The 1,153,433-nt window shown below is 39.7% G+C and overlaps 2 protein-coding genes and 1 pseudogene across 7 annotated transcripts; 1 reads left to right on the top strand and 2 right to left on the bottom strand.

Moving 5' to 3' along the window:
• Positions 1-138,553: 138,553 nt before the first annotated feature.
• LOC128663579 (zinc finger protein Rlf-like) lies at positions 138,554-169,527 on the bottom strand (annotated as a pseudogene).
• A 184,030-nt stretch (positions 169,528-353,557) lies between these two features.
• EZH1 (enhancer of zeste 1 polycomb repressive complex 2 subunit) lies at positions 353,558-839,525 on the top strand. Of its 6 annotated transcripts, none has more exons than XM_053699426.1 (24): positions 353,558-354,125; positions 355,000-355,095; positions 357,119-357,225; positions 358,654-358,777; positions 382,218-382,346; positions 440,949-441,068; positions 474,899-475,019; positions 493,415-493,522; positions 547,247-547,411; positions 547,652-547,756; positions 582,830-582,932; positions 583,203-583,366; positions 583,973-584,064; positions 650,017-650,200; positions 693,822-694,018; positions 694,763-694,854; positions 747,628-747,668; positions 758,693-758,818; positions 759,158-759,336; positions 764,475-764,570; positions 794,089-794,170; positions 823,353-823,433; positions 835,734-835,818; positions 836,326-839,525. In XM_053699426.1, the coding sequence occupies exons 4-24, from the start codon at positions 358,661-358,663 to the stop codon at positions 836,384-836,386; spliced, it is 2,448 nt and encodes an 815-aa protein (XP_053555401.1). In that variant the 5' UTR covers positions 353,558-354,125; positions 355,000-355,095; positions 357,119-357,225; positions 358,654-358,660; the 3' UTR covers positions 836,387-839,525. The 6 variants fall into 6 exon arrangements, with proteins under 6 accessions (XP_053555401.1, XP_053555409.1, XP_053555390.1 ...); XM_053699434.1 differs by having other exon boundaries at positions 353,558-354,666; positions 358,657-358,777; XM_053699415.1 differs by having other exon boundaries at positions 353,558-354,666.
• Positions 839,526-887,310: 47,785 nt separating this feature from the next.
• CNTNAP1 (contactin associated protein 1) lies at positions 887,311-1,145,383 on the bottom strand. The gene is made up of 24 exons (XM_053699377.1): positions 1,145,109-1,145,383; positions 1,052,069-1,052,170; positions 1,051,051-1,051,247; positions 1,050,510-1,050,657; positions 1,049,877-1,050,080; positions 1,046,748-1,046,932; positions 1,040,720-1,040,860; positions 1,012,471-1,012,732; positions 1,009,300-1,009,449; positions 1,008,221-1,008,392; positions 990,692-990,798; positions 986,131-986,250; positions 932,248-932,451; positions 930,264-930,420; positions 916,551-916,678; positions 913,739-913,912; positions 912,926-913,144; positions 911,918-912,157; positions 911,299-911,535; positions 910,234-910,361; positions 899,657-899,750; positions 897,053-897,283; positions 896,292-896,336; positions 887,311-888,141 (listed from the first exon to the last, which is right to left on the bottom strand). Exons 1-24 carry the CDS (start codon positions 1,145,191-1,145,193, stop codon positions 887,948-887,950), a joined length of 3,924 nt encoding a protein of 1,307 aa, XP_053555352.1. The 5' UTR covers positions 1,145,194-1,145,383; the 3' UTR covers positions 887,311-887,947.
• Between the last annotated feature and the right edge of the window lie 8,050 nt (positions 1,145,384-1,153,433).

The raw sequence follows: 1,153,433 nt of genomic DNA, 5'->3' as shown, positions 1-1,153,433 counted from the left end.
TTAAAAAACCCACCCCAAAAAACCTTAAACAAACCTAACTCTAACCCCTCATTAGGTACTCACAGTTGCTGAAGTCCCACTTGAACGATCTTCATCCCGGCGGCTCCATCTTCATCCAGGTAGCTCCATCTTCATCCATCACGGGACCAGCATCTTCTTCATCTCTGCGGATGCGGAGCGGTCCATGCACGGAGGCGGAGGTCCATCTTCATCCAGGCAGCTCCATCCTCATCCATTGAGGGACCGGCATCTTCTTCATCCCTGTGGAGGCGGAGGTCCATCGATCCTATGTGGAGGTCCTCTTCATGCGATCGTCCACTGCACACTGAGGATTGAAATGCAAGGTACCCATTTTATACTGGGGGTACCATTGAATTCCTATTGGCTCAAAAATTGAATCAGCGAATAGGAATAAGAGCTGCTTAAATCCTATTGGCTTTTCAAATCAGCCAATAGGATTTAAGCAGCTCTCATTCCTATTAGCTGTTATAATAGTCATTTTTTATTTTTAATGGGCATCAAAAGAGCCGAATGCCCTGTTAAGGGCAATGCCCATACAAATGCCCTTTTCAGGGCAATGGGTAGATTAGGTTTTACTTTATTTTTATGTTGTGGGTTTGGAGGGTGGGGGTTTGTATACTGTTAGGGGGTGTTGTTTTTTCTTTTGTAGGAAAATAACTGATTTCTTTAGGGCAATGCCCTACAAAAGGCCCTTTTAAGGGCCCTTGGTAGTTTATTATAGATTAGTTTTTTTTTGTTTTGTTTTGTTTTTTTTTTTTTAAACGGGGTATTAGAATAGGAATAATTTATATTGTTTTGCATAATTTTGTTTGTTATTTTTTGTAATAATATTTTTTTTTATTTTTTGTAATTTTAGTGTTTTTATTTTTTATAATGGTAGGTTTTTTTATTTTGTAATGTTAGCTTTTAGCTTAGGTTCTACTTTTATTTCACAGGCACGTTTGTATTTATTTTAACTAGATAGTTAGTAAATAGTTAATAAATATTTATTAAATATTGTACCTCGTTAAAATAAATACAAACTTACCTGTGAAATAAAAATAGAACCTAAACTAGCTACAATTTAACTATTAGTTAAATTGTAGGTAGCTTATGTTTTATGTCAAAGGTAAGTTACTTTGTATTTAGTTTTAAATAGGTATACTATTTATATACGGTTAGATTACGAGTTTTGCGTTATACTGAAAAAGCAGCGTTATCAGGTTATAACGCTGCTTTTTCACTACCTCTGGTATTACGAGTCTTGCAGGTTTAGGGGCACCGCACACTTTTTTGGCCTTAACGCAAATCAACTTATGCAATTTGCGTATAGTCTTTTTTCAATGGGACTTCCATTGCGCCGGTATTTTTTTGGCCAAAAAGTGAGCGGTACACCCTATGCCGTCAAGATTGATAACGCATTCAGTAGTTATGAGTTTTACACTGCAAAGCTGTAGCATAAAACTAATAACTAAAGTGCTAAAAAGTACACTAACACCCATAAACTACCTATTAACCCCTAAACCGAGGCCCTCCCGCATCGCAAACACTAAAATAAAATTATTAACCTAATCTGCAGCTCTCGACATCGCCGCCACTAGAATAAACATATTAACCCCTAAACCGCCACACTCCCACCTCGCAAACATTAATTAAATATTATTAACCCCTAATCTGCCACCCCTAACATCGCCCCCACCTACCTACATTTATTAACCCCTAATCTGCCGTCCCCAACGTCATCGCCACTATACTAAATTTATTAATCCCTTAACCTAAGTCTAACCCTAACCCTAACACCCCCTAACTTAAAAATAATTTAAATACATCTAAATACAAATTACTAAACAATCATTAACTAAACAATTCCTATTTAAATCTAAATACTTACCTATAAAATAAACCCTAAGCTAGCTACAATATAACTAATAGTTACATTGTAGCTATTTTAGGGTTTATTTTTATTTTACAGGCAAGTTTGTATTTATTTTAACTAGGTAGAATAGTTACTAAATAGTTATTAACTATTTACTAACTACCTAGCTAAAATAAATACAAATTTACCTGTAAAATAAAACCTAACCTAAGTTACACTAACACCTAACACTACACTACAATTATATAAATTAAATACAATTAGCTAAATTACAAAAAAACAAACAGTAAATTACAGAAAATAAAAAACAAATTTAAACTAATTACACCTAATCTAATAGCCCTATCAAAATAAAAAGCCCCCCCAAAATAAAAAAAAACCCTAGCCTAAATTAAACTACCAATAGCCTTTAAAAGGGCCTTTTGCGGGGCTTTGCCCCAAAGAAATCACTTCTTTTACCTGAAAAAAATTACAAACAACCCCCCAACAGTAAAACCCACCACCCACACAACCAACCCCCCAAATAAAACCCTAGCAAAAAAAAACTAAGCTCGCCATTGCCCTGAAAAGGGCATTTGGATGGGCATTGCCCTTAAAAGGGCATTTAGCTCTATTACAGCCCAAAACCCTAACCTAAAAATAAAACCCACCCAATAAACCCTTTAAAAAACCTAACACTAAACCCCTGAAGATCCACTTACAGTTTTGAAGATCCGACATCCATCCTCAACGAAGCCGAGAGAAGTCCTCATTGAAGCGGCAAGAAGTGCTCAACGAAGTCGGGAGAAGTCTTCATCGAAGCCGGAAGAAGTGATCCTCCAGACAAGCAGAAGTCTTCATCCAGACAGCATCTTCTATCTTCATCCATCCGGCTCGGAGCGGCTCCATCTTCAAGACATCCGACGCCGAGCATCCTCTTCTTTCCGACAACTACCGAGGAAGGAAGGTTCCTTTAAATGACGTCATCCAAGATGGTGTCCCTTAGATTGGAACAGCCAGTAGAATGCATCAGCCAATAGGATTTTTTCAACCATAATTCCGATTGGCTGATAGAATTCTATCAGCCAATCGGAATCTAAGGGACGCCATCTTGGATGACGTCACTTAAAGGAACCTTCATTCGTCGGGTAGTCGTCGGCAGAAGAGGATGCTCCACGCCGGATGTCTTGAAGATGGACCTGCTCCGCGCCGGATGGATGAAGATAGAAGATGCCATCTGGATGAAGACTTCTGCCCGTCTGGAGGACCGATTTTCCCGGCTTGGATGAAGACTTCTCCCAGCTTCTTTGAGGACTTCTTGCCGCTTCGATGAGGACTTCTCCCGGCTTCGTTGAGAATGGATGTCAGATCTTCAAAACTGTAAGTGGATCTTCAGGGGGTTAGTGTTAGGTTTTTTTAAGGGTGTTTTGGGTGGGTTTTATTTTTAGGTTAGGGCTTTGGGCTGCAATCGAGCTAAATACCCTTTTAAGGGCAATGCCCACCAAATGCCCTTTTCAGGGCAATGGGGAGCTTAGGTTTTTTTAGTTAGGGTTTTATTTGGGGGAGTTGGTTGTGTGGGTGGTGGGTTTTACTGTTGGGGGGGAATGTTTGTAATTTTTTCAGGTAAAAGAGCTTATTTATTAGGGGGCAATGCCCCACAAAAGGTCCTTTTAAGGGCTATTGATAGTTTAGACTAGGGTTTTTTTATTTTGGGGGGGGCTTTTTTATTTTGATGGGGCTATTAGATTAGGTGTAATTAGTTTAAATATCTTGTAATTTGTGTTTTATTTTCTGTAATTTAGTGGGGGGTTTTTGTAATTTAGCTAATTGTATTTAATTTATTTAATTGTATTTAATTTAGGTAATTTATTTAATTGTAGTGTAGTGTTAGGTGTTAGGTTAGGTTTTATTTTACAGGTACATTTGTATTTATTTTAGCTAGGTAGTTAGTAAATACTTAATAACTATTTACTAACTAGTCTACCTAGTTAAAATAAATACAAACTTAGCTGTAAAATAAAAATAAAACCTAAGCTAGCTACAATGTAACTATTAGTTATATTGTAGCTAGCTTAGGGTTTATTTTATAGGTATTTAGTTTTAAATAGGAATTATTTAGTTATTAATTTCTTTACATTTATTTAAATTATATTTAAGTTAGGGGGTGTTAGAGTTAGACTTAGGTTTAGGGGTTAATAAATTTAGAATAGTGGCGGCAATGTTGGGGGCGGCAGATTAGGGGTTAATAAATGTAGGTAGGTTGCGGCAACATTGGGGGAGCATATGCTGTCGGCATTTATCATTGCACCAGCAGTTCTTGTGAACTGCTGGTGCAATGCCAGCCCCTGCAGATTCGTGGCCAATCGTCCGCTAGCAGGGGATGTCAATCAACCCTATCGTATTCGATCGGGTTGATTTCTGTCCGCGGCCTCAGAGCAGGTGGACAAGTTATGGAGCAGCGGTCTTTAGACCGCTGCTTAATAACTTCTGTTTCCGGCGAGCCTTCTCATAACCACACTTACAAAACGTGAAATGAATGCTTGAGCAGAACAGCAGCACCAACCATAGACAGCCTGTTTGGGGGGCGCATCCCTCCATTGTATTAATCTTTTCAAAAACAAATATACTTTTCTGTGCAAAATTGCAACACTTATAATTCAAAATCCATTTCAATATAATGGGCAGCCCTATAACTAAGGGTTATAGGGTTATCAGCATCAACCATAATGACTTGAGTGATGATGGTTGATGCCGTGTTATTTAAACCTCATGTATTTCACAGTTTGCTACACTACTGGTTTAAACTGGCATGAGCATAAGGGGTGCCATATTAAAAATGCATTTTGAATTAGTAATTCAATCTGTGTAATAATTTGTAAATTCTATCCATTGTATATGTATTCCTTGCTGAACTTATTAAATGGAGGGTTTATCTAACTCTATTAACAACAATACATTTATTTGGTACAATGGGAGTCCTTGCTCTAAAGGATTTCCATGGGTTTAAGTGCAGACCCTTTTCCAAGAAGCTTACAATCTAGTATTTCAGTGCTTTTCTCTAAGAGATTAGAATCTTGTATTTAAGGAGAACTTACCTCTGGGTACGTACAGTGTAGAGAAACAAAAAAAAATCCCTGATTTTATTACAAGACCAGAGACTCCTATTTTGCATATCTTTCTTTACTACTCATATGCAGCCTTTAAAAGTAAACAATAACATATACTGAAATACAATAAGAAGCTAACATGAGAGCTGCTTATAACAAACAAGAAAAAACAGCCAATCATAGAAGGGAGTTGACTATAAACAGACCACTATACTGTCAAACCTCCTCTTTCTTTTGCTGCTCAACAAGAGATAAGTATTCTACCAACAACTGTATTTTTATTGTTGAATAAAGAATTTTCATTTGCTTATTAGTTCATATTTATTTTTATTTCCACTCGTTTTTTATATTGCCTCTTTTATTATTATATATTCTTTTGTGCCTTTTCTGTCATTTACCTCTTTTTTTTTTTTTTTTTTTTATTTACCCCTCTTTGCTCGATATTTTCACTACTTTCCTTATCCTTTTTTTCTCATTTTTTATTACCCCCCTGGTTTTCGTTTTGTTTGCTAGTAGCGGTTTAAACTTCTACTTACTTTTGGTTTGTTTGCAAGTTGCGGTTTAAACCGCCGTTTTTTCTTGCTCCTAGCCTGAGTATCCATTTCAGGCTTTCTCCTCCTGCGCATGTTGGCGCCGCCATTTTGGGGGCTGTCCTGAGTCCCTCTTCCCGCCCTCTTTCCTGACGTGTGGGAGAGACGCCTCAGTTCAGCTCCAGTTGCCAAATAAGCAACATTGTCTCATTCCGGTTGTTGCTTTGGCCTATTTACTCAAAAATATTTGCCTTTTTCTTGCTTCCGTTGCCATCTTGTGGCAAGTATTGTAATTACACTGCAGTTTGCTTGTAAATTGAATTATACTGCACAAAAAGGTTTTTTTTGCAATTTATAATTTATAATTTTCTATATTAATTAATTTATCAGCTGGAGATTTAAATGTATTTAATTTATTCACATTTGTCAAAAAGTTTTTAAATATATTTTAAATATGTCTGAAGTCCCTGAAGGGAGTAACCCTTTAACTGCACATTCAGTGCAAGTTATGATAGACCCTTCTATGAGTAAGTTATTCAATAAAATGACCAATTTAATGGGTATCAAGGATTCTAAAAAGTCTCTAAAAAGAAAGAATCCTTCAATTGCTGTACAAGCAAGCAAGAAGTTAATTGTTAAATCATGTCAGTTACTTTCTGACACTTTTCCTCACAGCAAAGGAAGTAAAAGTGCTGTTAAATGAACCCTGCACCCAAGCGTACTCAAATGGGGGATTCTATTGTAATGTCAAAATCAAAATCTAAAGTAAAAAATATTGACAAAATCCCTTCCTCTAATTCAAAATCTTCAGATGAAGATGACTACACTGACATTAATTCTGATTCATTTGATAATTCAGACAACTGTAATTATTCTCCAGCTGCCAAAAAACACAAAAAGATGACAAAATTTGTAAAAAAAAATGTAATGAGGAAGAGGAAAATGAATTTTTGGATTGTCTGGGTAGCCCAAGATTTAACCCAGATGAGTTACACCATCCCCGTTCATCGGAATGGTGTCCTTCAATTGACGTTGCTAAGTTTATTGATTTTCAGCTTCGCAAACCCCTAAAGAAGCAAGCCAGAAATAAAATGAGGGCAGAATGCCCTCGCCCCCATCTCCCAAAAAATGCTGCCCTCACCCCCGAGGTTGACCCCAAAGTCCTAAAATTTATTGGTGCCCCAGGGTACAAATTAAAAAAGGGTATTGACCGATCCTGGAAAATCTGTCAGGATAAGCTTCTCGACACTGTAGGTCCCCTAACTAAACTGTTCGAGTTATCTGCAATGGGAGTTGCTGAAAATGCTCCATTGGATCCTTTTGTAGTTAGAGAATGGGTCCAAAGACTCCTTTGTTTTGTTGGTAATACCAACTCTGCCATGTCTCTCGAGAGACGCCGCAACATTCTCAGGAAGATCGACCCAAAGATATGTGACTTTTTCTAATCATATTTAAAGGAATTGAATCAATACGTCAACACCTTTTCCAACCTAAATAAAGTAAAATCTTCAGTTAAGAAAATCTTTTATCCATCTCAGAATTTCTCTGACAAGGCCGGGAGAGGCAGAGGCCGCTTTCCCGGCCGTCAACTGTTCATATCCAGGTCTCACTACTTCCAAGCACACCAATCCCACTATCCTCCACAATTCCAGTCTCATTACCAGAGGAACTACCAAGAACCCTCAACTTCCTCCTTTTTTCCTTCAAGAGGGCGCCCATGAAACCAAAGAAGTTTCAGGAGCAGGACAAGACCAAGACAAGCTCCAGGTATGTTCATTATTTCCTCCTCATGCTCTTTTTTCCCCCAGACAGAATTGGTGGCAGAATCGCATTGTTTGCCCAAAATTGGGTTTCAATTACCTCAGACCCTTGGATTCTTCAAGCGGTCTCAGGCATTCTCATAGAATTTGTTTCTCAATCTATTCAAATAAAACGTCCTAACCCTATCCAATTTTCAAAAATCAACGAACTTTTGGTTCAAGACGAAATCTCAACACTCTTTTCAAAAAGGGCAATTTTACCTGCTCTATACCCTCACAATGCTTATTTAAGCAACCTTTTTCTGGTCAAAAAGAAATACAATCAATTCAGACCAGTAATAAATCTAAAATCCTTGAACGCTTATGTTCATTACCATCATTTCAAGATGGAGGGCATTCATCTTTTAAGAGAATGTCTGAGAGAAAACAATTGGTTAGTTCTCCTAGATCTCACAGACGCGTATTTGACCGTTCCGGTTGCCCAAGAGCATTGGAAATATTTGACTTTCGGTTGGAAAGACCAATTTTGGAATTTTACCTGCCTTCCTTTTGGTCTTTCCTCAGCTCCTTGGATTTTCACCAAGCTATTGAAACCCGTGGTAGTTTGGCTGAGACTTCGGGGTGTTCGTCTAATAATTTATTTGAACGACATTCTTATTATGGATCAAGATTTCCTAGCTCTTCAGAATCACCTTTATTCAACAATTTCCTTGTTGGAATCTTTAGGTTTTATTGTGAACAAACAGAAGTTAATCCTTCTCCCTACCAGATCTTTGATTTTCCTAGGATTCCAAATAGACACTGTCTTATCTACCTCGAGTCTTCCTTCAGACAAAATGAAGAATATCAAGAAAGAAATTTTGAAAACTTTATCCAAGGATTCAGTCCCTATCAGGACTATAGCCAGGATAGTAGGGTTACTTTCATCCTCTATTCAGGCTATAGTCCCTGCTCCATTACACTATCGCGAACTCCAGAGATGAAAAATTCTTCATTTGAGAAAAGGTTTTTCCTATTCTCATTTGATTCCCCTTTCTTCAGAAGCCAAGGACGAACTTTTCTGGTTGCTTTCTCATTTGGAAGCTTGGAATGGAAGAGCCATTTTTGGCAAGACTCCAGATTTCATTATCGAATCCGACGCCAGTCTTTCAGGCTGGGGAGCTCGTAGCGGTCCCTCCATCACAGGTGGTAAATGGACTCTGGAAGAGAAACGATTTCATATCAATTGTTTAGAATTATTGGCTGGCTTGTTTGTAGTCAAAAGTTTTGCCAAATTTTCTTCTCCAGTTTCTATTCTCCTGCGTATGGACAATATCTCGGCGGTACGATATCTCAATCGTTTGGGAGGTACCAAATCCAGAGATTTATCCAATATAACCAAAGAGTTCATTCACCTTTGTTTGGACAGGAATATTTCAAAGCAGAATATATTCCAGGTCAATCAAATTCAGTTGCGGATTGGGGATCTCGTCATTTGACAGATTTCAGCGACTGGAAATTGGACAGGAACATTTTCCTCTCTCTCCAATCTCTCAGGGGTCCCTTTTGTTTGGATCTTTTCGCATCCAGGACCAATTTTCAGATTTGTCCGCATTTCAGTTGGCGTCCGAATCCGGAGGCAGCGGCCATAGATGCTTTTCTCCATCCCTGGCCCCTTCAGAGAGCTTACGCTTTCCCTCCTTTCTCAATGATTCCGAGGACAATATCAACTGTTTGCAGGGATCTTCTTCGTTTAATGATTGTGACCCCCTTTTGGCCGACACAACCGTGGTACCCATCTCTCCTCGAGATGTCCATCAATCAATCTCCCGATTCTGTTTCCTCCCCTGCCTCATCTTCTCATGAACCCGGAAGGCAGTTTTCACAGCCTAGTTCTCCAAGGTTCTCTTCTCCTAGTAGCGTGGACGATCTCAGGGGACCCTGGTCTCTCCGAGGCCTTTCGGAAGGAGCTAAATCTCTCATCCAGGATTCCAATTGTTTTTACTGCTCTTGAAAAAGATGATTCAGTCGTTGAAATGCGTAGAGCCAAAAGAAGAGCTTTTTTAATATGTTTTAATAAATATTTGTTTGATACAACAAGTATTTTCTGCTGCCTTTTTGGAAGTATTTCAAAGTTACCAACCACTTTTGAGGAGCCGGATTCCGAATTATTCGGAATACTAAAGCACAATATGGGAAAATCAGGATATAGATCCTTATGAAGAAGCTGAACTCTGAAATTTTCGGAGTAAGTATACTGCACATTATTTTGTTGTTAACTCCTGCGAATCACAAGCCAAGTTTCTTTCTTCAGTGTGCACTACAACACACAGAAGGATTCAAGACCAGCGCCTCTATATACATATTCCATTATCAATTACCTGTCTCACCTTTTTGACTCAGGTCTTGCTTACAGAACTATTAATGTTTATCATTCAGCTATTTCTGCACAACATAATTTAATTAATAACCTATCTGTGGGCAAGCATCCTATGATTTGTAGAGTTCTCAAAGCTATCAGACTAAAACATCCTCCGGTGCCTAAACATTAATTTTTCTGGGACGTTGATTTAATATTTTTCCTTTTTTAAATCCTGGCCCGATAATGTTTCCATCCTTATCCCTAAAACAACTTTCTGCCAAACTCGCTACTCTTCTCTGTCTAATTTCTTTTAGAGTTTCTGATGTTAAAGCTTTAGAATTCTAAACGTTTTTCCCCTGAAGGAGTTAACTTTTTCTGTCTCGTAGGACTAAAACTCTTTCTACTTCAATTTTTTATCCTTATCTCCCTTCTGAACCTTCTCTCTGTGTAGTTGAATGTCTGAAGTCTTATGAATCTAGAAGTCTGTCTTTCAGAAATCCTTCTGTCAATCAACTCTTGATTTCTTTTGCTCCTCCTTATACTCCTATAACTTCTACTTCCATTGCGAGATGGGTTAAATGGGTCATGAAAGAAGCCGATATTGATATCTTTTTTACAGCTCATTCTGTTAGAGGTTCGGCTGCTTCGAAGGCCTTTCTAAAATCTGCCCCTCTTCAACAAATTTTGAGTGCGGCGGATTGGTCTTCGGATTCTATTTTTAAACAATTTTATTTCAGACCCATTCAACACGCTTCTCTTAATCTTTTTTCCTAATTTTTCCTATTAAGCTTTAAACTTGCAAAATATGAGTCTCTGGTCTTGTAATAAAATTCTGACTATCCTAATTCTTTGAAGGTATAATCTAGATTCATTAAATACACAGAGACAAGTATTTTCCCACCTCAAATATGTTTTTATATCCCTCCCTTTTGTCAATTATATATTACTAATAAGTTTTTGTCTTTAACAGTTTCCATCTGAATGCAACCCATTCTTTTTATCTGGATTTAATCCTTCATTTCAAGATAACCATCCTTCTTCAAAGGGAATTTGGATGACTTTGATTTCTTCAATCAATCTCATCAGTTCTAAAGAATTCTTCAATCAATTTTTAATCTCATTGGCTTCTGTGATTCTAGGCTGTTTTGGACTTTTTGGAATGTTTATGTTTATTAATATCATGTTCTTTGTGAGCATCAATTAGAAAGAGGAGGTTTGCCAGTATAGTGGTCTGTTTATAGTCAACTCCCTTCTCTGATTGGCTGTTTTTTCTTGTTTGTTATAAGCAGCTCTCAAGTTAGCTTCTTATTGTATTTCATTATATGTTATTGTTTACTTTTAAAGGCTGCATATGAGTAGTAAAGAACGATATGAAAAATACTCGTCTCTGTGTCTTTAATAAAATCTAGATTATAACTTCAAAGAATTAGGATAATCGGAATTTAAGACTGCACTCAGCATGTGAAATAACACTAGTCCCTCTGAAATCTTTAATCTTCCTGCCACTGCCATAGATTATTCCAGTCTTCGTTATACTGCTTGCCAGATATGAATCAATCTATGCACATCTTGTAAGGATTTTTCATCCAATGCAAGAAAATAGGTGCATGACGCACTGTACCTTATAATGCAGTATTTTTTCAATTTCTAATCTGAGGTATAAAATACAGGACCATCCCATGATGTATCATATCTTGTGCTTCACTAGGACTCTCTGCTTAAAAAATCCAACAATAGTACTTGTCCCACGATGACTGTAGACATTCTAGTTTAGTTTCACAGACATATTAGTCCTTGTTCCAGGGTGCTGCAGTTCTCAGTTAAAATTGTAAACCAGCTGCAAGGTGCTTATAAACTAGTAGTATTATCGGTGTCCCTACATCAAGGCATTCTATTGAGGGTATAAGTGCAAACATATTAATCATATCATTGTATTATCTTCGCCAAGATCCTTAAAGGGACACTGAACCCAAATGTTTTCTTTTGTGATTCAGATAGAGCATGACATTTTAAGCAGCTTTCTAATTTACTCCTATTATCAAATTTTCATTATTCTCTTGGTAACTTTATTTGAAATGCAAGAATGTAAGTTTTTTTTTTTTTTTTTTTTTTTTTTTTTTTTAAAGCTTTATTAGTAATAAATCTAGCAATACAAATAAGTTCCCAAACACAGTGGGAAATGCCAAACAAGTTGCATATAGGTCATAAAACAACAGAAAGAAGAAGGAAAAAGAAAAAAAACTTTTTCCCCGTGTCAAATGGTACCGTAACCAATACGGATGAGCTACGAGTGAGGGATAATAGCTGGTACATTTTGAAAGGGAGAGGAAGAGAAAGAAGAAAAGCGAGAGAGAAAGAAAGAGAGAGAAAGAAAAAAAAAAAAAAAAGGAAGAAGAAAAGGAAGAGAATGGGGAAAAAGAGAAGGAATAAAAGGAAGAGAGGAAAATGGGAAAGAAGAAAAGAGAGGAGAGGGGCTCTTGTGAAGACATTCCACCAACGGGAGTGATCAGAGGGAGGCATCTACATATCAGCCCTGGGGAGCCAATGAGGCTTAAACATTGTAGCCCAGTTTTCCCAAGTCGACTCGAAGAGGTCTATTTTATTTATGGTATAGAACACATTTCTTTCCATAGAGTTAATATAGGCCATGATGTCTACAACAGAGGACCAACTCGGGGGGTTCTGGGATTTCCAAGCTCTAGTGATCGCCAATCTAGTGGCCGAGAAGAGGTACACACACATATAGCTCTGAAACTTGGGGAGGGAGTGAAGGCCTACATGTAATAGAGCAGTTTCTGGGGATTTTGGGACATGTATATTTAACCTGTCTAGAAGAGTGTAAACCCTATGCCACAGATGCTTAAGTTTGGGGCAGGCCCACCAGATGTGGAGGGAATCTCCTGGTTTCCCACAGAGCCTCCAACACTGGGAGGTAGGAATCAGTTGAAGTCTAAAGAGTCTCATTGGGGTAAAATACCAATGGGAAAGCAATTTATAATATGATTCATAAAGAGTCGTACAGTGTATGGCTTTCCTAGTGAGGTCAAAGGCCCTAGACCATAGGGACTGGGGGTAATGCACATGTAATATATCCTCCCATTTTTTGACATGTAGTGCCTTATCATCTGGAGTTGCCCCCTCCACAAGCCAGTAGAAGAGAGTCAAGGGCCTACAAATTTTTCCCCCCTTTTTCCATAGTGTCTCCCAAGCGGTCAAGGGACGGGATAGGGGCTGGGTGAATCCCCAGGATCTCAAGATACTTTTAATCCGAGTGTATTCAAAGCGTAGTTTGGGAGGGGTGACCGTCGTACCGGTTAATTGGGGCAAAGGCAGGTAGGTATCCGGAGGGTGGGGTGAGATTAGGTCGGAAACCAAAGAAAGGCCCAGGTTGGACCACGTGTTAGGATGCGAGTCAGGGAGGCCCAACAACAGACCAGTGAGCGAGTGGATAGGCGAGGGGTGAGGGGATATCTTAGGAAGATGTCTCAGTTTATCCCAGGAACTTAGGCATTCGTTAATGATAAAGTTCTCGATATTAAGCGTGCGTCGGCAATGTGGGGGAATCCAAATTAAGTCGTGCAAATGAACATTGCTGGGAAGGGATGCCTGCTCCAGAGCGCGCCATCTGCTTGCACACGATCTGTTTCCCCATTGTGAAATATGGGAAAGCATGGCTGCTTCGTAGTAGCGGGTAACAGATGGAGAAGCAACTCCTCCTAATGATTTCGAGCATTGAAGTAGCTTATGGGCAACTCTGGCTGGTTTACCCTGCCAGATGTACTTCGAGAAACCACTCTGGAACTGCAACAACAGACATCGCGTAAGCCTTATAGGCAGGCAACGAAAGAGGTAGGTCAATTTAGGGAGAAATGACATCTTTAAGGCCGTAATCCTGCCCAACCAAGAGATAGATTTATAATCCCATTTAGAGGGCAAGGATCTTAGTTTAGCTAGTAAAGGGAGGTAGTTGTCGCGTATCAACTGGGTTTTATCTGGTGAGATAAAGATTCCTAAGTGCTTGATATTAGTGGGCTTATGATTAAACCCATGTGTTTGTATTAATGCCTGAGTATAATCTGCGGGGAATCCCTTAGTGTATACCTCAGTCTTTGAGACATTAAGCTTATAAAACGACATGCCTCCAAAACGGTGGAGCAACGATAAAAGGGCTGGAATAGTTGTATGGGGGGAGGATGTAAATATAGTAATGTCGTCCGCGAAGAGAGCAATTTTATGGGTGGTACCGTGAAGGGTAATTCCGGAGATAGAGGGGTCTTGACGCGTAAGCTCAGCGAGGGGTTCAATAGCGAGGGCAAAAAGTAAGGGAGACAATGGACACCCCTGACGCGTTCCATTAGTCAAAGGGAAGGAGCTGGAGCAAAACCCCAAGCCTCTGACCTTAGCCGACGGGCACGAATACAGGGCTTTAATAAAGGATACAGACTCTTGGGGGAATTTGAGAGTGTATAATACCTCCCACAAGTATTCCCAGCGAACCCGATCGAACGCCTTCTCAGCGTCAAGGGAGATAACCGAGAAGGGTTTGCCCAATCTTGTGGCTTCCGACACAATATTAATTAGGCGTCTGGTGTTATCAGGACCTTCGCGATTGTGTATAAACCCTACCTGGTCCATATTAACTAAGCTGGGTAGCAGAGTAGCCATACGATTCGCAAGAATCTTAGAATAAATCTTGATATCGGTGTTGATGAGGGATATGGGTCGGTAACTGGGACACAGAGAGGGGTCCTTCCCTGCCTTAGGTATAGTGACAATTGTGGCTTCCAGGAACTCCTTTTTAAAAGAGCCCTGAGAGCCAGAGTATTGGAAGAAACGGTGCAAAATGGGAATGAGATCCCTTTTGTACGTTTTATAGAATAGTGCAGGGAACCCGTCCGGGCCCGGGGCTTTGAGTGGTTTGAGGGAGTCAATTACCCGCCTAACTTCGAGTATAGAAATAGGTGCTTTGAGGGTGTCCTGTTGTTCGTCTGTCAGGGTAGGGAGGTTAAGGTTTCGAAGGGTCTGCTGAATATCGAGTCGTGGGGTAACGGTGGGGGATTCTGAGTTCCGGATATTATAAAGTTCCTCATAGTAGGAAGCGAACATAGAACCTATTTGTTTAGGTAGTGTGGAGGACTGGCCCTTATGTTTCAGAATTTGTATTCGGGAGGCACTTTCTCTATGTCTGAGCTTATTTGCCAGCATGGTGTCTGCCTTGTTCCCTTTGTAATAAAACAGCTGCCTCAATTTCAGAAGCTGCTGCTGCGTCCGTTGTAGTTCTAGAGTACGTATGTGAGCTTTAAGTTCTGTAATGGCAGTGGACTGTGCTGGGGAGGGAGAGTGTCGATTGAGTTTCTCTAACTCGTTGAGCTTGCTAAAGGCTTGCGAAAGGGGCAACCCACGGGATCTACGAAGAATAGCCTGTTTTCTAATAAACAAGCCTCTAACTGAGGCCTTGATGGCCCCCCAAAGGGTATCGTCAGTAACAGTTTGAGTGTCATTTAAAGCAATCAACTCTCTAAGGTCTTTTTCTAATTCCAATCGAAAGGGAATGTCGGATAGGATAGTGTGTGGCATAGACCATGTAGGTCGACATGAAGAGGTAAGAGAGTTGTAGGCTGTAAGTGACACTTGATCGTGGTCAGACCATGCACAAGGGAGAATATGAGTATCCTTAACGTGGTCTAAGGTTTGGGATTGGCTAAAAATGTAGTCCAGTCTGGTGTAGGTTAGGTGAGGGGGAGAAAAATGAGTATAGTCCCTATCCAGGGTGTGAAAGGCGCGCCAGGTGTCATAGTAGCCAAATGTAAGCATTAGGGATCTAAATTTAAGTGACAGGGAATCTAATCTATAATCGTTAGGGTTCGGTTTATTAGATTTTTTATCAAGCAAGGGGTCCCATATAAGGTTGAAGTCTCCACCCAGGATAACTCTACCTTGCTTATATTTATCAACTGTCTTAAGAATTTTGTGTAAGCATTTACACTGGCCTGAATTAGGGAGGTAAATCGATACTAGGGTGTGCATGCATTGGTTTAGTCTGCAGCCAAGAATAATATATCTAGCCTGGGGGTCGATTTCTTGGAAGACAATTTCACAGGCCAGACGCTTGTGGATTAAGATGGCAACACCTCTAGCCTTTGCGGTAAAGGGGGCAAGGACTACAGTTGTATATTGTTTGGAGAAAAGTGTGGGAATGTTACCGACTTTCCAGTGTGTCTCCTGGAGGAAGACGACATCTGGGTTTGAGTGTTGGAGAGACCTAAGGAAGACACTGCGCTTACCAGGTGAATTCAACCCTCTAACATTATGTGTGAGAAATTTTAAGGTGTCCCTGTTAGCCATTTAAGTATTGTGGGAAGCAATATAAGAACAAGAGCTTGAAGAAGAAAGAAGGAAGAAAGGAGGAAAGGAAAAAGAAAGTACATAAGGAATATAGTCTTTATTAAACAACTGATAAATTGTTGTGGCGGAATTAGTCCACCAAGGTGAACCCAACATTGGGGTTAAATGGGGGGGAGATAACCAAGGTCCGGCAAAGGGACCGGGGCGGTTTGACCTGGAGGTGCAAATATAGCTATAAACATTTAAAAAGAACAATGAACAGAGCTTAACTGACATATAATTAAGCATAAAAGAAAAATAAGGTATATAATCATCTTGTAGTCTAAACCTGTGAATCACAAAGTCCGAAAGTATGGACCCTCAGGGGAACATAGCAATAAACATTTAAATAGAACAATAAACAGAACATAACTGACAAATAGATCAGCATAAGGAAAATGAGATATATACTCATCTTGTAGCTGAGAGTCCCAACCTGTGAAGCACAAAGTCCAAGCGCGTGGGCCTTCAGGGAATCCCCTCCTGAGGGGTGGATAGATGTTTCTGTCGTTTAGGCCTCTGCTCTTTGACCTGCCACTCAGGGGCCGAAGCCCTGAGCCTAGACTGGGTGATAGATGATTGGGGGGTATTCATAGGTGGGCTCAGGCCCCAAGATTCAAGTAGCGTGAAGCCCTGAGTGAGGTTAATCACAGTGTGTGAACGATTGTCTTTTGTGATGAGTATTTTGGTTGGGAAACCCCATCTGTACTTTATGTTTTCACGCCTCAGAACCCCTGTTATTGGGGAGAGCAATCTCCTTTGCTGGAGGGTATGTTGTGATAGATCTTGTAACAGCTGGACATTCTTAATCTTTTCAGGTAGGGTAGGCTTACGAAAGGCTGCCTGCAGAATCTGATCTTTCAGGCTATAGCTGTGGAAACATGCAACTACATCCCTGGGTTTGTCTGCCGAAAGCGCTCTCGGTCTCAACGCTCTGTGACATCGCTCCAAGGTATTAGGAGACATAGTAAATGTACCCAAGAGTTCTTTAAACAGCTCTGAGAGGTAACCATTTAACTCAGCAGGTAAAATATCTTCTGGGATGCCACGAAAGCGAATATTGCTGCGGCGTGACCTGTCCTCTAAATCAGCCAATTTATGCTCCAGTTGCGTGATTTGTTCTGCCAGAGATTCAGAGTATGCCAGCAGATTAGTGTGGTCAGTGACCAAGTCGTCTTGTTTGCGTTCCAAATCGTCAACCCGTTCCCCAATCTCAGAAATGTCCTTCCGTAGCTCCGCAGAGCTGCAATGGATCTCTTGGGTGATTGAATGGGTTTGGGCGGCCAACAGTTTCTGCATAGTTGTCTCTGTGATGTATTTGGAAGAAGATATGCAGGAATTGACACTGGATTGTGAGTCCCCATCTTGAGAGTCATGATCAGCATGGCTAGAGGCCGACTGAGATGGTACTCTGGGGGCTTGAAGGGAAAAATGATCCAAGACTGTCTTCTTGGCCTTGGACTGAGGCTTAGATTGCCTCCTGGCATTGTGCGGCATTATGGATGTAGGCAGACAGTAACGGTAGGGCAAGAGACTTTTAGTATAGACTTTCAAATTGAGCAGGTGGGGTTCCCCTGTAATCTGTGAAGTAATCAGTTAAGACATAAAAATGCAGGATAAAACATTTGTTAAAGTATTAGACAAAAGTTAAGCTAAATTCAATTAGGCTTATATTACTAAGCAAGGTCAACCGCCCCAGCCATGTAAGCTCTTCCACCTACCACATCAGAGAGGAAATATACTCCACGCAAAATGCCCAAAAGGGCAAAGTAGGAGGGACAACTGACGTGGTGGTGAAAGAGCCTCAGGGAGGGAAATTAGGGGTAGCAATCTGTCTAGAATAATGCACTCCCGAGGGTGAACAAGTGGTAGGTAGCGACTCTAGCTTATGGGGTAACCAGTTTAGTCAACTTTTAATGCGAGAAGACCCAATTAGAGAACCAACGGTTACCAAGTGAAAAGGTCACCAAGGGCCCCCACACACCTCAGGAAAGGGGGATACGACCAATTGGAAGGGGAAAAGGAGAGTGGCAGTGACCAGCCCAGACAAGCTGGGCCGGAAAGGAGGAGGTGCGAGGGGGACCGAAGCAACCAATCCCTTCCCGTGGGACTCACAAGCAACACCAATTGAGTGCAGTACAGAGGGGGGAAGGATTGGGGGAGACCAGCACACCCGGTAAGAAGCTTATAGCGTAACAGTTGGAGTAAGGGAGACCTGGGTACAGCAACAAGTATCTAAATGCGCCTGGACTCACGCAGGAGTCGATAAGACTTTGGGGGGATGAGAGGAGGCTACACTAATGGTTTGACCTCCCTCTTGAGATGCACAATAAAAGGGGCGAATAGAGGCAGAGGGTGCAGTAAAGTAGAGGGCCCCTGGCTAAATATAGGGGGGACAGTGTATATAACAAGGCACCTAAAAGCCTTAAAGGGACAGGTGGCACCTAGATAGGTAATGGTGGTTGCAAGCCTGAGGGGAGTGCGTTTCCCAAATGCAGGGAGGTTGTTACAGTAAGCGAGGAGGGCCCGGTGGGGCCAGAAATGCAAAGGGGGCTGGGAACCTGAAAAGAAAAAGTACACGTTAAAATAACCACACTACACCCTGATCCCAAGGTCAGGGACACCTGAGCTGACGCAGCAGCTATACTGAAATGTAAAGTGCTCCAGAGGCCCTAGTGGAGAGCTAGGAGAAAAACAACTGCAACAAAATAGTACACAGTACACAGAAATGCAGATATATATCCCACTATTGATGAGGAGCAGTTCCACTAGTAGCCCTCAAGGGCAAAGGAGAACATCAAAGTGTAGGGCCCTAGTCCAAGCCCCAATCAAAGGTGAGGAGAGTCCAGATGAAGTTAATGATTAGGTCTGTAGGGCTTCAGGGGTGGGCTAAATGGGCTTGACAGGTCTATAGAAGGGCCCTCCCAGGACTCAGTACAGTAGGCCTCACCAGGGGTCAGGGGCCAGCTGGATATTATTGCCCGGTTATATGAGGGCCTCAGGGGAGGCCAAAGAAGACCGGGCGATATGTTGTGGGAGACCTTAAGGGGCAAGCTCTGGCATATATAGGAGCCCCACGCAGCCCTCCACCTCTCCCAGTCCCACCTCACCTCAGACCGGGACCAGTCTCCCCTGCGTGAAGGCCAACCTTAATTTTCTGACGTCGGCAGCTGTGGTCTGAAGGCTGTTGGTTAGCAAGCCGGGGCAGAAAGAATGGAGGCCAGCCGGTCACTCCTCCCAGCTTGGTGGCAGCGCATCGAGTGACAAGGAGGGCCTCAGGAGATGGTGGATCTTCACGCCAATGCTGCAGTAGGTATGTTGGGCTCCGTCATGCAAGTGATCCACTCAGCTAGCGGCGCAATCTCAGCCGGCTCTACTCTGCAACCTGTTTCCTCTGTTGAAACACCAGGCCTCCCGCTCCAGCTCAGTCAGCTGCACAGGCGCGAGGACTGCAAGACACTGGGCCAAAAATGGCGGCCGTTCGCGCCAAGATGAGGGCAGGTTCCCACCGGGTCTCCTGGATCAGCTCTCCACCACCAGGTAGATATCCGGGGGTGGTTGCAGACTCAATAAGGATTCTTATTAGTACCCCTGTGGGTGGGTTCAGTTCGACCGCTGCTCCAAGCTAGCTTCTCAGGATCCCAGGAAGCCGCGGTTGTAATCGGGCAGCGTGGATGACGGGAGAGACTCCTTTGGCTCCCTAGATGTAAGAGAGAGGTATGCCTGTGTTAGCAATGACTCCGGAGCGGAGCTCCGGCCCTCCGGAGTCGAGTATACCTGGTGGGCTATACAGGAGTAAAGTCTCTGCCTTGTAGCAGTTAGCGGTCCAGTATATATTTAGTAATCCAGGTTAGCCGGTTTTCCCTGCCTGGGGATGTGAAGACATATGGTATCAACTTGATCCCTGTGTGAAGCTCTAATCCACTGTAAGCAAATTAGAGTAGTATTCATGGGTTTTTAACTCTTATTAGCAGGTTATTAATTTTTTCTTGATGGAGCTCTGAGGTTATGCTGCTGCTCAGCTCTGCGGTTAGCTCCGCCCCAAGAATGTAAGTTTAGATGCCGGCCCATTTTTGGTGAACAACCTAGGTTGTCCTTGCTGATTGGTGGAAAAAATTATCCACCAATCAAAAACTGCTGTCCAGAGTTCTGAGCCAAGAAAAAAGCTTAGATGCCTTCTTTATCAAATAAAGATAGCAAGAGAACGAAGAAACATTGATAATAAGAGTAAACTAGAAAGTTGCTTAAAATTGCTTGCTCTATCTGAATCACAAAAGAAAAAAATTGGGTTCAGTGTCCCTTTAACATTATTACATTATACAAATATGTACAGTGAGAGTGGATTTAAGCCATTCAATTTGATTTAATATCAGTTTATTAAAGTTATAGCAGTGTAAGTGTAATTATGCTTTATTGTTGGTTTTAGGATTCAAGTTCTAGTGTCACAGAGAAGATTTGTATATTTTATATCAATAAGCCTTGAAAAGTACAGAATGCTTTAAACATACAGAACCAAATTAAAGCTAAATATTTTTATGAAATGGAAAAGTAAAGGAAAAGTGCAACAGAAATATGAGAAATTATCTGACCTCACTGCACATGTCTGTAGGCTCTTGGAGCAGGATCTGTATTTACAATCTAGTGTGGTAATGAGATGTCTTACTCAAAAAACTTACAAACTTGCTAATCTCAGAAAATCTTACCTTAGATACTTACAGTTTAGTAATATAAAAATCCTTAAAGGACATCTGCCTTCAGCGCGTATACTGCTGGCCAGATGCACATCAGTCTGATCTGAATTTATTTCAGATCGCCAGTTGTCTTTTCTTTATCTAGGTCAAGCAGAACAAACAGCTGCATCAGCTGCTGCACCTTACAGTACAGTGTTTAATGAGGGTCCCAGCACCAGTGAGTTTGCAGCGTGAGGACATCTGCCATCAGCGTGTGTACTGCTGGCCAGATGCGCATCAGTCTGATCTGAATTTATTCCAGATTGCCAGTTACCTTTTGTTCATCCGGGTCAAGCAGAAGAAACAGCTGCATCAGCTACTGCACCTTACAGTCCAGTGTTTACTGAGGGTCCCAGCACCAGTAAGTTTGCAGCGTATAAATTGCAGACCCATGGGGGCGGAGCTAGCTGCCGAGGCGACTAAAAGCACATTACAGAAGCTCCCGGTTATAATATTGTTTATTGGGGTTTTTGGCTTAAATATTTGGCATATTTCTGATTTTTCATATAGACCCCTAACTAAGGGTACATATTGCAGTCTTGGAAGGACCAAGAATAAACTTTACATTTTTATTTTACCCGGGGAGCTGCTTGAATTGCTCAAGAGGCAGAAGCAACTGACATAGAGGACGCTAACCTCATTGAAAAGACCTTTCTACGACACCCTCTCCTAACGATGGTGGGAACACTTGAAGACAGACTGTGTGACTTGTTGAGAGACCACTTGTCTGGGCTATGCACCTTACTCACACAGTGGTCCGAGAACATGAACATGTGACATACACTCCAAGAAGGCGCCGGATCACGGTTAAATACTATTACCCCACTGGAGCAGGATGGCGCTGACAATTGGGTTTTAGTGGAATATAACGAGATTGCAAAGATCACTACCATACTAAAAACGCATCTAACACAGGAACACAGGCAGCCCAGACATAACTACTGGCTAAAGTTCACCCAGCTAGACATCGCGGAATTTCCCCATATCTTACCCCAAAACGGCAAAGTGAAGTCGACTCAATGGGACGGAGACAACGAGACTGCGGATGAGGGAATTATTTTCTCCACATCCCGAACCGCTACAGCTGCAGTATATAAAAAAGGGGATCTTGCCCCTGAGACAGTGGTGGCAGGGAAACTTAATGGGACACCAGTCCAGAGGGTTCATTCCCAAGGCATTAGACGGCTATATTTCCAGCATTTGGACCTGTCCCATGATCCAACTAACAGCGAGAATGACTTTCACAATTTTTCTATCCCTCAATACTCTGGTAAACTAGTTTTGACCACAGAATGGGAGCTTATTGCTAGTAACAGGAGGGGTGTCTTGCCACAGCGGTACAAGACCAGCATTGGGTAAATACATATGATCTTGATGCGAGCGATCTTCAACACATGAGGGGTGCTGCTCACTTCAGCCTGTAACCTAGAGAGCTGTATTTCTGCTATGTTAAAAATTACCAATAATATTCAATATAGCCTATGTATAAACAAATTGAAGATAGTATGTTAGAGTCACTTAGTTCCCTTGTCTGCTGTTCAATTAGCATATGTCATTGGACAAACTCACTAGACTGACCAACCCTTAACAATGGGGTGAAGTTATAGATCCGGTACCAGTTGAAGTGCAAAATACCCTGATATGTTCTTAAGCAATATTTTGATGAAGAGGGACATTTGGACTTCTTTTTAACTCTGTTCTCTATCATTGGATTACATATATAGGATGTAGGCACTGTATTTTTGCATTTGTCCAATGGTGTTAATGCTGATGTTCTTTGACTGCTGCATTCTAATCTAAGCTTCTTAGAATTGCCTGCTGACCTTTATACAAGCTGATTTGCTAAATTCTATAGTTAACATGGCTGAATTTTAACCCTAAACTAATACAAGTTCTCATGTACTCTATTATGCATAGACCCTCTATACTACTTATCTAATGCCCAGCTAGTATTTCCTGTCACATATGCCATCAAATTGGTAAAACATCACACCTAATTCACTATTGTAGTATAATGTGCTCTATGGGTACCACAGAGAGCATTGTTTGGTTACTTGACCATATATAGTTACTTTCAATGTTTTTATGCAGGATTATAGGATAGATGATGTCCACCTTGCTTGATATTAAGGATAATTTAAAGTTGAGCCCTGTTTCCTGATTTTTGTCTATAATCAGACTACTCACATAGATATTTACCTGATACCTGGGTATAGGGCCCGTACCTGGGTGCTAAAGTTTATTTTTACGGAAATGGGGACGATATGTTATGTTATGGTACATCACACTTTTACACCTACATATACCTTCCATACAGTTCGGCACCAATTAGATGTGAGAATCCTTGCTTTATATTGGAATATCTTATGGTCCTAGTATAGCCCCTCCCCTGAATACCCATTATTATATTGGTGCTTAGTCCAGGTTTATATTATTGGTAGCTTGCCTATGAAATACAAGGTGTGAGGCACTGGCAAGATGCAGGAGATCTCATATGCTGCAGATCACAATAAGGAAGTACAATTAGTAGTATGACATTATGAGGGCTATTGAGATTGTTAATTACTCTGGTTGAGTGTTTCACTAACTTTTTTACTCAAGCATCTCAGCACCCCCCCCCCCCCCTTTACTCCATTGGGCTAATACCATAAGCGTAGGAAAATTAATCCTATAGAAATTCCACTCCTATATGCCTTCATTTGTTGTATATTCCCTAATCTATCCTCAAGCCACTATGTAATAATACCAGAGGTCCAAAAGTGACCACTAACTTTAATAGGAGGTATACTTTTTTCTAGTTATCTTTACATTCTACTTTAGGGGAAATTGATAACATCTACATCACACTGAAAACTGTGACCACAAATAAATAAAAAGAGACTTGATTGAGAATGCATGGGTTACTTACCCAATACTGATTCTGTTATACTATGCCTGTAAGATATAAGATACACAGTGATGACATTTTATGTCAGTTTGATGCTAATACTTGGATATATGTTTCTGTCACTGATTATATTGTAACCATGCTGATGTTGCTATATTATATAACCTTAATCTCAAATAAAAACATAAAATTGTAAAAAAAAATAAAAAAAATTGCAGACCCATGCCGTGGGGTTTATATTCTAGGCCTTTACTAGAAGTCCTTGCTTTAGAGCATTTGCAGACTAATGATGCAGTAATTCTTAACATCTGTAAAGCTGATTTAAAGCATTTACTGCCAGCTTCAAGTCTTATACAGATATGTAGAGGAAGCACAGAAAGGCATTGGTATCTCCTACAGTTATGGCTATAATAACTATTATACTATAATATGTTTAAAATAATTATTTTAAAAATTAAAATATTTATTCAATTTTATGTATTTTTAGATAAAGTTGTGAAGATAATATTAATCATTATTATATATGGTTTGTATGCTATGTTTTGTTTGATTACTGGTGCCCATAGGAAGCTACAAAGTTTAAGCTCTTACTTCTGTCATTTATCTGTATTATTTTACAATGTATATAAATGTGATTTTGTATTATTCAGTTACTGAGTTGGGGTGATCATGGTAACACTACCTGTAGTAATTGGTGTTCATATCTGCAGCTCCTATTGGATGCCATTTGCATTGTGTTGGAGGTAGTCACTGTTCTTCATACCAGCACATATACAGAGCTGTAGTTGTAAAGCACTAGCTGTACTATAATGTGCTAGCTGTGAAATAAAGATAGATAACTAATATTTACATGTCAGTGATTAATGAATATCAGCAGAATCAGTCTGGCAACTCTAGTAACGTGAGCGGCAGTTACGAGGGTGCTGGCTTTGTGTTGTCAGTTAGTTTTGTGACATAACTGCTGCATCATATAAGCCACTCCCCTAAGGCTGTCACCATGACAACCAAGCATCACATTATAACATGACTGTCAGTTTAACCTTTAGTTATGTTATTAGTGTAGCTTCAACATAATATATTTAATTATGCACCATAAAACAACTTTGTAATTTATTTATTTATTTATTTATAAAATATTTTACCAGGAAGGATACATTGAGATTTCTCTCGTTTTCAAGTATGTCCTGGGTCCACAAGACATTGCATTGATAACATAGGGTACAATAAAATACAAAAAAAAATAATACACAATATATGAAAAAAAAAAAAAAAAATTAACATAGAACAGGTATTTAATCAACCATGACAGATGCATTCTGTTTTGAGATATGTAGAGAGGGATCTCTTAAAGTATATTAGGCTTGGAGAAGGTTTGAAAGGTTGTTCCATAATTGTGGTGCTCTGTAGGAAAAGGAGGATCGAGCTGCTTTCTTTTTGTATTGAGGTAAGCTAAATAATGTGCTGGTATTGGATCGGAGGTTATAGGAGGTGGGAATAGCCTGGGAGAGCATTCTGCTCAGGTAGGGTGGGAGCTTCCCAGAAATGCTCTTAAACACAAGGCAAGAAAGATGGAGGGAGCGTCTGGATTCCAGCGACAGCCAGTTTAGTTCTTTTAGCATGTCACAATGGTGGGTCCTGTACTTACATTGTAGCACAAAGCGTCAGAACGAGTTATACAATGTATTTAGTTTATTAAGGTGAGTTTGCGGTGCAGGTGCATATACTACGTCCCCGTAATCCATGATAGGCATCAGCATTTGCTGTACAATCTTTTCCTTTACTGTAGGGCTGAGGCAAGATTTGTTTCTGTACAGGGCACCTAGTTTTGGATAAAGTTTAGATGCAAGTTTTTCTATGTGGAGGCCAAAAGATAGATTGGGGTCTAACAACATACCCAAGTATTTGAAAGAGTGGACTGCAGTCAGTGTGCAATTGGATTTTGTTTTGATGCGTAGATGGGAATTTTGTAATTTGTGTAATTTAGGCCCTGTTCCAAAGATCATTGTGACAGTTTTGTCAGTGTTTAGGAAGAGTTTGTTTTTTGATATCCACTTTTCTACCTCTGTGAATTGGTCTTGGAGCACTGCTTCAAGCTGCGGCAGATCGGAATTGTTTACATAGATTACCGTGTCGTCTGCGTACATGTGTACAGTTGAGGATTTGCAGACATTAGGCAGATCATTTATAAATAATGTGAATAGCAGGGGGCCGAGAATGGATCCTTGGGGAACACCACACGTGACCGGGAGAGGGAGGGAGTCACTGTCAGAAATGGAGACATATTGTGATCGATCCGATACATATGATCGAAACCAGGTTAGCGGACGATCACCAATACCTGAGTTTTTTAGTTTGAGCAGTAATATATCGTGGTCTACTGTGTCAAAGGCCTTTGCAAAGTCAAGGAAAATAGCTCCAGTTAGGTCTCCTTGTTCCATGCCAGTTTGGATGTTGTTGCAAACTTTTAGGAGGGCAGTTGTAGTGGAGTGATTCGGGCGAAAACCTGATTGATCAGGGGTCAGATAGTTAGATTGTTGGTAATACTCACAAAGTTGCGTATGGACGCTTTTTATTAAAATTTTTGACAACACTGGGAGCAAAGATATGGGACGATAATTAGAAACCAAGGTTAACTCCCCACTTTTATGGATAGGCACTACTCTTGCAGTTTTCCAAAGTTTGGGTATGTATCCAGACACCAAGGATTCATTAATTAGGGTTGTGACGGGTTTAGCAATTGCCGGCGCACTGATCTTCAACAGCATTGCTGGGATTTGATCAGGTCCAGACTGGTTTTTCATTTTTAGATTATTACGGTGTTTCTTAATTACATTGGTGGGTACAGGTCTAAAATTGAACTTCTGTATATTGGGTCTTTGCTGATTTAGTTGGGCCTGATCCACATTTGTAGTTTCAGGATGCGCGTCATTTATTAGTTTGTCAATCAGGGTGGTGGAGCATCTGACAAAATAACTATTAAAGGCATTTGCTACTTCTAAGGGGAGTTGCAGGGTTTGGTTGTCCACATTGACAGTGCGGGGTTGGGAGTGGATTGGTGGATTTTGTAAGTTGTTTATGAGTTTCCAAAACTTTCTAGGGTTTGATATGTTATTGTTCAGATTTTCACAGAAATATTGGGTCTTGGCCAATTTTGTTTGTTTAGTGCATATATTTCGCCACTGTCTATATACACAGTGATCGTTCATAGAGCCTGTATGCTTGAACTTTGACCACAATGAATCCCGAAACTGGTACATTTGAATGAGGTCAGCTGTGATCCAATTTAAGTGTGCTCCTTTTACTCTCACCTTACGCAGCGGGGCATGCATATTCCAAACTTGTAGGAGTTCAGACTGGAAGAATTCTACTGCGGAATCTAGATCTGGTATTAGGTTTAATCTGTGCCAGGGGAGGTTCTTAATGTCATTTAGAAATGATTGAAGATTAAATTTTTTGAAGGACCTGGTGATTTTAACCTTGGGAGAGGATTTAGTTGCCTTTATTTTGCGCACGCAGTACACTAGGCAGTGGTCACTGAAATTGTTAGGGAGAACACCTGCCTCCTGGATTCGGTTGGGAGAAGTGGAGAGAATCCAGTCAAGCAGGGTGTGATTATGGCTTTTGATGTTTATGCGAGTTGGGGAGGAGATTAATTGCGTTAGCTGCAAAGATTTAAACAGTGAGCGACAACTATTATTTTTTAGATTCAGCCAATCAATATTAAAATCTCCAAAAACCAAAATTTCACTTTTTGGGTTTTGAGCTATGGCTTCACTAAGGAGATGTGCTATGTCAGAAAGGGAATGTACAGGGGAGCTAGGTGGGCGGTAGATCCCTGAAATTATTGATTTACTGCATGGGATTTCAATTTTGCCAGAAAGGAAATCAAAGGTGGCAGGAGAGCTAGATTTTTGTAAGGGGGTGAACTTTGTGGAATTGTCAACATAAATTACAATGCCGCCTCCTCTCTTTGCTCTATCATTTCTATGGCATGAATATCCATGTATTGCAATGGCAGAGTCAGGTATTTTTGCGGTTAGCCACGATTCAGAGATCACAATGATTTTGGGTTTGTATTGTAAACACCAAGCTTGCAGTGCATCAATTTTCGGTAGTAAGCTGCGGATATTACAGTGCACAAAGGAGAGGCCTTTCTTAGCTGGAAGGCTAGGAATGGAATTTGTTAGGGGACCAGGGTTAGACTGTACGTCATTTGCAAGGGCAAGTAACATAAGGAATAAGAATTTGGAAATTATTTTTGATTGGCCGTATAGTGAATGTGATACTTTTAAATTTTGTGAGGTGGGGGTAGGAGGGTTATTTTTTATACTATCTTGCAGGAGCTACCTGTTTGCAAAGCAGGGGCACAGCTGAGATAAGTTCTGTATTTTCTTGCAAGGCTTGGGTAGATATGTTTAAAAATCAGGCTAAAGGACAGAGATAAATTAGCGTCAGATTGGGCTGCCAACATTTAGAGGAATGGGGAGGGAATATCTATGAACATTTGAGCTAAGCGTCATAAAAGCAAAAACACAGGGAAAGTTAAAATTACAGAGATAACACAGAGGTATTCATGTAGGGGAATAAAACCATTAAAGTACAAAAAAATCTACTCATTATGACTTTTCAGAGCTAACTCTGCATCAAATCTTTTCCTAATTGGCTTTAATAAACAACAACTGCAAAACAATTCACTATATACTAACTTAATGGCAATGATTAGCCTTGTTGTCTGCCTACTCAAACTTATTTGGCTCCTCCAAATAAGGTGAGTGTTGGGTGCAGTTTTTCTATTGAAAACCAATTGAAGTAAACAGGATTTTATTTTGTTAAACAAATGTTTACACTTGGCTGATATGTTATTCTGTAGGACAGTAACAGAAATGTCTTATAATAACAAGGTATTTACTGTCCCTTTAAGTTCTAACAAAACTTCCATTATAAATCCCGAGTTTCCAGTGCTTATATGTTTAGAATAGATTATTAAAATTACATGAACTGCTTTGGTCTGGTAATATCTACCTATGGGGTTACCAGCCATACTTATTAGCATATGTAATTGTGCAGTGTGGCTAGCAAACTAAAGGTGCTAGTTATGTCATTATTTAAAGGGATAGTCTAGTCAAAATTAAACTTTCATTATTCAGATAGGACATGTAATTTTAAACAACTTTCCAATTTACTTTTATCATCAAATGTGATTTGTTCTCTTGGTATTCTTAGTTGAAAGCTAAACCTTGAAGGCTGCCTCTTATCTGAATGCTTTTTTATTTGCTTTTCACACTAGGGGAGTACTAGTTCATGTGAGCCATATAAATAACAGTTTGCTCACGCTCTGGGAGTTATTTTAGAGTTAGCAGAACACAGCACTAAAATGTAAGTAAATAGATAATAAATAAAAAGTCATGTGATCAGGGGGCTGTCAGAAGAAGCTTAGATACAAGGTAATCACAGAGGTAAAAAGTATATTAATATAACTGTGTTGGTTAAGCAAAACTGGGGAATGGGTAATAAAGGGATTATCTATCTTTTTACACAATAACAATTCTGGAGTAGACAGTCCTTTTAATAGTAGATTCACCACATTTAGAAGCCTTTATGTCTGTATCAATGTTTTATTAATTATAGTTGATCTGAACCATACAAATAGGGTGTCTAGTATTTTAGCAGGCTGTCCAGTACAATCGGGACACTTACAGACCCCAGTCAGCTAAATGTAAAGGGCCTTCTAGGCCTTTATGCATTAGAAATATAGTTAAAAAAGAAGTTACACTGTGCATTTTCTCTTATATTTGTTACAGGCAACCATGGGGGTGTTCAATCATTGCTGGGTGTTTACTTCTGGCAGCCAAGGGGGTCACATTACTACTACACATGTGTTACTAGCAACCAAGGAGATAAAATGACTGCTTAGTTGTGGAAAACATATGTGGTAGGATCAAGGGTGGGGCCTAAGGTTGAGCTTTTGGAGGGACATTGTGTGAACCCATCTACGTCCCACGTCCAGTCACCTATAGGGCGTCCGGTATTTTTATGGAGCACAGCTGGCAACCCTAGCTGCGCACAACACTTTTATTATTCCCAGCAGTGAGGGGGTTAATTAGGTACTTGTAAAGTACATTTTAGCTGTGTAGAGATTAGCCTCTTATATGACACTTCCCACCCCCTGATCCCTCTCAAACAGCTATCTTCCCTCCCCCACCCACCCCATTGGTCACCCCCATCTTAAGTACTGGCAGACAGTCTGCCAGTATGCTGTTTTAGACCTTTTTTATTATTATTATTACCCATTTACCTTCCCACCTCCCTGATCCCTCCCAAGAAGCTCTCTAACCCTCCCCCCCTCTAACTCATTTCCACCATCTTAGGTAATGGCAGCTGTCTGCCAGTACTCAGTTTTCTGTAAAAAAAAAATAAATAAATTTAATAAGTAAAACAAAACCATTTTCTGTAGTGTAGATGCCCCCAACTCATTTACCTCCCCCATCTCTCCCCTTCCCCCCAGATTGATTTCCTACCCCCTAATCCCCCTTCCAATATAGTATCCCCCTCTCCCTCCTCCAACCTCCCTCCTTCCCCCCTTCCTGACGCTCCCACTCGCTCCGGTCCCACCCGCCCCCTCCAGCAATGGGTCGCCCACCCGTCTCCCTCCTAACCCTTCCATACCACCAGCAATCGGCACCACCACTGCCCAATCGGTACCTCTGCAAGTCTATTTCTGCACTGCCCCACTCTTGGGTCATGCAGAAATAATACGATCTTGCAAGATCGCAGCAGAGAGAGGCCCAGGACAGCAGCGTCGTACAATGCTGGTCCTTAAGGGCTTAAAGACCAGCACCGTACAGGGTACGGCACTGGTTGTTAAGGGGTTAAATAATGTATTAGCATCTTTTATTTTTTGGAAAAAAAAAACTGCATGAAGCAGTTTTATGGGGTTAAAGCACTGGTTTTCAAACCTGTCCTCAGACCTCCCTAACAGGCCTCATTTTGAGGATATCTGAACTAGATCACAGGCGAAATAATCATCTGATTAGTAAACATGGTTATTTTACCTGCTCCTATCCAAGGTAATTTTAAAAGCATGGCCTGTTGGGGAGGCCTTAGGACAGGTTTTAAAACCATTTTTTTTACTTTAAATATCTATGTATATACTTATATACATATATATTTATGTGTTAATATGTGTTTATAAACATAGAAACATATAAATATATACAATATATACAATATATGGGGTCAATTTATCAATCTTAGCTTGATGTCCCGTGTTTCCGCCGAGCCTTAAGGCTCGCTGGAAACAGAAGTTATGAAGCAGCGGTCTAAAGTGCAAATATCGCTTGCGAAAGTGCAATTTTGCACCCTACTTGTAACCTAGGCCTAAATGGGGTAGATTCGATATAATACATGTTTACCATGAAATCCAAGGTTATTTGCAGAAATAATGAAAGGTTAAATTAAATTGCGAAAACTGAAGCTTGCTTACAGTAATTTACTACATTTCTAGCTGGCAAAGTTTATGTTTTCAATAACAATGGGGGTTAGCCCGCATGATACCGTGAGAAGTAGATATGTGCGATTCCTTTCGGATTGATTTGGAAATTCGGCCGAATTCGTAAAATTCGGGATTCGGATCTATTCGAATTTCCGAATTAAAATAGTGCCAAATCTACCGAATAAATCCGAATTAGGTCGGATTTATTCAGTAGATTCGGATGGCCATCGATTACACTAGTATTGTACAGTATATTAGGTTATATCACTCTGCTATGGGTTACACCTAATATACAGTACATCCCACCTAACACTTACCGAAATTCCGAATTTCCGAAACGAACCGAATCCAGCCAAATTTCTTCAAATCCGAATGAATCCAAAACGAATCCGAACCGAATTGATTCAAATTTTTCCGAATTCGAATCGATCCGAACCGAAATTCGAAAAAATCCTAATCGATCCGAACTGAACTGAACCAAATTTTTTCGGCATGCAGTGAGAAGAAGAGAAGAGTGAGTGTGACAGTCACAGCTGGGAGACTCACTGATCGGTGGAGCGGGCTGACTAAACCTAAGGACTGGAAAGTGGAGCGGGCTGACTAAACTCAGGTAGGGCATGCCACAGCCACTGAAATATCGCTGACATAGTCAGACTCAGTGTACTGTAGCTGTGTGTACAGTGTGTGGCTTAATCTAATGCCGCCCTCCTTGTCTGCTATTTTATTGGCTACACACACAGTGTGTGTGTGCTGTGTAGGCAATAAAATAGCAGAGGAGGAGGGCGGCATTAGATTAAGAAATCGAAGTGTTAGCTCAGCTGGCCTGGTACTGGTATAGTAAATTCATGTGAGTGTGGGCACTGGGAAGCAGGCACGGCACAGACATGCTCTTCTCTTTGTGCTTCAATGTGCTAGATACATATTAAAGGGACATGAAACCCACATTTTTTCTTTCATGATTTAGAAAGAGCATGCAACTTTCTAATTTACATCTATTATCTAATTTGCTTCATTCTCTTGATATTCTTTGCTGAAAAGCATATCTAGATATGCTCAGTAGCTGCTGATTGGTAGATGCCCATAGATGCCTTGTGTGATTGGCTCACACATGTTCATTGCTATTTCTTCAACAAAGGATATCTTCAGAATGAAGCAAATTAGATAATAGAAGTAAATTGGAATGTTATTTAAAATTGTATTTTCTACCTGAATCACAAAATAATTTTTTGTGGTTTAGTGTCCCTTTAAGGATGCATTTCTTTTCTCTTCAGCCTGGGTATTATAGGATTCACAGTCTCTTAGCTATAAGCTATTTAATGAGAATGGGGATTGATAATTAATCTATTTGTTACATCCCCATGCTCACAATATGTACACTGTGTCACTACTACTCACTAAGATTTCCATGATATAGGGCAAGCAACATGAAAGCCAACTTCTAATAAAAAATATGGCTTTTCATGATGGGAAAAAAATGCATACTTTCTATTCAAGGAATTTTCTTGAAAAGAAAGTATGTTTTTTCCCCCCCAGCTTCATGAGAAGTCAGATATTTTATTAGAAGTTGGCTTTCATGTTGCTTGCCCTATATCATGGAAAGCTTAGTGAGTATACATATTGTACATATTGTGGAGATGGCCTGGTATAGTAACACCATATGTGGGAAGCAGGCACAGATATGCTTCTGTTTGTGCTAGATAATTAATGATGCATTTCTGGATATTATAGGATTCACATCTATAAGCTATTTAATGAGATTGATCATTGATTTCTTACATCCCCCATACCCACAATATGTACACTACTACTCACTCAGAAAACAAAATCACATTACTCACTGACCAAAATATTATATGGCCAAAAATGGCCTAAATCTGGGCCTAGGGCAGCACAAAACCTAAATATGTCACTGACGTAAAGGGAACTTAAACTCAACATTTTTGCTATAATTATTCAGATAAAGCATTTAATTATAAACAACTTTCCAATGTATTTCTATTATATAATTTGATTTGGTCTCTTGGTATCCTTTGTTGAAAAGCATTCCTAGGTAGGCTCAGGAGCAACAATACACTACTGGCAGCTAGCTTCTGATCTGTGGCTGCATATATATATATATATATATATATATATATATATATATATATATATATATATATATATATATATATATATATGTCATTGGCTCACCCAGAGTGTTTAGCTAGCTCCCAGAAGTGCATATGTGCTCCTTTAGCAAAGGATTCCAAGAGGATTAAGCAAATTTGCTAATAGAAATACATTGTAAAGATGTTTAAATTTGTATGCCCCATCCAAATCATAAAAAAAAGAGTTTTATATCTTTTTAACCCCTTCGCTACTGGGACTTTCAGAGAAGAACTTGCCCAAAATACCGGATAATTTTTAGCAATATTGATATCACTCAATTTAAATAGAAATATAGCCTTGTTTTTTTTTATTATTACCTGTCAAAACTTAAAGTGAAGATTTTGATTTTGATGAATGAAAGCCCGTTTTTTAAAAAATACTATTAAAAACAGGGGCACTTTTTTTCACAGCCAGAGCAGCTCCCCCCACTCAGAGATCCTCTCTTCACACATCAGCAATGACTAATATGGCTTCCTCCAATCACGGCTTTCCCCCAGGGGAGTCATTGCCTGAGGCCATGCCGTGATTGGAGGAAGCTGGATTAGTCATTGATGACTTGTGAAGAGAGAATATCCAGGTGGGGGAAGCTGCTCTGGCTGTCAAAAAAACAAAGGTAATTTTTTTACTCAAAACAGCTGCTTTCTAAACTTTGATGAATGAAAGTGCCCCTGTTTTTAATAGTATTTTTAAAAAACGGGCTTTCATGCATCAAAGTTTACCTTCACTTTAAGCAGACAACCCAAGGTTTTGATCTAGGCCCATTTTGGTATATTTCATGCCACCATGTCCCCGCCAAATGCAATAAAATAAAAAAAATCAATAACTATTTCAAAAACTTTGGGTTTCTTACTGAAATTATTTACATACTGCTTGCGCAATCATAGCACAAATGATTGTAAAATCTTCTCTGGGATCCCCTTTGTTCAGAAATAGCAGACATACATGGCTTTTCCTTTGCTTTTTGGTAATTAGAATGCTGCTAATTGCAGCTGTGCACCACACCTCTATGATTACCTGCAGTGAAGGATTTATTTAAGTTACGGGTGTTGGGAAATACAACAGCATGTACTATACCACATGTATGAACAACATTAATGCTGTAGATGGTGCTGTTCAGTTTAGATTACTGATTGTTTATGTCTGTGATCTTGTTCATTCTTTTATACAGGAAGTAAGTGTTGCATCTATGATCCAAGCAAATACTGTGTGAGGAAACAAGAGCTGCATCCAAATTACTGAAAGATGGCAAGTGGTTCAGATGTGAAATATGCAATAGCGAAGCTAAACAATACCAACTACCAGCTGTGCAAGTTTAAGCTTGAAATGCTGTTATCCAAAGATGATTTATGGGAGGTGCTGGATACAAACAGACCCACTGATAATCCAGGGGAATGGGACAAGAAAAACAGGCAAGCAAAAGCAGTTATAAGCCTGTTAGTGGAGGATGATCAACTCATTCACATAAGAAAAGAAAACACAGCTAAAGGTATGTGGACTGCACTACAAAAACTGCATGAGCGTTCAAACTTAAATAGTAAACTATATTTGCTGCGCAAACTATATAAAATGAGGCTGGAAAAAGGCCAGGAAATGTGTGAACATGTGAATGCTATGCTAGAAATTGTGGAACAGCTATGAGCAATAGGAGAAGAAATTAAAGACAATCATATAGTAGCATTGTTACTATGCAGCCTTCCAGAGTCATATAGTGCCCTTATCAATGCTCTAGAAACCAGACCTGAACAAGAACTAACACTAGAATATGCTAAGGGAAAACTAATTGATGAATATAATAGAAGAAAGGAAAACATGCATAGTGAAGAAAATGAGAGATCAGAGGTAGCTCTGAAGGCGCAAGAAGGCACAAAACAAAACAGAGAAACCAGAGTGTGTTTTCGCTGCAAAAAGGTTGGTCACCTGAAAAAGAACTGCTCAATCTGGAAAGCTGAACAGCGAAGGTTAGAACCACCTACAAGAGAAAGAGCTAAGGCAGCCACAAAGCAAACTGCAGCTGCATCATGGAGCGGCAGCTTTAAAGTGACTCAGAATAGTACACCACACGGATGGTGCATTGACTTAGGGGCAACTAGTCACATGACAAGTGATGAGACATTCTTCACAGAAATTGATTTCAATACTAAAGATAGTCTTCCTAGCAAATGGGAAAAGTATTACAGCTGAAGGTAATGGTCAAGGGTTCCTGACTTGCATCACACCATCAGGAGGTAAGCAAAGCATTCTAGTAAAGAATGTTCTGTACGTCCCAAGTTTAGAAGGAAGCCTCCTATCAGTGAAAACTCTTGCTAACAATGGACTCACAGTTCAGTTCCAAGGCAATGAATGCACAATTCGAAACAGGAAATAAATCCTAGCAAAAGGAAGATTGAACGAACACCTGTACAAACTTATCACTGAAAGGAAGCAAGCCAAAACAGCCATTTATAATCCACACAACAAATGTATCCACCTGTGGCACAGGCGATTAGGGCATCGAAACCCAGAGGCCATAAAGGAACTTGCAAAGGAAGGTTTATCAGAAGACATGATAATTTTGCCTTGTGACATGCTCATGAAGTGCACATGTTGTATCAAAGCAAAGGCCACACGTACCCCACTTCCACAAGCCAGTCAAAGAAAAACCACTCACCCCATGGAACTCATACACAGTGACATGTGTGGACCAATGAAAACCCACACACCCGGCGGGAACAGATATTTACTGACTTTCATTGACGATTATTCCAGGTACACAACAACATATCTGATGAAGCACAAAAGTGAGACATCAGAGAAACTTCAAGAATTTATAGCTACATTCAGCAATAAATTTCAACGGAAACCAGGAACATTACGTACCGACAACGGAGGGGAATATATGAGTAAGGAAGTGGAGTCATAAATGAAGAGACAAGGCATTATACACCAAACAACTGTACCATACACTCCTGAGCAAAATGGTGTTGCAGAAAGGAAAAATCACACCCTCATAGAAATGGCAAGATGCATGCTTTCAGACGCCAATTTACCTAACCAGTACTGGGGTGAAGCAATAATGACTGCAACATACTTACAGAACAGGCTACCATCAAAAACTATTGAGAGTACCCCATATGAAATGTGGAATGGATCAAAACCTAGTATGGGACATATTAGAGTGTTTGGATGTAAAGCATATGCCCATGTTCCAAGTGAGAAACGCTCCAAATTAGAGAACACAGCCATAGAAGGCATTCTTATGGGCTACAGTGAACAAAGTAAAGGCTATAGAATTCTTCATCCAAAGACCAACAAGATCACAATAAGCCGCAGTGTTTATTTCGATAAAAGTCAAACATCAGAAAAAATGTCCCTCGAAAGCCATAAAGAGAACCTCTCCACTGAATCAGCAAGAGATGCTGACCAAAGTGAAGCTATACAGGAGACAGAGCAAGAAGTGGAGCTCACAATAGAAAAAACAGCTACTCACAAACCAATAGAACCCACTGAACAACCAGAAATCAGAAAATCGACTCGGGTGACGAAAGGTATACCACCCCGCAAGCTGTCATACATCGCTAAGACACATGAAACACTCGAACCAACATCCTGGGAAGATATAGAAAAATTGGCAAAAAGGGAAGCCAACCAATGGAGAAAAGCAGCCGAAGAAGAAATAAAATCACTTCAGGAAAATAAAACCTGGACACTCACTAAGCTCCCCCCCCCCCCCGGTCGCAAAGCTATAGGAAGCAAATGGACTTTTAAAGTAAAATACGATGCAGAAGGAAATATCCACAGATACAAGGCAAGATTAGTTGCAAAGGGATACTCACAGAAATTTGGAGAAGATTATGATGAAACTTTTGCTCCAGTTGTAAAACACTCCACCATCAGAGTGCTCCTTAGCACTGCAGCCGGAAAGGGAATGCAAGTGAGGCACCTGGATGTCAAAACTGCTTTCCTATATGGAGACATCAAGGAGGATCTTTACATGGAGCAGCTACCTGGATTTGAGAGGGAACAGAACCTTGTATGCAAACTTCAAAAGAGCATCTATGGACTAAAGCAAGCTGCGAGAATGTGGAATGAAAAAGTGAATGAAGTACTCATGAAACAAGGATTCTCAAGAAGCAAAGCAGATCCATGTCTATATTCAAGGCATCAAGAAAACAAATGGATATACATCCTAATTTATGTTGATGACATCATAATTTTTTTTTGAACAAGAAGGGGACTGTGACCAAATAGTTCATATATTAAAACAGAACTTTGAGATTAAAGAACTAGGGAACATCACTCATTATTTAGGAATCCAAATAGAAATGGAAGAGGATGGAAGCTATCTTCTTAACCAAAGTCAGAAAATTACAAAAATATTAGAGCAATTTCACATGCAAGATGCAAAAGAGGTGAAAACACCTATGGAACCAAATTACCTGAAAAACAACGGAATAGAAAACTTGTTACCCAATAATGACAATTACCGCAGGGCAATTGGAAAATTGCTATACATTGCCACCGTGACAAGACCAGACATTCCTGCAGCAATAGGTATACTCTGTAGAAAAGTTGCGACACCATGTCAACGCAACTGGAATGCAGTAAAGAGGGTGATACAGTACCTAAAAGGAACAATTCGGATGAAGCTGCTACTGCCAGCAACATCAAACCCAAAACTAATTCGATATGTTGATGCTGATTGGGCCGGAGATACCACTGACCGCAAATCTACAAGTGGTTACATCTTCCAGTATGGAGAAGGAACAATAAGTTGGTCCAGTCGAAAACAAGCGACTGTTGCACTCTCTTCAACGGAAGCAGAATATATAGCAGCACACATGCATGTCAAGAAGCAATTTGGATTTGTCAACTTTTTCAAGACATGGGACTGGATGTGTCTAAACCCATACCAATTCTTGAAGACAACCAAGGGTATATAAAGTTGACACAATCAGAAAGAGTGAATCCTCGAACCAAGCACATTGATGTAAAATATCATTTACTCAGGGACATGCAAGAAAAAGGTATTATTGACCTTCAATACTGCCCATCAGAAGAGATGACTGCAGACGCACTCACAAAACCGTTGCCAAAGGAACGGCATTGTTTTCTTCAAAAGAAACTGAACGTAGTGTAATTATGTACATGCCGTTGAGAAGGGGTGTTGGGAAACAACAGCATGTACTATACCACATGTATGAACAACATTAATGCTGTAGATGGCGCTGTTCAGTTTAGATTACTGATTGTTTATGTCTGTGATCTTGTTCATTCTTTTATACGGGAAGGAAGTTGTTCTTTAATCTCTATTGTGTTTTTCCTCCTCTGTGTGTGCAGACTATTGTTTTACAGGTCCTTTGGTATGTTCCTAATATTGCTGATGCATCTGTACAAGTAAAGCCTAATGCAGTTTTCTTTAAAAGCTTCCAGTGTCTTTTTGATACATACACCAACAACGGGTAGCTTATAAGGGTAATTTTAGCTTTAGTGTAGATATTACCCTCCCACCTGACACCTCCCACCCCCTGATATCTACCTGATCCCTCCCAAACAGCTTTCTTCCCTCCCTCATTCCCCACCGGCCAGTATGCAGTTTAGTTTAGTTTTTTTTAATTATTATTATTTAAATATAGCCACCAATCAGCAAGCACTACCCAGCGTTCTGAACCAAAAATGGGCCAGCTCCTAAGTGTACATTCCTGCTTTCTCAAATAACGATACCAAGAAAACAAAGAACTGGAGTAAATTAGAAAGTTGCTTAAAATTACATAAAATTACATGCTCTATCTGAATCATGAAAGAAAAAAATATGGGTTTAATATCCATTTAAGGTGCTAACTATTTTGAACTGATTTTTTAAATTGTTCCAGCTTGTAGACAGCTTCGAGTAGTCTTTAAGAGACCATTAAATACAGTAGAGTTGCAAAATCAATGAATGAATAGTAAAAAACAACAACAATTCAGTATCAATTAATCAAAGCTTTCTTCCATTTCACTGGCCTCTGTATCATGTGACAGCTCTCAGAGATTCACAGACTCATATATGTATATGAACTCTTGCACTTGCTCAGTAGGAGCTGGTGTCTCAGAAAGTGTTCATATAAAAAGACTATGCACAATCTGATAATGGAAGTATATTGAAAAGTTGTTGTTTTTTTAAATTGCTGCTCTAATCTCTATCATGAATGTTTCATTTTGACTTTAGAGTTTCTTTGATGGGTAAAACTCATACAGATAATTATTTTCTATGGGACTGAGGTCATAAAATGCTTCCAGTTTGAGGCTCAGATCTTTTTTTATGAATCTTGGAGTTTTAGCTTGTAGCCTCGTTAGTGAAGTCTGTCATATACATTCTAGTTAAATATATTCTATAGAAATATATACTAGATAGATGCAATCAAATCCACAGCTTCTACTAGATTACATCTGCCAGACATCACATAACAAGCTAAAAGGTCATATTACAGGATTCATAAAGAAAAAGGTCTAAACCTCGATGTGGCAGGAAAGTATTTTAAAACATATGAGCTATATGAATCCTGTTAGTGTCCCTTTAAATCAGGCATACTATATGCTTTCTCACAGCACCTGACAATGTTTTATCTACAAACCAAGTTTAGGTAATTCTGTTTCCTATCAGCTGAACATGTTAATAAAAACCACTCCAGACCAGATGTGAAAGACCCCTGAGCCAGATGTGTCTATGCTCCCGGATATGAATGATGACTGATGAGTGGCTCAAAAGGTTTCATTTAACTTGGCTACTTTTCAAACAGGTTTTGTTTTATATTATCTGCCTTCTTTCACATCCTCCTCTAGAGACTCCCACTTCCAGTTAAAAAATAATTGTGTGAGAGGAAGAGTTTATCTATCTATCAATCTATCTATCTAATATCTAATATATATATATCTATATCTCTCTATCTGTCTCTATCTCTCTATCTATCTCTTTATCTATCTAATATCTATCTATCTCTCGCTATATCTATCTATCTTTCTATCAATATATCTATATATCTTCTCTATCTCTCTCTCTATTTCTCTCTCTATTTATCTATATATATATCTATCAATATATCTATCAATATATCTATCAATATATCTATTTTTTCTATCTCTATCTACATATCTATCCATCTGTCTATCTACACACAGGTGGGTATGCATTTTAATTTGCTGAAGCCATATATTCTTGTGAACCTAACCTCTAAACCTCTAAACTGTTGAGTGACCTCTGATTTTTTATGGGGCTGAACTATTAATGTATCTTTGTTGTGACATCTTCTGCATCCTGACTTGGTTTATATATCTTTTTTTTTTCCTATTCATATTTGAAGACTCATCATTATTTATACTGCCGGAAACACTTTACATTTTCTGTATAAAATCCACAAGGGAAGATTAAGCTAGAATGCATTTATTTAACAGCCTTGTGCTACATTTATATTTGTCAGAACAGGCCATAAAGAAGGCATTGGAAGGTAATATTATGGGTGCAAGTTTGATGTACCTGACTTGCATATATAACACTTGTATATATTTGACACTAAAAGATGACATCACAGGAAAATGCTTGCTCAATGCTCTAACTATTTTACCAGTATGTTATCATTCAATCATATTCAGGCCAGCTGCACAGCTGCACATACATTTTACACTGTGACTACTTAGTACAGCAGCTCATTTGTATATATAACTATATAACTTTATATAACTTTAAAAATACTTATCTGATTTATTTCAGATTTTATCACCATCTCTGCTGAAATACCAAATTGTACTAACAGGAATATGGCAATCTATCTATCTATCTATCTATCTATCTATCTATCTATCTATCTATCTATCTATCTATCTATCTATCTATATGTAAAAGCTCACTAAACTCAACAAAAATCCTTAGTGATATCTGCTGAGTATATAGTAAAAATAATTTACACCTAGATAACAAGTGGAGCATAAAAACAGTAGCACTGTTTTACGCTAACATCACTAGAGTACAATCTATAGCGTTCCTATTTTTACTTACATAATGAAAGTAATATGTTAGCGCTCAAAGCATTAGATGCGCTAACATCTAGGGAATGGAGAGCGCAGCCACGCTAATTCCTCACCTAACAGACTTCTATGGGGCACGCTACACAACTCGGGTAGAGTTTTCACTACATTAAACCCTAAGGAGTGCAAAGCCGAAGGTGCATTAAAAAAACAAAAATAGTGGAATTATTAATACAGTATAAAATTATATTTTAATATAAATATATACAGTATAAATAATAATAAAAGTATGTTAACACTGATTGAAAGGATAATTGAATATGAGAAGATGTTGGATTGGGTAGGGCTGAAATCTTAAAAAATAAATAAACAAATAAATTAATATATATAAATATATATATATATATATATATATATATATATGTATGTGCGTGTGTGTGTAATAGTGTATGTGTTTATGTGTATGTGTGTGTTTACATATGTATGTGTATGTATGTGTGCACATACATATATACACACACACACACACACATATATATATATATATAATAGAGAAAATAACTCATTGTGTAGCTCATTACTAAATCTAGACAAGCCAGAAGGCTTGTTTTTCCCACAGAAAGCCTCTGGAATACATTATTTACAATGCAGCAAAGGATTCTGGGTAAGAGATGCAAATTAGGTTCACAATGACACACCTTTTTACTTCAGCCTGCTTTTCAGCAGATTCCCTTAACGCCAAGTATCGCTATTCACACAGCTTATAGACTTAGCTAGGGTTAAAGCAGTGATTCAAAACTATCCCAGGGCAGACTGTTTCGTAGTTGTTGCTACTCATCAGCTGGGAGAAAGTTTAAATCACTGCTGGGGGAAGTTATATATACATATACACACACACACATGCATATCTATACACTAACCGGCCACTTTATTAGGTATACCTGTTCAATTGCTTGGTAACACAAATTGCTAATCAGCCAATCACATGGCAGCAACTCAATACTTTTAGGCATCTAGACATGGTGAAGATGACTTGCTGAAGTTCAAACCGAGCATCAGAATGGGGAAGAAAGGGGATTTAAGTGACTTTGAACCTGGCATAGTTGTTGGTGCCAGACGAGCTGGTCTGAGTATTTCAAAAACTGCTGATCTACTGGGATTTTCACGCATAACCATCTCTAGGGTTTACAGAGAATGGTCCGAAAAAGAGAAAATATCCAGTGAGCGGCAGTTGTGTAGACGACAATGCCTTGTTTATGTCAGAGGTCAGAGGAGAATGGGCAGACTGGTTTAAGATAATAGAAAGGCAACAACAGTAATTGAAATAACCACTCGTTACAACCAAGGTATGCAGAATATCATCTCTGAACGCAGCAGAAGACAGGAAACTGAGGCTACAATTCGCACAGGCTCACCAAAATTGGGCAATAGAAGATTGGAATAAATGTTTTCTGATCTGATGAGTCTTGATTTCAGCTGTAACATTCAGATGGTAGGGTCAGAATTTGGCATAAACAACATGAAAGCATGAATCCATCCTGCCTTGTAACAACGGTTCAGGCTGGTGGTGGTGTAATGGTGTGGGGGATATTTTCTTGGCACACTTTGGGCCCCTTAGTACCAATTAAGCATTGTTTAATTGCCACAGCCTACCTGAGTATTATTGCTGATCATGTCCATCCCTTTATGCCTACATTGTACCCATCTTTTGATGGCTACTTCCAGCAGGATAATGCACCATGTCACAAAGCTCAAATTATCTCAAACTGGTTTCTTGAACATGACAATGAGTTCACTATACTCCAATGGCCTCTACAGTCACCAGATCTCAATCCAATAGAGCACCTTTGGGATGTGGTGGAACTGAAGATTCGCTTAATGGATGTGCAGCTGACAAATCTGCAGCAACTGCATGATGCTATTGTGTCAATATGGACCAAAATCTCCAACACCTAGTTGAATCTATGCCACAAAAAATTAAGTTATGAAGGCAAAATGGGTCCAACCCGGTACTAGCAAGTTGTACTTAATAAGTGGCCAGTGAGTGTATATATATATATATATACACCTACATACATATGTATATATATATATATATATATATATATATATATATATATATATATATATATATATAAACAGAGTGTGAGTGTGCTTCTCTCTGTCTGTGTATATATATATATATATATATATATATATACAACAATATTAGAGAGAGAAAAAATGGCACATAATAGTGACATTGAACAAAGACTGGGAATTCAGCACTCTTTTATAAAGAACAGACAAAAAGCACTTGGAATTTAGTAATCAAAACAGGTTTTTATTGTGCAGCCAGCAGGTCCGGACCAGTCCAGATCCACTTAGGCAGTGGCATAAATGGTATAAACCATAACAAAAATATAATAACAAATGATTAGACTTTTAATCTTAACAAAAAGTTTCACCAAAGGGCCGGCCCAAATGTTACCCATGCCAGATGTAACTATAGTAAGTATGTTTCACGTGTGGAGCAATTAGTAAATAGCTGGACGTAGTGCTGTAAATGGAAAAAGAGCTTAACCTCTTAAGGACATATGACGGGATTTTTCCGTCATAAAACAATTGAGCAAACTGAAAGCTGTGTCCTTAAAGGGTTAATGGTATGCGTCAGACCAAATAAAGGTTTTAGTGAAAACTGAGGTAGCCATAAAGTAAGCAACTCTTATTCCAAAGTGCAGTACTTGTCACACAAGAAATGGCAATAATATGCATAACAAACTTTAAGCATGACAAAACAGCATTAAACAGCACAACATAAAGCATATGACATATAGTACTGGTCAATTGGGCAAATAGATGTATGAAATAGTGTTTTCCTTGTAGAGACCATATAAGCTATACAGTCCTCCAGACTTGAACCAATGTAATAAGTACAAAAGTCCCCAGGATGATATTAGCACTATTCAGTCAAGCGCCCAGTAACAGAACATGAATTAAAAAGTTTCATCTCTGAACTGAATATTAACAATAGAAATATTGCTCTGACCCTCAATTTCAGCAAGACGGACCTGTCCTTTTTAGATGTACACATTAAAATTGAAAGAGATATTCTTGTAACTGAAAATTACAGAAAGGAAACAGCAACCAATAGTGTTCTGGAGGCATCCAGCCATCATCCAGAGCACTTAAAGAATGGTATTCCAAAAGGTCAATTCCTGCGTTTACGCAGGAATTGCTCCTCAGTTTCAAAATATAACGAACATGCCATACCTATGGAGAAACGTTTCAGAGCTAGGGGGTATTCAAAAAGGAATTTAGCATACGCTAGAAATTCTGCACAAAAAACAGAAAGAAGCGCATTACTAGTTCCAAAAATAAGAGCTAATGACAACAGAATCAGACTGATTACAGAGTATAATTGCCACTGGGATCATCTAAGAGGTATACTCAAGAAAAACTGGAGTATCCTCTTGAATGATGACAATATCGCAAAAGAGATAGGTGAAGCGCCTCTTTTAACAGCTAGGAGAGCTCCTAATCTAAAAGACAAATTAGTTAAAAGCAAATTTGTCACTCCTCAAAAGAACTGGCTGTCTAGGCAAAAATTGATAGGCAATTTTCCTTGTAAAAGGTGTGTGGCCTGTAGGTTTATGTTGCAGACTAAGGTCTTCTCAGTGCATGGGGACAAAACTTATAGGTTAAAACACTTTTTTACCTGCAATACAGAAGGTGTAATCTATCTTCTTTTCTGTAATTGCCCCTGTTTTTATGTTGGGAAAACAAAACGAATCCTAAAAGACAGAATCCTGGAACACAGGGACGACATTAAAAACAGAATACAAACTAGCAGTGTAGCTAGACATTTCGAAACTCATCATAACAGTCTACCTGACTGTATGAGAGTGACAGGCATTGACAAGGGAATTACCAATGGTAGAGGGGGGAACAATGACAAAATCCTCCTGCAAAAAGAATGCAGGTGGATTTTTAATCTCTCTACCATTGGTAATGGTGGTCTAAACGAGAAGCTTGATATGGGAAGCTTTTTGTAGCTTCCGTGAGACCCCTTTACTATTTTTACAATTTTCTATCCCTTTCATCAGATTGTTCTGAAAATGTTTTCTTAAAAACCTAACTTCCAACACATTTGATTTATAACAAAATGTAAAATAAATAATTGTATATATGTATAACTTGTATATCAATATTCTTTAAATTACGTGACTTTGTTGTATGTATTTAGCACTCTTTCACCTCCTATTATGGGCGTCACTTATTTATCTCTATAAAAAGCACGGATGACGTGCAAAAGACATGCCCTGATGAAGCCCCGTCTCTTCTGATGACGTAGGGGTGAAACACGTGTCGGTATCTTGTCAGCTGTCCCACGTGATACCCATGCTGTTTGGTGGAGCCTGCTTTTAAGTGTAGTCGCGGTACAGTGATTTGGAGCGGACGACTATGCGGAATTTCAGCGTATCTTTGGAGAGTTTGTGAGCACGCTGCTGAGGCCAAGCAGACATTATTTGGATGCCAATTGAAGCTTGATGATCGCTCACGGCGGAGGAAGACAGGTGTCTGGAGAGAGGTTCTGAAGGCGTTTTAACAAGGCTGTGGGTAAACCGAGGCGATTTTGAAAGGGTGCAGTTGACAGAGGGGTAATTCTCTAATTAGCTAGTATCCTCCTGTACCCTTCCACATTTCCAGCTTGCTTTATTTGCCTTTGCTTTGCCTGCTCATTAACGCTATACTAACCTAACCTCTTGCTACATGCTCCAATATTTGTTTGAGTGACTTGGCTTATGTGCATCGGCTTTATTTGAAATCAGCTTACAACCGCATACCGTTTGTATTTGCTGTTATTACTACGACCTGCTCCAATTTCTGTTACTGGGCGCTTGACTGAATAGTGCTAATATCATCCTGGGGACTTTTGTACTTATTACATTGGTTCAAGTCTGGAGGACTGTATAACTTATATGGTCTCTACAAGGAAAACACTATTTCATACATCTATTTGCCCAATTGACCAGTACTATATGTCATATGCTTTATGTTGTGCTGTTTAATGCTGTTTTGTCATGCTTAAAGTTTGTTATGCATATTATTGCCATTTCTTGTGTGACAAGTACTGCACTTTGGAATAAGAGTTGCTTGCTTTATGGCTGCCTCAGTTTTCACTAAAACCTTTATTTGGTCTGACGCATACCATTAAGCTCTTTTTCCATTTACAGCACTACGTCCAGCTATTTACTAATTGCTCCACACGTGAAACATACTTACTATAGTTACATCTGGCATGGGTAACATTTGGGCCGGCCCTTTGGTGAAACTTTTTGTTAAGATTAAAAGTCTAATCATTTGTTATTATATTTTTGTTATGGTTTATACCATTTATGCCACTGCCTAAGTGGATCTGGACTGGTCCGGACCTGCTGGCTGCACAATAAAAACCTGTTTTGATTACTAAATTCCAAGTGCTTTTTGTCTGTTCTTTATAAAAGAGTGCTGAATTCCCAGTCTTTGTTCAATGTCACTATTATGTGCCATTTTTTCTCTCTCTAATATTGTTGTTTATAATTAAGTAATGGGTCTGCACCAACAGTATTTATTGTAATACGAAATAGAAGTGTATGAGTACTCTCTTCACTTCAACACTTGGTTAACCTGCTATTTTTTCCATCCACCCAATCTTCATTTAATATATATATATATATATATATATATATATATATATATATATATATATATATATATATATATATATATACAGTATATTATATATATATATATATATATATATACACATACATATACATATATATAAAAGGGTGAAGAGGTAGAGTCCAGCACCATAGAATTCACCAGTTTTCAATCTGTGTGTTCGTTACCATGGAGTATCAGCCAAACTCCAATGTATACAGTCCATGTAGAAAATAAGGTAACAGCACCACAGTACAGGATTCTTTCTTAAAGGTGAAAAATGTTCTTTATTGAGGTATAACAACCATAAAAGCGACGTTTCAGACCTACATGGTCCTTAATCATGCATAGTTTAAAACCAAATGAACAGACATTAAAAAGGGTATCTGGACCAATCAGGTGTTGGTTCTCATTATTAATTGATTTAACCTATACCTGTCCAGGTATCCAACTTTCAACAGCACAGTGACCTCTAGTGGTACCAGAATATATTACATTTTAAAAACATTATAAAAACAAATACAGATCATAATCTCTATTCAGACCATAGGGATGTAATGTATTTAAACGTTTGATTTCGCAACTCTTATGAAAAAAACTAGATTAAATCCATCTGCAAAACAACATAATCTCACTAAAGGGGAATGGGAGGCAATATCTACTTTGAAAAATAATAAAAACATCACCATAAAAAATGCTGATAAGGGGGGGGGGCGGAGCCGGCTGCCGAACATGATGGCCGCACAGTGAGTGAGCTCCGTGAGCCGTTACCCGAGGCAAGAAAGAAAGCTACAGTTTAGGTGCCACAACCGGGCTGTTTCTCACCCTTAGTGTAGGGGAAGATGACCGCAACTACCCGCTGAACCTCTACAACATAGGAGAGGTTAATCTCCTCAATATAAGGAACCGAAGCCAGCGGACGCCATCTTGGACCTAACTGCTGCAAACAAGCATGGCTATACATCGCTAAGCTAACCATCCAGCCCAAGCATTATAAACTGTAAGTGCTTATTTTATCCTATACGATCTACATTTATAGCGACGCTATGCTTGCCTACCTTTGATGACAGTAATTGTATACACACGTGGCACAACGCAGATACCTGCTAATGATCTATCCTGGAAGTTGTGCTGTCATGGGCCCCTATAGATCCCTGTAATATTTTCATGTGTAAGACAAACAAACTAAGAGGTGGGAAGCTCAGCAAAAACAACATTTGAATTGGGATTACTCAAGGTTGGCATGTAAATACCCCTAACTACGCACTATCACAGCTCACCTAGTATATGGCGAGGGAGACGCTATACCTATATACATGCTGCATAGCAATGCTTCTCATTCATTGGATTTACAAAAAGATCCTGTGGGACTGTAAATAATATTTAATTCCATCAACATGTCACCAAAAAGAGCACCTAAGCAAGTTAAATCAGTTAAAAACATAGCGGCTACAAATCAATCTGTGAGCTCATTTTTTAAAGTGCCTGATCACAGCCAAGATACACCAAAGGAACACACCATGCTTAAAAACACTGATGCTACATCCTCAGACAGTGAAGATAGCGCTGCAGAAGAATCCATACAGTTAAGTAAGGCTTTTCTGGCTTCTATTCCCTCCAAGGCAGACCTGGATAATATAGTTGTAAAAGTACGTTCATGTATAAAGGAGGAGTTAGCAAGTTTAAGAAAAGACATGACAGAAATTGGCAACAGAGTAGAGGTACTGGAAGAGGATAACGAGTTTAACCAGACTGAAATCTCTAATCTACAAAATACAGCTCAGGCACATGACCTATTTCTTACTCAACTGCAAGACAAGCTGGAAGACTTAGAAAATAAAGAACGCCGCCAGAATCTCCGTATAAGAGGAATCCCTGAGACTATTTTACCTAACACTATTACTGAGTACCTGCAAGGCCTTTTCTCGCACCTCTTAGGCCCATCATCAACAATAGACACCTCAATGGACAGAGCTCACAGAGCGCTGAGACAGAAAACTCCGGACCAAGCACCACCACGTGATGTTTTATTAAAGCTAAAGGATTACCAAGCTAGAGAAGAAATACTTCGAGCAGCCAGACAACTCAAAGAAATAACCTTCCAGAACAGCCGTCTACAGATATTCATGGATCTTGCGCCACGCACACTACAAAGAAGAAGAGACTTTCTTCCTCTCACGTCTCTCCTCAGAGCAAGAGGAATAATGTATAGATGGGGGTACCCCTGCTCCATACAAGTATCCCATAAAGGAACTAAGCTTATTTGCAAATCTCTCTCGGATGCTGCTGCCTTCTGTTCCGATCTGGGGATAGATCCCCCTCTGTCAACCACGGACCCAGATGATCAACCACTACCTAATAAGTCACTGCCACAGAGACCCCCACGTAACCCATGGGTGCAAGCTAAACCAAGAAAGACAAAGAATTCTACTGTGGTAGCACCCACAGACATTCCATGATCTCGACTGCTCACCGGAGTGGTGAGATATACTTAAAGTGCCTTAATGCTTATTAAACCTGTATAGTTTGATCTTTCCTTTTCATCCTACAGGTTAATAATGTGCTATCGAATAGAACTTCTCAGACTTTATTATGTAGCTGATAAATGTTTGTTTAAATGCCTATATAATTCTTTCAATTTAATATAGGCCAAATACCTCGTACCTAATTCTGTTACATTTTTTAGAATGGGTAAGGCCTGACTTCCCCGTTTAAGTGACACAGGATGTCACACCATTTGTTTGTAATGTTGTTATTGTTGTTGTTGATGTTGTTGTCTTGTTTACTTGTTGTTTTCATTTTGTTCATATTCACCACATTGCGATGTTTGTTGTACTGCATTCATGTGACAGGTATAGACCTACCAAACTATTTTGCACTATGCCATCCAATGCTACTTGAAAATATAGGTCTGCAGCCTATTACCATGTATCCACAGCTATCCATTCTAAGTGTACAAGCATATAGCTAAATGAGTAATACACAATCCATTAGGCTTATGACACAGAATGTCAAGGGGTTTAATATTCCACGTAAACGTTCCAAAGCATTTATCGATATCTCTCACAAACAAATAGACATCTTGTTTTTACAAGAGACTCACTATCTAGATGGCCAGGAACCCTCTTTCGTTTCGACCACATATCCCACACACTATCACAGCAGCCACGCTTCCACAAAAGTCTCAGGTGTCAGCATCCTACTCCATAGATCTTTACCCTTTCACTTACAACAGATAGAGAGAGATGATGAAGGACGATACCTAGCCCTACTGGGCTTACTGGCAGGTAGACCTATCACTTTAGTCAATATATATATCCCTAACACCCACCAGGCCGCCTTTTTCCACAAAATTACAAACAAAATACTATCTTTCTCTAAGGGACCACTTATCATCGGAGGAGACCTTAACACCCCATTAAATCCATCACTGGATGGCTCTACCGCCCGCTCACACATGTATAAACGTTCTCTCAAGTCAATGAGAGACGACCTGCTGCTACTAGGAGTGCATGATATCTGGAGAGTTCAACACCACACTAAAAAAGAATTCACTTTCTACTCCACCCCTAATCACTCACACTCACGAATAGACTATATATTTATAGACCACACTACTACAGCCTATGCTTCAAACGCTGAAATATCCCCTACTGCATGGTCGGATCACTCAGCTGTCACATGCTCTTTGTATTGGTCCGCCTTGCCTCACAAACCTTTTCAATGGCGATTAGATGAAACACTATTAAAAAATGATCTTACACTAAAACATATAGAAACCTTCTTGACAGAATTTTTTAATACCAACAACACACCCGATGTAAGCCCTTATAATATATGGGAAGCTCATAAATGTACTCTGAGGGGTGAACTAATAAAACTTAAATCTATCCAACAGAAAAAATATAGAACCCTATATCAGGAGGCTACTACACATTATCAGCAGACGGTCCGCCTTCATAAAATGAACCCTAGAGACGTCACCTTACAGACGCAACTAGATCAGGCTAAACACAGGCTTACAGAGCTCCTGGACCAAACAGCACAAACACAGGCACTCAGGCTCCAACAAAAATACTATCTAGAGGGAAATAGACCAGGTAGGCTATTGGCTAGGGTGGTCAAGACCAAACAATCCATACACTTTATCACGGCTTTACAAGATCCCCAAGGAGGGAATACTGTGGAGACCCAAAGAATTGCAGAGATTTTTAAAAACTATTATTCTGACCTGTATAATCTGTTACCAGATAGAGATGTCAGTATCCACCAAAACAATTGCCTACAATATTTAAATTCCTTATCTTTCCCAACTATCTCAGAGGAACACTCAGACATGCTGACAGCACCAATTACTGCTGAGGAGGTTGCAGTGGCGATCAAATCCCTTAAATCAGGGAAAAGCCCTGTCCCTGATTGGATCACAGGCACTTACTATAAGAAATTCAATCATATAATCATGCCATACTTACTATCGGTATTCAACCATATTGAAACCACTAAAGGTCTACCACCCTCCATGTTAGAAGCAATAGTTACAGTGCTACCTAAACCCCATAAAGACCCAACAATACCATCAAACTACCACCCTATTTCGTTACTTAATGTAGACATTAAGATTTATGCCAAGATCCTTGCCACAAGAGTAAATAAGTTACTACCTTCCCTTATCCATGCTGATCAGGTGGGCTTTGTGCCGCAGAGGGAGGCTAAAGAAAATACAGTGAAAATTTTACACCTCATACAATATGTTATTGACCATGACACCCCCTTTCTTTTAGTTTCGACAGACGCTGAAAAAGCTTTCGACAGACTTGACTGGACCTTCTTAAGACTTACGCTACAAAAATTTGGCTTCCCCAATAGCTTTATTCAAAGGATCTTTGCATTATATAACTCACCTACAGCCAAAATCAGAGTCAATGGGTGGCTATCTTCCTCTTTCAATATCTCAAACGGTACTCGTCAAGGATGCCCACTCTCCCCATTACTATTTGTATTGTCCATGGAAGCCTTGGCCATCACACTACGTAACAATCCTGACATGCACGGACTCACAATAAACTCTACTAACCACAAATTAGCGTTATACGCAGATGACCTACTATTGACCCTCACAAGACCAATACCTTCTCTCTCTGCGGTGCAGAGCTCCCTGGTGCAGTTTGGCGCTTGCTCTAACTACCTGGTGAACCAGCGCAAATCTGAAATTCTCCCAATTAACATACCTGAGAAGGACTTAGACACATTAAAACAACATTCACCCTATATAGTACAAAAAGATTCACTAAAATATTTAGGAGTTTATCTGTCCGTAAGATCTCAACTACTGTTTGAGTTGAATTATGAATCCCTCTTAACTACCATTACAAAAGATATGTCATTGTGGATACACAAAAAGATATCCTGGTTGGGCCGAATTGGGATTACTAAAATGATCATTCTCCCCAAAATGTTATACTTATTTCAAACCCTCCCAATACCACTCCCTATATCATACCTACCCAAATTACAAGCAATTGTCAACTCCTACATCTGGAGAAAAAGACCACCAAGAGTTGCTAGATCCACACTTTATTTAACGAAGGAATCTGGGGGCCTGGGAGCACCAGATCTATCCAAATATCGCCAGGCGGTATTTTTGAGGAGGATCGTAGACTGGTGCACTATATCTACACCAAATTACAAAATCTGGCTAACTTTGGAACATGAAATTACTCACACATCCCAGTTAGGGGCCTTCTGCTGGCAACCTAAAAATAATATACCACCCATCATTTCTAGGAATCCCATCATCGGGGAGACCTTCAAAGTATGGTCCACTGTATCACCTCAGTCCCTTCCCTGTTAACAACTGTACTTTACAATATAGACTTTCCAATAGGACTATCCATATCCCCTAAATCAATAGATAATCTGAATAGCGCACTACCTGTATATACCCTCATGGAAGCAGGAGACTTAATACCTCATTCTTACCTAGAAAATCTTAATATAACACATTTTTCCAATTGGTATAGATACTTACAGCTTAAACATTTCATCAGCTCCTATCGGAATAAACCCTTGCTATCCAGGGAGCGAACTCTCTTTGAAAAAATGTGCACACAAGATACCCCCCCAACCATGCATTATCTGCACTATACCAGTTACTTATCACACCTACAAAAATTACCCAAACCTCAACGGTGGCATCCTGGCATAGGGAACTCCCATACACCCTTACGGAACAAGAATGGTATACTATTTTTCAAAATATCTCCAGATCTGCCCACTCAGCAACGGTCTTGGAGACTACAAATTTCTTCTCAGATGGTACCTTACTCCTCAAAGATTAAAATATATCTTCCCTGAAGCATCTGATAGATGCTGGAGGAAATGCTTAGGGGAAGGCACACCATTTCATATATGGTGGACATGCCCCCGAATAGGTCAATTTTGGCGGGATATTAATGAAACTATGTGCAATCTCTTAAATAGTGAAATCCCCTTAGACCCTATCATTTATTTATTCCATGTCACCCCCAAGCTCCCTTTCAAACACTATACTGCAATCCTCCGTCTAGCCATCAGCAGTGCGAAACAGATAATACCCAGGTTGTGGAAAACTGATAAAACCCCCACTTTACAACTGTGGATAGAACAAATGAACCGTAACCTAACTTTGGAGAGATACTTTTACTATGTTAACGGGAGGTTAGATTTTTATGCTGAACTGCTATTTCTATGGGAGTCACATTTTTTAGTAGGACAGAACTGAAGGTGTATGTATCGACATACTATATCATATATTTCCTCCCTTGCACAGAACTTGATATCTGCTCTCCTTGTAAACACTCTGGAACACCCCGCAGTAATAGTAGCTAAGATCTTATGTTAATGCTGGAAACAGATATTAAAGGTCAATTATAGAAACCCTATTTGTTATGAGAATATAAACCCTGTCTTGTTATGTATCTTGTAAATGTTATAAAATGTTGGATAACATGTTGTATTAATTGTGAAATACCACAAATAAAAGATTGAACAAAAAAAAAAAAAATGCTGATAAGGGCTGAGCAATAATAGTGCTAGACACTGACTATTATATACAGGAAATTCTAGAACAGCTATCAGATGGGGGGGTTTTATGAAATACTGGATCATAATCCCCTAAGTGATATACAAAAGGAACTAAAAGGTATATTGGATAGAGCTCTAGTACATAATATTATTTCTAAACAGGTTTATGATTTTCTTTACAATAAACATCCCATTACACCAATTTTTTATACATTACCCAAAGTCCATAAAAATTTATCCCACCCTCCAGGACGCCCCATTGTGGCTTGCATAGATTCTGTATTTTCAAATGTCTCCATTTTTCTAGATAAAATTCTCTTCCCATTTGTTAAAAACCAAAAATCTTTTATTAAGGATACAAATGAGTTTCTCACAAAACTTAAAGAGATTAAAATAGAGGAGACATGGTTAATTTTTTCATTAGATGTGGTAAATTTATACACTTCTATTCCCCATGAGGCAGGTCTATTGACCATAAAAAGTTTCCTGAATGACAGCGGATTATATAATGTTTCCCAGATTGATTTTTTGATGATATATTGAGACTTGTGCTATATTGCAATTCTTTTCTTTTCCAAGATACTTATTACATGCAAAAATGGGGAACTGCTATGGGCTCCAATGTAGCCCCCTCATATGCCAATTTGTTTATGAGTGGCTTTGACAACAAATTTGTCTATAATAATCAGCCATTCATCAGCAGCTGTAAGCTGTGGTTAAGGTATATAGATGATATTTTTGGCATATGGGGGGGGGGGCTCATTGGAGTCCTTGCTACAGTTTGTTGAAGACATCAATGCATCAATGACAGGTCTAAGATGTACACTTACTTACTCTACCCAACAGATTAATTTTCTGGATACAAATGTGTACAAAGATGGTAACACATTAAGTACAGATCTATATGTTAAACCAACAGATAGAAATACTTTGTTGCGGTATGAGAGTTTCCATCCTGAAACTGTCTTTAAGTCTATACCGAGAAGTCAGTTACTCCGTACTAAAAGAATAGTCAGGGATCAGGAGAAATTGCCAGAAAGATTAATGTTTATGGGCAATAAGTTTATCCAAATAGGTTACCCAAGGGAGGTTATTGATAAAAGCATCCAGGAATTGGATAGAAAGCATGATAAAAAACAAGATAAAACACATACCCCAACAAAGAAAAATATGGATAGTCTAGTACTCTCAATGGAGTACAGTGATAGGAGTAATGATGTCTTCAAAATAGTGAGAAAGTATTGGTATTTGTTGTCAAAATACAATCCAGAGGTTGAATCTTTTAAATTACCCCCATGCCATCATACAGAAGGGTAAAAAATTTAAGGGACCACATTGTTAAAGCTGATGTGGGTACAACTAAACTCTCTGATATTAACTATCTAACTACACCAAACAAAGGTTGTTACCCTTGTCTACATTGCGCCCAATGCAATTCTGTAATAAAAGGGAAATTCTTAGCACAGAATGATAAGAGGAAACAATATACAATTAATGGGCTCTATACATGTCAAACTAACTATGCAATTTATTTACTTAAATGCCCATGTGGCCTTTGTTATATTGGTGAGACCATCCAGGCTGCCAGGGATAGGTTTAGCCAACATAAAGCCTTCATTAAAGCAAAGGATCTATCACTCCCAGTATCTGCACATTTTACTAACATGGGCCATAAAGTTAGCCAATTACGCTTCCAAGTAATTGATCATATTCCTCATCCTAGAAGAGGGGGTAATAGGGAGCAGAAATTGAAAGAAAAAGAAGTATGATGGATCAAACGTTTAAATACATTAAATCCCTATGGTCTGAATAGAGATTATGATCTGTATTTGTTTTTATAATGTTTTTAAAATGTAATATATTCTGGTACCACTAGAGGTCACTGTGCTGTTGAAAGTTGTATACCTGGACAGGTATAGGTTAAATCAATTAATAATGAGAACCAACACCTGATTGGTCCAGATACCCTGTTTAATGTCTGTTCATTTGGTTTTAAACTATGCATGATTAAGGACCATGTAGGTTCGAAACGTCACTTTTATGGTTGTTATACCTCAATAAAGAACATTTTTCAACTTTAAGAAAGAATCCTGTACTGTGGTGCTGTTACCTTATTTTCTACATGGAATATATATATATATATATATATATATAAAACCTTTGAGCCCTTCCTAGTTCAGCGACTTGTCATATACCAAATCACTGTTAATATACTTATTAATATTATTTTATATATTAATATTAAACATAATTTTAAACTGTGTGAATAACTGCACTATTTCTTCTCTTTTTTTAACGCACCTTTAGTTTAGCTCTCCTTTGGGTTTTGTATAACAAAAAATCTATATATTATTTTTAATATATATAACACGCAACACATAACTCACCACTTGTTATATGAGTGATGTTAGCCTGGTTGCACTATCCATTGAATGTATAGGTCATACTAAAAAAATATCAGCCGCACTAACATTTTCTTGTACAACTTTTCCTTAGTATTTTTTTCAATAATAATACAAAAGCATGCATATTAGAGATGTGCATTTGTTTTTGTACGAATGCAAATTTGTGATGAAAATTTAGTTGCGTCTTAACAAAACCAATATCCGGATCAATGCACTAACAAAAAAAAAAAACAAAAAAAAAAGAATACTGGCTAAAATCATGAGTATTCATTCATTTACTTTATTTTTTAAGAGTTAATACTTACCTTAATGCGCTCTCCATGCTATCTAGAACACATTAAAGTAAGTATTTTAGCTACAGGTGAATGTTTGAACATTTTAACGAAAATGAATATAAATGTTTAACTAAAACTCAGTATTCATTTTGTTTAAATGAAATAAATACCGAATAGTACAGCCATTGAATAGTTGGGGAAACAAATTTCCCTGAATATTCTTCTGAAGAGAAAGTTTATTGGTTGCACATCTCTAATGAATATACACTCAAACGCTGAACATATTTGAGTTGGGCACAAAATTGAGCTTATAGAATTTTGTTAACTTTTGAGAAAAGCAAGTAAATCCTCATAAAATAATAAACACACACGCTTTTCTTTAGTTTTAAAAATAGCTGCACGTTCCAATGGTTTTGTTATTTCGATAACTAATACTGCTACCTAACAGTGCATATGTTTTGGACTTGTTCATCCAATAGAAGCATACATTTATTTCTCCAGGAGTGGAGGTTTATACAGTTTAATCTTTTTTTAGCACTGTTGATAATTTTCCTGCCAAAAGGACAATATGAGTGAGAGAAGCTTTGCCCTATGCAAATATAGTAATAAAAATTAATTGTGGTGATTCATTGACTTAAAATGTATCAGAAAACCTGCTCTCACCTCAAAAAGAAACAACAGGATTTCTGCCACTCTTAAAGAGACAGTAAATACTTTTAATAACAAGAGGTTTCTGTTGTGTTGGTATAAAATAATATACTAGCCAAGTACAACAAATTAACATCCTTTTAACTGCATCATTTGCCTTATTTGGAGGCGCAAAGACTACCAGGCTAGCCATTGTCATAAAGTTAGTATAAAATGCATTGTTTTATAGTTGTTATCTGATGAAGCCAGTTAGGGAAAGTCTAACAGAGTTAGACTTGAGAAGACAGCAGGGTGCATTTCAAGTTCTGGGAATTCGAAATTACTCAATTTTCAGAGGTAAATTGTATGAAAAGGGGGCAAAATAAATAAGTAAAGTAAATTGCAAAGCTGTTTCATTATAATAAAAAAACAGATATAGATGCATGTCTAAAAATAGGTCCATAATCGTGAGCAAAGTTAAAAGAAATACAGCATACTTAATGGCCTAGATTCAATACAGCTGGTATGTGAAACTAACCTCTTGCTGAAATAAATTGCCATAACAGTGCTCAAAAATTGCATAATTAAGAGATTTGTATTCACCTCTCAACACTCACACGAGTTACAAGATCAGTTCCATTATGATCAGTACAAACATTTTTCAAAAGGAATAACAAGTAGAAAACCCTTATCCTATTTCCTAATTACGGCTGTATTAGGAAACAGGATCAGGGTTTCCTACTTTTTATTCTTTTGTGAAAAATGTTTGTACTAAAGATATTAAGGGCCTGCACCACTTAACTTTAAATTATGAAAATTGCTTTATGATTTAAACTAGCCCTGAGTAAGTTTCTTTATCCAAAAAAAAATAATCTATCTTGCAACCACACACTTCTTGCTGGACAGAAGTTCCATTGTTATGGATACCGGCATCACAAAAACATCTTCAAAAGATTACAGAACATGATTATTATTATTATGATTATGAACAAATTCATTTTAAAAAAAGGGAAAAAAACTATCTTCTATAAATCAGTTCCTTCTAGCATATATATTAAATAATACTGTCAAAAAGAAAAATAAATAATTAGAGCTGCAACCAAGAATATTGTCATAATTATCCCACTAATGTATGTGACTGGATCAGTTGAGATCTATCCCGATGTTGTCAATGCTTTATATTTTCTATTTCATTGTCAAAGAAGTTACTTGAATATACTATAGAGCTCTTCAAGATCTCATTTCTCTGTGGCTAGAATTTACTTGAATTTTCCCTTTACAGGGTTAAATCACTGCAAATTTTTTTATGAGAATATACTATAGAGCTCTTCAAGATCTCATTTCTCTGTGGCTAGAATTTACTTGAATTTTCCCTTTACAGGGTTAAATCACTGCAAATTTTTTTATGAGATATAAGGAAATAGCTAAACACACGAATGCTTCAGCAATCATCAACCTGCTGTTCAGGGAGTTTAAATAATGCCTGAACTCTCCCAATGGCTTTGCATGAGCCAATTTTGTCAGGAAAATCGTATGTTAACATAAACAATGGCTTGATAAAGATGTCTGTTGGAGTAAGACAGCTTGATGTCTCAGCTGTGTTGTTGTTAGAACTGGTTTATTATTTTATGTTATCCTTTACAAGATTTATAATAATTATTTTAAGAAAAGATTTTTTTGGTCACATACATTAACAGTCTTCCTTCATTATCCCATTCCACTGCAGATAACCAAAATACATGAGCCCCATTACATGACCCCCCCACCACAGACACCAAATTACATGACACCCCACCACAGACACCCAATTACATCCACCCCCACAACACACACCCCACTACATAACCCCCACCACAGAATTCACATTACATGTTCCCCTCATTACAAGACCCTCCAACTATTGCAACCTCTATTACGTGATTCCCTAATTCTTGATATCCACACTGCAACACCCACACCACATGATTCCCCCACTACATGATCTATCCCTCACAGAAATCCCCATTAATGATACAACCTAAAGACGCTGTACCATAGAACCCCAACTAAATGACCCAGTACATTAGACACCATCACTACATGACCCTGTACCATAGACATCTTCACTACATGACCCAGTACCATTGACACCACTACATGACCCCATACCATAGACATCACCACTTACATGACCCTGTACCATAGACAACCCCACTACATGACTCATTATCATTGACACCCCTACTACATGACCCTGTACCATAGACAACCCCACCACATGACCCAGTAATAATGACACCCCACTACATTACCCTGTGCCATAGACACCCCTGTTACATAGGCTGACCATATTGTCGCTTTAAGAAGAAACACATATGAATACATATGTGAGGGTTCTTATACAAAACCATTTCTTTAAACAGCCCTGAAAACAGCCCTGACATATTTTTCATATGTGTCCCTTTTTAAAGCGGCAATATGGTCAGCCTACTGTTACATGATTTACACAATGACACCCCCATCACATTATCTCCCACTGCAACCCCCCCCCCCCCCCACATCCTTATTGAGTTTTGTTTGTCTAACAGCTGTTAAATGATAGGTAAAAGCTGTTTTTTGGTGTTGTTTCAAAAAGTAGAGAGCAGTGACAGTCACAGGAATATGATGTTATTATTTAATAGCAAGTATCATAGAAAATAGTAACTATAACTATTACTTGGGAGCTGCCACACTGCTTCAGCTGATCAGCATTTAAGAAGTCCAAGAATAATGGCTAAAGTGCAGCTATTGATAGCCACATGACTTTCACTATGGGTCTCTCAATAACAGTTTGCATAGGCTCTTGCCTTCATTTTACTTCAATGTTTATGTATTAAATACTGCTTTGTAAATATAGCTATTTCTTGGACATTAACAGATAAAAAATAAAAGATTAGCTTTAGAGAAATGTGCTTGTTCATGGACAGTAATGAAATGGTATAAATAAAGTTGAAAAAAACAGAATTTCCACGACATCGATAACTCTTATTTATCAACAACCCGATGCTTATTGCGCCGTACTTGATGCAAGTGTTTTTGACAGACTTTTTAATAAATAAGGCCGTTGTATGTAGATTTGCGGCAGCGATATCTGGCGAGCATATTGACTCCAGCGAATGTGCCGAGATTGACGCTTTGATAAATCGGGCCCTTTGTCTGCACATAAATGTATAGGTTATACTAAGATCATCAGGAAAAAAGAGTACTGGATGCTCCGGTAAAATATAACAAATTTATTGATACTTCATTAAAACAACAAAGTCATGGAGAAGCAGATAGACACGATTGCAGGCGCAGCACCAGGGCTTACGCGTTTCGGCTGTAAAGCCTTAATCATAGCATACAGGTGCTGGGCCTGACAGGTGCACTTAACACCTTAGGTTGATTCTCATTGGTTAAAAGAAAATTTAAAAGAAAAACAACCCGCCCGCTTGGAAGTGTCATAGACTGTATATAGTGTTAGAGAAGCAAATAACAATATCACAACTGGCATATGTATAATGAATAAATGCAAAAAAACCCTATACATGCGAAAAAAACAATTCAAATGATGTTTAAAGCTTAAACTAAGATAAGATGATTTAAGGACAAAACACTGAATGACATGAGATAGGGGAAAAAAATGAAAGGCAAAGGTACTAAGAATACAAGAGAGTGGTATACTATAAATATCCACAAATAATATAATGCTAAACACATGTCAGTACTACTAAATCTGTGAGTAAGACTAGCAATAAAATAATCATCAAAGGAATCAGGACTGCTAGTGCGAGCATACACGAAGTGTACATCATGATATATAATATAGAATGTATATTCACAAAACGAAACAATAAATAAATAAAGTTAAAAAACTAACTGAATAGTAAACTAGATATATCATCTGTATCTAACCTGATATAGTGTGATGAAAAAAGAAGAGAGGAGGTATGAAAAAATGGCGTGCAAAAAGGCTATCTAAGAGAGTGGCACTTAAACCCAGGGGAGATAACAAAGAACTGGAATTATTCCCAGTAATTTATTAAATCATACCTGGAGTTAAGTCCTTTAGGTATTCTGGTGTCAAGTTTAAACATCCAGAATGCCTCTCGTTTGGCCAGTAATGTGCTAAGGTTGCCACCTCTACTAGGCAGGACAACTTTTTCAATGATGCACCATTTCAATGATCTAAGATTATTGCCATGTTTGCCATAGAAATGGAGTATCAACGGAGTAGTGGCTTTTCCTATGTTAAAAGATGACAAATGTTCTCTAAATCTGGAGTTCATATCCCTAGAGGTGAGTCCTACATACTGCAGATGGCATTCGGTGCAAGAAATGAGATATATGACATTGCTAGCTGTACAATTGAGACAAGTTTTGATGTCAAATGTTTGGCCAGTAGTATAAGACGTAAAATTATTATTATTGTATTCTTAGTACCTTTGTCTTTCATTTTTTTCCCCTATCTCATGTCATTCAGTGTTTTGTCCTTAAATCATCTTATCTTAGTTTAAGCTTTAAACATCATTTGAATTGTTTTTTTCGCATGTATAGGGTTTTTTTGCATTTATTCATTATACATATGCCAGTTGTGATATTGTTATTTGCTTCTCTAACACTATATACAGTCTATGACACTTCCAAGCGGGCGGGTTGTTTTTCTTTCAAATTTTCTTTTAACCAATGAGAATCAACCTAAGGTGTTAAGTGCACCTGTCAGGCCCAGCACCTGCATGCTATGATTAAGGCTTTACAGCCGAAACGCGTAAGCCCTGGTGCTGCGCCTGCAATCGTGTCTATCTGCTTCTCCATGACTTTGTTGTTTTAATGAAGTATCAATAAATTTGTTATATTTTACCGGAGCATCCAGTACTCTTTTTTCCTGATGTTAATTTCTCCAGACCCACTGGTTTGCTGCCGCTCCTGAGTTCCTCCAGTCCCTCTTTGCAACTGCCCTACCCCCCTCCTCTAAGTTGCCGCTGCTGCAGATTTACCCGCTGCACATCATCGGATTTCCTATCCCTCCTATATACTCACACGGAGGTGGATACAGAGGTGAAGGCCGACCTAGATGCTGCCATTCCTCGGAAGTTTACACAGACTCGGAACCAGCTATCGACTACACAGCGACTTCATCGCACACCGTTTAGCACGAGTCAGCCGACAGCAGTTCGTTTTATGAGAGCTGAGGAACCACCAGTTGGAGGTGAGTCTGGCATATGATATGACATGCCAGTGTTCCCATTGTCTCCTACGATATCTGCATATTCACTTAACGCTGCTACCTGCCTACATACGAGTGTGTATCTAAAGTGACTTTATCCATTTGTTGTTTGGGGTCTTTGGGCAGTTGCATTGTACAAAGATTATTGCTGTATATACCACGTTAGTGTGACTCACCTGACTGTTATCTTCCTCTGCTCATATTGTGTTCTCTCAGGTACTACTGGAGGTACCTTTAGGATACAGCAGGTGAAGCTTTTTCACACTTGGGACTTCTTGAGAACTCTATCACTTTAAAAACATGGAGAACCAACTGTCTAATACTAGTCAAGCAAATATAAACAGAGATTTCTTCTCACTAATGCCTGCAACAGCCAGGAGTAATCATCAGTCTGATTACGAACAGATCTTTTCAGACAGCAAGGAAGTTCTCTCACTCAGTTCTCTTTTTGAACTAATGGAATCCTTACTCCTAAAAGAGTGTAAAGTACAATGGGATGTATGGGCCTTCGATAAATATATGCAAGAAGGCATGATACCCAAAGGACTGAGAGTCTATAAATTTCCTTCCTTTGATGTGGATACCAGCGATAAAGAATTCGTAAAAGATTGGAATGAGGTTCTTTCCGAATGCTCTTCCCGACTGATGTTGATGCTAAGGAGCTATAAATCTAAACAACTGGACACTATCAAAAAAGAGATCATGGACTTACAAGTGGAAATGGACAAACGTATTTCAGATCCTCAGTTTGCTAAATTTGACTCCATTCTCAGGGGCATGGTAGCAAGAGGCAAGAGCTTAATAATGGAAAATAAGCACTCCAAATTTTTAAGAAATCGCTCTGATTATCAGAGTGACTCTGTATACATTTGGAATCGTAAGCAAAGGGGAGAGTATAGACGAAATCAATTCCCCTCAGGTACACGGAGGGGCAACAGAGGACGTAGAAGACATAGATCTAATTCCAGAAATGTCTCTTTTTCAAGTAGCGATAATGATGGCTCCTCAGATGAGGGTAATAAACTCTCTACGTCTGCTGCTGCCCCTCCTACGACTAGCGATATTCCTATTGCTCAAAATATGCCCTCTATTCCTACAGGTATACTCAAGAACAAACAGACATATACCACAGCCCCTGAAAATGTATCCATAGTGAGACATAAAGAGCAACACTCACAAGAATACACCAATAATCGATATACCACAACAAATATGCCTAACGTTCCCCCTACTATAGTTACACCAAGTACTAGTCTAGCCTCCAATGATCTGGAACAGGTTTTTCCACAGGCCCTAGATCAAACACACAATGGAGGATCGACCAAAGTCGGTCAAGCCAGATACCCACGCAGGGGGAACAAACCACTGAGCAAATACAAATGATTACAAATGTCATTAATCTTTCATCTGTGAATTTGACATCACAACAACATTCTGTTTTAGCTTTAGGCTTAGGCTTTTCACCTACGAGCAATTTTAATCTTTTTCAAACACTTATAGATGTAAATCGTCTCATAAGAAACCTGACCCTGAAAAAACATTTTTTCAGTACACATACTGCGTCAGTTGAACGAGCTACATCTATACCATTCATGACTAATAACATCAGTGATTTTGCAGAAATGTGTGATGTAGTTGCCCTTCAAACCCTAGCAACTGAGTCTAGCACAGATACAGATTTCACCAACAGAGGTACCACACTCATGGAGAAATCCAATTTCTATCCTATTATGAGTAGAGGCCAAATTTTAGAAACTTACCAACAGAGAGTTGAGATGGACCTAATTAAGCTTCAAAAAGAAACCAAGAAAGTTAAACAAAATCTTACACTTAAACAGAAAAATGCCCTAGCTGAACTTAGGGGTAACAATCAGATAGTCATTCGCCCCGCCGATAAAGGCGGGGCAGTAGTCGTAATGAACAGGAGTGATTATATTGCTGAGGCTAAACGTCAGCTCCATAATACAGACGACTATGAAAAACTCCACAGGGATCCTACTAACATTTTTAAATCACAATTGAAACACATTTTGGATGATGGTAGGGAACAGGGTTTCCTGGATGACAAGACTGTCAAATATCTAGATGTACAATTTCCAAGGATCCCCTGTTTCCATCATTTCCCAAAAGTACACAAAAGCATTACACAAGTACAAGGCAGACCCATTGTGAGTGGGATCGACTCCCTTTTGGAGCACCTCTCACAGTGGGTCGATTCGATTTTACAACCTATTGTACTATCCCTAGTGTCATACGTTCGTGACACAAAGCATATAATCAATATTCTGGAGACATTTCAATGGAAGGATGAATACGCATGGTTAACCATAGATGCAGTAGCCCTTTATTCATCTATACCTCATACGCAAGGCCTGCAAGCAATTTCCTCCTTCCTCCAAAATCATAGCGACTTTTCCCCAGAGTTCCAAAATTTTGTCATCACTGTAATTGAGTTTCTTCTTACACATAATTTTTTCAGGTTTGAGGGAGAGTTCTATCTCCAGAGATGTGGCACGGCCATGGGAGCCAAGTTTGCTCCTTCGTACGCCAACCTCTACCTAGGTTGGTGGGAGCTGTGCCACATCTTTGGAGATGGGAATCCCTTCAAACAGGACATCAAATTTTACAGGAGGTACATCGATGACCTCCTATTGGTATGGTCAGGTAGTCAGTCAGATGTGCCACTCTTTTTGGAATTTCTGAATTCTAACGATTTGAATCTAAAATTCACCTATGAGGTACATAACATGCACATTAACTTTTTGGATCTCACTCTCATAGGTGCCCAGGACAGTGGTGTCACCATGAGTGTGTATCGTAAACCCATATCTGGGAATACCCTGTTGCATGGCAACAGCAATCATCCCATACAAATGAGATTCGCTGTTGCTAAGGGACAATTTACCAGATTAAAGAGAAATTGTTCTGACAGAGCTACTTATGACAAAGAAGCTGATTCTCTGTCAGCAAGACTTCGAGAAAGAGGGTATCCTTCACACGATGTTACAAGGGCCAAAAGGTCCCTTGAACATATAGATAGGAAGACACTTTTACAAGATAAACCAAAGTGTGACAGGTCAAAATCGTCCCAAGGAGTGTACTTCGTCACACAGTTCAGCACAGAGTACAACAAAGTATGCAGCATAGTTAAAAAACACTTCGCTTTACTGGCTGCAGATGATAAACTAGTGACTACAGTTGAGAAGGGGCTCAAATGTTCCTATAGAAAAAGTAACACACTAGGGGGCATCCTAGCACCTACAGAACTCAAAAAGATTGAGACTAACCAAAGCTCTTGGTTGAGACATTGTGGGATGTTTAAGTGTGGCAGCAGACGTTGTAAACCCTGTGATTTTGTTCAGGTCACCAATAATTTTACGTCTTATACTACTGGCCAAACATTTGACATCAAAACTTGTCTCAATTGTACAGCCAGCAATGTCATATATCTCATTTCTTGCACCGAATGCCATCTGCAGTATGTAGGACTCACCTCTAGGGATATGAACTCCAGATTTAGAGAACATTTGTCATCTTTTAACATAGGAAAAGCCACTACTCCGTTGGTACTCCATTTCTATGGCAAACATGGCAATAATCTTAGATCATTGAAATGGTGCATCATTGAAAAAGTTGTCCTGCCTAGTAGAGGTGGCAACCTTAGCACATTACTGGCCAAACGAGAGGCATTCTGGATGTTTAAACTTGACACCAGAATACCTAAAGGACTTAACTCCAGGTATGATTTAATAAATTACTGGGAATAATTCCAGTTCTTTGTTATCTCCCCTGGGTTTAAGTGCCACTCTCTTAGATAGCCTTTTTGCACGCCATTTTTTCATACCTCCTCTCTTCTTTTTTCATCACACTATATCAGGTTAGATACAGATGATATATCTAGTTTACTATTCAGTTAGTTTTTTAACTTTATTTATTTATTGTTTCGTTTTGTGAATATACATTCTATATTATATATCATGATGTACACTTCGTGTATGCTCGCACTAGCAGTCCTGATTCCTTTGATGATTATTTTATTGCTAGTCTTACTCACAGATTTAGTAGTACTGACATGTGTTTAGCATTATATTATTTGTGGATATTTATAGTATACCACTCTCTTGTATTCTTAGTACCTTTGTCTTTCATTTTTTTCCCCTATCTCATGTCATTCAGTGTTTTGTCCTTAAATCATCTTATCTTAGTTTAAGCTTTAAACATCATTTGAATTGTTTTTTTCGCATGTATAGGGGTTTTTTGCATTTATTCATTATACATATGCCAGTTGTGATATTGTTATTTGCTTCTCTAACACTATATACAGTCTATGACACTTCCAAGCGGGCGGGTTGTTTTTCTTTTAAATTTTCTTTTAACCAATGAGAATCAACCTAAGGTGTTAAGTGCACCTGTCAGGCCCAGCACCTGTATGCTATGATTAAGGCTTTACAGCCGAAACGCGTAAGCCCTGGTGCTGCGCCTGCAATCGTGTCTATCTGCTTCTCCATGACTTTGTTGTTTTAATGAAGTATCAATAAATTTGTTATATTTTACCGGAGCATCCAGTACTCTTTTTTCCTGATGTTAATTTCTCCAGACCCACTGGTTTGCTGCCGCTCCTGAGTTCCTCCAGTCCCTCTTTGCAACTGCCCTACCCCGCTCCTCTAAGTTGCCACTGCTGCAGATTTACCCGCTGCACATCATCGGATTTCCTATGCCTCCTATATACTCACACGGAGGTGGATACAGAGGTGAAGGCCGACCTAGATGCTGCCATTCCTCGGAAGTTTACACAGACTCGGAACCAGCTATCGACTACACAGCGACTTCATCGCACACCGTTTAGCACGAGTCAGCCGACAGCAGTTCGTTTTATGAGAGCTGAGGAACCACCAGTTGGAGGTGAGTCTGGCATATGATATGACATGCCAGTGTTCCCATTGTCTCCTACGATATCTGCATATTCACTTAACGCTGCTACCTGCCTACATACGAGTGTGTATCTAAAGTGACTTTATCCATTTGTTGTTTGGGGTCTTTGGGCAGTTGCATTGTACAACGATTATTGCTGTATATACCACGTTAGTGTGACTCACCTGACTGTTATCTTCCTCTGCTCATATTGTATACTAAGATCAGCCGTAGGAAAAGACTGCAGAGCTTCAAATAGGGAGAAATGCTCATTTACCATTACCATGAAATGTGCTAAATCTCAAAGTATCCATACCAGTGAATCCTCTATATAAATAAGCAATGATAGTAAACTTTGTGTAGCACCTATATTTTCACAATCACTCCTATACCACAATAAAATCTGTACTATTTAGTGACTGAGTACTATTTGTGTGTGACTGAATATAAGCTTATAGAGCACTGGCTATAACTACAGATACTGGCACTTATGCCATACACATCCAAGTTTAGTATTCTGATTTTTTTACTGAATTTTTGTGTGTATGTATGAGAGAGAGGTGTGTGTGCTACATGTATATATTTAATTTCTTTAATAAAGCAATCAAAGCTATTCCTGATTGAGTCATCCCTGGCCACCCTGTTAACCACCCCTAAAATCTTAGCTGCGTATATATATGTTTAACACAATAAATGCTTATATTGTTCCAAAAGAGCTAATATTTCTTGCTGTAATATAGAATATTCATTGTTTTTTAAACAACCCCCAAAGAGTAAAATAAAAAGTATAGTTAATTAAATGTTTAACCCTCACTGTTGACACACACAACACATGCACACACAGCACACAACACATGCACACACATACACAACACATGCACACACACACAACACATGCACACACACACAACATATGCACACACACACAGAACATATGCACACACACACAACACATACACACACACACAACACATGCACACACACACAACACATGCACACACACACACAACATATGCACACACACACAACATATGCACACACACACCGCATGCACACACACACAACATATGCACACACACACCACATGCACACACACCCACCACATACACACACACACAACACATGCACACACACACAACACATGCACACACACACAACATATGCACGCACACACAGAACATATGCACACACACACACACCACATACACACACACACAACACATACACACACACACACCACATACACACACACACAACACATGCACACACACACAACATATGCACACACACACACCACATACACACAACACATGCACACACACAACACATGCACACACACAACATATGCACACACACACCGCATGCACACACACACAACACATGCACACACACACACACACAGAACATATGTACAGACACCCACCACATACACACACACACAACACATGCACACACACATACCACATGTACACACACACAACATATGCACACTCCATTTGTACCTACACTCCATGGGGGAGATTTATCAAGCAGCCAATGCTGCTTGCTCGCCGGAAACAAAAGTTAAGAAGCAGCGGTTTTAAGACCGCTGCTCCTTGGCTGACTGCAATCATGCAGATCAGATACGATCGGGATGATTGACACCCCCTGCTAGTGGCCGATTAACCGTGAATATGCAGGGGGGGGGGCATTGCACAAGAAATGCTTGTGCAATGTAAAATGGTGACAGCGTATGCTGTCGGCATTTAGCGATGCAGGACGGACATGATTCTCTATAGGAAATCATGTCCACCCAGGGTATGATAAATCTACCCCCAAGTATTTTTTCCGTAATTTGCCTTTTTACATGGATTTAATAAAGGTATGTTTTTATTAACATGCTGAAGTAAAAGCCTTATATTTGGGTGTACTATCAGTACGTTTGGAGGTGATTGATAACTTTCTTTTTGATTGCGAGCTGGCAAGGCGGGAGCTGTCGGCGTCCTGGGCAGTCAGTGAGCACTGTTTCAGTGGAGACAGCGGAACATTCCCTCCGGAACTTAACTAACTTATCCTTTATAAAAGATATCTAGCCTTTCACATGCCTTTTTTTACATGCAATTGTTTTCAAACATGTTCAAATTATAACATAATAAACACTCTCCTAGATTACGTGTTTGTGTTTGTGTGTTATCTTTGTATGTAAATGAAAATATAAAGGTTACTGAAATTGTAGGAACAAATGATGAAAATATAAAGGTTACTGAAATTGTAGGAACAAATGATGAGGTGGAAAGTATTTGGGTGACTTTGGAAATTGGAGATAAAAATGTTTTTAGAATAGGGGTTGTATATAGGCCTCCATTGCAGGATGAAAAACTGGACAATCTGTTATTAGATGAAATAACCAAAATGACCATGAAGGGTAAGGTTATAGTACTGGGGGACTTTAATTTGCCAGATATAGACTGGAAGATTCCTTCTGCTAGATCGGCTAGAAGCAGGTATATTCTTGAATCTCTGCTAGGGGGATCACTTGAACAATTAGTCAAGGAACCAACTCGTAAGGAAGCTATATTAGATCTAATACTTACAGTGATACAGTTTCAGATGTGTCTGTAGGTGAGAACTTAGGATCCAGTGATCATCAATCTGTTTGGTTTAGTATTCATGTTCAGGAACTGTCCACCCAGACTAAAACAAAAGTTTTAGACTTTAGGACGGCAGATTTTTCATTAATGGGAGAATACCTAAAGAACTATTTAAAGGGGAAAACTCTTATTACAGGGGTTCAAGAACAGTGGGAATTTGTGAAAGGTGCCATTTTAGATGCAACCGCACACTGTATTAGACATGTCTGTAAAAGTAAAAGAAAGCGGAAACCAATTTGGTTTTCCAAAGAAGTAGCACATGCTGTAAAGACAAAAAAGATAGCTTATAAAAATTACAGACACACACAAGCAGATGATGATATGAAAATATGGAGACTCCAACAAAAAAAGACTAAGCAGTTAATTAGGAAGGTTAAAGCTCATGCAGAAGAGAAGATAGCACAGTCAGTAAAACATGGGGACAAAACATTCTTTAGATATATCAGTGAAAGAAGAAAAAATAAGGTAGGAATAGTAAAATTGAAATCAGTTGATGGTAGAATAATAGAAGGAGATAAGCAGATTGCAGACTGTCTCAATGATTACTTCTGTTCTGTTTTCACTAAAGATTGCGAAGATACAATGTCTACATTAAGGGATGCAACGCAAAATAGAAACAAGCTTAACAGTAATCTTTTTACAGAGGATGAGGTTTTGTTAGCATTATCAAAAATAAATGTTACAAAGGCAGTGGGTCCTGATAATATTCATCCAAGGGTTTTAAAAGAACTTCGATCAGTGCTAACTGTCCCATTAACTGATCTGTTTAATCAGTCACTATTAACAGGAGCTGTCCCAGATGATTGGAGAATAGCAAATGTAATACCCCTTCATAAAAAGGGCAGTAGAGAAGAATCTGGCAACTACAGGCCAGTTAGTTTAACTTCAGTAGTAGGGAAATTAATGGAAAGCCTCTTAAAAGAAAGAATTATGACTTACATAAAGACAAACAATTTAGAGGACCAAAATCAGCATGGTTTTACTTCAGGGAGATCATGTCAGACTAATCTAATTGACTTCTTTGATTATGTAACAAAAGTATTAGACAAGGGAGGAGCAGTTGATGTAGCATATCTAGATTTCAGCAAAGCATTTGACACCGTCCCACACAATAAACTTATTCACAAACTATATCTCCTTGGTCTAGATTCAAAAATTGTGAACTGGGTGGAATGCTGGCTTAAGGACAGAAAACAAAGTGTCTTAGTAAATGGAGTTCATTCAGCAGAGGGGGCTGTTACTAGTGGTGTTCCTCAGGGGTCAGTTCTGGGGCCTGTTTTGTTTAACATATTTATCTGCGATATCAGCAAAGGGCTACAGGGGAAAGTATGTCTCTTTGCAGATGATACAAAAATTTGCAACAGAGTGGATGTTCCAGGGGGGGTAGACAAAATGAGAAGTGATATACAACAATTGGAGGATTGGACAAATGACTGGGGTCTAAAGTTTAACACAGCAAAGTGTAAAATAATGCATTTAGGGAAGAAAAATCCAAATGTTAATTACAGACTCAATGACACTTTACTGACTGTTACAGACGAGGAACAGGACTTGGGAATTATTATTTCAGATGATTTAAAACTTAGTAAACAATGTAGTAATGCAGCGAGTAAGGCTAGCAGAATGCTTGGATGTATTGGTAGAGGTATTTGCAGCAGAAATAGTAAGGTTCTTATGCCACTTTATAGATCATTAGTTAGGCCTCATCTTGAGTATTGTGTGCAGTTCTGGAGACCATATCTTCAGAAGGATATTAACAAACTTGAATCTGTGCAAAGGAGGGCTACCAAAATGGTACATGGTCTAAAAAATAAAACTTACCAGGATAGGCTCAATGACCTAAATATGTATAGCTTAGAGGAGAGAAGGGAAAGAGGTGATATGATAGCAACTTTCAAGTACATTAAAGGGTTTAGTAAAACTGAGGCTGTGGGTATTTTACATAAAATGGAAAATTCAAGAACAAGGGGTCATGAGCTCAAGCTAAAGGGTAGTAGATTCAGAAGTAATTTGAGGAAGCACTTCTTTACAGAAAGAGTGATTGATTTATGGAATAAACTTCCTCAAGAGGTAGTAGCAACAAACACTGTGGGGGACTTTAAAAATGCATGGGACAAGCATAGGGCTATCCTACGAACTAGATAAGTTTATACTGTTAGGTAAGGTCGGGCAGACTTGCTGGGCCTATGGCTCTTATCTGCCGTCAATATCTATGTTTCTATGTTTCTATCTCCTGTTCCCCGATCGTTGTGTAAACGATACTGTCCCATAAGGCGCCTCTCTTTTTTCTGCTCCTACAGATATTTGCTACATCTATTCCTAAGAGTGCTGCCACATCTATCGAGTGCTTGGTCTGTTCCAGGAATCTTATTCCCCTTACGACTCTTCTCCAGCTGGATCACGGCTTCTTCTGTGCGCACCTCCAGGAGGGTTTTTTTCCCTTACAATCTCCACTCATTCTGTTATTCAGCCGCGGCTGGGAGGTTTGCTGCCTATTACCAAGAATAAGACTTTGCTTTGTTCTTCATTTTGCATAATATGAACACTCTATAATTAACACCTTTCTCTTCACATACATATATTACCTGTTTTGCATATTTTTGTATATTTTGTTTATGCACATAATTGCGTGTTATATCTTATACATTTACTGGTCTTGTTTATCGTACTGTCACTATTATATTGATTAGTTTTCCACTTATCTAGATTCATCTAGACTAGTTTTAATTGATTTATTCACTATATTTTTTATATTCACATTGCCTATTTATTTTAGGCCTTAATATTTTAATTTACATATCGCTAGCTCTATTACATTGATAAGTGGTGTTCTTTTGATTACACTTTTTGATATCCACATTGCCCATTGTATTAGGTTAAATATTATAATTTACACATTGCTATCTTTATTTCATTGATAAGTGGTGTTATTTGATCACATATATTGACTATATAGTGATTCTTATTTGTAGATTCCCAAAAGATACTCACTACCGTTATATCACAATAATGTTATCTGTGAGTGAAAGGACAAACAAGAGGCTTATGTTGGTCTCGCATGTTGAGTCCATATGTCCTGCAACAAATGTAGAAAATAACATAGAGAATTTATCTATACATGCACTCTTTTCTAAATTAGAAGATTCAATCAATGTCGAATGTAGGCATTGGTTAGATGCAGAGATGTTGCAAAAATATATAGATAAAAAACAAATACCACGTGGGCTTAGATTGCTTAAAAATTGTTCATTTAAAGATAATTTGGCTCTCAACACTAAATGGGAAGAAGCCTTGCATGTCTGTTCCACCACACTTATCAACATCCTCATATCTCATAGGAGGACACTGGTTGAACATGCATCCAAGGAAATAGATTCCATTCAAAATAGTTTGGAGAAATTCAAAAATTCTACATTGTATGATGAATTGAATGCTATGGTTTTGGAAAAAACAGAATGTTTCCAAAAAGAATTAATGGTTATAAAAAATAGGAAATTGTTGAGAGATGAGGAAGATTACCAGAAGGGCCAAATATACACCTATAACAAAAATAAAGACAAAAAATCTGACACGACAAGCCCACAGTTAGAACCCGAATTGGATATTCAACAAAGTGTTGCTTATCCTACAACTCCTCTAATAGGAGATTGCGGAAGTGCAAACCTTGATTGGACAGTTGTTAATTACTCGAAAAATAAAAATAAGAATAAAAATAAAAACATTGTTTCCAATCAGAAAAGAAACACTAACAGGACCCCTGCCCAAAACACATACCATCACAGGGACAATAGTCACTTTTATGATGATTCTAAACAGTTTTCTCCCAGATATTATGAGAGTCATGGCAGAAGAAACTATCACTATCAAGACTCCCCTAGATATTATGATCATCATGACAAGAGGGACTCTCCTAATTGGACTTATCCATCAAATAGACAAAATCATAATGACCATCAGGGAGCAAGAAATCACCCTTATGATTATTATCATTCTAAGCCCCATGCTTCAAACTATGACTCTAATAATATCAGATCAAATGGTAATAGAAACCACCACCGTGTTCAAACAAACGTTGAACACCATTTTTCCAACAAAGACCATGGCCATTCTAGAGGTCATTTCCCTAGGAGTTGGGATACAGGTTCTTTTAGAGAAGCACCATCTTCTAATGGTCAGCATACCTTTGACAGACCGACGTCCGACAATGAGAATGGCCGCCGGTTTGTCAATAGTAGACCACAAACAAACATTGCTAATAATCAACATAGTGTTGAAACAACTCGCCATTGCAATCCTAACTCTAGTTCCCACTATGATAATACTAACCAAGCAGGACCATCTTCTAATAACCCTTCTTCACATTTTTTAGAGTCGGGCCCCAGGCAACCATCGTGGAAGCAAAAAACAATTGCCAGTTACCTAGAGCCCGTAGTCTCACTCACTGCTCCACCAAAAGGCAAAAGACCTCACGGAAACGAGGGTGTAGAGGAAGAGGCACAGCCATCAAAGAGGCACGACTACAGACCTTGAAAAAAGGTATTTATAATTTGTCATCACATAAGTTGACAAGTGATGAGATACGGGTTCTAGGTAAAGGCCTTTCATATAGTCCCACTAACAAACATAACATTTTCTCACTCTTTGTTGACCTAAATCAATTCACTCAGAAGTTGTCTATGCAGAAATATTTTGCTGAAAAAACATTGAAAAATAACACTGTGAGACCCATTCTTACCAACTCTATGGATGATAGACTCAGAAACGAATCAATTCCCACTTATGATACTGATTTATTGATAGATCACTTATGTGATGGTTATATACATACATCCTTCAAAAATAAATCTAATTTCACGCCACAGCTTAATAATAATTCACATATCGAAATATTTAGACAACTGGTGAGTGACAATTTTGAGAAACTACCAAAAAAGATTTTAAATAAGGACAATCTGTTCCCTAACGAGAAACGAGCACTAAGCAACCTTAAGAATAATAAATCTTTGGTAATAAGACAGGCCGATAAGGGCGGAGGAGTGGTCCTCCAAGATCTAGATGATTATTTATTGGAAGCCAAGAAAATCTTACATGACACTGCCTATTATAAGAAACTTAGTTCAGATCTGACCATAGAATTTAAATCCTTGCTAAAAGATATTATAGAATCTGCTTTTGAGAAAGGTATACTTTTGAAGAAAGAGAAAGATTATTTGGTCCTTACTGAGCCCAATCAAGCCTTTTATTACCACCTTCCAAAGGTACATAAGAACCGTTTGTGTCCACCAGGACGACCAATAATAGCAGGGATTGGCAACTTGACCGATAATGTGTCATCATACGTTGATTACTTTCTACAGAAATATGTTTTAGGATTGGAATCCTATATTCGAGATTCAGCTGATCTTCTTAAAAAATTGGATTTTTATTGTATTACATCTGATATGATTTGGGTGACCTGTGATGTTCAGGCCCTTTATTCCAACATTCTGCATGATCTGGGCCTGAGGGCGGTCTCTGAATACCTAGAGCAGGACATTTATTTACCACAGACCCAGAGAGAGTTCCTTTTGGACCTCATTTCTTTCATCCTGAGACATAACTATTTTTTTTTTCAGGATGAATTCTATCTTCAAACAAAAGGTACTGCCAACTAGACATTGGGATATTTTGCTGAAGGACCCCATTCTAAAAAGAACTTTGGATACTAAACCTAGAATAGTGTATAGGAGGGCCCCTACCCTCAAAACTATGCTAGCTCCTAGCAAGATTGTGAAACACAGACATTTATTCCCTTGTACTAATACCAGTAACTTGAGACATGGGTCTCATAAATGTAGACGAGTTCGTTGCAAAATGTGTAAGTTTGTTGGTGAGCACCGTAAGACCTTTAGGTCTAGTGTCACCAACAAATCTTATACTATTATTGGCTATGCTTCTTGTGATACCACATATGTAGTATATCTACTTACTTGCATCTGTGGGGTCCAATATGTTGGGCGTACCTGTAGATGCCTCAGCACTAGATGGTCTGAACACTATCGGAATATGAAGAAAAACTTCAGACTCCATAGTGTTTCAAGACATTGTAATGATGTCCATAAGGGGGACCTTAACTGTTTTTCTGTGGTTCCTATTGAATTTGTTCCTAAATCACATTTATATAACCGGTTTTTCAGACTCAGGCAGAGGGAGACTTTTTGGATCCATCTACTAAAAAGTATGCATCCAGATGGCCTGAATTTATGCATTGATCTGGCCGCTTTTTCTTAATAACTTTGAGCCCAGTGTCCCTCTGCCTGAGCCTGATTTCTAGCTGTCTTTGGTCACCTGTTTATCTTTCATTTCCCATATATATATTTTTTTCTCATTATCTGATTGATAAGATTCCCATGATGTATTCAACATTATGTGTTCACACTGTGGATATTTTATTCTACCTTGATATCTTAATGTGAACACAATTTTGTATATGTGGTGATATTTACATCTTCTTATATACATATTTCATATATAACTGCTTATGCACCAAACATGGTTCTTTTTATTATTTTTATCTGCGAGGTCCTTATATTTCGAACTAAATGTACTCTGTCTAAACTACTAAATATATGAATTGCTCACAATCTAACTTTATAGGTCTTTAACATGCTGCTAATGAATACATTTTATTGAATTTTTAGTCATTATTTAGTATGATTTTATTTTTAAAAGCATTGGGGACTGTCCATGCATGCTATTATTGGCAATGGCATTTATGTTTTTTGCATACCTATGCTGTTCTGTTATTGTCTATATGTATGTATTTGATATTATAGCTGGTGCTGCCTTTACACGCTTTATACACATACTCTATCTGGGCGGGTGCAATTGCTATAGCCCAGGTCTGTCTTTGGGTAGCCTATGATTGGCTGTATGAGGGGCGTAGACGTAGACCAGCTTGTGATTGGACGATGTATTTGTTAAATAGAGCGGGGTTTAAATGTATTATTAGCCTGATGAAACGACCGGAAGGTCGAGAAACGCGTTGATGTTTTTATACTGGTTTTAAATAAAACTGCCTTCTTCGATACCCCCGCTCTTTTGACTGTTGTGTTCTGGTTGGTCCGCTTGTTTGTCTCTCCAATAGAGTCATCGGTGATTGGATACACCACGGACGGCTATCTCCTGACACTCCTACTACCAGCAGCTGCTGATTGGATCCTGGAGTTCCGGACACTCTCTCCTACTGGTCTGTCTGTCGGGCGACTAAGGTCCCGTCCTGCGCAGTAAGGCATACGTTTATGTCGCATTCCTTGTGAGTACCCCGCTCTTGGGTTTGTGTGTTATCTCCTGTTCCCCGATCGTTGTGTAAACGATACTGTCCCATAAGGCGCCTCTCTTTTTTCTGCTCCTACAGATATTTGTTATTTAACCCCTATAGCGCGGCCATTACAAGTTTTGAAAAACACTGCTTGCCCGCGATTTTAAGCTCAATACCGCACACAAAACAAGTGCTGTGTTTGAGGTGCTCATCAATGGGGAGAGCCAGCCAAAAAAGTATAACACCTGTGAACGCGGAAACAAAAGCTCCGTAACGCAGCCCCATTGATGTCTATGGGGAAAAAACATAATTTATGTAAGAACTTACCTGATAAATTCATTTCTTTCATATTAGCAAGAGTCCATGAGCTAGTGACGTATGGGATATACATTCCTACCAGGAGGGGCAAAGTTTCCCAAACCTCAAAATGCCTATAAATACACCCCTCACCACACCCACAAATCAGTTTAACGAATAGCCAAGAAGTGGGGTGATAAGAAAAAAGTGCGAAAGCATAAAAAAATAAGGAATTGGAATAATTTGTGCTTTATACAAAAAAATCATAACCACCATAAAAAGGGTGGGCCTCATGGACTCTTGCTAATATGAAAGAAATGAATTTATCAGGTAAGTTCTTACATAATTATGTTTTCTTTCATGTAATTAGCAAGTGTCCATGAGCTAGTGACGTATGGGATAATGAATACCCAAGATGTGGAACTTCCACGCAAGAGTCACTAGAGAGGGAGGGATAAAAATAAAGACAGCCAATTCCGCTGAAAAACCATCCACACCCCAAAATAAAGTTTCAATCTTATAATGAAAAAAACTGAAATATAAGCAGAAGAATCAAACTGAAACAGCTGCCTGAAGTACTTTTCTACCAAAAACTGCTTCAGAAGAAGAAAACACATCAAAATGGTAGAATTTAGTAAAAGTATGCAAAGAAGACCAAGTTGCTGCTTTGCAAATCTGATCAACTGAAGCTTCATTCCTAAACGCCCAGGAAGTAGAAACTGACCTAGTAGAATGAGCTGTAATCCTTTGAGGCAGAGTTTTACCTGACTCAACATAAGCATGATGAATCAAAGACTTTAACCAAGATGCCAAAGAAATGGCAGAAGCCTTCTGGCCTTTCCTGGAACCGGAAAAGATAACAAATAGACTAGAAGTCTTTCGGAAATCATTAGTAGCTTCAACATAATATTTCAAAGCTCTAACTACATCCAAAGAATGCAACGATCTTTCCTTAGAATTCTTAGGATTAGGACACAATGAAGGAACCACAATTTCTCTACTAATGTTGTTAGAATTCACAACCTTAGGTAAAAATTTAAATGAAGTTCGCAACACCGCCTTATCCTGATGAAAAATCAGAAAAGGAGACTCACAAGAAAGAGCAGATAATTCAGAAACTTTTCTAGCAGAAGAGATGGCCAAAAGAAACAAAACTTTCCAAGAAAGTAATTTAATATCCAGCGAATGCATAGGTTCAAACGGAGGAGCTTGAAGAGCCCCCAAAACCAAATTCAAACTCCAAGGAGGAGAAATTGACTTAATGACAGGTTTTATACGAACCAAAGCCTGTACAAAACAATGAATATAAGGAAGATTAGCAATCGTTCTGTGAAAAAGAACAGAAAGAGCAGAAATTTGTCCTTTCAAGGAACTTGCAGACAAACCTTTATCCAGACCATCCTGAAGAAACTGTAAAATTCTAGGAATTCTAAAAGAATGCCAAGAAAAATGATGAGAAGAACACCAAGAAATGTAAGTCTTCCAGACTCGATAATATATCTTCCTAGACACAGATTTACGAGCCTGTAACATAGTATTGATTACGGAGTCCGAGAAACCTCTATGACTGAGAATCAAGCGTTCAATCTCCATACCTTCAAATTTAATGATTTGAAATCCTGATGGAAAAAAGGACCTTGCGATAGAAGGTCTGGTCTTAACGGAAGAGTCCTCGGTTGGCAAGTAGCCATCCGAACAAGATCCGCATACCAAAACCTGTGAGGCCATGCTGGAGCCACCAGCAGAACAAACGAACGCTCCTTTAGAATCTTGGAAATCACTCTTGGAAGAAGAACTAGAGGCGGAAAGATATAGGCAGGATGATACTTCCAAGGAAGTGATAATGCATCCACTACTTCCGCCTGAGGATCCCTGGATCTGGACAGATACCTGGGAAGGTTCTTGTTTAGATGAGAAGCCATCAGATCTATTTCTGGAAGTCCCCAGATTTGAACAATCTGAAGAAACACCTCTGGGTGAAGAGACCATTCGCCCGGATGTAAAGTCTGGCGACTGAGATAATCCGCTTCCCAATTGTCTATACCTGGGATGTGAACCGCAGAAATTAGACAGGAGCTGGATTCCGCCCATGCAAGTATTCGAGATACTTCTTTCATAGCCAGAGGACTGTGAGTCCCTCCTTGATGATTGACATATGCCACGGTTGTGACATTGTCCGTTTGAAAACAAATGAACGACTCTCTCTTTAGAAGTGGCCACGACTGAAGAGCTCTGAAAATCACACGGAGTTCCAAAATGTTGATTAGTAATTTCGCCTCCTGAGATTCCCAAACCCCCTGCGCTGTCAGAGACCCCATACAGCTCCCCAACCTGTCAGACTTGCATCTGTTGAGATCACAGTCCAGGTCAGAAGAACAAAAGAAGCCCCCTGAACTAAACGATGGTGGTCTGTCCACCACGTCAGAGAGTGTCGTACAATCGATTTTAAAGATATTAATTGTGATATCTTTGTATAATCCCTGCACCACTGGTTCAGCATACAAAGCTGAAGAGGTCACATGTGAAAACGAGCAAAGGGGATCGCGTCCGATGCAGCAGTCATAAGACCTAGAATTTCCATGCATAAGGCTACCGAAAGGAATGATTGAGACTGAAGGTTTCGACAAGCTGAAACCAATTTCAGACGTCTCTTGTCCGTCAAAGACAGAGTCATGGACACTGAATCTATCTGGAAACCTAAAAAGGTTACCCTTGTCTGAGGAATCAATGAACTCTTTGGTAAATTGATCCTCCAACCATGTTCTTGAAGAAACGATACAAGTCGATTCGTATGAGATTCTGCTAAATGTGAAGACTGAGCAAGTACCAAGATATCGTCCAAATAAGGAAATACCACAATACCCTGTTCTCTGATTACAGATAGCAGGACACCGAGAACCTTTGTAAAAATCCTTGGAGCTGTTGCTAGGCCAAACGGCAGAGCCACAAACTGGTAATGCTTGTCTAGAAAAGAGAATCTCAGAAACTGAAAATGATCTGGATGAATCGGAATGTGCAGATATGCATCCTGTAAATCTATTGTGGACATATAATGCCCTTGCTGAACAAAAGGCAGAATAGTCCTTATAGTTACCATTTTGAATGTTGATATTCTTACATAACGATTCAATATTTTTAAATCCAGAACTGGTCTGAAGGAATTCTCCTTCTTTGGTACAATGAATAGATTTGAGTAAAACCCCAGACCCTGTTCCAGAACTGGAACCAGCACAATTACTCCAGCCAACTCTAGATCTGAAACACATTTCAGAAACGCTTGAGCCTTCACTGGATTTATTGGAACGTGAGAAAGAAAAAATCTTCTTGCAGGAGGCCTTATCTTGAAACCTATTCTGTACCCTTGTGAAACAATGTTCTGAATCCAAAGACTGTGAATCGAATTGATCCAAATTTATTTGAAAAATCATAATCTGCCCCCTACCAGCTGGGCTGGAATGAGGGCCGCACCTTCATGTGGACTTGGGAGCTGGCTTTGGCTTTCTAAAAGGCTTTGATTTATTTTAGACTGGAGATGGTTTCCAAACAGAAACCGTTCCTGTAGAGGAAGGATCAGGCTTTTGTTCCTTATTCTGACGAAAGGAACGAAAACAATTAGCAGCCCTATATTTACCTTTAGATTTTTTTATCCTGTGGTAAAAAAGTTCCTTTCCCCCCAGTAACAGTTGAAATAATAGAATCCAACTGTGAACCAAACAATTTATTACCTTGGAAAGAAAGGGAAAGCAAAGTAGACTTAGAAGACATATCAGCATTCCAAGTTTTAAGCCATAAAGCTCTTCTAGCTAAAATAGCTAAAGACATATACCTGATATCAACCCTAATGATATCAAAGATGGCATCACAAATAAAGTTATTAGCATGTTGAAGAAGATTAACAATGCTATGAGAATTATGATCTGTACCTTGTTGTGCTAAAGCCTCCAACCAGAAAGTTGAAGCTGCAGCAACATCCGCCAAAGATATAGCAGGCCTAAGAAGATTACCTGAACATAAATAAGCTTTCCTTAGAAAGGATTCAATTTTCCTATCTAAAGGATCCTTAAAAGAAGTTCTATCTGCCGTAGGAATAGTAGTACGTTTAGCAAGTAGAGATAGCCCCATCAACTTTAGGGATTTTGTCCCAAAACTCTAATCTATCAGATGGCACAGGATACAATTTCTTAAACCTTTTAGAAGGAGTAAAAGAATTACCCAGATTATTCCATTCTCTGGAAATTACTTCAGAAATAGCATCAGGGACGGGAAAAACTTCCGGAATAACTACAGGAGGTTTAAAAACCGTATTTAAACGTTTAGATTTAGTATCAAGAGGACCAGATTCCTCTATTTCTAATGCAATTAAGACTTCTTTAAGTAAAGAACGAATAAATTCCATTTTAAATAAATATGAAGATTTATCAGTGTCAATTTCTGAAACAGAATCCTCTGAACCAGAGAAATCATCATCAGAAACAGAATCAGAATGATGATGTTCATTTAAAGATTCATCTGATAAATGAGAAGTTTTAAAAATTTTTTTACGTTTACTGGAAGGAGGAAGGAGGAATAACAGACATAGCCTTCCTAATAGATTTAGAAACAAAATCTCTTATGTTAACAGGAACACCCTGAGTATTAGATGTTGATGGAACAGCAACAGGTAATGGAACATTACTAAAGGAAATATTAACTGCATTAGCAAGTTTATCATGACATTCATCACAAACAACAGCCGGAGGAACAGTTACCACAAGTTTACAACAAATGCACTTAACTTTGGTAGATCCAGCATCAGGCAGCGAATTTCCAGAAGTAGCTTCTGATCCAGGGTCAATCTGAGACATCTTGCAATATGTAATAGAAAAAACAACATATAAAGCAAAATTTATCAAATTCCTTAAATGACAGTTTCAGGAATGGGAAAAAATGCCAATGAACAAGCTTCTAGCAACCAGAAGCAAATAAACAATGAGACTTAAATAATGTGGAGACAATAATGACGCCCATATTTTTTAGCGCCAAAAAAGACGCCCACATTATTTGGCGCCTAAATGCTTTGGCGCCAAAAATGACGCCACATCCGGCGACGCCGACATCTTTGGTGCAAAAATGTTAAAAAAATGACGCACATACAAACAACTTCTGGTGACAAGCATGACGCAGGAAATGACTAAAAAAAAATTTTGCGCCAAAAAAGTCCGCGCCAAGAATGACGCAATAAAATGAAGCATTTTCAGCCCCCGTGAGCCTAACAGCCCACAGGAAAAAAGTCAAATTTTAAGGTAAGAAAAATTTATTATTCAAATGCATTATCCCAAATAATGAAACTGACTGTCTGAAATAAGGAATATTGAACATCCTGAATCAAGGCAAATAAATGTTTAAACACATATATTTAGAACTTTATATAAAAGTGCCCAACCATAGCTTAGAGTGTCACAGAAAATAAGACTTACTTACCCCAGGACACTCATCTACATGTAGTAGAAAGCCAAACCAGTACTGAAACGAGAATCAGTAGAGGTAATGGTATATATAAGAGTATATCGTCGATCTGAAAAGGGAGGTAAGTGATGAATCTCTACGACCGATAACAGAGAACCTATGAAATAGATCCCGTAGAAGGAGATCATTGAATTCAAATAGGCAATACTCTCTTCACATCCCTCTGACATTCACTGCACTCTGAGAGGAAAACCGGGCTCCCGCCTGCTGCGAAGCGCATATCAACGTAGAATCTAGCACAAACTTACTTCACCACCTCCATGGGAGGCAAAGTTTGTAAAACTGATTTGTGGGTGTGGTGAGGGGTGTATTTATAGGCATTTTGAGGTTTGGGAAACTTTGCCCCTCCTGGTAGGAATGTATATCCCATACGTCACTAGCTCATGGACTCTTGCTAATTACATGAAAGAAAGAAAAGTCAGTTTAAACTTAACACCCTAACATAAACCCCGAGTCTAAACACCCCTAATCTGCAGCCCCCGACGCCTGCCTACAGTTATCAACCCCTAATCTACCGTTCCCGATATCAACGCCACCTAAATAAAAATACTAGCCCCTAATCTGCGGCTCCCAATATCGCCGCCACTATACTAAAGTTATTAACCCCTTATCCGGTGCACCCCAACATCGCTGCAACTATATTAAATTTATTATCTCCCGATATCGCCGCCACCTAAATAAGGCTATTAACCCTTAAACCTCTGGCCTCCCACATCACTACCACTAAATAAAACTATTAACCCCTAACCCTAACGTAACCCTAACACTAACACCCCCTAACTTTAACATAATTTAAATAGATCTAAATTAAACTTACAATTATTAACTAAATAAACCTATTAACCCCTAAACCGCCAGTCCCCCACATCGCAACAACCTAAATTAAACTATATAACATAACCCTAAACCTAACCCTAACACCCCCTAACTTTAACAAAATGAAATTAGATCTAAATTAAAGTTACTATTATTAACTAAATAATACCTAGTTAAAACTAAATACTTACAAGTGAAATAAAACCTAAGCTAACTACAATATAACTAATAGTTACATTGTAGCTAGCTTAGGTTTTATTTTTATTTCACAGGTAAGTTTGTATTTATTTTAACTAGGTAGACAAGTTAGTAAATAGTTATTAACTATTTACTAATTACCTAGTTAAAAAAAAATAAACTTACCTGTGAAATAAAACCTAAGCTACCTTACACTTAAACCTAAAATTACAAAAAATAAAAAAAACACTAAAATCACAAAAAATAAAAAACCTACCATTACACAAAAAACAACAAAATTATCCAAAAAAATAAAGATTATTCCTATTCTAATACCCTTTTAAAAAAAACAACCCACCCCAAAATAAAAAAGCCTAATCCTATAATATAAAAGGCCAAGTGTGTTTGTCCGAAGCTGTCATGCGCAGTAGAGACAGCACGAGGACAAACACACCTGGCCTTTGAGTCCCTAGCTGATCTGCGGCAGAAGTGAGCGTGGCCGGGCATGAGCGGGGGCGTGGCCGGGCGTGAGCAGGGGCTTGGTCATCATGAAAGGGGCGTGGTCAAGCATGAATGGTCATGAAGGGGGCATGACTGGGCGTGAAGGGGCGTGACCAGGTGCGGGCGCGCGATAGAGGGTTGAGAGATAGAGAGGGGTGTGAGATAGAGAGGGGGAAGAGATAGAGAGGGGGGAGAGATAGAGAGGGGGGAGAGAAAGAGGGGGGGAGAGAGAGAGGAGAGAGAGGAGAGGAGGGGAGAGAGAGAGGGGAGAGAGAGAGAGAGAGAGAGGAGGGAAGAGAGAGAGGAGAGGAGGGAAGAGAGAGAGGAGGGAAGAGAGAGAGGAGAGGAGAGAGAGAGGGGGGGAGAGGGGGGGGAAAGAGAGGAGGGGAGAGAGAGAGGGAGGATAGAGAGAGCGCAAAAGAGATGGGGGAGAGAGAGCTCAAAAGAGAGGGGGAGAGAGAGCGCAAAAGAGATGGGGAAAGAGAGCGCAAAAGAGATGGGGGAGAGAGAGAGAGAGAGCAAAAGAGAGGGGGAGAGAGAGCGCAAAAGAAAGGGGGGAGAGAGCGCAAAAGAGAGGGGAAGAGAGAGAGCGCAAAAGAGGGGGGAGAGAGAGCGCAAAAGGGAGGATGGAGAGAGAGCGTGCAAAAGAGAGGGGGAGAGAGAGCTTGCAAAAGAGAGGGGGGAGAGAGAGAGCCAAAGAGAGGGGGGAGAGAGAGAGAGAGCAAAAGAGAGGGGCGAGAGAGAGAGAGAGAGAGCAAAAGAGGGGGAAGAGAGAGAGCACAAAAGAGAAGGGGGAGAGAGAGCACAAAAGAGAGGGGGGAGAGAGAGCACAAAAGAGAGGGGGGAGAGAGCGCAAAAGAGAGGTGAGGAGAAAGAGCGCAAAAGAGAGGGGGGAGAGAGCACAAAAGAGAGGGGAAGAGAGAGCACAAAAGAGGGGGGAGAGAGAGCGCAAAAGAGAGGGGAGGGAGAGAGCGCAAAAGAGGGGGGAGAGAGAGAGAGCGCAAAAGAGAGGGGGAGAGAGAGCGCAAAAGAGATGGGGGAGAGAGAGAGCGCAAAAGAGATGGGGGAGAGAGAGTGCAAAAGAGATGGGGGAGAGAGAGCGCAAAAGAGATGGGGGGAGAGAGAGCGCAAAAGAGAGGGGGAAAGAGAGAGCGCAAAAGAGAGGGGAGAGAGAGAGCGCAAAAGAGATGGGGGGGAGAGAGAGAGAGCAAAAAAGAGGGGTAGAGAGAGTGCAAAAGAGAGGGGGAGAGAGAGAGCGTAAAAGAGAGGGGGAGAGAGAGAGCAAAAGAGAGGGGGGAGAGAGAGCTCAAAAGAGAGGGGGAGGGAGAGAGCTCAAAAGAGAGGGGGAGAGAGAGAGCAAAAGAAAGGGGCAAGAGAGAGCAACAAAGAGGGGGAGGGAGAGAGCGCAAGAGGTGGGACCGCTGTGCTGCAAAAAATGGCCCGTGTGAACGGGCTTTAGGACTAGTATAGAATAAACTACCAAGGCCCCTAAAAAGGGCCTTTTGGGGGGCCCTTAAAAGGGACTTTGTAGGGAATTGCCCTGAGATAAACAGCTCTTTTGCCAAAAAAAAAATACAAACCCCCCAACACTATACAAACCCCCACCCCCCAAACTACCAAGGGCCCTTAAAAGGGCCTTTTGTAGGGCATTGCCCTAAGTTAAACAGCTATTTTGCTAAAAAAAAAAAAAAACACCCCCTAAAAAAATGCATTACCAAAATATCAAAGAAATGATCAAAAATAAAAAAAAATATTCCTATTCTAATACCCATAGAAAAAAACACCCCAAAATAAAAAACCTAATCTAGATAAAAATACCAATGGCCCTTAAAAGGGCCTTTTGTAGGGCATTGCCCTAAAGATATCGGCTCTTTTATTGAAAAAAAAAATACCCCAAAAAAAATACAAACCCCCCCTAACACTATACAAACCCACACCACCCAAACTACCAAGGGCCCTTAAAAGGGCCTTTTGTAGGGCTTTGCCCTGAGATAAACAGCTCTTTTTCTCAAAAAAAATACAAACCACCCCTAACACTATACAAACCCCCACCCCCCAAACTACCAAGTTTGGGGGGTGGGGGTTGCCCTAAAGATATCAGCTCTTTTATTGAAAAAAGAAAATACAAAAACCCACTAACATTATAAACCCCCACCCCCCCAAACACAAAAAAGAAAAAAACCTATGTAAAAAAACCTAAGCTACGCGTTGCCCTGAAATGTATGGGCATTGCCCTTAAAAAAGCATTTAGCTCTTTTACTGCCCAAAACCTAAACTAAAAAATAAAACCCACCCAATAAACCCTAAAAAAGCCTAACACTAACCCCCTGACGATCCACTTACAGTTTTTGAAGTCCAGTTTGAACGACCTTTATCCTGGCAAAGTCTTCAGCCAGACGGCCTCTTCAATCTTCATCCCGGCAGCGACGTCCTGATCCAAGCGGCGAGAAGTCTTCATCCAGGCGGCCTCTTCAATCTGCATCCAGGCGGCATCTTTTATCTTGATCCCGGAGATGCGGAGGGGGTCCATCCTGAAAACATCCGGGCGGAGCATCCTCTTCATATGGTCGCCGCCGTACACTGGATCTTCAATGCAAGGGACGCGATTCAAGATGGCGTCCCTTGCATTCCTATTGGCTGAAAAATTTGAATCAGCCAATAGGAATTAGGGCTGCTAAAATCCTATTGGCTATTCAAATCAGCCATTAGGATTTAAGCAGCTCTCATTCTATTGGCTAATTCGAATTGGATTTAGTGGTTAATTGGTTTATTATAGTGGCTTGCGGTTTAGGGCTTAATAACTTTAGTATAGCGGGGGCGATGTGGACGGACGGCAGATTAGGGGTTAATAATATTTAAATAGTGTTTGCGATGTGGGAGGGTGGCGGTTTAGGGGTTAATAACTTTAGTATAGTGGTGACGATGTCAGGGAGTGGCAAAATAGTGGTTAATACATTTTTTAGTAGCGGCGATGTCGGGAGCAACAGATTAGGGGTTAATAAATTTAAAATAGTGTTTGCGATGCGGGAGGGCCTCGGTTTAGGGGTTAATAGGTAGTTTATGGGTGTTGGTGTACTTTTTAACACTTTAGTTATTAGTTTTATGTTACAGCTTTGTAGTGTAAAACTCATAACTACTGACTTTAGATGGCGGTACGGATCTTGTCATTTTAGGTTGTAACACTCGCTTTTTAGCCTCACCCCAAAACTCGTAATACCGGTGCAATGGGAATCCCATTAAAAAAACGTCATTTTTAGGAGTGTGGGACTGACGTTGCATTACAGGTTAAAAGGCTTGCGGTACACCTATACCGACAAGACTTGTAATGGCTGCGCTAGGGAAAAAGATGCGTTATGGGCCACAACGCTGCTATTTGACTCATAAAGCAAAACTCGTAATGTAGGTGTATGTGTCTTAATTATATAAAAGTTAATATTGCTCAGATCAAACTTTTAAATGTACATAAATAAAATATGGTTGTTTGAATGCTGGCTCATATGCAGGAGGCTGCACTACCAGTGCTCTGAAGTTGCAGTTTCATAAATAGAGCACTAAATTATATAAAAGTGTTAACTGTACACATCATACATTGATATTATTACAGTGAAAGCCCTGCATTCAGCTGCATAATTTAGTTATTTGGAGCGCCTTTGGTGTAGACCGCTGCAGCCTAACCTATATACCAGCTCTGAGCTGGCAGAATAAATTCATCCCAACGTGAGTGTGTTAAATGCAGTCAGGAAATTACTGCTTGCTGACTGCGATGCCGGGCAGACAGGTTCATTGAAGCAAACCTTGTCTGTCTAGAGTTTCATAAAGGGACAGTAAACACTCAGATATTATTATAAAATGATAAATCGTACATATAAAAAACCCCTCTGAAATATACTTTTATTATTTATTTTGTCCCCTTTTCTTGTAATTCTATTCTGAAATTGTGATAGAAATGGAAGTGCAGGACACTGTTATGTTCCACACAGCTATTGGCTGCACACTCTAGTGACTTATTTATAACTGTCTCTAAGAGAAGGTAACCTAAGTTGCAACATGGCAGCTCCCATTGTTTTGTAGACAATAAAACGTTACACTTATTTTGTTGATATATAAACGAGTCTTGGATAAAGGTTTATCTTTTGCCCCCTCAAAAAGACTAAATAAATTTGAAGTCTTTATCGATGCCCATAAGTATATAAAGAATCTAACTGTAAAAAAATGGTTCCTAAGGAGTCCAATTGAAAGGGTACAAGGTAATGCTAAGGGAGGTGATGAATACATACACACAGATTTAAAAAGAAAATCAATTTTTTACCCAAAGCATATTAAAGGATGCCATTTAGAAACTTTAGAAAAATTGGTAACTAAGGAAATTCAAAACATGAGTGTAGAAAAATCAGAGAAAATTAAATGGAATATATATAAAAATATATATATATATCTGAAATGAAAGCTTTGGAAAACAATAAGGAGGTTGTGCTGAAGCCTGCGGATAAGGGAGGGGGGATAGTTGTAATGGATAGGGATAAGTATTCAGATATGTGTAACAATTTACTTAAAGATGGGAATACATATTAAATTTTATTAAAAGATCCCACTGAAAGATATCTTTTTGAACTAAAGAAATTGATTGGTAAAGCAAAGGAAGAAAAGATACTTAATGAAAAGGAAGCTAACTATCTAATACAGTAGATCCCATGTATCCCTCTATTATATTGTTTACCGAAAATAGACAAATCAATATCAGTTCCACCTGGTAGGCCTATCATATCAGGCATAAATTCAATTACATCGAATTTGTCTGAATATATAGATTTTTATCTACAAAGCTATGTTAAGAAACGTCCAAGTTTTCTGAAGGATTCTACTGATGTTTTGAGACTTTTTAGAAGTCTGATTTGGGAAGAAGGTTTGCTTTTAGCAACCTGTGACGTGTCCTCTTTGTATACAAGTATTAGACATGAGGATGGTTTAAAGGCCGTTGAATTTTATTTAAATCAGGACCCCTGTCTTAAACAAGAACAGAGAAAATTTATTCTGGATGGAATAAAATTTATATTAAATCACAATTATTTTTATTTTGAAGGAAAATTTTATCTGCAACGATGTGGCACAGCCATGGGGACCAGATTTGCCCCCAGTTATGCGAACCTTTTTATGGGTTTATGGGAAAGGATCTTTTTGGACTCAACTGATCTGGGGGCAAATCTGGTCCTTTTTAAATGGTATATTGACGATATAGTTATTGTTTGGAAGGGGTCTCAAGAGGATTTGGAATGTTTTTTTTCTAGGATGAACATAAATGAAAAGAATTAGAATTTTACATATGAGATAAGTGAAGATAAGATTGTGTTTTTAGATCTGGAGATTAGTATAGAAGATGGCTATTTTAGTAGTAAAACTAACTTTAAGGAGGTTGATGCTAATAGTTATATGAATCCATGCCACAAGCTGCCATCATGATACATGGAAAAATAATATCCCTAAGAACCAGTTTAAAAGAATTAGAAAAAATTGCCAAAATGAAAATGATTTTCTAATACAGTCTAAAATTTTAGAGAAAAAAATTCCTAGAAAGGGGCTATAGCACAAGTTTAATTGACCAATCTATAAAGGAAGCTTTGGAGATGGACAGAGATGATTTGTTAATTAGTAAACCCAAAAAAGAAGTGAGAAAACAATATAATACTACTATCTTTATCCCTTTTATCACTAAATTTAATAGTGAAACACATACGGTTGAGAAGATTATACTTAAACACTGGTCAATCTTACAATCAGAAGAAGTCTTAGATACGTTTTTACCTCCACGTCCACAATTTGTATATAAGAAGAAGAAGAATCTAAAAAATATGTTGGCCCCATCAGATATGAGAAGTAAATCTGCCTCTAAGAATGTAATAAATATAGACTTGAAAGGAAATGATATAAAAGGTTTTTATCCTTGCTTAAAATGTAAGGCCTGCCAGAATGTAAGAAAAAGAAAGACATTTGTTTCATATAAGACCGGGAAAAAATATAAGATAAATGGTACATTTAGATGTACAGATTCTAATATAGTATATTTAATTGAATGCTCATGTGGGGTCTAGTATATTGGGGAATCGGAACGCCCCGCTAGAGATAGAAAAGGAGAACATATAAATTCAGTCGAGAATATGGATAAAATTATAAATCAAGACCTTCCAGTACCTAAACATTTTAAGGATTGTAAAAGAGGGAATTTGACTCATTTTAAATATATTATTATAGATAAGATTAAACCTAATTGGAGGGGAGTGATGTTAGGAAGGAACTGCTGAAATTAGAAGCCAAGTGGATATTTGACCTAAAAACTCTACACCCAAATGGGTTAAATTTGGATTTTGATTTAGGGGTATTTATGGATTAATAATAATATATTTGTATAATTTAATTTTTTTTTTATGTATATATATATATATATATATATATATATATATATACACAATATATTAAATAAGAAGAGACATAACCATTATTTTCTATAGTTATGCAAAAGAAAGACAAGGCGGCACTCAAAGGTTAGGGAAAATAAGTGGTTTTATTTTGCTTAATCCCTGTATCCCAGGGACATTGAATCACCCCAAAACATATAAGTGCAATTAAAAAGAGGAATTAACACGCTTCCTTAGTATAAATAAAACTATGTGTTAAATGTAATTGCAACAATCCGATGAAGCCCTGAGGTCAGCCCACAAAGGGGAGGGGCGAAACGCGTCATACCTGACGTTTCATGAGAGCGGCAACTTTTGAAGTAGAGGAATAACTTACCTGGCAGCGGTTAATGGAGTGACCGTGTTCACAGTGAATTTGCTTTACCAGCGCATACAACAGAAGCCTTGGTGTCCAAAAGCTTCCTTCTTGCAATCGAAAAGGTGCAGTAATAAAGAGGAGGTCCATTGTGCCATGGATATACCGGAATCCAATGCTGCTTGAGTTCAGCTTGTCTTGGAACGGATATGGTGGAAATATATTCAGTAGGCTAAAGGAATGTACCGCAAATTGTGGTGAGGCTGCTTATTTGTTATCAGCTCGTTTAAAAAGGAACACTGGAACTGTCTTGTGGCAATAAATCCATTATTAAGGAGCGTGTTATATACACTAAGTGCTCCGATTCTGGGACATTTGTTTCTCATTATCTAATGGCAACATTGTTGCAATTACATTTAACACATAGTTTTATTTATACTAAGGAAGCGTGTTGTTACACTGTTGTGCTTTCTGGATATGTATAGTTACTATGTGTCAGAATTGTTATTTATACCAGGCCTGGTAATCTTTAATTCCTCTTTTTAATTGCACTTATATGTTTTGGGGTGATTCAATGTCCCTGGGATACAGGGATTAAGCAAAATAAAATCACTTATTTTCCCTGACCTTTGAGTGCCGCCTTGTCATTCTTTTGCATAAATATAGACAATAATGGTTATGTCTCTTCTTATTTAATATATTGTGTATATTGCTTTATGACTGCAGGCACCTGGTCTTTACATTTATATCAACTGTAGAGTGCACACATTCTTTAATTTAATATATATATATATATATATATATATATATATATATACTTGTATTTTTGTATATATATACATTGTGTTTATACTAAAGCTTATATTAAATTTTCTATTCTCTAACATTTTGCTCTCTAATAATATGTATTTGTCATTTTCACACATATGATGAATTTGAATGAATTTTGAATATTCTAGTATAAGGGTGTTGAATCAAAAGGATGTTTTTTAACAAAAAAAATTTTATGAAGTTTCTTGTAATGTGCTCATTTGTGAACATTTTAATTTTATTTTTGTATAATATTTATTTGCTTTTTTCAAACATATGATGAATTTGAATGACTTATGAATACTCTGGTATAGGGGTGTTGAATCAAAAGGATGTTTTTTAACAAGTTTCTTGTAATGTGCTCGTCTGTGCACATTTTAATTGTACTTTTATTTTTGTATTGTTTGAAATGTTTAATTATTTAATTGCTATTTCTGTATATATATTGAAGATCCGCATAATATTGCATGAACAGAACAGAATATAATGAAATATGAATTTAACAAAAGCTGTCCCTTTAAGAAATTGGGTATAAGAAGCCGGGACTGTGGACTTGCTAACTGAGTTTGACAAAGATTTGAAACGCGTTGCTTAGTGTTCATACGGATGTTTGTTTGTATCACCTGACTTTTTAATCTAAGGACTTTCCGTAGTCTTGTTATTTGTTCAGGTGCTGCATCATTTCGGCGCTCACTTTCTCCTCTGGTTTTTACTCCAACGGTGGCCAGGCTGTGTTCCTGGACGGCGTCTGTGGTGACAGGTGCAGGAGGGTTCCATAAGCTGGAGAGCCGGGGAGACTACGTCGATACCTACTTATGTGCAAATACTGGTATATTTTGTCTTAAAAGGTATTGATATACATCTAAGCAGCCGATTTTGTCTTTCCATTTAGACGACTTACGGCTTTCACATTCTGTTCATCCACTATCTATCCATCATTTGGAGGGAATTCTGGAGGTTTAACTACCCATTTACCATCTGGGAAGGCTTTGGAGGTCCCTTTAAAGCTACCATCTACTTCAATAAGGGATACGGAATATTCTTATGGCAGTCAACCTTTTGTATTACTAAAAGTGGTTTTGTTTCCGTTTGAAACATAGTTGCATTTTATTGCAGGGCACAGTGTGTACATATAATAGTATCTGTTATTATATATTTCTATTTGTATGAAATGTATTACAGTTTTATTTGTTATTTTATGAATTTTGGTTTATCAAGTAAAGGAATTTTTTTTTGAGTAATTTTATGTAGATTCTTTTTATTAAATTAAATTACATTCTTTGGACTTTGCACTACTTTTTTAGATCTATCAATTTATTCCAATATTCGAGTGAATTATGTGTGTGAAAAGAGAATATATTTTTTAAATTAATTAATATATTTTTTGAAATTGTGTCCATTTGAGATGATATATATACTTTTATCCCTCTTTTTTACCTATAAGCTTTAGCATTTTTATGTGCAAAACTTAAAGTTTTTTAATTGTATTCTGTGTTTTGGAGGTTTTTGGGAGTACCTCTTTTTCAATTTCTGTTTGTTTGTAGGTCATTTTGCGCTGGTCTTTAAATTTGTTTCTGGTATATAAACAGCCAATGAAACTTTAAAAAATAAGTCTACATGTTATTCTGAGACTAATCTTTTTTTTTTAATGCATCATTCTATCTAGCATTTATTTAGAGCTTAATATCCCTTTAAATGAGGCCCATTGAATCAGTTAGTTGTAGTTTTTGCTTTGTGTAGGTCTGCTTACAAAAAAGGTTTACAGTTTTTCATGTGTTTTCCCTATACAGAAAAAAAGAAAATTATCTAGCAATTTACACAAATGTCAAACTACAGCAGCAGGGGCCAAATAGTGCACAGTTTGTATTAGGGTCATAACGGCTGGGGGGCTGTCAGCTTATTGTATGCAGCAGTTAATGGCCTAAAATTTGTGTGTCAAAATTCCCTTTATGACTGGCATTTTAAAATGTAAAACCAATTTAAAGTGACGGTCAATTTCGATGAATTAGTGCCCAGTTTTTAATAATCGTATTAAAAACAAGGGCACTTGAATTAATCAAAATTTACATTTCACTTGTTCTCTTTTAAAACTTACCTTTTAATCCTGACAGCCGCTGCAGCACTTCCTCTGTCCGTCACAAGCCCTCTTCGCGGGTCCAAAATGACGAATCCAGCTTCCTCTATTCACGGGGTTGCCTCAGTTGAAAGCCGTGATTGGAGGAAGCCGGATTCGTCATTTCTGACGTAAGAAGAGGCTTCTGTCGGCCAGGGAAATCGCTGGAGTAGCTGTCAGGATTAAAAGGTAAGTTTTAGAAGAAAATGAGTGAAATGTAAATTTTGATGAATTAAAGTGCCTTTGTTTTTAATAGGATTATTAAAAACCGGGCACTAATTCATTGAAATTGACCTTCACTTTAAATTGTGTGAAACACACAAATATTTAACAAAATCATAAGGATAATTAAGAATTATGATGACTCTAATAGGTGCCTATAAATATTAATATCTAATATATTAAACACTGAACTATTATATATTAAATTAATGTCACAATTCTATAGATGTATTGTTTAAACAGGGGTTTTTCAAAGCTGTCCTCAGGCCTCCTTAAGAGGCCAGGGCCTCCATTATATATAGAGCGTCGCCCGCAAAAGCCGGCAAAGCCAGATTTTTCACGATTTTGGTATTACATATACGGCGTAGCATACAAGTTACCCGTCGCTCGCAATTTTTACTCCCATAGGCTAACATGGGACCGCGTTGTAAATCGGTATCCAATATCCAGCGCAAGGCCTTACGTGGCGAAAATGGAGAAATCTTACTCCATTTTTACGGAATTGAAGGGACGCCATCTTGGATGATGCCATTTAAAGGAGCCTTCATTCGTCGGCCAGGAAGGATGCTCCGTGTCGGATGTCTTCAAGATGGAGCCGCTCCTCGTCGGATGGAAGAAGATAGAAGATGCCGCTTGGATGAAGAATTCTGCTCGGCTGGAGGACCTCTTCTGCCCAGATCGGATGAAGACTTCTGCCTGGCTGGAGGACCTCTTCTGCCCGGATCGGATGAAGTCTTCTGCCCGGCTGGGTGAAGACGGCTCAAGCTAGGGTGATCTTCAAGGGGTCAGTGTTAGGTTTTATTAAGGGGGGATTGGGTGGGTTTTAGAGTAAGGTTGGGTGTGTGGGTGGTAGGTTTTAATGTTGTGGGGGGTTGTATTTCTTTTTTTACAGGTAAAAGAGCTGATTATTTTGGGGCAATGCACTGCAAACAGCCCTTTTAAGGGCTATCTGTAATTTAGTATAGGGTAGGGAATTTTATTATTTTGGGGGGCTTTTTTATTTTATTAGGGGGCTTAGATTAGGTGTAATTAGTTTAAACTTCTTGTAATTTTTTTTAATTTTCTGTAATTTAGTGTTTTGTTTTTTTTGTACTATAGTTTATTTAATTTAATTGTATTTAATTAATTTTAGGTAATTGTAGTTAATTGATTTAATTTAATTAATGATAGTGTAGTGTTAGGTGTAATTGTAACTTAGGTTAGGATTTATTTTACAGGTAAATTTGTATTTATTTTAACTAGGTAGCTATTAAATAGTTATTAACTATTTAATAGCTATTGTACCTAGTTAAAATAAACACAAACTTGCCTGTAAAATAAAAATAAACCCTAAAATAGCTACAATGTAATTATTATTATATTGTAGCTATCTTAGGGTTTATTTTATAGGTAAGTATTTACTTTTAAATAGGAATAATTTAGTTAATAATAGTAATATTAAATAATATTTAAGTTAGGGGGGTGTTAGGGATAGACTTAGGTTTAGGGGTTAATACTTGAATAGGTTAATTGCGTTGCGGGCTATGGCGGTTTAGGGGTTAATAATTTAGTTATTATTTGCGGTGTGGGTTTGATGGCGGATATAGGGGTAAATAGTTTAAATAGGCATATTGCGTTGTGGGGGGTTAATACATTTAATATTAGTAATGAGAGGGGGGATTGCGGATATAGGGGTTTTACGTGTCAGGCTTATTTTTGGGAGGCGTGTTAGACTTTTACGGGAGATTTGTTATTTTCTTTACTTTTCTTAAGTTTCTAAAGTGCCGTAAGTCACTAGCGACTCCCGAAATTTGTAGTTACGCTCGTTTTTGGACATTGTTAGGTTATCCGACTTACGGCACTTTATGAACTGCTGGCGCCATATATGTAATATGTGCGAGGTGAAATTATGGGCGGCACAGGTTCCCACGCTTGCGCCGAAACCTGCGCCGTATATGTGATCGCGCCCCAGATTTTTAGGATATCTGAACTGGAGCACAGGTGAAATAATCACAGGTAAATATGGTTACTAACCTGCTCTTACCTAAGGTAATCCTGAAAATCTGCCTTATTAGGGAGGGATGACAACGGGTTTGAGAACCCCTGGGTAAACCCATCAAGAAATGAGCAAAAACTAAACAATGGTTGCAAGCAGAAATCCGAATAAAAATTCTATTGGTGTACTCCTTGGTTCTGAATGTTTTGCGCTATTGTTAGCCCCTTTATTTTGAGGTTTACTGGAGGCCTGACCTGTTCCCTAGGAAGACCAGCACTGCCATTGCAATATAGATACAAATCCCCAAATCCGCAATTCCAAAATCCAGCATTATTCAGAAATCCAAACTTTTCATTAATATTTAAAAAACATAAATATATTTTAAAATTACCATGTTCCCCACCATAACATCAAAAAAGATTTTTGTTTTTATTCTAAAATGCAAAAGCTAGTCTATATTTATTTAAAACAACAACTGTTACCTATCTGATTACAGTACTATACTATCTTTCTGGTGGTACTATGTATACAAAAGTATTAAAAATTATAAGAAAATACCTTGTATAGGCTGTTTTATGTCATATTAATATTATCTAAATGACATAAGATGTTTTTATTTACATTTGGTCCCACCCCCTCTTCACGCTATTTCATTTTACAGATGCAAAAGTACAAATATTCTAAAATCAAAACCTTTTCCGGTCCCAAAGAGTTTTGTACGTGTACTGTAAAAAAAATGAAGAATTGTGTAAAAACTGTAAAATTAAGCCAATAAGGCTTTCTACCAGTTGAATTGTTTAACGGTTTGCCTCTCAAATTTAACACCACCAATGGAAATTCATCCTAAATATTTTGTAGATGTAACTCAGACTAATTCAAACAGCTGGGCATCAAATGGATTGAAATGCCAGAAAAAAAGAAGCTAAAAGACTCAACTGCCTTTCATTAGTGATGTCGCAAACTTAAAATTTTCCGTTCACGAACGTCTGCAAAAGTTCGCGAATGGGCGAACCGGGGCGAACCTCCATTGACTTCAATAGGCAGGCGAACTTTAAAACCCACAGGGACTCTTTCTGGCCACAATAGTGATGGAAAAGTTGTTTCAAGGGGACTAACACCTGGACTGTGGCATGCCGGAGGGGGATCCATGGCAAAACTCCCATGGAAAATTACATAGTTGATGCAGAGTCTGGTTTTAATCCATAAAGGGCATAAATCACCTAACATTCCTAAATTGTTTGGAATAACATGCTTTAAAACATCAGGTATGATGTTGTATCGATCAGGTAGTGTAAGGGTTACGCCCGCTTCACAGTGACAGACCAAACTCCCCGTTTAAAGGGACAGTCTACACCAGAATTTGTATTGTTTTAAAAGATAGATAATCCCTTTATTACCCATTTCCCAGTTTTGCATAACTAACACATTTATAATAATATACTTTTAACCTCTGTGATTATCTTGTATCTAAGCCTCTGCAAACTGCCCCTTTTTTCAGTTCTTTTGACAGACTTGCAGTCTAGCCAATCAGTGCCTGCTCCCAGATAACTTCTTGTGCACGAGCACAGTGATATCTATATGAAATACGTGAACTAACACCCTCTAGTGGTGAAAAACTGTTAAAATGCAATCTGAAAGAGGTGGGCTTCAAGGTCTAAGAAATTAGCATATGAACCTCCTAGGTTAAGCTTTCAACTAAGAATACCAAGAGAACAAAGCAAATTTTAGTTTATTTTGGTCTAGACTGTCCCTTTAACGCACCGCAAACAACCGCAAATAGTCAATTTGCACAACCGCAAACTCCCCATTTGCACAAGGTTGGATACCAAGCTAGCCATGTCCCGTTCCTTGTCCTCACTGATGTCATTGAAGGTCTTTTCCTCCACCCAGCCACGTACAACACGTCAAGGCTCCCCGAAAGGTGACAACAAGCCCCCTGGGACGCCTGCTGTGTTTGGTCTTCCACCTCCTCAAAGCCACCTTCCTCCTCTGAATCCTCTTCTTCAAACTCCTCTCTCTGCATTGCCTCTCTCTGCGTTATTATAAGGTGTGTTAAGTAGTACTATTCCTATCAGTTTAATCCCTGTTCCGTCCCCTATCAGGGGACGTGTATATGGCATGTATTTTAGGAACCGGGAGATGGAAAAAGATGCTTGGTCGGTCCTCCTACTTCAAATTTGGGGCACTGCACGTGCAATCTAATGTGCTACCAGATAGGAGTGGTGTGTTAAGTAGTACTATTCCTATCAGTTTAATCCCTGTTATGTGCCTTTTTTATTGGTTTGGTTTTTGAAGCCACAGTGCTGCACCAGAGGCCAGAAAAATTAGGCATGTACACATGCCTGAAAAATTAGGTATTTTTGCAGCCGCTGCTGTAGCAGCAGCCAGAAAAATTGATGTTTGTTTCCCAGGCAGAAAGTGCCCTAAAACATTGCGGCTTGAACCCTAGTTGGTGGCGGATAAGTCACGCAAGTCATCCGGCATTCGAAGATAAAATACAGCAGGGTGTGGACCATTTTTAGCCCAAGGCAGCTCATCTCATCAGGCCTTTTTTTACTCGAATGTATCGCCCAATGTCAGTCCCTTCGGGATCCATCCCTCATTCATCTTAATAAAGGTGAGGTAATCTAGACTTTTTTGACCTAGGCGACTTCTCTTCTCAGTGACAATACCTCCTGCTGCACTGAAGGTCCTTTCTGACAGGACACTTGAAGCGGGGCAGGCCAGAAGTTCTATCGCAAATTGGGATAGCTCAGGCCACAGTTCAAGCCTGCACACCCAGTAGTCAAGGGGTTCATCGCTCCTCAGAGTGTCGAGATCTGCAGTTAAGGCGAGGTAGTCTGCTACCTGTCGGTCGAGTCGTTCTCTGAGGGTGGACCCCGAAAGGCTGTGGCGATGCATAGGAGTTAAAAAGCTCTGCATGTCCTCCATCAACAACATGTCTGTAAAGCGTCCTGTCCTTGCCGGCGTGGTCGTGGGAGTCGTAGGATTACTTTCACCTCTTCCCTTGTTAGATTCCTGTTGTGCTGTGACATCACCCTTATACGCTGTGTAAAGCATACTTTTTAATTTATTTTGGAACTGCTGCATCCTTTCCGACTTGTGGTAAATAGGTAACATTTCAGGCACTTTATGCTTATACCAGGGGTCTAGTAGCGTGGACACCCAGTACAGGTTGTTCTCCTTCAGCTTTTTTATACGAGGGTCCCTCAACAGGCACGACAGCATGAAAGACCCCATTTGCACAAGGTTGGATGCCGAGCTACTCATGTCCCATTCCTCGTCCTCAGTGATCTCACTGAAGGTATCTTCTTCCCCCCAGCCACGTACAACACCATGGGTACCATATAGGTGACAACGAGCATCCTGGGATGCCTGTTGTGGTTGGTCTTCCTCCTCCTCCTCAAAGCCACATTCCTCCTCTGACTCCTTTTCCTCACAATCCTCTTCCAGCGTTGCCGCTGGTCCAGCAAGCGATGCTGATAAGGCTGTTTCTGGTGGTGATGGTGACCACAACTCTTCCTCTTCACGCTCATCTACGGCCTGATCCAGCACTCTTCGCAGGGCACGCTCCATGAAGAAAACAAATGGTATGATGTCGCTGATGGTGCCTTCGGGTGCGACTGACTAGGTTTGTCACCTTTTCAAAAGGACGCATGAGCCTACAGGCATTGCGCATGAGCGCCCAGTAACGTGGCAAAAAAATTCCCAGCTCCGCAGAGGCTGTCCTAGCACCCCGGTCATACAAATACTCGTTAACGGCTTTTTCTTGTTGGAGCAGGCGGTCGAACATTAGGAGTGTTGAATTCCAACGTGTCGGGCTGTCCCAAATCAAGCGCCTCACTGGCATGTTGTTTCGCCGCTGGATATCGGAAAAGTGCGCCATGGCCATGTAGGAATGCCTCAAATTGCCACACACCTTCCTGGCCTGCTTCAGGACGTCCTGTAAACCTGGGTACTTATGCACAAAGCATTGCACGATTAGATTACACACATGTGCCATGCACGGCACATGTGTCAACTTGCCCAATTTCAATGCCACCACTAAATTACTTCCGTTGTCAGAAACCACTTTGCCGATCTCCAGTTGGTGCGGAGTCAGCCACTGATCCACCTGTGCGTTCAGGGCGGACAGGAGTGCTGGTCCGGTGTGACTCTCTGCTTTCAGGCAAGTCAACCCCAAGACGGCGTGACACTGCCGTATCCGGGATGTGGAATAGTACCTGCGGAGCTGGGGGGGTGCCGTTGATGTGGAGCAAGACGCAGCAGCAGAAGAGGACTCAGCCGAGGAGGTTATGGAAGAGGATGGAGTAGGAGGAGTAGAGGAGGTGGCAGCAGGCCTGCCTGCAAGTCGTGGCTGTGTCACCAACTCCTCCTCTGCAGAGCCACACATTCCATGCTTGGCAGCCATCAGCAGGTTTACCCAATGCGCAGTGTAGGTGATATACCTGTCCTGACCATGCTTTGCAGACCAGCTATCAGCGGTCATATGGATCCTTGCCCCAACACTGTGTGCCAGACATGCCATTACTTCCTTTCGCACGATCGAGTACAGGTTGGGGATTGCCTTTTGTGCAAAGAAATTTCGGCCGGGTACCTTCCACTGCGGTGTCCCAATAGCTAAAAATTTTTTGAACGCCTCAGACTCCACCAGCTTGTATGGTAAAAGCTGGCGGGCTAACAGTTCAGACAAGCCAGCTGTCAGACGCCGGGCAAGGGGGTGACTTTGTGACATTGGCTTCTTACGCTCAAACATGTCCTTGACAGACACCTGACTGTGGGCAGATGAGCAGGAACTGCTCCAGAAGAGAGACGGAGTGGCGGATGGTTGAGAGGGGGCAAGGAGGACAGCAGTGGTTGACGTGGCTGAAGATGCTGGACCAGGATGAGGATGGCGGCTTTGAGTTTGTGAGCTGCTTCTACTCATGTGTTGATCCCATAGGCGTTTGTGATGTGCGATCATGTGCCTTCGCAAATACAGTTGTACCTAGGTGGGTGTTGGACTTCCCATGACTCAGTTTCTTTTAGCACAGGTTGCAAATGGCATCGCTGTTGTCAGACACACAAAAAAAATGCCACACTGCTGAGCTCTGCGATGACGACATTCTGGTGGTGGCAACAGCATGCGTTGATTGGCGTGCTGTCTGGCTGACCCAGGGTGCCGATGCATGCTGTCTGACTGTGCCACTAGCTCCTTGCGACGACCTCCCCCTGCTTCCAACTCGTCTCCTCCTCCTCCTCTCTGTCTCCCTGTTCTTCTTCTTTTCTAGCGGGCACCCACGTGACATCCACAGACGCATCGTCATCATCAACCGCTTCACTTGTATCTGACAAATCAACAAAGGAAGCAGCAGCGGGTACAACATCATCATCATCACACCGTACATCCATGTCTGTAATGCTGCCTGACTGAGACATATCACTGTTATCTACATCCTCTGTCAATGATGGTTGTGCAACACTCATTTCTTCCAACTGATGTGTAAAAAACTCCTCTGACAGATCAAGTGAAGCGGCTGTGGTGCTAGTGTTGGTGGTGGCGGCAGGCGGGCGAGTGGTAACTTGAGAGGTGCCCGAAGATAAGCTGGAGGAGGATGGTGCGTGAAGGTTCGTAGCGGAAGCTATAGAAGATTTGGTGTCCTGTGTTATAAAGTCAACTATGTCCTCCTCAGAACTTTTCGAGTTCATGGGACGTGGCCTCTGAATACTGGGCATTATTCTAGTGCCAAAGGGAATCACAGCACCACGACCACGACGGCACCTGCGGGGTGGCCTGCCTCTGCCTGTCATTTTTTTTTTAAATGTACACTTACACTACTATTAAACAAGATATAAGTGGTGGCACTGGGCAAGTGGGCACAGTATACGCTGTGAGCCTGACACAAAAAAGCAGACTGATGTTTCACAGTCCAAAATGTTTTTATTTTTTTAAATGTACACTTACACTACTATTAAACAAGATATGAGTGGTGGCACTGGACGAGTGGGCCCAGTATAAGCTATGAGCCTGAAACAAAAAAGCAGACTGATGTTTCACAGTCCAAAAAGTTTTTTTTTGTTTTTAAATGTACACTTACACTACTATTAAACAAGATATGAGTGGTGGCACTGGGCAAGTGGGCCCAGTATAAGCTATGAGCCTGAAACAAAAAAGCAGACTGATGTTTCACAGTCCAAAAAGTTTTTTTGTTTTTAAATGTACACTTACACTACTATTAAACAAGATTTGAGTGGTGGCACTGGGCAAGTTGGCCCAGTATAAGCCGTGAGCCTGAAACAAAAAAGCAGACTGATGTTTCACAGTCCAAAAAGTTTTTTTTTTTTAAATGTACACTAACACTACTATTAAACAAGTGGCACTGGGCAAGTGGGCACAGTATACGCTGTGAGCCTGACACAAAAAAACAGACTGATGTTTCACAGTCCAAAAAGTTTTTTGTTATTAAATTTACACTACTGTTACACCAGATATGAGTGGGGGCACTGGGCAAGTGGGCACAGTATACGCTGTGAGCCTGGCACACACGCTGGCAGGCAGGCAACTGCAATTAGATTACACTAGCAGACTGATGTTTCACAGTTGAAAAAGTTTTTTTTTTTTTTTTTTAATTTACACTACTGTTACACCAGATAGGAGTGGGGGCACTGGGCAAGTGGGCCTGGCACACATGCTGGCAGGCAGGCAACTGCAATTAGATTACACTAGCAGACTGATGTTTCAAAGTCAAAAAAGTTTTTTTTTTTAAATTTACACTGTTACACCAGATATGAGTGGTGGCACTGGGCAAGTGGGCCTGGCACACACGCTGGCAGGCAGGCAACTGCAATTAGATTACACAAGCAGACTGATGTTTCACAGTCAAAAAAATATATTTTTTTAATTTACACTACTGTTACACCAGATATGAGTGTTGTGGCACTGGGCAAGTGGGTCTGGCACACACGCTGGCAGGCAACTGCAATTAGATTACACTAGCAGACTGATGTTTCACAGTCAAAAAAGTTTTTTTAAAAAAATTTACACTACTGTTACACCAGATATGAGTGGTGGCACTGGGCAAGTGGGCCTGGTACACACGCTGGCAGGCAGGCAACTGCAATTAGATTACACAAGCAGACTGATGTTTCACAGTCAAAAAAATATATTTTTTTAATTTACACTACTGTTACACCAGATATGAGTGGTGTGGCACTGGGCAAGTGTGTCTGGCACACACGCTGGCAGGCAGGCAGGCAACTGCAATTAGATTACACTAGCAGACTGATGTTTCACAGTCAAAAAAGTTTTTTTATTTTAAAATTAACCCTACTGTTACACCAGATATGAGTGGTGTGGCACTGGGCAAGTGGGTCTGGCACACACGCTGGCAGGCAGGCAACTGCAATTAGATTACACTAGCAGACAGATGTTTCACAGTCAACAATTTATTTTTTTAAAACACCAGATATGAGTGGTGTGGCACTGGGCAAGTGGGTCTGGCACACATGCTGGCAGGCAGGCAACTGCAATTAGATTACACTAGCAGACTGATGTTTCACAGTCAAAAGAGTTTTTTTTTTTTAAATTTACACTACTGTTACACCAGATATGAGTGGTGGCACTGGGCAAGTGGGCCTGGCACACACCCTGGCAGGCAGGCAACTGCAATTAGATTACACAAGCAGACTGATGTTTCACAGTCAAAAAAGTTTTTTTTTTTTAAATTTACACTACTGTTACACCAGATATGAGTGGTGGCACTGGGCAAGTGGGCCTGGCACACACACTGGCAGTCAGGCAGGAAACTGCAATTAGATTACACTAGCAGACTGATGTTTCACAGTCAAAAAAGTTTTTTTTTTAAATTTTACACTACTGTTACACCAGATATGAGTGGTGTGGCACTGGGCAAGTGGGTCTGGCACACACGCTGGCAGGCCGGCAACTGCAATTAGATTACACTAGCAGACTGATGCTTCACAGTCAAAAAAGTTTTTTTTTTTAAATTTACACTACTGTTACACCAGATATGAGTGGTGGCACTGGGCAAGTGGCTTGGCAGGAAGGCAACTGCAATTAGATTACACAGGAAAAAATAAATAAATAAATGATGTTCTAGCCCTAAAAAAGGGCTTTTTGGGGTGCTGTGCTTACAGCAGAGATCAGATGAGTCCTTCAGGACTGTAGTGGACACTGAATACACTAGCCTAGCTATCAATTTCCCTATTAAATCACCAGAAGCTACACTGTCCCTCCTCTCACTAACAATGCAGCTTCCGAATGAATCTAAAATGGCTGCCGTTCAGGAGCTGGGATGGTCTGGGAGGGAGGGTCTGCTGCTGATTGGCTGGAATGTGTCTGCAGACTGTGAGATACAGGGTCAAAGTTTACTCAATGATGACGAATAGGGGGCGGATCGAACATCGCATATGTTCGCCCGCAGCGGGGAACGCGAAAATGCTATGTTCGCCGGGAACTATTCGCCGGCGAACTATTCGCGACATCACTACCTTTCATACCTCCCAACATTTCATGGCAAGTATACAGGAGCTAGAGGCTGGGGCAGAGTCAAGGTGAGTAGTTGTGGGCCGAGGGTGGGATTAGGTATGCTGTTGGCAGGTTTAGTGGATCAGGGCATTCTGGGACATTGCTGCGTTGCCCCCACTTGCACAATTGACATTTAAAGGGAAGAGAGAAAGCAAAGAAAGGGACAACATGAAAATGCCCACAAACTGGGACTATCTTGCAAAATGAGGACCAGTTGTGAGCTCTGGCCCTTTGACCCCATTCTGTAAGACATAAAAATGTGTTCTTTTGAACTTTACCAGTCAAAAGATCAATCAGGCACTTTCTCCAGACACCTTTTAGAAGCGTCAATCACTGTTATCCCCAAACCTGGTAAACCAACAGACCAAGTCAAAAACTACTGACCTATCTCCCTTATAAACATTGACATCAAACTATACGCTAAAATATTGGCTACATGTCTAAACAAATTCTTACCATACCTAATCCATACCTAATCCATACAGATCAGGTTAGCTTCATCCCTGGCAGAGAGGCTAAAGATTACTTAATTTGTGTCCTTCAAACCCTTTTCACAACCTCCACCAACAAACTTCCGATTGTTATGCTTTCCACGGATGCCGAGAAGGCTTTCGACAGGGTCGACTGGGAATTTATGTGGTCGGGCCTGGCGAAATTTGGCTTCTCCCATATATTTATCAACAGAATTAAAGCCCTTTATACCAATCCTTCAGCAACAGTCCACGCAAATGACACATCATCCCATAAATTCCAGATACCTAACGGAACCCGACAAGTTTGTTCTCTTTCTCCTCTCTTGTTTGCTCTAACTGTTGAAACACTTGCCACCCATATCAGAAACAACATAAACATTTAAGGCATAGAATTTGGTCCTATAAATAAAAAATGTCTCCTATACGCGGATGATATCATCTTTACCTTACGTTCAAACTTTACCTTACTTATCTTTACCTTTACCTTATCAAACTTCTCGATAAACATGGACAAATCTGTCCTTCCTGTCAAACTGCCCGAGGATGAAGTCACCTATCTGTCCCAACATACTACATTCACTATAGACAAATCCTTAAGATACCTAGGCATTAATATCTCCCCCTCCATAATGGATCTCTTTGAACATAACTATATCGTTCTCCAAAATTAAACACGTAAACTTCTAGATTCATTGCATAGACAGAACCACCTTTCTTGGCTGGGACGAGCAAACACGGTGAAAATGACCATACTTCTTAAATATTTATATTTATTTGAAGTCCTCCCACTAGATCTGTCAACCCAATATCTGGATTTACAACAAAAACTAATTGAATCATTCCTTTGGTCTCACCAAAGGCTGAGGTTTGCTAAAAAAAACCCTGTACCTTAAAAAAGAAGAAGGTGGACTGGGAATCCCCAATCTAACCAATTATCATAGAGCAGCCCATCTAGCGCGTGTGGTAGCATGGAACCACTCCTCACCCTCCAAACCATGGGTTCAGTTGGAAGCATCCCTTCTTGCAGAGCACAACATAGACGAGATATGTTGGATCCCAAAGAGACATAGGCCACCACTATACGAATCCAACTAATAGATAGCGTCCACTCTCAGAGTATGGGACAAGACTATAAAAACCTCTACAAATATCACTAGTCACATCTCTCCCTTAACTCCTCTACTAAACAACCCTTCATTTATACAGCCTGAACTGATACATACACCACGCTCAACAGACCGACAATTACCCTCCCCAGTATTCCACTTCTATCAAAATAGACCATTTAGAACCTAAGCCAATTTAAAATCAAATTTTGGTCCACCTTTTGACAAATTGTTTTCCTATTATCAAATTCGACACGCATTTCTAACTTCCCCACATAAATCCGACCTTACAAGACCCCTCATACCTTTTGAAATATTATGCATGACTCCATCACTCCACAAATCACACATCTCCATGATCCACAAAATATTGCAGAGCCCTATCTCAATACCCACACCTTCATATTCATCCAAAAGGGAAAATGAGCTAAATAAAGCATTCACTCAAAAACAACGGAACAATATTTTCTTAATGATTAAAAAATCATCCATCTCACCAATGATAGCAGAACTAAACTACAAAATCTTAATTAAATGGTACCTCTCCCCTAAGAGACTTCATAACATCTTCTCAAGTGCCTCTCCTCAGTGCTGGAGACATTGTGGAGAGATTGGCTTTCTGGCACTGCACCTTCCTTAACCACTATTGGCATACTATAAATACACATATTAACTCTATTCTTAATATCAACATAGAGCTACACCCAGCTCTGATCCTCCTAAACAACCTCCCAAAACTTAATTGCTTATATCGAAGAAAACTACTACGATGCATGATAAATTGTGCAAAACGTTTAATTCCTAGATTCTGGAAAAAACAACAAGTCTCCACACCGCAAATGTGGATTCATGAAGTCGACCATGTCCTTTCACTTGAGAAAATTCATTATAGTTTCCAGGGAAAAGCAGATATTATCCTAGATATAATTTTTATACGGTAACAGAGAGAAATGGATTAATCTAAAACTACTTGAACACCTCCATTATACATCATACACCACTACACCACTTACCACTCACACAGTAGTCTGTTCCCCCTCCCTCCTAGCCCTTTTCCTCCCTTCTCTAGGTCCTAGTTACTTCCCCTCTGTTAACACCCCTCTCCTAGACTTCTATAACTGTTTAATATCACAAGGAATCATAAATAGTTACTCCTATACATGTATAATTTCCTTGCATAACAGAGAGTTATCTGATGTTTCAACTTACAGTCTCTGACTTGGACATAATGGACTCCAGCCCAGAAACACAAGTTTCTCACTTGGAGATGGACTCCTTCTAAGAGACCTCTTGTTTTATTTGTTATTACCCATGTTTAATCGTACCCTCAAGAGGGTTTATTATTGTTCCTTTTTTTTTCTCTCATTAATGTTGTAAACATTGAAAAGTCAATAAAAATGTTTAATTGAAAAAAAAATGTGTTCTTTTGTCTAGTAGCATGAACAGAAGTTCAAAGTAGTAGTTAAGTGAGTAAAAAATAAAATGCAACTCAAATCTATTAGCTTTGAAATACAAAATATGCATTTTCAAATGTTTTTCCTTTTAAAGATAATAGAGTTCTGCTTATTGTCATTGAACCATGGGTCTAAACCTTTTGTTTAGTAGCATTTCCTCTGGGAGTCTTGTAGTGAAATTTTGTATCCGTACAATAAATCTTATATGTAATCAGCCCTTAATGACTGATGGGGCTCTCATTTTCTTGATCTTCAAACACAGAATTTTCTACTCCCACATAAGGAAGATAAGGCACTGCATATCAAAGCTGATCTAGAAAATAAGCAGATGAGTATTCTACAAGACATATTAGCAAATGTATTTGATAGCTAACATATTTTTGTTGTCAATGGAACACTTGCCTTGTTTTGTTTGGTGATGAATCCGTTATGCAGGAGAATACAGGAACAGACTAAAGGGTCAAAATCTGGAATAAATCCAAATTAGTTTCTTAGCAAGGGATATAGTTTTAAGGTAAACCAGTAGCAGGCACAGGTCATAAACCATAAAGACAGTCCATCCGCAAAGTACAAATAGGGGTAGGGCAATACCAGAGTCCAGTAAACTAGTCAGGGTCAAACACAGTGATCAGTCCTTAATCCAAAATCACAACAAATGGGATGAGGCAAAGGAAGGATTCAGGAAGGTTAGCTAGGTTCAGGAATCCAAAGTCAGAAAGTTAAACACAAATGCTAAGAAACAGGTACTAAGTAAACAAATGTCTGAGAACTAAAGGCAAACAACATAAAGAATTTAATAAGACAGGCTCCATCTTTAAAGTCTGACTAAAACAACATGCAGGATTAAAAGGCACAGATAGTAAAGGATCCTGACAATAGGCTAGATTAAATATTGGGCAATATTTAGTGCTCCCGCTCGAACATAAACACAGCTAGAAGTGATATTTAAGCACGGGTTAGAGCGCGTATTACAAGATGAAAGTAAAAGATTTGAGATTGAGATAAACCAAATGCGCGCTAACTTCAGGGCTTCAGATTTCGTGACCACGACTTTTCTCCCCATAGACTTAAATAGAGAGTGTAGAAGAAAAAAACCTAACGTATTTCTTGTGCGCTAACCCAAAGGAGTTATTAATATTTAACATTCCAATGTTCTTTACATACAGGAAAATGTTTATTTTAAATATATATATATATATATATATACCTGTATATCTATTCATATATATTTATAGATATATATTTTACATTAACATTATCATATATATATATATATATATATAAATATATTTAATAATAAAAATTACATGTTTTCTTTACTATGTGAAGAACATTAGAATGTAAAATATATGTGAATCACTTAGGATTTCGCACAATGCTGTGTCTGGTTAGCGCACATGCAGAATTAGTTATCTTAAGGCATGCTATTGAAATATTAAATATGAAATTTGGAAAAAAAGATTAATAATACTATTAATAATTATTATAGATACTGTTATAAATATTCTTTGTATTTTTTAGAATGTTTTAGTACATCTATTATAATTATTTACACTAATTATTAATATTTTTCAATATTTATATTTAATAAATACATAATGCGCCTTAAGTTAACTCACAAATTTTTCATACGCTAACCCAACAATAGTTATTTTAGGCACATTATGTATTTATTAAATATAAAATATTGAAAAATATTATTAATAAATGTAAATAATTATTATAGATATACTAAAATATTTTTAAAAAATACATTGAATATATATATATATACACATACACACACACACTGTATTACAGTAGCTATAATAAATATTAATAATTATTAATATTTTTTCAATATTTAATATTTCAATAACTTGCTTTAAGATAACTAATTCTGCATGTGTGGTAACCTGCGTTAGAACTAAAGCATGAAACCCGAAGCACGTTAAAGGGACAGTCTACTTCAAAATTTTTATTCTTTAAAAAGAAAGATGATCCGTTTATTACCCATTCCCCAGTTTCTATATTCTTTGGGATCTTAGTCACACAATATGGCCATAATCTGCTTAGCCAGTCACCACTTACAAGGTGTCCCAAGATTGACTGGTCCTAACACTATACAGTTTATTTATAATAATTTACAATTATTTGCAGCATATTTTAATATGAAATTAATATGTAAATATATATATATATATATATATAGTGGACTTACAGTGGGGAAAAAAAATATTTAGTCAGCCACCAATTGTGCAAGTTCTCCCACTTAAGAAGATGAGAGAGGCCTGTAATTTTCATCATAGGTATACCTCAACTATGAGAGACAAAATGTGGAAACAAATCCAGACAATCACATTGTCTGATTTGGAAAGAATTTATTTGCAAATTATGGTGGAAAATAAGTATTTGGTCAATATCAAAAGTTCATCTCAATACTTCATTATATATCCTTTGTTGGCAATGACAGAGGTCAAACATTTTCTGTACGTCTTCACAAGGTTGTCACACACTTTTGCTGGTATGTTGGCCCATTCCTGCATGCAGATCTCCTCTAGAGCAGTGATATTTTGGGGCTGTCGCTGGGCAACACGGACTTTCAACTCCCTCCAAAGGTTTTCTATGGGGTTGAGATCTGGAGACTAGATCTGGCTAGGCCACTCCAGGACCTTGAAATGCTTCTTACGAAGCCACTCCTTCGCTGCCCGGGCAGTGTGTTTGGGATCATTGTCATGCTGAAAGACCCAGCCATGTTTCATCTTCAATGCCCTTGCTGATGGAAGGAGGTTTGCACTCAAAGTCTCACGATACATGGCCCCATTCATTCTTTCATGTACACGGATCAGTTGTCCTGCTCCCTTTGCAGAGAAACAGCCCCAAAGCATGATGTTGCCACCCCCATGCTTCACAGTAGGTATGGTGTTCTCTCTCCTCCAAACATGACAAGTTGTGTTTCTACCAAACAGTTCTACTTTGGTTTCATCTGACCATATGACATTCTCCCAATCCGCTTCTGGATCATCCAAATGCTCTCTAGCATACTTCAGACGGGCCCGGACATGTACTGGCTTAAGCAGGGGGACATTTCTGGCACTGCAGGATCTGAGTCCCTGGCAGCGTAGTGTGTTACTGATGGTAGCCTTTGTTACGTTGGTCCCAGCTCTCTACAGGTCATTCACTAGGTCCCCCCGTGTGGTTCTGGGATGTTTGCTCACCGTTCTTGTAATCATTTTGACCCCACAGGGTGAGATCTTGCGTGGAGCCCCAGATCGAGGGAGATTATCAGTGGTCTTGTATGTCTTCCATTTTCTAATTATTGCTCCCACAGTTGATTTCTTCACACCAAGCTACTTTCCTATTGCAGATTCAGTCTTCCCAGCCTGGTGCAGGTACAATTTTGTTTCTGGTGTCCTTCAACAGCTCTTTGGTCTTCACCATAGGGGAGTTTGGAGTGTGACTGTTTGAGGTTGTGGACAGGTGTCTTTTATACTGATAACAAGTTCAAACAGGTGCCATTAATACAGGTAATGAGTGGAGGACAGAGGAGCCTCTTAAAGAAGAAGATACAAGTCTGTGAGAGCCAGAAATCTTGTTTGTTTGTAGGTGACCAAATACTTTTTTTCCACCATAATTTGCAAATAAATTCTTTCCAAATCAGACAATGTGATTGTCTGGATTTGTTTCCACATTTTGTCTCTCATAGTTGAGGTATACCTATGATGAAAATTACAGGCCTCTCTCATCTTCTTAAGTGGGAGAACTTGCACAATTGGTGGCTGACTAAGTACTTTTTTGCCCCACTGTAAGTGTTTGGATGTGCACCAATACCTGTTGTTGTCTTATATGTATTTTGGTCATTTTGGGAGCACTCCCACAATATGAGTGCTAATATATAAAATGTTTGTTTTTTCCAGGTGTGCTTAAAGGGACACTGAACCCAAATTTTTTCTTTCGTGATTCAGATAGAACATGAAATTTTAAGCAACTTTCTAATTTACTCCTATTATCACATGTTCTTTATTCTCTTGGTATCTTTATTTGAAATGCAAGAATGTATGTTTAGATGCCGGCCCATTTTTGGTGAACAACCTAGGTTGTCCTTGCTGATTGGTGGATAAATTCATCCACCAATAAAAAAGTGCTGTCCAGAGGTCTGAACCAAGAAACAAAGCTTAGATGCCTTCTTTTTCAAATAAAGATAGCAAGAGAACGAAGAAAAATTGATAATAGGAGTAAATTAGAAAGTTGCTTAAAATTGCATGCTCTATCTGAATCACAAAAGAAATAAATTGGGTTCAGTGTCCCTATAACCAAACCATCTTGTTGTATTTCTTTAATTTCAGGGAGCTGACCAAATCCTTTTGGTCAAAGCACACCACCCTGCTCAGGTGTGTTCCAGACAATGTGATTGTGTTTTTATATATATATATATATATATATATATATATATATATATATATATATATCTCAAGCTAGGGAGACTCATTCTGTGCAGACATGATTTGAGACATAGTACTGCAGTGTTGGAATTCTGTATTTGAATATTAGAATTGAATGATTCAGCCCAGCAAAGCTAAACTGTATAGTGTTAGGACCAGTCAATCTTGGGACACCTTGTAAGTGGTGACTGGCTGAGCAGAATATGGCCATATTGTGTGACTAAGATCCCAAAGAATATTTTTAAATATGAAATTAATATATATATATATATATATATATATATATATATATATATGTGTGTGTGTGTGTGTGTGTGTATATATATATATATATATATATATATGATAATAATAAAACATCAAAAAATCCCAGCCACTGAGTCTTAGAATCAAGAAGTTTTTATTCTTCAACAAAGGATATGATCAAATTGATCTTTCACAAAATGTAATCATAAGGTACCATCAGGTGTAAGTTCACTCAGATCCACACATACCCCATCCACCAAACACATCCGTATCCAACCAGACAAGAAAACAACAAACGTCAAAATAAACATCAGAAAAATAAAAAAAGTGTATTATCACTCCCAGGGCGTCCCCAGGGAGTGAATTTTGACACCACCCACTCAGGACCTAATAGGATTAAGAACCATGAAGAGTGTCCACTGAATCCGTAACTCTGTAATATTATATGGGCAAAAAGTGTCTCGTACTGTTGTGGAAACTCCTCAAACAAGAATGTCTCGTAAGTTATAAAACTTCCAACTGTAACAATGTGTATCTGTTTGAAACCATCAGCAATTATCTTCTTGCTACTATGTGAAGGTGGTTACAGGAAACATAACTTGTTACAGTATTTGTAATCCATCACAGTAAATGTTGGTGACGACTATCGTGACAAATCTTGTAATTATAAGAGTATTTTGGTTCAAATGTCCCTTAAACCTGGCGTGCTACTGGCCATAGACTGTGTTGCGGGGAGCTGCAAACGTACTGTCGGCCCAAACACACACCCTCTTCGCACTTCACTCACGGTAACGTGCACTATATCTTCCTTGTAATGCCTTTATTGCAGAGGATACAATACATTCCACATTTTCCTTTTTACCCAAACTGCGAGTAACTCATACCCTCATGGCAGTTCATGGCCTTCAATGTGTTGTAAATAAAGCAGATGCTTAAACAGCCGTGTTACCTCCTTCAGCATATGTGTGCATATATCAGTAGTGCCGTGAGACTCTCTGTCTTCAGTGTGGTTCTGTGGGCCCCCCCAGTGTAAAAATCTGGTCTCACCTCGCAATTGCTGTGGCTCAGATAGCACGATATCCAGGTGTCTGTGGTGGCGTCTCCTCGTTCCGACGCGCGTTTCGGGACTCCGCCCCTTTCTCAAGGAATTTACAGGTAATGGGGTGGAGGTGTGATTGAAATAGAATCAAATGTAATCTTATTGGTTAATGGCATACACACCCCCACTCTAACGTCACATTCTACATACGTATTTGTGGAAATATGGCTTGGTTGAAAAAACGAATGAATCTAAGACTCACGAATGGCTAGTGTACACTTCCGAGTAAGCGCTGAGCAATCTCCAAAATATCGAAATAAAAATAATACGCCAATGCACAGCATCTTCAAAATGAAAAAGCAAAATAGCAAAAAAGCATGAAAGCTGTACGCTACGCATTTAGGGAGTTATCAATATATAGGCATTCTCGACTGTTTCCAAATTCTATTTTGTACCTGTTCTCAACAATCGTAACTTAAACAGTACGCTCCCTCACATTACTCTTTTCATATAAGATGGGATTATTCCATGTCAGCGGTCCCTTTACGGGATACCCAATTTACATGTTAAATTCTAAAGACTATATACAGTCGACTCAGATAAAACATGTTCCAAGGCTCTCAAGAAGAACTATTTCTAACCCTATTCAATGTTGGTTCTCACAGTCATATTTTATATAGCAACAAAGTCATACAGAAGGAACTACCCTTATGCAAACAATTCTACTTTCACATATATCCAGGATAGATAGTGAGTTCTATACAAAGGGGACTGGATATCATATATCATATTTAATTATCGCAGGACTACCACGCCGTGGGACAAAACCATATACATTATTAGATCGTAATGTCCCGGAATCGCAATTATTTAAACCTTTGTCTACCTCTCTTCAATTATTTATCTCCTAGAGAGGGACACAGTCTTGAGAAAGCCATTCAACACTTAAGAAATGCGAAAGGCTCAGATGAAATTTCCCCAGGATATGTCTCTATTGAGACCTTTGGGGACCATGGTATCCAATTGTTTGATCCATAGTGCCTCCTTCCGGAATAGTATTTTCTGTCGGTCACCTCCTCTCCGTAAGGGGGAGACCCCATCAATAACTTGAAACCTTAGTTGGCTCTTGTTGTGTGCCAATCATGTAAAATGATGGGCCACGGGTGCATCCTCGTCATCCTTACCTATGGCTGATTTGTGCTGACGTATCCTATCACGGACCGTCTGTGTGGTCTCCCCTACATATGCCAGGCCACATGGGCATTTGATGACATATATCACATACTTGGAGTTACAGGAGAACCTACCATTGATTGGAATCCTTTTGCCTGATAGGGGATGGGTAATGTGATCCCCTTGTAACATCGAATGACACAGAGCACAATTCATACAGGGGAAGGAGCCTTTCTTATTGATTGTAATTGGTTTTCTCATGGTACCCCAATCAGCCCGTATCAGTTCATCTTTCAGGTTTTTATTTCTCCGAAAGGAGAAAAGTGGAGTCTCGTTAAAGATCTTACCCACATGTATATCCTCTCTTAGTAAGTGCCAATGTTGTAAGATTATCCTTTTAAAGACCTTACTATGTGACCCAAAGTCACTCACAAAGGGCACCGAAAATTTTTTAGCTTCACGAGTAGTCTTACTCAATAGGCTAGCCCTGTCAATGTTCAGTACTTTATTCATGTTATCTTCCAGAATTTGTGCTGGATATCCTCTGTCTAAAAAATTTTTAGACATTTCGTCCAATCTCTGTAGGCAAATTACTGGATCATCCACAATCCTTTTGGTCCGCAGAAGTTCGCCTAATGGAAGATTTTTGATCAGAGAGGGGGGATGGAAACTTTCATACCGTAAGGTATTATTCCGATCCGTTTCTTTAGAAAATAAATCACTTCTGAGTTTCTGATCTACAATTGAAATCATGGTGTCTAAAAAGCTTACCCTGGACTTACTTGCTTCCATAGTAAACTTAAGAGAAACATGTGCCGAATTAAGTTTTGATACAAATTGTGTCAGACCATCATCACTACCTGTCCAAACAAAGAAGACGTCATCTATGTAACGATACCAGCCTAAGATAAATTTCTTATAGCCTTCATCCTTATAGACCACATCCTCCTCAAACTTCCCTACAAATAAGTTCGCATAAGTAGGTGCTACATTTGAGCCCATAGCCGTTCCTTGTTTTTGGACGTAAAACGTATCTTCAAATAGAAAAAATTTTTCATACAAAATGATCTTAAAGAGATCCTTAATGAATCTTCTCTCACTCGGGGAATATAAGTTATCCTTGTCTAGAAAATAGAATATCCCCTCTATTCCTAACTCATGAGGAATCGAAGTATAAAGACTAGCTATGTCCATTGTTACAAGTTGGCTGTCCTTTGGAACCACCAATGAAGATATCTTGCAAAGAAAGTCAGTCGTGTCCTGTAAGTACGAACTCAAATAACCTAATAAAGGTCTGATGAGTTGATCCAAGAATACTGCTAACGGTTGGAACATTGAATCCGTGCCTGCGACAATGGGTCGACCGGGAGGGTCAAGGAGTCTTTTATGTATCTTGGGTAATACATAAAATACCGGTATAATCGGATGTTCTTTAATCAGGAATTTTGCCTGTTTCTTAGTAATGATATCGGAGGCTAAGGACTCCTCAATTATCTTGCTGATCTTACAAAAGATAATCCCTTTTGTAATACCCCCCTGACTTCCTCATTGATCTCAATCCCTGATATATTAACTACTAAACTCTCTGCTCCCTCCGATTCTGTCGGTTGAGATCTGGTATGTTGTGTCTCCGGTGTTTCCTCCCCCCCCCTCCTCTTCCTCTTCTTCGATTCCTTGTTCCACGTCCTCTTAAGGGAAAAGGGATTGAGGAGTCACTGAAGTCACCATCAGATGAGGACTCTCCTGGGAAATTATATACTTGTGTCCCTCTTCTAAATCTTCTAAAAGGTGTAAAGTCTGGGTTACGCCATCTGTAGACTTTATTATTTTGATAATCAGTGAGGTCTCTCTGAAATTTCTTATATTTCTTACTCTCTAGGCTTTTTTTAAAAATAGAGAGGTCACTATCCAACTTAGATTTGAAATTACTGAAGTCTGTTTCAGACTTTAACTCCTTGAGAGATAGTTCCACCTTATCTATCTCCTGCTGCATTTTGGGTAGTTCCTTCTGTATGTACTCTATTGTCAAAATCAGAATATCATAGGAGCATTTATTTAGAATGCCCTCAAATTTGTCACAGTATTCTGAGTTTTCCCTAAATAGTGTGGGATGAAGATGACTCCTGAGACCCCTTGGAATACGCTTCTGTCTGAAATACTCCGCTAGGGTAACTGAATGTAATTCGTATACAATTTTCTGCTTAATCATCTGTTCTAAACTCGGCGGTTCCTTAACATCAGGCTCATTATTCAAAAAATCTCTGTTGCCAACACATAAAGTAGCTATTCGTGAGGCATCCAAATCTGAGTAAGCAAACATCTTAGTCCCTTCCATCGTACTCATCAAACGTGAGTGTGCACGTCACAGACCAAATTAATATATGCGATAAAGTGTGACCGCACCACCCTTTCTAGTTAGTATGCTCAGGCACGGGATAAAGTCCGGTCACAGACTATATAATAATAATAAAACATCAAAAAATCCCAGCCACTGAGTCTTAGAATCAAGAAGTTTTTATTCTTCAACAAAGGATATGATCAAATTGATCTTTCACAAAATGTAATCATAAGGTACCATCAGGTGTAAGTTCACTCAGATCCACACATACCCCATCCACCAAACACATCCGTATCCAACCAGACAAGAAAACAACAAACGTCAAAATAAACATCAGAAAAATAAAAAAAGTGTATTATCACTCTCAGGGCGTCCCCAGGGAGTGAATTTTGACACCACCCACTCAGGACCTAATAGGATTAAGAACCATGAAGAGTGTCCACTGAATCCGTAACTCTGTAATATTATATGGACAAAAAGTGTCTCGTACTGTTGTGGAAACTCCTCAAACAAGAATGTCTCGTAAGTTATAAAACTTCCAACTGTAACAATGTGTATCTGTTTGAAACCATCAGCAATTATCTTCTTGCTACTATGTGAAGGTGGTTACAGGAAACATAACTTGTTACAGTATTTGTAATCCATCACAGTAAATGTTGGTGACGACTATCGTGACAAATCTTGTAATTATAAGAGTATTTTGGTTCAAATGTCCCTTAAACCTGGCGTGCTACTGGCCATAGACTGTGTTGCGGGGAGCTGCAAACGTACTGTCGGCCCAAACACACACTTCTGTAGATCAGAAACTCAGAAGTGATTTATTTTCTAAAGAAACGGATTGGAATAATACCTTACGGTATGAAAGTTTCCATCCCCCCTCTCTGATCAAAAATCTTCCATTAGGCGAACTTCTGCGGACCAAAAGGATTGTGGGTGATCCAGTAATTTGCCTACAGAGATTGGACGAAATGTCTAAAAAATTTTTAGACAGAGGATATCCAGCACAAATTCTGGAAGATAACATGAATAAAGTACTGAACATTGACAGGGCTAGCCTATTGAGTAAGACTACTCGTGAAGCTAAAAATTTTTCGGTGCCCTTTGTGAGTCACTTTGGGTCACATAGTAAGGTCTTTAAAAGGATAATCTTACAACATTGGCACTTACTAAGAGAGGATATACATGTGGGTAAGATCTTTAACGAGACTCCACTTTTCTCCTTTCGGAGAAATAAAAACCTGAAAGATGAACTGATACGGGCTGATTGGGGTACCATGAGAAAACCAATTACAATCAATAAGAAAGGCTCCTTCCCCTGTATGAATTGTGCTCTGTGTCATTCGATGTTACAAGGGGATCACATTACCCATCCCCTATCAGGCAAAAGGATTCCGATCAATGGTAGGTTCTCCTGTAACTCCAAGTATGTGATATATGTCATCAAATGCCCATGTGGCCTGGCATATGTAGGGGAGACCACACAGACGGTCCGTGATAGGATACGTCAGCACAAATCAGCCATAGGTAAGGATGACGAGGATGCACCCGTGGCCCATCATTTTACACGATTGGCACACAACAAGAGCCAACTAAGGTTTCAAGTTATTGATGGGGTCTCCCCCTTACGGAGAGGAGGTGACCGACAGAAAATACTATTCCGGAAGGAGGCACTATGGATCAAACAATTGGATACCATGGTCCCCAAAGGTCTCAATAGAGACATATCCTGGGGAAATTTCATCTGAGCCTTTCGCATTTAAGTGTTGAATGGCTTTCTCAAGACTGTGTCCCTCTCTAGGAGATAAATAATTGAAGAGAGGTAGACAAAGGTTTAAATAATTGCGATTCCGGGACATTACGATCTAATAATGTATATGGTTTTGTCCCACGGCGTGGTAGTCCTGCGATAATTAAATATGATATATGATATCCAGTCCCCTTTGTATAGAACTCACTATCTATCCTGGATATATGTGAAAGTAGAATTGTTTGCATAAGGGTAGTTCCTTCTGTATGACTTTGTTGCTATATAAAATATGACTGTGAGAACCAACATTGAATAGGGTTAGAAATAGTTCTTCTTGAGAGCCTTGGAACATGTTTTATCTGAGTCGACTGTATATAGTCTTTAGAATTTAACATGTAAATTGGGTATCCCGTAAAGGGACCGCTGACATGGAATAATCCCATCTTATATGAAAAGAGTAATGTGAGGGAGCGTACTGTTTAAGTTACGATTGTTGAGAACAGGTACAAAATAGAATTTGGAAACAGTCGAGAATGCCTATATATTGATAACTCCCTAAATGCGTAGCGTACAGCTTTCATGCTTTTTTGCTATTTTGCTTTTTCATTTTGAAGATGCTGTGCATTGGCGTATTATTTTTATTTCGATATTTTGGAGATTGCTCAGCGCTTACTCGGAAGTGTACACTAGCCATTCGTGAGTCTTAGATTCATTCGTTTTTTCAACCAAGCCATATTTCCACAAATACGTATGTAGAATGTGACGTTAGAGTGGGGGTGTGTATGCCATTAACCAATAAGATTACATTTGATTCTATTTCAATCACACCTCCACCCCATTACCTGTAAATTCCTTGAGAAAGGGGCGGAGTCCCGAAACGCGCGTCGGAACGAGGAGACGCCACCACAGACACCTGGATATCGTGCTATCTGAGCCACAGCAATTGCGAGGTGAGACCAGATTTTTACACTGGGGGGGCCCACAGAACCACACTGAAGACAGAGAGTCTCACGGCACTACTGATATATGCACACATATGCTGAAGGAGGTAACACGGCTGTTTAAGCATCTGCTTTATTTACAACACATTGAAGGCCATGAACTGCCATGAGGGTATGAGTTACTCGCAGTTTGGGTAAAAAGGAAAATGTGGAATGTATTGTATCCTCTGCAATAAAGGCATTACAAGGAAGATATAGTGCACGTTACCGTGAGTGAAGTGCGAAGAGGGTGTGTGTTTGGGCCGACAGTACGTTTGCAGCTCCCCGCAACACAGTCTATGGCCAGTAGCACGCCAGGTTTAAGGGACATTTGAACCAAAATACTCTTATAATTACAAGATTTGTCACGATAGTCGTCACCAACATTTACTGTGATGGATTACAAATACTGTAACAAGTTATGTTTCCTGTAACCACCTTCACATAGTAGCAAGAAGATAATTGCTGATGGTTTCAAACAGATACACATTGTTACAGTTGGAAGTTTTATAACTTACGAGACATTCTTGTTTGAGGAGTTTCCACAACAGTACGAGACACTTTTTGTCCATATAATATTACAGAGTTACGGATTCAGTGGACACTCTTCATGGTTCTTAATCCTATTAGGTCCTGAGTGGGTGGTGTCAAAATTCACTCCCTGGGGACGCCCTGGGAGTGATAATACACTTTTTTTATTTTTCTGATGTTTATTTTGACGTTTGTTGTTTTCTTGTCTGGTTGGATACGGATGTGTTTGGTGGATGGGGTATGTGTGGATCTGAGTGAACTTACACCTGATGGTACCTTATGATTACATTTTGTGAAAGATCAATTTGATCATATCCTTTGTTGAAGAATAAAAACTTCTTGATTCTAAGACTCAGTGGCTGGGATTTTTTGATGTTTTATTATTATTATATAGTCTGTGACCGGACTTTATCCCGTGCCTGAGCATACTAACTAGAAAGGGTGGTGCGGTCACACTTTATCGCATATATATATGATAATATTAATGTCAAATATGTATCTATACCTATATATATCTAGATATACAGGAGAGATTCATAGATAGATAGATACATATTTAATTATATAAATAACATTGGAATGTGAAATATTTACAGTAAATACACAGTAAAACATTAACAAAAATTCTAGCAGATAGGCTAACGATGGCTTTACCCTCAATTGTCCACCCAGATCAGACTGGATTTGTTAAGGGCCGCTCCTCAGTTACAAATATAAGGAAAACATTAGCAATCATATCCCATTACTGGTATAACACTCATTCTCCTAAACCTCCTACACTGCCAGATGCATGCCTCTTAGCGCTAGACGCTGAGAAGGCATTTGATAGGGTTGAATGGGACCATCTACACGCTTCTTTAACACAATTTGACATTACTGGTAACTTCCCAGGCCTCCTCCATAGAATATACAATGCTCCTAGGGCCTCCCTGATCATTAATGGTGAGCTTTCCCCCTCATTTGAACTACAAAGAGGCACGAGACAGGGGTGCCCCCTCTCCCCCTTATTATTCGACCTGGCCATAGAGCCCTTAGCATGTTACATCAGACAAAACTGTGAAGGACTAAAGTTACTGGACCATACACAACATTTGTCACTATATGCGGATGACCTATTACTATTTATAGGAAATCCCAATGCCAACCTACAATCAGTTCTACACGTAATCGAGAGATTCGGCACATTCACTGGATACAAAATTAACATCGACAAATCGGAGGTTGTATGGCTACAAAACAAACAGAATCTCCCACTACAACACACAGGACTCAAAATTACGGAGGGCTCACTTAAATACTTAGGCATACAACTACATGTTAATCCTAATAAATTATATCACCTCAACCTCAAAGAAACGATTCAAAACATCAAAACATTACTTTTGGGTTGGGCAAGGCTACCAATATCCCTCTCAGGCAGGATACACCTCTTTAAGATGGTTGCATTGCCCAAACTTTTATATCCCCTACAGATGTTGCCACTGCTTCTCACAAGACAGGATGCCAACACATTACAAACTGCTTTGGGACAGTTTATCTGGAGAGGGAAAAAACACAGGATAGGGAAGAATTACCTTATGATGCCAACAAATAGGGGTGGTCTTCGTCTCCCTAACATTGTATGGTACAATTGGGCTACCTTGACAAAACTAATCCTCGACTGGCTAATTGGTGATAATCATTTCACTGTGCCTGTCTTGGAGCAACGTCTTACTGCCCCGATACATCTTGCATTTCTCCCCCATGCGGACATGTCCTCACTGCCACCACACATACAAAACCATATTCTTTACAGGGACCCCTTGAGAGCCTGGGCCAAAATTTGTAGATTTTGGGGGGTGGACAAGTCGGTGAGTAAATATTTGCCAATCCAAGGGAATCTACGGTTCCTTCCTGGTTATACTACAGAAGCCTTTCGGCTGTGGCAGGAAAAACACCTCACTACACTTAGGCAGTTGTATAACCCTGTTACCTTAGAATTCCTATCCTTTCAGGAATTACAAAATACATACGCCCTCCCCAGTACTCACAAATTTGCATATTTTCAATGCAGACACTTTGTAAATAAATTGAAGTCAGATGGCTTACTTACCAGGGATTCAACCAATATAGATAAGCTTTGCATATTGGCAAGACAAGGGTCCTATAAACTCACGCATATATATAACCTCTTGCTCCTCCATCTAGAAGACACTGCTATGCAAAAGATATTATCTAAATGGTCAGGATATGATCTCCTAACGGTGGACAAGCCTCTGATCGAAAATAGTCTAGATAAAATACAGGCCATAACTATTTCCTCCACCCTAAGAGAATCTCATTTAAAAATATTACAGCAGGCTTACATAACACCCGGTCTTCGTTCTAAATGGGTACCAGGGGCAAGAAATATGTGCCCCAAATGCAGCTTTGAGGCACCAGATTGGATACATCTACTGTGGAACTGCCCTAAATTGAAAAGTTACTGGCAGAAAATATCTTACTGGTTGGCCAAGGTTACCAAAATGAGGGTTGAACTTTCTGCACAACATATAATATTCTTAGTATCCACTAATGAGAGACTTAATTCAGACACCTTTATCTCCACAGTTATCACACTGGCAAAACAGCACATCTTAGCAGGTTGGGCCAGCAACAAGTCCCCTCCATTCCAAAAACTAATCAGGAACATACATACTCAGATGTTAGTTGAGCAAGCAGATACAAAGGGAGATCCTGAGAAAAGAATTAAACGTTTTCTCCATAAATGGGAAACATATCTACGATATTTGCCAGATGCAGTTACAGAAAGGGTTATCTTCCCATTTAGGAATAGCTTATATATCCTAAATGAAAATCTAAAGGGTAATTGGTGCTTCCAAAGCAGAGAACCCTAGACTAGCCATACCTGTGTGTGAATGCTCTGCTGACTGAACTCCTACCTATCCTAAGATGTTTCTGATGCTGGCCTGTGGGGGGCGATCTGGACGCACTCTGGGTAAGTTAAGTTAAATTGAATAGTTTTACTGGTTTTTTTTTATTTTTGTTGTCCTTTTTCTCTGTGTTCTTTTCTGTCCACCTTTTTTCTTCTCCTTTCTTCTATAAAAGTTGTAAAAAAGAGATCCAGGCCACTTCATAAGGAACATTTCAACTAAAAGCTGGCAGAACTCAGGGTCATGGTATCTTACTATAATACAGCTTGGGAAGTACCACTGCTGATAAATTTGCATTTTGTGTTTAAATACTGTGACCTACTGTATTCCCGGATATTTATTGCCACCCTTATTGCTGCTGTAACTAATCACTAAGTAACTGCGTTACTTGAAATAACTGTATTGTAAGTGAAATGGATCTTTATATTATAAATAAAGTTATTAAAAAAAAAAATACACAGTAAAACACATTATTAAATATTATTATAGAATTATTATTTAGAAACATATATATTATAGCCCTTTGCAGTCAAATACATGGCCACATACCATATACCTTTGAACTTTTTAAATTATTATTTATATGACTAATTTTATCAGATATTGTTTATATGAGTGTAACAGTATATTATAGTATTTCAAAATGTATTTATGTTGTGTTTGGTACAACTTTTTTTTAGCCCTAGCCCTTTACGTGAGGTCTTCAGTCACGCTAACTCGGCGTGCAAATTAAAGCACTCACAATATTCTAATATTGCTTGCGTACCACTTGTAATCTATCCCTATATAGGCAATACTTTTTAGCCACACTAAATGCTGATTTGTTTGTTCTACAACAATATTTTTATATTTCCATCAACAATCACTGGTTGTAATAAGCTGTAAAATTATTATGCTTAGTAAGCTCGAAGGCTCACGGTGGGCAAAATGTATTTATAGCTTTGATGGTAATTAATAGAGAGATGAGAAATCATCAGGGAATCAGCTGTGTAGAATAACATAAGAACTTGCAAAGCCGAGAGAGTGGAGTGTTGTTGAAGGTAGAGAAGCTGAAAACAGCTTTTAGTAAATTGTGCTCACTGTGAACCTTCAAAACTGGTAAGCATAAGACTTGTATGTCCATTCTAACTAAAAATTATTAATGAGTAAATAAAAAAATAGTACTGTGGTATAAACAAATATTTCAAAGAAAAATCAATGGTGTATATATGTGCGCCCAAAAAAGGGGCAACTTACTTCTCCCTAACGGACAAATATTTATTTAAAAAATGAATACTTCTGTAAAAAAAACTTGTGATAAATGCTGAATTGATTGATAAATGTGGGTGTCTAACATTACTCAGTTTTGATCCAAAAATCTCTCTTCTAAAATGGCTGGCCCCTTCTTTGCCCTCTTCTGTGGGTAGCATAAATCAAACAAAGAAAGTCACTGCCATGGCTGCTTACCGCCCTAGGTATAGAGACCACGCTGGGAGACTTGCATGTCCTCCACCTCTACAAACACACATACAAGGAATAGTGGGGAATGCCCAACCCCATCAGATCTTTGAGAAAGCTCCAATCTGGGAGTGAAACGCGTCGGTTATGCTCCTCTGTGACCAGCAGGTATTTTTGTTGCTATTTGGCAAGTTTTTAATGTATCATAATAAAGGACATTTTTGCAAGTAGCCTTGAAGCATGTTTTGCTTACAGTGTTCAGAACAAGTTCCTCACAGAAGCCAGAGTCAAGTTTTGCCTTTTTTAACAGCAAAAATCAAAGCCAAACTATAAAAAAAGCAACTGATTTTAATCCATATCACTATTCAGCCAGAAGCAAGAAGGAAATGTTACTATTGTTCTGCAAACAAAAGAGGGCACATTATGATACATTTGCAGGGTACGAATGGCTGTCTGCAGGATTTCAATTGAAGTCAATAGAGACATTAGGCATTTCCACACAATGTATGTGCTGATTGCGATTTCTATAAAAGTGATCTCTTTGCTATATAATTGATGCCATTTTTCTGGCACAATCAATTTTTATTTATATGAGACATCATTTGTGGCTACTTTTTAGGGCAGAAAAGTTGCAAGTTGAGTGAATTTGATAATTCGTGGTTAAAAAGTATTCCTCTTTAATATGGACAGGAACTGGAACCTGGTCAGTGAAGGTGGAGCACCTGGAGAGATCTTTTATTGTATTTGTAATAATCTAAATACAGATATGAGGCAAGAATATCTTTAAACAAAAATCTAAGACTATAATTACATGTCCTTACCATAGCCTGATTAAAAGAGGGTTTTTTTTAACATTCTTTATTTTTGTTCTAAATGCTGTAACTCTGAAATCCCAATAACTAGTCAGAAATAGATCATGTGTATTAATTCAGTGGTCCCATTTAAAGAGGAAACATTTACTTTTCACAATACAGATAAGAAAAACTGAAACCTCTGAAGGAAGCAGATAAGTTTAAAGAAAATATCATCTGTATTCAAAATGACTGCTCTTTGTATGTCTTTCTGCTAATTGCATTCACTAAAAAAACAAGAAAATCAATTCATGTATGATTTTACTTACAGGAAGAGAATAATGTAAATTCCAAGTGATTTTTTACACTGTGAAGAAACTTTTTCATGAGAGTGTAACTATATCTAGGATTGAATTTAGCTAATATATATATCCAATAGTAGAGAAAGATCGACACCCACTGGGGGCTAGATTACGGGTGTAGCGGTAGTTTGTACTCCTGCTCGTGTGTTAACTCTGCTCGACTTAGGCTTTTTGCACGTGTCGGGTAGCGTATGTATTAAAAGTTGAACATAAAAAGTTTTTGCTTGCTAACCCGACACGCAAAAATCCTAAATTAGAATATCGCAACCTTTAATGAAGCGCAAAAAGTTGCTCAAACTCAATCACATTTTCTCGAGTGCGCTAACCCATTATGAAATATTAATATTTCACATTACAATGTTCTTCACATAGAAGAATATGTTCTATTTATTCATAAATACATATTTCTATATACATTTGATGTTTTTTTGGTAAAATATATATTTATACCTATATATATATATATATATATATATATATATATATATATATATATATATATATATATTAATATTAATATATGTATAGATATATACAGATATATTTAGGTGTATCTATTTAGAAATACTTAGAACATATTCCCTTATGTGAAGAACATTGGAATGTGGAATATTTATAGTAAATACACAGTTAAAAACTTTATTAAATATGAATATTGCATAAATATGGTTTTACATGTTTTAAGCTACTTGACTGCAAAGTGCTCCACTGCACTCACCAGCCACTTTATTGGGTACACCTTGTTAGTACCCTATTTTGCCTTCAGAACTGCCTTAATTCTTCATGGCATAGATTCAAGAAGGTGTTGGAAACATTCCTCAGAGATTTTGGACCATATTGACATGATAGCATCACGCAGTTGTTGCAGATTTGTCGGGTGCACAACAATGATGTGAATCTTCCGTTCCACCACATCCCAAAGGTGCTCTATTGGATTGAGATCTGGTGACTGTGAAGGCCATTGTAGTACAGTGAACTTATTTTTATGTTCAAGAAACCAGTTTGAGATGATTTGAGCTTTGTGACATGGTGCATTATCCTGCTGGAAGTAGCCATCAGAAGATGGGTACACTGTAGTCATAAAGGAATGGACATGGTCAGCAACAATACTCAGGTAGGCCGTAGAGTTAAAACAATGCTCAATTGGTACTAAGGCTCCCAAAATGTGCCAAAAAAATATCCCCCACACCATTAAACCACCACCGCCAGCCTGAACCGTTGATACAAGGCAGGAAAGTTCTATGCTTTTATGCTGTCAAATTCTGACCCTACCATCTGAATATCGCAGCTGAAATCGAGACTTATCAGACCAGGCAACGTTTTTCCAATCTTCTATTGTCAAATTTTTGTGAGCCTGTGCGACAACCATGCCACGTTCAAAGTGACTTAAATCTTGATAAAGGCCCTAATCTTACAAAATAGTTGAATTAGCACAAGATTGAAATGGTAGTAGTCAACAACACAACCCATGCTGCTACTGCTCCTCCTCTGTCGGTGCTACCTCCCTAGTGAACAGCTGAAGTGCTGTGGTCACGGGAACAGTGCACCACCCTTGGGGCAAGATTACATATGCGGTGTCGCCCGCAAAAACCGACAATGCCGGTTTTTAGTCCGGTTTTGCTATCACATATACGGCGCTACATATAAATGCGGTGCATATATTTCACCCATCGTTCGCTATTTTTTATAGATAAAAGAGCTGTTTAACTTAGGAAAATGCCCTACAAAAGGCCCTTTTAAGGGCTATTGGTAGTTTAGTTTAGATTAGGGGTGTTTTTATTTTGGGGGCCTTTTTTATTTTCATAGGGATTAGGTTTAATTTTTTTATTTTTGATAATTTAGTTTATTATTTTCTGTAATGTTAGACTTTTTTATTTTTTATAATTTTAGATAAATTTAAACTTTTATTTTTAAAGTAATGTTAGACTTGTTTAATTTTAATTGTAATTTAGTATTTTTTTATTTTAGGTATGTGGGTTAATTTAGGGGTGTTAGGTTAGGGGGCTTAGTAATTAAATTAGTTATTTGCGTTGTGGGGGGGTTGGCGGTTTAGGGGTTAATAGTTTAATTAGGTTTAATGCATTGTGGGGGGTTGGCGGTTAGGGGTTAATAGTGTTGCTAGGTAGTTTGCATTGTGGGGTTGGCGGATTAGGGGTTAATAGTTTTTTTAGGTAGATTGCGATATGGGTTAATGGCGGATTAGGGGTTAATAGTTTTATTAGGTAGATTGTGATGTGGGGGTTGGCGGATTATGGGTTAATAGTTTTATTAGGTAGTTTGCTATGCTGGGGTTGGCAGATTAGGGGTTAATAGTGTAATTAGGTAGTTGGCGTTGTGGGTGAATGGCAGATTAGGAGTTATTACATTTATTATTAGTTCCGATATGGGGGGTGATGGGAATATAGGGGTTTTACGTGTCGGGTTTATTTTTAGGAGGCAGGTTAGACTTTTATGGGAGATTTGATTTTTTTTTAATTTTCTTAAACACCGGCAGTTTCTAAAGTGCCGTAAGTCACTGGCAACTCCAGAAATGTGTATTTACGCACATTTCTGGACATCGCTAGGTTATCCGACTTATGGCAGTTTATGAACTGCCGACGGCGTTTATTGGATTTCCCGATGTGCGAGGTGAATTTATGGGCGAAGTGGGTTTCAGCAGTTACGCTGAAGCCTGTGCTGTATATGTAATCTCGCCCTTGATGTTTTACTGGGTGACAAAATCATCAAACTTAAAATGGTGCTGCTTTTTTAAACTCCTGCCTCCAGCAAGGCAGACAGTTTATGTTTTGTCTGCCACCTGACGCTGGGGTATCCTTTTATCGGCCAGGAGAATGCTGAGACATCTCCACAACCTACTCGTTGTGTGCCAGTGTGTGGATTTAAATTGTTTCTTCATCCCATTTTCACACAAGCTGCAAAATGCAACCTAGTAAAATGTTTTTTTGCAGCCTGCAACAAAACAAACATGCCTCATTGTAGCCCAGTTGCAAAACATGTAATCACCTTGCCTGCATGAGGTTATGCCCAAAACCAGTTACCAGCCAGGGTCACGCCAAATGTGAACTCACCCAGCAGTTCTCCCACCACACACACACACCCCTAGTCCTACACCTGTGTCTGTGCCTGTAAGCTCAGCTAGGCCTTAAAGATGGAAAAGTAATTTACTGTTGTTGATGATGAGTTTTGTCACTACCCTGAACAACACAACCCATGCTGCTGCTGCTGTTGGTGCTACCATAAGAGGGAACAGCTCAAATGCTGTGTCCACTGGAACAGAGCACCACCCTTGATCTTACTGAGTGTTTCTAAGCCCCTGCAGGTCGCCTCTTATCTCAGAGCATTTGATTAGCTTTTTACAGCCAGCCAGTGCTAGTTCATGTGTGCCATAAAGATAACATTGCGCTCACTCCTGTAGAGTTACGAATCAACCAGCACTATTTAGCTAAAATGCAAGTTGCAAATAGCACTGAGCTAAAGGGACAGTCAGCAGAGGCTTAGATACAAGGGCATGTACGCATGCGTGAAACGCGTCAGATAAGGAGTTTCCTTTTTGTTCATTGAAGCCTGTATCCAAATAAATCCATGGATATACTAAGAGACCCAACATTTTTTCTTTCCTCATTTCATTATAGTACTTTGTTGTGTGACTTACTGTACTAATCTCTGTCTAGTTTACTACAATTTGGCTGTGACCCGACCTGACAACTGTTGACTACTACAATTTCAATCTTGTGCTAATTCAACCATTTTGTAAGATTGCCATTGATTGATTCAGTTTATTTTTTTAACATGTGTATATATATATATATATATATATATATATATATACACAGTATATATATATATATATATATATATACAGTATATATATATATATATATATATATATGTGTGTGTGTGTCTTCAGTGTGGACTGTGTGCATTGGTACAAGTACAAGACATTATGTTGGTGGCGATGTGTGTGAGTGACTGTGTGTTTGTGTGTATGTGACAGACTACTTGGTGTGTGATTGTGAGTACATGTACAATACAGTGAGTCCACAGTTGGGATTGTTTCGAATAGAATAAAAGGTTAAATCGCACATTTAAAAAGCTACTGTTTCAGATAAAGGAAAAACAGAAAAAATCTGCAACAAAAGCTTAAAATAAACAAATTTCTTTCAATTTGTTAACAAATTTCAGATGAACCAAATCCGGAACAAATTTTTTGTCCATGCACATTTTTACAGACAGGAACATACTGTACCAATTCATAAGATTTAACTCTGCAATGCAGCACCAGTGCACACAATAGCCACCAGCAATATAGATGTTGTCAAGCTATTCATGGTGTGCATCCATGTTATCGGACTGGCACAGCATGTGTTGGTACTTTAAGACAGATTCTCAGAATCAAATTGGCTGCCAGGCTCCTAGGTCTTACCTTAGCGTGGTAGCCCCCACACTAAAAGATTGGAAGCAGATTAAAAATCCAGTGTCATGCTAAGAGGGGAACCTTGAGGGCTAATGGAGCCTTGGTCTGTGCTAAAAGGAAACAGGTTAGGGCAGCTGACAGCTTGTTGTAAACTGTGTGCATTCTGATGATGAATGGGTGCACTAAGTTTGATGCACAGGTCCTCAGGCTTCCTACGTTAATTCTTTAGATTGTGTGACTTGCGCTAAAGATAGCACTAATTGTGCATCCAAAGTGACCCTGCTGCAGAATTGCTGCAAGGCTCACAGAAGTATTAAAAGGTTCTTGTTAACAGAATTTGGTGCTTTGTTATTCTTATGAAAGTATTGGTGTTTTTGTCCCTGATCTACTTTTCTGGTTTTGATCCCTGCTTAGGTCCCTGAATACAGCCTTACCTTTACCTTGAAATACGGACTAATAATCTGGCAACAGAACTGAACTTTTGACTATTCTTCTGCTGTCTCCTTTTGCTGTGATGCCTGGTTTCTATCTGTCATTCTGGTACTGGACCCTGGCCTGATGACTGACGACTATTCTGGATATTCCTTGGGTGCTGAAATTTTCTCTGTCTAACTGGGGACGACTTCAGCCTGTTCCTGACATCTGCAAAACATCTCTTCAAGCTTGGTCCCAGATAACCACGTGGTAAATTTATTATTATCTTATATACTAGGTGAGCATATGCATGGACAAAGTAAGTAAGCTTGGTCTCTGGAGCAAGGTGAGCATACACAGGTACAAGTAAGTATGCTTGGTCTCTGGAGCAAGGTGAGCATACACAGGTATCAGGTGAATATGCTTGGTCTCTGGAGCCAGGAACAAGGGAGGTAAGGCAATAACTCAGCCCAGAGTGATGAGCTTAGTGAGCTTTTATAGCAAATCCTCCAGGTGGGAGTTCCTGTAATTAGGACATGGCCCCTTTAAATCCTGGCAGCATGCAGCAACGCACGCCTAGGGGAGCTACAGGCAGGAAGACTGGAGTCTCGGCGCCTCTCCATGTGGGACGCGAAGATGGAAGCCGGTACTCTCTGCGTTTGCCGAAACCAGAGGAGACGTACCGGGAGTTCCGGTAAGTCCACTTAAAAAAAGATAGATACTTATATCCAGTGAACTAAGTGCAAAGCCCATTTGGAAATTCACATAAAAATATCTAACACAAGACACAAAATCACTTAGATGCACACAGTTACAATAAAAGGAATTATGAAGAGTTAGATACAGCCAGGTAGCATGTGAAGGCCTCTGACATTCTAGATCCCTATCCTAAAGCCACACACATACTGTGCGTATGTGTATTACAGTGGATTTTAAATAGGTGCTTATCATATAATAGATATCCACACAAGTATACAGAGTATGGGATAAGGGCAGGATTCTCTTCCCTGCCAATCTAAAACTTCAACAGCTATCATTGGTGAACAGATTTGCTGCTAATAAAACATGCTAATTTCTGAAGTGTCACATAAAAAAAGATTAAGACAGCATCATAGTCGCCAAAGGTTCATAGGAACATTACTATGATGCAATTTAAAAAAAAATGTTTTCATTGACTCTCCTTAAAAAAGAATAGCTACTAACTCATGCCTGAGGCTGTGCTGATGCCATTATGTTCTGATGCACACAAACCTGATAGTGGCACAGTTGTTGCTACACAGTAAACCTTATTGCTAACAACAGCAGCTTGTATGTGATTTAGCCTTAGATTTTATAACATAGGGATATCACCAATATCTGTTCCTGTCTCCAACCCTCAGGGATAAACCATTGCATAACCTACTGTATGTATTAAATGTGATCCGCTGAAACAGAGCACAACCACATCAAAGAAAAAAAAAATCATCTCACTAATTATGCAATATTTTTCACTTACAGGCTCCCCAAGATTGAGATAAACTTGCATAACAGAACTATTATATGGTATAGACTTTTTAGACTTCTATACAGATTAAATACATTAGTAGATGCAGTCACTTGACAATGTTCCATTAAACAGTAAAACATAGTTGCATGGTCTTCTCACAAAAACTAATTGTTATGGAGGTATTTCTACAAATTTGTGTAGTCAGCTGTATGGATTGGGGGATTCTTGAAAACAAGCTATATCACCTTTCTTCCATCCCCTTCCCCTAGGCCCCTATCACAGATACAGACCCATGGCAGTCTATTAATAAAAACACATATGAATAGAAAGTTAAACAAAACATAAACTTTTTCAGTTCTGACTTTTTTTGTAGAAAATAAAATTGCAATGTTTAGAGTAATGTATAATGTATGTACATTAATATCCTAAATCCCACTGTTGAAAGATAGTAAACTAGCTAAACCTACTGATGCCACAAAATGGATTTAACTGTACAAGAAGCCAAACACTTTTTAAATAACAGTTACAATTAACTCACAAATAAATACTCATTAAAGAGCTAGAAGATAATGAGGCCTATCTATCAAGCTGTCAACTTTCTTGCATTCAACGGCCCCAATACGCTCGCCTAACATTGCGGCAGCGGATCTTAATACGATCTCCATATTTATATAAAAAGCCGGCAAAAAGCCGCTCACCAAGTACGGGGCGATGAGCAGCAGCAGTTAACTAGCAGTCATCAATCTCGCTGCTATTTGGCTTTTTACCAACTTTATTTATACCCTGTCACTAAACACCAGTGATGTGCGGTGACTTCAGAGGCTGGTGAGGCAGTGTCTAGGAATCGGATATGCCTTCATTCTTTAGATATCCTTTGTTGAAGAAATAGCAATTGCACATGGGCGAGCCAATATCTATATGCAGCGACCATTCAGTATCTACTGAGCATATTTAGATATGATTTTCAACAAAGGATATCTGATTTTCTTCATTCTTTTGATATCCTTTGTTGAAAAGCATATCTAAATATGCTTAGAGGCTATTGAGCATATTTAGATATGAATTTCAACAAAGGATATCTGATTTCCTTCATTCTTTTGATATCCTTTGTTGAAAAGCATATCTAAATATGCTCAGAAGCTAATGAGCATATTTAGATATGATTTTCAACAAAGGATATCAAAAGAATGAAGGAAATCAGATATCCTTTGTTGAAATTCATATCTAAATATGCTCAATAGCTACTGAGCATATTTAGATATGCTTTTCAACAAAGGATATTAAAAGAATGAAGAAAATCAGATATCCTTTGTTGAAATTCATATCTAAATATGCTCAGTAGCTAGAGAGCATATTTAGATATGCTTTTCAAAGGATATAAAAGAATGAAGAGAACCAGATATCCTTTGTTGAAAAGCATATCTAAATATGCTCAGTAGCTACTGAGCATATTTAGATATGATTTTCAACAAAGGATATCAAAAGAATGAAGAAAATCAGATATCCTTTGTTGAAATTCATATCTAAATATGCTCAGTAGCTACAGAGCATATTTAGATATGCTTTTCAAAGGATATAAAAGAATGAAGAAAACCAGATATCCTTTGTTGAAAATCATATCTAAATATGCTCAGTAGCTACTGAGCATATTTAGATATGCTTTTCAACAAATGATATCAAAAGAACGAAGAAAACCAGATATCCTTTGTTGAAATTCATATCTAAATATGCTCAGTAGCTTCTAAGCATATTTAGATATGCGTTTCATCAAAGGATATCAAAAGAATGAAAAAAAATCAGATATTAGATGTAAATTGGAAAGTTATGTAATCTTTTATTAAGTGTATTACAACTTTTTTAATGAAAAAAATAATTTTATTTTTTTTTATTATAAAGTTTTATTTGAGGTATAACAGGCATACATGGAACATATAATGAAATAGCACAGCATGAATTTTGGAATACAAATAATATAAGACATAGCATTGTGCATTGATGTTATGCATTCCACAGAAATGTAAACAAGAAAGAAGAGGGTGCAATAAGGAAATTGTATACCAACTATGCTATATACCTCCGAACTGATATATGAGGCCACTTTTGGACCTCAAAACTACAGAAACATATTAATGGAGGTAAAAACCAACTAAGGAGACCACTTTTGGATCTCATCTGAATAACCTCATTTTCTCTCAATATAATAACATCAATATAACCAGATATAACTATAATAACATATGGAGAGCAACACCAGGGAGCCTACTACTTTAGTCAAGTATAACATTTGATTAGCACTAATCTGTACTTTGTTGGAGGGAGCCCTTTTGTTAACCTTGCTAAACAACCTAATCATATTGGGTGCTATATAATGTAGAAGTAACTCCTAAAAGAGGAGTAATGTACTCTATAGGGCATATAAAATGTGTCTACAAACCATCAGGTACTTAAATATGCACAGTAGGGCTCCCCTCCAGGAACTGATTACATTTTCTGCTAAAATGGCAGACTTAATACAATGTGAAATTGACAATATATACATTTTGTACCTGCATAGTAGCCTAAGTTATATATATATATTTATATACACATATTAGCATTGTGATACACTGTAAGGCCCTGGCCTACCAATTCTAACAATCTAAGTAAAGCACCATCCATCTACAGTATCAGCACATATAATGAAAAAAATAATTTAAGCTGGGGTTTGATTTTATTGAGGACCAGGTCAGGCCCTGACCTGGTCCTCAATAAAATCAAACCCCAACTTAAATTTTTTTTTAGTGGCTCAGCCCCCCTTTTTGAACTTCCGTTGCAACTTGCAATATATTTTATCAATTCAAAGTTTGAATTGATAAAATATATTGCAAGTTGCAACGGAAGTTCAAAAAGGTGGGGCTGCCTGAGTCCCTGACCTGGTCCTCAATAAAATCAAACCCCAACTTAAATTATTAATTAAAAAAATGTATTTTTAATTAATTTAGAGAAGTTGCCAGTCAGAGAGGGCTCAGGGCTGAGAGCGACAAGTCAGTGAGTGATTTAATATATATTATTATTAATATTATTAACATCAAGATTGATAGATCATTTCATGATCATTCATTCATAAATTCACCACCGGCACCGTGACCTACCTAAGAGATGCTCAAATATGAGTGTGCTAAGTGCGCGGCCGTCGTCGACTCGTCCTGTAGTTTTTACTAGTACGTAGTAAAGAATACTGCTGCTCGATGTCCGACTCTCCGTCTCACTCTCTAGTAGTCTGAGGCTGAGATGACGCCGGGCACGTGACAGACGCTGACGCGCACCTCAATTCCGGCACCCAGAGACTCAGACACTTGCGGGCAATACTGAGGTCTGATTGTCTGAGACGGCCAACTTGCTCCAGAGGCATTCATAGTCAAGCCTCCGGTGTGGGAGCATGGGCCGCATTGAGAGCACTGCTGCATTAGCACTGATTATCCTCTTGATGGCAGCAGTCTCTCAGCGGCTAGTTCACAGTCAAATACATTTCATATTGCGCAATATAAGGATAGCTAGCCTCCAGTTTATTGCGCAATATGAATGTAAATGTAGTACCTGACTATTATAACGTTTTTTTTGCACAATCATGCACATAAAAAATTAAATAAATTTGGTGGAGGGGTGGGGGGGTAGGGGGGGTCACCTGTTTATTAAAAAAATATATATTGAAAAAAAAAATTTTTTTTTTTTTTTTTAATTTGTACAAAAAGGGTGTAATACATAGATTGGCCAGGGGAGGCACTGCCTCACCTGCCTCTTATGAGTGCACGTCCCTGCTAAACACCGCCACTATACTAAAATGTTAACCCCTATCCCGCTGCTCCCGGACCCTGCCACAACTAAATAAAAGTATTAACCCCTGGCCTCATACATCACTACCACTAACTAAACCTATTAACCCCTAAACCGATAGCCCCCCACATCGCCATAAACTAAATTAAGCTACTAACCCCTTAACCTAACAACCCACTAACTTTACATTAAAATTACAACATCCCTATCTTATAATAAATTTAAACTTACCTTTAGAATTAAATTAAACTATATTAAACTATTAATTAACCTACCCTAACTATTATCCTACAATTAAATTAAACTATATTAAACTATTAATTAACCTACCCTAACTATTATATTAAAAATACATTAAACTACCAATTAAATTAACTATATTACATATTTTAAAACCTAACCCTACTCAAATTAGTTAAATCTACAATTAAACATTTCTAAGTTACAAAAAATAAACACTAAGTTACAAAAAAAATAAACACTAACGGCTAGATTTAGAGTTCTGCGGCCAAAGGGGTGCGTTAGCTACGCGTGCTTTTTTTCTCCCGCACCTTTTAAATAACGCTGGTATTTAGAGTTCACAGAAGGGCTGCGTTAGGCTCCAAAAAGGGAGCGAAGAGCATATTTACTGCAACTCTAGATACCAGCGTTGCTTACGGACGCGGCCAGCTTCCAAAACGTGCTCGTGCACGATTCCCCCATAGGAAACAATGGGGCTGTTTGAGCTGAAAAAAAACCTAACACCTGCAAAAAAGCAGCGTTCAGCTCCTAACGCAGCTACATTGTTTCCTATGGGGAAACACTTCCTAAGTCTGCACCTAACACCCTAACATGAACCCCGAGTCTAAACACCCCTAACCTTACACTTATTAACCCCTAATCTGCCACCCCCGCTATCGCTGACCCCTGCATATTATTATTAACCCCTAATCTGCCGCTTCGTACACCGTCGCCAGCTACGTTATCCCTATGTACCCCTAATCTGCTGCCCCTAACATCGCCGACCACTATGTTATATTTATTAACCCCTAATCTGCCGCCTCCGCTATCGCTGACACCTGCATATTATTATTAACCCCTAATCTGCCGCTCCGTACACCGCCGCAACATACATTATAGTTATGTACCCCTAATCTGCTGCCCCTAACACCGCCGACCCCTATATTATATTTATTAACCCCTAATCTGCCCCCCACAACGTCGCCGCCAGCTACCTACAATAATTAACCCCTAATCTGCCGACCGGATCTCGCCGCTGCTCTAATAAATGGATTAACCCCTAAAGCTAAGTCTAACCCTAACACTAACACCCCCCTAAATTAAATATAATTTAAATCTAACAAAATAAATTAACTCTTATTAAATAAATTATTCCTATTTAAAGCTAAATACTTACCTGTAAAATAAATCTTAATATAGCTACAATATAAATTATAATTATATTGTAGCTATTTTAGGATTAATATTTATTTTACAGGCAACTTTTTATTTATTTTAACCAGGTACAATAGCTATTAAATAGTTAATAACTATTTAATAGCTAAAATAGTTAAAATAATTACAAAATTACCTGTAAAATAAATCCTAACCTAAGTTACAATTAAACCTAACACTACACTATCAATAAATTAATGAAATAAAATACCTACAATTATCTACAATTAAACCTAACACTACACTATCAATAAATTAATTAAATACACTATCTACAAATAACTACAATTGATCTTGCATTCTATTGGCTGATCGGAACAGCCAATAGAATGCGATCTCAATCTGATTGGCTGATTGGATCAGCCAATCGGATTGAACTTGAATCTGATTGGCTTATTCCATCAGCCAATCAGAATCCATCAGCCAATCGGAATTCGAGGGACGCCATCTTGGATGACGTCCCTTAAAGGAATCGTCATTCGTCGGGAAGTCGTCAGTGAAGATGGATGGATCCTCGCTGGAGGTTTTGAAGATCAGCCGGTCGTCATCGGATTGAAGAACATAGAAGATGCGGCTTGGATGAAGATGTTTGCCGGTCCGGATGTCCTCTTCTGCCCGCTTGGATCAAGACTTCAGCCGGAGGATGGATGTCACTCTTCAGCCCCCGCTTGGGCTTGGATCAAGATTTCGGAGGCTTGGATCAAGACTTCGGTGGACGGATCGGTGAACCTGGCATGGTGAAGATAAGGTAGGAAGATCTTCAGGGGCTTAGTGTTAGGTTTATTTAAGGGGGGTTTGGGTTAGATTAGGGGTATGTGGGTGGTGGGTTGTAATGTTGGGGGGGGTATTGTATGTTTTTTTTTACAGGCAAAAGAGCTGAATTATTTGGGGCATGCCCCGCAAATGGCCCTTTTCAGGGCTGGTAAGGTAAAAGAGCTTTGAACTTTTTTTTTTTTTTTTCAGGTGAAATTTTGTAATTTATTGAAACAGAACTCAAAAAAATATAAGAGGTTGTAGGGTACAATATATTACACAGAGCACTCTTAAGTGCATTTTCATTCAAGTAAGAAAAAAATGTATTTCCCATTGCCCAGGACAATCATGCACAGTTCTAAAGGAAGCCCCATTATATTGATGTCTAAGCACCAACTATTTACTTTTCAGCTGGAAAGATAAATCGAAGTGGACAATTGTGAACACCTAAAATACATTCATGAAATAATACACCTAATTGCACAAAATTTCTACATATTACAAGACTTTATTTACGATAATCCTTCTGTGTCAATCCAATGGGTTGCTAATACTGGCACACTCAATGATGAGTGTATAACTCATGAAATCCCAACACATAGTTCATCAGTTTTTTTGCCTGAAAACAAATCTATGAGTGGTGTGGTGAATTTAGATCGCTCTAAAACTACTACAGGTCTTTGATAATGCAGTTGTTTTAAAGCCAGGTCTCCACAGTTCGATAATGCTTTATCTAATATTGTCCTTAAATCCTCAAGAGTAGGAACAGATACAGAGGACTGAACTGTATTAGAAAGCAAGGGCTGGAATCCTCCCAGGCTCCCATGCTCTGAAGTTTTTTCTTGTGGCACACGTCTATTTTGGAAGGAGTTTTGTAGTTTGCATTGCTTTGGTGGCTTATATTCAACCTCAGAGTCATCATCTGTTTCCCTACTTTGCTCTAAAAAATTTAAAAAGGATGATTCAAACCCCGTAGGTTTAAAGTTCTTTAACCCAGCATCATTGGGCACATCCTGATCTTGGCTGTTTTTATCTGTGGAACAATGAAATTTTGAATCCTTTGTATGTTGAGACCACTCAACCAGATTGTTTTCTAGTCTTTGTGTTTTCACAAACATGCAGTCTCTTTTTCACTAACATTAGCAAAACATTGTTTACTTTTACAAATTTTGACAACAGATTCCCGAATGCAAATAGGAGCTATTTCATTGTTTACTGAAGCACTTAAATTGAAAGAAACTTTTTGAACTGCATCATTTATTTTTGTATCCCCCATCTGCTTCACATGTTCTTCCTTCTGCCCTAAAAGGGTCCTTATACCTTCTTGCAAATCAAGTGTAGGTAATTTGTTTGGACTAAGATTTTTAGACAAAACTGATTCATCATTTTCAAACTGTGGAAAGTTTTTAACACAGCAGACTAATTCAGAAAAATTATTGCTTATGTATGAAGGAGTTATGTTGTGTGATAACTTGTAATGTTGGACAATGCTACTTTCTAACTTTACAACAGATGCACAGCCATGAACCCTACATGGGTACTGTGTTATGTCGACATTTTGAGCACACATTTGCAGAGCTTCTTCTTTTGTTTTAAAATCAATCACATCTTTCTTTGAACCCTTATTTTTCACACTGACCTTTTTTCTCTTGTGAATTGAATGACTGCGAGGTCTTTGATCAACATAGTTTTCCCGCACATCTTTCGACACCTTTGACACATTCTTTCTCTTTCTTCTACCGTCAAAGAGCTTGTATTTCCGTTGATAGGATGATATGTGCTGAGAATAGATTGTGTGGTCAGTAAATGCAGCACCGTAGTCAACATCACAGCAGATTTCAGACATATTGCTTTTAGTTTCTTCAATTTGTTTTTGGTCATCCATTTGTGGTTTAAATTGGTTTTCAGCACAAAAAATATCAAGTTCTTGGATTTCATTTTCAACATGGTTATGGAATTCTTTGTAATGCCTGACAAGGGCCCTTGAACAAATAAAACTCTTACGACATTCTTTAAATTTACAGGTGAATATTTTCCTACTTCTGATATATTCTCTTTTAGACTTTTCTCTGTCCTTTTCTAGGCATAACTGTTCTCTGTTATATTGGTGTACAAGACGGTAATGACGAACTAAGCCCCTTTGGGTTGTAAATGAAGATTTTCATGCTGCATGGATGCAATTAAATGGTTTGTGATATTTATTTAATATATAGCACAGTTTCCCTTGTGCAACAGTTCGCTTACTTCCTCTACCCTTTCTGCTTTCAAAGTCCTCTCCAAAACAGCTTGATATACTGACCCCATTACCAGTATATGTTACATCAGAAAATGAACCTGATCCCCTTGCTGTTTCATTTCTCTTAAATTTTCTCAAGCGGCTGCTGTGTCTTTCTTTTTTTAAATGTTTTTCACTTTGTTTGTTCTCAAGTGTTTTATGCCGTGCTTTATTTACTCTCTCTTTCCCTATAAGATGCTTTTGTCTATAGTGGATTCTTAGGAAAGTTCTCCTTGTAAATGATCTATGGCAAATATGACACTCAAACGGAGAATATTTTTTATGAAACATCTCCAACTTAAAGTGTTTCTTCCCTTGTATAGTGATGCTTTTTTACATAGTGCACTAATAATGCATCTTTTGTCACAAATGCTTTTTTGCAACCTTTAAGCTCACAGAAATACGGCTTAGCAGATAATTGAGCAAGATAAGGACTTAAAAAATGTTCTTGCTTTTGTGGAGGTGTATAATTCTTGGAGGAGCTAGCTCTATCATCATGATCTGGAGGCGGTATGTTTGTTATACATGCATTAGAGTTTTTCAAATTTAAATGTTTTAGGCTTGTAAGCAGCTCAAATAAGGTATCATCAGAAGCAGACCTGTGATATTCCCCGGAAATCAAGATTTCATTACACTCCTGCTTCACATCACTTGCTGTATGTGGACTGGTAGCACATGTAGGTGTTTGAGAGTCCAAATTTGCATTTGTACTCTCTTCATTAATACCCTCACTTGATAAGCAATTTAAGTTTTTTCCTTCTGCAGTGCAAAAAACATCAGTTGCTTCAGTTGCCTTATTTTGTGTAAACTGCGCTGGACGAAGCATTTGTTGACCACTTTGCTCTTCAACTGCATTCTTGCTAAAATAATCAAAATGTGTTCCTTGACTCAAAGAAGTTTCTGAATCAGAAGAGCAATCATTTTTATTAGGAGATGAATCTGAGAAAGTTGATTGCTTGCAATTTTGCACTCCAGTAAAAGACGGTATTCTCATTTCAGTCACTAAATCTCTCTTTGGCAGTGTGGGACTGTTGCTGCAAATGCTCTCTCTATCATGATAAGAATACAACTGTGCTTGAAGCGAAGAGGGAAGAAAGCTTTCTTGTTCATTCTTGATTTCCTTAAATACACATGTTTCATTATCATTGCTTTTACCAAAAAGTGTTTGGTGAGAGGCAATATGTTCCCGGAGTTCAGAAGTACAATAAAATAATTTTTTACAACCTGGAAAATTGCATGTGAATGAAGCGTCTCTGAAATGTTGTGCTTCATGGTGATAAAGAAGCCCTAAATCAGTGAAAACCAAGCTGCACCCCTCTAACTCACACTTAAATTGCAACTCCAAATGGGATTGCCTGTGGATTAGTAGTTCATTAATGGACTTAAACATGGCATTGCAATCTAAAGATACACACATAAAAGGCAGTGGTCCTAAATGAATTCTCTTGTGCTACCTCAGATGAAAATTGGTTATGAAATGTAGTCTACAATATGCACATTTTTCTCTTAAGTTTTTCATAAGCAAATAGTGCTCTGCATTTTCATCATTGTTACTGTGCTCCCCTTTCAGGTGTATACTTAAATATTTAAATTGTTTGAATTCCCTCGAACAGTTAGTGCCAGGACATGGATACACATCTCTGTCTTGCAGATTTCAATCTTGGATTGCTTTGAATGATAGATAACCATTAGCTTTAAACTCATCCTCTACATAGTCCTCCTCTAAGCTGTATACACTATTTTCATTTTTCTTTTTCTTTTTAGGTCTGTGACGTGAAGGCATAGTCATATGCCCCATGACATGGGTAACAAAAATTTCCTTCTTCTTGATTTTTTTAAAACACACGGGGCAAGTATACACTCCGTCTTCAAGGTGCATTTTAGCATGATGGAGAATTCTAGCCTCAATTATCTCCTTTTTGCAGATCACACAGAAAAATTTATATTGAAGCCAACGTTTATACCTTTCTGACGATCCAACTGGTTTTCTCACTCTATGGCTCGGAAACACATCTGACATATCTTCTGGAGAAAATTGTGTTTCATTTAGATTGTTCTCAGAGCTACACAAAGGAGAAGTTAAAACATCTGGGACATTAGTAGAAGGCCCTTCATAGTTCTCTTCCTCAGCATCTGAAGATTCTTTGCCTAATATTAAGGCAATGACGTTTTAAAGTTTTCCAATCCCAGAATTCCGGATCAAACATCCAGTGGCTCTTCAAAGCTAGCAAGAGTTCACAACGAAGGGAATTTGAAATAACAGAGGTTTCCTCGTCATTCTTCTGATCTGGCTGCATGAAAAGATCTTCTAATGTGTTTAAAGCATCAGCAGTTGGTTCAAATAAAAATTCTGTTAGCTGACAGGCTCTTCTCACTTCTAAATCTTGTGGTAAGAGGCAAGCAATTGTTTTGCAAACAGAAGATTTTGTTGTATCTGTTTCATTTGACTGGATCTGAAGAGCACGAATGCATAAAACTATTGAAACCGAGACACCAGCATCTCCAGCTTTGCTTTCAACTAAAGAGACTAGAATCTGCTCCATGACAGGTGCTGTAGACGGTACTGAAGCTTGGATGTGACCCATAATCACGCCTATGGCCACCCGGGACAATTCGTAGCTTAGGTTGGTGTTTTTGGACCAATAGTTTTTGGAATCACAACCGTATCAGGATTTGTAGTTTCTTGTGTTGCAGCTTTCAAAGATGCCTTTGTTTTGATTTCATGGTTGACAGAGTTAAAAGCCTCCAAGCTGACGGGAGGAGCTGGAGCGTTTCGCTTTGCTTGTAGAGTTCTATTACTCTCACTCTTTATATTATCAGGATTCTCTGTGGCAGCCTTTTTACTCTGAGAAATAAGAGTGTTTGTAGTACATAAATCTATACTATGAGACACAGTGGTATGAGCACTTCTACTAGGCACAGGGGGTGGAGTGTCACTTGGGCTGGATGCCGTTGTGGTCTGACAGGAGTCTGTAGATGTAGTGCACAAGGTATCAAGAGAAGACAAACTGGCAGTGGAGTACTGGATACTGCCCTTGGGCCGATGTCAGCGCAATTTTTAGCAGCTGCGGTAACTACAGCGTTCTTGCGTTTCTCAGGAGGTGGTGGAGTAACAGGCGCAGCACGTCTCGGCTGTGGAGGAATCTGATAGAGGCTCTCATCCTCTAACTGAAATTCAGGGTTCGGCAAGCTCATGTGTCTGTCATAACCAGTTTGGCAAACGCCATTAGGCTGCCGCGCAGCATCTAAGTGGTGATCACTGGAGGATATGGTCATGGCGTTAAGTGTTGTTGACGAGTGTGCCTTGTGGAACTTAGTTTCTTTACGGTGATGAATGAGCTTTCACCAAAAACTTACTGCAGCACATCTCTCTGCTCCAAGTTGTATTTGCCATCATTAGTCATTGCTGCGTTGTGTATAGCTTCAATGGCTAGATCTATGGACTGCAGAACAATATCCTGCTCTTGTACCTGCATCCTCTCTAGGTAGGAGGCCGGCACGTAGCCCGTGTCCCCGCTGATGCAGCAGCTGGCTAGCCACCAGTGCTGATTGCATCGCTCCAGGATTAGGAAGCTCTCTCCGGCTCCGAATTGCAGCGAGTTGAGTTCCGGGGAGCGGAAAGCGTACCGCAAGCGTACGGAGCGGCAGATTAGGGGTTAAAAAAATATGCAGGTGTCAGCGATAGCCGGGGCGGCAGATTAGGGGTTAATAAATATTATGTAGGTGTCGGCGGTGTTAGGGGCAGCAGATTAGGGGTACATAGGGATAACGTAGCTGGCGGCGGTGTACGGAGCGGCAGATTAGGGGTTAAAAAATTTTAATAGAGTGGCGGCGATTTGGGGGGATCTCGGTTTAGGGGTGTATAGGTAGTTTATGGGTGTTAGTGTACTTTAGAGCACAGTAGTTAAGAGCTTTATAAACCGGCGTTAGCCCAGAAAGCTCTTAACTACTGACTTTTTTCTGCGGCTGGAGTTTTGTCGTTAGATTTCTAACGCTCACTTCAGCCACGACTCTAAATACCGGCGTTAGAAAGATCCCATTGAAAAGATAGGCTACGCAATTGGCGTAGGGGGATCTGCAGTATGGAAAAGTCGCGGCTGCAAAGTGAGCGTTAGACCCTTTCCTGACTGACTCCAAATACCAGCGGGCGGTAAAAACCAGCGTTAGGAGCCTCTAACGCTGGTTTTGACGGCTACCGCCCAACTCTAAATCTAGGCCTAAGTTACAAAAAATAAAAAAACACTGAGTTACAAAAAATAAAAAACCACAGTATCAAAAATAAAAAAGAATTACACCTAATCTAATAGCCCTATCAAAATAAAAAAAAAACTAGCCTACAATAAACTACCAATGGCCCTTAAAAGGGCCTTTTGCGGGGCATTGCCCCAAAGTTATCAGCTCTTTTACCTGTAAAAAAAAAAAAATACAAACAACCCCCAACAGTAAAACCTACCACCCACATAACCAAACCCCCAAATAAAAACCCTATCTAAAAAACCTAAGCTCCCCATTGCCCTGAAAAGGGCATTTGTATGGGCATTGCCCTTAAAAGGGCATTTAGCTCTTTTACTGCCCAGACCCTACTCTAAAAATAAAACCCACCCAAAAAACCCTAAAAAAACCTAACACTAACCCCCAACGATCCACTTACAGTTTTTGAAGTACCGCTATCAATGGGCTATCTATCGCTGCCTTCAGACTCTTATTGATTCCTATGGCATCCGTGGCCTCCAGGGTGGTGGACTGAAAACCAGGTACGCTGGACCGGAATAGCCGTGAGCGTACCGGTTAACTATTTGATAACTTTTAAAAAGTGTCAAATAGTGCCTAATGTGTATTCGGAACATCTGTAATGAAGTAAGCATCGATTTGTGTCAGATTGAGACCGGCGGATTATATGTTACGTCACAGATTTCAAATTTTGCCGGTCTGTAGTCTTTGATAACTAGGTCGAATCAAGCTCGCCACAATTACGCTGCGGAATGTAGCGTATTTCAGGTTGACGGCTTGTTAAATATCCCTGAAAAAGTGGAGCCCAACCGATGCATTATCCTTAGTTTGAACCTGAGCTAAGAAAAGCGCACAATTAGGTATTACAAGTAGATGTTAAAAACTTTTACCAGAGAATCTTCATGCAGCCAACATTTAGCGCGCCCTATACTTTTAATGGATACTGCAGCGGGAACACAATACACAATAGCAATGGAAAATTTAGCATTTTTGGAGACCTGAAGTTAAGAGTTAATGATTCAATAGATGCATAACAAAACACATGTACAATATATTAAAATAAAGTATTTCACTCATATTAATACAATGTAAAATGTAAAATCAAGGTTTAGCATTTAAATAATAACAAGGGTGTATATGTGTGTATATGTTTATGTGTATATGTGGGTATGTGTATATGTGGGTATAATTGCATATGTGTGTGTTTATGTATATGTGTATATGAGGCTTTGCGTATATATGCATATGTGTGTGTGTGTGTATGTATGTGTATGTTTATATGTATATGTGTGTGTATATGTATATGTGGGATGTGTATGTGTGTGTATTTGTGTATGTGTGTGTATATGTGTATGTGTGTTTGTGTATATTTGTGTGTGTGTGTGTGTGTGTGTGTGTGTGTGTGTGTGTGTGTGTGTGTGTGTGTGTGTGTATGTATGTATGTATATGTATATAGGAGTCAAGTCCTACAAAAAAAAGTGTGGGAACTCACCAAGATTTCCACACCCCTCACAATTAATATTGTTTTATACACATACAATTTATTTATATGTACATAATCTATACAGGTAATGAAATAAAATGAAATCAAATGAAGGGTTGAATGGTTGCCTTTAGGCCTGAGACTCCTCCTCGGTCACAGAGTCTCACCCACTTAAGGCCCCACATCGCAAATCACTAAATTAAACTATTAACCCCTAAACTTAACACTCCCCTAATTTTAAATTAAATTTACAATATAACTATCTGTAAATAAATGAACACTTACCTGTGAAATTAAAAAAAACTAACGCCTAGATTTAGAGTTCTGCGTTAGCCGTCAAAACCAGCGTTAAGGGGTCCTAACGCTGGTTTTTACCGCCTGCATTCAATTGGCTGTTCTATTGCGCTCGCATTCTATTGGCTGTTCCGATCAGCCAATAGAATGCGAGCTCAATCTGATTGGCTTATCCAATCAGCCAAACGGATTGAACTGCAGATTTTTCCTACCTTAATTCCGATTGGCTGATAGAATCCTATCAGCCAATCGGAATTCGAGGGACGCCATCTTGGATGACGTCATTTAAAGGAACCTTCATTCGTCGTTAGTCCGTCGGTGAGGAAGGATGGCTCCACGTCGGCTGCTTCAAGATGGACCCGCTCCGCTCCGGATGGAAGTAGATAGAAGATGCCGCCTGGATGAAGACTTTGGACCCTCTGGAGGACCTCTTCTTGCCGGATAGGATGAAGACTTCGGACCCTCTGGAGAACCTCTTCTTGCCGGATAGGATGAAGACTTCGGACCCTCTTCTGGACGGATTGGTGATACCCGGCTGGGACAAGGTAGGGAGATCTTCAGGGGCCTAGTGTTAGGTTTTTTAAGGGGGTTTTGGGTGGGTAAGATTAGGGGTATGTGGGTGGTGGGTTGTAATGTTGGGGGGGTATTGTATGTTTTTTTTTCAGGCAAAAGAGCTGATTTCTTTGGGGCATGCCCCGCAAAAGGCCCTTTTAAGGGCTGGTAAGGTAAAAGAGCTGTTAACTTTTTATTTTAGAATAGGGTAGGGCATTTTTTTATTTTGGGGGGCTTTGTTATTTTTTTAGGGGGCTTAGAGTAGGTGTAATTAGCTTAAAATTCTTGTAATCTTTTTTTATTTTTTGCAATTTAGTGTTTGTTTTTTTTTTGTAATTTAGTGTTTGTTTTTTTTTTGTAATTTAGTTTAGTTGATTTAATTGTAAGTAATTGTAGGTAGTTTATTTAATTCATTTATTGATAGTTCATTTATTGATTATTGATAGTGTAGTATTAGGTTTAATTTTAACTTAGGTTAGGATTTATTTTACAGGTAATTTTGTAATTATTTTAACTAGGTAGCTATTAAATAGTTAATAACTATTTAATAGCTATTGTGCCTAGTTAAAATAAATACAAAGTAGCCTGTAAAATAAATATAAATCCTAAAATAGCTACAATATAATTATTCGTTATATTGTAGCTATATTAGGGTTTATTTTACAGGTAAGTATTTAGCTTTAAATAGGATTAATTTATTTAATAAGAAATAATTTATTTCGTTAGATTAAAATTATATTTAATTTAGGGGGGTGTTAGGGTTAGGGTTAGATTTAGCTTTAGGGGTTAATACATTTATTATAGCAGCGGTGAGGTCCGGTCGGCAGATTAGGGGTTAATACTTGAAGTTAGGTGTCGGCGATGTTAGTGAGGGCAGATTAGGGATTAATAAAATTTATTATAGGGTTTGCGAGGCGGGAGTGAGGCGTTTTAGGGGTTAATACATTTATTATAGTGGCGGCGAGGTCCGGTCGGAAGATTAGGAGTTAATAAGTGTAGGCAAGGTAGCAGCAATGTTGGGGGGCAGATTAGGGGTTAATAAATATAATGTAGGTGTCTGCGACATTGGGGGCAGCAGATTAGGGGTTCATAGGGATAACGTAGGTTGCGGCAGTGTCCGGAGTGGCAGATTAGGTGTTAATAATAATATGCAGGGGTTAGCGATAGCGGGGGCGGCAGATTAGGGGTTAATAAGTGTAAGGTTAGAGGTGTTTAGACTCGGGGTTCATGTTAGAGTGTTAGGTGCAGACTTAGAAACTGTTTCCCCATAGGAAACAATGGGGCTGCGTTAGGAGCTGAACGCTGCTTTTTTGCAGGTGTTAGGTTTTTTTTTCAGCTCAAACTGCCCCATTGTTTCCTATGGGGGAATCGTGCATGAGCACGTTTTTCAAGCTGGCCGCTACCGTAAACAACGCTGGTATTGAGAGTTGAAGTGGCGGTAAATTATGCTCTACGCTCCCTTTTTGGAGCCTAACGCAGCCCTTCAGAGAACTCTAAATACCAGCGTTATTTAAAAGGTGCGGGGGGGAAAAAACACGCGGAGCTAATGCACCCCTTTGGCTGCAAAACTCTAAATCTAGGTGTAAGCTTAAACTATAAAGTAACCTAATATTACTATTTTTAAAAAATAAAATTAACGAAAAATAAAAATAATTAAATTACAAATTAAAAAAAATCGCAACACTACAAAAAATAAAAAAAATTACATTACAAAAAAAACTCTAAAATTACGAAAAATAAAAAACTCTAAGATTACAAAAAATAATAAACTAAATTATCCAAAATAATAACAATTAAACCTAATCTAATACCCCTATAAAAAGAGAAAATCCCTACCAAAATAAAAAACACCCCCTAACCTAACACTAAACTACCAATAGCCCTTAAAGGGACATAATACTCTTATGCTAAATCACTTGGAACTGAAGCAGTATAACTGTAAAAACCTGACAGGAAAATATCACCTGAGCATCTCTATGTAAAAAAGGAAGATATTTTACCTCGCAATCTCCTCAGCTCAGCAGAGTAAGTTCTGTGTAAAAAGTTATACTCAGTTATTGCCCAGCTGCAGGTAAAAAAAAAAAAAATGAAGAAATGAACAGCAGCCAATCAGCATCAGCAGTGCTGAGGTCATGAACTCTTTTACTGTGATCTCATGAGATTTGACTTAACTCTCATGAGATTTCATAGTAAGCTGAATAGGGAAATAATATGACAGTGCACGAGGCTCATCCCCTAAGCTGTCCCAGGAAAGACACGCTAAAATGCTGCTTAGAAATCCTTTACAATGGGATGGGGCTACTGAGGAACTTTTGAGGTAAAATATCTTTCTTTTTTACATAGAGATGTTCAGGTGATATTTTCTAGTCAGCTTTTTACAGCTATACTGCATCACTTTCAAGTGTTTAAAAATGTGGGTATTATTGCCCTTTAAAAGAGCCTTTTGTAGGGCATTGCCCTGAAGCAATCAGCTCATTTACCTTAAAAAATTACAAAGTCCCCCTTAAAAGTAAACCCCCCCAACCAACCCCCCAAAATAAAAAAAAATAAGATACCCATTGCCCCTAAAGGGGCATTTGTATGGGCATTCAGCTCTTTTGTACCCAAAGCCCTAATCTATAAAAAAAAAAAACACAGCAAAAAAAAATAATTTTACACTAACCCCAGGAAATCTACTCACAGTTCCTGAAGTCCGGACATCCATCTTCATCTAGGCGGCGAGAAGTCTTCATCCATCACGGGGGCAACCCGGTGTCGCTGAGCTGTGGAGGCACGGAGCATCATCACCGGCAGAGCGGACATCCAGCGTGGAGGATCCTCTTAATACGATCACCGCTGTACACTGAGGCTTGATTGTTCAAATCAGCCAATAGGATTTTCAGTAGCTCTCATCCTATTGACTGATTTGAAAATGTCAGCCAATAAGAATGCAAGGTACCCCATTTTAAAATGGGTACATTGCATTCAAGCTTTAACGTACAACGGTGATCATATGAAGAGGATCCTCCACGCCTCCACAGCTCCGCGCCACCGGGATGAAGACAGAAGATGCCCCTGCGATGGATGAAGACTTCTCGCCGCCCGGATGAAGATGGATGTCCGGACTTCAGGAACTGTGAGTAGATTTCCTGGGGTTAGTGTTAGGTGTTTATGTTTGTTTTTTTAGATTAGGCCTTTGGGCACAAAAGAGCTGAAGCCCTTTTAAGTGCAACGCCCATACAAATGCCCCTTTAGGGGCAATGGGTAACAGTTTTTTTTTAGACAGGTTTTTTTATTTTTGAGGGTTGGTTGGGTGGGGTTTACTGTTAAGGGGGGACTTTTTTAAGGTAAAATAGCTGATTGCTTCAGGGGATATTTTTATTTTGGGGGGGCTTTTTTGATTTTATAGGGGTAGTAGATTAGGTTTAATTGTTATTATTTTGGAAAATGTAATTTATTATTTTTTGTAATCTTAGAGTTTTTATTTTTGGAAATTTTAGAATTTTTATTTTTTGTAATGTAATTTTTTTATTCTTTCGTAGTGTTAGGATTTTTTTAATTTGTAATTTAGTTTTTTTTATTTTTCGTTAATTTTATTGTTTTAAAATAGTAATGTTAGGTTACATTATAGTTTAAACTTAGGTTTTTTTTAATTTCACAGGTATTTATTTAAGCTTAACGGCCATGTTTCTGGCGAGTCTTCAGACTCGCCAGAAACAGCAGTTATGAAGCAGCGGTCACAAAGACCGCTGCTCCATAACCTGTCCGCCTGCTCTGAGCAGTCGGACAGGAATCACCGGAATTCAACCCGATCGAGTACGATCGGGTTGATTGACATCCCCCTGCTGGTGGCCGATTGGCCGCGAGCCTGCAGGGGGCGGCGTTGCACCAGCAGCTCTTGTGAGCTGCTGGTGCAATGCTGAATATGGAGAGCGTATTGCTCTCCGTATTCAGCGAGGTCTTGCGGAACTGATCCACACTGTCGGATCAGGTCTGCAAGACCTATGATAAATAGGCCTCATGATGTTTATGTTAGAGTGTTAGGTTTTAACATAACTTTCTTTTCCCCATAGACATCAATGGGGTTGCGTTACGGCGATCGCCATTCCGCGATCACAAATGTGATTGATGTCTATGGGGAGAAAGCATGCACAAGGCATTGGGTTTTGTGTAGTATGGAGGTTTTTCAGTAACTTGTAATGGCAGCGCTATGGAAAGTGCAATACCGCTCATTTCTTTGCGTTATTTACGCATCCGGTATAGTGCAAAACTTGTAATATTGGTGTTGGTATTTTTTTATGAAAAGCAGGGATGTAAGCTCAGGAGCTTGCACGTGTCTGGAGCACTATATGGCAGCAGTTTTACAAGAATGGTATCCATTAGCAAGAGCACTAAATAGCAACAATATTGCCTGCCATGTAGTGCTCCAGACACCTACCTAGGTATCAGGGAATAATAGATAATAATAGAGAATTGGAAACCTTTTTAAAATTGAATGAATCACAGAAGAACATTTTGAGGTTTTAAATCCCTTTAAGTTTGTGGACCTTATAAAGAATTTCTAATTATACTAAGAAATAAAATTATAGGAAAGGGTTCTTTGCACATATCATGAACTGAACTTGTTAAGAGAATGTAATAACTTGCAATGAAACACATAAGTTCTCTTCTCTCATTGGCTGCGTAGTTTTTGCTTCAGTGCAGGTCTGAGAAAAATCTGCAAGAACACCTCATAAATAAAGGCTTTCAATTGGTTAAGCAATCCAAGCGAAGGAAATACAGATGTTAATTATTATTGATGTGTCGAGTGTCAAACAAATTCAGCAAAAGCACTTGACATAGATTAGAGAACAGCTGGAGCGCACAAAACAGGTGAGAATGTCAAAATTCCTTTTTCCAGCAAATAAAAGGGAAGGTCTCTGATTACAGGATACTGAGGTGTAGATAACAAAGGAATATTTATATAAAAAATGTATTTCTATGGACAACATTTTTATATTTATGGTGATATTTCAACTAAAAGTTCAGATACATGTGTCAACATTACAAATAAGATATCTTTTTTAACTTTTGGGGGAAAAAATGTATTTAAAACAATAAAGGGAATCTAAATTTTAGGTCTAAATGTAACATTTACGTATTGAATGAACATCAGTATTCTACCCTGAATAAGAGAGGCTGGTGTCAATAACAGCTGCCCATGCAGAGGGGGAAAATGTGTATATATATATATACACTGTGTGCAGAATTATTAGGCAAATTAGTATTTTGACCACATCATCCTCTTTATGCATGTTGTCTTACTCCAAGCTGTATAGGCTCGAAAGCCTACTACCAATTAAGCATATTAGGTGATGTGCATCTCTGTAATGAGAAGGGGTGTGGTCTAATGACATCAACACCCTATATCAGGTGTGCATAATTATTAGGCAACTTCCTTTCCTTTGGCAAAATGGGTCAAAAGAAGGACTTGACAGGCTCAGAAAAGTCAAAAATAGTGAGATATCTTGCAGAGGGATGCAGCACTCTTAAAATTGCAAAGCTTCTGAAGCGTGATCATCGAACAATCAAGTGTTTCATTCAAAATAGTCAACAGGGTCGCAAAAAGCGTGTGGAAAAACCAAGGCGCAAAATAACTGCCCATGAACTGAGAAAAGTCAAGCGTGCAGCTGCCAAGATGCCACTTGCCACCAGTTTGGCCATATTTCAGAGCTGCAACATCACTGGAGTGCCCAAAAGCACAAGGTGTGCAATACTCAGAGACATGGCCAAGGTAAGAAAGGCTGAAAGACGACCACCACTGAACAAGACACACAAGCTGAAACGTCAAGACTGGGCCAAGAAATATCTCAAGACTGATTTCTCTAAGGTTTTATGGACTGATGAAATGAGAGTGAGTCTTGATGGGCCAGATGGATGGGCCCGTGGCTGGATTGGTAAAGGGCAGAGAGCTCCAGTCCGACTCAGACGCCAGCAAGGTGGAGGTGGAGTACTGGTTTGGGCTGGTATCATCAAAGATGAGCTTGTGGGGCCTTTTCGGGTTGAGGATGGAGTCAAGCTCAACTCCCAGTCCTACTGCCAGTTTCTGGAAGACACCTTCTTCAAGCAGTGGTACAGGAAGAAGTCTGCATCCTTCAAGAAAAACATGATTTTCATGCAGGACAATGCTCCATCACACGCGTCCAAGTACTCCACAGCGTGGCTGGCAAGAAAGGGTATAAAAGAAGAAAATCTAATGACATGGCCTCCTTGTTCACCTGATCTGAACCCCATTGAGAACCTGTGGTCCATCATCAAATGTGAGATTTACAAGGAGGGAAAACAGTACACCTCTCTGAACAGTGTCTGGGAGGCTGTGGTTGCTGCTGCACGCAATGTTGATGGTGAACAGATCAAAACACTGACAGAATCCATGGATGGCAGGCTTTTGAGTGTCCTTGCAAAGAAAGGTGGCTATATTGGTCACTGATTTGTTTTTGTTTTGTTTTTGAATGTCAGAAATGTATATTTGTGAATGTTGAGATGTTATATTGGTTTCACTGGTAAAAATAAATAATTGAAATGGGTATATATTTGTTTTTTGTTAAGTTGCCTAATAATTATGCACAGTAATAGTCACCTGCACACACAGATATCCCCCTAAAATAGCTATAACTAAAAACTACTTCCAAAAATATTCAGCTTTGATATTAATGAGTTTTTTGGGTTCATTGAGAACATGGTTGTTGTTCAATAATAAAATAAATCCTCAAAAATACAACTTGCCTAATAATTCTGCACTCCCTGTATGTATTCACTCTTATCAGCATCAACTTTATATCCCAAGATGGCACTATATTTGTCAGTAAGAGATATGTGCACCATTAAGCATATGGTAAGATAAATAAGCAAATTATCCAGTGTAAATGGAAAACAGAAGACCAACCTGTATTCTTTGCCTGCCAGAGTAAATTGATCTTTTGAATATTGCCCAGAGGAAGATTGCTTGGGTTCAAATCCATATGGCCCAGATAATACTGATCTAACAACCAATATTTGAATCTAATGTTTTATGAAGTAGTTAATAGACAATATTTGCCAGCAGATACTATACTTGGTCAAATTACCTCTGGTTATAAAAGGAACATTTGAAAGATTTTAAACAGTTCTCAGATCAACTTCTGAACAAACAAAAAAAGAGTTAATATGATAAGACAGCTGTAGAACATGATCAAATTAAAAAGATTAATAATAATTAGCTAGCACCCAACAAAAGCAAGGTGCCTTGTTAGTAGGATGTCGCCTAAGGACCAACAAGTCTTTTTGAAAGAGGCGCATATTTAATCTTTCCTTTTATTGTAAGGTGGGGGGCAAAAGTCTTTTTTTCTCAGTTGCAAATTTTTATAATATTTGAAATGAGTATTCCAAACTTGGCAACAGATTCTAGTGTTTGAAAATGTTAGGCCGCCCAAATTATGAGTAAAACGTTTGGAAACTTCTTAATTTTCTAAACCCAATTAGTGAAATGCATGAAAACTTAGAAAGAAGAGACATTTCGGATATCTTCACAGAAGCAAGAAATAATCAGCATTATTTTTCTAAAAGTTCTCCTGTATTATATCTCGATATTCTTCAAATAGGCATAAATACACATTATACACATACATCTTGTGATGTATGTGTATAATGTGTTTCTAAAGGTTCCTTTTCTGTGTTTTTAGAATTTTATTTGCAGGGTAAATCATTTCAATGTTTGGAACTGGACTTCTTGGTTACACTTTATTAATCCTTTTTAGAGCTTGATGACTCACATGTTGTTCATATTCAGATTAATTTCTTAGCAATGATACCAAGAAGAGATAAGTTACATTTTTAATTATATATAGTTTTGTATTGATAAGAACAAAAGTTACAAAAGCCAATCATTTTTATATTTTTTCATATATCTATTAGGTTTTCAGTGATTAACAGCCATTATCGGTCATTAACATTGTTGTGGGTAAATGGATATTAAATATTATTAGAGTTAACAAGCTCAGCTGTGTTTTACTGGGTAAGACTGATCGTTTCGATACAAAAAATAGTGACTGATCCCAGTTTATCTATATCGAACGAGAATTTCAGAAAGATTGGAATTGAAGTCATTGAGAACATTTTTGTTTTCCTGAACTAATACAGAAATACGAAGCAGAAAACAACAAATTTCAGAACACTCTGTATGAATACATTATACTTATGGCAACAACATGAACAACTGTCTATCTGGACATAGATTTTAGAGCTGCATTTGTCCTATGCCATCATCACTATACGGTCAATCAAGGAATTAGACATAATGCATTAGCTGATTAAACTCCCTCATCTTTGCTCTTTGAGAGACCACTGTACAACTATTGATCATATCACTTCTGCCAGGTAGCCTTGTTTCTGCTTTACTTAAAGATTAAACATGTTTTCTGCATCTCCGTCCCTTCTTTGCTTAGCTTTCACGTATTCTGATCTCAGATTAATTGTGTGTTCTCTACATTGAAAGTATTTAATTATTTTTAGGTTTTCCTTCTTGTGAATGCAATGATGTAGTTAATTTTTACCAAATTCGTAAGATTCAAGTCAATGGTCCAGATTCAACAATACACATTTGTGAAACTTGTATCATATGGGGAAAGAATTGTCAAATCATTGCAACTTGAAAATTAGCAGAATACAAAAAGTTTCTACACACCCATCATCACAGCTGCAAGTTGCACATTGATCTTCATTATAATCAATCAATGGTGCCACGTCTTGAAGGATACCAAAGTCTCAAAAATGTCTTAAAAAAATCTTTATAGAACAAGAAAATAGAAACAAAATAAAAGCTCTCTCTATAAAACAGTCGACTATAAGATATGCAAAAGAAGGAAAACTTGAAACCAGTTTAAGAGAAATAAAAGAAAAATTAAAAAAACAAGACAACCTCATCAACTTTGAAATAGTGTGACATGACCACAAGACAAGATATTTCATAGAGTTGTAGGTGAAAAATCCCAACTGCACCTCAAGAAACTTCTAGAACTCTCACAGACAGCCCCTGGAGAAATCTTTTGTTCTATCCCACAAAACTACTTTACTATAACAAAACAGATATGATAATATTTTATCATAACAAACATTTACAGAAACAGTTTTGTTAGCATGTGTACTTAGTGTTGCAGATGAAATTATTGTTAGCAGTTTACATTTTATATGATAAATATCATGTATTGGGAACCTCATGCAACTATAGATACAGTAGCGGACCTACTCAACAGAGAGCCCGGTCTAAAAATATTTTGTGGGCCCCCCATTGATAACTCAGTAGTAAACAATAATAATATACATGCTGCCCTGAGGATGAATACATAGATAGATGGACCTGCAACCTGCACTAATAAAAGGTTCCCCTGCATTATTATTGTACACATTCTGCTGATATCTATGTATAGACTGTGGCTGCTATGCCCCCCAGCACTTGGACCCTGGTGAAACTGCATCTGCTGCACCAATAGTAGTTCCACCCCTGTATAGATATTAATTGTAGGAATGCTCATCAACAAAAATGCTGGAAAAGATAGAAGCTCAATTTATTTGAAACATAATCCAGCCTTTACAACAAGGCTCCTAAGCAACCAGTGTCTATGAATCTAGGCCAATATTTGCCTACAAAGGTATTAATCATCAATTTCCATTTGCTACTCAAAGCTCCTGAGATGAACCCTCAGTTCCAAAACTCACTTTAAATATAAATCTCACACAATATTAAGTAAAAATATAAACAAACCCGTCTAATACAAGACTCCTGTAAATTATGGGGATAGTGAAATCCCTACAGGGACCCCTGGCTGCTAGAATAAAATACTAGGTACCAGCACAAAGATCCATAATCATGATTTTTTTTATTTATTCTGGATTAGAGTCCATGCATTGAACACAATAAGCAATAAGTCCATAGGTCTTTGTTGACTGTTCAATACTAATTTGTTAACATCAGCATTCACTAGATTCTGCTGCTCATGTGAAGTGCGTTACAACATTTCATGAGCTGTTCAGCAAATAACCAGACATAGGGGTCAATTTATGTAAGTGCGAGCGGACATGATACGATATAGCGGATCATGTCCTCTGCACATCAATAAATGCCGACAGAAGACGATGTTGGCATTTATCATTGCACCAGCAGTTCACAAGAATGATTGCCGCCCCCTGCAGATTCGCGGCCAATCGGCCACTAGCAGGGGGTGTCAATCTACCCGATCGTATTTAATCGGGTTGATTTCTGTCCGTCGCCTCAGAGGCAGACAGGTTATGAAGCAGCGGTCTTCATAAATTGACCCCATAAACTCCACATTTTTCTTTCATGATTCAGATAAGAGTGTAAAATTAAAAAAAAAGTGACTTTGTTCTCTTATTACATTCATTACTCTCTCTCATTATTATATATTGTTCAAACAGTGAGGCCATTTAGTGCTCAATTTGTGTAATATTACTAAAAGTATTGTTGCAAAACTGCTACCTTATAGTGCTCCAGATACAAGCACGCTCCAGGGCCTACCTAGGTATGCTCTTCAACAATGGATACCAAAAGAAAAAAGTAAAGTTTACAATAGGAGTACATTGAAAACTGTATAATTTTTTTTAAATTGTATGCTCTATTTAAATCATGAAAGAGAAAAACAATTAATGTATTGTTCCTTTAAGTATGTCTGCAGAGAGAGTGGACATGTGTATCTACAAATAGTTTGTACTTGTTTCAACATGGGATACCAAGAAAATGAACACATTTGATAATCAAAGTAAACTGGAAAGTTGTTTAAAATTCTATATTTTGTCTGAATCATTAATGCCCCTTTATTTCTCAACAGTTTTTATGTTTATTTTAGATTTTTTTTTTGCTGTGAAGAAGGGGCGTGTTATTTCTGCAGCCACAAATTCACAATTGTGAGAAATACAAAACCATGAATTTGTGATATTATCTTCTAGAAATAATTTGTTTTACAAAATAATCTTACAGAAACCTCTGGGAGAGCATAACATTGTGAATGAATTAATGAAATGAATTATCCAATAAAAAAATGAATAAACATTACAGCAGTGAATGTGCAGCCTCATGCTACATAATTTGAAAACTAATCCTTATTTCAGAATGAATAACCTTTAGATTATACTGTATCTTTAATAGAAAGCAATCTTTAGATTATTTTATAAAATACTATTTAAACACAAAAAAATCAGCTTTAAATATAAAACATTTGATTTAAATAAAAAAAAATCTGATTTTTATTTATTTATTTACTAGAAGGTTTGTCCACCTAACTGCGTTCATATAATAAAATAGTGTTTTTCCACTCCAACTCTCAGGGTAATATCAGAGCATGAACCAGAACCAGACAAGTGAATTAACCTTTAAAAATAATAGCAAAAAAAATGCTATAATGTTAAAATGGCTATCAGTTTACATGTAGGAGACAAAGCATGGAAGAAATAAATAGTATTATGGTCAAAGAATAAATCGTTCAAAATAGTAACAAGAGATAAGCTGGATAGAACCTTTTCGTCCAATGTAAAGTCTACATTGCCGAGGACTAGAGCCAAAATAAATGTAGAATTGGATTTCTGGATTTAAAAAAAAACCCGTAATGTATTTAATAATGGAAGTTGCTGTATCACATATCCCACATTACAGATCGTGGAGCTAATGTGCGCTTATTTTTATTAACTGCTTGGGTACACTTGGATAAAAATGATTTAATGTTAAGATCAGCATTTTAAAGAATACAGTATGCAGTGTTTGGATTACTTTCAAACATGGTATAGAGTGGTAATATAACCCCTCAATTCTGCAACAACCATAGTTCTATGTAGTCTATGAAAACAGCAGTTGTTCAAACAAGCTATGATCTCTCCCAACTGAGAAATCTGAAACAGTGACACAATTGTTAAAAAAATAATGCTTTAGGTTCAGTGTTTCATCCCCTGCTGAATATTTAAATTTTTTTCATCCCCAGAAACAAAAATGACTTATAAAGAGGAGAAAAAATATTCTTGTAATCTATATTTTGCTAAGATCATCATCAGTTTTGTCCACAGACCAACTAACAATTACCAAAAAAAAAAAAAAAACCTGACATTACTAAAAATAATAAAACCTAACATTACCAACCAAAAAAAAATTACAAAAAAATAAACAAACACTAAAATAACAAAAATAAAAAAATAATGCTACCATTACAAAAATTAACAAACGGCTAGATTACGAGTTTTGCGGTATGAGTAAAAAAGCAGCGTTAAGGCTCATAACGCTGCTTTTTCACTACCGCTGGTATTACGAGCCTTGCAGGTTTAGGGGCACCGCACACTTTTTTGTCCATACCGCAAATTAACTTACGCAATTTGCGTAAAGTCTTTTTTCAATGGGACTTCCATAGCGCCGATATTACAAGCTTTTTCTGGGAGGCCAAAAAGTGAGCAGTACAGCCTATCCTGCAAGATTTGTAACGCAATCTAAAGTCAGTAGTTATGAGTTTTACACTACAAAGCTGTAGCATAAAACTCATAACTAAAGTGCTAAAAAGTACACTAACACCAATAAACTACATATTAACCCCTAAACCGGGGCCTTCCCGCATAGCAAACACTAAAATAAAATGATTAACCCCTAATCTGCCGCGCCGGACATCGACGCCACTAGAATAAACATGTTAACCCCTAAACCGCCTCACTTCCACCTCGTAAACACTAGTTAAATATTATTAACCCCTAATCTGCCGCCCATAACATCACCGCCACCTACCTACATTTATTAACCCCTAATCTGCCGCCACCAACGTCGCCGCCACTATACTAAATTTATTAACACCTAAGCCTAACCATAACCCTCATAAACCAAGGTCATTAATCCAGCATGCAGAGACCCTTGCACGCCACTCCAGAGGCCCACTCTCTGAGTAATCAAGAGTATCCACAATGAGTAGCAGCAAAGAATTGTATTTATTGTTTCAACACAACAACATCAGCAGCGACGTTTTGATATTTCTACCTTAATCATGCCATAACCATAACCCTAACACTCCCTAACTAAAATATAATTAAAATAAATCTAAATAAAAATTCCTATCATTACCTAAATAATTCCTATTTAAAACTAAATACTTACCTATAAAATAAACCCTAAGATAGCTACAATATAACTAATAGTTACATTGTAGCTAGCTTAGGGTTTATTTCTATTTTACAGGCAAGTTTGTATTTATTTTACCTAGGTAGAATAGTTACTAAATAGTTATTAACTATTTACTAACTACCTAGCTAAAATAAATACAAATTTACCTGTAAAATAAAACCTAACCTGAGTTACATTGACACCTAACCTCACACTACAATTAAATAAATTACTTAAATTAAATACAATTGCAAAAAAAAACACACTAAATTACACAAAATAAAAAAATAAATTATCAGATATTTAAACTAATTACACCTAATCAAATAGCCCTATCAAAATAAAAAAAACCCTAGCCTAAACTAAACTACCAATAGCCCTTAAAAGGGCCTTTTCTGGGGCATTGCCCCAAAGAAATCAGCTCTTTTACCTGTAAAAAAACACAATTTATGCTTACCTGATAAATTTATTTCTCTTGTGGTGTATCCAGTCCACGGATCATCCATTACTTGTGGGATATTCTCATTCCCAACAGGCAGTTGCAAGAGGACACCCACAGCAGAGCTGTTATATAGCTCCTCCCCTAACTGCCATATCCAGTCATTCGACCGAAAACAAGCCGAGAAAGGAGAAACCATAGGGTGCAGTGGTGACTGTAGTTTAAATTTATAAATTAACTGCCTTAAAATGACAGGGCGGGCCGTGGACTGGATACACCACAAGAGAAATAAATTTATCAGGTAAGCATAAATTGTGTTTTCTCTTGTAAGGTGTATCCAGTCCACGGATCATCCATTACTTGTGGGATACCAATACCAAAGCTAAAGTACATGGATGAAGGGAGGGACAAGGCAGGTACTTAAACGGAAGGTACCACTGCCTGTAAAACCTTTCTCCCAAAAATAGCCTCCAAAGAAGCAAAAGTATCAAATTTGTAGAATTTTGAAAAGGTATGAAGCGAAGACCGAGTCGCCGCCTTGCAAATCTGTTCAACAGAAGCCTGAAAAAGAAAAAAAGACAGAGGCGCACAGGGCCGACTCAAGTGAAATATTTTATTATCAGTGAAATACACACATACAAACTAACACAAGATTCGTAAGTGCTAAAAAGCACATTAGTTGAGCACTGTGTAGGTACAGCTGCTGCTCCTCCACACCAGGTTTAAGATGGAAATTTTCAGGCACGGTGTCCGGAACCCCTGCTCTGATGACCGTGGATAGGATTCTAGAACAGCTGGCCAAACGCTTGCTCTTTAGTAGCCTAACGCGTTTCCCCCGATCAGCGGCCGGGCTTCTTCATGAGGCAGTAGTGACGTATGTATTTTGGAATTGCGCCTTTATCATTTAAAGGAGAGACAGCCAATTATCATAAAGGGGTGTGTTGCTTGACCAATCATGTTCATGGGTGTGTCTCATATCGCTCCACATACAAACTTTAAATCCGCTGCAGTGTAAAACATACCTTATCAAGCGTTCTTACATCAGATTGATAAAAACCACATTGATAAAAACCACATAATTAATAATATATACAAGAGAAATACTAATAGAACTAGTTAAAATTAGTGTATTAAATTGTCACAAACAGATTTTATAACAGAATATACATAATTATACTTTCAGATCTGGCCGCTACTCTATACAACAACGCCCTAAGCCCAAAAGATAATCGTATAGAGCGCGGTCAGATTTAAAAACACATCTACATGCAGTAGTTGTCCCCATATTAATCATATTTCCCTGAAACGATGTATCATGGATGTTTGTCATGTTACTGTGTTTGGGTTACTACAAAAGTTTAATACTGTATTCTGAATATTTTGTGCTGTGTGCTAGCTGCATCGTTAAATAAAGTAAAGCAAAATATTGCAAAATATTGCAATAATGGTGATAATAAATAATAAAAATAATTTACTGTATCATATAAGGGTTTAATATTTAATATTTTGTCAGGACTGTAAATTGCTATGTTAACCTAAAATGTTTTTATTTTTATTTCTAAAAACAGAAAATACATACTAAAAGATTAATAAATTATCTAGAAAATGTATATTTTAAAATTGTTTTAAAAATTGTTTTAAAAAAGGAAATAAGAATATATATAAAAATTATCATGGTGTATTCTTATACGCTAAAACTAAAACTAAAACAAGGCTATAGATAAGTCAAATCACTGTTTATATTGTATAGTGATTCGCTTAGGATCTAATCTCCCTTAAAAAATTAATTGTCTGTAAATAGCTGGAAAAATTTATATAAAATTCATTATCTATAAATAGCTAGAAAAAGATTTTTTATGGAAAAATAAGAGAAATTCATGAAATAAAATTAATTGTCTATGAATGGCTCAAAAGAATTGACAAGGATTATTATTAACTAAGGAGGTATCCTAGATTTTCTGAATTTTTAATATTAGCTACATGAATGCCGCTATATCAATGTCTATATTGAGACCTAACGGTTGCAGGGTTTTTAATTTATAGATCCATTTAGTCTCTAATTTTCTTAGTGCTAATAGCCTATTTGGTTTGGATGAAGGAATATGATCTATAATTTGGATTTTTAGGGAACTAGGGTTGTTGCCATGATGTTCTAAAAAATGCTTAGGTACACTATGTTTTACCAATTTTTCTTTTATATTGTAAACATGTTCATTTAGCCTTCGTCTGGCTTTCCTTTCCGTGCGCCCCACATATAAAAGGCAACACCCACATTCCAATAGATATACAATGTGTTTTAAATCACAATTGCTTCTAAACGTGATATTATATGTTTCAGTTGATTCACTATTATGAAATGTGGGTGCCTTGTTTATGTGTTTGGACATGTTACACCTAGATTTGCCACATTTCATAGTCCCTTTCCAAAAAATAGGAACCGTATTTTAAAAAAAGAAGAAAAGGACAACAGCCAAGATAATATAGGGACCAATATACATAAAGAATTAATCAAATCAAAATCTGGAAAGCAAAACCCTATTAGATTTATAGCAACCTTCAATGAGGGTTCTAAGAAATTGGAAGGTATCCTTAAAAAACATTTTAACCTAGAGTTAAAACCTACTATTACATATAGAAAAGGAAAAAGCCTTAGAAACCTATTAGCACCTAGTAAAATCAAAACAGAAACAAAAACAGAATCAAATAAAATAAGCGAAGGAACTAACTGGCTTAAGGATTGGAAAGGGACTATGAAATGTGGCAAATCTAGGTGTAACATGTGCAAACACATAAACAAGGCACAAAAAGAAAAACAGGAGCACCTGGAGATAGCCGTTGCAGAGTGTTTAATAGAAACGAAAACATGAACAGGGTACAATATTTGTAAAGTAGTTACAGGGAAACGTCCCTATTAAAATAATACACCCAATACTGAGAGAAGGTGCAGAAAAAAGTGAGCTAAATAACAGAACAGCTCACTTTTTTCTGTACCTTCTCTCAGTATTGGGTGTATTATTTTAATAGGGACGTTTCCCTGTAACTACTTTACAAATATTGTACCCTGTTCATGTTTTCGTTTCTATTAAACACTCTGCAACAGCTATCTCCAGGTGCTCCTGTTTTTCTTTTTGTGTTCCACTTTGATATCTGGCCGGAGTGAGCACTGGTGTGTGGCCGTGGGGTGCTGATTCACTGGATCATCGAGGGACAGCTTGCAGGATCAGGGGTCGATGACAGCCCTCTGACTATTGCTGGGGCACCAAATCTGTGATCCGGCGTGATACAAGGACAGCCGCTGGAGCAGAATTTGATAAGGTATTTGCCTAAGTCTTCTAATGAGGTATCTGTCATGTTGCAATTTCAGTAATACATAGCCTGGGCCTCCAAGAGCGAGAGTGCTTTTTTGGCGAGCAACTTTAGACCCATTTCCTGGCATTTTGATATCTGTACACAGGGAGGGAGGAAACCTGCTGTACAGGACTACACCTGAACTGTCCGAAGTAAGGAATAACCAATAGTGGGTGCGAATTGTTATAATATTTTTACATACCACCATTATTGACTATAGTTTTTTCGTGCCTTATTTTTGTGTAAACACCCATTGCTCTTTTTGTCCTCCTGTTTTGCTACATAAACAAGGCACCCACATTTCATAATAGTGAATCAACTGAAACATATAATATCACGTTTAGAAGCAATTGTGATTTAACACACATTGTATATCTATTGGAATGTGGGTGTGGCCTTTTATATGTGGGGCGTACGAAAAGGAAAGCCAGACGAAGGCTAAATGAACATGTTTACAATATAAAAGAAAAATTGGTAAAACATAGTGTACCTAAGCATTTTTTAGAACATCATGGCAACAACCCTAGTTCCCTAAAAATCCAAATTATAGATCATATTCCTTCATCCAAACCAAATAGGCTATTAGCACTAAGAAAATTAGAGACTAAATGGATCTATAAATTAAAAACCCTGCAACTGTTAGGTCTCAATATAGACATTGATATAGCGGCATTCATGTAGCTAATATTAAAAATTCAGAAAATCTAGGATACCTCCTTAGTTAATAATAATCCTTGTCAATTCTTTTGAGCCATTCATAGACAATTAATTTTATTTCATGAATTTCTCTTATTTTTCCATAAAAAAATCTTTTTCTAGCTATTTATAGATAATGAATTTTATATAAATTTTTCCAGCTATTTACAGACAATTAATTTTTTAAGGGAGATTAGATCCTAAGCGAATCACTATGCAATATAAACAGTGATTTGACTTATCTATAGCCTTGTTTTAGTTTTAGTTTTAGCGTATAAGAATACACCATGATAATTTTTATATATATTCTTATTTCCTTTTTTAAAACAATTTTTAAAACAATTTTAAAATATACATTTTCTAGATAATTTATTAATCTTTTAGTATGTATTTTCTGTTTTTAGAAATAAAAATAAAAACATTTTAGGTTAACATAGCAATTTACAGTCCTGACAAAATATTAAATATTAAACCCTTATATGATACAGTAAATTATTTTTATTATTTATTATCACCATTATTGCAATATTTTGCAATATTTTGCTTTACTTTATTTAACGATGCAGCTAGCACACAGCACGAAATATTCAGAATACAGTATTAAACTTTTGTAGTAACCCAAACACAGTAACATGACAAACATCCATGATACATCGTTTCAGGGAAATATGATTAATATGGGGACAACTACTGCATGTAGATGTGTTTTTAACTCTGTTAAGAAAAAGCAACAAGAAAGAGGCACCAATGGTGCAGATCAATGGGGGTTTTTAATTTACCAAACGTATGTGAACACTAGGTACTCACAATAAGAGGAGGCACTCAGTTGTGCCGGTAGACACAGGCTGGGTTTTAACAGCAATCCAGCTGGCTGAACAAGGAAGCAGCTCTCTATCAGCATCCAATAGGAGGAAATCTAAAAAGTGTAAGCAGGGATAGAGGCGCCAATGGTGCAGATAAATGGTGGTACAGTTAGCACTAATAGCCCACTCTACACAAAGTACTCACATTTATTGAAGGCACTCACTTGTACCTATAGAGGCGGGCTGGATTTTAGCAGCAATCCAGCTGGCTGATCCAGGGTAGAATGGCTGGTTCGTGGGTGTCAGAGTGCAGATACTCTAAAGTAGCATAGCAAGGCAGTACCATACATAACACTGAGAGTGGATGTATATTAAAAAAATGGATTTATTTAAAACATATAAAAAAAGTTTACCACTCATCACAGTGTTAAAAAAGCAATTGGTACATCAGGAATACATGCAACGCGTTTCTCAGTTACAACTGTTTCCTCAGGCATGTTTCTAAACAAATCTTTACTCCTTATATAGGGCTATGCTACTCAAATACACCCACATCCCTCCCCCAACAATTGGCATGACACAAACCAATCAATATCCCTCATTCAAAATAGATCAGCCCCTGTGGTTATATGATCATATAAATACTTAGATAGGGATATAGTTACTTATAATATAAATAAATGACCTTACTGCTTCTTAAATTCTGTGTATATATGTATAAGTGTTTCGGCATGTCATGGTATTTTAATGGCCAACATTTAATAATTACGAATATTCGTCAGTTCTATGTTTTGATTGGATGTCCTAGCCGTCACTCATAGTGTGTTAATAGGACCTGTGCTTATTGCTTAGGATTCGTCCATATGGCTGTCAATCAAAACTACTTGTCAGTTGTTGCTAATAAGTTAAGCTTCCAATAGAAAAGCTAATATCGGGCGTGCCCCTAATTTTGCTGTCATCAGTATTGCACTACAATAGACGCCCATCAAGGAAATATATTGGTTGCTCCATGGTGATTGGTTGCTCCATAGTGATTGTAAACAGTGTATCCCATTGGTCCTACTACCGGATGTTATATTGGAGTGGGGATCACTATTGGTCAGTAAAAAATGTAAACACAGTGCCCTATTGGTCCGGACCCCGGGTAATATCAGTATCAAAAAGAGCGCTCCCTCTACAAAGTGCAGTTTATTTGAGACATAAGAATAAGTGTAAATAGAACATAATGTGAATAAAGATATCCGGTCTGATGATCTATATTATTTAAATAATGAGTTTCAAAAATGTTATTTGAAACGTAGTGTCATTTCATGTGAAGTGATGTTGATATCTGTGAATAGTGCAATATATTTGCTCATTTAAATACATCCACTACATATAAAGTGATATGTGTGTGGATAAATAGCGCCATAAATTTGCTCATTTTAATGCATCCAAAACATGGATAGATACAAAGTGTGTGAAATTAAAGTTGAAGTGATAGGTGAACCTCCTACTCGTGCAAGTGTAGCCACCACATAATCAATGAATGGCCTAGGATAGATATAAAGTCTAAGTGATAAAAACCAAAACGGGTTGTGCTAATGTAATTAAATAGTACCTATAAAGGTACTTATGTTCTATCTTAGAATGTGTATGTGTAAATGAAAATAATGGTGAATATATAAGTTGAATGTACCATCTGGGACCTATTAAATGGTCTATCAGACATGGACACTAGTAGGGCAACCCTCCCTAATGGGGTAGCAGAACTAACTGTGGGAACTACACTATTCCAGTCTCTATTATGATACGTATAAGCTATACGTCTACCAAAAAGCTAAACAAAAGCTATAGAATCTATAACTTCATTTAGCCCTGTGGGGAATAGTGTTTGGAATTTAAAAATCCAATATGTTTCCCTTTGTCTTAGACGCGTGAATCTATTATAATGATGACTACTGGGAATGCTCTCCAAAGGTGTAATACTGAATTGGCATTTGCCTGTCCTACTTTTAATGCAATAGTGCCTTGATACACTATGTTTGGATGAATGTTTGATTATATTCCGTTTGTGTTCTCCCCACCTGAGGCGTACCTTCCTAGAGGTGCGTCCAATATACTGGACCCCACATGCACAAGTGAGTGCATAAATTACATAACCAGCATTACATGTCAGATGTTCTCTAATCTGGTGTTCTTCCCCTGTTGCATGTGATATTATGGATTTTTTTCCATGTGTAATAAACTTACACATATGGCACCGTCTATGTCCACATCTATAGGTCCCAATGTTGTTACTGATCCTCTCATTCGTGCGATCCTGACTTCTAGGTCCATTGTTATTGTATTTATTGTGCTTTTTTGTCATGACTATCTTACTAGGTGCTAGTTTTTGTTTCAGGGTTGGTGCCCTCCTATACACTATCTTAGGTTGAGGGGCCAGCACTTTTTTTAGTACGGGATCTCTGAGCAAGATATGCCAGTGTTTTTTTATAATTCTATTAACTGCCTTAAAATTGGAGTTATATTGTGTGACAAATAGAGGTTGTCCCTGATGGCTTGTATTTTCCGTCCCTTTTTTAGTCTTGCAGGATAACAACGAACTTCTGTCTAGTGATCTTGCTCTATTGTAGCCATATTCTATTAGGCCCTTCGGATAGCCTTTTTCCCTAAATCTGTCCTTCAATATACAAGACTGTTCATCATACATATTAGTAGAACTACAATTACGCCTAATGCGGCAAAATTGGCTGTAAGGAATATTGATTTTCCAGTTATTATAATGGTTACTGGAGTAATGTAGAAAATTATTACAGTCTACTGACTTGAAGTAGGTGGAGGTACATACCGTACCATTAGGCCCCCACGTTAGCAATAAATCCAAAAATTCAATTGTTTGTATCTGTATATTGGATGTGAGATCTATACCCATATTGTTATTATTTAGGAAGTTTACAAATTCTTGTGCTTCACAGGTGGGGCCCTCAAAAATGAATAGTAGATCATCTATGTAACGGCCATAGAACACCAGATTGCCCCTCCACTTTGTATTGTAGATGTAAGTTTCTTCGAAGATCCCCATGAAGAGATTAGCAAAGCTAGGGGCAAATCTGGTGCCCATGGCCGTTCCCTTGGTCTGCAGGTAAAACTGGTCCAAAAATTGAAAGTAGTTATGTTTAAGTATGAAATCTATCAAAGTTATGAGATCTTCTTTTTGTTTGTCAGGCATGTATATGTCTCTATTCAGAAAAATCGAGGTAGTTTTTAACCCCCATTCATGTGAGATATTAGAATATAGGGCTCCTACATCGCAGGACAGCCATATATAATTGTTTTTATATTGTATATTTGTGAGTTTTTGTAACAAATCTGTAGTATCCTTAATGAATGAGGGGAGGTGTTGGACATATTTTTGCAAGAACGTGTCTACGTATTCACTTAACCTATCGGTTATGCTGTTAATGCCCGCTATAATGGGTCGTCCCGGTGGTTTAAGGGCATCTTTATGTAACTTTGGGAGATGGTAGTAATAAGGCACACTAGGATGGTCGGGAAGTAAGTATCTTTTTTCTTTCTTACTTAGAATGCCCATTTTACTACCATCTTCCAAAATTTGAACCAGTTTTTTCGAAAATATTGATGTGGGATCCTGGGCTAATTTCCTGTAATAATTGGTATCATGAATTATACGTTCCGCTTCTCCAGTAAAATCAGAATAATTCTGGATAACCAAAGCCCCACCCTTATCTGCCTGATGGATGACAATATTTTTGTCACCCGTCAGACGTCTGAGGGCTTTCTCCTCATTTGGCCAGATTCTCTTATTGCCACTGATGTGATTGGGAATGGTCTCCCAATCATCCAATACTAATTGCTGAAATAGATCTATGTATGACACATCCTCTTTAGGCGGATTAAATGTCGACATAGGTGCAAGTGAGGTGTGTATGACAGAGTCAAATAGTTCATCAGTGAGCTGTTCAGGTTCACAATATATAATGGGAGATACATTCCTATTGGGTAGGTTATCTAAAAGTATAGGTGTGCCCTCTATGTTGTTTTTCCTAAGTGACTTTAAGGCAAAATATCTTTGTAGTGCTAATTTCCTCGTGTATTTGTTGAGGTCTACAAAGAGATGGAATAAGTTATGTGTATTAGGCGGGCAATAGGATAAGCCCCTACCCAGGACCCTTATCTCGTCATTAGACAGAACGTGTGAGGACAGATTATATATTCCCTTTTTGAGTGTGTCTAATTTCTCTTTTTGTTTGGTTTTGCCTCTGCCTCTCCGTCCCCGTTTGGGAACGGTCTTTTTTTGCAGTTTTGGAGCTGCTTGGGAGGCAACTGCTGGTTCCTCCTCCATAGTGGAGTGAGGTTGGGTGCCCCTAAAAAAACGTCATTAGAGGTGGTGGCCTGATTCTCATAGTGTGGAATTTGGTTATTACCATTTCCACACTGTCCCGGGTTATTATCCGAATTAAAGGAAGAGAATCTGTTTTGTACTGGGATCATATTGGGGTTGTCATAGTGGTTCTGTGTGTTATCTTGATAGGATAGCTGTTTGTTCTGATAGCTCCTAGCTTGATGATTCTCATCATTCCGACTATTCTGTCGTCTATTCTGCTGCATATTATGGTAGTTCCTACCATGTCCTAGGTTTTGGTGGTGATAGGTGTTTTGGTGATGATAATTACCTCCCTGGTTCACATTCTGGCTGGTCAATTTTTTCTTATTGCCCTTGCCATGTGATACTGTAGTCCAATTGTCATTCTTATTAGTGCGAGTGTAAGTATGAACCTCTCCCTTACTATAGTCTTCCTCATCCCTCTTTAATTTTTTATTTTTAATAGCAATGATTTCCATTTGATATTCATCCACTGCTTTTATAGTTTGGGTATTTAATTTAGAGTATTCAGAATGCTCTTTCAATGGTTCTAAGTCTTTCTGTACAGTGTCTATTTGAATGGAAACCTCTGCTATTAGTTTTTCCCTAAGGGCAATGAGGAGGTCGATAAGGTGAAAAGAACAATCAACCAGGGCTTCATACCATTTGGTTAAGAGGTCTGTGTCATTTTTAAAAGAACAATTCTTAAATAGCCTCAAACCCCTAGGTATTTGCTTTTTCTCCTTATATTTCTTGAGACAATCAATGTCCCACCAATGTCTGTGTTCACTTTTCAGTAGGTCTTCTAATTTAGAAAATAGATTTTCTACATTAATAATGGGTATAGAGGTGGAGGGAGAGTCTATATAATTATTGCCTTGTTGGTAACTTAATCTACGTTGATTCCTTTCAACAGATGACAGCATAATGGCCAGGGTATGTGTACCCCAATATGTGGTTATCAGTCAGAAGTATATGATTGGTACAATATTTTTATAAAGTTATAACTAGATACCAGTTATGACATATAACACAAAAGAGATATATAAACAATGGAATAATGTCACCCCAAATCCTGAGAAAAAGTCCACAGACAAGAGTCCAACACCAATTGGTGAACACAATAAGTCCCCAGATCCTTTCTGCGAGTGATGTTGTTGTTCAGATCTCACAAAGACGAGGGCTGCTCTCCAACCAAATCCAAACGAAAACAATCTGTTAAGAAAAAGCAACAAGAAAGAGGCGCCAATGGTGCAGATCAATGGGGGTTTTTAATTTACCAAACGTATGTGAACACTAGGTACTCACAATAAGAGGAGGCACTCAGTTGTGCCGGTAGACACAGGCTGGGTTTTAACAGCAATCCAGCTGGCTGAACAAGGAAGCAGCTCTCTATCAGCATCCAATAGGAGGAAATCTAAAAAGTGTAAGCAGGGATAGAGGCGCCAATGGTGCAGATAAATGGTGGTACAGTTAGCACTAATAGCCCACTCTACACAAAGTACTCACATTTATTGAAGGCACTCACTTGTACCTATAGATGCGGGCTGGATTTTAGCAGCAATCCAGCTGGCTGATCCAGGGTAGAATGGCTGGTTCGTGGGTGTCAGAGTGCAGATACTCTAAAGTAGCATAGCAAGGCAGTACCATACATAACACTGAGATTGGATGTATATTAAAAAAATGGATTTATTTAAAACATATAAAAAAGTTTACCACTCATCACAGTGTTAAAAAAGCAATTGGTACATCAGGAATACATGCGACGCGTTTCTCAGTTACAACTGTTTCCTCAGGCATGTTTCTAAACAAATCTTTACTCCTTATATAGGGCTATGCTACTGAAATACACCCACATCCCTCCCCCAACAATTGGCATGACACAAACCAATCAATATCCCTCATTCAAAATAGATCAGCCCCTGTGGTTATATGATCATATAAATACTTAGATAGGGATATAGTTACTTATAATATAAATAAATGACCTTACTGCTTCTTAAATTCTGTGTATATATGTATAAGTGTTTCGGCGTGTCATGGTATTTTAATGGCCAACATTTAATAATTACGAGTATTCGTCAGTTCTATGTTTTGATTGGATGTCCTAGCCGTCACTCATAGTGTGTTAATAGGACCTGTGCTTATTGCTTAGGATTCGTCCATATGGCTGTCAATCAAAACTACTTGTCAGTTGTTGCTAATAAGTTAAGCTTCCAATAGAAAAGCTAATATCGGGCGTGCCCCTAATTTTGCTGTCATCGGTATTGCACTACAATAGACGCCCATCAAGGAAATATATTGGTTGCTCCATGGTGATTGGTTGCTCCATAGTGATTGTAAACAGTGTATCCCATTGGTCCTACTACCGGATGTTATATTGGAGCGGGGATCACTATTGGTCAGTAAAAAATGTAAACACAGTGCCCTATTGGTCCGGACCCTGGGTAATATCAGTATCAAAAAGAGCGCTCCCTCTACAAAGTGCAGTTTATTTGAGACATAAGAATAAGTGTAAATTGAACATAATGTGAATAAAGATATCCAGTCTGATGATCTATATTATTTAAATAATGAGTTTCAAAAATGTTATTTGAAACGTAGTGTCATTTCATGTGAAGTGATGTTGATATACGTGAATAGTGCAATATATTTGCTCATTTAAATACATCCACTACATATAAAGTGATATGTGTGTGGATAAATAGCGCCATAAATTTGCTCATTTTAATGCATCCAAAACATGGATAGATACAAAGTGTGTGAAATTAAAGTTGAAGTGATAGGTGAACCTCCTACTCGTGCAAGTGTAGCCACCACATAATCAATGAATGGCCTAGGATAGATCTAAAGTCTAAGTGATAAAAACCAAAACGGGTTGTGCTAATGTAATTAAATAGTACCTATAAAGGTACTTATGTTCTATCTTAGAATGTGTATGTGTATGTGTAAATGAAAATAATGGTGACAACCCCAATATGATCCCAGTACAAAACAGATTCTCTTCCTTTAATTCGGATAATAACCCGGGACAGTGTGGAAATGGTAATAACCAAATTCCACACTATGAGAATCAGGCCACCACCTCTAATGACGTTTTTTTAGGGGCACCCAACCTCGCTCCACTATGGAGGAGGAACCAGCAGTTGCCTCCCAAGCAGCTCCAAAACTGCAAAAAAAGACCGTTCCCAAACGGGGACGGAGAGGTAGAGGCAAAACCAAACAAAAAGAGAAATTAGACACACTCAAAAAGGGAATATATAATCTGTCCTCACACGTTCTGTCTAATGACGAGATAAGGGTCCTGGGTAGGGGCTTATCCTATTGCCCGCCTAATACACATAACTTATTCTATCTCTTTGTAGACCTCAACAAATACATGAGGAAATTAGCACTACAAAGATATTTTGCCTTAAAGTCACTTAGGAAAAACAACATAGAGGGCACACCTATACTTTTAGATAACCTACCCAATAGGAATGTATCTCTCATTATATATTGTGAACCTGAACAGCTCACTGATTAACTATTTGACTCTGTCATACACACCTCACTTGCACCTATGTCGACATTTAATCCGCCTAAAGAGGATGTGTCATACATAGATCTATTTCAGCAATTAGTATTGGATGATTGGGAGACCATTCCCAATCACATCAGTGGCAATAAGAGAATCTGGCCAAATGAGGAGAAAGCCCTCAGACATCTGACGGGTGACAAAAATATTGTCATCCGTCAGGCAGATAAGGGTGGGGCTTTGGTTATCCAGAATTATTCTGATTATACTGGAGAAGCGGAACGTATAATTCATGATACCAATTATTACAGGAAATTAGCCCAGGATCCCACATCAATATTTTCGAAAAAACTGGTTCAAATTTTGGAAGATGGTAGTAAAATGGGCATTCTAAGTAAGAAAGAAAAAAGATACTTACTTCCCGACCATCCTAGTGTGCCTTATTACTACCATCTCCCAAAGTTACATAAAGATGCCCTTAAACCACCGGGACGACCCATTATAGCAGTCATTAACAGCATAACCGATAGGTTAAGTGAATACGTAGACACGTTCTTGCAAAAATATGTCCAACACCTCCCCTCATTCATTAAGGATACTACATATTTGTTACAAAAACTCACAAATATACAATATAAAAACAATTATATATGGCTGTCCTGCGATGTAGGAGCCCTATATTCTAATATCTCACATGAATGGGGGTTAAAAACTACCTCAATTTTTCTGAATAGAGACATATACATGCCTGACAAACAAAAAGAATATCTCATAACTTTGATAGATTTCATACTTAAACATAACTACTTTCAATTTTTGGACCAGTTTTACCTGCAGACCAAGGGAACGGCCATGGGCACCAGATTTGCCCCTAGCTTTGCTAATCTCTTCATGGGGATCTTCGAAGAAACTTACATCTACAATACAAAGTGGAGGGGCAATCTGGTGTTCTATGGCCGTTACATAGATGATCTACTATTCATTTTTGAGGGCCCCACCTGTGAAGCACAAGAATTTGTAAACTTCCTAAATAATAACAATATGGGTATAGATCTCACATCCAATATACAGATACAAACAATTGAATTTTTGGATTTATTGCTAACATGGGGGCCTAATAGTACGGTATGTACCTCCACCTACTTCAAGTCAGTAGACTGTAATAATTTTCTACATTACTCCAGTAACCATTATAATAACTGGAAAATCAATATTCCTTACAGCTAATTTTGCCGCATTAGGCGTAATTGTAGTTCTACTAATATGTATGATGAACAGTCTTGTATATTGAAGGACAGATTTAGGGAAAAAGGCTATCCGAAGGGCCTAATAGAATATGGCTACAATAGAGCAAGATCACTAGACAGAAGTTCGTTGTTATCCTACAAGACTAAAAAAGGGACGGAAAATACAAGCCATCAGGGACAACCTCTATTTGTCACACAATATAACTCCAATTTTAAGGCAGTTAATAGAATTATAAAAAAACACTGGCATATCTTGCTCAGAGATCCCGTACTAAAAAAAGTGCTGGCCCCTCAACCTAAGATAGTGTATAGGAGGGCGCCAACCCTGAAACAAAAACTAGCACCTAGTAAGATAGTCATGACAATAAATACAATAACAATGGACCTAGAAGTCAGGATCACACGAATGAGAGGATCAGTAACAACATTGGGACCTATAGATGTGGACATAGACGGTGCCATATGTGTAAGTTTATTACACATGGAAAAAAATCCATAATATCACATGCAACAGGGGAAGAACACCAGATTAGAGAACATCTGACATGTAATGCTGGTTATGTAATTTATGCACTCACTTGTGCATGTGGGGTCCAGTATATTGGACGCACCTCTAGGAAGGTACGCTTCAGGTGGGGAGAACACAAACGGAATATAATCAAACATTCATCCAAACATAGTGTATCAAGGCACTATTGCATTAAAAGTAGGACAGGCAAATGCCAATTCAGTATTACACCTTTGGAGAGCATTCCCAGTAGTCATCATTATAATAGATTCACGCGTCTAAGACAAAGGGAAACATATTGGATTTTTAAATTCCAAACACTATTCCCCACAGGGCTAAATGAAGTTATAGATTCTATAGCTTTTGTTTAGCTTTTTGGTAGACGTATAGCTTATACGTATCATAATAGAGACTGGAATAGTGTAGTTCCCACAGTTAGTTCTGCTACCCCATTAGGGAGGGTTGCCCTACTAGTGTCCATGTCTGATAGACCATTTAATAGGTCCCAGATGGTACATTCAACTTATATATTCACCATTATTTTCATTTACACATACACATTCTAAGATAGAACATAAGTACCTTTATAGGTACTATTTAATTACATTAGCACAACCCGTTTTGGTTTTTATCACTTAGACTTTATATCTATCTTAGGCCATTCATTGATTATGTGGTGGCTACACTTGCACGAGTAGGAGGTTCACCTATCACTTCAACTTTAATTTCACACACTTTGTATCTATCCATGTTTTGGATGCATTAAAATGAGCAAATCTATGGCGCTATTCATCCACACACATATCACTTTATATGTAGTGGATGTATTTAAATGAGCAAATATATTGCACTATTCACGGATATCAACATCACTTCACATGAAATGACACTACGTTTCAAATAACATTTTTGAAACTCATTATTTAAATAATATAGATCATCAGACCGGATATCTTTATTCACATTATGTTCTATTTACACTTATTCTTATGTCTCAAATAAACTGCACTTTGTAGAGGGAGCGCTCTTTTTGATACTGATATTACCCGGGGTCCGGACCAATAGGGCACTGTGTTTACATTTTTTACTGACCAATAGTGATCCCCGCTCCAATATAACATCCGGTAGTAGGACCAATGGGATACACTGTTTACAATCACTATGGAGCAACCAATCACCATGGAGCAACCAATATATTTCCTTGATGGGCGTCTATTGTAGTGCAATACCGATGACAGCAAAATTAGGGGCACGCCCGATATTAGCTTTTCTATTGGAAGCTTAACTTATTAGCAACAACTGACAAGTAGTTTTGATTGACAGCCATATGGACGAATCCTAAGCAATAAGCACAGGTCCTATTAACACACTATGAGTGACGGCTAGGACATCCAATCAAAACATAGAACTGACGAATATTCGTAATTATTAAATGTTGGCCATTAAAATACCATGACACGCCGAAACACTTATACATATATACACAGAATTTAAGAAGCAGTAAGGTCATTTATTTATATTATAAGTATCTATATCCCTATCTAAGTATTTATATGATCATATAACCACAGGGGCTGATCTATTTTGAATGAGGGATATTGATTGGTTTGTGTCATGCCAATTGTTGGGGGAGGGATGTGGGTGTATTTCAGTAGCATAGCCCTATATAAGGAGTAAAGATTTGTTTAGAAACATGCCTGAGGAAACAGTTGTAACTGAGAAACGCGTTGCATGTATTCCTGATGTACCAATTGCTTTTTTAACACTGTGATGAGTGGTAAACTTTTTTATATGTTTTAAATAAATCCATTTTTTTAATATACATCCACTCTCAGTGTTATGTATGGTACTGCCTTGCTATGCTACTTTAGAGTATCTGCACTCTGACACCCACGAACCAGCCATTCTACCCTGGATCAGCCAGCTGGATTGCTGCTAAAATCCAGCCCGCCTCTATAGGTACAAGTGAGTGCCTTCAATAAATGTGAGTACTTTCTGTAGAGTGGGCTATTAGTGCTAACTGTACCACCATTTATCTGCACCATTGGCGCCTCTATCCCTGCTTACACGTGTTTTTAACTCTGACCGCGCTCTATACGATTATGTTTTGGGCTTAGGGCGTTGTTGTATAGAGTAGCGGCCAGATCTGAAAGTATAATTATGTATATTCTGTTATAAAATCTGTTTGTGACAATTTAATACGCTAATTTTAACTAGTTCTATTAGTATTTCTCTTGTATATATTATTAATTATGTGGTTTTTATCAATGTGGTTTTTATCAATCTGATGTAAGAACGCTTGATAAGGTATGTTTTACACTGCAGCGGATTTAAAGTTTGTATGTGGAGCGATATGAGACACACCCATGAACATGATTGGTCAAGCAACACACCCCTTTATGATAATTGGCTGTCTCTCCTTTAAATGATAAAGGCGCAATTCCAAAATACATACGTCACTACTGCCTCATGAAGAAGCCCGGCCGCTGATCGGGGGAAACGCGTTAGGCTACTAAAGAGCAAGCGTTTGGCCAGCTGTTCTAGAATCCTATCCACGGTCACCAGAGCAGGGGTTCCGGACACCGTGCCTGAAAATTTCCATCTTAAACCTGGTGTGGAGGAGCAGCAGCTGTACCTACACAGTGCTCAACTGATGTGCTTTTTAGCACTTACGAATCTTGTAAGTGTTAGTTTGTATGTGTGTATTTCACTGATAATAAAATATTTCACTTGAGTCGGCCCTGTGCGCCTCTGTCTTTTTTTCTTTTTCATGGTATTGCATTGGAGCTGAGGATTGGATTGCCCAGCTGATCACAGGCAGCACGGAAACAGCCACCCAAGAAATTATTTAGAATAAAGGAAAGCAACATACGCCTTCTCTTCTTCCTTTATATTGGGAACATCCAATAAAAGAATATAATTGAACTGGACTTAATCTGAACATTTTTTGAGTGTACGGACACAGTCAGTAACTGTAAGGTACTATATACCGCTTAAAGGAATAACGCAAATAAGTTGAGATTTGTTTCTCTTATTTGCAACTGTTTGCAACTATCTATATATTTTTATATATTTTTCTATCTTGTGTGTATTATCTTACTGAATTGATTTTTGTTGCATTTTTAGCTAGATTCATTACGTGTGTATATATTTTGACATAATAAGGATATTTACCAGTCACATACATACATATATATTCTTTAGCGCAATTTATTCTGTTTTCAATCTTTGTGTTCAACAGAAGCCTCATTTTTAAAGGCCCAAGTGGAAACCACAGCTCTAGTAGAATGAGCTGTAATCTTTTCAGGAGGCTGCTGTCCAGCAGTCTCATAGGCTAAGCGGATTATGCTTTTTAGCCAAAAAGAAAGAGAGGTTGCCGAAGCCTTTTGACCTCTCCTCTGTCCAGAGTAGACAACAAACAAAGTAGATGTTTGACGGAAATCTTTAGTAGCTTGTAAGTAAAACTTTAAAGCATGAACCACGTCCAGATTGTGTAATAGGCGTTCCTTCTTTGAAGAAGGATTAGGACACAAGGATGGAACAACAATCTCTTGATTGATATTCTTGTTAGATACCACCTTAGGTAAAAACCCAGGTTTGGTACGTAGGACTACCTTATCCGTATGGAAAATCAGATAAGGAGAATCACATTGTAAGGCAGATAACTCGGAGACTCTGCGAGCCGAGGAAATAGCTACCAAAAAAAGAACTTTCCATGATAAAAGTATGGAATGAAGAGGCTCAAACGGAACTCCTTGAAGAACCTTAAGAACCAAATTTAAGCTCCATGGCAGAGCAACAGGTTTAAACACAGGCTTGATTCTAACTAAAGCCTGACAAAATGCCTGAACGTCTGGAACATCTGCCAGACGCTTGTGCAAAAGAATAGACAGAGCAGAAATCTGTCCCTTTAAGGAACTAGCTGACAATCCTTTTTCCAAACCTTCTCGGAGAAAGGATAATATCCTGGGAATCCTGACCTTACTCCATGAGTAACCCTTGGATTCACACCAATAAAGATATTTACACCATATCTTATGATAAATTTTCCTGGTGACAGGCTTTCGTGCCTGTATTAAGGTATCAATAACTGACTCGGAGAAGCCACGCTTTGATAAAATCAAGCGTTCAATCTCCATGCAGTCAGTCTCAGAGAAATTAGATTTGGATGGTGGAAAGGACCCTGAAGTAGAAGGTCCTGTCTCAGAGGCAGAGTCCATGGTGGAAAGGATGACATGTCCACTAGATCTGCATACCAGGTCCTGCGTGGCCACGCAGGCGCTATCAAAATCACAGATGGTCTCTCCTGCTTGATCTTGACAATCAGTCGAGGGAGCAGAGGAAACGGTGGAAACACATACGCCAGGTTGAAAGACAAGGGCGCTGCTAGACCATCTATCAGCGTCGCCTTGGGATCCCTGGACCTGGATCCATAACAAGGAAGCTTGGCGTTCTGGCGAGACGCCATGAGATCCAGTTCTGGTTTGCCCCAACGATTAATCAATTGTGCAAACACCTCCGGATGGAGTTCCCACTCCCCCGGATGAAAAGTCTGACGACTTAGAAAATCCGCCTCCCAGTTCTCTACACCTGGGATATGGATAGCTGATAGGTGGCAAGAGTGAATCTCTGCCCAGCGAATTATTTTTGACACTTCTAACATCGCTAGGGAACTTCTTGTTCCCCCTTGATGGTTGATGTAAGCCACAGTCGTGATGTTGTCCGACTGAAATCTGATGTACCTCAGAGTTGCTAACTGAGGCCAAGCCTGAAGAGCATTGAATATCGCTCTCAGTTCCAGAATATTTATTGGAAGGAGTGTCTCCTCCTGAGTCCACGATCCCTGAGCCTTCAGGGAGTTTCAGACTGCACCCCAACCTAGAAGGCTGGCATCTGTTGTTACAATTGTCCAATCTGGCTTGCGAAAGGTCATACCTTTGGACAGATGGACCCGAGATATCCACCAGAGAAGAGAATCCCTGGTCTCTTGATCCAGATTTAGTAGAGGGGACAAATCTGTGTAATCCCCGTTTCAATTACAGAGCATGCATAGTTGTAGCGGTCTGAGATGTAAGCGTGCAAACGGCACTATGTCCATTGCCGCTACCATTAAGCCGATTACTTCCATGCACTGAGCCACCGAAGGGCGCAGAAAGGAATTAAGAAAACGGCATGAATTTAGAAGCTTTGATAACCTGGACTCCGTCAGGTAAATTTTCACTAGGAAGGAAACTCTTGTGAGTGGGGATAGAGAACTCTTTTCCTCGTTCACTTTCCACCCATGCGACCTCAGAAATGCCAGTACTATGTCCGTATGAGACTTGGCAATTTGGAAGTTTGACGCCTGTATCAGGATGTCATCTAAATAAGGGGCCACTGCTATGCCCCGCGGCCTTAGGACTGCTAGAAGCGACCCTAGAACCTTCGTAAAGATTCTTGGGGCTGTAGCTAATCCAAAGGGAAGAGCTACAAACTGGTAATGCCTGTCTAGAAAGGCAAACCTGAGAAACCGATGATGATCTTTGTGTATCGGAATGTGAAGATAAGCATCCTTTAGATCCACTGTAGTCATATATTGACCCTCCTGGATCATGGGTAGGATGGTACGAATAGTTTCCATCTTGAATGATGGGACTCTGAGGAATTTGTTCAAGATCTTTAGATCCAAAATTGGTCTGAAGGTTCCCTCTTTTTTGGGAACCACAAACAGATTTGAGTAAAAACCCTGTCCCTGTTCCTCCTTTGGAACTTGATGGATCACTCCCATAACTAGGAGGTCTCATACACAGTGTAAGAATGCCTCTCTCTTTATCTGGTTTGCAGATAATTGTGAAAGGTGAAATCACCCTTTTGGGGGGGAAGCTTTGAAGTCCAGAAGATATCCCTGGGATATAATTTCCAATGCCCAGGGATCCTGAACATCTCTTGCCCATGCCTGGGCGAAGAGTAAAAGTCTGCCCCCTACTAGATCCGTTACCGGATAGGGGGCCATTCCTCATGCTGTCTTAGAGGCAGCAGCAGGCTTTTTGGCCTGCTTACCTTTGTTCAAGGTCTGGTTTGGCATCCAGACCGTCTTGGACTGACCAAAAGTTCCCTTTTGTTTTGCATTAGAGGAAGTTGATGCCGCACCTGCCTTGAAGTTTCGAAAGGCACGAAAATTAGATTGTTTGGCCCTTGATTTGGACCTGTCCTGAGGAAGGGCATGACCTTTTCCTCCAGTGATATCAGCAATAATCTCCTTCAAACCAGGCCCGAATAGGCAGCCCTAAGCAGCTTAGATTTTGAAGTCACGTCAGCTGACCATGATTTAAGCCATAGCACCCTGCGCGCTTGTATAGCAAAACCAGAATTCTTAGCCGTTAGTTTAGTCAAATGAACAATGGCATCAGAAACAAAAGAATTGGCTAGCTTAAGTGCTCTAAGTTTGCCAAGTATGTCATCCAATGGAGTCGCTACCTGTAAAGCCTCTTCCAGAGACTCAAACCAGAACGCTGCAGCAGCAGTGACAGGAGCAATGCATGCAAGGGTCTGTAGGATAAAACCTTGTTGAATAAACATTTTCTTAAGGTAACCTTCTAATTTTTTATCCATTGGATCTGAAAAAGCACAACTGTCCTCGACAAGGATAGCAGTACGCTTTGCTAGAGTAGAAACTGCTCCCTCCACCTTAGGGACTGTCTGCCATAAGTCCCGTGTGGTGGCGTCTATAGGAAACATTTTTCTAAAAATAGGAGGGGGAGAGAACGGCACACCTGGTCTATCCCATTCCTTAGTAATAATTTCTGTAAACCTTTTAGGTATTGGAAAAACATCAGTACACATCGGCACTGCATAGTATTTATCCAGTCTACACAATTTCTCTGGCACTGCAATTGTATCACAGTCATTCAGAGCAGCTAAAACCTCCCTAAGCAATACGCGGAGGTGTTCAAGCTTAAATTTAAATGCAGAAATATCAGAATCAGGTATCTTTCCTGAGTCAGAAACATCACCCACAGACTGAAGCTCTCCTTCCTCAGCTTCTGCATATTGTGAGGCAGTATCAGACATGGTTCTTAAAGCGTCAGTATGCTCTGCATTTCGTCTAACTCCAGAGCTATCTCGCTTACCTCTAAATTCAGGTAGTCTGGCTAATACCGCTGACAGTGTATTATCCATGACTGCTGCCATGTCTCGTAAAGTAATCGCTATGGGCGGCCTAGATGTACTTGGCGCCATTTGAGCATGAGTCCCTTGAGCGGGAGTCAAAGGATCTGACACGTGGGGAGAGTTAGTCGGCATAACTTCCCCCTCATCAGATTCCTCTGGTGATAAATTTTTTAAAGACAGAATATTATCTTTATTGCTTAAAGTGAAATCAGTACATTTGGTACAGATTCTAAGAGGGGGTTCCACCATGGCTTTTAAACATAATGAACAAGGAGTTTCCTCTATGTCAGACATGTTTGTACAGACTAGCAATGAGACTAGCAAGCTTGGAAAACACTTTAAATCAAGTTAACAAGCAAATATAAAAAACGGTACTGTGCCTTTAAGAGAAACAAATTTTGTCAAAATTTAAAAATCAGTGAAAAAAGGCAGTAAATCAAACAAAATTTTTACAGTGTATGTAATAAGCTAACAGAGCATTGCACCCACTTGCAAATGGATGATTAACCCCTTAGTTCAAAAAACGGATCAAAAAAACGATATAGACGTTTTTTAACAGTCACAACAAACTGCCACAGCTCTGCTGTTGCCCTACCTTCCCCAATAAACGACTTTATGCCCTTTAGATATGTCCTGTAGCATTCAGGGGACTTCTGGGGAAAACTGGATGTCTCTGTCTGTAATTTTAACTGCGCAAAAAAAGCGCTAAAATAGGCCCCTCCCACTCATACTACAACAGTGGAAAGCCTCAGGAAACTGTTTCTAGGCAAAAATAAAGCCAGCCATGTGGAAAAAACTAGGCCCCAATAAAGTTTTATCACCAAAGCATATATAAAAACAATTAAACATGCCAGCAAACGTTTTATATTGCATTTTTATAAGGGTATTACCCCTGAGAGTAAGCATTATACCAGTCGCTATTAAATCACTGTATTCAGGCTTAACTTACATTAATCCGGTATCAGCAGCATTTTCTAGCATTTCCAATTCTAGAAAAAATTGTAACTGCACATACCTCATAGCAGAGTAAACTGCACGCCATTCTCCCGCTGAAGTTACCTCTCTCCTCAGACATATGTGAGAATGGATCTTAGTTACAACCTGCTAAGTTCATAGAAAACTCAGGCAGATTCTTCTTCTATTTCTGCCTGAGATAAAATAGTACAACTCCAGTACCATTTAAAAATAACAAACTTTTGATTGAAGAAAAGAAACTAACTATTTTTCACCACTCTCTCTTACTACCACCATGCTTGTTGAGAGTTGCAAGAGAATGACTGTATATGGCAGTTAGGGGAGGAGCTCTGCTGTGGGTGTCCTCTTGCAACTTCCTGTTGGGAATGAGAATATCCCACAAGTAATGGATGATCCGTGGACTGGATACACCTTACAAGAGAAATACAAACAACCCCCCAACAGTAAAACCCACCACCCACACAATCAAACCCCCCAAATAAAAACCTAACTAAAAAGCCTAAGCTCCCCATTGCCCTGAAAAGGGCATTTGCATGGGCATTTAGCTCTTTTTCCATTGCCCAAAAGCCCTAATCTAAAACTAAAACCCACCCAATAAACCCTTAAAAAAACCTAAGACTAACCCCCGAAGATCCATTTACAGTTTTAAAGACCGGACATCCATCCTCAACAAAGGGGAATTAAAGGTGAAAAAATCTTATTGGCTGATGCAATCAGCCAATAGAATTGAACTTCAATCCTATTGGCTGATCCAATCAGCCAATAGGATTGAGCTTGCATTCTATTAGCTGTTCCAATCAGCGACGACATTGGGGGCGGCAGATTAGGGGTTAATAAATGTAGGTAGGTGGCGGCGATGTTATGGGAGGAATATTAGGGGTTAATAATATTTAACTAGTGTTTGCGATGCGGGAGTGCAGCGGTTTAGGGGTTAATATGTTTATTATAGTGGCGGCGATGTCTAGAGTGGCAGATTAGGGGTTAATAAGTATAATTTAGGTGTTGGCGATGTCGGGGGTGGCAGATTAGGGGTTAATAAGTGTAAGATATGGGGTGTTTAGATTCGGGGTTCATGTTAGGGTGCTAGGTGTAAACATAAATTTTTTTCCCCATAGAAATCAATGGGGCTACGTTACGGAGCTTTACGCTGCTTTATTGCAGGTGTTAGGCTTTTTTTCAGCCGGCTCTCCCCATTGATGTCTATGGGGAAATCGTGCACAAGCACATGAAACCAGCTCACCGCTGACTTAAGCAGCGCTGGTATTGGAGTGGGGTATGGAGCACAATTTTGCTCTATGCTCACTTCTTGCCTGTTAAAGCCGGATTTATGAAAACCTGTAATACCAGCGCTGTAGGTAAGTGAGCAGTGACAATAACGTGCAAGTTAGTACCGCAACCCTCAAACCACAAATCTCGTAATCTAGCCAAATCAAAATTATCCAAAATAATAAAAATTATTCCTATTCTAATACCCCGCAAAAAAACACCCCCCAAAAAATAAAAATCTAAAAATAAACTACCAATAGCCCTTAAAAGGGCCTTTTGCAGAGTATCGCCCCAAAGCTAACAGCTCTTTTGCCTTAAAAAAACACCAATTACCCTCTAACATTACAACCCTCCACACCCAACCCCCAAAATAAAATATAAAAACTAACTAAAAAAAACCCTAATATAACCATTGCCCTGAAAAGGGCATTTGAATTGGCATTGCCCTAAAAAGGGCATTCAGCTCTTTTTCAGCCCAAAAAAATCCCTAATCTTTAAAAAAAAACAAAAAAGCTAACACTAATCCACAAAATGGTACTCACCAACGATGAACGGCGTTGCTCCATCCTCGTCCCGAAAGCGATACATCTTCATCCATCAGCGGAGCATCTTCTCCAATATTCATCTAGGCCACGGTCCATCTTCTATCTTCATCTCGGTGGTGACGGTGAAGTTTTAAGCGATGTCATCTGTGACGTATGTCCTCCTCTTCAGAGCATCAACATAGAGCTCCTCTTCATGTGGTCTCCAACCGCACACTGAAGATTGAATGCAAGGTACCCCTTTTATATGGGGGTACCCTTGAATTCCAATTGGCTGACAAATTCAAATCAGCCAATAGTATGATAGATGCTTTAATTCTATTGGCTGATTTGAATTTGTCAGCCAATAGGAATGCAAGTGTACCCCTACATAAAAGGGGTACCTTTCATTAAATCTTCAGTGTGCGGCTGGAGACCGCATGAAGAGGAGCTCCATGTCGAAGCTCTGAAGAGGAGGACAATCATCGCAGATGACATCGCCGAGGACTTTGCTGGTTGCCACTGGGAAGAAGATAGAAGATGGACCGTGGCCTGGATGAATATTGGAGAAGATGCTCCACCGATGGATGAAGATGTATCGCCGCCGGAATGAGGATGGAGCAACGTCCTTCATCATTGGTGAATACCAATTTGGGGACTAGTGTTAGCTTTTTTGGGGTGTTTTTTTTTAAGATTAGGGATTTTTTGGGGGCTGAAAAAGAGCTAAATGCCCTTTTAAGGGCAATGCCCATCCAAATGCCCTTTTTGGGGCAATGGTTAGATTAGGTTTTTTTTAAGGTAAAAGAGCTGTTAGCTTTGGGACAATGCCCTGCAAAAGGCCCTTTTAAGGGCTATTGGTAGTTTATGTTTAGATTGGCGGTTTTATTTTCTTTTGGGGTGGTTTTCCTTTTGGGGGGTATTAGAATAGAAATATTTTTTTTTTATTTGGAAAATTTTGTTTATTTTTTGTAATGGTAGTTTATTTTTTGGTAATGTTAGGTTTTATTATTTTTAGTAATGTTTTTTTTGGTAATGTAGCTTTTTTGTATTATTTATTTTTGAAAAATAAGTAATGTTAGGTTTGTTTTTAGTTTAACCTCTTAAGGACATATGACGGAATTTTTCCGTCATAAAACAATTGAGCAAACTGAAAGCTGTGGGGTCGATCCGATATAAAGCGTCGCCCGCAAAAGCCGGCGACGCCAATATTTGCGCGGATTTGGTATCACATATACGGCGTAACCTAGAAGTTACGCCCGTATATTTCTGCCGTCGCCCGCAGTTTTTTGGGCCATAGGCAGGTATACCAAACCCGCGCAGTTTGGTATCCAATATGCAGCGTAAGGACTTACGTGGCGAAAATGGAGAAAACTTACTCCATTTTCACCTCGCCACAAAAAGCAGCCGTAAGAAGCCTTACGCTGACTATTGGAGCCCCGTAACTCCCTAAACTAACTAGAAAATAAACCTAACACCTAACGCATGCGCAATGTCTATCTCCCTGTCAACCGCGATCTGCTAAAATAAACCTAACACCTAACGCATGCGCAATGTCTATCTCCCTGTCAACCGCGATCCCCCCCCCCCCCCCCGAAATCCCTAATAAAGTTATTACCCCCTAAACCGCCGCTCCCGGACCCCGCCGCCATCTACATAAACTAACCCCCTACTGTGAGCCTCTAAAACCGCCGCCATCTACCTTATCTATCCCCTAATCTGACCCCTTACACCGCCGCCACCTATATAAAAATTATTAACCCCTAATGTAAGCCCCTTACACCGCCGCCATCTCTATTAAAATGATTAACCCCTAATTTAATCTACCTACCCCGCCGCCAGCTATATTATCTATATTAACCCTAAGTATATTATAGTTAATATAGGTATTACATTATATATATTAACTATATTAACCCTAATTATATTAGGGTTAATATAGTTAATATAGTTACTATAGTATTTATATTAACTATATTAACTCTATCTAACCCTAACTAAATTTATATTAAATTAATCTAATTCATTTATAAACTAAAATATTCCTATTTAAATCTAAATACTTACCTATAAAATAAACCCTAAGATAGCTACAATATAATTAATAATTACATTGTAGCTATGTTAGGGTTAATATTTATTTTACAGGTAAATTGTTAATTATTTTAACTAGGTATAATAGATATTAAATAGTTATTAACTATTTAATATCTACCTAGTTAAAATATTTACCCAATTACCTGTAAAATAAATCCTAACCTAAGTTACAAATACACCTACACTATCAATAAATTTAATAAACTACTAACATCTATCTAAAAATACAATTAAATTAACTAAACTAAATTACAAAAAAAAACAAACACTAAATTACAAAAAATAAAAAAAAGATTACAAGATATTTAAGCTAATTACACCTATTCTAAGCCCCCTAATAAAATAATAAACCCCCAAAATAAAAAAAATTCCCTGCCCTATTCTAAATTCAACAAATTTCAAAGCTCTTTACCTTACCAGCCCTTAAAAGGGCCTTTTGTGGGGCATGCCCCAAAGAATTCAGCTCTTTTGCATACAAGAAATACAATACCCCCCCCCCATTACAACCCACCACCCACATACCCCTATTCTAAACCCACCCAAACCCCCCTTAAAAAAGCCTAACACTACCCCCCTGAAGATCTCCCTACCTTGTCTTCACCACACCGGGCCGAACTCCTGATCCGATCCGGGCGATGTCTTCCTCCAAGCGGCAAAGAAGAATTCTTCCTCCGGCGATGTCTTCCTCCAAGCGGCAAAGAAGAATTCTTCCTCCGGCGACGTCTTCCTCCAAGCGGCAGCAAAGTCTTCATTCTTCCGGCGGCATCTTCAATCTTCTTTCTTCGCTCCGCCGCCGCGGAGCATCCATCCCGGCCGACTGCTGAACTTGGAATGATGTACCTTTAAATGACGTCATCCAAGATGGCGTCCGCCGAATTCCGATTGGCTGATAGGATTCTATCAGCCAATCGGAATTAAGTTAAAAAAATCTGATTGGCTGATTGAATCAGCCAATCAGATTCAAGTTCAATCCGATTGGCTGATCCAATCAGCCAATCAGATTGAGCTCGCATTCTATTGGCTGATCGGAACGGCTCACTTTAGGGGGTTATAGATATAATATAGCTGGCGGCGGGGTACGGGAGCGGCGGTTTAGGGGTTAATAACTTTATTAGGTTGCGGCGGGGTACGGGAGCGGCGGTTTAGGGGTTAATAGCTTTTTTATTGTTAGGCTAGTGAGGGGGGATAGCGGATAGAGGGTTAGACAGTGCGGGCTATGTTAGGGAGGCGTGTTAGACAGTGCGGGCTATGTTAGGGAGGCGTGTTAGACAGTGCGGGCTATGTTAGGGAGGCGTGTTAGACAGTGCGGGTGTTTTAAACTTTAGTCAGGTTTTATAGGCGCCGGCAGTTTCTAACGTGGCGCAAGTCACTGGCGACGCCAGAAATTTGTACTTACGCAGATTTCTGGACATCGCTGGTTTGTGAGACTTACGGCACGTTAGCATCTGACGGCGACCTATATGGGATGGCTCGAGTTGCGAGCTGAAACTGCGGGCGACGCCGGTTCCCTCGCTTGCGCCGCAAACTGCGATCGATATCGGATCGCGCCCTGTGTCCTTAAAGGGTTAAGCTTAAGTTTTAATTTTGTTTCACAGGTAAGTTTTTATTTATTTTAAGGTAGTTAGTATATTTTACCTTTAATTTAGGTGTATTTTAATTTTGTTAAGGTTAGGGGGTGTTAGGTTTAGGGGTTAATAGTTTATTTAGGTAATTGCAATGTGGGGGGATGGTGGTTTAGGGGATAATAGCTCTATTTAGTGTTAGCGATGTGGGAGGATGGGGGTTTAGGGGTTAAAAGCTTAATTTAGTGTTGACGATGTGGGGGGGCGACGGTTTAGGGGTTAATAGCTTTATTTAGTGCTGGCAATGTGGGGTGTGGCGGTTTAGGGGTTAATAGCTTTATTTAGTGTTGGCGAAGTGGGGGCGGCGGTTTGGGGGTTAATAGCTTTATTTAGTGTTGGTGATATGGGTGGGCTGGCAGTTTAGGGGTTAATAGCTTAATTTAGTGGGGGATGGCGGTTTAGGGGTTATTAGACTAGGGGCTTTTTTTTGATAACTTTCTTTTTTCTATAGACTTTAATAGGGAATGTGAAAATGTGATAGGGAATACGTGCACGAACTTGGTTTGTGTGTGGTATGCGGGTTACCGCAGTATAACGCACGCGAAAATAAAGTTTTATTGAAACTTATAATGGCGGCGCAATGGAAATTGCATTAAAGCCACATTTTGCGCGGTGTGTTCACAACGGATTTACCGTGCAACTTTTAATCCGAGCCAGTGTTAGTTATCATTAAATCAATAATAGATTTTGGGCTAGATTACAAGGGGCAATTTCGCTCAATCGTAAACCTTGCTAGAAGTAAGCTTTTTGAGTATTTTGCATAGCGCTCGTTTTACAAGTTGAAAGTAAAATGTTTGTGCTAGAGCGAAACCCAACACGCACTAATTAAAGGACTTCAAATATCGCAACCACCTTAACTTATTCTCCCCACTAGACTTAAATGGAAAGCGCAGAAGAAGAAAAAAACTAACACTTATTTCTTGTGCCCTAACCTAACAGGAGTTATGAATATTTGACATTACAGTGTTCTTCACATACAGAAAAATTTTATTTTTATTGTAAAAATATATTTATATATATATCTGTATACAAAAATAGTGATGTTATAGGATTGCTCTTTGTATACATGTATGGGAGGAATTGCAGGACTCCAAGAGGTAATATGTACTTAGACTATTACTACCGTATACCTATATATATATATATATATATATATATATATATATAGGTATAGGTATAGATATCTATTTTACATTAACATTATCATATATATATAGAAATATATATTTAATAATAAAAATTAAATATTACTACGTGAACATAGGAATAGAAAATATGCGTAACATGCTTCGTTTCAAGATTTAGGTCTAACACAGTGTCGGGTTAGCACACATGAAGAATTAGTAATCTTAAAAAGTGTTTTTGAAATAAAAAATATTAATAATAATTAGAAATGTGCAGCCAAGAAAATTTAATTTCGGATGAAATGTTCATCCCGGATATTCAGGGAACTTTGTTTAAAATAAAAGCTGAGATTGAAGTAATTAAGGAACAAAGCTTACATGTACTAGTGGAGGATAGGGGCCAGGAATGGGTGTCTAAACTTTATAATTTAGTCAATAAATATCGTAATGATCTTATTGCTTTCAAAAATAAAAAACTCAGTACTGTTGAAAATGACTATAGAGATAAACATGTATACAAATGGTTATATGGAAAAGATTAATGACATATGACAGACGACGCAGAAATTTGCGTTCAAGAAACATACTAAGTATTGTCGATAGAAGTGGAGATGACTCCTCTGAAACTGATACAGCTAATAATAATCCATCACATGACAACACTCCTGATCAGGCGCAGTCTTTTTTGGGGGTGGCTACTCGGTCCACGGCCAAGCCCCTCTTTATGCCAGCACATACAAAAGGACAAAAAGACATACGATCATAAGGGGTGGGCATAAACTAAAGAAAACGGACAAAAAAGAAGTAGATATAGTGTTTAACTTAAAGGGTCATTATACACTCATTTTTTCTTTGCATAAATGTTTTGTAGATGATCTATTTATAAAGCCCATAAAGTTTTTTTTTTAAAAAAATGTATAATTTTGCTTATTTTATTTATTTATTTATTTTTTTTTTTTGAATTTTAAATGTTTTATTCATTAATCAGGTATAAATAACATCAACAATAATCAAAGTGACATCTGACAACAGGTCTTCTATACAGATCAAGCAAAGTGAACTTAGTTATTTATAAAGTCCATATCTGTTCCATTTTTGTTTTTTTTTCTTTTTCTTTCTTTCTCTTCGCTTCCTTTCTCAATAAAAGGTATAACACAACAATAAGAACAGTTTCTGGTACGTCAAAGTCCTTTGATGTTAAATATTGTATACAAGTATTCTCTAAGAAAAAGGTGAAATATAGCCTCAGGGAAGTACGGAAATAGACTAGAGGGAAAGGGGAAGAAAGAGAGAAAGGGAAGGAGAGAAAAATTTTTTTTGCTTATTTTTAAATAACATTGCTCTGATTTTCAGACTCCTAACCAAGCCCCAAAGTTTTATTTGAATACCGTCAGCTACTTTCTCCAGCTTGCTACTGTTTGTGTAAAGGGTCTTTTCATATGCAAAAGAAGGGGGAGGGGGGGAGTGTCTTATTTCCCACTTGCAGTGGGCTTTCCAGCTGCCTTTTCAACAGAGCTAAACTGAAAGCTTCTAAGTAAGTTTTTAAACCATTTTATACTGGATTTTTATATCAGTATCTGTGCATCTTATTCTTTATAGTAGTGTCTATTACATGCAGTTATATGAAAATGAGTGTATACTCTCCCTTTAAGTAACAGACACCTTAGTAATATGGAGAAATCTCTATTGAAGTTAAAACTTAGGGATCACTTTAAGGACCAGACCTCTGTAGTTACCACTTTTAAGAAAACCTCTACTTTTAAACCATCTAATACACACACATCAATCAGAAGTTTTACTCGCCTGCTTAGCCATGATATCAAGGAAATTAAGCAACAACATACCTATCCTAACCTTAGTATTGATGAATCCAAGGCCCTGTTGGACTTGAGCAATGATACATCTATCATTATCCATGCTGCGGATAAGGGCGGATACATTGTGATTCAAGACTATGCAGATTACAGACATGAGACATGAGGTAACCTGACTACATCTTTCAAACACACAATTGATAGTTACCTTAGTAGAGGATATGAAGCAGGTATACTTAGCGATCAGGAACTATCGTTTTTGACTACCCAGTATCCGAGGGTGCCAATATTGTACTTGTTACCTAAGGTACACAAAACTTTGGTAAACCCACCTGGCAGATCAATTGTAACTGCTAGGGGCTCTGTATTGTCAAGTTTATCCATCTACATCAGGGGTGTCCAAACTTTGCTCTCCAGAGGTTTTGGAACTACATTTCCGATGATGCTCAGCCAGCATTTTATCTAGCTGAGCATCATGGGAAATGTAGTTCCAAAACCTCTGGAGAGCAAAGTTTGGACACCCCTGATCTATATTGACTCCTTCCTCCAGCCAATTGTCAAGAACACCCAGGCTTATCTTCAGGATTCCCTGAGTATGATTAAAATACTTATGGATTACATGGATTTACAATGTGATGAAGTCCAAGTCACCATGGACGTTGACAGTTTGTACACTGTGATTCCCTATGCAGAAGGATTCACAGCTGTCAGGTCCATGGTCACTGGGAATTCTCTATATAGTGGTCCCCCATTTAAGTTCCTGTGTGAACTATTAACATTCTGTCTTGGGAAGAATTACTTTAAATTTGAAGGTGAAAATTTCGTCCAAATCGCAGTGACTGCCATGGATTAAAAAGTGGCACCTACTTATGCTAATTTGTACATGGCTTGGTATGAGCAGGAACTCATGAGGCCATTTGACCATCCAAATGTACAATATTACATATGCTACATCGACAATGTCTTCCTAGTGTGGAGAGGAAGCGAAGGTGAGCTACAAGAGTGGGTGTCGCGTTTGAACTCCATGGCAAGCCCTATCAGATTTAACCTTGAATATGCACTGTGCACTTTTTAGATCTTAATGTTTTTAAGACTGATGCCTGTGATCAATACCGGTTTGGTACATCTTTATATACCAAGCCGACAGTTCGTAACTCTTTATTAGATGCTAGAAGTTTTCATCCCAGGCATCAAAAGAAGGGAATTATTACTTCCCAGCTTACTCGGGTCATCAGGAACAACAGTGAGATACCCATCATGCAGACACAATTGATGGAAATGGAAGAGAAACTTGCCTCGAGGGGCTATACTTGTCAGGGTGCCAGGAATCAGACTGAGACGAGAAGTGCAAAAATAATCACACCTTTATTCATAGCAAAAAATAATACAAAGTCCACAAGTCAAATAACAAGCCAGGAGTCAAAACCAGAGCTGGTAGTCAGACGAGCCGAGTCAGGAGCCAAAGCGAATAGTCAGATGAGCCGGAATCAGGAACAAGGAAAACAGCAGAGTCAGGAACAAGCCAGGGATCAGGAACCAGGAAGGACGTCAGGCAGCCAGGTAATACATAGGAACTCTCACAAACAGGTCGGAGACAATGCAAAGGCAAAGCATAATGAACAGAGGCCCTTTAAATAATAAGTGATGACATCACAATTCTGAGACTGCATTCTGTCTCACATGGATGATGCACACCAGTCTGGCCATAAAAGGAAGTGTAGGAAATGAGCAGCATCCCCCACAATGCACCATAGTCAGGAAGAGAGGTGAGTAAAATGGCTGCCAGCAGCACATGGCAAACAAAACAGGGAAAAAACCCTGACAGTACCCTCCCCTCAACAACCCTTTTTCCGTGGGAGGACAAAAGGCTTATTGGAGAAACGGGCATGGAAGGCACGTAGGAGGGCGGGAGCATGAACATCAGAGGAGGGAACACATGAACGCTCCTCCGGACCATAGCCCCTCCAGTGAACTAAATACTGTACACGGCCCCTGGACATACGAGAGTCAATAATGCTGCTGACCTCATACTCCTCATGGTTGTCAACAAAGATAGGACAGGGACGAGGCAACACAGTGGTAAACCGATTACAAACCAATGGTTTCAAGAGGGAGATATGATAAACATTGGAGATGCGCATAGCAGGAGGAAGGTCAAGAGCATAGGCCACAGGATTAACCCATCGGAGTATTCGAAAAGGACCAACATAATGGGGAGACAATTTCTTAGAGAAGAAACCACACGGATGCAAGGAACCATCAGGCGTAGGACGTTGAGACAAGAGGGCACCTACTCCAGTCTCAGACGCATCAACCTCAAGAACGAAAGGCAGGACAGGATTAGGATGAGCCAGAACTGGAGTGGCATCAAAGGCAGTCTTAAGACTATCAAAGGCCTTAATGGCAGTAGGTGACCAATGGAGTGGATCATTCTCTTTACGGGTCATTTCTGTGATAGGTTTGACCAAGGAAGAAAAGTTTTTAATAAACTTTCTATAGTAATTGGCGAACCCCAAAAAACGTTGAATAGACCGAAGACCAACTGGGCGAGGCCACTGCAGAACTGCAGATAACTTGTCAGGATCCATGGAGAACCCTGCAACGGAGATAACATAACCTAGGAAGGTTATTTGAGTCTGATGGAACTCACATTTCTCGAGTTTACAAAACAGGCCATTCTCACGTAGTCTCTGAAGAGCCTGTGTAACATCAGAACGATGAGCCTCAAGTGTGGGTGAGTGTATGAGGATGTCGTCTAAGTACACCACAACACACTGTTGCAACATATCTCAAAGGACATCATTAATATATTCCTGAAAAACAGCAGGAGCATTACATAGGCCAAAGGGCATTACAAGATACTCATAATGCTCGCTCCTGGTGTTAAATGCTGTTTTCCATTTGTGACCCTCCTTAATCCTAACGAGATTGTGCGGTCCTCTCAAATCAAGTTTAGTAAAGACCGTAGCTCCCTTGAGGCGGTCAAAGAGTTCCGTAATGAGCGGAATAGGGTAAGCATTCTTAATGGTAAGACGATTAAGACCCCTATAATCGATACATGGTCTTAACTCGCCACCCTTTTTCTTCACAAAGAAGAAGCCAGCCCCTGCAGGAGAGCAAGATTTGCAGATGATTCCCCGCGACAAAGCATCGGCAACATACTCCTCCATAGCACAATTCTCTGCAACAGACAGAGGGTACACCCGGCCCCGAGGAGGAATGGCTCCGGGTTGCAGGTCTATGGCACAATCTTAAGACCGGTGAGGAGGCAACATACCGGCAGTCTGGCCATAAAAGGAAGTGTAGGAAATGAGCAGCAGCCCTCACAATGCACCATAGTCAGAAAGAGAGGTGAGTAAAATGGCTGCCAGCAGCACATGGCAAACAACAGGGAAAAAACCCTGACAATACTAGAGAAGAGATTGGATCTATCCAGGAGAGGTTGCTGAGCACTGAGGTTGATGTGAATACCAATAATATGGCCACAACCAAATCTGGACAACAACTTAATCTGATTACCACATATATACCTAGGTGTGACACTTTGGAGAAGGCTATATGACGACACTGTCCGGTTGTGGAGACGGACAACACATTTCCATTTCAGAGGCTGATTGCCCCCAGGATGGTGTACCGTAGGGCGAGCAACCTAAGAGACCTGTTGGTCAAAGCTGACCCAGTAAATCACTACATGAAGGAAACATCGTTGAAATCAGGAAAAAATGGGTTGCTTCCCGTGTGACAGTTGTATTACCTGCAACGGTATGCTTAGGGGCTCATCGTTCCATCACCCACACAACAATCATAGATACACAATACGCCATAGGTTGTCATGCACCAGTACATTGTGGTTTACATGCTGATATGCCCATGCTCAAGGGTGTACATTGGGAAGACGGTAACTACCTTCTGTAAACGGATGGCCAATCACCATTGTGCCATTCGTGAAGCACTAACTAAGGGTGAATCGGACCAGCCGGTGGCACGCCACTTCATTGAGTTCAAACACGGTGTTTAAAGCCTACAATCTATGTTGATTTATCATGTACCCCCCTGCCTAGGGGTGGTAACCATGCAAAAAAAAAAACTGCTGCAATTGGAAAGTAAGTGGATCTATCGGATGGACACTTTAGCCCCAAGGGGCCTCATTTCAGCCCCTTCTATTGAAATAGACCACATTGAAGATGGATGCTGATTGGGTCCTCACTGTTTGTGAAAGTTTCTATACATGCTCTATTGGGCTTTGAAGTAGATCTAATGATTTAATAATAATTTTTTGTATGTAGGTCAGGAACACACTCCATATGTGGGTCTTTGATTTATTTGGCTCTGTAAACATAGCCCAATTTGTCATCCGGTTTAATTGTCTATCATAGCCCATTACTTTTGGTACCATGTATTTTGTAACATGGGCCCTATATTGTTTGGGTTGTGCATTGTCAGTATTTTTATTGCACACTATTCGCTGCATTACCAGTGGGCCTTTATTTATGACATTAGCGATATGCAATAGTATAGCATCTTATGTATTAATGTGTTGAGTATTAAGCACATGTGATATGTTTTTGCTATATTTTAAAGCCTCTTTTGTTGCAGTAACAATGTGTGTTACAAACGATCATGTTTGTATGTGAATATCCTTCCTTTTATCCACATAGTAGCAAGCGTTGTTGCCCCTGGTGTTGTGTATACTGCGTTGCTATGGTTACGTGGTCACGTACGTCAAGACACCATGAGCGTTGACAGCTGTCGATGATGTCACTCACATGTGAGTGCTGGATGGCGGTATACTATTGCTATGTAATGGCTATAAAAGGTTTGGAATGTAGCATGTTTGTCATTGCTTTTAGGTTTTCTTGTGTGATTACAGTATTCTGACAGTTGACAAAGGCACAGCAATATGCCGAAAAGTTATGTCTTTAACTTTGACCTAATAAATTAGATTTTTTATTTAAGACCATCGAGTGCCTGTGCTTTTGGATTTAGGGATCACTTTAGGGACCAGACATCTGTAGTTACCACTTTTAAGAAAACCTCTACCTTTAAACCATCTAATACACACACATCAATCAGAAGTTTTACTCACCTGCTTAGTAGTGATGTCGCGAACCTAAAATTTTCGGTTCGCGAACGGCGGACTCGAACTTCCGGTATTGTTCGCGAACCCGCCATTGAATTCAATAGGCAGGCAAACTTTAAAACCTACAAGGACTCTTTCTGGCCACAATAGTGATGGAAAAGTTGTTTCAAGGGTACTAACACCTGGACTGTCGCATGCTGGAGGGGGATCCCTGGCAAAACTCCCATGGAAAATTACATAGTTTATAAAGAGTCTGCTTTTAAGCCATAATGGGCCTAAATCAACTAACATTCCCAAATTGTTTGCAATAACGTGCTTTAAAACATCAGTTATGATGTTGTATCTATCAGGTAGTGTAAGGGTTACGGCCGCATCACAGTGACAGAGCAAACTCCAAGTGTTACGCACCGCAATCAACTGCAAACAGTCCACTTGCACAACCACGAGATAGATAGATTTGATAGATAGATAGATAGATAACATAGCTCAATCGATGCAATATACATTCGATCGATACGAATTACATCAATCAATAGATGCAATATACATTTGATAGATAAGAATGTTATCGAATCAAAGATGCAATATACATTTTATAGATACGAATGACATCAACCAAAATATGTAATATACATTTTATAGATACAAATTACATCGATCAATAGATGCAATCTACATTTGATCGATACGTTTGATAGTTCGATCGATTTGATATATAAATAAATGGATTTGAAATATATATAATTTCCCTGACAGAGTATAACAATAAGACATGCGGTCTGTGACCTGTGGTGTGTTAAGTAGTACTATTCTTAACATTTTACTACAACCTGTTACTCCCCCTATCAGATGAGGTCTATATGGCCTTCATTTGTGGAACCGGGAGATGGAAGAAGATGATTGTTCTGTCCTCCTACTTCAAATTTGTCAGAAACACAAGTGGCTGTCTCAAAACATCCCGGACAGAAGATAGATTGATAGATAGGATAGATATACATAGATTGATAGTTAGATAGAATCGATAGAAGAGAAATAGATAGATTTGTTAGATATATAATTACCCTGATAAAGTCTAATAATTAAACATGCGTTCTTGGACCCAACTAGGTTGTGTTAAGTAGTACTATTCTTCGCACTTTCAGCCCTGTAACTCCCCCTATTGGTGGAGGTCTATATGGCGGTTATGATTACCCTGACAAAGTAAAACAACAAGACACGCGGTCTGGGACCCATGGTAATTTTGTTGTGTTAAGTAAAACGTTTCTTATCACTTGAATCCCTCTTAACCCCCCTTTTGTTGGAGCTCTATATGGCCTGCATGATTAGCCTGACAAAGTATAATAATAAAACATCTGGTCTTGGACCCATGGTAATTAGGTTGTGTTTAAGTAGTACTATTCTTATGACTGTAATCCCTGTTACTCCCCCTATCAAGGGAGGTCTATATGGCCTGCATGATTACCCTGACAAAGTATAACATCAAGACACACGGTGTTGGACCCATGATAACTAGCTTGTGTTAATTAGTACTTTTCTTAGCACTTTAATCCCTGTCCTCCCCCCCTATCGGGGGTGTTCTATATGGCCTGCCTGATTACCCTGAAAAAATATAATAATAAGACATGCGGTCTGGTACCCATTTTAACTAGGTTGTGTTTTAAGTACTACCATTCTTAGCACTTTAATCTCTGTAACTCCCCCTATTTGGTGAGGTCTATATGGCCTGGATGATTACCCATACAAAATATAATAATAAGACATCTGCTCTTGGTCTGCGACCCATGGTAACTATGCTGTGTTAATTAGTAATGTCCTTCGCATTTTAATAGCTGTTACTCATACTCACCCTATCGGTGGAGGTCTATATGGCCTGCATGATTACCCTTACAAAATATAATAATCAAACATATGCTCTGGGACCCATGGTAAGTAGGTTGTGTTAAGTAGTACTGTTCTTTGCAGTTTAATACCTTTTACAACACCAAATGGTGGCAGGTCTATCTGGCCTTTATGATTAGCTGCACCCAAACCCCAAAAAAAGCCGAGTGGTCTTAGACTAACATCCATGGCTAACTCGGTTGTTTCAATTAGTACTATTCTTAGCACTTTCATCCCTGTTACGGGTGGTCTACATGGCCATCATGATTAGCCGAACAAAATACTACAATCCAACCTTTGCTCAGTCTTCATAGGCCCTTCATTGGCTGTATTTTGATAGTACAGTTCTTATTAGTTTTATAGCTGATACAACACCGAATGGTGGCAGCTCTATATGGCCTGCATAATTAGCCGCACCCAATACAAAAATAAATCCAAGCGGTCTTGGATTAACACCCATGGCTAACTCTGTTGTTTCAAGTAGTACTATTCTTAACACTTTCATCTCATCATCCCTGTTACTTCCAGGACTCTCGGTGGTGGTCTACATGGCCATCATGATTAGCCTAACCAAATACTACAATCCAACCTTGACTCAGTCTTCATAAGGCCCTTCATTGGCTGTATTTTGGTAGTACTGTTCTTATTAGTTTAATACCTGATACAACACTGAATGGTGGCAGCTCTATATGGCCTGCATGAATAGCCGCACTCAAAGCCAAAAAAAAGCCAAGCGGTCTTGCACTAACACCCATGGCTAACTCTGTTGTTTCAAGTTCTACTATTCTTAGCTCTTTCATCTCATCCCTGTTACTTCCAGGACTCTCAGTGGTGGTGGTCTACAGGGCCATCATGATTACCCTCACCAAAATATAACAACAATACGTGCGTGCAGGGAACCATGGTAAGGTTACTTCCTTTCGCAAAATCGAGTATAACAGTTGCAGGCAGAGGTTCTGACCCTGCATTATGGCTGCACCTCTCCCTAAAAGAGGCATGCGTTACAGAGTCTGTGGGCATGTATGCAAAGAGCTGGCCTGTCTAAAAAGAGGAGCAAGGCTGTACAGGTTGTTCTCCTTCAGCCGTTTTATACGCTGTCCCACGTCCACGACCCTCAACAACCACAACAGAATGAAACACCACATATGCCATCCTTTTGAACAACAGAGTACAGGTATGACATTGATTTTAGTTACACGGCGATATTTATTATGAACCGTGAAATTGAAAACAAAAACATGATTGGACACCCAGTACAGTACAGGTCGTTCTCCTTCGGCCTTTTTAGAATAGTGTTCCGGACCCCCAACAAAAACAACAGCAGGAAAGAGGACATATGGCATCCTTTTGAACAATAGATGACAGGTAAGGCATAGATTTTACAAAGCCATAGATAATTTTTTTGCAACTGTGAAATAAAAAAAAACATTGATTGGATACCCAGCACACTTCTTTATCCTTAGGCCTTTTTATAAGAGGCTCCCGGAGCCTCAACAGAAACAACAGCATGAAAGAGGACATATGGCATACTTGTGAACAATTGATTACAGTTAAGGCATTGATTTTAGAATCCCAGAGATCATTTATATGACCCAGGAAATAGAAAAAAACATTGATTGGACACCCAGTACACTTCTTTATCCTTAGGCCTTTTTATAAGAGGCTCCCGGAGCCTCAACAGAAACAACGGCATGAAAGAGGACATATGGCATCCTTTTGAATAATAGATTACAGGAAAGGCATTGATTTTAGAAACCCAGAGATCATTTATATGACCCGGGAAATAGAAAAAAACATTGATTAGACACCCAGTATACTTATTTATCCTTAGGCCTTTTTAATAAGAGGGTCCCGGAGCCTCAACCGAAACAACAGCATGAAAGAGGACATATGTCATCCTTTTGAATAATAGTTTACAGGAAAGGCATTGATTTTAGAAACCCAGAGATCATTAGTTGCAACCGGGAAATAGAAAAAAACATTGATTAGACACCCAGTACACTGATTTATCCTTAGGCCTTTTTAATAAGAGGGTCCCGGAGCCTCAACCGAAACAACAGCATGAAAGAGGACATATGTCATCCTTTTGAATAATAGATTACAGGAAAGGCATTGATTTTAGAAACCCAGAGATCATTAGTTGCAACCGGGAAATAGAAAAAAACATTGATTAGACACCCAGTACACTTATTTATCCTTAGGCCTTTTTAATAAGAGGGTCCCGGAGCCTCAACCGAAACAACAGCATGAAAGAGGACATATGTCATCCTTTTGAATAATAGATTACAGGAAAGGCATTGATTTTAGAAACCCAGAGATCATTAGTTGCAACCGGGAAATAGAAAAAAACATTGATTAGACACCCAGTACACTGATTTATCCTTAGGCCTTTTTAATAAGAGGGTCCCAGAGCCTCAACCGAAACAACAGCATGAAATAGGACATATGTCATCCTTTTGAATAATAGATTACAGGAAAGGCATTGATTTTAGAAACCCAGAGATCATTAGTTGCAACCGGGAAATAGAAAAAAACATTGATTAGACACCCAGTACACTTATTTATCCTTAGGCCTTTTTAATAAGAGGGTCCCAGAGCCTCAACCGAAACAACAGCATGAAAGAGGACATATGTCATCCTTTTGAATAATAGATTACAGGAAAGGCATTGATTTTAGAAACCCAGAGATCATTAGTTGCAACCGGGAAATAGAAAAAAACATTGATTAGACACCCAGTACACTTATTTATCCTTAGGCCTTTTTAATAAGAGGGTCCCGGAGCCTCAACCGAAACAACAGCATGAAAGAGGACATATGTCATCCTTTTGAATAATAGATTACAGGAAAGGCATTGATTTTAGAAACCCAGAGATCATTAGTTGCAACCGGGAAATAGAAAAAAACATTGATTGGACACCCAGTACACTTCTTTATCCTTAGGCCTTTTTATAAGAGGGTCCCGGAGCCTCAACCGAAACAACAGCATGAAAGAGGACATATGTCATCCTTTTGAATAATAGATTACAGGAAAGGCATTGATTTTAGAATCCCAGAGATCATTAGTTGCAACCGGGAAATAGAAAACAACATTGATTAGACACCCATTACACTTCTTTATCCTTAGGGCTTTTTATAAGAGGGCCCCGGAGCCTCAACCGAAACAACAGCATGAAAGAGGACATATGGCATCCTTTTGAATAATAGATTACAGGAAAGGCATTGATTTTAGAAACCCGAGGATAATGTGTTGCAACCGTGAAATCTAAAAAAACATAGATTAGACACCCAGTACACTTCTTTATCCTTAGTCCTTTTTAGACATGTGCGGTTCGTTTCGGATTAATTCGGAAATTCGGTAAATTCGGAGATTCGGATCGATTCGGATTTCCGAATTAAAATACTTCCGAATCTACCGAATGAATCCGAAATAGCTGCCGTATCTCCGAATAAATCCGAATTAGTTCGGTAAAATTCGGCATTTCCCCATAGGAAACAATGGGAGTTTCGGCTGAAAAAAAACTAACACCGCAGCCCCATTGTTTCCTATGGGGAAACACTAAGTCTGCACCTAACACCCTAACATGTACCCCGAGTCTCTAAACACCCCTAATCTAACACTTATTAACCCCTAATCTGCTGCCTCCGCTATCGCTGACACCTGCATTATTTTATTAACCCCTAATCTGCCGACCGAATATCGCCGCCACCTACATTATAACTATTAACCCCTAATCTGCTGTCCCTAACACCGCCGACCCCTACATTATAGTTATTAACCCCTAATCTGCCTCCCCCAACGTCGCCGCAATCTAACTACAAGTATTAACCCCTAATCTGCCGACCCGATATCGCCGCCACCTACATTATAACTATTAACCCCTAATCTGCTGTCCCTAACACCGCCGACCCCTACATTATAGTTATTAACCCCTAATCTGCCTCCCCCAACGTCGCCGCAATCTAACTACAAGTATTAACCCCTAATCTGCCGACCCGATATCGCCGCCGCCTACATTATAACTATTAACCCCTAATCTGCTGTCCCTAACACCGCCGACCCCTACATTATAGTTATTAACCCCTAATCTGCCCCCCCCCAACGTCGCCGCAATCTAACTACAAGTATTAACCCCTAATCTGCCGACCCGATATCGCCGCCGCCTACATTATAACTATTAACCCCTAATCTGCTGTCCCTAACACCGCCGACCCCTACATTATAGTTATTAACCCCTAATCTGCCCCCCCCAACGTCGCCGCAATCTAACTACAAGTATTAACCCCTAATCTGCCGACCGCAAATCGCCGCCACTATAATAAATGTATTAACCCCTAAACCGCCGCACTCCCGCCTCGCAAACACTATAATACATTTTATTAACCCCTAATCTGCCCTCCCTAACATCGCCGCCACCTACCTACAATTATTAACCCCTAACCTCACGCCCGCACCGTCGCCGCTACTATAATAAGGTTATTAACCCCTAAGTCTAACCCTAACACTAACACCCCCTAACTTAAATATAATTTAAATAAAACGAAATAAATTTACTATAGTTAAATAAATGAATCCTATTTAAAACTAAAGACTTACCTGTAAAATAAACCCTAAGATAGCTGCAATATAACTAATAGTTACATTGTAGCTATTTTAGCATTTATATTTATTTTACAGGCAACTTTGTATTTATTTTAACTAGGTACAATAGTTATTAAATAGTTAATAACTATTTAATAACTACCTAGCTAAAATAAATACAAATTTACCTGTAAAATAAATCCTAACCTAAGTTAAAATTACACCTAACACTACACTATCATTAAATTAACTAAATAAATGAATCATATTTAAAACAAAATACTTACCTGTAAAATAAACCCTAATATAGCTGCAATATAACTAATAGTTACATTGTAGCTATTTTAGCATTTATATTTATTTTACAGGTAACTTTGTATTTATTTTAACTAGGTAATATAGCTATTAAATAGATATTTACTGTTTAATAGCTACCTAGTTAAAATAATTACAAAATTACCTGTAAAATAAATCCTAACCTAAGTTACAATAAAACCTAACACTACACTATCATTAAATAAATTAACTACAAGTACCTACAATTATCTACAATTAAATAAACTAAAGTACAAAACCCCCCCCACTAAATTACAAAAAATAAAAAACCACTAAATTACAAAAAATAAAAAAATATTACAAGAATTTTAAACTAATTACACCTAATCTAAGCCCCCTAATAAAATAACAAAGCCCCCCAAAATAAAAAAAAATGCCCTACCCTATACTAAATTACAAAAGTTAACAGCTCTATTACCTTACCAGCCCTGAACAGGGCCCTTTGCGGGGCGTGCCCCAAAGAAAACAGCTCTTTTGCCTGTAAAAAAAAAACACAATCCCCCCCCCACATTACAACCCACCACCCACATACCCCTACTCTAACCCAAACCCCCCTTAAATAAACCTAACACTACCCCCCTGAAGATCTCCCTACCTTGAGTCGTGTTCACCCAGCCGGGCCGAAGTCTTCATCCGATGGGGCAGAAGAGGACATCCAGACCGGCAGAAGTCTTCATCCAAGCGGGGCAAGAAGAGGTCTTCCATCCATCATACAAGTACCAAAATACAAACAAACACTAAATTACCAAAAATAATAAAATATTACAATAATTTTAAACTAATTACACCTAATCTAAGCCCCCTACTAGCTATTAATATAGCTTCAATATAACTAATAGTTACATTGTAGCTATTTTAGGATTTATATGTATTTTACAGGCAACTTTGTATTTATTTTAACTAGGTACAATAGTTATTAAATAGTTATTAACTATTTAATAACTACCTAGCTAAAATAAATACAAATTTACCTGTAAAATAAATCATAACCTAAGTTACAATTACACCTAACACTACACTATCATTAAATTAACTAAATAAATGAATCCTATATAAAACTAAAGACTTACCTGTAAAATAAACCCTAATATAGCTGCAATATAACTAATAGTTACATTGTAGCTATTTTAGCATTTATATTTATTTTACAGGCAACTATGTATTCATTTTAACTAGGTTCAATAGCTATTAAATAGATATTGACTATTTAATAGCTACCTAGTTAAAATAATTACAAAATTACCTGTAAAATAAATCCTAACCTAAGTTACAATTAAACCTAACACTACACTATCATTAAATAAATTAACTACAAGTACCTACAATTAAATACAATTAAAAAAACTAAACTAAAGTACAAACCCCCCCCCACTAAATTACAAAAAATAAAAAAATATTACAAGAATTTTAAACTAATTACACCTAATCTAAGCCCCCTAATAAAATAACAAAGCCCCCCAAAATAAAAAAATGCCCTACCCTATACTAAATTACAAAAGTAATCAGCTCTATTACCTTACCAGCCCTGAACAGGGCCCTTTGCGGGGCATGCCCCAAAGAAAACAGCTCTTTTGCCTGTAAAAAAAAAACACAATCCCCCCCCCACATTACAACCCACCACCCACATACCCCTACTCTAACCCAAACCCCCCTTAAATAAACCTAACACTACCCCCCTGAAGATCTCCCTACCTTGAGTCGTGTTCACCCAGCCGGGCCGAAGTCTTCATCCGATGGGGCAGAAGAGGACATCCAGACCGGCAGAAGTCTTCATCCAAGCGGGGCAAGAAGAGGTCTTCCATCCATCAGAAAAGTACAAAAAAACAAACAAACACTAAATTAGCAAAAATAATAAAATATTACAATAATTTTAAACTAATTACACCTAATCTAAGCCCCCTACTAGCTATTAATATAGCTACAATATAACTAATAGTTACATTGTAGCTATTTTAGGATTTATATTTATTTTACAGGCAACTTTGTATTTATTTTAACTAGGTACAATAGCTATTAAATAGTTAATAACTATTTAATAACTACCTAGCTAAAATAAATACAAATTTACCTGTAAAATAAACCCTAACCTAAGTTACAATTACACCTAACACTACACTGTCATTAAATTAACTAAATAAATTAATCCTATATAAAACTAAATACTTACCTGTAAAATAAACCCTAATATAGCTACAATATAACTAATAGTTACATTGTAGCTATTTTAGCATTTATATTTATTTTACAGGCAACTTTGTATTTATTTTAACTAGGTTCAATAGCTATTAAATAGATATTTACTGTTTAATAGCTACCTAGTTAAAATAATTACAAAATTACCTGTAAAATAAATCCTAACCTAAGTTACTATTAAACCTAACACTACACTATCATTAAATAAATTAACTACAAGTACCTACAATTAAATACAATGAAATAAACTAAACTAAAGTACAAAAAAAACAAACACTAAATTACAAAAAATAAAAAAAATTACAAGAATTTTAAACTAATTACACCTAATCTAAGCCCCCTAATAAAATAACAAAGCCCCCCAAAATAAAAAAATGCCCTACCCTATACTAAATTACAAAAGTAATCAGCTCTATTACCTTACCAGCCCTGAACAGGGCCTTTTGCGGGGCATGCCCCAAAGAAAACAGCTCTTTTGCCTGTAAAAAAAAAACACAATACCACCCCCCACATTACAACCCACCACCCACATACCCCTACTCTAACCCAAACCCCCCTTAAATAAACCTAACACTACCCCCCTGAAGATCTCTCTACCGTGTCTTCACCCAGCGGGCCGAAGTCTTCATCCGATCGGGCAGAAGAGGACATCCAGACCGGCAGAAGTCTTCATCCAAGCGGGGCAAGAAGAGGTCTTCCATCCATCAGAAGTCTTGATCCAGGCGGCATCTTCTCTGTTCATCCATCGGGAGCAGAGCGGCAGCATCCTGAAGACATCCCACGCAGAGCATCCTCTTCTTTCTTGATCCGACGACTAGGTGACTGTACCTTTAAGTGACGTCATCCAAGATGGCGTCCCTTGAATTCCGATTGGCTGATAGGATTCTATCAGCCAATCGGAATTAAGGTAGGAAAAATCTGATTGGCTGATTCAATCAGCCAATCAGATTCAAGTTCAATCCGATTGGCTGATGGAATCAGCCAATCAGATTGACCTCGCATTCTATTGGCTGTTCCGATCAGCCAATAGAATGCGAGCTCAATCTGATTGGCTGATTCCATCAGCCAATCGGATTGAACTTGAATCTGATTGGCTGATTGAATCAGCCAATCAGATTTTTCCTACCTTAATTCCGATTGGCTGATAGAATCCTATCAGCCAATCGGAATTCAAGGGACGCCATCTTGGATGACGTCACTTAAAGGTACAGTCACCTAGTAGTCGGATCAAGAAAGAAGAGGATGCTCTGCGTGGGATGTCTTCAGGATGCTGCCGCTCCGCTCCCGATGGATGAACAGAGAAGATGCCGCCTGGATCAAGACTTCTGATGGATGGAAGACCTCTTCTTGCCCCGCTTGGATGAAGACTTCTGCCGGTCTGGATGTCCTCTTCTGCCCCATCGGATGAAGACTTCGGCCCGCTGGGTGAAGACACGGTAGAGAGATCTTCAGGGGGGTAGTGTTAGGTTTATTTAAGGGGGGTTTGGGTTAGAGTAGGGGTATGTGGGTGGTGGGTTGTAATGTGGGGGGGGGGGGTATTGTGTTTTTTTTTACAGGCAAAAGAGCTGTTTTCTTTGGGGCATGCCCCGCAAAAGGCCCTGTTCAGGGCTGGTAAGGTAATAGAGCTGATTACTTTTGTAATTTAGTATAGGGTAGGGCATTTTTTTATTTTGGGGGGCTTTGTTATTTTATTAGGGGGCTTAGATTAGGTGTAATTAGTTTAAAATTCTTGTAATTTTTTTTATTTTTTGTAATTTAGTGTTTGTTTTTTTTGTACTTTAGTTTAGTTTATTTCATTGTATTTAATTGTAGGTACTTGTAGTTAATTTATTTAATGATAGTGTAGTGTTAGGTTTAATAGTAACTTAGGTTAGGATTTATTTTACAGGTAATTTTGTAATTATTTTAACTAGGTAGCTATTAAACAGTAAATATCTATTTAATAGCTATTGTACCTAGTTTAGTTAAAATAAATACAAAGTTGCCTGTAAAATAAATATAAATGCTAAAATAGCTACAATGTAACTATTAGTTATATTGTAGCTATATTAGAGTTTATTTTACAGGTAAGTATTTAGTTTTATATAGGATTAATTTATTTAGTTAATTTAATGACAGTATAGTGTTAGGTGTAATTGTAACTTAGGTTAGGGTTTATTTTACAGGTAAATTTGTATTTATTTTAGCTAGGTAGTTATTAAATAGTTATTAACTATTTAATAGCTATTGTACCTAGTTAAAATAAATACAAAGTTGCCTGTAAAATAAATATAAATCCTAAAATAGCTACAATGTAACTATTAGTTATATTGTAGCTATATCAATAGCTAGTAGGGGGCTTAGATTAGGTGTAATTAGTTTAAAATTATTGTAATATTTTATTATTCTTGCTAATTTAGTGTTTGTTTATTTTTTTGTACTTTTCTGATGGATGGAAGACCTCTTCTTGCCCCGCTTGGATGAAGACTTCTGCTGGTCTGGATGTCCTCTTCTGCCCCATCGGATGAAGACTTCGGCCCGGCTGGGTGAACACGACTCAAGGTAGGGAGATCTTCAGGGGGGTAGTGTTAGGTTTATTTAAGGGGGGTTTGGGTTAGAGTAGGGGTATGTGGGTGGTGGGTTGTAATGTGGGGGGGGGTATTGTGTTTTTTTTTAACAGGCAAAAGAGCTGTTTTCTTTGGGGCATGCCCCGCAAAAGGCCCTGTTCAGGGCTGGTAAGGTAATAGAGCTGATTACTTTTGTAATTTAGTATAGGTTAGGGCATTTTTTTTTATTTTGGGGGGCTTTGTTATTTTATTAGGGGGCTTAGATTAGGTGTAATTAGTTTAAAATTCTTGTAATATTTTTTTATTTTTTGTAATTTAGTGGGGGGGTTTTGTACTTTAGTTTAGTTTTTTTAATTGTATTTAATTGTAGGTACTTGTAGTTAATTTATTTAATGATAGTGTAGTGTTAGGTTTAATTGTAACTTAGGTTAGGATTTATTTTACAGGTAATTTTGTAATTATTTTAACTAGGTAGCTATTAAATATTCAATATCTATTTAATAGCTATTGAACCTAGTTAAAATAAATACAAAGTTGCCTGTACAATAAATATAAATGCTAAAATAGCTACAATGTAACTATTAGTTATATTGCAGCTATATTAGTGTTTATTTTACAGGTAAGTCTTTAGTTTTATATAGGATTCATTTATTTAGTTAATTTAATGATAGTGTAGTGTTAGGTGTAATTGTAACTTAGGTGATGATTTATTTTACAGGTAAATTTGTATTTATTTTAGCTAGGTAGTTATTAAATAGTTATTAACTATTTAATAACTATTGTACCTAGTTAAAATAAATACAAAGTTGCCTGTAAAATAAATATAAATCCTAAAATAGCTACAATGTAACTATTAGTTATATTGAAGCTATATTAATAGCTAGTAGGGGGCTTAGATTAGGTGTAATTAGTTTAAAATTATTGTAATATTTTATTATTTTTGGTAATTTAGTGTTTGTTTGTATTTTGGTACTTGTATGATGGATGGAAGACCTCTTCTTGCCCCGCTTGGATGAAGACTTCTGCCGGTCTGGATGTCCTCTTCTGCCCCATCGGATGAAGACTTCGGCCCGGCTGGGTGAACACGACTCAAGGTAGGGAGATCTTCAGGGGGGTAGTGTTAGGTTTATTTAAGGGGGGTTTGGGTTAGAGTAGGGGTATGTGGGTGGTGGGTTGTAATGTGGGGGGGGGGGGGAGATTGTGTTTTTTTTTTACAGGCAAAAGAGCTGTTTTCTTTGGGGCATGCCCCGCAAAGGGCCCTGTTCAGGGCTGGTAAGGTAATAGAGCTGTTAACTTTTGTAATTTAGTATAGGGTAGGGCATTTTTTTTATTTTGGGGGGCTTTGTTATTTTATTAGGGGGCTTAGATTAGGTGTAATTAGTTTAAAATTCTTGTAATATTTTTTTATTTTTTGTAATTTAGTGTTTGTTTTTTTTTTTGTAATTTAGTGGGGGGTTTTTGTACTTTAGTTTATTTAATTGTAGATAATTGTAGGTACTTGTAGTTAATTTATTTAATGACAGTGTAGTGTTAGGTTTAATTGTAACTTAGGTTAGGATTTATTTTACAGGTAATTTTGTAATTATTTTAACTAGGTAGCTATTAATTAGTCAATAACTATTTAATAGCTTTTGTACCTAGTTAAAATAAATACAAAGTTGCCTGTAGAATAAATATAAATGCTAAAATAGCTACAATGTAACTATTAGTTATATTGCAGCTATATTAGGGTTTATTTTACAGGTAAGTATTTTGTTTTAAATATGATTCATTTATTTAGTTAATTTAATGATAGTGTAGTGTTAGGTGTAATTGTAACTTAGGTTAGGATTTATTTTACAGGTAAATTTGTAATTATTTTAACTAGGTAGCTATTAAACAGTAAATATCTATTTAATAGCTATTGAACCTAGTTAAAATAAATACAAAGTTGCCTGTAAAATAAATATAAATGCTAAAATAGCTACAATGTAACTATTAGTTATATTGCAGCTATCTTAGGGTTTATTTTACAGGTAAGTATTTAGTTTTATATAGGATTCATTTATTTAACTATAGTAAACTTATTTCGTTTTATTTAAATTATATTTAAGTTAGGGGGTGTTAGTGTTAGGGTTAGACTTAGGTTTAGGGGTTAATAACCTTATTATAGTAGCGGCGACGTTGGGGGCGGGAGATTAGGGGTTAATAATTGTAGGTAGGTGGCGGCGATGTTAGGGAGGGCAGATTAGGGGTTAATAAAATGTATTATAGTGTTTGCGAGGCGGGAGTGCGGCGGTTTAGGGGTTAATACATTTATTATAGTGGCGGCGATTTGCGGTCGGCAGATTAGGGGTTAATACTTGTAGTTAGATTGCGGGGACGTTGGGGGGGGCAGATTAGGGGTTAATAACTATAATGTAGGGGTCGGCGGTGTTAGGGACAGCAGATTAGGGGTTAATAGTTATAATGTAGGCGGCGATATCGGGTCGGCAGATTAGGGGTTAATACTTGTAGTTAGATTGCGGCGACGTTGGGGGAGGCAGATTAGGGGTTAATAACTATAATGTAGGGGTCGGCGGTGTTAGGGACACCAGATTAGGGGTTAATAGCTATAATGTAGGCGGCGGCGATATCGGGTCGGCAGATTAGGGGTTAATACTTGTAGTTAGATTGCGGCGACGTTGGGGGGGGCAGATTAGGGGTTAATAACTATAATGTAGGGGTCGGCGGTGTTAGGGACACCAGATTAGGGGTTAATAGCTATAATGTAGGCGGCGGCGATATCGGGTCGGCAGATTAGGGGTTAATACTTGTAGTTAGATTGCGGCGACGTTGGGGGGGGCAGATTAGGGGTTAATAACTATAATGTAGGGGTCGGCGGTGTTAGGGACACCAGATTAGGGGTTAATAGCTATAATGTAGGTTGCGGCGATATCCGATCGGCAGATTAGGGGTTAAATAATGTTATTATAGGGTTTGCGATGTGGGGGGGCCTCGGTTTAGTGATTCATAGGTAGTTTATGGGTGTTAGTGACTTAGTGTACTAAATGGGTGTTAGTGTACTAAAAACATACCGAATTTCGGAACGGAATAGAACCGAATTCAGCCGAATCAGAATAAATCCGAAACGAATTTATTCGGATCCGAATAAATCCGAAACGAATTTATTCAAATTTTGCCGAATCCGATTCGATCCGAAACGAAATTTGAAAAGTCCGAATCGATCCGAACAGAAAACGAACCGAATTTTTTAGCCGTGCACATGTCTAGTCCTTTTTATAAGAGGCTCCCGGAGGCTCAACGGAAACAACAGCATGAAAGAGGACATATGGCATCCTTGTGAATAATAGATTACAGGAAAGGCATTGATTTTAGAAACCCGTGGATAATTTGTTGCAACCGTGAAATCTAAAAAAAAATAGATTAGACACCCAGTACACTTCTTTATCCTTAGTCCTTTTTATAAGAGGCTCCCGGAGGCTCAACAGAAACAACAGCATGAAAGAGGACATATGGCATCCTTGTGAATAATAGATTACAGGAAAGGCATTGATTTTAGAAACCCGGGGATAATTTGTTGCAACCGTGAAATCTAAAAAAACATTGATTAGACACCCAGTACACTTATTTATCCTTAGGCCTTTTTAGCAGAGGCTCCAGGACCCTCAACAAAACCAGCAGCAGGAAAGAGGACATATGGCATCCTTTTGAAAATTAGATTACAGGAAAGGCATTGATTTTAGAAACCTGGGGATAATTTGTTGCAACCGTGAAATCTAAAAAAACATAGATTAGACACCCAGTACACTTCTTTATCCTTAGGCCTTTTTATAAGAGGCTCTCGGAGCCTCAACAGAAACAACAGCATGAAAGAGGACATATGGCATCCTTGTGAATAATAGATTACAGGAAAGGCATTGATTTTAGAAACCCGGGGATAATTTGTTGCAACCGTGAAATAAAAAAAAACATTGATTAGATACCCAGTACACTTATTTATCCTTAGGCCTTTTTAGCAGAGGCTCCAGGACCCTCAACAAAACCAGCAGCAGGAAAGAGGACATATGGCATCCTTTTGAAAATTAGATTACAGGAAAGGCATTGATTTTAGAAACCCGGAGATAATTTGTTGCAACCGGGAATTTGAATCAAACAAATGATTCGAGGGACACCCAGTACACTTCTTTCTCCTTCGGCCTTTTTATAAGAGGGTCCAGGACCCTTAAAAAAAACACCAGCAGGAAAGAGGACGTATGGCATCCTTTTGAACAATAGAGTACAGGTACAGCATTGATTTTACAAACCCAGAGATAATTTTGGTCAAATGTGAAATAGAAAAAAAAATTAAGTGGACACCCAGTACACCTCTTTCTCCTTAGGCCTTTTTATAAGAGGGTCCAGGACCCTCAAACAAAATACCAGCAGGAAAGAGAACATATGGCATTCTTTTGAACAATAGAGTACTGGTACGGCATTGATTTTAGAAACCCACAGATAATTGTTTGGAAAAGTGAAATAGCCCCAAAAACCATGCTTGGACTCCCACTCCAGGTCGTTCTCCTTCAGCCTTTTTATAAGAGGGTCCAGCACCCTCAACAGAAACAACTGCAGGAAACACCACCACATATGCCATCCTTTTGCACAAGCGAGTACAGGTATGGCATCCATTTTAGAAACCCAGAGATAATTGAGAGGAACCAGGAACATTTTTCTAAAAATTTGATGGGGCACCCATTACAGGTCGTTCTCCTTCAGCTTTTTTATACCATGGGCCACGACCCGCAACAGGCACAACAGCATGAAACACCACATATGCCACCCTTTTGCACAATATAGTACAGGTATGGCATAGATGGAACACGGAGATAATTTAGAGCAACCAAGAGACGGATAAAGATGCTTGGTCGGTCCTCCTCCTTCAAATTTGTGGCATTTTGCGTTCAATTTAATGGTCCACCAGATATGAGTGGTGTGCTAAGTTGTACAATTCGTAACAGTTTAATCACTAGTGTTATGTGCCTTATTTTTTTTATTTGAGTTTTGTACCCACAGAGCTGCAGCAGAGGCCAGAAAAATTAGGAATGTACAAATGACTGAAAAATTTGGGTATTGTTGTAGCAACTGCTGTAGCAGCGGCCAGAAAAATTGATGTTTGTAAAACATTTATAAAGTGCCCTAAAAGCTTGTGGCTTGAACACTAGTTGTTGGCGGATAAGTCAAGCAAGTCCTCCGGCTTTATAAAAAAAAAAAAAGGCCAGCCTGTGTACCAGTTGTAGCCCAAGCCAGCTCATCTCATAATCAGGCCTTTTTTATATCGCCCAATGTCAGTCCCTTCGGGATCCAGCCCTCATCCATTTTTATAAAAGTGAGATAGTCAAGGCTTTTTTGACCTAGGCGACTTCTCTTCTCAGTGACAAAACCTCCTGCTGCACTGAAAGTCCTTTTGGACAGGACACTTGAAGCGGGGCAGGCCAGAAGTTCCATTGCAAATTGGGATAGCTCAGGCCACAAGTCCAGCCTGCACACCCAGTAGTCAAGGGGTCCATCGCTCCTGAGAGTGTCGAGATCCGCAGTTAAAGCTAGGTAGTCTGCTACCTGTCGGTTGAGTCTTTCTCTAAGGCTGGATCCCAAAAGGCTCTGATGCTGATGTCCTTGCCGCCGTGGTCGTGGGAGGAGGAGGATTAATTTCATCTCTTCCCCTGTTACATTCCCGTGGTGCTGTGACATCACCCTTATACGCTGTGTAAAGCATAGTTTTTAATTTATTGTTAAAATGCTCCATCCTTTCCGACTTGCGGGAATTTGGTAACATTTCAGGCACTTTATGCTTATACCGGGGGTCGAGGAGCGTGGAGACCCAGTACAGGTAGTTCTCCTTCAGCTTTTTTATACGAGGGTCCCTCAACAGGCACGACAGCATGAAAGAACCCATTTGAACAAGGTTGGATGCCGAGCTAATCATGTCCCATTCCTCCTCCTCACTGATCTCACTGATGGTATCTTCTTCCCCCCAGCCACGTACAACACCACGGGTACCAGAGAGGTGACAACAACGAGCACCCTGGGATGCCTGTTGTGCTCAGTCTTCCTCCTCCTCCTCCTCCTCAAAGCCACATTCCTCCTCTGACTCCTCTTCCTCACAATCCTCTTCCTGCATTGCCACAGGTCCAGCAAGCGATGCTGATAAGGCTGTTTGTGGGGGTGATGGACACCACAACTCTTCCTCTTCCTCTTCACGCTCATCTACTGCCTGATCCAGCACTCTTCGCAGGGCACGCTCCAGGAAGAAAACAAATGGTATGATGTCGCTGATGGTGCCTTCGGTGCGACTGACAAGGTTTGTCACCTCCTCAAAAGGACGCATGAGCCTACAGGCATTGCGCATGAGCATCCAGTAATTTGGCAAAAATATCCCCAGCTCCCCAGAGGCTGTCCTAGCACCCCGGTCATACAAATACTCATTAACAGCTTTTTCTTGTTGGAGCAGGCGGTCAAACATTAGGAGTGTTGAATTCCACCATGTCGGGCTGTCACAAATCAAGCGCCTCACTGGCAGGTTGTTTCGACGCTGGATATTGGACAAGTGCGCCATGGCCATGTAGGAACGCCTGAAATGGCCACACACCTTCCTGGCCTGCTTCAGGACGTCCTGTAAGCCTGGGTACTTATGGACAAATCGTTGTACAATTAGATTACACACATGTGCCATGCACGGCACATGTGTCAACTTGTCCAATTTCAATGCCGCCACCAAATTACTTCCATTGTCAGAAACAACCTTGCCAATCTCCAGTTGGTGCGGAGTCAGCCACTGATCCACCTGTGCGTTCAGGGCGGTCAGGAGTGCTAGTGCGGTGTGACTCTCCGCTTTCAGGCAAGTCAACCCCAAGACGGCGTGACACTGCCGTACCCGGGATGTAGCATAGTACCTGGGGAGCTGGGGGGGTGCCATAGATGTGGAGCAAGACGCAGAAGTTGAAGAGGACTCAGCCGAGGAAGAGGTTATGGAAGAGGATGGAGTAGGAGGAGTAGAGGAGGTAGCAGCAGGCCTGCCTGCAAGTCGTGGCATTGTTACCAACTCTTCTGCAGAGCCACGCATTCCATGTTTGTCAGAAGTCAGCAGGTTTACCCAATGCGCAGTGTAGGTGATATACCTGCCCTGACCATGCTTTGCAGACCAGCTATCCGTGGTCATATGGACCCTTGCCCCAACGCTGTGTGCCAGACATGCCATAACTTCCTTTCTCACAACAGAGTACAGGTTTGGGATTGCCTTTTGTGAAAAGAAATTTCTGCCAGGTACCTTCCACTGCGGTGTCCCAATAGATACAAATTTTTTGAGAGCATCAGACTCCACCAGCTTGTATGGTAAAAGCTGGCGAGCTAAGAGTTCAGACAAGCCAGCTGTCAGACGCCGGGCAAGGGGGTGACTTTGAGAAATTGGCTTCTTACGCTCAAACATGTCCTTGACAGACACCTGACTGTGGGCACATGACCAGGAACTGCTACGTAAGAGAGACTGAGTGGAGGATGGTTGAGAGGGGGCAAGGAGGACAGCACTGGTTGACGTGGCTGAAGATGCTGGAGCAGGAGGAGGAGGGCAGCTTGTCACTTTGTGTGCTGCTTCTACTCATGTGTTCTTCCCATCGGCCTTTGTGATGGGAGACCATGTGCCTTCGCAAAGCAGTTGTACCTAGGTGGGTGTTGGATTTCCCACGACTCAGTTTCTTTTGGCACAGGTTGCAAATGGCATCGCTGTTGTCAGAGGCAGACACACACAAAAAATGCCACACTGCTGAGCTCTGCGTGGTGGCAACAGCATGCGTTGATGGGCGTCGGCGTGCTGTCTGGCTGACCCCTGGTGACGATGCATGCTGTCTGACTGTGCCACTAGCTCCTTGAGACGACCTCCCCATGCTTCCAAATCGTCTCCTCCTCCTCCTCCTCTCTGTCTCCCCATCTGAACTTTCCCCCTCTTCTTCTTCTCTTCTAGCAGGCACCCATGTGACATCCACCGACACATCATCATCAACCGCTTCACTTGTATCTAAAACATCAAGAAAGGAAGCAGCAGCGGGTACAACATCATCATCATCATCACACCGTACCTCCATGTCGGTAATGCTGCCTGACTGAGACTGATCACTATTATCTACATCCTCTGTCAATGATGGTTGTGCATCACTCATTTCTTCCAAATGATGTGTCAATAACTCCTGTGACAGATCAAGTGAAGCGGCTGTGGTGCTAGTGTTAGTGGTGGCGACAGGCGGGGGAGTGGCACTGGTCACTTGAGACCTGCCCAAAGCACAGCTGGACGTAGATGGTGCGTCAAGGTTAGGAGGACTAGCAGCGGAAGCTGAAGAAGATTGGGTGTCCTGTGTTAGCCATTCAACTAGGTCCTCCTCAGAAGTTTTCATGTCCCCCCTGGCACCCGCGTCTGAACAATGTGCATATTTGTAGGGTCTAAAGGAATCACAGCACCACGACCACGACCACGGAACCTGCGGGGTGGCCTGCCTCTGCCTGTCATTTTTTTTTAAATGGACACTAACAATACTATTACACCAATTGAGTGGTGGCACTGTGAAAGTGGGCACAGTATACGCTGTGAGACTGACAACAACAAAAAAGACAGATGTTTTAAAAATCACAAATTGTTAATTTTTTTAAATATTACAAGTACTGTGACAACAAATATGATTGTTTGGCACTAGTTGGCAAATGGGCCTGTCTGGCACACACGCTGGGAGAAAGGAAACTGCAATTCAATGGCACTAGGAGACTGAAGAATCACAGTCAAAACAGTTATGATTAACAAAAAATCCAATCCTGTTACAATAAATATGATTGGTGGCACTAATTGGCTAGCTGGGACTGGCACACAGGCAGGCAGGCAGGAGGAAAATGCAATGCAAGGGCACTAGTAGACTGCAGATTGACAGTCAAAACAGTGATGATTGACAAATTTTGCAATACTGTTAAAAGAAATATGATTGCTGGCACTAATTGGATAGTTGGGCCTGGCACACAGGCTGGCAGGTAGTAGAAAAGTGCAATTCAATGGCACGAGCAAACTGAGGATTAAGATCAACAATCAAATTTTTTTTAATTTTAATTAGTAACTATACTGTGACAACAATTATGGTTGGTGTAAATAGTTGGCAAGACGGCCTGGCACAAAAGGCTGGCAGGCAGGAGGTAAATGCAATTCAAGGACACTAGGAGACTGATTACTGACAGTCAAAACAGTGATGATTGACAATTTTTGCAATACTGTTAAAAGAAATATGATTGCTGGCAATAATTGGCTAGGTGGGCCTGGCACACAGCAGGCTGCAAGGCAGGAGGAAAGTGCAATTCAATGGCACCAGCAAACTGAGGATTCACAACAACTATTACCAAAAATTTTAATTTTTAATTATTAAGAATACTGTGACAACAAATATGATTGGTGTAAATATTTTTCAAGTAGGCCTGGCACACAGGCTTGGAAGGCAGTAGAAAAGTGCAATTCTAGGGCACGAGCAAACTGAGGATTAAGATCATCAACAATCAAGAATTTTTTAATTTTAATTAGTAACTATACTGTGACAACAATTATGATTGGTGTAAATAGTTGGCTAGACGGCCTGGCACAAAAGGCTGGCAGGCAGGAGGTAGATGCAATTCAAGGACACTAGGAGACTGATTACTGACAGTCAAAACAGTGATGATTGACAATTTTTGCAATACTGTTAAAAGAAATATGATTGCTGGCAATAATTGGCTAGGTGAGCCTGGCACATAGCAGGCTGCAAGGCAGGAGGAAAGTGCAATTCAATGGCACCAGCAAACTGAGGATTCACAACAACTATTACCAAAATTTTAATTTTTAATTATTAAGAATACTGTGACAACAAATATGATTGGTGTAAATATTTTTCAAGTAGGCCTGGCACACAGGCTTGGAAGGCAGTAGAAAAGTGCAATTCTAGGGCACGAGCAAACTGAGGATTAAGATCAACAATCAAGAATTTTTTAATTTTAATTAGTAACTATACTGTGACAACAATTATGATTGGTGTAAATAGTTGGCAAGACGGCCTGGCACAAAAGGCTGGCAGGCAGGAGGTAAATGCAATTCAAGGACACTAGGAGACTGAATATTGACAGTCAAAACAGTGATGATTGACAATTTTTGCAATACTGTTAAAAGAAATATGATTGCTGGCAATAATTGGCTAGGTGGGCCTGGCACACAGCAGGCTGCAAGGCAGGAGGAAAGTGCAATTCAATGGCACCAGCAAACTGAGGATTCACAACAACTATTACCAAAAATTTTAATTTTTAATTATTAAGAATACTGTGACAACAAATATGATTGGTGTAAATATTTTTCAAATAGGCCTGGCACACAGGCTTGGAAGGCAGTAGAAAAGTGCAATTCTATGGCACGAGCAAACTGAGGATTAAGATCAACAATCAACATTTTTTTAATTTTAATTAGTAACTATACTGTCTGTGACAACAATTATGATTGGTGTAAATAGTTGGCTAGACGGCCTGGCACAAAAGGCTGGCAGTGTCAGGCAGGAGGTAAATGCAATTCAATGGCACTAGGAGACTGAATATTTGCAGTCCAAAAAATTATGATTTATATTTTTTTATATACTGTTACAAGAATTATGATTGGTGCCACTAATTGGCTAGTTGGGCCTGGCACACAGGCTGGCAGATATGAGTCGTCGATGGTAGGTAGGACAGCAATTTAACACAGTATACTGTGTAAGTGACAAAAACACAGGCCTGATAGAAAATTAAGTTAGATTACACTAGCAAAATATTTTAAAATTTTAGATTTTAATATTAAAATTATGTTAAGAAGTGCAATGCACATATGACTCTATGAGTGGTTGCACTGGCTGGCTGCTACGTAGGGCAGCAATTAACAACAGTATGCTGTGTAAGTCAGATAGACAGTTAGACCCAGGCCTGATAGAAAATAAAATTAGATTACACTAGCATAATGATTTAAAGACTTTTTTTGGGAATTTAAAGAAAAAGGTTAAGCACATACATATGAGTCATGGCTGATAGCCTTGGAAGGGCAGCTATTAAAAACAGTAGGCTCTGTAAGTCAGATACACACACGCCTGATAGAAAATACTATTAGATTACACTAGAAAAATGATTTAAATTATTTTTTTGGGGGGGGGGATTAAAAAAAGGTTAAACACATATGAGTTGTGGCTCATAGACTAGGGAGGGCAGCAAGTAAACACAGTAGGCTCTGTATGTCAGCAAAACACACAGGCCTGATAGAAAATTATATTAGATTACACTATCAAATTTAAAAAAAATTTTTTATATATTTAAATTAAGGTGAAGAATATATGTGTTCCTCTGTGGCTGCCTGGCACAGACCAATTAACCAAAAGACTGAAAAAAAATGAGGTATATTAATGCTGAGTGAGCCTGACAGACACAGGCCTGATAGTACATGTAATTAGATTACACTAGCAAAATATTTTATTTTATTTTAATTTAAAATAATGTTATAAACGGATATTAACATTGGTGGCTGGCACAGAGCAATGAACCAGATTATATGCTGTGTGACACAGGCCTGATAGAAAATGAAAAAAAATTACACTAGCAAAATAATTAAATTTTTTGGTTAGTTAAATTTAAACTAATGTTGTTAGGGAGATATCAGTGGTGGCAGTAATCACAGCATATGCTGTGAGCCTTAAACACACAGCCTGAAAGCCAGGAAAATGCTAATAAAAAAAAACTAAAAAAAAAAAAAACGTCACGAAATATAGCCCTAAAAAGGGCTTTTTGGGGTGCTGTGCTTGCAGCAGAGATGAGTGGAGTCCTTCTGGACTGTAGTGGACACTAAATACACTAGCCTAGCTATGTTTTTCCTATTAATGTCAGGAGCAAAAACACAACACGTCCTCTCATTAAGAAAGCAAGGTCGTTATGAGTCTAAAATGGCGGATTCCGAGTAGCTGGGAGGGTCTGTGAGGGAGTGTCTGATGTTGATTGGCTCTAATGTGTCAGGCGGCTGTGACATAAAGGGTCAAAGTTTCCTCAATGATGACACATCGCCATGTGTTCGCCCACAAACGCGAACGCAAACAAGCTATGTTCGCTGTGAACCGTTCGCGGGCGAACAGTTCGGGACATCACTACTGCTTAGCCATGATATCAAGGAAATTATGCAACAACATAACTATCCTAACCTTAGTATTGATGAATCCAAGGCCCTGTTGGACTTGAGCAATGATACATCTATCATTATCCGTCCTGCGGATAAGGGCGGATCCATTGTTATTCAAGACTATGCAGATTTCAGACATGAGGCTCTCAGGCAGCTATCTGATGCCAATGTGTATGTTAAATTGAGAGGTAACCTGACTATATATTTCAAACACACAATTGATACCTTAGTAGAGGATATGAAGCAGGTATACTTAGCGATCAGGAACTATCGTTTTTGACTGCCCAGTATCCGAGGGTGCCAATATTGTACTTGTTACCTAAGGTAATATTAGTTATATTGTAGCTAGCTTAGGGTTTATTTTACAGGTAAGTATTTAGTTTTAAATAGGAATAATTTAGTTAATTATAGTAATTTTATTTAGATTTCTTTTAATTATATTTAAGTTAGGGGGTGTTAGGTTTAGGGTTAGACTTAGGTTTAGGGGTTAATAACTTTAATATAGTGGCTGCGACATTCAGGACAGCAGATTAGGGGTTAATAAATGTAGGTAGGTGGCGTTGATGTTAGGGCCGGCAGATTAGGGGTTAATAATACTTAACTAATGTTTGCGAGACGAGAGTGCGGCGGTTTAGGGGTTAATATGTTTATTATAGTGACGGCGACATTGGGGGCAGCAGATTAGGGGTTAATAAGTGTAGGTAGGTGGTGGCGACGTTGGGGACGGCAGATTAGGGGTTAATAAATATAATGTAGATGTCGGCGATGTTGGGGGCAGCAGATTAGGGGTTCATAAGTATAATGTAGGTGGTGGCGGTGTCCGGAGCGGCAGATTAGGGGTTAATAGTATAATGTAGGTTGCGGCTATGTCGGGGGCGGCAGATTAGGGGTGTTTAGACTCGGGGTTTATGTTAGGGTGTTAGGTGTAGACATAAAATGTATTTCCCCATAGGAATCAATGGGGCTGTGTTAAGGAGCTTTACGCTGCTTCTTGGCAGGTGTTAAACTTTTTTTCAGCCGGCTCTCCCCGTTGATTCCTATGGGGAAATTGTACACAAGCACGTTACACCAGCTCACCGCTAACGTAAGCAGCGCTGGTATTGGAGTGCGGTAAGGAGTAAAATTTTGCTCAACGCTCACTTCTTGTCTGGGTTGTAAAAACCCGTAATACCACTACCAGCGCTGTCTGTAAGTGAGCGCTGTCTGTAAGTGAGCATTGAGCATAAACTGCTCGTTAGCACTGCACAGCCTCTAACGCAAAACTCGTAATCTAGGTGATAGTGTTCCAAAATACCATCAGATATATATATAAATATGTATTTATGAATAAACAGAACGTTTATTGCATGAGTGTGGGGTGTTTTTCTGCCAGAATCCAGCTATGCCAAACGTAAACTATGGCAAAGCACTGACATAGTAGAGATGAAACAATTTTGGCTGCTGTTGGTTACTATGGACATTGCAAGAAAACCTACCATCATAGAGCCAGAATATAAGTGGTGCGCAAAATATTGATTTCGATAAAGCGATATTTGCACTCCACTTTGTAATACCAGTGCATGCAAATGGCCAGGAGGACAGGCCAGACACAAGATTGCTCCAGTCTTCCTATGAAATAACCAAGCACTGAATGGAGTGCTATTAATAGATCATGATGTGCTATAAATATTGCTGGACTACACTAGAATTACCCTTCAAATTGGTATTACAAGTCCATGTTAAAGAAGAATTACCAAAGAATAATTTGTGCTGCCGACATCTCTTTTGCGCGCTCAATGTATTCAAATGGATATTGAGACCAAGATTAACATTGCTCATATTACAAGTTGAAAGCTATGTGTTATGCTCAAGCACATTATATAACAAAGCTAAAAAAATCTGGGGTTAATTCAGACCTTAAGTAAAATATTAAGGCTACAAAAAAAGTAACAAAACAGATGGAAAACACATTAAAATAAATTATCACACACAAACACACACACACATCTACATATACATATATATATATATATATATATATATATATATATTAATATTATATATATATATATATATATATATATATATATATACACATACAAACACACACACATTTTAAATAAAAATATTTATTATTGAAATAAAAGCAGGAACAGAGGTGCTATTGATATATTGCGCTCCACTTGTAATCTAGCCCAAAATGTGTTAAACGGTGTGTTTAAGAAGTGGCTATTTGGACTGCAATTTAAAAAAGAATCAGATCAGATTATTGAGCAATAAATCTCATACCCCCCAACTGTCCCGATTTTCGCGGGACAGTCCCGATTTTAGGGGTCTGTCCCCCTGTCCCGGGTTGCCAGCCATCTGTCCCGATTTGCCCCAGGCATTTAAAAAAAAAAAAAAATTTTAAATTCTGTTGGGCCCATACTCAGAAGCAGCTGGCTTTGCTCTGACCGGGTTAGATACCTGTTAGATTCCCTGTGGAAAAGGAATGGTGTGTGGGTTAAGCAGGAGTAAGAAGGCTGTATACACTCTGACCACGGGTAATGGTGACCTCTCTAACCTACCTCTGGTAGTGATGATGTCTAACCCCTGGTGATAATACTAGCATGCCTTCAGTTTTATACAATGGGCAGTGCTAATACCAGGGTAACAAACAGTGGCAGCCGCAGACAGCCAGCTAATGTGCTTGCCAACCCCAGGACCCCATACAATGAATTACAGATACCCATATATGATGTAGTGTGTGTGTCTATCTGTATCCATAACTGTGTGTATCTGTATGTATAAGTTTATGCTATGTAGTGTGTGTGTGTGTCTGCATGTATAAATGTAAGCTATGTAGTGTGTGTGTGTGTGTGTCTGCATGTATAAGTGTGTATCTGCATGTATAAGTGTATGCTATGTAGTGTGTGTGTGTGTGTCTGCATGTATAAGTGTATAAGTGTATACTATGTAGTGTCTGTGTATCTGCATGTATAAGTGTATGCTGCATGTATAAGTGTATGTTATGTAATGTGTGTGTGTATCTGCCTGTATAAGTGTATGCTCTGTAGTGTGTGTGTGTATCTTCGTGTGTAAGTGTATGCTATGTAGTGTGTGTGTATCTTCATGTGTAAATGTATGCTATGTAGTGTGTGTGCATCTGCATGTATAAGTGTATGCTATGTAGTGTGTGTGCATCTGCATGTATAAGTGTATGCTATGTAGTGTGTGTGTGTATCTGCATGTATAAGTGTATGCTATGCAGTGTGTGTATCTGCATGTGTAAGTGTATGCTATGTAGTGTGTGTGTATCTGCATGTATAAGTGTGTATCTGCATGTATAAGTGTATGCTATGTAGTGTGTGTGTGTGTGTCTGCATGTATAAGTGTATAAGTGTATACTATGTAGTGTCTGTGTATCTGCATGTATAAGTGTATGCTGCATGTATAAGTGTATGTTATGTAATGTGTGTGTGTATCTGCCTGTATAAGTGTATGCTATGTAGTGTGTGTGTGTGTATCTTCGTGTGTAAGTGTATGCTATGTAGTGTGTGTGTATCTTCATGTGTAAATGTATGCTATGTAGTGTGTGTGCATCTGCATGTATAAGTGTATGCTATGTAGTGTGTGTGCATCTGCATGTATAAGTGTATGCTATGTAGTGTGTGTGTGTATCTGCATGTATAAGTGTATGCTATGCAGTGTGTGTGTGTATCTGCATGTATAAGTGTATGCTATGCAGTGTGTGTGTATCTGCATGTGTAAGTGTATGCTATGTAGTGTGTGTGTATGTGCATGTATAAGTGTATGCTATGTAGTGTGTGTATCTGCATGTGTAAGTGTATGCTATGTAGTGTGTGTGTATCTACATGTATAAGTGTATGTTATGTAGTGTGTTTGTGTATCTGCATGTGTAAGTGTATGCTATGTAGTGTGTGTGTGTATCTACATGTATAAGTGTATGTTATGTAGTGTGTTTGTGTATCTGCATGTGTAAGTGTATGCTATGTAGTGTGTGTGTATCTACATGTATAAGTGTATGTTATGTAGTGTGTTTGTGTATCTGCATGTATAAGTGTATGCTATGTAGTGTGTTTGTGTATCTGCATGTATAAGTGTATGTTATGTAGTGTGTGTGTATCTGCATGTGTAAGTGTATGCTATGTAGTGTGCTACTGTGCATTTTTGCTGACTTTAAAGACCAGAATCTAGAATATTAATGGGGAATGCAGAGAGCAGTTTTAAAGAATTTATTATTAAATGTCCAATTAAGAAAAAAATATTTTGCAATGTCTTTGCAAAGGCTAATTAAATACATAGCTCACATAGCCATACTAGTGGTTTGAGCTTGTGTTTGTTTTGCTGCCTGTGTATTAAAATATATGACATTATCTAGAATTTTATTTATATTACTTTGGTCTTATGATTTTTAAGCCCCGCCAACCACATTTCAATTTTTTGCGGGGGGGTGTCCCTCTTTTGAATTTTGAAATGTTGGGAGGTATGGCTTTTGAGATGCTGTGCAATAAGATACACAACAATGTGATCCAAATACAAAGCAATTATATAAGGTCATAAAAGCCAAATTCCTCCTTCTTGAACAAAGCAGGGTGGTGAGAGGCAGGTTGGAAAAAACAAATGGGAATAACTCAAATATATCAGAAACAAAATAAAAATGTATGTATGGCATGTTGTAAACTATTCCAAACGGTGCCACCATATCATGTGTCACCTAGTATTTTACATTCTACCAAGAACAAAATCAAATTAACCAGACTGGGCCAAATCTAGTGAATTGTGTCTCCCGTCCGGCACCTTTCACCATCACTGACATCACATCACTAATAAGGAATTCTCCCATGAGGTCTTCCCTCCTGAGTTCAACACAATCAATCATTGCTAACTTAAACCGGATGTAAACAGGATTTTCCTTTCCTGATAATGTCCGTTCTATCACTGTTGTGATATTTTTAATCTAACTCAAATAATTAACCCCTGAATTAACCCTTCCTGGTTACTCTGCATTTGTATGTACGATAATACTGTTAATATGTTGTACCTTCATATTTTACCTTCATATTTTACCAACTGCTATTGTCACTAAGTCACTGAAGAATGGAGAAATGGTTAAAGGGACATTAAACCCAAATTGTTTATGTCATTATTCAGATAGAGAATTCTTTTTTAAACAATATTCCAATTTACTTCTATTATCTAATTTGCTTCATTCATTAGATATCCTTTGTTAAAGAAATAGCAGTGCACATGAGTGAGCCAATCACAGGAGGCATCTATGTACAGCCACCAATCAGCAGCTTCAGAGCCTATCTAGATATGCTTTTCAGCAAGGGATATCAAGAGAATGAAGCAAATTAGATACTAAAAGTAAATTAGAAAGTTATTAAAAATTGCATGCTCTTTCTAAATCATGAAAGAAAAAATGTGGGTTTCATGTTCCTTTAAGCTTTAGCAAATCAGCTACACTGAGAGTGAATAAGATTGTCTTGATAACAGTTGATTTAAAAAATATAGTAGTAAGAAGAGAAGAAATCCCAGGATAGGGCTCAGCAACCTTTTATAAGCGCCATACTATAAAGTGATTAGGCATGCCAGTTTCAAAGCTCTATATTAACTTAGCTTTGATCTTTAAAAATATATTATTATTATTTTTTTATTACTATTAATAATAATAATAATAATAATAATAATAATAATAATATTAATACAAATAAATAAAAAACAAACATCCTGGCCTTGTCACCACACATTTATGTATCAAAATTATCCTCATCAGAGAAGACCCCCCAGTCCTGAAGCCCCTACATCAGCCATATATTCAGAACTCAAATCTCGGATTCCTGATCACCAGAAACAGTCATCCCTTGGTGCAGCACTCATGTCACTAGTGCCACAGTTTATTCACTGTTGCTTTATAAAATGTCTAAATATGGAACCTTATCCATACATTTAGGTAAAGTGCATACAATGAATAGAATGTTGCACAAGGGTGTTTGCGATTGTTTGGCCGCAGGTTAAATTGCGCTCATATTACAAGTGAATGCAATCGTTACTGCAATCACAGAGCTGTAGTAAACTGTTTAGCAAAATTAAAACGTTGTACAAAACACATCAAAAATACATTACAAAGTACAATTACACTCATAATAACACTGTCTAATTAACACTATCTAATAAAAACCATTAAAAAAAAATTGCACAAAAAAGTTAAGGGATTAAAGAAAGGACTTAAACATTGAGATACATACATATACATCTTTAAAGAATTGGAATTCTTCCACATGCTGCCAGATCTCCCCTGTGTAGGAAGTAAACATAACAAACAGTTTATTCCACACAGGCCCATCCTAACTCTGCCCTGCTAAATCTAACTCCGCCCCCAGAATAATTGGATTACCTGACTCTGTCTCTATACAATCAAAATTCGATATCAGCCAATTTACCTGACTCTGCCAAAACTGACCTTAACTCCGCCTCCTGCAGAGACACTGCATGAAACAATGACTGTGCTGGGAGGTATGCCATCTAAATGCAGTTAGCAAGACCCTCAAACGTGTGTTTCATATACACATATGTGTTTGTGTATGGATACAGGGATCTGTCCTTAAGTCTGATGAATGGTGGTTTAGCAGTCTTCTTACTTTTGGTCTTGTCTTATCACCTTATAAATGGCTTTTCTCTGCATAAAAAGGACCCTCAAATCCTTCTGTATGGATGTGTTAATTTATATTTAGAAATGCAGAATTTGGGCTAGATTAGAAGCCGAGTGTTAAATATCGCTTACGCTAAAGTAATATTTGCATTAAACTGAGTAATGCCAGCGCACGATAATGTGCGCTGGTATTACAAGTGAGGTGCTATGCGAACGCAACCTCATGTTCGCATTGCGCGGCAGCATTGCACTCACAAGAGTGTGGTTCCATAGGTTCCAATAGGAGCCTTGTTTTCTTGCTGTGTCGCAGCGAAAAGGGTAAGTCCCGCAGCGATGGGCAGCAGATGTAAATATATATGTCTATGATTATATACATATATAAATATGTATATAAGCATATATATATTTACAGGGAACACAGGGTCCCATAGACCGCAATGTAAAAGCACTTTTCAGTGCCTTTTTTTTACACCCCACAGCCGCCAACTTTAGCCCCCAAAAACTGCCTTATGCAGTGTTTCTTACTGTATTTTGGGGGCAATTGGGGCACATTTAAAAAAAATTAACCATAGGTCTGACCTCTGGTTAATTTTTTGAGCACTAATTGCTACCACAAGCTTGCGGTAGCAAAAACCAGCCACTTGCAATGGCTGGTTATTTATTGCGCACTCACAAACGGGCAAATTTGCCAGTTTGCAGGCCCATGATAAATTATCGCTCCACTTGTAATCTGGCCCTATGTTGGTAATTACTGAATGGAAACCATGAACTTAACTAGAAAATTATATACATAGGGTCATATTAATTAAAATGAAAAAGGAAACAATAACGAATAATAAATGAGCAAAATATTTAGTGGTAAAAGGAGGAATTCTTTCATAACTCAATTAGCAGCCAAGAAGTTGCACATCAGCTCTGGCTGACCCCTTGTTGGGTGTCAGTAACAAACAGATATCAGAAATTGTGTCCATGTTTGGCTGCCAGTATTTATTATTTAAAGGGATATGAAAACCCTAAATTTTCAGATTCAAACAGAGCCTACACTTTTATAAACGTTTCCAATTTACTTATATTATCACATTTGCTTCGCTCCCTTGGTATTCTTTGTTGAAGATATACCTAGGTAGGGGTATAGAGCATTACATGGCAGGAAATATTGAATAGAAATAGAAAATTCATAACATTCTAGCAAAAATACTACCATATAGTGCTCCAGCCAAATGCACGTTCCTTAGCTTACGTCCCTGCTTTTCGACAAAAGATACCAAGAGAATGAAGAAAATGTTATAATAGAAGTTAATTAGAACGTTGTATGCTCTATCTGAATAATAAAAGGAAAAAAAATAGGTTTCATGTCCCTTTAAGCTTTCTGAGCAAGTTACACAAATTAGTAGTGATTTTACCCAAATTCATCATAAGTAAATCAAGCTATGCAGTAACTTTGGGTCTTGTAATAAAAAAACTCGACAGCATGGAGAGGAAACACAAACAAATCTTTGGATTTTTTTTGGCATTATATTGTAATGTCTGTGCTTCACATCCAGAACCTTGCATAGTTAGGAGTTGTAGCACCAACAATAATCACCAGATTGGAGAGATTTAGCTTTAGTACTGTGGTGCTTGCAGACATTGTCCTGTGCTGTCTTCTTCTGAAGCTAAGGCATTAAACATCTAGGGCCCGATCCAATATGCAGCGTCGCCCGCAAAAGCCGGCAACGCCGAATTTTGCGCTGGTTTGGTATCCTATATACGGCGTAACCTAGAAGTTACGCTCGTATATTTCTGCCTTCGGCCGTAGTTTTTTGGGCCATAGGCAGGTATACCAAACCCGCGCAGTTTGGTATCCAATATACAGCGTAAGGACTTACGTGGTGAAAATGGAGAAATCTTACCCCATTTTCACCTCGCCACAAAATGCAGCCGTAGTAAGCCTTACGCTGTCTATTGGAGCCCTGTAACTCCCTAAACTACCTGCTATATAAAACCGAACACCTAACGCATGTGCAATGTCTATCTACCTGTCAACCGCGATCTGCTAAATAAAACCTAACACCTAACGCATGCGCAATGTCTATCTACCTGTCAACCGCGATCCCCCGCCGCAATCCCTAATAAAGTATTTAACCCCTAAACCGCCGCACCCGGACCCCGCCGCCACCTACATTAAAAGTATAACCCCCTAATGTGATCCCCCTACACTGTCGCCAGCTACATTACATACCCCCTAATGTGAGCCCCTTACACCGCCGCCATCTACCTTACCTACCCCCTAAAGTGAGCCCCTACCCCGCCACCATCTATTTTAAAAATATTAACCCCTAATTTAATCCCCCTACACCGCCGCCACCTATACTAAACACATTAACCCCTAATCTAATCCCCCTACACCGCCGCCAGCTATATTAACTATATTAACCCTAATTATATTAGGGTTAATATAGTTAATATAGTTATTATATTATATATATTAACTATATTAACCCTAATTATATTAGGGTTAATATAGTTAATATCGTTATTATATTATATATATTAACTATATTAACCCTAATTATATTAGGATTAATATAGTTAATATCGTTATTATATTATATATATATTAAGTATAATAACCCTATCTAACTCTAACATCCCTAACTAAATTCTTATTAAAATAAATCTAATTAATATTAATATTATTAATTAAAATATTCCTATTTAAATCTAAATACTTACCTATAAAATAAACCCTAAGATAGCTACAATGTAATTAATAATTACATTGTAGCTATTTTAGGGTTTATATTTATTTTACAGGTAACTTGGTATTTATTTTAACTAGGTACAATATCTATTAAATAGTTAATAACTATTTAATAGCTACCTAGTTAAAATAATTACCAATTTACCTGTAAAATAAATCCTAACCTAAGTTACAAATACACCTACACTATCAATAAATTAAATAAACTACAAATATCTAAACTAAAATACAATTAAATAAACTAAACTAAATTACAAAAAAAAACCCACTAAATTACAAAAAATAAAAAAAGATTACAAGATTTTTAATCTAATTACACCGATTCTAAGCCCCCTAATAAAATAATAAAGCCCCCCAAAATAAAAAAAAAATTCTCTACCCTATTCTAAATTAAAAAAGTAAACAGCTCTTTTACCTTACCAGCCCTTAAAAGGGCCTTTTGCGGGGCATGCCCCAAAGAAAAAAGCTCTTTTGCCTGTAAACAAACCCCACAATACCACCCCCCAACATTACAACCCACCACCCACATACCCCTATTCTAAACCTACCCAAACCCCCCTTAAAAAAACCTAACACTACCCCCTGAAGATCTCCCTACCTTGTATTCACCCAGCTGGGCAGAACTCTTCATCCGATCCGGGCGATGTCTTCAATCAAGCGGCAGAGAAGTCTTCTTCCATCCGGCGATGTCTTCAATCAAGCGGCAGAGAAGTCTTCTTTCATCCGGGCGATGTCTTCAAGCAAGCGGCAGAGAAGTCTTCTTCCATCCGGGCGATGTCTTCAAGCAAGCGGCAGAGAAGTCTTCTTCCATCCGGGCGATGTCTTCAAGCAAGCGGCAGAGAAGTCTTCTTCCATCCGGGCGATGTCTTCAAGCAAGCGGCAGAGAAGTCTTCTTCCATCCGGGCGATGTCTTCAAGCAAGCGGCAGAGAAGTCTTCTTCCATCCGGCGATGTCTTCAAGCAAAGCGGCATCTTCAATCTTCTTTCTTCGCTCCTCCGCCGCGGAGCATCCATCCGGCACGGCGACTGAACGAGGAATGAGGTACCTTTAAATGAAGTCATCCAAGATGGCGTCCGTTAAATTCCGATTGGCTGATAGGATTCTATCAGCCAATCGGAATTAAGGTAGAAAAATCTGATTGGCTGATTGAATCAGCCAATCATATTCAAGTTCAATCCGATTGGCTGAACCAATCAGCCAATCAGATTGAACTTGAATCCGATTGGCTGATTGGTTCAGCCAATTGGATTGAACTTGAATCTGATTGGCTGATTCAATCAGCCAATCAGATTTTTCTACCTTAATTCCGATTGGCTGATAGAATCCTATCAGCCAATCGGAATTCGACGGACGCCATCTTGGATGACGTCATTTAAAGGTACCTCATTCCTCGTTCAGTTGTCGTGCCGGATGGATGCTCCGCGTTGGAGGAGCGAAGAAAGAAGATTGAAGATGCCTCTTTGCTTGAAGACATCGACGGATGGAAGAAGAATTCTCTGCGGCTTGCTTGAAGACATCGCCCGGATGGAAAAAGACTTCTCTGCCGCTTGATTGAAGACATCGCCCGTATCGGATGAAGAGTTCTGCCCGGCTGGGTGAAGACAAGGTAGGGAGATCTTCAGGGGGGTAGTGTTAGGTTTTTTTAAGGGGGGTTTGGGTGGGTTTAGAATAGGGTATGTGGGTGATGGGTTGTAATGTTGGGGGGTGGTATTGTGTTTTTTTTTACAGGCAAAAGAGCTGTTTTCTTTGGGGCATGCCCCGCAAAAGGCCCTTTTAAGGGCTGGTAAGGTAAAAGAGCTGTTAACATTTTTAATTTAGAATAGGGTAGGGAATTTTTTTTTATTTTGGGGGGCTTTATTATTTTATTAGGGGGCTTAGAATAGGTGTAATTAGCTTAAAAATCTTGTAATCTTTTTTTATTTTTTGTAATTTAGTGGGGTTTTTTTGTAATTTAGTTTAGTTTATTTAATTGTATTTTAGTTTAGATATTTGTAGTTTATTTAATTTATTGATAGTGTAGGTGTATTTGTAACTTAGGTTAGGATTTATTTTACAGGTAAATTGGTAATTATTTTAACTAGGTAGCTATTAAATAGTTATTAACTATTTAATAGCTATTGTACCTAGTTAAAATAAATACCAAGTTACCTGTAAAATAAATATAAATCCTAAAATAGCTACAATGTAATTATTAATTACATTGTAGCTACCTTAGGGTTTATTTTATAGGTAAGTATTTAGATTTAAATTGGAATATTTTAATTAATAATATTAATATTAATTAGATTTATTTTAATAAGAATTTAGTTAGGGATGTTAGAGTTAGATAGGATTATTATACTTAATATATATATAATATAATAACAATATTAACTATATTAACCCTAATATAATTAGGGTTAATATAGTTAATATATATAATATAATAACTATATTAACCCTAATATAATTAGGGTTAATATAGTTAATATAGCTGGCGGCGGTGTAGGGGGATTAGATTAGGGGTTAATGTGTTTAATATAGGTGGCGGCGGTGTAGGGGGATTAAATTAGGGGTTAATGTGTTTAATATAGGTGGCGGCGGTGTAGGGGGATTAAATTAGGGGTTAATATTTTTAAAATAGATGGCGGCGGGGTAGGAGCTCACTTTAGGGGGTAGGTAAGGTAGATGGTGGCGGGGTAGGGGCTCACTTTAGGGGGTAGGTAAGGTAGATGGCGGCGGTGTAAGGGGCTCACTTTAGGGGGTAGGTAAGGTAGATGGCGGCGGTGTAAGGGGCTCACTTTAGGGGGTAGGTAAGGTAGATGGCGGCGGTGTAAGGGGCTCACTTTAGGGGGTAGGTAAGGTAGATGGCGGCGGGGTAGGGGCTCACATTAGGGGGTTATAGATTTAATATAGCTGTCGGCGGGGTCCGGGAGCGGCGGTTTAGTGGTTAATAACTTTATTAGGTGGCGGCGGGGTCCGGGAGCGGCGGTTTAGGGGTTAATAATTTTTTTATTGTTAGGATAGTGAGGGGGGATAGCGCATAGAGGGTTAGACGTGTCGGGCTATGTTTGGGAGGCGTGTTAGACAGTACGGGTGATTTTATAACTTAGTCAGGTTTTGGAGGCTCCGGCAGTTTCTAAAGTGCCGTAAGTCACTGGCGACTCCAGAAATTTGTACTTACGCAGATTTCTGGACATCGCTGGTTTGTCAGACTTACGGCACTTTAGCCTCTGACGGCGCCGTATATGGGATAGCTCGAGTTGCGAGCTGAAACTACGGGCGGCGGGGGTTCCCTCGCTTGCGCCGCAAACTACGATCTATATTGGATCGCGCCCCTGGTGGCAGTCTGCACAAAAAGGTCACCGCCAGTGAACTAAAACAGTGCCTAGGTATGAAAATGCTCTGCAGTTTTGTTTTTATCAGATGCAGCTGCCAGATTTGAAAAAGCAAAAATTGTGGATGCTTAAAGGGACATGAAACCCAAAATTTTTCTTTCATGACTCAGATAGAACATACAATTATTAACAACTTTCCAATGTACTTCTATTATCAAATTTGCTTTGTTTTCTTGTTATCCTTTGTTGAAAAGCAGGAAAATAAGCTCAGGGGTGTGCATGTGTCTGTAGCACTATATGATTGCAGTTTTGCAATAATGTTATACAGAGCACTAGATGACAGCACTAACGACCTACCTAGATATCTCTTCAACAAAGAATTTAAGATATATGTGTACCCAGTCCGATCTGAGAGTGCAGTCCCCTTCCTTGTTTTGTATATGACTAGGGTGATTACATAAGCCTGTGCACCCTTCAGTTGTTCCCAGTTTTTTGGATTGTGAGCCTGCATTGTGTGGCTGTTTAGGGACTCAGGTTTTGGAAGAGACCTTGACGGGGTACCTGGGCTTATCCCATTTGGCCAGATGCGATAACTAACTCTTCCATTTTTGCTTTTAATCTTAGCTGAGAGCTTGGAAGTGAGTGCTGGACTTTCTCTGTGTGCGATATATATATACACACACTGTATTTATGTGTTAATAATACATATATAAAAACACACACGCACACACACCGTTAATTCAGCAAGTGTAAATGTCCTCCGCACCACTGCTAGGATGCATCCAATTATGGTTGTTATTAACAGGTGTCCTTAAAGGGGCATGGAACCCAAAAAACTTCTATCATGATTCCGATAGAGGAGTTTTCAAACCTGTCCTCTACCCTCTCTAACAGGCAATATGTTAAGGATTACCTTGGGTGAGAGCAGGTTAATAACCATGTATTGTGATCACTGAGAACATTTTTGTCCCATAGGAGAATTAGGGCTTTTATGCAAGTGCATAAGCAATTGTTCTTGTACCGCTTATAATCTATTAGTACACCTAAGTGGGAAACTTTATTCATTAATTTGAATTTCAGTACCATTTCATTACCAAGCTAGTAACAAATATGGCAGCAGGCAGTGGGAGGGGAGGGTAAGAGAGCTGTTGCAGGGTATAAGGGAGGTGGCAGAGTGAGTTCTACATTACAGAAATGCATAAATAAAATATATATATATATATATATATATATATATTATATATATATATATATATATATATATATATATATATTATTTTTTTTTTTAAACAACCCTAAACTGCATACCGGAAGACACACATATTTGCTAATTGAAAAGATCAAAACGCTTATGGCTAGATCAGAGGTGGAGCAGTATTTAGAGCTCCAGCTCGGGCGTAAACACCACTAGAAGTATTTGTTTTGTGCATGGGTTAGCATGTGAATTACAAGTTGAAAGTAAAACCGCGGATATCGCAACTGTGCTAAATTGTTCTTCCCAAAGATATCAACGGAGACTGCAGAAGAAAAAACCTAACACTTATCACTCGCATGCCAATCTGACAGGAGTTATTAATATTTAACATTCCAATGTTTTTCACTTACAGAAAAATCTAGTGCTCCCGTTCAGGGGTAACCACCACTAGAAGTAATCGTTTTGTGCATTGGTTAGCGTGTAAATTACAAGTTGAAAGTAAAAATTTTGCACACGAGCGAAACTACGCACGCTAACAACAGGACCGTGGATATTGCGAATGTGTTAATTTTTTCTTCCCATAGACATTAATGGAGAGTGCAGAAGAAAAAAACACTTATCACTCGCACGCCAATTTCTTCACATACAGAGAAAATTTATTTTTATTTTAAATAATTATATTTCTATATACATCTGCATATAACTATACCTACATGTCTATTCCTATAGATATACAGGTATATATATTTTGCATTAACATTATTTTATATATACATATATATATATATATATATATATATCCTATATAATAAAAGGCCAGGTATGTTTGTCAGATGCAGTCATGCGCAGTAGAGACTGCACGAGGACAAACATACCTGGCGTTTAGGATCAACTTCAGATCAGATCAAGATCAGCCGTTGCGGGGGGCGTGGCCGTGGACATGGTCGGGTTGAGCAGGCATGGCGAGGGGGCGTGACTGGCCGGAGTGCTGTGATGGGGGCATGGCCAGTGGGAGTGCCACGATGGGGGCATGGTCGGGTGTGGTCAGCCCGGGAGTGGGCATGGCCGACCGGGAGTGGGCATGGCCTGAGAGCGACAAAGAGTGGGGAGAGATAGAGAGAGCAAAAGAGAGGGGGAAGAGGGGGCAAAAGAGAGGGAGAAGAGGAGGCAAAATAGAGGGGGGAGAGAGCTAAAGAGAGGGGAAGAGAGCAAAAGAGAGGGGGGAGAGAGAGTTAAAGAGAGGGGGGAGAGAGAGTTAAAGAGAGGGGAGAGAGAGTTAAAGAGAGGGGAGAGAGAGCAAAAGAGAGGGGAGAGAGAGCAAAAGAGAGGGGAGAGAGAGCAAAAGAGAGGGGAGAGAGAGCTAAAGAGAGGGGAGAGAGAGCTAAAGAGAGGGGAGAGAGAGCAAAAGAGAGGGGAGAGAGAGCAAAAGAGAGGGGAGAGAGAGAGCTAAAGAGAGGGGGAGAGAGAGTTATATAGAGAGAAGAGAAAGCAAAAGAGAGGGGAGAGAGACCAAAGAGAGGGGAGTGAGAGCAAAAGAGAGGGGAGAGAGAGCAAAAGAGAGGGGGGAGAGAGAGCTAAAGAGAGGGGGGAGAGAGAAAGAGGGGGAGAGAGAGTTAAAGAGAGGGGAGAGAAAGCAAAAGAAAGGGGGGAGAGAGCAAATGAGAGGGGGAGAGAGAGCAAAAGAGAGGGAGAGAGAGAGCAAAAGAGATGGGAGAGAGCAAATGAGAGGGGGAGAGAGAGCAAATGAGAGGGGGAGAGAGAGAAAAAGAGAGGGGGAGAGAGAGCAAAAGAGAGAGGGGAGAGAGAGCAAAAAAAGGGGGAGAGAGAAAGAGAGCAAAAGAGAGGGGGAGGGAGCACAAAGGAGAGGGGGAGAGAGCAAAAGAGAGGGGGGAGAGAAAGCAAATGAGAGGGGGGAGGGAGAGCAAAAGAGGGGGGAGAGAGAGCAAAGGAGAGGGGGAGAGAAAGCAAAGGAGAGGGGGGAGAGAGAGCAAAGGATAGATGGAGAGAGAGCAAAGGAGAGGGGGGAGAGAGAGCAAAGGAGAGAGGAGAGAACAAAAGAGGGGGAGAGAGAGCAAAATAGAGGGGGAGAGAGAGCAAAAAAAGAGAGGTGAGAGAGAGCAAAAGAGGGGGAGAGAGAGCAAAATAGGTGGGAGAGAGAAAGCAAAAGAGGTGGGAGAGAGAAAGCAAAAGATGGGGGAGAGAGAGCAAAAGAGAGGGGGAGAGAGCAAAAGAGAGGGGGGAGAGCAAAAGAGAGAAGGGAGAGAGAGAGAGAGAGAGAGCAAAAGAAAGGTGGAGAAAGAGCAAAAGAGAAGGGGGAGATTGAGCAAAAGAGAGCACAAAAGAGAGGGGAGAGAGAGAGAATGCAAAAGAGAGGAGGAGAGAGAGCAAAAGAGAGGGGGAAGAGAGAGAGCAAGGGGTGGGACCGCTGTACTACAAAAAACGGCCCGTGTGCACGGGCTTTAGGACTAGTATATATATAGTGACTCTATTATGGCAGGAGGGCGCTCACAGGACTTTTTAAAGCAAGACAGTGCAATTTTATTTCCAAATGAATCTAACAACGAAATAAATGTCGACGTTTCAGGCCAAATTTGGGCCTTCTTCAAGACAAAAATTATCTAAAAGGGATACAAATTATACAATTGGAATCTACGTGAATGACACAACACAATACAAACAACATATAACAGAACAATTAGTTACAACAGTATGGGGGCATGGTCGGGTGTGGTCAGCCCGGGAGTGGGCATGGCCGACCGGGAGTGGGCATGGCCTGAGAGCGACAAAGAGTGGGGAGAGATAGAGAGAGCAAAAGAGAGGGGGAAGAGGGGGCAAAAGAGAGGGAGAAGAGGAGGCAAAATAGAGGGGGGAGAGAGCTAAAGAGAGGGGAAGAGAGCAAAAGAGAGGGGGGAGAGAGAGTTAAAGAGAGGGGGGAGAGAGAGTTAAAGAGAGGGGAGAGAGAGTTAAAGAGAGGGGAGAGAGAGCAAAAGAGAGGGGAGAGAGAGCAAAATAGAGGGGAGAGAGAGCAAAAGAGAGGGGAGAGAGAGCAAAAGAGAGGGGAGAGAGAGCTAAAGAGAGGGGAGAGAGAGCTAAAGAGAGGGGAGAGAGAGCAAAAGAGAGGGGAGAGAGAGCAAAAGAGAGGGGAGAGAGAGAGCTAAAGAGAGGGGGAGAGAGAGTTATATAGAGAGAAGAGAAAGCAAAAGAGAGGGGAGAGAGACCAAAGAGAGGGGAGTGAGAGCAAAAGAGAGGGGAGAGAGAGCAAAAGAGAGGGGGGAGAGAGAGCTAAAGAGAGGGGGGAGAGAAAAAGAGGGGGAGAGAGAGTTAAAGAGAGGGGAGAGAAAGCAAAAGAAAGGGGAGAGAGAGCAAATGAGAGGGGGAGAGAGAGCAAAAGAGAGGGAGAGAGAGAGCAAAAGAGATGGGAGAGAGCAAATGAGAGGGGGGCATGGTCGGGTGTGGTCAGCCCGGGAGTGGGCATGGCCGACCGGGAGTGGGCATGGCCTGAGAGCGACAAAGAGTGGGGAGAGATAGAGAGAGCAAAAGAGAGGGGGAAGAGGGGGCAAAAGAGAGGGAGAAGAGGAGGCAAAATAGAGGGGGGAGAGAGCTAAAGAGAGGGGAAGAGAGCAAAAGAGAGGGGAGAGAGAGAGTTAAAGAGAGGGGGGAGAGAGAGTTAAAGAGAGGGGAGAGAGAGTTAAAGAGAGGGGAGAGAGAGCAAAAGAGAGGGGAGAGAGAGCAAAAGAGAGGGGAGAGAGAGCAAAAGAGAGGGGAGAGAGAGCTAAAGAGAGGGGAGAGAGAGCTAAAGAGAGGGGAGAGAGAGCAAAAGAGAGGGGAGAGAGAGCAAAAGAGAGGGGAGAGAGAGAGCTAAAGAGAGGGGGAGAGAGAGTTATATAGAGAGAAGAGAAAGCAAAAGAGAGGGGAGAGAGACCAAAGAGAGGGGAGTGAGAGCAAAAGAGAGGGGAGAGAGAGCAAAAGAGAGGGGGGAGAGAGAGCTAAAGAGAGGGGGGAGAGAGAAAGAGGGGGAGAGAGAGTTAAAGAGAGGGGAGAGAAAGCAAAAGAAAGGGGGGAGAGAGCAAATGAGAGGGGGAGAGAGAGCAAAAGAGAGGGAGAGAGAGAGCAAAAGAGATGGGAGAGAGCAAATGAGAGGGGGAGAGAGAGCAAATGAGAGGGGGAGAGAGAGCAAAAGAGAGGGGGAGAGAGAGCAAAAGAGAGAGGGGAGAGAGAGCAAAAAAAGGGGGAGAGAGAAAGAGAGGGGGAGGGAGCACAAAGGAGAGGGGGAGAGAGCAAAAGAGAGGGGGGAGAGAAAGCAAATGAGAGGGGGGAGGGAGAGCAAAAGAGGGGGAGAGAGAGCAAAGGAGAGGGGGAGAGAGAGCAAAGGAGAGGGGGGAGAGAGAGCAAAGGACAGATGGAGAGAGAGCAAAGGAGAGGGGGAGAGAGAGCAAAGGAGAGAGGAGAGAACAAAAGAGGGGGAGAGAGAGCAAAATAGAGGGGGAGAGAGAGCAAAAAAAGAGAGGTGAGAGAGAGCAAAAGAGGGGGAGAGAGAGCAAAATAGGTGGGAGAGAGAAAGCAAAAGAGGTGGGAGAGAGAAATCAAAAGATGGGGGAGAGAGAGCAAAAGAGAGGGGGAGAGAGCAAAAGAGAGGGGGGAGAGCAAAAGAGAGAAGGGAGAGAGAGAGAGAGAGAGAGAGCAAAAGAAAGGTGGAGAAAGAGCAAAAGAGAAGGGGGAGATTGAGCAAAAGAGAGCACAAAAGAGAGGGGAGAGAGAGAGAATGCAAAAGAGAGGAGGAGAGAGAGCAAAAGAGAGGGGGAAGAGAGAGAGCAAGGGGTGGGACCACTGTACTACAAAAAACGGCCCGTGTGCACGGGCTTTAGGACTAGTATATATATAGTGACTCTATTATGGCAGGAGGGCGCTCACAGGACTTTTTAAAGCAAGACAGTGCAATTTTATTTCCAAATGAATCTAACAACGAAATAAATGTCGACGTTTCGGGCCAAATTTGGGCCTTCTTCAAGACAAAAATTATCTAAAAGGGATACAAATTATACAATTGGAATCTACGTGAATGACACAACACAATACAAACAACATATAACAGAACAATTAGTTACAACAGTGATATCCCCCACCCTCAAAATCGGCAATATAGCCCAATATTGAAACATATAATAAAAGCCAAGGAGACCAATGCAAAAATAAACTGGCCACAACCTCACAAGGAGATAAACAGCATCAAAACCAAACCAAACATAAAAACATGAGGTTAGATAAGCGATTCAACTGGATAGCTAACTTTCACTGCACCAGGAGCACATAGAACACTAAGCCCCTCAACCCTAATACCACACATATCACCTCAAACCATATAATGCTCATACGAAAAGAATTATGCAAAAGAGACAACGATAGTAAAAAGAATTGTCATACCATATCAAAGCATAACCCCTGGTATCCAAACTATCACTATATCACAGCATGCATATAATACTGTACAATAGGCAAGGAATACTAAAATAAACACAAAGATTTACTGTGCTGAGTCTAGGCAACAACAAGCTCAGTTACACTTATAAACTATATTTCAGTCTATGAAACTAACCCTGGAGGAAAAACAACTACCAGCTCCGTGAAATAGTGGCCTTAGAAGATACATCATAACCGAAAAACCATGCTAAAAAGCAGAGAAAATACGTAACTTACAAGCGTACTTACATCAACAATGCAATCAACATCGCTCACGGCGGCATGCAAGCCGGTCTCCCAAGCGGCAGGTTGTGTTCAACCATATTAGAAGCGCCACCCGCCAGAGGCCCCAAATCAGCTCGTCAGACCAATCAGAGTGGAGCACTACGTCACATGGACCATCCCCAGATCTTATAGGTGGATACACAGAGTGAAGGAATCCAATCATAACCGCATCCTAAACACACCCACTCCAGGGGAAACTATACACGATATCCCCCACACCATCACACCACCATCACCAGCCTGAACCACTGATACAAGGCAGGATGGATCCATGCTTTCATGTTGTTTACGCCAAATTCTGACCCTATTATCTGAATGTCACTGCTGAAATCGAGTCTCATCAGACCAGGCAACATTTCTATTGTCCAATTTTGGTTGAGCCTGTACAAATTGTAGCCTCAGTTTCCTGTTCTTAGCTGACAGGAGTGGCAGCCGGTTTGGTCTTCTGCTGCTGTAGCCCATCTGCTTGAAGGTTCAACGTGTTGTGAGTTCACAGATGGTATTCTGCATACCTTGGTTGTAATGAGTGGTTATTTGAGTTAATATTGCCTTTCTATCATCTCGAACCAGCCTGCCCATTCTTCTCTGATCTCTGACATCAACAACTGGCATTTTCTTCCACACAACTGCCGCTCACTGGATATTTTCTCTTTTTCGGACCATTCTCTGTAAACCCTAGAGATGGTTGTGCGTGAAAATCCCAGTAGATCAGCAGTCTTTTAAATACTCAGAGCAGCCCGTCTGGCACCAATAACCATGCCACGTGACTTAAATCTCCTTTTTTCCCCATTCTGATGCTCGGTTTGAACTTCAGCAAGTCGTCTTCACCATGTCTAGATGCCTAAATGCATTGAGTTGCTGCCATGTAATTGGCTGATTAGCAATTTGTGTTACCAAGCAATTGAACAGGTGTATCTAATAAAGTGGCCAGTGAGTGTATATTCCACAGGTGCCATTCTGGGAAGCAGCGGGAGTCCGGAGCAGATAGCAGAGGAGGTGCTGTCCCCAAGGTCCAGGCCAGCGAGAAGATCGAGGTGGGAGGTGGGAGTCTGGCGGGGGAGGTCGGCAGCCGGCGCATCAAGAAGAGGGGCCAGAGGACGGTCAGCCGGTAGGAGGTGCGGCCTACAGAGTAGGGAGCAGCATGATCCAGAGCTGCAGAATCGGCAGCGGGCAGGACACTCTAAGCTATCGCAGACAAGGGGCTCATTAACTGAGGTTTGTTATAATGTGGCCGCACAGGGTGGCCTAACTGAAGGGGTTAAGAATAGAGGAGGGGCCGGGGTGAGGCTATGTGTTTTTTGAAGGCGGGAATAAATGGAATGGGGGGGGTTTGAGCCGAACGGCTGGATTATGTGTTTAAGGGCCAGGAATTTGTGTAGTGGATGGGTCTACTATATGACAAATCAGGAAAGCAGGGGTTGTGAGATTAGTTTGGGGGGTTTGCACGCTGCTACGGTTCGCGGGAGGTGCTTGGTGGGGGTATAGCTAACATTTTAGAAGTGTGGTAGGTAGTCCCATAGGGAGGTTCTGGGCCCGAGTGGATAGGACAAAGCACTGTGATTTTGGGCAGTTAGGGGTGAGGTAGTTCGGGCAAGCAAAAAAATATATATATAAAAAAAAATTAATAAAAAAAAAAAGAGAGATAAATTTTTCTTTTATTATTTCAACATTGGGGAGATTCTTGCTGAGGCAGTTAGGGATTGAGTTTTGGTTAATATAGGGTAGCAAGGTAGCTAATGGGGGTGTAAAGGGAGGGGATTGAGTTTTGAGGTTAGGTTTTTAGGGGGTGAGGTTGTGATTTATGAAAGGGGGGGGAGCAGATGGGGTGAAATATGGTAATGTGGCTGATATGACCCCTTTTTCTGTGTTATTGCTGCGTACTTCAACTCAGGATGGCTGTGGGAGGCAAAGCAGCGGCGGGATTTAGGAGAGAGACGGGATTCCCTTGTGATTGAGGATATCCCTAGTGACTTTGATGATAACGTGCTTCAGGATGGCGGCATTCTGTAGCTGTCTACAGCTGACCAGGTGGGGGAGCTGGATGCTTTGGCGCAGCTTTTGGGGTCCATTTCTCCTCCTCAAGGTTTTGGTGGGGATGGGAGGGGCAGGCACAATGCCAGTGCTAAAGTACGGTGGTCGGGTGAGAGGACGTGGACAGAAAGAGATGTCATTGTAACATATGCCTGCCTGATATCACTGTCCCTTTAAAACTGCCTTCCCTGCTACTGACAATCATGCTATTTGGGCAGTATTTGCATTCAACTTACCTGCCTAATTTATCATTCATGCACCTGATTCCCTCAGCCTCTTTTGAAACCATCTCAGGCCTAGGGGCCTATCTATCAAGCTCCGAATGGAGCTTGATGGCCAGTGTTTCTGGCGAGTCTTCAGACTCGCCAGAAACACAAGTTATGGAGCAGCGGTCACAAAGACAGAATTCAACCCGATCGAGTACGATCGGGTTGATTGACACCCCCTGCTGGCGGCGTTGCACCAGCAGCTCTTGTGTTCTGCTGGTGCAGTGCTGAGTACGAAGAGCGTATTGCTCTCCGCATTCAGCGACGTCTTGCGGACCTGATCCGCACTGTCGGATCAGGTCCGCAAGACATTTGTTAAATTGGCCTCCTAATGCACATTGCATTAGCTTTAAAGTTTTGTTCCAGAACAACAGAGGTCTGTGACTGTTCCTGCATGGATTTTACCAGCATATTCAAACTACAGCCTTTCCTTTTAGCTATGCTTAAAATCATCTAATCGCAAGTATCCATATAAATCAATTTTGTTTCCTGGACACTGCTACTTAAGCTCTGAACTTATTCTAAATTACAAGTATGCATTTGGTTATAATCATTCTCTAATTACTACAACAGGCATCTTACTCAGAACTTTATAACTATTCTCTGCTACAAGTTGTCATAGCTGAAATATCCTCCTCCAAATATCTTAATATCACTGTGAGTCACCATTGACGGCGAGGAGGCATTCGGAGAAAGCTCGGGCTACACGGGAATCGGGAGCTACTACGGCGCAAAGGGCATCAGGTAAGGCACCAAAAAACGCATCGGTACAGATGTCAATAAAAGCAGGGGTTTGGATGATGTGCAGAATTTTTTGTTAAAAAGGTTTGAAGGAGTTGGTGATGCGGGTAGAGCAGTCTTTGGGTAGAGACTCGGGAGAGTCCAGCGGGGGCATGGGAAGCCAGCAACTCTGGTATGGGGATATCGGGTACAGGGGCGTCAGCTGCAGTGGGGGATGGGGCAGGGGCCCTAGGGAACAGCGCTGAGATAGGGGTAGGACAGGTGTCTTGTGTGATGCCGGCAGTGGGTTCTAAGGCGATGGTTTGACTCTAAAAGTTTCTGATGAGGTGTTGCGTAGACCATGACTATGCTCTATAGGCCCGTTAGGTTTGCTTTTGGTGAATGAGGTGAAAGAGAGAATTTGGAAACGAGAGTTCCTAGAGTTATTTTCGCTCCTGCCTTTGGATCAATTCTTGGAAGTTAAGAAGGATGATAAAGGTGAGCAGGGGAAGAAGGAGGAGGAGGAAAGAAAGAAGCGGTATCGCAAGATACCGAAGACGTTTGCTAACTGGTCCAGAGCTTTGTGCATTCTGACCTGTGTGATTATGTAGAAATTTCCGGAACAGGGCTCGGCCCTGTTTTGCTATATGGATGAAATCTCCTCGGCCTACCGTACTTATGGGGGTATGGCATGGTGGACATATGACAAACAGTTTCGTCAGAGGATAGCAGGGACGATAGGGACATGGGGATTTGGCTGGAAATTATGTCTCCATTGCGAGGGGGGCAGTTCTTTTGGTCAGGGGGGAGTGGCCTCTCGAGTGCGGCTAGGAACAGTTCAGCAGTGGCCCTTCCGAAAAGGATTGTGTTTTCAATTTAATGAGCAATGTCGGTTTAGGTCCTCCTGCAAGTATAAGCACGAATGTTCGGGATGTGGTGGGATCCATCCTTATGATAAGTGTTTCAGGAAAGGAAAAACTGGAACTAGGCCAAAGGAGGTGGGTATTCAGGGCTCGGACACTGGTGGACATCAAAAGCATGGTCCCATGGCTAAGACAGTACGCTAAGGTAAGGTAAAGAAGTGGGGACGCAGAACTGCTTTTAACGAGTTTTAGCTCTGGGTTTTGCATTCCATCCAGGAGGTGAACGGGTCGAGGGTTTCGGGGAATTTGAGGTCCGCTAAGGAATTTCCGGGGGTGGTTCAGAAAAAATTAGGGAAGGAGGTTTCCTTGGGGCATATGGCTGATTCCTTTTCATCTATGCCATTACCCAACCTGCAGTTGTCCCCATTGGGGGTAGTCCCAAAGAAGGTGCCAGGCCAGTTCAGAATGAAACACCACCTGTTGCACCCGAAAGGTCTTTCAGGAGAATGATGGGATAGATCTGGAGCTGGCGGCAGTTCGGTATGCGTCGTTTGATGATGCTGTGGCATTGGTGAGACACGCGAGCCGGCGAGGGGCCCTACTGGCAAAAGTGGACATTGAGGCTGCCTTTCGGTTGTTTCCGGTTCACCCATCCTGTCACCATTTGTTGGGATGCTTTTTTGAAGGGAAGTTTTTTGTGGATTTATGCCTCCCTATGGGTGTTCTATTTCATGTTCTTATTTCGAAAAGTTTAACTGTTTATTTGAATGGGTTTTTAAGCAAGTTTCAGGTTTGTGTTCTTTGGTCCATTATTTCGACAATTTTTTGTGGGTTTCCCAGATTCTTTGGACTGTCAGCGTTTGATGGACACCTTTGAGCAAGTGGCAGTTGAGTTTGGCATTACAGTGACAGAGGATAAATCTGAAGGTCCAGTTGTGGCATTGAGCTTTTTAGTGATTCACATTGATTCGGTGAAGATGGAATGCAGCTTACCACATGATAAAGTGGTTGACCTGTGTAGTGTATTGCGGCAGGCTTTGGTTTGGAAGAAACTTACTCTGAAGGAGATTCAATCGTTGTTGGGTAAATTAAATTTTGCCTGCAGGATTATCCCGGTGGGCAGGGTGTTCTGTTGTAGCCTGTCACTGGCTACGGTGGGGGTCAAGGAGTCGTTCTGTCATGTTCGATTGATGAAAACTTTAAATGAGGACTTGTCAGTTTGGTTGTGATTTCTGGAGGAGTTTAATGGGAGGTCTTTAATTCAGCAGGTAGGTTGGCAGGACCCTGATGTTGCTAGGGACGCGGCGTCTGCTGTCTGCTCGGTGCCTAGGGGGCAGTCGGCTCCTCTCTCCATGCAGGTGTGACGTCATTGCCACATGCTTCCTCCTGCAGATGCCAGTCTGGATCTCCTGTGGCGTGAATCCTGCACCTATGTAAGTAACTTCAGTCCTACCTATCACCGCCCAAGTATAGGTGTTACTTACTGTTCTCCTGGGTGTTATTGATTTGTATGCTGTATTGTTATTTAGTTGCTGACCCCTGCTTGTCTGACCACTCTAGATACTGCTGCTGAACGTTGCTTGTCTGACCACTCTGCCTCTTTAATCCTTAACTGCTTGATTGATATTGTTGCTGAACTCTGCCAGTCTGACCACTCTACCTGTTAACCCCTATCTGCCCTGGATTGCCTCACTGTTGCCAAACCCTGCCTGCCTGACCATCCTAGTGGTTTACCCCTGGACTACCTTACTGTTGCAAACCATGCCTGCCTGACTATCCTAGTGGTTTGCCCCTGGACTACCTTACTGTTGCCAAAACCTGCCTGCCTGAACATCCTAGTGGTTTACCCCTGGACTGCCTTACTGTTGCCGTACCATGCCTGCCTGACCACCCTAGTGGTTTGTCTCTGGTTTCCTGCCTGTTGCCGCCAAGGACTGTCCTGCCAGTGGTGAGTGCCATTTATCTCATCTTGAATATACCTGATGAAACGGTCGGTGTAAGACCGTGAAACGTTGTAATTTTAGTGTTTTTACTTGGTTTTAATAAAGTCTTTCAAGCTACAGAGACTTTCACAGATTTATTTATCATTAATACAACTATAACCACTTTTACATTATCGTGGGGACACGGCATAGACAGCCACAGACTACCTGCTGATGTGTTAACGTTCCTGTGGGTGGACACCTGAACAGCCGGAGTAGTGACTAAAGCAGATTGCAGAGAGCTCCAGAGAAGTCGAGGGACAGTCAGCTGTGCGACTATAAGTGCTCAGCCTGCGCTTGTGGCACTTATCAAGTGCTCTCCATCTCGTAAGTAGATAATAGCACAAGAGGGGTCGAGTTGGTGATACCATTGATGCGGCACTATTGTTGTGCTTTCTCTCTCTTGTATTTCTTCATGTTTTGTGGTCACTGAAACGGCACCAACTGCCACTCCTGTATACGCTGGAGACCAACAGACAACATCTTGCTGCGGGGATTTCTGAGAGAGACAGAGGATAGTCAGCTGTACGACTATTAAGTACAGTCCACGCTTGTGGCACTTATCAAGTGCTTTCTTTTTTGTAAGTAGAATCGAGGGATATTTGGGGAAGTGCATGATATCATTGATGCTGCACTATTGTGGAGCCTTCTTTTTTCCTACATGTTATCTCATCTTGCAAACCTACTCTGCTCTGGGATATTCCCTATCATTCCGGCTCGATGCCGGGATAACAAGACTACTGGCTGAGTTCGGTCTGATAGAGGAGTATCCCACGAGCATTACACCTGATGTTAATTTGTTCACAGATGCCTCCGGGCCTCAGGGGTTTGGAGCATACTTGGGAGGTAAGTGGTGCGCGGACGCATGACCGTCAGAATGGCATAAAGGGGGTCTGACAAAGAATTTGGTTTTCCTTGAATTGTTCCCTTTATTGGTGGCCCTAACAATTTGGCCGGGTATGCTGAGGGACAGGAAGGTTATGTTTCACTCAGATAACATGGGGGTGGTGTTGGCCATTAACAATTTGAATGCATCTTCCCCACCGGTGGATGCTCTCCTTCGTTTGATTGTTCTTGAATGTCTGAGATGCAATGGTGAGGTTTGCACTAGCTGGGTCTACATGGAAGGCTTACTCACAGGTATAGAAGGAGAGGCTTGAAGTACTCAAGTGTGCTGGGGGGGCCTTCACGGCCCAGAACTGGTTGGAGGTATTGTTGGGTTGGATTGTGGATTGGAGGGGAAGTAGAGTGTCAGGGGCTATGGTGAAGTGTAGGCTTGCAGCAGTTGCTTTTCTGTGTCAATGTTTGGGTTGGGAGTATATCACTAAGTCTTTTTTGGTTCGAATGGCAGCCAGAGGATTGTGTAAGATAAGGTGTATTCCGGATTCGAGGCGGCCGGTGAATTTTTTTTTATTACGAAGGGTGGCAGGGGCATTGGCTTTGGTGTGTTCTGATGAGTAGGAAGTGGTTCTGTTCCGTGCTGCCTTTGTTTTGGTGTTTTTTGCCGCATTCAGAGTATCAGAGATTGTAGGGGCAACTAAGAGGGACGGGGGGTATTCAGTGGGGCGATGTTTAAATTCAGGATGGGAAACTTTTTATATGGTTGCGGCAGTCTAAGACCGATCAAGGAGGGAAAGGGAGAATAATTGGCATAACCGCGATAGGGGGAGCATGTTGCCCAGTGGGGTCTGTCTCGACGTTACGGCCAGAAGGTTGGGGCCCCCTGCTTGTTCACCAGAATGGGGATACGTTGTCCCGCTTCCAATTTGTGTCTGTTTTGTAGTTTTGTCCAATGTTCTTTTGTTAGGTTCCATCGAATGTTGGATCATCGGCCATTCCTACATCTATTGGGCCAGGTGAGCAGCGATGATAAAAGATAGTGGGAGTCAGCTAGGTCTTGATGCCAAAGTTGTTTGTGGGTTTGGTTTTCAAGGCTGTCTGCCAGTATGGGGTGACCATTGGAGGGTGGGGGAGGGAAGAGAGCTGTTTGAGAGGGATCAGGGGTGGGAAGTGTCAGGTGGGAGGCTGATCTCTACATTAAAGCTAAAATTAACCTTACAAGCTACCTAATTAACCCCTTCACTGCTGGGAATATTAAAAGTGTGGTACGCAGCTGCAATTAGCGGCCTTCTAATTACCAAAAACCAATGCAAAGCCCAGAGAAGCATTTACAACCATTTGTGCCATGATTGCACAAGCTGTTTGTAAATAATTTCAGTGAGAAACCTAAAGTTTGTGAAAAAGTTAATGATTTTTTTTATTTGATCACATTTGGCGGTGAAATGGTGGCATGAAATATACCAAAATGGGCCTAGATCAATACTTTGGGTTGTCTACTAAAAAAAATATATAGTTTTGATAGGTAAATAAAAAAAAAACAAGGCTCTATTTCTGTTTAAATGGAGTTATGGCAACAATGCTGTCAGTATATTTATGAAAATCTTAGTAGTGATCTCCAAATAATATATCAGCTTATGGTAGGGTTATAACACAATACAAATGACAATTTTCCTTAAAAATAGAAACCCTTAACCAACATACACCTACTAGACCATACAATTAATATAAATATCTGAATTATTTTATTTAGTTAATATCCATGAACATATTGAAATATATTTGCAATAAAAGGAATATGAAATAAATTTATATGCGCTTGAAAACTATTTAAATATGCTATGCAGAGTTCATACAAGCTTACCTTTAAAACCAACCTTATTTATAAATAGCCTTTAACATCCAAGCAATACAATTCTAAACTGTGCTCTTAAACAATAGGATAACATATATATTCTGCTACTTAACTGCAATTTATCCTAATACAATATTGACTTAAAACACCAGAACTTTCATAGATAAATCACTTAGTCTACCAGATACAAATTTAAACAATACCTAGGCTTATAAAATATTAACTTGAAAAAACACACTGCTTCTTTAAATCTTTTAACTGTACTTTAAACTGCAGTGACTTAGAATTTAACTAATAGTCTTGCCAATAACCTTGAATACATTACCAGGGTAAAGAGCAGTTGATATCCAATATTCCTTAATAGGAATTGTTTCACCTCAGAATACCAAAAAGTATAATTTGCAGTCAATGAGAAAGTGGTAGATCAGCTTTGCCAAAGTAAAATGGTCTTTTTCACGCCCAGCAGGAACCAGTTTTCAAGTTTAGCTCAGTAGAAATCTCCTCCTCTCTATGTTTGCGATCACTTTATATGGGTTTTCCTCACTGGTGAAATTGGAAACGCCCTTTTTGCTTGTCCCTTGTCATTGGATAATTGGAATATCTTATTTTTAACAGCCAAAAGGCTTTCTGGCTGTAGTTCTCTCATGGCAACACCGGGTGGCAGCTGACATACAACACAGCAATACACGCACAATGTTTCTGAACATTTTTAAACAATTTAATTATTTTTATAAAATGATTATTTAATCAGACCATAACTTTCTATAGCAATTATTCATAATATTTGTTTTAGATAGGGTAGGGTTTTATGAATTTTCTGATCATTTCTAGATCAAAATCCATTATATTATATTACCAATTTATAATGCTAACAGTTACAGATTAGTATGATTTATACATCTAATATGGTATTCATGCCTATACAGCATGTTTCATATTTCTGTGCATTTCTTCCTGGATATCTGAATCTTGTCTGAATAGATCTGAAATAAAAATAAGTGTCATTAATTATTTCTTTCCAGGTCCACAAATATTTATTTATATTCTTAAAAACACAGAGGCTGAGGTATTTAGTGCACCTCTTTCTAAGTGCATAGATTGATGCCCATGACCAATGGTTGTCTGCAATAAAAATAGAAATAATTATTAGAAATGATCCAAGCATTCATATGTATTTGATGTAGTCATTATTCAACATAGCAATCATTCATTTAATATAAAATGTCTCAGTCCCATATATATATACATATCTGGGTTATTTGAATTGTTCCAAACACATATGAAACTAATATTGTTCCCTTTGCAAACATGTATTTCTTTTTTATTTAAAGTCTAAATACAGTTGTTTTGAAACCATGTGCTGTCTCTATGTTATCCTAACCACAGACGTATGTTTAACATCTTGTATATTCCAGTATTAGTAGCCACACAGCATGAGCCACTCAACAAATTTGTGCTAATTATCAGTCCCTTTTGAAAAATGCTCGCATTTTTCACATCTCTTCAGACGGATCAGCATCTCCATTGGAGGAAACCCATATATGGGCATGTATCCTGATCTAGGTATCAGAATGCTGTTTTTTTTAACATTGGTTCCCAGGCAATCACACAGATGGTTTCTGAAACTGTGTTATATTTTAATTTAACCAAATGTTTTATTGTTCTCATTTTAGCCAGGAATGTCTCCTTCAAAGTAATCTCTATGAGTCTCCTGTGCAATTGAGAAAGTGGGGGGAGAACCAAATCTGTCTGAAGCCAGTTTGTCTGACAGAAATGAGTCCTTTCTGCTGACCAGTTCAGAGCTGAATAAATATAATTGTATTGTATAGCCTTAAAATATATGATTAAAATATATATATTTATTTACCCCACATATACCTTGACATAAATCCCCCTTCCAATTTTAAATAGATGTAGGACATATGTATTTAAATTGGCTTAAAGTCAATGGTATTTGGTGAGGATGTTGACCGTACACACCATAGACAGTCTTCTATGTAGATAGTCTGTCAATTTTGAGCCTTCATGTTTATCAGCTAGGCATCTTTAAACTACAGTATGTCTTTAGTGTATTTGGGGATATGACACTTTATTCTCCCTCTATGACTCGTAGTTGGGATCTGGGATGACATGCTCGCAATTGATTGATATGGACCCATTTATCTATGAAACTTTCATTTTTGGGGATCCGTATTTTATAGGCCGCTGGAGATATTTTGTCAGTAATCTTTCCATGAGGGAAGAAATTTCTTCTCCCTAACCTGATCTCTTCCAAAGTTATAAAGATAAACTTTATCATTTATTTCATATTCCTTTTTGGACGTTTTGAGATCATAATAGGTTTTAGTGGCAGTTGCGGCTCTTTCTAAATTCCTTTGAGCAAATGCAAAGGCATATTGCAGGTGCTTTCTTAGGTTCTCCACATATTGATGTGTATTGGCAGCGTTTATCAAGTTTTGGTCTGATGTACGGTACAGCAGATGCTGAAGTAGAACCATTCTTCTACCAGTCATCAGTTCAAAAGGTGACATCTTGGTAGCACTACTTGGAGTTGCTCTTAATGCCATTAAGACTAGAGGTAGTTTTACATCCCAGTCTTTACCCGTTTCACTCACAAACTTTTTGAGGATTTTAACAATGGACTGGTTGTAACGCTCTACACCACCACTTGAGGCAGCTCTATAAGCAATATGTAGCTTTCTTTTAACCCCTAGTATTTTCCACATTTTGGTCATCACTTTGCTAGTGAAGTGGGTCCCCCGATCTAACTCGATTCTTTGGGGTAAACCAAATCTGGAAAATACATGGTTAATGAGCAACGCTGCACATGTTTCAGCACTGTTGTTAGGTGCACTAATGCACTCTACCCATTTAGTGAACAGGCATGTCACGGTTAACATGTATTTGTTACCTCTTGATGACCTTGTTACCGGACCAATAAAATTAATTTGTATGTCTGACCATGGCATTACCATCCCCCTTTTCTGCAAAGGCGGTCTATGCGTTGGTGCAGTGGGTTGGAACTGTGGGCAGATTAAACACCCTTGACAGTAGGTTTGAACATCTTTCAACATCTGTGGCCAAAAAGCGTAATCACGTAATATTTCATACGTGAGTTTGGCACCACGATGAACAGATGTGGGAGCATTATGGGCATGTTGAAGCATTAGACCTCTGAACTTGGTGGGTACTACCCACTGCTGGATGCCAGTTTTGGAGGTTCTAATTAACAAACCATCTAACTTGAATTGCGATCTAGATTTTATTAAGATTCTAAGATCTTCCTTGCCAATACAATCATCTTTTGAGATGGGATTGCCTTCAGGATCTTCTATGTGTTTATAGAAGATGCCTACGGTGGGGTCTTCTTTTTGACTTGTGATCAGGTCCTCACTGGGAGAATCCTGACTCCATTGTACCAAGTTAGGCTCACTCTGTTGTTTTGCCTGGTTTCTAGTAATGGCTTCTACCTGAATTGAACCCATTAAGTGGTCAATATTAAGGAGTTCTCCAGTTATGGCTCCTTGTTTGGCTAATGAATCCGCAAGGTCATTGCCTTCCTTATCCGGACCTAGAACTCTGGAATGACCCTTGGTCTTTTTCCAGTGTATGGTTAAATCATTGGATACCACCAGATTATCAATCTCGCAGAACAACTTGCCATGCTTGACTGGTTTGTTATTGCTTTTCTGCATGCCATTTCTTTTCCAAGTTGGCAGGTATTCAACAAAACTGTCATGCACATAATTTGAGTCAGTTATGATCACAAATTCATGAATACCATGTTCAATAGCCATTTCAATGGTTTTGAAAACAGCAGTTAGTTCTGCAACTTGACTGGATCTTGGTCCAATGTTGAAACCTATAGATATATTTGGGAATCCATTTGCCCCAGTTATACCAATGCCAGCGACTAATCTGCGCTCATTATCAATAGTGGCATGGTAAGAACAACCATCAACATACATCCAAGGTAATGTTTGACAATGGTCCTCATTGTACATTTTATATGGGGAAAGCAATTGTTCCTCCAGAAAATCAACTTCTGATAATTCTTCCCCAGGATCTCTAGCAGTACAGTCGTGGAGCTCAGCAAGCCCTTGTGCGACTGGATTTTTTTTATTCTGCTTGTAGCGAATTTCTAATGGCCAGCCTTGCAAGGAAAGAGTCCACGCTGTTATGCGGCTATTTGACAAATTCCCATCTCTTATTCTTTCACTTTGCAAATATAGCAAAGGCTGGTGGGCCGTTTCTGCAATAATTTTCTCGCCCTGTATATAGCTGCGGAAATTTCGCAGCTATATACAATCGCTAAATTTTATTTCTACTGGGGATAGATTTTTGCTCGCATAAGCAATGGCTTTGTTCAAATTATCATGCTTTTGGTATAAAACAGCACTCATGCTTATATCTGTGTAACCTATCTCTAAGAAGAAAGGTTTACCACCTTAACGGTATGCTAAGCAAGGTGCTTGTGTGAGTTTTCTCTTCAGCTCTTTGATGGCTGTCTCTTGAGACTCACTCCAGTGCCATTTCACATCTTTCTTTAGAAGAAGTAGTAGTGGTTTCGCTAATTCCGCATAATTATCAATGAATTTGCGAGAATAATTTGTCATACCCAGGAATGATCTCAATTCCTTTAAGTTAGTTGGGTTTTTAGAATTCATTATAGCTTCCACCTTTTTCTTCTGGGGATTTAATCCTTCAGAGGTAACTTCATGTCCCAAGAAGTTTACACGAGTGCGGCACTATTGAGCTTTTTGTAGGGATAATTTGACACCTGCCCTTTTAAGTTGGCTGAGGACGTGTTTAAGCTCTGTGATGTGTTTTTCAAAGTCTGTGCTTTTGATTAAAACATCATCAACATAAGATAAGGTCCCCCTTTCCAGTGCGTCAGGCATAGCCTTATGCATGAATACAGCAAATTCATGTCCAGAATTTATGTATCCAAAAGGAAGTCTTTGAAATGCATATTGGACCTTTTGGAGGGAGAATGCTAGCTTATATTGGTCATCTTCATGTACCTTTATGGTCCAATATCCCTGTGCACAATCAATGGCAGTGAATATCTTGGATCCCTGCATTTGTGCTAGGCACTGGTCAATGTATGGTACAGGCCAGCCAGACATGTATACTCGTTTGTTTAGTTGTCTTAAGTCAGCACACAAACGCCATTGTCCATTGGGCTTAAGGACACCTAGAATAGGATTATTATAAGAGCTGTGCACCTGTCTGATAATACCTCTTTCTTCCAAATTCCTTATGATCTCTGCAAGAGAATCATATGAGGGTAAGGGAAGTCTGTATTGTTTGACAAATACAGGTAGTGCATTGGGATCTGTTTGTATTCTTGCAATGTGCAAGTCTGTAGTACCACAGTCATAAGAATCCTTAGCAAAAATATCCTTGTACTCCATCAGGAGTTCTCGCAGCTGTTGGCGTACATCATCGCTGGAACAGCCATTAGCTAAGGATATTTGCTCTTCGACTATTTGCTGAAATCCTGGAAAGATTTCAGGCTGTCCTATTTCATAGGCTTCTTCCAACCTAGAGGTGAGATCCCCTTGATTACAGTTTACATTGCTCCCATGACTCTGGGTATTGGGGTAATCTTGTTGTTTGATTGGCTGATCAAACACTAGAGAGGCTTCTTCAATTTTTACAGATGCCTTCCTCTGAGCTGAAGGGATAAATAGACTGAATATTAAATAGACCCTCTGGCATAGATGCAAAGGATTGTTCTATTAATTGTTCTTCAGTTAGGTATCCTTCAGGTATTAGCCCAATTACATTATTCTGGAATCCAAAAGTGTAATAACTTGATTCCAGTGCATATTCTATGGTAGTTCCCTTGGATAATGTTATATCCTGTGGGGTCATGTTATGCACAACAATATGTATGGGAGCAGTTCCAATATTCACCATAGGAGTGTAGGTCACTGTGACACCCAGATTTTGTATTCTATGGGAGAGGCAAATCAGTGTTTCAGAAGTTTTTAATTTCTGACCTCTCTTTACCTGTAAGGGTAAAATAAATTTATCAGCCCCAGCAGGAATTATAATATCGCTAGATACCTGCATATTCACAACATATGGCTATTGCTGGTTTGATTTCAGGGCTGCATTTTCATCCTGAAATACTTCAGGGTCCCGCTTTAACCTGCTCCAGAGGCAATAATAATCAAATCTATTTGTATGGCATATCTATGTAAGATATCATTTCCAATGTATATTTGATTATGGGGAGTATTTAAAACTAAAAACAGGTGCTTCACTGACTTATTACCTATAGAGATAGATAATAAGCACTTAGCTGTGATGTTATAGCTTTCAGACCTGTCATCCAGGCTGTTGACACAGTGGTCTTGGGGAGAAGGATATTTAATCACTTTAGGTTCAGCTATTTGCGCTAATAAACCTTTGCTTATATAGCTAGCTTCCTGTTTTAAGTTTATGTTAGCATACTTGGTTTTACCAAGGTCATGCACTTGTATAGGGATAAATAGATCCTCTTTAACTCTCTCAATCCCTGTGAGGTATTGAGCGTGGCCTCCCCCCTTAGGGATTTTATGATCCCCCTTGTGGAGTGATATGGTTAATACATCGACATCTAGGGAAATATTCGCTATCTTTCCAGGCGAAATTTTAAAAGTATTACCATCAGAGCCACTAAAAGGAGTCTGATCATCTATTTGTAGAATAGTGATTTCAGGTACAGAGTTATTCCTGAAATGAATCTCCACAGCATCTGGTTTCTCTTCCACCACGTGACAGCTATGTCAGGTGCGAGATATACCAGATTTTTCATAATTGATAGGCCGTTTAACTTGTGACCAAATTACATTATTTATGCAATCAATTATGGTGCTTAATCGCTTCAGGAGATCACTACCAATAATTAAATCAGTTAGATCAGTTGGCAGATCCACTATAATGACAGGGTGTCTTATGACCCTGTTCCCCAATTTAAATTTTAACCAGGCAGTACCGTAAACTTTTAGGGAGTCACCCCTGAGACCTATTAGAGAACCGTCAAATTCTCTTATTTTAGGTTTGTGGGGTGTTAGCTCATTTAGCTGTGTGTAGTACTTGTGGGATAAGATAGTTGCCTGTGACCCAGTGTCAATTAATCCCATGATAGGGTTGGAGACTGAATCTTGCAGCTCAACTAATACATAATACCTTCCTGCAGTTTCTACCATTTCACACATGAAGTTGGTGTTATCATACATTTGTGGGCTTCGCCACGTGTTACCTGAGTTTGCCATGCTTTCCGATGCAGAAGAAGCTTCATACCTACCGGTCTCCTCTATGACAGGTTCGGCTGGATTCTTGTGTACTGCATCTGTGGAGATAAGGTTAAGAGAGTGCTGCAAGGGAAGAGGTTTGTTAATTTTTCCCGGATGAGGTTGCCTGTCATCACAGCTAAATTGTCCGTTTCCGGTCTGTGGGGAGAGAACATGATTAGTATCATTGATATTTATTACTACATTTTGTATATCTCTCCCCTTCCCTTCAGGTGATACTGCAGTATTTATGACTGTGCCTGTGGTCCACTGCTGACCACTGGCTGTACCCCTAAAAAAGTATTGTTCGGTTGCTGAGCCGTAGAAAGTTGACTCATATTAGCGAATTGTTCGCTCAACCGATTTAACTGGGTAAACAGCATATCTACCTGATTGTACAAGTTACCTCTACCCCTGGACCTATCTCTTGGTGCCCCATAATAATGATTCCTGGACCATTGGGTTCCCTCAGAATCAGGGCCGCTATTTCTATTTTGGCGTGGTTGCCCCTGGGGTTCAGCTTGCTCAGTATTAGTACTTTGGGGAGCATTATATACCTGGGGTGTCTGGTTACCCTGAGAATATCTTTGCCGTCTATTGTATCTACCCTTGCGTGGATACCAATTATTTGGTGAGTATTCTCTTTGTGAGTAATTATTCACCTGATTATGTCCCCCACTTTGGTTATAGTCTCACTGCACCTCAACCTGTGTAGGGGAGGGGGCAGAGTTAAACCTCTGTGGAGATGGCCTGTTTTGACTGGCCACCTCCACATAGGTCTTCTTTTTAGACTCCAAATTCAGGGGGTTAGGTGATACCCTAGTTTCTGCTACAATTTTGGGTTTTGACTCCTTTTTCACCTCCTGTTCACTGGACTGCTGAATAGAGTATAATTTTGTACTCTCTTTGATCAGCCATTCCAATGAGCAGTCCTCATCAAAATCTCTAGCTAAGTTAAGTGTGGTGTAGGCAATGCTTCAAAAATTACAAATTCTGAGCCATCAAATCTGGGATTATCTTCAGCCATACTGTACGCATTTTTCAATACAGAAAGGAATTCGATTGGACTCTGATTCGCACAACACTTTAAACCATATACCGCTATTTTCGCGGCAGTTTTAATGCGATATTGCCCGAATTCTTTTCTGCATTGTCGTTTTATCCCATTCCAGGAATGAATATTCATATCCTTTTGTGAAGCAAAGAATTTGTGATGTTTACTGTCAAATACCCAAGGCAGAAATTCAATTTTCAATTTCTCACTTGTAACATTCATTATAGCTAACGCATTTTCAAAAGCCTCTAAATGATCAATTACAGATGTTGTTCCCTTATTGGAGAATATAGGTACTGCACTTTGTACGAAGGTGATTATTTTATGGGAATCATAAACTTTATCAGACTTACTTTGGGAGTCTCTGTTAGAGTTTCCCTCCCCCGCACCAGCTGCGTTACAGCAGTCCTCTGGACTTATATCATGAGGTGACTGCCTATTTGGGAAATCTATTTCTGACCCATTAGGGGTCATTTGTCTATACTGTTTCATATATTTTTGTACCTCGTCCCTGACGCGTTCGCTAAAGGAGTTAGCATTATCTGTATTATTCTCACTGTTAATATAAGGGTTTTCATTATGGCGATATGACTTTTTTAAATCGCTTAATTCTCTCTGGCTTTGCACAAGTTGTTTATTTAAATCTTGTATCTGTGCGAGTAAGCCTATATTATGCTTATCTAAGGCGGTTAGGTTTTGGGCAAATTCATCCATTTTATTTTTGGCTATTTTTAAATCCTCTTCGCGTCTGCGTGAGGAACGAATATTATTTTCTAGCTCCTGTATTTGCAATCGTTTGTCTATGACACAAAACGACATTTTGTCAATAATGCATATTAAAAGGGGCCAAGATTTTAGTATTAGTTCCTCTCGCTTTTTGGGAGTTTTGCATTGATTAATCATTAATAATTCTTGGAAGAATTCATTCTCTTCATTCCACATATTATTATTAACGGTAATATTTTTAGCTCTAGTTTCAAGCATATCCATAAAATCATTTAATTCACCCGCAATATTAAACTTCCCTTTAATGTAACTTAAGATATCTTTCTTAAGGACCTGACCTTTAGTAATGGGTATTGTAATGGGACCAATTTCATTGCTATGTACGGAATTAAATGAGTCGCTTCTGGCTACAGACATTATTATATTGGTTTAGTATTCAGTTAAATTAAAACGCTAATACAATTTTTGCCAATATAAAGAAAAAAAATATTAATTTTGAAATATGAAAAATTAATATTTCGAAATATGAAAAATTAATACTTTTGGTTAACTTTGAAAATATGAAAAATTAATATTTTTGATTAATGTTTAAATATGAAAAATTAATATTTTTATTAATTTTTCAAAAATTAATCTTTAATAATATCTCAAGATATTAATATCAATCTCGAAATATGAAAATCAATATTTCAACTTTTCAAAAATTATATCTTCAAAATATTAATATCGAAATATGATTTTCTTTTTTTCTCTTTTATAATAATTTCTATTTACTACAAATATATTACATAAAATATGATTAATATTATTAAATCTCAAACAGTGCCTCCATATATTATGTCAGTATATTTATGAAAATCTTAGTAGTGCTCTCCAAATAATATATCAGCTTATGGTAGGGTTATAAGACAATACAAATAATAATTTTCCTTAAAAATAGAAACCCTTAACCAACATGCACCTACTAGACCATACAATTAATATAAATATCTGAATTCTTTTATTTAGTTAATATCCATGAACATATTGAAATATATTTGCAATAAAAGGAATATGAAATAAATTTATATGCGCTTGAAAACTATTTAAATATGCTATGCAGAGTTCATACAAGCTTACCTTTAAAACCAACCTTATTTATAAATAGCCTTTGACATCCAAGCAATACAATTCTAAACTGTGCTCTTAAACAATAGGATAATATATATATTCTGCTACTTAACTGCAATTTATCCTAATATAATATTGACTTACAACACCAGAACTTTCATAGATAAATCACTTAGTCTACCAGATACAAATTTAAACAATACCTAGGCTTATAAAATATTAACTTGAAAAAACACACTGCTTCTTTAAATCTTTTAACTGTACTTTAAACTGCAGTGACTTAGAATTTAACTAATAGTCTTGCCAATAACCTTGAATACGTTACCAGGGTAAAGAGCAGTTGATATCCAATATTCCTTAATAGGAATTGTTTCACATCAGAATACCAAAAAGTATAATTTGCAGTCAATGAGAAAGTGGTAGATCAGCTTTGCCAAAGTAAAATGGTCTTTTTCACGCCCAGCAGGAACCAGTTTTCAAGTTTAGCTCAGCAGAAATCTCCTCCTCTCTATGTTTGCGATCACTTTATATGGGTTTTCCTCACTGGTGAAATTGGAAACGCCCTTTTTGCTTGTCCCTTGTCATGGATAATTGGAATATCTTATTTTTAACAGCCAAAAGGCTTTCTGGCTGTAGTTCTCTCATGGCAACACCGGGTGGCAGCTGACATACAACACAGCAATACACGCACACTATTTCTGAACATTTTTAAACAACTTAATTATTTTTATAAAATGATTATTTAATCAGATCATAACTTTCTATAGCAATTATTCATAATATTTGTTTTAGATAGGGTAGGGTTTTATGAATTTTCTGATCATTTCTAGATCAAACTCCATTATATTATATTACCAATTTATAATGCTAACATTACAGATTAGTATGATTTATACATCTAATATGGTATTCATGCATATACAGCATGTTTAATATTTCTGTGCATTTCTTCCTGGATATCTGAATCTTGTCTGAATAGATCTGAAATAAAAATAAGTGTCATTAATTATTTCTTTCCAGGTCCACAAATATTTATTTATATTCTTAAAAACACAGAGGCTGAGGTATTTAGTGCACCTCTTTCAAAGTGCATAGATTGATGCCCATGACCAATGGTTGTCTGCAATAAAAATAGAAATAATTATTAGAAATGATCCAAGCATTCATATGTATTTGATGTAGTCATTATTCAACATAGCAATCATTCATTTAATATAAAATGTCTCAGTCCCATATATATACATATCTGGGTTATTTGAATTGTTCCAAACACATATGGAACTAGTATTGTTCCTTTTGCAAAAATGTATTTCTTTTTTATTTAAAGTCTAAATACAGTTGTTTTGAAACCATGTGCTGTCTCTATGTTATCCTAACCCCAGACGTATGTTTAACATCTTGTATATTCCAGTATTAGTAGCCACACAGAATGAGCCACTCAACAAATTTGTGCTAATTATCAGTCCCTTTTGAAAAATGCTCGCATTTTTCACATCTCTTCAGACGGATCGGCATCTCCATTGGAGCAAACCCATATATGGGCATGTATCCTGATCTAGGTATCAGAATGCTGTTTTTTTTAACATTGGTTCCCAGGCAATCACACAGATGGTTTCTGAAACTGTGTTATATTTTAATTTAACCAAATGTTCTATTGTTCTCATTTTAGCCAGGAATGTCTCCTTCAAAGTAATCTCTATGAGTCTCCTGTGCAATTGAGAAAGTGGGGGGAGAACCAAATCTGTCTGAAGCCAGTTTGTCTGACAGAAATGAGTCCTTTCTGCTGACCAGTTCAGAGCTGAATAAATATAATTGTATTGTATAGCCTTAAAATATATGATTAAAATATATATATTTATTTACCCCACATATACCTTGACAATGCTAAAAATGCTCTGGTCTTTTGGGGAAGTTTTAGTCTGAAATGCCCGGTCCTTAAGGGGTTAAATATAAAATAGTGAAAAATATTCATAACTAATGTTTATAATTATTATGGATGTACTAAAAAATCCTAAATAATCCATTGTATATATATATATATATATATATATATATATATTTTACAGTATCTATAAGAATTATTATAATTTGTAATATTTTATATTTCCATAACGCGCCTTAAGATAACTAATTATTCATGTTTGCTAACTTGACACTGCGTTAGGCCTAAAGTGCAAAACCCAAAGCCTGTTATGCATAATTTACATTTCAGTGTTCTTCACAAATAAAAAAAAAATTGTATTATTAAATATATATTTAAGAACAAGAACATTTCTCTGTATGTGAAGAACAATGAAATGTTAAATATTTACAGTAAATACACAGTAAAACACATAATAAATTAAATATTATTATAGAAATATTATTTAGACTATATACCGTACATATATATATATATATATATATATATATATATATATATACACATATTATATATATATATATATATATATATATATATATATATATATTATAGCCCTTTGCAGTCAAATACATGGCCATTAAACCCTTATAATTTTTATTAATATTTATATGACTCATTTTTTAGACAGTGTTTATATGAGTGTAACAGTATAATTTAGTGCATTTCTGTTGTGTTTGGTGCAACATCTATTTTATCTCTAACCATTTACATGAGTCGCACTAACACAATTTGCATTAAATTCAATTGTGCTCGAGCAAATGCACTTACTTTTAACTTGTAATGCGCGCACAAATGAACACACCCATGTTATTTTGATATCGCTTACGCTCTACTGTTTGCATCCCACTTGTAATCTAGCCCTATATTGCTAGTTCAATGGAATGTGATTTAATTTATACTAGCAGGTAAAACCTAATTATTTTGGCAATACAAAGACATCTCTCACCATGATAACTATTGCTGATTTAATTTAACTGGTGAATGTGAGAAACAAATAAAGGGTTATAGATTGTCATGCAAAGGCATGAGTTTTTCTATTTTTTTTATCTCAGTTGCTAAAGGGTTAATACAATTAAGGATATATCACGTCCTGCAGGATTTTGTGCCTTTTTGTTACACTAGCTACTAAGGGGTTAAAGGGATACTAACCCCTCATTTTTTCTTTCATGATTCAGATAGAGCATGCAATTTTAAGCAACTTTCTAATTTACTCCTATTATCAATTTTTATTTGTTCTCATGTTTTCTTGATTTGAAAAAGCATTAATAAAAGGTTAGGAGCCGGCCCATTTTTTAGTTCAGCACCTTGGTAGAGCTGCTGATTGGTTTGCTACATTTAGCCACAAATCAGCAAGTGCTACCCATGTGCTGAACAAAAAATGGTCTGGCTCTAAAGCTTACAGTATTGCTTTTTCAAATCAAGATATCAAGAGAACAAAGAAAAATTGATCATAGGAGTAAATTAGAAAGGTGCTTAAAATCTCATGCTCTATCTGAATCATGAAATAAAAAAATTAGGTTTAGTATCCCTTTAACACAGAGGGGATATCTATCAAGCCGTCAAATGTGTTGCCTTCGCCGGCATCAATACGCTCGCCTAACATCGTGGCTGCGTGTCTCAATACGCTCTCCTTAGTTATGAAAAAAGCTGTCAAAAAGACGCGCACCAAGTACAGGGCGATGAGCATCAGACTGTTAAGTAGCAGTCATCGATCTCTCGTCTATTTGGCTTTTTCCAAACTTTATTTATACCCTGTCACTAAACGTCGCAACTATACTAAAATGTTTAACCCCTATCCCGCCGCTCCCCGACCCCGCCGCAACCTAAATAAAGTTATTAACCCCTATCCCGCCGCTCCCTGACCCCGTCGTAACCTAAATAAAGTTATTAACCCCTATCCCGCCGCTCCCCAACCCCGCCACAACCTAAATAAACATATTAACCCCTAAACCTCTGGCCTCCCACATCACTACCACTAACTAAACCTATTAACCCCTAAACCGTCAGCCCCCACATCGCCAAAAAATAAATTAAGCTATTAACCCCTAAACCTAACAACCCGCTAACTTTAAATTAAAATTACAACATCCCTATCTTCAAATAAATGTAAATTTAGAATTTAAATAAACTATTTTAAAATATTAATTAACCTACCCTTACTATTATACTACAATTAAATGAAACTACCAATTAAATTAACTAAATTACATATTAAAAAATCCTAAACCCTAGGCATGTAAAAAAGCTAAATGCACTTTTAAGGGCAATGCCCATACAAGTGCCCTTTACAGGGCAATGGGGAGCTAAGGTTATTTAGGTAGGCTTTTTATTTGGAGGGGTTCGTTGGTTGGGTGGTGGGTTTTACTGTTGGGGGATGCTTGTATATTTTTTTTACAGGTAAAATAGCTGATTTCTTTGGGGCAATGCCCCAAAAAAGGCCCTTTTAAGGGCCATTGGTAGTTTAGTGTAGGCTAGGGGTTTTTATTTTTTGGGGGCTTTTTATTTTGATAGGGCCATTAGATTAGGTGTAATTCATTTTTATTTTTGATAATGTGTTTCTTTTTTATTTTTCGTAATTTAGTGTTTTTTTTCTTTTGGTAATGTAGTACTTTTAATAAGATTTAAATAATTTGAGTGGGGTTAGGGTTTTTTAATATGTAATTTAGTTAATTTAATTGGAAGTTTAATTTAATTGTAGTATAATAGTTAGGGTAGGTTAATTAATATTTAAAAATAGTTTATTTTAATTCTACAGGTAAGTTTAAATTTATTTGAAGATAGGGATGTTGTAATTTTAATTTAAAGTTAGCGGGTTGTTAGGTTTAGGGGTTAATAGCTTAATTTAATTTATGGCGATGTGGGGGGCTGATGGTTAAGGGGTTAATAGGTTTAGTTAGTGGTGGTGACGTGGGAGGCCAGAGGTTTAGGGGTTAATACGTTTATTTAGTGGCGGCGGTGAAGGGGAGTGGCGGAATAGCGGTTAATAACTTTATTTATGTTGTAGCGGGGTTTGGCAACTGCGGAATAGGGGTTAATACATTTTATTTAGGTTGCAGCGGTCAGGGGCGGCAGATTAGGGGTGTTTAGACTCGGGTTTATGTTAGGGTGTTAGGTGTAAACATCACTTGTTTTCTACCATATAAATCAATGGGATATCTGGCAGCATCTGGCAGCATAAGCTTTTGCTGCTTTCAGACTCCCATTGATTTCTATGGCCTCCAGGGTGGCGGATTGAAAACCAGGTACACTGGGCCGGAATAGCCACAAGCGTACCTGTTAACTATTTGGTAAATGGGAAAAAGTGTCAGAGCTGAATGTGTATTCGGAACATCTGTAATACGTCACAAATTTCAACATTTGCCGGTCTGTAGGCTTTGATAACTAGGTCGAATCAAGCTTGCAACAATTACGCTGTGGAATTCCGGCGTATTTGCGGTTGAGGCTTTGATAAATATATCCCAGAGAGTTTGGTACTAGAGGGGTAACCAAATGGTGTAACTTTTGATAAGCCTTATAACAACTATGTATCTGGCTTCAAAAGCTAAAACCTGGTGTGGATGTCTCTTAAAGGGATAGTAAACACCGAAAATGTTATTGCTTAAAAAGATAGATAATCTCTTTATTTACCATTCCCTAATTTTGCTTAACTTACACTGTTATAGAAATATACCTTTTTATCTCTGTAATTATCTTGTATCTAAGCTTCTGCTGACTGCCTCCTTATCTCAGATCTTTTGACAGACTTGCATTTTAGGCAATTAGTGCTGACTCTTAAATAACTTTACGTGCGTGAGCACAGTGTTATCTATATGAAACACCTGAACTAACGCCCTCTAGCTGTACAAAACTGTCAAATACATAGAGGTGGCCTTCAAGGGCTTAGAAATTAGCATATGAGCCTACCTAGTATTAGCCTTCAACTAAGAATAACAAATGAACAAAGCAAATCTGATGATTAAAGTAAATTAGAAAGTTTTTTAAAATGACATGCCCTATCTGAATCATGAAGGTTAAATTTAGACTTTACTAACCCTTTAATTTAACATCAGTAGTTTTTATGACCTAACACAGTTAGGGGAGTCTGAGTTAGTTGTAATCCTCCCAAACAACCCTTTGTCTGAAGCCTAAGTTATCTATCCACAATATTCAGTAATAAGAATTATGCCCATAGCTCTTAGAAAACATATTCAGTATCCATGTGAATATATTTTAGATGCTGGTAAAACGGGGATTAGAGTAAGTCCAAACACTGCAAAATGCAGATAAGTGGCAAAGGGGTAACTGGGCAATGCCAGCCAATTAAACTGAGGTGTTTGGTGTCTATTGGTAGTTTAGTCATGTAAAATATTATGCCATCATTTTGCTTGCAGGGGGAACATGAAAAGACCCAAGTGGGTTTGCATATTTCCCTAGGTACAATATCTGCCATTCACCCGACAAACAGGCTAAGGGTAACTTGAGCAATAGGTAATTACCCCATGGGAGGAAGGTCAGGTGACCAGGGATGTGTATAGAAGTGTGTGTAACTGTAATAGATTCAGACTTCATTTTACTTTTACAACAAGGAATATAACAGCGGAAAGAATTATTGAGAAATCTCCACAAAATTCAGGTTACATTGTAAGTTTAGGTTTTCTGTGAATTTAATCATTTTATTTTGTATAATAACTGTTTGTTTGTGTTTCTTTTGGTTTTATTGTCTACTAGGCGATTAGCCTGCCCAGAGGGCAGTCTATGTTTAAAAACTACAACCCCCCAAAAAGTAAAAAAAAACACAAAACTAAAATTACAGAAAAAAATAAACAAAGGTAGCCAAAATAAAACATTTAAACCTAAACTAACACCCCTAAAAAATAAAAATCCCCCCGAAATAAAACCACCCCCTAATCCAATACTAAATTACAAATAGCCCTTAAAAGGGCCTTTTTTAGGGCATCGCCCTAAGTTAAACAGCTCTTTTACCTCTGAAAAATACTAAATTCCCCCTAACAGTAAAAAAACCCCATCCACCAAACCCCCCAAAATAAAAAAACTGACACTAAAAAAAACTAAACTACCCATTGCCCCTAAAGGGGCATTCAGCTCTTTTACTGCCTTAAAAGGGCAATAAGCTCTTTTTCAATTGCCCAAATCCCTAATCTTAAAAAAATAAAAAATAAAAATAAACAAAATGTAACACTAAGCCCCAAATAGGTACTCACGGTTCCTGAAGTCCGGCGGAGAAGGTCTTCTTTCAGACAGATCCATCATTTTATATCTTCATCTGGAGTGAAGGTGGCGCGGAGTGGAGGTGCAGAGCTGTGTTCCCGATGCCTGGATCAATTTGGGGTACCTTGCATTCTTATTGGCTGAAATTTTGAAATCAGCCAATAGGATTAGAGCTACTGAAATCCTATTGGCTGTTCAAATCAGCCAATAAGATTTAATTAGCTCTCATCCTATTGGCTGATGTTAAAATATCAGCCAATAGGAATGCAAGATACCCCAATAAATATGGGGTACCTTGCATTCAATCTTCAGTGTGTGGCAGACGATTGCATGAAGAGGAGCTTCCACGCCGCTGAGGATCGACCCATCTGGGAAGACTGCTGCACACCTCCGCTCCGCGACGCCTTTGCTGTGGATGAAGATAGAAGATGATGGACCCGCTTGGAAGTAGACCTTCTCCGCCGAACTTCGGGAACCGTGAGTACTTATTTGGGGCTTAGTGTTATTATTTTTTTGGGGGGGTTTATTTTTAATATTAGGGATCTGAGCAATTGAAAAAGAGCTGAATGCCCTTTTAAGGGCAATGCCCATACAAATGCCCCTTTTGGGGCAATGGGTAGTTTAGTTTTTTTAGTGTTAGTTTTTTTTATTTTGGGGGCTTTGGTGGGTGGGGGGTTTTACTGTTAGGGGGGACTTGGTTTATTTTTAATGTAAAAGGGCTGATTTCTTTAGGGCAATGCCCAACAAAAAGTCCTATTAAGGGCTATTGGTAGTTTATTCTTAGATTAGGGGGAGTTTTTATTTTGGGGGGCTTTTTTATTTTCATAGGGATTAAGTTTTAATTTTTTTATTTTAGATAATGTGGTTTATTATTTTGTGTAATGTTAGACTTTTTTATTTTCTGTAATTTTAGATTAGTTTAAACTTCGCCCGCAAAATCCTCCGCTGCCTGTTTTTACGCAATTTTGGTATTACATACATGGCGTAGCATACAAGTTACGCGCGTATACTTCAACCATCGGCTGTATTTTTTTCTCCCATAGATTATGGTTGCAGCCCCTGAGTCACGAGCCCCTGGAAGTCCACGAACTGCTGTGATACTCAGGGACCTGCGTATCATTTCCTGCCAGGTGTTATACTCTATATTCAGGGATAGACCACCACCCTTTCCCTTCTGGTGCATAGCTTCCTGACCCATGTTTTCTTTGACCCGCCTCTTGCAGTCATTCCAGCGCTTTTTAAGGCCCTCAACAGTCCTCCTCTGTGGGGCAACACTGTTGACGGCATCCTCTACTGCCAACCATGCCGTTTTTCTCTTTTTGGCAATGCCTTTGCCCTTCTCCTGCCCGAAGAGGTCACTGTAATTGTCCATGATGGCCTGGACAAGGGCAACATTTTCAGCAACTGAGAAGGTGGGACATCTCATCCTCCATGGACACTTGGCTTCCTCCCTGTGATGTCCCTGGTGTGGGTTCCTCCCTATCCTCTCCCTCCTCCCCCCATCTGTCCCCATGTGCACCCTCTGTCCCTCTCCTAGATGTGCCTGCTCTCTGGGGCTCTCGGGCATCTCCCCTCCCATCATCCCTTCTGGCTCTCCCTCTCCCCACTCCACTTAATCCCTGACGGGGTGCCCACTGCTACTCCTGTCCTCTCCTATACTCACCCGCTCCGCGCCGGATGGAAGAAGATAGAAGATGCCACTTGGATGAAGATGTTTGCCGGTCTGGATCTCCTCTTCTTGCCGGATAGGATGAAGACTTCGGACCCTCTTCTGGACCTCTTCTTGCCGGATAGGATGAAGACTTCGGACCCTCTTCTGAACGGATCGGTGATACCCGGCATGGTGAAGACAAGGTAGGAAGATCTTCAGGGGCTTAGTGTTAGGTTTTTTAAGGGGGGTTTGGGTTAGATTAGGGGTATATGGGTGGTGGGTTGTAATGTTGGGGGGGTATTGTATGTTTATTTAAATGCAAAAGAGCTGTTTTCTTTGGGGCATGCCCTGCAAAAGGCCCTTTTAAGGGCTGGTAAGGTAAAAGAGCTGTTAAATTTTTATTTTAGAATAGGGTAGGGCATTTTTTATTTTGGGGGGCTTTGTTATTTTTTTTAGAGTAGGTGTAATTAGTTTAAAATTCTTGTAATCTTTTTTTATTTTTGTAATTTAGTGTTTGTTTGTTTTTGTAATTTAGTGTTTTGTTTTTTTTTGTAATTTAGTTTAGTTGATTTAATTGTAGATAATTGTAGATAGTTTATTTAATTAATTTATTGATAGTGTAGTGTTAGGTTTAATTGTAACTTAGGTTAGGATTTATTTTACAGGTAATTTGGTAATTATTTTAACTAGGTAACTATTAAATAGTTATTAACTATTTAATAGCTATTGTACCTAGTTAAAATAAATATTAATCCTAAAATAGCTACAATATAATTATTATTTATATTGTAGCTATATTAGGGTTTATTTTACAGGTATTTAGCTTTAAATAGGATTAATTTATTTAATAAGATTTATTTTATTTCGTTAGATTTAAATTATATTTAATTTAGGGGGGTGTTAGGGTTAGGGTTAGACTTAGCTTTAGGGGTTAATACATTTATTAGAGTAACGGTGAGGTCCGGTCAGCAGATTAGGGGTTAATACTTGAAGTTAGGTGTCGGCGATGTTAGGGAGGGCAGATTAGGGGTTAATACTTGAAGTTAGGTGTCGGCGATGTTAGGGAGGGCAGATTAGGGGTTAATACTATTTATTATAGGGTTTTTGAGGCGGGAGTGAGGCGGATTAGGGGTTAATACATTTATTAGAGTAGCGGTGAGGTCCGGTCGGCAGATTAGGGGTTAATAATTGTAGGTAGGTAGCGGCGACGTTGGGGGGGCAGATTAGGGGGTAATAAATATTATGTAGGGGTTGGCGATGTTAGGGGCAGCAGATTAGGGGTACATAGGGATAATGTAGGTTGCGGCGTTGTGCGGTCGGCAGATTAGGGGTTAAAAAATTAAATAGAGTGGCGGCGATGTGGGGGGCCTCAGTTTAGGGGTACATAGGTAGCTTCGCTGCATCCAGGTGAATTCTTTTGGCTGCCTCGCGCTGCCAACATTCCTTCGAGGATGCGTGTGCAACTGGCGATACCGACGGACGAGTTACAAATGCAATTATAGTATAGGACTATGGATTGTTTTATTACCCTTTCTTATATCTTATTTCATGTATTTCTTTTTGTCAGATTAAAATTATAAAATTAACTGAATTCACATCTTGGGAACATTACCAAAATATTATTTGTATACATTTGTGTTTCTTGAGGGTTTTACTATAACCATAATTTAGGGGCGCCCTGAATCATAACTTTTGGGGTGATGGCAGCTGATGTTTATGTCTTGGGGTGTGTAAGTAGATTTTTGGGGTTAAAGGGCATACCGTGTAGGCCCCTAAGGGAATTAGGTTCTTGTAGCCAGCTGGAAACCCTGTGAGGTTAACCCTTTAATGTCTGCACCCTCCCTGTTATCACAGTTTGTCAATGAGCTATACTTGTGACAAGAGGTAGACATTTGAGCATTGAGTTTTGGGTTGGTGTAGGTAAGTTGTAGTCCCTAAAAGAACTGGGATACGACAGTGAAGCCCTGGGAGGTTAACCTTTTAATGCCCGCACTCTCCCTGTTGTCATTGCTGAACAAGTAGTTCTGTGTGTGAAAGGATTGAAGGCAGGGGCTGGCGCTTAGCCCTGTTTGGAGTAAATAGATTGTTAAATTTAGTTAACCCAGTGTTGTATATTAGTGTTACTGGTTATAGCGATTTGGGAATTAAGAGTAGACATTTTCTGATATCTAGCTAGGGGATAGTGGGTTGAAGTGCAAATGATTTTGGGAGTAGTTAAACCCTTGTCCTCTAGAGTGTCACGGGCAGAGGTGGCACTGGTGTAGGGGATAACCCTGATCCATGACATAGTGCCCATAGGTCTGGCACACCCAGCATTCATGTTAATTTCTGTAACCAAACCTGCTAGAGAAGCACACGGTATCAATGAAGATTAAAGGGACACTGAACCCAAATTTTTTCTTTCGTGATTCAGATAGAGCATGCAATTTTAAGCAACTTTCTAATTTACTCCTATTATCAATTTTTCTTCGTTCTCTTGCTATCTTTATTTGAAAAAGAAGGCATCTAAGCTTTTTTTATTGGTTAAGTACTCTGGACAGCAATTTTTTTTTATTGGTGGTGAATTTATCCACCAATCAGCAAGAACAACCCAGGTTGTTCATCAAAAATGGGCCGGCATCTAAACTTACATTCTTGCATTTCAAATAAAGATACCAAGAGAATGAAGAAAATTTGATAATAGGAGTAAATTAGAAAGTTGCTTAAAATGTCATGCTCTATCTGAATCACAAAAGAGAAAATTTGGGTTCAGTGTCCCAAGTAACACACCTCAAATATTCATCTGTTTACTGTGGTACAAATGGGGCAGCAATGCATAAGCATTTGTATGGAGCTAGATTTAATGTAACTTGAAGAAAATTATTTACATCACTGGGATTGTTGTTACCTGTACAAATGCAATGCTTAGTGAATGAATAACACAAGCACATTTTTTTTGCATTTCTAATATAATCAGACCATAGCATAACAAATGTGTATGACTGACCTCTAGTGGCTTCATAATGTACTTTTATTTCAAGTAAATTGTTGGATTACAAGTGCAATAATGTTTGTTATAAGAAAAATAAAAATCAGAATGCTGAAGAACAGAGGATGCAGGTACTCAAGGGATATCGTAAAAAATCCAATTTTATTGCAAAAAAGAATTTAAAAATTACAGCTACAACAGTGCTGTAAGCACATAGGTAAAGCCTACCTGGATCTCAAAAAACAAACTCTTCCTAAACACTGACAAAACTGTCACAATGATCTTTGGAAAGGGACCTAAACTACACAAACTACAAAATTCCCATCTATGCATCAAAACAAAATCAAATTGCACACTGACCGCAGTCCACTCTTTAAAATACTTGTGTATGTTGTTAGACCCCAATCTATCTTTTGGCCTTCATATAGAAAAACTAGCATCTAAACTTTATCCAAAAATAGGTGCCCTGTACAGAAACAAATCCTGCCTCAGCCCTACTGTAAAGGAAAAGATTTTACAGCAAATGCTGATGCCAATCATGGATTATGGGGATGTAGTATATGCACCTGTACCACAAACCCATCTTAATAAACTTAATACATTCTATAACTCGTTCTGCCGCTTTGTGCTACAATGTAACTACAGGACCCACCATTGTGACATGCTAAAAGAACTAAACTGGCTGTCGCTGGAATCCAGACGCACCCTCCATTTTTCCTGCCTTGTGTTTAAGAGCTTTTCTGGGAAGCTCCCACCCTACCTGAGCAGAATGCTCTCACCGGTTATTCCCACCTCCTATAACCTCCGATCCAATACCAGCACATTATTTAGTTTGCCTCAATACAAAAAGAAAGCAGCTCGATCCTCCTTTTCCTACAGAGCACCACAATTATGGAACAACCTTCCGCACACTTTCAAACCTTCCCCATGCCTAATATCCTTTAAGAGATCCCTCTCTACTTATGTCAAAACAGAATGCTCCTGTCATTGTTGATTATATATTTCCTACCTGTTCTATGTTAAATTTTTGTGCATATATCCTGTATTATTATTGTTTTTGTATTTTATTGTACCCATTGTATCAATGCAATGCTTTGTGTACCCAGGACATACTTAAAAACGAGAGAAATCTCAATGTATCTTTCCTGGTAAAATATTTTATAAATAAAAGCCAATGGAGGCAGGCAGACAAACAAACACAGTCGTCTGACGTGTTTTGCGCCCCCTAGAGGCACTTATTCATAGATTTATTGGTTACCTGAAGCATACACTATTTAAAGGAGCTACTTAAATATGATAGGCTAAAATTTGGTGAAGAACCTTTTTAATTAAGCCCAATCAGAATTAACTAAGGCCTCTAAAGGAATGCAAAAGGTAAACAATGTGAAGATAAAAGAACCAGATCCTAACAAATACATGACTGAAAAAAACTAAAATAATAATTTAGAGTATGAAATTACAATGTTCCGTCACCAAACTAAATATGGGAAAAGATACTTTATGGACAGAACCCCATAGTACAGGAATAAAACAAGAAAAGTGAACAGTAATATGTGACATAAGAATATATAATCAAAAAGGGGTAAATTATCTATCAATTAAATAATTGATTTTACATTCACGATTCATACCCAAGGGGGGCCTGGTTTTAAGCTTTAACACCCAGAATAGTTCTTTTTATTCCAGAATTTTAAACTTATCGTCCCCTCTAATAGGGATCTTAGCTATATCAATAATCTTAATAGTCATATCCGGGATATTGGTAAAATGATAGCCATTAAAATGATTGGCCACCGCAGAATCCTTATTGAAATTCTTGACATCTCTAGTATGTTCACCAAATCTTTTACGGAAAACTCTGGAGGTTTGACCAGTATATTGATAGTTACATAAATTACATGTTAAAAGGTAAATCACAGACGTGGCACCGCAGTTGGAATAAAAGTCAATTTCAAATACTTTTCCTGTTTGACTACTAGAGAAGGTTTTACCCATAAAAATATAGGGACACATATGGCAACTGCGTTTACCACATCTATAATTACCCTTTTTTGTTAGCCAATTCAATTTTTGTGTATTGTCTCTAGTGGCCATACTAGGAGCAAGGCTTAGGCCCAATGTTCTAGCTTTTTTGGGGACAAATCTAACATTATCTATAAATGGTTTTAAAATGTCATCTCCTGAAAGAATATGTAAAGGTTTTCTACGGATTTTAGTGACAGCCTTATATTGTTGGGAATAAGCAGTGGTAAATACTATGGACTCCCTAGAATTTATCACAATGACTTGTGATATATTCCGTTTTTTACTTTTTTTTGTTATTCCAGTGTAGTTCTTAATTTCTTTACGCCATTTCTCAAGGGAGCCTGCTTCATAACCTCTCAAAGTGAGTCTATCCCTAAGCTCAACTGATTGGGTCTCATAAACTTCACATGACCTAGTGTTTTGTCTAAGTCCCCTTGGTATAGCCTTTATTACATGGTTGAGGTGCTGAGAAGCGGCATGGAGTATGGTATTTCCAGCCATGGGTTTGGGGAATGTCTTGGCAAGAATTACATTATTAGTAATTTGTAATGTTAAATCTAAATAATTAACCTCTAATGGACTGTACTGTCCCGTAAATTGAAGATTAAAGAGATTATTGTTTATATAAGCCATACAATTTTCAAACTCTATTTTATTAAACGGTTTCTTAACGATGACCAAAAGGTCATCGATATAACGGGACATATAAAAGTATGTCTTCAAGACATGGGTTGTCAATACTGTATATGTGGGTAAGTTCCCACCAAGAAACGTACAGATTTGCAAAGGCGGGGGCAAATTTAGCCCCCATAGCAGTACCACATATTTGGTTATAGAAGACACCATCAAACCAAAAATAATTATGGGACAGTAAAAATCTTAATACGTCTCCAATATAGTGCTTGATGCTCTCTTCCACACCCAACTCCCTTTCCAAAAAGAATTCTACTGCCTGAATACCCAAATTCTGTGGTATACATGTGTATAAAGAACATACATCTATCACCACCCAAAAGAAATGACTTTCCCATTTAACGGACTCAAGAGATTGAAGTAGTTGAGCACTGTCTCTTAAATAGGACAGCTGTTTCTTTACCAAAGGCTGTAGAATGCCATCTAACCATGCCCCCAAAGGCTCAAACAAGGAACCCACCCCCGAAACAATAGGTCTGTCCAGAGGACAGTAAAGGAACTTGTTAATCTTGGGGACATGGTAAAATATAGGTACCAAAGGATTGTCAAGGATAAGATTGTTAATATCACTATCCTTTAAAACACCTAAAACAACACCTTCATGCACCAATTTTTCAAAATTTTTCTTAAAAAGAACAAGAGGGTTATGAAGCAATTTTTTATACACATTGGTATCCATGAGCTGTCTATGAGCCCCCTCAAAGTAAAAATCCTTGTCCAATATTACGATGCTGCCACCTTTATCCAAATTTTTAATCACAATATTAGAATTGTTTTGTAGTGCTTTAATAGCAAGGTGTTCCTTACGTGAAAGGTTAAAGGTGGCAGCATCAGTACTGATTTGTTCCTCTAGTTTTAAGATATCCTCCTGCATCATCTTGTGATAAGCATTAATAATGGGACCTCTGAAGTGTATCGGATAAAAATAAGATTTAATTTTAACAGGACACCTAAGATCATGGGGCTTAGTGGACTCAGTTTCACCACTGTATAAATCTGTTAGAGTAGTAACCATCTGGGCATCAAAAAATATTCTGATAAGAGTGAAAAATATGAAATGTACAAAGCTGGAACAAGTCATATTCTCATTAAAAGAAGAAATTCAACTTTTCAAGGAAAATACAGAATTTCAAACATTGAATAAGAGGATGATTGACTATATAGCTAAACAGGATAAAGAGCAAGCCCTGAGAAAAGGGGAAAAGTTCAAAAGAGATAAGGAGGACTATGAACAGCAGAAAGTTTACAACTGGGCAGCTATTCGCTGACAACAACGGGCTAATAGAAATAAGAACAAAAAACAAAAAAGGAATAACAACAAAGCCTACCAATCTAAAGAAAATAATGGTCGTTATGTCCCCAAATCCATCCTTAAAAAAGATGGGCAAAAATCAAAGAAAAGTTATCTTCAGTGCATCTGAAGGAGAGAACACTGATTCAGAGACCTGTTTCTCAGGCACTTCTTATTCTTCTAACTGTTCTCCTCTTCTTTCATCTCCATCTATCTCTCCTTCCTCTTCATGTGATTTTTTACAGGAGGCCATAGAGAAGGAGGAAGTGGAAAAAATACCCCAGGTGGTTCGTCCGAAGTCACGCCAAGGTACATCTCTGCAAAAAGGAAACGAAAAAGATGGAGAAGCAAAAGGAAAAGGAAAGCAACAGAAGAAGGGACATTAATTACTTGCTATGATAACCATCTTGAAGATATGTCTATACTAAATAGTGCTACCTCTGAGAATTTGAGCATTATAAATCTGTCAAAACATAACCTTAGTATAGATGAAACTAAAGTACTATCTAGGGGCTTAGGGTTTGCTTCTTTGAGCAAATTCTCTAGTTTTAATACTCTCCTTGATATCAATAAATTTGTAGGCAAGCTGACTCTTAAAAGGTTTTTTGCCCTTACTAAGCCCAATGAAACCCACTTAGAGGCCTCTGCAGTTAATAGTATAGCTTCTGCCCCTGATTTCCACTCCCATTTGTCCTTTGCTGATGCCCAGATTGTTACTACTCTAACTGATTTATACAGTGGTGAAACTGAGTCCACTAAGCCCCATGATCTTAGGTGTCCTGTTAAAATTAAATCTGATTTTTATCCAATACACTTCAGAGGTCCCATTATTAATGCTTATCACAAGATGGTGCTGGAGGATATCTTAAAACTAGATAGATGATAGATGTATGTTCTTTATACACGTGTATACCACAGAATTTGGATATTCAGGCAGTAGAATTCTTTTTGGAAAGGGAGTTGGGTGTGGAAGAGAGCGTCAAACACTATATTGGAGACGTATTAAGATTTTTACTGTTCCATAATTATTTTTGGTTTGATGGTGTCTTCTATAACCAAATATGTGGTACTGCTATGGGGGCTAAATTTGCCCCTGCCTTTGCAAATCTGTACGTATCTTGGTGGGAACTTACCCACATATACAGTATTGACAACCCATGGCTTGAAGACATAATTTTATATTTCCGTTATATCGATGACCTTTTGGTCATCATTAAGAAACCGCTTAATAAAATAGAGTTTGAAAAATGTATGGCTTAAATAAACAATAATCTCTTTAATCTTCAATTTACGGGACAGTACAGTCCATTAGAGGCTAATTATATAGATTTAACATTACAAATTACTAATAATGTAATTGTTTCCAAGACATTCCGCAAACCCACGGCTGGAAATACCATACACCATGCCACTTCTCAGCACCCCAACCATGTAATAAAGGCTATACCAAGGGGTCAATTCATTAGACTTAGAAGAAACACTAGGTCAGATGAAGTTTATGAGACCCAATCAGTTGAGCTTAGGGATAGACTCACTTTGAGAGGTTATGAAGCAGGCTCCCTTGAGAAATGGCGTAAAGAAATTAAGAACTACACTGGAATAACAAAAAAGTAAAAAACGGAATATATCACAAGTCAATGAGATAAATCCTAGGGAGTCCATAGTATTTACCACTGCTTATTTCCAACAATATAAGGCTGTCACTAAAATCCGTAAAAAACATTTACATATTCTTTCAGGAGATGACATTTTAAAACCATTTATAGATAATGTTAGATTTGTCCCCAAAAAAGCTAGAACATTGGGCCTAAGCCTTGCTCCTAGTATGGTCACTAGAGACAATACACAAAAATTGAATTGGCTAACAAAAAAGGGTAATTATAGATGTGGTAAACGCAGTTGCCATATGTGTCCCTATATTTCTATGAGTAAAACCTTCTCTAGTAGTCAAACAGGAAAAGTATTTGAAATTGACTTTTATGCCAACTGCGGTGCCACATTTGTGATTTATCTATCAATATACTGGTCAAACCTCCAGAGTTATCCATGAAAGATTTGGTGAACATACTAGAGATGTCAAGAATTTTAATAAGGATTCTGCGGTGGCCAATCATTTTAATGGCTATCATTTTACCAATATCGCGGATATGACTGTTAAGATTATTGATAAAGCTAAGATCCCTATTAGAGGGGGGCAATAAGTTTAAAATTCTGGGAATAAAAAGAACTATTATGGATGTTAAAGCTTAAAACCAGGTCCCCCTTGGGTATGAATCGTGAATGTGATATCAGTTATTTAATTGATAGATAATTTACCCCTTTTTGATTATATATTCTTATGTCACATATTACTGTGCACGTTTCTTGTTTTATCCCTGTACTATGGGGTTCTGTCCATAAAGTACCTTTTCCCATATTTAGTTTTTTTCAGTCATGTATTTGTTAGGATCTGGTTCTTTTATCTTCACATTGTTTACCTTTTGCATTCCTTTAGGGGCCTTAGTTCATTCTGATAGGGCTTAATTTAACAGATTCTTCACCAAATTTTAGCCTATCATAGTTAAGTAGCCCCTTTAACCCCTTAATGACAGAGGACGTACCAGGTACGTCATAGGAAAAGCTCCCCTTAATGACAATTGACGTACCTGGTACGTCCTCTGTTGTTTGAAGTGCTGGAAGCATCCTGTTCCAAAAAAAAGTTGATGCAGTTGAAGGAAGGGTCTCTCCATTGTCAAGTAAGGGATCTGGGAGGGGGAGGGATGTAGATTATTGAGGGGGGCCAGCTACACTACAGAAAACGAATGTTTTAAATAAAAAAGTAAAAAAAAAAACAATTTTTGGGGGCAAAATGGGTACTGGCAGACAGCTGCCAGTACCCAATATGGCGCAAATAGGTAGGGGGGAGGGTTAGAGAGATTTATGGGGGGATCAGGGAGGTTGTGAGGTAAGGGGGATCCATCACTGCAGACTGTATGAAGAAAATAATAATAAAAAAAAAAATGCTTTTTATTTCAGTACTGGCAGACTTTCTGCCAGTACTTAAGATGGCGGGGACAATTGTGGGGTGGGGGAGGGAAGAGAGCTGTTTGAGGGAGGTCAGGGGGGATCAGGGGGTGGGATGTGTCAGATGGGAGGCTGATCTCTACACTAAAGCTAGAAATTAACCCTACAAGCTACCTAATTAACCCCTTAACTGCTGGGCATATTACAAGTGTGGTGCGCAGCAGCATTTAACGGCCTTATTATTACCAAAAAGCAACACCAAAGCCATATATGTCTGCTATTTCTGAACAAAGGGGATCCTAGAGAAGCATTTGCAACCATTTGTGCCATAATTGCACAAGCTGTTTGTAAATAATTTCAGTGAGAAACCTAAAATTGTGAAAAATGTAACAGTTTTTTTTTATTTGATCGCATTTGGCGGTGAAATGGTGGCATGAAATATACCAAAATGGGCCTAGATCAATACTTTGGGATGTCTTCTAAAAAAAAATATATACATGTCAAGGGATATTCAGGGATTCCTGACAGATATCAGTGTTCCAATGCAACTAGCGCTAATTTTGATAAAAAGTGGTTTGGAAATAGCAAAGTGCTACTTGTACTTATTACCCTATAACTTGCAAAAAAAGCAAAAAACATTTAAACATTGGGTATTTCTAAACTCGGGACAAAATTTAGAAACTATTTAGAATGGGTGTTTTTTGGTGGTTATAGATGTGTAACAGATTTTGGGGGTCAAAGTTAGAAAAAGTGTGTTTTTTTCAATTTTTTCCTCATATTTTTTTTTTTTTATAGTAAATTATAAGATATGATGAAAATAATGGTATCTTTAGAAAGTCCTTTTAATGGCGAGAAAAACGGTATATAATATGTGTGGGTACAGTAAATGAGTAAGAGGAAAATTACAGCTAAACACAAACACTGCAGAAATGTAAAAATAGCCATTGTCATTAAGGGTAAGAAAATTGAAAAATGGTCCGGTCATTAAGGGGTTAAATAGTGTATGCTTCAGGTAACCAATAAGTCTATGGATAAGTGCCCTCTAGGGGGTGCGAAACACGTCCATGTTTGTTTGTCTGCCTGCCTCCATTGGCTTTACCTATGTGCTTACAGCGCTGTTGTAGCTGTAATTTTTCAATTCTTTTTTGCAATAAAATTAGATTTTTTTTACGATATCCCTTGAGTACCTGCATCCTCTGTTCTTCAGCACTCTGACTTGTGTGGCTTTGTTCCGCCACAGCTACGGTACTCCGTCTCCATAGGAGGATTTAGGTTGACCTTTAGACGGATTCACTTCCGCTCTTACTACGCAGAGATTTGGAAGCTGCTTGGGCCGACGCCAACTGTATTATTCAAAAATAAAAATCAATTGTTTTAATTTTGAGTTGCGCAAATGAAGGTTCTACACATAAATGCCGCAACAATTGATCTACACATTAGATAAACCCTGGTTGTGACTGACATTTAAATACAACAGCACTACTTCATTTAAAATAGAACAAAAGTCCTTTTATTGAGGTGTTACATGCACGATCATAGATATCGGCGTTTCAAGCTACAAAAACCCCTAAATCATGATTAAGGGCTTGTTGAAGCCCGAAACCTTGCTATCTATGATTGTGCATGTAACACCTCAATAAAAGGACCTTTGGTCCATTTCAAATGAAGTAGTGCTGTTGTATTTGAATCTTATATAGTGCTGGAGGGTTAGCAGAGACCCAAGAAGCAACGTGCACAGTTGTAAGGACTGAAAGCTGAGTGCTGTGCTCACTATTGAGTTTTGTGGCTGAAATTTCCCAGCATTCTAATATTCACCCCATACATGTTCCAGTCCTCACCACTATCCCAGAGGCAGAACTTTTATTCTGGGTGAAAATATTTCTGCAGGTTATTTGGAAATCAAATTCATTTTATATTAGGCAGTTACAATACAGCATTATCACAATTACTATGTGTTAACTGGAGAATAAAGCATTTTTAAAAGTTGTATAATATACTACAGCAGCTGAAAATCTCATTGCAAATTAACTGCAGAGAAGAAAAAAAAGAAATTGTTAAGATTTTAAATTTTTTAAATAAATTTGTTTCCTTTGCTCTTGGCCTAACATATAATTATAAGGTAAAAATGTAGTAATAAAAAGGTGCATTGCTCACAAGTATGTCTTATATTCAGGAGTCACAGCTTTTCAGACCAGAAAAAAGCTAGGGGGCGTGGTTTAAAAAATCCATGAGAACCAGTCTTGTTCCATATCTGACTGTCCTCTTCAAACATTGCTTCACTCTGGTTGCACGGTGTTAGGAAAACTTGCACAGTGCAGTCAGAACACAGCGCTGGTTGAATAGAACAGCCTGATGTAGAGCAGGTCTGCAAAGCAAAAGAGCTAACAGTTCCTGTATGTGTCCCATTCTTTCTACAGATATGCTGCATTTTCTGCAATGACATCTCAGATCACAGCATGGTCTGCCTTGGGGACCTGTATTACCCCTGTATGTGACCCTTCCCCCACATAAATACCCAACACCCATCAGACCCCACACAAAAACTCCCCCCTTAATGCTCAGCAAACCTTCTTCATGACCCCTCACTGCAACTGACCACTATGTGATCTCCACCTCACAACCCTCACTACACAGGACCTTGTTGCAAAACCCCACCAAAATCCAAACCCCCCCAACATCAAACGTTCTCAACACACACCCCACCAAATTACAAAAAAAATAAAAAATAAAATCGGACATTATTAAAGAAAGCACTTCCGAATCCATTACATTCTTATATTTCTCATGCCTCCCTAAGAGGAGGGTTGCATAGGGAAATATATTTTTTGTGAGGCTTTAATGATGGTGCATGTTTGCAGCAGAGGGGTGACATGGACGATGCTTAGAATTAAAATGGATATTAGTGGAGGAGGATCATGGGTCAGCAATTATGGATATTGCATATATGTGTATAGTATTGATTGTGCTAGGGGACTGGATTAGCTACTAAGGGTAATTGTGGTGAGGCTCGGCTCCTGTTACGGGTTATTGTACTAATTGGTTCCAACAAATACCTATCAGGAAATGCTATTTTCTAGTGATCTGAATACATCAAGCTCTTACTAAAGAACAGAAGTTTGATCAGTTTGCTTTAAAACTCTGGTTTCACCAATTTCTCAAAGCAACTACATTACATCAACTTGCACAGGAACTGACCCTGTCTCCAGATGAATTTGGAAAAGAGTCAGTTGTCTCCAAACCAGTTGAGTGATTTCCTAGGAGCAGAGCAAGATTATTATTTTTTTTTTTAAATGGACCATTATTTTTTTATTATTACATCAGAGTTCAAGGAAACAATAAAGATAATGTTTCAGGCAATCTTTTGGCCCCTAGTCATATCTAACTATTGGCCCTTAGTTATGACATCAAGAATAACATATCAGCCAAGTGTAAATAGTTTTAAAACTTTGTATTTCAAAGCCAAATTCTAACCACCATTTGCCTTATTTTTGGGAGTGAACCCAGGCTTGAGTCTGCTGACAACAAGGTTAGCCATGGTCATATTGTTAGTATAAAGATTTTGCAGGTTTTATGATAAAGCCAATTAGGGACATATATGTAGCAGGGTTAGCCTTAATAAGTCTGCAGTGTGCTTTTTCAGGTATGAGAATTAGAAAAGCCACAATTTTCATCATTGAATTACATGGAAAGGGGCAAAATAAATAAGAAACGTATATTGCAAAGCTGTTTTATTATACATAATTAAACATTTTTATATTAAAATATCAAGGTGTTTACTGTCATCTATTAGCACATTTGCCTTATTCTCTTGGTATCCTTTATTGAAGGAGCAGCAATGCACTACTGGGAGAGCTAGTTGAACACATCAATAAACCAATGACAAGAGGCATTTATGTACAGCCACCAATCAGCAACTAGCTCCCAGCTCCTGAGCCTACCTATGTTTTCTTTTCAACAAAGGATACCAATGGAACAAAGCAAATTAGATAATAAAAGTAAATTGGAACAGTGTTTAGAAATGTATGCTGTATCTGACTTGTGAAAGAAATACTTTAGGTTTCATGTCCCTTTAAACCTTCACATAGTATTTAGCACAACTACTAATCTGTAAACATCAGCCCCAGTTGCACAAAAAAAAACGAAGTCTTGATAAAAAGTCTACAACGCAATTGTAACCATGTACAACAATGTTACATATTGTAATGTAAAATGTGCAAATGCAGAACTGTATGCCACTCTTACAGTCACAGATTTGATTTTACACATTTCATTGTGACAACAATCTCAGGTTTATTCCTTTGCAAAATTAAGAAGCAGCGAAAAAGTGTTGACTCCGGATGAACAATAGATTCTATGATATACAGTAAAAGACTGTAAGAGCAAATGCTCTATATAATTAAATGTCTGCTTCAACAAAACAAAGCACAATATAACACCTTAAAGCGACACTGAACCCATGTTTTTCTTTCCTGATACAGATAGAGCAGGCAATTTTATGCAACTTTCTAATTTAATTCTATTAGCAATTTTCTTTGTTCTCTTGGTGTCTTTATTTGAAAAATTAAGAATCTAAGTTTACAAGCCAGCCCATTTTTGGTTCCGAACCCTGGATAGCGCTTGCTGATTGGTGGTTACATTTAGCCACCAATCAGCAGGCACTACCCAGGTGCTGAACCAAAGATGGACCGGCTTGTAAGCTTACATTCCTGCTTTTTAAAATAAAGCTACCAAGAGAACAAATAAAAATTGATAATAGGAGTAAATTAAAAAGTTGCTGCTCTATCTGAATCATGAAATAAAAAAATGGGTTCAGTATCCCTTTAAGACTGGTTGGTCTAATGGAATTTATAAAAAGCTCTGCTCACTTCCGTTTTGCAGAACATAGGTTACACAGCTTGCAGAATGTGCCTATTGGATTGGTTTAGAGAATGCAAAAACCTGATAGTGTTACAAAGGGCACCCACCTCACCTTCTAAGGTGAAAAACAACATGCGCCATTAAAGGAAACAACAACCCATATTAGTACATATATTAGTATTTAAAAGCAACATATTTTCTTACCAAGCAAAAGTGACCTATAAAGTTATTGTCTAATTGTACAGCAGCTCTAAATCACCCCACTTTAATCAAGGAGGTAATGACACTATGGGCTCCATTTATTAAGCAGCGGATGCTACTTTGGAGGCGAGCCTGAAACGTAAGTTAAGAAGTAGCGGTTGTAAGATCATGATTGACAGCCTCTGCAAGCGGCTGATTGGCCAACAGTAAGCAGGGGGCGGCATTGCACAAGCATTTCACCAGAAATGCTTGTGCTATGTTAAATGCGGACAGCCTATGCTGCCTGCATTTAGCAATGTATCTACAGCCAATCATTTATCAACCCCTTTGTCTCCAAACATCTGGAGTGTTTTTAGTTTTTTTAGCATAACTTAGAAACAACTTAGAAACTTTCTAGTTCACTCAAAGCTACCTAACCTCTCATTCATCTGGACAAATACATTTTTGTGTACTATTTCTGATGCAGTTGTCTTTCAAGTACAGTTTGTGGTAAAGTTCCGAATCATGCACAGTAAAAATTAAAGGGATATGAAACCCAAAAAAATTATTTTGTGATTCAGACAGAGCATACAATTTTTACAAAGTTTCCAATTTACTTCTATTATAAAATTTGCTTCTTTGTTGAAGAGATACCTAGGTAGGTGTCTGGAGAACTACATGGCAGGAAATTGTGCTGCCGTCTAGTGCTCTTGAAAATGGATAAAGTTTTTTGCATAACTGCTGCAATATACATGTGCAAGCTCCTGAGCTTACATACCTCCTTTTCAACAAAAGATACAAAGAGAACATAGAAAATTTGATAATAGAATTAAATTAGAAAGTTGTTTTAAATTGCATGCTCTATCTGAATAATGAAATAAACATTTTGGGTTTCATGTCCCTTTAAAGTGATATCACCACTAAACAATCACCCAGTAAACAAAAAAACACAAATCAGTAACAAAGAAAATACATTTTATATTAACATGTTCCATATTACTATGGGTTCTATTTATTAAGCTGCAAGAGTTTCAGGCTTGCATGAACGAGACCAAGCAGATGAGGTTCATGATAGACACAGGGAGTTTAATAAACATATACAGAATATATACAAATGTTTAATTCTAAACTCAATTTAGCACTGCTAATGACACTACTAGTTCACGTGTGTCATATAGATAACATTGTGCTCACTCCTGTGGAGTTATTTAAGAGTCAACACTGATTGGCTAAAATGCAAGTCTGACAAAAGAACTGAAATAAGGGGGCAGCCTGCAGAAGCTTAGATACAAGGTAATCAAATAGGTAAAAAGTTTATTAATATAACCGTGTTGTTTATGCAAAACTGGGGGATAAAGGGATTATATATCTTTTTAAAAATAACATTTCCGGAGTAGACTGTCCTTTTAAACACTTTATTAAATATAAATATTTAATTAATATGATTTTACAAGTTATCAGCTACTTTACTGCAAAGGCACTTATATATGTCTATATACGTTTACATATGTATTTGTGTTTATATGTGTATATATATTTGTAAAAACATAAATACACTTATAGATACATATGTATACACACACACATATATATATACATATATATATATATATATATATATATATATATATATATACATATATATATATATATATATATATATATATATATTCTGTATATCAGATCTCTGGTTAATTTTAAAAATGTCTCCCAATTGCCCCCCAAAATTAAGTGTGGTGTAGTGTTTTAAAATAAAATAATTGTAGCATTTTTTTTAAATAGCTGCAAGAAGCAGTTATGAAAGCTTAAATTGAGAGGTTGTGGGGTGTAAGAAAAAAAACAGCACTGAAAAGTGCCTTTACATTGCGGTCTATGGGGACTGTGTAATTCCTGTAAATATATAAGTATATATTCATGTGTTAATCTTTGTATATACACATATAAACACATTAATATATATATGTATATAGTCATATGCATATATTTTTAAAATTTGCTGCCCATTGGTGTGCAAATTACCCCCTTCTCTGTGCTAGGTTCTGTGCCGTGTATGGCGGCATCAGAACGAGGCTCCCATTGGAGACTATGGAAGAGTGCTCTGGTGAGTATTACTGGTATTACTGAATGGAACGCAAATATTGTGCTTGCGAAAGTGCAATTTTGCGCTCCACTCATAATCAAGCCCTTAATTATTAGTATCAAAATTACAAAAAAATACTTTTTGTCTGTTAAAAACAGTATATACTTATGGTGAAACCAATATTGAGCAAAAATTCCAAAATTGTCTCTTATTAAGGAAGGCTCCTGAGGTAGAGGAGCCATCCTTGAAACGCGTTGTGGTTGTTAGGAGGTGCCGGTCGGTATCCTGTACATAGTCTGCACTAGTTATGGTTGAACAAAGTTTATCTAGAGGCCAAGTTGACCATCGCCACCTTATTTTAAGTGCAAGTATACCTTTTTTTTTTTACAGTTGTAACACCCTTTCCTGACCTTCCCTGAGGTGGGTGATAGTGTAATGCTGTCTACCTGTTTCGTGTATGAGAACTAAGCCTCCACAGAGTGGGAGTAGGAGGGGGGTTGAAATCAGGTATAGAAGGGATGCCTGTATGAAGCAGTGCCTCCACCTATAGGGGACACCCTAGAATAATAGGGTGTGGGGTCCTATAAGATTTTAGTACAAAAAGAAAACAAGTAATAACCACACAAGAAATCTTCAAATAAAATGTTGCTTTGATTATTACAAAGTGTTTAACCAATAACATACAGTGCAACAAATACAAATAATAATATTAATCACAATATCTTCTTATGACATCAGTATACCTTTTTTTTAACTCAGAAGTCCTTCATGAGCTCATGAAATAATAACATAACTGTTGTAAAATACTTTGAGGTGGTGCTGTACAATGCAATTTCATATACTTAATAGAATTTAGTTGAGGTAATTATCCCTTGCTGCTTGTGAACGAAGCTAGAGAGCGCTGCTTGTGATCGATGCAGTGCTCAAGAAAAACTTCTCCTCAGAAATACTGAATAACATAAGTCTCTACCTTATTACTGAATTTCAGCAATCCACCTGCCTTATACTGCAAAGTTAGTCACTCTTTTACTACAAACAGCTGCAGAAATCTCACAGTTATGCCCTTATGTAATGTAGCTTTATAAATCCAGTCAGTGTATTTGTGCAAACTGTTCAGGCAGAATAACTTATAGGATATTCTCTGGGTTATCTCTTTAACTTATAGGATATTCTCTGGGTTATCTCTTTAATATACATCACACCCAGTTACTTCCTTATGTAATGCAGCTGTGCAATCCATTTAGTGTATTTATGCAACTGTTTAGGCAGAATAACTTCTAGAATATTCTCTGGGTTATCTCTTTAATATACAACAACTCTGCAGCACATCACACTCAGTTACTTCCTTATGTAATGCAGCTGTGCAATCCATTTAGTGTATTTATGCAAACTGTTTAGGCAGAATAACTTCTAGAATATTCTCTGGGTTATCTCTTTAATATACAACAACTCTGCAGCACATCACACTCAGTTACTTCCTTATGTAATGCAGCTGTGCAATCCATTTAGTGTATTTATGCAAACTGTTTAGGCAGAATAACTTCTAGAATATTCTCTGGGTTATCTCTTTAATATACAACAAATCTGCAGCACATCAGATATGACTAGTATATCTTTTCTCTTGCATTTAGTTAACATGAAGTTATGGAGATCTTAAAACAGCAGATAATGGCTCACACTCACTGTACAAATAAAAGGTTCTGCAGCAGCCACATGTAGCAATGTCTGAACTGTCTCTGGAATCCATGCATTAGTCTGAATAACTTCTTTCAGCTTGGAAATAGCAACTTTCTTGCTCCACACTTCTCTTAACACCTCAGAAATCTCCTCAGCACTCACAACTCCTCCCCCTTCCCAGATGGCATTTCTCTTCCTCAATACAACTATTACAGCAGACATCTTGGGTAAGGGCAAGGTCCTTACATACTCCCCCCCCCCAAAAAAAAAACTTGCTGTCCCCAGCAAGGGGTACAAGAGCAACACATCAATACATTTTCTTTAGCAAGTCTACTAACAAAATCACATATTCATCATGAGTCAAATTATGGTTAGGGTATACATCTTTCAAAACACATCGTACAGCAGATGTTAGAGCAGGCAACAAGGGTTCAACATTATAACCAGGGATTCCTAGTGTATCATATGTCAATTTCTTTGGGGGATGTCTCTTTCTTGCTGGTCTTTTCTCTCTATAGGGACTTCTACTAACATAATGTATAGGGTTTGGAGATTCCCTATCTGAAATAGGACTATTAGGGAAGGATGGCATATCAGGTTCAGAGGTTGGGGCAACAGAGGAGGCATGCTCATCATTATAGGTCTCTCTTTGCAATGGAGATCTCATTTCAGGGTCAGATTGAATTGATGAGTCTTCATGTGGGATATTATATACACTATTAATTGACATGCTTGGGCCTTGGTCCTCATGCTGGAATTGAGGTATAGGCAACAAATGATTCCGATGCCATGTCTTCACAACACCATTTTCATCTGCTATCTGAAAAACTGGAAGACCTGGCAATTGTCTGACTATTCTATAGATATTATTCCTCCATCTAGGAGCTAACTTGTGCTTGCCTGGTATCCCTAAATTCCGTAAAAGGACACGGTCTCCTGGTTGCAAATCCTGATGTTTTATTCTCTTGTCATATCGTTGTTTATTAGCCTCATTTAATCGAACAGTAGCTTCTTCAGCCAACTTATAAGCTGTTTGTAAACTCTCCTGCAATCGCCTGACATACTGATAGTGACTCTTATGAGAAACTCCATCTGATGACACCCCATAACTGGAGATCTATAGGTAGTCTCGCTTCTCTCCCAAACATAAGGAATTATGGTGAATAACCTGTGGAATCATGTCGGGTGCAGTTGTAGGCATAAACTAGTGCTTCTACTTGACGACTCCAAGTTCTCTTTTCAGACTCTGGCAGGGTCCCTAACATATTTAGCAAAGTTCTGTTAAACCTCTCAGGCAAAGCATCTCCTTCTGGATGATAGGGAGAAGTTCTTGTCTTCTTAATTCCCAAAACATTCATCATTTCTTTAATGAGGTGACTCTCAAAGTCTCTACCTTGATCAGAATGCAGTTTCTTAGGATGACCATAATGAATGAAAAACCTTTCCCAAAGAACTCTAGCCACTGTACTAGCCTTCTGGTCCTTTGTTGGGAAGGCTTGAGCATAACGGGTATAGTGATCAGTTACAATAAGAACATTTCTAATGCCACAAGAATCTGGCTCAATGCACAAAAAATCCATGCAAACAAGATCCATGGGGCCTTCACTTTTCAGATGACCCATAGAGGCAGCTCGAGTTGGAAGAGTTTTCCTCTGTACACATCTAAAACATTTATGAATGTAGTCTTCTACATACTCTCTCATCTTTGGCCAATAACATCTATCCTGCAAGAGGCCAAACGTTTTTTCTATCCCAAGATGTCCGTGCTGATCATGCAAGGATGACAGAACAAGTTTTCTTAGTTTGGCAGGTAATACCAATTGTCTTCGATCTGGATGATTGTGGTATTTAACTACTCAAAACAGAAGTCCATCTTGAATTTGAAACTTATCCCACTCTCTATTTAGTGGACCAGACCATTCCCTAGGAATTCTCTTCAGTAAGTGTGGGCTATCAGTTTGAACAGCTTTTCTAAGTAGTCCAATTAAAGGATCTTGTTCCTGTGCATTTATTAATTCTTCAGGAGGTATTCGAGACCATCTGGCTAATTCCACTACAGATGGTTTACAATAATATGCAGGCAGAGCTTGTGGATGACATCCCAATGAATCTACTGCTCTCAAATCTGAAAAAACAGAGGTTTCGTCTTTGAAGACACTGGTTTGGCAGAATGCTCTCACACCAAGTGAAGGAATTTCTTACCATTGAGAATCACCTGTTTGTTCTGGTAGTCCTGGTCGTCGGGGCATTGCGTCAGCCCCTATATTCTTAGGCCCTGGCTTGTAAAGTAACTTAAAAGTGTAATTTGATAGTGCAGCCAACCACCGATGACCGGTTGCATCCAACTTTGCTGTAGTCAAGATGTAGGTAAGTGGATTATTATCTGTTCGAACTTAAAATTCTACTCCATAAAGGTAATCGTGGAGTTTATCCACTACTGCCCATTTCAGAGCCAAGAACTCAAGCTTGTGGACTGGATAATTCTGTTCACTCTTAGACAAACTCCTACTTACATAAACAACAGGTTTCAACCCTCCAGGGTACTCTTGGTGCAAAACTGTCCCCAAACCCACATAGCTAGCATCTATATGTAGCACATAAGGTTTCTCAGGATCTGCATAGGCCAAGACAGGTGCCTCAGTTAAATTTTTCTTTAAATTCTCAAACGCTTTGGAGCACTCTGATGTCCACCGAGTTCCCAAAGGAGTTTTTGCATTTAGTGGCTTTTTAGGATCATCTTCACTATGTTTCAGCAAGTCGTTTAGGGGTCGAGCTAACTGGGAGTATCCTGTCACAAATCTTCGATAGTATCCACAAAATCCAAGAAATGATCGAAGTTCACCAATGTTGTTAGGCTGTGGACATGCGGTTACTGCTTCCACCTTAGCAGAGTCTGTAGACACCCCTTCTGCCGAGCCCACATGACCTACATAGGTCACAGATGATTGCCCAAATCTACATTTCTCCGGACTTAACTTTCGGCCTTCTTCGTGAAGACGATCCAATACTTTCAGCAACCTTGTCTCATGTTCTTCCAAAGTACTACCGAATACAATAAGGTCATCTAGATAGACAAGACACTCACGTCCATTCATATCTCCCACAGTACGTTCCATTAGCCTTTGGAATGTGGCTGGAGCTCCACAGATCCCTTGTGGCATCCGTGTAAACTGATAGAATCCTAGTGGACAAATAAAAGCTGTCTTCTCTTGGTCTTCTTCAGTCATCCCTACCTGAAAATAGCCGGATCTCAGATCCAGAACACTGAACCAGCGGCTGCCATTAAGACAATGTAAAATCTCTTCAATTCGAGGTAGGTCATATTGGTCAGGTATAGTTCTTCGATTGAGAGTCTGATAGTCAATGCACAAACGTATAGACCCATTCTTCTTTCTAACCATTACAATGGGTGAAGCCCATGGACTGCGAGAAGGAACAATTATTCCAGCTTTTTCCATCTCAGCCAAAAAGGCACGAACATCCTCAACATCACGAGGAGGCAATCTCCTAGAGCATTCCCTAAAAGGGGCAGAATCTGTTAGGCGAATGGTATGAAGCATATGTTTTGAATGTCCTACATCCATTTCTGCGGCAGAAAAAACTCCTGCACGGGCCTTCATTGCCTTCTGCAACCGCTCACATGCCTCCTTAGGCATTGTAGATCCGTCAAAGTTAAATTGTAGTTTTTCTGTTTCTGTTTTTGAGAGAGAGAAACATTTACGAATAGCCAATGATGAGTCTACTACTGGATAAAGATATCCCAAAGTCTGATTAAAATCAATACCAACAGGGTATGGAGCCAAATTTTGGACCTTAACACTTAGCCACTGTGGTGGAGGCCCATCCTTTCTTCTGTGTAAGATTTCAGGTACCAAAATCCATCCCTGCTTGGTTGCTTCTTCATCTGGCGTTTCAAGAATAAAACAGTCCTCTTTGGGTCTGCCGTCAGGGTACACCACCAAACATTTTAACTCTTTCATCCCTCCTGGGGAAATGTAAGTCACTCCGGCAGAACGGTTGTAGTACTGACCAGCATATTGTCTCAAAGATATATTTTCAACCCCCTGACATAAAGTTGGGTGTAATGACTTGTCTATGTCTTGCCCCCCAACCTCCATCATGAATTTCCGTAGCAAAGATTGTACATATTTTGTGTTGGTCCCTAGAATTATAGGGGCTTCGGAATCTTTGCAGGTTTCTGGGCAGATTAAAGCCTTCACTTTCATGGGGTATTTCATACTAGTATGTAACTTGACTATACTAATGACTACAGTGACAACTCCATCAACAGCACACCTATTTCCACCCACACCTCTTAAATCAATTTGAGAGGGAGGCTTGATTTTAAGATGTTTAAGGTAAGTATCATAAAAACTACGATAAATTATGGTGCACTGAGATCCAGTGTCCAACAGCGCCTGTATAAAAATGTTACAAACTTTTACTCCAATAAAAGCCCTTGGCCCAGCTACATCATCTTCAGATAAATCAAAGGAAATATCAGTCATTCCCTTCTTCTGAGCGACTGTAAGGCTTCCCAAAAAATCACCAGCATATGAATGTATTTTGCTGGGGCAATCCTTTGAGAAATGGCCTATCTCTCCACAAGTGAAACAACTCCCTTTTGGTCGAGTAGTATTTTGGAGTTTTACAGGTAGTTTTGCTCTCTCCAACTCAGCCTTTACTTGGTCAGGCAGTCCATTGTAAGAGAGGTTTAGAGAGGAGCGCCAGTTAAGTCAAGGTCTGGTGTGTGTGTGTGAAAAGTATATTCACACTAGAATGAATAAAACCCTTTTAGTGAGGGCTTAGTTCCTATGATTGGATTTAGAAGCTTATGTGATAGTAAGACAACTAGGGAAAGGATATAAAATATATGATACAATTTATTACAAACACAATTTGAATCTATAAACATGGATCCCTGGTACATAAAAATATAATAAGACAATTAAAATATATTGGGTAAAATTCAAGGGGATTGGTCCCTCCAAAGGCAGAATATCCCCAAGGTTGTATATAAAGATTGGTAGACGTTATTAGACTATACTACCCTCTACTCCATATGGTTATATAAATGCTGGTTGACAGATTAAGCAGATTAAGCAAATTAAACAGTTTGAACAGATTGGTGGAATGGTATCCACCAATCTGGGGAATACAATCTTAAGCAGATAGGGATATAGCTCAACAAAATATCATATGTGAACAGAATCTTAAGCAGATAAGTATGTAGCTCAACAAAATATCATATGTGAACAAAAATCATGTGAAAAGCAGCACCATGTTAGCATGATCACACCATGCCGCAATACCCTCCTCTCCTAAAGGTACAGGAAGGTTTCCTGAAACTATCTTTAGTTTCCGGTAACTGTATGTATGTGAGCTGTCTGTGATGCTTGTAGCCAACATCTTCAGAACTTCAGATAGACTAGACTCCATATTAGATTCATTTTGAGATCCTCTAACACCCTGAACTTCATTTTCCTTGACTATATACAGTTCTGATTTTATGGCATAAATGAGGGGTAGTCTGACTGAAGGTAGCCCTAGTAGCTGTAGCTCAGAGGGGTTGGGTACTTCTAAGAAACATTGGTTGGTGTCTATTAATATGCTACCCCAAGTGTCATCTGGTAGTCTTTTGAATTCTACTATCTTAGGGTACTCTCTTAGTTGAAGTGCTCTCTGGAGTGACTCACATAGTTTATCTCGACTGGTTCCTACTGGTATCTAAGTCACAGCCACTGCCTGCTCAATTGGTACCTTTTTCTGCATTGCCCACTCTCTCACCTCTTCTGATTTTAAAAGATGCATCTCTTCTGATTTTGCCCCGCCTCTCGATCTCAGCAGTGCCTCCATCTGTAACACCCTTTCCTGACCTTCCCTGAGGTGGGTGATAGTGTAATGCTGTCTACCTGTTTCGTGTATGAGAACTAAGCCTCCGCAGAGTGGGAGTAGGAGGGGGGTTGAAATCAGGTATATAAGGGATGCCTGTATGACGCAGTGCCTCCACCTATAGGGGACACCCTAGAATAATAGGGTGTGGGGTCCTATAAGATTTTAGTACAAAAAGAAAACAAGTAATAACCACACAAGAAATCTTCAAATAAAATGTTGCTTTGATTATTACAAAGTGTTTAACCAATAACATACAGTGCAACAAATACAAATAATAATATTAATCACAATATCTTCTTATGACATCAGTATACCTTTTTTTTAACTCAGAAGTCCTTCATGAGCTCATGAAATAATAACATAACTGTTGTTGTAAAATACTTTGAGGTGGTGCTGTACAATGCAATTTCATATACTTAATAGAATTTAGTTGAGGTAATTATCCCTTGCTGCTTGTGAACGAAGCTAGAGAGCCCTGCTTGTGATCGATGCAGTGCTCAAGAAAAACTTCTCCTCAGAAATACTGAATAACATAAGTCTTTACCTTATTACTGAATTTCAGCAATCCACTTGCCTTATACTGCAAAGTCAGTCACTCTTTTACTACAAACAGCTGCAGAAATCTCACAGTTATGCCCTTATGTAATGTAGCTTTATAAATCCAGTCAGTGTATTTGTGCAAACTGTTCAGGCAGAATAACTTCTAGGATATTCTCTGGGTTATCTTTTTAATATACATCACACTCAGTTACTTCCTTATGTAATGCAGCTGTGCAATCCATTTAGTGTATTTATGCAACTGTTTAGGCAGAATAACTTCTAGAATATTCTCTGGGTTATCTCTTTAATATACAACAACTCTGCAGCACATCACACTCAGTTACTTCCTTATGTAATGCAGCTGTGCAATCCATTTAGTGTATTTATGCAAACTGTTTAGGCAGAATAACTTCTAGAAGATTCTCTGGGTTATCTCTTTAATATACAACAACTCTGCAGCACATCACACTCAGTTACTTCCTTATGTAATGCAGCTGTGCAATCCATTTAGTGTATTTATACATCAGATATGACTAGTATATCTTTTCTCTTGCATTTAGTTAACATGAAGTTATGGAGATCTTAAAACAGCAGATAATGGCTGACACTCACTGTACAAATAAAAGGTTCTGCAGCAGCCACATGTAGCAATGTCTGAACTGTCTCTGGAATCCATGCATTAGTCTGAATAACTTCTTTCAGCTTGGAAATAGCAACTTTCTTGCTCCACACTTCTCTTAACACCTCAGAAATCTCCTCAGCACTCACAACTCCTCCCCCTTCCCAGATGGCATTTCTCTTCCTCAATACAACTATTACAGCAGCCATCTTGGGTAAGGGCAAGGTCCTTACATAGTGTTGATTCTTTTACTGTGTACTTTTTTATGCATGACTGTTTTAACCCTTAGTGGTTTTTATACTGGTGTAGTGCAATATTGCACTGTACTTAAATTGCAAATTCATTTACAATGATTTGAACAGCCAATAGGATTTCAGTAGCTCTCCTATTGGCGGGGACCGTATGACGAGGTCGCTCCGCGCTGGATGTCTTCAGCGCTCCACGCCGCCAGAATGAAGATAGAATTCGCCTCCGTGATGGAAGAAGATGTCGCCGCCTGGATGTCCGGACTTCACCAAACCTGAGTAGATATTCTGGGGTTAGTGTTAGGTTATTTTTTTCAGATTAGGGTTTGGGTTTTTGAAAAAGAGCTAAATGCCCTTTTAAGGGCAATGAAAAGCAGCTGAATGCCCTTTTAAGGGCAATGCCCATACAAATGGGTAGCTAAGGTTTTTTCTAGAGTTAGTTTTTTCATTTTGGGGGTTGGTTGGGTGGTGGGTTTTACTGTTGGGGGGACTTTGTATTTTTTTTTTACAGGTAAAAGAGCTGTTTAACTTAGGGCAATGCCCTACAAAAGGCCTGTTTAAGGGCTATTGGTAGTTTATTGTAGGCTATGGGGTGTTTTTATATGGGGGGGCTTTTTATTTTTATAGGGCTATAAGAATAGCTGTAATTGTTTTTATTTTTCATAAATTCATTTATTATTTTTTGTAAGCTTAGTGTTTTTTATTTTTTGTAATTTAGTGTTTATTATTTTTTGTAATTTTAGATTTTTTATTTTTTCTCGTACTGTTTTTTTTAAATTGTAATTTAGATTTTTTGATTGGTAGTATTTTTTATTTTATGAGAATAGTAAGGTTAGGTTAAATTTATGGTTTAATGTTAGGTTTATTTTTATTCCACAGGTAAGATTTTATTTATTTAAATATAGTATATTGTAATTTTAATTTAAAGTTAGGGGGTGTTAGGTTTAGGGGCTAAAAGTTTATTTTAGTGTTTTGCTGTCAGGGTGCCAGGAATCAGACTGAGACGAGAAGTGCAACAATAATCACACCTTTATTAATAACAAAAAAATAATAAAAAGTCCACAAGTCAAATAACAAGCCAGGAGTCAAAAACAGAGCAGGTAGTCAGACGAGCCGAGTCAGGAGCCAAAGCGAATAGTCAGATGAGCCGGAATCAGGAACAAGGAAAACAGCAGAGTCAGGAACAAGACAGGGATCAGGAACCAGGAACGACGTCAGACAGCCAGGTAATACACAGGAACTCTCACAAACAGGTCTGAGACAACGCAAAGGCAAAGCAAACTGAACAGAGGCCCTTTAAATAATAAGTGATGATATCACAATTCTGAGACTGCATCCTGTCTCACACAGATGATGCACACCAGTCTGGCCATAAAAGGAAGTGCAGGAAATGAGTAGCATCCCCCACAATGCACCATAGTCAGCAAGAGAGGTGAGTAAAATGGCTGCAAGCAGCACATGGCAAACAAAACAGGGAAAAAACCCTGACAGTACCCTACCCTCAATGACCCCTCCACCGCAGGAGGACAAAAGGCTTATTGGGAAAACGGGAATGGAAGGCAGTGAGGAGGGCGGGAGCAAGAACATCCGAGGAGGGAACCCAAGAACGCTCCTCTGGACCGTAGCCCCTCCAGTGAACCAAATACTGTACACGGCCCCTGGACATACGAGAGTCAATAATGCTGCTGACCTCATACTCCTCATGGTTGTCAACAAATATATGATGGGGACGAGGCAACACAATGGTAAACCGATTACAAACCAATGGTTTCAAGAGGGAGACATGAAAACATTGGAAATGCGCATTGCAGGAGGAAGGTCAAGAGCGTAGGCCATAGGATTGACCCATCGGAGTATTTGAAAAGGACCAACATAACGGGGAGCCAGTTTATTGGAAGGCACACGAAGGTTCAAGTTGCGGGAGGACAGCCAAACTCTCTCACCAACCTGGTAGGAAGGCGCGGACAGACGCCTACGATCAGCCTGGAACTTTTGGCGCTTCATAGAATGATTAAGGCAATCTTGAATCTGCACCCACGTGGAACGGAGTTGCCGGAGATGCTCCTCCAAAGCCGGAATACCCTGAGACATGAATGAATCGGGCAACAAGGATGGTTGACACCTATAATTCGCCATAAACGGGGATAACTTGGAGGAAACATTAATAGCACTATTACAAGCAAACTCTGCCCAAGGTAATAGTTCAGACCAATTATTGTGGTGATCTCAACTGTTCCAGAGCTTGATTAGACCGTTCAGCAGCCCCATTGGATTGAGGGTGATATGCCGAGGAGAAGAAAAGCTGGATCCCCATTAGAGCGCAAAAGGAACGCCAAATCTGGAGACAAACTGGCTACCCCAGTCCGACACTATCTCCTTGGGTAACCCATGTAAATGGAAGACCTCCCAGGCAAAAAATGAAGCAAGCTCCTGAGCGGTAGGCAACTTCATCAAGGGAATGCAATGTGACATTTTAGAAAAACGGTCAACCACCATAAGGATAACAGTATTGCCATTGGAAACAGGGAGCTCGACAATGAAGTCCATGGAACACTAACCATTAGCAATAGGTTGAAGAAGACCCACAGGAAGACGTTGAGGAGTCTTATTCTGTGCAGGAGGCAACATACGAAGCAACATCAAAACGAAGACCTGGCCACCAGAATTGTCGAGTGACAGACCAAATCATTTGGTTCTTGCCTGGGTGACCTGCGGCTTTAGGATAGTGGTAAGTGTGCAAAAGTTTAGTTCGAAGATTCTCAGGAACAAAACACTTACCACTAGGTTTCTCAGGAGGTGCATTGGTTTGTGCAGCCACGATCTCCTCCCCCAAGGGAGAAGTCAAATTAGTATGTATGGTAGCTAAAATATGGTCATGAGGTATAACAGGAGTAGGTACAGACTCCTCCTTGGACAGAGGCGAATATTGTCGAGAGAGGGTATCAGCCCTAACATTCTTACTACCAGGCAGATAGGAGACCACATAATTAAACTAAGACAAAAATAGCGCCCATCTGGCCTGTCGGGGCAACAAACGTTTTGCTTCAGATAGATAAGTTGAATTCTTTTGGTAAGTAAGAATGAGCACTGGCACGCTAGTACCCTCGAGAAGATGCCTCCATTCCTTAAGTGCCAAAATTATGGCCAGTAATTCCTGTCGCCAATTTCATAATTGCACTCCGCTGGAGACAATTTCTTAGAGAAGAAACCACACGGATGCAAGGAACCATCAGGCACAGGACGTTGAGACAAGAGGGCACCTACTCCAGTCTAAGACGCATCGACCTCAAGAACAAAAGGCAGGACAGGGTTAGGATGAACCAGAATTGGAGCAGCAGCAAAGGCAGTCTTAAGACTATCAAAGGCCTTAATGGCAGAAGGTGAACAATGGAGTGGATCATTCTCTTTACGGGTTTTTTAATAAACTTCCTATAGTAATTGGCGAACCCCAAAAAACGTTGAATAGACCGAAGACCAACTGGGCGAGGCCACTGCAGAACTGCAGATAACTTGTCAGGATCCATGGAGAACCCTGCAATGGAGATAACATAACCTAGGAAGGTTACTTGAGTCTGATGGAATTCACATTTCTCGAGTTTACAAACCAGGCCGTTCTCACGTAGTCTCTGAAGAACCCGTGTAACATTAGAACGATGAGTCTCAAGTGGGGGTGAGTGTATGAGAATGTCGTGTAAATACACCACAACACACTGTTGCAACATATCTCGTAGGACATCATTATTAAATTCCTGGAAAACAGCAGGAGCATTACATAGGCCAAATGGCATTACAAGATACTCATAATGACCGCTCCTGGTGTTAAACGCTGTTTTCCATTCATGGCCCTCCTTGATCCTAACAAGATTCTACGCTCCTCTCAAATCAAGTTTAGTAAAGATCGTAGCTCCCTTGAGACGGTCAAAGAGTTCCGTAATGAGCGGAATAGGGTAAGCATTCTTAATGGTAAGACGATTAAAAACCCTATAATCGATGCATGGTCTTAACTCGCCACCCTTTTTCTTCACAAAGAAGAAGCCAGCCCCTGCAGGAGAGCAGGATTTGCGGATGATCCCCCGCGACAGAGCATCAGCAACATACTACTCCATAGCACAATTCTCTGCAACAGACAGAGGGTAAACCCGGCCCCAAGGAGGAATGGCTCTGGGTTGCAGGTCTATGGCACAATCGTAAGACCGGTATGGAGGCAACGTACTGGCACGCACCTTGTCAAAAACGTCTAGGAACTCTCGGTACTCCTCTGGCAATTGAGATACCGAAGAAGTGCACAAGACTTTAACTGGTTTCCGAAGACAAGTGGAAATACAATGCGGGGACCACGACAAAATTTCGGACCTGTGCCAGTCGAGATTGGGATTGTGCTTTTGGAGCCAGGGATAACCCAGAACAACCGGAAATGTGGAGAGTTTATCACCTGGAACTGGAGTTTTTTTTTTAAATGGAGAGCCCCAACAGCCATGGACAACAGAGCAGTTTCGTGAGTAATGAGTGCGGGCTGAAGGGGCCTGCCATCAATGGCCTCAATAGCAAGCGGAACGGACCAAGGCAAAACAGGAATGGAGTGCTTTGATACAAAAGCACTGTCAATGAAATAGCCCGCAGCACCGGAGTCAACAAGAGCCTGGGTGACTATGGAGGAGTCCACCCAAGAAAGGACAACTGTGACCAAAGGTTTCCTCCTTAAGCAGTTCCGGGGACGAGGATAAACCACCCAAGGTCTGCCTCCGACAGGACCTTAGGTGTGAGCGTTTCCCGGCCGTGTAGGACAAGACTTCAAAAGGTGGCCCTGTAAGCCACAATAGAGGCAGAGCCCCTGCCTCCTCCTAAAGGCCCTCTCTGCCGCAGAGATATGCATGAATCCCAACGGCATCAGCTCAGCAGTACCTGGTGACTCGGGACCAGGAGGCATGGGAGGAGAGGGAGGCATGGGTGGGAACGAACACGTAGGAGACCACGGAACAGGAGGCTTCCGCAAGCGCTCCTTGAAAGAGGGCCTCTCTCTGAGTCTGATGTCAATTAGGATCAAAAAAGACACCAATGCCTCGAGATCCTCTGGTAAATCTCTGGCAGCAAATTCGTCTTTAATCACATCAGAGAGCCCATGAAAGAAGGCAGCAGATTAGGGGTTAATAAAATTGCCATTTTTTCAGCGTTAAAAGCCGTAACGCAAAACTCGTAATCTACCTGTATGTGAGTAAAATACTGAGTTCACACATATATATATACGTTGTAATCTAGTGAGGTCCGTTTATCTGTGCTACTGCAAGTGCGGATATTGAAGCAAGTTGTACAGGTTACGTTTCTTAAAAAGGTTCAATTTACTTTTTTTCCCCAATACAAGCTTGTTTTAAGGTGAGCTACTTTATAAGTATATCCAGACATGGCAGAATTAGGCATGGGCTCTACTGAACATGCTACAATAAATTAATCCTTTAAAATTAAAAAAGGTGAAATGTTTGATTTATGTGCACGGCAGGACTTTTTTGATAACAACTTCTCTATGGAGGAAATTGAAATAGAAAGTAATGATTTAAAGACACATTTTAAAACTCTGGAAAAAATATTAATTACAGATTTGAGACTAATGTGGGACATTATAAACACATAAAAAAGAAGGGCACTTCCTAGTGTAGACAACTGGTGATCAAACACCGCCTTACTGACTTATAGGGGTTATAGACTAGACTCCAATTGGCTAATGTGCCCTTTTTAAAGTTTGAAGGATTTGTCTTTCAAATATGACTCGAGCTGACTCTCATATTATGCCTGATGAAACAGCGTGGGATGTCAGCTGATGTTGTACATTTGATTTAATGTTGTTGTCTTTTTTAAAGATTTGTTATTGTATGTTTCAGTCAATAAAACAGATATGGAAATAATATGCAATCTGGCAAGAAGCCTTGCAAAGGTACAGAAAAAAAAAAGTGTACTGTCAGATAATTTTTGAGTGACCTCATGTAATAACTTAAACTATGCTTACCTGATAATTTTCTTTTCTTCTCATGGGAAGAGTCGACAGCTGCATTCATTACTTTTGGGAAAATAAGAACCTGGCCACCAGGAGGAGGCAAAGACACCCCAGCCAAAGGCTTAAATAACCCCACCACTTCCCTCATCCCCCAGTCATTCTGCCAAGGAAACAAAGAACAGTAGGAGAAATATCAGGGTTTAAAAAAGGTGCCAGAAGAACAAAAAAAACTAAATACCGCTGCCTCAAAGATAAAAAACGGGCGGGGAGCTGTGGACTCTTCCTGTTAGAAGAAAAGAAAATTATCAGGTAAGCATAATCTAAGTTTTTCTTCTTAAACGGGAAGAGTCCACAGCTGCATTCATTACTTTTGGGAAAACAATACCCAAGCTATAGAGGACACTGAATGCAACAAAAGGGCAGGTACATAAGGTGGCCCCTTCGAAGGGCATCACAGCCTCAAAAAAACCCAGAACCCTACAAAAAAACTGTAACACTTAGAAAAAGGGGTTAAAAAGCTGAAATGACCCAGTAACTGCCCATCAGTTAAATAACCTACAAGGCCGGGCTAGAGATCACTTAGATCCCTAAATCCATTGTACCCAAAAAGCCCCCAAGGAGCCAAGTCCGCAGGCGTCCTGACCAACAGAACTTAGCCTCGACCTGAAGGAAGAGCCTTCACCTACCCCCGAGGGGGAAAACGGAGGACCCATAAGATATCTAAAGGACCACCAATGAAGGAAGAAAACACGAAACAACTAAGGCGAACCCAAGGTTGTTAAAGACACCCGCCTAGGGAAAAAAACTCCCTAGAAGGACAAGGACCAGGGATCGATATAACACCTAGAAGAGTGTGATCATGAGAAACCCCAAGGTTTATCCTCAGATTCCTGACCCAACACCATACGCCTTATGGTGCTACAAGGAAGCCACAAGCTCCACACTGCACCCTAGTCTAACAGACACAGTAGCTAACTAGACAAACATAGAAAACTCATATAAACCCAAGAAATTCAGAACCTGCAGAAAAGTATGATTATCCCAGCAGAGAAAAGCTATCTTGTGAAACACATAGCCACCTCTGAACTAGAACTCGCGAACTCCAACCTCAGGACAGCAAGGCTGACCCTAAGCCAACATGTGAGACCCTCCCATAGAGAATGCCAAAAAATTCTTGACAACTCTCGTCTAGGAAATTAAAAAAAAACATCCAACACCAGCAGAATATGCAACCAGTGGAGGGATGAACACCGTGACCCACCACCAAGGCTGGAACGAGCATAGAGAGCTGCCCCAGCAGGAGTCAAACTTCAAAACCTCCAGCTACTAGGCAGGGAGATAAAAGAAAAAGCTATCTTGTGAAACCCCTTAGACCTGCAGCAACTGGAAGCACACGGTCAAAACTCAACAGAGCAACCAGATCCTGACCCCCTTCCGAGTTAACGGACCCAGTCCAAAAAATTGGCAACGTCTGAATACAAAATTCTCCGAACCACACCTCAGAAGAAAAAAGGGAAGGGGCCCCAAGGAAGAACAACTCTGACCAATATTTAAATTAGCTTGTCAGGACAGAAGGCAGCATGCTCAGGATCCAGAACCCCTACACCGCTCCCTTCCCAAGAAGGGCCACTCCCAAGTAAGGGAGATAGGGCACTGAACTACAGCGTGCCAGTACCAGCCCCAGCCCCATGACCTCTTGCACACAAGGAGGGCAGAACCCTTCAGAAAACGAGAAGAGAAAGAGCTATGAGGCCTCATGGAATGCAACACTGCAAGACCTCCCCGAAGGAGGGTAAACATAAAGGACCGCTTGGTAAAAAACATTGGTAAAAAACATTGATAAGATACAACAGCTCAGATGAAATAACACCCATGAGCTCACATCAAGGCGCAATAGCTGCCACTGACAACAACCGTAAGATCTTGTCTGAGAGACAGCAAAACTAGCCCAAAGACAGATACCAAATTGTCCCTGAGGGGGAAATCGGAGGTTGTAGAACCCAAAGGCTTGAAACCCATTTTAAAACAGCTTGCAAACACACAATCAAGGTGCAAATAGTGCAGCTGGTTTCACCTAGGACCGATCCAGATCCGGACTCTAAAATCTCAGACAAGAGACATGGCCAAAAGCCAGACCCCCAGAACCCAAGACTGGTCGATGTTCTAACCCCCATAGGACCATCCAGTGATCAAATATGGAGGAGTGCACCCTGCAGTGCACTCCCATATCCCAATGTCCCTGGACATTGTATTCTTGAAAGAGACCAAAGAGGCCAAGGAGACGTCTTAACAGGTCTAGGAAGAGGGCAACCAGCACCCAAAGGTGCAACTGGATCCCGGAGCCTCTGCTGTCAACCCAAAGAGATAGATCGATAAGAGAGTCGAAAGGGAACACCCTCCTCTAAAGACCACGGGGTTACAAAAGACAGGCTCCAAACCAATCCGTAGGATGAGGAGATGGTCAGACCAGTCGACCAGGGGAGAATGCCAGGGAAAAACAAAAGGGAAGACCCCAAACCCCTGTGCTCCCATGGGAAAACATGCAACATACTAAAGGAGGAAGTAACAAGGACATACCCGAACTTCCAAACACAGATGACCAGACCCCCAAGAAGGGGACATTCCCAAAACGGAAACTATAACAAACATGAGCTTTGTAAAACAAATTAAATACATCCTATCCGGATCAAATAAAATGAAGGCAGCACCCGCGGGTGAACGCCCAAGGACAATGAGTACGCCAATGGGACCAGCCGATTAGAGGCCCCAATCTCCTAAACTCAGAACTGGAACAGCTACTTAAAAGAAAAGAAAGACGGAGACATAAAGGAGATTGGCTTCATCGCCATATGTCTAACCCAGTTTGCCCTCCGGCACAGAATACTAAGGATCCCTCAGCTCAATAGGACCGGAATCCTCCAGCACCACCAAAACATGCCTTAGTAGTACACAAAGGCATGCGAGTCTATAAAAGAAGGCAAAATGTTCCCTCGCCAGTTCGATGGACGACCCCGGCCCCGAGGGATGGGCCTCAGAGGCCATCGCTTCCCCAGAAGGTCGAACTGACTCAGGCAATCTCACGCTTGACGGACCCTGGTTAACAGAACATGGACAGTATCTTAGAAATACTTCTCTTGGGAGATATAAATGTGCCAGCTCCATAGATATGGCCATGCGGAACCATGCCATAACCTCTGGAGGAAACAGTCCGCCTTCCGGAGAAGGAGTAACGGCCCTAGGGACACCTGCTTGCACATCGAAAGAAAATTCTGGGGCATGCGTCTCACTGGACATGGAATCCTCAGGGGCAGATGGCTTAATGCACTCTACTCTCCCGGTTCGGGGTAAGAGAGTACTCTAGCATGGCAATCAGGACATAAATGATGGGCATGGATAACCCGGGCCATTTCATACTCCTCACAAGACGTATACTCTGAATCGGAGATGTGTGTCTCTAAAAAATCAGAATCCTCAATAAATTGGAGATTGTAAATATGGACAAAAACTAAGCAGCACCTTACACCCCCAATGGCTGGGGCGAAAAAAGGTGCGCCGGTCCAAAAGGTTGGAAAATAAGACTGTTATGTTCCGAATAGCCTTGAGCCCAAGCATCACTACACCTTAGCAGACAGAATCACATAAACATGATTAAAGTCCCTCCTGTTCAATAAGCCCCCACAGGACATATTAACCCTTGATTCCATAAGATAAAAGGAGTCCCACTGGGACCCTTACTTCTTTCGGTAACATTACATTCCCATATCGAAATAAAATGAAACCATCTTACTGGAATCTACGCCGTGGAACAGGAACATGGCCCTTCAAGTGTGACAGATAGTAGCATCGCTTCTGACATGGAGACGACACTCCCTGCATTTCCGGACTCTAACATTCATCCATGCTCTCACTGAGAGGCTGACAGGATTACTTAAAACTTCAGGCCCATTCCGAAGAGTACTACCCTCTCTGCAAACCTCCTGTGACGAAAGGCAAAGAATGACTGGGGGATGAGGGAAGTGGGGGAGGTATTTAAGAATTTGGCTGGGGTGTCTTTGCCTCCTTCTGGTGGCCAGGTTCTTATTTTCCGAAAAGTAATGAATGCAGCTGTCGGCTATTCCTGTTTAAGAAGAAAATATATATTTACACATCTACATATATGATGTAGAGAAATAATTTATTTGTATGTGAAAATCTGGCTAATGTAAGTTGCATTAAATTCTGAAATCAGAATTTGACTCAGACCAGTTGCTCAAATACACATTACAGACCAGGATGTCTCAAATATACTCACTTCAAAAAAATCTTATCACATTGTACTCTCAGGTTTGAACTTCCATATAAGGAGCTTCCTGCCTAAAGAGTGTGTAATAAAATTAGTTCATCATGGACCCCCTGCAATGAGAGAGACAGTCTAAAGTGGTCAGTATTTGAAGCTAGCAGAATCTTCAGGAAAGTAAATAATTAGAACTTGTATGATATACAAATGATGAGACAAAGAGCCCCTTTGAAGGACTGAATCCACATATACGATTGGAAAAGTTTGCTAGCTTAGATGCCAGCATATAGAAGACCAAGTTTCATATGAAATTACTTGTGTCTAATTTTCATATAAGTTTATATACTCTATAAATGTACATCCTTACATATATTGTATATTTGTCATGGAACCAGGGGTACCAGGGATACCTTCTTACCTGTTCTCGCAGGTTTCTCCTCGGCAGTGATTGTGCCTAGTGTTTCGTCTGCGCCTGTTTGCATGTGTGCGCCTTTGCGTGCGCATGCATGCGCATGTGTGCGGACTGCGTCACAGGTGATTTGCATCTGCTAGGGGAATCTTTGTGACACGCCTCTCTCTGTCTTCTCATAGGGTACTAGGTATCTGATGCTATCGTTGTCTTGGATACGGGGGGCGTTCCTGGGTCCTGTTAGGGTTAAATTCCGGTATGAGCCCTAGCTTGTTGCTGAGTTATTTTGCCAGTTTATCTGCAAAACTAAGTGTTGTATTTTCTCTATTCCTATTCCCTTCCTTTTGATTTACTGGTTTTGACCCCTGGCCTGACTTTCACTTATGATACTTGCTGCCTGGACCGACTTATATTACCCTGACTATGCCTTTTGGATCTTCCTTGTCTGTACCTTGCCTTTGGATTGTGTGCTATGAAGTGATATCCACAGATGTGTAATGTATTTGTATTAAATGAAATAATGCTCAAATATATATATATATATATATATATATTTATATACACACTGTATATATATATATATATATATATATATATATATATATATATATATATATATATATATATAGCTATAATGATATTAGTTCCAACAGAATTATAGAGATAACTGGAAAATGTGGCGATATAATATCAGAATATGAAATAAAAAAATAATTAAACTTCCTGAAATATTAATTATTAACATGGTACTAGAATTATTAAAATCCTTTAAAGTCCCCTAATAGAAATATGACTCTTAAAGGGACACTGAACCCAATTTTTTTATTTCGTGATTCAGATAGAGCATGACATTTTAAGCAACTTTCTAATTTACTCCTATGATCAAATTTTCTTCATTATCTTGTTATCTTTATTTGAAATGCAAGAATGTAAGTTTAGATGCCGGCCCATTTTTGGTGAACAACCTGGGTTGTTCTTGCTGATTGGTGGATAAATTCATCCACCAATAAAAAGTGCTGTTCAGAGTTCGGAACCAAAAAAGAAGCTTAGATGCCTTCTTTTTCAAATAAAGATAGCAAGTGAACGAAGAAAAAATGATAATAGGAGTAAATTAGAAAGTTGCTTAAAATTGCATGCTCTATCTGAATCACAAAAGAAAAAATTTGGGTTCAGTGTCCCTTTAAGTACATATCTTAAGACATTATCAGTAGGAAGTATATATATTATATATATATATATATATATATATATATATATATATATATATATAGTATAAGATTTAATATTGTGCCTAGATCTAATATTTAAATATATATAAGAATACATACTAGATTTAATAATTATACCCATGTTTAGTCTTAAAATATAAGTGATCAGTTAAATTAAATAATCTCATATATATTGACCAAATGTTTTATTAATACTAGGAAATAATAAGTAGATTAAATATACATTTATAAAAATATATAAAAAAATATATTTTCCTGTAGCTGAATAATTTAATAAATAGAACTACGTTACAAATTCCTGTTCCCCCGGTGTTCAATACGAGAATTGCAGCCAAAAATATACTTGATTGAGAGGAATTAAAGGGACATAAAACCCAGTTTTTTTCTTTCATGATTTAGAAAGAGGATGCCATTTTAAACAACTTTCTAATTACCTTCTATTATCTAATTTGCTTCATTCTCTTGTTATTATTTGATGAAAAGCATATATAGATAGGCTCAGTAGCTGCTGATTGGTGGCTGCACATAGCTGCCTCGTGTGATTGGCTCACTCATGTGTATTGCTATTTCTTCAACAAAGGATATCTAAAGAATTAAGCAAATTAGATAATAGAAGTAATTTGGAATGTTGTTTCAAATTGTATTCTCCATCTAAATCATGAAAGAAAAAGCTTGGGTTTAGTGTCCCTACAGATCTGCAAAAATTACCATAGTCAATGAGAGCTAAGGGCGTAATCATAGATTTCTATTGGATGATTCTAAAATTGAAGGAAGAGCTATGTCAAAGAATATAGCCCACACTATGCAAGAAAGAGGGACAGACTCACTTTGTTACCCAGAGACCCGCACACCGTTTTGGACCTGGTTGAAAACTCTCTTAAGGAAAGAGAGATATAAACTCTGTGACCTGTTACTGTAATGACTTTGGTGAGAGGAGTTCTTCTCACTATAAGAACACTTAGCAGTTCTTGATTGGTATAAATATGTCCCAAAATATCAGCTAGCAAGTCAGTCAGAAATATATATATAACAAAGATGTATTAGTTAAGTTTTGTGTCACAGAGGTAGCCTCTCTGGAGGCTGGAAGGGTTAACTCTGTGACTTACTATTTGCCCAAGCTCTAACTGTGTGTGAGAATACTGATGGTTAGCACACATTAGTTAAGCAGGCAGAATGTACACATCAACAGGGTTGTTAAATAAAAGTACTCACAGAAACCCTGCAGCACAGATGAGATGTACACTAAGACCGGATGGTAGTGTAAGTAGTTATAGCGGAGGAAGTCCGGACCGGTCTGTGTACGTGGAAGCTGGGAAGCTTCTGTGGAACACTGTCCAGGTGTCTGCGAGGAGACGAGCAGGAAAGGCTGAGTTGCCTGTAGCGTGTACTGTGAGTAAGAAGGATGACACGTACTTCGGGTCCGTAGCTGATGACGTCAGCGGTGGGACACAGGACCAGGAGGCAGAGGCTGAATGCAAAGCGAGAGCTGTAAGGTAAGCTGGAATGCAGTGAGGCACAACCTGTAGTTGCAGATGTAGGCAGGATAGACTACAATAATCCAGCAATGCTATGTCTGGGAGGCGGCCTTAAATAGGGAGGAAGACCCAAGTGTTAAAGAAACAGTAACACACAAAAGAACAAAGTCCTGCAACACCTTACAGTTACCCTGTTTACAAAGAAATAGTGGAATTTCCTTCATGTATGACAATAGAAGTATATGTAATATTAAACTCTCAAATTGGTTTACTTGTAACGTATCAGCGATTGTTTTAAAAAAATTTAATAGAATTTAGCAAATATATTGTTTGTAGCCATAGTTTAATTAAAGCTGTGATATATAGTGATAATTTAATACTTCCTAAACCTGTGTAGTCTATAAATAATTATATTAGTACTAAGTAACTATTATTAAGAAGAGGGGTTTTGCAATCCATACTTATAAATTAATTTTTTCCATTTTCTGTGAAATCTTTTAAGAATTGCACATGAATTGGCTATTGTGTTGATAATATATAAATTTCTCTGGTTGATTATTTGAAGTGATATAAGGCTATTTTTGGCTAGTTGTTGAACAATAATTTTCCTCAAATTCCATTAGACTTATTGAATTTGAGCTAAGATTCTTATTATAACATTGGGATATATTTCGTTAATCAATTGGTGTTAAATCATTAATCTATATTTGGGCATTGGATTAATGTTATAAATTGTTCAAGTAAACTTTAGTTGCGGTACTTGATAATTAATTCATTTTGAGTTAAGGTAGATTTATAGATTATATTGTGTCCATAATACATAGGTACCAGACAATTTAATTGAATATTAATTAATTTAGATATCTCTATAGCCTGCGTTATACTTTAATATTGTATTAATCAGTTGATATATATATATATATATTTAGTCATAAGTGATATTCAGTTACCACATAAATATAATCAATGTGTTCATAGAGATTAACTAGTCAGAATTTAGGAATTACTTTAATTGAGGTTGAACGTTAATAATTAATGATAATTTTGTTGTAAGTTTATAGATATCTCAATAGTATTATTTTGGAGTATACTACAGCGATTTGATACTTCAATGGAGGTTACTGATATAATTTCTACTATATTAATTTAAGGTATTACTGACGATAATTTTATGATTGATTATTAATATTCATAATTCCATTAATCAAAAATATTGTTACATAAATATATAACAGTACAGCCCATGTAGATAAACTAGTTCGACTGCAGTTACCATTATCTATGGTGAGTGGAGTCCTCTCCACAAGGCCATATCGGTGGTTGTCTTTTGCTGTCAGTCGGATCAGTATTCAGATTGGATGAAAAGCAACTGGGACAAGTTCATAGTGCAAGGAGAGGGCGCCAATTAGTAAGTAAACATAAAACATTGAATAACACAGCAGAATTAGTGATAGTTATAATATTATTGCTTACATGAATAACATAAATATTTCATCTTACAGGAATATAGGAGACCTGGGAGGGAGAGAAGAGGCATGGTCTGGGAGCATCGGGGGGGGGGGGGCAAGAAGAAAGGGGGAGGCTGGGTGGGAAGGAGGTTTAGGTCAGAATGACTGTGTCATAGCAGGTTGGGTTAGCGAATCCCAATAGAATCTGACATTGTGAAACATAGCTAAGTTACCATTTCTAAAGAAGGAATATTCCTCCATTGAGAGTAGATTGGAGGTATTTTGAAAACATTCGGCCATAGTGGGTTTCTGTGGAAATTTCCATTTAGGCGCTATAAGGGATCTGGCACTATTAAGACCAATTTGCAGTAATTTCGAGTGGATCTTACATGTTTTCCCTGGTTTGTAATTGAGGAGGGCAATTGCTGGTGTTAAGATGGAGTTCCCCATGAGTTTTTAAAAAAAAGTTTCAATGTTTACCAAAAAAGGGGCTAGTTTTAGGTATTGCCATCAATTTTATGGTTTTAATGTTTTTAATAAATTAATTGGCTTATACAACTGGAGTCTGTACGATTGAGCTGCAAATCCAGAGAGTGTTGATTTATACACCATCTCAGAGGAGCAGAGACCAGAGTTCAGTGAGCTGGAACACTGTGAGATCTCAGCATGCGATTATTGGAACTAAGGGGGTGTTTGATCACCAGTTGTGTGCACTACAAGGCATCATTCTTTTTGAAGTGTTTATAGTGACTGGAAGATTGGCAGATCATGGAAGGTGCAGCCTGACTCGTCACATTCCACTTCTTGGACACTGACATAGTAGAATCCCAGAGGGGAGGACTATTTTTTAGAAGATTTTGGATATTGTTTCCCTGGTTCACTGGGATTGTACCCAAAGGTTACATCTACTTGTCTCCTATCTAGACTTGGGGACATTGAGAATTTTGTTGTATTAATATATTTGGCACCCGCTTAAGTCTGGGCGATCAGATTATTGTATATAATGTGGGACATTGTAGCATTTAGGAGATATATTCAGGCTGAAAGAAAATCATGTGGATTGCAGATAAAAAAGCATCCCTCATTTGAGTTTGATGATACCACAGACATGGAAGAGTAGAATCTCACTTCATCAGAGTGTTACTTTAAATTAATTAATATATTGATCAAAGTAAAAGAAAAGAAGTGTACATCTTTAAAGACAACTATCAATACCACTGACAACTAAAACCTTTTCAGAGTAATTTAAAATTTGCTGCATTCAAGAAAAAGATGGGTGACACTATTTATAAATTGGATAGTGAAAAAATCTACCCATAAGGGAAAACGTTTAAAAGGGACAAGGAGGACTATGAACAAAATTGAGTATTTAATTGGGCAGCATTATGTAGACAACAACGTGATTAGAGATATAACAACAAAAATGAGAAAACAAAAAATTAACCAAGGAATGCTGAAAATAAAACACCAAGATCTATATTAAAAAAGAGACACAAGAGAGGGTGGTGTTAGATGCAACTGATATAGAATTCTCTGATTCTGATGTGTTGACATCTGGCAATACATTTGCCTCAACTTGTTCTTCTTCCTCTTCTTCCCTTTCCTCTTGTGCTTTTTTACAGGACACATCTATAGAAGTAGAGGAAGTGGCTACGGTGGTTCATCTGGAGACGTGAAAGTAGACACAGAGAGAGAAGGAGGTGGGAGAAGAAAGAGTCAAAAGAGAAATAGGAAAAGAAAAGCCCATAAATGTGCCCAGAGGGAAGAAGGGAACAAGTCCCACAACAAATAGACTAAAATATATGACTGAGTGTTATTAATTTAATCTCAGTATCAGCTGTTTGATGATGAAAAGAATGTCTTAATGAAGGGTTTAAGTTTTGCACCATCAAATAAGTTTTCTATCTTTCAAACCCTATGAGATGTGAATAAATTTGTCCATAAACTTGCCTTGAAAAGGTATTTTGCTGTAACTAATAGTGACAACACTACTTATGATGACATTGAAAGTATTTCAAACAAAATAGAGAACAAAAAATTGGCCAACCATCTAGATTTTAGGGATGCTTATGCTGTAGTGTCCTTAATAGATTTATATAGTGGTGATATCACTAGGACAGAAGTTAGGGATATGCAGCAATGCAAAAAAACACAAATCAGAGTTTTACTCTGTAAACTATTGAGGGCCTACAATCAATGCATTTCAAAAGACAGTACAATATAATATTCTGGAATTGGAATATAGTATTTAAGTTAAGTTTGCCCCCTTTAATCTGTGTATTAAAGAACATAATGCAATAAAATCTTTGCAGAATAATCACAATGTTGTGATAAAATATTTGGATAAGGCGGCAGTATTGTAGTAATTTGTGAAGATTATTATTTCCAGGAAGTTTTATCAACAGGCATCGAGGTTTATTGTAGGTTACAAACAACCCAACTGCAACATTTACAAAAGACTTACATTAGCTAGTATTAGATGGCGTTACCTTGGGAGTCTTTTTACAGGAAGATTATACAACTTTGATTCCGGAGAATCCCATCACTCCATGGATTGTGACCACCCTCCAAGAAGACCTTTCATGTCTGGAATTGGCTCATTATTTGAGGCATTGTCAGAATGGCTGGACATAATTTTTTTTTTTTTTCAAATATTTTTTATTGAGGCGAGAAGCAATATCACAAAAGATACATATTAGGCAGGCAACAGTTTGCTACAGTTTCGTAAAGAACTAACAAGATAGAGAGATATTAAACATAGCATTATACATTACAGACTTATATGTGTGGACATTCTTAAACACATTTTGTTTTTACTACTTCGCAGTGACCTCTATGCATAACAGATCCATCTATGGGATCAAGGTCTCTATGGGAAATGTTAAGGCACAGTATATAAACCATTAAGCAAACAAAATAACAATTATTAGAAAAGAGAGTGGAACATATACATGAAGGAAAAATTTACGTTTCAATGTATACAAGTAGATTTATCAGATATACTTAGGGAAACAGAAAAAACACTTCTAAATGCGCAGTAGTGTATTGTTCGTAGATTAAACACTAGAGGAAGAGCAAAATAGGTGGACAATATTTTGGTTTATAATGTAAACACATAGGAAAATTCACCAGATGTAGGGTCCGAAGAGCATCTTCACGAGTCATCAATTGTGGGAAGAGGGGAAGGGGAGAAAAAAAAAAGGGGGGGGAAGGGAGGAGCATGTAAGGTAGCAAAAAGGATGAGGAGGAAAATGAGTAAGTGAGAGGGACTAAAGTAGGGGACTATTATCCAGTATCAGAGGATCTTTCCCTTCACCCAGGGGTTGTGTGTATGCTACAGGCGTTAGAGTGTCTGCTGCTAAATTGTGAGTTAGTTTTCTGGAACTCCTCCCATGGACACCAGACTGAATAATAAAAATCAGAATGAGCGGAGGCGGAGCCAGCCGTGAACCAGTATGGCTGCAGAATAACGAAGCTCCGTGCAGCCTTTCCCCACAAAACACACATGAAGGGTGAAATAACCAGCTAGAGAACTTAAAAGCCACCTGAAAGGGACTAAGACCTAGAGGAGCAACATCAGTTACAAGGCAGAGTCGGGGAATGCTGTGACTGACAGAAAACAAGCCCAAATCCTGCGCTCATAGAAAAGACCCGGCGCCATCTTTAAGCAACTGCGCCATTGAAATTCACAGAACGGCAGCACGATTATCGCCATACAGCAGGTTCGCAGAACAGCCACCCCACCGGGACTTTGCCTCTGCACAACTAAGGAAACAGGCCAGTACTAGATGCCGACAGAGACTCCCGGTAAGCCCACCGGAACCGAAAGTTGCACTCATCAAGCTAACAGCCCCAGAGGAGCTGAGGAGGCATCTTCACTAAACAGACCGGGGTAAGCACTTAACCACCACAGGCAGCTAAGTCCCACATTATAAGCTACGAGGCGAAAAACACAATTCTATCACGTAATTACGGACATAACAAAGCCTTTAAGCATAGCGTGACATATTACCAATAATCAGGCCTCTGCTAAAATAAACGGGCCTAACTTTACATCTGCTGCCTCCTAGTAAATTTATCTTTTTCTGTCATACACTGCAACGGCTACATAGCCTCCAACCTCAGCTGCATTAAAGCATAAAGAGGTGCTGACAAAGCACATGTAACACTCGATCAGTGGCAGCAGCCATACCGCATTCCACATACCACAGAGATGGCGTCTAAGCGCCCTACTAAAGGTGATAAAGCGACAAAATCAACCACTACCTCTGTTTCCAAGCTTAATTCATACTTCAAAACAATAGACACGGCCAATTCAGTGCCTTCCAACAATACACAGTCAGATAGTGACATGCAAGAAGAAGACGCCGATACTATTCTACCTGAGTCCAACCTCCCTTTAACAAAAGCAGACCTGAGCTCTCTTCCCACAAAAGAGGACTTTACAATATTCATGAGCCAGGTCAGCCAGCTTATAAGAGACAGCTTATCTGAGGTTAAAAAGGACATCAGAGACTTAGGCAACAGAGTGCAACAATTAGAAGGACATGTTGAAGAGATCTCTGAGCCAATCAATTTGCAAAGTCTACAGATCCAACACCAAAATAACGAAATACGACAAATGCAGATGCAAATAGAAGATTTGGACAATCGTGGCAGACGCCAAAACTTAAGAATAAGGGGAATACCAGAAAGCATAACAACTGCTACACTTTCACAATATGTTCAGGATCTCTTTAGCCACCTATTAGACAATAAAGAAGATACCAACATCTCCATAGATAGAATGCACATCTCCATAGATAGAATGCACAGAGCGTTAAAACCTAAACCCCCACCCAAAACTCCACCAAGGGATGTTATCTTGCGCTGTCACAACTTCAAAGATAAATAATTAATACTAGCCGCAGCTAGAAAGAAAGCACCTATATGCAAAGATGGTGACAAGATACAAATATTTGCGGACCTAAGCCCGTTAACCCTCTCTAAACGAAGAGAAGTCAAATTTCTTACATCACATCTACAGGATCATAACATCCCCTATCAATGGGGTTTCCCCTTCTCCATAAGAGTTATCAAGGAAAACAAAGAAACTATCTACAAAGACCTAGAAGATTTGGACTCTTTCTGCACTCAATTAAATATCCCCTTACCAAGACAAATACCACAACCCCCAGATCAAGCAGAGGATACTCACATAACAACAAACTCCCTACCAAAGATTCAACGCCAGAGATGGACTACAGTCAGCAGGAAACGAAAAACAACGCACTCAACAACCAGCGTCCCTCAGACCTCGACTTCAGACCCAACTTGAGAGACTGAGAATAACCACAGAACTCTAAATGTATATACACAGTCTCAGATGTCACTGGACAACTCTGTTTAAGTTCTGAATTGCCCTATTATTCAGATACCCATAAGATGATGTGTTCTCACTCCAAAATTAGTAAAAACATTCTCCCTTCATATACTGACTAAGCATAAGCAAGGGGAAACGTCAGTAGTAATACTGTGTTACTACCCGTCCTCCATATTTCCATTACTAAGGCCGGGGATGTTCCCCCCGATTTTGAACCAGTTCTTGTTTGTTTTGTTATTAGATTGTTTGTTTTTCTCCCTTTACCATCTCCTTACTTCTTCCTTTTCTTCCTGCATACCCCTCATTACTGCTCATCTGTCGCTTCAGGAAAGACTTATGTTCTTGCGACCTCTTAGATTGTTCATTTTATTGATGGTTTCTTTTATTTCAGCTTCCCTAGAAGAGTGTAAGGTCTACAGGTCATCGCATGGTGGTGTTGGCGACTCTGGCACTCCCCTACGCACCCAAAGGTATATATTACACATCAGAAAAGCGGACACCCCAGACATGCCTTGTCAGGACCCTACGGTAAGAGAAATAGAACACCACACTTCAGCACAGTACTCGTACACCAGAGACACATATGGCACATAGACCAATACTGATAACCTCCCAAAATGCTAAAGGTTTAAACTCTCCCACGAAGAGGTCAGTCGCCCTACAATGGTTCACCAAGCAAAGAAGCTCTATCGCATTCATACAAGAAACACACTTCTCCAGACTCAAGGAACCCAAATTTCAGAATAGAAACTTCCCTATTTGCTTTCTTAATTCCAATGATAAGAAAAAGAACGGAGTAGGGATTCTTATACACCACTCCCTCCCTTTCAAATTGCTACACACTAAACAAGACACAGAGGGCAGGATACTCATTCTAGTAGGCCTTATATACAACAGACCTGTTACTCTGGTCAATATATATGCCCCCAGCACAAATAGGACTAGATTCTATAACAAATTAAAAACCATGGTACAAGAGATAAACAGGGGTTGCCTTATCTTAGGAGGAGACCTAAATGCCACCTTAAATCCTGCCATAGACACAACATCAAATAACACCAAAATCTCACCAAGACCCCCACACTCCATCTTTAAGTGCATTAGGCATCTATGCCTGGTCGACACTTGGAGATTGCAACATCCGTTACAGCGGAACTTTTCTTTCTACTCTCACCCGTGGGCAATGTACTCTAGGATAGACCATCTCTACATAGATCAGTCTCACCTCTCCCTACTGCACGACTCAGACATTATCCCGACGACCTGGTCCGATCATTCTTTGATAACAATGGAGTTAAATTGGCCAGACTCACCTACTCTCCCATTTATATGGAGACTAGACACGTATCTCCTGCACCACCCCCCAACCACACAAAAATTAAAGACGACTTTAACAGACTACTTCATCACTAACGCGATACCAGAAACCCACCCTCTTTTCGTGTGGGAGGCTCATAAGACAGTATTCAGGGGCGAATGTATAAAACATAGAGCATACTCAAAAAACAGTATGATACTCAACTAAACTCCGTGACAACGGAACTACATGCGCTAGAACTCAGACATAAACAGAGACCACAAGATAGAGACACTCTTAGCTCAGAAAGAAATACCTTTATGAAGGAAACCGACCAGGCAGGTTACTAGCCAACTCACTCAAGGACAGAGCTTACATGACACACATTCATAGCCTTAAGACCCCCCAAGGAGAAACTATCCAGGACAGTAAAGAAATAGCTGCACACTTTAGGGATTTTTACAAACAGCTATATAATCTTGAGACCAATACCACCCCAAAGCATACACAACAGATGATAAATTATATCCAATCGGCCAACCTTACCAAACTAACACAAGCACAAACATTAGATCTAGAAAAGCCCATTACATTGACAGAAATTCTGAATGTCATCAAGGACCTCCCCACAGGGAAAAGCCCAGGACCAGACGGCTTAACCAACCTATATTACAAGACTTACAGAGAGATTCTAGCTTCACATTTGTTAAATCACTTTACGGCCCTTGACGAAAGAAGTAACCTTACAAAAGACTCCTTAGCAGCACACATCACAGTAATTTTAAAGCCAGACAAATCAAGCGACGAACCGGCTAACTACAGACCAATCTCACTTTTAAACGTCGACCTAAAGATTCTAGGGAAAATCATAGCAAACCGCCTAAACTCAGTTCTCACCGACATTATTCACACTGACCAAGTAGGCTTCGTACCTGGCCGAGAGGCTAGAGATAATACCCTTAGAGCCTTAACACTAATAGAATTCTCAAAATATCAAAACATCGAATCAGTACTTATAGCTATAGACGCTGAAAAAGCATTCGACCGAACTAATTGGCAATTTTTAAAATTACTCTTAAAAAATTTAGGATTCGGCCCCAAAATCATAAATAGAATATTCAGCCTATACTCCCACCCAAATGCTAAAGTAAAAGTCAACAAAATTCTATCAGATGCCTTTCCAATTCAGAATGGCACACGTCAGGGATGTCCACTATCCCCGATCCTCTTCATCTTAATGATGGAAGTGTTTGCATCGCGAGTACGCATGAACCAACACATTAAAGGAATAGAGATTGACCAACAAAATTACAAAATAGCATTGTACGCGGACGACGTGTTATTCACAGTCTCATCCCCATCCTCGTCCATACCAGCAATCATGTCTGAGTTGGACGAGTTTGGAACATACACCAGCTTTCTGGTCAATAAACAGAAATCTGAGATCCTGAACATTAACTTGTCTGACACCAAATTTAAAGCCCTATCATCGGTCTGCCCACTACGACTTAAATCAGACACAATCAAATATTTAGGGATTCACCTCTCACCGAATCAGACAACCTTATTTGACAAAAATTATAACACACTCTTACTTAACACACAGCGGGACCTTAAAACATGGACGAACAAACCAATTTCCTGGTGGGGCAGGATCCAAGCCATAAAAATGACGACACTGCCTAGGATCCTCTATATGTTACAAACTCTCCCGCTACACCTCCCGCTCTCATACCTAAATAAGGTTCAGAAAACCCTTAACACATTTGTGTGGAATAAGTGTAGACCAAGAATCAATAAAAACATGATGTACAGACCCAACCTAAATGGTGGGCTAGGCCTACCTAAGATTGAGGAATATTACCATGCAGTTACGCTACAAAGGATCCTGGACTGGCACAAAACACATGAACACAAAGCATGGGTTACAATAGACTCGCATGTCCTAAAAGCCCCCCAGGTCCATGCTCTCTGTTGGGTATCTAAAGACCTTAGACCCCCCCAATGCACTTACCTTGAAATTCATAAACAGCTCTTCAGATGCTGGGATCATATAATAGCCACTAAACATCACATATCCACATACAGATCACCCTAATTCCCAGTTGTCCTAAATGCAGAAATGGTAGGGGGCCTAGACAAGGGATTCCAAAGACTAATTGAGTGGGACTACACCATCCCCCTATTCAAATTTACGGAAGCAGGGAAATTATTCGAAAGAGATAAACTAACGGATATAGCTGAAGGGAGGTTTTCCAAATGGCTAAAATACGCCCAATTACACCATTATATACACACATCTCCTTACAAAACGGATCTTCTGAGGAGACCCACAGCCTTTGAACATCTTTGCCTCACTGGGATAATCCCAAGAGGGACACTCTCCTTATCACGTAGGATCCTCATAAGCACCATTTCAGACACATTACCATCATTCACTGCCAAGTGGACCACAGATCTTGCAATAAACCTAGACATAGAAGATTGGAATAAAATATTCCGATCAGTTAAAAAATCCTCCTCTTCTACATCGATACTAGAATTAAACTTCAAAATACTCCTTCGATGGTACCTCACCCCATCGAGGATAGCTAATATATACCCCGGCACCTCAGGCTTATGCTGGAGGGGCTGTGGAGCCCTTGGCAGTGTCGTACATATGTGGTGGCATTGCCCTAAAATACGTCCTCTGTGGGATGCAGTTGAAACCTACTATAAACAATGCATTACAGCCAACTTTAAATTAACACCGAGGATAGCCCTGTTGAATGATTTACCAAAGATACCATGTCGCCTGAAGACGCTGGTCCTACAAATAGGCCTTAACAGTGCTAGAAAACTGATAGCTAAACATTGGAAAAAACCTAACACACTAAGCAAACCTATGTGGACAGAAGAGGTTGAGGAACAGTTTTCCCTAGAAAAATACGGCTACATGTGCCGTAACAAAACACAAACCATCCTAGACGCCAGTTTCTTATGGCAAGAATACCTTTGAGACAATTCATCATTATCCCTTAAACTACAAACACGCTATACATACCTTACTATCAGCTACCAGATAATCTTGCCAGGGAATGACAAACACACTAGAAGTCGGGGAGTGCCGGACCGCCGGGATGGCCTATGACATTTGCCTCAGGTGAGCGATGTGTTTCTCTTTTCTTTATCAGTGTTGATGAGGGAACGGCAGGAAACTTTCTTAAGTTATATTTTTGTTATTATATTTGTTTTTACTTGTTAGATTGTTATTTTTGTTATGATCAACTCACATACTCAAGCACTATGCAGCAAGAGCCTAATATGCCTTTCACCTACAGACTTTACCAGATTTTTGAACTATTTCTCAGACTATGTATGCCTTAAAAGAAAAGACAAATCCAACCCACAACATATCTGTTTGTAACACTGCATTGCCTTTTGGATGTTGAATTTTGCTTGAATGTACAATTTGTAAAAATAACAAATAAAAAAAAAAAATCAGAATGAGCTTCAGCTCTCAAGGAGTATTCTTCCATCCTTTGCAGGTAGTTTAGTGTATCTAGAACTGGGGTCAAAGTTAAAGGAGAGTCCCTAGCCCAATGTCTGGCTATGACTAATTTTGCAGCTAGTAAAATAATGACACATAAGATTCTAGAGGGTTTTTGGAGTATGTGAAGCCCCAGATGGAAGAGCGCAACATCCCCGGTGAGTTGTTGTATCAGCTGTAGGTGGCGAAGCAAGTCCGCAACCGAAGTCCAAAAGGCACTCAATTTGGACTCCAGTAAGCAGTGAGCAAGTGTGGTAGCCCCACACGAAACATGTCTGCTCGTTTGTTTCTTCACTGAACCCTTTTTTGACATTATGGGCTGCGAGCCCTATTTGTTTTTAAACTGTTTCTCACAATAAAGTTTGTATGTTTTTTACAAAACTACCCCTGCATCCACCTTTTTGCTACTCTACCTCCGTGTGATGCCCGGCAGCTTGCTTCATTTGAGATCTGATATAGTTGACTATAATATTCAACAAAGGCCTCACCTATGTCATTCGGAGCATAAACTCTGTGCTCACCCTTCCTTATATATGGTATCCTATTTAAAAGGGACTGCTGCCTGAGTCTATGCGCCAGCAGTCTATCAGCCTTATCACCTTTATGGTAATATTTCTGTTTAAGAAGAGAGAGGTTTCGCAGTACTTTTTGTAGTTCCAGTTGTTCTATTTGCTTTTTAACTATTTGTAGTCTGCAAACTAGAGCGCTCGGTAGCCCCTTCTTTAGCTGGTCTCTTAATTAATTTCTTAATTTCCAGGAACATCTGGTGCCTCCCGAGTATGTAAAAGCGACTTCCAATATAACCGTGTCGTGGTCCGACCAGACGCAAGGCACAATTGACGCTCTGTTAATTTCATCTAAAGACCGGGAATAGCAAAAAAAATAGTCTAATCTCGAAAAAGACTGGGAAGAGGCCGAATAATAGGTGTAATCAGTGTCATTGGGATGCAGAGCTCTCCAAACATCTTGTAGAGTGTATTGGGATATCAGGTTTCTAAAATGTTTTGAATAATTTTCCTCCCCTTGCGCTGAGGGAGTTTTGTTTTTTGTTTTTCTGTCTCTGCTAGGGTCCCAGACCAGGTTACAATCACCCACAATAAACACATGGCCCTGCTAGAGCCTATCTACCTTGTTTAGAAGCTTCCGAAGAAAACTAGTTTGATTAACATTGGAGGAATATAATGCTACCAAGGTACACAGAACATTATTTATGTGGGCAATGATAATAACATAGCGCCCTACCGGGTCAACATCTACATGAACGGGGTCATAGGGATGATGTCTGCTTATTAGTATTGTTACTCCCCTGGCCTTTTTATGAAAGGTTGAAGATATACTAACGGGATAATCCCTAGGTTTAAACACGGCTGCTCTAGCCTCTATCCAGTGGGTTTCTTGGAGAAAAACCACCCCCAGTTGGTGTGTAGAGAGGAAACGGAGAAGAAGACTCCGCTTAGTGGGGGAGTTAAGCCCCCTTACGTTGAGTGTGCCTATTTTCATGTCTGTATAGGGATGGGGGGATGGAAAAAGAGGGGGGGGGGAATGAAGGAACAGGGAAGAGAGGGGAAGGAAGAAGAGAGGGAGAGGAAAAAAAAAAGGGGGGGGAGGAAGGAAGAGATAAAACACTGAGACAGCTCTTCGGTCTGGGCAGAGACTACGCAACTCTGCCAAAAATGTATGGTGCAGAGGATAACAGGTTATCCCTAACCTCACACAAAAATGAGAGGGGGGGGAGGAGAATACGGAGGGGAGTCAAAAGCAGCAGTCCCCTCAGCTGCCGGCATGCAAGATAAATAAACAATAAAACAGATAGGAAACTGTGATCAACCTTAATTAATATATTAGTATAATATACAAACTTTTAACAAAATGTTTTGACCATAAATAAAACAAAACCGTATCAGTAAACTTGACTAAGCAAAGCATCTTAGGCTTGAGTTATATAATGCTCCATTGTACATGGGGTAAAATGGAGACAGTCAAGGGGTGCAGTGCATGGGGAATACCACATTGAAACTATGGGCCACTATCCAAGGAGCTTAAAATAAGAGCAACAATTACTACCATGTACACGGTTGGGGTACATAATATGATAGGCTACCAGTAATGGTCTATTAGAAAATCTAAAGCCCTCAACTGCTAAGTGAATGAACACCAATATTTGCGGATTGTTAAGAAATATAGGGGGCATTAATGTCCATGTATTTATCGTGGATAGGTATGTGGGCGTTAGTTATTATGAAGCTTAACAGGAGCACTGAACAGCTCATCCTTGGATAGAGTGGTTTCCCAACTCAAGGAATATCACATCTCAACCCCTTTGCAGATAGTGAAGCATGTATACTCAAGGGATTGAAAGCAAACCCTGACTGTCCTTGCACCTCCCCCTCTAAGGTAATTGGTACTATTACAGATCTAACTTAAATCTCAACACAATTAGATTATAACCTCTAAGTGCCATGATAGGTTGTCAAAAAACGGTACTGCTATGAGTCTAGATAAAGCTCATGAAAGAGCGGAAGAGACTAAAGGCCCCCCCGCCTCCAATGCGTCCCGATCATTGACAACTACCATGTAGACCATAGTGCAAGCATTAAACCTCAGGAGAAAAACAAAACATCTAATTAAGTGGATATGACATTTTAAGTAAGTAAGTAAGTGATGGCGCGGAATCTTGATGTTGAAATTATACTAAGTAAAATCAGGTTGGATTGAGCTGATATGAATTAAAGTAAATTAGGAAACAATAATCAGAGAATAGTAAATGAAAAGATCAAAGTTACAATGGCAAAACATAGTATTAGCACTGCATACCTAATGATAAAAGGCAAACAGAAAACTAAACCATCAACTTGAGTCCATGGTACATAGCATAACAAGTGTCTTTATTATACATTACCATCCATCAGCTGATGAGGGATTCGGCAAAGAGTGGACTCTTATGAGCCCACAATGTGTGGTCTAAGAAGGTGCCAAACTTAAGATAAAATGTCAGAGGGGTACCTGGGCGTGGAGGTCTATTTGGAGGTTCTTCATCTCCAGCCGGCAAGTTCCATCCTCTCAGCAAATCTTGTGCTTGTCTAGGGGTGAGAGCAGTGTGTTGGGATCCATCTTTGGTGACTATTAATCTCATGGGAAACCCCCAACGGTATCGGATCTGATGATGTCTCAATACTCTGGTGATCTCCTGAAAGGATCTTCTTTGCTGGAGTGTATGTGCCGACAAATCTGGGTAAAGCGAGACATCTTTGAATTGACCTGAGAGGTGAGGTTGCCTCACTGACGCTCGGAGGATCTTATCCTTATAGGTGTAATAGTGCAAGCGAGCAATTGTGTCTCGGGGTTTATCAATGGGGAGGTTCTTAGGTCTAGCCGCTCTATGAATGCGGTCAATTCTAGCGTCCTCTCCTCCCGGAGACCTCAAAACAGCCTGGAACAGGGCCTGAGCATACTTTTCCAGCTCCTGGGGACCAACAGATTCAGGGATGCCCCTGATCCTCACATTGATCCGCCGAGAGTGGTCTTCAAGATCTGCCAGCTTTGCTTCCAAGGAGGACACCTGATCTGACAGGTTTTGTGTGTAGCTTACCCAGTTGGTGTGGTCCACCAATAAGTCCTCTTGTTTTCTTTCAATGATATCTGTGCGTACATTGACCGCGTTAATGTCCTTTCGGAGATCATCAAAAGACTTTTCCAATTTATCAAATCTCTTATCAAAGAACTGACTTTGCCCATTGTCAGGGTGCCAGGAATCGGACTGAGATTAGGCGTGCAAAAATAATCACACCTTTATTAATAGCAAAAAATAATAAAAATTCCACAAGTCAAGTAACAAGCCAGGAGTCAAAACTAGAGCTGGTAGTCAGACAAGCCGAGTCAGGAGCCAAAGTGAGTAGTCAGACGAGCCGGAATCAGGAACAAGGAGAACAGCAGAGTCAGGAACAAGCCAAGGATCAGGAACCAGGAGGGACATCAGACAGCCAGGTAATACACAGGAGCTCTCACAAACAGGTCTGAGACAACGCAAGGGCAAAGCATACTGAACAAAGGCCCTTTAAATAATAAGTGATGACATCACAATTCTGAGACTGCATTCTGTCTTACATGGATGATGTAAACCAGTCTGGCCATAAAAGGAAGTACAGGAAGTGAGCAGCACATCCCAGAATGCACCAAAGTCAGCAAGAGAGGTGAGTAAAATGGCTGCCAGCAGCACATGGCAAACAAGTCAGGAAAAAACCCTGAAAGTACCCTCCCCTCAACGACCCCTCCCCCGCGGGAGGACAAAAGGCTTATTGGGGAAACGGGTATGGAAGGCATGGAGGAGGGCGGGAGCATGAACATCAGAGGAGGGAACCCATGAACGCTCCTCTGGACCGTAGCCCCTCCAATGAACCAAATACTGTACGCGGCCCCTGGACATACAAGAGTCAATAATGCTGCTGACCTCATACTCCTCATGGTTGTCAACAATGATAGGACGGGGACGAGGCAACACAGTGGTAAACCAATTACAAACCAATGGTTTCAAGAGGGAGACATGAAAAACATTGGAGATGTGCATTGCAGGAGGAAGGTCAAGAGTGTAGGCCACAGGATTGACCCGTCTGAGTATTCGAAAAGGACCAACATAATGGGGAGACAGTTTATTGGAAGGCACACGAAGGTTCAAGTTGCGGGAAGACAGCCAAACTCTCTCACCAACCTGGTAGGAAGGTGCAGGCAGATGCCTACGATCAGCCTGGAACTTTTGGTACTGCATAGAACGATGAAGGCAATCCTGAATCTGCACCCACGTGGAACGAAGTTGCCGGAGATGCTCCTCCAAAGCCGGAATACCCTGAGACATGAATGAATCGGGCAACAAGGATGGTTGAAACCCATAATTCGCCATGAACAGGGATAACTTGGAGGAAGCATTAATAGCACTATTACGAGCAAACTCTGCCCAAGGTAACAGTTCAGACCAATTATTGTGGTGATCTGAGACATAGCAACGGAGGAACTGTTCCAGAGCTTGATTAGACCATTCCGCAGCCCCATTGGATTGAGGGTGATATGCAGAGGAGAAGGAAAGCTGGATCCCCATTTGAACACAAAAGGAATGCCAAAATCTGGAGACAAACAGGCTACCCCGGTCCGACACTATCTCGTTGGGTAACCCATTTAAACGGAAGACCTCACGGGCAAAAATTGAAGCAAGCTCCTGAGCCGTAGGCAACTTCTTCAAGGGAATGCAATGCGACATTTTAGAAAAACGGTCAACGACCATAAGGATAACATTATTGCCATTGGAAACAGGGAGCTCGACAATGAAGTCCATGGAAAGATGTGTCCAAGGACGCTCACCATTAGCAATAGGTTGAAGAAGACCCACAGGAAGACGTTGAGGAGTCTTATTCTGTGCACAAACTGAGCAGGAGGCAACATATGCAGCAACATCAGAACGAAGACCTGGCCACCAGAATTGTCGAGTGACAGACCAAATCATTTGGTTCTTGCCTGGGTGACCTGCGGCTTTAGGATAGTGGTAAGTGTGCAAAAGTTTAGTTCGAAGATTCTCAGGAACAAAACACTTACCACTAGGTTTCTCAGGAGGTGCATTGGTTTGTGCAGCCAGGATCTCCTCCCCCAAGGAAGAAGTCAAATTAGTACGAATGGTAGCCAAAATATGGTCAGGAGGTATAACAGGAGTAGGTACAGACTCCTCCTTGGACAGAGGTAAAAATTGTTGAGAGAGGGCACCAGCCCTAACATTCTTACTACCAGGCAGGTAGGAGAACACATAATTAAACCGAGACAAAAATAGCGCCCATCTGGCCTGTCGGGGCGACAAACGTTTTGCTTCAGATAGATAAGTTAAATTCTTGTGGTCAGTAAGAATGAGCACTGGCACGCTAGTACTCTCGAGAAGATGCTTCCATTCCTTGAGTGCCAAAATTATAGCCAGTAATTCCCTGTCGCCAATTTCATAATTGCACTCCGCTGGAGACAATTTCTTAGAGTAGAAACCACACAGATGCAAGGAACCGTCAGGTGTAGGACGTTGAGACAAGAGAGCACCTACTCCAGTCTCAGATGCATCGACCTCAAGAACGAAAGGCAGGACAGGGTTAGGATGAGCCAGAACTGGAGCAGCAGCAAAGGCAGTCTTAAGACTATCAAAGGCCTTAATGGCAGTAGGTGACCAATGGAGTGGATCATTCTCTTTACGGTCATGTCTGTGATAGGTTTGACCAAGGAAGAAAAGTTTTTTTTTTTTTTAAATATTTATTTATATCCAACAAAGTGTACAATCAAAATGAATTCAACCTCTTTGTGCCACGCAGGGCCAGGTAGAACATATTATAGAACAAGACAAAACAATTTAGAGCAGCAGATTCACTTTCTCTTAGCAAATTAATGATCCCCTTATATAAAGTTTGTACACTTAGCTGGGGTTTTTCTATTTTAAATACACTAAGAAAACAATTAAACACTCAAATAAGCAAGGACACACAAAGAAAAGAAAGAAGAGAAAAGAAAACAAAAAAAAAAAAACAGGGGGGGGAAGGGAGGAAGACCCTCTCCGCCTACCCCCCACGACAGACCACTTAACGAATGACCATTCCAGGGGGGCTTCCCAACTCCACTCTCCTGCTCATTCCCTACCAGGCACCCAGGAGCACCAGTTCCGAGTTCCTAAATGGGAATATAAGGTCGTGCATTTCTGTATCTGGTAGAGACTTAATAAAGACTGACCATTTACCAAATAATCGTCTGATGTCTAAGTCATTGTCTAAATTAGTGTCCCTTTGTTCTAAGAGACATTGTTTTTTCAGACAGTTCTTAATCTCTGGGATAGATGGTATTGCACTCATCTTCCATTTTTTAAAGATAAGGTATCTGGTTGCCAAGATAGAAAGAAATATCAATTTATCATTTGGGTTGTGTTCCCTGAGGCCAAAAACAATCTGTGGCTGTGTGAGACCCAGATGGGAGATTTTGAGGGTTTTATTGATCCAAAACTCTAATTTCCACCAGAGATGCCTTATTCTAGGGCAGCTCCAAATCATATGCATTAGGTCCGCTGCAGGGAGCGAGCATTTTGGACATTTGTTAAAGCTAGCGTTACGAATTTTGTAGCCCTTTTTAGGAGTAAAATATGAGTTATGGAGAAGTTTGACATGCATCTCTCGCCAGGTAGCTGAGAGATTGGCCTGTGCCACTTTGCAAAATGAATTTTGAATAGTTTTTGTATCAATACTAGATTGTGGTAATAATTGATTCCATATAGAGGTGATTTTCTCTAGCTCTGCTTCACCTTTGCCTGATTTGATTAGCTGATAACATGGGGAAATGGACCTAATACCGTTTTTAAACAGAGTGATCCAGCCTTCCAATTTACTCAAGCTCCAGTTCCAACCTGTCTCGTTCACTAGTTCGAGCAAAAGATGTCTACTTTGCAAAAATGCAAAAAAATCCTTATTGTTAATTTGGAACTCTGTTTTTAAATCGTCAAAAGATTTAACGGATTTCCTCTCTGGGTCCCAGAGTTGAATCATCCTGCTCAGCCCTAAGTCATGCCACTTCTTGAATATTCCTGAGTTTACTCCTGCCGGGAATTTCGGGTTTCCCTGTATTGGAAGGTATTGGGAGACTTTGCAGTTTAGAGATAATGAATTACCTATTCTCCACCAGGCCCTTAGAGGATTAGAGAAAGATTTAAATATTTTGATTCTGCCTGGTAATTCTTTAGGTGGACAGTGAACCAAAGCTAGCAACAGGTACGAGCTACAAATATTTTCCTCTAGGGATTGATTCGTAACATAATTACTATGATATATCCAGTAGACCACCACTCGGGCTAAAAAAGCATAGTTATAAGATCGAATATCCGGCAGTGCAAGACCACCACTATCTTTTGGGAGAAAAAGTTTATTTAAGGATATTCTGGGTCATTTTTTCCTGCCAAAGAAATTTACTAAGTGCACTGTTAAGACATCGAACAACTCTCTCTAGAAGAATTAGTGGAATGTTCTATAAGACATAGAGAAGTTTAGGGAGCAAGATCATTTTGAATAAAACAATCCGCCCAGATATAGATAACGGCAGAGATTGCCAATTTTTGAGTTTCTCCCTAATATTCGTTAAAATTGGAGAGAGATTAAGATTATACATCTCTCCCGGAGATGAGGGAATTAGGATTCCTAGATATTTAAGGGAGACTCTGGACACAGTAAAGGGAATGTCGCGAGGGGAGTCATTGTTTTGTCTTAACCAGAGCAATTCCGATTTTGCTTCATTGATCTTATAGCCCGAGAGGGACCCAAATTGAGTAGTAATATTTAATAGTTTGGGGATACTAGTTTTAGTATCTGAGAGATATAACAACAGACCGTCAGCGTATAAAGTGATTTTTATAACCTGATTCCCCACCTTGATTCCTGCGAGTTGTTGCCTAACCATGATTGCTAATGGTTCGATTGAGATGTCGAAGAGTAGAGGGGACAGGGGGCACCCCTGGCGCGTTTCCCTTCCAAGAGTTATCTGTGGAGAGGATATAAAATTAACAACCAAGGTGGTGTGTGGTTCTTTAAACAGATTCCTGATAAATTCGAGAAACTTGCCCCTGAAGCCAAAGTTTGCCATAGATGTAAAGAGATGGTCGAAGTGTATCGAATCGAATGCTTTCTCTGCATCAATCGAAACAATGGCCAAGTCAGATGCCGCCCCATCCCCCCCCCCCCCTCTCTGGCAGCTCCACAGTCCTAAAGTACTCTTTGACAACCACGGCCTCTCTAATTTTTGCTGAGGAATTTCAGCCCTTAAGAAACCCGGCTTGATCTGGGTGAATAACAGTAGCAAGTGGTGTCTGGAGACGCTCAGCAATAATAGAACAGAAAATGTTGTAGTTCTAATTCTTTAACGGAGGGATCTTTCCCTCCCTTTAAAATTAGAATAGTGTTGGAAGCGGAGAAAGAGGTGGCCACAGGTTCGCCTTTAACATACATACTATTGTATAAGTTATTGAGATAGGGGGTAATCTCAGAGTTCAACATTTTGTAGAACTCGTTTGGAAGACCATCTGGCCCGGGCGATTTATTGTTAGCAAGATCTGTAATTTTTTTGTTATCTCTACTTCAGTAATTGGGGCGTTTAAAGAATCGGCCATCTCCGCTGAAATTTTTGGGCAGGAAATTTTACTCCAGAATTGAAATGCTTGTGCAAAATTTGAGCTCCTGCCTGAATATAGGTCCTGATAATAGCTGACAAACACCTTTGCTATCTCTTCCGATTTATCAGTAAGGATACCATCCTTTTGGATGCTTTCAATGAGGGATGATTTTTTCTCCCTTTTAACCAGGTTTGCCAGTAATTTGCCAGATTTATTTCCGTATCTATAGATTCTGGCTTGAAGTCTAAGGTCCCTCTGGGTTTCCTGAAGGATTGCAAATGTGTCTCTGGCACTTTTGGCCCGGATTTATTTTGCCCAGTTTATGGGTGATTTTTTAAGTAGATAAGAGTTATATGAATTAATTACTGAGCTGGTGATTTCTTTTTCCCTTTGTCTTATTTTCCTGGATCTTTCCGCACTATAAGCTATAATTTCGCCCCTAAGGACTGCCTTTGTAGCCTCCCAGAAAACCAGAGGCGAGCCTGTATGGCCCTTATTATGATAAAGATAGTCAGTGAATTTAAGTTTAAGCCAGTTCTTAAACTTCAGGTCGGTCGCAAGAAAGGAGGGAAATATAAAACGTGTTGGTCTCTTCTTAGAATAATTGGACTGAACCTCAAGCGAGATAGGACCGTGGTCCGAAAGAAAGATAGTTAATAAGCCTGCTTTTACTTCTGACAAGATTATTCTCTTGCTGATAAGGAAGAGATCAATTCTAGACATCATTTTGTGCGCTTTGGACAGGCAGGTGAAATCTCTGACATCGGGGTTTTGGAGCCTCCAGATGTCTCTTATTGCTAAATTTTGCATAATTGATTTTATTAGTTTGGCTTCTAAGTTGTCCCGTTTTTGTTTGGGCGACTTATCGGAAGTTCTAAGTCTATCAAGTGGACAATGTGGAGACATATTGAAATCGCCACCTAATATCATATGTCCCTCCTGAACTGAGAGAATTTTGGCCTGAATCCTGAGCCAGAAGGTTGGGTCCAACTTATTAGGGGCATAGACATTGCACATGGTGTAAATTGTTTTATGGATTTTTACTTTAATTATTACAAATCTCCCATCGGGGTCTGTTTCACTATGAATAACCACTAGACTGATTTTTTCCCGATCAGGATCGCCACCCCTCTCCTCCTCCCATCTCCCGGGGAAAAGAAAATTTCTTTCACCCAGGTAGATCTAAGTTTCTGGGATTCCTCTACTGTTAAATGTGTTTCTTGCAAGAATGCTATGTCGGTCCCAAATTTCCTCAGATGTGTAAGAATAGCCTTTCTTTTAATCGGGGTGGAGATCCTGCCCACATTCCAGGAGATTCATTTAAAATTTGCCATATGTTTTTAGCTTGGGTGCCGTGGGGGGGGGGGGGGGGGGATTGGGTGAGAGGGAAGAAAAAAAAAAAAAAAAAAGTAAAAAGAAAAAAGAAAACCGAGAAGACATAAGACCCCATCTACCATGCTTTCCTGGAACAACATAATCCTGCTCATAATAAAGAAGAGAGAAAAAAAAGGCAGAGAAGAAAAAAGAGAAAAAAAAGGCAGAGAAGAAAAAAAAGAAAAAAAAAGAAAAGCACATGGCAGAACAGTAAAGCAATAGCAACCTATTTTTGGCCTAATGATTGTGTGCTTGGAATATTGGAGTCTTTCAAGTGTTGTTCTACTTCTTGTATAGTATTGAAAATGTAGACATTCTCAGCTTCTATAATTTTAAGTTTTTCAGGGTAGATAATGGTGGCTTGGTAGCCCTGTTGGATTAATTTTGTACATATGGGGGCTAACACCCTCCTTTTGGATGATATTTCAGCTAAGAAATCATGAAAAAGGAGAATTTTCGATTGTCCAATTGTAATAGGCTGGTTCTTACGATAAAATTGCATCAAAGTAACCTTATCTTGGAAGTTTAGAAGTTTTGCAATTACCGGTCTAGGTCTGTGTTTACCTTTATTGTCCACCCAGGGTCTACCAAGCCTGTGTGCCCTTTCCACTAGTATCGGGGGGTAGTTAGTTGGGATTTTAAGAAGCTGGGGTAACAGCTCAGAGATAAAGGAGTTTAAGACCTCATAACATTTATCCTCTGGGATCCCTACTAGGCGAATGTTATTTCTATGGGAGCGGTTCTCAAGATCTTCGAGTTTAGCCTGAATTGCATTTATAGAGTGGTTAGTAGAATCTAAATTGGTGTTATGGAGCATAGTGAGATATTCAAGATCTGACACTCTCTGCTCAATTTCATTAATTCTGCCAGCAAACTGTCTGATTTCCTGTAATAGAAGCGTGATGTCTTGTCTAATCTCTAGTTTTAGTGCGTCAAAATTTGGAGCCAGTGCTTCCGATATTTTAGTGACCAGAACTTGCATGTCCAATGTGTCAGTTAGAGAGGGTGCAGTGACAGGTGGTTCTTGTGGTTAAATCGGACTATCTAGGGTGTTCTTTGCTCTCCTGTCTCTATGCCTTGCAGCCATGACTGGCGAGGGAGTCTTAGAGTGAGAGTGAAGAAATTTATCCATGTGACACTTCAACAAAAAAGGGGGAGTCGTATTGGGGAGAATTCTCCCAGTGCAAAAATAAGGGGAGAGAGTGAGGGGAGGGAGTGGAGGAGGACTGTGTGGGGATGTGGGGAGGGGGCGTGCCCTTCTTTTTAAGCCTGGTTTAAAAAAAAAAAGATGGGAACAGGAAAAAAGATATAAACCAAGAACCAGGGAGTGACTTTTAGGCTCGCTCACCAGATCTTGTATGAGTGAGAGACAGTGAGAGAGAAGACCATTAGATTAGGCAAGATAGCTCCTCTTAAATGTTATCTAATGATCTTGGTCTGTTAGCTACGCTAGTGACCTTAGACCTTGAATGATCTTGCTGTAGAATATCAGAATCTAAGTGTTTCTGAGTCTAAACTTATTAGGACTAAATAGGTTATGGCTAAATATGTGCAGATTTTAATTAAATGATTTAGAGATTCACCAAGAGCAACCGAAGGGTCCTAGTAGGTGGCACCGGTGTCCCGCCTAGAGGACATTGATAGCCAATGACTATGATTCAGATAAAGCCCAGAAAAAACAATTTGTAGTTGGCTATCTCTGTATAGTTTTTTTTTAGAGTAGCCCAGAAGACTAAAAATTCCTTATTGTAAGATCTATATACAACTGAATACTCAGTGGGCTTGAGAACATATAAACATATACCATGTGACAAAGGTTACAGTATAAACCAACAATAATTGCACTCTATAAACATGTGACAAAGAAATGTTTGACTTTTATATGTCTTATAGTGACTCCAAGATGGTTTTAATTATTTTTGACTATGATTAAAGGATGCCTGGAAAAAAGAGAATTCATTTAGGTTCAGTTGTTTAGGCTTCCAACAGCCGTTAGGCCTTATATATGACAGTCCTTTATACAATAAACTGCAGCTATATTCTGGGAGGCAGCATTAGGTATATATATATATATATATATATTTAAAGATATAACCTCAATAGACCTAGAGATTGTACAGAATAGAGTACACTTTTAACTAATAGTTAATTACCATCTTACCACCCCTTTATAAAGCACAATGTCTTTAAACAGAATAGGACTTATCTCTTCACATTAAATTATACAGTTGTGTGTCCCTCTTAAGTGGTCTAAGACTGATCTTTTGCCCCACAGTTTTTGAGAGTATCTCACTCCTATGCCAGTTCCAGGACCTAGAATGACCATCCCTTGGACATGTACTTCGACTGCTCCCTCAAGTGTGTTCCGCTTCCCCCTCCAAGAATCAGTGTCAGCCGTTATCGAAGAGAGGGGGGGACACGGGCTGTACCAGCACTAGGATACCTGTCTGGAGACTCACCCCCCTTCGCGCGTTATCCAGCTGCCCCACGACTCCGCCGTCAGCTTAAGCAGTTCCAACGAGCAGCCCAGACCAGAGGAGGGCCGTCTGCACCTCTTCCTGTTTCTCCAGCCTGACAGGCAGGCAGCGTCAGCGCTCCATGCACAACACCAGCGCCGGGGGAGGAAGCGACACCACTCCGTGCAGCAGGACAATCAAAGAGGTCGCCCCCGGGCCGGAATCCCGCTCCAGGCTCGAGCCCGACTCCCTCCCACGTAGCACCGGTGGGGGAGGGAGGGCGAAGCGAAGAGGGCCGATCAACAGTCCGTCAACAGAGCCACAGCAGTGCGGCAGGTAAGAGAATGGAGTATCAGGAGTTTGATGTTTATTTGTCGGGGGGCGACTGGCGCACAGGGGGGGAGAAGAGTTTTACCTGTGCTGAATACAAAGATATCACTTTGAAAATAGGCAGAGTCCCAGAGGCAGATGCAAGGTAAAAGTGGCAGGGAGATATGAGCCTGATGAAAAGAAAGGGGTGGTAGGTAGTTATGGCCAGTAACGAAAGTCCAGGTAAATGGGGTTAACAGAAGCCAGTGGAATGGTGGGCCACTGGCGTGGGTTCCGGATCAGTTTTTACTTGGCTATCCACGAGAGTAAAGCAGCCCCCCAAAAAAGCTAAGGGCTGGGCGCATAAGATTCACCGCCAACGTCTATGGGACTGGAGCTGTAGCTTGAGCCACACCTGTGCAGTACACCTGTGTAGCTCCACCTTCACCGGTAACCACCAGGAAGAAAAGTTTTTAATAAACTTCCTATAGTAATTGGCGAACCCCAAAAAACGTTGAATAGACCAAAGACCAACTGGTCGAGGCCACTGCAGATAACTTGGAGAACCCTGCAACGGAGATAACATAACCTAGGAAGGTTACTTGAGTCTGATGGAACTCACATTTCTCAAGTTTACAAAACAGGCCGTTCTCACATAGTCTCACGTAGTCTCTGAAGAACCCGTGTAACATCAGAACGATGAGCCTCAAGTGTGGATGAGTGTATGAGGATGTCGTCTAAGTAAACCACAACACACTGTTGCAACATATCTCGTAGGACATCATTAATAAATTCCTGGAAAACAGCAGGAGCATTACATAGGCCAAAGGGCATTACAAGATACTCATAATGCCTGCTCCTGGTGTTAAATGCTGTTTTCCATTCGTGGCCCTCCTTGATCCTAACGAGATTGTACGCTCCTCTCAAATCAAGCTTATTAAAGACCGTAGCTCCCTTGAGGCGGTCAAAGAGTTCAGTGAGCGGAATAGGGTAAGCATTCTTAATGGTAAGACGATTAAGACCCCTATAATCGATGCATGGTCTTAACTTGCCACCCTTTTTCTTCACAAAGAAGAAGCCAGCCCCTGCAGGAGAGCAGGATTTGCGGATGATCCCCCGCGACAGAGCATCAGAAACATACTCCTCCATAGCACAATTCTCTGCAACAGACAGAGGGTAAACCCGGCCCGAGGAGGAATGGCTCCGGGTTGCAGGTCTATGGCACAATCGTAAGACCGGTGAGGAGGCAACGTACCGGCACGCACCTTGTCAAAAACATCTAGGAACTCTCGGTACTCCTCTGGCAATTGAGATACTGAAGAAGTGCACAAGACTTTAACTGGTTTCTGAAGACAAGTGGAAATACATTGCGGAGACCATGACAAAATTTTGGACCTGCACTAGTCGAGACTGGGATTGTGCTTTTGGAGCCAGGGATAACCCAGAACAACCAGAAAATGCGGAGAGTTTATCACCTGGAACTGGAGGGTTTCAAAATGGAGAGCCCCAACAGCCATGGACAACGGAGCGGTTTCGTGAGTAACGAGTGCGGGCTGAAGGGGCCTGCCATCAATGGCCTCAATAGCAAGCGGAACGGACCGAGGCAAAACAGGAATGGAGTGCTTTGATACAAAAGCACTGTCAATGAAATAGCCTGCAGCACCGGAGTCAACAAGAGCCTGGGTGACAATGGAGGAGTCCACCCAAGAAAGGACAACCATGACCAAAGGTTTCTCCTTTAGCGGTTCCGGGGACAAGGATAAACCCCCTAAGGTCTGCCCCCGACAGGACCTTAGGTTGTGAGCATTTCCCGGCCGTGTAGGACAAGACTTCAAAAGGTGGCCCTGTAACCCACAATAGAGGCAGAGCCCCTCCCTCCTCCTAAAGGCCCTCTCCGCCACAGAGAGATGCGTGAATCCCAACTGCATCGGCTCAGCAGACACCAATGCCTCAAGATCTTCTGGTAAATCTCTGGCAGTAACTTTGTCTTTAATCGCATCAGAGAGCCCATAAAAGAAGGTGGCAACAAGGGCTTCATTGTTCCAGCCTACCTCTGCTGCAAGCATACGGAACTCAATGGCATACTGAGCAACAGATCTTGTACCTTGCTGAATGGACATGAATCGTTTAGCAGCAGAGGAGGAGCGAGCTGGAACATCAGATACCCTTCGAAAGGAGGCCACAAATTCAGGGTAATTTGAAATCACAGATTTATTAGTCTCCCACAAGGGATTAGCCCAGGCAAGAGCTGTGTCAGAGAGTAACGAGATGAGAAATCCCACCTTAGCTCTGTCAGAGGGAAACGTCTGAGGTAACATCTTAAAGTAAATGCCCACCTAGTTCAAAAACCCTCTGCACTGATTAGGATCGCCTCCATATCTCTGAGGTAGAGGTGCAGAACCGGACAAGCTCCTGGTAGGACTAGGTGCATCAGTGGAAACAGGAGCAGCCATAACTTGCGGGACACTTTGGTCCAAATGTGCAGTGAGAGTCAGCAGGGTTTGCAGGGCTAGTGCAAATTGATCCAAGCGGTGATCCTGTTCATCCATCCTGGAAATTATGGCAGGTAAAGGTGGATTATTAGCACCATCAGGATTCATGGCCCTTGTGTAATGTCAGGGTGCCAGGAATCGGACTGAGATGAGAAGTGCAAAAATAATCACACCTTTATTAATAGCAAAAAATAATAAAAATTCCACAAGTCAAATAACAAGCCAGGAGCCAAAACTAGAGCTGGTAGTCAGACAAGCCGAGTCAGGAGCCAAAGCGAGTAGTCAGACGAGCCGGAATCAGGAGAAACAAGGAGAACAGCAGAGTCAGGAACAAGCCAAGGATCAGGAACCAGGAGGGACGTCAGAAAGCCAGGTAATACACAGGAGCTCTCACAAACAGGTCTGAGACAACGCAAGGGCAATGCATACTGAACAAAGGCCCTTTAAATAATAAGTGATGACATCACAATTCTGAGACTGCATCCTGTCTCACATGGATGATGTAAACCATAAAAGGAAGTACAGGAAGTGAGCAGCATCTCCCAGAATCTCTCCAGAATGCACCAAAGTCAGCAAGAGAGGTGAGTAAAATGGCTGCCAGCAGCACATGGCAAACAAGTCAGGAACATTTGGATTAATCCTTTTTCAACATTAGAATCTTTTTTAGATTTTGGATACAAAATTGCCTTAAATCCGTTACAATTTGAATTTAAGGGTAACGAGATCACAGGCATATTATTGGCCAGTGGAGGACACGTGCTCCATAAAGGAAACAAAGCTGTTTGTTTTAACAAGCTGTCTGCTTTGAAATATTCCAACGGGACTATCAAACATATGATAAGTAACCTCTATCAATAATTTTAATTATATGTTAATGTTTTAAGTATTTTTAATAAGTGTGATTAAGTACAAAGTGCACACTCCTATTATATTATAGTATTACATGTTTTAAATAAATTTTGATGTCTTTAGCCTTTTGAGCACTTCCCTATATTCTATTTCTAGAACTGTAACACAGGTACAGTATATGAGAAGTTTGACATAAAAATTCCCTATATCGATTATATTTATTTTATCACACTTTTAGGAGCCAGAAAGTGGTATTTGTATATAGATATATGGAAAATAACACCAAAAGGTTAGGAGCCAGGGGTAAAATTCTAGGAGCCAGTGGCTCCCAGGCTACTGGGTTTGTCAAACCTTGCCTTAAAGGACCACTTAATACAGTATTATTGCATAACTAACAAGTTCATAATAAAAATAAAAAAAATTCAATAGCATGTTCTCTGAATTTCAAATAAACAAATTTTATTCTGATACAAATTTACTTTCCCCCTCTATTTGCCAGCCCCTATATCATGTGTCAGCCATAAGCCAATCACAGACTAGTATATGTATACACTTTGAAGTTGTGCACATGCTCACTAGGAGCTAGTGCCTCAGAAACTCTGCATATGACAACGAAAGTAAATAAAAATGTCTCTTAAAATCGCATGCTCTATCTATGTGAATCATAAAAGTTTAATTTTGACTTTAGTGTACCTTTATGATAAAGGGGACCAACAAGTCTAGAGCTAAACTGCACAAACAAAAAATAAATAATTAAAAATGATAATACAAAACAAACAATAATTAAGTAGTAGAAAGTAACTGAAAGCTTATAAATTCAAATATCAAAGAAAGACATACCTTTGTAAAAGTTTAGTCTTCCTATCCAGATAAATATAAACTTGCTTAAGTTTCTTAAATGCAAATCTTCTGATAGCAAGAATCCAGTGTTAAAGGGACAGTCTATTCAAAATTAAAATTTCATGATTCAGATAGGGCATGTAATTTCAAACAACTTTCCAATTCACTTTTAACATCAAATGTCCTTTGTTCTCTTGGTATTCTTAGTTAAAAGCTAAACCCAGTACTGTACTTCTCTAATACTATACGAACACTCTTACCCATTCAGGCCCCCATCCCCCTCCCTAGAATGAATCCACTCCCCTCTTGTCTCTCTCCTAAATCCCCCCTCCCATACACCCCCCGGTTTTTTTTTTCTTCCCCCCCTATTTGATAGCTTGGCACAGTCCCTAAATAGTTCGATTAATATATCTGATTTATAATATTCCATGGTTAATTTATGATGTTGGTAAGAACAGCTATGATATGACCTTTATACTATGTGGAAAATGCTGATCTACTTAGACAATTAGCAATATGTCTGTCTTTTCACAGAAATTAGCCTATAGCACTCCCATCTAGAGAGGTGGGGAAAAACTGGAAGCCCACAGGCAATGGACTCTAACATCCAGCATTCTCTCTTGTGTCTCTGTTTATGTGTATCTGCTCTACATATTGTGATGTCCTGAAAGTACTATATTATGTACTGTCGTTATTTGCATATTTGCTTTTGTTGTTCTAATGTTTATTCATTTATTTAAATAATAAAAAATTATTTAAAAAAAAAAAAAAAAAGCTAAACCCAGGTAGGCTCATATGCTAAATGTCTAAGCCCTTGAAGGCCGCCCCTTATTTAAAATAATTTGACAATTTTTCACAGCTAGAGAGAGTTAGTTCATGTGTTCCATATAGATAACTTTGTGCTCATGTCTGTGGAGTTACTTATGAGAGGGCACTGATTGGCTAAAATGCAAGTCTTTCAAAATAACTGAAATAAGGGGGCAGTCTGCAGAAGAATCACAGAGGTAAAAAGTGTATTAATATAACCGTGTTGGTCATGCAAAACTGGGGAATGGGTAATAGAGGGATTATCTATTTTTTTAAACAAACATTCTGAAGTAGACTGTCCCTTTAAGGTAATGTAAGTCAGTCCAGGTCAAGACCTCACAAGGAAAAGCAGCACAAAATCATTTAACAAATGAAGAGTCCACAACAAGCCAAAGTCAAATACCAAGTCAGACACAAACTAGGGGTTAATACTAAAGCATAGTCAGGGAAAGCAGAAGTCAAACCATTATGTCCAAGTAGAAAACTGCCAGACTAGAGGTAATAACTCAATACATGTCAGGGTCCTTACCATAGCCGCTTGCTGCAGCGAATATGGGGCCCCCGGTGGTCCGTCTCGGCATCCCACGCGCAGAGACGCCGAGACCAATCTGACTGATAGCTGCGGCTGCAGCCCTCTAGGCATGCACGATGCCTAGATTTAAAGGGCCAGCTTTTTTAAGGCTGCTCAGTACATCACTCTGTACTGAGTTATTTCCTATGAAGGTCCTTGTTACCTGGTTCCTGCTCCTTATCTGAAGATCCCTACTGCTGTGATACTTGTTTATGCTTATCCTACTGCTGAGACCAAAAACCTCTGATGTGATACTTGGGTTTGCTTATCCTTCTGCTGAGACCAAAGACGTCTGCTGTGATACTTGTGTATGCTTATCCTTCGGCTGAGACCAAAGACTACTGCTGTGAAACTTGTGTATGCTTATCCTACTGCTGAGACCAAAGACCTCTGCCATGATACTTGTGTATGCTTATCCTACTGCTGAGAACAAAGACCTCTGCTGTGATACTTGGGTATGCTTATCCTTCTGCTGAGACTAAATACCTCTGCTGTGATACTTGTGCATGCTTTTCCTTCTGCTGAGACCAAAGACCACTGCTGATACTTGTGTATGCTTATCCTACTGCTGAGACCAAATACCTCTGCCGTGATACTTGTATATGCTTATCCTACTGCTGAGACCAAAGACCTCTGCCGTGATACTTGGGTATGCTTATCCTTCTGCTGAGAACAAAGACCTCTGCCGTGATACTTGGGTATGCTTATACTTCTGCTGAGACCAAATACCACTGCTGTGATACTTGGGTATGCTTATCCTACTGCTGAGACCAAAGACTTCTGCTGTGATACTTGTGTATGTTTATCCTACTGCTGAGACCAAAAACCTCTGCTGTGATACTTGTGTATGTTTATCCTACTGCTGAGACCAAAGACCTCTGCTGTGATACTTGTGTATACTTATCCTACTGCTGAGACCAAAGACCTCTGCCGAGATAGTTGTGTATGCTTATCCTACTGCTGAGACCAAATACCTCTGCTGTGATACTTGTGTATGCTTATCCTACTGCTGAGAATAAATACCTCTGCTGTGATCCTTGGTTATGCTTATCTTTACTGCTGAGATAAAAAGGCCTCTGCTGTGGGGGGCGTGTCCGAGCAGCGTACCAGATAGGACGCATCTACTGAGAGCTCTGAAAGATACCTCACTAATCCGCCGATTAAAGAGCATCTAACAGTCAAATCAAGTTAATAATTAAGCACATAATAGTCACAGAAGAAATAGTGGATATATCACAAATCTTGATTCCTGTTTTAATGACATCAGGGTTACAGTTCGGCAGACCAAGACCTAAGGCGGCGGCCTACTTATAGGTAACGACCCCCCCCCGGTGCTACCGGGTCAACAGTGCTGGCGGCAGCTGTCTGCCTAACTGACTTTCTGAACATACAGCAAGGCTTCTGCATCCATAAAGGAGAAAAATTTACAGTCATATTACTAGCGACTACGCATCCAGTCAACATCTAAAATGGCGGATATGGCGGGAGAGTACTTCATACAACACCCTGACCCATGCCTAGAAAGGTTTGAATATCTAATGCAAAAGCTGATAGCCAAAGCTCCTTATGATTACCTGATACAAAGGATATTCCCAAACTCGACTGAATCAACAGATGTAGTGCACTCTGAGGGCATGACGCCCATGCTCCATTCAGTGACCCATCAGATACAGAGAGGTCCGCAAACAACACAGAGAACCGCCATGACACATCGCACAAAGAAAGCAAACAGCTCTCAGCTTAAAAGACATGCCAAACAGATTACCTTTCAGAGAGGACCCTCATCAGGAGAATCGGCCCCATGGTTTGAAGAAGGGAAAATGTTACAGCTCATGGCAGAGAGGAGACCGGATTCAGTTAAGAAGGAGCCGTACCAACTGGGAATGGAGAACTTTCTGACTTGCGGCGCACCGGCGACACAATGGAGGATGGTGGGGTGATCCGCTACATTTAATCCACCATACAAGTCACAATATCGCCCATGCTCAACCATGACAGATGGGACTTATCTCTATGCGCTCAATGATGGATGTATCTTTAGATCTGGGGTAGGGTAGCCTGCAGATGCCCTCTCTGGATGGAATGCACCCTTTAATATCAACTTTATATACCCATTGGGCAAATGTGTTATAGATAATTCAAAGTTGGACTCCCATGCAATTGGGTGGCATGAACTATTCTTAAAGCTATACTCTCAAGGTATCTTATCATTAAGAGCATTGTTTACTAGGCTGACTTATAAGTATTATAGATTAGCTGCATTTCAAGATGTTTGTGAGCATGTATATTTCACAAAGTACAAATGGTATCAGCGAGGGTTTTTTCTTTTTTTTGCCCTTATAATAATGGCTGTGTCCCGAGGTAAGGAGAGGGGTAACAAAATATAACTTTATTTCTGTACACGCACAATGCTCCTCAGGCTTGGACATGAACTGTCAGTAATATAGTTATGTTACGCAAAGTTAATTTCCTCACTTAGTTTATTTACCTTGTTGCACTAGTGTATAGAATTTATGTATTTCTCTATGTCTTTATGAAAGTAAAATAAGCCTGGTGGGCTGTTGGTTGGTGCAGTACTCTTAAACCATATGATCTGGAGCCAATAGGGCTGGTCATTATGCAACCCAAGTCACCAACAGTGCAGATTTTATCACTGCTGTAAAATTCTCTCTGGGTGCATGTATGCCCAGCAGTATATAGGACCTTCTCTCGCGGCTTGCGGCCGGAGCTGCGGGAGGACCCAAAACAAAGAGGAGGGAAGGAGAAACTCCATGATACATGAATGTGCACCTGCCCATAGTCTCTAAGCTTAATAGCTCACACTTTGGATGCCCGCTGGCTAACCTTGTACACTAACCCTATCCTAAGCCTTGTAATCCCATCACAAGCTGTTCCACGATATATCCGTGCCCCATATAACCCATTATGCTACACATTAGCATTACGCTATATCCATAATTTAACACCCATAGTAAATGATGTCTCTTCCTCATGTATGAAAATTGCTGATGCAGGAAGCCGTTATAATAATATATGGTTTATATAGCTATGTTCATGTTTTTTTTTAAATTTTAAATCATATTACCCCTATTCTCACTGTTTGTTTTTATGCAAATAAGGACCCAAGAGTGGCCCAAATCATTTATATAGGGGAGAAAAGGAGGATTGTAGTCAAAGAAATGTATGTTTTCCTTATTTACTATGCATTGACTTTATTATTGTTTCTATGTTAATAACATATAACTTACTACTCCTCAATAAAAATAAACTTAAAGGGACAGTCTAGGCCAAAATAAACTTTCATGATTCAGACAGAGCATGTAATTTTAAACAATTTTCCAATTTACTTTTATCACCAATTTTGCTTTGTTCTCTTGATATTCTTAGTTGAAAGCTTAACCTAGGAGGTTCATATGCTAATTTCTTAGACCTTGAAGCCCACCTCTTTTCAGATTTCATTTTAACAGTTTTTCACCACTAGAGGGTGTTAGTTCACGTATTTCATATAGATGACACTGTGCTCATGCACGTGAAGTTATCTGTGAGCAGGCACTGATTGGCTAGACTGCAAGTCTGTCAAAAGAACTGAAAAAAGGGGCAGTTTGCAGAGGCTTAGATACAAGATAATCACAGAGGTTAAAAGTATATTATTATAACTGTGTTGGTTATGCAAAACTGGGGAATGGCTAATAAAGGCATTATCTATCTTTTAAAACAATAAAAATTCTGGTGTAGACTGTCCCTTTAAAAAAAATAAAAAAAATTACACCAGGCAACATGTCTGTCAGGTGCATCATCTGATAAAGGCAGAGCTCTCATGAAGAAAGAAAAAAAAGGCCTCTGCTGTGATACCTATGTATGCTCTCTTGTTCCTGGACATTTTGCAAAATACCTCACCAACAGTACCCGCTGGGTTCTGTGCATGTTGAGAGACTTGTGCCTTATGGTTGTTTTTTTTTCCATCAAATAATTTTTATTATTTTCAAAGCAAAATCAAACTGAGAATCACACATAACAAGTGTACAAGGGTATAACGTCAAGTGTACAGACAGTAGTCACATATACAATAGCATATACATTAGGGTCATATAACATAGCATAATGTCAATTTAAGGTATTCTATTCCAAGACTTGCGATTTCAGGCAGAGAAAAAATAAAACACACTATGTCAAAACGTACAGCCCTACCACAATTGTCAATATTGGCAGTTTTAGTTTTAGCCTTTTTCGTTATCAGGGTTCAGTTGGCCTGCTGTTTCCATATAAAAATTATATCTGCAATAACATCCTGCTTTCTTTTATACACATAATATATTTTTTCCAATTCAAGCACATAACTCACTTCTTTTACCCACATGGTGTAAGTAGGGGCAACAGTTTTCTTCCAGAACCTAGGGATCAAGCGTCTAGCGCAGCTGAGCATACATTGTAATAGTTTCTTTCTATACATACATGGAATTTTAGGGATATCACTCAGCAGCACCAAACTTGGTGTGAGTACAACAGGTCTTCCCATCACTCTGTCAATGTGTTGACTTATGTTGTCCCAATAGGAACAGAGGCAAGGACAGGACCACCAAATGTGCGAAAGAGTGCCCACCTCCCCACAGTGTCTCCAGCATAGTGAAGAGGAATTAGGGAAAATACTACGTAGGCGGTGGGGGGTCAGATACCACCTTGAAAGAAGTTTGTAGTTTGTTTCGACCATTGCCATTGACAGGGATGATTTTTTGGTCTCTAAAAAAATATGCTGCCACTGGGTGTCTGTGATTACTATATTTAACTCTTTTTCCCATTTTGTGGTGAACGTAGGTTTTTTACCAGGGAAAGTTCCCCTAAGAAGTTTGTATATGATGGATACATGGAATTTGGTGACTGAGGTAGATGTACACAATGTTTCAAAGGAAGTAAGAGGTCTCACAAGATTAGCCTTATGGGCACTAGTGTGAATAGCATGTCTAATTTGAAGGTACGGGAACCAAAGGTGGAAGGGAGCTCCCAGGAGTTGATGGATATCAGCCTGGGATCTAATAAGTCCGTTTTGGAGTATCATGTGTGCTGGTATGTTAGTAGGTATACCCGCTAGTTGTGGTAGGGGGAAGGTGTGTGCTTGTAGCAGTAAGGGGTTATTGAGCACAGGGGATAGAGGGGAAATATGTGTCGAAATCTTCAGCTAAAATTTTATCCCATATTTTAAAGGTGGAAGCTATTTAGTAGTTTCCCCAAATTTCTGTTGGTCTATTTCTGTGTGGGATCCAGCACTGAGTGCCTTATGTTTTTATTGTAAAGACTTTATTTGATCTTATCTGGTTCAATATTGACCTCAATTTGATTTACCTGTTTCTGCATTATATTTCTTTAGTAAAGTTTGTTCAAGAAAATACTCCTTGTTTTTGGTTTTCCATTCCTGCATACTAAGTTCCAGACACCTCCCTCATCCTCACAATACACAAGCAACCTCACTCTACACACATAGTTAATATAGACTACTCCAATTAAGGCCTAATTGATTTTCTAGGCCTCCTTAAATGTACAGTACGCCTAACTGCAGCAGGTACAGAAATCACCTATCATGACAAGTGTGAAGTTTAAAAATCCCAAAAATGTATCTTTTAGTTAAAAGTCCGTCTCTGTCTTGTTGGGGTAAAAATAAAACATGTTCCAAATCCACTGTCTTTACCTTCACGTTTTTGTGTTCTTTTTTGATAACTGTCGTACCCTAGTAAAATGTTGTATCAATGGTGTGGTAGAAGTACATATTTTGATATTTTACAGATGTTTTCAGATATGTGATTACACCACATATGTAGTGAGACTCATGTAATGTATTCCTACACAGGCCCCAGCCTAAGGCCTCCGCAGTCCGAGCTTGAAACAGGATTCCGTAAAAAGATGAAGAGTACATATAATAATCAGATTCCCAAACAATGTCTTAAAATCTTGATAATCAGCCGATTATCTTTTCATCCTCAGCAGCTCTAAACTTTGGGTTTGTACATGGCGCTGCCTGGACATGCCCCCACTTTCTGTTGGGGTACCGCAAGGTACTGTCCTCTGTCCCCTTCACTTCTCAATCTACACATCATCATTAGGTTCTCTAATACATTTCCAAGGGTTTCAATATAATTTGTAATCCGATGACACCCAAATCTACCTCTCTGCACCAGACCTGTCTCCTTCCTTGCTAACCCATGTCACTAACTGTCTTTCTCACATCTCTTCCTGGATTTCCTCTCCCTACCTTAAGCTAAATCTCTCCAAAACTGAGCTCCTCATTTTCCCCCCTTCTTACAAATTCTCCACTCCCAATCTCCCTATAACTGTCGACAACTCCATCATTACCCCTACCTCGCATGCCCGATGTCTGGGGGGTCACATTTCACTCAGACCTTTCTTTCACTCCTCACATTCAGTCCTTGTCCAAATCCTGCTGCTTCCATCTTAAAAACATCTCTAAAATAAGAAATTTCCTTACACAAGACACAACCAAGATTTTAATCCACTCTCTCATTCCTTCCCGGCCCGGCTACTGCAACTCCGTCCTCTCTGGTCTCCTCAGCTGCCGCTTAGTGCCTTTACAATCCATAATGAATGCCTCTGCCCGGCTCATCTTTTTTACACGTCGCTCTTCATCTGCTTCACCTCTCTGCCAATCCCTTCACCGGCTTCCTCTTGCCTCCAGGAATAAACACAAAATTCTGACTCTGACATACAAGGCCCTCAACTGCATTGAACCTGTTGGCGCTCTAAAAATAACCGATAATAATAAAGGGACCTGAAACCCATTACATTCTCTGTCTGAATCATAAAATAAAAAGAGCTTGATTTATCAAGCCCTTTACTCTCTTTTAACTGAAAGCTCGCACAAACCTGCAGTCAGGATTAATCAAGCAGCGCTCATCAGACTGCTGGCTCCCTGCTCTGTTCTCCACTTCTGAGGTAGAGAATTTCAATCTCCCCGATCTCATCTGATCAGGGAGATTGACAGCTCCTGCCCGTGCGTGATTCACTGTGCGCGGGCAGGGTGCGGGGTTGCACGCGAGCGCACAGGAGCACTCGTGTGCAATGGTACATGCAGGCAGCAATCCAGAGGAAAATATGTGTGCCCCTGACTGCCATGGGATGCCTAAAATGTGAATTTTGTGTCCTTTTAAATATAAATTTTCCACCCCTTTTCCCCTTCTAAAAACTGAGAGGCGGAGAGATTTGTTCAAACTCTTAAAAAAGCATTCAAAGCAATGACACTAACAGTAGGTACCAATCATTTAAATAAACATCAGCTTGTTCTCATATCTCACAGCTTCACATTCCACAACAGGGGTTTATCCAGCAAATATTTTAGGGCCAGTTTACAAGTGGAGTGGTATTTAATGCTCCCGCTCGCAAGCTAACTCCCCTAAAAGTAAGATTTTTGCGTACGTCGGGTAGCGCGCCTATTACAAGTTGAAAGTAAAACGTTTTTGCTTGCACGCTAACCAGAAAAGACTAACTTCAAACATCGCATACATATTACCCCATAGAAGCCAATGGAGCACAAAAGTGGAAAAAAGTAATACCCTACTCGCATGCAAACCCTTTTGCATATTATCAAGAGTGCTAAACCAACATGAATATGAATATTTCACATTCCAATGTTCATCACATAGTAGAATAGGTTCTATTTCTTCATAAATACATATTTCTACATATAACTTATGGTATTTTGGTACAATATATATCTATCTATCTATATATATAATGTCTCTTGGAGGCTACAAGCCATCTTAGAAATGGAATACAGGCAGGACAATTCCTATGACTCAGGGGGAATTGTAGTTCTAAGAGCAAATTTGAAGGACAAGCTATTAATAAAAAGAATATATTTTTAGCTCATAGTTACTCGAAAAAACCCAGTAAAAAAGGCCCTGATAAGAGCTAGGAATACAAGTAGAGATGCTCTATAGCCACAGAAAGGACCTAGTACTAGACAGCAGAGATTTATGACAAAATTTAATGGCCACTGGGACCATTTAAGAAATATATTGCAGAGAAACTGGCACTTCCTACAAGCTGCTGAACAGGAAGCAAGAGAAGTAGGTCCCTATCAATTGATGACAGCACTGAGGGCTCCAAACTTAAAGGATAAACTGGTACATAGTTTGCAAGCACAGTAAGAAAAACTGGCTTCGCAGTTTAAGTCTGCATGAAAGTTATCCATGTGGAAATTGCATGACATGTCCCTATATGAGCAGAACTAAATGTTTTTTAACAAATAATTCTAAAAGTTTTGACACTTCTTCAACTGTAAGTCAGTTGGAGTAGTGTATTTTTTGAACTGCTGAGGCGGCGGACAGCAATCATCCAGATCGGATAGGATCAGATGATTGACACCCCCTGCTGGTGGCCGATTTCACTAAAAATGTGCAATGATAAATGCCGACAGTGTATGCTGTCTGCATTAATCAATGTGCGGCTTACATGATCCGCTACAGTGGATCATGTCCGCCCACACATTGGTAAATTTACCCCTACGAGTGTAGTCAGACATTTTCATGAACATTGTGCAGCAAAAAGTATTTGAAATGTATAGGTATAGCTAGAGCTATCGTAAATGGTAGAGGAGGTAATCAGGACAGATGCCTAATACAAAAAGAATGTGCCTAGACATATTGACTAAAAACATTATGCCCATATGGGCTAAATGAAAAGATAGAATATGTGTGCTTCTTAGGTGAATAAACATTGTGTGTGATTTCTTTACAGACCTCCAACACTGATGATACCGTACAGGGCCAGTTTTGACTTTAGGACATGTAACTGTATAAAATCATCTTAGGGAAAATGTATAACTATGTACCTTTCAGTAGGAGTCACCATGTCCCCTTTAACTCATGACATTGGTACCTTATGAAGTCTATTTGATGCAAATTAGTGAATATAATGCTGCAAAAATTGAGGCGACTCATCACTTAGACTCTGTGGATTTATCTCTCCTTTAAAGTATTAATTTGTTTTTTAGGTTGGCTATAATTGAATATTTGAGATATCGCTACTAAAGCAGTTTTGCAACACAATTTAAAGGGACATGAAAACCAAATTTTTTATTTCCTTCTTTCTTGATGCAGATAGAGCATGCAATTTAAACAACTTTCTAATTTACTCCTATTATAATTTTTTCTTTGTTCTCTTGGTATATTTATTTCAAAAGCAGAAGTGTAAGCTTAGGAGCAGGCCCATTTATGGTTCAGCACCTGGGTAACGCTTGCTGATTGGTGGCTTAATGTATGGATGTTGCGTTCCACTGTTTGCTTCCTTGGGATAACATAAATTATGCTTACCTGATAATTTAATTTCCATCGAGGGAAGGAGAGTCCATGGCTTCATTCATTACTGTTGGGAATTAAGAACCTGGCCACCAGGAGGAGGCAAAGACACCCCAGCCAAAGACTTAAATACCTTCCCCACTTCCCTCATCCCCCAGTCATTCTGCAGAGGGGACCAGGAACAGTAGGAGAAATATCAGGTTATAAATGGTGCCACAAGAGTATTAAATTTAGGTCCACCCATCGGAGATACAGGTGGGAGCCGTGGACTCTCCTCCCCTCGATGGAAATGAAATTACCAGGTAAGCATAATTTATGTTTTCCATGTAAAGGGAAGGAGAGTCCACAGCTTCATTCATTACTGTTGGGAACATATACCCAAGCTCTAGAGGACACTGAATGAAACCGGGAGGGTAAAAAAGCAGACCCTAATCTGAGGGCACCACAGCCTGCAAAACCTCTCTCCCAAAAACAGCTTCCGCAGAAGCATAAACGTCAAACTTGTAAAACTTTGTAAAAGTGTATAAGGAGGACCAGGTAGCCGCCTTACAAATTTGCTCCATAGAGGCCTCATTTTTGAAGGCCCAAGATGAAGTCACAGTTCTAGATGAGTGAGCCATGATCCTCTGAGGAGGCTTATGTCCCGCTGTCTCATAAGCCAAGCAAATCATACTCCTCAACTAAAAAGACAAAGAAGAAGCAGAGGCTCTTTGCCTCTTGCCCTTCCCAGAATACACCACAAAAAGAGATGTAGACTGTCTTAAATCCTTGAAAGCCTGAAGATAAAACTTCAAGGCACGAGCCACATCCAGGTTAGGACACAAAGAAGGAACAATTATTTCGGATTGATGTTACGGTTAGACACCACCTTGGGGAGAAACCCTAACCCAGTGCGCAGTACAGCCTTACCCGCATGAAACACCAGATAAGGAGTGTCACATTGCAAGGCAGCTAGCTCAAATACTCTGCGTGCCGATGCAATAGCCAACAGGAAGAGAACATTCCAGAACAGAACCTTAATGTCTATGGAATGCATATGTTCAAACTGAACCCTCTGCAAAACCTTAAGGGCTAAGTTTAAGCTCCAAGGCGGAGCCAACTGCCTAAAGACAGGTCTGATTCTAGACAAAGCCTGAACAAAAGATTGGATGTCAGGGAGCTCAGCGAGTCTCCTATGCAACAAGACTGATAATGCAGAAATCTGTCCCTTTAAGGAACTAGCGGCAAGACCCTTCTCCAACCCATCCTGGAGAAAGGACAGAATCCTGGATACCATCACCTTATGCCAAGGATATCCATGCTTCTCACACCATGACAAGTAAGTCCTCCACACCTTATGGTAGATGTGACGAGTGACTGGCTTCTTTGTCTGAATTAGAGTATCAATCAAACTTTCAGAAAAGCCTCTCTTGGCTAAGACTAGGGGTTCAATCTCCACAAAGTCAGCCTCAGAGAATCTAGATTTTGATGCTGAAAGGGGCCCTGTGACAGCAGATCCCTGTGACAGGGTAACCTCCATGGCGGAGAGGATGACATCCCCACCAGATCCAAAAACCATGTCCTCTGTGGCCATGAAGGAGCAATCAGAATGGCCGAGGCCTGCTCCTGTTTGACGCGTGCCACTATGCAAGGTAGAAGTGGTAACAGAGGAAAAATGTAAGCTAGGCTGAATCCCCAAGGACCCACTAAGGCATCTATCAGCTCTGCCTGGGGATCCCTGGACCTCGACCCGTATTGAGGTAGTTTGCAATTGAGTCTGGACGTCATGAGATCTATCTCCGGCGTTCCTTATCTGTGGCAAATCTCTGCAAACACTTCGGGGTGAAGAGACCATTCCCCCGGATGGAAGGACTGTCTGCTGAGAAAGTCCCCTTCCCAGTTGTCCACACCCGGAATGTGAATTGCTGAGAGCGAGCAGTCGTGGGACTCAGCCCACTCCAGAATCCGAGACACCTCCCTCATCGTGAGGGAGCTCCTCGTACCCCCCTGATGGTTGATGTAAGCCACAGAGGTAATGTTGTTGGTCTAAAATCTGATGAAACTGACCGACCCCAGAGAAGGCCAAGCCTTCAGAGCATTGTAGATTGCTCAAAGTTCTAGGATGTTGATCGGAAGGAGAGACTCCTCCATGGGCCACTTTCCTTGTGCCATCCTGGCACCCCAAACAGCTCCCCATCCTGACAGACTGGCGTCCGTTGTCACAATCTCCCAGGACGGTCTCAAGAAGGATGTCCCCATGGAAAGTTGCTCCAGACGAATCCACCAAGAGAGGGAGTTCCGAGTCCGAGCATCCAGGGATATCAGCTGTGATAGATCTGAATGATCGCCGTTCCACTGTCTCAACATGCACAATTGAAGAGATCTGAGGTGGAACCTGGCGAATGGGATGACATCTATGCTTGACACCATGAGACCTATCACTTCCATATATTGAGCCACCGATGGGCTTGAGGAGGACTGAAGGGCAAGACAGGTGGACGCAAGCTTCCTGCGCCGCTGATCTGTGAGAAATATCTTCATGGACATAGACTCTATTATTGTGCGCAGGAACTCCACCCTGTTGCTGGGAACCAGGGAACTCTTTCCTGAGTTGATCTTCCAACCGTGAGATTGGAGCAGAAGAAGAAGAGCCCTTGAATGATCCTCTGCGAAGCTGAGTGACGGCGCCTAAACCAGGATGTTGTCCAGGTAAGGCGCCACTGCAATGCCCCTGGATCTGGCCACTGCAAGCAGCTCCCCAGAACCTTTGTGAAGACTCTCTGGGACGTCACCAGACCAAAAGGAAGGGCCACAAACTGGAAGTGTTGGTCCAGAAATGCAAATCTTAGGAACCTGAAGTGGTCCCTGTGGATTGGCACATGAAGGTAAGCGTCCTTCAAGTCTATAGTCGTCATGAACTATCCCTCTTGAACTAGGGGCAGAATAGATCTGATTGTTTCCATTTTGAACGATGGAACACTCAGAAGCTTGTTTAAACACTTTAGGTCCAGAATTGGGCGGAACGTGCCCTCCTTCTTTGGAATCACAAAAAGGTTGGAATAGTACCCTAGACCCCTTTCGGCTAGGGGTACTGGTACGATAACCCAGAGAGAGGCGAGATCTCTCTTCTTCAGTCTTGAAGACAGGTTTGACAGGAGGAATCTGCCCTCGGGCGGATGGGATCTGAACCCTATCCTGTAACCCTGGGAGACAAGTTCTAGCACCCAAGGGTCCTGAACATCCTGCAACCATGCGTCTGAGAATAGAGATAATCTGCCCCCTACGTGATCCGGAGACGGGTCGAGGGCCGCCCCTTCATACCGATTTCGTCTCGGCGGGCTTCTTGCTCTGCTTGGACTTATTTCAAGATTAAGCCAGCTTCCAAGATCCCTTGGACTGGACCTCTTTTGCGGAGGGTTGCTGGCGCTGGGCCTTGTCCGCACAAAAAAGATGAAAAGTAGATCCCTTAGACTTAGCCTTCTTATCCTGCGGTAGGAAAGCTCCCTTGCCTCCCGTAACCGTGGATATAATCGAATCCAATCCTGGACCGAACAGGATCTTTTCTTGAAAAAGCAGGGACAACAGCCTCGCTTTAAAGGTCATGTCCGCAGACCAAGATTTTAGCCACAGAGCCCTGTGCACTAAAACATAAAAACCTGACACCTTGGCATTCAGGCAAATAATTTGCATCACAGATGAAATTGGCAACCTTCAGCGCCTTAATCTTCTCCTGTATCTCATCGATGGATGTCTCCCCCACGACCATTTCACACAGGGATTCACACCAATATGTTGCAGCTCCAGCGACCGCTGCAACGGCCGCTGCTGGCTGAAAAACAAACCCAGTGTGCTGAAACATCTTTCTCAACATGTTTTCCAGCTTTTTATCCATGGGCTCTTTAAACGACGAACTATCCTGAAGGGGAATAGTTGTCCGCTTTGCGAGTGTAGAAATGGCCCCATTCACCTTAGGGATGGTAACCCACAGCTCAAACTGAAAGTCCGGAACGGGGAACAGCTTTTTAAAAGAAGAAGAAGGGGAAAAGGACGACCCTAATCGCTCCCATTCATTCTTAAAGGGACAGTATACACTCATTTTCATATAACTGCATGTAATAGACACTGCTACAAAGAATAAGATGCACAGATACTGATATAAAAATCCAGTATAAAACTGTTTAAAAACTTACTTAGAAGCTGTCAGTTTGGCTCCGTTGAAAAGGTAGCTGGAAAGCCCACTGCAAGTGGCAAATAAGACACTCCCCCCTCCCCCTTCTTTTGCATATGAAAAGACCTTTAACACAAACAGGAGCAAGCTGGAGAAGGTAGCTGACAGTATTCACATAAAACTTTGGGGCTTGGTTAGGAGTCTGAAAAACAGAGCAATGTTATTTAAAAATAAGCAAAACTATACATTTATTTTAAAAAAAACCTTTATGGGCCATATAAATAGATCATCTACAAAACATTTATGCAAAGAAAAAATGAGTGTATAATGTCCCTTTAATAATATTTGCCATCTTAACGGGAACGACTGAGGCACTACCCTGTCCTCGTATACTTTGTCAAGCTTAGGAATCCCAGGTTCCTCCGGTATCTTAGGTTCCGGAACCTCCAGAGTAGCAAGCACCTGCTATAGCAGAAAGCGCAGATTCTCCATCCTAAACCTATAACCAAGCTCTTTCGCCGCCAGAGGTTTAGAAGACACAGACTCCGACCCAGAAGGGGCCTCCTCTGAAGAGTCGAAATGGGCATCGTCATTGTATAGAGCCTCTGGATCAGCCATCGGCATGGACAAACCCTCGGCCAGGCCTCTATGATAAACCTTACGCTTGCGCTTAGCAGAACGTGGTAAGGCATGGATCAATTTCGAAACCGCTGATTCCATTTTGTCCACAAAGTCTGACGGCCAACGAATCCCTCCCAAAGGAGTAACGGTTGGATCCTCGGGCGCTGCATGTGCATTTGGAGATGAATGTAGGGAACGCACCTCCCGGGACGAAGAACCCTCAGAGGTGGACGGCTCAGTAGTACTAGACATCCGTTTACATTTAGATATTGTAATTTTATCAAGGCATGTGGAACATAGTTGAGCAGGCTGATCTACCAGAACCTCCTCACAATAAACACAGGAGTGAGACTTGGTTAAGGAAGGAGAGCCCTTTAACGCGTCAGAGTCCTCCATCACTTGCACGTTTGGGTAGACTAACTTTATTTAAAAAAAAAGGCACCTTTATACCACCTCCTAGGATCCGGACTACAGAAACCGCTACGTCTCCTGCGCCACAGATCAACAGAGAGGATAGATAGCCACACCCAGTCACATGGAATGCATGGCAAGACCGCCCCTGAACTAGGAAAAAATGCGCCAAAAAATAGCCTTGCAAAATTTCCGCAAGTAACCTAAACGTTCCACACATTGCCAGAGCCTCATATCGCACATAACGCAGCAATGACACAATAAACAATATCATGTATAAACTCCCCCTGCTCAATAATCCCCCTTCCAGGAATATTAACCCTTGATTCTGTAAAGATAAAAAGGCGCCACATTGTGACCCTGTCTTCTATGTTATCATTATTAATAAAAATGAAACGATCTTACCAGAATCTACGCCGTGGAACAGGAACACGGCCCTTTAAGTGTGACAGGTTAGTAGCCTCGCTCCTGACATGGACTTGAGTGAAGAAAGCAGGCAGCGAAACTCGTCAAAGCTGATTGCTTATGGAGCTGTTAATATAAGTCAGGATGGTTTTGCAGACTCTCCCTGCATCTCCGGACTCTAACTTTCGCCCAGGCTGTCACTGAGAGGCTGACAGGACTACTTAAAGTGAAAGTAAATCCTAACGTTTTACAAACGCTAGGATTTACTATTGAAACAAATAAATGGCACTTTCATTCAAGTATAAAATACTTCATGTAGAAAGCTCCTTTATTTGATTCAATCGATCGCCGCTCTTAGCTCCTACAGCAGAGCACGGCTAAAAAAAATTTGGGCTTAGAGGTGACGTTTTCACCTCTTCGCCAATAGCAGTGCGGTAAATCCGGGTTCCCATGGTCGCCAAGCCAGATTTACCACACGGCTATTGGCTAAGAGGTGAAAACGTCACCTCTTAGCCAAAATTTTTTTAGCCGTGGGCTGCTGTAACAGCTAAAAACAGATTGAATAAAATAAAGGAACTTTCTACATGAAGTATCTTATACTTCATGAATGAAAGTGCCCTTTATTTGTTTCAATAGTAAATCCTAACGTTTGTAAAACACTAGGATTTACTTTCACTTTAAAACTCCAGTCCCAATGCAAACAGTACTACCCTCCATAAGAGACTACTCCGAAACTCTGGCACTCCTCTGCCATCCTCCTGTGAGGAAAGGCAAATAATGACTGACTGGGGGATGAGGGAATTGGGTGGCTGGGGTGTCTTTGCCTTCTCCTGGTGGCCAGGTTCTTAATTCCCAACAGTAATGAATGAAGCCGTGGACTCTCCTCCCCTTTAGATGGAAATTACCCAACTTTAGCCCCCCTGCCAAAGAGAGAGTCTGCTAGAAAACTCGCGAGACAACGAGATTTCACTCGAGCATCCATGACTTCATCAAAACATTACGACGCGAACTATTCACTTTTGCAATGGGGTCTTAACGTTACAAGCACATAACCGGGGAAGTCAAGCAAGAAGTGAATTCGCCTCTCTGCGTGTGTGGGGTTTTGTGCAACCTCGGGCATAGCCATACAGTACGCCTGACTAAAACCTTCGTTATCAGCTAAGGGGGGAGGGTGTACCACAAGTCTAACGGGAGGGTGGAAGGAAACACCCACTTCAAATGCTGCCAAAGGGAAAATGGACGTTTTGAATAGGGTAACGTGACAAGTGATAGGGGATAAAGAGAACTGTTGGATAGAAAAAGAAACAATCAGGAGAAAACACCTAGAATGAGCAGCAAAAGAACCGAGGACGGCTGCATCGCATTCGTTACTCTATTAAACAAGGAGGGCCTACTGGCCCTATGCAGCGTCTGTTCTGTGTCGCTTTTACATATGTCTGATTTTAGTAGCCATCATATGTAAAGTAGATTTTAGGAATGTTTGCCCACCTAAGGACCACTCTACAGTACTGACCCACACATAACAACAATAAGGTCAGTTCTGAGTGACTCTGAGTAAAAATTGGTCCCCGTCTACGGTCTACTCATAGTCCTTGGGCCCTCCTCTTTCTCCTCCCTACACTCTTCTCGACCAGTTAAGAAGATCTAGCTACATCCTCTCCGCCCCTAAGGTGGCCAATATTGCTGCTGCTGAGCCTGACTCTAGCCATCCAAGGTCCTAGTGCTCTTAGTCTGTTTATGTTTACCTTCATTGCGAAAGAGCCTAAGTCTACCTAATACTCCACTCTCGCATAGCGGTCATCAAGCCTGTTTACCTTACTGTAAAAGAAGAGTCTTGTCTACCTAATATTCCACACTCACATAGCGGTCACAACCCTCTCACATAGTCGGGGCGCATTCTGTACTACAGGGTTTGTAAGCTGCTACCGAAAGCCACCGCCCGCTCTCGCTAATTTAACTCATTTGCTGCGACAGAGTTGAAGAGTGATGGGCAGGTGATGGAGGGTCGCATGGGGCCCATCAGTCCCCACTTGGTCATCACTACATTAGCTAATCAGACCCATGGTGGTTATCAGTATGTATTTTTCCTGATTCACTTGACTGCTTGATTTGATATCTAGTGAATTAGCACTTATCATGTGTGTATGTATATGTGTAGATATATATATATATATATATATATATATATATATATATATATATATATATATAAAACCTATTTTGTTTTATAGAAGAAGATACATTCTAGTTTTTTATGAATATTTAAATATGCATATAATTTATTGATAAAGTTGTATATTTAATTTTTATTTCTTGAGATTTTATCAGAAGTGTATTAATATTTTTTTTAAAAAAATTTATATGCTTTAATTATTGTGTTGCTTTTTCTTCTATTAATTGTTTGCAGATTTTGATAGAAGGGAGAAACCAATAGTAAAAGGAAGAAACCAAAAAGTGTGCACTACTTCTTCATAATGCTCTGCAATAACCTCTTACCGGAGAGGTATGTACTCAAGCGCTGTTGCCACCCGTAAAGTTATAGTAAACGCTCCTCTTTATAAAAACAGATCCGGAATGTTAGTGATATTTTAGATGGGGTTTAATTAATCAGTTGTAAGGAAGATGCGCTATAACTTACTTTTTAATGTAGATATGAAATTCTAATTCCCCTCGCCCCGTCGTCTACTTCAAAAGTCAATTTTTCTGTGAGCTAACGGTTTTGTATTGTTGTCCAGTCAGCGCTCTCCCAATATGACACTCTTTGTTATAGCTAGAGTAATGATTGGAGAACAATTCAGGACGTTAGCTCACAGAAAAATTGACTTTTGAAGTTGATGGCGGGGCAAGGGGTATTAAAATTTCATATCTATATTAAAAAGTAAGTTATAGTGCATTTTCATTACAACTCACAGAAAAATTAACCATTGAAGTTGGCAGCAGAGCACAGGGTATGTGAATTTCATATCTGTATTTAAAAGTAAGTTAAAGCTCACGTTCATTACAACTGAAGCATTAAACTCAATGTAAAGTATCACTAACATTCCAGATCTTTTTTTTTTTAATAAATGGTAACGCTTACAATCACTTTAAATGGCTATACTAGTGGAAAAATTACATACTCTAACTATGTAATTTTAAGATTAGAGTTCCTGCACTACTATGTGTTTAATCCATGCAAAGAAGTGAAACAAAAAGTAGTAGTACCGCTCAGGACCCGCAGAGCACTGGTGGTTCTGAGCAGAAACTTCCGCTGATCCATCAGGAGTGCTAGTTACTCTTTGTGGGGGCAATACACATAGTAATGCTGGTTTGCCAGTCTTAAAATTACGTGTTCTAACAAATTAAAGCATGTAATTTTTCGACTATTATGACCCATTAAAAAGGGACATAAAACTGTATGAAATAACATAAGTTTCTAAATATGTAATGCAGCCAAAGCTTAAATGAAAAATGGTTTGTTTCTTTTAACCCTCATTAACCCCTTTAATTCAGGCATAGTTTTGTCCCCCCTGGACATTTCCATATATGGAAGGTGCTATACAGGCCATAGCTATGGCAGAATGCACTTATGCACGGTAAGTGGCACAGTCACATGACAGTATAATGCTGAAGCTTTCACAAAGCATGCAACATTATCCTCATGAAACAAGCTAGCCTCTTGGCAACAAACAATAGCAATATCGGATGTCCCTCCTCACCCCCCCCCCTACTTGCATAGGTAATTACCCTTATGTGCACACTTTGTTTCATATCCTCTCAGGGTTTAGAGTAAGATACTGATAAAGGGGTCACTTGTTAACTCTAAAGTGTAAGTAATTTTGCAGATTTTTGGAAAATTTATTAAAATACCTATAAGCTTTTTTTTTTTTCCCCACTCGCTGTTTTATCTCAGTTGAACCTTTTAGAATATGCACATAACTCAAACTGTTTTATGGCACTTTAACCTCTATTTTACCACTTATTATAAAAGTAAGCGTACATTGGTAAGTGTCAATTGCAGAGGTGTAGTGACTATAGCATTTGTCAAGCCTTGATTAAAAAGGGACATATATTAGGATTAAAGGGATATTAAATTAAAATGTTTTCTTTCATCATTTGGATAGAGCATGCAGTTTTAAGCAACTTTCTATTTAACTCCTATTATCATTTTTTCTTCATTCTCTTGGTATCTTTATTTCAATGTAGCCACTAATCAGCAAGCGCTATCCAGGGTGCTGAACCAAAAATGGGATGGCTTCTAAGCTTTCATTCCTGCTTTTTCAAATAAAGATACCAAGAAAACGAAGAAAAACAGATACTAGGAGTAAATTAGAAAGCTGCTTAAAATTGCCTGCTCTATCCGAATCATAAAAGAAAAAAAATTGTGTTTAGTATCCCTTTAATGTCTCACATCTTCAAAAGAAAAAAAAATATTTTAACATACATAAAACACTTTACATGTTATATTTTTGCTAAATAAAAACAGATTCTTTGTTGTGCTCTATTAAGGCTGTTTTCTCACTCATGTTGGTTTTTTCCATACTCAGGATAGAGCCAGTCACAGGATGCATTGAGTGTGCAGCCATACTCTCTTTTTCTGCAGCTTTTTGCTGCACAGAGTAAAGCTTTGTGCAAGTGTAGAACGTTCTACAAGGTAAGTTTGCTTAACACAGTGTGTTCTATTTTTACTAAGACAGAGTTTGTCTTTGGAATGCCAAGAAACATTGACTTTTGTTATATTTTATATGTGAGACCTAATGACTTTATATGTTGCTAGATGTACTATAAAACAGGGTGCAAAAGACAGCCCTTTCCTGACCCAATACTTATGACTATCAAAAATGTTTGCATAGGTATTGGATTAAAACAAATGTAGCACAGAAACTAAGGCCAAAACAGGTTTTATTATGTTAACACAGGAAAACAGACTGGTTGGATAGACCAGGTGGTTCTGAAAAATTCTCTTAAATGCTCCAGATGCACCATGAAAGCTGTTTGTTATTTTTTTATTTTTTATTTTTTTAAATCTTTTTGCACAAATTTTAAACCACAAATTCTTCTTTCAGGATTCAGATAAAGATACAATTTTAAACAACTTTCTTATTAACTACTATATCAAATTTGCTTACTCGTCTTGTTATACTTTGTTGAAGTGCAGCAGTACATTATTGGGAGCTAGCTGAACACATCTGGTGAGCCATTTACAACAGACAAATATGTGCAGTCACCAATCACCAACTACCTCCCAGTAGTGAAGGATATGTACATATTCATTTTCAACAACGGATACCAAGAGAAAAAAGTACATTTGAAAATACAAATTAATTTAAAATATATCTTAACATTAGATGCTCTATCTAAATCATGCAAGTTAAATTTAAATTGTCCTATCCCTTTAAACATACATTTCTGTGCTTTTTGAGTTACCTGCACAGATCATTATTGATTTTTTTTTATCAGACACTTTTAGAAAATGAAAGTTAATTTGCAGAAATATGTAAATAGTTCTGTTTAAACAGTTATTTTACCACATCAGTGGCTCTGCTGAATCTATCTTGATCAAGTCATGGCTGGTGATCAGTAGCTACAAACATATTGTGTTCCTGACTGGATTACCAGTCACATACTGTTCAGTAGTGGTAATAAGCAAACTTTAACAAATTTATTTAAACCAAGTAGTCATCTGTTTAGTGACACCCATGGAGCAGTTAATACATGCTTTCCACACAGCTCATTTTGCAGATGTTCCATGGGAAGAGGTGTACATAGCCATTTTAGATGTGCCTTTACTTATTCAGCATTGTCCGTACAATGAGCCTAGCTACCATGTGAACGACAGCCAGGTGGAAGTAACACACAACTGTGCCAGGGGAGACAGTCAGTCCTGCAACTCCTCCCATTGTTAGGAGTAGAACTAGGGCATTTTTCTATGCACCAGGGCCACTTGTCTAGGTGATAAATATGTGTGCAAGGACGCAAGCATAAAGTCCTAATATAAGAGATATTTAAATAAAAAATATATGTAATATATGTTTACCAATGTAGCATAGTTTATTTTCTTAACATTGTTTGTTTAAATCAGCAGCACAATGGAGCCTCCAAACCCACAGTATACCAAGGCACTGATATGCTGGAAAAAAAGGGTTCGTTTAGAATACATGCGACTGCAACAGTTGAAGCGTTTTCAGGCCAATGCTTCAGCAACGGTGAGTACAAAGGTGGAAATGCTTGACACATCGGTAGGTAATTACTATCAACCGAAAATTAGGAGGTTTTCTATATGGGGCAGCACTACAGATATATGTATGTTATTTGGTAAGTACACTTGCAGAGTTTTAGCGTATTTTGCTATAGCTCTGCTGCCCACTTCAAAAGTAAATTTTTTTATGAGCTAATGGTTTGAATTGTTCTCCAATAAGCGCTATAGTTATAACAAAAGTGCCGTATTGGGAGAGTGCTGATTGGAGAACAGTTCAAACTTTAGCGCACAGAAAAATTGACTTTTGAAGTGGGTATTCAAATTTCATATCTATATTAAAAAGTAAGTTATAGCGCATCTTCATTATAACTGATTAATTAAACTTCATCTAAAATATCACTAACATTCCATATCTGTTTTTTAAAAAGGGGAGAGTTACCATCAATATTTATACATCATAGTCTACTTTGCCTAATCTAAAAAAGCTTTTCACTATGTATTTTAGTTATTATTATTTTATTTATTTTTTTAAACTCATTTTCCTGTCCTCAATAACCCAATGTTTTCTTGCCATACTTGTTTAGTTGTGTACCTCTCAACCAGTAAAGCAGTGGTGGTTATCTTTATCATTAAATGACCACTAAACACAGTAGAATAGCATATTCAAAAAATGCTTAATAAAAGGACAATAAAAAATCAATGAGTAGTAGATTTGTTTTTTTTTCTGACCTGTCAAAGTTAGTTACATTTTCCTTCCTAATTCATCATGTGACAGCTATCAGTCAATCACAAAATGCATATACGTATATACCCTGTGAATCTTGCACATGCTCAGTAAGAGCTGGTGCCTCAAAAAGTGTGCATATAAAAAGATTGTGCACATTTTAAGTGATTTGGAAAATTGTTTAAAATTGTGTGCTCTATCTGAATTGTGAAAGTTTAATGTTGACTTAAATGTTCCTTTAATGGATGGTAAGTATTAAGTGCAATGCTGCATTATTTGTTTCATTAATTAATTAAAATGTGCCTTCAAGCACTTTGACACAAAACTATGTGAATGCCTCTTTGAGGAGGTGATTTTTTAGATGAAACTTAAAGGGACAGTCTAGTCAAAATTAAACTTTCATGATTTAGATATGGCATGCAATTTTAAACGGCTTTCCAATGTACTTTTATCATCACATTGGCTTAGTTCCCTTGGTAGTATTTTTGAAAAGCTAAACCTAGGTAGGGTCAAACTGATTTCTAAACCATTTAAAACCGCCTCTTAGCTCAGAGCATTTTGAAAGTTTTTCACAGTTAGACAGTACTAGTGCATGTGTGTCATATAGATAACATTGTGCTCACTCCTGTGGAGTTATTTAGGAGTTTGCACTGATTGGCTAACCGGCATGTCTGACAAAAGTACTGAGATAGGGGGGCAGTCTGCAGATACTTAGATACAAGGTAATTACAGAGGTAAAACATATATTAATATAACTGTGCTGGTTATGCAAAACTGGGGAATGGGGGGGTAATAAAGAGATTATCTATCTTTTTAAACAATAAAAATTCTGGTGTAGACTGTTCCTTTAAATAATTTTTTTTCAAAAGGGCTTGGTGCATAGCCCAAAGGCAACATACTCCAGATAGGATCCCTACAATTGTAAGGGTTAGTAAGGAGACATTCTTGAGCATTAGATGCAAGAGGAAGGATATCAAAGATAGGCATCGGTTTATGTTGCTCTTTAATAAAATCTTGATTATAAAATTAAATAAATGAAGGGCATGAAACCCCACTTTTTTTCATTAATCAGATAGAGTATACAGTTTTACACAACTTTCCAATTTACTTCTATTTAATTTGCTTTGTTCTTTTGGTATCCCTTGTTGGAAATCATACCTATTTAGGCTCAGAGCTGGGAAGTAGCTGCTGATTGGTGGCTCCACATATAAGCCTGTGGTCATTGGCTTACTGATATCTACAACTAGATCCCAGTAGCACATTGCTGCTACTTCAATAAAGGATACCAAGAGAATGAAGCAGAATTGATAATATAAGTAAATTATAAAGTTATTTAAAATGGTATACTCTTATCTGACAGATGAAACAAAAATTGTGGGTTTCATGTCCTTTTTAAAAAAAAAAAAAAAAAAAAAAAAAAAAGTCTGTTAGTGAAAACGAAACAATGGTTTTCTCTATCTCTTAACAGGGATAAATAGAAAATAATAGAAAGATTTAGGAAAGCATTTAGACTTGTAGGTTGTGCATTTAAAGGGATGTGCTTGTTAAATCTGAAATATTTTGAATTTAATAATTATACAGTATACTTAGGGACATATGTGTTGAGCTTGCTTGCTAATTTTAATTTATAATATGTATCTAGGAATTCAAAAGAGCGAATTATTTACTCATAGTGGCGCAGACCCAAAAACACTATATTTCTTTAAATTGCAAAAGATAGACACCTAAGATATACGAGCCAAAAGATTTTGAGTTGTGGCCACAACTATCTAAATTTATAATATTGGAATATTTCAAATTGTATCCAAGTCTCAAAAAATGTTAATGCAAAGTTGCAACAATTCAGTTGTTTGTTTAGAGTTAGATACTTATTGTATTATTCCAGGGCTTTTAATATATTGAATATCCTTAATAGATTCAGTGTAAGTTCATCTATTTACCGCAATCGGTTTGCTATGAAGTGTCTTAACACGGAAAAGGCTTTTCCAGCCGTTAATAAGCTCTAACAGTCTGTGACAATAGAATAGCCAATCAGCTTGCAAGTATTGAATTCAAATTTCAATCCAGTATATAGGTAATTTATTGTAATCCACAATGCTTCAGTGTACGCTTTTAAAACTTATTTCAGTAGCGTTCAATATATTGATCTTAAGTATCGCCAATTTTGTAAACTTTTATTAGGCGTTTAAGGCTCTTAGTTTGTGCAACTTTCTAACCGCACAGTTAACGTGTCAGGGGGCTCTTACATGTGATGGTTCGTTCATCAGTTGCTTTTATCCACTTAGGTGCAATCTGAGGTATATTACCGTATTGAGCTTACCCCTTATTCGTAACCGGGTATCTTGGAAAGTGCAAAAGGAGTTCCGTAGTCTGTCCTTTAGCTGAATTTGTGTCGGCTTTTTCAAATATGGTTCCTGCTGTCAGTACCGATCAGCCGCTCTGTAGTAAAAAAACTTTTCTTTATCCGGGATTCAGCTGAACTCGTATCAGCTGTTTGTTAGCACAATTCCACAGTCTCAGACTTCCTTCAAATCTACGCGTTTCAGCATCGTACCGATGCCTTTATCAAGATGATATGTTTTTGTTTTTAAACAAAAAAAAAACATTGAGACATGATTAAGAACCAGTAAGTGCTTTGAAACGTTGTTGTTTGTTTATGGACCCTGTGAAAGAAAAATAAAGGTCTTTTTATTATACCCTGGAGGTTGGAAATCCATTTTGTTCAAGAGTACATTGGGACCTGGCTAGTCCTATTCCTTGCCACAGGACAAAAGAATACAGGTGCTGTTTCCCATACCTACAATTGGATGTTTTTGTTTTTAGGAATACATATTTTCTCAATGCACTTATAATATAAAATAAATTAATTTTTTTATATTATATCAGGTGATTAAGTGTGTATATACAATCTTAAATCATTTTTTAAATTTATTTTATTTTGAGAAATATTGTGGGTATAAATACAATTATACTATATTGGATTATCTTCTACCTTCAGCCCTGGAATTTATGGGCGCAACTCTCTACAACCTTATCTAAATTTTATATAACCTGAACGTGTCTGAGGGGATAACGTTTTTTGTTTGAGTGTGCTTGAAGGTAACCATTACAGTGAGATCTAGAGGAACTTTTTTATGATTTTAAGATATACGAGCCTAGGTGCAAAAGAAAGGGAATTCAGCACTCTTTTATAATTTTATATAATTTATTATATGTATAATAGAAATGAAAATGAAGATTATCCTGTCATTACAGCAACACCCATATCTTTAAGTGCATAGTGCTTAAACAATAATATACAACATTGTAAAAGATACACGTCTGATGTCCAGAAGAATTGTAAAGCATGAAACACCCTGCTGAACCAAACCCTATATATATATATAATAGGACATGTCTAGCCAGGTACACTAGGGGATCTATGCATGCAATAAATAACCGTAATCACAGAGATGGCATAAATACTGTTGCAAAGCCAAGCAGATGGTATAATAATCAATTTCAAAGCTTATTTGTTCTGGTGTTAGTAACACTTATTAGTAAACTGCAGAAAAGACATCCATGTTAATAGACGGTGAAGCATCTAGCAAGTAATTAGGCATCACTCAAATTACTTTGGTTTGGTTCAGCAGGGTGTTGCATGCTTTACAATTCTTCTGGACATCAGACGTGTCTCTTTTACAATGTTGTATATTATTGTTTAAGCACTTATGTATTATTTGCACTATACACTTAACAATATGGGTGTTGCTGTAATGACAGGAGATTCTTCATTTTAATTTCTACTACATACATATAATAAATTATATAAAATGATAAGAGTGCTGACTTCCCTTTCTTTTGCACCTAGACTCGTATATATTAGGTGTCTATCTTTTGCAATTTAAAGAGATACTTAGGGACATATGTACATATGCTGAACATCGCCACTGTAACCACGTTCATACATTGCACCTGCCAACAGCTGCATGTACTATGTAAGCTATGGATCAGAAAGCTGATAGAATGCCTTTGCTAGTAACACTTGTTCGATCACTGCCATCCTAGGAGGGATTGCCTGGAGGAGCATTAGCTTCTTTGAGAGGGAGTACTGATGTTTTTTACTTAAGGGCGATCAGCACTGCACCTGATTTGAGTTTCTGTTCATACAAGCGCCCACTTGGAACTATTGGAGTCTAACTCTTCATGATAAAGGGCTAAAGGACTTTTTCATTTAAAGTTGTTTTTATGTTGTGCTTATTTGTATGTTGGATTTGATTGCGAAATATAAATTTATTTTAGATGTTTGTAACATTGGGATACATAGCAGTACTTCTAAATTGGGTCACTCTTGGATATTTTATACATATTTAAATATTCCCCTAATTTTACAGCGTTTGGCAAGGTTTTTTAACTTCGTGCATTCAAGGCAAATTTTTACTTTTTGGATGTTATTAGATTTGGGGAAACTTGGCCTTGACTATTTTGGTGTAGCGCTGTACACTTGTATTTGCCTTCTCAGTTTTTATTATACCTGTGTGCTTGGCACACAGCATATATACATATGCCCTTAAAGCAGTAATAACAGTAAAGGTGAGGATGAAAGAATGCAAGAGGATATATGTTGTGGCATAGACCAAAGACATTAAAAATGATGTTGCTGCATGTATTGGATGTACACAGGCTCAGAAGGATCAATAAAGCCAACTATGTGGCAGGTTCAATAGACAAAATAAGCTACTAAGTAGTGGTAGATGCACACTTTTAATGGTCAGAGGTTGTAGCCATGTCAAGGACTTCAGCCAAAGATACAATAAATTCCTTACAAACCATGAAACTGATTTTGGATTACCACAAACTATAGTTACAGACAAAGGTTTTTAGTTTTTGACTAAAGAATTTCAAGATTATCTAAATAAAAACTGAATAAAGTATAAACCAACTACTCTATATTATCCTGCCCCTAATAGTTAAGCGGTATGGTTTGTTCAGATATTAAATAGGTTTATCAAAGGGGAAGGAAAAACAAATTTAAAACTATTAGAAATTTTTTCAGCTGTATATAAAAACTCTTCACCAAACCACTGATGTCACACCAGCTGTTATTATTAGTGAATACATTACATACTAACTTAGATCCATCTAATTACTCCAGAGGTGAACAAAGATAAAACTAAATATCAGGAGATGCCATCAAAGAAAATTAATAATATAGCATAAGGGGCCCTATATGGTTCGGGGTACACAAGAAAGTGATACATTGGCATTAGGTGTGATTATAAAGGTAACATACGAGAATGTATATTGGCAATGAAGAAACTGGAAAAACCTATTATAAGGTAATTCAACAATTACCTGAGTTGATGGCTAAAACCACTGAAGCAGATGAGTTGCAGGCACCAAGCTGAGTTGATCTGGAAGTTACTCTGAGTAGGTTGTATACTCAGGTAGATCAGAAAAGTAGAGGTTAAAAAAGTCAAGTCAGTACCAGATTATCCCTCAGAAGCCGTGTCTCACAATGGTAGGGAAAAACTAACTGATAAACCAGGGTACAGTTCCAAAGATCTTTAGCTACTAGGTCAGTCCTCAGGTAACAATTCATATAGGGTTTAAACATGTGACAAAGAACTTGTCAGGGTCAAAACCAGAGAAGCAGGCTGGGAATAAGATTGCTAGGGTCTCCATATGAAATAACCAAGCACTTAAAGGGAGACAGAAATTACTTTTTAACATCTCCAATTCAAACTTGGTAAAAAAGATACAAGGGTCACCTCCTACAAAGAATTCTTAATTAACAGTATTCTAGCGCACATACAGGAAGCTGCTGAAGATGTAGAACAGCACATACATAACTGCTGGCTACACTAAGCTGAATGCTTCTTAGTGAGGCCCTGAGTCTCCTCTGTCACTTAACTTCCAGGGATAGTGTGACCACCAATTCAGCCAGCCATCGCAGCAATGTTCCTGACTTGCCCCAGGAACCAATGCCTGGCTAGTGTAGCGCGGTCTTTACCCTTCCTCGGTATTACACCTAGAGATGATATGGCAATCAATTACAACTAAATCAACTGACTCAGCTGTAACAGGAAGTACACAAAACAAGATATATGAAGTAAATACACAGCCATTGAAACGACCCCAAAGACAAAGGGTGGCTTTTAAGTTTTATCAACCTGAACAAAGATTACTAAGTTATCTTTGGTAATGAGACAATTTGTTAAAGGAATATTAAAGTCAAAATTTAAAATGACATGATTCAGATAGAGCATACAGTTTAAAAAAAACAAACAACTAAAAGATCTTTCAAGTTTACTTCAGTTATATTCTGTACACTCTCTGAGGCACCAGCTCCCACTTAACATGAATCGTTGATTTGCTAGTGGCTGTCACATGATACCTAGGGGTGGGTTATGGAAGAAATTTTGAAATTTGTCAGAACAAAAATATATGGCTCATTTGAAATTCAGAGTGTTATTGCATTGTCTTTTTATTTTGCACTAGCTGGTTGTGCAGTTATTTTGTATTCAACAGTCCATTGAAGTAGCTTGCACAAAGGTATCTTTGTATTTCTGCTACAAGTTCACCATCAGAGAGGGTGTTTAGCACAGGAGGAAATATAGTGACTTCACCTTTCATGCTTGAAACCAGAAATGGAACATATGTTGGTTTTCTTAGCAAAAAACCTTTAACACCAGTAAACCAGCTAGTTTCAGTAAAGTTTTTGATATTGATGTACTAATATCTAATTGTAGAATCTGTATTTCTGCCTGGTACAAGTTCCCCATCAGAGAGGTTAATGAACACTCGGGTATATTTATAAGCGAGCCTGCTACCACATGTTTAAGAAGTAAAAACTGCTTCTTCTTTCCTCTCCCCCACCAGAGAAGTGGCGATATCAATCACCCTGAAACTCGCTTGTTCAGGATGTTTGACATTCCCTGATCTAGGGCAATTGGTTTCACAGTGTGATGAAACATTGCAAGTGGCGATTGCAGGCGAACAGGTTCACTACTTGTAAACCTGTCTGTCTGCAGGGATGATAAACGCCTCAGTATCAGTGATCTTATGTCACCTCACATTACCTCTTTAGTTTTAGTAAAGTTATTGCTCTGCAATCTGTATGTTGCCTGCTACTAGTTGCTAATTCAACAAAAAATGTTGTAATTGGTTGTCCCAGCAATAAATAAATACATAAATAAAACTGTAAGTAGGCCAGGGTTGAACATTCACCATGTTTTCCTGGCCAGCTTTACACACTTACACGTGCAGCAGAGTGTGCTGCACTTACTTAGAAACATGAATAGTGCTGCTGGACAGCTTTACCATGCAGCAGAGTGTGCTGCACTTACTTAGAAACATGAATAGTGCTGCTGGACAGCTATACGCACTTACACATGCAGCAGAGTGTGCTGCACTTACTTAGAAACATGAATAGTGCTGCTGGACAGATTTACCATGCAGCAGAGTGTGCTGCACTTACTTAGAAACATGAATAGTGCTGCTGGACAGATTTACCATGCAGCAGAGTGTGCTGCACTTACTTAGAAACATGAATAGTGCTGCTGGACAGCTTTACACACTTACACATGCAGCAGAGTGTGCTGCACTTACTTAGAAACATGAATAGTGCTGCTGGGCAGCTTTACACACTTACACATGCAGCAGAGTGTGCTGCACTTACTTAGAAACATGAATAGTGCTGCTGGACAGCTTTACCATGCGGCAGAGTGTGCTGCACTTACTTAGAAACATGAATAGTGCTGCTGGACAGCTTTACACACTTACACATGCAGCAGAGTGTGCTGCACTTACTTAGAAACATGATTAGTGCTGCTGGACAGCTATATGCACTTACACATGCAGCAGAGTGTGCTGCACTTACTTAGAAACATGAATAGTGCTGCTGGACAGCTTTACACACACATGCAGCAGAGTGTGCTGCACTTACTTAGAAACATGAATAGTGCTGCTGGACAGCTTTACACACTTACACATGCAGCAGAGTGTGCTGCACTTACTTAGAAACATGAATAGTGCTGCTGGGCAGCTTTACACACTTACACATGCAGCAGAGTGTGCTGCACTTACTTAGAAACATGAATAGTGCTGCTGGACAGCTTTACCATGCGGCAGAGTGTGCTGCACTTACTTAGAAACATGAATAGTGCTGCTGGACAGCTTTACACACTTACACATGCAGCAGAGTGTGCTGCACTTACTTAGAAACATGATTAGTGCTGCTGGACAGCTATATGCACTTACACATGCAGCAGAGTGTGCTGCACTTACTTAGAAACATGAATAGTGCTGCTGGACAGCTTTACACACACATGCAGCAGAGTGTGCTGCACTTACTTAGAAACATGAATAGTGCTGCTGGACAGCTTTACACACTTACACATGCAGCAGAGTGGGCTGCACTTACTTAGAAACATGAATAGTGCTGCTGGACAGCTTTACACACTTACACATGCAGCAGAGTGTGCTGCACTTACTTAGAAACATGAATAGTGCTGCTGGGCAGCTTTACACACTTACACATGCAGCAGAGTGTGCTGCACTTACTTAGAAACATGAATAGTGCTGCTGGACAGCTTTACACACTTACACATGCAGCAGAGTGTGCTGCACTTACTTAGAAACATGAATAGTGCTGCTGGGCAGCTTTACACACTTACACATGCAGCAGAGTGTGCTGCACTTACTTAGAAACATGAATAGTGCTGCTGGACAGCTTTACCATGCGGCAGAGTGTGCTGCACTTACTTAGAAACATGAATAGTGCTGCTGGACAGCTTTACACACTTACACATGCAGCAGAGTGTGCTGCACTTACTTAGAAACATGAATAGTGCTGCTGGGCAGCTTTACACACTTACACATGCAGCAGAGTGTGCTGCACTTACTTAGAAACATGAATAGTGCTGCTGGACAGCTTTACACACTTACACATGCAGCAGAGTGTGCTGCACTTACTTAGAAACATGATTAGTGCTGCTGGACAGCTATATGCACTTACACATGCAGCAGAGTGTGCTGCACTTACTTAGAAACATGAATAGTGCTGCTGGACAGCTTTACACACACATGCAGCAGAGTGTGCTGCACTTACTTAGAAACATGAATAGTGCTGCTGGACAGCTTTACACACACATGCAGCAGAGTGTGCTGCACTTACTTAGAAACATGAATAGTGCTGCTGGACAGCTTTACACACTTACACATGCATCAGAGTGTGCTGCACTTACTTAGAAACATGAATAGTGCTGCTAGACAGCTTTACCATGCAGCAGAGTGTGCTGCACTTACTTAGAAACATGAATAGCGTTGCTGGACAGCTTTACACACTTTACACATGCAGCAGGGTGTGCTGCACTTAAAAACATGAATAGTGCTGCTGGACAGCTTTACACATGCAGCACTACTCATGTTCCTCCTTTCATACCATGCTGCATGTGCAACTCATAACTGACTGTCCAGGAAAACGGCCAATGTGGAAAGAATTATACTGGTAATGTAACCAACAGGCAGCTAATTTCAGTAAACTTAGGCCTAGATTTGGAGTTTGGCGGTAGCCGTGAAAACCAGCGTTAGAGGCTCCTAACGCTGGTTTTAGGCTACCGCCGGTATTTGGAGTCATTAAAAAAAGGGTCTAATGCTCACTTTTCAGCCGCGACTTTTCCATACCGCAGATCCCCTTACGTCATTTGCGTATCCTATCTTTTCAATGGGATCTTTCTAACTCCGGTATTTAGAGTCGTGTCTGAAGTGAGCGTTAGAATTCTAACGACAAAACTCCAGCCGCAGAAAAAAAGTCAGTAGTTAAGAGCTTTCTGGGCTAACGCCGGTTTATAAAGCTCTTAACTACTGTGCTCTAAAGTACACTAACACCCATAAACTACCTATGTACCCCTAAACCGAGGCCCCCCCACATCGCCGACACTCAATTAATTTTTTTTAACCCCTAATCTGCCGACCGCCACCTACGTTATACTTATGTACCCCTAATCTGCTGCCCCTAACACCGCCGACCCCTATATTATATTTATTAACCCCTAACCTGCCCCCCACAACGTCGCCGCCAGCTACCTACAATAATTAACCCCTAATCTGCCGACCGCAAAGCGCCGCCACCTACATTATAGCTATGTACCCCTAATCTTCTGCCCCTAACACCACCGACCCCTATATTATATTTATTAACCCCTAATCTGCCGCCCTCAACGTCGCCTCCACCTGCCTACACTTATTAACCCCTAATCTGCTGACCGGACCGCACCGCTATTATAATAAAGTTATTAACCCCTAATCCGCCTCACTAACCCTATAATAAATAGTATTAACCCCTAATCTGCCCTCCCTAACATCGCCGACACCTAACTTCAAACATTAACCCCTAATCTGCCGACCGGAGCTCACCGCTATTCTAATAAATGTATTAACCCCTAAAGCTAAGTCTAACCCTAACACTAACACCCCCCCAAGTTAAATATTTTTATCTAACAAAATAAATTAACTCTTATTAAATAAATTATTCCTATTTAAAGCTAAATACTTACCTGTAAAATAAATCCTAATATAGCTACAATATAAATTATATTTATATTTATTTTACAGGTAACTTTGTATTTATTTTAACCAGGTACAATAGCTATTACATAGTTAAGAACTATTTAATAGCTACCTAGTTAAAATAATTACAAATTTACCTGTAAAATAAATCCTAACCTAAGTTACAATTAAACCTAACACTACACTATCAATAAATAAATTAAATAAAATACCTTCAATTATCTACAATTAAACCTAACACTACACTATCAATAAATTAATTAAATACAATACCTACAAATAACTACAATGAAATAAACTAAAGTACAAAAAATAAAAAAGAACTAAGTTACAAAAAAATAAAAAAATATTTACAAACATAAGCAAATCTTACAACAATTTTAAACTAATTACACCTACTCTAAGCCCCCTAATAAAATAACAAAGCCCCCCAAAATAAAAAATGCCCTACCCTATTCTAAATTACTAAAGTTCAAAGCTCTTTTACCTTACCAGCCCTGAACAGGGCCCTTTGCGGGGCATGCCCCAAAGAATTCAGCTCTTTTGCCTGTAAAAAAAAACATACAATACCCCCCCCCCCAACATTACAATCCACCACCCACATACCCCTAATCTAACCCAAACCCCCCTTAAATAAACCTAACACTAAGCCCCTGAAGATCATCCTACCTTGTCTTCACCATACCAGGTTCACCGATCCGTCCTGGCTCCAAAATCTTCATCCAACCCAAGCGGGGGCTGGCGATCCATCATCCGGCGGCTGAAGAGGTCCAGAAGAGGCTCCAAAGTCTTCATCCTATCCGGGAAGAAGAGTAGATCCGGACCGGCAACCATCATCTTCCAAGCGGCATCTTCTATCTTCATCCGATGAGGACCGGCTCCATCCTGAGGACCTCCACCGCGGACCCATCTTCATCCGGCGACGTCCAACTGAAGAATGACGGTTCCTTTAAGGGACGTCATCCAAGATGGCGTCCCTCGAATTCCGATTGGCTGATAGGATTCTATCAGCCAATCGGAATTAAGGTAGGAATATTCTGATTGGCTGATGGAATCAGCCAATCAGAATCAAGATCAATCCGATTGGCTGATCCAATCAGCCAATCAAATTGAGCTCGCATTCTATTGGCTGATCGTTTTTTTTTTACAGGCAAAAGAGCTGAATTCTTTGGGGCATGCCCCGCAAAGGGCCCTGTTCAGGACTGGTAAGGTAAAAGAGCTTTGAAATTTAGTAATTTAGAATAGGGTAGGGCATTTTTTATTTTGGGGGGCTTTGTTATTTTATTAGGGGGCTTAGAGTAGGTGTAATTAGTTTAAAATTGTTGTAAGATTTTCCTTATGTTTGTAAATATTTTTTTATTTTTTGTAACTTTAGTTCTTTTTTATTTTTTGTACTTTAGTTAGTTTATTTCATTGTAGTTATTCGTAGGTATTGTATTTAATTAATGTATTGATAGTGTAGTGTTAGGTTTAATTGTAGGTAATTGTAGGTATTTTATTTAATTAATTTAATGATAGTGTAGTGTTAGGTTTAATTATAGGTAATTGTAGGTATTTTATTTAATTTATTTATTGATAGTGTAGTGTTAGGTTTAATTGTAACTTAGGTTAGGATTTATTTTACAGGTAAATTTGTAATTATTTTAACTAGGTAGCTATTAAATAGTTCTTAACTATTTAATAGCTATTGTACCTGGTTAAAATAAATACAAAGTTACCTGTAAAATAAATATTAATCCTAAAATAGCTATAATATAATTATAATTTATAGTGTAGCTATATTAGGATTTATTTTACAGGTAAGTATTTAGCTTTAAATAGGAATAATTTATTTAATAAGAGATAATTAATTTCGTTAGATGTAAATTATATTTAATTTAGGGGGGTGTTAGTGTTAGAGTTAGACTTAGCTTTAGGGGTTAATACATTTATTAGAATAGCGGTGAGCTCCAGTCGGCAGATTAGGGGTTAATAATTGAAGTTAGGGAGGGCAGATTAGGGGTTAATACTATTTATTATAGGGTTAGTGAGGCGGATTAGGGGTTAATAACTTTATTATAGTAGCGCTCAGGTCCGGTCGGCAGATTAGGGGTTAATAAGTGTAGGCAGGTGTCGGCGACGTTGTGGGGGGCAGATTAGGGGTTAATAAATATAATATAGGTGTCGGCAGTGTTAGGGGCAGCAGATTAGGGGTACATAGGGATAATGTAAGTAGCGGCGGTTTACGGAGCGGCAAATTAGGGGTTAATAATAATATGCAGGGGTCAGCGATAGCGGGGGCGGCAGATTAGGGGTTAATAAGTGTAAGGTTAGGGGTGTTTAGACTCGGGGTACATGTTAGAGTGTTAGGTGCAGACGTAGGAAGTGTTTCCCCATAGCAAACAATGGGGCTGCGTTAGGAGCTGAATGCGGCTTTTTTGCAGGTGTTAGGTTTTTTTTTCAGCTCAAACAGCCCCATTGTTTCCCATGGGGGAATCGTGCACAAGCACGTTTTTGAGGCTGGCCGCGTCCGTAAGCAACTCTGGTATCGAGAGTTGCAGCGGCGTTAAATATGCTCTACACTCCTTTTTTGGAGCCTAACGCAGCCATTCTGTGGACTCTCAATACCAGAGTTATTTTTATGGTGCGGCCAGAAAAAAGCCAGCGTTAGCTACGCGGGTCCTTACCGACAAAACTCTAAATCTAGCCGTTAGTTTGTTTGTAATTTAATATTTTTTAGGCTTACAAGATTGTCACTGGAGTCTTTTGGTGTAACTTGATGTATATTTTGCCTGAACATGTCTTTGTCTTTAAATTAGCATCTAATATTGATCAAATTAAAAATGTATGTTTAAAAAATATATTTTAATAAAATTAATAAGATTTTTTTGATGAAATATTGTGATTTTTTTTTCTTTTAATTTCTTCCCCTATAATGCACAGCCCTTCTTAAAGGGACACTGTACCCAAATTTTTTCTTTCGTGTTTGAGATTGAGCATGAAATTTTAAGCAACTTTCTAATTTACTCCTATCATCAAATTTTCTTCATTCTCTTGGTATCTTTATTTGAAATGCATGAATGTAAGTTTAGATGCCGGCCCATTTTTGGTGAACAACCTGGGTTGTCCTTGCTGATTGGTGGATAAATTCATCCACCAATAAAAAAGTGCTGTCCAGAGTACTGAAACCAAAAAAAGCTTAGATGCCTTCTTTTTCAAATAAAGATAGCAAGAGAATGAAGAAAAATTGATAATAGGAGTAAATTAGAAAGTTGCTTAAAATTGCATGCTCTTTCTGAATTGCAAAAGAAAATAATTGGGTTCAGTGTCCCTTTAAAGGGACAGTCAACACTAAAATTTTTATTTTTATAAAAGATAGATAATGTCTTTACTACCCATTCCCCAGCATGGCACAACCAACATTTTTATATTAATATACTTTAATAACATTTAAACCTCTAAATTTCTGCCTGCTTCTAAGCCACTACAGACAGCCTCTAATCACATGTTTTTTTATTAGCTTGTCACAACAGGAGACTGCTAGTTCATGTGGGCCATATAGATAACATAGTGCTCACGCCCGTGGGCTGTGCACAACACACCACTAATTGGCTAAAATGCAAGTCAATAGATAATAGCCATGTGATTAGGGGCTGTCAAAAGAGGCTTAGATACAAGGTAATCAGAGGTAAAAAGTATATTAATATAACAGTGTTGGTTATGCAAAACTGGGGAACGGGTAATAAAGGGATTATCTATCTTTTAAACAACTTTCAATTTTACAACTGCCTCAGTGTAATTAGCTTACTGCAACCACCTAAATACCATACTGCATGTCATGCTCATTATTATTTCCTGATATCACAAAAGGTCATCATTTTGCATTACTGTTATGATATTTCTCTTTAAAGGGACACTTAAGATTGGACGGGACATTACATTTTAAACAGCTTTCCAATGTACTTCTTTTATACATTTTGCTTAGTTGGTATTCTTTGTTAAAGAGTAATCCTTGGTGAGCTCAGGAGCATGTGTACATGTCTTTACCCATCTGGCAGCAGTGTTTGCAACAGTGTTTATATCAATCGTATACGTAATTGCAAACACTACTGCCGGAGAATGCTAAAGACACATGCAGGCTCATATAAGCCTACCTAAGTTTATTCTACTACAAGGGATACCAAGAGAACAAAAAAAAATTGATAATCAAAGTAAATTGTTTAAAATTGCTATATCTGAATCGTGTACACTTAATTTTGACTTTACTGTCCCTTTAATGTCGGTAAAAGTCAATGTTTATCCTCTAAACATGGTTTCTCTTGTAAGGTGTATCCAGTCCACGGATTCATCCTTTACTTGTGGGATATTCTCCTTCCTTACAGGAAGTGGCAAAGAGTGCACTACTGCCGGAGAATGCTAAAGACACATGCAGGCTCATATAAGCCTACCTAGGTTTATTCTACTACAAGGGATACCAAGAGAACAAAAAAAAATTGATAATCAAAGTAAATTGTTTAAAATTGCTATATCTGAATCGTGTACACTTAATTTTGACTTTACTGTCCCTTTAATGTCGGTAAAAGTCAATGTTTATCCTCTAAACATGGTTTCTCTTGTAAGGTGTATCCAGTCCACGGATTCATCCTTTACTTGTGGGATATTCTCCTTCCCTACAGGAAGTGGCAAAGAGTGCACACAGCAGAGCTGTCCATATAGCTCCCCCTCTAGCTCCACCCCCCAGTCATTCTTTTTGCTGGCTCTAAGCACTAGGGTCTCTCTCGGGAGGGTAAAGTGAATGTGGTGTTAGAATTGTAGTTTTTATTATCTTCAATCAAAAGTTTGTTATTTTAAATGGTACCGGTTTGTACTATTTACTCTGTAGCAGAAAAGTGATGAAGATTTCTGCTGAGAGGAAAATGATTTTAGCATGTTGTAACTAAAATCCACTGCTGTTAACACACAGGACTGAGGAGTACCAGAAAACTTCAGTTGGGGGGAACGGTTTGCAGGGTAGTCTGCAATAAGGTATGTTCAGTCATTTATTTCTAGACAAGACTGAGATAATGCTAGAAGAGACTGACAATATCCCCATGAGGGGAGGGTAAGCTATGTTCACAGACTTAGTAAGGAATTGTATGCTTACATAACAGGGCTAATTATGCTGGCTAATTCTGGGCAATCGATTGTTCATCTAAGGAAAATATCGTTTGTAAGACACTTTGAAAGTCCTTTGGGGTTCTTTCTGGGGTATTACCCACATGGCTAATTTTTATTCACTTAGGTGTGATTTCTTAGGCCTCACAGCTCCGGAGTAGAGTGGGAGGAGCCTAATTTTGCGCCTCAGATGCGCAGTTAGAATTGCATAGAAGTTCATGCTGCTTCACATGGAGGGTCCTGCTGCTGTTTCAGGGCCTAAAAGGAGCTATATTCCCCCAAATCTGATCCCTAAGGACAGGTAGGGCCACAGCAAGGCTGTGGCAAGGTGCTGTAGTCATTTTAAACGGGTGTTGGCTTTAGGCTGCTCCGGTTTGGGCATTAAGGGGTTAATCATTTTGATACTAGTGGTGCAATCTTACTAAGGCTTTAGGTACATACTGTGAAAATTTCTAAAGGATTGCTGCATTTTTCACTGTTTTGCAAAAATGTGTGCTCTTTTTATCTCTTAAAGGCACAGTAACGTTTTTTTCAAATTGTGTTTTTTATTTGATTAAAGTGATTTCCAAGCCTGTTTGTGTATACTACTAGTCTGTTAAACATGTCTGACACCAAGGAAAATCCTTGTTCAATGTGTTTAGAAGCCATGGTGGAACCCCCTCTCAGAATGTGTCCCACTTGTACTGATATGTCTATACACTTTAAAGATCATATTGTTGCACTTAAGAATGTGGCCCAAGATGATTCTCAGACTGAAGGTAACGAGGGTAGCCCGTCTACCTCTCCTCAAGTGTCACAACCAGTTACGCCCGCTCAAGCGATGCCTAGTACCTCTAGTGCGTCTAACCCTTTTACATTACAAGACTTAGCGGCAGTCATGGATAATTCTCTCACAGCCTTCTTATCTAAACTGCCCGTGTTACCTGCAAAGCGTGATAGCTCTGTTTTAAGAACAGATTATGAGCATTCTGACGCTTTGGTAGCCGTATCCGATATACCCTCACAACGCTCTGAAGTGGGAGCGAGGGATTTGATGTCTGAGGGAGAAGTCTCTGATTCAGGAAGGGTTCCTCCTCAGACAGATTCAGATACATTGGCTTTTAAATTTAAACTAGAACACCTCCGCGTTTTGCTCAGGGAGGTATTAGCTACTCTGGATGACTGCGACCCTTTAGTAATATCAGAGAAATGATGTAAAATGGACAAGTACCTAGAGGTCCCTGTTTACACTGATGCGTTTCCTGTCCCTAAGAGGATTGCGGATATCGTTACTAGGGAGTGGGATAGACCAGGTGTTCCCTTTGTTCCCCCTCCTGTTTTTAAGAAAATGTTCCCCATATCTGACCCTGTGCGGGACTCGTGGCAGACGGTCCCTAAGGTGGAGGGGGCTGTTTCTTCACTTGCTAAACGCACAACCATACCAATTGAAGACAGTTGTGCTTTTAAAGACCCTATGGATAAGAAGTTAGAGGGTTTACTTAAGAAAATTTTTGTTCAACAAGGTTTTCTTCTCCAACCTATTGCCTGCATTATCCCTGTAACTACTGCAGCTGCTTTCTGGTTTGAGGCGCTGGAAGACTCACTCCAGACGGAGACCTCTTATGAGGAAATTATGGATAGAATTAAGGCTCTAAAACTAGCTAATTCTTTTATCACTGACGCCGCTTTCCAAATAGCTAAGTTAGCGGCAAAAAATTCAGGTTTCGCCATTTTGGCGCGCAGGGCGCTATGTCTAAAGTCATGGTCGGCCGATGTGTCGTCTAAATCCAAGCTTTTGAACATCCCTTTCAAAGGAAAGACCCTCTTCGGGCTTGAATTAAAAAAGATTATTTCAGAAATCACCGGGGGAAAAGGCCATGCTCTCCCTCAGGACAAGTCCTTTAAGACAAAGAACAAAGTTAATTTTCGTTCCTTTCGTAATTTCAGGAGCGGCCCCGCTTCATCCTCTCTGGCTGCAAAGCAAGAGGGTAACGCTTCACAGCCCAAGGCAACCTGGAAACCTTACCAGGGCTGGAATAAGGGTAAACAGGCCAAAAAGCCTGCAGCTGCCACCAAGATAGCATGAAGGGGTAGCCCCCGATCCGGGACCGGATCTAGTAGGGGGCAGACTCTCTCCCTTCGCTCAGGCCTGGGCAAGAGATGTACACGATCCTTGGGCATTAGATATTGTATCCCAGGGATATCTTCTAGAATTCAAGGGCTCTCCTCCAAGGGGAAGGTTCCACATTTCTCGTCTGTCTACAGATCAGACAAAGAGAGGCGTTTTTACGCTGTATAGAAGATCTACATACAATGGGAGTGATCCACCCAGTTCCAATTGCGGAACAAGGGTTGGGTTTTTACTCAAACCTGTTTGTGGTTCACAAAAAAGAGGGGACTTTCAGACCCATCCTGGATCTAAAAATTCTAAACAGATTCCTCAGAGTCCCATCATTCAAGATGGCAACCATTTGGACAATCTTACCAATGATCCAGGAAGGTCAATATATGACTACCGTGGATCTAAAGGATGCATACCTACACATTCCTATCCACAAAGATCATCACCAGTTTCTCAGGTTCGCTTTTCTGGACAAGCATTACCAGTTTGTGGCTCTTACCTTCGGCTTAGCCACTGCTCCCAGAATTTTCACAAAGGTGCTAGGGTCCCTCCTGGCGGTTCTAAGACTGCGGGGCATAGCAGTGGCGCCTTACCTAGAAGACATCTTAATTCAGGCGCCGTCTTTCCAAAGAGCCAAGTCTCACACGGAGATTGTATTGACCTTTCTGAGGTCTCATGGGTGGAAGGTGAACATAAAAAAGAGTTCTCTTTCCCCTCTCACAAGGGTTCCCTTCCTAGGGACTCTAATAGACTCGGTAGAAATAAAAATATTTCTGACGGAGTTCAGAAAGTTAAAACTCTTAACTACTTGCCGAGTTCTTCATTCCATTCCCCGGCCATCTGTGGCTCAGTGCATGGAGACAATCGGATTAATGGTAGCAGCAATGGACATAGTCCCTTTTGCTCGGATACACCTCAGATCACTGCAACTATGCATGCTCAAACAGTGGAATGGGGATTATGCAGATTTGTCTCCTCAAATTCAGTTGGATCAGGAGACCAGAGATTCTCTTCTCTGGTGGTTGTCTCAGGATCACCTGTCTCAGGGAATATGTTTCCGCAGGCCAGAGTGGATCATTGTAACGACCGACGCCAGTCTGTTAGGCTGGAGTGCGGTCTGGGACTCCCTGAAAGCTCAGGGCTTATGGTCTCGGGAAGAAACGCTTCTCCCGATTAACATTCTGGAACTGAGGGCTATATGCAGACCTAGTGGACATGTCATCTGTCCCACCATGGACACTGCCACTGAGGCAGGATCTTCTAATACAGGGTCCGTTCAAGCATCCAAATCTAGTTTCTCTACGTCTGACTGCTTGGAGATTGAACGCTTAATTCTATCAAAGCGTGCTTTCTCTGAGTCAGTTATAGATACTCTGATTCAGGCTAGAAAGCCTGTCACCAGGAAAATCTACCATAAGATATGGCGGAAATATCTTTGTTGGTGTGAATCCAAGGGTTACTCATGGAGTAAGTTTAGGATTCCCAGGATATTGTCTTTTCTCCAAGAAGGATTGGAGAAAGGATTGTCAGCTAGTTTCTTAAAAGGACAAATATCTGCTCTGTCTATCCTTTTACACAAGCGTCTGGCAGAGGTACCAGACGTTCAAGCGTTTGCTCAGGCTTTAGTCAGAATCAAGCCTGTCTATAAACCTGTGGCTCCGCCATGGAGTCTAAATCTAGTTCTTTCAGTTCTTCAAGGGGTACCGTTTGAACCTTTACATTCCATAGATATTAAGTTGTTATCTTGGAAAGTTTTGTTTTTAGTAGCTATCTCTTCTGCTCGAAGAGTTTCAGAATTATCTGCCTTACAGTGTGATTCACCTTGAGGGGAGAGTGTTGAACTCGTTCACGCTCTATTTTCTATGTATTTTAAACTAGCCCAGTACCGCTAAATCATGTGGAGCACAGGGTTACCGCAATTATAGAGCTAAAACATTGATATTTGACCTATCTGGTCAGGGTACCTAATAGGGACCGTTACATGGTGTTTATAGAAAAACCTTTCTTACCATATATGCAATAACGAGTTATAACCATATAGCCTGGGTTGTGCCAGACTTTATTTCATTAATAGTTAACTAAGTCTCTTAATAATTATACGCCACATCGTGGATATTGCTATAGTAACTGGGTTGTGCCAGTTTTAACTTAAACTACCTAACTGATGTGTGAATGTGCGTGTATTGTAAGATCTCACAAACGTATAAGTGTGATTGATACTGCCCGATAGTGACAGCATTAGCTGTACCACACAGCGCTTAAACTGAAACATATATATCAACCTGCAACATTGTTGCGAATTAAACAAAAACTGACAGATATTCATTACGTATATAACCTGGGTTGTACCAGATTATATTTACTTTAATTGTTAAATTGTAGTTTGAAAATGAATGGGTGTTTCAACGGAGATTCATATTACAAATTAATGGACTATTAACTCTATACATATAATCTGGGTTGTGCCAGACCGAGCTTTAACTTCAAACACAGCTTTCAGAGCTTTCGAAATTAATAGATATTGTAACACGGATATTTAACTGAAACGAAATCATAGAAAGCATTTATTGAAAGTGGGTTGTGCCAAATTTAACTAAAGCTATAAAACCCAGTATATAAATGAATATGTATGAGAAGAATGTTACAAACTGATGACTGATAATTGTAATACTTGTGGATCATCACAGTGGCTGTGCCAAAGGGCACTTAATTCGAATTACCACACACTGGCCCAGAATAATAATTTTTAGCACTGTGAATAAACTCTGGGACATTTGTCAATTGATAAAATCTGGGAGACGCCGGGATAGCAGATTTAGTTTTCTATGAAACATACGCCTAAAATTTATAAAGGTGGATTAACATAAGCCATATTAACTTTTGCAGCAATTACTGTATGGACTAATCAGGGTCTAACTATCTAATAACTCTAAGTGAACAAAAGTGGCCAGATCGGAGGTCTGGGCTACACAGAACTAGGCTTATTGTGATTATAACTGTATTCCAATTTTTAGGAATATATACCTAATGAAATTTTGAAAACTACAGTAGCACCAAGCACGCACACATTACTATTTATACAAATATACAGGCTAAAATTATAACCCAGGTTATAACTGATCAAACCCTCGTTTTTGTGAATATTTAATTCACCAGTACCCCTATTCGTGGATAATCATTATTAATATACAATAATCATTACTCTGCTATCACCAATTATATTGAATGATGATAGCATAAGTTTATATAGCTGAGAGTACACAACCTTGATCAGAATTTATACATGAGCTCTACTATTCAGATGAACACTCTGATGGTAACCATTACCGAGTTGATTTATTGAACTATTTAGATCACTATTACTAGTGAATTTATTCAGGCCGAATTATCATAAATTGTGATCTAATGTGAAACTCACTATACTGATTTGAGCACTGGAGCAAATTTTAATCGTGTATGTATTAACCAAACAACTTTGGTTTTTTAATTTTAATACCAATAAAAGTTATATTTTAATATCCTGTTAAGGAATCCCAACCTTCAGTTCAGACCTAGAGTGCTGTAAGTGCATACTTTGGGTAGTCTGGTATCCTTTATACCATTCTTCCTTTGTGTTCATATTTATATTTGTGCACAAGCACCATTTCCTCTAACATACAGTAGAATTAATCTAACTCTTACCTCTGAATTTGACTTATTATAAGAGGAAAAGTCTAAGTAGTGCCACTGTTCATCCTTGTGTGTTTAAAGTGTGATTCACCTTACCTGGTGTTCCACGCAGATAAGGTAGTTTTGCGTACCAAGCCTGGTTTTCTTCCTAAAGTTGTTTCTAACAAGAATATTAACCAGGAAATAGTTGTTCCTTCTCTGTGTCCTAATCCTTCTTCGAAGAAGGAATGTCTATTACACAATCTTGATGTAGTTTGTGCTTTAAAGTTCTATTTACAAGCAACTAAGGATTTCAGACAAACATCTTCCTTGTTTGTTATCTATTCTGGTAAGAGGAGAGGTTAGAAAGCGACTGCTACCTCTCTTTCCTTTTGGCTGAAAACCATCATCCGTTTGGCCTATGAGACTGCTGGCCAGCAGCCTCCTGAAACAATTACTGCTCATTCTACCAGAGCAGTGGCTTCCACATGCGCTTTCAAAAATGAGGCTTCTGTTGAACAGATTTGTAAGGCAGCAACTTGGTCTTCACTGCATACTTTTGCCAAATTTTACAAATTCGATACTTTTGCTTCTTCGGAGGCTATTTTTGGGAGAAAGGTTTTGCAAGCAGTGGTGCCTTCCGTTTAAGGTACCTGTCTTGTTCCCTCCCTTCATCCGTGTCCTAAAGCTTTGGTATTGGTATCCCACAAGTAAAGGATGAATCCGTGGGCTGGATACACATTACAAGAGAAAACAACAGAATTTATGCTTACCTGATAAATTACTTTCTCTTGTGGTGTATCCAGTCCACGGCCCGCCCTGGCAATTAAGTCAGGTAATACATTTTTTTGTTAAACTACAGTCACCACTGCACCCTATGGTTTCTCCTTTTTCTTCCTAACCTTTGGTCGAATGACTGGGGGGGTGGAGCTAGAGGGGGAGCTATATGGACAGCTCTGCTGTGTGCTCTCTTTGCCACTTCCTGTAGGGAAGGAGAATATCCCACAAGTAAAGGATGAATCCGTGGACTGGATACACCACAAGAGAAAGTAATTTATCAGGTAAGCATAAATTCTGTTTTTGAACAGACTCCAACACATTCTTGTTGATTCTTAATTGTAAGATCTTTTCTATTAGTAGAGCTTGTTTTATGAAAGTACTTGTGATAATGGCAGGGTTTTTTACTTCTCATAGTCCCCATTGTGTGTTTTACCCCTGTTTTAACAATGTACGTTATAAATAACGATGATAATAATAAAATTGTTTCTATTTTTATCTTCTATTTCTTAGTCTCTGTATGTTGAAAATTTTGCAAAAGTCCAAGAGAGGGTAAACCTAATAAATGAAGAATGGAAAAAACTGAGAGTGCAGCCAGCTCAAATGATAAAGCCTTGTAATGGATTTCCTTTCTTAAAGCAGGTAACTGCTGAAAAAAGCTGAAATGATGGTATCTGCTTTTATTCCAATACTTAAAAGTTTGCTTTATGTAATCGCTAAGGAACAGGCTTTTCAAGCGATTATTAACTATTGGCTAGATTATGAGTTTTGCGTTATGAGTAAAAAAGCAGCGTTAAGCCTCATAACGCTGCTTTTTCACTACCACTGCTATTAAGAGTCTTGTAGGTACAGCTGTCCAGCACACTTTTTTGGCCGTACCGCAAATTAAGTCTTTTTTCAATGGGACTTCCATAGCGCCGGTATTACAAGCTTTTTTTTTAGGCCAAAAAGTGAGCGGTACAGCCTATCCCGCAAGATTCGTAACACATTCTAAAGTCAGTAGTTATGAGTTTTACACTACAAAGCTGTAGCATAAAACTCATAACTAAAGCGTTAAAAAGTACACTAACACCCATAAACTACCTATTAACCCCTAAACCGCCGCACTCCTGCATCGCAAACACTAGTTAAATATTATTAACCCCTAATCTGCCGCCCCCAACGTCGCCGCCACTATACTAAATTTGTTAACCCCTAAGCCTAACCCTAACACCCCCTAACTTAAATATAATTAAAATAAATCTAAAGAAAACCTTCTATTAATAACTAAATAATTCTTATTTAAAACTAAATACTTACCTATAAAATAAACCCTAAGCTAGCTACAATATAACTAATAGTTACATTGTATCTAGCTTAGGTTTTATTTTTATTTTACAGGCAAGTTTGTATTTATTTTAACTAGGTAGAATAGTTACTAAATAATTATTAACTATTTAATAACTACCTAGCTAAAATAAATACAAATTTACCTGTAAAATAAAACCTAACCTTTCTTACACTAGCACCTAACCTTACACTACAATTAAATAAATTACCTAAATTAAATACAATTACCTAAATTACAACCCCCCCCACTAAAGTACACAAAATAAAAAAAACTAATTACAAGATATTTAAACTAATTACATATAATCTAATAGCCATATAAAAATAAAAAAAGCCCCCACAAAATAAAAAAACCCTAGCCTAAAGTAAACTGCCAATAGACCTTAAAATTGCTTTTTGCGGGGCATTGCCCCAAATAAATCAGCTCTTTTACCTGTAAAAAAAAATAAAAAATACAAACAACCCCCCAACAGTAAAACCCACCACCCACACAACCAGCCCCCCAAATAAAACCCTAACTAAAAAAAACTAAGCTCCCCATTGCCCTGAAAAGGGCATTTGGATGGGCATTGCCCTTAAAAGGGCATTTAGCTCTATTGCAGCCCAAAACCCTAACCTAAAACTAAAACCCACCCAATAAACCCTTAAAAAAAACTAACACTAAGCCCTGAAGATCCACTTACAGTTTTGAAGAGCCGACATCCATCCTTAACAAATCTGGGAGAAGTCCTCAGCGAAGCGGACGAAGTCCTCAACGAAGCCGGGAGAAATCTTCATCCAACCCGGGAGAAGTGGTCCTCCAGATGGTCAGAAGTCTTCATCCAGACGGCATCTTCTATCTTCATCCATCCGGCACGGAGCGGGTACATCTTGAAGACATCCGGCGCAGAGCATCCTCTTCTTAGACTTAGGTTTAGGGGTTAATAAATATAGTATAGTGTCGGCGACGTTGGGGGCGGCAGATTAGGGGTTACTAAATGTAGGTAGGTGGCGGTGATGTTGGGGATAGCAGATTAGGGGTCAATAATATTTAACTAGTGTTTGCGATGCTGGAGTGCGGCGGTTTAGGGGTTAATATGTTTATTATAGTGGCGGCAATGTCCGGAGCGGCAGATTAGAGGTTAATAAGTATAATGTAGGTGTCGGCGATGTTGGGGGCGACAGATTAGGGGTTAATAAGTGTAAAATTAGGGGTATTTAGACACGGGGTTCATGTTAGGGTGTTAGGTGTAAACATAAATTTAGTTTCCCCATAGGAATCAATGGGGCTGCGTTACTGAGCTTTACGCTGCTTTTTTGCAAGTGTTAGGCTTTTTTTCAGCCGGCTCTCCCCATTGATGTCTATGGGGAAATTGTGCACTAGCACGTACAACCAGCTCACCGCTGACTTAAAGGGACACTAAACCCAAAAAATGTATTTCATGATTCAGAAAGAGAATGCAAATTTAAACAACAATCCAATTTACTTCTATTATTTATTTTGCTTCATATTTAAGATATCCTTAGTTGAAGAAAAAACAATGCACATGGGTGAGCCAATCACATGAGGCTTCTAAGTGCAGCAACCAATCAGCAGCTACTGAGCCTATCTAGATGTGCTTTTCAGCAAAGAATATCAAGAAAATAAAACAAATTAGATAATAGTAGTACATTAGAAAGTTGTTTAAAATTGCATGCTCTTTCTATATCATGAACAGAAAAAAATGGGTTTCATGTCCCTTTAAGTAACGCTGGTTAAACACAAAGTAGAATATCGCTGAAGACTAGCGAAAAGCTACTAAAAAGTATGCACATAAAGCACTCTGGGCCCTGACTAATGGGCAGTTTTTGAGGTACAAGGATTTTTAAAATATAACTTTTATTAGCTTGTAAACTTAAAATAAGGGTAACACACAATTAAAAACGACACAGACTCTCACTAGTGTGATATGGAACTGTATATGTCACTTGGGGCAATTAGTAATGTGTTGTTGCCCAACTATAATTGAATGTATGATTCCCCAAGGTGACCTTTGCTAACGTGTAGTAATATATATTATGAGTTTTGTTGTTATAGTGAACAATAAACTAGTCACTATAATATGTATCTATCTCTTGGTTCAAATATACAATTACAATTGCTCTCAACAGTATTTATGTAAAATTTATTCAGCACTAAGTCAGAAGCTATGATAAGGTATAAAGAGTACTCCTCTAATATTCTGATAAAGCAGTAGAAGCGGCTATAGCATAGCCTAGAGCAACAAACGTTACCGGTGCTATAAAATATATTGCATTATTCAATCTGCACACAGTGCTGAGTAGAAAAAACCCAAATCACTATATACTTGTCAGATGTTAGTGACAATAATCAGCGTGAGCTCTGCTTATGATAATCCTATGAATAGATTCACTGTAGTATTATAGGAGTTCCAGTCAAGCTTAGGTTTTATGCTATATGTACTAAATTAGGAAACAAACCTAAAATAAAGTATTGTGATGCAGCTGAAACTAGGGCCGCTGATGTTTGTGTGCTCTGGAATGTGCATCAACTGACACCTGAATGTATTCTAGCGGGGTATTTCTCCAACATAGGTGTGTCCGGTCCACGGCGTCATCCTTACTTGTGGGATATTCTCTTCCCCAACAGGAAATGGCAAAGAGCCCAGCAAAGCTGGTCACATGATCCCTCCTAGGCTCCGCCTTCCCCAGTCATTCTCTTTGCCGTTGCACAGGCAACATCTCCACGGAGATGGCTCAGAGTTTTTTGGTGTTTAAATGTAGTTTTTATTCTTCAATCAAGAGTTTGTTATTTTAAAATAGTGCTGGTATGTACTATTTACTCTGAAACAGAAAAGAGATGAAGATTTCTGTTTGTAAGAGGAAAATGATTTTAGCAACCGTTACTAAAATCGATGGCTGTTTCCACACAGGACTGTTGAGAGGAATTAACTTCAGTTGGGGGAAACAGTGAGCAGACTTTGGCTGCTTGAGGTATGACACATTTCTAACAAGACTTGGTAATGCTGGAAGCTGTCATTTTCCCTATGGGATCCGGTAAGCCATTTTCTTAATTTTCAATATAAGAATAAAAGGGCTTCACAAGGGCTTTAAAGACTGGTAGACATTTTTCTGGGCCAAAACGATTACTATATAAGCATATTTAATGGTTTATAACTTTTAAAAGTTATTTTAATCTTGGCAATTTTGTTAAAAGAACGGCAGGCACTGTATTGGACACCTTTTTCACTGGGGGCCTTTTCTAGTCATAGGCAGAGCCTCATTTTCGCGCCACTAATGCGCAGTTGTTTTTGAGAAGCAAGGCATGCAGATGCATGTGTGAGGAGCTCAGATCCACTGAAAAAGCTCATTGAAGGCGTCATTTGGTATCGTATTCCCCTCTGGGCTTGGTTGGGTCTCAGCAAAGCAGATACCAGGGACTGTATAGGGGTTAAATGTAAAAACGGCTCCGGTTCCGTTATTTTAAGAGTTAAAGCTTTCAAATTTGGTGTGCAATACTTTTAAGGCTTTATGACACTGTGGTGAAATTTTGGTGAATTTTGAACATTTCCTTCATACTTTTGCGTATATTCAGTAAAAAAGTGTGTTCAGTTTAAAATTTAAAGAGACAGTAACGGTTTTATTTTAAAACGTTTTTTGTGCTTTGTTATCAAGTTTATGCCTATTAACATGTCTGAACTATCAGATAGACGATGTTCTGTATGTTCGGAAGCCAAGGTTCCTATCCATTTAAATATATGTGATGAATGTGACAAACAAAGTAGGGACAATGATGCCACTGATAATAATGTTGCCCAAAATGATTCCTTAAGTGAGGGGAGTAAGCATGGTACTGCATCATCCCCTTCTATGTCTACACCAGTCTTGCCCACTCAGGAGGCCCCTAGTGCATCTAGTGCGCCAATCCTCCTTACTATGCAACAATTAACGGCTGTAATGGATAATTCTATTAAAAACATTTTAGCCAAAATGCCCACTTATCAGCGAAAGCGCGACTGCTCTGTTTTAGATACTGAAGAGCATGAGGACGCTGATGATAATGGTTCTGACATGCCCTTACACCAGTCTGAAGGGGCTAGGGAGGTTTTGTCTGAGGGAGAAATTTCAGATTCAGGAAAAATTTCTCAACAAGCTGAACCTGACGTTATTACATTTAAATTTAAATTGGAACATCTCCGCGCTCTGCTTAAGGAGGTGTTATCTACTCTGGATGATTGTGACAATTTGGTCATTCCAGAGAAATTATGTAAGATGGACAGGTTCTTAGAGGTCCCGGTGCCCCCCGAAGCTTTTCCTATACCCAAGCGGGTGGCGGACATTGTAAATAAAGAATGGGAAAGGCCCGGCATACCTTTTGTCCCTCCCCCTATATTTAAGAAATTATTTCCTATGGTCGACCCCAGGAAGGACTTATGGCAGACAGTCCCCAAGGTCGAGGGGGCGGTTTCTACTCTAAACAAACGCACCACTATCCCTATAGAAGATAGCTGTGCTTTCAAAGATCCTATGGATAAAAAATTAGAGGGTTTGCTTAAAAAGATGTTTGTTCAGCAAGGTTACCTTCTACAACCAATTTCATGCATTGTTCCTGTCACTACAGCAGCGTGTTTCTGGTTCGAGGAACTAGAAAAGTCGCTCAATCAAGCATCTTCTTATGAGGAGGTTATGGACAGAGTTCAAGCACTTAAGTTGGCTAACTCTTTTACCTTAGACGCCACTTTGCAGTTAGCTAGATTAGCGGCGAAAAATTCAGGTTTTGCTATTGTGGCGCGCAGAGCGCTTTGGCTGAAGTCTTGGTCAGCGGATGTGTCCTCCAAGAACAGATTGCTTAACATCCCTTTCAAGGGGAAAACGCTGTTTGGCCCTGACTTGAAAGAGATTATTTCAGACATCACTGGGGGAAAGGGCCACGCCCTTCCTCAGGATAGGTCTTTTAAGGCTAAAAATAAAACAAATTTTCGTCCCTTTCGCAGAAACGGACCAGCCTCAAATTCTACATCCTCTAAGCAAGAGGGTAATTCTTCTCAAACCAAGCCAGCCTGGAGACCGATGCAAGGCTGGAACAAGGGTAAGCAGGCCAAGAAGCCCGCTACCGCTACTAAGACAGCATGAGACGCTGGCCCCCGATCCGGGACCGGATCTGGTGGGGGGCAGACTCTCTCTCTTCGCTCAGGCTTGGGCAAGAGATGTTCAGGATCCTTGGGCGCTAGAAATAGTTTCTCAAGGTTATCTCCTGGAATTCAAGGAACTACCTCCAAGGGGAAGGTTCCACAGGTCTCAATTGTCTTCAGACCAAATAAAAAGACAGGCATTCTTACATTGTGTAGAAGACCTGTTAAAAATGGGAGTGATTCATCCTGTTCCATTAGGAGAACAAGGGATGGGGTTTTACTCCAATCTGTTCATAGTTCCCAAAAAAGAGGGAACATTCAGGCCAATTTTGGATCTCAAGATCCTAAACAAATTTCTCAAGGTCCCATCGTTCAAGATGGAAACCATTCGGACAATTCTTCCTACCATCCAGGAAGGTCAATTCATGACCACGGTGGATTTAAAGGATGCGTATCTACATATTCCTATCCACAAGGAACATCATCGGTTCCTAAGATTCGCCTTTCTGGACAAGCATTACCAGTTTGTGGCACTCCCATTCGGACTAGCCACTGCTCCAAGAATTTTCACAAAGGTACTAGGGTCCCTTCTAGCGGTGCTAAGACCAAGGGGCATTGCAGTAGTACCCTACTTGGACGACATACTGATTCAAGCGTCGTCTCTGCCACAAGCAAAGGCTCATACGGACATTGTCCTAGCCTTTCTCAGATCTCACGGGTGGAAAGTGAACGTAGAAAAAAGTTCTCTATTCCCGTCAACAAGAGTTCCCTTCTTGGGAACAATAATAGACTCCTTAGAAATTAAGATTTTTCTGACAGAAGCCAGAAAATCAAAACTTCTAAGCTCTTGTCAAGTACTTCATTCTGTTCTTCTTCCTTCCATAGCGCAGTGCATGGAAGTAATAGGTTTGATGGTTGCGGCAATGGACATAGTTCCTTTTGCGCGAATTCATCTAAGACCATTACAACTGTGCATGCTCAGACAGTGGAATGGGGATTATACAGATTTGTCCCCGACGATCCAAGTAGATCAGAGGACCAGAGATTCACTCCGTTGGTGGCTGACCCTGGACAACCTGTCCCAAGGGATGAGCTTCAGAAGACCAGAGTGGGTCATTGTAACGACCGACGGTGGGCTGGGGCGCGGTCTGGAAACACCTGAAAGCTCAGGGTCTATGGTCTCGGGAAGAATCTCTTCTCCCGATAAACATTCTGGAACTGAGAGCGATATTCAATGCTCTCAAGGCTTGGCCTCAACTAGCAAAGGCCAAATTCATAAGGTTTCTATCAGACAACATGACGACTGTTGCATATATCAACCATCAGGGGGGAACAAGGAGTTCCCTGGCGATGGAAGAAGTGACCAAAGTAATTCAATGGGCGGAGCTTCACTCCTGCCACTTGTCTGCAATCCACATCCCAGGAGTGGAAAATTGGGAAGTGGATTTTCTGAGTCGTCAGACATTTCATCCGGGGGAGTGGGAACTCCATCCGGAAATCTTTGCCCAAATAACTCAATTATGGGGCATTCCAGACATGGATCTGATGGCGTCTCGTCAGAACTTCAAGGTTCCTTGCTACGGGTCCAGATCCAGGGATCCCAAGGCGACTCTAGTAGATGCACTAGTAGCGCCCTGGACCTTCAACCTAGCTTATGTGTTCCCACCGTTTCCTCTCATTCCCAGGCTGGTAGCCAGGATCAATCAGGAGAGGGCTTCGGTGATCTTGATAGCTCCTGCGTGGCCACGCAGAACTTGGTATGCAGACCTGGTGAATATGTCATCGGCTCCACCATGGAAGCTACCTTTGAGACGGGACCTTCTTGTTCAAGGTCCGTTCGAACATCCGAATCTGGCATCACTCCAACTGACTGCTTGGAGATTGAACGCTTGATTTTATCAAAGCGTGGGTTCTCAGATTCTGTCATTGATACTCTTATTCAGGCTAGAAAGCCTGTAACTAGAAAAATTTACCATAAAGTATGGAAAAAATATATCTGTTGGTGCGAATCGAAAGGATTCCCATGGAACAGGGTACAAATTCCTAAGATTCTATCCTTTCTACAAGAGGGTTTGGAGAAAGGATTATCTGCAAGTTCTTTGAAGGGACAGATTTCTGCTTTATCTGTTTTACTTCACAAGAAGCTGGCGGCTGTGCCAGATGTTCAGGCTTTTGTTCAGGCTCTGGTTAGAATCAAGCCTGTTTACAAACCTTTGACTCCTCCTTGGAGTCTCAATTTCGTTATTTCAGTTCTTCAAGGGGTTCCGTTTGAACCCTTACATTCCGTAGATATTAAGTTATTATCTTGGAAAGTTTTGTTTTTGGTTGCAATTTCTTCTGCTAGAAGAGTTTCAGAGTTATCTGCTCTGCAGTGTTCTCCTCCTTATCTGGTGTTCCATGCAGATAAGGTGGTTTTGCGTACTAAACCTGGTTTTCTTCCGAAAGTTGTTTCTAACAAAAATATTAACCAGGAGATAGTTGTGCCTTCTTTGTGTCCGAATCCAGTTTCAAAGAAGGAACGTTTGTTGCACAATTTGGATGTAGTTCGTGCTCTAAAGTTCTATTTAGAGGCTACAAAGGATTTCAGACAAACATCTTCCTTGTTTGTTGTTTATTCTGGTAAAAGGAGAGGTCAAAAAGCAACTTCTACCTCTCTCTCTTTTTGGCTTAAAAGCATCATCAGATTGGCTTATGAGACTGCCGGACGGCAGCCTCCTGAAAGAATCACAGCTCATTCCACTAGGGCTGTGGCTTCCACATGGGCCTTCAAGAACGAGGCTTCTGTTGATCAGATATGTAAGGCAGCGACTTGGTCTTCACTGCACACTTTTACCAAATTTTACAAATTTGATACTTTTGCTTCTTCTGAGGCTATTTTTGGGAGAAAGGTTTTGCAAGCCGTGGTGCCTTCCATCTAGGTGACCTGATTTGCTCCCTCCCATCATCCGTGTCCTAAAGCTTTGGTATTGGTTCCCACAAGTAAGGATGACGCCGTGGACCGGACACACCTATGTTGGAGAAAACAGAATTTATGTTTACCTGATAAATTACTTTCTCCAACGGTGTGTCCGGTCCACGGCCCGCCCTGGTTTTTTAATCAGGTCTGATGATTTATTTTCTCTAACTACAGTCACCACGGTATCATATGATTTCTCCTATGCAAATATTCCTCCTTTACGTCGGTCGAATGACTGGGGAAGGCGGAGCCTAGGAGGGATCATGTGACCAGCTTTGCTGGGCTCTTTGCCATTTCCTGTTGGGGAAGAGAATATCCCACAAGTAAGGATGACGCCCTGGACCGGACACACCGTTGGAGAAAGTAATTTATCAGGTAAACATAAATTCTGTTATTATTTGTCAATATGATTGGGAATCTGTCACATTTATAAATCATAGCTATTTATTGAACGTCTGGAACATCTGCCGGACGCTTGTGAAGCAAAATAGACAAAGCAGAAATTTGTCCCTTTAAAGAACTTGCGGACAACCCTTTCTCCAATCCTAATTGGAGAAAAGACAAAATCCTGGGAATCCTAACCCTACTCCATGAGTAGCCCTTGGATTCGCACCAATAAAGATATTTACGCCATATCTTATGGTAAATCTTTCTAGTAACAGGCTTACGTGCCTGAATCAAAGTATCAATGACCGAATCAGAGAACCCTCATTTAGATAAAATCAAGCGTTCAATCTCCAAGCAGTTAGCTGCAGAGAAACTAGATTCGGATGATTGAAGGGTCCCTGAATGAGAAGGTCTTTCCTCAATGGAAGCTTTCACAGTGGCTGAGATGACATGTCCTCCAGATCGGCATACCAAGTCCTGCGAGGCCACGCAGGAGTGATGAGGATCACCAAAGCCCTCTCCTGTTTGACTCGAGCAATCACCCGGGGAAGGAGAGCAAACGGCGGGAACACATAAGCTAGGTTGAACGACCAAGGCACTGTCAAGGCATCTATCAGTTCGGCCTGGGGATCCCTGCACCTGGAACCGTATCTCGGAAGCTTGGCATTCTGAAGAGATCCAGAACATAAAGAAAACCAGCGAGCCTCAAGGTAAGGTAAAATAACCTTTATTTCTCCTTCATTGAAACAACGATGGCAGATAGGATAAAACTGCACACAGGCAGTGCTGTCAGCCTTGCCTCTGACGCGTTTCGGCTAGTATGCCTTAATCGTAGATGCCCAATCAGTGGACATATGGAACTCTGACGAGATGCCATAAGATCCAACTCCGGCCTGCCCCATCTCAGAATCAGGGTAGAGAACACTTCCGGATGAAGTTCCCATTCCCCCGGATGAAAAGTCTGTCTGCTCAGAAAATCTGCTTCCCAGTTTTCCACCCCTGGGATGTAAATTGCCGACAGATGGCAAGAGTGAGCCTCCGCCCACCGTATAATTTTGGCTACTTCTGTCATCGCCAAGGAACTCTTGGTTCCCCCCTGATGATTGACGTAAGCCACCGTCGTTATGTTGTCCGATTGGAACCTGATGAATCGGGCCGAAGCCTGAAGCGCATTGAAAATAGCCCTCAACTCCAGAATATTGATTGGAAGGAGAGACTCTGCCTGAGTCCATACACCCTGAGCCCTCAGGGAGTTCCAGACTGCTCCCCAGCCTAGTAGGCTGGCGTCCGTCATCACTATCACCCACGAGGGTCTGCGAAAGCATGTCCCCTGGGATAGATGATCCAGTGACAACCACCAAACAAGAGAGTCCCTCGTCTCCTGATCTAGATGAATTTGAGGAGACAAGTCTGCATAATCTCCATTCCACTGACTGAGCATGCTCAGTTGCAGAGGCCGGAGATGAAACCGAGCAAACGGAACAATGTCCATTGCCGCCACCGTCAATCCAATAACCTCCATACACTGAGCCACTGACGGCCGAGGATTGGACTGAAGGGCTCGACATGTATTCATGATCTTTAACCTCCTGACCTCTGTCAGAAAAATTTTCATGGATAGAGAGTCGATTAGAGTCCCCAAGAAGGGTACCCTGGTTTGTGGGATTAGCGAACTCTTTCCCAGATTTATCTTCCACCCGTGAGTCCTCAGGAACCAGGTCGGTATGAGACCTTGCTAGCTGATAAGATTAGAATATCCTCCAGATAAGGTCGCCACTGCAATGCCCTGCGGTCGTCGAACCGCCAGCAGCGACCCCAGGACCTTTGTGAAAGTTCTGGGTGCAGTGGCCAGACCAAAAGGCAGAGCCACAAACTGGAAATGATTGTCCAGAAAGGCAAACATCAGGAACTGGTGAGGATCTCTGTGGTTATTTTTTTTTTGACACGATGAGTCCACGGCCCGCCCTGTTCTTTTTGACAGGTTGTGGGTTATTGTAAACTTCATACACCTCTGCACTTTGGCTTTTCCTTTCTCTTCCTAACTTCGGTCAAATGACTGGAGTGGGAGGGAAGGAGGTGTCAGGGTTTGTTGAAATTTTTTTATCCCCTGCAAGCAGAAAGTGGTTGTAGTGAGTATGAGGACCACAACTGCAGCAATATTTGTGTTGGGAAGTGTATGCCTGATATAAAAGAAAAACGTATGGCAGCAGGGTTAGTTTATCATGCAATACACTTCCCTTTAATATGTGGCTGAAAGGTAAATAGCTGCGATTTGTGGCGTTTCAGCTCTACACAGCATTTAACCTATCTGCCTTAGGAAATACGTTAGACTGATTCTAGGCGTTATAATTGTAAGTGTGTTTAGCTTAGTATAAAGTAAAAGTGATACCTGAGCAAAATTAGTAGATATCTAAAGAAATGCAATTATAATGACACTTAGCAATGTAATGAGGAGAAGAGAGAATGTTAATAAAGTAAAGTATATTAGTAAGACCGGCTTGTAAGAATTGTGCACAGATTCATATGAGCAGAGCTGTATAATCTTACCGCTTAGGAGCTAAGGAATTGGATGCGGTTATTAAGTCACTATACTCGAAGAGTTGAACACAGGAGTTTGTTGCTGAGGCTTCAGAGTAGTTTTGCGGTAGGCGCGCGCGCTCCGTTGGCGTGTGACGTCACCGCAAGATCCGGGTCTGTTGGAATTGGAGGTGTGCTGTAGTCAGAAATCTCCCAAGTAACGAGTCACTTGCAGGCAAGAATATTGAAGCATTGAGTGCTTCCTATTGAGGTAATTTATAGGAGTACTGCATAAAGTAGGAATGTGGTAAATGTGCAGCAAGAGGTAATCATGACAGGACCCCCCCCTCAAGGATCATCCCCGAGGATCAGGCGAAGGTCGGTCAGGATGTCTAGAATGAAAACGGTTAACCAAACGAGGAGCGGACAGGTTAGCGGCCGGTTCCCAGGAATCCTCAGAGTCAGGATAACCCTTCCAGTGAACCAAATACTGCAGATGTCCCCTGAAGCGTCGGGAATCCAAGATGTCCTGAACCTCATATTCCATTGAACCATCAGGAACGAGAGGTGCAATAGGGACAGCTGGGGAATGATGTCTGAGGGGTCTGTATGGCTTGAGTAATGAGACATGGAACGTGGGATGACACTTCATCGTGGCAGGTAGAGACAAAGTGACAGCGTTGGAGTTCACCACCCTCACAATGGGAAAAGGTCCAATAAAAGCAGAGGTCAGTTTCTTAGAAGGGACTGGAAGATGCAAATTACGGGTGGACAACCAGACATAGTCACCCACAGCGTAGGAGGGGGATGGCACCCTCTTCTTGTCATAGTGAAGTTTGTAACGAAGTTTCGCAGAGTCAATATTATCTTTAACCAGGGTAAAGGTGTCAGAAATAGTGTTTAGCAACCCATTAATCACTGGGGAATGAGTTTGGGATGAGGAATCCCATTCGAAAGTAGGGTGGAAACCATAGTTAATATAAAACGGAGTGGACCTGGTGGAGGAATGTTCGCAATTATTGAAGGCAAATTCGGCGTAAGGAAGAAGTGTTGCCCAATCATCCTGTCTAGCTGATATAAAACATCGTAAGTACTGTTCCAACCATTGGTTTGTTCTCTCAGTCTGTCCATTGGTCTGGGGATGAAAAGAGGTACTGAGCCTTCTAGTGATATTAAGAGAACGGCAGAGAAGACTCCAGAATTTACTCGTGAATTGACTACCCCTATCTGAAGTTATGGAGTTTGGAAGTCCATGTAATTTGAAAATGTGTGTGAACATCAAGGTGGCAGTTTCCGCAGCAGTAGGTAGTTTGTGATATGGAACGAAGTGTGCCATCTTGCTGAATAAATCCACAACAACCAGTATAGTGTTCTGTTTGTGTGAGAGAGGGAGATTCACTATAAAATCCAAGGCAACATGAGTCCAAGGTCGATGGGGTGTTGGTAGTGGGAGGAGATATCCAGTTGGAGCGAACTTCCCAGTTTTAGTAGTAGTACAAATCTTGCAAGTTTGGACATAGTCAGTGGTATCAGAATGTAATGTAGGCCACCAAAAAAATCTCTTGACTAGCTCTTGAGTTTTATGTATACCCAAGTGTCCGACAAGCTGAGAATCGTGTAGTGTTTTTAGGACAAGTGTCCTTAGTGGAGGAGGTACATAAACTTGTTGTTGATAGTAATATAAACCGTCCTGATGTTGGATTAGGCTTTGAAGAGGTTTTTGTGTGTCTGACTGTTGTTCTGTCCTGAAGAGGTCGATCTGTTCAGTAGTTAATGCCAAAAACCTATCTGCAGGGATCAAGGATGATTCAGTAGGAGGTATTTGGGGTTCTTCAAACTGTCTGGAGAGGGCATCAGCCTTTTTATTCCTATAAGCTGGGCGATAAGTGATGAGATAGTTAAACCTGGATAAGAAGAGGTTCCAGCGTACTTGACGAGAGCTGAGAGTACAGTTTGTTTTCAGGTATTCAAGGTTTTTGTGATCGGTATAGATAAGTATAGGTATAGGAGTTCCTTCCAGTAGATGTCTCCAATGTTCCAAAGAAGCTTTAATAGCTAATAATTCCTTATCACCTATTGGATAGTTGATCTCTGCTGGGTTTAAAAGACGTGAGAAATAAGCAACAGGATGTAGTGGTTCCTTGGTAATGATTCTCTGGGAGAGGATTGCCCCTAAAGCGAAGTTGGAAGCATCAACCTCCAGTATGTACTGAAGAGATGGATTTGGATAACGAAGAATTGGGGCAGTAGTGAAGGCAGTTTTGAGGTAGTCGAAGACAGCCTGTAGCTGGTCATTCCAATGGAATTTATAAGTAGTTTTAGTTAGATTTGTTAGGGGTCTGGAGAGATTAGCGAAATTCTTGATGAATTTCCTGTAAAAATTTGCGAACCCCATAAATCTCAGGATGTCCTTTTTACACTTAGGAACAGGCCAATCTTGTACTGCTGTTATTTTATCAGACTCCATCTCAATGCCTTTGGGGGTTATGGTGTAACCCAGGAATTTAATCTCTTGAGTGTGGAAAGTACATTTTTCCAGTTTGACATATAGTGAGTGATCTCGTAGACGAGTCAAGACCAGGGTAACATGTTTTATATGTTCCTGAAGGTCTGATGAGTATATGAGGATATCGTCTAAATAAATGACCATAAACAAATCTAGGTAATCTTTGAAGATGTCATTTATGAAATACTGGAAGGTTGCAGGAGCGTTACATAAGCCGAAAGGCATGACTGTGTATTCAAACAAACCATATCTTGTTCTAAAAGCTGTCAACCATTCGTGGCCTTGTTTAATGCGTACTAAATTATAGGCTCCTCTGAGGTCCAATTTAGTGTAATACATGGCACCCCTTAGTCTGTCAATTAATTGAGGTATGAGAGGTAGAGGATACCGGTTTTTTATAGTGCGTTTATTTAGTTCCCTATAGTCTATGATGGGTCTTAATGACTGATCTTTGTTTTTTACAAAGAAAATCCCAGCACCCGCAGGGGAAGTGGAGTGGCGAATAAAACCCTTCTGAAGACTTTCCTTCAAGTAAGATCTTAGGTGTTCTAGTTCGGGTTCGGATAATGGGAAGACATGTCCATAAGGGATGTCAGCGCCAGGATGTAATTCAATTGGACAGTCATAGATCCTATGAAACATCCGAGAAGGAGGTGTATTCGATGGGAATTTGGTTAGAAATATCCAGGAGTAGTTGTTCCTCATGGAGACAGGTATTTGTGCAATATTGAGAAGAAAAATTGACATGTGAAGTGGACCAAGTTATGGTAGGGTCATGTTGTTTAAACCACGTAATGCCAAAAATGATAGGAAACATTGGAGATGGTATTACATCGAAGGTGAGAAACTCAGTGTGTAAGGACTGTGTAGTGATGCGGAGAGGTATTGTGTGATATTTTATAGGGCCTGAGGTAATCTCATTACCATCAACAAAACGGAGGAGACTGGGTGTGTTTTTTGTTATAAGTGGTATTTTATTATACACTGCAAACTGGTGATCAATATAATTGTGACTTGCTCCGGAATCTAGAATAGCTTCAGACTGGAGTCTGTGGTGTTCCCACTGTAAGAGAATAGGGAGGGTGCAATGGTTAGAGCGGTGTTGTTTAGAAGATAAACAGATATGTGTAGCTCTTTGCTTACCCTTCCTGCGTAGGAGTTGTGCACAGTCCTTCACTGCATGATCTAAACCGCCACAGTACATGCAGAGATCCAAGGTTTTCCTTCTCAACTTTTCCTGTGGCGTAAGAGGTCCGCGGATGAACCCTATTTCCATAGGAGTCTCTGCAGCCCTAGATGGTGGCTTTTGTGAAGGAATGTTGGGTGCAAGTGGTGATGGAAATTTTGCAATGGTCTCATGATGTATCTTTTCTGTACGTCTCTCCCTGATACGTCTATCTAGAGTTATGCAACTATCTATGAGTTTGTCTAAGGATTCAGGAAGTGGTTGTCTGGCTAGTTCATCCTTGAGGGATTCGGAGAGACCAAGCCTAAACTGATTTCTCAAGGATAGATCATTCCATTGAGTATCAGCTGACCACTTCTTGAATTCTGCAATGTAGTCCTCCACTGGCCTTTTATTCTGGCGCAGGGATCTCATTGCAGTCTCAGCAGATAACTGCTTGTAGGGGTCATCATACAGCTGGCCCATTGCTTTGAAGAATTGATCCAATGAGTACAATATGGGATCATCAATCTCAAAAAACAGGTTTGCCCAGATGCGCGGCTCACCGCGCAGGTATGAAATTGTTGTGAGCACTTTTAAGTGGTCATTTGTATAAGTTTTTGATTTTAACTGAAAATAAAGAAAACAAGAGTTTCTAAACTCCCTGAACTCACTTCTTATACCACTAAAAGGTTGTGGTGGGTTTGGCTGTGGTTCACAAGTAGTGTGAATTGCCTTCAAACTGTCAATTTTTTCATCTATATATATCTTTAATGTTTTGTTCTCAGTTTGCAAAGCAGTAAGGCCTTTAGACAGATTATCAACTGTTATTGTGAGTGTATCTATATGGGCTACTAGGGCTGCTGGGTCCATTTCAGGCTTCAATATTATTGTCAGGGTTTGTTGAAATTTTTTTATCCCCTGCAAGCAGAAAGTGGTAGTAGTGAGTATGAGGACCACAACTGCAGCAATATTTGTGTTGGGAAGTGTATGCCTGATATAAAAGAAAAACGTATGGCAGCAGGGTTAGTTTATCATGCAATACACTTCCCTTTAATATGTGGCTGAAAGGTAAATAGCTGCGATTTGTGGCGTTTCAGCTCTACACAGCATTTAACCTATCTGCCTTAGGAAATACGTTAGACTGATTCTAGGCGTTATAATTGTAAGTGTGTTTAGCTTAGTATAAAGTAAAAGTGATACCTGAGCAAAATTAGTAGATATCTAAAGAAATGCAATTATAATGACACTTAGCAATGTAATGAGGAGAAGAGAGAATGTTAATAAAGTAAAGTATATTAGTAAGACCGGCTTGTAAGAATTGTGCACAGATTCATAGGAGCAGAGCTGTATAATCTTACCGCTTAGGAGCTAAGGAATTGGATGCGGTTATTAAGTCACTATACTCGAAGAGTTGAACACAGGAGTTTGTTGCTGAGGCTTCAGAGTAGTTTTGCGGTAGGCGCGCGCGCTCCGTTGGCGTGTGACGTCACCGCAAGATCCGGGTCTGTTGGAATTGGAGGTGTGCTGTAGTCAGAAATCTCCCAAGTAACGAGTCACTTGCAGGCAAGAATATTGAAGCATTGAGTGCTTCCTATTGAGGTAATTTATAGGAGTACTGCATAAAGTAGGAATGTGGTAAATGTGCAGCAAGAGGTAATCATGACAGGAGGAGCTATTTAACAGCTCTGCTGTGGTGCTCTTTGCCTCCTCTTGCTGACCAGGAGGTGAATATGATGATCCGTGGACTCATCGTGTCAAAAAATAAATTAATTTACCAGGTAAGCATATAGGTTCTTTTTCTGCCCTTTCAGTCTCGTATTGCAAGACGATTTCTGTACTTCCTGATATTCAAGCCTTTGTTCAAGCTTTGGTCAGGGTAAGATGGGTTATCAGGACAGCTTTCCTTTTGTGGAGCCCTAAAGGACCACTAAACACAAATTGTAAACTACATGATTTTAAACCTTCATATCTGAGAATAATTTTGCAATGAAAACATCTTCATTTTGTCAAATGAGTATATATTGTTTTATGTTTATTCATTTCACTGATTTCCCTGTTTCCCAGAACAAAAGAATCCTTGCTAACCAATCACATACTCGTATTCAGATATAGCACAAACTTTGGGCTTGCTTCCATTGAGCTGTAATTAATTAGGTTATTTTCGGGTCCCATAGAAAGTATTAGAAGCCGTTAAGTGATAACTTTTAACGGTTTGTGCTTTCATTGAAAACCTGGTATTATTACACTGTCGGTGACTGTCGATACATCGAGAAAACTTACCTCCAGCTCAACTAGGTGTAAATTAGGAAAAAGGAGCTTTTTGAGACCTATTTCCCATTACAATTTTAAAACTTACAAATAATGCAAGTGTTTCATGTAGAAATAAATTGTAATATTTATTGTTGTCCCATGTATAGGAATAGTTGCACTAATGTCTTTATGGAAATATCAGTTTCTATTTACATATAAAAATACATGCACGCACATATCTACAGAATTCAAACTAGACCTATGCCTAGGGCAGCAATACATTTTACATATATTACTAAAATGGAAACTATAATTATAATAAAAAATAGTATTTGCTTATAGTTGAAAAATGTGTAATAAATAAGTGTATCTTTGTTTTTGTTTCTCTTTAGAGGTGATCACAGGTAAGAAGCATAGACGTTACACTATAAAATTTAAGTTTAAGATCGGATTACCATAGCAACTAATTGGATTTCTTGAAAATCAACTTTGGATGGAAGCGTTAGCACAACGTTAACTTACATCTACACAAAAAGATTGACTGCACACAAAGTGCAACGTATTTCAATGGAAACCTGGTACTAAAATGGAGCGTAAATTACTTTTAGCTGTCTGCAACTTCGGTAGCTTACGGCTCCATTTTTAAAAACTCAATGGGAACGAGCCCTTTGTTTACACATGTGCAGTTGAGAGAGACTGCACCCTTATCTCTCCCCTTAAAGGGACAGTATGCACTCATTTTTATATAACTGCATGTAATAGACACTACTATAAAGAATAAGATGCACAGATACTGATATAAAAATCCAGTATAAAACTGTTTAAAAACTTACTTAGAAGCTCTCAGTTTAGCTCTGTTGAAAAGGTAGCTGGAAAGCCCACTGCAAGTGGGAAATAAGAAACTCCCCCCCCTCTCCCTTCTTTTGCATATGAAAAGACCCTTTACACACACAGGAGCAAGATGGGGTAGGTATCTGACGGTATTCTCATAAAACTTTGGGGCTTGGTTAGGAGTCTGAAAATCAGAGAAATGTTATTTAAAAATAAGCCAAACAAAAAATTAAAAACAAAAAAACTTTATGGGCTATATAAATTGATCATCTACAAAACATTTATGCAAATTAAAAATGAGTGTATAATGTCCCTTTAAGGCGTTGTAGCACTGATTCAACTTAATTACTATTGCAAAGAATGCTTCTTTCATGATTGCTGATGCAAAACTGATAACCCACCTTTTACAAACGTGACTGCTGAGAATTTTATTTGGGAGGGTGAAGTCAAAAAAAGCTTGCATAAATTGCCTTAAAGTATTGGCCCAAACCTCCCTGGGAGAAAGTGAAACAAGCACAATTTTTCTATGTATTTTATAGCAAAAGGCAGCAAAATAAATAATGAATGTATATTGCAATAATGTTTCAGTTGCAATAATAAAACATTGTATATGTTGTAGAAATGTCAAGTTTAAAGGTCCTCTTTCTCTTGGCTATTTCCTCAGGGATTTATTTCATCAGGGTAAAGCAGTTTTAAAATAATCTACTCTTTCCTTCTGAATGTAGTTTCTTCTGAAAAAATCAGTCAGGAAATTGTAGTCCCAATTCTCTGTCCAGTGCAAAAAAATAAATGATAATTTGGATGTAGTAAAGACCTTAGAATTTTATCTTTAACCCACTAAAGAATTCAGAAGTGTTTTCCTTGTTTATCCTTTTCTCTATTCCTCACAAGTGACGAAAAGCTACTGCAATCACCATGGCAGCTTGGCTTGAAGTTTTGTTTTGCATAGCAAAGCTAGTAAGTCTCCCCCTGACCTAAGCAGTCACCATCTCTTGGACTTTTAAAAATGAAGCTTACTTTGAACAGATTTGAAGGCAGCTATTTGGTCATCTTTACATACCTTCACCAAATTCTACCATTTTTACATGTTTCCCTCTTCTGAGGCTGCTTTTGGTAGGGAAGTTCTGCAGGCTGCAGTACCTGTTTAGTACCTCTACTTGCCTTAATTGTTTTTCCTGACCTATTTCATGGTGGTCTTGGGGACTTTACAGCTTGGACAAGAGGATCCCACGTGTGATGGTTTGTGGACTGTCACTATCTTTTATAAAAGAAAACAAAATTTATGCTTACCTGATTAATTTATTTTATGATGGTGAGAGTCCACAAGACCTGCCCTTGTTTTTCCATAACAGTTGGCGGCAGTACCAGTTTGTAGTTTTTACCCTGCTTTTCTTATTTTTCTTGGCTATATGTATGACTAAGGAATCATGGCAAAGTGTGAAGGATTAAAGCTCTGTCGTGTGGTGTATTTTTTCTTCTCCTATAAGATTGGACTTCAATCCCTCATGTAATGAGTAATATAACTGATACTTTTTTTTTTTGGAGGTACATTTTAAAACAGATATTGAACCACAGTGGTGAAATTGCACCTACCATATGAAAAAGTTAAGAACATCAAGCAGAATAGGATATCTAATATACACTTATCCTCTACCATCTGGTACATTATATCCTTCTTTGGTGTTGCCGCACATTATAATCATATGTTAGGGAATAATCAAGCCTTGTATATGTGTATATATATATATATATATATATATATATATATATATATATATATACACACAGTCGTATGCAAAAGTTTAGGCACCCCTGACAATTTCCATGATTTTCATTTATAAATAATTAGGTGTTTGGATCAGCAATTTCATTTTGATCTATCAAATAATTGAAGGACACAGTAATATTTCAGTAGTGAAACGAGGTTTATTGGATTAACAAAAACTTTGCAATATGCATCAAAACAAAATTAGACAGGTGCATAAATTTGGGCACCCCAACAGAAATTTTGCATCAATATTTAGTAGAGCCTCCTTTAGCAGAAATACCAGCCTCTAGACGCTTCTTATAGCCTGTAATGAGTGTCTGGATTCTGGATGAAGGTATTTTAGACCATTCCTCCTTGCAAAACATCTCCAGTTCAGTTAGGTTTGAATCACCCCACAGATATTCAATGATATTCAGGTCTGGGAACTGGGATGGCCATTCCAGAACATTGTACTTGTTCCTCTGCATAAATGCCAGAGTAGATTTTGAGCAGTGTTTTGGGTCTTGTCTTGTTAAAATATCCAGCTCCAGCGTAACTTCAACTTTGTGACTGATTCCTCAACATTATTCTCAAGTATCTGCTGATATTGAGTGAAATCCATGCAACCCTCAACTTTAACAAGATTCCCAGTACCGGCACTGGCCACACAGCCCCACAGCATGATGGAACATCCACCAAATTTTACTGTGGCTAGCAAGTGTTTGTCTTGGAATTATGTGTTCTTTTGCTGCCATGCATAATGCTCCTTGTTATGACCAAATAACTCAATTTTTGTTTCATCAGTCCACAGCACCTTCTTCCAAAATAAAGCTGGCTTGTCCAAATGTGCGTTTGCATATCTCAACAACTCTGTTTGTGGTGTGTGTGCAGAAAAGGCTTCTTCCGCATCACTCTCCCATACGCTGAATTGTTGAACGATGCACAGTGACACCATCTGCAGCAAGATGATGTTGTAGGTCTTTGGAGGTGGTCTGTGGGCTGTTTTTGACCGTTCTCACCATCCTTTGCCTTTCCGATATTTTACTACTGGCCTTAACAAGAACTGTGTCTGTGGTCTTCCATTTTCTCACTATGTTCCTCACAGTGGACACTGACAGCTTAAATCTCAGCAATAGCTTTTTGTAGCCTTCCCCTAAACCATAATGTTGAACAATCTTTGTTTTCAGGTCATTTGAGAGTTGTTTTGAGGCCTCCATGTTGCCACTCTTCAGAGGAGAGTCAAAGAAAACAACAACTTGCAATTGTCCACCTTAAATACCTATTCTCCTGATTGGATGCACCTGTCTATGAAGTTCAAGGCTTAATGGGCTCACCAAACCAATTTTGTGTTCCAATTAATCAGTGCTAGGTAGTTACAGGTATTTAAATCAACAAAATGACAAGGGTGCCCAAATTTTTTTTATTCACCTGTCTAATTTTCTTTTGATGTATATTGCACATTTTCTGTTAATCCAATAAACCTAATTTCACTACTGAAATATTACTGTGTCCTTGAGTTATTTGATAGATCAAAATGAAATTGCCGATCCAAACACCCAAATATTTATAAATGAAAATTGTCACGGGTGCCTACACTTTTGCATACGACTGTATGTGTGTGTGTGTGTGTGTATATATATATATATATATATATATATATATATGTATATGTGTATATATATATGTGTATATATATATATATATATATATATATATATATATATATATATATATATATAATTTTAAGTAACTGATTGGAAAATATATAGGATATCTCTTGGGCAAGAAAGATAAAATCAGGGCTAGCTTGAATGTATCTGGAAACAGTAGTGAAGGATAGCCTAGATACAGTTGTGCTCATAAGTTTACATACCCTGGCAGAATTTATGATTTCTTGGCCATTTTTCAGAGAATATGAATGATAATACAAAAACTTTTTTTTCACTCATGGTTAGTGTTTGGCTGAAACCATTATCAGTCAACTGTGTTTACTCTTTTTAAATCATAATGACAACAGAAACTACCCAAATGATCCTGATCAAAAGTTTACATACCCCAGTTCTTAATACCGTGTATTGCCCCCTTTAACATCAATGACAGCTTGAAGTCTTTTGTGGTATTTGTCGATGAGGCTCTTTATCTTATCAGATGGTAAAGCTGCCCATTCTTCCTGGCAAAAAGCCTCCAGTTCCTGTAAATTCTTGGGCTGTCTTGCATGAACTGAACGTTTGAGATCTCCCCATAGTGGCTCAATGATATTGAGGTCAGGAGACTGAGATGGCCACTCCAGAACCTTCACTTTATTCTGCTGTAACCAATAACAGGTCGACTTGGCCTTGTGTTTAGGATCATTGTCATGTTGGAATGTCCAAGTACGTCCCATGCACAGCTTCCGGGCTGATGAATGCAAATTTTCTTCTAGTATTTTTTTGATAACATACTGCATTCATCTTGCCATCAATTCTGACCAAAATTCCTGTGCCTTTGGTAGCTCACACATCCCCAAAACATCAGCGATCCACCTCCCTGTTTCACAGTAGGAATGGTGTACCTTTCATCATAGGCCTTGTTGACTCCTCTCCAAATGTAGCATTTATGGTTGTGACCAAAAAGCTCAATTTTGGTCTCATCACTCCAAATGACTTTGTGCCAGAAGGTTTGAGGCCTGTCTCTGTGCTGTTTGGCATATTGTAAGTGGGATACTTTGTGGCATTTGCGTAGTAATGGCTTTCTTTTGGTGACTCGACCATGCAGCCCATCTTTCTTCAAGTGCCTCCTTATTGTACATCTTGAAACAGCCACACCACATGTTTTCAGAGAGTCCTGTATTTCACCTGAAGTTATTTGTGGGGTTTTCTTTGCATCCCGAACAATTTTCCTGGCAGTTGTGGCTGAAATTTTAGTTGGTCTACCTAACCGTGGTTTGGTTTCAACAGAACCTCTCATTTTCCATATCTTGATTGGAGTTTGAACACTGCTGATTGGCATTCTCAATTCCTTGGATATCTTTTTACATCCCTTTCCTGTTTTATACAGTTCAACTACCTTTTACTGCAGATCCTTTGACAATTCTTTTGCTTTCCCATGACTTAGAATCCATAAACGTCAGTGCAGCACTGGATGAAATATGCAAGGGTATGTGAGGAGTCCAGAAACTCATTGACCTTTTATAGACACACACACTAATTACAAGCAAACAGATCACAGGTGAGGATGGTTACCTTTAATATCCATTCAAACCCTTTTTTGTCAATTTGTGTGCATGTTATCAGGCCAAAATCACCAGGGTATGTAAACTTTTCATCAGGGTCATTTGGGTAGTTTCTGTTGTCATTATGATTTAAAAAGAGTAAACACAGTTGATTGATAATAAATGGTTTCAGCCAAACACTAACCACATGAGTGAAAGAAAAGTTTGTGTGTTATCATTCATATTCTCTGAAAAATGATCAAGAAATCATAAGTTCTGCCAGGGTATGTAAACTTATGAGCACAACTGTATATAGATAAAGCTATAATATTGCCATTCACTATAGTTTATCATCGAGTAGGTCACCTCTAAGTATAAACATGTATTGCTAGCATAGGATTTTATAGGAGATAATCTGGAGCATGATCGAACATCATATCAGACACTTCAATAGCACCATTATTAAAGTTGACCAATACCATTTATGTGAAAAGTATGGTTCAAGTTAACATTAAGGTATCTTATGAAAGATCTAGTTAAAAAACTTATGTTCACCGTTATCTAAACTATTAACCGTAATGTGGGTTAAATATTAGTAGACAGCTAGAGAATGAACATGAGATGTACAACCAGCCCCTCGTCTTCCTAAAGGGGAAAGATGCAAAGAACAATCTCACCCCACATAGAAAAAAGGAACTTCAATTGTTAGACTGTTTCAGCAATATTATAGTCCAGTGAGCTGGAGATAGGGCTATCAGTCTGGGAATATTCTGAAATGTTGCTGACCACAAAGAATCTGCAAAGCTTGCTTCCAGTGATGTTGGCACAATCCAGAAATGCATCCTCTGTGGGCCAAAGATTAGTGTTAGATGAGATAGAATCCGAGGCCCAGCAGTAGAAGAAGCATCGACTCTCTGGGGGGTGGCCGCACCTCCCAAGCCAGCTGCTGAGAGCATATCTCTCTCAGTAGACCAAATGACGCTATTAGGCATGGTGATATTTGGCAGCCTACGATCATCTATCCTCACGTTCACTCCCTCTGTGGCACCTCGAAGGCATTTCGAGTCCGGCATATCCCATGTTTGGCCACATATTAATCGCTTTTCCTCTCAACAGTATGATATGCACGGTCTCAACTGGAAATTCCTGTATGGATGTTGCCACGGTTGCCTGAGCGCTGCTAGGTGTACTAGGTGCCGATTTTTCATCACTCAATAAGGGTTCCTCCATATTTCCCCTCCGCACCAAATGTATCAGGCTGTCTTGTTAGGAGCACATGTTCTGCTCGAAATCGGCAAGAATGGTGCAAAGTATAATGGAAAGTTCCTCCGAGATAGGACTAGTCATTCTTAAGTTAGTCAGCAGTGGTGTGTTCCTGCTCTACTCGGATAACCAGGGGTCTGTTGTGAATGGTATTACTAGACTGCCGCCTAGCAGCACTAACACTCCGATTCAGTGTTCTAGACCATGTAGAAATCAAGAAAAAAACTTATCTCGATACAGTAGAAGTTCAGAGTAGATGTAGTGATCAGTGAAGATCGATGCCTGTCTGAGAAACAGATAATCGGCGGATTATCATTATGTTGTTAAGAGCCACTAAATCTGCGACTGGTTATGCCAGCTTCCCGGACATGCCGCTGCAATCTGGTTTTATATAGTAATGGTAACGAAAAGTACGTTCCAGCCTATTCCTTCTTTACTGTGAATTTGGAAGAGGCTGATCCAAAGTCCCGAGCCCAAATTGTGTGCTGTTTTCCACTATTGAAATATTATTTTCATATATTGTAATGGAACACTGATCGTGCTTTAACATATGAAGGCAGATGCTAGTAGCCCACAAACAGCAAGTCACTTGACAACCGAGACTGCTTGGGTTTCCAGCATTATGGGCATAGATATGTTATGCAGTATAATGGGCTATGTACTGCATGATGTAGATCTATCTCCATTTGGGGTAAAGGGTTAAGATACCATGACAATCTGGTCTATTAGGGGACTTGAGTTGAGAAGCACGCTGTCCTATTTTATAGATGAAAATAGACAAATATTCCAAAATCCAAACTATTAGACGAATTTTGGTCCCAAGCAGTTAGATAAAAGTTTTTTTTCTAGCTGTACTATTAGCTTGAGGAAATTAACATTTACATTATTTAATGTTTATAAAATGTGTTAGAATTCTTACCATTCTAACACATTTTATAAATATTAAAGAATATAAATGTTAATTTCCTCAAGCTAATAGATAAAGTTTTTTTTTCTAGCTGTACTAACTGCTTGGGACCAAAATTGGTCTAATAGTCTGGATTTTGGAATATTTGTATATTTGCATCTATAAAATAGGACAGCGTGTAGAGGGGATGGGACCAAGTGTCAACAACAATGTCTCATATGTCATTTGTCCATAATACAGCTTATACATGCAACCTAAATGCAGCTTTATATAATTTTTAATACTTTTGTATACATAGTACCATCAGAAAGATAGTCCAGTACTTTAATTAGAAAGATAATAGTTGTTGTTTTTAGTAAATATAGACTAGCTTTTGCATTTTAGAACGCAAAACCAAACCAAAGATTCAGGCAGAAAAAAGTGGGAATAATTGCAATTTTTTTAATAACTTTGTTAGTAAATAAAAAAAAATGAGCCTAAATTTCTGAATAATTCTCGATTTCCTTCTTAATATGAGGAGAGTCTACGGCATCATTCCTTACTGTTGGGAAATACTGAACCTGGCCCCCAGGAGGAGGCAAAGACACCCCAGCCAAAGGCTTAAATACTCTCCCTTTTCCCTCATATTCCAGTCATTCTTTGCCTTTCGTCAAAGGAGGTTGGCAGAGAAGTGTCAGAAGATTCGGAGTAGTTCCTTATGGAGGGTATCTACCCTTCGGAATGGGACTGGAGTTTTAAGTAGTTTTGTCAGCCTCTCAGTGAGAGCATTGACGAATGTTAGTCTCGAGCAATCAGTGTTGTCAAGTTTCACTGCCTGCTTTTTTCATTCAAGTCCATGTCAGGAGCGATGCTACAAGACTGTCAAACTTGAGAGGCTGTGTTTCTGTTCCACGGCATAGATTTCATTATTTATACACATATGATAACGCAAGAAGACAGGGTCACAGTGTGACTCCTTTTATCTGTATGGAATCAAGGGTTAATATCTCCAGAGGGGATTATTGAACAGGGGGGGATTTTTTTTTTTCACATAATGTGCATATTGTGTTTATGCTGCGACATGTGTGAGATGTCGCTCAGGCAGATGTTGGAACGTACGGGTTTTACTTTCATTTTGATAAGCTGCACAGCTTTTTAGGCTTGGCACGCTTATAGCTATAGCAGGGGCATCCTGCATGGCGCACCACGTGACCGGGTGTGGTCACACTGATTCTTCTACCTGACCGTGCGGTTTTCCTGAGACGAATTGGTTTCTCTCTTGGGCCTGGGTCATAGGAGGTGGTGAGTGCCCCAGCCATTGGGGGTATAAAGTTGCCATTTATCTTCTCTATTGTCCTTTTTATTAGCGCAAGCTATGGAGGACTCTGATGCGTTAGAGGGTACTCCCTCTCTACCTAAATCTGATACCTGTCTATATTGTGAGGAGGTCATGGTGTACCCGCCTGCTCAATTATGTTCCACATGCCTTGATAAAGTAATTTTATCTAAGAAAGCTAATATGTTTAGTACTACTGAGCCTTCCACCTCTGAGGACTCTCCGTCCTGTGAGGTGTGTACCCTACAGTCCTCTCCTATTGCACATGCAGCTTCCCGTACCACTCACGTGTCCAACCCTAGGGGGCGCCCAGATGACTGGATATATTCGGATATATATATATACACACAAATGTGATAATAGGTAAAATGGCTAAAACTAGACATTCACATATGGAAGCATAAAAAGCCAATAATCACAGTGTACAATTGATATAGATTCTTATCTGAGTCCTTAATGGATACCACTGTATGGGTCAGATATATCCCAATTCGGTCTTCTGTAATGGTGAAAATGTATCCAAACAATGTAGACCAGTCTCTGTGGTATTGGCAGCTCCTCTCCAAGAAAAGCAGATAGTCCAGAGAATCTGTGAATGAAGATCACAAAAAAGAGGGTGCCTTCTAGTATAATACTGCGCGTGTGACCAACAGTAGCATATCTTGTAATGAAAATATACTCCCAAAAGGAGCAGCACCAAATGTGCTAAATGACGCAAGCTTGGATCTCAGTTTCCCAGCGAACTGATCCTCAAGAAGCTGTAGAGGCCCAGGTGTGCCAGGGAATAAAGCTCAGCCTTCCATAAAATTCAGCAAACTTTTATTAAAACCAATATTATAAAACCAATGGGTGTGTAAGTGTTTAAAAACAAAATTGGCAACAGATTGCAATGCGTTTCTCAGCTGTGCTAGCTGTTTCATTGGGCATCTGTTAACATCATGGAAGCTCTGGCTTTTATATCTCTCCTACCTAATCCCCTAATTGGATCCTCCCACTCCCTGGTTGCACAGGTGCAATTATCAATGAATCACCTATCTCTCATATGTATATACAAAAATGCACAGTGCTTAATGATTACTATGTCATAATCATCATTAGAGATCAATATAGCTGATAAATCCTTATGACTTATATAATCCTTACATTATTCCATACATTAATATATAAAAAAAACCACTATAACAAACTCACTGGTCCTATGTGACAAACTTGCCAAATAAAACAGTCTCTGCAATACTACAATATATGATTGACATAATATACAAAGCTTTTGCTAATCACCAGCATTCGCCCCTTTTATTTCAAATATGTTTGTATCATTGTTTATCCCTAAGTGTTTCGTAACTTACCGTTATGATGTGAGAACTCGCTTGTTTCTGGATCTATATAAGATCTTATTATCCGTAATGGGACTTGGCGATTTGCTTAGGACTATAATAAGTGATATAATCAACACCCTTTTACCTGTTATGTCCCTGTATTGTTACTTCAAAAAACCTTCCTTATTTTCTTCCTTTTGCTGGGCTTGTGTGAGGTGTGTCCAAAAAACATAATGTGTGTGTGTGTTATCCTCTCTGGGATTGGATTATGCTACAAGATAGGGGCGTGATTATGGAGCGTGTTAGTAGTGCTCACAGAGTGATAACATCAAATAAAGGCTGTATATAAAATTGAATTACATATGAGACAGGTGTGTTAGTGTACATGTTGAGATGTGTATGTATTGCTGACTAGATGTTACACCACATTATGAGTGTGTAAGGGGAAACTACTGTTATGTGTTAATATGAGTGAAGTTAACTCTTAATTGTGAACATTATAATAACTGGGGTTTGGCTGAGAGGGCCAATCAAAATACCCCATTGATTGATCTTAAAAGATTAATCACATTAGATGATTTATATAATATAAGTGTGTATATGCTCTCTACTATACGCTATTTCAGGAAAGAAGGAGTTGTTAAATATAAAGAAATAGTTGGTGGTGTCCATTAAGTGCCATATTTTTAAAAAGGGTGTATCATATTTATTAAATGGATTGAAAGAATATATAAGAATGTATGTGAACATATACTTAGCAATACACATGTGTTGCTCCCATGGTGATATATTATATTGATGCCTACTCTAGGACACTAGTGTAAATATAATATCTTTTAAAATGATAGATGTTTATGTTGAGCATCACATATATTGCTATTAGTGACATAATAATCTATAAAGTGACAACAAATAAATAAAAATATTACCATAATATTAGTGGGATTGTTATACCTATGTGCATTATTTGTGGTGTACAAAATTACCTCTATGAGCCGTGAAAATTATACAATAAAGAGGTCTCCTAATAACTATTAGTTGGACAATTTAGGTAGGAGAGATATAAAAGCCAGAGCTTCGATGATGTTAACAGATGCCTGATGAAACCGCTAGCACAACTGAGAAACGCGTTGCAATCTGTTGCCAATTTTGTTTTTAAACACTTTGGGTAATGTACACACCCATTGGTTTTATAATATTGGTTTTAATAAAAGTTTGCTGAATTTTATTGAAGCCTGAGCTTTATTCGATCATCCCCTGGCACACCTGGGCCTCTACATCCTCTTGAGCAGTGTTTTTCAACCAGTGTGCCGTGGCACACTAGTGTGCCGTTAGAGATCCTCAGGTGTGCCACGGCAGACTGACAACAGTGTGACATATTTTTTAAACTTTGCTTGTTTTTTACTCCCAGTGCAGGGGTAGTTTGTAGGAGGCATGGCATAACAGCACAATACATACAGTATGTGTGTGTTTGTGTGTATGTGTATATATATATATGCTGTATTAGGCTACAATGTGTGATTTTTTTTAAATTTTGGGATGGTGGTGTGCCACAGGTTTTTTTAATGTAAAAAAGTGCCACGGCAAAAAAAAGGTTAAAAATCACTGCTCTTGAGGATCAGTTCACTGGGAAACTGTGAGATCCCAACTTACGTCATTTAGCACATTTGGTGCTGCTCCTTTTGTGAATATATTTTCATTACAAGATATGCTACTGTTGGTCACACTCACAGTATTATACTAGGAGGCGCCCTTTTTTTTTGTGATCTTCATTCACAGATTCTCTGAAAGATGAAATATTTCTATCCTTCCCAGGGGTCATCTACTAGCTTATTGGATATATCGGATACTAGATTATCCACTGATTAAGACACCTCTGAGGATGTTCTTTCTGGGTCGGAATCTGCTGCCTCTAAACCTCCAGCTGCAGAGGAACCAGACTTTAGATTTAGGATTGAACGCTTTCTGCTAAAGGAGGTATTGGCTACTTTAGAGGTTCCAGAACCTAAATTACCTTAGGAACCTTGTGTTCCTAAATTGGATAAGGTCTATGAGGACACGGTTGTACCACAGACTTTCCTGTAAAGATGGCAAATATTATTAAGAATGAATAGAAAAGACTTGGATTTTCTTTTTTCCCTTATTCTTCTTTTAAGAAATTATTTCCGGTTACGGACTCTCAATTGGAGTTGTGGGGTTCCGTTCCTAAGATGGATGCCACTATCTCTGCGCTTGCTAAGCGCACTACTATCCCTATTGAGGATAGTTCGTCATTTAAGGAGCCCATGGATAAGAAGCTGGAAACTCTGTTAAAGATGTTTCAACATACGGGATATTTGTTTCAACCGGCAGCGGCTGTTGCTGCGGTTGCTGGAGTGGCGACCTACTGGTGCGACAACTTATCTGAATTGATCGAGATGGAAGGTCCCCTCAAAGTGATCTAGGAAAGAATTAAGGCCGTAAGGGTAGCTAATTCTTTTATTTGTGATGCAAATATGCAGATTATTCGCCTGAATGCAAGGCTTTTGGTTTTTCTTTGCTAGCCCATAGGGCACTCTGGCTTAAGTCTTGGTCGGCAGACATGACTTCAAAGTCTAGACTTCTTTCCCTTCCATTTAAAGGGTAAAATTATTTTTTGTCCAGGCCTGGACTCAATCATATCCACAGTTACTGCAGGCAAAGGTGCCTTTTTACCGCAGGATAAGAAGAACAAACCTAAGGGACCAGGTCCTAATTTTTGCTCCTTTCGTTCGGAGAAATCCCAAGGTCAGCAGCCCTCTACGAAGCCTGAGCAGTCCAAGGGAACTTGAAAACCTGCTCAGTCATGGAATAAATCCAAGCAGAACAAGAAGCCTGCTGAGCCGAAGTCGGCATCAAGGGGCGGCCCCAGATCTGGCTTTGGATCTGGTAGGGGGCAGACTATCTCTATTTTCGGAAGCTTGGTTTAGGGACGTGCAAGACCTGTGGGTGCTGGAGGTCATCGTTCAGGGATACAGGATAAGCTTTAAGTCTCATCCTCCCAGGGGCAGATTCCTTTTATCAAACCTGTCTTCAAGGCCAGAAAAGAGAGAAGCTTTTCTAGGGTGTGTGAGGGATCTTTGCTCCCTGGGGGTCATTGTACCGTTATCTCCAGCAGAGAGAGGTCTGGGACACTACTCAAACATTTTTGTGGTACCAAAGAAGGAGGGTACTTTTCGTCCGATTCTGGACCTAAAGTGCTTAAACAAATTCCTGGCTGTCCCCTCGTTCAAGATGCAGACAATAAGGTCCATTCTTCCCTTAGTCCAGGAAGGACAATTCATGACAGCGATAGACCTGAAGAATGCCTACCTTCACGTCCCTATCCACAAGGAACACTTCAAGTTCTTAAGATTTGCATTCCTGGACCAGCACTTCGTTTATTGCACTTCCGTTTGGTCTAGCTACTGCTCCAAGAGTTTTTACGCAGGTTCTAAGGGCTCTGCTCGCGGTGGCCAGAACCAGAGGGATTACAGCGGCGCCGTACTTAGACGATATTTTGGTTCAAGCACCGTCCTGTCGTCTGGCAGAGGACCATTCGAAAGCCCTTCTTTCTCTTCTTCGATCTCATGGATAAAATATAAACTTAGAAAATAGTTCTCTTATTCCCTGTACCAGGGTGGAGTTCCTGGGTGCAATAATAGACTCCATATCCATGAGGATATTTCTTAGACCAGAGACGTTACAAGCAAACTTCCAATTGTCTTACCCTCCAGACCTCCTTCAGGCCATCTGTGGCTCTGTGTATGTAGATAATTGGACTCATGGTGTCCTGCATGGACATCATCCACTTTGCCAGATTCCATCTCAGACCTCTTCTGTTGTGCATGCTGAGACAGTGGAACAGCAATCATTCAGATCTATCTCAACAGATTTCTCTGGACAGCCGGTTGAGAGAATCGCTCTCCTGGTGGCTCTGTCTAGATCACCTGTCTCAAGGGACATCCTTCTTGAGACCATCCTGTGAGATTGTGACTACGGACGCGAGTCTCACAGGATGGGGAGCTGTTTGGGGTGCCAGAAAGGCACAGGGCCTGTGGATTTGAGAGGAATCACTCCTCCCGATTAACATCTTGGAGCTTCGACCGATCTTCAATGTTCTGAAGGCTTGGCCCCTTCTGGGTTCAGCGCAGTTTATCAGATTTCAATCGGACAACATAACCTCAGTGGCTTACATCAACCATCAGGGGGGAACGAGGAGCTCCCTAGCAATGAGGGAAGTATCTCGGATTCTGGAATGTGCAGAGGCCCGCAACTGCTTGCTGTCAGCGATTCACATTCCGGGTGTGGACAACTGGGAAGCAACTTTTCTCAGCTGACAATCTTTTCATCCGGGGGAATTGGTCTCTCCATTCTGAGGTGTTTGCGGAGATTTGAAGCAGATGGGGGACACCGGAGATAGATCTCATGGCGTCCCGGCTCAATTCCAAGCTACCCAGATATGGGTCGCGGTCCAGGGATCCTCAGGCGGAGCAAATAGATGTATTAGCAGTGCCTTGGAGGTTCAGTTTGATCTACATTTTCTCGCCATTACCACTTCTAACTTGTGTAGTGGCCTGCATCAAGCAGGAGCAAGCATCAGTGATTATAATTGCTCCATCGTGGCCTCGGAGGATGTGGTTCACGGATCTGGTGGGGATGTCCTCATCTCCTTTATGGAGGTTACCTTGTTGCAGGGATCTGCTGGAATAAGGTCCTTTTGTTCATCAAAATCTAGATTCTCTGAGGTTGACTGCGTGGAGATTGAACGCTTAGTCCTAGCCAAGAGAGGTTTTTCTGAGAGAGTTATTGATACTCTCATTCAAGCGCGTAAGCCGGTTACTCGTCGCATCTGTGGAGGACCTACTTATTCTGGTGTGAAGAGCGTGGATTTCCCTGGCATAAAGTCAGGGTTTCCAGGATTCTTTCCTTTCTCCAGGATGGTCTGGAGAAGAGCCTTTCGACTAACTCCCTTAAGGGACAGATTTCGGCCCTATCTGTTTTACTGCACAAGAGGCTCGCTGAGCTTCCAGACATCCAGTCTTTTGTTCAGGCTCTGACTAGAATCAGTCTGACTAGTTTCGATCTAGCGCTCCTCCTTGGAGTTTACATCTTGTTCTTAAAGAGACAGTCTACCATAGAATTGTTATTGTTTTAAAAGATAGATAATCCCTTTATTACCCATTCCCCATTTTTGCATAACCAACACAGTTATATTAATATACTTTTTACCTCTGTGATTACCTTGTATCTAGGAACCTTCTTCCAGCCCCTTGATCACATGACTGTGACTGTTTACTATCTATTGTCTTAAATTTATCATTGTTATGTGCTAAATCTGAAATAACCCCCTGTGCTTAAACACAGTGTTATCTATATGGCCCATGTGTACTTTCTGTCTCTTTGTGTTGAAAAGAGATTTAAAAAGCATGTGATAAGAGGCAGCACTCAAAGGCTTAGAAATTAGCATATGAGCCTACCTATGTTTAGTTTAAACTAAAAATACCAAGAGAAAAAAAACAAATTTGATGATAAAAGTAAATTGGAAAGTTGATTAAAATTAAAATCCCTATCTGAATAATGAAAGTTTAATTTATACTAGACTGTCCCTTTAAGGTTTTGCAGAGGGCTCCGTTTGAGCCTATGCACAAACTTGACATTAAATTACTGTCTTGGAAGGTTCTCTTTCTATTGGCTATTGCTTTGCCACACAGAGTATCTGAGATGGCTGCCTTGCAATGTGAGCCCCCTTACCTAGTTTTCCATGCTGATAAGGCTGTTCTTTGTACTTAATTCTAATTTTTTTAAAATAATTTTTATTGAGGTAAAAGATGGCATACAGAGATATCATTAAAACACACCATAAATGTCGTCGCCAGAAACATAGTGCAAAACTGGGTATACATGGAATGCAATAGAAATGTTAGCATTAATAATAACAACATCAACTAGCGAGATGGCAAACCAAGGGAACACTTAGAATACTATGCAGAATCATAATTCAGTTACGCCAATACAAATTTAAGCCTTCTCTTTTAATCGAGGGCCACGCTTGGACCCCCTAACCAATTAGAATTTTATGCAATAATAGAAGGCTACCTGAAATAGGGAAGACCACTCAAGGGTCTAATGCTATTTAACTCAAATTTTGAGCTAATTAAATTCTAGCCTCTCAACTACTAGAGTAAAGAATAAAATATGCATAAGAGAGTTAGAGGCTCTTTTTTATCAGTCTTTCGTATGGCAAAGTTGTGGAGTGAAATATATAGGTATGTTGCAATGTATAATGAAGAATATAGTTAGGGTGCGGTATTGACGAGAAAAACCGCCTAGTTAACCCTCCTGTTATAGTAGATATATTATGTAGAGGGGAGAGGAGGTGGTGAGTTAGAAAGTTAAGGGCCAATATATAAACCAAAGAGTGCACGTATAGCAAAAAGAAGTAAGCTAGGGATATTCTAGCCTAGTGTAGATTCTTATATGCGAGGATACTATGGCCTCGTTTTACATGATGAACGCAGGACCAGCCTGTCTTAAAAATATGTAATAGCCTGGATTCACGGTAGGGTGACTATAGACTAATGAGTAAGAAGCGCTGCAAATATGGGAATGATCTCTCTGGATGATCTATGAGTCTGAGGTGGCTAAAGTAGGACCTAATATGGTAGGTATAAATCAATATATAACTAAGATATAGTAAAACTAGATCTCTGATGATAAGTAAATAGTTTTTCGCACTCCTTTGTAACCTATCCCCGCCACCCAGGCACGGGCCCTATGTCCAGGCGACGGGCAAAACATTTAAATTAGTCTAGTAGTAAATTATGAATTTTCCAAGGAGCTACTCACACCTATAATGTTAGATATAGTTTTAAATGGTTAGTGAAAGATTAGAAAGGAGAGAACAAATATGACTGAACCATATGGGTAGAACAGAGTAACAGTCACTAGTAGTATTATAGGATTGCTTGTAAGAATAGAGTACAGTTATTCATTGGCAACCAGATATTAAACAGTAGATTTGTTTCCATGCATAATGCTGCAGTAGAACATAATATGTATATGAATATTTAAGCAGTACATTAGGATTCAAGCCTTGTGTCCTTATTAACAGGAACATAATAAATGAGCCAAATTGAACTGTAAATAGGGCAAAAAGCTGGTTAAACTAAATATTATAAACTGTGTATGTTGAACACGCGAAGAAGTCTTTAGTAGGGAGAAACACACTAGACTGCAATACGTCTCATCCACTTTTAACTGCTGAACCTGTGGGTGCACTTAAAGCTCAGAGCTTAGTATAGGTACCGCAAACGAGATCCCTACTAGTTTTATTTTGGGCTATAAATAGGACCTTAATGCGATCTTTTCCAAGGGATTGTGCCTCACAAACTAACCTTAAGAGTCAAAATCACTTCAGCATGCACACATTTTCATATATACAAACGGAATTTAGTGCAATTATTAGGAAATAGGAAAAAAAAAAAAAAAAACCATAGTGGTAAACTTATAGGAGCCTTATAGGGTAGACACATCAAGGTAAACTATGGAACCCCCTACTGTTATATGTCTGAGTCTTGGCGGACTCATAGCTTTGCTACAGGTGTGAGCGGCATAGGGAGCTCTCAAAGTGATTAGGGCTCTGTAAAGGATAATGTACATCTGTTAGGCATGAAACAGTTAAGTCACAGTTACATACACATTATTATGAGAAGCGGCTAGCTATAAGATATAAAATATTGGAGACATTATAGTATAACAAGTGCTAAGTCCTGCAAAAAGAGAAGAGGAAAAACAGTAACGCAGTCCCAGCAGCTGTAAATGAGCTGACAGTTTTGAATTCAGCTGCGACTAAGAAAAAATCCCCATGCAGGGTCAGACTGCTCCGTAATAAAGAAGTTTATGTCTCTTTCAGTTCCCTGTAGCCACAATTATATCTGCCGATGAGAGCAGAGTAACAAAGGCCAGATCAGCCTATGCCTTGCCTGAGACTAGAAGAAGCACATAGCAAGCTGGGTAGTGGACAATGTCGAGACCCAAAGTTTCAAGATAGTAAATTTATATAAAGACATGTTCTATGTCCCTCTTCCGTTGAAATCTGCACCATTTTGTTCCAACTAAATTGCAGGTCCCCAATTAGTGTGGCGCTTATACTTTTCAAACATTGAATGTTATCATACAACCACGGTATTCAGGTACACAGCTGATGCAGAAAGGTAATTGCAGTCTTTTAGCTAGGTTCAACCTATACCGCGCCTTGTAAAAAGTAGTGTGACTGAAGCCGCTCTCCTAGCTATAAAGTCAGTGCGTGGGTGATCTATGTTCCCCCAGACCCGCTCAAACATATGCTTCTGTAGAATCTTCTTACCAGACAGCGGCAACAGTGGATCTCTAAGCGCGGGTGGTGTAAGGGCGATTGCTGGAGCGGTGCCGGCTGCTGCTTCTATGGCCCCCTGTATCGGCCTGACAACCAGCCCAGCAGCTGGGCATGCCACGTTCATAGGGTTCACTGCCATGTCCCTTCGTGAGCCATGTAAGGTGGGTGGTGAGCACCGGGGCTCCAAGGCGTCATCCTCTGGGTAAACATGTGTGCAGACATGGTGTGAGGTGGTAGATAGCGCGGGGTCCGCGTCGGACGAAGGGACCGCCATTTTGAGTGCTTGAGTAAATGCAGCTTGATAGGTATCCAGTAGCACTCCCAGCTCTCTGAAGATATATGCCACCGACTCCATATTGCAACTTACGACGGCTGTCATTCTTAAAGGCAATATAGCTACAGGCAGTCAAGTTATTTCTCCCGGTAGCTGTTTGCCACGTGCACAGGAAAATGGCCCCCAGCCAACCCTTAATTCTAATTTTAATTTTACAGGATGCTGAATTTACTGTGATGATGTATTGATTTGTCAAACATTTTTTCTGTCAAATATGTTTATGTCAAACATTTTATGTTGACTCCAAATACTGTGTCCATTTACATATGTAACTGTCTCTTTAACATTATGAACAAAGCTAACAAAAAAAGGAGGAGCTAATATTCTCTCCTAAATAAAGGTGAGTTGAGGGCATTCTAAATCCATTTTGAGAAAGGCTACACCAGCTGAAACTCGTTGATCCCAGATCTTGCACTCCTGGATTGTCTGTATCCAAGCAAAGACTGTTACACAGAGCGCTCTGTACTATCGTTTTAAATTCTGAGATGGCAATCATATCGGCATTGTAACATAATTACAAATCTTCTACTACATCTGCAATTTATACTGGCAACTGGAAATTGCACAAGATAAAGATACATAGACCACCCGGTAATCCGCGATTCTGATTGGCTAGAGAACTGTCAAGTGACCTTCTACACGCCAACAAAATAGTAATTTCAACATTACACTACGGGCTGTAATGACCACATTAAAGGTAAATATACAGCACAGACTGGTCTAGATGTGAAATTCACAAGAGAGCCACAGAGCATACGGAGAAACTAATCTTGAAATAGTTTCAAATTCTGGGTGAGTTATTTCTGCATCTTCTGGTTTAAACATACAGTTGTCAAGTTAGGAGCTGATTGCTTTTCTTTTCATTCTACTTCAGCCTCACAGAACATTGCAAATTTCCTTCTCACATGAGCTAAATCAACTTTGTTTGTTTTTTCCATTGGAATTGACATTTTTCTACCATTTTTTTCTACCATAACCCTATTTTTTCTATTATTTTTTTTCTGCTTATTTTTATCACCGGTGGCTACATTTATTTATTGATCTAAATAACATCTTATGTATTTTATGCTATTGTTTTTAATGTGATTTGTATAAGATTAAATGTAATTACTATTTTATTTTTAGGTCTCTGTACATTTGTACTTCACCACGCACTTCCCTTATATTAACCCCTCCTATAGCGGCTTTCATTAGCGCTCCCTGATCATAATAATTTTTGGGGCTTTTTTACTGACATCAGAGCTATTGCTCAGGAACTTACCTCTTTTTAGGGTAGCTTTTATGCTATATAAACAGGTTTTGTTTTGTTGTTGTTGTTGTTCTTCGTACTGGGTTAGGTTTCTTTTTAAAGACACAATGAGTCCACGGATTTCATCCTTACTTGTGTGATTATGCCTCCTGGTCAGCAGGAGGAGGCAAAGAGCACCACAGCAGAGCTGTATATATAGCTCCTCCCTTCCCTCCCACTCCAGTCATTCTCTTTGCCTACGTTAGTGATAGGAAGAGGTAAAGTAAGGTGTTAGTATAGATTCTTCAATCAAGAGTTTATTATTTTAAAAGTAGTGCCAGAGAGTTCTGCTTTGTTCTGGGGTGTAGCCGTAGTCCATATCAGTCTCTACAGGAGAGCATTTGGTGGCTTTAAAGCAATGGGAACTTGTGGGACATAATTCTCACTGCGCCTCCCATATACTGTTGCTGCCCTATCCTGGAAAAAATCTGAGGGATATTACTCAGTGTTTTTCTTGTAATCCTTAGGTCCATGTGAGTAGTAGGACTTCACACACCTGGGAGCTGCCTTTGCTGTTGGCAGATTGTGAGATAAGTGCCATTTTTTATTTCTGGGCTTGGAAAAAAGAACTCAGAAAAGTTGGCCACTCACGTTGTAAATGGCAACCCTTAGTGTAAGATATGGGCTCTTTATTCAGGTATGAATTCTCCTTTAAGTTTGGGAGGCTATACTAGACAGCACATGTACTTCAATTGTCACAGACACTCTCGGCGGTTGTATAATACAAACATGTCGACCGGGAGTTTGCAATATTGACATTGCTACTGTTGAGCATACTTGGGCTCTTTAGTATTAACAGGCTAACGATAGGACAGCATGATACAAGAAGGCCTTGTAAGGTTAACATGCTACTTGTAATGAGGCCTCATCTCCCGGCGGTTACATAAACAATCAAGCCGACCGGGAGATTTCTATTAGGACAGCTTTTCACATCGCTCTCTTTGAACGTAATTGGGCAATTGTTATTCTCATCCGGTCTAGCGGTTGCAACTATAATGCTGACCAGGAGACATTTATTTTTATTATTATTATTATATTTAATTATTTAGTCAGTTTTCCCAGCATACATGGTTAACGCCCATGATGGGCAGTCCTTAGGGAGACGGCTCTTTTCATAGCGCGCCACTTTTTTTTCCCCTTCTCTTCCGGAGAGTTGCGAAGTTTCACTGCGCAAGAGAAAGGTTGTGCAGTGACGACTAAAGCAGTTTTCCCTTTATTAGGGAATCAGCAGTGCTTAATTTCTCTGTAGAATGTGGGGAAAAATGTTTGTTAGACACAGTATACAAACACTCCTGTCCTGCCTGGGAATTAGGTCATGTTGTTAGGAAACATGACATTCTAAGGCCTCTATTTATCAAGCTGTCAACCGCAAATACGCTGGAATTCCACAGCGTATTTGTGGCGATCCTGATTCGCCTTAGTTATCAAACCCTACAGTCCGACACAGATCGATGGTTACGTCACTACAGATGTTCCGAACGCAAGTTCGGCACAATCTGACTACTTTTGCTAGTTATCAAAGAACTAGCAGGTACGCTCGGCACTATTCCGGCCCAGCGTACCTGGTTTTCAATCCGCCGCCCTTGAGGCGGCGGATGCCATAGGAATCAATGGGAGTTGGAAAATAGGGAAAGCTCATGTTCGCTGCTGCCCGATATCCCATTGATTCCTATGGGAGAATAAAAGTAACGTTTACACCTTACACCCTAACATGCACCCCGAGTCTAAACACCCCTAATCTGCCACCGCCGCCACCTACATTATACTTATTAACCCCTAATCTGCCCCCCTACTCCGCCGCCACCTACATTAAATTTATTAACCCCTAAACCGCTGCTCCCGGACCCCGCCGCAACTAAATAAATTGTTTAACCCCTAAACCGCCGGTCACGGAGCCCACCGTCACCAACATTATACATAGTAACCCCTGATCTGCCACCCCCTATACCGCCGCCACCTACAAAAAATTATTAACCCCTATCCTGCCGCTCCCGGACCCCGCCGCAACTAAACAAAGTGTTTAATCCCTAAACTGCCACTCCCGGAGCCCACCGCCACCTACATTATATTTATTAATCCCTAATCTGCCCCCCTTATACCACCGCCACTATATTAAATGTATTAACCCCTAAATCTAAGTCTAACCCTAACACCCCCCTAACTTAAATATAATTTAAATAAATCTAAATAAAATTCCTATAATAACTAAATTATTCCTATTTAAAACTAAATACTTACCTGTAAAATAAACCCTAAGCTATCTACAATATAACTAATAGTTACATTGTAGCTAGCTTAGGGTTTATTTTTATTTTACAGGCAACTTTGTATTTATTTTAAGTAGGTAGAATAGTTACTAAATAGTTATTAACTATTTACTAACTACCTAATTAAAATAAATACAAAACTACCTGTAAAATAAATCCTAACCTAAGTTACAATTACACCTAACACTACACTATAATTAAATTAATTAAATAAATTAACTACAATGAAATACAATAAAATAAAATAAACTAAAGTACAAAAAAAAACACTAAATTACAGAAAATAAAAAAATAATTACAAGAATTTTAAACTAATTACACCTAATCTAATCCCCTAATAAAATAAAAAAGCCCCCCAAAATAATAAAAATCTCTACCCTATACTAAATTACAAATAGCCCTTAAAAGGGCCTTTTGCGGGGCATTGCCCCAAATCAGCTCTTTTACCTGTAAAAAAAAATACAATACCCCCCCAAAATTACAACCCACCACCCACAAACCCAACCCTACTCTAAAACCCACCCAAACACCCCTTAATAAAACCTAACACTAACCCCTTGAAGATCACCTTACCGGAAGAAGTCTTCACCCAACCGGGCCTAAGTCCTCAATGAAGTCGGGCGAAGTCTTCATCCAACCGGGAAGAAGAGGTCCTCCAGACGGGCAGAAGTCTTCATCCATGCGGCATCTTCTATCTTCATCCATCCATCCGACGAGGAGCGGCTCCATCTTGAAGACATCCGACGCGGAGCATCCATCCAGACCGACGACTACCCGACGAATGACGGTTCCTTTAAATGACGTCATCCAAGATGGCGTCCCTTGAATTCCGATTGGCTGATAGAATTCTATCAGCCAATTGGAATTAAGGTAGGAAAAATCCTATTGGCTGATCGGATTGCATAGAATTCTATCAGCCAATCGGAATTCAAGGGACGTCATCTTGGATGACGTCATTTAAAGGAACCGTCATTCGTCGGGTAGTCGTCGGTCTGGATGGATGCTCCGCGTCGGATGTCTTCAAGATGGAGCCGCTCCTCGTCGGATGGATGAAGATAGAAGATGCCGCATGAATGAAGACTTCTGCCCGTATGGAGGACCTCTTCTGCCCGGTTGGATGAAGACTTCGCCCGGCTTCATTGAGGACTTAGGCCCGGTTGGCTGAAGACGTCTCAAGGTAAGGTGATCTTCAAGGGGTTAGTGTTAGGTTTTATTAAGGGGGGATTGGGTGGGTTTTAGAGTAGGGTTGGGGGGGTATTGTAATTTTTTTTACAGGTAATAGAGCTGATTACTTTGGGTCAATGCCCCGCAAAAAGCCCTTTTAAGGGCTATTTATAATTTAATATAGGGTAGGGCTTTTTTTATTTTGGGGGGCTTTTTTATTTTATTAGGGGGATTAGATTAGGTGTAATTAGTTTATAAATCTTGTAATTATTTTTTTATTTTCTGTAATTTAGTGTTTTTTGTTTTTTTTTGTACTTTAGATAATTTTATTTAATTGTATTTAATTTAGGGAATTAATTTAATTATAGTGTAGTGTTAGGTGTAATTGTAACTTAGGTTAGGATTTATTTTACCAGTAAATTTGTATTTATTTTATCTAGGTAGTTATTAAATAGTTAATAAGTATTTATAACTAATAACTATTGTACCTAGTTAAAATAAATACAAACTTGCCTGTAAAATAAAAATAAACCCTAAGCTAGATACAATATGTAACTATTAGTTATATTGTAGCTATCTTAGGGTTTATTTTATAGGTAAGTATTTAGTTTTATATAGGAATAATTAAGGTAATAATAGTAATTTTATTTAGATTTATTTAAATAATATTTAAGTTAGGGGGGGTTAGGGTTAGACTTGGGTTTAGGGGTTAATGTGTTTATTATAGTGACGGCGGTGTAGGGGGGGAGGGCAGATTAGGGATTAATAATTATAATGTAGGTGGCGGTGGGCTCCGTGAGCGGTGGTTTAGGGGTTAATACATTTATTAGAGTTGCGGCGGGGTCCGGGAGCGGCAGTTTAGGGGTTAAACACTTTATTTCGTTGCGGCGGGGTCCGGGAGTGGCGGTTTAGGGGTTAATAACTTTATTTAGGTGCAGCGGGGTCCGGGAGCGGCAGTTTAGGGGCTAAACAGTATAGTATAGTGTGGGTGTTTAGTGACAGGGTACCAAGAAAGCTGCGAATAAGCCGAAGAGCAGTGAGATCGATGACTGTTATTTAACAACAGTTCGCTGCTCATCATTCCGTACTTGGTGTGCGGCATTTTGACAGCTTTCTTGATAATTTTTGAGAACGTATTCAGGTCCGCGGCAGCGATGTTAGGCGATGTTAGGCGAGCATATTGGTGACGTCGAATGCAAGAAAGTCGACGGCTTGATAAATAGAGGCCTAAGTGTCAATTTCAATATGGAGTACTGATGAATCACCTCAGCGAAGTTTATCTGAGATGTCCGTAGTTGCTCTGCTACTTGTGTGCTGATCTATCTCTTTTTTGCACACGAAAAACAGTAACTTTTTTATTTGTTAATTTTGTTCAAAGTATTTCAGATGCTTATTTGTTAATTCATCCATTATGACTTTGAATGGAACGAAAGCGCACAAAAAATAACGTTATTTTTGAGTTTTAAAGAGACAGTACTGTTTTTTGTGGGGTTCCTTTTGTTTGATGCATTTCAGCTGTTTATTGTATAATTCAGCTTTGTACTTAAAATCGAACAAGTGCACACATAAAATAAAGTTATGTTTATTTGTTAATTATTTATACGTGCCACAAATTTCTCATATTGGGGAGAAGGCATCAGTGAGTGCTTCCTTGCAATTTTAATATGGAATTGTGGACACAAGACATGGTTGCTTTAATGTACATAGCAATGTCTATTTGCAGCAAGGTTAACATGCTACTTGGATATTTTATGACACAGAAATAAGAAGTTACTTGTAAGAGAATTTAAAGTGACAGTAACCTTTTTTTCTGGTCACTTTATGCCACAAACCTATAGTGTTCACAAAATATATGTTTATTCTTATATTTGCCATGATTCAGGTTTATCAGTATATTTCCTTTTTTGCAGACTGTCAGTTTCATATTTGGGAAATGCATTAAAAAAAAAAAAAAATTACCTGAGGTTTTCAAATTGATTCTTTTTTCTAAATTGCGGGCTGTATTAGGCTCGCGTGAGCGCAAAATGCTATAATTTATTGCGTCATTCTTGGCGCAAGACTTTTTTGGCGTGCGAATTACGTTTGTTTTCGCAAGTTCGTCATTTCCGGCGTCTTAGTTGACGCCGAGTCTTTTCACGAGGTTGCTTCATCTATGACGCTCATGTTTGTTGTGGACGCCAAAAAATATTTTCAGTTGTGGGCGTCATACTTGGCGCCAAACTGTTTGTCATTATTTAAGACTTCATTTCCTTTTGCCTCTGGTCCTTTTTTTCTTTGTCAGAGGCCTATTCTGTTTGCATTTTTTCCCATTCCTGAAACTGTCATATAAGGAAATAGATCATTTTAATTTATATGTTGTTTTTTCTCTTACATATTGCAAGATGTCTCAATCTGATCCTGTTTCAGAATCTACTACTGGAATCCTGCTGCCTGATATCGGTTCTACCAAAGCTAAGTGCATTTGTTGTAAACTTGTAGTAACTGTTCCTCTGGCTGTAGTTTGTAATAGATGTCATGATAAACTTTTACATGCAGAGAATATTTCCATCAGTAGTGTTGCATTACCTGTTGCTGGTCCATCAACATCTAATGTTTAGGATATTCCTGTCAATTTGAGAGAATTTATTTCTGATTCCATTCAGAAGGCTTTGTCTGCCATTCCGCCTTCTAATAAACGTAAAAGGTCTTTTAAAACTTCTCATACAGTTGATGAATTTTCAAATGACCGACAACATACTGATTTATCTATCTCTGATGAGGATCTGTCTGATTCAGAGGATCCTGCCTCAGATATTGACACTGACAAATCTTCGTATTTATTTAAAATGGAGTATATTCGTTCTTTATTGAAGGAAGTGTTGATTGCATTAGATATAGAGGAGTCTAGTCCTCTTGATACTAAAACTAGTAAACGTTTAAATTTGGATTATAAACCTCATGTTGTTATTCCAGAGGTTTTTCCAGTTCCTGATGCTATTTCAGATATGATTTCAAAGGAATGGAATAGACTGGGTACTTCTTTTACTCCTTCAAGGTTTTAAAAAATGTATCCTTTGCCTACTGATAGATTGGAGTTTTGGGAAAAAATCCCCAAAGTTGATGGGGCCATCTCTACTCTTGCTAAGCGTACTACTATTCCTATGGAAGACAGTACTTCTTTTAAAGGTCCTTTAGATAAGAAACTTGAATCCTATCTAAGGAAGCTTATTTATGTTCAGGTCATCTTCTTAGGCCTGCTATTTCTTTGGCTGATGTTGCAGCCGCTTCAACTTTTTGGTTGGAAACTTTAGCGCAACAAGTATCAGACCATAATATGTATAGCATTGTTAAGTTAATTCAACATGCTAATACTTTTGTTTGTGATGCCATTTTTGATATCATCAGAATTGATGTTAGATATATTTCTTTAGCTATTTTAGCTAGAAGAGCTTATGGCTTACATCTTGGAATGCTGATATGACTTCTAAATGAACGTTGCTATCTCTTTATTTCCAAGGTAATAAATTATTTGGTTCTCAGTTGGATTCTATAATTTCAACTGTTACTGGGGGGAAGGGGGCTTTCTTACCTCAGGATAAAAAATCTAAGGGTAAATTTAAAGCTTCTAACCGTTTTCGTTCCTTTCGACAGAATAAGGAACAGAAACCTAATCCTTCCCCTAAGGAATCTGTTTCCAATTGGAAGCCTTCCTCAGTCTGGAATAAATCCAAGCCATTTAAGAGATCTAAACCAGCCCCCAAGTCCACATGAAGGAGTGGCCCTCATTCCAGCTCAGCTGGTAGGGGGCAGACTAAAATTTTTCAAGGATGTTTGGATAAATACAGTCCAAAATCATTGGATTCAGAACATTGTCTCTCAGGGGTACAGAATAGGTTTCAGAGTAAGACCGCCTTGAGAAGTTTCTTTCTCTCACGCATTCCAGTGAACCCTGAGAAGGCACAGGCTTTCCTGAAGTGTGTTTCAGACCTGGGGGGGTAGTTATCAAGCCGTCAACCTCAAATACGCTGGAATTCCGCAGCGTATTTGTGGCAAGGCTGATTCGCCTTAGTTATCAAAGGCTAGACACCGGCAAAAGTAGAATTTTGTGACGTAAGCTTCGATCCGCCGGACTCAGTCCGACACAGATCGATTCTTACGTCACTCCAGATGTTCCGCACACAAGTGCGGCACAATCTGACTACTTTTGCTAGTTATCAAAAAACTAGCAGGTACGCTCGGCGCTTTTCCGGCCCAGCGTACCTGGTTTTCAATCCGCCGCCCTGGAGGCGGCGGATCCCATAGGAATCAATGGGAGTCTGACCATAGCGAAAGTACAAGTTCGCTGCTGCCAGACATCCCATTGATTCCTATGGGAGCTGTCTACACCTAACACCCTAACATGTACCCCGAGTCTAAACACCCCTAATCCCCCCCCTACACCGCCGCAACTAAATAAAGTGTTTACCCCCTAAACCGCCGCTCCCGGAGCCCTCCGCAAGCTACTCTATACATATTAACCCCTAAACCGCCGCTCCCTGACCCCGCCGCAACTATAATAAATGTATTAACCCCTAAACCGCCGCTCCCGGACACCGCCGCAACCTACATTATACCTAGTAACCCCTATCCTGCCCCACCTATACCGCCGCCACTATAATAAAGTTATTAACCCCTATCCTGCGGATCCCGCACCTCGTCACAACTAAATAAATAGTTTAACCCCTAAACAACCGCTCCCGGACCCTGCCGCAACCTATATTAAATTTATTAACCCCTAATCTGCCCCCCTACACCGTCGCCACCTATAATACATTTATTAACCCCTATCCTGCCCCCCACTACACCGCCGCCACTGTAATAAAATTATTAACCCCTAAACCTAAGTCTAACCCTAACACCCCCCTAACTTAAATGTTAATGAAATAAATCTAAATAATATTTCTCTTATTAACTAAATGAATCCTATTTAAAACTAAATACTTACCTTTAAAATAAACCCTAATATAGCTACAATATAAATAATAATTATATTGTAGCTATCTTAGGATTTATTTTTATTTTACAGGTAACTTTCAATTTATTTTAACTAGGTACAATAGCTATTAAATAGTTATAACTATTTAATAGCTACCTAGCTAAAATAAAGAGAAATTTACCTGTAAAATAAAAACTAACCTAAGTTACAATTACACCTAACACTACACTATCATTAACTAAATTATTCCTATTTAAAACTAAATACTTACCTGTAAAATAAACCCTAAGATAGCTACAATGTAATTAATAATTACATTGTAGCTATTTTAGGATTTATATTTATTTTACAGGTAACTTTGTATTTATTTTAGCTAGGTAGCTAAAAGAAATACAAAATTACCTGTAAAATAAATATAAATCCTAAAATAGCTACTATGTAATTATTAATTACATTGTAGCTATCTTAGGGTTTATTTTACAGGTAAGTATTTAGTTTTAAATAGGAATAATTTAGTTAATGATAGTGTAGTGTTAGGTGTAATTGTAACTTAGGTTAGTTTTTATTTTGTATTATAGGTGGGCGAAGGCAGGAAAGTTGACACCCACATACCCCTAATCTAACCCAAACCCCCCTTAAAATAACCTAACACTAATCCCCTGAAGATCATCCTACCTTTAGTCGTCTTCACTCAGCCGAGTCACCGATGGAACTGAAGAGGAGATCCGGAGCGGCAGAAGTGATCCTACAAGGGGCGCTGAAGAAATCTTCCATCCGATGAAGTGATCCTCCAGGCGGCACTGAAGAAGTCTTCCATCCGGGCGATGTCATCTTCCAAGCGGGGTCTTCAATCTTCATCCCGCCGACGCGGAACATCCTTCTTTCCCTACGGACTACCGACGAATGAAGGCTCCTTGAAGGGACGTCATCCAAGATGGCGTCCCTTCAATTCCGATTGGCTGATAGGATTCTATCAGCCAATCGGAATTAAGGTAGGAAAAATCTGATTGGCTGATTGAATCAGCCAATCAGATTGAGCTTGCATTCTATTGGCTGATCGGATCAGCCAATAGAATGCGAGCTCAATCTGATTGGCTGATTGGATCAGCCAATCGGATTGAACTTCAATCTGATTGGCTGATTCAATCAGCCAATCAGATTTTTCCTACCTTAATTCAATCCAATCATCCAATCGGATTGAACTTGATTCTGATTGGCTGATTCCATCAGCCAATCAGAATATTCCTACCTTAATTCAGATTGGCTGATAGAATCCTATCAGCCAATCGGAATTCGAGGGACGCCATCTTGGATGACGTCATTTAAAGGAACCGTCATTCGTCGTTCAGTCGTCGGCCAGGATGGATGTTCCGCGTCGGAGGTCTTCAGGATGCTGCCGCTCCGCTCCGGATGGATGACGATAGAAGATGCCTCTTGGATGAAGACTTCAATCGGATGGAAGACCTCTTCGGCCCCGCTTGGATGAAGACTTCTACCGGATGGAGGACCTCTTCTTGCTCCGCTTGGATGAAGAATTTGGCTCGGCTGGGTGAAGACGACTCAAGGTAGGGAGATCTTCAGGGGCTTAGTGTTAGGTTTATTTAAGGGGGGTTTGGGTTAGATTAGGGGTATGTGGGTGGTGGGTTGTAATGTTGGGGGGGGTATTGTATGTTATTTTTTACAGGCAAAAGAGCTGAACTTCTTGGGGCATGCCCAGCAAAGGGCCCTGTTCAGGGCTGGTAAGGTAAAAGAGCTTTGAACTTTAGTAATTTAGAATAGGGTAGGGCATTTTTTTATTTTGGGGGGCTTTGTTATTTTATTAGGGGGCTTAGAGTAGGTGTAATTAGTTTAAAATTGTTGTAATATATTTCTAATGTTTGTAAATATTTTATTATTTTTTGTAACTTAGTTCTTTTTTATTTTTTGTACTTTAGTTAGATTATTTCATTGTATTTATTTGTAGGAATTGTATTTAATTCATTTATTGATAGTGTAGTGTTAGGTTTAATTGTAGATAATTATAGGTATTTTATTTAATTAATTTATTGATAGTGTAGTGTTAGGTTTAATTGTAACTTAGGTTAGGATTTATTTTACAGGTAAATTTGTAATTATTTTAACTATTTTAGTTATTAAATAGTTCTTAACTATTTAATAGCTATTGTACCTGGTTAAAATAAATACAAAGTTACCTGTAAAATAAATATTAATCCTAAAATAGCTATAATATAATTATAATTTATATTGTAGCTATATTAGGATTTATTTTACAGGTAAGTATTTAGCTTTAAATAGGAATAATTTATTTAATAAGAGTTAAAGGGACACTGAACCCAATTTTTTTTCTTTTGTGATTCAGATAGAGCATGCAATTTTAAGCAACTTTCTAATTTACTCCTATTAGCAATTTTTCTTTGTTCTCTTGCTATCTTTATATGAAAAAGAAGGCATCTAAGTTTTTTGTTTGTTTCGTACTCTGGACAGCACTTTTTTTATTGGTGGATGAATTTATCCACCAATCAGCAAGGACAACCCAGGTTGTTCACCAAAAATGGGCCGGCATCTAAACTTACATTCTTGCAGTTCAAATAAAGATACCAAGAGAATGAAGAAAATTTGATAATAGGAGTAAATTAGAAAGTTGCTTAAAATGTCATGCTCTATCTGAATCACAAAAGAAAAAAATTGGGTACAGTGTCCCTTTAATTAATTTCGTTAGATTAAAATTATATTTAGCTTAGGGGGGTGTTAGTGTTAGGGTTAGACTTAGCTTTAGGGGTTAATACATTTATTAGAATAGCGGTGAGCTCCAGACGGCAGATCAGGGGTAAATGTATGAAGTTAGGTGTCGGCGATGTTAGGGAGGGCAGATTAGGGGTTAATACTATTTATTATAGGGTTAGTGAGGCAGATTAGGGGTTAATAAGTGTAGGCAGGTGGAGGCGACGTTGAGGGGGGCAGATTACGGGTTAATAAATATAATATAGGGGTCGGCGGTGTTAGGGGCAGCAGATTAGGGGTACATAGCTATAACGTAGGTGGCGGTCGGCAGATTAGGGGTTAAAAAAATGTAATCGAGTGTCGGCGATGTGGGGGGGCCTCAGTTTAGGGGTACATAGGTAGTTTATGGGTGTTAGTGTACTTTAGAGCACAGTAGTTAAGAGCTTTATGAACCGGCGTTAGCCCAGAAAGCTCTTAACTCCTGACTTTTTTCTGCGGCTGGAGTTTTGTCGTTAGATTTCTAACGCTCACTTCAGACACGACTCTAAATACCGGAGTTAGAAAGATCCCATTGAAAAGATAGGATACGCAATTTACGTAAGGGGATCTGTGGTATGGAAAAGTCGCGGCTGAAAAGTGAGCGTTAGACCCTTTTTTGAATGACTCCAAATACCGGCGGTAGCCTAAAACCAGCGTTAGGAGCCTCTAACGCTGGTTTTCACGGCTACCGCCAAACTCCAAATCTAGGCCTAAGATAGCTACAATATAATTATTATTTATATTGTAGCTATATTAGGGTTTATTTTAAAGGTAAGTATTTAGTTTTAAATAGGATTCATTTAGTTAAGGTTAGGGTTAGTGTTAGACTTAGGTTTAGGGGTTAATAAATTTATTACAGTGGTGGCGGTGTAGTGGGGGGCAGGATAGGGGTTAATAAATGTATTATAGGTGGCGACGGTGTAGGGGGGGCAGATTAGGAGTTAATACATTTAATATAGGTTGCGGCAGGGTCCGGGAGCGGCGGTCTAGGCGGTTTAGGGGTTAAACTATTTAGTTGCGGCGAGGTGCGGGATCAGCAGGATAGGGGTTAATAACTTTATTATAGAGGGCGGCGGTATAGGGGGGGCAGGATAGGGGTTACTAGGTATAATGTAGGTTGCGGCGGTGTCCGGGAGCGGCGGTTTAGGGGTTAATACATTTATAAGAGTTGCGGCGGGGTCTAGGAGCGGCGGTTTAGGGGTTAATACATTTATAAGAGTTGCGGAGGGGTCTAGGAGCGGCGGTTTAGGGGTTAGTAACTTTATTGAGTTGCGGAGGGCTCCGTGGGCGCCGGTATAGGGGGTAGAACAGTGTAGTTTAGTGTGGGTGCTTAGTGACAGGCTAGCAATAAAGCTGTAAAAAAGCCGAAGAGCAGCGAGATCGGATGAGTGATAACTCTCACAGTCCGCTGCTCATCGCCCCGTACTTGGTGCGCGGCTTTTTGACAGATTTATTGATAACTTAGGCAAATTTTTTCAGGTCCGCGGCGGCGATGGTAGGCGAGCTTAGGCGGGCGTATTGGGCCGGCGAAGGCAGGAAAGTTGACACGATAACTACCCCCCCTGGAGTCTTGTGTCGGTTCCTTTTCAGGAACAGGGTCTGGGGTTTTATTCAAATCTGTTCATTGTCCCAAAGAAAGAGAATTCATTCAGACCAGTTCTGGATCTAAAAATCTTGAATCGTTACGTAAGAATACCAACATTCAAAATGGTGACTATAAGGACTATTCTGCCTTTTGTTCAGCAAGGGCATTATATGTCCACAATAGACTTACAGGATGCATATCTTCATATTCCGATTCATCCAGATCACTATCATTTCCTGAGATTCTCTTTTCTAGACAAGAATTACCAATTTGTCGCTCTTCCTTTTGGCCTAGCAACAGCTCCAAGGGTCTTTTCAAAGGTTTTCGGTGCCCTTCTCTCTGTAATCAGAGAGCGGAGTTGTGGCAAACCTAGCCACTTCTGGACTATAACGTAAGAAAGGTTGTCTATAGGCTGTATATTGTGCTATGTAGATGTGACAGACCCTTCTGTCAGCACTGAAAGAGTTAACTGTGTTCAGCTTTAGCCTCAGCTATTGATACACAGTCCATTGTTTAATCAACCTCAGAGAGCAGACCCTAGATGATTAGGAAAGCCAAGTGTGTGTCTGTGTTTAAATTGTTATCAGCTTGAGCAAGGTATTCTATTGTATCATGTAAAAGGGCGTGTTCCCTCCATCTAATGTACAACATTCTTTCAACCCCCCTTCTGGGGGGGGTCAGACCTGCATAAATACTGGGCATATGAGCCTTAATAAAAGACATTCTGTTTTAAACCTGAAAACTGGCTGGGTTGTGAATTGCTGATTCCCTATGCAGGACATTGTTCCCTGGTGTTAACCCTTGGTATCCGGTTGGTACCGTTACAATTGGTGGCAAGCGACGGAATGAACCTTATCGCCCAGAAGAGCAACTACACAAGCCAGTAACCTCAGGAAGAGGGGGATTACTACAATACTGACTAAGATGGAAGGAGTACCAGGGACCGAAGTGAATGGAGATGGATTATTCTAAGCTAAAGAGACAAACGTAAAAGGAACTGCTAGAAGCCAGGGGAAAGATAGGCAGCAGCAAACCCAAGGCTATATTAATTGCTGAGCTGATGGAGGGAGACAGAGCTCACAGCGCTACGCCTCCAGCAGCCATGGAGGAGACCCTATACCAGAGGGAAATGAGGACCAGGCTGGAATTTTTACCCCAACCTGTACCACGGGATATGCTATCCGTGGTAATGGCAGATGTGCAGGAGTACGTGATGGCACACAGTCCGCGGAATGCATCCTCCCGAGCAGAATCCATTTTGGACGCACTCAGCAACCCAGTAAGACCCAAAATCCCATACCATGCATTTAAAATGTTTTGTGAGGAGAAGGATGAGATTGATGGGTATTTACAGGATTTTGAGAGACTGTGCGAGTTACATGATTTGGAGCAGTCCGTATGGGTGCCGGTGCTAGCAGGCAAGCTAGCCGGTAGGGCAGCGGAAGCGTATCGCGCTGTACCCAGGGAGGACAGCAAGGATTACGCTAAAGTGAAGAGAGCGATCTTGGAAAGATATGCCATTACCTCAGAGGCATACCGGCGCAAGTTTAGAGGCCTGCGCAAGCCAGAAAGAGATTCCCATGCAGAGTGGGCCCACAAGCTGGATCAAGCATCTCAGGGGTGGATACAGGCCAGCCAAGCTACCACCATGGAAGAATTGCGACAACTGATGCTGTTGGAGCAATTCTTTAACGGCTTGTCCCCAGAAGCCCAAGAATGGGTGAGAGATCGAAAACCCCTCACCTTAACCGAAGCAGCCAGATTAGCAGACCAGCATTTTGATGCCAGGAGGCACCATGGACTACAGCCTAACAACGGACGGGCTAATATACAATGCCACACCTGCAAGCAGTGGGGACATATGGCACGTGAGTGCACCCAAAATCGGAGCAGACAAGCTTGGAACCAGGTCAGACAGAACCTGGCCCCAAGGGCGGCTGCTCACCATTACCAAACGGAGCCAGCCGCTCATGAGGTGTTGAGCACCCAAGCCGAGGAACCCCTGGGAATTCTGCATGAGGTGATGTCGGTCCAGGGACTTCGGGATTCGGGAGCTACTTTAACCCTGATAGCTCCCCATTTGGTGCCGGATACAGCACCCACTGGCGGATCCGTGGCAGTACGAGGGGCAGGGGGAGCAGTATACCGATTGCCCACTGCTAGAGTGGAGTACAGACCCCCAGTCACCCCAGCAGCTGCCAGTTACCAACCCCCGGCGCACCGCTATACCACACGGCCTCCGGCCACGAACTACCCTCAGAGAGCCCGGTTCAATTCGCGGGGCTACTCACAACCTATTCGGTGCTTTGGATGTAAGCAACTAGGGCACAAAAGACCAGAGTGTCCCCTAAACGCAGCGAATCAAGCACAGTCCTGGAGAAGACCCGCTGGCGGAATCCCACATAATCCTCAGCCTGTGGCCCGCTACGTAGAGGCGCCAGAATGCTGGGGCAGCCTACATGAAGCAGACCCCGTACAAGCTGCCCACCGGAATAACCGGCAACGGGTTAAAGTGAATGGGAAGGAGGTCAGTTGTCTACGGGATACTGGTGCTACCATGACCTTGCTTCAAGAGAACTTGGTGCCTGAGAAACAGCACACTGGAGACACTGTGGCTGTGAGGGTAGCAGGGGGCACTGTGTTCCGCCTACCTGTTGCCAGGGTACATTTGGATTGGGGAGTGGGCGCTAGACTTGTGAATGTGGGGGTCAAGAAGGACTTACCTGCTGATGTTCTCCTTGGAAATGACTTGGCCCCCCTTGTTTCTGCCTATGCTCCCATGGATCCCGCTGATGTTAACCCTGTGACTACCCAAGCCCAGTCCCTCCGGGAAGAGACGCTTCCATGTTTGGGGTGGGGGCAGTACTGAGCCAAGTTGGAGCAGATGGCGGAGAACACCCCGTAGCTTACTTGAGCCGAAAGTTGTTGCCCCGGACATCCCCAAGCCGATCCGTTGGGATCAGACTGTGTATGCCGGCTTGGTTCTGGGGGAGCATTGTGGCAAACCTAGCCACTTCTGGACTATAACGTAAGAAAGGTTGTCTATAGGCTGTATATTGTGCTATGTAGATGTGACAGACCCTTCTGTCAGCACTGAAAGAGTTAACTGTGTTCAGCTTTAGCCTCAGCTATTGATACACAGTCCATTGTTTAATCAACCTCAGAGAGCAGACCCTAGATGATTAGGAAAGCCAAGTGTGTGTCTGTGTTTAAATTGTTATCAGCTTGAGCAAGGTATTCTATTGTATCATGTAAAAGGGCGTGTTCCCTCCATCTAATGTACAACATTCTTTCAACCCCCCTTCTGGGGGGGGTCAGACCTGCATAAATACTGGGCATATGAGCCTTAATAAAAGACATTCTGTTTTAAACCTGAAAACTGGCTGGGTTGTGAATTGCTGATTCCCTATGCAGGACATTGTTCCCTGGTGTTAACCCTTGGTATCCGGTTGGTACCGTTACAGGAGTATTGCGGTGTTTCCTTATTTGGACGATATCTTGGTACTTGCTCAGTCTTTACGTTCTGCAGAATCTCACACAAATCAACTAGTGTTGTTTCTTCAAAGACATGGTTGGAGGATCAATTTACCAAAAAGTTCTTTGATTCCTCAGACAAGGGTAACCTTTTTAGGGTTCCAGATAGATTCAGAATCCATGATTTTGTCCCTAACAGACAAGAGACTTTTGAAGTTGGTTGCAGCCTGTCGGAACCTTCAGTCTCAGTCATTCCCTTCAGTAGCTATGTGCATGGAGGTTTTAGGTCTCATGACTGCAACATTGGACACTGGATGACATTCTAATCCAGGCGTCGTCTTGTCAGCAAATAAGGTCCCATACCGACATTGTGCTTTCCTTCCTTAGAACTTACGGCTGGAAGATAGATTTGGAAAAGAGTTCTTTATTTCTGAAGATAAGGGTACCCTTCTTAGGAACTCTAATCGACTCTATATCCATGAGAATTTTTCTGACAGAGGTCAGTAAGTCAACGATTCTGCATACATGTCGAGCACTTCAGCCCACTCCTCAGCCGTCAGTGACTCAGTGCATGGAGGTAATCGGATTGATGGTGGCGGCAATGATCAGCATACTGTTGGCTCACTTTCAACTCAGGCCTCTGCAGCTAAGCATGCTCATGCAGTGAAATGGAGATTATACAGATTTGTCTCCTCAAATATCCCTAGAACAAGAGACGAGGGACTCTCTTCAAGGGTGGTTGTCTCTGGATCATCTATCCCAGGGGACATGCTTTTGCAGACCTTCATGAGTGATTGTGACAACGGATGCCAGACTTTTAGGATGGGGAGCAGTCTGGGGCTCTTTAAAGGCTCTGGGAGTATGGACTCAGGCAGAGTCTCTCCTTCCCATCAACATTCTAGAGCTGAGGGCGTTTTTCAATGCGCTTCGGGCCTGGCCTCAGTTGGCTTCGGCCCAATTCATCAGTTTCCAGTCGGTGGCTTACGTCAATCATCAGGGGGGAACAAGGGGTTCCTTAGCGATGACTGAGGTAGCCAAGTTAATCCGGAGAGCGGAGGCCCAGTCTTGCCATCTGTCGGTGATCCACATCCCAGGAGTAGACAACTGGGGGCGGATTTTCTGAGCAAGCAACCTTTTCATTCAGGAGAGTGGGAACTCCATCCGGAAGTATTCTCCAACCTGGTTTTCAAATGGGGTCGGCCAGAGTTGGATCTCATGACATCTTGTCAGAATGCCAGACTTCTGAGATACGGGTCCAGGTCCAGGGCCCCCTGTCCGAGCTGATAGATGCCTTGGCAGTTCTTTGGTCCTTCAGCCTAGAATATCTATTTCCCCCGTTTGCGCTTCTTTTCCGGGTGATTGTTCGAATCAAATAGGAGAAGGCATCAGTGATCCTCCTCGCTTCTGCGTGGCCTCGCAGGATTTGGTAGGAAGATCTGGTGGACATTTCATTCCTGCCGCCTTGGAAGATTCCATTGAGGAAGGACCTTCTCATTCAGGGATCCTTCCTTCACCCGAATCTAGTTTCTCTGCAACTGACTGCTTGGAGATTGAACGCTTAATTTTATTCAAGCAGGGTTCTTTGATTTGGTCATAGATTCCTTAATTCAGGCGCGTAAGCCTGTAACTTGGAAGACTTACCATATGATGTGGCGCATATTTCTTTATTGGTGTGAATCCAAGGGCTACTCATGGAGTAGAGTTGGGATTCTCAGGATTTTGTCTTTTTTCCAAGAAGGATTAGAAGAGAGTTCCCTTATGGGTCAGATCTCTGCCTTATCTATTTTGTTGCACAAGCGTCTGGCTGATGTACCAGATATTCAATCGTTGTCATTCTTTGATTAGAATCGGGCTTGTGTTTAAACCAATTGTTCCTCCATGGAGTTTGAATTTAGTTTTCAAAGTTCTTCAAGGAGTTCCGTTTGAACCTAAGCATTCCATAGATATCCTGTTGTTATCTTGGAAAGTTTTATTTCTTGTTGCCTTTTCTTCTGCTCGATGAGTGTCTGTGCTTTCGGCATTACGTTATCATTCACCTTTCCTTATTTTTCATTTGGATAAGGTGGTTTTACGTACTAATCTGATTTTCTTCATAAGGTTTTTTCAGACGAGAACATTAATCAGGGATTGTTGTTCCTTTCTTGTGTCCTAATCCTTCTTATCAAGAAGGAACGTCTTCTGTTCAATTGAAGGAACGTTTTCTGCAAATTTGGACGTAGTCCGTGCTTTAAAATTTTAATTGCAAGCGACTAAGGACTTTTGTCAATCGTATTTCCTATGTGTCATTTTTTCTTGACATAATGAGGCTTCGGAAGCTACAGCTACCTCTCTTTCTTTTTGGCTGAAAAGTATCATCCGTTTTGCATATGAGAGTGCTGGACAGCAGCCTCCTGAAGGAGTTACGGCTCATTCCATCAGGGCTGTAGATTCCTCTTGGACATTCAAAAATGATGCTTCTGTTGAACGGATTTGCAAGAGTAGCTTGATCCTCTCTTCACACTTTTTCTATATTTTTACAATTTTTATGCTTTTGCGTCGGCTGTTTTGTCCTTCCCTTTTCATCCGTGTACTCTAGCTTTGGTATTGTATCCCACAAGTAAGGATGAAATCCGTGGACTCATCGTGTCTTTAAAAAGAAAAGAAAATTTATGCTTACCTGATAACTTTGTTTCTTTTTAGACACGATGAATCCACGGCCCGCCCTGTTCTATGAGACAGGTTACTAATTTTGTAAACTTCAGACACCTCTGCACCTTGGCTTTTCCTTTCTCTTCCTAACTTCAGTCGAATGACTGGAGTGGGAGGGAAGGGAGGAGCTATATATATACAGCTCTGCTGTGGTGCTCTTTGCCTCCTCCTGCTGACCAGGAGGCGTAATCCCACAAGTAAGGATGAAATCCGTGGACTCATCGTGTCTAAAAAGAAACAAATTTATCAGGTAAGCATAAATTTTCTTTTTCTTCCTAAGGTTGTTTCAGATCGCAACATCAACCAGGATATTATCGTTCCTTCCTTGTGTCCTAAACCTTCTTCGAAGGAGCAGTTACTTCATAATTTGGATGTGGTTCGGGCCTTGAAGTTCTATCTTCAAGCTACTAAGGAGTTTAGACAGACTTCTTCTTTGTTTGTTGTCTATTCTGGGAAGCGTAAGGGGCAGAAAGTCTCATCCACTTCCTTATCTTTTTGGTTGAGGAGCATTATTCGCTTAGCATATGAAACAGCGGGACATAAGCCTCCTCAGAGGAATAAGGTTCATTCAACTAGAGCAGTGGCTTCCTCTTGGGCCTTCAATAATGAGGCCTCTATGGAGTAGATTTGTAAGGTGGCCACCTTGTCCTCCTTAAATACCATTTCAAAATTTTACAAATTTGACGTTTTTGCTTCGGCTGAAACATCTTTTGGGAGAAAGGTTCTGCAGGCTGTGGTGCCCTCAGAATAGGGTTCGCCTCTCCTTTTTTACCCTCCCGTTTTCATTCAGTTTCCTCTAGAGCTTGGGTATATGTTTACCACAAGTAAGGAATGAAGCTGTGTACTCTCCTTATATTTAGAAGGAAAACATAAATTATGCTTACCAGATAATTTCCTTTCTTTCTGTATGAGGAGAGTCCACTGCCCCCGCCTGTTTTCTCCGTTGGGCAGACCTAAATTTTTGTTTTGTTCTTCTGGCACTATTTATACCCTGATATTTCTCCTACTGTTCCTTGTTCCCTCGGCAGAATGACTGGGGGATGAGGGGAGTGGGGGAGGTATTTAAGCCTTTGGCTGAGGTGTCTTTGCCTCCTCCTGGTTGGCAGGTTCTTAATTCCCACAAGTAATGAATGATGCTGTGGACTCTCCTCATACAGAAGGAAATTAAATTATCAGGCAAGTATAATATATGTTTTTTGAATTCTGGGTTTAGGGATTTGTATCTGTATCAGTAAAACCACTCATAATTTAATATAATCTCTTGATCGTTATTTCTGACAACTCAAGTCACGCAAACGCAACAATTCAAATATCAAAGTAAGTATCTTTTTGAAAAACCTGAAATATCGTCTGACTGTGCCAGCCATAAATCAGTATAGTTTTGAGTTAAAATCTTCACTTGTGATATCTGACAGAATCAGCAATTACACTGTAGGTAACTGATAAATAAATAATAGCTTATATCATTTTAATTTGTTCTCCTATATCTACCACTAAGTATTTAGAGTATTTGAATTAATCTAGCTTTCTGATGTTTTCTTTTTTTACTTCTTTCTCTAGTGCACAGTTGAAAGTTCCTTCCCAGAGTTTGCCATCCAAAACGTATCCATGAGGTCCCTTAACTCTGTGGCACTTGTTCCTATCATGTATTCTTGGTCTCCCCTGCAGCAAAACTTCATGGTAGGTTTTTTTCAGTCTGTTTTATTTATGCTCCATAACATGGGCCTTTTTGACTGTTTATAGGCCTAACATTGTAGCACTCACAAATCATCTATCAATTACTGCTTTTATTTAGCTACTTGCATGTAACTCACTCACTACAGAACAGACGTGTGCCATGATCCAGTGGAGTCATTAAGAAAAAAATGGGCAGTACATTTTTTCAAAACCTCTACATAGTTGTAAATTACTTAAGATCACTACATGTGCTGATGGTGCCTACTTATTTCTCCCTAAAATTAAATTGTAAAATGTAAATCTAGGTGATAGCGGTTACAAAACCATTTTATGTAAGCTTTAAAAAGAAAGTAGGTGTACAACAATAACAGACACCCGCACACAATGCTAACATAGGGATTTATTATAACAAAATACAACATAAATATGTATACATAATACAATCTAGAACTTATCTGCAGATAAGAGTTAAAAAACATCCATGCACCAGTGCAATACAAATCCTACAGCCTGTCCTCCTGTTTTCTGGAATAAGTCCAAAGTAGCAGAAGAAAGAAAAATTACAGGTGCACTACGTTCCTTTACATGAGCAGCATATCGGCAAAGTTCATTTACAGTCAATAAACTTAAACTGAGGGGAAAACTAGTCACTGCAACCCAAATCTGAGTTGCCGCACGACTCGTACCTCCCCCAGTATCCTGGTACTAATGACACCCCTTCGTCCACTGACAAATGCACATGCAAGATACACAGGCCAAACTTCAAGTGTGAGGGTCACCGGACTTCTATATGCACGCCAACATTCACATACCATTCTGATGAAGCTGTATCAAATAATCCAAGCTGCTGGATGATGCGTTTCACCCCTCCCTGACTGGGCTGCACAGGGCATCCTGAGATCAATACTTCTTCACTTTGTTGTCAGTATTTACAGTCAGTGCTCCTCCTTTATTTGTAACGGCTCCAATTGAATCTCTCATCCCTTCTGATGGTGCTTATTCGGATATTAACCCCTTTCGTCTGTCGCTTAACAAAGGGATAATGTTTGCATATACAAAATAACAAAACAGTATATGTTTACATAAACAAAATAGCAATACATAACCGCTATATATAGTTATACACAATATATATTGTCAGAATATGCTCCGACATTACTGCATCAATTTAATTGAAGTAAAATTTGGACAGAGCCGTCAGACTAAAGAAGACAACATGAATATTCAACCTTTTAATTCAGACCAAAAAGAAATTAAGTATTTAAAGGGACAGTAAAGTAAAAATTAAACTTTCATAATTGATTCAGATAGGGTATGCAATTTTAAACAACTTTCCAAATGTACTTTGTTCTCTTGGTGGTATTTGTTGATGGCTAAACCTAGGTTGGCTCATTATGCTGATTTCTAAGCCCTTGAATGCTGTCTCTTAACTCAGTGAATTTTATTAGCCTTTCACAGCTAGACAGTGCTAGTTCATGTGTGCCATATAGATAACACTGTGCTCACTCCCGTGGAGTTATGCATGAGTCAGCACTAATTGGCTGAAATGCAAGTTTGTAAAAAGCACTGAGTTAAGAGGGAAGTCTGCACAGGCTTAGATACACAGTAATCACAGAGGTTAAATGTGTATTAATATAGCAGTGTTGGTTATGCACAACTGGGGAATGTGTAATAAAGAAATTATATATTCTTTCTTTTGCAAGATGTACCGAGTCCACGGTTTCATCCTTACTTGTGGGATATTATCCTTCCCAACAGGAAGTGGCAAAGAGAGCACCCACAGCAGAGCTGTCTATATAGCTTCCCCCTTAACTCCACCCCCCAGTCATTCTCTTTGTCGGCTCTAAGCAGGAAGGGTAAAGTGAAAAAGGTGATAAACTGTTAGTTTTTATTTTTCTTCAAGCAAGAGTTTGTTATTTTTAAATGGTACCAGTGTGTACTATTTACTCTCAGGCAGAAGATAGATGAAGATTTCTGCCTAGAGGATGATGATCTTAGCATTTGTAACTAAGGTCCACTGCTGTTCCCATAGAAGCTGAGGAGTACAGGAAAACTTCAGTGTGAGGAACGGTTTCTTGCTATACAGCAATGAGATATGTTCAGTCATTTTTTCTGGAAAGACTGTGATAATTCAGAAAGGCTGACAGTATCCCCATGAGGGGTGGGTAAGCAGTAATCCTAGTCTTTTAAGGGGCATTACTAGCTTGCATAAAGGGCTAAACTTATGGGACACTCAGTTTGAATGTTATATAGCAAACGTTTGTGTGTTCTGGGAGTACTGGTTATATTACTTTAAGGGACAACTGTATTGAGGGTTACACTTTTTGGGATTTTTATAACCCACATGGCTGTAAAAACGCTTGGTAGATTTTTCTGAAGGCCTCAGTAACATCGAGTGAGATGGGCGGGGCCTATTTTCGCGCCCCAGTTGCGCAATTGTTTTCTATAGACAAGCAGCAAGCTACAACACAGGAGGGTCCTGGTGAACTTCTTGGGCCTAATCGAAGCTTTATTCCTGCATTATCAATCCATAAGGGCAGGTAGGCGCAACAGCAGAGCTGTGGCAAGGTACTGACAGGGGTTTTACCGGTCTTTGACACTTTGTCAATCCGGTTTTCATATTTGGGGGTTAATTGTTTAAATTGCTTGCACAGTACCGTTTTTTGAAAATTGTTGGTTTTTCATTAAATAAAGTGTTTTCCAAGCTTGCTTGTCTCATTACTAGCCTGTTCATCATGTCTGACATTGAGGAAACTCATTGCTCAATTTGTTTAGATTCCATTGTGGAACCCCCTCTTAGAATGTGTCCCACTTGTACTGATATGTCTATAAATTGCAAACAGCATATTTTGACTTATAAGAGTTTGGCACTGGATGATTCTCAGACAGAAGGAAATCAGGTTTTGCCATCTAGTTCTCCCCAAGTGTCACAACCAGTAATGCCCGCACAAGTGACGCCAAGTACCTCTAGTGCGTCTAATCTTTGCAAGATATGGCCTCAGTTATGAATACTACCCTCACAGAGGTTTTATCTAAACTGCCAGGGTTGCAAGGGAAGCGCAGTAGCTCTGGGTTAAGAACAAATGCTGAGCCTTCTTACGCTTTAATAGCCGTATCCGATATACCCTCACAATGTTCAGAGGTAGGGATGAGGGATTTGCTATCTGAGGGAGAGATTTCTGATTCAGGAAAAATGTTCCCTCAGACAGATTCAGATATGACAGCATTTAAATTTAAGCTAGAACACCTCCGCTTATTGCTCAGGGAGGTTTTAGCGACTCTGGATGATTGTGACCCTATTGTAGTTACAGAGAAATTGTGTAAAATGGACAAATATTTAGAGGTTCCTGTTTACACTGATGTTTTTCCGGTCCCTAAGAGGATTTCGGACATTGTTAATAAGGAGTGGGATAGACCAGCTATTCCGTTTGCTCCCCCGTCCTGTTTTTAAGAAAATGTTTCCCTTATCTGTCACCATGCGGGACTCATGGCAGATGGTCCCTAAGGTGGAGGGAGCTATTTCTACTCTGGCTAAGCGTACAACTATACCTATTGAGGACAGTTGTGCTTTCAAAGATCCTATGGATAAAAAATTAGAGGGTCTCCTAAAGAAAAATTTTGTTCATCAGGGTTTTCTTCTCCAGCCTATAGTGTGCATTGTCCCTGTAACCAGTGCAGCTGCCTTTTGGTTTGAGGCTCTGGAAGAGGCTTTTCAGGTGGAGACCCCATTAGATGATATTCTGGATAGAATTAGGGCTCTTAAGCTAGCTAATTCTTTCATTACAGACGCCGCTTTTCATCTGGCTAAATTAGCGGCAAAGAATTCAGGTTTTGCCATTTTAGCGCGTAGAGCGTTATGGCTTAAGCCTTGGTCTGCTGATGTCATCAAAATCTAAGCTTTTGACCATCCCTTTCAAAGGTAAGACCCTATTCGGGCCTGAGTTGAAAGAGATCATTTCAGGTATTACTGGAGGGGAAGGGTCATGTCCTCCCTCAGGATAAGTCAAATAAGACGAGGACCAAACAAAATAATTTTCGTTCCTTTCGAAACTTCAAAGGTGGTCTCGCTTCCTCTTCGCCTGCTGCAAAGCAAGAGGGGAACTTTGCTCAATCCAGGCCAGTCTGGAGACCTAACCAGTCTTGGAACAAGGGTAAACAGGCCAAGAAACCTGCTGCTGCCACCAAGACAGCATGAAGGGGTAGCCCCCAATCCGGGACCGGATCTAGTAGGGGGCAGACTCTCTCTCTTTGCTCAGGCCTGGGCAAGAGACGTTCAGGACTCCTGAGCTGTAGAAATCGTAACCCAGGGGTATCTTCTAGATTTCAAAGATTCTCCTCCAAGGGGGAGATTCCATCTTTCTCAATTGTCTGTAAACCAGATGAAAAGAGAGGCGTTCTTACGCTGTGTAGAAGACCTTTTTACCATGGGAGTGATCTGCCCAGTTCCGAAAGCAGAACAGGGGCAGGGGTTCTGCTCCAATCTGTTTGTGGTTCCCACAAAAGAGGGAACCCTCAGACCAATTCTAGATCTCAAGATCCTAAACCAATTCCTAAGAGTCCCATCCTTCAAGATGGAGACCATTCGGACTATTTTACCAATGATCCAGGAGGGTCAATACATGACCACCTTGGACTTATAGGATGCGTATCTACACATTCCTATCCACAAAGATCATCACCAATTCCTCAGGTTTGCCTTTCTGGACAAGCATTACCAGTTTGTGGCTCTTCCCTTCGGGTTGGCCATGGCGCCACAAATCTTCACAAAGGTGCTAGGGTCCCTTCTGGCGGTCCTAAGGCCGCGGGGCATAGCAGTGGCGCCTTATCTAGACGACATCCTAATTCAAGCGTCGACTTTCCAACTAGCCAAGTCTCACACGGACTTAGTGTTGGCCTTTCTAAGATCTCATGGGTGGAAGGTGAACGTAAAAAGAGTTCTCTTTCCCCTCTCACAAGAGTTTAATTTCTAGGGACTCTGATAGACTCGGTGGACATGAAAATATTTCTGACGGAGGTCAGGAAATCAAAGATTTTGACCACCTGCCGAGCTCTTCATTCCATTCCTCGACCGTCAGTGGCTCAGTGTATGGAGGTAATCGGACTAATGGTAGCGGCAATGGACGTAGTTCCATATGCTCGCTTACATCTCAGACCACTGCAACTATCCATGCTCAGACAGTGGAATGGGGATTATGCAGCTTTATCTCCTCAGATAAACCTGGATCAAGAGACCAGAGACTCTCTTCTTTGGTGGTTGTCACAGGATCACCTGTCCCGGGGAATGTGTTTCCGCAGGCCAGCCTGGGTTATAGTGACGACAGACGCCAGCCTCCTGGGCTGGGGTGCAGTCTGGAATTCCCTAAAAGCACAGGGTTTGTGGACTCAGGAGGAGGTCCTCCTACCGATAAATATTCTGGAATTAAAAAGCGATATTCAATGCTCTTCAGGCGTGGCCTCAGCTGGCTTTGGCCAGATTCATCAGATTTCAGTCGGACAACATCACGACTGTGGATTATATCAATCATCAGGGGGGAACAAGGAGTTCCTTAGCGATGATAGACGTTTCAAGAATAATTCGATGGGTAAAGGCTCACTCTTGCCATCTCTCAGTGATCTATATCCCAGGTGTAGAGAACTGGGAGGCAGATTTTCTAAGTCGTCAGACTTTTCATCCGGGGGAGTGGGAACTCCATCCGGAGGTGTTTGCTCAACTGGTTCAGCTATGGGGCACACCAGAATTGGATCTTATGGCATCTCGTCAGAACGCCAAACTTTCTCGTTACGGATCCAGGTCAAGGGATCCTCAGGCAGTACTGATAGATGCTCTAGCAGTACCCTGGTCGTTACTAACAGGAATATCAATCAGGAAATTGTTGTTCCTTCTCTGTGTCCTAATTCTTCTTCTAAGAAGGAATGTCTGTTGCACAACTTGGACGTAGTTCGTGCTTTGAAGTTTTATTTGCAGGCAACCAAAGATTTTCGTCAAACATCTTCTTTGTTTGTTGTCTATTCTGTAAAGCGTAGGAGTCAAAAGGCTACGGCTACCTCTCTTTCCTTTTGGCTGAAAAGCATTATCTGTTTGGCTTATGAGACTGCTGGACAGCAGCCTCCTGAAAAGATTACAGCTCACTCTACTAGAGCGGTAGCTTCCACATGGGCTTTTAAAAATGATGCTTCTGTTGAACAGATTTGTAAGGCTGCGACTTGGTCTTCGCTTCATACCTTTTCAAAATTTTACAAATTTGATACTTTTGCTTCTTCTGAGGCTACTTTGGGAGAAAGGTTTTGCAAGCAGTGGTGCCTTCCATTTAGGTTCCTGTCTTGTCCCTCCCTTCATCCGTGTCCTAAAGCTTTGGTATTGGTATCCCACAAGTAAGGATGAAACCGTGGACTCGGTACATCTTGCAAAAGAAACAAAATGTATGCTTACCTGATAAATTTCTTTCTTTTGCGATGTACCAAGTCCACGGCCCGCCCTGTCTATTCAAGACAGATAGTATTTTTTATTGAAAACTTCAGTCACCTCTGCACCTTATAATTTCTCCTTTTTCTTCCTAAGCCTTCGGTCGAATGACTGGGGGGTGGAGTTAAGGGGGGAGCTTTATAGACAGCTCTGCTGTGGGTGCTCTCTTTGCCACTTCCTGTTGGGAAGGATACTATCCCACAAGTAAGGATGAAACCGTGGACTTGGTACATCGCAAAAGAAAGAAATTTATCAGGTAAGCATACATTTTGTTTTTTAAACAATAACTTTTTTCAAGTAGATTGACCCTTTTTTTTTTATATATATTTTTTATTGAGATTCACTTTAAGGCATACAAAGCTGAGTGTACATATAAATCGTTTCCAGACATTCAATCAATAAACAAACTTAAAAATAAAATAAAAATCATAGCATGGTTGTAATGCATTTGTAGAATCAAAATATGTGGATTATATATCGAACTATACGCCCTCTGAATGGACTACGAGACCTCTCTTGGACCTCACATTGTCCTAGAAATATATTATGCTAAACAAGGCTATTAGAAACTGTAAGAGACCACTTTTGGGTCCCAATCAGTGAATCTTATTTTAAGGGAAGGGTTTGTCAATTACCACTATGGTTAAACGTACATTTTAAAAGTTTGGGGATATACAACTGTGCAGGATACATTTTCTTAATCTTATCCAGCAAGATATAGATGGGGGGGAGCTAGATTTCGCGACTATGAACTTTGAGAGCTAATGCAGCTAAGTGCAGTATAAGCTAATGGGTGTTATACATAAAAGGGATATATGTTATTTAGGGTTAAAATATGGGTATAATAGGCAGAAGGACTAAGATAACATATCATGGGGGTTTTATGTAGTGTAGATCCGTTGCATGGGTATGGGCCCTATACCCTGTGGCAAAAATATCAACACCACATATATAGAGTATCTACTTCATGATCCTAAATAATAGCCGGGTTTTATCATACTATATAGCTTAGATATATATATATATATTTCCCTTCTTCTCCTGAGCTTTTATATATATATATATATATATATATATATATATATATATATATATATATATATATATATGCTTGCAAGTTCTAATTCTCATAGTTGTCTATGAACATATAACTACAGTCCATAACCACTCTTTGTCAATATACATGGATATCCCAGAAATGAAAATCATTCCTACACTTATAAGAGAATAGATGAACTCTGTATTATACAAACATCCATAGCCAAACATTAGGACCAATCTAATGTCGAGAAATGTATGTAGTTCACTACCAGGATTGTCACACTGAATAAGAATAAAGCATACAGTATAAGAGTGTAATCAGCATATAATTCCTGTCTTATATATCGGTACACCTTAGTTAAATATTTCAATGAGAATCGTAAAAGACCATCCGGTTATGACAAACCAGCTCCCTAAATAAAATCTAATAGAGCAATTTGAACAAGGATTATGAACTTGAGCTCATATTGTAAAGTAAATTGTTGGTAAACAAAACTAAATTCAAGATGCTACTTAACAATTTTAGAAATCTAATGCTAGAGGTGTATCTACAATAACCCAAAAGTACAGTTTCTCTAAATACCCCACACCAGCCCGTCTGCTGGCTTGTATCAGGAAAGTGGCATAAAGTTTGTTCAATGTTTGCATATGTGTTTATCCATAATTGTAGGTCAGAGTCCCCAGTGTTTTGGTAAGAGCGTGCTGGTAGAAAGGCCACTGCGTCACATCTCTTTTCCATGCAGATGTTGGGCAATTTCTTCCGTGCATATCTGCCAGACAGGTATTTAATATTTTTTGAGCCAGAAGTCAGGCCCCTCATCTCCGATCTTGTTGTGGTATATAGAGATGCTGTGTCGTTTTGCAGATCGTTATGCGTGCCAGCTATGTCTCCTGACCGACAGATTAGGAAATCTAAGACCAGCTCCCATGGATCGGCCGCATCCCACAAAGTCAGGTTAGTCCAGATAGATTTAATGCGCCCAGCGTCTCGCTCCTGCTTTGTGGTATGCTACGGCCCATCCTGAAGTGGTGGCAAAGGGCACTGGTCGGCAGCTTCTCATTTTGTGTTATAACACAGTGATTGTGGATATGTCTAAACATTGCCGCTTCAAAGTTCGCGAAGATGGCTTGTAGGGGTTGCACAATGTCCTCCATATGTGATGTTGTGAAGGTTGTAGTAAGACAACCGTACCTACAACGGGCTATGCTGTTCACTCCAAAACGGGCATGTAATCTAGGCAGCTGGGGAGGTTAATGCGTAGCAGTCCAGACTCCTTCCGGAAGAGGTATTTGTCTAGTCTCCTAGGCCACACTGCTAGAGAGTCCGTTTGTCGGTTGAAAAGTCGCGTTAAATCGCTGTTTTCAGGTTAAATAAGGAACGGTAGTATCCCTGAGTCCTTTAGTAGGTTTGACAATGTGGGAGTTGTAGAAAAAGGCAATAATTTGCTCTTAAATTTAATATATGATCAGTAGCTCTTCCAAGACATGTCTTGCTCCTTCAAAGTTAAGCTCCGCCAGATTGACCCTTTAAGGTCAGTATCCACCATGTCTCACTCTGTAATAGCTTCTTGTCCAAATTACCTCCATGTCTCCCAGTAGATACAGGCTCAATACCAATCATGGTAAAACAACAATATTGGTCCCATGGCATATCTAAAAACAATACACACACTGCTCTGCTAGACTAATCCCCATCCTTTATCACATTTCTATGTTCTTGAATCCTAGATTTGACATCATGACTAGTTTTTCCAACATAAAGTCTGGGGCAGGTACAATACAAGTGATAGATAACCCCTGCAGTTTTACAGTCAATTTTCTGTCTAATACTGTATTTATTCTTAATCCATCCAGCGTCACGTGACTGGCCGTACTCACTTGGGGACAGTATACAAACCTTCCACAAGGGGAACAACCAGAAAAATAAGGTTTCTTGGTTAGCCACATATCCAGGAGTCCTCCAAAATTCACTTTTGATCTGTTTATCTCTTAAGACTAGGTGCCTTGCATGCCGTAAGGAATGGGTGGTCAGCCACCTATTTAGCAATATTGCCGTCAGATTGTAGCAGGTACCAAGACTTACATAAGATCTAACCCCTAGACATTAGAGGCATAAGGACATTTAGAAACTAAAAATATTTTTTTTAATTTAATTAAAGCATTAAAAACAACCATAATAAAGTAATACATCTTGTATTCTTGTTCTTCAAACAATGCATGCAAAATGTTTAACTTAGAATTAATTAATAGTCCCTTAAAGTGTCAGTAAACGTAAAAAATGTTATATAATTCTGCACATAGTGCAGAATTATATAACATATTAGCCTTATCGTTATAAAACCTTATTTGCCCTTTGAATTTTTGAAAAATATGACAGGTTTTCAGACCCGCTCTCTGCTGAGCGGGTCTGTTTTTTTTTACACAGCGCATCGGGCCAGCTGTATAGTCACAGCCCGGCCCGACCGCGCCATTAGACACAGTGCAGCTCGCTCCTGCTCTGTCTGACAGCAGGAGCAAGCTGCACTGTGTCTAATGGCGCGGTCGGGCCGGGCTGTGACTATACAGCTAGCCCGATGCACTGTGTAAAAAAACCCCAGACCCGCTCAGCAGAGAGCGGGTCTGAAAACCTGTCATATTTTTCAAAAATTCAAAGGGCAAATAAGGTTTCATAACTATAAGGCTAATATAATGTTAGCTATGTGCAGAATTATATAACATTATTTTTTACGTTTACTGTCCCTTTAATCATAATTCCATATTGCCTCTCTAACTAACAACATTTCTTTTGTACCCAATTCTTTACACATATTTTTTTAATGGCTATATAACACATCAACTGGATTCCAATTATAATTTCTCTTGTTAAGTGTATCCAGTCCACGGATCATCCATTACTTGTGGGATATTCTCCTTCCCAACAGGAAGTTGCAAGAGGATCACCCACAGCAGAGCTGCTATATAGCTCCTCCCCTCACTGCCATATCCAATCATTCTCTTGCAACTCTCAACAAAGATGGACGTAGTAAGAGGAGAGTGGTGTATTATAGTTAGTTTTTTAACTTCAATCAAAAGTTTGTTATTTTTAAATGGTACCGGAGTGTACTGTTTCATCTCAGGCAGCATTAGAAGAAGAATCTGCCTGTGATTTCTATGATCTTAGCAGAAGTAACTAAGATCCACTGCCGTTCTCACATATTCTGAGGAGTGAGGTAACTTCAGAGAGGGAATGGCGTGCAGGTTTTCCTGCAATAAGGTATGTGCAGTTAATATATTTCTAGGGATGGAATTTGCTAGAAAAATGCTGCTGATACCGAATTAATGTAAGTTAAGCCTTAAATGCAGTGATAGCGACTGGTATCAGGCTTATTAACAGAGATACATACTCTTATAAAAGTGTAATATAAAACGTTTGATGGCATGTTAATCGTTTTTATATATGTTTGGTGACAAAACTTATTGGGGCCTAGTTTTTTTCCACATGGCTGGCTTGATTTTTGCCTAGAAACAGTTTCCTGAAGCTTTCCACTGTTGCAATATGAGTGGGAAGGGCCTATTTTAGTGCTTTTCTGTGCAGCTAAAAATACTGACAGAGACATTCAGCTTCCCTCTGCATGATACATGACATCTCTGAAGGGCTCAAAAGGCTTCAAAGTCGTGTTTGAGGAGGGTAACAATCACAGTAGTCTGTGGCAGTTGTGACTGTGTTTAAAAAACGTTTTTGTCATTTATTATTCTGTTTTTGTTATTAAGGGGTTAATCATCCATTTGCAAGTGGGTGCAATGCTCTGCTGACTTGTTACATACACTGTAAAAATTTTGTTAGTGTAACTGCCTTTTTTCACTGTTATTTCAAATTTTGTCAAAATTTGTTTCTCTTAAAGGCACAGTAACATTTTTTATATTGCTTGTTAACTTGCTTTAAAGTGTTTACCAAGCTTGCTAGTCTCATTGCTAGTCTCTACAAACATGTCTGAAACAGAGGATACTTGTTCATTATGTTTAAAAGCCATGGTGGAGCCCCATAGGAGAATGTGTACTAAATGTATTGATTTCACCTTAAACAGTAAAGATCAGTCTTTATCTATAAAAGAATTGTCACCAGAGGGGTCTGTCGAGGGGGAAGTTATGCCGACTAACTCTCCCCACGTGTCGGACCCTTCGCCTCCCGCTCAAGGGACGCACGCTAATATGGCGCCAAGTACATCAGGGACGCCCATAGCGATTACTTTGCAGGACATGGCTGCAATCATGAATAAATACCCTGTCAGAGGTATTATCCCGATTGCCTGAATCGAGAGGCAAGCGCGATAGCTCTGGGGTTAGACGAGATACAGAGCGCGTAGATGCTGTAAGAGCCATGTCTGATACTGCGTCACAATATGCAGAACCTGAGGACGGAGAGCTTCAGTCTGTGGGTGACGTCTCTGAATCGGGGAGACCTGATTCAGAGATTTCTAATTTTAAATTTAAGCTTGAGAACCTCCGTGTATTGCTTGGGGAGGTATAAGCTGCTCTGAATGACTTTGACACAATTGCAGTGCCAGAGAAATTGTGTAGGCTGGATAAATACTATGCAGTGCCGGTGAGTACTGATGTTTTTCCAATACCTAAAAGGCTTACAGAAATTATTAGTAAGGAGTGGGATAGGCCCGGTGTGCCCTTTTCCCCACCTCCTATATTTAGAAAAATGTTTCCAATAGATGCCACTACACGGGACTTATGGCAGACTGTCCCTAAGGTGGAGGGAGCAGTTTCTACTTTAGCAAAGCGTACCACTATCCCGGTTGAGGACAGTTGTGCTTTTTCAGATCCAATGGATAAAAAATTAGAGGGTTACCTTAAGAAAATGTTTATTCAACAAGGTTTTATTTTACAGCCCCTTGCATGCATTGCGCCTGTCACTGCTGCGGCGGCATTCTGGTTTGAGGCCCTGGAAGAGGCCATCCATGCAGCTCCATTGACTGAAATTGTTGACAAGCTTAGAACTCTTAAGCTAGCTAACTCATTTGTTTCTGATGCCATTGTTCATTTGACTAAACTAACGGCTAAGAATTTGGGCGCTATGGCTCAAATCCTGGTCAGCTGATGTGACTTCAAAGTCTAAATTACTCAACATTCCTTTCAAGGGGCAGACCTTATTCGGGCCTGGTTTGAAAGAAATTATTGCTGACATTACTGGAGGTAAGGGTCATACCGTTCCTCAGGACAGGGCCAAATCAAAGGCCAAACAGTCTAATTTTCGTGCCTTTCGAAATTTCAAGGCAGGTGCAGCATCAACTTCCTCTGCTTCAAAACAAGAGGGCACTTTTGCTCAATCCAAGCAGGCCTGGAAACCTAACCAGTCCTGGAACAAGGGCAAGCAGGCCAGAAAGCCTGCTGCTGCCTCTAAGACAGCATGAAGGAGCGGCCCTCTATCCGACAACGGATCTAGTAGGGGGCAGACTCTCTCTCTTCGCCCAGGCGTGGGCAAGAGATGTTCAGGATCCCTGGGCGTTGGAGATTCTCCTCCACAAGGGAGATTTCACCTTTCAAGATTATCTGCAAACCAGATAAAGGAAGAGGCATTCCTAAGCTGCGTACAAGATCTCCTTGTAATGGGAGTGATCCATCCAGTTCCGCGGACGGAACAAGGACAGGGGTTTTATTCAAATCTGTTTGTGGTTCCCAAAAAAGAGGGAACCTTCAGACCAATTTTGGATTTAAAGATCCTAAACAAATTCCTCAGAGTTCCGTCATTCAAGATGAAAACTATTCGAACCATTTTACCCATGATCCAAGAGGGTCGGTACATGACCACAGTGAACTTAAAGGAAGCCTACCTTCACATTCCGATTCACAAGAATCATCATCAGTTCCTGAGGTTTGCCTTTCTAGACAAGCATTACCAATTTGTAGCTCTTCCATTCGGGTTGGCTACAGCCCCAAGAATTTTTACAAAGGTTCTGGGCTCACTTCTGGCGGTCATAAGACCGCGAGGCATAGCGGTGGCTCCTTACCTGGACGATATCCTGATACAGGCGCCAAGCTTTCAAATTGCCAAATCTCATACAGAGATAGTTCTGGCATTCCTGAGGTCGCATGGGTGGAAAGTGAACGAAGAAAAGAGTTCTCTATCTCCTCTCACAAGGGTTTCTTTCCTAGGGACTCTAATAGATTCTGTAGAAATGAAAATTTACCTGACGGAGTCCAGGTTATCAAAACTTCTAAATGCTTGCCGTGTTCTTCACTCCATTCCGCGCCCCACGGTGGCTCAGTGCATGGAAGTAATCGGCTTAATGGTAGCGGCGATGGACATAGTGCCATTCGCGTGCCTGCATCTCAGACAGCTGCAATTATGCATGCTCAGTCAGTGGAATGGGGATTACACAGATTTGTCCCCTCTACTAAATCTGGATCAGGAAACCAGAGATTCTCTTCTCTGGTGGTTATCTCGGGCCCATCTGTCCAAGGGTATGACCTTTCGCAGACCAGATTGGACAATTGTAACAACAGATGCCAACCTTCTAGGTTGGGGTGCAGTCTGGAACTCCCTGGAGGCTCAGGGTTCATGCACTCAGGAGGAGAAACTCCTCCCAATAAATATTCTGGAGTTAAGAGCAATATTCAATGCTCTTCTGGCTTGGCCTCAGCTAACAACACTGAGGTTCATCAGATTTCAGTCGGACAACATCACGACTGTGGCTTACATCAACCATCAAGGGGGAACCAGGAGTTCCCTGGCGATGTCAGAAGTCTCCAAGATAATTCGCTGGGCAGAGACTCACTCTTGCCACCTGTCAGCGATCCATATCCCAGGTGTAGGGAACTGGGAGGCGGATTTTCTAAGTCATCAGACTTTTCATCCGGGGGAATGGGAACTCCATCCGGAGGTGTTTGCTCAATTGGTTCTCCGTTGGGGCCAACCAGAATTGGATCTCATGGCGTCTCGTCAGAACGCCAAGCTTTCTTGTTACGGATCCAGGTCCAGGGACCCAGAAGCGGCACTGATAGATGCTCTAGCAGCGCCTTGGTTCTTCAACCTGGCTTATGTGTTTCCACCGTTTCCTCTGCTCCCTCGTCTGATTGCCAAAATCAAACAGGAAAGAGCATGGCCACGCAGGACCTGGTATGCAGACCTAGTGGACATGTCATCCTTTCCACCATGGACTCTGCCTCTGAGACAAGACCTTCTAATACAAGGTCCTTTCAATCATCCGAATCTACTTTCTCTGAGACTGACTGCATGGAGATTGAATTCTTGATCCTATCAAAGCGTGGCTTCTCCGAGTCAGTAATTGATACCGTAATACAGGCACGAAAGCCTGTCACCAGGAAAATTTACCACATGATATGGCGTAAATATCTTTATTGGTGTGAATCCAAGAATTACTCATGGAGTAGGGTTAAGATTCCTAGGATATTGTCCTTCCTCCAAGTGGGTTTGGACAAAGGATTATCAGCTAGTTCTTTAAAGGGACAGATTTCTGCTCTGTCTATTCTTTTACACAAGCGTCTCGCAGAAGTTCCAGACGTTCAGGCATTTTGTCAGGCTTTAGTTAGAATTAAGCCTGTGTTTAAACCTGTTGCTCCTCCATGGAGCTTAAACTTGGTTCTTAGAGTTCTTCAAGGGGTTCTGTTTGAACCCCTTCATTCTATTGATATCAAACTTCTTTCATGGAAAGTTCTTTTTTCTGATGGCTATTTCCTCGGCTCGAAGAGTCTCGGAGTTATCTGCCTTACATTGTGATTCTCCTTATCTGATCTTTCATTCAGATAAAGTTGTTCTGCGTACAAAACCTGGGTTTTTACCTAAGGTGGTTTCTAACAAGAATATCAATCAAGAGATTGTTGTTCCATCATTATGTCCTAATCCTTCTTCAAAGAAGGAACGTCTTTTGCATAATCTAGACGTAGTCCGTGCCTTGAAGTTTTACTTACAGGCTACTAAAGATTTTCGCCAAACATCTAACCTGTTTGTTGTTTACTCTGGACAGAGGAGAGGTCAGAAGGCCTCGGCGACCTCTCTTTCTTTTTGGCTTCGGAGTATAATCCGTTTAGCCTATGAGACTGCTGGACAGCAGCCTCCTGAAAGGATTACAGCTCATTCTACTAGAGCTGTGGCTTCTACCTGGTCCTTTAAAAATGAGGCCTCTGTTGAACAGATTTGCAAGGCTGCAACTTGGTCTTCCCTTCATACTTTTTCCAAATTTTACAAATTTGATACTTTTGCTTCTTCGGAAGCTGTTTTTGGGAGAAAGGTTCTACAGGCAGTGGTTCCTTCCGTTTAAGTTCCTGCCTTGTCCCTCCCATCATCCGTGTACTTTAGCTTTGGTATTGGTATCCCACAAGTAATGGATGATCCGTGGACTGGATACACTTAACAAGAGAAAACATAATTTATGCTTACCTGATAAATTTATTTCTCTTGTAGTGTATCCAGTCCACGGCCCGCCCTGTCCTTTTCAGGCAGGTCTAAATTTTAATTAAACTACAGTCACCTCTGCACCCTATGGTTTCTCCTTTCTCGGCTTGTTTCGGTCGAATGACTAGATATGGCAGTGAGGGGAGGAGCTATATAGCAGCTCTGCTGTGGGTGATCCTCTTGCAACTTCCTGTTGGGAAGGAGAATATCCCACAAGTAATGGATGATCTGTGGACTGGATACACTACAAGAGAAATAAATTTATCAGGTAAGCATAAATTATGTTTTTCTTTGAAATATGAAAGTTTTGACTTTTTGGTCTCTTTAAGGGACATTAAATGCAAATTGTAAACTGCATGATAATTTATCATCCTATCTGAAAATAATTTTGCAATGTATAATACAGCATTATTATGTCAAATTAGTATATTGTTGTGTTTTTTTTTCTTTTCGTTGATCTTCCTTTCCTCTAGAACAGAAGTATTAAAACAAACAAGACATACTGTATATTCCTTTTTAATCATTATCTAAATATAAATATATATTTATATATGCAAGATAATATTCAAACCTAAACTACCTAGAGAGTCAAGGTGAGGGAGAGGGAAGGTAAACATTGGTTCACAGAAGAGAAGATAACTGTAACATACCTAGATGAGAAAAGAGAAATAGGTACAAACACATTTTAAAACGTATTTTCTTTTTTATGACACAATGAGTCCACGGATCATCTTAATTACTAATGGGATATTCACCTCCTGGTCAGCAAGAGGCAGCAAAGAGCACCACAGCAAAGCTGTTAAATAGCGCCTCCCTTCCCTCCCACCCCAGTCATTCTCTGTGCCTACGTTAGTGATAGGATGTGGTAAAGTGAGGTGTTAGAATAGATTCTTCAATCAAGAGTTTATTATTTTTAAAGTAGTACAATATTGTGCTACTTTGTCCTAGGGTGTAGCCATAGTCCATATCAGTCTCTTCAGTAGAGCATTGGGAACTTGTGGGACATAACTCTCACTGTGCCTCCCATAAATTGTATGCTGCCCTGTCTCTGAAAGTCTGAGGGGATATACTCAGTCCTTTCTTTTGTACACAGGCCCATGTGAGGGAGAGGACCTCACAAGCCGAGTGAACTGCCCTGCTGTCGGGCAGCAATTTAAGGTAAGTGCTGACTTTAATTATATTCTGGGGAAGGATTTTTCTCATACTAAGTGGGCACTTTATTTACTAAGGAGAGAATGAAGGGGGCCGTTTAAGATTTAAACTCCTTTATTCTCTGGGACACCTTATCTCTCCTACTGGAGAGGACTTGACAGCATAGCAGGCACTGGGGCTCAGGAAACTTAAAATTGGTGGCGGTTCTCTGGGGACTTAAGTCGCTAAACGGAGGGGAAAAGACTCAGTGTGAGGTGATTGTTTGTATTACATTTTGGGCTAAACCGCTGTCTAGCAAGCGGTAGACCCAATTTGCCTCCATGTTTTTTTCAGTGGGTTAATAATCTCCCGGTGGCTTCTCTGTAGTTAACAATGGCAACCGGGAGATTACTTGTTGTACCGCCCACGATGGGGGGAGCTATGTGTGGTGCCAATTTGGCCCACGCACTCTCCTGCACTAGTTCTAATTTGCAGTAAGCGGGAAGAGTCACTGGTTATTAAAAATGAGACATTAACGTAAGGGTAGAACCGGACAGCGCTTCAGCTGAGTTCCGGACATGTTTCCTAAACAAGAGACCGGTTACTTACAAAAAAGACAGTAGCGTCAAGTGCTTGACTCACAGTCCTTAGTGTCTACACAGAGGTTGGGCCGGACAGCGTTACAGATGAGTTCTGGACCTTTTTAGGCTCAATTTATGTGTAACGTTTGTCTATGGTTACCTACGTTTTTAAAATATAATTGGTAGCAGAAAGGCAGCTGAGCTCCCCAGAAAGGTTAGGCTGAGGGGTAAATATGATCGGCAGTAGTTGCGTATTATGTTAGATTCTTTCAGCACACAAAAATAAAAAGTTACGCTAAAATTTAAAGAGACAGTAACGTTTTATGTGTTAATTTTTTTTACAAAATGTAACCTGTTTCTTTGTCTAACTCATCCTTTGTGACTCAGGATGGACCTAGAGGCCCTGCTAGGGGTCTTTTGGTTTTATGCTTTGATGCTAATGTGTTATAAAAATAGATTTTTCTGAAGCAACTCCTTCTAAGCCGTATGCTATTTAGGAGTCTATTGACAATGGTCATGATATGCCACAAATGTTTCCTAATATGTCCCAAAAATTTATAGCCCACATGCAGTGCCCTGCGCTTCCTTTCACACTCCACCTGGAGTTTACTTGCATTTCATGCATTCTGTTTTTTCCATACTGTAGGGAAAAGTACAAGAGGACATATATTCAATCAATGAATACTGTGACTAATTCAGTAGTAGCTATTCCAAATGTTTTTTTCCTGTAACCTGAAAGAGGAGGATACTTTGGTGGTATCTGAGGGGGAATTCTCGGACTTAGATTGGGTAATACCGTTATCTGATCCTGAGATTGCTTCCTGTAGTTTTAGATTGAATACTTTCATTTGTATCTTGTGGAGGTTTTAGCTACCTTGGACGGCTCCGACACTACCGGCGTAGTCTATCCTAGGAAGTCCAGCAAATTATACTAATATTGTGATGTACTCTTCATGGTGGAAGTATTTCCTGTACCAGATAGGGTTATACAGATATTTGCTCAAGAATAGGAGAAACCTGGTATCCCTGTTTTTCTCCTCCCCTATATTTAAAGGGATGGTTTCTATAGCAGATTCTTTCAAGGGTCGTTGCAGAAGGGAGATAATATTCCCATAGAGGATAGTAGTTCCTTTTAGACCCTATGCAGAAGAAGGACCCTATGGTCAGAAGTTAGAGGGTTTACATTGTCAACCTGCGGTTGGTATGGCTACTGTCACCAGTGTGGCGGCGTACTGGTTTGATGTGTTCTCTGTTTCTATTGGACAGACACCCCTCTCAAAGGGATAGAATGAAGGCCCTTAAGTTAGTAATCTCCTTTAATACAGAGGTTTATTAAACTGGGAGCTATAATTCAGGCTTTGCCATATTGGTCCGTAGAGCCAGCTGTAGTAGCCTGATGGTTAGCTTAGCTGCCTAGCAAGCGGAAGGTTTGCAGTTCGAAACCAGCTGCAGCTATTTGCACCTTGAACGTGTGCTCGCAAGGTAGCATTATAATTAAAATCTTGGTCTGTGGATGTTTCATCCACAGGATGAGAGAAATAAGCAAAGGGACGTCAGAGATAATTTTAGGTCCTTTCGAGATTTCTAGGGAAATCCTTTCCCTCCTTCTCCCAAGCAGGAGCAGTCTTAGTCTTCATGGAAGACCCAATCAGTCTTAGAATAGGAGAAAACAGTCCAAGAAGCCTGCTGTCCAATCGAAGACAACATAAGGGCCTGCACCCGATCAGTAAGGGGGCAGGTTTTCCTCCTTCTATCATGCTTGGGTTTGTGATTTCATGATATCTACATTGTGGCCCAGGGATGCAAATTAGAGTTCAAGACTTCCTCCCAGGGGCAGGTGTCTGCTTTCAAAATTATCGGCAGACCATACTAAATAGAGAGGCGCTTTTTCGCTTACGGAGCCTCTCCGACCTGAAAGTAATAGTTCCTAGTCCAATCCAGGAATGAGACCTGGGATGCTACTTCTATCTGTTCGTGGTTCCAAGAAGGAGGGAACCTTCAGACCTATTTTAGAACCCACTCAGGGTTCTTAGACTGACGTATTTAAGATAGACGCTATCGTTCCATTCTTTTGGCCCAAGCGGATGACCACGGGAGATTTGACGGATGCATACTTGCATCTTCCCATCCACAAGGACTATCTTAAACTTACTAGGGTTTGCCTTTCTAGTCAAACATTCCAGCCTGCCTTTCAACATGCAGGATAACACTCGATTTTTCCTGTGATCTCCTGGATGGCAGGTGAATTTGATAAAGAGTTCCTTAGTTCCACCTACAAGGGTAGTTTTCTTGGAGAGCTATATTAGTCTCCTCATCAATGAAGCTGACAGTAGTCAGGAATTCGAGGATTCGATTCTTACCTAGCACTTCAGTCCCATCAGTGGCTCAGTGCATGGAGGTAATTGGGCTGATGGTAGCGGCAATGGACATCCTTCCAGTTGCCCGTTTCCACCTTAGTTCTCAACAGTTAATAATTCTTGGTGGTTATCTCAGAATACTTGCTCCCAGGGAACCTGCTTTCGCAGTTCTTCTGGGTGAATGCGTCAACAGAGGCCAGTCTTTTGGGCTGGGGATCTGTTTGGGACCCTCTAAGAGCAGGGATCATGGACTGTTTTTCCCATAACCGTTTTGAAAAAGTAAATAATCTCCTAGCCTGGCCTCAGTTAGCTTCGGCCGGGTTTATCAGGTTTAAGTTAGATCTTACTTCAGCCGTCGGGGGCTCTGAGTTTTCTCGGCCATGACAGAAGTAGTCAAGATCGTTCAGTGGGCTGTGACTCACAATTGCTGTTTGTTGACGACCTGCATTCCAGATGGGACTTCTGAGAGGCGGTCTTAGTAAGTAAGCAGACTTTTTACCCAGGGGAGGGGGAAGTCCAGCCGGGAGTTTTCCTGCCGGATTCTCAATGGGGTCAGTTACAACTGAATCTCATGGCTTCTCGACTCGTTACCTTGGAATTTCAGTCTTGCATACTTAATTCCTCTATTTAATTTTTCTTCTTAGTCTTAGCTCGAGCTAAGAAGAAAGAGGCATCAGTGATTCCCTTTTCACCAGCGTGGCTGTAGGATTGGTATGCAGTCCTGGTGGACGTGTCTCTTCCTCCACCTGGGAATTCCGTAGGGGAAGAACATTCTACTTCAAGGACCCTTCCTTTATCCAAGAATGGTTTGTCTGTAGCGGACTACTGGAAGATGGAAGTTTTATTTCATCCAAGCGTAGATTAGGTATTGATCAGTGAGTTTTACCTGCAGGCGACTAAGGATTTTCGTCAGTCTTCTGCATTGTTTGTAGTTTTCTCAGGAAAATGTGAGGGACAAATAGCTACGGCTACTTCTCTTTCTTTTTGTCCGAAGAGTATGATACTTTTTGCGTATGAGACTACTGGACAGCAGCCTCCAGAGAGAGTTATGACTTATTCCACAAGGGTTGTTGCTTCCTCATGGGCATTCGAAAATGAAGCTTCTGTAGAACAGATTTGCAAGGCTGCAACTTGGTCCTCTCTTCACATTTTTTCAAAATTCTACAAATTTGACACTTTTGCCTCGGCTGAGGCCGCTTTTGCGAGAAAGGTGCCTTCCCGTTTAGGTTCCCTATCTTCTACCTCCCGTATCATCTGTGTACTCTAGTTTGGGTATTGAATCCCATTAGTAATTAAGATGATCCGTGGACTCATCGTGTCATAAAAAAGAAAATTTATGCTTACCTGATAAATGTATTTATTTTTTAACACGATGAGTCCATGGCCCACCCCATTCTTGTAAGACAGGTTGTTGGTTATTTTAAACTTCAGACACCTCTGCACCTTGGTTTTTCCTTTTGTTCTACTAGATACGACGAGTCCACGGATTCATCCTTTACTTGTGGGATATTATCCTCCTGCTAACAGGAAGTGGCAAAGAGCACCACAGCAGAGCTGTCTTTATAGCTCCTCCCTTGACTCCACCCCCGGTCATTCTCTTTGCCTATACTAAGTAATAGGAAGGGTAAAGTGAAAGAGGTGATAAAATGTTAGTTTTTATTTTCTTCAAGCAAGACTTTTTTATTTTAAATGGTACCGTTGAGTGCTATTTTTTCCCAGGCAGCAGATGGATGAAGATTTCTGCCTGGAGACTGATGATCTTAGCAGTTGTCGCTAAGATCCAGAGTAGTTCCCACAGAATGGCTGAGGAGTACTTAAGAAACTTCAGTGTGAGGAACGTTTTTCATGCTACAAGCATTGAGGTATGTTCAGTCAATTTTTTCTGGAGAGACTGTGTTATTTCAGAACTGGCTGACAGTATTCCCATAAGGGAAGGGTAAGCAGTAATCCTACATGTGAAATAGAAGGGTATTACTGGGACCTGTATTTTTTGGGCTGAATAAAATGGTTGACACTGATGACATGTTTGTTGGGCAAACGATTTTATGTTTGGAAGGCAATTAACGTTTTTTTGTGTAAAGCAAACGTTTTTATTTTTGATGGCAATGGAGGGTGCACATGGCTCTCTTTTAGACCTGGGTATATGGAAACCCACATAGCTAGGTTTTAGACCGCTTTATAGCGGTTTTTGCAAGGCTGTGAGATATCGATGTAGATGGACGGGGCCTAATTTCGCGCCTCAGTTGCGCAGTTGAATTCCCCATGCAAGCAGCAAGCTCCAGCTCCGGTGGGCCTCAAAGGAAAGATTTGGCCTAATCGAAGTGTTAGAGTGATTTTACAGACCCCTGAGGGCAGGTAGGTGCCACAGCAGAGCTGTGGCGAGGTGCAGGGGGTTAATTGGTTAATTTCATAACGTTTTTTGAATAACGTTTTTGTCCATTAAGGGTTAAGCATTCCTTTTCTTGTGGTGCAATCTTAGCAAGATTAGACACATATATACAAAATTTGGGATAATTATATCATTTTAGAGCAGTTTTGGAAAAATTGTACGCTTATTTTTTTCTCTTAAAGGCGCAGTACCGTTTTTCAGATTGTTATTTTTTTCACTAAATAAAGTGTTTTCAAGCCTGTTTGTGGTCATTACTAGCCTGTTTTGACATGTCTGACATTGAGGAAAGCCAATGTTCCATGTGTTTAGAAGCTATTGTGGAACCCCCACTTAAAATGTGTACCTCATGTACTGAAAGGGCCTTACATTGCAAAGAACATATTTTAGCTGATAAAAGTATGTCTCAGGATGATTCTCAGTCAGAAGAGAATCAGGTTATGCCATCTACTTCTCCCCAAGTGTCACAACCTTTAACGCCCGCCCAAGCGACACCTAGTACTTCTAGTGCGTCTAATTATTTCACCCTGCAAGATATGGCTGCAGTTATGTCTACTACCCTTACAGAGGTATTATCTAAACTGCCAGGTTTACAGGGTAAGCGCAGCAGGTCAGGTATTAGAGTAAATGCTGAGCCCTCTGATGCTTTATTGGCCATCTCCGATGTACCCTCACAGTGTCCTGATTTGGGGGTGGGGGAATTGCTGTCTGAGGGAGAGCTTTCTGATTCAGGAAAGATGTTCCCTCAAACAGACTCAGATGTGACGGCCTTTAAGTTTAAGCTTGAACACCTCCGCTTGTTACTTAGGGAGGTTTTAGCGACTCTGGATGATTGTCACCCTATTGTCATCCCACCAGAGAAATTGTGTAAAATGGATAAATATCTAGAGGTCCCTACTTACACTAATGTTTTTCCAGTCCCTAGAAGAATTTCGGACATTGTTACTAAGGAATGGGATAGACCAGGCATTCCGTTCTCTCCCCCTCCTACTTTTAAGAAAATGTTTCCCATATCTGACATTCGTAATTCGTGGCAGACGGTCCCTAAGGTGGAGGGAGCTATTTCTACCCTGGCTAAGTGTACAACTATACCTATTGAGGACAGTTGTGCTTTTAAAGATCCTATGGATAAAAAATTAGAGGGTTTTCTAAAGAAATTGTTTATTCATCAGGGTTTTCTTCTACAACCTCTAGCGTGCATTGTTCCAGTAACTACTGCAGCAGCTTTTTGGTTTGAGGCTATAGAGGAGTCTCTTAAGATTGAGACCCCATTAGATGATATTTTGGATAGAATTAAGGCTCTCAAGCTAGCTAATTCTTTTATTACAGATGCCGCTTTCCAAATGGCTAAATTAGCGGCAAAGAATGCAGGCTTTGCCATTTTAGCATGTAGAGTGTTATGGCTTAAGTCTTGGTCTGCTGATGTGTCATCTAAATCCAAGCTTTTAGCTATTCCCTTTAAGGGTAAGACCCTATTCGGGCCTGAACTAAAGGAGATCATTTCCGACATTACTGGAGGTAAAGGTCATGCCCTTCCTCAGGACAAGACAGTTAAAATGAGGACCAAACAGAATAATTTTCGCTCCTTTCGAAACTTTAAAGGTGGTCCCTCTACTTCCTCCTCCTCCTCCTCCACCAAGCAGGAGGGGAACTTTGCACAATCCAAGTCAGTCTGGAGACCTAACCAGACCTGGAATAAAGGTAAACAGGCCAAGAAGCCCGTTGCTGCTACCAAGACAGCATGAAAGGGCAGCCCCCGATCCGGGACCGGATCTAGTAGGGGGCAGACTTTCTCTCTTCGCTCAGGCTTGGGCAAGAGACGTTCAGGATTCCTGGGCATTAGAAATTGTGACCCAGGGGTATCGTCTAGAATTCAAGGATTCTCTCCCAAGAGGGAGATTTCATCTTTCACGTTTGTCTGTAGACCAGACAAAAAGAGAGATGTTCTTACGCTGTGTAGAAGACCTATATACCATGGGTGTAATCTGCCCAGTTCCAACATTACAACAAGGGCAGGAGTTTTACTCAAATCTGTTCGTGGTTCCCAAAAAAGAGGGAACCTTCAGACCGATTTTAGATCTCAAAAGTCTAAACAAATTTCTCAGAGTCCCATCGTTCAAGATGGAGACCATACGAACAATTTTACCAATGATCCAGGAGGGTCAATATATGACCACCGTGGATTTGAAGGATGCGTATCTTCACATTCCTATCCACAAAGATCATCACCAGTTCCTCAGGTTCGCCTTCCTGGACAAACATTACCAGTTTGTGGCCCTTCCTTTCGGGTTGGCCACAGCTCCCAGAATCTTCACAATGGTGCTAGGGTCCCTTCTGACGGTTATAAGGCCGCGGGGCATAGCAGTGGCGCCCTATCTGGACGATATTTTGATTCAGGCGTCAGCCTACCATCTAGCCAAATCTCACACAGACTTTGTGTTGGCTTTTCTAAGAACTCACGGGTGGAAGGTGAACATAAAACAAAGTTCACTAGTTCCTCTCACAAGAGTTCCATTCCTAGGAACTCTGATTGACTCGGTAGACATGAAAAATTTTCTGATGAAGGTCAGAAAATCAAAGATCTTAACTACTTGCCGAGCACTTCATTCCATTCCTCGGTCATCAGTGGCGCAGTGTATGGAGGTCATTGGGTTAATGGTAGCAGCAATGGACATAGTTCCGTTTGCTCGCTTGCATCTCAGACCACTGCAGCTGTGCATGCTCAAACAGTGGAATGAGGATTATGCGGATTTATCTCCTCAGATAAATCTGGATCTAGAGACCAGAGACTCTCTTCTTTGGTGGTTGTCACAGGATCATCTGTCCCAGGGAATGTGCTTCCGCAGGCCGGCATGGGTCATAGTGACGACGGACTCCAGCCTCTTGGGCTGGGGTGCAGTCTGGAATTCCCTGAAGGCTCAGGGTGTGTGAACTCAGGAGGAGTCCCTACTACCAATAAATATTCTGGAACTGAGAGCAATATTCAACGAGCTTCAATCGTGGCCTCAGCTGGCTTCGGCCAAATTCATAAGATTCCAGTCGGACAATATCACAACTGTAGCATATATCAATCATCAAGGGGAAACAAAGAGTTCTCTAGCAATGATAGAGGTTTCCAAAATAATTAGATGGGCAGGGACTCACTCTTGCCATCTATCAGCAATATATATCCCAGGAGTGGAGAACTGGGAAGCGGATTTTCTGAGTCATTAGACTTTTCATCCGGGGGAGTGGGAGCTCCATCCGGAGGTGTTTGTGGCATTGATACATCAATGGGGCACACCGGAATTGGATCAGATGGCATCTCGTCAGAATGCCAAACTTCCTTGTTACGGGTCCAGATCAAGGGATCCTCAAGCAGTACTGATACATGCTCTAGCAGTACCTTGGTCGTTCAACCTGGCTTATGTGTTTCCTCCTTTTCCTCTCCTACCTCGTCTGATTGCAAGAATCAAACAGGAGAGGGCTTCGGGAATATTGATAGCGCCTGCGTGGCCACGCAGGACTTGGTATGCAGATCTGGTGGAAATGTCATCTCTGCCACCGTGGAAACTGCCACTGAAACAGGACCTTCTCATTCAAGGTCCGTTCCAACATCCAAATCTAATTTTTCTGCAACTGACTGCATGGAGATTGAACGCTTGATTTTATCTAAGCGGGGATTCTCTGAGTCGGTCATTGATACCTTGATTCAGGCTCGAAAACCTGTCACTAGGAAAATTTACCATAAGATATGGCGTAAATATCTTTATTGGTGCGAATCCAAGGGCTACTCATGGAGTAAGATCAGGATTCCTAGGATTTTGTCCTTTCTCCAAGAAGGATTGGAGAAGGTATTATCAGCTAGTTCCTTAAAGGGACAGATTTCTGCTTTGTCAATCTTACTACACAAGCGTCTGGCAGATGTCCCAGACGTTCAGTCGTTTTATCAGGCTTTAGTTAGAATCCAACCTGTGTTTAAACCTGTTGCTCCGCCATGGAGTTTGAATTTAGTTCTAAATGTTCTTCAAGGGGTTCCGTTTGAACCCATGCATTCCATAGATATTAAACTTCTATCTTGGAAAGTTTTGTTTTTAGTTGCTATCTCTTCTGCTTGAAGAGTTTCTGAGCTTTCTGCGTTACAATGCGACTCGCCTTATCTATTCCATTCTGATAAGGTGGTTTTGCGCACTATACCTGGATTCCTTCCTAAGGTTGTTTCAAATAAGAATATTAATCAGTTAATTGTTGTTCCTTCTCTATGTCCTAGTCCTTCTTCTAAGAAGGAGTGTTTGTTACATAACTTGGACGTGGTTCGTGCCTTGAAGTTTTACTTACAAGCGACCAAGGATTTCCGTCAAACATCTTTTCTATTTGTTGTATATTCTGGAAAGTGTAGGGGTCAAAAAGCTACGGCTACCTCTCTTTCTTTTTGGCTGAAAAGCATCATCCGTTTGGCATACGAGACTGCTGGACAGCAGCCTCCTGAAAAGATTACAGCTCATTCTACTAGAGCAGTGGCTTACACATGGGCTTTTAAAAACGATGCTTCTGTTGAACAGATTTGTAAGGCTGCGACTTGGTCCTCCCTTCATACCTTTTCCAAATTTTACAAATTTGATACTTTTGCTTCTTCTGAGGCTATTTTTGGGAGAAAAGTTCTTCAAGCAGTGGTGCCTTCTGTTTAGGTATCTGTCTTGTCCCTCCCGTTCATCCGTGTCCTGTAGCTTTGGTATTGTATCCCACAAGTATGGATGAATCCGTAGACTCGTCGTATCTAGTAGAAGAAAAGGAGAAACTAAAAGGTGCAGAGGTGACTGAAGTTTTAAACACAAAAATATAATCTGTCTTAAATTGACAGGGAGGGCTGTGGACTTGTCGTTTTGTAGAAGAAATCAATTTATCAGGTAAGCATAAATTTCCTTTTTCTTCCTATACCTTCGGTCGAATGACTGGGGGGTGGAGTCAAGGGAGGAGCTATATAGACAGCTCTGCTGTGGTGCTCTTTGCCACTTCCTGTTAGCAGGAGGATAATATCCCATAAGTAAAGGATGAATCCGTGGACTCTTCATATCGTAGAAGAAATCAATTTATCAGGTAAGCATAAATTTCCTTTCTTTCCTTAACTTCGATCAAATGACTGAAGTAGGAGGGAAGGGAGGCGCTATTTAACAGCTTTGCTGTGGTGCTCTTTGCCGCCTCCTGCTGACTAGGAGGTGAATATCCCACTAGTAATTAAGATGATCCGTGGACTCATCGTGTCAAAAAAGATATACATTTATCAGGTAAGCATACATTTTCTTTTAAATCAAAGACAGCAAACTAAATGATGCACTTTTATTGCAATATTTGTATACATTAAATATGGCCGTTTAAACATTAATGATTCAGGTAGTGCATTTAATTTTAAGCAGCTTAAAGCATAAAGGGGCACAATTCAGATATAGCATACTATTTTAAACAATCTGAATCATAAAAGAGAAATTTGGGGGTTTCATATCCCTTTAGTTTTTTATGGCAATAGTGTTTGCAAAGTGTATAAAAAACATTGTTGCTTCCGTAGATTGCTAAAGACACATGCACGCTCCCATCAGCCTTCCTAGGTTTACTCTTTAATAAAAGATACCAAGATATAAAAGTGAATTCGATAATAAAAGTAAACTGGAAAGTTGTTTAAACTTGCATTCTCTAGCTCAACCACCAAAGTTATGTGTAATTTTAACTTTACTGTCCCTTTAAGAAACAATGGCCTAGATTTAGAGTTGGGCGGTAGCCGTCAAAACCAGCGTTAGAGGCTCCTAACGCTGGTTTTGGGCTACCGCCGGTATTTAGAGTCAGTCATTAAAGGGTCTAACGCTCACTTTCCAGCCGCGACTTTTCCATACCGCAGATCCCCTTACGTCATTTGCGTATCCTATCTTTTCAATGGGATCTTTCTAACGCCGGTATTTAGAGTCGTGGCTGAAGTGAGCGTTAGAAATCTGACGACAAAACTCCAGCCGCAGAAAAAAGTCAGTAGTTAAGAGCTTTCTGGGCTAACGCCGGTTTATAAAGCTCTTAACTACTGTGCTCTAAAGTACACTAACACCCATAAACTACCTATGTACCCCTAAACCGAGGTCCCCCCACATCGCCGCCACTCGATTACATTTTTTTAACCCCTAATCTGCCGACCACCACCTACGTTATACTTATGTACCCCTAATCTGCTGGCCCTAACACCGCCGACCCCTATATTATATTTATTAACCCCTAACCTGCCCCCCACAACGTCGCCGCCAGCTACCTACAGTAATTAACCCCTAATCTGCCGTCCGCAAAGCGCCGCCACCTACGTTATCCTTATGTACCCCTAATCTGCTGCCCCTAACACCGCCGACCCCTATATTATATTTATTAACCCCTAATCTGCCCCCCTCAACGTCGCCTCCACCTGCCTACACTTATTAACCCCTAATCTGCCGAGCGGACCGCATCGCTACTATAATAAAGTTATTAACCCCTAATCCACCTCACTCCCGCCTCAATAACCCTATAATAAATAGTATTAACCCCTAATCTGCCCTCCCTAACATCGCCGACACCTAACTTCAATTATTAACCCCTAATCTGCCGACCGAATCTCGCCGCTACTGTAATAAATGGATTAACCCCTAAAGCTAAGTCTAACCCTAACACTAACACCCCCCCCTAAGTTAAATATAATTTAAATCTAACTAAATAAATTAACTCTTATTAAATAAATTATTCCTATTTAAAGCTAAATACTTACCTGTAAAATAAACCCTAATATAGCTACAATATAAATTATAATTATATTATAGCTATTTTAGGATTTATATTTATTTTACAGGTAACTTTGTATTTATTTTAACCAGGTAAAATAGCTATTAAATAGTTAAGAACTATTTAATAGCTAAAATAGTTAAAATAATTACAAAATTACCTGTAAAATAAATCCTAACCTAAGTTACAATTAAACCTAACACTACACAATCAATAAATTAATTAAATAAAATACCTACAATTATCTACAATTAAACCTAACACTACACTATCAATAAATTAATTAAATATAATATCTACAAATAAATACAATGAAATAAACTAACTAAAGTACAAAAAATAAAAAAGAACTAAGTTACAAAAAATAATTTTTTTTTTACAAACATTAGAAAAATATTACAACAATTTTAAACTAATTACACCTACTCTAAGCCCCCTAATAAAATAACAAAGCCACCCAAAATAAAAAAATGCCCTATCCTATTCTAAATTAAAAAAGTTCAAAGCTCTTTTACCTTACCAGCCCTGAACAGGGCCCTTTGCAGGGCATGCCCCAAAGAATTCAGCTCTTTGCCTGTCAAAAAAACACATACAATACCCCCCCCCAACATTACAACCCACCACCCACATACCCCTAATCTAACCCAAACCCCCCTTAAATAAACCTAACACTAAGCCCCTGAAGATCTTCCTACCTTATCTTCACCATACCAGGTTCACCGATCCGTCCTCGGAAGTCTTGATCCAAGCCATTCTATTGGCTGTTCCGATCAGCCAATAGAATGCGAGCTCAATCTGATTGGCTGATTGGATCAGCCAATCGGATTGAACTTGATTCTGATTGGCTGATTCCATCAGCCAATCAGAATTTTCCTACCTTAATTCCGATTGGCTGATAGAATCCTATCAGCCAATCGGAATTCGAGGGACGCCATCTTGGATGACGTCATTTAAAGAAACCGTCATTCGGCGAGTAGGCGTCGGTTGAAGAGGTTGGATCCGCGTCGGTTGGAAAGAAGATGGCTCCGCTCCGCTCCAGAAGAAAGAAGATTGAAGATGCGGCTTGATAGAAGACTTCATCCCGATGATGGACTTCCGACTTCAGCCCGATGATGGAGTTCTTCAGCCGTCGCTTGGATCCAGACTTCAGCCCGAGGATGGACGTCACTCTTCAGCCCTCCGCTTGGGCTTGGATCAACACTTCCGAGGCTTGGATCAAGACTTCCGAGGACGGATCGGTGAACCTGGTATGGTGAAGATAAGGTAGGAAGATCTTCAGGGGCTTAGTGTTAGGTTTATTTAAGGGGGGTTTGGGTTAGATTAGGGGTATGTGGGTGGTGGGTTGTAATGTTGGGGGGGGGTATTGTATGTGTTTTTTTTTTACAGGCAAAAGAGCTGAATTCTTTGGGGCATGCCCCGCAAAGGGCCCTTTTCAGGGCTGGTAAGGTAAAAGAGCTTTGAACTTTTTTTATTTTAGAATAGGGTAGGGCATTTTTTTATTTTGGGGGGCTTTGTTATTTTATTAGGGGGCTTAGAGTAGGTGTAATTAGTTTAAAATTGTTGTAATATTTTTCTAATGTTTGTAAATATTTTTTTATTTTTTGTAACTTAGTTCTTTTTTATTTGTTGTACTTTAGTTAGTTTATTTAATTGTAGTTATTTGTAGGTATTGTATTTAAATAATTTATTGATAGTGTAGTGTTAGGTTTAATTGTAGATAATTGTAGGTATTTAATTTAATTTATTTATTGATAGTGTAGTGTTAGGTTTAATTGTAACTTAGGTTAGGATTTATTTTACAGGTAATTTTGTAATTATTTTAACTAGGTAACTATTAAATAGTTATTAACTTCAGGGAGTGCAGAATTATTAGGCAAATGAGTATTTTGTCCACATCATCCTCTTTATGCATGTTGTCTTACTCCAAGCTGTATAGGCTCGAAAAGCCTACTACCAATTAAGCATATTAGGTGATGTGCATCTCTGTAATGAGAAGGGGTGTGGTCTAATGACATCAACACCCTATATCAGGTGTGCATAATTATTAGGCAACTTCCTTTCCTTTGGCAAAATGGGTCAAGAAGGACTTGACAGGCTCAGAAAAGTCAAAAATAGTGAGATATCTTGCAGAGGGATGCAGCACTCTTAAAATTGCAAAGCTTCTGAAGCGTGATCATCGAACAATCAAGCGTTTCATTCAAAATAGTCAACAGGGTCGCAAGAAGCATGTGGAAAAACCAAGGCGCAAAATAACTGCCCATGAACTGAGAAAAGTCAAGCGTGCAGCTGCCAAGATGCCACTTGCCACCAGTTTGGCCATATTTCAGAGCTGCAACATCACTGGAGTGCCCAAAAGCACAAGGTGTGCAATACTCAGAGACATGGCCAAGGTAAGAAAGGCTGAAAGACGACCACCACTGAACAAGACACACAAGCTGAAACGTCAAGACTGGGCCAAGAAATATCTCAAGACTGATTTTTCTAAGGTTTTATGGACTGATGAAATGAGAGTGAGTCTTGATGGGCCAGATGGATGGGCCCGTGGCTGGATTGGTAAAGGGCAGAGAGCTCCAGTCCGACTCAGACGCCAGCAAGGTGGAGGTGGAGTACTGGTTTGGGCTGGTATCATCAAAGATGAGCTTGTGGGGCCTTTTCGGGTTGAGGATGGAGTCAAGCTCAACTCCCAGTCCTACTGCCAGTTTCTGGAAGACACCTTCTTCAAGCAGTGGTACAGGAAGAAGTCTGCATCCTTCAAGAAAAACATGATTTTCATGCAGGACAATGCTCCATCACACGCGTCCAAGTACTCCACAGCGTGGCTGGCAAGAAAGGGTGTAAAAGAAGAAAATCTAATGACATGGCCTCCTTGTTCACCTGATCTGAACCCCATTGAGAACCTGTGGTCCATCATCAAATGTGAGATTTACAAGGAGGGAAAACAGTACACCTCTCTGAACAGTGTCTGGGAGGCTGTGGTTGCTGCTGCACGCAATGTTGATGGTGAACAGATCAAAACACTGACAGAATCCATGGATGGCAGGCTTTTGAGTGTCCTTGCAAAGAAAGGTGGCTATATTGGTCACTGATTTGTTTTTGTTTTGTTTTTGAATGTCAGAAATGTATATTTGTGAATGTTGAGATGTTATATTGGTTTCACTGGTAAAAATAAATAATTGAAATGGGTATATATTTGTTTTTTGTTAAGTTGCCTAATAATTATGCACAGTAATAGTCACCTGCACACACAGATATCCCCCTAAAATAGCTAAAACTAAAAACAAACTAAAAACTACTTCCAAAAATATTCAGCTTTGATATTAATGAGTTTTTTGGGTTCATTGAGAACATGGTTGTTGTTCAATAATAAAATTAATCCTCAAAAATACAACTTGCCTAATAATTCTGCACTCCCTGTATTTAATAGCTATTGTACCTGGTTAATATAATTACAAAGTTGCCTGTAAAATAAATATAAATCCTAAAATAGCTACAATATAATTTATATTGTAGCTATATTAGGGTTTATTTTACAGGTAAGTATTTAGCTTTAAATAGGAATAAGTTATTTAATAATAGTTCATTTATTTCGTTAGATAAAAATTATATTTAACTTAGGGGGGTGTTAGGGTTAGAATTAGCTTTAGGGATTAATACATTTATTAGAATAGCGGTGAGCTCCAGTCGGCAGATTAGGGGTTAATGTTTGAAGTTAGGTGTTGGCGATGTTAGGGAGGGCAGATTAGGGGTTAATACTATTTATTATAGGGTTATTGAGGCGGGAGTGAGGCGGATTAGGGGTTAATAACTTTATTATAATAGCGGCGCGGTCCGGTCGGCAGATTAGGGGTTAATAAGTGTAGGCAGGTGGAGGCGACGTTGTGGGGGGCAGATTAGGGGTTAATTAATATAATATAGGGGTCGGCGGTGTTAGGGTCAGCAGATTAGGGGTACATAGGGATAATGTAAGTAGCGGCGGTTTACGGAGCAGCAGATTAGGGGTTAAAAAAAATATGCAGGTGTCAGCGATAGCGGGGGCGGCAGATTAGAGGTTAATAAGTGTAAGGTTAGAGGTGTGTAGACTCGGGGTACATGTTAGGGTGTTAGGTGCAGACGTAGGAAGTGTTTCCCCATAGAAAACAATGGGGCTGCGTTAGGAGCTGAACGCGGCTTTTTTGCAGGTGTTAGGTTTTTTTTCAGCTCAAACAGCCCCATTGTTTTCTATGGGGGAATCGTGCACGAGCACGTTTTTGAAGCTGGCCGCGTCCGTAAGCACCGCTGGTATCTAGAGTTGCAGTGGCGTTAAATTATACTCTACGCTCCCTTTTTGGAGCCTAGCGCACTGAAAACCCAGCCATTCTGTGAACTCTAAATACCAGCGGTATTTAAAAGGTGCGGCCAGAAAAAAGCACGCGTAGCTAACGCACCCCTTTGGCCGCAAAACTCTAAATCTAGGCGAATGTTTTTTCCCCTATCTTCAGTATTTTGAGTGCAGTTGGTGAGGTTGTTATTGTTGCTATTAGTTATTTTAGTATAGGCCACCATTTCATTCTGTTTCTCTAGAGAGAACTAAATTGGTATTATGGCCATTTATGAACACTGCTTTTATAGAAGTGTAAGGCCATATTCTTTTTTTTTTTTTTTTAAGGCAAGGGTGAGGTTTGTGTAAAGATTTGTTACATCCATCTTCTCCCCATTTGATCTGCCTCAGGTGGAGGATGAGACGGTTCTGTGCAACATACCCTACATGGGAGATGCAGCCAAAGAGGAAGATGAAACCTTTATTGAGGAACTGATTAATAATTATGATGGGAAGGTCCACGGGGAAGAAGGTAGATAATTTTTGTTTTAAGAAGTTTGTTATTGAAAATATATCGATTGGCTGTTCATGCTGTTGATTTAGACCCTGCTAAAGTAAAGATGATAAAAAAAAAACATTAAGTGCTATTATTTCTTTCATGTAATTGGCAAGAGTCCATGAGCTAGTGACGTATGGGATATACAATCCTTCTAGGAGTGGCAAAGTTTCCCAAACGTCAAAATGCCTATAAATACACCCCTCACTACACCCACAATTCAGTTTTACAAACTTTGCCTCCTATGGAGGTGGTGAAGTAAGTTTGTGCTTGATTTTTATGATTTCTTCTGTGATAAGTGCTTCTAAGCATTCTGAAGCCCAATTCCTCTCAGAGTACAGTGTTTGTAAGAGGGATGAGTATCGCCTATTGATTTTATGGTTTTCCTTGTGGGAAATCTTTTCAAGGGTTCTGTTATCGGTCGTAGGGATTAATCTCCTACCTCCCTTTTCAGATCGACGATATACTCTTATATACCATTACCTCTGCTGATAGCTTTCAGTACTGGTTTGGCTACGGAGGTGGTGAAGTAAGTTTGGGCTAAGATTTCTATGTTGATATGCGCTTCTCAGCATTTTGAAGCCCTTTTCTTTTCAGAGTACTGTGAATGTCAGAGGGATGTGAAGGGAGTATCACCTATTGAATGCAATGGTTTTCCTCACAGGGATCTATTTCATAGGTTCTCTGTTATCGGTCGTAGAGATTCATCTCCTACCTCCCTTTTCAGATCGACAATATACTCTCATATTCCATTACCTCTACTAATAACTGTTTCAGTACTGGTTTGGCTATCTGCTATATGTGTATGGGTGTCTTCTGGTAAGTATGTTTTTATTACTTAAGACACTCTCAGCTATGGTGTGGCAGTTTATGTATTTATATGAAGTTCTAAATATATGTACTGTATTGTACTTATATTTGCCATGATTCAGGTTTCAGTATATTTCCTTTTGCAGACTGTCAGTTTCATATCTGGAAAATGCATTTTTTTAGAAAAATGTATTTCTTACCTGGGGTATAGTCTTTTTTCAATTGACTGTCATTTTCAAATTCGCGGGCAGAATTAGGCTCGCGAGGGCACAAAATGCTAAAGTTTATTGCATTATTCTTGGCACGAGATTTTTTGGCGCGAAGTTACGTTCGTTGTTGCAAATTTGTAATTTCCGGTGTCTTTGACGCCGAGTCCTTTCACATGGTTGCGTCATCTATGACGCGAGTATGTCGTTTTCGGACTTTTTGGCGCCAAAAAATATTTTTTTTGTTTGTTGTGCGTCATACTTGGCGCCAAATATTTTCATTATATAAGACCCCACTGGCAGCCATTTTACTCACCTCTCTTGCTGACTTTGGTGCATTCTGGGAGATGCTGCTCACTTCCTGAACTTCCTTTTATGGTCAGACTGGTTTACATCATCCATGTGAGACAGGATGCAGTCTCAGAATTGTGATGTCATCACTTATTATTTAAAGGGCCTTTGTTCAGTATGCTTTGCCCTTGCGTTGTGTCAGACCTGTTTGTAAGAGCTCCTGTGTATTACCTGGCTGTCTGACGTCCCTCCTGGTTCCTGATCCCTGGCTTGTTCCGGACTCTGCCATTCTCCTTGTTCCTGATTCCGGCTCGTCTGACTACTCGCATTGGCTCCTGACTCGGCTTGTCTGACTACCAGCAGTTTTGACTCCTGGCTTGTTATTTGACTTGTGGACTTTTTATTATTTTTTGCTATTAATAAAGGTGTGATTATTTTTGCACTTCTCGTCTCAGTCTGATTCCTGGCACCCTGACATTACACAAGGGCCATGAATCCTGATGGTGCTTATAAACCACCTTTACCTGCCATAATTTCCAGGATGGATGAACAGGATCACCGCTTGGATCAATTTGCACTAGCCCTGCAAACCCTGCTGACTTGCACTGCACATTTGGACCAAAGTGTCCCGCAAGTTATGGCTGCTCCTGTTTCCACTGATGCACCTAGTCCTACCAGGAGCTTGTCCGGGTCTGCACCTCTACTTCAGCGATATGGAGGCGATCCTAATCAGTGCAGAGGGTTTTTGAACCAGGTGGGCATTTACTTTGAGATGTTACCTCAGGCGTTTCTCTCTGACAGAGCTAAGGTGGGATTTCTCATCTCGTTACTCTCGCCTGGGCTAATCCCTTGTGGGAGACTAATAAACCTGTGATTTCAAATTACCCTGAATTTGTGGCCTCCTTTCGAAGGGTATTTGATGTTCCAGCTCGCTCCTCCACTGCTGCTAAACGACTCATGTCCATTCAGCAAGGTACAAGATCTGTTGCTCAGTATACCATTGAGTTCCGTACGCTTGCAGCAGAGGTAGGCTGGAACAATGAAGCCCTTGTTGCCGCCTTCTTTCATGGGCTCTCTGATGCGATTAAAGACGAAGTTGCTGCCAGAGATTTACCAGAAGATCTTGAGGCATTGGTGTCTTTTTTTGATCCTAATTGACATCAGACTAAGTGAGAGGCCTTCTTTCAAGGAGCGCTTGCGGAAGCCTCCTGTACCGTTGTCTCCTACGTGTTCGTTCCCACCCATGCCTCCCTCTCCTTCCATGCCTCCTGGTCCTGAGTCAGCAGGTACTACTGAGCCGATGCAGTTGGGATTCACACATCTCTCCGCGGCAGAGAGGGCCTTTAGGAGGAGGGAGGCGCTCAGCCTCTATTGTGGGTTACAGGGCTACCTTTTGAAGTCTTGTCTTACATGGCCGGGAAACGCTCACACCTAAGGTCCTGTCAGGGGCAGACCTTAGGTGGTTTATCCTTGTCCCCGGAACCGCTAAAGGAGAAACCTTTGGTCACTGTTGTCCTTTCTTGGGTGGACTCCTCCATAGTCACCCAGGCTTTTGTTGACTCCGGTGCTGCGGGCTATTTCATTGACAGTGCTTTTGTATCGTAGCACTCCATTCCTGTTTTGCCTCGGTCCGTTCCGCTTGCTATTGAGGCCATTGATGGGAGGCCCCTTCAGCCCGCACTTGTTACTCACGAAACCGCTCCGTTGTCCATGGCTTTTGGGGCTCTCCATTTTGAAACCCTCCAGTTCCAGGTGATAAACTCTCCACATTTTCCGGTTGTTCTGGGTTATCCCTGGCTCCAAAAGCACAATCCCAGTCTCGACTGGCGCAGGTCCGAAATTTTGTCGTGGTCTCCGCAATGTATTTCCACTTGTCTTAAGAAACCAGTTAAAGTCTTGTGCACTTCTTAAGTATCTCAATTGCCAGAGGAGTACCAAGAGTTCCTAGATGTTTTTTACAAGGTGCGTGCCGGTACGTTGCCTTCTCACCGGTCTTACAATTGTGCCATAGACCTGCAACCCGGAGCCATTCCTCCTCGGGGCCGGGTTTACCCTCTGTCTGTTGCAGAGAATTGTGCTATGGAGGAGTATGTTTCCGATGCTCTGTCGCGGGGGATCATCCGCAAATCCTGCTCTCCTGCAGGGGCTGGCTTCTTCTTTGTGAAGAAAAAGGGTGGTGAGTTAAGACCATGCATCGATTATAGGGGTCTTAATCGTCTTACCATTAAGAATGCTTACCCTCTATTGATTGGAGTGTATCTATGGTTTAGATTTTTAGGTAAAGTTAAAGATTGAATTTTGCACTTATATGAGTATAATAAGCACTATTAGAAGCACTTTATTTAAGGCATCTCTTTTTTGGTGTTAGTCATTAATTAAATTAGTACATTTATTAAGTTATAAGTAATATAGGCACAGCTTGATATACATATCTACCCACAAATAGAGGCTGAATATCATAGGAAATATTTCCGATTCAGCTTCTCTTTTTTTCTCACGTTACCTAGGACTACAAATTTTCATAAAGTCGAAGGTTAGCACCATAGGTAGTTAGAATTTTAGGTAAATTTAAAGATTAAAATTACACATATATGAGCAACATAAGCCCTACTAGAAGCACTTTGTTTAAGATTTTTCTTTTTTGGTGCTAGCTATTAATTAAACTAGTACACTTATTAGAACTGTAAGCACTATAGACAGCTCCTTGCTATATATATTCACTCACAATCATTAGTAGCTGTATTTCATAGGAATTATTCTTGATTTAGTTTCTCTTTTTTTTCTTTTTTTTTTTCACATCAACTAGGTCTTTAAATCTTTACAAAGTTGAGCTATGGCACCATAAGAAGTATAGCGGATTTTTTTTTTCTGTGTGACAGGCAGAAATTAAACTAATACAAACAACAGTAGTTTACGCACCATAACAAATATCCTATTTAAACTAAGGTGGTAGATCTGCAAATCTGGAAGCCGGGACAGGAGTAGAGTTGTAATTTCCAGAAGTCTCATACTAGATAGCACACTAGGTTTGAAACTTTTTAGAGCTTAGGTTTAATTTAGAACGCTCTTTTTTTTTTTTCTTCTGTGTTGCGCAAGCAGTTTTTGTACCCAATAAGAGGTTCATGGACAGATATATGCTCCAAAAGAGCTCACCTTCCAATATGCCCCCTAAGCCAAAGGACAAGAAGGGGAGTAGCAGGACGCTGGACTCCAGCATTGATACACCTCTAGAAAAATGTCCCACTAACCCAATGGGTTGTAATATGGCAGTATTCGCAGCCGAGGTTGCTAAAATCCTGACCCCTCAATTTGATTCGATTAAATCTGAAATTAGGAATGAGATATCAAATCTTACAATCTGACAGTTTTCCACAAGATTGGATGAAGCTGAAAACAGAATCTCTAATCTAGAGGATAGGCTTAATATACAGGTTCCTATTATAGACATGCATAACAAAACAATCACAACATTACAAGCTAAGATTGAAGACCTTGAGGATCGTTCAAGACGTAACAATTTGAAAGTGATAGGCCTTCCTGAATCACCAGAATTTCAAGATCTGATGGCCTTTGTGTCAACAACATTACCTCAGGCTTTGCAGATTCCAGCTCCTGCTACTCCCTTTCAGATAGAGAGGGTCCATAGGATAGGGTATCGCAGAGAACTCAACGAGGGTAATAGACCAAGGCCGGTGATATTCAAATTTATTAATTTTCAAGATAAGATGTTATATCTTAAGTAATACAGAAAATGAAATCCTTTTGTACTAGGTTCTCACAAGTTACTAATTTTTCAAGACTTCTCATCAGAAACCTTGTCCAAAAGGAGAAACATGTCTTTTTTCTATGGCAGGTTACAGAAGGAAAAATACAACATCAAACTGATTTACCCCGCAAAGCTAGTTGTAATGAGAGAGGGCATTTCTCACACACTAAATAATGTTATGGAAGCTGAGACCTTTTGTAGAGATGCGGGGGTACCATAAATTAGGAACGCCAGAAATGGTGGTTGGTTTTTGCGCAAATGGAAAAGATGTATCCCCAGCCAAGGGATTTTGTATTTGTTTTTGGTGCCTTTATGTGACTTTTTTTTTGTGACTTTTTTTTTTTTCCTTCTTCTTCTTTTTTTTTTTTCTCTATTTTTTTCTCCTGTCTTCTCCCTCCTTTTCGCTCCCTCACGTCTGGTCTGTCTGTCCTCCAACCACCACCAACATGATGATGGAAATAAGATTTGATGGACCCTAAATTTAACTTATTGTCCTGGAACGTGGGGGGCATAACCTCCCCACTCAAAAGGAAATCTATAATAAAATACCTGGGGAAATTTAATCCTGATATAGTTTTGCTTAAGGAATTACATTTTAAGCCCCCAGAAATTCCTAAAATTAAATCCAAGTGGGTTGGGGAGGTTGTTGCCGCCCCGTTTTTTTCTAGAAAGAGGGGGGTGGCCATCTTGTTGAATAAGAATTTGGAATATCATATAGATAACATTGAAGCAGACCCCGATGGTCGATTTTTAATTCTGGAAATTGAGATTAATAAGATACACTATATAATATGTAATATCTACGGGCCTAACCAAATTGATCACAATTTTTGGGCTTCCTTAATAGTGAAGCTACATAGATTTATAGGGCGGAACTTAATTATTGCGGGAGATTTTAACTTACTTCCAGACTCCACGCTGGATAGTCTTAAGATTGCTTAAGATTGCTTAATACTAGATGTAGGAATGTTCGGATTTTTCAAAAGCTTTGCTCACATCTAGGCCTGGTTGATATATGGCGGGTACAGAAACCAGATGTTCGGTTATTCACATGTATGTCACAGGTCCAGCAAGCATTTTCCAGGATTGATTACTTCCTTATTTCAGATTCTCTCCTCAGATGGAACTGGGTCCCTAAAATTGAGGATATCATAATTTCTGACCACGCTGTCATCTCACTGACATGTAAACCGGTCTGGTAGCAACCACATTTTTTTTCCTAGATATTTAAGCAATAATACTAGTTTTCAAAACTGGCTACGACTGAAGTGGGTTGATTTTTATAAGAATAACGAAAACTATTTAGATAAAATTGAGGTGTTTTGGGAGGCCTCTAAGGCTGTTCTATGAGGGGAGATAAAATCCTATATGGCATACTGGAAGAAGAAATGTAGTCAGGTCGGTAGGCAGCTTGCTAACCAAGTGAAAAATGCCTACAGAGCATATATTAACAACCCCTCTAAACATTGTTGGGAGATATATACGAGGGCGAAGGCACTGCGAGATATACACATCAAACAAAATAGTGCCCAAGAAGACCTTAGATTAAAAGCTATTTATGGAGGACATACAGGGAGATCGGCTAAGTTTTTAGCTAGACTAGCTAAATCCTCTCCGAGACATGCAATTTCTGCCATTAAACAAGGTGCAACTAGGTATACCAGTCATCCTGACATCGAAAGAGTATTTTTTGAATTCTTCCAAGATCTGTATAAGCCAGAGTCTCCAAACTTAGTAAAGAAAAGAGAATTTTGGGAAAGGATTAAGGTTCCAAAACTATCATTGGAAGCTAGGGATTCTATTAATACTTCCATCACTGAAGAGGAGATTGTAATAGCAATCAAACATGCCAGTCCAAACAAAGCAGCTGGGCCGGATGCATTTCCGATTGAATTTTATAGAATTTTACAAACGCAGGTGTCACCAATATTGAATAAACTGTATAATCTTTATTTTTCAGAAAATACTAGATGCTCTCTGTACTTTGCGGCAGCAAATATCTCACTAATTCTCAAAAAGGGTAAGGATCCTGAGTTACCCAGTTCCTACAGACCGATATCAGTCCTCAATACCGACTATAAGCTTTCAGCGGCTATTTTAGCCAACCGTTTGAAACCATGTATCGGAGACCTAATTCACAGGAACCAATCGGGATTTATGAGAGGTCGGAAACCGGTGAGAAATATGAGGAAACTGCTAGTACTTATTGAGTCTTATTGGAACAGATATACGACTTCTAGCTCCCGCAAGACTGTAGATAAAGCCATGTTAACCGTTGACGCGGAGAAGGCCTTCGATCGGGTCAGCTGGGATCATTTGTTCTTCTCCCTAGACCAATTCGGTCTGTCAGGGTTTTTTAACAACTACTTTCGGTTAATCTATAGTGCCCCTACATCGGCGTTTGTGGTTAATAATGTTATATCTCAACGATTTACCTTGTGTAGAGGAACCAGACAGGGCTGCCCACTCTCCCCCCTGTTATTTAACATCAGTTTGGAGCCCTGGCTATATTATTGTGCCAGGAGTTGGCGGGCATCCCATTGGCAGGCGAGAAATTAGTCCTGCTTTTATACGCTGATGACCTGCTCCTATTTTTATCTAATCTTCAGACCACATTACCAATTTTGCAAGATATTATTCAAGACTTTGGTGAGGTCTCAGGGTATAAGGTTAATACCACAAAATCAGAACTAATGTGGTTGTATAAAAACCTACACTTACCATTGAGCACCCGTTTTTGGAAGTCTCACAAATTTCATACTTAGGCCTACGACTATCGAGAAATCCGTCGGAGTGGTATAACACAAATTATGTGTACTGCCTGGAGCAATGCTGTATAAAAGCTAGGTGATTGGATTTCGTTACCCATATCTCTATCTGCTCGAGTAGTATTGATTAATATAGTAATTTTTCCTAAATTTTTGTACATCTTGCAGAATATTCCGTTGTTTCTACATAAGAAGGATATTGCTATATATATAATAGAGCCTGCTCTAGATTTTTGTGGAAAGGGTCCAAACCGCGGATCGCTTGTCAGCGACTCATGAATACCAAATTGGCAGCGGGTCTTGCGCTTCCCAATATCCAGGTCTATAATCTAGCTATTATTGCTAGATTTGCGCTGGATTAATTAACGGAAAAATATCAAATTTCCTCATTCATTTGGGAATCGCGGCTGGTGGCTCCTTTTCATTTGAAGGCTTTACTTCATTGCCCGTTGACTTCACTCTCCTCAAATATATTTTATCTATCTATGTTTAGAAATGTCATAGTGGCATGGCAGAAATTGTGTGCTGATCTGGATTGCTTTGCCATATGTATCACATTATCTACCTATTTGTGGTAACCCCAACTTTAGCCCTGGGCTGTCAAATCAGGTGTTCAAGGATTGGGAATTAAAAGGTCTGAAATCCATGAGTCAGATCCTGGGAACTACAGGGTATCCAATAACCTTTGCAGAATTAGCAAATAATTTTGACTTAGGTGCTCGCGAATTCTATGCGTATCTTCAAGTCAGACATTATCTTCAAGAGCTACTCAAAAGTCATGGAAAAAATTGGTCATTAGGTGATTTACAGGCCAGGATAAATAATTATGCATCAGGACTGTATGCAATCTCTTCATTATATTTACTTATAATTCAAAAATCTTCTAGCGTACAGGTCAGTTACATGATAGCAAAATGGTCTATTCAATTTCCGGAAATAGATGAACAGACTATTATCGGAAGTTTCAAATTAGTTCAACAAAGTTGGGTTCCAACTTTGTGGAGAGAGTCCCAGATCAAAATAGGTCTTCAGAGGTATCTTACTCCGGGAATCTTATCCAAATGGTATAACTCAAGCATCCCCTGTTCTAGATGTTCAGCAATAGATGCAGACTTATTTCACTGCCTCTGGGCTTGTCCCAAAATTTTTCAATACTGGAAGAAGATAACTTATTGGATGAATGCAATCCTACACTTGGATCATGCATTGAATCCCATAGAGATTTCTTGGTGAAATTCCATGGTATATCAAAAAATTATAGTCTTATAAATACAATCATATTAACGGGACATAATCTCATTCTTAAACTATGGAAGGCGCGTGAAGTACCCAAAATATCCCATTTTAAAAAGGCCTTATTGAGTCAGTTTACGACAGAACAATTTAATATACCCTATCCACAAGGAGAACATCTACCTTAATTTTTTAAGAAATGGGAAACGTTTGTTATATCACTTCCTTTGGCATGCCAAATAAAAGTGATCAAACGATTTTGTGAGTCTGAGTTTATTCTGACAAACATATAGCAGGCCGCTTTCCTGGAAGTTGGGTGGAGGACATCGGGTGAGTGGTGGGGGGATGACAGGGATGTGGGCGGGCGGGGCGGATTGTGAGAGCTTTTTTTTTCTTTCTTTTTTTTTGCCTGGTTTTGTTGTCGTCTGGTTTAGTTTTTTTTTTTGTGTGTGTGTGTTTGTTTGTGTACTGATTTTAGGCTCTTATTTGCTATAGAACAAAGAAAGTTTAAAATAAAAATGGGAAAGCAAAAAGTTACACTTATATGACACTGTAACGTATTTGGTTGACTTGCACGTATTAACGGAATTGTCGTAAAAATATTCTTGTCTTTGACTCTGCTGTACCTATATATACTTTATATAATTATGTGCTGTATAAGATTTTAATTGGTTCTTGTGATTTTCTGTATCTTTCCTATGTTATAAATAAAGTGTTAAAAAAAAAAGAATGCTTACCCTATTCCGCTCATTACGGAACTCTTTGACCGCCTCAAGTGAGCTACGGTCTTTACTAAGCTTGATTTGAGAGGAGCGTACAATCTCGTTAGGATCAAGGAGGCCACGAATGGAAAACAGCATTTAACACCAGGAGCGGGCATTATGAGAATCTTGTAATGCCCTTTGGCCTATGTAATGCTCCTGCTGTTTTCCAGGAATTTATTAATGATGTCCTACGAGATATGTTGAAACAGTGTGTTGTTGTGTACTTAGACGACATCCTCATACACTCACCCACACTTGAGGCTCATCGTTCTGATGTAACACGGGTTCTTCAGAGACTACGTGAGAACGGCCTGTTTTGTAAACTTGAGAAATGTGAGTTCCATCAGACTCAAGTAACCTTTCTAGGTTATGTTATCTCCATTGCAGGGTTCTCCATGGATCCTGACAAGTTATCTGCAGGGGCCTCGCCCAGTTGGTCTTCGGTCTATTCAACGTTTTTTGGGGTTCGCCAATTACTATAGAAAGTTTATTAAAAACTTTTCTTCTTTGGTCAAACCTATCACAGACATGACCCGTAAAGAGAATGATCCACTCCATTGATCACCTTCTGCAATTAAGGCCTTTGATAGTCTTAAGACTGCCTTTGCTGCTGCTCCAGTTCTGGCTCATCCTAACCCTGTCCTGCCTTTCGTTCTTGAGGTCGATGCGTCTGAGACTGGAGTAGGTGCTCTCTTGTCTCAACGTCCTACACCTGATGGTTCCTTGCATCCGTGTGGTTTCTTCTCTAAGAAATTGTCTCCAGCGGAGTGTAATTATGAAATTTGCGACAGGGAATTACTGGCGTGCCAGTGCTCATTCTTACTGACCACAAGAATTTAACTTATCTATCTGAAGCAAAACGTTTGTCACCCCGACAGGCCAGATGGGCGCTATTTTTGTCTCGGTTTAATTATGTGGTCTCCTACCTGCCTGGTAGTAAGAATGTTAGGGCTGATGCCCTATCTCGACAATTTTCACCTCTGTCCAAGGAGGAGTCTGTACCTACTCCAGTTATACCTGACCATATTTTGGCTACCATACGTACTAATTTGACTTCTCCATTGGGGGAGGAGATCCTGGCTGCACAAACCAATGAACCTCCTGAGAAACCTAGTGGTAAGTGTTTTGTTCCTGAGAATCTTCGAACTAAACTTTTGCACACTTACCACTATCCTAAAGCCGCAGGTCACCCAGGCAAGAACCAAATGATTTGGTCTGTCGCTCGACAATTCTGGTGGCCAGGTCTTCGTTCTGATGTTGCTGCGTATGTTGCCTCCTGCTCAGTTTGTGCACAGAATAAGACTCCTCAACGTCTTCCTGTGGGTCTTCTTCAACCTATTGCTAATGGTGAGCGTCCTTGGACACATCTTTCCATGGACTTCATTGTCGAGCTCCCTGTTTCCAATGGCAATACTGTTATCCTTATGGTGGTTGACCGTTTTTCTAAAATGTCACATTGCATTCCCTTGAAGAAGTTGCCTACCGCTCAGGAGCTTGCTTCAATTTTTGCCCGTGAAATCTTCCGTTTACATGGGTTACCCAAGGAGATAGTGTCGGACCGGGGTAGCCAGTTTGTCTCCAGATTTTGGCGTTCCTTTTGTGCTCAAATGGGGATCCAGCTCTCCTCCTCGGCATATCACCCTCAATCCAATGGGGCTGTGGAACGGTCTAATCAAGCTCTGGAACAGTTCCTCCGTTGCTATGTCTCAGATCACCACAATAATTGGTCTGAACTGTTACCTTGGGCAGAGTTTGCTCGTAATAGTGCTATTAATGCTTCCTCCAAGTTATCCCCGTTCATGGCGAATTATGGGTTTCAACCATACTTGTTGCCCGATTCATTCATGTCTCAGGGTATTCCGGCTTTGGAGGAGCATCTCCAACAACTCCGTTCCACGTGTGTGCAGATTCAGGATTGCCTTCATCGTTCTATGCAGCGCCAAAAGTTCCAGGCTGATCATAGGCGTCTGCCTGCACCTTCCTACCAGGTTGGTGAGAAAGTTTGGCTGTCCTCCCGCAACTAGAACCTTCGTGTGCCTTCCAATAAACTGGCTCCCCGTTATGTTGGCCCTTTTCGAATACTCAGACGGGTCAATCCTGTGGCCTACACTCTTGACCTTCCTCCTGCAATGCGCATCTCTAATGTTTTTCATGTCTCCCTCTTGAAACCATTGGTTTGTAATCGGTCTACCACTGTGTTGCCTCGTCCCCGTCCTATCTTTGTTGACAACCATGAGGAGTATGAGGTCAGCACCATTATTGACTCTCGTATGTCCAGGGGTCGCGTACAGTATTTGGTTCATTGGAGGGGCTACGGTCCAGAGGAGCGTTCATGGGTTCCATGTTCATGCTCCCGCCCTCCTCCGTGCCTTCCATGCCCGTTTCCCCAATAAGCCTTTTGTCCTCCCGCGGGGGAGGGGTCGTTGAGGGGAGGGTACTGTCAGGGTTTTTTCCTGACTTGTTTACCATGTGCTGCTGGCAGCCATTTTACTCACCTCTCTTGCTGACTTTGGTGCATTCTGGGAGATGCTGCTCACTTCCTGAACTTCCTTGTATGGTCAGACTGGTTTATATCATCCATGTGAGACAGGATGCAGTCTCAGAATTGTGATGTCATCACTTATTATTTTATTTTTTGGCGCGAAGTTAAGTTCGTTGTTGCAAATTTGTAATTTCCGGTGTCTTTGACGCCGAGTCCTTTCACATGGTTGCGTCATCTATGACGCGAGTATGTAGTTTTCGGACTTTTTGGCGCCAAAAAATATTTTTTTTGTTTGTTGTGCGTTATACTTGGCGCCAAATATTTTCATTATATAAGACCCCACTGGCAGCCATTTTACTCACCTCTCTTGCTGACTTTGGTGCATTCTGGGAGATGCTGCTCACTTCCTGAACTTCTTTTTATGGTCAGACTGGTTTACATCATCCATGTGAGACAGGATGCAGTCTCAGAATTGTGATGTCATCACTTATTATTTAAAGGGCCTTTGTTCAGTATGCTTTGCCCTTGCATTGTCTCAGACCTGTTTGTGAGAGCTCCTGTGTATTACCTGGCTGTCTGACGTCCCTCCTGGTTCCTGATCCCTGGCTTGTTCCTGACTCTGCTGTTGTCCTTGTTCCTGATTCCGACTCGTCTGACTACTCACTTTGGCTCCTGACTCGGCATGTCTGACTACCAGCTCTAGTTTTGATTCCTGGCTTGTTATATGACTTGTGGACTTTTTATTATTTTTTGCTATTAATAAAGGTGCGATTATTTTTGCACTTCTCGTCTCAGTCTGATTCCTTGCACCCTGACACCCATCCTGTTTTACCTCCTGCCTTTTTTCTATGTTAAAGGGCTATGCTGTTTGCATTTTTTCCCATTCCTGAAACTACCATATAAGGAAATTTATAATTTTTCTTTATATGTTGTTTTTTTCTCCTACATTTGAATGTCTCAATCTGATCCTGTCTCAGAAATCACTGTTGGAACCATGCGGCCTGAACAGTTCTACCAAAGCTAAGTGCATTTGTTCATTGTAAACTTGTGGAGGTTATACCTCCAGCTGTGGTTTATAATAGTTGTCATGATAAACTTTTATATGCAGAGAATGTATCCATCAGTAGTAGTTCATTACCTGTTGCTGTTCCCTCAACATCTAATGCACAAGATATCCCTGTAAATTTAAAAGAATTTATTTCTGATTCTATTCAGAAGGCTTTGTCTGCCATTCCGCCTTCTAATAAATGTAAAGGGTCTTTTAAAACTACTCATAAGGTTGATGAAATTTCAAATGACCAGCAACATACTGCATTATCCTTCTCTGATGAGGATCTATCTGATTCAGAAGATCCTGCCTCAGATATTGACACTGACAAATCCTCTTATTTATTTAAAATGGAGTATATTTGTTCTTTGTTAAAAGAAGTGTTGATTACATTAGATATAGAGGAAACTAGTCCTCTTGATATTAAAACTAGTAAACATTTAAATTCTGTTTATAAACCTCCTATGGTTATTCCAGAGGTTTTTCCAGTTCCTGATGCTATTTCTGATATGATTTCTAAGGAATGGAATAGGCCTGGTACTTCTTTTATTCCTTCTTCAAGGTTTAAAAAATTGTATCCTTTGCCAGCAGTTAGATTGGAGTTTTGGGAAAAGATCCCCAAAGTTAATGGGGCTATCTCTACTATTGCTAAACGTACTACTATTCCTACAGAAGATAGTACTTCTTTTAAAGATCCTTTAGATAGGAAACTTGAATCTTATCTAAGGATAGCTTATTTATATTCAGGTCACCTTCTTAGGCCTGCAATTTCTTTGGCTGATGTTGCAGCTGCTTCAACTTTTTGGTTGGAAACTTTAGTGCAATAAGTATCGGATCATGATTTGTCTAGCATTGTTAAGTTGATTCAACATGCTAATAATTTTATTTGTGATGCCATTTTTGATATCAAAATTGATATTAAATCTATGTCTTTAGCTATTTTAGCTAGAAGAGCTTTGTGGCTCAAATCTTTCAATGCTGATATGACTTCTAAGTCCAGATTGCTATCTCTTTCTTTCCAAGGTAATACATTATTTGGTTCTCAGTTGGATTCAATAATTTCAACTGTCACTGGGGGAAGGGAGTTTTTTTTTGCCTCAGGATAAAAGACCTAAGGGTAAATCTAAAGCTTCTAACCGTTTTCGTTCCTTTTGACAAAATAAGGAGCAGAAACCTAATCCTTCCCCCAAGGAATCTGCTTCCAATTGGAAGCCTTCTTCAAATTGGAATAAATCCAAGCCATTTAAGAGATCAAAACCAGCCCCCAAGTCTGCATAAAGGTGCGGCCCTCATTCCAGCTCAGCTGGTAGGGGGCAAATTAAAATCTTTCAAAGATGTTTGGATCAATTCGGTCCAAAATCATTGGATTCAGAGTATTGTCTCTCAGGGGTACAGAATAGGATTCAGAATAAGACCGCCTGTGAGAAGATTTTTTCTCTCACGCATTCCGGCAAACCCAGTAAAGGCTCAGGCTTTCCTGAAGTGTGTTTTAGACCTGGAGTTATCAGGGGTAATCATGCCAGTTCCGTTTCAGGAACAGGGTCTGGGGTTTTATTCAAATCTATTCATTGTCCCAAAGAAAGAAAATTCATTCAGACCAGTTTTGGATCTAAAGATTTTGAATCGATATGTAAGAGTACCAACTTTCAAAATTGTGACTATAAGGACTATTCTGCCTTTTTTTTTCAGCAAGGGCATTATATGTCCACAATAGACTTACATGATGCATATCTTCATATTCTGATTCATCCAGATCACTATCAGTTCCTGAGATTCTCTTTTCTAGACAAGCATTGCCAATTTGTTGCTCTTCCTTTTGGCCTAGCGACAGCTCCAAGAATCTTTTCAAAGGTTCTAGGTGCCCTACTCTCTGTAATCAGAGAGCGGGGTATTGCAGTATTTCCTTATTTGGACGATATCTTGGTACTCACTCAGTCTTTACGTTCTGCAGAATCTCACACGAATCAACTAGTGTTGTTTTTTCGAAGACATGGTTGGAGGATCAATTTATCAAAAAGTTCTTTGATTCCTCAGACAAAGGTAACCTTTTTAGGTTTCCAGATAGATTCAGTGTCCATGATTGTCTCTAACAGACAAGAGACGTTTGAAATTGGTTGCAGCCTGTCGGAACCTTCAGTCTTAGTCATTCCCTTCAGTAGCTATGTGCATGAGAGTTTTAGGTCTTATGACTGCAGCATCGGATGCGATCCCCTTTGCTCGTTTTCATATGAGACCTCTCCAGCTTTGTATGCTGAACCAATGGTGCACGGATTATACAAGGATATCACAATTAATATCCTTAAATCCCAATGTTCGACGATCTCTGACTTGGTTGTTAGATAATCATCGTATAAGTTTAGTGACCTCTTTCGTACGTCCAACCTGGACTATGATCACAACAGATGCAAGTCTTTCACGTTGGGGAGCTGTTTGGGGATCTCTGACAGCACAAGGGGTTTGGAAATCTCAAGAGGCGAGATTACCAATCAATATTTTGGAACTCTGTGCTATTCTCAGGGCTCTTCAGTTTTGGCCTCTGTTGAACCGTTCATTTGTTTTCAGACAGACAATATCACAACTGTGGCATATGTCAATCATCAGGGTGGGACTCTCAGTTCTCAAGCTATGAAAGAAGTATCTCCGATACTTGTTTGAGCGGAATCCAGCTCCTGTCTAATTTCTGCGGTTCATATCCCAGGTATAGATAATTGGGAAGCGGATTACCTCAGTTGTCAGACTTTACTTCAGGGAGAATAGTCTCTCCACCCAGATGTGTTTTCTCAAATTGTTCAGATGTGGGGGCTTCCAGAAATAGATCTGATGGCATCTCATCTAAAAAAAAAACTTCCCAGGTACCTGTCCAGGTCCAGGGATCCTCCGGCGGAAGCAGTGGATGCATTGACACTTCCTTGGTGTTATCACCTGCTTATATTTTCCGGCCTCTAGTTATTCTTCCAAGAGTGATCTCCAAAATCATCATGGAGCAATCGTTTGTGCTGCTGGTGGCTCCAGCATGGCCTCACAGGTTTTGGTATGCGGCTCTTGTTCTTATGTCCAGTTGCCAACCTTGGCCACTTCCATTAAGGCCAGACCTATCTCAAGGTCCGTTTTTCCATCAGGATCTCAAATCATTAAATTTGAAGGTATGGAAATTGAACGCTTAGTGCTTAGTCATAGAGGTTTCTCTGACTCAGTGATTAATACTATGTTGCATGCTCGTAGATCTGTTTCTAGAAAGATTTATTATCAAGTTTGGAAGACTTACATTTCATGGTGTTCTTCTCATAAATTCTCTTGGCATTCTTTTAGAATTCCTAGAATTTTACGGTTTCTTCAGGATGGTTTGGATAAAGGTTTGTCTGCAAGTTCTTTGAAAGGACAAATCTCTGCTCTTTCTGTTTTATTTCACAGAAAGATTGCTAAACTTCCTGATATTCATTGTTTTGTGCAGGCTTTGGTTCGTATCAAGGCTGTCATTAAATCAATCTCTTCTCCTTGGAGTCTTAATTTAGTTTTGAATGCTTTACAGGCTCCTCCGCTTGAGCCTATGCATTCTTTGAACATTAAACTACTTTCTTGGAAAGTGTTGTTTCTTTTGGCCATCTCTTCTGCTAGAAAAGTTTCTGAATTATCCGCTCTCTCTTGTGAATCTCCTTTTCTGATTTTTCATCAGGATAAGACAGTTTTGCGGACTTCATTTATATTCCTTCCTAAGGTTGTAAATTCTAACAACATTAATAGAGAAATTGTTGTTCCTTCCTTGTGTCCTAATCCTAAGAATTCTTTGGAGAGATCTTTACATTCTTTGGATGTGGTTAGAGCTTTTAAATATTATGTTGAAGCTTCTAAAGATTTCAGGAAAACTTCTAGTCTATTTGTTATCCTTTCTGGTTCCAGGAAAGGTCAGAAGGCTTCCACCGTTTCCTTGGCCTCCTGGTTAAAACTTTTGATTCATCAAGCTTATTTGGAGTCGGGTCAAGCCCCGCCTCAGAGAATTACAGCTCATTCTACTAGATCAGTTTCCACTTTCTGGGCTTTTAAGAATGAAGCTACAGTTAATCAGATTTGCAAAGCTGCTACTTGGTCTTCTTTGCATACATTTACTAAATTCTACCATTTTGATGTATTTGCTTCTTCGGAGGCAGTTTTTGGTAGAAAAGTTCTTCAGGCAGCTGTTTCAGTTTGATTTTTCTGCTTTTGATTTAAGTTTTTTTCCTCACATTTATGAGAATTAACTTATATTTTGGGTTGTAGATTAATTTTTTCAGCGGAAAATTGCTTTTTTTTATCCCTCCCTCTCTAGTGACTCTTGCGTGGAGTTCCACATCTTGGGTACTGCTATCCCATACGTCACTAGCTCATGGACTCTTGCCAATTACATGAAAGAAAACATAATTTATGTAAGAACTTTCCTGATAAATGAATTTCTTTCATATTGGCAAGAGTCTATGAGCCCCACCCTTTTTATGGTGGTTATGATTTTTTTTGTGTAAAGCACAATTATTTCCAAATTCCTTTGTTGATGCTTTATACTCCTTTCTTATCACCCCACTTCTTGGCTATTCGTTAAACTGAATTGTGGGTGTGGTGAGGGGGTGTATTTATAGGCATTTTGAGGTTTGGGAAACTTTGCCCCTCCTGGTAGGATTGTATATCCCATACGTCACTATCTCATGGACTCTTGCCAATATGAAAGAAATTAATTTATCAGGTAAGTTCTTACATAAATTATGTTTTTGAACACATTTTGAAATTAATTTTATTCATTATGACTTCAAAGGTAGATGATTAGAGACCCTAAAAACTATATTAAATACCTTAATGTGTCTAATTATCTATTTACCTCAACCTGTCTCTCCGCATAAAATGTATGTTTCCCTCTGTAGGATGTTATAGGTAGAACAGATATTCCTTTCCATTCCTGGAGCTTTACTTGCTTAATATTATAATTCCCTGGGTATTAGTTTTCACTCACAAGTATTTTAATCTTTGTCCATTTACAGATTTAGATTCTCCTACTGTGTTATCAAGCCCTCGGTTACATGACCGTGAACGAGTTTTCCGGTATGGACAGTCCTTCTCCGCAGGTCGCAACAGTACACTTAAAACAGGTATACTTACCCTTACAACTGGTGGATAACCTATGAGAGTGAAGTCATCTTTTAAAATGGTGTTGATGATTTCTAAAATAAATGTTTAATTTATGCAAAATAATTATTCATAATTTTTATGATACTGTTTGCATTAGAACACTAAAGATATTGATCAGCATACAGTAATTAAACAAAACAAAGTTAAACTTTGAGTATTCAGTGTGAAAACTTTGAACATCACGCTCCCCCCCTTTTCTTTTTGATAATATTTTATATGTCCATTAGACATGTCTGCTTGTTACTGAGTTACAAATGAGATAACTATAGAAGATCTGGATTTCTTTCTTATGACACAGTGAGTCCACGGGATCATCAATTACTGTTGGGAATGTCACTGCTGGCCAGCAGGAGGAGGCAAAGAGCACCACAGCAAAGCTGTTAAGTATCACTTCCCTTCCCACAAACTCCAGTCATTCTCTTTGCCTTCAGTGCAAGGAGGAGGTAAAGTTTTTAGTGTCTGATGAATCATTTCTCTTCAAGCAAAATGTTTTTTTATTTTGAAAGCCAGAATTGGTTTATTCTGACTTTCCTCTCAAGATTGGGTGTAGCTGTACTCCATGTTAGTCTCTTCAGTAGAGCAGTGGTGGCTTTAAAGCAGTTAGGAACTTGTACGGTGGACTTTGCTGCGTTTTCCTAACATATTTGCTGCCCAGAGTATAGAAGGCCTGAGTAAGTTTACTCTGTCTTTCTCTAATTACAGGCCCCTGTGAGGAGTGGGATCCTCTCACAACGGATTGACTGTCCTCCTGCCGGACGACTAGATTCAGGTAAGTGCCTTTTGTTCTTCTAGCAAGATGGGCACTTAAGAAGTCTGCATTGTTATGGGACATATATATTCTGTATCAGGATATTTTAAGGCAGGGAGCGGGCACTTCTAATGTGACTGGAGACGAGGGTTATTACCTTCAAGGAATGGAGGTATATACCTTTTCTTAGTGTGGGCAGAGCAAGCTTTTGTTTGAGTCACGGCTTGTTTGTGGTATTATATGCTAAGAAATAATATAGCCGTTATGCTCAGTATAAGTTTAACAGCAGCAGTCTTCAGTCTCCTTACTGTGGATGCGCTGTTAGTTTTGCTAACGTTTTAATTATTCAATGCTTTGCAATGCATTTTTAATTGTCGGCACGATCCTCCGCCATTACACATTTCTGTGACGGGAAGGACTCTGCAGTATGCAGAGTAAGGTTATTTCTATGTATTCTGTCTTTGTCTTATGCCTTGGTAAGAACGGCAGCCCAAATGTTTTGACAGAATCCTATGGAGCGCTACGGTCCTCTGCCATTACATTTTTCTGTGGCGGGAAGGACTCTGCAGTATGGAGAATCAGTTTAATCTATGTATTCTGTTTGTCACTTATACCTGGATAGGATTGTCAGCACATATGTATTGTGAGAATTCTATGGAGCGCTACGGTCCTCCGCCATTACACATTTCTGTGGCGGTTAGGTCTCTGCAGTATGCAGACTAAGTGGATTGCGCGTTCGCATAATGTTAGGATCTAGTTGGTGAGCCACGTGTCCCGTTTTCTGCTTTGATCAGGCGGAATGGCTTCTTCCTCACGGCCATTTATTCAGTATGTTGAATAGCAGAACTTGTCGTTTTTTTTCCAGGGAAGAGATATAGTTTAGACACCTCAGCTCTGTGGGTTGTTACACGCTGGCTTACCTTCAGATGTCGCAAGCAGTGTATGTGAATTGTGGGTTTGTTCTCCTTATTTGGGGCAAACAATATACAATTTTATTTTCTGCTATGTTTTCGCTTATATCTTGAGAGAGAGAGAAAACATTGTCTCCCAGGATGATGCTGTTTAGGCAGTGCCTACAGCTTTCTCCTGTATCGTCCCTAGCCCCTATGGCATCACATGCAGTGCCTGCATTTCCTCTCAATCTCCTAGAGGAATTATTTGCCAACAGAAATTACTGCCCAGGTATCTTCTGCGGTTCCTGTGGCATTATCTGCTTTTCCTATCATAAGGGATATTGCAAGAGGAAAATTAGAATTTCAGATAGTAAGGTATCTGTCCGCTTGCTGCTACGCAGGTTGTCTTTCCTCATAGGTATGATGAGGATACTTTGGTAACCGCTGAGGGTGAAATCTCAGATTCGGACAGTACAATTCCTTTATCTGATGCTGAAGTGGTATTCTTCAGATTTAAGCTTGATCACCTTCCTGTATGGTTAAAGGAGGTTTTGGCTTCTACGGGCGATACGCCTATCGTTGTCAACCCCACGGAATTTCATCAACTTTATAGATGCTTGATGTTTTTTTCTCTGTAGAAATGTTTTCTGTTTCAGTCCGTGCTTGGAGTTTTTCTCCAGCAATGGGAGAAGTCAGGGTTTTCTTTTTCCCTGTCTCCTTAAAGAAGATTTAGTCAGGACATGGTGCCTTAAGTAGAAGAGGCCTTTTCTACTCTGGCTAAAGAATTTCGATCCCTATAGAGGATAGCTGCTCTTTTTAGGATCAGTGGACTCAGCTAAAGACTTTTATGGAGGTTTGTATTGCCTCTGTGTCAAGTGCAGCATCTTATTGATGCGTCGCTTTGTCTGATTTTATTTGGGTGGAGTTCCCTTTGAAAGAGAACCAAAACAGAATTAAGGCTCCTAAGCCAATTCCTTTATGTCTGATGTTTCCAGGCTAGTCATTAAGCCAGGGGCTAAGTTATCTGGCTTTGCAGTGCTAGCCCGCGGGGCATTGTGTAGTGAGTCAGTTTCATAATTTGAATGCCGTGAGTAAGGCCTCCCACTTTCAAAATACTGAGCCCAGATTTCTGGTGATTACTTACAAGGGTAAGACCTTGTTTGATCCTGATCTAAGAGATGAAAGGTTTGCCTCCGATACAGAACTATTGGGAGGCTGATGCTCTCTGGTTTTCTTCAAATATGGGTATGAGATGTCCCAGATAGACTGCGGACTTAGTGCCTCAGGGCTACTAAATAGAATCAAACCCTTTCTCCCAGGGGCAGATTCCATCTCTGTTTTATCGGTGAACCAGTTAGCAGAGAGGCGTTTTTATTGTTTTTGAGGATCTTTTTTCCTGGGAGTGATAAGCCCAGTTTCGTGTATGGCAACAGGGGCTAAGATTTTATTCATCCTGTTCATGGTTCCCGGAAAAGTGGGAACTTTTCGTCCTAGCTTAGACCTTAAGTGTCTCAACTAGTTGTTTTTTTCTCAGTGTACCATCCTTCAAAATGGAATCCTTTGGTTCGATTCTTGCTTTGGTGTAAGAGGGTCAGTTCATGATGATCATAGACCTGGATGATGCATATCTTCAAGCTCCTGAGTTTTGTCATTCTGTCAAACACTTTTAGTTTGGCGCCCTTCCTGGACAGCATATTGGTTCAGGCGCAGTCCTTCCAACAAGCAGATTCTCATTCAGGGATCTTGTTGTCTTTTCTTCGTTCCCATGGATGGGAAGTGAATATGAAAATGAGTTTCCTTGTTTCAACTACAGGAGTAGTTTTTCTTAGGGACCATAATAGTTTCCCCATCCCTGAACCTTTTTCTGACAAGAGGTCAGAAAGTCAAGGATTTTACATCTGTCCTCTCTCTAAATTTTTATTAGGCCTTCAGTGGCTTAAGGTATGGTCTGATGGTCTTTTTGTTGGACATCATCCTTTTGCTAGTTTCCATCCGAGAGCTCTACTGTTAAGCATGCTCGGATAGTAGTACGGGGTCCAGGTGAATCTGTCTTGGGCTAGGGACTATGGACTCGGGAGGAGTCTGTTTTTCCATTCCTCTTGGAGTTTAGATTGATATGCAATATGCTGTTGATCAGTTGTCCTTATCCCAGTTTATCAGGTTCTAGTTGGACAATTTTTCCTCAGTATTTTGCATAAACCACCTGGGAGGAACCTAGAGTGGGCGGACGCTCACTGTTGCTGTTTACCTTTTTATTCCTGTAGGGAATACTGGGAGCGGACTTCTTGAGAAGTCAGACCTTTTATCTTGGCTCTCTTTCTGATCTCCCCAGATTAACCCTTGTCTTAGTACGACTAGCTTCATAGGAACGTTTAGAGGTTTGGAGGTCAGCAAGCTGTCCTGATATGCAGCCTTCGGGATGTAATCTCTTCCTCCCTGAAGGTTTTTCCTGAGGAAGGACATTCCGATCTGGGTCCTTCCTTCATCCAAACTTATATTTGCTAAGACTCTCTGTTTGGTGTTTTGAATACTTAGTTTTGTCTATGCGTGGTTTTTCTGCAGTGGTCCTTGTGACCTTGATTCATTATTACAAGCCTATTACTGGTATTTTATCATAAGGTATGACGTGGGTACCTTAGGGGTGAGATTCCAAGGGCTACTCTTGAAAGTCTGGCCAGGATCCTAGGATGTTCTGTTTTCTCCAGGTACGTCTGGAGAAGGGTTGTCAGGGTCTGGTGAAGTAAAATGTCTGCATTTCTCTTGTTACACGTGTCTGGCGGATGTTCCCGATGTGTATTCTTGTCAGGTCCTGGTTACTTCAGGGCTGTATTTTAGTCAGTTGTTCCTATTGGAGCCTTTACTTGTTTTTTAGTTTTTGCAGCAGGCTCAGGTTGAGCCATTGCATTCCAGAGATATTTAATTTTTACTTTGAGAGTTTTTTTTTTATTTCCACGTTTTATTCTGTTTTGAACTCTCGGCTTGCAGTGGGATTCTCTTTATCTCATATTTCATTCAGGTAAGGCAGTTCTCCATACCAAGTTTGGTTTTTCTTCCTAAGGTGGTTTCGGGCAGGAATATTAATCAGGAAATTGTTGTTCCTTCTCTCTGTCCTAATCCTTCTTCTCATGAGGATCGTCTATTACTCAATTTAGACGTTGTGCGTACTCCTAAAATCTACTTGCTGGCTACAAGGGACTTCATCAGCCTTCTGCTTAGTTTGCTTTTCTGGTACACGTAAAGGTCAGAAAGCTACTGCCACTTCTCTTTGGTTGAGAAGTATTATTCATTTGGCATATGAGACTGCCAGACAGCAGCCTCCTGAGAGAATTACAGCTCATTCCACCAGGGCTGTGTCTTCCTCATGGGCCTTCAAGATGAGGCGACTGTTGAACAGATCTGTAAGGCTGTGACTTGGTCTTCTTTGCACACTTTTTCTAAATTGTATAATTTTGACATTTTTGCCTCGGCTGAGGCGTCTTTTGGGAGAAAGGGTTTTTCAAGCAGTGGTGCCTTCTGTTTAGGTTACCTGTCTTGTCCCTCCCTTATCTGTGTCCTCTAGCTTGGGTATTGATTCCCAACAGTAATTGATGATCCCGTGGACTCACCGTGTCATAAGAAAGAAAACAAAATTTATGCTTACCTGATAAATCTATTTGTTTTGCATGATGTACCGAGTCCACGGATTCATCCTAACTTGTGGGATATTGTCCTTCCTGACAGGAAGTAGCAAAGAGAGCACCACAGCAGAGCTGTCTATATAGCTTCCTCCTTAACTCCACCCCCCAGTCATTCTCTTTGCTGGCTCTAAGCTGGAAGAGTAAAGAGAAGAGTTGTTAAACTGTTAGTTTTATTTTATCTTCAATCAAATGTTTTTTATTTTTAAATGGTACCAGTGTTGTACTATTTACTCTCAGGCAGGACATAGATGAAGATTTCTGCCTGGAGGATGAGGATCTTAGCATTTGTAACTAAGGTCCACTGCTGTTCCCACATGAGCTGAGGAGTACAGGAAAACTTCAGTGTGAGGAATGGTTTCTTGCTATACAGCAATGAGGTATGTTCAGTCATATTTTCTGCAGAGACTGTGTTAACTCAGGCTGACAGTGTCCCCATTAGGGGAAGGGTAAGCAGTAATCCTAGTGTTATCAGAGGTTTTTACTAGCTTACATAAAGGGTTCATTTTTTGTGGGCACTCAGTTTATGTGAATTTGGGACAAACGTTTTTGTGTCTGGGAGTAACGTTTTCTGTTTTATGGGACATTTGCTTGAGGGTTCTTTGGGGTTGTTTATAACCCACATGGCTTTCAGGCAGGGTTTGTTAGTTTTGTGTAGGCCCCAGCAACATCGAGTGAGGTGGGTGGGGCCTTCATTTACAAGCAGCAAGCAACTTCTCCTGAGGTCCTGATAGTCTTCTGAGGCACTAATTGAAGCTCTAAACCCCATATTATCGCTTCCTAAGGGCAGGTAGGGCCACAGCAGAGCTGTGGCAAGGTGCTTTAGGGGTTTTTAACCGATTTTAGACATATTTCAATCCGTTTTTTTCATTTGGGGGTTTATTGCTTATTAACTTGCGGTGCAATCCTTCTAAAGCTTAGTGGGTACACTGTTAAAATTTCAGAAAAATGTAAGCAATTTTAACCTGTTTTGCAGTTTGTGTATGCCTTTTTTTCTCTTAAAGGCACAGTACCGTTTTTGCAAATTGTGTTTTTTTCATTAAATAAAGTGTTTTCCAAGCTTGCTTGCTTTATTACTAGTCTGTTAAACATGTCTGACACTGAGGAAACTCATTGTTCAATTTGTTTAGATGCCATTGTGGAACCCCCTCTTAGAATGTGTCCCACTTGTACTGATATGTCTATAAATTGCAAACAGCATATTTTGACTTATAAAAGTTTGGCATTAGATGATTCTCAGACAGAAGGAAATCAGGTTTTGCCATCTAGTTCTCCCCAAGTGTCACAACCAGTAACGCCTGCACAAGCGACGCCAAGTACTTCTAGTGCGTCTAATTCTTTCACCTTGCAAGATATGGCTTCAGTTATGAATACTACCCTCACATAGGTTTTATCTAAGCTGCCTGGGTTGCAAGGGAAGCACAGTAGCTCTGGGTTAAGAATAAATGCTGAGCCTTCTGACGCTTTAGTAGCCGTATCCGATATTCCCTCACAATGTTCTGAAGTAGGGATGAGGGATTTGCTGTCTGAGGGAGAGATTTCTGATTCAGGAAAGATGTTCTCTCAGACAGATTCAGATATGACGGCATTTAAATTTAAGCTAGAGCACCTCCGCTTATTGCTCAGGGAGGTTTTAGCTACTCTGGATGATTGTGACCCTATTGTAGTTCCAGAGAAATTGTGTAAAATGGACAAATATTTAGAGGTTCCTGTTTACACTGATGTGTTTCCGGTCCCTAAGAGGATTTCGGACATTGTTACTAAGGAGTGGGATAAGCCAGGTATTCCGTTCTCTCCCCCTCCTGTTTTTAAGAAAATGTTTCCCATTTCTGACACCATAAAGGACTCATGGCAGAAGGTCCCTAAGGTGGAGGGAGCTATTTCTACCCTGGCTAAGCGTACAACTATACCTTTTGAAGACAGTGTGCTTTCATTGATCCTATGGATAAAAAATTAGAGGGTCTCCTAAAGAAAATTTTTGTTCATCAAGGTTTTCTTCTTCAACCTATAGCATGCATTGTTCCTGTAACCACTGCAGCTGCCTTTTGGTTTGAGGCTCTAGAAGAGGCTCTTCAGATGGAGACCACACTATATGATATTTTGGACAGAATTAAGGCTCTTAAGTTGGCTAATTCTTTTATTACAGACACCGCTTTTCATCTTGCTAAATTAGAGGCTAAGAATTCAGGTTTTGCCATTTTAGCGCGTAGAGCGTTATGGCTTAAGTCCTGGTCAGCTGATGTGTCATCTAAATCTAAGCTTTTGTCCATCCCTTTCAAAGGTAAGACCCTATTCGGGCCTGCATTGAAAGAGATAATTTCAGACATTACTGGAGGGAAGGGTCATACTCTCCCTCAGGATAAGTCAAATAAGACAAGGACCAAACAAAATAATTTTCGTTCTTTTTGAAACTTCAAGAGTGGTCCCTCTACCTCTCCCCCTGCTGCAAAGCAAGAGGGGAACTTTGCTCAATCCAAGCCAACCTGGAGACCTAATCAGGCTTGGAACAAGGGTAAACAGGCCAAAAAGCCTGCTGCTGCCACTAAGTCAGCATGAAGGGGTAGCCCCCGATTTGGGACCAGATCTAGTAAGGGGCAGACTCTCTCTCTTTGCTCAGGCCTGGGCAAGAGACGTTCAGGATTCCTGGGCAGTAGAAATTGTAACCCAGGGATACCTTCTAGATTTCAAGGATTCCCCTCCAAGGGGGAGGTTCCATCTTTCTCAATTGTCTGTAAACCCGACAAAAAGAGAGGCGTTCTTACGCTGTGTAGAAGACCTTTTTACCATGGGAGTGATCTGCCCAGTTCCAAAAGCAGAACAGGGGCAGGGGTTCTACTCTAATCTGTTTATAGTTCCCAAAAAGGAGGGAACCTTCAGACCAATTCTGGATCTCAGGATCCTAAACCAATTCCTAAGAGTTCCATCTTTCAAGAGGGAGACCATTCGGACTATCTTACCATTGATCCAGGAGGGTAAATATATGACCACCGTGGACTTAAAGGATGCGTATCTGCACATTCCTATGCACAAAGATCATCACCAGTTCCTCAGGTTCGCCTTTCTGGACAAGCATTATCAATTTGTGGCTCTTCCTTTCGGGTTGGCCACGGCACTGCAAATCTTCACGAAGGTGCTAGGGTCCCTTCTGGCGGTTCTAAGGCCACGGGGCATAGCAGTGGTGCCTTATCTAGACGAAATTCTAATTCAAGCGTCGTCCTTCCAACTAGCCAAGTCTCACACGGACTTAGTGTTGGCCTTTCTAAGGTCTCACGGGTGGAAAGTGAACGTAAAAAAAGAGTTTTCTTTCCCCCTCACAAGAGTTTCATTTCTAGGGACTCTGATAGACTTGGTGGACATGAAAATATTTCTGACGGAGGTCAGGAAATCAAAGATTTTGTCCACCTGCCGAGCTCTTCATTCCATTCCTCTGCCGTCAGTGGCTCAGTGTATGGAGGTAATCGGACTAATAGTAGCGGCAATGGACATAGTTCCGTTTACTTGCTTGCATCTCAGACCACTGCAACTATGCATGCTCAATCAGTGGAATGGGGATTATGTGGATTTATCTCCTCAGATAAATCTGGATCAAGAGACCAGAGACTCTCTTCTTTGGTGGTTGTCACAGGATCATCTGTCCCAGGGAATGTGTTTCCGCAGGCCAGAATGGGTTATAGTGACGACAGACGCCAGTCTTCTGGGATGCAGTCTGGAATTCCCTGAAAGCTCAGGGTTTGTGGACTCGGGAGGAGGCTCTCCTACTGATAAAATATTCTGAAATTAAGAGCGATATTCAATGCTCTCCAGACATGGCCTCAGCTGGCTTCGGCCAGATTCATCAGGTTTCAGTCGGACAACATCACGACTGTGGCTTATATCAATCATCAGGGCGGAAGAAAGAGTTCCTTAGCAATGATAGAGGTCTCAAGGCTAATCCAATGGGCAGTGGCTCACTCTTGCCATCTGTCAGCGATCTATATCCCAGGTGTAGAGAACTGGAAGGCAGATTTTCTAAGTCGTCAGACTTTTCATCCGGGGAGTGCGAACTCCATCCGGAGGTGTTTGCTTAGCTGGTTCGGCTATGGGGCACACCAGAGTTGGATCTGATGGCGTCTCGTTAGAACGCCAAACTTCCTCGTTACGGCTCCAGGTCAAGGGATCCTCAGGCTGTACTGATAGATGCTCTTGCAGTACCCTGGTCGTTCAACCTGGCTTATGTGTTTCCACCTTTCCCTCTCCTTCCACGTCTGATTGCCAGAATCAAACAGGAGAGAGCATTGGTGATTTTGATAGTGCCTGCTTGGCCACGCAGGACTTGGTATGCAGACCTGGTGGACATGTCATCCCTTCCACCATGGTCTCTGCCATTGAGGCAGGACCTTCTGATTCAAGGTCCATTCAAGCATCCATTTCTCTGCAACTGACTGCTTGGAGATTGAACGCTTGATTCTATCAAAGCGGGGTTTCTCTGAGTCAGTCATAAATACTTTGATTCAGGCTCTAAAGCCTGTTACCAGGAAAATTTATCATAAGATATGGCGTAAATATCTTTTTTGGTGCGAATCCAGAGGCTTCTCCTGGAGTAAAATCAGGATTCCTAGGATTTTGTCTTTTCTCCAAGAGGGATTGGAGAAAGGATTATCAGCTAGTTCCCTAAAGGGACAGATATCTGCTCTGTCTATTTTGTTGCACAAACGTCTGGCAGATGTTCCAGACGTTTGGTCTTTTTGTCAGGCTTTAGTTAGAATTAAGCCTGTGTTTAAACCTATTGCTCCGCCATGGAGTCTAAATTTAGTTCTTAGAGTTCTTCAGGGGGGTTCCGTTTGAACCCATGCATTCCATAGATATTAAGCTTTTATCTTGCAAAGTTTTGTTCCTAGTTGCTATCTCTTCAGCTCGAAGAGTTTCTGAACTATCTGCATGACAATGTGACTCTCCTTATCTTGTGTTCCATGCTGATAAGGTGGTTTTGCGTACCAAGCCTGGGTTCCTACCTAAGGTTGTTACTGACAGGAATATCAATCAAGAAATTGTTGTTCCTTCTCTGTGTCCTAATCCTTCTTGTAAGAAGGAACATCTGTTGCACAACTTGGACGTGGTTCGTGCTTTGAAATTTTATTTGCAGGCAACCAAAGATTTTCGTCAAACATCTTCTTTGTTTGTTGTCTATTCTGGAAAGCGTAGGGGTCAAAAGGCTACGGTGACTTCTCTTTCCTTTTGGCTGAAAAGCATCATCCGTTTGGCTTATGAGACTGCTGGACAGCAGCCTCCTGAAAGGATTACAGCTCATTCTACTAGAGCGGTAGCTTCCACATTGGCTTTTAAAAATGATGCTTCTGTTGAACAGATTTGTAAGGCTGCGACTTGGTCGTCGCTTCATGCCTTTTCAAAATTTTATAAATTTGATACTTTTTGCTTCTTCGGAGGCTATTTTTGGGAGAAAGGTTTTGCAAGCAGTGGTGCCTTCCATTTAGGTTCCTGTCTTGTCCCTCCCTTCATCCGTGTCCTAAAGCTTTGGTATTGGTATCCCACAAGTTAGGATGAATCCGTGGTACATCATGCAAAAGAAAACAAAATTTATGCTTACCTGATAAATTTCATTCTTTTGCGATGTACCGAGTCCACGGCCCGCCCTGTCTATTCAAGACAGATAGTATTTTTTTTATGTAAACTTCAGTCACCTCTGTACCTTATAGTTTCTCCTTTTCTTCCTTGGCATTCGGTCGAATGACTGGGGGGTGGAGTTAAGGGGGGAGCTATATAGACAGCTCTGCTGTGGTGCTCTCTTTGCTACTTCCTGTCAGGAAGGACAATATCCCACAAGTTAGGATGAATCCGTGAACTCGGTACATCGCAAAAGAAAGACATTTATCAGGTAAGCATGAATTTTGTTTTCTTTCTTGACACGATGAGTCCACGGCCCTCCCTGTTTTTCAGACAGTTTTGATTATATCAACCTCTGCACCTTGGGTTACTTCCTTTCTCTCCTTTTCCTTCGGTCGAATGACTGGGGTTTGTGGGAAGGGAAGTGATACTTAACAGCTTTGCTGTGGTGCTCTTTGCCTCCTCCTGCTGGCAAGCAGTGATATTCCCAACAGTAGCAAATGGCAAGGCAAATTAGAATATTGATAAAAATAGATTCATTTTTGCGGAGAACTACATCATATTTTTATTATGTTTTTTTTTCTATTTACTAAATACTCTTTCCTATCACTTTGTGTTTTTTTTTGTTAGATTTTTTTGATCATCTAAACAAATCCAAAACTGAAGTCACATTTCAATCTTATTTTTGAATGTATTTCATAGTTTAAAGTGTAATGTCATCACGATTTTAAAAGTTGTGTTTATTCATATGTGAACTGAGCATGAACAAGATTTTGAGAACCCCCAAAAAATTGAAATACAAGCATGAGCACATTTATGTATACCTGTATGGTTCATTAATGTTCATAATCTAAATCTAATTGGTTAACTTTACTGTATATTTGTTCTTCCATTTTAAAGTTTCATTATTGCTATAGAGCCTACAGTTTCTTTTACAAGATACAATGAGTCCACGGATTTCATCCTTACTTGTGGGATATCGCCTCCTGGTCAGCAGGAGGAGGCAAAGAGCACCACAGCAGAGCTGTATATATAGCTCCTCCCTTCCCTCCCACCCCAGTCATTCTCTTTGCCTGTGTTAGTGATAGGAAGAGGCAAAGTGAGGTGTTAGTTATAGATTCTTCAATCAAGTGTTTATTATTTTTAAAGTAGTGCCACAGTGTGCTACTTTGTTCTAGGGTGTAGCCTAGACCAGATCAGTCTCTTCAGTAAAAAGAGAAGCATTTGGTGGCTTTAAAGCAATGGGAACTTGTGAGACATAATTCTCACTGTGCCTCCCATACTGATGCTGCCCTGCTTGTAAAAGTCTGAGGGAAGAGATATACTCAGTACTTTTTATTTCCACAGGCCAATGTGAGGAGAAAGTGAGGACCTCGCAAGCCGGGTGGACTGCCTTACTGCCGGGCAACAATTTAAGGTAAGTGCTGATTTTTTTTCTGAGGGACACACAGAAAGATTGGCATTTTCTCCAACATAGGTGTGTCCGGTCCACGGCGTCATCCTTACTTGTGGGATATTCTCTTCCCCAACAGGAAATGGCAAAGAGCCCAGCAAAGCTGGTCACATGATCCCTCCTAGGCCCCGCCTACCCCAGTCATTCTCTTTGCCGTTGTACAGGCAACATCTCCACGGAGATGGCTTAGAGTTTTTTAGTGTTTAACTGTAGTTTTTATTATTCAATCAAGAGTTTGTTATTTTGAAATAGTGCTGGTATGTACTATTTACTCAGAAACAGAAAAGAGATGAAGATTTCTGTTTGTATGAGGAAAATGATTTTAGCAACCGTCACTAAAATCCATGGCTGTTCCACACAGGACTGTTGAGAGCAATTAACTTCAGTTGGGGGAACAGTGTGCAGTCTCTTGCTGCTTGAGGTATGACACATTCTAACAAGACGATGTAATGCTGGAAGCTGTCATTTTCCCTATGGGATCCGGTAAGCCATGTTTATTACGATCGTAAATAAGGGCTTCACAAGGGCTTATTAAAACTGTAGACTTTTTTTGGGCTAAATCGATTCATTATTAACACATATTTAGCCTTGAGGAATCATTTTATCTGGGTATTTTGATATAATAATATCGGCAGGTACTGGGCCACTGCTCCAAGGATTTTCACAAAGGTACTAGGGTCCCTTCTAGCTGTGCTAAGACCAAGGGGCATTGCTGTAGTACCTTACTTGGACGACATTCTGATTCAAGCGTCGTCCCTTCCTCAAGCAAAGGCTCACACGGACATTGTCCTGGCCTTTCTCAGATCTCACGGATGGAAAGTGAACGTGGAAAAGAGTTCTCTATCCCCGTCAACAAGGGTTCCCTTCTTGGGAACAATAATAGACTCCTTAGAAATGAGGATTTTTCTGACAGAGGCCAGAAAAACAAAGCTTCTAGACTCTTGTCGGATACTTCATTCCGTTCCTCTTCCTTCCATAGCTCAGTGCATGGAAGTGATCGGGTTGATGGTAGCGGCAATGGACATAGTTCCTTTTGCGCGCATTCATCTAAGACCATTACAACTGTGCATGCTCAGTCAGTGGAATGGGGACTATACAGACTTGTCTCCGAAGATACAAGTAAATCAGAGGACCAGAGACTCACTCCGTTGGTGGCTGTCCCTGGACAACCTGTCACAAGGGATGACATTCCGCAGACCAGAGTGGGTCATTGTCACGACCGACGCCAGTCTGATGGGCTGGGGCGCGGTCTGGGGATCCCTGAAAGCTCAGGGTCTTTGGTCTCGGGAAGAATCTCTTCTACCGATAAATATTCTGGAACTAAGAGCGATATTCAATGCTCTCAAGGCTTGGCCTCAGCTAGCGAGGGCCAAGTTCATACGGTTTCAATCAGACAACATGACAACTGTTGCGTACATCAACCATCAGGGGGGAACAAGGAGTTCCCTAGCGATGGAAGAAGTGACCAAAATCATTCTATGGGCGGAGTCTCACTCCTGCCACCTGTCTGCTATCCACATCCCAGGAGTGGAAAATTGGGAAGCGGATTTTCTGAGTCGTCAGACATTGCATCCGGGGGAGTGGGAACTCCATCCGGAAATCTTTGCCCAAGTCACTCAGCTGTGGGGCATTCCAGACATGGATCTGATGGCCTCTCGTCAGAAAAAGTTCCTTGCTACGGGTCCAGATCCAGGGATCCCAAGGCGGCTCTAGTGGATGCACTAGTAGCACCTTGGACCTTCAAACTAGCTTATGTGTTCCCGCCGTTTCCTCTCATCCCCAGGCTGGTAGCCAGGATCAATCAGGAGAGGGCGTCGGTGATCTTGATAGCTCCTGCGTGGCCACGCAGGACTTGGTATGCAGATCTGGTGAATATGTCATCGGCTCCACCTTGGAAGCTACCTTTGAGACGAGACCTTCTTGTTCAGGGTCCGTTCGAACATCCGAATCTGGTTTCACTCCAGCTGACTGCTTGGAGATTGAACGCTTGATTTTATCGAAGCGAGGGTTCTCAGATTCTGTTATTGATACTCTTGTTCAGGCCAGAAAGCCTGTAACTAGAAAGATTTACCACAAAATTTGGAAAAAATATATCTGTTGGTGTGAATCTAAAGGATTCTCTTGGGACAAGGTTAAGATTCCTAGGATTCTATCCTTCCTTCAAGAAGGATTGGAAAAAGGATTATCTGCAAGTTCCCTGAAGGGACAGATTTCTGCCTTGTCGGTGTTACTTCACAAAAAACTGGCTGCTGTGCCAGATGTTCAAGCCTTTGTTCAGGCTCTGGTTAGAATTAAGCCTGTTTACAAACCTTTGACTCCTCCTTGGAGTCTCAATTTAGTTCTTTCAGTTCTTCAGGGGGTTCCGTTTGAACCCTTGCATTCCGTTGATATTAAGTTATTATCTTGGAAAGTTTTGTTTTTAGTTGCAATTTCTTCTGCTAGAAGAGTTTCAGAATTATCTGCTCTGCAGTGTTCTCCTCCTTATCTGGTGTTCCATGCAGATAAGGTGGTTTTACGTACTAAACCTGGTTTTCTTCCAAAAGTTGTTTCTAACAAAAACATTAACCAGGAGATTATCGTACCTTCTCTGTGTCCGAAACCAGTTTCAAAGAAGGAACGTTTGTTGCACAATTTGGATGTTGTTCGCGCTCTAAAATTCTATTTAGATGCTACAAAGGATTTTAGACAAACATCTTCCTTGTTTGTTGTTTATTCTGGTAAAAGGAGAGGTCAAAAAGCAACTTCTACCTCTCTCTCTTTTTGGATTAAAAGCATCATCAGATTGGCTTACGAGACTGCCGGACGGCAGCCTCCCGAAAGAATCACAGCTCATTCCACTAGGGCTGTGGCTTCCACATGGGCCTTCAAGAACGAGGCTTCTGTTGATCAGATATGTAGGGCAGCGACTTGGTCTTCACTGCACACTTTTACCAAATTTTACAAGTTTGATACTTTTGCTTCTTCTGAGGCTATTTTTGGGAGAAAGGTTTTGCAAGCCGTGGTGCCTTCCATTTAGGTGACCTGATTTGCTCCCTCCCTTCATCCGTGTCCTAAAGCTTTGGTATTGGTTCCCACAAGTAAGGATGACGCCGTGGACCGGACACACCTATGTTGGAGAAAACAGAATTTATGTTTACCTGATAAATTACTTTCTCCAACGGTGTGTCCGGTCCACGGCCCGCCCTGGTTTTTTTTTTTTTTAATCAGGTCTGATAATTTATTTTCTTTAACTACAGTCACCACGGTACCATATGGTTTCTCCTATGCAAATATTCCTCCTTAACGTCGGTCGAATGACTGGGGTAGGCGGGGCCTAGGAGGGATCATGTGACCAGCTTTGCTGGGCTCTTTGCCATTTCCTGTTGGGGAAGAGAATATCCCACAAGTAAGGATGACGCCGTGGACCGGACACACCGTTGGAGAAAGTAATTTATCAGGTAAACATAAATTCTGTTTTTCTATAGGACACTAGATAACATTATCCCTAGGAGGGAGGACATGTTATTGGGCAGGCATTGCAGGCACTGGAAGGACGTGGAGAAGAGGCTCTCTTTTTTTACTAGCTCTGACTACGGCTTTATTTTTCTATAAATCTCTCAAGCCGTTTGGAGGGTTATTTATTATTCTGGCAGATTGCATGTAAAATGTGGCGCATGTTCGATGTGCTGTTTACTCCCTGGGTGTTATGTATTAGACTATAACTGTAGGTTTGTGGTCTTTGTTAATATGGGTCTCTGTTCAATATCGGCGTCTCCATTTTTAACAGTTTCAGCCGCCCGGGAGTGTTTTAGTTTATTACGCCCACGATGGGCGGGGCTATGTGTGCGGCATGTTTTCGCACTCTTGTTTCACTGTAATGGACACGCTAGAAGTGACAGGCGTAGTCCTTTTTATCTTTCCATTTTTAGAGCATAAATCTCGCTCCACTGCAAGGTTGTGAAGCTGTGTGTTTTTGGGTGGACACGATAGAAGTGACAGGCGTAGTCCTTTGTATCTTTAGCAATAAATCACCCAGGGTTCTAAGTCTCTTACTCTCTTAGTCAGAGAAGCATATTCCTTCATTTATATTCACATATTTATTGTTAAGGAGTTTGTTGCACTAACCTTAGACGTTATGTTTATTATTTAACCCCTTAATGACCAACGACGTGCAGGGTACGTCCTCCAAAAAAATGTCCTTAACGACCAAGGACGTACCCTGCACGTCGTTGGTCTTTGAAAGCAGTGGAAGCGATCCTGATCGCTTCCAGCTGCTTTCATGTTATTGCAGTGATGCCTCGATATAGAGGCATCCTGCAATAACTTTTTTAAGCAGTCCGATGCAGAGAGAGCCACTCTGTGGCCCTCTCTGCATCGGCTATTGATAGCTATGATCGTTGGTGGGTGGGAGCGTGTCCAGGGAGGCGAGTGGGCGGCCATCAGTAGAGGAGGGGGGCGGGATCGCGTGTGGGTGCGCGTGCACATGCACGCTCCCGTGCGCGCGTGTGCACGTGAGCGTGCGCACGTGTGAAACTGGCCAGAAGTCAGCATTGAAGTGCAAGAGGCACAAGGTGGGACTCAGTGGGAGAGAGGGTGGGAATAAAAAATATTAATGATCTGGGAAAGGGTGGGGGGTTGGGTGTTAAGGGGGGTAAGCTACACTACAGAAAAACTTAAAATAAACATTTGATTTCAAACTGGGTACTGGCAGACAGCTGCCAGTACCCAATATGGTGCACAATAAGGCAGAGGAGGGGGGGTAGAGAGCTGTTTGGGGGGGGGATCAGGGAGGTTGGGGCTAAGGGGGGGGGGGTCCTACACAGCAGAATTATTATTTTTAAAAAACAAAACAAAAAAAAACTTTTATTTCTTTCATGTAATTAGCAAGAGTCCATGAGCTAGTGACGTATGGGATATACATTCCTACCAGGAGGGGCAAAGTTTCCCAAACCTCAAAATGCCTATAAATACACCCCTCACCACACCCACAAATCAGTTTTACAAACTTTGCCTCCTATGGAGGTGGTGAAGTAAGTTTGTGCTAGATTCTACGTTGATATGCGCTCCGCAGCAGGTTGGAGCCCGGTTTTCCTCTCAGCGTGCAGTGAATGTCAGAGGGATGTGAGGAGAGTATTGCCTATTTGAATTCAATGATCTCCTTCTACGGGGTCTATTTCATAGGTTGTCTGTTATCGGTCGTAGAGATTCTTCTCTTACCTCCCTTTTCAGATCGACGATATACTCTTATATATATATATATATATATATACCATTTCCTCTGCTGATTTTCGTTTCAGTACTGGTTTGGCTTTCTACAAACATGTAGATGAGTGTCCTGGGGTAAGTAAGTCTTATTTTCTGTGACACTCTAAGCTATGGTTGGGCACTTTTTTAATAAAGTTCTAAATATATGTATTCAAACATTTATTTGCCTTGACTCAGGATGTTCAACATTCCTTATTTTCAGACAGTCAGTTTCATATTTGGGATAATGCATTTGATTTAATTATTTTTTCTTACCTTAAAAATTTGACTTTTTTTCCCTGTGGGCTGTTAGGCTCGCGGGGGCTGAAAATGCTTCATTTTATTGCGTCATTCTTGGCGCGGACTTTTTTGGCGCAAAAAATCTTTTCTGTTTCCGGCGTCATACGTGTCGCCGGAAGTTGCGTCATTATTGACGTTCTTTTGCGCCAAAAAATGTTGGCGTTCCGGAAGTGGCGTCATTTTTGGCGCCAAAAGCATTTAGGCGCCAAATAATGTGGGCGTCTTATTTGGCGCTTTAAAAAAAAAAATATATGGGCGTCGCATTTGTATCCACATTATTTAAGTCTCATTTTTCATTGCTTCTGGTTGCTAGAAGCTTGTTCCTTGTCATTTTTTCCCATTCCTGAAACTGTCATTTAAGGAATTTGATCAATTTTGCTTTATATGTTGTTTTTTCTCTTACATATTGCAAGATGTCTCACGTTGCATCTGAGTCAGAAGATACTTCAGGAAAATCGCTGTCTGGTGCTGGAACTACCAAAGCTAAGTGTATCTGCTGTAAACTTTTGGTAGCTATTCCTCCAGCTGTTGTTTGTATTAATTGTCATGACAAACTTGTTAATGCAGATAATATTTCCTTTAGTAATGTACCATTACCTGTTGCAGTTCCATCAACATCTAATGTTCAGAGTGTTCCTGATAACATAAGAGATTTTGTTTCTGAATCCATCAAGAAGGCTATGTCTGTTATTCCTCCTTCTAGTAAACATAAAAAATCTTTTAAAACTTCTCTTTATACAGATGAATTTTTAAATGAACATCATCATTCTGATTCTAATGACTCTTCTGGTTCAGAGGATTCTGTCTCAGAGGTTGATGCTGATAAATCTTCATATTTATTTAAAATGGAATTTATTCGTTCTTTACTTAAAGAAGTACTAATTGCTTTAGAAATTGAGGATTCTGGTCCTCTTGATACTAAATCGAAACGTTTAGATAAGGTCTTTAAATCTCCTGTGGTTATTCCAGAAGTTTTTCCTGTTCCTGGTGCTATTTCTGAAGTAATTTCCAGAGAATGGAATAATTTGGGTAATTCATTTACTCCTTCTAAACGTTTTAAGCAATTATATCCTGTGCCGTCTGACAGATTAGAATTTTGGGACAAAATCCCTAAAGTCGATGGGGCTATTTCTACCCTTGCTAAACGTACTACTATTCCTACGGCAGATGGTACTTCGTTTAAGGATCCTTTAGATAGGAAAATTGAATCCTTTCTAAGAAAAGCTTATCTGTGTTCAGGTAATCTTCTTAGACCTGCTATATCATTGGCTGATGTTGCTGCAGCTTCAACTTTTTGGTTGGAAACTTTAGCGCAACAAGTAACAGATCATGATTCTCATAATATTATTATTCTTCTTCAACATGCTAATAATTTTATCTGTGATGCCATTTTTGATATTATCAGAGTTGATGTCAGGTTTATGTCTCTAGCTATTTTAGCTAGAAGAGCTTTATGGCTTAAAACTTGGAATGCTGATATGTCTTCTAAATCGACTCTACTTTCCATTTCTTTCCAGGGTAACAAAATATTTGGTTCTCAGTTGGATTCTATTATCTCAACTGTTACTGGTGGGAAAGGAACTTTTTTACCACAGGATAAAAAAATCTAAGGGTAAAAACAGGGCTAATAATCGTTTTCGTTCCTTTCGTTTCAACAAAGAACAAAAGCCTGAAACTTCATCCTCAGGAGCAGTTTCAGTTTGGAAACCATCTCCAGTCTGGAATAAATCCAAGCCTTCTAGAAAAGCAAAGCCAGCTTCTAAGTCCACATGAAGGTGCGGCCCTCATTCCAGCTCAGCTGGTAGGGGGCAGGTTACGTTTTTTCAAAGAAATTTGGATCAATTCTGTTCACAATCTTTGGATTCAGAACATTGTTTCAGAGGGGTACAGAATTGGTTTCAAGATAAGACCTCCTGCAAAGAGATTTTTTCTTTCCCGTGTCCCAGTAAATCCAGTGAAAGCTCAAGCGTTTCTGAAATGTGTTTCAGATCTAGAGTTGGCTGGAGTAATTATGCCAGTTCCAGTTCTGGAACGGGGGCTGGGGTTTTATTCGAATCTCTTCATTGTACCAAAGAAGGAGACTTCCTTCAGACCAGTTTTGGATCTAAAAATATTGAATCGTTATGTAAGGATACCAACGTTCAAAATGGTAACTGTAAGGACTATCTTGCCTTTTGTTCAGCAAGGGCATTATATGTCCACAATAGATTTACAGGATGCATATCTGCATATTCCGATTCATCCAGATCATTATTAGTTTCTGAGATTCTCTTTCCTGGACAAGCATTACCAGTTTGTGGCTCTGCCGTTTGGCCTAGCTACAGCTCCAAGAATTTTTACAAAGGTTCTCGGTGCCCTTCTGTCTGTAATCAGAGAACAGGGTATTGTGGTATTTCCTTATTTGGACGATATCTTGGTACTTGCTCAGTCTTCACATTTTAGCAGAATCTCATACGAATCGACTTGTGTTGTTTCTTCAAGATCATGGTTGGAGGATCAGTTCACTAAAAAGTTCATTGATTCCTCAGACAAGGGTAACCTTTCTGGGTTTCCAGATAGATTCAGTGTCCATGACTCTGTCTTTGACAGACAAGAGACGTCTAAAATTGATTTCAGCTTGTCGAAACCTTCAGTCACAATCATTCCCTTCGGTAGCCTTATGCATGGAAATTCTAGGTCTTATGACTGCTGCATCGGACGCGATCCCCTTTGCTCGTTTTCACATGCGACCTCTTCAGCTTTGTATGCTGAACCAGTGGTGCAGGGATTATACAAAGATATCTCAATTAATATCTTTAAAACCGATTGTACGACACTCTCTGACGTGGTGGACAGACCACCATCGTTTAGTTCAGGGGGCTTCTTTTGTTCTTCCGACCTGGACTGTGATTTCAACAGATGCAAGTCTTACAGGTTGGGGAGCTGTGTGGGGATCTCTGACGGCACAAGGTGTTTGGGAATCTCAGGAGGTGAGATTACCGATCAATATTTTGGAACTCCGTGCAATTTTCAGAGCTCTTCAGTCTTGGCCTCTTCTGAAGAGAGAATCGTTCATTTGTTTTCAGACAGACAATGTCACAACTGTGGCATACATCAATCATCAAGGAGGGACTCACAGTCCTCTGGCTATGAAAGAAGTATCTCGAATTCTGGTTTGGGCGGAATCCAGCTCCTGTCTAATCTCTGCGGTTCATATCCCAGGTATAGACAATTGGGAAGCGGATTATCTCAGTCGCCAAACGTTGCATCCGGGCGAATGGTCTCTTCACCCAGAGGTATTTCTTCAGATTGTTCAAATGTGGGAACTTCCAGAAATAGATCTGATGGTGTCTCATCTAAACAAGAAACTTCCCAGGTATCTGTCCAGATCCCGGGATCCTCAGACGGAGGCAGTGGATGCATTATCACTTCCTTGGAAGTATCATTCTGCCTATATCTTTCCGCCTCTAGTTCTTCTTCCAAGAGTAATCTCCAACATTCTGAAGGAATGCTCGTTTGTTCTGCTGGTAGCTCCGGCATGGCCTCACAGGTTTTGGTATGCGGATCTTGTCCGGATGGCCTCTTGCCATCCGTGGACTCTTCCGTTAAGACCAGACCTTCTGTCGCAAGGTCCTTTTTTCCATCAGGATCTCAAATCCTTAAATTTAAAGGTATGGAGATTGAACGCTTGATTCTTGGTCAAAGAGGTTTCTCTGACTCTGTGATTAATACTATGTTACAGGCTCGTAAATCTGTATCTAGAGAGATATATTATAGAGTCTGGAAGACTTATATTTCTTGGTGTATTTCTCATCATTTTTCTTGGCATTCTTTTAGAATTCCGAGAATTTTACAGTTTCTTCAAGATGGTTTAGATAAAGGTTTGTCCGCAAGTTCTTTGAAAGGACAAATCTCTGCTCTTTCTGTTCTTTTTCACAGAAAGATTGCTAATCTTCCTGATATTCATTGTTTTGTACAAGCTTTGGTTCGTATAAAACCTGTCATTAAGTCAATTTCTCCTCCTTGGAGTTTGAATTTGGTTCTGGGGGCTCTTCAAGCTCCTCCTTTTGAACCCATGCATTCATTGGACATTAAATTACTTTCTTGGAAAGTTTTGTTCCTTTTGGCGATCTCTTCTGCCAGAAGAGTCTCTGAATTATCTGCTCTTTCTTGTGAGTCTCCTTTTCTGATTTTTCATCAGGATAAGGCGGTGTTGCGAACTTCTTTTGAATTTTTACCTAAGGTTGTGAATTCCAACAACATTAGTAGAGAAATTGTGGTTCCCTCATTATGTCCTAATCCTAAGAATTCTAAGGAGAAATCGTTGCATTCTTTGGATGTTGTTAGAGCTTTGAAATATTATGTTGAAGCTACTAAGTCTTTCCGAAAGACTTCTAGTCTATTTGTTATCTTTTCCGGTTCTAGAAAAGGCCAGAAAGCTTCTGCCATTTCTTTGGCATCTTGGTTGAAATCTTTAATTCATCATGCCTATGTCGAGTCGGGTAAAACTCCGCCTCAAAGGATTACAGCTCATTCTACTAGGTCAGTTTCTACTTCCTGGGCGTTTAGGAATGAAGCTTCGGTTGATCAGATTTGCAAAGCAGCAACTTGGTCCTCTTTGCATACTTTTGCTAAATTCTACCATTTTGATGTATTTGCTTCTTCTGAAGCAGTTTTTGGTAGAAAAGTACTTCAGGCAGCGGTTTCAGTTTGAATCTTCTGTTTATATTTTCATTAAACTTTATTTTGGGTGTGGATTATTTTCAGCAGGAATTGGCTGTCTTTATTTTATCCCTCCCTCTCTAGTGACTCTTGCGTGGAAAGATCCACATCTTGGGTAGTCATTATCCCATACGTCACTAGCTCATGGACTCTTGCTAATTACATGAAAGAAAACATAATTTATGTAAGAACTTACCTGATAAATTCATTTCTTTCATATTAGCAAGAGTCCATGAGGCCCACCCTTTTTTGTGGTGGTTATGATTTTTTTGTATAAAGCACAATTATTCCAATTCCTTATTTATATGCTTTCGCACTTTTTTCTTATCACCCCACTTCTTGGCTATTCGTTAAACTGATTTGTGGGTGTGGTGAGGGGTGTATTTATAGGCATTTTGAGGTTTGGGAAACTTTGCCCCTCCTGGTAGGAATGTATATCCCATACGTCACTAGCTCATGGACTCTTGCTAATATGAAAGAAATGAATTTATCAGGTAAGTTCTTACATAAATTATGTTTTTAGTACTGGCAGACTTTCTGCCAGTACTTAAGATGGCGGGACAATTGTGGGGTGGGGGAGGGAAGACAGCTGTTTGGGAGGGATCAGGGGGTGTGATGTGTCAGGTGGGAGGCTGATCTCTACACTAAAGCTAAAATTAACCCTGCAAGCTCCCTATAAGCTACCTAATTAACCCCTTCACTGCTAGCCATAATACACGTGTGATGCGCAGCAGCATTTAGCGGCCTTCTAATTACCAAAAAGCAACGCCAAAGTCGTATATGTCTGCTATTTCTGAACAAATGGGATCCTAGAGAAGCATTTACAACCATGTGTGCCATAATTGCACAAGCTGTTAGTAAATAATTTCAGTGAGAAACATAAAATTGTGAAAAATTTAGCGTTTTTTTCAATTTGATCGCATTTGGCGGTGAAATGGTTGCATGAAATATACCAAAATGTGCCTAGATCAATACTTGGGGTTGTCTACTGCACTACATTAAAGCTAAAATTAACCCTACAAGCTCCCTACATGCTCCCTAATTAACCCCTTCACTGCTGGGCATAATACACGTGTGGTGCACAGTGGCATTTAGCGGCCTTCTAATTACCAAAAAGCAACGCCAAAGCCATATATGTCTGCTATTTCTGAACAAAGGGGATCCCAGAGAAGCATTTACAACCATTTATGCCATAATTGCACAAGTTGTTTGTAAATAATTTCAGTGAGAAACCTAAAGTTTGTGAAAAAATTTGTGAAAAAGTGAACAATTTTTTTTATTTGATGGCATTTGGCGGTGAAATGGTGGCATGAAATATACCAAAATGGGCCTTTTGGGATGTCTTCTAAAAAAAAATATATACATGTCAAGGGATATTCAGGGATTCCTGAAAGATATCAGTGTCCCAATGTAACTAGCGCTAATTTTGAAAAAAAGTGGTTTGGAAATAGCAAAGTGCTTCTTGTATTTATGGCCCTATAACTTACAAAAAAAGAAAAGAACATGTAAACATTGGGTATTTCTAAACTCAGGACAAAATTTAGAAACTATTTAGCATGGGAGTTTTTTGGTGATTGTAGATGTGTAACAGATTTTGGGGATCAATGTTAGAAAAAGTGTGTTTTTTCCATTTTTTTCCTCATATTTTATATTTTTTTTATAGTAAATTATAAGATATGATGAAAATAATGGTATCTTTAGAAAGTCCATTTAATGGCGAGAACAACGATATATAATATGTGTGGGTACAGTAAATAAGTAAGAGGAAAATTACAGCTAAACTCAAATACCACAAAAATGTAAAAATAGCCTTGGTCCCAAACGAACAGAAAATGGAAAAGTGCTGTGGTCATTAAGGGGTTAAAGAGACAGGCTCTTATTATGGTGTTTAATTTTTTTTTAATAAAAACGTGAATTGGGTTGTCTTATTCACTTTATGCACTTCACCCTGTGTATATTCCATGTTATTGGATGGATTTAAAGCAACATTAGGTTTCCGTTGTTGTTTTTAAGGGGGAATATGGTTGTTACACACTCAGTATGTTTTTCACCCCCAGTACATCCAATGTTAATGGATTACTTTATGATAACATTTGGATATTTTTCCTTTGTTATTTTAAGTCACAGTACCTCTGATTATGGTGTTCAATTTTATGGATTACATTGTGAAAGATGTTTTTACATTTATGTCCTTTATACTATTGCAAAAACCCTTTCTGCCTCATCTGTGCATACAGTTTACGATTCAGAGATGAGCTTTTTTATTAGAGCCACCATTGCCTTGATTGTTGCCGAAAACATTCGGGCAAGGTTTTTATACCCGCAGCCTTCTCCTCAAGTTTCCTATCTATCTATCTATCTATCTATCTATCTATATATATATATATATATATATATATATATATATATTGTTTAGCGTCCATTCTTTCAGTGCCCTGCGTTTCCTCCACGACTCTCCTGGAGTTGCTTTGCAAGACGTCTTTTCTCGCTGGTGAGAAGCGGTCGCGAGTATGTTATCGGCCTTTCCCATGCTGCAGGGAGAGCACAAGAGGAAAAATAACCATTCAGTGAGAGGTTCCTGTCACGGTTGTTGCTATCTCAAGGTCCCCTCCCAGACGCGAGGAAGAGGATACTTCGGTAGCATCTGAGACTCAATTCTCAATTTCTGACAGTGTAATTCCTCCTGCTGATACTGAAGTTGTATCTTTCAGGTTAAAGCTAGCACACCTCCGTCTGTTACTTCAGGAGGTTTTAGCTAATCATGATGACAATAGTAACCTGGGGATTGTCAATATTAGGTCGTACCGAGATCAGTGCTAAGTAATGGGAGAGATGGTACTCTTTTTTTTTTTCTCCACTTCCTACATTTTAGATGATATTTTTACCCTTAGCGGACTCTTCATGGAGTTCCGTCAGTTGGGACCCATGGTGGAAGGGACAAATTCCTCACTAACTCAGAGTCCTACTAGGATCCTAGGGGTAACAGTTAGAGGGGTTGTTCAATATTGGCAACCTATGACTTGTCTACCGCCAAATTTTTTTGAATGCACTGGATCTCTTTAGAAGATAACATTTAGACCTTTAAGTCGGTCAGTTATTTCTTACAGATGCTTCTGAACTCAAAAGTTAACCAGGTCCGGACTTGGTCAGTATCTGGAAGCTCCAGGTGCGGTAGTATTATTATGGCTGCTGTTGCTTATGCGGCAGCGTACTGGTTCCTTCGTTGTCTTGTTCCATTAGAACAGACAAGGAAGTCCAGGATAACATAAAGTCCTTCTTCCTCTAAGCAGGACGGTAACTATTCACAAACGAAGTCTACTTAGAGACCGACCCATTCTTGGAACAAGAGTAAACAATCCAAGAAGCCTGCTGCTGCTCCCAAATCAGCATGAAGGGTTGGCCCCCGATCCAGGACCGGATCTAGTAAGGGGCAGACTGTGTTTCTTCATCCAGGCTTGGATAAGAGATGTTCAGGATCCCTGGGCGTTAGAAATAGTGTCTCAGGGATACCAGCTGGAATTCAGAATTTTTTTCCCCAGAGGAAGGTTTCTTCTTTCTCGATTGTCTGTAGACCAGATAAAGAGAGAGTCGTTCTTATGCTGTGTAAGAGACCTCTCCTCCATGGGGGTAATTTGTCCCATTCCAATTCAGGAACAAGGACAGGGGTTTTATTCAAATCTGTTCGTAGTTTCCAACAAAGAGGGAACTTTCAGACCTATCTTAGACCTCAAGAGTCTAAACAAGTTTCTCAGAGTTCCATCTTTCAAGATGGAAACTATTCGTACCATTCTTCCTTTGATTCAGGAGGGTCAATTTATGACTTCCGTGGATTTGAAGGATGCATATCTTCATGTCCCTATCCACAGGGATCATCACAAGTTCCTGAGGTTTGCCTTTCTGGACAGACATTTTCAGTTCATGGCTCTGCCTTTCGGTCTGGCCACGGCACCCAGAATTTTCACAAAGGTTCTGGGGTCTCTGCTGGCGGTTCTAAGACTGCGTGGCATTGCAGTGGCACCTTATCTGGACGATATTCTGATCCAGGCGTTGTCTTATCAACTGGCAAAGTCTCATACCGACATTGTTCTATCCTTCCTGAGGACTCATGGGTGGAAGGTAAATCTGGCAAAGAGTTCGCTAGTTCCACAGACAAGGGTTCCTTTCTTAGGAACTCTAATCAACTCTCAATCCATGAAAATCTTTTTGACGGAGGTCAGAAAATTGAAGATTCGGAATACATGCCGAGCCCGTCAGACCAATTCTCGGCCGTCAGTGGCTCAGTGCATGTAGGTCATTGGATTGATGGTAGAGGCAATGGACATCATTCCGTTTGCTCGGTTTCATCTCAGGCCTCTGCAACTGACCATGCTCAGACAGTGGAATGGAGATTATATGAATTTGTCTCCTCAAATAAATCTAGATCAGAAGACATTGGACTCTCTTCTATGGTGGTTGTTGCTGGATTATCTATCCCAGGGGACATGTTTCCGCAGACCCTCATGGGAGATTGTGACAACGGATGCCAGTCTGATAGGATGGGGAGCAGTCTGGAACTCCCTGAGGGCCCATGTTGTATGGACTCGAACGGAGTCTCTCCTTCCCATCCATATCCTAGAGTTGAGGGCAATATTCCATGCGCTTCTGACTTGGCCTCAGTTGGCTTCGGCCAAATTCATCAGATTCCAGTCGGACAACATTACGACTGTAGCTTACATCAATCATCAGGGAGGAACGAGGAGTTCCTTGGTGATGACAGCAGTAGCCAAGATAATTCAGTGAATGGTTCTCACTCTTGTTCTCTTTATTTTTTTTTATTATTATCGGTTATTTGTAGAGCGCCAACAGATTCTATCCCAGGGGACATGTTTCCGCAGACCCTCATGGGAGATTGTGACAACGGATGCCAGTCTGATAGGATGGGGAGCAGTCTGGAACTCCCTGAGGGCCCATGTTGTATGGACTCGAACGGAGTCTCTCCTTCCCATCCATATCCTAGAGTTGAGGACAATATTCCATGCGCTTCTGACTTGGCCTCAGTTGGCTTCGGCCAAATTCATCAGATTCCAGTCGGACAACATTACGACTGTAGCTTACATCAATCATCAGGGAGGAACGAAGAGTTCCTTGGTGATGACAGCAGTAGCCAAGATAATTCAGTGAATGGTTCTCACACTTGTTCTCTTTATTTTTTTTTATTATTATTGGTTATTTGTAGAGCACCAACAGATTCTCTGTCGGCGATCCACATCCCAGGTGTGGAAAACTGGAAGGCGGACTTTCTGAGCAGACAGACTTTTCATCCGGGAGAATGGGAACTCCATCTGGGGGTATTTGCCAACCTTATTCTCAGATGGGGCAGGCTGGAGTTGGATTTTATGGCGTCTCGTCTGATTGCCAAGCTTCGGAGATAAGGGTCCAGGGATCCCCGGGCCGTGCTGATGGATGCCTTGGCAGTACCTTGGTCTTTCAACCTAGCTTATGTGTTCCCTCCATTTGCTCTCCTTCCCATGGTGATTGCTCGAGTCAAACTGGAGAGGACATCAGTGATCCTCATCGCTCCTGCGTGGCCTCGCAGGACTTGGTATGCCGACCTGGTGGACATGTCATCTCAGCCACCGCAGAAGCTTCCATTGAGGAAAGACCTTCTCATTCAAGGGTCCTTCCTTCATCTGATTCCAGGTTCTCTACAGCTAACTGCTTGGAGATTGCACGCTTGATTTTATCTAAGCGAGGGTTTTCTGATTCGGTCATAGATACCTTGATTCAGACACGTAAGCCTGTTACTAGAAGGATTTACCATACTATATGGCGTAAATATCTTTATTGTTGTGAATCCAAGGGCTACTCATGGAGTAGGATTAGGATTCTCAGGATTTATCTTTTCTCCAAGACGGATTGGAGAAAGGGTTGTCAGCAAGTTCCTTAAAGGGACAGCTTTCTGCTTTATCTATATTGTTTCTCAGACGTCTGGCCGATGTTCCAGAAGTTCAATCTTTTTGTCAGGTTCTGACCAGCATCAGACCTGTGTTTTAGACCAATTGCTACTCCTTGGAGTTTGAATTTAGTTCTTACAGTTCTTCAAGGGGTTCCGTGTGAACCTATGCATTCCATAGACATTAAGTTATTGTCTTGGAAAGTTTTATTTTTGGTTACTATTTCTTCTGCTCGCAGAGTATCCGAGCTTTCGGCATTACAATGTGATTCTCCTTATCTTATTTTCCATTCGAATCAGGTGGTGTTACGAAACAAACCTGGTTTTCTTCCTAAGGTTGTTTCAAAAAAAATATTGATCAGGAAATTGTTGTTCTTTCCTTGTGCCTTAATCCTTCTAAGAAGGAGCAGCTGTTACATAATTTGGACATGGTCCGTGCCTTGAAGTTTTACTTTCAGACGACTAAGCAGTTTCGTCAATCGTCTTCCCTGTTTGTTGGGTTTTCTGGGAAGCGTAGGGGTCAGGAAGCTACGGCTACCTCTCTCATTTTGGCTGAAGAGTATCATCCGTTTTGCATATGAGACTGCAGGACGGCAGCCTCCTGAACGAATTATGGCTCATTCCACTAGGGCTGTGGCTTCCTCATGGGCATTCAAAAATGATGCTTCTGTTGAACATTTTTGCAAAGCTGCAACTTGGTCGTCTCTTCACACTTTTTCCAAATTTTCCAAATTTGATACTTTCGCCTCGTCTGAGGCTGTTTTTGGGAGAAAGGTTCTTCAAGCCGTGGTGCCTTCCGTTTAGGTTCCCTGTCTTTTCCCTCCCTTTTCATCCGTTTACTATAGCTTTGGTATTGTATCCCATAAGTAAGGATGAAATCCGTGGACTCATCGTATCTTGTAAAAGAAAAGGAAATTTATTCTTACCTGATAAATTGGTTTCTTTTACGATACGATGAGTCCACGGCCCGCCCTGTTTTTCTAAGACAGGTCTTTAATTTTGTTACACTTCAGTCACCTCTGCACCTTGGCTTTTCCTTTCTCTTCCTAACTTCGGTCGAATGACTGGAGTGGGAGGGAAGGGAGGAGCTATATATACAGCTCTGCTGTGGTGCTCTTTGCCTCCTCCTGCTGACCAGGAGGCGATATTCCAGAAGTAAGGATGAAATCTGTGGACTCATCGTATCGTAAAAGAAACAAATTTATCAGGTAAGAATACATTTCCTTTTTAACAAAGAGCTTTGCAGCTTAATTGTATTATGTGTATATGTGGTGAAACTTACGCCGGAGGCCTGCTGACACCATGAGTACAATAGACTATGTAATAGTATAATACAACGATTTATACTAACAGAATTTGTTGGCACTCTCCTAGGTAGCGACTAGCGAATATAGCTTAACACAGTGTATTACTAGTCTCCAATGATATATACTAACGAATTTGTGGGCACTTTACTATGTAGCGAGTAGTGAAAATAGTGAAACATAGTGTATTACAAGTCTCCACGGCAACCACCCTGACCTGCCGCAAACTCTATAAAATTATAATTATATTCACAGTCGAAATTACTCTACCATTAGGTCTCTTATATGACACAGAATTACGGCTGTTAGTCTACTGTTACGGATGTAGCGGCATTGTCACATAAATGTTCATTTCTGTTTAACTGGGGGACATACGGTACAATTGCAGCATACTATATGATATATTAGAATTGACTGTCTATGAGTTGATCTTTGTCTGAGGACTGAGGAATGGAATATTAATACGATATTTCGCACTTAATATATCTAGTGATCTTATCATCTCTCATAATATACCTATCAACATTCTATCGAGTCCTCACTTAATTATTGAATCTGATCTTAGTAACGGTATTAGACACTGAATTACAAATTGCTACAAGTTTAATAATTGGTTACTATATATATGCTGATCTCAGTAACAGCATTAGACATTGAATTATAAATTGTTACAAGTTCAATACACGGTTGCGATATACATGCTGCACAAAGGAATATAATTACAAACTGCTAGAAGTTGAATACACTGTTGCAATATATATGCTGCTATAGAAATATATATATTCACGCTATAGAGGACATAGTAACATTAATAGGAATGACTCTGATCAATATAACATGATCACAGTTCATATACCGGACATGCAATGCCTATGTACCACATATCCAACAATTTGATGAGTAATTATTAAGACATTTATTAGAATCGTGCTTTGCCAACCACAGAATATTATATATAACCTGCAACATAGGGATGAACTATAACTGATATTGTAACTAGAGAGACATAACTCACTAGATAGTGAGTATGTAAAAAAAAGTATGCTTTTTTGCACTATTATTGTTATTAAAGGTGATTCTTAGTAAGGATACTGGAAAATAACAGTAAAAAATAACTTTTATTTAATTTTAGTGAAAAAACAGCAAATATTGATGTACTTCTGCTGCCCACTTAAGTTAAAACCACATCTCCCTGTACTGTTATGTTAGTATGTATATATATATATATATATATATATATATATATATATAACTGGTTGTTTAGGAATCAATTATTATTCCAATGCCAGTGGCCAATAATATCTTCAGCACTCTATAGTAAAAATGAGCCTATTGATTTTGGCATTATTAGAGAGTACTTTTATTATAGGTTTTATATTATTGTATTCAAAAAGAATTAACTTTCTATACTTGTATTATATTACCTTGAATTGGATTAATACGGCCTAAAAAGTTCCTTTATAGTGTTGGTATTGTTAATTGTACTTTTATTGCACATTTAGTTTAGGGCTCAACTGTATCATATCTAATCTTACTGAAAGGATATTACTTTGTAGTTATCTTAATGCTGCATGTCAGTGTGCCCAATATGTCTAACGATATTGATATATCTCAGTCAGTATGTGATTTGGGTTTCCAACCACTCAATAAGTTAGTTGCACTTATGGTTGGTGCTTGTTGACTGTGTGGAATGACTTGTAAGTATGGTATCTGAGAATACCTTTGTGTGTACTTTTAAATGCGTATAATATCCTTTTATTCAGAATCTCATGAGATATTAATAGGTTGCTGTTATGATGTTAGTCCATAAATAATTACAGAGATAGTACTCTGTTTTATAACTCAAGAACTTCTAATACATAGACAAATGTACTAAAAATAAATTGATCTGATTTTTATTCTAATATTCAACGTGATTTCTAAGATTAATGCTGATCAATTTTTTAAATATGACACACAAAACGTTTGGTAATATCCAAAAAGAAAACTAACATGGTACAAATACTTCAATTAGATTATGTTAGAAATTGTTGTACTTCGAATACTATTTGTTTCATAGTCATTTGACTATTTAAGTGGCAAAAATATTGCTGTATGTATATCTATCAGCTTAAAAAAGCCAGCGATTAACTACTGATTACTTTTTCTCTTGTTAAGTGTGTTCAGTCCACGGGTCATCCATTACTTATGGGATATATTCTCCTTCCCAACAGGAAGTTGCAAGAGGATCACCCAAGCAGAGCTGCTATATAGCTCCTCCCCTCACATGTCATATCCAGTCATTCTCTTGCAACCCTCAACAAAGAAGGAGGTCGCGAGAGGAGCTGGAGTTTTTACTTATCTATTCTTCAATCAAAAGTTTGTTATTTTAAATGGCACCGGAGTGTGCTGTTTTTCTATCTCATTCAGTATTTGGAAGAAGAAACTGCCTGCGTTTTTTTTCTATGATCTTAGCAGGCGTAACTAAGATCCACTGGCTGTTCTCGACATTCTGAGGAGTGGGGTAACTTCAGAAACTGGGAATAGCATGCGGGGTCCTCCGCAAATGAGGTATGTGCAGTACTTTATTTTCTGGGAATGGAATTGACTAAGAAAATACTGCTGTTACCGTATGATGTAAGTACAGCCTTAAATGCAGTAGTGGCAACTGGTATCAGGCTGATAAATGTATGCACAGTCGAGTTATTTTCTAGGGACTAGAATTTGACTGAGAAAATACTGTTAAAACTGAAATAATACTTAAGCCTTATCTGCAGTGGTAGCGACTGGTAGCAGGCTTAGTGATAACTTTGCATGACATTGGAAAACGTTGTTTTTTAATAAAACGTTCACTGGCATGTTATTTGTTTTTGTGAGGTACTTTGGTGATAAATCTCTTTGGGCATGATTTTTTTCCACATGGCTAACATATTTTTCTGCATGGAAACCGTTATATCAGGGCTCCCACTGTTGTGATAGGAGTGGGAGGGACCTTGTTTTAGTGCCTTGTTGCGCAGTTAAAATTCTAGCACAGTCTTCCTGCTTCTTCCTCCTTGATCCAGGACGTCTCTAGAGAGCTCAGGGGTCTGCAAAATTCATTTGTGAGGGAGGTAATCAGTCACAGCAGATCTGTGACAGTGTGCTTGACTGTGATTAAAAGCGTTAAATCTTAATTGATACCTGTTTTATCCATTTTGGGTATTGAGGGGTTAATCATCCTTTTGCTAATGGGTGCAATCCTCTGCTAATAATACACTTCTTGTTAAGAATTGTTTAATTATATCTGTATTTTTGAAGCGCTGCAGCGTTTTTTATATTGCTTGTAAACTTATTGAAAGTGATTTCCAAGCTTGCAAGTTTCATTGCTAAGTCTGTTTAAACATGTCTGATTCAGAGGAAACTGTTTGTTCATCATGTTCAAAAGCCAATGTGGAGCCCAATAGAACGATGTGTACCAATTGTATTGATATTGCTTTGAATAAAAGTCAATCTGTACCGATAAAGAAACTATCACCAGACAACGAGGGGGAAGTTATGCCGCCTAACTCTCCTCACGTGTCAGTACCTGCGTCTCCTGCTCGGGAGATGCGTAGGATTGAGACGCCAAGTACATCTAGGCCCTTACAAGAGCGCGCTGATGACACGAGAGCCATGTCTGATACTGCGTCACAATTTGCAGAACATGAGGACGGTGAGCTTCATTCTGTCGGTGACGGTTCTGATCCGGGGAGACCGGATTCAGAAATTTCAAATTTTAAATTTAAGCTTGAGAACCTCCATGTGTTACTAGGGGAGGTATTAGCGGCTCTGAATGATTGCGACACGGTGGCAATTCCAGAGAAATTGTGTAGGTTGGATAGATACTATGCGGTACCGGTGTGTACTGACGTCTTTCCTATACCAAAAAGACTTACAGAAATTATTAGTAAGGAGTGGGATAGACCCGGTGTGCCTTTTTCCCCTCCACAGATATTTAGAAAAATGTTCCCTATAGACGCCACCACACGAGACTTATGGCAGACAGTCCCTAAGGTGGAGGGAGCAGTTTCTACGTTAGCCAAGCGTACCACTATCCCGGTGGAGGATAGCTGTGCTTTCTCAGATCCAATGGATAAAAAAATTAGAGGGTTATCTTAAGAAAATGTTTGTTCAACAGGGTTTTATATTGCAGCCTCTTGCATGCATTGCGCCTGTCACGGCTGCAGCGGCATTCTGGTTTGAGTCTCTGGAAGAGGCGATTCGCACAGAGCCATTGGATGAGGCTTTGAGCAAAGTTAGAACCCTTAAGCAAGCTAATGCGTTTGTTTCAGATGCCGTAGTACATCTAACCAAACTTACGGCTAAAAATTCCGGATTCGCCATACAGGCGCGCAGAGCGCTCTGGCTTAAATCCTGGTCAGCGGATGTAACTTCCAAGTCTAAGCTACTTAACATTCCTTTCAAAGGGCAGACCTTATTCGGGCCCGGCTTGAAGGAAATTATTGCTGACATTACGGGAGGTAAGGGCCACGCCCTTCCTCAGGACAGGGCCAAACAGTCTAATTTTCGTGCCTTTCGTAACTTCAAGGCAGGAGCAGCATCGACTTCCTCCGCTCCAAAACAGGAAGGAACTACTGCTCGTTACAGACAGGGTTGGAAAGGCAACCAGTCATGGAACAAGGGCAAGCAGGCTAGAAAGCCTACTCCCGCCCCTAAGACAGCATGAAGACAGTGCCCCCTATCCGGAGACGGATTTAGTGGGGGGCAGACTTTCTCTCTTCGCCCAGGCTTGGGCAAGAGATGTGCAGGATCCCTGGACGTTAAAGATTATATCTCAGGGATACCTTCTGGATTTCAAAACCTCTCCTCCACAAGGGAGGTTCCATCTTTCGAGGTTATCGACAAACCTAGTAAAGAGAGAGGCATTTCTACAATGTGTACAAGACCTCTTAATCATGGGAGTGATCCACTCAGTTCCGCGATCGGAACAGGGACAAGGATTTTACTCAAATCTATTTGTGGTTCCCAAAAAAGAGGGAACCTTCAGACCAATCTTGGACTTAAAGATCTTAAACAAATTCCTAAGGGTACCATCGTTCAAGATGGAAACCATTCGAACCATCCTACCCATGATCCAAGAGGGTCAATATATGACCACAGTGGACTTAAAGGATGCTTACCTTCATATACCGATTCACAAAGATCATTATCGGTACCTAAGGTTTGCCTTTCTAGACAGGCATTGCCAGTTTGTGGCTCTTCCCTTCGGGTTAGCCACGGCCCCGAGAATTTTTACGAAGGTTCTGGGCTCACTTCTGGCGGTACTAAGACCACGAGGCATATCGGTGGCTCCGTACCTAGACGACATTCTGATACAAGCGTCAAGTTTTCAGAATGCAAAGTCTCATACAGAGATAGTTCTAGCATTTCTGAGGTCGCATGGGTGGAAAGTGAACGTGGAAAAGAGTTCTCTGTTACCACTCACAAGGGTTCCTTTTCTAGGGACTCTTATAGATTCTGTAGAAATGAAGATAAAAGATTCTTTCATTCCGTTCCAAGCCCATCAGTAGCTCAGTGCATGGAGGTAATCGGCTTAATGGTCGCGGCAATGGACATAGTGCCATTTGCGCGCCTGCATCTCAGACCGCTGCAACTATGCATGCTCAGTCAATGGAACGGGGATTACTCAGATCTGTCCCCTTTGCTAAATCTGGACCAGGAGACCAGAGATTCTCTTCTCTGGTGGTCGTCACCGGTTCATCTGTCCAAAGGAATGACCTTTCGCAGACCAGATTGGACGATTGTAACAACGGATGCCAGCCTTCTAGGCTGGGGAGCAGTCTGGAATTCCCTGAAGGAAACTCCTTCCAATAAACATTCTAGAATTAAGAGCAATATTCAATGCTCTTCTAGCTTGGCCTCAGTTAGCAAAACTGAGGTTCATCAGATTTCAGTCGGACAATATCACGACTGTGGCTTACATCAATCATCAAGGGGGAACCAGGAGTTCCCTAGCGATGTTGGAAGTCTCGAAGATAATTCGCTGGGCAGAGTCTCACCCTTGCCACCTGTCAGCGATTTACATCCCGGGCGTAGAGAACTGGGAGGCGGATTTCCTAAGTCGCCAGACTTTTCATCCGGGAGAGTGGGAACTTCACCCGGAGGTATTTGCTCAACTGATTCGTTGTTGGGGCAAACCGGATCTGGATCTCATGGCATCTCGCCAGAACGCGAAGCTTCCTTGTTACGGATCCAGGTCCAGGGACCCGGGAGCGGTGCTGGTAGATGCATTAGCAGCCCCTTGGGTTTTCAACATAGCTTATGTGTTTCCACCATTTCCGTTGCTACCTCGACTGATTGCCAGGATCAAACAGGAGAGGGCATCGGTAATTCTGATAGCGCCTGCATGGCCACGCAGGACCTGGTATGCAGACCTAGTGGACATGTCGTCCTGTCCACCATGGTCTCTTCCTCTGAGGCAGGACCTTCTAATTCAGGGTCCTTTCAACCATCCAAACCTAATTTCTCTGAGGCTGACTGCCTGGAAATTGAACGCTTGATTCTATCAAAGCGTGGGTTTTCGGATTCGGTTATTGATACATTAATACAGGCTCAGAAACCTGTGACCAGAAAAATTTACCATAAGATATGGCGTAAATATTTATATTGGTGCGAATCCAAGAGTTACTCATGGAGTAAGGTTAGGATTCCTAGGATATTGGCTTTTCTACAAGAGGGTTTAGAAAAGGGTTTATCCGCTAGTTCGCTAAAGGGACAGATTTCAGCTCTGTCTATTCTTTTACACAAACGTCTGGCAGAGAATCCAGACGTCCAGGCCTTTTGTCAGGCTTTGGCTAGAATTAAGCCTGTGTTTAAAGCTGTTGCTCCTCCGTGGAGCTTAAACTTGGTTCTTAAAGTTCTTCAGGGTGTTCCGTTTGAACCCCTTCATTCCATTGATATTAAGCTTTTATCTTGGAAAGTTTTGTTTTTGATGGCTATTTCCTCGGCTCGAAGAGTCTCTGAGTTATCTGCCTTACATTGTGATTCTCCTTATCTGATCTTTCATTCAGACAAGGTAGTACTGCGTACTAAATCTGGGTTTTTGCCTAAGGTTGTTTCTAACAGGAATATCAATCAAGAGATTGTTGTTCCATCATTATGTCCTAATCCTTCTTCAAAGAAGGAACGTCTTTTGCATAATCTAGACGTGGTCCGTGCTCTGAAGTTCTACTTACAGGCAACTAAAGATTTTAGACAAACTTCTTCTCTGTTTGTCGTTTACTCTGGACAGAGGAGAGGTCAAAAGGCTTCGGCTACCTCTCTCTCTTTTTGGCTTCGTAGCATAATACGTTTAGCCTATGAGACTGCTGGACAGCAGCCTCCTGAAAGAATTACAGCTCATTCCACTAGAGCTGTGGCTTCCACCTGGGCCTTTAAGAATGAGGCCTCTGTTGAACAGATTTGCAAGGCTGCAACTTGGTCTTCACTTCATACTTTTTCCAAATTTTACAAATTTGACACTTTCGCTTCTTCGGAGGCTGGTTTTGGGAGAAACGTTCTACAGGCAGTGGTTCCTTCTGTTTAATGTTCCTGCCTTGTCCCTCCCATCATCCGTGTACTTAGCTTTGGTATGGGTATCCCATAAGTAATGGATGACCTGTGGACTGAACACACTTAACAAGAGAAAACATAATTTATGTTTACCAGATAAATTTATTTCTCTTGTAGTGTGTTCAGTCCACGGCCCGCCCTGTCTTTTTAAGGCAGGTTCTAAATTTTAAAATTATAACTCCAGTCACCACTGCACCTTATAGTTTCTCCTTTCTCGTCTTGTTTCGGTCGAATGACTGGATATGACATGTGAGGGGAGGAGCTATATAGCAGCTCTGCTTGGGTGATCCTCTTGCAACTTCCTGTTGGGAAGGAGAATATATCCCATAAGTAATGGATGACCCGTGGACTGAACACACTACAAGAGAAATAAATTTATCAGGTAAACATAAATTATGTTTTTTTGTAAGGCAAATGTTTCTAATACCTATGCTGTTTTGTTTCCAAATTTCTAATAAGCCAAGGAATCCTTGACAAAGCATACCAGCGAAACGTACGTCGGAACTGAACTGTTCTATATTGAGTTTTATCGCGTCTCTACACTAGCCAGGACACCTGGGGGCTTAGCGCTATTGTCTTGCTACTAAAAAGGTTTTGGTTTCAGCGGTCACACTCCTGCTGATCCATTTACCTCTTTGCAAGTTTGGCGATTTGAAGCATTTGTTACAGCATATCTGCTTTTGTACCCTTACATTGTGGTGTTATCAAGGCTTATGTGACACTTTTATATATTTTAAAATAAATTTGTATCCTAGTTTTGCCTAGTGTACTGTTTTCCCATCAGTATAAAGTGGGAGTGCGCATATCCTTGAGCTTAGTGGAAAGCTCCAACAAATGTGAGTAGTCATTTGTTACAAAACAACTACTTCCTCAAAGTGCCATTACATATTCACACTATGTTGCAATTTTCTGTTTCCTTTTTTATGGGATCTCACTGAGGAATGCTAACAAGCTGAAAAACTCATCCAGAGGACACAGACATATCCTTGATTCAGAACTTTATTTGGTTTTCCTTTTATGATTTTCATTTTTACTATAGAGTGCTGAAGATATTATTGGTCACCGGCATTGGAATAATAATTGATTCCTAAACAACCAGTTTATATATATATATATATATATATAAATACACAAAATAATTGGGGAGTAGGATAATATATTTCATAGAAAATACACGTGGGTGCAGACCCTGATGCACACATAAATTCACTATTTCAATAGAGAGAAGCACGAAGAGGACACAGTAGTGTCCTTTCCAAAGAAAGACAGGGATTTCAGCACTCCAAAAATTTAACTCTTTAATAAGAGATATCTATAAAGTATCAAAATCATATAAAGATTGGTGCTCCCCATCCCAGCGCAACCTGATCAGCGGCCGGGCCCCCTAAATCAAACCACACATAGTTAATAAATGAATTTTTATTACAAGTGCGAATAAAAATCAAGTGTTTCAAAATATAAAAAACACATAGAAAAAGCTGGCCAGCTCACAATGATTGTTTACGATGCAATAATAGTAACCTTAAGTATAGTTATAACAAAGTTATTTAGCAACACCCCAAACCCATAGGTAGCCCTGTGAATACACAGGAAACTGCTACCATGGATGTAGGAGGGGATCCATGCAAAATAACTAAGAAGGCAGCAGCAAGTATTGGCAACACCTCTCTCAGAGGATAACCCAAACTGATTGGAAATATGTTATCATGAGGTAAATGACTGAGGATCTATGCCTAATACTTCTAAATATAAGCAGAAAATATACATGTAAGGTGTTTTGACATGTAAGGCTTATTTTTACACTTTCGTATTAATGGACAACACCCTTACCAGAGGGTAGCACCAATGTAATAAAAGGTAATAGCTACCATGGAAAACCTTATGCGGGATCTATGTCCATAAAATACTACTAGCGTAATCACAGCAAATATGAACCATTAGCATGAAATGTATCAAGCAGGCAACAAAAGGACATGTTAGAAAGTTACTTGTGCTTCATTGCAACATGTAGTAAAATTGTTGCAAACAGAGATCACTCTATTACTTGGTTTCCCAAGGAGTGTATTCCATTTAAAAGTTAGACTCGATAGTCCAAGGATACTTATCAAATGACTCCTGGATAGTTGATTCTCCGTTGCGTCCTTATATCATAGCCTGATCTGGATACAGCAACTTGCTTCTATTGGGGATTCCCAGACTGTATTTACGGCTAATATGGTTCCAAAGCTGTGTTTGACATTTTGCATCGAACAAACAAATCAGGGCTTGGTTCCCAGCTGTGCGATAGTGACGTTCCACGCCAACGGCCGTTTCACCCCCCACGTGACTTAGACGTCAATGGGGCTTCCTCAGGGCGTATGATTCAGAGTCCTATACTTGTTCTATTTAAACTCAGCCCTTCTCCTGGATTGGTGAAAGTATTTAGCAATAATTATTACAACATGTGTTTTTGTGCTGCACACAAATAAATAAAAGAAACAGCAGACAAAATGAACTATAGTCTAGTGTTATAAAGCACGTTCATTCAGTACTTGCAATTACTCCAAAGTTATATTCATAACACTTGTCTAAGATTAGCACTAGCGATATTAGCACTTGCTTAATATTTAAGCTTTATTAAAGCGGTTTTGTTCCGCCTCCAGCACGGCGGATGCAGTAGAGGACGAGCATCAGGAAAAATCACATATTACCACAATCCCCAATATAATAGCCATTGGAGCTATGTAGTCCATGTTGCAGATGTACTTTTTCAACTTATTGTTATTTATTAAGAACAATATTAATGTTAGGGTGGGTAAAATAGTGAAAGTTAATTATTTACATACTGCTAGAGGAAAAGTTAATTGATGACACATTGCTACAGAAAAATAGATAAACAGGAAGAGGGTAACGTACAGTTACTTTATTCATTCAATCCTTACAATTTTAAATGAATGTTGATATTAATTAATATTAAAGAAAAGGGGCAAAGTCTAATTTTTCATTTAGTCTTTTTGGTGACAGGGTTCTTAATCTATATATCCAAGATACCTCTTTTCTAAGAAGTAGATTGTCAATGTCACCACCTCTACCATGAAGAGAGCATTTCTCAATGCCTATTACTTTGAGGTCATCTACTGAACAATTATGACAAAGTTTAAAGTGTAGGGTTATATTACTATTAATGTTTCCTTCTTTTGCATTAGCAATGTCATTGCGATGTTCTGTAATTCTATCTTTCAAGACTCTCTTAGTTTTTCCTGTATAATATAGGGGGCACAGCAGTACAGTAAATATATTACATTGTCAGATTTGCAATTTATAAATTGTCTGATTTCATATATTTTGTCACCAGTACTAAATTGTTTGGTTTTAACCAAAAATTTACAAAATACGCAATTAATAATTTTTGTCGTTTTTCAAGCCAATTTTGTGCTTTTGGATTGCGTGAAAAATCACTTTTTACTAATCTGTCTTTTAAGTTAGGGGCCCTACGTGCTACTAGAGATGGAAAGTCACCTACAACACTTTTAATACTTTCGTCTGAGAGTAGAAATTATATATATATATATACTAACATAACGGTACAGAGAGATGTGGTTTTAAATTAAGTGGGCAGCAGAAGTACATCAATATTTGCTGTCTTTTTACTAAAATTAAATAAGTTATTTTTTACTGATTTTTCAGTATCCTTACTAAGAATCAGCTTTAATAACAATAATAGTGCAAAAAAGCATTCTTTTTTTTACATACTCACTATCTAGTGAGTTATGTCTCTCTAGTTACAATTTTCTTTTAATGCTTACGCACTACTCCTATAAGTGTACTATAAGTACAGATATCTCAATACTAATTGATTTTGACAAGACATTATAGGAGAAAAAACTACAATTAATACATTTTTTGTTCCTAATTTTAGGTTAAGAATTTATAACTGATATTGTATCAGAAATCATATACACGTGTTAAAGCACCTCATACTCTTTACTTTTCTAATTACTTGGTATAAAATCCTAATACAACAATTCAGTTTAAGTAGATATATATAACTATAAAACAGAACCTCTGCAGTATATATATATTATATAGCTCAACACTGAAATGAAGCTATGTATATCACCTAACATGCAATGCCTATGTACCACACATCCAAAAATCTGATGTGTAATATTTTAGATATTTATTAAAATTGAGTTTTACCAACTATGGTATACAAAATACAATTTGAAACACAGGGATGGACTATAACGGATATAATGTCAGTAATTTTATGCATGTATTCAAGCACTTTATATTCTCTACTCTTCTAATTATTGGGGATAAAATTCTAATTTAGCAATTCAAATGTAGTAAATCTATAGAACTATTAATCAAATCTAACTACAGGACATGTATTATACAGTTTTTTTTCTGAACCCAGGCTATGTATATCACTCATAAGTGAATAATACAAATCATCAGGTGAATATTAATCTACCTGATAGAATTTCAATACCTGACAACAAATATTGTATGTTCCAGTGGTATATATTCACCATCTAATACTACATACACTGGGTTCAAATGTGACAACATCTCATTACATGCAATATATACTGTTTGTGGCAATCCGGCGATAGATACTAGACCTATATCCCTTGAATGGCACCTACCATTAGGAGATCTAATTTAGATTTTTCACAACCAACAAATACCCACTACATCTATTCACAAGTATATGTGTTTGCTATTACCTGTTCTATTACTTTTGCTATCATACCACAGAGGCCTATTCAATTAGATTATATACAGGTAATCTATTTATGACCACCGAATCCTAGGTTTTTAATTTTTGTAGTAATCCCTTTTTAAATTATTATATATTAAAAGTTATGTTTTATATTAGTTAATTCTATCCCACCTTCTTGTAGTCAGGACAGTGAGTGCTAATCTCACATTCTTAGTGGGAATCTCTCTTGTATTCCCACACTTCTGCTATTATTGATTTTTGTGCGAAGCACCCCTCCCTCTGAATAATAATCCAACACTTATAACATTATTTTCAATCTATCACTGACATAGATCGGGGAGCTTGTCCGCTTGCAGTGCCATTGCTCCATCCATTTGTCACTAATTGTATTATCAGTTTGGTATTCTTTGCTAAAACTTAGTTCCTCTCTATGACAGCATATATAAGCAGGCTCGGGAGAGTGTGTAGAGGAGGGTTCTTCAAACCACTATGTTTACTGGGTTGTGACTTATCTTTGTGTTGTGTGTGTGTGTTGTATGAAAGTGTGTGAGGTGTGTGTGTTGTATGAGAGTGTGTGTTTATTAACTTTTACAACTCTTTCAAGTGTGACTACAATCAGGAATAAACTATGCACACCTTTTGCAGCTATGTTGTTGTATATTACTACAGAAATTTTTAGAGCAAGTATAAAAATAGAATTGTGTAAAGGTATGTGTTATTATGGCACTGGGTCTTGGGGAAAAAAAGTTTGAAGAACCACTATATGACTGCATTGTTTGTTACAATGTTATACATATAGTGCTCATAGACACAAGCACTCTCCTAAGCCTACCTCTGTAAGTTGTCATTAAAAGAAGTTTAAATGAAGGAGATCAAGAGGAAGAGGTAAATTTCCTTTTTTTTTTCTCTTGCCCCGCAGACATTTTATAATTAATGTTCATATGTAAAGCTAGATTACGAGTGGAGCACTATTTTGCCCTCGCTTATTAACTTCGCAAGATGGAGGTGCTCGTTGGGTTGCGCTGGTATTACAAGTTGAATGTAAAAGGTTATCGCGAGAGTGAAACCCGATGTGCGCTAACCAAATATGACTGCATTAACTTCTACTCTCCATAGAAGTCAATAGAGAGCGCAAACTGAAAAAAACCTATACTCGTGTGCTAACCCGACAGGAGTTATTAAAATTTCACATTCCAATGTTCTTCACATACAGAACAATGTACTTTTTATTGTAAATACAGATTATATATATATATATATATATATATATATATATATATATATATATATAATATCTGTATATCTATTACTATAGATATATAGGCATAGATACGTATTTTATATGAACATTTACACACACACACACACACACATATATATTATTACATTATTTTCTATCAGCTAGATTACGAGTTTTAAACACTAAAGGGATTTTAACGACCGCCACAAAAGCAGCGTTATTTCACCTCCCTATAGCGCTGCTATTACAGGTTTAAAAAAAGCAGGCTTGTGCGGGTGATATGGTGGCGTTGAGCTCCATACCGCACCGAAATCAAGCTCTTTTACGTGAAGACTTCTTGCCGCATGGATGAGGACTTCGCCGGCTGGATGGATCCTTCAAGCAGGACTTCAAGAACTGTAAGTGGATCGTTGGTGGTTAGTGTTAGGTTTTTTAATGTTTTTTGGGTGGGGTTTATTTTTAGTTTAGGATCTGGGCATGTAAAAGAGCTAAATGGCCTTTAAGGGCAATGCCCATACAAATGCCCTTTTTAATGACACGAGTCCACGGATCATCTAATTACTATTGGGAATATCACTCCTGCCCTGCAGGAGGCGGCAAAGAGCACCACAGCAAAGCTGTTAACCAGCCTGATTCTCAGATGGGGTCGGCCGGAATTGGATCTCATGGCATCTCGTCAGTATGCCAAGCTGCCGAGGTACGGATCGAGGTCCAAGGACCCTCAGGCTGTACTGATCGACGCCTTGGCGGTACCTTGGACCTTCAGCCTAGCATACCTATTTCCTCCGTTCGATCTTCTTCCTCGGGTGATTGCTCAAATCAAGCAAGGAGGGCGTCGGTGATCCTCATTGCAGTGGCTTGGCCTCGCAGGATTTGTTATGCAGATCTGGTGGACATGTCATCTCGTCCACCCTGGAGACTTCTGTTGAGGAAGGACCTTCTACTTCAAGGGTCCTTCATTCATCCAAATCTAGTTTCTCTGAAGCTGACTGCTTGGAGATTGAACGATTACGTTTATCCAAGCTGGGCTTTTCAGAATCGGTCATAGAGACCATGATTCAGGCTCGTAAAACCTGTAACTAGGAAAATTTACTACAAGATATGGCATAAATATCTCTATTGGTGTGAATCCAAGGGCTACTCTTGGAGTAGAGTTAGGATTCCTAGAATTTTGTCTTTTCTCCAAAAGGGTTTGGAGAAAGGATTATCGGCAAGTTCCCTAAAGGGTCAAATATCTGCCTCGTCTATTTTGTTACATAAGCGTCTGGCGGACGTACCAGACGTGCAATCTTTTGCCAGGCCTTGGTCAGGATCAGGCTTGTGTTCAAACCAGTTACTCCTCCCTGGAGTCTTAATTTAGTTCTTAAGGTTCTTCAAGGGGCTCCGTTTGAGCCTATGCATTGCTTAGATATTAAGTTGTTATCTTGGAAAATTTTGTTTCTTGTTGCTATTTCTTCTGCTCGTAGAGTGTCAGAACTCTCGGCATTGCAGTATGAGTCTCCTTACCTTATTTTTCAGTCATTCGAATAAGGTAGTTTTACGTATAAAGTTAGGATTTCTACCTAAGGTAGTTTCGGACAGGAACATTAATCAAAAGATTGTTGTTCCTTCCTTATGTCCTAATCCTTCTTCTCAGAAGGAACAGCTTCTGCACAATTTAGACGTGGTACATGCTTTAAAATTTTACTTACAGGCGACTAAGGATTTTCATCAGTCTTCTGCTTTGTTTGTGGTTTTTCTCGGGAAAACGTAAGGGAGAGAAAACTATGGCTACTTCTCTTTCCTTTTGGCTGAAGAGTATTATTCATTTTGCCTATGAAACTGCTGGACAGCGTCCTCCAGAGAGTGTTACAGCTCATTCCACGAGGGCTGTTGCTTCCTCATGGGCATTCAAAAATAAAGCTTCTGTGTAACATTTGCAAGGCTGCAACTTGGTCCTCTCTTCACACTTTTTCAAATTTCTACAAATTTGACACTTTTTGCCTTGGCTGAGGCCGCTTTTGGGAGAAAGGTTCTTCAAGCAGTAGTTCCTTCCGTCTTGTCCCTCCCTTATCATCTGTGTACTCTAGCTTGGGTATTGATTTCCAATAGTAATTAGATGATCCATGGACTCATCGTGTCATTAAAAAGAAAAGAAAATTTATGCTTACCTGATAAATTTATTTCTTTTTTGACACGATGAGTCCATGGCCCGCCCTGTTCTATTGACAGGTTGTTGTTTTTTTTATAAACTTCAGACACCTCTTCCCCTTGTTGCTTCCTTTCTCTCCTTTACTTCGGTCAAATGACTGGGGTGGGAGGGAAGGGAGGTGATATTTAACAGCTTTGCTGTGGTGCTCTTTGCCGCCTCCTGCAGGGCAGGAGTGATATTCCCAATAGTAATTAGATGATCCGTGGACTCATCGTGTCAAAAAAGAAATACATTTATCAGGTAAGCATAAATTTTCTTTTTTCAGGGCAATGGTTAGCTTAGGTTTTTTTAGATAGTTATTTTTTTTAAGGGGGTTGGTTATGGGGGTGGTGGGTTTTACTGTTGGGGGGGTGTTAGTATTTTTTTTTACCTGTAAAAGAGCTGATATCTTTGGGGCAATGCCCCACAAAAGGCCCTTTTAAGGGCCATTGGTAGTTTATTTTAGGCTAGGTATTTTTTTATTTTGGGGTTTTTTTTTTATTTTGATAGGGCTATTAGATTAGGTGTAATAATTTGTTTCTTATGTTTCATAATTTAGTTTTTTATATTTTTTTTGTAATTTAGATACGTTTTGTAATTTTTAGAGTAGTGTTAGGATTTTTTTAATGTTTAGTTTAATTTAATTGGTAGTTAGGTTAATTGTAGTTTAATAATTATCTTAGTTTAATTGCTAGTTTAAAATTAATTTATTTAAATTGAGAGGTAAGATTTAATTTAAGATAGGGAAATTGTAATTTTAATATAAAGTTAGGGGGGCTTTAGGTTTAGGGGTTAATAGTTTATTTTAGTGTAATTAGCAATAAATAATTGCTTACTCAAATTTGTGTTATTAAAATATTACATATAAAATATTAAAAAATATAAATTATTATTAATCATACTGTAAAATATCCCAAATTCATAGAATATATAAATTTTTTGCAGTTTAATAATTTTATTTATATATATATATATATATATATATATATATATATATATATATTTCTCCAACATAGGTGTGTCCGGTCCACGGCGTCATCCTTACTTGTGGGATATTCTCTTCCCCAACAGGAAATGGCAAAGAGCCCAGCAAAGCTGGTCACATGATCCCTCCTAGGCTCCGCCTACCCCAGTCATTCTCTTTGCCGTTGTACAGGCAACATCTCCACGGAGATGGCTTAGAGTTTTTTAGTGTTTAACTGTAGTTTTTATTATTCAATCAAGAGTTTGTTATTTTGAAATAGTGCTGGTATGTACTATTTACTCAGAAACAGAAAAGAGATGAAGATTTCTGTTTGTATGAGGAAAATGATTTTAGCAACCGTCACTAAAATCCATGGCTGTTCCACACAGGACTGTTGAGAGCAATTAACTTCAGTTGGGGGAACAGTGAGCAGTCTCTTGCTGCTTGAGGTATGACACATTCTAACAAGACGATGTAATGCTGGAAGCTGTCATTTTCCCTCTGGGATCCGGTAAGCCATGTTTATTACGATTGTAAATAAGGGCTTCAAAAAGGGCTTATTAAGACTGTAGACTTTTTTTGGGCTAAATCGATTGATTATTAACACATATTTAGCCTTGAGGAATCATTTTATCTGGGTATTTTGATATAATAATATCGGCAGGCACTGTTTTAGACACCTTATTCTTTAGGGGCTTTCCCAAAGCATAGGCAGAGCCTCATTTTCGCGCCGGTGTTGCGCACTTGTTTTTGAGAGGCATGGCATGCAGTCGCATGTGAGAGGAGCTCTGATACTTAGAAAAGACTTTCTGAAGGCGTCATTTGGTATCGTATTCCCCTTGGGGCTTGGTTGGGTCTCAGCAAAGCAGATACCAGGGACTGTAAAGGGGTTAAAGTTCAAAACGGCTCCGGTTCCGTTATTTTAAGGGTTAAAGCTTCCAAATTTGGTGTGCAATACTTTTAAGGCTTTAAGACACTGTGGTGAAAATTTGGTAAATTTTGAACAATTCCTTCATGTTTTTTCGCATTTGCAGTAATAAAGTGTGTTCAGTTTAAAATTTAAAGTGACAGTAACGGTTTTATTTTAAAACGTTTTTTGTACTTGTTATCAAGTTTATGCCTGTTTAACATGTCTGAACTACCAGATAGACTGTGTTCTGAATGTGGGGAAGCCAGAATTCCTATTCATTTAAATAAATGTGATTTATGTGACAATGACAATGATGCCCAAGATGATTCCTCAAGTGAGGGGAGTAAGCATGGTACTGCATCATTCCCTCCTTCGTCTACACGAGTCTTGCCCACTCAGGAGGCCCCTAGTACATCTAGCGCGCCAATACTCCTTACTATGCAACAATTAACGGCTGTAATGGATAATTCTGTCAAAAACATTTTAGCCAAAATGAACACTTATCAGCGTAAGCGCGACTGCTCTGTTTTAGATACTGAAGAGCATGACGACGCTGATATTAATATTTCTGAAGGGCCCCTAACTCAGTCTGATGGGGCCAGGGAGGTTTTGTCTGAGGGAGAAATTACTGATTCAGGGAACATTTCTCAACAAGCTGAACCTGATGTGATTGCATTTAAATTTAAGTTGGAACATCTCCGCATTCTGCTTAAGGAGGTATTATCCACTCTGGATGATTGTGACAAGTTGGTCATCCCAGAGAAACTATGTAAAATGGACAAGTTCCTAGAGGTGCCGGGGCTCCCAGAAGCTTTTCCTATACCCAAGCGGGTGGCGGACATTGTTAATAAAGAATGGGAAAGGCCCGGTATTCCTTTCGTCCCTCCCCCCATAGGATAGTTGTGCTTTCAAAGATCCTATGGATAAAAAATTAGAAGGTTTGCTTAAAAAGATGTTTGTTCAGCAGGGTTACCTTCTACAACCAATTTCATGCATTGTCCCTGTCGCTACAGCCGCATGTTTCTGGTTCGATGAGCTGATAAAGGCGGTCGACAGTGATTCTCCTCCTTATGAGGAGATTATGGACAGAATTAATGCTCTCAAATTGGCTAATTCTTTCACCCTAGACGCCACTTTGCAATTGGCTAGGTTAGCGGCTAAGAATTCTGGGTTTGCTATTGTGGCGCGCAGAGCGCTTTGGTTGAAATCTTGGTCGGCTGATGCGTCTTCCAAGAACAAGCTACTTAACATTCCTTTCAAGGGGAAAACGCTGTTTGGCCCTGACTTGAAAGAGATTATCTCGGATATCACTGGGGGTAAGGGCCACGCCCTTCCTCAGGATCGGCCTTTCAAGGCAAAAAATAAACCTAATTTTCGTCCCTTTCGTAGAAACGGACCAGCCCAAAGTGCTACGTCCTCTAAGCAAGAGGGTAATACTTCTCAAGCCAAGCCAGCTTGGAGACCAATGCAAGGCTGGAACAAGGGAAAGCAGGCCAAGAAACCTGCCACTGCTACCAAGACAGCATGAAATGTTGGCCCCCGATCCGGGACCGGATCTGGTGGGGGGCAGACTCTCTCTCTTCGCTCAGGCTTGGGCAAGAGATGTTCTGGATCCTTGGGCGCTAGAAATAGTCTCCCAAGGTTATCTTCTGGAATTCAAGGGACTTCCCCCAAGGGGGAGGTTCCACAGGTCTCAGTTGTCTTCAGACCACATAAAAAGACAGGCATTCTTACATTGTGTAGAAGACCTGTTAAAAATGGGAGTGATTCATCCCGTTCCATTAAGAGAACAAGGGATGGGGTTCTACTCCAATCTGTTTATAGTTCCCAAAAAAGAGGGAACGTTCAGACCAATCTTAGATCTCAAGATCTTAAACAAGTTTCTCAAGGTTCCATCGTTCAAGATGGAAACCATTAGAACTATTCTTCCTTCCATCCAGGAAGGTCAATTCATGACCACGGTGGATTTAAAGGATGCGTATCTACATATTCCTATCCACAAGGAACATCATCGGTTCCTGAGGTTCGCATTCCTGGACAAACATTACCAGTTCGTGGCGCTTCCTTTCGGATTAGCCACTGCTCCAAGGATTTTCACAAAGGTACTAGGGTCCCTTCTAGCTGTGCTAAGACCAAGGGGCATTGCTGTAGTACCTTACTTGGACGACATTCTGATTCAAGCGTCGTCCCTTCCTCAAGCAAAGGCTCACACGGACATTGTCCTGGCCTTTCTCAGATCTCACGGATGGAAAGTGAACGTGGAAAAGAGTTCTCTATCTCCGTCAACAAGGGTTCCCTTCTTGGGAACAATAATAGACTCCTTAGAAATGAGGATTTTTCTGACAGAGGCCAGAAAAACAAAACTTCTAGACTCTTGTCGGATACTCCATTCCGTTCCTCTTCCTTCCATAGCTCAGTGCATGGAAGTGATCGGGTTGATGGTAGCGGCAATGGACATAGTTCCTTTTGCACGCATTCATCTAAGACCATTACAACTGTGCATGCTCAGTCAGTGGAATGGGGACTATACAGACTTGTCTCCGAAGATACAAGTAAATCAGAGGACCAGAGACTCACTCCGTTGGTGGCTGTCCCTGGACAACCTGTCACGAGGGATGACATTCCGCAGACCAGAGTGGGTCATTGTCACGACCGACGCCAGTCTGATGGGCTGGGGCGCGGTCTGGGGATCCCTGAAAGCTCAGGGTCTTTGGTCTCGGGAAGAATCTCTTCTACCGATAAATATTCTGGAACTGAGAGCGATATTCAATGCTCTCAAGGCTTGGCCTCAGCTTGCGAGGGCCAAGTTCATACGGTTTCAATCAGACAACATGACAACTGTTGCGTACATCAACCATCAGGGGGGAACAAGGAGTTCCCTGGCGATGGAAGAAGTGACCAAAATCATTCTATGGGCGGAGTCTCACTCCTGCCACCTGTCTGCTATCCACATCCCAGGAGTGGAAAATTGGGAAGCGGATTTTCTGAGTCGTCAGACATTGCATCCGGGGGAGTGGGAACTCCATCCGGAAATCTTTGCCCAAGTCACTCAGCTGTGGGGCATTCCAGACATGGATCTGATGGCCTCTCGTCAGAACTTCAAAGTTCCTTGCTACGGGTCCAGATCCAGGGATCCCAAGGCGGCTCTAGTGGATGCACTAGTAGCACCTTGGACCTTCAAACTAGCTTATGTGTTCCCGCCGTTTCCTCTCATCCCCAGGCTGGTAGCCAGGATCAATCAGGAGAGGGCGTCGGTGATCTTGATAGCTCCTGCGTGGCCACGCAGGACTTGGTACGCAGATCTGGTGAATATGTCATCGGCTCCTCCTTGGAAGCTACCTTTGAGACGAGACCTTCTTGTTCAGGGTCCGTTCGAACATCCGAATCTGGTTTCACTCCAGCTGACTGCTTGGAGATTGAACGCTTGATCTTCTCGAAGCGAGGATTCTCAGATTCTGTTATCGATACTCTTGTTCAGGCCAGAAAGCCTGTAACTAGAAAGATTTACCACAAAATTTGGAAAAAATATATCTGTTGGTGTGAATCTAAAGGATTCCCTTGGGACAAGGTTAAGATTCCTAGGATTCTATCCTTCCTTCAAGAAGGATTGGAAAAAGGATTATCTGCAAGTTCCCTGAAGGGACAGATTTCTGCCTTGTCTGTGTTACTTCACAAAAAGCTGGCCGCTGTGCCAGATGTTCAAGCCTTTGTTCAGGCTCTGGTTAGAATTAAGCCTGTTTACAAACCTTTGACTCCTCCTTGGAGTCTCAATTTAGTTCTTTCAGTTCTTCAGGGGGTTCCGTTTGAACCCTTGCATTCCGTTGATATTAAGTTATTATCTTGGAAAGTTTTGTTTTTAGTTGCAATTTCTTCTGCTAGAAGAGTTTCAGAATTATCTGCTCTGCAGTGTTCTCCTCCTTATCTGGTGTTCCATGCAGATAAGGTGGTTTTACGTACTAAACCTGGTTTTCTTCCAAAAGTTGTTTCTAACAAAAACATTAACCAGGAGATTATCGTACCTTCTCTGTGTCCGAAACCAGTTTCAAAGAAGGAACGTTTGTTGCACAATTTGGATGTTGTTCGCGCTCTAAAATTCTATTTAGATGCTACAAAGGATTTTAGACAAACATCTTCCTTGTTTGTTGTTTATTCTGGTAAAAGGAGAGGTCAAAAAGCAACTTCTACCTCTCTCTCTTTTTGGATTAAAAGCATCATCAGATTGGCTTACGAGACTGCCGGACGGCAGCCTCCCGAAAGAATCACAGCTCATTCCACTAGGGCTGTGGCTTCCACATGGGCCTTCAAGAACGAGGCTTCTGTTGATCAGATATGTAGGGCAGCGACTTGGTCTTCACTGCACACTTTTACCAAATTTTACAAGTTTGATACTTTTGCTTCTTCTGAGGCTATTTTTGGGAGAAAGGTTTTGCAAGCCGTGGTGCCTTCCATTTAGGTGACCTGATTTGCTCCCTCCCTTCATCCGTGTCCTAAAGCTTTGGTATTGGTTCCCACAAGTAAGGATGACGCCGTGGACCGGACACACCAATGTTGGAGAAAACAGAATTTATGTTTACCTGATAAATTACTTTCTCCAACGGTGTGTCCGGTCCACGGCCCGCCCTGGTTTTTTTAATCAGGTCTGATAATTTATTTTCTTTAACTACAGTCACCACGGTACCATATGGTTTCTCCTATGCAAATATTCCTCCTTAACGTCGGTCGAATGACTGGGGTAGGCGGAGCCTAGGAGGGATCATGTGACCAGCTTTGCTGGGCTCTTTGCCATTTCCTGTTGGGGAAGAGAATATCCCACAAGTAAGGATGACGCCGTGGACCGGACACACCGTTGGAGAAAGTAATTTATCAGGTAAACATAAATTCTGTTATTTACAATAAATACTGCTGAGATGACTGAATGAACCTGCCTTAAAAATGGAAAATACGTTAACCTGTTCTGTGGCTTAGTATACAATGTCTTAATAGGGTAGTTATGATATTTTTTATTTCTTGTGGCTTTAAACCCAGAATCACCACTTCAAAAATGTCCTGAATAATAAAACTGCATAAAATAAGAAACTGTGCAGCACTTGTTTTGGACAAAATTTTGCACAAATATAAAAAATGTAATACAGTATAGATTATGCTTTAAAACATTTTTACCATTATATATTATGAAGATTTTTATTCTAAATGTGGGTTATATGTATGCTAGTAACCTTGTTGCATTTTAGCCATATGCTATTTGCTCTCTATAAGATATATATCGATGAGGGCCAAGAGTTTTTGTACTTTATCTGAACAACATTTTACTTAGGCAACACTAATAACCTTTTCACAATTACATACAGTATGTTTGATTCCCCACAAGGGAAATAGATACAAAATCATTAGCGACAACAAAACAGCAATGCCTTGTTGTTTCACGGAGGGACAAGACATTGCTCAGTCATCAAGGAATTTAGGCAATTATTCTTTTGTGTTCAGAAATATGTACACAATTTTACAGCAGTTTCTCTTCCTTCAGATCTAAACTATGTGGCAGATTTCTTAGGTAGGGTTCTAATTTATCAGATAAAATGGCAACATCACAGGCATTTTTTGCATGATTCCCAAAAGATACATTACCTATTAAACTTTAACCCCTTAATGACCACAATGTACCCTGTATGTCACTGGTCGTTAAGGGTTTTTTCAGGACATAATAGCACAAGTCCAGCAAGAACACGCTATTAATGCCCTCCCTCCAGCAGGCTTTGTGGAATAGAGCAGTCTCAACGCTGGTGGCAAGACCGCGCTATAAAACAATCAAGTCCCAAAAAAAGGCCAGCGACATACAGGGTACGTCGCTGGTCCTTAAGGGGTTAAAGTTAGGCAGTCAGCAACGGCAACATTTGTAAGAAATATGACTATAAATTAAATGCTGTTATGCACAATAAACTATATTTTTGCCATCTATATATTGTTTTCATTTTTTTTTTCTTAACCAATCTTATGCTGTTCATTCTTCTTAAGAGGCAGATCTCTTACTATTGAGTGGTGCTATCTAGAGATGGGAGTCAAGCTTTTATGTTCTATATTTTGTGTTTAAATTCAGTTGTTTGTTCAACATTTAGAGAAAGTGGTGATACATTATGCGTAATAAATAATACTGACAACAATGTTTTAATTTTCGCTTATTTCAACTCTGACTTATAATGCTCAAACTAGACAAAATAGTTCATTTAACAGAAAATTGTATATTTGTCATATATGCTAGGTTTTGATAAGAATATTGTGTCAACATTGTGTACATAGGTTCTGGGTTGCTAGATGACACGTCATTCCTGGAGTTAGTAGAAGCTCTTCATCAGTTCACAGATGAAGAACAGAGTGGGCACACTGAGCAAGCAGGCAGCAAGGGTGAAGAAGGGAAAGGAGAAGGGCCCATGACTAGGAAGAGGAAGAGAATTGCCACAGAAGGTCAGTAGGGATAACTAATTAATAAAAAGGAATATCTTTCTCTTAATTTATATTCTTACCATGCGGTCCATTCTCATTCAAAGAAGTGAGCCTTGAAACTGATCAAGTTGTCATTATGGGTTGTTTGCTAAAACATTGTTTCCTTGTGTACAATACAAGTTACATCTTGGAACCATAGCCTACAACACAAATTGAAAAAGGTCATCAATGTTTTTAAAAAAAATCCATTTCCTTGATCAGGCGAGTTACAGGGAAATCCAGGAGGCATTTCCACTTCAGCAAAAGGACAGCCAGAGGTGCGAACAGATGTAGAAGAAGGAACTCACGCTCAGGTTAAGACACAAGGTAAGATTTTGGAATTACTTTTAACTGGGTCAGGAGATCGAGCCAGACATGTTTTCATTAGGACACTGATTTATCTGTAAATAATGGGTAGTGGTCCTTAAAGGAAACTTGTAAATAAGAGCAATGCCTATTAAGTTCTAACATTTCTTCATTCTAACATGCATCCTAACATATTTGTATTTAACAAGTTATAAATAGACTAAATTAATTGCACAGTAGTACCCTACTAGTAACCATCTTAAAATTAAACTTTTTTTTTTTTTTTCCAAAAGAGCTTTATTGTTTGGTCAAAAATAAAAGGTTACATCAATTATTCATATTGTACATGAAGAGGTTATAGCCAGCACACAGAAACAATATATAATAATAAAGTTCACCAGTGTCTTGATCTTAGTCTCTGAGCAATATAAAATGTTGATGAGGTTTGTTGGTTGGTCCTCTTCCTGTTCCGTGTCAGGTATATATATTTTTTTTTTTTTAGTTTTTATAATTATTTTCATTAAATATATTTGAAAGTTAACAGTTATGCTCTATTATTTTAAACATTAAGAAATATGCAAGGTTTACCTTGCTTTCTAAATAAAATATTTCTACACAGTCTTTCTTGATTCTCAGAGGAGAATCCAAAACAGGTTCTGTGAATGCTATCACTATAGTTAGGAGAAAGTGGGTTACTTTATGTATCGGGGGGGGGGGGGGGATAGTGCGTAGAGCATAGCTTTGGGTGGAGTTGGTAAAAAACATAATTTATGTGAGAACTTACCTGATAAATTAATTTATTTCATATTGACAAGAGTCCATGAGCTAGTGACGTATGGGATATACAATCCTACCAGGAGGGGCACAGTTTCCCAAACCTCAAAATGCCTGTAAATACACCCCTCACCACACCCACAATTCGAGTAGCCAAGTAGCGGGGTGATAAAATAAGGAGTAAAAAAGCATACAAAAAGAGGAACTGGAAATAAAATTGTGATTTTTATACAAAAATCATAACCACCATAAAAAAGGTGGGCCTCATGGACTCTTGCCAATATGAAAGAAATTAATTTATCAGGTAAGTTCTTACATAAATTATGTTTTCTTTCATGTAATTGGCAAGAGCACATGAGCTAGTGACGTATGGGATAGAAATACCCAAGACGTGGGAGACCACAGAAGAGTCACTAGAAAGAGAGGGATAAAATTAAAAACAGCTATTTCTGCTGAAAAAATTAAATCCACAAAAAAATAAGTCTTTCTTCTACAAGATACGACGAGTCCACGGATTTCATCCTTGTGGGATATTATCCTCCTGCTAACAGGAAGTGGCAAAGAGCACCACAGCAGAGCTGTATATATAGCTCCTCCCTTCCCTCCACCCCCAGTCATTCTCTTTGTCTGTGTTATACTAGGAAGAGGTAAAGTGAGGTGTAAGTTTTTAGTTTCTTCAATCAAGAAGTTTTTTATTTTAAATGGTACCGGTGAGTACTATTTTCCTCAGGGGGATATGAAAGAAGATTTCTGCCCTGAGGTTGATGATCTTAGCAGATGTAACTAAGATCCACGTTGGTTCCCACAGAGCTTCTGAAAGTAATACAAGAGACATCTTCAGTGTGGAGAGCGGTTTCATGCTACAAGCAGCATTGAGCTATGTGCAGCCCTTTATTTCTGAGGAGACTTGGTATATCAGGACTGGCTGACATTTATTTCCCTGCAAGGGAAGGGGTAAGCAGTAGACCTGTAAAACAAAGGGGTGTTACTGAGAAACCTGTGCTTAATTTATTTCAGTTGACATATTTGGCCAAGTATTATAATGGGCTTTACAGCATTATAAAGAGACACTGGGAGAGGCAGGAATATGCTTAACGTTTTTTTGTTCAAAATAAACAGTTTGACCGTATTGAGAGTGTACTTAGGGGTTAAAGAATTCCACATGGCTTATACTTTAAAACCGCTTCACCATGCGGTTGTTCAGGGGGTATTTTTGTCAAATTTAACATATTTGTGTCTATAAATGCCTTTTAGTGGTTAATTTCTCCCCTTACTCTTGGGGTGCAATAATTTTTGGAGCCATTAATTAGGTGTAGTTAATTTTTAGAGTAAATTAACGTTTTCAAGCAGTTTTGGAAAATTTGTGCGCTTTTTTAATTCATAAAGGCACAGTACACGTTTCTCAAAAAATTGTTTAAAGCAATAAATAAAGTGTTTAACGACTATTGTGGTTATTACTAGTCTGTTCAATATGTCTGACATTGAGGAATCTCATTGTTCTATGTGTTTAGAAGCCATTGTGGAACTCCCACTTACATTGTGTCCCTCATGTACTGAAAGGGCCTTACATTGCAAAGAACATATTTTAGGTGATAAAAGTATGTCTAGGGATAATTCTCAGTCTGAAGAGAATCAGGTTATGCCATCCAATTCTCCCCAAGTGTCACAACCTTTAACGCCCACTCAAGCGACGCCAAGTACTTCTAGTGCGTCTAATTCTTTTACCCTGCAAGATATGGCTGCAGTTAAGTCCACTACCCTTACAGAGGTATTATCTAAACTGCCAGGTTTACAGGGTAAGCGCAGTAGGTCTGGTATTAGAGTAAATGCTGAGACCTCTGTTGCTTTATTGGCCATCTCTGATGTACCCTCACAGTGTTCTGAGTTGGGGGTAGGGGAATTGCTGTCTGAGGGAGAACTTTCAGACTCAGGAAATGTGTTCCCTCAAACAGACTCGGACGTGACTGCCTTTAAATTTAAGCTTGAACACCTCTGCCTGTGTTTTTTCAGTCCCTAAAAGGATTTCGGACATTGTTACTAAAGAATGGGATAGACCAGGCATTCCGTTCTCTCCCCCTCCTAATTTTAAGAAAATGTTTCCTATATTTGACACCATTCGGGATTCCTGGCAGATGGTCCCTAAGGTTGAGGGTGCTATTTCTACCCTGGCTAAGCGTACAACTATACCTATTGAAGACAGTTGTGCTTTCAAAGATCCTATGGATAAAAAATTAGAGGGTCTTTTAAAGAAATTGTTTATTCATCAGGGTTTTCTTCTACAACCTATAGCGTGCATTGTTCCAGTTACTACTGCAGAAGCTTTTTGGTTTGAGGCTATAGAGGAGTCTCTTAAGATTGAGACCCCATTAGATGATATTGTGGATAGAATTAAGGCTTTCAAGCTAGCTAATTCTTTTATTACCGATGCCGCTTTTCAAATGGCTAAATTAGCGGCAAAAAATGAAGGCTTTGCCATTCTAGCGCGTAGAGGGTTATGGCTTAAGTCTTGGTCTGCTGATGTGTCATCAAACTATAAACTTTTAGCTATTCCTTTTAAAGGTAAGACCCTATTCGGGCCTGAACTAAAGGAAATAATTTCCGACATTACTGGAGGTAAAGGTCATGCCCTTCCTCAGGACAAGACTGTTAACATGAGGGTTAAACAAAATAATTTTTGTTCTTTTCGAAACTTTAAAGGTGGACCCTCTACTTCCTCCTCCGCCACAAAGCAGGAGGGGAATTTTGCACAATCCAAGTCAGTCTGGAGACCTAACCAGACCTGGAATGAAGTTAAACAGGCCAAGAAGCCGGCTGCTGCTACCAAGACAGCATGAAGGGGCAGCCCCCGATCCGGGACCGGATCTAGTAGGGGGCAGACTTTCTCTCTTCGCTCAGGCTTGGGCAAGTGACGTTCAGGATCCCTAGGCATTAAAAATCGTGACCCAGGGGTATCGACTAGAATTCAAGGATTTTCTCCCAAGAGGGAGATTTAATCTTTCACGTTTGTCTGTAGACCAGACAAAAAGAGAGGCGTTCTTACGCTGTTTAGAAGACCTATATACCATGGGTATAATCTGCCCAGTTCCAAAACTAGAACAGGGGCAGGGGTTTTACTCAAATCTGTTCGTGGTTCCCAAAAAAGAGGGAACCTTCAGACCGATTTTAGATCTCAAACGCCTAAACAAATTTCTTAGAGTCCCATCGTTCAAGATGGAGACCATACAAACAATTTTACCAATGATCCAGGAGGGTCAATATATGACCACCGTGGATTTGAAGGATGCGTATCTTCACATTCCTATCCACAAAGATCATCACCAGTTTCTCAGGTTCGCCTTCCTGGACAAACACTATCAGTTTCTGGCTCTCCCTTTCGGGTTGGCCACAGCTCCCAGAATCTTCACAAAGGTGCTAGGGTCCCTTCTGGCGGCTCTAAGGCCGCAGGGCATAGCAGTGGCGCCCTATCTGGACGATATTTTGATTCAGGTATCAACTTACTGTCAGCCGCTCAGGAATCAATCCGGGATGTAACCCAACTGCTAGCGTGAATTGAAAGCACACGCTAGCACACTGAGAAATATCCAGGACGTGACCCACTCAGGAAGCAGATTAGAAGATAACAAAAATGAATATTGTTCCCGAATGCAGGAAAGCCACAAAGGATAAAACGTCCCTTTAAATAGTTCAAAGAACAAAAAGGAAATGCTCTTACTTGAAGCTTCTGAAAAAGGTCCTCTTTAGCAGGCTTGTAAAACAAAGGAAAAGTTCTCTTTTGCAGCTTGTAAAAGTATAATGTCCCTTTAAGCAGGTTTATAACAAACAGAAAGGCAAAGTTCTCTTTTGCAGCTTGTAAAAGAAAATGTCCCTTTTAAGCAGGTGTATAACAAACAGAAAGGCAAAGTTCTCTTTTGTAGCTTGTAAAAGTATAATGTCCCTTTAAGCAGGTTTATAACAAACAGAAAAGCAAAGTTCTCTTTTGCAGCTTGTAAAAGTAAATGTCCCTTTTAAGCAGGTGTATAACAAACAGAAAGGCAAAGTTCTCTTTTGTAGCTTGTAAAAGTAAATGTCCCTTTTAAGCAGGTGTTGTTTAACAAAGAATAGGTTTAAAGGTAAAGGCCAAAGCAAGGTCAGGCAGGCAGAAGTCGGCATCCAAATATCAGCAAAAGGTATTGGCAAAAGACAGGGTCAGGCAAGCAGAAGTCGGCATCAAAGTATCAGCAAAAGGGTAATAGCTACAGGCAAGGTCAGGCAGGCAGAAGTCAATGTCCAAATATCAGCAAGTAGGGATTAGGCAAGAGGCTTGGTCAGGCAGGCAGAAGTCGGTACACAGAAGAACAAAACTGATAAGGTACTCACAATCCAGGGAAACAACAAACGGGCCCAGATTCAGATCTCCCGCCGAGATTTAAAGGGCAGAGCGTAACCGTCATCAGAGGGGTGTGAGAGAAAGCGTCATGTTGCTAAGCAACATGACGTCAGAGACACAGAGGAGTTCCGGGAGCCGCGGCGACACGGCGATGAACGGAAGCGCTCATGACAGCACCCCCTCCTCAAGGACCCCTCCGGGGGACAGGACCAGGTCTATCAGGATGAGTCTTGTGGAAGGACTTGACCAATATAGGAGCATTTACTTGATGAGCAGGTTCCCAAGAACGTTCCGTGACTGGATAACCCTTCCAATGAATGAGATAATACAATTTCTTGCCCCGCAATTTGGAATCTAGAATATGGCTGATCTCAAACTCAGGATGTCCATGCACCAATAACGGTGGAGGTTTAGAAAAAGGCTTAGAATACCTGTTAAACATCACAGGTTTTAAAAGAGAAACATGAAATACCGGATGGACTTTGAGAGACTTGGGTAAAGCTACCCGATAAGCAGTGGAACATACCTGACCCAGTATTCGGAAAGGACCCACATATCGTGGTCCCAATTTGTTAGAAGGTTGTTTCAGGCGAAGAAATCGAGAGGAAATCCAAACTTTATCACCAGGGCGATATTTGGGAGCCTTTTTCCGTCGAAGATCCGAAAAGAACTTGTAACGTCTAGAAGTTACAGAAAGAATACGATGTATCTTCTGCCAATGTCGAGTTAATCTTCGGGCTGTAAGATCAGAAGCAGGATTCACTGTGGAGGAAGTATGCAAAGGGAATGTCCTAGGCTGATATCCGTAAGCTGCATGAAAAGGAGAAGTCTGAAGGGAGGAATTGTACCGGGCATTATGGGCCAATTCAGCCAAAGGAAGGTAAGAAGTCCAGTTTGAATGATAATGATCCACATAATGTCTAAGATATGTTTCAAGACACTGGTTTACTCTTTCAGTCTGACCATTCGATTGTGGGTGGTGAGAAGTAGAGAGAGATATAGTAGTACCAAAATGTTTACAAAGTGACCTCCAAAATCGAGAAACGAATTGTACCCCTCTATCTGAAACAATATCTAGAGGAAAACCATGGATTCTTACAATATGTAGAATAAAAAGTTCAGAGAGTCTTTTGGCAGATGGTAATCCTGGCAAGGGTACAAAATGAGCCGTCTTAGTGAACCTGTCGACCACCACCCAGATAGTATTGTTCCCAGTGGACAAGGGAAGATCGGTAATAAAGTCCATGGATACATGAGTCCAAGGCTGGTGAGGTATAGGCAATGGTTGGAGTAATCCTGAAGGAAGTTGGCGTGGAGTTTTGTTCATGGCACATTGTGTGCATACTGAGACGTAATCCTTCACATCTTGAGAGAGTGTAGGCCACCAGACATGTTGTTTGAGGTTTCGAGTGGTAATACTGATGCCAGGATGTCCAGAAAGGGGACTATCATGAGCCCAAAATAAAATCTTGGAACGAAGGCGTTCAGGAACAAAGAGTAAACCATTGGGAGGTTTACAGGACAAAGGAAGATGCTCTTGAGCGGATTGTAATTCTTGTAACCAAGAAGTTGTTAACTGGGCAATGACTTCATGAGGTTGGAGAATGGTACCCGACTCAGGAACTGGGGTATCTTGAAATTGTCTGGAAAGTGCGTCTGCTTTAATATTTTTTGATCCAGGTATGTAAGACAAATTATAATGAAACCGAGAGAAGAATAAGGACCAGCGTGCTTGCCTGGAATTTAGTCGTTTGGCTGTTTGGAGATACAGAAGGTTCTTATGATCAGTAAGTATAGTAAATGGCAAAGAAGTACCTTCCAGCCAATGTCTCCATTCATCCAATGCCATCTTGATGGCAAGCAACTCTTTATTCCCTACGTCATAGTTAAATTCGGAAGGAGTGAATTTTTTAGAGAAAAAAGCAACAGGATGAATCCTTCCAGTCTCTGGTATTCGTTGAGACAGAACCGCTCCAGCAGCAACAGAGGAAGCATCCACCTCTAGAATAAATTGAAACTCAGGATTTGGATGACGAAGGATAGGAGCTGAGGAAAAAGCTTCTTTGAGAGATTCAAAAGCTTCTATAGCCTCAGACGGCCATACTTTACAGTTTTGTCCTTTTCTTGTGAGAGAAGTAAGAGGAGAAGTAATAGTAGCAAAATTCTTGATGAACTTTCTGTAATAATTGGCGAAGCCTAGGAAACGTTGTAAAGCCTTCAAAGAATCAGGTCTAGGCCAATCCAAAATGGCAGAAAGTTTAGTAGGGTCCATTTCGAATCCAGATGCCGATATTACATAACCCAGAAAGGGTATGGATTTTTGATGGAAAGAACATTTCTCCAATTTAGCAAACAGATGGAATTCTCTTAGACGTTGAAGTACTTTCTTGACGTGGTGCACATGATCTTGGTGGTTCTGAGAAAAAATTAAGATGTCGTCCAGATATATGATAACAAAAATATTCAAAAAATCACGAAAGATCTCATTTACAAAATGCTGGAAAACCGCCGGAGCATTGCATAGCCCGAAGGGCATGACCAAATATTCATAATGCCCAAATCGAGTGTTAAAGGCAGTCTTCCACTCATCTCCTTTGCGTATACGGATCAAGTTGTATGCACCACGTAGGTCGAGTTTGGTGAAAATGGTGGCTCCCTGAAGATAAGTAAAAAGTTCAGGAATAAGGGGCAGAGGATAACTGTTCTTGATGGTAATCTGATTCAATCCACGATAATCAATACAGGGTCTTAATCCGCCATCCTTTTTTCCCACAAAAAAGAAACCAGCCCCTACAGGGGAAGAGGAGGGTCGAATAAATCCTCTAGCCAGATTGTCTTTTATATATTCTTCCAGAGCCATGTTTTCTGGTTTAGAAAGTGGATATGTCTTGCCTCGAGGATAGGCAGCCCCAGGAAGGAGGTCAATGGGACAATCAAAAGGGCGATGAGGAGGAAGACGTTCCGCTTCTTTTTTGGAGAAGACATCCACAAAGTCATGGTAATGCATAGGTAAGGATTCCGGAGTTTCAACTGTGAGAGCAATAGTGAGTGGTAACTTAGTAATCTTTTGAAGACATTTAGTCTGGCAGGTAGATCCCCAGGAAGTGAGTTCACCGAAAGTCCAAGAAAAAATGGGATTGTGAATCTGGAGCCAGGGTAATCCCAAGATAATGGGAAATTGCGGAGTGGGAATGACATCGAAACAAATTGTCTCAGAATGAAGTATTCCTACGGTGAGGATTAAGGGTTGAGTAGAAAACTGAATGTATCCAGAACCCAAAGGATCTCCACTGACCGTAGAGACTGAAATGGAATACTCCTTCTTTAGTAAGGGTATAGAATGAGTAGAAACAAATGTAGAGTCAATGAACACACCTCCAGCACCAGAATCAATTAGAGCTTGGGTATAGATCTTCTTATGTCCAATTAGAAGAGTTACTGGAACAAAGAGTTTCTTGTATAGGGAATGACCACTATTTTGGCTTAACTCAGTTCCCTGGACTAGAGTTAAGCCCTGGCTTTTACTGGCCTAGTAGGACAATCCCTTAATAAATGTCCTTTAAGGCCACAGTACAGACATAAGCCAAGAGTCCGTCTTCTTAAGCGTTCAGTCTCAGTTAATTTTATACTTCCTACTTCCATGGGTTCAGCCTGATCAGTAGTAGGAGAGGCTGGAGTGACTGGATTAGAAAAACGAGGAGCTAAACGAAAAGGAGTTCGAGTGGAAGTCCTCTGTGTTCTATCCTTTTCTTGTTGGCGTTCACGAAACCTGGCGTCGAGACTGATACAGAGATTTATTAAGGCTTCTAAGGACTCTGGAAGTTCACGATACACCAATTCATCCTTGAGACGCTCAGAAAGTCCTTTACGGAAAGCGGCTCTGAGTGCTCCCTGATTCCAAGTGGTTTCAGAAGCAAGGGTGCGGAACTCAATTGCATATTGAGAGACTGGTTGATTTCCTTGACGTAAATCCAGGAGAGTTGCTTCAGCAGCGGATGACCTTCCAGGTTTATCGAATACGTTTGAGAATGTAGATAGAAATGTATCAACATCCAACAGTATAGGATCATTCTTTTCTAGCAAAGGTGACACCCAAGCCAAGGCTTTTCCTTTCATTAAGGAAATAAGAAACGTGATTCTAGAAGAGGCAGTAGCAAAGAGAGTAGGGCTATTTCGGAAATGAAGACGGCATTGATTCAAAAAGCCTCTACATTCTTCAGGATTCCCATCATATTTATCCGGAAGAGGAATCCTGGGACTTAGTTGTACCTGAGACTGATTGTTAGGAATCGGAGGAGGTAATGCCTCAATCGGATTTGGATTGGGATTAGGATTGGGAGGTGCGGTAGCAACCAAATTTTGTAATAGAGCAGTAATTTGATCAAGTTTAGTGTCCAGAGACTGCAAGTGAGTGGCATGAGAACCCAAGAGCTGTCCCTGGTGAGCCACGGCCATAGATAATTCAGTGGGGTCCATTTTTATGGCCCGTTTGTAATGTCAGCCGCTCAGGAATCAATCCGGGATGTAACCCAACTGCTAGCGTGAATTGAAAGCACACGCTAGCACACTGAGAAATATCCAGGACGTGACCCACTCAGGAAGCAGATTAGAAGATAACAAAAATGAATATTGTTCCCGAATGCAGGAAAGCCACAAAGGATAAAACGTCCCTTTAAATAGTTCAAAGAACAAAAAGGAAATGCTCTTACTTGAAGCTTCTGAAAAAGGTCCTCTTTAGCAGGCTTGTAAAACAAAGGAAAAGTTCTCTTTTGCAGCTTGTAAAAGTATAATGTCCCTTTAAGCAGGTTTATAACAAACAGAAAGGCAAAGTTCTCTTTTGCAGCTTGTAAAAGAAAATGTCCCTTTTAAGCAGGTGTATAACAAACAGAAAGGCAAAGTTCTCTTTTGTAGCTTGTAAAAGTATAATGTCCCTTTAAGCAGGTTTATAACAAACAGAAAAGCAAAGTTCTCTTTTGCAGCTTGTAAAAGTAAATGTCCCTTTTAAGCAGGTGTATAACAAACAGAAAGGCAAAGTTCTCTTTTGTAGCTTGTAAAAGTAAATGTCCCTTTTAAGCAGGTGTTGTTTAACAAAGAATAGGTTTAAAGGTAAAGGCCAAAGCAAGGTCAGGCAGGCAGAAGTCGGCATCCAAATATCAGCAAAAGGTATTGGCAAAAGACAGGGTCAGGCAAGCAGAAGTCGGCATCAAAGTATCAGCAAAAGGGTAATAGCTACAGGCAAGGTCAGGCAGGCAGAAGTCAATGTCCAAATATCAGCAAGTAGGGATTAGGCAAGAGGCTTGGTCAGGCAGGCAGAAGTCGGTACACAGAAGAACAAAACTGATAAGGTACTCACAATCCAGGGAAACAACAAACGGGCCCAGATTCAGATCTCCCGCCGAGATTTAAAGGGCAGAGCGTAACCGTCATCAGAGGGGTGTGAGAGAAAGCGTCATGTTGCTAAGCAACATGACGTCAGAGACACAGAGGAGTTCCGGGAGCCGCGGCGACACGGCGATGAACGGAAGCGCTCATGACACTTACCATCTAGCCAAATCTCACACGGACACCGTGTTGGCTTTTCTAAGAACTCACGGGTAGAAGGTGAACATACAAAAGAGTTCACTAGTTCCACTGACAAGAGTTCCATTCCTAGGAACTCTGATAGACTCGGTAGACATGAAAATTTTTCTGACAGAGGTCAGAAAGTCAAAGATCCTAACTTCTTGCCGAGCACTTCATTCCATTCCTCGGCCATCAGTGGCGCAGTGTATGGAGGTCATTGGGTTAATGGTAGCGGCAATGGACATCGTTCCGTTTGCTCGCTTACATCTCAGACCAGCTGTGCATGCTCAGACAGTGGAATGGGGATTATGCGGATTTATCTCCTCGGATGAATCTGGATCTAGAGACCAGAGACTCTCTTCTTTGGTGGTTGTCACAGGATCATCTGTCCTAGGGAAGGTGCAGTCTGGAATTTCCTGAAGGCTCAGGGTGTTTGGACTTAGGAGGAGTCCATACTACCAATAAATATTCTAGAACTGAGAGCAATATTCAACGCGCTTCAAGCTTGGCCTCAGTTGGCTTTGGCCAAATTCATAAGATTCCAGTCGGACAATATCACGACTGTAGCATATATCAATCATCAAGGGGGAACAAAGAGTTCTCTAGCGATGACAGAAGTTTCCAAGATAATTCGATGAGCAGAGACTCACTCTTGCCATCTATCAGCAATCTATATCCCAGGAGTAGAGAACTGGGAAGCGGATTTTCTAAGTCGTCAGATTTTTCACCCGGGGTAGTGGGAGCTCCATCCGGAGGTGTTTGCGGCATTGATCCGTCAATGGGGCACACCGGAATTGGATCTGATGGCATCTCGTCAGAATGCCAAACTTCCTTGTTACGGGTCCAGATCAAGGGATCCCCAAGCAGTACTGATAGATGCTCTAGCAGTACCTTGGTCGTTCAACCTGGCTTATGTGTTTCCTCCTTTTCCTCTCCTACCTCGTCTGATTGCCAGAATCAAACAGGAGAGGGCTTCGGTAATCCTGATAGCGCCTGCATGGCCACGCAGGACTTGGTATGCATATCTAGTGGAAATGTCATCTCTGCCACCGTGGAAACTGCCACTGAGACAGGACCTTCTAATCCAAGGTCCGTACCAAATCTAAATTCTCTGCAGCTGACTGCCTGGAGATTGATACCTTGGTTAAGGCGCGCAAGCCTGTCACTAGGAAAATTTACCATAAGATATGGCGTAAATATCTTTATTGGTGCGAATCCAAGGGCTACTCATGGAGTAGGGTTAGGATTCCTAGGATTTTGTCCTTTCTCCAAGAAGGATTGGAGAAGGGATTATCAGCTAGTTCCTTAAAGGGACACATTTCTTCTTTGTCAATTTTACTACACAGACGCCTGGCGGATGTCCCAGACGTTCAGTCTTTTTGTCAGGCTTTAGTCAGAATCAAGCCTGTGTTTAAACCTGTTGCTCCGCCATGGAGTTTGAATTTGGTTCTCAATGTTCTTCAAGGGGTTCCGTTTGAACCCATGCATTCCATAGATATTAAGCTTTTATCTTGGAAAGTTTTGTTTTTAGTTGCCATCTCTTCTGCTCAAAGAGTTTCTGAGTTTTCTGCGTTACATTGTGACTCGCCTTATCTTATATTCCATTCTGATAAGGTGGTTTTGCGTACTAAACCTGGATTTCTTGCTAAGGTTGTTTCAAATAAGAATATTAATCAGGAAGTTGTTGTTCCTTCTTTGTGTCCTAATCCTTTTTCTAAGAAGGAGCGTCTGTTACATAACTTGGACGTGGTTCGTGCCTTGAAGTTTTACTTACAAGCGACCAAGGATTTCTGTCAAACATATTCTCTATTTGTTGTCTATGCTGGAAAGCGTAGGGGTCAAAAAGCTACGGCTACCTCTCTTTCTTTTTGCCTGAAAAGCATCATCCGTTTGGCATACGAGACTGCTGGACAGCAGCCTCCTGAAAAAATTACAGCTCATTCTACTAGAGCAGTGGTTTCCACATGTGCTTTTAAAAACGATGCTTCTGTTGAACAGATTTGAAAGGCTGCGACTTGGTCCTCCCTTCATACCTTTTCCAAATTTTCCAAATTTGATACTTTTGCTTCTTCTGAGGCTATTTTTGGGAGAAAAGTTCTTCAAGCAGTGGTGCCTTCCGTTTAGGTATCTGTCTTGTCCCTCCCGTTCATCCGTGTCCTGTTGCTTTGGTATTGTATCCCACAAGTAAGGATGAATCTGTGGACTTGTCGTATCTAGTAGAAGAAAAGGAAATTTGTGCTTACCTGATAAATTGATTTCTTGTATGATATGACGAGTCCACGGCCCTCCCTGTCATTTTAGACAGATTATATTTTTGTTTTCAAACTTCAGTCACCTCTGCGCCTTTTTTAGTTTCTCCTTTTTCTTCCTATACCTTCAGTCGAATGACTGGGATGTGGAGTCAAGCGAGGAGCTATATAGACAGCTCTGCTTTGGTGCTCTTTGCCACTTCCTGTTAGCAGGAGGATAATATCCCATAAGTAAGGATGAATCCGTGGACTCGTCGTATCGTAGAAGAAATCAATTTATCAGGTAAGCATAAATTTCCTTTTTTTTCTTTCATTATTCCGATAGAGCATGCAAATTTTTTTTTTTTATTGTTTATTTATATCCAGCAGAAGATACATTGAACTTCAAATACATGATTTGTGCCTCTCAGGGCGATTAATTACATATTGGTCAGTCATACAAAAGGGAGAAGAAAGGGAAAAAAAAAAAAATCAATTTAAAAGTAAAACAAACCCATTTTGGACAGTATGACTTTATAAAGAAAAAAAAAAAAAGGTATCCAAAATATACTGCAAATTCTGCTGGGTTTTTCCAGTTTTATACGCTTCCTAATACTAATTCTCAGTTTTTTGTATAACTTAATAAGCAATTATCTGATAAGGAAGAAAGGAGAAGAAAAGAAAGAAAGAAAGAAAGAGAAAAAAAAAAAAAAGGGGAAAAAAGGGGTCCATTTTCTGTCCACCCTTCCACCCGGTGGACTGTGTTCTTAGGGCCTCACGGGATGAGTACTGAAACAGCCTGATAAATTATTGCTCTCTACTAAGATTATTACCAAGCCCCTAGGAGTATCAATTCAGAGTTTCTGAACGGAAAAATGATATCATTTATCTCCGTATCTGGCAGAGATTTAATGAATACTGACCATTTGCTGAAAAATTGTCTAATATCGTCTTCGTTATCTAAATTAGTGTCTCTTTGTTCTAGCAGACATTGTTTCTTTAAACAGTGTTTGATCCCTGGAATAGATGGTGATGTCTTAAGCTTCCAATTTTTAAAGATAATATATCTAGATGCCAGTATGGACAGGAGAATTAACTTATCGTTTGTTTGATATGAATTTTGATTCATTATCCCAAATATTATTTGTAACTGTGTTATTGCTGGTATCTGAATTTTGAGTGTTTTAGTAAGCCAGAACTCTAGTTTCCACCAAAAGTGTCTTATTTTGGGACACTCCCACACCATGTGCATTAGATCTGCTGCCGGCAATAAGCATTTTGGGCAGTGGCTAAAGCCCTGATTGCGGATTTTACTACCTTTTTTGGGGGTGAAATAGGAATTGTGTATTAGTCTGATATGTGATTCTCGCCAGGTGGCTGACACAGTAGCCTGAGCCACTTTCTGAATTGATAATTGAATAAATTCAGTATCAATATTAGAGTGAGGGATCATCTGGTTCCATAGTAGAGTAATTATTTCTAGCTCTAAATTCCCCTTACCAGAATTGATCAGTTGGTAGCATAAGGAGATTGACCTCTGGCCATTGTCATAGAGTTTTAACCAACTTTCCAGTTTGCCCAGGGACCAAGACCAATCTGTTTCTTTCATAAGCTCTGTAACAAAGTGTCTACTTTGTAAGTATGCATAAAAATCCTTGTTATTGATTTTGAATTCTCTTTTTAGATCTTCAAAAACTTTAATACATTTTCTCTCTTGATCAGCCAGATATATTGCCCTTTCCAATCCCTGGGTATTCCAGGACTTGAAAAGTGGAGAGTTTAGCCCTGCCGGAAATTTCGGATTTCCCAGAAGTGGCAAAAATTGCGAAACTTTACAATTAAGGGATAGAAGTTCGCCTACCTTCCACCATGCCTTCAGTGGGCTCATAAGAGTTTTACAAAGTTTAATTTCCCTTGGTAATTCTTTAGGTGGGCAATGAATTAATGCTGATGGAGTATAGGGGTAAGATAAGGATTCTTCTAATAGATTGTTTGTTACATAGTTACTCCGAAAAATCCAATCAGCAACTATTCTCACCAGAAATGCATAGTTATAAAGACGAATGTTGGGCAAGGCAAGGCCTCCGTATTCCTTTGAGAGAGATAATTTCTTTAACAAAATCCTTGGTCTCCTCTCTTGCCATATAAATTTGCTAAGTGCGCTGTTAAGTGAACGGATGTCTTTTTCCAGTACAATTAATGGGGTGTTCTGAAGTACATAGAGAAGCTTTGGTAACAATACCATTTTAAATAAAGCTATCCGGCCAGAGATAGATAGTGGAAAGCCCTGCCAATTTTTCAGTTTCTCCCTTATGGTTTTCAAGATCGGAGTGATGTTGAGATCATACAGCTCTGCAGGATTAGAAGATATAAAAATTCCATAATATTTGAAAGAATTTATTGCCAGGCTAAAGGGAATGTTAGCAGGGGAATTATTGTTTTTTCTGAGCCATAGTAATTCAGATTTTGCTTGGTTAATTTTATAACCTGAGAAAGATCCGAATCTATCGGCAATGTCCAAAAATTTTGGTATGCTGGTTTGAGTGTCTGATAGATATAATAGGACGTCGTCCGCATAAAGAGCTATTTTTATAATCTGATTTCCGATTTTAATTCCCGGGAGATGATGTCTGATCATTATTGCCAGGGGTTCTATTGAAACGTCGAAGAGCAAGGGGGAGAGAGGGCAGCCCTGCCTGGTCCCTCTTCCGAGGGTTATCTGTGATGAAATGATGTTGTTAACAATCAGCCTTGTGTATGGTTCTTTATATAAGTTGGTGATAAATCTCAAAAATTCTCCCTTAAAGCCAAATTTGTCTAAGGATGTAAAAAGATTCATGGATTGAATCAAAGGCTTTTTCTGCATCTATTGAGACAATGGCCAGATCCGGCGCGCCCTCCTCCCCCCGGCTCCTCGACACTGGCTCAAAATATTCTGTTATGATCAGGGCTTCTCTGATTTTTGCGGAGGAGTTTCTTTTAAACAGAAACCCTGCCTGATCTGGGTGGATGATCTTGGCCAATGATAGCTGTAAGCGCCTGGCAAGAATAGAGCAAAGAACCTTGTAGTCCACATTTAGGAGGGCTATTGGTCTGTAAGACTCCTTTAGTGTGGGGTCCTTCCCGCCCTTTAAGATCAGGATTGTGTTAGAAGCAGAGAAGGAAATGGCCACTGGCTCGCCCTTAGAGTACATGCTATTATATAAGTTATTGAGATAAGGTGCTATCTCCATGTTCATAATTTTATAAAATTCATTCGGCATGCAATCTGGGCCTGGTGATTTATTGGCAGGGAGATCTGAGATGGTCTTTGTAATCTCATTCTCTAGAATTGGGGCGTTAAGCGTTTGAACCAGATCATCTGAAATTTTAGGGTGGGATATTTCATCCCAAAATTGCCTTTTCTGTAAAAGGTCCGAACTTCTATAAGAGTAAAGATCTTGATAATAACTAGCAAATGCTTGTGCGATCTCTTCAGGTTTTTCTAGCGAAGCGCCATCCTGTTGTATATGCTCAATAAAAGATGATTTTTTTTCTTTTTTGACCAGATTGGCAAGAAGTTTGCCGGATTTATTCCCAAACCTGTATAGTCTGGCTTGGAGTTTTAAATCTCTCTGTATTTCCTGGAAGACCGTGAAGGTGTCCCTGACATTCTTTGCTCTGATGTATTTCGCCCAGTTTCTTGGAGAGTTTTCCAAGAGATAGGAATTATAAGAGTTTATTACTGAGTTAGTCATTTCCTTTTCTCTTAATCTTATTTTCCTCATTCTCATGGCGGTGTAGGTGTAGTCTATTATTTCCCCCCTAAGAACAGCCTTCGCGGCCTCCCAGAAGAGCAGAGGTGAGTCTATATAAAGTTGATTATGAGATACATACTCGGCAAACTTGAGTTTAAGCCAGCTCTTAAACTTCAAGTCTGATGCAAGAAATGAGGGAAAAATAAAGCTTGATGCTCTGTTTTTAAACTGATTTATTTGAAACTCTACATAAATTGGACCATGGTCTGAGAGAAAGATGGGAAGGATACCCGACTTTCCCTCTAACCCAGACGCCCTATTGTTGATGAGAAGTAAATCAATCCTGGAGAGTGTCTTGTGGGCCTTAGATAAGCAAGTAAAGTCCCTGGCATCAGGGTTCTGAAGTCTCCATATATCCTTGATTTCCAAATTCTGCATAATTGATTTCAGCAATTTGACTTCTAAATTATTACTTTTTTGCTTGGTTGGTTTTGTCGTGAGTCTAAATCTGTCCAGTGGGCAATTACGAGCCATATTAAAATCTCCTCCAAGAACCAGATGTCCCTCTTGAAGAGCTTGAATCTTGGCCTGTATTTTAGACCAAAAAGCCGGATCAAGCTTGTTGGGGGCATAGATGTTACATAGGGTGTAAATCTCTTTGTCAATTTTTATCTTTATCAGTACATATCTGCCCTGCGTGTCCGCTTCACTGTACCTGACCTCTGAATTTATTTTTCTTTCATGTAATTAGCAAGAGTCCATGAGCTAGTGACGTATGGGATACACATTCCTACCAGGAGGGGCAAAGTTTCCCAAACCTTAAAATGCCTATAAATACACCCCTCACCACACCCACAATTCAGTTTTACAAACTTTGCCTCCTGTGGAGGTGGTGAAGTAAGTTTGTGCTAGATTCTTCGTTGATATGCGCTCCGCAGCAGGCTGGAGCCCGGTTTTCCTCTCGGCGTGCAGTGAATGTCAGAGGGATGTGAAGAGAGTATGGCCTATTTGAATTCAATGATCTCCTTCTACGGGGTCTATTTCATAGGTTCTCTGTTATCGGTCGTAGAGATTCATCTCTTACCTCCCTTTTCAGATCGACGATATACTCTTATATATACCATTACCTCTACTGATTCTCGTTTCAGTACTGGTTTGGCTTTCTACTATATGTAGATGAGTGTCCTGGGGTAAGTAAATCTTATTTTCTGTGACACTCTAAGCTATGGTTGTGCACTTTTATATAAAGTTCTAAATATATGTGTTTAAACATTTATTTGCCTTGATTCTTAACCAGATATGTTTTTCATCTCATCTGAATAAAGAACTTCCCAGAGGCCTATTAAGGTCCGGGAATCTTCAGGCGGAAGTAGTGTATGCATTGACATTTCTTTGGAATTATCTTTTTGCCTATTTCTTTCCGCCTCTAGTTCTTCTTCCAAAATTCTTATGGAGTATTTGTTTGTTATGCTGGTAGCTCCAGCATGGCCTCTCAGGTTTTGGTATACGAATCTCATTTGGATGGCCAGTTGCCAACGTTGGACACCTCCGTTTAAACTAGACCTTTTCTTTCTCAAGGCCATTTTTTCCATCAGGATCTCAAATCTTTACATTTGAAGGGATGGAGATTGAACGCTTGGTTTTTAGTCATAGAGGTTTTTCTGACTCATTGATTAATACTATGTTTCAGGCTCATAAATCTGTCTCTAAAAAGATTTATATTGAGTCTGGAAGACCTACTTTTCTTGGCATTCTTTTACAATTCATAGAATTTTATTATTTTTTCAGGTTGGTTTGGATAAGGTTTTGTCTTCAATTCTTTGTTAGGACAAATCTCTACTCTTTCTGTTCTTTTTTCACAGAAAGATTGCTAATCATCCTGATATTCATTGTGTTGTACAGGCTTTGGTCCATATCAAGCCTGTCATTAATTCAATCTCTCCTCTTTGGAGTCTCAATTTGGTGCTGAGGGCTTTACAGGCTCCTCCGTTTGAAACTATGCATTTTCTGAACGTTAAATTACTTTCTTGGAAAAGTATTGTTCCTTTTGGTTATTTCTTCTACTAGAAGAGTTTTTGAGTTATCTGCTCTTTTTTGTGAATATCCTTTTCTGATTTTTCATCAGGATAAGGCAGTGTTACTTCCTGATATTCATCATTTTTTTTCAGGTTTTGATTCGTATCAAACCTGTCATTAAGCCAATTTCTCCTCCTTGGAGTCTTAATTGGGTTCTGAAGGTTTTTCAGGCTCTTCTATTTTGAGCATATGCTTGCTTTGGACATTCATTACTTTCATGGAAAGTATTGTTCTTTTTGGACATCTCTTCAGTTAGAACAGTTTTTGAATTATCTGTTTTTTCTTGTGAATCTCCTTGTTCTGATTTTTCATCAGGATAAGGTGTTTTTTTACTGTCCTCATTTCAATTTTCACTTAAGTTGTGAATTCTAACAACATTAGTGGAGGAATTATTGTCTTTTCCTTGTGTCCTAATCCTAAGAATTCTTTGGTAAGATTCTTACATTCTTTAGGATGTGGTAAGAGTTTTGAAATATTATGTTGAAGCTACTCAGATTTCAGACAGACTTCTAGTCTATTTGTTATCTTTTCTGGTTTTAGGAAGGTCAGAAGGCTTCTGCCATTTCTTTGGCATCTTGGTTAAGCTTTTGATTCATCATGCTTATTTGGAGTCGGATTATTCCCCGTCTCAGAGGGTTACGGCTCATTCTACTAGGACAGTTTCTACTTCCTGGGCTTTTTAAGAATGAAGCTTCTGTTGATCAAATTTGCAAAGCAATGACTTGGTCTTCTTTGCATACTTTTACTAAATTCTACCATTTTGATGTTTTCTCTTCTTTAGAAACAGTTTTTGGTAGAATAGTACTTCAGGCAGCTGTTTCAGTTTGATTCTTCTGCTTATAATTTCAGTTTTTTTCATTGTTAAAATGGAAACTTTTGATTTGGGTAGTGGATTAATTTTTCAGCGGAATTGGCTGTCTTTATTTTATCCCTCCCTCTCTAGTGACTCTTGTGTGGAAGTTCCACATCTTGGGTATTTATATCCCATACGTCACTAGCTCATGGACTCTTGCTAATTACATGAAATAAAACATAATTTATGTAAGAACTTACCTGATAAATTTATTTCTTTCATATTAGCAAGAGTCCATGAGGCCCACCCTTTTTTGTGGTGGCTATGATTTTTTTGTATAAAGCACAATTATTTCAATTCCTTATTTTTTTGATGCTTTCGCTCTTTTCTTATCACCCCACTTCTTGGCTATTCGTTAAACTGAATTGTGGGTGTGGTGAGGGGTGTATTTATAGGCATTTTAAGGTTTGGGAAACTTTGCCCCTCCTGGTAGGAATGTATATCCCATACGTCACTAGCTCATGGACTCTTGCTAATATGAAAGAAATGAATTTATCAGGTAAGTTCTTACATAAATTATGTTTTTTTCCTAGCAAGATGGCTACCCCTCTTTTCCTTCCCACACCTGGGGGGAAAAAAATTTCTTTGACCCATGTAGCCTTGAGTTTTAAGGACTCTTCTGGGGATAAGTGGGTCTCTTGTATGAATGCTATGTTAGTGCTTAATTTTCTCAGGTGCGTGAGGATAGATTTTCTTTTGATGGGGGTGGATATCCCACCCACATTCCAAGATACTATTTTAAGGTTTGCATCTAAGTGTAAGAAATGGAGCCACACAGGGTGGGAGAGTGGAGAGAAAAAAAAAAAAGGATAAAAAAGAAAGGGAGGGGGGGGGGGCAAGGAGAGGGAAAGAAGAAGGGGGAGAGCTTTCCGAGTTTCCCCTCAGTCACAGCATCCTGGCTAGGATGTCCCATATGGCGGAGAAGGAAAGAAAAGAGAGATAAAGCATAGCAAAAATCTTTGCAGCAGACAAGGTATAGATAATTTAAGAGACCTTGATGTCCTATCTTTGACCTGGCAATTGTCTGGCTAGCAAGTTAGATTCTTTTAAATATTGGTCTACCTCAAAAGTGGAGTTAAAAACCTGAATGTTTGTACCATCTATAATTTTCAGTTTTGCTGGATAGATGATGGTGGCTTGATGGCCCTGCTGTATTAGTTTGGAGCAGATTGGAGCTAATGCTCTTCTCTTGGAGGACGTCTCAATTGAGAAGTCCTGGAAGAGAAGAATTTTAGATTCTCCTAACAGTGTAGGTTGGTTTTTACGGAAAAATTGCAACAGCGTGACTTTATCTTGAAAATTAAGAAGCTTGGCGATCACAGGTCTTGGCCTGTGATTCCCTTTGTTATCTGTCCAAGGTTTTCCTAGCCTATGTGCTCTTTCGACTATGATTTTAGGATAGCTAGGTGGCATTTTAAGTAGTTGCGGGAGTATTTCTGAAATGAACACATTCAAGTTCTCGTGGGTCCCATCCTCAGGAACTCCTATTATGCGTATGTTGTTCCTACGGGCACGATTCTCAAGATCTTCTAATTTGGCCTGCAAGATAATGATAGATGAGTTGACTGCCTCTTGGTCTGCACTGTGTGATGTGGTGAGATCTTCCAAGTCTGAGACCCTTTGTTCGACCTCATTGATTCTATTGGCAAATTGCCTAACTTCTTGTGAGAGTAAAGTGATATCTTGCTTGATCTCGGTCTTAAGTGCGTCGAAATTAGGTGTCAGGGCCTCTGAAATTTTAGTAATCAGGATTTGCATGTTAAAGGTGTCAGCTGGTGGAGGTAATGTGGCCTGAATTTGAGGTTCAGTCATGGCATCTGTGGTGTTTTTAGCTCTTCTGTCTCTTTGCCTTGCCGCCATTGTCGGCGAGGGAGTCTTCGAGTGAGTGTGAAATTTTTTTTCCATGTGCAAGGTGAATCCAGGAATAAGGGGGAAGAAAAAATCCTAAGGGGAGAATCCTCCCAGTGACTAATCAGTTAGTTTAATAATGAATAGTGAGGATGGGGAGTGAGAGAGTGGGGGAATAGTGCAATTGTGAAGTGCAGCAATATTTAATGGTGAAGTGAAAAAAGGGAACGAGAGAAAAAAAAAAAAAAAAAGGGGAATTGGGGCTCGCTCGCCAGCGACGGCAGCAGGAAAAAGGTTTAATCACAGCTGCCCTTGACTTCAATGTTAAGATATCCACAGATGGGACCCACAAGGACCTATGATAAACATTTAAACAAGCAAGTGCCACCTGTAAATTATGTTTTAAGAGAATTCAGCCTAAATTTATGCCCTTATTTTCCCCCTGTTGCAGGAGATGCAATGTAGCTGAAAACAATTTAAAGATTCAGAGCATAAAGCATTCTTAGGATAGCCCCCCCCATAAAGAGAACATTTTTACTTTGGTAGATAAATAGCATGTAGTGGTTAAATGAGCCTTTTCTCAGAAAAATGCAAAAATAATAGTAATTGAAGGGGAGCTCTTAACAGCAGTAGGTTAGCGATTGTAAGAATGTAGGCCTAACAGGCCTGGCGCTTAGATAAAAATCATTAGGGTGTCTGGTCTAATTTGAAAAATTCAGGAGAGAGAGACAACAAAGAGAGAACTAGTGGGGGCCCCCAGCAGATCTATAATCAACTGCTTATTACGTGAGGTGTTCAAAAGTATAGGTTCTGAATTCTGGCTAGATTTGCCAGAGGGACTGACACCCTTCCCTATTGGGCTTCCCCCCTCCAACTCAGTTTTAAGAGAGGCAATAGGTATTTTGTAAACCAGTATTAATACTGCCCTTATGAGAGGTTAATTTGGGTGGGGGCCTTTTAACTTGTATTTTTCAACATACGTTGAATTATGTTATGCTGAGGCTAATTTTAACAAATTGTCTTTCAGGGTCTTTAATGCTTTTTAGCACAAAGAAAGTAAATGCTATGTACTTGCAACAAATTAGTTTTCTGGACTCTGAATTTTTCTTTTTCCTTTCCTTCCCCTCCCTCTTCTTAGGATCGCAGTTTTGTTTGCTCTTATTATATGTGATAGTTTAGCCTTCAATCTTGTGTCAGGTTAAGAATCATACAGTAAATGTTATATAATTAAACAAAGCATGTGGATTCAAACGTGGCTTATTACAATATACAAGAACAAAAACAAAAGATCTGCCATCGCCTTTGCTAGCACACACCATATAACTTTAAATGTGCTTTGAAGGGTATTAGTATTGCTTAGGTAGGACATATAGCCATAGATAGACACAGTTATATATACAATAGCTGCTTGAAAGTCCAGCCAATAATCAGAGAGCAGAGGTTATCCAGGGCTCAGTAATGCCTTCTCCTATTTCCCCGCACAGGTTAAGATTCCTCAAATGAATGTACAGTTTGGGAATGCAATTATGACATAAATGTTGCGCGAGTCTCATACAAACACCCTCTATGTAGAATTGGGGTGTACCAATCTCAGGAGAGCGTCCTTCTGTGGACTGGGATATATTAATCTTCTTAAAGTAGGTTGATAGTGACAAAAACTCTCCGGGCTAGGGGGTGAAGTTCAAGGTAGGTTTTTACTAGCTCACCGGAGAGTTCAGCAAAACATTCTAATGCCTGGTGAAGCCTAGAAACACAACTTTATTTATCCAATTTTCAAAATTTCGTGTCTCTGCTAGCCGCCATAAGAACAATAAGTTCCCATACATCAAGGAGAATCCCACCACCGTTGACTGTCCCCCTGCTGCACTCAAGAGCTAATCCCACAAGCAATATGTCTTCTAGGTTAGCTAGGGCCAGTTTCATAGATGGTCGTCAGATCCTTCCAGGCGGTATTGACCCTGATCACCCACCAGGCGCTCCTGGGCTGGCTCTGCTGTCGAAGGTCGCGCCTCGCTCCCCCCACGCAGCACCGGTGGGGGGGGGGAGTGGGCGGCGCCGCGCCGAGCGGCCGAACAATGGAGAGACGAGCTGTGTGACGAGCTGTGTTCCCGGCCCGCACTTCCAGCTGGGTCCGACTCCCCCCCACGCAGCACCGGTGGGGGAGGGAGAGGGGCAACCCCAGCCGACAGGACCGGCAAACAGAACGGCCGCAGACAGGTAATTTAGAGAATCAGCCTTGACGCCTGGGTATCAGAGATGACGGGTGCAAGCGGAGGGGGTGACCCAAGTCCAAAAGAAAGAGGCGTCTGAGTTCCGTTGAGGTGTGAGGAAAGAGCAGCAGGGGGAAGTTGGATTTATTGATGGTAGAAGCGGGTCCAAGCAGTAACGCTAGCTATAGCAAGGGGTGCCTTTTTAGCTTGTGTTGGTTTCAGTAAGTTGAGGAATATTTCTACGAGCCAGGTAGCTAGTAACAAGGGTCTAACAGTGGGATGGTGTGCCACTGTAGGAGGGTTCCGGAGTGGATCTTGTAACTGTCCAGAGGGAAGCCCCAGACCAGGGGCTGGCGCGGAAAGATTACCGCCAATGTCCAGGAGACTGGAGAGACGAGCTCAGCTGCAACTGTGTAGCTCCTCCTCCACCGGAAACCCCCAGAGCATGCAATTTTAAGCAACTTTCTAAGTTACTTCTATTATCAATTTTTCTTCGTTTTCTTGCTATGTTTATTTGAAAAAGAAGGCATCTAAGCTAAGAAGCCTGCACATTTTTGGTTCAGACCAATGGACAGTACTTGCTTTTTGGTGCTGTCCAATCAACAAGGACAATCCAGGTTGTTCACTAAAAATGGGCCGGCATCTAAACTTACATTCTTGCTTTTCAAATAAATATACCAAGAGAATGAAGAAAATTTGATAATAGGAGTAAATTAGAAAGTTGCTTAAAATTGCATAGAAACGGCAGATAAGAGCCATAGGCCCAGCAAGTCTGCCCGACCTTACCTAACAGTATAAACTTATCTAGTTCGTAGGATAGCCTTATGCTTGTCCCATGAATTTTTAAAGTCCCCCACAGTGTTTGTTGCTACTACCTCTTGAGGAAGTTTATTCCATAAATCAATCACTCTTTCTGTAAAGAAGTGCTTCCTCAAATTACTCCTGAATCTACTACCCTTTAGCTTGAGCTCATGACCCCTTGTTCTTGAATTTTCCATTTTATGTAAAATACCCACAGCCTTAGTTTTACTAAACCCTTTAATGTACTTGAAAGTTGCTATCATATCACCTCTTTCCCTTCTCTCCTCTAAGCTATACATATTTAGGTCATTGAGCCTATCCTGGTAAGTTTTATTTTTTAGACCATGTACCATTTTTGTAGCCCTCCTTTGCACAGATTCAAGTTTGTTAATATCCTTCTGAAGATATGGCCTCCAGAATTGCACACAATACTCAAGATGAGTCCTAACTAGTGATCTATAAAGTGGCATAAGAACCTTACTATTTCTGCTGCAAATAGCTCTACCAATACATCCAAGCATTCTGCTAGCCTTACTCGCTGCAGTACTACATTGTTTACTAAGTTTTAAATCATCTGCAATAATAATTCCAGATGATTTAAAACTTAGTAAACAATGTATTGCATGCTCTATCTTAATCACGAAAGAAAAAATTTGGGTTCAGTGTCCCTTTAATGTTGTTTTTCATATGTTAAAATTAACAAATATAGAATCCCCTTTAAGAGTATTTTAACTTTAAACAGTCTCTACATCTTTAGGCATGTGCAAACCTGTCTGTAGGTCATTGTCAGACATGGGAGGTAGTCCTCTAAGGATGGTTGCTGCAGCAGTTCTGTTCTGTTGGTTTGCTTGCGGTCTCCTCTTCATGGGGAAATGTGGGAGGTGTAGGGGGTATGAAACACAATGTGCGGCAAAAAGGATCAAGATCTTCCATTGCTCTGAAAATTGCAGTTGAGTCTCCCTTTGTAGCGATGGTGCTTGTAGGGAATCCCCAGCGGTAGGTGATCTTGTGTTCCTGCAAGGTGTTTGTGAGGAATTTCAGGTCCCTCCTTTTTTGCAGCGTAGTTGGGCTTAAATCGGAGAAGATTTGTAGACTGATTCCAGCATAAGTGATTGGGTGTCTATTCCTACTATGTTTCAGTATGTCTTCTTTGTCTTTAAAATTAAATATCCTGAGGATGACATTTCTTGGTGGTGCCTTTGCTGAGGGTTTAATGCGGAGTGCCATGTGTGCTCTCTCTATTTTGATGTCAGGAGATGCTGCTGTGCCTTTAATGATCCGGAACAGGTCTTGTATATAACCTTGGAGTGCTGAGGGCTGTATGGATTCTAAAATCCCTCTGATGCGTAGGTTATTCCGCCTGCTGCGGTTGTCCAGGTCTTCTACTCGATACATTAGGCTATGTACCATTTCTTGTTGTGTTGTATTGTGCTCGTGACGAAGATTCTTTTACTTTTTCGTGAAGACTTTCATGTGTTTGTTCAATAGTGTTAACTCTGTGTGTGAGCTCGTTGACATCTTTTCGGAGTTCACTAAATAGATTTTTAACTTCTGCCATTACTCCTTTGATATCCTCCTTCAAGGATAGTGTCTTGAGATCTTCTTTCGTGACATACTGTGATGGTAAGTCAGGCATTCCTTGTGTATGTGTGGCTATCGCTTGTCTCAGCTCTGAATGTGGTAAATTAGTATCCTAAGTTATAGCATCAGGGGTTTTAAGGTAGTGACTCATGTTCCTGGATTTAGTATTCTTGTCTGCTGTGGTGGTTTTCTTTTGGGGCATCCCAAGGGATGAGTATGGCGAGGGTGTTAGGCCCTGTGCCCCCTTTTCTGCCTAGGTATACAAGTGGATAGAGCTTTGTCTCTGGTGATTGTTTTATTTTAGGTATTGTCAGCCGTTAGAAGATTGTAGCGTGCATTGTCCCCTTTATATTCATATATATATATTTAACTACGGCGACTCAGGTCCTATCTTTTGTGTCCCTTGCTTCCTCCACTAATTTTCTGGGTTGTTTTGGGATTTGCCTTTGGTTGTGGCTGGTCAGATAGTTATATACATATATTGACTGACCTTGGCAAGTTTGGGACAGATTATTGCGTTGTGGCCTGTACCGTGTGTATATATCTATGTTTGCAGCCCTATTATTGGATAATGCTGAGGCTATACTGTATGCACTCTTGGGATTAATTGTGGTAAATAATAAGGGGGTAATCCAGTATGAAAGGTGCAATATTGGCTGAGTCTTATCCCTGGGTGAGCTTTGAAATGTAACGCTCATTTAGGTGCTGCCTTTGCCCCTTATGCGAATTGCTTCTATCTGTGCAGAGTAATGGTGGGTAAATTACTTACTCATCTGCCCCTTGTCTAGTGGTTTTGTCTGGTGCCGGTTGTGCGACAGACCTCTTATGTGTCCTCCTGTAGTCAGATGTGGCTCGATGTGCAGATAAGGTATATCATGCGGTGACTAGCGTGGTGTTGCAGCTTGTTATATGTCGTGTTGCGCACTTGATAAGTTCCTCCTGTCACTGCTCACCAATCTATTCCGGATTTGCCCCAGATGTTGATAGGGTATTCCCCTCAATGTCTCAACTGTTTTCAGCTGCCCAATTGCCCTGATTAGTAAACGTGGCCCTTTACAGGTTACAGGAGCTCTAAGCTACTATGGCCTTCTTCCAGCGCGGCCAAACTCGCCCCTTAAAATTAAACTTTTAATCTGTAAATGTAAACAGTAATTATATATGGTAGCTTTACATAAGCAACTAAAATAGTATACAACCAGATAGGTAATTTGAGGAGCGATTTATCTAAAGGTGTCGGTTTTTACCTTTGAGAACAATGTGTCTCATAAAGGGGGTGCTCCAGCTGTTTTAGTATGTGAAGGAGATGCATATATTCCAGTAGGGCGCGCACACAAAAAAAAATCATAATTTAAAAATATGAAACGTATGAATGAACTTGAGATAAAAAAATCCAGTTTAAATTGTTTTGTTAAATCACATTACAAATTGTAAGAAAATTGTTCTATGAAAAGGGACAGTCTAGCCAAAATTAAACTTTCATGATTCATATAGGGCATGCAATTTTAAACAACTGTCCAATTTACTTTTATCATTAAATTTGCTTTGTTCCCTTGGTGGTATTTTTGAAAAGCTAAACCTAGGTAGGCTTAAACTGATTTCTAAACCGTTGAAAACCGCCCCTTAGCCAAGAGCATTTTGAAAGCTTTTCACAGTTAGACAGTACTAGTTCATGTGTGGCATTTAGATAACATTGTGCTCACTCCCGTGGAGTTATTTAGGAGTCTGCACTGATTGGCTAAACTGCATGTCTGTCAAAAACACTGAGATAAGGGGGCAGTCTGCAGAGGCTTAGATACAAGGTAATCACAGAGGTAAAACATATATTAATATAACTGTGTTGGTTATGCAAAACTGGAGAATGGGTAATAAAGCGATTATCTACCTTTTTAAACAATAAAAAATCTGGTATAGACTGTCCCTTTAAGCAGAAAAAAAAACATTTAATGCACACAGTTGAAATCGTAATAAAACTAGATTGCATATGCAAAAAACTATTGTAAAATTAGTTTTCCCACCTCTGCTAGGTGATGAACAGGAGAGTTCCTCAGGCATAACTGAAAGTTCTCCTCAAATTCTGGTGTATTCTTTAAATATTTCCTATGCAGATGTCACTTTTCTTTCATAAGATGCTAAGAGTCCACGAGCCATGTGGGATTAAAATCCAGTCCACTAGGAAGCAGGCTGGAAATCAGACAGAGGGGTGTATGAGGGTTTTTAGGTAGTGAGAGTTTGTCACTATTCTCGAAACAGGTGTTGCTGGGATTTATTCTGCAGCCTCCTTTTGTTGGCCTTGTTGTTGTACTTCTCCTTTAGATCATGTGCTAGTTTTACTACACAGGATGGGCTCATTTACTGGAAGTAGGGATCCTGCAGCTGTGTACGATCGATAGAGTGGGTGCTGACAGGTAAGCTTATCTTGGCACTCATGTAGCCCAAAGGCTATTAGTAAGTACATCTTACATGTATGCCATAGTTAGGGGACATAATAGTTACTTTGACACACATACACAGGTAGGACTAAGAGCATAGTTTATTTGGGATAGTGACTATTTAGTATGTATTTGGATTTTTTCTTTTAATATTATATTCTTATACACTTTATGAAGAATGTGTCTTATAAGAACTTTTCTTTTTTAGATGCGACAGTCTATATACGCTGTGCTAGCAAGGGCTGTAGTAGTGGCATGGGCTGTTATATATTTGTCTCTGTCATCTGCTGCCATATACTCTTTTGTATAAGGCTCTGTCATCTTTGGAGCAGCAGTGTAGGCAGCTGTGTACTTGGCTCTGTCACCTATAGAACTGCAGTGCTAGTGTTGCTATTTAGGATTAATTCTGCTGTCTATAGAACTGCATAGCTTGCTTGGATATCTGCTGGGATGCAGCAACAGCATAGGCTGCTTTGTTTCATCCCAGCCTGTCTGGGGTTGCTCTCTGGCAAGGAGAGGTGTCCTCTTTTGGCACCAGTGCAGTGCCTGCCTTCTCCCTCTCTTTGGAAGATCTCCCTGATTCTGTTTGTACTCTGTGCGGGGAGAGATCCGTTCATGTCAAGTGCTTTTTAGCTATAATTGTATTTATAGCTTCAAACACTACAGTTCATTCCTTAGCAGCCGTTAGTTATTCAATAATATAATATTTTAATATTATAATTGTATTGCTAAAAAAATTAATTTAGGATATATTCTTATCTCTGTTATTAGGGGTTTATATACTACAATTAGCTTTGTGTATTTTCTATTTCTGTTGTGTGTTTTGTGGCATCTCTGTGTTTTCTTTCTTTTGTTTCCTCCCCACTCTATATATTCATAAAGCAAGTAGGACAGTCCATTCTGAACACTTACATACTAACCCTTTAGTAATGATATTCTCTGACACTTGACCCCCCCCCCCCCATGCTAAATGTGGTGTTTGCAAGCTTGTTTTTGTGTGCCCTCTAGCTCAACTTTTTTGTGTGCCCTCTAGCTCAAATTTGCAATTCATATATGAATCACATTGCTAGTTTTAGACAGGGTCTCTTGTTATTCCTCTCCTGGCTTTAACTAGTATTTGTGCTCTACCATTTAGGAAGTTTCAGCTTCTATGCATTTATATAGCAAGTGTAAATGTTCACTTCAGAAGATAAAGTCAACATAGGATTTGTGCCACTCTTGTTCCTCTCATGGGGGAGTCTGACATTGATTAGTGGAGCAGGAGGTGGAGAATGTTTAATTTCTCTTTAGAAAATTTGCACTCTAAACTCAGTGAGATTTTTCTTGACCTTAGGAGTTCAAAAAACAAATTTACCCAATGAAAAGTCAGAAAACTTGACTGTGTACGTAAACCTCATTCCACATCTGCTGAAGTATTTCTAGTTACAGAAGCTATTTAGTATTTTATCTCTAAGGAATGGAACAAACCGAGCATTCCTGTTGTACCTTCAACAAAATTTAAGATAATGATTTCAATAGCTTCAGTGAGTATGGAACTTTGGTAATGTATACCTAAAATTCATGGGGCTATTTCTCCTTTAGCTAAGCACACTATTATTCCCTTGACGGATTGTACTTCTTTCAAGAATCCAATGGACAGGAAGCTTGAAACTTATCATAGGAAAGCTTTTCAACAGTTTGAGTTTCTATATACACCAGCTTTTAGCTTTGCTTGTGTGGCAGACACTATAACATTGTTGTGTGATTCTTTATCTGAGATAGTCTCTGAGTAGTGTTGTCTTGATGAAATTCAGGACAGTTAAAAAAATATTAGGGTTGCTATTTCTTTCATTTTTTGGTTCCATTGTTGAGAATATCCACTTTAATGCCTAAAATGCAGCTCTGGTTGTTCTAGTTTATAAGAGCTTTGTGGAAGGTTTTGTCTCTTCCTTTTCAAGGAATTTTTTCTTTGGCCCAGGTCTAGATGAAGAACAGCCCTGCAAGTCCTCCTCCTTCTTCCAACCAGAAATTAGATTCCTCTTGGAAACCTGGTAATGTGTGGACCAATTCCAAGCAACCTAGAGAGTCTGCAACCTACTAAATCTTCATGAAGGTGTGGACCTTGAACCAGACCCTTTCTGGTAAAGGGGCAGATTGAGCCTTTTTTCAGAAGGTCTGGTCAGAGTGAAGTTCCTTTGCAATGAGGGAGGTATCTTGAATTTTGAAGTGTGGGGTTATAAATCGCTGCTCTATATCAGAAATTCATATTCCAAGAGTGAGCAGTTGGGAAGCAGATTTTTTTTTCTCCCAGCCGTCTGGTCCTTCATCCAAGAGAGTGATCCCTGAACAGGAGGGTGTTCCATCAAATAGTGAACCGTTGGGACCTTCTAATGATAAACCTAATGGCCTTTTTTTCAGCCAGGGAGCAGGTGACTAGAAGGATTTATCACAAAGTCTGCAATTTTTTTTCTTTTCTGGTTTGATGTCAAATGTTTTTTTGGCATTCCTTTAGAAGTAATTGGATTCTTTAGCTCTTTCAAGATTCCCTAGCCTAAGAGTTTATCAGCTAGCTCCTGGAAGGGTCAAATGTTGGCTCTCTTTGTTTTTGCATTATAAAATGATGGTAGGATGGCCAGATATTCAAGTTTAGTTCAGGCTTTAATTTTTGTTGAGAGGGGTTTCTGAATTATCTGCACTGTCAGGTGGAATTTCCTTATCTTAATTTTCATCAAGATAAAGCAGTTCTTAAAACCTCTTAAGGTTTAATACTTAATGGGTTTTTTTTCAGTTTTTATCAATCAGTGTAATGCGCTTACCTGTACTACACCCTGTTCCAAATTATTATGCCAATGTTATCTTTCTCATTTACCTAAATAATTGATGTAAACAACAGTCAGCATAATTCTCATTTTATTAACTATTAAGAGTACAATTAAAATTTTATTGAACAAACCTCCTAATGATAACAGCATTTTTTTTTCAAAATAAAAAACTTACAATGCACTGTTCCAAATTATTACGCACAGTAAGTTTCAAAACACTTTATAGGTTGTAAAGAACTGAAAATTGTCATTTGTTGTGTTTGCAGCATATTTACTGAAATCAAAAGCTATTTCAATCAAACTTTGAACAACATTTTAACTTTTTAAACATTTTAACAGGTCACGTTACATTTTAACATAGGACCCCTTATTTGATAGCAGCTTCACAAGTCTTGCATCCATTGAACTTGTGAGTTTTTTTTAACAGTTTCTGCTTGAATTTGTTTGCAAGATGTCAGAATAGCCTCCCAGAGCTGCTGTTTGTATGTAAACTTCCTCCCACCCTCATAGATCTTTTGCTTGAGGATGCTCCAAAGGTTCTCAATAGGATTGAGGTCAGGAGAGGATGGAGGCCATACCATGACTTTCTCACCTTTTATCCCCATAGCAGCCATTGATGCAGAGGTATTCTTTGCAGCATGAGATGGTGCATTGTCATGCATGAAGATGATTTTATTACGGAAAACATAGTTCTTCCTTCTGTACCAGGGAAGGAAGTGGTTAGTCAGAAACTCCACATACTTTGCAGAGGTCATCTTTACACCTTCGGGGACCCTAAAGGGGCCGACCAGCTCTCTTCCCATGATTCCGGCCCAAAACATGACTCCACCACTGCCTTGCTGACGTTGCAGCCTTGTTGGAACAGGGTGGCCGTCCACCAACCATCCACTACTCCATCCATCTGTACCATTCAGGGTTGCACGGCACTCATCAGTGAACAGGACTGTTTGAAAATTAGTCTTCATGTATTTTTCTGCCCAATGCAGCCGTTTCTGCTTGTAAGCATTGGTTAGTGGTGGCCAAATGGAAGGTTTATGCACAGTTGCAAGACTCTGGAGGACTCTACACCTTGATGTCTGTGGGACTCCAGAGGCACCAGCAGCTTCAAATATCTGTTTGCTGCTATGTAATGGTATTTTAGCAGCTGCTCTCTTGATCCGATGCATGGATCTGGCATAAATCTTCCTCAATGTGCCTTTATCTGCACGAACCCGTCTGTGCTCTGAATCAGCCATAAATCTCTTAATAGTGCGAAGATCATGCTTATGTTTTCGTGAAATATCTAATATTTTCATACCTCGTCCAAATCATTGAACTATTTCACTCTTTTCGGCAGCAGAGAGATCCTTTTTCTTCCCTATATTGCTTGAAAATGGTGCTCTGCTTAATAATGTGGAACACCCTCCTTTAGTAGTTTTTCCTTTAATTGGGCTCACTTGGCAATCTAATTATCACAGGTGTCCGAGATTGTTTTCAATGATCAAAAGAGCCCTGAGACACAATGCCATCCATAAGTTAAACTGAGAAAAAAAAAAAATTAATCTTTGTGACACTGAAATAGAATTTGCATAATAATTTGGAACTGGGTGTAATGCTACCAAGGGTACTCCTGTTGGTTCTCAATTGGTGTCCGGACTAAGCAGTGCCAAGCCAGCTGTACCTCCATGTGCTGCTGTTGGAATCCTCCATATTAGTCCAACATTATTTCTCTAACTACTGCAGAGGTTGCACAAGCACGTCACAGAAGATGTGAGAAATTTAAAGCCAACACCACATCCCTTACCAGCTGTCACTCATTTAGCAACCCTTTAAAGCACTGCTGTTCAGTGAGCTCAGTGCTCAGTTATTAAAGAGCTATCTTTGGGTTAAGTCCTGTGTATGAATCTTGGTTACCTGAACTTTCTTCCTTGTTTCCCGTTTATGAACTATTGCTGCCTGCCCTGACCTCTTGCTTGTTACACCGTTTATGAATCTTTGCTGCAGGTCCTGACCTCGAAATGTTTGATCTTGCTTTTGAATTTTCCTTGTGTGCCACACACTCCTGTGTTATCTAGCAGTTGTGCTAGCTATACTCCTCTACTGGGCTCCTATTCTTAATCAATCCTGACAATCAGAAAATGGTTGTTTCCTCTTAATGTTCAGCACTGGTACAATTCTAAAGAATACATTTGCAAGGCTGTTAATAATTGTTGTCACTTTGATGGCTGTCTCTTCTGAGGTGGTTTTTAGCAGGAAAGTACCAGGCAGCAGTGTCTGGTAATCAGTTTTTCCGCCTTATCTACATGTCCCACCCATTCACGGTGATCTTGTGAACTTCACAGTTTGGGTATTACATCCCACATGTGATGGCTCTTGGACTATCGTATAAAAGAAAACAAAATTTATGTTTACCTTTATAAATTAATTTTGTTCATGGTGGTGAAAGTTCAAGAGACCTGCATATTTTTATATTCAGTTGGTGGCGATTCTAATTTGTACTTCATTTACCCTGATTTACTTTTTCCTGCTTTTCATTTTTCTCTCCTTTTCTTGTCTATACGTTAGCCTGAGGTAAACAAATAAGTGAGATGGATTAAATGCTCTTGGCATTTTTTGGTCTTTAATCCCATATGTGATTGCTCATGGACTCTCAACACCATGAGAAAATTAATTTATCGGGTAAGCATACATTTTTGTTTTTCTTTTTTTTGTGTCAAAATGCACAAAACACTTAAAGGGACACGCAGTTTTAAATAACTTTTTTTCATTATCTTTTGTTGAAAAGTATGCCTAAGCTGCTAATTTGTGACTGTACATATATATGTACAGTGTCCTCTTATCATTGGCTTTCAGCTAGTTACTAGTAGTATAAGTAGTATATTACTGATCCTTCATCAAAGGATACCAAAAGAGAATTAACCAAATAAGATAATAGAAGTGAATTGGAAAGTTGTTATAAAATTGTATAATCTATCTAAATCAAGAAATAGAAATTTTGGGTTTCATGTTCCTTTTAAAACTATACTAGAAAAAATGTATGCATAAAAAATAGATGTTTTATACATTGAAATCAAAGTATTAGCAGCAGTATTAAAGGGACACTCAATTCAAAATAACCTTTTATGATTCAGATAGAACATGCAGTTTTAAGACTCTTTCCAATTTTACTTCCATTATCAAATTTTGCACAATCTTTTTATGTACACACTTTCTGGGGAACAAGATCCTACTGAACATGTGCACAGGGTATATGAATACTAGTCTGTGATTGGCTGATGTTTGTCACATGATACAGTGGCCGGAAAATGGGAGAAAAAATACATTTGTCCGAAAAAAAATCTACTGCTTATTTGAAATTCAGAGTTAGTGTTATTGTCATTAATTATGCACTTGTTAATTATGTAATTCTACTGCATTGAATGGTCCTTTTAAGTGTGCTCCCTGCTATATTCACTCTGGGCAGCAAAATTTTCCTTTCTAACTAACGCTATTGCTTTCTATGGGAGACATCTTGCAATTCACATGGATAGTGTTTTTTATTTTTTTATTTTTTATTTTTATTTTTTAAATATAGCGTTCCTTGAGGGCAACCTCTGCGACTATCAACGTGGTTTTCCATGTCTGATCTGGCAAATGTTAAATAATCTAGCCTTTGGATACTTGGTTTCTGTGTGATGAATTAATAACTTTATTTGTAACGTCTTAATTTAGTGTACCTACTGAACAATCAGTTCACACAAGACAGGTAGAAACACAGTGATAGAAGGATTAGAACCCAGCTCTCTAAAAAACTTACAATCATATATGTTATATATTTGTGAGGTACCTTTTTTTATCTTCTGCTTTTAGTCAACAAGAGAGTCTGCAAAAACCACCTGTCAAGTGACCTAATATTCCATGCAATATCTGCCGTATTCCCAGAGAGGGGATTCCCAGAAGAGGTGAAGGAAAGGTATGGATTTCAAGCACATTCAACACCTTTTAAGGTCCTAGCACAAATACACCCCTTTATGAAAATTTTAATTAAGCCTTACTACTATGTATTTAATACTTACACTATGTAACAAATTCCTATAAAATGTTTCCTTTAATCATGTTCCCACAATAGCTGACATTGCTTTGTCAAAATAATTGTCCACCTTTTCAGGACATACACACCCATACATTCGTGTTGCACTTTTTGATATATGAGTTGCATGTTAGCCGCCTCTTTTATTGCAAGGTACAAGGAGCTGACGGAAGCATCAGATCCCAATGCTTTGCCACCCCAATGCACTCCCAACATTGACGGGCCCTGTGCTAAATCTGTACAGCGGGAACAGTCCCTGCACTCCTTCCACACACTGTTCTGCCGCCGCTGCTTCAAATACGACTGTTTCCTTCACCGTAAGTGGGTTGATATCAGACAGCTGTGGGGAGGAGGCAGAGGATTATTGCAGTATTTGTTAGCCTTCTGTGAAGGTCATCTTGCTAAATTGTCCGTAAAGAAGTTTGATTTTGAAGCCAATGGGAATTTGAAATAATGGCTTAGATTTAATATGGATGTGAGAAAAATTTTTTTCCAAATAAATTAAATAAAAACAATATTTAAGAAGCATCTCAATTTGTATGTGTGCATATGTGTATATATATATATATATATATATTTTTATATATATATATATATATATATATATATATATTTTTTTTTTGTTATGCTTGTAGATGTTGATGACTTCCTTGCATGTATATAAAGGAAATCTTGTCTACGAGTTATGTTGAAATTGTGCTTCTACAAAAAATGTAAAGGATTTTTTTTTTTTTATCTTGAATTTATGCTTCAGTTAAAACTTTTTCGTGCCAAAACTCAATGATTTATATCCGAAATTCTATGGAGTCTATAGAAAAGAGAGATTTCAACCAAGGCAGTTAACATGAAACAAAGATGTATATCTGTATACATACATGTGTTGCAAATTCTTTTTAATGTAAGTATGTTTTTCTTTCTTGCAGCTTTTCATGCAAGTCCTAATGTATGTAGGAGGAGGAGCCAAGAAATTAAAATTGAGACGGAGCCTTGTGGAAGTCACTGTTTTTTGTTGTTGGTATGTTCTACAACTGATGCATGCGATCAAGAAAATAAAAATACATATTCATTAAGTAGTATAATATGATCTATATTATATTAATAAAAATGGTTAATTTAATATTTTTTAAATTACTTAAACCTGTAATGTTTTTTTGACCTAAACTGTGGCATATAAAGAGAGAGATCAGATATAAAAATATATAGGCCTTGAATACAACTAAAGCATAACATTTGTTAGCACTGGTGGTGCACCAACATCACTGGAGTGTAATCCATAATGCTTCGATATTTTTTTTACTCTCATATTGCAAGTGGAGAGTAAAATGTTAGCTCCTGAGTGAAAGCCTAGGGTGCTCTAACATCTGAATGTCGGATTGCACAGATGAGCTAAATCCTTTACATAATAGTCTTCTATGGGGACGCTGAGAAACTCACATAGGCTATCGCCCTAATGCTTTCCAGAAGGTGTGCTAACCTGAAGATGAAATAGTGGAGTTATTCACAAAGGTTTAAATTATGCTTTCTCTTGTTAAGTGTATCCAGTCCACGGATCATCCATTACTTATGGGATATTCTCCTTCCCAGGAAGTTGCAAGAGGATCACCCACAGCAGAGCTGCTATATAGCTCCTCCCCTAACTGTCATATCCAGTCATTCTCTTGCAAGCCTCAACCAAGATGGAGGTCGTAAGAGGAGTGTGGTGTTTTATACTTAGTTTATTCTTCAATCAAAAGTTTGTTATTTTTAAATGGTGCCGGAGTGTACTGTTTATCTCAGGCAGTATTTAGAAGAAGAATCTGCCTGCGTTTTCTATGATCTTAGCAGAAGTAACTAAGATCCATGGCTGTTCTCACATATTCTGAGGAGTGAGGTAACTTCAGAGAGGGAATGGCGTGCAGGTTTTCCTGCAATAAGGTATGTGCAGTTAATATTTTTCTAGGGATGGAATTTGCTAGAAAATGCTGCTGATACCTAACTAATGTAAGTAAAGCCTTAAATGCAGTGAGAGCTACTGGTATCAGGCTTATTAATAGAGATACATACTCTTATAAAAATGTAATATAAAACGTTTGCTAGCATGTTTAATCGTTTTTATATGTATTTGGTGATAAAACTTATTGGGGCCTAGTTTTTTTCCAAATGGCTGGCTTGAATTTGGCCTAGAAACAGTTTCCTTAGGCTTTCCACTGTTGTAATATGAGTGGGAGGGGCCTATTTTGCCATTTTTTTTGCACAGCAAAAATTACAGACACAGACATCCAGCTTCTTCCTGCATGATCCAGAACATCTCTGGAGGGCTCAAAAGGCTTCAAAGTCGTTTTTGAGGGAGGTAAAAAGCCACAGTAGAGCTGTGGCAGTTGTTGTGACTGAAGAAAAAAGAAAAAAAAACGTTTTTGTCTTTTATTATTTTTTGGGTATTAAGGGGTTAATCATCCATTTGCAAGTGGTTACAATGCTCTGCTAACTTGTTACATACACTGTAAAAATTTCGTTAGTGTAACTGCCTTTTTTCACTGTTATTTCAAATTTTGACAAAATTTGTGTTTCTTAAAGGTGCAGTAACGTTTTTTATATTGCTTGTAAACTTGTTTAAAGTGTTTTCCAAGCTTGCTAGTAACATTGCTAGTCTGTTTAAACATGTCTGACACAGAGGAAACTACTTGTTCATTATGTTTGAAAGCCATGGTGGAGCCCCATAGGAGAATGTGTACTAAATGTATTGATTTCACCTTAAACAGTAAAGATCAGTCTTTAACTATAAAAGAAATATCACCAGAAGATTCTAACGAGGGGGAAGTTATGCCGACTAACTCTCCCCACGTGTCAAACCCTTCGCCTCCCGCTCAGGGGATGCACGCTAATATGGCGCCAAGTACATCAGGGACGCCCATAGCGATTACCTTGCAGGACATGGCTGCAATCATGAATAATACCCTGTCAGAGGTATTATCCAGGTTGCCTGAATTAAGAGGCAAGCGCGATTGCTCTGGGGTTAGGAGAAATACACTGCACGCAGATGCTGTAAGGGCCATGTCTGATACTACGTCACAATATGCAGATCATGAGGACGGAGAGCTTCAGTCTGTGGGTGACATCTCTGATTCGGGGAATCCTGATTCAGAGATTTCTAATTTTAAATTTAAGCTTGAGAACCTCCGTGTGTTGCTTGTGGAGGTATTAGCTGCTCTGAATGACTGTAACACAGTTGCAGTACCAGAGAAATTGTGTAGGCTGGATAAATACTATGCGGTACCGGTGTGTACTGATGTTTTTCCTATACCTAAAAGGCTTACAGAAATTATTAGCAAGAAGTGGGATAGACCGGGTGTGCCTTTTTCCCCACCTCCTATATTTAGAAAAATGTTTCCAATAGACGCCACTACACGGGACTTATGGCAGACGGTCCCTAAGGTGGAGGGAGCAGTTTCTACTTTAGCAAAGCGTACTACTATCCCGGTTGAGGACAGTTGTGCTTTTTCAGATCCAATGGATAAAAAATTGGAGGGTTACCTTAAGAAAATGTTTATTCAACAAGGTTTTATTTTACAGCCCCTTGCATGCATTGCGCCTGTCACGGCCGCGGTGGCATTCTGGTTTGAGGCCCTGGAAGAGGCCATCCATACAGCTCCATTGACTGAAATTATTGACAAGCTTAGAACACTTAAGCTAGCTAACTCATTTGTTTCTGATGCCATTGTTCATTTGACTAAACTAACGGCTAAGAATTCCGGATTCGCCATCCAAGCGCGTAGGGCGCTATGGCTTAAATCCTGGTCAGCTGACGTGACTTCAAAGTCTAAATTACTCAACATTCCTTTCAAGGGGCAGACCTTATTCGGGCCTGGTTTGAAGGAAATAATTGCTGAGATTACTGGAGGTAAGGGTCACACCCTTCCTCAGGACAGGGCCAAAGCAAAGGCCAAACAGTCTAATTTTCGTGCCTTTCGAAATTTCAAGGCAGGTGCAGCATCAACTTCCTCCGCTTCAAAACAAGAGGGAACTTTTGCTCAATCTAAGCAGGCCTGGAAACCTAACCAGTCCTGGAACAAAGGCAAGCAGGCCTGAAAGCCTGCTGCTGCCTCTAAGACAGCATGAAGGAACGGCCCCCTATCCGGCGACGGATCTAGTAGGGGGCAGACTTTCTCTCTTCGCCCAGGCGTGGGCAAGAGATGTTCAGGATCCCTGGGCGTTGGAGATCATATCTCAGGGATATCTTCTGGACTTCAAAGCTTCCCCTCCACAAGGGAGATTTCATCTTTCAAGGCTATCTGCAAATCAGATAAAGAAAGAGGCATTCCTACGCTGTGTGCAAGACCTCCTAGTTATGGGAGTGATCCATCCAGTTCCCCGGACGGAACAAGGACAGGGTTTTTATTCGAATCTGTTTGTGGTTCCCAAAAAAGAGGGAACCTTCAGACCAATTTTGGATCTAAAGATCTTAAACAAATTCCTCAGAGTTCCATCTTTCAAAATGGAAACTATTCGGACCATCCTACCCATGATCCAAGAAGGTCAGTACATGACCACAGTGGACTTAAAGGATGCCTACCTTCACATACCGATTCACAAAGATCATCATCGGTTTCTAAGGTTTGCCTTTCTAGACAGGCATTACCAATTTGTAGCTCTTCCCTTCGGGTTGGCTACAGCCCCGAGAATCTTTACAAAGGTTCTGGGCTCACTTCTGGCGGTTCTAAGACCGCGAGGCATAGCGGTGGCTCCGTGTCTAGACATCATCCAAATCTAATTTCTCTGAGACTGACTGCATGGAGATTGAACGCTTGATTCTATCAAAGCGTGGCTTCTCCGAGTCAGTCATTGATACTTTAATACAGGCACGAAAGCCTGTTACCAGGAAAATCTACCACAAGATATGGAGTAAATATCTTTATTGGTGTGAATCCAAGAATTACTCATGGAGTAAGGTTAGGATTCCTAGAATATTGTCTTTTCTCCAAGAGGGCTTGGACAAAGGATTATCAGCTAGTTCCTTAAAGGGACAGATTTCTGCTCTGTCTATTCTTTTGCACAAGCGTCTGGCAGAGGTTCCAGATGTCCAGGGATTTTGCCAGGCTTTGGTTAGAATTAAGCCTGTGTTTAAACCTGTTGCTCCCCCGTGGAGCTTAAACTTGGTTCTTAAAGTTCTTCAAGGAGTTCCGTTGGAACCCCTTCATTCCATTGATATTAAACTTTTATCTTGGAAAGTTCTGTTTTTGATGGCTATTTCCTCGGCTCGGAGAGTCTCTGAGCTATCTGTCTTACAATGTGATTCTCCTTATCTGATTTTTCATGCAGATAAGGTAGTCCTGCGTACCAAACCTGGGTTTTTACCTAAGGTGGTTTCTAACAAGAATATCAATCAAGAGATTGTTGTTCCATCATTGTGTCCTAATCCTTCTTCAAAGAAGGAACGTCTTTTACATAATCTGGACGTAGTCCGTGCCTTGAAGTTTTACTTACAAGCTACTAAAGATTTTCGTCAAACATCTACCCTGTTTGTCGTTTACTCTGGACAGAGGAGAGGTCAAAAAGCTTCAGCAACCTCTCTTTCCTTTTGGCTTCGGAGCATAATACGCCTAGCCTATGAGACTGCTGGACAGCAGCCCCCTGAAAGGATTACAGCTCATTCTACTAGAGCTGTGGCTTCCACCTGGGCCTTTAAAAATGAGGCCTCTGTTGAACAGATTTGCAAGGCCGCGACTTGGTCTTCGCTTCACACTTTTTCTAAATTTTACAAATTTGATACTTTTGCTTCTTTGGAGGCTGTTTTTGGGAGAAAGGTTCTTCAGGCAGTGGTTCCGCTTAATCCTGCCTTGTCCCTCCCATCATCCGTGTACTTTAGCTTTGGTATTGGTATCCCATAAGTAATGGATGATCCGTGGACTGGATACACTTAACAAGAGAAAACATAATTTATGCTTACCTGATAAATTTATTTCTCTTGTAGTGTATCCAGTCCACGGCCCGCCCTGTCCTTTTAAGGCAGGTCTAAATTTTAATTAAACTACAGTCACCACTGCACCCTATGGTTTCTCCTTTCTCTGTTTGTTTTCGGTCGAATGACTGGATATGACAGTTAGGGGAGGAGCTATATAGCAGCTCTGCTGCGGGTGATCCTCTTGCAACTTCCTGTTGGGAAGGAGAATATCCCATAAGTAATGGATGATCCGTGGACTGGATACACTACAAGAGAAATAAATTTATCAGGTAAGCATAAATTATGTTTTTATACATATACAGGTAGCCCTCAGTTTATGCCGGGGTTAGGTTCCAGAAGGAATGGTTGTAAATTGAAACCCAGTTTATAATGTAAGTCAATGGGAAGTGAGGGAGTTATGTCAATTTTGAGAGGGGCCTGGAACCTAAGTAACCTATAATACATTATTTAAGCTTTGAAATGAAGACTATAAATGCTAAACAACATTATAAACAGTATCAAATATTCACACAACACAGAATATATTATCAAACTAAGTTTAATGAACAAAAACATTTTTCTACCTGCATTTTTCTGCAAACAAAGCAGTAAGCTCTCTGCATTGAAACAGTAGCATACACTGTTGGCTAATATCCGGTCTGCAGATATTCTATGCATTCCAGGCTGGACTGATTTTTAGGCACCCTGACCTTCAAGCAGCCGGGCAGGAAGATGTAAAGTTTCCCTCATGGCTGCTAGATCTTATTCCTTTGAAAGCTGCTCCATTATCCATAGCTCAGGTCTGTGGTCTGTGTACAGTGATTCATTTCAGACCTGTTAAGCTTGCATATCTTTGCTGTAACATAAGCGGATAGCTCCACCTACTGGCCTGTCCTTATTTTAATCAATGCTTCTCAGTGCTTTTCAATAGCAGTTACATGACTGGGGGGAAAAGGGCGTTATTTTGAAACGGCGCAAATTGAACCGACGCAAACCGAGGGCCACCTGTATATCTAATATCTATCAAAATAAATGTTTAAACAGTGATTTAAATATTATATAATACGGTGTTAACCTGGAAAGGGCTCACACCTTTGAGCTCTTTCCAGTCTAACACATTGTTATAAACTAAATCACAGGGCTCGGCAAACCCAGGCAACAGGGAGCCACTAGTGCATTGAAATTAGATTCTGGCACACTGGTTTAGAGTCCCCAAGACATCTATGGTTCCCTCCCTCTTATATATAGCAATCACAATGATCAAAGGACTTTGCAATCTCCACTGCAAATAACTTTAATTTGATGTTTTAGTGAGGAACCTCTCCTTTAACGTCACATTAAAGTTGTTTGCTGTGGATAGTGCAGAGTCCTTTAATCACTGTGACTGCTATACTTTATATTCTCATAAACTCCAATGAATATCAAAGGGATAAACAAATTTGTCAAGCCCTGCTGTATATATTATGATATCAGATCCTTTAATTTCAAACTATATTTGGACATAGTGCTAAAATAAGTTAGCTCATGTAGCAGCACAGATCAGAGGTGTAACTAGAAACCTCAGGGCCCTGGTGCAAGAATCCATGAAGAGCCTCCAAAATGCTCTCTCTCTCCCCCCCCCCCCTCTTTTGCGCCCCCCCCCCCCTCTTTTGCTCTCTATATCCCCCCCTTTTGCTCACTCTCTCCCCCCTCTTTTGCTCTCTCTCGGCCACGGCCACTCCCGCCTGGCCACGCCAACATCCTGTCCTCTCCCGTCGGTCATGCCCCCATCATGCACGCTCCCGCCTGGTCAAGCCCCCTCTTCATGCCGTCCGGCCATGCCTCAATCACACCACACCCCCCACCACGGCTGCTTCGGCCCACTATCTCTGCTGCTCAAGGCCAGGTATTTTTGTCCCCACGCAGTCTCTACTGCGCATGACTACATCTGACAAACATACCTGGCCTTTTATTATATAGAATATGCTCTTATTTACTCATCAAACTCTCTAAATATTATTTAATTAACTGTTAAGTTAATGAAAAAGAGGTTTCTTATTTGAGGTCAAAAAGTGGTCAGCTTTATTTCATGATACCTTCCATTATAAGTTTTATCTATTTGTTTGAGGTCCAAGAGAAATCTCAGGAGTATCCTAGAATGTTTATATTTGAATAGGCATGTTATATATCTGCTGTAATTTAACATTGCTCTTTGTTTCTTTAATATTATTATCTACTTGAATTATTTCTATTGTATATTCCTTGTGTGCAGTAGTGGACCTACGCAACAGAGGGCCCTGGTGCAAGATTTTTGGGGGCTCACCAAAGATAATTCAATAAAAAGCAAAAGTAATAAAATACGTTCTGCTCAATATAATGATTTTAAGGATAGATAGATAGATAGATAGATATATTGATAGATGGACCTTTAACTTGCACCAATAAAACCTTCCCTGCATTAAGATTGTACACATTCTGCATACGCTTATGTATACTTTGGCTTTTATGGGCCCCCTCCAGCTCTTGGCCACTGGTGCAACTGCACCTGCTGCACTAATGGTTGTTCCTGCTTGTGTGCCTTGGATCCAAATCTCAGTAAAAAAAAAAAATATTACTTAACCCCTTTAGGACCTTTAATGGGGATCGCATTACTAAAAAGAGCGGTTCCCTTGCCAGCGGTGATACTGCATTTTTCTTCTTAAAACGGGGAGAGTCCACAGCTGCATTCATTACGTTTTGGAAATACAGAACCTGGCCACCAGGAGGAGGTAAAGACACCCCAGCCAAAGGCTTAAATACCTCCCCCACTTCCGTCATCCCCCAGTCATTCTTTGCCTTTCGTCACAGGAGGTTGGCAGAGAAGTGTCGGAAGATTACGGAGTAGTCTCTTATGGAGGGTAGTACTCTTCGAGATGGGACGGGAGTTTTAAGTAGTCCTATCAGCCTCTCAATGAGAGCATGGATGAAGTTAGAGTCCGGAGATGCAGGGAGAGACTTTCTGCGAAACCATCCCGACTCATATTAACAGCTCCATAAGCAATCAGCGTTGACGAATTTCGCCGGCTGCTTTCTTCACTCGAGTCCATGTCAGAAGCAACGCTACTGTCTGTCAAACTTGAAGGACCGTGTTACTGTTCCACGGCATAGATTCCGGTAAGATCGTTCATTTTCCTTTCGTTGTGGGAATGTAATGTAAATTATAGAAGACAGGGTCTCAGTGGGACTCCTTTATCTTTATTTAATCAAGGGTTAATATCTCCTGAGGGGGGTTATTGAGCAGTGGGGGAATTTAATCATGTTTGTTATGTGATTCTGTCTGCTTATGTGTGGAAATGTTGGGGCTCATGGCTATTACGGAACATACAATTTTTTTAGAGCTACGCAGTTCTTGTGGACTGACGCGCTTTTCTTTGGCCTACATGCTGCACCTTGTGACTGGGCGTGGTCACGTTTTCGTTCTCCATTTCTGTATTCGTGGCCTAGTGTTGGTGGAGAGGATCTGTTTCTCTACTTGTCTGGGTCATAGGAGGTGGTGATTGCCCCAGCCATTGGGGGTGTAAGGTGCCAGTTGCTTTTGTCCATAATTTAATAAGTCAAGCTATAGAGGATTCTTATTGTTCAGAGAAGAATTTCTCTGATTCAGATTCTGTTACTTGTGTAGATTGTGGGGAGGCCAGGGTAATCCAGCCCAATCAATTATGTTCCATATGCCGTAATAGAGTGCTCTCTTCCCCCTCTGGGGTGAGGCTAGAGACCACTGAGCCATCCGCCTCTGAGTATTCTGTGTCCCATGAGGTGCGTTCCCTAGAACATTCTGTTCCTACACAGGCAGTTGTCCTGAATACCGTAACCCCTTCTCCGGAAGGAAGTTTATTTCCACCAGAGATTACTGCACGGTTCCGCATGGCCATATCTTTGGCGTTGGCGCACTTACATCTTCCTAATTGCAAGCGAAGAGTTCATCCGTGTCCCCTTCACCTGGGGGTGTCAGGTGCGATTATATTGGATCTTTCCTCTGGGGAAGCGGTTTCCTCTGAGGCTTCAGGGGTACAGCTTTCAGGGTCGGGGCCTTCAGATGCCCCGCCACAGGTGGATTTTGCATTTAGATTCAGACTTGGCGCGCCTGCGTGTACTGCTGCGGCATGTGTTGGCGGCTTTGGAGGATTCCAGTTCAGATTAGTTAACGGATCCTTAGGCTTCTGAATCAGATGGCGAACAGTGCTAGACGATGGAGGGATGAGATTATACTCCTGGTCGTCTCTTGGTTTGTGTGTCTAATCCCAGTTCTGAGCTCCTGAGGATTAGGATATCTGACAGGCTGGTCATGTTAGTGTTTCCATTCCTCTTTGGCGTTCACCTGCGGTTGCGGCCTACTTTCTTTTGATCCGGTTAGGATGTGTTTTATTTCTTTATTTTGGAGCTTGTGGCTGTTGTAGATTTTCCTTTATAGGGAAATTCCTTTTTCTCTGGGATTTTGATGCTAGCGATTTTATGGTCGTGATAGCTGAAACTTCCGGTGGAAGTCAAAAGAAAGAAATTTATTTTAAGACAATGTTTAAGCCTCAGAGCTTATTTTTCTGTCGTTTGTCTTTCTGTTTGTTTAGTCTAGCCCTGCTAGGGTTTAGAACTCTTTTAGCGTTTGAACAGTTCGATTGTACCCTGGTCAGCAGGCTGGTCCTGGTTGGGTACTAGTTCACTCTGTTCTTTTGAGGTTATATCAGACATTTTGTATCCTTAACAGGCTCTTCCTGTTTGGGTAATAAGTCTTGTTACGAGGTTATTTTTCTTGTTTCTACAAGTTATAGGAGGCCCTTCTAGCCTAGATATCAGGCTGGTCCTACGTTATTTCATCTTGGTGGGGCGTCAGAAGTTGGTCGTACTTGATACTAAGTGTTTTGTCCCTGCATAGCTTACGTGGTTTGCTGGGATTATGAATTCTGCTATGGCAGTATATTTGTAGTTCCTGAGGTCCTTGGACAGGAGCTAGAGTCCTCCCTTCAGAGGGGGGAGCATCTGATGACTGCATGGAGATCTCCAGTACCTGGTGTAGGGGGTGATTATTCCCTCCTATTGGTACTCGTGGATTGGATTGTCCGATTTTCAGATCTCTTTCGCCAGTGTTTCTCTCCTCTATTTTGAGAATTGCTATGCTTTTTGCTTCCCCTTGCCTTTTGGGGTAGGACGTTCGGTCATCTGGTTGCGGAGACTAGGTTCTTATGGACCGTTTTTGTCCTTGCAGTATCCCCTTTTTGATCCTATATACTTGGGGATCTGGGGGATTGTTCTGAAGTCTCTCTTGCCATCAACTGATAGGAGTTTTAGGATGCTCGTTCATTCGTTAATTCCTTGAGCTGTAGGCTTTCTGAGGGTTGATCCAGACTGGATCTTTAGAGCCTGTCTTATTCTCTCAATTATGGAGTTCTGATCTCTTTTGGGTCCTTACTTTGTCTTCTGACTTTGTGGGTGTTATCTTAGAGGCATTTTAGGGCTGATTGGACAGCCACTGGGATACATTATGTTCTAGATCCATGGGGGTATGGTATGCATCAACTTGGTCGCCATGATACCATTCTTACAGGGCAATAATAATTGACTACAATGTTTACTGATTATTAGTGATTCGTTGCTTTGGCAGGCCTATACTGCTCCAGTATTGCACTAGATAGGATATATGTGTTGAGGTCAATCCTCTCCATTGACTCTATTTTTAATCTAAGTTTTACATTTATCTACACCAGTAGTTTGTGTTACTTTTTATTATTATCCTATTAAATGTTTAATTGTTTAAAAGTTTTAATTACATACTCGTCTAGGACAGCCTCAACTGTTATTCTTTCTAATATAGCCCTCTGTGAGTGCTCAATTACTGTCACCCCCTTTTCGATCTACATATGTTTGTAACTTTTTTGTTTTGCAAGGTTTTTGGTCTTGATCCGGCATCTGGTTTTGGGGGTACGTTTTTTTAACCTAGTCCTTGTCTTTGACTTGGCATTTTGGTTACTCTGTCTTCAAGATTTTAATTGTCTTGAATTTGTCTGCTTTCAGTAGCAGGCTTGTTTTCCCGGTCCTGGGGAAATCTCCTTGTTCCTATTGTTGTGGTTCTTTTTCTCTCTTCTGGAGAGATGGAGAAAGTTTTTCCTGGTAATTTCTTTACTTTAATATTCCTGGGTTTCTTTGTTTTCCTTCTATTTGGAAGGATCTGGTCTACTGCGCCTATCTATCTGGCTCCTCCTGAGGTAGTTTTCCTCATCTGACTCTAGGAGTTCACTGGGTCGAGGGTTTCTCTTGTCTGCAGTGTACCCTCCCTTCGGGTTTCTGAGGGGTAATGAGGATAGGTATCCTGGATCCCAAGTTAGTCTATCTGGGTGTCGGTACCTCCTTCCAGCTTCTTTTACTTAGGAACTCGTGGTTGGAGATTCATTATCTGATCTCTGGCCTTATCGATGCTGGCATTCTTTTAATCGCTATTGTCCTTTGGGACATTGACAGTCGCTTCTCTGGTAGGAGTGTTCGATCGGAGTAGTGGTCTGGAATTCTGACTGCTCTGTTTGAGCATCGACCACGTATCTTGTCTCCCGAAGGATCCTTACTTAGGTTGGGAGGCCTTGCACTTTGTTCGGGAACCTTCCCTTAGTGGGTAGTTGGTTCTTCCTTATTGGTTAGGGTGTTGTCCTCCCTTTCCCCGTTTTTTAGTAGGGGGCAGTTGGTCCGCCCTGCTTTCTGAGTTTTTTCTTTTGTTCCTTTCCAGGAATGTCCTGGTGCAAGTTTGCTAGCTACTCGGTTGGTTAGTTACTATGGTTTTGACGTTTAGTCTGACTGCCTATCCGATGGAAGCCTGCGGCTTTTGTTTGTGGCATAAACGGATGTTACTATTCTGTTCCTGGAATATTCTTCCTTATTGGTTAGGGTGTTGTCCTCCCTTTCCCCGTTTTTTAGTAGGGGGCAGTTGGTCCGCCCTGCTTTCTGAGTTTTTTCTTTTGTTCCTTTCCAGGAATTTCCTGGTGCAAGATTGCTAGCTACTCGGTTGGTTAGTTACTATGGTTTGACGTTTAGTCTGACTGCCTATCCGATGGAAGCCTGCGGCTTTTGTTTGTGGCATAAACGGATGTTACTATTCCATTCCTGTTCTGCTCCAAGGGTTCCTTTTTTCTGACCTACAGGTGTTCAGTTTCGCTGGGCTAGTTAGTTATTTATGGTAAAGTAGTCTTGTTCTACCTTTTAGAGTATTCTCTACGGGACTTTGTCCTTTTGCAGCCTGGTAGCCGCTCTTTTTCCAGTTATGCTAGGGGCTTCTCTCTCTGTTTTGTCCTTGAATCTTCGGGGATTGTTTTTGGAGGTTCTTTCGGACCTTCTTATCTGATTCTTCCCTTCTTTTATTTAGGAGTGGATGTGGTGTGGGAGTTTGTCATTTCCCTTATTTGTGTGCTTCTAGAGAGTGGGACTTTTGTGTCCTCAGAGGTTTTTGTGCTCAGTGGAGTCCAGAATTTAGAGTGGTCTCTAACTGGGATCCTTATGGTTCTAATTGATGGGCAGTTACCTTGTCCTCTTTCCATATTTTTGTTTTTCCTGCTTCTGTTGGAGTAGTTTTTTATTGGGAATCAGGGTTGTGTCAGGCTGTGGTGCCATCAGAATGGGCCGTCTTTTTATTCCCGCCCATTTGCATTCAGTGTCCTCTATAAGCTTGGGTATTGATTTCCCAAAATTAATGAATGCAGATGTGGACTCTCCCTGTTTTAAGAAGAAAAACTTAAATTATGCTTACCTGATAATTTTCTTTTCTTCTGTACAGGGAGAGTCCACAGCTCCCCCGCCCGTTTTTTTTTTTTTTCTGTGGACGGCCTTAAATTATTTTTCTTTGTTATTCTGGCACCCTTTTTTCACCCTGATATTTCTCCTATTCCTTGTTACCTTGGCAGAATGACTGGGGGATGAGGGAGGTGGGGGAGGTATTTAAGCCTTTAGCTGGGGTGTCTTTGCCTCCTCCTGGTGGCAAGGTTCTGTATTTCTCTTGTTAAGTGTGTCCAGTCCACGGATCATCCATTACTTATGGGATATTCTCCTTCCCAACAGGAAGTTGCAAGAGGATCACCCACAGCAGAGCTGCTATATAGCTCCTCCCCTCACTGCCATATCCAGTCATTCTCTTGCAACTCTCAACAAAGATGGAGGTAGTAAGAGGAGAGTGGTGTATTATAGTTAGTTTTTTAACTTCAATCAAAAGTTTGTTATTTTTAAATGGTACCGGAGTGTACTATTTTATCTCAGGCAGCATTAGAAGAAGAATCTGCCTGCGGTTTTTATGATCTTAGCAGAAGTAACTAAGATCTACTGCCGTTCTCACATATTCTGAGGAGTGAGGTAACTTCAGAGGGGGAATGGCAGTTAACATATTTCTAGGGATGGAATTTGCTAGAAAAATGCTGCTGATACCGGATTAATGTAAGTTAAGCCTAAATACAGTGATTTAATAGCGACTGGTATCAGGCTTATTAACAGAGATACATACTCTTATAAAAGTGCAATATAAAACGTTTGCTGGCATGTTTAATCGTTTTTATATATGCTTGGTGATAAAACTTATTGGGGCCTAGTTTTTTTCCACATGGCTGGCTTGATTTTTGCCTAGAAACAGTTCCTTGAGGCTTTCCACTGTTGTAATATGAGTGGGAGGGGCCTATTTTAGCGTTTTTCTGCACTGCTAAAATTACAGACAGAGACACTCAGCTTCCCTCTGCATGATACAGGACATCTATGAAGGGCTCAAAAGGCTTCAAAAGTCGTGTTTGAGGAGGGTAACAACCACAGTAGACCTGTGGCAGTTGTTGTGACTAGTTTTAAAAACGTTTTTTTAATTTATTATTCCGTTTTTGGTATTAAGGGGTTAATCATCCATTTGTAAGTGGGTGCAATGCTCTGCTAACTTGTTACATACACTGTAAAAATTTCGTTAGTGTAACTGCCTTTTTTCACTGTTATTTCAAATTTTGACAAAATTTGTTTTTCAGTAACGTTTTTTATATTGCTTGTTTAACTTGATGCAAAGTGTTTTCCAAGCTTGCTAGTCTCATTGCTAGTCTGTACAAACATGTCTGACATAGAGGAAACTACTTGTTCATTATGTTTAAAAGCCATGATGGAGCCCCATAGGAGAATGTGTACTAAATGTATTGATTTCACCTTAAACAGTAAAGATCAGTCTTTATCTATAAAAGAATTGTCACCAGAGGGTTCTGTCGAGGGGGAAGTTATGCCGACTAACTCTCCCCACGTGTCGGACCCTTTGCCTCCCGCTCAAGGGACGCACGCTAATAGGGTGCCAAGTACATCAGGGACGCCCATAGCGATTACTTTGCAGGACATGGCTGCGATCATGGATAATACCCTGTCAGCGGTATTAGCCAGATTGCCTGAATTAAGAGGCAAGCGCGATAGCTCTGGGGTTAGACGAGATACAGAGCGCGTAGATGCTGTAAGAGCCATGTCTGATACTGCGTCACAATATGCAGAACCTGAGGACGGAGAGCTTCAGTCTGTGGGTGACATCTCTGACTCGGGGAAACCTGATTCAGAGATTTCTATTTTTAAATTTAAGCTTGAGAACCTCCGTGTATTGCTTGGGGAGGTGTTAGCTGCTCTGAATGACTGTGACACAATTGCAGTGCCAGAGAAATTGTGTAGACTGGATAAATACTATGCAGTGCCGGTGTGTACTGATGTTTTTCTAATACCTAAAAGGTTTACAGAAATTATTAGTAAGGAGTGGGATAGACCCGGTTTGCCGTTTTCCCCCCCTCCTATATTTAGAAAAATGTTTCCCATAGACGCCACTACACGGGACTTATGGCAGACGGTCCCTAAGGTGGAGGGAGCAGTTTCTATTTTAGCAAAGCGTACCACTATCCCGGTTGAGGACAGTTGTGCTTTTTCAGATCCAATGGATAAAAAATTAGAGGGTTACCTTAAGAAAATGTTTATTCAACAAGGTTTTATTTTACAGCCCCTTGCATGCATTGCGCCTGTCACTGCTGCGGCGGCATTCTGGTTTGAGGCCCTGGAAGAGGCCATCCATACAGCTCCATTGACTGAAATCATTGACAAGCTTAGAACACTTAAGCTAGCTAACTCATTTGTTTCTGATGCCATTGTTCATTTGACTAAACTAACGGCTAAGAATTCCGGATTCGCCATCCAGGCGCGTAGGGAGCTATGGCTTAAATCCTGGTCAGCTGACGTGACTTCAAAGTCTAAATTACTCAACATTCCTTTCAAGGGGCAGACCTTATTTGGGCCTGGTTTGAAAGAAATTATTGCTGACATTACTGGAGGTAAGGGTCATACCCTTCCTCAGGACAGGGCCAAATCAAGGGCCAAACAGTCTAATTTTCGTGGCTTTCGAAATTTCAAGGCAGGTTCAGCATCAACTTCCTCTGCTTCAAAACAAGAGGGAACTTTTGCTCAATCCAAGCAGGCCTGGAAATCTAACCAGTCATGGAACAAGGGCAAGCAGGCCAGAAAGCCTGCTGCTGCCCCCAAGACAGCATGAAGGAACGGCCCCCTATCCGGCAACGGATCTAGTAGGGGGCAGACTTTCTCTCTTCGCCCAGGCGTGGGCAAGAGATGTTCAGGATCCCTGGGCGTTGGAGATCATATCTCAGGGATATCTTCTGGACTTCAAAGCTTCTCCTCCACAGGAGAGATTTCACCTTTCAAGATTATCTGCAAACCAGATAAAGAAAGAGGCATTCCTACGCTGCGTGCAAGACCTCCTAGTAATGGGAGTGATCCATCCAGTTCCGCGGATGGAACAAGGACAGGGTTTTTATTCAAATCTGTTTGTGGTTCCCAAAAAAGAGGGAACCTTCAGACCAATTTTGGATCTAAAGATCTTAAACAAATTCCTCAGAGTTCCATCATTCAAGATGGAAACTATTCGGACCATCTTACCCATGATCCAAGAGGGTCAGTACATGACCACAGTGAACTTAAAGGATGCCTACCTTCACATTCCGATTCACAAGAATCATCATTGGTTCCTGAGATTTGCCTTTCTAGACAGGCATTACCAATTTGTAGCTCTTCCCTTCGGGTTGGCTACATCCCCAAGAATTTTTACAAAGGTTCTGGGCTCTCTTCTGGCGGTTCTAAGACCGCGAGGCATAGCGGTAGCTCCTTATCTAGACGACATCCTGATACAGGCGTCAAGCTTTCAAATTGCCAAGTCTCACACAGAGATAGTTCTGGCATTTCTGAGGTCGCATGGGTGGAAATTGAACGAAGAAAAGAGTTCTCTATCTCCTCTCACAAGGGTTTCCTTCCTAGGGACTCTTATAGATTCTGTAGAAATTAAAATTTACATGACGGAGTCCAGGTTATCAAAACATCTAAATGCTTGCCGTGTTCTTCACTCCACTCCGCGCCCTGCGGTGGCTCAGTGCATGGAGGTAATCGGCTTAATGGTAGCGGCGATGGACATAGTGCCATTTGCGCGGCTGCATCTCAGACCGCTGCAATTATGCATCCTCAGTCAGTGGAATGGGGATTACACAGATTTGTCCCCTCTACTAAATCTGGATCAGGAAACCAGAGATTCTCTTCTCTGGTGGTTATCTCGGGTCCATCTGTCCAAATGTATGACCTTTCGCAGACCAGATTGGACAATCGTAACAACAGATGCCAGCCTTCTAGGTTGGGGTGCAGTCTGGAACTCCCTGAAAGCTCAGGGTTCATGCACTCAGGAGGAGAAACTCCTCCCAATAAACATTCTGGAGTTAAGAGCAATATTCAATGCTCTTCTAGCTTGGCCTCAGCTAGCAACACTGAGGTTCATCAGATTTCAGTCGGACAACATCACGACTGTGGCTTACATCAACCATCAAGGGGGAACCAGGAGTTCCCTAGCGATGTCAGAAGTCTCCAAGATAATTCGCTGGGCAGAGTCTCACTCTTGCCACCTGTCAGCGATCCATATCCCGGGCGTAGAGAACTGGGAGGCAGATTTTCTAAGTCGTCAGACTTTTCATCCGGGGGAGTGGGAACTCCATCCGGAGGTGTTTGCTCAACTGGTCCGTCGTTGGGGCAAACCAGAACTGGATCTCATGGCGTCTCGCCAGAACGCCAAGCTTTCTTGTTACGGATCCAGGTCCAGGGATCCAGAAGCAACGCTGATAGATGCTCTAGCAGCTCCTTGGTTCTTCAACCTGGCTTATGTGTTTCCACCGTTTCCTCTGCTCCCTCGACTGATTGCCAAAATCAGACAGGAGAGAGCATCAGTGATTCTGATAGCGCCTGCGTGGCCACGCAGGACCTGGTATGCAGATCTGGTGGACATGTCATCCTTTCCACCGTGGACTCTGCCTCTGAGACAAGACCTTCTAATACAAGGTCCTTTCAATCATCCGAATCTAGTTTCTCTGAGACTGACTGCATGGAGATTGAACGCTTGATCCTATCAAAGCGTGGCTTCTCCGAGTCAGTTATTGATACCTTAATACAGGCACGAAAGCCTGTCACCAGGAAAATCTACCACAAGATATGGCGTAAATATCTTCATTGGTGTAAATCCAAGAATTACTCATGGAGTAGGATTAGGATTCCTAGGATATTGTCCTTCCTCCAAGAGGGTTTGGACAAAGGATTATCAGCTAGTTCTTTAAAGGGACAGATTTCGGCTCTGTCTATTCTTTTACACAAGCGTCTGGCTGAAGTTCCAGACGTCCAGGCGTTTTGTCAGGCTTTAGTTAGAATTAAGCCTGTGTTTAAACCTGTTGCTCCTCCATGGAGCTTAAACTTGGTTCTTAAAGTTCTCCAAGGAGTTCCGTTTGAACCCCTTCATTCTATTGATATCAAACTTCTATCATGGAAAGTTCTGTTTCTGATGGCTATTTCCTTGGCTCGAAGAGTCTCTGAGTTATCTGCCTTACATTGTGATTCTCCTTATCTGATCTTTCATTCAGATTAAGTAGTTCTGCGTACAAAACCTGGGTTTTTACCCAAGGTGGTTTCTAACAAGAATATCAATCAAGAGATTGTTGTTCCATCATTGTGTCCAAATCCTTCTTTGAAGAAGGAACGTCTTTTACATAATCTAGATGTAGTGCGTGCCTTGAAGTTTTACTTACAAGCTACTAAGGATTTTCGTCAAATATCTAGCCTGTTTGTTGTTTATTCTGGACAGAGGAGAGGTCAAAAGGCCTCGGCAACCTCTCTTTCTTTTTGGCTTCGGAGTATAATCCGTTTAGCCTATGAGACTGCTGGACAGCAGCCACCTGAAAGAATTACAGCTCATTCTACTAGAGCTGTGGCTTCCACCTGGGCCTTTAAAAATGAGGCTTCTGTTGAACAGATTTGCAAGGCTGCGACTTGGTCTTCGCTTCATACCTTTTCAAAATTTTACAAATTTGATATTTTTGCTTCTTCGGAGGCTGTTTTTGGGAGAAAGGTTCTACAGGCAGTGGTTCCTTCTGTTTAAGTTCCTGCCTTGTCCCTCCCATCATCCGTGTACTTTAGCTTTGGTATTGGTATCCCACAAGTAATGGATGATCCGTGGACTGGATACACTTAACAAGAGAAAACATAATTTATGCTTACCTGATAAAATTTATTTCTCTTGTAGTGTATCCGGTCCACGGCCCACCCTGTCCTTTTAAGGCAGGTCTAAATTTTAATTAAACTACAGTCACCACTGCACCCTATGGTTTCTCCTTTCTCGGCTTGTTTCGGTCGAATGACTGGATATGGCAGTGAGGGGAGGAGCTATATGGTAGCTCTGCTGTGGGTGATCCTCTTGCAACTTCCTGTTGGGAAGGAGAATATCCCACAACTAATGGATGATCCGTGGACTGTATACACTACAAGAGAAATAAATTTATCAGGTAAGCATAAATTATGTTTTTTAAACTTCTCATAAAGTTGATGAAATTTCAAATGACCGACAACATACTGAATTATCCTTCTCTGATGAGGATCTATCTGATTCAGAAGATCCTTCATCAGATATTGACACTAACAAATCTACTTATTTATTTAAAATGGAATACATTCGTTCTTTGTTGAAGAAGTGTTGATTATATTGGATATTGAGGAGACTAGTCCTCTTGATTTTAAAGCTAGTAAACATTTAAATTCTGTTTATAAACCTCCTGTAGTTATTTCAGAGTTTTTTTCCAGTTCCTGTTGCTATTTCTGATATGATTTCTAAGGAATGGAATAGGCCTGGTACTTCTTTTATTCCTTCTTTAAGGTTTTAAAAATTGTATCTTTTGCCAGCAGTTAGATTGGAGTTTTGGGGAAAAGATCCCCAAAGTTGGGGCTATCTCTACTCTTGCTACTATTCCTATGGAAAATAGTATTCATTTTAAAGATCCTTCAGATAGGAAACTTGTATCTTATCTAAGGAAGGTTAATTTATTTTCAGGTCCTTTTCTTAGGCCTGCAATTTCTTTGGCTGATGTTGCAGCTGCTTCAACTTTATGGTTGGAAACTTTAGTGCAGTTTCGGATCATGATTTGTCTAGCAGTGTTAACTTGATTCAACATGCTAATAATTTAATTTGTGATGCCATTTTTTGATATTATCAAAATTGATGTTAAATCTATGTCTTTAGCTATTTTAGCTAGAAGAGCTTTGTGGCTTAAAACTTGGAATGCTGATATGATTTCTAAATCCAGATTTCTATTTTTTTCCTTCCAAGGTAATAAATTATTTTGTTCACAGTTGGATTCAATACTTTCAACTGTTACTGTAGATAAGGGCTAACCGTTTTCGTTCTTAATAAGGAACTGAAACCTAACTCTTCCCCAAGAAATATGTTTCCAATTTGAAGCCTTCGTTAAATTGTAATAAATTCGAGCCATTTAAGAGATCAAAGCCAGCCCCCAAGTCTGCATGAAGGTGCAGCCCTTATTCCAGCTCAGCTGGTAGGGGGCAGATTAAGATTTTTCTAAGTTGTTTGGATCAATATGGTCCAAAGTCCTTAGATTCAGAATATTGTTTCTCAGCGGTACAGAATAGGATTCAGAGTAAGACCGCCTGTGAGAAGTTTTTTCTCTCACGCATTCCAGCAATCTCAGACTTTCCTGAAGTGTGTTTCAGTTCTGGAGTTATCTGGGGTAATCATGCCAGTTCCGTTTCAGGAACGGGGTCTGGGTTTTTTTTCAAAACTATTCATTGTCCTAAAGAAAGAAAATTCATTCAGACCCGTTTTGGATCTAAAAATTTTGAATTGACATATAAGAGTACCATCTTTCAGAATGGTGACTATAAGGTCTATTCTGCCTTTTGTTTAGCAAGGGCATTATATGCCCACAATAGACTTACAGGATGCATATCTTCATATTCTGTTTCATCCAGATTATTATCAGTTTCTGAGATTCTCTTTTTTAGACAAGCATTACCAATTTGTTGCTCTTCCTTTCTGGTCTAGCAACAGCTCTAGGAATCTTTTCAAAGGTTCTCAGTGTTTCCTTATTTGGACGATATCTTGGTACTTGCTCGGTCGTTACGTTATGCAGAATCTCATACGAATCAACTTCTGTTATTTCTTCAAAGACATGGTTGGATGATCGATTTACCAAAAAAGTTCCTGGATTCCTTTTTAGGTTTCCAGATAGATTGTGTCCATGTCTCTGTCTCTAAAAGACAAGAGACAATTTAAATTGGGTTCAGCTTGTTGGAACCTTCAGTCTCTATTTTTTCCTTCAGTAGCTATGTGCATGGAAGTTTTAGGTCTCATGACTGCAGCATCGGACTCGATTCCCTTTGCTCATTTTCATATGAGACCTCTCCAGCTTTCTATGCTGAATCAATAGTGCAGGAATTATTCTAGGATATCACAATTAATATCCTTAAATCCCAATATTCAACTATCTCTGACTTGGTGGTTAGATCACCATCGTATAGTTCTAGGGGTCTCATTGGTTCGTCCAACCTGGACTGTGATCACAACAGATGCAAGTCTTTTCAGGTTGGGGAGCTGTTTGGGGATCTATGATAGCACAAGGGGTTTGGAAATCTCAAGAGGCGAGATTACCAATAAATATTTGGAACTCCGTGCAATTTTCAGGGTTTTTCAGGCTTGGCCCCTGTTAAAGAGAAGACCATTCAATTGCTTTCAAGACAGACAATATCACAGCTGTGGCATAGGTCAATCATCAGGGTGAGACTCACAGTCCCCTAGCTATGAAAGAAGTATCTCTAATACTTTTTTGGGCGGAATACAGCTCTTGTCTAATTTCTGTGGTTCATATCCCAGGTGTAGACAATTGGGGAGCGGATTATTTCAACTATTAGACTTTACATCTAGGGGAGTGGGCTCTCCTTCCAGATGTGTTTTCTCAGATTGTTCAGATGTGGGTTTATTCAGAAATATCTCATCTAAACAAGAAAACTTCCCAGGTACCTGTCCAGGTCCAGGGATCTTCAGGCAGCAGCAGTGGATACGTTGACACTTTTTTGGTGCTACCAACCTGCTTATATTTCCCGACTCTAGTTCTTCTTCCAAGAGTGATATCCATAATCATCATGGAACAGTCATTTGTTTTGCTGATAGTTCCAGCATTTCTTTCATATTGGCAAGAGTCCATGAGGCCCACCCTTTTTTGTGGTGGTTATTATTTTTTGTATAAAGCACAATTTTTTCCAATTTCTTTGTTGATGCTTTTTACTCCTTTCTTTATCACCCCACTTCTTGGCTATTCGTTAAACTGAATTGTGGGTGTGGTGAGGGGTGTGTTTATAGGCATTTTGAGGTTTGGGACACTTTGTCCCTCCTGGTAGGATTGTATATCCCATACATCACTAGCTCATAGACTCTTGCCAATATGAAAGAAATGAATTTATCAGGTAAGTTCTTACATAAATTGTTATATATCTATGTGTAAAGTGTGATACATGGTCTCACAATACTCACGCTCTCCCAACTGATAGGCACCCCTGAGTTGAATATGAGTGGAACCATCCATGCTGGGGGGAATGTCATAGGTTAAACCTCGACCGCACATCTCTCATGAGTAGTCCTAACAACCACAATAACCAATCAGGGGTACTGTCGTCGTTTCTATGGCAACCTTATACAACATACATGCGGGTATGCATATCCTGCACTGGCAAAATAGACAAACCGCATCAGTCCAAGAGATACTCATAAATCTACTCTAACTCACTCGAATATGCGTGATATAGAAAGAGCCCGATATCCTAAACGATTACCCTGTCGTTACTCAAGGAGAAAACACAATCGCGCAAGGCGCTCCAAGACGTCTCCCATCAAAGCTCATAGGCACACCCCTACTCCTATAGGCTAGGAGTATCTCCTACAACCTCAAAAAGTAAACAACTCAGTAGGCAGCACAAATTGACAGCCCTTACTGCGGCAAAAGGTCTATATAAGCCCCTCAAACGGGAATACAATGTTGGATCCCCACAATTCGTTCACAAATCTAACTATATTGACAATCAACTACTTGACTACCTCTCATTATTGGCTTATCGCATCGCCATTAATACCTGTAAGCCAAGTGCGCAAGTAACAAATGTGTCAAGCGCCCACTGGTAAAAACAACCTCTTGGTCATAATCAAAAACCTCAAATCCAAACGTATGGAGCAGGAGTAAACCCCTCCCCTCTCAACCAAGAAAGGCATAGGGTCATAACACCTACCCAGTGGTCTAGGAATATGAGCCTCAAGACTAACTCACTTTGTGAGCACAAGAAACCATCAATTATAATCTAACATAATGTGGTCGTCACAAATCAAGACCCACATATCAGGCAACCGTGAAATCAAGGGAAAAGAGGAAGCCACAGACAGTCAGAGTTGGCATCACAGAGGTCAGGGGACTGCCACTGTCTACATACAAAAAAAAAAAACTTAAAGCTTACCAACATAAAAAAATAGCTATTTAAAGAGAATGAAACCCTCCCGTTAGAAAGAACAATATGAAATGGGTTTGTATTAGTTGACTATCACATCCATAAGTCAGTGTGCCGCTATATCAAATAGGTGAACCATATTTCAGAAAAAACAAAATAAACATATAACCGATGTATATAAAACAAGGAAGGGGTTGGAATACACATAAAGGTTAAATCCTCCAATACAGTGAACGAGGATAAACCTCCACAACTTCCAGGGGACAGTTGCTTGGCGGTCATAAACAGGAGCCAGGAATCAATCCTGGTATGTACTCTAACAACTTAATCCATAAGCAAGAACACCTTACTTTTCCAGGGCGAGAACAGAGATGTGAGACCACGATCACCATATGTTAAAAAAGTCAGTGCTGTGAATACAAAACATATAAACAAGAGATGCGGTTAAAAGAAACCCAACAGAGGGTTTCATATTAAACAATAATCCTACCTGCAATAAAGAAAAAAAATATCACTGGGTTCCTAAATTATGGATCCTACAGTGTTATATCAAAAAAGAGGGAACATTATTGGACCACCAGGCTATAGAAAAAATATAGATCAATAGATAAATATTTGTAATATAATGACATCATGTACTCTCATAGTAGAATAGGATCGGGGACTCTCACTCGACATCCTATAATGTCACTCAAGGAGATCACAACTCATCACAAGAACGCTTGCCAGCCAGACTGGACATTAAGGCCCCTGGGTGCCAAGGTTCCCATCTGGATTCTTTCTGCAACAGGATCTTGGCTCTATTGCCTCCTCTTCCCGGCACATGATCGATTATGCGGAATCTCAAGTCCGTGATCTGGTGAGAATGTCCTCATCTCCTCCGTGGAGGTTACCTTATCGGAAGGACCTTCTAATACAGGGTCCTTTCCTACATCAAAATCTAGATTCTCTGAGGCTGACTGCGTGGAAATTGAACGTTTAGTCTTAGTCAAGAGAGGATTCTCTGATAGTGTCATAGACACTTTGATTCAGGCTAGTAAGACGGTTATTCGGCACATATACCATAAGGTGTGGCGGACTTACCTGCACTGATGGGATGAACGCAGTTTTTCATGGCATAAGGTAAGAGTTGACAGAATGTTATCGTTTCTCCAAGATTGATTGGAGAAGGGTCTATCTGCTAGCTCTTTGAAGGGGCAGATCTTGGCCCTATCGGTCTTACTGCACAAGAGATTAGCTAATCTTCCGGACGTGCAGTCTTTTGTTAAGGCTCTGACTAGGATCAGACCTGTGTTCAGGCCTGTTGCTCCGCCTTGGAGCCTCAATCTTGTTCCTCGTGTTTTGCAGCAGGCTCCTTTTGAGGCCATGCATGTTGTTATTAAACTGTTATCTTGGAAAGTTTTGTTGTTGTTGGCCATTGCCTCAGCTTGCAGAATCTCTGAGATTTCGGCTTTACAGTGTGATCCCCCTTACCTTGTTTACCATGCAGATAAGGCAGTTTTGCGTACTAGGCTAGGGTTCTTTCCTAAGGTGGTGTCAGATCGTAACATCAATCAAGAGATTGTTGTTCCTTCCTTTTGTCCCAATCCTTCTTCCGCGAAGGAACGTTTGCTCCACAATCTGGATGTGGTTTGTGCCTTAAAGTTCTACCTTCAGGCTACTAAGGAGTTTAGACAATCTTCATCTTTGTTTGTTCTTTATGCGGGTAGACGCAAGCGCCAGAAGGCCACTGCGACTTCCTTGTCTTTGTGGTTGAGGAGTGTCATCCGCTTAGCTTATGAGAAAGCGGGACAGCAGCCTCCTGAGAGGATAACGGCTCATTCCACTAGGGCAGTTGCTTCTTCCTGGGCTTTTAAGAACGTAGCCTCTATGGATCAGATTTGTAAGGCGGCTACCTGGTCCTTCTTACATACTTTTTTTCTAAGTTTTACAAATTTGATGTGTTTGCTTTGGCTAAAACAGCTTTTGGGAGAAAGGTGTTACTGGTTGTGGTGCACCCATATTAGTGTCTGCCTTTTTCTTTATTTACCCTCCTGTTTATCATACAGTGTCTTCTGGAGCTTGGGTATTGATTCCCAACAGTAAGGAATTAAGTTGTGGACTCTCCCTGCCTTTGGAAAGAAAACAAAAATGTATGCTTACCAGATAAATTCCTTTCTTTCCTGGCAGAGAGAGTCCACAACCCCCCCCCCCCCCGTAAGAATTTTTGGGTGGTACCCTTTTCATTTTTTCTTCTGGCACCTTTACACCTTGATGTTTCTCCTACTTTTCCTTGTTCCCTCAGCCAAATGACTGGGGGGATGGGGGAAGTGGGTGGGATAGTTAAGCATTTTGGCTGGGGTGTCTTTGCCTCCTCCTGGTGGCCAGGTGTAAGGAATTAAGTTGTGGACTCTCACTGCCAGGAAAGAAAGGAATTTATCTGGTAAGCATAAATTTTGTTTTTGAAACTAATACCACAATCCAAAAATTTGCTGGAACATCATGACTTGAAAATTGGAGGATTCAAAATGATTTATACCCAACCTTTATAACATCCATGATATGTGACTCACTCTCCATTATAATCAAAAGAGGAGTGTCTATCTTTCAACTGTTCACCTCCCGGCACCTAGAACAAATTTTACTGTGATGTATACTGGCATCATATAAATGCCTTCAAAACATTACATAGACAAAGTTTAAATAAAAATCCCCTCTGTAAAACAGTCTAATATATACAATTACAGATATCTGTGTACAGAAAGTGCAGATAAAGATAAAACAAAATGCGATCTCAGTCTTCTCCTCGACTGTGTAACTTGTTTGCTGTCTTACGGTTGTGCAGGTCACTATAAAAGGACTGTCTGGCCTTTGTCTTGACTTGGAAAGCCGTTCAGTCTCTGTTTGTTTTCCACCAGATAGGCAAAGTAGTGACCTTGAGGGAAAGAAGCCAGAGTTGTACAGATTGACTTCAAACGAAAGGCCCTATATGGAAAATACAGAGACTCTGTCAATATTCAAACTTTTATTCCTTGTAAACCAGTATATGATAAAAAAAATAGATTTATTAAAAATATTTAAAAGTCCAAATGTAAAAAGCTTATTGGATTTAGCAGACAACATTGCCTTTTCCAAGCGCAAATAAATATTAATTTAATGAGGTATGCCAACATCCTGTTAAACCATTTCTTTTATGTAGCATTTGCAACCACCTATTTGCCCAGAATTGTTTACAGAGAAGAGGTTTACAGTTGGAAGGTAAAATTTCTTTAGGCAATAAAGAACTATGAATAAAAAAAATGTAATCCACATTTAATAAATTAGAAAAATAAAAAAATAAATGAAAGATTAAAATAAAATTGTAAATAATCTTTTTGCCTAAATATTAGCACCTATCTGTCTACAGAGCACAATACGCATAGTTCAATCAAAAATGATAAAACAAAATTGAAGTTATCCGTCAATCATATCAATTGCAATGGTAGTTCTCTATCAAGTAGTTTGAAACACAGTTCCAAATCAAGTTCACTTAGGGAGAATTAGTTTATGAAGACCATGTGATTTAATCGACAAGTCAGGAAGAGGATTGACTTCATTATGTATAATACAATTATTTTCAACTGTTCTCAATCAAGTAACATAGTATACATTCTCTAATTAGTTTTTGGTGGTAAGAGGTTATCCTGGAAGAAATGCCAGATAAGCAATTACTGATAAGAGAGAGGACAGTGGGCGATAGAGCAGGGGTGGAGAGGTATATCGGAGTGCCATCAACAAAGAGGTGGTATTTAAAGTCACAGCTGTTGATAAGTGGGTAAGGTGGTCATAAACTAGTATTCAAGCAGTTTTGATGTTAATGGGAGCAGTGATATGAGGCGGTAGTTTGAAGGTGAATTAGGGTCAAGGGAGGTATTTCTGAGTATGGGAGTGATATTTGTTTGTTTGAAAGAAGATGGGAATGAACCAGTAGAAAGGGATAGGTTAAAGATGGGAGGAAGAGCAGGTGTGAGGGGGGTAGATACAGAAAGTATTAGATGTGAAGAGAGAGGGTCAAGCGGGTAAGTATTGAGGTGTGAGGAAAACACTAAGGAACCAACTAATTCTCGGTGGTTGGGGGGGAGAAGAAGCAGGGGGTGACGTGAGGCGGAGATAGAAGATTGCAGGCTGGTGTTGGGATGTTGCTTCGGATAGTATACATTTTTGTTTAAAAGGGGTCTGCTAAGTCTTGAGCACTAAAAACAGACAAAGGGGGCGGGTCAGGTGTGTAGGGGAGAGAGTTGAAAGTAGAGAGTTATTTATGGTTTGAGGAGAGAGTAGATATAAAAGAGGATTAGGTTTGCTTGGCTAACTGGAGGGCAGATGTGTATGAGTAAAGAATGAACATATACTGGATGAAATCAGGTTCTGAGCGAGATTTCCTCCAGACACACTCAGCAGTGTGGGAACATTTTTGCGTTTGCTGAGAGTGCCAGTGCTGTAACTGATGGTGTGGGGTTTTGCGCAGTTGGGGAGGAGCAAGAGTGCAGAGAAGAGAGTATTGTTATAGTGGGCTGTAGCAAGATCAGGGTCAGGTTATAGTGGATGTGTGAGGGAGGAAATAAATTTGGAAAAGTGGAGAGGATCAACAGCATGCAGATTTCTACAGGTGCGGGGGGCAACATGGAGAAGTGAGTTTAGCCAGTATATTAAGATTATAGGTGAGCAGGGACGAAAGGGGAAGTCAGATATAGATCAGAGGTAGGAAAAACAAATAATAATCTCTACAGATGAATCAAAATATGATGTATTCCTGTAAAACAATTCCCAAATGAAGTGAATAAAAAATAGTGCTGAGGGGGTCGTGTCTAGGCAGCGTCCATGTCTGGTTGCACAATCGGAAGCTCCTAGAATAATATTGATAGTCCGCTTATTAGCTTAGGAACTTTGCTACATCATTCTCTAAAACTATAAGAACCTGCTGCTTTATAAGTTGATGGTTTGAGCAGTACCAAGACCAACCCACTTGTACCTTCTGGGACCTGATCTAGACCGTTAAGATCTTTAGTGAGGGCTGCCGACTTAGGTCCTCAACACCGATAGATATATACACACACATACAGTATCACAAAATGAGTACACCCCTCACATTTTTGTAAATATTTTATTATATCTTTTCATGTGACAACATTGAAGAAATGACACTTTGCTACAATGTAAATTAGTGACTGTACAGCCTGTATAACAGTGTAAATTTGCTGTCCACTCAAAATAACTCAACACAGTCATTAGTGTCTAAACCGTTGTCAACAAATGTGAGTACACTCCTAAGTGGAAATGTCCAAATTTGGCCCAATTAGCCATTTTCCCTCTCCGGTGTCATGTAAATCGTTAGTGTTACAAGGTCTCAGGTGTGAATAGGGAGCAGGTGTGTTAAATTTGGTGTTATCGCTCTCACACTCTCTCATACTGGTCCCTGGAAGTTCAACATGGCACCTCATGGCAAAGAGGATCTGAATAAAAGAATTGTTGCTCTACATAAAGATGGCCTAGGCTATAAGAAGATTGCCAAGACCCTAAAACTGAGCTGCAGCACGGTAGGCAAGACCATACAGCAGGTTCCACTCAGAACGGGCCTTGCCATGGTCGACCAAAGAAGTTGAGTGCACATGCTCAGCATCATATCCAGAGGTTGTCTTTGTGAAATAGATATATGATTGCTGCAGAGGTTTAAGGGGTGGGGGTCAGCCTGTCAGTGCTCAGACCATACTCCGCACACTGCATCAAATTGGTCTGCATGGCTGTCGTCCCAGAAGGAAGCTTCTTCTAAAGATGATGCACAAGAAAGCCTGAAAACAGTTTGCTGAAGACAAGCAGACTAAGGACATAGATTACTGGAACCATGTCCTGTGGTCCGATGAGACCAAGATAAACTTATTTGACTCAGATGGTGTCAAGCGTGTGTGTCTTGCCTACAGTCACGCATAGTGGTGGGAGTGTCATGGTCTGGACCTGCATGAGTGCTGCCGGCACTGGGGAGCTACTGTTCATTGAGGGAACCATGAATGCCAACATGTACTGTGACATACTGAAGCAGAGCATGATCCCCCTCTCTTCGGAGACTGGGCCACAGGGCAGTATTCTAACATGATAATGACACCAAACACACCTCCAAGACAACCACTTCCTTGCTAAAGAAGCTGACAGTAAAAATGATGGACTGGCCAAGCATGTCTTCAGACTTTAAACCCTATTGAGCATCTGTGGGGCATCCTCAAATGGAAGGTGGGGGAGTGCAAGGTTTCTAACCTCCACCAGCTCTGTGATGTTGTCATGGAGGGGGGGAAGAGGACTCCAGTGGCAACCTATGAAGCTTTGGTGAACTCCATGCCCATGAGCGTTAAGGCAGTGCTGGAAAATAATGGTGGCCACACAAAATATTGACACTTTACACCCCTAAATGGAAATGTTCAAATTTGGGCCACTCACTTTTCTTGCCAACGGTTTAGACATTAATGGCTGTGTGTTGAGTTATTTTGAGGGGACAGCAAATTTACACTGTTATACAGGCTGTACACTCACTACTTTACATTGTAATAAATAGAGTGGAAAAGTCTCTATGTGAGGTGCGCAAAGTTCCAAACCATCCAAATAGTGATAGATTCCAGTGTCTTTCTCGGAGGAGCAGGCAGCACTCTTGAGCAATGCGGTTAGACAAACACTTGTATGAACAGAGAGAAAGAGAGGCGCCTTATGGGACAGTATCGTGCCAGTGGAGATATCACCACAGTGTAACAGCACGTAAGTAGATGTACTCACAAAAGTGGCGGCATATATGGATGCCTAGTAGAGCAGGACGGGACTTTCTGTTGCCCGACAGACAAACGCTCCAAAGCTTGGACGTGGGATCACAGAGCCCGTCAGCCAATCAGCGGCCGCATGCAGTCAGCGTCAGTAGTGGGAGCTGTTCCGGGAGTAGCCAGTAACCAAACGTCACAGATGAAATGACGGGTCAACGGACCCATCAAAAACAGGAGAACGTAGAGCAAGTGAAGAAGTAAAAACTCGTATTTATTGAGTTAAATTAAAAACATAAAGCATACAGCAACGCGTTTCTCGACCTGCGGGTCGTTTCATCAGGCTGATAATGCACATATTAGAACTTGCTCTACTTATAAAAACACTGAGCCTATCAAAAGCTGACCTGACCCACACACCCCTGTTAGGGGCCAATGGAGGAAGCCAGATAAGGAAGGGCCGGGAGTTGGCCAATCACAATAGCCCAGTCAGTAAGGTGTGTGTGTGACGTGAGCTATACACAAATTAAACATTTATATGCGCTGTAAATTAATAACTGATTGTTTTGTTCTTGGGACAGGAACATTAGTGAGAAGAAAAAACAGCATGCTCATTCAACAAAATAAAGCTGCTTTTCATTGCAAAATTCTTCACTGATATAAAGGTTTCTATCATATCACCTGTTACACAAGACACAAGCACACTCCTGAACTTACTGCAGTATGCCCTCATAGAAATGAGCCAAGTTTCAATCAAGAAGATAAACAGTAAGAGGGACTTCTTTCATACCTGGATCATTCACTCTTGAAAATGCCGGTGTGTGTGTGAACCGGCGAAACGCGTTGAGGCTTTTTAATCCAGCAGGGCATCCGTAGGTGGAGGGGAGTGTCGTCAGGCGGAGATCCTTTGACGTATCCAGCTCACAGGTGCCGATTACCCGGGAGTTTCAAATAGACGCCGGAAATAATTTGACCGCTACTAAGACGCTACGCCTGAACCTGGAGTGTCCTGAGCTTGTCTATGAACTATTGATTTTTATTATCTTACATCTTGTAAGTGCATTTCTATGTGTGTGCAGATTTGGATGTTAATAAATTCTACCTTGAGTCGAGTTGCGCTGTCCCTTTTTGTCTTCATGGCCGCATGCAGTCAGCGTCAGTAGTGGGAGCTGTTCCGGGAGTAGCCAGTAACCAAACGTCACAGATGAAATGACGGGTCAACGGACCCATCAAAAACAGGAGAACGTAGAGCAACTGAAGAAGTAAAAACTCGTATTTATTGAGTTAAATTAAAAACATAAAGCATACAGCAACGCGTTTCTCGACCTGCGGGTCGTTTCATCAGGCTGATAATGCACATATTAGAACTTGCTCTACTTATAAAAACACTGAGCCTATCAAAAGCTGACCTGACCCACACACCCCTGTTAGGGGCCAATGGAGGAAGCCAGATAAGGAAGGGCCGGGAGTTGGCCAATCACAATAGCCCAGTCAGTAAGGTGTGTGTGTGACGTGAGCTATACACAAATGAAACATTTATATGCGCTGTAAATTAATAACTAATCAAAAATTATTTTTAGACATAATATAATTTCAAAAATACTAAAACATAAGAACCTTGATCATATACAGCAAGACTTAACTTGAAAATCACATCATTAAAAAATTAATTCATTAGTCCTGAAGCACCCTACGGATATGTATTAAAACACAAGGTGTATATGTGAGGGCGGCCAGGACTATCATAAAAATGGTATTTTGTCAGATTAAAACAGAACCAATATATTGTAATAAAATATATATACACATACATATATATATATATTAGCCTTCGTGTATGACCAGTAAAATTCTAATCGAAGAACATAAAGACTGCAGTCATAATATAACAGAATGATATAAAAATATTACTAACGATGCCTATCAGGCCAATATACAGACATATATATACAAAAACATACATATATAAATACATATATATGTATGTGTATATATATTTTATTACAATATATTGGTTCTGTTTTAATCTGGCAAAATACCATTTTTATGATAGTCCTGGCTGCCCTCACATATACACCTTGTGTTTTAATACATATACGGAGGGTGCTTCAGGACTAATGAATTCATTTTTTAATGATGTGATTTTCAAGTTAAGTCTTGCTGTATATGATCAAGGTTCTTATGTTTTAGTATTTTTGATATTATATTATGTCTAAAAATAATTTTTGATTAGTTATTAATTTACAGCGCATATAAATGTTTAATTTGTGTATAGCTCACGTCACACACACACCTTACTGACTATGCTATTGTGATTGGCCAACTCCCGGCCCTTCCTTATCTGGCTTCCTCCATTGGCCCCTAACAGGGGTGTGTGGGTCAGGTCAGCTTTTGATAGGCTCAGTGTTTTTATAAGTAGAGCAAGTTCTAATAAGTGCATTATCAGCCTGATGAAACGACCCACAGGTCGAGAAACGCGTTGCTGTATGCTTTATGTTTTTAATTTAACTCAATAAATACGAGTTTTTACTTCTTCACTTGCTCTACGTTCTCCTGTTTTTGATGGGTCCGTTGACCCGTCATTTCATCTGTGACGTTTGGTTACTGGCTACTCCCGGAACAGCTCCCACTACTGACGCTGACTGCATGCGGCTGCTGATTGGCTGACGGGCTCTGTGATCCCACGTCCAAGCTTTGGAGCGTTTGTCTGTCGGGCGACAGAAAGTCCCGTCCTGCTCTACTAGGCATCCATATATGCCGCCACTTTTGTGAGTACATCTACTTACGTGCTGTTACACTGTTGTGATATCTCCACTGGCATGATACTGTCCCATGAGGCGCCTCTGTCTCTGTTCATACAGGTGTTTGTCTACTTTACATTGTAGCAAAGTGTTATTTCTTCAGTGTTGTCGCATGAAAAGATATAATAAAATATTTACAAAAATGTGAGAGGTGTACTCACTTTTGTGAGCTACTGTGTATATACAGGAATAAAGTAGCGCTCAAGCTCCACAAAAGGCTCCAATTCAGCGTATAGGTAAAGTCATCCAAAGAAGTGACTCCAAGCAGCGTGGTATATAAAAAATATCCAAACTTTATTTCATACAATAAAAAGACGTTGAAAGGGGGGGCGGAGCCTGCTCTCAAAGCGGCAAGACATGTCTCTGTGAAGCTCCGTGAGGTTAAGAGGATTTTTGCAGACTATCTATTTCAAACCTACACAATATTTCACTAACTGGATATATCTGACCTTATATATCACTCAGGCTTGCATATACCCTAGGAGCTGATGTTCTGACTTTGTTCTCGCCTATGTTCTCTGAGACGGCTGTGTTGTGGTCCTCTCACAGGCCTGGAAGCCATTTTAATTCAGGTCTCGTGGAGTTTACAGAACACAGGTCCGGGGCTGCCGCACACTAACCCCCCCCCCCCCCATTGCCGGGGTTACGGTGTCCTACACTAGGACTACAGACAAGGATCTACTTACAGAAGGAACAATCTAATACCAAAACAGTTGCAGATTGCCATTTTGTATTCAGACCTATCTCATCTTATACCAACACTGTCTACGCTTATGCAATACCATCCTTGCTATACGGGATAGATAACAGGGGATTTTAGTGCTACCCTCATCAGCACATATCTAATAAAGATGGCGTCAGGCGCTGAGGCGATGCTTGCAGCCGTGACAAGACTGTTGCATGACCACCATGATCGACTACTACAAGCTTGGGATGCCAAGTGGGATGGCCTCCGTGAGTTGGCGAGACAAGTTGGACACCGCCACAAGCGGCCAGGAGACTGGGTAGAGAAAGCTAATGCAGCTGCAAATTTTCAAGAGCCTACTCTAGCCTTGTCGAGCCCAGTACCTATAGCCCTGACTGCGGCAGCACCGCACTTGATTATACCTGATTGGAACCCCCCAGCCGGGGATGACTACCCAGAGGATGTAATGGACATGTGCGGACTACAACTCAGAGTCTCCAGGTCACAGCGGACCGCCTCTGATGTGAGTGCCGCATCCCTACCCCTGGAAACAGCTCACCTCGCATATGCTGTTACTGACGCCAGCAAGCTGCCTGTGGAACACTGTGAGGGTAAGGTGACAGTGGGTGAATTACAGGAACAATCAGGGATGTCACCCGCTAAATCTGGGAAGAGCCCTGCAATGGAACATCTGGCTTTAGCGGCGGGACTTTCAGCTGCACTGTATCGCCTTCCTCCGGTAAGAATGAGACTGAGGGGCCGACTTTCAGTGTGGGACACTTTTCAGGGCACTCGGCATCAGCCCATGTTTTATGCAGCCACACTTCGCAATTGCCGGCCTTTTGACCCTGGGGGCTAATAGACTTTAGTGAGCCTGCCATTTGACTGGGCACGATATGGGGAAAGGAAAGAGAACTTTCTCACATTGATTTATGGGCCGCCTGTGTGCTACACTTTTTGAACTGGTGCTACCCGCTTTCACGTTTATCTGATGGGTAGGATGTAAGGTAACTTTTGGGGAGAGTGGTTTTTACATATTCCTTTGGATATCTGTATTGCTCCAAAATAGGGAGTTTGGTCTGTCTCTCTCAATATATTCTCTGCCTCTGGTTAGACTGTACGTTTATGTTACTGCACGCACCTATCTGTCAGTGTTTTAATATGCATATTGTGACCAGTACACTTTCCCTCCATGGTTTTTCTCCACATGGCTGTAATGGAGTCTATCCTGTTCCAATTTTTCTCAGACAAAGTTTAAAGCTTATTTAATTCTCCCCCTTTTTATGTATGTATATAATCGCTAGTCTAACTAGTATGTTCTACCCTGCATTAATAGTATAACTTTACTGCTATACATAGATGTCAGTTCTCTCCACTAGATGTCGTTAGTGCTTTAAAATTTACCAACATAATAATGTTTATTTGGCCCTTTGAAATATTTCATGTGTAGATATATAGTAGACATACCTCTACCTCCGCACCCAGCCTTCCCTATATATTTGTATTACTTGGCGATATCCCTGCAAGCGACTAAATAGCTAAGGGTGCACGATTCAATATCCCTATGTACCTAAGTGTTGGTTATATATTTCCTTCAATTACATCTCGGGTCCAAGAGTGGCCCATTTTATTGTTCTCCCTTCCCCTGAATACCCCCGCTACAATTTTCTAATATCTCAGGGGGCCCAAGAGCGGCCTCCATGTTTCACTAGGGGTAAATGTTATGTTTTTATTTTATCATATGCTAATGGGGACTCACTATATTAGAAAATAGGAGGTTGAAAAATTTCTCTTTATCTGTAAGCTTAGATAATATTTGCTTTCTTTTAGTGGCATGACTGTATCTGGAACCTTGGTGGACGTTAATACTATTATATTCTCTTACTTTTTCCAGTATCGTTGTAATTTGCTTTATATTTGTATGTCACGCAAATTATTGCTTAATTGTCATGTAATGTATTTCACCTCAATAAAAATTTAAATTAAAAAAAAAAAAAAAGACGTTGAAAGAACATCCCAGTTAAAATCCAGCAATGACACATACAATCAGGCAGATGAGCTGATCTCCAAGCAGACGCGTTTCGTGCGCATGCGCACTTGTTCACTGCTTACCTGGAGATCAGCTCATACACCTTTTAAGGCCATGTTAATTAGAACAAACTTTGAACCTTAACCGGATTGGACACAGACATTAGAGCAAATACCTCCCCCAGTGATATATAACACATTGTCATATAATCTAAGCACAGAGAGGCATTTCATTTTACAGCCTGAACAATTCTCGTGCTATTAGAGCAGGTAATACAAAAGACGCATGAAAACAAATATAAATTTCAAACAAATCGCAAATATGTACAGAAAAGGCATATTACCACATCATTATGGATAGAGGAAAAAATTACTTCCCATAAGAATACATACTCCTGTCAAAAAAGAAAAAAAAAGCAACATATTTATTCCCTTTTCTCTGAATTGGAATATTTAAATGAACAATGCATTTGTGATAGGAACAGAATATATTAATAAAAGCTGTAAAAAGCTTATATACAAAATAACAGAGTAGAAAATACCCCTATAAGAAAGCATTAGATATCATTTTATGTATTTATTTCATAACAAGGGGTTATATTTTTGATAAATGTCTAAATCCTTAGGTAAAGACATCTAAATCTCGTCTTATATTTAAGCCCTTGTTCACTGGTCTGAAGTGAGAACATCCAATATATTTATTTCTTGTTTATGAGCTTTTCTCTGTTGCGCCCCCCCTTTTCCATTTAGTAATGTGATCAATGCCCTGTATTTTGAGAGATGATACATTAGAGTTATGTTTTAACTTAAAATGTCTCAACACCGGAGTGTCACTGTCAATTGCTCTTAGTAAGAATATTTTAGTCGCTTCCTCAAAATTGCAAGCTGAATCCATAAAGAATTCAATAGACCACTATGGTGTTCAATAGATGTATACAATGAAGTAACATCCAACACCATTAATCTGTAGTTAGCTTCCCATTTAATATTGCTGATTTTATTAATAAAAGAGGTGGTATTCTGAACGTAACTGAGTAATTGACGGACCAATGGTTGCAGAAAGGTGTCTACAAGCTCTGACAAAGCTTCCTTTAGTGACCCAATACCTGCAAAAATAGGTCTGCCAGGAGGGGACAGCGGATTTTTGTGGATTTTTGGAAAGTGATGAAATATGGGTGTGACAGGTTGAAGCACAGTTAATTTATCTTCAATAGTCTGTGTGATAATGCCATTGTTACGTGCAAATTTAGTGATATTTATTAATTCCTTCTGAAATCTATTTGTTGGATTTTCGGTTAATTTGATGTATACATCTTTTTCGGCCAGTTGTCTTTTAGCCTCAAAGATGTAGTCTGTCCTATTAAGGACGACCACATTCCCTCCCTTGTCTGAGGGTCTTATCATAATATCCTCATTTTTAGACAGCTCTTTCAGAGCTACTGTTTCTTTGATAGTTAAATTTGTATGTGCTTTTTTAGAGACTGTTTCATTAAGGGCTCGTATTTTGATCTCTATATCTATCCCTTTTGAACTTGTTTGAAGAGGATAAAAAGTACTTTTGTTTTTAATATGTCTAAGTGAAATGTTCCTTTCTTGTAACAGATCATCTTTACACTGTGTGCAGAATTATTAGGCAAATGAGTATTTTGACCACATCATCCTCTTTATGCATGTTGTCTTACTCCAAGCTGTATAGGCTCGAAAGCCTGCTACCAATTAAGCATATTAGGTGATGTGAATCTCTGTAATGAGAAGGGGTGTGGTCTAATGACATCAACACCCTATATCAGGTGTGCATAATTATTAGGCAACTTCCTTTCCTTTGGCAAAATGGGTCAAAAGAAGGACTTGACAGGCTCAGAAAAGTAAAAAATAGTGAGATATCTTGCAGAGGAATGCAGCACTCTTAAAATTGCAAAGCTTCTGAAGCGTGATCATCGAACAATCAAGCGTTTCATTAAAAATAGTCAACAGGGTCGCAAGAAGCGTGTGGAAAAACCAAGGCGCAAAATAACTGCCCATGAACTGAGAAAAGTCAAGCGTGCAGCTGCCAAGATGCCACTTGCCACCAGTTTGGCCATATTTCAGAGCTGCAACATCACTGGAGTGCCCAAAAGCACAAGGTGTGCAATACTCAGAGACATGACCAAGGTAAGAAAGGCTGAAAGACGACCACCACTGAACAAGACACACAAGCTGAAACGTCAAGACTGGGCCAAGAAATATCTCAAGACTGATTTTTCTAAGGTTTTATGGACTGATGAAATGAGAGTGAGTCTTAATGGGCCAGATGGATGGGCCCGTGGCTGGATTGGTAAAGGGCAGAGAGCTCCAGTCCGACTCAGACGCCAGCAAGGTGGAGGTGGAGTACTGGTTTGGGCTGGTATCATCAAAGATGAGCTTGTGAGGCCTTTTCGGGTTGAGGATGGAGTCAAGCTCAACTCCCAGTCCTACTGCCAGTTTCTGGAAGACACCTTCTTCAAGCAGTGGTACAGGAAGAAGTCTGCATCCTTCAAGAAAAACATGATTTTCATGCAGGACAATGCTCCATCACACGCGTCCAAGTACTCCACAGCGTGGCTGGCAAGAAAGGGTATAAAAGAAGAAAATCTAATGACATGGCCTCCTTGTTCACCTGATCTGAACCCCATTGAGAACCTGTGGTCCATCATCAAATGTGAGATTTACAAGGAGGGAAAACAGTACACCTCTCTGAACAGTGTCTGGGAGGCTGTGGTTGCTGCTGCACGCAATGTTGATGGTGAACAGATCAAAACACTGACAGAATCCATGGATGGCAGGCTTTTGAGTGTCCTTGCAAAGAAAGGTGGCTATATTGTCACTGATTTGTTTTTGTTTTGTTTTCGAATGTCAGAAATGTATATTTGTGAATGTTGAGATGTTATATTGGTTTCACTGGTAAAAATAAATAATTGAAATGGGTATATATTTGTTTTTTGTTAAGTTGCCTAATAATTATGCACAGTAATAGTCACCTGCACACACAGATATCCCCCTAAAATAGCTATAACTAAAAACAAACTAAAAACTACTTCCAAAACTATTCAGCTTTGATATTAATGAGTTTTTTGGGTTCATTGAGAACATGGTTGTTGTTCAATAATAAAATTAATCCTCAAAAATACAACTTGCCTAATAATTCTGCACTCCCTGTAGTGTCTGCCTCCTCGGCATCCCCTGTGTGTTTTTTTCTCACCTCTTAGGTGGCTTGTTGCTGTCCGTTTTTTGACTGGGAAACAGATTTTTCGCAATACTGTGTGACATCATCTACTTATAATACCGCTGCTGTTGCACCCTCTTCGTTGGTGTCACCGTCTGAGGAGTCACATTCGTACTCAGTGTCAGAAAAGGTTACACTTTTTCCTTTCTTGTTGCCTTTCCAATTTGTGTCCTTTTCACGATTTTTAGAATTCCATTTATACCCTTTTCTTGAAATGTCCTCCTGTATCCACCTGTAAACTTGTTTAGAGTCATAGTCCCTCTTGTCACGATTCATTTTCCTTGACTTAAACTGCCATAATTCCTTTTTAAAAGAATTCATTTTGTTGATACTTTTTAAGTATCGTTTGTGTTTCTTTAAGTTCCGTCATTAGATCTGTTGTTTCTTATATTCAATTAGTAGATCTATTAATGCGAATGAGCAGATATCTAGAATCGCATTCCATTTTTCAATAAAGTCAGTGTCAGATACTATAAATAAGGGAAATTTTCTAATGCGCAAACCTCTGGGAATGTGTCTTTCCCGTTTGTACATTAAAAAAGATTTTATGTCGAGATCTAATTTGATATCTCTTCTTCTGAGGGCATCCATATTGAAAAATAAACTATCCAGTGTATGAATAATTTTGTCATATAGCTCTGTGTTTTCATCTTTAAATTTGCTAAGTACATATGCCTCTTCTATTTTATTAGTTCTAGTCACTTATCTCCTATGTATAGTTTAACACACTAGGAGTTACAAAGCGTCTCAGTGTTTTTTTGCTCAAAAAATGTCAGGTTACAAATGAGTGTATGCTGGCTTATCATATATTCAAAATCCCACAAGCTTCTTAGATAGAATAAGATAACTCACCAGGTCTTCAGCCGGGTTTCTCTGTCGTGTCCACGACTGATCCGTAGTAGTGCGTGAGTACTATCGCCACAGTATACGCACCGGACTTGTTTGAGGAGCGCACATTGCAGTGATTTGTGCCTATGCATCACGTATGTATATGTGTGTGTGTGTATATATATATATATATATATATATATAATCCCTTTAAATGCTTTAAAAAGAAAGTGCTATTCTTAATAGCCTTTGAAGTGTCATAAGTGTATGTAATTAACTTCTCCTTACGATGTACCATTTAATTTACTGTAAGAGTCTCTTTCTTCCAAACTCTGATCCTTGCTTTAAAGTGTTGCTGGGCATCTACATGATAGATTTAAGAGTGACCTCCTAAAACATATAATGTAAGTAATATATAAAAGATTACATATATCTTTTATATGTATTCACTGCTATTGTTTACACGTGCCTTCTTTTGTATTTATTTTCTTGAATTTAATTTTTAAATTTGATATTATAGTGAATGGACATATAATGTATGTTAAAGAACAAAAATTCAACAATATATAAACTTGCTTAAATCACAATATAAGAAATAATAAAATACAAAAACAAATGTGATGGTGCACAAAAAAGGATAAAAGTCCCATGTTATCACAGTGGTAATGCTCAGCAGGTGAACCTCCAGGGCAAAAAAAAGAAGAAACACATATAGTGAAGTTCTGTGGTTATGTGAAATTTATAGCAGAACCTAGGAGGGTACTCACATTGTCTAGAGCTTCAAAATGAAGCTCTAGATATATAGACACAGGAAGCTCCTAATAGGAGGTAAGGCAAAGAAGGATGTTCCAGCTCCAAAGAAGTGGTTAAAAAGTATAACAAATTTATTAAAAACAAGTCACAAGGCATATACAATGAGACTGTCCCAATCATAGACTACTACAAGCAAAATACTGTGTGTATCACAATGTCCAATGCTTGCTCTGTTAGTCTGGTAAGGAACAAGGCTCCACCCCTTTTGTGACATCATTACAACAACAAAAAAGCCAAGCTGTGATTGGTGAAACGTACGTTGGAGTAGTGATGTCACAAAAGGGGCGGAGCCTTGTTCCTTACAGAACTAACAGAGCAAACATTGAATATTTTGTACTTAAAAGAACACATTTCTAAGTGATTTTTGCACATCCTGTGTGCTTAAATTATTATTTATGCTGGGCATACAGTATTTGATACGATTTATTCCAGAGTAATTACAATTTTTTAATAGAATGCGATTTTTGGTGAAGAACTTTAAAGGGACACTGAACCCAAATTTTTTTTCTTTCGTGATTCAGATAGAACATGAAATTTTAAGCAACTTTCTAATTTACTCCTATTATCAAATTTTCTCTTGGTATCTTTATTTGAAATGCAAAAATGTAAGTTTAAATGCTGGCACATTTTTGGTGAACAACCTGGGTTGTTCTTGCTGATTGGTGGATAAACTCAAACTCAAATTGCATGCTCTATCTGAATCACGAAAGAAAAATGTTGGGTTCAGTGTCCCTTTAAGATTTTTGATGCACCTTAACAAATCAACTTTTCCTGTGTATTTTTGTGTCATTAGTGTATGCATCTCACCCTATATAAAAATGCAGTATACGCCCTTAGAGTGACACCCTGTTTTCAGGGTTAAAAAGCATTTGAATCTTGCCAGCCAAGAGACATTTTCCTCATCCTACCCTAAGTCTTTACCCTTTCATCTCCACTACGGTCACACTCCTATCACAATTTCACACTACTTAATTTTCCAGTACAAAACATTACTTTCGCACTCATTTTATATCTCCTTTCATATCATTCGATTTCAATTATGACATTATTATTATTATTAGTTATTTGTAGAGCATCAACAGGTTCCGCAGCACTAAAGACATGGGTCTAATATGCAAGGTGACAGTTATGAGAGACAAAGGGATAGAGCGCCCTGCCAAGAGTTTCACTTTCGTAAATCATCTCTCATAAAAGTGATCTACAAAGCAGCTAGGCTCGTAGGCTTACATGCTAAGGGGGTTCAAGGGGATAACTAAAGGAGAAGACGAACTAAGATAGGAAAATGTTAGTGAAAATGATATGCATCCCTAAACAGTAGAGTCTTTAAGAAGCGCATGAAAGTTTGAAAACTAGGTGAGAGTTGTGTGGAGCGAGGCAGAGAGTTCCACAAAATAGGGGCCAGTCTCTAGAAGTCTTGTAGACGGGAATGTGAAGAGGTAACAAGAGAGGAGGAGAGAAGGAGGTCATGAGCAGAGCGAAGGGAATGGGAAGACGAGTAGCTGGAGACTAGGTTGGAGATATATGGAGTGGAGCAGTGTTATTGAGAGCTTTAAAAGTTAGAGTCAGGATTTTATATTTTATTCTGGAGGTTAGAGGAAGCCAGTGAAGGGACTGGCAGAGAGGTGCAGCAGATGACGAGCGACGTGTAAGGAAGATCAGCCAGACAGAAGCATATATTTTGGATTGTAAGGGAGATAGACAACAGCTAGGGAGGCCAGAGAGGATGGAGTTGCAATAGTCAAGGCGGGAAATGATTAGTGAGTGGATTAAAGTCTTAGGCCTCACTTCCATTGAGTCGTTAAAAATGGAGCCGTAAGCTACCGAAGCGGCCGACAGCTAAAAGTAATTTACGGCTCTATTTTAGTACCAGGTTTCCATTGAAATATTTTGCGGATAGCGTGCAGTCGCTCTTTTTGTGTAGCTGTAAGTTAACGTTGTGTTAACGCTTCCATCTGATGTCGGATTTCTTGAAAATCAATTAGTTGCTAAGGTAACCCGACCTTACGCTATAGAATTTACGTTTAACGTCCGTGCTCCTTACCGGTGATCACCTCTCAAGAAAAATAAAGATACACTTATCCATATGTTTAATAATCAAATACTATTTTTTAATATAATTATATTTACCACTTCATAAATATAAGTAATATGTATTGCTGCCCTAGGCATAGGTCTAGTTTGCATTCTGTAGATATGTTCTTGCATATATTATTATATTTAAATATATACTGATATTTCTATTAGAATATAAGTTCAACTATTTCTATACATGAGACAACAATAAATATTACTTCTAACAATTTATTTCTACATTAAAACACTTGCATTATTTGCAAGTTTTATAATTTCAATAGAAAATAGGTCTCAAAAAGCACAATTTTCCTCTTTTACACCTAGTTGAGCTGGGTGTAATATTTCTCAATGTATCGACAGCCTCCGACAGTATATTAACGGTTTGCGCTTTCATTGGAAACCTGGTATAATTTATCGATTAACGGCTTCTATTACTTTCTATGGGACGCAAAGATTTTTTCGGCAGCCGGAGTCCAGCTGCCGATATTGAGGTATAACGCACCATTGGAAACAGTCGATAAACGATATTGCTTTCGACAGCATATTTAACGGTTTGCGAGTGCACGCAAACTGAATTACGACTCAATGGAAGCAAGCCCTAAGTTGTGTCTTGTGTGAGGAAGTGGCACATTTTGGAGATGTTTTTAAGGTGGAGGCGGCAAGAATTGGCCAAAGACTGGATGTGAGGAGTGAAAGAGATCTGAGACATGTGTGGCCCCAAAACATTGGGCATGCAGGGTTGGGGTAATGATGTTATTATCAACAGTTAGAGAAAGTTGAGGGGTAGGGATTTTGGAAGAAGGGGGAAAATAAGGAGCTCAGTTTTTGAGAGATTTAGCTTAAGGTAGTGAAAGAACATCCAAGATGAAATATTAGAAAGACAGTTAGTGACACAAGTTAGTAAGGAAGGGGATAGGTCTGGTGCAGAGATGTAGATTTGGGTATCATCAGCATACAAATGGTATTTAAACCCATGGGACTGTATTAAGGAACCTAAGGATGATGTATAATTTGAGAAGAGAAGTGGACCAAGGACAGAGCCTTGTGTTACCCCAACAGAAAATGGTAAAGGGTCAGATGATGTGCCAGAGAAGGTAAAACTAAAGGTCCGGTTCGATAGGTAAGAGGACATTCATCAACATCATGAAATCACCCGGGGGGAACTCAATAGAAAGAATGCATAGAGTAGTGGATGTATTAGGACAAGGAAAGGTAATGATGATGGAGAATAAAAGTAGTAGAGAGAATTGAGGGTAGGATGGGGGATAAGCAATTGATAATATAGTGGCATTAAGTAGAAGGAATTTGAAGAGATAAAAGCAAGACCGTTTACTTGTGTTACTAGATTAGTAACTTAGTACAAAGAGCTCAAAAAGGTGTTTTTTTTAGGATACTCACATATATTAAAGACACAAGCTGAATGTGTTTTGTTTTTTCTGTTTCAGGAAGTGCATTATTGTAACATTTTTAAAAATTATTCTCAGTTTCATAGTTGGAAATGAATCTTACAGCTGACTTCAGTGATGGGAAATAATTGCGTGGTGATGTCTCAGCACTTTCCTGGCTGGTAACAGGATACTGTTGGGCGTTTAACAAAACTAAGCCAAGGTAGTCAACGTGTTTTTCTACAGGAGATTAAGCAGCACTGATATATATATATATATATATATATATATATATATATATAAAATATATTTTGTTGCCCGGTAAAACATCAAGGGTGGTGCCCTATTCCCATGGACTCATCATGTGAGCTGTTACCGACTGAGGAGGAGCAGCAGCAGCATAGGTTTTGTTGAGTGTGGTGACAAAACTCACCAACAAGATGCTGCCAACCCATCTCTGCACATTTGGTGTGATCCTTGTCAGTAACTAACTCTGATACTTTGGTTTTGAGTTTGACCTCATGCAGACCAATGTTCACTGCACTGACCACATATAACATGGTCTAGTTAATCGTCATGTAGTAAATTATGATTGTTATTTGTGAGCTACTGGGAATGGAGTTTGAAAAATCAATGAACTACCCCCCCCCCCCCCCACCCACCCACAAGGCCTAAGCCCTTAAGTCCCCTGTAGCGTGGAAGGTGACAAAGATAAGAAACATTTCTGTGAGGCCTAGCCTTTGATGGCACAGGGGTGGCAGTATAACTGTGTGAACTTGTATAAAACAAAATTAGATACACAGTTAACAATTATTGAACATACAATGTACCCTGGTTTCAAACATGCTTAAAACAAGGAGACAGAGACAGTTCTACTATTCTTATAAGGAATTGCAGCCACATCCTGGTTAATTGTGTAGTTGCTGTGAAGCAACTTGTAAAATAAAAAAAAATCTTCTCTCTGAGCCAGTTTCTTGCAGACTTTTTAATGGTAAGCATAAGCAGCAAGCCAAAAACAAATCTAACATTTGCTGATGATGTTTAACAGCTTGCTGTCTTTTCATTCTGTCCCGTACATAGCATGACAGGGGACATACAGATGATGAGGCCAAGTTTAATGATGGTGGATGCATGTCCTCAGACCAATCAATGATAACAGGAGGATAATACCCTGATGAATGGCCATGCAACTAAAGTTTTAATAAAAAAAATGTACAGTTCAATTGACACCATTGGGTGGTTGGTTGCAGCCATGCACACTGCACAAGAGAAGAGGCAGTTCCTTTGTTTTAAAGAATTGCAGCCACAGTTTTCAGAAAAAATAAAGTAACTATCTCTTCCAAAAATGCCACTAATACTTTAGAATATTTTAATGTGTTGTATTTTTTTTCCTTTATGTTCAGCTTGCATCATATACTACTTTTGGAAGTCTGAACAGCAGTGCAAAGGAAATAGAGGTGGAATGTGTGGTGTATTGTGATGTCTCAGCATTTTCCTGACCGGTATCAGGATACTCCAATATCAGGTGTGAGACACAACTGTGAAACAGACCACAACTCTATCTCCTATGCCAACACAGGTGAAAAAATTAAGAATAGTGGACACAAGCAGTATAATACCTTAGTGACATTTGTATTATATTGTAGTATCTTACCATTCCCAGTCCTGAATTCACTCTGACTGGAAATGTAATAAAGGGTATCCCAGCTTGGGCAGATTGAATTTCAAGAAGGTTATCTGCTTGACAAGGATTGTGGCAAGCTGTGAACATTGAGGAGTGAGGATGCTGCCAGTTAAAAAGAAAACATGAATGCAGCTCCTGGGCAACTATAGAGCGGGCATGTCAGACAGTAGTCTTTTGATCCCATTATAATAATGAATCAGTGATGTAGGCGGCAATGGAGGTTCAGAGAGGTAGGCTTTCACCATCCCTGAAGCTCTACTATTGTAGGGTGGGCTGCTGTTGAAGACTTCTCTGACCTGCGATTCTTTCGAACTATGATCATGTGAGGTGATGCCTTTCTTGTGGTGCTGCGGCTTTTTATGGCAGTGCTGCTCCTCTGCTCACCAAGAATGACAGCCATATGGTATAAACATAAGTGTTAGTTCATCCTCGAGCTTGTAAGATGTCCCAACACTTTTACCACCGCAAACTTTTTTGCTGCACAGTCTGCCTCTTGTGATTCTTCCATCTCACTGTCAAAATGCTCCCACATTATCCCACGATGCTCTAAACCAGCTTCTGCATGCTGTGATGTGTGGGGGGGCTGCTGCTTTGCTCCTGCCTACACTGCTGCTGTTAGTAGTTGTGAAGGTAGTGGTAGTAGCAGGAGCACTAGGCCTGGCACTTGCAGGGGATGGAACTCTTTCTGGGCGGCCAACCTGGTTTTGTTGACTTGGAATGGCTCCAGAAGGACTACCAGAATGAGAAGGAGATGGTGTTAGTTTTGTCACAGTAGCAACACTGCTAGGATTTGCACTGCTACTTTTAAGAGGGTCAGTCAATAATAATGTGACACACTGGGCATAGGCCATCACCCAAACAACTGATACCCAGTTGTTCCACTCCTTTTTCTCTGGTACTGGTGGCTGTGGCTGCATTAAAAAAGAACACTTTTTAGGTGGTGGAGGTGATGCCACCGCAACAACTGCTGGTCCCACCCAGTGGACCAACATTCCCTCTACTACTGACAGTGGCAGAGGGTCGCTCCATTGCTGTGGCTTTAGTGGGGGCTGTCACAGATGCTGTTGTTGCTGCTGTCGAGGCCCCTTGGTTGCTGCAAGTAACGTTATACCAGCGCTGCTTAAGTGAGCGGTGAGCTTGTGCACGATTTCCCCATCGACATCAATGGGGAGAGCCGGCGGAGAAAAAGTCTAACACCTGCAAAAAAGCAGCGTAAAACTCTGTAACGCAGCCCCATTGATTCCTATGGGGAAACTAAAGTTATGTTTACACCTAACACCCTAACATGAACCCCGAGTCTAAACACCCCTAATCTTACACTTATTAACACCTAATATGCCGCTCTGGACATCGCCGCCACCTACATTATACTTATGAACCCCTAATCTGCTGCCCCCAACATCGCCGACACCTACATTATATTTATTAACCCCTAATCTCCCTCCCCCAATGTCGCCACAACCTACCTACATTTATTAACCCCTAATCTGCCGCCCCCAACGTCCCCGCCACTATTCTAAATTTATTAACCCTTTAAACCTAAGTCTAACCCTAACACCCCCTAACTTAAATATAATTAAAATATATCTAAATAAAATTCCTATCATTACCTAAATTATTCCTATTTAAAACTAAATACTTACCTGTAAAATAAACCCTAAGCTAGCTACAATATAACTAATAGTTACATTGTATCTAGCTTAGGGTTTATTTTTATTTTACAGGCAAGTTTGTATTTATTTCAACTAGGTAGAATAGTTACTAAATAGTTACTAACTATTTACTAGCTACCTAGCTAAAATAAATACAAATTTACCTGTAAAATAAAACCTAACCTAAGTTACACTAACACCTAACACTACACTACAATTAAATAACTTACATAAATTAAATACAATTAAATAAATTAAATACAATTAGCTAAATTACAGAAAAAACTAAACAAAAAGAAATGATCAGATATTTCAACTAACTACACCTAATCTAAGAGCCCTATAAAAATAAAAAAGCCCCCCAAAATAAAAAAAAACCCTAGCCTAAACTAAACTATCAATAGCCCTTAAAAGGGCCTTTTGCGGGGCATTGCCCCAAAGAAATCAGCTCTTTTACCTGTAAATAAAAAATACAAATACCCCCCCAACAGTAAAACCCACCACCCACACAACCAACCCCCCAAATAAAACCCTAACTAAAAAACCTAAGCTCCCCATTGCCCTGAAAAGGGCATTTGGATGGGCATTGCCCTTAAAAGGGCATTTAGCTCTATTACTATTACACCCTTAAAAAATCCTAACACTAACCCCCCCCCCCACTTACCGGGAGAAGTCTTCATCTAAGCGTCAAGATGTCCTCAACGAAGCCGGCAGAAGTGGTCCTCCAGACGGGCAGAAGTGGTCCTCCAGATGGGCAGAAGTCTTCATTCAGACGGCATCTTCTATCTTCATCCATCCGGCACGGAGCGGCTCCATCTTCAAGACATCCGGCACGGAGCATCGTCTTCCAACAAAGTCTTCTTCCTGAATGAATATCTCTTTAAGTGACGTCATCCAAGATGGCGTCCCTTAGATTCCGATTGGCTGATAGAATTCTATCAGCCAATCGGAATTAAGGTTGAAAAAATCCTATTGCCTGATGCAATCAGCCAATAGGATTGAGCTAGCATTCTATTGGCTGATTGGAACAGGCTTCTGTTGACAGGCTGAATGAAAACATCAATCAAAAGTGCTTGCTCTTCCTGGTTTCGTTTTATTGGATAACAGCCTGCTTGCATCATAACTGCAGGCTGTTATAGAAATAAAAAATAATTTGTTGAACGAATATTCGCTCGTAGATATTCGTTAATTAATTTTACATTTATATATAAATCGTATATTAACACATATAAAGAATCATTTAAAAAAGTTAGTTATAAGACAAATGCATATCTCTTATAAGTACAGGTAGCCCTCAGTTTACGCCGGGGTTAGGTTCCAGAAGGAATGGTTGTAAATCGAAACCGTTGTAAATTGAAACCCAGTTTATAATGTAAGTCAATGGGAAGTGAGGGAGATAGGTTCTAGGCCCCTCTCAAAATTGTCAAGTAACACCTAATACATTATTTTTAAAGCTTTGAAATAAAGACTTTAAATGCTAGACAGCATTATAAACCTAATAATATAATCACACAACACAGAATATATAATTAAACTAAGTTAAATGAACAAAAACATTTGCTAAACCTAATAAAATAATCACACAACACAGACTTCACTTGCATTTTTCTGCAAACAGTTCTTTCTATGCATTCCGATCTGGACTGAGTTATAGACAGGAAGATCTTGTTTCTTTGAAATCTGCTCGATAGCTCAGGTCTGGTTAAACTGATTCATTTCAGCTTGCTTGGCATTGCTGCAACACAAGCGGACAGCTCCACCTACTGGCTATTTTAATAAATGCACTGCTTCTCAATGCTTTTCAATAGCAGTCACATGACTGGAAAAAAAGGTTGTTATTCTGAAACGGTGTAAATTGAACCGTTGTAAAACGAGGGCCACCTGTATACATGTTTTTAACATGAATAATCTTGTGTATGTTGGTTCTGCAACCTATGCTTTGAACAGTCTATTTTTATGTAAACATACTTGATTATGTAACCTGTACTGCAAGTAGTCTTATATGTGGCAGGATTTTGTGATATGAAAAATTATATGAATTTTCCGATATATACATATATTATTATTCTTAACATGATGTGAAAAGAGCATGTCAGTACAGATATAAGAGAATACAAATAATTTAAATATATATATATTGATTTTTATTTTGTAATATTTGTTAAAAATTTACTAATATATACATTATTACTATTGTCCTTTATTTGTAACCATCAACACTGCTTAACTGTATTTTTATACTTTTTTGTGTACTTTACTTAGAACTCATTGATGTACTATCTCTCACTGGGCAACAAGTTCTGTTTAGTCTGTACTTAGTTTGATGATATTGTATGCAGTACAGTACTCCTACCACAGGATGTCGCTGTGGCTTTTGATTTTACTCTTATTACCAGTCTCATTGCTTACTGGAGTTCATTTTTTTCGGTTTTAGTGGTAGCAATTTATCTGTGGTCTTCTGTTATACTGAAGATTAGTAGTATGTAGCCAGGTGTCAGGAAAGGGGAGTCATGAGATGTATTATACAATACCAGGGAGGGTATAAGGTTTTGCAATCATTTTGCACAATTTGGAACATATTTAAAGTGATACTAAACCCAAATTTTTTATTTCATGATTCAGATAGAGCATGCAATTTTAAGCAACTTTCTAATTTACTTACCTCAGACAAGTTAAACAGTGAAATATAACACATAAAAAAGCATTTGTTTAGTGCTAGATTACAAGTGGAGTGCTAATTTATTGCATGACCGTAAATGGGCAGATTTTCCCTTTTACGGGTGCACGATAAATAACGGCCATTGCACGTGGCTGGTTAATGCTACTGCAAGCTCACGGAAGCAATCAGAGCTACAAAAATTAAACAGAGGTCAGACCTCTGGTTAATTTTAACAATATCCCCCAATTGCCCCAAAATAAAGTGGTGGGAGGTCCCTTTTTAAATTAAAAAGTAGCATCTTTATTTCCATCTAAAGGAGAGGAGAGTCCACGGCTTCATTCATTACTATTGGGAATTAAGAACCTGGCCACCAGAAGGAGGCAAAGACACCCCAGCCAGAGGCTTAAAGACCTCTCCCACTCCCCTCATCCCCCAGTCATTCTTTGCCTTTTGTCACAGGAGGTGGCAGAGAGGTGCCAAAGATTCAGAGGTCTCTTATGGAGGGTATTACTATTCACAATGGGACTGGAGTTTTAAGTAGCCCTATAAGGCTTCTCAGTGAGGGCTTGGGGAAAGTTAGAGTCCGGAGATGCAGGGAGAGTCTCTTTTGCGAAATCATCCCGACTCATATTGACAGCTCCTACAGCAATCAGCGTTGACGAGTTTTGCAGACTGCTTTCTTCTCTCAAGTCCATATCAGGAGTACTGCTATGAGCTGTTACACTTGAAAGGCCGTGTTCCTGTTCCACGGCGTGGATTCTGGTATGATCGTTTCATTTTATGCACAATGTTACCATAGAAGACAGGGCCACAGTGTGGCGCTTTTTATCTTTACAGAATCACTAGTTAATATTCCTGGTAGGGGCATTATTTAACAGAGGGGGTTTATACATGATATTGTTCATTGTGTCATTGCTGCCCTGAGCGGGATAAGGCTCTGGCAATGTGTGGAACTATCAGGTTCTTTTCCGGGAGTTTTTGCGTGGCCCTTTTTTGGCGCATTTTCTCCTTTAGGCAGAGGCACCCGTGTGACTGGGTGGGGCTCTTTACTTCCGGTCTGATCTGCAACCTAGGAGACGAAGCAGTTTCTGAAGTCCGGTTCATAGGAGGTGGTGAGTGCCCCGGCCATTGGCGGTTATAAAGGTGCCTGTTAGTTTCTCGTTTATTCTAATAAAAGCGCAAGCTATGGATGATTCTGACGCGTTAGAGGGTACTCCCTCTTTGACAAAGTTTCATACCTGTGTTTTAAAAGAATGTCTAGTACCACTGAGCCGTCCACCTCTGAGGGTTCTCAGTCCAATGAGGTGCGTTACCGAGATGAGTCCCCTATTGCACATGCAGTGCCCCGGGTTCCGACTGTTGCTCCTTCGGGAGAGATATTTTGGCCGCCAGATTTTGCGGATCAACTGCAGACGGCAGTTTCTAAAGTGATCCACGCCTTACCACGTTCTGCTAAGCGCAAGCGTAGGGCCTTTCAGAGCGGCCTGACTCAGGACTTGTCTTTGTCGGATGCTCCTGCGGAGTGGTTCGATGAAGGGGCCCACTCCAATGCGTCGGATGGGACTCCTTTTAGGTCGGAATCCGTGTCATCTAAAGCTCCGGCAGAGGAGCCTGACTATTGGTTTAAGATGGAGAATTTGCGCTTTTTGCTAAAGCAAGTGCTTGCTACTCTAGAGGTTCCGGAGCCGAAGCTTCCGGAGGAACCTTCTATCCCTAAGCTACATAATGTTTATGAGGATAGGGTGGTACCCCAGACCTTTCAGAGTGGCCCGACTCAGGACTTGTCTTCGTCGGATGCTCCTGCGGAGGGGTTCGATGAAGGGGCCCACTCCGATGCGTCGGAGGGGACTCCTTCTGGGTCGGAATCCGTGTCATCTAAAGCTCCGGCAGAGGAGCCTGACTATAGGTTTAAGATGGAGAATTTGCGCTTTTTGCTAAAGCAAGTGCTTGCTACTCTAGAGGTTCTGGAGCCGAAGCTTCCGGAGGAACCTTCTATCCCTAAGCTAGATAATGTTTATGTGAATAGGGTGGTACCCCAGACCTTTCAGAGCGGCCCGACTCAGGACTTGTCTTCGTCGGATGCTCCTGCGGAGGGGTTCGATGAAGGGGCCCACTCCGATGCGTCGGAGGGGACTCCTTCTGGGTCGGAATCCGTGTCATCTAAAGCTCTGGCAGAGGAGCCTGACTATAGCTTTAAGATGGAGAATTTGCGCTTTTTGCTAAAGCAAGTGCTTGCTACTCTAGAGGTTCCGGAGCCGAAGCTTCCGGAGGAACCTTCTATCCCTAAGCTAGATAATGTTTATGAGGATAGGGTGGTACCCCAGACCTTTCAGAGCGGCCCGACTCAGGACTTGTCTTCGTTGGATGCTCCTGCGGAGGGGTTCGATGAAGGGGCCCACTCTGATGCATCGGAGGGGACTCCTTCTGGGTCGGAATCCGTGCCATCTAAAGCTCCGGCAGAGGAGCCTGAATATAGGTTTAAGATGGAGAATTTGCGCTTTTTACTAAAGCAAGTGCTTGCTACTCTAGAGGTTCCGGAGCCGAAGCTTCCGAAGGAACCTTCTATCCCTAAGCTAGATAAGGTTTATGAGGACAAGATGGTACCCCAAACCTTACTGGTTCCTATAAAGATGGCTAACATTATCAAGAGCGAATGGGCTCGATTAGGTTCTTCCTTTTCCACTTCCTCGTCCTTTAAGAAACTTTTTCCCATTCCGGAGGTACAGTTGGAGCTGTAGGGTACCATTCCTAGGGTGGATGGGACCATCTCCACGCTCGCTAAGGGAACAACTATTCCCCTAGAGGATAGTTCGTCGTTCAAAGAGCCCATGGATAAGAAGTTGGAGAACATGCTGAGAAAGATATTTCAGCACACAGGGTTTGTTTTTCAGCCGGCAGCAGCCGTAGCCGCAGTTGCTGGAGCTGCGTCATATTGATGTGATTCCCTGAGCAAAAGGATTGAGGGTGAAACCTCTTTCGAAGAGGTGCAGGAAAAGATTAAGGCTTTGAAGGTAGCCAATTCTTTCATTTGCAACACCAATATGCAAATTATTCACCTGAATGCTAAGGTGTCAGGGTTTTCGGTTTTAGCGCGCAGGGCCTTGTGGCTAAAATCTTGGTCGGCGGACATGACCTGTAAATTAAGGTTGCTGTCCCTGCCCTTTCAAGGAAAGATTCTTTTCGGTCCAGGCCTGGATTCGATCATTTCCATTGTTACGGGAGGCAAGAGTGCCTTCCTACCCCAAGATAAGAAAGCTAAACCGAAAAGAGCTACTTTTCTTCCTATTCGTGTGGATAAGGCCCAGCGCCAGCAGCCCCCTGCGAAAGCGGTCCAGTCCAAGCGAACTTGAAAGCCTGCTCAGTCTTGGAACAAGTCCAAACAGAACAAGAAGCCCGCAGAGACCAAGTCGGCATGAAGGGGCGGCCCCCGACAGATCTATGAACCGAGTAGGGGGCAGGTTATCTCTATTCTCCGAAGCCTGGTTGCAGGATGTTCACAACCCCTGGGTTCTGGAGGTTGTCTCCCAGGGTTACAGGATAGGATTCAAGTCCTTCCCTCCCAGGGGCAGATTCCTTGTGTCAAACCTGTCATCGAGGCTGGCAAAGAAAGAAGCCTTTCTAGGATGTGTGAGGGATCTTTCCTCTCTAGGTGTTATCGTACCAGTACCCCTTGCAGAAAGGGGTCTAGGGTATTATTCAAATCTGTTCGTAGTTCCAAAAAAGGAGGGCACGTTCCGTCTGATTTTGAATCTGAAGTGTTTAAACAAGTTTTTGTCCGTTCCATCGGTCAAAATGGAAACGATCAGGTCCATTTTGCACCTAGTTCAAGACCACAATAGACTTGAAGGATGCCTACCTTCATGTTCCAATTCACAGGGACCACACAAGTTACTGAGATTTGCATTCCTGGACCAGCACTTCCAGTTTGTGGCACTTCTTTTCGGTCTGGCGACGGCCCAAGAGTTTTCACAAAGGTTCTTGGGGCCCTGCTTGCTGTAGCCAGATCCAGGGGCATTGCAGTGGCGCCCTATCTAGACGACATCCTGGTTCAGGCGCCGTCCTTCAGTCAGGCAGTGGACCATTCAAGGTCTCTGCTCCTGTTACTTCAATCTCATGGTTGGAAGATAAACTCCGGAAAGAGCTCCCTGGTACCCAGCACCAGGGTGGAGTTTCTGGGCACGATCATAGACTCTGTGTCCATAAGGATTTTTCTCACGGATCATAGACGCAGGAAGCTTGTGTCCTCTTGTCTGGCCCTTCGAACCTCAGAGAGACCCTCGTTGGCCCAATGTATGGAGGTGATTGGGCTCATGGTCTCCAGCATAGACATCATTCCATTTGCCAGGTTTCATCTCAGGCCTCTTCAGTTATGCATGTTGAGGCAGTGGAACAGCGATCATTCAGATCTCTCACAGCTAATATCCATGGATGTACGGGCTCAAACCTCCCCCTCTTGGTGGATCAGCCCGGAACAACTGTCCATGGGGACATCCTTCTTGAGACCGTCCTGGGAGATTGTGACCACGGACGCGAGTCTTGCGGCATGGGGAGCTGTTTGGGGTGCTAGACTGGCACAGGGGAAATGCTCTCGGCTGGAGTCCCTTTTTACCAATAAATATCCTGGAACTTTGAGTTATCTACAATGCTCTGAAGGCGTGGCCCCGCCTGGGGGCGTGCAACTTCATAAGGTTTCAGACGCACAACATTACCTCGGTAGCTTACATCAACCATCAGGGGGATACGAGGAGCTCCCTCGCAATGAGGGAGGTGTCTCGGATACTGGAATTTGCGGAGGACCACAACTGCTCGCTTTCAGCGATCCACATCCCGGGTGTAGACAACAGGGCAACGAACTTTCTCAGCAGGCAAACATTTATCCAGGGGAATGGTCTCTTCACCCCGAGGTGTTTGCAGAGATTTGTCTCAAATGGTGGACGCCGGAGATAGACCTCATGGTGTCCAGACTCAATTGCAAACTTCCCTGTTACAGGTCGAGGTCGAGGGACCCCCAACCAGAGCTGATATATGCATTAGCGGTGCCTTGGGGGTTCGATCTAGCATACATTTTTCCTCCCTTACCACTCCTACCTCGTATAGTGGCACGCATAAAGCAGGAGAGAGCGTCAACCATTCTGATTGCTCCTTCGTGGCCTCGGAGGACGTGGTTTGCGGATCTGGTGGGGATGTCATCCTCTCCGCCATGTAGGTTACCCTATCGCAGGGATTTGTTTTAACAGGGTCCTTTCCAACATCAGAATCTTGATTCTCTGAGGCTGACTGCGTGGAGATTGAACGCCTAGTCCTAGCCAAGAGAGGTTTTTCTGAAAGTGTGATTGACACTCTAGTTCAGGCAAGGAAGCCAGTCACTCGGCGCATCTACCATAAGGTGTGGAGGACTTACTTGTCCTGGTGTGAGAAGCGTGGATACCCTTGGCACAAGGTGAGGGTTTCCAGAATTCCATCCTTTCTTCAAGAATGTTTAGAGAAGGGACTTGCTGCTAGTTCCTTAAAGAGACAGATTTCGGCATTATCTGTTTTGTTACACAGGAGACTCACTGAGCTCCCTGACATTCAATTCTTTGTTCAGGCTTTGTCTTGAATCAGGCTTGTCTTTAGGCAGTCTGCTCCCCTGTGGAGCTTGAACTTGGTCCTTAGGGTTTTGCAACAGGTCCCGTTTGATTCTATGCATTCCCTTGACATTAAGGTTCAGTCCTGGAAGGTTTTTTTCCTGTTGGCCATTGTATCGGCTCTCAGAGTATCTAAACTGGCGGCCTTGCAACACGGGCCACCATATATGGTTTTTCATTCGGATAAGGCTGTTCTTCGCACCGGCTTGGGATTTCTTCCCAAGGTGGTGTCCAATTGTATCATCAAACAGGAAATAGTTGTTCCTTCTCTGTGCCCTAACCCTTCTTCAAAGGAGCGGTTACTTCATAATCTCGATGTGGTCCATGCCCTGAAGTTCTAGCTTCAGGCTACAAAGGACTTCAGACAATCTATATCTCTTTTTGTTGTGTATTCAGGGAAGCGCAGGGGTCAGAGGGCTTCTGCTACTTCTTTGTCTTTTTGGCTGAGGAGCTTGATCCGTTTGGCTTACGAGACAGCGGGACATAAGCCTCCTCAGAGGATCACGGGTCATTCCACTAGAGCGGTGGCTTCATCGTGGGCCTTCAAGAATAAAGCCTCTATGGAGCAGATTTGTAAGGCGGCTACTTGGTCTTCCTTACATACTTTCACGAAGTTTTAAAAATTTGACGTTTTTGCTTCTGCGGAAACGCTTTTTGGGAGAAAGGTTCTACAGCCTGTGGTGCCCTCAGATTAGGGGTCCGCCTTTTACCCTCCCGGTTTCATTCAGTGTCCTCTAGAGCTTGAGTGTATGTTCCCAATAGTAATGAATAAAGCAATGGACTCTCCTCCCCTTTAGATGGAAAACAAAAATTATGCTTACCTGATAATTTAATTTCCATCATGGGGAGGAGTGTCCACGACTCCCGCACGTATCTCTGGTGGGCGGACCTAAATTTAATTTCTCTTCTGGCACCATTTTTACCCTGATGTTTCCCCTACTGTTCCTTGTTCCCTCGGCAGAATGACTTGGGGATGAGGGGAGTGGGGGAGGTATTTAAGCCTTTGGCTGGGGTGTCTTTGCCTCCTCCTGGTGGCCAGGTTCTTAATTCCCAATAGTAATGAATGAAGCCGTGGACTCTCCTCCCCACGATGGAAATTAAATTATCAGGTAAGCATAATTTAAGTTTTTTGTTTAAAAAAAAACTGCATGAGGCTGTTTTTAGTCGTTAAAGTGTGCGATGTTAGAAAAAAAACGGCATTGAAACGTGCCTTTACATAGCGGTTTATCGGGACTGTGTGTTCTCTGTAAATATATATGTATATTCTTATATACATATATATTTATGTGTTAATATGTGTATATACACATATAAACACATAAATGTAAATGCATATCAGCATATGCATATATATTTACACTTATCTGCCCATCGCTGCATGACTTGCCCCCTTCACTGTGCTAGGTTTTCTGCCGTGTATGACGGCATGGGTATGAGGCTCCCTTTCGTGAGCACAAAGCTTCCAGGCAATACGAATATGAGGTTGCGTTTGCATTGCGCTCAACTTGGAATACCAGAGGACATTTGCATGCGCTGGTATTACTGAGTGGAGAGAAAATATCTCGCTCGCGTAAGCGCTCCACTCGTAATCTAGTGTTTTAATGTCCCTTTAAGCAAACAGTAAACCACAATGGATGATCTACCTTCTGGATAAATCATGCTTGCAAATTATTCAGAACTAGGCAAATGTTATCAAGCATTGCAAATGCAGATACATTATAAAAGTAAAGCTCTATTGTAAACTGAGCATGCTCATAAAAGTCATAAAAAATTGCTCAAGCATTCTAGAAACCCATTGTGGAAAAGAGGTGTTGGCTCTTGATATCTAAGGAGTTTGAGCTGGGAAGCTATTGAACAGCCTCTCACAATATGGTCTAAGATAGATTTAAAGGGATATGAAACCAAAAAAATGTATTTCAAGATTCAGATACAGCATGTAATTTTAAACAACTTTCCAATTTACTTCTAGTATAAATTTTGCTTCATTTTCTTGGTATCCTTTTATTGAAGGAGCAGCAATGCACTACTGGGAGCTAGCTGAAAAAAATCTGTAAGCCAATTACAACAGCAGCCACAACTCAGCAGCTAGCTCCCAGCTCCTGAAAAATATATATCTATACCTATATATTGATATAGATTTATACAGATATATATATATAGGAATATATATTTTAAAATACTAAGGACATTTTCTACTGCTAGTTTGAGTGGAAAGGGCTCCAAAGTGTATGTGTGTGTGTGTGTGCGCGCATATATACAGTCGTATGCAAAAGTTTAGGCACCCCTGACGATTTCCATGATTTTCATTTATAAATAATTGGGTGTTTGGATCAGCAATTTAATTTCTTTCATGTAATTGGCAAGAGTCCATGAGCTAGTGACATATGGGATATACAATCCTACCAGGAGGGGCAAAGTTTCCCAAACCTCAAAATGCCTATAAATACACCCCTCACCACACCCACAATTCAGTTTTACAAACTTTGCCTCCTATGGAGGTGGTGAAGTAAGTTTGTGCTAAGATTTCTACGTTGATATGCGCTTCTCAGCATTGTTGAAGCCCGATTCCTCTCAGAGTACAGCGAATGTCAGAGGGACGTGAAGGGAGTATCACCTATTGAATACGATGATTTCCCTAACGGGGGTTTTTTTCATGGGTTCTCTGTTATCGGTCGTAGAGATTCATCTCCTACCTCCCTTTTCAGATCGACGATATACTCTCAAATTTACCATTACCTCTACTAAAGAACTGTTTTAGTACTGGTTTGGCTATCTGCTATATGTGGATGGGTGTCTTTTGGTAAGTATGTTTTTATTACTTAAGACACTCTCAGCTATGGTTTGGCACTTTATGCAAATTATATAAAGTTCTAAATATATGTATTGTACTTATATTTGCCATGAGTCAGGTTCATGTATTTCCTTCTGCAGACTGTCGGTTTCATATTTAGGGAATATAAACACTTTAAGAAATTTGTTTCTTACCTGGGGTTTAGTCTTTTTCAATTTTGACTACTTTTGCATTTGCGGGTATTAGGCCAGCGGGTGCGTCAAATGTTAGACTTTATTGCGTCATTTTTGGCGCGAACTTTTTTGGCACGGGAAATTACGTTTTTGACGCAACTTCGTCATTTCCGGCGTCATACGTGACGTCGAGACCTTTCACACGGCGGCGTCATTAGTGACGCAAGTGTGTCATTTTTCCGGTCAAATGTTTTTCATTATTTCAATACCCCATTCATGTTTGCCTCCTGCTTTCTTTATCAAGAGGCCTATGCTTTTGCATTTTTTCCCATTCCTGAAACTGTCATTTAAGGAAATAGATAATTTTGCTTTATATGTTGTTTTTTCTTTTACATTGAGCAAGATGTCCCAATCCGATCCTGTCTCTGAACTTTCTGCTGGAACATTGCTGCCTGACATCGGTTCTACCAAAGCTAAGTGCATTTGTTGCAAAATTGTAGAAATTATTCCACCGAATGTCATTTGTAATAGTTGTCATGATAAACTTTTACATGCAGATAGTGTTTCTATCAGTAATAGTACATTGCCAGTTGCAGTTCCTTCAACTTCTAATGTGCATGATATACCTGTAAATTTTAAAGAATTTGTTTCTGAATCTATTATGAAGGCTTTGTCTGCATTTCCACCTTCTAATAAACGTAAAAGGTCTTATAAAACTTCTCATTTAGCTGATGAAATTTCAAATGACCAACAACATAATAATTCATCCTCTTCTGCTGAGGATCTATCTGAAACAGAAGATCCTTCCTCAGATATTGACACTGACAAATCTACTTATTTATTTAAAATAGAGTATATGCGTTCTTTATTAAAAGAAGTGTTAATTACTTTGGATATTGAGGTAACCAGTCCTATTGACGTTCAGTCTAATAAACGTTTAAATGCTGTTTTTAAACCTCCTGTGGTTTCCCCAGGTGTTTTTCCCATTCCTGAGGCTATTTCTGATATGATTTCTAGGGAATGGAATAAGCCAGGTACTTCCTTTGTTCCTTCTTCAAGGTTTAAGAGATTGTATCCTTTACCAGCAAAATCTATAGAGTTTTGGGAAAAGATCCCCAAAGTTGATGGGGCTATTTCTACTCTTGCTAAACGTACCACTATTCCTATGGAAGATAGCACTTCCTTTAAGGATCCTTTAGATAGGAAGCTTGAATCTTATCTAAGGAAGGCCTATTTATATTCAGGTCATCATCTCAGACCTGCTATTTCTTTGGGTGATGTTGCGGCTGTATCAACTTTCTGGTTGGAAAATTTAGCGCAACATGAATTGGATTCTGACATATCTAGCATTGTTTGCTTACTGCAACATGCTAATCATTTTATTTGTGATGCCATTTTTGATATTATCAAAATTGATGTTAGATCCATGTCTTTAGCTGTATTAGCTAGAAGAGCTTTGTGGCTTAAATCTTGGAATGCTGATATGACATCTAAATCTAGATTACTATCTCTTTCTTTCCAAGGTAATAATTTATTTGGTTCTCAGTTGGATTCTATTATTTCAACTATCACTGGAGGAAAAGGAGTTTTTTTGCCTCAGGATAAAAAACCTAAGGGTAAATCTAAGGCTTTTAACCGTTTTCGTTCCTTTCGTGAGAATAAGGAACAAAAACTCAATCCTCCTCCCAAGGAATCTGCTTCCAGTTGGAAGCCTTCCTCAAATTGGAATAAATCCAAGCCATTTAGGAAACCAAAGTCTGCCCCTAAGTCCGCATGAAGGTGCGGCTCTCATTCCAGCTCAGCTGGTAGGGGGCAGATTAAGGTTTTTCAAGGATTTTTGGATAAAATCTGTCCAAAATCATTGGATTCAGAGCATTGTCTCTCAAGGGTATCAAATAGGATTCAAAGTAAGACCTCCTGTGAGAAGATTTTTTCTCTCACACATTCCTGTAAATCCAGTAAAAGCTCAGGCTTTTCTGAAGTGTGTTTCAGACCTGGTAATCATGCCAGTTCCTCTTCAGGAACAAGGTTTGGGTTTTATTCAAACCTATTCATTGTACCAAAGAAAGAAAATTCGTTCAGACCAGTTCTGGATCTGAAAATTTTGAATCGTTATGTAAGAGTACCAACTTTCAAGATGGTGACTATAAGGACTATTCTGCCTTTTGTTCAGCAAGGTCATTATATGTCCACAATAGACTTGCAGGATGCATACCTTCATATTCCGATTCATCCAGAACACTATCAGTTTCTGAGATTCTCTTTTCTAGACAAGTATTACCAATTTGTTGCTCTTCCATTTGGCCTAGCAACAGCTCCAAGAATCTTTTCAAAGGTTCTGGGTGCCCTACTATCTATAATCAGAGAACAGGGTATTGCGGTGTTTCCTTATTTGGACGATATCTTGGTACTAGCTCAGTCTTTACATACTGCAGAATCTCCCATGAATCAACTAGTGTTGTTTCTTCGGAAACATGGTTGGAGGATCAATTTACCAAAAAGTTTCTTGATTCCTCAGACAAGGGTCACCTTTTTAGGTTTCCAGATAGATTCAGTGTCCATGACTCTGTCTCTAACAGACAAGAGACGTTTAAAATTGGTTGCAGCCTGCCGGCACCTTCAGTCTCAGTCATGGAAGTTTTAGGTCTCATGACTGCAGCATCGGACGCAATCCCCTTTGCTCGTTTTCACATGAGACCTCTACAGCTTTGTATGCTGAATCAATGGTGCAGGGATTATACAAAGATATCTCAATTAATATCCTTGAATCCCAATGTACGACACTCTCTGACATGGTGGATAGATCACCATCGTTTGGTTCAAGGGGCTTCTTTTGTTCGCCCAACCTGGACTGTGATCACAACAGATGCGAGTCTTTCAGGTTGGGGAGCCATTTGGGGGTCTCTGACAGCACAAGGGGTTTGGAAATCTCAAGAGGCGAGATTACCAATAAATATTTTAGAACTCCGTGCAATTCTCAGGGCTCTTCAGTTCTGGCCTCTACTAAAGAGAGAACCGTTCATTTGTTTTCAGACAGACAATATCACAACTGTGGCTTATGTCAATCATCAGGGTGGGACTCACAGTCCCCAAGCTATGAAAGAAGTATCTCGGATACTTGCTTGGGCGGAATCCAGCTCCTGTCTAATCTCTGCAGGTGTAGACAATTGGGAGGCGGATTATCTCAGCCGCCAGACTTTACATCCAGGGGAGTGGTCTCTCCATCCAGATGTGTTTTCTCAGATTGTTCAGATGTGGGGGCTTCCAGAGATAGATCTCATGGCCTCTCATCTAAACAAGAAACTTCCCAGATACCTGTCCAGGTCCAGGGATGTTCAGGCGGAAGCAGTGGATGCGCTGACACTTCCTTGGTGTTATCAACCTGCTTACATCTTCCCGCCTCTAGTTCTTCTTCCAAGAGTGATTTCCAAAATCATCATGGAACAGTCTTTTGTGTTGCTGGTGGCTCCAGCATGGCCACACAGGTTTTGGTATACAGATCCGGTTCGGATGTCCAGTTGCCCGCCTTGGCCACTTCCGTTACGGCCGGACCTACTATCTCAAGGTCCGTTTTTCCATCAGGATCTCAAATCATTAAATTTGAAGGTATGGAAATTGAACGCTTAGTTCTAAGTCATAGAGGTTTCTCTGATTCAGTGATTAATACTATGTTACAAGCTCGTAAATCTGTCTCTAGGAAGATTTATTATAGAGTTTGGAAGGCTTACATTTCATGGTGTGCTTCTCATAAATTCTCCTGGCATTCTTTTAGAATTCCTAGAATTTTGCAGTTTCTTCAGGATGGTCTGGATAAGGGTTTGTCTGCAAGTTCCTTGAAAGGTCAAATCTCCGCTCTTTCTGTTTTATTTCACAGAAAAATTGCTATACTTCCTGATATACACTGTTTTGTACAGGCTTTAGTTCGTATTAAGCCTGTCATTAAGTCAATTTCTCCTCCTTGGAGTCTTAATTTGGTTCTGAGGGCTTTACAGGCTCCTCCATTTGAACCTATGCATTCTTTGGACATTAAACTACTTTCTTGGAAAGTGTTGTTCCTTTTGGCTATCTCTTCTGCTAGAAGAGTTTCTGAGCTATCTGCTCTTTCTTGTGAGTCTCCTTTTCTGATTTTTCATCAGGATAAGGCAGTTTTACGGACTTCTTTTCAATTTTTACCTAAGGTTGTGAATTCTAACAACATTAGTAGAGAAATTGTTGTCCCTTCTTTATGTCCTAATCCTAAGAATTCTTTGGAGAGATCCTTACATTCTTTGGATGTGGTAAGAGCTTTGAAATATTATGTGGAAGCTACTAAAAATTTCAGGAAGACTTCTAGTCTATTTGTTTTATTTTCTGGTCCTAGGAAAGGTCAGAAAGCTTCTGCTGTTTCCTTGGCTTCTTGGTTGAAACTTTTGATTCATCAAGCTTATTTGGAGTCGGGTCAAACCCCGCCTCAGAGAATTACAGCTCATTCTACTAGATCAGTCTCTACTTCATGGGTTTTTAAGAATGAAGCTTCAGTCGATCAGATTTGCAAAGCAGCCACTTGGTCCTCTTTGCATACATTTACTAAATTCTACCATTTTTATGTATTTGCTTCTTCGGAAGCAGTTTTTGGTAGAAAAGTTCTTCAGGCAACTGTTTCAGTTTGATTCTTCTGCTTTTTGATTTAAGTTTTTTTCTTTCAAAAGTGAAAATAAACTTATTTTTGGGTTGTGGATTATTTTCTCAGCGGAATATGGCTGTTTTTGTTTTAGTCCCTCCCTCTCTAGTGACTCTTGAGTGGAAGACTCCACATCTTGGGTATTGATATCCCATATGTCACTAGCTCATGGACTCTTGCCAATTACATGAAAGAAAACATAATTTATGTAAGAATTTACCTGATAAATTCATTTCTTTCATATTGGCAAGAGTCAATGAGGCCCACCCTTTTTATGGTGGTTATGATTTTTTTGTATAAAGCACAATTATTTCCAAATTTCCTTTGTTGATGCTTTCTACTCCTTTCTTTATCACCCCACTGCTTGGCTATTCGGTAAACTGAATTGTGGGTGTGGTGAGGGGTGTATTTATAGGCATTTTGAGGTTTGGGAAACTTTGCCCCTCCTGGTAGGATTGTATATCCCATATGTCACTAGCTCATAGACTCTTGCCAATATGAAAGAAATGAATTTATCAGGTAAGTTCTTACATAAATTATGTTTTTGATCTATGTGAAATGAGGTTTATTTGATTAACAGAAAATGTGCAATATGCATCCAAATGAAATTAGACAGGTGCATAAATTTGGGCACCCCAACAGAAATATTCCATCAATATTTAGTAGAGCCTCCTTTAGCAGAAATAACAGCCTCTAGATGCTTCCTATAGCCTGTAATGAGTGTCTGGATTCTGAATGAAGGTATTTTGGACCATTCCTCCTTGCAAAACATCTCCAGTTCAGTTAGGTTTGATGGTTGCCGAGCAAGGACAGTCCGCTTCAAATCACCCCACAGATTTTCAATTATATTCAGGTCTGGGGACTGGGATGGCCATTCCAGAACATTGTACTTGTTCCTCTGCATAAATGCCAGAGTAGATTTTGAGCAGTGTTTTGGGTCGTAGTCTTGTTGAAATATCCAGCCCCGGCGTAACTTCAACTTTGTAACTGATTCCTCAACATTCTTCTCAAGTATCTGCTGATATTGAGTGGAATATTGAGTGGAATTTAACAAGATTCCCAGTACCGGCACTGGCCACACAGACCCACAGCATAATGGAACATCCACCAAATTTTACTGTGGGTAGCAAGTGTTTGTCTTGGAACGCTGTGTTCTTTTGCCGCCATGCATAACGCCCCTTGTTATGACCAAATATATGAACAAATAACTCAATCTTTGTTTCATCAGTCCACAGCACCTTCTTACAAAATGAAGCTGGCTTGTCCAAATGTCCATTTGCATACCTCAAGTGACTCTGTTTGTGGCGTGTGTGCAGAAAAGGCTTCTTCTGCATCACTCTCCCATACAGCTTCTCCTTGTGCAAAGTGCGCTGAATTGTTGAACGATGCACAGTGACACCATCTGCAGCAAGATGATGTTGTAGGTCTTTGGAGGTGGGCTGTTTTTGACCGTTCTCGCCATCCTTTACCTTTGCCTCTCTGATATTTTACTTGACCTGCCACTTCTGGCCTTTACAAGAACTGTGCCTATGGTCTTCCATTTCCTCACTATGTTCCTCACAGTGGACACTGACAGCTAAAATCTCTGTGATAGCTTTTTGTAGCCTTCCCCTAAACCATAATGTTGAACAATCTTTGTTTTCAGGTCATTTGAGAGTTGTTTTGAGGCCCCCATGTTGCCACTCTTCAGAGGAGAGTCAAAGAGAACAACAACTTGCAATTGGACACCTTAAATACCTTTTCTCATGTTTGGATGCACCTGTCTATGAATTTCAAGGCTTAATGGGCTCACCAAACCAATTGTGTTTTCCAATTAATCAGTGCTAGGTAGTTACAGGTATTCAAATCAACAAAATGACAAGGGTGCCCAAATTTATGCACCTGTCTAATTTTGTTTTGATGCATATTGCACATTTTCTGTTAATCCAATAAACCTAATTTCACTACTGAAATATTACTGTGTCCTTGAGTTATTTAATAGATCAAAATGAAATTGCTGATCCAAACACCCACATTTTTATAAATGAAAATCATGGAAATTGTCAGGGGTGCCTAAACTTTTGCATACAACTGTATATACATGCACACATTTAGATATATATATATATATATATATATATATATATATATATATATATATATATGTTAATAGGACAAGTGCACTCTCACAAACAGTATCACGATTTGCCAGGGTGCATGAATGTGGGTAATAATAGCAATAGATAGAAGACAGCACTCTCTGGTCTTAAATACAAAGGTTGTTTTATTTGTAGTGAAGTTTCGGGGAAAGCTTCCCCTTCCTCATATATATAGGGAATAAAGGGAGGCACTCACTGGTCCTTTTAAAAGTGGTTTTAATCTGTGATGTTTCGGGGAAACTCTCCCCTTCCTCAGTCCTTTCAATCGACTTTTGAAAGGAGCAGTGAGTGCCTCCCTTTATTACCTGTATTAACCTGTTGGCACCCTGGCAAATGGACATTAGATGAGAGTGCATTATTATTTAATTATTATTTTGACTTAATGAAGTATTATATATATATATATATATACACACACACAATATAGCCCTTTCCATTCAAATACCTTGTCATATACTGTATACCTTTTAACCCTTATAATAAAATTTTTATTATCAGATAGTGTATGTACGAATGTAACACTTTATTTTAATGTATTTATGTTTTGTGCACTTTTTTTTTTCTTTTACACTGGGGGGGGGGGATTTATCAAGTGTCGGGCTGGCAGGATCCGCTGTAGCGGATCATGTCCGCCCGACATCGATAAATGCAATGTGCGTTTATCATTGCACAAGCATTTCTAGTGAAATTCTTGTGCAATGCCGCCCCCTGCACATTCACGGCCGCTAGCAGGGGGTGTCAATCTTTCCGATCATATCCGAACGGGATGATTGCTATTTGCCACCTTAGAGGTGGCGGATGAGTTAAGGAGCAGCGGTCTTAAGACTGCAGCATGATAATTGGGCCCCTAGGTTTTTACTTGCGCAACCCTAATGCGCGCTAATTTTGTTTGTGCTTGAATGAAAGCATTTACTTTCAACTTGTAATATGTCCACCAGTTAGTGCGGGCTCAATATTGCTTGTAGCAACCCGCGCTAACAATAGAGCACCACTTGTAATCTAGCCCTTTAAGGGTAAGATATTATAAGGCACATTTCTTTTATTCATCCTCTAAAATGCATCCAATATACCAATACCTAACTTTTAAGATTTGACCTTGTCCAATATGAGAGACAGTTCAAACACAGCTCATACCAAATACATTGTTGTTTTATCTATTTATTCATTTAGATAACCAGGGTACAGGCGTCTTACTCCTTTGTTTACTTCTTAGGATGGGGCCAAAGAATATGCCATGCTGAACAATCCTAGATCCAAGTGCTTAGGTAGACGTCGAAGAAAGAACACATCAGCTACATCCTCCTGCACTAACTCAGCATCCACTTCCACTGTGACTGAAACGAGAGAGGGGGATAGTGATAGAGACACTGGCAATGATTGTGCTTCTAGCTCTTCAGGTGATTACTTTGTGCTGTCAAAACTTAAATGGATATAAAACTCAAACGTTTTTTAAAGTAATTAAACGATCAATCCAAATAATACAAATCACATTTAACACTTCTACCTTGTTTTTGTGCAATTTTAATAATAAAATCAGTCCTTTTCCAAACCAACCATGGGACTCATTATATGAGTCCCACCACAGTGTGCTACCTAGTTTTAGCCTCACATCACTTAGGCCTAGATTTGGAGTTCGGCGGTAGCCGTCAAAACCAGCGTTAGAGGCTCCTAACGCTGGTTTTGGCCGCCCGCTGGTATTTGGAGTCAGTGATTAAAGGGTCTAACGCTCACTTTTCAGCCGCGACTTTTCCATACCGCAGATCCCCCTACGCCATTTGCGTAGCCTATCTTTTCAATGGGATCTTTCTAACGCCGGTATTTAGAGTCGTTTCCGAAGTGAGCGTTAGAGCTCTAACGACAAGATTCCAGCCGCCTGAAAATAGCAGGAGTTAAGAGCTTTCTGGCTAACGCCGGTTCATAAAGCTCTTAACTACTGTACCCTAAAGTACACTAACACCCATAAACTACCTATGTACCCCTAAACCGAGGTCCCCCCACACCGCCGCCACTCGATTAAAATTTTTAACCCCTAATCTGCCGACCGCCACCTACGTTATATTTATGTACCCCTAATCTGCTGCCCCTAACCCCGCCGACCCCTGTATTACATTTATTAACCCCTAACTTGCCCCCCACAACGTCGCCGCCAGCTACTTAAAATAATTAACCCCTAATCTTCCGACCGCAAATCGCCGCCACCTACGTTATCCCTATGTACCCCTAATCTGCTGCCCCTAACATCGCCGACCCCTATATTATATTTATTAACCCCTAATCTGCCCCCCTCAACGTCGCCGACACCTGCCTACACTTATTAACCCCTAATCTGCCGAGCGGACCTGAGCGCTACTATAATAAATGTATTAACCCCTAATCCGCCTCACTAACCCTATCATAAATAGTATTAACCCCTAATCTGCCCTCCCTAACATCGCCGACACCTAACTTCAATTATTAACCCCTAATCTGCCGACCGGAGCTCACCGCTATTCTAATAAATGTATTAACCCCTAAAGCTAAGTCTAACCCTAACACTAACACCCCCCTAAATTAAATATAATTTAAATCTAACGAAATAAATTAACTCTTATTAAATAAATTATTCCTATTTAAAGCTAAATACTTACCTGTAAAATAAATCCTAATATAGCTACAATATAAATTATAATTATATTATAGCTATTTTAGGATTAATATTTATTTTACAGGCAACTTTGTAATTATTTTAACCAGGTACAATAGCTATTAAATAGTTAAGAACTATTTAATAGTTACCTAGTTAAAATAATAACAAATTTACCTGTAAAATAAATCCTAACCTAAGTTATAATTAAACCTAACACTACCCTATCAATAAAATAATTAAATAAACTACCTACAATTACCTACAATTAACCTAACACTACACTATCAATAAATTAATTAAACACAATTCCTACAAATAAATACAATTAAATAAACTAGCTAAAGTACAAAAAATAAAAAAGAACTAAGTTACAGAAAATAAAAAAATATTTACAAACATAAGAAAAATATTACAACAATTTTAAACTAATTACACCTACTCTAAGCCCCCTAATAAAATAACAAAGCCCCCCAAAATAAAAAATTCCCTACCCTATTCTAAATTAAAAAAGTTACAAGCTCTTTTACCTTACCAGCCCTGAACAGGGCCCTTTGCGGGGCATGCCCCAAGAATTTCAGCTCTTTTGCCTGTAAAAAAAAACATACAATACCCCCCCCCCCAACATTACAACCCACCACCCACATACCCCTAATCTAACCCAAACCCCCCTTAAATAAACCTAACACTAAGCCCCTGAAGATCTTCCTACCTTGTCTTCACCATACCAGGTTCACCGATCCGTCCTGGCTCCAACATCTTCATCCAACCCAAGCGGGGGTTGGCGATCCATAATCCGGTCCAGAAGAGGCTCCAAAGTCTTCCTCCTATCCGGCAAGAAGAGGACATCCGGACCGGCAAACATCTTCTCCAAGCGGCATCTTCGATCTTCTTCCATCCGGAGCGAAGCGGCAGGATCCTGAAGACATCCAGCGCGGAACATCCATCCGGACCGACGACTGAACGACGAATGACTGTTCCTTTAAGGGACGTCATCCAAGATGGCGTCCCTCGAATTCCGATTGGCTGATAGGATTCTATCAGCCAATCGGAATTAAGGTAGGAATTTTCTGATTGGCTGATGGAATCAGCCAATCAGAATCAAGTTCAATCCGATTGGCTGATCCAATCAGCCAATCAGATTGAGCTCGCATTCTATTGGCTGTTCCGATCAGCCAATAGAATGCGAGCTCAATCTGATTGGCTGATTGGATCGGCCAATCGGATTGAACTAGATTCTGATTGGCTGATTCCATCAGCCAATCAGAAAATTCCTACCTTAATTCCGATTGGCTGATAGAATCCTATCAGCCAATCGGAATTCGAGGGACGCCATCTTGGATGACGTCCCTTAAAGGAACAGTCATTCGTCGTTCAGTCGTCGGTCCGGATGGATGTTCCGCGCTGGATGTCTTCAGGATCCTGCCGCTTCGCTCCGGATGGAAGAAGATCGAAGATGCCGCTTGGAGAAGATGTTTGCCGGTCCGGATGTCCTCTTCTTGCCGGATAGGAGGAAGACTTTGGAGCCTCTTCTGGACCGGATTATGGATCGCCAACCCCCGCTTGGGTTGGATGAAGATGTTGGAGCCAGGACGGATCGGTGATACCTGGATGGTGAAGACAAGGTAGGAAGATCTTCAGGGGCTTAGTGTTAGGTTTATTTAAGGGGGGTTTGGGTTAGATTAGGGGTATGTGGGTGGTGGGTTGTAATGTTGGGGGGGGGGGTATTGTATGTTTTTTTTTACAGGCAAAAGAGCTGAACTTCTTGGGGCATGCCCCGCAAAGGGCCCTGTTCAGGGCTGGTAAGGTAAAAGAGCTTGTAACTTTTTTAATTTAGAATAGGGTAGGGAATTTTTTATTTTGGGGGGCTTTGTTATTTTATTAGGGGGCTTAGAGTAGGTGTAATTAGTTTAAAATTGTTGTAATATTTTTCTTATGTTTGTAAATATTTTTTTATTTTCTGTAACTTAGTTCTTTTTTATTTTTTGTACTTTAGCTAGTTTATTTAATTGTATTTATTTGTAGGAATTGTGTTTAATTAATTTATTGATAGTGTAGTGTTAGGTTAATTGTAGGTAATTGTAGGTAGTTTATTTAATTATTTTATTGATAGGGTAGTGTTAGGTTTAATTATAACTTAGGTTAGGATTTATTTTACAGGTAAATTTGTTATTATTTTAACTAGGTAACTATTAAATAGTTCTTAACTATTTAATAGCTATTGTACCTGGTTAAAATAATTACAAAGTTGCCTGTAAAATAAATATTAATCCTAAAATAGCTATAATATAATTATAATTTATATTGTAGCTATATTAGGGTTTATTTTACAGGTAAGTATTTAGCTTTAAATAGAAATAAGTTATTTAATAAGAGTTAATTTATTTCGTTAGGTAAATATTATATTTAACTTAGGGGGGTGTTAGTGTTAGGGTTAGACTTAGCTTTAGGGGTTAATCCATTTATTAGAATAGCGGTGAGCTCCGATCGGAAGATTAGGGGTTAATAATTGAAGTTAGGGAGGGCAGATTAGGGGTTAATACTATTTATGATAGGGTTAGTGAGGCGGATTAGGGGTTAATAACTTTATTATAGTAGCGCTCAGGTCCGCTCGGCAGATTAGGGGTTAATAAGTGTAGGCAGGTGTCGGCGACGTTGTGGGGGGCAGGTTAGGGGTTAATAAATATAATCTAGGGGTCGGCGGTGTTAGGGGTAGCAGATTAGGGGTACATAGGGATAACGTAGGTGGCGGCGGTTTATGGAGCGGCAGATTAGGGGTTTAAAAAAATATGCAGGGGTCAGCGATAGCGGGGGCGGCAGATTAGGGGTTAATAAGTGTAAGGTTAGGGGTGTTTAGACTCGGGGTACATGTTAGAGTGTTAGGTGCAGACGTAGGAAGTGTTTCCCCATAGGAAACAATGGGGCTGCGTTAGGAGCTGAACGCTGCTTTTTTGCAGGTGTTAGGTTTTTTTTCAGCTCAAACAGCCCCATTGTTTCCTATGGGGGAATCGTGCACGAGCACGTTTTTGAGGCCGGCCGCGTCCGTAAGCAACTCTGGTATCGAGAGTTGCATTTGCGGTAAAAATGCTCTACGCTCCTTTTTTGGAGCCTAACGCAGCATTTGTTTGAACTCTCGATACCAGAGTTAATTTTATGGTGCGGCCAGAAAAAAGCCCGCGGAGCGTTAACAGCCCTTTTACCGCCGAACTCCAAATCTAGGCCTTAGAGAGCTACAGCGGCTGCAAAAGTACAAAACTGCTGTATCAGTACAAGTCTTGAAAAGAATAGCAGCAGCATAGGTATCTATCACATACAAATTATCACTCCTAGAGTGATGAGCCATAGAAATGAAATATATCTGAAAATATGGAAAGGAAATGTTTTTATGCACTTATGAAAACAAAGCATAATAAATGTATTTGTTAACAATCTTATATAATCACATGCACTATTCCAGGACTAGATATGGGTCGAGATGAATTCACTTTCTGTTATGCGTATGCGGACAGAAGTGCATGCCACAATTATAAATATGCATATTAGCAACAGAATAATACATAAGGATTGGCTGCATATTTTTTTGTGTTGGAACAGACTTCTTGAGAGGGCTGTCGTTGGACCATAAAATACTTTTCTCCAACATAGGTGTGTCCGGTCCACGGCGTCATCCTTACTTGTGGGATATTCTCCTCCCCAACAGGAAATGGCAAAGAGCCCAGCAAAGCTGGTCACATGATCCCTCCTAGGCTCCGCCTACCCCAGTCATTCTCTTTGCCGTTGTACAGGCAACATCTCCACGGAGATGGCTTAGAGTTTTTTAGTGTTTAACTGTAGTTTTTATTATTCAATCAAGAGTTTGTTATTTTGAAATAGTGCTGGTATGTACTATTTACTCAGAAACAGAAAAGAGATGAAGATTTCTGTTTGTATGAGGAAAATGATTTTAGCAACCGTAACTAAAATCCATGGCTGTTCCACACAGGACTGTTGAGAGCAATTAACTTCAGTTGGGGGAACAGTGTGCAGTCTCTTGCTGCTTGAGGTATGACACATTCTAACAAGACGATGTAATGCTGGAAGCTGTCATTTTCCCTATGGGATCCGGTAAGCCATGTTTATTACGATCGTAAATAAGGGCTTCACAAGGGCTTATTAAGACTGTAGACTGTTTCTGGGCTAAATCGATTCATTATTAACACATATTTAGCCTTGAGGAATCATTTTATCTGGGTATTTTTGATATAATAATATCGGCAGGCACTGTATTAGACACCTTATTCCTTAGGGGCTTTCCCAAAGCTTAAGCAGAGCCTCATTTTCGCGCCGGTGTGGCGCACTTGTTTTTGAGAGCATGGCATGCAGTCGCATGTGAGAGGAGCTCTGATACTTAGAAAAGACTTTCTGAAGGCGTCATTTGGTATCGTATTCCCCTTTGGGCTTGGTTGGGTCTCAGCAAAGCAGATACCAGGGACTGTAAAGGGGTTAAAGTTTAAAACGGCTCCGGTTCCGTTATTTTAAGGGTTAAAGCTTCCAAATTTGGTGTGCAATACTTTTAAGGCTTTAAGACACTGTGGTGAAAATTTGGTGAATTTTGAACAATTCCTTCATGTTTTTTCGCAATTGCAGTAATAAAGTGTGTTCAGTTTAAAATTTAAAGTGACAGTAACGGTTTTATTTTAAAACGTTTTTGTACTTTGTTATCAAGTTTATGCCTGTTTAACATGTCTGAACTACCAGATAGACTGTGTTCTGAATGTGGGGAAGCCAGAATTCCTATTCATTTAAATAAATGTGATTTATGTGATAATGACAATGATGCCCAAGATGATTCCTCAAGTGAGGGGAGTAAGCATGGTACTGCATCATTCCCTCCTTCGTCTACACGAGTCTTGCCCACTCAGGAGGCCCCTAGTACATCTAGCGCGCCAATACTCCTTACTATGCAACAATTAACGGCTGTAATGGATAATTCTGTCAAAAACATTTTAGCCAAAATGAATCCTTGTCAGCGTAAGCGTGGCTGCTCTGTTTTAGATACTGAAGAGCATGACGACGCTGATATTAATATCTCTGAAGGGCCCCTAACCCAGTCTGATGGGGCCAGGGAGGTTTTGTCTGAGGGAGAAATTACTGATTCAGGGAACATTTCTCAACAGGCTGAACCTGATGTGATTGCATTTAAATTTAAGTTGGAACATCTCCGCATTCTGCTTAAGGAGGTATTATCCACTCTGGATGATTGTGAAAAGTTGGTCATCCCAGAGAAACTATGTAAAATGGACAAGTTCCTAGAGGTGCCGGGGCTCCCAGAAGCTTTTCCTATACCCAAGCGGGTGGCGGACATTGTTAATAAAGAATGGGAAAGGCCCGGTATTCCTTTCGTCCCTCCCCCCATATTTAAAAAATTGTTTCCTATGGTCGACCCCAGAAAGGACTTATGGCAGACAGTCCCCAAGGTCGAGGGAGCGGTTTCCACTTTAAACAAACGCACCACTATACCCATAGAGGATAGTTGTGCTTTCAAAGATCCTATGGATAAAAAATTAGAAGGTTTGCTTAAAAAGATGTTTGTTCAGCAGGGTTACCTTCTACAACCAATTTCATGCATTGTCCCTGTCGCTACAGCCGCATGTTTCTGGTTCGATGAGCTGATAAAGACGCTCGATAGTGATTCTCCTCCTTATGAGGAGATTATGGACAGAATTAATGCTCTCAAATTGGCTAATTCTTTCACCCTAGACGCCACTTTGCAATTGGCTAGGTTAGCGGCTAAGAATTCTGGGTTTGCTATTGTGGCGCGCAGAGCGCTTTGGTTGAAATCTTGGTCGGCTGATGCGTCTTCCAAGAACAAGCTACTTAACTTTCCTTTCAAGGGGAAAACGCTGTTTGGCCCTGACTTGAAAGAGATTATCTCTGATATCACTGGGGGTAAGGGCCACGCCCTTCCTCAGGATCGGCCTTTCAAGGCAAAAAATAGACCTAATTTTCGTCCCTTTCGTAAAAACGGACCAGCCCAAAGTGCTACGTCCTCTAAGCAAGAGGGTAATACTTCTCAAGCCAAGCCAGCTTGGAGACCAATGCAAGGCTGGAACAAGGGAAAGCAGGCCAAGAAACCTGCCACTGCTACCAAGACAGCATGAAATGTTGGCCCCCGATCCGGGACCGGATCTGGTGGGGGGCAGACTCTCTCTCTTCGCTCAGGCTTGGGCAAGAGATGTTCTGGATCCTTGGGCGCTAGAAATAGTCTCCCAAGGTTATCTTCTGGAATTCAAGGGACTTCCCCCAAGGGGGAGGTTCCACAGGTCTCAGTTGTCTTCAGACCACATAAAAAGACAGGCGTTCTTACATTGTGTAGAAGACCTGTTAAAAATGGGAGTGATTCATCCAGTTCCATTAAGAGAACAAGGGATGGGGTTCTACTCCAATCTGTTCATAGTTCCCAAAAAAGAGGGAACGTTCAGACCAATCTTAGATCTCAAGATCTTAAACAAGTTTCTCAAGGTTCCATCGTTCAAGATGGAAACCATTCAAACTATTCTTCCTTCCATCCAGGAAGGTCAATTCATGACCACGGTGGATTTAAAGGATGCGTATCTACATATTCCTATCCACAAGGAACATCATCGGTTCCTAAGGTTCGCATTCCTGGACAAACATTACCAGTTCGTGGCGCTTCCTTTCGGATTAGCCACTGCTCCAAGGATTTTCACAAAGGTACTAGGGTCCCTTCTAGCTGTGCTACGACCAAGGGGCGTTGCGGTAGTACCTTACTTGGACGACATTCTGATTCAAGCGTCGTCCTTTCCTCAAGCAAAGGCTCACACGGACATCGTCCTGGCCTTTCTCAGATCTCACGGATGGAAAGTGAACGAGGAAAAGAGTTCTCTATCCCCGTCAACAAGGGTTCCCTTCTTGGGAACAATTATAGACTCCTTAGAAATGAGGATTTTTCTGACAGAGGTCAGAAAAACAAAACTTCTAGACTCTTGTCGGATACTTCATTCCGTTCCTCTTCCTTCCATAGCTCAGTGCATGGAAGTGATCGGGTTGATGGTAGCGGCAATGGACATAGTTCCTTTTGCGCGCATTCATCTAAGACCATTACAACTGTGCATGCTCAGTCAGTGGAATGGGGACTATACAGACTTGTCTCCGAGGATACAAGTAAATCAGAGGACCAGAGACTCACTCCGTTGGTGGCTGTCCCTGGACAACCTGTCACAAGGGATGACATTCCGCAGACCAGAGTGGGTCATTGTCACGACCGACGCCAGTCTGATGGGCTGGGGCGCGGTCTGGGGATCCCTGAAAGCTCAGGGTCTTTGGTCTCGGGAAGAATCTCTTCTACCGATAAATATTCTGGAACTGAGAGCGATATTCAATGCTCTCAAGGCCTGGCCTCAGCTAGCGAGGACCAAGTTCATACGGTTTCAATCAGACAACATGACAACTGTTGCGTACATCAACCATCAGGGGGGAACAAGGAGTTCCCTAGCGATGGAAGAAGTGACCAAAATCATTCTATGGGCGGAGTCTCACTCCTGCCACCTGTCTGCTATCCACATCCCAGGAGTGGAAAATTGGGAAGCGGATTTTCTGAGTCGTCAGACATTGCATCCGGGGGAGTGGGAACTCCATCCGGAAATCTTTGCCCAAGTCACTCACCTGTGGGGCATTCCAGACATGGATCTGATGGCCTCTCGTCAGAACTTCAAAGTTCCTTGCTACGGGGCCAGATCCAGGGATCCCAAGGCGGCTCTAGTGGATGCACTAGTAGCACCTTGGACCTTCAAACTAGCTTATGTGTTCCCGCCATTTCCTCTCATCCCCAGGCTGGTAGCCAGGATCAATCAGGAGAGGGCGTCGGTGATCTTGATAGCTCCTGCGTGGCCACGCAGGACTTGGTATGCAGATCTGGTGAATATGTCATCGGCTCCACCTTGGAAGCTACCTTTGAGACGAGACCTTCTTGTTCAGGGTCCGTTCGAACATCCGAATCTGGTTTCACTCCAGCTGACTGCTTGGAGATTGAACGCTTGATTTTATCGAAGCGAGGATTCTCAGATTCTGTTATCGATACTCTTGTTCAGGCCAGAAAGCCTGTAACTAGAAAGATTTACCACAAAATTTGGAAAAAATATATCTGTTGGTGTGAATCTAAAGGATTCCCTTGGGACAAGGTTAAGATTCCTAGGATTCTATCCTTCCTTCAAGAAGGATTGGAAAAAGGATTATCTGCAAGTTCCCTGAAGGGACAGATTTCTGCCTTGTCGGTGTTACTTCACAAAAAGCTGGCAGCTGTGCCAGATGTTCAAGCCTTTGTTCAGGCTCTGGTTAGAATCAAGCCTGTTTACAAACCTTTGACTCCTCCTTGGAGTCTCAATTTAGTTCTTTCAGTTCTTCAGGGGGTTCCGTTTGAACCCTTACATTCCGTTGATATTAAGTTATTATCTTGGAAAGTTTTGTTTTTAGTTGCTATTTCTTCTGCTAGAAGAGTCTCAGAATTATCTGCTCTGCAGTGTTCTCCTCCTTATCTGGTGTTCCATGCAGATAAGGTGGTTTTACGTACTAAACCTGGTTTTCTTCCAAAAGTTGTTTCTAACAAAAACATTAACCAGGAGATTATCGTACCTTCTCTGTGTCCGAAACCAGTTTCAAAGAAGGAACGTTTGTTGCACAATTTGGATGTTGTTCGCGCTCTAAAATTCTATTTAGATGCTACAAAGGATTTTAGACAAACATCTTCCTTGTTTGTTGTTTATTCAGGTAAAAGGAGAGGTCAAAAAGCAACTTCTACCTCTCTCTCTTTTTGGATTAAAAGCATCATCAGATTGGCTTACGAGACTGCCGGACGGCAGCCTCCCGAAAGAATCACAGCTCATTCCACTAGGGCTGTGGCTTCCACATGGGCCTTCAAGAACGAGGCTTCTGTTGATCAGATATGTAGGGCAGCGACTTGGTCTTCACTGCACACTTTTACCAAATTTTACAAGTTTGATACTTTTGCTTCTTCTGAGGCTATTTTTGGGAGAAAGGTTTTGCAAGCCGTGGTGCCTTCCATTTAGGTGACCTGATTTGCTCCCTCCCTTCATCCGTGTCCTAAAGCTTTGGTATTGGTTCCCACAAGTAAGGATGACGCCGTGGACCGGACACACCTATGTTGGAGAAAACAGAATTTATGTTTACCTGATAAATTTCTTTCTCCAACGGTGTGTCCGGTCCACGGCCCGCCCTGGTTTTTTAATCAGGTCTGATAATTTATTTTCTTTAACTACAGTCACCACGGTACCATATGGTTTCTCCTATGCAAATATTCCTCCTTAACGTCGGTCGAATGACTGGGGTAGGCGGAGCCTAGGAGGGATCATGTGACCAGCTTTGCTGGGCTCTTTGCCATTTCCTGTTGGGGAGGAGAATATCCCACAAGTAAGGATGACGCCGTGGACCGGACACACCGTTGGAGAAAGAAATTTATCAGGTAAACATAAATTCTGTTTTAAACTTTATATTAATTTATATATATTTACATGTTTCGTTTTGCAGAAAAAGTAAGTAGGTTTTACTTATATTAGCATGATAATTCATATACAGTTGTTTTGCAACTTTCTTTTTCTTTTACAAGATATGACGAGTCTACGGATTTCATCCTTACTTATGGGATTACGCCTCCTGGTCAGCAGGAAGTGGCAAAGAGCACCACAGCAGAGCTGTATATATAGCTCCTCCCTTCCCTCCCACTCTAGTCATTCTCTTTGCCTGTGTTAGTGATAGGAAGAGGTAAAGTGAGGGGTTAGTTTAGATTCTTCAATCAAGTAGTTTTTTATTTTAAAATGGTGCCAGTGAGTACTATTTTTCTCAGGGAGAAATCGTCAGTCACTTATTCCTAAGAGGAGTGGAGACATCTTATTTTTCTGCCCTGATGATTATGATCTTAGCAAACATTATCTAAGATCCTGCTGGTTTCCACAGAGCAGTTGAAGGTAGTGTAAAGAAATATCTTCAGTGTGGAGAACCGTTTCATGCTACAAGCAGCATTGAGGTATGTTCAGTCATTTGTTTCTGGGGAGACTTGATACATCAGAACAGGCTGACATTATTCCCTATCTGGGGAGGGGTAATCAGTATGCACTATATTATGGAAATGGTGTACTTGGAATTCCCTTTTATATTGATTACTTATCAGTATGTTTCACTTATGTGTATTCAGTGTGGGCTGACGCTGGGAGATGCGGTTTGCTGCCTAAGGGCTATCGTTGTTATATCACTATAGCTGACATGAGAGAGTGCAGTTTTTAATAAAGTTGAGCTTTATTATTCAAGTGTATGTATAGAAGGGCACATGGCTTTTAACATTTTATGTTGGAAAACCGACATGTTTTACTTCCCATGCAGGTCTCGGTATGGCTCGAGTTACGCCAACGGTGGGCGGGGCCTTATTTCGCACGCTCAGCCGCGCAGTACTCATCCGGATCGGCAGTAAGGTCCTGGGCTCCGGTGGGGCCTAAGTTGTTTTTGTACACGAAGGAAGAGACTTAGGAGCGCTTCTTAAACAGAATCAGTGTGATCTGGGGGCAGGTAGGCGCCGCAGCAGAGCTGTGGCGAGGTGCAGGCCCTGGAGAGATAAAAATTGATAAAAATGATAAATTTGCTATATAACATTACCAAAAAAGTGGTGCAATATTGTTAAGCTAATTTGGGCACATAAGGGCATTTTTTTATTGCCGCAGATGTTTTGACTAACAACAGGAAAATTGTTGCGCTTTTATTATTTAAAAAAGTTTTTGAGTATATGTTTTGACTTCAGAGTTCAATATATCAAGTAAAGAACGACTATTATTGCTATTGCTAGTCTGTTTAACATGTCTGAACTTGAGGAAACTACTTGTTCTTTGTGTTTAGATGCCATTGTGGAACCCCCTCTTACTTTTTGTCCCTCATGTACTGAAAGGGCCTTACAATGTAAAGAGCAGATTTTCTTTAAGGAAAGTGTGGCTAAGGATGCTTCTCAGTTTGATGAGAATCAGGGTATGCCGCTACTTTCTCCCCAAGCATCACAACCTTTAACGCCCACCCAAGCGACACCGGGTTCTTCAATCGCGTCTACTTCATTTACTCTGCAGGATATGGCTGCAGTTATGTCATCTACCCTTACAGAGGTTTTATCTAAGTTGCCAGTGTTACAGGGCAAACGCAGCAGGACAGAAGTCAATTTGAATACTGCAACCTCTGATGCTTTGTTGGCTATTTCCGATGTACCCTCACAGGGATCTGATTTGGGGGTCAGGGAACTTCTGTCTGAGGGGGAACTTTCCGATTCGGGAAGTGTATTACCTCAGACGGACTCGGACGTCATGTCCTTTAGATTTAAGCTTGAACACCTCCGCCTGTTACTTCGGGAGGTTTTAGCGACTCTGGATGACTGTGACTCTATTGTGGTACCACCAGAGAAATTGTGTAAGATGGACAAATACTTAGAGATGCCTACTTACTCTGATGTTTTTCCGGTTCCTAAGAGAATCTCGGAAATTATTACGCGGGAATGGGAAAGACCGGGTATCCCGTTCTCACCTTCTCCTAATTTTAAGAAAATGTATCCCATATCTGACACTGTTCGGGACTCTTGGCAAATAGTCCCTAAGGTGGAGGGAGCTATATCTACCCTTGCTAAGCGTACAACTATTCCTATTGAGGACAGTTGTGCTTTCAAAGACCCTATGGATAAGAAATTGGAGGGTCTTCTAAAAAAGTTATTTATTCATCAGTGTTTCCTTTTACAACCGACGGCCTGCATTGTACCAGTTACCACTGCGGCGTCCTTCTGGTTTAACGCCTTAGAAGAGTCTCTTAAGACTGAGACTCCTTTAGAGGAAATTTTAGATAGAATTAAGGCTCTTAAGCTGGCTAATTCTTTTATTACGGATGCTGCCTTTCAGATTGCCAAATTGGCGGCTAAGAATGCCGGATTTGCCATTTTAGTGCATAGAGCGTTATGGTTAAAATCTTGGTCTGCTGCTGATGTGCCATCTAAGTCAAAGCTTTGACTATTCCTTTCAAAGGAAAAACCCTATTCCGGCCTGACTTGAAATAAATCATTTCTGACATTACGGGAGGTAAGGGTCATCTCCTACCTCAGGATAGAACAGCTAAACTAAGGGGTAAACAAAATAATTTTCATTCCTTTCGGAACTTCAAAGGAGTCCCCTCTTCTTCCTCTTCTTCTGCTAAACAGGAAGGGAATTTTGCTCAGGTCAAGTCCATCTGGAGACCCAACCAGGCTTGGAACAAGGGTAAACAACCCAAGAAGCCCGCTGCTGCTACCAAGACAGCATGAATGAAGGGACGGCCCCCGATCCGGGACCGGATCTAGTAGGGGGCAGACTTTCTCTCTTTGCCCAGGCTTGGGTAAGAGATGTTCAGGACCCCTGGACACTGGAAATCGTGTCCCAAGGGTATCAACTGGAATTCAAAAATTCTCTCCCAAGGGGGAGGTTTCTTCTTTCACGATTGTCTGTAGACCAGATATAAAGAGAGGCGTTCTTACGTTGTGTAAAAGACCTCTCTACTATGGGAGTAATTTGTCCCGTTCCAATACTGGAACAGGGGTAGGGGTTTTACTCAAATCTTTTCGTGGTCCCGAAAAAAGAGGGCACGTTTCGACCTATTTTAGATCTAAAGAGTCTAAACAAGTTTCTCAGAGTCCCATCCTTCAGATGGAGACTATTCGAACAATTCTGCCATTGATCCAGGAGGGTCAAAATATGACTACCGTGGACTTGAAGGATGCATATCTTCATATTCCTATCCACAAGGATCATCACCAGTTCCTAAGGTTTGCCTTCCTGGACGAACATTTTCAGTTTGTGGCTCTTCGGGTTGGCCACAGCACCCAGGATCTTCACGAAGGTTCTAGGGTCACTTCCGGCGGTTCTCAGGCCGTGGGGCATTGCAGTGGCGCCTTATCTGGACGATATTCTGATCCAGGCGTCGTCTTACCATCTGACAAAATCTCATACAGACATGGTTCTGTCCTTTCTGAGGACTCACGGGTGGAAGGTGAATCTAGAAAAGAGTTCATTACTTCCACAGAGAAGGGTTCCCATAATAGATTCCATATCTATGAAAATTTTCTTGACGGAGGTCAGAAAGTTAAAGATTCTGAATACATGCCGAGCCCTTCAGTCCATTCCTCGGCCATCAGTGGCTCAGTGCATGGAGGTAATTGGATTGATGGTGGCGGCAATGGACATCATTCCGTTTGCTTGTTTTCATCTCAGACCGCTACAACTGAGCATGCTCAGGCAGTGGAATGGAGATTATGCCAATTTGTCTCCTCAGATAGATTTAGATCAGGAGACAAGAGACTCTCTTCTTAGTTGTTTGTCGCTGGATCATCTGTCCCAATTGACGTGCTTCCGCAGACCCTCATGGGTGATAGTGACAACAGACGCCAGTCTACTAGGTTGGGGTGCAGTCTGGAATTCCCTGAAGGCTCAGGGTGTGTGGACTCAGTCGGAGTCTCTACTTCCAATCAATATTCTGGAATTGAGAGCAATATTCAATGCGCTTCAGGCTTGGCCTCAGTTGGCTTCGGCCAAATTCATCTGTTTTCAGTCGGACAACATCACGACTGTGGCTTACATCAATCATCAGGGAGGAACAAGGAGTTCCTTAGCGATGATAGAAGTATCCAAGATAATTCGATGGGCGGAGGCTCACTCTTGTTATCTGTCAACAATCTACATCCCAGAAGTGGACAACTGGGAAGCGGACTTTTTAAGCAGACAGACGTTTCATCCGGGGGAGTGGGAACTCCATCCGGAGGTTTTTGCCACTCTGATTCTCAGATGGGGCAGACCGGAATTGGATCTGATGGCGTCTCGTCAGAATGCCAAGCTCCCAAGATACGGATCCAGGTCAAGGGATCCTCAGGCCTGATAGATGCCTTGGCAGTGCCTTGGTCGTTCAACCTAGCTTATGTATTTCCACCGTTTGCTCTCCTTCCCCGAGTGATTGCATGGATCAAACAGGAGAGGGCTTCGGTAATTCTAATCGCGCCTGCGTGGCCTCGCAGGACTTGGTATGCCGATCTAGTGGACATGTCCTCTCTGCCGCCGTGGAAGCTTCCATTGAGGCAGGACCTTCTCATTCCGGGGCCCTTCCAACATTCGAATCTAGTTTCTCTGCAGCTGACTGCTTGGAGATTGAACGCTTGATTTTATCTAAGCGGGGGTTCTCTGATTCGTTCATTGATACTTTGATTCAGGCACGTAAGCCTGTCACTAGAAAGATCTACCATAAGATATGGCGTAAATATCTTTATTGGTGCGAATCCAGGGGCTACTCATGGAGTAGAGTTAGGATTCCCAGGATTTTATCTTTTCTCCAAGGATTGGAGAAGGGGGTTATCAGCAAGTTCCTTAAAGGGACAAATTTCTGCTTTGTCGATTTTACTACACACGCGTTTGGCAGATGTTCCAGACTTTCAGTCTTTTTGTCAGGCTCTGACCAGAATCAAGCCTGTGTTTAGACCAATTGCTCCACCCTGGAGTTTGAATTTAGTTCTTAATGTTCTTCAAGGGGTTCCGTTTGAACCCATGCATTCCATAGATATTAAGTTGTTATCTTGGAAGGTTTTATTTTTGGTTGCTATTTCTTCTGCTCGTAGAGTTTCCGAGCTTTCAGCGTTACAATGTGACTCTCCTTATCTTATTTTTCATTCTGATAAGGTGGTTTTACTTACCAAACCTGGTTTTCTTCCTAAGGTTGTTTCTAATAAGAATATTAATCAGGAAATTATTGTTCCTTCATTGTGTCCTAATCCTTCTTCTAAGAAGGAGCGTTTGTTGCATAACTTGAACGTGGTCCGTGCCCTGAAGTTTTACTTGCAGGCGACTAAAGAATTTTGTCAATCATCTTCTTTATTTATTGTTTTTTTCTGGAAAGCGTAGGGGTCAGAAAGCTACGGCTACCTCTCTTTCTTTTTGGCTGAAGAGTATCATCCGTCTGACATATGAGACTGCTGGACAGCAGCCTCCTGAAAGAATTACGGCTCATTCCACTAGGACTGTGGCTTCCTCATGGGCATTTAAAAACGATGCTTCTGTTGAACAGATTTGCAAGGCTGCAACTTGGTCGTCTCTTCACACTTTTTCCAAATTTTACAAATTTGACACTTTCGCTTCATCTGAGGCTGGTTTTGGGAGAAAAGTTCTTCAAGCAGTGGTGCCTTCCGTTTAGGTTCCTGTCTTGTCCCTCCCTTTCATCCGTGTCCTATAGCTTTGGTATTGTATCCCATAAGTAAGGATGAAATCCGTGGACTCGTCATATCTTGTAAAAGAAAAGGACATTTATGCTTGCCTGATAAATTTATTTCTTTTACAATATGACGAGTCCACGGCCCACCCTGTAATTTCTAAGGCCTAGATTTGGAGTTTGGCGGTAGATGGGCTGTTAACGCTCCGCAGGCTTTTTTCTGGCCGCAGCATAAAATTAACTCTGGTATCGAGAGTTCAAACAAATGCTGCGTTAGGCTTCAAAAAAGGAGCGTAGAGCATTTTTACCGCAAATGCAACTCTCGATACCAGAGTTGCTTACGGACGCGGCCAGCCTCAAAAACGTGCTCGTGCACGATATCCCCATAGGAAACAATGGGGCTGTTTGAGCTGAAAAAAAACCTAACACCTGCAAAAAAGCAGCGTTCAGCTCCTAACGCAGCCCCATTGTTTCCTATGGGGAAACACTTCCTACGTCTGCACCTAACACTCTAACATGTACCCTGAGTCTAAACACCCCTAACCTTACACTTATTAACCCCTAATCTGCCGCTCCGTAAACCGCCGCAACCTACGTTATCCCTATGTACCCCTAATCTGCTGCCCTAACATCGCCGACCCCTATATTATATTTATTAACCCCTAATCTGCCCCCCACAACGTCGCCGACACCTGCCTACACTTATTAACCCCTAATCTGCCGAGCGGACCTGAGCGCTACTATAATAAAGTTATTAACCCCTAATCCGCCTCACTAACCCTATCATAAATAGTATTAACCCCTAATCTGCCCTCCCTAACATCGCCGACACCTAACTTCATTTATTAACCCCTAATCTGACGACCGGAGCTCACCGCTACTATAATAAATGGATTAACTCCTAAAGCTAAGTATAACCCTAACACTAACACCCCCCTAAGTTAAATATAATTTAAATCTAACGAAATAAATTAACTCTTATTAAATAAATTATTCCTATTTAAAGCTAAATACTTACCTGTAAAATACATCCTAATATAGCTACAATATAAATTATAATTATATTATAGCTATTTTAGGATTTATATTTAGTTTACAGGCAACTTGGTAATTATTTTAACCAGGTACAATAGCTATTAAATAGTTAAGAACTATTTAATAGCTACCTAGTTAAAATAATTACAAAATTACCTGTAAAATAAATCCTAACCTAAGATATAATTAAACCTAACACTACCCTATCAATAAATTAATTAAATAAACTACCTACAATTACCTACAATTAACCTAACACTACACTATCAATAAATTAATTAAACACAATTCCTACAAATAAATACAATTAAATAAACTAGCTAAAGTACAAAAAATAAAAAAGAACTAAGTTACAAAAAATAAAAAAATATTTACAAACATAAGAAAAATATTACAACAATTTTAAACTAATTACACCTACTCTAAGCCCCCTAATAAAATAACAAAGCCCCCCAAAATAAAAAATTCCCTACCCTATTCTAAATTAAAAAAGGTAAAAGCTCTTTTACCTTACCAGCCCTGAACAGGGCCCTTTGCGGGGCATGCCCCAAGAATTTCAGCTGTTCCGATCAGCCAATAGAATGCGAGCTCAATCTGATAGGCTGATTGGATCAGCCAATCGGATTGAACTTGATTCTGATTGGCTGATTCCATCAGCCAATCAGAAAATTCCTACCTTAATTCCGATTGGCTGATAGAATCCTATCAGCCAATCGGAATTCGAGGGACGCCATCTTGGATGACGTCCCTTAAAGGAACAGTAATTCGTCGTTCAGTCGTCGGGCCGGATGGATGTTCCGTGCTGGAGGTCTTCAGGATCCTGCCGCTTCGCTCCGGATAGAAGACCATAGAAGATGCCGCCTGGATGAAGACTTCAATCGGATGGAAGATCCTCTTCTGCCCCGCTTGGATGAAGACTTTGACCGGATCATGGACCTCTTCAGCCCCCCGCTTGGGCTTGGATCAGGACATCGGAGGAGCTCTTCAGGACGGATCGGTGAACCTGGATGGTGAAGACAAGGTAGGAAGATCTTCAGGGGCTTAGTGTTAGGTTTATTTAAGGGGGTTTGGGTTAGATTAGGGGTATGTGGGTGGTGGGTTGTAATGTTGGGGCGGGGGTATTGTATGTTTTTTTTTTACAGGCAAAAGAGCTGAAATTCTTGGGGCATGCCCCGCAAAGGGCCCTGTTCAGGGCTGGTAAGGTTAAAGAGCTTTTACCTTTTTTAATTTAGAATAGGGTAGGGAATTTTTTATTTTGGGGGCTTTGTTATTTTATTAGGGGGCTTAGAGTAGGTGTAATTAGTTTAAAATTGTTGTAATATTTTTCTTATGTTTGTAAATATTTTTTTATTTTATGTAACTTAGTTCTTTTTTATTTTTTGTACTTTAGCTAGTTTATTTAATTGTATTTATTTGTAGGAATTGTGTTTAATTAATTTATTGATAGTGTAGTGTTAGGTTAATTGTAGGTAATTGTAGGTAGTTTATTTAATTAATTTATTGATAGGGTAGTGTTAGGTTTAATTATATCTTAGGTTAGGATTTATTTTACAGGTAAATTTGTTATTATTTTAACTAGGTAACTATTAAATAGCTATTGTACCTGGTTAAAATAATTACCAAGTTGCCTGTAAACTAAATATAAATCCTAAAATAGCTATAATATAATTATAATTTATATTGTAGCTATATTAGGATTTATTTTACAGGTAAGTATTTAGCTTTAAATAGGAATAATTTATTTAATAAGAGTTAATTTATTTCGTTAGATTTAAATTATATTTAACTTAGGGGGGTGTTAGTGTTAGGGTTAGACTTAGCTTTAGGGGTTAATCCATTTATTATAGTAGCGGTGAGCTCCGGTCGTCAGATTAGGGGTTAATAATTGAAGTTAGGTGTCGGCGATGTTAGGGAGGGCAGATTAGGGGTTAATACTATTTATGATAGGGTTAGTGAGGCGGATTAGGGGTTAATAACTTTATTATAGTAGCGCTCAGGTCCGCTCGGCAGATTAGGGGTTAATAAGTGTAGGCAGGTGTCGGCGACGTTGAGGGGGGGAAGATTAGGGGTTAATAAATATAATATAGGGGTCGGCGATGTTAGGGGCAGCAGATTAGGGGTACATAAGTATAACGTAGGTGGCGGCGCTTTGCGGTCGGAAGATTAGGGGTTAATTATTGTAAGTAGCTGGCGGCGACGTTGTGGGGGGCAGGTTAGGGGTTAATAAATGTAATACAGGGCTCGGTGGGGTTAGGGGCAGCAGATTAGGGGTACATAAGTATAACGTAGGTGGCGGTCGGCAGATTAGGGGTTAAAAAATTTTAATCGAGTGGCGGCGATGTGGGGGGAGCTCGGTTTAGGGGTACATAGGTAGTTTATGGGTGTTAGTGTACTTTAGAGTACAGTAGTTAAGAGCTTTATGAACCAGCGTTAGCCCAGAAAGCTCTTAACTCCTGCTATTTTCCTGCGGCTGGAGTTTTGTCGTTAGAGCTCTAACGCTCACTTCAGAAACGACTCTAAATACCGGCGTTAGGAAGATCCCATTGAAAAGATAGGATACGCAATTGACGTAAGGGGATCTGCGGTATGGAAAAGTCGCGGCTGAAAAGTGAGCGTTAGACCCTTTAATCACTGACTCCAAATACCAGCGGGCGGCCAAAACCAGCGTTAGGAGCCTCTAACGCTGGTTTTCACGGCTAACGCCAAACTCCAAATCTAGGCCCTAGACAGGTATTTATTTTTGTTACACTTCAGTCACCTCTGCACCTTTGGCTTTTCCTTTCTCTTCCTAACTTCGGTCGAATAACTGGAGTGGGAGGGAAGGGAGGAGCTATATATACAGCTCTGCTGTGGTGCTCTTTGCCACTTCCTGCTGACCAGGAGGCGTAATCCCATAAGTAAGGATGAAATCCGTGGACTCGTCATATCGTAAAAGAAATAAATTTATCAGGTAAGCATAAATTTCCTTTTTGTACAGTTTTATTATTCTTTAATAATGATCTCAATACTAAGAAAATTATACTACCTGGTATCCATTACTGGGATGATTTTTACATTGTATAATGTTGTGTCTGTAAAGATCACAGCTAGTGGAACATTTTAAGGTAAACAAAACTTTTACCAGCTTCCTGATTCTTTAAAGGGACATTAAACACTAAATAAATGCTAGATAGAATGAAGCATTCAAAGAAAGGATGTCTGAGAATAACATGTAGGTGTATTTTTTAAAGTTTCATTAGCTGTTTTAAATATTGTCAAAATAAGTGTAAAGTTTTAGTATCCGTAAACCAATGGGGGCTGCCATGTTGTAACTTAGGTTACCTTCTCTGCTGTGGCCAATTAGAAACGGTTATAAATAGGTCACTAGAATGTGCAGCCAATGACTGTGTGGAATATAAAAGTGTTCTGCACTTCCATTTCTAAAAAGGCCCGAAAGCTCACATTTTAAGAATGGAATTACAAGAAAAGGGGACAAAATAAATAAAGTATATTACAGAGTTGTAGTTATATATGTGATTTATCATTTTATATTACTATCTCAAAGTGTTTAATGTCCCTTTAATATACTGCAAATACTATAACTCTAGGTTGTGTTAGTTTATTTTAAATGCAACTCCAGTAACATACTAAAATATATTGCGTTTTATAACACTACAAGTACTTAATATTTTAGTTATCTTCATTTCATCAATGAGCTTAGGTTTCTTTCCAGGTTGATGGTCAAAAATAAGGCAGTGCAAAGTCTAGTAACTTTAATAAACTCCTCAGGGTACCCTACAGTATTCATTATCTGACTGTTCTCAGGGACAGGTTGGATGCATTTCTCTCTTGTAGATAGGATGCTTATGTATGTCAGTCTTTTTCTTATAGTTTAAAGGGACATGAAACCTAAAATGTTTCTTTCATGGTTCAGATAGAACATAGTTTTTTAAACAATTTACTTTTCAATTTACTCTTATTATCAATTTTGCATAATTCTCTTGGTATATCTTATTGGAAGAGCTGCAATGCACTACTGGGAGCTAGCTGAACACATTTCTACGCTAATGACAATAAACATCTATGTGCAGCCACCAAGAGACTCAAGCAAATTGCATGAAAGAAGTAAATTGGAAGGTTGTTTAAAATTGTACGTTCTATCTGAATCATGAAATAAAAATTCTGGATTTCATGTCCCTTTAATGACTTGGCGTATATTTGGCACACACATGATAATCCATTTTGTCTGGGGCTATTTTTCAGGGTTTGAATTAGGCACCTTAGTTCAAGTGAAGGTTCATCTTAATGCTACAAGATACAAAAGCATTTTAGGGTGCTTCCAGCTTTCTGTTCCAACATGACTGTGCTCTTTTGCACAAAGCGAAGTCCATAAAGACATGGTTTGATGAGTTTGTTGAGTGGCCTGCATGGAGCCTTGATCTCAACCCCATTGAACCCCTTTGGTTTGAACTGGAATGCCAAATCTGATCCAGACCCTGTTGTCCAACATCAGGTCCTGACCGCACAAATTCCCCTAGACATATTCCAAAATATTATTCAAAACCTTCCCAGAAGAGTAGCTTCTGCTATAGTTTCTAAGGGGGGGCAACTCCATATTAATATGTGTGTGTATAAGTATGTGTGTATGTATGTGTGTGTGTATATATATATATATATATATATATATATATATGTGTGTGTGTGTATGTATATATATATATATATATACTGTATATACAGGGGTTGAAAAACCCGGTGGTCCGGGGTGACTTCAAAATAAGCTGGGGCGACTTGGGCATAGTAGAAAGCCTTTTTATGTGTATCTCTATTTTAAAAAATATTTTTACATGTATTAAAAAATATATTTTTTAATTATTTTACCCACGTGCAGGATGTAACACTTGCAGGGGCTTTTACAGAAGCAGGAGAGCTGTGGTGGGAGGAGCAGGTTGGCCATGCATAAAGTAGGAATCTGATACTACAGCGGCTTGCGAGCAAGTGGAAACCTCAGTAAACACAAAATACCAATAGTGCTGGTCGCCATCATACTGCAAGCTAAATCAAACTCTGTGTTGTGCAAAGCAGCCTGGGATCTGTACAGTCAGGGGATAAATGAATTAGAGTTTTAGTAAGTCACAGACCCTGCGCTATGTGGATTGCAGCGCTGGTGAGGGGAAAAGCAAGGTGAGGCTGCATTGATTAACTAGTTTAGTTCCCCTTGTATATCTTCAAATGAATGGCGCGCACCACGCTGAGCCATAGAGGAGATGTCTGGAAACTGCATATGTGTGTGTTGCTGTGGGTAGTGTACAAGCGACCTCATGGCTTTTGTGTGCCGCTCAGATGGGGAATCTGAAGTATTCATGAGAGATTCATGAGAGATACCCTCAGCACTCTCTCACTGCTGGTGTGATTGATGTGTGCTGCTGGTGCACACTGCTCTGTGTCACACTCTAGCTGGTATGTCATAATGCAGCTCAATTTGCTCCAGTGCATATTTAATTTAATTGAAATAATTATTTCATAAATTGAGAATAAGTTCTGAGGTCTTGGGGACTTTTATTTAATGGGAATGACACCATGACTAGCAAATGTGTATTACATATATTAACCAGACAGAATATTGTATGGAAAAATAATACAATTCATATAATAGGATTGTTAGAGTTCATAAATAGAAATGTTTGTTCTATATACCTCTTTGAAAATGTACCTCTTAAAAAATGAAATGTGTGTTCATAGTACATCTCTTTCTTTCTCTCTCTCTCTCTTTCTCTCTCTCTATTTCTCTCTCTTTTATTCTCTCTATTTTCATCTTAATATTGGAAGAGTCCACAGCTGCATTCCTTACTTGTGGGAAATACTGAACCTGGCCACCAGGAGGAGGCAAAGAAACCCCAGCCAAATGCTTAAATACCTCCCCTATTTCCTTATAACCCCAGTCATTCTTTGCCTTTCGTCACAGGAGGTTGGCAGAGAAGTGTTAGAAGATTTCGAAGTAGTCTCTTATGGAGGGTAGTACTCTTCGAGATGAGACTGAAGTTTTAAGTAGTCCTGTCAGCCTCTCAGTGAGAGCATGGATGAAAGTTAGAGTCCGGAGATGCAGGGAGAGTCTTTCTGCGAAACTATCCCGACTCATATTAACAGCTCCATAGGCAATCAACGTTGACGAGTTTTGCTGCCTGCTTTTTTCACTTATGTCAGAAGCGATGCTACTATCTGTCGCACTTGAAGGGCCGTGTTCCTGTTCCAATGCGTAGATTCTGGTAAGATCGTTTTATATTTTATACATGTATGATAACGCAAGAATACAGGGTCACAGTGTGACTCCTTTTATCTGTATAGAATCAAGGGTTAATATCTCCTTAGGAGGATTATTGAACAGGGGGAATAATCTTATATGTTTATTTGATTTTATGCTGCTTTTATGTGTGAGATGTTATGGGCTCATAGGCTGTTATGGAATATACTGGTTTCACTTTCACTTTGAGAGCCATGCGGCTTACAAGCTTGGCGTGCTTTCTCATAGCAGGGACTGTCCTGCATTGTGCACCATGTGATTCATTCCCTTTTTCCTGTGTCTATCAGAGAGAAGTCATAAATCTCTGTACTGTCTGGGTCATAAGGGTGCCGTTTTTTTTAATAAAATAAGATGTTTTATTTCTCTACTTCTCCGGATATTACCTTAGCGATGGAGGACTCTATTACTTTAGAGGGCACTCCCTCTATTCCTAATGAGTAATTCCTGTTTATATGGTGAGGAGGCCTTAGTTCGGCCCTCTCAATTATGTTCCATATGCCTTGATAATGGGATAATATTGAACATGTTTGATACCACAGAGCCGTCCACCTCTGAGGAGTTGTCGTCCAGTGAGGTGCGTACTGTACATTCTTATATCTCTACACATGCAGTTTTCCCGTAGCATTGTTGATGGGGCCTTTTTTCACCAGACGTTACTGCGCAGCTCAGGCGGCGGTGTCTGCAGCCTTTAATGCTTTACCTTGCCCTGCTAAGCGCAAGTGAAAGGTTACATATTGCACTCCTTCCCAGAGTTCATCAGATAATTTATTGGACTTAACTGAAGGTTATCCAAGGATTAAGTTCTTTCTGAGACTTCAGAGTATAAACATTCTTAGACGGAGTCTGCTGCCTCTAAACCTCCAGCTGCAGAGGAACCAGACTTTAGTTTAGGAATTTGCGCTTTCTTCTAAAGGGAGTTTTTGGTGAATTCAGAGGTTCCAGAGGACAAATTGCCTGATGAACCTGTAATTCCTAAATTGGATAGAGTTTGAGGACAGGGTGGTACCTTATCCTTCCCTGCTCCTGTTAGATGGCAAACACTATTAAGAATGAATGGGACAGGATTGGATTCCTTTTCCTCCTCTTCTCCCTTTAACAAATTGTCCCCGGTCCTGGACTCTCAATGGAGTTGTGAGGTTCCATCCCTAAATGGGATGGCATTATCTTCACCCTTGCTAAACGTACTACTATCCCGCTTGAGGATAGTTCTTCGTTTGAAGAGCCCATGGATAAAAAATGGAAACTCTGTTAAGAAAGATATTTCAACATACGGGATATTTGTTTCAACAAGCGGCGGCTATTGCCGCGGTTACTGGAGAAACGACCTTCTGGTGTGACTCCTTATAGGATTTTATCGGGGTGGAGGATCCCCTCAACGTTACTCAGAAAAGATTTACAGCCTTTAGGGTTGTTAATTCTTTTATCTGTACTGCTATTAGGCAGTTTATTTGCTTGAATGCTATGGCTTCAGCTTTTTCTGCTCAGGCCCGTCGGGCTGTGGCTGAAGTCATTGTCTGCGGATATGACTCTGTCTAGACTTCTTCCCTCCCTTTAAGGGAATGATTTTGTCTGGTCAATTATCTCCACGGTCACAGGGGGCAAGAGTATATGAACTAATCTAAGGGACGATTTTCGTTCTTTTCATTCTGATAAAGCCCATGTCAGCAGTCCTCCGCTAAGCTAGAGCAAACCAAGAGCTCTTGAAAACCGGCTCAGTCCTGGAATAAATCCAAGCAGAGCAAGAAGACCGCCGAGTCTACGTCAGCATGAATGGGCGTTCCCTGGTCCTCTTCTGGATCGTGTTGGGGGCAGTCTTTTCAGTCACTTGGTTCAGGGACGTGAAGGATCCATGGGTCCTGAAGGTCATAGCTCAGGGTTACAAGATAGGTTAAGTTTCAGCCACCCAAGGGCAGATTCCTCCTGTCTTCCTGACCAGAAAGGAGGGAAGCCTTTCTGGTGTGTACGGGATCTGTCCTGTAGGAGTTATTGTCCCGGTGCCTTTAAGACCATCTGTGGCTCTGTGTATGGAGGTGATTGGTCTCATGGTGTACAGCTTAGACATCATTTCCTTTGCCAGGTTTCACCTCAGACTGTTGCAACTGCGCATGCTGAACTAGTGGAACAGCGATCATTCGGATCCGTTTCAACAGATTTCTCTGGGCAACCAGTCAGGATAATCGCTCTCTTGGTTGTTTTGTCCGGATCACTTGTCCTGAGGGATGTCCGTCTTAAGACCATCCTGGATGATTATGACTACGCTTGTGAGTCTGTCAGGATGGGGAACCGTTTGGGGTGCCAGGAAGGCACAGGGCATCTGGTCTCAGGAGCTCCTGATCTCATTTTGGATCTTCGGGCAATATACAATGCTCTGAAGTCTTGGCCTATGCTGGGTTAGTCCCAGTTAATCAGATTCCAATCAAACAATATATCCTCAGTGGGTTATATCAACCATCAGGGGGGAACGAGAAGCTCCCTAGCTATGATAGAAGTATCTTGGATTCTGGTGTGGGGGAGACCCACATTTGTTCACTGTCAGCGATCCACATTCCTGGTGTGGACAACTGGGATGCGGATATCCTCAGCAGACAATCCTTTTATCCTGGAAAATGGTCTCTCCATCCCGAGTGTTTGCATAGATTTGCAAGAGGAAGATCTTATAACGTCTCAATACCAAGTTACCCAGATAGGGGTCGAGGTACAGGGATCCTCAGGCGGAGCTAACAGATGCATTAGCGGTGCTTTGGAGGTTCAATCTAATTTATCCTTTCTGATTGTTACAGCTACTTCCTAGTGTAGTGGCCCCGAGTCAAGCATTCATCAGTGATACTGACTGCTCCGTCTTGGCCGCGAAGGATATGGTTCGCGGATCTAGTGGGGATGTCATCCTCTCCTCCGTGGAAGTTACCTTGTCGCAGGGATATGCTGACCAAGGTCTCTTTGTTCATCAATGTCTAGATTCTCTGAGGCTGACTGCGTGGAGATTGAACGCTTAGTCCTAGCCAAGAGAGGGTTTTCTGAGAGTGTTATTTTTACTCTCATTCAAGCTCGTAAGCTGGTTGCTCGTCGCATCTATCATAAGGTGTGGAGGGCCTACTTATTCTGTTCTCCAGGATGAGTTGTAGAAGGGCTTTTCTGCAAGTCCCCTGAAGGGACAGTTTTCGGCCCTGTCTGTGTTACTGCACAAGAGGTTTGCCGAGCTTCCAGATGTGCAGCCATTTGTTAAGGCTCTGCTGGGATCAGACCTGTGTTTAGATCTAAGGATCCTCCTTGGAGTTTAAATCTTGTCCTTAAGGTTTTGCAACGGGCTCCGTTGGAGCCTATGCATGAAGTAGACATTAAATTGTTGTCTTGGAATTTTCTTTTTCTATTAGATTTTGATACTGCGCACAGTCTCTCTGAGATTGCTGCCTTGCAATGCGACCTCCTTATCTGGTGTTTCATGCCGATAAGACTGTTCTATGAACCAAGTTAGGTTTTCTTCCTAAGGTTGTGTCAATTTGCAACATCAATCAAGAGATGTTTGTTTTTCTTTAGAAGTCCTGTCTATTTCTTTTGTTCTACAAGTCTGTAGTTGAGAGCAAAAGGGAGGGGTTGATATCACCCATTCCAGTGTTTTTTCGCAATGCAGCTAAATCAATTCATAGTAGATATTAGCTAAATGAAATATTCAATTTTATAATACATCTGTAGTTTATTTAAGGCTACTTCACAGATACCCTGACAACTGTGAGGCATCCCTTCAGTGTGTTCAGGATCTGGAGGACATATGAGTAATTATTCCTGTGTCCAAAAGTTTGTGTATTTTGCTTGCAAGGGTGTCCTTTTTTTTGGGGGGGGGGTTTAATCATAGATTATGTCTCCATTAGGCTGTTCTTGACAGACCATTGCATGCTCACATTACAATCGGCTTGCCTGAATTTACAATCCCAATCTCAAGTTACCGTAGCTCAGTGTATGAAGGTTGTGGGTCTGATGGTGGCAGCATCTGATGCTATTCCATTTGTAAAGTTTTTATTTGCTTCCCTTGCAACTATGCATGTGAAGGCAGTTGAATGGAGATCACACCAACCTGTTCTTGCGAATGCATTCTGTCTAATTAGTCAGTCTCTCCCTTGGCAGATATTTCAGTGTTTCAGGGGATAGTTGTTCCTACGTCTGTCATTGGATATGCTCTCTACAGACACAAGCTTCTCACGTTGGGTGGCAGTCTGGGATTCTCAAAGGTCCCAGAGAGTTTGGTCGTACCAGGAGGCAAGGCTACCAATAAATGTTTTTGGAACTCCATTCAAACATTAAGATCACTTCAGACTTCTCAAATCAGTTTCTTTAATTCGCTTACAGCCAGACATCATCACGGTGGTTACCTATTTCAGTCAACAAGTTGGTTACCACATTCTGAGTTGGGCAGAGATTCTTCAGTGTTCCGTCTCAGCAACTCATGTTCCTGGGGTTATCAACCAGGAATCGAATTATAGCAGTGATCAGACCCTACACTAGGGAAAGGGTCCCTCATTTAGAAATTTCGATCTGTTGTTGCAACGTTGGGGTCTATCAAGGAGATTGATGATATGGCATCTCGTCTTATCCGCAAACTTCCCAGATTTTGGTCGAGGTTGAGTGATCCTCAGGCGGAATTGATAGACGCAACAGCAGTCCCTTGGGCTTATCATCTAGTTTATCACCAATTGTATTTCTATCAAGGGTATTTGCTTGACTCAAGCAAGAACAAGGCCTGCAAGTCCAATAGCTCCCACTTGGCTCCCAGGAAGTGGTATGCAGATCTAGTCCGTTCTTTTATCTAGATCTTCAGTTTCTCAGTTTGACTGCTTGGGGATGGATGTTTAGTTCTACCTCAGAGTGGTTTTCTGAATCTGTTATAGTGACTGATTCAGGCTTGTATACCTGTTACTGGAAGAATTTACCAGAGGGAGTAGAAAGTGTATCTTTTTTAGTGCTTTGATCGAGGAAGCATGGCAGCCCTTTAAAAGCCCTTTAAAAGAGAACTTTCTGTTTTGTTACACAGGAATTTTGCTCGTCTTCCAGTTATCTAGGCATTTATTTAGGCTCTGGTTAGAATCAGACCTGTTATCAAACCTATCTCTCCTCGGTGGAGTTTTATATCCGGTTCTAAGAGGCTTACAGTGTTTTTCCCTTGGAACCTATGCATTCATTGGATATTCAGCTTTTGTCTCAGAAGGTTTTGTTTTATTGTTAGCAATTTCTTCGGCTAGGAGAGTTTTTGAATCTCCAGCTCTTTCCTGCGATTTTCAGTATCTGGTGTTTCATCAGCACAAAGCAGTTTTACGAATTTTGTCTGATTTCCTACCTAAAAAAGTTTCTCAGTGGAAATTAACCAGGAAATTGTGGTTCCTTTCTTGCATCCTAATCTAAAATCTTATACAGGGAGATTTTGCTTTTCACGGTTAACATAACAGCCAGAACACAGCTTTCATTTGCATAGCTTTCTTGGAAGTGGGACAATTATAGACTTTACATATTACAGCTCATTCAACTCATTGTGTCTACTTCTTTGGTTTTCAAGAATGTGGAATCAGTAGAGTACCTTAGAAAGAAAACATAATTTATTCTTACCTGATGATACATTTTTTTCTTTCTTGGTGGTGAGAGTGCATGAACCTGCCCATTTTTTTTTATTTTTTTTAAAGTTTGCGGCAGTTTTAGTTTGCACCTTACTATCTTTCTTACTTTTTCTTATATCTTTGGCTATATGTACTAATGGGAGGGGAAGGGAAGAATACTTTAAAACTCTAGTGTAGGGTGTCTTTGTCTCCTGCTGGTGGCCAGGAGATTAATTCCCACAATTAATGATTTTCATGGACTCTCACCACCAAGAAAAAAAGAAATTTATCCGTTAAGAATAAATTGTTTCTCCAACATAGGTGTGTCCGGTCCACGGCGTCATCCTTACTTGTGGGATATTCTCTTCCCCAACAGGAAATGGCAAAGAGCCCAGCAAAGCTGGTCACATGATCCCTCCTAGGCTCCGCCTACCCCAGTCATTCTCTTTGCCGTTGCACAGGCAACATCTCCACGGAGATGGCTAAGAGTTTTTTGGTGTTTAAATGTAGTTTTTATTCTTCAATCAAGTGTTTGTTATTTTAAAATAGTGCTGGTATGTACTATTTACTCTGAAACAGAAAAGAGAAGAAGATTTCTGTTTGTAAGAGGAAGATGATTTTAGCAAACGTTACTAAAATCGATTGCTGTTTCCACACAGGACTGTTGAGATGAAGTAACTTCAGTTGGGGGAAGCAGTTGGCAGACTTTTCTGCCTGAGGTATGACTGGCCACATTTCTAACAAGACTTTGTAATGCTGGAAGGCTGTCATTTTCCCTATGGGGACCGGTAAGCCATTTTCTTAGATTAAGTAAAAGAATAAAGGGCTTTATAAGGGCTTAAAAAACTGGTAGACATTTTTCTGGGCTAAAACGATTACTTTGCTAAGCATATTTGGCAGATTATAACTCTTTATAGTTATTATAATCTTGGGGATTGTTGTTAAAAAACGGCAGGCACTGTATGGACACCTTTTTCAGATGGGGGCCTTCTCTAGTCATAGGCAGAGCCTCATTTTCGCGCCACTAATGCGCAGTTGTTTTTGGAAAGCAAGGCATGCAGATGCATGTGTGAGGAGCTAAGAACCACTGAAAAAGCTTATAGAAGGCGTCATTTGGTATCGTATTCCCCTCTGGGCTTGGTTGGGTCTCAGCAAAGCAGATACCTGGGACTGTATAGGGGTTAAATGTAAAAACGGCTCCGGTTCCGTTATTTTAAGGGTTAAAGCTTTCAAATTCGGTGTGCAATACTTTTAAGGCTTTAAGACACTGTGGTGAAATTTTGGTGAATTTTGAACAATTGATTCATGCTTTTTCGCATATTCAGTAATAAAGTGTGTTCTGTTTAAAATTTAAAGTGACAGTAACGGTTTTATTTTAAAACGTTTTTTGTGCTTTGTTGACAAGTTTAAGCCTGTTTAACATGTCTGAACCATCAGATAAGCGATGTTCTATATGTATGAAAGCCAATGTGTCTCCCCATTTAAATATATGTGATAATTGTGACATAGTGTCCAAACAAAGTAGGGACAATGCTGCCACAGATAATAATAGTGCCCAAGATGATTCTTCAGATGAAGGGAGTAAGCATGGTACTGCATCATCCCCTTCTGTGTCTACACCAGTTTTGCCCACACAAGAGGCCCCTAGTACATCTAGTGCGCCAATACTTATTACCATGCAACAATTAACGGCTGTTATGGATAATTCTATTGCAAATATTTTATCTAAAATGCCTACTTATCAGAGAAAGCGCGATTGCTCTGTTTTAAACACTGAAGAGCAAGAGGACGCTGATGATAACGTTTCTGACATACCCTCACACCAATCTGAAGGGGCCAGGAGGGAGGTTTTGTCTGAGGGAGAAATTTCAGATTCAGGAAAAATTTCTCAACAAGCTGAACCTGATGTTGTAACATTTAAATTTAAATTAGAACATCTCCGCACACTGCTTAAGGAGGTATTATCTACTCTGGATGATTGTGACAATTTGATCATTCCAGAGAAATTATGTAAGATGGACAAGTTCCTAGAGGTTCCGGTGCCCCCCGATGTTTTTCCTATACCCAAGCGGGTGGCGGACATAGTAAATAAGGAATGGGAAAGGCCCGGCATACCTTTTGTTCCTCCCCCTATATTTAAGAAATTATTTCCTATAGTCGACCCCAGAAAGGACTTATGGCAGACAGTCCCTAAGGTCGAGGGGGCGGTCTCTACTCTAAACAAACACACTACTATTCCCATAGAAGATAGTTGTGCTTTCAAAGATCCTATGGATAAAAAATTAGAGGGTTTGCTTAAAAAGATGTCTGTTCAGCAAGGTTACCTTCTACAACCAATTTCATGCATTGTTCCTGTCACTACGGCAGCGTGTTTCTGGTTCGAAGAACTAGAAAAGTCGCTCAATAAAGAATCTTCATATGAGGAGGTTATGGACAGAGTTCAAGCACTTAAATTGGCTAACTCTTTTATTCTAGATGCCGCTTTGCAATTAGCTAGATTAACGGCGAAAAATTCAGGGTTTGCTATCGTGGCGCGCAGAGCGCTTTGGCTAAAGTCTTGGTCAGCAGATGTGTCTTCCAAGACAAAATTGCTTAACATCCCTTTCAAGGGCAAAACACTGTTTGGTCCTGATTTGAAAGAGATTATTTCAGACATCACCGGGGGAAAGGGCCACGCCCTTCCTCAGGATAGGTCTTTTAAGGCTAGAAATAAGCCTAATTTTCGTCCCTTTCGCAGAAACGGACCAGCCTCTACTTCTACATCCTCTAAGCAAGAGGGTAATACTTCTCAACCCAAACCAGCCTGGAGACCGATGCAAGGCTGGAACAAGGGTAAGCAGGCCAAGAAGCCTGCCACTGCTACCAAAACAGCATGAAGGGATGGCCCCCGATCCGGGACCGGATCTGGTGGGGGGCAGACTTTTTCTCTTTGCTCAGGCCTGGGCAAGAGATGTTCAGGATCCTTGAGCACTAGAAATAGTTTCTCAAGGTTATCTCCTGGAATTCAAGGAACTACCCCCAAGGGGAAGGTTCCACAGGTCTCAATTATCTTCAAACCAAATAAAAAGACAGGCATTCTTACATTGTGTAGAAGACCTGTTAAAGATGGGAGTAATTCATCCAGTTCCAATAGGAGAACAAGGGATGGGGTTTTACTCCAACCTGTTCATAGTTCCCAAAAAAGAGGGAACATTCAGACCAATTTTAGATCTCAAGATCCTAAACAAATTTCTCAGGGTTCCATCGTTCAAAATGGAAACCATTCGAACGATCCTTCCTACCATCCAGGAAGGTCAATTTATGACCACGGTGGATTTAAAGGATGCGTACCTACATATTCCTATCCACAAGGAACATCATCAGTTCCTAAGGTTCGCTTTTCTGGACAAGCATTACCAGTTTGTGGCACTTCCATTCGGATTAGCCACTGCTCCGAGAGTTTTCACAAAGGTACTAGGGTCCCTTCTAGCGGTTCTAAGACCAAGGGGCATTGCAGTAGTACCGTACTTGGACGACATCCTGAATCAAGCGTCGTCTCTGTCAAAAGCAAATGCTCATACGGACATCGTCCTAGCCTTTCTCAGATCTCACGGATGGAAAGTGAACATAGAAAAAAGTTCTCTTTCCCCGTCAACAAGAGTTCCCTTCTTGGGAACAATAATAGACTCCTTAGAAATGAGGATTTTTCTGACAGAGGTCAGAAAATCAAAACTTCTAAGTTCTTGTCAAGTACTTCATTCTGTTCTTCGTCCTTCCATAGCGCAGTGCATGGAAGTAATAGGATTGATGGTTGCAGCAATGGACATAGTTCCTTTTGCACGAATTCATCTAAGACCATTACAACTGTGCATGCTCAGACAGTGGAATGGGGATTATACAGACTTGTCTCCGACGATTCAAGTAGATCAAAGGACCAGAGATTCACTCCGTTGGTGGCTGATCCTGGACAATCTGTCACAGGGAATGAGCTTCCGCAGACCAGAGTGGGTCATTGTCACGACCGACGCAGTCTGGTGGGCTGGGGCGCGGTCTGGGAACCCCTGAAAGCTCAGGGTCTATGGTCTCGGGAAGAATCTCTTCTCCCGATAAACATTCTGGAACTGAGAGCGATATTCAATGCTCTCAAAGCTTGGCCTCATCTAGCAAAGGCCAAATTCATAAGGTTTCAATCAGACAACATGACGACAGTTGCATATATCAACCATCAGGGGGGAACAAGGAGTTCCCTGGCGATGGAGGAAGTGACCAAGATAATTCAATGGGCGGAGGATCACTCCTGCCACTTGTCTGCAATCCACATCCCAGGAGTGGAAAATTGGGAAGCGGATTTTCTGAGTCGTCAGACATTCCATCCGGGGGAGTGGGAACTCCATCCGGAAATCTTTGCCCAAATAACTCGATTATGGGGCATTCCAGACATGGATCTGATGGCCTCTCGTCAGAAATTCAAGGTTCCTTGTTACGGGTCCAGATCCAGGGATCCCAAGGCGACTCTAGTAGATGCACTAGTAGCACCTTGGACCTTCAACCTAGCTTATGTATTCCCACCGTTTCCTCTCATTCCCAGGCTGGTAGCCAGGATCAATCAGGAGAGGGCTTCGGTGATCTTGATAGCTCCTGCGTGGCCACGCAGGACTTGGTATGCAGACCTGGTGAATATGTCATCGGCTCCACCATGGAAGCTACCTTTGAGACAGGACCTTCTTGTTCAAGGTCCATTCGAACATCCGAATCTGGTTTCCCTCCAACTGACTGCTTACAGACCTTTGACTCCTCCCTGGAGTCTTAATCTAGTTCTTTCAGTTCTTCAAGGGGTTCCGTTTGAACCCTTACATTCCGTAGATATTAAGTTATTATCTTGGAAAGTTTTGTTTTTGGTTGCAATTTCTTCTGCTAGAAGAGTTTCTGAGTTATCTGCTCTGCAGTGTTCTCCGCCCTATCTGGTGTTCCATGCAGATAAGGTGGTTTTGCGTAGTAAGCCTGGTTTTCTTCCGAAAGTTGTTTCCAACAAGAATATTAACCAGGAGATAGTTGTACCTTCTTTGTGTCCGAATCCAGTTTCAAAGAAGGAACGTTTGTTACACAATTTGGACGTAGTCCGTGCTCTAAAATTCTATTTAGAGGCCACTAAAGATTTCAGACAAACATCTTCTTTGTTTGTTGTTTATTCTGGTAAAAGGAGAGGTCAAAAGGCAACTTCTACCTCTCTTTCTTTTTGGATTAAAAGCATTATCCGATTGGCTTATGAGACTGCCGGACGGCAGCCTCCTGAAAGAATCACAGCTCATTCCACTAGGGCTGTGGCTTCCACATGGGCCTTCAAGAACGAGGCTTCTGTTGACCAGATATGTAAGGCAGCGACTTGGTCTTCACTGCACACTTTTGCCAAATTTTACAAATTTGATACTTTTGCTTCTTCAGAGGCTATTTTTGGGAGAAAGGTTTTGCAAGCCGTGGTGCCTTCCATTTAGGTGACCTGATTTGCTCCCTCCCTTCATCCGTGTCCTAAAGCTTTGGTATTGGTTCCCACAAGTAAGGATGACGCCGTGGACCGGACACACCTATGTTGGAGAAAACAGAATTTATGCTTACCTGATAAATTACTTTCTCCAACGGTGTGTCCGGTCCACGGCCCGCCCTGGTTTTTTTAATCAGGTCTGATGAATTATTTTCTCTAACTACAGTCACCACGGTATCATATGGTTTCTCCTATGCATATTTCCTCCTGTACGTCGGTCGAATGACTGGGGTAGGCGGAGCCTAGGAGGGATCATGTGACCAGCTTTGCTGGGCTCTTTGCCATTTCCTGTTGGGGAAGAGAATATCCCACAAGTAAGGATGACGCCGTGGACCGGACACACCGTTGGAGAAAGTAATTTATCAGGTAAGCATAAATTCTGTTTTTTCATGCTTTCTGTATGACCGAATAGGCATAATTTTCAAATAACCTTTTTTTGTGCACACATTGTCTAGGAGACAGTGCACTATCATCTATGATGCATGGATGAATAGGAAAGGGGGTTACTTTCTATAACTTTTAAAATGGGGGATATATATCTATATAGTTAATAGGGATGATTGGCACTAGAATTTAGTTACGTGACTACGTTATTACCCACTTACCCAAATAAATTAATATGTAAGTGTGTAGTGCTACAGAGGTATAATTACATAAATTCATACAAGGAAAAGTATCCCAACTGTGTGTGATACAGATATATATGTCTCTCCTAGATGGTTTAAGTATACCCTTATCTGGCATTCAACCTAACAATAGTCCTAATTATAAAAGATCAGAGGTCACAACCTATAGATGCATCAAACCAAATATTTAATTGTACAATTGTTTTCACAAAAAATTAAAAAAAGCCAAGCAGGTTTAAATTAGGATACTCTTGTTTAAGGATACAGGGAGCTATCTGTTTTTGTATAACACCAGTCGTGGGGTAATTCCACCCAGGGGTTCAAATACTGTTTGATACCGCCTGCTCATTAGATTGGGCATTCTGTTAACTCTGGAGCTTCCTTTGTAAGGTTAATAGCTAGTAGTAGCTTGAGCGGGTCCTGGTGCTTTCTGCTCGAGTATAATGTAGCTGCCTTGCTATGCACGTTTCACCCCTAAAGGCACGGGGCTTCTTCCAACTTTGATGGCGTCACTCTTTTTATCGACGCCCTTTAAAGGCGTATAACTCTGCCTTCATCTCCGGGTGAAATTGAGACAAGTTAATTTTTACACAAAAACAAACAATATTTTACCGCTAGTGGCTATAATGGGGCTCATTATTATTTACATTTATGATAATGCTAATACATGTATTTTACTCGATTAAATGCAGGTGAATTTTAAATTATAGTATTTAGTCTTTCCATGAAATCGGCTAATTGTTCAATACTCCCCTCCCAGAACATTACAATGCCATCAATAAATCTGAGCCATAAACTAATATGGCTCAGATCTATATTATAGGCATCAAGCACTGTTTCTTTCACAGCCCCCTAGGTACAGGCAGGCATAGGTCGGGCAGAGTATGTGCCCATCGCTGTACCCAGGATTTGTTCATAGAAATTTTTTTCTGGAAGACAAAATAGTTATGGTTTAGGATAAATCTTAGGAGTTCTATTACAAAATCTTTATGTTTATTGTATTTAGCTCCTCTTACTGAGAAAGACTAAATACTATATTTTGAAATTCACCTATTCTTGCAGTCCTACTGAAGTGGTCTTTCTATACAGCTGGGAATACTCTGCTTCATGCAGACAGTCACCATTTACCACACTTACTTAAAAATATACCACAGGGCCAATACCTGAGGCACCACAGAAACTGTACCCATACAGATATTTTTAAAAATGAAGCAAAAGCTCTCCAAATAAGGTTCAAGGAAAGAGGCTATCTGCAGAAAACACTTAAAAAGGCATACTGCAGAGCACGAGATAGTAACAGGGAGAACCTACTGTACAAAGCTAAAATTGCTGATGCCACTAATTACATTCGTTTTGTTAGTACATATAATGAGCAGTGGTATAACTTGATATCAATCCTGAGGAAGCACTGGCATGTCTTGACCCTAGATTAATCAATAGAAAGAATGGTGGGGCAAAAACCAAGTTCAACAACTAAAAGGGCTCCTAACCTAAAGGATAAATTAGTGAGTAGTTTATTTAAAGGTCAGGAAAGCATAATGTAGATAATTAAACACAAAGCAAGAGATGGCAATTTTCAATGTACAAAGTGTTCAGTTTGCAAAAATATGCTGAGAGGAAAAACCTTCTGTGACAGCATAGGAAAAATACATACACAAGTAAAAGATCGTATTACATGTAAAACGGAAGGAGTTGTGTATATACTGCAGTGCAGTTGTCTTGGTTACTATATAGGGAAAACCTATCGTGAATTGAAAGAAAGAATCAAGGAACACAAAAGAGATATAAAAAATAAATGTATAGAAACCAGTAGTGTAGCAAGGCACTTCTTTTATAATCACAATAGTGATGAAGAAGCCGTACAATTTAGAGGTCTGGAATAAGTGACTTGAATGAAAGAGGTGGCAACCTGGATAAGCTATTACTCCAAAAAGAATGTAATTAGATTTTCAATTTAGGTTCCCTTAAACCCAAGGGTATGAATGAGGAACTTAACTTTGCCCCATTTTTAGGTAGCTAATTCCTGATCATCCCACACAACTAGAGTATATACCTTTAATGGTAAATATAGTAAGCAATTTCTTTCCCCAAAAGATGTGAATCTGATAAAAGAGTTAATTTCATATATCTCTTTAAACATAACTATTTCTCAAGAAAGTTTAACTGATTAGAAAGTACATTGTGACTTATAATAATGTACCAGAATCCCTTTCTGTGCATTTAATTGTGTAAAATACATGTATTAACATTATCATAAATGTAAATAATAACGAGCCACATTATAGCCACCAGCGGTAAAATATTGTTTGTTTTTGTGTAAAAATGAACTTTTATGTCTCAATTTCACCCGGAGATGAAGGCGGAGTTATACGCCTTTAAAGGGAGTCGATACAGAGTGACGCCATCAACCTAAGCCGGAAGAAGCCCCATGCCTTTAGGGGTGAAATGTGTGTAGCAAGGCAGCTACACTATACTCTTGCAGGATGCACCAGGACCCGCTCAAGCTACAACAAGCTACTACTAGCTATTAACCTTACAAAGGAAGCTCCGGAATTAACAGAACGCCCGATCTGGTAAGCAGGCTATTACGGACAGTGGAGCTAAGCGAAACAGGAGGGTAAGGTAAGTCACTGAAGTAGGCCCCACTCACGGAACAACAATGATCAATCTGGATATCACAAGGAAGTGAGTATGGTGGGCTGACTACTTACCCATCCTATGCTTGTATTTGCCAACAGACCGCTTGTGGGGGAGACTGCGTAATACTAACCACACCTTTAAATGGGGTTCTGTACCGCAAGGAGCAATTTGCTTGAACGCTTGTGTAATGCTTACTAATAGAGGGACTGCTTACTGGGTGGAATTACCCCATGACCTGTGTTATACATAAACAGGGAGCTCCCTGAATCCTTAAACAAGGGTACCCTTATTTAAACCTGCTTGGACTATAATTATGAGTTACTGCTTTTGTGGCTTTTTTCAATTTTTTGTGAAAACAATTGTGCAATTAAATATTTGGTTTGATGCATCTATAGGTTGTAACCTCTGATCTTTTATAATTAGGACTGTTGTTAGGTTGTGTGTCAGATAAGGGTATACTTAAACCATCTAGGGGAGATATATATTTCTGTAGCACCCACAGTTGGGATACTTTTTCTTGTATGGAGATATATATATATATATATATATATATATATATATATATATATATATATATATATATGTTTATATTTATATATTAAGTAAAGTACATTTTTATATAGGTATATTAATATTAGTATGTTCATTCACTGTATATTTTATTTTGTTTATGTTGAAATACAAGGAGTGCATGGGGTGTCAAATGCATAAAAAAAGATACCATGGCCTCAAGGTGTCTTATACGAACATTTTAGGAACTACTGTGAATAAACTGAGTAAACCAAAATACACAACTGCAGACCTATGTGGCAATCAATGTCATCACGAGAATGGGTGGACTCGGAACGATACTAACTGAAGTGTAAGATAGAGATATACAGGACTTTGTAGCTGAAATGCTCAGTGAAGCTTTTATTCTTCATACAGTTTTGTGTCAAAGCATTGTATAGATCCTAGGGGGATTTTTATACAAATTGTTGTACCGAATATAGTGGAACCCCCAGCAACCTGGGTATTCTCCTTCATTGAGCTTAGACATTAAAGCTATAGTAGCTCTCCTCTGTGTGAGTACGGTTACTTACAACACCAATTGATACTTATTGGAAACTGTATAATACTGTGGGACTGTTTTATATTAAGGCTGTCCTGATTTACTACAGTAAGGACGATATTCTTTCTACTTTCTTTCCTAAGATACGGTGAGTCCACGGAATCATCAATTACTGTTGGGAATATCACTCCTGGCGAGCAGGAGGAGGCACCACAGCAAAGCTGTTAAATATCTCTTCCCTTCTTACAACCCCCAGTCATTCTCTTTGCCTTAGATGCATGGAGGAGGTGAAGTTTTAGTGTCTGATAAAAATTGGATTTATTTCACTTCAATCAAGATTTTATTATTTTGAAAGCCAGAGTAGGTTTGCTCTGATCTTTTCCCCTTTTCAAGGGTTGGGTTTAGCCGTACTCCACGTCAGTCTGTTCAGTAGGGCAGTGGTGGCTTTAAAGCATTTAGGAACTAGTAAGGTGGGCCTTGCTGCGTTTTCCTAACATGTCTGCTTCCCGTGGTATAGAAAGCCAGAATAGATTTATTCTGATCTTTCTTTGTTTCTACAAGTCTATGTGAGGAGTGGCATCCTGACACATCATGTAAGCTGTCCTCCTGCCGGACAGCTAGATGCAGGTAAGTGCCTTTTGGTCTTCTAGTTGGGGAGGCTGTGCACTTAATGGGTTCAAATCTGCAACAGTATATGGGACACACTATCCTTGGCTAGGCTATTGGCAGGCAGTGAGCAGGCACTTATTATAAGGAGACAGGGGTTTTTACTTTTATTTTTATATAAAGTGTATACCTCTTATTTATTTTTGGTTTAGCTAGTCAAAGATGCTTCATGTGTGAGTGTTTTTGTCTATGTTTTACATGTAAGCCAGAGCTAAATATTAGCTATGGTTATTTTCATAGGCAGACTCATCTCTTTGAGTAAGGCTGCATTTATTTTATGAGACACGCAGCTGAAACTCTTCCGTTGGGTGTGTTTGGAGTTTGGCTTATTTTTTTCCTGTTGTACAATGTTACAAGTCCGTGCTAGGAATTTGTTACCCGCCATTCCCTCGAAGCATATAACGCTTACTCGGTAAGACATGCCTGTTAATTATGTTTACAGGGAGTGAAGAATTATTAGGCAAGTTGTATTTTTGAGGATTAATTTTATTATTGAACAACAACCATGTTCTCAATGAACCCAAAAAACTCATTAATATCAAAGCTGAATAGTTTTGGAAGTAGTTTTTAGTTTGTTTTTAGTTATAGCTATTTTAGGGGGATATCTGTGTGTGCAGGTGACTATTACTGTGCATAATTATTAGGCAACTTAACAAAAAACAAATATATACCCATTTCAATTATTTATTTTTACCAGTGAAACCAATATAACATCTCAACATTCACAAATATACATTTCTGACATTCAAAAACAAATCAGTGACCAATATAGCCACCTTTCTTTGCAAGGACACTCAAAAGCCTGCCATCCATGGATTCTGTCAGTGTTTTGATCTGTTCACCATCAACATTGCATGCAGCAGCAACCACAGCCTCCCAGACACTGTTCAGAGAGGTGTACTGTTTTCCCTCCTTGTAAATCTCACATTTGATGATGGACCACAGGTTCTCAATGGGGTTCAGATCAGGTGAACAAGGAGGCCATGTCATTAGATTTTCTTCTTTTATACCCTTTCTTGCCAGCCACGCTGTGGAGTACTTGGACGCATGTGATGGAGCATTGTCCTGCATGAAAATCATGTTTTTCTTGAAGGATGCAGACTTCTTCCTGTATCACTGCTTGAAGAAGGTGTCTTCCAGAAACTGGCAGTAGGACTGGGAGTTGAGCTTGACTCCATCCTCAACCCTAAAAGGCCCCACAAGCTCATTTTTGATGATACCAGCCCAAACCAGAACTCCACCTCCACCTTGCTGGCATCTGAGTCGGACTGGAGCTCTCTGCCCTTTACCAATCCAGCCACTGGCCCATCAAGACTCACTCTCATTTCATCAGTCCATAAAACCTTAGAAAAATCAGTCTTGAGATATTTCTTGGCCCAGTCTTGACGTTTCAGCTTGTGTGTCTTGTTCAGTGGTGGTCGTCTTTCAGCCTTTCTTACCTTGGCCATGTTTCTGAGTATTGCACACCTTGTGCTTTTGGGCACTCCAGTGATGTTGCAGCTCTGAAATATGGCCAAAATGGTGGCAAGTGGCATCTTGGCAGCTGCACGCTTGACTTTTCTCAGTTCATGGGCAGTTATTTTGCGCCTTCGTTTTTCCACACGCTTCTTGCGACCCTGTTGACTATTTTGAATGAAACGCTTGATTGTTCGATGATCACGCTTCAGAAGCTTTGCAATTTTAAGAGTGCTGCATCCCTCTGCAAGATATCTCACTATTTTTGACTTTTCTGAGCCTGTCAAGTCCTTCTTTTGACCCATTTTGCCAAAGGAAAGGAAGTTGCCTAATAATTATGCACACCTGATATAGGGTGTTGATGTCATTAGACCACACCCCTTCTCATTACAGAGCTGCACATCACCTAATATGCTTAATTGGTAGTAGGCTTTCGAGCCTATACAGCTTGGAGTAAGACAACATGCATAAAGAGGATGATGTGGTCAAAATACTCATTTGCCTAATAATTCTGCACTCTCTGTATAGTGCATTGGGCTTTGTCATCGCCATGTCAGTTTTTCGTGGCGGGAAGTTCTTAAGATTATGTTAGACGAGCTTCTGTATAATGGGACAGGTTTTCGTCAGTGGGTCATGTGACTTGTTTTCTCCGCTTTGCCTCCGATTTTGTTAGCGATCGGAGTGGCGGATACTCTGTTAGCAAAGTTTAATGTATGATAGTCTTTTGCTTTTTCTTGATGAACTGCCTGATAGTGGATTGCTGAGAAGCCCTTAACAGAGCAATTTCTTTGTCTCTTTTGTTAGCTAGTGCATTAGCTACTTTCGACGATCATGGAGGGAATCGGCCATTTTAGCCAATCATAACTCATTTATTTGTTAACCCCGGAAGGTTGTTTGCTAAGCAGCCCTTAACATCTCAGTCTCTGAGGTGTTGGGTTATTTTATTTTTTTATTTCTAGAGCGCCAACAGATTATTTGTAGAGCGCCAACAGATTCCGCAGCGCTATAAACATAGGCAGTATACAAGGTAGCAATTATTGGGATCAAATGGGTAGAGGGCCCTGCCTAGAGTCACACTGTTGTAGTCAGCTCTTGTGAGGGTGATCTGCAAGTAGTTGGGCTCTTAGGCTTACATTCTAAGGAGGTTCATGGTGGATAGTAATGGAGGGGAGGAACTGGTATAGGAAAGGTTAGTGTAGGTTGTAAGGTAGTAGTGCTAGACAAGCTATTGTAATTGTCAGGATTATTATTTTTATTTTATTTTTTATTATTCTGCCCTTTTTCTATTGCCCATAACTCTTGAACTGCTAATGAAAAGCTCTTGATATCAGGTATGCTGGTATAGCCTATTCGTCTGCTACAACTCATGCAACATTGAACTCATAGGTCACATGCTCTGGCGGCCATATTGCTTTTTGCGCTTAATTTCGATAAATGCTTAAAAATCTTTTGCTCCTCTGCTTATGTTACAACGTTGAAACTTGCCGTGCTCTCTGCCGCTGTTACATAGAATTGCTATTGCTCAAGAGAAGTGCCTTGGTCACAAGATGGGGCAGCCATCTTGCATTTTGCGAAAATCTTCAAACAGCTTCTTCCCTTAAATCGTTTAGTGCAATGAAGTGCAATTTTGCACATATGCTTCTTGCAAGGTCCTCTACCAAGTTTGTTCAAACTGCGATTTTTCTATAATCAACATGGCTGCCTCGAGACATTAACCTTTTCATCAACGTTTAATTGCGTAAATTTACACTTTATGCATTAGTTTTACAATATTTAACTATATTACAGTGTAATAGACACATGATTACACATAGCCATGACCACCAAAGACAATATTGTTTTCAAAGTTTGCATTGCGCAGTCGCCTTCGTGAAATAAAACATTTACAAATTATTATTATTAGTACTAGATTATTTAATGTTGGTGTACAGGGTTGAGTTTATTTATTTTGGTTTATTCACATTTTTGTATAATTTAAATATTCACCTCTGAAGTGTATTTTATTAATTTATATAGTTACATCAGTTTATGGGTAACAATTCCCTTTAATGTATAAGTGCAACGTGTTTTTTTTTTAATGTATAATATATCATTTAGACAGTGTCAGAGAAACATAAAGCATACAAAATAGCACTTGTCAGTTTATACATTCTCAAATACAAAATCTGTAGGATACATGAATGAACTGAATATAATCATGTACATGCTTTAGCCATGTAAGAATAAAGAAAGAAAAACAGTAAAGAACGTAGCTTTGTTAACATCCAACTTTTTAACCTCTCTTTTCTCACAGAAGCAAATTCACGCTGCCAGACACCTACCAAGCAGAAGCAGAGCAGCTCGAGCGGGGAGCTTCAAGAAGTAGAGGAGTCCAATGAGCCAGTGGAGTGGTCTGGGGCTGAAGAGTCACTTTTTAGAGTCTTTCAAGGAACTTACTTCAATAACTTTTGCTCCATAGCTCAGCTTATGGGAACTAAGTTGTGCAAACAGGTAGGAGCAGGACATCTCTGAGGTATGGGAATCTGAGTCTTTGCTAAAATTTCAACTATATCTTTTTGCAGTCATCCTGTTCATGTCTGACAAATGACTACTACTAACTTGACATCTAAGCTTTGCTTCTTCATTTGGGAGCATTAGAGTTCCCCAAATAGGCTTTGTAAGCAAAATACAAAAACAAACAATTGTATATGTTTTATACAAATGGGCAGGCTTTTATACATGGTAATATTTTTTTTTGTGGAAGATGTTCAGTAAAAAGATCGTTCAATTTAAATTTACAACTTAGAATACATGTTTATTGACTGACAGGGAGAACTTCAAGAGATCTGTGGAGAACAGAGATAAACCTCTATAAGCCTGGCAAGACAAAATAGGATTATTCAGTAGACACATGATCAAAGGAAATGCACACATAAATGTATTAATAAAATAACAGACATAGCTGTGAACAAGCTCTCTCATAAGGGCATACAATTTTGTAAACAGCATAACCTTGTTTTCTGCTTTTCCAAGACAATAAGCAAGCTAATGAAAAATAGCAAAAAGGGGAGCATGAGTAAAATAAAAAATATTAATTATTACAGCATGGAAGCAACAAACAAAAACATAAAAACTATGTGCTGAAAAACGGATGGGGGGGCAGACGCGTTTCGGCTCACGCCTTCATTACCTTAAGACAATTCGCAAGCTTAAACATGCAGTTCTGGTACATTGATAGTACTTTTTCCCTCAAAGGTTTTCCAATTTGCTGTAAAAGATTCATTGATTCTGAAAGTACCAACCAAGGAACTAATGACTACTGCTCAAAAAAAGAAGAGAAAGCACAGGTAAAGCTGACCTATATTAATCATTCTCTCCTTTACAATAAATATTAAACAACTATCTTTAATTTTTGTCTGTCTGATAAGGTTATTTACAATATTTTATATTATTTAAACATTTATTTTTCTTGAATTTTGTATAATCTCACAATATTGACATGTAGAAATCCTTATCCATCTGTATGTGTTTCTTGACCAATTAACTCCTGATGCTTTATGTGATGTTACTTTCCCTATAACATACTTTTAATTGTCATCTTTCCTGGAGAACAGGCTGTTTACAAGGTGGCAAGTGCTATACTCTACCCACATGTCGTTTCACGTTTTTGGCTAGGCACCTATTTGCTTATTTTTTTTACTTCAGACAACCATAGAAGAAGGGCAGATCTTAATATAGTTATATAGTAGTAAATACCCTTTTCAGTCATTACAGGGACTGTGCTTTTGTGTTAACCTCCCATGTATACCTGGGAACATCAAGGGTTTAAGGATATGTTTTGTATGGTTTGTATACATAATTTATTACTGATGTTTATTCATATTGGTTCAGTTCACCAATGTGCATCAATTAATTACTTATGCTGAACCAGACTAAACTAAGCCTCAAACATTTTTACTATTTATAGTCCAGGCATGTTAAACTGTGAAACACAAAAAACACTATGGCCTAGATTTAGAGTTGGGCGGTAGCCGTGAAAACCAGCGTTAGAGGCTCCTAACGCTGGTTTTGGGGTACCGCCGGTATTTAGAGTCAGTCAGGAAAGGGTCTAACGCTCACTTTCCAGCCGTGACTTTTCCATACCGCAGATCCCCTTACGTCAATTGCGTATCCTATCTTTTCAATGGGATCTTCCTAACGCCGGTGTTTAGAGTCGTGGCTGAAGTGAGCGTTAGAAATCTAACGACAAAACTCCAGCCGCAGAAAAAAGTCAGTAGTTAAGAGCTTTCTGGGCTAACGCCGGTTTATAAAGCTCTTATCTACTGTGCTCTAAAGTACACTAACACCCATAAACTACCTATGTACCTCTAAACCGGGGTCCCCCCACATCGCTGCCACTATATTTAAATTTTTTAACCCCTAATCTTCCGCTCCGTACACTGCCGCCAACTACGTTATCCCTATGTACCCCTAATCTGCTGCCCCTAACACCGCCGACCCCTATATTATATTTATTAACCCCTAATCTGCCGCCCCCGCTATCGCTGACCCCTGCATATTATTATTAACCCCTAATCTGCCGCTCCGTACACCACCGCCACCTACATTATAGCTATGTACCCCTAATCTGCTGCCCCTAACACCGCCGACCCCTATATTATATTTATTAACCCCTAATCTGCCCCCCTCAACGTTGCCTACACTTATTAACCCCTAATCTGCCGAGCGGACCGCACCGCTACTATAATAAAGTTATTAACCCCTAATCCGCCTCACTCCCGCCTCAATAACCCTATAATAAATAGTATTAACCCCTAATCTGCCCTCCCTAACATCGCCGACACTTAACTTCAATTATTAACCCCTAATCTGTCGACCGAATCTCGCCGCTACTGTAATAAATGGATTAACCCCTAAAACTAAGTCTAACCCTAACACTAACACCCCCCTAAGTTAAATATAATTTAAATCTAACGAAATAAATGAACTCTTATTAAATAAATTATTCCTATTTAAAGCTAAATACTTACCTGTAAAATAAACCCTAATATAGCTACAATATAAATTATAATTATATTATAGCTATTTTAGGATTTATATTTATTTTACAGGTAACTTTGTATTTATTTTAACCAGGTACAATCGCTATTAAATAGTTAAGAACTATTTAATAGCTAAAATAGTTAAAATAATTACAAAATTACCTGTAAAATAAATCCTAACCTAAGTTACAATTAAACCTAACACTACACTATCAATAAATAAATTAAATTAAATACCTCCAATTACCTACAATTAAACCTAACACTACACTATCAATAAATTAATTAAATACAATATCTACAAATAAATACAATGAAATAAACTAACTAAAGTACAAAAAATAAAAAAGAACTAAGTTACAAAAAATAAAAAAATATTTACAAACATCAGAAAAATATTACAACAATTTTAAACTAATTACACCTACTCTAAGCCCCCTAATAAAATAACAAAGCCCCCCAAAATAAAAAAATGCCCTACCCTATTCTAAATTAAAAAAGTTCAAAGCTCTTTTACCTTACCAGCCCTTAAAAGGACCTTTTGTGGGGCATGCCCCAAAGAATTCAGCTCTTTTGCCTGTAAAAAAAAAACATACAATACCCCCCCCCCAACATTACAACCCACCACCCACATACCCCTAATCTAACCCAAACCACCCTTAAATAAACCTAACACTAAGCCCCTGAAGATCTTCTTACCTTATCTTCACCTCGCCAGGTATCACCGATCGGTCCTGGCTCCAAAATCTTCATCCCACCCAAGCGGGGGCTGGTGATCCATAATCCTTCGGCTGAAGAGGTCCAGAAGAGGCTCCAAAGTCTTCATCCTATCCGGAAAGAAGAGGCGATCCAGACCGGCAACCATCTTGATTCAAGCGGCATCTTCTATCTTCATCCGATGAGGAACGGCTCCATCGTGAAGACCTCCAGCGCGGATCAATCTTCTTCCTCCGACGTCCAAGTGAAGAATGACGGTTCCTTTAAGGGACGTCATCCAAGATGGCGTCCCTCGAATTCCGATTGGCTGATAGGATTCTATCAGCCAATCGGAATTAAGGTAGGAAAATTCTGATTGGCTGATGGAATCAGCCAATCAGAATCAAGTTCAATCCGATTGGCTGATCCGATCAGCCAATCAGATTGAGCTCGCATTCTATTGGATGATCGGAACAGCCAATAGAATGCGAGCTCAATCTGATTGGCTGATCGGATCAGCCAATCGGATTGAACTTGATTCCATCAGCCAATCAGAATTTTCCTACCCTAATTCCGATTGGCTGATAGAATCCTATCAGCCAATCGGAATTCGAGGGACGCCATCTTGGATGACGTCCCTTAAAGGAACCGTCATTCTTCACTTGGACGTCGGAGGAAGAAGATTGATCCGCAATGGAGGTCTTCACGATGGAGCCGTTCCTCATCGGATGAAGATAGAAGATGCCGCTTGGATCAATATGGTTGCCAGTCTGGATTGCCTCTTCTTCCCGGATAGGATGAAGACTTTGGAGCCTCTTCAGCCGCAGGATTATGGATCGCCAGCCCCCGCTTGGGTTGGATGAAGATTTTGGAGCCAGGACCGATCGGTGATACCCGGCGAGGTGAAGATAAGGTAGGAAGATCTTCAGGGGCTTAGTGTTAGGTTTATTTAAGGGGGGTTTGGGTTAGATTAGGGGTATGTGGGTGGTGGGTTGTAATGTTGGGGGGGGGTATTATATGTTTTTTTTTCAGGCAAAAGAGCTGAATTCTTTGGGGCATGCCCCACAAAATGTCCTTTTAAGGGCTGGTAAGGTAAAAGAGCTTTGAACTTTTTTAATTTAGAATAGGGTAGGGCATTTTTTTATTTTGGGGGGCTTTGTTATTTTATTAGGGGGCTTAGAGTAGGTGTAATTAGTTTAAAATTGTTGTAATATTTTTCTGATGTTTGTAAATATTTTTTTATTTTTTGTAACTTAGTTCTTTTTTATTTTTTGTACTTTAGTTAGTTTATTTCATTGTATTTATTTGTAGATATTGTATTTAATTAATTTATTGATAGTGTAGTGTTAGGTTTAATTGTAACTTAGGTTAGGATTTATTTTACAGGTAATTTTGTAATTATTTTAACTATTTTAGCTATTAAATAGTTCTTAACTATTTAATAGCTATTGTACCTGGTTAAAATAAATACAAAGTTACCTGTAAAATAAATATAAATCCTAAAATAGCTATAATATAATTATAATTTATATTGTAGCTATATTAGGGTTTATTTTACAGGTAAGTATTTAGCTTTAAATAGGAATAATTTATTTAATAAGAGTTAATTTATTTCGTTAAATTTAAATTATATTTAACTTAGGGGGGTGTTAGTGTTAGGGTTAGACTTAGCTTTAGGGGTTAATCCATTTATTACAGTAGCGGCGAGATTCGGTCGGCAGATTAGGGGTAAATAATTTAAGTTAGGTGTTGGTGATGTTAGGGAGGGCAGATTAGGGGTTAATACTATTTATTATAGGGTTATTGAGGCGGGAGTGAGGCGGATTAGGGGTTAATAACTTTATTATAGTAGCGGTGCGGTCCGCTCGGCAGATTAGGGGTTAATAAGTGTAGGCAGGTGGAGGCGACGTTGAGGGGGGCAGATTAGGGGTTAATAAATATAATATAGGGGTCGGCGGTGTTAGGGGCAGCAGATTAGGGGTACATAGCTATAATGTAGGTAGCGGTGGTGTACGGAGCGGCAGATTAGGGGTTAATAATAATATGCAGGTGTCAGCGATAGCGGGGGCGGCAGATGAGGGGTTAATAAGTGTAAGGTTAGGGGTGTTTAGACTCGGGGTACACGTAGGTGCAGACGTAGGAAGTGTTTCCCCATAGAAAACAATGGGGCTGCGTTAGGAGCTGAACGCGGCTTTTTTGCAGGTGTTTTTTTTTTCAGCTCAAATGGCCCCATTTTTTTCTATGGGGGAATCGTGCACAAGCACGTTTTTGAAGCTGGCCGCGTCCGTAAGCACCGCTGGTATCTAGAGTTGCAGTGGCGTTAAATTATGCTCTACGCTCCCTTTTTGGAGCCTAACGCACTGAAAACCCAGCCATTCTGTGAACTCTAAATACCAGCGGTATTTAAAAGGTGCGTGGGAAAAAAAGCATGCGTAGCTAACGCACCCCTTTGGCCGCAGAACTCTAAATCTAGGCGTATGCATTCAGGTGGAAGATCTCTTCCTATAGATTTATATTTTTTCTGTAAATTACCCAGAAATGCGTTAACTTAGAAACAGATCTCACTGAGCTGAGGGCAAAATCCACAATTATTAAGCATTGTGCTTTGGCGGTCCAGACCTATAATATATCTTTCCACCAATATCCATGCTTCATTTAGTGCTTCTAAAGATCAAATGGGATAGGCAGAACACTATTCTTTTTGCTCCAGACCAGCAAAAAGGAAACTAAATTTCAAGTGAAGTTGGCACGTTCTTACTAATTATTACATTAATTCCCCATGCTTTTGTTGCAAAATATTTTTGATTTTCAAGACCTCAAAATGATTGCACTACTTATCAACAAACCTTAGGTTTGAGAACCTGGATCATCATCAATTACTGTTGGGGAATATCACTCCTGGACAGCAGGAGGAGGCAAAGACCACCACAGAAAAGCTGTTAAGTATCACTTCCCTACCCACAAAGCCCAGTCATTCTCTTTGCCTCTCGTGCAAGGAGGAGGTGAAGTAATTGGGTGTCTGATATAGGATTCTTCTATGAAGATTTTTTTGTTTTGAGGTCAGGGCAGACTTGCTCTGAGCTTCCATGATGATCTGGGTCTAGTCGTACTCCACCTTAGTCTCTTCAGTAGGGTAGTGGTGGCTTTAAAACAGTTAGGAACTTGTGAGGTGGGCCTTGCTGAGTTTTCCTAACATGTTGCTGCCGTGGTACAGAAAACAAAATTTATGTTTACCTGATAAATTTATTTCTCTTGTGGTGTATCCAGTCCACGGATTCATCCATTACTTGTGGGATATTCTCCTTCCCAACAGGAAGCTGCAAAAGGACACCCACAGCAGAGCTGTCTATATAGCTCCTCCCCTAACTGCCACTCCCAGTCATTCGACCGAAGACAAGCAAGAGAAAGGAGAAACTATAGGGTGCAGTGGTGACTGTAGTTTAAAAATAAAAAAACACCTGCCTTAAAATGACAGGGCGGGCCGTGGACTGGATACACCACAAGAGAAATAAATTTATCAGGTAAGCATACATTTTGTTTTCTCTTGTAAGGTGTATCCAGTCCACGGATTCATCCATTACTTGTGGGATACCAAAGCTATAGGACACGGATGAAGGGAGGGACAAGGCAGGCGCTTTAACGGAAGGCACCACTGCCTGTAAGACCTTTCTCCCAAAAATAGCCTCCGAAGAAGCAAAAGTATCAAATTTATAGAATTTAGAAAAAGTATGAAGTGACGACCAAGTCGCCGCCTTACAAATCTGTTCAACAGAAGCCTCATTCTTAAAAGCCCATGTGGAAGCTACCGCTCTAGTGGAATGAGCTGTAATTCTTTCAGGAGGCTGCTGGCCAGCAGTCTCATAAGCTAAGTGGATTATACTTCTTAGCCAAAAAGAAAGAGAAGTTGCTGAAGCCTTTTGGCCTCTCCTCTGTCCAGAGTAGACCACAAACAAAGCAGATGTTTGACGAAAATCCTTCGTAGCTTGTAAATAAAATTTTAAAGCACGAACCACATCAAGATTGTGTAATAGACGTTCCTTCTTTGAAGAAGGATTAGGACATAATGAAGGAACAACAATCTCCTGATTGATATTTTTATTAGATACCACCTTAGGAAGAAAACCAGGTTTAGTACGTAACACTACCTTATCTGCATGGAAAATGAGATAAGGGGAATCACATTGTAAAGCAGATAACTCAGAAACTCTTCGAGCCGAGGAGATAGCTACTAAAAACAGAACTTTCCAAGACAAAAGTTTAATATCTATGGAATGCAAAGGTTCAAACGGAACCCCCTGCAGAATCTTAAGAACTAAATTTAAACTCCATGGCGGAGCAACAGGTTTAAACACAGGCTTGATTCTAACTAAAGCCTGACAAAACGCCTGAACATCTGGAGTATCAGCCAGACGCTTGTGCAAAAGAATAGACAGAGCAGAAATCTGTCCCTTTAAGGAACTAGCTGACAATCCCTTCTCCAATCCTTCTTGGAGAAAAGATAATATCCTAGGAATCCTGACCTTACTCCATGAGTAACCTTTGGATTCACACCAATGAAGATATCTTCACCATATCTTATGATAGATTTTCCTGGTGACCGGCTTTCGAGCTTGAATTAAGGTATCAATGACCGACTCAGAGAAACCACGCTTTGATAAAATCAAGCGTTCAATCTCCAAGCAGTCAGACGCAGAGAAATTAGATTTGGATGGTCGAAAGAACCCTGAAGTAGAAGGTCCTGCCTCAGCGGCAGTGTCCATGGTGGAAGGGATGACATGTCCACCAGATCTGCATGCCAAGTCCTGCGTGGCCACACAGGTGCTATCAAAATCACCGAAGCTCTCTCCTGCTTGATCTTGGCAATCAGACGAGGGAGCAGAGGAAACGGTGGAAACACATAAGCCAGGTTGAAGGACCAAGGCGCTGCTAGAGCATCTATCAGCGCTGCCTTGGGATCCCTGGACCTGGATCCGTAACAAGGAAGCTTGGCGTTCTGACGAGACGCCATGAGATCCAGTTCTGGTTTGCCCCAAAGTTGAGTCAACTGTGCAAATACCTCCGGATGGAGTTCCCACTCCCCCGGATGAAAAGTCTGCCGACTTAGAAAATCCGCCTCCCAGTTTTCTACTCCTGGGATATGGATAGCTGATAGATGGCAAGAGTGAACCTCTGCCCATAGAATTATTTTTGAAACCTCCAACATTGCTAGGGAACTCCTTGTTCCCCCTTGATGGTTGATGTAGGCTACAGTCGTGATATTGTCCGACTGAAATCTGATGAACCTGACCGCAGCAAGCTGAGGCCAAGCCTGAAGAGCATTGAATATCGCTCTTAGTTCCAGAATGTTTATCGGAAGGAGTGCCTCCTCCTGAGTCCACGAGCCCTGAGCCTTCAGGGAGTTCCAGACTGCACCCCAGCCCAGAAGGCTGGCATCTGTCGTTACTATTGTCCAATCTGGCCTGCGGAAGGTCATACCCTTGGACAGATGGACCCGAGATAGCCACCAGAGAAGAGAATCCCTGGTCTGTTGATCCAGATTTAGTAGAGGGGACACATCTGTGTAATCCCCATTCCACTGACTGAGCATGCAAAGTTGCAGCGGTCTGAGATGTAGGCGGGCAAACGGTACTATGTCCATTGCCGCTACCATTAAGCCGATTACTTCCATACACTGAGCCACTGAAGGGCGAGAAATAGAATAAAGAACACGGCAGGAATTTAGAAGTTTTGACAACCTGGCCTCTGTCAGGTAAATCTTCATTTCTACAGAATCTATCAGAGTTCCTAGGAAGGAAACTCTTGTGAGAGGGGATAGAGAACTCTTTTCTTCGTTCACCTTCCACCCATGAGACCTCAGGAATGCCAGAACAATGTCCGTATGGGACCTGACGATTTGAAAAATCGACACCTGTATCAGAATGTCGTCTAGGTAAGGGGCTACTGCTATGCCCTGCGGCCTTAGGACCGCTAGGAGTGACCCTAGAACCTTCGTAAAGATTCTTGGTGCCGTGGCTAACCCAAAGGGAAGAGCCACAAACTGGTAATGCCTGTCTAGGAAGGCGACCCTGAGAAACCGATGATCTCTGTGTATCAGAATGTGAAGATAAGCATCCTTTAAGTCCACGGTAGTCATATATTGACCCTTCTGGATCATAGGTAGGATGGTTCGAATAGTCTCCATCTTGAAGGATGGGACCCTGAGAAATTTGTTTAAGATCTTGAGATCTAAGATTGGTCTGAAGGTTCCCTCTTTCTTGGGAACTACAAACAGATTTGAATAGAAGCCTTTCCCCTGCTCCTCCTTTGGAACTGGGTGGATCATTCCCACAACTAGGAGGTCTTGAACACAATGTAAGAATGCCTCTCTCTTTATCTGGTTTGCAGATAATTGTGAGAGATGAAATCTCCCTTTTGGGGAAGAAGCTTTGAAATCCAGAAGATATCCCTGGGACACAATTTCCAACGCCCAGGGATCCTGGACATCTCTTGCCCAAGCCTGGGCGAAGAGAGAAAGTCTGCCCCCTACTAGATCCGTTTCCGGATCGGGGGCTGATCCTTCATGCTGTCTTAGAGGCAGCAGCAGGTTTTTTGGCCTGCTTTCCCTTGTTCCAAGCCTGGTTAGGTCTCCAGACCGGCTTGGACTGGGCAAAATTTCCCTCTTGTTTTGTATTAGAGGAAGTTGAAGCTGCGCCACTCTTGAAGTTTCAAAAGGAACGAAAATTAGTCTGTTTGGTCCTTAATTTGTTGGACCTATCCTGAGGAAGGGCGTGACCTTTTCCTCCAGTAATATCAGAAATTATCTCCTTCAGTCGAGGCCCGAATAGGGTATGCCCCTTGAAGGGAATGTTGAGAAGCTTAGACTTTGAAGTAACGTCAGCTGACCAGGATTTAAGCCATATTGCCCTACGCGCCTGAATAGCAAAACCTGAATTTTTAGCCGTTAGCTTGGTTAAATGAACAACGGCGTCAGAAACAAATGAAATGGCTAGCTTAAGAGCTTTAAGCTTGTCAAGGATATCATCCAACGGGGTTTCTACCTGTAGAGCCTCTTCTAGAGACTCAAACCAGAAGGCCGCAGCAGCAGTGACTGGGGCAATGCATGCAAGAGGCTGGAGAATAAAACCTTGTTGAATAAAAAAATTCTTAAGGTAACCCTCTTATTTTTTGTCCATTGGATCTAGAAAAGCACAACTGTCCTGTACAGGGATAGTTGTACGCTTCGCTAGGGTAAAGACTGCTCCCTCCACCTTAGGGACCATCTGCCACAAGTCCCGTGTAGCGGCATCTATAGGAAACATCTTTTTAAAAACAGGAGGGGGAGAGAACGGTACACCTGGTCTATCCCATTCCTTAGTAATAATTTCTGAAAACCTCTTAGGGATCGGAAAAACATCAGTGTAAACAGGCACTGCATAGTATTTATCCAACTTACACAATTTCTCTGGGACTACAATGGCGTCACAGTCATCCAGAGTTGCTAAAACCTCCCTGAGCAACACGCGGAGGTGTTCAAGTTTAAATTTAAATGTAGTCATATCAGAATCAGGTTGAAGTGTCTTCCCTGAATCAGAAAAATCACCCACAGATAGAAGCTCTCCTGCTTCGGCTTCTGCACATTGTGAGGGTATATCAGACATAGCTACTAAAGCGTCAGAGAGCTCTGTATTTGTTCTAGCCCCAGAGCTGTCTCGCTTTCCTTGTAACCCTGGCAGTTTGGACAATACCTCTGTAAGGGTATGATTCATAACTGCCGCCATGTCTTGTAAGGTATACGCAATGGGCGTGCTAGATGTACTTAGCGTCTCTTGAGCGGGAGTTATAGGTTCTGACACGTGGGGAGAGTTAGTCGGCATAACTTCCCCCTTGTCAATTTCCTCTGGTGATAAATCTTTTAAAGCCAGAATATGGTCTTTATAATTTATAGTAAGATCAGTGCATTTGGTACACATTCTAAGAGGGGGTTCCACAATGGCTTCTAAACATAATGAACAAGGAGTTTCCTCTGTCAGACATGTTAAACAGACTAGTAATGAGACCAGCAAGCTTGGAAAACACTTTAATAAATGTGAAAAAGCAGAATATAAAAAACGGTACTGTGCCTTTAAGGGAAAAAAACAATCACATAAACTGCAAAACAGTGAAAAAAAGCAGTAAACTCTACGAATTTTTTTCAGTGTGTATAATAGACTAAAATAGCATTGCACCCACTTGCAAATGGATGATTAACCCCTCAGGCTCAAAAACGGATCAGAAAAACGATAAAACCGTTATAAACAGTCACAAGCAAACTGCCACAGCTCTACTGTGGCTCCTACCTGCCCTTAAAACGACTTTTGTAGGAACAAAAACCCTTTGCAGAAGTCCTATATGTCAGGGGACTCCTTCAGGGAAGCTGGATGTCTCAGACTGCAAAAACTACTGCGCAATTAGAGCACGAAAATAGGCCCCTCCCACCATGCACTCAAAGTGAAAGGGCCATAAATAACTACTCCTAGGAGAAATCTAATCAGCCATGTGGAAAACTAGGCCCCAAATAAAGATTTATCATCTTCAGTAAAAAACGTTTTTTATATATCATGCAAACGTTTTACATACTAAGTAATAAGAGCAATTAACATGAATATTATCCTTTACTGCAAGTATGATCCCAGTCGTTTGTTAAATCACTGTAATCAGGCTTACCTTAAATATATCAGGCACTGTCAGCATTTTCTAGACCTTATCATCTCTCTAGAAAAAAATATACTGAACATACCTCAGAGCAGGTAATTCTGCAGGCCATTCCCACAGCTGAAGTTTTCCCATACTCTTCAGTTATGTGTGAGAACAGCAGTGGACCTTAGTTACAAACCGCTAAGATCATCAAAAATCTCAGGCAGAACTCTTCTTCTAATCTCTGCCTGAGGCAAAAACAGTACAACGCCGGTACATTTAAAAATAACAAACTTTTGATTGAAGATAAACTACACTAAGTCACCACATATCTCTTGATACTTCCTTTCTTGTCGAGAGCTGCAAGAGAATGACTGGGAGTGGCAGTTAGGGGAGGAGCTATATAGACAGCTCTGCTGTGGGTGTCCTCTTGCAGCTTCCTGTTGGGAAGGAGAATATCCCACAAGTAATGGATGAATCCGTGGACTGGATACACCTTACAAGAGAAAGCCTGAGTAGGTTTACTCTGTATTTCTTTGTTTCACAGGTCTCTGTGAGGAGCGGCGTCCTCTCATGCCGGGTGATCTGTCCTCCTGCCAGACAGCGAGATATACAGATAAGTGCCTTTTGGTCTTCTAGGTGGAGGCTGGCACTGAAGGGGTTAGTAAGGATGTTTTATGGCAGGGGCAGGCACTTTCATGTGAGTTGGAGACTTAAGGTTGAACTCCTTGTCAGCAATGAAGGACTTAAATTAACCTTAATTTCTGCTCAAATTGAATCAGTTCAGCACTATGTTAGGGGCTGCATCTCGTTAAACAGCCTCTCAGACCCTTAGTATAATCAGACATGAATGCTTCCCCTACATTAACAGTTGCTTGGACGCTTTAGTTATGGGGGAGAAGTCAGGGATTTTTAGGTAGCTAATTTATTTTCTTTGTTTATGCTACCGTTACTAATCTGACTGTAGGACTGTCGGCTGAATGAAGGGCGATATTTAGTGTGCGCTTCATTTCTTTGCCGAGGTTTTTAGTTCCCGTTGCCTTCCTTTCCAGAGCGGAGCGGCGCCATTTTTTGGCGCCTTCGTTCCTTGTCTCCGCTTCGTCCTCAGACATGGGGGTGGAGAGGCGCTCATTATTCGTCCGGTTCATGTCCCTTTAATAAGAGGACGCTGTTCGGTGATGTCTGCAGACCGGGAGAGCAGTTTTCAGGTCTGACAGCGATGTGCCTGGTATTTCAGTTAATTTTTCATTTTCAGGCCTCTGGGACTACAGTTGGAAACGTTTAGTCCCTTATATTGAAATCGTTCTTTAAATAAGGATATATTTTTAATTTTAGCCCTCTATAAGATGACAAGAGTGTATGTGTATCTCATCTCTTTCTGCTGTTGAAGTTTTACCAACTTTCAAGATTTAAAGTGACAGTTCATTTCATAATAGAAGGGTTTATATATTATGTTCTGATAACGTTTTCCTATGGAAACGTTAATCGTATTCCTTCTGTGTACTGTACATTTTGCCCTGGAAGGTTTTACATATGTTTATTGCCTCTGTAGTTTAGTGGTAATATTCTGAATTTGGCATTTTGGCCTAATGCAGATTAGGGTACATATAGTGACTTGGGGATATTTTGCATCGTTTTGGAATAGTGGCTTGTTCCTGTATACATGTTTTGTTTTCCTTTGGGATTCAAAATAGCTTATTTAACTTTTTTGTTACTCTTTTGGAGAATTAAAGTTAAATGCTTATTTTCAGTCATTATGTCTCCCAGGATGAGGCTGTTTAGGCAATTCCACAGCTCTTTCCTTAATTTTCCCATGCCGCAATGGCATTACATGCAGTGCCCTGCAGTTTCCTCTAAATCTCCTGGAGGAGTGTATTTGCTTACAGACTTGTGGTTCCGGTATATTTTAAGTATCTGCAGCTTTGTCTGTTTTTCCTTACAGACAGGGAAAATGCAAGAGGACGTTTACATTTTCTTCTGGGGCCAGAGAGCCTCGACCCCTATGGAGGGTAGCTAGCTCCTTACGGGGTTTAATTGTTCTTTTAGAGCAATGCTTTGTCGTCTTAGACTTGCTGTACTAGCCAACTGATGGCTGTTGTGGCCTAGTGGTTAGCAAGCTTGGCTTGAAGGCTCATGGTTTAGAGCTTGAAAAAAGGGTTTTCTTTTTCTACCACATGTCAAGATAGTAAGACTAATGTAAAGTTTTTCTTTTTCCTTTTTCTGCAGGGTCTGTCAGGTCTTGGTATCTAAGATTTCCTCCCATGGGCAGATTTCTCCTTCTAGAGTATCTGCAATCCAGGTTTGATGAGAAGCCTTCCTTGAACTGGGTTCAAGATCTTCATCTAGGTGAGTGAGTGAGTGATCCACTCCTAGAATGAGATTTAGGTATTTCCTCAAGTTCTTTCAGGTTCTGACCTTCAAAGTAGTATCCATTCTCCTTTGGTTCAAGAAGGGCCTGTTCATATCAAACATAGACCTGAAGGATGTGTATTTTTTGTTCCCATGATCGGGTTCTTCTCAAGTTTCGGAGTTTCGTCATCCTAGAAGGACTTGTAGGTCTTTGAATATTGCAAGGGGTATTCTGGATCATATATGATTCAGGTATCATCCTTTTTTAAGCAAACTCTCTTTCAAGAGACGTTGTCCAGGCTTCTTTCCCATGGTTGGGAAATTATTCTGGAGAAGACTTCCTTTGCTCCATCTGCAAGGGTGATTTATTTCTGGACCTTCATAGATTCTCTATCTAGAAGTGGATCTCTAACAGGGACCAGATAATCAAGGATTTTTCTTTTTGTTCTCCCTGCAGTCTTTTGTCCGGCCATCAGCATGCTCTGGTGGTCCGGTAGATAGCTTAGTCTTTTTGTAACCAGATGGTTGGGAGGGAATTGGTCTGATGGTTGCCATGGACATCATTCCCTTTACTATTTTATCTTCAGTACTGGTTATTCAGGAGTTCCTGCCTTAGAGCGCGTGCTTCTGGAGACATTCCTAAGTAATGTGGCAGCGGGTGCTTAACTTCTGGACTGGGAACCAGTCTGGAACTTGCTTGTGGCACCGGGGTTATTAATCTCGAAAGTGTCTGCATTCATCTTTAACGGTTGAGGGCGAGTTACATTGTTCTGTTGGCTTGGCCTCAGTTGTCATTAAATTGGCAATTTCTCCTCGATGACTTACATCATCTACCAGGGTGGAACTCGGTGTTCCTTAGCCTTGTAAGAGGTGATTTGATTTGTTCAGTGGGCGGCAGCTCACAATTGCTGTCCTTTTCCTCTTTTAGGGGTGAACAATTGGACTTCTGAACAGACATAATTCCCCCGAGAGTGGGCTGTCCGTCCGGAGGTGTTTTCTAGGTAAACCCTAAAATGGGGGGTTCTGGAGTTGGCTTCTGAGGGCGGTTTCTACAGAACGCCAAGCTTATGAGAATAGGTTCATGGTCAAGGTGATCCTTGATAAATGTTCTGCCGGTTTTTTCCTTTGGAATCAGTCTTGCATACCTATTTCCTCCGTTTTCTCTCCTTTCACAAGTCATTATTCAGTGATTCTAATAGCCCCTGTGTGTTTGCAGGATCTAGTGTGCAGACCTAGTAGAATGGTCGCTTCTCCCTCCTTGGAGACTGCCTCTGAGGAAGGACCTTCTAAATCAGGGTCCCTTCCTTCATTCTATTTTTGTTTTCTTTAAAGCTGACTGCATGGAGATTGATCGCTTAGTTGGTCTAAGCGTGGTTTTTATGACTCTGGCCTTTTAGGCTTGCATGCCAGTTACTAGAAAGATTTACCATAAGATATGTCATAAATGTCTTATTGGTGTGAATCCAAGGGTTCTCTTGGAGTAGGTTCAGGATTCCTAGGAATTTGCTTTTTCTCCAGGAAGGCCTGGAGAAGGGGTTTTTGGTCAGTACCCTCAGGGGTCAGATTTCTGCACATGCATCTGGCGGACGTGCTGGATGTACAATCCTTTTGTCAGGCCATGGTAAGAATCAGGCCTGTGTTTAAATCAGTTGCTCCACCTTGGTGTCTTAACCTTGTTCTTAAAGTTTTGCAACAGGCTCTATCTGAGCCTATGCATTCCTTAGATATTAAGATGTTATCCTTTGTTTCTTGTTGCCTTTTCTTCTGCTAGGAGAGTCTCTGAACTCTCGGCGTTGCAGTATGATTCCCCTTATCTTATCTTTCATTCATTCTGATAAGGTAGTTCTGCATACTAAGTTAAGTTTCCTTCTTAAAAGTTGTTTCAGATATTAATATTAATCAGGAAATTGTTGTGCCTTCTTTGTGTCCTAATCCTTCTTCTCATAAGGAGCGTTTGCTGCCAACCTAGATGGGGTGAGTGCGCTGAAATTCTACTTGCAGACGACTAAGGATTTCTGCTAGTCTTCTGCTTTGTTTGTCTGTTTCTCTGGGAAATGGTAGGGTCAGAAAGCTACGGCTGCTTCTCTTTCGTTCTGGCTGAAGAGTATTATTCATTTGGCCTATGAAACGGCTGGACATCAGCCTCCTGAGAGAACCACGGCTCATTTCACGAAGGCTGTTTCTTCTTCCTTGACTTTCAAACATGAAGCTCTGTTGAACAAATTTGCAAGGCTGCAGTTTGGCGCTTTGCATACTTTTTCAAAATTTTATAAGATTGATTCTTTTGCTTCTGCTGAGGCTTCTTTTGGGAGAAAGGTTCTTCAAGCAGTGGTGCCTTCTGTTTAGGTTACCTGTCTTGTCCTCCCCTTATCATCTGTGTCCTCTAGCTTGGGTATCGATTCCCAACAATAATTGATGATGAACCATGGACTCACCGTGTCATTAGAAAGAAAACGAAATTTATGCTTACCTGATAAATTTATTTATTTCTTGACACGGTGAGTCCACGGCCCGCCTTGTTTTCCAGACAGTTTTTTTGTATATAAACCTCAGGCACCTCTGTACCTTGTGTTATTACCTTTTCTCCTTTCCTTCGGTCGAATTTTCGGGTTTGTGGGTAGGGAAGTGATACTTAAAGGGCCATAATACCCAAATATTTAAATACTTGAAAGTGCTGCAACATAACTGTAAAAAGCTGACTAGAAAATATCGCCTGAACATCTCTATGTAAAAAAGAAAGATATTTTACCTCAAAAGTTCCTCAGTAGCCACATCCTATTGTAAATGACTTCCAAGCAGTATATCAGTATGTCTGTCCCGGGACAGCCGAAGGGATGAGCCTCGTGCACTCTCATGTTATTTCCCTATTCAGTTTAAAGGAAGTTTACTATGAAATCTCATGAGAGTTAAGTCAAATCTCATGAGGTCACAGTAAAAGAGTTCATGACCTCAGCACTGTTGATGCTGATTGGCTGCTGTTCATTTCTTCATTTTATTATTATTTTTTTTACCTGCAGCTGAGCAACAGCTGAGTATAACTTTTTTTACCTGCAGCTGAGCAACAGCTGAGTATAACTTTTTGCACAGAACTTACTCTGCTGAGCTGAGGAGATTGTGAGGTAAAATGTCTTCCTTTTGTACATAGAGATGCTCAGGTGATATTTTCCTGTCAGCTTTTTACAGCTATACTGCATCAGTTTCAAGTGATTTAGCATATGAGTATTATGTCCCTTTAACAGCTTTGCTGTGGTGCTCTTTGCCTCCTCCTGTTGGCCAGGAGTGATATTCCCCAACAGTAATTGATGATGATACGTGGACTCACTGTGTCAAAGAGGAAAGAAATTTATCAGGTAAGCATTAATTTCTTTTTTACTGTTTCAAGTACATTTTAAAATTATCACATATTTTTGCCCTTAATTCTGACTCCCTGAAGTGACTGAAAGCTTTCTAATCTACATAAACCAATATTATTTATTCATCAATCCTTTTGTCAATAAAGCTCTGTCTTGTATGATCTAGTTTTATGCTATGGTTTTTTTCTGTATCAGGTTAACAATTCCTCTCTTGCACAATTAAGAGATTGCTTTCTTTTTTTGCTTGATTGCAATGTTTTGATGAATTTGCTTCTTTAGCAGGAATGTATAGGGATAACTTGCAGGTAGTTCTTTCTCCAACATAGGTGTGTCCGGTCCACGGCGTCATCCTTACTTGTGGGATATTCTCTTCCCCAACAGGAAATGGCAAAGAGCCCAGCAAAGCTGGTCACATGATCCCTCCTAGGCTCCGCCTACCCCAGTCATTCTCTTTGCCGTTGTACAGGCAACATCTCCACGGAGATGGCTTAGAGTTTTTTAGTGTTTAACTGTAGTTTTTATTATTCAATCAAGAGTTTGTTATTTTAAAATAGTGCTGGTATGTACTATTTACTCAGAAACAGAAAAGAGATGAAGATTTCTGTTTGTATGAGGAAAATGATTTTAGCAACCGTTACTAAAATCCATGGCTGTTCCACACAGGACTGTTGAGAGGAATTAACTTCAGTTGGGGGAACAGTGAGCAGTCTCTTGCTGCTTGAGGTATGACACATTCTAACAAGACGATGTAATGCTGGAAGCTGTCATTTTCCCTATGGGATCCGGTAAGCCATGTTTATTAAGATAGTAAATAAGGGCTTCACAAGGGCTTATTAAGACTGTAGACTTTTTCTGGGCTAAATCGATTCATTATTAACACATATTTAGCCTTGAGGAATCATTTAATCTGGGTATTTTGATAAGATTATATCGGCAGGCACTGTTTTAGACACCTTATTCTTAGGGGCTTTCCCAAATCATAGGCAGAGCCTCATTTTCGCGCCGGTGTTGCGCACTTGTTTTTGAGAGGCATGACATGCAGTCGCATGTGTGAGGAGCTCTGATACATAGAAAAGACTTTCTGAAGGCGTCATTTGGTATCGTATTCCCCTTTGGGCTTGGTTGGGTCTCAGCAAAGCAGATACCAGGGACTGTAAAGGGGTTAAAGTTAAAAACGGCTCCGGTTCCGTTATTTTAAGGGTTAAAGCTTCCAAATTTGGTGTGCAATACTTTTAAGGCTTTAAGACACTGTGGTGAAATTTTGGTGAATTTTGAACAATTCCTTCATATTTTTTCGCAATTGCAGTAATAAAGTGTGTTCAGTTTAAAATTTAAAGTGACAGTAACGGTTTTATTTTAAAACGTTTTTTGTACTTTGTTATCAAGTTTATGCCTGTTTAACATGTCTGAACTACCAGATAGACTGTGTTCTGAATGTGGGGAAGCCAGAGTTCCTTCTCATTTAAATAAATGTGATTTATGTGACAATGACAATGATGCCCAAGATGATTCCTCAAGTGAGGGGAGTAAGCATGGTACTGCATCATTCCCTCCTTCGTCTACACGAGTCTTGCCCACTCAGGAGGCCCCTAGTACATCTAGCGCGCCAATACTCCTTACTATGCAACAATTAACGGCTGTAATGGATAATTCTGTCAAAAACATTTTAGCCAAAATGCACACTTATCAGCGTAAGCGCGACTGCTCTGTTTTAGATACTGAAGAGCATGACGACGCTGATAATAATGGTTCTGAAGGGCCCCTAAACCAGTCTGATGGGGCCAGGGAGGTTTTGTCTGAGGGAGAAATTACTGATTCAGGGAACATTTCTCAACAAGCTGAACCTGATGTGATTACGTTTAAATTTAAGCTGGAACATCTCCGCATTCTGCTTAAGGAGGTATTATCCACTCTGGATGATTGTGACAAGTTGGTCATCCCAGAGAAACTATGTAAAATGGACAAGTTCCTAGAGGTCCCGGGGCTCCCAGAAGCTTTTCCTATACCCAAGCGGGTGGCGGACATTGTAAATAAAGAATGGGAAAGGCCCGGTATTCCTTTCGTCCCTCCCCCCATATTTAAAAAATTGTTTCCTATGGTCGACCCCAGAAAGGACTTATGGCAGACAGTCCCCAAGGTCGAGGGAGCGGTTTCCACTTTAAACAAACGCACCACTATACCCATAGAAGATAGTTGTGCTTTCAAAGATCCTATGGATAAAAAATTAGAAGGTTTACTTAAAAAGATGTTTGTTCAGCAGGGTTACCTTCTACAACCAATTTCATGCATTGTCCCTGTCGCTACAGCCGCGTGTTTCTGGTTCGATGAGCTGGTAAAGGCGGTCGATAGTGATTCTCCTCCTTATGAGGAGATTATGGACAGAATCAATGCTCTCAAATTGGCTAATTCTTTCACCCTAGACGCCACTTTGCAATTGGCTAGGTTAGCGGCTAAGAATTCTGGGTTTGCTATTGTGGCGCGCAGAGCGCTTTGGTTGAAATCTTGGTCAGCTGATGCGTCTTCCAAGAACAAGCTACTTAACATTCCTTTCAAGGGGAAAACGCTGTTTGGCCCTGACTTGAAAGAGATTATCTCTGATATCACTGGGGGTAAGGGCCACGCCCTTCCTCAGGATCGGCCTTTCAAGGCCAAAAATAAACCTAATTTTCGTCCCTTTCGTAGAAACGGACCAGCCCAAAGTGCTACGTCCTCTAAGCAAGAGGGTAATACTTCTCAAGCCAAGCCAGCTTGGAGACCAATGCAAGGCTGGAACAAGGGAAAGCAGGCCAAGAAACCTGCCACTGCTACCAAGACAGCATGAAATGTTGGCCCCCGATCCGGGACCGGATCTGGTGGGGGGCAGACTCTCTCTCTTCGCTCAGGCTTGGGCAAGAGATGTTCTGGATCCTTGGGCGCTAGAAATAGTCTCCCAAGGTTATCTTCTGGAATTCAAGGGGCTTCCCCCAAGGGGGAGGTTCCACAGGTCTCAATTGTCTTCAGACCATATAAAGAGACAGGCATTCTTACATTGTGTAGAAGACCTGTTAAAAATGGGAGTGATTCATCCTGTTCCATTAGGAGAACAAGGGATGGGGTTCTACTCCAATCTGTTCATAGTTCCCAAAAAAGAGGGAACGTTCAGACCAATCTTAGATCTCAAGATCTTAAACAAGTTTCTCAAGGTTCCATCGTTCAAAATGGAAACCATTCGAACAATTCTTCCTTCCATCCAGGAAGGTCAATTCATGACCACGGTGGATTTAAAGGATGCGTATCTACATATTCCTATCCACAAGGAACATCATCGGTTCCTAAGGTTCGCATTCCTGGACAAGCATTACCAGTTCGTGGCGCTTCCTTTCGGATTAGCCACTGCTCCAAGGATTTTCACAAAGGTACTAGGGTCCCTTCTAGCTGTGCTAAGACCAAGGGGCATTGCTGTAGTACCTTACTTGGACGACATTCTGATTCAAGCGTCGTCCCTTCCTCAAGCAAAGGCTCACACGGACATCGTCCTGGCCTTTCTCAGATCTCATGGATGGAAAGTGAACGTGGAAAAGAGTTCTCTATCTCCGTCAACAAGGGTTCCCTTCTTGGGAACAATAATAGACTCCTTAGAAATGAGGATTTTTCTGACAGAGGCCAGAAAAACAAAACTTCTAGACTCTTGTCGGATACTTCATTCCGTTCCTCTTCCTTCCATAGCGCAGTGCATGGAAGTGATAGGTTTGATGGTAGCGGCGATGGACATAGTTCCTTTTGCGCGCATTCATCTAAGACCATTACAACTGTGCATGCTCAGTCAGTGGAATGGGGACTATACAAACTTGTCTCCGAGGATACAAGTAAATCAGAGGACCAGAGACTCACTCCGTTGGTGGCTGTCCCTGGACAACCTGTCACAAGGGATGACCTTCCGCAGACCAGAGTGGGTCATTGTCACGACCGACGCCAGTCTGATGGGCTGGGGCGCGGTCTGGGGATCCCTGAAAGCTCAGGGTCTTTGGTCTCGGGAAGAATCTCTTCTACCGATAAATATTCTGGAACTGAGAGCGATATTCAATGCTCTCAAGGCTTGGCCTCAGCTAGCGAGGGCCAAGTTCATACGGTTTCAATCAGACAACATGACAACTGTTGCGTACATCAACCATCAGGGGGGAACAAGGAGTTCCCTGGCGATGGAAGAAGTGACCAAAATCATTCTATGGGCGGAGTCTCACTCCTGCCACCTGTCTGCTATCCACATCCCAGGAGTGGAAAATTGGGAAGCGGATTTTCTGAGTCGTCAGACATTGCATCCGGGGGAGTGGGAACTCCATCCGGAAATCTTTGCCCAAGTCACTCAACTGTGGGGCATTCCAGACATGGATCTGATGGCCTCTCGTCAGAACTTCAAAGTTCCTTGCTACGGGTCCAGATCCAGGGATCCCAAGGCGGCTCTAGTGGATGCACTAGTAGCACCTTGGACCTTCAAACTAACTTATGTATTCCCGCCGTTTCCTCTCATCCCCAGGCTGGTAGCCAGGATCAATCAGGAAAGGGCGTCGGTGATCTTGATAGCTCCTGCGTGGCCACGCAGGACTTGGTATGCAGATCTGGTGAATATGTCATCGGCTCCACCATGGAAGCTACCTTTGAGACGAGACCTTCTTGTTCAAAGTCCGTTCGAACATCCGAATCTGGTCTCACTCCAGCTGACTGCTTGGAGATTGAACGCTTGATCTTATCGAAGCGAGGGTTCTCAGATTCTGTTATCGATACTCTTGTTCAGGCCAGAAAGCCTGTAACTAGAAAGATTTACCACAAAATTTGGAAAAAATATATCTGTTGGTGTGAATCTAAAGGATTCCCTTGGGACAAGGTTAAGATTCCTAAGATTCTATCCTTCCTTCAAGAAGGATTGGAAAAAGGATTATCTGCAAGTTCCCTGAAGGGACAGATTTCTGCCTTGTCTGTGTTACTTCACAAAAAGCTGGCAGCTGTGCCAGATGTTCAAGCCTTTGTTCAGGCTCTGGTTAGAATCAAGCCTGTTTACAAACCTTTGACTCCTCCTTGGAGTCTCAACTTAGTTCTTTCAGTTCTTCAGGGGGTTCCGTTTGAACCCTTACATTCCGTTGATATTAAGTTATTATCTTGGAAAGTTTTGTTTTTGGTTGCAATTTCTTCTGCTAGAAGAGTTTCAGAATTATCTGCTCTGCAGTGTTCTCCTCCTTATCTGGTGTTCCATGCAGATAAGGTGGTTTTACGTACTAAACCTGGTTTTCTTCCAAAAGTTGTTTCTAACAAAAACATTAACCAGGAGATTATCGTACCTTCTCTGTGTCCGAAACCAGTTTCGAAGAAGGAACGTTTGTTGCACAATTTGGATGTTGTTCGCGCTCTAAAATTCTATTTAGATGCTACAAAGGATTTTAGACAAACATCTTCCTTGTTTGTTGTTTATTCCGGTAAAAGGAGAGGTCAAAAAGCAACTTCTACCTCTCTCTCTTTTTGGATTAAAAGCATCATCAGATTGGCTTACGAGACTGCCGGACGGCAGCCTCCCGAAAGAATCACAGCTCATTCCACTAGGGCTGTGGCTTCCACATGGGCCTTCAAGAACGAGGCTTCTGTTGATCAGATATGTAGGGCAGCGACTTGGTCTTCACTGCACACTTTTACCAAATTTTACAAGTTTGATACTTTTGCTTCTTCTGAGGCTATTTTTGGGAGAAAGGTTTTGCAAGCCGTGGTGCCTTCCATCTAGGTGACCTGATTTGCTCCCTCCCATCATCCGTGTCCTAAAGCTTTGGTATTGGTTCCCACAAGTAAGGATGACGCCGTGGACCGGACACACCTATGTTGGAGAAAACAGAATTTATGTTTACCTGATAAATTACTTTCTCCAACGGTGTGTCCGGTCCACGGCCCGCCCTGGTTTTTTTAATCAGGTCTGATAATTTATTTTCTTTAACTACAGTCACCACGGTATCATATGGTTTCTCCTATGCAAATATTCCTCCTTAACGTCGGTCGAATGACTGGGGTAGGCGGAGCCTAGGAGGGATCATGTGACCAGCTTTGCTGGGCTCTTTGCCATTTCCTGTTGGGGAAGAGAATATCCCACAAGTAAGGATGACGCCGTGGACCGGACACACCGTTGGAGAAAGTAATTTATCAGGTAAACATAAATTCTGTTTTCTCAGACCTAGTTTTGTCTCCCTGCTTTTGCCTTTTAACGGATGGGGTCAGTTACTTTAGTGTAAGAGGAGAAGCGCGACATACAATTTTGTTTTATTTAAGATTGACATACAATTTTTTTATTTAAGATTGCAGACTATTCTTTTTTGGTTTATGTTTATATGTATCATTTGTAGTCTTCTAAACTGAAGAAAAGGGAATTTGTTGAATTAAGTAAATAAGCAAAGAAAAGGATCATAAATATATGAAAAGGCGACAAAAAGGACACGTTGCCTGGTGTGGCAAGCAATACTTTCAGAAGAAAATACTGTACATTTAACTCCAAACAATTAATATAAAAAAGCTAACAGATAATAAACCAAATTATCAAAAATAAAAAAATTAAACCTAATCCCTATGAAAATAAAAACACCCCCTAATCTAATGCTAAACTACCAATAGCCCTTAAAAGGCCTTTTGTAGGGCATTGCTCTTTTACTTTAAAAAATACTGAGTCCCCCCTCTAACAGTAAAAACCCCCACCCACCAACCCCCCCCCCCCCAAAAAAAATCAGGGCATTCATCTCTTTTTTAAAGGCCCATTAAAACCCTAATCTAAAAAAAAAACATAAATCTAACCCCCAGATAGGTACTCACAGTTCCTAAAGTCTGGCTGTGAAGTCTTCTTCCAAGCGGCGATATCTTCTTCCAGGAACAAGCCGGCACGTTTAAATTTGGGGTACCTTGCATTCCTATTGGCTGAGTCTTCAAATTTAAATCAGGTTTGTTGTGATATGGTTTTATGGCGGATTAGGGGTTAATAGTTTATTAAGGTATATTGCGTTGTGGGGTGATGGCGGTTTATGGGTTAATCACTTTATTAGGTATATAGCGTTGTGGGGGGTTGGCGGATTATGGGTTAATAGGTTAATTAGATGTTTTGCAATGTGGAGGTTGGCGGATTAGAGGTTAATATAGTTTATTAGTTATTGTGGTGGGGGTTGGCGGTTGACGGATAGATAGATATGCGTTAGGTGTTAGTTATTTCTCTTGTTAAGTGTGTTCAGTCCACGGGTCATCCATTACTTATGGGATATATTCTCCTTCCCAACAGGAAGTTGCAAGAGGATCACCCAAGCAGAGCTGCTATATAGCTCCTCCCCTCACATGTCATATCCAGTCATTCTCTTGCAACCCTCAACAAAGAAGGAGGTCGCGAGAGGAGTTGGAGTTTTTTACTTAATTATTCTTCAATCAAAAGTTTGTTATTTTAAATGGCACCGGAGTGTGCTGTTTTTTTTTTCTATCTCAGGCAGTATTTGGAAGAAGAAACTGCCTGCGTTTTCTATGATCTTAGCAGGTGTAACTAAGATCCACTGGCTGTTCTCGACATTCTGAGGAGTGGGGTAACTTCAGAAAATGGGAATAGCATGCGGGGTCTCCCGCAAATGAGGTATGTGCAGTACAATATTTTCTGGGAATGGAATTGACTAAGAAAACACTGCTGTTACCCGTATGATGTAAGTACAGCCTTAAATGCAGTAGTAGTGACTGGTATCAGGCTGATAAATGTATGCACAGTAGAGTTATTTTCTAGGGACTAGAATTTGACTGAAAAAAATACTGTTAATACTGATATAATGTGTGAGCCTTAACTGCAGTAGAAGCGACTGGTAGCAGGCTTAGTAATAACTTTACACAGCATCTGAAATGTTGTTTTTTAAAACGTTTACTGGCATGTTAATCATTTTGTGAGGTACTTTGGTGATAAATCTTTTTGGGCATGATTTTTTTCCACATGGCTAACGTATATTTCTGCATAGAAACCGTTATATCAGGTCTCCCACTGTTGTAATAGGAGTGGGAGGGACCTTTTTTAGCGCCTTGTTGCGCAGTTAAAATTCTAGCACAGTCTTTCTGCTTCTTCCTCTTTGATCCAGGACGTCTCCAGAGAGCTCAGGGATCTTCAAAATTCATTTTTGAGGGAGGTAATCAGTCACAGCAGACCTGTGACAGTGTGTTTGACTGTGATAAAAGCGTTAAATCTTAATTTGATATCCGTTTTTGGGTACTGAGGGGTTAATCATCCTTTTGCTAATGGGTGCAATCCTCTGCTAATTAATACATTTAAAGAATTGTTGACTATAACTGAATTAGTTCTTTGTTATTCAACTGTGTTTTTTTTTTAAAAAGCGCTGCAGCGTTTTTTATATTGCTTGTAAACTTATTGAAAGTAATTTCCAAGCTTGCTAGCTTCATTGCTAGTCTGTTTAAACATGTCTGATACAGAGGAATCTGCTTGTTCATTATGTTTAAAAGCCGATGTGGAGCCCAATAGAAATATGTGTACCAATTGTATTGATATTACTTTGAATAAAAGTCAATCTGTACCGATAAAGAAATTATCACCAGACAACGAGGGGGAAGTTATGCCGTCTAACTCTCCTCACGTGTCAGTACCTTCGTCTCCCGCTCGGGAGGTGCGTAAGAGGCGCCAAGTACATCAAGGCCCTTACAAATCACTTTACATGATATGGCTAATGTTATGAAAGAAGTATTATACAATATGCCGAGTTAAGAGGCAAGCGCGACAGCTCTGGGTTAAGGACAGAGCGCGCCGATGACACGAGAGCCATGTCTGATACTGCGTCACAATTTGCAGAACATGAGGACGGAGAGCTTCATTCTGTGGGTGACGGTTCTGATTCGGGGAGACCGGATTCAGAAATTTCAAATTTTAAATTTAAGCTTGAGAACCTCCGCGTGTTGCTAGGGGAGGTGTTAGCGGCTCTGAATGATTGTGACACGGTGGCAATCCCAGAGAAATTATGTAGGCTGGATAAATACTATGCGGTATCGGTGTGTACTGACGTTTTTCCTATACCAAAGAGGCTTACAGAGATTATTAGCAAGGAGTGGGATAGACCCGGTGTGCCTCTTTTCCCCTCCGATATTTAGAAAAATGTTCCCTATAGACGCCACCACACGAGACTTATGGCAGACGGTCCCTAAGGTGGAGGGAGCAGTTTCTACTTTAGCCAAGCGTACCACTATCCCGGTGGAGGATAGCTGTGCTTTCTCAGATCCAATGGATAAAAAATTAGAGGGTTACCTTAAGAAAATGTTTGTTCAACAAGGTTTTATATTACAGCCTCTTGCATGCATTGCACCTGTCACTGCTGCAGCGGCATTCTGGTTTGAGTCTCTGGAAGAGGCGATTCGCGCAGCACCATTGGATGAATCTTTGAGCAAGATTAGAACCCTTAAGCTGGCTAATGCGTTTGTTTCGGATGCCGTAGTGCATTTAACCAAACTTACGGCTAAGAATTCCGGATTCGCCATACAGGCGCGCAGAGCGCTATGGCTTAAATCCTGGTCAGCAGATGTAACTTCTAAGTCTAAACTATTAAACATTCCTTTCAAAGGGCAGACCTTATTCGGGCCCGGCTTGAAGGAAATTATTGCTGACATTACTGGAGGTAAGGGCCACACCCTTCCTCAGGACAGGGCCAAATCAAAGGCCAAACAGTCTAATTTTCAAGGCAGGAGCAGCATCAACTTCCTCCGCTCCAAAACAGGAAGGAACTACTGCTCGTTACAGACAGGGTTGGAAAGGCAACAAGTCATGGAACAAGGGCAAGCAGGCCAGAAAGCCTACTTCCGCCCCTAAGACAGCATGAAGACAAGGCCCCCTTTCCGGAGACGGATCTAGTGGGGGGCAGACTTTCTCTCTTCGCCCAGGCTTGGGCAAGAGATGTACAGGATCCCTGGACGTTGGAGATTATATCTCAGGGATACCTTCTGGATTTCAAAACTTCTCCTCCACAAGGGAGGTTTCATCTGTCAAGGTTATCAACAAACCTAGTAAAGAAAGAGGCATTTCTACAATGTGTACAAGACCTCTTAGTGATGGGAGTGATCCACCCAGTTTCCGCGAACGGAACAGGGGCAAGGGTTTTATTCAAATCTGTTTGTGGTTCCCAAGAAAGAGGGAACCTTCAGACCAATCTTAGACTTAAAAATCTTAAACAAATTCCTAAGGGTTCCATCGTTCAAGATGGAAACCATTCGGACCATCCTACCCATGATCCAAGAGGGTCAATATATGACCACAGTGGACTTAAAGGATGCCTACCTTCACATACCGATTCACAAAGATCATTATCGGTACCTAAGGTTTGCCTTTCTAGACAGGCATTACCAGTTTGTAGCTCTTCCCTTCGGGTTAGCTACGGCCCAGAGAATTTTTACAAAGGTTCTGGGCTCACTTCTGGCGGTACTAAGACCACGAAGCATAGCGGTGGCTCCGTACCTAGACGACATTCTGATACAAGCGTCAAGTTTTCAAAATGCAAAGTCTCATACAGAGATAGTTCTAGCATTTCTGAGGTCGCATGGGTGGAAAGTGAACGTGGAAAAGAGTTCTCTGTTACCACTCACAAGGGTCCCTTTTCTAGGGACTCTTATAGATTCTGTAGAGATGAAGATTTACCTGACGGAGTCCAGGTTATCAAAGATTCTCAATGCTTGCCGTGTCCTTCACTCCATTCCAAGCCCATCAGTAGCTCAGTGCATGGAAGTAATCGGCTTAATGGTCGCGGCAATGGACATAGTGCCATTTGCGCGCCTACATCTCAGACCGCTGCAACTATGCAATTTTAAGTCAATGGAACGGGGATTACTCAGATCTGTCCCCTTTGCTAAATCTGGACCAGGAGACCAGAGATTCTCTTCTTTGGTGGTTGTCACGGGTTCATCTGTCCAAAGGAATGACTTTTCGCAGACCAGATTGGACGATTGTAACAACAGATGCCAGCCTACTAGGCTGGGGAGCAGTCTCGAACTCCCTGAAGGCTCAGGGATCGTGGACTCAGGAGGAGAGACTCCTCCCGATAAACATTCTAGAATTAAGAGCAATATTCAATGCTCTTCTAGCTTGGCCTCAGTTAGCAACACTGAGGTTCATCAGATTTCAGTCGGACAACATCACGACTGTGGCTTACATCAATCATCAAGGGGGAACCAGGAGTTCCCTAGCGATGTTGGAAGTCTCGAAGATAATTCGCTGGGCAGAGTCTCACTCTTGCCACCTGTCAGCGATCTACATCCCAGGCGTGGAGAACTGGGAGGCGGATTTTCTAAGTCGCCAGACCTTTCACCCGGGGGAGTGGGAACTCCACCCGGAGGTATTTGCTCAACTGATTCGTCGTTGGGGCAAACCGGATCTGGATCTCATGGCATCTCGCCAGAACGCCAAGCTTCCTTGTTACGGATCCAGGTCCAGGGACCCGGGTTTGGTGCTGGTAGATGCACTAGCAGCCCCTTGGGTTTTCAACATAGCTTATGTGTTTCCACCTTTTCCGTTGCTACCTCGACTGATTGCCAGGATCAAACAGGAGAGAGCATCGGTGATTCTGATAGCGCCTGCGTGGCCACGCAGGACCTGGTATGCAGACCTAGTGGACATGTCGTCTTGTCCACCATGGTCTCTACCCCTGAGGCAGGACCTTCTAATTCAGGGTCCTTTCAACCATCCAAACCTAATTTCTCTGAGGCTGACTGCTTGGAAATTGAACGCTTGATTCTATCAAAGCGTGGGTTTTCGGATTCGGTTATTGATACATTAATACAGGCTCGGAAACCTGTTACCAGAAAAATTTACCACAAGATATGGCGTAAATATTTATATTGGTGTGAATCCAAGAGTTACTCATGGAGTAAGGATAGGATTCCTAGGATATTGTCTTTTCTACAAGAGGGTTTAGAAAAGGGCTTATCCGCTAGTTCACTAAAGGGACAGATTTCTGCTCTGTCTATTCTTTTACACAAGCGTCTGTCAGAGAATCCAGACGTCCAGGCTTTTTGTCAGGCTTTGGCTAGGATTAAGCCTGTGTTTAAAACTGTTGCTCCTCCGTGGAGCTTAAACTTGGTTCTTAAAGTTCTTCAGGGTGTTCCGTTTGAACCCCTTCATTCCATTGATATTAAGCTTTTATCTTGGAAAGTTCTGTTTTTGATGGCTATTTCCTCGGCTCGAAGAGTCTCTGAGTTATCTGCCTTACATTGTGATTCTCCTTATCTGATCTTTCATTCAGACAAGGTAGTCCTGCGTACTAAACCTGGGTTTTTACCTAAGGTTGTTTCTAACATGAAATTTCAATCAAGAGATTGTTGTTTCATCGTTATGTCCTAATCCTTCTTCAAAGAAGCAACGTCTTTTGCATAATCTAGACGTGGTCAGTGCCCTGAAGTTCTACTTACAGGCAACTAAAGATTTTCGACAAACTTCTCTGTTTGTCGTTTACTCTGGACAGAGGAGAGGTCAAAAGGCTTCGGCTACCTCTCTCTCTTTTTGGCTTCGTAGCATAATACGCTTAGCCTATGAGACTGCTGGACAGCAGCCTCCTGAAAAAATTACAGCTCATTCCACTAGAGCTGTGGATTCCACCTGGGCCTTTAAGAATGAGGCCTCTGTTGAACAGATTTGCAAGGCTGCAACTTGGTCTTCACTTCATACTTTTTCCAAATTTTACAAATTTGACACTTTTACTTCTTCGGAGGCTGTTTTTGGGAGAAAGGATCTACAGGCAGTGGTTCCTTCTGTTTAATGTTCCTGCCTTGTCCCTCCCATCATCCGTGTACTTTAGCTTTGGTATTGGTATCCCATAAGTAATGGATGACCCGTGGACTGAACACACTTAACAAGAGAAAACATAATTTATGCTTACCTGATAAATTTATTTCTCTTGTAGTGTGTTCAGTCCACGGCCCGCCCTGTCTTTTTGAGGCAGGTTCTAAATTTTAAATTATAACTCCAGTCACCACTGCACCCTTTAGTTTCTCCTTTCTCGTCTTGTTTCGGTCGAATGACTGGATATGACATGTGAGGGGAGGAGCTATATAGCAGCTCTGCTTGGGTGATCCTCTTGCAACTTCCTGTTGGGAAGGAGAATATATCCCATAAGTAATGGATGACCCGTGGACTGAACACACTACAAGAGAAATAAATTTATCAGGTAAGCATAAATTATGTTTTTCAGGAGGTAGGTAGATATTGCGCATGCATTAGGTGTTAGTTGCTATTTTCAACTGGGTTACGGTTCTCACATACTCAGCGCATGTGTTGCTGCGCCTGCCTATGTGTGTCGAGGTGAAAATGGAGTAAAATGTTTCCACTTTCGCCGTGTAAGTCCTTGCGCTAAATATGTGATACCGATTTGCGACGCGGTTCTATGTTAGCTTATGGGAGTAAAATTGTGGCGACAGGTGAAATATATGCCCATTTATATGCGGCGCTGTATATGTGATACCAAAACCGCGTAAAAAATGGGGTCGCTGGCTTTAGCAGGCACTGCCGCACATGTAATCTTGCTCATAATAAATAATGAAATACAATAATACAACTATTGAGGTCTGACTGACAGATTCATTCAGAAAGGAATCAGAAACTTACATTTTTAGGAGACTGATCTAATAAACCATGTCCTTTCCCTAGTATGTATAGACATTTCCCACTTAGGTGCTGTCAGGACAAAGAGGAGAAACTACATATGATTAATAGGGCATAGTGGCCTCTTATATAGATATATAGAGCATGGAAAAGCAAATTTACAAAGACCCCCTGAGGGTGTTTTATTGAGTCAACAACATCCCCCTCCCTGTATTTATTAACTGTGGTTATATTTTCTGGAGGCCTTTGCCATAATGTGTAACAAGGGTTCTCTGCCCAAATGTTGCTCAGAAAACAGATCCATTCCTGCTCCATGATAAAGATTTAGCATGTTCAGGTTGAATGTTCCTGTTGCTCTTAGGAATTTGTTTTAGCTCTAATCTTACTGTATCAATACATATGTAGTTTGCCTGCATGTTCTAGTTTTTACTTGGTATAAACCGTTTTTACTTTTTAGGTTAAACCACTTCAGTGATTTAATTTTAGGAGTTAATGGTCAGGGCATATGCATATGATGCATTGTGAAGAAGCTACAAAATGTCACAGTTTGCTTTTCCAGAGAAGCTCAGTCAGTCCAAGGACGTTTCCCCCGCACCAGGGGATGTATATCTGTATTGCCACTACATAGCTTTTCTTCCTTCTGAAAGTGCAAATAAGTACTTTTTATTCTTTGCTAAACTTTTTATTTGTTTGAATGTTCTGAAAGTATCGATCCTAAGTTATCCTAGTGTTAGGATCTCTTATTACGATGCCCTATTACAAGTGGAGTGCAAAAATATTCGTTCTGTTGAGCGATATCACCTCTTAAGTTAAATCAATAGCACTCTTATTCTTCCACTCATATTATAAGTTGAAAGTAAAATGGTAGTGCGAGCAAAAGCCTCATATGCGCCAACATCTGGAGTAACACGTCACCTCAAAGCCTTCTATTGGGCAGGCTATAAAATTCTGTTCTGGCTTTCACTTAAGTGCTTACCCAACATAGTATATTATTATTATTATAACAATAATATATTCTAATATAAATTACATCAATATACTTAGTGATTATTCAAATAAAAAAATATTCCAAAAGTGCATAAAATGTATCATTCCAAGTTATGTGTACTTATTACTTACTTATGTGTGTGTGTATATATATATATATATATGTATGTGTGTTTATATATATATATATGTATGTATGTGTGTGTGTGTGTGTGTATATATATATATATATATATATATATATATATACTCAAACACACACCTTTGAGCCCTTCCAAGTCCAACACCTTGTCATATACCATTTCATGTTAAAACACTTTTAAAATATACCTGGGTGTGTGTATATATACACTGCCTGGGTTGCTGGGAACTGTGCAGCTATCTGTCTGTGTTCAGGGCTGTGGAGTTTACAGTGGCTTAGGATGTGTGCCCGGTCCAGTCTGAGAGTGCAGTCCATTCCTGTGTTTTGTATTTACTCAGGGGAGATTACAAAAGCCTGTGTCACCCTGGGAGGTTCCCAGTTGGTTTGTTTGAAAGTATGCATTGTGTGGGTGCCGGTTAGGGTCCCAGGAGGGGGGAGACCTTGAGGTGGTCCTGGGATTGATCCTTTGGCGCCAAATGTAACGTTTTGCTTTTAAACATTACTGAGTATCTGCTGGTGAGTGCCAGTTTTTCTGTGTGTTGTGTTGATAATGTTTGTAATGCTTTCCTATGGGCCTGTCACCCAGGCAGCTCAAGGGTTAACTGCCTCGGTTGCTGGGAACTGTGCAAATGTCTGTCAGTGTTCAAGGCTGTGGAGTTTACAGTGGCTTCGGATGTGTGCCTGGTCCAGTCTGAGAGTGCTGTCCATCCCTGTGTTTTATTTATATACTGTATATATATATATATATATATATATATATATATATACTGTGTATATATATATATATATATATAAATGTGTGTTTGTGTGTGTGTATATATATATATATGTATATATATATATTTGTGTGCGTGTATGTATATATATATATATATATATATATATGTGTGTGTGTGTGTGTGTGTATATATATATATATATACACCCTTAAAGGGACATAATACTCATATGTTAAATCACTTGAAACTGTTAAAAGATGGCAGGAAAATATCACCTGAGCATCTCTACGTAAAAAAAGGAAGATATTTTACCTCACAATTTTTCTCAGCTCAGCAGAGTAAGTGCTGTGTAAAAATGTATCTTTCAGTTACTGTCCAGCTGCAGGTAAAAAAAAAAAATGAACTTCAGCCAATCAGCATCAACAGTGCTGAGGTCATGAACTCTTTTACTGTGATCTCATGAGATTTCACTTAACTCTCATGAGATTTCATAGTAAACTTCATTAAAGGGACACTGAACCCAAATTTTTTCTTTCATGATTCAGATAGAGCATGCAATTTTAAGAAACTTTCTAATTTACTTCTATTATCAATTTTTCTTCGTTCTCTTGCTATCTTTATTTGAAAAAGAAGGCATCTATGCTAAGGAGCCAGCAAATTTTTGGTTCAGTACCATGGACAGCACTTGTTTATTGGTGCTGTCCAATCAACAAGGACAACCCAGGTTGTTCACCAAAAATGGGCCGGCATCTAAACTTACATTCTTGCTTTTCAAATAAACATACCAAGAGAATGAAGAAAATTTGATAATAGGAGTAAATTAGAAAGTTGCTTAAAATTGCATGCTCTATCTGAATCACAAAAGAAAACATTTGGGTTCAGTGTCCCTTTAAACTGAATAGGGAAATAAAATGAGTGTGCACGAAGCTCACTCCCTTGCCTGTCCCGGGACAGACATACTAATTTGCTGCTTAAAGTCCTTTGCAATGGAGTATGAATACTTAGGACATTTTGAGGTAAAATATCTTTGTTTCTTTCATGTAAATGGCAAGAGTCCATGAGCTAGTGACGTATGGGATATACATTCCTACGAGGAGGGGCAAAGTTTCCCAAACCTAAAAATGCCTATAAATACACCTCCCACCACACACATACTTCAGTTTTACAAACGTTGCATCCTATGGAGGTGGTGAAGTAAGTTTGTGCTTGATTTTTATGTTTTCTTCTATGGTAAGCGCTTCTAAGCATTCTGAAGCCCAATTCCTCTCAGAGTACAGTGTTTGTCAGAGGGATGTGAAGAGAGTATTGCCTGTTGATTTTTAGGGTTTCACTCATGGGAAATTTTTTCAAGGGTTCTCTGTTATCGGTCATAGGGATTCATCTCCTACCTCCCTTTTCAGATCGCCAATATACCCTTACCTCTGCTGATAGTTTTCAGTACTGGTTTGGATGTCTGCTATATGTGTCGCTTTATGTATTAATGTAAAGTTTTAAATATATGTATTTACTTATATTTGCGATGAGTCAGGTCTATGTGTATTTCCCTTTGCAGTCTAACAGTTTCAGTATGAGAATCATGTTTTAGGAAATTATTTAAAAAAAAAAAATTACCTCGGATTTAGTCTTTTTTTTTTTTTTTCCCAATTTGACTTATTTTTTCCTTAAATTTCGCGGGCAAATCTGTTATTTATTTAGTCATTTTTGGCGCGAAAAACATAATTTATGTAAGAACTTACCTGATAAATTCATTTCTTTCATATTAACAAGAGTCCATGAGCTAGTGACGTATGGGATATACATTCCTACCAGGAGGGGCAAAGTTTCCCAAACCTTAAAATGCCTATAAATACACCCCTCACCACACCCACAAATCAGTTTAACGAATAGCCAAGAAGTGGGGTGATAAGAAAAAGTGCGAAGCATATAAAATAAGGAATTGGAATAATTGTGCTTTATACAAAAAAATCATAACCACCACAAAAAAGGGTGGGCCTCATGGACTCTTGTTAATATGAAAGAAATGAATTTATCAGGTAAGTTCTTACATAAATTATGTTTTCTTTCATGTAATTAACAAGAGTCCATGAGCTAGTGACGTATGGGATAATGACTACCCAAGATGTGGATCTTTCCACACAAGAGTCACTAGAGAGGGAGGGATAAAATAAAGACAGCCAATTCCTGCTGAAAATAATCCACACCCAAAATAAAGTTTAACAAAAAACATAAGCAGAAGATTCAAACTGAAACCGCTGCCTGAAGAACTTTTCTACCAAAAACTGCTTCAGAAGAAGAAAATACATCAAAATGGTAGAATTTAGTAAAAGTATGCAAAGAAGACCAAGTTGCTGCTTTGCAGATCTGGTCAACCGAAGCTTCATTCCTAAACGCCCAGGAAGTAGATACTGACCTAGTAGAATGAGCTGTAATTCTTTGAGGCGGAGTTTTACCCGACTCAACATAGGCAAGATGAATTAAAGATTTCAACCAAGATGCCAAAGAAATGGCAGAAGCTTTCTGGCCTTTCCTAGAACCGGAAAAGATAACAAATAGACTAGAAGTCTTACGGAAAGATTTCGTAGCTTCAACATAATATTTCAAAGCTCTAACAACATCCAAAGAATGCAATGATTTCTCCTTAGAATTCTTAGGATTAGGACATAATGAAGGAACCACAATTTCTCTACTAATGTTGTTGGAATTCACAACTTTAGGTAAAAATTCAAAAGAAGTTCGCAACACCGCCTTATCCTGATGAAAAATCAGAAAAGGAGACTCACACGAAAGAGCAGATAATTCAGAAACTCTTCTAGCAGAAGAGATGGCCAAAAGGAACAAAACTTTCCAAGAAAGTAATTTAATGTCCAATGAATGCATAGGTTCAAACGGAGGAGCTTGAAGAGCTCCCAGAACCAAATTCAAACTCCAAGGAGGAGAAATTGACTTAATGACAGGTTTTATACGTACCAAAGCTTGTACAAAACAATGAATATCAGGAAGAATAGCAATCTTTCTGTGAAAAAGAACAGAAAGAGCAGAGATTTGTCCTTTCAAAGAACTTGCGGACAAACCCTTATCCAAACCATCCTGAAGAAATTGTAAAATTCTCGGTATTCTAAAAGAATGCCAAGAAAAATGATGAGAAAGACACCATGAAATATAAGTCTTCCAGACTCTATAATATATCTCTCGAGATACAGATTTACGAGCCTGTAACATAGTATTAATCACGGAGTCAGAGAAACCTCTATGACCAAGAATCAAGCGTTCAATCTCCATACCTTTAAATTTAAGGATTTCAGATCCGGATGGAAAAAAGGACCTTGTGACAGAAGGTCTGGTCTTAACGGAAGAGTCCATGGCTGGCAAGATGCCATCCGGACAAGATCCGCATACCAAAACCTGTGAGGCCATGCCGGAGCTATTAGCAGAACAAACGAGCATTCCCTCAGAATCTTGGAGATTACTCTTGGAAGAAGAACTAGAGGCGGAAAGATATAGGCAGGATGATACTTCCAAGGAAGTGATAATGCATCCACTGCCTCCGCCTGAGGATCCCGGGATCTGGACAGATACCTGGGAAGTTTCTTGTTTAGATGAGAGGCCATCAGATCTATCTCTGGGAGCCCCCACAATTGAACAATCTGAAGAAATACCTCTGGGTGAAGAGACCATTCGCCCGGATGCAACGTTTGGCGACTGAGATAATCCGCTTCCCAATTGTCTACACCTGGGATATGAACCGCAGAGATTAGACAGGAGCTGGATTCCGCCCAAACCAAAATTCGAGATACTTCTTTCATAGCCAGAGGACTGTGAGTCCCTCCTTGATGATTGATGTATGCCACAGTTGTGACATTGTCTGTCTGAAAACAAATGAACGATTCTCTCTTCAGAAGAGGCCAAAACTGAAGAGCTCTGAAAATTGCACGGAGTTCCAAAATATTGATCGGTAATCTCACCTCCTGAGATTCCCAAACTCCTTGTGCCGTCAGAGATCCCCACACAGCTCCCCAACCTGTGAGACTTGCATCTGTTGAAATTACAGTCCAGGTCGGAAGAACAAAAAGAAGCCCCCTGAATTAAACGATGGTGATTTGTCCACCACGTTAGAGAGTGTCGAACAATCGGTTTTAAAGATATTAATTGAGATATCTTCGTGTAATCCCTGCACCATTGGTTCAGCATACAGAGCTGAAGAGGTCGCATGTGAAAACGAGCAAAGGGGATCGCGTCCGATGCAGCAGTCATAAGACCTAGAATTTCCATGCATAAGGCTACCGAAGGGAATGATTGTGACTGAAGGTTTCGACAAGCTGTAATCAATTTTAGACGTCTCTTGTCTGTTAAAGACAGAGTCATGGACACTGAATCTATCTGGAAACCCAGAAAGGTTACCCTTGTTTGAGGAATCAAAGAACTTTTTGGTAAATTGATCCTCCAACCATGATCTTGAAGAAACAACACAAGTCGATTCGTATGAGACTCTGCTAAATGTAAAGACGGAGCAAGTACCAAGATATCGTCCAAATAAGGAAATACCACAATACCCTGTTCTCTGATTACAGACAGAAGGGCACCGAGAATCTTTGTGAAAATTCTTGGAGCTGTAGCAAGGCCAAACGGTAGAGCCACAAATTGGTAATGCTTGTCTAGAAAAGAGAATCTCAGGAACTGATAATGATCTGGATGAATCGGAATATGCAGATATGCATCCTGTAAATCTATTGTGGACATATAATTCCCTTGCTGAACAAAAGGCAATATAGTCCTTACAGTTACCATCTTGAACGTTGGTATCCTTACATAACGATTCAATAATTTTAGATCCAGAACTGGTCTGAAGGAATTCTCCTTCTTTGGTACAATGAAGAGATTTGAATAAAACCCCATCCCCTGTTCCGGAACTGGAACTGGCATAATTACTCCAGCCAACTCTAGATCTGAAACACAATTCAGAAATGCTTGAGCTTTCACTGGATTTACTGGGACATGGGAAAGAAAAAATCTCTTTGCAGGAGGTCTCATCTTGAAACCAATTCTGTACCCTTCTGAAACAATGTTCTGAATCCAAAGATTGTGAACAGATTTGATCCAAATTTCTTTGAAAAAACGTAACCTGCCCCCTACCAGCTGAACTGGAATGAGGGCCGTACCTTCATGTGAACTTAGAAGCAGGCTTTGCCTTTCTAGCAGGCTTGGATTTATTCCAGACTGGAGATGGTTTCCAAACTGAAACTGCTCCTGAGGACGAAGGATCAGGCTTTTGTTCTTTGTTGAAACGAAAGGAACGAAAACGATTGTTAGCCCTGTTTTTACCTTTAGATTTTTTATCCTGTGGTAAAAAAGTTCCTTTCCCACCAGTAACAGTTGAAATAATAGAATCCAACTGAGAACCAAATAATTTGTTTCCCTGGAAAGAAATGGAAAGTAGAGTTGATTTAGAAGCCATATCAGCATTCCAAGTCTTAAGCCATAAAGCTCTTCTGGCTAAGATAGCCAGAGACATAAATCTAACAACAACTCTAATAATATCAAAAATGGCATCACAGATGAAATTATTAGCATGCTGGAGAAGAATAATAATATCATGAGAATCACGATTTGTTACTTGTTGCGCTAGAGTTTCCAACCAAAAAGTTGAAGCTGCAGCAACATCAGCCAATGATATAGCAGGTCTAAGAAGATTACCTGAACATAGATAAGCTTTTCTTAGAAAAGATTCAATTTTTCTATCTAAAGGATCCTTAAACGAGGTACCATCTGACGTAGGAATGGTAGTACGTTTAGCAAGGGTAGAAATAGCCCCATCAACTTTAGGGATTTTGTCCCAAAATTCTAACCTGTCAGGCGGAACAGGATATAATTGCTTAAAACGTTTAGAAGGAGTAAATGAATTACCCAATTTATCCCATTCCTTAGCAATTACTGCAGAAATAGCATTAGGAACAGGAAAGACTTCTGGAATAACCGCAGGAGCTTTAAAAACCTTATCCAAACGTATAGAATTAGTATCAAGAGGACTAGAATCCTCTATTTCTAAAGCAATTAGTACTTCTTTAAGTAAAGAGCGAATAAATTCCATCTTAAATAAATATGAAGATTTATCAGCATCAATCTCTGAGACAGAATCCTCTGAACTAGAAGAGTCCAAAGAATCAGAATGATGGTGTTCATTTAAAAATTCATCTGTAGAGAGAGAAGATTTAAAAGACTTTTTACGTTTACTAGAAGGAGAAATAACAGACAAAGCCTTCTTTATGGATTCAGAAACAAAATCTCTTATGTTATCAGGAACATTCTGCACCTTAGATGTTGAGGGAACTGCAACAGGCAATGGTACATCACTAAAGGAAATATTATCTGCTTTAACAAGTTTGTCATGACAATTAATACAAACAACAGCTGGAGAAATAGCTACCAAAAGTTTACAGCAGATACACTTAGCTTTGGTAGATCCAGCAGGCAGTGGTTTTCCTGTAGTATCTTCTGGCTCAGATGCAACGTGAGACATCTTGCAATATGTAAGAGAAAAAACAACATATAAAGCAAAATAAATCAAATTCCTTATAAGACAGTTTCAGGAATGGGAAAAAAATGCCAAACATCAAGCTTCTAGCAACCAGAAGCAAATGAAAATGAGACTGAAATAATGTGGAGACAAAAGCGACGCCCATATTTTTTGGCGCCAAATAAGACGCCCACATTATTTGGCGCCTAAATGCTTTTGGCGCCAAAAATGACGCCACATCCGGAACGCCGACATTTTTGGCGCAAAATAACGTCAAAAAATGACGCAACTTCCGGCGACACGTATGACGCCGGAAACGGAAATGAATTTTTGCGCCAAAAAAATCTGCGCCAAAAATGACGCAATAAAATGAAGCATTTTCAGCCCCCGCGAGCCTAACAGCCCACAGGGAAAAAAGTCAAATTTTTGAGGTAAGACAAAATATGATAATTTAAAGCATAATCCCAAATATGAAACTGACTGTCTGGAAATAAGGAAAGTTGAACATTCTGAGTCAAGGCAAATAAATGTTTGAATACATATATTTAGAACTTTATAAATAAAGTGCCCAACCATAGCTTAGAGTGTCACAGAAAATAAGACTTACTTACCCCAGGACACTCATCTACATGTTTGTAGAAAGCCAAACCAGTACTGAAACGAGAATCAGTAGAGGAAATGGTAAATATAAGAGTATATCGTCGATCTGAAAAGGGAGGTAAGAGATGAATCTCTACGACCGATAACAGAGAACCTTATGAAATAGACCCCGTAGAAGGAGATCACTGCATTCAATAGGCAATACTCTCCTCACATCCCTCTGACATTCACTGCACGCTGAGAGGAAAACCGGGCTCCAACTTGCTGCGGAGCGCATATCAACGTAGAATCTAGCACAAACTTACTTCACCACCTCCCTTGGAGGCAAAGTTTGTAAAACTGATTTGTGGGTGTGGTGAGGGGTGTATTTATAGGCATTTTAAGGTTTGGGAAACTTTGCCCCTCCTGGTAGGAATGTATATCCCATACGTCACTAGCTCATGGACTCTTGTTAATTACATGAAAGAAATGTTTTGACGCAAATTTGCGTCTATGGTGTCACAAGTTTCATCATTTTGTGCGTCTTTATTGACGTTAGTTGGGCTCGAACGCACTCTTATTATGATGCAGGTTGCGTCATTTACGGATGTTGTTTGGCGCCAACAAATTTTCACTTTACGTTGTGCGTCATACTTGGCCACTTCCTTTATGCTCCCTGCTCTCTTTTTATTCTAGAGGGCTATGCTGTTTGCTTTTTTTTTTTGCCTATTAGGCATATGCATTTTTTCCCATTCCTGAAACTGCTATATGAGGAAATTGGATATTTTGTTTAAATGTTATTTTTTCTTTTACATTTTGCAAGATGTCTCAGTCTGATCCTGTCTCAGAAGCTACTGTAGGAACCATGCTGCCTGAACACAGTTCTACCAAAGCTAAGTGCATCTGTTGTAAGCAAGCTGAGATTATATCTCCAGCTATATTACGTAACAGTTGTCATGATAAGCTTTTGCATGCCGATAATGTTTCTATTAGTACTAGTACAGCACCTGTTGTTCCTTCAACATCTAATGTACATGATATCCCTGTTGATATGAAAAATTATATTGCTGATGCAATACAGAAGGCTATGTCTGCTATTCCACCTTCTAATAAATGTAAAAGGTCTTTTAAAACTTCTCATAAAACTGATGAAATTTGTGATGACCGACAACATACTGAAGTATCCTCCTCTGAAGAGGATCTCTCTGCTTCAGAAGATCCTACTTCAGACATTAAAATTGATAAATCTTCTTATCTTTTTAAGACTGAATATATTCGGTCTTTGTTGAAAGAGGTTTTGGTTACTTTGGGTTAGGGCTGCACGATTAATTGCATGATGCGTTTAATCACGATTTTAAATCACGGGAGTATGTGATTTTTTTTTATTAAAAAAAAATCCTCCAATGTGGCTGACTGTACTGCATTGAGGATTTTCTTTGTAATAAAAAAAAATCGCATACTGCCGCGATTTAAAATCACAATTAATTGCATCATACGATTAACCGTGCAGCCATAGTACATACCTAAAGTTTCAGACTGCAGACGTCCCTACAGGGAAGTATAAGTAAGTGACTTTCCCTCCTCTTCACTCTCCTGCTTGGGCTCTGCTTTTAGACATAGATTGATCAGCTGCTATTGAGATCACAAACAGAACCCGTTTTTATATAAAAAAATTGCATACTCCCGCGATTTAAAATCGTGGCGATTTAAAATCGCAATTAATCGTGCAGCCCTACTTTGGGTATTGAAGAGTCTGATCCTCTTGATAACAAAACCAGTAAACGTTTAAATTCTGTTTTTAAACTTTCTGTGATTACTCCTGAGGATTTTCCTGTTCCAGATGTGGTTTCTGATGTGATTGCTAAGGAATGGTCTAAGCCTGGGCATCTTTTAATCCTTCTTCTAGGTTTAAGAAGTTATATCCTTTACCAGTGGCTAATTTGGAGTTTTGGGGAAAAGTCCCTAAGGTTGATGGGGCTATTTCTACTCTTGCCAAACGTACAACTATTCCTATGGAAGATAGTACTTCTTTTAAGGATCCTTTAGATAGGAAGATTGCATCTTATCTAAGGAAAGCTTATTTACATTCTGGCTATATTCTCAGGTCTGCCATTTCTATGGTTGATGTTGCGGCTGCATCAAATTTTTGGTTGGATAGCTTAGCACATCAGGAAACAGATCCTGATGTGTCTAGCATTGTTCGTTTGCTTAAACATGCTAATCATTTTATCTTTGATGCTATTTTTTATATCATCAAGATTAATGTTAAATATATGTCTTTAGCTATTCTGTCTAGAAGAGCTTTATGACTTAAATCATGTAATGCTGACATGGTATCTAAATCTAGATTACTATCTCTATCTTTTCAGGGTAATAATTTATTTGGTTCTCAGTTGGACTCTGTTATTTCCACTATTACTGGGGGGAAGGGAGTTTTCTTGCACCAAGATAAAAAGTCTAAGGATAAATCTAAAGCTTCTAATCGGTTTTGTTCCTTTCGACAGAATAGAGAACAGAAAACCACTCCTTCCCCTAAGGACTCTGGATCTAATTGGAAGCCATCTTCAAGTTGGAATAAATCCAAGCCTTATAAGAAGCCAAAGCCAACCCCCAAGACTGCATTAAGGTGCGGACCTCAATCCAGTTTAACTGGTGGGGGGCAGATTTAAATTATTTCAAAACATTTGGGCAGATTCTGTTCAGAATCAGTGGATTCAGAGCATTGTTTCTCAAGGGTATTGAATATGTTTCAGAATAAGACCTCCTGTGAGAAGATTCTTTCTCTCTCATGTTCTAACAGATCCTGTGAAAGCTCAGGCTTTTCTGAAGTGTGTTTCAGATCTGGAGCTTTCAGGGGTGATTAGACCAGTTCCGCTTCAGGAACAGGGTCTGGGTTTTTATTCAAATCTATTCATTGTCCCAAAGAAAGAAAATTAATTCAGATCAGTTCTGGATCTGCAGTTTTTGAATCGTTTTGTAAGGGTCCCAACTTTCAAGATGGTGACTAGAAGGACTATTCTGCCTTTTGTTCAGCAAGGTCATTACATGTCCGTAATAGACTTACAGGACGCTTATCTTCACATAACGATTCATCCAGATCACTATCGGTTTCTGAGATTCTCTTTTCTAGACAAGCATTACCAATTTGTCGCTCTTCCATTTGGCCTAGCGACAGCTCCAAGAATCTTTTTGAAGGTACTCGGTGCCCTTCTATTCGTAATCAGAGAGCATGGTATTGTGGTGTTTCCTTATTTGGACGATATCTTGGTACTGGCTCAATCTTTTCATTTAGCAGAATCTCACACAAATCAACTTGTGTTGTTTCTTCAAAGACATGGTTGGAGGATCAATTTACCAAAGAGTTTCTTGATTCCTTGGACAAGGGTCACCTTTTTAGGTTTCCAGATATATTCAGTGTCCATGACCCTGTCTTTAACAGACAAGAGACAAATAAAATTGGTTTCAGCCTGTCGAAAACCTTCAGTCTCAATATTTTCCTTCAGTGGCTATGTGCAATGAAATTAGCAATGAAAGAAGTATCACAGATACTTCTTGGGCGGAATCCAACTCTTGTCTAATTTCTGCGATTCATATCCCAGGTGTAGACAATTGGGAAGCGGATTATCTCAGCTGTCAGACTTTGCATCCTGGTGGAGTGGTCTCTCCATCCAGATGTGTTTTTTTCAGATTGTACAGATGTGGGGTCTTCCAGAAATAGATCTGATGGCTTCCCATCTAAACAGGAAACTTCCCAGATACCTTTCCAGGTCCAGGGATTCTCAGGCGGAGATGGTGATGCCTTAACAGTCCCTTGGTCTTACCAACTTGCTTATATTTTTCCGCCTCTAGTTCTTCCAAGGGTGATCTCCAAGATCATAATGGAACAATCGCATGTGTTTCTGATAGCACCAGCATGGCCTCACAGGATCTTGTCCGGATGTCCAGTTGGCAACCTTGGTCACTTCCTTTAAGGCCAGAGCGTTTGGACTTTTTTTGAAAAGGATCTCAAATCTCTAAATTTGAAGGTATGGAAATTGAACGTTTAGTGCTCTTCTCATAAATTCTCTTGGTATTCTTTTAGAATTCCTAGAATTTTACAGTTTCTTCAGGACGGTTTGGATAAAGGTTTGTCTGCAAGTACTAATAATAGTACTAAAGACAAATTTCTGCTTTTTCTGTTTTATTTCATAGAAAGATTGCTAAACTTCCTGATATTCACTGTTTTGTTCAGGCTTTGGTCCATATCAAGCCTGTTATTAAATCTATTTCTTCTCCTTGGAGTCTTAATTTGGTTTTGAAGGTTTTGCAGGCTCCTCCTTTTTTAGCTTATGAATTCTTTGGATCTTAAATTACTTTCTTGGAAAGAATTGTTCCTGTTGGCTATCTCTTCTGCTAGAAGAGTTTCTGAATTGTATGCTCTCTCTTGTGAGTCTCCTTTTCTGATTTTCCATCAGGATAAAATTGTTTTGCGGACTTCGTTTAAATTTCTTCCTAAGGTTGTGAATTCTAACAACATTAGTAGGGAAATTGTTGTTCCTTCTTTGTGTCCGAATCCTAAGAATTTGATTGAAAAATCGTTACACTCTTTGGATGTGGTAAGGGCTTTGAAATACAATGTTGAGGCTACTAAGGATTTCAGGAAGACTTCTAATCTATTTGTTGTCTTTTCTGGTTCTAGGAAAGGTCAGAAAGCCTCTGCCATTTCTTTGGCATCTTGGTTAAAGCTTTTGATTCACAAGGCTTATTTGGAGGCAGGATAGTCTCCGATCCAGAGAATTACAGATCATTTGCCACTTCCTGGGCTTTTAAGAATGAAGCTTCAGTTGATCAGATTTGCACAGCAGCAACTTGGTCTTCTTTGCATACATTTACTACATTTTACCATTTTAATGTATTTGCTTCTTCAGTAGCAGTCTTTGGTAGAAAAGTTCTTCAGGCAGCTGTCTCAGTTTAATTCTTCTGTTTATAAGAAGAACTTATTTTTTGGATTTAATTTCTCAGTGGAAATGGCTGTTTTTATTTTATCCCTCCCTCTCTAGTGACTCTTCTGTGGACTTCCACATCTTGGGTATTTTATCCCATACGTCACTAGCTCTTGCCATTTATATGAAAGAAAACATAATTTATGTAAGAACTTACCTGTTAAATTCATTTATTTCATAATGGCAAGAGTCCATGAGGCCCACCCTGTTTTTGGTGGTTATGTTTTTTGTATAAAAGCACAATATTATTTTCCAGTTCTTCTTTTTTGAACGCTTTTTTACTCCTTTTTACACCTCACTACTTGGCTATACGATAAACTGAAGTATGTGTGTGGTGGGAGGTGTATTTATAGGCATTTTGAGGTTTGGGAAACTTTGCCCCTCCTGGTAGGAATGTATATCCCATATGCCACTAGCACTAGCTCATGGACTCTTGCCATTATGAAAGAAATTAATTTATCAGTTAAGTTCTTACATAAATTGTTTTTTTTTACATAGAGATGTTCAGGTGATATTTTCTAGTCAGCTTTTTATAGCTGTGCTGCATCACTTTCAAGTGTTTCAACATTTGAGTATCATGGCCCTTTAAGTATACTTTAGTACTTTATTTTAAAAAGTTTTACATTTGACTTTGAATGTACTTTTATTCTTGCCCTAACACTTTAAGGTTCCCCAGATTGCAACACATAACTCACAACTTGTATTATTATTATTATTGGTTATTTGTAGAGTGCCAACAGATTCTGCAGCGCTATAAACAAGGGCAGAATACAACAAAACAATTATAGGGATCAAATGGGTAGAGGGCCCTGCCAAGAGTCGCACTGTTGTAGTCGGCTCTTAAGAAGGTGATCTACAAACAGCTGGGCTCTTAGGCATACATGCTAAGGGGGTTCAGGGTATAGCAATGGAAGAGAGAAACTGGTATAAAGAAAGGTTAGAGTAGGTTGTATGTACGTATCCCTGAACAGTAGAGTTTTTAGGGAGCGCTTGAAGCTTTCAAAACTAGGGGAGAGTTTGGTGGAGTGAGGCAGAGAGTTCCACAAGATGGAAGCCAGTCTGGAGAAGTCCTGTAAACGGGTGATGAGGTAACAAGAGAGGAGGAGAGTAGGAGGTCATGAGCAGAGCGAAGGGGACGGGAGGGAGAGTATCTGGAGACAAGGTCTGAGATATAGGGGGGAGCAGTGCAGTTGAGGGCTTTGCATGTCAGCGTGAGAATTTTGTGTTTAATCCTAGAGGCAAGAGGAAGCCAGTGAAGGGATTGGCAGAGAGGTGCAGCAGATGAAGAGCAACGTGTAAGGAAGATGAGCCTGGCACATTCTCTGATAATTCTCTTTAACCATTAACCATTCTAACCTATTCTAAGCTTGGGCCTGGGGTATTGATAGCACACCCTGCACTATCAATATTTCTAACACTTGTAATTTAGGCCAATATATTTACTACATAAAGTTTAATTTTATGTATTTATTGAGCTTCTGCTATTCAGAGAAATGTATTCATTTGGGGCTTGTCTATAACCCCTAAATGATGGTGCTTTAAAAATAAAGCATTATGTGATGTTGATTCAGCGATTTTGGGTCCCCTGATAGCAGGTGCTCCTGTCCCTCTGACTCTTTTCTCCAACATAGGTGTGTCCGGTCCACGGCGTCATCCTTACTTGTGGGATATTCTCTTCCCCAACAGGAAATGGCAAAGAGCCCAGCAAAGCTGGTCACATGATCCCTCCTAGGCTCCGCCTACCCCAGTCATTCTCTTTGCCGTTGTACAGGCAACATCTCCACGGAGATGGCTTAGAGTTTTTTAGTGTTTAACTGTAGTTTTTATTATTCAATCAAGAGTTTGTTATTTTGAAATAGTGCTGGTATGTACTATTTACTCAGAAACAGAAAAGAGATGAAGATTTCTGTTTGTATGAGGAAAATGATTTTAGCAACCGTCACTAAAATCCATGGCTGTTCCACACAGGACTGTTGAGAGCAATTAACTTCAGTTGGGGGAACAGTGAGCAGTCTCTTGCTGCTTGAGGTATGACACATTCTAACAAGACGATGTAATGCTGGAAGCTGTCATTTTCCCTATGGGATCCGGTAAGCCATGTTTATTACGATCGTAAATAAGGGCTTCAAAAAAGGGCTTATTAAGACTGTAGACTTTTTTTGGGCTAAATCGATTGATTATTAACACATATTTAGCCTTGAGGAATCATTTTATCTGGGTATTTTGATATAATAATATCGGCAGGCACTGTTTTAGACACCTTATTCTTTAGGGGCTTTCCCAAAGCATAGGCAGAGCTTCATTTTCGCGCCGGTGTTGCGCACTTGTTTTTGAGAGGCATGGCATGCAGTCGCATGTGAGAGGAGCTCTGATACTTAGAAAAGACTTTCTGAAGGCGTCATTTGGTATCGTATTCCCCTTGGGGCTTGGTTGGGTCTCAGCAAAGCAGATACCAGGGACTGTAAAGGGGTTAAAGTTCAAAACGGCTCCGGTTCCGTTATTTTAAGGGTTAAAGCTTCCAAATTTGGTGTGCAATACTTTTAAGGCTTTAAGACACTGTGGTGAAAATTTGGTGAATTTTGAACAATTCCTTCATGTTTTTTCGCATTTGCAGTAATAAAGTGTGTTCAGTTTAAAATTTAAAGTGACAGTAACGGTTTTATTTTAAAACGTTTTTTGTACTTTGTTATCAAGTTTATGCCTGTTTAACATGTCTGAACTACCAGATAGACTGTGTTCTGAATGTGGGGAAGCCAGAATTCCTATTCATTTAAATAAATGTGATTTATGTGACAATGACAATGATGCCCAAGATGATTCCTCAAGTGAGGGGAGTAAGCATGGTACTGCATCATTCCCTCCTTCGTCTACACGAGTCTTGCCCACTCAGGAGGCCCCTAGTACATCTAGCGCGCCAATACTCCTTACTATGCAACAATTAACGGCTGTAATGGATAATTCTGTCAAAAACATTTTAGCCAAAATGAACACTTATCAGCGTAAGCGCGACTGCTCTGTTTTAGATACTGAAGAGCATGACGACGCTGATAATAATATTTCTGAAGGGCCCCTAACCCAGTCTGATGGGGCCAGGGAGGTTTTGTCTGAGGGAGAAATTACTGATTCAGGGAACATTTCTCAACAAGCTGAACCTGATGTGATTGCATTTAAATTTAAGTTGGAACATCTCCGCATTCTGCTTAAGGAGGTATTATCCACTCTGGATGATTGTGACAAGTTGGTCATCCCAGAGAAACTATGTAAAATGGACAAGTTCCTAGAGGTGCCGGGGCTCCCAGAAGCTTTTCCTATACCCAAGCGCGTGGCGGACATTGTTAATAAAGAATGGGAAAGGCCCGGTATTCCTTTCGTCCCTCCCCCCATATTTAAAAAATTGTTTCCTATGGTCGACCCCAGAAAGGACTTATGGCAGACAGTCCCCAAGGTCGAGGGAGCGGTTTCCACTTTAAACAAACGCACCACTATACCCATAGAGGATAGTTGTGCTTTCAAAGATCCTATGGATAAAAAATTAGAAGGTTTGCTTAAAAAGATGTTTGTTCAGCAGGGTTACCTTCTACAACCAATTTCATGCATTGTCCCTGTCGCTACAGCCGCATGTTTCTGGTTCGATGAGCTGATAAAGGCGGTCGATAGTGATTCTCCTCCTTATGAGGAGATTATGGACAGAATCAATGCTCTCAAATTGGCTAATTCTTTCACCCTAGACGCCACTTTGCAATTGGCTAGGTTAGCGGCTAAGAATTCTGGGTTTGCTATTGTGGCGCGCAGAGCGCTTTGGTTGAAATCTTGGTCGGCTGATGCGTCTTCCAAGAACAAGCTACTTAACATTCCTTTCAAGGGGAAAACGCTGTTTGGCCCTGACTTGAAAGAGATTATCTCTGATATCACTGGGGGTAAGGGCCACGCCCTTCCTCAGGATCGGCCTTTCAAGGCAAAAAATAAACCTAATTTTCGTCCCTTTCGTAGAAACGGACCAGCCCAAAGTGCTACGTCCTCTAAGCAAGAGGGTAATACTTCTCAAGCCAAGCCAGCTTGGAGACCAATGCAAGGCTGGAACAAGGGAAAGCAGGCCAAGAAACCTGCCACGGCTACCAAGACAGCATGAAATGTTGGCCCCCGATCCGGGACCGGATCTGGTGGGGGGCAGACTCTCTCTCTTCGCTCAGGCTTGGGCAAGAGATGTTCTGGATCCTTGGGCGCTAGAAATAGTCTCCCAAGGTTATCTTCTGGAATTCAAGGGACTTCCCCCAAGGGGGAGGTTCCACAGGTCTCAGTTGTCTTCAGACCACATAAAAAGACAGGCATTCTTACATTGTGTAGAAGACCTGTTAAAAATGGGAGTGATTCATCCTGTTCCATTAAGAGAACAAGGGATGGGGTTCTACTCCAATCTGTTTATAGTTCCCAAAAAAGAGGGAACGTTCAGACCAATCTTAGATCTCAAGATCTTAAACAAGTTTCTCAAGGTTCCATCGTTCAAGATGGAAACCATTCGAACTATTCTTCCTTCCATCCAGGAAGGTCAATTCATGACCACGGTGGATTTAAAGGATGCGTATCTACATATTCCTATCCACAAGGAACATCATCGGTTCCTGAGGTTCGCATTCCTGGACAAACATTACCAGTTCGTGGCGCTTCCTTTCGGATTAGCCACTGCTCCAAGGATTTTCACAAAGGTACTAGGGTCCCTTCTAGCTGTGCTAAGACCAAGGGGCATTGCTGTAGTACCTTACTTGGACGACATTCTGATTCAAGCGTCGTCCCTTCCTCAAGCAAAGGCTCACACGGACATTGTCCTGGCCTTTCTCAGATCTCACGGATGGAAAGTGAACGTGGAAAAGAGTTCTCTATCTCCGTCAACAAGGGTTCCCTTCTTGGGAACAATAATAGACTCCTTAGAAATGAGGATTTTTCTGACAGAGGCCAGAAAAACAAAACTTCTAGACTCTTGTCGGATACTTCATTCCGTTCCTCTTCCTTCCATAGCTCAGTGCATGGAAGTGATCGGGTTGATGGTAGCGGCAATGGACATAGTTCCTTTTGCACGCATTCATCTAAGACCATTACAACTGTGCATGCTCAGTCAGTGGAATGGGGACTATACAGACTTGTCTCCGAAGATACAAGTAAATCACAGGACCAGAGACTCACTCCGTTGGTGGCTGTCCCTGGACAACCTGTCACGAGGGATGACATTCCGCAGACCAGAGTGGGTCATTGTCACGACCGACGCCAGTCTGATGGGCTGGGGCGCGGTCTGGGGATCCCTGAAAGCTCAGGGTCTTTGGTCTCGGGAAGAATCTCTTCTACCGATAAATATTCTGGAACTGAGAGCGATATTCAATGCTCTCAAGGCTTGGCCTCAGCTAGCGAGGGCCAAGTTCATACGGTTTCAATCAGACAACATGACAACTGTTGCGTACATCAACCATCAGGGGGGAACAAGGAGTTCCCTGGCGATGGAAGAAGTGACCAAAATCATTCTATGGGCGGAGTCTCACTCCTGCCACCTGTCTGCTATCCACATCCCAGGAGTGGAAAATTGGGAAGCGGATTTTCTGAGTCGTCAGACATTGCATCCGGGGGAGTGGGAACTCCATCCGGAAATCTTTGCCCAAGTCACTCAGCTGTGGGGCAGTCCAGACATGGATCTGATGGCCTCTCGTCAGAACTTCAAAGTTCCTTGCTACGGGTCCAGATCCAGGGATCCCAAGGCGGCTCTAGTGGATGCACTAGTAGCACCTTGGACCTTCAAACTAGCTTATGTGTTCCCGCCGTTCCTCTCATCCCCAGGCTGGTAGCCAGGATCAATCAGGAGAGGGCGTCGGTGATCTTGATAGCTCCTGCGTGGCCACGCAGGACTTGGTATGCAGATCTGGTGAATATGTCATCGGCTCCACCTTGGAAGCTACCTTTGAGACGAGACCTTCTTGTTCAGGGTCCGTTCGAACATCCGAATCTGGTTTCACTCCAGCTGACTGCTTGGAGATTGAACGCTTGATCTTATCGAAGCGAGGGTTCTCAGATTCTGTTATCGATACTCTTGTTCAGGCCAGAAAGCCTGTAACTAGAAAGATTTACCACAAAATTTGGAAAAAATATATCTGTTGGTGTGAATCTAAAGGATTCCCTTGGGACAAGGTTAAGATTCCTAGGATTCTATCCTTCCTTCAAGAAGGATTGGAAAAAGGATTATCTGCAAGTTCCCTGAAGGGACAGATTTCTGCCTTGTCTGTGTTACTTCACAAAAAGCTGGCCGCTGTGCCAGATGTTCAAGCCTTTGTTCAGGCTCTGGTTAGAATTAAGCCTGTTTACAAACCTTTGACTCCTCCTTGGAGTCTCAATTTAGTTCTTTCAGTTCTTCAGGGGGTTCCGTTTGAACCCTTGCATTCCGTTGATATTAAATTATTATCTTGGAAAGTTTTGTTTTTAGTTGCAATTTCTTCTGCTAGAAGAGTTTCAGAATTATCTGCTCTGCAGTGTTCTCCTCCTTATCTGGTGTTCCATGCAGATAAGGTGGTTTTACGTACTAAACCTGGTTTTCTTCCAAAAGTTGTTTCTAACAAAAACATTAACCAGGAGATTATCGTACCTTCTCTGTGTCCGAAACCAGTTTCAAAGAAGGAACGTTTGTTGCACAATTTGGATGTTGTTCGCGCTCTAAAATTCTATTTAGATGCTACAAAGGATTTTAGACAAACATCTTCCTTGTTTGTTGTTTATTCCGGTAAAAGGAGAGGTCAAAAAGCAACCTCTACCTCTCTCTCTTTTTGGATTAAAAGCATCATCAGATTGGCTTACGAGACTGCCGGACGGCAGCCTCCCGAAAGAATCACAGCTCATTCCACTAGGGCTGTGGCTTCCACATGGGCCTTCAAGAACGAGGCTTCTGTTGATCAGATATGTAGGGCAGCGACTTGGTCTTCACTGCACACTTTTACCAAATTTTTCAAGTTTGATACTTTTGCTTCTTCTGAGGCTATTTTTGGGAGAAAGGTTTTGCAAGCCGTGGTGCCTTCCATTTAGGTGACCTGATTTGCTCCCTCCCTTCATCCGTGTCCTAAAGCTTTGGTATTGGTTCCCACAAGTAAGGATGACGCCGTGGACCGGACACACCTATGTTGGAGAAAACAGAATTTATGTTTACCTGATAAATTACTTTCTCCAACGGTGTGTCCGGTCCACGGCCCGCCCTGGTTTTTTTAATCAGGTCTGATAATTTATTTTCTTTAACTACAGTCACCACGGTACCATATGGTTTCTCCTATGCAAATATTCCTCCTTAACGTCGGTCGAATGACTGGGGTAGGCGGAGCCTAGGAGGGATCATGTGACCAGCTTTGCTGGGCTCTTTGCCATTTCCTGTTGGGGAAGAGAATATCCCACAAGTAAGGATGACGCCGTGGACCGGACACACCGTTGGAGAAAGTAATTTATCAGGTAAACATAAATTCTGTTTTTCCTTGTTTAGATAAATCGTGTGACCTATGCTTCTGTATGCAGTTAAGATTTTAGAAATTATTCCCCTACAGCAGTTCAAAGCGCTCTTCTACCAATATGGTGACGTTTCCACCTCTAAACCAATAGCTGTGCTAGCATACAGAACCTGTCAGATGACAAGCATGCCTATTGGTTAAGAGGTGGAAATGTCACCTTATTGAAGAAGGGTGCTGTGCCGTGGGCGGCCAGAGGCTCTGACTTAAGCTAGCTGCCGCGGCACAGTCCAGGTGAGTTTAGCACCCTTTTTTGTACTAAATGATCAATGAAGCTCAACATTATTTTTAGTGATGGTAAATCCTTGTGTTTTCTAAACGCTTGTATGTACCATCACTTTTAATTTCCTTAAAATGGTCCCTAACGATGCAAGGTTTAAAACATTTTGTCCTTTCCCTATTTCTGTTTTACACTACAAGGAGCAGGTACAAAAAGTTAATGTAGCCATTTTATTTAATCATTCTAATGATGCTTTATCATTTAATTATCCTGAAGCAGTCTGTGGCTAGATTGGCTGAATCAGCTTTGCAAAAAATTGTACAATCTTTAGGGTCCATTAAGAGGTCAAATGGTGCTAATACTATTTTCTTGGTTAGCACTTGGGTTACAGTGTTAATGATTTGTTAAAACTGCTTCCATGAATATGATTTGTCTAGTTGTTGAACTAAAGAAATGCCTTGGGGGTTGTGTCTATTCCTGCTAAATTTAGTGCTTTTGTGAATAATATGTGGAAGTGATCGACATAAATATTCTTTAAAAATACATCTATTATTTGGTCTGTTATAAATAAATGTAAAATAAATTCAAGGCTTTGACTAGTAGCAAACAACAGTTGCATTGAAAAAGTGATTACATTTAATATTAACCCTTATCCTCTATAAATTTAGTTGAGACGTGCTTTAATTGCTGATGTTCTGCTTTGTAGTTCACATTAAGTTTATAGGTTCTCATCATTTAAATATTATTTTCATTGTGCTGTAGGTTATGGGCTGCACACTGCAGAAAGATCCAGTTAAAGAAAGGTAAGATTTCTAAATGATTGCTGTTAATGCCTAATCTACCAGATATAAGCTTTATGGCCCAAAAGATAACATACTTAAAGTGAAGGTAAACTTTGATGAATGAAAGCCCGTTTTTTTAAAATACTATTAAAAACAGGGGCACTTTCATTCATCAAAGTTTAGAAGGCAGTCATTTTGATTAAAAACTTACCTTTGTTTTTCTTTCATGTAATTGGCAAGAGTCCATGAGCTAGTGACGTATGGGATATACAATCCTACCAGGAGGGGCAAAGTTTCCCAAACCTCAAAATGCCTATAAATACACCCCTCACCACACCCACAATTCAGTTTTACAAACTTTGCCTCCTATGGAGGTGGTGAAGTAAGTTTGTGCTAAGATTTCTACGTTGATATGCGCTTCTCCGCATTGTTGAAGCCCGATTCCTCTCAGAGTACAGCGAATGTCAGAGGGACGTGAAGGGAGTATCACTTATTGAATACGATGATTTCCCTAACGGGGTCTATTTCATAGGTTCTCTGTTATCGGTCATAGAGATTCATCTCCTACCTCCCTTTTCAGATCGACGATATACTCTCAATTTACCATTACCTCTACTGATAACTGTTTTATTACTGGTTTGGCTATCTGCTATATGTGGATGGGTGTCTTTGGGTAAGTATGTTTTTTATTACTTAAGACACCTCAGATATGGTTTGGCACTTTATGCATTTATATAAAGTTCTAAATATATGTATTGTACTTATATTTGCCATGAGTCAGGTTCATGTTATGTATTTCCTTCTGCAGACTGTCAGTTTCATATTTGGGGAATATAAACATTTTTTTAAGAAATTTATTTCTTACCTGGGGTTTAGTCTTTTTTTCAATTGACTACTTCTTGCAAATTGCGGGCGGTATTAGGCCCGCGGGTGCGTCTAATGCTAAACTTTATTGCGTCATTCTTGGCGCGGAAATATTTTTGCCGCGAAAAAATACGTTTATGACGCAATATCGTCATTTCCGGCGCCATACTTGATGCCGAGACCTTTCACACGGTTGCGTCATTAGTGACGCGAGTGTGTCATTTCCGGTTATTTTTGTCGCCAAAAAAGTTTGTTACGTTGTGCGTCATACTTGGCGCCAAACTTTTTCATTATTTCAATACCCCATTGATGTTTGCCTCTTGCCTTTTTCTCTATCAGAGGGCTATGCTATTTGCATTTTTTCCCATTCCTGAAACTGTCATATAAGGAAATAGATCATTTTGCTTTATATGTTGTTTTTTCTCTTACATTTTGCAAGATGTCTCAATCTGATCCTGCCTCAGAAGTTTCTGCTGGAACATTGCTGCCTGACATCGGTTCTACCAAAGCTAAGTGCATTTGCTGTAAAATTGTAGAAATTATTTCGCCAAATGTCATTTGTAATAGTTGTCATGATAAACTTTTACATGCAGATAGTGTATCCATCAGTAATAGTACATTGCCAATTGCAGTTCCTTCAACTTCTAATGTGCATGATATACCTGTAAATTTTAAAGAATTTGTTTCTGATTCTATCCTGAATGCTTTGTCTGCATTTCCACCTTCTAATAAACGTAAAACGTCTTTTAAAACTTCTCATTTAGATGATGAAATTTCAAATGACCAACAGCATAATAATTTATCCTCTTCTTATGAGGATCTATCTGATACAGAAGATCCTTCCTCAGACATTGACACTGACAAATCTACTTATTTATTTAAAATAGAGTATATGCGTTCTTTATTAAAAGAAGTGTTAATTACTTTAGATATTGAGGTAACCAGTCCTCTTGATGTTCAGTCTAATAAACGTTTAAATGCTGTTTTTAAACCTCCTGTGGTTTCTCCAGGGGTTTTTCCTATTCCTGATGCTATTTCTGGTATGATTTTTAAGGAATGGAATAAGCCAGGTACTTCTTTTATTCCTTCTTCAAGGTTTAAAAAATTGTATCCTTTACCAGCAAAATCTATAGAGTTAGATGGGGCTATTTCTACTCTTGCTAAACATACCACTATTCCTATGGAAGATAGTACTTCCTTTAAGGATCCTTTAGATAGGAAGCTTGAATCTTATCTAAGGAAGGCCTATTTATATTCAGGTCATCTTCTCAGACCTGCAATTTCTTTGGCTGATGTTGCGGCTGCATCAACTTTCTGGTTGGAAAATTTAGCGCAACAGGAATTGGATTCTGACTTATCTGCAATATGTTAATCATTTTATTTGTGATGCTATTTATGATATTATCAAAATTGATGTTAGATCCATGTCTTTAGCTATATTAGCTAGAAGAGCTTTGTGGCTTAAATCTTGGAATGCTGATATGACATCTAAATCTAGATTACTATCTCTTTCTTTCCAAGGTAATAAGTTATTTGGTTCTCAGTTGGATTCTATTATTTCAACTGTCACTGGGGGAAAGGGAGTTTTTCTGCCTCAGGATAAAAAACCTAAGGGTAAATCTAAGGCTTCTAACCGTTTTCGTTCCTTTCGTCAGAATATGGAACAAAAACTCAATCCTCCCCCCCCCCCCCCCCCAAGGAATCTGCTTCCAATTGGAAGCCTTCCTCAAATTGGAATAAATCCAAGCCATTTAGGAGACCAAAGTCAGCCCCTAAGTCCGCACAAAGGTGCGGCCCTGATTCCAGCTTAGCTGGTAGGGGGCAGATTAAGGTTTTTCAAGGATATTTGGATAAGATGTGTCCAAAATCAATGGATTCAGAGCATTGTCTCTCAAGGGTATCGAATAGGGTTCAGAGTAAGACCTCCTGTGAGAAGATTTTTTCTCTTGCGTATACCAGCAAATCCAGTAAAAGCTCAGGCTTTCCTGAAGTGTGCTTCAGGGGTAATCATGCCAGTTCCTCTTCAGGAACAAGGTTTGGGGTTTTATTCAAATCTATTCATTGTCCCAAAAAAAGAAAATTTATTCAGACCGGTTCTGGATCTGAAAATTTTGAATCGTTATGTAAGAGTACCAACTTTCAAGATGGTGACTATAAGGACTATTCTGCCTTTTGTTCAGCGAGAGCATTATATGTCCACAATAGACTTGCAGGATGCATACCTTCATATTCCGATTCATCCAGAATATTATCAGTTTCTGAGATTCTCTTTTCTAAACAAGCATTACCAATTTGTTGCTCTTCCATTTGGCCTAGCAACAGCTCCAAAAATCTTTTCAAAGGTTCTGGGTGCCCTACTCTCTGTAATCAGAGAACAGGGTATTGCGGTGTTTCCTTATTTGGACGATATCTTGGTACTAGCTCAGTCCTTACGTCCTGCAGAATTTCACACGAATCAACTAGTGTTGTTTCTTCAGAAACATGGTTGGAGGATCAATTTACCAAAAAGTTTCTTGATTCCTCAGACAAGGGTCACCTATTTAGGCTTCCAGATAGATTCAGTGTCCATGACTCTGTCTCTAACAGACATTCTGACAGTCTCAGTCATTCCCTTCAGTGGCTATGTGCATGGAAGTTTTAGGCCTCATGACTGCAGCATCGGAGACAATCCCCTTTGCTCGTTTTCACATGAGACCTCTACAGCTTTGTATGCTGAACCAATGGTGCAGGGATTATACAAAGATATCACAATTAATATCCTTAAATCCCAATGTACGACACTCTCTGACGTGGTGGATAGATCACCATCGTTTAGTTCAAGGGGCTTCTTTTGATCGGCCAACCTGGACTTTGATCACAACAGATGCGAGTCTTTCAGGTTGGCGAGCTGTTTGGGGATCTCTGACAGCACAAGGGGTTTGGAATTCTCAAGAGGCGAGATTACCAATAAATATTTTAGAACTCCATGCAATTCTCAGAGCTCTTCAGTTTTGGCCTCTGTTAAAGAGAGAACCGTTCATTTGTTTTCAGACAGACAATATCACAACAGTGGCATATGTCAATCATCAGGGTGGGACTCACAGTCCCCAAGCTATGAAAGAAGTATCTCGGATACTTGCTTGGGCGGAATCCAGCTCCTGTCTAATCTCTGCGGTACACATCCCAGGTGTAGACAATTGGGAGGCGGATTATCTCAGCCGTCAGACTTTACATCCAGGGGAGTGGTCTCTCCATCCAGATGTATTTTCTCAGATTGTTCAGATGTGGGGTCTTCCAGAGATAGATCTCATGGCCTCTCATCTAAACAAGAAACTTCCCAGATATCTGTCCAGGTCCAGGGATGTACAGGCGGAAGCAGTGGATGCGCTGACACTTCCTTGGTGTTATCATCCTGCTTATATTTTCCCGCCTCTAGTTCTCCTTCCAAGAGTGATCTCCAAAATCATCATGGAACAATCATTTGTGCTGCTGGTGGCTCCAGCATGGCCACACAGGTTTTTGTATGCGGATCTGGTTCGGATGTCCAGTTGCCCGCCTTGGCCACTTCCTTTACGGCCAGACCTACTATCTCAAGGTCCGTTTTTCCATCAGGATCTCAAACCATTAAATTTGAAGGTATGGAAATTGAACGCCTAGTACTAAGTCATAGAGGTTTCTCTGACTCAGTGATTAATACTATGTTACAAGCTCGTAAATCTGTCTCTAGAAAGATTTATTATAGAGTTTGGAGGACTTACATTTAATGGTGTTCTTCTCATAAATTCTCCTGGCATTCTTTTAGAATTCCTAGAATTTTACAGTTTCTTCAGGATGGTTTGGATAAAGGTTTGTCTGCAAGTTCCTTGAAAGGACAAATCTCCGCTCTTTCTGTTTTATTTCACAGAAAGATTGCTATACTTCCTGATATACACTGTTTTGTACAGGCTTTAGTTCGTATTAAGCCTGTCATTAAATCAATTTCCCCTGCTTGGAGTCTTAATTTGGTTCTGAAGGCCTTACAGGCTCCTCCATTTGAACCTATGCATTCTTTGGACATTAAACTACTTTCTTGGAAAGTGTTGTTCCTTTTGGCCATCTCTTCTACTAGAAGAGTTTCTGAGCTATCTGCTCTTTCTTGTGAGTCTCCTTTTCTGATTTTTCATCAGGATAAGGCAGTTTTGCGGACTTCTTTTCAATTTTTACCTAAAGTTGTGAATTCTAACAACATTAATAGAGAAATTGTTGTCCCATCCTTATGCCTAATCCTAAGAATTATTTGGAAAGATCCTTGCATGCTTTATTATTTATTATGTGGAAGCTACTAAAGATTTCAGGAAGACTTCCAGTCTATTTGTTTTATTTTCTGGTCCTAGGAAAGGTCAGAAGGCTTCTGCTATTTCCTTGGCTTCTTGGTTGAAACTTTTGATTCATCAAGCCTCAGAGAATTACAGCTCATTCTACTAGATCAGTCTCCACTTCGTGGGCTTTTAAGAATGAAGCTTCAGTTGATCAGATTTGCAAAGCAGCAACTTGGTCTTCTTTGCATACATTTACTAAATTCTACCGTTTTGATGTATTTGCTTCTTCGGAAGCAGTTTTTGGTAGAAACGTTCTTCAGGCAGCTGTTTCAGTTTGATTCTTCTGCTTTTGATTTAAGTTTTTTTCTTTCAATTATGAAAATAAACTTATTTTTTTGGGTTGTGGATTAATCTTTTCAGCGGAAAATGGCTGTTTTTATTTTATTCCCTCCCTCTCTAGTGACTCTTGAGTGGAGATCCACATCTTGGGTATTGCTATCCCATACGTCACTAGCTCATGGACTCTTGCCAATTACATGAAAGAAAACATAATTTATGTAAGAACTTACCTGATAAATTCATTTCTTTCATATTGGCAAGAGTCCATGAGGCCCACCCTTTTTATGGTGGTTATGATTTTTTGTATAAAGCACAATTATTTCCAAATTTCTTTTGTTGATGCTTTCTACTCCTTTCTTTATCACCCCACTGCTTGGCTATTTCTTAAACTGAATTGTGGGTATGGTGAGGGGTGTATTTATAGGCATTTTGAGGTTTGGGAAACTTTGCCCCTCCTGGTAGGATTGTATATCCCATACGTCACTAACTCATGGACTCTTGCCAATATGAAAGAAATGAATTTATCAGGTAAGTTCTTACATAAATTATGTTTTTTCACAGCCAGAGCAGCTTCCCCCACACGGAGATCCTCTCTTCACACATCATCAATTACTAATCCAGCTTCCTCCAATCACGGCATGGCCTCAGGCATTGACTACCCTGGGGGGAAAGCTGTGATTGGAGGAAGCTGGATTAGTCATTGATGACGTGTGAAGAGAGAATCTCCGGGTGGGGGAAGCTGCTCTGGCTGTGCAAAGAAGAGAGGTAAGTTTTTAATCAAAACAGCTGCTTTGTAAACTTTGATGAATGAAAGTGCCCCTGTTTTTAATAGTATTTTTTAAGAACGGGCTTTCATTCATCAAAGTTTACCTTCACTTTAAAGGGAGTTTGTTGCATTTTGACTTATTCTAAAAAAGTAACAAAATAGACTTATGAATGTACAGTAATCTGCTATACATTTTGTTCATGGACTTCTTTCAATGGACACTGATTCAAATAGAACATGACATTTTAAGCAACTTTCTAAATTACTCATTATCAAATTTTCTTCATTCTCTTGGTATCTTTATTTGAATTGCAAGAATGTAAGTTTAGATTCCGGCCCATTTTTGATGAACAACCTGGGTTGTTCTTGCTGATTGGTGGATAAATTCATCCACCAATAAAAAAATGCTGTGTAGAGGTCTGAACCAAAAAAAGCCTAGATGCCTTCTTTTTCAAATAAAGATAGCAAGAGAAAAAAAAGATAATAGGAGTAAATTAGAAAGTTGCTTAAAATTGCATGCTCTATCTGAATCATGAAAGAAAACTATTTGGGTTCAGTGTCCTTTTAAGTTACTGACTAGAAATCATATTGTAAAATTATGTGTGAAGGGGACAGCAAGATGTTAATCATCTTATTCTTTGTATTTGGCAACAGTGGGGTTAATCGTCAATGTGGTGTAAGTTATTAATAAGTTGTTAATCACCACTCTCCTGTGACTTAGAGTGATTGCTAAACACCCTTGCAGCCAGTAAATGGAGAATAATTATTAAGCTCCAGTACAGTAAGCATCACTGTACTATGTGTTACTTATAGCTAAGTGGTAAATCATCACTCTTTATTTTACTGACTGATGTTCGCTGATCATCACTCTCTTGTGTTTAGTGGGTAGTAAATATGATAACCATTAGTTAATTAATTAGAAAGCAAGGTCATGTTTAATAAACCCTGCACTGTATGTTAGTGCGTAAGTATGGGTATGTTTAATAGGGCTCTCTGTGTTATAAATACATCTACTTTAATGGGCCATATAAGATTACTAGAAAGCCTCACTTAAACAAAGATAAGCAGGGTCTCCAGCACTTTATCAAACAGACTTTATTTGAACACAAAAATGAAAAAGAAAGCCTCACTTAGTTGGTCAGCCTGTTCTGGTACCTAAAATGATGTATCTGCCAGTGAATAGTGCATATAATGGACTTGAATTAGCTGGTGGGGGTACAATAACTGTAAAATTTGGTGTAACTTCAGGTGGACATGACAAATTTGTTATTACATTGTAGAGATAAAATAATTTGAGAAATCAGGTGATAGTGTAAGCTTTAGAGGTGTAATGTGCTGAAATATACATACATTCATACATATATATATATATATATATATATATATATATACACCCTGTTCCAAATTATTATGCCAATGATATCTTTCTCATTTACCTAAATAATTGATGTAAACAACAGTCAGCATAATTCTCATGTTATCAACTATGAGTACAATTCAAATTTTATTGAGCAAACCTCCTAATGATAACAGTATTTTTTTTTTTCAAAATAAAAAACTTACAATGCACTGTTCCAAATTATTACGCACAGTAAGTTTCAAAACACTTTATAGGTTGTAAACAACTGAAAATTGTCATTTGTTGTGTTTGCAGCATATTTACTGAAATCAATCAAACTTTGAACAACATTTTAACTTTTTAAACATTTTAACAGGTCACGTTATATTTTAACCAGTGATGTGCAGTCACTAGAGGCAGGTGAGGCAGTGCTTCACCTCTCATATGGGCAAATATATATTTTTTTTATTGGCTTTAAAAAAAAAATTGTAAATTTTTTCCCCCAGCATTTTTTTTTCTCACAGCTATATGTTGTGCAATGAAGAGGCACAATCAGGTCTGCCCACCATTACACAACATGCTGCGCCATCTACTGGATGCAAGTGGTTAAGATCATTGCATGGCTCATTAACTGCTTATTTGAGGCAGTCCTATTTGGGCTGAACCAATCCAGTGAGAGGCATTAGTAAGTGGAACATAGGGTTGGGGCTGGATGTTAAATCATATAAAACAAAACAAAAACGCAAAAAAACAACTTTCATATATTTTGTTGCTGTCCTGTGAACCTGCTAGCTTTGCTAAAGTGAAAAAGAGAGTTCTGTTCTTCCCCTCTAAGTGCAGTGGAATGTGCCACTGTCACTTCCTGAATCCTTACAGAGCAGGAGAGAGGCACAGAGAGCAGTGTTTCACCCACATCTTATTAAAGTAAGATTTTACTGAAAGATTCTGTTAGTTAAAATGATAATTTAATGAATGTGGTTTAGTGTTTGTTTACTCTTTTATAGCAGGGTCGTTTTTGTATTTTGTTTACTCAAACTTTACACCCACTAACTTAGCAGCTTGCCTCTGTACTTCACACTAAATTATAGACTAATTTTCTGAACTCTCTGTAGCTCTGCTGTTTTATTACTTTAAAATGCAGTGGTCCCCCCCTTGTGTGTGTGTGTGTGTGTCTCTCTATCTCTATCTATCCATCTCTCTCCTTATGTGTTGTTCTCCCCATGGTCTCTTTCTCTCTCTGTCTCTCTTCCTCCCCCTCTGACTTTCATCCCTTATGTAATGAAAGAATCTATAAGCATAATTTGCAGCATTAAAGTAAAATGTATGTTTTAAACATATTTTAATGGGCATGGATTTCTAGATCTCATAATCAGAGCAAGCATTGTGTTATCTGGCAAGAGTTTCTGTTACAATCCTTTTAGACTAAAATCAGATGTTTACTAAGTTGACCAGTTTTCCAAGACACCATTTAAAGGGACATGAAACCCATATGAAACCCATATGCAAATTTAAATAACTTTCCAATTTACATCTAATATCTAATTTTCTTTATTCTTTTGATGTCCTTTGTTGAAAATCATATCTAAATATGCTCAGTAGCTGCTGATTGGTGGCTGCACATAGATACCTCATGTGATTGGCTCACCCATGTGCATTGCTATTTCTTCAACAAAGGATATCTAAAGAATGAAGGCGTATCCTAGCCACTGCCTCACCATCCTCTGACGTCACTGCACGTCACTGATTTTAACATAGGACCCCTTATTTGATAGCAGCTTCACAAGTCTTGCATCCATTGAACTTGTGAGTTTTTGGACAGTTTCTGCTTGAATTTGTTTGCAAGATGTCACAATAGCCTCCCAGAGCTGCTGTTTGGATGTAAACTGCCTCCCACCCTCATAGACCTTTTGCTTGAGGATGCTCCAAAGGTTCTCAATAGGATTGAAGTCAGGGGAGGATGGAGGCCACACCATGACTTTCTCTCCTTTTATCCCCATAGCAGCCATTGATGCAGAGGTATTCTTTGCAGCATGAGATGGTGCATTGTCATGCATGAAGATGATTTTATTACGGAAAGCATAGTTCTTCCTTCTGTACCAGGGAAGGAAGTGGTCAGTCAGGAACTCTACATACTTTGCAGAGGTCATCTTTACACCTTCGGGGACCCTAAAGGGGCCGGCCAGCTCTCTTCCCATGATTCCGGCCCAAAACATGACTCGACCACCGCCTTGCTGACGTCGCAGCCTTGTTGAAACAGGGTAACCATCCACTACTCCATCCATCTGGACCATCCAGGGTTGCACGGCACTCATCAGTGAACAGGACTGTTTGAAAATTAGTCTTCATGTATTTTTCTGCCCAATGCAGTCGTTTCTGCTTGTGAGCATTGGTTAGTGGCGGCCGAATGGAAGGTTTATGCACAGTTGCAAGACTCTGGAGGACCCTACACCTTGATGTCCGTTGGACTCCAGAGGCACCAGCAGCTTCAAATATCTGTTTGCTGCTATGTAATGGTATTTTAGCAGCTGCTCTCTTGATCCGATGCATGGGTCTGGCAGAAATCTTCCTCAATGTGCCTTTATCTGCACAAACCCGTCTGTGCTCTGAATCAGCCACAAATCTCTTAATAGTGGGATGATCACGCTTAAGTTTTCGTAAAATATCTAATGTTTTCATACCTCGTCCAAGGCCTTGAACTATTTCACTCTTTTCGGCAGCAGAGAGATCCTTTTTCTTCCCCATATTGCTTGAAAATGGTGCTCTGCTTAATAATGTGGAACACCCTCCTTTAGTAGTTTTTCCTCACCTGGCAATCTAATTATCACAGGTGTCCGAGATTGTTTTCAGTGATCAAAAGAGCCCTGAGACACAATGCCTTCCATGAGGTAAACTGAAAAAAAAAAAATTAATCTTTGTGACACTGAAATAGAATTTGCATAATAATTTGGAACAGGGTGTATATACTGTATATGCCCTATTCAAGACTGTGATGCTAAATAAATATATTTCCATTAAATATTATCTGGAAGAGTAATTACTTTCCATCTAAAGGGTAGGAGAGTCCACGGCTTCATTCATTACTATTGGGAATCAAGAACCTGCCCACCAGGAGGAGGCAAAGACTCCCCAGCCAAAGGCCCAAACACCTCCCCCACTTCCCTCATCCCCCAGTCATTCTTTGCCTTTCGTCACAGGAGGATGGCAGAGAAGTGCCGTAGTTTCGGAGTAGTCTCTTATGGAGGGTAGTACTCTTCGCATTGGGACTGGAGTTTTAAGTAGTCCTGTCAGCCTCTCAGTAAGAGCCTGGGCGAAAGTTAGAGTCCGGAGATGCAGGGAGAGTCTTTCTGCGAAACCATCCCGACTCATATTAATTTATAGTACCAAATATTTTTTTCCACTTTAGCTTAACAACTCAAACCTTTCTTATTTAAGCCGCTCATTAGATTTATATTTATTTCAGATAATTCTGCTAACCAGGTGTACAATTACCAGCCATGTGACCATCCAGATCATCCCTGTGACAGCACTTGTCCCTGCATCATGACGCAGAATTTCTGTGAAAAATTTTGCCAGTGCAACCCAGATTGTGAGTGATGATTCTGTAATTATACATATACTTTTTAGTTTCAATGTTGTACATTTAACAGAGCCAGCAAGGTTTTACAATGGGGCATATAGTCAAGTGCTTTTCTAGAGTAGCTCATGGGGTTATAGTGTAACTAAAAAAGGAAAGGAAGACTACTAGTGCAGGTATGATACAAGATTTCTACAACATGGTATGAATCTAGCCTAGTGGAATTAGTCTTCAGCATGTCTTGTTTGTGGGTGTGTTTGAATAATGCAAAGTTTCCTTTGAATATATCCCATAGTAATTTATTTAACATGTGCTATTGTGTTACTCTATTTTACTTTTCCTTTTGGACAGGTCAGAACCGCTTCCCTGGGTGCCGCTGTAAAACGCAATGTAACACCAAGCAGTGTCCTTGCTACTTAGCCGTCAGAGAGTGTGATCCTGACCTTTGCTTAACTTGTGGGGCATCTGAGCACTGGGAATCCAAGGTCGTCTCATGCAAAAACTGTAGCATCCAGAGAGGACTAAAGAAGGTTTGTGACCTGTTGATGGTGAAATGTTGATTTATAAGTCAGTTATAAAGATGCACCTTGGCAGTGATTTATTTATGTTGTTTAAAGCAGATGTTTCTATCTAAAGGGGAGGAGAGTCCACGGCTTCATTCATTACTTGTGGGAAATAAGAACCTGGCCACCAGGAGGAGGCAAAGACACCCAGCCAAAAGCTTAAATACCTCCCCCACTTCCCTCATCCCCCAGTCATTCTTTGCCTTTCGTCACAGGAGGTTGGCAGAGAAGTGTCGGAAGATTCAGAGTAGTCTCTTATGGAGGGTAGTACTCTTCGAAATGGGACTGGAGTTTTAAGTAGTCCTGTCAGCCTCTCAGTGAGAGCTTGGGTGAAAGTTAGAGTCCGGAGATGCAGGTATAGTCTTTCTGCGAAACCATCCCGACTCATATTACTCATATTAACAGCTCCACAAGCAATCAGCGTCGACGAGTTTCACTGCCTGCTTCCTACACTCAAGTCCATGTCAGGAGTGATGCTACTACACTGTCACACTTGAGAGGCCGTGTTCCTGTTCCACGGCGTAGATTTTGGTAAGATCGATTCCTTTTTATACACATAATGACAATGCAGAAGACAGGGTCACAGTGTGATGCCTTTTATCTTTATAGAATAAGGGTTAACATCCCTAGTAAGGGAATTATTAAACAGGGGGGCGTTTATACATAATATTGTTTATTGTGTCATTGCTGCGATATGTGTGAGATGAGGCTTTGGCAATGGGTGAACTTTAGTTTTCTTCCGGGAGTATTGCGCAGCTGTTTTTGGCACATTTTCTCCCTAGTGCAGGGGCAGTCCTGCGAGGCATTCCTGCTGACCAGGTGTGGCCTAATCTACTTCCTTGTTTGACTGACGGTGCAGGAGACATAACGGTTTCTGTGGTCTGGGTCCTAGGAGGTGGTGAGTGCCCCGGCCATGAGGGCTCCCCGTCCCGTGAGTTGTGTCCAACACATTCATCTCCGAGTACACATGCAGCGCCCCAGGGCATGTCTATCTCTCCTTCGGGGGAAATTTGTTGGCCGTCAGACTTTGCGGACGGCGGTCTCGAAGGTGATTAGTGCCTTACCACGTTCTGCTAAGCGCAAGAGTAAGGTAAAATATGGCGATCCGGTCCAGGAGTCATATACTCCTATGGATATCTCGGAAAGGTTATCCGCTGACGAGGACGACTCCGACTCTTCTGAGGTTGGAATCTATGTCATCTAAAGCTCCGTCTGCAGAGGAGCCTGGCTTTAGGTTTAGGATGGAAAATTTGCGCTTTTTGCTGAAGCAGGTGCTTGCTACTCTCAAAGTACCCAAACCGAAACTACCGGAGGAACCTTTGATTCCTAAGCTTGATAAAGTGTATGAGGACAGGGTGGCACCTCAAACCTTCCCGGTTCCTGTTAAGATGACTAATATTATTAAGAATGAATGGGTGAGAATAGGTTCTTCATTTTCCCCTTCTTCCTTTTTTTATAACAACAGTAGACCCCATTAAAGTTAGCTGAAATTATCATATTGGGATCCCCCAACACAGTAATCTGCTTATATTGTAATATGTCAAAAAGTTAGATTATGTATATTAGTTGTGAAAATATATGTATATTTTCACAACTAATATACATAATCTAACTTTTTGACATATTACAATATAAGCAGATTACTGTGTTGGGGGATCCCAATATGATAATTTCAGCTAACTTTAATGGGGTAATCTGATCTCAAAAGCTCCTGAGTGCGTTTTTAACTTTGTATTTTTCTTTAATTAATTTTTAATTTATATTGGTTAATAAAAGTTATATTTTAACGTCAAGGAACCCTTGCTCACTCAGTCATTGCAGTTACCAAAGTTGCCACTATACAATGGAATTTATTCATCTAAGATGATCTATTCTATAGAGTCTTTGTTACCCATAAACATTCTGGATCTGAGAGTGATCTACAATGCTCTTCTGACCTGGCCTCAGTTGGCTTCGGTTCAGTTTCTCAGGTTCCAGTCAGACAACATAACGTCAGTTGCCTACATCAATCATTAGGGAGGAACAAGGAGTTCCTTGGCGATGGCAGGTCTCCAAAGTAATTCAGTGGGCGGAGACCCATTCTTGTTGTCTGTTGGCAATTCATATCCCAGGGGTGGACAACTGGGAGGCGGATTTTCTGAGCAGACAGTCCTTTCATCCGGGGGAGTGGGAACTTCATCCGGATGTGTTCTCCAGTCTGACCCTCAAATGGGGTCAGCCAGAGTTGGATTTTATGGCATCCAGGTGGAATGCCAAAATTCCGAGGTACGGGTTGGATCCAGAGATCCTCTGGCAGACCTTTGGTCCTTCAATCTAACATTTCTGTTTCCTCCGTTTGCTCTCCTTCCTCGAGTGATTGCCCGGATAAAACAGGAAAGGGCTTCAGTGATTCTTATAGCACCGGCCTGGCCTCGCACGATCTGGTATGCAGACCTGGTGAAGATGTCATCTCTACTTCCTTGGAGGCTTCCGCTTCAAACGGATCTTCTGATTCGGGGATCCTTTCATCATCCAAATCTAGATTCTCTGAAGCTGATTGCTTGGAGATTGAAAGGCTGATTCTAGCCAAGCGAGGTTTTTCTGACTCAGTCATAGACACTTTGATTCAGGGTCATAAGCCTGTCACTAGAAAGATTAATTATGAGATTTGGCGTAAATACCTTTATTGGTTGGAATTCAAGGGCTACTCCTGGAGTAGAGTTAGGATTCCTAGAATTTTATCTTTTCTCCAGGAAGGATTGGAGAAAGTCTTATCTACAAGTTCCTTATAGGGTCAAATTTCAGCATTATCTATCCTGTTACACAGGTGTCTAGCTGATGTCCCTGATGTTCAGTTTTTTGTCAGGCCTTCAGCAGAATTAGGCCTGTTTTTAGACCAGTTACTCCTCCATGGAGTCTTAATTTAGTTCTCAAAGTTCTTCAAGGAGTTCCGTTTGAGCCTATGCATTCCTTAGATATCAAGTTGTTATCTTGGAAAGTTTTTATTTCTGGTAGCGATTTCTTCTGCTCGCAGAGTGTCTGAGTTTTCAGCGTTACAATGTGAGCCCCCTTACCTTATTTTTCATGTGGATAAGATCGTCTTACGTACGAAATTCGGATTTCTCCCCAAGGTTGTTCCTGATCGAAACATTAATCAGGAGATTGTTGTACCTTCCTTGTGTCCTTATCCCTTTTTTAAGAAGGAGAGGCTCTTACACAATTTGGATGTAGTTTGTGCTTTAAAGTTGTCTTTTCAGGCGACTAAAGACTTTTGCCAGTCTTCCTCTTTGTTAGGGGTATTTTCAGGCACACGTAGGGGACAGAAAGCTACGGCTGTTTCTTTTTGGCTGAAGAGTGTTATATGTTTGGCATACTAGTCTGCTGGACAGCAGCCTCCTGAAAGCATTATGGTTTCCTCCACTAGGGTTGTTGCTTTTTCATGGGCATTCGAAAATGAAGCTTCTGTGTATCAGATTTGCAAGGTAGCAATTTGGTCTTCTTTTCACATTTTGTAAGGCTGCAATTTGGTCTTCTTTTCACACTTTTACAAAGTTTTGCGAGTTTGATACTTTTGTCTCAGTTGAGGCTACTTGTGGGAGATAGGTTCTTCATGCAGTGGTGCCTTCCGTTTAGGTATCCTGTCTTGTCCCTCCCGTATCATCCGTGTACTCTAGCTTGGGTATTGGATCCCATAAGTAATGAAGATGATCCGTGGACTCATCGTGTCTTTAAGAAGAAAAGAAAATTTATGCTTACCTGATAAATTTATTTCTTCTTAAACACGATGAGTCACGGCCCGCCCTGTCTTTTATGACAGGATGTTATCAGTCATCAGGGGGCGGCGTTGCATCAGCAGCTCTTGTGAGCTGCTGGTGCAATGCTGAATACGGAGAGCGTATTGCTCTCCGCATTCAGCGAGGACTTGCGGACCTGATCCGCACTGTCGGATCAGATCCGCAAGACCTTTCATAATTCGGCCTCTAAGATTCTTTCTTGGAAGGTTCTATTTCTGTTAGCTATTGCATTGGCACGCAGAGTATCTGAGTTGGCGGCCTTGCAATGTGAGCCTCCTTATCTGGTGTTTCACGCTGAAAGGCTGTTCTTCATACTGGTTTGGGACTCCTTCCCAGGGTTGTGTCTAACCGTAACATAAATCAGGAAATCGTTGTTCTTTCTTTGTGTCCTAACCCCTCTTCTCCTAAGGAGAGGTTACTTCATAATTTGGATGTGGTTCGAGCTTTGAAGTTCTATTTTCAGGCTACGAAGGATTTCAGACAGGCTACATCTTTTTTTGTGGTGTATTCAGGGAAGCGCAGGGAGCAGAAAGCCTCTGCAACTTCTTTGTCCCTTTGGTTGAGGAGCAGGATTCACTTAGCCTATGAGACAGCGGGACATAAGCCTCCTCAGAGGATCATGGCTCATTCGACTAGAGCTGTGGCTTCTTTGTGGGCCTTCAAGAATGAGGCCTCTATGTAGCAGATTTGTAAGTCAGCTACCTGGTCCTCCTTACATACCTTTACAAAATTTTACAAGTTTGACGTTTTTGCTTCGGTGGTAGCAGTTTTTGGGAGAAAGGTTTTACAGGCTGTGGTGCCCTCAGATTAGGGTCCTCCTCTTGCCCTCCTGTTTTCATTCAGTGTCCTCTAGAGCTTGGGTATTTGTTCCCACAAGTAATGAATGAAGCCGTGGACTCTCCTCCCCTTTAGATGGAAAATATTAATTATGCTTACCTGATAATTTCCATCGTGGGGAGGAGAGTCCACGGCTCCCGCCCGTTGCTCCGGTGGGTGGACCTAAATTTAGTTTTTTGTTCTTCTGGCACCATTTATACCCTGATATTTCTCCTACTGTTCCTTGTTCCCTCTGCAGAATGACTGGGGGATGAGGAAAGTGGGGGAGGTATTTAAGCCTTTGGTTGGGCTGTCTTTGCCTCCTCCTGGTGGCCGTAGACTCTCCTCCCCACGATGGAAATTAAATGATCAGGTAAGCATAATTTATATTTTCTCTGTCTCTTACCCTCTTATATTTCTTGCATGCAGCATGAATAGAGCAGGTGTGCTGCAAGCGTGATTTTCTGTTGTGACTTGTGTCTTCTTGTAACTGATTGTCACCGTCTATTTATCTAGCACCTACTACTGGCCCCTTCAGATGTTGCTGGTTGGGGTACCTTCATCAAAGAATCTGTCCAGAAGAATGAATTCATCTCAGAATATTGTGGTGAGGTAAGTGGAGCTTTCCTTTAAAGCCCAGAAGCCTATTGTAAATAGAAAGTATTACTTTGTCACGTATGTGTTTCTACTGAAAATATGGGCCAGCTTTTGTAAAAAGAGAGGGAAATTAAAAAAAATGAAGCATTGTGATCTTAATGCAATATTCTGATATTTATAATATTTAAATGTTGTTATGCTTTTTAAAGTAATTCAGAGCCACTTTATTATCTTCCCTCTCGTTCCTTCTCACTCTCCCCTTCATCTGCATTTTTTTTTTAACTACCTAGTGCGGGATTGCTAGTCCCTCATGTCCTTTTAGCTTTATCTTATTAGTAAGACATGAGCAGCTTTTCTGTGTGTGCAGTAGAAGATAACAGCCAGATACATTACCCAATAAGAGCCGATACCTGCCCTCAGTTTATTGTGAAGGCTAAACTACTTCCTCTGCCATTTCACCGTGTATCTGATAACTGCTATTATTCTATCATCGTATTGTTGCTGATCCCTCTCCCCTGATTGTAGACCTAATGTTATGTTCTTTAAGTTTTCTGTTTTATAATTTAAGGTGCTATGGTTTAAAATGTAATAAGTTTGTAGTCTGTGTTTATTTTATTCTAATTATTACATGAGACATAACATAAATATATATATATATATATATGTACAGAGGTGCAAATGTGGAATTTATATAGTACAAGAACATGGAACAGATATGCAAACTATGCTAGGTATGTGAAGATCCATTTATATATATAAATGCACACTTTTCAATGAGCTCAAGAACTTTTAAAGCATATGTTCTCCCCTCCTAAATTAGCATATTCAATTAAATATATTATATAAAACCCCAGTCTATTTTGATAATCTATTGAAACAGATTTTTTGCAAAGTTTCTCTGGAAGACATGCAAGACTGCTTGAATTTGAGGAGCGCTGCTATAGCTGTTCTGGCTAGACAAGTCCTGGCTTGCTGATATGATCTCTAAGAACAGACCGCTCTCTTTCCCTTTTCAGAGAAATATTTTGTTTGGACCAGGCCTGGATGCATTTTATACTACAATTGCTGGAGGTAAGGCAGCTATACTGCCACAAGATATAAAGTCAAAGGCAAAATTAAGTCTGAAGGTCCATTTCACTCTTTTCAACAATCTAAGATTTATAAAACCCTCTCTTCCACTGGATTTAGACCAGGCAGTGTTGGGTTTTCAAGAGGCTTTTGGTGAGCCTGCTGTTTAGGTAAACAAGCTAAGAAACCCACTACTACTACTTTAAAGTCAGCATGATGGTGCAGCCTGGTTTCAGACAGCTCTGGTAGTTAGGTTTCTTTCATGTAATTAGCAAGAGTCCATGAGCTAATGACGTATGGGATATACATTCCTACCAGGAGGGGCAAAGTTTCCCAAACCTCAAAATGCCTATAAATACACCCCTCACCACACCCACAATTCAGTTTTACAAACTTTGCCTCCGATGGAGGTGGTGAAGTAAGTTTGTGCTAGATTCTACGTTGATATGCGCTCCGCAGCAAGTTGGAGCCCGGTTTTCCTCTCAGCGTGCAGTGAATGTCAGAGGGATGTGAGGAGAGTATTGCCTATTTGAATGCAGTGATCTCCTTCTAAGGGGTCTATTTCATAGGTTCTCTGTTATCGGTCGTAGAGATTCATCTCTTACCTCCCTTTTCAGATCGACGATATACTCTTATATATACCATTACCTCTGCTGATTCTCGTTTCAGTACTGGTTTGGCTATCTACTATATGTAGATGAGTGTCCTGGGGTAAGTAAGTCTTATTTTCTGTGACACTCCTAGCTATGGTTGGGCACTTTGTTTATAAAGTTCTAAATATATGTATTCAAACATTTATTTGCCTTGACTCAGAATGTTCAACTTTCCTTATTTTCAGACAGTCAGTTTCATATTTGGGATAATGCATTTTAATTTAAACATTTTTTTCTTACCTTAAAATTTGACTTTTTCCCTGTGGGCTGTTAGGCTCGCGGGGGCTGAAAATGCTTCATTTTATTGCGTCATTCTTGGCGCGGACTTTTTTGGCGCAAAAATTCTATTCCGTTTCCGGGGTCATACGTGTCGCCAGAAGTTGCGTCATTTTTTGACGTTATTTTGCGCCAAAAATGTCGGCGTTCCGGATGTGGCGTCATTTTTGGCGCCAAAAAGCATTTAGGCGCCAAATAATGTGGGCGTCTTATTTGGCGCGAAAAAATATGGGCGTCACTTTTGTCTCCACATTATTTAAGTCTCATTTTTTATTGCTTCTGGTTGCTAGAAGCTTGTTCTTTGGCATTTTTTCCCATTCCTGAAACTGTCATTTAAGGAATTTGATCAATTTTGCTTTATATATGTTGTTTTTTCTCTTACATATTGCAAGATGTCTCACGTTGCATCTGAGTCAGAAGATACTGCAGGAAAATCGCTGTCAAGTGCTGAATCTACCAAAGCTAAGTGTATCTGCTGTAAACTTTTGGTAGCTATTCCTCCAGCTGTTGTTTGTATTGATTGTCATGACAAACTTGTTAAAGCAGATAATATTTCCTTTAGTAAAGTACCATTGCCTGTTGCAGTTCCTTCAACATCTAAGGTGCAGAATGTTCCTGATAATATAAGAGATTTTGTTTCTGAATCCATAAAGAAGGCTATGTCTGTTATTTCTCCTTCTAGTAAACGTAAAAAATCTTTTAAAACTTCTCTCCCTACAGATGAATTTTTAACTGAACATCATCATTCTGATTCTGATGATTCCTCTGGTTCAGAGGATTCTGTCTCAGAGGTTGATGCTGATAAATCTTCATATTTATTTAAAATGGAATTTATTCGTTCTTTACTTAAAGAAGTCCTAATTGCTTTAGAAATAGAGGATTCTGGCCCTCTTGATACTAAATCTAAACGTTTAAATAAGGTTTTTAAATCTCCTGTAGTTATTCCAGAAGTTTTTCCTGTCCCTGATGCTATTTCTGCAGTAATTTCCAAAGAATGGGATAATTTGGGTAATTCATTTACTCCTTCTAAACGTTTTAAGCAATTATATCCTGTGCCGTCTGACAGATTAGAATTTTGGGACAAGATCCCTAAAGTTGATAGGGCTATTTCTACCCTTGGTAAACGTACTACTATTCCTACGTCAGATGGTACTTCGTTTAAGGATCCTCTAGATAGGAAAATTGAGTCCTTTCTAAGAAAAGCTTATCTGTGTTCAGGTAATCTTCTTAGACCTGCTATATCTTTGGCTGATGTTGCTGCAGCTTCAACTTTTTGGTTGGAAACTTTAGCGCAACAAGTAACACATCGTGATTCTCATGATATTATTATTCTTCTTCAACATGCTAATAATTTTATCTGTGATGCCATTTTTGATATTATCAGAGTTGATGTCAGGTTTATGTCTCTAGCTATTTTAGCTAGAAGAGCTTTATGGCTTAAAACTTGGAATGCTGATATGGCTTCTTAATCAACTTTACTTTCCATTTCTTTCCAGGGTAACAAATTATTTGGTTCTCAGTTGGATTCCATTATTTCAACTGTTACTGGTGGGAAAGGAACTTTTTTACCACAGGATAAAAAATCTAAAGGTAAAAACAGGGCTAATAATCGTTTTCGTTCCTTTCGTTTCAACAAAGAACAAAAGCCTGATCCTTCATCCTCAGGAGCAGTTTCAGTTTGGAGACCATCTCCAGTCTGGAATAAATCCAAGCCAGCTAGAAAGGCAAAGCCTGCTTCTAAGTCCACATGAAGGTGCGGCCCTCATTCCAGCTCAGCTGGTAGGGGGCAGGTTACGTTTTTTCAAGGAAATTTGGATCAATTCTGTTCACAATCTTTGGATTCAGAGCATTGTTTCAGAAGGGTACAGAATTTGTTTCAAGTTGAGACCTCCTGCAAAGAGATTTTTTCTTTCCCGTGTCCCAGTAAATCCAGTAAAAGCTCAAGCATTTCTGAAATGTGTTTCAGATCTAGAGTTGACTGGAGTAATTATGCCAGTTCCAGTTCCGGAACAGGGGATGGGGTTTTATTCAAATCTCTTCATTGTACCAAAGAAGGAGAATTCTTTCAGACCAGTTCTGGATCTAAAATTATTGAATCGTTATGTAAGGATACCAACGTTCAAGATGGTAACTGTAAGGACTATCTTACCTTTTGTTCAGCAAGGGAATTATATGTCCACAATAGATTTACAGGATGCATATCTGCATATTCCGATTCATCCAGATCATTATCAGTTCCTGAGATTCTCGTTTCTGGACAAGCATTACCAGTTTGTGGCTCTGCCGTTTGGCCTAGCTACAGCTCCAAGAATTTTTACAAAGGTTCTCGGTGCCCTGCTGTCTGTAATCAGAGAACAGGGTATTGTGGTATTTCCTTATTTGGACGATATCTTGGTACTTGCTCAGTCTTTTCCTTTAGCAGAATCTCATACGAATCGACTTGTGTTGTTTCTTCAAGATCATGGTTGGAGGATCAATTTACCAAAAAGTTCTTTGATTCCTCAGACAAGGGTAACCTTTCTGGGTTTCCAGATGGATTCAGTGTCCATGACTCTGTCTTTAACAGACAAGAGACGTCTAAAGTTGATTACAGCTTGTCGAAACCTTCAGTCACAATCATTCCCTTCGGTAGCCTTATGCATGGAAATTCTAGGTCTTATGACTGCTGCATCGGACGCAATCCCCTTTGCTCGTTTTCACATGCGACCTCTTCAGCTCTGTATGCTGAAGCAATGGTGCAAGGATTACACGAAGATATCTCAATTAATATCTTTAAAACCGATTGTTCGACACTCTCTAACATGGTGGACAGATCACCATCGTTTAATTCAGGGGGCTTCTTTTGTGCTTCCGACCTGGACTGTAATTTCAACAGATGCAAGTCTCACAGGTTGGGGAGCTGTGTGGGGATCTCTGACGGCACAAGGAGTTTGGGAATCTCAGGAGGTGAGATTACCGATCAATATTTTGGAACTCCGTGCAATTTTCAGAGCTCTTCAGTTTTGGCCTCTTCTGAAGAGAGAATCGTTCATTTGTTTTCAGACAGACAATGTCACAACTGTGGCATACATCAATCATCAAGGAGGGACTCACAGTCCTCTGGCTATGAAAGAAGTATCTCGAATTTTGGTTTGGGCGGAATCCAGCTCCTGTCTAATCTCTGCGGTTCATATCCCAGGTGTAGACAATTGGGAAGCGGATTATCTCAGTCGCCAAACGTTGCATCCGGGCGAATGGTCTCTTCACCCAGAGGTGTTTCTTCAGATTGTTCAAATGTGGGAACTTCCAGAAATAGATCTGATGGCGTCCCATCTAAACAAGAAACTTCCCAGGTATCTGTCCAGATCCCGGGATCCTCATGCGGAGGCAGTGGATGCATTATCACTTCCTTGGAAGTATCATCCTGCCTATATCTTTCCGCCTCTAGTTCTTCTTCCAAGAGTAATCTCCAAGATTCTGAAGGAATGCTCGTTTGTTCTGCTGGTAGCTCCGGCATGGCCTCACAGGGTTTGGTATGCGGATCTTGTCCGGATGGCCTCTTGCCAACCGTGGACTCTTCCGTTAAGACCAGACCTTCTGTCACAAGGTCCTTTTTTCCATCAGGATCTGAAATCCTTAAATTTAAAGGTATGGAGATTGAACGCTTGATTCTTGGTCAAAGAGGTTTCTCTGACTCTGTGATTAATACTATGTTACAGGCTCGTAAATCTGTATCTCGAGAGATATATTATAGAGTCTGGAAGACTTATATTTCTTGGTGTCTTTCTCATCATTTTTCCTGGCATTCTTTTAGAATACCGAGAATTTTACAGTTCCTTCAGGATGGTTTAGATAAGGGTTTGTCCGCAAGTTCTTTGAAAGGACAAATCTCTGCTCTTTCTGTTCTTTTTCACAGAAAGATTGCTATTCTTCCTGATATTCATTGTTTTGTACAAGCTTTGGTTCGTATAAAACCTGTCATTAAGTCAATTTCTCCTCCTTGGAGTTTGAATTTGGTTCTGGGAGCTCTTCAAGCTCCTCCGTTTGAACCTATGCATTCATTGGACATTAAATTACTTTCTTGGAAAGTTTTGTTCCTTTTGGCCATCTCTTCTGCCAGAAGAGTTTCTGAATTATCTGCTCTTTCTTGTGAGTCTCCTTTTCTGATTTTTCATCAGGATAAGGCGGTGTTGCGAACTTCTTTTGAATTTTTACCTAAAGTTGTGAATTCCAACAACATTAGTAGAGAAATTGTGGTTCCTTCATTATGTCCTAATCCTAAGAATTCTAAGGAGAAATCGTTGCATTCTTTGGATGTTGTTAGAGCTTTGAAATATTATGTTGAAGCTACGAAATCTTTTCGTAAGACTTCTAGTCTATTTGTTATCTTTTCCGGTTCTAGAAAAGGCCAGAAAGCTTCTGCCATTTCTTTGGCATCTTTGTTGAAATCTTTAATTCATCTTGCCTATGTTGAGTCGGGTAAAACTCCGCCTCAGAGAATTACAGCTCATTCTACTAGGTCAGTTTCTACTTCCTGGGCGTTTAGGAATGAAGCTTTGGTTGACCAGATCTGCAAAGCAGCAACTTGGTCCTCTTTGCATACTTTTACTAAATTCTACCATTTTGATGTATTTTCTTCTTCTGAAGCAGTTTTTGGTAGAAAAGTACTTCAGGCAGCGGTTTCAGTTTGAATCTTCTGCTTATGTTTTTCGTTAAACTTTATTTTGGGTGTGGATTTTTTTCAGCAGGAATTGGCTGTCTTTATTTTATCCCTCCCTCTCTAGTGACTCTTGTGTGGAAAGATCCACTTCTTGGGTAGTCATTATCCCATACGTCACTAGCTCATGGACTCTTGCTAATTACATGAAAGAAAACATAATTTATGTAAGAACTTACCTGATAAATTCATTTCTTTCATATTAGCAAGAGTCCATGAGGCCCGCCCTTTTTTGTGGTGGTTATGATTTTGTATAAAGCACAATTATTCCAATTCCTTATTTTATATGCTTTCGCACTTTTTTATCACCCCACTTCTTGGCTATTCGTTAAACTGAATTTTGGGTGTGGTGAGGGGTGTATTTATAGGCATTTTGAGGTTTGGGAAACTTTGCCCCTCCTGGTAGGAATGTATATCCCATACGTCACTAGCTCATGGACTCTTGCTAATATGAAAGAAATTAATTTATCAGGTAAGTTCTTACATAAATTATGTTTTTCAAGAGGCTTGGGAAAGGTCAGTTCAGGTTCATTGGGTGTTTGAAACCATATATCAGGGGTACTGAATGGGCATTCGATCAAAACTGCATCAAGGTAAAGTAAGGATTCTACTGTCTCTGAGTTCCTCGAGATTCCTTAAAGGTCACAGCCTTTCTCGCTTGTGTTAAGGTCTTGGAGACAATAACCTAGATTACGAGTTTTGCGCTAAACAGGGTGCAAAACTAACCTCAAAAAAGTTGTATTATTTCACCCTCTATAGCGCTGCCATTACGAGTTACTGAAAAGCCTCCTTGTGCATGCGATATGGTGGCGTTAAGCTCTGTACCGCACAAAATCCAAGGGCTGATTTGACGTGCTCGTGGACGCTTTCCCCCATAGACATCAATGGGGAGAGAGTGTTTAAAAAAAAATAACACCTGAAGTGCGGAATGAAAATTCTCTGTAACGCAACCCTATTGATGTCTATGGGGGAAAAAATGTTACGTTTAAACCTAACATAAACTCCAAGTCTAAACACCCCTAATCTGCTGACCCCCTCATCACCGACACCTAAATAAAGTTATTAACCCCCTAATCTGCCGCTCCCAACATCGCCGACACTAATAAAAGTTATTAACCCCTATTCCGCCGCTCCCCAACATCACCGCCACTATAATAAAGTTATTAACCCCTATTCCGCTGCTCCCCAACTTTGCTGACACTATAACAGTTATTAACCCCTAAACCTCCGGCCTCCCACACTCCTAACATTACTACTCTAATAAAATAAAAAATACTACCAATTAAAATATCTAAATTACGAATTTAAAAAAACCTAACACTACAAAAAAAAAAAAAATCTAAAATTACAAAAAATAATAAACACTAAATTACGAAAAATAAAAAACACTAAGCGGGCATTTAGCTCTTTTTCAAAAGCCCAAACCCTAATCTGAAGAAAAAAAAAAAACACCCCAAAAATTAAAAAAAAATACCTAACACTAACCACAGAATATCTACTCACGGTTTCTGAAGTCCAGACATCCAGTCGGCGAGAAGTCTTCATCCAGGCGACGACATCTTCATCCATCGCGGGGGCGTCTTCTATCTTTATTTTGGCGGCGCAGAGAAGCGAAGACATCCAGCGCGGAGCGTCCTCTTCATACGGTCCCCGCCGTACACTGAAGTTCAATGCAAGGTAGTCGTTTCAAAATGGTGTACCTTGCATTCCTATTGGCTGATTTGATTCTTCAAATTCAAATCAGCCAATAGGATGAGAGCTTCTAAAATCCTATTGGCTGTTCAAAACAGCCAATAGGATGAGAGCTACTGAAATCCTATTGGCTGATTTGAACAGCCAATAGGATTTCTGTAGCTCTCATCCTATTGGCCCTTTTAAGGGCTATTGGTAGTTTATTTTGGGGGGCTTTTTTTATTCTTATAGGGCTATTAGATTAGGTGTAATTGTTTATTATTTTTGATAATTTAGTTTATTTTTTTTGTAAGCTTGGTGTTTTTTTATTGTTCCTAATTTAGTGTTTATTATTTTTTGTAATTTTAGATTTTTAATTTTTTTTTCGTAGTGCGTTTTTTTTTTTTTTTAATTTAGATATTTTAATTGGTATTATTTTCTTCTGTTAAGTGTGATCAGTCCACGGGTCATCATTACTTCTGGGATATTACTCCTCCCCAACAGGAAGTGCAAGAGGATTCACCCAGCAGAGCTGCATATAGCTCCTCCCCTCTACGTCACTCCCAGTCATTCTCTTGCACCCAACGACTAGATAGGATGTGTGAGAGGACTATGGTGATTATACTTAGTTTTATATCTTCAATCAAAAGTTTGTTATTTTAAAATAGCACCGGAGTGTGTTATTATCTCTCTGGCAGAGTTTGAAGAAGAATCTACCAGAGTTTTTGTTATGATTTTAGCCGGAGTAGTTAAGATCATATTGCTGTTTCTCGGCCATCTGAGGAGAGGTAAACTTCAGATCAGGGGACAGCGGGCAGATGAATCTGCATAGAGGTATGTAGCAGTTTTTATTTTCTGACAATGGAATTGATGAGAAAATCCTGCCATACCGATATAATGTCATGTATGTATACTTTACACTTCAGTATTCTGGGGAATGGTACTTCACTAGAATTACACTGTAAGAAATACATAAAGCTGTTTAATAACTAGAGATTATGTTTAACGTTTTTGCTGGAATGTAAAATCGTTTTCATTTACTGAGGTACTGAGTGAATAAATGTTTGGGCACTATTTTTCCACTTGGCAGTTGCTTAATCTGTTTTCTGACAGTTTCTGTTCTCCCTCACTGCTGTGTGTGAGGGGGAGGGGCCGTTTTTTGGCGCTTTTACTACGCATCAAATATTTCAGTCAGCAACTCATTGTATTCCCTGCATGATCCGGTTCATCTCTACAGAGCTCAGGGGTCTTCAAAACTTATTTTGAGGGAGGTAATTTCTCTCAGCAGAGCTGTGAGAATTATAGTTTGACTGAGATAAAAAACGTTTATTCTGTAATTTGTTTCCTGCTTTCAGAATTTGTTATCTTTGCTAATGGGATTAAACCTTTGCTAAAGTTGTGTTATTTACAAGGATTGAGGCTATAACTGTTTCAATTTATTAATTTTCAACTGTCATAGATCTTCTGTGCTTCTTAAAGGCACAGTACGTTTTAATATTATTCTAATTGAATTGTATTTCCAAGTTACAAGTTTATTTGCTAGTGTGTTAAACATGTCTGATTCAGAGGATGATACCTGTGTCATTTGTTGCAATGCCAAAGTGGAGCCCAATAGAAATTTATGTACTAACTGTATTGATGCTACTTTAAATAAAAGTCAATCTGTACAAATTGAACAAATTTCACCAAACAACGAGGGGAGAGTTATGCCGACTAACTCGCCTCACGTGTCAGTACCTACATCTCCCGCTCAGAGGGAGGTGCGTGATATTGTAGCGCCGAGTACATCTGGGCGGCCATTACAAATCACATTACAGGATATGGCTACTGTTATGACTGAGGTTTTGGCTAAATTACCAGAACTAAGAGGTAAGCGTGATCACTCTGGGGTGAGAACAGAGTGCGCTGATAATATTAGGGCCATGTCAGACACTGCGTCACAGGTGGCAGAACATGAGGACGGAGAACTTCATTCTGTGGGTGACGGTTCTGATCCAAACAGACTGGATTCAGATATTTCAAATTTTAAATTTAAACTGGAAAACCTCCGTGTATTACTAGGGGAGGTGTTAGCGGCTCTGAATGATTGTAACACAGTTGCAATACCAGAGAAAATGTGTAGGTTGGATAAATATTTTGCGGTACCGACGAGTACTGAGGTTTTTCCTATACCTAAGAGACTTACTGAAATTGTTACTAAGGAGTGGGATAGACCCGGTGAGCCGTTCTCACCCCCTCCGATATTTAGAAAAATGTTTCCAATAGACGCCACCACAAGGGACTTATGGCAAACGGTCCCTAAGGTGGAGGGAGCAGTTTCTACCTTAGCTAAGCGTACCACTATCCCGGTGGAGGATAGCTGTGCTTTTTCAGATCCAATGGATAAAAAATTAGAGGGTTACCTTAAGAAAATGTTTGTTCAACAAGGTTTTATATTGCAACCCCTTGCATGCATTACGCCGATCACGGCTGCAGCGGCATTCTGGATTGAGTCTCTGGAAGAGAACATTGGTTCAGCTACTCTGGACGACATTACGGACAGGCTTAGAGTCCTTAAACTAGCTAATTCATTCATTTCGGAGGCCGTAGTACATCTTACTAAACTTACGGCGAAGAATTCAGGATTCGCCATTCAGGCACGCAGGGCGCTATGGCTAAAATCCTGGTCAGCTGATGTTACTTCTAAGTCTAAATTGCTTAATATACCTTTCAAAGGGCAGACCTTATTCGGGCCCGGGTTGAAAGAGATTATCGCTGACATTACAGGAGGTAAAGGCCATGCCCTGCCTCAGGACAAAGCCAAAGCCAAGACTAGACAGTCTAATTTTCGTTCCTTTCGTAATTTCAAAGCAGGAGCAGCATCAACTTCCTCTGCACCAAAACAGGAAGGAGCTGTTGCTCGCTACAGACAAGGCTGGAAACCTAACCAGTCCTGGAACAAGGGCAAGCAGACTAGGAAACCTGCTGCTGCCCCTAAAACAGCATGAATTGAGGGCCCCCGATCCGGGATCGGATCTAGTGGGGGGCAGACTTTCTCTCTTCGCCCAGGCTTGGGCAAGAGATGTTCAGGATCCCTGGGCGCTAGAGATAATATCTCAGGGATACCTTCTGGACTTCAAATACTCTCCTCCAAGAGAGAGATTTCATCTGTCAAGATTGTCAACAATCCAGACAAAGAAAGAGGCGTTTCTACGCTGCGTACAAGAGCTCTTGTTAATGGGAGTAATCCATCCAGTTCCACGATCGGAACAGGGACAGGGGTTTTACTCAAATCTGTTTGTGGTTCCCAAAAAAGAGGGAACTTTCAGACCAATCCTGGACTTAAAGATCCTAAACAGAGTTCCATCGTTCAAGATGGAGACTATTCGGACAATTTTACCTATGATCCAAGAGGGTCAGTACATGACCACTGTAGATTTAAAAGATGCTTACCTTCACATACCGATTCACAAAGATCATTATCGGTACCTAAGGTTTGCCTTCCTAGACAGGCATTACCAGTTTGTGGCTCTTCCATTCGGATTGGCTACAGCTCCAAGAATCTTCACAAAGGTTCTGGGTGCTCTTCTGGTGGTACTAAGACCGCGGGGAATCTCGGTAGCTCCATACCTAGACGACATTCTGATACAAGCTTCAAGCTTTCAAACTGCCAAGTCTCATACAGAGTTAGTGCTGGCATTTCTAAGGTCACATGGATGGAAGGTGAACGAAAAGAAAAGTTCACTCGTTCCACTCACAAGAGTTCCCTTCCTGGGGACTCTTATAGATTCTGTAGAAATGAAGATTTACCTGACAGAGGACAGGCTAACAAGACTTCAAAGTGCCTGCCGCACCCTTCATTCCATTCAACACCCGTCAGTGGCTCAATGCATGGAGGTAATCGGCTTAATGGTAGCGGCAATGGACATAGTACCCTTTGCACGCTTACACCTCAGACCACTGCAACTGTGCATGCTAAGTCAGTGGAATGGGGATTACTCAGACTTATCCCCTTCTCTGAATCTGGATCAAGAGACCAGAAATTCTCTTCTATGGTGGCTTTCTCGGCCACATCTGTCCAGGGGGATGCCATTCAGCAGACCAGACTGGACAATTGTAACAACAGACGCCAGCCTTCTAGGTTGGGGTGCCGTCTGGAATTCTCTGAAGGCTCAGGGACAATGGAGTCAGGAGGAGAGTCTCCTGCCAATAAACATTCTGGAATTGAGAGCAGTTCTCAATGCCCTCCTGGCTTGGCCCCAGTTGACAACTCGGGGGTTCATCAGGTTTCAGTCGGACAACATCACGACTGTAGCTTACATCAACCATCAGGGAGGGACAAGAAGCTCCCTAGCTATGATGGAAGTATCAAAGATAATTCGCTGGGCAGAGTCTCACTCTTGCCACCTGTCAGCAATCCACATCCCGGGAGTGGAGAACTGGGAGGCGGATTTCTTAAGTCGTCAGACTTTTCATCCGGGGGAGTGGGAACTTCATCCGGAGGTCTTTGCCCAAATACTTCGACGTTGGGGCAAACCAGAGATAGATCTCATGGCGTCTCGACAGAACGCCAAGCTTCCTCGTTACGGGTCCAGATCCAGGGATCCAGGAGCAGTCCTGATAGATGCTCTGACAGCACCTTGGGACTTCAGGATGGCTTACGTGTTTCCACCCTTCCCGTTGCTTCCTCGATTGATTGCCAGAATCAAACAAGAGAGAGCATCAGTGATTCTAATAGCACCTGCGTGGCCACGCAGGACTTGGTATGCAGACCTGGTGGACATGTCATCCTGTCCACCTTGGTCTCTACCTCTGAAACAGGACCTTCTGATACAGGGTCCCTTCAAACATCAAAATCTAACTTCTCTGAAGCTGACTGCTTGGAAATTGAACGCTTGATTTTATCAAGACGTGGGTTTTCTGAGTCAGTTATTGATACCTTAATACAGGCTAGGAAACCTGTTACCAGAAAGATTTACCATAAGATATGGCGTAAATACCTATATTGGTGTGAATCCAAGGGTTACTCTTGGAGTAAGGTTAGGATTCCTAGGATATTGTCTTTTCTACAAGAAGGTTTAGAAAAGGGTTTATCTGCTAGTTCATTAAAGGGACAGATCTCAGCTCTGTCCATTCTGTTACACAAACGTCTGTCAGAAGTTCCTGACGTCCAGGCTTTTTGTCAGGCTTTGGCCAGGATTAAGCCTGTGTTTAAAACTGTTGCTCCACCATGGAGTTTAAACCTTGTTCTTAATGTTTTACAGGGCGTTCCGTTTGAACCCCTTCATTCCATTGATATAAAGTTGTTATCTTGGAAAGTTCTATTTTTAATGGCTATTTCCTCGGCTCGAAGAGTCTCTGAATTATCAGCCTTACATTGTGATTCTCCTTATTTGATTTTTCATTCGGATAAGGTAGTCCTGCGTACTAAACCTGGGTTCTTACCTAAGGTAGTTACTAACAGGAATATCAATCAAGAGATTGTTGTTCCTTCTTTATGCCCAAATCCTTCTTCAAAGAAGGAACGTCTACTGCACAACCTGGATGTAGTCCGTGCTCTAAAATTTTACTTACAGGCAACTAAGGAATTTCGACAAACGTCTTCTCTGTTTGTCATTTACTCTGGGCAGAGGAGAGGTCAAAAAGCTTCCGCTACCTCTCTTTCTTTTTGGCTTCGTAGCATAATTCGTTTAGCTTATGAGACTGCTGGACAGCAGCCTCCTGAAAGAATTACAGCTCATTCTACTAGAGCTGTGGCTTCCACTTGGGCCTTCAAGAATGAGGCCTCTGTTGAACAGATTTGCAAGGCTGCAACTTGGTCTTCGCTTCATACTTTTTCCAAATTTTACAAATTTGACACTTTTGCTTCATCGGAGGCTATTTTTGGGAGAAAGGTTCTTCAGGCAGTGGTTCCTTCTGTATAAAGAGCCTGCCTATCCCTCCCGTCATCCGTGTACTTTTGCTTTGGTATTGGTATCCCAGAAGTAATGATGACCCGTGGACTGATCACACTTAACAGAAGAAAACATAATTTATGCTTACCTGATAAATTCCTTTCTTCTGTAGTGTGATCAGTCCACGGCCCGCCCTGTTTTTAAGGCAGGTAAATATTTTTTAATTTATACTCCAGTCACCACTTCACCCTTGGCTTTTCCTTTCTCGTTGGTCCTTGGTCGAATGACTGGGAGTGACGTAGAGGGGAGGAGCTATATGCAGCTCTGCTGGGTGAATCCTCTTGCACTTCCTGTTGGGGAGGAGTAATATCCCAGAAGTAATGATGACCCGTGGACTGATCACACTACAGAAGAAAGGAATTTATCAGGTAAGCATAAATTATGTTTTTTTATTTTATTAGAATAGTAATGTTAGGTTTATTTATAGTTTAATGGAAGGTTTATTTTTATTTCACAGGTAAGTTTTTATTTATTTAAAGATATTTATATTGTAATTTTAATTTAAAGTTAGGGGGGGTGTTAGGTTTAGGGGTTACTAGTTTAATTTAGTGTTTTGCGATGTAGGGGGGCGGCTGTTTAGGGGTTAATAGGTTTATTTAGAGGCGAAGATGTGGGGGTTAATAACTTTATTATAGTGGCAGTGATGTCGGGGAGCGGCGGAATAGGAGTTAATAATTTTTATTAGTGTTGACGATGTTGGGAGCGGTAGATTAGGGGTTAATAAATTTATTTAATAGGCTATGTGGGTGGGCGGCAGATTATGGGTTAAAATGTTTAATATAGTGTTTGTGATGTGGGAGGGTGGTGGTTTAAGGGTTAATAGGTAGTTTATGGGTGTTAGTGTACTTTGTAACAGTTTAGTTTTGAGTTTTGTGAAACTACTGCTTTCAGATGGCGGTATGAATCTTGTCAGTATAGGCTGTAACGCAAGCATTTTAGCCGGACCGCACATACTGTAATACCGGCACTATGAAAATCCCATGCACAAATGTCATTTTTTTGAGTGCGGAATGGACGTTGTGTTACAGGCTAAAATGCTTGCTGTACAGCTATATCGACACGACTCGCAATAGCTGCGTTACTGCTTATATGCTGAAATTGCCATTTTTCAGCGTTAAAAGCAATAACACAAAACTCGTAATCTACCTGAATGGTAGCACTTTATCCTGTTCCAGTTTCACAAATAAACCAGGGGTTCTACTCCATCCTTTTTGGATCTCAAAACTCTAAACAAGTTTCTCAAAGTGCCAACTTTTAAAATGGAGACAATTTGCACTGTACATCCTTTAGTGTAGGAGGGTCAGTTTACGTCTACTACTGGTTTTGAAAATGCCTATTTACAGATCCCTTTTTTCAAAAAGATCATATCAGGTTCCTGAGATCTTTAAAAAGATTCCAAGAGCATTGCTGACTGTGGAGGAAATTCAAGGAATCAATAGCTCCATAACTTGTGCAGATGTCGTCTCTCCAGTTGGCAATAGAACACTTACAAGCAGTTCTTCTGCCAACAAAATGCTTGACTCCTCAGACATGGGTATCCTTCCTGCGGTCTATAATCGAATAAGTGACTATGATACTTTTGTAACAGAACAACGCATACTCACAGAGGCGTAACTAGAAACCACAGGGCCCAGGTGCAAGAATCTAAGAAGGGCTACACACCCCCCACACCCCCACCCCAAAAAAGTGAATTTGATACATATCTTTTTTTTTTTTACATTTAACACAGAAAAAAATGTGAATCAGATTACATGTCTGCAAAAGGATGTACCCTGTGCCCACAGTCTGTGAGATGGTCTAACCCCCTATTACTATATATAGTGACACTGTTTAACCCACCAGTACTGTATATAGTGAGTCAGTGACACAGTCTGTAATCTGCCGGTGAGATGGCTGTTCTGACCCTACCCTCCCCAGTACTTTATAGAGTGACCACAGTAATCTGTGACATGGTCAAGCCCCCCCCCCCCGTACTGTATATAGTGGTACTGTATATAGTGGTACTGTATAGTGTATAATGTTTACCCCCCGCCCCCCCATGCTGTAGTAACAAGATCTGTAATTTGCTGGTTCTACAAACATATATACACACACACACATACATGCATAAATACACACACAGTCACATACACACACACACACACACATAAACACCAATGGGTAAAACAGAAACACTAACCCCTGTAGTCAGAGACACTAGTGAAGCATCATGTCACACTCACATGATATCAGTGCAGGCAGTGGCAGGTCAACATTTTTTATTGGAAAAAAAAATAAAGAATAAAACATTTAAAAAAAAAAAAAATTAAGCTGGGCCCCCACCCTCAGGGTCCCAGTCGCAGCTGCAACCTCTGCAGCCCCTGTAGTTTCGCCCCTGCATACTCAGAATCTAGTGGTATACATTTCTTATACCTCCCTGGAGTAGGTAGACGTTTTCACAGTATAGTTCAGGGTAACTCACCTTCTTTCATATTCCCTTCCTGATGGTATAAGTGTTGGCTGTACTTACGGTTTGCCTTTTTACTTACTAAGCACTAAACAGTGTGCTGAGCTTGATATTGTGATGAAGCTTTACTATCTCTTTTTCATTAGCACCCTCACCATTGCAGTTATATTAAACCCTTCACTACCAGGAATTCCAGAGAAAACCTTGCCCAAAATACAAATGAATTTTTAGCACTTTCGCTTATCACTCCATTTAAACAAAAATAGAGCCTTTTTTATTTATGTATCAAAACTATATATATATATATATATATATATATATATATATATATATATATATATATATATATATATATATTAGACAACCCAAGTTATTGATCTAGGTCCCGTTTGGTATATTCCATGCCACTGTTTTGCGGCTAATTGCGATTATATGAAAAAAATTGTTAACTTTTTCACAAACTTTCGGCTAGATTACGAGTTTTGCAGTATGAGTAAAAAAGCAGCGTTAAGGCTCATAACGCTCCTTTTTAACTACCGCTGCTATTACGAGTCTTGTAGGTACAGCTGTCCCGCACACTTTTTTGGCCGTACCGCAAATTAACTTAAGCAATTTTCGTAAAGTCTTTTGTCAATGGGACTTCCTTTGAACCGGTATTACAAGCTTTTTTTTTTTAGGCCAAAAAGTGAGCAGTACAGCCTATTAGGGTTAGGGTTAGGGTTACATTTATTAACCCCTAATCTGCTGCCCCCGTTGCCACCACTATACTAAAGTTATTAACCCCTAAACCTAAGTCTAACCCTAACACCCCCTAAGTTAAATATAATTAAAATAAATCTAAATAAATCATACTATCATTACCTAAATAATTCCTATTTAAAACTAAATAGTTACCTGTAAAATAAACCCTAAGATAGCTACAATATAACTAATAGTTACATTGTAGCTAGCTTAGGTTTTATTTTAGTTTTACAGGCAAGTTTGTATTTATTTTAACTAGGTAGAATAGTTACTAAATAGTTATTAACTATTTACTAACTACCTAGCTAAAATAAATACAAATTTACCTGTAAAAAAAAAACTAACCTGTCTTACACTAACACCTAACCTTACACTACAATTAAATAAATTACCTAAATTAAATACAATTAACTAAATTAAATACAAATACCTAAATTACAACAACAAAAAACACTAAATTACACAAAATAAAAAACAAATTACAAGATATTTAAACTAATGACACCTAATCTAATAGCCCTATCAAAATAAAAAAGCACCCCCAAAATAAAAAAACCCTAGCCTAAACTAAACTACCAATAGCCCTTAAAAGGGCCTTTTGCGGGGTATTGCCCCAAAGAAATCAGCTCTTTTACCTGTAAAAAAAAATACAAACAACCCCCCCAACAGTAAAACCCACCACCCTCACAACCAACCCCCCAAATAAAACCCTAACTAAAAAAAACTAAGCTCCCCATTGCCCTGAAAAGGGCATTTGGATGGGCATTGCCCTTAAAAGGGCATTTAGCTCTATTGCTGCCAAAACTTTAATCTAAAACTAAAACCCACCCAATAAACCCTTAAAAAATCCTAACATTAACCCCTGAAGATCCACTTACAGTTTTGAAAGCCGGACATCCATCGTCAACGAAGCCGGGAGAAGTCCTCAACGAAGCCGGGAGAAGTCTTCATCCAAGCCAGGAGAAGTGGTCCTCCAGACGGGTAGAAGTCTTCATCCAGACGGCATCTTCTATCGTCATCCATCCGGCGCGGAGTATCCTCTTCTTCCGACGACTCCCAACGAATGAAGGTTCCTTTAAGTGACATCATCCAAGATGGCGTCCCTTAGATTCCGATTCGCTGATAGAATTCTATCAGCCAATCGGAATTAAGGTTGAAAAAATCCTATTGGCTGATGCAATCAGCCAGTAGGATTGAACTTTAATCCTATTGGCTGATCCAATCAGCCAATAGGATTGAACTCGCATTCTATAGGCTGTTCCAATCAGCCAATAGAATGCAAGCTCAATCCTATTGGCTGACAAGGGTTATAGTATTCTAGTGTAAGGATTACCCACCCACCTGACACCTCCCTGATCTCTCCCAAACGCCCCCTCCTCACCACCATCTTAAGTAATGGCAGACAGTCTGCTAGTATTAAGTTTCAGGGCTTTTTTTTTAATTTTTTATAAATTAATGTTATTTATTTATTTTCTGCAATATAGGATTTTCCCTTACCATCCCACCTCCCTGATCCCTCCCAAATAGCTCTCTAACCCTCCCCACTCCTAATGGTGTCCTCTATCTTAGGTATTGGTTTTAAAAAAAAAAATTAATTTATTATTATTATTATAATTTTCTTCTGTAGTGTAGCGTCCGCCTCACTTCCCTGCAATTGAGATTGTAGAGTCCCCACTATCTCCTTCCCTCTCTCTTCTAAACTTTATTTCTGCAGTGTGGGACCACTCCATCCTTCTCCCTCCGCCTTTGTGCCGCCCACCCACCTTCCCTCCCGCATCTCCCACCGCCACTGAAGGAGATTGTTACAGACCATGCCACTGTTTGTAACAATATGACAATGTGCATGTATTTGGTAACGGAGCATCGATCGTGCTCTGTTACCGTATGAGGACAGATTGCCTGCATCACAGGAACAGAAGTCACTTTTCAGCCGAGACTGCTGGAGCTTTATGTGGTACAATGGGCTTTGTACCACATGACGTATATGTTAAAGGGACAGTGTAGTCAAAATGTAAACTTTCATGATTCAGAAAGGGCATGCAATTTTAAACAACTTTCCAATTTACTTTTATCATCAAATGTGCTTTGTTCTCTTGGTATTCTTTGTTGAAAGCTTAACCTAGGTAGGCTCATATGCTAATTTCTAAGCTCTTGAAGGCTGCGTTTTGACAGTTTTTCATAGCTAGATAGCTCTAGTTCATGTGGACCATATAGATAACATTGTGCTCACCCCTTAGAGTTATTTATGAGTCAGCACTGATTGGCTACAATACAAGTCTGTCAAAAGAACTGAGCTAAGGGGGCAGTGTGCAGAGTGTGTATATTCATATATATATATATATATATTTAAACTTTGTTGCCCATTGCTGCGTGAATTACCCCCTTCGCTGCACTAGAACGATGCTCCAATTGGAACCTATGGAAGCGTGTGCGCAAAGCTTCCATGCAATGTGAACGCGAGTAATAGCAGCGCACATTTGTGCGTGCTGGTATTTCTGAGTGGAGCGCAAATAATGGGGCTTGCGAAAGCGCAACTTTGCGCTCCACTTGTAATCTGGCCATATGACGGTGAATAACCTTGTTATTGTTTGCAGATTCAAACCCTAATTTAGCTCTTCTAGATGAGGCTAATGTTTGGTGGAATTTGGCTATTAAAAAGCAATTGCAGCAAGCAAGATATAAAAAAAAAAGTTTCAACTTATTTTATAGCAACACAATAGAAATATCTTGTAATTGCAAGATGTTTACTGTCCCTGTAATTGTTTTTAGCTTCAGTGTCCTATATTGCCAAGAGTGAGATTTATGGCTCCAGAGTGAGATTTTTATAGTGAGATTTATGGTTCCAAAACCATAAAATGCATATGATCTTGTGTTTTTCAAAGTAGGTCATGTAAACTATGTTTTCACTCTTTTTAAATAACTAATCAGTGGGATTAAATTAAAAAATGCACATTGTTTATATAATTTCCTTCTTAATACAGGGAGAGTCCACAGCTGCATTCCTTACTTGTGGGAAATACTGAACCTGGCCACCAGGAGGAGGCAAAGACACCCCAGCCAAAGGCTTAAATACCTCCCCCACTTCCCTCATCCCCCAGTCATTCTTTGCCTTTCGTCACAGAAGATTTCGGAGTAGTTCCTCAGAAAGGGTATCTACCCTTCGATATGGGACTGCAGTTTTAAGTAGTCTTGTCAGCCTTTCAGTGAGAGCATTGATGAAAGTTAGAGTCTGGAGATGCAGGGAGAGTCTTTCTGCGAAACCATCCAGACTCATATTAACAGCTCCTAAGCAATCAGTGTTGACGAGTTTCACTGCCTGCTTTTCATCACTCAAGTCCATGTCGGAAGCGATGCTACAGTCTGTCACAATTGAAGGACCGTGTTTCTGTTCCACGGCATAGATTCCGGTAAGTTTGTTTCATTTTTTACACATGTTAACGCTAGAAGACAGGGTCCCAGTGGGACTCCTTTATCTTTATGGAATCAAGGGTTAATATCTCCTGATGGGATTGTTGAACAGTGGGATGTTAATCATATTTTGTTAATGTGATTTATGCTGCTTTATATGTGTGAGATGTTTTTGGGCTTGCTCTTTTTCTTTGAGAGCTGCACAGTTTTATTAAGCTTGGCGCACTTTTCCTTTAGCAGGGGTGGTCCTTCATTGCGCACCGTGTGACCGGGAGTGATCACGGTTTCCATTTCCTATTCCTGACCGAGTGACTACGGAGAGGAGCGAGTTTTCTCTATACTGTCTGGTGGTGAGTGCCCCAGCCATTGGGCGTATAGGTGCCGGTTGCTTTTTTTGTTTTATATAAGGTTACCTAGTTATGGAGGTATCATAATTTGATACCTGTGTATATTGTGAGGAGGCCCGGGTAGTCCAGCCCTCTCTGTTCCATATGCCGCAACAGGGTGTTTTCATCAACCAATGTTTAGATGTTAGATGCCACTGAGCCTTCTGCCTCTGAGGACTCTTCGTCCCGTGAGGTGTGTCCCCTAGATTCATCTGATCCTCCACATGCAGCTTCCCCTTGCACGTCTAATCCTCCACCTGGAGGGGGTCTTTTATCACCTGACGTTACTGCGCAGTTCCGTATGGCGATGTCTGCGGCCTTAGCGCTTTGCCTCGTACTGCTACACGCAAACGAACGGATTGACGGTTGTATCTGAGGATGCGGTTCTCTCTGAGGCTTCAGAGTACGGACCTTCTGGGTCGGAGCCTGCTGCGTCTTTTCCTCCGGCAGAGGAGGATTTAGCTTTTAGATTTAGAGTGGTACGCCTGCGCTCGCTTCTAAGAGAGGTTTTGGCGATATTAGAGATTCCTAGTACTGATCTGCCAGTCGAATCTCAGGGCTCTAAATCAGATGGCGAATTTGATTAAGGTGGGTGGGGAAGGATGTAGATCCTTTTCCCTTTCGTCTATTTCCTTTTTAAGATTCCCAGTTCCGGGCTCTATAGGGGGGGTTGAGTCGTTGCCCATCCCTACTTGGCTAACACTTTTTGTGCACTTGCATATCGTTTTACTATTCCGTTTTGGAATAGTTTCTTCTTAGAGCTCTTAGTGATAAGAGGAAACTATTTTTAGGAAGTTGTTTCATCACAACGGATATTTATGTACTGACGACTTAAGTTGTCGCAGTTTATGGAGACTTCCTATTGAAGCATCTCTGTCTCGTTTCGAGGTGATGGTTTCCTCAATATTTTCGAGAAAGAATAAAGGCCTGGGAACTTATAATTCTTTTATCTGGGAATTTCACAGATAATCTTTCCTTCTGCTTGTGAGAAAGATTTAATTTGGTCCGCTATTCTGCGGCTTTACTGTTTGATGGGAGAGACAAATTTCTTTCCCCTATACTTTTAGTACGCTTAAAGCCCAGCGTCAGAGACCTCCGCTAAGCCTGAGCATTCCAAGTGTTTTGGAATTCGACTCAGCACTGGAATAAGTCCATTTAGAGCAGAGGCCCTCCTAACCTAGGTTGACAGGAGGGGCTGGTTCCAGGTCCTATCTTGGATCGCATTTGTGACTCGCTCTTTTCTGAAGCTTGGTTCAGGGACGTACAGGATCCATGGGTTCTAGAGGTCATAGCTATGCTTCAAATCTCAGCCTCCTAGGGCAGTTTTCCTTCTCTTGAAAGCCATTTCAGTTGGGTGTGGGTTTTGTTCTCCTTTGGAGTCATTGTCCCGGTACCTTTTGCAGAGTGAGGTTTGAGATATTATTCAAACCGTTTTTTTCGTGTTCCCATGAAGGGAGGGAACTCCTGTCCTATTTTGGTCCTAAAGTATTTGAGCAAGCTTTCATAAAAGAGCAGTGCAAGACCACTGTTGAGGAAGGATATCATTCCTTTTAATTCCTCCTTGACGTTTCTGGAACAGCACTTCTAGTACATTGCTCCTTCCGTTTTGGTCTCGCTAATGCTTCTAGAGCCTCTTAGGATCTAGAGTTTCTTTTTGCAGTGGCCAGAATCCAGATCTAGCAGTAGCTTCCCTTGTCTAGACGATTCTGGTTCAATCGCCATCATCTCGTCTGATAGAAGACCATTAGGGATTTCATCTGTCTTCCTCGATCCTCAGGGATGGAAGAATATATAGACCAGAGTTCTCTGGTGTAGGCACCAAGGTGGATTCCTGGATGCTATTTTAGTCTTCATAGACATGAAGACATTTCTATCGGACTTATGAAGTTATGAGTTAGCTTCATCAGGTCGTGCCCTCCAGACCTCCTTCAGGCCATTGCTGGCTCTGTGTAGGGGTGATGATCTGTCATGGGGTCCATCTTGGACTTCATTCCGTTTGCCAGGTCTCATCTCAGCCGAGGATCAGTGTATGCTGAGGCAGTGGAACGGCGCTGTTTCGAGTCTGTCTTAACAGATTTACTTGGACTTCTGGTTGAGAGAATTGCTCTCTAGTATCTTTGTCCATATCTCCTTGTCCTGAGGGGCATTTTTCTTAAATCATCTGGGGCGGTTTTGACTTTGATCGCTAGTCCGTCAGGATGGTGAGGGCGTAATAAGAGGGCATGGGGCCGTGGACTCAGGAGGTTTCCCTCCCGATTAACTTTATGGATCTTCAGGCAGTCTTTTTGCTCTGAAGGTTTAGACTACTGGGTTAGTCCCAGTTTATAGATTCTAGTCAGTCTTACTCTCGGGGGCTTAGATCTCCATCTGAGGGGAACGAGAGACTCCCTAGCGATGAGAGTAGTATCTCGGGTTTGGTAGTGGGCGGAGGTCCACTACTGCTCGCTGTAAGCGATCCAATCTGCAGGTGTGGTCATCCGGGACAGATGTTCTCTACAGACATTCCCTTTATCTGGGGATAAGGTCTCCATCTGAGGGTTTTTCAGATATTTGGAACTGTAAGAGGACGCCGGATGAATGTCTCAGGATGTCCCGCCTATATACCAAGACCCACAAATGGGTCGTGGTTCAGGGATCCTCAGGCAGAACTAATGGATGCATTAACGATACCTTGGAGATTCAATACAATTTTTCCTTTTCTGCCATATTACTCCTTCCTCAAGTGGTGGCTCGATCCTAGCAGAAGCAGGCATCAGTGATACTGATTGCTCCGTCGCGGCCACGAAGATAGGGATGTCTTCTTCCCCTCCATGAAGGTTACCTTGTAGCAGGGATCTGCTGGAACAAGGCCGCTTTGCCTCATCAAATCTTAATTCTCTGAGCGGAACTGCGAGATTGACGCTTAGGAAGAGCGTGGTTCGTCCTGGCACACTATTCAGGTCTGCCAGGATTCTTTCCTTCCTCCAGGATGGTCTGGAGAAGGGCCTCTTATCTAGTTCCTTGTTGGGACAGTTTTGGTCCTGTCTGTTTTACTGCACAAGAGGCTCGTTGAGCTTCAGGACGTACAGTTTTTTTGTTAGGGCTCTGACTACGATCAGGCCGGTGTGTCGATCTGATGCGCCTCCTTGGAGCTTAGATCTTGTTCTTAAAGGGACAGTATACACTCATTTTCAAATAACTGCATGTAATATACACTACTATAAAGAATAAGATGCACAGATACTGATATAAAAATCCAGTATAAAATGGTTTAAAAACGTACTTAGAAGCTTTCAGTTTAGCTCTGTTGAAAAGGCAGTTGGAAAGCCCACTGCAAGTGGGAAATAAGACACTCCCCCCCCCTTCCCCTTCTTTTGCATATGAAAAGACCCTTTACTCAAACAGGAGCAAGCTGGAGAAGGTAGCTGACGGTATTCAAAGAAAACTTTGGGGCTTGGTTAGGAGTCTGAAAATCAGAGCAATGTTATTAAAAATAAGCAAAATTATAAATTTAAAAAAAAAACTTTATGGGCTTTATAAATAGGTCATCTACAAAACATTTATGCAAAGAAAAAATGAGTGTATAATGGCGCTTTAAGGTTTTGCATCAGGCTGCTTTTTGGAAGATTCCTTTCCGTCTAAATATTTAGTCTCTGGGATTTGGCCTTGCAATGCAACCCTCCTTATCTGGTGTCCCATGATAATAAGGCTGTTCTACAAACCTACGGCTAGATTACGAGTTTTTGTCGGTAATGGTGTGCGGTGCTAACGAGCCGGCGTTAGCCTCAGAAAAGTGAGCGTTGAGCAAAATTTAGCTCCACATCTCACCTCAATACCAGCGTTGCTTACGGTAGCGGTAAGCTGGCAAAACGTGCTTGTGCACGATTTCCCCATAGGAAACAATGGGGCTGAGCTGGCTGAAAAAAAAAACTAACACCTGCAAAAAAGCAACGTTCAGCTCCTAACGCAGCCCCATTGTTTCCTATGGGAAAATGAAATTTATGTCTGCACCTAACACCCTAACATGAACCCGAGTCTAAACACCCCTAATCTTACACTTATTAACCCCTAATCTGCCGCCCCCACTATCGCTGACACCTACATTATATTATTAACCCCTAATCTGCCACTCCGGACACCGCCGCCACCTACATTATACTTATGAACCCCTAATCTACTGCCTCCAACATCGCCGACACCTACATTATAGTTATTAACCCCTAATCTGCACCCCCAACGTTGCCGCAACTATATTAAATTTATTAACCCCTAATCTGCCGCCGCCAACGTCGCCGCCACTATAATAAAGTTATTAACCCCTAAACCTAAGTCTAACCCTAACTTAATAACTTAAATATAATTTTAATTAAACGAAATAAATTTCACATAATTAAATAAATTAATCCTATTTAAAACTAAATACTTACCTATAAAATAAACCCTAAGCTAGCTACAATATAACTAATAGTTACATTGTATCTATTTTAGGATTTATATTTATTTTACAGGCAACTTTGTATTTATTTTAACTAGGTACAATAGTTATTAAATAGTTATTAACTATTTAATAACTACCTAGCTAAAATAAGTACAACATTACCTGTAAAATAAACCCTAACCTAAGTTACAATTACACCTAACACTACACTATCATTAAACTAATTACCTAAACTACCTACAATTAATTACAATTAAATTAAACTAAATTACGGGGGGGGGGAAACCCACTAAATTACAGAAAATAAAAAAAGAATTACAAGAATTTTAAGCTAATTACACCTAATCTAATCCCCCTAATAAAATAGAAAAGCCCCCCAAAATAATAAAATTCCTTACCCTATACTAAATTACAAATAGCCCTTAAAAGGGCCTTTTGCGGGGCATTGCCCCAAAGTAATCAGATCTTTCACCTGTAAAAAAAATACAATACCCCCCACCAACATTAAAACCCACAACCCACACACCCAACCCTACTCTAAAACCCACCCAATCCCCCCTTAAGAAAACCTAACACTACCCCCTTGAAGATCACCCTACCTTGAGCCGTCTTCACCCAGCTGGGCACAAGTGGACCTCCAGAGGGGCAGAAGTCTTCATCCGATCCGGGCAGAAGAGGTCCTCCAAGCGGCAGAAGTCTTCATCCAGACGGCATCTTCTATCTTCATCCTTCCGGAGCGGTGCGGGTCCATCTTCAAGACATCCGATGCGGAGCATCCTCTTCATCCGACTGCCAACGACTGAATGACTGGTCCTTTAAGTGAAGTCATCCAAGATGGCGTCCCTTGAATTCCGATTGGCTGATAGAATCCTATTAGCCAATCGGAATTAAGGTAGGAAAAATCCGATTGGCTGATGCAATCAGCCAATAGGATTTGAGTTCAATCCGATTGGCTGATCCAATCAGCCAATAGGATTGAGCTCGCATTCTATTGGCTGTTCCAATCAGCCAATAGGATTGAGCTCGCATTCTATTGGCTGTTCCAATCAGCCAATAGAATGTGAGGTCAATCCTATTGGCTGATTGCATCAGCCAATAGGATTTTTCCTACCTTAATTCCGATTGGCTGATAGGATTCTATCAGCCAATCGGAATTCAAGGGACGCTATCTTGGATGACGTCACTTAAAGGACCAGTCATTCAGTCGTCGGATGAAGAGGATGCTCCGCGTCGGATGTCTTGAAGATGGACCCGCTCCGCTCCGGAAGGATGAAGATAGAGTATGCCGCCTGGATGAAGACTTCTGCCGCTTGGAGGACCTCTTCTGCCCGGATCGGATGAAGACTTCTGCCCCTCTGGAGGTCCACTTGTGCCCAGCTGGGTGAAGACGTCTCAAGGTAGGGTGATCTTCAGGGGGTTAGTGTTAGGTTTTTTAATGGGGGATTGGGTGGGTTTTAGAATAGGGTTGGGTGTGTGGGTGGTGGGTTTTAATGTTGGGGGGGTATTGTATTTTTTTTTACAGGTGAAAGAGCTGATTACTTTGGGGCAATGCCCCGCAAAAGGCCCTTTTAAGGGCTATTTGTAATTTAGTATAGGGTAGGGAATTTTATTATTTTGGGGGGCTTTTTTATTTTATTAGGGGGATTAGATTAGGTGTAATTAGTTTAAAATTCTTGTAATTCTTTTTTTATTTTCTGTAATTTAGTGTTTGTTTTTTCGTAATTTAGTTTATTTAATTTAATTGTAATTAATTGTAGGTAGTCTAGGTAATTAGTTTAATGATAGTGTAGTGTTAGGTGTAATTGTAATTTAGGTTAGGATTTATTTTACAGGTAAATTTGTACTTATTTTAACTAGGAAGTTATTAAATAGTTAATAACTATTTAATAACTATTGTACCTAGTTAAAATAAATACAAAGTTGCCTGTAAAATAAATTTAAATCCTAAACTAACTACAATGTAACTATTGGTTATATTGTAGCTAGCTTAGGGTTTATTTTATAGGTAAGTATTTATTTTTAAATAGGAATAATTTATTTAATAGTAGTAAATTTATTTTGTTTTATTTAAATTATATTTAAGTTAGGGGGTGTTAGGGTTAGACTTAAGATTAGGGGTTAATAAATGTAATATAGTAGCGGCGACGGGTCGGCAGATTAGGGGTTAATAAATGTAGGTAGGTTTTGGCGATGTTAGGGACGGCAGATTAGGGGTTAATAAAATTTAACTAGTGTTTGCGAGGCGGGAGTGCGGCGGTGTAGGGGTTAATAAATTTATTAAAGTGGCGAGGATGTCCGGTCGGCAGATTAGGGGTTAAATAATTTTATTATAGTGTTTGCGATGTGAGGGGGGGCCTCGGTTTAGGGGTTAATAGGTAGTTTATGGGTGTTAGTGTACTTTTTAGCACTTTAGTTAATAGCTTTATGTTACGGCGTTATCCCATAAAACTCTTAACTACTGACTTTAAAATGCGGTAGGAGTCTTGGAGGTAGAGGGTGTACCGCTCACTTTTTAAAGCGATCGTAATACCGGCGTTAGGCAAATCCCATTAAAAGGATAGGATACGCAATTGACGTAAGGGGATTTGCGGTATGCTAAAATTGCGGGAAAAAAGTGAGCGGTTCACCCTTAGTGAGCGGTTCACCCTTTCCTGCCTGACTCGTAATACCAGCGGGCGATAAAAAGCAGCGTTAGGACCCCTTAACGCTGCTTTTTAAGGCTAACGCAAGACTCGTAATCTAGCCGCTGGTTAGGATTTCCTCCTAAGGTTGTGTCAAATCGCAATTCAATCAAGAAATTGTGGTTCCTTTCTTATGTCCTTTTCCTTCTTCTCGAAGGAAAGTTTACTACATAATATGGATTTGTGCCTTTGAAGTTCTATCTTCAGGCTACATAGGAATAGAAAGATTTGTCTCTGTTTGTAATCCATCTGGGAAGCGTTCGGGTCAGAAGGCCTTTTAGTTGAGGAGTATCATCCGCTTGACATATGAAACAGCGGGACACAAGCCTCAGAGGATTACTGCTCATTCTACGAGAGCAGTGCCGTCCTCTTGGGTATTCTAGCATGAGGCCTCTATGGATCAGATTTGTAGGGTGGCTACCTGGTCCTCCTTACATTCTTTTTCCAAAATTTTTAACTTGTTTTTGCTTCTGTTGAAGCAGCCTTCGGGAGAAAGGGTTTTGCAGGTTGTGGTGCCCTCAGATGGGGGCCACCTCTCTTTTTTGCCCTCCAGTTAGCATTCAGTGCCCTCTGGAGCTTGGGTATAATTTCCCACAAGTAAGGAATGCAACTGTGGACTCTCCCTGTATTAAGAAGGAAAACATAAATTATGTTTACCAGATAATTTCCTTTCCTTCTGTACAGGGAGAGTCCACATCTGCATTCAGTGTCCTCTGGAGCTTGGGTATAATTTCCCACAAGTAAGGAATTCAGCTGTGGACTCTCCTTGTATTAAGAAGGAAAACATAAATTATGTTTACCAGATAATTTCCTTTCCTTCTGTACAGGGAGAGTCCACATCTCCCGCCCGTGTTCTCCGATGGGCGGCCTTAAATTTGATCTTGTTCTTATGGCACCTTTTTCACCCTGATATTTCTCCTACTGTTCCTTGCTCCCTCGGCAGAATGACTGGGGGATGAGGGAAGTGGGGGAGGTATTTGAGGATTTGGCTGGGGTGTCTTTGTCTCCTCCTGGTGGCTAGGTTCAGTATTTCCCACAAGTAAGGAATTAAGCTGTGGACTCTCCTTGTACAGAAGAAAAGGAAATTATCTGGTAAGCATAATTTATGTTTTTATTATTAGGTGTGTTAACATTTTTTCTTTTTTTTCTTACTAAAGCTTATTTCACAGGATGAAGCTGACAGGAGAGGAAAAGTGTACGACAAATACATGTCCAGTTTTCTTTTCAATCTGAACAATGGTAATTAACGTAATGTATTTTGTAACTTTGTCCTTATATCCTGAAGGTATAATTGTGATAAAGTCAATGCTTAGTGAATGGTATGTTTAGTTTAAAAGAACAGTAAAGTCAATTTTCATGGTGTAGATAGAAAATAATATTTTTTTAAATTGTTTACTATTTCTATTATCAAATGTGAACCATTCTCTTGAAACTTTGTTGAATAGTAAATGTAGGTAGTCTCATAGGGGATCTGGATCAAGCATGTTTCTTTATTATAGCAGCAGTTTGCAAGAATGTTTGTAGCAATGTTTAGCATTCTTTGGCAGCAACATTTGGCAACAATATATAAGACATGTGTACACTCCTAAGCCTGAAAACCTAGCTAGTTTTACACTTCAATAAAGATAATAGAAGTAAATAAGAAATATCTTTCTTTCATAAGTCGGTGAGAGGCCAAGATCCATTACGCATGAAGTTCACTTCCTAGCCACTAGGAGGCAAAGATTCACCAAAACTTTCAAGAGCCCTTCATCCCTCCCACTTAACTGGTATGCCAGTCTAAAACTTTGCCTCCCAGGAGGTGGGGGAAGAAATTAATTAAAAATTTCAGACTGATTTAAGGCCCATTTGCTGCCCCCCCCCCCCCCCCCTCTCAGAGAATTGCTATTGAGAGAAAGATTGGAGTATGGAGCAGTAACACAATTACTTTCGGTGAAGGAGTTAGTCAGAAGCCTGCCACAGGTGTCGCAGGGACAGGTCCCTGTCACCTCCTGCTGTTTCCTCAGTATATTCCTAACTTAATTCCTTTGCTGTAATGTGCTCAGCACTGGATGGGCTATTAACTGACAGCAGTTTGTTCTGCTGCTGGTAAGTTCTGTGGAGTGAGTGACTGTCAGATAAGACTGTTCCATCATTTGCACTCACATAGCCCACAGGCTATTAGCAGGTACGTTTGTCATGTTACACCATAGCCAGGGGACTTTACTTATTTCAGACATTACCACATTCATATTATTGTCTATGTGTGCTTGGGGACTTGTGGGATGGCAGGGGCTCTTTTATTCAATACACACTGATTTGGCTCAGCATTAATTATACTATACTACCATGTGAAGATTTGACAGCTGCATTTTCAGTTGAATTTGGGGAAACCACTTGAAGCATTCGTTGTGTTGAGAAATTGCTTTTGTTTGATTTGTTCATTGCAAACAGCTGAAAGTCTGTAAATGTTGACAATAACGCTGATTTGCAATGGGGGTTGAAACATTTTGATTACAACTGTATGTGTGTGTATATATATATATTTATATGTATTTTAGCCCTTTGCAGTTAAAAACATTAAAACATGTAAAAGCATATTTCTTTTATGTAATTGGCAAGAGTCCATGAGCTAGTGACGTATGGGATATACAATCCTACCAGGAGGGGCAAAGTTTCCCAAACCTCAAAATTCCTATAAATACACCCCTCGCCACACCCACAATTCAGTTTTACAAACTTTGCCTCCTATGGAGGTGGTGAAGTAAGTTTGTGCTAAGATTTCTACGTTGATATGCGCTTCTCAGCATTTTGAAGCCCGATCCCTCTCAGAGTACAGTGAATGTCAGAGGGATATGAAGGGAGAATCACCTATTGAATGCAATGGTTTTCCTCACGGGAGATCTATTTCATAGGTTCTCTGTTATCGGTCATAGAGATTAATCTCCTACCTCCCTTTTCAGATCGACAATATACTCTCATATTCCATTACCTCTACTGATAACCGTTTCAGTACTGGTTTGGCTATCTGCTATGTGGATGGGTGTCTTTTGTTAAGTATGTTTTAATTACTTAAGACACTCTCAGCTATGGTTTGGCACTTTATGTATTTATATAAAGTTCTAAATATATGTATTGTACTTATATTTGCCATGATTCAAGTTTCAGTTTATTTCCTTTTGCAGACTGTCAGTTTCATATTTGGGAAATGCATTTTTAGGATAAAATTTATTTCTTACCTGGGGTATAGTCTTTTTTCAATTGACTGTCATTTTAAATTCGCGGGCAGAATTAGGCTTGCGGGGGCGCAAAATGCTACAGTATATTGCGTCATTGTTGGCGCGAGATTTTTTGGCGCAAAGTTATTTTCGATGAAGCAAATTCGTAATTTCCGGTGTCTTAGTCGAAGCCGAGTCCTTTCACAAGGTTGTGTCTTCAGTGACGGGAGTGTGTCATTTCCGGATGTTGTTAGCGCCAAAAAAAAATTTCTGTTTGTGTTGTGTGTCATACTTGGCGCCAAATATTTCATTATTTAAAACCCCATTCCTATATGCCTCTTGCCTTTTTTCTCTTTCAGAGGGCTATGCTGTTTGCATTTTTTTCCTATTCCTGAAACTGTCATATAAGGAAATTGATAATTTTGCTTTATATGGTTTTTTTTCTCTTACATTTGCAAGATGTCTCAATCTGAACCTGTCTCAGAAATCACTGATGGAACCCTGCTGCCTGATAGAAGTTCTACCAAAGCTAAGTGCATTTGTTGTAAACTTGTGGAGATTTTTTCTCCAGCTGTAGTTTGTAATAGTTGTCATGATAAACTTTTACATTCAGATAATGTATCTATCAGTAATAGTGCTTTGCCTGTTGTTGTTCCTTCAACATCTAATGCACAAGATATACCTGTGAATTTAAAAGATTTTATTGCTGATTCTATTCAGAAGGCTCTGTCTGCCATCCCGCCTTCTAATAAACGTAAAAGGTCTTTTAAAACTTCTCATAAAATTGATGAAATTTCAAATGACCGACAACATACTGAATTATCCTCCTCTGATAAGGATCTATCTGATTCAGAAGATCCTTCTTTAGATATTGACACTAACAAATCTACTTAAATAGAATACATTAGTTCTTTGTTAAAAGAAGTGTTGATTACATTGGATATTGAGGAAACTAGTCCTCTTGATATTAAAACTAGTAAACGTTTAAATTCTGTTTATAAACCTCCTGTGGTTACTCCAGAAGTTTTTCCAGTTCCTGGTGCTATTTCTGATATGATTTCTAACGAATGGAATAGGCTTTGTACATCTTTTATTCCCTCTTCAAGGTTTAAATAATTGTATCCTTTGCCAGCAGTTACATTGGAGTTTTGGGAAAAGATCCCCAAAGTTGATGGGGCTATCTCTACTCTTGCTAAACGTACTACTATTCCTATGGAAGATAGTACTTCTTTTAAAGATCCTTTTGATAGGAAACTTAAAAAGCCTATTTATATTCTGGTCATCTTCTCAGGCCTGCAATTTCTTTGGCTGATGTTGCAGCTGCATCAACTTTTTGGTTGGAACATTTAGTGCAACAAGAATTGGATTCTGATTTATCTAGCATTGTTCGCTTGCTTCAACATGCTAATCATTTTATTTGTGATGCAATTTTTGATATCACCAAAATTGATGTTAAATCTATGTCTTTAGCTAGAAGAGCTTTGTGGCTTAAATCTTGGAATGCTGACATGACTTCTAAGTCTAGATTGCTATCTCTTTCTTTCCAAGGTAATAAGTTATTTTGGATTCGATTATTTCATCTGTCACTGGGGGGAAGGGAGTTTTTTTGCCTCAGGATAAAAGACCTAAGGGTAAATCTAAAGCTTCTAACCGCTTTCGTTCCTTTCGACAAATTAAGGAGCAGAAACCTAATCCTTCCCCCAAGGAATCTGTTTCCAATTGGAAACCTTCTTCAGTTTGGAATAAATCCAAGCCTTTTAAGAAACCAAAGCCAGCCCCCAAGTCCGCATGAAGGTGCAGCCCTCATTCCAGCTCAGCTGGTAGTGGCAGATTAAGGTTTTTCATGGATGTTTGGACAAATTCTGTCCGAAATCAATGGATTCTGAGTATTGTCTCTCAGGGGTATCGAATAGGATTCATAGTAGGACCTCCTGTGAGAAGATTTTTTTCTCTCACGCATACCAGCAAATCTGGTAAAGGCTCAGGCTTTCCTGAAGTGTGTTTCAGACCTGGAGCTTTCAGGGGTAATCATGCCAGTTCTATTTCAGGAACATGGTCTGGGGTTTTATTCAAATCTATTCATTGTCCCAAAGAATGAAAATTCTGGATCTAAAAATTTTGAATCGTTATGTAAAAGTACCAACTTTCAAGATGGTGACTATACGGACTATTCTGCCTTTTGTTCAGCAAGGGTATTATATGTCCACAATAGACTTACAGGATGCATATCTTCATATTCCGATTCATCCAGATCATTATCAGTTTCTGATTATTACCAATTTGTCGCTCTTCCATTTGGCCTAGTGACAGCTTCAAGAATCTTTTCAAAGGTTCTCGGTGCCCTACTCTCTGTAATCTGAGAGCGGGGTATTGCAGTGTTTCCTGATTTGGACGATATCTTGGTACTAGCTCAGTCTTTACATTCTGCAGAATCTCACATGAATCAACTAGTGTTGTTTTTTTTCGAAAACATGGTTGGAAGATCAATTTACCAAAAAGTTCTTTGATTCCTTAGACAAGGGTCACCTTTTAGGTTTCCAGATAAATTCAGTGTCCATGACTCTGTCTCTAACAGAAAAGAGACGTTTAAAATTGGTTTCAGCCTGTCGGAACCTTCAGTCTCAGTCATTCCCTTCAGTAGCTATGTGCATGGAAGTTTTAGGTCTCATGACTGCAGCATCGGATGCGATCCCCTTTGCTCGTTTTCACATGAGACCTCTTCAGCTTTGTATGCTGAACTAATGGTGCAGGGATTATACAAGGATATCACAATTAATATCCTTAAATCCCAATGTTCGACTATCTCTGACTTGGTGGTTAGATCACCATCGTATAGTTCAAGGGGCCTCTTTTGTTCGTCTAACCTGGACTCTGATCACAACAGATGCAAGTCTTTCAGGTTGGGGAGCTGTTTGGGGATCTCTGACAGCACAAGGGGTTTGGAAATCTCAAGAGGCAAGATTACCAATCAATATTTTGGAACTCCGTGCGGTTTTCAGGGCTCTTCAGATTTGGCCTCTGTTGAAGAGAGAACCGTTCATTTGTTTTCAAACAGACAATATCACAACTGTGGCATATGTCAATCATCAGGGTGGGACTCACAGTCCCCAAGCTATGAAAGAAGTATCTCGGATACTTGCTTGGGTGGAATCCAGCTCCTGTCTAATTTCTGCGGTTCATATCCCAGGTATAGACAATTGGGAGGCGGATTATCTCCACCGTCAGACTTTACATCCAGGGGAGTGGTCCCTCCATCCAGATGTGTTTTCTCAGGTTGTTCAGATGTGGGGTCTTCCAGAAGTAGATCTGATGGCTTCTCATCTAAACAAGAAACTTCCCAGGTACCTGTCCAGGTCCAGGGATCCTCAGGCGGAAGCAGTGGATGCGTTGACACTTCCTTGGTGTTATTAACCTGCTTATATTTTCCCTCCTCTAGTTCTTCTTCCAAGAGTGATCTCCAAAATCATCATGGAGCAATAGTTTTTGTTGCTGGTGGCTCCAGCATGGCCTCACGGGTTTTGGTATGCGGATCTTGTTCGGATGTCCAGTTGCCAACTTTGGCCACTTCCATTAAAGCCGGACCTTCTGTCTCAAGGTCCGTTTTTCCATCAGGATCTCAAATAATTAAATTTGAAGGTATGGAAATTGAACGCCTAGTGCTTAGTTATAGAGGTTTCTCTGACTCTGTGATTAATACTATGTTACAGGCTCGTAAATCTTTTTCTAGAAAGATTTATTATCAAGTTTGGAAGACTTATATTTCATGGTGTTCGTCTCATAAATTCTCTTGGCATTCTTTCAGAATTCCTAGAATTTTACAGTTTCTTCATGATGGTTTGGATAAGGGTTTGTCTGCAAGTTCCTTGAAGGGACAAATCTCTGCTCTTTCTGTTTTATTTCACAGAAAGATTGCTAAGCTTCCTGATATTCACTGTTTTGTACAGGCTTTGGTTTGTATCAAGCCTATCATTAAATCAATCTCTCCTCCTTGGAGTCTTAATTTGGTTTTGAAGGCTTTACATGCTCCTCCTTTTGAGCCTATGCATTCTTTGGACATTAAACTACTTTCTTGGAAATTGTTGTTCCTTTTGGCCATCTCTTCTGCTAGAAGAGTTTCTGAATTATCTGTTCTTTCTTATGAATCTCCTTTTCTGTTTTTTCATCAGGATAAGGCGGTTTTGCAGACTTCATTTAAATTCTTACCTAAGGTTGTGAATTCTAACAACATTAATAGAGAAATTGTTGTCCTTTCCTTGTGTCCTAATCCTAAGAATTCTTTGGAGAGATCCTTACATTCTTTGGATGTGGTAAGAGCTTTGAAATATTATGTTGAAGCTTCTAAAGATTTCAGGAAGACTTCTACTCCATTTGTTATCTTTTCTGGTTCTAGGAAAGGTCAGAAGGCTTCTGCCGTTTCCTTGGCATCATGGTTAAAGCTTTTGATTCATCAAGCTTATTTGGAGTCGGGTCAAGCGAGAATTACAGCTCATTCTACTAGATCATTCTCCACTTCATGGGCTTTTAAGAATGAAGCTTCAGTTGATCAGATTTGCAAATCAGCAACTTGGTCTTCTTTGCATACATTTACTAAATTCTACCGTTTTGATGTATTTGCTTCTTCGGAAGCAGTTTTTGGTAGAAAAGTTCTTCAGGCAGCTGTTTCAGTTTGATTCTTCTGCGTATGTTTAAGTTTTTCCTTTCATTTATGAGAATAAACTTATATTTTGGGTTGTGGATTAATTTTTTTCAGCGTAAAATGGCTGTTTTTATTTTATCCCTCCTTCTCTAGTGACTCTTGCGTGGAGTTCCACATCTTGGGTATTGCTATACCATACATCACTAGCTCATGGACTCTTGCCAATTACATGAAAGAAAACATAATTTATGTAAGAATTTACCTGATAAATTAATTTCTTTCATATTGGCAAGAGTCAATGAGGCCCACCCTTTTTATGGTGGTTATGATTTTTTTGTATAAAGCACAATTATTTCCAAATTCCTTTGTTGATGCTTTTTACTCCTTTCTTTATCACCCCACTACTTGGCTATTCGTTAAACTGAATTGTGGTGAGGGGTGTATTTATAGGCATTTTGAGGTTTGGGAAACTTTGCCCCTCCTGGTAGGATTGTATATCCCATACATCACTAGCTCATGGACTCTTGCCAATATGAAAGAAATTAATTTATCAGGTAAATTCTTACATAAATTATGTTTTATGCAATATTCATATTTAATGAAGTGTTATAGTGTGTATTTACTGTAAATGTTTCACGTTCCAGTGTTCTGCACATAGCAGAATATGTTTTAAGTATTTCTAAATAGGGGGATACGTGAACGCGCCCACAATTTTCTAAGTTTGTCTCTTTGCGCTTATTGGTATAAATCAAGCAAAAACAGTTTACTTTCAACTTATAATACAAGCTCAACCCGACGCACACAAAAAGCTTACTTCTAGCTCAATTAACGCTCGAGACGTTAACTGGCCCAATATGATTTGGTGATCTGATTAATTACATTGTGATAGGTTTGCTGCTCTATATTTACTAAACCTTGTTTAGAGCAGTAAGAGCTGAGTTCTACATTTTGTTCTTTGAGAATTAGATTTCAGTGTCTCTAACAAGAAAGGGCTCACTCTTTTTCTTAAATTCCAAAAATTACAAAACATAAAGTTATTTTCTTATTTCAATCCCAGTTTCAACAAAGCCTATCTTCAGCCCTTTCCACTCCTATGAACAGTATCTTTTTAGCCTTCCTCATTGTCATTCTAAGCCTAGTCCAGTATTCCCACCAGTTCCATCAATTGATTTATTTTTTTACTTTTGAAAGTATTTCTGATTGGTTAAAGTGATGTTAAACTCTCCCCTTTTTAAAAATTTAGAATGTTAGTGATATTTTAGATAGAGTTTAATTCATTAGCTGTAATATAGATGCGCCATAACTTACTTTTTAATATAGATATAAAATTAAAATATCTCTTCCCCAACAGGAAATGGCAAAGAGTCCCAGCAAAGCTGGCCATATAGTCCCTCCTAGGCTCCGCCCACCCCAGTCATTCGACCGACGGACAGGAGGAAATATATATAGGAGAAACCATATGGTACCGTGGTGACTGTAGTTAGAGAAAATAATTCATCAGACCTGATTAAAAAACCAGGGCGGGCCGTGGACCGGACACACCGTTGGAGAAAGTAATTTATCAGGTAAGCATAAATTCTGTTTTCTCCAACATTGGTGTGTCCGGTCCACGGCGTCATCCTTACTTGTGGGAACCAATACCAAAGCTTTAGGACACGGATGAAGGGAGGGAGCAAATCAGGTTACCTAAACGGAAGGCACCACAGCTTGCAAAACCTTTCTCCCAAAAATAGCCTCCGAAGAAGCAAAAGTATCAAATTTGTAAAATTTGGCAAAAGTGTGCAGTGAAGACCAAGTCGCTGCCTTACATATCTGGTCAACAGAAGCCTCGTTCTTGAAGGCCCATGTGGAAGCCACAGCCCTAGTGGAGTAAGCTGTGATTCTTTCAGGAGGCTGCTGTCCGGCAGTCTCATAAGCCATTCGGATAATGCTTTTAAGCCAAAAGGAAAGAGAGGTAGAAGTCGCTTTTTGACCTCTCCTCTTACCAGAATAAACAACAAACAAGGAAGATGTTTGTCTGAAATCTTTAGTAGCCTCTAAATAGAACTTTAGAGCACGGACAACGTCCAAATTGTGTAACAAACGTTCCTTCTTTGAAACTGGATTCGGACACAAAGAAGGTACAACTATCTCCTGGTTAATATTTTTGTTAGAAACAACTTTAGGAAGAAAACCAGGCTTAGTACGCAAAACCACCTTATCTGCATGGAACACCAGATAGGGCGGAGAACACTGCAGAGCAGATAACTCTGAAACTCTTCTAGCAGAAGAAATTGCAAATAAAAACAAAACTTTCCAAGATAGTAACTTAATATCTATGGAATGTAAAGGTTCAAACGGAACCCCTTGAAGAACTGAAAGAACTAGATTTAGACTCCAGGGAGGAGTCAAAGGTCTGTAAACAGGCTTGATCCTAACCAGAGCCTGAACAAATGCTTGAACATCTGGCACAGCTGCCAGTCTTTTGTGTAGTAAGACAGATAAAGCAGAGATCTGTCCCTTTAGAGAACTTGCAGATAATCCTTTCTCCAAACCTTCTTGTAGAAAGGAGAGAATCTTAGGAATTTTTATCTTATTCCATGGGAATCCTTTGGATTCACACCAACAGATATATTTTTCCATATTTTATGGTAAATTTTTCTAGTTACAGGTTTTCTGGCCTGAACCAGAGTATCTATAACAGAATCTGAAAACCCACGCTTTGATAGAATCAAGCGTTCAATCTCCAAGCCGTCAGTTGGTGGGAGACCAGGTTTGGATGTTCGAATGGACCCTGAACAAGAAGGTCCTGTCTCAAAGGTAGCTTCCATGGTGGAGCCGATGACATATTCACCAGGTCTGCATACCAAGTCCTGCGTGGCCACGCAGGAGCTATCAAGATCACCGAGGCCCTCTCCTGATTGATCCTGGCTACCAGCCTGGGAATGAGAGGAAACGGTGGGAATACATAAGCTAGGTTGAAGGTCCAAGGTGCTACTAGTGCATCTACTAGAGTCGCCTTGGGATCCCTGGATCTGGACCCGTAGCAAGGAACCTTGAAGTTCTGACGAGACGCCATCAGATCCATGTCTGGAATGCCCCATAATTGAGTTATTTGGGCAAAGATTTCCGGATGGAGTTCCCACTCCCCCGGATGGAATGTCTGACGACTCAGAAAATCCGCTTCCCAATTTTCCACTCCTGGGATGTGGATCGCAGACAAGTGGCAGGAGTGATCCTCCGCCCATTGAATTATTTTGGTCACTTCTTTCATCGCCAGGGAACTCCTTGTTCCCCCCTGATGATTGATATATGCAACGGTCGTCATGTTGTCTGATTGGAACCTTATGAATTTGTCCTTTGCTAGTTGAGGCCAAGCTCTGAGAGCATTGAATATCGCTCTCAGTTCCAGAATGTTTATCGGGAGAAGAGACTCTTCCCGAGACCATAGACCCTGAGCTTTCAGGGATTCCCAGACCGCGCCCCAGCCCACTAGACTAGCGTCGGTCGTGACAATGACCCTCTCTGGTCTGCGGAAGCTCATTCCCTGGGACAGATGGTCCAGGGTCAGCCACCAACGGAGTGAATCGCTGGTCTTTTGATCTACTTGAATCATTGGAGACAAGTCTGTATAATCCCCATTCCACTGTTTGAGCATGCACAGTTGTAATGGTCTTAGATGAATTTGTGCAAAAGGAACTATGTCCATTGTTGCAACCATCAATCCTACTACTTCCATGCACTGCGCTATGGAAGGACGAGGAACAGAATGAAGCACTTGACAAGAGCTTAGAAGTTTTGATTTTCTGACCTCTGTCAGAAAAATCCTCATTTCTAAGGAATCTATTATTGTTCCCAAGAAGGGAACTCTTGTCGACGGGGACAGAGAACTTTTTTCTTTGTTCACCTTCCATCCGTGAGATCTGAGAAAGGCTAGAACGATGTCCGTATGAGCCTTTGCTTTTGACAGGGACGACACTTGTATTAGAATGTCGTCCAAGTAAGGTACTACTGCAATGCCCCTTGGTCTTAGAACCGCTAGAAGGGACCCTAGCACCTTTGTGAAAATCCTTGGAGCAGTGGCTAATCCGAATGAGAGGGCCACAAACTGGTAATGCGAACCTTAGGAACTGATGATGTTCTTTGTGGATAGGAATATGTAGGTACGCATCCTTTAGATCCACGGTAGTCATAAATTGACTTTCCTGGATGGTGGGTAGAATCGTTCGAATAGTTTCCATTTTGAACGATGGTACCCTGAGAAATTTGTTTAGGATCTTCAAATCCAAAATTGGTCTGAACGTTCCCTCTTTTTTGGGAACTACGAACAGATTGGAATAAAATCCCATTCCTTGTTCCTTTATTGGAACTGGGTGTATCACTCCCATCTTTAACAGGTCTTCTACACAATGTAAGAATGCCTGTCTCTTTATTTGGTTTGAGGATAAGTGAGACCTGTGGAACCTTCCCCTTGGGGGTAGTTCCTTGAATTCCAGGAGATAACCTTGAGAAACTATTTCTAGCGCCCAAGGATCCTGAACATCTCTTGCCCAAGCCTGAGCAAAGAGAGAGAGTCTGCCCCCCACTATATCCGGTCCCGGATCGGGGGCTACTCCTTCATGCTGTTTTGTTAGCAGTGGCAGGCTTCTTGGCCTGCTTACCCTTGTTCCAGCCTTGCATTGGTTTCCAGGCTGGTTTGGGTTGTGAGGCATTACCCTCTTGCTTAGAGGATGCAGAATTAGAGGCCGGTCCGTTTCTGCGAAAGGGACGAAAATTAGGCTTATTTTTAGCCTTAAAAGACCTATCCTGTGGAAGAGCGTGGCCCTTTCCCCCAGTGATGTCTGAAATAATCTCTTTCAATTCTGGTCCAAATAAAGTTTTACCTTTGAAAGGGATGTTAAGCAATTTTGTCTTGGATGACACATCCGCTGACCAAGACTTTAGCCAAAGCGCTCTGCGCGCCACGATAGCAAACCCTGAATTTTTCGCCGCTAATCTAGCTAATTGCAAAGCAGCATCTAAAATAAAAGAGTTAGCCAATTTAAGTGCGTGAACTCTGTCCATAACCTCCTCATATGGAGTTTCTCTACTGAGCGACTTTTCTAGTTCCTCGAACCAGAACCACGCTGCCGTAGTGACAGGAACAATGCATGAAATTGGTTGTAGAAGGTAGCCTTGCTGTACAAAAATCTTTTTAAGCAAACCTTCCAATTTTTTATCCATAGGATCTTTGAAAGCACAACTATCTTCGATAGGAATAGTAGTGCGTTTGTTTAGAGTAGAAACTGCCCCCCTCGACCTTGGGGACTGTCTGCCATAAGTCCTTTCTGGGTTCGACCATAGGAAATAATTTCTTAAATATAGGGGGGGGGAACAAAAGGTATGCCGGGCTTTTCCCACTCCTTATTTACTATGTCCGCCACCCGCTTGGGTATAGGGAAAGCGTCGGGGGGCACCGAAACCTCTAGGAACTTGTCCATCTTGCATAATTTCTCTGGAATGACCAAATTGTCACAATCATCCAGAGTAGATAACACCTCCTTAAGCAGTGCGCGGAGATGTTCTAATTTAAATTTAAATGTCACAACATCAGGTTCAGCTTGATGAGAAATTTTTCCTGAATCTGAGATTTCTCCATCAGACAAAACCTCCCTCATGGCCCCTTCAGATTGGTGTGAGGGTATGACAGAACAATTATCATCAGCGCCCTCTTGCTCTTCAGTGTTTAAAACAGAGCAATCGCGCTTTCTCTGATAAGTAGGCATTTTGGATAAAATATTTGCTATGGAGTTATCCATTACAGCCGTTAATTGTTGCATGGTAATAAGTATTGGCGCACTAGATGTACTAGGGGCCTCCTGCATGGGCAAAACTGGTGTAGACACAGTAGGAGATGATGTAGTATCATGTTTACTCCCCTCATTTGAGGAATCATCTTGGGCAATATCATTATCTATGGCAGTACTGTCCTTACTTTGTTTGGACGCTATGGCACAATTATCACATAAATATTACTGAATATGTGAAAAAGTATGAAGGAATCGTTCAAAAATTACCAAAATTTCACCACAGTGTCTTAATAGCATTAAAAGTATTGCACACCAAATTTCAGAGCTTTAACCCTTAGAATAACGGAACCGGAGCCGTTTCTCCAACATAGGTGTGTCCGGTCCACGGCGTCATCCTTACTTGTGGGATATTCTCTTCCCCAACAGGAAATGGCAAAGAGCCCAGCAAAGCTGGTCACATGATCCCTCCTAGGCTCCGCCTACCCCAGTCATTCTCTTTGCCGTTGTACAGGCAACATCTCCACGGAGATGGCTTAGAGTTTTTTAGTGTTTAACTGTAGTTTTTATTATTCAATCAAGAGTTTGTTATTTTGAAATAGTGCTGGCATGTACTATTTACTCAGAAACAGAAAAGAGATGAAGATTTCTGTTTGTATGAGGAAAATGATTTTAGCAACCGTCACTAAAATCCATGGCTGTTCCACACAGGACTGTTGAGAGCAATTAACTTCAGTTGGGGGAACAGTGAGCAGTCTCTTGCTGCTTGAGGTATGACACATTCTAACAAGACGATGTAATGCTGGAAGCTGTCATTTTCCCTATGGGATCCGGTAAGCCATGTTTATTACGATCGTAAATAAGGGCTTCACAAGGGCTTATTAAGACTGTAGACTTTTTCTGGGCTAAATCGATTCATTATTAACACATATTTAGCCTTGAGGAATCATTTTATCTGGGTATTTTGATATAATAATATCGGCAGGCACTGTTTTAGACACCTTATTCTTTAGGGGCTTTCCCAAAGCATAGGCAGAGCCTCATTTTCGCGCCGGTGTGGCGCACTTGTTTTTGAGAGGCATGGCATGCAGTCGCATGTGAGAGGAGCTCTGATACTTAGAAAAGACTTTCTGAAGGCGTCATTTGGTATCGTATTCCCATTTGGGCTTGGTTGGGTCTCAGCAAAGCAGATACCAGGGACTGTAAAGGGGTTAAAGTTCAAAACGGCTCCGGTTCCGTTATTTTAAGGGTTAAAGCTTCCAAATTTGGTGTGCAATACTTTTAAGGCTTTAAGACACTGTGGTGAAAATTTGGTGAATTTTGAACAATTCCTTCATGTTTTTTCGCAATTGCAGTAATAAAGTGTGTTCAGTTTAAAATTTAAAGTGACAGTAACGGTTTTATTTTAAAACGTTTTTGTACTTTGTTATCAAGTTTATGCCTGTTTAACATGTCTGAACTACCAGATAGACTGTGTTCTGAATGTGGGGAAGCCAGAATTCCTATTCATTTAAATAAATGTGATTTATGTGACAATGACAATGATGCCCAAGATGATTCCTCAAGTGAGGGGAGTAAGCATGGTACTGCATCATTCCCTCCTTCGTCTACACGAGTCTTGCCCACTCAGGAGGCCCCTAGTACATCTAGCGCGCCAATACTCCTTACTATGCAACAATTAACGGCTGTAATGGATAATTCTGTCAAAAACATTTTAGCCAAAATGAACACTTATCAGCGTAAGCGCGACTGCTCTGTTTTAGATACTGAAGAGCATGACGACGCTGATAATAATATTTCTGAAGGGGCCCCTAACCCAGTCTGATGGGGCCAGGGAGGTTTTGTCTGAGGGAGAAATTACTGATTCAGGGAACATTTCTCAACAAGCTGAACCTGATGTGATTGCATTTAAATTTAAGTTGGAACATCTCCGCATTCTGCTTAAGGAGGTATTATCCACTCTGGATGATTGTGACAAGTTGGTCATCCCAGAGAAACTATGTAAAATGGACAAGTTCCTAGAGGTGCCGGGGCTCCCAGAAGCTTTTCCTATACCCAAGCGGGTGGCGGACATTGTTAATAAAGAATGGGAAAGGCCCGGTATTCCTTTCGTCCCTCCCCCCATATTTAAAAAATTGTTTCCTATGGTCGACCCCAGAAAGGACTTATGGCAGACAGTCCCCAAGGTCGAGGGAGCGGTTTCCACTTTAATACAAACGCACCACTATACCCATAGAGGATAGTTGTGCTTTCAAAGATCCTATTGATAAAAAATTAGAAGGTTTTGCTTAAAAAGATGTTTGTTTCAGCAGGGTTACCTTCTACAACCAATTTCATGCATTGTCCCTGTCGCTACAGCCGCATGTTTCTGGTTCGATGAGCTGATAAAGGCGGTCGATAGTGATTCTCCTCCTTATGAGGAGATTATGGACAGAATCAATGCTCTCAAATTGGCTAATTCTTTCACCCTAGACGCCACTTTGCAATTGGCTAGGTTAGCGGCTAAGAATTCTGGGTTTGCTATTGTGGCGCGCAGAGCGCTTTGGTTGAAATCTTGGTCGGCTGATGCGTCTTCCAAGAACAAGCTACTTAACATTCCTTTCAAGGGGGAAAACGCTGTTTGGCCCTGACTTGAAAGAGATTATCTCTGATATCACTGGGGGTAAGGGCCACGCCCTTCCTCAGGATCGGCCTTTCAAGGCAAAAAATAAACCTAATTTTCGTCCCTTTCGTAGAAACGGACCAGCCCAAAGTGCTACGTCCTCTAAGCAAGAGGGTAATACTTCTCAAGCCAAGCCAGCTTGGAGACCAATGCAAGGCTGGAACAAGGGAAAGCAGGCCAAGAAACCTGCCACGGCTACCAAGACAGCATGAAATGTTGGCCCCCGATCCGGGACCGGATCTGGTGGGGGGGCAGACTCTCTCTCTTCGCTCAGGCTTGGGCAAGAGATGTTCTGGATCCTTGGGCGCTAGAAATAGTCTCCCAAGGTTATCTTCTGGAATTCAAGGGACTTCCCCCAAGGGGGAGGTTCCACAGGTCTCAGTTGTCTTCAGACCACATAAAAAGACAGGCATTCTTACATTGTGTAGAAGACCTGTTAAAAATGGGAGTGATTCATCCTGTTCCATTAAGAGAACAAGGGATGGGGTTCTACTCCAATCTGTTCATAGTTCCCAAAAAAGAGGGAACGTTCAGACCAATCTTAGATCTTAAACAAGTTTCTCAAGGTTCCATCGTTCAAGATGGAAACCATTCGAACTATTCTTCCTTCCATCCAGGAAGGTCAATTCATGACCACGGTGGATTTAAAGGATGCGTATCTACATATTCCTATCCACAAGGAACATCATCGGTTCCTAAGGTTCGCATTCCTGGACAAACATTACCAGTTCGTGGCGCTTCCTTTCGGATTAGCCACTGCTCCAAGGATTTTCACAAAGGTACTAGGGTCCCTTCTAGCTGTGCTAAGACCAAGGGGCATTGCTGTAGTACCTTACTTGGACGACATTCTGATTCAAGCGTCGTCCCTTCCTCAAGCAAAGGCTCACACGGACATTGTCCTGGCCTTTCTCAGATCTCACGGATGGAAAGTGAACGTGGAAAAGAGTTCTCTATCTCCGTCAACAAGGGTTCCCTTCTTGGGAACAATTATAGACTCCTTAGAAATGAGGATTTTTCTGACAGAGGCCAGAAAAACAAAACTTCTAGACTCTTGTCGGATACTTCATTCCGTTCCTCTTCCTTCCATAGCTCAGTGCATGGAAGTGATCGGGTTGATGGTAGCGGCAATGGACATAGTTCCTTTTGCACGCATTCATCTAAGACCATTACAACTGTGCATGCTCAGTCAGTGGAATGGGGACTATACAGACTTGTCTCCGAAGATACAAGTAAATCAGAGGACCAGAGACTCACTCCGTTGGTGGCTGTCCCTGGACAACCTGTCACGAGGGATGACATTCCGCAGACCAGAGTGTGTCATTGTCACGACCGACGCCAGTCTGATGGGCTGGGGCGCGGTCTGGGGATCCCTGAAAGCTCAGGGTCTTTGGTCTCGGGAAGAATCTCTTCTACCGATAAATATTCTGGAACTGAGAGCGATATTCAATGCTCTCAAGGCTTGGCCTCAGCTAGCGAGGGCCAAGTTCATACGGTTTCAATCAGACAACATGACAACTGTTGCGTACATCAACCATCAGGGGGGAACAAGGAGTTCCCTGGCGATGGAAGAAGTGACCAAAATCATTCTATGGGCGGAGTTTCACTCCTGCCACCTGTCTGCTATCCACATCCCAGGAGTGGAAAATTGGGAAGCGGATTTTCTGAGTCGTCAGACATTGCATCCGGGGGAGTGGGAACTCCATCCGGAAATCTTTGCCCAAGTCACTCAGCTGTGGGGCATTCCAGACATGGATCTGATGGCCTCTCGTCAGAACTTCAAAGTTCCTTGCTACGGGTCCAGATCCAGGGATCCCAAGGCGGCTCTAGTGGATGCACTAGTAGCACCTTGGACCTTCAAACTAGCTTATGTGTTCCCGCCGTTTTCCTCTCATCCCCAGGCTGGTAGCCAGGATCAATCAGGAGAGGGCGTCGGTGATCTTGATAGCTCCTGCGTGGCCACGCAGGACTTGGTATGCAGATCTGGTGAATATGTCATCGGCTCCACCTTGGAAGCTACCTTTGAGACGAGACCTTCTTGTTCAGGGTCCGTTCGAACATCCGAATCTGGTTTCACTCCAGCTGACTGCTTGGAGATTGAACGCTTGATCTTATCGAAGCGAGGGTTCTCAGATCCTGTTATCGATACTCTTGTTCAGGCCAGAAAGCCTGTAACTAGAAAGATTTACCACAAAATTTGGAAAAAATATATCTGTTGGTGTGAATCTAAAGGATTCCCTTGGGACAAGGTTAAGATTCCTAGGATTCTATCCTTCCTTCAAGAAGGATTAGAAAAAGGTTTATCTGCAAGTTCCCTGAAGGGACAGATTTCTGCCTTGTCTGTGTTACTTCACAAAAAGCTGGCCGCTGTGCCAGATGTTCAAGCTTTTGTTCAGGCTCTGGTTAGAATTAAGCCTGTTTACAAACCTTTGACTCCTCCTTGGAGTCTCAATTTAGTTCTTTCAGTTCTTCAGGGGGTTCCGTTTGAACCCTTGCATTCCGTTGATATTAAGTTATTATCTTGGAAAGTTTTGTTTTTAGTTGCAATTTCTTCTGCTAGAAGAGTTTCAGAATTATCTGCTCTGCAGTGTTCTCCTCCTTATCTGGTGTTCCATGCAGATAAGGTGGTTTTACGTACTAAACCTGGTTTTCTTCCAAAAGTTGTTTCTAACAAAAACATTAACCAGGAGATTATCGTACCTTCTCTGTGTCCGAAACCAGTTTCGAAGAAGGAACGTTTGTTGCACAATTTGGATGTTGTTCGCGCTCTAAAATTCTATTTAGATGCTACAAAGGATTTTAGACAAACATCTTCCTTGTTTGTTGTTTATTCCGGTAAAAGGAGAGGTCAAAAAGCAACTTCTACCTCTCTCTCTTTTTGGATTAAAAGCATCATCAGATTGGCTTACGAGACTGCCGGACGGCAGCCTCCCGAAAGAATCACAGCTCATTCCACTAGGGCTGTGGCTTCCACATGGGCCTTCAAGAACGAGGCTTCTGTTGATCAGATATGTAGGGGCAGCGACTTGGTCTTCACTGCACACTTTTACCAAATTTTACAAGTTTGATACTTTTGCTTCTTCTGAGGCTATTTTTGGGAGAAAGGTTTTGCAAGCCGTGGTGCCTTCCATTTAGGTGACCTGATTTGCTCCCTCCCTTCATCCGTGTCCTAAAGCTTTGGTATTGGTTCCCACAAGTAAGGACGACGCCGTGGACCGGACACACCTATGTTGGAGAAAACAGAATTTATGTTTACCTGATAAATTACTTTCTCCAACGGTGTGTCCGGTCCACGGCCCGCCCTGGTTTTTTTAATCAGGTCTGATAATTTATTTTCTTTAACTACAGTCACCACGGTACCATATGGTTTCTCCTATGCAAATATTCCTCCTTAACGTCGGTCGAATGACTGGGGTAGGCGGAGCCTAGGAGGGATCATGTGACCAGCTTTGCTGGGCTCTTTGCCATTTCCTGTTGGGGAAGAGAATATCCCACAAGTAAGGATGACGCCGTGGACCGGACACACCGTTGGAGAAAGTAATTTATCAGGTAAACATAAATTCTGTTTTTTAAATTTAACCCCTATACAGTCCCAGCTATAGTCTTTGCTCAGACCCAACCAAGCCCAGAGGGGAATACGATACCAAATGACGCCTTCTAGAAGCTTTTTCAGTGATTTTTAGATCCTCACACATGCATCTGCATGCCCTGTTCTCAAAAAACAACTGCGCAGTAATGGCGCGAAAATGAGGCTCAGTCTATAACTAGAAAGGCCCCCTGACTGAAAAAGGTGTCTAACACAGTGCCTGCCGTTTTATAAACGTTCCCCAAGATTATAAATGCCAATTGTTAGCCTAATCTGAATAATATGCCTAAATAAAGCAATCGATTTAGCCCATAAAAATGTCTACCAGTTTTTTAGCCCATATTAAGCCCTTCATTCTGTTTGTTTGACTAAGAAAATGGCTTACCGGTTCCCATGAGGGGAAATGACAGCCTTCCAGCATTACACAGTCTTGTTAGAAATATGGCTAGTCATACCTTAAGCAGAAAAGTCTGCTAACTGTTTCCCCCAACTGAAGTTACTTCATCTCAACAGTCCTATGTGGAAACAGCAATCAATTTTAGTTACTGTCTGCTAAAATCATCTTCCTCTCACAAACAGAAATCTTCATCCTTTTCTGTTTCAGAGTAAATAGTACATACCAGCACTATTTTAAAATAACAAACACTTGATAGAAGAATAAAAACTACATTTAAACACCAAAAAACTCTTAACCATCTCCGTGGAGATGTTGCCTGTGCAACGGCAAAGAGAATGACTGGGGTGGGCGGAGCCTAGGAGGGGCTATATGGCCAGCTTTGCTGGTACTCTTTGCCATTTCCTGTTGGGGAAGAGAATATCCCACAAGTAAGGATGACGCAGTGGACCGGACACACCAATGTTGGAGAAAGTATATTATTATAACTGTGTTGGTTATGCAAAATTGGGGAATGGGTAATAAAGGGATTATCTACCTTTTTAAACAACAAAAAATCTGGTGTTTACTGTCCCTTTAAGTATCACTTCCCTACTTACAACCCCCAGTCATTCTCTTTGCCTCTCGTGCATGGAGGAGGTGAAGTTTAGTGGTGTAATAAAATATATTTTTCTGAGAAGATGAATTACTTCAAGCAAATTTTGGGTATAGCCGTACCCCACGTTAGTCTTTGCAGTCAAGCTGTGGTGGCTTTAAAGCAGTTGGGAACTTGCAAAGAGGTGCTTGCTGCGTTTTTCCCAACATCGCTGCCCTAGTTAAAGATACCAAAGTTGGTTACTTTGTTATCTGTTTTAATTCCAGGTCTCTGTAAGGAAGAGGTGCCCTCTCAAACCTAGGGACTGTCTTCATGCCGGACAGCTGAGGTAAGTGCTTTTTGCTCCAAATGGAAGATATGGGCACTAAAGTAAAGGCTTTACCTTACTAACATATGGGGACAATTGTTAGTTCACCCTGGTGTAAGGGCAATACTAAGGCATGGCAGCAGGCACAGTGATGAGGAGAGACAAGTGAAAACAGTCTAAGATTGTACTTATCCTAAGCATTTGATGGGGCTCTTTTTTTGGTTAAACATGTTGTTTAACAATACTATTATTGCGTGAGTGCCGCTGTGTGGGGACTTAGAGGAATTATAAATCAGTGGATCTTGTGTACGCCATTGCGGCGTGTGTCGTTTCTTAGGACACGCCCCCTTCGTCGGGAGGTTTTCGCGCCTCTCTTACGTCCGATTACGTGATCGGCCTTTCCTCTCTGTTCCTTTCACTACGGAGTTTTTCTTCAGCTCAGCTGCGACAGTCCTAAGGTTGGAGGAGGAATTCTTGTTACATGGTGGTGGTAAAGAGGCGCCTCAGTATACTGAGGTGCGGAGGGAGGTTTAGTAGGAGAGATAACGCTCATTTCATTTCATAGTTGCTTGCTTCTCAATAGTACTTATTCTTGGTACAACAGAGAGAGAATTTATTTTATTCTAAATATCTGACAAGCGGCTACACCCTGTGGGGAGTGTGAGCAGACATGTTGGATATGGATCAGGACTCCGTTCAGTTGAACCCATGTTTATTGTGTTTAGATGCGCAGATTGCAGCCCCCATGCAATTTTGTTCCTCCTGTGTTAAACAGACCGTACAAGGAAAGGAAAAGTTTTTTAACGTGGAGCCTAATGTCTCTCAGGAGGATGCTGTCCAGGTAATACTAGGGCCATCTCCTATTTCGTCCCAAGCCTCTATGGCATCTTACACTGTGTCCTGTGGTTCTTCTATAACTCAGATTGGAGTGTTTTTAAAGGCAGAGATTGCTGCACAGGTATCCTCTGCGGTATCTGCAGCCTTAGCCGAGTTTCCCAGAATTCAGGGAAAGCGTAAGAGGAAATCTAAGAATTCAGATAATAAGGTATCTGTTCCTGTGCTGAGTCTCATAGATCTGAGGATGAGGAGGACTCTCATTCTGAAGGGGAGATCTCAGATTCGGACAGTGTAATTCCTTCTTCTGATAGTGAGGGAGTTTCCTTCAGATTCAAGCTTGAACACCTTTGGTTACTATTAAAGGAGGTTTTAGCTACCTTGGATGACTCAGAGACCCCGGCTGTAGTCACTCCTAAGAAGTCTAGTAAACGTAATAGTTTTTTTGACGTTCCTTCCTCTTTGGAAGTGTCTCCTGTGCCAGATCGGGCTAAGGAGATAATAACTCTGGAATGGGAGAAGCCAGGAGTCTCCTGTTTTTTGGAAAATGTTTCCGGTGGAGACATCTATCAAGGATTCTTGGTCGACTTTGCCCAAGGTGGAAGGGTCCATTTCTACCCTAGCTAAGAGAACCACTATTCCTATTGAGGATAGTTGCTCATTCAAGGATCCTATGGATAAGAAGATGGAGGCGTACTTAAAAAAGATTTATGTACATCTAGTTCTCCAATGGCAACCAGTAGTATGTATTGCCACGGTGACCAGTGCAGCACCTTATTGATTTGACACTTTGTCTGATTCTCTTAAGGAAGAGACGTCGTTAGACGAGATCCAATATAGGATTAAGGCTCTTAAATGAGCCAATTCCTATATAGCAGATGCTGTCCTACAGGTTCTGAGACTGGAAGCTAAGGCTTCTAGTTTCGCAGTCTTAGCCAGAAAAGCATTATGGCTGAAGTTGTGGTCAGCCGATGTTTCTTCTAAGGTCAAGCTTATGGCGCTTCCTTACAAGGGGAAGACCTTATTTGGACCAGGTTTGGCTGAAATCATTTCTGACATTACAGGCGGAAAGGGGTCCTTTCTGCCAAAGGAAAAGAAGACCAGACCCAAGGGACGTCAGAGTAATTTTAATTCCTTTTGAAACTTTAGAGGAAAACCATCCTCTGCTTCGTCCAAACAGGACAATATCAAGCCCTCCTGTAAACCAAATCAGTCTTGGAGCAAGGGAAAACAGTCCAAGAAGCCCGCGACCGACTATTTACTAGCTACCTAGTTAAAATAAATACAAATTTACCTGTAAAATAAAACCTAACCTGCCTCACACTAACACCTAACATTACAATAAAATTAAATAAATTAAATTAAAAAAATACATTTAGCTAAATTACAAAAAATAATAAACACTAAATTACACAAAATAAAAAAGAAATGATCAAAAATAAAAATGAATTACTCCTAATCTAATAGCCCTATCAAAATAAAAAAGCCCCCCCCCCCCCCCCCCCCCCCCGCCCCGGAATAAAATAAAAAAACCCTAGCTTACACTAAACTGCCAATAGCCCTTAAAAGGGCCTTTTTGCGGGGCATTGCCCCAAAGAAATCAGCTCTTTTACCTGTAAAAAAAATACAAACAACCCCCCAACAGTAAAACCCACCACCCACACAACCAACCCCCCCAAATAAAATCCTATCTAAAAAACCTAAGCTCCCCATTGCCCTGAAAAGGGCATTTGGATGGGCAGTGCCCTAAAAAAGGGCATTTGGCTCTTTTACATTGCCCAAATCGTAAGCTAAAAATAAAACCCACCCAATAAACCCTTAATAAAATCTAACACTAACCCCCGAAGATACACTTACAGTTTTGGAAGACCGGACATCCATCCTCATCCAGCCGGCGAAGTCCTGATCCACGCAGCAAGAAGTCCTCAACGAAGCCGGGAGAAGTCTTCATCCAAGCGGCAAGAAGTCCTCAACGAAGCCGGGAGAAGTCTTCATCCAAGCGGCAAGAAGTCCTCAACGAAGCCGGGAGAAGTCTTCATCCAAGCTGCAAGAAGTCATCATCTATGCGGGCAGAAGTCTTCATCCAGATGGCATCTTCTATCTTCATCCATCCGGCGTGGAGCGGGTCCATCTTCAAGATCAGCCTATTTTGATAGGGCTATTAGATTAGGAGTAATTATTTTATTTTGTGTAATTTAGTGTTTTTTTATTTTTTTATTTAGTTAATTGTACTTGATTAATGTAATTTATTTAATTTTAGTGTAATGTTAGGTTTTACTGTGACAGGTTAGGTTTTATTTTACAGGTAAATTTGTATTTATTTTAACTAGGTAGTTATAATATTTGATAACTATTTAATAACTAATCTACCTAGTTAAAATAAATGCAAACATACCTGTGAAATAAAAATAAAACATAAGCTAGATACAATATAACTATTAGTTATATTGTAGCTAGCTTAGGTTTTATTTTACAGGTAAGTATGTATTTAGTTTTAAATAGGAATAATTTAGGTATTGATTGTAATATTTATTTGGAATTATTTTAATTATGTTAAAGTTAGTCGGTGTCAGGGTTAGGGTTACGTTAGGGTTAGGGTTAGACTTAGGGTTAGGTTTAGGGATTAATGACTTTAGTATAGTGACGGCGACATTGGGGGCAGCAGATTAGGGGTTAATAAGTGTAGTTAGGTTGCGGCGATTTTGGGGGCAGCAGATTAGGGGTTACAACAGTATTGTAGGTTGCGGCAATGTTAGGGACAGCCGATTAGGGGTTAATAAGTGTATGTAGTTGGCGACGACATTGGTGGCAGCAGATTAGGGGCTAATAATATTTTTAACTAGTGTTTGCGATGCGGGAGTGCGGCGGTTTAGGGGTTAATATGTCTATTATAGTGGCGGCGATGTCAGGAGCGGCAGATTAAGGGTTAATAATTTTATTTTAGTGTTTGCGATGTGGGAGGGCCTCGGTTTAGGGGTTAATAAGTAGTTTATGGGTGTTAGTGTACTTTGTAACAATTTAGTTATGAGTTTTATGGTACAGCTTTGTAACATAAAACTCATAACTACTGACTTTAGATGGCGGTACGGATCTTGTCGGTATAGGCTGTACCGCTCACTTTTTGGCCTCCCAGGCAAAACTCGTAATACCGGCGCTATGGAAGTCCCATTGAAAAAGGAATTTTTAAAAAGTGCGGTACTTATGTTGCGTGACGGCCAAAAAGGTGCACGGTACAGCTATACCTACAACACCTGTAATACCAGCTGTAGTGAAAAAGAGCTATAACGATGTTTTTTCACTCATAACGCACAACTCGTAATCTAGCTGTGTGTAAAACAAAAAAATGTATAACAAAAATTATAAAAATAAAGAAGTATATATGTTACATTAAGGAAAGAGGTTATCTAAACCTAGTGCTAAAAAAATAATAAATGAGATGCTAAGTATAAATATGGATTTTTTTTAAAACTTAAAATCCTGACACGTAATCAAGTAGACACATAAATCAAATACAAATACCTATGTCTTCACAAGTGAACATTATCTAATTCAATATAAAATTATATAAGAATACATATACTTAGTATCAAGTGTCAATGTTGATATCAAATAGCAATATTGCTGCAACATATTAGGACATACAGACTAATCTGTAATTTGTAAATTGGCAGGCCTATATAACCTAATGTATGTACATCACTATTTAAACCTCCAAATAGAAAGTAAAGACTTATTTACTCATATATATATAAAAAATGCGACGTCTCCCATAATACCACCAAAAAAAATATATAAAATTGGATTATGTTTTAAAAAACAATAAAATTGAAGAAAAGCCTTGATAAGCGTTATGGTGTGAAAGTTTCAACTTACAATTGCAGTTTCTTGAATAGCGGCATACAGCCTGAGGTAATGATTGTGACAGATACAAAATATTAAGTAGATAATTCAAAATAAAGTTCCAAACAGACCAACATACACTATCAGAGAGTGTGTGGCGCTAGTAATTATGGTGTATGCTCCCAGAAATTTTAATGGCTGCAAACAGCCGCGAGTTAGCCGTATAAATTATCAGTAGATGCGGAGCTTGAATAAGGTATTCACCCTCTCTGTCTCAATAGTAAATTGGGGTGTACCTCTTAAAATTCTCTCACCTTGCTGTTTACGGGAATTCCGTATTGTGCGACACAGAGGCTTGATCGATACGCTCTGTGGAGATCCTCTTTTGGAAGTTGATTACCTGCACTTAGTGCATTTGTTAGTGTGATTCACCAAATTCACTTAGCAATGAATTGGTGACATAGTAAAAAGTCCGATATTGAATCTTGAAAAAGCCCAATCTATGGGTGAAACGCGTTGAAGTGCTGCCTGCTAAAAAGAGACTCCCCTTTTGTTCCGGTATACTATCTAGGATTTATTATCTGTAATTTGAGAGTTTGGTCAAACTCAATATCAGACTTTTTACTATGTCACCAATTCATTGCTAAGTGTATTTGGTGAATCACACTAACCTGTATGCAAATGCACTAAGTGCAGGTAATCAACTTCCAAGAGAGGATCTCCACAGAGAGTATCGATCAAGCCTCTGTGACGCCTGTAACGGAATTCCCACACTTAAAAGATCTGCAGTGTCAGCAGAGAAGGAACAGAGAATTCCAGGAGAGAGAATTTTAAGAGGTACACCCCAATTTACTATTGAGACCGAGAGGGTGAGTACCTTATTCAAGCTCCGCATCTACTGATAATTTATACGGCCATAATTACCAGCGCCACATGCTCTCTGATTGTGTATGTTGGTCTGGAACTTTATTTTGAATGATCTACTTAATATTTTGTATCTGTCACAATCATTACCTCAGGCTGTATGCCGCTATTCAAGAAACTGCAATTGTAAGTTGAAACTTTCACACCATAACGCTTATAAAGGCTTTTCTTCAATTTTATATTTTTTAAAACATAATCCAATTTTATATATTTTTTTGGTGGTATTATGGGAGACGTCGCTTTTTTATATATATATGAGTAAATAAGTCTTTACTTTCTATTTGGAGGTTTAAATAGTGATGTACATACAATAGGTTATATAGGCCTGCCAAGTTATAAATTACAGATTAGACTGTATGTCCTAATCTGTTGCAGCAATATTGCTATTTGATATCAACATTGCCACTTGATACTAAAACGAAGTATATGTATTCTTATGTAATTTTATATCGAATTAGATATTGTTCACTTGTGAAGACATAGGTATTTGTATTTGATTTATGTGTCTACTTGATTACGTGTCAGGATTTTAAGTTTTAATAAATCCATATGTATACTTAGCATCTCATTTATCATTTTTTTAGCACTAGGTTTAGATAACCTCTTTCCTTAATATAACATATATACTTCTTTATTTTTATAATTTTTGTTATATATTTTTTGTTTTACACAGGTTGTTATTTTTGCACCAATAGTCACCCACACTTATTTTCACTCCGCTCTAGCGCCCTCCTACTATTTATACTGTATCATTCTTAACTTTTGGTACCCTTGTGGAAGGAGAACCCAGGAGAGGCAGTGAGTGATTTATCTAGCGCAAACACCTACTTTTTCTAGACCAACTAAGCTAAACACGAAGGTAGTTATGGATATTTTACATGCCAATTTTTTCACATAGAAGAAAATGTTATTTTTAAATATTTATTTATATATATATATATATATATCTGTATATACCTATAACTGTATATGTTCATATATATATAGATAGATAGATAGATAGATAGATAAATCTATACTATAATTGCGTTTGTAATGTCCGTCGGCAGTTGCGCACGCATCCTCAATGTTATGTTGGCAGTGCGAGGCAGCCAACAGAATTTTGGCTGCGCGCGCAGCCAAAAGAATCCACCAGGATGCCACCCTGCCATTTTCGGAATCCACCGGGATGCAGCGAAGGCAAACGGAGCATTTCCAAAATAAACAAAAAACACCGCCCGCACAAATATAACAAAAAAAAGACCCGAACCTCCCACACAAAGTATTAATACATACACCACAAACCCACACATCGCAAAATAATAAAGTAATTAACCCCTTAACCGTTAACCACCCACATCACAATAAACCTAATTACCCTATTAACTCCTAAACCGCAAAACCCCTATTTCGCAATAAACCTAATTACCCTATTAACCCCTAAACCGCAAAACCCCCACATCGCAATAAACATGATTAACCTATTAACCCCTAAAACGCAAAAGCCCCACATCGCAATAAACATAATTAACATTAACCCCTAAACCCCCACATCGAAATAAACCTATTTACCCTATTTACCCCATTAACCCTTAAAACGCAAAACCCCCACATCGCAATAAACCTAATTAACCTATTAACCCTTTAAAAAACCCACAACGCAAATAATTAAATTACTAAGCCCCTTTTATTTTGGGGGGTTTGGTGAGTGGGGGGGTTTCTTACTGTTAGAGGCACTTAGACTTTTTTCTTCTGCAAAAGAGCTGTTTATCTTGGGGCAATGCTTCTGCAAAAAGAGCTGTTTGTCTTGGGGCAGTTTATTCTTAGATTTGGGGGTGTTTTTATTTTGGGAGGGCTTTTTTATTTTCATAGGGATTAGGTTTAATTTTTAAACTTTGTTAATTTTGTTTTTTTTATTTTCTGTAATATTAGATTTAATTTTGGGGGCTTAGACTTAGCTTGTTTTTTTTTTAAATATTTTTTTTTTTAGATTAGGGATGGGCAGCAAAAGAGCTGAATGCCCTTTTAAGGGCAATGCCCATACAAATGCCATTTTCAGGGCAATAGATAGTTTATATTTTTTAGTGTTAGGTTTATTTATTTTGGGGGGTTTGGTGGGTGGTGGGTTTTACTCTTAGGGGGGGGACTTAGAATTTTTGGTAACTGCAAAAGAGCTGTTGGTTTAATTTTTTTATTTTTGATAATTTGTTTCTTTTTTTCTGTAGTTCAATTTTTTTTTATTTTTTTTTTATTAACAACACATTGGGGCCTATCTATCAAGCTCTGTATGGAGCTTGACAGCCAGTGTTTCTGGCGAGTCTTCAGACTCGCAAGAAACACCAGTTATGAAGCAGCGGTCTAAAGTGTAAAGACCGCTGCTCCATAACCCTGTCCGCCTGCTCTGAGCAGACGGACAGGAATCGTCAGAAATCAACCCCCCTGCTGGCGGCCCATTGGCCGCGAGTCAGCAGGGGGTGGCGTTGCACCAGCAGCTCTTGTGAGCTGCTGGTGCAATGTTAAATGCGGAGAGTGTATTGCTCTCCGCATTTAGCGAGGTCTTGCAGACCTGATCCGCACTGTCGGTTCAGGTCTGCAAGACGTTTGATAAATAGGGGCCATAGACTGCCCTCTTGGCAGGCTTACCAACTAGTATATTATTAAAAAAAAATATCATATATATATATATATAGAAATAAATATTTTTAAATAAAGAGAAAATTTTCTTCTCTGTGAATGTTAAATATTCATAACTACCTTAGACTTTTTAGCGTTCTTGGTTTTTAACGCGGTGTCGGGTTAACAAGCGATCAATAAGTGTTAGGGTTTGTTTTTCTTGAAGAGCACTCTACATTGAAGTCTATGGTGAGAAGAAGTTGATGCGGTCATGATATCCAAAGTCCTGAAGTTAGATCGGGTTTTGCTTGCGTGCTAACTTTTTACTTTCAACTTGTAATACATGTGCAATGACATGTAACTACACTGTAGTTACAGATATTGCTGTTCATCTAAACATTTAGGGATATTGCTTAGCAGGCAGTTATATCTGGCAATATGCACAAGGTTGACTTTCCTTAAAAATCTGATTAGTATATTACATGTTTTATCCAATATACATACAACAGTAAATGAGTATGGGGGTAAATAAACTGGTGAACTGATTGTATTTGTAAAATAAATCATTTGTAGGACAGCTATGAGAACAAATCTTTTCCATACTTTGTAGTTAAAGGGACATGAAACCCAAATTTTATCTTTCATGATTCAGAAAGAGCATACAATTTTAAACAACTTTGCATTTTACTTCTATTATTAAATTTGCTTTCTTCTCTTGTTATCCTTTGCTGAAAGGTTTATCTAGGTAAGTTTAAGAGCAGCAAAGAACCTAGGTTCTAGCTGCTGATTGGCGGCTGCATATATATACCGAAATATCATTGGCTCACCCATTTGTTCAGTTAGAAACCAGTAGTGCACTACTGCTCCTTCAACAAATGATACCAAGAGAAAGAAGCAAATTTGATAATAGAAGTAAACTGGAAACTTGTTTAAAATTATATGTTCTTCCTAAGTCATAAAAGAAAACTTTTGGGTTTCATGTCCCTTTAACATGACCCAACGAGATGACAGACGGCTTGTAAGATAATTTTTTTCTAAGCGATTTTTTACAGCAGTGGTTGCATATAATTGTCCTTTTTTTTCTCCTAACAGATTTTGTTGTTGATGCAACTCGGAAAGGAAACAAAATCCGCTTTGCAAATCATTCTGTGAACCCTAATTGCTATGCTAAAGGTGAGTGACTGATATCTATGGCTGCAAACACCCATATGTCTGTACCAATAGACTATTGTCCCCCTCCTAGTTTTTCTAGACCACAATCCACAAACAGGTAGTGATGGTATTGGATGTATATGATTTTGTCATCTAAATGAATATTTATGCAGCACCAATATATTCAAAATATTTTTTGGGGGGTACAAACACTTTTTAGATACACGATATGGTCAAAGTATGTGTACGCCCCTACTAATAATTTAGTTCAGTTCTTTCAGCCATATCCTTTGCTAACAGGTAACACATAGCCATGAAATCTCCATAGACAAACATTGAGCTCGCTTCCATTGAGCCCTTAAAAATGCCATTAAAAATTCCATTGAGCTGTAAGCTACCGAAGCGGCCGATAGCTAAAAGTAATTTACAGCTCTATTTTTGTACCAGGTTTCATTCAAAACAATAGCGTGTTGCGTGTAGCCGCTCTTTTTAACATTACGTAAGTTTGCGCTGCCAACCGATGTCGGATTCGACGAAAAGCGCGCCATAACAAGTGAATTGCCATGGTAACCCGAACTCTGTCTATAAGAATAACGGTTTGCGCCTGTGCTCTTTACCTGTGATCGCCTCTAGAGAGAGAGACACAGGAGCTAGTTGCGCTGGTAGGAGTTTGGTGGTTTTGAGAGTTGTTTGAGAGTTAGTGGAGAGTTTGATATTTTATTTTCATATATTCTTATTGTAGGCCTCATATATTATTAGGAACACACCCATACATTAGTTAATTAACACACATTAGTTTATACACACACACACACACACTTTTATTTGATACAAACACATTCACATTTATTTTTCATTTCATTAACCCCCCCCCCCATATCCCCATCTTCCTTTATTACCCATTTCATTTAACACCTATCCTACTTCCCATCTCCCCTTTAACTACCCTTCCCTTAACCACTACATAACTTTATTTTTCTTTTATTCATTTATACATTTTGCCCATCCCTTTTTTAATTTACATACCATATTTTTTTATTTTTTTTTCTAATCTATCATATTTTATATTAAAAAAAAATAATATTTCACTATTTAGTCCATCCCTTTTTTCATTTACATCCCTTTGTTTAATTTCACCCCCACATTTTTTTTTTGCAGGGATATAGATTAGAGATAGTTAGGGTCTAGATAGGTTAGGTAGTTCGTTTTGGGGATATTTAATTTAGGGTTTAGTTAGGTGAATTAGTGTAGGTAGGTAAGCTAGGGACTTTAGTGTTAGGTTAGAGTTAGAGAGGAAGTAGAAGGATGGATAGGCCTAGTGGAGTTGGCAAGAGGGTGGCTAGGGGAAGGCAGTGGAGAGGGGGGATAGAGGGAGGGGGAGGGTGGAAATAGGGAGTATTATGGGCAGGTCTAGGGGGCCAAGGTTTGGGTAAAGGATTTGTCCTTCCTCAAACCCTGGCAGAGGATTGAAGGAGAGAGGGTGGAAGAGTGGAGGTGGGAGGAGAGAGGAGAAGTCAACCTCAACTAGGCACACAAAGAAGAGGGAGAGTTGGCAGACTGTGGCAAGTGGGGGTGGGGTTGGTGGTAGCCTGTCACAGCCTGCAGGGACAGAGGAGGGAGAGAGGGCTGGTCCCCAGTCACAGGAGGGAGAGTTTGTGTCTGCTGGCCCTTCAGGGGTGAAGGGCAGGCTAAAAGAGGAGAGGTACTCAGAGGAGGAGAAGGAGGCTCTTGTTGAGGCCTACATGGAGAGGGCACCTCTGCTGGAGAACCCTAACCTGAGGGCGAGTGTCCGGAATAAGTTGTGGGAGGAGATACGAGTGTCAGTCAGCTGCTTAGGACACAATCGTTTTACTGCTAGCATAAAACATCGCTACCACGACTGCAGGAGGGAAACCAAGGCGAAGATGGCACAGCAAGCTAAATATGCACGTGGGACAGGTGGTGTTCCTAGTAAGCGGATTCATCTGAAGTCATGGGAGGAGATGCTGTCTAATGTCATCTCTGGTGAAGCTGTCCTGTGATGCAAAGAGACAATGGACACATCAGAGCCAGATAAAGAGGTCCATGAAGGTGAATATTAAATATCATATGTAATAAATGTTTTATTTGTAATAAATATATGTTAACATCAGAAATATACATAGGCTTTGTGCTTGAAATATCAATGTAATCATGCACATGTGTAATACAGAATATAGAATGTTCCTATTTTACATATGTTTATTAATCAATTGTTTTAGTTTTTATAGGAATAATATATATTTATATATATATAAAACACAAAAAACCCAGCATTCACTAGCAGATTCACAGCAATGTTTAAAAGCAAAACTGGGGGAAGTCAGTTACATTTGGCGCCAAAGGATCAAGCCCAGGACCACGACAAGGTCTCCCCCTTCCTGGGACCCTAACCAGCACCCACACAATGCATGCTTCCAAACAAACCAACTGGGAACCTCCCAGGGTGACACAGGCTTTTGTAACCTCCCCTATGTAAATACAAAACACAGGAATGGACCGCACTCACAGACTGGACTGGGTACACATCCTAAGCCACTGTTAACTCCACAGCCCTGAACACTGACAGACAGCTGCAAAGTTCCCAGCAACCCAGGCAGTTAACCCCCAATCAACCTGGGTGTCAGGTCCGCAGGGGAGCATTACAATCATTAACACAAAACACAAAAAACCCAGCACTCACTAGCAGATGCACAGCAATGTTTAAAAGCAAAACTGGGGGAAGTCAGTTACATTTGGCGCCAAAGGATCAAGCCCAGGACCACGACAAGGTCTCCCCCTTCCTGGGACCCTAATCAGCACACACACAATGCATACTTCCAAACAAACCAACTGGGAACCTCCCAGGGTGACACAGGCTTTTGTAACCTCCCCTATGTAAATACAAAACACAGGAATGGACCGCACTCACAGACTGGACTGGGTACACATCCTAAGCCACTGTTAACTCCACAGCCCTGAACACTGACAGACAGCTGCAAAGTTCCCAGCAACCCAGGCAGTTAACCCCCGAGCAACCTGGGTGTCAGGTCCGCAGGGGAGCATTACAATCATTAACACAAAACACAAAAAACCCTGCACTCACTAGCAGATTCACAGCAATGTTTAAAAGCAAAACTGGGGGAAGTCAGTTACATTTGGCGCCAAAGGATCAAGCCCAGGACCACGACAAGGTCTCCCCCTTCCTGGGACCCTAACCAGCACCCACACAATGCATGCTTCCAAACAAACCAACTGGGAACCTCCCAGGGTGACACAGGCTTTTGTAACCTCCCCTATGTAAATACAAAACACAGGAATGGACAGCACTCACAGACTGGACTGGGTACACATCCTAAGCCACTGTTAACTCCACAGCCCTGAACACTGACAGACAGCTGCAAAGTTCCCAGCAACCCAGGCAGTTAACCCCCGAGCAACCTGGGTGTCAGGTCCGCAGGGGAGCATTACAATCATTAACACAAAACACAAAAAACCCAGCACTCACTAGCAGATTCACAGCAATGTTTAAAAGCAAAACTGGGGGAAGTCAGTTACATTTGGCACCAAAGGATCAAGCCCAGGACCACGACAAGGTCTCCCCCTTCCTGGGACCCTAACCAGCAACCACACAATGCATGCTTCCAAACAAACCAACTGGGAACCTCCCAGGGTGACACAGGAAGGGGGAGACCTTGTCGTGGTCCTGGGCTTGATCCTTTGGCGCCAAATGTAACTGACTTCCCCCAGTTTTGCTTTTAAACATTGCTGTGAATCTGCTAGTGAGTGCTGGGTTTTTTGTGTTTTGTGTTAATGATTGTAATGCTCCCCTGCGGACCTGACACCCAGGTTGCTCGGGGGTTAACTGCCTGGGTTGCTGGGAACTTTGCAGCTGTCTGTCAGTGTTCAGGGCTGTGGAGTTAACAGTGGCTTAGGATGTGTACCCAGTCCAGTCTGTGAGTGCGGTCCATTCCTGTGTTTTGTATTTATGTATATATATATATATATATATATATATATATATATATATATATATATATATATATATATATGTTTGATTTTCAAATGTAACATGTTTCATCAGATTTATTAATCATAACAATTTATGTTTTAGAATCGGAACATGAGTATGAGTCCTCAACAAGACCGGAGGCCAGTGATGTTCCAGAATTCAGTGAGGAGGAGGGGGATGTGATTGAAGCTGGATACTCCTATCTCAGCATGCTTGAATGGGATGAGCAACAGCCACTGACCTATGAGGTTGAAAATGTTCCTGCCACATCCCCATATTCATCTGTGAGTACATATCAGATGCATCCTCCACCACCACAGTATCAGATGCATCCTCCACCAACACAGTTTCAGATGCATCCTCTATCACAGCATCTGTACTATATGCCTCCTCAGCAGCAGATCCAGCACCCTCCCATGGCATAACAAATGCTGCCACCACCACCGCCACCACAGCAACAATCACCACCCACCACTGTCTTTCCTCAATTGGATATTAAGCCACCCTCACAGTCCCCAAGACTGAGTGACGACAACCCCACACAGAGCAAGGAATATGTGCCGGAGACACCTATGGAGCCACAAGTCCCCCCCCATGGAATCCAATATTCCTGCACAGTCCCAGCAGGATGCTCTACTGTGGCTCATTCACAGGGAGCTTAGGCTGACCAGGCTCCAGCAGCAGCATGATTTTAGGAGGCTACAGTGCCAGATGGACATCCATAATGCCTCACTCGTCCGCCTGACAGAGGCAGTGGAGAGGCTCACAGATAGGCCTCAAACTCCTTCCTCACTTGCATCCTTTGTCATCTCCCTGCAGGACCCTGAATCGCATTTTTTAGCCTCCCAGTCAGCTGATGTGCGTCGCACAAGACGCCACACTCCCACCCCAAGTACCTCTCCTCCAAAGTACAAATCCCGCCGCAGGCATTAATCAATTTTTTTCTTTTTAAATTATTTACAGATATATAATATCTAATTTTTTGTATGAAGCACTTTTTTAAGTGTGATTTCCATCTCATAAATATGCATATATTTTTCAAATCCAAATTTGAAAATATAGTTCTATATTTTTTTACTAGCTGTTCATTTGCAAAACATTAACAGCTTTATTCATTTTTATTTAAAATGATGTCAATTAATATGCAGGTGTACATTGTTGGTGTAATTGTACTTGTACTTCTATCGAGAATATTATGCCATTTTAAGAATACTTGAGGATACGTGTCATAAATCAATACAGTATATGCAATCTAACAGTAGTCAACGTGGCATGTGTAAATGTTATGATTAATATTCCACGAGCGTATGTTGTTTGCTCCTTCAGATGAAGCTAATAAGGGTTATCCGGTTGTAGAAGAGTTGAATAGTAAATAATCCTTCCTGTTGCTATGGCCAAATACCTTGCATTCATGCTTATAGTCATGTGTGGAATGTAATATCTGAAACCTATACCTATCATGACTAATGCACTCCTTTTTGTCAAGAATAATATTAAATATTTAGACTAATTTATATCATGGCAATCACATATATGTTGTGCATACATCAGTGCTTAAATATCATAGAGATGCATTAGAGAAATGCATCTCTATGATATTTAAGCACTGATGTATGCACAACATATATGTGATTGCCATGATATAGGTGATTAATACATTTTAATTGACCAATGCACAAAACACTTACATTTTTTCAATAACTCCATGTTAAAGACAATACTTCAAATCTCTTGAAGAAAGTAATATTTAGCACTTATGTATTTTGGTTAATATTCTAAACTAGCAGTCTATGTGTTAAAAATGCAACCCCCCCCCCCCCCCACCCCACCCAAGCTACAAAAAATAAAAAAGTAAAAATAAACAACGCTATCAAAAATAATAAAATTAAACCTAAACTGTAGTAAAATGTAGTGTTTTTTAAATGTAATTAAGGGGTTAATTTAGGGGGTGTTAGGTTAGGGGGCTTAGTCATTAAATTCGTTTTTTGCGTTGTGGGGGTTGGCTGTGTAAGAGTTAATAGGTAAATTAGGTTTAATGTGTTGTGGGGTGTTGGCGGATTAGGGGTTAATAGATGTATTAGGTAGTTTGCGATGTTAGGGTTGGTGGATTTAGGGGTTAATAATTTTATTAGGTTATTATTATTTTTTTAAATACTTATTGCGGGCGGTTAGTTTATTTTTTTAAATAGTTGTTGCGGGCAATTAGATTTTTGTTTTTAATACTTATTGCGGGCGGTTAGTTTTTTTTTTTTTTTTTTAATACTTATTGCGGGCGGTTATATATTTTTTTTGTAATGCTCCGTTTGCCTTCGCTGCATCTCGGTGGATTCCAAAAATGCCAGGGTGGTACCCTGCCATTTTCTGAATCCACCTGGATGCAGCTTTGCTGCAACCAGGTGAATTTTGTTGCCTGCCTCGCGCTGCTAACATTCCTTTGAGGATGCGTGCGCAACTGGCGACACCGACGGACGCGTTACAAACGCAGTTATAGTATAGATATTGCAAATGTATTCTCTGCTTTAGCAGACATAATATTACATATATTTTATAAATATTTTTTTTTTTTTTTTTTTTAAAACTATTTATTGAGTTGTTATTGACATACAATAAACATATACGGGAAAGGATACACAACACTGCACAGAAATTGGCACTGTTTGCAGACGACCTTACGGTCTTCCTTACAGAGCCCCTAGACTCCCTCCCCCCATTGATACTCCTGCTGAAGCAATTCGGCGAACTCTCTTATTATAAGATTAATGTGGGCAAAACAGAGGCATACTCCATAAACATTCCACCGAGTGAACGGGAGGCTATTCAACTTCTCTACTCCTTCAAGTGGTCCACTACGGGAGTTCGCCATTTAGGTGTCTTCCTCTCTCATATAAAATCTATAACTATCAAAGAAAATTATGAGACCCTACTGACAGAGATTACATCCGAACTTAATTCCAAGAGGTATGGAGAGATATCTTGGATGGGGCAGGGTTGCGGCCCTCAAAATGATGATCCTCCCCAAGCTCAGTTATTTATTTCGCTGTATCCCTATCCCGATCTCAGCAACCTTGATTCGGAAATTCCAAGCCCTATTTAACTCCTATACCTGGCACAACAAAAGGCCCCATGTGACGGCCCATATACTCCAAGCTCCAACCGAGGGAGGAGGTATAGGCCTACCTAATATAAAGATGTACCATGAGGCAGTGATGATAACTCACGTTACTGCATGGGGAAGTGATCTTCCCCCAACTAGATGGAGAGACCTGGAGTAGGCCACGCTGCCAGTATATGTCACCTTAGAAGATCTGCTCTGGCTTCCCCCGCATTGGCAATCCAAAATCCACATTGCTAATAGTATAATTAAGGGATGTCAAGAGACTTGGGTTAAAGTGCGACACAAAAAGCTCATTGCCCCACACCCCTCACCTATACATTCCATACGTGGACTATTACTAGGCCTACCTTACACACACCTCAATACATGGGCCAGTACAGACGTAACCTCCTTGAAAGACTTTTACTGCAACAAACAGTTACGGTCACACACAGATATGCTGACACTACTCACGTTGACCCCCAGATTTCAATTTGATCTACTGAGATTGTGGACCTTGATGAAGTCCTGGGGCTTCTTAGAGGACACACTATGGGGAATCACGATGGGAGATGAACCTCCAACTATACAAACCCCTTTCAGTACATTATAAGTGCTTAATTGAGGAACTGATCGCCCCCAAAATGATACACATGGAGGCCTGGGAGAGGGACCTACAACTGACATACACACCAGAAACATGGAACAGGGCAATTAGCATAACGAAAAAAGCTACCCATTGTGTTACTCTTTATGAGTTGTATTTCAAAATAATTACAAGGTGGCACTTGGTGCCAACAAAATTGCAGAAAATCTTCCCTGATCACTCACCAATGAGCTGGGGACCCCCCTCCATGTCTGGTGGACGTGTCCAAAACTGGAAAGCTATTGGCGCAAAGTAGAAAAGACCTGTAACAACCTAGACTTATCGGAAGCCCTAACTCCGACCCTTGCAATATTACACTTAGGTATAGACAGATTCCCCAAGCCCAAACAAAGCCTACTCTTGTGTATTCTCCTCTCCACTACTTGCTTATCGCTAGAAATTGGAAAAAGAGCCAACCCCCCAGATGGCAGGGAGTAGTGGACTGTGTAAACCATATCAAAAATATGGAAAACTATGTCTTTAGAGAACACAGACAGTTAAAGTCAGATTAGAATAGTTGCCAACAGATGAGACCCCCTAAACCCCTACCCCTTATGCTGTACCAGACCCTAGATGATTCCCGATATGCGACCTTTTAGCCCCCCCCCCCCCCCCCCCCAGACAAGCTAGGTGCGGAGGAAGCTGGACTACCTCACGGTATTAATATATTTAAGCAGAGGGGAGACTTGACATCTCCCCCCACAAGAGTCTGTAATACTGTACTGACGAGGTGCCTTAGTAGACTAAACTGTTATCTCAAAGGTCACGCCTTTATTGTTTATTGTGGAACAGTCAGAAAGACCCAATGAGAATATGTAAACAAAAGGTGACCTCTGTAAAAATGAGGTTTTAAGAGAGAAGGTACTTTTCAGCCTCCCCTCACAAAGTTTTTGTATTTTTGAGTGTGATGCTAAGTCTTTATAATGTGTATTCATTTTACATCGTATAAGCTATACCACACATATATAACCTCAATAAAAATTATTTTATAAAAAAAAAAACATTTACGGGAAAGGCTTATTATACATATTACATTATTATAACAAAACACCTACTTAATTCTGGTACTCTGTGCATTATTATTCATCATCATAAAAAATGAAAAAATATTAGTAATATGCCACATTATACTTTAATGTGTCATTGTTTTTTTATTGAATAAATATGTTCAATGATTTGCACATTGAAAATAACAGATGAATGAGGGTAAATTTGTAATAATAAAACTCATCTTCATGATAAACATAAACAAGTGTGCAATTTCAGGGGATTGTATGTATTGATAATCTATGTTTATTTTAATGATTTTATTATATCTGTATTTGTCTCTATAAAATGATGATTTGACATATTTCTTAAAGGGATAATCTATTCAAAATTAAAATCGTGAATCAGAGCATGCAGTATTTATATACTTAAATATGTACTCCTATTATCAATTTAACTTCATTATCATTTGTAATTTTGTAAAGCAGAAATGTAAGCTTATGAATCTACCCATTTTGATTCTGCACATGGGGAGCGCTTGATGATTGTTGTCTAAATGTAGCCAACAATCAGCAAGTGCAACACAGGTGCTGAACATTAAATGGAATGCCTCCTAAACTTAAATACATAATTAAAATAAGAAAGATAACGAAATTGGTGAAAAAGTAAAATTCCTGCATATGTCATAAATTCCATCAAGCACTTGTGAGAAATGCTTTGAAAAGGTGGCCTTATGCACCACAGTTACAATGCCCTCTGTCACCTGAAATGATTCAGAAGCCAAAAAATTAAGTGCTCCTAGTAATTTGGTCATTCCAGTAGGGCTGCAACTAACGATTATTTTCATAATCAATTAATCGGCCAATTATTTTTTCGATTAATCGACTAATCGGATAAAAAGAGAATCAATAATAGTTTTCTATGTTTTAAATAAAATCCACATAATGAGTGTTACAAATATAAACTTCAGACTAAAACTTTACATTAACACAACTGTTTCTTCAATTTTTAAGCAGCAGAGCACAGTTTTATAATTAAACAAAACCACAAACTGTTAGAAAAGAGGTAGAACTAGAAAGAGTTAGACTATCACTGTTAATAACATTCTGTTATTCACTCTTTCAGAAACTTTGCATTGAAATGCAAAAATCTCAACATGTCCACATGCTTCTGGCTAAGGCTGGTTCTCTGTTTGCAGCTATATTTCCTGCAGCAGAGAAAAGGCTGTTGAGGTGTATAAGTAGGGTTTTGCCAATTTCACCGAAGTGAGGTATTTATCTTTGTTAGCTCTTCACCAATGCTAAGTGTTTTCTACCTTGGCAAGGGTCCTCTCAATAAAGTAACCCTTGACTTCAATCTAACATAAAAATATCTTTAATATCTATATGCAATGGTAAATAACCAGCTATAAGGTTAGGGGAAATATCTAGTCCGCTCTAAAAATAACGAATATATACTTATAAAGGTTGAATCTGGTACATATTATCACAATTTATTAAAAATATAAAAAAAACAATAAAAATCAAAAGCGCTAAGGACTGTATATCAATAACAGGACAAAGCCTTACACATTTATTTATACAGCACATATAATCAGCAATAGCAAGCAATACGTTAATAATTGTGCAAACAGATAATAGTGCACATCAATTTAAATTACTCCCATCAATCTAGGGCTAGGTGTAAACAACAAGCTCAGCACTATATCATGCAAAGCATAGTTCCAAATCACCAGATTTAATATAAACAATCCAAATGATGAGTATTATATCTGCACATAAGCCAGGGGTAGTTGTAAACGTATACTGTCCTGAAAAAGTGAAAAGTAGGCGTCCTTTAGGCTAAGGACATAACCATAAAACACAATACCATGTGCAGGAGTTCATTGGAGTGAAGCAGCTGGTGCTGTGCACAAACCAACTAATTGCAAAGCAACTAATCGATTATGAGATTCGTTGACAACTATTTTCATAATCAATTATTATCGATTATGACGATTAGTTGTTGCAGCTCTACATTCCAGGGACAGTCCTACTTGAATAGCCCTGGCTTTCCAGCCTGTCTTGCAACAGGGCATATAACTGATATATTTTCTCCCTGGTGAGCCTGAAATTTTCAACCACCTGCTGCTCATTCAGGGTTACTATATCCAGCCTCACTCTGGGGATGTCAGGCCTACGCTGTCTACCTTCAGCATTGTCAGCTTCTCTCACACCCTGCATTTTGAAATATCTGTTCTGAGGTTAGGCTAGGTGTGGTCTTTTTTATAGCTGTGTGTTGCTGGTTAACATATGTGAAACTGGTGATTGCAATGAATAACATGTGGGGGGTAGGGCTTAGCTTCAACTTCTCTAATCTTTACTTTAATAAGCAGTTTGTAAGTATATACTTACTCATGACTTTTATTTTTGATATAAACTATAATTTCAACATATATGTAGTTACATATCGGAAATTCAAAGACACTGAATGTAGTTAGAATATTTTTCAATTTAAATATATCAGCCTTTATCGTAACAATTAAAAGTAATTATTGTAATTATATGATTTATATATGTCAAAGATATATATACAATTATCATACATATATACATGTAGGCGAAGATTATTATTAGATATAATTATATTTATATATGTATTGAGAATATATATAGCATCCCTGGGCAAAGGTTTCATTTGGAATAGGCGGTGTATGCTTGCATCTATTTTTCTATGTACAAACATATTGATATTTCAATGAAAACATGGGTGCAAATATTCCTATACATAGGACCAATAAATGTAGCATATATAATGTTATTTGTACATTGAAACACTTATAAATGTTTACAGGATTTGCCATTTCAATGAGAAACGGGCCTCAAAAAACTCCTTTTTCCTCCTTTACACCTAGTTGAGCTTGGTGTAATATTTCTCAATGTATCGACAGCCTCCAACAGTGAATTAACGGTTAACACTTTCATTGGAAACCTGGTATAATTTATCGATTAACAGCTTCTATTAATTTCTATGGGACGCAAAGTTTTTTCCGGCTGCCGATATTGAGGTACAAGGCGCCATTGAAAGCAGTCGATAAACGATATTGCTTCCGACCGTATATTTAACGGTTTGCGAGTGCACGCAAACCAAATTACGGCTCAATGGAAGCGAGCCCATTGTGAGTACAATGGGTGTTAGTGAAGAGCACAGTAACTTTAGACATGGTACTGTCTATGCCACTTTTGCTACAGGTCAGTTTGTGAAATTTCTGCACTACTAGATCAGCCTGATCAACTGTAAGTAATGCTATTCTGAAGTGGAAGCTTCTTAAGCTACAACAGCCCATCCACAAAGTGGTATATCAAACAATCTCCCAGAGTGCTGCAGTGTGTAACAAGTAAGAATCTAATAAAATCTGTTGCATCACTCACTACAGAGTTCCAACGTGTTTCTGAAAACAACATAAACACAAGAACTGTGCGTGGTATACATTATTTGTATTTGTCTCTTTAGCCTTTCAGTAGAGGTGATAGCTCATATAATCGGTTTTAAAGTTACAAACATGGGTCAAAGTCTATTTATGACCTTTTTTGTGTGTTGTTTCAGTGGTTATGGTGAATGGAGACCACCGCATCGGTATCTTTGCCAAAAGAGCCATCCAGGCAGGGGAGGAATTATTCTTTGACTACAGGTATCAGTATCTGTTGTTTAATTCCCTTATAATGTTCCCAACATTAAAGGGATACTAAGCCCAATTTTTTTCTTTTGTGATTCAGATAGAGCATGCAATATTAAGCAACTTTCTAATTTACTTTTGTTATCAATTTTTCTTTGTTCTCTTGGCATCTTTATTTGAAAAAGCAGGAATGAGAGGTTAGGAGCCGGCCCATTTTTGGTTTAGCACCCTGGATAGCGTTTGTGGCTACATTTAACCACCAATCAGCAAGCGCTTTTCAAGTGCTGAACCTAAAATGGGTTAGCTCCTAAACTTTCATTACTGCTTTTCAAATAAAGATACAAAGAGAATGAAGAAAATGTGATAATAGGAGTACATTAAAAAGTTGTTTAAAATCGCATACTCCATCTGAATTATGAAAGAAAAAAATGTGGGTTTAGTGTCCCTTTAACTCCTTTGCTAAACTTAAACTAAATATTCTGAATACTTTTTGTTGGCAGTTTGTTTGTTTTTCTTTTGTAGGTACAGCCAGGCAGATGCCCTAAAGTATGTTGGCATCGAAAGAGAGACAGATATCATCTAGCTTCCATCCAGTGGCCTGCACTTTGTCCTGCATTTTGTAATGATTCTAGGGCTGCAACAACTAATCGGTACCAGCTGCTTCACTCCAATCAACTCCTTCACATGGTATTGTGGTATTCATTTTTTTATATTTTTTCCATCCGATTAATCGGATAAAAATCAGCTGATTAATCGGATAGAAACAAATTAATAAATACCTTATTTTGCACAATACCATGTGGAGTGAAGCAGCTGGTGCCGTGCAACTGACCAACTAATCGCAGACCATCTAATCGCAACTTTTTTTATTACCAATTTTACAGATTAGTTGTTGCAGCCCTAAATGATTCTGTATTGAGTTTAATCCTCTCACACCAAATTGAATTGTTTCATACACAGAGCACAAAAATGAAAGCCCAGGAGGACATGACCTTCATGGATCTGGCATCTAGCATCTTGAAAAACATTTTACTATGCCAGTTGTTACATTTCGTCCAGTTCCATTGCACTAAGTCTTATATGTCTGTTATACTTTGCAACAGAAAAAAAATCCTTGCCTGTGCACTAGGAAAACTGACATTATCATCAACAGAATTTGAACAAAGCAATATGCGTCAAATGTATGTGGTTTTAAAATACTCTCTGTTCACACAAGATTGTCCTATTCTATGATCTTTCTTGAAATGTAGCAGCATGTCTCTTTGGGAGATAGTATTCATGTGCATCCACTTGTGATTGTGATCATTGTGGTAATATGTCATTCAAAACCAAGGCAGTGTTATCCAAATGATAGAATACACACAGTTATTGCTTTTTAATTCTCCAAAATACATGGCAAACAGTACCCATCTATAACTATCATAGCAATAAAGGTATTTATGTTTAATTTGAAAACACTACTTTAAACATTGTTTTTCCTCAACCATGTTATTTAATTTGAATGAACTAACTATTACAGAGAGTAAGGCACTTCATAAGTTCTGGTTCCGTTTAGTTAGCTCTTGAGATAAACATTGGTCCAAATATTAATTACAAAAGTGAAAATGTTGTTAGAATTTCACTCCTTCCTCATAAATAATGTAATTGTTAACAAAAATTGTTGTGAATATGTTTGATTTTCTAAGTGAAATTGTACCTGTGTTTTAAACAGTTGTCTATAGAAAAGAAACTATATAATATAAATGTAGAAATCCATATGAATTATTAACATGCATGGTTGTATATTACTATTGATGTAAACAGTGTGTTACAGCTAATAATGTATGTACTTTTAAGAGAATATATCTATATATGTATTTTATTTTTAACTGGGCAGTAAAGTCAAAATTTAACTTAAATGGATTGTATAGAGCACATTTGTAAACTTTCCAATGTAATTCTATTATCAAATTTGCTTAGTTCCCTTGCTATACTTTTTAAAAAAGTAATCCTAGGTGATTTCAGGAACGTGCACGTGTCTTTAGCCATCAGTTAGCATTGTTTGCAACATTGATTATAAATTGTTATGTATTGTTGCAAACACGTTCACCATAGAAGGCTAAAGACGCTCTTGAGCTCCTATCAGCCTACCTGGGTTTACTCTTCAAAAGAATAGAAAAGACTGCACTTTCCAAAGTAATAAATAGCTAATAATAATAGAAATAAATTGGAAAGTTGTTTAAAATATTATGCTCTGAATCAGTTTAAAGGGACAGTCAAGTCAAAATTAAACTTTCATGATACAGATAGAGCACACAATTTTAAACATCTTTCCAATTCCATTATCTAAATGTGCACAATCTTTTTAAATGCACACTTTCTGTATGGAATAAGATTTCTGTCAAAAATGGCAAGCGTGTGTGATTCTTTACCTTTGTATATACATTTTGACATACAAATCTAAATTTTCAAATACAATTATTTATTTATTTTTTGGAAATACATTTTTTTTTTAGAATACAAATCTTTAGTTACAAATTCAACTCTTTATTTTTTTTTAATTACACTTCCAGTATGTGTCAAAACAGTGTAAAAAATAAATCTAGTTCCCATTTTGCTGAAGGACCTGTAAGGTCACAGCATTCACTTCTGTATGTGCCAGGGAAGTAGCTGTTCTTTTGCTTTCAATTAAATGTGGAGAACTGGCTGACAATTCCAGCACATCATCATCTCAGGTAAAAAATGTAACATTTATCATGTAACATACAACATGGCTGAACATGCCCAAAGTGCTTTTTCTACCTTGTTTTATAATAATAATAATAATAATGAACTTAAGGATATTGATTTTGATGATTTAATCACAGCTTTTATATTAGCAGCTTTTCTTCTCCACATTTCATTGAAAGCAAAAGAGCAGCTACTTCCCAAGCAAACAAAGTGAATGCTGTGACATCACAAGTCATTTAGCAAAATGGGAACTAGATTTATTTTTTACACTGTTTTGACAAATACGGGAATTGTACTTCCAAAGAAAAAATCATATTGTATTTCCAAAACACAAGTGTATTTCCAAAAAATAAGATTGTACTTCCAAAAAACAAAATTGAACTTCCAAAAAAAATAATTGTATTTGTTATTAAAGATTTGTATTCTAAAAATAAAATTGTATTTCCAAAAAAAAATTGTATTTGAAAATTTAGATTTTTATTTCTTTGTATGTACAAGTTATGTACACACACTTGCATTTTTGACAGCAATCTTATTCCATATTTCTGTAGCACCAGCTCCTACTGAGCACGTGTAAGATTTACAGATTATACGTATATGCATTGTGTGATTGGCTGATGGCTGTCACATGATGCAATAGGAAGGAAAAGTGAACTAACCTTGACATCTACTACTCATTTGAAATTCAAACTAAGTGTTTTTGCATTGTCTTTTTATTATGCATGTATTAATTATGCAAATCTACTGTGTTAAGTGATCCTTTATTTTGACTTTACTATCCCTTTAATGTAGTAATTTTGTTATATATAAGCATATGATAATGTGATATGTTTGTGTTTATTGCTGAGCTGTCAGCCTAAAGTGCCACCTACATGGCAAGTTTTCATGATCAGATTATCAGCTTAGTTACACCTTATTGCAAGTAATAATAATCATAACACAAAATATGTGTTGTTTTAGGAATGTAACAATGACTTGATCTTTTTAAACATAAATAAACTTCCTTTATATGATTTGCTTGGAATGTCTGACTCCTGATAAAATTAGCATATTGTGTTCTAAGTAGTTATCTGCTTTCAGGGGGGGCTGAATAAAGGGTTTATTGAGCATTAGTATACAGTGAACTGCATTAAATATTCCTAGATTAATAGTTGGTGTAGTGCTAGCATACAGGGTTACTTTTAGTGGCCAGGAATAGGTTTCTGTTTTTTGAATAGTGTTAACACTTCACCATTTGTTGCTTTAATAGTACTTTTAAAGGGACATGAAAGCCAACATTTTTTTCATAAGGTGACGAGAGTCCACGAGCCATTACTCCTGGGATACAACTCCTGGCCACAAGGAGGAGGCAAAGATTCCCAAAGGTCTAAGAGCACTTAATGCCTCCCACCTCTCTGGTATTCTAGTATTTACTTTATATCCACAGGAGGAAGGTGAAGAATGGAAATGCTCCAGATTCTTCATTAAGAGGGTCTTTAGATTTGAGACTAATTTTCCCCTCAGATAGCTGCTACTGGAAGACAGAGGGGAGATTGGAGTATGGAGCAGTGACAGAGTCCTTCCCAGTGAAGGATTTAGTCACAAACCTGCCACAGGTGTCACGGGGACTGGTCTTGTAGTTTCCTCCTGTTGGGACGTCAATATCCTCCACACACAGATTATTTCCAATGATGTAAACAGCATTGGATCAGCTCTGTACTGGAAACAGTCTTTTATGCAGCCAGTATGCACGGTAGAGTGGGTAAGTGCAGTCATTTTTTGTACTCACAAAGCCCACTGGCTATTAGTAGGTACACTAATTTTGAGCGTCATCAAATCCAGGGTACATACACATGTAACAGATTAATTCCACCTTTATTACTTAGCCTTTTCATACTTAGGGCTAGATTACAAGTTAAGTTACATTAACTTGTGCTTGTATTACAAGTTGAAAGTAATGGCGACTGCACGAGCGCAAAATTAGTTGCACAAACTAGCCACATAAATTTAAAAAAAAAGTTAGAAAGGTTAAAAGGTATATGGTATATGACAAGGTATTTGACTGCAAAGGGCTATAATATATATATATATATATATACGTCTAAATATGTGTAAGTTGATGTGTGTGTATATATGTGTGTGTGTGTGTGTATATATGTATGCATGTGTATTTATGCGTGTGTGTGTGTGTGTATATATATTTATATATACATATAAACAAATGTATACACATAAATATATATATTTATACACACACACACACACACATAGTTTGGAGCCCTTTCTAGTCAAATACCTAAAAACAAGAAAAATCATTTTTATTCCATTTTAATATTCAATAATGTGTTTTAGTGTGTCTGTACTGTAAATATTTTACATTCCAATGTTCTTCACATAGGGGAAAATGTACTATGTTTTTCTCCAACATAGGTGTGTCCGGTCCACGGCGTCATCCTTACTTGTGGGATATTCTCTTCCCCAACAGGAAATGGCAAAGAGCCCAGCAAAGCTGGTCACATGATCCCTCCTAGGCTCCGCCTACCCCAGTCATTCTCTTTGCCGTTGTACAGGCAACATCTCCACGGAGATGGCTTAGAGTTTTTTAGTGTTTAACTGTAGTTTTTATTATTCAATCAAGAGTTTGTTATTTTAAAATAGTGCTGGTATGTACTATTTACTCTGAAACAGAAAAGAGATGAAGATTTCTGTTTGTATGAGGAAAATGATTTTAGCAACCGTTACTAAAATCCATGGCTGTTCCACACAGGACTGTTGAGAGGAATTAACTTCAGTTGGGGGAACAGTGAGCAGTCTTTTGCTGCTTGAGGTATGACACATTCTAACAAGACGATGTAATGCTGGAAGCTGTCATTTTCCCTATGGGATCCGGTAAGCCATTTTTATTCAGACAGTAAATAAGGGCTTCACAAGGGCTTATTAAGACTGTAGACATTTTCTGGGCTAAATCGATCATATTTACACATATTTAGCCTTGAGGAATCATTTAATGTGGGTATTTTTTGTAAAATAATATCGGCAGGCACTGTTTTAGACACCTTATTCTATAGGGGCTTTCCCTAATCATAGTCAGAGCCTCATTTTCGCGCCGGTATGGCGCACTTGTTTTTGAGAACAGCATGACATGCAGCTGCATGTGTGTGGAGCTCTGATACATAGAAAAGTCTTTCTGAAGGCATCATTTGGTATCGTATTCCCCTTTGGGCTTGGTTGGGTCTCAGCAAAGCAGATTCCAGGGACTGTAAAGGGGTTAAATATAAAAACGGCTCCGGTTCCGTTATTTTAAGGGTTAAAGCTTCCAAATTTGGTGTGCAATACTTTTAAGGCTTTAAGACACTGTGGTGAAATTTTGGTGAATTTTGAACAATTCCTTCATACTTTTTCGCAATTGCAGTAATAAAGTGTGTTCAGTTTAAAATTTAAAGTGACAGTAACGGTTTTATTTTAAAACGTTTTTTGTGCTTTGTTATCAAGTTTATGCCTGTTTAACATGTCTGAACTACCAGATAGATTGTGTTCTGACTGTGGGGAAGCCAAGGTTCCTTCTCATTTAAATAGATGTCATAAAAAATTTAGTAAAAATGATGCCCAAGATGATTCCTCAAGTGAGGGGAGTAAGCATGGTACTGCATCATCCCCTCCTTCGTCTACACCATTCTTGCCCATACAGGAGGCCCCTAGTACATCTAGCGCGCCAATACTCCTTACTATGCAACAATTAACGGCTGTAATGGATAATTCTATCAAAAACATTTTAGCCAATATGCCCACTTATCAGCGAAAGCGCGACTGCTCTGTTTTAGAAAATACTGAAGAGCATGAGGACGCTGATGATATTGTTTTCTGAAGGGCCCCTACACCAGTCTGAGGGGGCCAGGGAGGTTTTGTCTGAGGGAGAAATTTCAGATTCAGGAAAAATTTCTCAACAAGCTGAACCTGATGTGATTACTTTTAAATTTAAGTTGGAACATCTCCGCGCTCTGCTTAAGGAGGTGTTATCCAATTTGGATGATTGTGATTATCTGGTCATTCCAGAAACACTATGTAAAATGGACAAGTTCCTAGAGGCCCCGGGCCCCCCGAAGCTTTTCCTATACCCAAGCGGGTGGCGTACATTGTTAATAAAGAATGGGACAGGCCCGGTATACCTTTCGTACCTCCCCCCATATTTAAAAAATTGTTTCCTATAGTCGACCCCAGAAAGGACTTATGGCAGACAGTCCCCAAGGTCGAGGGGGCGGTTTCTACTCTAAACAAGCGCACCACTATACCCATAGAAGATAGTTGTGCTTTCCAAGATCCTATGGATAAAAAATTAGAAGGTTTGCTAAAAAAGATGTTTGTTCAGCAAGGTTACCTTCTACAACCAATTGCATGCATTGTCCCTGTCACTACAGCCGCGTGTTTCTGGTTCGATGAGCTAGAAAAGGCGATTATTAGTAATTCTTCTTCTTATGAGGAGATTATGGACAGAATTCGTGCTCTTAAATTGGCTAATTCTTTCACCCTAGACGCCACCTTGCAATTGGCTAGGTTAGCGGCGAAAAATTCTGGGTTTGCTATTGTGGCGCGCAGAGCGCTTTGGTTAAAATCTTGGTCAGCGGATGCGTCTTCCAAGAACAAATTGCTTGACATTCCTTTCAAGGGGAAAACACTGTTTGGCCCTGACTTGAAAGAGATTATCTCTGATATCACTGGGGGCAAGGGCCACGCCCTTCCTCAGGATAGGTCTTTCAAGGCCAAAAATAAACCTAATTTTCGTCCCTTTCGCAGAAACGGACCAGCCCCAAGTGCTACGTCCTCTAAGCAGGAGGGTAATACTTCTCAAGCCAATCCAGCCTGGAGACCAATGCAAGGCTGGAACAAAGGAAAGCAGGCCAAGAAACCTGCCACTGCTCCCAAGACAGCATGAGATGCGGGCCCCCGATCCGGGACCGGATTTGGTGGGGGGCAGACTCTCTCTCTTCACTCAGGCTTGGGCAAGAGATGTTCTGGATCCTTGGGCGCTAGAAATAGTCTCCCAAGGTTATCTTCTGGAAGTGATTCATCCTGTTCCATTAAAAGAACGAGGGATGGGGTTCTACTCCAATCTGTTCGTAGTTCCCAAAAAAGAGGGAACGTTCAGACCAATCTTAGATCTCAAGATCCTAAACAAGTTTCTCAAGGTTCCATCGTCCAAAATGGAAACCATTCGAACAATCCTTCCATCCAGGAAGGTCAATTCTTGACCACGGTGGATTTAAAGGATGCGTATCTACATATTCCTGTCCACAAGGAACATCATCGGTTCCTAAGGTTCGCATTCCTGGACAAGCATTACCAGTTCGTGGCGCTTCCTTTCGGATTAGCCACTGCTCCAAGGATTTTCACAAAGGTACTAGGGTCCCTTCTGGCGGTGCTAAGACCAAGTGGCATTGCTGTAGTACCTTACTTGGACGACATTCTGATTCAAGCGTCGTCCCTTCCTCAAGCAAAGGCTCACACGGACATAGTCCTGGCCTTTCTCAGATCTCACGGATGGAAAGTGAACGTGGAAAAGAGTTCTCTATCTCCGTCGACAAGAGTTCCCTTCTTGGGAACAATAATAGACTCCTTAGAAATGAGGATTTTTCTGACAGAGACCAGAAAAACAAAACTTCTAAACTCTTGTCGGATACTTCATTCCGTTCCTCTTCCTTCCATAGCGCAGTGCATGGAAGTGATAGGTTTGATGGTAGCGGCAATGGACATAGTTCCTTTTGCGCGCATTCATCTAAGACCATTACAACTGTGTATGCTCAGTCAGTGGAATGGGGACTATACAGACTTGTCTCCGAAGATACAAGTAAATCAGAGGACCAGAGACTCACTCCGTTGGTGGCTGTCCCTGGACAACCTGTCACAAGGGGTGACCTCCCGCAGACCAGAGTGGGTCATTGTCACGACCGACGCCAGTCTGATGGGCTGGGGCGCGGTCTGGGGATCCCTGAAAGCTCAGGGTCTTTGGTCTCGGGAAGAATCTCTTCTACCGATAAATATTCTGGAACTGAGAGCGATATTCAATGCTCTCAAGGCTTGGCCTCAGCTAGCGAGGGCCAAGTTCATACGGTTTCAATCAGACAACATGACGACTGTTGCGTACATCAACCATCAGGGGGGAACAAGGAGTTCCCTGGCGATGGAAGAAGTGACCAAAATCATTCAATGGGCGGAGACTCGCTCCTGCCACCTGTCTGCAATCCACATCCCAGGAGTGGAAAATTGGGAAGCGGATTTTCTGAGTCGTCAGACATTGCATCCGGGGGAGTGGGAACTCCATCCGGAAATCTTTGCCCAAATCACTCAACTGTGGGGCATTCCAGACATGGATCTGATGGCCTCTCGTCAGAACTTCAAGGTTCCTTGCTACGGGTCCAGATCCAGGGATCCCAAGGCGACTCTAGTAGATGCACTAGTAGCACCTTGGACCTTCAAACTAGCTTATGTATTCCCGCCGTTTCCTCTCATCCCCAGGCTGGTAGCCAGGATCAATCAGGAGAGGGCGTCGGTGATCTTGATAGCTCCTGCGTGGCCACGCAGGACTTGGTATGCAGATCTGGTGAATATGTCATCGGCTCCACCATGGAAGCTACTTTTGAGACGAGACCTTCTTGTTCAAGGTCCGTTCGAACATCCGAATCTGGTCCCACTCCAGCTGACTGCTTGGAGATTGAACGCTTGATCTTATCAAAGCGAGGGTTCTCAGATTCTGTTATTGATACTCTTGTTCAGGCCAGAAAGCCTGTAACTAGAAAAATTTACCACAAAATTTGGAAAAAATATATCTGTTGGTGTGAATCTAAAGGATTCCCTTGGGACAAGGTTAAGATTCCTAAGATTCTATCCTTCCTTCGAGAAGGATTGGAAAAAGGATTATCTGCAAGTTCCTTGATGGGACAGATTTCTGCCTTGTCTGTGTTACTTCACAAAAAGCTGGCAGCTGTGCCAGATGTTCAAGCCTTTGTTCAGGCTCTGGTTAGAATCAAGCCTGTTTACAAACCTTTGACTCCTCCTTGGAGTCTCAACTTAGTTCTTTCAGTTCTTCAGGGGGTTCCGTTTGAACCCTTACATTCCGTTGATATTAAGTTATTATCTTGGAAAGTTTTGTTTTTGGTTGCAATTTCTTCTGCTAGAAGAGTTTCAGAATTATCTGCTCTGCAGTGTTCTCCTCCTTATCTGGTGTTCCATGCAGATAAGGTGGTTTTGCGTACTAAACCTGGTTTTCTTCCAAAAGTTGTTTCTAACAAAAACATTAACCAGGAGATAGTCGTGCCTTCTCTGTGTCCGAAACCAGTTTCGAAGAAGGAACGTTTGTTGCACAATTTGGATGTTGTTCGCGCTCTAAAATTCTATTTAGATGCTACAAAGGATTTTAGACAAACATCTTCCTTGTTTGTTGTTTATTCTGGTAAAAGGAGAGGTCAAAAAGCAACTTCTACCTCTCTCTCTTTTTGGATTAAAAGCATCATCAGATTGGCTTACGAGACTGCCGGACGGCAGCCTCCTGAAAGGATCACAGCTCCTTCCACTAGGGCTGTGGCTTCCACATGGGCCTTCAAGAACGAGGCTTCTGTTGATCAGATATGTAGGGCAGCGACTTGGTCTTCACTGCACACTTTTACCAAATTTTACAAGTTTGATACTTTTGCTTCTTCTGAGGCTATTTTTGGGAGAAAGGTTTTGCAAGCCGTGGTGCCTTCCATTTAGGTGACCTGATTTGCTCCCTCCCTTCATCCGTGTCCTAAGCTTTGGTATTGGTTCCCACAAGTAAGGATGACGCCGTGGACCGGACACACCTATGTTGGAGAAAACAGAATTTATGTTTACCTGATAAATTACTTTCTCCAACGGTGTGTCCGGTCCACGGCCCGCCCTGGTTTTTTAATCAGGTCTGATAATTTATTTTCTTTAACTACAGTCACCACGGTATCATATGGTTTCTCCTATGCAAATATTCCTCCTTAACGTCGGTCGAATGACTGGGGTAGGCGGAGCCTAGGAGGGATCATGTGACCAGCTTTGCTGGGCTCTTTGCCATTTCCTGTTGGGGAAGAGAATATCCCACAAGTAAGGATGACGCCGTGGACCGGACACACCGTTGGAGAAAGTAATTTATCAGGTAAACATAAATTCTGTTTTTTTTTTTTAAATAGATATATATTTTCCAAAAAAAAATCATCAGATATATATATATATATATATATAGAAATATCTACCTATGTGAAGTACATAGGAATGTAAAGTATTCATTGCTACCTTCAGGTTAGCGCAGTAGGTTTGACTGCTGTCGGGTTAGCAAGCAAGCAATAAGTGTTAGGTTGTTTGTTTTTTTCAGTTTGCTCTTTTGATTTTAGTCTATGGGAAGAAGTTAGCATGGTTTCGATATTCGAAGTACTAAAGTTTGTGTTCGTCAGGTTTCGCTTGCGCAAAAAATAGTTTAAACTTGTAATACGTTTGTTAACCCGTATGTGTAAATAGTTTTCTTTTAGCTGTATTAGCGCTTAAGTGGTAGTGCTAAATACTGCTACACTTGTAAGCTAGCCCTTAGTTTTGTAATTATGGAAACGTTATTATGCGGTAATAGCTGCTATTAACTATTCAGCTAATTCACATGAGAAGTTAGTAACTGAGCTATTTCCCTCTCCTTTTTGAAATTCCTTAACTGCTTCTTTATTTCTGAGTGTAACAGACATTTCCTTCTTAATATGAGGAAAGTCCACGGTATCATTCCTTACTGTTGGGAAATACTGAACCTGGCCACCAGGAGGAGGCAAAGACACCCCAGCCAAAGGCTTAAATACTCCCCCTACTTCCCTCGTATCCCAGTCATTCTTTGCCTTTCATCACAGGAGGTTGGCGGGGAAGTGTCAGAAGATACAGAGTAGTTCCTTATGGAGAGTATCTACCCTTTGAAATGGGACTGGAGTTTTAAGTAGTCTTGTCAGGCTCTCAGTGAGATCATTGACGAATTTTAGAGTCTGGAGATGCAGGGAGAGTCTTTCTGCGAATCCATCCAGACTCGTATTAACAGCTCCTAATCAATCAGTGTTGTTGAGTTTCATTGCCTGCTTCCATCACTCAAGTCCATGTCAAGAGCAATGCTACAAGACTATCAAACTTGAGAGGCTGTGTGCGGTAAGATCGTTTCATTTTTTTTATACACATATGATAACGGAAGAAGACAGGGTCACAGTGTGGCTCCTTTTATCTGTATGGAATCAAGGGTTAATATCTCCGGAGGGGGATTATTGAACAGGGGGGATTTATCACATAATTTTATTATGATTATGCTGCAACATGTGTGAGATGAGGCTCAGGCAGATGTTGGAACATACAGGTTTTACTTTTGTTTTTGGAAGCTGTGCAGCCTGAAAGGCTTGGCAGGCTTTTTTCCTATATGTCTGCTATTTCTGAACAAAGGGGATCCCAGAGAAGCGTTTACAACCATTTATGCCATAATTGCACAAGTTGTTTGCAAATAATTTCAGTGAGAAACCTAAAGTTTGTGAAAAATTTGTGAAAAAGTGAACAATTTTTTTTATTTGATCTCATTTGGCGGTGAAATGGTGGCATGAAATATACCAAAAAGGCCTAGATCAATACTTTGGGATGTCTTCTAAAAAAAAAAATATACATGTCAATGGATATTCAGGGATTCCTGAAAGATATCAGTGTCCCAATGTAACTAGCGCTAATTTTGAAAAAAAGTGGTTTTGAAATAGCAAAGTGCTACTTGTATTCATTGCCCTATAACTTGTAAAAAAAGCAAAGAACATGTAAACATAAACATTGGGTATTTCTAAACTCAGGACAAAATTTTGAAACTATTTAGCATGGCTGTTTTTTGGTGGTTGTAGATGAGTAACAGATTTTGGGGGTCAAAGTTAGAAAAAGTGTGTTTTTTTTCCATTTTTCCTCATATTTTATAAAAAATTATAAGATATGATGAAAATAATGGTATCTTTAGAAAGTCCATTTAATGGCGAGAACAACAGTATATAATATGTGTGGGTACAGTAAATGAGTAAGAGGAAAATTACAGCTAAACACAAACACCGCAGAAATGTAAAAATAGCCCTGGTCCTTAAAGGGACACTGAACCCATATTTTTTCTTTCGTGATTCAGATAGAGCATGCAATTTTAAGCAACTTTCTAATTTACTCCTATTATCACATTTTCTTCATTCTCTTGGTATCTTTATTTGAAATGCATGAATGTAAGTTTAGATGCCGGCCCATTTTTGGGTTGTTTTTGCTGATTGGTGGATAAATTCATTCACCAATGAACAAGTGCTTTCCATGGTTCTGAACCAAACAAATAGCTTTGATGCCTTTTTTTTTTTCTTCAAATAAAGATAGCAAGAGAAAGAAGAAAATTTGATAATAGGAGTAAATTAGAAAGTTGCTTAAAATTGCATGCTCTATCGGAATCACAAAATAATTTTTTTTGGTTCAGTGTCCCTTTAACCCTTTGAGTGCTAATGACGGCTCTGAGCCGTCACAGAGTTTCCCACTCTGGTGCTAATGACGGCTCAGAGTTGTCGCTAGCATTCTCCCAACTTGAGGGAGATCTGGGGGCTGCCACCCGCTCCTACCCCGGCGATCGGTGCTGCATAATGAAAGGCATCACCGTGGCTTCCGTTTTGCGTGGTGACGTCACGCGCAATAAACGTGATGACGTCGCTGTGCAACTTTATTTAACATTAACAATGTTAAATATAGGAGCAGGGGGCATGCTGCTTAGAAGCCTGTATCTCAGATATCTAAGCAGCTACAGACCCCCAAGACCCACCGTTGGAAAGGTAATCGCCTAACCTTTAAGTGTAAGTCTTAAGGGTCTGAAATAAATAAAATAAAAAAGTAAAAAAAAATATATATAAAAATATTAAATAAAAAACCCTTTAAGAAAACCTTAGCACCCAGGTGGGAAAGTGCTTAGCACTCAAAGGGTTAAGGGAAAGAAATTGAAAATGGCCTTGTCCTTAAGGGGTTAAAGGGACACTGAACCCAAATTTTTTCTTTCGTGATTAAGATAGAGCATGAAATTTTAAGCAACTTTCTAATTTACTCCTATTATCAAATTTTTTTCATTCTCTTGATATATTTTTTGGAAATGCAAGAATGTAAGTTTAGATGCCGGCCCATTTTTTGTGTACAACCTGGGTTGTTCTTGCTGATTGGGTGGATAAATTCATCCACCAATAAAAAAATGCTGTCCAGAGTTCTGAACCCAAAAAAAAGCTTAGATGCCTTCTTTTTCAAATAAAGATAGCAAGAAAACAAAGAAAAATAGATAATAGGAGTAAATTAGATAGTTGCCTAAAATTGCATGCTCTATCTGAATCACGAAAGAAAAAAATTGGGTTCAGTGTCCCTTTACGGCTCTGATCAGTATCAGACTTGTGTTTAGATCTAACACTCCACCTTGGAGTTTGAATCTTGTTCTTAAGTTTTTGCAATGGGCTCCGTGTGAGCCTATGCATTCGGTTGACATTAAATTGTCCTGGAAGGTTCTTTTTCTATTGGCTATTGCGTCGGCACGCAGAGTTTCTGAAATGGCTGCCTTGCAATGTGAGCCTCCTTATCTGGTGTTCCACACTGATAAGGCTGTCCTACGTACCCGCTTGGGTTTTCTTCCTAAGGTAGTGTCGGATCGTAACATCAATCTGGAGATTGTGGTTCCTTCCTTGTGTCCTAATCCTTCTTCTTCAAAGGAACGTGTACTTCATAATCTGGATGTTGTTCAAGCTTTGACGTTTTATCTTCAAGCTACTAAGAATTTTAGACAAACTTCTTCCTTGTTTGTTATCTACTCTGGGAAGAGTAAGGGTCTGAAGGCCTCTTTGACTTCCTTATCTCTTTTTTTTTTTTTGAAGAGTGTTATACGCTTATCTTATGAGTCAGCGGGTCTTAGACCTCAGAGGATTACAGCTCATTCCACTAGAGCGGTGGCTTCCTCTTAGGCCTTTAAGAACAAGGCATCTATGGATCAGATTTGTAAGGCGGCTACCTGGTCCTTCTTACATACTTTTTCAAAATTCTACTAATTTGACATTTTTGCTTCGGCTGAAGCAGCTTTGGGAGAAAGGTTTTGCAGGCTGTGGTGCCCTCAGATTAGGGTCTGCCTTTGTTTTACCCCTCCCATTATCATTCAGGGTCCTCTAGAGCTTGGATATAGTTTTCCCAACAGTAAGGAATGATGCCGGGGACTCTCCTCATATTAAGAATGAAAACATAAATTAGGCTTACCTTATAATTCAATTTCCTTCTGTATGAGGAGAGTCTACGGCCCCCGCCCGTATACTCCGATGGGCGGACAAAAAATTATTTTCTCTTCCGGAACCATTTATACCCTGATATTCTCCTACTGTTCCTTGTTCCCTTGTCAGAATGACTGGGATATGAGGGAAGTAGGGGGAGTAATTAAGCATTTGACTGGGGTGTCTTTGCCTCCTCCTTGTGGCCAGGTTCAATATTTCCCAACAGTAAGGAATGATGCCTTAGACTCTCCTCATACAGAAGGAAATTAAATTATCAGGTAAGCATAATTTATGTTTTTTCAAATGTCTTGTTTCTTAAGGGTAAGATATTTCTATTCATTATTATGCTGGCTAGATTTGTATGCAGTTATTATTATTTACTATTTTTACTCACAGAGGTTTTTCCCTTTAATACTTTTTGCCCAAGGTTGTCTCCCTCATGCTTTAGAGGATAGATCCATTGATAAAAAAAATCTATTTTGCAGGATTATTACTAGTTCAGCTTTCAATTTTTTGAATGGATTAATTTAGGCATTCTAACAGTCTTGCCTCTAAGTGAATCTGTACTCCCTCTGTTTCCTCAAAGAAACAGGATTTAAAAGTTTGTGCGCTCTGTAATTGAGGTGGCTATTTCCTTCCTAACATAGGGAAAGTCCATGGCTTCATTCCTTACTGTTGGGAAATACAACACCTGGCCACCAGGAGGAGGCAAAGACTTCCCAGCCAAAGGCTTTAATATCCCTCCCACTTCATCATTACCCCAGTCATTATTTGCCTTTTGTCACGATAGGAGGTGGCAGAGATATGTCAGATTCGGAGAGTCCTGCAAAAGTGTAGCTGCCCTTCGAGATAGTACTGGAGTTTTAAGTAGTCATGTCAACCTCTCAGTGAGAGTATTGATGAAAGTTAGAGTCTGGAGATGCAGGGAAAGTTTTCTGCAAAACCATCCAGACTACTGCTAACAGCTCCTAAGCAGTCAGTGTTGACGAATTTCACTGCCTGCTTTCTCTCACTCAAGTCCATGTCAGGAGCGCTGCTATAAGACTGTCACACTTGAGAGGCTGTGTTCCGTTCCACAGCATGGATCCTGGAGGTAAGATCCTTTCAATTTTTTACACATAAATTGCTATAACAGGGTCACAGTGTGGCTCCTTTATACCTTGATAGGATCCAAGGTTAATATCCTCTGAGGGGGGCTTATTGAACAGTTGGGGTTAATTAATTAGTGTAATAATTATTTACATGCTGCTTTGTGTGATTTTATTTTCTGGGCTCATAGACTGTGTTTTTGGCTGGAACAAACAGGTTTCACTTTCATTTTTGAAAGTGTTGCACAGCTCCTTGTCAGGTTAGGAAATGTCCAGAAGAAGACCCAAATGCTAGGGCGAACTTAAACAACACCCTTGCACTCTGAGTTTAATCCAGGACGTGACCCCACGACAACCTCTAAAAAACAATGTACTCACGATATGGAGCAGAGTTAGCCTGAGTCCAAAGTAATTCAAGATATCAGCTAAATAGACTTCTGAGTAAGAAACTGGTTTCAGGAAATGTCTTCCACAGAATCAGGAGAGCAGGGATAGTCCACTTATACTCACTCTGTCACTTATAGACAGAGGAAGGGTAAACAAGAAACAGTTAATAATGCAGGAGTAGGTAACTTGTTATCAGGCAATTTGAGGGTTAACACTGTGCAGTCAGTCCTTGCAGAGTTTGGCAACATGTTATCAGGCAGTTTGAAGGTTAATACTGAATAGTCAGTACTAGCAGAGTTAGACAACAGGATATCAGGTAGTTTGAGGGTTAACACTGTGTAGTCAGTCCTTGCAGAGTTTGGCAACAGGTTATCAGGCAGTTTGAGGGTTAAGACTGAATAGTCAGTACTTGCAGAGTTAGACAACAGGATATCAGGTAGTTTGAAGGTTAACACAGATTAATCAGTACTTGCAGAGATTGGCAACAGGTTATCATGCAGTTTACACTGAATAAACAGTACTTGCAGAGTTTGGCAACAGGATATCAAGCAGTTTGAAGGTTTACACTGAATAAACAGTACTTGCAGAGTTTGGCAACAGGTTAACATGCAGTTTGAGAGTTTCACAGAATAAACAGTACTTGCAGTGTTTGGCAACAGGATATAAAGCAGTTTGAAGGTTACCCTGAATAAACAGTACTTGCAGAGTTTGGCAACAGGTTAACATGCAGTTTGAGAGATTCACAGAATAAACAGTACTTGCAGTGTTTGGCAACAGGTTATCAGGAAGATTGAGGGTTAGCCCAGCATAGTCAGTCTTTGCAGAGTTTGGCAATAGAAAATCAGCAGTTAGAGAGTTTCCACAGCGAAGTCCTCACAGGAGCCATAAAGAGGAACAAACAAACGGGCACTGAAGAAACAGGAACCCGGAATAAAAAGCCTGGTAGTGACATCATCAAGAAGGGGCGGCTCAGACTACCTGCCAATCAAGCACACAGAGAGGACCGCCGGAGCTTCCCATCGGCCGAGCGTGACACTGCTATTAACTTGCTATACTTTTCATAGCATGTGGTCTATGTTCATTTCCTCCATTCCATCTGAGACTTCAACCTGAGGAGAGTGTTTCCTCTGTTAACTGTCTGGGTCTAGGAGGTGGTGAGTGCCCCAGCCATTGGGAGTATATAAAAAAAAAAAAATTGTGTCCTTCTGTGGGTATAACCTGAGCTATGGAGGACTCTGACATGTTAGAAGGTACTTCTGTACTAATACCTGTTTATATTGTGAGGAGGCTGTGGTTTTCCTGCCCACTCAATTATGTTCCACATGCCTTAACACCGTTATAAAGCCTAGGAAGGGAGACAGGCTATTAGTCCCTCTGAGCCGTCTACCTCTCAGGACTCTGCGTCCCTTGAGATTACTACCCTTGCTACATTATCCACTCCACATGCAGTTCCCTGTAGCACATCTAATCCTCCATCCGGAGGGGGCCATCTTCCTGTGGACTTTTCCTCGCAGTTACAAACGGCGGTGTCTGCAGCCCTCTCTGCAGTGCATTACCTCGCTCTTAACAAACGCAAAAAAAGGTTAAACATAGCTGCACCAAGAGTTTTTAAACATAGTTCTCCTGACCCGGAGTCATCTAAATATTTATCGGATTTAGATATTATGTCCCAGTTGTCAGATGATGAGTTAACCTCTGTAGCTTCAGAGGGTGAACTTTCTGGGTCGGAGTTCTTAGCGTCTAAGCTCTTGCTGTGGAGGAATCATCCTTTAGATTTAAAATTGAGCACTTGCATTTTTTATTAAAAGAGGTTCTGTCTACGTTAGAGGTTCTAGAGGCCGCGCTGCCTGAAGAACCTATGATACCTAAATTAGACAGAGTTTACGAAGACAGGAAAGTTCCTTTAACTTTTCCTGTGACAGTTAAAATGGCGAACATTATTAACAACGAATGGGAAACAATTGAATCTTCCTTTTCCCCCTCGTCTACTTTTAAAAAGTTGTTCCAGGGGGCGGAACTAGCTTTGGAGCTGAATGGTCGCAAGTTTGCATAGCTCCGGATATAAACTGCCTTTAATTATATATTTACCGCTCAGCCCAGCCCCATTCGATGCAATAGGGGACCTAAAGACCCTTTAACCCTAAATAAGATCTCCAGAGACCACAAGACATCTTTTGTGATCAAATCCAGTGCCTGCAACGGAGTCAGTGACGGATCGCTTCTGTGTGGCGCAGGTCGCCATCTTACCCAGTGCTCATCTAACATAGCCTGTGAACAATCACTCCAGAGGGAATCTATGGTTAACCGAAATAGGATGGAGAGCAAAATCTTATTGTCGATTAAAGCCTTGATCCGAAAATGTGACGCTCATTTTACTAGCCTCCTACATGATGTTACTCCAGTGTCGGACGAAATGTGGAATTTAACCAGCTGGGGAGAAGACCGCACGACCTCATTATCTAACTCACCAGCCAAGGTTCGTGCTGACAACAACTTACGTGATCACCCTGTGAGGATGGTGACTGCCCAATCTGTCCACAAATCGTCTTTGCGGAAAACGCTATTTCCTTTGGAGCATTCACAAAGTACTCACTATGCTAATCTGAGTAGACGTCCACCTATGCATCCTGCTTATCACAAGATGAAACTGACAACTGCCGCATGGCGGACGCATGGCGCAAAGTTGAAGGCTAAATCTACAAGGGACAGGTCTACGGCTTTCTCAATAAAGTACCCTACCTACCGGATTAAATATTCGAGCTCCAAACAGCAGCAGTCACCGAGCAAGTTTAAGGGGCTGAGATCTACACATGAACAGAACGCTCTTGCTATGAGGTTCATACATCTGTCACTTGCCTCTATTGGTCACAGCAGTTACAGTCTCTTGACTGAAGCCCTAAAGCTAGGACTAAGAGCAGAGAGTCGAATACAGAGCCCACAATTTGTTATCAGCCACCTACCTGAACATACAAATGGCATCGGATAGAATTTCTGCTGTCCAGAGTTATGGATTCAACATCATATACTCACTGAAGTTGATTGGAGACCTAGTTATCTGTAATGTTCAACTCCCCTTTGTTCTACTGTTTATCCCTTTAATTAAGTGTTTTTGAAGGATCGTTGTATATACTATGTTACCTACAGGACATAGTGCCTCACAAGGACAGCCAGCAACGGCTCAGGCTAGTTGGTATCAGTGCATAACCTATGTCAGGTCTATACTAAATATTATAGACTAGTAATGTATAATGTATACCATCCTGCACTGTTATTGGATACTGCCTTTAATTGTATAAACATCACATTTACTTCTATCTCATTTTTATTTACATGGCGCTCTTATAGTTCGTCAAAGGCTTTCTTTGTTACACTGTGCATTCTAGATCTAACTGTTTGTTTTAAGTGGAGGTTTGCAGCATATTGATAATTAATAATGACCTTCAAACATCGCCAAACAGAGGGTGCCGCGCATAGGGGGGGGTAGATAAACTACTCACTGATCAACCTAGTATCTCAAACAGCTAGCAACATTAACCTTTGTATGGGGTTAATTTCACTATTATCTAATACAGGGGCTATTGCTAGATTATACACATATAGCCTACATTGAGACCAATACCTAGGACCATATACTCCTTTTACTTAAAGGGACATAATACTCATATGCTAAATCACTTGAAACTAATACAGTATAACTGTAAAAAGCTGACAGGAAAATATCACCTGAGCATCTCTATGTAAAAAAGGAAGATATTTTACCTCACAATTTCCTCAGCTCAGCAGAGTAAGTTCTGTGTAAAAAGTTATACTTCACCTGCTCCCAGCTGCAGGTAAAAATAAAAAAAATGAAGAAATGAACAGCAGCCAATCAGCATCAGCAGTGCTGAGGTCATGAACTCTTACTGTGATCTCATGAGATTTGACTTAACTCTCATGAGATTTCATAGTAAGCTTCCTTTACCTGATTGGTGAAATAATATGAGAGTTCACGAGGCTCATCCCCTAAGCTGTCCTAGGACAGACACACTAAAATGCTGCTTAGAAATCCTTTACAATGGGAGGTGGCTACTGAGGAACTTTTGAGGTAAAATATCTTTCTTTTTTACATAGAGATGTTCAGGTGATATTTTCTATTCAGCTTTTTACAGCTATGCTGCATCACTTTCAAGTGTTTAAACATTTGGGTATTATGGCCCTTTAATTGATGGTCTCTCACTACCCTGATCTATGATATCCCCAACTGAGACTTTAAAGCCTACTCTTGCCCTTATTTAAGCCTAAAAGAACAGTCCTTGTCCTACGGACAGCAGCCGAGTCTGTGGGATAGGACAAGTCAATCCCTTCACAGGATTAATACATATAGGCCAAGGGGAGACTAATATATCTGTTATATATTCGTACTGTGGAGCTAACTGTAACCATTTTAAAGATTTAACATTAATCTCATACTTATATCCAAACAGTTACTTCAGGTAGTTTTACCAACAGTACTTACTTATCTCTGGGAGATGTTCTAAGCTTTATTTCCATGTAGCCATGACAAGCTCTTATCATCCTAGACCCTTGATAACAATGTGTATATAATAGCTCCCTACTCCTTTGTAACAATCTCTGCGAGTATGTGCCCCTCTATAGATAGGACCCCTATAGTTACTACAATTCATTATACGCAGTGAATGATTATTATGATGCCTCCCTTGGCTATATATCATCTGTTCTGCCCTCGGTTTAATAGTAGTGTATAGTTATATGCTTGGTTTAACAGTGGTCTCTCAGTTTTTATATGTTAATGATGCTGGATATTTAGTTGTATCTTATTCACCCATGCCACTCATATCATATGTTCCCATATTGCTTCCCTTTATCCTTCTATTCATTTACTGACATACCTTAATATGCTCCGCCCCTCCCTTCCCCCTTCTTTAATACAAGCAGCTCTCGCCCGCTGAACTCCCTCCCCCACATACTATGGTCCAGGAGTGACCGAAACATAAGCCATATCACCTTATTATGCTATGGTTAACTTGGATTATACAGAGGTTTCCTTCTGTCGTTATTGGGAACATATGCTATATATTAAACTATAAAAATGAAGTTCAATTTTGATTCGTCCATGCCTTCTCTCACGCTCCATTGAAATATGATATGCTATTGTAATATGTACCTAACTTGGATGTAATTACCTGTCTTTGGACGAATTATGTATGTTTCTCTTTTGTTTGTCAATCTCACAACTTCAATAAAAATGAATTTAAAAAAAAATAGAAAGTTGTTCCCGGTCCCGGGCTCTCAACTGGATTTGTAGGGCTCCATTCCTAAGGCGGATGGTGCTATCTCTACGCTTGCTAAACATACTACTATACCTCTTGAGGATTGTTCTTTGTTCAGAGAGCCGATGGATAAGAAAATGGAAACCTTTCTGGAAAGATGTTTCAACATACAGGATTTTTGTTTTAACCGGAGGTTACAGTTGCCGAAACAGCTACCTACTGGTGTGACTCTTTGTCGGAACTCATTGAGGTGGAGTCTCCCCTCGAGGATATTCAAGACAGAATTAAAGCTCTGAGAATTGCTACTTCTTTTATCTGTGATGTGAACACGCAAATTATTTGCCTAAATGCAAAGGCCTCTGGCTTTGCGGTCCTAGCCTGCCGGGCGCTCTGGTTGAGGTCTTGGTCTGCGGATATGACGTCTAAGTCCAGACTCCTTTCTCTTCCCTTTAAGGGAAAGATTTTATTTGGTCCAGGCCTGGACTCCATTATTTCTACGGTTACCGGAGGCAAGGGTGCCTTCCTAACGCAAGATAAGAAGAACAAGTCTAAGGGACAACAATCTTCTAATTTTTGATCTGACAAATCCCAACAACAACAATTCTCCTCCAAGCCCGAGCAAGCCAAGAGTACTTAGAAACCAGCTCAGTCCTGGAATAAGTCCAAGCAGAATAAGAAACCAGCCGAAAACAAATCGGCATGAAGGCCCCCGATCAGGATCGGAATGTGTAGGGGGCAGACTGTCTCTTTATTCAGACGCTTGGTTCAGGGACGTACAGGATCCGTGGATCCTGGAGGTCATTCTCAGGGATACAAGATAGGCTTCAAATCTCATCCACCCAGGGGCAGATTCCTACTCTCAAACCTGTCGACCAGAAAAGAGGGATGCCTTTCTAGGGTGCGTTTGGGACCTATCCTCCTTAGGAGTTGTTGCCCCGGTGCCTATCGAAGAAAGAGGTTTAGGGTTTTATTCAAACCTTTTTGTGGTCCCAAAGAAGGAGGGAACCTTTCGCCCAATTCTGGACCTAAAGTGCTTAAACAAATTTCTCAGTGTCCCTTCCTTCAAGATAGAGACAATAAGGTCCATCCTTCCTTTAGTTCAGGAAGGCAAGTTTATGACCACTATGGATCTGAAGAACGCTTTCCTTCATGTTCCAATCCACAGGGAACACTTTCAGTTCCTGAGGTTTGCATTCCTGGACCAGCACTTCCAGTTCATTGCCCTTCCGTTTGGCCTAGCTACTGCTCCAAGAATCCTTACGAAGGTTCTGGGAGCTCTTCAAGCCATTGCCAGAACTCAGGGTATTACAGTAGCCCCATACTTGGACGATATTCTGGTGCAAGCACCATCTTTTCATCTTACGGAAGAATACTCAGAGTCATTTCTTAGTCTTCTTCGATCACATGGATAAACTTGGAAAAAAGTTCTCTTATCCCAAGTACCAGGGTGGGATTCCTGGGTACTATAATAGACTCCATGTCCATGAGGATATTTCTAACAGACCAGAGACGTTGCAAGCTAACTTCGGCATGTCTTGCCCTCTGGACCTCCTTGAGTCCCTCTGTGGCTCAGTGTATGGAGGTGATTGGTGTCATGGTGTCCTGCATGGACATCATTCCTTTTGCCAAGTTCCATCTCAAGGGAATCGCTCTCTTGGTGGCTCTGTCCAGATCATCTGTCCCAAGGGACGTGCTTCTTAAGACCATCCTGGGAGATTGTGACTATGGACACAAGCCTATCCGGATGGGGAGCTGTTTGGGGTGCCAGGAAGGCACATGGGTTGTGGACTGAGGAGGAGTCCTCCCTTCCGATCAATTTTGGAACTACGGGCAATCTTCAATGCCTTGAAGGCTTGGCCACTTCTGGGTTCATCCCAGTTTATCAGATTCCAATCAGACAATATATCCTCTGGGCTTACATCAATCATCAGGGGGGAGCGAGAAGTTCCTTGGCGAAGGAAGTATCTCAGATTCTGGAGTGGGTGGAGGACCACAGCTGTTCGCTGTCAGCGATCCACATTCCGGGTGTGGACAACTGGGAGGCGGATTTTCTCAGCAGGCAATCCTTCCACCAGGGGAATGGTCTCTCCATCCCAAGGTGTTTTCAGAAATATGCAGCAAGTGGGGGACTCTGAGGCTGACTGTGTGGAGATTGAACTCTTAGTCTTAGCCAAGAGAGGTTTCTCTGAGAGTGTCATTGATACTCTTATTCATGCTCGTAAACCAGTTACTTGGCATATCTACCACAAAGGTTGGAGGACCTACTTATTCTGGTGTGAAGAGCTTGTTTTTTCCTGGCACAGAGTTAAGGTTGCCAGAATCTCATCTTTTCTCCAGGATGGACTGGAGAAGGGCCTTTTCTTCTATAAGATACGACGAGTCCACGGATTCATCCTTTACTTGTGGGATATTATCCTCCTGCTAACAGGAAGTGGCAAAGAGCACCACAGCAGAGCTTTCTATATAGCTCCTCCCTTGACTCCTCCCCCCAGTCATTCTCTTTGCCTACTCTAAGTACTAGGAAGGGTAAAGTGAAAGAGGTGATAACCAGACGTTCAGTCGTTTTGTCAGGCTTTGGTTCAAATTAAGCCTGTGTTTAAACCTCCTGTTGCTCCGCCATGGAGTTTGAATTTAGTTCTTAAAGTTCTTCAAGGGGTTCCGTTTGCACCTATGCATTCCATAGATATTAAGTGTCTATCTTGGAAAGTTCTGTTTTTAGTTGCTATCTCTTCTGCTCGAAGAGTTTCTGAACTATCTGCATTACAATGCGACTTGCCTTATCTTATTTTCCATTCTGATACAAAGCTTTTTTGGAAGGGAAGGAGCCTCTCAGTAGCTTATAAATGATAGAGATGTGGGCTTTATTCATGGAGGGTGTGGTGTATAGAATCTCAAAGGGGGTTAGTGTTCTAGTGAGGGCTGCTTTGTGCGGGTTAGTGGTTATAGCATGTCTAGCTTGCAAATAGGGGGACCTAGCAATTGAGAGAGCTCTGCCTGAGGGCAAATCAGTCCTTTATTAGTGATCAAGTGTATTGGGACGTTTGTGGGAGATCCCTCCATTATTGGTGTGGGTATGCTGCCTGATTGCAATAGTAAGGGGTTATTCAGAAGGGGAGTGAGGGAAGATGGTAAGCTTGATATCTTTTTGTCTGTAGTCAGAATTTTGTCCCAAGTCCGTAGAGTAGCCGTCACAAAGTAGTTGGTGTATATTGCGGGTGGTCTGTGCTTGTATGGGATCCAGCACATATCGCCTAGGTTAAAGTCTCGGAAGGTTCTCTTTTTATTGGCTATTGCCTCTGCACGCAGAGTTTCTGAGATCTCTGCTTTGCAATGTGAGTTCCCTTATCTGATTTTTCATGCCGATAAGGCAGTTTTACGTACTAAATTAGGTTTTCTTCCAAAGGTTGTGTCAGATCGCAAAATCAATCAAGAGATTGTGGTTCCTTCCTTGTGTCCTAATCCTTCATCGAAGAAACGTTTACTTTACCATTTGGATGTGGTTCGTGCCTTGAAGTTCTTCAGGCTACTAAGGAGTGGACTGTTTGTTTACATAAGTTGCAAGGGCTACTTGCTTTTATGCTGTATTTTATCTCCAATAAAGAAAGCTGTTTATTTGAGCGCTTTGAGGTTTGCTGGTCTTCTTTGCTATGATTGGATTCTCGAATTACCTCAGTGCCACCTGATCTAATTGAGGCTGTCATAGGTCGGAGCACAGCGCTACGTCATCCGGAAGTGCCAGTAGCAACGACGGAGTCACGATTTGTTACTGAGGATCGGGAAGAACACTAACCCTGCTAGGTGCTTCAGTTTTAGTGGTAGTCGAGGAGGTTAATGGTACAGGGACCCTGACTGGAGAGGAGGATACTTCCAAGTACCAGGTGAACGATCCGATGCTGTACTATATACCCTTTACCACTTTTACCGTTTACCGGGTGAGTTCCCTTTGAATCCTATTACTGACTCTTTACTGTGCATGTGTTTGGAGCTGCAACGGGGGATATTTTGTATATACTAAGGAGTTTTGACAATCTTCCTCTTTGTGGTCTATTGGGGGAGCGTAAGGGGCAGAATGCTACTTCGACTTCCCTATCTTTTTGGTTAAGGAGTGTCATCCACTTAGCTTACAAGACAGTGGGACATCATCATCCTTAGAGGATAATGGCTCATTCCACTAGAGCAGTGGCTTGCTCTTGGGCCTTAAAGAAAGAGGCCTCTATGGATCAGTTTTGTAAGGCGGCTACCTGGTCCTCCTTACATACTTTTTCAAATTTTTACAAGTTTGATGTTTTTGCTTCAGCTGAAGCAGATTTCGGGACAAAAGTTTTGCAGGCTGTGGTTCCCTCCTGTTATTCATTCAGTGTCTTCTGGAGCTTGGGTATAGTTTTCCCAACAGTAAAGAATGAAGCTGTGGACTCTCCCTATATTAGGAAGGAAAACATAATTTTTTCCAAGGGCGGCCCCCTATTATTTATCTTATTCTTCTGGCACTATTTATACCCTGATATTTATCCTACTTTTCCTTGTTCCCTCGGCAGAATGACTGTGGTAATGAGGAAGTGGGAGGGATATTTAAGCCTTTGGCTGAGGTGTCTTTGCCTCCTCCTGGTGGCCAGGTGTTGTATTTCCCAACAGTAAGGAATGAAGCCGTGGACTTTCCCTATCCGGAAGGAAAGGAATTTATCTGGTAAGCATAAATTATGTTTTTTCCTCCAAGTATGTGCAAAAGTTCTATGTCTGAAAGTCATCCTAAACAGGGGCGGAACTACAGGGGGTGCAGAAGACACAACTGCAACTGGGCCCCAGGTGGGGGCCCAGCTTCAAAAAAATATTATTTTTTTTCCAATAAAAAATGTTGACCTGCCACTGCCTGCACTGATACCATGTGAGTGTGACATGATGCTTCACTAGTGTCTCTGACTACAGGGGTTAGTGTTTCTCTTTTACCCATTGGTGTTTATGTGTGTGTGTATGTGTGTGACTGTGTGTGTATTTATGCATGTATGTGTATGTTTGTGTAACCAGCAAATTACAGACCTTGTTACTACAGCATAGGGGGGGGCGGGGTAAACAGTGTCAGTCTATACAGTACCACTATATACAGTACGGGGGGGCTGGACCATGTCACAGACTACTGTGGTCACTTTATAAAGTACTGGGGCGGGTAGGGTCAGGCCAGCTATCTCACCGGCAGATTACAGACTGTCACTCACTATATACAGTACTGGTGGGTTAAACAGTGTCACTATATACAGTAATCGAGGGTCAGACCATATCACAGACTGTGGGCACAGGGTACCGCCTTTTACAGACGTAATCTGATTCACATTTTTTTTTTTTTCTGTGTCAAATGTAAAAAAAAAAGATATGTATGAAATTCATCTTTTTTTGGGGGGGGGGGGCCTTCTTAGATTCTTGCACCTGGGCCCTATGGTTTCTAGTTACGCCTCTGATCCTAAAGTTACATTATCAGATTCTTCTGCATCATCTGAGATTAGCACGTTTTAGGATGCCCTTATAGTTTTCAGACACAGACACCTCAGGTCGTTTTCTTAAAGGGACAAGTCCAAAAAAAAACCTCATGATTTAAATAGAGAATGTAATTTAAAACAACTTTGGAATTTACTTTTATCACCAATTTTGCTTTCTTCTCTTCGTATTTTTAGTTGAAAGCTAATTTTAGGAGGTTCATATGCTAATTTCTTAGACATTGAAGACTGCCTCTAATCTGAATGCATTTTGACTACAAGAGGGCATTAGTTCATGTGTGTCATATAGATAACATTGAGCTCATACACGTGAAGTTACCCTGGAGCCAGCACTGATTGGCTAAAATGCATGTCTGTCAAAAGAACTGAAATAAGGGGGCAGTTTGCAGAGGCTTAGATACAAGGTAATCACAGAGGTAAAAAGTGTATTTCTATAACAGTGTTGGTTATGCAAAACTGGGCAATGGGTAATAAAGGGATTACCTTTATTTTTAAACAACAAAAATACTGGTGTTGACTGCCTTTTAAAGGTGAGCTTTTTTATCAGGAGTTGTTTTTTTTACTGATAAGGACACAGAGTCTACCTGTTTTATGTTTGAGCTTGAACATCTTAGTGCTTTGTTTAAAGAGGTTTTATGTACTTTAGACGTCCAAGACCCTAAATCATCTGAGGAAAAACCTTCAATACAACTGGATTTGATTTTTAAAACTTTTGCTACATAGCAAGAGATTTTTGTTATCTATTCCTGTGGCTCTTATTAAAATAATTCTCCGACTAAGCGCAGTCTCTGCCTTAGATCTTTAGCCAAGACTCGGGCCCACCTGGTTTTCCTTCAAGAGACCCACTGGGTAAAAGGTACAAAGACACCCATCCAGTCTAAATTGTATCCGATAGTTGAAACTGCCAGTTTCTCTCAGAAATCAAGAGGAACGGCTATCCTCATACATAAAGATGTCTCTTACGAGAAAATTTTTGTCGACTCTGACCCTCAGGGACGATACCTGATTCTAGTCTGTAAACTGGACGGTGCGCTGTATACGCTAGCCTCTTATTATGGACCTAATAAGCAACACATTCAGTCTCTACGCAAGTTTCTCCAGAAACTGGAGACTCTGCGTCAGGGCCTTTTGCTTCTCGCCGGGGATTTCAATCTTATATGGGACCGCAATCTGGATAGACGATCGGACACCCCACGCAAATTCCCTAAGCCAATGGCTGAATTATCGCACCAATTTCGACACTTAATCTACCGCTTCAACCTATTTGACATCTGGCGCGCCCTTAACTCGACTGCTCGGGATTATACTTATTTCTCTCCAGTACATCGCTCATATTCGCGGTTAGATTTTTTCCTCTGTGACCCGGGTCTTCTGGATGGTGTGACTCGTACTTGGATTCCTCAATGCCCGTGGTCCGACCATGATCCTGTATATATTAATTTACGATCCTCCATAGAACTTCAACGAGCGGCAACATGGCGCTTGCATCCTCACTTGTTTTCCAATCCTGGAACGGAGGCTTCCATTGCTGAAGACATTACCGAGTTTCTAGCTTCTAATGACAATGGTGAAGTTGACGACTTCACTTTATGGGCTGCACTGAAAGCATATATCCGAGGGTCGTTTATAAAAATAGCAGCAGCCGAGAAAAAACGCAAAGGAGAAACCCTTGCACAACTTACTATGAGCCTCCGAAAGATTTCTGGAGAACATAAAATGAACCCCACAGATACACTGTCCAAGCAACTAGTGGATCTTAAGGCCCGTATAGTACAGTTGGAGTCCGAAAGGACAGCCGTGAGACTTCTACGGCTTAAAGAAATATACTACCATAAGGGTAATAAAGCTGATAGATTATTGGCCAATAGGTTACGCCAGAAAACGGCGGCAGCACGCATCCCCATGCTGAAGATAGATGGACGATGTGTTATAAAACCCACAGATATTGGCAATGCTTTTGCAGATTACTATGCCGCCCTCTATAATCTACAACAGGACGGCTCAATTAGCCCTCCAACATCTGAGAATATTGAGACATTTTTAGCCTCGCTGAACCTCCCTTCGGTCCCACAAGACTGCATTGACTCTTTGCAGAATCCCATTTCACTAATAGAAATTAAAAAAGCTATCAAATCTCTTAAGGCCTTTAAATCACCAGGACCAGACTGCTTCTCTGATCTATTTTATAAAAAGTTTCAAACCCAACTACTTCCCATTCTAGGACGTTTCTTTACGCTAGCAAGCGAACGGGGCACCTTTTCGGACGAATTTTTACAGGCCACTATCATTACTCTCCCGAAGCAGGGAAAGGACTTGACCCTTTGTGGCAGCTATAGGCCGATTTCACTGTTGAACCTAGACGTTAAGCTGTACGCTAAGATTTTAGCCTCGCGCCTCAATTCTTTACTACCAGCGCTGGTCAGACCAGATCAGGTGGGCTTTGTCCTACACCGGCAAGGCCCAGACAATACAAGACGTCTCCTGAATGTCTACCTTGAAGCTCATGGTTCCCACTTGCCCTGTGTCACCCTGTCGTTGGACGCTGAGAAGGCCTTCGACAGGGTGAACTGGAAATATATGTTTGCTGTGCTGCGGCGCTTTGGTCTTCCGGAACCCTTCATCACGGCAATCGCGGCTCTTTACTCTACCCCGTCGGCAGTAGTCAGGGGTCTGGGGTTTTGCTCCAGAACTTTCTCAATAACGAACGGCACGAGACAAGGATGTCCAATGTCCCCACTTATTTTTGCCCTCATGATGGAACCCTTAGCCGAGGCCATCCGGTCATGCCCCTTAATCCGAGGGGTATGTATCCATCACACGGAGCAGAAGACTGCTTTGTTTGCAGACGATCTAACAGTGCTTGTGTCGGATCCTATTACTTCTCTTCCCCATATATTTTCCATACTGAATAAATTCTCCTTAGTCAGTTACTACAAGCTAAATGTCCTCAAGACTGAGGCGTATGCTATGAACATTTCAGACGGGACTCTTAATGAACTGAAACGCACTTATAAGTTCGTGTGGTCTACGACTCATATCAAACATCTCGGGGTTTATCTCTCACATAGTATTCCGAAGATGATAGAATTGAATTTCAATCCCTTATTGTCAACTATTGAAAAATCGACCGACACTTGGAATGTCCCGTCACTGTCATGGCTGGGTCGAATCGCGGCCTTCAAAATGAGCCTCCTACCAAAGCTTACCTACCTATTCCGCTCCCTACCCATCCCGATTCCTAGATCTACAATTTACAAATTCCAACAACTATGTAACAAATTCATTTGGCGCAATAAGGTTCCGAGACTTGCCACTAATATTCTACAACAACCTCTTCTGGCTGGTGGGGCGGCTGCCCCCAATATCCTAAAATACCATGAGGCTGCCAGACTCTCTCATATAACCCAATGGAAGCTGCCGTTGGAGAGTCGATGGGCAGAGATTGAACAAGCATCCCTCCCGGCTGGATTCACCCTACAAGATCTAGTGTGGATCCCTAAACACTCTAGGACGCCAGCCCTTTTGACTAATCCTATTGTCAAATCAAATTTGCAGTTTTGGGATAAGGTTCGCAACCTTTCGACCGTAGCGCCGCATCCCTCGCCATCGCATTCCCTTAGGGGGCTGCTATTGTCACTGCCAGACTCCCATCCCAACTTATGGTTCGCTTTGGGGTTGACTAGAATAGCAGATTTCTATGCAGGGGATAAGCTACTAAACTACCAGGACTTTCTACGGAAGTTTAATCCGCCTCCTCGATTGCACTTTGAATTCTGGAGACTACGTAGCCTTCTCCTCTCGTGGGGCTTTGGTGCGGGCCCACTAAGGCCTAAAACCGCTTGGGAAGTTCGCTGGGACTCTATGACATCCTCCGATAAACTTCTGTCCATCTCGTATCTTACGCTCATGAAGCCTCCAGTTTTCTATAAATCCCCTCCAGTACGGCGATGGGAATCTTCCCTGATGGTTTCAAACGAACCACAACAATGGCGGATGGCTGTCCAATTAACCAAGAAAGCTATACACTGCATAACCCTGTACGAGTTATTTCTCAAGGTTATACTACAATGGCATATGACTCCTATCCGCTTGTTTAAAATCTTGGCAGCCAATTCACCCAAATGTTGGAGGGGCTGCGAGGAGTTGGGAACGCCCCAACATATTTGGTGGTCTTGCAGTCAGATTCAGCCGCTCTGGCAAAAATCAATCCGATACTGCTCTTCAGGGAATATCCACTTACCTCTGTCCCCTAGTTCATGCCTGTTCCACATCTTGCCTAGGAAATTGACTCTACCTCAGAAACTATTCTGTATTTACCTATTTCTAGCTGTTAAATTAGCTGTAGCGCGTATGTGGCTGCAACGCACTGTCCCTTCGTGGGAACAAGTGATGGACATACTGGATTTTGTTAAAAGAATGGAGTCCTATGTCTCCCATGTCCACGGGTCCACAGACCTTCAGTCCCAAATTTGGGCATTTCGCCCAAAGTAATTCCCCCTACAAACACTGTGGGGACTTTAGGTTCCTCGGGTTAGCTGTAACCGGTGCTACTAATGTCCTCCTGCCCATTCCCCCTTTCTTCCCCTTATCTGAACCCTCCCAATCTCCCCCGCTCCTATCCCTTGTCGGTGTATACCCCCCTCCTTTTTTTTTTTTTTTTTTTTTCTTCTTCTCTTTTTCTCCTTTTTGGATAGCTTGACACAGTTTCTTTTTTTTTCTTTTTTCTATGTATAATCTGGTTAACATTTCTGATTGTCATATTCTATGTTTAAGCTATAATTTTGGTATGAACATTTATGATGATGAAACCTCTATACACTAAGGAGTTTGCTGACTTATATGGGTTATTAATAATATGGGTCTTTTTTCCACAACAAATGGACTTTTGCACCCACCCATGGAGAGGTGGGAATAAGATCATTGACCAACAGACACCGAACATGGACTTAAACATCCAGCATTCTCTCTCTTGTGCTCCTTATTTTATGTGATTGTTTTATATAATACTACCTCTGGTTAATCCTGTTATTCCTGTTGTATGTACTATTGATATGTATGTACATGCTTTTGATGCTCTTATGTTCATTTATCTTTTAAAACAATAAAAACTATTTAAAAAAAAAAAAAAAAAATTATTTTCAGAGAGTGAACCAAGCCTGGTATTCTCTTTTAATCCTTTAATCCGTCCTCTAAATGTTATAGGATGTTTCCTTTAACGGCTTCTAATGTAGAGCTTTGGGAAACTTTTTCAATAGAGGATAGTACTATTTGCTTTGGCCAAGCACACTACTATTCCCTTAGTGCAGGGATGGGGAAGCTTGGCACTCCTGATGTTTAAGAACTTCATTACCCATAATGCTTAGGCACTTAAGTCCAGTTGATCATCATGGGAAATGTAGTTCTGAAACATCTGGAGGGCCAAGGTTCCCCATCCCTGCCTTAGAGGACAGTACATTTTCCAGGAACCTTATGGACATAACATTGGTAACCTTTCATCAAGAGGCCTTTTCCAGTATCAGTTGTGCCTGCTTTTTGGTGTAACAGTTTGTCTGAGCAAATTCCAAAAGACTTTGTGAATGAAGATTTTTAAAATTTAAACTTCTGAAGTCGACTAACGCACTTATTTGTGGTCTCACTGACCAGAAGGGCTTTATGATTGAAGTCATTGGGGTAGATTTATTAACAGTCGACCTCGCTAAATGGCGACAGTATACACTGTCAGCATTTAACATTGCACCAGCATTTCTGGTGTAATTCTTGTTCAATGCCGCCCCCTGCTCACTGGCGGCCTATCAGCCGCTAGCAGAGGCTGTCAATCATCCCGATCGGATCGGGATGATTTCAGTCCGCCACCTAAAAATCTACTGTTGTTACTTTGCAGAGATGGCTGAAGAATTAATTTCAGAGTTCTTTCTCATTTATTAAGAGTCTCTTTTCAAGGCATCATTATAGAATCAGTGACTATGCCACTTTCTTAAACGGATCAGGGATCAAACTTACAGTAAGTTTGCTTCCAACAACACTGAATTTTCAACCCATCTGTAGCTCAATGTATGGAAGTGTAATGTCTGATGTTTGCAGTATCAGATGTTCTTCCTTTTGTACGGTTCCATATTAGATCTCTTCAACTTTGCATGCTTCAACAATGGTGGAAAAATGAAATGTCACTCAACTATTTCATAGAATCCTATGGGACTTTTCAGTGAGGTAATCTATATCCCTGTGGATAGTTTTCTAAACTATTTTTCTGGGGGCATCCTTTATTTGCCCAACTTGGAAAATGTCTGCAGACAACATTCTATGAGCTATCTATGATTGGGGTTTAGAAGAGCACAGTCAGTTTGGTATCCTCAGGAGGCAAGGTTACAGATAATTATCTTGAACTCTTTAAGTCCCTCTCTTGCCATCTGAGCTGCCACACACTGAGCTATGCCATTCTTCTTACCTTGTTTTACCTCGTTTTCTTTCTCTAAGGAAATATTTATATTTCTCTCCTGTTAGCAGCTACATCCAACAGGAAGTGACCCTGAGAGAGAATCAGGAAGCATCACCTTTTCGTTTCCTATTTCTCCCTCTTTCCCCCCCATTCTCCCTCTCACAGTCTTCCCATCAGACTCATCCCAATGTTGCAAGATATCTTGTTTTGTTAATTATTTCTTTCCTTCTTTGTCATTACTCTTTGGTGCTGTACCTCATTTTCTTCCTTTTTCCTCGATTTTTCCACTATCTTCACACTCTTTTCTTTCATATAGGTGGTGAGAGACCACAATCCATTAATCCTGGTAATTACTCTTCTCTACCACTTGGAGAAGGCAAATATTCCCAAACCCCCTAGAGTCATATAAAATTCCTCCCGCCTCACACATACCTCAGTCTTTACTTTGCCTGGAGGTGGTTGAAAAATGAACATGTGCAGGTGATTCTTCAGATAGAGGGGGTTTCAGTGTATATTGGGCCCAGTTTCCCCTCAGAGTACCGTGTTCAGAGGGATGTATATGGGGTATGGTTTATAATTCTTTTTTTACCTCAATAGAATTTTTTTCATAAAACTTCCATAATTGGTCGCAAGGATTTGCCTTTTGCCTCCCTTTATGTATCCACAATATACTCCTATTCCTTAACCTCTGCTGATGTGCTTCAGTACTGGTTTGGCTTTCTGCTGCTTATTTGCTGGTGGACAAGTGTATATTGGTAAGTATAATTTATTAAACATTTTAGACACTCTAAAGCTATATTATGGGCACTTTATAAGTTTGTATATATATTCGCAAATATACGCTAAATTACTAGTTTTGTGTTATGGTGCGTTACGGCTTTACCGCTGAAAAATTGGCCATTGCGCTTGAAATGGCAGGTAACGCATATTACAAGTCGCGATGGTATAGCTATACCGCAAGTGTTTTAGCTTATACGCAACTCTTCATTCCGCACTCAAAAAATTACGCTTGAGTTTGGGATTTTCCATAGCGCCATATTACAAGTTGTGCTGTCCGGCTAAAATGCTTGCATTACAGCCTATACCGCCGTGAGCCATTCCGGGATATGAGACCAGTAGTCAACAAAAATGTTTCTCAAAACTCATAACTAAAATGTTAAACAGTACACTAACACCCATAAACTACCTATTAACCCCTAAACTGCCACCCTCCCGCATCGCAAATACTATATTACACCAATTAACCCCTATTCTGCCACCCACCCACATTGCCGACACAAAACTAAACCTATTAACCCCTAAACCGCCAGGCTCCCACATCGTAACTAATAAACTAAACCTATTAAACCCTAAACTGCCGGTCCCCTACATCGCAAAACACTAAATTAAACTATTAACCCCTAAACCTAACACCCCCTAACTTTAAATTAAAATTTACAATAAAACTATCTTAAAATAAATAAAAACTTACCTGTGAAAAAAAAATCCTAAAATTAAACCATAAATTAACCTAACATAACTATTCTAGCAAAATAAAATAAACTGCCAATTAAAAAATCCTAAATTACATGAGTAAAAAAACCTACACTACGAAAAAAAAAAAAATTAAATAAACTTAACATTACGAAAAAATAAAAATAATCTAACATATAAAACAAAACGCAAAAATTACGAAAAATAAAAAACACTAAGATTGCAAAAAATAAAAAACGAAATTATCCAAAATAATTAAATTACACCTAATCTAATAGCTCTATAAAAACAAAAAAGCCCCCCCAAATTAAAACACCCTCTAACCTAACAATAAACTACCAATAGCCCTTAAATGGACCTTTTGTAGGGCATTGCCCTAAGTTAAACAGCTCTTTTACCTTAAAAAATTACAAAGTACCCACTAAAAGTAAAAACCCCCACCCAACCAACCCCCCAAAATAAAAAACCTAAGTCTAAAAAAGATACCCATTGCCCCTAAAGGGGCATTTGTATGGGCATTGTCCTTAAAAGGGCATTCAGCTCTTTTACTGCACATCAAAACCCTAATCTAAAACAAAAACCCACCCAAAAAAACTAACACTAACCCCAGGAAATCTACTCACACTTCCCGAAGTCCGGACATCCATCTTCATCCAGGCGGCGAGAAGTCTTCATCCATCGCGGGGGCATCTTCTATCTTCATCCCGGTGGCACGGAGCTGTGGAGGCGCGGGCATCCAGCGCGGGGTACCTTGCATTCCTATTGGCTGATATTTTTTAATCAATCAATAGGATGAGAGCTGCTGAAATCCTATTGGCTGTTCAAATCAGCCAATAGGATTTCAGTAGCTCTCATCCTATTGGCTTATTTGAACAGCCAATAGGAATGCAAGGCACCCCATATTTAAACGGGTACCTTTCATTCAAGCTTCAGTGTACGGCGGTGATCGTATGAAGAGGATCCTCCACACTGGATGTCTGCGCCGCCGGCGACAATGCTCCGTGCCTCCACAGCTCCGCACCCCTGGGATGAAGAAAGCAGGTGCCCCCACGATGGATGAAGACTTCTCGCTGCCTGGATGAAGATTGATGTCCGGACTAAAGGAACTGTGAGTAGATTTCCTGGGGTTAGTGTTTGTTTGGGTTTTTTTGGGGGGGGTTTTGTTTTAGATTAGGGTTTTGATGGGCAGTAAACAAGCTGAATGCCCTTTTAAGGGCAATGCCTATACAAATGCCTCTTTAGGGGCAATGGGTAGTTTAGGTTTTTCTTTTAGACTTAGGTTTTTTTATTTTGGGGGTTTGGTTGGGTGGGGGGTTTTACTTTTAGCAGGGACTTTGTAATTTTTTAAGGTAAAAGAGCTGTTTAACTTAGGGCAATGCTCCACAAAAGGCCCTTTTAAGGGCTATTGGTAGTTTATTGTTAGGTTAGGGGGTGTTTTTATTTGGGGGGGCTTTTTTGTTTTTATAGGGCTATTAGATTAGGTGTAATTTTTATTATTTTGGATAATTTCGTTTTTTATTTTTTGTAATTTTAGCATTTTTTTTGTAATGTTAGGGTTTTTTTAATCATGCAATTTAGGATTTTTAATTGGTAGTTTATTTGATTTTAGGATGATTTATAGTTTAAGCTTAGTTTTTTTTTATTTCACAGGTAAGTTTTTATTTATTTTAAGATAGTTTTATTGTAACTTTTAATTAAAAGTTAGGAGGGTGTTATGTTTAGGGGTTAATAGTTTAATTTAGTTTTTTGCTATGTGGGGGCCAACGGTTTAGGGGTTAATAGGTTTAGTTTATTTAGTTACGATGTGGGGAGCTGGGGTTTAGGGGTTAATAAGTTTAGCTAGTTGTGATGTGGGGGCTGGCGGTTTAGGGGTTAATACTTTATTATAGTGTTGGCGATGGGGGGGCAACGGTTAAGGAGTTAATAGGTTTATTATAGTAGTAGCGATGGGGGTGGGCGGCGGATTAGGAGTTAATAGGTTTATTATTTAGTTGCGTCGTGGAAGGCCGGTGGTTTAGGGGTTAATAGGCTTATTTAGTGTCGGCGATGTCGGGGAGCGGCGGATTAGGGGTAAATAACTTTATTGAGCGGTGGCTTAGGGGTATTTAGACTAGGGGTTTAGGTTAGGGTGTTATGTTTTAACGTAATTTTCTTTTCCCCATATACATCCATTGGGTTGCGTTCTGGCAATCGTCTCTCCGCGATCGCAGGTGTTAGTTTTTTTCTAACACTTTCTCCCCATGGATGTCTATGGGGGAAAGCATGCACGAGCACGTAAACTCAGCCCTTGGCTTTTGTCCGGTATGGAGCTTAACACACCATACCGCACAGCACAAGGAGGTTTTTTAGTAATTTGTAATGGCACCGCTATGGAAAGTGTGATACCGCTCATTTTTTTGCGTTCTTTACGCGCCCGGTATAGCGCAAAACTCGTAATCTTACTGATATATAGCCCTGAGACAGAATCCTATAAACTATACCTTTGCTGTTTTGCACGTGCCAGCTTTTTTTGCATGCTTAGTTTGAATTTCGCCTGTCGTCCTTTAGGTTTCTGCGTGTCATGGTTGTGCACGTCGGGTTAACACTTTTAGAGTTAGCACGTCCCTTTATTCTTTCTATAGTTCTTTCACGCGTCAGCCAGTTTACGCACGTCGGACTAGTGCACGTTGTCCTTGGCTATGTAAATGTCGGGTTTTTGGCATGCTAAATTCCTTGTTAGTGTCCTTATCCTAATAATTCTTCAGAGAGCTCTTTGCATTCTTTGTGTTACGGCATTTAAATATTTAATTGATGCTACAGAGGACTTTAGACAAACTTCTAGTTTGTTCATTCGTCTGTTCCCAGGAAAGGTCTGAAAGTTTCTGCTGTTTCTTTGGCCTCTTATTTGAAACTTTTTATTCACAAAGCTTATTTGGAGGCAGGTCAGATTGCTGTTTATTCTACTAGGTCAGTTACCACTTCTTGGGCTTTTATTAATAAGGCTTCAGTTGACCAGATTTGCAAGGCAGCTACTTGGTCTATGTGTACTACCATTTTGATGTTTTTGCTTTTTCTGAAGTAGCTTTTGGTTTTTCTTTGGCCTGTGTTTCAGGCTGTCTCAGTTTGATATTTTCCTGTTTGATTTATTTTAAGTGCAATTAAAAAAAAACATTTTATTGGGGTCATGGATTTAATTTCTCAGTGAAAAGAGATGTTTTTAAATTCCTCCCTTTATGTTATTACTCGTGGACTCCACAGCTTGGGTATTAGTTCCCAGGAGTAATGCACATAATTTATGCTAACCTGATACATTTGTTTGATGTTGGTGAGAGTCCACAAGACACCACCCTTATGTATTTTGGGGGTTAATATTTTTTAGCACATCTTTTTTCCCTGCTCCTTTTATGACTCTTATTCCTTTTTTCCTACCTTACTTTGCTTTTCTATGCATTAGACTAGGGTATGTGTGAGGTGGGAGTGGTGTTATAGAGTTCTTGGGGTTTGGGAATCTTTGCCTCCTCCTAGTGATAGAGAACAGTAATTCCCAAGACTAATGGATCATAGGATGTCACGGAAGACCAGCACTCTATACCGTTGTTTTACTGAGATAATTTCAGTGAGCAAAAGAATGGTGAAATACATTGTACTTCATTCACTAAAAATAGGCAAACACTCAGAATTACACAAAATACAGAAAGAACGCACTTTGGGGCTAGGAGAAAAACTACCCTGTTCTATCAGCCACAGTCAGTAGAATCCAGGTAAATACAAATAGTCATCTTGCACAGTCTTGTTATAGCCCCTTAGAGAACTCTTGGTTTATCAACCCCTGGATAGTTCAGGCAACTTGGAATAACTCTCTCTTTTTTCCCCACGCAAAGTGGTTTTGAAAACTGCCCATCCTCTCTTGTCAGCTCACAACACGCCCCCTAGCGATGATCTTAGCAACCAATCGTAACCGAGCACACAGAGGGGCATCATTGTTAATAGCTGTCAGTCCCACCCCCTGATCACCTGCTGAGAACGTAGTCAGTCTAGCTAGCTGGACACTTTTGATCTGAGGATGTACAAATGCAGTAATTTCCTTAACCTTTTGAAGTGCCAGATCTGAGGGTAATAGATGGACCAGAAACCACTTTTGTCCCTAGAAGATTTACTGCCATGAGTAATTAACTCTCTGCTTTGAAGCAGCCTGCTCAGATATGTAAATCAGTCTTCTAAGCAAAGACTGTGAAAATCTTTCTTTATACACACTGTTATTGACATACATGCATGAGAGGCAGGCCCCAAAACACAGAATAAGGGAAACCATGTGGGCCCAATTCCCCATCAGTGAGCCTGGGCCCCCACTCTTCTGTCACATGGACTCTCACCACCATGAAAAAAATGAATATATCAGGTAAACATAAATGTTGTTTTTCTGTCTATTCCAATCTATATTCTCTCTATAATCTATATTATCTCTATACAATTTTAAACAACTTGCCCTTCTTTCCTTACTTTGTATCCTTGCCTCCTCTATACCTCCCTGAGGTACCCTCCCTCCTCTCCCTGCTGCATATCTTTGTTTTCTTCCCGCTCTTTCCATTTTTTCCTTTCAACGTTTCATTCCTTCTCTTACTATGATTCCCTTTTGCTTTCACAATTTCTCTCCCCCACTCCCTTCTGTCTGCCACATCCTTCTCCTTTCTCTGTTTCTCCCTCTTTTCTCCCGCTTATTCTTACTTTCCTGATGCCATTTTTTCTACCTCTCCTAAATACAATTAATAAGCATAGTACTAAAGGTTATACTGTCTCCCTCTGCTCATGGGCTCGTCCATTTTGAAATCTAGATTTCATAGCATTCCAGTCCTGATGTGTGTTTGCGTATGTGCTGCAACTCTCCTTCAGATGTGGTGTAACCTAGTTTCAAAAATGCCAACACCTATAATTTAGGGGAGGTGCATGACATGTATTTAGGGTTTAATGTACTGTATTATTAACTATTTACCTACACTTGGGTACACAGTCCTTCCTATAAGTGAACAAACATATTAAGTAACAGTATATGCAAAGATATACAGTATATATATTGCACAATTAACAACGCTGGCATGTCTGTACCTCTAATGCTGAGATTTGGAGATCTTTTTGCTTTAGCGATTTAATAGTTTGGTGTAACACATACAGTAAAATATTGTATAAATGAATACTTTATAATTTATGGGACCTCCTTCCTAGCTACTGGTTTGAGTGGAAGAGAGACTGAAGCATTAGTATGTATTTGTGCAGAAATGCTTCTCTCTCTTCAGAGAGTGTTCCAGTGGGGTAGATTAATACCCTCTCCAGGCTATTCACTACCCATAATATTCTATGGAGATATTTCACCTAAAGGGGCATGAAACCTAAATGTTTTCTATCATGAGTCAGATTGAGCATACAATTTTAAACAACTTTCCAATTTACTTCTATAATCAAATTTGTGTTTATTCTCTTGGTATCCTTTGTTGAAGGAGCTGCACCACACTACTTGGAGATAGCTGAACACAGATGAGCCAATATTAATATAAGTAATATACATGAAGCAACCAATCACCGAGATATGCTTTTTAATATGGGAAACCAAGAGACTCAACCAAATTAGATAATATAAGTAAATTGGAAAGTTGTTTAAAAGTACAAGGTTTTATGTCCCTTAAAGAACAGAGAGATGTGTTGGATTTAGTGCATAAACTACATTGAATAACAGAAACTGGGGAGCTTAGAGTGTATTTTTAGTGAACGATTTTGTTTTACATATTAACCTTCACTTACCATTTCCCTTTAAATATTACTTTAAGCACTTGACAAATGAGCTTTATGTTTAATACACTGTTTGCCAGTGTTGATTTGAGTAAACCACAACAAAGATCCCATCAAATTTGTTTTTATTAGTTCATTTTCAGGTTTTATTGAACAGAATGGATTTGGAAAAATACAATGCTTTACAAAGTACAGATGTTAATATCTGTGCACCATACACTGCTATATGACAGAGGACTTGTAAGCTTTAGTCTCCATCCTGCCAGTTAGTAGCATATAATAATTCTCTTCAGGCATTCAGACTTTTTGTACCATTAGGCTGGAAAAATGTTAAATGAAACCGCAACAGCTCTACCCTTCTGCTAATTTACGGAAAATACAAATAATGTCAAATAGTTGGAAGTTTTATCTGTTTTCCTCTACAATAGTAACAATACAGGAAGCCAAGCTACAGATGATGAGAAAACGGCAAGCAAAATAGATGATGTGCTCTAATGGAGTCAGTCATTCAAAGGACAGGAAACACCAACATTTTCTTTCATGATTTGGATAGAACATATCATTTGAAACAACTTTCCAATTTAGTTATATTATCAAATTCTCTTCATTATCTTGTTATCCATAGCTGAAGGAACAACATTGCACTACTGGCAGCTAGCGGAATGCATTTAGTTAGCCAATCACAAGAGACAAATGTGTGCAGGCACCAATCAGCAGCTATCGCCTACTAGTGTGGCTATGTGTGTATTCTTTTTCAACAAAGGATACCAATAACAAAACTAAGCACATTTGAAAATAGAAGTGAATTTAAAAGTGTCTTAAAATTAGATACTCTATCTGAATCATTTAAGTTTAATTTTTACTTTCCTATCCCTTTAAGCTTAATTGTGAGTGATTTTTATATGCTTTTAAAGGGACATAAAAACAAAAAAAAAATCTTTCAGGATTCTGATTTTAAACAACGTTCAAATTTTTTTCTATTATCTAGTTTGCTTTGTTCTCTTGATGTCCTTTGTTAAAAAATATACCTAGGTAGGTTCAGGATCTGGGAGCTAGCAGATGGTTGATGGCTGAACATATATGCCTCTTGTCATTGGTTTACAGATGTATTCAATTAGCTCACAGTAGTGCTTTGCTGCTCCTTCAATAAAGGATACAAAGAGAATTAAGCAAAATGTATAATAGAAGTAAATTGGAAAGTTGTTTAAAATTTTCTGAAACATTTTAGGTTTCATGTCTCTTTAATTCACCTTCAAATCTCTTTGTTATATCATATATAGGTTTGATACTTTCTTACTATTGTTCAATATCTGTAGCTTGGCTTACAATGTTGTTACAAGTTTATCCCGCCAGCACCAGCAGTGATAGTCAGCCTCTTTAATCGGGCTGAAGAAGCAGCTCATTTTTTTATACATATGTGGCATTTTTGCAGCAAACTGATGTTAAATTTCCTCTGCAATAGCCCAATATTCATCAAATTGGGTATATGCCTCAACTTTTTCCATGCTAGAGGCACCTTTAATACAGCTTATGTGATTAATAAATATGAAGCCGTTGATCTGATGTCATTCATTTTTATATAAATATATAAACATTTTTTAAAGTCTGAATAAGCTAAGAAAAAAAAATCTACCTAAAGTGTAACAAAAGTGGCATTTTTAATTTAAATTGTAAAATACATGCAGTATATATGTGACACAGGTACAGTGCATCTGCTACAGAGTCGATCTCAAGTTTTGCACTGGATTTATATCTAACATAGAAAGTTCATGAGGGTTGTTTTAGTTTTCATTCTCTGAAAAAAGAATTAAACCATTGGATCCAATTATAATAGTATGGAGTTGTTGGTGACTTATTTGCATTTTGTAATCCACTGATCCCGCCTTTTGTCATTTAGAGCCGCTTAAAGGCTAATATTGTAAGGATGTGTACTAGAGAACAATTAGCTCATGATCTAAAATAGGCCTGTTGCAATTCTTTGGTGTGGAGCTGAGAATCACTGCTGTGGACAGAATTCAACTTCTTAGCAGGATTACCTAACTGATGCAAATGTTTGTGTCCATACAAAAATAGTATTGCTTGATGCAGAGCAAATTATAAAAAGTATTAACTAAGTAGTGACCAAGTGTGCTTCCGCATGAAACATCTGTGCGAGTAATCCTTGTCCCTTTGTCTATGTGCAAACATAAAGTGACAGTGTGGTTTTTACATATTGTGCCGTTCTGAAGCTGCAGGCCGTGCGGATATGAAGTTGTTGGTAATATGTAAAAGTCTAAATGGACTGTATATAAATCCTGAAAGATACATTTGAAGGTAGTGCTCTATAAGTTAATTACACACTAGCTGGGACAGATAGATGGCTGATAAAATAATGTTGTTAATGGAGAAAGTTGTGACAGCATGGAATGCAATATATTTGTGAATATTTCAAAATATCTTGTATGTAATTGTGAAAAATATAAGACTTTTCCACTGTACATAATATTAGTTTATTGTGCATACACAATAGCCTTGTGATGCTGAATAGACAGGCCTAATGTATAAGTAATTGCAGTGTGGTAAAACTTAAAGGGACAGTAAAGTCAAAATCAAACTTTCATGATTTAGATCGAACATACAATTTTAAAAACTTTTCAGTTTACTTACATTATCCAATTTGCTGCCTTCTCTTGGACTCCTTTGATGAAAAGCATACCTAGGTAGGCTCAGGAGCAGCAATGCATTACTGAGAGCTAGCTGCTGATTGATGGCTGCACATATGTGCCTCTTGTCAATGGCTCACACACGTGTTCAGCTAGTTCTAGTGTAGTGCATTGCTGTTACTTTAACAAAGGATACCAAGAGAATGAAGCAAATTCGATAATAGGAGTACATTGGAAATCATGTCTCATGTCCCTTTAAGAACTTTTTTAGTAGAAAGTGTTAAAAAAACAAAGAAACAATTATTTTCTTTCATTTCTTTACTTTCATCCTTCTCTCAGCACAGCAGTGTGTTCAACTATGTCTTTTACCTATTCCCTGGCAGACAAAACCCTTAAATGGCAACAAGCACTTCATATACAACTGTTTATATTTTAGGTAAAAGCTTACAAGCAGCTGTAAAAAGATAATGCTGATTAAACTCTGCCTAATGACCACGTAGTAATAACTGTACAAGGAAGCCACTTAATGCAGAACTGTCACTAGCCTACAACTTTTCTTTTGGAAGGAGTAAAAAATAAATAATGTTTTATATCTTGGAGTCGGTGATTAAAAAAATAGAGGTAGCACATATTTACGTATATTTATTATGACTAACGTCTGTTTTAGTGAATGGTATCACAAATCTGTAGAAATAGGCAGAACGATAGAGCTGATGTCGCCATGTCGTTATTCTCTATGATTATAACTTTAAAACTGCTTGGAAAGTCCCTAAAGTTTTTACCATATCATTTAAATATTCTCTGCAAAATATAGTTCACACAAACCTCAGACCTAAATGATAATCGTATGCAACATGCGTGCTTAGCAGCTTTTTACTAATCTGTTATGTTTTTCCCTAGATTAAAAAAAATCCATTCATTGTGTGTAATAATTTTATATTTCTGTCAAAAGGGAGATAAAAGAGAGACCCTTGTTAATAAAGATGAGAAGAGTTAAATGAGGTTAAAATTCCAGCTAACTGAAGCCACTTTAAAATGTTTATCGATAACAAGCTAATCCTGTGTAGTACAAAAGCGAAACACATTTTTTTTGCATAAGTTTGGCGGAAGTAAAATCGAGAAGTAGAAATACAAAGGCATTTCTATGTATTTATAGAAAACTACTGGATGATGTAGTTAGTAGAATTGTACATATACTGTATGTAATGTCCTTGTTCTGGCAGTGATTTTAAATGTCAGACATGGGCAGCAGCCATGAAAATCCTAGACTGTAGGTACAGCACCCATTAAATAACGTTAAAATGTTTCGGGAAAAATACATTATCATTAGAAGACAGAATAATCAGTTTTGATATCAATAACATCCCAGTCTGCCAAATTAAAAACAATCAATGTTAATTGCCTGTAAAAACTTTCAAGCTTTTGTATACTTAATTCAGGTGTTTGCAAAAATATATTTAACATTTGCATTAGTGACTAAGTCACTCATTTACAAATGATATATATAATGTGTGTGTGTGTATATATATATATATATATCAGCGCTGCGGAATCTGTTGGCGCTCTACAAATACCTGATAATAATAATACGTTTTGGTCTGAGGAAGGGGTTTGCGTACCCCGAAACGTCACCATTGAATAAATAAGGTATTATTTGAACTGAATCCAGTGAGTGCAGTCCCTACTTGTTGATACTTATTGAAATTTTGACTGAGCACCCTGGTCGCTGACTATCTTTGAATTGTGAGTGCAGATACACAGTGGAAATATATATATATATATATATATATATATATGTATAATGTGTGTGTATGTATCAGTTTTCTTATACATGCAGTACCTCAGTATAACATGTTGAAAATGGCCTGACTTGAGATATGAACCTGCATCTCCCTTTTTTCTCCCTCCAGGGGAGATATTGGCCCAAATAGCACATGATCAAGCTTTCCCTTATAGAAACTTTTACTTTAAAATAATACTTAATCTGCCCTCAGCCTCCCTTTAAACTAAAGCTCTAAATATGTTTTTAAATACTTTAAATCAATTCCACAGTTCTTCACTATCCAGTCTCCAGTTGCTGTTCTGTTGGCTGCTAGGATTAGTATTAGAAATATCCCGGGATTATTTCATATTACAATAATACACTTAAAACACAGAAACAAAAGGTTTAAATTAAAAATGAATGCTCCTGTTGTGTATTTTCTTAGGAAATATTTTCATTTTAATGTTTCTTTTTCCTAAATAAAATAATTTCTTGTGAATACCATATTAGCTGTATTATTTATTTTTTAAATTGTATAATCTTGAATTTAATTTGAAAATCAGACACCCAAAATTGCTAATAATGTCTTATACTACTTTTTGTTTTGAGATAAACCTTCACCAGGTTTCAGTCTTTTAGAGATTGTTGTAAAAAACAAGCAACTTCATTATTTTTGGACTTTCTTACCATTAGAATTCCATCCCATTAGAAGCACATTTGAGTTTATTATCTTACCTAAAAAAGTTACTTCTGCTTTAATTCCAGAACATCTGTATTTCCTACAATCAAATTGGGTAAGCATGGAAAAAAACATGTATGCTGCAAAAGCTTTTGCAGGCTAATATAGAACAAAAAATAAGCTATGAGTGATAATGTTGAACTTAAAGGGACAGTCTAGACCAAAATAAACTTTCATGATTCAGATAGAGCATGTAATTTTAAACAATTTTCCAATTTACTTTTATCACCAATTTTGCTTTGTTCTCTTGGTATTCTTAGTTGAAGGCTTAACCTAGGAGGTTCATATGCTAATTTCTTAGACCTTGAAGCCCACCTCTTTCAGATTGCATTTATTTTAACAGTTTTTTACCACTAGAGGGTGTTAGTTCACATATTTCATATAGATAACACTGTGCTCGTGCACGTGAAGTTATCTGGGAGCAGGCACTGATTGGCTAGACTGCAAGTCTGTCAAAAGAACTGAAAAAAGGGGCAGTTTCCAGAGGCTTAGATACAAGATAATCACAGAGGTTAAAAGTATATTATTATAACTGTGTTGGTTATGCAAAACTGGGAAATGGGTAATAATGGGATTATCTATCTTTTAAAACAATAAAAATTCTGGTGTAGACTGTCCCTTTAACCAAAATAAATATTAATAGTTATAACTTACTTTTCTATTTAATTACTCTTTGTTAAAATCTTCGCAAATAAACTCTGTTTATGGTATATACTGTATATGTAATCAACCCTTTTCGTATAATTTTTGTTCAGTTATAATTAACGTTATTTTTTATGTCCAAAAATTATGAAGAAACACTTGTGATATGATATTTAGTTTGTGAGAATCTTTTACAGCTAGTGTGATTTATTCACTAGTTTAACATTCCAGTTAGATCATAACAAGGTTGTGTATTCAAATGTGAATTAAGTGTTTGCATGGTTCACAGTTCAGACAAAATATGTGAGAACTAGATGCTCAATGTGAAAATGTACAAATTGAGTATAATTAAATATTTAATAAAAATAATAAAAAATGTGAACATGTGTTTTCTGTTTGAATGGAATACAATTGGTGAAGGAGCTCAATAAAAAAATAAAATGTATCTGACATGTTATGCATTGCAAAGTGATTTGAAAGACATATAAGGTATTTGAAAATACCTTATGCACTGCTTTATGCCGTATAATATGATCTGTCAAAGTCAAACCGAGCCCTATGTTTCCAATTAATGAACATGAATGCTCATATTTTAGCAATGTCCTCTTTACCGGTAGTTATACAACCTTGAGCCATTTGGAGTAAGTACTATCCCAGAAGTCTTTGAGACTTCTCCGGATTTACACTGATCAGCCACAACATAACACTGCAGAACATTGCCCAGTGCATAACATTGCCTCTGCTGGCCTGCCTTCTTCCCATAGTGCATCCTGCTGACATCTCTTCCCCAGGTAAACAACAAACATGAACCTGGTAATCCACCTGATCTAAAAGAAAACGTGATTAATCAGATCAGGCAACCTTCTTCCATTGCTCCATGGTCCAGTTCTAATGCTCATGTACCCATTGAAGATGCTTTCAGTGGTGGACAGGGGTCATCATGGGCACTCTGAGTAGTCTGCAGCTACACAGCCCCATGTGCAGCAAACTGCGATGGACTGTGTCTTCTGACACCTTTCTATAATGACCAACATTACTTTTTTTTTTTAACAATTTAATCTACGGTAGCTATTCTGTTTGATCGGACCAGGCGGGCTAGCCTTCGCTCCCCACATGCATCAAAGATCCTTGGGCACCCATGACACTACAGGGAGTGCAGAATTATTAGGCAAATTAGTATTTTGACCACATCATCCTCTTTATGCATGTTGTCTTACTCCAAGCTGTATAGGCTCGAAAGCCTACTACCAATTAAGCATATTAGGTGATGTGCATCTCTGTAATGAGAAGGGGTGTGGTCTAATGACATCAACACCCTATATCAGGTGTGCATAATTATTAGGCAACTTCCTTTCCTTTGGCAAAATGGGTCAAAAGAAGGACTTGACAGGCTCAGAAAAGTCAAAAATAGTGAGATATCTTGCAGAGGGATGCAGCACTCTTAAAATTGCAAAGCTTCTGAAGCGTGATCATCGAACAATCAAGCGTTTCATTCAAAATAGTCAACAGGGTCGCAAGAAGCGTGTGGAAAAACCAAGGCGCAAAATAACTGCCCATGAACTGAGAAAAGTCAAGCGTGCAGCTGCCAAGATGCCACTTGCCACCAGTTTGGCCATATTTCAGAGCTGCAACATCACTGGAGTGCCCAAAAGCACAAGGTGTGCAATACTCAGAGACATGGCCAAGATAAGAAAGGCTGAAAGACGACCACCACTGAACAAGACACACAAGCTGAAACGTCAAGACTGGGCCAAGAAATATCTCAAGACTGATTTTTCTAAGGTTTTATGGACTGATGAAATGAGAGTGAGTCTTGATGGGCCAGTTGGATGGGCCCGTGGCTGGATTGGTAAAGGGCAGAGAGCTCCAGTCCGACTCAGACGCCAGCAAGGTGGAGGTGGAGTACTGGTTTGGGCTGGTATCATCAAAGATGAGCTTGTGGGGCCTTTTCGGGTTGAGGATGGAGTCAAGCTCAACTCCCAGTCCTACTGCCAGTTTCTGGAAGACACCTTCTTCAAGCAGTGGTACAGGAAGAAGTCTGCATCCTTCAAGAAAAACATGATTTTCATGCAGGACAATGCTCCATCACACGCTTCCAAGTACTCCACAGCGTGGCTGGCAAGAAAGGGTATAAAAGAAGAAAATCTAATGACGTGGCCTCCTTGTTCACCTGATCTGAACCCCATTGAGAACCTGTGGTCCATCATCAAATGTGAGATTTACAAGGAGGGAAAACAGTACACCTCTCTGAACAGTGTCTGGGAGGCTGTGGTTGCTGCTGCACGCAATGTTGATGGTGAACAGATCAAAACACTGACAGAATCCATGGATGGCAGGCTTTTGAGTGTCCTTGCAAAGAAAGGTGGCTATATTGGTCACTGATTTGTTTTTGTTTTGTTTTTGAATGTCAGAAATGTATATTTGTGAATGTTGAGATGTTATATTGGTTTCACTGGTAAAAATAAATAATTGAATGGGTATATATTTGTTTTTTGTTAAGTTGCCTAATAATTATGCACAGTAATAGTCACCTGCACACACAGATATCCCCCTAAAATAGCTATAACTAAAAACAAACTAAAAACTACTTCAAAAACTATTCAGCTTTGATATTAATGAGTGTTTTGGGTTCATTGAGAACATGGTTGTTGTTCAATAATAAAATTAATCCTCAAAAATACAACTTGCCTAATAATTCTGCACTCCCTGTAATGCCGTTTCACTGGTTGTTCTTCCTTGCACCACTTTTGGTAGGTACTAACCACTGCATACCAGGAACACCTCATTAGACTTGCCATTTTGGAGATGTTCTGACCCAGTTGTCTAGCTATCACTATTTGGCTCTTATCAAAGTCACAGATCTTTTCACTTGCCCATTTTTTACATGAAATTTAAGAACTGGCTTTTAACTTGCTGCCTAATATATTCAAACCCTTTAATTGGTGCCATTGTTATAATATAATCAATGTTATTCACTTCACCTGTCAGTGGTTTAAATGTTGTGGCCGATCAGTGTATGTCAGCTTTAGTTCCATTTCTACTTCTTTAGAGTATTGGTAAAACTTTTTAGTGCAGATGAAGAGAGACGACTGCCACCCATTTCAGTGTGCTTTGCCATGCTTTTTGTGGCTAGATGAGGTTGTACATGCCGACATTCCCAATGGATGTGGCCATGCATTCAGTTGGGCAGGAGTAGCCCTACATTTGAAGAACTTTAATCTTGTATTTAGTCCTCTAGTAAGACAGTCGACATTTGAATCTGTTGTTCCATCATTTTCTCTGGATCCTAAGAATGTCAAGATTGCTTTCTAGCAATTTGATGTAGTTATAGGTTCTTTTATAATGTTATGAGGTTACTAATCATATTAGTATACTTTTTGCAATTGCAATTGTTCCTTTATCCTTATATCCTACAATACCAGGAATTCACACCTTTGTATACTAGGGCTATGTTTTTTTCTAAGTTAACCCTTAGTAGATTTGTCTACACATTTTCATTAATTTTATTATTTCAGAGAAGATCATATAATATAAAAACATGATAGTAAACAATATTTATTCATTCTTATAAATTAATTCATATTTAAACTCAATGAGACAAATACATTTATAATTCTCCATACTGGAGTATTCCGGGATTATTTTTAGTCAATACCTTATTTTTCTTCTTTCTCCAAGTAAGTACTAGCTTAGCTATTCATAAACTTAAAGGGACATGAGACCCACATTTTTTCTTTCATGATTTAGAAAGATAATTCAATTTTAAACATCTTTCTAATTTACTTCTATTATCTAATTTGTTTTATTCTCTTGATATTCTTTGCTGAAAAGCATATCTAGATATGCTCAGTAGCTGCTGATTGGTTGCTGCACATAGAAGCCTCGTGTGATTGGCTCACCCATGTGCTTTGCTTTTTCTTCAACTAAGGATATCTAAAAAATGAAGCAAAATAAATAATAGAAGTAAATTGTAATGTTGTTTAAATTTCTATTCTCTATCTGAATCATGAAAGAAAGATTTTGGGTTTAGTGGCCCTTTAAAGGGACATAATACTCATATGCTAAATCACTTGAAACTGATGCAGTATAACTGTAAAAAGCTGACAGGAAAATATCACCTGAGCATCTCTATGAAAAAAAGGAAGATATTTTACCTCACAATTTCCTCAGCTCAGCAGAGTAAGTTCTGTGTAAAAAGTTATACTCAGCTGCTCCCAGCTGCAGGTAAAAAAAATTAAAAAAATTAAGAAATGAACAGCAGCCAATCAGCATCAGCAGTGCATGAACTCTTACTGTGATCTCATGAGATTTGACTTAACTCTCATGAGATTTCATAGTAAGCTTCCTTTACCTGATTGGTGAAATAATATGAGAGTGCACAATGCTAGTCCCTTCAGATGTCCCAGGACAGACACACTAAAATGCTGCTTAGAAATCCTTTACAATGGGAGGTGGCTACTGAGGAACTTTTGAGGTAAAATATCTTTCTTTTTTACATAGAGATGCTCAGGTGATATTTTCTAATCAGCTTTTTACAGCTATGCTGCATCACTTTCAAGTGTTTAAACATTTGGGTATTATGGCCCTTTAAGCTGATATAAAGGAGGAGTTATATGTAGGGGTGGAGAGTAGTCCCACAAATGTTTGTGAAGATTCCATCTACTTGAAGTTGCACAAAGTAGGTGGTATATATCTACCAATGAGATTGCATCATGTAATTTTTAATACTGATATAACAGATTTGTTTGAATATTTTTTTGTTTTAGATGGTATGTCAATGTAATCACTTTGCAAAAAAGGTACATGCTGTCAAACCATACATGAGAAAAAAAAGAAAATTATCCTTACTGTTTGTTTATTAAATGAAATAATTGCCTCTAAGGAGTAATTGATGAAAACCATCATATACTGCAACAATTAAAGTTCTTGACGTGGTTTAGAAAAGACTTCAAAAGTTAATGTTCTCTGGCTATGGCCGTGTGTCAGTATGTTTTAAATAGGAACAAAAATATGTTTTTAATTGCCCCTATTATAAAATTTGATACTTTACTAAAACTATTTCTCACCAACACCTCACAAGTCACGTTTTAAGCTTATTGCCTCTGTGTCTTAGAACACTGCGTAAGCCACACTGTGTGTTGATGTTGTGGAACGTGTTTGAACACATGGACAAAAAGTTAAAGGTAAGTTTATCTTATTACATTATATGTGTAAATAGCAGTAGAACATGGAGACTGGATAAAATCTGAAATATGTATAGTATACTCTCTCCAACATCTGACATTTTATTTTCCAAATGATTGGGAGTTGGATGCAGTTTCTTTTTTTGTCTTCATTTCTTTCCTTACATTAATTAACAGTTGGTTGACTTACACTAATATAACTGAAGGTACTATAGGCAACAATTCCCAGAACATTCCATAATCTGATGGCTGCTGTTTCCTGGATTCAGTTTTTTTGCTGTGAAAGCTAGGTCTATTCTGTTTTTGCGCCTTCTTCCTCGATTTGTGGAAGAGTCTGTTCTTTTCTTGCAGAGGCAGATTTGGTTCCACTAGGGGCATCTATGGCTTTTGGCTCATTGGTAAGGTATGAACCTTTATACCGATGGAAATAGTGATACACCAGAAACAGGCAAGCAATGGCAAGTAGAAAGAGGAAGATCACAATGACTGTCAAGAGGAAACACAACAGAGGTTTAATTTGCTTATGTTTTCTTGTGATAAGGATGCACATAATTCAAAGCCTAGAATATTTTATACCAAAAAAAGTTATGTAAGAACTTACCTGATAAATTAATTTCTTTCATAGTGGCAAGAGTCCATGAGCTAGTGACGTATGGGATATACATTCCTAACAGTAGGGGGCAAAGTTTTCCAAACCTCAAAATGCCTATAAATACACCTCCCACCACACTCATTCCTCAGTTTAACGAATAGTCAAGTAGTGAGTTGTAAAAAGGAGTAAAAAAGCATACAAAAAGAGGAACTGGAAAAAATATTGTGCTTTTATACAAAAAAAAATCATAACCACCACAAAAAAGGGTGGGTCTCATGGACTCTTACCACTATGAAAGAAATGAATTTATCTGGTAAGTTCTTACATAAATTATGTTTTCTTTCATGTAAGTGGCAAGAGTCCATGAGCTAGTGACGTATGGCATAAAATACCCAAGATGTGGAAGTCTACAGAAGAGTCACTAGAGAGGGAGGGATAAAATAACAACAGCTATTTCCGCTGAGAAATTAAATCCAAACAATAATTAAGTTTTTCTTATAAACTTCACAAAAACTTAAATCATAAGTAGTAGAATCGAACTGAGACCGCTGCCTGAGGAACTTTTCTACCAAAAACTGCTTCAAAACAAGCAAATACATCAAAATGGAAACATTTAGAAAATGTATGCAAAGAAAACCAAATTGCTGCTTTGCAAATCTGATCAACTGAAGCTTCATTCTTAAAAACCTAAGAAGAAACGACTGAGCTAGTAGAATAAGCTGTAATTCTCTGAGGCGGGGACTGCCCGCCTCCAAATAAGCTTTGTGAATCAAAAAGCATTAACCAAGATGCCAAAGAAATGGCAAAGGCTTTTTTACCTTTCCTGGAACCAGAAAAAAACAACAGACTAGAAGTCTTTCTGAAATCCAAAGAATGTAAAGTTCTTTTCAGAGAATTCTTAGGATTAAAAAAAAAACAAAGGAGGAACAATTTCCCCACTAATGTTGATAGAATTCACAACAACTTAGGAAGAAATTTGAATTAAGTCTGCAAAACAGATAACTCAGAAACTCTTCTAGCAGAAAAGATAGCCAAAAAAACAACACTTTCCAAGAAAGGAGTTTAATATCCAAAGAATGCATTAAAATGAGGAGCCTGCAAAATCCTTAAAACCAAATTAAGACTCCAAGGAGGAGACATTAATTTAATAACAAAACAGTGAATATCAGGAAGTTTAGCAATCTTTCTATGCAATAAAACAGAAAGAGCAGATATTTGTCCCTTCAAAGAACTTGCAGACAAAACCTTTCCCAAACCATCCTGAAGAAATTATAAAATTCCAGGAATTCTAAAAGAATGCCAAGAGAATTTATGAAAAGAACACCATGAAATATAGGTTTTCCAAACCCGATAATAAATCTTTCTTGAAACAGATTTACGAGCCTGTAACATAACATGTTAACATAACCACTGAGTCAGAGACACCTCTATGAATAAGCACTAATCATTCAAATTCCATACCTTCAAATTTAAAAATTTGAGATCCTGATGGAAAAACGGCCTTTGAGACAGAAAGTCTGGCTTTAAAGGAAGTGGCCAAGGCTGGCAACTGGACATCCGGACAAGATCCACATACCAAAACCTGTGAGGCCATGCTGGTGCTACCAGAAACACATGGGACTGTTCCACTATGATCTTGGAGATCACCCTTGAAAGAAGAACCGGAGGCGGAAAAATGTAAGCAGATTGAAAAGAAACTGTTAACGTATCCACCATCTCCGCCTAAGAATCCCTGAACCTGGAAAGGTATCTGGGAAATTTCTTGCTTAGATGAGAGGCCATCAGAACCATTTCTGGAAGGCCCCACATCTGTACAATCTGAAAAAAACACATCTGGATGGAGAGACCACTCCACTGGATGTAAAGTCTGGCGGCTAAGATAATTTGTCTACACCTGGGATATAAATCGCAGAAATTAGACAGGAGTTGAATTCTGCCCAAAAAAGTATTCAAGATACTTCTTTTCATCGCTAAAGGACTGCAAGTCCCTCCCTGATGATTGACATATGCCACAGTTGTGATATTGTCTGTCTGAAAACTAATAAAACATTCTCTCTTAAATTGAGGCCAAGCCTGAAGAGTTCTGAAAATAGCACGGAGTTCTAAAATAATGATTGGTAACCTCGCCTCTTGAGGTTTCCAAACCCTTTGTGCTGTCAGCGAACCCCAGACAGCTCCCCAACCTGTAAGACTTGCATCCGTAAGAATACAGTCCAGGAAGGACGAACAAAGAAGACCCCCTGAATAATACGATGATGGTCTAATCACCAAGTCAGAGAGAGTTGAGTGTTGGGATTTAAGTATATCAACTGAGATACCTGAGAATAATCTCTGCACCATAGATTCAGTATGCAAAGCTGCAAAGGTCTCATAAAAAAACAAGCAAAGGGGATCGTGTCCAATGCTGCAGTCATGAAACCTAAAAACTTCCCTGCACATAGCCACTAAAGGGAATAATAGAGGCTTAAGGTTTAGACAGGCTAAAACTAATTTCATTTGTCTCTCTTGACTGTTAAAGACATGGACACTGAATTTATCTGGAAACCTAAAAAGGTGACCCTTGCCTGAGGAATCACGAAACTCATAGGTAAATTGATCCTCCAACCATGTCTTTGAAGAAACAACACTTGTTGATTCATGTGAGATTCTGCTAAATGAAAGGATTGAGCTAGTACCAAGATATCGTCCAAATAAGGAAAACACTGTGGTACCCTGCTCTCTGATTACAGATAGAAGGGCACTGAGAACCTTTGAAAAGATTCTTGTAGCTGTCGCTAGACCAAATGGAAAAGTGACAAATTGGTAAAGCTTTCCTAGAAAAGAGAATCTCAGAAACCGAAAGTGGTCTGAATGAATTGGAATGTGAGGATAAGCGTCCCGTACAACTATTGTGAACATGTAATGACCTTGCTGAACAAAAGGCATAATAGTCCTTATAGTCGCCATCTTAAAAGTTGGGACACTCACAAAACGATTTAAAGTTTTCAGATCTAAGATTGGTTTGAATGAATCTACCTTCTACATGTCCGTACAATACTCCAGAGATTACTGCAACATCAACTTTTTGCTAAGATTGAGAAATGCCTATTTCACCAGACGTCAATTCCTTTTTTGGGATACACAATATCTCTTCCTCTGGGTTTTCAATGGATCAGCATAAGCTTGCAGGAATTCAAGAGTGGCCCTAACCGACTACTATCAAGGGAATACAGAGACTCGGGGGTTCACCAATTATTATAGACACTTCATTTGAAACTTTGCTACCATTACCGCTCCTTTGGTAGCTTTAACTTCTCATCCAAATTCATGCAAGAAGTGGTCTTCAGAAGTCTTGTCAGCCTTTCATAGAGTTATTCTATTCAGCACTCATTCTACAGCATCCAGATCCCTCACGTCACTATATTGTCAAAGTTGATGCCTCTGACATCACTGCAGGAGCAGTTCTCTCCTAAAGAAATCTGACTACTAGTAAGATGCACCCTGTAGCCTTTTACTCAGCTACGACTGTCAATAAGGAGTTATTAGCCATAAAATTGGCTCTTTCTGAGGGGAGACCTCAGTTCCATTTGTTATCCTAACCGATCACAAGAATCTGTTATATCTTCAATCAGCCAGAAGACTGAATGCTAGACAGGCACAATGGTAATTATTTTTTTCCAGATTGAACTTCCTTATGTCTTTCAACCCTGGCACAAAGAACAGCAAAGCTGATGCCCTTTCAATGCAATTCTCCTCTGAGGAATGTAGGGAGGCATCTCCTGAACATATTAATATACCAGAAAATATAATAGCTTCTCTTTCTACTGAAGCCTGGCAACAGCTGATCTCAGCTCAGTCTCATCTTCACCATGAACAGATTCCTCCTTCTAAAAAGTTGTTTGTACCTTTCAAATTTAGGAAAAGATTGTTGTCCAAGGTGCACGATAACAAGCTTTCTGGACACCCAGGTTATGAAAGGACTTTGAGATGTCTAAAACAGTTTGTATGGTGGTCATCAATTGTCCAAGTACATTTCAGCCTGTCAAATTTATGCTGCCAATAAGACTCCTTGACAGCCTTCCTAAGTCTCAAAACAACACTGTCATCTGGATTACAAAAGATTAGCCTCTCTGTTTATTATCCATATTCTATATCTGCGTGGTCCACCAACTAATATAGTCTCTGATAGAGGCCCACAGTTCCCTCTCAATTATGGAAAGCAGTCTGTCAAAATCTTATGACTATCATCTCATTATCTACAGCCTTTCACCCATATTTCCAATGGGCAAACCAAAAGAATTAATCAAGATCTCGAGTTCTACCTCCAAAATGATACTATATCTTATCATGACAACTGGACAGTATTAGTGCCCTTGTCTGAGTTTGCACACAATTCTTCGTATCACACAGCTCATCGTACCACACCCTTTCTAGTGGCCTTGGGTTATCATCCAGATCCTTTCATGTGGACATCCCCACTTCAAGACTTCCTGCTGCAAATAGGAAGACAACCTCATTACAACGCCTCTGAAAACAAATCAAGGGGCTTCTCCTCACAGGAGAAAAATATCAGCTATTTGCTAACAAAGATGTCGAGCAGCTCCCAACTTTCATCTAGGAGACTCAGTTTAGCTCTCCACTAAACAGCTACACCTTAAACAACCCTCTGCTAAACTGAGTCCCCACTATGTAGGACCTTTTCACATTCTTTAAAGAATTAATCCCGTGGCCTATCATCTGCTTCTTACTTATTTACAAATTCTCCCAGTGTTTCATGTATCCCTACTGAAACCTGTGGTTCTCAACAAATTGACCATATACTCGATTCCAGATGGAGAGGCAAAAATCTTCAGTACCTGGTCCACTGGAAAAAAAAAAAAAAACTAAGGTACATTAATCAAACAAAATTGTATATATTAGTATAATCCTTTGTTCATCATATTCATAAAACCAATCTTATCTTTAATTAAATACTCCTCTGTTCAACATTTAAAAAGCAATTTTTGCAATATTAATAGAACCAATCAATAGGGTATTAAAATATAAAATCCATATTCGGGATGTCTCCCTTCTAAAATCAAAAGGTGAAAATTCAAAAGGTGAAAGCTAAGTCTTGTGTTGTTAATGTAAGGTACCTTACTGATGATTTGTACACAAACTCAGCCAGACTGGAGTAATAAACCTTTGTGTTGCAGTCTGTAGTCACGTGATCAGACTTTGCGAAGCACTCATTGGTCATTTCCACCTCACATGTTTATTGGCGTCAAGTGAGATTGGTTTTATGAATATTACAGAATTGCCTTTCTTTGTAATGATGAACGAAGGAATATAATAATATATATGATTTGTTTTATTAATTTACCTTAGCTCTTTATAGCGCCAGCTCACACTTTTTTCTTTTGAGTGTTTGCTATTGATTTCTGCGTGGGAGGGGTAGGAAATTAGAGTGTGGTTTAAGAATTATGCTTCAGCGCTTCTGACTAACTTTTTTGTTTACCTTTGCAACTGGAAAGGGTACCCCATTACAAAAAGATCCATGGTACCTGATATGGACATTCATGCTTGAAGACTTATTCAAGCCTTCCATCGTCAATATTCTCAGAAACCCCATAATACCCACCAGAAGGGTTCCTTGAGAGGAGGGTTAGGTCACAATTAGTGCTGTAGTGCATTCCGACTGCTTCTGTTGGGCCACGCTTTCCTCTGGCGTGCCCCTTGATGATGTATTAAAGAGATTCTGGTAGACTGACTATATTAGAACAAGACCTAAGAAAGGCTGTTGCCTATTCAGCAAGGCAAAAGACAAAATGCCTTAATTTTTTAAGATTTATTTTTTAAGTCATGTACCATTTTAGTTGCAAGTAGACATATGTTACCCTGTAGTCCTATTTTGATATAACTGACAAAACAAAACCAAGAACTGACCAGAGGGACACAGATAGTGACTGCCCCTTTGCTGAATGCACTCCATATATAAAGAAACTCACAATTTTTAAGTTTAGACCATGGAAATATGGTTTATGAATTAGTTTAGATTTTTTTCATGAGTAGGAGCCATTGACAACCTTTCAGTCCACGGATTCTTGAAAGAATGTCACATCATTGGGTGGGACACTAGCTTGTATTATCAAAATATTGACTAAAGTTTTTTTTTTTTGAGGGGTGTTTTCCACCAATATAAAATAAAGATTTTGAGATTGGCAAAATTAAGAACAAATGTTTGAAACTTAGTTCTATTTAATTAGAGACAACTGTATGAACATAAAAACTCTCTCATTGTAATAATTGGTATCACAGGTTTTGTGAAATTCTCTGTGGCTAGGAAGATGGTCTGAATTAATTTTTCCATGAAAGGGAATACCTACAAGGTATAGGCTGAATTAGAAAGCCCTGGAGAAGAATCTAGTATCTGATCTTCGGGCTCCTCAGAGATCTGTATCTGTAGTCACAGTAAATTTGATACCTTGGTTTGAATTAGTAAACAGAACAGCCTTCTCTGCAAGTAAGAATATTTTGTGACTATAATGTAACAATTGTAACAGCAATATAAAATTGTAATATTGTTTTGCTTTTATAATAATAATGTGTCATATTAAATGTATTGAATGATATTTTGCTTCTGTGCTGTAAAAACAATATTTAGAAAGAAGACATTACCAACATTTTGAAGCAGGCATGGTTTGGTATAGCCAGTCCCCCAAACTGAAATAAAATATGAAATCTATATCCCTTTTATTAAAGCAGGGCCTTTATTCACTATTCAAGGTTGGAAAAAAGTAAAAATCAACATTTCTTGCTTCACCCAAGGCCTTAATCAGGATGGCTTGGATGAGGCCTTAAAAGTTTTTTGTTACGTTGTTTGGACCCTATGTCTTTGGAACTTTAAACAAGCTTACATATTTTGCCTACTCTCATGGCACTGATAAGATCATCGTAGATTTCCATTAACTTGCTGTGGGTTCTTTGGTCCCTCTTCCCTTGAGTCTAGTTCTTTTATCTCAAGGTGTGTTTTACTGGAGTTGGCACTTGGTTCTAGTGACCTTGTTCCTGTACTCCTGTGCTCTATGCCTTAACTGGTCATTTTTGTACAAGACTTGTTCAGGGCTCACTATAGGTTTGATAAACAAAAAAAATAATTTCTTCCAATAGTTAATGTTCTTCAGGTGCTCTCGGACAGTAGTTTTCTTCCTGATAAGGTTTTCTTGTACTACTCCTGGGAGATTGGAGCACTTCAGCCCTCCCTGTTACCCCATTTACAGTATTTTTCTGCCTCTCAGGAATATTTCCTCTTTTTGATAATTATGGTCAGTTTATATATTTTGTATCTCTTCCAAACTGCAGGATATATACTCCTAAATCAAGTCTCTTCTACTATTTATCTAATTTTCATGGATATCAGGGATTTTTGTCTTCCCATCTCTTGTGGGAGGAACTTTGGATGTGGCCAGTGACCTTGATATAATGTTTTCTCATAAAAACTATTTTCCTGCTGTCTCCACAACATTATTCCCTCCATTGTCATGATTTCTACTGCTTTGGTATTGACCTAATGGTAATAATTCATAGACTGTTTTTTATGCTGTCACAACAAACTGGAAAAAAACTTAGTTTTTTCACTGAGTGGCTTCATATGAAGGTCCACCCTTTCTTGCTTTGTGTTCTTTCAGACTGGCTCTCCTTATTACTGCCTTTCATTTGTTAAGCAATAAAACTAAATAAAGTTATAATTGGGTGGGGACAGGAACAGTCTTCTATTTAAAATTGTTGCATTTCTCCAACTGCTGGTTTTATATTAAATGATAATAAAACATTTCCTGATTATTGTGATGTCAATCATAACAAAAATAAAGTTATTTATGTGTAAGTAAACAAATCCTGTTTCATGTCATGTCTCCAGAGAACATACCATAGTAACTTAATATCTACCAGCATTTATCTTGCCCATCACAATCATTTCCACTATACTATTGGAAATCATACAGACCAAAACTACATTGTCTTTATATACACTATATATTAGTAATTACATAGTACCGTTTTTCCAACACATGTAGACAATACTTACATGCAATTATTCCAGCCAGGCCATCATCATGAATATAAGGCAAAGCTAGAACAGAAATACACAAAACACTGGAATTTAGCACAATGAAGGTATTTAAAGAGCCTGTGTGAATACTAAGATATTACACTTGTCTGGTATATATATATATATATATATATATATATATATATATATATATATCTGCCTCCCATGTGTAGCTTCATTAAGTTAATCAAACAAAGTTATATAAATAACCAAATACTGTAGCTCTTTTGGCAGCTGTATAAAGCTATACTAAAGTGCCTGGAATAGATAGATAGATAGATTGATAGATAGATAGATAGATAGATAGATAGTGAACATGCTCAAGTCACTTGGATGGACATCTAGAAAGCTATCTGGAGTAATCAAACTGGTAATTGTTCACAAGGAAGGTTTAAGATGGGTTGCATTAAATAACTTCCATTGTTATATATCTATGTATTTCTGTATTCCAAAGCCACATTTAATGGTCTAAAGTGGGGGGGGGGCGCTCTTTACGAATGAATTGCAAATTGCAATGTCTTAAAATATGAAAATGGCTTATCAAATGATGAAAAGCTGTCCAACAAGCAAAAATCAGGGCTGGAATATACCACAATGAGACAATGTTGCTCCATTGTCCAGAAATGTGCAATTTAATAAGTGTATTGAATATATCTCTGCCACATTTGCTATTTTGTGCAACATATATTTATCATATTCGGGATTAAGTAATTTTTGCATTTCATCTGCTTGCTTACCTGTTCCCATGTACCAGGGATCCATATCTGGAGGTAAGGGAATAATTTGACTGGGCATGGCGCCACAGTTAGACTCTACTAGCGATCCCTTCATAGTAATGACAGCTGCATAGTCAGGGGTTCTGAAGATGTCTCTTATAGGAGTAATGTTATTAAAGCGCACATCTGACAGGCATCCCCTGAATCCAGGTGTGTTAAATTTTTGCACCTCTGAATCTATTACTCCTGTTTCTAAAATAAAAAAAGAGAATATTGTTTGAGCATGGATTAGCTTTCTTTGACCTGATCAGAAAGAGTCGATATATGTTTAAAGAATTTGAAATATTGTGCCAATGCACTTAAAGACATGTCAAAAGTACATCCTGTTTTTAATAAATGCTGCCCATATACATGTTTCCATAGCTACCACTATTCAGCAAACCCACACTCCCTGACATGTGACTATCTCTAAGAGTTCCAGTTAAAGGCTGCATGTGCAGAACTGTGTTATATACAGTTTTGATGTTGATGCTAATAAAAGTGACCTTTTTCCTTTCGAAAATTTTTTTCTTAGTGTTACAAGGAAAACATTTACAACCTGCTGATGTTTCTGTGCACTGGTAAAATGGAATGTCAAAATATGTAAACTGTGCGTTATACAGAGGCTGATGACGATTTTGTGAAGCGCTAATTTTAACACTTTATAAGTGTTATGAGCAACTATGTAAAAATTGCCATAGTCACATGTCAGGCTCCCTCCTGTGATGTTTCTTAGCATTTGGGTAAAGCAACATTTAAAGGGACATGAAACCCAAATTTTTTCTTTCATGATTTAGAAAGAGCATGCAATTTTAAAAAACTTTCTAATTTACTTCTATTATCTAATTTGTTTCATTCTCTTGATATTCTTTGCTGAAAAGCATATCTAGATAGGCTCAGTAGCTGCTGATTGGTGGCTCTACATAGATGCCTCATGTAATTGGCTCACCAATGTGCATTGCTATTTCTTCAACAAAGGATATCTTAAAAAATAAAACAAATTAGATGATCAAAGTAAATTGGAATGTCGTTTAAAATTGTATTCTCTGTCTGAATTATGAAAGACATTTTTTGGGTTTAGTGTCCCTTTAACCTTTGCAGGTGTTAACCAAATGGTTAATAATAAAATGTTGCTCATGGTAGTGTCACATTAGAACATTTAAAGTGCATAAAAATTTTAATGAATAAGTGCCCGGTATCTAACAATACTCTTAAAAACAGGGGCACTTTCATTCATTAAGCTTTACAATGAAGCTAATTATTTATAATACCTTTGTTTTATGTAAAGCAGACTTGTGAGCCTCTGCCTGCAGCTCCTGCAATAGTTATCACAGTGATGACAAATCCGGCTTTCTCCAATCGTTGTGTGGCCTCAAGAGCTGGACGCCAAAGGTGGCACGCAACAATTGGAGGAAGCCGGATTCGTCACCGATGTGCTAACTACAGCAGGAGCTGTGGCCAGAGAATCGCTGGTCTGCTTTCTAAAAACAAAGGTAAGTATTTAAAAAAATTAGCTTCATTGTAAAGTTTAATGAAGGAAAGTGCCCCTGTTTTTAAGAGTATTTTAAAATCTGAAAATACAATAGGCTTTGTTTACAAATTTTACTTTTTAAAGAAGAATTTCTCATTCTAAAAGACATGCATAACCACTTCCTCGTGGCAGCCATGATAGTCAATTATTTATCTACCCACACAGGAGTAAGTGCCAAGCATGCACATTCCTACACATTTGCAATAAGTGCTTCAGATAGCACAACGTTTTACAAACATATTCATTTTTTTTCCCCTTCAAGGCTTCAAGTCACAAGTGTTTAAGAGATTGCAGCTACTTAAAGGGGCAGTTTACCCTAAATTCCTCCCCCCTTTAACTTGTTCTTAATGATCCATTTTACCTGCTTGCGTGGAGCTACTTGTTTACAAATAGCTCCTTTACCTCTTAGAATTTAAAATAGCTGATTTTGCTTGTAGTATCCCTACCTATAATGAAAGTTTATATAGAGTGTGTGTACAGAAAGTGACAAAATAAGGATCTGATTTCCCTGCAAGCTGAACCCAAAATAATGGATTGTGGTTTCAAAGAGCAAAATAGCTATTTCATATGCAAACATAAACATAAATAAGCAATTTCTCATACATTTTAAACTCTGCAGCTTGTATAACAAGACATTGGAAACACATTAATGGAAAAACTATTTTAATAAATGGGGCCCTATATATTTAAAGACATGTCAATGAATTACTAATACATTTATTTTTTCAGCTGCCGCAAAATTCATTATTGGAAACTATGTAAAAGCGGCCCATGTATCTAACCCTTTTGCAATATGTTTAGAATCATATTTAGAATATATACATATTTAGAAACGGCCATTTATTTAATATTAAAATGCTCCAGCTATTATCCCTTTAAATGAAGCCTAGACTTCAAAATGTATGACTTCTCTCTGTAATTCTGACTCCAGCCATGCATTACAGTTCAGACCATCATTTATTAATTTACTAAGGCTTCTTTAATAATCTGTCATGAGTAAAAAATGCATAAAAATCTTTAAAAAAAAAATTCAGTTCAGGAAGCAGAAAACTCACCCATTACCCTTCCCAGATATAGAGCTTTTGGGGAATCAAATCTTCGATCCTCCCACAAGTAAAACTGTGACTCCACCATGGGGTAATAGTCCACCTCAAAGATGCAGAAAATAAAATAATAATTAGTCCTTACTGTGGAAATGTTATGTTTGGTTTATAGATCATGTAATATCTTACATGAAGCATATTTTCTTTTTTTTTTTTTTAGGCCGATTTCTCTTTCAAGCAAATCTTCTTCATATCTAATTGCGATATATGAGATTTTATTCAGACAATAGGACATATTTTAGATTCAGTTTCTGTTATTTGTAAAACTAAATATTTAACAAAGTTTTCTCTGAGTTATAATTTTGCATAATGTATTTCAAATTGGTATTTCATTTAGAAATGTGTTTGGCAAGTTTTTAATTTTAGCAGCTAAAAAACCCCAAAACTTTTCTTGTTTTCAGTTCTGTAGCCACAGACTTTTGACCATACATTTTGTATGCATAATTTTATGTGTCATTCCTAAATGATTATTGTATTTGCTGTGCTTAGTCAAGGCATAATCCTCAAGCCAATAGTTTGCATTACATTTTTATAAAAAAAACTACAACAAAAATAATGTCATGATATTTTAAAATGTAACTGTAAATAGAAATTGTGCACTAAAACACTTAAGCCTAAAAAACATTCATTTCTTTCTTCTTTAGTGACATAAATTGCAAATTATTATCAATATACTCTATATTTTACAGAATGTGCATCTTGATTTGATTGTATTGCCTTAAAGAAACATGAAAAACAAAGGGCCAGACTAAAAGTGGAGCGCTAAATATCACTTTCATTTGTGCCCCACTGTGTAATACCAGTGCTGGTATTACAAGTGGTCAGCAATGCGAGTACAAGCTCGCATTCACTTTGCTGGTAAGCATGGCACTCATGAGAGCGCGCTTCCATAGGCTCCAATGGTAGCCTCGTTCTGATGCCAGCAGAATCTAAGCGCAGTGAATGGGGTAAGTAGTGCAGTGATGGCAGCAAATTTAAATATATATGTTTATGCTTATATAAATATATATTTATGTGTTAATATGTGTATATACACATATGTACACATAATTATATATCTATATAAACATATATATTTACTGGGAACACACAGTTACCATAGGCCGCAATGTAAAAGCACTTTTCAGTGCCATTTTTTTTTTCAAACACCCCACTCCCGCCAACTTTAGCCCCAAAATACTGCCTAGTACAGTTATTTTATTTAAAAATAAAGATGATGTTTAAGAATATATAACCAACCTACCTCTATCTTGTCTCTATTTCCCCATCTTGTATCTATTCAGCCATTCTGAACTAATACTGACCTTTTATTATGCTATGAAACTAAATCTCCTGATTTATGCTCTTATTGAAAAACATCTTTATCTGATAACTACGTGTAGCACCTACTAGCATAAACATGGTCTCACCACATACTGTCTTATCTCTGTACCAAAGACAAAGTTCCATGAGGCTAGATTTAGAGTTGCGCGGTAGCCGTCAAAACCATTGTTAGAGGCTCCTAACGCTGTTTTTTTCCGCCCGCTGGTATTTGGAGTCAGTCAGGAAAGGGTCTAACCCTCACTTTCCAGCCACGACTTTTCCATACCGCAGATCCCCCTACGCCATTTGCGTATCCTATCTTTTCAATGGGATCTTTCTAACGCCGGTATTTAGAGTCTTGGCTGAAGTGAGCGTTAGAATTCTTACGACAAAACTCCAGCCGCAGAAAAAAGTCAGTAGTTAAGAGCTTTATGGGCTAACGCCGGTTCATAAAGCTCTTAACTACTGTGCTCTAAAGTACACTAACACCCATAAACTACCTATGTACCCCTAAACCGAGGCCCCCCCACATCGCCGCCACTCTATTAAAATTTTTAACCCCTAATCTGCCGACCACACACTGCCGCAACCTACATTATCCCTATGTACCCCTAATCTGCTGCCCCTAACACCGCCGACACCTACATAATATTTATTACTCCCTAATCTGCCGCCCCCAACGTCGCCGCTACCTACCTACACTTATTAACCCCTAATCTGCCGACCGGACCACACCGCTACTATAATAAATGTATTAACCCCTAATCCGCCTCACTCCCGCCTCAATAACCCTATAATAAATAGTATTAAACCCTAATCTGCCCTCCCTAACATCGCAGACACCTAACTTCAAGCATTAACCCCTAATCTGCCGACCGGAGCTCAGCGCTACTCTAATAAATTTTTTAACCCCTAAAGCTAAGTCTAACCCTAACCCTAACACCCCCCTAAGTTAAATATAATTTTTATCTAACGAAATAAATTAAGTATTATTAAATAAATTATTCCTATTTAAATCTAAATACTTACCTGTAAAATAAACCCTAATATAGCTACAATATAAATTATAATTATATTGTAGCTATTTTAGGATTAATATTTATTTTACAGGCAACTTTGTATTTATTTTAACCAGGTACAATAGCTATTAAATAGTTAATAACTATTTAATAGCTACCTAGTTAAAATAATTACAAAATTACCTGTAAAATAAATCCTAACCTAAGTTACAATTAAACCTAACACTACACTATCAATAAATTAATTAAATAAACTACCTACAATTATCTACAATTAAACCTAACACTACACTATCAATAAATTAATTAAATACAATACCTACAAATAAATACAATTAAATAAACTAACTAAAGTACAAAAAATAAAAAAGAACTAAGTTACAAAAAATAAAAAAATATTTACAAACATTAGAAAAATATTACAACAATTTTAAACTAATTACACCTACTCTAAGCCCCCTAATAAAATAACAAAGACCCCCAAAATAAAAAAATGCCCTACGGGGGCGGAGCTAACCGCCGAAGTGAATGGATGCACGGTGCTGTAGCTCCCGGTTTTGACTAAGATTTTGGGGCACTTCTCTATTCTGATGCCCCTTTGAAAAGGGGAGATATACTATAACCCCTATTTAAGAGCTTAGTAAAGCGATCAGAAGAACAACCGGGAGCACATCTATAACCCATCAAGGCTATTCATCTCGGCCTATCCTGCAGGGGCGCAAACATGGCGGATCTCCACATGGCTATAATAGCCCTTATTGAAGATTATGGCCGCCAACTAACGACCAGACTGGATCGGCTTATTTGGTCCCTTAGACCCCTGGGTGCGGGAGATGACGGCGCCAAAATGTATGTAGAAAAGGCTGTGGGCCCAGACGCCCAAGAGAGCACTACCCAGGGGATTGCTGCTCGGCGCTCTCTATCGACTGTGTCCTACCCCTCTGGGATTGCCCCGACCCGGGGAAGCAGCGGACACTTGCCTTCTGTCTCTGACCTAGGAGGAGCAACCGGTCTGGGGGAGCAAAGTATGCTCAGTGCGGGTTTGCAAGGGGGAACAGCTGTGGGAGATACGGAAGATGGGTACGCCGACTTGATTGCACACCGCTCCGTGGAGATGTCTGGGCGACAGCTTGTAAACCCAGAGATGGCTTACCCTACCAGCAGGTCTCACTCTTCCCATCGCCTTGCTGGCTTGCAGTGTACTTGTCTGGCTGTACACATGCATCTATTGGTTCCCCAAGGATACGGAGAGATTAGCGGGGCCATACCTACGCAGAGTCTCCCCTACTGGAAAACCGGAGTGAGCTAGTTCTCCTCGCATCTTGCGCGCCTGCACTCAGCTGAACCACACGCAGTGTACATCTCCAAAGTGGACGGTTTCTCCTCTTCTTCCACCCTGTGTTAGCACTGCGGTTTGGAGATCTTGCTGAGACACCTTTGCGGGCGTATGGACAGGCTGGCCTATCTACTACTCATACCGGCACAGAATAAACTTGTTTTATTTATGCGGCCTGCCTTTGTGTGCTTTGGCCCCATGATCCTAAATGACGGCTCTCTAACCAGTATGACCCGATCTGTGGGTCCCAAGATATGTGGATCGGCTGTCTGTTGGCACCGCAGACATTTTCATATGTGCCATACTCCAAGCAAAATTCTCTATATTTGAAAGCAGCAGTTTCCCCAGCGTGCATGTAGCAAGTTAATGTGTTGATATTCTTATTTAACATGTTTAGTTTAGTAAATTCTTATTCAATAAGAGACCTTATCTTAATACTTCTGGAAAATTTTTATTGATTGTGCATTTAAATGGGTGATGTTGGGCTTTAGACAAGGAGTGGGGTGAGAAGTGAGACTATGGCCGTAGCGTTAAACCCACAGGACACTATGGCTAAACTAATGGTGATGTCTGGTGATCTACCCTCACAATATACCTAAGTCAGGTCCTGAACGTTATGCAATGCTTAATGAAGCATACAAGTGGATCTAATATTGCATCTTCAGCTCTAGACAGCACGCCAATGATAAACCTTTTAGTAATTATACTTTGTTTATAATCTTAGCTTATTGTCACTGTTTCACGATACCGGATTAATGATGAAAAGTATTTAAAATTGCATAGAATGTGTAACTGACTTCTCCTTATATGCAACTAGGTATAACAGCACTCATACAGATTGACTACTGTGCAACACAGCCCTTTTTTATTTAAGAGTAGCCAAATTGGGGCCTTAATGTTAATAGTTATGAATGTTAAGCTTTTTCCAGTATTTTTGCCTCATATTTATATCACTTACACATTGGGGTATTTCTCATGACTGTATGCTAACACTCTCCATTATTTATACACATTGCTAGAGTGAATAAGGACACCTAAGGTTTACATCTCTGCTTCCATGTTTTCATAGTGTCCCCAGATATCTGCATACATTAAGCTCAGGCAGATAATACTATATCTCTATTACAAGGATGATGGGGTATGTTATAACGACTGTGCAAGATAACGTAACCCTATGTGAGCTCCTAGAGTAGGATTAGCATAGAACAATGAGGATTGTACTACATCTTCAAAGTGTTTGCATGTAATCTCGCTTGGATCACTTGTGTGTTTCACTCTGGATACTATAACACATTAATCTCTACGCAACCCTTGCACAGTATACTTATTATTATGGGATGTTGACTACATTATATGTCTAGGCTATCTATCTTATGTAAGAAAGTTTTACAATATCAGTGCACCAACTGAGTCAGCGATTAGAGTAGTGTATGCGCTAAGTTTACTCCAGTATATATTGCTTTGCAAGATGTTGTTACCTGGTTATCTAGATTTACGCACACATGCTAAACACTGCTAATATTTAATCCTGGGTCCCTATCGGTAAATGTAGGGGACGTTTCCCCCACTGTGGTGCCCTTTATATCAGACAATAAGTAAAATTCTAGCACCTCCCTTCGGATTTGGCTGTACCTGAAAAAAAAAATGCCCTACCCTATTCAAAAATAAAAAAGTACAAAGCTCTCTTACCTTACCAGCCCTGAAAAGGGCCCTTTGCGGGGCATGCCCCAAAGAATTCAGCTCTTTTGCCTGTAAAAAAAAACATACAATACCCCCCCCCCCAACATTACAACCCACCACCCACATACCCCTAATCTAACCCAAACACCCCTTAAATAAACCTAACACTAAGCCCCTGAAGAACTTCCTACCTTATCTTCACCTCGCCGGGTATCAGCGATCCGTCCAGGCTCCGATGTCTTGATCCAAGCCCAAGCGGGGGGCTGAAGACATCCATCCTCCGGGCTGAAGTCTTGATCCAAGCGGGCAGAAGAGGACATCCGGACCGGCAAACATCTTCATCCAGGAGGCATCTTCTATGTTCTTCCATCCGATGACGACCGGCTCCATCTTGAAGACCTCCACCGCGGATCCATCCTCTTCTTCCGACGACTAGACGACGAATGAAGGTTCCTTTAAGGGACGTCATCCAAGATGGCGTCCCTCGAATTCCGATTGGCTGATAGGATTCTATCAGCCAATCGGAATTAAGGTAGGAAAATTCTGATTGGCTGATGGAATCAGCCAATCAGAATCAAGTTCAATCCGATTGGCTGATCCGATCAGCCAATCAGATTGAGCTCGCATTCTATTGGCTGATCGGAACAGCCAATAGAATGCAAGCTCAATCTGATTGGATTATTATTTATATTGTAGCTATATTAGGGTTTATTTTACAGGTAAGTATTTAGATTTAAATAGGAATAATTTATTTAATAAGACTTAATTTATTTTGTTAGATAAAAATTATATTTAACTTAGGGGGGTGTTAGGGTTAGGGTTAGAATTAGCTTTAGGGGTTAAAAAATTTATTAGAGTAGCGGTGAGCTCCGGTCGGCAGATTAGGGGTTAATGCTTGAAGTTAGGTGTCGGCGATGTTAGGGAGGGCAGATTAGGGGTTAATACTATTTATTATAGGGTTATTGAGGCGGGAGTGAGGCGGATTAGGGGTTAATACATTTATTAGAGTAGCAGTGAGATCCGGTCGGCAGATTAGGGGTTAATAATTGTAGGTAGGTGGAGGCGACGTTGGGGGCGGCAGATTAGGGATTAATAAATATAATATAGGGGTCGGCGGTGTTAGGGGCAGCAGATTAGGGGTACATAGGGATAATGTAGGTTGCGGCGGTGTACGGAGCGGCAGATTAGGGGTTAATAATAATATGCAGGGGTCAGCGATAGCGGGGGCGGCAGATTAGGGGTTAATAAGTGTAAGGCTAGGGGTGTTTAGACTCGGGGTACATGTTAGGTGCAGACATAGGAAGTGTTTCCCCATAGGTAACAATGGGGCTGCGTTAGGAGCTGAACGCTGCTTTTTTGCAGGTGTTTGGTTTTTTTTCAGCTCAAACAGCCCCATTGTTTCCTATGGGGAAATCGTGCACGAGCACGTTTTTGAAGCTGGCCGCGTCCTTAAGCACCGCTGGAATTTAGAGTTACAGTGGCGGTAAATATGCTATATGCTCCCTTTTTGGAGCCTAACGCAGCCCTTCTGTGAACTCTAAATACCAGCGGTATTTAAAAAGTGCGGGAGAAAAAAAGCCAGCGTAGCTAACGCACCCCTTTGGCCGCAGAACTCTAAATCTAGCCGATGGTTTCTTGCTTTTCACATAAACAATCTTATGTCTGAAACTTTGTAACTTTTCACTGATTATATTGCAATAAGGGCATGTATGAAGCCCCCCTGTGTCAATTTACAATGCATGGGATGTATACGATATAACTGCAGAACTGTTTATAATAAACAGAGCAAACGTAGACTGTATTCTGTGTTTGTGTCTTTAAAAAGATTATTTTAAACACATACAATTTGAGAAACATCTTATATAATAATGAAAACATTTTACAAATCAATTATTAACATATGAAACATATGAAACAGAGTTGCACCCACGTGCTGATAAATGTCATTCACCTTAAGCATTAAGCTACAAGAGTGGCTAGTTTGTTATGCTTCTAAACAATTATTTTGTTCTAATAAGGTATCGGAGCAATATATTTGCAAAAATGATCTGAATGTAAAATATCTTTCATGTAGATTTATTTTCCTCCAAAATAAAATATAAATTACATTTAACCTTTACAGACAATTCAGAGAAAAATAACATGAACTATACACTAATGTTAAAAAAAAAAATTGTGCAACTTATAGGGCTAGATTACAAGTGGTGTTGTGAGGGTTTTCGTGATCGTTTGCACTTCTTTTTATTTGCTCTGATATTACAAGTTGAGTTCCGATTTGTACACTACTCGGGTTACCGCTAGTGCAAAATAAGTTTATTTTCAACTTGTAATACCAGCTCAACACGACTAGCGCAAAAATCTTAATTCTAGCTGAGTTTTCGCTATAGCAAAAATCATGTCTGTGCATATTACAGTATGCGATCATGTTTGCTCATATTACAGTATGCGATCATGTTTGTGCATAATACAGTATGCAATCATGTTTGATCATATTATAGTATTCGATCATGTTTGTGCATAATACAGTATGCAATCATGTTTGCTCATATTACAGTATGCGATTATGTTTGCTCATATTACAGTATGCAATCATGTTTGTGCATAATACAGTATGCAATCATATTTCCTCATATTGCAGTATGCGATCATGTTTGTGCATATTACAGTATGCGATCATGTTTGTGCATATTACAGTATGCGATCATGTTTGTGCATATTACAGTGTGATCATGTTTGTGCATATTCCAGTATGCGATCATGTTTGCTCATATTACAGTATGTGATCATGTTTGTGCATATTCCAGTATACGATTATGTTTGCTCATATTACAGTATGCAATCATGTTTGTGCATATTACAGTATGCGATCATGTTTGCTCATATTACAGTATGTGATCATGTTTGTGCATATTACAGTATGTGATCATGTTTGTGCATATTCCACTATACAATCATGTTTGTGCATAATACAGTATGCAATCATATTTGCTCATATTGCAGTATGCGATCATGTTTGTGCATATTACAGTATGCGATCATGTTTGTGCATATTACAGTATGTGATCATGTTTGTGCATATTACAGTATGCGATCATGTTTGTGCATATTACAGTATGTGATCATGTTTGTGCATATTCCAGTATGCGATCATGTTTGTGCATATTACAGTATGTGATCATGTTTGTGCATATTACAGTATGCGATCATGTTTGTGCATATTACAGTATGCAATCATGTTTGTGCATATTACAGTATGTGATCATGTTTGTGCATATTACAGTATGTGATCATGTTTGTGCATATTACAGTATGCGATCATGTTTGTGCATATTACAGTATGCGATCATGTTTGTGCATATTACAGTATGTGATCATGTTTGTGCATATTACAGTATGCGATCATGTTTGTGCATATTACAGTATGTGATCATGTTTGTGCATATTACAGTATGTGATCATGTTTGTGCATATTACAGTATGTGATCATGTTTGTGCATATTCCAGTATGCGATCATGTTTGTGCATATTACAGTATGTGATCATGTTTGTGCATATTCCAGTATGCGATCATGTTTGTGCATATTACAGTATGTGATCATGTTTGTGCATATTACAGTATGCGATCATGTTTGTGCATATTACAGTATGCAATCATGTTTGTGCATATTACAGTATGTGATCATGTTTGTGCATATTACAGTATGTGATCATGTTTGTGCATATTACAGTATGCGATCATGTTTGTGCATATTACAGTATGCGATCATGTTTGTGCATATTACAGTATGTGATCATGTTTGTGCATATTACAGTATGCGATCATGTTTGTGCATATTACAGTATGTGATCATGTTTGTGCATATTACAGTATGCTATCATGTCTGTGCATATTACAGTATGCGATCATGTTTGTGCATATTACAGTATGCGATCATGTTTGTGCATATTACAGTATGTGATCATGTTTGTGCATATTACAGTATGTGATCATGTTTGTGCATATTACAGTATGCGATTGGGTATGCGCATATTACAAACAAACACATTAAAGAACATTGGAATATGAAATATTCATATTTTCATGTTTTTTTCCACTTTGTTTTTTTTCCACTTTTTTTTATCTCCATTGAATTCTATGGGGGAATACGTGAACGAGCACGCGATATTGAAAGTTCCGATTTGTACACTACTCGGGTTACCGCTAGTACAAAATAAGTTTATTTTCAACTTGTAATACCAGCTCAACACGACTAGCGCAAAAATCTTAATTCTAGCTGAGTTTTCACTATAGCAAAAATGCAAAATACCGCTCCACTTGTAATCTAGCCCATATTGTTTTAAACGGACATAAAAGTCCTTATTAATATTAGGAATTATCTAAAAGAGGATTATTTCTGAAGCATATCGCCATTACTTACTCCTATAAAACAGGAATTTTAAAGGGGGCATCAAGTAAGGAGCCTAAATAAAAACTGCTTATTATACACTAATATCAGTTTTGAATGGTTCAGATAATTTAGTTGTAGTTATGTTAATAACAATTATAAAGATTTATAGCATAGAAAAATCACTATGAGTAATGGACTTTAAATTGTGCATTGTGTTGGAAGCTGCCGTTTTATTCTAGTGCATCTGCATGACGAAAACAAACCTTTAGCTTTGAAGTTTTGTATATCGAAATGTCATGTTTACCCATGTTGTAGTATTAAAGATTGGTATATAAGGTTTAGGATCACTTACAGGCATAGAGAGTAGAATTCATAGGCCCTCACACCACACAGGGCCGGACTGGGAATGAAAAGCAGCCCTGGAAAAATATGAAGACCAGCCCTATTTTCTGTTGAGTCGGTAGAATGCACAGGCCCCATTTCTCTCAAGGGGGATTACTGGGATACTCCTTTCCCAATATTTTTTTCAGAATTAAATTATATTACTTTGCATTAAATAAAAATGCCAGATTGATATTATATATGCACCCTAAAACCCCATTGCATCCATTAATCACCCCTTTAAATTGTAGCTTTCCAGCCCCAGCTGCTGCAGCCCACCGGGAAATTTCCTGGTATCCTGGTAGGCCAATCCGGCCCTGACACCACACTACAGACATATCATCTTAATAAACAAATTGTAAAAGTTCATTGATACTTGCCTTATTTCTTATTTAAACTACTGGATGAGCCTTATAGACATACCTGTGTATAAAGGTTACGATAGTCTCTGGTGATGTTGACCTTATGAGGATTCCCATCAGTCATATTCTTCTTGCTTAGTTGGTAAATATAAGGGCTCTTACCGAGCTGATAGTTCAACTGTAAAGTCCCTAGAACCAGAAACAGTATGTGACTTAACTTCATTTAAGATTATGGACAGAGTGACAAAATGATAATTAAGCCCTACAGAAAAAAATACTTATTTGTCTGGAACAAAATTCTGTTGCCATTGTCAAGTCTCAAACTAAACAACTAATTAAAATGCAAACTGAATTGACTTAAAGGCAAAGTTTTATACCACTCTTAAAGCACATGTATGCAAAAAAAAGCTTAATTTATATTTTAGAATAACAGTAAATGTGCCCACTGCTGACACGTTATATCCAGTTACCAAAGGGTCAACTAAAACAAATCATCACAAGGAATAATTTAGGGCCTAAGATAAAACATATTTACTGGTACTGGAGGACTGTAAATCTACACCCATGGTTTAGCTCATTGGCTGTCGACAACAGTTTCCATGGACTGCATTAAAGGCCATGTTATAGAAAAAAAACTCTGGTTAAATGGCAACATTATAGGTAAAACTAACCATTAAAGAGATAGGAAAGTCCAAATTAACCTTGAAAGAATCAGATAGAGCATGTCCTTTTAATACACTTTTAAAATCACTTCTATTTTCAAATGTGCTTTGTTTTCTTGGTATCCATTGTTGCAAATGAATATGCATGTATCCTACACTAGTGGGAGCTAGCTGCTGATTGGTGCCTGCATACATTTTTCTCTTGTGATTGCCAATCTAGATGTGTTCAGCTAGTGCAATGCTGTTTAGCAAAGGTTAACAAAAAAATGAAGCAAATTTGATAATAAAATTAAATTTGAAAGTTGATCAAAATTGTCTGTTTTATATGAATCATGAAATAAATATTTGGAGTTTTCTGTCTCTTTAAGATTCCTTAAAGACTGAAGCCAGTTTCATTCTCATAAACAACAGCTAATATACTAAGACCAAATGCTCAAGTGATTGCAGTAGTAGATTCCACACACCTTCAGGCCTGAGGAGGACAGCTACATAATCCGAAGCAAAGGAACTAATGTAAATTAGAACAGCGGGAGCGACGGTAGTGCTAAAGCTGAATGAAATCTCCTCTCGGGTCAAGTTGCTCACAAAGAGTGGAAGAGTAGCAAGTCTGGTAATACTGGCGAATTCCCGGGCAGCCACCATACCAGCTGACAAAATATTATGACGCAGCCATGTTCCAGCTTCAAAATATGCACCAATAGCTGAAGAAAGAATGTAAAAGTAGAGTAATAAAAAGAGACAGCAATATGGTCATTTTTCATCAAGAGTAGTCTCTAAAATGAAGGCATGTAGCTTGAATTGTAATGTCACTTTAAATCCTTTAAGGATCACTAAATACAGTACAATTGGTGAATATGCCATAAAAAGACAATGCAATAGCACTTGAACAGCATTTTAAATGATCAGAAGAATATTTTCTTGAAAATGTAATCCAAACTTAATGCAATTTTCTTTCCCCATGTATCATGTGACAGCCATCAGCCAATCAGCCTTCATGTCCCTTCAATCTGTTAAAACATCTTTACTTCATGTAATCATTTTTTATAATGGTCTCAACTCTTTGAACGTGATTGCTGTTCTTACCTCTGGTGCAGAATGGCCCCTCAAAACCTGTTCCATTGCAATCACAGGTGTAGTGGCTGTACCTCTCTACACAGCGGCCCCTGTTCTGACATTCTATCCTTGGATTGTAGCAGAATCCTGTGCAGTTTGTTTTCACACCTAAAGTCTCATTGGCTTTGCCTTCCAAATCCAAGGTAAATCCGTTCATCCTGAGCCCACGAAGACAACCAATATATGGCTTGAATCTGTATTCTGCAGAACCTATTTACAATAAATTAAATAACAGAGTAATATTAGTTATCTCACAATGATGATCTGTTAACCCTTGAATAGTTAATATAGTATTCATCATGTCTCCCCTGCCTTTCTAGAGAGATTGAAGCCTAAATTACAAGTGGAGCACAAAAATATTTGCACTATTGTGTGTTAATCAATAGAGCTTCTGTTTTTGCACTCATATCAAAATTGAAGATTATTTTTATTGTTGAAGCGATAGTCAAGGGTGAGCTAACATCTGCATAGCATGGGTGCTTTAAATCCCTCACATAATATACTTGGGGTAAGTAAAATTCATGTCTGAAGCTAATGGTGTGCTAAGCAGAGAGTGGGCTAAGTAGTGGAGTTTTTCCTGTAGTTCTGTGCTTTGGGTCTTAAAAAGCACTCAATTTTACTGTGGTATTTTGTATTGCACTCACGCACAACACTTTTCGTATGAGCGTAATTAGCACATTATATGCACTTTTTGTGCTATCCATAAATGTATAGGGCATGCTAAAAAAGATTCAGTAGCATTAGGGTGCTCTGGTTAAAATGTAATGAGTAGGAGAAAATATCAGAATTATGCAATTTTTAAGGCATTTACTCTTTCATAATATGCTTGATGGAAAAAATAAACGCATTTGAACATTACAACTATAAATTAGCACACAGTATATTATTTACTTGATATAAAATGTTTTCACTTAGAATAAAATCCGATGACATAATTATATGATTTTATAAAGTAAAACAAATGGAACACTAACTCACCTACATAAAGAGGCCGATCATATGTGATATTGATGTAGCTCTGATGAGGGTAGTTTCGGATTTCCCATGGTAGGATGTCAACCTTGAGCCGGGCCAGTTTGACGTTAATCTCAGCCTTAACTAGATGCCATTCATCATCATTCAGTGGAAATGGTGATTTTAGTGTCAGATTTTCATGACCATTGCCCACGTCATAAATAAATGCCAAATCAGTGGTAGCTGAATATACCATGCAGGATAGATAAATAGCACAGTAGTATTAGAAATCTTTTTTAGTTACTAGGTTACCTTTCATCAACCACAATCCTCCTATTTTAGAATATTGCAGCTATTAAATATAGTGGCATAAAACCAGTAGTGGGATTCAGCCTGTTCCCACCAGTTCTAATTCTGTGAAAGTGTAAAGAACCTGTTCCTAAAATTTAGAAAGTGTAAATGTTTTGTATTATAGAGAAGTTAGAGAACCTGTTGCTATCATTTCGGAGTCCCACCATAACCTGTTATTAGAATTTCAGAATCTCACCACTGCATAAAACCCTAATTTGAAGTGGGGATATATTGTCGCAAAATAATGCTTTAAATGTCTTTGCTACTATTTCAAATTTAACAACTAATCTGATTAAGAATGATCATTTATACATAACCCTTTTCCCTAATAGCTTTGTTCATCATTTCTGGGCAGGTGCTACATTATGCTTTCAAAATTCTGATATGTGTACTTGTTATATGATCAATATATAAATAAATATGAACCTAGATAAAAACAAGTCAGATACTATTTATTTATGAACTGTAGCCTAAACACAAACTTACTGTTGAGCTCAATCCTAATAAAGTTTCGACACCTGTTTCCTGTGTTTTCAAGGAAGGTGCCTGAGTGAGACGTTGTCTTAAAGTAGAAGGAAATGTCAATGCTGGTCCCCGGTTTGAAGGTTGGGAAGATCAGGCTTACTGGTTTTGTAAATGTCACAGTATTCCAGGTGTTCCCTAGAATTCAATGAGAAATTAGCTGTAACTTTAACAATTTAACATTGTGAATAAAGCTTGTTTTTTAAACAGGCTGGAGTGTCATTGTTTTTGTATACAAGGTACATGGGAGTCAAAATTAAACTTTCATGGTTCAAATACAGCATACACTTTTATAAACATTCCAATTTTCTTATACTTACTTATATGATCAAATTTATATATTTCTGTTAATATCGTTTCCATGACAGCATACCTATGTAGACTGCTATATTTTTTTTAAAATGAACATCTTTTTTATTGCAATTGTTTAACAAATGGCCAAAGTCCACCCTCCATTTGCCTTTTTTGGAGGAGACAATCTGAGCTTTAGTCTGCAGAGAACAAGGATAGCCATGGTTATATGTTAGTATAAAATGCATTGTTTTGCATTTGTTATCAGTTAAAGTCAATTAGAGGCAGAAATGTAACACGGCAAGTCTTGAGAAGTCAGCAGGGAGCAATTGTTTCATGTTTAGAGCTAAATTACTAGAAAAGGGGGCAAAGCTTATAATAAAAATATATTGCAAAGTTGTTTAATTATGCATAACTAAACATTTTACATAAAAATCTCACGGTGTTCGTTGTACCTTTAAGTAAACTGACATATTGACAAGTAAATAAACACCCGCCTTCTAGTAAGTATTACATAGAGTCTCCTCATATTACTATTTGAAACGTAGGATTAATAATGCTAAGAATATTCTTAAAGGGACAGTCTACACCAGAATATTTCTTGTTTTAAAAGAGAGATAATCTGTTTATTACCCATTCTCTAGTTTTGCATAACCAACACAGTTATATTAATACATTTTTTACCTCTGTGATTATCTTGTATCTAAGCCTCTGCAAACTGTCCCTTATTTCAGTTCTTTTGAAAGACTTGCATTTTAGCCAATCAGTGCTGGCTCCTAGGAACTCCACATGCGTGAGCACAGTGCTATCTATATGAAACACATGAACTAACACCCTCTAGTGGTGAAAAATGGTCAAAATGCCATGAGATGAGGGGCAGCCTTCAAGAGCTTATAAATTAGCATATGAACCTCCTAAGTTTAGTTTTCAACTAAGAATACCAAGAGAACAAAGAACAACTGATGATAGATGTAAATTTGAAAATTGTTTAAAATTACATGCCCTATCTGAATAATGAAAGTTTGTTATGGACTAGACTGTCCATAACTGTATTTTTCTGTGTCAGCTCTATTGGAAGTCTGTTTCATGAATCAACCACGCATAATGAAAATTACTCTAAAACTACTATCCTCCAATGTGAGATCATGATTCCTTGTTCTGGTTTTGCTCTTTTTATATGAATGGTTTCACATGCTTGAAAGTTTCATTCATATTACTTATAGAACTTCTCTAATGTAATTTATACATTGTTATTATTATTATTCTTTATTTATAAAGCTCCAACATATTCCACAGAGCTATCCAAGGGTATAATTTGTTTAAATAAAACAATGACACAATAATTCTAAGAGACAAGACAAAATTTGACAAACAAATACAGGAGGAATTAAGGGCCCCTTTTTCTATGAAAACTTGCAATCTAGAAGGGTAGGAGGGTGGGAAAGAGGTGAGGACCGCAAGGGTGAGAATGATGTTAATACAGAGTTAGATGAGGGCAATTATTAAGCAAGTGGAGTTAAATTGTTACTGAGTTGCGTGGTAGAGTTTTCTGAACAAAAATGTTTTTGGGGAGCATTTAAAAGAAGGCAGATTAGGGGAAAGTCTGACAGCGAGAGGTAGAGTGTTCCAGAGGGTAGGTGCCACATGAGAGAAGTCCTGCAGTCTTGCATGGGAAGAGGTGATAATTGAAGATACAAGGAGCAGGTAATTGTTCGATCTTAGTGGATGGGTTGGAGTGTATTTGTTGATTAGTGGGGAGCGGCACTTGTAAGGGCTTTGTAGGTCAGGGTAAGAATTCTGAATTTAATTCTGCTGTGAATGAGGAGCCAGTGAAGGGACTTGCAGAAAGGTGCAGCAGATACAGAGTGATGGGAAAGGTGGATTAGCCTGGCAGAGGCATTTAGGATGGATTGAAGGGGTAGAGGCGGGAGAGAGGAAGGTCACTGAGTAGGATATTGCAGTAGTCAATTCAGGAAATTGCAAAGGAGGAAATGATTTGCTTTGTGGTGCCAACACTCAGAAATGTGCGAATTTTGGAAATATTGTGTAGATGGTTGCGGCAGGATGAAGAGAGCGATAGGATGCTGAAGATGAAGGACAGATTGGAGTCAAGCAAGCTTAATATTTAAGACCACAAAGTAGTTCTTTGAATAGCTTCTACTTATTTATTTATATCCTTCTAGAGATAGAGACTCCAGAGCTGTAGGCAATATTTAAGATAAGGTCTGGCAAGTGATCTTTTATGTGACATCACTCACATTCTCTGCTGATAATACTGCTTTCTAAAAACAACTTATCGTACATAAATTAATCTTGGATTTTTGCACCCTAAATGCATGCTTATGGTATTAAATTTTCACTCCTATAAATTGTTCAGAGGTCCAAAGGACACATTTCACATTGTTTCTTTTACCAATTAGGATAGCAAACAAACACATATATGGTCAAACATGTAGTACAACATCCTTAAAAGGAAAGTACTTACTGTCTCCATAGCAACGTAAAGGTCCAACAAAAAAACGTGCCTCAGAATCTGTGCGGTTGGTGTCACCTACAACGACCCGTGTTACTGGCAAGTGGTCACGAAAGTTTAGTAGCCCCTTGTCATATCTCCTAAACAGAATCAATAGCAGTGGTTAGGGTTGCTAATTGCCCTTAACAAAAACACTGGACAACCAGTTCCTGTTAACTATATGCCCATATAGGACCTTAAACGAAACACCATTGGCTGCAGCCCCTTTAAATTACATACCCATATTGGACTTAAAGGGACAGTAAAGTCATAATTAGACATTCATGATTTAGACAGAGCATACAATTTGAAATAACTTTCTAATTTACTTCTATTATTTAATTTTCTTCCTTCCCTTGTTATCCTTTGCTGCAAGGTTTATCTAAGTTCAGGAGCAGCAAAGAACCTAGGTTCTAGCTGCTGATTGGTGGCTGCATATATATATATACCGATTTTCATTGGCTCACCCATGTGTTCGGTTAGAAACCAGTAGTGCATTGCTGCTCCTTCAACAAATGATACCAAGGGAATGAATGAAATCTGATAATAGAAGTAAACTGGAAAGTTGTTTAAAATTGTATGTTCTACCTAAATCATGAAAGAAAATTTTTGGGTTTCATGTCCCATTAAGATCAGACCCATAGCATTGTAAGACACAATCAATAAAGTGTACAAATTCTACCAATCGTCAAAGTGGTAAATTCATACAGTTAATTTATCTTGTCTCTTTTCATTTTAAAGCTTAAAATTGTTCAAAAAAACTTTTAATTCTAACGTAAACTTAAAAACTGATTTTTTTTTATCATTATTTTTTTTGTATTTTTAAAATAAAGCTTTATTGAAACAAAAAGGTTTCTGACAACATAGTTTGAATGTATACATTGTTTTACATCATCATCTCATAAATATATATCATAGAATCTAGTTCTGACGGTTATTATTTCTACAGAATTTTCACGTGGCCTTAAACATTCATTAACCATGGGGGTTGTTAGCAATGTTCAATTATCCTCTTTCTTGGCCCCTGATAGTTCAAAGTTGACCTCTCTTGGGTCTCAAGTTTAGGTATAGCAATGTTAAATGTGTGGTTGTCTCATACTCTATCAGCACATTACAATTTTACCCTTATTTAACAGTTAATGTGTGAGGTAATTATTAACATGTTGTTTCCATCTCATCACCATTAGTTCATGTGTTTCCACTGTGCCTACTTTGAGATGGTGGTATCTTTCCATTGTTAATAAGTGTTCTACCTGAGCCCTCCATTCTGCCGCCGTGGGCACTGTGGCGGATTTCCAGTGCCTTGGGATCAATATTTTAGCACTATTAATGAGCAATACCAACAGTGCTTTTGTTACGCTATCAGTCAATTTGGGAAGTGCCATGTAGAAGAGAATTAATGGGTCATTGGGTATCTGTTTCCCAACTATGTCTGTCATTTGTTTTATTATCTCCACCCAATATGTATCCAATCTGTCACATATCCACCATATATGTGTGGGGGTCCCCACCTTGCCACACCCCCTCCAGCACAGTTTACTTGTTGTCTTGTAAATCTTATGAAGTCTGCTTGGGGTTACGTACCATCTTGTTAGGAATTGGTAATTTGTTTCCAGTATCCTCGTAGATACAGAAGACTTTTTGGTAGGTAGGAAGGCTTTACGCCAATCTTTAGTTGTAATGTTAATGCCCAATTCTGTCCCCCATACTTTAGTGTATGATGGCAATTGGTGTTTGTCTGCTACTAACAATTGTTTATTCAGTATGGATATCGCGTGTCTAGTTGTGTTATTCTGGCAGCATAAACTCTCATATGGTGTGAGCCATCTTATTAGTTGTTGTCTGTGTGGGTGAGTGTCTATGAAGTGTCTCATCTGTGTGTGCGAGTACCAGTTCAGACCTATTTCTGGATGTTTTTCAGTGATGTCCTCCAATGTTCTCATCCCACTGCTCTGATACAGCATTGCAATGACCTTATACTTAATATGTCCGCCATTCTCTGTGTAGGTATCCTTGTGTAAGACTCTGTTCTCTTCTTTTCCTTGTCACTCCCAGTTACTCCCACTGACTGCTGATTCTCTAACTACTCCTTAAGACAGGTGCTCCCCTTGCACTCTGTGCTTAGTATTGAAGTTTCTACATACAGATTGGATTACAAACTTTCTCTGTCCTGCATGTTCCAGCTTACCTATAATCAATTGCTGCTCATACCTTCAACACAGCTAAAACAGCAGCACGCAAAAGGATTCAAACCGTGACGTCACTTCCACTCCGGGCCCGGCACCAACAAACTTTCTCCCTGCTTGCGGTTGGAACGGACTACTACCGAATAGACTTGATATTTGTGTATGAGTTTCAGGTACCACACTATTTAACCGCATTACCGCTTTACTAACCCATAATCTGCTAAATTACTTGTGGCTATTACTGCAACTACTTAATTACTAAAGCATCAACTAATATCTGCTTAACTGTTTAATCTCTGCAAAGATCCTGCTTTTGCTTGAAAGTAATAAGGCATATCTCCTGCATAAACTGCTTTGTTGAATTAAGTCACTTGCTTGCTGGGAAAGACTTTTTATTGCTGCTGCATTTGTTCCTTTATTCCTCCAGTTCTATACTCTATTTCTGTTGTTGTCTCTCTAAGATATACATCAGATTATATAAGTTTTTCATTGCAGCCAGCTGCTGTATACAAACCATGTTCTTTTTCTGAATTTGAGCAAAATTCACATATCTGAAAGAGTCCTTTTTGCAATAAAGGATTTAGACAGAATTGTGTAACAAACAAACAATTTTGGTCGTAACTGCAGTTGTGTTCCACTATCGAGTTTATTCAAAACCTAACACCTTGATACTCCAAGGTAGTGTTTTATTGTTACAGCTAGGGAGCATCGGAGAATGCAGGCCGGATATATTTGTAGAAGTGGCTATCAGTCTGTCCAATGTCGTAAAATAAGGTATTTTTGAAACATTTCTGGCCTCTGCTTGTGGGGAGTCCAAGCTGCCAGTCCTGAATTATTTAGACCTAGAATGTGTCTGTCCAACTGTACCCACTGTTTGTGTGTGTTGTTTGTACACCAATCCATTAGTCTGTGTAGGGATATGGCTATCTTGTATGTCTGTATATTAGGGACCCCTAGACCTCCCCTATCTCTTGGCAGGTACATTGTTTGTTTCACTATCCGTGGTCTAATACCCTGCCATATAAATTGTTCCATTAATGACTGTACCTTGCTTATGTATGTAAGTGGTAGGTGTATGGGTGTTGTCTGTAGTAAGTACAGTATCCTAGGAAGGGCATTCATTTTTATTACATTAATTCGGACTATCCACAAAATGGACTTATTTTTACAGCTAGATAAATCTGCTGATAATTCTTCTTCAAATTTTTTGTAGTTTGCTTGAAAAACCATTTTTGTGTCTGCCGCTAAGTACAGTGGGGAAAAAAAGTATTTAGTCAGCCACTTAAGAAGATTAGAGAGGCCTGTAATTTTCATCAAAGGTATACCTCAACTATGAGAGACAAAATGTGGAAACAAATCCAGACAATCACATTGTCTGATTTGGAAAGAATTTATTTGCAAATTATGGTGGAAAATAAGTATTTAGTCAATATCAAAAGTTCATCTCAATGTTATATATCCTTTGTTGGCAATGACAGAGGTCAAACGTTTTCTGTAAGTCTTCACAAGGTTGTCACACACTGTTGCTGGTATGTTGGCCCATTCCTGCATGCAGATCTCCTCTAGAGCAGTGATGTTTTGGGGCTGTCGCTGGGCAACACGGACTTTCAATTCCCTCCAAAGGTTTTCTATGGGGTTGAGATCTGGAGACTGTCTTAGGCCACTCCAGGACCCTGAAATGCTTCTTACGAAGCCACTCCTTCATTGCCCGGATGGTGTGTTTGGGATCATTGTCATGCTGAAAGACCCAGCCACATTTCATCTTCAATGCCCTTGCTGATGGAAGGAGGTTTGCACTCAAAATCTCACGATACATGGCCCCATTCATTCTTTCATGTACATGGATCAGTCGTCCTGTTCCCTTTGCAGAGAAACAGCCCCAAAGCATGATGTTGCCACCCCCATGTTTCACAGTAGGTATGGTGTTCTCTCTCCTCTAAACACGACAAGTTGTGTTTCTACCAAACAGTTCTACTTTGGTTTCATCTGATCCAAATGCTCTCTAGCATACTTCAGACGGGCCCGGACATGTACTTGCTTAAGCAGGGGGACACATCTGGCACTACAGGATCTGAGTCCCTGGCAGCGTAGTGTGTTAGTGATGGTAGCCTTTGTTACGTTGGTACAGCTCTCTGCAGGTCATTCACTAGGTCCCCCCATGTGGTTCTGGGATGTATGCTCACCGTTCTTGTGATCATTTTGACCCCACGGGGTGAGATCTTGCGTGGAGCCCCAGATTGAGGGAGATTATCAGTGATCTTGTATGTCTTCCATTTTCTAATTATTGCTCCCACAGTTGATTTCTTCACACCAAGCTGCTTGCCTATTGCAGATTCAGTCTTCCCAGCCTGGTGCAGGTCTACAATTTTGCTTCTGGTCTCCTTCGACAGCTCTTTGGTCTTCACCATAGTGGAGTTTGGAGTGTGACTGTTTGAGGTTGTGGACAGGTGTCTTTTATACTGATAACAAGTTCAAACAGGTGCCATTAATACAGGTAATGAGTGGAGGACAGAGGAGCCTCTTAAAGAAGAAGATACAGGTATGTGAGAGCCAGAAATCTTGCTTGTTTGTAGGTGACCAAATACTTATTTTCCACCATAATATGCAAATAAAGTCTTTCCAAATCAGACAATGTGATAGTCTGGATTTGTTTCCACATTTTGTCTCTCATAGTTGAGGTATACCTATGATGAAAATTACAGGCCTCTCTCATCTTCTTAAGTGGGAGAACTTGCACAATTGGTGGCTGACTAAATACTTTTTTTGCCCACTGTATATACCCAGGTATTTTAGTTTTATGTTTTGCCTCTTTAAGGGGCATTCAGGGGTTAACTGATCTAGCGTAGCCTCATCATATGACACGTTCATTATCTCTGACTTAGTGGTGTTAACTAGGAAGTTGGACACCTGCCCAAATTCATGAAACGATTCTAGTGTTCTTGGCAAGGATTTTTCTACGTTTGTCAGCAGAAGCAGGAGATTGTCTGCGTATAATGCCAATTTGTATTTTGAGTCTCCTACAGTGACCCCTGTTATCTTTGTGTTAGTTCTTATCTTTTGTGCCAATGCCTCTATTGTCAGTGCGAAGAGCAAGGGAGAAAGTGGACACCCCTGTCTTGTACCATTTCTTATGTGTAGCCTATCCGATAGGAGACCATTTACCTTTATTTTAGCTGTGGGATGTGAGTATAATGAGAAAATTTGAGTTAAAAATTTGGTGCCAAATTTCATTTTTGCAAAATTGCTTTTAAGAATTTCCAATTTACCCTATCAAATGCTTTTTCTGCATCTTTGGAGACTATGACCATCGGAATGTTGTTTGCTTTAACATAGAAATGATCTGTAGAGCCTTTAAGGTGTTGTCCCGTGCCTCCCTCCCTGGTACAAACCCCACTTGGTCTGTTTTTATCAATTTAGGCAGATATCTGTTTATCCTAGTGGCTAGAATTTTGGCAAAAATCTTGATATCTGAGTTCAACAATAATATTGGGCGAAAATGTTCTGGCCTGCCTGGCTGCTTTCCTGGTTTCGGTAGTACAGTTATATGGGCCTCTAGCATGTTTTTTGTAAAGCATGATTTAGGAGTAAATGAGTTGTATAATTTTGCCAAGGGCATTACTAGTTGATCTGAATATTTCTTATAGTACTTCATACTAAGGCCATCTGGACCTGGGCTTTTCCCACTCGGCATTGCCTGTATGGCTTTTGTAATTTCATCTGTGGTGATGGGGAGGTCCAATCTATCTGCTTCCTCTTTTTCTAGTGTGGGGAGGTCAAGTTCTGTGAGATATGTCTTGTATGTTGTATAGTGTTGTATAATACTGCCGAAACACTTCGTCTATACTCTTACTATCTTTACATAATTGCCCTTGCATGTCTGATATGGTGTGTACATGCATATTTAGTTGTCTTCTCCTGAGGGCCCTAGCTAGTGATGTTCCTGGTTTGTCCTGCATCTCAAAATACTTCTGTTTCAGCAGTGTTGATTTAAGCTGATGTTCTTTTGTAAGATAATTTTTAAGGGATTGTCTGAGTCGTGTTAGTGAGGCTAGTATAGTGACGTCCCGTGGATCTAATTTATGTTTTTTCTCCCAATATCCCATTTGTGCTAATGTGGAGTTCAGATATTGCCTTTTTTCTTTTTTGTCCCTAGCCTTAAGTTCCATCAACTCTCCTCGTATCATACTGGTTAGGGCGTTTTCTATCATTATTTTACACACAGTTTGGATTTTTTTTTTACTTGTTATGAGCTAACATGCCAATCAATCAACATTATTGTAGTTGAACATGAATGTACAAAATTATCGCACTCTATTATATTAAACTGCTGTGCACAACTTTAAAAGAATAGTAACTACTTGCTATTATTGCATTCCATCCTGTTCCTGCAGCTATTTTCATATTGGTTCTCCTGTTTTAATAGATTAACCCCTTAACGACCGATGACGTGCCAGGCACGTCCTACAATAAACAGTCGTTAACGACAAGGGCGTGCCTGGCACATCCTCTGGTGTTTCAAGCTCTGGAAGCGAACATAATCGCTTCCAGCTGCTTTCAGGATATTGCAGTGGTGCCTCGATATTGAGACATCGTGTAATACCCTTTTCTAAGCAACCGATGCACGCTGTGGCCCTCTCAGCAGCATCGACCAGCGAAGGTGCCGATCGTTGGTGTTGTGGGAGGGATAGCAGGAAGGCGGTAGGAGGGCGGGAGGGTGTGTGAGAGGGGCAGGAGGGGGCGTGAGAGGAGCAGGAGGGGCGGGAGAGGGTGGGAGGGGGCGGACCGCTTAATGGAAAATATGTGGTAAAGGGGGAGAGGGGGATATTAGTTGGAAAATGATCTGAGAGGTGATAGGGGAATAAGGGGGGACAGCTGCACTACGGAAATACATGTTTTTATATGTATATGAAAAAATAAAGCAAATTTTTTTAGCAAAATGGGTACTGGCAGACAGCTGCCAGTACCTAAAATGGCAGCTAATAGGTAGAGGGGGGAGGGTTAGAGAGCTGTTTGGGCGGGTCAGGGAGGTTGGGAGGTAAGGGGGATGGATAAGCCAATCGGATTGAACTTGAATCTGATTGGCTGATCAGCCAATCAGATTTTTCCTATCTTAATTCCGATTGGCTGATAGAATCCTATCAGCCAATCAGAATTCAAGGAACGCCATCTTGGATGATGTCATTTAAAGGAACCTTCATTCGGCGAGTAGGCGTCGGTTGAATAGGATGGATCCGCGTTGGTTGGGAAGAAGATGGCTCCACCCTGGATGAATGAAGATAGAAGATGCCGCTTGGATGAAGATGTCTGCCGATCCGGATGTCCTCTTCTGCCCGGATAGGATGAAGACTTCTGCCGGTCTGGATGTCCTCTTCTGCCCCATCGGATGAAGACTTCGGCCCAGCTGGGTGAAGACGACTCAAGGTAGGGAGATCTTCAGGGGGGGTAGTGTTAGGTTTATTTAAGGGGGGTTTGGGTGGGTAAGAGTAGGGGTATGTGGGTGGTGGGTTTTAATGTTAAGGGAGAGTTGTATTTTTTTTACAGGCAAAAGAGCTGATTACTTTGGGGCATGCCCCGCAAAAAGCCCTTTTAAGGGCTGGTCAAAGAGCTGATTACTTTGTAATGTAGAATAGGGTAGGGACTTTTATTATTTTTTATTTTATTTTATTTTATTAGGGGGCTTAGATTAGGTGTAATTAGTTTAAAATTCTTGTAATATTTTTTTATTTTCTGTAATTTAGTGTTTGTTTTTTTTGTAATTTAGTTTAGTTTATTTAATTGTATTTAATTGTAGGTATTGGTAGCTAATTTATTTAATTAATTTAATGATAGTGTAGTGTTAAGTTTAATTGTAACTTAGGTTAGGATTTATTTTACAGGTAATTTTGTATTTATTTTAGCTAGGTAGTTATTAAATAGGGACAGTCAAGTATAAATTAAACTTTCATTATTCAGATAGGACTTTTAATTTTAATTGACTTTCCAATTTACTTTTATCATCAAATTTGCTTTTTTCTCTTGGTATTCTTAGTTTAAACTAAACATAGGTATGCTCATATGCTAATTTCTAAGCCTTTGAGGGCTGCCTCTTATCACATGCTTTTTAAATCTCTTTTCAACACAAAGAGACAGAAAGTACACGTGGGCCATATAGATAACACTGTGTTCAGGCACAGGGGGTTATTTAAGATCTAGCACAACACAATGCTAAATTTAAGACAATAGATAATAAACAGTCACAGTCATGTGATCAGGGGGCTGGAAGAAGGTTCCTAGATACAAGGTAATCACAAAGGTAAAAAGTACATTAATATAACTGTGTTGGTTATGCAAAACTGGGGAATGGGTAATAAAGGGATTATCTATCTTTTAAAACAATAACAATTCTATGGTTGACTGTCCCTTTAATAACTATTTAATAGCTATTGTACCTAGTTAAAATAAACACAAAGTTACCTGTAAAATAAATATAAATCCTAAAATAGCTACAATGTAATTATTAATTACATTGTAGCTATCTTTAGGGTTTATTTTACAGGTAAGTATTTAGTTTTAAATAGGAATAATTTATTTAATGATAGTGTAGTGTTAGGTTTAATTGTAACTTAGGTTAGTTTTTATTTTACAGGTAAATGTGTCTTTATTTTATCTAGGTAGCTATTAAATAGTTAATAACTATTTAATAGATATTGTACCTAGTTAAAATAAATTTAAATTTGCCTGTAAAATAAAAATAAATCCTAAAATAGCTACAATATAATTATTAGTTATATTGTAGCTAAATTAGGGTTTATTTTATAGGTAAGTTTTTAGTTTTAAATAGGATTAATTTAGTTAATAAGAGTAATATTTATTTAGATTTAGTTAATTAATATTTAAGTTAGCGGGGTGTTAGGGTTAGTGTTAGACTTAGGTTTAGGGGTTAATAATTTGATTATAGGTTGCGGCGGTATAGGGGGGGCAGGATAGGGGTTAATAATTTATTATAGGTTGCGGCGGTATAGGGGGGGCAGGATAGGGGTTAATAATTTATTATAGGTGGCGACGGTGTAGGGGGGCAAATTAGGGGTTAATAAGTTTAATATAGGTGGCGGCGGGGTCCGGGAGCGGCGGTTTAGGGGTTAAACAATTTATTTAGTTGTGTCGGGGTACGGGATCCGCAGGATAGGGGTTAATAAATGTATTATAGGTGGCGGCGGTATAGGGGGGGCAGGATAGGGGTTAATAGGTATTATGTAGGTGGTGGCGGGGTCCGGGAGTGGCGGTTTAGGGGTTAACATATTTATTATAGTTGCGGCAGGGTCAGGGAGCGGCGGTTTAGGGGTTAATAAGTTTATTAGAGTGGCGGTGGGCTCCGGGAGCGGCGGTTTAGGGGTTAATAAGTGTATTAGAGTGGCGGTGGGCTCCGGGAGCAGCGGTTTAGGGGTTAATAAGTTGATTAGAGTGGCGGTGGGCTCCGGGAGCGGCGGTTTAGGGGTTAACATGTTTCATATAGGTGGCGGCAGTGTAGGGGGGGCAGATTAGGGGTGTTTAGACTCGGGGTACATGTTAGGGTGTTAGGTGCAGACATCTCCCATAGGAATCAATGGGATATCAGGCAGCAGCGAACATGAACTTTCGCTATGGTCAGACTCCCATTGAATCCTATGGGATCCGCTACCTCCAGGGCGGCGGATTGAAAACCAGGTACGATGGGCCGGAAAAGTGCCGAGCGTACCTGCTAGTCATTTGATAACTAGCAAAAGTAGTCAGATTGTGCCGAACTTGCGTTCGGAACATCTGGAGTGACGTAAGAATCGATCTGTGTACTTTTGCCGGTGTGTAGGGCTTGATAACTTAGGCGAATCAGCCTTGCCACAAATACGCTGCGGAATTCCAGCATATTTGAGGTTGACGGCTTGATAACTAGAGGCCATTGGGTGATATTTATCAAAGCGTCAATCTTGGTGCATTCGCCGGCATCAATATGCTCGCCAGACATCGCCAGATATAGCTGACGTGGATCCACATACGATGCCCTTATTTATAAAAAAAAACATCAAAAACGCAATGAGCCTTGGACTGTTGTTAACTAACAGTCATCGATATTGCGGTTATTCGGGTTTTTCCCAACTTTATTTATACCATTTCATTACTGTCCATGAACAAGCACATTTCTCTAAAGCTAATCTTTTATTTTTCATCTGTTAATGTCCAAGAAATAGCTACATTTATACCTTAACAAACAATATCTCATAGAAAGTTATTTTTATATTTATTTGTTATACAAAAAAAACCTGTTAAATTAATGTGTATTTGTATTTCTAGAATTCATGATATGCTTTTATTTCTTTTTTTTATAAACGAATATTAATGCTAGAATTTGTACATATATCTTTGCACATACTTGTGTATATATATATATATATATGTGTGTGTGTGTGTGTGTGTGTGTGTGTGTGTGTGTGTTATGTCAGAAATCTTTTTCAAACATATTTACATGTCCCTAAGTTTTTTTTTTGTTCTAAACAATGTTGTCTGTCATATCTCTGTATTTATACCACTATATGTATATAGTGTAAATTTATTATTATTCTGAGCAGGAATAATTGTGAATATAACATGTAATCAGGGTATCATATGTATTTATTTGCAATCAATGGATATTTTAAGAGCTGAGACAGTTTTCTCGTTGTACCTGTGTAACCCCTCCTGATTGCAATCTAGTTTTAAAAAACACCCCTACACAGGTGTTATAAAATGGGCTGGCATATAAGATGACATTTCTTATTGAAAAAGAAATTCCAGAGAAGGAAGAAAAACACTGAAAATATCATGTCAGTAAAGAGGTGATTTTAATTTCTGCTGTATCTAAATCATGACAGTTTAATGTTAGGTGGGCTATCCCTTTGAGCTATCAGCTTAAAGGGCCATAATACCCAAATGTTTAAACACTTGAAAGTGATGCAGCATAGCTGTAAAAAGCTGACTAGAAAATATCTCCTGAACATCTCTATGTAAAAAAGAAAGATATGTTACCTCAAAAGTTCCTCAGTAGCCACCTCCCATTGTAAAGGATTTCTAAGCAGCATTTTAGTGTGTCTGTCCTGGGACAGCTGAAAGGATGAGCCTCGTGAACTCTCATATTATTTCACCAATCAGGTAAAGGAAGCTTACTATGAAATCTCATGAGAGTTAAGTCAAATCTCATGAGATCACAGTAAGAGTTCATGACCTTAGCACTGCTGATGCTGATTGGCTGCTGTTCATTTCTTCATTTTTTTTTATTTTTTTTACCTGCAGCTGGGAGCAGGTGAAGTATAACTTTTTACACAGAACTTACTCTGCTGAGCTGAGGAAATTGTGAGGTAAAATGTCTTCCTTTTTTTACATAGAGATGCTCAGGTGATATTTTCCTGTCAGCTTTTTATAGTTATACTGCATCAGTTTAAAGTGATTTAGTATTATGTCCCTTTAAGATTATATTGAATCAAACATCAATTCGAATTTTAAAATCATTGTCTAAAATATTACACTGTGTGTCCTAATGTCAGCATCAATGTTTCTCTTTAATACTAATATCACATATACATACTTTCAAAGTATAATACACAATGTAACAAATGGCACTTACAAGTTCTGATGAGTGATCAATGACACAAGTATCGAGCAATTTGATTCATTTGTGAAAGTTTAAAATGTATATTTTAGTCAGATTGTCTGATGTCATAAATCATGTGAATATGCATATTCCAATCAAAAGTGGTTTAAAAATTCACTAGTGTGTGGGTTGTTTAGGAGTTTGCGTCATAATTGGTGCGAAGTGGAGAGTGGGACTTGTATTACATGGCTTAAACATGGTGCAAATAGATTTTTCCGAAAAAATAAAAAGGAAGTTAGCTATATTATGTTGTGTATTTATTTCATTTTTATCTCTATATCTATTAGTGCAACAAGTTTGGGGCAAAACTTTGCAACAAATTTGGAGAAATAATATTGTCCCCTTGCTTTGTAATGAGAGACAAAGTTGCAACATAATCTATAAGTAGTAATGTATTTTTCATTTTTATCCCTATATCTACTACTGCACCAAATGTGGAGCAATAATATTTTTGATTTAGAAAGGGTATACAATTGTAATAAAGTTTCTAATTTACTTTTATTATGTAATATACTTCATTCTCTAGCAGCATCGGACATAAGCTTTCTGTGTTTTCAGACTCCCATTGATTTCTATGGCACCCGCGGCCTCAAGGGTGGTGGTTTAAAAACTAGGTACGCTGTGTCGGACTCGGAATAGACGCAAGCGTACCTGTTAAATGTTTGATAAATTGAGAAAAGGGTCAAATAGAGTCGAATGTGAATTTGAAACATCTGTAATGATGCAAGCATCGATCTGCATCGGATTAAGATCGCAGGAAAGTATATTTCATCAGATATTTCAACTTGGCACTTTGATAACTACGGCGGATCAATCTTGTGAAAAAATTCAAGCGTATTTTCAGTTGATGCTCTGATAAATATCCCCCATTGTGTGAGCTTTACATTTTTTACAGTTACACAAAATATAAATAAAATTAAAAAAAACACTAAACAGTAACACAAAACAATGTAGCAGCTGAAAAAATGAAAGGCTCACTTGCTGTATCATGCACACTACCCCAAGAAAATGATACAGCTGCAAAATAGTGGGCAATATCTCTGATCTGTGAGTCTGCACTGTTTTGTTACAGGATGTTAGAATACTTGAGCTCCAAAATGGCGGCTCCCACAGTGCGAGGAGGCGGAGCTTCAGTATCTGGCACCTTTAAGCTATTAAAACAGAATTGATTTGAAAAGAGCTGCAAGGACAGGATGAAATGCAGTAACATGGTGAGTAGTTACTATTATTTTGTAGTGGTGCCCAGTAGTTTAATATCCTTTTAAGGCAATTTAAACATTGATTTGCAAAAACAATATTATATGTTAATAAATAATCAGCATATAAAACATTCTGAAACATATGATTATGTAATTATAAAGTAAAAGATATGGGTTCCATGCAGCAGTACATGTAAAAGCCTGTTAGTAGCAACAAAAACCTTTAAAGGGACATGAAACCCATTTTTTTTAATTTAATGAATTAGAGTATACAATTTATTTATTTTTTCCATTTTACTTCTATAAAATAATTTTCTTCATTCTGTTGGTATTCTTTGTCAAAAAAACATACCAAGGTAGGCTCAGGAACTAGGGGCTAGCAGCTAACAGCTGATTAGTGGCTACACATATATACCTTTTATCATTGGCTTACTGAAGTATTCAGCTAACTGCCAGTAGTGCATTGCTTCTCCTTCAGTAAAGGATACCAAGAGAATAAAGCAGAATTGATAATAGACGTCAATTGGAAAGTTGTTTCAAATTGTATGTTCTGTTTCATGTCCCTTTATCTCTTCATATAGATTATTTTTCTTAGAGGCAGTACACTTTAACTACATCCATCCCATTGTCTTAATATCTAAATAAAAGGGAAGAAAGCACATACCACTGGGAATGATCAGCATCACAGTTGCAGAAATATCTTGGGTCAGCGCAGTTTTTTTCTAGACCACAGGCACATCTCTGTATTCCTGGGCCTGAGCCACCCCAGTAAAAATGTCTCTCATTGTTGCGTCCCATCCAGAAGCTAAAGGGAAGTCCAGCTTCAAAGCAAAAGAGAATCATCTGTCACTACTAAAGGAAAATAGTCTGTAAAACCTATTCTATAGTAGAACGCCACAAAAATAGACTACAGAACAGAATTATCTGCAAAAAAATAACAATATCTTAGGGCCCGATTATCTAAAAGTCTCTAGGTTATTTAAGAATATCTATCAGTAAATACGCTTTTTACCCTGAAAACAGGGTGTCTCGCTAAGGGGCGTATACTGCATTTTCATATGGGAAGGAGATGCATACATTACAGATGTGCACAATGAAATTTGTTATTTTAAAATCATACAAAATAAGTAATTAAACCATTCACACAAAAATACGCAGGATTTTTAGCAATGCATTTAGCGATGCTGGACGGACATGATTCGCTACAGCGAATCCTGTCCGCCCGGCATTTGATAAATTGGCCCCTAAGCCTCATCAAGGGCTAAAGTGCAGCAAAATTACAACTTATACTAATCAATTTATCAATAAAATGTATACAATAACCATATAGGAAATAACAATATTAAAAAAATATATGCGCATATTTTACAAAAAAGGCTGAGTAGAAAAATAATCCAAAAGTGAAATGTTCAATATGTTATCTTCAAAGTGTCCCAAATAAATACCAATGGTCATTTAGCTAAAATTTTCTAACTATATCTGGGAAGCCTTGTGTTATTGTAATTCAGGGATTTTATTACCTAACATTATTACACTATATTTAGGTTTATTTTCTAGGCTACTTACATGTATTTGCACTTGATGAAGATTTGAACAAATTTTGCATTGGAGGATTTCCTTTTTGGGGATTTTACCATTGGATTTATGAGTTAGCACATATTTATTTGGGACACTTTAAACACTTTTTCTACTCTTAGACTTTTTTTTTTTTTAATATATGCACATATATTTTATTTATATTCTTATTTCCTATATAATTATTGTATATTTTATATTAATAAATTGATTGGTATAAATTTTAAATTTGTTACACGTTAGCCCTTGATGAGACACTCCGATTTACATTTATTACACTAGTTGGAATCACATTAGGAGATCTTTGGGAACATGTGTACCACCTACTGGTGCTTAAAGGGACATTAAACACTTTGAGATGGTAATATAAAATGATAAATTGTATATAATAAAACAACTCTACAATATACTTTCATTATTCATGTTGTCCTCTTTGCCTGTAATTCCATTTTCAAAATTGTGAGCTTTTCAGTTCCTGTTAGAAATGGAAGTGCAGAACACTGTTAAATCCAGCACAACCATTGGCTGCACACTCTAGTGGCCTATTTATAACTGACCCTAATTGGCCACAGCAGAGAAGGTAACACAAGTTACAACATGGCAGCTCCCTGTGTTTTATAGACACTAAAACTTTACACTTATTTTGTCACTTTTTAAACAACTAATGAAACTTTAAAAAATACATCTACATGTTAGTCATGGTCTAATCTTTTCTTTGAATGCATCATTCTATCTAGCATTTATTTAGTGTTTAATGTCCCTTTAATATATGCATGATATGTAGAGACCAAGCCCCACCAGGCCTCCCATTAGCAATGTTGCTACTAATTGTGCTCCTTTATGTGCTCCCTAGATGTGTGGGGCCAGTCTGAGTTGAGACCACTGAGGCCCCTTTAGTTACACCCTTGTGTTGTAGTATTAAAAATGAGATTTTTAAATGTTGCAAAAGAAAAACATGTTGAGAATAACTTAATTTAATTATGCACTGCAATTGTGTTTCCACTATCTGGTCTGTATTTTTATATCTGAAAGCTCTAACATGTTAGACAGGCTGAAAAAAATGTTTTTCTTACCAGGGGTATTGAGAAGTCTGGATTTGAAGCACGAGAATTCTATCCTCTGCTCGCAATATTCGGATCCATTAGCCAGTGAAGAAACTTCTGCCCATGATGCGTTCCAATAATGAAGCTCTCCAAGAAATGGCTCATTGGGACTCGAACCTAAGACCTTTGTTGAATAATATCGGTCATGCTGCACTATAGTCCAAGCTCTCTCTTCTGATGAGACAGCAAAGAAATGTTTCTTAGACTTGTTACACAAGTTGTATATTTTTTTTGCTTATTGTTATATTTAGTGCTGGGGAATCTGTTGGCGCTCTACAAATAACCGATAATAATAATAATAATTGATATCTAGAGGATTATTTTATTTAGACACATTTTTGTATTGCTATTAATTTTTTAAAAAAAATCATATTTTTTAAATATCTTAGATAATATTGTAAATAGTTGTACTGAGTTGTATATTGTATAAGTATAGTAGATAGTTTGTTCTATTTTAAGAGAAAGGTTCTTTAGGGAAATTGTGTGTAAATATACAACACTTTCTAAACTTATTTTTCATTATTTAGCTTCGGAAGAACTGATGAATAATAATCTTGCTGTATTTTTATTTAGATGAAATATTTTTTATTGCCCACACTCCTCCATCAATCATATCAGGAAAATTACATACAGTTTGCCACAAAGACATAACACACAACAGACTTTAGAATCCAAAATACATAAAAAGTTGTCAAATTGAAGAATGTCTTGTTATGAAAGAGTTCTTTTATTATTGAGTCTCTCAAAAGTCCATACCTGAGATTTCCTAGATATCTTCATGAAGATTTCCATGTTATAACCTTCAAGGACCCAAACCAATGCAATTATTACAGTTTTCTACATTACATTTGGAGGAGTAATTTGTTTTCAATGTATGTTCCCTTTAATCATCTTTTTATCTCTCTATCAGTATAATATTCTCATAAGGGAGCATCTTTATGTGGGGGGTTATACAATGTTATATAACAACTTTAATCTCATCAACTACAATAGAAGAACAAAAAACATAACCCAAACTAAAAACAGAAAAAAGAAAAGTGCACAAAATAGAAAAATAGATTAACACTTCATCACTGTATATTTTATTCTTATCGTATCTAAAGATTTCTTACTCATCTAGCTCTACTCTTTTATATCGTATTTATGAATGCCAGTCATCTTTTCCCCTTCACCTCCTCTCAATAGGACATGATCATCCTACCTCAATCTTTCAGCATCCTCACTTACCCTAAGTCCCACATTATAGCTACTCTCCATTATCCAATAGTACCAAACCTTTTGAAACTGAGTTTCTGTGTCCTGTATAGATGCAGCCGACTCATACATCAGGTACACCAACTGAATTCTAACACTTCTGACCACAATGGTATTTCCATCTTCCAGTACTTAGCTATAGCTATTCTCGTTGTAGTACATAGGATTCTAATAAAGGTATTGATATATTTGTTCAGCCTAGGTATACTTTCGTGCAGCAATGCTTGAGCAGGGGTGAGAGAAATCCGTTCATCTAGTACCTTACTCAGTAGTGAGGATAGTTCCTTCCATATGCTCTTAACCTTTGGACATTCCCACCACATGTGGATATATGACCCCCTTACCTTACAACCCCTATAGCAAAAGTTGGAGCTCTCCTTTCCCATATGAGCTGTCTTTATTGGTGTCAGATACCATCTAAAGGACGTTTTTAAAACATTTTCTCTCAGGTCAGCACTAATGAGACCTTTACTGGCCTGGTGTAATGTTTCACTCCATTTGTTTAGCTCCAGCTCCCTACCTAGATCTGCTTCCCATTTTAACATTAGCATAGTTTTAGCACAGATCCTAGCTTCCTGAATGGAAATGTAAAGTCTAGAAATTGCCCTTTTGGGTCTAGTAAGTGAAGTGCATAATTGCTCTAACGTTGTCTGTCGACTATGTGTCTTGCTTTTTGATAGATACGTCTTTATGGCTGAAGTTATCTGAAGGTATAAAAACCAGTGTAATGGGAGGGGTTCCAATCTCTGCTGAAGTTGGATGAAAGTCAGTATCCTACCCTGGAATTGCATGTCTGCCACCCTATATAACCCTTTGTTTTCCCATTTCTTAATGCTTAAACTCCTCATTTATAATGTTTTTTAAGGGCATTATCATTGAGTGTATAGGGAACATTTTTCCTGTCTGACTTAGTGATGTCCATTGCTGTTTATTAATTTGCGTAATTTTATTTTGGTATATGCTGTGGTCCTTGTACAGCTTATCTCGCCAAAGAATATTGTCTGGGGTCTCCTGTCCCGCCATCTTTGCCTCCAAGACAGGCCAAAGGATATCTCCCTGTCTTCTGCCTAGTATAGAGTCTTGGGCCATTCTCGCTGCTTTGTAGTAATCTAGTAAATTTGGGCCCCCCCACCCCCCCCCTAATTGTCTATGTCTATTTAGGATGTGATGTGAAATTCTCGGGTGTTTGTTATCTCTTAAGAAGCTATGTATATCTCTCTGGAGATTGGCTATATCTGTGACAATAACCTTAATTGGGAGCGCTCTAAACAAATATAAAATTCTGGGTAAAATTGTCATCTTAACAGCAGACAATCTCCCATACCACGAAAAACCCATCTTCTTCCATTTCCCTAAATCTGATCTAATGGTTTTGAACATAGGAATATAGTTTGCCGCATATAGTTTTGACGAGTGTGTTGTTAACTTTATGCCTAAGTATTTTAGCCCTTCTGGTACCCATCTAAAATCAAAATTTGCCTCAATCAGTTTGATGGTGTGTTTTGGTAAAGACAAGGAAAGTGCCTCATACACAAAAGAAGAATGGTATAAAGGATACCAGACTACCTAAAGTATGCACTTACAGCACTCTAGGTCTGAACTAAAGATTGGGATTCCGTAACAGGATATTAAAATATAACTTTTATTGGTATTAAAGTTAAAAAACCAAAATTTGTTTGGTTGATACACACACGATTAAAATTTGCTCCAGTGCTTGAATCAGTATAATAAGTTTCACATTAGATCACTATTCATGATAATTCGGCCTGAATAAATTCACTAGTTATAGTGATCTAAATAGTTCAATGAATTAACTTGCTAATGGTTACCAACAGAGTGTTCATCTGAATAGTAGAGCTTATATATAAATTCTGGTCAAGGTTATGTACTTTCAGCTATATAGGCTCCTGCTATCCTCATTCAAATGAATGATAGCAGAGTAAAAATTATTAATAATGATTATCCACAAATAGGGGTACTGGTGAATTAAATAATCACACAAACAAGGGTTTAATCAATTCTAACCTGGGTAATAATTTTAACCTGTTTATAGGTATAAATAGTAATGTGTGCGTGCTTGGTGTTACTGTAGTTTTCGAAATTTCATTAGGTATATATTCCTAAAAATTGGAGTACAGTTATAATCACAATAAGCCTAGTTCTGTGTAGCCCAGACCTTCGATCTGGCCACTATGGTTCACTAAAGTTATTAAATATTTATACCCTGATTCGTCCATATAGCAATGGCTGTAAAGGTTATTATGGATTTGGTTGATCCACCTATATAAATTTTAGGCGTATGTTGCATGAAAAACTAAATCTACTATCCCAGCGACTCCCAGATTTGTATCAGTTGACAAGTGTCCCAAAGTTTATTAGCAGTGCCACAAATTATTATTATTCTGATCCAATGTATGGAAATTCAGATTAATTGCCTTTGGCGCAGCCACTGTTATGGTCACAAGTCTTATAATTATCAATCTTCAGTTTATGACATACTTCTCATAGGGCATTTATATACTGGGTTTTATAACTACAGTTAAGTTTGGCATACCCACTTTCAATAAAAGTTTCTTATGATTTAGTTTCAATTAAATCACCGTGTTGTGATATCAATTAATTTCGAAAGCTCTGAAAATTGTGTTCAAAGTTACAGCTCGGTCTGGCACAGCTCAGATTTTAAATATAGAGTTAACAGTCCATTTGTTTAATTCGCAACTAAGTTGCAGTTTGATTTATATGTTTCGGTTTAGGCGCTGTGTGATACAGCTAATACTGTCACTATCAGGTAGTTTCAACCGCACTCATACATTTATAAGGTGTTACAATACACGCACATTCACACACTAATTAGTTAGTTTAAGTTAAAACTGGCACAACCCAGTTATTATGGTAATATCCACAATGTGGCAAGTAATTTTTAAAGAAACTTAGTTAGCTATTAATGGAATAAAGTCTGGCACAACCCAGGCTGTATGGTGTTAACTCGTTATTGTATATATAGTATGAAAGATTTTTCTATAAGCACCATGTACCGGTCCCTATTAGGTACCCTGACCAGATAGGTCAAATATCAAAGTTTATAAGGTCTTACAATACACGCACATCCACACACTAGTTAGTTAGTTTAAGTTAAAACTGGCACAACCCAGTTATTATGGTAATATCCACAATGTGGCAAGTAATTTTTAAAGAAACTTAATTAGCTATTAATGGAATAAAGTCTGGCACAACCCAGGCTGTGTGGTGTTAACTCGTTATTGTATATATAGTATGAAAGATTTTTCTATAAGCACCATGTACCGGTCCCTATTAGGTACCCTGACCAGATAGGTCAAATATCAAAGTTAAAGCTCTATAATGGCGGTAACCCTTTGCTCCACATGATTTTAGCGATACTGGGCTAGTTTAAAAGACATAAAGAATAGAGCGTGAACGAGTTCAACACTCTCCCCTGACGCGTTTCGCCCGATTGGGCTTTATCAAAGGCAGCGAGCCGCCGTGTTTTTGGGGATATATACCCTGTGGGACCGGAAGTCCCGCCCCCGCTCCACTTTAATAGGATTTCTAATTGGTTCTGAGTGAATTGATAGACAGCTATTTGCTCCAATCGCAAAGTCATGTATACGGACCTACATGAGTCATACTCAGGGCTACTGCGATTGGTTCTGACTGAATTGATGGACAATAGGTTACTCCAATAGCACGTTAATGTTTATAGTACTACATGGTCCGTATTTGTAGAGAATGACATTTATGTTGTATATATTATCGTAAGAAGATTTGACAATAGTAAACTGACTCTCAAGTATCTAAATCTAACCATTATTGATATAGATCGGATATTCGTTATAGGATATTAATCATCGGAATTCCTAGGATTCAATACGCTACAAATAATAATGATAATAACTCTCAGGTACCATACATTCTCAAATTCAGTGGATATCATAAATCTGTAAATATGTTAACAAATATTCCTGTAATTATAGTCCATATCCTTAAGTGTACGATAATTGAATCTACATTTACTGTTCTCCCACCATAGTCTTGGTTCAATGTTTTAACCTATTTACTATTCATTATTTATGCGATTACGTTCAAAGGCTCACTAGAGCGTTGCTTCAAAAGCATTATGGATTAGTATACCAGAATTAGTTTCTGCAGCTATTTTTATATATAAGCAACTGCTGGTTCAGTTTTCAAAATTAATTTATTCAAAGGGGGAATAAAATGAAAGTGTTGTGTATAGAACATCTATTCAATTGTAATCTGTGTACTGTCTTCCGTACATCTAAATTAAAGTGACATGTGTATTTCTTCTAATAAATTATTATTTGACTGGAATATGCTCTGTTTTTGTGCGTACAAACAAACATGTGAATGTTATGGGGCAGTGAAGAGATGGGAAAGGAAGTGACACTGGAAAAAGTGTGAAAGGAGTGAAAGAAGGTGTTTATAGGAGTTGATTATATTTAAAAGTGTTGCTAGAAATGCTAGAAAAAAGAAATATAAAACTGAAAAATTATTAGATTTCAAAACCAGAATCACTTATATATGTGAGTATGTCATGAGAGTGGATGTCATTTATTTCCTTGTAATGATTTATTAAATATCGTTCGATGCTTAACTTATTTGTATTATAAGTTATAATATAGGTTTATTGTAATAACCATCAACCACACTATGTTTTGGGGGAAATGGCAATGTCAGCTATTAAATCATATGCTGTTATATGAATATACAGAATGAGAGTTAGGTACTAGATCAATATTTCATAAATATTTTAGCGGATATCCTAATATTGCCCTGTCTGGTGTTTACATTAGGGACTATCAGCAGTTGATCATTTGATTCTGGGTATGTTTAAATGATACTAATAGAGATAATACTCTCCATATTATAATGAAACTTTTCTAGAGTTGAATATCATTCTATGATTTTATCTTGTTTTACCATCCTGAATTTTTTGTAAAGACAGAGAAAATCCTGTTTATTATAGGTAAGTTTGTACGTTTGGCCTTGTTCTTTCTTATCCTTTATTGGAAGAGTTTATTGTTCTCTTCGTGATTATCCTTAGACATAAAGATTATTTTATCTTATTCTTTCTTGTGTCAGATTGAAAGGTTATTCTACTGATAATTACAGATAAACATACAGGTTGTTCTGTTCGTTAAGACCCCAAGGTTGGACCGAATTTAATAAATAGATCCATCGGCTTTCAGATTTCAATAATGCCGTTTCAAGGTCCCCTCCTCTGAATCCTAGGCTGACTTTCTCAATACCCCAGCATTGTAAATCTCTTTGGTTTGAGTTGTGATGTCTTAGGAAGTGTGCAGCTACACTAGTTAAGGTCTTTAATTCTTCTTTGTCTTTGGCTGCATTTTTGATGTTCCTTAAATGTTCCTGAAGTCTTACTCTTAGTCTCCTAGTTGTCATTCCGACATAATATAGGTTGCAAGTGCATTGGAGTACATAGATTACACTTTCAGTATTGCAACTTATGTATCGTTTGATTTTATGATTTTTTCCAAATCTGTCTTTAATCTCCGTAGTATTTTTCATAAATTTGCATGTGCTGCAATTCCCACATTTGTGAGCTCCCGGGTTAAATGCTGAGGTGGTCTTTTTCCTTTGGAAATGACTACTTGTCACAATATCTTTGATGTTTTTAGTCCTCCTAAATCCAAATGAGGGGCTTGGACCCAAAGTAGTTTTCAATAAAGGGTCAGTCATTAGAATATTCCAATGTTTCTTAATTATGTTCACAATTTGTGGAGTTTGAGTATTGTGAGTCAGAATTAGTCTGGGGATTTGAGAGTTAGTTTTTTTCTTCTGTCTTTTATGAAGTAGATTTTGGCGTGGTGTTAGACGGGCTCTCTGTTTGGCCTTTTTGATCGATCTTTTGCTGTAGCCTCTTTTCAATAATCTTTCTTCCAGATCTAGTGCTCTCAATTCAAAAGTTTGAGCTTCTGAGCAATTTCTGCGAAGTCTCAGGAATTCCCCTGTTGGAAGGCTTCTCATTGTGCCTGGGGCATGTGCACTAGTGCTATGTAGTAAGCTGTTGGTCGCAGTAGGTTTTCTAAACAGATCAGTGCTAATGACCCCATCTCTGTTCTTACGGATGGTAATGTCCAGAAAGTTAATTTGTGTCAGACTTTCCTCATGGGTTAATTTAATGTTCAGTCGATTGTTATTCAGATGACCAAGAAATTCTTGTAACTCCGAATGAGTGCCTTCCCATATAAAGAAGATATCATCTATGAATCTAATCCATAAAGGTATTAGATCCGTAAATTTCTGATTCTGTTCCGTAAATACATATTCAGTTTCCCACCACCCGAGGAACAAGTTGGCATATGTAGGTGCACACGTAGTGCCCATAGCTGTTCCCCGGGTCTGTAGGTAGAATTGACTGTCAAATGTAAAAAAGTTGTAACTCAGTACCATCCTAAGTAGTTTAAGGACGAAGTAATCATGTTCCTCCCCTTCTTCCGAGTTTTTGTCCAAGAAGTATTTTACAGCTTGTAAGCCTTGTTCATGGTTTATGGATGTGTAGAGGGATTCCACATCCGTGGTTACCAGCCATGTTGTATCATTCAGTGTCAAATGTTCAAGTCTTTGTAGGACTTGCATTGTATCCTGTACATATGAAGGTAGTTCCTCTACGTAGTGTCTTAGTCGATGATCTATGTACTCACTCGCCTTTTCTGTTAAACATCCAATCCCAGAAACTATTGGGCGTCCTGGTGGTACTTCGGCATTTTTATGGATTTTTGGTAACATATAAAAGGTGGCGATTTTAGGATTACTGACCGTAAGGAACTTCTTTTCTTTGATAGTAATGATCCCTTCATTGTAGGCTCTATTTATTAGATTAGTATAGATTTTCATGTATCCATCCATTGGGTTAAAGAGCAGTTTGGTATAACAGGATTTGTCCTTTAATTGCTTTGCAGCTTCTCTCAGATACATATCCAATGGCCAAATTACTATATTGCCACCCTTGTCAGAACCTCTTATCACAACTTGATCCCATTTCTTCATTTCCTGGATAGCCATATGTTCTTTGTAAGTTAAGTTATATTGTGAAGGTATTGTTTGTAGTGATGTTACATCTCGACACACTAGATCTCTGAATATTTCAATCTGTGGAGAATTCACAAATTTTGGTACAAAGGTTGATTTGTTATTGAGTTTATCCCTCCATTTTGCTGGAGTTTGTGGTTCTGATTCAGTTAATAAATTTTCTAGATCTCTAAGGCTACTAAGCTCTTCTTCAGACCAACCATCTGGGTTAGAGTTATGAGAAAAATGTTTTTTCAGAAGTAGTTTCCTTATATATAACTGAACATCTTTGACAGTCTCAAATTTATCAACATTGTTGGAGGGGCAGAATGACAGGCCTTTTGAGAGTACCGACATATGTTCCGGTTCAAGTTGTATATTTGATAAGTTTATTACTCTCAATGATTCAGACGAATCTGGGAGAATGGGCTCTGATCCCTTCTCTGTGATCTCCAGGGTCCCTGGTTGTCTTTGTATGGTCTCGTTCGTCCCCTCGATGGTTTTTTGTTTGCGCCCCCTGCCTCTGCGTGTCCTCCTCCCTGTTCTCCTACATCTAAAAAATCCTTTCTTTTGTTCCTACTAGAGGATCTTGGTGTAATTGTGGATGTAGGCTTAGGGGGTTCTTCATTATTAGATTGGTGGTTTGTAGAACTTCCTTCCTCGCCGTCAGTGTCAGAGATGTCACTTTCGATTATGTTCACTTTGGGGTTCCTGTTGTTGATATTGTTTCTATAGAAGCCATTCTTTCGCCATTTGTAGACTCTATTATTATTGAAGTCACTAATATCTCTATTTAACTTTCCCTGTTTTGTAGTTTTAAGTTCGAGTTCATATTTATCAAGTTCCTGCTGATAGGATTTATACAATTGGTTGAAGTCTTTGAGGTGTTCAAATTTCTTTAAAACCTCATTTTGTTCTTTGATTTTTGTTTCTAATAGTTCATACTCTGATTTGTCATGTTTAACAAGTATGCCCATTAGTTTCGCTGAACACTCAGATAAGGCTTCTTCCCATTCAGTGGTAAGAGCTGGATTTTTGAACTCAAAAGCCGGGAAAAGCTGAATTCTGAGCCCTCTAGGTATCAATTTTCTTTCAATGTACTTTTCAAAAAAGTGGCGGTTCCACCATACTTTATCTTGGCGATACATAGTTCTATGAACATCTTTAAGCGCCCCATCTAGTGTCGTTGCTGTAGTAGTGTTCCCTGTAGTGTTATCTCCTTCAAAAATCTCATTTAAGTCGGCCGTTCTTTTTAGTTGTCTAGCCTGTCTGTCTAAATCAAATGTAGAATCCATGTTGTAGTGGAGTAGTTAGTGTGCTCTACTGTTCTGAATTCTGGGTCACCCAGATATACACACTTTAAACACACAAAGATGAACAGTGGCACTACTTAGACTTTTCCTCTTGTAGTAAATCAAAATCAGAGGTAAGAGTAAGATTAATTTTACTATATGTTAGAGGAAATGGTGCTTGTGCACAAATATAAATATATACACAAAAGAAGAATGGTATAAAGGATACCAGACTACCTAAAGTATGCACTTACAGCACTCTAGGTCTGAACTAAAGATTGGGATTCCGTAACAGGATATTAAAATATAACTTTTATTGGTATTAAAGTTAAAAAACCAAAATTTGTTTGGTTGATACACACACGATTAAAATTTGCTCCAGTGCTTGAATCAGTATAATAAGTTTCACATTAGATCACTATTCATGATAATTCGGCCTGAATAAATTCACTAGTTATAGTGATCTAAATAGTTCAATGAATTAACTTGCTAATGGTTACCAACAGAGTGTTCATCTGAATAGTAGAGCTTATATATAAATTCTGGTCAAGGTTATGTACTTTCAGCTATATAGGCTCCTGCTATCCTCATTCAAATGAATGATAGCAGAGTAAAAATTATTAATAATGATTATCCACAAATAGGGGTACTGGTGAATTAAATAATCACACAAACAAGGGTTTAATCAATTCTAACCTGGGTAATAATTTTAACCTGTTTATAGGTATAAATAGTAATGTGTGCGTGCTTGGTGTTACTGTAGTTTTCGAAATTTCATTAGGTATATATTCCTAAAAATTGGAGTACAGTTATAATCACAATAAGCCTAGTTCTGTGTAGCCCAGACCTTCGATCTGGCCACTATGGTTCACTAAAGTTATTAAATATTTATACCCTGATTCGTCCATATAGCAATGGCTGTAAAGGTTATTATGGATTTGGTTGATCCACCTATATAAATTTTAGGCGTATGTTGCATGAAAAACTAAATCTACTATCCCAGCGACTCCCAGATTTGTATCAGTTGACAAGTGTCCCAAAGTTTATTAGCAGTGCCACAAATTATTATTATTCTGATCCAATGTATGGAAATTCAGATTAATTGCCTTTGGCGCAGCCACTGTTATGGTCACAAGTCTTATAATTATCAATCTTCAGTTTATGACATACTTCTCATAGGGCATTTATATACTGGGTTTTATAACTACAGTTAAGTTTGGCATACCCACTTTCAATAAAAGTTTCTTATGATTTAGTTTCAATTAAATCACCGTGTTGTGATATCAATTAATTTCGAAAGCTCTGAAAATTGTGTTCAAAGTTACAGCTCGGTCTGGCACAGCTCAGATTTTAAATATAGAGTTAACAGTCCATTTGTTTAATTCGCAACTAAGTTGCAGTTTGATTTATATGTTTCGGTTTAGGCGCTGTGTGATACAGCTAATACTGTCACTATCAGGTAGTTTCAACCGCACTCATACATTTATAAGGTGTTACAATACACGCACATTCACACACTAATTAGTTAGTTTAAGTTAAAACTGGCACAACCCAGTTATTATGGTAATATCCACAATGTGGCAAGTAATTTTTAAAGAAACTTAGTTAGCTATTAATGGAATAAAGTCTGGCACAACCCAGGCTGTATGGTGTTAACTCGTTATTGTATATATAGTATGAAAGATTTTTCTATAAGCACCATGTACCGGTCCCTATTAGGTACCCTGACCAGATAGGTCAAATATCAAAGTTTATAAGGTCTTACAATACACGCACATCCACACACTAGTTAGTTAGTTTAAGTTAAAACTGGCACAACCCAGTTATTATGGTAATATCCACAATGTGGCAAGTAATTTTTAAAGAAACTTAATTAGCTATTAATGGAATAAAGTCTGGCACAACCCAGGCTGTGTGGTGTTAACTCGTTATTGTATATATAGTATGAAAGATTTTTCTATAAGCACCATGTACCGGTCCCTATTAGGTACCCTGACCAGATAGGTCAAATATCAAAGTTAAAGCTCTATAATGGCGGTAACCCTTTGCTCCACATGATTTTAGCGATACTGGGCTAGTTTAAAAGACATAAAGAATAGAGCGTGAACGAGTTCAACACTCTCCCCTGACGCGTTTCGCCCGATTGGGCTTTATCAAAGGCAGCGAGCCGCCGTGTTTTTGGGGATATATACCCTGTGGGACCGGAAGTACCGCCCCCGCTCCACTTTAATAGGATTTCTAATTGGTTCTGAGTGAATTGATAGACAGCTATTTGCTCCAATCGCAAAGTCATGTATACGGACCTACATGAGTCATACTCAGGGCTACTGCGATTGGTTCTGACTGAATTGATGGACAATAGGTTACTCCAATAGCACGTTAATGTTTATAAACCATGAACAAGGCTTACAAGCTGTAAAATACTTCTTGGACAAAAACTCGGAAGAAGGGGAGGAACATGATTACTTCGTCCTTAAACTACTTAGGATGGTACTGAGTTACAACTTTTTTACATTTGACAGTCAATTCTACCTACAGACCCGGGGAACAGCTATGGGCACTACGTGTGCACCTACATATGCCAACTTGTTCCTCGGGTGGTGGGAAACTGAATATGTATTTACGGAACAGAATCAGAAATTTACGGATCTAATACCTTTATGGATTAGATTCATAGATGATATCTTCTTTATATGGGAAGGCACTCATTCGGAGTTACAAGAATTTCTTGGTCATCTGAATAACAATCGACTGAACATTAAATTAACCCATGAGGAAAGTCTGACACAAATTAACTTTCTGGACATTACCATCCGTAAGAACAGAGATGGGGTCATTAGCACTGATCTGTTTAGAAAACCTACTGCGACCAACAGCTTACTACATAGCACTAGTGCACATGCCCCAGGCACAATGAGAAGCCTTCCAACAGGGGAATTCCTGAGACTTCGCAGAAATTGCTCAGAAGCTCAAACTTTTGAATTGAGAGCACTAGATCTGGAAGAAAGATTATTGAAAAGAGGCTACAGCAAAAGATCGATCAAAAAGGCCAAACAGAGAGCCCGTCTAACACCACGCCAAAATCTACTTCATAAAAGACAGAAGAAAAAAACTAACTCTCAAATCCCCAGACTAATTCTGACTCACAATACTCAAACTCCACAAATTGTGAACATAATTAAGAAACATTGGAATATTCTAATGACTGACCCTTTATTGAAAACTACTTTGGGTCCAAGCCCCTCATTTGGATTTAGGAGGACTAAAAACATCAAAGATATTGTGACAAGTAGTCATTTCGAAAGGAAAAAGACCACCTCAGCATTTAACCCGGGAGCTCACAAATGTGGGAATTGCAGCACATGCAAATTTATGAAAAATACTACGGAGATTAAAGACAGATTTGGAAAAAATCATAAAATCAAACGATACATAAGTTGCAATACTGAAAGTGTAATCTATGTACTCCAATGCACTTGCAACCTATATTATGTCGGAATGACAACTAGGAGACTAAGAGTAAGACTTCAGGAACATTTAAGGAACATCAAAAATGCAGCCAAAGACAAAGAAGAATTAAAGACCTTAACTAGTGTAGTTGCACACTTCCTAAGACATCACAACTCAAACCAAAGAGATTTACAATGCTGGGGTATTGAGAAAGTCAGCCTAGGATTCAGAGGAGGGGACCTTGAAACGGCATTATTGAAATCTGAAAGCCGATGGATCTATTTATTAAATTCGGTCCAACCTTGGGGTCTTAACGAACAGAACAACCTGTATGTTTATCTGTAATTATCAGTAGAATAACCTTTCAATCTGACACAAGAAAGAATAAGATAAAATAATCTTTATGTCTAAGGATAATCACGAAGAGAACAATAAACTCTTCCAATAAAGGATAAGAAAGAACAAGGCCAAACGTACAAACTTACCTATAATAAACAGGATTTTCTCTGTCTTTACAAAAAATTCAGGATGGTAAAACAAGATAAAATCATAGAATGATATTCAACTCTAGAAAAGTTTCATTATAATATGGAGAGTATTATCTCTATTAGTATCATTTAAACATACCCAGAATCAAATGATCAACTGTTGATAGTCCCTAATGTAAACACCAGACAGGGCAATATTAGGATATCCGCTAAAATATTTATGAAATATTGATCTAGTACCTAACTCTCATTCTGTATATTCATATAACAGCATATGATTTAATAGCTGACATTGCCATTTCCCCCAAAACATAGTGTGGTTGATGGTTATTACAATAAACCTATATTATAACTTATAATACAAATAAGTTAAGCATCGAACGATATTTAATAAATCATTACAAGGAAATAAATGACATCCACTCTCATGACATACTCACATATATAAGTGATTCTGGTTTTGAAATCTAATAATTTTTCAGTTTTATATTTCTTTTTTCTAGCATTTCTAGCAACACTTTTAAATATAATCAACTCCTATAAACACCTTCTTTCACTCCTTTCACACTTTTTCCAGTGTCACTTCCTTTCCCATCTCTTCACTGCCCCATAACATTCACATGTTTGTTTGTACGCACAAAAACAGAGCATATTCCAGTCAAATAATAATTTATTAGAAGAAATACACATGTCACTTTAATTTAGATGTACGGAAGACAGTACACAGATTACAATTGAATAGATGTTCTATACACAACACTTTCATTTTATTCCCCCTTTGAATAAATTAATTTTGAAAACTGAACCAGCAGTTGCTTATATATAAAAATAGCTGCAGAAACTAATTCTGGTATACTAATCCATAATGCTTTTGAAGCAACGCTCTAGTGAGCCTTTGAACGTAATCGCATAAATAATGAATAGTAAATAGGTTAAAACATTGAACCAAGACTATGGTGGGAGAACAGTAAATGTAGATTCAATTATCGTACACTTAAGGATATGGACTATAATTACAGGAATATTTGTTAACATATTTACAGATTTATGATATCCACTGAATTTGAGAATGTATGGTACCTGAGAGTTATTATCATTATTATTTGTAGCGTATTGAATCCTAGGAATTCCGATGATTAATATCCTATAACGAATATCCGATCTATATCAATAATGGTTAGATTTAGATACTTGAGAGTCAGTTTACTATTGTCAAATCTTCTTACGATAATATATACAACATAAATGTCATTCTCTACAAATACGGACCATGTAGTACTATAAACATTAACGTGCTATTGGAGTAACCTATTGTCCATCAATTCAGTCAGAACCAATCGCAGTAGCCCTGAGTATGACTCATGTAGGTCCGTATACATGACTTTGCGATTGGAGCAAATAGCTGTCTATCAATTCACTCAGAACCAATTAGAAATCCTATTAAAGTGGAGCGGGGGCGGTACTTCCGGTCCCACAGGGTATATATCCCCAAAAACACGGCGGCTCGCTGCCTTTGATAAAGCCCAATCGGGCGAAACGCGTCAGGGGAGAGTGTTGAACTCGTTCACGCTCTATTCTTTATGTCTTTTAAACTAGCCCAGTATCGCTAAAATCATGTGGAGCAAAGGGTTACCGCCATTATAGAGCTTTAACTTTGATATTTGACCTATCTGGTCAGGGTACCTAATAGGGACCGGTACATGGTGCTTATAGAAAAATCTTTCATACTATATATACAATAACGAGTTAACACCACACAGCCTGGGTTGTGCCAGACTTTATTCCATTAATAGCTAATTAAGTTTCTTTAAAAATTACTTGCCACATTGTGGATATTACCATAATAACTGGGTTGTGCCAGTTTTAACTTAAACTAACTAACTAGTGTGTGGATGTGCGTGTATTGTAAGACCTTATAAACTTTGATATTTGACCTATCTGGTCAGGGTACCTAATAGGGACCGGTACATGGTGCTTATAGAAAAATCTTTCATACTATATATACAATAACGAGTTAACACCATACAGCCTGGGTTGTGCCAGACTTTATTCCATTAATAGCTAACTAAGTTTCTTTAAAAATTACTTGCCACATTGTGGATATTACCATAATAACTGGGTTGTGCCAGTTTTAACTTAAACTAACTAATTAGTGTGTGAATGTGCGTGTATTGTAACACCTTATAAATGTATGAGTGCGGTTGAAACTACCTGATAGTGACAGTATTAGCTGTATCACACAGCGCCTAAACCGAAACATATAAATCAAACTGCAACTTAGTTGCGAATTAAACAAATGGACTGTTAACTCTATATTTAAAATCTGAGCTGTGCCAGACCGAGCTGTAACTTTGAACACAATTTTCAGAGCTTTCGAAATTAATTGATATCACAACACGGTGATTTAATTGAAACTAAATCATAAGAAACTTTTATTGAAAGTGGGTATGCCAAACTTAACTGTAGTTATAAAACCCAGTATATAAATGCCCTATGAGAAGTATGTCATAAACTGAAGATTGATAATTATAAGACTTGTGACCATAACAGTGGCTGCGCCAAAGGCAATTAATCTGAATTTCCATACATTGGATCAGAATAATAATAATTTGTGGCACTGCTAATAAACTTTGGGACACTTGTCAACTGATACAAATCTGGGAGTCGCTGGGATAGTAGATTTAGTTTTTCATGCAACATACGCCTAAAATTTATATAGGTGGATCAACCAAATCCATAATAACCTTTACAGCCATTGCTATATGGACGAATCAGGGTATAAATATTTAATAACTTTAGTGAACCATAGTGGCCAGATCGAAGGTCTGGGCTACACAGAACTAGGCTTATTGTGATTATAACTGTACTCCAATTTTTAGGAATATATACCTAATGAAATTTCGAAAACTACAGTAACACCAAGCATGCACACATTACTATTTATACCTATAAACAGGTTAAAATTATTACCCAGGTTAGAATTGATTAAACCCTTGTTTGTGTGATTATTTAATTCACCAGTACCCCTATTTGTGGATAATCATTATTAATAATTTTTACTCTGCTATCATTCATTTGAATGAGGATAGCAGGAGCCTATATAGCTGAAAGTACATAACCTTGACCAGAATTTATATATAAGCTCTACTATTCAGATGAACACTCTGTTGGTAACCATTAGCAAGTTAATTCATTGAACTATTTAGATCACTATAACTAGTGAATTTATTCAGGCCGAATTATCATGAATAGTGATCTAATGTGAAACTTATTATACTGATTCAAGCACTGGAGCAAATTTTAATCGTGTGTGTATCAACCAAACAAATTTTGGTTTTTTAACTTTAATACCAATAAAAGTTATATTTTAATATCCTGTTACGGAATCCCAATCTTTAGTTCAGACCTAGAGTGCTGTAAGTGCATACTTTAGGTAGTCTGGTATCCTTTATACCATTCTTCTTTTGTGTATATATTTATATTTGTGCACAAGCACCATTTCCTCTAACATATAGTAAAATTAATCTTACTCTTACCTCTGATTTTGATTTACTACAAGAGGAAAAGTCTAAGTAGTGCCACTGTTCATCTTTGTGTGTTTAAAGTGTGTATATCTGGGTGACCCAGAATTCAGAACAGTAGAGCACACTAACTACTCCACTACAACATGGATTCTACATTTGATTTAGACAGACAGGCTAGACAACTAAAAAGAACGGCCGACTTAAATGAGATTTTTGAAGGAGATAACACTACAGGGAATACTACTACAGCAACGACACTAGATGGGGCGCTTAAAGATGTTCATAGAACTATGTATCGCCAAGATAAAGTATGGTGGAACCGCCACTTTTTTGAAAAGTACATTGAAAGAAAATTGATACCTAGAGGGCTCAGAATTCAGCTTTTCCCGGCTTTTGAGTTCAAAAATCCAGCTCTTACCACTGAATGGGAAGAAGCCTTATCTGAGTGTTCAGCGAAACTAATGGGCATACTTGTTAAACATGACAAATCAGAGTATGAACTATTAGAAACAAAAATCAAAGAACAAAATGAGGTTTTAAAGAAATTTGAACACCTCAAAGACTTCAACCAATTGTATAAATCCTATCAGCAGGAACTTGATAAATATGAACTCGAACTTAAAACTACAAAACAGGGAAAGTTAAATAGAGATATTAGTGACTTCAATAATAATAGAGTCTACAAATGGCGAAAGAATGGCTTCTATAGAAACAATATCAACAACAGGAACCCCAAAGTGAACATAATCGAAAGTGACATCTCTGACACTGACGGCGAGGAAGGAAGTTCTACAAACCACCAATCTAATAATGAAGAACCCCCTAAGCCTACATCCACAATTACACCAAGATCCTCTAGTAGGAACAAAAGAAAGGATTTTTTAGATGTAGGAGAACAGGGAGGAGGACACGCAGAGGCAGGGGGCGCAAACAAAAAACCATCGAGGGGACGAACGAGACCATACAAAGACAACCAGGGACCCTGGAGATCACAGAGAAGGGATCAGAGCCCATTCTCCCAGATTCGTCTGAATCATTGAGAGTAATAAACTTATCAAATATACAACTTGAACCGGAACATATGTCGGTACTCTCAAAAGGCCTGTCATTCTGCCCCTCCAACAATGTTGATAAATTTGAGACTGTCAAAGATGTTCAGTTATATATAAGGAAACTACTTCTGAAAAAACATTTTTCTCATAACTCTAACCCAGATGGTTGGTCTGAAGAAGAGCTTAGTAGCCTTAGAGATCTAGAAAATTTATTAACTGAATCAGAACCACAAACTCCAGCAAAATGGAGGGATAAACTCAATAACAAATCAACCTTTGTACCAAAATTTGTGAATTCTCCACAGATTGAAATATTCAGAGATCTAGTGTGTCGAGATGTAACATCACTACAAACAATACCTTCACAATATAACTTAACTTACAAAGAACATATGGCTATCCAGGAAATGAAGAAATGGGATCAAGTTGTGATAAGAGGTTCTGACAAGGGTGGCAATATAGTAATTTGGCCATTGGATATGTATCTGAGAGAAGCTGCAAAGCAATTAAAGGACAAATCCTGTTATACCAAACTGCTCTTTAACCCAATGGATGGATACATGAAAATCTATACTAATCTAATAAATAGAGCCTACAATGAAGGGATCATTACTATCAAAGAAAAGAAGTTCCTTACGGTCAGTAATCCTAAAATCGCCACCTTTTATATGTTACCAAAAATCCATAAAAATGCCGAAGTACCACCAGGACGCCCAATAGTTTCTGGGATTGGATGTTTAACAGAAAAGGCGAGTGAGTACATAGATCATCGACTAAGACACTACGTAGAGGAACTACCTTCATATGTACAGGATACAATGCAAGTCCTACAAAGACTTGAACATTTGACACTGAATGATACAACATGGCTGGTAACCACGGATGTGGAATCCCTCTACACATCCATAAACCATGAACAAGGCTTACAAGCTGTAAAATACTTCTTGGACAAAAACTCGGAAGAAGGGGAGGAACATGATTACTTCGTCCTTAAACTACTTAGGATGGTACTGAGTTACAACTTTTTTACATTTGACAGTCAATTCTACCTACAGACCCGGGGAACAGCTATGGGCACTACGTGTGCACCTACATATGCCAACTTGTTCCTCGGGTGGTGGGAAACTGAATATGTATTTACGGAACAGAATCAGAAATTTACGGATCTAATACCTTTATGGATTAGATTCATAGATGATATCTTCTTTATATGGGAAGGCACTCATTCGGAGTTGCAAGAATTTCTTGGTCATCTGAATAACAATCGACTGAACATTAAATTAACCCATGAGGAAAGTCTGACACAAATTAACTTTCTGGACATTACCATCCGTAAGAACAGAGATGGGGTCATTAGCACTGATCTGTTTAGAAAACCTACTGCGACCAACAGCTTACTACATAGCACTAGTGCACATGCCCCAGGCACAATGAGAAGCCTTCCAACAGGGGAATTCCTGAGACTTCGCAGAAATTGCTCAGAAGCTCAAACTTTTGAATTGAGAGCACTAGATCTGGAAGAAAGATTATTGAAAAGAGGCTACAGCAAAAGATCGATCAAAAAGGCCAAACAGAGAGCCCGTCTAACACCACGCCAAAATCTACTTCATAAAAGACAGAAGAAAAAAACTAACTCTCAAATCCCCAGACTAATTCTGACTCACAATACTCAAACTCCACAAATTGTGAACATAATTAAGAAACATTGGAATATTCTAATGACTGACCCTTTATTGAAAACTACTTTGGGTCCAAGCCCCTCATTTGGATTTAGGAGGACTAAAAACATCAAAGATATTGTGACAAGTAGTCATTTCCAAAGGAAAAAGACCACCTCAGCATTTAACCCGGGAGCTCACAAATGTGGGAATTGCAGCACATGCAAATTTATGAAAAATACTACGGAGATTAAAGACAGATTTGGAAAAAATCATAAAATCAAACGATACATAAGTTGCAATACTGAAAGTGTAATATATGTACTCCAATGCACTTGCAACCTATATTATGTCGGAATGACAACTAGGAGACTAAGAGTAAGACTTCAGGAACATTTAAGGAACATCAAAAATGCAGCCAAAGACAAAGAAGAATTAAAGACCTTAACTAGTGTAGCTGCACACTTCCTAAGACATCACAACTCAAACCAAAGAGATTTACAATGCTGGGGTATTGAGAAAGTCAGCCTAGGATTCAGAGGAGGGGACCTTGAAACGGCATTATTGAAATCTGAAAGCCGATGGATCTATTTATTAAATTCGGTCCAACCTTGGGGTCTTAACGAACAGAACAACCTGTATGTTTATCTGTAATTATCAGTAGAATAACCTTTCAATCTGACACAAGAAAGAATAAGATAAAATAATCTTTATGTCTAAGGATAATCACGAAGAGAACAATAAACTCTTCCAATAAAGGATAAGAAAGAACAAGGCCAAACGTACAAACTTACCTATAATAAACAGGATTTTCTCTGTCTTTACAAAAAATTCAGGATGGTAAAACAAGATAAAATCATAGAATGATATTCAACTCTAGAAAAGTTTCATTATAATATGGAGAGTATTATCTCTATTAGTATCATTTAAACATACCCAGAATCAAATGATCAACTGTTGATAGTCCCTAATGTAAACACCAGACAGGGCAATATTAGGATATCCGCTAAAATATTTATGAAATATTGATCTAGTACCTAACTCTCATTCTGTATATTCATATAACAGCATATGATTTAATAGCTGACATTGCCATTTCCCCCAAAACATAGTGTGGTTGATGGTTATTACAATAAACCTATATTATAACTTATAATACAAATAAGTTAAGCATCGAACGATATTTAATAAATCATTACAAGGAAATAAATGACATCCACTCTCATGACATACTCACATATATAAGTGATTCTGGTTTTGAAATCTAATAATTTTTCAGTTTTATATTTCTTTTTTCTAGCATTTCTAGCAACACTTTTAAATATAATCAACTCCTATAAACACCTTCTTTCACTCATTTCACACTTTTTCCAGTGTCACTTCCTTTCCCATCTCTTCACTGCCCCATAACATTCACATGTTTGTTTGTACGCACAAAAACAGAGCATATTCCAGTCAAATAATAATTTATTAGAAGAAATACACATGTCACTTTAATTTAGATGTACGGAAGACAGTACACAGATTACAATTGAATAGATGTTCTATACACAACACTTTCATTTTATTCCCCCTTTGAATAAATTAATTTTGAAAACTGAACCAGCAGTTGCTTATATATAAAAATAGCTGCAGAAACTAATTCTGGTATACTAATCCATAATGCTTTTGAAGCAACGCTCTAGTGAGCCTTTGAACGTAATCGCATAAATAATGAATAGTAAATAGGTTAAAACATTGAACCAAGACTATGGTGGGAGAACAGTAAATGTAGATTCAATTATCGTACACTTAAGGATATGGACTATAATTACAGGAATATTTGTTAACATATTTACAGATTTATGATATCCACTGAATTTGAGAATGTATGGTACCTGAGAGTTATTATCATTATTATTTGTAGCGTATTGAATCCTAGGAATTCCGATGATTAATATCCTATAACGAATATCCGATCTATATCAATAATGGTTAGATTTAGATACTTGAGAGTCAGTTTACTATTGTCAAATCTTCTTACGATAATATATACAACATAAATGTCATTCTCTACAAATACGGACCATGTAGTACTATAAACATTAACGTGCTATTGGAGTAACCTATTGTCCATCAATTCAGTCAGAACCAATCGCAGTAGCCCTGAGTATGACTCATGTAGGTCCGTATACATGACTTTGCGATTGGAGCAAATAGCTGTCTATCAATTCACTCAGAACCAATTAGAAATCCTATTAAAGTGGAGCGGGGGCGGGACTTCCGGTCCCACAGGGTATATATCCCCAAAAACACGGCGGCTCACTGCCTTTGATAAAGCCCAATCGGGCGAAACGCGTCAGGGGAGAGTGTTGAACTCGTTCACGCTCTATTCTTTATGTCTTTTAAACTAGCCCAGTATCGCTAAAATCATGTGGAGCAAAGGGTTACCGCCATTATAGAGCTTTAACTTTGATATTTGACCTATCTGGTCAGGGTACCTAATAGGGACCGGTACATGGTGCTTATAGAAAAATCTTTCATACTATATATACAATAACGAGTTAACACCACACAGCCTGGGTTGTGCCAGACTTTATTCCATTAATAGCTAATTAAGTTTCTTTAAAAATTACTTGCCACATTGTGGATATTACCATAATAACTGGGTTGTGCCAGTTTTAACTTAAACTAACTAACTAGTGTGTGGATGTGCGTGTATTGTAAGACCTTATAAACTTTGATATTTGACCTATCTGGTCAGGGTACCTAATAGGGACCGGTACATGGTGCTTATAGAAAAATCTTTCATACTATATATACAATAACGAGTTAACACCATACAGCCTGGGTTGTGCCAGACTTTATTCCATTAATAGCTAACTAAGTTTCTTTAAAAATTACTTGCCACATTGTGGATATTACCATAATAACTGGGTTGTGCCAGTTTTAACTTAAACTAACTAATTAGTGTGTGAATGTGCGTGTATTGTAACACCTTATAAATGTATGAGTGCGGTTGAAACTACCTGATAGTGACAGTATTAGCTGTATCACACAGCGCCTAAACCGAAACATATAAATCAAACTGCAACTTAGTTGCGAATTAAACAAATGGACTGTTAACTCTATATTTAAAATCTGAGCTGTGCCAGACCGAGCTGTAACTTTGAACACAATTTTCAGAGCTTTCGAAATTAATTGATATCACAACACGGTGATTTAATTGAAACTAAATCATAAGAAACTTTTATTGAAAGTGGGTATGCCAAACTTAACTGTAGTTATAAAACCCAGTATATAAATGCCCTATGAGAAGTATGTCATAAACTGAAGATTGATAATTATAAGACTTGTGACCATAACAGTGGCTGCGCCAAAGGCAATTAATCTGAATTTCCATACATTGGATCAGAATAATAATAATTTGTGGCACTGCTAATAAACTTTGGGACACTTGTCAACTGATACAAATCTGGGAGTCGCTGGGATAGTAGATTTAGTTTTTCATGCAACATACGCCTAAAATTTATATAGGTGGATCAACCAAATCCATAATAACCTTTACAGCCATTGCTATATGGACGAATCAGGGTATAAATATTTAATAACTTTAGTGAACCATAGTGGCCAGATCGAAGGTCTAGGCTACACAGAACTAGGCTTATTGTGATTATAACTGTACTCCAATTTTTAGGAATATATACCTAATGAAATTTCGAAAACTACAGTAACACCAAGCACGCACACATTACTATTTATACCTATAAACAGGTTAAAATTATTACCCAGGTTAGAATTGATTAAACCCTTGTTTGTGTGATTATTTAATTCACCAGTACCCCTATTTGTGGATAATCATTATTAATAATTTTTACTCTGCTATCATTCATTTGAATGAGGATAGCAGGAGCCTATATAGCTGAAAGTACATAACCTTGACCAGAATTTATATATAAGCTCTACTATTCAGATGAACACTCTGTTGGTAACCATTAGCAAGTTAATTCATTGAACTATTTAGATCACTATAACTAGTGAATTTATTCAGGCCGAATTATCATGAATAGTGATCTAATGTGAAACTTATTATACTGATTCAAGCACTGGAGCAAATTTTAATCGTGTGTGTATCAACCAAACAAATTTTGGTTTTTTAACTTTAATACCAATAAAAGTTATATTTTAATATCCTGTTACGGAATCCCAATCTTTAGTTCAGACCTAGAGTGCTGTAAGTGCATACTTTAGGTAGTCTGGTATCCTTTATACCATTCTTCTTTTGTGTATGAGGCACTTTCCTTGTCTTTACCAAAACACACCATCAAACTGATTGAGGCAAATTTTGATTTTAGATGGGTACCAGAAGGGCTAAAATACTTAGGCATAAAGTTAACAACACACTCGTCAAAACTATATGCGGCAAACTATATTCCTATGTTCAAAACCATTAGATCAGATTTAGGGAAATGGAAGAAGATGGGTTTTTCGTGGTATGGGAGATTGTCTGCTGTTAAGATGACAATTTTACCCAGAATTTTATATTTGTTTAGAGCGCTCCCAATTAAGGTTATTGTCACAGATATAGCCAATCTCCAGAGAGATATACATAGCTTCTTAAGAGATAACAAACACCTGAGAATTTCACATCACATCCTAAATAGACATAGACAATTAGGGGGGGGTGGGGGGGCCCAAATTTACTAGATTACTACAAAGCAGCGAGAATGGCCCAAGACTCTATACCAGGCAGAAGACAGGGAGATATCCTTTGGCCTGTCTTGGAGGCAAAGATGGCGGGACAGGAGACCCCAGACAATATTCTTTGGCGAGATAAGCTGTACAAGGACCACAGCATATACCAAAATAAAATTACGCAAATTAATAAACAGCAATGGACATCACTAAGTCAGACAGGAAAAATGTTCCCTATACACTCAATGATAATGCCCTTAAAAAACATTATAAATGAGGAGTTTAAGCATTAAGAAATGGGAAAACATCATCTTTGTGTGTTTAAAGGAAAGTGCCTCACACTTATCCGCATTAATTTTGTAACCAGATATCTGAGAAAATGAATGTATTGCTTGATATACACTGGGTAACGACACCAATGGTCTTGAGATAGTGAGCAGCACATCATCCGCAAATAGAGTGATTTTGTGATGAAATCCCCCCACCTCCAGACCAGTTATATCTGGGCAATTGCGTATATAGGCAGCCAATGGTTCAATACATATAGCGAATAACAGAGGTGAGAGCGGGCATCCCTGCCTTGTTCCATTTAGAATGTGTATATTTTCTGATTGATGTCCTATTGCTCTGACATGTGCTGTGGGTGCGGAGTATAACCCTTTAATAGCTTGTAAAAATCTATCCTTAAAACCCAATGCTGTCAACAATGCTAGCATATATCCCCAATCAACCCTATCGAATGCCTTCTCCGGATCCAATGAAAGGATCAGAGAAGGCACTCTACTATCGCGTAAAAAATCTATTACCGACACCATCCTACGAATATTGTCTGGGGTTTCCCTCTCCTTAATAAATCCCACCTGGTCAGGGTGTATAATATTGGGTAAAATATGTTTCAATCTATTAGCTAAAATTTTTGTTACAATCTTAAGGTCTTGGTTGATAAGAGAGATTGGCCTATAGCTAGAGCAGAAATTAGGATTTTTCCCCTGCTTCGGAATTACCACTATCTTAGCCTGAAGCAAGTCTGCAGCTATCTCTCCTCCCTCCATAATGTGATTTGCAAACACTAGCAAGTGGGGAATCAAGATATCTCTAAACGCTTTATAATACTCTCCTGAGAACCCATCAGGTCCCGGAGCTTTGCCTGGTTTGAGGTCCTTGATGGCATTCACCACCTCTGCCCGTGTAATTTTGGCATTCAGAATTGCTCTATCCTCATCAGTTATTGGCTTTATATTTGCTTTTAGTAAAAAGGAAATAAACAATTCCTGCATTTCTGGGTTATTTTGCACCTTTGTGCCATCATATAATTCACTATAAAATTAGGCAAATGCATTAACAATTTCCTGAGGGTGGGAAGTTAACTGACCAGTAGAAGTCTGCATGAGTGGTATAGAAAGAGTCTAATAGTTATCCCTAATCTTTTTTGCAAGGTATTTATCAGGCTTATTAGCAAAAATAAAATAATTTGTTTTCAATCTCTGTGCTGCCCTTATGGATTGTTCGTTTAAAACAGATTGCAGTTTTTGCTTCTTATTAGTAAGTTTGGTTAAAGCAGCCTTTGAGTTAGTTAATTTATGTATCTGTTCCAGGGAAGCAATTTTGGTGTTTGTCTAATTAAATTATCCTTTTGTTTCTTATATAATACTTTTTCCTTAATTAGTATCCCCCTAATCACTGCTTTGTGTGCCGGCCAAGGTATAATGGGATTATCCGTTGAGTCTATATTATATATATATATATATTAATCTGCCAGTATTCTTTTAAGTTATTTAAAACTTTGTCTTTTATAAGTGGACTTTTAATACAGGATGGGTCATACGTCCACATTTTTACCTTTTTGGGTCTGCTAAGTCACCAAAACCAAGTACTGTTATTGAGTGGTCTGACCATACACAAGGGTGTATATCTATGGAATGTATCGCCGGTTGTATAATCTGGCTTGTAAAAATGTAATCTATCTTTGAGTAGCTACTATGGGCCGATGAGTAATAAGTGGTACCCTCACTCCCCCCCATTCAACAGCTTCCAGGTGTCATGCAATGCATGTTGATCTAGTAGTCCCAAGATATTTTTAGCCACTACTTTTTTTCGCTGTTTTTTCTTTGGTTGTGATGTAAGAGTGTGCTTGGTCAATGTCCGGAGGTCTCCTGCCAGAATTATCCTCATTCTAGACCAGCCAGTCAACAAGTTAGAAATTGTGCCAAAGAATTTATCTTGTTGCTCATTAGGGGCATATACATTGCACAAAAGCACCTCCTCCTTCCCTATCTGCCCATATACCAAAAGGTATCTACCCTCTTTGTCTGATATAGTTTCCTTATGCGTAAATGGTATCGAGGAATGTATTAGGGTAGAAACTCCTCTCTTTTTTGCATCTAATGCGGAGTGAAATTGCATTGGGTAATCTCTCGCCCAATATTTGGGGATAGTATTTTTCAGAAAATTAGTTTCCTGGAGGTAAATAATAGTAGCCCTCAACCGTCTATAGTTTGACATCGCTGTCCGTCTCTTTATGTCAGTGTTTAAGCCTCTCGCATTATGCGAGAGCAAAACTATTTTAGGTAGTGACATTGTAGTGGGTAAACCTATAATGCATTCTTATCCTAACTTTAAAATCAGGGATTTCAGATGAAAAGTTATTTCATAACAGGGTTCTCCCATATGTATAGGTGTAGAGTTCTCCCACCCCTGCTCTAAGGGCCCTTGTAACATTCTAGAATTCCAGCATCTCTGTAAGATAACTTTTGTAGATGAGCATATAATCTTTGTACAGTATTTCGTGCATCTAAATAATAAAAACGTGAAAAATAACAAAAACAACAATAATTGAAAGTAACTTACTATTTAAATATACATATGTCAAAACAAATGTAAGATAAATCTCATATGCAATCCTAACATGAATTGCAACATAACTTAACTCTTAATGAGTGAAGAACTCACAGCGGGTCTCTAGATCATGTATCTGATTAACCCCTCCATCTTCTGTAGAGCTAACAGGGTTATAAAAGTCACAGGATTTATACTAGAGAAGAATAGTACTCTCTACTATTGCATTTATCTGTTGCCTGATTGTTTCAAGTTTTAGCCTTTTTCTTAGTTACTTTCTTCCATTTAGATCTTTGGGGTTTTGCACGGGATTGGGATAGCTCAGATGAGTGTGATGGAGTCTCTTCAGACAAGACCTCAGGTGGCTCTAAGTCCAGAAATTTACAAATATCTGGAATTTCCTCAATGGTCTTGATTGTAGCCGTTCTGCCATTTCGCACCACATGTAGTGCAAAAGGAAAGCCCCATCTATAGGGTATGTGGTTCTTCCTTAGAAGGAGAGTTAAGGGTCGCAATGCATATCGTCTCTGTAGTGTTTTAACGCAGAGGTCTTGGAAAAATTGAATTATGTTGCCCTGGAATTTAAACGTGGGATTTTGTCTTGCGGCCAATAGTATTTTTTCTCTATCAGGGAACCTCAGTAATTTAATGACATCTCTTGGAGGTTGATCAGGCTTAGGCTTGGCTCTGAGGGCTCTATGCGCTCTCTCTATGGGATATTCAGATTCCGCTGTCTCTCCCAAGATGGCATGAAATAGCTGTTGTAAGTAGCTATGCAAGTCTTCAGCTCCTGTTGTTTCAGGGATTCCTTTAAGTCTGATGTTAGACTGCCTGCTCCTATTCTCCATATCTTCTATTTTCTCCTCCAATTCCATTATGGTTTGATTTTGGAATGCCAGGGTCTGTGAGACCATCGTAACTTCTTCACCATTTCCTCAGTGGCTGTTTCCAACAAGTCTACATGATTCCCTAGCTCCAGAATCTCAGTTTTGATGTCTGTAAGACTATTGGTGACCGTAGCTTTTTCAAAATTGGAGGATATGTCTTGCTTAGACACCAGGGCTTGCAGGTCTGCTTTAGTTGCAGGAGTGAAATCTACAGAACTTTCCTCATTTTCAGAATCTGTATCTTCCTCTGTATCCGCCAAGACATGTTCTTGCGATTTAGGCATTCTTGAGGTTTTAAAGAATGCATCTACTGACAAGGGTTTCCCCCCTTTGTCTCCTTTGGTCCCCTTTCTAGTAGCCATAGCGTGTGCCGTAAAAACTTAGCAGCACTATAATAGTTCTGAGTTGACAGCTTCCTGCTTAACAGTATAATCCCAGTTTCTCCTTTTTATTGCTCTAGAGGGTCAGTATCCTCCAAGACCTCCGCTAAGTGGCTAAATAAGGCTCACCCTCTCCATTGACCCACTATCTTTTTGCCAGCATCTAGAATCTTCACTCTTTCTCAATTACTTGCCCTCTTCAAATGTTGGCGTTTTTCTGTTTGAGCATATTTAGTGGTTATGTTGAATAAAAAGCATCTATGTTATTGCTAACAGAAAAGTGTTTTGTGGGCTCTCTCAGTGCAATCATGTCAGGCTACACAGATAAACATCTTTAAATTTTCAATCCATATCATGAACCAATACCCTTCCTCCACCTGAGCAAATAAAGATGATTACAGTATATATATTATTTGGTAGTTAGGCTGTAAAAAGAGCTCTCTTCTCCCCAGGGCATATGTCCTCACTGGGCGAAGACGGGTAAGGAACTTGGGATATGACCTGCTGACACACCGTTCAGAAGGAAATGGAGGGGAGAGAGAGCAGTCCAGCAATCATCAAGTGTTACAGTGGGTGCTTCTGTTATTCTATCACCACCACCTTACTATATACACAGCAACTATATATGTCCTTTGTGGTAGCTAAACAGTCTGCGCCTCCACACAGTAAACCTCTCACTTTAGAATGTAAATCAGTAAGCTCTAATCATGGCCGCGCTTGTTGCGCACTTACATAACCCACGTGGCGTTTGCTAGCCAGGATGTTGGATATTTATTCTCAACAGCTCCGGTAGGGCCACTCTACCTTTTTCTCTCTTTAGCCACCTCTCAAAACGATTGCCAATGGCCAGGACAGTCTCTCTTACCCCCACTGGAGTTATATCTGCTGAGTGATGCGTTCGCCCTGTTAGACCTCTGCCTCCGCCATTAATAACAAGTCGCGAGTGTGGCGTTTATTGCTGCAGCTCTTTTATTAACTCCTTATCCAGTCTGAACGAGCGGAGCCCCGACCGCCTGGAGCGTCTCTTTGGAGCGTCTGCTGCGATCCGGTAACGGCTTGTCCTCCGCTTCCAACCAGATTAACAATCTTACAACTGCTAAACTGTGGCTTCTCTATCCGACTTCAAAGTTAGGCTAGATTGTCACTGCTATGAATCTCGCACTTTTCCTTTACTTAGCAATTGTTTAAAGCTGTAAAAATTAAACTATATTAGTATCAGGCCTAGGAGCTATGTAAAAACACGACTGCTCCTAATGGCTGCTGGCTCCACCCCCTGTATTTTTATTTAATTGGTTACCCTATATTGTTTCCATGACACGCAGATATGGCTTATTACACTTGCTGCACTCTAATAGAGATGCACACTTCTTCCATAGTGCAGTCAGTAGCTAAGACACTGGAAACAGTACATTATGTACACTGTACACATTATCCGCAGATTGCAGTAATGCAAAAGGTTTAATTGTACAAGCAAATCTAGAGAAAAATATAGGGGAAACAGTAAAAAAAATTACCAGACCAACCATGAATAAATTATTTGTATTTGCAGGATGAGATTATGGAGCCATGTGACAGTAAACTAATGAATATTTTTTGAGTATTCCATATATTGGTAAAAATTGGACAGCAAATACTGAAATGAGAGAGCAAATTTTTTAGAACCTGGTTATTGGGTACTTTTGTAGAATTATTTTAGAAATAACTATTGACTGCCCCATAGGAAAAGACCCTATAAATTCATGTTAGAAGATCCTCAAAACAAAATGGACAATCATACAAAATTATTTCTTTTTGGAACTTCTCTATCTGGGAGCCACAGGTGATGAAGTTGAGTCTCTTGAATAAAGTAAATTATATATGTGTGTGTGTCTCTCCTCTAAAGAGAAGACATAAGGTTCTAATATAATTGTTAGATAGCTGAAATGTTCCAGAATGCATTGGTCATAGATTTATCATTTGTCACCTTACTAACCACATGGAACAGAATGTCTAAATGAGTTTAGTTGAAAACATTTTTATTGCAGAACACACAAAAGATACAGATCAGATTGTTCATCATAGAGAACTCCCCCAGACCCCATGACCTCAATAAGAGATCTTCAGTTCATTATTTTTGCTCTTCTGCTGAGGTATTATCATAGCATAGAAGATCATTCAAATTGAACAAGTGCTGTTACCTTAATTAGTCCCAAAGACTTGCAGTTCTGTGCGTCTAAGTATACAGTAGAAAATTGTACCAAGGAAAGGAGGTTGCAACAAAAGAAGAAAAGAATCAAACAGTTCAACCTCTCCCCCTTCCCTGTATGTCCTTATTCATTTTATTTAGTTTAACCCCCCCCCCAACTGTACATTTTCATAACAAAGAATCAATAAAGAAAATCGAACTCAAACTTGCCTGTCTCAATATTCCTCCTGCAGCAGATCCAGGGAAGGAGCCCCCTCTGAACAAACAAAATATGGGCTTTTACACTCTCAGTCAGTAATCTATGTCAGGATGTCAGCTCTACAAAATTTCCATGTGTCTCAAGGTGCACATAACCATCTATCTAGTACCCCTTCAGAATCCAATAGTTCCACACCCTCAAAAATTGGTCATTATTAGCTTGCATAAAGGATATCGTCTCAGACATCTTGTATGTGGTCTGTATTTTTTCCATTATTTCCCCCCATGAGGGTGTCCCTGACTTCTAGTATCGGGCAATGCATATCCTGGTAGCTGTACATAGAATGCGTATAAAGGTGTTGATGGCTGCATTGAATGGTTTTATATGTTCATTTAATAGTGCTTGAGATATCGTTAAATTAATATTCTCGAAGAGCACCTCACAATAATTCCGACAGTTTGGACCATATTTGTCTAACTTGGGGGCATTCCCACCACATGTGGATATATGTCCCTACTTCTATGGATCCCCGTAACAATTTTTGCTACCAAGTTGAGTGTAATGTGAGGTAATCATGGGTGTAAGGTACCACCTAAAAGTGGTTTTAATACAGTTTTCTCTGAAATCTGCGCCTATTAATCCTTTACTAGATGTATGCAAGATCCCCTCCCACTCTTCATATGAGTATACCTTATTCATATCCAATTCCCATTTATCCATCAAAGATGTTTTAGCGTTATTTTTAGCTTTTTGTATTGTTATATATAATTGGGAGATTAATTTTTTGTGTCTTATATTAGTGTTACAGTACCTTTCAAGTGTAGTCAGGTTTTGTCCAGGCCTTCCAGGGTTGAATTTTGTAATGGCTGAAGTAACCTGTAGGTATAGGAACCATTGTAGTTTTTCTGGCATAATTTTGTCTTGTATTTGCTGAAACGTAGCTAGTTTACCCTTATATACAAAATCTGCCACCCTATAGAGGCCCTTATTTTCCCACTTTCCAATCTGTGTATGAAAGTCTAGACTCAATAGAGTCCTGATCGGTCTCACCGTTGAGTTTGTTGGCATCAGTTGCAATGATGTGACCAATGCAGTCCACCCCTGCATCGTCTCCACTGTAATTCTTGAGGCTAATGCCTCTTTCAGTATTTGTTTTGGTTGCTCCCATAATATATCATCCAGGGGTTTATAACCTGCCATCAATGTCTCCACCCGCACCCACACCAAATCATCTAATTTTCTGCTTATTAAAGTAGTTTGTGCTAGTCTTGCCGCTTGGTAGTAGTTTACAAAATTTGGAACTCCTACCCCCCCAAGTTGTCTATGCTGAAGATAAGATTTTGGACGGGATTCTTTTTTTTTTTTGCTACCCCTCAGAAAGCCTATCAGGTCTGCTTGTAGTTTTTGGAGATCTACTAGGGGGACTTTAATTGGGAGAGCCCTAAAGAGGTACAACAATTTTGGAAGAATATTAATTTTGATGGCCGACAGGCGACCGTACCAGGAAAAACCCCCAGTCTTCCATTTTTTAATGTCTTTTCTAACTGCTTTATATAAAGGGACATAATTCAATTTGTAAAGTTCCGTGATGTCATTTGACATTTTTATCCCTAAATATTTGATCATTTCCTTAGCCCATGAAAATGTGAAATTAGCTTCAATTAACTTTTTAGTATGATTTGGGAGAGCAATAGGAAGCGCTTCACATTTTTCCAGATTGATCTTATAGCCCGAAATATCAGAGTAATCTTGCAGTATTTGATATAGATGCGGCAGAGACACCAGCGGCTTAGTCAGGGTAAGGAGGACGTCGTCCACAAATAAAGATATTTTAAAGTCGTACCTTCCTATCAGAACTCCATGAACTCCAGGAGTCAGACGAATTGTTGCAGCTAATGGTTCTATGCAGAGCGTGAATAAAAGTGGCGAAAGGGGGCAGCCCTGTCTCGTTCCATTAAGAATTTCTATGGGTTTCGATTGATAGCCTGCTGCCCTGATATGAACTGTGGGATGGGAATAAATGCTTTTGATAGCTTGAATAAACGGGCCTTGAAATCCCATCCTATCGAAGACCGCCATAATAAAGTCCCAATCTATTCTGTCGAACACCTTCTCCGCGTCCAGAGAGAGAACTAGAGAAGGCGTTCGCGTTTTCGTAAGGTAATCGACCAGGGAGATCATGCGTCTTGTGTTATCTGGTGCCTCTCTGTCTGTTATAAACCCAACCTGATCTGGGTGGATCAATGTTGGTAAGTGTTTTTTAAGTCTATTTGCTAGGATTTTGGTGAGAATCTTAATGTCCTGATTGATTAAAGAAATTGGCCTGTAGTTTTGGCATAATTTTGGGTTTCTTACTGGCTTAGGTATTACTACTATTTTAGCCTGCAAAATTTCCCTTGGAATTTCTTTGCCCTGTAAAATATCATTACAAAATGTCACTACATGCGGGATTAACATGGACTTAAAAAGTTGATAGTACTCTCCCAGGAACCCATCCGGGCCCGGTGCTTTGCTTGGTTTCAATTCTTTAATGGCATTGATAACCTCCCTGGCTGAAACCACTGCATTCAATTCTTCACTAATTTCATCATCTATTTTTGGAAGACTAGCCTTGTCTAGAAACCTGCTCAGCAGTAGTCTTGTCCTGTCATTATTTGCTATGTTTTCCCCATCATAAAGGTGGGCATAATATTGAGCAAAATTGTCAGCTATTTCTTGGGGATTTGAGGTACAAGTCCCATCCGTTCTCTGAAGGTATGGTATAGTGAAAGAGTTAATTTTCTCTCTAAGCTTATGCGCCAAATATTTATCCGGTTTGTTAGAGTATAAAAAATACTGTGACTTCAATCTATGGGCTGCTCTAAGAGAAGCTTTGTTCATGATTGTCGCTAGTTCTAATCTTTTAGTTTGCAGTAGTGTAAAAGTCGCTGTCGATAAATTTTGCTGGTGTAGTTTAGTAAGATCGTCTACCTGCTTCTGTAAAGAATCTGTTTGAAGCCTGTTTGCTCTAGTTAGTCTAGCTTTTTCATTGATAAGTAAACCTCTTATAAAGGGTTTGTGTGCTGCTCATATATTAGAAGTAGTTCCTGCATTAAAGTCCCAATATTCTGATAATGCTTTAGAGATGGACTCCCGTGTACTTGGGTTTAAGAGTATAAGTGGATCATATGTCCATGAGCGAGTACCACGAATTTGAAATGTTTTACTAATATCCACCTGGACTATTGAATGGTCTGACCATGCACAATCATGTATCTTGGAGGAAACCAAGTTCGGAAGTAATGTTTGGCTCACATAAATGTAGTCCAATTTGGAATAAGTTTTGTGTGATTAAGAATAGTAGGTGTAGTCATTCGTTCTACCATATAGGGTGCTACATGAGTCTAATATGTTGTGTGATAAAAAAACTTCCTTTATTATCTTAACCAATGAGTTATGTCTCATCTGTTTCTGGATCAACTTAGCTTTATCCGTACCATGGTGAGCATACATTGAAATATTAAAATCGCCTCCTAGAATTATTCTGGCTTGTGACCACTGAGTCAATAATTGGGATATGTGGAGAAAAAAAGCTGTATGTTTTTCATTGGGGGCATATACGTTACATAAGACAAATTGTTTCTCTTGTTGCCTTCCCCGTAATATTAAAAATCGCCCTTCTGGGTCTGCAATTGTTTCTTCTACCACAAATCCCAAGGAATGGTGTAACAAGATTGATACCCCCCTCTTTTTTTATCTGTTGTAGAATGATAGTGCTGGGCAAAACTCCTCGTCCAATACTTCGGAATTACCTCTTTAGTGAAATGTGTTTCTTGTAAAAATATGATATTAGCTTTTAATCTAAAATATTGGTTCAATGCTGTCCTGCGTTTAGGGTCTGTGTTGAGGCCTCTGACATTATGTGAAATCAGTTGTATGTTACTAGTCACTACTTACCAAATCAAGTGCAGGGCCCCTCCCCCGGATCCACCTCCTGAATGCATGAGACAATTGCTGCAGGGCATTGTCGATTCCTACTTCCCTTTCTTACTAGTTCTAATAGACAGGCAAAACAATGCAATAAAACAAAAACAAAAATATTAACATAAACATTTAAACTCTGAGAAAACCCTCCCACCCTCCCTCTCCCTCCCCAAACAATTGAGTAAATTCTATATGCACATTGTGCTACAACTGCTGATAAGATTAATTTTAGTAATCAAATATTTGGCTTTAAGCGTACTAACAATTGCTTCTACCTTAATGTTTAACTTTGCAAATTCTGTTTATCAAGATATTTTAAACAGAACAGTCACCCCATCACCTTCTTCCTTCTGCGACAGTACCATATTTAGGTCTTAAATGAATCTGAAACCTTCTATTTATTATATCACCCCACCTTATGGGCCTGGGGTGAAGCTAGAAAAGGTAAGACCTCATTTAATAATACTTCATTTGTGTAAAAAGGAGTTACCAGACAACAAATCAGTTAGTATAATGAGAATGTCAGGTTTTAGCCTTCCTCTTCGTTACCCTGGTCCATCTTTGCCTTTGTGGTTGGGCCGGTCCAGATGCTTGTTGTGAGGTTTCATCCAGGTGCTTCATCTGTGGTATCTCTGGAGGATCCAACTGCAGCTTGTAACATATTGCTGGGATTTCTGTTGGTTCCTTCAAGCTTAGTGATCTGCCTTTGTGTAGAATATGTAGATTAAAGGGGAATCCCCATCGATATCCAATCTGGTGTTTCCTTAGAAGTGTAGTTAGGGGTTTCAGATAACTTCTCCTTTGCAGCGTTCGGACACACAGATCCTGGTAAAACTGAATTACCGTTCCTTGAAATTTGAAAGTCTAAAGTTTCCTTGCCGCCGAGAGGACAGCTTCCTTTTCTGGGAATCTAAAAAATTTAACAACTACATCTCTAGGTGGAGCGTCTTCTTTTGGTTTTGCTCATAGTTCTCTATGTGCTCTTTCTAATTGGTATTTCTCCTCAAATACTTCACCAGTGATGGCCTGAAATAGTTGATGTAAATAGATGTGTAATTCATCAGCAGAGACAGACTCTGGTATCCCCTTCAATCTTAGATTGCATCTATGGCTTCTGTTCTCAAGATCTTCAAGTTTTTCTTGGATCTCATTTACCTCTTGTTGTTGTGTTGAGACTTGCTGGTCTAGATTAGTTAGATCATCTGTGTTAGCGGACTCAGCTTCTTCTAGGGTAGCTACTCTGGAGCCTAGTTCTGTGATATCTTGCTTTATCTCTGCTAAACTGTTAGTAACAGCATTCTGGAATGAATCAAATTTTTCCCAAAGCTTGTCAAAGTTCTTATTAATATCCTGCTTAGAAACCAGAGCTTTAAGATCAGCTCTTGTCGCAGGTATGGCGTCTTCTTCTTGGATCTGTGAGTCTGTGTCAGATTCTATATCTTCTTCTTCAATGCCCCTGGTAGTTCCCAACATCTTTTCACCTCTGACAGGCTTGAAAAACAAAGAGGCCGCAGATGTCTTAGATCCTGGAGTGGGCTTGTTTTGTTTTCTCGCCGACATATTAACAGCTATTGGTAGGCAGTAAATTCAGATTAGATATTCTCATGAACAACGTTAAATCTGTGTCACTATGCTGTATATATTAGCTTTTATATGAAGGAAGTATGTGGGTTAGCAAATATTAGCTCCAAATCTGCGTGTAGCTGTATTGTCACTACTTTACCATTCCAATTATTCAGATGTCTCTCTGTAGATATGCGTTAGGGTACTGTGTGATTTGCTGAAAATCTCAAATCTTTATTATATTACCTTCATTTTTTAGCAGATGCCTTAATAAAGATTAGTATGCAGCTATAGCCGGTTTATTTTGGTTTCAAAAAGAGTAGTGCGCTACCCAGCAAAACAGATATTCATAGTAAGTTGCCTAAGTTCTGGGCTTTCTCTTTGTAGCTTTGTTTCTATTGAGTCATAGTTGTAGTTTACCAGCTTCTTTATATTTGTGTGATAGTTGCGTGGTGTAGACACAAGGCACTTTTTTGTTACCACATGGGGTAGTTTTTAAGACAGGTCATAATATCAGTTTCCCCCTGCAACGTTATTTTTATATTACCATAAAGTTATTGCGTCACTTCAGTAGAAGCTATCTGATGCGTTAGAAACAACTACTTTATTTTTCTAGCCACCGCTATTAATTGTTGCAGCCACAGTTCTTATTTAACATACAGCTGTTCACATCACATACCCCCTTACCGTTGTACACCCATCAGTCTCATTTTCCTGCATACATTGATATGAGCCAATATGCCGGGTCCTTGCAGCTCATGAGGTGACCGGATTATGCCCTTATATCCGGCATATCTGTTATTGCCTTTTCACCGTCGGATGTATTAGATTTTCATGTGTTTTTCCCTCACCGGAGTTTGCTGCGACACATGGCCAAGATGGCGACCGGCACCATACAGTCTCTAGCGAATCCTGTATTAAGGTGTCTACTCCGTGATCCACACTGCCACTAAACCTCAATCGGTGTGTCCTATGCACTCTCATATGTGCTCGAGGTAGTAACAGCCTTATTAGCCAACTTTTTTTAAGCAGTGTAGCCCGGAGCTAAGAGACTATGCTGCCATCTTCATGCGGCTCCAAGCTCCGCCCGTCTAAATGAGTTTAAGAACACAATTATTCTGCTTTGCTTATCCTGATTCAATGCACTTATAGTCCTTGTAATGTCACTCTCTCTAAAACAAGATGAAAGTATGGAATCACAAATGTAGTTGGAGAGCACCTTAAGGAGAATGGGAGATCTGGTGCCTTTAATAGTTTTAGGATTGTCAACCTAGTGACAGATGGGTCAGGTCAGCTACCTGATTTTCCTCTAGCTCTGGATCTTAGTTGAAGTAACTGTGAAATTTATAACTTGTTATTATTAAATTAAAAATAGAATATTTTGCTTAAATGCATATTCTCCTTTCCAATATTTGGTAGACAAATATCTAACAGCTAAGCTAGTTTATGCTTCTAATTACATATTGTGGTCAGTTAATTGCATTGATTGAGAATGTAAAAAAATTGAAGCCTTACTTAAGTAGACAAGTTAAACTCAGAAACAAGTAGAAAGTCTTCCTTGGAGGCAGCTAGAGATTGGCAAATGGTTAGTCCATGTTACAGTGCTATGATCTAGCTATTTAAGAATCTATCAAACACCTCCTCATCTCACATCTCCTCAATAGTGGGGTTTTCCAAATATCACCACTTCTGACAGTGTCACTGTTAGTAAGTGTTGTTACTACAATGAAATCTTTCAGTCCATGGGCACATTCAATGCACAAAGATGCCACACATCATCACACTAAACAACAAGGGTGTTTGATTGTCATCATAAAAACAGCATCAACTATCAAAGAGGACTTAAATGCCATATCCCTATTATAAACACTCCCAATCACAGTTACCGGGTCCTATACTGCCCTTGCTTTCATCAGGAAACATTGGTAAATAAGTACGTTAGCTTAAAAAAGAGTTGTTGGAGATTTTAAGACCCATCCACTATCCCCATTTTACTCACTCTATGCTTATATACATATATATTTATGTGTTAATATGTGTATACTGTATATACACATATTAACACATAAATATATATATGAATATAGTCATATACATATATATATTTCAATTTGCTGCTGATCGCTGTGCCACTAACCTCCCTTATATACTGTGTATATATATATATATATATATATATATATATATATATATATATATGAAAATGTATGCTTACCTGATAAAATGTATTTATTTCCGGGCATGGAGAGTCCATAAAGGCATTCCAATTACTAGTGGGATATTCACTCCTGGCCAGCAGGAGGAGGCAAAGAGCACCCCAACAGAGCTGTTAAGTGTCACTTCCCTTACCCATAACCCCCAGTCATTCAGCCGAAGGGAAATGGAAAAAGAAGATAACACAAAGGTGTAGAGGTGCCTGAGTTTTAACATAAAATCTGTGTTAATTAAGGGTGGGGTCGTGGACTCTCCATGCCCGGAGAGAAAGAAATTGATCAGGTAAGCATACATTTTCTTTTCTTTCCTATGGCATAGGGAGTCCACGATGGCATTCCAATTACTAGTGGGAACCAATACCCAAACTAGAGTACACGGAATGAACAGGGAGGGAGAAAAAGGCAGGAGGACCTAAACAGAAGGCAAATATGTAGAATTTGGAAAAAGTATGCAAAGAGGACCATGTTGCCGCCTTGCAAATCTGTTCCACAGAAACTTGAGAGTTCAGAAACCCTGCGAGCAGAAGAGATAGTTATAAGAAACAAAACCTTCCAAGATAACAACTTAATATTCACAGAATAGACAGTGCAGAAATCTGACCCTTCTTATGAGTAACTGGCTTGTGAGCCTGAAGTATAGTAGCAATGATCGGCTCAGAAAAACCATGCTTGGTGAAAACTAAGTGTTCAATCTCCAAGCAGTCCGCTTTAGAGAAACTAGATTTGGATGAAGGAAATGACCCTGAGATAGAAGGTCCTTCCTGATAACCTGAGGGTTATCCTGGTAAACACCTCCGGATGGAGAGCCCACTCCCCAGGATGAAGTCTGTCTGCTCAGAAAATCCGCCTCCCAGTTGTCCACACCTGGAATGTGGATGGCATATAGGAGACAATCGTGAGCTTCCGCCCACTGGATAATGCGAGTCACCTCCTTCATCGCAAGGGAACTCCAAGTTCTCCCCTGGTGATTGATGTAAGCCACTGAGGTGATGTTGTCCGACTGGAATCTGATAAACCGGACAAAAGACAACTGAGGCCAAGACATCAAGGCATTGAAGATTGCTCTCAACTCTAAGATGTTTATGGGAAGAGAGCACTCCTCCCGAGTCCACAGACCCTGAAATTTTAACGAACTCCAGACTGCTCCCGAATCTAACAGGCTGGTGTCCGTGGTTACACCCATGAAGGTCTCCAGAAGCATGTGCCCCGAGACAGATGATCCTGAGAAATCCACCACGAGAGAGAGTCTCTTGTTAATGGATCAAGATCTATCCTCTGAGAGAGATCTGAATGGTCTCCGTTCCATTGACTGAGCATGCATAGTTGCAGAGCTCTCAGATGAAACCAAGCAAAAGGAATGATGTCAGACCAATTACCTCCATGCATTGAGCCACTGGTGGACGAATAGCAGACTGGAGGGAGAGACATGAAGAGAGAAGCTTGGCTTTTCTGACATTCGTCAGAAAAATCTTCATGGATAGAGAATCTATGATGGTCCCTAAGAAAACCACTCTTGTAGCTGGAACAAGGGAACTCTTTTCCAGATTCACTTTCCAACCGTGGGAACGAAGAAAAAGCAACAAGATCTCTGTATGAGAGCTTGCTAGTTGAAAAGATGACACTTGAACCAATATGTCGTCCAGGTAAGGCACCACCACAATTCCCTGAGACCTGACGACTGCCAAAAGAGCCCCCAGAACTTTTGTGAAAATTCTGGGAGCTGTGGCAAGGCCAAAAGGAAGAGCAACAAATTGAACGTGCTTGTCTAAAAAAGCGAATCTCAGAAACTGGTGATGATCCATGTGAATCGGAACATGCAAATATGTCCTTCAGGTCTATTGTCGTCATGAACTGACCCTCTTGGACCAAAAGAAGAATGGAACGAATGGTTTCAATCTTGAAGGATGGAACCCTGAGGAATTTGTTGAGAGATTTTAGGTCTAAAATGGGTCAAAAAGTTCCCTCTTTCTTGGGAACCACAAATAGATTTGAATAGAATCCTCAACCCTGTTACTTTACAGGAACCGGAACAATAACCCCAGGGAGGAAAGGTCCTGAATGCAGCTTAAGAAGGCCTTTCTTTTTACCTGGTCTGCAGATAATCTCGAGAGGAGGAATCTGCCCCTGGGAGGACAAGTCTTGAATCCTATTTTGTAACCCTGTGATTCTATGTCCACAGCCCAAGGAACTGGGACATCGCATATCCAAGCTTGATGAAACAAGGAAAGTCTGCTCCCCACTTGATCCAATACCGGACCGGGGGTGGACCCTTCATGCTGATTTAGCCTCAGATGAAGGTTTCTTTGACTGCTTTTGCTTATTCCAACGCTGACTGTATCTCTAAGAGGACTTGGACTGCTCCTGCTTGGGGGAGGAAGAGGAAGACTTTTGTCCTTTGAAGTTACGAAATGAACGAAAAATTGAATTTTGTCGACCCTTAGGTCTATTCTTCTTGTTCTGAGGTAGAAAATACCCCTTTCCACCTGTAATCTCAGAAATTATCTCCGCCAGACCAGGACCAAAAAGGGTCTTACCCTTGAAAGGTAATGACAGGAGCTTGGACTTGGAAGTAACATCATCTGACCAAGGTTTTAGCCAGAGAGAACAGCAAAGCTAGACATCCTAGAACAGCGAAGCTAGACATATTGGCTCCCAGTCTAATGACTTGCATGTTGGCATCAGAGATAAAGGAATTGACCAGCTTAAGAGCCATTTTCCTATCCTGGATCTCCTCTCACAAAGTGTCCTCTAAAATCATCTCAGACAAGGCATCACACCAATGAGAAGCTGCGCTTGCTACCGTAGCAATACTAGCAGCAGGTTGCCATTGTAATCCCTGATGAATATACATTTTCTTTAAATAAGCCTCGAGCTTTTTATCCATGGGATCCTTAAAAGAACAGCTATCCTCTATAGGAATCATAGTTCTTTTGGCCAGAGTAGAAATAGCTCCTTCCACCTTAGACACAGTCCACCATTAATCCCTAATGGAGTCAGCAACAGGAAACACACGGTCTGGAACAGGAAATACTTCCACGGAAGAAGAAACATCATAGTATTTATTAAGCTTACTAGATTTTTGGGGTTGACCGCACAGAAGAGTCGGAGTCGTCCAGAGTAGCCAGTACCTCCTTTAGAAGTAAACAAAGGTGATCAAGCTTAAATCTGAAATTTACTTCTTCAGAATCAGTCAAAGGATTTACACTGTCAGAATCTGAGATCTCATCCTCAGAAGCTACCAAGGTATCATCCTCATCCGATTTATGGGGGAGGTCAACCATCACAGATGAAGATGGAACAGGCACCTTACTTATCAGAAATATGCTTAGATTTCCTTTTTCGCCTACCCGCAATGGGAAAAGCAGATAAAGTCACAGATACCGCAGAAGATATCTGAGCAGCAAAATCTCCTGGCAAATACACACCTCCAAGGGGCTGAGAGGAACCGCAGGGCACTGTATGTGATACCATTGAGGCTTGGGACGTTTGAGGAGAAAGCTGTGGCATCTCCTGAACAGCATTATCCTGAGAGACAGTAGGCTCAGAAAAAAGTATTTTATCTTTAAATCTTAGGGTCTTTTCTAAACATGAGGAACAAAATTGTATAGGTAAAATAATTTAAGCCTCCAAACATAACAAAAATACACAATCCCATCAACAGAGATCCTTATTGCAATAAAATTCATATGGCCAGTAGAACCATCCCATAAAACATAATGGAAGCCATTAACCCCAAAGGGGTCAATTTATGATAGTGCAGACGTACATGATACAATGTAGAGTATCATGTCCGCCGCACATCGATAAATGCAGACAGAATACACATTTAACATTGCACCAGCAGTTCTTGTGAACTGCTGGTGCAATGCTGCCCCCTGCAGATTTGCGGCCAATGGGTCGCTAGCAGGGGGTGTCAATCAACTCTATCGTATTCGATTGGGTTGATTTCTGTCCGCCACCTCAGAGTAGGCAGACAGGTTAAGGAGCAGCAGTCTTTAGACCACTGCTTCATAACTTCTGTTTCCATTGAGCCTGAAGAAGCTTGATAAATTGACCCGTTAGTCTCATCACATAAAAATAGAGCCTGCATACTGCCCCAAATGAATCCTTAATAAAGGATTATACATGTCACATGCAATTTAATGCAGAATTAGCGTATATAGTGCAAGTCTCCAGTACCTAGAAGACAAGTGGCACTAAAGAAATATATATATATATATATATATATATATATATACAGGAAGTGCAGAATTATTAGGCAAGTTGTATTTTTGAGGATTAATTTTATTATTGAACAACAACCATGTTCTCAATGAACCCAAAAAACTCATTAATATCAAAGCTGAATAGTTTTGGAAGTAGTTTTTAGTTTGTTTTTAGTTTTAGCTATTTTAGGGGGATATCTGTGTGTGCAGGTGACTATTACTGTGCATAATTATTAGGCAACTTAACAAAAAACAAATATATACCCATTTCAATTATTTATTTTTACCAGTGAAACCAATATAACATCTCAACATTCACAAATATACATTTCTGACATTCAAAAACAAAACAAAAACAAATCAGTGACCAATATAGCCACCTTTCTTTGCAAGGACACTCAAAAGCCTGCCATCCATGGATTCTGTAGGTGTTTTGATCTGTTCACCATCAACATTGCGTGCAGCAGCAACCACAGCCTCCCAGACACTGTTCAGAGAGGTGTACTGTTTTCCCTCCTTGTAAATCTCACATTTGATGATGGACCACAGGTTCTCAATGGGGTTCAGATCAGGTGAACAAGGAGGCCATGTCATTAGATTTTCTTCTTTTATACCCTTTCTTGCCAGCCACGCTGTGGAGTACTTGGACGCGTGTGATGGAGCATTGTCCTGCATGAAAATCATGTTTTTCTTGAAGGATGCAGACTTCTTCCTGTACCACTGCTTGAAGAAGGTGTCTTCCAGAAACTGGCAGTAGGACTGGGAGTTGAGCTTGACTCCATCCTCAACCCGAAAAGGCCCCACAAGCTCATCTTTGATGATACCAGCCCAAACCAGTACTCCACCTCCACCTTGCTGGCGTCTGAGTCGGACTGGAGCTCTCTGCCCTTTACCAATCCAGCCACGGGCCCATCCATCTGGCCCATCAAGACTCACTCTCATTTCATCAGTCCATAAAACCTTAGAAAAATCAGTCTTGAGATATTTCTTGGCCCAGTCTTGACGTTTCAGCTTGTGTGTCTTGTTCAGTGGTGGTCGTCTTTCAGCCTTTCTTACCTTGGCCATGTCTCTGAGTATTGCACACCTTGTGCTTTTGGGCACTCCAGTGATGTTGCAGCTCTGAAATATGGCCAAACTGGTGGCAAGTGGCATCTTGGCAGCTGCACGCTTGACTTTTCTCAGTTCATGGGCAGTTATTTTGCGCCTTGGTTTTTCCACACGCTTCTTGCGACCCTGTTGACTATTTTGAATGAAACGCTTGATTGTTCGATGATCACGCTTCAGAAGCTTTGCAATTTTAAGAGTGCTGCATCCCTCTGCAAGATATCTCACTATTTTTGACTTTTCTGAGCCTGTCAAGTCCTTCTTTTGACCCATTTTGCCAAAGGAAAGGAAGTTGCCTAATAATTATGCACACCTGATATAGGGTGTTGATGTCATTAGACCACACCCCTTCTCATTACAGAGATGCACATCACCTAATATGCTTAATTGGTAGTGGGCTTTCGAGCCTATATAGCTTGGAGTAAGACAACATGCATAAAGAGGATGATGTGGTCAAAATACTCATTTGCCTAATAATTCTGCACTCCCTGTATATATATATATATATATATATATATATATATATAAACATTGGAATGTAAAATACTTACAGTAAATACACAGTATAACACTTTATTAAGCATAAATATTGCATAAATATGCTTTTACATGTTTTCCTCTACTTAACCGCAAAGGGCAAAAAATGCACTTTTATATATATATATATATATATATATATATATTTATATATATATATATATATATATATATATATATATGTGTGTGTGTGTGTGTGTGTACATATGTATTTATGTGTTTATATGTGTATATATGTCTGTAAATACATATATAAATACCCAAATATATATATCTATATCAAAACTTTTTTGCTCAATATTTTTGTGAACAATAATTATTATATAGTGTTATTATGAGTGTAACTGTTCTTTGCAATGTAATTTTGATGCGTTTTGTGATACTTTTTAGCTTTGCAAAACAGTTAACCAGAGCTCTAAGGAAATGGTAATCATTCTAGCGTAAATCGTGATTGCACTCATGCAATTGCAATTACTTTCAACTTGTAATACAAGCAGTAAGGCCAACGAGCGCAAACACCTGCGATAAACCCCTTATCGCTCATGTGTAACTGTTAGCGCTCAACTCGTAATCTGGCCCAAAGTAAGGCATTTAAAATGAGTGGTTGGTGGAGTATTATCAGTCTATTGGGGAGTACTGATAGATTAAGTGATAAGCATTTAAAGCTAAGAAAAAAAGTGAAATAATGATAGTGGAGTACACCTAGCGCCTACTAAATAAGTCCTCTGGCTTTGATAATTTGACACCTAGTTGTCAAAATGGAAAGATGAAACTAATAAGGTATACCAAAGCGCCAACTATACGAAGGCTGGGTCTGGACCAAATGCAATATTATCAAACGATTACAATAAACAATTTATTGAGTACACAAATAAGTTAAAAACATGGATCCATGTATAAACAATCAAATTTATACAACAATAATAGCTAAATGAATAGTTAAAACAAATAGTTATGTAACAGATATAGCATTTAAAATTGTGCAAACATTACTCTTAAAAATATTCCTAAAAATTTCCAAATTTAGTATAAGGCTCACAACAGAAATTCAACGTTGTGTTTACCATATACACAAATTTATACAGCAATAATAGCTAAATGAATAGTTAAAAAAAATAGTTATATAGCAGATATGGCATTTAAAATTGTGCAAACATTGCTCTTAAAAAATATTCCTAAAAAATTCCAAATTAAGTATAAGGCTCACAACAAAAATTCAACTTTGTGTTTACCACATACACATATTAGGTGAAATATATTAATAGTCAGTTATATAATATTATCTAACCAATAATGTTCTCGATTCTATGCAATGCTCCTAAATATTGCCAATAGTGACTTATGTGTAAGGCTCTGAATTTTGGCATATTGCTGTCACAATATTTTTTACTTGACAATGCGTATGTGTTAAACACACAGTTAAAGGTCTTACTCAGAGCCTTACACATTAGTCACTATTGGCAATATTTAGGAGCATTGCATACAATCGAGAACATTATTGGTTAGATAATATTATATAACTGACTAATATATTTCACCTATTATGTGTACGTGGTAAACACAAAGTTGAATTTTTGTTGTGAGCCTTATACTTAATTTGGAATTTTTTAGGAATATTTTTTAAAGAGCAATGTTTGCACAATTTTAAATGCCACATCTGCTATATAACTATTTGTTTTAACTATTCATTTAGCTAGTATTGCTGTATAAATTTGTGTATGTGGTAAACACAACATTGAATTTCTGTTGTGAGCCTTAAACTAAATTTAGAATTTTTTAGGAATATTTTTAAGAGCAATGTTTGCACAATTTTAAATGCTATATCTGTTACATAACTATTTGTTTTAACTATTCATTTAGCTATTATTGTTGTATAAATTTGATTGTTTATACATGGATCCATGTTTTTAACTTATTTGTGTACTCAATAAATTGTTTATTGTAATCGTTTGATAATATTGCATTTGGTCCAGACCCAGCCTTCGTATAGTTGGCGCTTTGGTATACCTTATTAGTTTAAAAAGTGAAATAAAACAGGCTGTAAGCTATGAGGTATACATATGAGTTCCAGTAGTGAGGTCACTCCCATTCATGTATTTGTATGTCATTAAAGGGAAGGTAAACACCTTGTAATTGCAAGACATTTCTGCTACTATAGAATAACATATCAGCCAAGCCTTAATATTTTAAAAACAAGTTAACATCCTTTTTACTGCAGTTATTTTTCAATTGCCAAACTCTACCCACTATTTGCCTTATTTGGAGAAACCAGTCTGGGCTTTAGTACATAGACAACAAGACAAGTCATGGTCATAAAGTTACTATACATTAAATTGTGTTTTGCAGTTGTTATCTAAAAAAGATAATTAGGGAAATATATGAAGTAGAGTTAACCTTGAGAAATCAGCTGAGTGCATTCCAAGTTTTGAGAATTAGAATGGCATGAAAAGGGGACAAAATAATAAATGAAAATATATTGAAACGTTTATTTAATTGCACATAACTAAACATTTTCTATGGAACAAGCTGAATAAAATTGATCACAATGGCCCAGTAGGGCTTTGTCACCTCACAGTCCTATAAATTGTGTCTGAATTCCCTCACCTCCACAATGTGCCTACAATTTCTCGATATTGAATGCCAAATATAAGAATCTAAATATAAGTTGAGTATTTGTGAGATACCATCTCATTACCAATTTATTATTAGTTTCCAATACAGATACTTAAATAGAAGATGTTTTAGTGAAAAGAAAATCTTTTTCCATTGTCCATTAGAAATTGATTGATTAAATTCCATCTCCCACGAGGAGGAATAAGATGAAAAAGCTTGGCATGAAAGGTCAGATAAAAGAAGAAGAAGTAGAGATTGTGAGGCCTAGTTATCAACGTGTCAACTTACCTGCCTTCGCCGGCCCAATACGCCCGCCTAAGCTTGCCTACCATCGCCGCCGCGGATCTGCAAAATTTCGCCTAAGTTATCAAAAAATCTGTCAAAAAGCCGTGCACCAAGTACGGGGCGATGAGCAGCGGACTGTGATAGTTATCACTCATCCGATCTCACTGCTCTTCGGCTTTTTGACAGCTTTATTGCTAGCCTGTCACTAAGCACCCACACTAACTACACTGTTCTACCCCCTATACCGGCGCCCCCGGAGCCCCCCGCAACTAAATAAAGTTACTAACCCCTAAACCGCCGCTCCTAGACCCCGCTGCAACTCTTATAAATGTATTAACCCCTAAACCGCTGCTCCCGGACACCGCCGCCACCTACATTATACCTAGTAACCCCTATCCTGCCCCCCCTATACCGTCGCCACCTATAATAAAGTTATTAACCCCTATCCTGCTGATCCCGGACCTCGCCGCAACTAAATAAATAGTTTAACCCCTAAACCACCGCTCCCAGACCCCGCCGCAACCTATATTAAATTTATTAACCCCTAATCTGCCCCCCTACACCGTCGCCACCTATAATAAATTTATTAACCCCTATCCTGCCCCCCCTACACCACCGCCACTGTAATAAAATTATTAACCCCTAAACCTAAGTCTAACACTAACCCTAACACCCCCCTAACTTAAATATTAATTAAATAAATCTAAATAATATTTCTATTATTAACTAAATTAATCCTATTTAAAACTAAATACCTATAAAATAAACCCTAATATAGCTACAATATAAATGATAATTATATTGTAGCTATCTTAGGATTTATTTTTATTTTACAGGTAACTTTCAATTTATTTTAACTTGGTACAATAGCTATTAAATAGTTATTAACTATTTAATAGCTACCTAGCTAAAATAAAGAGAAATTTACCTGTAAAATAAATCCTAACCTAAGTTACAATTACACCTAACACTACACTATACTTTAATAAATTATTTCTATTTAAAACTAAATACTTACCTATAAAATAAACCCTAAGATAGCTACAATGTAATTAATAATAACATTGTAGCTATTTTAGGATTTATATTTATTTTACAGGTAACTTTGTATTTATTTTAGCTAGTTAGAATAGTTATTAAATAGTTATGAACTATTTAATAACTACCTAGCTAAAAGAAATACAAAATTACCTGTAAAATAAATCCTAACCTAAGTTACAATTAATCCTAACACTACACTATCATTACATTAATTAAATAAATTAAATACAAATAACTACAATTAAATACAATTATATAAACTAACTAAAGTACAAAAAAATAAAAAAGCTAAGTTACAAAAAATAAAAAAAAATAAGTTACAAACATTAAAAAAATATTACAACAATTTTAAGCTAATTACACCTAATCTAAGCCCCCTAATAAAATAACAAAGTCCCCCAAAATAAAAAATTCCCTACCCTATTCTAAAAAAGTTCAAAGCTATTAGCTTCCTTGCAGTTTACTTAACTGTTTGTCTCACTAACATTTGCAGGGAATGCTTACTGTTCTCCCCCTTCCCTGCCTGCAAGGCTCAGCATATACTATCTAATATCACATTCTGTATGTCTACCTGAGTTCTATTTGATAAAGTACCTAGTGCTTCCTAGGTCACTTAACAATTTGGGGTTCAGCAGTTTAACGTGTTCCAACTATGTGTTTATATTCAGATATTTTTCGGCCTTCACTGGGATTCCCTTATTTTTTTTTAAAAAAACTAAATGCTTGATATTATTTCAAGGGATGGGCACCTATATATATGTACAACTGATTGCATTGCTCTATTCTCTTTACCTTAGTGGTACAGACGTAGCCAGCGGCCGGGGCTGCGCCTTCACAATTAATATGTCTAGGAATATAGGTGTTCCATTATGCTCAATGGATTCATCCCTTTATTGTCATGATGCTCCCCCAACATTGACATCTATTTTATACAAAGTGTGTTATTTGCTCCCACGCTACTCCAAGTTACAAAACCTCCTACCACTTTATCAGCAGCCTCTTATAGATAGGAATGTTTTATGCTATAATGGTTCTAGTTCAATCCACATAGCCCATCTTTTGCTTCCGCTTATAGCCCTCCTAATTATGGTGACGGTTGTTGCCTAGACTTACCAGACTTTATATGTTACCTACACAGTGTATCCAGAGACGAACTCTAGTGCTCATTATATTAGCTAACTTATTCCAGCGCTTATAGCTCTCCTATTTATGGTGAAGCTTGTTGCCTAGACTTATCAGACTTTATTTGTTACTTACATAGTGTATCCAGAGACAAACTGTAGTGCTCATTACATTAGCTTACTTATTCCAGCTGGCATATTGATTACTGTAAGAGGGTACAACCCACTGGCTAATAGTTTTGCCTACTTAGCTCACAGATATGTTATCAATCGATAAGATGTTATAAAATGTGGTGTAGTGAGACTTTGCAGACTAATACGGTGTTTCTTGTGCAGGCAGGTCCTGCATCACTATTCTTACCACTTATGCCCTTCTCATGCACTGTATTTTAGACAAGCCCTACAAATTTTGCCAATTGGGCACGCATAGAACCTATGGCTCCCTTGAGTTAGGTGCTCCTTTGACCTAGCATATACTCAACATATTAATAACCTACTACTTTATAACGACCACCTCCCCCCCCCCTCCCATTCTCAAATAATATACCTCCTAACTTAGGAGGGTTATCTCAGTGGTGTATCTTGCTTGTACCGCACCCTAACTACTTTCATATTCATATATCCTGCATTGTAATGCGACAATGACCATATTTTTCCTCCCCAGCTTTGCAGGTTTGTTTAGCATTCTTTTTTTGTTAATCATAAATAATTAAAAGAATAAAACAGGGTTTCTCATCTGAGATCCAAGAGTGATCTCATCCTATTTAAATTTACCTACTATAACTATACCCACAATACATCATCATAAGGTCCTAGAGTGGCCCGTTCAATTGTCCAGTGGGTATTAAAGTCTTAAAGGCAATTGTTGTCCATTTCAAGATTATGTTATGTCATGCAATGTAACTATACACTGTATTTGTATTTTTTCCAATGACGTTTTTTGTATGTTTGCCTTATTTGAAACCTTAATAAAGAGTATTTTTAAAAAAAAAGAAAAAAGTTCAAAGCTCTTTTACCGTACCAGCCCTTAAAAGGGCCTTTTGCGGGGCATGCCCCAAAGAATTCAGCTCTTTTGCCTGTAAAAGAAAAATACAACCCCCCCAAAATTAAAACCCACCACCCACATACCCCTAATCTAAACCAAACCCCCCTTAAAAAAACCTAACACTACCCCCCTGAAGATCATCCTACCTTGAGTTGTCTTCAGTCAGCCGACCCACCGATGGAACCGAAGAGGAGATCCGGAATTGGCAGAAGTGATCCTCCAGGGGGCACTGAAGAAGTCATCATCCAGGCGGCGCTGAAGAAGTCTTCCATCCGGGTGATGTCATCTTCCAAGCGGCGCTGAAGAAGTCTTCCATCCGGGCGATGTCATCTTCCAAGCAGGGTCTTCAATCTTCTTTCTTCAGGATCCATCTTCATCCTGCCGATGCGGAACATCCTTCTTCCCCGACCGACGAATGAAGGCTCCTTTAAGGGACGTCATCCAAGATGGCGTCCCTTCAATTCCAATTGGCTGATAGGATTCTATCAGCCAATCGGAATTAAGGTAGGAAAAATCTGATTGCAGATTGAAGTTCAATCCGATTGGCTGATCCAATCTGCCAATTAGATTGAGCTTGCATTCTATTGGCTGTTCCGATCAGCCAATAGAATGCAAGCTCAATCTAATTGGCTGATTCAATCAGCCAATCAGATTTTTCCTAACTTAATTCCGATTGGCTGATAGAATCCTATCAGCCAATCGGAATTGAAGGGACGCCATCTTGGATGACGTCCCTTAAAGGAGCCTTCATTCGTTGGTAGTCTGTCGGGGAAGAAGGATGTTCCGCGTCGGCGGGATGAAGATGGATCCTGAAGAAAGAAGATTGAAGACCCCACTTGGAAGATGACATCGCCCGGATGGAAGACTTCTTCAGCGCTGCTTGGAAGATGACATCGCCCGGATGGAAGACTTCTTCAGCGCCGCCTGGATGATGACTTCATCGGATGGAAGACTTCTTCAGCACCCCTTGGAGGATCACTTCTGCCGCTCCGGATCTCCTCTTCGGTTCCATCGGTGGGTCGGCTGGCTGAAGACAACTCAAGGTAGGATGATCTTCAGGGGGGTAGTGTTAGGTTTTTTTAAGGGGGGTTTGGGTTAGATTAGGGGTATGTGGGTGGTGGGTTTTAATGTTGGGGGGGGTTGTATTTTTCTTTTACAGGCAAAAGAGCTGAATTCTTTGGGACATGCCCCGCAAAAGGCCCTTTTAAGGGCTGGTAAGGTAAAAGAGCTTTGAACTTTTTAAATTTAGAATAGGGTAGGGAATTTTTATTTTGGGGGGCTTTGTTATTTTATTAGTGGGCTTAAATTATGTGTAATTAGCTTAAAATTGTTGTAATATTTTTTAAATGTTTGTAACTTATTTTTTTTATTTTTTGTAACTTAGCTTTTTTATTTTTTGTACTTTAGTTAGTTTATGTAATTGTATTTAATTGTAGTTATTTGTATTTAATTTATTTAATTAATGTAATGATAGTGTAGTGTTAGGTTTAATTGTAACTTAGGTTAGGATTTATTTTACAGGTAATTTTGTATTTATTTTAGCTAGGTAGTTATTAAATAGTTAATAACTATTTAATAACTATTCTAACTAGCTAAAATAAATACAAAGTTACCTGTAAAATAAATATAATTCCTAAAATAGCTACAATGTAATTATTAATTTCCTTGTAGCTATCTTAGGGTTTATTTTACAGGTAAGTATTTATTTTTAAATAGAAATAATTTATTAAAGTATAGTGTAGTGTTAGGTGTAATTGTAACTTAGGTTAGGATTTATTTTACAGGTAAATTTATCTTTATTTTAGCTAGGTAAGCTATTAAATAGTTAATAACTATTTAATAGCTATTGTACCTAGTTAAAATAAATTGAAATTTACCTGTAAAATAAAACTAAATCCTAAAATAGCTACAAAATAATTATTATTTATATTGTAGCTATATTAGGGTTTATTTTATAGGTAAGTATTTAGTTTTAAATAGGATTAATTTAGTTAATAATAGAAATATTATTTAGATGTATTTAATTAATATTTAAGTTGGGGGGTGTTAGGGTTAGGGTTAGACTTAGGTTTAGGGGTTAATACATATATTATAGTTGCGGCGGGGTCAGGGAGCGGCGGTTTAGGGGTTAATACATATATTATAGTTGCGGCGGGGTCAGGGAGCGGCGGTTTAGGGGTTAACATATTTATTATAGCTTGCAGTGGACTCCGGGAGCAGCGGTTTAGGGGTTAATCATTTTATTAGAGTGGCGGTGGGCTCCGGGAGCAGCGGTTTAGGGGTTAATACATTTATTTACTTGCGGCGGTGTAGGGGGGGGACAGATTAGGAGTGTTTAGACTCGGGGTAGATGTTAGGGTGTTAGGTGTAGACAGCTCCCATAGGAATCAATGGGATGTCTGGCAGCAGCGAACATGAACTTTCGCTATGGTCAGACTCCCATTGATTCCTATGGGATCCGCCGCCTCCAGGGCGGCGGATTGAAAACCAGGTACGCTGGGCCAGAAAAGTGCCGAGCGTACCTGCTAGTTTTTTGATAACTAGCAAAAGTAGTCAGATTGTGCCGCACTTGTGTGCGGAACATCTGGAGTGACGTAAGAATCGATCTGTGTCGGACTGAGTCCGGCGGATCGAAGCTTACGTCACTAAATTCTACTTTTGTCGGTCTCTAGCCTTTGATAACTAAGGCGAATCAGCCTCGCAACAAATACGCTGCGGAATTCCAGCGTATTTGAGGTTGACGGCTTGATAACTAGGCCTCAAAATGTCAAGAAGAGTTTGTGGTCTAATCATATTCCTCTTGCTAGGGTGAATAAAGATGAAGTGGTATAATTGAAAGTATGACAGCCAAGAAGTAAGCAAATGCATCCTTGATAATTTAAGAAATTCACTGTTTAGTACTCGGAAAATTGGAATATGGCTAATGACTCCTTCAGCACATATGTTTTTTTTTTTTTTTTTAATTGGGGATAAATATAAGCTTTGTAGCCTAAGAGACGGGTTAATAGAGATGGAATCATGAAAAAGAGAAGTTTATAAAGGGTTAGAGTTAATTATGTCACAACTATCACATTTAGCTATCCAACATTGGGCAACCAATTATTTATATTCAATAATACCCTCAATGCTGTGCATTAAACACTGTAAATAAACAGTCAGACAGTGTATGTGTGATTGACCTGAATGTGTTTGTATTGTAACTGTATCCACATATTACCCGAGATATCACAGTAGACATTGAATGGTTTCAAGGGGCCACTGCCATCTGGATCCAATGTGTAATTCCCAGAGTATTTTCCACTGACTCTATATGCATCACAGTTTTCCTTGAATAGTGCTAAAATGAAAGATTTAGAATAATAATCAGCAAGTGCTAGAACATCAGTGAACCTTTAAAACATCTGTCCATATACTTTCATTTTCATTTATTCCTGCCTTCTCAACAAACTTATTCCCTCTTAACCTCCCTTTACATATAATTCTCATAGGCTATACTTTAGCCACCAATGTTCTATTTCACTTACACCAACTTTCCATGTCCTCTGTTTGATCACCAACACCTAACATGCAGCATCACATACAGTCACTGTTCCCCACCACTTTGTTAATTCAAAAATATTTCCACCATCACATCTTTCATGTCATACGTAGTCCATCTCATATTAAAGCTTTGCATTAACATCAACCCTTGACAAAGTGGTCCCTTCTACTAAAGCCTAAATCCTATGCCCACATCCACAACCATGACATGCTTCAGTGATTCTCACACATGTTTATGCTGCCCTCAGCCCTTCTAAGCAAAACTGCTTTTAAACTCATATCAGCTCTGTTCCACTCATTTTCCATTTTAATCTCCTCTTATATCCCTCCCATCTTATATTACCACCCTTAACACTGATTCAGAAACAAGAAAAAAGACTTTGCTAGATATAAAATAACATCAAACCACATCAATAATGTCCTCTGATCTCAGATGACCTCATACTTCAAAGATCTGCATTATCCCACCCAACAACTCTATTCATATGTGTTGCAAAATCATTAATGATTGCACAACTGGTGGTCTCGTTTTCATCTACTACTCACATAAATACCTGTTCAATATCTCAGTTGAAATTGACCCATTCCAATTATGCCTTAAACATGCAATAGTCACACACTGTTTTTTGACCCATCCATTCCTCTGACCTCAAAATATTCCCAAAGGCTTAAAGGGACAGTCTAGGCCAAAATAAACTTTCATGATTCAGATAGAGCATGTAATTTTAAACAATTTTCCAATTTACTTTTATCACCAATTTTGCTTTGTTCTCTTGGTATTCTTAGTTGAAAGCTTAATCTAGGAGGTTCATATGCTAATTTCTTAGACCTTGAAGGCCACCTCTTTTCAGAATGCATTTGAACAGTTTTTCACCACTAGAGGGTGTTAGTTCAAGTATTTCATATAGATAACACTGTGTTCGTGCACGTGAAGTTATCTGGGAGCAGGCAGTGATTGGCTAAACTGCAAGTCTGTCAAAAGAACTGAAATAAAGGGGCAGTTTGCAGAGGCTTAGATACAAGATAATCACAGAGGTTAAAAGTATATTAATATAACTGTGTTGGTTATGCAAAACTGGGGAATGGGTAATAAAGGGATTATCTATCTTTAAAACAATAAAAATTCTGGTGTAGACTGTCCCTTTAAAACATATTTTCACATCAAATTCTCTTCTTGCCCCTTGTATACAGCTTTCATCCCCACCGCGTTACAGAGACTGTGATCAACAAGCTGACAAATAACCTGGTTACAGCCAAGTCTAGAGGCCTTTTAATCCTTTTCAATCTTGCTGAAGTCTTTGATACAGTTCTGCTTCTACAGCCTCTCCAAAGCTTTTACATATTACATGTTTTATCATGGTTCTCTTCTGATTGTTCTAGCTGTTCTCTACTACCCTTTAATACTCTTTGTTGGGGTGACACAAGGCTTTCTCATATTAATAGCTGGTTATTAAGTAACTCATCCTGAATGTCATCTAAGTTTCTGAAGTTCAACATCTCCATAACTGTGCTTCTTATCTTTTCCATTCTCTATTCATCCACTATTCCCACCCCTTAAAACCTGAATTACTGTTGACAACACTGTCATCTCATTAACCCAATGCAATGAAGCGCATTTGACCCAGAACTTTCATATGCTCCTCACACTGAGTTTTTCGCTAAATCCTGAAACTTCTACTTTTAAGATATCTCTCACATTCACCACTTCCTCACACAAGACTCAAATAAGATTCCAAGCCACTTGCTCATAAAATTCTACATTGATTACTTGTGTCTTCATTCTCTATGGTTTCTGATAATTTAATCTTCTTTATGCACCTCTCCTCTTTTGTCACATCTTGTGGCAATCTTGATTTCTTGCGCCTCAAAAATAAAATCTTGACCCTAACATACAAAGCCATCAATGACAATACTTCTTTCTGCCCCTCTCATTTCTTCCTATCATTCCTGTCTATAGATCTTTCTAGAAATCCACACATTCTGTGCAATTTTTGCAATTCTTTGCTTTGTTCCATAAGACTAGCCTCATGCTTTCAGCAATTCAACCCTTTCCTAAAATACACCTATTCAGGTATGTATTCATACAAGGGGACACTCAAGTCAAAATTAAACTGTAATCATTCAGATAGAGCAGCAATTTTAAACAGTTTTCCAATTTACTTCCTTTAACAAAATGTGCACAGTCTTTTTATATTTACACTTTTTGAGTCACCAGCTCCTACTGAGCATGTGCAAGAATTAACAGAATATACGTATATGCATTTGTGATTGGCTGATGGCTGTTACATGATAGATGTCGAAATAGACATAACTTTGAAATTTGTCAGAAAAAAAATCTGCTACTCATTTGAAGTTCAGACTAAGGGGCCGATTTATCAAGTGTCTGGCGGACATGATCCACTGTAGCGAATCATGTCCGCCAGACATTGATAAACATAGACAGCATATGCTGTTGGCATTTATCATTGCACAAGCAGTTCTGGTGAACTGCTTGTGCAATGCCGCCCCCTGCAGATTTGCGGGCAATTGGCCGCTAGCAGGGGGTGTCAATCAAACAGATTGTATGTGATCGAGCGGATTGATGTCCACCGCCTCAGAGGAAGCGTAAGAGTTAAGGAGCAGTGGTCTTAAGATCACTGCTTCTTAACTCCTGTTTCCGGCACACACGGAAACAGAGATACAAGGGCTCCATTTAGGCCGTGATAAATCGGCCCCTAAGTGCTATTGCATTGCCTCTTTATCATGCATTTGTTGTTAATGCAAATCTACTGTATTTATTGGTCCTTTAAGCTTTTTCTTTGTTTTCTCTCCTGTAGCTATAATCTTCCATAAAGTTTTGTACATGGCAACCTACATATAGGTCAGGGCCATTTATCATAATCAAAATAATAGTAATAACTTGGAGATATATTTCCATTCCATTAAAAATGATTATAGCCTGAAAATGCAGCAGCATTTTGTGAGATTCCATTATCAGTTTTTCTCTATGTTAGAGATGCAGTTATTTTAAATAAACATGGAATTGATGCATTAACTTAAAGGGACAGTCTAGTCAAAATTAAACTTTCATGATTCAGATAGGGCAAGCAATTTTAAACAACTTTCCAATTTACTTCTATTATCTAATTTGCTCAATTCTTTAGATATCCTTTGTTGAAGAAATAGCAATGTACATGTGTGAGCCAATCACACAAGGCCTTTATGTGCAGCAACCAATCAGCAGCTACTGAGCATATCTAGATATGCTTTTCAGCAAGTGATATCAAGAGAATGAAGCAAATTAGATAATAGAAGTAAATTAGAAAGTTGTTTAAAATGACATGCTCTTTCTAAATCATGAAAGAAAAAAAATGGGTTTCATGTCCCTTTAATAATGCATCACTTCCAATCCAGTACAGATAACGCTCTGAAGTTTTTAATCACTACACATGCTCAAATGTTGTTTTATTTTAATAAAATGATATAATTTCTACAGAGCTCTCCACCCCACCTCTACAGCCAATCACAGGTGAGTACTCCTGTCTGTCACAGAGAAGAGCTCTTATCTTTTTCTAAATTGTACCATATGTAAAATGCTAATAAAACTGTTTTTTTCTACAGAGCAGTACCAGTTGCATTGCCTAAACTAGGGTTGCCGCCTCAGCCATGTTTTCCTGGACACTTATGAGTTACACATGCTGCAGGGTGTGCAGGGAGGAACATGTATTGTGTTTCTGGACAGCACTATTCATGTTCCTCCCTGCACACCCTGCAGCATGTGTAACTTATAAGTGTTCTGTATTTTAAGGGACAGGTGGCAACCCTAGCCTAAACACACATTCTAGGTTATCATTGTACAAAAGCAATTAATGATCAATTTTTCTATGAATATATTGCTTACATATGGGAAGACATTAATTTTTTTGGCAATGGATGGAAGTTACTCAGACACCTCTCAATTTGTCCTTTTAAAAAGGCTGTAACATTAGCAGCCAAGTTAATAAAGTAGTATGTTAAATTAGTTGAACAGTTCCCCTGTGTGCAGATTTGTCTGACATCAGGCCATTAAAGCTGTATACAGCTTGATAATTAGTAAATGTATAGAAAATGATCTCAGATGTCTTTTCCAAAAGTTTACCTATAAAATATCTCACATAGCATTATCCATAAAGATTAAAAGCTTAGTCTGTACAAAACAAAGTTTTCTCACAAAAGTTTTAAAATGAACCTGTTACTGCATGGTTAAGAGTTAAACTCACATTTGTGACATGTCTCTCCTTTGTAACCTGTCATATCACAGATGCAGAAGAAGTCATCCCAGGACTGGTAACAGCGTCCCCCATGCTCACAGGGATTGGGTCTACACCTGAGAAAATAAAGGCATTGTATGCTGCTATTCCATAAAGTAATAAATCATTTAATAAGCATGGCATTTTCTTTTAATTAAGCTTCAAAAATCATTTAGACTTCTTAATTTATTTTCAATGTAGGCTTCTGCCTGAAACATAATTTTTGGGGAAAAAAATGTGAAAAGGATAAACAATTGTAAATATGGTAACACTGTGGGATATAACATAATCACTGCTATTATAGTACAACATGAAACTCCTATCTGCTGATAACACAATATTATTACTACTATCTATGACCTAGATTACAAGTGTTGCTATACTGCTGAAAAATTGGCCTTTGCGAGCGGAATATTCATCTCACCCGTATTACAAGTGGTACGACTATACTGCTAGCGTTTAGCCTATACCGCCACGATCCATTCCGCTATCAAAGACCAGTAGTTATGAATTTACAAAACAAAAATGTTACAAAGTACACTAACACCCATAAACTACTTATAAACCCCTAAACCACTATCCAAATACTATAATAAACCTATAAACCCCTAATCCGCCGTCCACCCACATCGCCAACACTAAATTAAAGTATTAACTCCTAATCTGCTGACCCCCGCATTGCCAACACTAAATAAACCTATTAACCTCAAACCCGCCAACCCCCCACATCGCTAACACCGAAATAATACTATTAACCCCTAATCCGCCGCCGCCCGCATCGCAAATACTAACCTAAACCTAGTAACCCCTAAACCGCCAAACACCCACATTGTGACTACCTAAATAAACCTATAAACCCCTAAACCACCAGCCCCCCACATCGAACAAAATTAACCCCTAAACCTAACACCCGCTAACTTTAAATTAAACTTACAATATAACTACCTTCAAATGAATAAAAACTTACCTGTGAAATAAATAAAACCTAAGCTTAAACTATAATAAACCTAACATAACTACTTTAAAAAAAAAAAAAATACCAAAAATAAAAAAAAACTAAATTACAAAATTAAAAAATCCTAACACTAATAAAAAAAAAAATAACATTAAAAAAACAAACACTTAGATTACGAGTTTGATTGAAAAAGCAGCGTTATGGCCCATACTGCTTCATTTTCCCTAACGCTGCTATTGCAAGTGTTGTCGGTATAGGTGTACCACACACCTTTTAGCCTCTCACGCAACGTCAGTACCGCACTTTAAAAAAGTCCTTTTTCAATGGGACTCCCATAGCGCTGGTATTACGAGTTTGTGTGGGAGGCAAAAAAGTGAGCAGTACACACTATACCAACAAGATCCGTACCTCCATCTGAAAGTCAGTAGTTATGAGTTTTACGTTACAAAGCTGTAGCATAAAACGCATAACTAAAGTGTTAAAATGTACACTAAAACCCATAAACTACCTATTAACCCCTAAAGCGAGGCCCTCCCGCATCACAAACACTATAATAAATGTATTAACCCCTAATCTGCCGCTCCCGACATTGGCGCCACTATAAAAATGTATTAACCTATATTCCGCCGCTCCCCGACATCGTCGCCACTATAATAAACCTATTAACCCCCAAACCGCTGCCCTCCCACATCACAAACACTATTTAAATATTATTAACCCCTTATCTGCCGTCTGCCCACACCACCGCTATAATAAACCTATTAATCCCTAAACCGCTAGCCCCCCACAACAAAATATACTAAAATAAACTATTAACCCCTAAACCTAATGACCCCCTAACTTTATATTAAAAGTATCTAATTACCCAAAAAAATTACATAACTAAATTACAAAAACAAACACTAAATTACGAAAAATAAGAAACAATTATCAAAAATAAAAAAGAATTACACCTAATCTAATAGCCCTATCAAAATAAAAAAGCTCCCCCAAAAATAAAAAAGGGCCTTTTGTGGGACATTGCCCCAAAGATAACAGCTCTTTTACCTGTAAAAAAAAAAAATACAAACCCCCCCCTACAGTAACCCCCCCCCACAACCAACCCCCCAAATAAAATAACTATCTAAAATAACCTAAGCTCCCCATTGCCCTGAAAAGGGCATTTGTATGATCATTAAACCTTAAAAGGGCATTTAGCTAGCTCTTTTACATGCCCAGAACCTAAACTAAAAATAAAACCCACCCAAAAAAAATCCTTAAAAAAACCTAACACTAACCCCCGACGATCCACTTACAGTTCTTGAAGTCCCGTTGAATGATCATATCTTTGAGCCCTTATAACTTATTTTTTAAAATCATTTTAATAGATAATGTTATTATAAATGTAACTGTACTTTGTAATGTATTTTTGATGTGTTTTGTCTGTGGATGGAGTAATTATTTGCAGGTGTTTTGTGCCACATGATTATTTGTATCCAACTGTGATTTAGTAATGTACCACATGGGGCGTTAGTGGTTAATACTCTAATCACTTAACCACTTTTGAGTATTCTCTCAGGTAGTGCAATTAATTAGCTTATTGTGTGAGTCAGATAGTACAGAACATAAAGATTCCCTAATTTATCAGTTCTATATAAAAATATAGTACACATCATAAAAAAATCAGCTGGAATAGTTTGGTGTGATATTTCTGTAGTATAAACATGCTCCTACTTATTGTAAGTTGTTTAGACATGTAGCAGTTGTTTAATGGACTTACTGTATCATTATTTGGCAGCTAATGGGTTAAGGGTATTGAATAACAAAGTTAACAAAATATGCCTAAAATAGAATGTAAAGCTTAACTATAAAACTATAGAATTAAACTTTGAATCTTTTAAATATTAACAAAATGTCAGCCAATAGAATATGAAATCTATATGAATTTGAAATCTAAAAATAGATCAATTCCTTTTTGCTGATAACACAATACTGTTATGACTATGCAGAGTGTTTTTGATAAGCGTGGCATTTTAAAAAAAGCTTCATTAAGTGAAACAGAAACTTGAGCCGCATAAAGTGCAATAATGGGCACTTAACATTGATGTATGGCGGATATAGGAATACATAGCACATAAAGAATTAATATTCATCATCAACTTCAAGATGCTTAGAAATCCACTCCTAGTTTCAAGAAGTGCATTTCAGCAGAGCTATATTCCTGGCAAACAACATATACATGGCTGTCCAGAGGGGATGCAAGAGGGGGCAAATGCCCTTGAATTTTGCTTGTTATATTAAAGTGTAAGCACCCATGCAAGTCACTCATTTACTGCTAATTGAGCCACAACTATTTTCAAAATGACATGCAGCCCAAGTATCTCTCTCCTGCTATATTTCTTGCCTCATGACATCATCATGAATTTGGGGCATTTTTTGGGCTCAACCAGTAATTCCGACTCCCCCAAAAAAATAATCTGTGGACACCATTGTGCATGTGCATTTTATTTGCTGTGGCTACCTGCTACAATCTTTGTCTTATTATTGGCTTATTGACCATTTTAACTTTACATGACCCACAACCAGGGCCAATAGCACTCTGTCAACCCTTCTAGGCACAGGTATATTAGATCCATTCTTTGTCACGTTTGTCACCTCATGTTCACTTACTAGTATTAGCCAACAAATATGTATATTCCTGAGGGGTTTTTTGGGCGAGAAGCTGATAGCAAATGAATAAAATGAGAAACCAAAAATAGTTGGACAAAGTTCTGAGCACATGTAATGTTCAATAGGTCAGGGTATGCAGCAGGTCAGATACAGGCAAGGATCTGGACAAGTAAAGTAAGTTACAGGTCAGGGAAAACAAAGCTTAAACAACTGACCACCACATCAAGGTTTATGGTGCTCATATACTGTACACCTAGATTACGAGTTTTGCGTTCATGTTTTAACGCTGAAAAATGGCCATATCAGCGTTAAAACAGCAACGCAGCCATTATGAGTCTTGTCAGTATAGCTGTACCGCAAGCCTTTTAGCCTGTAACGCAACGTCAGTCCCGCACTCAAAAAAATGACGGTTTTTCATGGGATTTCCATAGTGCGGCCATTACAAGTTTTGCGGTGAGGCTAAAAAGCTTGCGTTACAGCCTATACCGACACGATCCGTTTCACAATCTGAAAGCAAAACTCATAACTAAAGTGTTACAAAGTACACTAACACCCATAAACTACCTATTAACCCCTAAACCGAGGCCCTCCCGCATCGCAAATACTATTTTAAAGTTATTAACCTCTAATCTGCCGCTCCCGACATCGCCCCCACTAATAAAATGTATTAACCCCTATTCCGCTCCTCCCTGACATCGCCACCACTATACTAAAGTTATTAACCCCTATTCCCCCACACCCCAACATCTCTCCCCACACTATAATAAAGATATTAACCCCTATTCCACCACTCCCCGACATCGCCACCACTAAATAAAGCTATAAACCCCTAAACCTCTGGCCTCCCAAGTCACTACCACTAAATAAACCTATTAAGCCCTAAACTGCCAGCCCCCACATCACCAAAAACTAAATTAAACTATTAACCCCTAACTTAACAACCCAATAACTTTAAATTAAAATGACAAGATCCCTATCTTAAAATAAATAAAATCTTACCTGGGAGATTAAAAAAAACTAAATTTAAACTAGAAATTAAACTAACATTACTATTATACTAAAATTACAATAACTACAAATTAAATAAATTAAATAAAATTACACATGAAAAAAACCTAACACTACTAAAAAAAATTAAATCTACAATTGCAAAAAATAAAAAATACTAAAGTACAAAAAATAACAAACACTAAATTGCGAAAAATAGCAAACAAAATTATCCAAAATAAAAACAATTACATCTAATCTAATAGCCCTATAAAAATAAAAAAGCCCCCTAAAATAAAAAAAGCCTAGCCTACTGTTAAAAAACCTAAGCTACCCTAAAATTAATATAAAGTATACTCTTTCTAAGGCATATAGTATAGTACAAGAGCACAAAGCACCCCTCCCAACTTATTGTAAGTATTGGGTTGATGAATTAGAACAAGATATAGACCATTGGACATGGTTAAATATATTCCAGAATACAGCTAAATCTTCCGTCTCAGCTAGAATGATGGAACAAAACTTAAAGATATTAACAAGGTGGTATTTAACCCCGACTAGAATCAAAAAAATTATACCCACATGCTCAAGACAGTTGCTGGAGAATGTGCGGGGAAAAGGGATCACTATCTCATATTATGTGGTCTTGCCCCAAAATAATGCTTTTCTGGGGGTCCATATTACAAGTAATAGATAGAAGAGAAGACAGGAAGAAATTACAGACTTTTACTACGGCCATACTAAATAATTTAGAATTTAAGGGAGACAAAGCTAGAAGATATTTATATCAGATTATGCTTAATAGTGCAAAGAATCTAATTTTGTCTAAGTGGAAAACAGCAGAGGTTCCTACAAAAGAAGAATGGATTAAAAAAGTTAATGTAAATATGTTGAATGAGGAATATTATTTTCTGCATAACAATAGATATGAGACTCCTAGGGAAGCAAAAGCTTTGTGGGAGAGGTTAATAGGGGTCCCTCCATCCTCCTCAGAGCAATGAGGTGGGCAAGGAAGCAATAGCATAAAAAGGAGTTAATACAATTATGCGGTGCTTTTATAAGAAATTTTCAGAGTTTGTTATTATTATGGTAAACCCTGTGTGTGTTGTTTTGTTTGTATGTCACTTTTAAAGAAAAATAAAGAAAAAAATGATTTAAAAAAAAAAAAACCTAAGCTACCCATTACCCTGGAAAGGGCATTTGTATGGGCATTGCCCTTAAAAGGGCATTTAGCACTTTTAAGAAAACCCAAAACCTAATCTAAAAAAAAAAAAACACCCCAAAAAAGTTTAAAAATCCTAACACTAACCCCCAACGATCAACTTACAGTTTTTGAAGTCCGGACATCCACCCTCATCCAGGCAGCGAGAACTCTTCATCCAGGCAGCGAGGTCTTCATTCATCCAGGTGGCGTCTTCTATCTTCATCCAGATGGCATCTTCTATCTTCAACCAGGCAGAGCGGCTCCAACCTGAAGGCATCCAGCGCGGAGCTTCCTCTTCATATGGCCGCCGCCATATACTGAATCTTCAATGAAAGGGAGCCTTTACAAAATAGCGTCCCTTGCATTCCTATTGGCTGATTTGATTTTTGAAATTCAAATCAGCCAATAGGATGAGAGATACTGAAATCCTATTCGCAGTTCAAATCAGCCAATAGGATGAGAGCTACTGAAATTCTATTGGCTATTCAAATCAGCCAATAAAATTTCAGTAGCAAAGAGAGAGCAAAAGAGAGGGGAGAGAGATAGCAACAGAGAGGGGGACAGAGAGAGCAAAAGAGAGGGGAGAGAGAGAGCAAAAGAGAGGGGGGAGAGAGATCAAAAGAGAGGGGAGAGAGAGAGAGAGAGAGAGAGAGCAAAAGAGAGGGGGAGAGAGAGCAAATGAGAGGGGAGAAAGAGCAAATGAGAGGGGGGAGAGAGAGCAAATGAGAGGGGGGGAGAGAGCAAAAGAGGGGGGGAGAGAGCAAAAGAGAGGGGGGAGAGAGAGCAAAATAGAGGGGGAGAGAGAGCAAAAGAGAGGGGGAGAGAGAGCAAAAGAGGGGGGGAGATCAAAAGAGAAGGGGAGAGAGAGCAAAAGAGAGGGGGAGAGAGAGCAAAAGAGAGGGGGGGAGAGAGCAAAATAGAGGGGAGGTAGAGCAAAAGAGAGGGGGAGAGAGCTAAAGAGAGGGGGAGAGAGTGCAAAAGAGAGGGGGAGAGAGCTAAAGAGACGAGAGGGAAAGAGCAAAAGAGAGGGGAGAGAGAGAGCAAAAGAGAGGGGAGAGAGAGCAAAAGAGAGGGGAGAGAGAGCAAAAGAGAGGGGGAGAGAGCAAAAGAGAGGGGAGAGAGAGCAAAAGAGAGGGGGAGAAGGTGAGCAAAAGAGAGGGTGGAGAGAGAGAGTATAAGAGAGGGGGGAGAGGGAGCAAAAGAGAGGGGGGAGAGAGCAAAAGAGAGGGTGGTGAAACAGCAGTTTAAATCAGCCAATAGGATTTCAGTAGCTCTCATCCTATTGGCTGATTTGAAATTGAAGAATCAAATCAGCCAATAGGAATTCAAGTTACGCCATCTTTAATCGCGTACCTTGAATTCACTATTCAGTGTACGGCGGAGATTGTACGAAGAGGATGCTCCATGGCTCCGCGGTTGCCGATCTTCAGTTCCAGGGTCGCCTGTCTTCAGTTCCAGGATCGCCGGTCTTTAGTTCCAGGGTCGCCAGTCTTCAGCTTCGCGGTCATTGGTCTTCAGCTCCGCCCTCCGCTCCACGCCGGGATGTTCCTGGAAGAAAAAAGAAGAGGTTGTCGCTTGAAAGAAGACTTCACCGCATGGGACAGGACCTTCTCCACCGGACTTCAGGAACGGTGAGTACCAACCAGGGGGTTAGACTTAGGTTGTTTTTTTTTTTTGTTTGTTTTTTTAATTTTAGATTAGGGTGGGCATTTTGTAAATTGTAAAAGCGCTAAATGCCCTTTTCAGGGCAATGGGTAGTTTAGGTTTTTTAGTGTTAGGTTTTTTATTTTGGGGGGTTTGGTGGGTTTTACTGTTAGTAGAGACTTTGTGTATTTTTAATGTAAAAGAGCTGTTTATCTTGGGACAATGCCCTGCAACAAGCCCTTTTAAGGGCAACTGGTAGTTTATCCTTAGAGTAGGTGGTTTTTTTATTTTCGGGGGCTTTTATTATTTTCATAGGCCTAGATTTGGAGTTTGGCGGTAGCAGTGAAAACCAGCGTTAGAGGCTCCTAACGCTGGTTTTAGGCTACCGCCGGTATTTGGAGTCAGTCAAAAAAGGGTCTAAGGCTCACTTTTCAGCCGCGTCTTTTCCATACCGCAGATCCCCTTACGTCAATTGCATATCCTATCTTTTCAATGGGATCTTTCTAACTCCGGTATTTAGAGTCGTGGCTGAAGTGAGCGTTAGAAATCTAACGACAAAACTCCAGCCGCAGAAAAAAGTCCATGGCTCCGCGGTTGCCGATCTTCAGTTCCAGGGTCGCCTGTCTTCAGTTCCAGGATCGCCGGTCTTTAGTTCCAGGGTCGCCAGTCTTCAGCTTCGCGGTCATTGGTCTTCAGCTCCGCCCTCCGCTCCGCGCGGGATGTTCCTGGAAGAAAAAAGAAGAGGTTGTCGCTTGAAAGAAGACTTCACCGCATGGGACAGGACCTTCTCCGCCGGACTTCAGGAACGGTGAGTACCAACCAGGGGGTTAGACTTAGGTTGTTTGTTTTTTTTTGTTTGTTTTTTTAAATTTAGATTAGGGTGGGCATTTTGTAAATTGTAAAAGCGCTAAATGCCCTTTTCAGGGCAATGGGTAGTTTAGGTTTTTTAGTGTTAGGTTTTTTATTTTGGGGGGTTTGGTGGGTTTTACTGTTAGTAGAGACTTTGTGTATTTTTAATGTAAAAGAGCTGTTTATCTTGGGACAATGCCCTGCAACAAGCCCTTTTAAGGGCAACTGGTAGTTTATCCTTAGAGTAGGTGGTTTTTTTATTTTCGGAGGCTTTTATTATTTTCATAGGCCTAGATTTGGAGTTTGGCGGTAGCCGTGAAAACCAGCGTTAGAGGCTCCTAAAGCTGGTCTTAGGCTACCGCCGGTATTTGGAGTCAGTCAAAAAAGGGTCTAAGGCTCATTTTTCAGCTGCGACTTTTCCATACCGCAGATCCCCTTACGTCAATTGCGTATCCTATCTTTTCAATGGGATCTTTCTAACTCCGGTATTTAGAGTCGTGGCTGAAGTGAGCGTTAGAAATCTAACGACAAAACTCCAGCCGCAGAAAAAAGTCAGTAGTTAAGAGCTTTCTGGGCTAACGCCGGTTCATAAAGCTCTTAACTACTGTGCCCTAAAGTACACTAACACCCATAAACTACCTATGTACCCCTAAACCAAGGCCCCCCCACATCGCCGACACTCGATTACATTTTTTTAACCCCTAATCTGCCGACCGCCACCTACGTTATCCTTATGTACCCCTAATCTGCTGCCCCTAACACCGACAACCCCATATTATATTTATTAACCCCTAATCTGCCCCTCACAATGTCGCCGCCAGCTACCTACACTTATTAACCCCTAATCTGCCGTCCGCACGCCGCCGCCAGCTACATTATAGCTATGTAACCCTAATCTGCTGCCCTAACATCGCCGACCCCTATATTATATTTATTAACCCCTAACCTGCCCCCCACAACGTCGCCGCCACCTACCTACAATAATTAACCCCTAATCTGCCGACCGCAAAGAGCCGCCACCTACATTATAGCTATGTACCCCTAATCTGCTGCCCCTAACATCGCCGACCCCTATATTATATTTATTAACCCCTAATCTGCCCTCCCTAACATCGCCGACACCTAACTTCAATTATTAACCCCTAATCTGCCGACCGAATCTCGCCGCTATTCTAATAAATGTATTAACCCCTAAAGCTAAGTCTAACCCTAACACTAACACCCCCCTAAGTTAAATATAATTTAAATCTAACAAAATTAATTAACTCTTATGAAATAAATGATTCCTATTTAAAACTAAATACTTACCTGTAAAATAAACCCTAATATAGCTACAATATAAATCATAATTATATTATAGCTATTTTAGGATTTATATTTATTTTACAGGTAACTTTGTATTTATTTTAACCAGGTACAATAGCTATTAAATAGTTAAGAACTATTTAATAGCTAAAATAGTTAAAATAATTTCAAAATTACCTGTAAAATAAATCCTAACCTAAATTACAATTAAACCTAACACTACACTATCAATAAATTAATTAAATACAATACCTACAATTACCTACAATTAAACCTAACACTACACTATCAATAAATTAATTAAATACAATACCTACAAATAACTACAATGAAATAAACTAACTAAAGTACAAAAAATAAAAAAGAACTAAGTTACAAAAAATAAAAAAATATTTACAAACATAAGAAAAATATTACAACAATTTTAAACTAATTACACCTACTCTAAGCCCCCTAATAAAATAACAAAGCCCCCCAAAATAAAAAAATGCCCTACCCTATTCTAAATTACAAAAGTTCAAAGCTCTTTTACCTTACCAGCCCTGAACAGGGCCCTTTGCGGGGCATGCCCCAAAGAATTCAGCTCTTTTGCCTGTAAAAAAAAAACATACACTACCCCCCCAACATTACAACCCACCACCCACATACCCCTAATCTAACCCAAACCCCCCTTAAATAAACCTAACACTAAGCCCCTGAAGATCTTCCTACCTTATCTTCACCTCACCGGGTATCACCGATCGGTCCTGGCTCCAAAATCTTCATTTAAGCCCAAGCAGGGGCTAGACATCCATCATCCGACGGCTGAAGAAGTCCAGAAGAGGCTCCAAAGTCTTCATCCTATCCGGGAAGAAGAGTAGATCCGGACCGGCAACCATCATCTTCCAAGCGGCATCTTCTATCTTCATCCGATGAGGACCGGCTCCATCTTGAAGACCTCCACCACGGACCCATCTTCTTCCGACGACGACTTCCCGACGAATGACGGTTCCTTTAAGGGACGTCATCCAAGATGGCGTCCCTCGAATTCCGATTGGCTGATAGGGGTTAATTACTTTATTATTCTGCGATGTGTGGGTTTGGGGTGTATCTGTTCTGATCAGCCAATAGAATGCGAGCTCAATCTGATTGGCTGATTGAATCAGCCAATCGGATTGAACTTGATTCTGATTGGCTGATTCCATCAGCCAATCAGAATTTTCCTACCTTAATTCCGATTGGCTGATAGAATCCTATCAGCCAATCGGAATTCGAGGGACGCCATCTTGGATGACGTCCCTTAAAGGAACTGTCATTCGTCTGGAAGTCGTCGTCGGAAGAAGATGGGTCCGTGGTGGAGGTCTTCAAGATAGAGCCGGTCCTCATCGGATGAAGATAGAAGATGCCGCTTGGAAGATGATAGTTGCCGGTCCGGATCTACTCTTCTTCCCGGATAGGATGAAGACTTTGGAGCCTCTTCTGGACTTCTTCACCCGTCGGATGATGGATGTCTAGCCCCCGCTTGGGCTTAGATGAAGATTTTGGAGCAAGGACCGATCGGTGATACCCGGTGAGGTGAAGATAAGGTAGGAAGATCTTCAGGGGCTTAGTGTTAGGTTTATTTAAGGGGGGTTTGGGTTAGATTAGGGGTATGTGGGTGGTGGGTTGTAATGTTGGGGGGGGTAGTGTATGTTTTTTTTTACAGGCAAAAGAGCTGAATTCTTTGGGGCATGCCCCGCAAAGGGCCCTGTTCAGGGCTGATAAGGTAAAAGAGCTTTGAACTTTTGTAATTTAGAATAGGGTAGGGCATTTTTTTATTTTGGGGGGCTTTGTTATTTTATTAGGGGGCTTAGAGTAGGTGTAATTAGTTTAAAATTGTTGTAATATTTTTCTTATGTTAGTAAATATTTTTTTATTTTTTGTAACTTAGTTCTTTTTTATTTTTTGTACTTTAGTTAGTTTATTTCATTGTAGTTATTTGTAGGTATTGTATTTAATTAATTTATTGATAGTGTAGTGTTAGGTTTAATTGTAGGTAATTGTAGGTATTGTATTTAATTAATTTATTGATAGTGTAGTGTTAGGTTTAATTGTAACTTAGGTTAGGATTTATTTTACAGGTAATTTTGAAATTATTTTAACTATTTTAGCTATTAAATAGTTCTTAACTATTTAATAGCTATTGTACCTGGTTAAAATAAATACAAAGTTACCTGTAAAATAAATATAAATCCTAAAATAGCTATAATATAATGATAATTTATATTGTAGCTATATTAGGATTTATTTTACAGGTAAGTATTTAGCTTTAAATAGGAATAATTTATTTAATAAGAGTTAATTAATTTTGTTAGATTTAAATTATATTTAACTTAGGGGGGTGTTAGGGTTAGACTTAGCTTTAGGGGTTAATACATTTATTAGAATAGCGGTGAGCTCCAGTCGGCAGATTAGGGGTTAATGTTTGAAGTTAGGTGTCGGCGATGTTAGGGAGGGCAGATTAGGGGTTAATACTATTTATTATAGGGTTAGTGAGGCGGATTAGGGGTTAATAACTTTATTATAATAGCGGTGCGGTCCGGTCGGCAGATTAGGGGTTAATAAGTGTAGGCAGGTGGAGGCGACGTTGGGCGGCAGATTAGGGGTTAATAAATATAATATAGGGGTCGGCGGTGTTAGGGACAGCAGATTAGGGGTACATAGGGATAATGTAAGTAGCGGCGGTTTACGGAGCGGCAGATTAGGGGTTAATAATAATATGCAGGGGTCAGTGATAGCGGGGGCGGCAGAATAGGGGTTAATAAGTGTAAGGTTAGGGGTGTTTAGACTCGGGGTACATGTTAGAGTGTTAGGTGCAGACGTAGGAAGTGTTTCCCCATAGCAAACAATGGGGCTGCGTTAGGAGCTGAACGCGGCTTTTTTGCAGGTGTTAGTTTTTTTTCAGCTCAAACAGCCCCATTGTTTCCTATGGGGGAATCGTGCACGAGCACGTTTTTTAAGCTGGCCGCTTCCGTAAGAAACTCTGGTATCGAGAGTTGCAGTGGCGTTAAATATGCTCTACGCCAGGGGTGTCAAACTTGCGGCCCGCGGGCCTCATGCGGCCCTCAACCTAATTTTGTGCGGCCCACGCCACCTCCATGAAAAATATTAATTATAATATGCTTATTACTTAAAGAGCGAGTGCGCTTACTGTTAGGGATGCACATACATTAAAACATACATTATTAAAAAGAAAAAGACAGATAAGTGCATAATGATTTCTTTAACTCATGCAGTTCATTACTATGGTAGCACTGATTTCCCACATCATTTCTGTCCATTCCTTTCCATCATTTTCTCTTTAACTAAAATCAAATACTTTATATATATTTCTGTGTATTTATTTTATATTATGTACAACAGGTATGTCTATCACTATTATAAACAGTGGGTCGCACGTGGAGCGTGTCTCACCTTCTTAAAAGCATTAGAGCACATTTCCTCAAGCCAGAGTAAGTTAATTAGGAGTTACAGAACACAATCTTTTGAAATGTATACAGTTATAGCAAATGCCACTGCACTGTTTAGCAATGACAAGATATGTAGGTAGTGTGCGGCCCACGTGAGTTGTACTTGTATGGAAAATGGCCCGCGACTAAAATGAGTTTGACACCCCTGCTCTACGCTCCTTTTTTGGAGCCTAACGCAGCCATTCTGTGGACTCTCAATACCAGAGTTATTTTAAAGGTGCGGCCAGAAAAAAGCCAGCGTTAGCTACGCGGGTCGTTACCGACAAAACTCTAAATCTAGCCGATAGGGATTAGGTTTAATTTTGTAAGCTTTTGTAATTAGTTTTTTTTATTTTCTATAATGTTAGCCTTTTTTTTATTTTTTGTAATCTTAGCTTTTTTTTTGTAACTTTAGTATTTTTTAGTTTAGTTAATTTGTGTTAATTTAGGGAGTGTTAGGTTAGGGGGCTTAGTAATTTAATTAGTTATTTGCGTTGTGGGTTTTGGTGGTTTAAGGGGTTAATAGGTTAATTAGGTTTATTGCGATGTAGGGTGGTTTGCGGTTTCGGGGTTAATAGGGTAAATTGGTTCATTGCGATGTGTGTGTTTTTTGCGGTTTAAGGGTTAATAGGTTAATTATGTTTATTGCGATGTAGGGTGGTTTGCGGTTTCGGGGTTAATAGGGTAAATTGGTTCATTGCGATGTGTGTGTTTTTTGCGGTTTAAGGGTTAATAGGTTAATTATGTTTATTGCGATGTGGGCGTTTTGCGGTTTAGGGGTTAATAGGGTAATTAGGTTTATTGCGATGTGGGGGTTTAGGGGTTAATAGGGTAATTAGGTTTATTGCGATGTGGCTGGTTGACGGTTAAGGGATTAAGGGGTTAATTACTTTATTATTCTGCGATGTGTGGGTTTGGGGTGTATCTGTTAATACTTTGTGTGGGCGGTTCTTTTTTTTTTATATACTTCGTGCGGGCGGTGTTTTTTTTTTTTGTAATGCTCCGTTTGCCTTCGCTGTATCCCGGTGGATTCCGAAAATGGCAGGGTGGCACCACCTTGTTTTACTTCGAGCGGGCGTAGTTTTTTTTTTTTTGTAATGCTCGTTTGCCTTCGCTGCATCCCGGTGGAAGCTTCGCTGCATCCAGGTGAATTCTGTTGGCTGCCTCGTGCTGCCAACATTCCATTGAGGATGCGTGCGCTACTGCCGACGGCGACGGACATTACAAATGCAATTATAGTACAGATAGTTATTTTAATTTTAGTATAATAGTAATGTTAGTTTTATTTATAATTTAAACTTAGGTTTTTTGAATTTCCCCAGGTAAGTTTTTATTTATTTTAAGATAGGGATCTTATCATTTTAATTTAAAGTTAGGGGGTTGTTAGGTTTAGGGGTTAATATGTTTATTTAGTGGCAGTAATGTGGAGGCCAGAGGCTTAGGGGTTAATAACTTTAGTGGCGACGATGTCGGGGAGAAGCAGAATGGGGTTAATATCTTTATTATAGTGTGGGTGATGTTGGGGTGCGGTGGAATAGGGCTTAATAACTTTAGTATAGTGGCAGCGATATTGAAAGCAGCAGATTAGGGGTTAATAGATTTATTTCTGTGGCGGCGAAGTCGGGGGCTGCAGATTAGGGGTTAATAACATTACGTAGGTGTCTGCGATGTCGGGCAGCAGATTAGGGGTGTTTAGACTTGGGGTTTATGTTAGGGTGTTAGGTTTAAACTTAACTTTCTTTTCCCCATAGACATCAATGGGGTTGCATTACGGAGCTTTTAATTCTGCGATCGCAGGTGTTAGTTTTTTTTAAACACTCTCTCCCCATTGATGTCTATAGGGAAAGTGTGCACGAGCACGCCAAAGCAGCGCTTGTATTTTATGCGGTATGGAGCTCATCGCCACCATATCGCACGCACAAAGCGACTTTTTCAAAACTCGTAATGGCAGCACTAAGGAGAGTGAAATAGTGCAACTTTTGTTGCATTCGTTCCGCACCCTCTATAGCGCAAAACTTGTAATCTAGGTGATAGACAGCTGAGGGCAAAGTTGGTGTGCGTGTCAAAAAAGGACTGACATCACAGCCTGGAGTACCAAACAGACAAACAACCTGACAAACCTATAGTTTAGTTTCTAACTGGATACACAGCAGTCAGGTGTACAACATAAGATCAGATGGATAGCACTGCTAGGTTTTATTACTTGACCAGATCTCCCCTCCAACCAGACAGTAGCAATAAAATGACTATTAAAGTTATTTTAAACACATAACCTAAGCATATTCCATAAAGCCAAGATATATTAATATTCTTAGCACCTTTTCCTTGTCACCTGATGCATTTGATCATGTAATTTGTTCTTGATGCCTGACTTTACTTCTTGCTTCTGTAGTGTTTGATAATAACATCAGTTTAAAGTGTTTTCAATTGCAGTGTCACTGAAACTGTGTTGGTATTGTTAATCAATAACTGGACTAACAATCTTTGCCCGGGGGCTTAGAATGCTTATTAACCCCTTTGCACACTGTATACAGGAGGCGGCAGCCTATTTTTCATCCATTCAGCTAATAAATAAAAATTAACTGGACTATAATTGTGCATCAGCTATGAGCATTTATTTTTCTTGGAAAAAAAAAGTTATTCATATTTTAGTAAAAACCAATATAGGTATCTGTGATTGTTATTCTCTTTCCCTTTTTAGTTTTGCAGTCTTTCATTTGATTACTGTTTATTACCTTTTAATCATTTATTAATACTGAACTCAGATTATTTTATTTTATTATTTTTCATTGTGCAATGTCTTCTTAGGGTTTCTTTTCTTTGAAAATGACTTCCTACTTTATTCTGTACATCAGCACATCTAATAAAGTGTTCAGCTTTCTCTGTTGGACTTGCTTGCATTTCATCTAGCCTATGTTGGTTGCTTTGCTCTGACAGGTACAGTCTATACAGTTAATCATTATATTCTATCCAAGTGTGTCTCATATAGAAAATGCCCTTGGTACAGTGTGAGCAACAGATAGTGCTCATGTGATATAGAGAGCAAGGGGAGTCCCTTTGTCGTAGCGCTGAGAGAGTAAACAATATCGCCTTGGGTCTTATACACAAGGCTACTACTTTATTATTTTGTCATGATACTAATTTAAACATAGAATTGATATTTTTCTAATGACCAAAGAGATTTGCATAGACATACTTTGGTGTGATATTTGTCTAATTAATTAAAGGGATAGAAAGTTAAAAATTGAAAATGTGTATGGGTGCATTTCAATTTGAAATAAAAGCATTTTTGCAATATACTTTCATCAGCAAAAATGCTTCCAGTAAAAGTTAACACTGTTTTTCATTTGCATATGCACATATCCTGTGAGGGCCTGTGAACCAGTATTCAAACACTTATATGTCTGCCGCACATCAATAAATACCGACAGCATACGCTGTCGTCATTTATCATTGCCCAAGTATTTTTGCACATTCGCGGCCAATTGGCCACTAGCAGGGGGTGTCAATCAACCCGATCACATCCAATCTGGCTGATTGCTGTCCGCCGCCTCAGAGGTGGCGGACGAGTTAAGGAGCAGCGATCTTAAGACCGCTGCTTCTTAACTCCTGTTTCCAGTGAGCCTCAAGGCTCGCGCTGAAACAGCTGCATAAAGCTGCATATGGGGCTTGATAAATCGGCCCCCATGCCTGCTCTGGCCTCACAGCATATGTGTGTATGCCACAGAAAAACAGTAATGCATTTTACTATAAGCAATTTTGATAATGGAAGTATATTGCAAAAATTCTTCTAATTAAAATTACAATGCACATTACATGTTGGATGGTTCTATGCCTTTAAGTGTGTGTTAAAGTGTGTGTGTGTTAGTATGTGTGTTATTGTGTAAGTGTGTGTTAGTGTGTTAGTTTATGTGTGTGTGTTAGTGTGTTAGTTTTTGTGTGTTTGTTAATGTATGTGTGTGTGTTAGTTTGTGTGTGTGTGTATGTGTTTGTGTGTGTTAGTGTTTTAGTTTGTGTGTGTGTGTTAGTGTGTGTGTCATTGTGTGTGTGTTAGTTTATGTGTGTGTGTTAGTGTGTTAGTTTTTGTGTGTTTGTTAATGTATGTGTGTGTGTGTTAGTTTGTGTGTGTGTGTTAATGTGTGTATGTGTGTGTGTGTGTGTGTGTTAGTGTTTTAGTTTGTGTGTGTGTGCTAGTATGTTAGTGTGTGTGTGTGTGTGTGTGTGTTAGTGTGTGTGTTAGTGTGTTTGTGTGTGTGTTAGTGTGTTAGTTTGTGTGTGTGTGTTAGTGTGTTAGTTTGTGTGTGTGTGTGTGTGTTAGTTTGTGCGCGTGTGTGTTAGTGTGTGTGTGTATGTGTGTTAGTACTCTCACATGCACACACACAAATAAAAAAACATTAGAGACTGTGCATGTGGTGCACATACAGTAGTTACATTCTTACCTGTCAGCGATAGAGCATACATTGAACATGACCTCAGAGAATCTTCCCAGCCACCCTAATTGCATTCTATGAAAGTCCACAGGCTGTCTGTCCACACTGATCATCTGCATGCAACCATGAAATGCAGTCTGATTTGAGTAGCAGCCGGATCCTGCAGCTGGCTTCGGACAACCTGATGGTTACATATTGTGCAATGATATAAACTTTCCTAATCTTCATTAAAAAATACATTTTACCTTCAAATATTTGAAAACATTATGGTTTATCTTACATAGAAGTATCACCTATAAGATGTGATGTATTTAGAGATTCATTGAATATAAATGCTTAGAAATTGAAATGCATGTGACGCCCATAATTTATCTGACATAAAAATTTTGACATCCAAAGAGTTAAATACAATAATACTAATATTAAAGGGACAGTAAACATCTTGTAATTACAAGGAATTTTTGTTGTCCATTTCACTGCATCTCACAAAATCTTTGATTTAGGACCACATGTTCTATTGGGCAGGCAGACAAAGCTCCCGACTTGAGGACCTTTCTGCCTGTCTGTACATCTGCAGCCCACATGTACTGTTGTGCAAGGTTGTCAATCACCCCAAACTAGTGTGTTCTTAGTGCTTTATATCTGCAAGCTGAGAGGTAGCGGAGAAGTTACAAAGCTGTGGTTGCTGCAGCTTGCAAGGGCACTAAAGTGGTATTTGTTGCATAGTATAAGGATTGTTTATTGTATAGGCAACAAGAATAGCTACGGTCATATTGTTAGTATAAAATGCATTGTTTTGCAGCTGTTTTAAGTTAAAACTAATTAAGGACAGATATGTGGCAGGGTTAGCACTGAGAAGTCAATTTTCAGAGCTAAATAACATGAAAAAGGTGCAAAATAAAGTAAACATTTTATAGAAACATTTCAATATGTGTACTGCTCTCAACTAAGCAATGTATTGTCTGTTTGAAAAAAAGTGTAATTCTTTTCACTATCATTTCTAAATTTTGTGTGACACCAACAGTGAGGGGTGTTACTAGGATACTATACTCAATAAAGACATAAAAAAGCAACCCTGGTCTACTTACCCCCAAAGTAGTATGCATCTCCAGTGCGAAGCTGAAATTTATACTCAATCTTGAATGCCGCTCCTTCATCCTCATCAATGACAACAACAGCAGAGTTATCCTGAGCCATGAGGTAGACTGAGTGCCAGAAGCCATCATTTAATCGATATCCTGATGATAAAGAGGCACAAGTATGATCTATTTGTACAACTGCTCTATTCTGTTCCCTTGTGACCCATGTATTCCCTTATAATCACATCTCTGTGTATCTTATTACTAATTGCTTGTTCCTGTAACTTCCTTATATAACTACTTATACCTATTTCTCATCACTCATTCAATCACTATCTCCTTTTATGAATGAGCCATGAAGATCCTTCTCTAACTCGTCCTATAACCACTTTTGTTACTCTCCCTTCTAACTGTTCTTTTCAGCACTCTCTATAGTTCTTCCACTGCTGACTTTTGTAAATATTGATAACTTTGTCTCCTTCTGCAGATGCTCTCTAAAAGTCTTCTTCAACCTGCCCTTTAATTATGGACAGCTAATCCCAGTCAAACAGATCCATATATAATCTATGGTCCAAAAGGTCCAAAAATACAATACTTCTGATATATTGGGACAAAAGAATAACATCTAGATTACCAGTTTTGTGTTACGGTTTTAACGATGAAAAAATGGCCATTTCAGTGTTAAAACAGTAACGCAGCCATTACAAGTCTTGTCAGTATAGTTATACAGCAAGCATTTTAGCCTGTAACGTAACGTCAATCCCGCACTAAATAAAAAGGATGTTTCTGTGTGGGATTTCCATGGCGCCGGTATTACAGGTTGTGCATTCAGGCTAAAAAGCTTGCGTTACAGCCTATACCAACACAATCTGTTCCGCCATCTGAGAGCAGTAGTTATGAGTTTTGCGCAACAAAACTGTTACACAAAACTCATAACTAAAATGTTACAAAGTACACTGACACCCATAAACTACCTATTAACCCCTAAACCGAGGCCCTCCCACATCGCAAACACTATTTAAAGCTTATTAACCCCTAATTTGCCGCTCCCGACATAGCAGCAACTAATAAAAGTTATTAACCCCTATTCCGCCGCTCCCCGACATCGCCACCACTATAATAAAGTTATTAGACCCTATTCCCCCGCACCCCAAAATCACAGACACTATAATAAAGATATTAACCCCTATTCTGCCGCTCCCCGACATCACCACCACTAAATAAAGTTATTAACCCCTAAACCTCTGGCCTCCCAGATCACCGCCACCAAATAAACCTATTAACCCCTAAACCGCCAGCCCCCCACATCGCAAAAAAACTAAATGAAACTATTAACCCCTAAACCTAACAACCCCCTAACTTTAAATTAAAAATTACAATATCCCTATCTTAAAATAAATAAAAAAAATTCAGGGCAATGGGTAGCTTAGGTTTTTGTTAGAGTTAGGTTTTTTATTTTGGGGGGTTGGTTGGGTGGTGGGTTTTACTGTTGGGGGTTCTTTTTATTTTTTTTACAGGTAAAAGAGCTGATTTCTTTAGGGCAATGCCCTACAAAAGGCTCTTTTAATTGTAGGTTAGGGTTGTTTTTTATTGTGGAGGGGAATTTTTTATTTTTATAGGGCTATTAGATTAGGTGTAAATGTTTTTATTTTGGATCATTTAGTTTGTTATTTTTTGTAATTTAGTGTTTGTTATTTTTTGTAATTTAGTGTTTGTTATTTTTTGTAATTTAGTGTTTGTTATTTTTTGTAATTTAGTGTTTGTTATTTTTTGTAATTTAGTGTTTGTTATTTTTTGTAATTTAGTATTTTTTATTTTTTTGTAATTTTAGACAAATTTTTTTAGTAGTGTTAGGTTTTATACTGTGTAATTTAGTTTATTTAATTGGTAGTTATTTCAATTTTAGTATAATAGTTATGTTAGGTTAATTGTTAGTTTAAACTTTTTTTTTAATTTCACAGGTAAGTTTTTATTTATTATAAGATAGGGATATTGCAATTTTAATTTAAAGTTAGGGTTTTTTTAGGTTAGGGGGTTAATAGTTTAATTTAGTTTTTTGCGATGTGCAGTATGGAGCTCATCGCCACCATATCCCACGCTTTTTAGAAGCTTGTAATGGCAGCGCTATGGAGGGTGAAATAAAGCAATTTTTGTTGCGGTCGTTTGGCACCCTCTATAGCTCAAAACTTGTTATCTAGGTGTAAGTGATTTATAGAACGGATGGATTGAAAATAGAATATAGTTGTTTCTTGAGGTTAAATAGAGGACATATGTTTTCTGGAAGGAGAAAAAAGGGACATTGTTGTCTATAATTGATCAAAGGATCCGGCCACATGGGAGACATATGAATAGTGGTGGTTAGCACAACATCTCTAGCTTATCAACTAGTTCCTGGTTTCTCAACAGCCGGGCCGTGGCCCAGTACCGGGCCGTGATAGCCCTGCTGGTGGGCCCCGACCTGTCATGCCCCCACTGCACATAAGGGGCAGCCTGAGACCAATCAAGGCCCCAGGAACACTGTCTCACACTGATCGAAATGTATTAAATTTTATGCAAATGAACATGGTAGCCTCCCTGCTCTGCCCCCAACAGGCCCCTCAACCTCCAGAGCCAGGACCCCCAACATTAAGGTCCAGAGAAAGGGCACCCAACCTCCAGGGCCAGACCCCACACTCCATGGCCCTCACAGTGACAGACCCCCGCCAGGGCCCCTACTAAATCCACACTTATTTGCTTAGTTACTGATAGGGCAACTGAAAACTCCAGCTTAAGGAATGGGCCAGGATCCGTGGAGATGCCATTTGTGGGCCCCCCTACTTGCTGGTCCCTCGGCCCAGGTCCTATTTGCCTGGCTGATCAGCCCACCCCTGCTGCTCACTTTATATATATATATATACTTTATATATATATATATATATATATATATAAATATATATATATAAAAATAAAACTACCGGGCCCTGGACATGTCTAGCTAAAATTTACCGGGCCTTGAGATCACTTTGGTTGAGAACCACTGAACTAGTTTCTTGTATAATGTGTACTAATAACTCTTTCTATAGCTGCTCCTCAGTCTTTTACATTTCCAGAGCTACTGTAACATCATTATAATACCCCTTTACTATACAAGGGCTATGTAATACAATGATGATTGGTAATGCAATAAAATATAATACTTACCTGCTGCAAACATAAGTTTTTTTGTGTTTGGTTGGGAGATGGACACGTTGATTTGACCCTCACTCAGAGCCATTTCCAGTGAACCCATGGATCCAGCAAAGCTTGTGTATAGTAGTAGTCCAACCATGTCCCATGTTCGAAAACTGAAGCTTACGACCATCTTTAAATTGGCAGGGACTCCTGGTATCATAAGGTAATTGTTGGTACCAGCAAAGCTTACAGGAACATAAGGCATCTCAATACAGGAGAACCGAACTTTGCCCTGTAGTGCCAGTGAAAAACATAAGTAACAGGCACTGTTCAATAGCTTCCCAGCAATGTATATATGATACTTAATGAAAACATAAAATGTTAATGAGTCTTTGTGCAGATATAAGTCTACTCTAAAAAAATATTTCTATACTATACTGTTTTTTATTATACTATACAATACCAAAATATTAGATTTATAGATATTCCCCAGGCAGACACATGTAATTCTCTACTTTTTAATTATAAATTACAAGTTTTATAAGTTAAATGAACATCATATTCCAAAATTGTACATCATGCATTTAAAAGGGCAAATTGTAAATATTTCAAAAGTTTTTTGGATGAAATCATGTGATAAAATAAAAAGTAAACATCATTACTTTTTTCACTGACATGAATGTGCCAAGGACACGTTGTGATGCTGTTGAAAGGTAGACAAGTTCTTGCAATGATCTATCTTTAAACATTCTGATGGGACCAGGAGGTAGGGTATCAGGGTTGTCTAGGGGTGGTGTCTGGGTTGTCTATGGGTTGAGTCAGGGTGGGAGGTCCTGAAATGTGGCTGGAAAGTGGCTGGAAGGTGATTGTGGCTAGGCACAGGGACCAGCTAAGGGTGTGTGGCTGGCCATCCATTGGTGGGAATTAGACAACTGGGTAGTGGTGGAATCTTGTTGTATCTGGATGGGTTTAGACAATAATAGGGAAGAAAAAATGAAGGAGAACAGTACGACAGAACTCCAATATGGGGAAAAACCTGCAAAATGCCTTTTTTTGCGTACATTAGTACATTAAAAATGGTGCATGCGTATTTCCCTTTCATAATTTTTCATACTGCATAGACATCATTTATGTAATGGGATGTTTAAACAAGGATTGCCTTATAGCGATTCTATATAGATGTTTATAGAGCTTAGTCTTCGTGCTAACACATTATTCTTACAGTGGTATTTTTTACTTTTTATTCTTCAGATGTTTGTATCCAATACACATGATTGGTCTGAATATATATAATATATGTGCTTGCATATTTATATCTTTATTTTCTATTCCCTATTTTTATTTTTAATTTCTCTCACTTTGTTTAGAGACTTGATAGACAAACGATGTATGTCCATGAACATGTCTACACATTAGATTCATTTTAAGTTAATGTGTTATTACTTTAATTTCACATTATGGGCCAGATTACCAGTGGAGCAGTAGTTTGCACTCGCGTTCAAGTGTTAAACCGCTTGAAGTAATTTTTGTGCTCTGAGAGATTCATGCTCATATTACGAGTTGAAAGTAAAAAGTTTGTGCTCTCGCTTTCACAAAGTAGCATAACAAAAAGACTTTGAGAATGCACCAACACAAATCACATTCCCCCATAGGCTTCAATGGAGCTGAAAAAGTTGAAAAATATTTTTAAATATATATCTGATGAATTTTTGTGCAAATATGTATTTATACCTATACAGTATATATATATATATATATATATATATATATATATATATATATATCTATATCAAGGTTTAGCTCAAGCACACACTAGACTTGAAGAAGGTGAAATATACAAACAAGTGACGTTTCGGTGTGTTCACCCATTCATCAGACAAATGTTGAACTTTCTATAGCACCCTTGCCGAATTGGAATCTATTGTTTGTGGGAGTGCACTTATTTAAGTGGATTATATAAACACCCAATATTTTTCTTTCATGATTCAGATAGCTCATGCAATTTTAAGCAACTTTCTAATTTACTCCTATCATCAAATTTTCTTTATTCTCTTGGGCCTAGATTTGGAGTTTGGCGGTAGCCGTGAAAACCAGCGTTAGAGGCTCCTAACGCTGGTTTTAGGCTACCTCCGGTATTTGGAGTCACTCAAAAAAGGGTCTAACGCTCACTTTTCAGCCGCGACTTTTCCATACCGCAGATCCCCTTACGTCAATTGCGTATCCTATCTTTTCAGTGGGATTTTTCTAACTCCGGTATTTAGAGTCGTGGCTGAAGTGAGCGTTAGAATTCTAACGACAAAACTCCAGCCACAGAAAAAAGTCAGTAGTTAAGAGCTTTCTGGGCTAACGCCGGTTCATAAAGCTCTTAACTACTGTACTCTAAAGTACACTAACACCCATAAACTACCTATGTACCCCTAAACCGAGGCCCCCCCACACCGCCGCCACTCGATTTAATTTTTTTAACCCCTAATCTGCCGACCGCCACCTACGTTATCCTTATGTACCCCTAATCTGCTGCCCCTAACACCGCTGACCCCTATATTATATTTATTAACCCCTAACCTGCCCCCCACAACGTCGCAGCCAGCTACCTACAATAATTAACCCCTAATCTGCCGACCGCAAAGCGCCGCCACCTACATTATAGCTATGTACCCCTAATCTGCTGCCCCTAACACCGCTGACCCCTATATTATATTTATTAACCCCTAATCTGCCCCCCTCAACGTCGCCTCCACCTGCCTACACTTATTAACCCCTAATCTGCCGAGCGGATCTCACCGCTATCATAATAAAGTTATTAACCCCTAATCCGCCTCACTAACCCTATAATAAATAGTATTAACCCCTAATCTGCCCTCCCTAACATCGCCGACACCTAACTTCAAACATTAACCCCTAATCTGCCGACTGGAGCTCACCGCTATTCTAATAAATGTATTAACCCCTAAAGCTAAGTCTAACCCTAACACTAACACCCCCCTAACTTAAATATAATTTAAATCTAACGAAATAAATTAACTCTTATTAAATAAATTATTCCTATTTAAAGCTAAATACTTACCTGTAAAATAAATCCTAATATAGCTACAATATAAATTATAATTATATTATAGCTATTTTAGGATTAATATTTATTTTACAGGTAACTTTGTATTTATTTTAACCAGGTACAATAGCTATTAAATAGTTAATAACTATTTAATAGCTAAAATAGTTAAAATAATTACAAAATTACCTGTAAAATAAATCCTAACCTAAGTTACAATTAAACCTAACACTACACTATCAATAAATAAATTAAATAAAATACCTACAATTACCTACAATTAAACCTAACACTACACTATCAATACATTAATTAAATACAATACCTACAAATAACTACAATGAAATAAACTAACTAAAGTACAAAAAATAAAAAAGAACTAACAATTTTAAACTAATTACACCTACTCTAAGCCCCCTAATAAAATAACAAAGCCCCCCAAAATAAAAAAATGCCCTACCCTATTCTAAATTACTAAAGTTCAAAGCTCTTTTACCTTACCAGCCCTGAACAGGGCCCTTTGCGGGGCATGCCCCAAAGAATTCAGCTCTTTTGCCTGTAAAAAAAAACATACAATACCCCCCCAACATTACAACCCAGCACCCACATACCCCTAATCTAACCCAAACCCCCCTTAAATAAACCTAACACTAAGCCCCTGAAGATCATCCTACCTTGTCTTCACCATACCAGGTTCACCGATCGGTCCTGGCTCCAAAATCTTCATCCAACCCAAGCGGGGGCTGGCGATCCATCATCCGGTGGCTGAAGAGCTCCAGAAGAGGCTCCAAAGTCTTCATCGTATCCGGGAAGAAGAGTAGATCCGGACCGGCAACCATCATCTTCCAAGCGGCATCTTCTATCTTCATCCGATGAGGACCGGCTCCATCCTGAGGACCTCCACTGCGGCCCCAACTTCATCCAGCGACGTCCAACTGAAGAATGACGATTCGGAACAGCCAATAGAATGCGAGTTCAATCTGATTGGCTGATTGGATCAGCCAATCGGATTGAACTTGATTCTGATTGGCTGATTCCATCAGCCAATTAGAATATTCCTACCTTAATTCCGATTGGCTGATAGAATCCTATCAGCCAATCGGAATTCGAGGGACGCCATCTTGGATGATGTCCCTTAAAGGAACCGTCATTCTTCAGTTGGACGTCGCCGGATGAAGATGGGTCCGCGGTGGAGGTCTTCAGGATGGAGCCGGTCCTCATCGGATGAAGATAGAAGATGCCGCTTGGAAGATGATGGTTGCCGGTCCGGATCTACTCTTCTTCCCGGATAGGATGAAGACTTTGGAGCCTCTTCTGGACCTCTTCAGCCGCCGGATGATGGATCGCCAGCCCCCGCTTGGGTTGGATGAAGATTTTGGAGCCAGGACCGATCGGTGAACCTGGTATGGTGATCTTCAGGGGCTTAGTGTTAGGTTTATTTAAGGGGGGTTTGGGTTAGATTAGGGATATGTGGGTGGTGGGTTGTAATGTTGGGGGGGGGGTATTGTATGTTTTTTTTTACAGGCAAAAGAGCTGAATTCTTTGGGGCATGCCCCGCAAAGGGCCCTGTTCAGGGCTGGTAAGGTAAAAGAGCTTTGAACTTTAGTAATTTAGAATAGGGTAGGGCATTTTTTATTTTGGGGGGCTTTGTTATTTTATTAGGGGGCTTAGAGTAGGTGTAATTAGTTTAAAATTGTTGTAAGATTTTCCTTATGTTTGTTAATTTTTTTTTTATTTTTTGTAACTTAGTTCTTTTTTATTTTTTGTACTTTAGTTAGTTTATTTCATTGTAGTTATTTGTAGATATTGTATTTAATTAATTTATTGATAGTGTAGTGTTAGGTTTAATTGTAGGTAATTGTAGATATTTTATTTAATTAATTTAATGATAGTGTAGTGTTAGGTTTAATTGTAACTTAGGTTAGGATTTATTTTACATGTAATTTTGTTATTATTTTAACTAGGTAACTATTAAATAGTTCTTAACTATTTAATAGCTATTGTACCTGGTTAAAATAATTACAAAGTTACCTGTAAAATAAATATTAATCCTAAAATATCTATAATATAATTATAATTTATAGTGTAGCTATATTAGGATTTATTTTACAGGTAAGTATTTAGCTTTAAATAGGAATAATTTATTTAATAAGAGATAATTAATTTCGTTAGATTCAAATTATATTTAATTTAGGGGGGTGTTAGTGTTAGGGTTAGACTTAGCTTTAGGGGTTAATACATTTATTAGAATAGCGGTGAGCTCCAGTCGGCAGATTAGGGGTTAATAATTGAAGTTAGGTGTCGGCGATGTTAGGGAGGGCAGATTAGGGGTTAATACTATTTATTATAGGGTTAGTGAGGCGGATTAGGGGTTAATAACTTTATTATAGTAGCGCTCAGGTCCGGTCGGCAGATTAGGGGTTAATAAGTGTAGGCAGGTGGAGGCGACGTTGTGGGGGGCAGATTAGGGGTTAATAATTATAATATAGGGGTCGGCGGTGTTAGGGACAGCAGATTAGGGGTACATAGGGATAATGTAAGTAGCAGCGGTTTACGGAGCGGCAGATTAGGGGTTAATAATAATATGCAGGGGTCAGCGATAGCGGGGGCGGCAGATTAGGGGTTAATAAGTGTAAGGTTAGGGGTGTTTAGACTCGGGGTTCATGTTAGAGTGTTAGGTGCAGACGTAGGAAGTGTTCCCCATAGCAAACAATGGGGCTGCATTAGGAGCTGAACGCAGCTTTTTTGCAGGTGTTAGGTTTTTTTTCAGCTCAAACAGCCCCATTGTTTCCTATGGGGGAATCGTGCACGAGCACGTTTTTGAGGCTGGCCGCGTCCGTAAGCAACTCTGGTATCGAGAGTTGCAGTGGCGTTAAATATGCTCTACGCTCCTTTTTTGGAGCCTAACACAGCCATTCTGTGGACTCTCAATACCAGAGTTATTTTAAAGGTGCGGCCAGAAAAAAGCCAGCGTTAGCTACGCGGGTCCTTACCGACAAAACTCTAAATCTAGCCGTTGGTATCTTTATTTGAAATGCAAGAATGTAAGTTTAGATGCCGGCCCATTTTTGGTGAACAACCTGGGTTGTCCTTGCTCATTGGTGGATAAATTCATCCACCAATAAAAACGTGGTCTGGACAAAAAAAAAAAGCTTAGATGCCTTCTTTTTCAAATAAAGATAGCAAGAGAACGAAGAAAAATTGATAATAGGAGTAAATTAGAAAGTTGCTTAAAATTTAATGCTCTATCTGAAACACGAAAGAAAAATGTTGGGTTCAGTGTCCCTTTAATTGAATTTGAATATTGCATTTATATGATTTTTCAAGTTTTTATCTCTTTGACTGCAAAGGGCTTCAATGCTCTTATATATGTCTATATTTCTGTTCATATGTATTTATTTGTTTATATGTGTTTATAGATCTGTAAATACATAAATACACATATAAATATATAAATACATATGCACACACATATAAACATTGCTGTAGTACTGCAGCGAGTAAGGCCAGTAGAATGCTTGGATGTATTGGTAGAGGTATTTGCAGCAGAAATAGTAAGGTTCTTTTGCTACTTTATAGATCATTAGTTAGGCCTCATCTTGAGTATTGTGTGCAGTTCTAGAGGCCATATCTTCAGAAGGATATAAACAAACAGGAATATGTGCGAAGGAGGGCTACAAAAATGGTACATGGTCTAAAAAATAAAATGTTCCAGGAGAGGCTCAATGACCTAGATATGTGTAGCTTAGAGAAGGGAAAGAGGTGATATGGTAGCATCTTTTCAAGTATATTAAAGAGCTTAGTAAAACTGAGGCTGTGAGTATTTTTCATAAAAAGAAAAATTCAATTACAAGGGGTCATGATCTCAAACTGAAGGCTATATTCAGGAGTAATTTGAGGAAGCACTCCTTTAAGAATGCCATGAATCAATAACCCTTTCTATAAAGGGACACTGAACCCAAATTTTTTCTTTCGTGATTCAGATAGACCATGCAATTTTAAGCAACTTTCCAATTTACTCTTATTATCAATTTTCCTTCGTTCTCTTGCTATCTTTATTTGAAAAAGAAGGCATCTAAGCTTTTTTTTTTTTTGCTTTTTTTTTTTTTTTTTTTTTTTTTGTTCAGTACCCTGGGCAGCACTTTTTTTATTGGTGGATGAATTTATCCACCAATCAGCTAGAACAACCCAGGTTGTTCACCAGAAATGGGTCGGCATCTAAACTTACATTCTTGCATTTCAAATAAAGATACCAAGAGAATGAAGAAAAATTGATAATAGGAGTAAATTAGAAAGTTGCTTAAAATTTCATGCTCTATCTGAGCCACAAAATAAAAAATTTGGGTTCAGTGTCCCTTTAAGAATGCCTGGGATAAGCATAAGGCTATCCAAAAAACTAGATATGTTTATTCCTTTAGGAAATAATTAGGGCTGACTTGCTGGGCCTATGGCTCTTATCTGCTGTCAAAATGTATGTTTCTATGTATATATATATATATATATATATATATACACATGCATATACATATTTAGACATGTATATGAATGTATCTCTACGTTGATGCCCTTTGCAGCCCTTTTTTTTCCTAACACCTGAGACCTCATATTTTCCAGTCCTTATAACTTTTTTATGCAACATTTTTTTAAATAATTTTTATTAGATAATATTATTATGAGTGTAACTATAATTTTAAATGTATTTTGATGTGTTTTGTGACACTTTTTATTCGAGGGTAACAGTTAACCAGAGCTCTGAAGTCAAGGGAATCATTCTAGCATATATCACGATTGCACTTTAACTTGTAATATGAGCAGAATTTAACTTGTGCGCAAATGGCTGCAAAAACACGATATCGCTTGAGCGCAAATGATAGCACCCAACTTGTAATTTAGCTTTCATATATTAGTATATTAACTGTTATGTAATTCACTCAGTTTTGTGCATTACATAGGTGCCAGGTCATTTTTATTTTCACTGTCTTATTTGTTATTTTTCGTTTTCTCTTTTTTATTTTTTTATTCTTCTTCTTTCTTATATTTCTCATTTAATTATTACACAATAGGCTGAAGTTAGCTATATTATTTACCTATTATTCATTTTACAAATAAAGACAGATATGGGTATTGGTTGCCTCATTCATATTTGTCTACTTAGGTCATGTGATGTTATTTGGCACACACAATTGGCCTACATGCATCTTGTTTTTGTTTGGTTCAATTTTGTCACTTTTCTTTATTTTTTTAGCTGTAGAGCCATGTGCATTTAATTACATGTCACAATTATGAATTACTGGTCTCCTTTTATATTGTGGTTTATCAAAAATGTTGGAATCATCCACTCTTTTATACCAAATAAATATTTATAGGATAATCTGTTTTATATATGACAAGAACATCTTAGACGTTTTGTCAGTAATGTGATGTCCTTTAGCTTGAGAGCGGTTATCTCACCATGCAGGGTTCTGGACATGAAGGAGAGACATGTGCATTGCAATATAGTGCTCAAAAGAAAGCCCACAAATATGTTGCAAGATTTCTCTCTTTTTTTTATTTTTGTGGTGTTTTTTTTTTAGATTAGGGCTTTTTTTTATTTTTAATGGGCAGAAAAAGAGATGAATGCCCTTTTAGGGCAATGCCCATACAAATGCCTTTTTTGGGCCATTGGGTAGATAAGGTTTTTTTTTAATTTAGAATTTTTTAATTTTGGGGGGGTTGTTATGTTAGGGGCTAATTTCTTTATAATTTTTTTTTTGCAAAAGAACTGTTAACTGTAGGGCAATGCCCTACAAAAGGTCCTTTTAAGGCTATTGGTAGTTAATTTCAAGATTAGGTTTTTTATTTTTGTGGTGTTTTTTTTTATTTTGGGGGGCTATTATAATAATAATAATTTAGTTTGTTATTTTTTGTAATTTTAGCTTTTTTATTTTTTGTCAGTTTAGTGTTTTTTGTAATCATAGTTTTTTAATTTGTTTGTTAATGTTAGGATTTATTATTTTTACTAATGTTAGGTTTTTTTATTTTCTGTAATGTTAGTTTTTTTGTAATTTAGCTTTTTTATTTTTATTTAATTTTTTAAGGTAGTATATTTTTAATTGTATTTAAGTGTATTTTAATTGGGGTTAAGTTAGGGGTTGTTAGGTTAGGGGGTTTAGTTATTAGTTTAATACTTTGTGTTGTGGGGGTGGTGGTTTAGGGGTTAATCGTTTATTTAGATACTTTGCGTTGTGGGGGGTGGCAGTTTACGGGTTAATAGTTTATTTAGATACTTTGTGTTGTGGGGGGTTGGTGGTTTAGGGGTTAATAACTTTAGTGTTTGTGATGTGGGGGGATGGCAGTTTAGGGGTTTTGAATGGCGGTTTGATGTGTCGGTTTATTTCTTTTGGTTTCAATTTGAGGCCGAAACGTTATGTTTGTGACACAATAAAGCTGTTATTTTGAATCTCTTCGTGCTGGCTTTACTGTTGTGGACAAACAAGGATATCCACCAGATCCTGTCCTTCAACTGTCTCATGTTTTTGGATATGCAATGGCCGTGCACAGAGTGACTGCTTTTGCTGATGAGTGCTGATCTCTCTGTACATTTGTGTTAATTTTTGGGATCTTTACTGATTTCTATTGGAACTGTATTTGGACTTGGCATACTACATATGTTTTGGAGGATACCTGTGGGTATTCCTCTTTGAGTTCATCCTTACAACAGAGTGCTATCATCTAAGGACATGACCACTGAAGCGGCTGTTATGTTTCTTACGCAAGATGACCCCTATGGGGAGATTAAGGACTTTGCTTTTACAGAGGATGATGTGAGGCGCATCAGGTGTGAAATTGTCTTTATTTTTTTTACACGTGCAATATGCTGGTGTAAGTTACTGACAATGCCAGAAATGTGCAGTTGCGCACATTTCTGAACCTCGACAGTTTTTTCGACTTACGCCAGTACATCATATTGCGGCTTGTGTTATGTGATTGACCCGATGTGCAAGGTGAACTTACGGGCAACGTGGGTTTCAGCAGTTGCGCTGAAAAACACGCAACAGAGGAATGGACAGAAAGTGAGAGGGTGAAATTGCACATTATTAAAAATATTGAAAGTGTCAGAGACCTGTTTAAACTAAGCATTCTACTATGTAGCCTCATTTTTAAATGATGCCTCTCTGAACCCAAATGTTTTCTTTTATGATTCAGATAGAGCATGCAATTTTAAGCAACTTTCTAATTTACTCCTATTATCAATTTTTATTCGTTCTCTTGCTATCTTTTTTGGAAAAAGAAGCCATCTAAGCTATTTTTTGGTTTAGACACTGGACAGCACTTGTTTATTGGTCAGTTAAATTGATCCACCAATCAGCAAGAACAACCCAGGTTGTTCACCAAAAATGGGCTGGCATCTAAACTTACATTCTTTCTTTTCAAATAAAGATACCAAGAGAATGAAGAAAATTTGATAATAGGAGTAAATTAGAAAATAGCTTAAAATTGCATGCTCTATCTGAATCACAAAAGAAAAAAACTGGGTTCAGTGTCCCATTAAAAGGACATGAAGCCCAAAATTTTTCTTTCATGATTCAGATAGAGAATACAATTTAAAAAACATCTTGTACTTCTATTAGTTAATTTGCTTCATTCTTCAGATATCCTTTGTTGAAGAAATAACAATGCACATGGGCGAGGCAATCACACAAGGCATCTATGTGTAGCCACCAATCAGCAGTTACTGAGCTTATCTAGATATGCTTTTCATCAAAGAATACCAAGAGAATGGAGCAAATTAGATAATAGAAGTAAATTGAAAAGTTGTTTAAAATTGCAAGCTCTTCACCATGTTGGGAGGAAGAGGAGGAGACTGTGCATAGGCTGCACCTGTGCATTAGTGCACCTGAGCACCTGTACAGACATCACTCCCCTGCAGTTACACCTTGGCGGTTTGTAGCGCTTGGATCCTTCATGTTAGAAGGAAATTCTGCAGCTGGTTAAAGCCAACACACCAGCTACCCTCCACAGCGTAAACTGATATCATACGCTTAAGATAAAAGACCTTTCTCTGGAGAGACTAATAACCCATTTGAGCATTTTACTGGGTAAACTTACCATAATGAAAGAATAATACCCTGGCTAGCAGCACAAGTGAAGCGCTGACTTTTTTTCTTGATGGAGGAAATGCCGGGCTAACCAGACTTAGCAATCCGCAGCATAACAGCACCAAGAAGCAGCCTGCCTTGAATTATTCCCCCTTGCTAAACTGAAGCGCGGACCCTCACAGCAACTTACCGGCACCTGACCTGCCTCGGGGGCAATCAAGCCCGCTCCCACCCACCGGTGCTGCGTGTGGTGAGCGGATGGATCATTGAGCTCAGCGCTGAGGATAGTGAACCTGGTTTTATTTCCTCCTCTCCTCCCCCGGAACTGCGCGGAGGGATTCGGAGACGGAGGCACTCAGCATACCGGGACCTGCTGAGACCAGCTGGAAGGACACCCCGCTAAGCCCGGTAAGCGTCTAAAGATTGCAAAGAGTTTGAAAGGTTGGGATTCAGAACAAACTTTCTTTTTTGCTCCATACCCAACTTCAACTTGAAGCACAAGGAACATATTGGGGTAAGGGGGAATAATCTGTGTCTTTTTACCTGATCCATACTTGGCAAAACTCTGCTCTCTGGCTTATGCTAAAGTTGAAATATTGAAGGCATTTAACTGAAATTGACTTTTCTATCCTACAAGTTTTGCTGCTTAAAAAAAAAAAAAAGGAAAAAAAAAAAAAAAAACCTGCTTAAGAAGTTAAAATCAAGCTACTTTGAGAATAACCTCCCCTTTAATGAATAAAAGGCATAGCAAGGAAGTAAAATTATCTACAAAAACTATAAGAACTCTTTTATATCTTTGCCTTGATAACGGACTAAAGTATGCTTAAAAGCTAGATTCATATGTAACTGGCTTAAGAACTACCTTTTGTATTTATTAATCTCAGTAAGAACTGCAGCAAGGCTTTTTGGCCTATAGGAACTCAGATTGTTTTTTTTAAATCAGGAACTGGGTATTACTTTAATATCTAAAAATTAAGTATCTGTGCAGCCTTTTTTTTCTATCTTTATAACATGATATATTTTCTACTTATTGGCAAACAGAGAACCCATTCTTTCCAGTGAGCCTGTTAACCTCACTAAAAAGGGAATTTGTATTACTCTTTAGAAAAAATACCAGAATTTGTTACAACTTATAATAATTGTATAATTGAATGGCTTATCCCTGTTATTGTAGTCACTAAATTTCTTTACTAGATATTTAAAGGAAAAACTATAGAAGTGAGATTTATAGGGGTGATATATAATTTACAAATAGTCTGTATTTTAACTAATTGAGAGCCTAAAGGGCCAGAAATCTGTCACATTATAAACCATAGCACCTGTAAGAATACTGATACAATAGTTACTCAAAAAATTAAGATCTTGCTGCAGAGGCTGTAATATCTCTTAAAGAACAGATCTATATTAAGCATACAAAGTTGAAATTTAGTATTCCAAAATCGTATAAGCAATTAGAAAAGGCTTCTACATGAGATCTCTGCCTCTTTCTTTGGAGCTAGTGAACTGGCTGTGTTAATTAATAGCTCATGGTTTAATGAGAATCTTTCTTTTCTTTAGCACAGTAGTCTCTATTTACATTCCCTGCCAATTCTGGTCCAAACTCACATAAGAACATATTAATCACCCCTTTTCTTTTTTTATCCCCACACTCACTCCCAGCACTTTTTTTTTTTTTTTTTTTTTTTTTTTTTTTTTTCACTCTCAGCACCTCTTTTTTTTTTTTCACTCTCAGCACCTCCTTTTTTTTTTTCACTCTCAGCACCTCCTTTTTTTTTTTTTTTTTTTTTTTTTCTCTCACACGCACACACATTGATTGAACCCTTTTGCTTTTCTCTCTCTTTCTGAGTATATGGACAAATATATCACTTCCCCCACTTGCACTCCCAAGACTAATCCAGGTATGGCAGCAAAATCAAAGGAGCGCAGAACAAAAAACATAGAGAGCCCTGTAGCACCACACGACTCTATTGCTCAATCACAGAGCATAAGCTCCATAGAATCTCAAAACACACAATCTTTAGTCTCTAGTATCCTAGAGGCCATATCACCTAAATTTGATTCCCTAAAAAATGAAATAAAGCAGGACATCGCATCACTAGCAATAGAAGTGAAACAGTTCGCTGGTAGACTACAAGAAATAGAACAGAGAATTTCTGATCTTGAGGATAAGACAAATATTCAGACCCCAAAAATTGAGGGAAACCAAAAGTTAATAAATAAACTCCAAGCTAAAATAGATGATCTTGAGAATAGGGCAAGGAGGAATAATTTAAGAATTATAGGATACCCAGAATCTGTACAGCAAGAAGATTTAATGAAATTCATGACACTCACACTCCCTCAATTGCTGAATATTCCCCCACCACCTACGCCTTTTCTGATAGAGAGAGTTCACAGATTGGGGAGATCTCCAAATGTCTCTAAACCAAGACCAATTATCGCAAAATTTTTAAATTATCAGGATAAATTGCTGTTTATGCAATATTACAGAAAAAAGCAGCTCTTGGTCTATGAGGGCTCAAAGATATTGTTATTTCAAGATTTCTCTATGGAGATATCTTCTAAGAGAAAGGAGCTCTCCCCAGTCTGTGGAAAAATGCTAAAGGTCGGCTGGCAAGCCACAGTTATCTATCCTGCTAGGCTCAAGGTAACTGTAGAAGGTCAAACTTTTTTTTTTCAAACAGTAGCCGAGGCAGAGAGAAAATTAGCAGAGCATGGGTTTTAACCATCGCTTAGATAAATTTTTTCTATGTTTCTTTTTCTCCCATACCATTAATAAATTCTTGCATATCTACACCATGATATTAATAATAGATAAACTTTTTGTAATTCCAGAGCTGAGGGAGACCTTTGTTTCTTTCCTTTTTTCTCCTTATTTATTTATTTTATTTTTTCTTTTATTTTTTTTATTTATTTATTTATTTTTCTTTTATTTTTTTGTTGTTGCATATCTGCTACTTACACCAATAAATATATACTAGATGGGTAAAAATCTTAGACTCACAACATGGAACATAGGGGGAATTACATCCCCTATTAAACGAAAAATGATTTTATCACACCTACAAAGGATTAATACATCAATAGCATTAATTCAAGAGACACATTTAAATCTAGAGGAATCCATGAAACTTAAATCGACATGGGTGTCAGAAGTAATTTGCGCTCCGACCTCCAATAGAAAAAACGGGGTAGCTATTTTACTAGGAAAAAAATTAGTATATGACAAACTACTCACAATAGTAGACTTAGAAAGCAGATATTTAATACTAAAATTGAAAATAGCAGGATCTATATATACAATATGCAACTTATATGCCCCCAACACAATTAAACCAGAATTCTGGGACTCCCTCCAATCTCAACTACTTCAAGTAGCAGAAGGTTATGTAATAGTTGCAGGTGATTTTAATATGGCACCCCGATGTCCCCTCGATAGACTGAGAAGAGGTACTGCGCAAAAAAAAACTAAAAAAGATAACTTGGAAGCAAAAATTTTTAACACTATCTTTCAAAATCTAGCCGTCAGAGATATCTGGCGGGTCCAAAACCCGGATTTAAAAAATTATACATGTTATTCAAAGGCATTTAAATCATTATCCAGAATTGATCTTATTCTAGTAAATGATAGCTTATATCAAAGAGGAGCCAGAGCTACCATTTCAGAAATTTGTATCTCAGATCACGCCCCTGTGATGCTAGATATCCCAGTAAATAATCTATCTACAAGAAGAGCGCGTTTTTTCTATCCAAAATATTTAAATAACGATCCGAAATTCAGTAATTGGCTAAAAAATAAACTAGAAGAATTTTTTCAGTTTAATATTGGATCAGTATCTAACTTCTCAGTTGTCTGGGAGACAGCGAAAGCGGTATTAAGGGGAGAAATCATCGCCTATATGGCGAGGGGCAAGCGTAATTCTCGATTAAAGGAAAAGCAACTAACAGCAGCAGTAAGTAATGCTTATAACAGATTTTTAAATTTTCAATCAGAAGAAAACTGGACTAGATATGCCAAATTGAAAAAAGAACGGGATTCCTTCTTAACAGCCTCAACAATTCGATCAGAACTAAAATATCAAGCGAACCTATATAAATATGGAAATAAATCAGGTAAGCTGCTATCTAAACTAGTAAAAAACTTTAAACAATCACCAACAATAGAATCAATACAGATCAAGGATAGTCATTTGAATGCCCCAGAAGACATATTGGAATCTTTTTACCAACATTATAAAATAATTTATTCATCTACACCTATGGATAAGTCGGCTAGGGATGTGTTCTGGAAAGACTTAAAGATCACGAAATTCAAATCTGAGTTCAGCCAGAAATTAAATGGGCCCATTTCTGAGCTCGAAGTCTCAAAAGCTATCCAATCATTAAAACTTGAGAAAGCTCCAGGTCCGGACGCAATGCCTAACGATTTTTATAAAATCATGGCACCTACCTTAATTCCCCACTTAACTAAACTCTTTAACCAATATTTCTCAGGCGAGGTCCAAATACCAAATACATTTTTAGAATCTAATACTATCTTTCTACTTAAACCTGGGAAAGATCCAGTGAACAGGGACTCATATAGACCAATAGCACTGTTAAACTCAGATTATAAGATATTCACATCAATTTTAGCAGCAAGATTACAAGAGGGGATAGCAGATGTCATTCATAAAGACCAAGTGGGCTTTATTCGCAACCGCAGTTCAGCAGCAAAAATTAGGCAATTACTTCTAATTATTGACTACTTTAAGAATGTCAAAGAGAGTACATTGAAAGAACAGTCTGATGCCGCAATATTAGCGGTAGACGCCGAAAAGGCATTTGATCGTGTTAATCATGAGTTCTTATTAGATGCCGTACAACGCTTTGGAATTGATAACAAATTTTATAAACTGGTGGAAAATATATGTTTATATTCATCCACGAGTCTAGTTATTAATGGGCATGTATCAGATACAATTAGAATGGAAAGAGGAACCCGTCAAGGATGTCCTCTTTCACCTCTATTATTCAACCTAGCAATTGAACCACTTGCACTGAAAGTTAGACATCAGATTGAGGGAATAAAAATTCATAAAAAAGAGGTGAAGGTCTCCCTATATGCCGATGACCTGCTACTATATATCTCAAACACATCGTCAAATATTCCCAAATTTAATAAAATAGTAGATTTATACGGTCGATGCTCAGGATATAAAATAAACAACACAAAGTCTGAACTATTGTGGCTGAGGAAAATGAAAGATTCCTGCACAAAACATCCTTACAAACTAGTTACAAGTTCCTTTAGGTATCTAGGAATCATAATATCAGATAATCCTAAAGATTGGTACTCTCTAAATATATCTCCTATATTAAAACAAGCTCTGAGCTATATGAAGAATTGGCAACATCTGCCACTCTCCATCTCAGGGCGAATAGCTCTTTACAAAATGACTATCCTTCCTAAGATTCTCTATATCTTGCAGAACCTTCCTGTTCTGATTAAAATATATGATATAAAGAAATTTAATTCTACTCTTAGAAGTTTTATATGGTATTCAAAAAAACCTAGAATTTCACTTCAAAAACTAGCCTTCCCTAAACAATATGCCGGACTGGCACTCTCTGATCTGCATTCCTATAATCTTGTTTTTCTAGGTCGTATAGCTTCTGACTGGATAGCAGAAGCAGATTATTTCACAGACAATGATCTTGAGGCAAACATAATATTCCCTCTAATTCCACTATCTTTGCTGCACTTGTCTTATAACTCTATTCCTAAACAAGTAAAGAAGTTTAAAACAATCTTTATAATCATTAAGGCGTGGAAAAAGATTGGAGCAAAAGTTGGAATTAACACAGATATACCTAAACATCAAACCCTTATTGGTAATCCAGAATTCCAAGAAGGAACTTCTTCACCCATTCTGATGAAATGGAAGAGGCAGGGAATATACTATGCACGACAAGTGGTTAATTTTGAGACGGGGAACATTAAATCCTTTGAAGACTTAAAACAAGAATATAGCTTGGATAATCGTGACTTTTTTACATATCTGCAAGTTAGACACTACGTAACGCAATTAATTCATAAGTTCCCGTGGAACTGGACATGGGGTAGGTTAGGGAATTGGCCAGTTCTGATTAAAGCCGGACTTACCTCTATCTCTTCATGGTACACATATATGGTAGGGTTTAAGGGTGAAGAGTGCGTCAAACAAATAGCTCAAAAATGGACAAACCTCTTTATGATTAATATTGATCATAAGAAGCAGGTTTTACGTTCTATAGTCTTACTTTTTGAGACCACAATAGCTGAGACTTGGAGGGAGTCCCATGTGAAACTCATACACTTAACATACTATTCCCCAGATAAAGGTTATAAATGGCATAATACAAACTTTAATAGCTGCCCCAAATGTAGATTACCAGCGGCCGACATAATTCATGTATTATGGTCTTGCCCTAAACTGCAACAACTCTGGCTCAAAATAGAATTTTGGATAGAAAAAGTCTTAAAAATAACTCCTCTAAAGCTTACAGGCATAGATATAATTTTCTTGAAAGATAAGAGTCCAACTTTAAAAGAAGTAAGAATAATAAATCTAATCATTTTAGCAGCTAGAAATTTGTTATTTAAGGACTGGAAGCACAATATTATACCATCAATAACAGAGATTAAAAACTATCTTAGGAAACAATGTATAGTTGAACAACTAGCAACGAACTTGAATTCGGAGCAAGAGATAACTAGCTTTTTTCGAAAGTGGTCAAGATTTATTAGGATATTCCCCCCTAGCGAGATTGATACTCTAATCTATCCATTTCGGAATACCGAAATTGTGTTATTAGACATATGGTAACTTAACTTATCTTATCTGAACAACAAACAGCTCTTTTTTTTTTTTTTTTTTTTTTTTTTTTTTTTTTTGTTTCCCCCTTCCCTTCCCTCTCCCCCTCAGCTCTGGACATAATTTGATACATTCAAAAGTAAAAGGAGAAAAAGAGAAAAAGAAAAAGGAAAGCAAACAATCTAACACAAGAAATAGTTAAGTTAATCCATTCCAGGAATATTATCTCTCTGGTTTATTTTTGTTATTTTAAAAGGAAAATCCAGCAGACTTATATCTAGTCAGATTGAACTAAGTAGTAACTCATATCAACGGTTCAAGATTAGAAATTTTTTTTTTTTGTCTTTCTTATTGATTTATCGAATTGATGTATTTGATATGAAATTAATATCTTATCATATGTTATCCTTTTAGAAAAATATTATGTTATGAACTCTTTGTTACTATGAAATCTAATGTTATCCCTGCTGATAATAAATAAAAGATGTAAAAAAAAATTGCAAGCTCTTTAATTGTATTTTTTTAATTCCCAAGAATATAATTATTCATTACAATGCAAACACCACAAATGAAATTTAAAGCCAAAAACATAAATTCAGCACAGCTTACCACTAATAGTCTAGTTACTGATTTTATATTTAATTGTGCATGAAATTTCAGCTTTGCATATTTGTAATCGGCGAAGCATTGGCTGTATAAATACAAATTAATACACTAGGGCCGAATTATCAAGATCCAAATGGAGCTTCATGCCCCTGTTTCTGCGCGAACCTTCAGGCTCACTGGAAACAGCAGTTATGAAGCAGCGGTCTTAGTACGCTACTCGATAACTGGACCGCCTGGTCGGAGGCTGTGGACATCAATCCGCCCGATCCTATACGATCGGGCTGATTGACACACCCTGCTAGCAGCCGCGAATCTGCAGGGGGCAGCATTGCACAAGCAGTTCATAAGAACTGCTTGTGCAATGATAAATCCTGACAGCGTATGCTGTTGGCATTCATTGATGTCTGTCGGACATGATCCGCTGAGCGGATCATGTAGGACAGACCGATGATAAATCGGCCCCATTGTCTCGTCTTCCTTTCCTGGTTTTACTCACTTGGATGTGACTGCTAATAAAGCTTTGGACTTTTAATCCTCCGTGCCCACCTGTTGTGTTTTTCCATGCAACCAAGTAAAAATAGTGTTTTCATGATTAATTAATCCTTATCCCCGACTAGGAAACATCTCAGTATCATAATGACAAACAATTATTTTAGTATGCCTCTTCTAAGATTGGAGATTTGGTACAATTGTGTAACTCAGTGCTATTGTTTCTAAGAGACAGAACATCACCATATGCTGTACTAAGCCTTTTCTTATTCTTGTTCATTCTTTATAATAAGGATGTCTTTAGTTCTTTTCAAAATATGTTTTAATTTCTTTGCTACATTACAGTACGTTAAAATTGCTAAAGACCTTAAAATGACATTCCAACCAAAATTTAAATGAATTTCAATTTTTAACATAATCATTTTTGCAATATACATGTATTAGCAAAATGTTTGTAGTAAAAGCTGTTTCAAGAGTCTACTTAAGTATGCACTGTGCACCAGTATTTTAAACTCAGCACTTCCTCAGAGATCCTAAAGGGCTTGTAACATCTGGTAATGACTCCGTGTGTGTTAATTGCTGACATGATACAAGCACCACTGTGCAGTGTTTAAAATGCTGGTGCACTGAGGATATCTAGCTATGCTTCACATGCACGTGCAGAGACAAATGTTAACAATAAAACAGTGACAACTTTTACAAGAAACATTTTTGTCAGTACATGTATATTGCAAATATGACTAAATTCAAAGCTGCAATTCAATTTTGACTGGAATCTCCCTTTAAAGATTCCAGTCAATCCATTCTCATTACTCTTCGGTTGCCAACAAGAAACACATTACACTTAGCCCAATTAGTCTTTTAACATACACAAATTGATCTCTTAGCTGTCTACACATTTAACAAGAACAACCAACCAAATGCAGCAGTCACATTATTTTCCATTAGGAATTCATGTAGGGTGCTTCTGTGTATCTGTAATTGCATGATGCACTAACCTGTTAATAATATCTCAACAAATGACTACATACAAAATAAAACAACCTATTTTTTTATATATGTTTTTACTATATAACGTGCACAATGCAGAGGATTTAGACTTGTTTTTATTCTTCATAACATTACAAAAAGTATATATTTTTTACAATGTTTTATTTTATAACAAACGTTTAATTTATTTCATTTTATTATAACTTTATTAAATCTACTTGTAAAACTATTAGATAGTGAATAGTGATAAAAGCAAATTTCAAAAGGGTTTAAAAGTTTTGTAGATTTTATTATCTCAATAAAATCGTATCACTATGATTAATGCAAAAGTATCACTTTTCTCTCTTATCTGACAACGCACTTTCGCCGAGATTACGAGTTTGGCGTGAACAGGGGTGCGGAGCTAACAAGGCTTTTTTTTCTAACGCTACCTTAAGCCAACTCTGGTATTACAGGTTTTTTTAAACCTGGCGTTAGCCGCAAAAAGGTGAGCGTAGAGCAGAATTTAGCTCCACATCTCACCTCAATACTAGCGTTGCTTAAGTCAGCAGTAAGCTGGCTAAATGTGCTCATGCACGATTTCCCCATAAGAAACAATGGGGCTGAGCTGGTTGGAAAAAAACCTAACACCTGCAAAAAAGCAGCGTCCAGCTTCTAACGCAGCTCCATTGTTTCCTATGAGAAAATAAAAAATATGTCTGCACCTAACACCCTAACATGAACCCTGAGTCTAAACACCCCTAATTTTACACTTATTAACCCCTAATCTGCTGCCCCCGCTATCGCTGACACCTACATTATATTATTAACCCCTAATTTGCCGCCACGGACAACGCCGCCACCTACATTATCCCTATGAACCCCTAATATACTGCCCCCAACATCGCCGCCGCCTATATTATAGTTATAAACCCCTAATCAGCCGCCCCCAACGTCACCACCACCTACCTAAAATTATTAACCCCTAATCTGCCGACTGGACATCACCGCCACTTTAATAAATGTATTAACCCCTAAACCGCCGCATTCCCGCCTAACAAACACTAGTTAAATTTTATTAACCCCTAATCTGCTGTCCCTAACATCGCCGACACCTACTTACATTTATTAACCCCTAATCTGCCACCCCCAACGTCGCCGCTACTATAATAAATTTATTAACCCCTAAACCTAAGTCTAACCCTATATCTAACCCCCCCAACTTAAATACAATTTAAATTAAACTAAATTAATTTATCATAATTAAATAAATTATTCCTATTTAAAACTAAATACCTATCGCCCGGCTGGGTGAAGACAGCTCAAGGTAGGGAGATCTTCAGGGGGTTAGAGTTAGGTTTTTTAAAGGGGGGATTGGGTGGGTTTTAGAGTAGGGGTGTGTGGGTGGTGGGTTTTAATGTTGGGGGGTATTGTATTTTTCTTTTACAGGTAAAAGAGCTGATTACTTTGGGGCAATGCCCCACAAAAGGAACTTTTAAGGGCAATTTGTAATTTAGTATAGGGTAGGGACATTTTATTATTTTGGGGGGCTTTTTTATTTTATTAGGGGGATTAGATTAGGTGTAATTAGTTTAAAATTCTTGTAATTCTTTTTTATTTTCTGTAATTTAGTGGGGGGGTTTTTTGTACTTTAGTTTATTGAATTTAATTGTAATTAATTGTAGGTAGTTTAGGTAATTTATTTAATGATAGTGTAGTGTTAGGTGTAATTGTAACTTACGTTAGGATTTATTTTACAGGTAATTTTGTACTTATTTTAGCTAGGTAGTTATTAAATAGTTAATAACTATTTAATAACTATTGTACCTAGTTAAAATAAATACAAAGTTGCCTGTAAAATAAATATAAATCCTAAAATAGCTACAATGTAACTATTAGTTATATTGTAGCTATCTTAGGGTTTATTTTATAGGTAAATATTTAGTTTTAAATAGGAATGAATAATTTATTTAATTATGTTAAATTAATTTTGTTTAATTTAAATTATATTTAAGTTAGGGGGGGTTAGACTTAGGTTTAGGGGTTAATAACTTTAATATAGTAGCGGCGACATTGGGGGTGGCAGATTAAGGGTTAATAAATGTAAGTAGGTGTCGGCGATGTTAGGGACGGCAGATTAGGGGTTAATAAAATTGAACTAGTGTTTGCGAGGTGGGAGTGCGGCAGTTTAGGGGTTAATACATTTATTAAAGTGGCTGGGTTAATAATTGTAGGTAGGAGGCGGCGACGTTGGGGGTGGCAGATTAGGGGTTAATAAATATCATGTAGGTGTCGGCGATGTTAGGGGCAGCAGATTAGGGGTTCATAAGTATAATGTAGGTGGTGGCGATGTCCGGTCGGCAGATTAGGGGTTAAAATGTTTTATTAAAGTGTTTGCGATGGGGGGGTGGTAGTTTATGGGTGTTAGTGTACTTTTTAGCACTTTAATTAAGAGTTTTATGTTCCGGCGTTAGCCCATAAAACCCTTAACTACTGACTTTTAAATGCAGTCGAAGTCTTGACAGGAGAGGGTCTACCGCTCACTTCTTCCAAGACTTGTAATACCAGTGTTAGGCAAATCCCATTAAAAAGATAGAATACGCAATTGACGTAAGGGGATTTGCGGTAGCCTCGAGTCGCGGAAGAAAAGTGAGCGGTGAGCCTCTACCTGTCAGACTCATAATACCAGCGTTAGATAAAAAGCAGCATTGGGACCTCTCAACGCTGCTTTTTAAGGCTAACGCCAAACTCGTAATCTCACCGTTTATTTTGTAATCACAGATTTTCCTCTTGTATTCTTACTTGCAATTATATCTTAAAATGTGTTCTAACTAAAGATTGTTTATTTGGCTATCTGTATCTTTTTTCATCACCCAGTACAATTTAAATTGTAAACGTGTAACCTTATGGAATGCATAAATTAATTTAGGTGTAATGTGCTGTATCTGTATAACTATAGATTGCATTTCATATTCCTTTACAGATGTATTAGAGTCATGTAACCCCCAATTGTTGCCTTATTACATGCTCATTTCATTTCAAGCAACAATTCATATTTAAAGTAGTACTCTAGTTTTTCATTAGTATCCTTTTACATTTGTGTTGACCAAGCAGTTAAATTTTATGGCCACAAACCTTTTAGTACAATCTGCACATTAAGTGCTGCTCTGCACATTATTGTTTAAGCTATGAATTGTTGTCACTATATTCACAGCACCGAAGACTTAAAGTGCTAAAAATGAAATAAACCTAAGCTTGTGGTTCAGGAAATGTAATTAAAGGGACACTGAACCCAAATTTTTCTTTCATAATTCAGAGCATGCAATTTTAAGCAACTTTCTAGTTTACTCCTATTGTCACTTTTTATTTGTTCTCTTGCTATCTTTATTTGAAAAAGAAGGCATCTAAGTTTTTTTTTATTGGTTCAGAACTCTGGACAGTACTTTTTTATTGGTGGATGGATTTATCCACCAATCAGCAAGAACAACCCAGGTTCTAAACTTACATTCTTGCATTTCAAATAAAGATACCAAGAGAATGAAGAAAATTTGATAATAGGAGTAAATTAGAAAGTTGCTTAAAATGTCATGCTCTATCTGAATCACGAAAGAAAAAAATTTGGGTTCAGTGTCCCTTTAAGAACCAAAGACATTCATGTGTGTATTATTTTATGTATTTATTTACTTTCAAGCTCTCATTCAACCATGTCTATTTTTCAAAACTCTTAAAAAAAGGGACTCCCAATCCATTGCTTACCCATCCACGCAAACACACATATTAATTGTGCGCTACGAGAATCTCACTCTGTCTGCAACAAGCTTACTTCTACATCTAAATATTACATTTCTTTCTCCCTCAACTTCTGTGATCTCACTGAAATCTGGCTCTTTACAATAACTGAGACCTCCCCTGATTCACTATTATAAGAGGCCTTTTAATTAGCCAAACATCCAGGTCTGTTTAAAGACAGGGAGGTGTTGTTGGCACCCTACACTATCACCCAATCCTTTTCCTCACATTTACCAATACATTTACTTGATCGTTTTGCTTCCTGGTTGCTATACAGTCTCCTTTCTGACATTCTGGCCTTCATTCTTGGTGGTAACTATCATGGACTGATAAAGCTTCTCCACTGCTCTCATAAACTGACTGATTGTCTTCTCTACACAATCTAATCTCAGCCCTTTGGAAAGTGGCCTTACTTACAATGGCCCACATCATGTCTCATTAAAGGCTTACTCAGTTTACATACAACTTGCAGAAATGTTCCAATGCTTTTTAGCTTTATTGGAGGAAAACTTGCACCTCGGTTGACTTTTTTACACTACAGATTTATGCAAAACTGCTACTGTTATATGACCTCAAGCTCACCAATCAGATATACTTTCAACTATTTATCAACTTATTGTGCAACATGTTTGTTAAGCACTTTTATTGCTCCACCCACATCTCCCATTGTGGTCTCTCACTATCTGCAAATAGATTTTTTTTTCATATGAAATAATATCCCACCACGATAACACTCATATAAAATGATCAAAGTTTCTTGCGATTCCCAAATTAATTCACAAAGGTGGTTCCATCAGACATGTTGCAAAGTATGAGGTAGCTAACCTCTTACTATCCTCCTATCTTACTACTCTTGATCCTGCAACTTCACAGCTGCTATCTTCACATTAATATACTCTTACATATATATTTACATTATTCTTCACATATATTCAGTATCTCCTTAAACATACATTTTTCTCACCTATCCTTAAGAAACCTTTCATGGACTCTGCCCATCCTCCCATCTTCTGTCCTGTCTCTAGTAACTCTCACATTAAACATTGTTGAAGGCTGGTATATAAATGACTATGACTCATCCATACATCTAATTCTCTTCTGACCTTGTGCAGTCTGGCTTTCATCTCAATACTCCACAGAGTCTGCAATCAGCAATGTTAAAAAGCACCTGTTGACAATTAAGTCTAAAGGCCATTATTCAGTAGTAATTCTTCTTGACCACTGTCTATTCTTTTGGCATTTGTGACACAGCCCTCTTGCAGTTCTCTTCCTTTCTTATCAGTGTATCTTTGTCTGGCACACCCTCTTTTGGGACGTCACAAGGCTCGGCTGTATGTCCCTTTCTTTTTACAACCTACACATTGAGGCCTAGGTATCAAGCCGTCAACCTCAAATACGCTGGAATTCCGCAGCATATTTGTGGCGAGGCTGATTCGCCTTAGTTATCAAGCCCTGCTGCCCGGCAAAAGTAGAATATAGTGACGTAAGCTTCGATCCGCCGGACACAGTCCGACACAGATCAATTCTTACATCACTCCAGATGTTCCGAACGCAAGTTCGGCACAATCTGACTACTTTTGGGAGTTACCAAATGACTTTTCCGGCCCAGCGTACCTGGTTTTCAATCTGCCGCCCTGGAGGGGGCGGATCCCATAGGAATCAATGGGAGTCTGACCATAGCGAAAGCTCATGTTCGCTGCTGCCCGACATCCCATTGATTCCTATGGCTGATTGGAACAGCCAATAGAATGCGAGCTCAATCTTATTGGCTGATTGGATCAGCCAATCGGATTGAACTTCAATCTGATTGGCTGATTCAATCAGCCAATCAGATTTTTCCTACCTTAATTCCGATTGGCTGATAGAATCCTATCAGCCAATCCGAATTCGAGGGACGCCATCTTGGATGACGTCACTTAAAGGAACCGTCATTCGTCGGGAAGTCGTCGGTGGAAGAAGATGGCTCCTCGTCGGCTTGTCTGAAGATGGCTCCGCTCCGGATGGATGAAGATTGAATACGCCGCCTGGATGAAGACTTCAGTCAGATGGAAGACCTCTTCAGCGCCCCTTGGATGATGACTTCAATCGGATGGAAGACTTCTTCAGCGCCCCTTGGATGATGACTTCAATCGGATGGAAGACTTCTTCAGCGCCCCTTGGATGATGACTTTGGCCGCTGAGGATGTCCTCTTCTGTTCCATCAGTGGTCGGCTGGCTGAAGACGGCTAAAGGTAGGATGATCTTCAGAGGGGTAGTGTTAGGTTTATTTAAGGGGGGTTTGGGTTAGAGTAGGGGTGTGTGGGTGGTGGATTTTAATGTTGGGGGGGTTGTATTTTTTTTTACAGGCAAAAGAGCTGAATACTTTGGTGCATGCCCCGCAAAAGGCACTTTTAAGGGCTGGTAAGGTAATAGAGCTGTTAACTTTCGAAATTTAGAATAGGGTAGGGCATTTTTTTATTTTGGGGGGCTTTGTTATTTTATTAGGGGGCTTAAAATAGGTGTAAGTAGCTTAAAATTGTTGTAATATTTTTTTAATGTTTGTAACTTTTTATTTTTTGTAACTTATTTTTTTTATTTTTTGTACTTTAGTTAGTTTATTTAATTGTATTTAATTGTAGTTATTTGTAGCTAATTTATTTAATTAATTTAATGATAGTGTAGTGTTAGGTTTAATTGTAACTTAGGTTAGGATTTATTTTACAGGTAATTTTGTATTTCTTTTAGCTAGGTAGTTATTAAATAGTTAATAACTATTTAATAACTATTCTAACTAGCTAAAATAAATACAAAGTTACATGTAACATAAATATGAATCCTAAAATAGCTACAATGTAATTATTAATTACATTGTAGCTATCTTAGGGTTTATTTTACAGGTAAGTATTTAGTTTTAAATAGGAATAATTTATTTAATGATAGTGTAGTGTTAGGTTTAATTGTAACTTAGGTTAGGATTTATTTTACAGGTAATTTTGTATTTCTTTTAGCTAGGTAGTTATTAAATAGTTAATAACTATTTAATAACTATTCTAACTAGCTAAAATAAATACAAAGTTACCTGTAACATAAATATAAATCCTAAAATAGCTACAATGTAATTATTAATTACATTGTAGCTATCTTAGGGTTTATTTTACAGGTAAGTATTTAATTTTAAATAGGAATAATTTATTTAATGATAGTGTAGTGTTAGGTTTAATTGTAACTTAGGTTAGGATTTAATTTACAGGTAAATTTGTCTTTATTTTAACTAGGTAGCTATTAAATAGTTAATAACTATTTAATAGCTATTGTACCTAGATAAATAATTTGAAATTTGCCTGTAAAATAAAAATAAATCCTAAAATAGCTACAATATAATTATTAGTTATATTGTAGCTATATTAGGGTTTATTTTATAGGTAAGTATTTAGTTTTAAATAGGATTAATTTAGTTAATAAGAATAATATTTATTTAGATGTATTTAATTAATATTTAAGCTAGGTGGGTGTTAGGGTTAGGGTTAGACTTAGGGGTCCGGTAGCGGCGGTTTAGGGGTTAACATATTTATTATAGGTGGCAACGGTGTAGGGGGGGCAGATTAGGGGTTAAGTTTAATATAGGTGGCAGCGGGGTCCGGGAAAAGCGGTTTAGGGGTTAAACAATTTATTTAGTTGCGGCGGGGTGCGGGATTGGCAGGATAGGGGTTAATAAATTTATTATAGGTGGCGTCGGTATAGAGGGGGCAGGATAGGGGTTACTAGGTATAATGTAGGTGGCGGCGGGGTCCGGGAGCGGCGGTTTAGGGGTTAATCAGTTTATTAGAGTGGTGGTGGGCTCCGGGAGCGGCGGTTTAGGGGTTAATAACTTTATTTAGTTGCGGGGGGCTCCGGGGGTGCCGGTATAGGGGGTAGAACAGTGTCGTTTAGTGTGGGTGCTTAGTGACAGGAGTATCAATAAAGCTGGGAAAAAGCCGAAGAGCAGCGAGATCGGATGAGTGATAACTATCACAGTCCGCTGCTCATCGCCCCGTACTTGGTGCGCAGCTTTTTGACAGCTTTTTTTATAACTTTGGCGAACGTATTCAGATCCGCGGAGGCGATGTGAGGCGAGCTTAGGCGGGCTTATTGGGGCCGGCAAAGGCAGGTAAGTAGACACGTTGATAACTAGAGGCCAGATTCTCTAAGTTCACAAGACCATCAGTCCTAAAAATAACCTATTTGTAAGGGTGGTGTACATCACAAGGTAACTCATATGTGTGGTCCTCTACCTCCTTTAGTATTCAACTGACTTTTTGTACATATTACTCTGTCATCATGAAGCTATTATCATTCAGCTGTAGAATGCACTGAAGCTTTATAAATAAAGGAAAATAATATTGATTAAACCTTCCTCCTACCCACAAAAACTATGGTCTTGTCTATGTATATAGATATGAGAATTGTAATTTCTAAACTGCAAGATGAGAATCCACACTCACCACAAATTTTACGGATGACTTTTTTCTTCTTGCTAGGTCAGCTATATTTATTCCATTAAAATGAATGTTCTCCAGGCATCCCCGAAAGTTTTGCTTATGGGTGATACTCTTCTCTTGGTAAATGATTCCTGCAAAGAATATCTGTTGGGAAAGATCAGAGAGAGCTGGACATCTATATTGAATAGAAGGTGAGTAGTAATTCCTATACAGAAGCAATGAAATGGGACTGCAGGGGCAAATTTTACAATGTGATTGTGAAACCAGGCAATTTTTTTTAGCAATTTTCTCTTTATTCATTTAGAAATAGTTATTCTAATATAATGTATATTTTAGGAAATTATATTTTCTTTCTTCACAGATTCAGTGAGTGCTTTATTAATGGCACACACATACATTAATTTTCAATATAATTAGAAGCATATTTGCAATACATTTTTTGTTCACACAAAAAATATCTCTTTAATGTATAAGAAATCAGAGCTTGACAGATAACTTTAACAATGAATGCATCTGCCCCAGATATGGTGGCAGTTTTTGTGCACCCTCCTGTGCCCACATGATTGCCAGCTGTCCTCTGCAGAAATACTCAACGAGCAGTGGGTGACCAAGGGCCAGTAAATAGGGTTGCCAGATGTGGTCCATAAAAATACCAGAACACCTACAGGTGTAAGGTGGGGTCCTCCCAAAAGCTCAACCGTAGACCACACCCTTGATCCCACCATGTATATTTTTCACAACTGTGCAGTAATTTTATACCATTGGTTGCCAGTAACATACACTTCAATAGTTTTAAATTTTTTGATACCAGTAACACACATATGCAGTAGTGATTTGGTCCCCTTGACTGCCAAAAGCACACACAGCAATGATTTAACACCCTTATCAGTTTCACTACTTTTAGGCCATATTTTAAAGCATAGAGGCCAGTGATGTGCAGTCACTAGAGGCAGGTGAGGCAGTGCTTCACCTCTCATATGGGCAAAAATATATTTTTTTTATTGGCTTTAAAAAAAAAAATAATTTCCCCAGCATTTTTTTTCTCACAGCTATATGTTGTGCAATGGAGAGGCACAAGCAGGTCTGCCCACCATTACACAACATTCTGCACCACCTACTGGATGCAAGTGGTTAAGATCATTGCATGGCCCATAACTGCTTATTTGAGGCAGTCCTATTTGGGCTGAACCAATCCAGCGAGAGGCATTAGTAAGTGGAACATAGGGTTGGGGCTGGATGTTAAATCATATAAAACAAAACAAAAACGGAAAAAACTACTTTCATATATTTTGTTGCTGTCCTGTGAACCTGCTAGCTTTGCTAAAGTGAAAAACAGAGTTCTGTTCTTCCCCTCTAAGTGCAGTGGAATGTGCCACTGTCACTTCCTGAATCCTTACAGAGCAGGAAAAGAGGCACAGAGATCAGTGTTTCAGCCGCATCTTATTAAAGTAAGATTTTACTGAAAGGGATTCTGTTAGTGAAAATGATAATTTAATGAATGTGGTTTAGTGTTTTTTTACTCTTTTACAGCAGGGTCGTTTTTTTGTATTTTGTTTACTCAAACTTTACACCCACTAACTTAGCAGCTTGCCTCTGCACTTCACACTAAATTATAGACTAATTTTCTGAACTCTCTGTAGCTCTGCTGTTTTATTACTTTAAAATGCAGTGGTCCCTCTCTCCCCCCCTTGTGTGTGTGTCTCTCTCTCTCTCTATCTATCCATCTCTCTCCTTATGTGTTGTTCTCCCCCATGGTCTCTTTCTCTCTCTGTCTCTCTTCCTCCCCCTCTGACTCTCATCCCTTATGTAATGAAAGAATCTATAAGCATAATTTGCAGCATTAAAGTAAAAAGTATGTTTTAAACATATTTTAATGGGCATGGATTTCTAGATCTCATAATCAGAGCAAGCATTGGGTTATCTGGCAAGAGTTTCTGTTACAATCCTTTTAGACTAAAATCAGATGTTTGCTAAGTTGACCAGTTTTCCAAGACACCATTTAAAGGGACATGAAACACATATGAAACCCATATGCAAATTTAAATAACTTTCCAATTTACATCTAATATCTAATTTTCTTCATTCTTTTGATGTCCTTTGTTGAAAATCATATCTAAATATGCTCAGTAGCTGCTGATTGGTGGCTGCACATAGATACCTCATGTGATTGGCTCACCCATGTGCATTGCTATTTCTTCAACAAAGGATATCTAAAGAATGAAGGCGTAACCTAGCCACTGCCTCACCAGTCTCTGACGTCACTGATAGAGGCATAGGAGGATTCTTACATTTAGCCAACACTTAGAAGATTTTAAAAATACTGGACATTTAAGTGTCCCGTATTTTTGTATAGATTTTTAATGGACAGCCTGCTAAAATATTGGACTGTCCAGTTCAATACTGGACACCTGGCAATCTTAGCAGTAGATGGGGTCAACTTACCTATCTCAGAAAAAACCCCATGCCCACATCATACCTCAAATCAGACCCCCCTTTCCTTGAACCCATGTCATTTATACTCCCACATCAGAGTAATCACTGTTGCCTGTAGCCACAAGTGAGTTATTTGTACCTTAAAACCTCATCTCTGTCACATGGCCCTACAGGCCCTGTCAACAATGTGACAAGATCAGGCCCATGGCACTGCAGTCCTTGTCAGCCCTATACCCTCATCAGACCAAAAATCATACTCAGTTAGTTAAATGTCCATCTTTTTGTATAAATGAGCTGCTGGTTGAAATACCAGACTATCTAGTTCAATACCAGGCACTTGTAGACAATACCAAAGGTTACAGGGTAGATCAATAGCCATGCGGCATACAGAAGTATTTGCAACACATTGCAGAAAAGCTAAATGTTATTAGTTTGTATTTAATTACTTTTAAAAGACACATTTTTGAAAACTGACATATACGGCAAAAATGATTTCTAATTGTATTTAAGAAATACTGTAGTGCATTTCAGATTTTACCTAAAAGGGACATAAAAGCCAAAAATGTTCTTTTGTGATTAAGAAATGTACTTCTATTAACTAATTTGCTTTGTTCTCTAGGTATCCTTTTTTGAAAAGCATACACAGGTACGCTCAGGAGCAGCTATGCACTACTGGGAGATAGCTGCTGATTGGTGACTACAAATATTACTCTTCTTATTGGCTCACCCTATATGTTCAGCTATCTCCCAGTAATGCATTGCTGCTCCTTCAACAAAAGATACAAAGAGAATGAAGCAAATTTTATAATAGAAGTAAATTGTAAAGTTTTCTAAAATTGTATGCTCTATCTGAATCATGATAGAAAAATGTGGGGTTTTATGTTCCTTTAAGTCCCTTTAAGATAAATTTTGGTGATCAACACTATTATTATCACAAAAGAACAAAACTATATAACATTTTTAGACTTTGCCTTACTTTTAACTCTAGAACACACATTAAAACAAATTTGAGGAATCTTGCATAAAAGTGCACCGATTATATACAAGGTTAAATATATGCACGACTCACACAGTGGCAAATTAGTAACAATTTCATGCAAATGAATGGTTATTTCCAAAGTAAATACAATAAAATAGACATGACATAATTATTTCATAGAAGAGAGCAAATCTATAGTTAACTCTCCCACTCCCAAAAAGCATCACGAATAATACATTCTGATAATACTTGGCTGTGCTGGTTGAATTAAAAGAACCTAATGTTTAAGCAGTCATATAGACATAAAGATAGAGATTAAACATTTTTTTTTTTAATTTAAATTAAATGATGACAATAATAATAATTTGAAAATGCAGGGGATACACTTTTCAACTAGATGTAATAAAATTGTTGAGTCATTAAAGAGATAGAAACATCAAAAATGAAACGTGCATGGGTGCATTTCAATTTGAAGTATAAGCATTTTTGCAATATACTTCCAATTGCAAAAATGCTTCTAGTAAAACGTATTACCGTTTTTCAGCTGCATATGCTCATATGATGTGAGGGCCTGAGCACTAGTATTCAAACACTATGCCTGCCCAGAGACGTGTCTGCATTTCTTCTGATCTAATTTGTGTCATACAAGCTTCTGCTGACCCTCTGAGAAGGTGCGGTGTTTAAAGTGATGGTAAACTCTCCCCGTTTATAAAATCAGATCTGGAATGTTAGTGATATTTTAGATGGAGTTTAATCCATCAGTTGTAATCAAGATGAGCTAAAACATACTTTGTAATATATATCCAAAAGCAAATGATGATGCACTCAATGAAGTGAAAGGGCTTTTTATTAAAGTAAACAGCAACGTTTACTTTAATAAAAGTAGCCCCGAAACGTTGCTGTTTACTTTAATAAAAAGCCCTTTCACTTCATTGAGTGCATCATCATTTGCTTTTGGATACTTATTTGGAGTCTATGGGATTGGACTCTGTATGATTGCACCTACCATGAAATCTATGGATCATTGATGAATTCAGGTGTGCTGGTCCTACCCTTGTGTTCTTATACTTTGTAATATAGATATGAAATTAAAATTCCCTGTGTTCCGCCGCCCACTTCAAAAGTAAATTTTTCTGTGACCTAAGGGTTTGAATTGTTCTCCAATCAGAACTATAACTACAACAAAAGTGCCATATGGGGAGAGCCCAGATTGATGGCACTTTTTGATCATAGTCCCAAAAATCAAATGGTCTTATAGTTTGTGCACCTACAAGTTCCAGGTCAAGCTCTGCATCATAAAAACAAATTGCATCGTTCATACATCACCACTTTATTATAGCTATATAATATATAACTATATAAAACATTTAAGTGACTTAAAAAAACAAACATCAATAACAATTTGATGATACTGGGTCTATTTTAATAATGGTATTTGCTAAAATCAATTTAAAGTGGTAAATAGTGTAATGGCAAGGCTGAAACACAAGTTTCTATGGAGTAAGAGATTCATGTTGAATTCTGCTCAGACCTATAAGCCTTATATACCCGCTTGCTGACACAAACCTAGATCTTATCACTAACATGAAGCTTTTACACAAATAAGTAACAGTACCTCTTTATGTATGGCAACTCTATTTTATTGATCAGATCATGTTCAAACTGCAGGAAAGTAGTGACAGTTTGTAGCTACAGAAACACATACAGGCTACGAACTTGTAGGCGTTAGGAGATTGTGGTACACTTCAGATTATATTGCCTAGTTACATTAGCTCTGTAGCTGCTAATGGATTGGATTCTATGATATGCCCTCTGAATAGTAATGGCTTATGCAACGTAACAAAGAATAGGAATTTAAATTGAATAAAACTATAATTAGGCTGAGAAATGCTTTACACTTAATGAAATGAGTTTTAATCGCTTTAGTCTTTGTATAATAAATATTTAATTTAACTGTTGTCTAGTTACATACAGGAGAAAATACAAGGTTTTAAAAGCAATAAAATGTACAGCTATGTATCTGCTTAAAATGCTTATGGTCTTGTCTTTGAATCCAGTAATGTAGGCACGGGGCTACCCAATTAATAGTGGCATTTTAACCTTTCCGAATGCCACTAGGGTTGTCGCACATAAGGAGTTGCTTATTTCCTCATCTAAAAAGTTAGAAACATCTTATCGCCTTTCTTAAAGGACCATTATATGCAGAACTGCAATAATCAACAGATGTACAATAAAAAAACAATGCATCAACACTTACTCTAAATTTAAAAATGTCATCCATTTCCCTGCCCACCACATCATGTGACAACCAGCAGCAAATCTCTGGTGGCTAACATGCTCAGTAGGAGCTGGTGCCTCAGAAAGTGTGCTTATAAAAAGACTGTGCACAATTTAATAATGAAAGTAAATTGGTTAAGCTCTTTAAAACTGAATCATGAAAGTTTAATTTTGACTTAAGTATACCTTTTACTTCTGTACCATAGGGAAACATAATGAAAGCTAAATGTTTAATGGGTTACAGGATTACTGAAGAGCAGAGGTACAGCAGCTATTAGAGAGTCTGTTATGCTATGTGTATCACAGTCAAGGTCTTTTTCAGTCGCTTTAAAGCCAACCAACCTCTGTGTCCAGATCCAGCTGGTCAAAATCCCCCTTGCAGCGAATACGTTGTATTTCCCCATCCAGGGTTATATTAAGGTCACGACCATAACGCTCAATGCGTATAGAATGCCAATGCTGGTCATCCAGTAAGCTCCCTAACGTGGTATATGTATGGCTGTCCACTGGGTGAAGAGGACTGTGTCCTGAAGACAAAAGGCAAAGCGGGAAAGGAAGTGATTTGACATTCATGCAACAAATCACAATAAAAATATTGTATGTTCATCATTAAAGGGTACATAAGCTTCCAAATTTAATATTTTATAAACATTAGATACATAATATACATGGAAATGAGATTTAACGCTTACAAATAGACACTTAATTTTGCAATACATAGCCCCAATATCCCTAAAGTTTGAAAAAAAAGAGATTTACTTTCTCTAGCCAATCAAGAAGCAGCACAGCTTACATTTTATTTGGCTTTTAACAGGATGATGCTGTCAAACCTCCATAGTGAGATAGTGGATGGGTAGAGCAGTACATGGAAAAGTGCTTTTGTGCAACAAATCAACAAGAATAATTATAAATGAACAAACCGCATTTCGTAATCGTTTTATTCCAAAATGTGACCCTTGGTTAGCTTTGACTTTTAGGTTCAAATGCGATGTGTCAAGGGTGTTTCAAACTAAAAAACTATTGCCTTACCTGAACTTAATATTCTGACCAGAAAAGGATAACAAATGATAGAGCTAACCCCAATCCATTTATGCCACACTCGAACATCTTCATAGCATGTATCTTAAAATAAAGTATCTCACAAAAGTCAGTACACCCCTCACATTTTTGTAAATATTTTATTATATCTTTTCATGTGACAACACTGAAGAAATGACACTTTGCTACAATGTAAAGTAGTGAGCCATTAATGTCTAAACCGTTGGCAACAAAAGTGAGTACACCCCTAAGTGGAAATGTCCAAATTGGGCCCAATTAGCCATTTTCCCTCCCCAGTGTCATGTGACTCGTTAGTGTTACAAGGTCTCATGTGTGAATGGGGAGCAGGTGTGTTATATGTGGTGTTATCACTCTCACACTATCTCATACTGGTCACTGGAAGTTCAACATAGCACTTCATGGCAAAGAACTTCCTGAGAATCTGAAAAAAAAAGAATTGTTGCTCTACATAAAGATGGCCTAGGCTATAAGGAGATTGGCACGACCCTAAAACTGAGCTGCAGCACGGTGGGCAAAACCATACAGCGGTTTCACAGGACAGGTTCCACTCAGAACAGGCCTCGCCATGGTCGACCAAAGAAGTTGAGTGCACGTGCTCAGCGTCATATACAAAGGTTGTCTTTGGGAAATAGATGTATGAGTGCTGCTAGCATTGCTGCAGAGGTTGAAAGGGGGGGGGTCAGTCTGTCAGTGCTCAGACCATACGCTGCAAACTGCATCAAATTGGTCTGCATGGCTGTCGTCCCAGAAGGAAGCCTCTTCTAAAGATAATGCACAAGAAAGCCTGCAAACAGTTTGCTGAAAACAAGCAGATTAAGGAAATGGATTACTGGAACCATGTCGTATGGTCCAATGAGACCAAGATAAACTTATTTGGTTCAGATGGTGTCAAGCGTGTGTGGCTGCAACCAGGTGAGGAGTACAAAGACAAGTGTGTCTTGCCTACAGTCAAGCATGGTGGTGGGAGTGTCATTGTCTGGGCCTGCATGAATGCTGCCAGCACTGGGGAGCTACAGTTCATTGAGGGAACCATGAATGCCAACATGTACTGTGACATACTGAAGCAGAGCATGATCCCCTCCCTTCGGAGACTGGACCGCAGAGCAGTATTCCAACATGATAACGACCCCAAACACATCTCCAAGACGACCACTGCCTTGCTAAAGAAGCTGAGGGTAAAGGTGATGGACTGGCCAAGCATGTCTCCAGACCTAAACCCTATTGAGCATCTGTGGGGCATCCTTAAACAGAAGGTGGGAGAGCGCAAGGTCCACCAGCTCCGTGATGTCGTCATGGAGGAGAGGAAGAGGACTCCAGTGACAACCTGTGAAGCTCTGGTGAACTCCATGCCCAAGAGGGTTAAGGCAGGGCTGGAAAATAATGGTGGTCACACAAAATATTGACACTTTGGGCCCAATTTGGACATTTCCACTTAGGGGTGTACTCTCTTTTGTTGCCAACGGTTTAGACATTAATGGCTGTGTGTTGAGTTATTTTGAGGGGACAGCAAATGTACACTGTTATACAGGCTGTACACTCAATACTTTACATTGTAGCAAAGTATCATTTCTTCAGTGTTGTCACATGAAGATATAATAAAATATTTACAAAAATGTGAGGGGTGTACTAACTTATGTCAGATACTGTATAGGAATATAGGAATAGCCTCAACTGAGTGTTTCATGGAAAAAGATTCCTCTTGGCTCACCCCTGACACACATTCCAACAACACGAGCTTTCTCTAAGGTTGCATGCCTGAGTGATGGTCCATTTAAATAGACAAATTACAATTTATCGAGATTACTTGTAAAACACAAATAGTTACATAAATGTTACAAGTCATATTGCTAAAAACGTAAACTCTGTCACCAATCACATATATCTACCTAATCACATGACCCATAATCCACATAATCACATATCCTGTTGTCATGGTAACAACAAACACAATATACATGGTACCCAAATCAATCCAGGACACAAGTCTAACCATCGACTGTAATAATTCAATTCTAATGATCTTCATTGTATGAATTATGATTATAAATAGTGCATTATGAAAGCAAAAACATGCATTATCCTTTTAGTCCCTGGTACATCTTCACCCAGGACTACTATATCAGTAGTCTAAACTCATATTTTTTTATATAGATAAAAGCACTCAAATGTGCTTATTTATGTTAGTTTCAAAATAAGTATATTTATGTTAGTTTAAAAATAAGTATATACACCAATAATACAAGTGCTTTAGTGTGCAGTTTAGGTCCTTCATCATTAGTACATAAAAAAAAAAAACGTAAAATTCTAGGAGTGTGTAGATTCCACTAAGTGTCAGCTCAAAAAAAGTTATTATTTTGTTTATTCCATATATCTGCATCCACAAAGATTATATATGTTATTTTCACCACTTACCAAGACTCATCTGGAAGATCAGACGTGTTTTTTGCAACTCTAATGTGATGTAGTCTCCTTGAGAGCCCTCTGCGTGCATCAGCACTCCGTCTCTCTCAAGAGTCTTGAAATTAAATGATATGTCATCTTTCAGGGTACGGCTTGTCTTCCCTTTAAATTGATAAGCAATCAAGTCATCCCCATCAAAAGACAGAACATCATGACCTGAAGATGCAGAAATAAACAGGACAGTGAAGGCACATTAATGTGTGTACATCTCATTCACAGTGATTCTCCACCTAATAATTTAAATATCAATTCTTCCTTTAAGTGTGTGTGTGTGTGCGCAAAGGGACATGAATGTCAAGAGTATGACAAGCTAAACAATCCCAATATACTATTGCAAGCGACTTCACACCATTAAAACTCCCTCAGGTGCAGAAATGAGGCCATAGTTCCAAAACCCCCAAATAGCTCGCTTGTAAGCTCCAAAATCAACTCAGAACCTGTGCAAAACAGAACAATATATTAAACCTGTTTCTCCCACACTTATATAACAGTTAAGATTACTGTAAAGTTACAATTTTTGGTTTCAATCTATGCAATTCATTATACGTCCTATTACTATCTTTTAAATTGGAGATAGATACTTACTGTAGGGACAGCCAAATAAGCCTACTCGAAGCCCAATCTTCCCCCTTGGGTTCCATGCCACTGGTATAAATCTGACATAACGAGCTTTTATGGGGTAGTAGAGGCGATGTTCCATCACCCCTGATGTATTTACATTACCGAAAAAGGTCTAAACAATGACAGTAATGGGAAACAAAATGTCAGGAAATTAAAAATATATTCTACCTGAGATCACACAATACCTATGAACTTTAATGATTACTGTGCTAAATACTTGTTCATTAACCAATCTGGGTTTAAATAAACTTATTGGTTATAAAATAAAGGTGACACAATTATCAAAATCTAACACATAATTAAATTTAAAAAAAATTGGAATTTTTTTTTTGTTATTTTAAGATGTCTATATTTTTATAGGGTGGTAGCTCCGGAAAGTGTTAGCAGGCACTTTCCAGCGATGGTAAATGTATAGTGTATGATAATTATGTTTATCCAAGAATATATTTAAACGGTATACATGCACACATTTACTTGCAGCCACAATATATAATTTTGATCTCACCCAATTACTTCCTTGCTGGAAGAAAGGCTTCCAGCTGTCCGGTCGATCTCCATACAGCATGATGTACTTAGTCACCCAATCATAATAGGTACTATAGGTCCCTTGAGTGGCCACTCCCATTATTTTATATTTCTGCTTTAAATCTATTTGAAGCCACGGCTGCTTATCACCTGGAGCGGGAGACCACCCACTGCTACCTGCGAGACAAAGAGAGAGCAGGGATAGGTAGAAAAAAAGCGATGGAAAACTAAACAAAGGAACACCATGGAGACAATGAGAGAGGACAATGCGAATATGTTGGGAGAATGTAACACTATTAAATAAAGACCATATCTGTAATCAGCAGTATTCAAATGAAACCCAATAGAAGCTGTATTAATTATTTTAAAGAAAGATGCTACAAAATAGGTAGAAACAATACCTATACATTAGTAAAAGCTGTAATAGGTACAAATACAATTTGGGACAAGATTATTTTAATAAATGAAATATGGTTAAATGATTAAAAATTGTTTTGTATTTTTCATTCATTGGCAGTGATTTGAATACACTATCTGTAACCAGATGGATTAAATGACCAACTGTCAATAATAAATTCTAATCAATGCCAGTTATTGCACACTGCATGTATATTTATTTGACGAATGCAAAACAAGTTGTTTTCTGCAGCTTTTAAAGGGACACTAGTGAAAACAATTCTGAGGTTATTAAGACTAATCGATAAACATACTCTCTGGTAAAAACAAACAAACAAGTATACACTACGACTGGGCCAATCTGAAAGCAGAAGCAGCCACTTATCAGTGTATACATGGTGTGTGTGCACCAATCACGTCATGCACATTTCTATGCAGATATCAAAGATAAAATAGGCTAAGCAGTCTTTTTTTAACAGCAATTATAGTTAAGCTTAGTAAGCGACCTATATTATGGCTATAACTTTGCACTTGTTCTTCTTTAGATTGGTGCCCTTTTTCCCACCCACTATATCTATATGAACCTTCCAAACTATACTTACCATAAAGACGTGCAAAATTAGCGCTATAAAGTATAGAGTATCTTGACGAAGCATCAAAGGATGTGAAATACAGAGGGGAGATAAGGTCATTGTAGCACCATTCTGGAAACAAATACAAATAGAAAATAGAAATTACAAAACATGTTTTATCTGATTTAGTTTTTTTACTCAGAAAAAGGGATTTAGTTTTTAGGTGCTTTTTTTTTTTACCAATAAAACAGTTTTCTTATGGATTGTATATCTATAGTATGTGTATATTGTGCACCCCCTCTATTCCCCCAAAAGTCATCACCCTGTAAAAGTAACAAAAGTGTTATTCCATGTTTCTCTAATCCAGCAATTACATTTTTTGGGGGCAAATTACAGGCATATAGCGGAGACATGAATAACAAGAGACATTAAAATATTATTAAAAATCAATTAGTGACTAGGAATAGGAAACCCCAAAATGTTCTTTCATGATTTGGATAGAACATACAATTTTAAACAATTTTCCAATTTACTTCTATGATCAAATTTGATCAATTATCTTGTTATCCTTTGCTGAAAGAACAGCATTGCACTACTGTCCGCTAGCTGAACACATCTAGTTAGCCAATCACAAGAGACAAATGTGTGCAGGCACCAATCAGCAGCTAGCTCCCACTATTTTCGGATATGTGCTTATTCTTTTTCAACAAGGGATAACAAGAGAATGAAGCACATTTGAAAATAGAAGTGGATTTAAAAATGTCTTAAAATGACATCCTATATCTGAATAATACAGGTTTAATTTTGACTTTCCTATCCCTTTAAGCAGCAAGTGTTAGATTCTATGATATCTAGAAAATTGATTTTAATGGAGAATGTTACATAGAAATAAATGTTGATCAATCAATGTTGTTATGGCTCTATAATAAAACTAATTTGTCACATGATTTATTTTCTGGTTAGATCTTGTCTAAAAATAAAAAATAAAATAAAATTACTAATACATTTAAATACAAGAATAATAATTTTTTTATTATTAATTAAGCAGCTTAACGGTACTAGCAATAAAGGATTAATTCTAAGTTTATAAATGTCTGTTAAATAAAGTTTTATGTTCTGTTTTAAGCATTATTCTTTTAATTTGATATTTAATATTATTTGTCAACATGGATAACAATGAGGTTAATCACAAATTATTGCTTGATAATTATTAGCATTTAAAACAGCTGATGAAGAACACTTTTCCTTGCTGGTATTATAAAAATGAAACATGTTTTATTATTTGTTAGAACTTATTATTGTATCGACAATAAATCCAAATTTGCAATACTTAGTAAATAGAGCAGCTAAAGGAACTTATAAAGTCTCAAAATTGCCTTTTTTTACTTCTTTACTAAGTACAACAACATTTGGTGTGTCAGTATAGATTATAACTTAACTTAATAAAGATCTAAGTATTTAACATTAAGAGGCCTATCAAGCTCCGTATGGAGCTTGACGCCCCGTGTTTCTGGCGAGCCTGCAGACTCGCCAGAAACACAAGTTATGGAGCAGCGGTGACAAAGACTGCTGCTCCATAACCCTGTCCGCCTGCTCTGATTAGGCGGACAGGAATCGCCACAATTCAACCCGAATGCTCTCCGCATTCAGAGATATCTTGTGGACCTGATCCGCACTGTTGGATCAGATCCGCAAGACATTTGTCAAATAGGCCTCTAAGTGTGTCTGGAATACTTAAAGGGACAGTCTACACCAGAATTTTTATTGTTTTAAAAGATAGATAATCCCTTTATTACCAATTCCCCAGTTTTGCATAACTTACACAGTTATAATAAAATACTTTTAACCTCTGTGATCATCTTGTATCTAAGCCTCTGCAAACTGCCCCTTTATTTCAGTTCTTTTGACAGACTTGCAGTTTAGCTAATCAGTGCCTGCTCCCAGATAACTTCACGTACACAAGCACAGTGTTAGCTATATGAAATACGTGAACTAACACCCTCTAGTGGTGAAAAACTGTTAAAATGCATTCTGAAAAGAGGTGGCCTTCAAGGTCTAAGAAATTAGCATATGAACCTCCTAGGTTAAGCTTTTAACTAAGAATACCAAGAGAACAAAGCAAAATTGGTGATAAAAGTAAATTGGAAAAATGTTTAAAATTACATGCCCTATCTGAATCATGAAAGTTTATTTTGGCCTAGACTGTCCCTTTAACTTTTAATGATTGAGCATCACCATGTAAAAAGGATTCCCAAAGGAATTGCATGTCATGATAAAGGGATAGTTGGTTTAATTTGAGGTAATACAATCTTTCCAAAATCAGGTTCTTATTGACTAGGTTTTTCCATTCAGGTATGGTCGGCACTTGCGTTGCTTTCCATAATCTTGGGATTAGTTGGTTGGCTGCATTAAGCATAATTTGAAATATGTGCTTCCTTATTTTGCATGAGATGTTGGGGGGATGACTAAGCATTATCGTTTCTGGGTTAGGAGAGAGATGTGTGCCCAAAGTTTTATTAATGTTATCAAAAACGCAAGACCAGAATGACTTTATGTGAACGCACTCCCACCAAATGTGAGAAATATGGCATTCTTGTTGACAGCCTCTCCAGCATAGGCCTGATGATTTTTTATAGATGTATTTTAATTTAGCTGGTGTCAAATACCACCTCATCATTATTTTGATGTTTGTTTCCATTGCTTGAGAGGAGTGACCTGAGTGAGATACATTATTAAATCTAAGTGACAAAATTTGGGGCGTGGAAGTGGTATTAAGTTCCCTGTCCCATTCTTTTGTAAATGAAGGAGGGTGTGGAGAGTTATTTGATAGAATAAGTTTATAAAGTTTTGAAATTACTTTGGTGTTGTTCTCCCTTGTGATACACATTTGTTCAAAAGATGTAAGGTGTCTTGTAAGATCTTTTTTGGACCTATGGGTTAGTATGTAGTGTCTGATCTGATGAGGTTTAAGCCATGAGGTGAGGAAGGGGTGCTCTAAAGCATCAAGTTGATGTTTTGATTTAACGTTATTCTCTTCCGTTTCTAGATGTATAGGTAATGACCGCAAAAGTTCCAGAGAGGAAAGGGTTTCAAAATTTAGGCCTGGGATGAATTCCGGATTGTTTAGAAGCGTGGTGAGCGGTGAGTATTTGGTGGAGATTTTGTTAAATGATTTACAGATCAATCTCCAATCAGACCAAGTCTCATTGGATATGGATGAAGAGGAGATGGAGTGATTGCTAATGAACATAAGGTTCCAGCATATACTGCTTAGAGTATGGTGAGCTGACATGGAAGATTCAATTTGGGTCCATCTCTTTCAGTTAGGCCTTTCATAATTACACCATTCTACTATTCTTTGTAAGGAGATTGCCAACTTATATGAGTGTAGATGGGGTACTCCCAAACTTCCCTTGCCAGGATGCCTAAAGAGATTGTTTTTATTGATACCTTGTGGTCTCTGGCACCATATGTAGTCATTTATGATTCTTTGTAGTGTGTCTATATCTTTTAGTATTCCCGGGATTTGGACCTTCTGGAGTATATATAGGGCTTTAGGTAGTAACACCATGTTAGCTGCATAAATTCTGCCTAGCCAATAATTGAATTTTGGGAGCGAAGAGGAGGTTAATTTCTGGAATTGTGAAATTAGGTTCCCATGATTATACTTGCGCAAATCTGAATTGTTTGGAGTTATACAGATTCCAAGGTATTTTAGGAATTTCGTTTGGAGCTTAAGGGGGCACCTCTTTTTTAAATTATCTAGGGTTTGTTTTGGTAGGTAATAGGTAAATACTCTGACTTGGACATGTTTACCGAAAAGTTGGACAAACATCCAAACCGAGAAAGTTCTGTGAGGGCGGATATTAAGGAGTCTCTAGGGTTGGTGAGCATTAGAAGTATGTCATCCGCAAAGATAGCTAGTTTATGTGTTTGGTTGCCAGTTTTGATCCCATGTATTTGTTTGCTCATTTTAATTCTATTGGCCAAGGGTTCAAGAGATAAAATAAAGAGAGGGGAGAGAGGACAGCCTTGTCTTGAACCATTTCGAATTTCAAATTGATCCGAAAGGGTGCCATTGATTTTAATTTGTGCTGTGGGATTGGTATTTAGAGCAAGAATTTTTTGAATAAATGAGTTAGGGAAATGGAAGCGTTGCATAGTCGCATAAAGGTAAGCCCAGTCAAGTCAGTCAAATGCCTTTTCAACATCAGTGGAGAGGAAAATGGCCAGGATCTTATGTAGGGTGATGTGTTCAAGAAGATTAAGGACTTTAACCGTGTTATCTTTTGCTTCTCTATGTGGGTCAAAGCCAACTTGGTCTTGGTGTATGATTAGGGGAAGAATATGATTTAGGCGAGTGGCTAAAATTTTTCCATACAATTTTAAGTCCACGTTCAAAAGGGATATCGGTCTGAAGTTCGCAGGTACTGTAGGGGGTTTACCAGGTTTTGCAAGGACAGAAATATTAGCTTGTAGCATTGTGTCCGGGAAGGGGAAGGTGTCTGAGATAGAGTTAAATAGGGTCGTTAGGTGAGGGATAAGTTGTTTTGCAAATGTTTTATAATAAAGGCCCGAGAAGCCATCTGGATCTGGGGCTTTGTTTTGTTTTAAACGTTTTATTGCTTCTTGTAGTTCAGAAGGTTGAATGGGTTGATCTAAAAGTTTACATTGTTCTGGGGTTAATTGGGGGACTGGAATATCGTCTAGATATTGTTGGCACTTTTGTAAGTGGGCAAGGTCGTTCCTGTTTGGGAAAAGGTTATATAATTTATGGTAGAACTCCTTAAACTCCTCTGCTATAGCTTTGGTGTCTTCTATTTGAGTGCCCTGGGGAGAATTGATTGAGTGGATATATGTTTTCTGTTGTTGTTTTTTTAAGGCTAGAAGTTTCCATGGTTTATTTCCCTCTCTGTAGAAGTTTTGTTGAAGGTGGAGTAGTTGTTTCTGAGCTTTGATTTGTAACAAGGTGCTTAACTTCTCTCTTTTTAATTTAAGGTGGTCTAAAATAGTGTTGTCAGTAGGATGAACCTTATGAGCAAAGTCTAGCTCAGTGATTTCTTTAGCCAATAGTTCTGTTTCTTCTCTATTTTTTTGTTAATTTGTGCTTTTACTTTTATGAATTCTCCCCTTATGGTGCTTTTATGCGGCTCCCATAAGGTGGCAATGGTAATGTCTGGGGTGTTATTTATGGAAAAGTACGATTTTATGTGTTTATTGAATAGTTTTATCTGAGCTGTGTCTAGTAAAAGAGATTCTTCCAGTCTCCATTGAAAAGTTTTAAAGGGAGATGAAGGCCAGCTGATAGTGCACGTGACTAAGGAGTGGTCCGACCAGGATGTGTGCCTTATGTTTGATTGTTTAATGTGAGATAAAACTAAATGATCTACTAGAACATAGTCTAATCTAGAGTAATTACGGTTAGGGTGGGAGAAGAAAGTAAAGTCTGATTTTTGGGGATTTAAGTATCTCCAGACATCATGTAGCCCTAGAAGCTTGAGCTTCTGCCATATATTTTGAAGATTTTGAATTTTTGTCCTGGTATTGGGATTTGTGCAATCAACCAGGGAATTTAATGGAATGTTCAAATCCCCAGCCACTATCAAGGAGGCCCTACTCTCCTTGATAATTGAATCGGATATCGAGGTTATGAAGCCATCTTGTTGCTTATTAGGATCATAAACATTCACCAAAGTCACTGGTTTACCATATAGGAGACCCCTTAGACACAGGTATCTCCCCTCTTTATCTGTGACAATATGAGTTTTGGTGAAAGGGAAGGCTCTGTGGATCAGTATACTGACTCCATTGATTTTTTTATTTGTGTTGGTACAGTGAAAATGCTGAGGGTAATGAGGTGAGAAGTATTTGGGTATATTTTTTTATTTGAAGTGAGGTTCTTGGAGCATTAAGATATGACCCCCTCTTTTTTTAGATCTAGGATGGCCATTCTTCGTTTATTGGGGCAATTCAAACCTTTTGTGTTTTGTGTAAGGATAGGAATGTCTTGCAGAGAATGATTACCCATTAGGTGGTAATTGAGAACGGTGTGCACAAGCTAACCGACAAAACAAGATTTTATCTCGGTATACAGTATGAGTACACTTGGTATGCGTTAAGAATAAAAGAAAAATACAATAAAAGGAAAAAAAAGGAACAAAAAACAGAGAATACAAATTGTAAACAATATATAGTAAACATATTCTTACCTTACAGGAGAAAATCTCCCAACTGTATGAGAACAAGAATTAACAAGTAACATTTGAGGCCTCAATTAATGGGTTCTATCATTATAGCTATCTAATGGGAGGGTACAATTACCATAATAACCTGTTGATGAGAAGTAGGTTAGACAAAAGCCTATTGACAGACACTGACATTTAACTAAACTGTTTCCATATATATGGCAGAACTAAACAGTCACCTAGGCATTGTGGTTCCATCTTTATGATGGCTATTGGTTAAACAGAGAGATTACAAGATATGAGCAGCTTTCAGCCCTTTTCCGCTGGTAGAGAGTGCAGGGGGGAGAAGCTCTTCGTGATTTCTTTTGTTGGGCCTGCATCTATCCCTTCCTCTGAGGTAAAGGAACTAGTCCCTCTGCTCTGGGTTGGGCTTCTGGAGATACACTGTGTGCAGAATTATTAGGCAAATGAGTATTTTGACCACATCATCCTCTTTATGCATGTTGTCTTACTCCAAGCTGTATAGGCTCGAAAGCCTGCTACCAATTAAGCATATTAGGTGATGTGCATCTCTGTAATGAGAAGGGGTGTGGTCTAATGACATCAACACCCTATATCAGGTGTGCATAATTATTAGGCAACTTCCTTTCCTTTGGTAAAATGGGTCAAAAGAAGGACTTGACAGGCTCAGAAAAGTCAAAAATAGTGAGATATCTTGCAGAGGGATGCAGCACTCTTAAAATTGCAAAGCTTCTGAAGCGTGATCATCGAACAATCAAGCGTTTCATTCAAAATAGTCAACAGGGTCGAAGAAGCGTGTGGAAAAACCAAGGCGCAAAATAACCGCCCATGAACTGAGAAAAGTCAAGCGTGCAGCTGCCAAGATGCCACTTGCCACCAGTTTGGCCATATTTCAGAGCTGCAACATCACTGGAGTGCCCAAAAGCACAAGGTGTGCAATACTCAGAGACATGGCCAAGGTAAGAAAGGCTGAAAGACGACCACCACTGAACAAGACACACAAGCTGAAACATCAAGACTGGGCCAAGAAATATCTCAAGACTGATTTTTCTAAGGTTTTATGGACTGATGAAATGAGAGTGAGTCTTGATGGGCCAGATGGATGGGCCCGTGGCTGGATTGGTAAAGGGCAGAGAGCTCCAGTCCGACTCAGACGCCAGCAAGGTGGAGGTGGAGTACTGGTTTGGGCTGGTATCATCAAAGATGAGCTTGTGGGGCCTTTTCGGGTTGAGGATGGAGTCAAGCTCAACTCCCAGTTCTACTGCCAGTTTCTGGAAGACACCTTCTTCAAGCAGTGGTACAGGAAGAAGTCTGCATCCTTCAAGAAAAACATGATTTTCATGCAGGACAATGCTCCATCACACGCGTCCAAGTACTCCACAGCGTGGCTGGCAAGAAAGGGTATAAAAGAAGAAAATCTAATGACATGGCCTCCTTGTTCACCTGATCTGAACCCCATTGAGAACCTGTGGTCCATCATCAAATGTGAGATTTACAAGGAGGGAAAACAGTACACCTCTCTGAACAGTGTCTGGGAGGCTGTGGTTGCTGCTGCACGCAATGTTGATGTTGAACAGATCAAAACACTGACAGAATCCATGGATGGCAGGCTTTTGAGTGTCCTTGCAAAGAAAGGTGGCTATATTGTCACTGATTTGTTTTTGTTTTGTTTTTGAATGTCAGAAATGTATATTTGTGAATGTTGAGATGTTATATTGGTTTCACTGGTAAAAATAAATAATTGAAATGGGTATATATTTGTTTTTTGTTAAGTTGCCTAATAATTATGCACAGTAATAGTCACCTGCACACACAGATATCCCCCTAAAATAGCTATAACTAAAAACTACTTCCAAAACTATTCAGCTTTGATATTAATGAGTTTTTTGGGTTCATTGAGAACATGGTTGTTGTTCAATAATAAAATTAATCCTCAAAAATACAACTTGCCTAATAATTCTGCACTCCCTGTATGAAGGTTTCTTCCAGATGTGGTGCAGGAATGTCGAGCTCTTTGCAAATACTCTGGATGTATTTGGTTGAGGAGTAAAGAATCCGTCTGCCTCTCCATAGAGTGATCAGGTGGAAAGGATAGTCCCACCTATAGGGAATATTCATTTTCCTTAGAAGCGTTGTAAGTGGTTTTAGCTCTTTTCGGTTTGATAAGTCGGCATATATCTGGATGTCTGAGTTTTCGTATCTAATAGGCTTTTGTTCTCTGGCAAGTTTCATCAGCTCTTCTTACACCTGAAAGTTGGTGATGCGGACTATAACGTCCCTAGGAGGTTGGCCATCTTGTGGCTTGGGGTGCAGGGCCCTGTGTGCTCTATCTATTTAAATTTTTGATGGAGATTTTCCATTCTTTAGTGAACTGAAGAAATCTTGTAGATATTGCTCCAGATCTGGAGGTGGGATGGCTTTAGGAATCGAATAGTATGCCGCCTGCTCCTGTTTTCGGCATCATCTATCTTATCCTCCAATTCTGAGATCTTGGAGTCTTGTTTCTGGATGAGCTTGTGCATATCCGAAATGGCTGTTGCATGTGTGTCTTGTGTATTTTCAAGATTTTCGACTCTGTGTCCTATTTCAGAAATATTTTTTTTGAGATCAGAGATGTCATCCCAAATGCATTGCTTGACGTGCAATATTAATTAGGAGAGGTCTTTTTTAGAAGAGAACGATTCAAAAAGAGCTGGAGGGATGGTGATAGATCCAGAGGCTTGATCAGACTCAGAATCAGAGGAGCTTTGAGGAGAGTCATGATTTATAGGTTCTGGTTCAACTGAGTTCGTAAATTTAGACTCTAAGGTCTTAAAAAATGTATTTACTGAGTGAGATGAGGTTTTCAGTTGTTTGGGGTTTCTGCTAGTTTTATTACCCTTTTTAGGAGACATTATTAGGTTTGCAGAATTCTATTTATCCTCCCTGTATCTTGATAGATTTTATATTGGAGTACCAGGAGGAGAATGGTGGGCGGATGATAGAGGAACCTTGATTTCTAGTGATATTGTTAGTGTGTGGAGCATTAATATCTGAAAATCTGTATTTAATCCTTAGAAGAGATTTTAATGAGAAGAGGGGAAATCCCTTTTCTTCTGTGCACTCCTGTTATGTGGCCAGTTATGAAATCCCCATATTAAGTGCAGCCTAGGTTTCTGGAGATCGCACTTAGGTTGTTGGAAGCATTAACTTAAATATAGCAAACAGCTCTGCATTGTGGCTCTCATTTCTAGCACAGGTGAGATATATAAATGTCTTTAACGTTTGTGATGCAACTTGCCCACCTGATCTACTTATTTTATACCGGGAGACCCGCTGCGCTATTACAGATGTGTTGCGCAGATATTTAAGAAAATAGGCTGTGGCCTACTCTGGGGTACCAGAGACTTGCTTCTCCTGTGGCGGTCTAGATGTGGAGCAGTTTGGGCTCTTGGCGGAGGTGTGTGCGTTTCTCTAATCGTTTTGACCGATCTGCTGCCGGACTCCCGTGCCCAGTGACTGCTTAAAAGTTTTGTTGGTGGGACAGAGGCCGCAAGGTCCGGTGGCGTTAAGCGTGTGGGAGATGTAGCGTTGAATCCTTTTGAGGTCAGTGATGCTTAGTCTGTCATCCCATTTGATTTAAGGGACTCAGGAGGCTCGTCGGATACTGCCTATGTCGCTCTCATATAGACAGGGCTTTGGAGCTCGGTTAGGAAGCAGCCATTTCCTTGGCAGGCTAGCTCTGCCCTCGTAATTAATATTTTTAATTGTATTAATTGTCAAATTAAATGTGTTGCAATGGAAAAATCACTAGAAACCTAAGTATAATTAGGTAATATTTCTGTAATGTTAAAGGGACAGTCTACTTGAAAAATGTTTAATGTTTTAAAAGAAGTTTTATCATTCAACAAAGAATACCAATAGAATAAAGTAAATTTGATGATAAAATTAAATTGGAAAGTTGTTTAAAATAGCATGCCCTATCTGAATCATGCAAGTTTAATTCTGACTTGACTGACCCTTTAAGTTACAATACTGTTGTTTTTTAAAACGCAATTAAATAGTACGCTTCTGCATCTTCTCACTGCCTGTGTCAGGTTCTTTGTATCCTGGGTGCGCTATTCTTAGCACCAGTCTCTTTGTTGCCGGATTGTTTGATGGTTTTTGGATTAACCCTTTGTTTGCAGCCTGTCTTAACCTTTTAACAATTTTACAATTTTTTTGCTTCACGATTTTGTACTGTATCTGCTCATCTCATTATCTGAACTACAGCCTGAAGAATCTGAACTATTGCCTGAAGAATCTGGTATGTTGTTCCTGATTATTGCTGACCCGGCCTGTCGGCTATTCTACTGTAGCATTCTTATTACCATTTATCTTGCTCTGGGTGTCACTTTGAGTATTACTGTTAAATGGTCACTACTCAGCCTACTGGGTCCTTATGCTTTAGTATTTACAAGGCTGTGAGCTCTTCTACCTGTCACTTCACCTGACGCTGGTATAAGATGACTATCAGTCAGTCAATTGGAGTGATGAATGAACTTCCTAGCAGTCCCGATAGCAATCACATCAGCACAAACAAGATTATTCTTTGGAGTTGCAGAGTATTTGTTGGTAATCTAGATTTATGGTTCGGTTTCTCCAAAAACAAGACCAAAATATGTGTGTTTTTAAAAGATGTAATTTTTCCTATGAAGTATCATATGTTGTGATCTGCAGTCACTATTAGAAATCTTGTGAGATGCGAAATGTAAAAATATATAAAAATATCTATATGTTACAGTAGTTTTTTGTTTTTTAAACATTGTGTTGCATTTTGGTTGATTTCTTTTATGTCTTTATTTTTCTAATGCCATTATCCTGCACTGAAAACCCTATCCTGCGCAGGGAAAAGTAAAAAAATGTAAGCGTCTCCATTGCTTTAATAGAGCAAATTATACAACTTCATGCACTAACAGTGGACAGCGTGAGATAATTTTGAATGCTGTCATTGTGATCATAGAAGTTGCTGTCACAGAATTTGTGAGATATTTCCACACAAGCCTCCAAAATTGTGCACATTGATCAATTAGAATAAAAAATTGTATAACTTTTATTAAGATAAATACAAATGCACATGCCAACTATACCTATAATGCTCCTGTTCAAATGGTTTTAATAATTATTTTTATATCTAGAAAGGGATCAATCAAAACACTTATAATGTAATTGATAAACCTGTTAAATTGCCATCAAGAACAGACCAAAAAAAACTTTTTTCATGACTAAAAGATTTTTATCTGTAGGGCCAATTTTTGATTGCGATCTTTGAAAGCAATGCTGACAATATTAAAGAAAGAGATACAGTGGTGATGCCCCATGTTTTCCTGCAGGCTCGCCAGATACAGCAGTAATGAAGCAGCGGTCACAAAGACCGCTGCTCCATAACCCTTTCCGCCTGCTCTGAGCAAGCGGACAGACATCTCCGGAATTCAAGCCGATTAAGTACGATCGAGTTGATTGACGCTTCCCTGCTGGTGGCCCATTGGCCGCGAGTCTGCAGGGGGCGGTGTTGCACCAGCATCTCTTGTGAGCTGCTGGTGCAATGCTGAATACGGAGAGCGTATTGCTCTCTGTATTCAGCGAGGTCTGGCGGACCTGATCCCCACTGTCGGATCAGGTCCGCCAGACTTGGTTAAATAGAGGCCTATAAATTTTCTGCCTGCTCTGAGGCGGTGGACAGAAATCAACCCGATCGAATATGATCGGGTTGATTGACACCCCCTGCTAATGGCCGATTGGCTGCAAATCTGCAGGGGACGGCATTGTACCAGCAGTTCACAAGAACTGCGAATGCAATGATAAATGCCGACAGTGTATGCTGTCGTCATTTATCGATGTGCAGCGGACATGATACACTACATCGTATCATGTCCGCTCGCACATTAATAAATTGACCCCAAGGACTAAAGCAATTAACTCAGTGGGATGTAAAGCAGCCAATTCCGAGGCCCTTAGTCACACTCCTGAACCAAAGACACACAGCCAGAGGACCTTAACATGAGGTGTATACTAAATATGAACTTATGAGGCAGCAGCTTTAAATCCTGTATAAAATACTGCAAGATGAGACAAGTGGAGACTTGTGAATATGGGCAGCATGGGCATTGTTGCACACAAATACAAATAACTTCTTCCACTCTCTTTTTTATGATAAAATTTATTTTGTCATCTCACATAGATTATTATAATTTATTGGCGATTTCTTGATGATGATTATTTCTGCACTGCTGTTACTGATGCCATCTACATTCAGCAGCTTTCAGAAACAAGTGTTACCGGTGTTCTATTGAAAACTCTAAGATGTCAAAAACTTCAAGATGACGTCACTTCTGATGAATGCACTCATCTGATTGGTTGTGCATTCTGTCACTCACAGAGACACAAGCCAATCAGATGGGCTGTCATCGCCTACCTTCACTATCTATTTGCCTTCGCCTGGGGGGTTCAAGGGGGGCGGATGACAGAGGATCGGCGGAGCAACCCCCAGACAGAGGCAAAAACAGATAGTGAAAATCCAAAACTCACTGGAAGTGACGTCATCTTGGAATTTTCAATTTCTTGTTTTCGACAGAACACCGGCATACAATGTGTTACTTCTCCTATAAAGAACCTTGATGATGTCACTTCCAGGTTTAGCTTGGATGGAAGTTTTAGCTAAATGAAGTTAGTTCCTTGTCAGCTTAGCCTAGCAGTGGGATCTTTGATTATTTATATATGCAGCATTACAAAAGCAAATGTTTAATAACAGGGCTGGCCTGGAACCTATTATTATGCTTGTCTATTTGTTTCAGCCTTACTACAACATTTTTAAAAGGATTTAGAAAATTCCACTCCTACTGCAATATTTACTTCCATGCATTGCTGTAAGTTGTAGTCTTTATATCTCAGGATCTCTCTGGTCAGATAGGCAGTGGTATAATCTGGGGCCCATGTCAGACAAGCAGTCTATAAACATGCAATGGAGCATTGATGGCAACAGGAGCTTGAGTGAAGCAAGCAGTGAGTAAATATGCAGTCGAGTACCAGTTTTCCCATGTTTTGCTTTTTTTTGCAATAGCACTAAACAAAGTTATGCACCTAGAGTGATCGGCTGTTTTATACAGTTCAACTACCTTTTCACGCAGATCCTTTGACAATTCTTTTGCTTTCCCCATGACTCAGAATCCAGAATCATCAGTGCAGCACTGGATGAAAGATGCAAGGGTCTGTCAGGAGTCCAGAAACTCATTGACCTTTTATACACACACACTAATTACAAGCAAACAGATCACTCGTGTGCATGTTATCAGGCCAAAATCACCAGGGTATGTAAACTTTTGATCAGGGTCATTTGGGTAGTTTCTGTTGTCATTATGATTTAAAAAGAGTAAACACAGTTGACTGATAATAAATGGCTTCAGCCAAACACTAGCCATGAGTGAAAGAAAAGTTTTTGTGTTATCATTCATATTCTCTGAAAAATGGCCAAGAAATCATAAATTCTGCCAGGGTATGTAAACTTATAAGCACAACTGTATATATATATATATATATATATACACAAGAGTACAACGGTCACTCATGGACCTTAGTAAGGAGATGATGGAATGGACTAGTTAAATGTTATGTGAGTAATTAAGATTATGATTGTGGTATTTTGCGAGAGAAACAGTGAAATAATACTCTGAGCAAAATTAAACTTGCCAGTATATAGGTGTGTGGGGGGGGGGTATATTAATGACTGAGTGACGGGTTTAGAATATAGATATAGTGTTAGAAGGCTATGCAATTTTAGGCATCTAGAATCTTGTAGATATATTAAAACTAACGGTGACTATAAGGATATATCTTCATGTATAATATACTCCATATAGATATTTATGTAAGATAGTGTCTTATACTGCAACCTGTATATGACATACATACATTTATGTACAATCTTTTTTTAAGTATAGTTATTAAACTCACAAGGCAAGAAGTGTATCAGGGTGCAAGAGCTGTTAGTAGCCCTTGGGTGCAGCCATAAAGATGATTTTTGATATTGACTGCAAGGGGCTCAAATGCATATATCTGGAGACAAGGGCCTCTAGTTATCAAACCGTCAAGTCAACCTCAAATACGCTGGAATTCCGCAGCATATTTGTGGCGAGGCTGATTCGCCTAAGTTATCAAGCCCTACACACCGGCAAAAGTAGAATATAGTGACGTAAGCTTCGATCCGCCGGACTCAGTCCGACACAGATCGATTCTTACGTCACTCCAGATGTTTCAAACGCAAGTTCGGCCCAATGTGACTACTTTTGGAAGTTATCAAATGACTACCAGGTACGCTTGCCACTTTTCCGGCCCAGCGTACCTGTTTTTCAGGTTAACTCCTAAACCGCCGCTCCCGGAGCCCACCTCCACTCTAATAAACTTATTAACCCCTAAACCGCCGCTCCCGGACCCCGCCGCCACCTACATAATACCTATTAACCCCTATCCTGCCCCCCCTATACTGCCGCCACCTATAATAAATTTATTAACCCCTATCCTGCGGATCCCGGACCCTGCCGCAACTAAATTGTTTAACCCCTAAACCGCCACTCCCAGACCCCGCCGCCACCTATATTAAACTTATTAACCCCTAATCTGCCCCCCCCTACACCATCGCCACCTGTAATAAATTTATCAACCCCTATCCTGCCCCCCCTACACCGCCGCAGCCTATAATAAAATTAATAACCCCTAAACCTAAGTCTAACCCTAACACCCCCCTATCTTAAATATAAATGAAATAAATCTAGATAAATATTACTCTTATTAGATTAATTATTCCTATTTAAAACTAAATACTAACCTATAAAATAAACCCTAATATAGCTACAATATTTCTAATAATTATATTGTAGCTATTTTAGGATCTATATTTATTTTACAGGCAACTTTGTATTTATTTTAACTAGGTAGAAGAGTTATTAAATAGTTATTAACTATTTAATAACTACCTAGCTAAAAGAAATACAAAATTACATGTAAAATAAATCCTAACCTAAGTTACAATTGAACCTTACACTACACTATCATTAAATAAATTAAATTAACTACAAATACCTACAATTAAATACAATTAAATAAACTAACTAAAGTACAAAAAATAAAAAAAAACTAAGTTACAAAAAATAAAAAAAACTAAGTTACAAAAAATACAAAAATATTACAAGATTTTTAAGCTAATTACACCTTATCTAAGCCCCCTAATAAAATAAAGCCCCCCAAAATAAAAAAAATGCCCTACCCTATTCTTAATTACAAAAGTTAACAGCTCCATTACCAGCCCTTAAAAGGGCCTTTTGTGGGGCATTCCCCAAAGTAATCAGCTCTTTTGCATGTAAAAAAAATATAACCCCCCCCAACATTAAAACCCACCACCCACGTATATATTGTATCATAATTTTAATTTTCAGATGAGATTTGGTTGAGAAACCTGAACATTGAGTATAACTTGTTTTAACTATTAATTCACTTATATTTATGTTTTTGTCACCTTCATTAATTATTAGTATAGGAATTTGAGGAATTTGGTATATCACACATTAATTGAACCTTTTAACACATTTATAAAATTCTTTGATTTATTTAATATTATTGCACTATATTGGCACTTTAAACTTTAGTATTTAATTTTAGTGATTTATTCACCAACTTAGTTACATTTTGATTGCCTGATTGCCTTTGGCGCCCCCTACAAACCCACATTTACATATTGTAAACTGTGGAATTATTAGTGAGAGATTCCACCAGTTAGGGAGGCATTTAATCTGGTATAGGGTTTATACAGTTTAACAAATTCCAATATAAATTGAAGAAGCTTCCCTGGTATTTGATCAACCGATCATAGAACAAGAATACCCCAATATCCAGAATTATTTATGGCAAATTATAATCAAGGGGACCTCACATCTAGGCTTTAAGAAGCCTTTGAGATAGGGCAGCCTAAAATCTTTCCAGGATTTCAGCAAATAGTTGAACAGCAAATCTGCTTAGCTAATGGCTGTTCCAGTGATGCTGAACGCCAACAGCTATGACAACGCCTGATGGAATACCAGGATATTTTTGCTAGGGATTCTTATGACTGTGGGACTACAGACCCACACATTGCAAGAATCCAAACAGATCCCAATGCACCACCTGTATTTGTTAAACAATACAGACTCCCTTTAGCCTCATATGATTCACTTGCAGAAATCATAAGGAACTTGGAAGAAATGGGTATCATCAGACAGGGGCACAGCTCCTATAATAACCCTATTCTAGGCATTCTTGATTGTGTGCAGGGATATTGGACCATAAAGGTACATGAGGAAGACCAGCATAAGCTTGCATTCTCCTTCCAAAAGGTTCAATATGCATTCATCCGGCTTCCATTTGGATAAATAAATTCAGGACATGAATTTGCTGTATTCATGCATAAGGCTATGCCTGATGCACTGGAAAGAGGGACGTTATCTTATGTTGATGATATGTTAATCAAAAGCATGGACTTTGAAAAACCCATCACAGAGCTTAAATATGTCTTCAACCAACTTAAGGTGTCAAATTATCCCTACATTATCCCTACAAAAAACCCAATGGTGCCGCACTCGGGTCAACTTCTTGGGACATGAAGTTACTGCTGAAGGGTTAAATCCTCAGAAGAAAAAGGTTGAAGCCATAATAAATTCTAAGAACCCCACTAACTTAAATGAATTAAGATCATTCCTGGGTATGACAAATTATTCTCGCAAATTTATCGATAATTATGCAGAATTAGCTAAACCACTGCTACATCTTCTAAAGAAGGATGTAGTATAGAACTGAGTGAGGCTCAAGAGACAGCCATAAGAGAGCTGAATAGAAAGCTCACTTATGAAACTTGCTTAGCTTTCCCTGAAGGCGGTAAACCTTTCTACCTAGAGACAGGATACACAGATGTAAGTGTTTTATAATAAAAGCATGATAATTTAAGCAAGTCATTGCTTCTGCGAGCAAAACTTTATCCCCAGTGGAAATAAAATTTAGTGATTGTGAAAAAACCCTCTTATCTACTGTATGGGCTCTACAAAATTTCCGCAGCTACATACAGACCGAGAAAATTATTGTAGAAATGGCCCACCAGCCTTTGCTATATTTGCAAAGTAAGAGAATAAGAGATGGGTACCTGTCCAATAGCCGCATAATAGCTTGGACTCTTTCCTTACAAGGCTGGCCTTTAGAAATTCGCTATAAGCAAAACAAAAAGAATCCAGTCGCACATGCGCTTGCTGAGCTCCATGCCTGTACTACTAAAGATCCTGGGGAAGAGTTAATAGAACATGATTTCCTAGAGGAACAATTGCTTTCCCCATATAAAATATACAATGAGGACCATTGACAAACATTACCTTGGGTATATGTTGATGGTTGTTCTTACCATGCCACCATTGATAATGAGCGCAGATTAGTCACTGGCATTGGTATAGCTTGGGCAAATGGATTCCCAAATTTTTCTGTAGGATTCAACATTGGACCAAGTTGCAGAATTAACTGCTGTTCTAAAAACCATTGAGATGGCTATTGAACAAGGTATTCATCAATTTGTGATCATTACTGACTCAAATTATGTGCGTGACAGTTTTGTTGAATACCTTCCAACTTGAAAAAAAAAATGGCATGCAGAAAACTAACAACAAACCAGTCAAACAGGGTAAGTTCTGCGAAATTGATAAATTAGTAGTTTCCAGTGGGTTAACCATACACTGGAAAAAGATCAAGTGTCATTTCAGGATTCTAGGTCCTGATAAAGAAGGCAATGATCTTGCAGATTCATTAGCCAAACAAGGAGCCATAACTGGAGAGCTCCTCAATATTGACAACTTAATGGGTGCAATTCAGGTAGAGGCCATTACCAGAAATCAGGCTAAACAACAAAATGAGCCTAACCTGGTACAATGGAGTCAGGATTCACCTAGTGAGGACCTGATCACTGGTCAAAAAGAAGATCCCATTATAGGTATTTTCTATAAACATATAGGAAATCCTGAGAACAACCCCATCTCAAAAAATGACTGTATTGGCAAAGAAGGTCTTAGAGTCTTAATTAAGTCCAAATCACAATTCAAATTACAGGATGGTTTGTTCAGTAGAACCTCCAAAACAGGTATCCAACAATGAGTGGTACCTACCAAGTTCAGAGGTCTCATGCTTCAACATGTCCATGATGCTTCCACTTCTGGTCATCATGGTGCCAAACTAACATATGAAATATTGCATGACTATGCCTTTTGGCCGCATATGTTGAAGGATGTTCAAACTTACTATCAAGGCTGTTTAATATGTCCACAGTAACAACCCACTGCGCCAAAGCATAGAGCGCCATTGCAGAAAAGAGGGATGGTAATGCCATGGTCAGACATACAAATTGATTTTATTGGTCCAGTAACTAGGTCATTAAGAGGTAACAGGTACATGTTAACAGTAACATGTCTGTTCACTAAATGGGTAGAGTGCTTCAGTGCACCTAATAATAGTGCTGAAACATGCGCAGCATTGCTCATTAACCACGTGTTTTCCAGAATGGATTACCCCAGAGAATCGAATCCGATCGTGGAACCAACTTCACTAGTGATGTGATGACAAAAATGTGGAAAATACTAGGGGTTAAAAGAAAGCTCCATGTAGCTTATAGAGCTGCCTCTAGTGGTGGTGTAGAGCGTTACAACCAGTTCATGGTGAGAATCTTCAAAAAGTTTATGAATGAAACAGGTAAAAACTGGGATATAAAATTACTGCTAGTCCTAATCGCATTAATAGCAAAACCAAGAAGTGCTACAAAGATGTCACCACTGGTAGAAGAATGGTTCTATCTCAACATTTACTGTACCAGACATCAGACCAGAATTTAATAAACGCTGCTACTACGCATCAATATGTGGAATATTTAAGGAAGGCTCTGCAATATGCTTTTGCATTTGCTCTAAGGAACATAGAGAAGTCCGCAACTGCAGCTAAAACTTATTATGACCTCAAGACTTCCAAAAAGGAATATGAAATTAATGATAACATTAATTTTTTTAACTTTGGAAGAGACCAGGTTAAGGAGAAGAAAATGGAAGGGTCCTTTTGTCAGTACTGCCAAAATATCTCCAGTTGCGTATAAAATTAGGATCCCTAAAAATGATACCTTTATGGATAAATGGGTGCATATTAATCAGCTGCAAGCATGCCATCCTAGGTCCCAACTTCAAGTCATAGAGGGAGAATGAAAGGTCATTTCCCTAAATGCACTAGAGAAGTGGTGTAGTTTAAAGATGAATAAGACGTCTAGCTAAAGAGCATAAATATGAAGATTCAAAAATAAAGAACTCTCTGCTGGTAAGACTAATGCATATACTGTCAGTAGACTCACCAACTACCACTGGATTTCAGTCAATTCCAATATATGTGTCCCACATATCTTAAAATTGAAAGGGGGTTTTATGTTAGGGTATTGGTGAGTGAAATTTAATTGATATATATATATATATATACCAACATATTATATATGTATTACTTCAATGTTATATGAAATGCTTAGACCATTGATAAATGCCAATCCATTTGTCAAGATTCCAAAGCTAGACTCAGAAATCAAACCCCTCTCTCTATACCCAAATACACAACTCAGAGTTCAAAACAGACATTTGTCAGACTCTAAGATATATCACATCAGAGGACCTTTTTTGATCACTGCCTGGAAATGTGTAATCAGATTCCTATTAGATCACCTGACCCCCTGTGGGGAGGGAGACTAGAAGTCTAAACCAAGGGGCAGAATTTTCAGGATGTAGAAATTAGCACAGGCATATTGATAAACAAATGATTAATCACATGGACTCCCTGAGCCTTCTAAATACACAGATAACCAGACGGTTGGCAGTTTAAATCTTGATATTAGCAGGAGAAACTTAAGTAAGTATATTTAAATTTTGTGTAAGCTGAAAGCATATAATATTACAACTTTAAAACTTAAATATATGAATGATATAATTATCAGATCTATTTAAAATACTCAGATTATATAAATAATATATATATTGGTCTGGGAGATATACCTGTATGCCTGATATACTATATTAGATACTGTAAGTGTCTGCTGTATTGAGTGGGTAGCTGTATTGATGAATTTAAAATATTTGATTGTATTTCAAAATAAAAATACATTTATTTTTCTTTGTTTCAGGAATCTTGTGCAAAAATGAGGTTCCAAATATGACTAGTAGATACTGGTATATAAATGCCTATGTAATGTGTGCCATGAATTGCATCATATAGTTTTATGCACTTAATATTAAGGGGATATCCACAGACAGGCAATGTATTCCTATTAGATGGAGTAAAAGCAGATATTATGGGGCATATGTATCAAGCTCCGTATGGAGCTTGATGCCTGTGTTTCTGGCGAGCCTGCATGCTCGCCAGAAACAGCAGTTATGAAGCAGCGGTCACAAAGACCGCTGCTCCATTTCCTGTACGCCTATTGCGGACAGACATTGCCGGAAATCAAACCGATCGAGTACGATCGGGTTGATTGACACCCCCTGCTGGCGGCCCATTGGCCGCGAGTCTGCAGGGGGTGGCGTTGCACCAGCAGCTCTTGTGAGCTGCTGGTGCAATGCTGAATACGGCGAGCGTATTGCTCGCCGTATTCAGCGAGGTCTGTCGGACCTGATCCACTCTGTCGGATCAGGTCCGACAGACATTGATAACTATAGGCCACTGTATATACACTATATCTATAATGATATTAATTACTACAGAATTACATCAGACTGCTACTCACAGGGTATGTATATGATATAAGATGATAACTGGAAAAGGTGGTGATATTATATCAGAATATGAACTAAAATATTAATTAATCTCATACTGAAATTATGAATTAAAATCCTTTTCAGTCCCTGTATAGAAACATGACTTTTGGGTACATCTCTTAAGACATTATCAGTGGGAAGTATATATATTTATATATATATATATATATATATATATATATATATATATATATGTGTGTGTGTGTGTGTTGTATGGATTTAATGTTGTACACAGGTCTAGTGTTTAAATGTATAACAATACATACTAAATCAATATACTCATGCTTAGTCTTAAAGTGTACGTGCTCAGTTAAGCCAAATAGTTTTTTGAGCTAGAAAATATGTATTAAGAAACACTTTAAAAATATATAAGAAAATATATTTCTCTGTAGTATTTTGCAAACAAAGCTACATTTCAGTTGCCTGTTGCCTTCGGTGTGAGGTGATGTTGCCTTCGATATGAGGTATTGCGGCCAAAAATATTCAATTAAGGGAATTGAATTACAAAGTGGCAATTCCCAGTAGCCAATGAGAAGCTAAGGCTGCACCCAGAGAATGTTCCATTGGGTGATTTAGAATTGAAGGTGGAGTCGGTGACAGACTAAAAAGACTATGCAAAGAAGGGAAGACAAACAAAACACACTTTGGTTTGGGGCCTGACTTGGAATAACTCTCTTTTGGAAAGAGAGAAAAACCTCTGTGTTTCTGATACCCTGTTTGCAAAAAATGCCTTCACGTATGACTTTGGAAAACTCTGATTGAAAAAGCTGAACTCTCATATTGGTTACTAGTAATGTATTAAGCGTTTTGATGTTTTTATATTTTTATGTTTTAAAGCGAAGATATTCTTTATTGTTGTAGTTTAATTGAAGCTGGTATTTAAAGAGGTACTTTATAGTTGCAATCTAGTATTAAATAGACCAGTGTTTCATATATTAAATATACTAGCGCTAAGTCAATTATTATTGAGAAAAGGGTCAAGCATTAATATTTATAAATTTGATTGAGTTACTGTGATATATTTTAAAAATTGCATCTTTTATTGTGGTTAAATCTCTGTTTAATTATTTCAAATATTACAAGACTATTTTGGGCCAAATAGTTTAGTTATATTTTTCTGGAAGTTCTATTAGATTTATTGAGATTTGGTAAGATTTGTGTTGAAATATTTGGTTATATTCTTTACTAAGCATTGTTAGAAGTGATGTCGCGAACATAAAAATATGGGTTCGCGAATGGCGAACGCGAACTTCCGCACAAGTTCGCGAACCGGCGAACCGCCATAGACTTCAATGGGCAGGCGAATTTTAAAACCCACAGGGACTCTTTCTGGCCACAATAGTGATGGAAAAGTTGTTTCAAGGGGACTAACACCTGGACTGTGGCGTGCCGGAGTGGGATCCATGGCAAAACTCCCATGGAAAATTACATACTTGATGCAGAGTCTGGTTGTAATCCATAAAGGGCATAAATCACCTAACTTTCCTAAATTGTTTGGAATAACGTGCTTTAAAACATCAGGTATGATGTTGTATCGATCAGGTAGTGTAAGGGTTACGTCCGCTTCACAGTGACAGACCAAACTCCTGCAGCGGGTACAACATCATCGTCATAACACCGTACGTCCATGTGTGTAATGCTGCCTGACTGAGACATATCCCTGTTATCTACATTCTCTGGCAATAATAGTTGCGCATCACTCATTTCTTCCAACTGATGTGTAAATAACTCCTCTGACAGATCAAGTGAAGCGGCTGTGGTGCTAGTGTTGGTGGTGGCGGCAGACGGGCCAGTGGTAACTTGAGAGGTGCCCGAAGCTAAGCTGGAGGAGGATGGTGCGTCAAGGTTCCGAGTTAAAGCTGTAGAAGATTGGGTGTCCTGTGTTAGCCAGTCAACTATGTCCTCAGAACTTTTCAAGTTCAGGGTACGTGGCCTCTGAACACTGGGCATTATTCTAGGGCCAAAGGAAATCACAGCACCAGGACCATGACGGCCCCTGCGGGGTAGCCTGCCTCTGCCTGTCATTTTTTTTCCATTAGTGGTACTATGCGTGCAAGCTACTGTGACAACAGATATGAGTGGCACTGTGCACTGGCAGAAGTTGGCAGAGTAGACGCTGTAGGCCTGACACACACGCTTGCAGACAACTAACTGCTATTCAATCTATTACAGTCAAAATTTTATTTTTTTTAATGTACAGTACTGTTACACCAGATATGAGTTGCACTGGTGTGACACTGTGCCCTGGCAGGCACTGAAAAATCTGTTACACATATACAACCACCAAAAAACAACCATGCTAAATAGTTTCTAAATTTTGTCCTGAGTTTAGAAATACCCAATATTAACACGTTCTTTGCTTTTTTTTGCAAGTTATAGGGAAATAAATACAAGAAGCACTTTGCTATTTCAAAACCACTTTTTTTCAAAATGAGTGCTAGTTACATTGGAACCCTGATATCTGTCAGGAATACCTGAATATTCCTTGACATGTATATATTTTGTTTTAGAAGACATCCTAAAGTATTGATCTAGGCCCATTTTGGTATATTTCATGCCACCATTTCACCGCCAAATGCGATCAAATAAAAAAAAATTGTTAACTTTTTCACAAACTTTAGGTTTCTCACAGAAATTATTTACAAACAACTTATGCAATTATGGCATAAATGGTTGTAAATGCTTCTCTGGGATCCCCTTTGTTCAGAAATAGCAGACACATGCTTTCTGGTAATTAGAAGGCCACTAAATGCTGCTGCGCATCACACGTGTATTTTGGCTAGCAGGGAAGGGGTTAATTAGGTAGTTTGTAGGGAGCTTGCAGGGTTAATTTTAGCTTTAGTGTAGAGATCAGCCTGACACATCAGACCCCCTGATCTCTCCCAAACAGCTCCCTTCCCTCAACCACCCCACAATTGTCCCCGCCATCTTAAGTACTGGCAGAAAGTTTGCCAGTACTAAAATAAAAGGTTTTTATTTATTTTTTTAGCATATTTACATATGCTGTGGTGTAGCATCCCCCATTAGCCCCCAACCTCTCTGATCTCCCCCAAAACAGCTCTCTAACCCTCCCCATCTGCTTTATTGGCGGCCATCTTGGGTACTGGCAGCTGTCTGCCAGTACCCAGTTTGCAAAAAAAGTATTTTATCCGGGTTTTTTTTTTTTTTTCTGTAGTGTAGCTTCCCCCCCCCACAGACCAACCCCCACCACCTGCCTGATCTTTTTTTTTTCTAATTGTTATTCCTTTTTTTTTTTTTTTTAATTTTCCACCAACTTTTTCTGTAGTGTAGCGGTTCCCACCCGCCCCCTCCCCGTGCACGCGCCCGCCCACGCCCTCCCGTGCACGCGCGCTTATGTGCGCGCCCCCGGACATCCCCGCCCACGATCCCGCCCCCCTCCACTAACTGCTATTATTTCACAGTCAAATTTCTAGGTTTTTTTTAACCCCTTAAGGACCAAGGCCATTTTTCAATTTCTTTCCCTTAAGGACCAGGGCTATTTTTACATTTCTGCGGTGTTTGTGTTTAGCTGTGATTTTCCTCTTACTCATTTACTGTACCCACACATATTATATACCGTTTTTCTCGCCACTAAATGGACTTTCTAAAGATACCATTATTTCCATCATATCTTATAATTTATTATTAAAAATATTATAAAATATGAGGAAAAAAATGGAAAAAAACACACTTTTTCTAACTTTGACCCCCAAAATATGTTACACATCTACAACCACCAAAAAACAACCATGCTAAATAGTTTCTAAATTTTGTCCTGAGTTTAGAAATACCCAATGTTAACATGTTCTTTGCTTTTTTTGCAAGTTATAGCTAAATAAATACAAGAAGCACTTTGCTATTTCAAAACCACTTTTTTTCAAAATGAGCGCTAGTTACATTGGAACCCTGATATCTGTCAGGAATACCTGAATATCCCTTGACATGTATATATATATTTTTTTTTTAAGACATCCCAAAGTATTGATCTAGGCCCATTTTGGTATATTTCATGTCACCATTTCACCGCCAAATGCGATCAAATAAAAAAAAATTGTTCACTTTTTCACAAACTTTAGGTTTCTCACAGAAATTATTTACAAACAACTTATGCAATTATGGCATAAATGGTTGTAAATGCTTCTCTGGGATCCCCTTTGTTCAGAAATAGCAGACTTATATGGCTTTGGCATTGGTTTTTGGTAATTAGAAGGCTGCTAAATGCCACTGCGCACCACACGTGTTTTATGCCCAGCAGTGAAGGGGTTAATTAGGGAGCATGTAGGGAGCTTGTAGAGTTAATTTTAGCTTAAGTGTAGTGTAGTAGACAACCCAAAGTATTGATGTAGGCCCATTTTGGTATATTTCATGCCACCATTTCACCGCCAAATGCGATCAAATTTTAAAAAACGTTATTAATGTTAGGTTTCTCACTGAAATAATTTACAAACAGCTTGTGCAATTATGGCACAAATGGTTGTAAATGCTTCTCTGGGGTCCGCTTTGTTCAGAAATAGCAGACATATATGACTTTGGCGTTGCTTTCTGGTAATTAGAAGGCCACTAAATGCTGCTGCGCATCACACGTGTATTATGGTTAGCAGTGAAGGGGTTAATTAGGTAGTTTGTAGGGAGCTTGCAGGGTTAATTTTAGCTTTAGTGTAGAGATCAGCCTCCCACCTGACACATCAGACCCCCTGATCCCTCCCAAACAGCTCCCTTCCCTCCCCCACCCCACAATTGTCCCCGCCATCTTAAGTACTGGCAGAAAGTCTGCCAGTACTAAAATAAAAGGTTTTTAATTTTTTTTTTAACATATTTACATATGCTGTGGTGTAACAACCCCCCTTAGCCCCCAACCTCCCTGATCCCCCCCAAAACAGCTCTCTAACCCTCCCCATCTGCCTTATTGGTGGCCATCTTGGGTACTGGCAGCTGTCTGCTATTATTTCACAGTCAAAAAGTGTTGTTTTTTTTAAATGTACACTACTGTTACACCAGATATGTGTGGTGGCACTGGGCAAGTGGGCACAGTATACGCTGTGAGCCTGACACACACGCTGGCAGGCAGGCAACTGCAATTAGATTACACAGGGAAAAAAAAAAAGCAGACTGATGTTCTAGCCCTAAAAAGGGCTTTTTGGGGTGCTGTCCTTAGAGAAGAGATCAGATGGGTCCTTCAGGACTGTAGTGGACGCTGAATACACTAGCCTATCTATCAATTTCCCTATTAAATCAGCAGCAGCTACACTGTCCCTCCTCTCACTAAGAATGCAGCTTCCAAATGAATCTAAAATGGATGCTGTCCTTGAGGTGAGAGGGTCTGGGAGGGAGTGTCTGCCGCTGATTGGCTGTAATGTGTCTGCTGACTTTGAGGTAAAGGGTCAAAGTTTACTCAATGATGACGAATAGGGGGCGGATCGAACATCGCATATGTTCGCCCGCCGCGGCGAACATAGCATGTTCGCGTTCGCCGCGGCGGGCAAACTATTCGTGACATCACTAATTGTTAGTAGTCCATATTTTGGTATTGGAGTAAGTGTTGCTGGTTAAATACAAATTGTTCTTGTAAAATTCATGTGGGATATTTGTCAAGTGATTCATTTTGAGTTAAAGGGACAGTCAACACCAGAATTTATTATATAGTTTTGCATAACCAACACAGTTATAATAATACACGTTTTACCTCTGTGATTACCTTGTATCTATGCCTCTGCAAACTGCCCCCTTATTTCAGTTTGAGAGACTTGCATTTTAGCCAATCAATGCTGACTAGGTAACTTCCAGTGTGCGTGAGCTCAATGTTATCTATATAACACACATGAACTAATGACCTCTAGTGGTGAAAAACTGTAAAAATGCATTCAAATTTGAAGTAGCCTTCAAGGTCTAAGAAATTAGCATATGAGCCTCCTAGGTTTAGCTTTCAACTAAGAATACCAAGAGAACAAAGCAAAATTAGTGATAAAAGTAAATTTGAAAGTTGTTTAAAATTACATGCCCTGTTTGAATTACGAAAGTTTATTTTGGACTTGACTGTTCCTTTAAGGTTAATTTATAGAAATATTGTGTCCATACATGGGATAATAGACAATATCTATTGAATAGTAATTAATCTAAATATCTCTATAGCCTGCTTTATATTTTAATATTGTATTGATAAATTGATAGATATAACTGGTCATAGGTGATATTCAGCTACTACATAAATATAATCAAGGTGTATATAAAGATTAACTGATCAGAATTTAGGAATATTTTCAATTGAGATTAAATATTAATTTTTAATAATAATATTGTTGTCAAATTTATAGATATCCCAATAGTGATATTTTGGGGTACACTACAGAGATTTAACATCTTACTGGAATGTATTGACAAAATTCTACTATATTAATTGTAGATAATAATTTTATAATGCTATTAAAGGGACACTAAACCCAAAAAATTTCTTTCATGATTCAGATAGAGAATACAAATGTAAACAACATTACAATTGACTTCTATTATTTATTTTGCTTCATTTTTTTAGATATCCTTAGTTAAAGAAAAAGCAATGCACATGGGTGAGCCAATCACACGAGGCTTCTAAGTGCAGCAACCAATCAGCAGCTACTGAGCCTATCTAGATATGCTTTTCAGCAAAGAATATCAAGAGAATAAAACAAATTGGATAATAGAAGTAAACTAGAAAGTTGTTTAAAATTGCATGCTCTTTCTAAATCACAAATGAAAAAATGTGGGTTTCATGTCCCTTTAATTATTAATATTCATAATTAAAATACGTAACACATTGGTGGCAATTGCTGCTGATAAATACACCAACATTACTGGAGGACACAAGACCATATTTCCGAAAGGATATAAATAAACTAGAAACTGTCCAAAGGAGGGCTACTAAAATGGTACATGGTCTAAAATATAAAACATACAAAGAAAGACTCTACGATTTAAATATGTATAGTATAGAGGAGAAAAGGGAAAGAATTTACATGATAGAAACAATTTAAATATATGAAGGGACTTAATAAAGTGGAAGCTGAAAGCATTTTTCACAAAAAAATAAATACCCAAACAAGGGGTCACAATCTTAAATTAGAGGGTAGCAGACTCAGGAGAAATGTGAGGAAGCATTGTTTTACAGAAAGGGTGGTGGATTCATGGATTAAACTTTCTAATAGAGGTGGTAAACACAGGGACTCAAAAATGCCTGATACATGCCCAATGCTATCCTAAGTAAACAGTAAGATGTAATTTGGGTAAACTCGATGAGCCTTTTGGTTCTAATCTACCATCAAATTCTATGTTTCTGTATAACTATGTTCTAAGTCCATGGTAAATTAGATACTGATATTACAATTTGAAAGTTATGAGTTGCGCTCAAGGGAAAGCCCAAATAGCGCTAGAAGAATCAGCGTGAACTGAGATCTGAAGTAAAGTATAGGGGTTGCAAACATTTTCAACTTTCCATTTTTTTTTTAAATTTTTTTTTAATAACTTTATTTTCACAAAACTCACCCAGAGAGGGACATTACAATTCACCACAGTAATCAGAGTACAATAGCGCTTTTTTTTTTTTTTTTTTTTTTTTTTTACAGAGTTAGACTTACAGTTAGTGAAGGTGAAGAAATCATACAAGTAGTGCATAGGAGTCTCTCCGAGCTTGCCTTTCCTTTTTATAATAAAACCAATATTAATATTAATAAGGAAAGATGGGGCAGGGGTGGGAGGAAGAGGGATGGAGGGGGGGGGGTTGCGGGGGGAGAGAGGGATGGCTTAGGGTAAGGGTGTGGGAAATAACTTTAACTCAGTCAACTTGTTAAAGCACCAATCCCTACGTTACTTTAGTTAAACAGTACACAGGTTTGCAAAAAAAAAAAAAAAAAAAACAGGGGGGAAAGTACGCAGGAGTTTAATTTAGTGAGCTCATCCTGAGCTCACGCTCATTTCCCGGTTAACCTTTCTGGTAGAGAAGGTTGGTCAAAGAGTATTGGAGGATGGGTGAGGAGGGGGGGGGGAGAGGGGGGGCTATGAGGGGGGGGGGAGAGGGGGGGCTATGGGGGGGGTGATAGGGAAGGTGGGGCCGGGGGCGAAAAAAGTTGGGAGTTGGGAGTGGCGAGGGAGGGGAGGAGGGGGGAAGTGAGAGGAAACAAGGGAGAACAAACAATTATTTAGTTGACAGCCTAGTTTCCCAGTAGACTGCAGCTGCTATCTTAATTGAAGCCATTTAAACATTCCTACGTACATGTTGTGCTGCCATTCCTCGAAGTTATGAGCCGAAGCCCGTTCTAAGCATAAACCCTGATCAACTAGGCCTGGTATCTAATAACCGATCATTTCAGAAATAAGCATGGTCAAACATTTCCAAGTGTAGAAAAAGAAAAAAAAAAAAACATCATGTAACAACCAAGTAACAGTTCTATTGCAGTATTAAATCCCATACCGTGAATTATGAATTCTGTACCCCGTACAGGTAAGAAGAAAAAGAATGGGGGGGGGGGGACGCCAGCAGCCAGCTTGTAGGTGTGTCACATCCATATCTTTAGGCACAGTCCCGAGTCTGCAATAATGTTAGGGATGGGTGAAAGTCATTATGTGATATGTAGGAAGTCAGCTATTTTCTTCTATCAGGAGCCACCGGCCCTTCAGTTGCTCAGTCATGAAGTAGGTGCTATTGCGAAAGGGTGTCAGAAGGTGTTGTCTAACGTCTGGAGCGAGTTGCAGCAAGTAAGGTTCCCATTTGGACATGAAATGTTTTACCCTCATCTCCACATCTCCCTTAACATCGGCTTGTTCAATAAGAAACTGGGTGTGTACTAGCCTTGTGAGGTGGGTTATGTGTGGGGGTTTGGGGAGGATCCACTGTTTAAGTATTAGTTTCCTGGATAACAATATAATTGCATTTATGAAGCGAACTTGCGGTGGAAAAGGGGGGTGGCCCCGCAGAAAGAAAACCTCATGTCTTGTCAGTTTGGTATTGTCGCCAGTGATCTTGGAAAGCCAGAACTGCACTTTTTCCCAGAATTGTAAGATTTTGGGACACTCCCAAAAGAGATGCACCACGCCCGGATCCGGGAAAGAGCACTTAGGGCATGTGGTGTCTGCACCAGGCACCCATTTGGCTCTTAAGGTTGGTGTGATATAGCTGTGGTGCATAAGTCTAAGGTGTGATTCTCTGGCATCTGAGGCCAGAGTGGCTCTTACGACCCGTTCATAACTATTCGTCAGTGTATCTATGTCTATCTCCTCATGCAGAGTGGTCGACCATTTGTCACTAAGGTGTTGCACAACGTCCACAGCCGTCCATTGCATAACTAGATCATAAATATAAGAGATGGAATGAGTTCCCTGTTTAGTCAGGGAGCAAAGGCTATCCACATGTGTGTGGTTCCTAATGTCCAATCCCTCTGTCTGGAGCTTGCGTACGTAGTGGGTACATTGAAGATATGGAAAGATACTGTGTGGGGGGAGGTTGTGCTTTTCCCGAAGCGTAGCTAGTGAATACACTTCTCCAGAGAGGAGGTCTATAAGCTGTGATACTGAGGTCAAACCCCTCTCCCCCCACGTTTTGAACACCTGTGTGGTCATACCCGGGAGAAAAGTTGGGTTCCCCTGCAATGATAGTGTGAGAAAGTCCCCACCACCTACACAATCTCGTCCATGCCCTTAGGGGGTCTCTGAACAATATACTATCTTTGATATGGGATGGCAATGAACGAAGTTCTGCATGTGGCAGGAAGGCTCGGGCCAGCGGGTTTACAAGCTGGGCCTCCAGCTGCTTATCACCGAACACTGCCGTGCCCTCCATCCATTCAAAGATCAATTTGGCCAACGTGGCCCAGTTGTACCACTCTACATTGGGCAACCTAAGCCCACCCCTGGAAACCGGCATGGCCAGTTTGAGTCGGCTAATCCTTTGTTTTTTGCCGTTCCACGCAAATCTGGTAAACATTGTGTTTATAGCTTGCGTGTCTTTTCGCGTAAGGAGGAGAGGCAGTAGTTGGAGTGGGTATAGCAGCTTTGGCATTGCTATCATCTTTATTAGGATAAAGGTGGAGGTTACCAAAGCGCCAAATAAAAGGCTGGGTCTGAGCCAATAATAGTTAAAATCACAATTAGCATAAAAAGTGCATTTATTCATACAGATTCACAAATAAAAAACAAGTAAAAGACAGGTAACAAACAGTTAAAATTAAAATAATGTAAAATTGCGCAAAAAAGACCAATTCGAAATGCTAGCCTTGATCAGTGGCTAGTAAAAACAATAGGAAAGCCTGGTTTCCTAATACACAATATTCCAAATAATGTCTGGATACCATATAACCACTTGGAGAGTGGACTAATAAAGGTGGGACATGTTAGTGTCCTAAGATACGTCTAAGGTGTGTAGCAGGTTATTGCTTACAGAATTAAGTAGGTCAGAATTATCTTGCTAATTAACGTGGCGTGTGTGACATACAATAAATGTCGTTTAAGGTAGTAACCTGTGTGAGCAAAGCTTGAGGTTTGGACAATCTATCTGTACAAATCCTAAAAAGGTAATCTAGGTTTAAGTAGATTGATTCTGCTAGTTACAGCAGCGTATGGGATTTGCAATGTGTATTGTGTGAGATATATCCTCACGGATTATCTGACTTGTTAAAATTCAGAATGTGGGTAAATTTTGTCTAAGAGAGTGATGATGAAAGATATTCGTGAGTGTTAAAGCTTTGTATGTGATGGATACAAACTATAAATACAAGTAATAATAACACACTGGACGATTAAAAATAGCGTGAAACATCAAAGCAAATTCAGCGTGAAACAACGAACCAAATTCACAATTTTCTAGTGATTAATGTGAGCAACATTAAACTTTAACGAAATAGCGTGAAAAATCAGCGTAAACCAACAGAAAACAAATAAGCACTGTGAACACTGTGAAACACCTTGGTAGTGTTCAAAATGAAAAAAAACAATTCAAAAAAGTCATGGTCCCTAAAACTTTAGAGCAAACCAGATGATTCAAAAAAACAGTGGCCACTGTGAAAAAAGAAACAATATAGTGAACAGTCAATCCAACAGACAGATAAGTGAGTTTAAAACCCTCTGCTAGTATTAGCGTTCCTGTTATGATTCTGCAGCCGAAGCCGAATTGGAGTTAGAAACCGGAAGTCCTAATCTTCTCTAGTTTCGGCGATACCTAAAAAATAAACATACAATAGTGCAGATAGTTTTCTTAATCGTGTAACAATTGAAATAGAACTCACCAGTCGACGCGTTTCGGTCTGTACTAGACCTTTATCAAGACTTTATTTGGCGCTTTGGTAACCTCCACCTTTATCCAAACTGTATATTGCCTACTAGGAGTCATATTTCCAAAGCCAAGGTCTTATTTTAGGTAGGCGCTCAGTGTACCCCATTGCATATCATCTTTATTAGGTTGGTCCTTCCTGATAGTGATAGCGGGAGCTTAGACCAGCCGGTCAAAAGGGCATGGACCTGCGCAAGTATCGGGGGATGTTGAGTTTGTAAATCAAGTTAGGGTTCGTGTGTAGATATATGCCCAGGTATTTAAACGCGTCAGTTGTGATTTTAAGCGGTGGGTGTGGTGTGTCCGGGGCCGCGGTATTTTTCAGATATATTAGTTCTGATTTGTCAAGATTGACCTTGTACCCGGACACGTTACCAAATTGAAGTAGTAGGTCCAGGAGTTTGGGAATCTCAGTTTTCGGATTCTGGACATAAAGCAGAAGGTCGTCTGCATATAGAGACAAATGCACAGAATGCGAGCCCACATTCACCCCCGTCAAGGTCTCTCTAATGCATATAGCCAACGGTTCCACCGCCAGGTTGAAGAGGAGGGGCGAGAGCGGGCAGCCCTGGCGGGTGCCCCTCTCCAGCGTAAAGGGTTGCGAGATCTCTCCATTGACTATAACTGACGTGTGTGGGGTTTGATAGAGCGTTCGAATGAGATTATGGAAATCTCCAGTGATTCCAAATTTCTCTAGGGCTGTCAGCAAGTGATCCCACTCGACTCTATCGCGAGGAGACAGGCGTCCGGCAGCAAGCTAAAGTGACCTCCCCCTCTGGCTTGCCAGTAGTGCGAAATAATTGAAAGGGTTTTACGAATGTTCGTGACCGACGAGCGGTGCTTCATGAACCCGGTTTGGTCTGTATGAATGACCTCCCCTACTACCCCAGCCAGCCTATCCGCCAGAATGGCCATGAACAACTTGTAGTCGTTGTTCAGCAGGGATATCGGTCTGTATGAAGCGGCCAGGGTGGGGTCCTTATCTGGCTTTGGGATCAGGGATATATATGCGTCTGCAAAGTCAGTCGCCGGTCGAGCTGCGCCAGTGAGGTACGCGGTAAACGACTGGGACAGTGGGAGGCTAATTTCATCTTATTTTGTAATATTCTATGGGAATTCTATCGGCGCCCGGGGCTTTCCCTAACTTGGCCCTTTTAATGGCCCTTTGGACTTCCAGGGCTGATATATGTGCATTTAGGGAAGCTAGTCTCTCCTGTGGAAGTGTAGGAGTCCGTATGTGACTCCAAAAAGTTTCCTTATCACTAAGTGTTGTTGGGCGCTTGGTGTATAGGTCTGTGTAGAACCGAACAAATTAGTCCGTTATGTTTTTGGTGTCAGTCTGAATAGTCCCATCCACCCGTAGAGCGGAGATTACAGATTGAGGTGTGGCTAGTTTGACAGCATTAGCTAGTAGTTTACCTGTCTTACTCCCAAATCTATAAAAGCGTCCCTGTCTGTGATGTTGAAAGAGTAAGTCCTGTCTATATAGTGTGTCCTCTCTAATTTTCTTGCATTCATAATATTTTAGTCTAGTCTGGGTAGACGGGCGCGCTAGGTAATCATTATATGCAGTTGTAACTGCTGCATCTGTATCCATGTCAGCTCTTTTACGCCTAGAGTTGTAATATGCCGTGTAGCTAGTTATGTGTCCCCTCATCACTGCCTTTGAGGCGTTCCAAAAGAGCGCCGGGGTGTCTTGATGTTGTGCATTAAATCCCGCATATTCCAGCCATCCTGCCTTCAGGTGTTTTCTAAAATCTAGATTGTGGTAAAGATATGTGGGAAAACGCCAGGTCCCTCGAGAGGGGGTGCCTGGGCTGTGTTGCAGTTCCAGCCAGATAGGGGCATGGTCTGAGATTAAAATGTCCGTTATGTGAGTGTGCTTAACCTGAGTATTTAATTGTGGAGAGCACAAGAAGTAGTCAATCCGGGACAGAGAACTATGTGTTTTGGAAAGGCAAGTGAAATCCCTGTGGGTCGGGTAGCGGAGTCTCCATAAGTCTACCAGGTCTAGCGCCGCTTTAAATGCCGCAATTGTGACTGTGTCTGCCCTGTGGCGTCTAAGTTGCTGTCTGTTGTGGTCAGTGTTAGCGTCTTCAGCCCTACGGTCTAGCGGGGTAGCTTGGATTAGATTGTAGTCGCCACCCACCAAGAGAGGCTTGTCTGCGTGTGGTAACAAAGCTGCCTGTAAAGTGTGCCAGAACTGAGGAAAGGGTCGATTGGGCCCATAAACATTGCATAGAGTGTAAGACTTCCCAGCAAAGTGAAGTGCTGCTATTATGTATCTGCCACCAGGGTCAATGCGGAGTGTGGATATTTGGGCCGCTAGGCCTTTTTTTGACTAGAATTGCCACCCCACGTTTGTGTCCCTCAGTTGGAGTATAGTATACCTGACCCACCCATCTAACCTTCAGTTTCTCGTGTTCAGCATCTGTGAGATGTGTCTCTTGTAACAGAGCCACATCTGTGTGCAGGCGTTTGAGGTGTTGCAATATAATACTCCTTTTAGCTGGGGACGTAATGCCCCCAACGTTCCAGGACACTATCTTTAGGCTTTGTGTCATAGTCTGTGTGGTGTGGGTAAAAGTGCATAGTGGTAAACATAGGTAGGTCCAGGGTGGTCTCGGTCTCTGTCAAGTGCGTCAAAGGGATATGTCAAGTCATTTGTGTATGCGGGTAACAACTTACAGTTATGATACTCCAGGGAGGCAACCCCAAACTGTGAGGAACCGGTCACTGGCCGCAGGCCCCTCCATGAACCCCCCCCAGGATCTATAAAAGGGAGCAGAACAGGGTGAGACAACCACAATTGGAAAAATGCAGAACATAAATATAAACATGTGTGTGAACTTATATATGAACAGAGAGCAATAAAGACAAAAACAATGATAAACATGCAAACAGTCAGAGGCTCAGGAGAGTGCTGAATACGAGGGTCTCCCCCCACAAGTCCCCCTGAACTGGCAAACCTGGGGGCCAGAGAGCTGTGTGCCCCCACCACGGTAGCCAGGATCAGGAGAGACAAAAGAGCAAAATACAGCAGCCCTGGCCACCGAGTGGCCCCAAATGTTCCAGTATGGGTGTCAACACACCCAGGATGATGAGTGTGTTGGACAGTCTGCTGCGACCCAGCTACCCGGGTCCTGGAGGTAAAGTTTCTATATTCTAGAGAAGACTGCAGATGAAGTGCTGAGAGTTCAGGCCCAGTCCAATGGGCCATGAGATAGCCAGAACAGGCCATCTGGAGTCGAAGTCTTAGAGATGTAAAGAATCAAACAGTAGATGGGTGGTGCCATTCAGCTCTGGACATCCGTGTCTTCAGCGTCCAGATATTCCTGTAACTGCTGAGGAGTGAGGAAAAGTTTAGGACCCCTGGGAGTATTGAGCCGCAGTTTGGCTGGATATAAAAGTGAGGCCTGACGGCCCTGCGAGAGTAGTTTGGAGCATAAAGGTGCAAACTCCTTCCTCTTTCTTGCGACCTCTGCAGAAAAGTCCTGGAAAATAAGCAGTTTTTGCCCCTCAAAAGTGAGGTCAGGTTTAGCTCTGTACGCCAGAAGCGCCAGCTTTTCTTGATAGCGAAGAAGTTTGAATATGACTTGCCTGGGGCGTTGGTTGGCTCTTGCAGGTAAGGACTCTGGCCCAATTCTGTGTGCCCTTTCTACATCCAGGGGCAAGGTGTCTGGGTCAAGCTGCAGTAGTTTGGGTAGCGTCAGGGCTGTGAATTCAAGCAGGTCCTTATTTTTTATCGACTCAGGGACACCTATTACTCTCAGGTTATTACGGCGAGACCGATTCTCAAGGTCATCAAGTTTTTCTTGTAACGTGAATTTCTGGCGCTCTAATCTTTGAACAGGTACTGAGGAGGAGTGCTGACTATCCTCTACATCTGAGATTCTCTGCTCTGCATGCTGTAGGCGAGTGGAGTATTGCCTGATTTCTGAAGTGAGGTTGTCCATACCTGCTTGTAGGGACTCCATTTTGGGGAGAAAAAATGCTTTTAAATCTTGAAGCATAGTGTGAGAAGTGTCTTGAATTGTCACGTCCCTGTCTGAGTGCCCAGGTGTTTCTATCTGAGGCTCCGCTGCCGCTTTCTGCTTTCTCTCTGCTGGTCTTTGCCTTCCTGACATAATGGGTGTAGCCTGGGTAGCAGAAACTTTAAAGTATTTATCTACTTTCATGTGTGCCTGCGAAGTTATGGAAAGATTTTGTCTGCTGCAGATGTTATACAGTCAGTAGCTCTCACACAGGTGCGTGGAGAAGAAAAAGGCTGGGCTCCCCTTTTGAGCTGTTCTGATATGGTAGAAAGAAATACCCAGAGCTAGTGTTGCAGCAGATGTAGGCCCAAATGCGCCAAACAGGGTGTAAAGAGGGAGCTGTGCAGGCCCACCTGTGAAATCTGGTCTGCACTGTACTGGGGTGATGCCTCAAGCAGGGTGTTAGGTGCAGATGAAGTGAGCTTCCCCTGTGGCTCCACAGAAATATTTCCTCTTGTTACCCATTAGAATGAGGGAGAGAGAGATCTCTGTGGCACCTTCAGCCCCTTTTCAATGGAGGCCAGTTAGAAGTGGCATAACAGTAGGGCTATAAAGAAAAAATGCAGGGCCTCTGTCTCTCTTCCCCTGCTGCGTGGTGATTGACAGTGGTGTGGGATATGGAGGGGGGGGGGGGCAGACCAGCCGGACCGGTTAGGCGGTCAGTAAATCACCCCTTATATTTAGTGTGGGCCTCAGGGGTGCTGGGTAAGTGCGGTATAGCTGGGCCTCTGCCCGCTCGTCCCCCAATCCCAAAGCAGAGCAAAAAGTAACTGGGTTCACCCAATCCTGCCGGACGGCTTCTTCTGCGGGCTGCGGTCCCTTCCTCAACCCCGCCGGTCAGTGGAAGTCCTTTCGGTTTCGGAGGCAGTCCTGTCACTGCGCGCCAAGATGGCGCCGGCCTCCTTGTCTCCTTGCAGCTTTCTCGCGCCTCCGGGAGCAAGGGCTTGCTGTAATCGCCCTACACGCTGAGTGTTCAGTTGGGGCCAGTTTAGGGGCAAATACCCAACAAGAATTATGCGTGGGGAGGAGGTCAAGCAGCACTTATATCGGCCTTTTGAGCTTGCAGAGGCCAGAGCTCCGTGATGGTGCTGCTACTCCTAAGTCCCGCCCGCCGGAAGTCCTCAACTTTCAATTTTAATAAAAAATATAACATTTATATTGATAAATATGTTTACAAAGGAATATGGTATATGTTGCTTGTATATCAGAAAGTGCCTAACTAGAGGCTATGGGAAATGGGTTTGGGAAATACCGTACATGTCTATATTTCAAATATGATTAATTCTCATATGTGTGGGAATGTATTCCGGAATACTGGATTGTAACAAATTTATTTCTCCATACAATTAATTAAAACATATATTTAAAACATACAGTTAAAAGCATGGATCCATGTAACAGCATACAATTATAATAGGTAACAGTCTTGATTTATAAAAAACAAAATGTAATAATCTCTAAACTATCCTCTTAAAATTCTCTTAAAATTCTTGCAAAGTTTCTTAAAACATATGGTTTGAGTATGGTTCGTTGTGGTCACCAACCGGTTAGGGTGATTTGATATTTCCAAAACAGTTTCTAGTCTCTTATTTGGTGTGTCTTCATCAGTAAAATGTGAAACAAAAAATTCTTTAAGTGTTAAAATAGTGATGAAAAAAATTATTGAAAAAATTGTATAAAAATTCCAAAATATTAAAAATTAGATGAGATCAAAAATCAAAAAGTAAAAAATAATAATACTGTGAAGGGCTCAAAAGTATTTTTATGGAGACAGTGAGTTAGTACGGTTGCGATATCTATAGTCCAAAGTATTTTGATTGAGCAATAATTGTTGACAAAAAAATATCACTCCAGTTGTAATCTGGCCCTATGCGTCCAACATTACTCGCAAAACCAAACAGCAGCTCTTTGGAGGATGCTGGAGTTTTATTAATTAGACATTTCTTTGATCCACTCAAATAATATTTTGCAAACCAGAACCATGATTAAAAGGGAAGGCTGGGGCCCTAGGGCATTTCAAGTTCATTGAGGTGAAATATTTGGACTAGGGTAAGAAAACCCCCCTTAGGCCCTGAAAAAGGGGACGGATGAGTGGCAATGTGTCTCCCATATGATATAATGGGTAGAGCTACATCATCAAAACATTGCAGACATTGACACTTTTCGGCACTTTAATATATTACACTGCTGTCAATGTATCCCATTCAAAGTGCAGCTAACTCTGTCAGAATGCCTACACTTACGTCATACTTTAGCTATACTCCCCCTGGAACACCCAGCTAACTCCCTAACAACACCTACACCTACACGGTGTCTTAGCCTCACTCCCATGGAACATCCAGCTATCTCCCACAGACCAACTACACCTAAATCATGTCTTATTTATACTCCCCCTGGAACACCCAGCTATCTCCCACAGTTATAGAATTCACAGAACTCATAAATGCACCATTGTTCAACTTCAAGAACTTTTATTAACTGAAGACAACACACCCATTTTCTCTCTCTCTCTCTCTCTCTCTCTCTCTCTCTCTCTCTCTCTCTCTCTCTCTCATGTTCTAACCCTAAAAAGGGCTTTTTGGGGTGCTGTCCTTACAGCAGAGATCTGATGAGTCCTTCAGGACTGTAGTGGACACTGAATACACTAGCCTAGCTATCAATTTCCCTATTCAATCAGCAGCAGCTACACTGTCCCTCCTCTCCCTAAGAATGCCGCTTCCGAATGAATCTAAAATGGATGCTGTCCAGGAGGTAGGAGGGTCTGGGAGGGAGGGTCTGCTGCTGATTGGCTGGAATGTGCCTGCTGACTGTGAGGTACAGGGTCAAAGTATTACTCAATGATGACGAATAGGGGGCGGATCGAACATCGCATATGTTCGCCCACCACGGTGAACACGAACATGCTATGTTCACCGGGAACTATTCGTCTGCGAACTATTCACGATATCACTATTTATTAACCCCTAATCTGCCGCCCCCAATGTCACCGCAACCTACCTACACTTATTAACCCCTAATCTGCTGTCCCCAATGTTGCCGCAACCTACCTATACTTATTAACCCCTAATCTGCCGCCCCAACATCGCAGCCACTATTCTAAATGTATTAACCCCTAAACCTAAGTCTAACCCTAACCCTAACACCCACTAACTTAAATATAATTTTAATAAATCTAAATAAAATTACTATAATTAACTACATTATTCCTATTTAAAACTAAATAATTACCTGTAAAATAAACCCTAAGCTAGCTACAATATAACTAATAGTTACATTGTAGCTATTTTAGGGTTTATTTTTATTTTACAGGCAAGTTTGTGTTTATTTTAACTAGGTAGAATAGTTAGTAAATAGTTATTAACTATTTAATAACTGCCTAGCTAAAATAAATACAAATTGACCTGTAAAATAAAACCTAACCTAAGTTACACTAACACCTAACACTACACTACAATTAAATCAATTCCCTAAATTAAATACAATTAAAAAAAAAAATTAAATTAGCTAAATCACAAAAAAACACTAAATTACAAAAAGAAATTACAAAGATCTTTAAACTAATTACACCTAATCTAATAGCCATATCAAAATAAAAAAGCCCTAGCCTAAACTAAACTATCAATAGCCCCCAAAGAAATCAGCTCTTTTACCTTTAGAAATAAATACAAACAACCCCCCCCCAACAGTTAAACCCACCACCCATACAACCAACCACCCAAATAAAAGCCTAATTAAAAAAACCTAAGCTCCCCATTGCCCTGAAATGGGCATTTGGATGGGCATTGCCCTTAAAAGGGCATTTAGCTCTATTACAGGCCCAAAGCCCTAACCTAAAAAATAAACCCACCCAATACACCCTCAATTTTTTTTTAACACTAACCCCCGAAGATTCACTTACCGGGAGAAGTCTTCATCCAAGCGGCAAGATGTCCTCAAGGAAGCCAGCAGAAGTGGTCCTCCAGACCGGCAGAAGTGGTCCTCCAGATGGGCAGAAGTCTTCAACCAGACGGTATCTTCTATCTTCATCCTTCCAGCGTGGAGCGGTCCATCTTCAAGACATCTGACGCGGAACATCCTCTTCTTCCGACGGACTAACGACCAATGAAGGTACCTTTAAATTACGTCATCCAAGATGGCGTCCCTTAGATTCCGATTGGCTGATAGAATTCTATCAGCCAATCGGAATAAAGGTAGAAAAATAGAGGTAGAAAAATAGAATGCAAGCTCAATCCTATTGGCTGATTTTTCTACCTTAATTCCGATTATTGGGTGGGTTTATTTTTTAGGTTAGGGCTTTGGGCCTGCAATAGAGCTAAATGCCCTTTTAAGGGCAATGCCCATCCAAATGCCCCTTTCAGGGCAATGGGGAGCTTAGGTTTTTTTAGTTAGGCTTTTATTTGGGGGGTTGGTTGTGTGGGTGGTGGGTTTTACTGTTGGGGGGTTGTTTGTATTTATTTTTAAAGATAAAAGAGGTGATTTCTTTGGGGCAATGCCCTGCAAAAGGCCCTTTAAAGGGCTATTGGTAGTTTAGTTTAGGCTAGGTTTTTTTTTTTTTTTATTTAAGGGGGCGTTTTTATTTTGGAAGGGCTATTAGATTAGGTGTAATTAGTTTAAAGATCTGTAATTTGTTTTTTATTTTCTTTAATTTAGTGTTTGTTTTTGTGATTTAGCTAATTTAATTTAATTTATTTAATTGTATCTAATGTAAGGAATTTATTTAATTATAGTGTAGTGTAAGGTGTTAGTGTAACTTAGGTTAGGTATTATTTTACAGGTCAATTTGTATTTATTTTAGCTAGGTAGTTATTAAATAGTTAATAACTATTTACAAACTATTCTACCTAATTAAAATAAATACAAACTTGCCTGTAAAATAAAAATAAACCCTAAGCTAGCTACAATGTAACTATTAGTTATATTGTAGCTAGCTTAGGGTTTATTTTATAGGTAAGTATTTAGTTTTAAATAGGAATAATGTAGTTAATGATAGTAATTTTATTTTGATTTATTTAAATTATATTTAAGTTAGGGGGTATTAGGGTTAGACTTAGATTTAGGGGTTAATACATTTAATATAGTGGCAGCGACGTTGGGGGCGGCAGATTAGGGGTTAATAAATGTAGGTAGGTTGCGGCGACATTGGGGGCGTAAGATTAGGGGTTAATAAATATAATGTAGGTGCCTGCAATGTTGGGGGCAGCAGATTAGGGGTTAATAAATATAATGTAGGTGGCGGCGATGTCCGGAGTGGCAGATTAGGGGCTAATAAGTGTAAGATTAGGGGTGTTTAGACTCAGGGTTCATGTTAGGGTGTTAGGTGTAAACATAACTTTAGTTTCCCATAGGAATCAATGGGGCTGCGTTACTGAGATTTACACTGCTTTTTTGCAGGTGTTAGACTTTTTCTCAGCCGGCTCTCCCCATTGATGTCTATGGGGAAATCGTGCACGAGCACGTATGCCCAGCTCACCGCTGATTTAAGCAGCGCTGGTATTGAAGTGCAGTATGGAGCACAAGTTTGCTCTACGCTCACTTTTTGTCTTTTAACGCCGGGTTTGTAAAAACCCTTAATACCAGCGCTGTAGGTAAGTGAGCGGTGAGAAAAAACTGCTCGTTAGCACCGCACAGCTCATAACGAAAAACTCGTAATCTTGCCGTAAGTTTTTTGTTTTGTAACATGCATTGATATGAACACTTTCCCAGTATATGTAGCCGGTATCCTTCATAACCCACAAGGTTTGACAGACCAGACTTTTCAAGCTCACATATATTTGCTAGCTCGTCATAATATATGCTAGCAGGAATGCAATGTACTTGTGCACCTGTATCAATCTTAAATTGAATTGGTATGTTTTGTATGCTCACAAGAATCTCAACATATATTTCATTTTGTTCTACATTTGTTTTAGCCACCGTAGCTAGAAATATTGTCACTATCAGTTTCATTTTCATCTTGCTCCACTTTATTCACTGACTTCCTATACTTTATATTATTGCTTCCGCACACCCTGGCAACATGGTTGTTTTTATGACATTTGTATCATGTTTTTCCTTGTGCTGGACACAGTGTATTCTTAGGGATTTATTAAATGTCGGACGGACATTAGCCGCTGTAGCGGATCATGTCCGCACTACATCGCTAAATGCATACGCTGTCGGTATTTAACATTGCACAAGCAGGGGGTGTCAATCATCTCGATGGTATCTGATCAGGATGATTGCGGTTTGCCACCTCAGAGTTGGTGGATGAGTTAAGGAGCAGCAGTCTTACAACCGCTTCTTCTTAAGTCTTGTTTCCAGCAATCTGGAAACCTCGGGGGGGGGGTAGATTGCAGTGTGTTTTGTACCACATTTAATACAGCTTCTGTAAAGAGTTTGCTCTGCACAATCCTGCAGCTTTTTTGCTTTTCTGTCATTAGTCAGATTACTTCATTTTTCCTGTACTTCTCTAGAATTTGATCCCATCCCAATTTCATCTTTTATCATATCATCACAATCATAAATGGCACAGTCTTTAGCTATGAGATGTAGCTGTGTGACCCACACCTCTATAGATTCTGTTTTAACCTGATGTCGTTCATAAAACACTTTTCTCTGTACAGATATGTTATTAGGATTACAGTATGCCTCAAACTTCTGAAATAACACATTGGGATCCTTTTTACCTTGAGCATCAGCAGATATAGCTCCACTGATCTGTATATATCTCTGCCTCTGTAAATCTGTTTACTTCTGACACCATGTAAAGATCTCCAGTTATAGAATGCACAGAACTCATAAATGCACCATTGTTCAACTTTTATTACCTAAAGACAACACACCCATTTCACTGCTTGTCCCTAGTGTTAGGATATATGAACTGCAACAAATAAAAACAACTACTGGAAGAAACCATTATGATATATTTATTACAGCCTACACCTACGTCATGTCTTATCTATACTCCCCAAGGAATGCCCAGCTACGTCCCACAGAACCCCTACACTTACATCATGGCTGGCTAATAAAGTATACACAAAAAAAAATATAACTTTAGGAGCTATGTCGTTACATTTATATAGTATGTTTAAAATTATATACATTTTCATGTATAATGCATATTGGGCTAGATTACAAGTGAAGCCTAATTTAACATTCATCCATAAAGGGGCAAATTTGCCCATTTACAGGCGCATATTAAATAACCAGCTATTACAAGTGGGTCTCCCATTACAGAGGTCAGGCCTCTGGTTAATTAAAAAAATGTCTCCCAATTGCCCCTATAATAAAGTGTACATTTCCTTTATTAAAATAAAAAATATGACCATCTTTTAAAAAATAAATTAAAAAAAACAACTGCACAAAGCAGTTATAAGGGGTTAAAGTGAGGGGATGTGGGGTGTTAGAAAAAAACAACACTGAAAAGTGCCTTTACATAGCGATCTATGGGGGACTGTGTTTTCATTGTTAATATATACTGTATAAACACATAAATAAATACATATATATATATATATATATATATTCATTTACATATATTTTTAAAATTTCGTGCCCAACACTGCGCGACTTGCCTCCTGTGCTGTGCTAGGTTCTCTGCTGTGTCTGACAGCATCAGAATGAGGCTTCCATTGGAGCATTTGCATTCGCTAGTTTATAATTTAAAATAAATATTTAAGTTTGAAATAATGAACTAGCAAAAATAACTACATTTTAAATGATATACAGTACTTAAAACAATATGTATTATACATTACAATACATATCATTTTAACATCAAAGGCAATGCTACACTAAAATATTAACCCCTTAGGCTCAAGGGTTCAAGGGATAAACATGTAGAGTGGTCAGACAGGCAATGTTCAGCAACAGTATGGCAATCCAGTACTTTAGGGGTTAAGCAAGCAGAGTAGTCATACAGGCAGAGTTCATTAACAGTGAGGCAATCCAGTAATTTAGGGGTTAAGCAAGCAGAGTAGTCAGACAGGCAGAGTTCGTTAACGATATAGCAATCCAGTATACAGTAATCTATCACACCCAGGAGCACACAAAGTAACACCTATACATGGGCATTGATAGATTGTTGTTGCGGTATAGGGGTTAATAGGTTAGGGGGTGTTTGCATTGGGGGTTGTGGCGGTTTGGGGGTTAATAGGTTAGAGGGTGTTTATGTAGGGGGGTTGTGGTGGTATAAGGGTTAATAGGTTAGGAAGTTTATTGCAGTGGTCTATAGGCAGTTTATGGGTTAATGGGTTAGGAAGTTTATAGTGGTGGGCTATTAGTGGTTTAGGGGTTAATAGTTTAGGAAGTTCATTGTGGTGGGCTATTGGCCGTATAAGAGTTATGTAGTGTACGGAGTTTGCAGTGGTGGGTTATGTCAGTTTAGAGGTTCATAGGTATATATTAGGTTGTGCGCTATATATTTAAAAGGAATCCTTTACTTTACATAGCCAAAGTCAGTGCCAGCATCACCACCCATTGGGATGTATAGTAAAACACCTCTCAGTGATGCTGCCTTTAAAGAGTAATGTCACCAATTTTGAATATTTCATTGGCATTCTCGACATCGCGTCAGATCACTTTAAAATGAATCGCCGCCTCGTCCCACTTTTGATCATCGGGGGCCTCAGCAGTGGCAGTGGAGTCTAGTCTAGGAGGGCAGCAGCAGAGGAGTCTGGGAGGAAAAGCATCAGAAGCAGTACTGAAGTAGGCCTCTAGTATAAACCCCAACAATACATCTCCAAGGAAGGCAATTAAACACAGTCGCCAGCTGTTCTCTAAGGATTTGGCATTGATATTGACTGACCACCACTGAGCAGGAACAGTATAATCAGCAGCGGTACTGGAGCAAGCTTAAAGATTAGATTATATAAAAACAATGCACAACAATACACCTCCAAGGAAGGTGATTACAGGGATAGAAAAGTCAAAATTAAACTTACATGATTCAGATACAGCATGTTATTTTAAGATACTTTTAAATTAACTTCTATTTTCAAATGTGCTTCATTCTCTTGGTAAGCCTTGTTGAAAAAGAATATGCACATATCCTACACTAGTGGGAGCTAGCTGCTGATTGGTGCCCGCACACATATGTCTCTTGTGATTGGCTAACTAGATTACTAGAGAAATTAGATAGATAGATAGATAGATAGATAGATAGATGATAGAAAGATAGAGAGATACGATAGAAAGATAGATAGATAGATAGATAGATAGATGATAGATAGATAGATAGAGATATAGAGATACGATAGAAAGATAGATAGATAGATCTAGTAATACTTATGCAGACTAGCATATCTCCAAGGATGGGGGGGGGGGGTCATGGGATGGATTCTTAGAGGCCTGAGTAAAACTTGAGAAGTTGCACTAACTGTCAGCTTTCTACATAAAACAGTTCTTATAACTGAAATCCTCAATTGATAAACATTCATCTGTGAATTTATTTATATGAACACTTGCGTTGCTGAGCTTCTTACATCCCTATAGAAACGCTGCCTTAATATGCAAAGTGATTGTATCATCAATGCCTCAAAGCCACCTCCTAAATATTTACTAAAAAAAGAAGCAACCATGAACTGAATTACAAACAGAACTGATCAGATGGTTTGGCCAACAATGACAGATGTTCTGGAGCTTGTGGCATCTTTTTAATAATTGCAGATAAACTGTACATTATCCAAGCAAATCTTTATCCAATGAATCCATCAGTGACATCTGTCTTGCTGCCCCCTCACTCTCTGCTGCCTCTCCCCTGCTTTTTCAGGACCAGATGGTTTATTCATTTAAAGGTCTCGCTTTCCAGGTTTAAGTAACAGACAGACACCTTTATCCTCTCATGTAAGATCCACAGGGCACAGACACGCTCAACAGAATAATCATAAAAATATGATTCTAGATGATAAATTATTGTTTAATTCTTATATTTAGCTGCCAGAATTGTGTCAAATGTAGCACAAAGTGCCCTCATGTACCTAATTGTTAATGATCAGTTTTATCTAACTTTAGCAAAGATTAAGTAAGATTTAAAAAAAATGTAAAATGTAAGAAAAAACATTTCCAATCAGTATGTTATCCTATGGAACCTGTTCATTAAAGGGACATGAAACCCAGATTCAGATAGAGAATACAATTTTAAAAACATTTCCAATTTACTTCTATTATCAAATTTTGTTCTCATGTTATTTTTTATTGAAGCGATATCTAGATAGGTAGTGTGCACATATCTGAAGCACTACATGACAGGAAATAGCGCTGCCATCTAGTGCTACTGCTAATGCATAACATTGCCATATAGTGCTGCAGAAGACACGTGCACACTCCTAAACTTACCTTCCTGATTTTGAACAAAAGATTACAAGAAAACAAAGAACATTTGATAATAGAAGTACATTGGAAGGTTGTTTAAAATTGTATGTTCTATCTGAGTCATGAAAGACATTTTTTGGGTTTTATGTCCCTTTGCAGAACTGCCTCACTTATTGGTGAATTATGAATATGCTAACAGCATAACATAGTAAAAAGAAAGCTTTGTTTCACTTGAGAAGATTTTCAGCTTCTATTGAATGTAGCCCTCTTTAAATCATCATATTGCATCCCCTCCATGATTCTGAACCACATAATGATTATGCTTGAACCAGTGAGATATCTTGCAGCACTTTCCTTTGGGCTGCATGCAGCATGGTTATCTGCAGCACTTTCCTTTAGACTGCATGCTGCATAGTTATCTGCAGCACTTTCCTTTAGACTGCATGCTGCATAGTTATCTGCAGCACTTTCCTTTGTGCTGCATGCAGCATGGTTATCTGCAGCACTTTCCTTTAGACTGCATGCTGCATAGTTATCTGCAGCACTTTCCTTTAGACTGCATGCTGCATAGTTATCTGCAGCACTTTCCTTTGTGCTGCATGCAGCAAGGTTATCTGCAGCACTTTCCTTTAGACTGCATGCTGCATAGTTATCTGCAGCACTTTCCTTTGGGTTGCATGCAGCATGGTTATCTGCAGCACTTTCCTTTGTGCTGCATGCAGCAAGGTTATCTGCAGCACTTTCCTTTAGACTGCATGCTGCATAGTTATCTGCAGCACTTTCCTTTAGACTGCATGCTGCATAGTTATCTGCAGCACTTTCCTTTGTGCTGCATGCAGCATGGTTATCTGCAGCACTTTCCTTTAGACTGCATGCTGCATAGTTATCTGCAGCACTTTCCTTTAGACTGCATGCTGCATAGTTATCTGCAGCACTTTCCTTTGTGCTGCATGCAGCAAGGTTATCTGCAGCACTTTCCTTTAGACTGCATGCTGCATAGTTATCTGCAGCACTTTCCTTTAGACTGCATGCTGCATAGTTATCTGCAGCACTTTCCTTTGTGCTGCATGCAGCAAGGTTATCTGCAGCACTTTCCTTTAGACTGCATGCTGCATAGTTATCTGCAGCACTTTCCTTTGGGTTGCATGCAGCATGGTTATCTGCAGCACTTTCCTTTGGGTTGCATGCAGCATGGTTATCTGCATCACTTTCCTTTGGGCTGCATGCAGCATAGTTATCTGCAGCACTTTCCTTTGGGCTGCATGCAGCATGGTTATCTGCAGCACTTTCCTTTGGGCTGCATGCAGCATGATTATCTCCAGCACTTTCCTTTGGGCTGCATGAAGCATGGTTATTTGCAGCACTTTCCTTTGGGCTGTAGAAAGCATGGTTATTTGCAGCACTTTCCTTTGGGCTGCATGCAGCATGGTTATCTTCAGCACTTTCCTTTGGGTTGCATGCAGCATGGTTATCTGCATCACTTTCCTTTGGGCTGCATGCAGCATGGTTATCTTCATCACTTTCCTTTGGGCTGCATGCAGCATAGTTATCTGCAGCACTTTCCATTGGGCTGCATGCAGCATGGTTATCTGCAGCATTTTCCTTTGGGCTGCATGCAGCATGGTTATCTCCAGCACTTTCCTTTGGGCTGCATGAAGCATGGTTATCTTCATCACTTTCCTTTGGGCTACATGCAGCATGGTTATCTGCAGCACTTTCCTTTGGGCTACATGCAGCATGGTTATATGCATCACTTTCCTTTGGGCTGCATGCAGCATGGTTATCTGCAGCACTTTCCTTTGGGTTGCATGCAGCATGGTTATCTGCATCACTTTCCTTTGGGCTGCATGCAGCATAGTTATCTGCAGCACTTTCCTTTGGGCTGCATGAAGCATGGTTTACTTCTATTATCAAATTTTGTTCTCATGTTATTTTTTATTGAAGCGATATCTAGATAGGTAGTGTGCACATATCTGAAGCACTACATGACAGGAAATAGCGCTGCCATCTAGTTCTACTGCTAATGCATAACATTGTTGCAGACCTGCTGCCATATAGTGCTGCAGAAGACACGTGCACACTCCTAAACTTACCTTCCTGATTTTGAACAAAAGATTACAAGAAAACAAAGAACATTTGATAATAGAAGTAAATTGGAAGGTTGTTTAAAATTGTATGTTCTATCTGAGTCATGAAAGACATTTTTGGGTTTTATGTCCCTTTGCAGAACTGCCTCACTTATTGGTGAATTATGAATATGCTAACAGCATAACATAGTAAAAAGAAAGCTTTGTTTCACTTGAGAAGATTTTCAGCTTCTATTGAATGTAGCCCTCTTTAAATCATCATATTGCATCCCCTCCATGATTCTGAACCACATAATGATTATGCTTGAACCAGTGAGATATCTTGCAGCACTTTCCTTTGGGCTGCATGCAGCATGGTTATCTGCAGCACTTTCCTTTAGACTGCATGCTGCATAGTTATCTGCAGCACTTTCCTTTAGACTGCATGCTGCATAGTTATCTGCAGCACTTTCCTTTAGACTGCATGCTGCATAGTTATCTGCAGTACTTTCCTTTAGACTGCATGCTGCATAGTTATCTGCAGCATTTTCCTTTAGACTGCATGCTGCATAGTTATCTGCAGCACTTTCCTTTAGACTGCATGCTGCATAGTTATCTGCAGCACTTTCCTTTAGACTGCATGCTGCATAGTTATCTGCAGCACTTTCCTTTGGGCTGCATGCAGCATGGTTATCTGCAGCACTTTCCTTTGGGTTGCATGCAGCATGGTTATCTGCATCACTTTCCTTTGGGCTGCATGCTGCATAGTTATCTGCAGCACTTTCCTTTGGGCTGCATGCAGCATGGTTATCTGCAGCACTTTCCTTTGGGCTGCATGCAGCATGATTATCTCCAGCACTTTCCTTTGGGCTGCATGAAGCATGGTTATTTGCAGCACTTTCCTTTGGGCTGTAGAAAGCATGGTTATTTGCAGCACTTTCCTTTGGGCTGCATGCAGCATGGTTATCTTCAGCACTTTCCTTTCGGTTGCATGCAGCATGGTTATCTGCATTACTTTCCTTTGGGCTGCATGCAGCATGGTTATCTTCAGCACTTTCCTTTGGGTTGCATGCAGCATGGTTATCTGCAGCACTTTCCTTTGGGCTGTAGAAAGCATGGTTATTTGCAGCACTTTCCTTTGGGCTGCATGAAGCATGGTTATTTGCAGCACTTTCCTTTGGGCTGTAGAAAGCATGGTTATTTGCAGCACTTTCCTTTGGGCTGCATGCAGCATGGTTATCTTCAGCACTTTCCTTTGGGTTGCATGCAGCATGGTTATCTGCATCACTTTCCTTTGGGCTGCATGCAGCATGGTTATCTTCATCACTTTCCTTTGGGCTACATGCAGCATGGTTATCTGCAGCACTTTCCTTTGGGCTACATGCAGCATGGTTATATGCATCACTTTCCTTTGGACTGCATGCAGCACGGTTATCTGCAGCACTTTCCTTTAGACTGCATGCAGCATGGTTATCTGCATCACTTTCCTTTGGGCTGCATGCAGCATAGTTATCTGCAGCACTTTCCTTTGGGCTGCATGCAGCATGGTTATCTGCAGCATTTTCCTTTGGGCTGCATGCAGCATGATTATCTCCAGCACTTTCCTTTGGGCTGCATGAAGCATGGTTATCTTCATCACTTTCCTTTGGGCAGCATGCAGCATGGTTATCTGCCGCACTTTCCTTTGGGTTGCATGCAGCATGGTTATCTGCATCACTTTCCTTTGGGCTGCATGCAGCATAGTTATCTGCAGCACTTTCCTTTGGGCTGCATGCAGCATGGTTATCTGCAGCACTTTCCTTTGGGCTGCATGCAGCATGATTATCTCCAGCACTTTCCTTTGGGCTGCATGAAGCATGGTTATTTGCAGCACTTTCCTTTGGGCTGTAGAAAGCATGGTTATTTGCAGCACTTTCCTTTGGGCTGCATGCAGCATGGTTATCTTCAGCACTTTCCTTTGGGTTGCATGCAGCATGGTTATCTGCATCACTTTCCTTTGGGCTGCATGCAGCATGGTTATCTTCATCACTTTCCTTTGGGCTACATGCAGCATGGTTATCTTCATCACTTTCCTTTGGGCTACATGCAGCATGGTTATCTGCAGCACTTTCCTTTGGGCTACATGCAGCATGGTTATATGCATCACTTTCCTTTGGACTTCATGCAGCACGGTTATCTGCAGCACTTTCCTTTAGACTGCATGCAGCATGATTACCTGCAGCACTCCTTTAGACTGCATGCTGCATGGTTATATGCATCACTTTCCTTTGGGCTGCATGCAGCATGGTTATCTGCAGCACTTTCCTTTGGGCTGCATGCAACATGGTTAAACGCAGCACTTTACTTTGTGTGGCATGCAGCATGGTAATCTACAGCACTTGTTTACAGAGAAAGGGGATTACCAATGGCACTACTAGTGTTTGAGAGACCTGTCACGTTTAATATCTAACTGGCTGATATGGCCTTGTATTATGGTAGCCAAATATTGGGCTGAGTGTGGGTGCTAAGTGTAAATTCTTGATTACTGGTACTGGAAGAAAAAAGATTACACTTAATTTGCACTCCCAGGTCACTTAGGAATAGTAAGATTGTATTCTTTAAATCAGATGATCCAGTGATGGAATGTGGGGAAGCAAATACTAAACTAAATTTAAAATATAACTTTTATTGGGGTATACAAATAAAATTAGGAAAAATAGAATTAAAAATTGCTCTTGAGCTCCGACTATAGTCAAAATAAATCAATGCGGCGGTATAGAATGTATAGAGATGCCACCATGGACAGTCAAAGTTTGATTATCTATCAAGTGGATAGCCTGCTTATTCAACTGACTCAAAAAATAAAGTGTGTGTGTCAGATTATTGTTTACAGGGTCAGTGCAGGTCTATAGCAACCTGTGTCTCAGATGACTGGTATTTGATGCAAGACCACTATAGAATTCGTAGGACCTAAACTTGAGTAGCAGGTTTATAGAGCCCTCATTCCGAATATAAAAGTTGTGACTTGCACATTGGTGTTGAGTGCATACTTTGGAATGAGTTTCTGGGTAATGATTTGATACGTGGGATGCTGCAGAAGTAGTCACAATGTATCAAATGTGGTTGTAAACAATGTAAACAGTTGCAATCTTTTGAGCATGTGTCTACCTCAGTTTAAATAGAACTGAGTGTTAATGCTATTGCTGATAACGCTGTATGCGACAGTATATAAGCAAATCTGCCTCATATGTTTACCTCAATTTAAATAGAACTGAGTATTGATGCTATTGCTGATAACGCTATATGCGACAGTATATAAGCAAATCGATATCTACACCATAGATTTTAATTTCTATATAAGAAGTCATATAAATAAATAAACTGGATTGTAAATCCCAGTATAATATGAAACACCTTGTGGTGTTTTGTAATACGTGTAGCTTAGAATTGTGTTTGCTCAGTGTTTAAATAGCTGTTGTAATTAAGTATTGTAACACTGAACGCACAACTATCTTTGGCTAACTGCCTTATCGTGGTAATACCAGCACTTGTGTATATTATAACACCGGTCAGTAAAATGGACCCATTAGGATACCTGAAGTTGTATTATAAATGTTTGTTGGCAGCACCCGCCCTTTGAGATTCAGTGTTTTAATTATTTGTGCTTTATTCAGGAAAGTTTGGATGCGGTTAAATTTAAACTTTATCAAAAAAATATATTAAGGGGGGGCGGAGCCTGACCACGCAGGAAGATGGTCGCACATTAGGAGGACTCCCGCCACCAAAACTGACATAATAGCTTAATTTAACACAGAAGCTTCTTATTTTCTGGCTATTCTACCTGAGCATACAACTGGGATTACACCTAGCCTAATCTGAGGCTCAATTATTTGTGAAAATGGTTATTTTGGTGGAACGCTGGCGCTAAAAGTGCTTGAGCTACTAAACCCACGCGGCGATCTAAACCCTATAGCAACTACGGCCCTAGGCTGCTCATTACAACTTACAGGAGCAGCATAGAAACTGGAGCCGATTAGCACTCCCCACCTCCGTAGCAGTGCACACTCTGACAAAGGAGAGCGGTAAACATCGATTAGACATTGGACCCCAGGGACTGCAATAAGGAGCACCTACCGGAGCATTCTGGAGAGGAACAAGTGCCGAGTGCTGACTAAAAGGAGGCATCCCCACCTGACCGATCGCTGATTACAGCTCTCATTCAGACCGGGGCTCTGAACTGTTTAAAGGAGGGCACTGGAGCTTAGGTAAGAGGCATAGGGAGAATACTGTGCGGCCTGGAGACAAGGCGAGAGGGCTGGGACTTATACACAGTGGCGCATTGAGTACAGCGCTGTCTCCACAAAAGCAGCAAAGTCTAACCCACTTTATTGTTGCGGAACTGCAACCAAAGTAATAAGTAGTACGGCTTCCCATACCATATTGAGTAACACTGCCCTCTGTCTTATAACTACACGCATGTAAAGTGAGATATCCTTGACCTGGACAGTACCTCTGGGACTTTTAGGGGGTAGTACAAAGCCACTTACATAGTTTAAAATTATTTAAGGCATATATTTATTGATAACTTTATGTGAGTTTGCAAGATACAGTAGATTGTTGCTAAGCACAAATATTATCAGCACAACAAAAATACCTTTTTAGCTTATTGATCCTTGCAGAGAAGTTATTGCCTTTATTAAACTGTCCGCACTGTATAAAGAGTAATATTGGCAGTTGGGTGATTCTATTCTGCATATGCACAAAAGCACCATACATAGGGTATGCCTAACAAAAGAGCTAGCAAGGTGGAAAAATCAAGTGTTTCTAAGCCCCTGAGCCACTACCTCAAGCCTATAGACTCACCCAAAGAAACATCAGTGAGAGATATGGAAGGCCAGCAAGACAACCTAATTTCAGCAAATCCATCAAGTAGCACTACTTTCCATCAATTTGTTACAAAAGAGGATATACTTCACCTTTCCTCAAAAGATGACATTCAAGGGGTAATGAGTGAAATGAGGAGCCTATTTGGAGATTTGAGAAAAGATATGGCCGCCTTAGAGGCGAGAGTTTCCACGGTTGAAAAGGTTGCTAACGATAATGCCTCATCTATACAACAGCAATCAGCTGATATTCAAAATCATGCTGATAATCTTCAATACCTTAATGACAAGCTTGAGGACCTTGATAATAGGGGACGCAGGAATAATCTGCGTTTTCGCGGTGTGTCAGAAACTGTTACACCACAGAATATTGAGGGATATTTACAAGCTCTGTTCAGGATTATTAAAGACTCCCCAACAGCCCCTGAAATTCCTATTGAAAGGGCCCATAGGGCTCTTAGGCCTAAACCACCAAGCAAAGCTCCTCCTAGAGACATTATTGTCAGGTTCCTTAGCTTTAAAGATAAGGAGGAGATTTTACAAGGTGCAAGAAGAAAACATCCCATCATGCATGCAGGAGAAGAAGTACAAGTATTTACGGACTTATCCCCACTGACCCTGCAAAAACGTAGGGATTTGAGTTCCATCACATCTACCCTGAGGACTAACGCAATCCCCTACAGATGGGGATTTCCAGTTTCCATCATTGCCACTCACAATAATAAAACAGTTGTTTTTAGACCTGGAATGGATCATAAGGTTTTTTTTGAAAGCCTTTCATTACAGGCTCCTATGACAGAAGAAGCTCAGCTGAGAAGAGCAGAATCCCCTGCTCGCCCGCCGAGAAACCAACCCGTGGAGTAAACCCTTGGGGTAACGTATAATCTGGCATTTCATGCTGTCTTTAGGTTTATATTGGGAGTTGGAACAAGCTAAGGGACCTTTCTCTGGACATTGTTTGAGCTTAAAGACTTCCATCCCATATGTGAACTGCTGTACTAGCATAAGCAGTTAATGTTGATCCCATGAGGTCTGGAATAATTTTTATAGATCTCCAGACAGATTATGTTAATATCCAAAGTTCTTTTTTTTTTCTTATCTATGTCTCCAAAAAGCTTTATTGCTGCAAAAGTTTATGTTATCACTTATAAAATGGGATAATCTTATTTACCAATGTTTACTGAAGATTGCAGCTTAAATATAGCTAACTATATTGATTGCAGCTTATAGCCGAAGTACATCAGGTGTCACATCTCATGTATGTAATAACAGATACCAAATGCTGATATGGAGCTATTATCCGGTATAGAATATTGACTCTGAACTCTCAACTGGATTATGAATGTGCTCAGAGACTGATAATTTATACTTAAAAAGTGTGCTTGGTTTAAAAGTTTGTATTGTTCTGTCCATGTTTAAAATGCGGTTCCTGGACTACAGTTTGGCCACGCATGTACTAACAGGTGCCTAGTGCTCAAATAGAGCTCATACTAGGCGTTGAATATTGATCTTGAACTCTCAACTGGACTATGAATGTGCTCAGTGACTGCCAACTTATATTTAAAACTTGTGCCTAGTTTAAAAGGTTGTTTTGTTCTGTGTAAGTCTGGAAAGATGTTTTTAGTTTCCACCCTTACTTAAGATGTTGTTTATAGATATTTATTTTATCACTGGAATGTTATATATGGGTGGGAGATAGCTCTATACTTTCAATACACAATAGCTTTACTTTATTGATGTTCTGGCAGCTTATTATGTGTCACAACTTACTCACTGGTTATATTTTATTAGGTTGGCTAGTAGCTAAAATAGATGGAGCATTATTTCTAGATTTGCATTTAGTGATAGCAGAATTATTTATGGGATGCTGTTGGGGAGGGGTAGAGAGTTTCCTGGAAGGCATTATTACTAGCACTTACATGATTCAGACGCTGAACAAATACAGATCATTGCTTGACTTATACAGTTCTCTTTAAATAAGTATTTGCCTTAGTTTTTTAAAGCATTTGATCTGTTTTATATTAATATCTCCCTCTAATATAAAATTCAGCTGTGGAGAATTGTCAATGGGAGACAGGCTAACTTCAAGCCCCTATGTGTCACGTGCCTTTAATTTGTAACCATTAATTTGAGGCTTCTTATTATCTTATAACAGGGTAATTACAACTTCCCCCGCCTCTCCCCAATACAGACAACTTCCCTCTACATAAAAGTAAAGGACGAGGCTTAGATTGCTAGTTAATGTTCCCAGTTTGAGTACTTGGCTTATCCCTTCCTGACGATATTAGAACGAGAGAGCTGCTCTTGACTAACAGGAATTTATTTATCAAAGACAAAATCTATCCCTTTAATCGCTTTGTCACCTAGCCATTAAGAGCCTCTTGCGTTTATTTTATCTTATCTCAGCTGAAATATTCAGGGTATTTCGTTTTCAAATGTTTATGGTGTTAATAGTATAAATATAATCTTTATAACTCACGTCAGTTGTGGGGCTTATCCCCTGTATTTATTGTTACTTTCAATTCTTTTCTTTTTCTTGGACCTAGACGGGGCAAGAAGATAATTAATTGCACCCAATTGGTTTCGACTTTCTTAGCTATCTCTTGCCCGTGCCTCCCCTTTGGCACAGACTTTTCTATCTTCTTTTTCCTTTTTTTTTTTTTTTTTTTTTTTTTTTTTTTTTTTTTTCTCTTCTTCCCCTCTCCCCTCTCATCCTCCCCACCTCTCCTGAATGATAATGCAGTCCAAAGTCAGTAAGTTTAGAGATCACTCCATCAATCTCACTACCATCAATGCTAAAGGCATGAATGACCCAGGCAAACGCTCTATAGCCCTTAAGGAACTGGGAAAATCCCAGAGCCATATAATTTTACTACAGGAGACACACTATAGAAAAGGCAAAGAGCCTAAATGGCATAATCCCCAATTTCCTATAGCATACTTTGCATCGGGACAAAGTAAAAAGGGTGGTGTAGGAATTTTATTTCACAGATCTGTACCTTTCATCCTGACACACATTGAGAGGGATCCAGAGGGGCGATACATTTTAATTGTGGGCACTCTATATGGACACTATATTACGTTGGTCTCAGTCTACTCGCCTAGTCACGGCCAGGATTCTTTTATGACTAAGATTACAGACCTTCTTTTAGAACATTCCAAAGGAATTACATATCTAGCTGGGGATTTTAACTTGGTGGCCAATCCCCTTGTTGACACCTCACGGGGAGTCACTTGCACTCCCCTGTCCACAGTTAACCATGTAAATGACTCTCTCAAACATGCATCATTACACGATGTCTGGCGCACTCTTCATCCTACATCTAGGGATTACTCGTTTTATTCCATACCCCATAACAGCTATTCCAGGATTGATTATATCTACACAGATTCTTGTGGCCTCTCGATAACTCATCACAGTGATATAGGACATATTACTTGGTCTGACCATGCTCCGGTTACTTGCTCGATCCTATGGCCAGACATTCCTGTCACACAACAGGTGTGGAGGCTAGATGAAACTATGCTAGATAATCCGGTAATTTTCAAGGATATAAATAATATTATGCGGGATTACTTCGAACTTAACACATTCCCTACATCTTCTAAAGCTACTATTTGGGAGGCCCACAAGAGTGTAATTAGAGGGGCACTAATAAAACATAAGGCATTCCTCAATAGGCAATACAGGGCCAAATACAGTGAGCTACAGTCTAGGATAGGTTCCCTAGAAAATAAACATAAAAACAATCCCTCTTGTAATGATACTAGAACCCAGTTAAAAGAAGCGAAACTAGAATTCCAAAAACATTTAAATGAGTCACATCAAAAAATGGCCCTCCACCTTAAACAGCATTATTATGAAGGGGGGAATAAACCAGGCAGAATCTTAGCCAAATCCCTAAAAAAGAGACAGCGGAGGTCCCATATACATTGCCTTAAATCTCCAGACGGTCACATGTTTCATAGTTGTGCCCAAATCGCAGCAGAATTTCACAGATACTACCATGCCCTTTATAATATACATGCTCAGTCAGCGACGTCCCCTAAAGTAGAGGAGACCTCTCAGCAGGAGTCTTTAATTAGCTCATACTTGAAAGACATTGCCCTCCCCAAGCTAACTAAGGAAGCATCAGAGGTTTTGGATTCACCGATAACAGTAGAGGAATTGTTCACTGCTATGAAAAACTGCCCTGGGGGTAAAAGCCCGGGCCCAGATGGGTTCTCCTCAGTGTACTATAAAAAGTTTAAAAAGGTTTTAGCGGGCCCTCTTCTGGATTTATTTAATGGACTCCGAGACAGCCCCGAACTGTCTCGAGTACTCTTAGAAGCCCATATCACGGTTATACCCAAACCGGGTAAAGCCGCAGATTCCCCCGGACAATTTAGGCCCATATCCCTAATCAATTCGGACATGAAATTACTAGCAAAAATTCTGGCCACCAGAATAAATAACTACCTTCCTGACCTGGTCTGTAATGACCAGGTGGGCTTTGTCCCTGGCCGTGAGGCCAGAGACAACACGATTAAGGTGACACAACTGATTAACCATGCTAGGATTTCAGGTATCCCCATGGTGCTCTTCTCCACAGACGCAGAGAAGGCCTTTGATAGGGTGGATTGGCTTTTTCTGCGTCGGGTTTTAGAAAAGATGGGATTTGGACAAACGTTCTTACATTACGTTTTTGCATTATACTCAAACCCTTGTGCTAGAATTAGAGTGAATGGCGCCTTATCGGATTCCTTCGACATTAGCAATGGCACCAGACAGGGCTGTCCCTTGTCTCCATTGCTGTTCGCTCTATCGATTGAAGTCCTGGCCCAGAAGGTCCGTTCTAATACCCTTATAACAGGGATCAGACTAGACAACGCAGAATATAAGCAAGCGCTATACGCAGATGATGTTCTCTACACCTTGACTAACCCTACTGATTCTATCCCTGAATTGTTGAGGGAACTCGAAGCCTATGGTGGAGTCTCAAACTTCTCACTTAATTTAACTAAGTCTGAATTATTAAATGTTAATACCTGCCCACAAACTATCCAAATTCTACAACAGCAATACAAACTTACCCTAGCTAATAAGAAATTAAAATACCTAGGCATATTTTTGGCTCCTGATCCTGCTGACCTTTTTAAATATAACTACACCCCGCTTAAGAGTGATATTGCTGCTGATCTCTCTTCTTGGAAGAGTAAATATATCTCTTGGCTAGGCAGAGTAGGGGTTATTAAAATGAACATCCTGCCCAGAATCCTATATCTTCTTCAGGCCTTGCCTATTGCGCTTCCTAGAGGATACCTGTCCCAGATGCAAAAATTAATAGAGCAATTTATTTGGGCAAACATTAAACCCAGAATACCAAAGCGTACTATGTACCTCCCGAGAGATAAAGGGGGTCTGGGGTTACCAGACCTTGCATCTTATAAACGAGCGATAGGCCTTCAGAGGGTAGTTGAATGGGCACACAATCAAGAATCCAAAGCGTGGATTACCTTAGACAGACAGATTTTCAAGCTTCAAAATATGGGTTCATTGGCCTGGTTGCCATCGTCAATGCGCCCTAATAAGATTTCACAGTACCATTTAACGGAAGAAATTCTCCATAATTGGGATGTGACTATAGCCACATCTACACATATCTCTTCAAAACACTCTCCACTTACACCAATTTTTGAGCACCCGGAGCTTCCATACTTTAAGTTAGGTTATCATAAAATAAAACCTTATAAAATGAGAGAGGGGTCCATTTCTGGCGTAGTTGTGAATGGGAAAGTCATCTCACAAGCAGAGCTTAAAGAAACCCAGCCCATTCTATTTGCATCATGGCTACAATATAATCAATTGTTACACTTTATCACCGGACATAAACATAAACAAGACTTGGGAAGATCTCTCACCCCATTTGAAGGGTTGTGTACAACGGACAGAGTGCCGAGACACCTGATCTCCCTCTTATATAAGTTGATGGTCCAGCAGGGACCTGATGTGCTCCCGTCCTATGTATCGCGATGGAATGAGGACCTGGGTTTGGAGCTGGACTCCGAGTCCTGGTTGAGGGCATTTGGACTGGCTAAAAGATCCTCAGTATCTTCAAACATCCAAGAAACTCAGATAAAATTTATGAGCAGATGGTACCTGACTCCCACTAGGCTACACAAGATATTCCCGACCGCTAGCCCTAAGTGTTGGAGAGGTTGCGGTGAACATGGCTCTCTCCTACACGTTTGGTGGTTCTGCCCGTCTCTTACAGTCTTTTGGAGGGAGGTTAGGACAAAAATTTCTGAGATTTTAAACATTGTAGTACCGAACTCACCTGAGTTTTTGCTCTTCATAGACTTGCCAAGAGCTCAGAGTCAGGCACACCTAGCCCTACTGCTCATTATGATCACAAGCGCAAAAAAACTGATTCCCAAAAAGTGGAAAACACAGGGCCCACCTACAATAGGAGAATGGTACTTGCAGGTAGAAGAGATGCTCCTTATGGAGCGGTATCATTATCTGAAAAATCACAAATTAAACAAGTATGAGTATATCTTGGCCCTCTGGCATGGCACTATATAAACACCCTAAGTATAGCATGACTGACCTTTCCCCTCCATCCCCATCCCCTCTTTCCCTCATCCCCCCCCCTTTTTTTTTTTTTTTTTTTTTTTCTTTTCTTCTATCTCTGTTTTCTTTGCCTTCTCTGGACCCCATGAGCTACGGGTTCCTCTTTACCTTTTCAATTCCAATGATCTTCCCCTCCCTTATTTGTCTTCTATTTTTGATCTTCACACTAAGGCCTTAATTTGAAAAACTACTTTGACCTTGCGTTCCCACCCTACGTGTTGGGATCGCAGACTATTTAAGCATTAAGATGAAGAATTTAGTAGATATTATATCACAGCTGTTACAAAAGTGTTTTTCTTTTTTATTATGCATATTTGAATGTGTTTTTTGTGCAGCATAATTTCTGTTTGTAATTTTTCTTTATCTCAATAAAGCTCTTAAAAAAAAAAAAAAAAAAAAAAAAAAAAATATATTAAATGCGGTTACCACAGTTGCGCAATTGCCAGTCAGGGTATATATGTAACGCTTGCCTTTTTGTTTACTCCCAGTGTAGGGTTAAAATTAATACCACCAGGTTAAAATTGCAGATTGAATAGCCGTGAGTCTTAGGCAGCTACAAGTCCTGGTGTGGAATTAATAGTAATGGTACCGGGTTATTAAGGGTAATACTACCAGGTTATAATTGCATATCAGACATTCATAAGTTTTAGGCAGCTGCAGATCCCAGTGTGGGGTTAAAAGTAACACCACTGGGTTATTAAGAGTAATATCAACGGGTTATAAATGCTTGTCGGCTAGCCGTCAGTTTTAGGCAGTTGCATATTATCTTAAATGTATCATACTAATAAACCCGCAGAATAGTTACACTTAACATATGCCGCTCCAATTTATGTATTTTGGCTTGCTGAGTTTGTGCTTAGTCATACAAAATTAGATACCGTTACCTCATTTGCACAATTGTTAAACAAAATATATGTGCAATACTAGTACTTATGTTTACTTGTGTATTGGGGTAAACGGTAATAGTAACAGATTATTTTAGCGTGCTAAAGAGCCCACCAAATTTAGTATCTGTGAGTTATCTTAAATACACCGTTGTATAATAGTAATAACCCACAATAATGATTCCATTTACCGTATACCAACACTAGGCTATTTTTTGTAAGTTTCGAAGTGCACCTGCTGTCAGTTGAGTTCTTAGGTGTAAAGATAGGTATGATACCTGTTGTGGTCTGAAATTGCATGTAACAGTGAGGCACTCTCTAGTACACTCTGCCGCTTAATAGCTATGAGTAAAATATTGCCAACGGTCATGCACTCGCCAGTCGTGGTTAGTGCTTACATATTACTCAAAGTGAATACATTATAGGTATTAGCATAAAGAGACTACAGTAATAAAATTCGGAAGCTTAAGGCTTGCTAAAAACACAGGAGCTCCTAGGACTCCTCACCATTGCCCTAACGTCCCTAACATGTTTCGCCACGTTACGTTAGAAAAGCCACGTAACGTGGCGAAACATGTTAGGGACGTTAGGGCAATGGTGAGGAGTCCTAGGAGCTCCTGTGTTTTTAGCAAGCCTTAAGCTTCCGAATTTTATTACTGTAGTCTCTTTATGCTAATACCTATAATGTATTCACTTCGAGTAATATGTAAGCACTAACCACGACTGGCGAGTGCATGACCGTTGGCAATATTTTACTCATAGCTATTAAGCGGCAGAGTGTACTAGAGAGTGCCTCACTGTTACATGCAATTTCAGACCACAACAGGTATCATACCTATCTTTACACCTAAGAACTCAACTGACATCAGGTGCACTTCGAAACTTACAAAAAATAGCCTAGTGTTGGTATACGGTAAATGGAATCATTATTGTGGGTTATTACTATTATACAACGGTGTATTTAAGATAACTCACAGATACTAAATTTGGTGGGCTCTTTAGCACGCTAAAATAATCTGTTACTATTACCGTTTACCCCAATACACAAGTAAACATAAGTACTAGTATTGCACATATATTTTGTTTAACAATTGTGCAAATGAGGTAACGGTATCTAATTTTGTATGACTAAGCACAAACTCAGCAAGCCAAAATACATAAATTGGAGCGGCCTATGTTAAGTGTAACTATTCTGCAGGTTTATTAGTATGATACATTTAAGATAATATGCAACTGCCTAAAACTGATGGCTAGCCGACAAGCATTTATAACCCGTTGATATTACTCTTAATAACCCAGTGGTGTTACTTTTAACCCCACACTGGGATCTGCAGCTGCCTAAAACTTATGAATGTCTGATATGCAATTATAACCTGGTAGTATTACCCTTAATAACCCGGTACCATTACTATTAATTCCACACCAGGACTTGTAGCTGCCTAAGACTCACGGCTATTCGATCTGCAATTTTAACCTGGTGGTATTAATTTTAACCCTGGGAGTAAACAAAAAGGCAAGCGTTACATATATACCCTGGCTGGCAATTGCGCAACTGTGGTAACCGCATTTAATATATTTTTTTGATAAAGTTTAAATTTAACCGCATCCAAACTTTCCTGAATAAAGCACAAATAATTAAAACACTGAATCTCAAAGAGCGGGTGCTGCCAACAAAGATTTATAATACAACTTCAGGTATCCTAATGGGTCCATTTTACTGACCGGTGTTATAATATACACAAGTGCTGGTATTACCACGATAAGGCAGTTAGCCAAAGATAGTCGTGCGTGCAGTGTTACAATACTTAATTACAACAGCTATTTAAACACCGAGCAAACACAATTCTAAGCTACACGTATTACAAAACACCACAAGGTGTTTCATATTATACTGGGATTTACAATCCAGTTTATTTATTTATATGACTTCTTATATAGAAATTAACATCTATGGTGTAGATATCGATTTGCTTATATACTGTCGCATATAGCGTTATCAGCAATAGCATCAATACTCAGTTCTATTTAAATTGAGGTAAACATATGAGGCAGATTTGCTTATATACTGTCGCATATAGCGTTATCAGCAATAGCATCAATACTCAGTTCTATTTAAATTGAGGTAAACATATGAGGCAGATTTGCTTATATACTGTCGCATACAGCGTTATCAGCAATAGCATTAACACTCAGTTCTATTTAAACTGAGGTAGACACATGCTCAAAAGATTGCAACTGTTTACATTGTTTACAACCACATTTGATACATTGTGACTACTTCTGCAGCATCCCACGTATCAAATCATTACCCAGAAACTCATTCCAAAGTAGGCACTCAACACCAATGTGCAAGTCACAACTTTTATATTCGGAATGAGGGCTCTATAAACCTGCTACTCAAGTGGAGGTCCTACGAATTCTATAGTGATTATCCAATTTATAATCTTAGCATTTAAATGCAACCTACGTATATCTAACACAATTACAACGGATATAGAAATAATCCCCATTGTTGTTGAACTCAATAAAAGAAAATTAATATTTAAATATACTTCACAATTGGGGCTTAAGCAAATCACTGTGAGGATATAAGAGTAGGCATATAAACACAGTACTCAGGTTGCCATTTAAGCTACGTTAGTCAGTAACTCTGACTTAAAGCACACATTTATTTTGCAAACTTATTGGCAACCCTATGAGCAACCCAACTTATGTCATCTCATGGTATAAAATACCAATCATCACAACGGTTGTTTAATTTAATATAAGTAAACGAATAGATCAACAATCTTCTCAACGATTGTTGAAAATAACTGTGTGTACATTACAGTACTAGGTGAATCACAATTCAACCTGGGTTTATATTACTTTTATTATTAGATACCATTGAATGTACTGGTACCTGGGCAATCCATTTAACTAATTAAGTTGACACTATTGTTCTAATAGAACTACGTATAATTATATAGACACCTGGTCAATCTATTTACCCACATAAGTGGATACTTTTCACTTTATGTACTCAGGCGCATTTTTTACTAAGTCCTGAGTGGTCTTGCATCAAATACCAGTCACCTGAGACACAGGTTGCTATAGACCTGCACTGACCCTGTAAACAATAATCTGACACACACACTTTATTTTTTGAGTCAGTTGAATAAGCAGGCTATCCACTTGATAGATAATCAAACGTTGACTGTCCATGGTGGCATCTCTATACATTCTATACCGCCGCATTGATTTATTTTGACTATAGTCGGTGCTCAAGAGCAATTTTTAATTCTATTTTTCCTAATTTTATTTGTATACCCCAATAAAAGTTATATTTTAAATTTAGTTTAGTATTTGCTTCCCCACATTCCATCACTGGATCATCTGATTTAAAGAATACAATCTTACTATTCCTAAGCGACCTGGGAGTGCTAATTAAGTGTAATCTTTTTTTCTTCCAGTACCAGTAATCTACAGCACTTGTCTTTGGGATGCATGCAGCATGGTTATCTGCAGCACTTTATTTTGGGCTGCATGCAGCATGGGTATCTGCACAGGCACAAAACTACCATTGGTGCAGCAGGTGCAGTGGCACCGGGGCCCAAGTACTGGAGGGGGCCCATAGCAGTGAGTCTACACATACGCATGTACAGAAAGTGAACTTTCCTAATACAGGGAAGCATTTCACTAGAACAGGTTCTACCTATCATCAAAATCATAATACAGAACATCATTTTTATTATTATTATTGCTGATTACTGAGTTACCTTTTGGGGCCCAAAAACATTTTGCACCAGGGCCCTCTGTTGAGTAGGTCCGCTACTGTATCTGCAGCACTTTCCTTTAGGCTGCATGCAGCATAGTTATCTTCAGCACTTTATTTTGAGCTGCATGCAGCATGGTTATCTGCAACACTTTATTTTGGGCTGCATGCAGCATGGTTATCTGCAGTACTTTCCGTTGGGCTGCATGCAGCATGGTTATCTGCAACACTTTATTTTGGGCTGCATGCAGCATGGTTATTTACAGCACTTTATTTTGGGCTGCATGCAGCATGGTTATCTGCAGCACTTTATTTTGGGCTGCATGCAGCATGGTTATCTGCAGCACTTTCCTTTGGGCTACATGCAGCATGGTTATCTGCAGTACTTTCCGTTGGGCTGCATGCAGTATGGTTATCTGCAACACTTTATTTTGGGCTGCATGCAGCATGGTTATTTACAGCACTTTATTTTGGGCTGCATGCAGCATGGTTATCTGCAGCACTTTATTTTGGGCTGCATGCAGCATGGTTATCTGCAGCACTTTATTTTGGGCTACATGCAGCATGGTTATCTGCAGTACTTTCCGTTGGGCTGATTGCAGCATGGTTATCTGCAACACTTTATTTTGGGCTGCATGCAGCATGGTTATTTACAGCACTTTATTTTGGGCTGCATGCAGCATGGTTATCTGCAGCACTTTATTTTGGGCTGCATGCAGCATGGTTATCTGCAGCACTTTCCTTTGGGCTGCTTGCAGCATTGTTATCTGCAGCACTTTATTTTTGGCTGCATGCAGCATAGTTATCTGCAGCACTTTCCTTTGGGCTGCATGCAGCATGGTTATCTGCAGCACTTTATTTTTGGCTGCATGCAGCATAGTTATCTGCAGCATTTTCCTTTGGGCTACATGCAGCATGGTTGCCTTTGGGCTGCGTGCAGCAGGGTTATCTGCAGAACTTTCCTTTGGGCTACATGCAGCATGGTTGCCTTTGGGCTGCGTGCAGCATGGTTATCTGCAGCACTTTCCTTTGGGCTACATGCAGCATGGTTATCTGCAGCATGTTCCTTTGGGCTACATGCAGCATGGTTATCTGCAGCACGTTCCTTTGGGCTACATGCAGCATGCAATTCTGCAGCAATTCCCTTTGGGCTGCATGCAGCATGGTAATCTGCCGCAATTCCCTTTGGGCTGCATGCAGCATGATTATCTGCAGCAATTCCCTTTGGACTACATGCAGCATGGTAATATGCAGCAATTCCCTTTGGGCTACATGCAGCATGGTTATCTGCAGCAATTCCCTTTGGGCTACATGCAGCAGGGTTATATGCAGTACTTTCCTTTGAGCTGCATGCCACATTGATTTATGCAGCACTTTTCCTTTGGGCTGCATGCAGTATTGTTATCTGCAGTACTTGGCTGGCAGAGGGTAGACCTGAGTTACTTACCTTACTTGCTGACAGCTGAAGTTGAGTTTGCTCCTTCATTGTTTTTTGTAAACCTTAAGAGCTCCCAACCTCCCCTTCATCCCTCCTGAAAATTTCCCCACCCTAATTATTTACTACTTTAAAAAGATTAGTATGATGCCCAGCTGTCAAGACATGCCCTAAAACTGCATTTAAAATGGCCCCATATCCATAGATCCCCCAACTGTACCCAACCTCACATCTGGGCAGCAACAACTCCTTCCCACTATGTTACCCAGTCACAGGTTCTGGGACGCTGCAACTCAACCCTTGGATCTCACTGACTCTGCCCCCCCCCCCCCAATACTCCCTATCAATAATGTTGATGCTGAGAGGTATGGAACTAGGAGAGTCTAATATGGCAATATATAAGTTTAGCTTTGTGTCACTTGGCAACATGAGAATGTCTTTTTTAGTTAAGTAATATATTTTTTTGCTGTAATTAAAGGGACATTAAACCCAAAAATTTTATTTTATTATTCAGATAGAGAGTACCATTTTAAAAAAGTTTCCTATTTTCTTTTACTATCGAATTTGCTTTGCTGGGATACCTAGGTAGGTAGCGTGCACATGCCTGAAGCACTACATGACAGGAAATAGTGCTGCCATCTAGTGTTCCTGCTAATGTATAACATTGTTGCAAAACTGCTGCCATATAGAGCTTCAGACACGTGCACACTCATAAGCTTACTTTACTGCTTTTCAACATAGGATAACAAGAAAACAAAAAAAATTGATAACGGAAGTATATTGTAAAGTTATTTAAAATTGTATGTTCTATCTGAATCAAGAAAAAAAATTGTGTTTTATGTCCCTTTAAGCCAATATCACTGCCCAAATCACTCAATATAACTCACCATATTTGCCCCACACACTGCCAGTTAAATCATCATATTGCTTTAGTATAACCATAGCAAAGAAGAACAGGAGTAAGGTAGTAAATTACAGTATTCTTGCCATTCCCACAAATGTCAGAAGCATCTCTGAGATTAGAAATGCAATGTTAGCACAGAGTAAATTCTGCTTGCTCAGTATAATAGGCTGGAAAGACTGGAGAGACAATTCAGGTTAATATAGCAAGTTGTCTGAAACCATAAATAGATGCTTTACTATCAAAGAACATCCTGGTTACAAATACTGTGAAAACAGCAGATACTTGACAAGGCAGCTTTGGACATGGAAATGGCATTTTTTTATAAAAATTACTGGATTTGGACCACATCCTCAATAATGCCCCTTAATGCCTGCTCTGCCTCTGTGTCTTTCCGTGCCCTGTCCTGAGAACATACAACCAGCAAGTACCAGTATGCTGTAGTGAGATACACAAACTGATGTCTGGTATCCAGGTCACAGTATGGGTTGGCATTTTCACATTGTGAAATGAAGGTTAATGGTCATATTGTGAAAGCCTTCTCATGTGTCAATCTAAAACCTCCTGAGATCAGCAACAAGTTTACATTTTATGCCTGCAGACTTGGTGCCTGAAGGGGTTCTGTCACTTTATATGAATATAATATCTGCTATTAATTATAAAACAAAATGTGGTGGAATTCAGTTCTGTTTGTCATTAATTAGATGATAACCACCTGTCCCATATTTCAAATAAAGTCAGCACCTCATTAGATAGAGCACACTATGTGACGTGTGCACATATAAAGCTACTTTTCAAATTCATTGGATTAACACATCTGAAGTTTAGGGGTGCGGCAATAATGAATGGGGAACGTTTAGCACAACCCACACAGTAATGCCCCAGAAATGCTACAATTCGGTTTATATACAAATGGCCTTCATGTACAAATGGTTTATGCACAATCTTACTGTCTGTGACATCATGAAAATGTTATTGTGCAGGATTTCAATCACAGATGAGTCTGATGGCCTTGTGGTAGTATAGGTTATAGTTAAACTAGGGCTTAATATTATGGTTATGATTAAAGGGACAGTCTACTCCAGAATTTGTATTAATTAAAAAGAAAGCTAATCCCTTTATTACCCATTCCCCAGTTTTGCATTACCAACAGTTATTTTAATATACTTTTTAGCACTGTGATTACCTTGTATCTAAGCCCCTGCAGACTGCCACCTTATCTCAGTTCTTTTGACAGACTTGCATTTTAGCCAATCAGTGCTGACTCGTAAATAATTCCAGGGGAGGGAGCACAATGTTATCTATATGGCACACATGAACTATCTCTGTCTAGCGGTGAAAACCATCAAAATGCACTGAGATAAGAGGCAGACATCAAGGGCTTAGACATTAGCATATGAGCCTACTAAGGTTTAGCTTTCAACAAAGAATACCAAGAGAACAAAGCAAATTTAATGATAAAAGTTAATTGGAAAATTGTTTAAAATAGCATGCCCTATCTAAATCATGAAAGTTTCAATTTGACTAGACTGTCCCATTAATGTTAGGGCTAGGATTAGAATTAGGGCTAGTGCAAGGGTTAGGGTTCCAGACAAACTCCTCCTTTTGACATGACTACAGTCATATTACATAAGTGGCAACATTCTAGTTGTTTTCATGGCAAAATTCAGGACAAGAGCCCTGCTTATCCTCAAATATTATTACCTCTCCCAAGCAAAAACACATTACCATAACACACTAATTATTTGTTTAAATGAATAGACTTGCATATCCAAATAAATGTCATTCTTATAATTTGGTAGTATGCTTCATGGAAAAAACATTTGTAGAACAATGTCAATAAAATAGGAGAAAGTGGAGTAACTTGAGTGATCTGAGGGTCTGGAAATAAATTGGAGTAAATGGGTCTGGTCATTATAAGTAAGGCATTTGTGGGATTATGGGGGTTTTATATGTGTGGCTCTATATATTATTTGAGGGAGTTTTCTATTACATATAAGATTCAGGGTTATTTGAGGGATGTTGCTTTTATTTGGGGGAGTCTGGTATGATAGTTATTTGTTGGGAGTCTGGGGTTAATAGTGGAGCAATGATTTGGATTTTTTGTGTTTTTCATGAGAATGTGTGTGTCATGTTTTGAGGTTGTATGATTAGTTGTTAAAGCATTTTTTTGTTGGGTCTTTTCTGTGGGGGTCTTTGGTATATTAGTTATGAGATTATTCAAGAAAGTTTTAGACTAGAATGGACAATTAAGATCAACTACAATAGCTAAAAACATACACAGCAATATACTTAACATTTTTGTAGTGAAAATACATAAATATAGTGTAGCCTAGGTTGCAATCAAGCCAATGGATTTATTTGACTTGCTTTTGTAGTCCATTCAGCTAATTTTAAAGCCTGAACTGTCACAACCTGGTGATGAAGCATTTTTATGCATACATCTTCTGACATGGAGTATTTTAAAGCTATTCTAGTTCACATGATAGAGGACTTTGTCCATTTCTATCCACTTTAAACACATTAAAAATATTTTGTTTGCATGAAAAAAGATTATGTTAAAGCTGTTCATTTTGGTTTTTGCAGCTATCAGGAAGTACAAGTCTATGTACAACTAGTCCTTAAAGACTGATTACCTACTGCAAATAAGCAAGACACCCACTGCTTTATTCTTAACTTCTTAATTGTTAAATGCTTTATTTTGTTACAAAGTAGCATTTCACTGAATGTAATATTATCACAGCTAGGTGTTTACTAGTTTTAGAACACTCATCCTATTGATCAGCATATATCCTTTTGGTGATAATACTGCCCTATATTTATGGGAGACTGAAGTTATGGACAATTGATAAATATTTTTAGGACTGAGAGCTAATTGTCACAACCATATAACTGATAATAATAATTACAATCTTTTATTTCAGTAATCACTGTCATTTTCCCTCTTCCTTCTATTCATTATTTGAGAAGTGCTGATTTTTTTCTTGCTTGTTTACTAGTTTTATGTCATGCTTCTGTATCATAATTTTTCATCTAGGTATCGGCTATGAAATGCTGAAAAAATATGATTAACATGAATAGGGATCACTACTGGGCCCTGTTCTTTTTATTCTTTTTATTAATGACTTAGAGCAAGGATTAAATAGCAACATCTCTATTTTTTAAGATGATCAAGTTGTGTAAGGTCATTAAGTCAGCATAGGATGAAATTGCTTTACAAGGGGATCTAAAAAAAATGGCAGGTAAATGTCAAATGAGATTTAATCCTGGAAATTGCAAGGTTCTACATTTTGGAAGTAAAAATAAATAGGCAACCTATAATTTAAATGGGACTAGATTTAGCAAAACAGAGAAGGAAAGGGATTAGGGAGTACTTTCAGATAACAAGCTAAAGATGGGTGCACAATGCAGGGCAGCGGCTTCTAAGGCTAATAAGATACTAGTATGCATTAAAAGAGGCATTGATGCAAGGAAGGAAAACATAATTCTGTCACTATATAAATACCTGGTAAGACTTCACCTTGAGTATGGAGTGCAGTTCTGGGGACTAATCTTTACATTGTAGACTTAGGAAAAGTTCAGAGAAGGGCCACAAACCTAATAAGGGGAATGGAGAATTTAAGCTATGAGGAGATGTTAGCTAAACTGGGTCTGTTTTTCTCTAGAAAAAAGGCACTTGAGAGGTGGCATGATTACTTTATATAAATATATTCAATGCCCACATAAAGAGATGGCGGAAGCTCTGTTTATTCCATGAAAATTATTTGTGTCAAACGTTTTTTCACTGTAAGAGCAGTCAAATTGTGGATGCCAATACCTTATACATTTAAAAATTGTTTGGATACATTTCTCGCTAGGAACAGAATTCAGGGATATGATTCCTTGTGTTAAATGGGTCACTTTTTTTTTTTAATGAATTAATTTAAGCTCAACTGGAGCTTTTTATAAGTATATTAGATTTGTATAGGTTGAACTTAACAAACTGTCTTTTTTCAACCTCATCTACTATGTTACTATGTTACACTTCCTTCTACAAAGGACCTATACAAAATGATGTGCAACAGCCCAATATAACAACTGATCTCACCCACCCAATACAGCAGTGCTCCTACCTGTCTCACCATGTGTGGGTCGGAATCTGATTTTGAAACTCACTTTCCTCTATTCCGCTCAGAATCCTGAGACCACCCAAACAATAACCAGGATTCCCAAAACATTTCCAAAAATGTCCAAACCTTGCACAAGTCTAATTAGATTCCACACCATAAGTAGATCAAAAAGACTTCTCCCTTGCCTAATGGTCTCAGAATATGATTCAAATACATGGGAAGTTATAAAATTCCGTTTAACAAATGTGTTGGTGCTAGTCCTTCCAATTAAATAGATTAGTCACACTGTATTTTAATTAAGACATACAGTATAATATGTTACAGTGTTTAATGCAGTATATTAAGTTGTACGTTTCACAATTGTAGCCTGTTCGATTTCGAGCTTTAAAATGTATCCCTGCAATATTACAATAAAATCTCCAGTCAACTTGATTTATTTGTCTTTAAAATATGTTAGATGTTTTAAAGAGGGGGGAATATTTGCAGTTAGTATGATTTAATACATATTTTTTGTTCTTTTTTATTTATACTGATAGCTTTTAATTGTAAACTTTAAATACATTATCACACAATAATGTTTTATCTATAATATTATGTGTAAGACGCCTTTATATATTATGGAAATGTTATTAAAAATGTATTATATGTGCTTGCAAATGGGTAAGTATATAATGGTTTTATTTATGTGGTGCTATTTCCCAAGTTAATAGCTATTAATTATTAACCTCAGAAGGATAAAAGGCTGAGTCAGGCCTGATGGGAACATGAAAACTAAAAATGTGGACAGATATTTCAAAATCCATAGTCAGCCAATTATCCAACAGGACCATCTCATTGTAAGTGTAAATCAGTACACATATGCATAACTATACACACTTGTATGTCCTCAGTGAACAATATTTTTTGTGCAAATAGGATGAACTGTTCATGTTAGTGAGGGACGTTAGTGCTGGGCATTTAAATATGTTTTTCGTGTAATTTGGTCTATTAAATAGTCTTATCTATAAAAGCATTCATCTATTTTAAGTGAATCAGAAAACTTACAAGAATATAGATATTTGCTGTGTCCCTACCCAGCAATGTTGGTGCTCACCTTGTCCATTATTAAAATGTGACCATTTGATTAGAAAACATTTATAATTATAATTGATTTTTGCCAAGTCAGATAAATACTTAATAGCTTGGAATATGCAGAGTGAATATTATGTACTCTGTTTGTTTAATAACCCTGTTTAATTACGGTAATTATAATTAATTAACTGAGAATAAGTGCTAAACCACCTTAATAGAAGAGAAAGGGGGAAATTACCCACTCTCACTGCTTATGTGTAAGCAACAGTGCACATTCATACCACATACAAATTAATTGGTTTGAAGGGGTACTTTTGTTCTGGAAGAAAGAGAAATTGCCAATAAGAAAATATATATAACTATAATCATTTGACAAAGCAAAGCTGCAATTTTCCCTGCAAAATGTTTTACAATTATAGAGTCACAATGTCATGCAAATTCCAATATGTGCTTCATTCCTATCTACATAATCTACACCTTTTATCAGAAACAATGAAACCCAGCTTGTAAATGAAATTTTTCATGTCAGCTTGTGGAAGAGAAAAACAATAGAAGACTAAATTTCACTTAAATAAATATTTTAAAAGATATATATTTAAATATTGTGATGGAATAAACTGTGTGCTAAATCTGCAGTGAATGTTAAGATAAGTTAAATGTGTTTATCAACATTTTATTCAACTTTTATTGAAGATATTTTTTTACATTTCAAATAAATCCACAATTGAGTACTTTGGTACTGGTGTACGTTTTTTTGTATTTGCCTATGAATGTATATGTTTATACACTGCAGGATAACCACTGGGTAGTTTAATTTCTGAGGTATGATATGAATGAGTGTCAGAAATAGAAATGGTTGGTGGAAGGGATAGAGGGGTGGAGACATTACTGTGTGTCTAGGGTTGTCATATTGCCGCTTAAAGGGAGGAAACGTATGAAAAATTCATAAATCAGGTACTATTAAAAGAAATGTTTGAATAATGTTGCATTATAGGAACCCTGACATATGTATTTTTCATATGTGCCCCCCTTAAAGCGGCAATATGGCAATCCTATGTATGTCTGAATGAAGAAACTACATGGGATCCGAGTTTCAAGGGACATGAGATTAAATTAATGCACATATAGGTCCATAGGCTCTGGCAAATCTTAGTTAGTGACACACACATTGGCTGGTTAGTGGTAATTGGGTAGAAGATTTACAAGTGTAATACAAAGATGATAAACTAATAGAAGAGGGGTGAAGTCATTTGTCAGCCTTAGATGCTGAATCACAAAATTTGTCCTAAATTAATATAAGAGCAGAATGAACCGCTCAAACAAATCTTAGAATATGCTCACATCTGGTTTGCCTCAGGGTAATTAAAGAATATTGGGAGAATCTTTTGAGGAAATTGAGGTTAATGTATTCAGTATAAACATTAATACAATTACTCTGGATATAAACCATTTGTTATAGGACACCAGCAATTAAAAAATGTATAAGCACATAACTCTTAAATATCACAAATAATGCATTTGAGAAAAAGCTGTGTCAAATAATGACCAAATCAGAATGGACATACAAGAGAACTCTGAACATTCATTCACATTCTAACCTGCTTCTAAGGAAAAGTGCCAAAATAGAGATGGAAAATATAGGCCTGTGATGGTTTGGTGATTAAACATTCATATAAAGTAATAGAGATGTTTTGCTTAACCTTACAGAGACTGTATTGTGTAACGTTCTTCAGATTTGTGAAAGGAAGGGACAAATATCTTAATATATTAAATGAAAAGAAATGGTTAAAGGGCCACTCAACCCAAATTTTTTCTTTCGTGATTCAAATAGAGCGATTTTAAGCAACTTTCTAATTTACTCCTATTATCATTTTTTCTTCGTTCTCTTGCTATATTTATTTGAAAAATAAGGCATCTAAGCTTTTTTTTTTTGGTTCAGTACTCTGGACAGCAATTTTTTATTGGTGGATTAATTTATCCACCAACCAGCAAGGACAACCCAGGTTGTTCACCAAAAATGGGCCGGAATCTAAACTTACATTCTTGCATTTCAAATAAAGATACCAAGAGAATGAAGAAAATTTGATACTAGGAGTAAATAAGAAAGTTGCTTAAAATGTAATGCTCTATCTGAATCACAAAATAAAAAAATTGGGTTCAGTGTCCCTTTAAATACATTTCTATAAGTCTCATGTATCATCTACTTTAGTTATAAGCTTAAAGGGACATAAACCCCAAATTTTTCTTTCATGATTGAGACAGAACATGCAATAATTTTTAATAACTTTCCACTTTACTTCTACTTTCAATTTTGCCTTATGTTTTGCTATTATTGATTGAAGAAGCAGCAATGCACTATTGGGAGATAGCTGAGCACATTTGTAAACCAACGACAGGAGCCACCAATCAGCAGCTAGCTCCCAGCTCCTGAGCCAACCTAGGTATCCTTTTCCGCATAGGATGTCAAGAGAATGAAGCAAATTAGATAATAGAAATAAATCGGAAAGTTGCTTATAATTGTATGTTCTATCTGAATTCTGAAATAATTTTTTGGGTTTAACTCATGTCTCTTTAAATGCTGGTAATAACTGTGGGACACAGTAACATTTGCTGAGAGCACTTTTTTAACAAAAATAAAAAATGCCTTTGTTTACTGTATATTGAGTAGTATATTATTGAGGTATAAAATGTAATTCTCCACATGAGATACTGTTGTACCATATACATGATTAATTAATTAATAAGTTCCCATTAGAAATGCATAACAAAATGACATTAAAAATTCCCTACCTAAATACTGTTTCACTGCCTCAATGGAAAAGCTACCACTGTCTCTAACTATCAAATTCTCTATCCTCCTTCCTCTCTGATACAGTTTCCATTCAGTCCTTTTATTATTCAGGTCAATAGATAATATAAAGTTATATAAAATAACAGTGCACAACACAGGCAATGTTATATATTGTGCAAACACTGCTATCATTTAGTGCTCAAAATCCTTCTTGCTGCCATATAGTTCTACACACAAGCATGCTACCTACCTAGGTATTCTCTTCAACAAAGAATACAATGAGAGTAACTTTGATAATAAAAGTAAATTGAAAACTTTTTCTAAAGTTACAAGCTCTACCTGAATCATGAAAGAAAAGTGTGTGGTTACTTGTCCCATGAAAGTTTAATGGAATGTCCTTTGAAAGACGAAGTAACCTGCAATGTGAAGTCATGGGTAACGTTTACATGTGATGTCACACACAGTTACACAATTATCCTGATTACTAAGGCCAGTATTGTATTCTAAATGGTGACAACCACAGCCTTCCACTGCTTTATTTATCTCTCTCTCTACCCCCTCTCATCCCCCTCTCTCTCCCTCCTCTCTCTCTCTCTCTCTCTTTCTCTCTTCCTCCCACTCTCTCTTCCCCCTCCCCAACCTCTCTTTCTCTCTCAATCTCTCTCCCCACCCTCCCTCTCTCTCTCCCTTCCCCCCTCTCTCGATCTCTTTCCCCCTCACTCTCCCTCTTCCCCCTCACTCTCCCTCTTCCCCCTCACTCTCCCTCTTCCCCCTCTCTATCTCTCTCTCCCCCCCTCTTTCTATCTTCCCCCCTCTCTCTCCCGCTCTCCCCCTACCTCCCTCCCCTCTCTCTCCCTTTCCCTCTCTCTCTTGCTTCTTCTCTCTCCACTCATGTTCTCCTTAATATTTTTAAATACTACATTGTTTATTTAACTACTTTTTCTTTTTCTCATGGGGGGGTAGTTATCAACGTGTCAACTTTCCTGCCAATACGCCCGCCTAAGCTCGCCTACCATCGCTGCCGCGGACCTGAAAAAATTTGCCTAAGTTATCAATAAATCTGTCAAAAAGCCACGCACCAAGTACGGGGCGATGAGCAGCGGACGGTGAGAGTTATCACTCATCCGATCTCGCTGCTCTTCGGCTTTTTCACAGCTTTATTGCTAGCCTGTCACTAAGCACCCACACTAAACTACACTGTTCTACCCCCTATACCCGCGCCCCCGGAGCCCCCCGCAACTCAATAAAGTTACTAACCCCTAAACCGCCGCTCCTAGACCCCGCCGCAACTATAATAAATGTATTAACCCCTAAGCCGCCGCTCCCGGACACCGCCGCAACCTACATTATACCTAGTAACCCCTATCCTGCCCCCCCTATACCGCCGCCCTCTATAATAAAGTTATTAACCCCTATCCTGCTGATCCCGCACCTCGCCGCAACTAAATAAATAGTTTAACCCCTAAACCGCCACTCCCGGACCCTGCCGCAACCTATATTAAATTTATTAACCCCTAATGTGCCCCCCCTACACCATCGCCACCTATAATACATTTATTAACCCCTATCCTGCCCCCCACTACACCGCCGCCACTGTAATACATTTGTTAACCCCTAAACCTAAGTCTAACACTAACCCTAACACCCCCCTAACTTAAATATTAATTAAATAAATCTAAATAATATTTCTATTATTAAATAAATTAATCCTATTTAAAACTAAATACTTACCTATAAAATAAACCCTAATATAGCTACAATATAATTAATAATTACATTGTAGCTATTTTATGATTTATATTTATTTTACAGGTAACTTTGTATTTATTTTAGCTAGTTAGAATAGTTATTAAATAGTTATTAACTATTTAATAACTACCTAGCTAAAAGAAATACAAAATTACCTGTAAAATAAATCCTAACCTAAGTTACAATTAAACCTAACACTACACTATCATTAAAAAAATTAAATACAAATAACTACAATTAAATACAATTACATAAACTAACTAAAGTACAAAAAAAAAAAATAAGTTACAAAAAATAAAAAAATAGGTTACAAACATTTAAAAAATATTACAACAATTTTAAGCTAATTACACCTAATCTAAGCCCCCTAATAAAATAACAAAGCCCCCCAAAATAAAAAAAATGCCCTACCCTATTCTACATTAAAAAAGTTCAAAGCTCTTTTACCTTACCAGCCCTTAAAAGGGCCTTTTGTGGGGAATGCCCCAAAGAAAACTGCTCTTTTGCCTGTAAAAGAAAAATACAACCCCCCCAACATTAAAACCCACCACCCACATACCCCTAATCTAACCCAAACCCCCCTTAAAATAACCTAACACTAATCCCCTGAAGATCATCCTACCTTTAGTCGTCTTCACTCAGCCGAGCCACCGATGGAACTGAAGAGGAGATCCGGAGTGGCAGAAGTGATCCTCCAAGGGGCGCTGAAGAAATCTTCCATCCGATGAAGTGATCCTCCAGTAGGCGCTGAAGAAGTCTTCCATCCGGGCGATGTCATCTTCCAAGTGGCGCTGAAGAAGTCTTCTATCCGGGCGATGTCATCTTCCAAGCGGGGTCTTCAATCTTCAATCTTCATCCCACCAACGCGGAACATCCTTCTTTCCCGACGGACTACCGACGAATGAAGGCTCCTTTAAGGGACATCATCCAAGATGGCGTCCCTTCAATTCCGATTGGCTGATAGGATTCTATCAGCCAATCGGAATTAAGGTAGGAAAAATCTGATTGGCTGATTGAATCAGCCAATCAGATTGAAGTTCAATCCGATTGGCTGATCCAATCAGCCAATCAGATTGAGCTCGCATTCTATTCGCTGTTCCGATCAGCCAATAGAATGCGAGCTCAATCTGATTGGCTGATTGGATCAGCCAATTGGATTGAACTTCAATCTGACTGGCTGATTCAATCAGCCAATCAGATTTTTCCTACCTTAATTCCGATTGGCTGATAGAATCCTATCAGCCAATCGGAATTGAAGGGACGCCATCTTGGATGACGTCCCTTAAAGGAGCCTTCATTCGTCGGTAGTCCGTCGCGAAAGAAGGATGTTCCGCGTCGGCCGGATGAAGATTGAAGATCCTGCTTGGAAGATGACATCGCCCGGATAGAAGACTTCTTCAGCGCCACTTGGAAGATGACATCGCCCGGATGGAAGACTTCTTCAGCACCGACTGGAGGATCACTTCATCGGATGGAAGATTTCTTCAGCGCCCCTTGGAGGATCACTTCTGCCGCTCCGGATCTCCTCTTCAGTTCCATCGGTGGCTCGGCTGAGTGAAGACGACTAAAGGTAGGATGATCTTCAGGGGATTAGTGTTAGGTTATTTTAAGGGGGGTTTGGGTTAGATTAGGGGTATGTGGGTGGTGGGTTTTAATGTTGGGGGGGTTGTATTTTTCTTTTACAGGCAAAAGAGCAGTTTTCTTTGGGGCATGCCCCACAAAAGGCCCTTTTAAGGGCTGGTAAGGTAAAAGAGCTTTGAACTTTTTTAATGTAGAATAGGGTAGGGCATTTTTTTATTTTTGGGGGGCTTTGTTATTTTATTAGGGGGCTTAGATTAGGTGTAATTAGCTTAAAATTGTTGTAATATTTTTTAAATGTTTGTAACCTATTTTTTTATTTTTTGTAACTTAGTTTTTTTTTTTTGTACTTTAGTTAGTTTATGTAATTGTATTTAATTGTAGTTATTTGTATTTAATTTTTTTAATGATAGTGTAGTGTTAGGTTTAATTGTAACTTAGGTTAGGATTTATTTTACAGGTAATTTTGTATTTCTTTTAGCTAGGTAGTTATTAAATAGTTAATAACTATTTAATAACTATTCTAACTAGCTAAAATAAATACAAAGTTACCTGTAAAATAAATATAAATCATAAAATAGCTACAATGTAATTATTAATTATATTGTAGCTATATTAGGGTTTATTTTATAGGTAAGTATTTAGTTTTAAATAGGAATAATTTATTTAAGTATAGTGTAGTGTTAGGTGTAATTGTAACTTAGGTTAGTTTTTATTTTACAGGTAAATTTCTCTTTATTTTAGCTAGGTAGCTATTAAATAGTTAATAACTATTTAATAGCTATTTTACCTAGTTAAAATAAATTGAAAGGTACCTATAACATAAAAATAAATCCTAAGATAGCTACAATATAATTATTATTTATATTGTAGCTATATTAGGGTTTATTTTAAAGGTAAGTATTTAGTTTTAATTAGGATTCATTTAGTTAATAGAAATATTATTTAGCTTTATTTAATTAATATTTAAGTTAGGGGGTGTTAGGGTTAGTGTTAGACTTAGGTTTAGGGGTTAATAAATTTATTACAGTGGCGGCGGTGTAGTGGGGGGCAGGATAGGGGTTAATAAATGTATTATAGGTGGCGACGGTGTAGGGGGGGCAGATTAGGGGTTAATAAATTTAATATAGGTTGCGGCAGGGTCCGGGAGCGGCGGTTTAGGGGTTAAACTATTTAGTTGCGGCGAGGTGCGGGATCAGCAGGATAGGGGTTAATAACTTTATTATAGAGGGCGGCGGTATAGGGGGGGCAGGATAGGGGTTACCAGGTATAATGTAGGTTGCGGCGGTGTCCGGGAGCGGCGGTTTAGGGGTTAATACATTTATTATAGTTACGGCGGGGTCAGGGAGCGGCGGTTTAGGGGTTAATATGTATAGAGTAGCTTGCGGTGGGCTCCGGGAGCGGCGGTTTAGGGGTTAATCAGTTTATTATAGCTTGCGGTGGGCTCCGGGAGCGGCGGTTTAGGGGGTAATAACTTGCGGCGGTGTAGGGGGGGCAGCTTAGGGGTGTTTAGACTCAGGGTACATGTTAGGGTGTTAGATGTAGACAGCTCCCATAGAAATCAATGGGATGTCTGGCAGCAGCGAACTTGTACTTTCGCTATGGTCAGACTCCCATTGATTCCTATGGGATCCGCCGCCTCCAGGGCCGGAAAAGTGCCGAGCGTACCTGCAAGTTTTTTGATAACTAGCAAAAGTAGTCAGATTGTGCCGCACTTGTGTTCGGAACATCTGGAGTGACGCAAGAATCGATCTGTGTCCGGCGGATCGAAGCTTACGTCCCAAAATTCTACTTTTGCCGGTCTCTAGCCTTTGATAACTAAGGCGAATCAGCATCGCCACAAATAGGCTGCGGAATTCCAGCGTATTTGATGTTGACGGCTTGATAACTACCCCCCTTAGTCTTATTATTTCATTACTTTTTTCTCTCTCCTTTTTCCACTACTGACTCACTCTACTCTGTTTTTTTCCTTCTCTCTTTTTCTCCATTTATCTATTTTTTCCCCTACCACCTAGATTACGAGTTTTGTGCTAAACAGGGTGCGAAACGAACGTAACAAAAGTTGCGCTATTTCACCCTCCATAGCTCTGCCATTACGAGTTTCTGAAAAGCCTCTTTGTGCGTGAGCTATGGTGTGTTAAGCTCCATACCGCTCCATACCGCACAAAAGCCAAGGGCTGCTTTGACGTGCTCGTGCACGCTTTCCCCCATAGACATCAATGGGGAGAGAGTGTTAGAAAAAAAACTAACACCTGAAGTGCGGATTGGCGATCGCTATAAACACAACCCCATTGATGTCTATGGGGAAAAGAAAGTTACATTTAAACCTAACACCCTAACATAAACCCCTAGTCTAAACACCCCTAATCTGCTGCCCCCGACATCGCTGCCACCTAAATAAAGTTATTAGCCCCTAATCTGCCGCTCTCAACATCACTGACACTAATAAAAGCTATTAACCCCTATTCCGCCGCTCCAAACATCGCCAACGCTATAATAAAGTTATTAACCCCTATTCCGCCACTCCCCAACATTGCTGACACTATAATAACATTATTAACCGCTAATCTGCCGCCCCCAACATTGCCGCCACTAATAAAAGCTATTAACCCTTATTCTGCCGCTCCCCGACATCGCCACCACTAAAGTTATTAACCCCTAAACCTCCGGCCTCCCACTTCACAAAAATTAAATTAAACTATTAACCCCTAAACCTAACAACCCCCTAACTTTAAATTAAAATTACAATATAACTATTTAAATAAATTAAAAATGACCTGTGAAATAAATATAAACCTAACATTAAACTATAAATTAACCTAACATAACTAATCTAATTAAATAAAAAATACTACCAATTAAAAAATCTAAATCACAACTAAATAAAACAAATCCTACGAAAAATTTAAATAATCTAAGTTTATCAAAAATAATTAACACTAAAATTATGAAAAATAAAAAACACTAAGATTACAAAAAAATAAACGAAATTATCAAAAAAAAAACAATTACACCTAATCTAATAGCCCTATAAAAATAAATACACCACCTAGCCTACAATAAACTACCAATAGCCCTTAAGGGCATTGCCCTAAAGAAATCAGCTCTTTTACCTGTAAAAAAATACAAAGTCCCCCCAACAGTAAAACCCACCACCCAACCAACCCCCCAAAATAAAAAACCTTACTCTAAAAAAAACTATGCTACCCATTGCCCCTAAAGGGGCATTTGTATGGGCATTGCACTTTAAAGTGCATTTAGCTCTTTTGCATTGCCCTTAAAAGGGCATTCAGCTCTTTTTCTAAGCCAAAACCCTAATCTTAAAAAAAAACACACCAAAAAAACAACAACAAAAAACTAACACTAACCCCCGAAGATCTACTCACAGTTTCTGAAGTCCGGACATCCATTTCCATCCAGGCAGCGAAGTCTTCATCCAGGAGGCGAGGTCTTCATCCATCCAGGGCGCGTCTTCTATCTTCATCCCAGCGGTGCGGAGCAATCCTGGAAGCCGATGCCATCCTGTGCGGAGTGTCCTCTTCATACGGTCGCCGCCGTACACTGAAGTTGAATGCAAGGTAGCCGTTTAAAAATGGCGTACCTTGCATTCCTATTGGCTGATTTGATTCTTCAAATTCAAATCAGCCAATAGGATAAGAGCTTCTGAAATCCTATTGGCTGTTCAAAACAGCCAATAGGATGAGAGCTACTGAAATACTATTGGCTGATTTAAACAACCAATAGGATTTAAGTAGCTCTCATCCTATTGGCTGTTTTGAAACTGCTACCTTGCATTCAACTTCAGTGTACGGCAGCGACCGTATGAAGAGGACGCTCCGCGCACTATGGCATCGGCTTCCAGGATGGCTCCGCACTGCTGGGATGAAGAAAGAAGACACCCCCGGGATGGATGAAGACCTCACCGCCTGGATGAAGACCTCACTGCCTGGATGGCGATGGATGTCTGGACTTCAGAAACCGTGAGTAGATCTTCGAGGTTAGTGTTAGTTTTTTTTTTTTTTGGGGGTGTTTTTTTTTTTAAGATTATGGTTTGGGCTTAGAAAAAGAGCTGAATGCCCTCTTTTTCTAAGCCCAAACCCTAATCTTATTTTTGGGGGTTGGTAGGGTGGTGGGTTTTACTGTTGGGGGAACTTCATATTTTTTTACAGGTAAAAGAGCTGATTTCTTTAGGGTAATGCCCTACAAAAGGCCCTTTTAAGGGCTATTGGTAGATTATTGTAGGCTAGGGGGTGTTTTTATTTTGGGGGGCTTTTTATTTTTATAGGGCTATTAGATTAGGTGTAATTGTTTTTATTTTTGATCATTTCGTTTATTTTTTTGTAATGTTTTTTATTTTTCGTGATTTTAGTGTTAATAATTTTTGTTAAACTTATATTATTTAAATTTTTCAGAGGATTTGTTTTTTAGTTTAGTAATTTAGATTTTTCATTTTTTTCGTAGTGTTAGTTTTTTTACATTTGTAATTTAGATATTTTAATTGGTAGCATTTTTTATTTTATTAGAATAGTAATGTTAGGTTAATTTATAGTATAATGTTAGGTTTACATTTTTTTCACAGGTAAGTTTTTATTTATTTAAATAGAGTTATATTGTAATTTTAATTTAAAGTTAGGGGTGTTAGGTTTAGGGGTTAATAGTTTAATTTAGTGTTTTGTGATGTGGGGGGCCGGCGGTTTAGGGGTTAATAGGTTGATTTAGTGGCGGAGATGTGGGAGGTTTAGGGGTTAATAACTTTATTTAGTGGTGGCGATGTCGGGTAGCGGTGGAATAGGGGTTAATACTTTTATTATAGTGGCGGTGATGTTGGGGTGCGGGGGAATAGGGGTTAATATATTTAAATAGTTTTGGCAATGTGGGTGGCGGGAGATTAGGGGTTAATAACTTTATTGAATCTCTAATTTCTCATTATTTTTAAAACAATGAATTTAGTTTTTTTCTGTTTCCTGTTTCTTCTTGTTTCCGTGGTTGTCACTTGCTGCCATATTGTGCAACCTTTATAAATTTTAATTTTACATGAAAATATAATGCACCTAATTTTCTCTGTATTTACATTGAACACAGTGGTTTCCATAGTGTTTATTTCTTGGATACAGAGTAAGAGAAGTACTATTTATAATACTGTTGCCAGTTCTTAAATATCCATTAAAAAATCTGCCCTGTGAAAGACTGACTATTAGGCATCTTCGAAATAACTTCTTTGAAATTGAAGCAATTAATTCACATTCCTGTGAAAAATTATAACAATTTAATTAGTCCTGAATTTGAATTTGGATAAAATACATTGTAGCATTAGCCCTTTGTTGTACAAGTTTTATTAAAATTTTGATTAACTTTAACATAATGTCTAATTCAGCAACAATAACCACTCATGTGCTCGTCAACACCAACATCATAGGGGACACCCACATGCACACACACACACGCATGCTTACAAAGGCTTGCGCAAGCTTATATGCACGTGCAGCAATTCACACAAAAGCACACACATGCTCATATACACACACTTCTATTCAGTATTATTTTTACTATCATATGTTCCTCCCCATATCTCTTTCTGACACACTATGTCCATGTATCTTTACACAGATTGTTGACACTCATTTTAAAGTAATAACACACAGATTGTTCACACTCATTTTAAAGTAATAACACACAGATTGTTCACACTCATTTTAAAGTAATAAAAATGATTATACATATCAATTTCCCCTTGGCAAAATTGCCGCTACTTAAAGAGACCATAAAGTCAAAATTAAACTTTCATGATTCTTAAGAGAATGGGATTTTAAACAACTTTTACATTTTATTTTTTTATCACAATTGCTTCATTCTCATGGTATTCTTTTTTGAAGAGTATACCTAGGTAGCCTCAGGAGCAGAAGGGCACAACTGGGAGATAGGTGGTAAATGGAGACTGCACAGATAGTCTCTTATCATTGGCTCACTAGATGTGTTCCGCTAGCTCCCAGTTGGGCATTGCTGCTCCTAAAACTACTCTTTAACAAAGGATACCAAGAAAATAGTATATTTCATTTAGGCTTTACTGTCCCTTTAATATATGTCTGTCAATTGAAGCCAAGCCCATGTTGAGAATTGTAGTACTATAATGTGTTTCAGTTGTATTTTTGACCTCCTATTTATACTCCACCTATATGAATAAGTGGAGAGACACATTTGCAATCTTAGATACTGTCCCCATATATTTAAAATATTTTAATCTTAAGGATCATATTACTCAAATATTTTGTATTATGTATATGAAAGAGCAGCAGTTCAATATTTTAGTTAAATATATTTTTGTGTGAAAATGTTTTAAGGGCCATTATAGTGACAAATTACATGCTCTAATTCCTTAAATCATTTTATTTTAGCACTAGTGACCCTGCAAACCTATGTGTTTAACCCCCGCAAAGGTTGATCTGCAGGTCTCAAATGGTACTTTAACTATTGTTTAACCCCTTTACGGAGGCTACACACATAGCTTTGCAGATTCCCTGGTGTTAAAATGACATACAAATTAGAGCATGTAATTTTAGCACTATAAAAGCCCTTTAAATGGACAGTCTACTTGAAATGTTTTATTGCTAAAAAAAGATAGAGAATCCCTTTATTACCCATTCCTCAATTTTGCATAACCAACACTGTTATATTAATACACTTTTACCTCTGTGATTACTTTGTATCTAAGCCTCTGCAGACTGCCCCCTTATATCAGTTCTTTTGACAGACTTGCATTTTAGCCAATCAGTGCTGACTTATAAATAACTCCACTAGAGTTAGCACAATACTATCTATATGGCACACATGAACTAATGCCCTCTAGCTGTAAATACTGTCAAATGCTTTGAGATAAGAGGTGGCCTTCAAGGGCTTAGACATTAGCATATGAGCATATCTAGGTTTAGCCTTTAACAAAGAATACCAAAGGAACAAGGCAAATTTCATGATAAAAGTAAATTGTAAAGTTGCATCTGAATCATGTAAGTTTAATTTTGACTTAAAGGGATTAAACTTTCATTATTCAGATAGGACTTTTAATTTTAATTGACTTTCCAATTTACTTTTATCATCAAATTTGCTTTTTTCTCTTGGTATTCTTAGTTTAAACTAAACATAGGTAGGCTCATATGCTAATTTCTAAGCCTTTGAGGGCTGCCTCTTATCACATGCTTTGTAAATCTCTTTTCAACACAAAGAGACAGAACGTACACGTGGCTATATAGATAACACTGTGTTCAGGCACAGAAAGTTATTTAAGATCTAGCACAATACAATGCTAAATTTAAGACAATAGATAATAAACAGTCACAGTCATGTGATCAGGGGGCTGGAAGAAGGTTCCTAGATACAAGGTAATCACAGAGGTAAAAAGTACATTAATATAACTGTGTTGGTTATGCAAAACTGGGGAATGAGTAATAAAGGGATTATCTATCTTTTAAAACAATAACAATTCTATGGTTGACTGTCCCTTTAACTGTCCATTTACGTAAAAGCTCTTTAAATTTAAATTTAAATTGAAGATAACAGGGAGTGCATCATTCTGAACAAATAAGTCCCAGGATACTGCTTACTGGCTGATAGCAGGTGCGAAACTACCATTGGTGCAGCAGTTGCAGTAGCATCAGGGCCCAAAACAGCCAGCCTAGACATGTGCAGAGTGTGTACAATCCTAATGAAGGAAAGCCTTTTTTTATTGCAAGTAGTAGATCCATCCATCTATCTATCGATCTATCTATCTATCCTCAAGTCATTATACAGAGCAGAATGTATTTTATTACTTTTTACTAATTTACCTTTGGGGGCCCCAAAAAAATCTTGCACCAGGGCCATCTGTTGAGTAGCTCCACTACTGGCTGATAGGGACCACTCCCACAGACATAAGTTAGTTTATCTCTTTGGAAACATATTTTTTAAAAAGTCCCATTTAACTAAACTGTAATAGTTGATGGTCAAAGCTTTTATTATTACCTTCAAACAAATCCCTAGCTAGAGTGAGTGTGTTCTAGTGAGGCTGCACACTTTCAAGTGAGTCAGCATTACATTTCTTAAGCAAAGTCTCACCCCTAATACACTGTCTCCATCAAGGTCACACCAATGCTGGCCTTCATAGAGCAGTATCCAAATCATTTAATAGAATTCATTCAAGATAACATTCAAACATTTCCTCAATGTAAGTGATTCTCATTAAACCCTTTTCCAGTTAGTGATGCAAACATGCCCTTCTTAAAGGCATTTCCTGAAAAAATTGAATTGTGTATATCCCCATTGAGATATAAATCATAAGAGTATTCTGCAGCAGGCTCCTATAAACATGTGATACCAAGGCTAAGCTCAAAGGTTTTCTGCAGCAGAGTAGCATTTTTATATAACTTCTCTGATATCCCATCCACTGTAATATTACATTCAATAAACACAACATATTGTAATGCCACACCCATATAATCAATTTCTCAGGTGTTAACATATATAGCCTACATTTTAGGGAACTTATCGTTTAAGAGTTACAGCAAGCATAAATACACAGATAACATTTTAATGCAAGATAACATCTTACAGTCTTAACTGAAGCAAATTCACACTTATGGTATATAAATAAGAACATACCAAAATACAATGCTATTTTTAATATGTAAACCAAAATCTCACCTGTCTCACTTTTTCAAGTGGTACTAACTTTTGCAAGCTTCTATGATGCCATATGTTTAATACAATATAGACCAAAGTCACCACATCAAATGCCCTCTTTAATATTGGTATCCTCTTTATTTTAAATAAACAATGGGATATCTCTATGTATATACAACTTTTATAACCTGTTGACAGTTATAGGGACTTCTGAAGTACATTGAGACTTTGCAGGTTCTCTAAATATTATTTTACTAATCTACAAAGAAGAACACAAAGCGCGTCCTTGATTCACAGCAGCGAATGATTTATTTATACAATGGTGACATTGGTTTCCTGGCTGTTTGGTTTGCAGTCATCCAACAGGGATCAGGTGCAGCGTGGTTGAGCCATTCCCTTCTACATGTTTCATCCATGTTAACCCAGACTTTCTCAAGACACTGGGAAGGCTGCTTTCCCAGTGTCTTGAGAAAGACCAGTTTAGCATGGACGAAACGCGTAGAATGGAAACTGATCGACCACACTGCACCTGATTCCTGGTGGATGACTGCAAACCGAACAGCCAGAAAACCATTGTCACTATCGGAAGATTCCTCTGGGAGCTAATCCAAAAGTAGGAACTATCGGTGTCCAGGGTGGATTGCAGCCAAATTTGATGTCTGAATTTTTATTTGATTTAGTAAGTGGATTTGGATGTGTGCATTGTATCAATAAATCATACGCCACTGTGAATCGATGACGCGTTCTGTGTTCTTTGTAGATTGCTGATATTTTTCACATGAGTGCCCACAACGGCACGTTTGTAACACAAGCTGCGCCAAAGATTCAACAACAGACAGCATACAGTGGAGGCTCCTCTATATGAGCACAGGCGCATGAAAAAACAAACAAACCCTTTTGGGCTGAATAAATATAATTTTTTCCAATAGCCCCCCTATTGGAAAAATTATATTTATTCAGCCAAAAAGGTTTCAGTCAAATTTGCACGTGCGATAGATAGAAGTATAGGCTTCAAGCCCTTTGCACTTGTTTCCTAAGTGTCTGCAGCAGCGCAGCCCCAACCCAACCCTTAACCTTCTTAATCACACAGTTTTTGCTGTGTGAGTGAGAGCCACGTGACTCTGTGAGAGTACGTGATGAGGGCATGTGGGAGGAGGAGCCTGGTCGGCGCGAAACAGAGGTGCAAGTGAGAGGAGAGTCCCCAGGTATCCAATATTCAATACTGTTAGTAATATGTTTATTCTCACCTTTACAACTTACAGTAGCTAGTGGTAGGTGCGTTGGTAGCTTTGCACCCCCATTTATACATGAAGCACCCGCAAACCTCAGAGGGGTTAAATACCCTGATTTTGTAAGGAAATTCCTGCTAGAGCAGAACAAGCAGAGGGGTAAAGGGGGAAGTACCACCCTATGTCCTTGTGGGACAATAAGCAGAGGGGTAAAGGGTAATAAGCAGAGGGGTGATTGGGAAGTACCACACCATGTCCTCGTGGGGCAATAAACAGAGGGGTGAAGGGGAAGTACCACACCATGTGAACCCCCATTTGAATAACGCACAAACCTCCACTGTATATATATATATATATATATATATATACAGGGAGTGCAGAATTATTAGGCAAATGAGTATTTTGACCACATCATCCTCCTAATGCATGTTGTCTTACTCCAAGCTGTATAGGCTCGAAAGCCTACTACCAATTAAGCATATTAGGTTATGTGCATCTCTGTAATGAGAAGTGGTGTGGTCTAATGACATCAACACCCTATATCAGGTGTGCATAATTATTAGGCAACTTCCTTTCCTTTGGCAAAATGGGTCAAAAGAAGGACTTGACAGGCTCAGAAAAGTCAAAAATAGTGAGATATCTTGCAGAGGGATGCAGCACTCTTAAAATTGCAAAGCTTCTGAAGCGTGATCATTGAACAATCAAGCGTTTCATTCAAAATAGTCAACAGGGTCGCAAGAAGCGTGTGGAAAAACCAAGGCGCAAAATAACTGCCCATGAACTGAGAAAAGTCAAGCGTGCAGCTGCCAAGATGCCACTTGCCACCAGTTTGGCCATATTTCAGAGCTGCAACATCACTGGAGTGCCCAAAAGCACAAGGTGTGCAATACTCAGAGACATGGCCAAGGTAAGAAAGGCTGAAAGACGACCACCACTGAACAAGACACACAAGCTGAAACGTCAAGACTGGGCCAAAAAATATCTCAATACTGATTTTTCTAAGGTTTTATGGACTGATGAAATGAGAGTGAGTCTTGATGGGCCAGATGGATGGGCCCGTGGCTTGATTGGTAAAGGGCAGAGAGCTCCAGTCCGACTCAAATGCCAGCAAGGTGGAGGTGGAGTACTAGTTTGGGCTGGTATCATCAAAGATGAGCTTGTGGGGCCTTTTCGGGTTGAGGATGGAGTCAAGCTCAACTCCCAGTCCTACTGACAGTTTCTGGAAGACACCTTCTTCAAGCAGTGGTACAGGAAGAAGTCTGCATCCTTCAAGAAAAACATGATTTTCATGCAGGACAATGCTCCATCACACGCGTCCAAGTACTCCACAGCGTGGCTGGCAAGAAAGGGTATAAAAGAAGAAAATCTAATGACATGGCCTCCTTGTTCACCTGATCTGAACCCCATTGAGAACCTGTGGTCCATCATCAAATGTGAGATTTACAAGGAGGGAAAACAGTACACCTCTCTGAACAGTGTCTGGGAGGCTGTGGTTGCTGCTGCACGCAATGTTGATGGTGAACAGATCAAAACACTGACAGAATCCATGGATGGCAGGCTTTTGAGTGTCCTTGCAAAGAAAGGTGGCTATATTGGTCACTGATTTGTTTTTGTTTTGTTTTTGAATGTCAGAAATGTATATTTGTGAATGTTGAGATGTTATATTGGTTTCACTGGTAAAACTAAATAATTGAAATGGGTATATATTTGTTTTTAGTTAAGTTGCCTAATAATTATGCACAATAATAGTCACCTGCACACACAGATATCCCCCTAAAATAGCTATAACTAAAAACAAACTAAAAACTACTTCCAAAACTATTCAGCTTTGATATTAATGAGTTTTTTGGGTTCATTGAGAACATGGTTGTTGTTCAATAATAAAATTAATCCTCAAAAATACAACTTGCCTAATAATTCTGCACTCCCTGTATATATATTCTTATCATCTTTGCTACTTTGTGATTCAAGTGACAATTTAGCTTGTTAATGTGGCTTATGATATTATTTTAATTGTTTTTTACAAATAAGAAATTACAATAACCTGCATCTCAAATACTAGAGCACAGTTGATTTTTATATTGGTTTCATTGTAGTTATACAATAAAATCTAAGTTTTATTTTTATTATGTCCTGATTTCTAATCATATTAAAATATGCACACCAATGCCATGTGCAAATGAAAATATGCACTAAAATGCACATATTTACTTAGAAAACATTAAGATGCCTATTTATCATATGTCTGTCGGACCTGATCCGACATTGCGGATCAGGTCCGACAGACATCGCTGAATGCGGAGAGCAATACGCTCTCCGTATTCAGCATTGCACCAGCAGACCCCTGCAGACTCCCCGCCAACAGGGGGGTGATCATACTCGATCGGGTTGAATTCCGGCGATTCCTGTCCGACTCATCATAGCAGGCGGACAGGGCTATGGAGCAGCTGTCTTTAGACCGCTGCTTCATAACTGGTGTTTCTGGTGAGCTTGCAGGCTCGCCAGAAATACGGCCCTCAAGCTCCGTACGGAGATTGATAGATAGGCCCTTAAGGGTTAGCTTACAAGTGGAGTGCAAAATATCGATTTTGCAAAAGCGATATTTGCGCTCCACTGAGTAATACCAGCACACACAAATGTTTGCTGGTATTACATGATGAGCGCAAAGCAAATGCGAACTCACGTTCGCATTGCATGGAAACTTTGCGCTCATGAATTAACACATACTTATATATGTATATAAGTATATACATAGCATTAACCAGCCACTTGTAATGGCTGGTTATTTATCACATGCTTATAAGCGGGCAAATTTGCCCGTTTATGGGCACGCAATAAATTAGCGCTCCACTCATTCTAATGTGACCCCAGTGCACTATATATTACTGTGCTAACACAGTCAATATTCTCTTTTACAGCAAATATTTGTAGGACAGACACATACATTCCCCTCCTGACAGAAGTCTTTTCATTGTAGGTCCACACCCATAAGTGTCTTATCATGTCCAAGGAAATAAAGTATTGTTATAAACTGACTTTCACTAAACTTGGTATTGATCCATACACCATTAAACATATGCACTGCTGAGAGCCTTAAATCTGTCACTTGTTCTTTGATTCTATTAAACAAAGAGCTGACAAGTCCACTACAATGTGTTAGCATGTTCCCCAACCATGCCATGCTTTTTACCCCTTGATATGAATGTGACATACCCACAGAAAAATAAGACATTTCTACATAAGTGTCATAATCTGTATAGACTGTCCCAACTGCTGCCATCAAATCCCTGTCTGTATGTGTGCAATACACGTCTTCCTCTGCTTATATGGCAGATTGAGAGACAAACTGCTTCTGAGATTTAATTAATTTAGACTCACAGATGTTGTAACACAATTGACCATCAGTGAGATTTAAATGCTAAAATCCATCCCGGTAAAATATTAATTATGAGCAAAATTACAACTAATTTCATTAATTAATTTACTTAAAACTTAGGATATTTAAACAATAAAATCAAGATAAATAGACCTCAGAGGAATGGAAATGTGTGTATATATATATATAGTTAATTTTATATTAAAACTCAATTATTTTACTATATTGAACTATATACTGTTTTTATTTAAATTGCAAGGACATTTGTATGTCTCTGTATCTCTCTTTTTAAACTTCACAAACATATAACATTACATTTCCATTAAATCATACATAAAGAAATCACTGTGTCACCACTTTTCCAGTACAACTTTCCAGTAATATTTTCAAAAGTGCCCTTGCTACAGCTGAATTACAGTCTGTGAATCATAGGACACTGTAATTTTGATGCTACAACTGATTTTTCGCACATTATTTCATTAACTCTTCGAATGAGGTGAGTTATTTCTGACAATGTGAACCTGACACATGGTACAAGGTTATAGCGAAAAGCTGCACAATCTAATCATTCTAGCCACTCCAGAACAGAGTGGGTGAAACACTCCCCTCCCCACCCTCATCCCACAACATAGGGTGCACGAAGGGTGGAGATGTAACTGCATTGAGGTCATTTGAGATAAACTCCTGCAGTATTGTTCAGTATTGAATTATACACATTGTCCTCCCTAATAGGTTAAAGCATTAGAGTTTCCATTAAATAGCAAATGCCAAACTGCTTTCCTTTTTTTTATGAATCTAATGTTATTTAACTTAAAATCCCCATCATTTTATATATATTTATATACATAGTACATCTAAATCCTTAAGAAATATTTGCTTTGTGATGCTATAAATTCTTGGATGGGACCCAAAATCCTCCTACTGGTAAAGTATGGACTGCAGATATGTCTCAGCAATGCAGTGGGGCATCCTCCTAAATTCATGATATGACATTAGCAAACACTTTTTAATTCCTCAATATTCTGTCTTTATTACATTCACAAGAACAAAGATTATTTAACAGTTTCACAAATATTGATATTTTGTGATGCTTGTCAGAAATTAAATTAGCTGTAATATTCCCCTGTAAAGATGCCCCAATCTGTTAAATAGTCAAGCATTTCTAGGACAGGTGGAAGGCTGGGATGCTCAGTGCTGCAGTGCAGGGCAAAGACTTTGGGGCTTGCTGTACTGCAATGCAGATCTCAACTTTGTAGAGGTACCAGCCTCTCCCCTCCTCCAACAGATCTGCCTTGTCATTCAGGTCCTAAAAAATACATTTCTAATAAACTTACCTGCAAAGCTTAAATGACCCCCCTGCAGAATCCCAGCACATGTCAAAAGCAGAGTGACAATGAGTCTTTTTCCTAAATTCAGCATCTTGCATCCGAGATGCTTAAATGGTCCAGGTAGCTTTTTAAAGATGCATTAAGCTTGGCTGCAAGAATCAAAATCAGTTCTCTTCGTACATCAGTATAACAGCCGTGCAGAGCGCAGAATGCTTAGTCTCTGATTCCCACGCTGTGGCTCTCAGCATTCTAACAAGGCTCTGGGGAGATCACATGATGACCTTTAGCTGAAGTTAGAAGGCAGACATCTTTGTTATGGACTACATACTTTATAGCAATATTGATATTTATAAATATCAAATAAGAACTGTATGGCCCATCTAGATTTTCTAATTTTCTTTGCTACTTAAAAGACTCTTAAACAACATTAAATTAGTTACTTTATTTTCAGAAACAGCTTATACTTTTTACATTTTTTTTTCTCTTTCAATAACACATCTGCTTCTTTTTTCCCTCCTCTAGTTTTAATATAAATATGCTTTATTTATGTCATATGTCTAGCAAATGTTTCTAGAGATGTATTCTGTAAACACACACTCTTCATTACCTGCATAATTTGTGTGAAAAGTGATTACCCCTGAACTCTGCCGTTTTTAAATCACAGAAAACGGAAATAAAATGTGTTTGATTATTGGCTCAGTTATTAACACTTGCTTTCAGTAATTATTGTTATATTTTGGACTTTAATCAATCAAGCTGTGATTACAACCCATTTATTCGTGGTTTTCCAATCAATTTCAACTGAATGCAGAATTTGTTCTTACAATTGTGTAAAGTTCCATTAAAAAAATAAAGAATATTTCTGGCAGCAGGCTTAAGGTATCAGGGGGCGGGACTACCATTGGTGCAGCATGCTTAAGGTATCAGGGGGTGGAACTACCATTGGTGCAGCATGCTAAAGGTAGCAGTGGCGGACCTACCATTGGTGCAGCAAGCTAAAGGTAGCAGGGGCAGAACTACCATTGGTGCAGCATGCTTAAGGTATCAGGGGGCGGGACTACCATTGGTGCAGCATGCTTAAGGTATCAGGGGGCGGAACTACCATTGGTGCAGCATGCTAAAGGTAGCAGTGGCGGAACTACCATTGGTGCAGCATGCTAAAGGTAGCAGGGGCAGAACTACCATTGGTGCAGCATGCTTAAGGTATCAGGGGGCGGGACTACCATTGGTGCAGCATGCTTAAGGTATCAGGGGGCGGAACTACCATTGGTGCAGCATGCTAAAGGTAGCAGTGGCGGAACTACCATTGGTGCAGCATGCTAAAGGTAGCAGGGGCGGAACTACCATTGGTGCAGCATGCTTAAGGTATCAGGGGGCGGAACTACCATTGGTGCAGCATGCTAAAGGTAGCAGTGGCGGAACTACCATTGGTGCAGCATGCTAAAGGTAGCAGGGGCAGAACTACCATTGGTGCAGCATGCTAAAGGTAGCAGTGGCGGAACTACCATTGGTGCAGCATGCTAAAGGTAGCAGGGGCGGAACTACCATTGGTGCAGCATGCTAAAGGTAGCAGGGGCAGAACTACCATTGGTGCAGCATGCTAAAGGTAGCAGTGGCGGACCTACCATTGGTGCAGCAAGCTAAAGGTAGCAGGGGCGAAACTACCATTGGTGCAGCATGCTAAAGGTAGCAGGGGCGGAACTACCATTGGTGCAGCATGCTAAAGGTAGCAGGGGCGGAACTACCATTGGTGCAGCATGCTAAAGGTAGCAGGGGCAGAACTACCATTGGTGCAGCATGCTAAAGGTAGCAGTGGCGGAACTACCATTGGTGCAGCATGCTAAAGGTAGCAGGGGCAGAACTACCATTGGTGCAGCATGCTAAAGGTAGCAGTGGCGGAACTACCATTGGTGCAGCATGCTAAAGGTAGCAGGGGCGGAACTACCATTGGTGCAGCATGCTAAAGGTAGCAGGGGCAGAACTACCATTGGTGCAGCATGCTAAAGGTAGCAGTGGCGGACCTACCATTGGTGCAGCAAGCTAAAGGTAGCAGGGGCGAAACTACCATTGGTGCAGCATGCTAAAGGTAGCAGGGGCAGAACTACCATTGGTGCAGCATGCTAAAGGTAGCAGGGCGGAACTACCATTGGTGCAGCATGCTAAAGGTAGCAGGGGCGGAACTACCATTGGTACAGCATGCTAAAGGTAGCAGGGGCAGAACTACCATTGGTGCAGCATGCTAAAGGTAGCAGTGGTGGACCTACCATTGGTGCAGCATGCTAAAGGTAGCAGGGGCAGAACTACCATTGGTGCAGCATGCTAAAGGTAGCAGTGGCGGAACTACCATTGGTGCAGCATGCTAAAGGTAGCAGGGGCGGAACTACCATTGGTGCAGCATGCTAAAGGTAGCAGGGGCAGAACTACCATTGGTGCAGCATGCTAAAGGTAGCAGTGGCGGACCTACCATTGGTGCAGCAAGCTAAAGGTAGCAGGGGCGAAACTACCATTGGTTCAGCATGCTAAAGGTAGCAGGGGCAGAACTACCATTGGTGCAGCATGCTAAAGGTAGCAGGGCGGAACTACCATTGGTGCAGCATGCTAAAGGTAGCAGGGGCGGAACTACCATTGGTACAGCATGCTAAAGGTAGCAGGGGCAGAACTACCATTGGTGCAGCATGCTAAAGGTAGCAGGGGCGAAACTTCCATTGGTGCAGCATGCTAAAGGTAGCAGGGGCTGAACTATCATTGGTGCAGCATGCTAAAGGTAGCAGGGGCGGAACTACCATTGGTGCAGCATGCTAAAGGTAGCAGGGGCGAAACTACCATTGGTGCAGCATGCTAAAGGTAGCAGGGGCGGAACTACCATTGGTGCAGCATGCTAAAGGTAGCAGGGGCGGAACTACCATTGGTGCAGTATGCTAAAGGTAGCGGGGCAGAACTACCATTGGTGCAGCATGCTAAAGGCAGCAGGGGTGGAACTACCATTGGTGCAGTATGCTAAAGGTAGCAGGGGCGGAAGTACCATTGGTGCAGCATGCTAAAGGTAGCAGGGGCTGAACTACCATTGGTGCAGCATGGTAGCAGGGGCGGATCCCTTCTCCTTTAGCCCAGGTGTGTGGGGGGGTGCTAATCCGACATTCTATTCAGAGTCCAAGGCCGCACTAGACAAGTGTACAGCTAAAAGAATTGTTTTGTTTCATTTTCATTAGTTAAATAAATAATTTTCTTTTGGCAAACTAGTTAAGTTAATTTAAATAAATAATTTAGTTTCGGCGAATAAGTTATGTTAAGTTAAATCGGTTTTCGGATCCATTTGTTATTTCGGATCCATTCTTTATTCATATTCATTATTCTATTCTAAAGTTTAGAATAGAATAATGAATATGAATAAATAATGGATCCGTAAAACGATTTAACTTAACACAAGGAATATGCCGAAACAAAATTATCTAAACCTCCGTCCCCCGACATCGCCAAAACTAAATAAAAACCTATTAACCTCTAAACCGCTGCTCCCCCACATTGCCAGCACTAAATAAACCTTTTAACCTCTAAACCGCCGTCCCCCAAAATTGCCAACACTAACTAAACCTATTAACCTCTAAACCGCCGTCCCCCCACTTTGCAAACACTAAATAAAATTATTAACCTCTAAACCGCCGGCCCCCCACATAGCAACTAGTAAAATTAAACTATTAACTCCTAAACCTAACACCCTCTAACTTTAACATAATTAAAATACACCTAAAGTAAAGTTAAAATTATTAACTAACTACTACCTATTTAAAAATAAATACAAACGTACATGTGAAATAAAAATAAAACGTAAGCTAGTTACAATAGTACTATTTACTAACTACCTATTTAAAATAAATACAAACTTAACTTTTAAATAAAAATAAAACCTAAGCTTAAACTAAAAAAAAACTAACATTACTTGTTTAAAAAAATACGAAAAATAAAAAACCTAACATTACTAAAAATAATAAAACCTAACATTACAAAAAAATTAAAACTACAATTACAAAAAATAATAAACACTAAAATTACAAAAAAAAATAACAAATGAAATTATCCAAAATAATAAAAATTATTCCTATTATAATACCCCGTTAAAAAAAACCCACCCCAAAATAAAAATAACCCTAATCTATAATAAACTACCAATAGTCCTTAAAAGGGCGTTTTGTAGGGCATCACCCTAAAGTAAAAGAGCAAAACAAATACCCCCTAACAATACAAACCCCCACCCCACCCAACCCCCCAAAATACAAAAAAACTAACTTAAAAAAAACTTAAAAGGGCATTCAGCTCTTTTAAAGCCCATTAAAAATAAATAAAAAAGCCTAAATATTAAAAAAAAAAAAACACACCAGGTGGAGGTCCATTGGTCCGAGATGGAGGTCCTCTTCATGTGATCGTCCGCCGCATACTAAAGATAGAAGATGCCGGTCCCGCGATGGATAAAGATGGAGCAACCTGGATGAAGATGCTTCGCTTAGTGTTAGGTTTTTTGTTTTTTTTTTAGATTAGGGCTTTTTTTATTTTTAATGGGCTGTAAAAGTGCTGAATTTAGTTCGTTTTTTTTTTATTTTGGGTGGTTGGGGGTGGGGGTTTGTAATGTTAGAGGGTATTTGTTTTATTTTTTGGCAAAAAGGCTGTTAACTTTAGGGCAATGCCCTACAAAAGGCTCTTTTAAGGGCTATTGGTAGTTTATTATAGATTAGGTTTTTTCGTTTGTTATTTTTTGGAATGGGAGTTTTTTATTTTTTGTAATTTTAGTTTTTAATATTTTTTGTAATTGCAGTTTTTATTTTTTTTGTAATGTTAGGTTTTATTATTTTTAGTAATGTTAGGTTTTTTATTTTTTTTTAAACAATTAATGTTAGTTTGTTTTTAGTTTAAGCTTAGGTTTTATTTTTATTTCACAGGTAAGTTTGTATTTATTTTTAAATAGGTAGTTAGTTCATAATTGTAACTTTACCTTAGGTGAATTTAATTTATGTTAAAGTTAGGGGGTGTTTAGGGGTTAAAAGTTTAATTTAGCTAGTTGCGATGTGGGGGATAGCGGTTTGGAGGTTAATAATTTTATTTAGTTAGTTGCGATGTGGGGGGACGGCGGTTTAGGGGTTATTTGTTTTATTTAGGGAGTCGCAATGTGGGATGTTGACGGTTTAGGGGATAATACATTAGTTGATAGTTTAGTATTAGATTGGGGGGGTATTTTGGGGGGCTTTTTTATTTACATAGGGATTAGGTTTAATTTTTTTAATTTTTGATAATTTTGTTTATTATTTTATGTAATGTTAGACTTTTTATTTTCTGTAATTTTATCTTAATTTAAACTTAGTTTTTTTATTTTTAAAGTAATGTTAGGTTTTTTAGTCTAATTGTAAGTTAGGATTATTTTAATTTATGTAATGCTGTTAATTTAGGGGGTGTTAGGCTAGGGGGCATAGTGATTAGTTATTTGCATTGTGGGGTTTGGCAGTTTAGGGGTTAATAGATTTATTAGGTTAATTGCGATGTGGGTTAATGGCGGATTAGAGGTTAATAGTTTAAATAGATAGTTTGCGATGTGGGGGCATTGTGGATTAGGGGTTAATAGATTTAATAGCTAATTTGCGTTGTAGGGCATTGCGGATTAGGGGTTAATAACTTTGATAGATACTTTGCGGTATGGGGGTTGATGGATTAGGGGTTAATACATTAGTTATTGCGGTGGAGGGGCTGCTGTTGAGAGTTAGATATCGCACATGCGTTAGGTGTTTGATTTTATTCTAACAATGAGCGACGGGTAAAATATACGGCACCGCACTTGTATGTGGCGCCGTATATGCGATCAAATGTAAGGTCGTGTTACCATAGTAGATAAGTTAGAGATTAGGGATGTATATTAGTCTTGCAAAGGCCCCTAATGTAATATTGCAAATGTTAGTGTACAATTATGTTGAACTGACAAGCAGATCTAAATAACGGCAAAACAATTAATCAAATATTAAACAGGGGGGTGCTGACTGTCAAGAAATATGAACAAACAAAAAGAAAATAGCGACAGTAAACCAGCACTCTTGTAGTAGTCAAAAGGACATATAAAGAGTAGCAGGGAGAGTTGTCTGTGTCGAGTCACAAATAAAACATTACTTTTATTAAATATATATATATATATATAAACAATAAAATGTATAATGTGAATACGTGCAAGTGTATGTACTGTTATAAAACTTAGATTAAAAGTGAATAGAAAAGGCTAATATCCATGAAAGCTATTAAACTGCCATTGTAATAATCACATAGTCTCAGCACAAACTCAAATAAAGCTCAATGCCTGAAAATTAAACTGAAAAAGGGGATTTACCCCAACAACAATATTAACTGATTAATTGCATTAAAGAGCACGAGTAAGCGCCGGTCTATGTGGTTAAAAAGGCCGATTATCAAGCCCAAACACCATGAGCAGACAAATTATTACTAAATTAATGGATATAGCCCTCTAAGTACGCCTGATGCGCATTTCGCCGTTGTACCGGCTTCCTCAAAGGCTAACCCGATCACGGTAACTCTCCTAGCCTTTAAATGCTACAATAGCCAATCAAAACGGAGTGTGAGTGCACACCCATTTGCTCAACCAATCCGAAACGTCTGTTCTCATAGGATAGAGAATATCACGTGACAACGATGTCACTGTTTTAATTGTAAACATAGTAACTCAGTCAATCCATCTGTTCTCATAGCATACTGAACATCCCGTGACAATAATGTCACTGTTTCATTGTGAACATATTTGCTGTGAGTCTGATGCATCTATGCAAATCTAAGATGCCGATTAACACCGAGTCCCTCTCAACATCAATGTGCACCTCTGTTTTATCCCGGCTTATCTGCATGCTGCCATGGGGATTTGTCTCGATGCGATCATTGTACCTTTGTTGAAAACGTTATGAAAATTACGAAAAAACATAATTACTACATGATGATATGGTATTGTGGCAGAAGACATTAAGATGATGGTAATTCATCAGCCAATAATAATCATGCTCCTAGTCTGTAAATACCACATGTAACCAATCCAAATAGAGTATGAGTACATGCCCATTTACTCCTCCAATCCGAAACGTATGTTCTCATTAGATAGAGAACATCATGTGACCATACTGTCACTGTTTTATTGTAAGTATCGTCTCTGTGGATCCGATGTGATCTTTCAATTCTCAAATGCCAGCTAACATTTAATGCCTCTAAACATCCATGTGCACATCAGTTTTGTTGTGGCTTGTTCGCACAATGCCATAGAAATTAGTCTCAATGCTATTATTGCACTAGCAAAAGCGTCATAATGATTAAACTAATTGCTCCATAATAAAAAGAAGATATTGTGACAGATGACGTTAAAAGACTGAAACATCGTCAGCCAATGACAATGAGCATTCACATTCTATCTAATCACACCCACATAAAAAAAAAAAAAAGATCACATCGGATCCACAGAGACGATACTTACAATAAAACAGTGACGGTATGGTCACATGATGTACTCTATCTAATGAGAACATATGTTTCGGATTGGAGGAGTAAATGGGCATGTACTCATACTCTACCGTGATCGGGTTAGCCTTTGAGGAAGCCGGTAAAACGGCGAAATGCGCATCAGGTGTACTTAGAGGGCTATATCCATTAATTTAGTAATAATTTGTCTGCTCATGGTGTTTGGGCTTGATAATCGGCCTTTTTAACCACATAGACCGGCGCTTACTTGTGCTCTTTAATGCCATTAATCAGTTAATATTGTTGTTGGGGTCAATCCCCTTTTTCAGTTTAATTTTCAGGCATTGAGCTTTATTTGAGTTTGCGCTGAGACTATGTAATTATTACAATGGCAGTTTAATAGCTTTCATGGATATTAGCCTTTTCTATTCATTTTTAATCTAAGTTTTATAACAGCACATACACTTGCACGTATTCACATTATACATTTTATTGTTTATATATATTTAATAAAAGTTATGTTTTATTTGTGACTCGACACAGGCGACTCTCCCTGCTACTCTTTATATGTCCTTTTGACTATTACAAGAGTGCTGGTTTACTGTCGCTATTTTCTTTTTGTTTGTTCATGTTACCATAGTAACCTATTAGAAGAAAAAATGGGGTTTATTTAGCAGCGCTAAAAAAAGCTAGGAAATGATGATACCAATCTAATTTATGTTTTATACAATCTATTTTATTTAAAAATTCTTATAACACATAAAAACAACAGCAAATGCTTATCCTAATTAATAAAGGGACGTCTCCCTTATACAACACTTATAAAAACAGACTAGAACCATATAA

The sequence above is a fragment of the Bombina bombina genome, chromosome 1, assembly GCF_027579735.1.
Source record: "Bombina bombina isolate aBomBom1 chromosome 1, aBomBom1.pri, whole genome shotgun sequence".
NCBI lineage: Eukaryota > Metazoa > Chordata > Amphibia > Anura > Bombinatoridae > Bombina > Bombina bombina.
This window is presented reverse-complemented; position numbering and strand designations above follow the sequence as displayed.

Coding starts and splice junctions, on each gene's coding strand:
- EZH1 (XM_053699400.1), top strand. CDS start 355,067: ATGCTCTGCAATAACCTCTTACCGGAGAG. Junction 694,019..694,762: donor GAACTAAGTTGTGCAAACAG/GTAGGAGCAGGA, acceptor TTTCCCTCAAAG/GTTTTCCAATTTGCTGTAAA. Junction 823,434..835,733: donor CCCTAATTGCTATGCTAAAG/GTGAGTGACTGA, acceptor GTGTTGTTTCAG/TGGTTATGGTGAATGGAGAC.
- CNTNAP1 (XM_053699377.1), bottom strand. CDS start 1,145,193: ATGCTGAATTTAGGAAAAAGACTCATTGTCACTCTGCTTTTGACATGT. Junction 1,009,450..1,012,470: donor AAAACTTATGTTTGCAGCAG/GTAAGTATTATA, acceptor CTTTATCATCAG/GATATCGATTAAATGATGGC. Junction 899,751..910,233: donor ATCGTAACCTTTATACACAG/GTATGTCTATAA, acceptor TGCATCTTTGAG/GTGGACTATTACCCCATGGT.